Source organism: Manis javanica, chromosome 3, assembly GCF_040802235.1.
Source record: "Manis javanica isolate MJ-LG chromosome 3, MJ_LKY, whole genome shotgun sequence".
Lineage (NCBI taxonomy): Eukaryota > Metazoa > Chordata > Mammalia > Pholidota > Manidae > Manis > Manis javanica.
In genome coordinates, this window is record NC_133158.1 from 160,968,880 (window position 1) to 162,122,312 (window position 1,153,433).

General features: G+C 41.0%; 13 protein-coding genes, 5 long non-coding RNA genes and 2 pseudogenes across 53 annotated transcripts; 7 read left to right on the forward strand and 13 right to left on the reverse strand.

The window, feature by feature from the left end:
* Positions 1 to 258: 258 nt before the first annotated feature.
* On the reverse strand, positions 259 to 20,620 carry DBR1 (debranching RNA lariats 1). Of its 3 annotated transcripts, none has more exons than XM_036991777.2 (8): positions 20,482 to 20,620; positions 12,489 to 12,613; positions 10,940 to 11,020; positions 9,082 to 9,167; positions 7,369 to 7,593; positions 3,091 to 3,171; positions 2,492 to 2,637; positions 259 to 2,011 (listed from the first exon to the last, which is right to left on the reverse strand). In XM_036991777.2, the coding sequence occupies exons 1-8, from the start codon at positions 20,544 to 20,546 to the stop codon at positions 1,318 to 1,320; spliced, it is 1,503 nt and encodes a 500-aa protein (XP_036847672.1). In that variant the 5' UTR covers positions 20,547 to 20,620; the 3' UTR covers positions 259 to 1,317. The 3 variants fall into 3 exon arrangements, with proteins under 3 accessions (XP_036847672.1, XP_036847671.1, XP_073088349.1); XM_036991776.2 differs by lacking the exon at positions 20,482 to 20,620 and adding an exon at positions 13,172 to 13,509; XM_073232248.1 differs by lacking the exons at positions 10,940 to 11,020; positions 20,482 to 20,620 and adding an exon at positions 13,172 to 13,511.
* LOC140848489 (uncharacterized) lies at positions 18,027 to 19,484 on the forward strand. Its single transcript, XR_012129479.1, has 4 exons — positions 18,027 to 18,154; positions 18,239 to 18,324; positions 18,440 to 18,555; positions 19,230 to 19,484. It is a non-coding gene; the product is annotated as an uncharacterized lncRNA (long non-coding RNA).
* Positions 20,621 to 20,693: 73 nt separating the features above from the next.
* Positions 20,694 to 129,155, forward strand: ARMC8 (armadillo repeat containing 8). 6 transcript variants are annotated; one of them, XR_012129477.1, is made up of 23 exons: positions 20,694 to 20,846; positions 49,816 to 49,892; positions 66,484 to 66,555; positions 67,948 to 68,090; positions 68,194 to 68,291; positions 71,920 to 72,012; positions 76,866 to 76,946; positions 78,773 to 78,848; positions 78,944 to 79,034; positions 80,651 to 80,711; positions 82,722 to 82,922; positions 85,689 to 85,784; positions 102,499 to 102,581; positions 102,890 to 102,971; positions 106,410 to 106,496; positions 108,723 to 108,815; positions 111,173 to 111,322; positions 112,289 to 112,384; positions 116,728 to 116,823; positions 120,802 to 120,874; positions 122,422 to 122,515; positions 126,617 to 126,781; positions 128,016 to 129,155. XR_012129477.1 is itself a non-coding variant. In XM_073232247.1 (23 exons), exons 4-23 carry the CDS (start codon positions 66,488 to 66,490, stop codon positions 128,107 to 128,109), a joined length of 1,956 nt encoding a protein of 651 aa, XP_073088348.1. In that variant the 5' UTR covers positions 21,100 to 21,449; positions 22,205 to 22,334; positions 49,816 to 49,892; positions 66,484 to 66,487; the 3' UTR covers positions 128,110 to 129,155. The 6 variants fall into 6 exon arrangements, 5 of the variants coding, with proteins under 5 accessions (XP_073088347.1, XP_073088346.1, XP_073088348.1 ...); XM_073232247.1 differs by lacking the exons at positions 20,694 to 20,846; positions 126,617 to 126,781 and adding exons at positions 21,100 to 21,449; positions 22,205 to 22,334; XM_073232246.1 differs by having other exon boundaries at positions 126,617 to 129,155.
* A 1,987-nt stretch (positions 129,156 to 131,142) lies between these two features.
* On the reverse strand, positions 131,143 to 283,508 carry NME9 (NME/NM23 family member 9). Its single transcript, XM_073232249.1, has 12 exons — positions 283,155 to 283,508; positions 282,753 to 282,789; positions 277,996 to 278,053; positions 273,449 to 273,552; positions 272,256 to 272,327; positions 270,461 to 270,577; positions 269,283 to 269,358; positions 136,806 to 136,888; positions 136,416 to 136,508; positions 135,410 to 135,564; positions 133,845 to 133,981; positions 131,143 to 131,962 (listed from the first exon to the last, which is right to left on the reverse strand). Exons 1-12 carry the CDS (start codon positions 283,406 to 283,408, stop codon positions 131,820 to 131,822), a joined length of 1,329 nt encoding a protein of 442 aa, XP_073088350.1. The 5' UTR covers positions 283,409 to 283,508; the 3' UTR covers positions 131,143 to 131,819.
* Positions 173,640 to 199,403, reverse strand: LOC108400863 (arylacetamide deacetylase-like). Its single transcript, XM_036991870.2, has 5 exons — positions 199,184 to 199,403; positions 192,332 to 192,554; positions 187,630 to 187,699; positions 184,367 to 184,538; positions 173,640 to 180,227 (listed from the first exon to the last, which is right to left on the reverse strand). Exons 1-5 carry the CDS (start codon positions 199,319 to 199,321, stop codon positions 179,631 to 179,633), a joined length of 1,200 nt encoding a protein of 399 aa, XP_036847765.1. The 5' UTR covers positions 199,322 to 199,403; the 3' UTR covers positions 173,640 to 179,630.
* Positions 215,180 to 230,005, reverse strand: LOC140848488 (uncharacterized). The gene is made up of 8 exons (XR_012129478.1): positions 228,945 to 230,005; positions 228,579 to 228,796; positions 226,642 to 226,814; positions 225,604 to 225,792; positions 224,628 to 224,689; positions 221,631 to 221,691; positions 220,603 to 221,168; positions 215,180 to 218,800 (listed from the first exon to the last, which is right to left on the reverse strand). It is a non-coding gene; the product is annotated as an uncharacterized lncRNA (long non-coding RNA).
* Positions 273,603 to 277,985, forward strand: LOC118967135 (uncharacterized). The gene is made up of 3 exons (XR_005054004.2): positions 273,603 to 274,333; positions 275,914 to 276,075; positions 277,162 to 277,985. It is a non-coding gene; the product is annotated as an uncharacterized lncRNA (long non-coding RNA).
* Positions 283,509 to 306,780: 23,272 nt separating the features above from the next.
* MRAS (muscle RAS oncogene homolog) lies at positions 306,781 to 366,475 on the forward strand. Of its 2 annotated transcripts, XM_036991856.2 has the most exons (6): positions 306,781 to 306,971; positions 328,723 to 328,933; positions 358,909 to 359,062; positions 360,388 to 360,487; positions 364,182 to 364,261; positions 365,862 to 366,475. In XM_036991856.2, the coding sequence occupies exons 2-6, from the start codon at positions 328,741 to 328,743 to the stop codon at positions 365,959 to 365,961; spliced, it is 627 nt and encodes a 208-aa protein (XP_036847751.1). In that variant the 5' UTR covers positions 306,781 to 306,971; positions 328,723 to 328,740; the 3' UTR covers positions 365,962 to 366,475. The 2 variants fall into 2 exon arrangements, with proteins under 2 accessions (XP_036847751.1, XP_036847752.1); XM_036991857.2 differs by lacking the exons at positions 306,781 to 306,971; positions 328,723 to 328,933 and adding an exon at positions 358,385 to 358,404.
* Positions 366,476 to 367,100: 625 nt separating this feature from the next.
* LOC140848490 (uncharacterized) lies at positions 367,101 to 396,413 on the reverse strand. 2 transcript variants are annotated; one of them, XR_012129482.1, is made up of 3 exons: positions 396,289 to 396,413; positions 382,369 to 382,929; positions 367,101 to 367,655 (listed from the first exon to the last, which is right to left on the reverse strand). It is a non-coding gene; the product is annotated as an uncharacterized lncRNA (long non-coding RNA). The 2 variants fall into 2 exon arrangements; XR_012129481.1 differs by lacking the exon at positions 367,101 to 367,655 and adding an exon at positions 379,329 to 381,710.
* Positions 396,414 to 396,746: 333 nt separating this feature from the next.
* Positions 396,747 to 454,519, forward strand: ESYT3 (extended synaptotagmin 3). Of its 9 annotated transcripts, none has more exons than XM_073232250.1 (23): positions 396,750 to 397,247; positions 419,296 to 419,337; positions 421,285 to 421,419; positions 424,522 to 424,598; positions 425,970 to 426,036; positions 426,644 to 426,733; positions 427,209 to 427,264; positions 428,666 to 428,786; positions 430,371 to 430,541; positions 431,214 to 431,296; positions 432,922 to 432,970; positions 433,185 to 433,274; positions 433,725 to 433,787; positions 433,887 to 433,949; positions 434,553 to 434,585; positions 435,141 to 435,227; positions 435,982 to 436,131; positions 437,753 to 438,249; positions 438,915 to 439,013; positions 439,528 to 439,659; positions 452,658 to 452,763; positions 453,857 to 453,906; positions 454,250 to 454,519. In XM_073232250.1, the coding sequence occupies exons 1-23, from the start codon at positions 396,930 to 396,932 to the stop codon at positions 454,284 to 454,286; spliced, it is 2,616 nt and encodes an 871-aa protein (XP_073088351.1). In that variant the 5' UTR covers positions 396,750 to 396,929; the 3' UTR covers positions 454,287 to 454,519. The 9 variants fall into 9 exon arrangements, with proteins under 9 accessions (XP_036847739.1, XP_073088353.1, XP_073088351.1 ...); XM_036991841.2 differs by having other exon boundaries at positions 425,970 to 426,009; positions 434,517 to 434,585; XM_036991838.2 differs by having other exon boundaries at positions 396,751 to 397,247; positions 434,517 to 434,585.
* CEP70 (centrosomal protein 70) lies at positions 440,047 to 552,567 on the reverse strand. 8 transcript variants are annotated; one of them, XM_036991846.2, is made up of 17 exons: positions 552,387 to 552,566; positions 543,126 to 543,252; positions 541,334 to 541,424; positions 541,106 to 541,229; positions 540,609 to 540,789; positions 510,409 to 510,578; positions 505,826 to 505,882; positions 485,198 to 485,282; positions 485,022 to 485,110; positions 484,029 to 484,103; positions 475,948 to 476,053; positions 470,462 to 470,632; positions 465,952 to 466,098; positions 465,607 to 465,775; positions 465,312 to 465,426; positions 464,180 to 464,259; positions 440,050 to 440,311 (listed from the first exon to the last, which is right to left on the reverse strand). In XM_036991846.2, the coding sequence occupies exons 2-17, from the start codon at positions 543,138 to 543,140 to the stop codon at positions 440,238 to 440,240; spliced, it is 1,749 nt and encodes a 582-aa protein (XP_036847741.2). In that variant the 5' UTR covers positions 543,141 to 543,252; positions 552,387 to 552,566; the 3' UTR covers positions 440,050 to 440,237. The 8 variants fall into 8 exon arrangements, with proteins under 8 accessions (XP_036847746.1, XP_036847741.2, XP_036847749.2 ...); XM_036991848.2 differs by lacking the exon at positions 440,050 to 440,311 and adding an exon at positions 442,123 to 442,339 and having other exon boundaries at positions 552,387 to 552,565; XM_036991849.2 differs by lacking the exon at positions 440,050 to 440,311 and adding an exon at positions 452,991 to 453,177 and having other exon boundaries at positions 552,387 to 552,565.
* A 5,209-nt stretch (positions 552,568 to 557,776) lies between these two features.
* LOC140848280 (uncharacterized) lies at positions 557,777 to 563,560 on the reverse strand. Its single transcript, XM_073230486.1, has 5 exons — positions 563,482 to 563,560; positions 562,163 to 562,307; positions 561,604 to 562,014; positions 561,202 to 561,259; positions 557,777 to 557,978 (listed from the first exon to the last, which is right to left on the reverse strand). The coding sequence occupies exons 1-5, from the start codon at positions 563,558 to 563,560 to the stop codon at positions 557,898 to 557,900; spliced, it is 774 nt and encodes a 257-aa protein (XP_073086587.1). The 3' UTR covers positions 557,777 to 557,897.
* On the forward strand, positions 561,206 to 574,338 carry FAIM (Fas apoptotic inhibitory molecule). Of its 4 annotated transcripts, none has more exons than XM_036991796.2 (5): positions 561,206 to 561,384; positions 567,031 to 567,163; positions 567,512 to 567,740; positions 570,840 to 570,889; positions 573,872 to 574,338. In XM_036991796.2, the coding sequence occupies exons 2-5, from the start codon at positions 567,053 to 567,055 to the stop codon at positions 574,019 to 574,021; spliced, it is 540 nt and encodes a 179-aa protein (XP_036847691.1). In that variant the 5' UTR covers positions 561,206 to 561,384; positions 567,031 to 567,052; the 3' UTR covers positions 574,022 to 574,338. The 4 variants fall into 4 exon arrangements, with proteins under 4 accessions (XP_036847691.1, XP_036847690.1, XP_036847689.1 ...); XM_036991795.2 differs by lacking the exon at positions 561,206 to 561,384 and adding an exon at positions 561,656 to 561,762; XM_036991794.2 differs by lacking the exon at positions 561,206 to 561,384 and adding an exon at positions 561,729 to 561,872.
* A 16,881-nt stretch (positions 574,339 to 591,219) lies between these two features.
* Positions 591,220 to 827,042, reverse strand: PIK3CB (phosphatidylinositol-4,5-bisphosphate 3-kinase catalytic subunit beta). Of its 9 annotated transcripts, none has more exons than XM_073232255.1 (24): positions 826,872 to 826,904; positions 786,868 to 786,971; positions 752,760 to 752,946; positions 749,805 to 750,030; positions 739,834 to 740,057; positions 721,903 to 722,082; positions 719,426 to 719,596; positions 718,463 to 718,540; positions 677,775 to 678,026; positions 676,293 to 676,389; positions 674,815 to 674,945; positions 672,399 to 672,449; positions 653,639 to 653,827; positions 644,486 to 644,607; positions 639,169 to 639,312; positions 637,808 to 637,907; positions 625,933 to 626,111; positions 625,112 to 625,218; positions 623,925 to 624,003; positions 599,482 to 599,649; positions 598,346 to 598,469; positions 594,334 to 594,479; positions 593,083 to 593,215; positions 591,220 to 592,697 (listed from the first exon to the last, which is right to left on the reverse strand). In XM_073232255.1, exons 3-24 carry the CDS (start codon positions 752,928 to 752,930, stop codon positions 592,560 to 592,562), a joined length of 3,210 nt encoding a protein of 1,069 aa, XP_073088356.1. In that variant the 5' UTR covers positions 752,931 to 752,946; positions 786,868 to 786,971; positions 826,872 to 826,904; the 3' UTR covers positions 591,220 to 592,559. The 9 variants fall into 9 exon arrangements, with proteins under 9 accessions (XP_073088356.1, XP_036847525.1, XP_073088358.1 ...); XM_036991630.2 differs by lacking the exon at positions 826,872 to 826,904 and adding an exon at positions 826,670 to 826,710; XM_073232257.1 differs by lacking the exon at positions 826,872 to 826,904 and adding an exon at positions 767,931 to 768,030.
* A 47,219-nt stretch (positions 827,043 to 874,261) lies between these two features.
* Positions 874,262 to 874,413, reverse strand: LOC118967189 (U1 spliceosomal RNA; annotated as a pseudogene).
* Positions 874,414 to 905,219: 30,806 nt separating this feature from the next.
* Positions 905,220 to 909,687, reverse strand: FOXL2 (forkhead box L2). Its single transcript, XM_036991933.2, has one exon. The coding sequence runs from the start codon at positions 907,638 to 907,640 to the stop codon at positions 906,510 to 906,512; it is 1,131 nt and encodes a 376-aa protein (XP_036847828.1). The 5' UTR covers positions 907,641 to 909,687; the 3' UTR covers positions 905,220 to 906,509.
* Positions 909,688 to 958,738: 49,051 nt separating this feature from the next.
* LOC118967101 (proline-rich protein 23A-like) lies at positions 958,739 to 960,601 on the reverse strand. The gene is given in 1 exon segment (XM_036991442.2): positions 958,739 to 960,601. A coding segment is annotated over 1 exon segment (780 nt). The 5' UTR covers positions 960,363 to 960,601; the 3' UTR covers positions 958,739 to 959,582.
* A 28,426-nt stretch (positions 960,602 to 989,027) lies between these two features.
* Positions 989,028 to 991,225, reverse strand: LOC108405564 (proline-rich protein 23A-like). Its single transcript, XM_036991934.2, has one exon. It carries the CDS (start codon positions 991,004 to 991,006, stop codon positions 990,230 to 990,232), a length of 777 nt encoding a protein of 258 aa, XP_036847829.1. The 5' UTR covers positions 991,007 to 991,225; the 3' UTR covers positions 989,028 to 990,229.
* Positions 991,226 to 991,927: 702 nt separating this feature from the next.
* Positions 991,928 to 1,082,938, forward strand: LOC140848224 (uncharacterized). The gene is made up of 3 exons (XR_012128786.1): positions 991,928 to 992,039; positions 992,665 to 992,816; positions 1,082,867 to 1,082,938. It is a non-coding gene; the product is annotated as an uncharacterized lncRNA (long non-coding RNA).
* On the reverse strand, positions 1,043,175 to 1,060,265 carry LOC118967141 (glycine cleavage system H protein, mitochondrial-like; annotated as a pseudogene).
* Positions 1,082,939 to 1,153,433: the final 70,495 nt, after the last annotated feature.

The window sequence follows — 1,153,433 nt, forward strand, 5'->3', positions numbered from 1 at the left end:
GCAATCCTAGGCTTATTTGTTCAATTGAGTATCCTGCTTCAAAGGCTATTTCTGCCTTGTATTTAGTTTGTAGCATTTGTGCTTACTTTCTTTCTTGATTGGGTAAACTAGAGGACTTTTTTTAAAACTACTATTTATTAATTCTATTATAATTCATTTTACGTCTAAGTACTTTCTGCTTTTATTTTATTAAGAATTTTTGGGAAAACGCTGTCAGAATTTATGGGATTCAATTAAATCAGTGATGCAGGAAATCTGTAGCTTTTAGTATTTTATGTAAATAAAGAGAATTAAAATAAGTGAATTCAACATTCGATGCAAAAAGAAAGTAAACAACAAGTGGAAGGCAGTGAAGTCCTAGACTTTTCCAAGTCAAATGCTGACAAGATGGAAGCCAACTGCTGCATCATTCTCCTTGCTTGGCTCCTGGATTTGGCTGCTGTGGGATGATGAGATCCTGGAAGAGTCTCTGCATTCCATGACTCCGGATCCAAAGCATGGGGTGACCATCTCCTCAGGTGTTCGAGGCATTTTAAACAGAGACAGAGGTGCAGTTTTTCCACACGGATCTTTAAAAGTACTTTAATACTAGCAATCCATTATGCAGCATGAGGGCAGCATTTGAGCACCTTGATTCCTGAGAGTAATTAATTCTAAACTGAACTGTGACAGAAATGACCTGCACAGTTACATTAAAATTAAAGCTAAAGCTAAAATATACCATGTCAACAGGGTTATATTAATTTCAGCAATGAAGTCTAAGATTTTTTGTTTACCAATGTTTAGTATTCAAAGTAATTTATTTCCTGAAATTTTTATCTACCACCTTCAATTTCAATACACAGACATTAAGAGCTAAGGAAAATATTTATAACAAATCAAAAGGAAGCATACATAATTATGTAGACAAAAATGACTTAACTTTATAAAACAAAATATAAATATGCCATATTTTACACACCAAAGTATTTATAATGGTAGTGACTCCTTGAAGGCAAAAATCCCTATCTTACTCATCTTTATAGTGCCATCTTATAAAAGAGTACCTGGTACAAATTAGGTGTTCAGTAAGTGCTGAAAATAATGAAAGTGGATAATCTATGTCTTCCAAAATAAGGGCACTCAATCCATAAACATATGAAATTTTAATACTTATCTGAAACATACAAAGGCCTAAAGACAAAGTTGATATCTTGATAAAATTCTCTTACATAACTTCATTATTACAAAGTTAAATCTTGAGTCAAAAATCCAACTCTAAAAATATGGTCTCAAAAATCATGTATCTACATTAAACACTTAGACGAGTAAATGGCCTTATGCTGCATCACCATCATCCACTGCGGCATAGATGGCTTGATTCCTCCTCTTAATTCTCTTTCTTTGCTCTGGTTCATGTTCATCACTCAACCTCTTCAACGGCACCTCAGGTAAGTCCTTTCCCTCCCTCGACTCCCCAGCCTCACCAGGTTTCCCCTCTTTGCCAACTGGGGAACCTGGTGTATCATCAGAAGATACAATCATGGAACCGGGCAAGATCCTGACATCAGAGAAACTTGCAGAAAAGTCAGAAGTTTGATCAGAAGAAGGTTCTACCAATGGCGTATTCACATCACTATATGCACTTACAGTGCTATCTTCCCCTTCCTCTTCTTCATCTAACATTATTTCATCTGGATTAACGGAGGACAGGGCAGATGTGTCTGTGTTATATTCACTAGGGTCTTCCACAGAGTCGTTACTCTCCACGTCTTCCTGCTCCTCAGAGTCGCCACACAAGTGCTGTTCTTCCTTGGCCTTCTGAAGCCTGACATTAAGGTCAGTGATGCCAAGCTGGGCACAAAATTCAGAAGTCTGAGGACTGATCCTATGAACCAACTGCATTTGTGTTTGTGGCTTGCCAGGGTCATAACAAGCAGCTGTTATGCTAAAGTTACATGGAACTCTGAGGTCATGATTTAATTGTTCCAATACTTCATTCATTGTTTCTTCAGTTGCACTATAATCCCACCTATAAAAGTCCAAAACAACAGATTTTTATATTTTATCAGCCTCAGACAAGAAATGAAATCTATGAACTTCAAGTACAAGGATAAAAATATAAACCATATATCAAAATTCCATTAAAAAATTATAGTTAATTGAGCAAAGCCATTTTGAAATAAAAACAATTCTCAGAAAAAGCTGTCCTTAATTCACACCCTAAATCAAATACAGTTATAAATTATTTTAATGTGTGAACCAAATCCCCACCATATTATAGTTTTATGTACACTCTTTCACTTACATGCTTATTTGGGTTGGTACCCAATAGTCCATTTTCTTGTATTCCTTATGGAAAACTTTTATTTCCATACCAGTCAGTAAACCTGGAATTGTTCTGACACTCATGTAACAATAAGTCCCTTGATTTAAAAAAAGAAAAAAAGTGGAGGGGACAGAAATTGTGCATGCAACGTAGAGGGCAAATCCTAAACAAGGTCAAACCTACCTTGCATGCAGGCCATTACTTTCAGGCATATTCCATAGGCGCCCTGTCACATTAACAAGACTGTTAGTAGCCCTGAGAATAGTAAGCCACTCAATATCATACTCCAAGTAATCAGGAGCACTGGGGTCATGTTCTATTTCTATTACCTATAGGAAGAAATAAGTAATGTTTAAGAAATACATATCTATTTTTCATATTCTAAGAATTTCAGTATAGCACAGAGAAGACAAGTAATGTCTCTATAGCCTCCTACAATGCTGCTAGACAGTGACTGCAATGGGGGTGGGGGAGGTGAAGACTTGATAATATGGGTGAATGTTGAAACCACAATGTTGCTCATGTGAAACCTTCATAAGGTTGTATGTCAATGATACTTTTAAAAAGTAAAAAAGTAAAATAAAAAAAAAGAATTCCAATATAACAATAAAATTGTATAGGAATTTAGTAACCTAAAAACATTAATGTAACTTAAATATTCCCAAAGAATTCTAATACATAAATTACAAAGAGCACAAATAAATTCTGAAAGGAAAATTAATGTTCTTTTTTAATCACTGGAGGAATAAGACTCTTGCAAAGTTATTTCATTTTCTTCTTACCTGAAGAAAGTCTCTGTGTGGTAAGCATTTGTCCAAGGCTAAGAATTTGGTTGCTTTGGCTGTCTGTCCTTTATCCTTGGCCTAGACAACATGAACCATGATTTAAGAAAGAATGTAAAACATCACAAGTAATTCATATGTTGAACAGGATGGAAATAATATTTATTACACATACCCCTGAGTTTTGTGTCAAAGGAACAACTGTCACTTTCCCAAAACAAGTTTATTCTAAACCCACTGTGCAATGATGGGCAAAACACCTAAATTCTCTGGGCTTCGATTTCCTTACAAAAGTCAAAGCAGAAACTAATGATGGAGATGACAAAGTTGACAAATCAAAGCATATACACACATAAATCAAAGTACATAACACAAAAATAAAAGGTAACAGAACTCAAAAGTAAATTAGCAGAGCTAAAACTATATAATTTTTACCAGATATCATAGGAGAAATCTTCATAACCTTGGGTCAAAGATTTTTTAGCTACAACACCAAAAGAAGATGTGATACATACATTTAACAAAATTATGAAATATTATTCAAGAAAAAAACTGAATGAAATACCGATACATAGTACAACGTGAATGAAAGAAGAAACCAGATGCCAGAGACTATATATTTTATGATTCCATTTATATGAAATGATCAGGCAAACCACAGAAAAACAGAATAGATTAGTGGATAGCCTGGGGGCTGAGGGTGGGAACAAGGATTGATAGCAAACAGGCACAAAGGCTGTTTTGGGGTGATGGAAATGTTCTAAAATGATTCCACAACTCTGGAAATTTACTAAAAACCACTGAATTGTAAATTTAAACTGGTGAATTTTATGATGTGTACATTATATTCCAATAAAGTTATTTTTTAAAAAGTGAGTGGGCAAAAAGAGAAAACTACAAGACACTCAGAGAAATTAGAGAAGATACCAATAAATAGAAACACATCCCGTGCTCATGAATAGGAACAATTAATATTGTCAAAATGGTGATCCCGCCTAAAGCAATCTACAGATTCAATGCAATTCCTATCAAAATACCAACAGCTTTCTTCAACGAACTAGAGCAAAGAGTTCTAAAATTCATATGGAACCACAAAACACCCTGAAAAGACAAAGCAATCATGAGGAAGAATAAAGTGGGGGGGGGGGGGAATTATGCTCCCCGACTTCAAGCTCTACTACAAAGTCGTAGTAATCAAGACAATTTGGTACTGGCACAAGAACAGATTCGTAGACCAATGGAACAGATTACAGAGCCCACATTTAAACCAAGCATATATGGTCAATTAATATACAATAAAGGAACTGCGGATATACAATGGGGAAATGAGAGCCTCTTCAACAACTGGTGTTCGCAAAACTGGACAGCTACATGCAAGAGAATGAAACTGGATTATTGTGTAACCCCATACACAAAAGTAAACTCTAAATGGATCAAAGACCTGAATGTAAGACATGAAACCATTAAATTCTTAGAAGAAAACATATGCAAAAATCTGTTGAATATAAACAGGAGCAACTTTTTCCTGAACACATCTCCTCAGTCAAGGGAAACAAAAGTAAAAATGAACAAATGGGACTACATCATGTACACCAAAGGACATCAGCAGAACAAAAAGACATCCTACGGTATGGGAGAATATATTTGTAAGTGACATATCAGACAAGGGGTTAACATCCAAAATATATAAAGAACTCACATGCCTCAACACCCAAAAAGCAAATAACCCTATTAAAAAATGGGCAGAGCATATGAACAGACACTTCTCCAAAGAAGAAATTCAGATGGCCAACTGGCACATGAAAAGATGCTCCACATCGCCGATTATCAGGGAAATGCAAATAAAACCACAATGAGACATCATTTCATGCCAGTTAGGATGGCCAACATAGGAAACACTATGAACAACAAATGCTGGCAAGGATGCAGAGAAAAGAGGACCTTCCTACACCGCAGGTGGGAATGTAAACTAGTTCAACCATTGTAGAAAGCAGTATAGAGGTTCCTCAAAAAAATAAAAACAGAAATACCATTTGACCCAGGAATTCCACTCCTAGGATTTTACTCTAAGAATGCAGTTTCCCAGTTTCAAAAAGACATATGCACCCCTATGTTTATCGCAGCACTATTTACGATAGGCAAGAAATGGAAGTAACCTAATTGTCCATCAGTAGATGAATGGATAAAGAAGATGTGGTACATATACAAAATGGAATATTACTCAGCTATAAGAAGAAAACAAATCCTACCATTTGCAACAACATGGATGGAGCTAGACGATATTATGCTTAGTGAAATAAGGCAGAGAAAGACAAGTACCAAATTATTTCACTCATTGTGCAGCATAAGAACAAAGCAAAAACTGAAGGAACAAAACAGCAGCAGACTCACAGAACCCAAGAGTGGACTAACAGTTACCAAAGGGAAAGGGACTGGGGAGGATGGGTGGGAAGGGAGGGAGAAGGCGAATAAGGGGCATTACGATTAGCACACATAACGTGGGTGGGGTGGGTCATGGGGAAGGCAGTATAGCACAGAGAAGAGTAGTGACTCTATAGCATCTTACTACACTGATGGACAGTGACTGTAATGGTGTATGTGGTGGGAACTTGATAATGAGGGGAATCTAGTAACCACAATGTTGCTCATGTAATTTTATATTAATGATACCAAAAAAAAATTAAAGAAATAGCAGCAAGGGGATTTTGGAAAAATTCACACAAGTATAATAGAGACTTCTGGAGTATGTGAAGAAGGTGATAAGAAGACATAAACTATGTTTTCTGTATTTCATTACTAAAGGACTTTTTTAATGTTCTGAAAAAAAAAGTTAATAAAGTATACATAAAGTCTCTTTTCAAAAAAAAGTGAACTGGCAGGAAGAAACTGGGTGGGGGAGGATCACTGTGTAGGTCATATTGGAAGTAGTAAAAAAGTGACACTGACAAGTCTGTGAAGTTGACAGAAGATAGCAGGGGAAGAGGAGCAAAACAAGCCCTAGGAGAGTAGAGTGCATGTAACACAGACGTGGAAAAAGACTGGTATGAACAGATGACTGAGGTGTTAAAAGAGGAAAATCGCTTTGGTGGTAGCCCAAAGGAAAATGAAAGGAGTACCCACCCCTCCTTTTCCCAGTGAAACTGGGAGTGAGAAGAGGTTTGCAACAGAAAGGGCCTACAGAGAAACATTCCCAGTCAGAACCTTCCAGACTGTGGTGAGGAACATGACTAAAGCATGCCTCTACCACAGGAAAATGTGTGGTCAAGGAAGCTAAGAAGCCCTGCACACCACCCCCCACGCCTGGAGAAAGGCAATGCCCACTAACACACTGAGGACTCTCAGAACTTCTGTACAAGGCTCTGCGAAGAAATCTCTAACTTTGTTGACCTAGCATTTTCTAAACGTTTTTCCTATGAAATACTCGATAGGACAGTCAGAGTTCAGTCAGAACTGGAGGTGAAAAGGAAGAACTGCTTATTGGCACAGAAGCCTAATTATAAGTATGTATGTATTCTCTACTTTCCATCCAGCACCATCATCCATGCAGTTCCCCAAGGAAAACTCTGGGAGTCGTGCTAGACTCCCTCCTCCCTGTCACCAAACCCTGATGATTCTGCTTCCAAAATCTCTCAATCTGCTTTATTGTGTGTTCCCTCTTTGCCTTACTTTGGAACCTTATCTTTTGCTTATGTAGTAGCTTCCTCTGCCTCCCATTTTACATTAGTCCAATCCATATGTAAAACTGCTGCCAAACTCATCTTTCTAAAATGAAATTCTGATTTCACCACTCCCAACTTTTCCCATTACCTCTTTGTTAAAACCCACAGTCCAGAGCACACCCCACAGGCAGCTAGGATCTTGTTCCAGCCTCATCTCTCCCAGTGTCAGCCGCAGGACCAGCTGAAGTTCCCACATGCACCACGCTATCAGGCCGCTCGCCTCTGCACACACTGGCCCCTCTACCTAGATCACCTTACCATCTACTTCTTCCTGGCACCATCAAACTCCTTGGAAAACCTTCTCTGTGCCTTCACCTCTGTCCATGTCCCCATCTCATCATGTCCGTAGGTGCTGAGGTGTATCCTAGCACTTTTTATCACAAATTTATTACACTATTTTATAATTGCTCGCTTGTTTCTTTCCCACATGGACACGGAGTTACTCACAAAAGAGAAATTATCTTTGATTTTTTTAGCGGTAACTTTACAACTGTGCCCGTGACGCCTAGTCCATATATGTTCAATAAGTGTTAAATGAAATACGTATTTTGTTTGCTACCTGATGCTGCATTAAAGCTGCAAACTTCACATGAAGGTGTGCAGAAAACCAGTAAGTAGGTTTTAAGTGTTCTAAAAGCTCTGAGGCAGCAGGACTTCCTAATGTGTTATTTTCCACTTCTTGTCGAAAAAAAGATTTCATCTTAAGAAGTTGCTTCTTATTTCCATAATGATATATACTTCTTGGCCAATCATGAGATAAGAATATATCCATAGGCTGCTTCAGCTTTAACAGTAAAAGAAAAGAAAGAACATTCTTAAAAACAGATTAACTGAAAGCAATCCCCTCTCTTCTCTCCAGCACCACACAACCATTTACCCACTTAGAGATCTAGATTTCTGTGCAATTCATTCTAAGGTCACTTGATTTAAGAAAGTCACAGAAATTCTAAGCTACTCACACATCGAGGCAAAGAGAAACTGCTTTTTCTGTCTCTCTTATTTTCAGAGGCAAGGCAGGTCAACATAGACACATTTTGATTAGACTGCCGATCAACTATGGTCTTTAGCACTGGGTTTCTAAAAAACAATACCACTGTCCTTTTCCCTCTTGGCAAAGAAACTCCTGTTTTAAGATCCAAAGATACAGATTTCATAACACCAGTAATGTAAAGAGTATAATAAACCCGAAGATATATTCCATTTTTTCCCTAATGGACTCACATAGTATACACCAAAAAAACTCTGCTTGCTGCATAATTATGTAAGTGTTTAAGGTGGCCAGTGTCTTCAGGGGAAGGACACAAAATATACTTCATACTCTACTCATCCCAGCATTGTCAAATAATCAGCAGCAAATACATGGAAAATTAAATTAAAATAATGTTTGTCCAAGACAGTACAAATATAAGACAGATATGACTAAACACTGAAACACTAGCTGGGCAGTAAGTGCAATGAAAATTCAGAGAAGGGTGATGACTTTTCAACTAGAACACTGGTTAGGAAGTGGTCTCTAAGCTGGGTCTTCAAGGACTGGTAGGAGTTAAATGGGTGAAAGGGAATGAGCATTCAAGGTAAACTGCTGAAAAGGGCATTGAAGGAAAGCCCGTGAGCATCCTTACGCTCCTGTAGAGGCTGTACGTGGGAAGGCCTGAGTTCAGCCAGGCAGGCTCTGCTGCTCTCCCACTTGGGAAGCCCTGATCAGGCTACTCACCTGCTCATCTACCTTCGCCTCCCATTCTTAATGTGAAGTTAGAGTAACACCTACCTACCTCACAGAATTTGAGTGGCGATTATATGAAATACCATGTGTGTAAACGCTAAATCAGTGGCAGGCATTTAACGGGTTCTCACACAAAACTGAGTTTCACCTACTCTCCTGTTAATCCAGTGTTTCTACAGCACCATTACCATTTCCCACATCCTCTAGCATCTTTATTATTATTTATTTTCTATCTAATACCATTATTAAACTATTTTAATATTTCCTTTAAAGTATGACTTTATTCCAACATATATTCTTTAGCCTTACCTTAAGTAATAATATATGAAATCATGCCTTAAATGTTTTATTACGAAAATAAATTTATGACCATTAAAATTTTAAAAATCTCACCTGTGTACCTCCTCAAAGTAACTCAAGATGCAAATTTTAGAAATACTGAATTAAGCTTTTCTTGGTAATAGTACACCAAAATGATCAGAACACATATTGGTACAGAGTTGCTCTAACATTTTTTTCAGACCTGCTGTAATGTACTTTTTTACATACCTGTTTTAATTTATAAACTTCAATATTTCTCACATGATAGATACTCCTTATTGTATCTGGATCATAAGGGGGGCACTCAAAATGACCTTACATTGAAGAAGAGAAGTAAGTTATATACAACTCCCTTAAATATCACAAATACAGACACATAAACACACTTCTTCAAAACATGCTTTTCATCAATGCTTTTAGTTCTTAAAAATTGTATAAAAACACTCATCTTACTATGCTGTTGTTTTTACTAATATGTGATCATAAAGTATAAACATAAAATAATGGGAGGGGCTTATGATTTTTAAAATTAAATTCTGTTTTATTTGGGGATGAACTGTTTATTCATGTAGTTTAAATTTTTAAAATGCCATCAAAAAGGTATAGTGTAGAAAATGTTCCCCCGAGAGAGCAGATCAATGGGTGCTTCGGGCTACAGTGGTAGCAGGGAATTATCGGCAAATAGGCACAAAACTTTAAAGGGTGATAGAGAAATTCTCTAAATCTGAATGGCAGTAAAAGTTGCATGACTCTATAAATGTACTAAAATCACTTAACTGTATACTTAAAGTGGTATACAGACTTTAATAAAGTTGCTAAAACAAGGGGAGGGGCCCCTCCTATTCCTGTCTCCTGCCATCAGTACCCTACCTACAGGAAACCAGCATTAATCAGGTTTAGCCTTTTACTCCAGGGATATCACCTATGTGTATAATATACATATTTCTTTATCCTCCCCTTTTTTACACAAATGGCAATGTGCTTCATATATATTCTATACCTTGGCTTTGCACGTATTGTGGAGTTCTTTACTTATCAGTTACACATAGAATTGCTTCTTTTTCTCTTTTAACGGCTTTATAGCATTATATTGTACAATTATAACATGATATATTTAACTAGTTCCTACCTTTTACTGTTACAAACAAGACTAAAATAAATAAACTTGCATACATCATTTTGCACTTGCAGAATATATCTGTAGATTCAACTCCTGGATCAGACTACTTTTATCATTTCCACAGATAATTACCAGTTGTCCTCCAAAGACTAATTCAAATCTGCATCCACAACTGCCATGTAGGAGATGGCCTACGTTTGTATGCCCATGCCACCAATTTGGACTCACAGGGAGCAGGGCAACAGTAAACAGACGTGTGATTTAACGGTGAGGATATGTTTTAGCTGCCAACTTACTTCATGAAACTTTGAAACCAATGTGAATCCAAGCTACTCCTTTAACTTTAATATAAAGGTACAATTCATTCAAATAACAGTGGAACGAATAAAGACAGTGTGGTATACTTATACAATGGAGTATGATTCACAAGTTAAAATGAATAGTTACATGTATCAACATGGATTTTCAAAGACATTAAACAAAGAAGTTGCAGAAAGATACAAGTAAAATGATACATTTATATGAAGTTTAAAACACACTGTATACTACATGGTTTAAAGCTGTTACAAATATAGTAATGATATAATATAATCAAGCTAATGATAAACATCAAATTCAGAACAGTGACTACTTCCAAGCAAAACAGTGAAGAAAGGGAGAGATAAAAGGAGATGGTGGGATTGAGGACAGATAAACAATGAGCTTCAATTGTATCTGTATTGCTTTATTTCTTAAATATCAAAACTAAAAATGAGAAAGTACTAAGACTTGATAAAATTAGATGGTAGATGCACAAGTAATATGTTCTCTATATTTTTACATGTATAAAATATTTGTAACATAATTTAAGAATAAATTGGTCAGTTCATGGAAGAATCCAGTGAAAAAGTCACACTATACTTGATGCTTAAGTTATTCTGGGGCATGAAAGTTCCAATTGTTTAAAAACCATTCTCAGAACAATACCTTTTCGATAGTCGTGAGATTTAAAGATACCAGAGATACCACCAATCCTTATGCCTCGGTATTTTACTACACCTGCCAAACCTGAAAAATCAGTTAAATAAAATTATTATAGGCAAAAGTAACCGCTTTACTAACTGAACAATTTAGAGGCCTAGAATCTCACATAGTCCTAAAATAACTTGAAAATTAAGTATCATTATGAGGTTACTCTTTCACATAGTAATGTGTCAATAATGCATAAGGAAGACCAGGGAGGGGAGGCCTAGAAGTACATCAGACAAGAGACTAAGCATAAAGAAAGGAACAAATGAGATAGTGTGTGTTAAGAGGGAAACAGACATCATTTGGTATCTAATGGAATATGGTGGGGAGAGGAATAGGGGAAAACTCCTATGATTGATTTGTGTTACAAATCTGGAACTTAATAGGTGTAAGGTATAAAGAAGTATAGTTTCTCTATTTCTGATTGATCACCTTCAGACAGTTTCACCTTTTCACCATACTGTAGTTGTCAAAAGATGACCACTCAGTAATGAAATAAAGAAATTAAATTTCTCAAGTTACTGCATCATCATTACAAAAACACCCGTGAACAGTTACAGACAAGACTGTATAGTTTAAAAGGATTAACACTGAACCTGAATCTAATCAGATCTATAAATCAAAATGCAGAGTATAAGCAATGGGGAAGATAATAAAGGGAACATGTTAAAAAGCACAGAATTCCAGTTGGCTAAATGAAGAACGCAGGAAATTCTACAAGACAAATTTCCCACTTTCTTCAACAAATAAATGGCATGGGGGTAAGGACAGATAGAAAAAGGGAAGTTACAGTCAAAGAGGCTTGAGAATCATGACAAATGAAATGTGTGGACCTTGTTTAGATCCAGCTTGAACAAATCAACTGTAAAACAGACATCTTTGTGAGAGATCATCAGGAAATCTGAACATGAACATGAGACAATATATAAGGAAGTAGTATCACTTTACTTAGGTATAATAATGGTACTGTAGATGTGATAGTTTCACAAATTCTTTTCATTTAAAAATATTTACTTAAGTACTTACAGGTGAAGTCATCTGAGGGGCAGGACTTACTTCAAAATACTCCAGTCTCCTCCTCACATAAAAAACTTTAGAGGGGAGTAGGTTGAAATAAGGTTGGCAAAATCATAATAGTTGTTGAAGCTGGCTAACAGGTACAGAGATTCATTATACTGTTCTCTATTTTTGAGTGTTTAACAAATTCCATTATAAAATGGTTAAGTTTTTTTTTTTTAAATAAAAAGAGTAGGAAAGAAAAATACAAGGATTGCAAATAGTGTACAAGGTCTTTGCAGTTATATTAACCATTGCTTAAAACACTAGATGAAGCATGGGCATATCTTCATGATTACCTACTTAAATCATTTTAATTAAATTTTCATGATTAACTATTTAAATTAAGAGACATTCCCAAAACATATATCTCCAGATGCTGCCCAGCTGGTCTATATATCCTAACAGGCTCACATCCCTTCAAACCAAGAAATAACCCAAGAACACATACCTAAATAATAAATGTTTGGTGCTACCCAGCCACCATAAGGTAACTCTTGCAAATGATTTGACGCTTCATGGTTTCCCCCAATGAAGACTGTGAGAACTGGGGCCTTCTTCTCTCCTGAATAATACCTAGAACACAAGAATAAAGCTGTCGGTTGGCATAACAGAAATTAAGCACAGAGAAAAGCAACTAGGCATTCCTATACCATTAGGCATTGCAGAAAAGCAAAATAAAGTCTCAAAGGAAAAGCTGAGCTCATCATAAAAGTTAAAAAGCGCTTTCGAAACGAACTGCCACTTTCCCTTGAGAACGAAGGGCTGCCACCGCGGTTTCAAGCCAGTGTACGTTCAGAGAGGTCAAGGACTTTGTCATTTCACTGCTATTACCCCAGAATCTAGAACCCAGACTAGCTCACAGCACTGGATCATTACACGAACTAGTGCCAGAGTCCTTAACCCGTCAGCTTCTTCCTCCAGATCCTGCCCTCAGCCTGCGATCCCTCCCTGAACAGGTAAGGGGACTGGAAAGAAGAAAAGTGACATTTCCTAATCGTCAGTTCCTAGAGACGCAGCGTGAACAAAGACGGGAACTAGGAGCCAGCTAGTCACCTCCGTCAAGGTTCCCTCCCCACTGCTGGCCAGTCACGCTCGCACTGCCGGGTCCGAGGCCCGAGCCGCGCCCCTCACCTGTAGAAGGTCTGCATGTGGCGGTACTTGGGCGGCACGGCCATGCAGCGCAGGTCGGCCTCGTTGCGCACCGCCTGGAAGTCGCCGCAGCACAGCAAAAGGTCTATCGGCCCCGGGCCGCGCCGCTCGGCCAGCGCCAGCGTCTCATAGATCCTGTCTAGCTCGCCGTGGCAGCAGCCGGCCACAGCCACCCGCATCCTGCCGCCCGCGGCGGGGAGCTGCCTGCAGCTCGCTGGACCAGCGCCGGCCCGGGCCGAGCAGCGAGGACCTGACGCGTCACCCTGCTCCCGCCAACAGTAACGCAGCCACAGGATGGTTGAGGCTGCGGCAATATAAATCGCTTCCGGTTTCCAAATCTCGCGAGGGAAGGATCGGGAAGAACTAAACGAACAGTAGGATGCCAGAGAACTTTCAAATGGATTCCGACTTTTCCGAATCTAAGCAGTCTGACAGATGATAAAAATCAAAACCAGAGTAATTTGTTTTAAATCCCCAGAAATAGGAGTTCAGTTTGAAAAAATTAAACCAAGCTACACAAATTGAGCAAGTGAGATTGGCTAATTCCCCAGGACGAACCTCTCAAGGCAAAAAGAATTGCCTGAAAGTGAATCAGAAATCAGATTTCTTAAAATACACCCAAAATACAATTCTAAAATATATTAAAACTCAGTGAGGATTTTTAAATTATCCGCCTGAAGAGTTTCTAAAATTATCAGTTACTTTTTTTAACGATGCCAGGGACTCTTCATTTTCCTTCCAAATGGTTGTTTGCGTAAGTAGACTGCAACCTCAGTGAAAGCAGATGAATGTCTCGAAAACGTTCAGGAAGGAAAAGGACGAAACTGACAACTGAAGAATGAGTAGCCAGGACAGAAACAAGCAAGTAAATAAAACACCTCTCGCAAATTCATGTAATGTAATCAAGATAATACAGAGAATGATAATCTATTTCTGCTGTTTTTTTTTTTTAACTACATAAAAGAAACAATACTTTAGGAGCAGACACCTAAAAAACTCAAAATGAAACAGAAGATGTAAACAGAACAATGGCAATAAGACATTGGAAAGATTGTCAAAAACGACAAATCCATTGAAATACATTGTACTCAGAGTGGTCTATCTAGTTTCTTTCTTAAGTATAAGGACGATATCATTTTCATGATCTTTAAATTGATCAAGAGGGTAGAAAAAGAAATCTAATACTCCCAATTTTTAATGTTTTATTTTCTTTCTGTATTGGATCTCCTGTAATGCTTTTTACAGTGCTGCTAAATTTAACTTTTTCTGTATGATTTTAAACTATAAGAATTGTCTTTCTCTGGATCCTTTGTACCCTCCATGTAAAAAGTTTAAATTGAGCTCAAATTTACTTAAACATGATCAAGTGAAATCTTATCTGCACATTTTGATGCATTTTTACCTATGTAATCACTCATATAACCACCACACATACCAAGATATAAACTTCCAGCATTCCAAAAGACTCCCTTGTGCTTCCTCCTGAGCCCCTTCCTCCAAGACACAAGCACTAATCTAACCTCTATCACTACAGGTCAGCTTTCCTTGTTTTTAAACTTCATATTCATGTCATTATATATTATATACTCTTTGTGTCTGGCTTATTTCATGTAATTTAATGTTTGTGAGATTCATCCTTGAATCTATACTATGGATGGACATAGCCATAGTATGCTCTATCTCATTGCTGTGTAGTATTCCACTGTGTGAACATAGCATAGCTTATCTGCTTTCCTGAGGAAGGCTGTTTGGATTGTTTCTAACGTGGGCCTGTAACAAATAAAGGACATTCTTGTAAAATCTTTTGGTAAGCATAGCACTTACTTCCCTTGGACTATGCCCAGGAATGGACTCTCTGAATAACAGAGTAGATATATGTTTAGATTGAATAGATTGTATCAGTTTCCAAATTGGTTGTGCTAGTTTAAACTCTCCTAAGTAATATAAGACCACTCTATTCTATATGCCCAACAGCACTGTATTACGTGGTTGAATTTTAACCATTTTGTTCAGTGTGCAATGGAATCTTGTGATTTCCATGTATATTTTACAACAAAATTTTAATAACATCAGCCAATTTGAATTTTTGTCTTTTGTGACTGAGACAAAATGAAACTTTAATGCCATAACATTCAAAAAATAGTGGCCAAAGAAGGAAATACATTATGAATAAGGATGAAGAAGGGTATTATGGTTTAGCTCCAAACTCTATTCCCAACTCACACCCCTTTTCCAAAGGCATCACCAGTCAGTCAATAAACTTGAAAATTCTCGTTGATATTCTTAAATCCTGGGAGAATCAAACTAAATAGAAAACATCACCACCTTCCCATTCTGAATGGAAAAAAATGGGAAGATTGTTGGAGAAAACGGATTGAGTGAACAATGAAGATAATTATTTTTGCAAATGTGAAGGCCAATCACTGAATAGGCAGGAGCTTTCAAACTGTGTGGTGGGAAAGAAATCCCCTTATTCTATCAGAGCTAAGACAGTGCATAGACAGAGGCACCCAACACTGCGCAAAATAAAAAAAAAAAAAGTTAACTCTGGAAACATGCTTAAAAAGAGCATAATCTGGGGGTAAGACTGAGCAGGTGCCAGACCTTGGTTTCTAAATCCCATTCTCCTCTGAAAGAAAGTAAGTCTGCTTATTGAAGCAGTTAATTCCAGGGCAGAGAAAGTACAAAATGAGCCTGGATCATCTTGTTCCAGAAAGCAAGGAAGTACTCAAAGAATCTGAGACATCAGAAGGATGCCAATTGAAGGTTTTACCAAAATTAAAAAAATAAAAAATAAAAAACACCTGACTTTGAAGAGATATTTGTACACTCATGTTCATAGCAGTGTTATGCACAGTATCTAAGATGTGGAAGCAACCCAAATGTCCATTGAGAGGTGAATGGATAATAAAATGAAGTAAAAACATACAAGTGAATATTGTCCAGCCTTAAAGAGGAAGGAAATTCTGCAATATGCTACAACATGTGAACTTTGAGGATATTACGCTAAGTGAAATAAGTCAGCCACAAAAAGGCAAATATATGATTTCCCTTACATGGGATGCCTAGAGTAATCAAATTCTTAGGCACAGAAAGTAGAATGGTGGTTCCCAGGGGCTGGGCATAGGGGGGAATGGGGAGTCCTTGTTTCATGGGCAGAGTTTCTGTTTTATAAGATGCAGAGAGTTATGGAGATGGATGGTGGTGATGGGTGCACAACATTATCAAGGTATTAATGCCACTGAACTGTGTATTTAAAAGTGGCTCAATAAGAAGAAAACAAATCCTACCATTTGCAACAACATGGATGGAGCTAGAGGGTATTTTGCTCAGTGAAATAAGCCAGGCAGAGAAAGACAAGTACCAAATGATTTCACTCATCTGTGGAGTATAAGAACAAAGAAAAAACTGAAGGAACAAAACAGCAGCAGAAACACAGAACCCAAGAATGGACTAACAGTTACCAAAGGGAAAGGGACTGGGGAGGATGGGTGGGAAGGGGGGAATAAGGGGAGAGGAAAGAAAGGGGGCATTACTATTAGCATGTATAATGTGGAGGGTGGGGCACAGGGAGGGCTATGCAACACAGAGAAGACAAGTAGTGATTCTACAGCATCTTACTAAGCTGATGGACAGTGACTGTGTAATGGGGTTTGGGGGGGGGACTTGGTAATGGGGGGAGTCTAGTAAACATAATGTTCCTCATGTAATTGTAGATTAATGATACCAAAAAAAGTGGCTCAGATGGTAAATTTTATATTCTATGTATTTTACCACAATATAAAAATTGAAAAAAAAGTAGGCCTTTGATAGAGAAAGCTTAAGTACAGGAAGGTAGAAAAGAGAAAATAAAAAATCATGGACATTATCACTTGCAGTTAATATTTTGGTTCATTTCCTGTCATTGTTTTTCTGTATGTATGTATAGATGTAGATATAGATATAATTGTATAGTGTGGGGTTTTGAGTATTGCTTATTTTCAATTAAGATTACATCACATTTTCCAATGTTATTAAGTCCACTTTGAAAACATGATTTTTAATGGCTGAATAGTATCCCACCATGTAGCTATCATAATTTCACAACTGAATTATTCCATAAATTATAAGGCTTACTTAAAAATATGTAGTGATCTATTACAAATCACATGATAATCAACATTCCTGTATAGAAATCTTTGTGCATCTTCCTATTTCCTTAATGTGAAGTGCTGTAAGGAGAGGAAAATATGTTCTTAAGGTGCCTTTTGCTACATTAATGCTCATGACTTTTCTATTCTCAGGCAGCTGGCTTCCAATACCCCTGCTACCACTTTATCAACCCAAATTAATTTCTACTGCAAGTAAAAATTGTTTGTTTCAAAAAAGTCCAACCTAAGAAAAGCCATGTCTATTTTCAGAGAAAATCTTAGAGTTTTAATAACAATGCCCTCTATCTAATAATCACTACATGTACTTTAAAAGTGACAAATGTTCAAGTACAGTTGCCTGGGACCCTCCTCTGACAGCCTGATTCTTTTCAGCCTTTTTGAGACTGAGGAAGAAATGGGGCAGCTGTCAGGCCAGTTCTGGGATTTGAGTACAGCAGAAGTCCATGCAGTTGAAACTATACTCTTGAATTCTCTTCTTACACGGGAACTGGCTTCTGAACAAGGGCTGAGCACTCAGGAGAACCCTAGTGGAGGGGCGTGCGGACTTGTGTATCTGCAGGTGTGCAGATACCTAAGGAGGACAGGCTGGGGGGTTGTGGTTGGGCTAAGCTGTGCCCTCCTGACATTGCTCAAGACATCAAGATTCGATCTTCACTTAAATAAAACTACGCCCTGGCCTTTTCAGAGATTGCAGGCACTGCAGTCCCACAGTGTGATAAATTCCAACCTCAAGTCACAGCAGGATGAGAAATCTGAGGAGCAACTCAGGCAGGCCCAGGCGCTCCAGGCCCTGAAGGAGGAAATGGAAATACAGGTGAGCCAATGCCTCATGCCTTTCATGCTAAAGCCAGCCAAGAACTATATTGTCTTCTGACAACGTTTCTCATTTTTGTTCCAGGGTTTCAGGGAAGTTGAAAGACATCAAAGTTTTCAGACCTTCTGCCAATACAGGGAACCATAGAATAGGATTCTTAGGGTTCTGAGGTGAGGCTGGTGGGTTCCATGTGTGTAGGATCCGATACAGATTGAGGTGTGACTGCCTAGGTGAGGAGCTACACTTCACTGACTTTGTTAAAGTGGTCACTCTCTCTTTGCATAGATATGGTAGAAAAACAGCCAGTGGAGGAGGAGCTAGAAGAGCTGTGGGCCAAGCTGAAGTAGACCCAAGGGGAGCTGGAGGCCCGGAGGGACGCTGAGAGGCAGCAGCAGCTCCAGGTGGGCAGGGAGAAGCACAGTCAGGGAGACTCCGTCCTGGACCAAACCCACAGCCTGTGATGCACGTACATCCCACTGGGCCTGAGTTCCTGCTAGCTTCCAGGGCCAGGGTTGGAGCAAGGATGGTGGCTTCCTGGAAGGAGCAAATGATTTTAGGCAGTCTGGAAAGGAAACATCCATTGTTTTGCCAGACCTGTATGGCCAAAAGTAGAGCAGAGCAGTGCAGTTCCTGTGTTCTTCTCACCCTCTGAGGGCATTTGCACCTGAATTTTAACTTCTTACATGATACAGTTAATTAGCTTTTTGAGGACAAAGACTGGGTAAAGCTCCAGAATGCAGCCCAAAGGAGGCACTCAGCACCTATTTGTAGAATGAAGATACATAAATATCCTCACTCATTTGATTTATTCATTCACGATTCATTCCCTCATCGTGCATGTATTGCACACCAACTATGCCAGGCATTGTGAGAAATATAAAGACAGAAACGACATGATCCTCATGGGACTTTAAGTTCAGATAAGACTTGTCCCACTACAAGTCCAAACAATGGGGACAGATGCTCTTTAGGTCTCCATAATGACTTGCATGGGGAAGGGTCCCTGGCAGTTTCTCAGTAAATATTTGCCATAATATGAAATTGATGCTTCAATTATTCTTGCTTTTCTTTGTAGGAAGCAGAGAACACTCACCAGAGAGAAATGCAAGCTAAGAAACTATTTGATGAATGAAAAGAAAACTGGTGGAGCAATATGGGGAAATAGACAAGCTAACAAAATTACTTTGGGATGAATTTAAAGTGTTGCCAACCAAACTTCTATGTTAGAAGAGGTACCTGACTTAAAAGGCTTTTCAAAGTTGTTTTGTTGAAAACCTGCTTATTCTCAAAATTCATTTCTTAGTTTGTACTAGTTTTATTTCATCTACCATTTGTGCCTAGTATACTGTGAGGCCAGATACCCAAGGCCACACCTGGGATCGAATCCCTGTTCTTTCACATACAGACTGTATGACCTTAGGTGAGTTACTTAACCTTTCTGTGTTTCGGTTTCTTTCCTGTAAGACAGGTTGCTGAATGGTTAAATTAGCACAGAGACAACACTTAATATCTCTGTTATATAGTAAGAACTCCCTAGATATCACCCTTATTTTTACGAAGGGCCTTCATCACTGGACAAGAAATGAGGCAAACTTTAAGTGAATGCATTTTTCTCCCAACAGATATCCGCTGGGCACAGGCTTCGTGCCAGGCACAAATAATAGGTAACTTTTACTGTTTGTATTTACTGTTTTCCAGCCCCTATGCAGTGCGCTTTGTATACACTAACATTTAATCCCCACAACAACCAACCATAACATTCTCAAAGCAGTTACATCATTAGTTCATTAATTTCTTTTTTAAAGTTCCTTTTTTCTTAAGCTCTCATCATTCCTCCTTTACTGCTGAAGACATTGAGGCCATATAACACTCTCCACATTCCAGGCATGTTCTAAGAGGTTTACATTCTCCATCCTCATAAACCCTTATTTTACAGGAAAAAAAACAGAAGCGTAAGGAGTTTAACTTGCCACAGGTAATGCAGCTGGTAAGTGAAGCTCGGATTAAACCCAGTCGTTCTGGCTCTAGAGTATCTATTCTTAACAGTACACCAGAATAAATGCTTGGAGCACATAATGCTGAAGCAGGTCACACTTGAGCACTGAATCGTGAACCACTCTTACTAGCGGCAGAAGACCTGTTCTGACACCACAGTTTCTCCATCTGTAAAATGGAGATCATAACGACGCTATATTTAGAGCAAATAAGTATTGAGATGATGAACGTGAAAGTGAACTTCAAATTATATATGTGTCTCTATAAACTCGTTTTTCGAAGTATGAATACGCGAGCTCACAAATGGCAATGAATCAATTTGCGAAGCTTACAGCGCCAGAGGAAGACTCCGCCTCTGGACGGGTTGGAACCTGGCACGGCAGTGGGGTGCAGACATCGGGTGGGGCCGGGATTAGGCTGCAGCCAGCGGTAGGCAGGGCCTAGAATCTGGGGCAGGACTCAAGTGCAAGTCAGAAAGCCTGAAAGCCTCCAGGTAACTTGGGGTGGGTCTGAGCCCGGATCTCAGAGGTCCAGACGGCACAGGATGAGAATCCCGAAGGTGGGCGGGGGGCCTGAGGCAGTGGTACCCGGGAGCAGGAACACCGCAGCATCTGACCCAGGGACGGACACTCAGGTGGGGTCTGTAGTCCTGGGCTCTCAGGCTGAAGACCGGGACCACTGGCTGAGTGTGGACCAGGTGGGTGCAGGCGGCGCTTTGGGAGTGGAGGTTTCGGGCGTCCAGGCTGACCGTAGCGGCTGTCCTCTATTGCAGAGCCGGAGGACTCCAGAGAAGGGCAGCAGAAGGTGCTCGTAGCTCTGAGGCGAAACCTCACCTGTCTGAAACAGTTCAGTCCAGTCCTGGAGGACGCCCTGGAAGAGAAACGGGAAAGCCTTGGGGTAAAGGGAGTAAGCTAAGAGCCGCTGTTGTAAGGGCCGCTCCTACAACAGGGAGGCAGGTGGGGCCGGCAGGTCGTCTGTGCGCATGCGGGAACTGCTGCCCGCTCCCACCTCCAACCGCAGGCTGACAGTAGCTGCTGTTTCTGAGAGGACGATTCGTAAGGAGGCTCCTCGCGCGGTTTCCCTTCGGCCTTGCTCCCGCGGGCCCTGGCCATACTTCAGCGTTCTCTAGAGCATGGTCCGTTCTCCTCTACGTGCCTGACTTTTCGCAGAGGCGCCTGTCTTTGGCCCTGTCGTTCGCTGTCGAAAGTGCTCGCCCCCGCGCGGCGCCGGCCGCAGCCGGGTGGGAAGGCTCAAGATGGCGTGCCTCTTGGAGACCCCAATCCGCATGAGCGTCCTCTCGGTGAGCGACCCGCCCGCCCGCCTGGGAGCTCGGTCCGGCCCGCGGCATCCGCCCCCGACGCGGCGTGCCTCCTGGGCACCACCCCTTGGGGAGGCCTCCGGCTCTGCTTTGGACCCGGGACTGAGAGAGGGGGGCGGGCGGGATAGACGGGACCCTGGTCGAGCCGGAGATGCTCCCACTCCGGGAGCTCCCACCGGGGCCGGTTCTCAAGACGACGTCCCGCGAGCCGGGTTGGTTGGGCGTGCCGGCGGCCGGCCCGGCGGCTCGGCTTGGGCTCTGCCGGGCGCTTCACCGAGCCTTCCTCTCAGTAATGCCGCTTCTCCGGGGCCGCGCGCTCTCCCCTGTGAGGCGCCGGGCTGGCCACTGGCCCGGGGAGGAGCGTCCACCCAGCCCCCCGCGGCTGTGGCAGGAAGAGGTGCAGGCTCCTTGGCCGCTCAGCCTCAGAGCCTCCAGGCCAGGTCTCTGTGGCTTCTGTCGCGGGCCAACAAGGGGGCACACGTTAGAGCCGTTTGCTCTTTGGCAACGGTCATTTCTTATCAGCTGCAACGTCTCCTAGTATTAAGCCCCTTTTTCCAGCTCTGCCCTGGACGTCGTAGCTCAGAGTCTAAAGGAACCTGTGCCAGGCATTCCTTTTCTTTTAAGAGGAGTCAAACATTGGGGGGAAAAAAAGATCAAATTTTCCTATTTTTGAAAGAAGGGAACGTACTGACATACCAGGAAACGATAACTAGTTAGTTAGTTAATTTATTTTTCAGCTGAAATCCAAGTTATGACTTTCACCTTTCACTGTGTTGCTCTTGAGAGAAGCAAGACCAGGGGCGAAAGTTGCTGGGAGATAACTTCGAGGGTTTTGCAACAAATTAGAGCTGTCCAACTCTGAAAAAGGTCAGTTTACCCGAGTGGTCCATTTGCTGTTTGTTGGAAACAGGCAGGCAGAGACTGGTTGACCATCTTTTTGACTTGTGGAAGCCAGTCGGATATTGAGAGGGTAGTTGGATTAGACATGACTTGTCAGGTTGAGTCTGTGACCCCAGTTGGTTTCTTTGCGCTTGCCTGACTTCTCCCATAAACACACACACCTATCTGGGAGCACTGAGGACATTTTCTGAGTCAAGTCTAGAGCATTGTGATGTATTGCAACCTTGATCATTTAATTTTGGGGGCCTGTCAACAAATTTTTTCCCCTAATCCATGTTAGTTCTTTTTCTTATTTTTAAACTGCAGCTGGGGAAGTACTGTTCACTTAAGTATTGGATCAGATTAGCTCATCACTCCACCCCTGACTGTAATACCCAGGAATATTTTGTGGGAGAGGCCAATGACTTACCTCATTATGCTTTTTTAAAAAAGTATGCATCTCAACTGTTCTCAGTTCCTTTTAATTACTTTGTTTATTCTTTGTTTCATCTGAAGCTTCTTTACTTTTTGTATATTGTCAACTTGTATAGACATACAATTGAAAATTTTCATTTGTTTCATCCTCTCAGTAAATAATATTTCCCATTCAGTGTTATTGAAAGACTTCCTAAAGAGTATCTCCTCCTTATAGAGGGGATTTGCTTTGCACACAATCTTGTTGGGGGGTTATTTATTTATTTGTATCATTAATATACAATCACATGAGCAACATTGTTGTTATGATATTTCCCCCATTCTCAAGTCCCCACCACATAGGGTGCTTAATTTTTTAAAATATTTTCAGTCCCAAAGTTTGGTCTCCATCCTGGAGCCTTAGCAAATCAGAGGTTTGAATAAATGGTTTAAACTGTTTAAACTCAGTGATTATACTAATTTAAAGTGAAGCCTGTACCTTTCAAAGCACTACCCAGAGCATCGCTTTTTGAAATACAAAGTACAGGTGGAACAGGAAATATTAATCAGAAATTATCTAGAAACTAATCGATTCCTTTACTAGGCTATTATTGGGCACCAATTATGTACACCACCTTGTAATGTGTACTTAGGGTATGCAAGGTTGAGATCAGATATGCCCTCAGGGAGCTCACACTCTTTAGCTTGATAAATGTAATTCAAGTAAGCGGCAAGTCAAATGGTTTTAAAGGAATTCCATTCAAGGCCCTTATACCGTTTTTACCTCTGAGAGATCTAATTCACTCATACAATTCTAACTGATCAACTCACATATCTATGTTGCCAGCCTTGACTTTTTTTCCATCTTGTGTCACATCTTCTTTCATGTAGATGTTGCCCATCACTTCCAACAAAGCACATTCCTTCTCCTAAGAGAAGAACTTAGTCCTGACTTCTAGTAATGGTACTATCTTTCCCTGATCACTCTGTTAAACCTCTTGAATTATCTTTGACTCTTCCTTGTTTCATGCCACTGTATCTCATCAGTCCTTAAGTCTTCATTCTTAGTGTTGCTCACATCTATCTGTTCTGTGGCCACCCTGCTCATTCAGGACCTCATCATTTTGTGCCTGCATTACTACAGTGTCCTCACAATCATTTTTATTGCCTTTAGTGTCTTACTCGCTCAGTTCAAGTCATTCCCCACATTAATTTTCCTGTAGAACATGGACCTGCTGCTTGCCTTTCAATTCGTTAGTGTATTCCTGTTGCCAAAATGTTGACGTTCATATTCAGCTCTGCATATAAGATACTTTTCCTCTTTCATGAAACTTCTGCTCCATATGAGCTGGCTTTCTCAAGCTGAAGTGATCTTGGTTTCTCCCATATCCCAGTAGCTCTTATTGTCTGCCTGCTGGTTTGTACGTAAGAGTTAGAGCTTTGAATGGATTTATTCATATAATATATTTTGAACTTCTGTCATTTGCCAGGCATGGCATTGGGTTTAGGAATACAGTGGTGAACTGCACAGACCTTTCATTTATGAATGAAAAATATAGGGTACTGTATGATCATTTAATATGGGAACCAGATCTAATATGGAGGGCAATTAAGAGAGCTAGAGAGGGATACCCTGAAGAAGTGACAATGAACTGAGAGTTCAAGGCTGAGTAAGAATTAACTAGTAAAACAGAAGAGCATTCCAGGCAAAGGCAACTGCCTTCACAGAGGCCCTGTGGCCTTTAATAATTATTCTGTGTTATCTTCTTGGAGGGTAAATTAATTCAGAGAACTTTTGTTCTTCTTAATCCCACTACTGTTTATAGCACAATGTCTTGCATATATGAGATACTCATTAAATGTTTGAATTATCTATTTTGGAGAGTTGGAAAAACTCTTCAGCTTTCTTTCTAGGATGTACCATGAAGACCCGTATCCCTCTTCGGTTTGCCTTTGGCATTAGAGCAGCATCCTTTTCAACACATTTATCAATTCTTCCATGTTTCCTTAACTTCTGGATGATTTTACATTGACTGCATTTTTGAAAATTTTTTATTTGAAATAATTTTAGATTCATGGGAAGTTGCAAAGATAATAGATCCCTGTGTACGCTTTACCCAGTTTCTCCTGTTGGTTATATTTTATATAACTATATAGTACAATATCGAATCCAGGAAATTAATTATTAGTGTAACTATATGTGTAATTCTGTTATCATTTTATCACATGTATGTATGTGGTACCACCACCACCACAGTCAAGGCTATCAAAAGTAGCCCATCATCACAAAGATCTCCCTACTGCTACCTCTTTGTAGTCACACCTACTTACTCCCCCTCCCTTACTGTCTTTAACCCCTGGATACCATTAATCTCCATCCATGTAATTTTGTCATTTACTATAATGTTAGATAAATGGAGTCAAGCACTATATGACCTTTTGAGATTGGCTTTTATCAGTCAACATAATGCCCTTGAGATCCATCCTAATTGTTGTGTGTATCAATAGTTTGTTCTGTTTTACTGCTAAGTAGTATTGCATGGTATGTATATGCTAGAGTTTGTTTAACCATTCCCCTTGTAGACATTTTGGTTGTTTCCGGTATTTGGCTATTGTAACCTACGAGGAATGATCATATACAGGTTTTTGTGTGGGCAAACTTTAGTATTGTTGAGATAAATACCCTGGGGTGCAGGTGCCAGGTTGTATGATTAAGGTATGTTTAGTTCTAAAGAAACTGACAAACTTTCCCAGAGTGGCTGTATCATTTTACATTACCACCAGTAATATATGAGAGAACCAGTTTCTCTGCACCCTCATCAGCATTTGGTATTGTCATTATTTTTTTTATTTTAGCTGTTTTAATAGATGTGTAGTGATGGCCCAACACCATCTTAATTTGCATTTTGTAATGATTAATAATGTCAGAAATATTTTCATTACTTATTTTCCATCCATATTTTAGTGAAATATTAATGAAATATTTCAGTGAAATATTTCTTTGTGTCCTTCTGCCCACTTTCTAACTGGACTGTTTGTTTTTTGACTGTTGAGTTTTGAAAGCTCTTTATATATTCTAGATATGAGTCCTTTGTCATATAGGTGCTCTGCTCCCAGTCTGTAGCTTTTCATCCTCTTAACCATAGGGTGAAAAAATGAACTCTTATCTCAGCCTCAGCCTTACACAGAAATTAATTCAAAATGGATCATCGATTTAATTGTAAAATATAAAGTAAAACTTCTATGAAATAAAATCAAATCTGCTGAATCTCAGTGAAGAAATCTTAGAGAACACCAAAAATGACCTATTTTTGAAAAAAATTGAAAATTGGGCTTAATCAAAATGAAAATTTATGCCTTGTAAAAGACCCTGTTAAGAGGATGATTGCATTTTTTTTTTTTTGGTCACTTGGTAATGATTTGAGAGAGGCAAGGTAATAAACTGCCTTTGAATCACACTGTAGGCTGGTCTGGACAGCTAAGGCATTTATTAATTTTAATTGCCTTCTTTACAGTCTTTTCCCAGTCCCTTTATGCTTTTTTGACAAGCAGCTGTTAGAACTGTCCAGGGTATTCCCACTCTGGATACTCCTGAATTTTGTTCTGTTCTTGATGATTATCAGCATTTGTTGGCCTTAAGCTGCGTATTGATTTGCTCTCTTACATGGACAACTGACAGTAGTTAGAAAAAAATAAGCCCACCTACCCTCCAAGGATGTATTCGTCCTCTTTGGTTTTTAGTAATAAATGGAAAGTAAAATCTGGTTAGCACATCTTAAAGTTTGCCATTAGTTCACTCTACAAAGCACCAATAAGGACGGTATGTCAGGAAGTGGCTCTAAAATAAAGTAATCTGTATGAACTTCTTTATCTTCACTGGCAATGTGTAGAGAATGGGAGAGATGCTCATTGTATGCTCCCTGATATTTTTCGGTCTCTTTTAGGAAAGATTGCTACATGAATTAAGACAACGAGTACTCAAGAAGTCTTTTAAGCTTTACTGAGAAGTAGAAACACCTTCCTGTAGGGTCTTCCAATTTCATTTGGAGATCTAGCCTTCCTGTCTCCTCCCATTCTCAATAAGAATTTCAAAATAGTGCCAGGGGCCAGGAATTTCAGTGATTTTTGACTTTATTTTTGATTTCTGATTTGGAAATTGTTTTGCAGTACCATCTGTCTGAGTAAAGATTGGTTTTTGAGATTGACCTTTTGAGATTGGCTTTTGTCAGTCAACATAATGCCCTTGAGATCCATCCTAATTGTTGTGTGTATCAATAGTTTGTTCTGTTTTACTGCTAAGTAGTATTGCATGGTATGTATATGCTAGAGTTTGTTTAACCATTCCCCTTGTAGACATTTTGGTTGTTTCCGGTATTTGGCTATTGTAACCTACGAGGAATGATCATATACAGGTTTTTGTGTGGGCAAACTTTAGTATTGTTGAGATAAATACCCTGGGGTATTTATTGGCTTCTGAGTAAAGATAGGGAGTTATTGACAAAGCAAAATTCATATTATCTTCTGGAAATTGGAGAACAGCTATCTTCTCTGAGCAGTGGTGCTTTGAACCCTTTAGACAGGAATGAAGGGGATTCCAAATAAGAGTTGTTTTGCAGAAACAGCCCCCACTTGTCAGTTTGATAAAGGAAAACTATTTTGACTTCATTACATAAAATCAGAAGAATAAAGACTTACCTACATTCTCTCATATATTCCTAGTACAGTTATTTGAAGAGGGGAAATGATGAGATAGTGTTACACTTTCTATTAAAAATGAAAAGTCGTGGTGCAGTGGGAAGAGTTTCTAACCTATGGAATCATTAAATATTTGGATGGCTTTACCACCTGAAAATGATTATAGAATATATTATTCTTTTGCTTCAGGAATGTTTTAAGAATTTATTAGGCTTTCAAAAAGTTGTAAGTGGTAACTGCTAGGATGAGGGGAATGAGGAAAAGAGTCATGATCATGAACAAGCATGATTGACAGCATTCTTTATTTATTTTATTTTATCAATGATTGTGTATCATTGATATACAATCTTACAAAGGTTTCACATGAGCAACATTGTGGCTACTACATTCACCCACATTATCAAGTCCCCCCACACACACCCCATTGCAGTCACTGGATTTTTATCTTTACAGCTAGGAGGTTGTGAAGGCCGTACTGAGGTGGTGAGGATTAGGAGAGGAACATGGTAGAGAAGTAAGAAAGAAAAATGAGTTTCATTTTGGGCATTCTGAGTTTGAAATGTTTTCTGGACATCAGTTTAGAGGTGTCTAATAGGCAAGTTATGCAATATTCTCAAGGGTTTTCCACACCACCAAACAATTCTCCAATTCTCTGTGGACCCCAGCTTGGCATCTTACAATTTAACTCAATTCTGAAACTATCTACCTGGAGACAGTGTTAGATCCCACACGTGAAGGGCTCAATCCTGCAAGATTGCCCACTTGAGACACCAGTGGCAAGTCCAGTTTGCTCTCCTGTGCCTCTGACCAGCCAGAGGTTACCAGAGGTTTGATCATTTGTTAGAATGGCTTTACAAAGCTCAGGAAAACATTTACTTATGTTTACCAGTTTATTTTAAAGGATATGAAAAGGATATAGAAGAACAGTCATATGAAAAGATACACCAGGGAAGATGCAGAATGCTTCTGAATACAGGAACAACTGTCCCTGAGGGACTGGGGTGTACCATCCTCCTGGCACAGGGATGCATTCACCTACCTGGAAGCTCATCAAATTTTATTCAAGAGTTTTTATAGAGCTTCATTCTCCAGCCCCCAGCTCTTCCCCTTCCCAGAGGTTGTGGGGGTGGGGGAAGGCGGGGCCTGAAAGTTCCAGTCTTCTAATCAATTGGTCTTCCTGGGAACCAGTCTCGTTCTGAGGCTATCTAGGAGCCCCTGCCTACTCACTTAGCAGCACAAGTGTGATCCAAAGGAACTCCTTAGGAATAACCAGTCAGGAAATTCCAAGAGTTTTAGGAGCCCTGCCAGAAACTATGATAAACACCAAATATATTTATTACACCACAGATATAAGTCTAGTGCTTAAACGTGGAGTGATCATTATTTGGGAGTTACCAGCATCTTGATAAGTGGTCTTAACTTTTTAAGGATAAGAATCTCAACACACTTTTTCCCAAAAAAAACATGTATCTGCCAAAAGAATCCCAGGATTTCAAGGGGTTCATGGAGTCCCTGAAACCCACAAATTAATCTTGGAGTTAACAGTTACTATTTTTTACTCATCCCAAAGTCAGCCACAGAAACATATGTAGCAAAATTTAAAAATCATATAAATTGCCAGTATAAATGACAAAAATTGTAACAATAAGGTTTAAAACTCATGTAAGGTATCATGTGGGTGACTTGGCTCTGAAGAACCATAATCTTTTGCCCAGAGTATGTCAATGATCTTCCACAAGAAGTATCTACAGAAAGGGTTTTCTGTGACAGATGGTGTAGCAGGCCTGGGGGACAAAGATAGGTTAGCTGGAGATCCACGCTAGAACAACATAAGGCGCTTGTCAGTTTGGGCACAGGCAAAGTGGAGTACTTGGAGGGTACAAGTGGCCTGTGATACTGGCATGATTGTCACAGGCCACAATGTGGGTGACAAGTCAGACAGATTCTGAGAGGTAATAATAGGAAAGCTAATACACGAATTGCTCAAAGTGGTGGCTTGAGTCTGAGTGAAGCACCATGGATAGCTCCAAGGCATGGGTGTCTACTGCCTCAGAATCTGAAGCAAATAGGTCTTCTTTTATCAGGAGGCAGCTAGCCTGTCTGGACAATACCACTTCTAGGTGTACCATTAAAGATGGTACCCGGATCTATAAGTCATTACATGATTTCAGTCTTGAACAATAATTTAAACTATTCTTATGGTCCAGGACAGTACTACACATGTCTGAGTAGCCTCACTATGTTATGTTAGGATTGAGAAGTGGGCATTTGAATGCATCCTGGGGATTTCCTGGGCTATCTTGAGAGGCATCTAAATGAACCATAGCCAACCCAGGGAATATCTCAATCTTTGTAAAACTCCTTCCCGCATTTGTCACTCCTATGTTCCAGAGACGGTTCTTGCTCCCTTGGACTTATAGATGATACTGTTTTGCACCAGAAATCCTTACTTTATTCATTTAGTCTGTCCAGAGGGATGTCTTCTTGGTCCTCGGTCTTCAGACATTCCTGTCTACACTGAAGAGTAAGTGATTAGAATTCAGTAGTGAGAAGAAAATAAAATCCATCTAGACCCAAAACGCTGTTTGCTTTGTACCATATTTTAAAAAGATGAACATTATAGTACTTGATTAGAAGGAAACATGAATGCTAAGTCCAGTTCTTGTGACTACCATAGCACATTTATAGCAGTTGGTATTAAGGGTTATAATAATATTTTAGTATATTAAAAACTCACTATTGGACATATAAAGGCTATTTTTCATATCCCTTTTAATCTAACTGTGCTTTGGTTTTTCTAGTATGAAAAAAAAAAACAAAAAAATTCCCTCTTTGTTTGAATGTAAAATTATGAAATCTGCCTGAAAGAAACCTACAGATAACCTTTAGTTCATCCTTGTCATTTTTTAATTGGGGAAAACAGAACTGGAGAGGCTGATGGCCCATTGTCATATGCTATTACATAAAGTGTCAGAGTCAGATTTATCAACACCTAATTTTCAAAAATGTGTGCGCAGCTTTACATTTTAGAATTTTGTTTCAAACTTTATGAGTATTTATTTATTTACTATTTGTTTTAAAATATAAAATTAAAATATAATTTTCGGTCTTATTTATTAAGGGGTCAGGACTACCTCTTATCTGAGTAGATTAAGTTAAAAATTATGTATTTAAGTATTTTCATGAAACTGTGAAATTAATGCAGAGTACATTCTAGGACTTTCAGTTGTCGTAAGTATGTTATCTACACTGATGGAAGCCAACCTGAAGTGCCATTTTATAAACTTTCCAAAGTTGCCTAGAGGCTGCAGAAAAGCAGGGTTTAGGTTAACCCAGGAAGGGAGGATGCTGTGAGTCTCCAGAAATACGAAGAATGAATCCCATGATTTAAAAAAAACAAATTTAAGGGTAAAGATAGTTGCAAAAATACTATGTGATGGATCTGAAAGAATTGAATGAGAATCTGATTGAGGCTCAATGGGACCAGTTTACCAGAATACAGAAAGTAAAGAAAACAGCAACAAAAACTCCACCAAAATCCTGGGTTTTAAATAGTACTTGGACATTTTCTTCTAATTTTTCTTATGAGGCAGAAGGGTTGATAACTGTCTACAAGGAAGGTCAGTCGTTGTTTATATTGTCCTTTTTTATATTGTTCCAGGGGGAGGCAAGTTTTTTCCCTCTTAAAATTAGGAAATAATTGTCTAGCAGTTAGTTTGTTTAATAGTGAAATAAACTCTGGCAGAGAAATACTATGTATCACCAGAGCTATTCATGCAACAGTAAGGCAGTGTTTAGGATTTTGTGACTTAAGCTATTTTACCACTACACAGCCAGAACAAAAGGGGAGACATGATTTGAAAGTAAGGCAAAGTTTAGTAAAATGCTGATTTCAAAGTGTTGGTTTCTGATATTCTGGATGGTGGCAACCCTAATCTCTTTAGGGACAAATACAAACATATCAAGTGTCTCTGGCTTTAAAACATAAATAACTAAGTTTGTGGCTAATCCAAGCAGTACACTTGTTTGGCATTTCAGAAAATTGTCAAAGTGACAAAAGGAAGCATTTTTTTTTTTTTTACTGAGAATTTCGGCAGTATCAGATAATCAAATTTTGATTTTAAATTGTTTGGGGATTGGGGAAGGGTAGCTCTCAGTTGACTGGAGCTGTTTCATTTAGTGGTTCCCAACTCTTATCAGACTCCGTACCCTCTTTTTTTTAATTAAGGTATTATTGATATACACTCTTATGAAGGTTTCACATGAAAAAACAATGTGGTTACTACATTCACCCATATTATCAAGTCCCCACCCATACCCCATTGCAGTCACTGCCCATCAGTGTAGCAAGATGCCACTATTTGCCTTCTCTGAGCTGCACTGTCTTCCCCATGACCCCACACCCTGTGCACCAATCCTGATACCCCTCAATCCCCTTCTCCCTTCCTCCCTAACTGCCCTCCCTCCCCTTTGGTAACCGCTAGTCCCTTCTTGCAGTCTGTGAGTATGCTGCTGTTTGTTCCTTCAGTTTTGCTTCATTGTTATACTCCACAAATGTCTACACCCTCTTCTTAAAATTTTGTGGTGCTTCCTTGACTCTCCTGAAGTGAAATTAATAGATAACTATGCTTAATGTGGAATTTTTATTTATGAGTTGGTGTAATGCCCTAGCTGTATTAAAGGAGAAAGAATAGGAAACAAATTCATATCACTTAGATGAGGGATATATCAGGTACTACTGTATGAGAAATTAATAAAGTAGTGATATATTTGCAAATATATGTAGTTTGGCTTTGAATGTGGCTGCTGCACTGCAGACTGATGTATGTATGATGTGATGGTTACTTAAATACAATAAGTGGTACTGTTTTTGATGTGACTTTAAAACTGAATTACTTTTGGTATAGTTTCTAATGAGACAAATTACAGCCTTTTCTTTATTCATATGGGAATTGCAGTCTTGAAAAATTAATTGTATAGTAAACTGATACAAAACATATTTTGTTTTTATGTGTAAAATGGACTTAGAATCTAGGTTCAGATATTTTTTTTTCCTACACGACTGCACACTGGAAAGTCTTTGCGATATGGGCCTAATGTCCCAGGCCTTGAAGAACACCTAGCCTCCTTAATCCTTGCCCATTAGATATCAGTATCACCTACTGTCATCTTGACAGCCAAAAGCAATGACTTACAGAGGATCTTAGAGAGCAGTGTTCTCCCTGTTTAGAACTGCTGAGGGCATGGGGCTTTCTGAGTGGTTTGTGTGTCTTGTTGAACCGCCCTCTTTCTTTCCTCTACTTCTCCCCCAGCTTATAAGGACAGTGAAATGTACTATTAAACATTTTCCCCTGTATCATGTATAGCCCTCTAATATTCTGTCTCATTTGTTATGCTTATTGCTTTCTATAGGAGTTGGGGGGATGGGGCAGGGGTTTTTTTATTCATTGCCTGGGACTGTACCTGCATAGCTTTGTAAATATTTGTTGACTGAATTAAACACTACAAGTTGAGCTTTGTTTTTTATATCCAAGTGCATTTTATATCATAATAATACTAAATTGCCTTTCTAAACACACCACATTGCTTCAGGACTCTCTTTTGCACATGTTGCATGTTGTGGACTCCACCTAAAGTCCTTGTCTTTTTTCCCTCCCTTTTTCACCAAGCAAAATACTAGTCTTTCAGATAAATCATCCTTACTGCTTGTACATCACCTCCCATTCCATCCCTAACTTCAGTACTTCAGTTAATTGTATCTTCAACTTTCTTTTTATCTTGTTTCCACTTTTATGGTTACACTTATCTTGTATTACAGGTTACACTTGTAACTTACTTGCTTACATTTCTGCTCCCTTTCTGTGCTGTAAATGCCTTGAGGGCAAGGGACTTTATCTTATCTCTCTATAACCAGCATCTGGTATAATACCTGGTAAATTAAAAATATTCTCATGTTGAATTTCAGCCTGAAATAGGTTTTAAACTGAATCCTAATGGAGTTTAAATGTCCGATATTTTTTCCTTTGTGTTTCTTTTGTCTCTCTCCAAAACCAAGATTTTCTCTGACAATAATGAATGATGAACATTATGAACAATTCTATCTTAAAGTTCTAGTAGTTTGTGGAACCATTGCTATATTAATTTGATTGGCAGTCATTAGTTTAAACATTCATCTCTTGGGAGTCAGAATTCCCCATTGAGAATTATAATATTTTAATTTCTAAAGAGCACCTGAATTAAATGAAAAAAGTGATATGAAAAAGTCATAAACTATAACATAGTAAACAAGTGTCAGGTATTTTAAAAATATTTGTTATCTGGCTGCCTTTTCTTTGTGGGTTGCTTATAGGAGAGAGAACACCATAAATTGATTATTCCTGGAACTTGATAGTCTTAACTGTGATTTTATATTCTGAGTCCATGGTGACATCTACAGTTACAATGGAAGATAGTGATTAAAACTGCACAAATTGTAATTTTATATATTTTTGGTGGTTTTTAAAAATCTCAAATAATGGAAGTTTAGATTTTTAAATTCAGCATGCAAATGCTTATTTCTTTTTAAGTACTTAGCTTGCTCACCTGAAAGAAAGCTGCTATCAGGTGAGGAAAGGTATCTTTGAATAACTCGGCTTTTTAACCATGAGTATGAATCTGAATAAGCAAGAGGAGCCTTGGTATACTTGTTAAAGCAATTATCCTTTTTGTACAAAAATTGAATTTCCTTGAATGATCAGTATTAATAGGTACTTTTACAATTTATAGGGTTTTTTTTTTCCTGTGTGTTACCTTATTTGGTCCAGACACTGAGCTGTGTGCTAAATCACACTTTATAACTGAATAAATAATCTGAAATTTTTATTTTTGCTCTAAGTCACAAAGCTAGTAGTGGTGGAACTAGGACTCAAACCCATCTTCAAATGCCAAGTCATTTGTTCTTTCTATGATAATAATATTAAATTGCATTTCTAAACACACCTCATTGCTTCAGGACTCTCTTTTGCACATGTGCTCTCCACCTAAAGTCCCTATCTTTTTTTCCCTCCTTTTTCAACAAGCAAAATACTAGTCTTTCAGATTAATCATCCTTACTGCTTATGCATCACCTCCCATTCCATCCCTAACCTCAGTACTTCAGTTAATTGTATCTTCAACTTTCTTTTTATCTTCTGTCCACTTTTAAGGTTACACTTACAATGCCTGACTGTGTTAGAAATTAAGAACATTGTGTTTAATGAAATATACAAAGAACAAGACTTTAATGAAATAAAATGGTTGATATTTTCCTAACACTTGAACTGTTGCTCTTCATTGTCTAATAAACTCATTTCACTTTAAGTTTCAAAACTTATTTGAATACTTTCCTAATTTTTTAGTTAAATCCCATTCACGGCAAGTCTAGGACTTAGTGATTGGACATTCAGACCCCTTCCTGAATAATTTTTTTCAAAAAGCAGTTTTATTTATTTATTTTTCATATTTGAGGTATAATTGACATACAATATTATATTAGTTTCAGGTATACAACTTTGTAATCTGACAATTCTGTGTATTGCAGATGATCACCACAAGTCTAGTCACCACCTGTCACCTTACAAAGTTAGTACAATGGTATTGACTGTATTCCTCTTGCTGTATAATACCTGTACATTACATTACATTCCCATGACTTACTAATTTTTAACTGGAAGTTTTTACCTGTTAATCCCCTTCACCTATTTTGCCCCCACCTACCATCCTCCTTTCCTCTGGCAACCATCAGTCTGATCTCTGTGAGTCTGGGTTTGGTTTGATTTTCTTTGTTTTGTTTTTTAGATTCCACGTGTAAGTGAAATCATGTAGTGTTTGTCTTCTGTCTGACTTATTTCATTTATCATGATGTCCTCGATGTCCAAAATTTCATTTTTTTAATGGCTACATAGTATTCCATTGTATTTATATCTTCTTTATCCTCTCATCCATCAGTGTACACTTAAGTTTCCATATTTTATTGTAAATGAAGCTGCAGTGAACACTGGGTGCATATATCTTTTTGAATTAATGTTTTCCTTTTCTTCAGGTGGATACCCAATATTGGAATTGCTGGGTCATATAGTAGGTCTATTTTTAGTTTTTTAAGGAACCTTCACACAGGATTTTCCATAATGACTGCACCAATTTACATTCCCCTAACAAGGTTTCCCATTTCTCCACGTCCTTGCCAACACTCGTTATTTCTTTTCTCTTTGATATTAACCATTCTGACAAGTGTAAGGTGAAATCTCATTGCGGTTTTGCTTTGCATTTCCCTGATTAATGATGTGCATCTTTTTTTTGCTATTATTAATGTACAATTATATGACCAATATTATGGTTTCTAGACTCCCCCTATTATCAAGTCCCCACCACATACCCCATTATAGTCGCTGTCTATCAGCATAGTAAGATGCTTCAGAATCACTACTTGTCTTCTCTGTTATACTGCTTTCCCTGTATTCCCCCTCTCCACCACATTATGTATTCTAATTGTTAATACCTCTTTATCCCCCTTATCTCTCCCTTCCCACACATCTTCCCCAGTCCCTTTCCCTTTGGTAACTGTTAGTCCATTCTTGGGTTCTGTGAGTCTGCTGCTGTTTTTTCCTTCAGTTTTTGCTTTGTTCTTATACTCCACAGATGAGTGAAATCATTTGGTACTTGTCTTTCTCCCTGGCTTATTTCACTGAGCATAAAACCCTCTAGCTCCATCCATGTTGTTGCAAATGGTAGGATTAGTTTTCTTCTTATCGCTGAATAATATTCCATTGTGTGTATGTACCACATCTTCTTTATCCATTCATCTACTGATAGACACTTAGGTTGCTTCCATTTCTTGGCTATTGTAAGTAGTGCTGCAATAAACAGGGGTGCATCTGTCTTTTTCAAACTGGGCTGCTGCATTCTTAGGGCAAATTCCTAGGAGTGGAATTCCTGGGTCAAATGGTATTTCTATTTTTAGTTTTTTGAGGAACCTTCATACTGCTTTCCACAATGGTTCAACTATTTTACATTCCCACCAGCAGTGTAGAAAGGTTCCCCTTTCTCCACATCCTCGCCAACATTTATTGTTGTTTGTGTTTTGGATGGCGGCCATCCTAACTGGTGTGAGGTGATATCTCATTGTGGTTTTAATTTGCATTTCTTTGATGATTAGCAATGTGGAGTATCTTTTCATGTGCCTGTTGGCCATCTGAATTTCTTCTTTGGAGAAGTGTCTGTTCAGATCCTTTGCTCATTTTTTAATTGGATTATTTGCTTTTTGTTTGTTGAGGTACATGAGCTCTTTGTATGTCAACCCCTTATCGGATATGTCATTTATGAATATATTCTCCCATACTGTAGGGTGTCTTTTTGATCTACTGATGGTGTCCTTTGCTGTACAGAAGCTTTTTAGTTTGATATAGTCCCACTTGTTCATTTTTGCTTTTGTTTTCCTTGCCCGGGGAGATATGCTCATGAAGAAGTTGCTCATATTTATGTCTAAGAGATTTTTGCCCATGTTTTTTTCTAAGAGTTTTATGGTTTCATGACTTACATTCAGGTCTTTGATCCATTTCAGGTTTACTTTTTTGTATGTGGTTAGACAATAATCCAGTTTCATCCTCTTACATGTAGCTGTCCAGTTTAATGATGTGCATCTTTTTATGTGCTTGTTGGCCATCTGTATGTCTTCTTTGGAAAAATGTCTATCCAGATCCTCTGTCCATTTTATCTGGATTGTTTGGGGGTTTTGTTTCTTTCATTTTTGAGTTGTTTGAGATTTTAAAATATATTTTAGATGTTAACCTCTTATTGGATATATCATTTGCAGATGTCCCCTCCCATTCAGTAGGTTGCCTTTTCATTTTGCAGTTGGTTTCCTCTACTGTGCAGATTTTTTTTGTTTGATGTAGTCCCATTTCTTTAGCTTTGCTTTTGTTTCTCTTTGGAGTCAGATTTAAAAAGAAAAAAAAAGCTAAGACTGATGTCAAGGAGTTTACCACCTATGTTTTCTTTTAGGAGTTTTATGGCTTCAGGGTATACATTCAAGTCTTTAACCCATTCTAGTTGATATTTGTATATGGTAAAGGATAGTGGTCCAGTATCATTCTTTTGCTTGTAGGTGTCCAGTTTTCCCAACACCATTAATTTGAGACTGTCCTTTCCTCATTGTATATTCTTGTCCATTTTGTTGTAAATTAATTGGCCATATATGTGTGTGTGTTCATTTCTGAGCTTTCTATTCTGTTCCATTGATCTCTTTGTTTTTATGCCAATACCAGACTATTTTGATTACTGCGGCTTTGTAGTATAGTTTGAAACGAGGGAGTATGATGCCTCCAGCTTTATTCCTTCTCAAGATTGTTTTGGCTACTTGGGGTCTTTTGTGGTTCCATACAAGTTTTAGAATTATTTGTAGTTTTGTGAAAAATGTCATCAGATTTTGATAGGGATTGCATTGAATGTGTAAATTGCTTTGGGTATTATGGACATTTTAACAACATTAATTCTTCCAGTCTATGAGCATGGAATATTTTTTTCATTTGTTTGTGTTTTCTTTTTCTTTCATCAATGTCTTAGAGTTTTCAGCGTACAAGGTCTGAACCTCCTTGGTTAAATTTATTTCTAGGTATTCTTTCTGATGCAATTGTAAATGGAATTGTTTTCTTGAGTTCTCTTTCTGGTAGCTCATTAGTGTGTAGATATGCAACAGGTTTTTGTATATTAACTTTGCATACTGCAACTTTACTGAATTCATTTCTAACAATATTTTTGGTGGAGTCTAGGATTTTCTAAGTATACCTGTCATGTTATCTAAAAATAGCGACAGTTTTGCGTCTTCCTTTTCAATTTCTATGCCTTTATTTGTTTTTCTTGCCTAATTACTGTGGCTAGAACTTGAATAAAAATGGGAGAATGGGTATCCTTGTCTTCTTTATGATATTACAGGAAAAGCTTTCAACTTTCTGTTGAATATGATGTTAATTGTGGGCTTGTCATATATGGCCTTTATTATATTGGGGTTTGTTTCCTCTGTACCCACTTTGTTGAAAGTTTTTATCATAAATGGATGTTGATTTTGTCAGTTGCTTTTTCTGCATCTATTGAGATAATCATATGATTTTTATCCTTTTGTTAATGTGGATATATCCCTTATATGCTAATGTTGAACCATCCTTGCATGACTGGAATAAATCCCACTTGTCATGATGTATGATCTTTTAAATGTATTTTTACATTTGATTTGCTAATATTTTGATGAGGATTTTTTTCATCTGTGTTCATCAGGGCTATTGGCCTGTAATTTTCTTTTTTTTGTGTGGTGTCCTTGTCTGGTTTTGGCATCAGGATAATACTGGCCTCATAAAATGAGTTTGGAGGCTTCCCTCCTCTTCAGTTTTTCAGAAGAGTTTAGGAAGGATAGATATTAAATCTTCTTCAAATGTTTGGCAGAATTCACCAGTGAAGCTGTCTTATCCTGGACTTCTGTTTGTTGGGAGATTTTTGATTACTTGGTCAATCTCCTTAGTAATAAATGTTTTATTCATATTTTCTGTTTCTTCATGATTCAGTCTTGGAAGCTTATAAATTCTGAGGTATTTATCCATTTCTTCTAGGTTGTCTGATTTTTTGGTGTGTAACTGTTCATAGTAGTCTCTTATGCTTTTGTATTTCTATGGTATTAGTTATAACTGTTCTTTCATTTCTGATTTTATTTGAGCACCCTTCTCCCCATTTTTTTCTTGGTGAGTAAATGTTTTTCAATTTTGTTTATCTTTTCAGAGAACCAGCTCTTATTTTCATTGATCTTTCCTAATGTTATTTTAGTCTCTATTTCATTTTTTTATTTCCACTCTGAACTTTATTGTTTCCTTCCTTTTACTAATGTTGAGCTTTGTTTGTTCTTTTACTAGTTCCTTTATGTGTAAAGTAAAATGGTTTATTTGAGATATCTCTTGTTTCTTGAGGTAGGCCTGTATTGCTGTAAACTTCCCTGATAGAATTGCTTTTGCCTTGTCCCATAGATTTGGGTATGCCGTATTTCACTTTTCATCTGTGTCTAGTTATCTTTGGATTTATCTTTGATTTTTTTTCAGTGATCCAGTAGTTGTCCAGTAGCATGTTGTTTAATCTCTATATATTTGAAGTTTTTCCAGTTTTCTTTTTGTAGTTGATTTCTAGTTTCATACCATTGTGGTCAGAAAAGACCCTTGATATGATTTCAATCTTGTTGAATTTATTAAGACCTATTATAGCTAACATAATCTGTCCTGAAGACTGTTCCACATTCACTTGGAAAGAATGCATATTCTCCTCCTTTGCAATGGAGTGTTCTGTATTTATCTATTAAGTCCATCTGGTCTGATGTGTCATTTAAGGTTGGTGTTTCCGTATTTTATGTCTGGATGGTCTATTGATTGATGTAAATGGGGTGTTAAAAATCCTCTAGTATTGCTGTATTGCTGTCAGTTTCTCCTTTTGTTTGTTAAGTTTGATTTATATATTTTGGTGCTCCTATTTTGGGTGCATATATATTTATAAATGTTACATCTTCTTGCTGGATTGACCCCCCTGCCTCTATCATTATGTAGTGCTCTTTGTCTTTTCTTATGGTCCTTATTTTCAAGTCTTATTTTCTGATATGAGTATAGTTACACCAGCTTTCTTTTTATTTCCATTTGCATGGAATATTTTTTCTCTCTTCACTTTCATTCTGTGTGTTCCTATTTCTGAAGTGAGTCTCTTGTCGGCAGTATAGAGATATGTCCTGTTTTTTTAATCCATTTAGCCAGCCTGTTTTTTGATTGGAGGATTTAATCCATTTACATTCAGAGTAATTATTAATAGATTTTTATTTATCATTGTTTTAATGTTTCTGGCTGTTTTTGTAGCTCTTCCCTGTTCTTCCTTTCTCTTCCATTGTGGTTTGATGACTTTAGTGTTACACTTAGATTCCTTTCTCATTTTCTTTTATGTTGATTTTGGTTTTTGCTTAGTAGTTACTGTGAGGTTCATATATCTCAACCTATGTATATAATGGTCTATTTTAAGATGGTGGCAACTTAAATTGGAACACATTCCAAAATTCTAAATTTTACTACCCCAACTGCATTTTATGTTTTTGATGTCACTTTTTTCATCTTTTTATTTTATGTATCTCTCTTAACTAATTATTGTAGTTTTAATTTTACTACTTTTATTTTTTAAAACCTTCTAAGTTGTTTCATAAATGATTAATCCACTATGTCTCCTATATATTTACCTTTTTCAGTGAGATTTTTACTTTTTTTTTTTTCAGTAGTTCTATTTCTTTTCAGCTTAAAGAACTCCCTTTACTATTTCTTTAAGAATGGTTTAGTAATGGTGAAGTCCTTTAGCTTTGCTTGTCTGGAAAACTCTCTCCTTCAAATCAGAATGATAACTTTGCAGGGTAGAATATTCCTGATTAAGGGTTTTTTCTTCCAGCCCTTTGAATTTGACATGCCACTCCCTTTGGCTTTTAAAGTTTCTGCTGAGAAAGCTGATAGCCTAATGGAGTTTCCTTTTTATGTAATAATTTTTTCTCTTGCTGCTTTTAACATTCTATCTTTAATTTTTTACATTTTAATTATAATGTGTCTTGGTGCTGCTCTATTTGGATTCATTTTATTTGGAACTCTCTGGGATTCCTGGATCTGGATGTCTTTTTCCTTACCAGGTTAGGGAAGTTTCTAGACATTAATTCTTCAAATAAGTTTTCTGCATCATTCTTTCTTTCTTCTTCTTCTGGGGCTCCTATAATGTGAATGCCATTCTCCCTGTTGTCCGAGTGTCCCTTAAGTTATCTCCACTTTTTAAAATTCTTTTTTTTTCTTTTTGCTATTCTCCCTGGGTGAGTTCTATTGCTTTATCTTCTAGCTCGCTTATGTACTTCTACTTCATCCAGAAGGCTATTAAACCCCTGTAGTATATTTTTTCAGTTCAGTTATTGTATTTTTCAGCTCTGTAATTTCTGTTTGGCTCTTTCTTAAGTTTTTTATCTTTTGTTAAAGTTCTCACTTTGTTCATCCATTCTTCTCCTGAGTTCAGTAACCATTAACTATGACCATTTCTTTGAATTCTTTATCAGGTAGATTAGTTATATCTATATTATTAAGGTCTTTTACTGAGGCATTGTCTTGTTTTTGTCTTTCATATATATTACCTGTTTACTCATTTTGTTTGACTCTGTTTCTTTGTATATATTAGGTGAAACAGCTGTGATTCATTCTTGAAGGAGTGGCTTTGTGTAGGTGATAGGTCTTCCCATTCAAGCTTGCCACAGCTTTTGATTATCTCTTGAACTTTTGTGATGGTCTAAACCACCTGATTTATTTTTGATATGCCACTACTATTACTGAGGGTATGTCAAAACCTTTCAGCGATCCAAAGGGAGGAATCATTTAGCACCTAGTTTCAGGCTGATTGGAAGCCAGACCCTCAGGCAGCAGCTTTTTAACTCACTTCTCACCAGTAGTAAGGCAAAGGAGGTATGCAATGATGGTGTCTCTTTGGGTGCGCTACCTTAGCCTCTAGATGTGTGGTAAATCTGAAGACTGTCTCTCAGACTGAAGCTCTAGTGTAAATAGGCCTTTTTCACAGTAAGACTAGGATTGTTCAGTCTGCTATCATGCATGCCCTGGAGGTGGTGGCCTGTCAGAAACTGTCCTATGATTGTTACAGTCCTGTGGACCTCTGGAAACACCAGATCTCTTTTCCACTAAGGCCAAGTGATCGATGGATGTCCCCTGTGAGTATTGTGTGTGCCAGCTGGCTTTAGCAGGGCAGTTGGAAAGTATAGTGGGTAGCACACGCTCATAGGCTTTAGAAAGACAGTGGAAAAATGTCCTGTCTGCAGATACCTGTGGACGTCAGCAGTGCAGTGAGAAAGTGCGTTATCTGTGCACATACTCCAGCTTTAGGTAGGGAGTAGGAAGGAGAATCCCATGACCACTTGTGCTTGCCAGCCCCCAAACAAGGGATTGCAGACACCTGCACTCACAGACTTTACCTAGGGAGTAGAAGAATTGCATGACCATTTGCTTGCCTGCCCCAGCCAGGAAGCAGTGGAGCACTCCAACTGCCCACATTCTCAGGCCTCAGCATGGCTCCTCCTGACACCCTGACTGCAGCCTCACAAGAAACTTTGGGGCAGAGGCACCAGCTAAGCCATACCTGAATTCCTGACCTATAGAAACTGAGTTAATAAACATTGTTTTCTGAAGCTCAGGGGAAGTTAAGTGGATATTCCAAATCCATATAATACAGCAGCGAAATTGTGACTACTTTTCTGAGGTTTCCTTTTCAGGGAAAGAGCAGTAGACACTAGTTGCTGTTCATCCCTCTACTCTTATGAAGACAATCCAAAATCTTGTAAAATTTGCATAAGAAATGTATTAGGATATTAGAGGGCTATGTACCCCTTTCTTCCCATGCAGCCATGCATTCATTCATGTGTTCATTTATTTATAACAGTTACTATTTCAAAAATAAATAAATCATTAAAAAGAAAAACAAAACAAAAAAACATTGTTTAAAGTGGCTAATTTTTGAGGTAATCCATTGCATAAAAATACAATACATAACTAACAAACCTTCATATTTATCATCCAAACCAGGATAATCCAAGCTCACTCACATGGTTATTGGCAGGATTTGGGCTCTTGGACTGAGGGACTCAGTGCCTTGCTGCCTCTTGGCCAATGGCCTCCCTCAGTTCCATGCCATGTGGGCCTCTTCATAGGGGAATTCACAACATGGCCTCTGACATTTGACAGTGACAGAGACTTGGAGAAAGAACTCCAAACTGACACTCCATTGCCTCCACTGCATTCTGTTTGCTAGAATCAAGTAACTACACCCAGTCTTCACTCAGGGGGAAACATTGCACTGGGCTTTACTAGGAGGTAGGGATCACTGGGGGCATTTTAGAGGCTGCCTGTCACAGATGGTCACCCTAATAAAAGGGAAATTGCTTCCACATAATACTTCCATAATGAAATGCAATTCATTACCTGTTTCTGTTTTTTTTTCCTGAAGAAATTTACTTCAAGCTTCTGTTTTTTTAATAGTCAGTACCCATTTGTACACACAGTAGATTCAGCTCTTCTTAGAATCAACTCTGTGGTAATCCCAAATGTGGTATCTACAAGTTTTCTGTTGAAGGGATTGAGTGTATGTTTTCACATAACATAATTTTGAGGAGGGTGCTATTAAACATAAAATATTACAGGTTTTTAATAAATGCATTTGCAGTGGCTTTATTGCATCTTTGAATGTATAAAATGAATTCTTTTCAGAACCAGGTTTTGAGGGCTGGTTGGGTCATTTGTTTGAAGCCCTGTGTCAAAAGCCGAAGTCATGGTCTGACCCCAGTTTTGCTCTCTTCCTTGGGCACAGACTGTACGCTGACCTAGCTGCTCGGCACATTCACTCTATCAGTTGGGAGGATGGAGGAACCACTATGTATATAGCTACTGGAAGCTACAGAAAGGAATTTTAAAGGGTATTGGTATTTTTGAAGTGACAGTGAAACCACATCATGAAGGAGCAGATCATCAGAAAACCTCCTAACCTTCTTGCCTTCATGGGCAGCAGAGAAGATGGAACCTCAGTTCTTCTCATATTTCTGGAGTAAATAAGAAATGCCCAGATCAGATTGTCCCTCCCCATCATCCTCACTATTGTTAGCAAGAAAGAAAAAGAGCCCCAAATTCTCTCCATCCCTACCTCCCTCAGTATCACAGGCTCTTTCCTCCTCTTGCCCTTGAGGTTGTCAGGATTAAGCTTTTTATCTCTTGTTAATATTTACTGCAAGAAGCTTGGGACCCTAGGGTCATTCCTCATGCCCATGTATTTCTGTCAGTTCACTTTTCTATCCATATACCTTGCCTTTTTCCTGCTGCTTTGACTGGATTTACCTTATTCTCAGCCTCTTCTCTGAATGTGTGCTGCTTTCTGTTTAGACTGCAAGTGGGCTTTTCACCTGATGATGCTTTTGCCCTTGGGGTTGCTCTTGGGGTTTCTCAGCTGCTGCTCCTTTTCCCTCCCATTTCCCTCATTTCCTCAGCCTGTTTCACCTACTACAGGTGGAGATGGAGACTTGCTCCTCATTGCTCTTCTCAGACCCCTCTCTTTCCCTTTCTCCTAAACACTCTGGTTCCAAACTTCACACTCTCCCCTGTACTCAGCTTATAGAGCCCCTGATTGATTCCCCTCATTTCTTCGAAGATTTTAGCTCCTAGCTCATGGTCACTTTTTCTAGCACTACTTCTGTGATAATTTATGGAAACTTCATTATCTATGTAGACAGTTTTTCTAAAACTCCAGGCTTCCCCAATGATAATATCTTCTGTCCTACCTTGAGATACTTGTTCCCAAGGCCATTTCCTAGACCATGACCCTACCAATAACTAAAATCTCTCCCTAATCTCTATTTCAGATGTCCTGGTCACTACCTTCTGTCCACCCAAACTGCTCCTTTCACCATTGCCAACAATCCTTCAATCCTTCCATTTCCTACCACTGTTAATCCTACCACTTTTCAGTGGCCTTCAATAGGTCCATCATTATAACCACAAATTGTGTATACCCCAACTCAGCTGACCCCTTCCTCGAACTTTGCTGTTTTTATCTGTTAAAATTCCAACTCTGGTTAAATCCAACTCTCTTGTTCATGCCTATTTCAGTACATTTTAATGTGGCTGGAGGAAAACACAGCCCTACTGATTGGTCTCACTTTAAATTCATAATCATGAACTTCAAAAGGGTTAGTGCTGCCTGGCAGTCCTGCTGCATTTTCCTGGCCCATTCAGTCAGTGTCTCATTCCTTCTCCTCTTTCTTCAAACCACCCAACTCCCCATGTATTCCTGCCATTTTTACTCTCAAAAAATAGAAATAATCAGAGAAGATGTGCACAGGCCTTCACCAACATATCCACCTAATTAATTGCCTCCTGGTATTGTGCTTCCTGTGCCCTACTTGGTCAGTAACTCAATTCCCCCTCAGTTATTCATGAACATTGTTCCAGAAGTTCTCCCATGCCCCAGTGCAGCATGTTTTCTTCTCTATTAAAAAAATTTTTCATCAATGAATAAGCATGCTTTAATTTATTCCATCTTTTAAAAAAAAAACCTCTCATGACTCGACTTTTCCTTCTAGCTATTACTATATTTTTTTCACTCCCCTGTACAGTGAAACTCTTTGAAAGAAATGAAACTCCTTTATTTACTTTCTCTAATTCCTCTTTTCCCATTCTCTCTTAAACCCTTTCCAATGGGGCTTTGGCTCCACTACTTTGCCCATACTGCTGTCAGTATCAGTGATGACCTCCATGTTCCTAAATCTAGGGCTCACATATTCCTCATCATCTTATGCTATACTTCATTAGTATTTGGCCTATTTGATTATTCCTTCCTTAAAACATTGTCTCATTTAGCTACTTGGATTTCTTCTCATCTTCATTAGCTGTTTGTTCAGTCACTCCAGAGTTCAATCTTCAGACCTTATTTTAGCCACAGTCACTCCCTTGGTGAACTCATTCCATTTATATACTGATAACTCCCTGATTTGTATCTCCAGCCCACAATCCTCTCCTAAACTCTAGACTTATATGTCCAACTGCCTACTTGACATTCTAACTTGAATGGCTAATAAAATCTTCAAACCTGCATTTCACACAATTTTCTTCATCTCATTAACCAGCAACCCAGTCTCTCTAGATATTCAGACAAAACTTTGAGTGTGATCCTTGAGTTCTTTCTTTTTCCACATCCCACATCCATTTTGACAGCATAACTAATTTCATGGTCATTTCAACTTCAATATGTATCTGGAGTCTGAGTGAATCTTACTACCTGCAAAACTCTTGTCCTAGTTCAGGCTACCATCATCTTGCTGAAATAATAATCAGCATTCCTAATTATTGAAGTAGCCTCATACCTAGTATCCCCACTTTTGTCCTCTACCCCCTTTACATATTTGTTCCTAAAATTGAACCAGACTGATGGATCCTTTAAAAACAAGCCAGTTCATGTCTCTCTTTTCCTAAACTCCCTAAATGGCTTCCCAACTTACACCATAAAAATCACAATCCTTACAATGACCATCAGAGTTCTGTACCAGCATTGTCCAGTAGAAAAATAATGCAAGCCACATTTGTAATTTTAAATTTTCTAGCAACAGTGCTGTTAAAGTAAAAAGAAAATAGGTGAAATTGATTTTAGTATATCTAAACCAATATATAAAAATATTATTTCAACATGTAAATAGTGTATGGAATTATTAATGGAATTATATCAAGTCTTCAAAATTTGATGGGTATTTTACACAATTTGGATGCCAAATTTTGATTGGAAATACTTGATTGGTATGTAGGTTTCATAAAATTTGCAGTTGAAAGCTGATCTACATACCCTAGTAATTCTGAACATTCTTACAAGTTTTTTAATAACTGAGTCCATAATGGTTTTTAAATTTAAAGAGTCATTAAGTTTAAAAAACTAAAAATTCAGTCCATAGCCATGTTTCAAATTCTCAATGGCCATATGAGGCTAGTGTCTATCCTATTGGATAACATAGCTCTTTACTATCTGGCTCCTATTCTCTGACCTCATCTGCTACTGCTTTCTTCTTTGCTCATTCTGCTGCAACTGCAGTGGCCTCCTGTTCTTTGATCACAGCAGACACTTCCCATTTCAGAGCCTTTTTTGTTTTTGCTGTTTTCTTTCCCTAAAAGGCTTTGTCCCCAGAAAGCTATATGACTTACTCCTTTACCTTCTTCAAGTCTTTGCTCAAATGTCACCTTAGAGAAGTTTTCCCTGACCAACCTATTTAATATCTACTAACCAATTGCTTTCTCTCTCAAATTCTTAAGTTTCCAGCTGCCTATTGAAAGAGGAAAGAGGGCTGACAGGGGAGAGGTGACCTTATCTACTATAGCAAGCAATGGAATATGAGAATTGGCCTACACAAACAAATAAATGAATGTTAGGCAAAAGCACAGAGTGAAATAAGATTGAATAAGTGATTATATTTCCTCAGCTTGCTACTACCTAGGCAGCTCAGAGGTTCCTTTTTTGTTTATTTGACTGACCCTCTTATAAATTGAAGCTCCTTAATGCAAATTTCTGCCTTAATATCCTTTTGTGTTCACTTTGGCACCTAGCATAGAACTTTGACCAAAAGGCAATATGAATTCTGTAATTATGGGTCACCTATTAGTTAGCCATTTGTGTCTTACATTTTGTGGTTGCCCCTCTACCTTCCCTTCTTGTTCAGTGCCAGCAGCTGGTATACCTGTTCTTGTTGTGCATGTGTTGGCTTCACATGTCCTGTGGCTGTGGCTGTAATGCTGATTCTTTCTTTCCTTGTCCATTCTTGTTGGTTCTTACTCATTTTCCAAAACCATCTCCTCTAAGAAGCCTTCACTGATTCTCCCTGTTCATTAACTTCCCTCCTCAGTGTTGCCTTTATGTGTGTATACTTCTGTTTTGTATACTAGTAAGGAATATAAAGATGTAAGCTCAATTACAATACAATATTAATTCTTGAGGACAGGGACCATGCCTTACTAAATTAAAGAAAAAAGTATCTTTAATGACTTATTCAGTGCCTTGCATGTAATAGGTACTCAATACTTGTTAAATTGAATTAACCAGGCACAGAGCAGTAAAGAGAGTTGCTATTAACGGGTAAAGTTTATGTTGATTAAGGTGGAGTTCTTCAACCCAAGTACCTTTTTTTTTTAACCACAGTGAGAGGCAAGAGATGTAGAGCTGTGGGAGAATATGTGGAGGGGAACAGTAAAATCAAAGTTTAATCCCTAGATAGGAGGGAGGCTAAGGTTCTGAGGTACTCAGAAGAAGTTAATGCATTGGAAAGCCAGGAAAGCACACGTGCTCAAATGGAGTAACACAACCCACCTGTTTGGACTATAGAATGCTGTTTTCAGTTTTACCCTGGATTTTGCTCTTGATATAGCCTTCTTGATATACTTGTACAGATGTTTGAATCTCTACTTAACCTTTGGCAATCTGACATCTGGGTAAAGATCATCCCTCATTTGTTAACCAAGGGGTTGAGATAGATAACTATTAAGAGTCCTTCTAATTCTGTGATTCTGTATTTTGAGGAGACCAGACTCTGTTGGCAGGTACTTTAATGGTACTTTGTTGGACAAAAGAATTTTCATCAGGTTTGCTTATTTACTGCCCCATTTGTTCTTACAAATGGAGTATATACTAAAAGAACTAGGTATTTGTATTACATATGAGGATGTTTTGATAGTAAACTCATAATATGAAAATAAGGTTTGATTTTGGATTAACTGTATTGTCAGGAAATTAGAGTTTATGTAGTTTTTGTCCAGAGATGGTTTTGGTGACTCAGAATCTTAAGCTGGCATTGTGTTTTGGCCATTACCCCTTTTCTGAGCAGGGTTCTGGGTAAACTAGAAAAGTATTCCTTCCTCTCTGTAATGATTTATTGCTAACAGGGAGCAGTACATGAACATATTCCATCAGGCAACAGAAAGAAACAGCAGGGATAAGAACTCATTTGCTCTGTTTCTTAAATGTATGTTTCTTGTTTTAAATAATGTTGTATTTAAAATTAAATAAAAAAACCAACATTAACTCCAAAAATAAGTACTACAAGAAATAACAGAGCAAACCCCACAATACAAATAAAGGAGGTAAGTGTCTCCCCTTGCCCTTTATGCTAACTCCTCCTGCTACTTAGCATTAGCCTGTTCCGACTAGAAAAGTCTGTTGAGCCTGGTAAGTCACTCTAATTCTTAACTTTTTCTGTCACGGAAAGCATGGCAACTCTTATAGTTTTTATTTTTTACATATGTCTGCTTCCTAGAAGTGTAGTTCCTCTGCATCATAAGGGTCTTCCTCTTGTACCTGTGCTACACGTTGTAGAGTGTTCATGAACTCCTTACCTTTTTCCTTCTGGAAGCCAGATTTTTCTCTCCCATTATTGGATACTAAAGGAATCCAATCGTTCCTATCGTTCATATGTAGGTGACATCCAACAGTTAAGAAACTGAGCTTGCTTCTTAGCACTTATGTCCAGTTTGTTGGCAAAGCTTGCAAGGCTTACCACAAAGGTCGCACTGTCAAGTTATGTTTTTAGTGGAAACTGGGTATCTTCTTTCTTCCCCATCTTATTATTTATCTTCTCACAAGGTTTTCTCAGAATGATTTAGTATAGTATTTCATAGAAATTCTTATGCATCTACCTTAAGTTAGGTTATATAGGTATTTGGTGTTGTGGGTGATGCTGTGAATTTGTTATTTGCATGGCTTCAGATGTCATAATTTTTCCCCCACTTTCTAGGAAGTAACAGCTAGCAGTCGCCACTATGTTGACAGGCTATTTGACCCTGATCCCCAGAAAGTTCTACAAGGTGTCATGTAAGTAGTATGTATTTAAGAGTCTATCAAAAAGTCTTGTTTGTTTTCGTGTTTGAATTTGCCAAATATAGCTCTGTAAATGCAGGGTTAGAACATTTTTCTTCTGTTTTAGAAAGACCCCCCTCTTGAGATTCATGACTTTAATATTATACTGTAAAAAATTGTCTGTTGAATGATTGTTAACTTTCATGGTTAGCTTAATTTTTTATAGAATACTTGTTTTACATTTTTTTAATGTTCCTTTTGGAGAATGCTTTTAAGACTTTAATACCCAGCAAAAGCAAGAGAATAAGATCAATGATCTTTTAGAATTGGAAAGGGGTGGGAGAATAGGTCAATAGGTTTGTTTTGTTTTGGGTTAACTCATTACTATCTCTAGGGTTTGAGTCTTCTAGTGATGCTTTAAGTGTCAGAATTTAGAAAGCAGTCCTTAGAAAATTTAAATAAACTCTTGATAACTTAAATACACTTCTTTTCTCCAAATTTCCTCATATTTAATGAGAAGAAACATTTTTAAGCAATGTACCTGAGGTGATTATACATTAAAAAGTTAAGTGGGAAAAAAAAGATGGTGGTGTGAGAGGAGAGACAGAGGCTTCCTCCTAAAACTGGATACAATTAGAAAATATAGTTGGTGCAGCTAATCCTGAGAGAGCAACAGGAAAGAGGACGGCACCAGACTGCATACACCTGGAGAAAAGAGTAGACCTCACCGAATGGGGTAACATACCAGAGCTGTGGCCTGGTGGGACCCGAGCTTTTCCCCCACCCCAGCTCAACAGCATGAGGAAGAGAAATGGAGCAGGGAGGGAGTGGAAGCCTGGGACTGCTGAATACCTAGCTCCAGAGATCTGGGCTGGGAGCACAAACCTACATTTCATGGTGCTTTCATCATACTCTTCTGATAACGGGGTTGTAAAGCTGGAAGAGGCAGAGTTCCTGGGGAGACTGGGATTCCCGCCACTGTGGAAAGCAGGGATCCATATCTGGCTGCTCTGGGACAAAAGCTTATATCTGTGTGCTCGGCCCACTGATTCAGGCAGTGGAGACAGGCACAGCAGCCGGGAAGCGGGGAACAGCTCTTTCCTCACCCCAGGCACTAATACCGCTCCCCTGCGACCCCTGACATTGCTACAGGGGCTGAGCACCTCCAGAATAGAGTTTCTGGACAATAGAGGGCGCCATATACGAATATGAAACTCCAAAGAAACCTGGTCCAGAGTAAAATTATTAATACAACTGCCAAGAAAGATTTAAATGATATGGACCTTGTGACTCTTCCTGAAAGGGAGTACAAAATAAAAATCATCAACATGCTAATGGAGGTACGGAAAGACATCCAAGAACTCAGAAATGAATTCAGGTCAGAGATCCAATCATTGAACAGCATGATGGAGGGTATTAAAAGCAGATTGGATATGGTGGAGGAGATAATAAATGAAATAGAAACTAGAGAAGAGGAATACAAAGAGGCTGAGGCACAGAGAGAAAAAAGGATCTCTAAGAATGAAAGAATATTGAGAGAACTGTGTGACCAATTCAAACAGAACAATATTCACATTATAGGGATACCAGAAGAAGAAGAAGAAGAGAGAGAGAGAGAGAGAGGGATAGAAAGTGTCTTTGAGGAGGTAGTTGCTGAAACCTTCCCCAATTTCGGGAAGGAGATAGTCTCTCAGGCCATGGAGATCCACAGATCTCCCAACACAAGGGACCCAAGGAAGACAACATGAAGGCACATAGTAATGAAAATGGAAAAGATCAAGGATAAGGACAGACTGTTAAAAGCAGCCAGAGACAGAAATAAGATCACACACAAAGGAAAGCCCATCAGGCTAACATCAAACTTCTCAGCAGAAACCTTACAGGCCAGAAGGGAGTGGCATGATATATTTAATGCCATGAAGCAGAAGGGCCTGGAATCAAGATTACTTTATCTGGCAAGATTATCATTTAAATTTGAAGGAGGGATTAAACAATTTACAAATAAGCAAAAGCTGAGAGAATTTACCTCCCACAAAACATCTCTACAGTCTATTTTGGAGGGACTGCTATAGATGGAAGTGTTCCTAAGGGTGAATAGCTGTCACCAGAGGTAATAAAACCACAGTAAAGAAAGTAGAACAGCTAATTACTAAGCAAATTCAAAATTAAAATAACTATCCCCAAAGTGAATCAAGGGATAGACAAAAAGTACAGAATATGATACCTAATATATAAAGAGTGTAGGAGGAAGAAAAAGGAGGAGAAACAGAAAAGAACATTTAGATTGTGTTTGTAACAGCATACTAAGTGAGTTAAGTTAGACTCTTAGTAAGGAAATTAACCTTGAACCTTTGGTAACCACGTATCTAAAGCCTGCAGTGGCAATAAGTACATACCTCTGGATAATCACCCTAAATGTAAATGGACTGAATGCACCAATCAAAACATATAGAGTCACTGAATGGATAAAAAAAACAAGACCCATCTATATGCTGCTTACAAGAGACTAGCCTCAAACCCAAAGACATGCACAGACTAAAAGTCAAGGGATGGAGAAAGATATTTCATGCAAACAACAGGGAGAAAAAAGCAGGTGTTGCAGTACTAGTATCAGATAAAATAGACTTCAAAACAAAGAAAGTAACAAGAGATAAAGAAGGACATTACATAATGATAAAGGGCTCAGTCCAACAAGAGGATATAACCATTATAAATACATATGCACCCAACACAGGAGCACCAGCATATGTGAAACAAATAGTAACAGAATTGAAGGAGGAAATAGAATGCAATGCATTCATTTTAGGAGACTTTAACACACCATTCACTCCAAAGGACAGATCCACCAGACAGAAAATAAGTAAGGACACAGAGGCACTAAACAATATATTAGAACAGATGAACCTAATAGACATCTATAGAACTCTACATCCAAAAGCAACAGAATATACATTCCTCTCAAGTGCACATGGAACATTCTCCAGAATAGACCACATACTAGGCCACAAAAAGAGCCTCAGTAAATTCAAAAAGATTGCAATCCTACCAACCAACTTTTCAGACTACAAAGGTATAAAACTAGAACTAAATTCTACAAAGAAAGCAAAAAGGCCCACAAACACATGGAGGCTTGACAACATATTCCTAAATAATCAATGGATCAATGATCAAATTAAAATAGAGATCAAGCAATATATGGAAACAAATGACAACAACAACACAAAGCCCCAACTTCTGTGGGACGCAGCGAAAGCAGACTTAAGAGGAAAGTAAATAGCAATCCAGGCATATTTAAAGAAGGAAGAACAAACCCAAATGAATAGTCTAACATCACAATTATTGAAATTGGAAAAAGAAGAACAAATGAGGCCTAAAGTCAGCAGAAGGAGGGACATAAAGATCAGAGAAGAAATAAATGAAATTGAGAAGAATAAAACAATAGAAAAAATCAGTGAAACCAAGAGCTGGTTCTTTGAGAAAACATACAAAATAGATAAGCCTCTAGCCAGACTTATTAAGAGAAAAAAAGAGTCAACACACATCAACAGAATGAGAAACAAGAAAGGAAACATCACAACGGACCCCACAGAAATACCAAGAATTATTAGAGACTACTTTGAAAACCTATATGCTAACAAGCTGGAAAACCTAGAAGAAGTGGAAAACTTCCTAGAAAAATACAACCTTCCAAGACTGACCAAGGAAGAAACACAATATCTAAACAAACCAATTACCAGCAAAGAAATTGAAGTGGTAATCAAAAAACTACCCAAAAACAAAACCCCCAGGCCAGATGGATTTTTATCAGACCTCGGAATTTTATCAGACATACAGAGAATATATAATACCCATTCTCCTTAAAGTTTTCCAAAAAATAGAAGAGGAGGGAATACTCCCAAACTCATTCTATGAAGCCAACATCACCCTAATACCAAAACCAGGCAAAGACCCCACCAAAAAAGAAAATTACAGACCAATATCCCTGATGAATGTAGATGCAAAAATACTCAACAAAATATTAGCAAACCGAATTCAAAAATACATCAAAAGGATCATACACCATGATCAAGTGGGATTCATCCCAGGGATGCAAGGATGGTACAACATTCAAAAATCCATCAACATCATCCACCACATAAATAAAAAGAACAAAACCCACATGACCATCTCCATAGATGCTGAAAAAGAATTCAACAAAATTCAACATCCATTCATGATAAAAACTCTCAACAAAATGGGAATAGAGGGCAAGTACCTCAACATAATAAAGGCCATATATGAAAAACCCACAGCCAACATCATACCGAACGATGAGAAACTGAAAGCTTTTCCTCTGAGATCAGGAACAAGACAGGGATGTCCACTCTCCCCACTGTTATTCAACATAGTACTGGAGGTCCTAGCCATGGCAATCAGACAAAATAAAGAAATACAAGGCATCCAGATTGGTAAGGAAGAAGTCAAACTCACTATTTGCAGATGACATGATATTGTACATAAAAAACCCTAAAGACTCCACTCCAAAACCACTAGAACTGATATAGGAATAAGGCAAAGTTGCAGGATACAAAATTAACACACAGAAATCTGTGGCTTTCCTATACACTAACAATGAACTAATAGAAAGAGAAATCAGGAAAACAATTCCATTCACAATAGCATCAAAAAGAATAAAATACCTAGGAATAAACCTAACCAAGGAAGTGAAAGACCTATACCCTGAAAACTACAAGACACTCTTAAGAGAAATTAAAGAGGACACTAACAAATGGAAACTCATCCCATGCTCCTGGCTAGGAAGAATTAATATCGTCAAAATGGCCATCTTGCCCAAAGCAATATACAGATTCAATGCAATCCCTTTCAAATTACCAACAGCATTCTTCAATGAACTGGAACAAATAGTTCAAAAATTCATATGGAAACACCAAAGACCCCAAATAGGCAAAGCAGTCCTGAGAAGGAAGAATAAAGTAGGGGGTATCTTGCTCCCCAAGTTCAAGCTCTACTACAAAGCCACAGTAATCAAGACAATTTGGTACTGGCACAAGAACAGAGCCACAGACCAGTGGAACAGAAAAGAGACTCCAGACAGTAACCCAAACATATATGGTCAATTAATATATGATAAAGGAGCCATGGACATGCAATGGGGAAATGACAATCTCTTCAACAGATGGTGCTGGCAAAACTGGACAGCTACATGTAAGGAATGAAACTGGATCACTGTCTAACCCCATACACAAAAGTAATTTCAAAATGGATCAAAGACCTGAATGTAAGTCATGAAACCATAAAGCTCTTAGAAAAAAACATAGGCAAAAATCTCTTAGACATAAACATGAGCAACTTCTTCATGAACATATCTCCCCGAGCAAGGGAAACAAAAGCAAAAATGAACAGGTGGGACTATATCAAGCTGAAAAGCTTCTGTACAGCAAAGAACACCATCAGTAGAACAAAAAGGTACCCTACAGTATGGGAGAATATATTCATAAATGACAGATCCGATAAAGGATTGACATCCAAAATATATAAAGAGCTCATGCACCTCAACAAACAAAAAGCAAATAATCCAATTAAAAAATGGGCAGAGGAGCTGGACAGTTCTCCAAAGAAGAAATTCAAATGGCCAACAGACACATGAAAAGATGCTCCACATCGCTAGTCATCAGAGAAATGCAAGTTAAAACCACAATGAGATATCACCTCACACCAGTAAGGATCGCCACCATCCAAAAGACAAACAACAACAAATGTTGGTGAGGTTGTGGAGAAAGGGGAACCCTCCTACACTGCTGGTGGGAATGTAAATTAGTTCAACCACTGTGGAAAGCAGTACGGAGGTTCCTCAAAAAGCTCAAAATGGAAATGCCATTTGACCCAGGAATTCCACTCCTAGGAATTTACCTTAAGAATGCAGCAGCCCAATTTGAAAAAGACAGATGCACCCCTGTTTATCGCAGCACTATTTACAATAGCCAAGAAATGGAAACAACCTAAGTGTCCATCAGTAGATAAATGGATAAAGAAGATGTGGTACATATACACAATGGAATATTATTCAGCCATAAGTAAAGAAAACAAATCCTACCATTTGCAACAACATGGATGAATCTAGAGGGTATTATGCTTAGTGAAATAAGCCAGGCAGAGAAAGACAAATATCAAATGATTTCAGTCATCTGTGGAGCATAAGAACAAAAGAAAACTGAAGGAACAAAACAGCAGCAGAAGCACAGAACCCAAGAATGGACTAATAGTTACCAAAGGGAAAGGGACTGGGGAGGATGGGTGGGAAGGGAGGGATAAGGCCGGGAAGAAAAGAAAGGGGGCATTACAATTAGCATGTATAGTGTTGGGGGGGCACAGGGAGGGCTGTGCAACACAGAGAAGACACGTAGTGATTCTACAGCATCTTACTATGTTGAAGGACAGTGACTGTGAACTTGGTGACAAGTAGTGATTTTACAGCATCTTACTATGTTGATGGACAGTGACTGTGAACAGGGATGTGGGGGGGACTTGGTGAAGGGGGGAGCCTAGTAAACATAATGTCCTTCATGTAATTGTAGATTAATGATACCAAAATAAAAAATAAAATAAGTAAATAAAAAATAACTGAAGAAACAAAACAGCAGCAGAATCACAGAACCCAAGAATAGACTAACAGTTACCAAAGGGAAAGGGACTGGGGAGGATGGGTGGGAAGGGAGGGATAAGGGTGGGGACAAAGAAAGGGGGCCTTATGATTAGCATGTATAATGTGTGGGGGGCATGGGGAGGAATGTTTAACACAGAGAAGACAAGTAGTGATTCTGTAGCATCTTACTACGCTGATGGTCAGTGACTGTAATGGGGTTTATTGGGGGGACTTGTTGAAGGAGGGAGTCTAGTAAACATAATGTTCTTCATGTAATTGTAGATTAATGATAACAAGATGAATAAAAAAGAAAAAAAGTTAAGTGGGACAAGTGTGGTAAGATTACAGGTGATTGAAAGATGAATTCTCTTTCCTAAGAGCAGATTATCATGCTCCTAACACATTAGTTCTAAGAAAGAAAGTCTAGCCTGAGACGCCTCATAGGGATGGGAAACAGGAAGGGCTCCTAGGCCTGACTTGTGTCCAGGGGAAGGAGAACAAAGAAAAGGGTCAGGATGAGATACATTTGGGGTAGCAGTGATGGCACAAAGAAGTCCCTTTCTTCTCTTCCCCTTAGTGCTCTCAGCTGAAGAGTACCTTCTGTTTAACTCTTGCTCAACTCCGGCAAGGTTAGCATGGTTCGTTTATAGAGGTTTCTGCTGACTGTAGTGGTTATTTAATCTCTACCACCTGCCTTCCCCAATAAAGGTGTTATAAAATAGATGTTTTGGGGGTGTAGATTTGTAAAGTAGAGGCAAGAGAAAGATAAGGTTGCTTGACTATTCAAATTGAGCTGGGATGGAGGGTGAGGAGATAAGGGAAACACACCTTACCTTCACATCTTCTCAGTTTACAGAAACAGGAAATGAAAATTCTTGTTTTCTCATTATGTTAACTTTGCCTTTATCCCCTTAACTAGGAGACTTTTTAATAATCTGATCAGCTGCCTTCTAGACTAGTTTGGTTTTACCAAGAAATGTAGTATTAAATCCATCTGTTAAATAAATGAATTTGGGTTGTAACTGCACACACAATTTAGTTGAGGGGATAGGTTTAATTTAACACTCCTCCTTAGACAGGCAAACACTCCCCATAAACAACCAGCTTTGTATATTAGTAATCCTAGAAATCACTTAAGATTCCCCAATAGTTTAGTTGAAAATGTCAGACTCATTGAGTGTTCAATGAATGATAGAAGATAATGTTATCATTAATTTTATTATTACTGTTACTGTGGTTGTTTAGGACAAAAGCTAAATTTGTCAATCAAGGATTCTGCATAAAAGACATATCTTGAGTTGTATCTGATATGCGTGCTAATATTTGACTGTTACTCATCACTCTTAGAAATTCCTCATTTACCAAAGAACACTGTTACTTCTTGAAAGTTGATAAAGTATTAAGTAAGGCATTAAAAAAAAAACACTGGGAAGAGTGTACTATAATAAACCAACTAAGGTGTAGTTTGATAGCCTTGGTGCCTCTTTAAAAATTATCGGCTAACACAAATAAAAAATTAGATGTCAGCTAAGACAGATAAGAAAGGTTTTTGTGGCGGGATGGTGCAATGGAAAGAGTATGAGATAGGTTGATCCTGGTTCTTCCATTTCCTAGGAGAGTCCTTTCATAGCTGTGTGCTTGGGCTAGTAAGTTACATAATTTCCTTAAGGGTCAACTACATCATCTATCAAGGGAGAGTTAATACTGCCCATCTTGCCAAGTTGCAAGGTTTAAGTCAGAAATAAAATTCAGTGCCTAGTATGTTGTGGATACCCACAAATTGGCACTTAATTTGTTAGTTGTTACTGGTCCTAATTTAAAACAACTTAAAAAATAAGACTATTCTCTTCAAAAAGAGGAAGGACAACTCAAAAAGCATTAAACAGATGAAACAATTCAACTGAAGGGGAAGAGGGGGGCTCAAATTCTCGATTCAGACCAAATAGTGCAAGTGATAACACATTCTAGTAAATGTGATTGCTAACTTATAATATGAAAATATGTTTATAGTTCAAAAGGGATGGATCACCCAAAATCTTATCAATTTATGTCAGAGTAGAGCTGAACTTACAGGCATATGTGTAGTGTGATTTGATAAAGCATACTTGTCCCCAGAGAGACATATTTATTCTTTCTGATGTAATTCTTCCCTGAACTTTGCCACTGTCTGAAAATTAATTGTACATAGTTAAGAGAATAAATTCATTGTATTTATAACATTTTATTTATTTTTAAGTAACTTGTCTAGTACTAGAGTAATACAATATTAAAAGAGGAAAGGGGAACCAACGTGTTATTTGGGAAGAAGTTGACCAATTCTTTCCTTTTTATACACATTACACAGCCACCACTGAGTCATAAAAAGACCTGGCTAGATCAAAATAGGTAGGTAGAAGGAAGATGGCTACAGAGTGTAAACAACCAAAGGTAGCCTACTAATTTTAGTGAAGGAAAAAACAGGCTGAAGTAATCAGTTTTGAATTCAAAATACCCATTTGGAAAGACATTGAAGAACTGACAACTATCTTTAGCTATAAGACAACCAGAACTTCATAATTTTTCAATCCATATTAACTTTTCTCAGTAAGGATTGTGAACATATAAGACATAAAATACTAGCAGGAAAAACAATATCAAGGAAATTAAAGGTGAATTGTGACATTTCATCATGGTCTACAACTAATCCAGTCAGCTGAGTTAGAGTCATAGCCTTACCAATACAGAGAACTTCTTCATAGATAACCCACATCATGAAGAACCATTTTACCTAGTCATTGAGTATGCCCTTGTTGAGAAATAATATTAATCATCAGGACTTCATAATTTTAATTATTTAAGAATGAGACGTTATCTGGGCATAACTATTTTGTTAGTAGTGTAATATTTAGCATACATTTGAATAGTCCTGTTGTATCAAAGGTTTAAATACAGAATCCTTTCCTAAAAGAGCAGAGTTTCAAATGCACAACTACAGAAGATTATTAGGTATGGAATAGGATATAAGCAGAGAGAACAGGGAGATCAACTGTATTGGTCATAAACTATAGCCTTTGTAACTACAACAGAGAATAAGTGTATCAGAGAAACTATACCACATTGCAAATTTTGAGCTTCCTCTAGTGTAGACATCTGTGTATGACTTAAAAAAAAACAATTCCAGGATATTTTTTCACTACGTTACTATGGTATTAGCTCAGCCATGTTAAATCTCATAGTTAAAGAATAACCATTTGAAGGTTTTTGTAGATGGTGAGTCAAGCTGCTTAAACACTGTGCTTTTTTAACATATCTAAATAAGAGCACCTGATCTGGTTTTTACATTAGTGATCCTCTATGGAAAGAGCAAATATTCCTATGTGGCCCTATGTTGATATTCCCTATATTGAAAGCAAAAGATGATCTAAGTAAATGTGGTTGGCTGTGTAATTTAAAAGTTAAATAGAAATAGAAAACTAGGCTGAGTCTCTCCAGTGAACTCTAGTAAAGGCAAGTGTAGATACCATAGAATTGTGGTGTGGTAAGTATGCAGTATAAAAAATGTCTTATGATATATTTTAATACACTGATAAAATAGGTTATTTTGGTAATGATTACTTAATTTTTCTGATTCCAGAAATTATGTAGCTCTGGTTTCAGTAGAATATAGACAGGTTCCATTTTCTTGCATAAACTAATGATCTAAGTTCCTGTAAAATGAAGCCTTTGATTTTTGAGAAATTTTAAAATAAAGGAGTTTTAGAATAATTTTTTTTAAATCCTATCAGTTACTTCGAAAGTGTTGTAGGTAAACATAAACAAAGATGACCTTAATAACAAATGAAGTGGAATGATTCTAAGTCTTACTTCTTTAAAACTATATATTCTGAAACAATTTGGCCTCGTTAAAAAAGTGGTAAGATTCTGCAGAAATTACTAGATCAGATTGACATAGTTTTCCATACAAGATAGATAAGCTGTTTGTGTGTGTATGTGGTATTAACTTTGAACATCAAGAATAACTGTGTGCATATCCATGTATACATACATGGATATGCACACACATATATATCTTTTCATATTTATAAACCACTTAACACTTAACTATGCTACCATATTATTCCATAATGTTCTAACACATTTTGGTGTTCTTTGAAATGATTACGTATATTTTTTAAATGTATTAATATGCTATTAAATATTTTGGCATATATTAATTAGTGCAGTTATTACATTGCACTCTGTTTTTGGAGAATGTAAGGTGATTTGCAATTTTATATTGATAAATGAAGAGTTAAATACAATAACTCCTCATTTCTGAGCTAGTATTTATACAAATTAGAACTATATCTGACACTGCATTCATTCCAAAAATCTACACACAGAGTAATTATTTATGAAAAACAACTAAATTATTGCCAATTCTCAGTTCTGTTCAATTTATTCATGTAGTAGGTACACAATAAATGCTTAAGTTGACTGGAATGAAGTTCACTGTAAATTTCTCAAGTGCCTCTTGGATCAAAACCTTACGTTAAAAATAACTTTAGTTTGACTAATAGATCGTCATTGTCTAATTCTTTTAAAATTGTCAGTTCACATATGGCAATGGTAACTTTAATTGGAAAATGAATATATATCATTCCCTAACCATGCTGGGTAATAGAAAGCCTATTATACTTGGATGTTTGGGTGTTATGTTCTCTAGAAAGAACACCATACTATTTATAATTATATGTTTGTAATTTCAAGTCTATATAATTTTGTAAGTTTACCAGGTTGCCTTATTCTAGCTATCCATAAATGTGTATTTTCTCCTTATTTTATGGATGTCTTATGAACAGAGAGTTTTCAGAAGTAGGTCAAATTTTATACTCATAATTTTCAGTGTTCAGTGTACTTTTTGCTTATTTCATACCAGTTAGACCGAGAAGAATGTACAGTATTCCAAACAAGAGTTTCTTCAGGTAATTGAAAAGTAATACTGGTTCAAAATGACAATGATGTAGTTGACCTAAATTTCGCCTGTGGCTCCAGTCTTCAATGGTTTTAGAGATAATTTTCTACTTTTAGTTTATACTAGCTCTTCAGTTAAAATTTATACTATTTTGATTATTTAGAAATAAATAAGCTTAAACTGAAACTTTGATTCTCCAGGAGGTCTAGATCCCCATTCTTTTTTTACTCTTCCTACTGTTTTAACGTCAGAGTGGAGTGTTTACTTTCTCCCTTGGTTTCAATAACCATCATAACACTCAAATTTAGACCATGCTGTGGTAAGCACTGTACATGTTGTTTTTAATATTTGAGCCCTTTTTCTCAACCACACTGAAAATTAAAATTAATATCTTCCAGAGAAAATAAAAGAGGTAGAAAGGTTATCCTCCATGTAAAAGTGGGTGCCTCTTGAGTCTACTTATTAGTAGGAAAATTTAAGATTCTAGCTAGATTTTAGCTGAAAATGTACAAATGCATTTTTTTGGTAATATCTTAATATTGGCTCCTCTTCTCTCATCCTCAAAGAGTAAGATATCCTTAGACCTAAGGCTTACTTTTTAGCTTTTCTACCTGGATATACTTATCTCACCTCACAGGTAATTCAGTGCGTCTGAAGTCAACATAGATCTTTGTCTTGCTAAGGGATGTATATTCTTCAACATTCCTAGTGTTCTCTGTACTCAGGCACCCAGACTTAAAGTAGCCACTCAAGACATGTAACATATCATATTTCTTGTACCTATCATACCATCTTGTTAACTGCTTCCTCAAAATGTCCTCCGTATAAGTGATTCTTATGGCTGTTATCCTAGTCAGTTTCATATAACCTGGATGGATTGAGTAATTCCTTCAAAAACATTTATTGAGTGCCTGCCAAGTGCAAGGGAGTATATAAGGATGAATAACGCAGTCATTGTCCTGGAGGATCCAAAAATCTAATGGCGGAGTCAGATAACTAAAGGTATAGTCCAGTACCATTTGATTAGTGAATGCTATGATAATATTTATCATAGCATTTATTACCTCTTTAACTCTAGCATTATTTGCATTCCAATCCATTCCACATTCAGTTTATCTTCCTTAGTCACTGCTTCCTTCATGTCCTTTCTCTGATAAAAAACAAACAAGATTCTCCTTAATCCATCCCCCTTTAGTTGTTCTCTTCTCCCTATTCCTTTTCTAACTTTATCTTCTGTGCTTAATGTTCCCATTTTACAGGGAACCTTCTTCAATCCAGGCTTCTGGTGCTGCCCCAGAAATATGCCATATTCATTTCAATACGATCCTCTGTGAATAGCTTTTCCTTTTGCTTTCTCCAACTATCCACTTACCCAAATCCTGGCCATTTTCTGAGGTTCGTCTTAGTTCCTATCATTGCCTCAAAACCCTGCCTAACATTGTTAGTGTTATTTTTGTCTCCCCAAGATCATAAACTCTTCAGATCAGGCATCGCATTATGTGATGTTTTTGTGTCCTTCATAGAGTCTACCACAGTGCTGAGCTTAAAACAATTGTTGAATTTCAGTACTATACAAATAGAGCATTTCCCCCACACCAACATTAAAACATGGTAGACATGAGATTACATTCCTTTGATCTACTGGGATGACTTTGACTAGGAATTAGAAATGCTTTCATTTTGTATAAACATGTACAATTGAAACACAGGTGGATGAAATAGAAATGCATTTACTTAATTATTTTGTCTTTTTCGTCAGTTTGTTGTGAATGCCTGATAGGCTAGAGGTAATGGAAAACACTTGGTATAAAAGACAGTTGAGACTGGCTCTGTCAGTTAATGTGGGGCTCTGAGAAAAGCTCCAAACCTGTATCTTAGCTTCCTCATCTGTAAAGTGGGGTTAATATTACTCAAGATTTTGCTGAAGATTAAGTAAAATAATGGATATGGGATGCTTTGTAAACTTCAAAGCAATATATAAATCTTGCATAGTTTTGCTGTGCTCCCTCTTGGATGATAGTTGTGAATTTGCAATTTACAAAAATAGGGATTTCTGTATGGTATGTTTTGTGGTCCATTGTTAGTGATGTGTATGATATTTCCAGGTCAGACTGACTTTCTTACCTTTCAAGAGAAGACAGACTTCTATCTTAACAAAGTAATGAGTATGCTATGAGAGAGGGCAGCTGGAAGAGACATCTAACCCAGACCTAGGAGTTTTTATGGCATGCTTCCTGATGGAAGTGACCTTAACATCTAAGCTCAGGCCTGAAAGGTGAGTAAAGTTAGCCAGGGAAAGGTATGAGAGAGGGGATAAGGAGGTGAGAGAGAGAATAGTTACACTCTGAAATCTGGAAGCTTCATGTGGCTGGCTTTGAAATTGAATCCTACACTGTACTTAGATCTACTAAAAATGGGTATCTGTGATGATCATTATCCTTTTTGGTTTTAACTCATTCATAGAAATTATCTCCTGGTATCCCTTTCTAGTAACAGCTGGATAGAACTTATTTGCTGGGCATTAACATCTCTACCTTTTTATCTAGTATAGATAAAATTGTTTTCTTTTGACAGTCCATTTTATTGTGTTCTCTTTAGTCTGCATTTACTCTGTAACTACCAACTGCCTCTTTCATATTCTTTTTGCAAGCCATTAAGAGAACTGGAAAATTGGTTTTGGAAGGGTTTTGTTTGCTTTTGTCTATGAAAACATTTACTTTGGCATGGTTTCAGATATTTGGAATGTGTTTATAAGGTAATGTGGGGACACCTCATTCCTACCCTAAATTCCTAATTTAGGAAGAATGGGGAGAAATCTGGGAAAATGTTTAGGGTCAGGAGTTCCGGAATTGAGAAAGCATCCAGAACGGAACCTGGCACAAAGTAGACTCAGTAGATAGCTGCTGGAGAGATTAATATGCTACTGCTGTATAGGCAAAACACATTAACAGAAAGGAAGAAGATGCAAGTAAATGACAAACTGTTAGGTCTGTGAGCTGATAATTGGGAACTAAGTCTTTAAGAAAACAGCAGGCATCCATAAGGAGGCAGGAGCCTAGATATACAGTCTCTCACCAACTATGCTTTGTTAAATGAGGCTTTGATATCACATAATTTTATAATCATGTGTCAGAACTTGGTTAAAAACTTCATGAGCTTCATTCAGCTTAGTCTCTATGCATAAACGAACACTCCTATTCATCCCCTGTAAACCATATGGAAGATCTGAGGGATAGTTTACAGAGATAGGGAGATCAGGCCCTGAAAAACAATACTACCTCAGACACTGAACTAAGGTAAGAATACTAGGCAGGTACAGTGTTTGGCTCAAGACTTGTGAAAATGCTACTCAAAAACTTGTATGGAGAATCAGCTTTCAGCCGATCACTACATCATAGTGGTAAAAACTTATTTTACCAACTTATTTTGGGATATGAAAAAAATGAGTGAGCTAAGAACTTTGAGGCTCTATAGCAATGGTCTTAATGCTATTAGACCAGACTTCCCCTAACAAATATTTTGTAATGTACTACTCTGAAATTGAATCCATCATAATATAACCTCCACATGTATATATAACTCCAAAAATAATATAATGCCTTCCCTGCTTATAATATAAAGGAGAGATAAAAAGGAAGATAACTTATAATGTTTCAATATTTAAATGTTTAGGTATGACTGTGTTAGAAAACTTAATGAAATAGTATCAATGCAAGAGCTCAAAATGTGGACAAATGTAGTTGCATGTTATGTATAATTCAAATACCATGACTGCCACTATACTAGTGATCTGATTTTCCAAAATGAAACAACTTAATAAAAAGTATAATCCCACCTTTATTTACAGAGCAAGTACAATACTGAAAAATAGACTTTTTCTTTAAAACTGTGCAAAACAGTGTTTTATATTTATAAAACTATGGTGAGAATTTTCCAGACATCTCAAACTTCTGAAATGCCCCAAGGAGTTATAATGTTCTTTTCTCTAGTTTGAGAATCACTGCTATGTAGAATCACATAGTGTTCTATATTAAGATAGAACTTCTAACTAATTAGGGTGAGTGTTTCTTATTAAACATTTTGTTAGTAGTACTAGGTTTATTTTGGGCTATTTATTTCTTACGTCCTGTTCTTTAGGACTAACCATGTGTTCATGAACCAATTGGACATTGATATAGGTACTCTTATTGTGGAATAAAGTTTTACTCCTGGTGAGGTAAAGATCCAAGTATAGCTAGAACAAAAATTACTGGTGAATATATGAGAAATAGAAAATTTTTTTTCTTATTTTTTTAATCTCCTTAAAAGATAATTAACTGCTTAAATAAAAATAGGAACAGAATGTTATGTTGTTTCAAGTAATTTAAAAGGAAAATGTATGATAGTTAACAGCACAAAGAACAGATGGGAAAATGGAAGAATATGTTTGCCAGGCTTATACAATACACATGAATAGGGTAATATCCCTTGAAGATTGACTGATAAGTTAAAAGATGCATATTGTAAATTGTAAAAGCAGCTACCAAAAATCAGCAAAACTCAAAAAGGTACAACTAATAAGACAATAAAAGAGATAAAATGGAACCATATTGGCTTCTAAAGAAGTCAGAAAAAAGAAGAAAGTGAACAGTTATGGTCTCTGAAACAGCATCATATATGTTCTGTGGGCTGGTTGCTTTTACTCCCCACTCCCAGGGTTGTGACTGAGAAAGTGGCCTACATTTCTTTATATTCAAAGGATTGCTGGCCTTTTTTAAAGAACCCAACTTTCCCTATTGAAGTCTTTTTGCCAGTACTCAGAATGTCTCCCACTTCCGCCACTCTTCTGCTCTCCTGTTCTACAGCCCCCAGGTTCATGCAGCACCCCTCTCCATCCATTCTCTGGCACGCCAGGTGAAAAAGTGTCAAAACTTTGACTTGGCCACTAACTTCTGTACCAAGATGTTGCATAATAAAGTGGACTGAGTTGATCTTTACTTTTTCTGTGATGTCTCAACATCCCTTACCCTTCTCTCTTCCCTTGAATTCAGAGACATGAAAAATGCTGTAATTGGGAACAACAAGCAGAAAGCCAACCTCATTGTTTTAGGAGCTGTTCCAAGGTATGTTTGCTATCATCCCCTTTTCTACCATTCATGCTAAATTTCTAATGTATTTCTCATACTTAACCATTAACTAAAAGATCAGCTTTTTTCTTTGCCTATTCTATTTTTGAAAGGCTTCTTAATTTTTTACATAAATACTTTGGAGAATATGAAGCATCTCTTTAAAAAAAGAGAACTAAAGTACCAAAGAATGGAATATGAAATGAATGTACTAATACTTCTTGGAAATTCAGGAAAATCATAGACTGCAGTAAAAGGATGTGTTGGGTAGATAGGAAAGAATCAGGCTGGTTGTCTGTCTCCTCAGAGAACGAGCCCTGGCTGTTTTTCTACAATTGGTTAATAATTTCTCAGGATTCTCAAAACTTTTTTTGAATTAAAAAAAAAACTGCTTAATTTTTAATCCTGCTTTTTTAAATTTCTAATTTTTAGAATTTGCTATTTTAAGTCAACATAGGAAGTTTGATTTCTCCTGATGACCTAATAAGCTTCCTTTTGGCAGGCTGTAACAGTTGTGCTAACTTCCTTTTTGTCTCTGCTACTCAGAACTAAGTTTTATGTGCAATTGCTGTAAATTTTTTGTTCAGATTTTTTTAATGTGCTTCTTCTCTTCTTCTTTTCTAACTTTTGATACATGATTAATGGTTTTATTTTTATCATAACCATACTTAAGTATATACTTTGATAACCATAAAGCTCTCAACAGCCTTTCTTAGAGGGTCGGTGGTTGGTATATATAAACACGCTTTAGAGGCAAGAGAATTCTACCTTAGAGTATAAGGGTGGCAGTCATAAGCGGTGATGATTAGAATTTGGAGAGTGGTTGTTTAGCAGGCTGGGTGGGAGTGGAAATGGGAGGATCTCCTGATTCCCCACATGGGAGAATTAGAGAAAGAAGAGTACTTCCCTTACTAGAAAAGCTGCATAAGCACTCTAAATATTCCCTGTAGGTTAGGTCTTTTTTCCTTTTTGATCTTTGAACTACAGCTCTGGATATTCAAAGTCTTTTTCTAGTCAGAATTTAAGATCTGGCAGGTCTTGGCATTGGGAGTCTTCAGATCCTGAAGTGACAGATAACCTGGACTGTGGTCCTTCTGTTGCCTCAGAGACCACTTGTGGGCAGCTTTCAGATTTACACTTGTGATAAACTCTTGAGATTATATGATAGTTCTTTTTTTCAAAGTGAAGAAAATCTCTTCTAGATTTTTCCCTCCAATATTCCTTTATTAAGTTAACAGCTGATGTAAACAAAATGATCATTTCCTAGCCCTCTGTCGTCTCACCAACCATATTTTTAGTATGTGGGATGTATTGTCATATTTTTTTAAGCTAATTTACTTCTGTTTAGGTTTTTTAGTCTCTTCTGTTTATCAAGTTCCTTCTTTTTAGATTGTTGTACTTGCTTCAGCAAGAAACCTCAGGCACAGAGCTGAAAACTGAATGTGCAGTGGTATTGGGAAGTCTTGCTATGGGTACGGAAAACAACGTCAAGTCTCTATTAGATTGCCATATTATCCCTGCCTTACTTCAAGGTATGTAAGGAAGCCATTTTTGTACAAGTAAAAATTAGAATTAGTTTGCACTGTTTTAAATGTGGTTGAAAGGATGAGTCTCAAATTTATTTTCTATCAATAGGACTACTGTCCCCAGACCTGAAGTTCATCGAAGCTTGCCTCCGGTGCCTGCGCACCATTTTCACCAGTCCAGTCACTCCAGAGGAGCTACTGTATACAGTGAGTTTTAAATGTTTCTGAATCATTAGTTACATTTCCCTAACAGCATACTTCTGATTTACTTAGTATCTCAAAACTCATAACTCTGTTATGTTATAGAAAATTCTCAATAAGTACTGTTAAAATATCAAACATTGTAGACTTTGTAAAGAAGTGAAAGATCATCTCAGACCTCAAGTTTACAAACCTTTTTTTGTTAAGTAAGACCCATTTTGTAATATGTACATAGTAAGATGGTATATTTAATACACTCACTCTAAGTTAAATCCAGAAGAACAGGCTGTATTAGAGAAGCTAGAATTTGACCTGGATCTTGAATAATGGATAACATTTAGAGAAGTGGAGAGGAGATCATACTATGGAAGATTTGTGTGAGAGAATATGCAGGATGGTGAGCAGAATATTCTAGTGTGGGAAAGGCATCAATGTTAGTTTTAACTGGAGAGGTGAACCAGAACCAGCATGCTAGAGGCTTATTTGCCAGGCTAGAATCAGAGAGTATGTGAGAGAGAATCCAAAAATCTTAGGAGTTGTTAAGTGATTTCCAAAAATCTCAGCGGTTATTAGGGGGTTGTTGTTTTAATAACAGAATAGCCTATAATTGCTTTTCTTTTTTTCTTTTTTTTTATTAAAGTATCATTGATATACAATCTTAGAATGTTTTCACATACACAACTCAGTGGTTCAGCTTTCTCCCATGTTATCAAGTCCTCATCCTATTAGGGGGTGTTTTTATCTGTTGATTACATGGGCCTTTCTTAATGAAAATTACCGAGGCCAATATTTTTCAAACACTCTTATCCACACACTCCACAGTAAGAGGTATATTTTCCATGGCCACACTGTGCATATGTATGAATTTGTGTGTGTGTTTGTGTGAGTGTGAGAGAACATGAGACAGTCTTTACAAAACAATTCCATAAATGTGATACCCTTCAGTTTCTAGTCTGTCATTTTTCATTAAAAATAAAAATTGTTCATTTTGTTCATTGTGATTCTCTGGGCTAACACAAAGAATCAGAACGTCAGATTGCGCACATGAATCAGAGATCATATCCAGAATCAGATTTTGCAAATATTTCAATAATATAAACAATCAAGAGGCATAGGCAAAGCATACATGAGAAGGAAGATGTCATGAGGCTCCATAGTCCATCCTTCCCACATCAGACATATGCACTTTTGGCTTGTAATGATTCATAAAAGTCTGTGAAGGGTCACCTTTACATAAGGTATATATGTATATAATTATGTACATAATTGCATAAGGTTTGTGGGTCACCTCACACAGCAGAGAGGCTCTCAGTTATGAAACATCTCAATTTTATACCTCAGGGATTCATGCAGCATTCTTCAGGGGGCCATGCTTCATAAATCTGTAGATTGTTTACTACAGTAGTTCTCAAATTTGAGCATGTAGCAGAATTACCTGGAGAGTTATAAAACACAGATTATTGGACCCTACTCCAGAGTTTCTGATTGAGTGAGGTTGGGGTACAGCCTGAGAATTTGCATTTCTAACAAGCTTCCAGGTAATTTAGATGCTGCTGGCCCGTGGACTACTCTTTAAGAATCTTGAGTTTACTCAAAGAGGTCCTAAATTGGGGATATCTTCCTCAAAGTATTTTGCAGAAGACTCTTCTCCTAATAAATATCAGTCTGTTTTCCTGAAGGTCCTATTTTCATGCTTACAAAGAAATTATAAACTAGTCACTTGGCTTCTTTACCCTAGAAGTTTCTTCCTAACCCCCAGTGCAGTAATAAGGGCAGAAATTAATCCTAATCAGCTGTGTTTAACTCCTTGCTCCTAACTCTCTAAAATGATTTCATGACCCACTGATGGATCATGGTACATAATTTGGAAAACTCTGGTCTATGCCAAGTTAACTTTTTTTACATGAGAAAAATTAAGGCCCAGGGACATGAAATGATTTTCACAGTGAGAACATCTAAATTGTGAAACATCTCAATTTTATGCCTCAGAGACAATTGAGACTGTGAAAAGTGTTGGTTGGGGTTACAGAGTGGTATTTCTGTGTAATTAACTGACATTTGTGAGTTGGGTTGTATAGAGGCCAGCTGCCACAGCAACTCAGGCACTACAATGAAGATAGGGCAGTCCAGTTGGAAGAGGGCAGGATGTCTAGTTTGAAATCCTGTACCTTTGGGCACATTATGTAACTGCTTAAATCAGCTATAAACTGCAGATACATAACATTATTGGAAGAAAGGAGTAGGTGTAAAGAAATGGGGCAGGGGCTGTTATAAAAAGAAAACTGAGTGATGAGTGAGCAACTGAGGAAGGAAGGGAGGTAGAAGTGGTTTCAGGAGCCTAATAGAGGCTGTTTTATCTGCCACCATTGCATGTTCTAGCTTAGCTGCTACCTGCTTCCCTGTCCTCTGCCAATGCAACTATTCTTTCCCCTCCTCATGCTCTGTAAAATAGACACATACTTACTATTCTCATTTTCTCTCTTCTTTTTCTATGTATTTAGTACTTGACTTACTTCTGAGTAAGTTTTTCATTTTGTTTTTAAACTACCTGTTAAAACACAAAGGGTTATATAACAAGCAAGGGGAAAAGATTCTACTTGCAAGGAATCAGTAGCCTTCTGTTTTCCTACTTAGCTTTTACATATCATGAGCGTTCCTTTCTTTCTAAGGAAAACCCTGAATTTTGTTCATCCCAACAGTGGTATTCTTTTAGGTTTCTTTCCTTGCCCTCTGTTGTCTTTTGTCAAAATGTGGTCTGTAGACCAGCAGCACTGGCCTCATTTGGGAGCTAGTAGAATGCAGAATCTTCGGTCCTCTACCAGCCCTACAGAATCAGAATCTGTACATAAGGAATATCCCCCGGGAATTTGCATGCACATTCATACTTGAGAAGCATAGCTCTAGTACTCAGGACAGCCTTGACTAGGAGGCTTGCACTGTCTCATTTTCCATCTGTGGTTCAGGCCAAAACCCCTTTTCAACTTTTAATTCCTTCTGCACTCCAGGAAAAAAGGAGATACTTGAAGAGCCCTGCAACAGGCTGGGTGGATTCTTTTCTTTTCTCCTATACCAGCATGTTTGTTGCTACTCATCAGTAAGAGGCACAGGGTGCTCTGCAAGTCAGAAGTTGCTGTCATATAAATTGTCTTGTGAAGATTCAGAGTCCTCATGGGAGATTGTTACTAGTTACCAGTAATTACCATAACATCTCAGAGATCAAAACGACATGTCAAGTTTTATTTTTTATACAGCAATTCCTTCTTATAAATTATTTACTATTATATAGCTTATTAGTTACCTCACATCTTGGTTTCAGAACAGATTTTTGTCAGGTCTTATTGAAATGACTTTGTTTTATTGTGGGGATGTAGGCTGTTTATGGGAGAGAAATTGAGAATTTCCTGTTCTTGTATTCCATTACTGAGGCTGAGTATTAAAGCCCCTCTCCCTGTCCTTAGCCTAGACAGCTTTGCTAGCCATGTTACTTTTGTTTTGCTGTATTCCTTAAAGAGACTAGATTTACAGTCATTAAGATAAAAGGTTTGCGTAGGTCCCTGCCCATGGAAATAGGCTGTTAGATGTGCTCACAGTGCCTAAGGCCCTTGTTGCTGTGCTTTCCTTCCTTTGACTCCAGGATGCCACAGTGATACCGCACCTCATGGCGCTGCTTAGCAGGTCCCGCTACACCCAGGAGTACATCTGTCAGATCTTCTCGCACTGCTGTAAAGTAAGAACCAGATTAATGTTCTCTCCTATGTAAAATCTGTGTTCCCCTAGGAGATGTGCCACCTTTATGTACCCTACCAACAATAACTTTACGTAATGTAAGCAAACCTATGTTATATCCACCCCCATTGTTTTGGACACAGATGGTAGCATCCCATATATACTGTTCTACACCTTGCATTTTTCACTCAACATCTCTTGAAGGCTGTTACTTACCAGTATATTCTTTTTTTTTTAAACAGCCATATAGTATTTTACTGTATAGATGTCCAGTAATTTATTTAATCAGTCCTCTATTGTTGGGCATTTGGCTTGTTTCCAGTCTTACTTTACTATAAAACAATGCTGCAACAAATACTTTATCTGTAAGAACTTTTATAAGAGTTGCTGAATCAAAGAATGTGTGCCTTTGTAATTTTACCATGTATTGTCTTGTATAGAGGTTGTACCACTTTATACACCTACCAGCAGTGTGTGATCCTGACTCTTTCTCCACACCCTCAGTTTCCACATTGTTGGAAACTGTTTTAAGTGATATCATCTAAGAAGAAATGAGATATTCTTCTCTGCCCTTTATTTAGAAACATTTCTGTTACTAAAAGGGCCTAAACCTAAACTGAAGAGTGCTGTGAAGTGCTGCTTATTTGCATCATGGATTTTATGTTGACTATTCTCTTTTGATAAACATGGATGATTATTTGAGATCTTTCATACTTTCTGTACATTTTCTAACTTCTAGTTATTTGTTTATCATCTGATGATTCTGTTAAGTTTTTCAGGCCAGCATTACCTATCATATATAACACAAGTACAAAATGAGGAGCTTGAAAAACTATAGGAAAGAAGGGAAAGAGAAGAGAATATCTACATGGTAAACTAGGAAGATCCAGATCTTTGCTATTTTAGAACAGTTCCCCAAATAAGTGAAAATTAAATCACTTCGTTCAGAAAAAGTATCTACAGATTATAATTTAAACCACCTCCCAAATTCTAGCTGATTATCATAGCCTATTTAGTTCTATATAAAGCATTTAGAATTTAAGATTTGTGTCAAAAATCTTCTAAGTTTTACTTTCCAGATTGCTTGAGTAGTATGTAAGCCAACTCAGAGGACCAGAGATGTCAAACAATCCCTTAATCTTTTGAGGTGGGCAAAGAAAGGCTTTGAGAAATTGACAATGTTGTTGCAATCCATTTGCTGAAAATGAGCTGAACTAACAGGGTCTAGAATTTTCCAACAATGAAATGTCTTATAGCCAGCCCTAGCAGATAGGTAGAGGACACTCCAGAACTGTGTGTCTCATTAAAATCTTTCAGCATCCATACTTGAGTGCTCAAGAGCACAACATTTACTAGTCATAACTACAATAATCCCAAAGGGCACTGGAAATTAGACCTGGAAGTATAACTACTACATGTCAAGCTATTATGAGAAATTAAGTATGAATAATCCCATTTCTGAAGTTACCCAGGTAACTTTTAGAATTAGCCATGTATCAGAAACTTCTGAACTTTTAGGCTTGCTCATCTGAAATATCTCAGTGCTGTTTTAGCTGAAATCATAGATAAAAGAATATCATTTAATCACTAGTTCTTTTTCTGGAGAGGAACTTGAGCTGAGCAAAAATTTATAGGCACCCTCATGCCACTACAGAACTAAAGATGTTTTATGAGAAAATTACCTTTATCAGCTTTCTTTTAGCCTGATAATTAGCATTTGCCACTGTAATTAAATGGCCAAAGTTAAGTGTTCTGAGATAGAACTGGAACTTCAGGAAATATTATAGCATTTATAAACCCAATAATAGCCTAAAATACAATATTGTTTTCCCTACTTATACACTAACAACATGTATCGTTGAACTGATCTGATGATCTCTCTATTGTCATTAATTATAAAACCTTTTATTTTCATGTTGTTCAGGTTATACACAGGCCCAAAATAAGATTCATAATAGAATTGTAAGACTCATTCACATATTTGCGTATACTAGTATGAATATGTTAAATAAATTTACATTCTTTGGGGAGGGGAGACAAAAAGCGGAGAGATACTGAAGTGTTTGTTATAAGCTAATCATAATTATGTCTGACGTTCTCTCCCTGATTTATTAAGGAGCAAAAAAAGGCTAGTAATAATATTAATTGGAATTCTAACTTCTAAATTGTTGCCACTTCTTAAGTAGTTGCTCAGGTGTCTGAGACCTGTCTTTTGAAATTTAAGATCACAGGTTCATACACTTTCTCCCCATGGATGCTGCCTCCTTAACTGCTGGTTCATGCAGGTTGATTTGGAGAGCTTAAAGAGAGACTTAATAATAGTCAAATGATAACTCTCCTCCTCTCAGGTTGGTTCCTGAGAGGAACACCAATTCCTTCCTTGTAGTTGTTTTTACACAATCGTATGTATGACCACAGAGAGGAGGAAGAGCTTCTTTGTAACAAATATTTGCTGTGATTTTGGGGGCAAAGAATATAAGGGATTAAAAAGTATCATGACTTGTAAATAGAGGGGAATGATTATGTTCAAAGAATTGCATTTTGCTTGATCTTTTCACCATCATTTATAAGCATAACTTCATCTGCGAAGATATTCCGTAAGTGATCCAGCTCTTAAGAAAAAAAAAGATTCATGCACATGGATATTCATTGAAGTGATGTTCATTTAAGTGATGAATGAAAACAATCTAAATGTCTAACTCGAAGGGCTAAAGCATGGGACATTTATACAGTAGAGTAAAGCCAAAAAAGAAATAAGAAAGCTCTTTAAGTACTGATACAAGTGATCTCTGAGATATATTATAAAGAAAATAAAAGTTTTAGTGCTATATAAATATATATATTAATATTTTATATATGTAACATAGGGGCTTTTTTTGTATGTGGTGTTCTACCATTTGCGTTAAAACGGGGGAAAGAATATACTTAGGTATATGTTTATATATGTATAAAATGTATTACAGAATATAAAATCATCTTTTAGTATTAGATCACCTCAAAACAGGGGAATAGATTGGCCCAATACAGAGATGGAAGAACAATGAGGTTCAAGGGACAAAGGCAGTACCCAGCCTACTTAGCTATTCTGCTAAACAGTGCCAATTTAAATTGGGATGTCAAAACTTACGAGGAAAGCAAAAAGCCTTAGTATGCCGACATGTCATATGTCAGCTGAGGCTAATTTAGGCTTATCAGTTTATTCTAGTTCCCTGCTTGTTATGTGGTAAGAAAAATGGGTCATATTCTTAGGAGACCCTTCTTTTCCTTGGCTCCCGCATTGGTATCCATCACTGTCTTTATAATGAATGAGTCAGAGACTCCTGTGTTTCATATGAGACAATTCAAGTAAAGCATTTAGTGCAGAGTCCAGCATGTAGAAAGTACCCAATTAAGTAATTCCTGTAATTATAATAGCAGATGCACAGATGAGGTAGGAATATAGCACACTTCAAGCCTGGGCCCTGAAAATGTCAGTGTTTTCAGTTGTTAAAGAAGCAAGTTTACATTATTCTGGATGAATTTGTAGCAATTAATATATCAAAGGATCTGCACTAGGATACAAGTTTAATAATGTTCAACAAAACATATTTCTAATAGTGAAACATTAGAAACTGCCTAAAATTTGTAATAGCAGTTTGTCTGAGTAAACTGTGAAATATTATACAGTGATTAAAAATAAGAAATTAAAAGTTAGAAAATGTATGGAAAGTAAGAGATTGCCGTGTTTGTCTTTTTAGGGACCCTTTTATAGTGTTTAATAGTATATAAAATAGAATAGTATATAGGGGTTGTTACCTATATAATAGAATGTGGCTTTTATTTTTACTATTTTATTTTTTATTCAGAAGTATGAATGCTAATTTCCCCACTTCAAATGATAGATATTTTGCTCCAAAAAAGAATGAGCATCTGCAGGATAGTTGTTAGTTGGCTAATGAGTTGGAGAGATTGGGTTTGAGAGTTCTCTTTCTAGACTAGTAACTGGTTTCATCCAGTGAACCCACACAAGTAGCCTATCTTTTAGTACTACATTTTTCTCTTCTGAATAATGAGAAATATGAAATATCCTTGTCCTGGCTTTAATGAACTTTCCATTTTTTGAGTGGATGAATGGGGCATAAATAAATGAACAAGAACTGGGCAAATCCAAAGCCTTGAATTAACCTTTAACTTCTGCTACTTTGAAAAGCTTCAGTAAATTGATTAGTAGAAAACAGAGTTGATGAAAAATAAAATACCTGAATTTTCCTATTTCTTCACCTTCCTACTATAAGAAGTGACAATTTTAAGAAGAGAAATGAGATAGAAACAGAAACCGAAGCACACTCTTCACTTCTTAGTTGTGTTTTCTACCATGCATTACTCAAACGTCCCTAATGTGTTGAGATAAGTTAGGCTCTGGTCCAGTTCCTCTTGCCATTAAATTAGTTTTAGCATTTCCCTAACTAGTTCATCAGTCTTTAAGTTATAAGAATGACTGTCACTGTCTCCTATGAACATAGGGTAAGGGTGTGCACATGAAATGCAGAATTCATACTGGTTCTGTTGCTGTGACGATGTGCTCTTTAAGAATTGCAAAGGGCCTGTGCCAGCAGAGCTTCCGTGCCCTCTTCTGTATTTGGGGGGAGGTAAGGAGGCAGCAGTTCTACAGAACTGGGATGACGTAAGGTACAGCAGCCTCTTGCACGACTAAAAACAATGTCTACCCTGCCTTTTTTAAATGAGTTTATGCAAGAGAAGGGTACTTGAGAATTCTGCATTGTACTGAATATGGTTTTCTACATTTAAGGAAATGTTTTATTAGAATGAATCATTATTCTTCTTAATGTGGTGTTATATTCTCTTTTCTTACAGGGTCCAGATCATCAAACAATTTTATTTAACCATGGTGCAGTTCAGAATATTGCTCACCTACTAACCTCAGTATCTTACAAAGTAAGATGTTAAAAATTATGGCCAGTTTTGTAGACTTTATTTTTGGTTTCTACTGACTTGCTCTAGAAAGAGGCCCACATATTTTATTGTTTCTTTGATAATACTGTGATCAAAAGAAGTTATTTTATCAGTAAAATGTTATAGGACATTATTTTACCTATGTAATACTCTTTTTAAAAAAAACTACCTTTGCCTTTCCGTTTTTTTTTCAGGATATGGTTGTGGCATGAGTTGCTATTGATTTGCACCTGTGATCATTAATAGTCTCTTTCTGGGTAATGTCATTGCCAAAGCTGCATGAAGTGATGCCTTAAAGTCTGTAGAGTAGTGGCTTGCAGTATTAGGGAAGGACCCTGGTTTTCATGTTTGAGACCTTTTTTTAACCACAGTGACTCAAACTTGCAGGATATACACACATATACATCATATTTAAATGTATTCTGTTTTGTAATTTGAGGTAAGACAAGGGTTTTCAGACTTGTTAATCAAATTTTCTTTGCAGATTTTTATGTGTAGTTAAGCGGTGTCATGATATATATAATATCAGGCATGTAGTTAAATGCCTCATCTGCTCTTTTGGTCCCTAGCCGTATTGCAGCCTGCTAATACATATGTTTCCCCACCTCAGACATCCAAAGTTCAATGTGGTGAAGAGCTCTCAAGAATAGGAATGGGGAAGGGAGCCAGCCTGACACTAGCCAGATGCAGAGGAAGGAGATAAATACTGAGAGCTGCTTCCTCTGCCCTGTGCCACGTGGAGGCTGAAACCAGTCAGCACTTACATATCAGGAAACAGTTCCTGGGGTGGCTATTTATTGTCTCTGTTCTTCTCCGTTCTCTAGCGTCATTATTTCTCTCAGTTCTTCTTCCATTTCTTTCTTTTTTTTTCCCTCACTAGGCTCTCTTATTTATTATAACAAATTACAGGTTGTAGAAGGAAAAAGATTTTGATAACATTACTCTTCTGTCAAGCTTTGCTCCATTGTCAGTGTCAGTAATGTATCTTAGGTTCCACTTGTGGGCATCTACTAGTGCTACAGACCATTGCCCAAGTGAGGGACCCAGCTTCTTCATTCCTCAGCTACTTATCTTGCCAACCTCAGGTTCCACCTAAGAACATCATACATAGACTCAGGCTTGAAAGTGAGGATTAGATCGTCTGGTGAAAACAGAACAGAAAGAATGAAAAATAACAGCTCTCATAGGAGCTCCTGCAAATTGTAAAATGCATCCTTATGTGACCCAGAGTTTGGACTGTTGATGTCATCCCAGACTAGTAATCTTGTTTGAAGGGTAGTAACATAATTCTTAGGTGTTTTTAAAGTTAAATTAGTGTAGACCTTATCAAACTTTTACTGTTAACTTTGTTCCTTTCCCCACCCTGCCCACTCCATCCCATACACAATTGTAAGAGTACTTTTTTTGGAGGGGGTGGGTTTGAGGGGGGCTTCTCTTCAGTCCTTTGGTTTGTAGTTTGGGAAGAAGAAATGTCCTGTTTGAAAGGCAGTTGGTAATTAATTGTTGTTAAGCTCTGTTTGTCTAACATTGTATTTTGTATATTGTTCTTTTAAATTTGATCAGGAATTTAGTTCAATTTTAGTTGCTATTTCACTGTTTTTTCTTTTCTGTTACTTCAAAATTAATTTTAACTTTTTATAATTAGTTTTAACTTATTGTGCTCTTCAGATATACAGATTTATTCCCTTGAAGCTTTTAGTATGTTAGCAGATTTAAATAGTGATTTCTTTAGAAGAGTTTAGATTCTGAGATATTAAAACTCATATTTGAAAAATTAAAATAAATGCATTTTTAATTTATTTTTATAGGTTCGAATGCAAGCACTGAAATGCTTCTCAGTTTTAGCTTTTGAAAACCCCCAGGTATCGATGACCCTGGTAAATGGTAGGCTGAAACTTTCAGTGGCACTTAAGTGAATTAATTTATGAGCTTTGTAGATTTAAAAATTCCTTAATCCTTGTTGTTTGTTTTATTTCTAGTTTTGGTTGATGGAGAATTGTTACCACAAATTTTTGTGAAGATGCTGCAGAGGGATAAGCCTATTGAGATGCAGCTCACATCAGCGAAATGGTAAAAGTCAAGACAATGTGGGAAGAAAGTAGCTCACTTCTAATCCCCAACTTGTTTGGGGTTTTTGAAATTTGGAAGTTACGGGGTTATCTCACATTTTCTTAAAAGGATGTGAGTTTTTTTACTCAGTTTACTACTAATAGCATGCAAAACAGGAACACCCATATAACACCTAAGCCTATCTACAGAAAAGTATTACATTCTCAGCTTATTCTCCTTGTTTCTCAGTTGAAATAATACAGATTAGATCAGATTTAACCAACAGATGTGATATAAGTATTAAGCCAAGGAAACATAAAGATATAGAAAGATGGAATAAGAACTAGTTGAAGTTGATAACCAAGGCATGACTTCAGAGAATGTGCTTCTTTATCTTCAGAAAAACAAAACAAAAAAAGTCTCACGGAGAAATGACAACTTATGAGACAGTTATGTGAAGTTCTTATTAGCACAATTCCTGGTTCATATAAGCATTGAGTACATGTCCGTTCTGTAGTTATTAATACATTAACAGATTGAGCACCAGTTGTGTAGAGTTCTGTGCTAAACTAATTGTTTAGTTTCAGTATTTATGAAGCTGTGGCTTTCTAATATTTTGGCAAGAGTGACGAATTTTCAGTGAATTACTCATGTGCCATGAATTGCTTTTTACTTGCTTATAGTATTTATATTTTTTGTTGGTTTGCTTTTTTGTCTTCAAAACAGCATTTGCCTCTTTGTAAGATAATGCTGTCATAGAAATGGTTTCTAAAAAACAATGTGATAACAATCCTTAAGATAAGGATAACAGCTATAAAGAATTCAGTCCTCTACAATATAAGTAAAAGATTTTACTGATTTTTTATATATATATATATATAGCTTTCTGTAGCAGCCAGAACATGGGTTGTTTTAGTTTCTCTCCCCAGCTTACAGGAATCTAATTCAAAAGGAAATCAGTTAAGTTTCTGAAGTATTTAGTATTTAGTATCTGCTTAGGAAATGGAAAGTAATTATATTCTAATTCAAAGCCAGATATAATTGTGAAGGTAAATTGTTTTTCTAATTCAAAGACAGATATAACTGTGAAGGTAAATTGTTTTTCAATAGAATCAAATTCTCAAAGCCACTGCTGGCAAATTCTGAATAGTTTGTTATGTATAGCTCTGTGTTAAGGACAGCTGCAAGTGCTACAAGTTAGATGCAGCTTCTGCTGTTGGAGTTAGAACATTCTAGCTTAACCTCATATGAAATTTAGGTGCTTTGTTAACATCGTATTTCATCTTTTTTTTTCTTTTATATTAAAGAAAATATCAAACAAAAATGTGTTACAAAAAGTATAAGGAACACCAGTGTGCCTTGCACCAAGCTTCAAAGTGTATCTACTCTTTAGGCCATTTATTTTAAAAACAATTTGGTAGGTATTTTAAAAGACTATCTGGCTTGCTTTCTATATGTCAGTTAGCTGTTCTTGATTATTACATTGACAGATTCAGATAAGGGAATGTCAAAGTCTTCTACCTCAAGATAAATAAGAATAGTTGTCTTTTTTCCCCTGTAAAATCTTAAAGCCAAGTAGTTTCTCTTTTAAAGCTTTAAACACAAGCAAAAACTTATTTTCTGCCATCTTATTCCAGTTTAACTTACATGTGTAGAGCTGGAGCGATTCGGACAGATGACAACTGTATTGTATTAAAGGTGAGTTAATTAATTCTCTCTAAAAATATGTGAAAATTATCCAGTCATATAAATGTTGAATATAGATATTTGTATTCATATTTCTTTTTATATATTTATTACAGTTTGTGTACATAGCATAAAATGTTAAAATACCATACATTTCTTTTTAGTGGGATGCCATGTCATTTTAAAGAAATCAGTTTTAGATGTGCTTTGAAAGTCTTTTCTTGTCATACCTTCATTCTTACGGTATTTAGGATGTAGAAATTTTAAAAATATGTAAAACTCAGGTGAAATAGAAAATATATTTTAATCATTGATTTTCTTTAAGCTTGCAACACACTTTTGAAGGCAAGCAGTTTACTAGCTCTGCAGATAAAGACTGTATCACCCTTATAGCAGATAATCAAAAGATATAATAAGGATAAGTAAATAACACATGAAAACAATCATTATCATTATGTATGTCAAAGGAACTAGAACTCAGAAGAACCCAGATTCGAGACTGCCCCTGAAGGTCATAAGAGCTGGATTGGGCTTTAGCCAACTCACCACTGACTGGCTTGGTAACCATGGGCACATCCTTTATCCTTTTGTTGTCTCAGATTCCCAGTTGTGAAAAATGGAGGCAGTAATTCCTGTTTATCTATTCCACAAGGTTGTTGTGAGGAGAACAATCTTATTAGCTATAAAAACATCTTATTAGCTATAAAGAACAAAACAAGTATAAATGTCATTTTAAGAGATATGAGATCTCTCATTACTAGTGTACAAAATGAACCCAAGGATAAAAGAGCATTAAGAAAACTAATGTCTGCTTTAGCCTTTGGTGTAGTGAGTCGATTAATTTAATGAGGTCTGAGGACCCCTTAAGGAAATAGCACTGCACAGAGTGCAAAGGGTCCATTCAAGTGACCTTGGTTTATTAACTGCTCTACTCCTCCTTTCCTTCCTTATTGGTAAATTAAGTTAATGGTATCTTCTTCAAGCAGTAATTGTGAGCATTAAATTCAGTGATCCATTAATTTATGGTATTGATTAATGTTAGTAACTGTTCAAGGAAAATACAGAATTAAGGCTTTCCTCTGGGAAGCCTAGGGTTGTATTGTAAAGCCTGAACTAGCCTGATAGATAATCAGTAGTAAGCAATAAAGTGCTAAACTCTTGTAAAGATGTAATAAGAACTTAGAAAAGAACAAAGCACGGCGTTGTTGACTGTAGTAGTTGAGGAAGTCTTCCTATAACTATAACATTTCAGTTTCTGCTTCTACATTATCCTTTAAAGTGGATCATCAGCTTTAGAAATGGTAAATACATGGGATATTTTTACAGAGAACCTAATGTAGATGAATTACCAAGACCAGTGCCAGGATTTTTGAAGAACCTCAGAAGTAAAATGGGACCAGTAGATGTCAGTTGTCACAGGGTGTTCTTGGGAAAACTTAGGAATGGTGATTGATGCATTGCACTCCTGTTATGGGAGAACTAGTAGCATTTGAGTAATGGTAAGACCACTGATTTTTAAAGCTGTATTTTATTTTTGCAACTGTAGGTATTAATCTTAAAACAAAAAGTTAAAGTCATCCCAGCCATATTACTCACTAAGGAAAATATAGTATACTTTTTCTAAGGCAAAATTGTTCCTGATTAAACTACTCGATATCTTTTAGGTAAATAAATACATAGACCAAAACAAGAGAAATGATTTATTAGGGATTCTTTAATTTCTTTTATAAGGGTCTACAATAAAGCTTCAGTCTTATCAATCACAAAAGTGTAATTAGAGTTTGTGTTAACATGCTTTGATCATATGATTAGAGTTTAGCATGCCAACAGAAATTATTAATATGTGCTGAATTTTGTTTTTACATTCCAAAATACCTTCTATTTTCAGAAAGTCTTTACTGAAACATTTAATCACAAATATGACTCCCAATAAAAATAATTGAGTTGATTCACTCACTTTATGCTCTCCATCAAGCTTTTGCCTTTACCAAAAAGTAAATAATTCATTTCACTACCTTCCAGACATTGCCTTGTTTGGTTCGAATGTGCAGTAAGGAGAGATTACTAGAGGAGAGAGTGGAAGGAGCTGAGACACTTGCCTATCTGATTGAACCAGATGTCGAGCTACAGAGAATCGCTAGCATAACGGATCACCTCATTGCCATGCTTGCCGATTACTTCAAATATCCCAGCTCAGTGAGTGCCATCACTGATATTAAAAGGGTATGTTCTCTTTTAATTTTCAGCAGCTCAAGAGAGGGATTTTTTAAAGGATTTTCTTATTGCTGACAACTTTGAACCAACTGATAACAACAGCTTAAAAGCCCAAATAAAGGAATCTTACCTTTGGTAATATGGATGATGTTCCTTTATGAGTTTTTGAGTACAATTTGTTTCGGGTTTGTTATCAGACACCTTATATTAAGCAGATATCAGACAGGAAGAAAATTGCATCTCTAATTCCCAGCTAAAACCTCAAAATAGTGGGGTTTTTAAGCTGTGTATTGACATTATATCAACATTATCTAATCCTATTCAAGTTGCCAGAATAACCTCTATTGCTGTATTCTCATTCTTTCAGTCAAGGACAGTCTTTGGTACAGGGGACTGAGTGGCTTTATTTTATTCCCCTCCACTGTCTTTCCTCTTTTGCAGGTTTTCTAACTTTTGCCATCTTCTCTTTCCTTTTTTCAGTTTCATATTATGCCTTGGACCTGCTAGTGACAGCTAAAGCCCCTCTTAACCTATAGTTTGAGTCCATTGAGAACCAAATTGTGCTAACTTTCTCTCAAAATACAAGTTTCTTAGAATAGGTGGATATTCCTTTGGACTTTGTTCTTCTCAGCCTGTCTGTCATATCCATTTCTCTAAGTATGGTAGGTCAATATTCTATTAAAGAAAGTTTATTTAAGAAGGTCGTGGTAGAGATAGCTTTGCTAACTAGTGACCAGTACTGTTTTGTGAATGTGAATGTATTTTGATGCCAGTGATCCAGCTGATAAATTTTTCAAAACTGTTCTTTTGACCTCTCCATGCCTCTGAGTACTTAAACACTTCATTTGGCAAGCAACTGTTCATTTGGCATTTAACATTGAAAATAAAACAAACTATTAAGGGTATATTTTTTCTCTGTCTCAGGAAGGGCCTAAAATAACCTTTACTGATATCTGTACATTAGTACACTGCCCTCTGTATTACTACAGTTAGTGCCTGCTCTTCATAGTATTGTTTTTCCGGTAAAGGTGATGACTTATATTGAACCAGCCCCCTTGTCTGGTTTCCCTCTGGCCACTTGCTCACTCTGACACAGTGTCTCACTGGTAAAAAGATACATGAGCAAGTCCTACCTGTGGCTTCATGAACACCCTTAGTTGACCATCCCAGCAAGGCAAATAGATAGCTTTGATGGATATAAGAGCAGGAAAACATAGTTTCAAGAACTTCTAGTCTATGTATGTGTAAATCATTTAACTGATATGTAGAAGATTATCGCTTCTGTTAGGGTTTCCCATTTTATTTCCATTACAGTAAAACTAGAATAATAATAATTTAAACAAATTATCCCCTAATGCCAAACTTGAATATTAATTTGTTCTGTCATCTTTATTTTTGATGATAGGTTTTACAGTTGTTCATGACCATGAAAGTAGGTACTAGACCCATAGTGAGAAATTCTTACATGTTTGTAAGTGTGTAATTTTTATGGTATATTAGTCCAAGTCATTATTCGAATAATGTTATGACTAGAAAGTAATTAAGACTTTAAGAACAGGTATTTTAGAACTTACACATCAAAATGAGTATAGTTCATTCAGATGTTCCTCTGATGATCCATCAGTGCCTGCTTTGATCAAAATATTTTTGGAACTACTATTAAGAATTCCAAATAGCTTCCAGTTTTTACTGTGATATTTTGTTGTTATTTCTTTGTCACTCCAAATGATGTTACCCAGTTGACTGTCCCCATTTTCAAACACCACAATGAGTAACAATTAACTTAAAACTCTTAGTTGATGAATATGTATCATCAGAGTTTTCTAGCTAATATGCCTTTGTTGCAGGTGACAAGTTTTAGGAAGTTTCAAAAGAGGGTCTCAGAATGCTGTGAACAACACCTACATCACTGCATAAGGGTGAACCTTTCCGAGGCAACTCATTTGGAGAAAGCTGTAGTTGTTTGGATGAATGTTATATCTCTCAGTTGTAAAATTATTTACATCATGCCTAATATATTTACTGATTCATATTCAGTCATTGGAAGTGTCCTGAGAACTTGTTCTATTTTATTTTTATGGTAGCTTGGTGATAAACCAGGTGTGTGGAGGGATTGATAACTTAGAAAGCCAGTTATACAGGTGGAAAGATAGGATTAATTGTTCCATGTCAGCAGGTAATTTTAATGAATTGATCCAAAAAAGCCTCTGAACATAAGTTTTAAATAACTGTAATAGATAGTAATGATTATCATGCTATATTGTTTATTAAGGGTTTTCACAAAGGCTTCCCTTTTTTCTAAAAACTTTTTAAATACCAAAATTAGATTAGCATTCTTAATATTTGGGAAAACCTCCTAAAGACATTGTTGCAGCACTGCTCAAGTTATCAGCAATAGTCTGGGGCTAGAAAGGCTTGAGGGTGCCTTGTTTTTGAGGAGAGCATTTCAAAGACCTGGTGCAAGCAAGCATCAGTGCTGCTAAAGCAGCCATCTAGGAACTCTGAATTTTTAGGAGTAAAGCTTTTTACATACCAGTTTCAAATGTAATGTTGTTCACTTTTAGCCAAAAGCAGACTGCATGTATTCCAGGCCACACTGACACAAACATAAGGTCTCAGTCATATTGAAGCAGAATCCAGTAATGACCAGGAATTCAGTAAGAGCACTGATATGTTAATAGTTGTTAAACACTTTTTCTTCAACTCTGCTCAGTTAGTTTTATTGAAAATTTTATTTGTGACTGAGTTGGAACGTATCTTCTTTCCCTCCCATAGCTTGATCATGACTTAAAACATGCTCATGAACTCCGCCAGGCTGCATTCAAGCTCTATGCCTCTCTTGGAGCAAACGATGAAGACATCCGGAAGAAGGTGAGTCTGGGAGAGGGGCGTCCCCCAGTCCTGACAGCCAGCAGGCAGGGAGTGACGTCAACCTGAAAGTCGTGGTGAAGAGCACTAACAGTGACTGTTTGAATATAATAAAGCAGAGTGACTAAAGGCATAATGGAAGAATGAATGGGACCCGGATTTGGGGGGTTGTTTGTTTTTAGAACATAGAGTGGCATGGCCATGCTGGAATGACAAATAACTGGCATGCTTTTTTGTGTCATTAATATGGATTATTATGTTGCACATTTTTGCATGTGTTCTGATAAAAATCAGTTCTAGCACTGTGAAGTTTCAGACACCTTGAAAGATCTAACACTAGAATTGTAAATGTTATTTATGGAAATACTTTCCAGTGCCATTGGGAATTCAAATCTCTATTGTATATTGTTCTTTGATATGTGGCTTAGTTATGTTCTGATTTTTTTTTTTTTTTTTTTGCGACTGTGGAAGTTTGATGTGAATAAAATCTTTATGGAATAATGATTTTATGTTTAGTGAGTGGTCATCTGAATTTTCCAGCTCCCAAAAAATGTATCACTGGTATAGCACTTTTGTTACTAAAACCTAGTCCAACACTGAGCTCATATTCTTTATAAGGATAGTTCTAAGTAGTGAGTAGAGTAAAGTATGCTGGTAAATGAACTATGCTTGAAGAAATCTGGCTCCCTCCCCAAAACGAAAGGCAGGAGCTTACCACTCAAATATATATATTTGATTTGTGACTGAGTTGGAACATATCTTCTTTCCCTCCCATAGCTTTATTATGACTTAAAACATGCTCGTGAACTCCACCAGTATACACACACACACTCACACACACACACACATATATTTCTCTAATAAATTTTACATGCAGCTTTTAGGAACATCAGTACATCAGACCACATGTTCTGCCTTGATAAGCAATAGCAGAAAGAGCAACTTGGGCATTATTTACTGAACATGTCCATTTACCAAGTCTTCTATCTATATTGGTATTTTTAAGGAGCCCTGTGAGAGAAATCACTGAGTATCTGGAATTAACCATGATTCAGAGAAGTACTGAAGGCTCATAGAGACAGAACTAGGGAATAACCATAGGCTTATTGAAGTAAATTGAAAAGGAACTATGCTTGAAGAAAACTGGTATAATAGCAGAAGTGTTAGATATGTGAGTAGCTATGATTTAAAATCAGTGCAAAAACATAACTAACCTGAATGTTTTCTGAAAGTTTAGTTCAGTTAACAAGATGTTTTTGACTTGAGGTATTTTAGTAAATACCTATGAAAATCCTTTTTGACACCCCTAAGCTGTTTTTTGTAAACTGTTACTTCAAGGCAAACATACTAGTGATAATGATATTCCCTATGTCTAAACATGGTTTATGGATGTTTATACTGATGTGTTTCTTTCAGTTTAGGTACATGGTATATTACAAGGGAAGAGGCTTTTATGGCAACTCATATAGATAAAATATTTTTTAAAAATCGACATGGTCTGTATAACTTAAATACATAATGATATGTTTTTGAATTGTTATTAGGGCCCATTGGAAAGAGAAGTATTTTACCCATTTGCTTAGGTCAAGAAAGCCATGCCTTGAACTGAAAGGCAGATAGATAGTTGGACCATAATGGGGTGGGGGTGAGAAATAGGATGTCCATCTGTACTTCTTTGTACTTCTTGTTAATAAACTATTGTTTTGGAACTGATGACTTAATTTGTGATATCATGTTCTAGAAATACTTGCAACATAATAGTCTGATAATTAGTAGTCTATAAAAACTTGTATCCATAATGTGTAAAATTTCCTGGTAAGGCCAAATCCTGATAATTTCTGTAGAAACATGACAAATAAAGAATAAGTTATAATTATTATAGTTTTTCTTGTGTGGTGAAGAAAAGATATTGTGACACTCTTATGTAATGGGGATTATATAGTTTTAGGAAGATATTTACTTTCTGGGAAATTTAGCATTTGAATAATTTACAATTCATAGCAACTACTGAAGAGAGATTGTAAAATGGAAACTATAAAGTAGTTTTGTGATAAAATTTACATGAAAACAGTTCATAGGAGTGAAGAATCTATTTTCAGTGTATAAAAAATGATAAATGATTATTTTCCTTTGAATGCATTTATTTCTATTCCATTTTTTTATTGAAATAATTGGATAGATTTTCATTTACCTTTAACATGTATGCTTCATGAAGTTTGATTGTAATCCTTTGTGTAGGTTTTTGAAGTACAATGTTTATTATTGTTTTATTTTTGAATGCTATATTTCTGCTTGCCAAGGTAGAATTTCAGTTTACTGAGTTAAGGAGTGGAGAATCTGTGACAGGAATTTCAAGGACTGTAGGCCTATTCCCTCTCCAAACAAAAGCAACAAAAAGGCTTTTTTGTTTAAGGGTAGAAATAGGAAATGTTCAGTTGGCCTGCTTTTTAAACTGAAAATGGGAATGTAATTAAGCCAATACAGAAAATAGCATATTCCATTGCCTTGTTATAGCCAGATAAGGAAATGAGGCAGAATGAAGAAGAGAAATTTAGAACAAAGAGGTAGAGACAATGAGAGGAATACACAGCAGTAAAGGAGAAAGAAACAGGTCTTCTCTCTGAATAGAATTAAGACTTTCTTTAACTTACCACTTCTAAAGATTCCTAAAGGCCTGCTCTGATTTCATTTCTTGGTACCTTCTCTCTGGGCCAGACAAAATTAAGCTGAAGACTGAATATGACCTGTAGGTCAAAGATTACCCCTCCTGCTTTGAAGCAGTGTTGATACATTCCCATTAAAAGAAACCAACTGTATAACAGTCCCTGGAACCTAATAAGCACTCAATAAATATTTATTGAATAAATATAAAAATGAAAATGCAGAAATCATACACAGTGATATTTTCTTTAATATAGCTGGATCTTTTTGTATCCCTCTGTGCAAAGCAAAGTTGATACCCTAATTCCTAGCTTTGCATCATTTATCACTCTGTGGTGTACTTAGAAATTTCCTGATTTCCTGTCAGAGTGAAGGAAGGAGGGTAGAAAGAGTTTGGCAGGTAAGAGTGGAAAATATTACCACTGGCTGTGACATGAAGAGGAGAAGTTCAAAAAAGATTAGGACCACTGACCTAACAACAAATGTGGCCTGACCGTGTTAAACTTAGAATAATATAAGTATTTGGTTAGAGAAAGCAAGGGCAGACACATGAATTGAGGGCTCAGTGGAGAAGGGTCCAGAGCACGTTCACAGTAACTGCATTGACAGCAGTGCCAGGTAAAAATCACCTGTAATCTCTGCCTCAGAGAAGCCCAGTTTCTAATGATAGCCTTTACCACATATTAATGCTGACTAAGAAGAGTAAGTTCACCTAATGGGACAGTAAAAAAAAAAGTTGAAATACTTCACATATTATTTCAAGTACTGACATTCGCAGTCAAAACCCCAGTCAGTAGCTAAGTCATTCAGAGGCTGCAGTGGCAAACAGTCCTGTAATTGTGAAGCTGATTTTTTTATAACAAAGAGCTGCTCTATGAAGACCATCACTTGATTGGTATTTATTGATCATCACTTAGATTGGAAATTTAACAGGGTTGCCCCTTTTTTACTCTCTTTAAGGAACTAGTAGAATTCATTGGAAATATGAAGTGTAAGTTGAGGAAAATTAGAGACAGTAAATATAAATTAAAACTCAAATTCATAAACTTAACATTATTTTTATTTTTGATAAAAATAAAACACAACACAAATGTTAAATGTAGTGCTTATTTAGCCTTTGCTCCTTTGAGGCATCTGACTAACACAACCCTTCAGAAAGCTTTCCTCTTGGATTTTGGGTGCTTATGTTTTAGCTGGAAATCCCTTTTGAGGAACTAGAATGTAAGCTCCATGAGGGCAGGGATTCTTTGTTTTGTTCGTCTGTGTATTCCCAGCATCTACATCACACTGAGCACAGAGTTGGCATTTAATAAATATTTGAAATATGAATGAATGAAAAAAACAAATGAATGGCCAGATGGGTTGATGAATAACAGATGAATGAATAATGCAAGCTTGCATTATTATGGACCCTTAATCAAATTATGTATGGGCTTCTTTGCATTAAGTACTGTCATAACTTTACTAACAATTCTGTGGGAATGTGATGAGAGGGGATTTAAAATGGGGCAAATCTACATCTGATCGTATAGGCAAAGGGGTCTCATTATACTTAGCATGGAGAAAATGCAAGAAATTCCCATTTTTTCAAGACAGACAATCCCAAGGCCTTGTTTTCTACTAACTTTGATATAGATAAAAGAGAACATGCTTTATGGTATGCTACTTCTTTTATTTTGAAGTAATTTTTACCATGATTTCTTAGATTTTTTTCCTTTCTAAATGTGTGGATAGAAATATATAGCACTCACCAGTGTGAATCTGGAACAATTTTTTCTAGGGGAAAAGTATGTTTTAGCTTATAGAAATTAGCTTGAATATCAGGAATCAACCTGTTCTGTAAAGTGTTATACACCTGTGTAAAATATTATCTTCCTAATGAATAATTATCAGATTTTTAAGGTCGGTAATTTAATTTAATTCTACACTGATTGATTGAACTGTCTATCTTGGATACACATTGTCCTGTCCTGGAGGGAGGAAGAAAAACAGTAAGGTGAGATAAAGAGCAATAAAACACAGCCTTAAAACAGCATTTATAATTAAGGACTGGCAAATTAAGGAATGGCCAGTAAGAACTTGCTGAGGGGCTCAAAGAATTACTTGTAACCAATTAAAATAGACATGGTGCTGTCAATGGAGCTATCCTTGAATCTATTTGTAAATTAATAATTTAATATTTTTTGACATTTTTAATGTTTTCTAAGTGCTTTTATTTTATATTTTCTAGAAGAATATATGAAATCTTAAGTTTTTGTTGCTTGGTGGAGGGGTGGGGGGAAATCATCTAATCACGGTGGTTTTACATGACATATGTGAGGAAGGTAGCCAAGAGTGGGATATATTTCTTTTTAAACTGAACAGTTTTTTGTATTTTTTCTTTGAGAAGAATAGGCAGAGCAAAATAAGAAAAGATAAGGAAAACAAAGAAGAATGAGAATTTGTCTTCTAACTTCTTTTTCCTAGAAAAGGAAGTTATATCTGCAGGGTCATTGTGAGGATGAGATACAATGTATTTAAAATATTTATCTTGGTGCCTGTAGGTGCTCAATAAACAGAAGCATTTATTAGAATATCTTAAATTACTTCTTTGGAAGATTAAATATATTGAAGTGTATTAGAAAAGCTGAACAACATAGAGGCATAAATTAAAAAGGCTTGCAGTGAAGACAGTGATTTTATGCTATAAATTTCTTAAACTGTTAGATAGTCACTCTAGTAAGAAAATATACTTCAGAAGCATAGGCTTTCTTTAATTTATCTCATTAATGTGTTCTTTTATAATTATATTTTAAGATATTTTTAAAATACTAGTTTTTAAAACTGTTGTTATAGCATGCCCTCTGAAGCATCAAATATAATTTCATTTTTCTTGGAGTTAAGTAGAATATACAATATAAATCAATAATTGGTTAAAATTGTAGGTAACTGATGTCTTAGAAAAGTAAGGAGGCCAAATTCTATCTAACTTTGGTTATCTTAGTATTACTGTCATTGCCAAAGGTGTCATTTCTCCAAAGGGTCATTATTCATGTGAAACCATATCCCTAATATTTATATTCAAATCATGAGCAAGTAAAAGTTCTATATTTTAAAGTTATAAGATTTTTAAAGTACATTTATAAATTTAGGTCAGTTTTCTTCATATCTTTCAACTGTCTCAGAAACTTGCTGGGCATTTTGTTTTGAACATTTTTATCATTTGTTATAGCTTGATTTGACTTGTAGTTCATCTTCTGGGTAACAGTATAATCATACCATGAATTTAAATTCTTAAATATTTTGTAAAGTTGAGTGATTCTAAATAGTCATTTAAAAGGTACAGTATCAAAAATTTTGTATTTGTCTCTGCCACAAAACCAGGCAGATGCAAGGAATTATTTCTAAGCCTTAGCCTGCATGTCGAAACAAACAGTTTGAATATTTTGAAGGTTTTCAACGGTCCCACAGAAGTAGCACCCTTCAGGACTTGGCTCTACTCCTGAATAACAACAGATTCATTCAGAATTCCTTGACTTAATCTGTGGCTAAATTGTTAGTTATCTTCTTAAAGCTAATCTACCAAAGAATTTTAAGTGAATTCTACAACCTTCATTCATGATGGTAAGTATTCTTGAGGAGGTAACCACGACGGGGCCAGGTTTTGCCCCTTGCCCACAGTGTTGAGACCCTTGGTCTTCAGCATACTGCAAGAAGTAAACCTGGGAATGATAATGCTATATACATGATAGAGGTATTTATAAAAGCATGTAGCAGATTTTGATTTCAGAATTTCATTAAATGGAAACATAAAATTGAGTGTTATACTATTATTTGTGGTATTGTACTTGCAAAACCATTGAATTACAATTCTTGTTCTTTTTCTGAAGTATAAAGTATAGGCTGGTTATTAGTTGTTTATAATTAAGTAAGACATGTCTTATAAACCAAAAAAATGGGCTGAAATGTGTATTAAATCTGTAGAGCTAAAATCAGTGACTTAGTTGGTTTTTCAAGAATGTTCTATCTGGAAATGAATGAAATGTTTGGAATGACATAATATTTGTGAAGTAGTAAATCTTGAGAAAATTGAGTTGGTGATGAAGAAGCAGGACCATTGCTAGCCTCTTTCCTATGATTAAAATGCTTAGTGTAGGGGTCAGCAAACTGTATCCTGTGGGTACTTACTACCCATGTAATAATTCTGTAGCCTGTGAGCTAAGAATGGTTTTTACATTTTTACATGGTTGGGGGAAAGAAATGAAATAATATTTACTGACATGTGAAAAGTAAATTAAATTCAAATTTGTGTCTGTGAAGTTTTTTCTTTTAATTTTTGTTCAGTTTTATTGAGGTATCATTGATAAAATATCCCTAAAGTTTTATTGAAATAGTCATGTTGATTTGTTTATATGTTGCCTATGGCAGTTTTGCACTACAGCAGCAGGTTGAGTAGTTGGCAGAACAACCATATGGCCCACAAAGCCTAAAATACTTACTGTCTGGCCCTTTAAAGAAAAGTTTGCCTTCCCTGCGCTAATACTATATCACTAAATAGAAACAATCGTAGATCAGTTTGGTGAAAAGTACACTTCCTGAATGCCTCTTTGTGCTAGACTGTAGAAAGAGATGGGGCCTTACCAAAACCAGGGAAGGGAGAGGTCAGTTGTCTAACTTTCTGAAAGAGAGGCATCATCAAGGGGCGATAATATGACATTGTCGCTGGGTACTGTCCTACATGCTGGTTCCCTTGTTTGAATGATTTTGGCATATGACCAACCCCAAAATTGGATAGTAAAACTATGGCTTTGGATTATGGTAGGAAATTATTAGATTCTGTGTATTGGTTAGTAAATTTGCCTGAATAAGATTTTTCACCATGCCAAAGAGAAAAAAATTCAGTTCACTTATTAGCAAGTATCTATTCATTTTGCTGCATATAAAGCATTGTGTTAGATGGTGTGGGAGCACACAGAAATTATGTAATTCAGATACTTATATCGAGAGAGAATCTGAGAAACCAAATTTAACATAACTACTACCATTTATTGAGCATTTACTGTGTGCTGGGCACCGTGCTAAATATTAGCATGTTATCTCCCTTAAACCTCATACAACCTTGTGAGACAGATGTTGCAGATCAAGAAACTAGTAATTTGACCAAGGTACCCAGCTAATAAGTGATAGCATCTACATCCTATACCAATCTCTTTGACTCCAAAGCTGTGCTGTTAACTATTAACACTACTTTACTCATTCAAAGTTAAATACCATTACTAGACCAAATAATGGCATGAAGTAGCAAGAAATTTCACAAGAGAATATGTGATAGTCCGAGAAAGTTGAAAAAGAAAATACTATGAATTAAGAGAACTTTTTGTATTAGCTAGTTGCAAAGCATCAGATTCAGAAAATATTTCTTTCATATAGTACAAAGTGAGTAAAGAGATGCTTTAATTATGGCCACTTATTCATCTGGCATTTATGATACAACTCCTATCTTTCCAGGAATGAAGCAGAAGACTGGTGTGTACCTTGTGGGTCCTCAGAATTTAAAGTAGTTAGAAGATGATACATTAAATAGCTCTTTAGTCATCATTCCATGGCTTCAAGTATGTATAACATGTCTCATCTACATTGAAAGCCAGTTTTGCCATAATCAGTGCACCCGAATATGATTAAGATACGGCTGCAATTGAAATAGCCTTTTATGAATGAGTCTGAAAGAGTCCATCTCCTACAAAGAAGTTTATTTGAAAGCATTCTCACTTTCTTCTTCTGAAATATTAAAATCAGTTGTTTCTAAAGTTTTTACCTTCAGAATGAGGGATTTTCATATCACTGTTCCTTCTGCATCAATCGGACATGTCTTTCTAAGGGTGCAGTCTAGATTATTTTGTAAATTAATGTTACAGAAAGGCAGCATCCAGAGTTAATGATGTCGTAGAGTTAATATTTCAGCATTTAATTTTGTAGACAGCTTCCTTATGGAATAGATCCAAGCTTGAGGCAAAATTTTGAAATCCTTGGATTTTTCTTTTAATAGTTAATACTTTATGAAGCTGTAATGTTCATAACAAGTATGTAAGCTCCATAGAAACTACCTGGCATATAGTAGATGTTGTGTACGTATTTATTGAGTAAATTTGCGCCTGGACATTATGAGTCAGCCAGACAACCTATAAGATAATTAAGACTGTTGCATGCACAGCTATGTATATAGAGGAATAGGGGCTGAGCAGGACCAGTGTGTTGCACATTTCTTGGGATGATGCATCATTCAGATCCCTGGAAAACAGATGGAGGAGAAGTGTCTAGTTCTGTTGTTTGAATAATTATAATTGTTTTATTTATGTGCTAAAATAAAAGGGTGTAACTCAGCCACTATTTAGGTTCTATTCTGCCATTAAGCTAATGGTTGGACTTTAAAAACTGAACTTATTTTAGAGAAAAAGGTTTGATAGAGGAAGTATTGGCCTATTTTTAGACATTATAAGTATTTCTGACATAGTGTGCTTAAATATTTGGTTTTAGGGGAAGGACAAATTAGGCCAGGAGAGCTCTCACTTTTTTCCAAAGTGTAGAAAAGTTTAGAACTTTGAACCATAGAAGTTTATGGATGGAATGCTTTGTCATTAACTCTTCAAGTGAAGTGATACTGCTCCCAGGCTTAGGCCAGAGGTTAGACATCAATGGGCAATTCGGTGCTTTAAGAAAAAGGACGAAAGAGAAAGGACAAAAAGGAAGCCCTGCAGATCAGCTCCTGTGATGTTTAGTCCTTCTGTTCTCTCTTGAGAGGAAGTACACAATTTCTCTCCTCCTCCTGCCTCCCAAAATCATAGAGTTAGAGAAATTTGGTATGAATGTAAGAGCAGATATCCATGGAAAACTGAGAGCAGGGAAGAAATGCTTGGTAAAATGTTTTTGACAGTCCAAAATATAATGTGTTGATCAGTGATCTGTCTTAAGAGAGGCTGCATGTCTTTTAGAAAAAAGAACCTTTGGTAAAAACTACCCTTTATTTTAAAAATATTTGCTAGTGGAAAATGTGAGAAAATCTTACAGTGGAGCAATGAATGGCAAAGGTACTCCATAGAATAGGCTGTGGGTGAGAAAGCCTGCAGTTCTCACTAAGAACAGAGGGGGCTTATGGCCTCAGAACAGAAGAATATGAGTTCCATTTAGTTAGTATCTGCTGAATCTAGGTCCTAATTCTGGAATGGAGATCAGATCATAAGGGAATTGAATTGAAAAGTCAGTGGAACTCCCTCCTGTGCTCCTTCAGTCTTCTCTTGGCTTACCTTTTCTTCACAGGCTTATGTTCTCTCTGAACTTGGGCATTTTTACCCCCTACCCAAGCTGACTTGTTGAGTAGTAATTTTCTCTCCTGGAGGCCCTGTGAATCGTACCTTTTTTCCCCTTTTTCAGTTCAGATTATTAATGACGACCTCTCTTGCCTTGTATACTGTTTATTGGCCTAGGATGCCAGTATATAGTCTATAGTTCCCACAGCACTGATAGCTTCTTAAAAGTTCTCTTCTTTCCCAGTCTTCAAAGTCAGATCTCAGTTTGGTTACTAAGGCTAAACAAAAATCTCATCCTAAGTACAGCAAGTAGAAAGGATCTCATGCTGGAAGTAAGAAAAGCAGGAGGCCCAGCTCTGTCCTCATTTGCCTAGACCAATGACCAGGCCTTGACCAGTGACTTAATCTTTCCAAACTTTAGAGACCTCACTGATCAACTAAAGAAGTTGGGTGGCTTTATTTCTAAAACCCCTTCTGATTTTAACATTATTCAATTAAAAAATTAACAGCATCAGTTCTCTCAGATAGTTATGTCCCTTGCCATAAATGCCATGCAGAAGGATGAAGTGTGGGAATTGCTTTCCTACTGGAACCTGTGGAGGAGCAAGCAGCTGCCCTGGCCTGATTTGTGGAAGACCGTGTGCTGTTGGGTTTGGTTTGGTTTGGTTTTAATAAAGGAGACATGGCATAAGGATGTACTCAGGAATTTTAAATATTAAGGGCTCTATCATTTCCATGATGTGCATGGCACCATGTCCTTAACTATTCTGTGGCAAAAGCAGTATAGTCACTTCCTAAAACTCAGGAAAAGTTTGGTTTTCCATTTTTAGGAATGGATTCCTCCCCCAGGCTCTTACTGATTTTACTCAGTCCTCCAGATAAGGTGGTTGTACATGCTTATCTCACTCTAGTGTCTGCCTTGCTACCTCATAACCCCTCTCCTTCCTCCCCAGCCTCCACCCCATTTCCAAAACCAGTCTCTTGACTACACTGACATCAGACCTTGTGTTAATGGGACTCATCTCCTTAAAAAAAAAAAAAGGTTAGGTGAAAGGCTGGACCTTAAATAAGTGGTGCCTGGGAGGAAAGACATTAATGTGTGCCCTGGGACTCATTTACACTGACACTTCTGAGACTAAATCATTGCCATCCACACCCAACAGGTTCGGTCTCTACTGCGTATCTTTTCTCCTTGCCAGTCCTGCTCATTCCTCCTGACATCCTTGTGCTAAACCCTTCTTGGTTGCTTAGTCCCTGCTGTTTTAACTAGACTTTCTGGATTTGATACCTAATCTGCTTAGGTCTTAGATGGCTGCCTCATCTGACAAAGTTGTCTTCCAAGTGCACACTTATTAACCAGTTCTGTCTTGTTATCCTTGTTAGAACTCTTTCTGGGAACCTTTCACAAAAGCCCATTTGGAATTAAATTCTATTTGCCTGGCCATTATGCACATTAACGTAAATAACTGAAGTTAAAAAAATGCCCACTTTTCCATCCAACTCCCTTGACTCCAAGTTCCGCCACTTTGAATTATCTGAGAAGTCTGATGATATCACTAAAATCTGCCTGCTTTCATTTTCCACATCCTCTTCTTGCCTGGTTTGATCACAGTTCCAAGTCCAATCTGAAGTTTCTAGTACCTGGAAAATGCTTCATCCTGGGTCATACTAGAAGAATAGTTGGGTCTTTCTTTTTTTGTTTTTTTTAATCTCTGACTCTTCCAGTTCTTCATGTACTCTGAGGAAAGGATGTATGTATATGACTCGGCCACAACCAAGTTGTGGATCTGCTAGAGCTCATGGAGGGCTCAGATATTCCCTTATAAGCCACAGCCATCTTCATGTTAACATTCCCATGTGTGCCATGAACCTCTATCATAGAATTATTTGGGTTCTGCATTTTTCCCATGACCTCTAGGCTGAATGCCCTTCTCTCCCACAGGCCACAGGGACCTACTGTCCAAGTGACAGGGTCCTCTGATCCTGTTCCAGTAGGTCCTCATCTACCCCTGCAAGAATTGCAGTGTCCAAGACAAAATGCTAAGCAAAAACACATAGTCATGAAGACTAAAAACCCCAAAAGAGAGGTGCAGAACACCTGGTCCACTGACCTAAAACTTGGACAGTAGGATGCAGTATTTTTTGTGTGTGTGATTTAATTCTGTAGTTAAATTTATAACCCAGGCCCCTAAAAAAAGAGATGGCTCTTCCACTCTGAGGGTTCAATCTACCACCAGTACTCCTGGCCAGGCACAGTGTCTGTGTAATAGAGGGCACTGTCACTCTCTTTATTTTTTCTTTTTTCTTAAGCAGATTCAGCAAGTGAAGCCACAGGGCACATTTCCTGAGCTATGGCTGAGGACTCTCAAACAAGACCTGGGAGGCAGACCAACTTCAAGCTCCACTGGCATTGCTCTTACACCCTGGGAAGACCTAAGAGCCTCTGCCAGGGCTGGGGCTTGGCTCTCCATCAGTACCACCTTTGCAACATGGTAGTACTAGGGTCACTGAAAGGTACCAGGAGAACATGTTTTACTGTGCTGGGCTTTCCAACCCAGGTCTGAAAAGCCATGTGGTGCTCTGTTTGACCTTCACATGGGTTAGAGGGCTGTGGCAGCAGCCACTGCCAGCTCTTTCCCAGCTGACCTGAAAATGTTTTCTCAGGATTCATCTCCAAGCCTTTCCCTGCCATGTAATCCCATTTTACCCTAATTTTGGTCAGGGTGTTCCCTGCAGTGCTCCTTTTATCCCTGCCCACATGCTCTCAGTACCCTGCAGGCCACAAAGCCACAGTTTAATCATGTTGCTCATCACATACATGGCCTCTCGGGACACCTTTTAGATTGGAATCCTAGGTTCGCATTCTGACACTACATTATTTTCCCCCATCTTGTTCCCAAACTGATACTTTGATGGAGAGGGTGGATGAGACACTCGAGTAGTGCGCTTTCTGGAACCCTAGCAGAGTTACTGAGTGAAGTCCCTCCATACAATTCAGTTGCAAACCCAGGCCTCCCTTGCAGATATTCTGATAGTCTATGACCTAAGGAGTGTCACCTTGTGCCTGAAGGGAAGATAGCTCCAGATCGTCCTGCTGTTTTATATCCTAACTTAAGGGAGAGGTTTACCAGCCACTTTATATCTATCCTCCATCCCCAAAGTGTCAGCCACCACCCCCCGAGAAAAATGAGAAGAAAGCACAAAGCTCTGCTCTAATGTGATGGTGCATGACCACAAATGAAGTTCCCACTTTCCTCTGGCCTGAGCCCAGATGTTCTGTGGTGAGGTCGTTAATGGCCATTTCCCAACCAATAATAAAACTCACATTTGTAGATACCAACCATTTGTAGGTACTAAGTTAGCTTCACCTGCCTGAAACCCCATGGCCTCTGTCATTCCTCAAGTGCTCTTGCTGACAGACCCAAGCGCTGTAGCACTCACTCATTAACAGTTCATGCGCTTGCTTATTCTACACTGTCAGCTTGCTGGGAACAAGGGCTCTCTCTTCCTTGTCATTGTTTCTTCATGTTTTAAAAACACGCCTACCACTCAGTGGATGCTCAGGATACTTGCTGAGTAAATACACATGGGCCTGTAAGTAGCAGATGTGCCCCATTTGCCCTTGCTTGCTTGCTCCCTGATTTTGACCCCCTGTCTAACTAGACCTGCATTTTGCTTCCCATGTTGCTTCTGAACAACATGATAACTTTGCCCAAACACAATTTTTATTTTCCTGCTAATTCCAAAAGGTTGGAGGTGAAATAATCATTGCTATCTCTCCTTCTTTTACTGAGGGCCCAGAGAGGTCAAGTGAGTTGTACAATATTACAAAGCAAATCTACATGCCTGTATGATTGCCATATCTGCCCTGTCCCTTGGCAGATTTACATCTTTGGTTGGATGTGGCCAGAAGCCTCTTTCAAGTCTTGCCCATGCCCAGGTTTCCTAAGCATATGGAGCTAAATAGTACTTCTTGGGGAGTAATCATTAGTCCCTGGCCCCACTCCTGCCCCCACCATTTTATTCTCTGATAATGTAATTATACTCAATACAGGCAACTGTTTCTCCCAGGTTATCACTCCTCATTCTTAAGTAGGAAGGAGGCCACTAGGAAGGAGCTTTCAGGCTTTAGCTTCTAGCCATCCAGTGCCTGAGACATTTGTCCCAGGTTTTAGTTCCCTTCCATGCTAAAGATCCTGATTTCGCCTTTGTTCAGGAACAGTGACTAGTACTTGATTGTAGTAACCTGACAACCAACCAGTCTTGGACAGTTGCTGTAGCACAGAAGATGTAGATACCTTGGAAAACACATTACTATTGCCCCAAGGGAGTAGTAGTAAGGTCCTAGCTAGTTTACTGGAGTGAGAATGATGATGAAATGAATATAAGGTAGAGTGCACAGTTACTTAACTGGGTATTCAGAAAGAGATGGGGTCAAAATTAGCACAAATGTGGTGTTTGGATGACCGGCAAAATGATGCCATTAGCAGAGAGAGAAACACACAAAGTGAAAGAGCAGGTTTAGGGAGGGAAGACAAACTTGATATAGGAAATAATGACTTAGAAGTTCAAGCAAATATTGTCAAACTCATCTTTGTGTTTAGCGGGCAGTTAGAAATAACAATGGGAAGAAGTCTAGGACAGAATTTTAGACTAGGGAACTACCCATATCAAGCTGGTTTTGAAGTCACAATATTGTCATATATGTAGAGAAATGAGCATCAGAGCCTGGAGACACATGTCTATTTAAGGACTGGAAGGAGTGAAAGGACTAGATCTTAAAAGAGGTTCAAATTTGGGGACTTCTGGTCTTTTAAATAGAGGTGGGAAGCAAGCCGTGGATCTGGCTGTGGGAAAGGATCCAGTGGAGTGGGGCAGAGTGAAGATGTAACAGAGGAGTGGGAGGTAGTTTCTAGATCAAGATGGACGGGCTTTGAGCTTGAAGTACCCAACTTCAACATAACAAGAGTGAAGGAAAGAAGTATGGAGACATGTTAAAGAGAAGAGGGTGGTTGAGGCATCTTGTCACAAAAAGAAAGCAATGAAGAAAGAAATGAAGTACTCGCAGAGGGACTGAGGGCATGAGGGAGGTAGGAAGTAGAATAAACATCCTAAGGAATGCGCGAAACTCGTTCAGGGGAGTGTGAGGCTGGTGGGCCAGCAGTGAGGGGCCCACTGAGGTAGAATGACCTACGGAGAGACTGGGCAGCCAGATTTGGTGAGTTTTTACTGTAATATCAACAGTTTGGGATCTGAAACAGGAATGAGTGGTGGAGGACAGTGAGAAAGTAAAATTTGTCTACTAAGTAGAGTATCTAGGGTCAGGGAGAATGAAGTAGGGGTGAGACTAGCTTTGGTCTGGGGTGAGGAGTAGATCGACGTGTAAGTTTTCTTCTGCCTCTTTGGAACCTGTAAATCACTATATAAAAATTATCATTTCTACCCATCAACTGAAGTGTGGTTCCTTGTTCTTAATAACTGATATTCTTCTCCCCTTCACTTAATTTCAACTGTTTTCTTCTCCTCATTTTGCTTGAACATCCTGGTATGTCCCACCCCTTCCTTCTCTGAGGTCAGCCTTCTAACCCCTCATTGTAGTCTAGGTCGGTGATCCTCAACCTTGGCTGCACACTGTACTCTGCCTGGGGAGCTTAAAAAAGACAGGGGCCTGGCCCCCTCCCCTCAATCTAATTTAATTGGCCTGGCTTCCTTTTAAAGCTCCCTAGGTGATTTTCCCGATGTTCTGCCAGCCAGTTATTCTCCCAAGCAAGAGTAATGACTCCCATTACTGTGTTGCCCACGGTGGGAACTACGTGATGAGCATGGGACTCGTTCTCTAACCAGGGCCAAATTACAAGCATGGCTAAGCACGGACTCTGGAGTTGGGTGCCTGGGTTCCAGTCTCAGCTGTGATCCTAGGCAAGCTCTGTATTGTCTAGAATCCTCAGTGTCCTGATATGCCGATAGGAATAATTACAATAATGCCTGCAAAAGTGTTAAATCAGATAATGTAACATGCTTATTATTAGCACAATGCCTGGCACATAGAAGTACTCAACAAGTAGGAGTTGTTTTTGTTAATATTTGTGTTGTGATTGTATGAACATTATTTGTAATATGCTGTTTTTCCATTGGACCACACAAATTAAACTTAAATTTCTTCCACACATGATTTATTTTGTATCTATACATTGCTTAATGAAAGAAAATGGTAGTCTATCTTGTTTTAATTTGTAGTGATTACATGTTGTGGTACTTAGTACTACAGTGAAAGATGGCAAGGGTTACTTTTCTAAATACTTAGCTTACTTTTAGTTGCTTGGTAAGAAACTAGCCTTTGGGTGGCTCTGTCAGAGACCCACAAGATTTCCTTTCCGAAGGGCTGAGTGTGTATCATGATTTTCCTAGAAACATACTCTAGCAGGAACCTGCCCACTGTTAGCTCAGTTATATTTTTTACTTTTTCTCAATACTGTTTATGCAACTCTTCTGCAATATTTATGCCATGTAATTACTGTTTGAAGTGTCTTTAAAATTTAAGAAACCTACTCTGCACTTTACCCCTGTCATTGGTTATGGCAGGCCCTAGGTGGGGTAGCCCTACCTTCCTGATGAACTGCCTGCCCCCAGTACAAGCTGATTGTTCCAGAGGTAATAACTTTTGTCAGAAATAACATCAAGCTTCTAATGGATGTTAACATACTTGCATTTACAAGCAGTGAAGTCTGTCATCTTTGTGTTGTTATTTATGCAGCATTAACCTTTTTCTCCAGATCATTGAGACTGAAAATATGATGGACCGAATTGTGACTGGCTTGTCTGAGTCTAGTGTCAAGGTGCGGTTAGCTGCCGTCAGGTATGAGCTTTAAATGGTCTGAATAAAAATCCTTTGCCATGTGTTTAACGTTTCTTCTCCGGACCTTCACTGAGTAAGCACAGAATCCAAATGTTATTCAAAAGCATTCTCCAGTGAATTCCTACAGTGTGTAACATTATTTAACAGAAACGCTAGCCTGAAAATCCCATGAAGTCCTGAAGTAGTTGAATTAGCAATGTCTGTAGATTACTTGAAGTGTTTATTAGTAATTGTGAAATACCACGTGGTATGTTTGAAAAGTAAAAGTTCCAGCTTCTTGTGAAGCTAATTTTGATTATTTTTTGTAGATGTTTGCACAGTTTATCTAGATCTGTGCAGCAGCTTCGAACCAGTTTCCAGGATCATGCCGTGTGGAAACCTTTAATGAAGGTAAGAAGAGAGCAACAAGTAACAGCGGTCTCCTAAGGCCTGTAGTGAGCTGAGGTAGCCAACAGTACTCCCTGGTCTAGGAGTAAGTCTGATTTTTGTGTAAAGCATTTTGAACAATTTATCTCCTCAAAGGTGATGTTCTAAACATCTTTAGATCCAAAGGTCTTGTTTCTGAAGTCAGCATCTTAACGTGTGACAGGGAAGTATGTGGCTGGTTTTCTTTTGTTAAATAAAACTTTAGCTACTCATCACACCTCTCCATGTTGAGTATTACACTCTGGACTTATGTCCAGAGTCTTTGTGATTTTAATTTTTTAGTTATAAAAGGGAATCAGTCATTTACAGATATAACCTACTCTAGGTCTTTTCCAACCCCTGGATATTTCTTAACACAACTGTTACCTCCTGTTTCTCTACTCCAAAACATCATGTTTGGTCTTACGTCTTTCCTTGAGGACCAAGAATAAAAAGGTGGTTTAGGTCAAATAAATCTGAATCAAGATTTAGAGTATGCATCAGGTTGCTGCTAATAATGTCCCTGACGGATTACAGAGTCACAGGTCATCTTGATCTTTGGTCCATCTTTGTTTTTCCTTTCTTACATGACCATATACTTTGCACATAATCAAAAATAAAAAGTTGGCTTAAGTTTTTGGTTGTTTTGTTTTTTTAGTACTTATTATGAAAGCCTCCAGGCACGGTAAAGCTACCAGAAATTTTTATTAAAAAGCTCTTGTCCTCAGTTTAAAGCTTCATGTCACAGTAGAGGCATCAATGTGGTAAAAATAGGGGAGGCTTCAGGCAGGAAAAATATGAAGTGGGCTTCAAGGGCAAAAGGAAGGCCAGGAGGATTTTCCAGAGAGGAGCAGCACGAACAGGAACATCATGAATGATGTGTGTAGGAAGCCTAAGGATGTCTTGGTGACTGTGGTGGGAGGTTGGGTGGGAGCCCCTGGTCTCTTCGGGGAAGTGGTTTTACCATGGCCACTCTTCATTGTTTTTAGATTGCACCTTTTTCATAGCAGCTTAATTTTGATTTATTGATTCTATCTATTCAAGATTTTTGTTTAAGTGCTCTCCTGTTTCCCGAAATAACTTCCAAATGTTTCCTCTGGAGCCGTTTTCTCTGATTGCTGTCAGCTCAGTACCCCTCTATCATACAAGTCAAATATAGAGCAACATGTGTTTTCTGACTAATTTTACCTGGGCAAAGGTTCAGTGAGCAATCTTGAAGAATTCTGTGCATTTGGGCTACATGTGGATATAATTACTATCAAATTACTACATTGTTGTGCATTTGAAATACAGTAGTAAAGCTTTAAAGTAAATCAGTGATTTATTAAAGATACTTTAAAGTTTCTCTTCATTTAAAGGCTGTTTGCATGTTACTGAGTTTCCCTTTTGCTTTTCCATGTCTTTAACTGTTGGATAGCAAACCACAGAAGAGCAGGCATTTTATTTTAATTAAAATTTTTGTTTATGATTGTTTTTCTTATTTTGAAATTCTATTTGGTCAGTGTTGGATCTCAACTTCTGAATTTCACTGCACTGAATGAATGCTTTTAAGAATTTTATAGACTCTCTTCTGTTTTGGTTTATCATTAAGTGTTATCTAGATTGAAAAATAAAATGAGGAAAGCACATTCATCTCTATAAAACATAATATTTTAAAAAATGAATCCTATTAAGCAAGGCAACTTTTTAGGTTTGAAAAAGAATGATTTATTTTAATTCACATTCACTGAGCACCCATTTTTTTGTGGAATGCTTTCTGGTTGATACAGGCCATGGTGAATTAAACCATATTATTCCTTCAAGAGGCTTAAACTTGTCCATAGAAAAGGAGATTGACATGATTGCACAAAGAGTTTGAATAGTGGACAGTTATAAACGTCCTGAGAGAGGTCACCAACAATGGCAGCTGGTTCTCAGAGGATGAGAGAGAGTCATCTGACTGTAAGGGCCCCAAGGAGGTTTCTGGAATGGGACGACCTTAAAGCATGGGCAGGGTGTTGTGCACCTGAGGGTTGTAGGAAGGGCATGGCATGGGAAGGGGAAGGAATGGTCAACAGGGTCTTAGAGGGGGTTGTGGCAGACACAGAGATCAGCATGCATAGTATGTGAGGTTCAATATTACCAACTAGTTAACAATTCACAGGAGAGTTAGTTAAAGTGCAGTATTTTAGAAGAACTGCTTCTGTTTTATAATTCTTGCTTATTCTTGGGAACTTTAGACTTGATTTATCTGAAGAAAGCAGATTAATATATTTAACTCTGGATTTTTTGGTGATAATCTACTTGTGTTTTGCATAATTGGAGCTTCTAGGATTCCTTTAGGGATCATAAGCCTGATCCTGATCTGATCTCAAAATAAAAAGATTTACTTGAAGTGGGTATTGCATTTGAGTGGCGGCATTTGTGAAGATCCTTAGACTCTAGGAAGAACAGGTTCCGATAATGGCTAATGGTGACATTTGTCATCCTGCTCTGTTGTCTTCTGAGTTTGGTGAGAATCCATGGCAGTTAGTTTATTGAATCCTTCCTGTGTACCTGATACTGTGCCCAGTAACAACAATTATTGGGCAATAAATTATTCTTTTAAAGCCCATATTTATATAGCTATTACTATGTGCCCATTACTGTTCTAAAACCTTTTCATGTATTAATTCTCACAAGAACACTATGAAGCAGGCACTGTTGTTATCTCCACTTTACAGCCGTAGAATTTATATATCTATTTAGAGTTTGAGCTGAAATTTCACTCAGGCAGTCTGTGTTAACTCTCATGCTATACTGCTTCCCTTATCTACTGTATCATATTTAATCTTAAATAATCCTATCAAGGAAGTGTTGTTTTCCTTACTTCAGAGGCTCAGAGAAATTAATACATGTGTTCAAGTTCACACATCTAGTAAGCAGAGGAATGAGGTTTGGAACCAGGGCTGTGTGATCCAGTCCTGAGAACCAGTTCCCCACATTGCCCTGCCTGTGTAGTAGCTTGATCCATCCATGCTCCTGGACAAACAAGTCTTTCTAGAGACATATCAGAAAGTCTCTAGCCCTAGGGCAATTTCATGGTTTCATAAGTGGACTGATATGTTGAAGTACATTGAGTTGACTTGCCCCAAAGCAGTCCCAAGGTTCTCAGACTTTTCACATAGAGTACCCCTTCCCTGACTTGTGTCTCTCCTTTTCTATGCAGCAACCCCTGTCCTGTCAGTGGGGCTGTAGCTTCTCCAGCAAAATAGACGTGAGGGCCTTAGTCAGTCATAATCATAGCATGAGGTAAAGTTTGACATGCTATCAAGTGGATCTTCCCTATCTTTCTAGCATGAAAAATCAGGTTGAAAGATAAATTGTTTTTGTTCTCATTTCTTCTTATGATCTCACTTCCATGGTTCCAGACCACTAATAGTATCCCTTTATTTAATTCCATAGGTTTTACAAAATGCACCAGATGAAATCCTAGTGGTAGCATCTTCCATGCTATGTAATCTTCTTCTTGAGTTTTCTCCAAGCAAAGAGGTTAGTATTGATTTTCTCTTCCTAGACCTTGTCTGGTCCACCTAGAGCTTAGTCAAGTAATTTTCAGAGTAGTTGCCATTGAAATTTGAGGATTAGGGTTGAAAACATTAAATCATTCTTAAATATGGTTATCATTTCCTATTATCCCTTTTCTGCCAGGCATACGCAGCTTATTAAAGGCTATCACAGCTTACAGTCTATCTAAACTGCCTGCAACTGCAAGTGTAAGAAATAGTAACACAAGTAGCAGGCTATTTTCAAACTGTACTTACTAAAGAAAAACAAAGACTCGATTTTGTAAACCAGGATTATAAGTCAGTTCAAGTAAATAACTGTTAACATTGGAAAATATTATTTTTATTGCTGCTGGTAGCTGTTTAGAGAGGGATTATTAGTCAATGGGGATATTTTCCCTTTATTTTTATGTATTTTATGAATTATTGGATCATGCATGTATTATTTTTATAATAGGGAAAATTAAATTTTGATAGAGGAGCTGTGGTGATGCGTACATTATAGGATTAGTTTTATCACATTAAAATAGCTCAGATCTGCCCAATCATGAGTATTAGACACTAACCTTTATCGTGCATTTACTAGACCCATTTTTGCTGAATTTCTTTTTTGCATTGCAACACCTGCAAGCTTTTGAACAATAATTAGGAAGGTGTTAATAACAAGGTGGAAGTTCAGAAGTTAGTTATTCAACAAACAGAAATCTCGGTGTAAAAGGGAGAGACTGGTAATTATCTGAAGGGAGAAAAAGGTGAGAGAGCATGCCAGAGTTTCCATCTCTTCTGCTCTGCCCTCGGGTGGGGGTCTCGCCCTGATGCTGATCTGTTTGTGGTCAATTCAACACCATTAATCATCCTGAACAGCACTTGTGCTGCCTTGGTCCAAATTCAGAATATTTATGGTCTCGCTAGGAAGTGAGGTAGATGAGCTCAGGCATAGGATGATTCATATAATTGTTTTGTTGTATTAAAAATAAACTGGATCCTGAACTGGAAGGGAAGGAGATGCTATAAGAACATTATTGGGTCAGTTAACAGAATTGGAATATGGACTGTAGATCAACAAAAGTATTGTTTCACTATTAGCTTCTCTCAATTTGTTAACTGTGGTTATCTAAGAGAATATCCTTGTTCTTATGAAATAACACATTGAAATATTAAGGGTAAATGGGCATGATGTATGTACTCTCAAATATTTCAGAAAAAGATAAATGATGTGATTATGGATGTATAGAACAAGAGAGATAATGATAAAGCAAATATGGCAAAATGTTAAAAATTGTATGTGTGGAAAAGTATGTATGGAAGTTCCTTGTATGATTCTTGCTACTTTATAAGTTTGAATTTATTTCACAACAAAAAGTAAATTAAATAAAACAAAAACCAACCACAGCTTGTACAAGTAAAGAAATGCAAACTCTTCTTCTTCAGAAATGTCACCTTGAAAGGTGCTGGCCTTTTTCTTGGTATATAAGTCTGAATTGTTTAAGATATTTCTAGAATCCACTTGAAAGATGGCTTCATAAGCATTTGTTGGTGGGAGTAAATCAGTCCTATATGGTTTGAGTTTTTTACAAATTATCAAAACCTATTTTCAGCCAAGTATGCTAAGTAAAGTAAGTGGTAGGCTAAACCATACTATTTTAGGTATAAAATATGGTGTGACTTTACAAGTACAAGACATTTTGCTTGTATGATTAATAGGTGGTCCTGAAAGTAGTCCTAAAAGATTAATTCTTAAGCATGTTTAGAATAAGATAAACAATTTGGAAGGAAGATCATTGGCTTCTCTAAATTTCATTCTAAACCAGCCATATTGCTTCATAGTCCCAGCTTGTAGACAGTACATGAGCTGTGTGCATGCATGGAAGCCAGGAGTGACAGACTCAGAGGGCAGTGAAAATGAGAGTGGGAAACTGTATAATGGGATCATAAGGGCGCGGGGAAAATGTCCCGATCATTAAGATATCTTCTGAGTCTTTTGGACTACAAAGATAAAGGAAATGATGGGGAACTTTTTTTTGGATTTGTGAGATACTTGTCCTTGCCCTTCTCAAGGTGATTTTTATGGCCCCCTCACTCCCTGTGTTGTGAAAGCTGCTTGGAACTGGGTAAGAGTGGGAAAGAAACCATAGGCAGAGTGCCAGGGTAAAATACTTTCAGTTCACAAACCTGACTTTAAAACTGTGTTTTTTTTCTTTTCCAATCACAGCCAATTTTAGAATCAGGAGCTGTAGAGCTACTTTGTGGATTAACCCAAAGTGAAAATCCTGCTTTACGAGTGAATGGAATTTGGGCTTTAATGGTATGTTTCACTCTTTTATGTATGCCATCATTTACAAAGAGACTAGAGCTGTTACCCGTTTTAATTTAAGTTAAAATTAAGGAATATGATATTTGAAATGTCTGGAGTTTTCTTTTTGAAAAACCTTGCTATTTTGGTCCATTTTTCTATTGACCTAGGACCTAGAAGACACAGCATTCAGCTTTCGGATTCTCATATAAGCATGTCACATGGCCATCGTGCCTCAGTTCTCCAGTTCAGTTTATTATTAAGAAAAATGTACAGGTGTTGAAATTTGACATCTAATTTTGGGACGAACATATTTTCCTCATCATAAACCTATTGATATCTGTACAGAGCTCTTCCTACTTTCCAAAACACTCTGTCTCTCCTTTGCTCTTTATTAAACAACTTTGTGAAATAAGCTAAGGAGTATTCATGTTTACAGATGAGTAAACTAAAATACAGAGTGATTAAGTAATTTACCCAAGGTAACAACTGATAGGTACATAAATAATTTAACAGTTTCTAGTAAATAATTTATAATCTAAATTATAAAACTATATAACTATGAAGTCAGAGAACCATTTTTTCCTTAAGATTTATTAAATAAAATTTGTTCAAATTGAAAATAGAGTAATCCTACATGGGTTTTTAAAAACATACTTAATAGTAGTTACAATTTAATTACTAAGTAACAGACACTAAGCTAAGTGTTTTATATTTGTTATCTCTAATTCCTATTTTAAGTTATATTGGTATATCTCCACCTTATAATTATGATGTGGCATCTAAATGAAAGACCAAGACCTCCCAGCTAATGAGTGTTGGAAATGGGTCCTGAATCTGCTCCAACCCCATACTTACTCTTGTCCTTGTTCTGCACTCTATCTGCTGTCTTTTCCCATGAACTTTGGGATAGAAACAATCTATCTTCTAAGAAAGCACTGAATCCAGTAGATTCACTGTTACTTTTCTCTTTAATTTTGCACCAGCTTTTAGCATTTCTCTTTCTTGAAAGTCTTTCCCAGGAATTAATTTTTTTTTAACCTCACTTTCTACTTAGCTCCTTTTCAACCTCCTCCCTGGGGGATATTCCCCGAAGTTTCAGTTCCTGGTTTCCAGTCCCCCTCACACTTGAGTTTCAGGGACTTCATCTACTCTCATGATTTCACCCACCACTAGAAGTTTCTTTGAAATATCCATATCCGAATGTCACTGTCCCCTGTTCCCCATCTAGTACTTAGCCCATGGGGCTTCATTTGAGGGCTCTCTGACATATACAGTTTTAATGTTGAAAATTAAATATATCACCCCACCTTCAAATCCATATTAACTATTTGCATCAATCTCCTTGTTACTAGCTGCTATGTTCTTTGTCCACAAAATATAAAACCTTGGAATTATCTTTGGCCAAGGTCTTTTGACCCTTAGCCCAGTGCTCTTTTTGCTCTGCAGTGCTGCTTTGCTAATTAGGTAACTTGATCTTTCTTATGTCTTAGCTCCTTAATTAAAAATAAGTTCCTGGAGAGCAATAACAACATATCATAATAAGTCCCTAGTTTACAAAAGAGATTTTTCTACCAGTGGTTGATTTATGAATTATTTGGAATTTGCCTTTTTTTCCTTCAGACATATTATTATAGGGTAACCTGTAATGTGTCCATAAAGGAGAAAAAGGGCAAAATAGCTTACTGGACATCTGGGGTTGCTGCTAGCTTGGATATACCTCCTACCCCTGAGAGCTTCCTATATGATACGGCCCAGCCATATCAACCTCTCGTATAGTATTACAATACAGTAAGTGTTTCATACCAGGAAAGTTAACAAAACCCCACTACTTATTTTCATCCATAACAAGGGAATACTTAAGCTGTTCTTAAAATGCATGACACAGTATAATTGTTAGTACTCATTTTGTTATTAAAGTGTGCAAAAAGCAACTTCACAACCCAAAGTGTATTCTCAAAAGTGACCAAGCTCATAGATACAGAGAACAGATTGGTGGCTGGGCTAGGGGGAAGGTGGGAGAAAAGAGAGTGAACTGATTTTTGTTTGGGTGTTATTTTTTGTTTTGTGTAAATTAATTGAATTTTTAAAAAAAGAAAGTTTTGTATTTATTTGAGAATCTTAAGACACTCAAGTGTCTGTGTCAGAAAATAGTCAAATTCCTCTTTCAGAGTATATATAGGAGTGACAGTTACCTTTTTCTGGACAGAATTACAGGTGATTAACAGGAATCAGAAAAATAATGTGACTTAAACTTAAGGATTTTCTGCAGATTCTCTTTGTACTTTGAAAATGATCTGTTACTACTAAAATATCACTTAATAAAGAAAATGTAGACATGATTCTTGAAACTTCTTTAATCCTTTCAGAATATGGCATTTCAGGCTGAACAAAAAATAAAAGCAGATATTTTACGAAGCTTGAGTACTGAACAGCTATTCCGGTTATTATCAGATTCAGATTTGAATGTGCTGATGAAGACATTGGGACTTCTTAGAAATCTCCTCTCTACTCGGCCTGTAAGTAAAATTGCCCAGATTTCCAGACCTGCATATGCATCATACAGCATTGCCTGCCTTCTCTGTTCCCATCAATGCCTGCTTGGAAGTGTGATTCAAGTGCTACCCCTTCCCAGAGAAGCAAGGAGTTGGTGTCTAAACCTGACACCTTCGTAGGTATTCTGGGAGTTGCTCCCATACAGCCACCGGCCCTCTGCTCCCTCCCTGCCTATGTTGTCTCTGTCTCCTTCCTCCATGGTGAATGGGAGCCTGCCCTGACTTGTTACTTTAGTCTTACTTGGTCTGTGGGCCAGAATGGTTTCCTCATCTGCCTAAACCATTTAGCTCTGGGATCTCCACTTGGTTTCCTTTAGAGAATCCTTCTCAGTGTTACTTCATAGACAGCTCCCCACCCCGCCCACATTTACTGAATTGACCTCTGAAGAAGTCAGTGTGTAGAATAGCAGGGAGAGGTCAGAGCTGGTGGCTGAGCCTTGCTGTGGGGCCCCTCTCATTGCTCCCTGATGCTCCCTGAGTGGCAGTGCCAGTCACTGTCAGGTAGATGAGAGATATGGGTGGTTCTTCACCCTGTGCCCCACTTGTTTTCTGACTTTCTTTCTACATTTGTACCCCAAGGTAGTATCAGTGAGTCTTTACCATATTTTTCATGTCTCAGGCTTCTCCCCATCTCTCATCCATTTTTTAGCTTTCTTTTTCTTTAGTATTTTTGGGCTTGAGAATCTCTAGTGACTATAACTCTATATTCTATAAGGCCAAGTATGCTCTCTTCTTCTGCAAGTCATTAAAATAAAAACATTGAAGGCAAATGCATCTTCATGGTGTGATGAACACTGTTCTCTGGCATCTAGGTCTATATGCTGTGGTGTTTACTTTGAAGCACTTGTGTACTGTTTAACTTTTAGAAGCCTTCTTTCCCATGGTTTTTTCCTTTCCCCAGATAACTGTGGATTTCCCATTGTTTTTCAGCATATAGATAAAATAATGAGTACTCATGGAAAGCAAATTATGCAAGCCGTCACCCTTATTCTGGAAGGGGAGCATAACATTGAGGTCAAAGAGCAGGTATGTGTTGTCATTGTTGTTGTTTTTGAGGACTGTTTTCTGAGTGTGAGTACCAAGAAAGATCCTAGTTAGGAGTCTCCTGAAATAATCAAAACTGCAAAAGATAGGGTCCTGAGATGGGAGATGCTATAGAGAACATGAAAGGTCTGAGGTGAAAGGTCCTCTACTATCCCTTAAACTCTCTTCAAGAATTCTTCCTTCTGGAATAGAAGAAAACCTGACCAGAGTCTAAAGTTTCACCCTCCATGGCATGCACTGTACCCACTGTCCCTGTCTCGATAGGGACAGCCACCTTTGATCATCCTGGAATGAATCCTCTCTCCAGGGTTTATTATCTCTAGCCTCCCACATCACCGTGCTCTGAACTGAAATTCATGCAACTCCCTGATAAAATAATGCCTTATGCTGGAGACGTTTTTCATTTTTTTACTCTTACGCTTCCCTGTTCTTTATTCCTATCCCACACTCCTACTTTCTGTTTGGTTTCAGTAGGGCAAGTTTATGATAGTCTGTGCATTCGTCAGGGGATAGTTTGGGAATTATTTGTCTGTATTTCCTGGGATTTATTATAGGATTTTTAATGTAGCACATATTATATTTTTCATAAAAAGAAATAAGATAAGATAAAAAGAAAGACAAACTTAAATTATTAACACAAGATCTAAGGTAATGGTAATGTTCGACTTTCTCACATAGGTGTTGACTACATGGGTGTGGTTCACTTTCAAAATTCACTAAGCTATACCCTTATATGTATGGAAGAAACTTGCCCAAAGTCATCGCTGACTGCTGGAGCCCATGATCCTTGACCTCTGTGTCCCTGAGTTAGAGTAACTGAGTGGCTTCAGAAGAGCACTGGGAGGGCGGTAAGGACCTAGGAGCTGTGGCTGAATCTGTGAGCAAAGGGGTACATTTGACAAAGTAGTTTTAAGATGGATATTTTAAGTGATTTCTCTTAAAAGTCAATCAGAAATGGCTGTTTTTTTGGTGAACAAACACTTAACAAAGAAAAACTATAACCTCATAGGCATCACTGAAACTAGGTTGGATGAGATCCATTGCAGGAACATAACAATGAAGAAGACAGGTTGTGCAAAATAAACTGTCCTACCTGGAGAGCATAGAAATGAATTTTGTCTATGAAGACAGCTCACCAGGACAGAATTCTACTAATTTGAAAAATGAAGCAAGGTTAGAAAGGTGAGGCAAGATTTGGATAAGGGCAGAAGAAAAGCCCACCAGCACTGTGCTCTGGCAGGACACAGTGGTATTCTTTCATGCAGATTTGGGCGGTGGTCCAGAAATAGGCATCCTGGGGAGGCTTAAACTGATCTTTTTTATTTAAATTTGATTCTTCTCAAACACATCTGATAAATTCTTTTTTCTTTTCTTTCTTTTTTATTGGGGTATATTGACACAGAATAAATTGCATGTATTTATATGTGTTAAGTTGACATGTGTATATAGCCATCAAACAATCACCAAGTCAAGATAGTGACCATATCTGTCACTGTCCTTAGATTGGGAATAAGATACAAGTATATCCATTCTCACCACTCCTGTTGAGTACTATACTAAATTGCTACCAAGTACAATGGGCAAGAAAAAGAAATAAAAGGCATCCAGATTAGAAAGGAAAAAATGAAACTATTCCCAGATGACATGCATGTCTGTATAGAAAATGTCATGAACTCATCAGAAAAGCTAGAACTAATCAAGGAAAGTTAACCAAGGCCACAGGACAAAAAATCATTTGTATTTTTGAATACTAGCATGAACAAATAAAACTGAAATTTTAAAAACAGTACCATTTACAGTAGCTCAGAAAAAATTAAGTATTTATATATAAATCTCACAAAACATGTGGGATCTGTATGCTGAAAACTGCAAACCCTGAAAATGAAAGAAATCCAAGACCTAAATGAATGGAGAGACTATCATATTAAAATGTCATGTATCACTTACATATGTTGTTGGATTCAATTTACTGAAATGTGGTAAGGAATGTTTCACATCTATATTCATGACCAATACTGGCATATAGTTTCCTTGTGATGTCTGTCTGGTTTTGATATTGCTATAATGCTTGCCTCAGGGAATGAGGTAGAAGTGTTCCCTCTTCAGTTTTCTGCAAGAATTCATGAAGAATAAATATTCTTTCTTTCTTAAGTTTTTGTAGAATGTATCCATGAAGCCACCTGAACCTGGTGTTTATTTTGTGGAAGGGTGTCCTAGTTACAAATTCAATTTCTTTTATAAAAATGGGATTGTTCAGGTATCTACTTGTTCTTGAGTGAGCCTTGATTATTACGTGTTTTTCAAAAAATTTGTCCATTTCATCTGCATTTTCAAATGTATTAACATAAAGTTGTTCATAATATTCTCTTATTATCTTCTTAAAATCTGTGGTATTCTTCACAGTGTCTGGCTCTTTTGGTCTTTATATTGTTAATTATTTTTCCCTGATCAGTCTGGCTAGAGGTTTATCAATTTTCTTGATCTCACAGAAGCAGCTTTTGGTCTCATTGACTTTTCTTCCCTATTATTTTCCTATTCTCTATTGCAGGGATTGCAAACTGTTTCTTCAAAGGACAAGATAGATATTTTAAGTTTTGCAGGTTATACAGTCTCTGTAGCAACTACTCAACTGTGCTGTTCTAACCTGAAAGCAGCTATAGACAATACATAAGCAAGTAGATGTGTCTGTCTTCCAATGAAACTTTATTTACCAAAACAAGTAATGGGTTGGATTTGGCCCACAGGCCATAAATTGCCAGTCACTATTCTATATCATTGATTTCGAATTGTTCACATGAATGTGTATGTGTTTGTGTGTAGCTTTTATCTCTGCTCCTTAGCTCATGTTAAATTGGCTTGGCCGAAGAACTAAATATCTCTTTAAGATCTGGTTTCTTATCTCCATCGGAGTATGTACAGTACGGGTTGTGTGGGCTTCTGAGCAGAACTATAGCCCACTCTGACATGCTGTTCCAGCCTGAGGAGGCAAGGTGTATTCCAACACTCCAGGGAGAATAATTCTCATTGTCATGATTTAAGTGCCCTAGAATAAATAGGCCCCCAGTGCCTGCTTTAAGCCTTGGATTAATTGCATTTTCAATGTTTCCTGTATCCCAGAAGCAAATTTTGGGGGTGTCAAACTTCAGGACTTACTCCCTGTAATTTAGTTAATCTAGAAAAAATAAGACAGCTTTTAAGATATCTGAGGGTTTGGACCACTGTAGGAAAACAGTCTTCTCCTTTAGCTTTAACCTTCAGGCTTAAGTCTAGCAAAGAGAAAGTTTAAAGTTAGAGATAATTATTTGAATTTAGACCCCATCCCCACATCTCATCACTTTCTTTGAGTGATTCCTTAATGTGCTTCAGCACCCAGTGTAACTTCATCCAAGAAGCTTTCCCTGACCCTTGCAGTGTCGAGCAAGGGTCATGCTTTCTCTGTTGTTTTTACCTCAGTCACACCCCAGTGCAGTGTAATTGTGTGACGGCTTCAGAGTTAGGGAGTGCACCTCACTCCTGTCTCACACTGATGCCCTGTGGAGTGCATGCACGTTACAGGCACTCAGTAAATGCTGGTATTCCTACCACAGTCCCCTCTTTTTCACCTTTACTTTAATCCTTGCCTCCTGCGGGTCTGGCGGTGAGGTGTAACAGCTGACTAGAACAGCCTCCTTCTCTGGCACCAGTGTAGTGATTGCCCTCAAGATCTGCCACGTGGCACAGGATCCCTCCAACCTCCATGTCAAGCTAACCTGAACTAAGCTCAGTAACACATCTTGCTCCCCTCTGTGTTCCTCTGACAGGGTTTGAGAAAGTCAAGAGGTCCTAATTGCCTGTGACTACTGGACAGGGGTCAGGGGTCACCCAGAAGCTTGGGAGCAAGGAGGATTTAGAGGGGCTGAGGGGGAGTTTGTAACAGCTATGAAAGAGACTTCCACCAAAGAGACTACCTCTTTGAAGAAACCTTGTGGGTTAGGAATAAGAACCTAACTTAGAAATGAAATATTTAAGAAAATAGTAATAAACTAGGTTTTCCCTTTGATATGATAGCATGAACTAAAAGACCTGGTTGCCTTTGCCCAGTGATGGCTTATGCCTGGAAAGGAACCACTGAAGTGTTTGTGTTCTCCTGCAGCTACAGTAGACTTCTTAGATGTGGTTACTTCTGCTGGCATTGATGTCAGGAGATTAGAAAGGAGGTGGGGCATTCAGAGAGGAACCTGTGCAAATCCATGTGCTTCAGGTGGGAAATTGCTCATGTTTTTGAGAGAGCTTGAATCTGGGGACTTCAAGGTGTTCCTAAACACTGGCCCTTTGTTCTTTTCCAGACACTGTGCATCCTAGCTAACATAGCTGATGGGACAACAGCAAAAGAACTTATTATGACCAATGATGACATCCTGCAGAAAATCAAGTATTACATGGTAGGCCTTTGTCCGCTTTCACTGCTCAGCACTAGCTGCACATTAGAAGCAGGGACTGTAGCACTGTTAGCTCAGCACAAATTGTACAGATGTAAAAAAGAATAGACTGCTCTGTAACAGTTTCACAGAACGCTCTGCCCTCCTGAAGAAAAGGAAGTCCTCGAAGCCTGTGCCATTTGGCAGTGTTACCACCCACCACCCTACTTCCCTCCCATGTCATCTCCCTGCCCTTCTTATTCACTGAAGACTTGGGACTCTTACCTTCCTCCCAGTACCCCCAATCTCTACTTTCCTCTCAAGGCTTTGGCTCTATTTGGATGAACCCTCTAGCCCCTGGCACCTCTGGCACTTGTTTGTCCTTTGACCTGTTGGCTTTCAAACACAATCTTCTACTTCCTTCTAGACACCTCAGCCACCTGCTGGATCATGACCACACCTGGATCTTGTCATCATCAGAAACTGCCCATTGCCAAAATCTGGCATTCAAACATCCCTCCTATTTTCATTCTGTCAGGGTTTCCTAGCAAAACCTTAACCATGGGTGAGCTTGGCTTCTCTTTGCCTGCATGTAGAGTTTACAGTTACACAGAAAGACACAGATCCAGGCTGACTGATTTCATTTTAAATTCAAATTTCCAAAACCCACATGGGCACTCAGCACTGCCTGGTACCCTCCTGTGATTCTCCTGCCAGCTGGTGCCTCCACTCTCCACAAAAGTAGGTTCTTAGCTTCTCATTCGTAAACCTCGCCTTTTATGTCCCTCATCATTCTTAGTGGTGACCTCACCTTTTGTTTTATTAAGAGAGTTGAAGGAAAAATCTTCAGTGGCTCCCTGTTAAACCTTGAATAGAATCTTTATCCCCCTTGAGATGGTCTGTGAATTCAGCATGACCTGCTCATCTTGTATCCCTAACTCAGCTCATTCTCCTCTTCCCTTCGTTCACTATGCTGGCCTCTTTCTATTCCTTAAAGAGGCCATGAATGTTCTTCCCTGCCTTAGGACCTTCACACATGCAGGCTCCTCTGCCTGGGGTACTTTTCTTCTCACTCCTTGGTGGCATGCCTTCTCACCTCACAGATCTTAGCTCAGTTGACCCTTCCTCATGTGCTCTTGTCCATGCGTATTATTCTTTGTTAGTGCATCCTGTTTATAACCTCAGAGCACTGGGCGCAGCTACAGTCATATAGGTGCTTCTGTGGCAGTATAGGTGCTTCTGTGAGGGCAAGGTATCAGTTTTGTGTACAGTTGTATGTCTATCACCTTGCACAGTGCCTGGATTTTAGTATGTGTTCAGTAAATATTTGTTGAAGGAAAATTTTACTGCTTCAACCAGGAACTCCTTTATCTTTCCAATACCAGATCCACATAGTATCACTAATCTTCTAAAAATTTGTTTTGACTTCACATACCCATTGAGGTACCAATTTCCCTGCTGCTCTTCCAAGGCAGACCCCTAAAAGCATCTTCTGCACATGCTATCTCCCTCCTCACTTCTAAGCTCACTCTTTAACCCACTTCATCTGGCCTCCACCCCCATTGCTCAACTGAAACTGTTCTGGTTAAGGTCACTAAATACCTCCATGATGCCAAATCTAAAGGATAGTTTTATCTTACCTCACCCACAGCAGACTTCAGCTCAGCTGACCATTTCCTCTTCCTGGAAACATTCCTTTCTCTTGACTTCCATGACACCACGTGTCCTTGACCCTCTTCTGTTCTCTCCTGCCTACTCCTGAGATTGGTGACTCACTACCTTTATCGCATGTTGGGATCTCCTAGGGAGCTTCCAGAGGTGGTCACCTTGTCTCTTTCCACCTGAGATTTGATTCGGTAAGTATAGGGTGTAGCCTAGGCGCCGTGGAGGTTTTTTAAGTACCCCAGGTAGTTCTTACATGCAGCCAGAGTTGAAAGCCACTGGTTTCAAGGAATCTCATCCACTCCCATGGCCCTTACTGTCATCTCTATGGGTTTTTTTTTTTCTCTTTTTCATTCCTGGCTCTGATCCAGTAGTCAGTTTTGGTAAATAGATTAGGCGTTACAATATCTATACTTCCATGGTATCAAGCAATACCAAGCACAACCACAGTAAACATTGCTGGACTTCAAAAGCCTGACAGCAAGCTTCCCTGATGGTGTCTACAGCTTTACAAATACTGGCTCTTTTCTTAATGGAGGGTAGGAGGGAGGGGAGCCAGGTAAGAGGGTCACACTGAACTCTGGACTCACATGTCCTCCTGCCTACTCAACATCTCCACGTGGCTGACTGAAGTCTCCTGAAGTCGATGTTTAAAAATAAATTGTTAAACATCTTCCCCTGAACCTCAATTTCACGTCTTCTGGTTTTTCTGTTTCAGTATAGTGGCTCTGCCATCTACCCCATGGCTCAAACCTTAGAGTTAATCTTGATTTCTCCAGCTTTTTTACCTCAGTAATCCAGTTATCAGCAGGTCCTTTAGCCCTTCCTCCAAAGCCAATTTGGATTCTGTTTACTTCTTTCTATCACTGCTGTTCTCACCCTAGTCCCCATCATAGCATCTCATGCCTGATGGACTGCAATAGGCTCCTAGACACCTCAGCACTCCACACCACTCCCTGCAGCTCAGGTGATCTAGAAATGTAGATCAGATCTTGTCCCTCCACTGCTTAAATCCTTCAAGGCCTTCCTGTCAACTTAAAATGAAATCCAGGGTCTTTGCCCCCCAACAGTGTAGCCATGCCTCCTTCTCTGAACTAGTACGATTCCCACTCTTCCTTCTCAGTGTGCACAGGCTATGCAGCTCCCTCCTACCTTGGACCTTTCCAGGAACTTTTCCTTCCTCTTGGCTCCCCCAGCCCCTTGCTTTTTGCCCATCTGTCACCTTCCTTTTCTTTAAGTCTCTGCTTAAATGTTGCCTCCTTCAAAGAGATCTTTTCTGTGCACTCCACCTAAATTAGGTGCCTACCCCTCCACCCTCTAGGTTTCTCTATCACAGCAATGTGTTTCCTCAAGAAATACTTAGTGAATGAATAAGATACATTCTGCTGAAGGAGGAAGGGCTATACATACTACTTACTATCATACTGTATAAAAGTCCATTTATTAAACAAATATTCACTGGTGGCCTGAGACTAGGAGCAGGTAATAAGTTTTGTTCAGTTTTGTCTCAGTGGAGCCCAAACTGGACACCTCTTTAGAAGTCTTGGCAGGTAGAAGGAAAAAGGAATCCCAGTCATATAATTCTAATGAAAGGAGCCATGCCCGCTTCTTTGTCTCTGCCTAGCTGAGATGTGGTCCTACATGGCAGGATAAGTCTGTCTCAGCCTCCAAGAAACTGTTGAGCATATTGTGCCACTGGTATGCATTAAGTTATTTAAATGTAGTATGTAAGGAGTTTTTTTTTTTACCCAATAAGATCAAAATGATTGTTTTACTATTGGGTCTTCTTTTGTTTAAGAGAAAGCACTCTAATGGATAAATGATCCAACTTAAGCAAAAATGATTGTACTTCCAGTATGTTAAGAAAAAGAAGCAAGAATTGTGTTTTAGAAGGCTCCTTAATGATAGAGACTAAGTCAAGTCTTGAGGGATGTTCCTATAGAAATGAGAGTGATTTGAATCAGATCATCAATAGCTGAGAAGATAAATACCAAATGCACATCCATCCAATTTAGTGAAAGCATAGAATTGTCTTATGCCAGTGTTTCTGTGTGCGTGGGTTGAGTGATAAATTGCAAACTGCACCTCTGGTCCTCGAGGTGTTTTGTTTGGCCAGCCAGAGGGTTTCTAAAATTGGCATGTGAACATCTTTTCACCCCCCAGTTTGCCAGACTGCCATGCTCTGTTGTCTTTAGCCCAGCCCATTCATCCATTACTGCTAACTTTGTAGCCCCTCAAGACATTTGAGTCTGAGGCTATTGGAATTGCCTGTGGTATATTACCAAAAAATTATCTCAAATGAGATTTCTTCCATTTTGTTTTCCTTTCTGCATTAAATAGGGTCATTCACATGTCAAACTGCAGCTTGCTGCTATGTTTTGTGTATCAAACCTCATATGGAATGAAGAGGAAGGTAAGAGATTGGTGAGATTTGTTCTGAAGAAAATTAAGGGAAGGAAAGTCTCACACAGGGAATATGGCAGGCGCCCCTGAGATCCCGGGCAGAGGCACCATCCACTGGGCCCCACACACCCAACAGAGTCACCTTGGTATGAGAATACATGAGACAAGCTTAAATCTGCTGAACAATTAACACTGAGCCCCCACCTTGGGGTCACCCCTGCATCAGATTACTGGGGATGGGGATGGCACAGAACCTAGAGAATTGACAGTCCCTTCCCCTGAGAGATAAGGAGGAGGATGGTGAGATGCACCTGAAAAAGAGAGAAGTGAGAGTGGATGGGAGGATTGGCTTTTCATTACGTGCAGAGGAAGCACATGTAAGGACCATAGGCAGATAAGCTTAATGAAGAAGAAGGTGCATTGGTGAGAAATGAGAAATATGCTGTGACTGGAAAAGTGGCCCATCTATAAGGAGGCCTCTATGGATTGATTACAGGTTCTCCACCTTGACTGCATTTTAGAGTCACCTGGAGATTTTTGTACCAGACCAATTAAGTCAGAAGCTCTGGGGTGAGCTCCAGGCATAAGTGTCTTTTTTTTTCAATTCCCCAGCTGATTACAGTACACAGCTAAGGCATCAAACAGCTGTAGGAGAGTAATGGGTGCTGGCTTGGCTGCATAAGAATTACTTGGGGAACTTTTTTAAATGGAGATTTCTGGGTTCTACCCCCAGAGATTCTGGTTTGCTGGGTGTAGAGGTCAGTGCATGAGTGAGTCACTGTTGGCTCTTCAGTGGGGAGGAAATACTCCAGAGGATTACTCCACTCAGCATCTGTGTCCAGAACAGAGTGGAAGGAGGAGAAACTAGATTTAATGTACAGGCCTAGAGGCCAGGTACCATCCAGGTGCCAGGGAAACAAAGCTGTCTTCAAAGCACCCACTACTCCCCTACAGCTTTTTGATGCCTTAGCTGTGCACTGAAATCAGCTGGGGAATTAAAAAAAAAAAAACACTTATGCCTGGAGCTCATTCCAGAGCTTCTGACTTAATTGGTCTGGTACAATGGGAAGATAGAGCAGAGCAATATGAAGTTGGAACTGCCACATGCTAACCAATAGGCAGCAAAAAATGCTGGGAGGCCAGAGGGCGGTGAAAGAGAATAGAAGTGGGAAAACAAGACCTGTTGGTGTACAAAAAGCCTGGCTTGGTATGTCCAGAAAGGAGTAATGAAGTAATGGGGCCCAATGGCAGAGGGCTTTGGACCAGGCTGAAGAGTCTGACCTTGACCCTGTAATCCATGGAAATTAACCCAGCAGCAGGATAGGCTGCAGGAAGGAGGATCAGGAGGCAGAGAGATCAGCTAGAATGCTGTTGGGGAATCCAAGCATGAGGGAACCAACTGCGCTGGGGGAGAGTGGAGGAGGAGAGGGGCGGAGGGGGTGTGGGGTGAAGGGCACTAGGGAAGCTCCAGAGATAGGGCTCTGGATTGTCGATTGTGCATCAAGGAGACCAGCTGCCTAGATCGTGTTCCAGTAACCTGTTCGCTTAATCTCTTAGGTTCACAAGAGCGCCAGGATAAATTACGAGACATGGGCATCGTAGATATTCTACATAAACTGAGTCAGTCACCAGATTCAAACCTTTGTGATAAGTGAGTATCAAAGTAAAAGGGCCTTGCTTTGGGATATGTTGGATTCTTTTAAGAATGGGTAGGAATTGCTTAGTAGTTCACGTGGCCAAATATAAAATTTTTTAGATTCTTGGATTCCCTTTTTAGTTTTCTGTGAGCCAACTGTGTGACATTTGAGTAAGAGATAAACTAACAATTACCAAATTGTCAAAGATTTTCATCTTACTCTGAATTAACATTAACCCAGGTCATCTTAGCGGCATCTGAAGAGGATCCAGAGGCCATTCCCTTACATTGCTGTGATTATTATAATAGAAATGCATGAGGCCTTTTAGAAAGCAGAAAGGAAGGACAATAGTAAAAATATTCATTAGCTCAAAACCTCACTGAGCACTTGCCTTGTGCCAGCCTGGCCTGGCTGTTGGGGATTAGCAGCAACCCCTAAGGAGTCCCAGTCCTCAAAGAGCTCACCATTTACTGGGAGAGGCAAGAGTCAGAATCAGAAATCCCTCTACCTCAAAATAGCCAAAAGTGTACTTTCTAGCTGTGTGCACTTCTTATGACGCAGCCTTCACTGGCCGGCTCACTGTCACTCTCCAGGCTCTCGAACATGGCGCAGAGCACTTCGTGGTCTGGCTCTGCCTTTCTCAGCCACCGTCCTCCCCACAACCCCTGTGCTACACCTGCCCCCTTACAAGCATCATGTCTTCATGCGTTTACACATTCTGTTCTCTGTGATTTGCTCTCGAAGTTCCTCTCCTCTGAATCCCCATTTAATCATCAGTTGTTGTTTTTTTAATACTAATTCTACTGAGCACTGTTAAGGTATTGGAGATATAATGGTGAATAAAACTGATGAAGTCCTTTCTGTCATGGACCTTACATTCTAGTATAAAAGACAGTAAACAAATGAATATACACTATGACAGCAGGTAATGAAAGGTGCTATGCAGAAAAATAAGCAAGGTGAGGGAATTAAGAGTAAAAGTTTCTTTTCATACACATTAATCAGTAAAGTCCCCTCTGAGGATGTGATGTTTGACCAAAGACCTAGGTAAAACGAGAGCATCTACCAGGCAGCTGTCTGGAAGAGCAGCATTCCAGGCAGAGGTGACAGTGAGTTCAAGGCCCTGAGGCAGGCATGAGCTTGGTATGATCAAGAAACAGTAGGAAGACCAGTGGGGCTGGAGAAAAAAGGAGGAGAGTGATAAGCAGTGGACTCTGGGCATCAGTGCAGAGCAAGTGAAGAGCCATGTAGGCCATAGTGAGATTTTACTCAGAGCTTCATACGGTGTTTCATTGGAGATTTTTGAGTAGAAGAGCCATTATCTTGGATTTTTAAAGATGGTGGCTGTGTAGAGTCCTCTGTAATAGGGCAAGAATGGAAGCAGGGACACCAGTTAAAGGCTATTGTAGTCATATAGATAAGAGACAAGTGTGGTAGTGGTAGAAGTATTGAAGTGGTCCAGTTCAGGATTTAATGTAAAGTAGAGCCAGCAGGATTTGCTGATGGATTCGATGTAGGATGTTGAAGAGAGGAAAGGACAATGCCTAGAGTTTTAGCCTGAGTGACTGGATAGGATGTTCATTTACCAAGACGATGAGGAATACAAGAAGTGGGTTGGGGTAGGGAGAATCAAGAGTTCTTCTTTGGCTGTGCCATCTTTTGGATGCTATTAAATATTGAAGGAACTCGGGAGAGTGGGGCTGAGGATATAAAGTGTGGTGGTATATACAGCCACAGAGCCAGATGATGTTACCTAAGGAGGTTAAGAGGAGAGAAGGTAGGAGGGCTAAGGTCCATCCTCTGGGCCCTCCAGCATTTGGAGAAATGGCACAGTTGCAGAAGGAACAAGCAGTGAGGCAGGCAGAGAGACCCAGGCCCATAAGATGTCCCAAAAGCAAGGGAAGAGAATGCCTGACCATATGTCCTTTAAAACTCAGGTCGGATTATCTCTTCTCCAAAGGGTCTTGCCTGATCCATTCTCCACCCTAACCCCCAGCCTTTACCAGGGACTCCTTCTGTGCTCTCATAGCACCCATAGGACACACCACAATGCATCACGGCTGTCAGCTTGCTCATTTAAGAAAGGGTAGGAATTGCTTAGTAATTCACATGGCCAAATTTAATTACCCACTTGGTAATTGCCCCTGGAGGGAATGGCAGTGCCAGATTCGGGAGCCCACAGAGCAGGCTGGGCCCCTGCCTCCCTGAAGCCTGACATCCAGTAGGCTAAAGAAGGCAACTTCCCGAATAACTGCAGCCAAAAGCACTGCTTAGATGAGAGTCCCATCAAATGCAAGTCAGACCAGCCCCATGCCGAGGGCTGGATTTGAGCTGTCCCTTGAGGACTGTAACCTTTGCCACCACCTCACAACAGCAGTGACAGCTGCTGGCTTAAATGGCAGGCTCTATCCACCGTCTCTTCTGGCTGAGAGCCCGATTGTTCCCTGGGTTTCTTCCCGTGTTTGTTCAGAATGAAAATAGTTGGGCTGAAAGTTCTCAGTGGGGTGACCTGGACCACTAAGGGAGGCCTCACCAGCATGAAGCCTGGACCATATTGCTCAGACCAATCTGGTGCTGTTTGCTCAAGTTTGTATGACACCTCAGTTTCCAGCAGTTTTTAGATTTAAACTACTTTAAAAGAATCAAGGTCTGAGCTACCCTACGTAGGTGCCTCCATCTATCTGACAGCCTGCTTAAGTATCAATAGGTAACAGAAAGATAAGGGCACAGTCTCTGAGGTTTAATACAGTCAGACATAGCCACTCCGTAGGAAGATCCAGGAGTCTGAATTGGTAATTTTAAAAAGTAATACAGAGTGGCAGTCAAGATCCTCAAAGGACATTCCCATCATGACACAGTTAAGGCTGTTACCTGAAGAGGACATCTCTCAGGTTCCTTCTGTCTTTAAGGCTTTGTGATAGTTAGATTTTCAAACACTCACAGATGTGAAACTATTGCTAACCAGCCCTCTGTACCCCAGGCTCAGTGGGCCTCGGGTTTGTGAGATGAGGTGGATGGTCATTAAGGGTAGCCTGTGGTAAGATTCATAAACTTGTTTCTGTAGGAAAATAACTGTAAAGAACCCAACCTGGCTGTAACTTGGAGACAGTCTGAATGAGCTTTCTCTTCTGATGGACTGGACTATTTGCAATTATCATCTCTATAGAGTCTTAGATAATTGCAAGAATATGTCATAGTATACCATTTTTAAAACTGTAGATTATACCCACTACTGCACTAGAGGAACTGCCCCCGAGCCCAGCTTGCTGCATGCCATGTCCAGTCTACTTTGGTAATAGTAGACTGAGAATTTTAGCCTTTTCTTTCCGTGGCTTAGAATGGGAGACTATTGCTAAAACATGACTTCCTGACTCCCACAGTTACAGCCTCTTTAGGAATTTGCCATGTTCGCGATGGGCAGAGGAGAGGCCTCCTCAGTCCTAGAGCGCAAAGGAAGGCCTTTTACAAAGATCAAATCAAGTCACTGCCCACTTTGCATTTGTTCCTTTCCAACCAGCTGCCTTCTCCCCCAGTCCCCGTGAAAACCCATAGCCCACACTGTCAGGGTCACCGGGCATGATCAGAGGAACGAGGCAAAGTATGACTACTCTCCTCCGTTCTGAGGCCTTTGAACCATGGAGAGCCTTATACCATACAGACTTTGCCTCCCCACTCCCCAAACACTTCTAACAGCACCTAAACACTTCTCCCTGGATCTGTTTTCCTCTTAGCTTCCTCGAAACCTAAGTGTCCTCCCCAATGTCCCACAACACTAGATAAATCCTTCATGGCAGTGGGAGAAAGAAAACAGCCCCAGATCCATTGCAGCTGTGTGCCATACCAAAGGAAAACTTAGAATGTCAGTGGGCTGCAGCAGCGTAAGGGCCAGAGCAGTCCTTCTAAGGGACCCACAGGAAGAGGGACGTAGCCAGCATGGGTCTGAAGTATCTGCTGCTCTCAGCTCTCTGCCTTTGTGTAGAGGCCGAGCTAGAGCCACCTCGTTCCCTTGGGACATCAGCCATTTTAGACTTCTCCAGCTACCATGTTTGAGCCCTGGGTTTTTTGCCTTCATTGCACCTCTGAGATGATGGCTAACAGGTACCTTGTGGTTTCAGGGCAAAGATGGCGCTGCAGCAGTACCTGGCGTGACAGGGTGCCCTGGGCACCTGTGAGCCTCCCACAGCCTTGTTAAAGGACGTGCAGGAACTAGCCTCATTTGATTCCTTCTATTTGCACAAGTCACCTTGGACTGCAGGGAGCTGTTTTGCAAAAGCAATTTGGTAGGCTTAGATCTCAAATTCATCTTGAGAACATTTTTTGAGGTAGTAATTTCCTCAGAGGACTATTGTGTTTTGTTTGTTTTTTTTCTGAGCTACCTGGACTCTTTATTAGAACAATCAATCATTTTCCTTTGGACCTACAATTTTTTGCCTATGCTGCAGCCACTTTTTGAGTGAGAATGAATGTGTATCTGCACACAGGTGTGTGAGTGTGTGCACGTGAGTGAGAATGAATGGATACGTGTGTGTGAGGGATACCTGAAATTTTTCTTTTCTTATTTTGTGTGAAAATCTCTTTTCTACAGATTTTCCAGGGTTTAAGCATTGCTTGCTGTATAAAAAAAATCTTTACTGAATTATATACAGTTTGAATGAAATGTTATTTTAAGAACAAAACAATTGTTAAGTGTTCCATAAAGGTTATGTTGAATTTTGGTCAGATGAATATTTGTAAGTAAAAAATATATGCATTTCTGAACCTCAACTTACATAGATTTTCTTTATTAAAAAAAAGAAAAAAAGGAAAAAAAAGAAAAAGAAAAGGTTGGCTATAGTTGGCCTGAGTACCAGGCACAATATATGGTGCTGTGCAAATAGTAAGCTAGCATCTTACTGCCATCAATATCAGCAGGTACAGAGCCTCTTTTCGGCGTAATTATAAGCTCTCAGGCTTCCAAGTCAGATGGACAGGGTGGAGTGGAGTGAGGCAACAAGGTAGGTTTTTTAAAACATCAAATGAAAATGTAACTACTGATAGTGAAAGCCCAGCCATGACTCTGGTGGGCTACACTTAGCATGAACTGAGCACCGAGACCCTCCCGGCTGCCCTAAAGCCCATCAGTGCTGTAGCAATATCTGGCAGGATTTAGAATCAGTGATGGGACCTTGTGCTCAAATGAAAGTAGGTCATCACTTCCTGGAGACAGTCCAGTCACCTTGTGCTTCCTGAAACAGCATATATCACTGTGAAACTAAAGAACGTTCTACAGACCTATCTGTAGAAAGAAGCAAAGAATAGGATAGTTTAGAAAGCTGGTTTTCTCTCAGCTTTACTCAGCAAATGTTATAAACTAGTCACTCAGGACTGCTATTCAGTGTGCTTTTATAAAATGAGATGGAAATTTTAGTAAGAGATGCGGCTAAGCTCTTTCCTGCATGGAGCCCAGAGCACTGACGTTTGAGAGAAGGAAAGAGACTCTCCCCAGGAGGACTGAAGATGACTTCTTTTTTACAGCGAGTACTGCTTAGCTCTTCCGCAACCCTTAGCTTGGCATCTGCTCCAACTTCTGGGTCAACTTCAAGGTGAACTCAACAGAGGTTGCTCTTGACTGTTTGAAAGTACAGCCAGCCTGCCTTTTCCCTTTGCTAAAAGAAGTTCAAAGGCACTGTGGCCTGGAAGTGAGGCCTGCGACCCAGAAGCTTGCTGTGAGGGCACGCCACTGACAGGGTCCCGAGCCCACCAGCCACTCCTGATGGGGCTGCCCACATCTCAACCACCCGTCACCGACCTGCACCTTCCTTGGAAGATTTAAATATGTTCGATTGCAAATGAATGTTTTTTAAATGTATTTAATGCAATTTTTCCTGTTTTCAACATGACCACCCAAGATTCAAACACAGAGATTTCCAAGTTGTTATTTTTTCAGAACACCACAGATTTAAAAGTGTCACAACAGGGACTTGGGTTTTATGTAGCCATTAGAGTGCTAATGTAAGTAAGCCAGTTTAAAGAAAAGTTAACTTACTGAAAATAAAGCCTTATTTTGGGCCCACTCATTGACACTTCTAGTCCTGAGAAAATACCCTTGGTTAGCATTTGTAACACAAAACACTACAGAGTTGGTATTAAAAGTACCAGATAAATATAAAAAAACCAATAATGAATTGCTGAGACAATCTTAAACCCAGGTAGCATTAGAAAGCTGAAAGCCCAATGAAATAACACTTTCCCACATAAACTCTGTGGATAAATCTTGCCTGTGGCTATAAACAGATGGTCAAAGAAAAAGTGCTTTACTATAACTAACTTTTCTGATCTGAATGAAGGAAAATGTATTTATTGAAACAAAGCTGTTTGCTGCTTTACGCAGATGCAGTGTTCCGTCAGCAGGAAGGGGGAGGAAGGGGGAGGAAGGGGACGTGGTCTTGCGTCTGCACCCAAGCCCCGCGCTGAGCTGCTCGCTCTCCTACTGCGTTCTGTTTCTCCTTTTGTGCCCTGATTGTAACCCCAAATTGATGAACTAGAAAAGAATGTCCAGTTTAATAAGTTGCATTTTTTTTTCCTTAAGCACTTTATGCAGAACAAGACATGTTCTTCTGGTAGTGTTTGGATAATATGATTTTAACACATGCTAATAAAAGCCAAAAAAAAATGGCAGCTTCTAAAAAGGAGTCTGTTTTCCAAATGGCTGGAACATTAGGAAACATTAGAAGATAATGTGTACTAACTTTTGAAACCTGCGATTCTTGGTGCATGAGAGGCTGGAAGTGACTGCATTTCCGCTTGGAGGCCAACGCCCTAAGGTAACTGGCTTCCAGTGGTACCTGCAGCAGTCTGGGGACTCCCCTCCTCCTGGCCTCCGAAGGCTAGCAGTCCCTTTACAGGCGGCCACTCTGGACGCCAGGACCCCCTCCCCAGTGCTGTGTCCATCCCCTCTGTCCTCTCATCTTCCTGGTGACGTATGCCCTCTCTGCATTACCACCACCTTCTGGACTCAGGCCCAGAGTTTGGCAAATGCCAGCTTCACAGTGCACAACAGCTGCTGTCCCAGGGCAAGGACGCCCGGTGCTCTGCACTTACTGTGTGCTGCCTTCCTTTCCCCATCTCTGAAATGTAGAGAATCCCCTCCCTTCTTTTGGCCTCACTAAAAACAGCTCAGGACCCTGACCCAGAGTGTGGCGGCAGGATGGTGCGGTGGTTGGCCAGGGAGGGAATTCCCCTCCTGCAGATGAGGCCTGGGGAAGGCAGACTGACCCAGATCCTGAAGGAGAGCCAACAGAGGGGTCCCAGCACCTTGCCACCGGGGACAGGGACTGTGCTGCCCCGTTCCTGCCCCTTCGCACTGATTTTCCCCCATTGCTGGGCAGAACAGCCTGTGCAGTTTCCAGCAGAGGGACACTTTGGTCCACAACTTAGCTTCAGGGACAACTGAGGGAACTCCGCCAGGAGTCATGCTCCCAAGCCACTTTTCCTCTCTCTTAATGCAGAGCCACTCCTTAGGAAGAAGCTGCCCTTGACCTCATGGGGCTGGGCCAGCCCTGTGCCTGGTCAGGCTCACACGCAGGAGCTAAGAGGCCTTACTGCCCCAAGCAGTGCCCATCCTGCAGCCTCATCCTGCAGTTCCTCTGTGGTAGGAAGCCAGGCCCAGAGGCTCTACCAAGGAGCTCTGTCCTCAGAGTGGGCTGACATTTTAGCCACTCTCAGGAGCTTTTGCTACCCCTTTCCTTCTGCCATGAACCTTCTGGGCTCTGAGAAGTGCCTACTATGTAAGAGAAGAAAGGGTGTGTCCATCACTCCCACTCTGACGCCATCACCCAGTGCCCCCCTTACTCCTCCCTGGGAAGGCTCAAAGATCATCACAGACACCAACACACATCAGCCCCACCCGGCTTCATTCCCCCACCTACTCTTCCTCTCTGCCCTGATTTCAAAGGCCCTGGTGACTCCATTTCTGATCTCTCATCCCTCCAATGATGGAAGATCCTTGGCATCCTGGCTTCTGGGCAGATCAGATAGCTGTTAGCTGGGTGTAGCCCCAAGGAGCTGCAAGGCCTGTCACATGGAAGACCAGGTGTAGGGCTCTCGTTGCTACTCTTGTGCCAGCTCGGGTGGGCACAGACCACCCGAGTCCCCATCCTCGGCCCACACACAAAGGGAAGAGCACAGCCCCATGGTGTGGTGGGGGCCCAGAGAGTGGGACAGATCCCGTCGGGAGAACTCCACTGGGTACACTGTTTCTCATGGGGGCCTGCACAGACGATAAGCATTAACAAGCATGCATGTTTCCATCCAGAGGTAATACAGTCATGGGAAACACAGCCCCCGCCAGTGTCCCAGGCCTCGGGCTCCACTTGCATGCGGCCTGACTCATCCTTCTGTCCCCAGTGCCAGCACAGTGCCCTATTGTGCAGGCTGCAGGAAGGGTAATGCGCCCATGAAGAGCAGTCTTCTGGGAGCTCACTGCCCATTTGAAGAACTTCAAGTCATAAGCAGGAAATCCTCTGGAGAAAGCCAGCATATGAGACGTCAATCTCTGACTTTTGCCTTGGGCTGTAGAAGAACACAGCCTTTTCCTCACTCTGAGAGGAAAGAGTGTGCCTGGGCTTGGTGAACTTACAAATAAAGAGCAAAGTGGTAAGGGGGTAGCTGTGCATGTTCACACTGACAGGGGAAATAATAGCTACTTTCTACTGGAAACCTCCTGTGCTCTTCAAGGCAACAACCTTAAAGAGACAGCTCAACCGGGCAGTTTGGTGAAAGCTGGAGGCAGCCTGGCTCCACCACAAAAGCTCTCAGGTTTCAAAATTAGGCTTTAGCCAGAATCAGAAACCAAAAAAATAGGAGAAAGGTGCTCCAAGAAAATTAGATGAACCCTGATTCCCAATGTAACCCCCAAGCATTGCTTTATGAACATCCCCCAATTCATGGAGAGCCACAGAGGGCGGATTACAGAGCAGCCCGGGTGGCCTGGGTACATAGCATGAAGACTGAAAGCCGATCCACGTCTCTCCACGTCAGTATGCTGGGGAGTGTTATATCCAGTCTTATTGCACTGTTTTCAAGCTCAGACTACCAAATTAAGCTCTCAAATTAATCCAGAAAGTAGATTTATGAATGGGGAAACACTGCAACTTCGTATCCCCTGAGATGAGACCTTTGTTTCGTAAAATTCCAGAGATAGCAAAAAAAAGAAACTAATATATGTTCTATATACTGTGTAATAAAGCAGGAAAGTATACACTATTAATCATTCATGAAAGATAGCTAAGCCAAAAAGTATTGGTGCTCAAAAAGTCAGTTCCAGTTCTGGAGGTTTCCTTACGCGCCTGGGTTTGAGCGCTCTGGCACTTCATCTCGTGGCCTCACCCGGCTCTCGTGCTCCCGGAAAGCAGCACAGCCATCTTGGTCCACGTCCTGGGGGGAGCGGCTCTGGGGGCCCAGTGCTCCTTCAGCCTCATGGCCTGTGGAGTGACGGGTGTTCTCTACGTCTCCTGCCACAGACCTGTGCCGTCCTCTGCCCCTCCCACCAGCCACAGAAACAGAAAAAACAGATCTAACTACATCACCACAGTGAGGTCAGGGGTCAGGGAGGAAGGGACAATGAAGAGGTCCTAGTATGTGTTAGTGATGAGGAATGAAAGAATTAGGAGAAGAGTAACTGTCTGTTGAGCACTTAATATGTGTCAAGCCCCAGGCTAAGAGCTTTATCCTTTCTTCCCTTTAACCTTCGCAGCCCTGGGAGGAAACTGTAACCATGGAGGTGATATTATGGGACTTGACACAGTATCTCCATTTCACAGATGAGGAAACAGGCCCAAATAAGCAAAGTAGCTTTCCTGAGACTATTCAGCTGGTAAATAGTGGAGCCAAGATTCAAACCCAGGATTGTCTGCCTCCAGTGCCCTTGACCCCTGCCCCTTAGGAGAGAGAGTGCTGGGTAAGTTGAAAGCATGCTCTTCTCCCAACCACCAAGGAGGTGTGACACCACAAGCGGCAGAACACCTGCCCACCCCCAACCCCAACTAGGCTGCTTCAGTGACGCCCACAGGAGCCAGCACGCTGGCTCCCAGCGTGTGGTCTGGGCTCAGACCCTGAGGGAAGCGTCCCCTTCGCTCATTATGTCCAGAGGCCAGAAAGACTCAGGGTCTCCCAACCCTCTGCCAGTAGCTCCAATGAGTATTCTGCAGCCAGTGTACTCCATCCCCAGACCTGCCCTGCCTGACACTGGAGGTTTCCAGTCACCCCCAAAAGGTATCCCATGGCCACAGACATAAGGAAATGGGGGCTCTCGCTGAGGGTAGGTCCCCCATTCTTCCCAGCAGGGGGATGGCTTTGAAGAACCACAACATGCACGTGAACACGTAAACCTGGGTCTCTCTGACCCACAGAGAGCCACCCTTCACATGATTTCTCAACTCCCTTAACTCCATTGCACTCAATTTGTCCCTCAGCTGGCACGGGTAGTGGCAAGGATTAAATGAGAGCCAGCATGGCTCAGTTCCCATCCTCTCTTACCTTGCCCTCGGGCCACCCATTCCCATGTGGTAGGATTCAGATCTTGAGGAGACCATGAACATACCAAACGCTTAGGTAAACATGTTCATTAAAACCCAAAATTGAGGCACACATAGGGTATTACCATTTCAGATCTGCATGCAGCCTACTCCCACGAATCCCACCCTCTCATCCTTTGCTTTTCCCACAATATTCATGCCCCTGACCCCTTCCATCTCACCTCAGGCTCACATGTGGAACTCCATGGCAGGAGCAGGGCAGGCTAGGCCTAGTTCTTCCGCCTGTGAATGGGGTAAGTCACGTGTACTCGGAACCCCTTGGGTTTCTCACCCAGATCTGGAGATGGAGATGACCCAGCACACTTTTCCCAAAATATGGGGGCCAAGGAATATGAGAGTCACAGCAGATCCCAGGCAGAGGGCCCCTGTGCGTAACTGCTGCTCAGCAACCCCACCCAAAGTTTCGTCTGGGGCAAGCTGAGCCCAGAGGAAGTGGGGGAGGGACATCTGGCCTTTGCCTGGCTTTGAAGTAGGCATCTAGAAAGTTAAATTTCTTAGTGGTTTCCACAGGAAAATGCAAAGTAACTTTGCAATGAAAATATGGCTACAAAGTAAGAATGCAGCAAAAACTGTAATTAGGTATTAAAAAGTGATGCTGTTACTCTTGAAAACACAGAACAGATCAGGACTGCTACTAAAGTTATACTCTGGCCCTCGTTTTCCCAACAGGACCTTACTAGACTGAAGACTTGATTATCACTAGTTATTACCAGTCCCTCCAGTACTTACTGCACATTTAATAATGCCCAAACCTGCCTTGGTGACTTACCCAGAGGGGATTGCAAAACGCCACCTGAGAACTTAAAACCAGGGAAGAGCGGCACCAGCTCTCCGCGGGCGGCGTCTCGGTCCCAGCTTCCATGGACCGCATTAAAGGGCATTTTTGTGCCATACTGAGCGCGGAGACTGAGAACATCAGCAAAATGTACAAGAAAAAGTTGTTTTCATTTAGAAAGAAATGTTTTCCTTTCTGGCAACATGGTCACCAGCTACCAATCAGCACCCTGCCCTTCTGTGACCTGGCTCGCTCTCTGTTGGAAATGCCAAGAAGAGAAGCAAGGATAATAGTAGCTGACATGTATTCCATCATGGCCATGTTCTGGGCACGTTGCCAGGCACTTCATACAAGATCTTGTTTCATTTGCACCGCAACCCTGGGAGGGGCACTGTACGGTCCCCAGTTTAAGTACGCAAGAGTCACGCTGTGAGCCCAGGAGCTGCCATTCTGTTGATACTACCAGGGCTCGGCAACCGCCAAGAGCCTGACAAAGGTTCGCATAGTCAATCCTTCAGTGACCCCGTGAAATGATCCTAACATTGCTGGGACTGCCTGTCTGTCAAGCACTGCTCCGAGCCCTTCACACACACACACACACATTTAATCATTACATTGACATTGGAGGCAGGTCACATCACAGTGTCCATTTTTCAGATGAGGAAATTGAGCATAGACAGATCACAGCATGGCCCAAGGCCATGAAGGTAGTAAGGGGAAGAAGAGAGACTCTGAAGTCTGTGCTCTTAACCCCAACACTCTGCAGCCTCTCGTGATGGGTGCCTACATCCCCCTTTTACAGATGAGAGAGCGGAGGCTCAGAGAAGGGACTTGCCGAGGCGCACAGTAACCTAAGATCTGAACCCTGGGCTGTCTTCCACTAGCCCAGGCTGCCTCATACGAATGCTCCTGGCCGCCTGCAGCTACAGGGGACAACTGTAGTTACTGAGTCTCCTGTTGATTTCTCTCTTGTTGGCTGGACCTCTCTTAGCTTCAAAGACAAGGCACAGTAGATTTGGCACTGGCACTGTGAGGCTAACAGGGACAAGGAGCAGCTCAAGGCAGCCTAGTGCGGTGTGCCTAGGGGGCCCCAGGACACCCTGGGTGAGGAGTAGGGGGGAAGGGAGCAGTGGAGTCTATGTAGATTTCTGCACCCCTCCCCACCCAGTCTGACTTGGCAGGCCTTGGAGGGGCCCTGTAATGTGTATTTGCTGGGTGATTGTTACCAGTGGTTCCAGGACCACACTGTGGGCCCCCTGGCTGCAGAGGGAGCTGTGAGGACCAGACCCAGCAACAGCCTTCAGAAGAGGGCAGAGGAAGAGAGCAGGACCAAGGAAGCCTCAGAGGAGGGGAACGGGATCAGAGGGTGAGGCTGTCAGGGTCTCCTCGAATACAGAACAAAGAGCGCAGGGTCTCCCAGAGAGAGGACGAAGAGGAGGCTGCATGGCCACCAGAGAACTTTGTGTGTCAGATCCGAGCCTAGGCTGACCAAGCAGGGCGCTCAGCTTCCTTGATGCAGGCATTGAGATAGATGAAAAGGCCACAGCTGGTGGCCTCACCTGTCGGGCTGCTCCTTCCTTGCCGCATCAGGGTCACAGGGCCCCAGGAGGGCTCTCCAGGCAGTGACCATGTCCTTGGCGCCCTCAGTCCTGGTGAGGATCAGGAGGCGGCTTGGTCCACTGCACACGTGATGCACCAGCTTTTCAAATGCCTCCTAGCACGGGAAGTGAAAATCGTGAGCCAGGGCAGGGCCCACCTGCCCACAGGGTGGGAGGACTCAGTGAGCCGCCTGGCCACCTGCCAATACCACGGAGGATGCCAGGTGGGTGGCAGTGAGGAGCAGCCACACCCGGGAACCCAGGTGTAGGTTACAGGCAGGACGAAAAGACTGAGCGGTGGTCACTTGGGTTAAACATGAGATTATAATAAGTTAGGTAGGGCCTTTAAGAGACCACGTACATGGAAATGACATGGCTGCTGGGTGACTGGGGTGGGATGTAGCCGAGGCTGGCATGCAGCCCCTCCCCCCTCCTCAAGTCCCAGTACTTGGACTGTCCTCCCCCATTTCACTAGGTCCCAGTGTGATGCCCGTCCACCCCCACCACCCCCGCGAGAGGTGGGGCTGTGACCCAGGCTAGGTCCCTAGACTGTCCCTCCAAGGAGGTGAGTCATAAGCAGAAGCCAGTGGAAAGTGGCTGAATTTGCATTATCTAGAGTAACAGTTCCTGCCATTTGTTCCTGAGATTCCCGCAACTGTCGGTTCTTCTCTCCAACCCTGGTTCACCTCCTTCAACTCCCTTCAATTCTGGGAGCTGTGGAGTGTCCTTCCAATGAAGTCCTTATTTCATCACTTAAGTTAGAGTCAGAATATCTTCCCTGCACCCAAAGAAGCCTTACCCAATGCAGCCTGGAATCATTACTCTGAGAGCAAATTCACAGCCCACTTGCTGTTCATATTCTTATTCTTCATAACAGTGTATTTCCTCCCAAACTAATGTCAGTCTATGATGTGGGAAGAAAAGAGAGATGAGAGTGTGGAGGACACATGGAAGCAGGCGAGCTGACCTGTCCAGCTCTGTGTTGGTAGAAAAGCCGCATGTCTGCCTCGGTCATCGTTCTCTCTTCATCTGTTACAACGTCAAACCCAGCTTCCTGGATCTGTAAAATATATGTAAATATAAATTCTGAAAGGGTAACTCACGCCCAATTCACATTTAAATGTGTTGAAAATCAGAAGATAATAAGCAAAAGATAACAGTGAAAGTAGTGGAGACCCTCAACCATAGCATATCTGTACTGATTAGATGTAAAACTTTTAATTTACTTGGATGGGATGTTGGGGAAAACAGAGAGGCCTTCTTTCCCCACAAGGCCACCGCTGCATGATGGCCCCACCCCCGTTTCCAGCCGAAGGGACCTGAGGACTGTCTGTAGGGCAGGTGTCAGCTCTCTTACCTTCATAATAATCTCATCGGTCTTTCCATGGACCACTGCATCTGGTTTAATGATTGCCAAGGTACAGGTCTTCTGTGATGAAGCTGCAGTAGGCCAAGGATGGGGTGTCCATCACCCGTTTGAGGTGCTCAGGAGGCTGCCCACAGGGGCCATGCAGCCCAGGTGCACAGCTCCCAGGGTTCCCTCACCGGGCCTCGAGGCTGTGCCCCTGGACTCCGGCAGAGGCACTGCTCTGGTTCCAGACCTCCCCCTCAACCTGGCTGAAGGACAGAGACTTGCAAGGGACACTTGGGAGAAGGGGGATGGAGGGAGGGAGGGAGGGAGGGAGGCGGGCACGGAAATGGGGGCAGAGATCAAAGCCTTCTGAGGAACAGAAACTCAGAAACAGTGAAAGAGTGGCCTGGAAGGGGGGAGCTGGAGCAGAGGCAACACAGAGTGGCCACTCTTGTCCCTTCCTGCCATTCCCTGTGACCTTGACCCCTGACCGCTGGATATTGCGTCCTCCTCCTGCTCCACTGGCCGTTTTGCCAGGGCTTTGTCTTCACCATCCCGGCATGCCACCAGCCAGCTCCCAGGGTTCCCTCACCGGGCCTCATGGCTGTGCCCCTGGACTCCGGCAGAGGCACTGCTCTGGTTCCAGACCTCCCCCTCAACCTGGCCAACCAGGCCTGATTGCCAGAGGCAGATTGGACTCCGGCAGAGGCACTGCTCTGGTTCCAGACCTCCCCCTCAACCTGGCCAACCAGGCCTGATTGCCAGGCCTTCCCAGCGCTGGCCACACTACCCAACTGCGACTTCAGTCTTCTCATCTCAGTTGGGATTCTCAGGAGAGAAGACCAGATTGGCCGCCTTGTAGCTTGGAGCCAAGGCACCAGTCATAGCTCACTGGCCAGTCTACTGATTGGCTCTCCTGGGGCCAGCGTCCAGGTCCGTGAGCTGTGGTGAGGAGCGAGGTGCCATGATCGCCGTCCACAGCTCAGGCCTGCAGAAGCTCTAGGGGGCCCTGTGTCCAGCCCATGAGCCCATCTTTCTTGTGCTTCTGTTTGTATTAATGTGGCCTTGGTGACCTACCTATGCTCTCCACAGACTCTGTACCCCCCATAGCCCATTTTCTGTTCTCAACTTTCACATCAGTTGCGTTGCAATGAAACCAGACAGTATCTGCATTTGAGGAAGGCTTCCCACTCCGAAAATCTCAAAAAGATGTGTACCACAAAGTTGTGAATCATTTTAAGCAACAAATCTATCCATTTTTCTGTGAGTACTAACATCCTATGAACACCTGGACTTGAAGAGTGCTTCTCCTTAGCTGCAACAATTCGGGGAAGTGCTGCTTTAGGCCCATGGTTCTTAAAGGGTGGTCCTGGAACAAGTCGCATACGCATCATCTGGAAACCTGTTAAAAATGCAAGTCTTTGTGACTGGTTAGCCAGAGACGGGTAAGATTCCTCAAGGGAGGAACAACCTAAGACAGGCACAGTCACAGGGGGGCCATCAGGTGAGAAATTGGGGATCAACAGAGGTGAGACTTAGAACCTCACCCCCCCTGTTTTGAGAGAAATCTGCTGCATCCATGGATGTTTTATTGCCCTTGTCTAGCTTGGATTAACACTTAGTCTACAGGCACACACCTGATCATCTACATTTGCTCTCTTACAACACTAAACTATGTTTTCTACCTTTATCTTGCATCTACCTACCACTTCAGCATTTTAATAAAAATAATAATAAAGAGAGAAATGTGGTATCCACATATAAATCAAGTATAAAAATCAAACGAATATTCATATTTGAACTGATTGTTTATAGTTCATAATGCATGATCAAAACCGAAAGTTTCTGTGATGACTGCCCTTGTACTGTTCACCATGTAACTTATTCACTATGTAAGAATTTGTTCTCCATGTAAGAACTTGTTTGTTACGCTTCAGAAGATTGGAGACTGATGAAAATTAGGCTTGGGGTGGATTAATGATTGTGCATTGAGCATTGACTCCCCTATACAGAATTTTATTGTTGTTAACAACCGTTTGATCAATAAATATGAGAGATGCCCTCTCAAAAAAAAAAGTACACATTTCCAATTGTAAAATAAATAAGTAACTGGAATGTAATGTATAGCATAAGGAATATAGTCAAAATATTGTAACAACTTTGTATCGTGATAGCTGGCAGCTAGAATTATCATGTATATAAATGTTGAATCACTGTGTTGTACACCTGAAACTAATGTAATACTGTGTGTCAACTACCCTTCAATAAAAAAAAAAATGCAAGTCTTTGGAACCCGTCTCAGACCTACTGAATCAGAGATTTAGGGGGTGATCGTGGCCAGACATCTGTGTTTTCATGAGTCTTCTGATGCAGCTAACATTTGAGGAATAGGAAGTTTCCAACAAAAGAAGACTCAAAATTAATCCTTTGCATCAACACAGGCTGTCTTGTGTGCGGGAATCCAAACGTTTTTCGTGGTTCCTTGGGGGCCATGGAGGAGAATGCTGCTGACCAGCAGACCTGGAATAACTCTGCCAAGGTTGGAAATAAATGCTCTGGGAGCAAAAGCTACACGAACCCCCAAGCCAGAGAGGTGGTAAGAGCCAGGCTAAGACTCAAGAGGTTGGCAGCATCTGAAAGAACCAAGGGGGAGCTACGGCAGCAAAATGGTGGACCAACCAGCCAGTTCTGCAAAGACCAAGCCTAAAGGGAGGGCCCAGTGAGCTTCCTGCAAAGTAGAAAGGAAGGAGGCAAACAGCACTTTGATGTTGAAGCTGTCTTCTTGAATATTTGCATGAAATGCGATTGTTTTCAATGCTTAACTTGAAAGATGAAATTGTCTCAAAACTTTCTCTCTACCTAACTACTGGCCAGCTGACTTAGACCTCATGAAGATGCTACAGATAAATTTAAAAAGAAGATAAACCAGCTATTTTGCAAATCTCTAAAGATGGACATATTTCAACACAACTACATAAAGCTACTTGGCCCATTTCATTATTCAGAAAATATTTGAGAATTAGAGATTATTCCAGATTTCCTTTGTGCAATAGCCTCTAATATGTGAGTTTGATGGAAACATTCTCTTTTGAAATGGCTAAGATGTTGTAGTGATAAATTGAAACCACTTGAGGGCAGTAAAAGCACATTTCTTGCCTGTGTACTGCAGATGAATTAATTATGACTTGAAAATCAAACACTTTGCCAAAATGTCTTTTTTTTTTTGTACTTCTAACTTGATCTAGAGTTATTATCCCCCACCTCCACAGGTCATATTCCTAAAGAATTTCTTATAAGTAGAACAACAACAAAAATGTTTCAAAGACACATTCTTTTTGTTTCTTTTATCAGCTCTATTTTTGCTGTCACTGACAATGAATGTAATTCTGAGGAATTGCTCATCAGTCACAAATTCAATTTCTTCACTTAAAAAAATCCCTTTAGTTCAGGTAAGTGTACCACACATATGTAGGCATGCACGTGTGTGTGTGTTTGTGTGTGTGTGTGTGTGTGTGTATTTACCCAGAGCAGTCTGAGTAAATAAAAGTAGTTGTAACCTTTACGGTGAACAAGCAGAACCTTTGGGTGACATTCATAAAGGACATTTATTCTTTCCCATCACTGCCCTGCAAGCCCACTCTGTCGGTGTGTCTGTTTCTTTTTCATCACCCCCTTGGATAAAATCTTGGGCAGGTCCCATAATTTCTCAGATGTTAAAAGAGGTTTTCAAGTTACTTGTATTCCCCCCACAAAACTCTCTCATTTCAATAACTGAAATGTCCACCTTGTATAGTACTTAAAATTCCAAACTTCATGTAAAGTTTAACTTCTCCATTTTGTCTGCTTACCCCTGGAAGCCTGAAGTGGGAAGAAGTGAGGTAGTCACAAACATTCCGGTCCCTTACCCGGCCAAGGATCTACACATCTTCCCACTCACCAGGCTGCCTCTGGCTCCTGGAGGTTGAAAAGAGGGAGAGCGAAGGGAGGTAAGGAGCAAGAAGCAGCTCCTTTCCTTGGCATCTCTGTATCTGACACTGATTTTCTCCAGCTGTGGCAGAACTTTAAATTTACCTGTTTCTCTTGAGGCTGATTTGAGAGCTTTGGGGAGCTGTGTAATTCTGCTCCTGGATCCAGAGCCATGGGTGTGACGCTTGATTTAGTGCTCTGTCATTGCCATCTTGAAAAGTTCGATAATTTTTTGAGCAAGAGACCCTGCATTTTCATTTTTCACTGGGCCCCACAAGTTACTAACCTGGCCCTGACTGGGCCCCTTCAGCTACAGCTCTATTGCAGGGCAACGCCTCTCCTTCAGCTGACAAGTTATTCATCTCCCTCAGCCTCTTCCTAGTCAGATTGTGTTCTTGGCAGAAACCCCCTTGGTCAGGATCCCATGGATAAAGACCATAAGCCGCTAACCCTACTTAGGGTCTGTTTTTGCTCCTGAGAAGTAAGCACTTTTGGGGGGCATAGTTACTGCAAACCTCTGTGCAAGTGCAACAGGCCATCACAGAACCTCTCCCGGGAAGGAGATTGTTTTCCTCAGGCATGAGTCAGATGATTCAAGTCTGTTCCTAAGCAACAAGTCTCATACTCCTTGAAGCTCCTCCTCCTGCATATAAATATTAGTGCTTCTTCTAACTCCTGCATATAAATCCATGCTTCTTCTAACTCCCTGACTTCTTGAACCTCAATTCTTCTACCTTCAAGATGGGTGAGGAGCTTAGGTTCAAAATTTGAGTTTAGGGCCCCACGTATGCAGGGTCTGCGTAGGGAGTTTAGCTTCACTTAAGAAATCTCAAGGTCTTGCCCCCTGCTGTTTTGTTCCCAGCCTTTCAGAAACAGAGACTTAAGAAAGAGTCCCAGTATAAGGCCCAGCCACACCATTTACAATGATGATGTTTCACTCAGAATTGGAGATTTTGAAATTAAAAAATTTTTAATAGTCCCAGCTCTGTGAGGATAATACCTTTATCAATAGGAGAAATTCCATTTAACAAATATTTTGAGCACCCTCTTTGTGTAGGAACCAGTAATGAGTTATACTGATAGGCAAATTATTAAGAAATCCATGCACTTTTTGGGAGCTCACAGTTAGAAAATGGGGAACCCAAGTAGACAATTTTCCAAAATAAGATGGGTGATGATAAAGTTTTGTCACGAGTTTTGTATGTTTCCTGAGCTTGCTGGCAGGGGTGGGGGGTTGTGGAGCTTCTTCTCTGAAGGTTCCTGGTTGGCGGATGGCTATTAAAAGTTTTTTAAATATGACCTCCTCCCCGTCAGCTCTGAGTTTCTGGCTCCATCATATATACAGGGTGGAGTCCCAACTGATATTCCTTCCAGGGGGGTACATTCTCCCCATAAACTATTTTATGCCTTTTCAAAAAACTAAATTCCATGGCAGGGCTTTGCACAAGGCATCTTGAACTTCTTCTATCTCATTGCTATGGTGAATCAATATTAGAGCTAATAGACAAGACTGTTTCAGCTTCTCCTTCAGTGCAGGACAGGCAGTACACAGAGAGACATGGATGGGCATCAGGTTTTCACTGGGCCGTTAAAGGACAGAGACTAAAGCTTAGTGGAAGCATTATTAGTGACATTGGATGTCTTGACTTGGAAGCCTATTATCTTTTTTTTCCATTGGAGAGCTCGTAATATGACTAATAAAAATCTATTAAATCTCTTGGATATGGATGCCTTTGGAAATGTTAGGGACACCTAGATCTTCACCCAGTAACAAAAATTCCCAGATTAACTGACAAAAAAATACCCTCTTTGGCTGGAAGGAAACAAGGCAGAGGGGAGAGAAGGGAGGGTTGCAGTTTGGAATTTCCTGGGTATAGCGATTATAAACTGGTGCATAGCTGGAAACAAAGTTGTCTAGATTTTGTCTTTTTGATACTAAAGACAGAAAATCAGTGCATACTGATTACCAGGCTTGATGGCTAGATCATTTCTCAGATAGGCTGACTTACTGGGTGACATTTTTCTTGGAGGCCCGAGTCGCATTTTGTGTAAACATCTCCTGCCATGGCGGAGCCAAACCTCGCCCTCTGATTGTCCCTGGCGCGTTTCCTCCCTGGAGCACTGACATCATCATGCGTCACTCTCAGCACGAGGGAGGAGCACAGCTGAAGCAGCATCAACTGCTTCCACAGCCTGTGCACTGGGGTTAGAAAGCTGTACCATTGCCATTAATTAATGATAAGTTTCCCATTCTCAGGAAAGGATTCTCACATTTTTGGGAAATACATAGATCTACCCTGAGAGGAGTGCTTGAAATTCTCCCACCATTCTCATCTGTAACTCCAGTCTTTCCAAAGGGTCTGTTTGTCAGTCCTTTCTCTGCACCCGGGGAGAGATTAGGTTTAAAGTTGCAGAATCCTATGAGGTACTCCTGGGTGGCTGGTTTGTAGCAGACACCCTGAATGCCCTAGTTCTTCATTACCTAGGAAACACAGAGTTCCCATCCTACCTGTATATTCCCACCACGCAAAAGTTGTAGCAAAAGGTGTTGTTTGGTGAGCCAAGGTCATTGATCCTGGGGGGTGACCAACTGGGGGCATCTCCTTGGTAACTAAGAATGTCCAGAGGCCTTGATCTCCTTGGGACACTGGTCTTGCTGGGAGGGGAGGGGCCCCAGGTAGTCCCTAGGCTAGTTGCTCTACTATAAAAGCTGGATACATGTGGATCCCTGTGGTACATACTTTGTCTAGTAAGCCACTCCGGGCCTCCCTGTACTTAAGTTTCCCCAATAAACCTTTGCCTCCATCTCTGTCTCTGGGCCTTTCCTTCTGTCTCTCCAGACCATCGTCCACTGCTGGCTTTGAGGTCAGTCAGGGCACAGTAACACAAAACCTCAGCTGCTGTTGGTACATCTCTGGTGGAAGGCCTGGATTATCAAACATGTCTCTGCCACCCCAGCATTGAGAGGCCCATCCAATTTCTACCCCAAACTGAGGGTGTCAGTGGTCTGAGGGTGGAAACTTCCTGACAGAGTGTTTGCCTTTAAACTTCCTGACAGAGTGTTTGCCTTCTCTGGCTGGACCCTGACCAGTAATGAGCGATTCATGCTCCTGTGGCTTGCTGACCTCACAGGATTATCCCATTCCGTCTGTCAGGACAGAATTGGAAAGTGAGAATGTTACCAGTCTGCTCTTGAACAGATCCTCCAAATATGTATGCCTTAAATTTAACCATGTAGCCCACTTCAGTGCTAAACTGTCTAGTTTATGAATTGGGGATTGAGCTTTTAGCCATCGACTAGCAAATGCCAGAGTTTTCTTTCTGCAGTTAATTAATTTTTAAAAATATAATACCACACATAGGACTTGAGCCAACATCAAAATGCTTAAGTATAATACTGAAATTAGTAAATTTCAAATGGATATATTTTGGCTGAGACAGAGATTCTCAACCCTGGCAAAATAGAAGTCAACTGGGGAGCTTTTATAAGGAAAGTAGATTACTTAAATCATAATTTCTTCATTTAAAAAATCTCACAGGTGGTTCTCATAATCAGCCAAGGCTAAGAACCACTGGTCTAGGGTTTAGAGTATTTGCTCCACATTTCCCTGGAGGTAGAAGGGTCAGCCCTTTCTCTCCCACAGCTGCCATGGGGATAAGACTAAGACTACAGGTGAGAGTGCTAACCAAATTCTCACAAGTCAAATCAGTAAGAGACACAGGATCCAGGTGTAATTTTTGATTGATAGCCTTAAATACCAGCTAAACTTCCAAAGCATCTTTGCTTCTCTAAATCTACTGGGAGGAGGCCAGCAGGTAAGGAGAGACTTTCCCCTGATGAGAAACTGCATCTGCTATATAATTAACAGAGGCATAGGCTCAGCAGAACTAATACTTCCTTGGAAATATTTTCTACTCTGCCTCCTTGAGACAGTCTAAGGATACAGTTTCCGCCCCCTCCCAAAGTCTTTCCAAATGCAATCATATTATCTAAACATTCCAACGCCTTCAAATGCCATCCCATACCAGTTACTAGTAGGTAGATGGTATCTGGAGAAATCCTGATACATTGCTTCAGACTGTAAAGAATTTCCTCTGGACAAATACTAAATTCTCACTTCCTTCAGCTTCATGATAGCCATTCTTTAAATCTAGCAGTCAGAACCACTGTCTCTGTTGGAAAGCCCAGGGCATGCCAGCATCAAGGTGTACTGGTCAGATGTAGATAATTTGTTTAGTATATGACATTCAGTACCTAGTTTTAATCTTTCTAGATTTCTCAAGGCTCATTGGGATTCCAAAACTCAGTTCTGTCATGGTTACCAGGTCTTTAATATGGTCTGATGGCTTTTTAATCATATTCCTTAAAGAGTCAAGCGTCTCATAATTATGTTCTATGCTGTACCCCTTTCCAGCAGCTCTATCCCTCTCTTCGAGTATAACACATTCCTACCAGGTAGCTTCCCTATTGTTCTTCAATTCATGCATTCTAAGGAGCCACTGAAGCCCACATTGTTTAAACTCAGCTTTCAGGCTCTTCTTAATTTGGAAACACTAGCTGGGACATGTAGGAAATGATATCTTTGTGACTTCTGCCATCTGTCAGTCTCAATAATCATGTGGGTAGGTATAGCCACATTCTGTTATTAGAACATAGTATCACAATGACCACAATCACTTTTTAATATTAAAAAGTGTGGGCCAACCTAAATCAAAATTTCAATGAAAATTCTAAGTCAAAGCCTTGCCTCTTTTATGACTACACATGTCCCTCTTCTGGTTCAGATTCCTCCAAAATCAGATTGTGGAGAGATGAGATTAGAAGAAAGCAGCAGTAATCTTTTTGCATAACTTACCTTGCTCCAGTCCCTGGTCTTTGATGTCTATGGGTGGCAAGTCCTCTAAGAGTGGCCTGCATGGCCACAAGTAGGAGTCCTTCGGGATCTATAATGAGTGTCCTCACTTAGAGTTGTCTGGTGTGGGGTGCTTGCCAGCAGACTTTTGTAACCACTTCACAATTTCAACTTGCTTCTGGGGTCTTCTTACCTAAATGATGGCCCTCTGGATTGGGGACTGGTGACATCCCTCAAACCTAATGTCCCTTGACTGATGAGAAACTCCCATGTCCTCGCCGGGCTAAGGAACACTACACTGGGGTTGCTTCTTCCTAATCTTCGCTGATCTGGACTAACTCAGCAAGCATTTCATCTACTCAATCTTCTGGATAAGAAACAGCTTAAGCCATTACAGTCATATGTGCATTTGAAGTTCCAGGGCATATGATTGGTCTCCTAAGAACTCTCTTATTGGGCTGTACCCTGTAGACATTGTCTTCTTTGCTGATTACACAACAAACATTTTAAGTATGTGACCATTATCCTTGTTTGGTCTTCTACACTAAGAATTTCCTTTGAGAGAGAAACTGATTGGATGAGATATTTAACCCTAATTTTATCTGCTGTGGTCAAGGAGATGGTGTTACGTGCTCATTGCCCAGTTAGGAGTTTCTCTGGGAGCCGAATCTCTAGTCACGTGACTTGAACAGATTTATTAAAGGTGAGTGGGGCAGAGTGGAAAGGATGATTTCTCATGTGATTATACCTCCAATGTCTAGTTCTCCAAGGTATAAACATCAAAGGTAGGAAGGAAGAACTCAGAAAATGGGATACCTATGATGGGGAGGAAAAATTTTCCTCTACTCTTCAAAGGTTGTTCCCTCTGATCTAAGAATTAGAGTGAGACAGACTAACAGGAGAAAATACTTAATTTCATATGTACAGAAGCCCACATACACAAGAAAAGTAAAATGAAGTGTATATGCCATCCTGAGCCAGGGGCCTAGGACTTCAAAGGGGAGGACAATTCCCAGGGCAGTAAGAAGAGCAGATATTTTGGTGGTTTGGGGTGAGTAACACTACAATAAATGGACAACTACACCCACGTGGTTTAGAATACTGTAGACAAGAGCAGTAAAAACTGACAAACACATGATCTTGGCAGACAGAAGGAAACAGACCCCATCTTGAGACCATACTTTTCATGTGCAGTGGCCTTTGTAGCAGTCAGTTAACCCATGGATCACACAAACGAGGAGTTAGGATTTGAAGTTACTAGGCTTCTTTTAGTTGTGGAGTTTAAATATGCATTGGTGCTTTTTTTCTTCCTGATTGACGCTTTTAATTTCTTTGTTTATAAGCTTAGGAATTGTGATTAGGATATATGGACACCACGTTAAAAAAAAAAATTCCCGTTTTCTGGGAGAATGTTCTACAGGAAAGAGATAGATATTTGACTATTACTGTAAGCACTGGAGATCTTAGGAATAATGCAGATTAAATGCACACTAAATAAATAATTCTTATTTAGTGTGGGATGGGTGAAAATAATACTTTTAAAGCAGCTATGAAGTACCCAACACTTCACTTTATTCCTCTTGTTGTGGGATACAATTTGGAGAAAATTGTTTTTTTCTCCTATACTGTCTGGTTGCTGACCTAGATGTAAGTGGCTTTCATCCTTTATGAAGGAGGGGAGAGTCAGCATTTGGGGATGGGTACAGATATGTAGCTGAGAAAGAGGAAATCAATTGAATTCTGAAGAGATATATTAAAATTCCTATAAGCCAGGCATCTTTTGAAAGCCAAGCCTTATAAGAGCCAAGCTTTTTGAGATCACAAAGGATTTTTGAGCTACAAAAGGCTAAGCCTCAGGAGACTTCTGACTTTGGAACCTTGACGATAAGTAGGCAAAAAAAAAATTGCATGTTGACGTAAGAGTAATTTCCCACACAAAAGGGAATGAAGTTTAGGAAGTGAATGGGAAGAGTGGTATCTGAGAGGAAGGGGCTGGATTTTGGAAAACAAGGGTGACTGAGGTGGAGCTTTATACCCTACCCTTAGCCCATCCGAGCTCTGGCCGGAGCACATGCAGACCACAGGTAGACTTGGCAGGGACCTTGAATCAGAGGAGACAAGTTTTCTATGGAGCCTGAGGGAGTGCGAGATTGGAAGATAAATCCTCCCAGAGTACATGTTCCCAGCCAAAGTCATCACTGTCTAGTGACAGAAGAGTAGAATCAGAGACATTTCATCAGACATGGCCACAGATACCCTATGCCAAGTCTCTCACAATTTTGCACTAACACAGAACATTTTTCAGAAGTGTTCTGTGTCCTTGAGAAGAGGCACAGCAGAACTGACTGGGAAATTAGACAAACCTTATAGGTGGGATAAGCAAGATGCGAAGTGACCTTCAATATGGCAGAGGGAAAGCAGAGGGGAATATGAACAGTATGGCCACAGGGGTAAGCAGGCTAGAGGCTGATGAACAAATGGCAGCAGATTTCACAGGTTAGGAAAAAGTGAAGTAAAGGAGTAGACACATCTGCCCTTCAATGTACACCAGTGTGTACTGAACCCCTCCAAAAAGTCATTTGTCATCCCCTACAGAAAAGGCATGAAAAAATCTGCAGTTCACTATTTGCTCAAAAGAGAGAAAAATGTCTTAGGCCTTCTCATAAATACACGTGACCTCCAGCAGAGGGAGGTGAGAAATCTTTCAGTTATTCATAAAGTCTTGCCTAGTCATGGGCTGTTTTGAAGAAATGGATTCTGAACAAAGACAATTATTTACAAATTCCAAGAAAGCGTTTAAGTAGACTAAATAAATATTATTTGAAGAGGGCAGAGAGGGAGAAAAGTGGAAAGTAAATACTAGGGATGATATCTGAAACTTCCATTGCCTTCCCAAATGGCCCTGATGTCCCATTAATAGAATCTGGGCGTTGATTGCACAAAAGGGAATAGAGAAAGTTGAAAGTAAATTTTCAGTGGTTCCTATATGGTTGAAATAATCCTTATGGTATAAACAGGAATATTGAAAACCAAGTCTTACTAGTACAAGAGCCCAAATTATGATAAATAAAGGATTTTTAGGGAGAAAATTTCTAGAATGCAAAGACCACCAAGCTTTGAGATTAGCAACCCTGAGAGGAAGAATGCAAGACAATATAAAGGTAGTTTTCTCAAGTCAGAAGAGACAGAAGTTCAACCTGCGGTCGGGAAGGACAGCCTCACGGGACCCAGGACTAGACCTCGGAGGTGTGTATTGTGTCTAAGAACGGGAGCTTTCAGCCACCCTCCTCCCTCCATTGACCCCAGAGCGCCGTGTAATAAATAAAGCCAAACAGAATCAGTGCCACTGGAGTGACATCGTCTACATAGTCTGGGCAGCCAGGCTCACAAAACCACCACAGCTTATCAAGAGTCAGGTGGCAAGTTGAGTAAAATATTAAAACACCTGTGAGGAACATGAAATTATGAAGTTTTTGAATGTAGAAAAAAATAGAGAACAAAAAGACACCAGTGTACCTTCCTCCAAACTTTACCAAAAATCAAGGTTACCTTATTTCACTGGATTAAAAAATAAATAAATATAAGTAGTTCAATTACACCTTTGTTCCACACCCATTCCATTCTTCTCTTGAAAACAGTTTGCCTTAGTATAGATGTGAATCCTAATGCAATAGATCAAAGAAGAAACTGGAGCTCAGGAGCCAGGCCTGGACCCAGGGCCAGGGCTGCCTGGGCCTGTGCCTGGGTCTAGGTCTCAGACTAGGGCTGTGCCGAGCCGAGCCAGGGCCTTAGCCAAAGCTGTAAGTTCCTATCTAAAGTGGAAGTCAGGGCTGCCTCAGAGCTGCAAAGGCCTCACTCCTGATCAAGTCAGTAGATATCAGGAGTTGTATCTAGACCAGCTCTGGAAAGGTCACTGAACTACAAGTGACCAAGAATTTCTTACCAGCAAAGCCACTAACCCCTTTCACACGCAGACTTCCCTTAAAACTCAGAAATCTTGATATCTGAATTAAAATTTTATCAAGAGATGAACAAAAGTGAAGATGCAGCTTTATTGCAGAGTCTTCATTTGCAGTTAGAAAACATTCAGTTTTTTTAGTTCTTTTAAGAACCAAGTAATTTCCAGTTTTTCATATTTTATGTTTTAAAGTAATAATTCATATTTTAATCAAACATGTTTCCTTTGGTTGTTACTGATATTGTTTTTGGAATTGCATGATTATTACTGTAAAGTCATCCCAAAATGTTATGAATTTGTTATTTTATAAAAATGGATCATAGTTTATAGTTATTTATGCTGGAGATGGTGTAACACACCTTGAGAACAACTCTTTCAATTCCAGCTCTGCCTTTAACTTGACTTTGAACATTACGGTTACACTTAGCACCTCCCTTATAACCAACAGCATTGCTTTGTGGAGTTGTGAACAACCCATTAGTTAGTAAAAACAATGTGCAGAATAAACTAGCCTCACTCTTGGAATACCCATTCTTTTCATAACCACCACCACCTGCCAGGCCTCACTGCTAGAATTCTTCTCCTAGAAAATACAGTGTACTCTGAGCAACTCTGTTGTTTGAGTTGAGCAGAAGAAATTGTGACTAATCTGGAGACTGTAAAATATTCCACACTAAATTGCTGAAGTATAAGTTACTACCCCAATTTAGACTCATTTTGCTTCTGTTTGATCTTGGTAAGAAAAAACAACCATGACTGAGGTTCTGTGATGTGCCTGGCACTTGAAACTCATTTACTCACCTAATTTTCATAATGAACCACAAAGATGTGTTATTATTCTTATTTAATAAGAGGAATATGAGCCTGAGAGGGGTTTAATGACTCCCCCTTGGCTGTATTCTGTGTGTATGTATCCCGACCACACAAGGATTTGAAGTCACTATCCTCTGACCTTGCATAGGAGCTGTCTGAACTCTTGCTGTTCTCTGACTGCTGACATGCAGAGGTGAATATTCTCCCTGTGGTAATCAAGTCTTTTGCCTTTGATTTCTAAACTTTACTAAGTTCTTCTGCCCCTCAGCTTTCCTTGAAATTGCGATTTAGCTCTTTCTGTGTTGAATCTGAACCCCATGTAGGTGATCCATTATTAGCTATTCTCTTGGAGTGGTACCTAAAGCTAGAATTTCTAACGGATGTAAAAAAGTGATTTAATTTTGTCGAACTAAATAAAGGAAGCCTCATTTAAAAATGGAGCCAGGAGACCCGCAGGGGGAGCTCTCATGCTCTATCACACCTGTCAATTGCAGACTCAAAAGGAAGGCAAGTAGCTTGTATTCCTAGCAGGAAGAAGCCTAGTTTACTGCTCCAGCAGAGGAAGGAAAAATTTCTCCTTGCCCAGCAACAAACTCTGCCTGTAACAAAATACCATAACTCAGCCAATGAGAAAGCGTCCCACCCTGAACTCTTGCTTTCCTGCAATGGACTTTCTTTCAAAGCAGGCTCTCTCACTTTCCTCCTCTTATCCATAAAGTAACATTCCTCTCCTTTGGTCTCTGGACTTGCCTATGGTTTGCCTTAGCTTGCATCTTGTGAATTGAAATCCTCAGCTATTTCTGAATAAACCCATCTTGCTGGTAAAACAACTGGCTGTTTTACTTTTAAGGTAAATACTTTGGATTTATGTAGTGATGTAGAAATTAAGATATGTGATATCTTAAACCAAGAAAAAGAAAAATAGTACTTCTTGATTTTTCATGAGGGCATGTATCTGTGCGTGTGTGTGTGTGTGTGTTTGTTTATTCAAGATAAATCACAAATCGTGAGGCAATGTCTTATTCCCATCTAGAATTATACACTGCTGCCTATGCCAGTCTGTTTGGTTTTTAAAGAATGCAAATTAATTTTAATATTGGACTAAGGCATTTCCAGAGAAGGAAAATCTGTTGCTAAGACATCATATAATTCAAATTTCATTTGTATTCCACTTTGAATAGCATTGCCTGAGGCATTGCTTTATCTAGGAGCACAGATGGTAGAAATGTGTTTATATATTCACATTGTTTATATTCCATATCGATTTCATTCATAATCTTTGGCACTGTCAATTGAGACAGGTTTAATTACTGAGACTTTCTGATATGTGTAGAAATAACCTGTTCAGTTGTCCAAGTTAAACAAATCCAGGAAATTCAGAGTCCTGAGAAAGTCATTTGTTATGACCTTGAAAAGTTAATGTAGCAAAGAAAATCAAGAAGAAAGATTTTGTCAGCAGATTATTATTCAACATTACTTTTTGGCAAAGGATAAAATTAAAGAGTAAAACAGAAAGCCTTACCAGCACTAGCCCTTTGCATGACCAATATCGTGATAATGGTTGTCCTGGCCACCAGGGTCTATGGGACTATGTACCATCTTCAAGTGGTCATCAGGACCTTGGCCTCTGGAATCACACTACGAAAGAATGAGAACTCTATTTTTCTTTTACTATTTTTAATGAAGCATAACATCTAAACCTTTAACTTGACGAAGCACAGGCTATTCATAACAAAGTGCTAAGGAATGATGATAAGGAAAAATGGTAAAAAATACCACCAAGTCTTATTAAGGTAACTGTGAAAAGGAAGTCTCTATTCAGAACTAGATTTACATATAATAAATTGTCTAAATGTTAACCTGTTGTAAATTCTGTGGTGTTGGAAAAATAAAACAAGAAATTAACTCATGCCTAAAATCTCACACCATCTTTGTGTTTGCTTCAGGTTAGAGTTCTAAACTCTCATAACTGCAGATAACTCTCCCTAAAAGGTGATGCCATATAGAAACATGGTACAAAGTTGCTTAAAGGAGAAGCAGCACAGGGTGGTGTGAGTGAGCCCAGGAGGGAGAGCAACCTCACAAGTCCATGTGTGCTGACTTGCTTGGGGGGACAGCCAGTTTATACAGCGGCATGAATGAACATCTGGCACAGGTTTTCCCAGGAGAGAAAGAGAGCAAACAGAGAGCAAGCCATCCCCAAAGAAAGTAATGCCAGGTGGCAGGGAAAGCCTAGATGCACAAAATTATAGGTAGAGGGAGCCCAGAGGCCATTCAGGCCCATCTAAGACATGAACACTCTAAGCATGTCTAAAACACAGGGCAAAACCAGTGATGGGGGACACATTACTTCTGAAGGCAAGCCATGCAATTTTCAGACAAAGGATAGAAAGTTACTCTGTCTGCAACTGAACATTAACTCAGTTCCCTTCTAACCACTGGACAAGCTCTTCCTGTAAGCCATGACAGACTGAATCTAATTCCTCTTCCTTATGAAAAATTTTCAAGTAGTTGTAAATAGCATCCATTTACTCCTCTCCCCAATATGTCAGGCTGAGTCTCTCTTTGCTTGAAGCTAAGTTCCCTCCCCTGTTGCTTATGAGAGCAGGATGGAGCCCTTTGGAATCATGTTGGGTGGAATCGAACTTCCATATCCTTCCCTTGCGCAGTATGTTAGACCCCACTGGTACTTTGCCACCTCATTGAGAAGGGAGTGGTAATACTGAACTTTAGATGTTGCAGTAGGGATTAAAAACTGACTTTCAAATATAGTAATAGATGATACATCTTTAGTAGGTATGTGATAAGGACAAAACAACTGCAAAATAAAAAATACATACCTTAAAACAATTTTAGAAATCATATTATTTGTAGTAATATTGATACTGATATTCTGAGACTTGTATGTACACTGGAAAAAAGCAAGTGAGAAAATTATGTGATATTGTAAATATATCATTCCCTATGTTTTTGAAAAACAGATTTCTTAGCATGAGAAAAAGAAGATAATTTCAAGTCTGGTGTATTTTTTATCTTAAATTGTTTTGCTTATGATGTATTCTTATCTTAAAAAATGGTGTCCACTGCGTGTCCACACAAGTCATGGCATACCGATATCCTTCTGATATGGGCAGAGGCCCATTGTAGTGTATCTGCCACCTGACAAGGGGTATCAGCCTCTTTACTATTGTCTCATGTTGCTGCAGGACTAGGTGTAAGTCCATCTTAGAGCACACAAGGCACTCCTTCTGGGGTCTACTGACTTTTTCAAAGCCTCACCAACAGGCTACAGCCAACATTGTCTTTTACCCCACATGCAACAAACGCTGATGTATGGGCCACATCAGAGGCAGGCTTTCCTTGTAGCCAGCACATCTGGGCCAGTGTGGCTGCTTCATCATTCCCTGGGGATGCCAAAGGCAAATGGCCAGTCACATGATACATGGTAACAGTCTTAGTCTGACCAGTTGCCCATAGGTCTTGCCACGACTCTTGTCCCCAGAGGGGCCAGTGACCAACCATCCAGTTGGCATGGTACCATGTCAGTAGCCACAGGATCAAGCCCTGATAGACGGCCGAGCTGTCAGTGCAGACAACTAAATGAAAGGGCTCCTGGGTGATCACAAGCCATACTGCCTGGAGCTCAGCCCATTGGCTACTCTTCCCCTCTCCATCCTCCATCCATATTTTCTCAGTCTTAGGATGGAAAGCCACAGCTCTCCACTTCAGGGGCCACCCATGACTGGAGCTGTCTGTATACCAAGTACCTTCAGGTATAGGGGCTTTTCCTCCCTGATAATGACTCTTGGTTACCAATGGCTAAAAAGCATGTTCTTCCTGCTTTCCACTGGTTTATGTCACTGGCCCCAATAAGCACTGGAGTTCTCCACTTAAGGGGCTAGTGGGTAGGGCACTATGCTACTGTAAATATGTACCCCCTTTGACCAGTGTAGCCAGTTGCTCCATGCTTCTCCATGGTCTTTGGGTCCAGTCTTGCACCCACCCTGCAATTTGATAGGTAATTATTACCTTCCTCAGAGCTGTTTCAGGAATGGGCTCTGTAGCCAGCAAGGCATGGTACACAGCAGCCAGTTGCTTCTCTATCAAGGGGTACCAGATCTCTGCTCCTTTCCACAGTTGTGACAAGAATCCAATAGGTTGGCATGTCCATTCAAGCCACTGCCAAAGGCCGCATCCACAACCATCTTCAGTTACATGAACATCTAGCTCACAGGGCCTTGAGGAGTCCATTATACTCAAGGCCTGCATGGCCCTGACTGCTCACTTAGCAGCAGTAAAAGCAGCTGCACATGTCTCATCCCAGTCCCACCTGATGTTCTTTCGAACCAACCGGTATAAGGGCTTCAGAATTTGTGCCAAGTGCTGGATAAACACTTGTCAGTAGCCTAAAAGACCCAAAAACCTGGCAAGAGATTTTGGAAATATTGCAGTTTTACCCACAATACACAATTTGCAAGTATGGCTAAATTATCATAATTATGAAAACAAAATCCTTAAAAATTCTCCTGCAGGACTTGTCAACACTTCAAAATACATCTGTAGACATCAGTTTGAAAAATATGGAACAGCTCTTACATTATCATTATATAGGTGTAAAAGCTAACTCGAGAGAAGTGAGGGGACCTTTTCCAGGGTCACCAATGAGTTTCAGGCAGAAACAGTGCATGCGTGTGTGTACATGTAACATGGTTTGTGCCCACCTGGTTTTCACTGCTTTCAATTTTGAAACTATGTACTATATTTAAATGTCATAGTCACATCTAAATCTGGGACACCACTTGGGAAAATGGCATTGCGATTTATTACTAAGTTTGTGTTCTTTCTCTTATTCATTTCCTTTAAGAATCCACTCACCTATTCAAACATGGAAAGCTAAAAATCAATTGCCCAACAAAAAAGAAAACAAAACAAAATCAAATCCCCTAATCCATGGAAGAACTCTGTGTAATATAAAATGTAAAATGAACGAGATGGAATAAGTAATGAAAAATTACATCAAATGTATTGACTAATGATATTGTAGTCTAGGAATTACCTGTTTAAATACTTAAAATTTATGAACTTATAAGACAAAATCAATGTTGATCTATTAGTTAGCAGAATATGTCACTGTATCTTTTACAAGATCTCACTGGACCTTTTACAACCTACAAACATTAGTATTTAAAGTTCAGGCAAATATAGGAATGATGAGATCATCAGCAATGGAGTCCACGTCTCCACCAGAGCATTTCTAAGGCCAAGAAAATTCCGTACTAATTAATGGGCCACTTCTTCTCTCAGGTAATTAACAACCCAGTTTATTTTGTAAGAAATGATAAAGAAATGTTTCAAAATCTTTTCAAGGAACATGGAATAAATACAAAGTAGCCCCCAGCCAAATCGCTTCATATAGCATTTTTTGACAATTGATTCAGAGATCCAATTTCTACAAAGTTCATAAAAATAGAAACATTAAAATTCTTTAAACACATAGTTTATAAAGTACTTTCACTCTTAGAAGTTTAGAAATTAAAAGAACTATTGTCCTTTAATTTGTTCAAAGACACTAGATTTTTTTCTAACATCTATTCTTTAAATATTTTATTTCTAGCTTTTCTACCATTTATTTCTAGTTTTAAATATAATTTGTATACTCAACTGATGCAGGCTGAGACATTTTTCTAAGCCACTTTAAAAGAGATATTAAAAGTTGATCTTGGGCAGAGCCATGATGGCGGCAGTGGAAATCTCCTCCCAAAACCACATGTATTTTTGAAAATACAACAAAGAAAACTCTTCCTAAAAGAGAGACCGGAAGACACAGGACAACAGCCAGACCACATCCACACCTGCGAGAACTGAGCACCTCACGAAGTGGGTAAGATACAAGCCCCGGCCCGGCAGGACCCTAGCGCCACACACCTTAGCTCCGGGTGGGAGGAGAGGAGTCAGAGCAAGGAGGGAGCGGGAGCCCAGGACTGCTAAACACCCAGCCCCAGCCATCCGTACCAGAGCGCAGACACAGTGCATGCGTGAGGTGCTGGAAACTAGGGAAAAAGGACAGTAAGACCTGTGAGCAGGTCCCTGCAGACATTGCACCTGGGACAAAGAAAAGCAAGTGCTTTTTGGAAGTCTTAAAGGGACAGGAACCACACAGCCGGATGGAAGTGTCCTGGGACATTTAGTACAGCAGCAGGGAATCTGGGGATCTCTGGGCACTCTAACCCCCTGGGCAGCAGGGAGCACAGAGGCACTGCACGGAGATAAATAGCCTCCCGGCCATTCCCCCTCCAACACGGCTCCACCATATCGGAGCAGCAGTCCGAGGCAACTCAGGCGCAGAGCAACAGCGGAGATAAGCTCCATAGCAGCCAGGCAGGAATCAGAAACCCTGTCTGCGTGCAGCTTCCCACCACAAGCCACTAGAGGTCACTGTTCTCCCAGGAGAGGAAGGCCACAAACCAACAAGAAGGGAAGTTCTTCCAGCCGTCACTTGTCCCAGCTCTGCAAACTATCTCTATCATCATGAAAAGGCAAAATTAAAGGCAGACCAAGATCACAGAGTCAATACCAGGGAAGGAGACAGACCTAACCAGTCCTCCTGAAAAAGAATTCAAAATAAAAATCATAAACATGCTGATGGAGATGCAGAGAAATATACAAGAGCTAAGGGATGAAGTCCGGAGGGAGATTACAGAGGTGAAACAAACTCTGGAAGGATTTATAAGCAGATGGATAAGATGCAAGAGGCCATTGATGGAATAGAAACCAGAGACCAGGAACACATAGAAGCTGACGCAGAGAGAGATAAAAGGATCTCCAGGAATGAAACAATATTAAGAGAACTGTGTGACCAATCCAAAAGGAACAATATCCACATTATAGGGGTACCAGAAGAAGAAGAAGAGAGAGAAAAAGGGATAGAAAGTGTCTTTGAAAAAATAATTGCTGGGAACTTCCCCAAACTGGGGGAGGAAATAGTTGCTCAGGCTATGGAGGCACACAGAACTCCCAAGAGATGGGACCCAAAGAGGACAACACCAAGACACATAATAATTAAAATGGCAAAGATCAAGGACAAGGACAGAGTATCAAAGGCAGCCAGAGAGAGAAAAAAGGTCACCTATAAAGGAAAACCCATCAGGCTATCATCAGACTTCTCAATAGAAACCTTACAGGCCAGAAGAGAATGGTGTGATGTATTTAATGCAATGAAACAGAGGGCCTTGAACCAAGGATACTGTATCTAGCATGATTATCATTTAAATATGAAGGAGGGATTAAACAATCCCCAGACAAGCAAAAGTTGAGGAATTTGCTTCCCACAAACCACCTCTACAGGGTATCTTAGAGGGACTGCTCTAGATGGGAGCACTCCTAAAAAGAGCACAGAACAAAACACCCAACATATGAAGAATGGAGGAGAAGGAATAAGAATGGAGAGACATAATCATCAGACTGTGTTTATAATAGCTCAATAAGCAAGTTAAGTTAGACAGTAAGGTAGTAAAGAAGCTAACCTTGAACCTTTGGCAACCACAAATCTAAAGCCTGCAATGGCAACAAGTACATATCTTTCAATAGTCACCCTAAATGTAAATGGACTGAATGCACCAATCAAAAGACACAGAGTAACAGAATGGATAAAAAAGCAAGACCCATCTATATGCTGCTTACAAGAAACTCACCTCAAACCCAAAGACATGCATAGATTAAAAGTCAAGGGATGGAAAAAGGTATTTCATGCAAACAACAGAGAGAAAAAAGCAGGTGTTGCAGTACTAGTATCAGACAAAATAGACTTCAAAACAAAGAAAGTAACAAGAGATAAAGAAGGACATTACATAATGATAAAGGGCTCAGTCCAAAAAGAGGATATAACCATTATAAACATATATGTATGCAATACAGGACCACCAATATATGTGAAACAAATACTAACAGAATTAAAGGAGGAAATAGAATGCAATGCATTCATTTTTGGAGACTTTAACACACCACTCACTCCAAAGGACACACCCACCAGACAGAAAATAAGTAAGGACATGGAGGCACTGAACAACACACTACAACAGATGGACCTAATAGACATCTATAGAACTCTACATCCAAAAGCAACAGGATACACATTCTTCTCAAGAGCACATGGAACATTCTCCAGAATAGACCACATACTAGGCCACAAAAAGAGCTCAATAAATTCCAAAAGATTGAAATCCTACCAACCAACTTTTCAGACCACAAAGGTATAAAACTGGAAATAAATTGTACAAAGAAAGCAAAAAGGCTCACAAACACATGGAGGCTTAACCACATGCTCCTAAATAAACAATGGATCAACGAACAAATTAAAATGGAGATCCAGCAATATATGGAAACAAATGACAACAACAACACAAAACCCCAACTTCTGTGGGATGCAGCAAAAGCAGTCTTAAGAGGAAAGTATATAGCAATCCAGGCATATTTAAAGAAGGAAGAACAATCCCAAATGAATAGTCTAATGTCACAATTATCAAAATTGGAAAAAGAAGAACAAATGAGGCCTAAGGTCAGCAGATGGAGGGACATAATAAAGATCAGAGAAGAAATAAATAAAATTGAGAAGAATTAAACAATAGAAAAAATCAATGAAACCAAGAGCTGGTTCTTTGAGAAAATAAACAAAATAGATAAGCCTCTAGCCAGACTTATTAAGAGAAAAAAAGAGTCAACACACATCAACAGAATGAGAAACAAGAAAGGAAAAATCACGACAGACCCCACAGAAATACAAAGAATTATTAGAGAACACTGTGAAAACCTATATGCTAACAATCTGGAAAACCTAGAAGAAACAGACAACTTCCTAGAAAAATACAACCTTCCAACACTGACCAAGGAAGAAACACAAAAGTTAAACAAACCAATTACAAGCAAAGAAATTGAAACGGTAATCAAAAAACTACCCAAGAACAAAACCCCAGGGCCAGATGGATTTACCTCGGAATTTTATCAGACATACAGAGAAGACATAACACCCATTATCCTTAAGTTTTCAAAAAAATAGAAGAGGAGGGAATACTCCCAAACTCATTCTATGAAGCCAACATCACCCTAATACCAAAACCAGGCAAAGGCCCCACCAAAAAAGAAAACTACAGACCAATATCCCTGATGAACGTAGATGCAAAAATACTCAACAAAATATTAGCAAACCGAATTCAAAAATACATCAAAATGATCATACACCATGACCAAGTGGGATTCATCCCAGGGATGCAAGGATGGTACAGCATTCAAAAATCTGTCAACATCATCCACCACATCAACAAAAAGAAAGACAAAAACCACATGATCATCTCCATATATGCTGAAAAAGCATTTGACAAAATTCAACATCCATTCATGATAAAAACTCTCAGCAAAATAGGTATAGAAGGCAAGTACCTCAACATAATAAAGGCCATATATGACAAACCACAGCCAACATCATACTTAACAGTGAGAAGCTAAAAGCTTTTCCCCTAAGATTGGGAACAAAACAAGAATACCCAGTCTCCCCACTTTTATGCAACATAGTACTGGAGGTCCTAGTCACAGCAATCAGACAAAACAGAGAAATAAAAGGCATCCAGATTGGTAAGGAAGATGTCAAACTGTCACTATTTGCAGATGACATGATATTATACATAAAAAACCCTGACGACTCCACTCCAAAACTACTAGAATATGTGAGTTCAGCAAAGTTGCAGGATACAAAATTAATACACATAAATCTGTTACATTCCTACACACTAATGATGAACTAGCAGAAAGAGAAATCAGGAAAACCATTCTATTCACAATTTCATCAAAAAGAATAAAATACCTAGGAATAAACCCAACAAAGGAATTATACCCTGAAAACTTGGACACTTTTAAGAGAAATTAAAGAGGACACTAACAAATGGAAATTCAACCCATGCTCTTGGGTAGGAAGAATTAATATTGTTCAAATGGCCAACCTGCCTAAAGCAATCTACAGATTCAATGCAATCCCTATCAAAATACCAACAGCATTCTTCAAAGAACTGGAACAAATAGTTCTAAAATACATATGCAACCACAAAAGACCCCAAATAGTGAAAGCAATCCTGAGAAGGAAGAATAAAGTGGGGAGGATCTCACTTCCCAACTTCAAGCTCTACTACAAAGCCACTGTAATCAAGACAATTGGGTACTGGCACAAGAACAGACCCACAGACCAGTGGAACAGAACAGAGAGGCCAGATATTAACCTAAACATATATGGTCAATTAATATACGATAAAGGAGCTATGGATTCCCCATTGTATAAATGGGGAAATGACAGCCTCTTCAATAGCTGGTGTTGGCAAAACTGGACAGCTGCATGTAAGAGAATGAAACTAGATCATTGTCTAACCCCACACACAAAAGTAAACTCAAATGGATCAAAGAACTGAATTTAAGTCATGAAACCATAAAGCTCTTAGAAAAGAACAGGCAAAAATCTCTTGTATGGAGGCGGAGCAAAGATGGCGGCATGAGTAGAGCAGTGGAAATCTCCTCCCAAAAACACATAGAGCTATGAAAATATAACAAACAAAACTCTTCCTAAAATAGAGACCAGAGGACACAGGACAACATCCAGACCACATCCAAACATGCAAGAACCCAGCACCTTGCGAAGGGGGTAAGATACAAGCCCCGGCCCGGCGGGACCCGAGCGCCCCTCCCCCTGGCTCCCGGCGGGTGGAAAGAAACCGGAGCGGTTTTTTTTTTTTTTTTTTTTTGGCGAGTGCTTTTTGGAAGCCTTAAAGGGACAGGGACCCCGTTGCTAGGGAGGCAGGGCGGCAGGACCAGTGGGCGGGTGCCTGAGACCGGCGCCTGAGGACGGAGGAAATCACGCGCTTTTCCCTTTTTTTTTTTCTCTTTTTGGCTAGTGCTTTTTGGAAGCCTTAAAGGGACAGGGACCCCGGTGCTAGGGAGGCAGGGCGGTGGGACTGGTGAGTGGGTGCCTGGGACTGGCACCTGAGGACAAAGACTATCCCGTGTTTTTCCCTGCGGGACCGGTGGGCGGGTGCCTGAGACTGGTGCCTGAGGACAGAGGAAATCGCGCGTTTTTCCCCCTTTTTTTTTTCTCTTTTTGGCAATTGCTTTTTGGAAGCCTTAAAGGGACAGGGACCCCAGTGCTAGGGAGGCAGAGCAGCAGGACCGGTGAGAGGGTGCCTGGGACCGGTGCCTGAAGACAAAGAATATCGTGCGTTTTTCCCTGCGGGACCGGTGGGTGGGTGCTTTTTGGAAGCCGTGAAGGGACAGGGACCCCGGTGCTAGGGAGGCAGGGCAGCAGGACCGGCGCCTGAGGAGAAAAAAAATAAAATCACCTGTTTTTTCCTTTTTTTTTTTTTTTTTTATGTTCCCTCTCTCATTGTTGCTGTTGTTGTTTTGGTTTGGAGAGTGCTTTTTGGAAGTCTTAAAGGGGCAGGACAGGACACGTAGACCAGAAGCAGGGAATCTGGGGATCTCTGGGCACTCTAACCCCCTGGGCAACAAGGAGCACAGAGGCCCCTTACGGAGAAAAATAGCCTCCCGGCCACTCCCCCTCCAATGGGGCTCCACCACTTTGGAGGAGCAGCCCCAGCCAGGCCACACGCACAGCAACAGCGGAGATAAACTCCATAGCAAACGGGCAGGTAGCAGAAGCCCTGTCTGCGCACAGCTGACAAGCATAAGCCACTAGAGGTCACTATTCTCCCAGGAGAGGAAGGCCGCAAACCAACAAGAAGGGAAGCTCTTCCAGCGGTCACTCGTACCAGCTCTGCAAACTATCTCTATCACCATGAAAAGGCAAAACTACAGGCAGACAAAGATCACAGAGACAACACCTGAGAAGGAGACAGACCTAACCAGTCCTCCTGAAAAAGAATTCAAAATAAAAATCATGAACATGCTGACAGAGATGCAGAGAAAAATGCAAGAGCAATGGGATGAGATGCAGAGAAAAATGCAAGAGCAATGGGATGAAGTCCGGAGGAAGATCACAGATGTCAGGAAGGAGATCACAGAAGTGAAACAATCCCTGGAAGGATTTATAAGCAGAATGGATAAGATGCAAGAGGCCATTGAAGGAATAGAAGCCAGAGAACAGGAACGTATAGAAGCTGACAGAGAGAGAGATAAAAGGATCTCCAGGAATGAAACAACACTAAGAGAACTATGTGACAAAACCAAAAGGAATAATATTCGTATTATAGGGGTACCAGAAGAAGAAGAAAGAGGAAAAGGGATAGAAAGTCTCTTTGAAGAAATAATTGCTGAAAATTTCCCCAAACTGGGAGAGGAAATAATCGAACAGACCATGGAATTACACAGAACCCCCAACAGAAAGGATCCAAGGAGGACAACACCAAGACACATAGTAATTAAAATGGCAAGGAGGAAGGACAAGGAAAGAGTTTTAAAGGCAGCTAGAGAGGAAAAGGTCACCTATAAAGGAAAACCCATCAGGCTAACATCAGACTTCTCAACAGAAACCCTACAGGCCAGAAGAGAATGGCATGATATACTTAATGCAATGAAACAGAAGGGCCTTGAACCAAGGATACTGTATCCAGCACAACTATCATTTAAATATGATGGAGGGATTAAACAATTCCCAGACAAGCAAAAGCTGAGGGATTTTGCTTCTCACAAACCACCTCTACAGGGCATCCTACAGGGACTGCTCTAGATGGGAGCACTCCTAAAAAGAGCACAGAACAAAACACACAACATATGAAGAATGGAGGAGGAGGAATAAGAAGGGAGAGAAGAAAAGAATCTCCAGACAGTGTATATAACAGCTCAATAAGCGAGCTAAGTTAGGCAGTAAGATACTAAAGAAGCTAACCTTGAACCTTTGGTAACCACGAATCTAAAGCCTGCAATGGCAATAAGTACATATCTCTCAATAGTCACCCTAAATGTAAATGGACTTAATGCACCAATCAAAAGACACAGAGTAATAGAATGGATAAAAAAGCAAGACCCATCTATATGCTGCTTACAAGAAACTCACCTTAAACCCAAAGACAAGGAGAATGAAACTGGACCATTGTCTAACCCCATATACAAAGGTTAAGTCAAAATGGATCAAAGACCTGAATGTAAGTCATGAAACCATTAAACTCTTGGAAAAAAACATAGGCAAAAACCTCTTAGACATAAACATGAGTGACCTCTTCTTGAACATATCTCCCCGGGCAAGGAAAACAACAGCAAAAATGAGCAAGTGGGACTACATTAAGCTGAAAAGCTTCTGTACAGCGAAAGACACCATCAATAGAACAAAAAGGAACCCTACAGTATAGGAGAATATATTTGAAAATGACAGATCCGATAAAGGCTTGACGTCCAGAATATATAAAGAGCTCACATGCCTCAACAAAAAGCAAATAACCCAATTAAAAAACGGGCAGAGGAACTGAACAGACAGTTCTCTAAAAAAGAAATACAGATGGCCAACAGACACATGAAAAGATGCTCCACATCGCTAATTATCAGAGAAATGCAAATTTAAACTACAATAAGGTATCACCTCACACCAGTAAGGATAGCTGCCATCCAAAAGACAAACAACAACAAATGTTGGCGAGGCTGTGGAGAAAGGGGAACCCTCCTACACTGCTGGTGGGAATGTAAATTAGTTCAACCATTGTGGAAAGCAGTTTGGAGGTTCATCAAAATGCTCAAAACAGACCTACCATTTGACCCAGGAATTCCACTCCTAGGAATTTACCCTAAGAACGCAGCAATCAAGTTTGAAAAAGACAGATGCACCCCTATGTTTATCGCAGCACTATTTACAATAGCCAAGAATTGGAAGCAACCTAAATGTTCATCGGTAGATGAATGGATAAAGAAGATGTGGTACATATACACAATGGAATACTACTCAGCCATAAGAAGTGGAAAAATCCAACCATTTGCAGCAACATGGATGGATACTCAGTGAAATAAGCCAAGCGGAGAAAGAGAAATACCAAATGATTTCACTCATCTGAGGAGTATAAGAACAAAGGAAAAACTGAAGGAACAAAACAGCAGTGGAATTACAGAACCCAAAAATGGACTAACAGGTACCAAAGGGAAAGGAACTGGGGAGGATGGGTGGGCAGGGAGGGATAAGGGGGGGAAGAAGAAGGCGGGTATTAAGATTAGCATGCATGGGGGGGGAGGGTGGGCTGCACAACACAGAGAGGACAAGTAGGGATTCTACAACATTTTGCTAAGCTGATGGACAGTAACCTTAATGTGGTTGTTAGGGGGGACCTGATATAGGGGAGAGCATAGTAAACATAGTACTCTTCATGTAAGTGTAGATTAAAGATTAAAAAAAAAAAAGAAAGAAAGAAAGAAAGAAAAGGGGGATTACTCCTTGATAGGATAAAACTTTTGGTAAATCAAAGATCAATGCATGCATTAAATATCCTGATCACTTAAATGGTGTCAGATGATCAGCTATGGAGGTACTCTTTTCTGATAATATTCCTTTCTCTTAATAAAAAAAAAAAAAAGCAGTCCCTGTGTGCTGACCTCCAATGAGTTCTGCACAGTGGTATAGAGGGCATGTCAAAGTGTGGGCAAAGGGTCTGTTTGTTTCTATGCAGAAGATCAAGGCCTAGCTTGGATACCCAGAAAATGAACTAAGATACGATATGAGGAGGAGCTTCCGGCATCAGCACTCTCTGGAGGACTTGTGCCGGGGGATGATCATCAAAAAGCCTCCACAGGGATCCGGGCGATGCTGCGGTCGTGGCTGCGTCCACCCCACCGTTTCCTGGACTTGCCATTGGAATGAGGAGGGAGATGTCTAGGCTGGCATGTGCATACAGTGAGACAACGAATTTGACCGGATCTGTACTGTTGGAACTCAACCAGGAGTTGGGAGGGGTGCAAGGTGTAGCACTCCAAAATCTTATGACTATAGACTATCTACGGTTAAAAGGACATATGGGAGGTGAACAGAACCCAGAAATGGGCTGCTTTAATTTGTCTGATTTCTCTCAGACTGTTCAAGTACAGTTGGACAATATCCATCACATCATAGACAAATTTTCACAAATGCCTAGGGTGCCTAAATGGTTTTCTTGGCTTCACTGGAGATGGATGGTAATTATAGATTTGCTTTGTTTATGTCACCGTATTCCTATTATGTTAATATGTGTATACAAATTAGTAGTTTAAAACCTATACATACTTAAGGTACTCTACAAGAAGATATGTCAAAGAAATAATCAATCCTCCCATGTTTTCTTCCATATGCTACCTCTATAGCTTTTCTTCTTCCTTCCTAATTACAACCCTTATATAGAATTCGTGCCTCATATCGAAGTTACCGAGTATCATAATTCCTCCAAGTGGTAAAGATACCTCAAGGCAAATGCTGGGCATAGAAACCACAGGGCATAAATCTACAAAGAAGTAAAAAGCTAACCTTTTCAAACAATATGGCTTCTCTCTCACTTACCAACTTTACATTTCCCTGTATGGCCCCGGAAGATGACTGGTTAGCCAGAGATGGGTAAGATTCCTCAAGGGAGGAACAACCTAAGACAGGCACAGTCGCAGGGGGGCCATCAGGTGAGAAATTGGGGATCAACAGTGGTGAGGCTTAGAACCTCACCCCTCCTGTTTTGAGAGAAATCTTATGCATCCGTGGATGTTTTAATGCCCTTGTCTAGCTTGGATTCACACAGTCTACAGGCACACACCTGATCATCTACAATTGTTCTCTTACAACACTAAACTATGTTTTCTACCTTTTCTTGCATCTACCTACCACTTCAGCATTTTATTAAAAATAAAAAAAATAATCATAATAAAGGGAGAAATGTGGGATCCACATATAAATCAAGTATAAAAATCAAAGGAATATTCATATTTGACCTGATTGTTTATAGTTCATAATGTGTGATCAAAACCGAAAGTTTCTGTGATAAATGCCCTTGTACTGTTCACCATGTAAGAACTTATTCACTATGTAAGAATTTGTTCACCATGTAAGAACTTGTTCGTTATGCTTCAGAAGATTGGAGACTGACAAGAATTAGGCTTGAGATGGATTAATGATTGTGCATTGAGCATTGACTTCCCTATAAAGAATTTTATTGTTGTTAACAACCATTTGGTCAATAAACATGAGAGATGCCCTCTCAAAAAAAAAAAAAACACTTCTCCAGGGAAGAAATTCAGATGGCCAACAGGCACATGAAAAGATGCTCTACATTGCTAATCATCAGAGAAATGCAAGTGAAAACCATAATGAGATATCACCTCACACCAGTAAGGATGGTCACCATCCAAAAGACAAAAGAACAAATGTTGGCGACGATGTGGAGAAAAGGGAACCTTCCTACACTGCTGGTGAGAATGTAAATTAGTTCAACCATTGTGGAAAGGAATACGGAGGGTCCTCAAAAAACTAAAATGAAATACCATTTGGCCCAGGAATTCCACTCCTAGGAATTTACCCTAAGAATGCAGCAGCCCAGTTTGAAAAAGACAGATGCACCCCTGTGTTTATCGCAGCACTATTTACAATAACCAAGAAATGGAAGCAACCTAAGTGTCCATCAGTAGATGAATGGATAAAGAAGATGTGGTACATATATACAATGGAATATTATTCAGCCATAAGAACAAACAAATCCTACCATTTTCAGCAACATGGGAGGAGCTAGAGGGTATTACGCTCAGTGAAATAAGCCAAGCAGAGAAGGACAAGTACCAAATGATTTCACTCATATGTGGAGTATAAGAACAAAGAAAAACTGAAGGAACCATACAGCAGCAGACTCACAGAACCCAAGAATGGACTAACAGTTACCAAAGGGAAAGGGACTGGGGAGGATGGGAGGGAAGGGAGGGATAAGGGTGGGGAAAAAGAAAGGGAGCATTACAATTAGCATGTATAATGTAGGGGGTCATGGGGAGAGCTGTACAACATAGAGAAGACAAGTAGTGATTCTACAGCATCTTACTATGCTGATGGACAGTGACTAATGGAGTATGTGGGGGGGGGACTTGATAATGGGGGTAGTCTAGTAACCATAATGTTGCTCATGTTATTGTACATTAATGATAGCAAAAAAAAAATGTGGGGGTTATTGTGGCAGCCCCGCCCACACTACTGGGTACACTCCCTTGCTCCAGAAATAAAATAGGACTTTTGCCACCGTAAAAATAAAAAAGTGGGAGTTATCTAACAATCTACATACTTAAATATATTCAAGTGATTGAACTCTGGCCCAGGAATAATGCCTCCTACACTCAAAATAGTTACAGTTTAACCTCAGTGCCAATGTTTTGCGATTTAAAAAAACATATGCTTAAATATGACATTACATTCATAGAATAAAGATTTTGAAAGTTAGGAAATTGTAGTTAGGTCTCTAAATAGACACCATGCATCTTAAACTAGGGATAAAGGGAAGGCGAGAGCAGATAGTTACTGAAATTTGAACTGTTAATAGTAGAAAGGCCAACCCACACGTCCTGGTGCTGAACTGATCCCCACCTCCCACAAGTTAGGGAGAAGAGTTTGGAAAATAGGAAATACATTCTCTAGGTTTCAAGTTTTTACAGATAGAGAATTTTTAAAACCCAAGACAAAAGCTAAGAAAATAATGATCATTGCATAGAATCAGCCACATTTTAGGGAAGTGGTTTGATCAAATAATCAGGCAGCATAATTTAGAAGACTGCCAACATCAGAAGAATATAACTTTTAGCTTTAGTAGTTTAGAGTTAAAAAGAACATTAAGTTTCTTTTTGGATAACAAACTCATACTGGTATGCCGGGCTCATCTAGCACTAGTTAGAACATATCTCTCCAGATCTTGGATGTAGGAGATGCTGCAGGCTTGCTGGTTTGTATCATTGGCAGGGAGTGGGGCTCCCTAGAGGGTGAGCCACCTTGGGTGGATTTATGGAAGGTCAAGGCTTTTTGAGAATTTGAAGTCTCACCTTGGAAGAGAAGCATGACATCATGTTGTCAAGAGAAAAAATGGAGTGTGTATGTTTGTCTCATAAAAAGTCAAGTATTTAAAATGAGTTTTACTTGTGAGGGAGATCTTTACTGGAGATATTTACTTGAGAGAGAGATACACTCTTCAAATGGAGTCAACAGATATTCACTGACAGAAAACAGTGTTAAAATGAAACACTCATTCTTCTTATGAACATACCTCATCTTCTTCAGAGCCTTAAACATACCCCTTAGAACAATCTCTGATTTCAAGAAACTGACAAATGCACAGGAGGTGCACCTCAGCCTCCTTTCAGAATTCTATAATCTCTAATTATAGAACTATGGAACTATAGTTATAGTTACATACTGTATAATCATAGGGGCTATGGAAGATTTCCATCTAGTGGTTTCCATCTAGCACCACGGCAGTCTATCCACCACACCATGATCATGAAGAATATATCATGCACCACAGTGACAGTAAGCTTACGTGGCTCCCCACGCCTTTCAGAGTGACACTTAGCAGCACAGGCCCCACATGACATCACTTCTCCAGTGAAACTTCCCTGCCATTCTACTCTCTAGGGAAGATGTCAAACCAGGAAATGCTGCGGCTCTCCAAAGTACTGTTTTTTTTCTGCTTGGAATGCCTTCCCACAAACTGCCCTCTCCCCTGGCTCCTCCTATTCTGCAATATCCAGGGCTACTGTCAAATCTGAAGGTTTCCCCTGGAATATGCCTCCTCCCCTCTTTCCACTGAACAACTAAATCCTTACGGGTAGTCAACAACTCAAGTAGTTAATATATTTGTCTTTCTCTGTCACCAGATTGATTATATATGAAAATGCTCTTTGTTTGAAATCAGTCGAGGACCTTCTGGAGGAAGAAAGATTCTGGATGATGATACCCCGTATTTGTTCTTTAAACCCTCTCAGATGGTTCTTACATTGAATTCAAAGGTACATTGAAATCAATATTCACTGATGTGATTCTTGGACCAGGAACATCACCATCACTAAAGAACTTTTTAGAAATGCAAACTCGTTGGTTCTTCAAAATTGAGGGCAAGTGTCAAATCTACTAAAGAGATCTCCAGGCAATATGGCTCTTCTGTCTCTACTGAATAGCAACATCCTTATTTGTAATTATCAACTGAAGTGGCTTTTCTGTTTCTCCTTGTCTGTCACTAGATTGGTTTTTCTTTCAAACGTTCTTTGGAATCACTTGAGGTGCTTCTGGAAGAAGAAAAGCTCTGGTTGATGGTATTCCAGAATATCCTATCATATTTTTCTTAAAAAAAAAACACATGATTTTCAATTCATACTGCCTTTAATGAAGCATCGAAATTGATCATCTCTGACAAGATCATTGCACCAGGACCATCAGTACCACTCAGGTACTTGTTAGAAACGTAAACTTTTGGGTCTCAGTTCAGACCTACTGAGCCAGAAAGTCTGGGGTAGAGTCCAGTTATCTATGCAAGCTCTCTGGGTGATTCTGATACTCTCAAAAGCTTGAGAACTACCGTTCTATCTTATGGGCTCCTTCAACACAAATAAAGTATCTGGCTCTATGAAATTATTTTAAAGAAAACTAGAACTGGGATTAGGGATATCTACTACTACTTGAGTAGGAAGAAATGTCTGGAAATTTCCAAAGAAACAATAAAAATTGGCACAGTAAGACTGGCAAAATCCTGTTATATCCAAAGAATGTTTAACTCTTTGTTACAAAGACCATTGAGAAAATTCCTTGGAAGTAACCTGGAAATACTTCCTTTTCATTAGAAGTGGATGGTTATCAGACAGGCTTACTCTATTTTTTCTCTAACAATATAGAATAATTCTCTCTGCTCCTTCCGAAATGTTAGGATACCTGACATAAGCACTAAGGAAGTAGAATGTGACACACATTCAATCCCTTGCACAAGCTTCATTGCTTTTAAAATTTCCTTTCTTACTCTGTTGAAATAGGTAAGAGAACTAATGGACACTGGTTTCAAATGAATGGAGACCATAATACCAGAATATACTAAAACTGATGACCAGGATTCCAATTTCCAGCACTGTTCACAATTTTTGACATATTAGAGTAACAATCCAGTTACTATTGCAGAACTTGCTTGTTATTGTAGTCAATTTGTGAGAGAAAACTTAGGGAAATTTCTAACAGTGGTATCTTTGTTAACAATTTTGTCTGTTAGTTGAATTACATGTTTGATTTTCTCATTTGCAAATGCATATATTGATGAGAAAAGGTAAATGAGTTAATAGAGCTGACATTCTCTGCTTCTAGTTACAGGCTAATCTGAAGAAGCTGGTATAACTATGTGTTAATTATTCTCTTGTAAATAAATGGCAAGAAGTGCAAATAATAACAACCAATGATGCTAATCTGAGTGAATAAAGGCACAAGATCATCTCAGAGAGTGATACATTCTATGAAGCAATCAAACAGGTGGGATTAAGCTTGACATGTTTGAGGAGAAAACAGATAAGGTGGTAACTACAGGACAGATGTCTGTAGTAGGTATAGGATGGATGGGATATAACTTTTAAATAGAGTGATGACAAAAGGCCTCCATGAGAAATAACATTTGAGGTGAATATCTGAGGGGGGTTGTTGAAAGCAAAGGAATAGCAAAGTCCCTGAGATTGGAATTTGAGGAACAGAAAAGAGGCCAGAACTGTTAGGGCATAGAAAGCAAGCAAGTGTAATATGGCCTTAGAGATAAATCGCCGCCTAGATCGCATGTAAGACATAGTAGGCCATTGTAAGAACTAGTTTACAGTCTAATGACTTATTCTACAATTTGTCTGAGATGAGAAACCTTTGGGGATTTTGAGCAGAGGAGTGAAATGTTCTGTCTTCCTTTTTAAAAAGATCATCCTTTCTGGTATGTTAATATAGTATCTAAGGGAATAAAATAAAGCCAGAGACACCAATTAGGATGCTATGAGAATAATGAAAGTGAAAAATGATGACGTATCATACAGGGTATTAATGATGGAGGAGTTAAGAAATGGTTGAATTCTCCAAATATTTTGAAGATACAATCAAAAGGATTTGATAATACATTGATATATGATAGGAAGAAAGGAATCAAGTTTGACCTTCATGTTCTTTTGACCTAAGCAAACAGGAGGAATGTTGGAGTTTCCATTTACTATAAGGACATAATCTGTGAGTGGTAATTATTTCATGTAGAAGATCAAACATTTGTGTCCAAGTGTTGCAAGCAGGCTGCTGGATATACAGTAACATGTAATTGAGGCAAATCCGGGTAAAGATGTGACTTGGGATTTCAGCACGCAGCCCATTTACACCTTGAGACTAAGGACCATCGCCAGAGAAGTGAGTGCAAAAAGAGAAAAAGTCCAAGTCCTGAGACTGGAAGCACTCCAGGAAGAAGAGAGCAGAGATAAACGCAGCAATTAAGACAGAACAAGTGGCCAAGAGTTAGGAGGGGATTCAAGAACATCTGATGACCTGGAGTCAAGTGAAGAATGTTCCAGGGAAAGGGTAACTGACTTAATCAGGTATGATGAGGCCTGAGAAGCCACTCTTGAATTTAGCAACATAAAGGTCACTGTTAACTTCGACAAGATAATTTTGGTGGTTCATGAAGAAAGGACTTACTGGAGTAAATAGGAGAGAATAAAGTGAGAGGAAATAGAGGCAGCAAGTACAGGAAACTTCCCGAGAGCATAGTTATAAATGAAAATAGAGAAATTTAGGAGTAAGCTGGAAAGGAAAATGATGTCAAGAGACTTGTGTTGTTTTTTGTTTGCTTTGTTTTTAAAGATGTGAAAAAGAAATATATTTTTACATTATTGGGAGTGATACAGTAGAGAGGGAGAAGTTGTTGAGGCATCATTGAAAGGAAAGAACTTTTGGAATAATGCCCTTATGAATCCGAAAGACACACTGAACAGGTGACTTGAGTCTAGAGGTATGTGCTGGTGGGAAAGCATGGATTTCTCAAGTGCTCCATCTGTAGTGACATATTTGCTCCTTGACCTGACCATGAGTGGTGTGAACAGAACTGGAATATGTGAATTTTCTTGATAAGATAGTGAATCTACATCAAGAAATTTAAGGGTAGTATAAGACTGGATCTGGAGTTTGATCTTGATACCCAGATCATATAATCTGATATTTTAAACAGTCAATAAATTTGTGATTTTTTATTTAGATATTAAAATATCTTTTCTATTTTTTTCTATAGCATTTAACTTAATATAGCTTTTAACTTAATATAGCTTTATTCAGAATAATTTGGTTCCAAATCAGCAACATTATGATGTGGACCAATAGTCAGACTTTAACATAATCACTAACATTAACTTGAAAAAAGAGATGTAATAAAAGGAATATTATTCAGCCATAAAAAATGAGGAAATCTTACCACTGGCCACAACATGGATGGACGTTGAGGCCATTATGCTATGTGAAATAACTCAGACAGAGAAAGACAAATACAATATATTACATCAGTTATATGTGGAATCTAAAAACAAAAACAAAAACCACACATACACACAACCCAAACTCATAGAAAAAGAGGTCAGATCATCAGATTTGTGGTTGCCAGAGGCAGAGGGTAGAAGGAGGGGAAACTGGAGGAAGGTGGTCAAAAGTTACAAACTTCCAGTTATAAGATAAATAAGTACTAAGGATGTAATATACATGATGATCATAGTTAACACTGCTGTATGAGATTTCAGACAGCTGTTAAGAGAGTGAATCCTAAGAGTTCTCATCACTAGGGGGAATGTTTTTTCTCTCTTCTTTTCTTTTTATTGTATCTATATGAGATGACAGATGTTAGCTGAACTTATTGTGGTAAACATTTCACAATATATGTAAGTTAAGCCATAATACTGTATGCCTTAAATTTATACACTGATACGTCATTAGTGCTCAATAAAATTGGAAAAAAATAATTGTATTTATTAAAATGTTATTAAATATGTTTATAAATAATATATTTTATATGGTTATTAGAGTATCTTGGAGTTAATACTATATATGTCTTTATATAATATGCATAAATATTTTGGTACATATATTTTTGTAAATATCTGAATATATACATGTGTATATGTATTATGTATATATATAAGACTAGTTTTTATTAGGTTTTCTTAAAATTAATAGGTTCTTCATAACTGGAAGATTGAGACAATGGCAGCAGTAAGCAATTTACAAAAATTTTGATATCAGTTGATGAATAAAAACAATATATAGTTACATTAATCATAATCTACATTGTATTAAAATTACAGATTTCTTACTTTTGAAAACAACTCAGAGCACAGTGAGTGTACAGCATGGTCAGCAATACTGTATTACAAACTCTAAATTGCTAAGAAATTAGATCTTAATTGTTCCCACCACAGAGAAGAAATGAAAATTATGTAACATGATAGAGGTATTAGCTAATGTTATGGTGGTAAGTACATTACAATATATAACAGTATCACATCAACACATTGTACACCTTAAACTTCTACAATGTTATAGGTGGTCAATTATATCTTAATAAAAATATTAACTCATAAATCAGTAGCGACAAATATATAACACCTATCTAAATTTACAGATAACCTTTATGTATTGTGCTATTTCCAACCATATTTATCATATATATCCCATCTAACCCATATCTATATCCTTGTCCAGGCCCATTTCTATTCCAGTGTCTATATAACTCCTGGGTTGAGCATCCCAACTTGTGCTTGGGATCACTATTAGTTACTCATTTTTTCCATATTGCCAAGTCTCACATCAGTCAATAAAAACACAAATCGCCAATGATGATACATAGTATTTATGGATATGAAAGTAATAACCATATTTACTCAGCTTTTATTTTGTGCAAGGTAGTGTACCTTCTATGCCTGTAATCATTTAATCTGTACCACAGCCCAACAAGTGGCACTTGTATTCAGATTTTTCAGATGGGAGAGGTTGAGACCTGCTCAAGTCATACAGCCTGCCCCAGAGCAACCAACCGTGTGTAAATTCTGAGAGGAGAGAGGTGACAAGGGGACAGAGAGTCCAGTGGCCTCCCAGTAATTAATACTTTTATGGGTATGAGAAGCTGGGTGATGAGTGGCCTAAATTTGCACTTGCATCTAGAGGAGTAGAACGTCACCCAGGCTTTGGAGGAGGGGAGAGAGATATAAATGCTTGGCCCATTCCCAGCCAGCTTTAGGAGGCTGATTACTCCAGCCATAAGGATGTCACACCTTCCCCACACATGGGCAGCTGTACACACAGTCGGCTTCTCCAGCGCTGCACAGGTGCCCCACCTGCTTCTCTCCTGCCACTGGGTGAACTATGGGAACTCAGTGCAGTGGCCCACCTTCTATCATTTTATCCCGCCAAAACGCCGAAGTTTGTTTTGCCTTAGTTCAGTAGCACAAACACTCAAAACAGTTCACAAAAAGTTCCAACAAATTGCATACGTACAGGTCTCTAATTTTGAATGTTAACATTGACAGGTGTTAGGCAAATCCTCAACATTTACTTAATTTTTCAAAATTAACTTGCCCGGTAATATTAAAGTAAGTGTCACATTCATCACACAAGTAATTTATGCTAACAGTATTTTAGTTCTTTCAGAATGCTCTAAAAAATACCATAGCCTGGGTGGACTTCAAACAACAGAAAAATATTTCTCACAGTTTTGGAGGCTGGAAGTCAGAGGTCAGGGTGTGGGCATGGTCAGGTGAGGGCCCTTTCCAGGTTACAGACTTCATTCACCGTATCCTCACGTGGTGGGAGGCACAAGGGAGCTCCTCGGACCTCTTTCATAAGGGTGTTAATGTCCTCGGGAGGGCTCTACCCTCAGGACCTTATCACCTTCCAAAGGCCCCCACCTCCTAATTCTGTCACATTGGCCATTAGGATTTCAACATATGAATTTTGGGTGACAACCATTCAGACCGTAGCATTTAGGCTGTCCTCTGGGGCTCTAATCGAACTTAGCCATGTCAATGCTGTTTCTTCTCTTAAAACATAAATCACTGAATTGAAGTTTTACTTTTAAATAATAATTTTTAAAATTCTGACAGTATTCAGATTTTTAGTGTCTGCAATAATGATGTTAAAGAGAGGAAGCTTTTGTATAAGGAAACTTTAATTTTAATAGGTTCATTGAGTAGAGTAAAATGTTTTAAATTGATTTTATAATCTCAGAAGTTTCTGGATTCTACTAAGCAGTATAATAAATATATACCAAAAACTTTAAAAATACTGGCCTGTATCTTCAGTGGCTGAGTGGGTGCCAGAGTTTTACAGATTTTTGGACTAGTGTTCTTGTAGTGGCATGCAATCAAAAAGACAGCCTGAGCTTAATGAACAGATCTGCTCAGAGCATGAACTCTATTCTGACTCTGTGCTCTGTGAGCAATTTTGATACTGATTTTAATTCTCAAATAATACAGAGGAAAAATCCTTCCCAATTGACAGTTAGAGCCCTCCTTTTATTCTACAAAACCTCTCTGAGTAACTATGATTGTATAAGGCCTCATTACCTATAAAAAAATGAGTTTCAGAGAACTCAAAGTTGAGAAACAATGCCTCAGCCATTATGCTGCTTTTAAAGTTAGAGCTGCTATACACAGGTGTGGCTAGTAAGGAATTTAGAAATTCGAACAGCAGTGTGTTTCCAAGGCCAACCAATGGATTTTTGAGTCAGAACAGCAAAAAGGATTAGGAGAGTTGGTGGCAAATGCAGTAAGAGAGCATAGATGAGAAAAGTAGTCTTTTTGAGAAAGCCTTCAAGCCAAGAAGCCTCAAATTCTCCCAATATAAGGACATTTTTCTGAAAAATCCTTTTCAGAAATGCCAATCCTCCCACAACTGCACCAAAGAAAGATACTTGAAGTTGATCATGCCATTATTTCTTAACAAGCCTCAATGCAGCCAGAAATTGAGTAGTCGATTTACCATCATTGGAAATATTTAACCATCAGTCCCCAGAGTTATCTATCATGTTTTAATTTTACTAACAATGCTTTTCTGCTCCTGTAGAGAATGCATAGCGCCACTACAAGTGTCCTTCACATTGCATTACTACAGGGAAGCAATTAACTGCAGGGAGAATTGAAAATAGGAAATGAGGCATGGCTTTATTTATTTACAGGTGAGGAAAAGTCACAGAACCTGAGGGTGCTCCAGCTCCTGTGGGCAGCCAGTCAGCTGCCCTGACACCACATCACCTCACTCTTCTATAACAAATCCTGCCTGTTAAATTTTTACTTGGGCATTTACTGGTTAGCTTGTAAATATAAATATCTGTGAGAAACTATTTGCATGTCTGAATACAGATCACCTCATTAAATGTAAAACAAACTACAGTGTGCTCAATTTATAATTCCCAAAGTTCCTACTTTCAAATACTTCATAGTTTAAACATTCTTTTTTCTGGAAGCATTTATATAGTGAAATTATTTGATGTTCTCAGCAGGTATTGCTGCTATTTAATACTTAAAGTGAACTACTTGCATGCATCTTTCATTTCCAACCTGTAAGTTTCTACATTTCTGATTATTCAAAAATATAAGAGGTTTTAGAAACAGCAGAGTTTGAGAGTGAAATTCCTTACACAGAAGATACTAAAAAAAAAATCCCAGGTCAGTTTTTTCTCTTGCTCAAACTGTTACACACTTACATCCAGAGTCAGTAGAATACTAAACTTCCAACAGTATTACAGATTTCATATGTGTTGTCAAATGCATCATTTTCTCTATAGCACCTTGATAATATCCAGGAGTGGTACATGGAGGTAATAAAGACTCCCACGATCAGAAGCAATGGAAATTTCCTCATCACAAAGTCACTCTACTATTCTTTTTACTTTGGCAACATGATAAATACACTTTTCTGAAATATTTAAATTGTGCTATTTAATAGCCAATGTTCTTAAGCCCCATTATGAAGTGTTATCTAAATTCCTGAACACAGATTCCACTGATCAGTTATGAGTTAGCAAAATCAGTTGTCATTTAGTTTGTCTTTAGTTAAAATACAAAGTGCAATTTACACAGTGAATCAAGGAAAAATGTAAGATCTTCCAAGTTCTACCAAATTTAACAGCTTTATTACACTACTGAGCAGTCAGTAAGTAAACATTTACTGAGCAAAATCTGGGTGCAAGTATTTTAATTTTATGGACAGTTTACTGGGAAAATACTGAACATCTAATATACGGTCCAAATAATGTATTTTGGTATAAAGGAGAAAAAATATATTTTAAACTATTGAGAGCATTTATGAAGCAAGATAAACATTATCTCTGTTTTCCTATATCTTACATTCCCCTTTGTTCTGTATCACTACTATTTTTTTCCTACAATTACAACACAGGAAGTGATACTATTAAAATTATGATTGTGAATAGCTAGTAATTTTTAGCATTTTTTTCTATGCTCTAAGCAATGTGCTGAAGTACTTAAATCTTAAAACAAAAAATAATGTTTGGTATCTTGTCATAAACAAGTAGAAAATAGGACTATCTATGAAAGAAAGGTCTTCAAACATTGTACCACGGACAGCATAGGACACTGATCACTGACGGAAGAGAACAAAGCAAGGGGATCCCCTGCTGGTGCAGCTACTGCCTGGAGGGATATGTTCATAACCAAAGACTAAGAAAATGGGCTTGCAGCAGACTGTGAGAGGCTAAGCTGAGCAGACAAAGATTGGATCAGGGAACCAGAAGCAGTAGAAGTTTACAGGGTAGAACACCTGATCGGAAGGAGATACGCAGAGAAACATCTCCACAAACCTGAACAGGGTTTCTGAGTGTTGGCTGCATTCTGAGTTGCATATCCTCAAGGAGAAACACCACAAGGTGGAGAAAGAACAACTACCATGCACTGTGAAACTGTAGAACTCCAAGAAATCATACAGGGCTGAGATGTTTGAGACCTCACCATCCAGAGTAGAGTCCTTGTTGATCACCTGGGGCTTTTAGGAGAGAGCCCAGCAGAGTCACATATGAAGAAAAGCCACACTAGACCCAGCTTAACAAAGCTTTAAATATTTAACAAATCTTAAACCAAACCTGATGGAAACAAACTGACCCCTAAGTAACTTGACTATTGCTAAACAAAAATTCAGCACTCTTTAAAGGAAACCAACAGAATTTCAATAGTTAACTCTATAACATTCATAATATTAAGCATCTAACTATGATTACTAAACATGTTTTAATAATGTTACCCATAACAACAAACTTTTATCAAGAGAAATAGACTCAAGAATGAATTAACAGATATTTATCTTAAAACAGCCATTATTAATAAGGTCAGGGATTTAATCAAAAAGGCAAAAATAATGAGGAGAGAAGGGAAAAATATAAAAAAGAACCAAGTGGAAATTCTAAAGCTGAGTGAGAAGTAAAAGAAGTGAAATGAAAACTTCAGTGTAACAATAAAAAAAAGATCAAACACTATAGAAGGAAATACTAATTATTTTGAAAACAGGACAGAAACTATCAATCTCAAGTAAACAGAGGAAAAAAAGATTGAAAAAATCTTTTACTTCAAACTGTAATACGAATAATGTATCAAAGGAGTAAAATTACATTTGTAAAATGACTTGATTATTTTATGCAGAGTAATAGAAGTTCATTTTGTCACTAAATTGTTTTGTTAACTTTGTGCTTTTGACATACTTAAATCCTTTTTGAAAAGATTCCTTTAACTACAATTGTTTATTGCTATACATTTATATATTATTTACTTTAAATATTTGTCTTTGGAATCTTATGATTAATACCTTGTCTCCTCTAATAACTGTTGTACCTCTTGATTGTATCTTTCCCATATAAAGCTCTCAAATTCAGAATAAAACTATCAAGGTGTATTTTATGTCTAAACTGTTTTTGGATGTTCTAATATGGCCATTAGGTAACACAGGATTTGGTCCTTCAAGCTTAAAAAAAAAAAAAGTAAGAAGATGAAAAAGCACAAAATCTCAATCACGATATAAATTAGACACAGGGATGAAAGTGCAACATAGAGAATATAGTCAATGATTCTGTAACATTTTTCTATGCTGACAAGTAATAATTATACTAGTTGGGGTAAGCATTTGATAATGGAGATAACTGTCAAAATAAGACAGTAAGAATTGGTTCGTTTGAATTTCTCTACAGTTTAGCTGTCAAAATTGTCTGAAAGCTCTTGGATTAACTGGGTCTTGTGTTTTCCATATTGATTAGATTTTTACTACAGATTTTCCTGTAGCCAACTAATATATTGATTTGCTGTTCTATAACCGATTTTAACATGCAGAAAAGACATTGTTCCATGGAATGCACCTTCTATATGGTTATGGGTCACTCTAACTCCAGAATTCTTAAGTCGAGTAACGTACATAAGTCCATCATCTCTTAAGACATCATATTGGCAGGTGATAACATAGGTCGGGGGTAAACCACGCAACTTGCTGTCATCAGCCAGCAAAGGTGAAGCTCTCACATCTAAGAGCCCTGGATATTTTTTAGTGAGCTCTGAACTACTGTAAGTCGGTTTCTTATAAACATGTCCTTTCTTAAACTTCTCAGGGAGCAAGGAACTCCAGTTAACAAACTTGAACAGATGACTTGATTCCAGAGGAATGTGTTGGTTGGAAAGCATTGCTTTCTCGAGTGACCTATCTGTAGTAAAGTATTCACTCCAGAGCCTGACCATTACTGATTTGGACAGAATTGGAAAATGTGAATTTTCTCGATAAGATGGTGAATCTGTATCAAAATTCTGAAGGGCAGGATATATTAGAGACTGTATCTTGGGTTTGCTCTTGATATCTGGGTCTTCTAAGAGCTGAAAAAAATTAGAATATGTTGCTTTAAATAAATTATTTTCACTAAAAAAAAAAATAACCACAATACAAAATGTATTATTAAATGTAAAATCCTTAAAAATATAACATAATACACATCTTGATAAAGGTCTTAATATTAAATAATTTTTAGTACTAGATGTTCATAAGTTGAATGTTTTAATTTTCCAAAACAAAGAACAAGTACCACTCACTTCATAAAATATAAAAGAGGATCTTTTATTGTAATGTGAATTTCATACTTATGCAACCAGACTTCCAATAGGAGGCATTGCATATATATGTGATACTCTTTCTCATTATTAAGAAATATTTTAACTAACTTAGTATGTCAACAAGCATCGAGATATGAGGGACTGTTATTTCCTTAGCTCTGATGTTAGATCTTGGATAAATCTAAATAATGTGGAATTATTAATTTTTAATTTTTTGAGCACTGCTCAGTCTTTTCTAAGTCTAGTCTCTTTTTCTCTCCCGGGAACAAAAGAATTTGACAGTTTTTATCCAAGGTAATTTTCCTGCAGTGTGCTTTTGCTACTGGGACAAAATGTACTGGTCAGCAAACATGTATCTAATAACCTCGCTTTTTTTTTTCATATAATGTTTGAATAAATTTAGTTACCATTTCCAGACTTTGAAAAGGCTGTCTTTTCCCAAACACTACCAACTTTATCTTGTATACATCTGAAGTACTAGCATAATCCAGAAGAGACTAACAGATTAACCCATTGAAAAAATGGTATTGCTGTTATCAGTGAGAGCCCTGGCCGGAACTTCTGGTACAATTTTGTTTTGGACAGAAGTAGTGGTAGTGTGTAGCCAGTTTCAAAGAGAAAGCTTTTAACTAACCATTAAATGTGATGTTTCCTGTGTTTTTGTTTACATACTTTTTCAAATTTAAGAACTTTGTTTCTATTCCTTGTTTGCTAATTTGTTTCATTTTTATCAATATTGAATATTATCCGTAAAAACTCATGATTTTCTCCTTTAAACAATTAAATTTGGAGTGTATTAATAGTTGTTCTAATGTTAAATCTACAACACTCCAGTAGAATAAACTGAAGGTGATTGTGATATATTACCTTTTAATGTTGCTCAGTTTTGTTTGATAGTGTAGGATTATGCTTCGATGTTCATAAATGTGAATGCTATTTTGACTTCTCAAACTGACCTTGTCAGGTTGAAAATCAAGGTATGTTAGCTTCTCAAAATGCAACTTTTGCCACTTTTTGGAATTTTACTTTTAGGAGTAGAGATCTTTTTTTAAATAGTTGTTAGAATCTGTGTTTGAAACTGTTTGATCCTGGAGTGTATATGTGTGTGAATATATTAAAAGTATTTAAATTACTTCATCGTAATAAGTAATCCTTATTTTCTATTTCTTCTTGCATTGGTACATTTTTCAATGAATCGTTCCATTTTGTCTAAATTTAAATGTATTGCAGTAAATGTGTTCAAAGTATGTTTTTGTATTTTTAATACCTGCAAGATATTTATAGCCCTTTGTTCATTCCTTATATCATTTAATTATTATCTCCCTTTTTTCTTAGTTTTACCAGAGAAAAATCAATTTTATTACTTTTTCAAGAAATTAATTTTACTGATTTTGTTGATCCTATTGTTTATTTAGTTTCATTTTTTAATGTTTTTCCCTCTTTTCTCTCTCATCTTTACCTCTACTTTTCAGACACCATTTTTTTCTCTTAATTTCAAGAAATGGATGCTTATTTGTTCACTTCAGTTATTTTTGTATATTAAGATTATATTTTTCTCTGGATATTGATATATATGTATTTCATAGAGCATAATATGTAACATTTTCATTATAATGTAGTTCAAATATTTCAAATTTCCATTGATTTCTTTCACACTTGAATTAATAAGAAATGAATATCTTAATTTCAAAACATGTGCAGTTTTCCAGTTATATTTTGTTGTTAATTCAAAATGTAATGGAAACTGTGGACAGAGAACATAACCAAAATAATTTGACTTCTCAAATTTCATTGTGCATACAAATCATGTGGAATTCTTATAGTATGCATATGGTTAATTCCAGAAGTCTGTGGTTAAGACCCATGATTTTACATTTCTAACAAGGCTAATGCTGCTAATCCACAGATTATAATATGAAAAGCAGGGATCTATATGGTTTCAGTCCTTTGATATTGACTGACACTTGGTTTATAATACCTGTATGTAGAATTTTTAAAAATGTTTTGTATGTTTGAAAAGAATATACAGTCTATTATTTTATTTCATTATTTCAAATTTGTTAGTTATGTTTTCTAACAATTATTGAAAGAGATTAGTAAAATTCTCCCACTTTTGCTATTAATTTATTGATTTTTCCTTTATTTCTATCAGTTTGCTTTATATATTTGAGACTATGTTATTAGGTATATATAAATTGATGTTATTTTTCATCTTCCAGGTGAATGGAATTAATAATAAGAATGTTGTACATTAACTCTAGTAATAGTTTTTGCCTCTAAGATTGTTTAATATATTTGGTTTAAATTTACAATCTATTATTGTGCTTTCTATTTGTCTCACCTGTTCTATGATTTTTTTTCCTCTCACATTATTTTGGTATATTGTTTTACTCCATTTTCCTGTGATATATTTTAATTTGTCTATCTTTTAAAATTTTTTTTATAGGTCATACTAAGGATTACAATAAAATCCATTAATTTATCAATGTCTAATATTATTATACCTTGTCTTCTTGGACAATATAGAAAGTTGTTAAAATACTTTAATATTTTTACTAGTTCCTCGATGTATTGGCTATTATCACTGTGTATATTTCTTTCTAATTTTAAACCTCATTGGCATAATTATTATTGTTATATATAGCCAATATTCATATTCTGGTTTATCAATATATTTATCACTTTTTTTTCTTGCTCTTTACTTCTTCCTGCCTCTTTGATCTTCCATCTGGGATTAATGTCTTTCTCCTTGAAATATCTTCTCCATAACCCAAAGTGTCAGTATGCTTGTGAATTTTCTTGAATTTTGTCAAAAAATGTCATTTTATTCTCAGACATGAAGGATATATTCATTTTAGTCTTGTTCACCATATTCTTGGTGTCTATGCTATTTTTTTATTTCCTATCTTTCAAACTCTCTGTTCAATATTATAGTAAATCATTTTTCTGACCTTTTTCCAATCTGCTGTATTGTTGTATTGCAGTCAGTATACTCAAAAACACTTTTGTGGCAACACAAAATATGAACTCTAGTGTAAACTGTGGACTTGGAGTGATCAGGATGTGCCAGTGTAAATTTGTCAACTGTGACAAATGTACCACTCTGGTGGGAATGTTAATAATGGGGGAAGCTTTGCAATTACGGAGACTGAGGCTATACTGGAAATTTCTTACCTTTTTCTTAATTTTGCTCTCAGCCTAAAACTGCTCTAAAAATATAAAATTATAAGAAAACCTAAATTGAGCATTTAATTTTTATGGTTAATGTTTTCATATTTTGAAGTTTTATTTCTTTATTTTTCAAATCTCTCATATCACTTTTAGAGTTCCTTCTTCCAAAACATACAAGTACTAAAATGTATTTTTATTTATATTAAACATATTCTATTTAAACATTTTTGTAATGATAACAAGATCTGAATCTGGGTGCTTCTATTACCTAATTCCTATTTCCCTCTTTGGCTGTATTCCTGGTTACCATCAACTTTCTACTGATTGTTCAAATAAAAAAAAGTATTCTTAGGAATCACTTGAAACCTAGGATCAGGGTACCTTCTCTTAGTAATAAGCTGTATTTAGTCCTGGAAAATACATACATATACTATACTATATTACAATACATAATATTCTGAATATATTGACTATATACAATATTCTGACTTCCTGATTATAGTTATTGCCATATTTATTGACTTCCCCTTATTCAAAAGTCCAGTATAGTATATAGGAAATTGTATGAGCGTATTATATAAAAAAAGAAGCATTAAAGTATGAAATTATTCTTCTCAATATTCCCTAAATAAGTGAAAGAAAAATTATTGGTATCTTATAAGTTAAATGACTGTACCAATATTATTAAACATAAGATAAAAGAAAACATAACATACAAAAGTAATCAGTCTTACCTGCTGAGTCACTGCTGCAGCTAAATTACCACCAGCGCTTTCCCCAGAAATACCAACTCTCCCAGGATCTACACCGTAGCTTTTAAGAACTTCCGGGTGTAAAAACCATTTTAAAGCAGTGTATACATCTTCAAATTGAACTGGGAAATGATACTTTGGGGCTAGTCTGTAGCTGTTAATGGAAAAACAGTGTTTTCTTAATTTTTGATTTTTTACTTATGTACCAAGCAGGGCAGGTACTCCCAATCCAAAATAAACAGTGAAATTTTGTTTTTACCAACATAATATTTGGATATTTTCTATTAATTGGAAGATATTTTTCCTAATCATGAAATCTGACTGGCAATGACTAAACATTGTAATCTTTATAAACAAAATAAAAATTTTGTATGCTAAATATGGTTCAATCTTAGGGAAATACTGCTTAGCTGCCATCTCTTCCTAGCTAAAACTTTTTAAGAATGATTTTTGTGTCCATTGCTCATCTTTTTCAGTAATCAGTTATTATTATTACTTATTCACATCCCCAAAATTACTTTTCCAACCTTACCAAAATATTCCCATTTGACATATAACCATCACTCTATTAGTCCATAAATTCTGCTTTTTCTTAGGTATAAGTTTAAGTAGGTTCTCACAGACAGTGTGTTCTATAGAAAATTCACAGGCTTTTTTCTATTTTTCCTCAATTGTGCTCTAGACTGTAATTTGAAATGTGTTCTGTCTTAACTTCTACAGCTAATTTAGGTAATAGTTGCTTTTATCAGTGGATTACCAGATGCTAAGCACCATTCCAAGCCCTGTAAATGTATTACAACACTTAATCCCATATTAATGCTGAAATGTGCAGCTTTTTATTAGAAGTTACATATCTTTTAAAATGTCACAGTTACCAGTTTTCAGAGCCTACATTTTATCCCAGTCAACTGGCTCCAAAGCTATCACCCTTTTTTGTTTGTTTGTTGAGGCAATCGATGGGCAATATTATATTCATTTCAGGTGTTCCAGGTTGGAACACATAGTGATCCAACATTTGTATACATTGCTAAATTGTCACTACTACAGTCTAGTTATTATCTTTCACCTTACAAAGTTAATTCAATATTACTAACTATATTCCCCCATCCCATACAATCCATCCTCCTAACTTATTTATTTTATAACTGGAAATTTGTACTTCTTGATCCCCTTCACCCATTTTTGCTTCCCCCTAACCCCCTCATCTATAAAAACTGCCAGTCATTTCTCTGTATCAATGGGTTTGAGTTTGTTCTGTTTTTGAGATTCCAATATAAGCTAATAAAACAGTATTTGTCTTTCTCTGTCTGATTTACTTCATGTAGCATAATACCCTTAAGGTCCATCTACATTGTTGCAAATGGCAAGATTTCATTCTTGTTATGGTTGAGTAGTATTCCACCGCATATATATAATCTCACATCCTCTTTATCCATTCATCCAATGATGGACAGTTTTTTCCATATCTCAGCTATTGTAAATAGTGCTGCAATAAACATGAGAGTACAGATATCTTTTCCAATTAGAGTTTTCATTTTCTTTGGCTCCTTCTAATCAAGCTTTTTCTTACTTTCAGATGTCTCTTGAACCTTAGTCATTGCCTAGCCACCTGACTTATTCTTGATATATCCCATTGTTGAGGATGTGCCAAGACCTGCTAGTGACATAAAGGAAGCGATCTCATTTTTGCACTTAGATTTAGGCTAACTGGAAGCCAGATGCTCAGGCAGCAGCTTTTAAAGTATGCAAATATATATAGTCCTGTGGGGCAGTAGTCATAATCCCTGCCGGCCTCCAGACCAGGAGATCTGGAAGTCCACTCTAGATGACAGTTGCAAAATGGGGCTACAAGGAGTGTATAAGCTCCTTTCTGTGGAGTCTTGAGCTGTAGTGAGACCAAGGGAGTGCACAAGGATGGTGTCTCTCTGCTTACGTTCCCTGGGAGCACCTCCTTAGCCTCTAGATGTGTGAGAAACCTGAAGCCTATCCCTCAGGCCGAAACTCCAGACTAAGTAAATAAGCCTTTTTCACAGGAAGACTGGATTGTGTTTCATTCTGCTGTCTGTGCAGTGCCCTGGGGATAGTGGCCTTCCAAGAAGTGTCTTTCTGATTGTTACAGTCCTGGGAGCTCTGGAACTCCAGTGCATATGACCACCAGGGCCAGGTGATCAAGGGGAGTCCCCCATGTGATATGAAATTGTATGCAACTTCTGGATATGAGAGACTGTTTCAAAGTTTGATTTTCCTTTTTAACTAATGAACTCTTGAATTTGGTCAGAATTGGTAACTGTTTTACAAGCAGTTACTCATCAAATCCAACAGAACAACTGGCATTCGGGCCATAAAACTATTGCTGTGAACTTTATGATGACAGAATAGTTAACTAATGCAAATCAAGAATAGTTTCGTTTAATAAAACCAATGCAATTGATCAGAGGGTAATCACAAGTGGTTCAACTGGTTAGCACCAAACTAACAGTTTTTTGTCACTATCTAAATCATGTAATTACCCCCACTTGTTTCTCATAAAAGCCCCTTCCTTGCTCTCCTCAATGAAAGGGACACTTTTTGGTGATTCCAGAATTGTGCTCCCTGAATTGCAATTCTGAGAACCCCAAGTAAAAGTCCTTTATTTTTTTCAGTTTTGCTTCCTTTCTTGGTTGACTTTGGTTTGCACACACCCACTAGCTTTAGCCAGCCAGTGGGAGAGCACAGAGGGCAGGCAAACCCAGGTTTTTTTGTGAGACTGGTGTCTCCGTCTCTCCTACCAGTCTTGATGGGGTCTTTTCATCCTTTGTCATGGAAGACAGTTCACCTAGCTTTCAGATCTTTTTCAGAGGGAAATGACCCATATGTAGCTGTAAATTTGGTGTGTCCTTGGGAGGAGATGATTCAGGATCTTCCTTTGCCACCATAGTGGACCTGCTCCTAAAGTCCTCATCCTTAATACTCTGCTAACTAATGGGAAAACAAGTCCAGAGGTGGTAGTCAAGATTTGATACTATAGATTAATTTCACTTGAACAACTTGTTGACTCTCTGACCTTTGTTCCTCCTTGACCTGTATGTATACATCTTTTCTCTCTGACTCTGGGCTGGATAGCCCCTGACATTAGGTCTCTTTGTCCATACTCAGTGTCATCAGTGATAGAGATTGATTTTTAACATAATAAAATGCTCAATATGGTTGAGTGAATATCAGGATGTGAAGCATCTGGCCTAAAATCAAACCAACAAAGCTCTTACTTGGTTGATACGACAACTGCATCAAGCCTGTTTGCTGTCCATCTTGAGAGAAAGTCACAAGCAGGAAAAGCTGAAATAAAAGAAAAATATACCGAAATATTAATGAGAACTGAAAAAGCTACTGTTAAGAATAAAGGTTAATGGGATTACTTTATATTTCTTTCATCTATCTTGAGCTACTGCATAAAGAAAAAAAGCTAGTATTAGGTTCATGTTGATCATTGGACATAGATCTCAGTAGAATATGAATTATTCCTCTCAGTGATCCTTTTACTTGCCCTTGATCAGCTTTCCTTTCCATTTACCAAATTTCTGAATAGTCTATTCCAAACTGTCTTGGTTTAGCTATCCTGTTATGTGATTGCCATATAGTTAGAGTCTGGGAATACAAATTTGAAGAAACATGTTCTCTGTCTTTAAGGAGCTCACTTTATGGGGGCTGGGGCAGAGATAGAGATCAACAACAGAAACACAAAAAATAGCTCCCTTAATTGAGGTGAATAGACAGCAGTGTTGAGATACAGGTGAGATCCCTTATTACCTGTTTGGGGGATCTAGGAAGAATTTTAAAAGGATTTGAGTAGACTAGAGACTGCACAGATGTTTTCCCAGGAAAAGTGTGTGTATAGATGTTTTTCTAGGAAAACTGTGTGTGTGTGTGTGTGTGTGTGTGTGTGTGTGTGTGTGTGTGTATTCAGGGACAGCTTTAGGAAAACAGTTTGAAGAGCAAAAAAGCTTTGAGTAGTAGGGCCCATTTGAAAGACAAACTGTGGTTTAAAATAATCAGAAACACCATTTCATAAACAGCAGCTGACAACAACTCTTATTCACAGATGTCACTGAGCAGTAACTTCTCAACTGCTTTTTACATCCTCACTGCCAACATACAATTTCTCTACTGAAGTCCTCTTTCTCTTCCTTCTCATAGGTAAGACTTCCCCTTCTGCTTGTTGGCAATCCCTCTAGTTCCCTACCACTGCATCTGGGACCTTGCAGCCCTAGTCATCAAACCCAGTTCTTCAAATACTGCTATTTACTGTCTTGTTTTTTTTTAAATTCAGCTTGTATACATATTTACAACCCTCACACACTGAAATAAAAAGTACATACTATCATATTTGTATTTCCTTTCTGTCTGACTCCTTTTACCTCATTTTTCTTTCCTCCATGAAGCTTCTTGAAAACACTGCTTTAATTTTCCCATCTCTCTATCACTCTCCACCCATCAGAACTACATGAAAATCCTACCATTCTATAATTTCTATCCTCACACAATCAATGAGTGTCTTCAAATGTATGAGGCATTTTTTTAACACTATTTCAGGATCACTCCACCATTTGGTACTGCTACCTCCACCCTCTTTCTTAATATTTTCTTCTCTCTTGGTTTCCCTTGTAGCTCTGAATATTCTTAGTCACTTGACTAAGTCACTTCTTCCTTCACCATTTTAAAATAGTTTCAAGCCAGCCCTCTCTAAATCACCCAACCTAGAACAGTGGCAATCAGAACACCCCCTTGGGCCTAGGCAACTGGGGCCCCTCTTAAAAGGACTGCTGGGACCTCCTCTGGGTGCCTTCTTCTCCAGAGGACCCAGATGCAGGACAGCGAAGTGGCCTGCCTTCCCTCGTAGCTGACACTCCCAGTACTCCGGAGCCTGAGACTTAGACAGCTTTTCTGCTTTTAATTACACTGAAGTGTTTTTCTGAAGTGCATTTTGTTCTGGGAAAGGGATAGAAATATTGTTTGAAAAAGAAATAAAAAGGAAAAGAGACAACCCATTATTTAGTTCTGTACTGTCAAGCAGGAGACAATGTAAAGAAAGTAGACTGTACCTTAATATTTAAGTTCAGTAAATGGAAATTTCATAGTCTTTCCACCTCTATCTAGACACACTAGAAAAACATATTTGGAAAAGAATTATTTGATTCTTGAGGGAAAAATAAGATAATTTCAGCAATTTTGTGGGCAAGTTAGAAATACAAAGTGATTTTTTTTTCCTAGGGTCCCCCCTTCACCAAATCCCCCCCACAACAAACCCCATTACAGTACTGTCCATCAGCATAGTAAGATGCTATAGAATCACTACTTGTCTTCTCTGTGTTGCACAGCCGTCCCCATGCGCCCCCATTATACATGCTAATCATAATGCCCGCTTTCTTTTTCCCCACCCTTATCCCTTCCTTCCTTCCCTTTCTCCCCAGTCCCTTTCCCTTTGGTAACTGTTAGTCCATTCTTGGGTTCTGTGAGTCTGCTGCTGTTTTGTTCCTTCAGTCTTTCTTTGTTCCTATAGTCTTTGGGTTTTAGGTGAGTCTCTTGTAAGCAGCAGAGATGGGTCTTGCTTTTTTATCCATTCTATTATTCTGTGTCTTTTGATTGGTGCATTCAGTCCATTTACATTTAGGGTGATTATTGAAAGATATGCACTTATTGCCATTGCAGGCTTTAGATTCGTGGTTGCCAAAGGTTCAAGGTTAGCTTCTTTAGTATCTTAGTGTCTAACTTAACTCACTTATTGAGCTATTTAAAACACTGTCTGGTCATTCTTTATTTTTCTCCCCTCCTATTCCTCCTCCTTTGTTCTTTATATGTTGGTTGTTTAATTCTGTGCTCTTTTGTGCTTCCTTTAACTGCTTTTGTGGGTAGTTGATTTTATTTTTTGCCTTTAGTTAGTATTTGGTTGGTCTGCTTTCTTTGCTATAATTTTATTTTCTCTGGTGACATCTATTTAGCCTTAGGAGTGCTTCCATCTAGAGCAGTCCCTCTAAAATACCCTGTAGAGGTGGTTTGTGGGAGGCAAATTCCCTCAACTTTTGCTTTTCTGGGAATTGTTTAATCCCTCCTTCATATTTAAATGATAGTCGTGCTGGATACAGTATCCTTGGTTCAAGGCCCTTCTCTTTCATTGCATTAAATATATCAAGCCATTCTCTTCTGGCCTGTAAGGTTTCTGTTGAGAAGTCCAATGTTAGCCTGATGGGTTTTCCTTTGTAGGTGACCTTTTTCCTCTCTCTAGCTGCCTTTAAAACTCTGTCCTTGTCCTTGATCTTTGCCATTTTAATTATTATGTGTCTTGGTGTTGTCCTCCTTGGGTCCTTTCCGTTGGGAGTTCTGTACACTTCCGTGGTCTGATTGATTATTTCCTCCCACAATCTGGGGAAGTTTTCAGCAATTATTTCTTCAAATACACTTTCTATCCCTTTCTCTCTCTCTTCTTCTTCTGGTACCCCTACAATGCGATTATTGTTCCTTTTGGATTGGTCACACAGTTCTCTTAATATTGTTTGATTCCTGGAGATCTTTTTATCTCTCTCTGCATCAGCTTCTATGCATTCCTATTCTCTGGTTTCTATTCCATCAATGGCCTCTTGCATTTTATCCATTCTGTTTATAAATCCTTCCAGAGATTGTTTCATTTCTGTAATCTCCTTCTGGACATCATCCCTTAGCTCTTGCATATTTCTCTGCAGCTCCATCATCATGGTTATGAGCTTTATTTTTAATTCTTTTTCAGGAAGACTGGTTAGATCTATCTCCTTCTCAGGGTTTGCCTCTGTGATCTTGGTCTGTATCAATTTCTTCTGCCTTTTCATGGCAATAGATTTATTTGTGGGGAGCTGGCATATGTGTTGGGTAAGAGAAAGTCCCTTCTTGCCAGTTTGTGGCCTTCCTCTCCTGGGAGAACAGCGGCCTCTAGCAGCTTGTGCTGGGCAGCTGCATGCAGACGGGGCTTCTGATCTTGCCCGGCTGCTAATGGAGTTTAGTGCTGCAGTTGCTGAGGGTGTGGCCTGCCTCAGGCTGTTTCTCCAATATGGCAGAGCCGCGTCGGAGGGGGAACAGGTGGGAGGCTGTTTATCGTGGTGAGGGACCTCCATGCTGCACTGCGCTGCAGGGGTTCGGGTGCCCAGATTTCCCTGTGATTCCCAGCTGTTAGGCTAAGCGTCCTGGGGCACTTCTGTCCAGCTGTGGGGTCCCTGTCCCTTTAAGACTTTCAAAAAGCACACGCTTTTCTTTGTCCTGGGTGCACCAGCTGCGGGGACCCGCTCACAGGTCTTGCTGCCCTGCTTCCCTAGTATCCAGCACCCCACACATGCACTGTGTCTGCGCTCTGGTGCGGATGGGTAGGGCTGGGTGTTTAGCAGTCCTGGGCTCCCTCTCCCTCCCCGCTACGACTCCTCTCTTCCCACCCAGAGCTGGGGTGGGTGGCACTTGGGTTCCACTGGACTGGGGCTTGTATCTTACCCCCTTTGCGAGGTGCCGGGTTCTCGCAGGTGTGGATGTAGTCTGGCTGTTATCCTGTGTCTTTTGGTCTCTCTTTTAGGATTAGTTGTATTTGTTGTATTTTCAAAAATATATATGGTTTTGGGAGGAGATTTCTCCTGCTCTACCCATGCCGCCATCTTGGTTCTCTCTCCTACAAAGTGATTTTTATATTTGCTTAAGGAGCATAATCTTCATGCCAGAAAATCTGTAAATTCTTCAGGAAGCGGTAGGGTCAGAAACCCATAATTTTTTAAATAAACATTTTTAAATTTCAAGTGTTAATAAACTTCTTTACACTGAGATTTCAAAAACTCCATTAATTTACATTGCTTTAATGATATGAATTTCAGAAGCAGGATCATGATATTTAATTTATAGATCATGAAATGAGAATAGTCAATTACATCATATAAGGTGAATTTTACAGTATATTGCACTTACCATTACTCCCAAAACACCAACCACCACCATGGATATAAAATAGTCCCCTTCTTAGTGATTCTGGCTTCCGTTTTGGCACATAAATACGGACAGGAATGTTGTTAAATGTTGTATCTGTCACGCTTACATTTTCATCTGATGTTGGTGGAACGTCTTGAAAGCTTAGAAAGAACATCATGGAATCTACAAAGTGGTTTAGTCCTAACATTTCAGCAAACTGGGCCTACAATACAAACACACATTCTAAGTGCCAAAAATGTTTTTGGACAAAAAAGTACATATTAATATTGAACATGGCCCAATTACATTCCAGAAAAATCAGTCATGATGGCACCAGAAGATACAGAAATCCAGATGCTATATTACCATATGATTCATTACCATTAATAAGACTAATCCTTGCTTATGCATTCAGACAATAGGAATATTATTGTGGAATATATAATTCTGTGCTAAGTACTCCTCATCCTCAAAAACTCCTCATCCAAAAATATCAGAGCCAAATGAAAGATGTAAGTTATAAAATAATGTCTTAACTATAAATAAGGATAAAAATCTATGAGATAATTGTAAAGACTTTTTAATTTGAAGTTCACCTGAGACTTCAAAGGAAAATAGTGTTTGGATGATTAATTGAGCAGAAGGCCTTTCAGGCAGATTAAATGAGCTTAACCTGAAGAAAAACAAAAAAATGTGGCAATGAAGAAGTATAGGCCATTTGCTATCCTTATATGTCCTGAGTCTGCAAGGATGAATGAGAGGAAAGAGTCCTTAGGAAGAATTTACTAAAACATACACAAACATATTAACAAATAAATTCAGAAACTATGAAGGAATTAATGATAAATTCACATTGGTTAAGATTCAGACCTTGTACTAATCAAAATATCTTAAGGTGATTTGAAGACAAGGTACAATGTGGATAATGATACTTGCAGTACATTTAAATAAGAATATACTAGTGTCTAGAATAAATTTTTAAAAAACATAAAAATAAAAAATAGACCAACAATTCAATAGACAAAGTAGACAGAAGACTTCATGACTACAACACTTCAGCTGTTTCATGAAAGGCCTAGAATAATTAGGGCTCCAAGGAACAAAAATATTCATTTTCAAGTATATAATTCAAAATGAATGGTTTATAGGACAAGATGGTAGAATAAACACTGTTTTAACCTCTCCTTGTTTCTCCAAATTTTATTAAAATGATGGTAAAAAAGATGATACAATGATGTTAAGGAAGGGAAATATATTCATAAAAGTTTCTGAAAAAGAAAGGCATACAAACAGGAATAAATGCAGATATTTCATAATAACAAAAAGTCAGTTCTCCAAAAAGACACAGGAAGACACATTTAATGTGTATGCACAGTCATAGAATTCCATGATACAGAAAGCAAGTACAGAAAAAACTAAAAGGAGAAATAGAAAACATTCCTGTCTCATTAATTGATAGAACAAATATACAGAATAACTACAAGAATATAGATAATTTGAAAAATGCTATTTTCCAGCAGAACTAATTGATACACTGATAACATTCCATACAACCACAGCAGAATACACATTCTTTTCAACTGCGTGTACAACTTTCACCAAGATGTACCACATGACAAATTTGGGGAAAAAAACAAGTTATAATGGATTGAAATCATACAGAGTATGTTCTCTGCCCATAACATAATTAAAATAAAATCAGAATCAATGATTTATGGGAAATACCCTAATATTTGGAAGTTCAACTACATACTCCTAAATAATTCATTGGTCAAGTAAGAGATCACTTGAGGAAATTGGAAAACTTTTTGAACCAAATGAAAATGAAAACAGGGCACATCAAAATTTGGTTACTGCAGCTAAAACATTGGTTTGAGGCAAAGTTATAGCTTTAAATACATATATTAGAAGAGATAAAAGATCTAAGGTATATGATCTAAGCTTCCTCTATTAAGAACTTCAAAATATAAATGGAAATTAAACCCAAAGTATGGGGGAAGGAAAGAATAAAGAAAAAACAAAAATCAATAAAATGGAAGCTAGATAAAACTAAAGACTGAATATTGGAAAAGAAACCATAAAATTGATCAAACTCAGACTACCTAGAAAAAAGAAGAGAAGATGCAATTTACCAATATCAGAAATAAGTGAAAGAACACCACTTTAAATGCACAGGCCCACAGCCACAGTGGACAGCAGGCAGTGTGTGCTCAGATTGATTGGCCTGGGCACCCAGCGTGTGTGCAAGTGCACAGAAGGGGCAGAGCAGGACACTGGGGCTGGAGAAATTGCCTGGGGCTGGGAACTGGGAGAAACACAGGCTTTGCAAGGGCAGCATAAGGATTGTCATGGGAAGCTGGCTTGCTCCATTCATCCTCAGATGCCACAAGTATTGTATCTCTTACCTGAGCTCTGGGACAGGAAGAGTGGATGCTCAACCAGTTAAAGTGGCAACAAATTATTGCAAAATGAAAGTATATACACAAACATTGCAATAGAGCATAGCAGAAATTATTAGAATTCCTCAAATAATTTAGTCTCTGGTTTTAAAACTGCTGCAACTTTGCAGGGCAAATATCCATAGGCTTAGGAATAGGAAATAAATCTGAAGATTCCTATATTTGTTCAAAGAGGCTACTATCTTCATATGAAGCTTTGGATGAACTAATTATTAATGAGGAAGACACCTTTAAAATTAATTTCTTTTTAATTGAAGAGAAAGCAATAGAATTCATAAGTAGGCATTTTGAATCATAGTTAACCCTTGAACAACATGGGTTTGAATTGTGCAGTTCCTCTTTGATGCAGCTTTGCTTTTTAAGAAACATATCAGAAAATTTTTGGAGATTTGTGATAATTTGAAAAAACATTTTCTTTTCTCTATGTTACTTTATTCTAAGAATATTGTATATAATACATATAATAGAATATGTGTTAATGGACTGTTTATGTTATTGATAAGGCTTCTGATCAATAGTAGGTTATTAGTAGTTATGTTTTTAGAGAGTTAAAGCTATATTCAGATTTTTTACTGCATGGGATTTCTTGTCCCTAACCCACATTTTATTCAAAGATCAACTGTAGATAAGCAAACCATGAAGCCCCTTTCAATTTCTTGTACAACCTCTACGAGTTTTCCATAATGTCAGAAGAAATCTTAAAATTTAATTATATAAATGTGCATTTAAAATTAAATTCAGATTTAGATGAAACTCATTTGTATGAAAAGTTGAATCTCTTTAGAAAAATTATTCCACAAGAATCATCAGTTCTAGATGTAATGAAATACATATCTTGAAATGTATCCCAATGTTGTCACAGCCTATAAAATATTTTACACAGCTGTACTAACAGTTTCATTGGCAGAATGATCCCTCTCAAAATCAAAAATTAATTGCAATTTTGTATTTGCCAAGACCAACCGATTTCACTCTCAATGATAGGAATTGAAAATTAAGTTGCTAAAAGTATAGATTTTTGATGACCTAATAAACAAATTTATAGAAAAGCCAGATGTTAAAATCAAACAAAACACTACCTATCATTTATATCAATAAATTACTATGCATTGCATTAAATGAAATTACATCAACATATATTTTTGTAATTTATTTTTGTAACTTCATGTTGTTATTCACGTACCACTATTACTCCTATTTTATTTCCCAAATAATAGAAATGCTTTTAAAAGAAAAAGCTTTATAGTAAAAATCTTTAAATGTAATTTTTTCCTGCCTTTTGGATAAGGGGTTTTGTATTTTTATTTTGCATTGGCCTCCACAAACTATGTAGCCAGCTCTGACACATACATCTTGGTTGAAATAGGTGCACAGATCAGGGGCTTGACTATTACGATTTTTCTGTATGGAGCATATAAACTAGCCCATATCATGAATACCAGTGCACCTATAAAAACAGCAATGGAGCTGACAATTAAAAATGTAAAGACATCTAATATTTCCCTAGCCTTGTGAAAACATCCCAGACTTGGCACACAGAAGAGGCAGTATGACTCAGCTTAAGAGACTAATTGTAGGAAGGAAAGTTTCTGCTTGCTGAGCCTTTTAGAGTCTGAGGGCCCCCTGACATACAGCTTTAGTGTCCCATCATGAAGTCAGCAGATGAATTGTCCCTTTCCCCGTCCGTATCTCTCCTGCTTTCCTTCATATGATTGGTTGTCCTGCTAGTGAGAAATGCTAGGATGTGATGTCAGTAAACTGTACTGTATTTGAATGATTGTAGTGATACATTGAATTGATTTACAGCACATTTACTCTGGCTTGGCAGGTTTTGTGCTTTTCTACAGCAATACAAGTAGGTTATTAGGTGGCCTTTTTATTCTCCCACATCCAATGACATACATTTAATAAATGGTACTTCTTTCAGCCAGGCTATTTTTTCTAGATGGGACACATAAAACCTGTTGCCTCTCTCTTCAATTAGAATTAGTGTCTATAATTTCAGATATATCAAAACTTGGTATTCCACATTTGTGAGCAGATTCCAAAATTCTTGAAAGAAATCAAAGACATTTACTGAGAAGCTGAGATTAGTTTGGTGAGACTCATATAAATCCACACTTTTTCTAAGGTCTTGAGAAGAGCCTTAATTTTCTACTGGAAACAATTAATCACCAGCATGAACTAGAGTCTAACAAAACCTAGATTTTGGTTACTATCTAAATTCCAAAAGTTTTTTAATTGGAAAAACTTTTGGGACTTTTATCACAGGTGAAAGTTTATAAATCACAGACATTCCCTGACTAGGTGAACATTCCTTTAACGCAAGTGAACCTTTAAATACAAGAAAAAAGTTCCAGGATTTGGGTTTGTGGTAGGGTGTGATAGTTTTTGAGGCTTTTTGAGTGGCCAAAGATACAACTTAAATATTGATAAATTATAATTTTTTTAAAATTAAGAATAATAAAAAATATTTTATCTGTGCCAATTTATTGTATTAAAGACAAAAGACTAACTGGAAATGAAGAATGCACTTCCTTTCACAAAGGCCTAATCTCTCTAGTACAGAATGAAATAAAAAACAGCAAACCCAATTAAAAATGAGGACAAAGGAGCTTTTCAAATTGTTCAAAGAAAAGAAATGAAAATCCAAACAGAAAACATTGTAAAACTTACCTTAATAAGAGAAACACAAAAATAAAATAGTAGTATGATGCAATTTACCAATTACAGTGGAAAACCAAATTCAGAACACTGCAATACACTTCATTAAGAAGCTGACAAGACACAGATATTCCCATGACTTTTTTGGTAGGAGTGGAATATTGTTACAGAGCAATTTTGCAATAATTAGCACAATTACAATTGGTCCAACAATTCTACCTCGGAGATTTATTATAGACAAAACCCAGCCTCCAAATATTATTCATGTATTTTTATTTTACTGTTTGTAATAACAAACACTAAAAAGAACAAGTTTTGACCTAAATGGGTCTGATTAATAAACTCTGTTTTATACACATATATGAATCCTTTGCAGTATGTCAAAGAAAGAGGGAGATTTATATGTGAAGATATGAAAATATTATAGGGTATATCATTAAATGAGAAATGCAAAGACCACAGTAGAATATTTGTTATATTGTTTCTTAGAAAATAATGAGAGAGGGATAATACATATTTTCATTGCTTGAATTCATTATCATTGGTATTATTTTGTATAAAGAATCCCCAGGATGAATCACAGGAAGCTAATAAAACTGGTGTTCTGCAGAGGACTGGGCTGAAACAGGATGGATGAAGGCAAGTGGAGGGAGCAGAATGTCTCAGTTTTCATCTTGTTTTGATTTTTGAGCTCTATGAATGTATGGCTATTTTAAAAGAAGGAAATCTACTTAAAACTATTTTGAAAAAATGGAGGGAGCTACATAAAAAGGGTAGTGAGCTCTCCATTTCTGGAAATGTGCATGTTGAGATCAAAGATTTCTTTCTGTCAGCACTCTGGCAACTTCCAATTTCTACCACCGAATAATCTTTGCTAATTACTGTTTAAACATTTATATGTAGAGAGAGAGAGGGAAAGGGTTAATTTTATAGTGAGAGAGTTAAAGGAAATAAACTGGGCCAGTTTCCCAATGAAGTAGTCATAACGGAGATAATAGAGAGGCATTCTTCTACTGCCATTAACCACAGCTCTCATTTTTTTAAAATTGGAATAAAGCTACTGTATATAAAGATACCCAGCATTATATTGGTTTGATGTACAACATAGTGACTCAATAATTAAACACATTACTAGATGCCAAGATATTACTATACCAAGATATTACAATATTATTGGTTATATTCTGTGTTGTAATTTCATTCCTATGTCTAACTTATTTTACAATTTGCAGTTTGTACTTCTTTTTCCCCTTCAACAATTTCACCCTTCCTCTCCCCTCTTCTCTGTGGTAACCAAGTCTCTTGTCTATATGTGTGGGTCTTTTATTAGTCATTTTTCTTAGTATGAACCCACTTCATATATATATTGTGTACACTCTTTCCAATATTAGTGCTTCAATGTCATAGTTAACTACAGTGTAGCTCAAACATATGACTTCAGAGTTCTGTATGAAAATTTAAAATCGCACATAAGTGCAAAAAGTAACCAAAAAATTATCATACATGTTTTTTTCTTTACTGCTACTAAAATGGATCATTTTAGAAATACAAATTGAATGTCTTCTTGTTTATCTTGCTAGTGGTCTTTTGAGATCATTCAAAGATACAATAAAGAAGTCAGCAGAATTTGACAATAAGTCAAAGGCACACAGAACTTGAAAAAGAACAAAACAAAAAATTGGAATCCTAGAAAATTTGCCTCTCTTGATTAATAAATATTTCTACTTACCAAATGTGATGGTGTTCTCATAACAGCATCAAGCAGCATTATTTTCCAGGGTTCCTCTACATTATCTGGAAGGGGTATATAAATATAATATGCTATGAGGATTGCCAATGTCAGAAAGAAAAAGGATTTTTTCACCATATTGTAACTATTCTGTTTCTTCAGCAAGGACAGTGTTACACTTTATTTCAATGACTGAAACTAAAGAGAGACTGAGCTAGCTCCACCCAGAACTGTTATCTAACATCTTAGCCAGTTTCCTCATTAACACATCAGGTTGCCTGGGTCCAGGATTAGTGTTGCTAATAAGAGTTCAAATTCCAGGGTGCACTGTGTAACAGAGAAAACTCACATTCTGGTAAGTTCTGTCAAAATTTGCCAGCATTGTTGTATCTTCACATAGTCGCTGGACAAATATTTGTGGAACATCAACTTGGAAAAGAGTATGTTAATTCTGAAACACTTTGGAAATTATAATAGAAGCTCATTTTCCCTAGGAAAGAGGAAAGCAAAAGGATTACTAAAAGAAGTTTTGATATATTTTTAATGCTATGTCTTTATCATGTGTTAATAAAAACCAACTGATTATATGCAAATTGATATCTTAAGAGCTATGTAGTGATTGGCGTGCTTTGGAGTGAACAATGGAAAACTGTTACAAGAATAACTGAGTGAAGTCTTAGAAAAGTCCGTTTTTGGTAGACTAAAGACAAAGGACCTTGTAAATTAAAAGGGACTGAAGTAGATTGTAGGTACAATTTTTAAAGTGCATTTCTCAGCCTTATATAAGATTCCTTGCTCTTTCAAATTCTCTATCTTGGTTAATATGTAACTTTGATATTTTGTTAAGTAACTCCACTGAATCAACAGATATGAAGATATCCTAAGTGTACACTTAAGCTAATTTGCTGACTTTAAGATTTTTTTTCTTTGTAACTATTCTTTCTAGAAAAGCAAGAAAAAGAATTTGGATAACAACCTTTTTCTGTGTTGCCAAGGGAATTCCTGCATAGAAAGTAGATGGTATAAAGAAAAAAACAAAAACAAAAACAGCTGTATGTGCCCAGGAAAGAATCAAAACTTAAAGAACCATGAATTTTAACCCTGAACTGAATCTAAGTGGAGTTTTTCCTGACTAATGACCAATCGGACTTATTTTAAACCAATTGTATACAGACATGTGGATTCATGAATACTATGTGAAGAGCTAGTTTTCAATTTTTCATTACCACAGCCATTGTGGACCATACCCCCTTCACTTTTTAGTACTTAAAAATCTCTGCTTTTTCTCCTCTGGAAATGACTCACTGAATTTCTTGTCTGGTTGTGTGTAGTACTCTGCTTGGCAATTAACTCAGCATTTAAAGAAAAAAAAACATACTCTGCTATATTATTTGATAGTAGGGAGAAGGCAGTGGACAGGAATAAATGGCAGTATAAGGCCCAGAGGAATATGTCTGAAGATCACCTATCACATTTCTCCCTATTGTTTCACTCTTCATTTTATTTTTGCCTTGTTCAGCACAGTTTCTTTAAAATATGCTTTAATTTAAAGAACATTAAAGATTAGTACCAAGTCACAGTAATAAATGAGTAATAGAAATTGTGGGCTATAATTTTATCAAAAACCAAACCTTTCTTAGATAAGAATAGACATGTGAAATTAAATTTCAGCATCGATTCTTTTCTTTGCTTTTACTGAGGGAACTAGATACTGTTTTCCATAGTGGCTGCACCAGTTTATATTCCCACCAACAGCGCGCAAGGGATCCCTCTCCACATCCTCACCAACACTTCTTCCCCCTCGTCTTCCTGACACAAGCCACCCTTAGCGTGACGTGATGCGTCGCTGTGGTTTGGATTTGCATTTCCCTGACGATTAGTGACGTTGAGCACTTTCTCGCGTGCCTGTTGGCCATCTGCATATCTTCTTTGGGAAAATATCTATTTAGATCCCTTGCCCATGTTTTAATAGCATTATTTGTGATTTTGCTACCAAGTTTTATGAGTTCTTTGTATATTTTGGATATTAAATTCTTATTGGATATGTGGTTTGCAAATATTTTCTCCCATTCCATATTTTGCCCTTTGTTGATGGTTTCTTTTGCAGTGCAGAAGCTATTCAGTTTGATGTAACCCCACTTGTTTATTATTTCTTTTATTTCATTTGCTTTCAGTGTCAAATCCAAAAAAAATATTGCCAAGACCAATGTGAAGATCATCCGTATTCCCATTTTTATTGCAGCATTATTCACAATGGCCAAAGTATGGAAATGACCTAAGTGTTAGTCAATGAATGAGTGGATCAAGAAAATGTCATATATATATATATATATATATGTATATATATATACACATATATATATATATATATATACGCACATGCACATGCATATATACACAATATGGCATATTATTTAGCCTTAGAAAAAGAAGTAAATCTTGATATTTGCAACAACATGGATGAATTTGGAAGGTATTATGCCGAGTGAAATAAGCCACACAGATACTGCACTGCATTACTGTATATGTGGAATCTGTTTTATAAAAAACTCACAGAAACAGAGTAGAAGAGTGGTTGCCAGGGACTGGGGGAAATAGGGAGAGGTTAGTAAAAGGGTACAAACTTTCAGTTATAAGATGAATAAAGTCTGACGACCTAAAGTATAACATTGTGACTATAGTTGATAATTCTCTTTTGTATAATTGAAATTTGCTAAGAGAATAGAACTTTAATTTTCTGACCAAAAAATAGGGGTATAAAATATGTGAGGTGATGGATGAGTTAATTAACCCAGGGGGTGTCCTTTCACAATGCATATGTACATCAAATCATCACATTGCATACTTTAAAATCTTAATATTGCACTTGTCAATTATGCCTCAATAATGCTGAAAAAAGATTATTTTCTTAATGGCAATATTCTGATATAAATGCTGCTCCTCCCCAGGGCAAAGGTGATTGTTGTTATCACTGCCGTTTTTCTGTTCCCTTATTACAATGGCATGTGTCTGCACAATTGCCTGAAGGGCAACAGTTTTGGTGCCCTTTGCTCCTGATTATTAACATTTTATTTCATAAGAGAGAGGATAAGAGTCCTGATCAACTTCTGCCACTCTTCTGCAGCTGTTATATTCTTCTTCCAAAAGAACTCCATAGGGGAAGCTTGTTCAGGATTCTCCCCAATCGTGTGTGTGTGTGTGTGTGTGTGTGTGTGTATTTCTCTTCAAAATATTACAGTTTTGAGCAGGTTGTCTTTTTGATGACATTCACTGCCTGAGATGGAAGCCCTACTGAACTATATCAAACCAATCTGTATGTTTGTTTCACTTACAGAATTCCAAGGAGCAAAAGAGAAATTCAAAAGCAACATGGAGAAAGGATGCTGAGAGGAGTAGTCTTCAGCTGGGATCCTGGCAGAATGCATTTATATTCATCTCTTTCAGGCCAGTTTAATTCCAATGTAGTCAAAAGCCTACCATGTGCTAGAGACCAAAAAGCTGCAGTTCTGTGTAAGAAACAGAAAGCTAAATAAGCCTTCTTCTGTTCAATCATAGCCTATGTAATAAAGACATTTATTCTTTAAAAAACACAGTAAGTCTATATTGTGCTTACTATTGTAAAGATGAGGTCACTGAAACTGGCATAATTACCAGCTTTATGATCAAAGAGAAGGTTCTTTGATTATTGTTCAGACAATATTTTCATGCATAATAAAGGCATGGTAATACATATTTAATAGGTTGTTGTTTGAATTAACCTACTAGGGAACACAAATAACCAAGCATAGTTCTTAGCGTCTAGGAGGTTCTCAATAAATGGCAATGTTATAATTACTTTTTTTATCACTGCACATATTATTATTATTAACATTACAGTGAGAAAGGGAACACAATCAAAATTCATACCCAGATAGACCTGACTTAACTGATCTCCCATTTAAAATTTTACCCCTTGGTGCTGCCTAAACTGCTGGATGGAAATACGAAGTGCAGCAATTTGATGTATGAATCCTATGAACTGCTCCTACAAATTGGTTGACAACATAGAAAAAGCCAAGATTGTACACTGCAGAAAGTGCAGTAGAATGAAACCATACTGACCAGTGAGAAGCAAAACCTCTTCTCCTTGACTGATGATGGTTTATCATTCCATTAAAAAATGGAGAAAAGTGATAATGCATTTTAAGTGAAATTCTATAAATTAAAGGAGTACAGCTTTTACATGGATCTGAAAAAGTTTTTGTTCATTTTTCTCTCCACTGTCCACCTGGATCACACTCTGTCTTTTAGGTAATACACACTGTGTAAGAGTCAAGCAAGTCAGGCTTCCATGGGTGACTTGATGGTAAAAGTCATCCTCCTTAACTACACACAAATACTGAATATAGAGAAGCATGCTGTGTAGGGCAAGCATGTTGTTAAGAAAGAATGTTGTTTGCTAGGATAAGAACATTTTCCCTTACATGGATCTGTGTACCAGAGAACAGATAAGAGCTTGTTGGTGAACCAAATTCTTAACTTTTTCTGCTATTCAGTTTCACTCATATTCAAATTTTCACCTAGGCAGGAGATGTATATTACTTCCAATCTGCCAGCTGTGACTATTTCCAAATGTTCCTGGAAATCCTTTTAGAATTTAAATAACCAAAATCTAGGGTATTTTCTGTGACCCAATTAAGTATTAAGATTTAAATATACCACAGAGGCTGAAAAAGCATTCAACAAAATTCAACATCCATTCATGATAAAAACTCTCAACAAAATGGGTATAGAGGGCAGGTACCTCAACATAATAAAGGCCATATATGATAAACCCACAGCCAACATCATACTGAACAGTGAAAAGCTGAAAGCTTTTCCTCTGAGATCGGGAACCAGATAGGGATGCCCACTCTCCCCACTGTTATTTAACATAGTACTGGAGGTCCTAGCCATGGCAATTAGACAAAACAAAGAAATACAAGTTACACTGTCACTATTTGCAGATGACATGATATTGTACATAAAAAACCCTGAAGACTCCACTCCAAAACTACTAGAACTGATATCAAAATTCAGCAAAGTTGCAGGATACAAAATTAACACACAGATATCTGTGGCTTTCCTATACACTAACAATGAACTAATAGAAAGAGAAATCAGGAAAACAATTCCATTCATGATAGCATCAAAAAGAATAAAATACTTAGGAATAAACCTTACCAAGGAAGTGAAAGACCTGTACCCTGAAAACTATAAGACATTCTTAAGAGAAATTAAAGAGGACACAAACAAATGGAAACTCATCCCATGCTCTTGGCTGGAAGAATTAATATTGTCAAAATGGCCATCCTGCCCAAAGCAATATATAGATTTTATGCAATCCCTATCAAATTACAAACAACATTCTTCAACGAACTAGAGCAAAGAGTTCAAAAATTCATATGGAAACACCAAAGATCCCGAATAGCCAAAGCAATCCCGAGAAGGAAGAATAAAGTTGGGGGGATCTCGCTCCCCAACTTCAAGCTCTACTACAAAGCCACAGTAATCAAGACAGTTTGGTACTGGCACAAGAACAGAGCCACAGACCAGTGGAACAGAAGAGACCCAGGTATTAACCCAAACATTTATGGGCAACTAATATATGATAAAGGAGCCATGGACATACAATGGGGAAATGACAGTCTCTTCAGCAGATGGTGCTGGCAAAACTGGACAGCTACATGTAAGAGAATGAAACTGGATCATTGTCTAACCCCATACACAAGAGTAAATTCAAAATGGATCAAAGACATGAATGTAAGTCATGAAACCATAAAACTCTTAGAAAAAAAACATAGGCAAAAATCTCTTGGACATAAACATGAGCGACTTCTTCATGAACATATCTCCCTGGGCAAGCAAAGCAAAAGCAGAAATGAACAAGCGGGACTATATCAAGCTGAAAAGCTTCTGTACAGCAAAGGACACCATCAATAGAACAAAAAGGTATCCTACAGTACAGGAGAATATATTCATAAATGACAGATCTGATAAAGGCTTGACATCCAAAATATATAAAGAGCTCATGCACCTCAACAAACAAAAAGCAAATAATCCAATTAAAAAATAGGCAGAGGAGATGAACAGACAGTTCTCCAAAGAAGAAATTCAGATGGCCAACAGACACATGAAAAGATGCTCCACATCGCTTGTCATCAGAGAAATGCAAATTAAAACCACAATGAGATATCATCTCACACCAGTAAGGATGGCTAACATCCAAAAGACAAACAACAACAAACGTTGGCAAGGTTGTGGAGAAAGGGGAACCCTCCTACACTGCTGGTGGGAATGTAAATTAGTTCAACCACTATGGAAAGCAGTAGGGAGGTTCCTCAAAAAGCTCAAAATAGAAATATCATTTGACCCAGGAATTCCACTTCTAGGAATTTACCCTAAGAATGCAGCACTCCAGTTTGAAAAAGACAGATGCACCCCTATGTTTATCGCAGCGCTATTTACAATAGCCAAGAAATGGAAGCAACCTAAATGTCCATCAGTAGATGAATGGACAAAGAAGATGTGGCACATATACACTATGGAATATTATTCAGCCATAAGAAAAAAACAGATCCTACCATTTGCAACAACATGGATGGAGCTAGAGGGTATTATCCTCAGTGAAATAAGCGAGGCGGAGAAAGACAAGTACCAAATGATTTCACTCATCTGTGGAGTATAAGAACAAAGAAAAACTGAAGGAACAAAACAGCAGCAGAATCACAGAACCCAAGAATGGACTAACAGTTACTAAAATGAAAGGGACTGGGCAGGAGGGGTGGGAAGGGAGGGATAAGGGCAGGGAAAAAGAAAGGGGGCCTTACGATTAGCATGTATAATGTGGTGGGGAGCACAGTGAGGGATGTACAACACAGAGAAGACAAGTAGTGAGTCTACAGCATCTTACTACGCTGATGGACAGTGATTGTAATGGGGTTTGTGGGGGGGACTTGGTGAAGGGGGGAATCTAGTAACCATAATGTCCTTCATGTAATTATAGATTAATGATAATAAAATGAAAAAAAAACTACAATGAGATATCACCTCACACCAGTTAGGATGTCCACCATCCAAAAGACAAACAACAACAAATGCTGGTGAGGATGTGGAGAAAGGGGAACCCTCCTACACTGCTGGTGGGAATGTAAATTAGTTCAACCATTGTGGAAAGCAGTATGGAGGTTCCTCAAAAAAACTCAAAATAGAAATACCATTTGACCCAGGAATTCCACTCCTAGGAATTTACCCTAAGAATGCAGGAGCCTAGTTTGAAAAAGACATATGCACCCCTATGTTTATCACAGCACTATTTACAATAGCCAAGAAATGAAAGCAACCTAAGTGTCCATCAGTAGATGAATGGATAAAGAAGATGTGGCACATATACACAAAGGAATATTATTCAGCCAGAAGAAAACAAATCTTGCCATTTGCAACGAGATGGATGGAGCTAGAGGGTATTATGGTCAGTGAAATAAGCCAGATGGAGAAACACAAGTATCAAATGATTTCACTCATCTGTGGAGTATAAGAACAAAGAAAAAAACTGAAGGAACAAAACAGCAGCAGACTCACAGAACCCAAGAATGGACTAACAGTTACCAAAGGGAAAGGGACTGGGGAGGATGGGTGGGAAGGGAGGGTTGAGGGGGAAAAAAGGGCATTACTATTAGCACACATAATGTAGGTGGGGGGAGGCATGGGGAAGGAAGTATAGCACAGAGAAGACAAGTAGTGATTCTATAGATCTTACTATGCTGATGGACAGTGACTGTAATTGGGTATGTGGTGGGCACTTGATAATAGGGGGGAGTCTAGTAACCACAATGTTGCTCATGTAATTGTATATTAATGATACCAAAATAAACAAAACTGAAAAGAAAAAAAAAGATTTAAATATATTTCTGCTAACAAAGTAAGGCTTTTCTCACTTGCTTAGAAAATGGTTGTGATTTGACAGTGTGTGATTCTCACCAAATTCACCTCAGCTTTTCAATTACTACCTGTTATTCTTTCCAAGAATTCAGAAATCTGCTGGCAAAACTGAAATATCATTGTGGCATTGTGGATATTGTGAAATGTCTCACAGGGAGAGAAAACTATTATGAAAGTGGTTGCATTTACTCCCTTCAATCTTCTCAGCCCATCTAGGAAAAACAGCTTGACTCCAAGTAATCTATTTATCAAATGGGCTTTCATTAGTTGTTGATGGACCATCCAAAGGGATTTAATTAAAGCAGTATTTATTGCTGCAGAAAGACACAAGGACAACACTGACATAAATCATGATACAAGAACATAAGCCATTTGAAACAAGGCAATTATTGGTATTACAATGCAGTGCCTCAACCTGGCAGGGCCACCAATTGTTGTGTGAGGGGAAGCAGGAGAGAATAATTGAGTAGGAAGTAGACAAATTGGCTGCTTCCTTCATGGACTGGCCCACATACCTGTTGGTCAAGAAGCACAAAAATTCTTGAGGAACTTCTTTCCACAGTCAGGATTTTCAGCTCTGTGATGTTGCAAACCTGAGTGCCATGATTTTGAATGCTGGTGCAAGGCTAAAGAAATAGCTGATGTCATCACCTTTCTTTGTAATTCCCTCAATATGCAAGCTGTTTAGCTTAGGAAACATTATAAGTGCGATGGAGCTTATGATGTGAATTAGCATCTATGTCTCACTGAAGAGAGAACTAAAACAAGCTGAACACTATCCATGTGCCATACATTTACAACTGTATCTCTATCAAAGTACATGTCATGCCATTCCTTCACATCGTTCAGTAGTGTTTGAATGATTTGCAACTCCATTGTATAGTGTTTTGCCTGAGTATTTCAGCCCCAGGCAAGTTCACTACGGATTCAGTGAGACCAAGAAATGACAACAGAATGTCCTTGGAGTAAAAAGGAGGCTTATACCCAGCTTTATTCTCAGGGCAGTATGTTGAGCACCAGAGTCACACCTGCATCCAGCAGTCTGCAGGTCTGTAATCCATCTCCATCTCCGTCTCCCTGCAGAGCACTGGGTGGGGCTCAGGGACTCAATCAGAAATAGCTCATTGTCTGCGGGTGTGGGAGCAGTAGCCTAACAGTAGGCCAGTTACATCATCAAGTAGTTTGTTTTTTGCTAGTGTACAAAAATGCAATTGATTTTTTGTCTGTTGATTCTGTATCTTGACATTCTGCTGAACATATTAGTTCTAATTGTTTTTCAGTGGCTTCTTTTGGATTTTGTGTATGTAAGATCAGGCCATCTGCAAATAAAAGTTGTTTTACTTTTTCCTTTCCAATCTGGATGCCTTTGTTTTTCTTGCCTAAATGCTCTGGCTAGAACTTCTAATACAATGGAATAGAAATGGTGAGGATGGACTTCTCAGGGGGAAAGCTTTCAGTTTGTCTCCATTAAATATGATGCTAGTTGTGGGTTTTTAGTAGATTCTCTTTTTATCTGGTGGAAATTCTTTTGTATTTCCTCCTCGTTTGTTGCCAAAGTACTGTTTAACAACTTTGTAAAGTAGAATCAGTTTCCATTTTCCAAAATTTCCCTTCTCCCCTCACCTTTCTCCCAATTTGCATTTACTCAGAAATTTTTTATTGGGCCTATATTTAATAATAGAGTAGTTTTAAGAAATTACTCAAGAATTTAATTGTCAGGTAGGGGATTCTCTCTACCCACCCTTTGCAGGTGCTAGAATTTCTCTCTCTTTTCCCCTTCTTTCTCAGTATGAGTTACTAATAATTTATACTTACTGTAAAGCTAAGTCATTGCCTGAGGGGGACTGCATTTCAAACTTTTCTCTAATTGATGTGTGAAAGACATTTTGTGGTTAAGGAACTTCAGGCTTCTGTAATAATCACTGAGGCTGCCACCTACTCTGGTTGAGGAAAATAAACTGATAGTTGATATGAATCATCTTGAGCAAAATGGTAACAGAAAAGCTCCTTCAGAGTGGTATAGAGTAACTTCAATATTAAGTTCGGTTTCCTGTCTGTTTATGTCAGTTAATTTTCGGGATCAACCTCTTGAGCTCTGAGTTTGGGTGACATTCAGCCTGTTAATAAATAAACAGTGGTATGGGTGAGGTAGGCAAACCAGCTCTGCTGCCTTAGAGAGGTGCTTTACTTACTTACATCCAACTTTCTCTCAGAAAGGATTTAAGGCCACTTAAATCAAGTGATGAGGAAATTGGGCCTCTGGAAAGTGAGGGCCACAAAGACGGATGCACCAGATCTGTTTGGGGCATGTGGACTCCCTGCCTGGGCTCATGGGAGACCCTAGCCACTCCTGGAAGTAGATGCTACTGCATGCTAGCCAGGGAATGTGGAAGTGGGGGTATCCCCTCTTCACATGTCTCTGCTGAGGTGAGGCTGACTTGCATCTCCTGGTATAGTGACAGTGGCTGCTCTCTCAAGTCCCACAAGTTAAGCACATGCCTGCTCCAAAGCCCTGAGGGGGAAGTTGTGAAGTATAAGATGTACACAATTCCTCCAGCTTTGTGCCTCCTGCCCTTCCCCAGGCATCTATCTGTCTCTTAGGGTACAGAACATGCCTAGCACATGGTAGATAATAAATACTTGTTGAGTGAATGGATGGGTAATTATAAACAAAAAGGTACATGAAAGGTACATAGCTAAATTTTCCAGTGACAATTTAAAGCAAGTAATTAAAGCAATCTTTCTAGAAAATCCTGGAGATACAGTAGTGGGAAAAAGAAATCATAGACACAACCTCATAATACTGGTGCGAAGACATTAAATAAAGAACAACACAAATATATGATTACAGACCTGGAATGGGTCAGCTCTCTGAGAAGAAAATTTCAGTGTACATTGACCAGGTTTTGGTCAAGGGGAGATGGACAAAAGTGAAAGAAACCACTTCCAGACTTGACCCTTGAAAACATCCGTTGGTATCCTACAGCCCTGTCTGGTCCCGGTGTGCCTACCTTGTAGCTATGTGTGTATTAAGGGTTGAATTATGTCCCCCTAAAAGCTATGCGGACATCCTAACCACTGGTACCTATAAATGTGGCCTCATTTGGAAATAGGGTTTTTCCAGATGTAATCAAGTTAGGATGAAGGTCATTAGGGTGGGCCCTGATCCAGTATGGCTGGTGTCATTAAAGAAGAGGGAAATTTGGACACAGACTCTCAAAGAGGGGAAAAGACCACATGGAGCTGAAGGCAGAGATGGAGATCATGCTGCAGTAAACCAAGGAACACCTGAGGCTACCAGAAGCTGGAGGAGCAGAAGAGGATCCTCCTGTAGAGGCTAAGGAAGGTGCACAGGCTTGCAGTCTTGTGGCCTCCAGAACTGTGAGATCAAACATGTGTGCAGTCCAAGCCTGCCAGTTTATGGTACTTTGTTAGCACAGCTGAGAAAAACAAACAGTGTTTGCTGCACAGAGCAGTTTCTAGATAGAGGAGCAGCCTGGCCAGTGTTTTTCAGCACCAGGCAATCCTTCCTGGATCTGACATAAATCTTACATTGTGCAGTTTAAGCTCATTTTCTCTTTTCTGCACTTCTTTAGTTGATAAGGGCCTCTTTCATCCTGGATTAAATTGCAAAATACTTTGCCCAGGTGTCTGTCAATGCTCCTTCTGATACCTGAGCCCTACCTGGGGCTCCAGGGAATACTGAAGGGGAGACCAGATAGGGTGACTCAACATAGAGTGCCCTGTAGCTGTGATGCCTCAATTCAGGTGTCTGCCATCTCTCATGCTGCCCACTGGCCACCCAGGGCTCCCTGAGGACTCCCACCTCTGATGGGAGTGTCTTTATAACCAAAGAGACCACATGTCCTGGGCTGCTGTTCACTGATGCATGTCTGTTGTCCGCCACTATTTTTAAGAGCACCCATTCCTTTTACCTTCAATGGTGTCTTAGATTGCTTAATAAAGTATATGATCCTCTTATTTATAGGGTATGAAGAATCAGGATGATGGCTCTGACCTCTAAGCCCCACACACTAATGCAGCAAACAGAAAACAGACTCAGCAGAGAGTACACTAGGCTCATGCTCTCCAATATGCTGTACACATGTGGCTACTGAGTACTTGATATGTGGCCAGTCCTGAGGTGTGCCAAATGTGTAACATGCTTTCCAGATTTCAAAGCTTAGTACAAAAATAATGTAAAATATCTTGTTAATAATTATTATATGGAAATAATGTTTTGTGTATGTCAGGTTAAATAAATGATGTTTATTAGAATTAATTAGTTAAGACATAACTAGAATTAAAATATATTTAGATTCTTTTACTTGGTCATGTGGCTACTAGGAATCTTAAAATTACATGTGTGGCTTGCACTGCATTTCTCGTGCACAGGGCTGCTCCAGATCCAGTAGACTGGTCCTACTTTTGATTTTCATTTTCCTTTTCTACATTAATAGCAACTGCCAAAGAGAGGGTAGTAAAAGTTTCAGGCATTACTCCTTCCAGATGGCGTTTGCCTGGTGACTGTGGCCATTGGAAGTGCCCAGTCCTTGCCCATCCAAGGTGGGAAATACACTGCTCCCCAGTGAGGAGACTGGAGTTGTAGAAATCCAGCGCTGCTCTCTGTGAGCTCAGCTGAGATGCCAGCCACAGAGGACCTCAGGGTTCCCCTCTGTGAAGACTGGTGAAGGCATGGAACTAGATGACAATTAAAGCCCCTCTGAGGTCTCTCTAAAAGGCCTGGACTAACGGCTGAACACCGGCCACTCAGATATGCACCAGGTCAGTGGAGAAACATGATTTAGGAGAGGCTGCCTCTCAAATCAGACCATGTGTGTGCTTCCCCTGCTCCCCATCAGAGATCCCCTTAAATCCAGAACACCATCAGTTACAGCGATGGCCGACTCGGAAACCAGCATGTAGATAAGAAAATGTGTTACATGTTAATGATAATCAGGATAAACAAAAATACATAGGATTGGTATGTGCATTGAAATTCAGGGATGATGAATCCATTATAGGTCATTAAGATAAGTAAAGATTATTTTAGAGAAAAAATAGCCTTCCCCTTTGCCAACAATGTTTTTCTGGAAACCACATATGAAGAACGTTGTAAGGTAGATGGAACTTTCCCGTAACAGTAACATTGGAGTTGAAGTTTCATTTCTGACCAATGACTCCACATCGTAATAATCATAGATACTAAACTAATAACAGTGTATATATAGGGTCAATCTTCCCTGGAGGTGTTTCATTTTAAAAGAAAATTGATAAACACAAATGAATTTCCAGTTTGTGGCACATGGCAGGTAGGTCAGCTGAGGGCAGACTCTTGGCAGAGCTGGTTTCCACTGACCCTTACCCCCTCAGGGCTGTTGCAGTGCCCCAAGAAGGCAGGTGAACTGATGTCAGAAAGCCAGTGTGCTGTGTCTGAGGCTCACCCTGGCTTAGCAGATTATCTAACTGATTTCTGGAGGGGCGGGGAACAAAGTTTTGAAGAACAGGATGGAAGCTAGATCATCATGGAGGCTCTCTGGATGTGAAGATGGAGCACAGATGAACCAATTGCTGGGTGGCCAGGAGGCATCTGGGGGATGTAGGCCAGCAGAAGGAAGTGGGGTTAGTAGACCAGTGAGGACCCAGGGACAGAGAGCCTCAGCAGCTCCTGGGAGAAGTATTATAAGTAAGCATTTCCAATCACAGCTGGTTATTGAGCTTTACAGATAAGCTATCACTGGAAGCCATTGAAATCTCACCTATTTTTCACAGCTTATCAACTGCTTTAATATGTAAGAACATGCAGCCTGTCTCCAACCAGAGGCAGTTCTTTGCTCTACACTAATGCAACCACAGCAATGTGACCCACTGATGTGGATCAAATCAAAGCAAGAGATTAAACCTCAAAACTCATCCTTCGTTTAAGGGTAAAAGCTACCAGGCACTCAGTGTGGACCAGGAAGCAGAACATGCTACCTCAGTCCAGCCTACTGCCACCTGTGGAGGTGACCCCGTGAGGTGACCAAAGGGAGGGGCCACACAAAGCTGTGAGGGCAGAGCTGGGATTTGCTCTTGGTGTTGTCTGGCTTCAAATGCTGGGCCCTCAGCTCTGCGTCACACTGCCTTCCCCCTGAGAGCCCGGACTATCACAGCACTGGCAGTCTGGGGACAGAGGGAGCAGCTGCATCTTTCTGACAGTTTGGCTCACTGACCAAAGCCAGGCACGAGCTGACTCCGCCAGGCCTGTGTGAACCAGCCACTGTCTTGCTATGAAGCACGTTCCTCTGCGCCCTGGTTGGTAATAGAGTTATGTCTTCCATGAGGCCGCACCTTTCTGTCTTTCCTCTTTCCTAGGACTCTGAGAAGGGCATAGAGGCTTGAGTGAGGGGATTTCCCCAAAGGCATTTCCCATGCCTTTGAAAAGGCTCCGTATTTCACCAAGAATAGGATCTTAGCATCTGACACAAGTGGGAAATTCAAATATAACTTACGGGCAACACTTACTTCCATCGAACACTTTAATTCTGATCCCAGCCTGGAAGGGGTCTGTCACAGCTCTACAGCAGGACCGCCAGGTGCAGCTCTCCCTCTCGAACCCTGGAAGGTCAGCACAAGGCCTCACCACTCACACTGCCAGACGGACGGAGTTCATCCCAGCACTTCAAGTCACCTCACGTCCCTTCAAGCCTCACAGCCGGCGTGCCCTCTCAGGACACTCTGCTCCTCTCTGAAGGAGAAAGCCCCTTCATCCAGCCCCTTCGTGTACCTCACAAACCCTGGGAAGCTTCCTCGTTCATGCCAGCTCCTGCTGGCTCTGCAGAGGGAGGCGCAGGCCTGACCCCAGGTCACCCAAGTGTTTCCCTGGGTGACCCAAACAGTGCCATTCAGTCCAGCTCTGCCTCTCAGCTCCTCCAGCAGTGCTGGGGGCAGTTTTCTCCTGAATACCTGCAAGCAAACATCCAGTACAAATCTGGTTTCCTTTTGACGATACCCCAGGCTAATCTGTATGAAGACCATCAGGGCCTTACGTTACCATGACTTTAACTGTGCCGCCCATGACATCATTACCATTTCCTGGCTCTGCCCAGCACAGCACATCTGCTTCTTTCTTGGTGCATTTTCCATATCCTAGGGGTCCCCACTCTAACTGACAAAGCTTCTTGAGTGTACCAAAATTCTCAACAGATATTAATCTTTGGGATTCAGGAATGAGAAATAGTAATTCTCAGAAATTCCTAAAATCATAAGCTTCTATATATTTTTTGTGACATTTGTTGACATGTTTTTAAATGGTGGCTACAATAAAAAACAAGGAAACATAGGCTGATTTCCTTATTTATCCAATGAAAATATTGTCCATTTTACAAAGAACTATAACCTACAGTAAATAGTCAAACACTGGAAAATCCAAATAAATACCATAGGATGATATTTGTATAATGTAACATTCAGATCTCCCAGCAAAGTTAACAGCACTACACTCACATGTCAAAATTGCTGTTTAAGGGTATATTTTGCTTCCAAAGTCAAAATTGCTGTTTAAGGATACATTTTGCTTCCAAATTTACTGTTTTTATAACCCCACTCATAGCATTTGTATAAAGTGCACTTCCTTTTCTGCAAAAATAATTCACCATTAGCAGGAAATGGGCCATGAACACACACACACACAACAGCTATTTGTGTGAGACTGACTGAGTAGGTTGTAGTTGCATCTCTCCTAAGTGCTCTTGTCCTAGTTTCCAGAATGTCCCTGATCCACTGGCTCAGTTTCACATTGCTTCATGCTCTTGCTTTCAAGACGTCAGTGGACTCATGACCAGTCTTGTCTCCTCGTTAATGAATGTTACGCTTTACAAAACTGAAGGAACAAAACAGCAGCAGACTCACAGACTCCAAAAAGGGACTAGCAGTTACCAAATGGAAAGGGTTAAGGAGGGTGATGGGTAGAGAGGGACAAGGGAATTAAGGAGCATTGTAATTAGCACTCATAGTACAAGTAGGTCATGGGGAAGGCAGTATAGCCTGGAGAAGACAAGTAGTGACTCAACAGCATCTTACTATGCTGATGGACAGTGACTGTAATGGGGGTGGGGGACTTGATAATATGGGTAAATGTTGAAAATGTTCATGTGAAACCTTCATAAGATTATATATAAATGATAGTTTAATTTTAAAAAGTTACACTTTAATTTTCAAATAAGAATTATCATTGTTTTTGCCATTTTCCCAACTTCTTGCCTGATTTTAACCTCAGAATTCAGAATTATCCTCAGAATTGGAAAAACAAATTTTCAAAGAAATGCTGGGAAGAAATTTCTAAATGGAAACCACTTCTTCCTTAGCCATCCAGAAGGAATGTTACCACAGTGGCCCTATAGTTTCTTCCTAAAATTTACTTTTAAAAAAACCCTTAACATTGTTATGTTAAAGACCTATATATATTGATGTGTGTAAATTTAGTCTAATCATTGCAACTGCTGTGAAGTATTGTATCCTTGGAATGTATTGCAACTTATTCATCCGTTGTCCTACTGATGAACATTTTAGGTTGTTTTTGCTTTGACTGTCACTGCCGCTGTGCACACCCTAGCACATGTCCCCTTGTGCAGTGCTTGCATATTTCTGTAAGGCGTACACCTAGATGCTGACTTTCTGGGTGATTACACATGACCATCTTCAAGTTCACTAGATGGAGCCTTCATTTCTCCAGCAGCTGAGCTCACAGCTCTCCACCGAAAGGAGCTGCTCTCCCCAAGTGAGCCTCTCCTCCTGGAGGCAGCCTGGATCCCATGGTGGGAGGACAGAGGGGTACAAAGGTCTGACTCTGGTTTTTTTTTTTGGATTAAAGTATCATTGATATACAATCTTATGAAGATTTCACATGAACAACCTTGTGGTTTCAACATTCACCCATATAATCAAGTCCTCACCTCACCAATTGCAGTCACTGTCCATCAGTGTAATGAGATGCCACAGAGAGGTCTGACTCATTTTTCAAGTTCAAGTTCTTTTTTCAAAGCCAGGCAGCAAGCAGTTGGGGGTCTTAGGGAGGCCCTGAGCCCTCTGATTGCAACGTGAGTGGGTGGGTGATAAGGTAGCACTTTCTGACAGCTGGCTGTTGATTAAGGGTCAACCACTGTCACCAAAAATAGTCTGAATTTCTGCTTTGATGATGAAACATCAATAGGTGTTAAAGATGTGTGCTCACTTCTGGACTCCTCACGTCGTGGTAGGGTTTGGCTTCGGTGCCCAGAGGCCTCTGACTGCACCCCTTCCCTTTATTTGCTCGCTTACTGAACATATGCGGAAGCCACAGAGGACATGCTCACAAAGGCACGGGCCTTGCCATTAACTGAGCTTCATGCCCAGTCCTGCAGGAGGAGCCGCCTGCAGGGCCCGGAATGGGGAGGAGGCATCTGCGTGTGGGCCAAGTCTGAGCACAGAGGACAGCCAATCAGGAATGTATGAGCTCCTTTCTTCTGCTTCCCAAATCTCAAAATGACAGTCAAGACATTTGAAGGGGCAGCACCAAGAGATGTCAATAAAACTCTGCAGGTAGAAAGCATGTGGTGTGTTAGACAACCAGGCCAAGCAGGGAGGGAACTGCTGATCCTGGCTCATTTTACTTTCATCCTCTCATCTCAGCAGCCAGGGAAATTCCTGAGAGCCTTACCTCTGCTCTCACCACACAAAGGTGCTCCTCTTGGAGATTCGATACACTTGCACCCCTCCCCTTCCCCAAATGGCTGATAATTCATGAATTCAGTGAATACATAAACAGTATTTATTTTTAACAAACTTGAATATTGCTGATGTGATCATATGCCATTAAGACAGGCTCCATGGAAGTAAACAAGCCACCTTTTAGAAAAATCACATACATTGGTACCAGTAATGTGGTTAATACTGTCTCCTTGGGTTGAAATTTCCACAAAGAAAAACCTTTTAGCTCAGAAAGAGACACTTGATGCCTTTTTCCTCAATATATTTAATTCTTCACGTACTCAAAAGCTACAGAGGCATGAGGCACAATCATGAGTCATCTGTGTACTTGGGATGGAGCACGTGAGATCAAGCGCGCCAAGATACCTGGAGCATGTTTCCCAGCTGGGGAGGCAGGGAGCCCAAGTCACCTGGATCAGAGACATCTGACAGGCAGAGATCAAAGTAGGTATCAAAGTGCCTGCACAGCAACCATGTCTACTGCCCAGGGCTTGGTTTCCAGGTGTTTTTCTCCCACCAGGAGCCAGGACTCCCTGGAGAAGTGGCTGACTCCAGGGCTTACTGTACCAGATGGCAAAGAAGGGCTTGCGAGTGATGGCTGAGGACACCCCCCGGGACAGTGTGAGCAGCAGAATAAGTGATTGGGACCTAAGAGTGAAAGGCCACATGCCCATTCATGTAATAAAGGCAGGCATGTGTGCCCAGGAGCCCAGGGAACAGCTGGCTCCACACGGAGCCTCAGCAGGGGCTGAACACCACCAACAACGGAGGGCGAGGCTGCCAGTGGCCCCACGAGCATCAGGGCTCCCAATATGCCTGTCTGTCCCCATGGGACCTGCATGAGAAAGGCAAGGGCAGGATCCACAGCACAGCGCCAGTGGGCACAGGCCAGGGCACAGACCAGGATCTAGCCGTGAGGACCAGCACGTGCATTCAGAGGTGCATCCTATGCCTGTCAGCAGTGCCGAGGCCGGAGAGTGTGAGGGAGATGCCCAGGTCAGAGGGTCCTGAGGAGGCACAGCAGCTGCACGAGCGCTCTGCTCAGAAAGGACATCACCCCCATCAGACCTGTGGGGGACAGGACCACAGCTGCAGAGGGTGGTCCTGCTCTGAGGACACTGACACCAATCTTTTCAGGGTAGACCTGTAAACCCACCCACAGAGGGACAAGATGGAGCCAGGTGGTAAACATGTGGCATGTGGGGAGCCTGCATGGAGGGCAGGCAGAGAACTGGACTGCAGTAGCTTTTCTATGAGCCTGAAATCATGTCAAAATAAAATGGTCTAACATCTGATCCATCCCATAGCTGTGTGAAGGGCCTGTACCAACTGCACAGGTAGGCCTCAGAGGGGTGAGATGTGCAGGTGTGTCCCACAGATACTGCTGATGACCAACTGCTAAAAATTCCAGCAGATGACCAGGTGTTGTGCTGCCCCAATAGAACTGGTGCTTTAAAACAGACTTTCTTATCAGGAATACTGGTTCTCCAAATGGAAAAAAGTCAATCACATTCACCTTCACTGGTCTCACACTGTGCTGCTGGGGCGTGAACAGTCTGGGAGACACTCTCGGACCCTGTCTGGTGCCATGCCTTACAAGGCCCTAGGGGTGGGAGATGCAAAGGTGACTAAGGAAAAGGTTAGGGGCGAGGCTGGATAAAGGTATTATTCCTGATGCAATTTAAACAAGATTATAATAAAAGTAAAGAGTAGGTTAACCTTTAGTGAAGATATTTGCCAGGCAACTCAAAGAATGAGTTAAAGAGTAGAATTTAAAATATCTACAGAGTAGAATTTAAAAATTTTAAATATTTAGAAGACATAGCACTCATCACATCTGTGCCAACAATAAAGTGATTAGGATCTGAAGGCAGGAATTTAACATTCAGTGTTTGTGTGGTCCCTCAAAACTCATCATCTTCATGGGAAAGGCTGAAAAAAAATAGCAAAGATTAACAGACAGTTTTAAAACCACGAGGATAATGACACTTAACATGTTTATCACTTTTTATGGGAGACACATCATAACAGGCCTTTCACATTCCCTCTGAGGTCCTGGCTCCATTTTCTGTTTCTTTTTATATTACTTGATAATTACTTGAGAATTACTTGATAATTTCTCAAGCTCTATCCTCCCATTCACTAATTCTTCAGCTATGTCTAAACTGCTACTTAATCACCCACTAACTTTTAAGTTTGAGACAATGCCTCCATTTCTAGAAATGTTCTTTGGATTGCACAATTATCTCAAGGTCTTGGGGTGCTAATCCTACTCACTCACAGTGATGTCTCCTTATGCCAGGCATTTCATGGTCTTCTTTCTGAGCTGCTTCCTGTGGGCACCCTGTGTTTTGAGGCGAGCCAGCCAGGGTCACAGGCTGGGGACCAGCTTGTGGATCACACCCACACCAGAGCTCAGATTTCAAGTCTCCCGTGCTCTTGGCTCTGCTGGGCTGGGGGTGGGCTCGCTGAGTCTCTCTCCCTGAGAGGGCAGTGAATCCGGAGTCCTGGGAAGAGTCTCATCCTTGCTCCCTGTTCCAGGCAAGCCTGATGCAGCAGTGGGGCTGCAGGGCTTGAGCTCAACACAGCCACCTGACAGCCCAGTCCCACAGCACCGGAAAGCTTGCACACTAAACGAAGTTCCATCCTTGTTCTGGCATGTTCCTCTGTTCATTTTAAAAGCCATACTTCGGGTACTGAAGGCTTTCACATTGTACAGTGATGTGTCTGAACAGAAGGCCCACAGCAGCTCCTTCTTCCACTTTGCCCTCCTCAGAGTTCAGGACCCTGGCCACTCTCTGCATACAGTTCTCATACTACATTTAGGATGCAAATGTCACCTACCAGCTGAGGACTCCCAGGTCCATGCCTCCCAGGAGATCCCTGCTACAGAGCCACTGCCTCCTGGTCATGGTCATGCACAGCACACTCTCTGCCCCCACGCCCCATTTTGTTCATCTCATGCATAGTACCCAGTAGTTGAACCAGACACCTACAGCCAGGACTGCACTCATCTTCCTTAGGGACCCCATAACAGCTGCCCAGCTGATCTCCTTCCCATGCAACCTCACACTGTTGCCAACTTGACAGTTCTAAGTAAGACACACTGCCTTAAAATCCTGCAATGGCTCCCTACCGCCTCCAGAGAATCATCTAAATACCTCAGCACTGTAAACACCCCAGGATCTGGCCATGGACCTGCACAGTCTCTCTCTCAAAGGCAGACCCACCAGTTCTTATGTGGGCCTTGCATCTCCATGCCCTGCCCTGTCTGGTGGGACACATACCGTCTGGCCCATCTCAGCTGCCACTTCTCCCAGAAGTCACTGTTCCACCCTAGCTGGCCCCTCCTCTGAGCCCCACACACCACAAGCATGCCCCAACAGAGAACTTCAGACCCGTGCCACGACCACAGTGGATGAGGTGCACCCAGGGGATGGCTGCTTGTCCCAGCTTTGAGGGTGCTTCACTCAAGGCCACGAGAACTCCAGGGACACCCATGTCCAGTGACCAACTGGACAGAGGGCAGAAAGTCTGGCAAGGTCCACTCTGAAAAGCTGCCTGGCTCAGTGCCCTCAGGGCTTGGCAGCAGCTGTGAGGCCAGCTTCACAGCTCACCTCATCCAGGTCTGGTCACTCCCCCTTTCCCAGCATTGATCCCAAGGGATCACCTTACAAACTTTATTCATACAGAACTTTCACCAAACTTTATTTCTCTGATGCCAGGGAGCCCACCTGCAGTGACTGCTGTCTTCACATGTCTGCATCCTCACCAGAGCCCAAAGGGAAAGAATGCCAGGCCCTGGCACCACAAAGCCTGGCACACAGAGCACTCACAGCAAGGCCGGATGACCGCGCGTGGGTCTAGGGGAGGCAGTGCTGCGGGTTTTGGGGAAAAACCTGACTTTAGCTATATCAGACACCTTCCTTCCAAGAGGGCAAGTACACTACATGACATTTTTGGTTAAAAATTAAATGCAATGCATATCATGAAGTGGTAAGGGCCACAGCAAAGATAAGAACAGAGTTCTTACAGAAACTCAATGAGGGAGTCAGGCATCTGCCACTGGCCCAGAGACCACCTGTGTCCAGCTCTACAGTGTACTTACTGTGTGAGTTTTTAAACATGACTGATTCCCCATCATAATTATATTTAAATCCACTGAAGGTGATTCACAATTTCAAAGCACGTACAAGTTCACTGATACAACACACAGTTTTGTCTGATGATGAGGAATCAGGCTATTAACCCATGTTACTCCAGGGATAAATCACAGGCTGATAGCCCCTCACTGCAGTAACTGTCAAAAAAAGATATCTTTAGGAAATAAATTACCAAGGAACATATAAATTATATTTGTACATTTAATAAGAATTTTTTATGATATATAAAGTCATATGAATAAAAATAGAAATCTAAATTTCTGAATAATACTCTCATATCAACATTTCTGGTTCCTGAAACTCATCTAAGTCCAACTTCAAGATTGTATTAAAACTGGATGAAAAATAATCAAATAGTACCAATTTATAAGACAGAAAATATTTTAATCAAAGAAAAAATGTAGCTCTATACATGGCATTGGACCCATTAATACTGAACTAATAATCAGATAAGCCAGCAAAAAGCACAGGTGAAGAAGCTGGAGCGCCTCTTGCAGTTTCAACCATGCATCTGCTGTGCATGCAATGGCCCAATGTCACCTCCCTCCATGAGAACAGATCCTGTGGGATGGGGACTTTCCTCTCAAGCACAGTCTCACCTGCCACTCAGCTGGATCACAGCACTGTGTACCAATTTTATCCTTCCCCCTGGCAGTAAACCTGAAAGTAGAGAAACCAGAAATAAATGCCTCCCTCCCCCAACACAAGTTGAACCCAAATCCAATTACAGTTGCCTGGAATCACTTGTCACTGCTTAATTATCCGTGTTAGAAAATAATATCAAAATGTAGATGAATATAGATCATTCCCTCCCCCAAGCAGGAGAGGTTTTGTATTTGCTGTAGCATAGGAATAAAGAATTTTCAGTTCAGAGCCTTATAGGACAAGGACTGGTGCAATCTGGGTCAAGAAGCCACCACAGTGTTAGATTTATAAAAGAAGGGCAGTACACTGAGCAAAAAAAGTCAGCACTTGACAAAACGCTAACTGCCCAGCAGACACTCTGCCGTCAATGCCCACTGGTGGTCCTGTGCCCATCAGCAACACACTGGCCCTGATGCCTGCCTGCTCTCTTGCAGATGCACGCAGAGGCTCTGGCTCCTCAGCCCACGACTGCCCGCCTTCTCACAGCCACAGAGCTACAATTCCTTCCTGGAACATCCCAAAATGCCATGCCACACCTCGACCGTCCCCTGGTCTTGCCACCTTCGTCTAGTCCCAACATTGTCCTCTTGTGTTGGAACTACTGCAAGGGGGGCCCTGGGTATTTATATATATTGAAACCCAAATCCAGGAAAGGTACTACCTAGAACCTTGGAATAGTTGGATTAAAAGTATGTAAATAAATTCAACTTCCAGTTGGAAAGGGTGCTGTAATCATGTATCGCAGACTCAGTTCTGAATCTTACTACCTGTCAGTTATAACTGATGCAAATGTGCAATGTTGCTGTTTCGATTCGGCAACACCCCCCACTTCCCAGCTCACTGGAGGAACCCCAGGGCTCAAAGCCTCCCCCAAAGGCTACCCCTCCCACCCTGGATGGCCTCCTTGCCCTGGCCCTTGGCACAACAAGCACTTCTGATCCAGCAATGACATCAGCAATGGCTATGGTTGGCACAGCATCCTCCCCACGAGATCACTGTCTCATAGCACAGCACCAGCACCCACTCACTATGGCCCCTTGGCGCCCAGGGAGGGACCAACAGTTAAGAGAACAGACAGCGGCCGGCTGGCTCTGACCATGAGAAGTCCTCCAGCCGGATGCTGCTCCGACATTCATGAGACACAGATTGGAACCACCCAGCCTCTCCTGCAGGCATTTGATGCCCAGAGATTTTCCACACTGCTTGCTGATATGAATGTCATTCCCTCTTTTCCCAAAAGCAAAGTGGAGACATGGTCAATGTTTGGAAATTTTCATAGAGCAACATTTAACAGTGAGACACACACCGCTCTACAGAATCCTTCACATGACTTCCCACATACACTACAAAGCATTTTCACGCAAAATAATTTCATCTGCACAGGCAGACTGTGAACTGCAGCAGACACTGTACCGCCTTATTATCGACCACAGTTCTGAAAAGGTGCCGGGTCATGGCACAAGTGGGCATCACAGCCAGCTCAGGCTGCACCCTCCTCCAGGCGTGACACCCCTGGGGGCCAGGCACAGGCCTGGGGAGGTGGCTCAGCTCCAAGCCTGCCTGGGAGTATGGCCCGCAGTCCATGCCAAGGAAGGGCAGAGCACCCGAGGCCCCCGTGCCGCCACCTCCCACAGACACACGCAGCATGAAGGTCTCATCATAAGCAGAGGATGCTCTATGAAGGAGACACTGAGAAAAATAGTTACTCAACCTCAATAAATTTACCAGTGAGACCAGTAAGATGATTCGGACTTTGCTTTATCGGAGCCCAAGTCAGGTTCCAGCAATGCCACTGACACCTCAGTGGAAGGTGAAGCACTGGCCCTGCTGAATAAAGACGCTTCTCTGATTTCCAGAAGTCAGGAACAAAAAAAAAGATTTTTGATGGATCTTCCCAGGGCACAGCCAGCAATTCAAGAGAAAGGGGGCTTTCATGGGACAGTGAGTGGTCAGGGCTGGTGAGGTGTTAGGAAGTCAGGGGCGCTAGACCACACAACAGCACAGACCAGGGAGGTCCATGAGGCATGAGAGCAGCAGGCCTGTGCAGAGAACCCTGTCACATCTGCCCTGACACGGGGCTGCCCGCACCGGTCTTAGACCCCTTCCAGAGTCACCACAAAGGTGGCACCATGCCAAACGCAAAGGGCAGGGAGCAGATGCATCTCCCCTAGGGACCCAGACCCCAGAGTGTGCACACACATAAGGATGGGGTTCTGGGCCCTGAACAGCCCGTGGGAAAGGCAAGGGGCTAGCACTATGCTTACATGCACCCCACAGAGCAGAAATCACAGCGTGAAGAGCCCTCCCTGCCCCTGGCTGAATCATCCCGCCAGCAGCACGTTACTGACTCACTCTGGGCTCCTGCTCCATGTGGATAAGGTCGTACATAACTTCATTTCTCACACAGCTAATTACTTTTTAAAGTGGTTATTTGTATCTTTAATCTCTATTCATTTTAGAAAACTCTGACTAAAATTAATATTTTCAACTTAATAGTTACCTAAATCACTTATTGAACCTGCAATATCTGGCTTTGATAATTCAAGCACCACCTGAGAACAGAATATTGGAAATGAGTATTAATACACTGCAAATATCAGACAATCTGAGCAAAGCACGGGCTCACGCAGGCTGCTCGCTGTGTCAGGCGCCGGCTGTAACTGCCCCATAGGGAGGACGTTCACTTCAGCACTAGCAGCTCATAGGCTCTTCCTCCCGACCCCGCCCACTTCCCTTCTCTGGGTGCTGGTCCGGGCCAGCACCTCAGCACACCCTCCAGCCGCCTCCTGGCCCTGTCATCCAGCCTGATGAACCTCCGGGAGCCCCGGGAAGTTTCCTGGCAATCCAGCCGTGCCGTGGTCTCACCACAGACCGCAGGCGCTCACCACATCACGACTCAGGTCAGCAGGTGGGGAGCCTGTGCATAAGGTGCCCTGGCAAGCCATACTCACCCACATGTTGAGAACCCCGCTTTCATCCAAGGAGGCGATATGGAACGACAACTCCGACATTTCTAACAGAAACAGAGACAAGAAGTGGCTCGTGAATGATGATGGCATGTCCTAGCTGCTGATGGGGGCTTCGCGGAGAGGGAGGGCCATGTACCCTTCTGAGGAGAAATGGGTGAGAGCGCAAAATTCTGCTTCTTATGGACGGTTGTGGAGATGGGCTCCATGGCCTGAAGAGTGCTACAGTGGCTGGCCGGAGTGAGGGTCCCATCCAGGGGTCAGAGCACACGGAGCTGCCAGTGAGGATGAGGGCCCTTCTCCAGGCCCCATTCATGGGCACCAGCCACCAGGACTGGACCAAAGGGCGGGCAAGTGCAGTACACACAGTGGGTACTGACCAGCCGGAAGGGGGGCCACCGACATGCACAGCACGCCAGGTGGCAAACACACGATGTGGGAGAAGCCAGGCTCAAAGGTCTGTGTTCTGTGTGATTCTGTTTATTGCACAACTGGAAAAGGTAAAACTACATATAGAGAAAACTGTCAGTGTGGGTGGAAATGGGAGCCACAAAACCAAGTGTGGGTGGGGTAGGGGCCTAGTGGGAACACAGAGACAGACAGTGAGGGCGCCAGGATCTGAGCGCAGGCCCTGCCCTCATGTCAGAGTGACCAGGAGGTAGGTGCGAGCAGCTGGGATACAGGCTGGGACTGGCATCACCCGGACAGTGTCTGTGGAACACAGAGAGAGCATATGGCAATCAGCCTTCAGCTGACATAGACCAAGTCATCCATTGAGGATGTAGAAGCCTTGCACTGAATTAGGAACACTGTAGCTGTGGGTGGCCACTGCCATGCATGACCCAGATGGATCTTTGGTTTTCCTATTTATCAAATGTCTCTTTTTACCTCCAAGGTCAGACCCCATCCCCTGGGGTAATCTGAACAAAAAATGTGAAGAAATTTCAGATGCTCCACAAACCTGCTGCAGCTTTCCTGGAGGACACTGACGGGTGAAAAATGTCAGCATCCTGAATGTACAGAAGCAGTTGCTCAGCTTCACATAACAATGTATCCAGGAGTCTTCCCGTAGGTGCCACATGACCACTGAGACATGGGCTGTTCCAGCAAACAGCAAAAAGGCCTTAAAAGGGCTAAAGCAACATGTGACCTAGGAAGACACATAGCAAGCTTGAGATGGGAACATGGGGCTCTGGCCTCCCCGTGTCCCATGGGCCCCTGTGACCCTCCCACCAGGGGCTGTGGGACTCAGCAAGCAGGAGGTATACTGAGGACTGGCAGCCACAGCTCAGGTGTTTTGCAAACAGCCTGGTGGTGGTGTGCCACACCCTCCATTACCCCAATTAGCCAAGACCAGGAGAGAAAAGCATTTTTCTCATTTTATTTAAATCTGCTATTGCAAAAAGTTACTATTTTCAAACCCCAAAAACTGACACCTGAAAGTTATGATCCAACAGCTGTGGAGAATTAATGATTCTGATGTCAAGGAGCACATGAATTGGAGAATCACAGCATGCATTTTCCCAACCCCAAAGAAAGCACGTGGAAGGGACAGCTGTCCTGCCAACCCCACTGGCCCCATTAACCAGGGCCTGCAGTGCGCAGGACCGAAGACTGAAAACCCCAAGCATACTAAGAAGCCTCTAAAATGTCCATGACCCACACGGTACAAGCCAAAAGGCATATTCCCACAGCCACGCCCAGTGGCCTGTGCTGTTGTGAGACCTGAAGTCACATGGCACTGATTCCCAACAGACCCACAAGGCTGCAGTGACCCTGGATTTCCTCAGTTTGAATGGGTCCTTTGAGCTAAGAATTTGTAGAGATGAAACAGACACACGCACATGTCTCGTCACACCTGCTCGTAGTGAGAGTGCGCCTGCTAAGTTCCTGTTCTTCTGTGTCACTGTCCCCTCTTGGCATGTGGTGCCTGCCCCAGCACTGGCCCTCGTGCTGCACGCCCTTCCTCTCGCTAAGGCTGTGACTCTTGGAGACATACCTTTGACTCACATATCAGGACCTTCTGAGGCCCTGAAGACTGCCAGATATCCCACACACAGAGCACATATCTGCCATCCAGCACAGGGTTGAAGGCCTTCCCAGACCAACCATGGACAGACACCACTCTCTGTCTCTGCACCTGAGAGGTATGCAGAAGAGACACTTCTCGATCTAGGAATAAAGGGAGAATGATATTTCTGCATTATAGTGATGTGCCAGAATCCATGTTAAATTAACAGACTTGAGAACATTCAAGAAAATCTCAGCTTACTGAAGCAGCAAACATGGTCTTTTCACAGCTGGACACACACACGAGGTGTGGGTTTTGAAAATGGCCACCGCTCTGCCTGAACACTGTCTGAGTCAGCCGCATGGTTTTGCAGAAAAGCAACCCTTCAAATCTGGACAACATGCCTTCTCCCTCACCTACTAGCCACTCTGCCAGACCAGGCTGCCTGAATGTGCTCTGGAGTTGCCCCTACGCACCCGGCCAGGACCCCTCTCATCCTGGTGGTCTTCCTGCAGCAAGGCCTTCTCCATCAGGGGTGGCAACTACTGCCCACTTTGTTTTTCTCTTTAGAACACTCCCCTCTGACATTTCTCTTGTTCAGCAGTTTTTAGCCAATTTGACCCACCAGGAGGGCAGGATTTGTCTGTCTGTCTGCCCACAGTCAAATCCCAGCAGTGCCTGGGATGCTGTGGACACTCACTGAGTCATCATTAGACAAATGAATAAAGGAGCATGAGCCAGCCGCCTCAGGCTGGTGTCCAGATGCAAAGCTGTGTGCCGGCTGTGTGCATCCTGGAAGCGGTGCCGGCGCAGAGGAGGCCCATGAAGACTGGCGCGTGGTCCTCCTGAGACAGAGCCGGGTGTGTGTGGCAAGCCCAGGCCACAGGGGAGATGAGCTGCTCACTCCCAGACACCTGTCATCCTAACCCTATTTTCCTTCTATTACCTCAAATTCATTTCACAAAATGAGTAAGAAAACCTCCACTCTTCACCTCCAGAACTCAGACCCACTGCACAAGGGCCAAGCCCCATGAGAGCACACGTGCGGGGCATCCCCCGCTCCCTGCAGCCCGCACAGCCGCAGGCACACACCAGCTCCCACAAACGCACTTTATTACTCCCCGTGTCTTGGCGTGCAGAGGGCGGTAGGAGTGCGAGGATCCATGCTTTGAATGCTACAGATACAATGACTGACTATTTTTCTAGTAGGATAACTCTTATCTTTTAAAAACAAAAATACAAAGAACATGAGGTTTTTTTAAGTTAATGATACCATTTTTGTCACTGTCAAATGCAGAGGAACATACATGAATCTAACGACCTCTGAGCAGTAGGCAGGACAGAGCAAACCCTAGTTCGCACAGGTACCCTGGCTTCTGCAGGCCCAGGAGCAGTTGGCAGAGGGCAGATTCACCTGTGTGCCTACCCCCACAGATGGGACCCCAGCTGCACCCACTGCCTCAGTAGCTACTTTTTTAAAAGGCAAATTGGTGACCAACTTAAGAAATTTAAATTTGGTCATGCAAATGCAGTTTGTTTAAACTAACAAATGGTGACCTGCAGCTACACCTCTGTTTGGTGCTGTGGGCTTCCCGGGGTGAGCGGTCCTGTTCTGTGACCAGGGTGAAGTCTGAGGGAGGAGCTGAAGGGCATTGCTGAGCCTGTCACACTGTGGCTAAGGTAGGAACACCACTCTCAGAGCCACACTCACACTTCCCTATTCCAAGAAATAAAGAAACTGAACAGGCCTGAAAAAAGGATTTAGAACACAGAAAACCTTAGGGTCCATTCGCCTAAGTTCCTGTGTCCCACTACTCATTATCTCATGAGAGTTCATGATTCTAACAGACACACTAAGAAAACCTCACCCTGCACCCCAGAGTCCCACAGAGGTAGGATCTCCATTCCACATTAAATAAACCCACCTCATTAACACAGGATGTCATATTAAAGATCATGCTTCCCACTGAACATCTAGTGGTGGATTCAAGATGCACTGGGCCAGCTCCTTACTCTGGAGGAACGGCAGGCTGGTGTCCAGATGCAAGGTGCTGTCGCTGAAAGGCAACACACTGCCCTGTGCTTCATGGCTCCAGCGGGGCTCGGCCACCACATGGTCTTCTCCCAGCAGAACTGCAATCACCTTTCAAAGACAATCATGTCCTTAATAAACACACTCAAGCATACTTTTACAAGAAAAAACACACACAAATTACCTATTCACCTTCCCCATGTCTGAAAGTAACCACTTAACTCCAAGACATCATAAATATAACAGAATGCACTCTTACTGTTCTTGCACAAGGGCAGACACAGGTAAACCTCCACCAGTGGGAACTCCACGGATCAGCCGGCATGTACGTCAGAAGGCGTTTTCTTAGCAAATACAAAGGAAGAGCAAAACAGCTACTGCCCAGCAATCCTGATGAGTAAGGGTGTAGATGATGTTGTGCACACCCCATACTGTCTTCCTCATGGGGCTACCGGGGGGACCCAGGCTGAGCAGGGTCTCTGTAACTGCCCTAACAGGCCTGTGCAGGATGCTGACGGGCAGGGGCAGACTTGGCGGGGGCGCTGTTGTCTGGGTCCTGACGGGATGGGCATGGAGGTCAGGCTGCAGAAGCTCGCACAGAGCCATGAGGTCCAGGTCAGCCTCAACCTGGCTCTGTGTCTGCACCCCACTCCTACCACACAGCTGTCCTCCTCCCGACCCTGACCCAAAGCCTCTCCTCTTCGTGCCCCTGAACTTATGCTGAAAGAGAAGCTGACTGGATTCCAAATTACATGAGGGCATGATCACATTTCATGAAACACAGACTCCCTAAGGGGGCACAGAGAGGGTGTAAGCACCTGGTGTCCAGAATAGACAGAAACGGGCTCATTCCATATTTACTGTACTTACTGCAGCTTTTTTACTTAAATTCTGAGCCGACATGAAAAACACATGGTCAGCTGAGGAAACCCAGTGATGTTATGAAACACCAGCAGGGCCAAGGTGGCCATGGAGAGGATGGTGTGGTGACCACAACTTGTTCTGAGTAACTGAGGGGGTGCGGGGGTGGGGGCTTGGATGAGACAGGTTGGCTGTGAGTCAATAGCTGCTGAAGCACATGGGTGCACCCTGCTGTTCCCTTTACACATTTTGAAAATTTCTATAATTAGTTTAAAAGACATGGGTCAAATACTCTAGAAGTGTACATGCCTTGCCAACTTAATACACTTGCTTTCCAGTCTGCATTTATTTTGACACGTGTGCAGCTGGCATGAAGCCACAGACCCAAGCCCACAGGCAGCTGCTGTGACATGCGTCAGTGGGTCACCCACACACAGGGCTTTATGACTGCGGAGACACAGAGCACATGGTGTACCTGGCAGGCTGCCCGGAGGAAGCTGGACAGTCTTGGTGTGTCAACCTTGGGTGCAGCCACAGTGCCAGAGACGGCGCCATCCTCAGCCCCTAGAAAACCAATGTGACCCTAAAGGAGTCTGCCTCACATGCCTTCGAATCCAAAGAGGTGTTACAAACTGGCCCTGGAAGGAAAAGTCAGAGAGATTTACAGTTATTCCCGAGATCTGCTAGTGACTTTTTCAAAAACAATTAAGTCTTGTTTTATAGAAAGTCTCTACACAGAATTTCCCTGAAACACTGAGGACAATAGTTAGAGGTGCCAATTCAATTGTTATGCGAGCATGAGGTATGCTATTCTCACAGGGTGAGCCTCCATGAGGAAGGGGAGTGAGGGGACCCCTGCCCACAGATACCCCCAGAGCAGACCACCCATCAGCACTCATGCAGCTCCAGTGACCCAGTGTCAAACATGTGTGCTGTGGGCCCCATGCCTATACCGTGAACATGTCTGACACTTAGGTATGAAACACATCTGGTCCTTAAATATGAAAACTCTACTGAGCAGAACAGCCTGTCCCCAGGGTGGAAGCAGAGCAGCACAGCCTGTCTGTGTTAGCCCGCCGGGACATGGGTGTGCCCCTCATGTCAAGGGTAAAAGCGCCGTGAACCCTACTCAGGGCCCAGCCGAGCCTCCAGTGCAGCACCCAAGTCAGCAGCTCGCAGAAGTTGGTTCGCTCCTCCATGCCACGTGCTGACAACCACCCCCAGTGAAAGATCTAAGGAAGAACAAGAAAGGTGACCCCAGAAACCACCAGATACTCCACTCCCATCGGCCCAGAGCACAGAGCTGTTTACCCCCGACATGGCAGCACCTTCTCCCAGGTGCTGGATCCACACCTCCCGCACCTCAACCTCTTCGGTCTGAATGTCTCTCTCAGCGTTATCTTCATTACACTGAATATACGCCTTAAAAACAAACGTATGCTGGACTTAGCAGCGGGTCGCACCACCAGAGCCATCTCTCATCGCAGAAAAGAAAATGATCTCGACTTTAAAGTTGGCAGTGGCAGCCTCAGGCCTCTGCCGAGTGGATGTGCTGTGGCATGAGTGGCATTCATGGGAACACGGCCTGTGCCACAGATGTCAATGTGAACAGTTCTTGTTTTCAAGGTGCTTTCAAAGTGGCACACCAAGCGATTTAGCTTTGGTTTGAAAATCCGGCCACCCTGTCCACCTTCATCCTATTCTCTTGAACATTCTGGCTTTGCAAAACCAATTGCAATTTTATTTCAAGAAGGAAGATGCTTCAGTAAAGAGTTTTGTTATTAATAGCTTTGAAATGAGGAAACAAGCAAAGAAGTTACACCATCTATTCAAGGTCAGAGTGAGCCAGCTGCAAAACAAGGGTTCGTCTATCAGCTTTTTCATCCTGTGACCTTCCCACCGAGTGTGCCCAGAGAGCAAGCTGGTTGGTGGCACCATCGGGAGCATAGGAGGAGGTGAGGGAGGACCTCTGACTGCAAACCTTCACAGCCTGATTGGAAGGTGGACCACCACACAGTGACTGGAAATACCACAGAGAAGCACAAAATTCTGGGGGATGGACCAGAGCAACTCTGGACTAGGTGAATTCAGTGTAAGTCACTAGGGAACAACTCACCTGGAGCACAGGCCATGGACAACGAGGAACAGACAGGTGGGGTGCCTGCGGAGACCAGGTCGCCTCTCTGGGCTCACGAGTACCAGTGAGGAAGGGGACCCTTTCCCAAGGCAACACCCTCCGTGCCACTCCCAAGGCCCAGGATTCCCGCACAGGATAATGGGCTGCACAAGTTCACCTTATTGTACTTCATTTGCATTTCTGTCACTTACTCAGCACACCTTGTACTGTCCTGCTTGGTATTCTTTTTCCCAAAGTTTCTGATGTACATGTCATATTTGTTTACTGGCAGCAAGTCCAAGAGAGAGAAAGTAACAGAAAAGTCTAAGTCAATGAGCCAAAGCAGTTTCAGACTGCGCGTCCTTCAAAGCAAATCGAAAACAAGCGTTAAACTGAAGATATACAAAGGGACATCTGGGGAGAGGCTAGTGCATTGTGACTAGACGTGGGTGACTGCCAAGGCCCACCTTCGTCAGGTGAGCCTGAGGTATCAAATAAAGATAAGATGGCCATACATGGACTAATGATGTGAGTAAACATGAGCCAAACAATTTATTATCTTAATTCAGTGCCCCTGAGGTTAACACAGACTGGAGTTGCTGTGTGTGTGTGCCATTCTCAGGGAAAGCGATTCCCTGCATGCCGTGTTATGGCCTCCATCAGCGCCCTGACACTGGCACCCCGGGGTCAGTCTGGCTTTCCCTGTGACCCTCCGCCAGCCCCATACAGTTCTGTAGGGCAGGGAGCTTTATTTCTTTCACTTACTGTAACTTCCACACAGTCAATGCTCAATTGACATGGGCTGAACGAGGGGAGAAACGGCCCCCAGTACCTGGGGGGCCCCATTACTTGGCTTGCCCACTCCTTCCTTCTCCGCCCCTCAGGGTTTTCCCACTACCTTCCCCGCTGCAGCCTTACTCTCTGCCCACCACCACCGTCCTCCCCACCCCCTGCCTCCAGTCTTCCATCGTCAATGTGATTTCTGACCTGAAGTGACTCATGCAGAAACTCCACATCACAGGTCCTCACACAGTGACCATTCGAGGCGCCGAGGCCCAGGCCCCTTACTCCCTGGAACCCCCAGCCAAGCTCTACATGAAATTTGGTGGTTATCTTATTCTTGATTTTTAAAATATCATTTCATGTCGTATTTACATCTGCCTGAGGAGCTCATGGTGTAAATTCTGATTGTTTCCAGGTAAATCGTATGTAGTTTCTAAGACTTGAATAAGGTTAAAAAATACGTAGCTGTATAGGCAGGAAGAGGAGGCCCAAAATATAATAAAAAACACTATAAAACATCACATTCTTATTATTAATGATTTATTTGTTCATTTGGGAAAACTTGGTGAGTACTTACAAATGCCAAGTAGTGAGCTAGATGGTATGATGGATTTTTAAACCCCCTTCAAAAATGAATGTTTAATTTTCATATTTACTCCTAAATAGTACTTGGATTAGATATGTATCTGGTGGACCCTTGACTGAAGACCATGTCCTCTGATTTACAAATTTCTAAAATTTTCCATTTCCAAATTTAGAGTGATTAATTATCAGCTCGGATGCCTAGTGGCCCTGGGTTCAGAAATCAGCTCCGCCATCCCCCAGAGGCTGGCCTGAGCCCACCTCCCTCACCTAGACACCAGGGCGGAAGAACCACAGGAGGCCCGCAGCCCACGGGAGGCAGGGCGCCCGGCACAGGCAGGGCGAGCACATGGTGCACGGTCCCGGGAATGCTCGCCGCCACTTGCCCTCCCTAGCCCTCGTCTGAGAGTCATGCAGCAGTGCTCGGCTGTGGGTGACCTGAGGGTGGCTTGAGCTGAGCCTGGCAGAGTGACACACGGGGATGCCTGTGCGGGTCCAGCCACCAATGAAAACTACTATAATTGTGTAAATTGCCTAAACATTTCTGACATTTATCCAACGCTACCCAACATTTCATTTATCTCACTGCTAAGCAGCATGCTAGCTACTATGGATGTGAAAATAAATCAGAGTCTCTAACCTACATTGAGGAGCTCAGAAACTAATGGTAGAGAAATATAAACAGACCATTTTTTGTATATTATTTTCAGTGTGACTTTTTAAAATTCATGAACATATTTTGTAGATTTAGCAAATGTTCAAAAAATTTCCTTTAGTCTTTGTGGATAAAGTGAAGGTTCCTGTGGCCAGGATTCTCACCTGGCCCTGGTCAGCTAGCTCACTACACACGTGTGGGCAATATGTGCTTACTGACTCTATATAAAGAGCTCCACCCAGTACTCCGGGCAACACAGTGGCATGGCTGCAAGGCTACAGGAGAGCAGAGATGAGACTGGAATGGTGGCAGCACCAACGACAGAGACTGAGATGGCTGCAGGGGTAGAGAGGCCCAGAGGCAAAGACCAGCTTGCTGAATGCAGACTCGCTCTGAGTGGATGGGATTCTAGTGACTGACCTGCCACTGTGGAAATAAAGTTGGGTATAACCCTTTCACCCCAAGAACGTTCTACTGTCATTTCTTTGGTCACATTGAATCCATAGTGAACTTGCCCAGGGCTGAAATCCATTGGCAAGACAGTCTTCAGGAAATAAATCCACTTTGGCCAGGGAAAAAGTCTAAATGTAATTTGGCACATTGATAAGTAGATGGTGATAGAACATTAGAATGTCTGCATAAGCATGCCTTTATGGACCATTTAAGTGTTTTTCTATAACTCACTCAAAGAATACTTTCCCCAGACTCATTAACATACTTATCTATGACTATCCAAAGTATATAAATCCATTCTAAATACATTCTTGATGTGGAAAAACATTGGTGAAAAAAATAACAATTTTCACTTATTTTTATCTTTCTTACACTTTTTCCTCTATGTCCTACAACACCATGAAAGCTCACCAATTGAAGAAACACATTGCATTAGTTTTTTCTCAGAAGTGTTGCAAATATACTTTATTTGTGGGGAAAATGGAAGTTCTATGGCCAGGATACTCACCTGACCCTAAACTACTTGATGATGTAATTGGCCTCCTGCTAGGCTACTACTTCCACACCCTTTGGCAATGAACTATTATTGACAGAGCCACTCTATCAAGAGCTCCCCCAAGTGCTCTGGGCAGAGGCAGAGACAGAGTGGATTACAGACCTGCAGACTACTGGATGCAGACATGATTCTAGTGCTCAACCTACCACCACGAGAATAAAGCCAGTATAAACCTTTTTAACCCTAAGAACGTTCATTGCCATTTTTCAGTCTCATCAAATCCAGAGTAAACTTGCCTGGGGTTGAAACCTTCAAGTGAGACACTGTCTTATCCATGTCTTTCCAAGAGTGGTCAAGTTAATGAAACCCAAAGTTATAGGTGCACTGAGCCAGCTGTGACTGTTGACAGAAGGTAAATGATAAAATCTTGGCATTATCTGTGTGTGACATCATTTTGAAGCATGAAATTTGATCCATTTGTCAGATTCTTTTACTATAATTCATATTATGTAATATAAATGAGACCAAAACTTTCAAAATGCAATTGTACTAAAGCATTGTACATTAACTATAGTGTGTTTTCTACAAAAGAAAGGACAAGAAGAAAGAAGAAAAAAAGCTTTTCTTCACCAGAATGTGTTTTGTTTAAAATTACTACAGAAGTGCCTCTCTTGTCTACATTCCTATAGACTTAATTAATTCTCCCTTTGGAAGGATATCAATTGGCAGTTATTTATGAACACCTACAAGATGCTCTATTTCTGTGTCATGACAAATTAACAAATTAACAAAAATTGGGTGGCTTAGTACAACAGAAATTTACTCTTTCACAATTCAGGAGGCCAGAAGTCTGATATCTAGATACAAACAAGTTAGCTTCTCCTGTAGGCTCTGAGGGAGTACCTCTACCTTGCTCTGAGGGAGAATCTCTACCTTGCTTGTCTCCTAGTTTCTGGTGGTTTCCAGTGGTGGTTTCCAGTGGTGGTTCTAGCTGCATCACTCCAATCTCTGCCTCTTTTGTCAAGTGGCCCTCTCTGTACCTCTCTGTCCTCACAGGGCCTTCCTATAAAGACACCAGTCATTGGATTTAGGGCCCACCTTAGACCAGTGTGACCTCATCTCACCTAATTACACCTGTAAGGACCCTGTTTCCAAACAAGACCCATTCTGAGTGGAAATTAATTTTAGAGAGACACTAACTAGTCCAGTACAAGTAGTAATGCTATTTTGTATGTCTTCATAGAAATTTTAAAAGAGAAAAAATATAGTTTTCCCTTGTGAAGATAATATGGAAACTGAATGTTATGTTCATAATAGAGATAACCCAAAGTACACTCAAATTTATTTTCATATTCTTGTGTTTATAATTTGATTTGTTCTGTAATTGTTTTGAGGTGTCTTACAATAAAAACACTTAGTGTAGTAATGTGTACAATGTAAAATGTATGTGGCTCTGTGGGGAAGTTGGGGTTCCTATGGCCAGGATCCTCACTGAACTTAAATCACCTGATGATGTAACTGGCCTGTTGCTAGGCTACCGCTTCCACACCTTTAGGCAATGAGCTATTATTGCACTATATAGAGAGCTCTGCCCCGTGCTCTGGGTGGAGGCAGAGATGCTAGTGCTCCACCTACTGTGGTGCTCCACCTACCGCCGGGAAAACAAGCCGGGTAATAAACCCTTTCACCCCAAAGAACGTTTTGCTGTCAATTTCTCTGGTCACATTGAATCTATAGTGAACTTGCTCGGGGCTGAACCCACTGGCAAGACGGGCTCACTGTCAATAAATAGTGTATACTTTTTACTGAGACCCAGTATAATTAGAGACTTAGTAATAAAGGAAGAAATAGTAAAACCCTCTCCGTGAGTGCAATCCCAAATATTCTGTCACTTAAAATTCATGGCCACAGTATTGCAATGTTAAAGAAAACAACCCTTTTCAGTTAGTCTTCCAATTACTTGTTTTGTTTTTATTTATGAGATGTATAAGAAGCAGGCCAATTATTACAAAATGTGGAACATACACGGAATTCAGAAATCCCCAAATAATCACAGATTCTGCAGGATTAAAGGTTTTCTAACCCTTAACCCTGCAGAAGATAGTATTTTAATTGGTCTCTAGTTGAGGGAATCTCTGCCTTGGTGGAAGATGGGAGCCAATTGCCAATTGAATTATCTCTGAATCCCCATGACCTCAGAGATGTTATCATAATTTTAAGATAGAGTAGAAAGTGAAGACCAGAGAATGCTAAAATAAAGAAGATAAAGGGAAATATCAGTTGCACAATTCTCATTATCAGAAAGGAGGAAACAATATCAGCTCTTCAGGAGAAGCAAAGATTTTTGTAGAAATGAGTTGTCGAAAAAATGTCTCACCAAGTGACAAAAACAGAACATAATGTCCTTTACAAATTCCTAAAGTAAATTGCAATAACAGGAAAGGCTGGTGCTTGTCAATCATTTTATTCAAATGGAGGCCATAAATCTAAAACACAACTCAGCCAAGTTATGGGAAGGGCTAAGATAATACAACCCCAGTGATTGTGCAGCTGATTCCAAGGATAAAAGTTAAAGTAATTGGAAGAGTAACTAAAACAAATATCATCCTTTAGACATCCCTCCTCAAGTATCACCTCCCAACTGGCCTTTTGGTAAGTGTGAGGTTATAGATTCTGCCAGCTTGTGCTCAGTGATGAGAATCCAGAAAGGAAGTATTTTGAGCTGCTATGTATATGCTTTAAAAACAAGTGAGCAAACAGTAAAGTCACATTTTTAAGAATAGAAGATGGAAAGAGACTAGAAACCTGTGGCTAGATAAGAGAAGGGCATCCCAGAATATACAGGAAGGGAGTTTCCTATAAGACCATGGCAGAAACGTACAGAAACTTCAGAAAGAAAGGGCAGGTGCCTGATATATATATCCTTCAGAGTTAAAGACTGAAGTATTCCTAGGAAAGAGGATAAATGAGTATCAAGCAAAATGAATGAAAAAAGATCATCTAAACACAACATCATGAAATTTTAGAACACCAAATATTAAGATTCCTTAAATTAAAATTTTTTATGTGGTAAAAACATATGAGATCTACCTTCTTAGCAAATTTTTTAATGTACCATAGAGTATTATTAACTATAGGCACTGTGAGGAAAATGGAAGTTCCTATGGCCAGGATCCTCACCTGACCCTAAACTACCTGATAATGTAACTGGCCTACTGCTAGGCTACTGCTTCCACACACATAGGCAATATGCTACTATTGAGTGAATCACTAAATAAAGAGCTCTGCCCAGTACTCTGGGTGGAGATAGAGACAAAGGAGGATTATAGACCTGCAGACTGCTGGGTGCAGATGTAATCCTAGTGCTTGACCTATTGCCAGAAGAACACGCTGCATAATAAGCCCTTTTATGGCCCCCCAAGAACATTCCACTGTCATTCCTCAGTCTCACTGAATCCATAGTGAACTTGTCTGTGGCTGAAATGCATTGGCAAGAGAGGCACAATGTCATACAGCGAATCTCTAGAATTTATTCATCTTGCATAATTAAAACATTATATCTGTTGAACATTGTCTTGCCAATGGGTTTCAGCCCCGGGCAAGTTCGCTATGGATTCGGTGTGACCAAAGAAATGACAGCAAAATGTTCTTGGGGTGAAAGGGTTATACCCAACTTTATTTCCAGGTGGCAGGTCAGTCACTAAAATCCTGTTCACTCAGAGCGAGTCTGTATGCAGCAAGCAAGTCTCTGCCTCTGGGGCCCCTCTGTCTGCACAGCCGACCTCTGGGCCTCTGTTCTTGGCGCTGCCACCACTCCAGCCTCTGCTCTGCTCTCCTGTAGCCTTGCAGCCCTGCCACCGTGTTGTGCCCAGAGCACTGGGTGGAACTCTTTATAGAGAGTCAACAGCCATGTATTGCCCACAGGTGTGCAGTGAGCTAGTCAACCAGGGCCAGGTGAGAATCCTGCCCACAGAAACTCTCATTTTTTCCACAAACATGAACTACCCATTTTTCCTCCCTCCAGGCACAATTCTACTCTCTGCTTCTAGGAATTTGCCCATTTCAGATACCTAATATAAGCAGAATCATGCAGTATTTATCCCTCTGTGACTGGCTTATTTCTTTCAGCATAATGTCCTCAAGGTGCATCCATGTTGTTACATAGGGAAGGATTTCCTTCTTTTTTATGGCTGAAAAATATTTCATAGTGTATTTTTGCTTTTTTAAATCGATTCATCCTTTGGTGGGCATTTAGGTTGTTTCCACGTCTTGGCTATTGTGAATAATGCCACAGTGAACAATGGGAAGAGAAGATTTTTAAAAACCTCTAGAGAGGTTTTAAAGAGAGAAAAAAGGTCATACCAAGGAAGACAATAAACTAACATCAAACTTCTAATATATAATTCTCTGATGGAGAATTCTGCTAGAAAAGAGTGGAACAATTCCTCCACAGTACTAAGAGGACAAAAGTGTTTGAAGATAGAATTCTGTGTTCTGCCAAGCTATAAATCAATGTGAAGGCATACTAAAGACATTTTCAGATTTACAAATACTTGGAAATTTTATCTTCCCTGTGTTTTCCAATGAAAAATTGTTACTTTCTTCCAGAGAAATGAGGTGCAAACCAACAAAAAAGAAAATATGGACTATAAAAAAAGAGTGGAACTAACTCAGGCATCTAATGTAAAACAATTCCAGGGTGAGGCTGTGCACAGAGTTTACAAAATGATCTAAATCACAACAGGAAGCCAGTGGGCCTTAAGTACAAATGTTTTCAAAAAGAAAAATGAAATGTAGTCTTTGCAAAAGATAGAATGACTATGTAAATGGATGATATCAGTGATATGGTACAGAAAACAAGTATTTTTTTCCTCAACAAGATAAAAGAAAGACAATTGGAAAATCCCTTGAGAGACAAGAATTTTTTAAATTTTTAAAAAAACTCATGATACAATGATGAAACCAGGTAAACTGTTGGCATAATTTTAAACAATTTCTGAAATTATAAAAGAGAATTTATTAAATTTGGACACTAGAACATTCTTCTTCAAGGAACCCAGAGGTCATGACCTTGGACTTATTTTTTAAATGTAATTTTTGCATATTATTTGTCTATGCAATGAACAATAATCAAAAGTGATAATAATGTAAATTGAGGAAAGGGTTGATTTTTAACTTTCAGAATCAACCTATAAACAACACAAGAAAGACGGGTCACAAAGAATGAACTTGGCATTAACTTTGAAAATGTAGAAACAAAAGTATAGTTTGACAAAATATGGTAGGCAGAGGATGGAAAGTGGAAGAAAGGAGAAAAGAGCTAATAGTTTCATCAAAGTAAATCCAGAATGTGACTACTTCTCACCAGCTCCACGAGCACTGCCTGCTCAGAGCTGCCATCATCTCTGTCTGGGTTACTGTGCTAGCTCCTCAGGTCACCCTCCTGCTGCCACCAAAGGGTTTTTATTCTGACTACTTATTCTCAACATGAAAGATATACAAATCCTTCTAAATACAATTTCGACCACATCACTGCTCTGCTCAAAACCCTGCACTGTCTCCCCACTGCACCCACAGTAAAAGCAGAAAGTCCTTATATTGATCCATATGGCCCTACATCACTTTACCCTGTCTTACATCTCTGACCTCATCATCCACCATGCAGCCCATTGCTCACTGCTCACGCCGCTCCAGCCATAACTAGCCTCCTTGCCAATTCTTAAATGTACCAGGCACACACCTGCTTTGGAGCCTTTGCTATCTCCTCTGCCTCGAACTCTCTTCCTGAGCACTTATAATAGTGCCTTTCCCCATAGTAGGCACTCGATAAATAATTGTTAAATGAATAAATATAGCTTAGGAGTCAAGATGTATAAGGCTGATGGGACAAAAACCTAGCCTTAAATATATTATTTTGGAATATAAAAGCAATTGAGAATAAAACTATAACAATAACTGTTAAAACCCAGGGAAGGATAGCTAAATCCTTGTTTTTATTATAGAAAGCAAATAAATAATGTCTTTTAAATCGAGAAATTAAGAAATGGCAGCAACAGCATACAATTGAAAATTTGGGGTAATTACTATACTACCAAAAGGATGAAATCATTAAAAAGTGGAAGGGGATTAAGGGGTATTATGATTGGCACACATAATGTAGGGGGGCACGGAAGGCAGTATAGCACAGAGAAGACAAATAGTGACTCTATAGCATCTTACTATGCTGAGGGACAGCGACTGCAGTTGGGGGAGACTTGATAATATGGGTTAATGTTGAAACCACAATATTGCTCACGTGAAACCTTCATAAGATTGTATATCAATGATACTTTAATTTAAAAAAATAGTTAAGATGGTAAATTCTTTGTTACATATATTTTACTAGAATAAAAAAATCAATAAAAAAGTAAAAAAAAAAGTGGCTGCTCCCTCCGTACATGTGTGTGTATGTCTGTTATAAGCATAGAAACAAAATTTTGGAGGCTACATACCAGATTGTTTGCAGTTATAACTATTCAGGAGATAGTTTAAAGGAATAAGAGGGTAAAAATCAGTAATTATTACAAATAATTTTAATCTTCTTAGCAAATAAAGAGGATTGCTTGCCTCTGGAAAGTGGGACTGGGAATTGGGGCAGAGAGATGTTGTTTTTCAGTAAAAATTCTTCAGTACTATTTTATTTTTACCATGTGCATGTATTACTTTGATAAAAGAGGAAAATGATTTTAAAAAGAGGAAAAAGTTCTTGGTTCACTCTAGCACATAAACAAACTCCCCAAAGTACCATACTTTCATGGCCAGATGATTCTGGCTTTGGAAATTTTCAAAGTGATCACCATGGCTAAAAGAATTAAAATAAGATGAAGTAACATTAAATCTTTGGTCTTAAGCACTTCAATTTCCAAATATATATCTGTATGGATTTCAAAATATTTCTCTATTATCTAAAATAGTCTCTATGTGAAAGCAAAGGCCTCTCCTGTTCAGCCACTAGATAATTAATCTAGCATTTTAGCCTTTGACCTTATTCTCTCCTTTTTGGATCATGTTGGGATGGGTAGAAAAAAATGGAGAGATCAGTCCAACCCCACATTCCTAAGCCCTGACAGAAGGCCCTGTGACTCGGACCACTGGCTCTGTGAGGCTCCAGCACATCTTGTTTTTCATGTTAACCTATTGTTTTAAGAAGTTTTATAGCCACCATGTCCTATATTTAGAGACCCCTTGGTCAGACAATCAATGGAGCAAGACACAAACAACTTGTGACATGTGCATATGGAAAATTTGGTGTTCAATGGTTGCCTTTTCCTCATAATACTAAATTTCCCAGGGTGGAGATTTTATATGCTAATGCTACATGAAATGATGCCAACATACATGTATGTATGCACTCTAACCACTCATGTGCTAATTGAAACCCTCCCTATTCATGCTAGGAGACCTAATAACTAATGAATAAACATATTCACTCCCCAAAATAGAAGCTACCCTGATTCGTCTCAGGGCTGACTCTCTTCAGCAGCCCACCTTGGTCTATCAAGGTGTTTCTGTTTCCTTACTTTTCTAATAAAGTGCACTGCTCGCTTGCCTACTATTAAAGACTCAGCGTTAAATCTTCTAATAAAAGAAGATAAAGACCAAGGACCCTGTTCTGGTGTCTGCCCATAACAAGACAGGTAGGCTTTATCTCTGTACAAGTTTGTTAAAAGAAAAGTAACATGCCAAACCAAACTTCTGACACTAAATAGCAGGAGATTTATTACTTTTACCTACAAGAATGCTTATTACAACAGGCCTACTGTCATCGTTAAACCAAGAGGCCCCAGACCTGGAAATCTGTGTACGCTTACATACTAAGAGCTGGGGGAACAACCTGTTTCTTCCCACTTTCACAGGGCATTGAAGGATCAGTCACTCCTTCTGCAGTGTTTTCAAGGAGAACTGGGAGGAAAGGTCTGATAATGAGAGGATGCACATCTACACAGAGTTCTACAAACTCAAGGATTCAGACTAAAAATGGCCCTTAGCCACTTATTCATTGGTTGGCCCTATTGATACCACTGCTCCACCAATCCCCAGGACCCTAGGGTGTGGTAAAGACAGCTTTTGGCAAGACATCAGAAAAAAGAGTAACACAGACTCTCAACCCTGTGCCACCAGAGGGTGGGGAAGAGCATAAGCAGTGACAACCAAAGAACAAAGGGTTCCTTGATCTCCACAGCATATCTTTAGGATGGGAATGTGTAGTCATCCTGGTTACAAACAACAGCTTAGTACAGCAAAGCTAAGGTGACAAGCCATTCAAGATATTAAAAACAATAAAGGCTAACATTTTTTCTGTGCATTTGCATGTGTGTTTTGAAAAAAAATTGAAGACTATCTTGAAGCCCTCACTGGATAAAATTATTATGTAGTTTATTATGCTTATGAAATACAGGACAACTCAATTCTGGAGGACATCTGTCAAAGGTCACAATATTACTTTTAGATTTGACAAAATGCCATTTTTTCTGACATATATTATATACAAGGATTGATTGTCCATTGAAATCATTCTTGCTTCTTTAAAAAAAAACAATATTATCACATATTTGCCTATCCCCTCACCACCACCATTTTCCAAAATAATGGGGCAAAGAGTCAGGAGGTAACTTTGTTTTAGAGCACTTTACATTTCAGAAAAACCATTCCTGTGTGCCCCAGTCTTTCAATGCTATTAAAATGTAGGCTTTTAAAGTATCAGTAACCAGGAATCTCTATTAAGCACATACACAATTCCTGCCCTCCTCAATCTCAATGATCTTGGTTCCATCCAGACGTCCAAGCTAGAAACCTGGAGCAATTTCTGTCCTCTCCTCTACCCAACTCTTTACATCTAATAATCACCTAAAAAGTCCTGTTGACTGTAATTCTAAAATATATCATGAACCTTTTCATGCTCTCTGGTTAAAGATACTCTAAGTTACCACTGTCTCTCATTTGGGCTGCTACAATAATAATTTTTAAAGTAAAAATAGTAATACTTCATAATACTTGTTATGGGTCAGGCACTCCTCTAAATATAAAATATATTAGCTCATTTATTCTTCTTAACAACCCTATAAGGCATTCTAGTATATTCCCACTTTAAGATGAGAAAACGAATGCGCAGAGAAGTTAAATGACTTGCCCAAAGTCACCCAACTAGGAAGTAGAGAAGTCATCAATCACCTCCTAACTCACCCTCTGCATTCACACCTGGCACCTCCTATCTGATATTCACTCCTCGACCACTGTGTATGTTTAAAACAAGGTACTTTCACCTACAACCAGAAACTCTCTTTAGGTGAGAACAGAAAACAGCTTTATTCTTTTCATCCTAATCAAACTACCTCTGCAGGCAAGGTTCTTTCCAAGTGCCTAGGGCAAATCCCTTGACTTTGGGAAGTCTGTGGGGAAGTTGGGGTTCCTATGGCCAGGATCCTTACTGAACTTAAACCACCTGATGATGCTACCACAGCAGCCTCTACTCACCATGCTATACAGACAGAACTCAACGTTACATAATACTGCAACTGCCTGCTTACTTAATCTGTGTCATCCAATACACAGTAATATAGAACAGGGACTGCATTTTAGATCCCTAGGACCTATTAACGTGCGTGGCACAAATTAGGCTCTCAATAAATCTTGGATAGTACCTAAATGTCATTGAAAAAGCTTGAACTCTCCTCCTGTAGCAACTGCCCTCTCTTCATTCACTGACAAAAGTCAGAAAAAAATAACTTTTAGTCACCCACTCCTCATTACTACCTTCCATTCACTTCCCAGGTGATTTTAATCTAATGTTGCCACCATCTTCTATGGTGATATCTCTTGCCAAGATTACCAATGACCTCCTGGATTTTCAATTTAATAGCTTCTTTTCAGTCCAAATCCTCCAGAATTGTTCTGCAGCACTTTCTAGAAACTCCCTCCTCTGCACTCCATGGATCATGAAGATCTCTCTCTCACTGTCTCTCTCTAATTGATCCATGTTAACTTTGTACATCCATGTTAACTTCCATTATTGATAAGCCTGTGTGTCCTATCCACTTGTACTCTCTAGTCTCCAGCATAGTGCCTAGCACACTGTAGTCTTCAACTCATTATCTCTTCCATTCCAAACCGGCTCTCCTCCTGATTCCAAAGTTCAGTCAGTGGAATTAACATCCTTCTAGTCGTACAAGTTACAAACCTTAAAATCCCCCTAGCTCTTCCCACTGCCTCTCCTGCCTGGCCCTGCTGGGGAACCAGCTTTATTACCATATTATTCGGCCATAAAAAGGCATCCTGCCATTTGCAATAACTACCAATCCCCCAACCCAAATTCCTAAAATCTGCCTCTGAGTCTTTATTTCCATGTCTTCCACCTGGAACACCTCCTCCCACTTTGTCTCAAATCCTATTCATTCTCTGAAATTCAGAACACTGTTTAACTAATTAATTGCTTCCTCTTTTGAGTTCTAGACAAATTGCTTCTTCATTCTGAACAAACACACCTTGATGCTGGGGTTTTTTGTGGTTTTTTTTAAATGTGATTTACTTATGTCTCCATCACTAGGTTGTAAAATTCTTGAGGTTTCTTTTGTTTTTAACATTGTAATGATTGAAAAATATTTTTATAGGACTGCACGAATAAATGAGTGACCTGGGAAGGAGAACCTCTTCAATTACACCCTCTCAGAGATTACTGCGAGGGAATCTGAGTTAAAAGGACAGTAACTCGGTTTGAAAACACAAACATTATATAACCAAGTAAGCAACATACATTGTAACAACAAAGACAGCCTATAGAAAGCAGGTAATTGATACGCATCTACGGAGACTATGTTTAGGCTTTTCAGTGCACAGTATGGACACTGAAGGTTTTATTTTATCTTCTGTACTCTTTTATTCTGGGTGACAGAAACTAAAGTATAAACAGGGGGAAATGCCTGTAGCAGTACAGAGCCTGGGCACTTGGTAGGCCCTCAACACATGTTAATCCCTTTCCTTTTTCCTACTTCGTCCTCATTTTACTTTAGAAGGCTCGTGAATTTACAGTACCCAAAGGATATTTTAGTTTTAGGATTTCAATTTGATGAAAACGTTTTGGCGATTCTGATTCTCCCTATTATTAACCCATGACTCTCAAACCCAAGGGAAAAAAATATCACTGGAGGGGGAGGGAAGGAGGGAGCGAAGCAAAACCTGAAAGAAAGGCCGAGAGGAAGCTGTATAAGGAAGCTCCCTTTTGGTTGGGTTTGTCTTTCTTTAACCCGAGAGAAGCGTGACGCGTTTACGCCGTCGAGGGTCAGTTTCCCTGCGAAGCGCCCACCGGCCCGAATTTCCTCGCCCGCCCTCCCGCTTCCGCCCCGGGGTGCGCTGCCGGCTGCCGCCGCTGGGGGCGCCTCGGGCCCCGTGGCGCTGAGGCAGCGGCCGCTCTCCAAGCTTCACCTCGCCGGCTCTCGGACGGGCGGCGGCGGCGGCAGCGAGCTGAGCACCGAAAGGGCGCCCGCCACCCAGGTGAGCTGCAGCACGACCGCTCCCCGCGGACGGGCGGGGTCCGCGCCGCCGCGCTCCGGCCCGGGCTACTGCGAGAGGCGGCGGCGACCCCGGTCGGTCCGCGGCGCCCCCCGGCCGCGCCCCCGCGCGCCGCTCGCGGCCCCGACCATGGAGCCGAGCGGGCCCAGGGCTCTGGCGAGCTGAGGCGGCGGCGCCGGCCCGTGCGCCCCTTGGGACCGCCCCCGCACCCCGCTCGCCAGCGTCTGGCTCTCACGTTGATGAAGAAGTTTAAGGTGGACTTTGAGCTCGAGGAACTCTCCTCGGTGACCTTCGTCAACGGGGTCCTCTTCTGCAAGATGCGGCTGCTGGACGGCGGCAGCTACACCGCCGAGTCCTCCAGGTAACGCGCCTTCCGCGCCGCCAACTCCTCCGAGCCGCTGCGCTCGAGTCTGCCCCGCGGGGGCTTGTTTGGTGGGCTGCATCTCTTTCTTGGCCCATTTGCTCCAGGAGCGTGGCCAGCCTCATGAGCTGCTCTTTAGAGATCAGTCTGAAACCAGGCAGGAATTTGTTGATCTGCAGGAAGTGCTTCGCAAATGGGTCCACGTCGGCTGGGATGGGCTTCCTTGCTCTCCTAATTCTAAATGGTTCCTGGTATCTGCGCTTCCCTCCTAAGTTCTCTAGGCATGGAAGCAATGGCCAGAAGGGAAAGGATGCTTCTGGTTTCTCTTAAGACGTTTCGATTTGTTTGTGAAATGCAAAGTGGAACTTGAGTTGTTGTTAAAACAAAAGCAAAAATAACCCAAACTGCTCGAGTACCGAGAGTGCCCGCTCTGAACTGAAGCCTGTGCTAGCCTAACTCCTCCCTTGTTGGTTCCTCGGGGAGTGGAGAGCCCAGGATGCAGCCGGGGTCGGCCTGGTCATGTGTTCCCTGGCCCACGGGACAGCAGTCTGTGCCTCGTCTGAGAGCTGCATCTCCAGTTACGCGCTCTCCCTCGCTGAATTACCAGTCTTAAAGAGGCCGCTAGTGGCTCTCCGCGTGGAGGACTTAGAACTAGAAAGAGAGCCCAGACCATGCCCTCATTTTGAAGTGAGCCTCTGGACACTCTCAGGGAGAGTCCTTGGCAGATTATAGATTGAAGGCAGGAGTGGTAGCGTTCCTTGAGCCATCTCAGGGCTATTTTAGGTTAACAGATTTACCCTAAGGTAAGTGTTCCATAAGAAAATGGAAAATTTACAGATTTTTTAAAATGAACCTTTAAATTCCTGAGATCAGTAGAAAAGGTTAATAGTTAATACTTATTTTCCTAAATTTACCGTACATAGACTTTACTTTGACCCTGAAAATATTCATTCTGCTTTCCTTTTACCTGTCATCCCTATTAATAATGTAAAGGAAATCATGTCAATGGGTTGTGAACTTGGGGCCATAAAATTGTCTGTGGTGGCAATATTGAAGTCTATGAAATCCAGAAACATAAATGTCAAATAGGCCAAAGGATGTATGAAACACTGTTAATTCTCAGCATTAAAAAACAGTCAGCCAAGGATGGTTTTTAAAATTAAACTGAGATGACAAATCTATGGTTATTCAGCTAATTAACTGTACTATAATCATTTTTAACACACCACTAAGAGAACAGTGTAACTTAGAATGGTGGAATCAATATTGTACCGCCGCTTAAGATGCTGAAAATCCAGTCAATTCTTGAATATCCTGTAGGTTCAAGTGAGAATCTTAACCCTGAGTCTTACCCTGTTTTGCTGCAGGGTCCCACCCCCTTATCTGACAGTTAGACCAGCTCTTCTGGGCCAGTGGTGACACCTGGTGGTCAGGGTACTTCCTATCACGTCCTTTCTCCCTCAGATTATTGATTTGGTTTTGCTACTCACTGGTCAATTATTCCAGTGTTGGAGGCAGTCATTTATTCTGCAAATATATATAGGCTGGGCCCTTTAAATATATTATCTTATAAATTCTCACAGCGGTCTGTGAGGTAGGGATTCCCATTTTGTGGATGAGTAAACTGAGATTCAGAAATCATAACTTCCCAAGGTCCCCACATCTGAAAAGTGAAATGCCATGAACCTGATATGTCTTATTTCAAACAGATTGATGTCAGATAAAATGGAGAAAATTGTGTGCTCTGTTGAAAAGGGAGCTTCCTAGCGATTTTAACAAGCAGTGTGTATAATCTGATTTGTTATTTGCGAGAGTTGGAAAGGAAAACTCAGAGTATCTGGGGTTAAACTTACCCCTTTCTCTTCCAACTAAAATTTGAATTCAATTAAAGTCAGTAAAGTTAAGAATAGTGCTCTGTATGACCAAACAACTGAAAAAGAAAAGCAGATCTCTATAGTTAGGAGGGAAATGATTCGTAAGAAGAAGCTTATGACTTTTTAGGTAGAGGTAGCTCGTAGAAAGCTAAGCGCAAAGGTTTGGAATGAGGCAGATCAGAATCTAAATCCCAGCTCTCCCCTGGTAAACTTGGGTGGGTTCTTAGTCTCTCAAAGCTTCCATCTATAAAATAGAAATCATCACTGGCATATGGGGTTGTTGTGAGGTTTTGGTAAGATGATGAACCTAAAACCACTACCGCAGTGCTGTGGTACCAATTGACATTTAAAGAAAAGACAAGGAGCTTGTTTCCTTTAGTTGTTAATACTTAATTCCTTTGACAGCTATGAGAGTGTTGAAAAAGATACCTCATTCTACAAGAAAAAAAGGAAAACCCAAAATATCTAAAGGATGTGAATTATTTAAAAATTGCAAAACTTCTAATTCTTGGGTGTTAGTCTAGGCAGTACATCTCTAATTAAATGCTGAATATTAATTTTTTCAAAAGCCACTTTATGTGCCTCTTATAAATCAAATGTAGTTACCACTGTAACATTCCCCCCATAAAAATGAACTACATAGAAAAGGGTTAACATAACAGGCCTTCGACTACTTTCCTTAGAAAGGCCTGTTTACATGCTTTTGCTGGCATCTGGGTACTTGAATGGTCAGTAGTTCTCTACACTGATAATAAAACTTAAGAGTGGCTCAGCTGTGCCTAGACTACCAACAGTGTTGTTTATGTTGAATACTTTCTGAGAGTCTAGAATTTTGGTTTATGCTAGGCAGAGGGTGCCTACATGACCAGCCCTTTAAAAAAAAAAAACCTCCCAGGTACTGCATATCTAATGAGCTTCCTTGATAGAAAGCATGTGTTGTCACAATTTGATGCTAGAGAAATTGTGTTCTGGGAGACTCCACTGGTTCTCTGGAATTTTCCCCATGCACCTTTTCCCTGGCTGATACGCCTTTGTATCCTTTCACTGTAATAAATCCTATACATGAGTACAGCTAGGTGCTGAGTCCTCTGAGTCCTCCTAAAAAATCACTGAACCTGGGGGTGGCCTTGGGGATCCCTAATGCATGAGCCTACATAAGATAATAATTCATTTTGTTAGAGAAAAGCTTTAGAGGTATAAGCAAATTATAAATATATTGGGCTTTGTACAAAAACTAAAGATGTAGATCATCCATTGTTTACTAAATATTAATTGAACATTTACCATATTTCTAGCTCTCTCTCAAGGACTATGAGAAGCACAACAAATATAAAGGCCCATAAGGGAATTACCTCCTCTTAGTACAATTAGATCATTAGATGTGTAATCACGTGAGTAGGAGACAGTACAATTTAGTGCCTAATCAATGGGGCAGACAATATGTGAGTGTTGTTGAAATTCTGAAGGTAGAGAGTTTATTTACAGCTGTAATGGTTACTGAAAACTCTATTAGCTTTTCAGTTGAGCATGCTGGAAGGATGCATTTTCATTGACAAGGAAGTAAGGATGGGTGGACAGCTTGAGTAAGTCATGAATAGAAGTTGGTGATCGATTGGCCTGATTGCAAAGAGAGTTCACATTGGACAGAAGTGGAAGATAAAGACTGAATGCCATTAAAAAGAGTTTGCTTTTCACTGCCCATAGAATGAAAATTAATTCAAGTTTCTTGCACTAAGTTGTAATGTGACTAAAGTGGTATTTAAGCTGGCAGGCAGGCTGATGCTCTTTGGATTCAAATGGGAGTAGATTAGAAATGGGGAGAGAAATTAGGACTCTACTAAAATAACCCAGGCAGGAGCTAATAAGAACTTGAACTTGGAGATTTCTCATGTAAGTGACTGATGAAATGATAATGCTACGACAGATGCCTTGCTCATATGACAGTAAAGTCAAGATGAATTGTTTTATTTTGTCCTGTTATGGGGAATATAATATATCATGGGCAGAGGGTATGAGGACGTAAACTGTATGTTTAACATACTACACTGAGACAAAATGTGAGTGTAACAGGGAGTCTGATAAGCAGGTGGGGATGTATTTATGATGGATTTCTTATATTTTGGTCTATTGAAAATAAGCCTGCTTACTGAACTTTTCATCTAGAATTTCCTTACATCATTGTGCCTTTTTAAATGTTACTAGTGAAAATTAATTTTATAAGGATCCAGTTTCTCCTGGGAAGATGTGTCCATTAAAGAGGTTAGAAAAAAATAAAAAGACTAAAGGATAATCTTTGTATAGTAATATTTGTAATAAATATTAAAATGGTCAGATTTTATATACCATAGTTAATAAAACATTCAGAAAATACATTGTACCATTATAGTAATCATATAAACTGAAGCCAAATTATTGCCTAATAAAGTGTTTTAAGACCTTTCCAATCCTTAAATCTTCAGAGCACTCTTCCCTTGTGAAATCATTTAAATCACTTTTGAGGTTTATTAAGACTGTCAAAGCAGATTTAACACCTGGTCTGCTTTAATAAAGGAATAGTAAGAAAAAATTTTTCCTGTATTTTTGAGGATTCCCAAGTTTGTCTCATTTTGTTCATTCTTTTTTGTGCTTATAGCTAAATACTTTTCTAAGTTTCACATTAGCTTATGATAAAAAACATGTGAATTAAGGGAGTGTCTGGGAAGTTAATGAGCACATCTGTGTATTGGACCTTTTACTTTGTAAACAAGCTAAAGGGATTTCTTGTCTTTGGCCAGAGTATGTCTTCATGTTTTGAAGATTTTAGTTCACTGCACACTGTGCACTTCTTTTTAGGAATTCTTTTCCATAACTCAAAAGTAATAAGATTAACATGGAAAACATAGAAAGTAGAAAAGAAAAAGAACAAAAAAAGCGTAAAAATGAACCAACTAGAGGTAAACACTATTATTAATATTTAAAATATTGTACTTACCTGTTTTTTCACAAACCATTATTCAATTGTAAAACTATTTTTAATTGATGTCTGCCATTCCATTGCATGTTATTTCCATGATTTATTGAACCAAGCCCCTTTCAAGGTAGTCCTCTGCTTTCTTTTTAAAATACTTTTATAAGCACACTACAGTGAGCATCATTATAGCCAAATTTTTTGTGCATCCATTATTATTTAGGATTAACACTAGAAATGGAATTATTGAATGAAAAGGCATATGTATTTTTAAAGCTTAAGTAGCAAATATAAAAAATAACCAATATTAGAAAATGTTGTTTGACCACATGGCACAGAATTTTTTTTGAGGTGTAAGTGACATACTATTGTATTAGTTTCAGATGTACCACATAATGATTTAGCATTTGTATATGTTGCAAAATGGTCACCACAGTAAGTCTGATTACCATCTGTCACCTTACAAATAACAATGTTAGGACTATATTCCCCATGCTGTACATTATATCCCCATGAGATTTATTTTATGACTGGGAACTTGTACTTCTTAATCCCCTTCACCCATTTGCTGACCTCTCCAAATCCTCTCCCCTCTGGCAACCACCAGTCTGTTCTCTGTATCTGTGGGCCCATATTTTATTTTGTTTTGTTTGTTTTATTTTTTAGGTTCCACATATAAGTGAGATCATGTGATATTTGTCATTCTGGGATTCATTTCACTTAGCATAAAGCCCTCAAGGGCAATCATTATATTGCAAATAGCAAGATAAAATTCTTTTTCATAGCTGAGTAGTATTCCATTGTATTTCAGAAGGAAATGATACATCTGTAGCTGTAGATTGGTGTGTCCTTGGGAAGAGGGGAGTTCAGGGTCTTCCTACACTGCCATTTTGGACCCCTCTTCTCCTTATGGCACAGAATTCCTTATGCCCTGACCAGAAATGGGATCCTCTACTCACATTATTATTATAGCTATCATAATGGTAGCTGATATTTATTAAGCACTTTCCCCATGGGCCAGGAATTTTTCTAAACATTTTTAACCTCAAAATAATCCTGGGAGAAAGGTACTATTACTGCAACTGTTATCACTGTCATTCCTGAGGAGAGAGAAAAAAATGGTTCTGAAACAGCTCAAAGTGGCAGAACTGTGGAGGCAGTCTGGCTCCACAGTACACTCTTGATAACTAAACTCTGCTATGTCTCAAATTTTATGTTGCATGTTCTCTCATTTTTATGTTTTAACAAAATAGTAGAAAAAATATATGTAGTATGACTTTTTCTGAATAACAGGCTGTAGCCCCACGCCAAAGTGGGTTTCAGCTCTGGATTCACTGAGACTAAATAATGACAATGGAATGTTAGGAGTAAAAAGAGACTTATACCAAGCCTTATTCTCATGGCGGTAGGTCAAGTGTTGGAACCCCATCTGCACCCAGTTGTCTGCGGGTTAACAAGTCTCTGTCTCTGTCCTCAGCCTCTTCCCCAAGCGCTGCCTCCACTCCAGGCTCTGTCTCCACTTCTCCCAGCCTCTTCTCTCTTCTCTCCTGCTCTCTTGCTCTCTTGTTCTCCTCTCCAGGCTCTGCTGTCCTCTACCTTAGCACCTAGCAGAGCTCTTTTTATAGCAACAATGGCAATAATGGCTTATCACCAATGGGTATGCAAGCATGTGCCTGTGCAATAGGAACAGACATGATGGTATGCATTGTCAAGAATCATAGGATCGTGCACCAAATACAGCAAACTTTAGAGCATGTATATGTAAAAAAGTGAATGGAAAGAAGAAATTAGGAACAAGATTAAAATGATTTTAAAAACCAACAAATAATGAACATAGGGAAAGACCATCCAATACAGACATAATTAGACTTCTCGTAGAAGAAAAACCAATGGACAATTACTAAAAAACTATAAAAAATAGTTTAAAAAAATAATTTGAAACTAAGTATTGATAAGGTTAATAACATAGCTGGGGAAAAAATCAGACCAGAATAACCACCACTGACATACAATATGCTAAAAATCATTAGACTTTAAAGAAAAAAAAATCTCTTGTACATTAAGGAAAAAAGACAAATAAATAACTTATAGGAAGAAGAAAAAACTCAAACATGTTCAGATATTTTACAGCAGTTTTTAGGCCAAAAGCGTACACACACACACACACACACACAAAATATATACATGTATATATTGATATATATGTATTAATATATATTGATATATATGTTGCAATTGCAGTGATTTTTTATGCAGTTAACATCATCATTTATGAGTTATGTTGGTAGCATTATATCCCCTGATGTGATGACTTGAGAAGGGCATTTCACCTCTATTGACTTCCTTCCAAAAGCTCATAATCCAGACTGATTATGAAAAAAAACATACTATAAATCCAAATTGATACAAAATATATAACCAAAAAAAAAAATATATATATATATAACCAGTACTCCTCAAAACTGTCAAGGTCTTGAAAAACAAAGATTGAGGAACTATCACAGACCAGAGGAGACTGAATAGACGTGACAAACACAATATGACATCCTGGATTAGATCCTGGAATAGAAAAAGGACATTACTGGGGGAAAAAAAAGTGAAATTTGAATAAAATCTGGGGTTTGGTTATAGTAATAATCTAATATTGGTTTCTTAGTTTTAATAAGTATATTATGGATACATAAAATGTTAACAGAGGAAAATGGCTGAGATGTATAGGATTTCTCTCTATTATCTTTGTAACTTTTCTGAAAATCTAAAATTATTTCAAATAAAAGGTTTATTGTTTAAAATGGAAAGTAGGGAGAGCACACACAAGAGTTTAAAAATTATTTTCAATAACCACTTAAGATTTAAAAAGTCTTTGGCTCAATCCACTTAGCATTTCACACTCATCTGTCTATATTCCTCAAAAAGTTCAACTTTTAATGAATTTCATTAATACTCTGCTAAAATATACTGGTGTAAATAAAGTTCAGTTTATTGTACAATCCACTTTTGAAACCAACATGAACTCTTTGAAGGAGTTTTTAATGGGCTTGTCTTTTATGCTTATTCATGGATTTCAGTAAATTTTACGTGCACAAATGATGCCAGAGTTCACATTGCCACTAGTAATAATGCCTAAACTGTAGAAGATGGGACACGATTTTATGTATTTTCTAGTTATCCTATTTTTATTAGCTTCTAGCTTAATTCCACTGTAATCAGAGAATATTGTCTACATGGTTCCTATCATTTTAAATTTGTAAGAATTCCTTTATGACCAAGAATACTTTTTAATGTTTCATGTGTTTATTGTTCTGGGTTCAATATACGTAAACTAAATCATTTTCAGTAATTATGTTGTTGAAATATCCTCTACTTATTAATTTTTGTCTGTTTTTCTATCAGTTACTGGGAAAAAAATGAGTTAAAAACTTCCCCTGTGGATCCTGAACTTCAGAAAGTCCCTAAATCTCCCCATGGGATTTGGAAATTTAGATAATAAACCAAAAAATATTATGGACAACATAATATGTAGCAAAATTTGAGCCAGAATATAAATTATCCACACAAACCTCCAAGCACTAATGGTGGGAACAACCCAACACAACTCCAGGCCCTGTGCAACATCAGCTTGTGTGTGGGAGGAAACAGATGGAAGCAATGGGGCATTTGATTGTCTAGGAAGTTAACAACAGGCATTCCCTAGAAATCTTAGTAACAAATTTGGAAAGCAGTTGAAACTGCCAGGGATTTCCATATCTTATTGGTAGGTGAGTATAAGCTATCTGCAAGCAAATCTGAAGGGGTTGGCATATGCAGGCTCAACCCCTCAACGCTAACCAATTAAAGCCTCTTCCAAGACAGGGCTCCCTACTGAAAAAACCTGCTGGAGAATCCAAATTGAGCAGGATGGGGAAAAGGAGGATGCAGATTACATGGTTAGAGCAAAATGGGATATTTCACAAAACAACAGAGGAGGGAGCTCAAGAGCCATAATAGGCTAAGTATTACGTCACTGCACATAGGCAGTGGGTAGATTAGGATCAGGTGAGGATCCTGGCCATGGAACTTCCTCCCCAATGAAGGGACAGAGCAGCTCTGTCACCCCAAAACATTTCCTCTTGTTTCCCCGAGCCCCTGACACCTACTATCTGTCTTCTATCTCTGGGATTTACCTTTCTTAGGATTTCATATAAGTGGAGTCATATAGTAAGTAGCCATTAATCCTTTTCTATTTTAAACTTTTTCCACTTTTCAGGCTGTATTTCCCCTATGAAATTACATTCTTTGTTCTCCCTTGTGTCCATTCTAGTCTAATCTTCATTTTTGAAATGATGTTTTGTTTTGTGTTTGCTGAATTACTGTCCAGGTGTACTAATTTTTTAGGTTTTATAATTCTGGTTTATGTTGCTCTTTCACATTGCAGATCATTGTTTTAATAACTTGGGTAATTTTTAAATGTCAGGATAAGCTTTCCTTTGCTTTTTCTTATGCTTATTCTTACATTTTTTCTGAGTGATACTTAACTCCGTTTGTTTTCTGATGCTCATTTTAACATGGAATTAGGCGCTTTAACTTACATAGAGCATTGTAAAATTATTGGTGTTCAATGCCTTTTCAACTGTGAGTATAAAATAAAGCCATAGTAGTAATTCAGTTGTCCTGATACATTTTATACTTACATGAAGTATAGTTACATAATCAGATCCTTACTGTATATTTGGAGATAGTTGATAACAGTTGAGGCTACAACCGTGTCTGTGTTTTATTGCTAGTAAAATTAAGAAAGGGAGTGATATTTATTAAATTTTCTTGTCCTTACATTCTTACCTGTAAAATCTTTTATACCAGAATCATTTAGATTATAAATTATACAAATGTTACCATACTAAACTTCATTTCTCTCAAGCAATATTTGTAATCTATAGGAATGTTTAGAATAGATTAGAGGATGGATCATTTTAAACAATACCTCCCTGTTAGCTAATTTTAGATAGAATCTACTCATGTTTTAAATGACAAGTCAGATTTATAAAAATATTTATACACAGTCTGTATAGGAATGAGTTTAGGGATATTCACATACATAGTTTTATTTAACTTTTATTTACACATTTAAAGCATATATTATGGTGTAATTTTGAGTATCTTTCAAGAATTGACAAACTCGTTTCTTTTTGTAGGTAAAAAGGATTCACTACACCTGATAACATGCCTCCCTTTCACTTGACTTGGACCAAGAGGAGAGAAGTTGCTCTGAATCCATTAAGAAAGAAAGTTATAGTTGCTGGCTTTATAATTTGTAATTACTATTAATTAGCCTGTCTTATGAACTGATATTGTACTTCATTTAGTATAAATGAGTGAATTTATATGCTCAGGTTGGCTCAGTATACTTTCAAAGGAATATACTATAAAATAATATCTTAACTCCAAAATAACACATGATTCTTTCCAAAACAAACCAACTTTCTGGAATGATCTATTTTTAATTGAAGGATCATAGCGATCTTCTTTCTATTTTTACAGGGAATTGACATTGGAGACAGTTTAACAATTCCGGATGAATTCACAGAAGATGAAAAGAAGTCCGGACGGTGGTGGTGGCAGCAGCTTTCAGCTGGAGGCGTCGCGGGTGCCGTCTCGCAAACCAGTATCGCCCCTTTGGACCGCCTCAAAGTCATGATGCAGGTGAACTTCATGATCTTTTGTCTAAGTTTGTCCTAAACATTTTTAAACAATAGGAAATAAGATGCTTTGAAAAAAATATTTTTAAACTTCTCAGAATGGTCTTTCATACCTTTAAAAAAGTCTCTACTTTATTGTTATTACCCTAAATTAAGTCCATGTAAGTATTTCAGTGTTTTACCAAATCTTAAATTGTTGGTATATGTGTGTGATAAACTTTGAATCTTTGGTGGTCTGTGTTTAATTAGAAAAATGTTTAATTCAAATGTTTAATTAGAAAAAAGTCTTTCTAAATGGGCAACTCACCAACTATAATAGTGTTTGGAGTTAAAACTAGGAGAAGCCAATGATGAGAAGGGCCTAGACAAGAGGTGGAGTAGAGATTACGATACACAAAATGTTCTGTCTTTGAGCCACCTCACAAATTGAGGGAAAGAAAAGAAAGTAATTTTCTAAGGCTGAACTTCAACTATAGATGTATAGAAAAGAAAGGGCCAATCTACATAGTTCAAGAAGTTAAGTGTAGGTGTCTGGAAATGTTCAAAACCTGAACATCAAGTAGTTGAGACTCATTCTCTCAAATTTGCAATAAATTTGCAATTTGGAATAAACCACTGTGGTAGGCAGAATAATGGCTTCCCCGACCATGTCCATATCCTAATCCTTGGAAGTTTGAATATTTATATTACTTGGTAAGAGAGAATTAAAGTTGAGGGTGGAATTAAGGTTCCTAATCAGTTTACCTAAAATAGGGAGATTATCCTGGAATACTTGGAGGGTTTCAGTACAATCACAAAGGTCCCTAAAAGATGAAAGAGAAAGCCAGAAGAATCACTGTCCGAGTGGTTAATATGAGAAAGACTAGAGCAGCCGCTGTTGGCTTTGATGATGGAAAGGAGTCACAAGCCAATGAAGGCCCTTTCTAGAAACTGGAAAAGGCAAGAAAACATTCTCCCTTAGGCCCTCCAATGAGGAATGCAGCCACGCCAACACTTTGATTTTAGCCCAGTGAGACCCATTTCAGACTTCTGACCTATAGAAATATAAAAAAAAAAAAAGAAACGTGGTGCCTTTCCTGAGTCAAAGGTCTTAATGCAAAACGAGTACGAGCCTCTAGATCTCCAGAGAGCAGTCTAAGGGCCCAGGTGGGTAGGAAGCTGGGTGCCAGCCACGAGAAACACAGAGATTCTGTCCCACTTTCCAGCTGGACCTTGGTGTGTGTCTGGGAAGACTTTCTCTTACTCTGGCAATGACACATGTCCCTCAGGTCATTGACATTTAGTGTAAGGAAAGAACAGATCAGCTGTATGGAACAAATAATCAGGAAACTTGACCCCATACTCTCCTACACCATTTCTGCTGCAGCTTTTGTCACATCTCTGTCTGGAATGAGGCCTCTCCTGTTCTCTCTCCACTCCATGTAGAACAGCTTTTAATTTCTTAGCTGAGACCTTAGCTACCTCTTCCACATTGCCTTTTTTGAACCCTCACAGGAAGGATTGACAACCTGTTCTTTTTAGGTCCCCTCCGAAAGTGGTAGACTTCTCACATAGTATCAATGACAAGCTGCTGCTCTTACATGGTAAACACAAATCTCATTTTCTCAATGATGTGTGCAAGAGATGTCAAGCTCTTTATCTTCAGTCAAAATTTCTCATTTTAAATAAATCCATCTCTGTGTTTTGTTATGCACAGTTCCAGAATTTCTACTTTTTAAACAATTCTATTATATGTATGTCTTTGTATTGCTGAGCTAGTCATAAAAATGTCTAAAACTGATTCTGATATAATCTGGATTCCTATGGATCTGTTTTTACTGTCTGTCTTCCCTTTGGATTTTTATCATGGGGTGTTAGCTCCTTGTGTGTCTGGGAATACTTTTAATTTCTCTTTGAATGTCTGACACTGTACTTGAAAAATTAGAAAAAAATTGAGACTTCCCCTTCACTTTCATTCTGATAAATTACTGAATAGCCTTAATCCTATTATAAGGATTGAGAGTAAATTGAATGTGATTCTCAGTACTTTCAACAGTCAATTTCATTATAGGTCAAATTTATTCATACAGTTTAACCCCTCGTAGTTCCAAACCAAACACTGAGGGTGTCCAGCAGGACTGCACCTTCTTTACAAAATATGGACTTTAAGTTTTGTCTCTCTACACCCATGAGTAATGCAGAAAGATCTGCTCAGCTTCCCAATCTCTCAAAATGAGTTCAAATAGAATGAGCAGACACCTTTAGAGAAAAAACAGCAAATTCCAGAGTTTACTACTGGTTTACTTCTTTGCCTGGACATTAGCTCTACAATTTGTCTACAATATGTTGACTCTGTGATGCCTTCAGGTGGATTTTACAACTATTATGGGGTGGGTGTGGGGGGCGAGTGAGCAGGCTGAAGAGACACAAAAATCTCATAATATAAGCTGGTCACAGGAATGGAAGTGCAGCATATAGTCGATGGTTCTGTAACATCTTTCTATGTTGATAGATAGTAACTACACTAGTTGGAGGTTTAATAATGTGTGTAACTGGCAAATAACTGTATTGTATAGTTTAAACCAGCATCGATTTGTGTATCAACTATACTTCAATTAGAAAATACAATTAAAAATAAATAAATAAAAATAAAAAATAAATGAAAAAAAGTGTATTGCTTTTCTAATTGCCACACAAAGGTTGGTTTTATTACTTGGTTTGCTATTCGTGGAAGTAGAAGGCCCACTTAATTCATTAACGCATCAAAGTTAGAGGCTCAGAAAAATTATATTCAGTAGGGAGTGTCACTGAAACACTCTATTTGGGTAAAGATACCTTTCCTTCCATTTAGAGGTATAGCATGTGTGGTGTTAAATTGAGAATTTTATAAAGCCTACTTGAAACATATACAGATAATCCATTTTAGAAACAAAGTATCTACTAACATGAGAATTTCTAATTTTGTTCAAATAATAGCATTAAACTACAGATATTTACTGCAGCCTTTAACATGAAATACTGATTTCTTCAACAGAGGGAGCAAATGACTGCAAATACCAGTCTTCAGTGTACTTTACACTTAAACACCTGTGTACTGTATTCACAATATGACCTTTTTACATAAGAAACTTCTTCAAATATTTGGGCATATTTGAGTCTACTATACAGCTGAGATTCTTGATTCTATTTCATATATTGAAAATGCAGATGATTTCTTGGTTATATAAATTACCGTTATAGGGTCCCACATTGCACTGGCTCACCTTTTTAAAAAAGTTTCAATATTTTTTTATTGCTTTGTGCATTTTATGTCTTGTCTAAGAATCCACCTAGATGATCTAGAAATATTCTGCTATAATTATTTCTAGAAGTTATGACTTTCACTTATACAAGTTAATTCATCTGGAATTGGGTTTCATGTATAGCATGAGTCATGGGACCAATTTTTTTCAATATAAATATATTAGCTCTGTATCATTCATTAAATTTTTTGTCACTTATCTCTTATGTATACATTGTCTTAAATTTCATATACAAATGGCAATGCTTCTGTACTCTTAATTCTTCTTCCATGAGTCTGTATGTCTAACCTTGAAACAATACCACACTATTTTAATTAATACAGCTTTATTTTATTTTACTATCTCAGGGACATTTCCCAACATTGTTCTTGACTACTTAACTTTATCTTGTCCTTGCTTAATTCTTGTCTCCCATTTAAATTTGGAACCAGACTGTTAAATTTCATTATGATTGCTGAAATAACTCCGGCAATTTCATTGAAATTATAATTTTTTGAGTTATACTGACAAATTTTTTGAATTATATTGAGTTATATTAGGTCTTCCAATTCATGAGCCTGGTATATCTCTTCATTTAGGATTTTTTAATGTTTTTCAGTAATATTTAGTTACTTTTCCCATAGAGTTCCGTGCTAGATTTCTTTGTTAGATTTATTTCTGAATACCTTATATTTCTTGCAGCTATCAAAATGGTAGCTCTTTTTTCCTTGTAAGAAAAATAAATTTTTATTACTGGCTTTAAATTATTACATTACATCATCACAATATTATTTTTATTTTGAATTTTTATGTAAATAATCATATCATGAAAAAAGTATTATTTTTTCTTTAATTTTTATTTCTTTTATTTCGTATTCTTGACTTACTACACTTTCTAGCTAGCACCCCCAGTGAAATGTTGAATACAAATGGTGATGGTAGGCAATCTTGCCTCATTTCTGATTTCAGAGGAAAAATTGCTATACAGTATCTTCTAGGAAATAGAGAAATCTATTTACTTGCCAGGGCTGCCACTAAAGTAACATAACCTGGGTGGCTTAACCAACAGAAATTCATTGTTTCGTAGTACTGAGGACAGAAATTTGAAACCATCATACGGCAGGACTGGTCCCTGGTGAGAGCTCTGAGGGAAGAATCTGTTCCAGGCCTCACTCTTTGGGTTGTAGATGGCTATCTTCACAGTCACACAGTGTGGATCTTCACGTTCTCTTACCTCTGTGTGTATATCCCATATCCAAATATGATATACCTGTCATATCAGCTTAGGTCCCCACTTGGCCTCACTTTAACCTCTGTAAAAATCTTATCTCCAAATAAGGCCACATTCTGAAGTACTGTAAATTAGACCTTCAATGTATGAATTTGGGGAAGACACAGTTCAACCCATAACAAGAGGGAACACTTCCAAACTCAGCTTACGCAGTCAACATTATCCTAATACAAAAACCAAAGATAATACAAAAACCTAGTAAACTAGAGACCAACAGCTCTCAGAAACATACAGAAGATTTCTAAATAAAATACTATTATATGCAATTCAACAAAATATAAAAGATAATATATCTTGACAAAGCAGGTTCACTCCAAAACTGTAAGTCTGGCTCAACACTAAAAATCAGTATAATTCATTATATTAATGAATGATAAAGAAAAAACAGGTGATTAAATCAGTACAGAAAATTTACTTGACACAATTCAATATCAGTTAATGATAAAAACATTCATTAATTAAGAAATTAAAGGGAACATCCTTATTCTGATAAAATACATCTATAAATCTATGCAGCTAACTTAGTGGTGAAAGACCAAATGCTTTCCCTAGAGGATTGGGTACTTGGTGAAGATGTCCTCCCTCACAATTCCTATCCATCATTGTGCTTGAAGTTTTAGCCATTGCTAAAGAAGTAAGACAAAAAAAATTAATCAAGGATGTCAGATTTTAAAGGAAAAAGTGAAACTGTCTCCATTCACAGATGATATCATTGTCTATGTAGAAAACTGAAAAAATATGTAAAACATTTTCTCAGAATAATAAGTGAGTTTAGTAAGAACAGAGACTACAAAGTCTACATACAAAAGTCAGCTTTCCATATTCAAGCATTAAGCAATCAGTTTGGAATTTGAAAAAGTATCATTACAATAGCAGTTCAATACTTCAGTATAAATTTAACAATGGGTTCAGGATCTATATATTGAAACTATGGAAGATTTTTAAGTACTGATGAAAATAATCTGAAAGTACCTAAATAAATGAAGAGATATACCATGTTTATTTACTAGAATACTTAATATTGTTAAGATGCCATTGTAGCCCCTGTAAAATCAGCAACTAGTCCCCATTCTTAAGTGATGCCACAGTCCAGAAGTTCTAAGTAATACAATAAAAACAGTAACAGTCATGTAAGTTGGCTAAGGAACATTCTTAAACTAATTTTCTGTGCATGGCAAGTCCTGCAGAACACTCATATATTTTCATAGTTGATATTGTAAGAAGGAATCACACTCTATTAAGCATTTCCTCCTACAGAAAGCCAGTGAATACACTTAAAATCAAATCTTATTTACATTTAAGCTGATAAAAAATACACTATCACAAGCTAACCTAAGTGTGTCTGACTATGAGCCCAAATTGACATAAAAGTTCACAAAAAATATAGTCTCATCTCACTACATATAGATGCCTTTACAATTATCATTTATTACCTGACAACCTTCTTGTACTCATTACCAGTTTTATCATTTCCTGGAAAATAAAATTGCTTTACTTATTCTCTTAATAGCTGGCTTATATTAATAGCTATTAGGATAATGGCTCCACCAGAATGAATTATAATTAGGGGAAATAGACACAATTGTCTTCATTTTACAGATGCAGGATATAAGATCATAAAAATAATTTTCTTTTGTTTTTAGATTCCACATATAAGTGAAATTATTTGGTATTTGTCTTTCACCACCTGGCTTATTTCACTTAACATAATACCCTTGAGGTCCATCTGTGTTGTCACACATGGCAGGATTTCTTTCTTTTTTATAGCTGAAAAATATTCTATTGTGTATATTTACCACATCTTTAACCATTCATCTATTGATGGACACTTTGGTTGAGGATTTAAGGTATATAACTATTGAATCACTATATTGTATACTTGAAACTAATATAATATTTTCTGTCAGCTATAGTTCAATCAAATAATAATAAAAATAAATACTTTTCCCAAAGAATATAATAACTGTTGCAGCTCTGAGTTAAACTTAGTTTGGCCAAGATTCATTCCATAATTCTTTCCATGATACTCCAAGAAGTTACAACTTAATTTTTGGGTTACAATCTACTAAATGATAAGCTATATGTACATCTCATGTATTTATAAATTCTTACCTAGACTAATAATGTACTTATCTCTTATTCCGGGCTTAGGTGTAAATGAAAAGGTTATCACCTTAAACGTTCATAGAGTCTACCTTCCGTCTGGTCTTGTGTAACCTGAACTCCCACATTTTGAAATATTTTGACAAACATAAGGTTATTTTGAAATCATATTGACAAGAGAGAATGTCAAGTTCTGTAACTGTGATTCATTGGTCAACAAGGAGGATATCCTATGATGAGTAAGTCCTGGAGATGAATACCTATATCTTCCAAATGTTGGCTCACTGTAGCTATAATCCTTCTATACTTCTCAGGAAGTAAGGTATCCCAGGAAACAAACAGATATTTTGATTCCATAGGCATACACTGAAATTTCCCCTGTTGTATGGGACTATGTCTCCCTTGGCCGATTAGTTTTAATGCCATATCGTATGTCAGAAATGGAACATCTCTCCTGATTTTCTCAGTGAGATGGCACATAAATACAAATTGTGCATTAACCAATGGAAGCTTATTTCTCAATTTTGTTTTTGTATTTCAGGATCACCCTGCACCTGTAAAAGCTACAATAGTGAGCCAAAGGTTACCAAAATACAAAACTGAAAATTCTATGCCAAACATAGATATGCTGTGACATAAGTTACAAAAAGTAGTATACTTATTAATATTTTCATAATTTTGATATCCTTCATGTACATAAAAAATAACTTTAATGCTAAACTAATTTTATAGATTTTAAACTAAAATTATGAATATATGTGTATATAATGAGGAATATTTCAAAGTATACAAATTAATAATATAGTAAAATAATATGATCACAGAAGCTAAATAATAATTCCTAATATATTATCCAAATACAAATTGAATTTCACTCAGAAAGGCTTACCTTTAGCTACCGGGAAAGGAGAGTCCCCACACATTTCCCTTTTATTCCCCTACTGGTCCTGCAGACTGCGGGAAGGACTCTGACATTAATCTCCAGTTTCAGGTACAGATCAGCATCTCAACAACAGATTCTGGGCAAACATATACCTGCTGCCACCCCAAGTAAAATGCTCAGCAGCTGGAGAATGTGTGTTTGGGTCAAAGTCTCAGCACAACTGCTCTCTAATTCCAAAGGAAGGGACAAAGTGAAATCCAAGAGGCACCTCAGAAGAGGAAATGGAATCTTACCACCTCCACAATGTTCTCCCAAAGTGGTAGGTGTGCCACAAGTTTAACTGGAAATGAGCAAAGACAAAGTTTTCTGACAGAAGATTTCTCCAGGCTCCACATCTCTCCCCAAGCATTCTCAGGTAGGTGATTTACTGAACCAAGAGGGTCCACCATCAATTTCAATTTCAGAATCTATTGAGAAGAAACTCACAGTGAATACATAAGCTGGGAGAGGCCAAAGAGACTCCACCCACACTCTGCTAGTTCAGAAGCGTACAAGCCCATGTGCTCAATTTCCCCCCTTTCCAAATCATACTGGATTAAAGATGATTAGGTATTTGATCTAATCCTTGTTAGTGTTGGGGAAAAATATAAGCAGACTTTTATTCTAGTAGGGATTGAAGGAAATCCCAAACTTTAAACCAAAGGAACCTAGAAGTAGTATCAGACTACAATTATAAGAAGTTAGCAAGAAAGGACAGGATCAAGCCGAAGTACCTTTGTTCCCATTGTGTTTTAGACCACTGCTGTTCCTTCCTGTGCCAAACTGAAGCCAATTTGCTGAAATGGTGAGAATTCCTTTTCTCTGGATATACATGCAAAGCACATTTATTTACAACTATCCCCAAACAATGCTGCCTAGTGTGCAAGGTCATCTGAGGTGGCCAAAGCTTTCAGAGTTACTTGGTAAACCATGAGTGGCCACTGTTCACGTGGAAAGGATGTAGTGAAATCTGTGTCATTTCCAGAACATGTCGTGTCTGACACTCATTTAGAGAGCAAGCAGTTGTGCTCTTTATAACTGGTACTACACTTAAACTCTTGTAGCATTTCAGGAAATGTTTTGTCTAAGACCAGCACTCAAAGAGAAGAACTCCAGTTGCTTATGGACAACTGAACTGTTATTTCCTCAAAAGCGGTGTTTGCATAATTTGGAGAGAAAGAACAGTATGAGGATGAGTCTGCAATCATTTCATTGATTAAAAGTAGCTTTAAATCTTCTAGACAGCACAGGAAGACATCAAACTTTTTTTTCCACTCAGCAATGAGAATGGAGGATCAGCATTAGCATGAAGAGGCAGCAGCAACATTTCACCTGGTCAGGGGTTAATGACACGGGTACAGTTTGTGAGGCAGCAGCCTCATGGGGAGGGATGCGGACACGAAAGTCTCCCTGCAGATGGTGGTAGTTCTAATTGCAAGCTCCCCTTAAAAGTTCCAGAAAGTTTTCTTTATAACACTTTTAACCATCTAACTTATATCTGGCTCTACCCTTCCTTTCTGGGAAGCTAAATGTAGTAACTTTCTTTTCCCAAAATGACAATTTTTCCTGGCTCCATGACATTGCCTGTTACCTAAATATTCAATTATAAGATTTATGTTTTCAAAAGCAAGATGGCTTGTCAGAAAAGAAAACAAATAGACCAAAAAATGAACATGGTAAATGCATATAACAAAGAAATAAATAAGGAAAGTTAGAAAAATAAGAAAGGGAAATTTTTAAATATATTTTATAAATATTAATTCCAAGTGAAGCTTTCCAGAATTATTGCATAAAGTAGTGAGTTATTGTTGTCTTCAGAGAAATCTCAAATATTTAGTTTCAGAATAAGAGTAATTTCATTAAAAAAATCATCATATACTGGCAACTTTCATTTTACCTGGAATAATTATTGCTTAGTTGAATGTTATCTGAAAAATAATAGATTTTATAATTCAGCTTTATTTATTTTTATTTTTATTTTTTAAATTTTATTTTGGTATCGTTAATCTATAATTACATGAAGGACATTATGTTTACTAGGCTCCCCCCTTCACTAAGTCCCCCCCACATCCCCATTCACAGTCACTGTCCATCAACAAAGTAAGATGCTGTAAAATCACTACTTCTCTGTGTTGCACAGCCCTCCCCGTGCCCCCCCCACTATACATGCTAATCGTAATGCCCCCTTTCTTTTTTTCCCACCCTTATCCCTCCCTTCCCACCCATCCTCCCCAGTCCCTTTCCCTTTGGTAACTATTAGTCCATTCTTGGGTTCTGTGCTTCTGCTGCTGTTTTGTTCCTTCAGTTTTCTTTTGTTCTTATACTCCACATATGAGTGAAATAATTTGATACTTGTCTTTCTCTGCCTGGCTTATTTCACTGAGCATAATACCCTCTAGCTCCATCCATGTTGTTGCAAATGGTAGGATTTGTTTTCTTCTTATGGCTGAGTAATATTCCATTGTGTATATGTACCACATCTTCTTTATCCATTCATCTACTGATGGACATTTAGGTTGCTTCCATATCTTGGCTATTGTAAATAGTGCAGCGATAAACATAGGGGTGCATCTGTTTTTTTCAAACTGGAGTGCTGCATTCTTGGGGTAAATTCCTAGAAGTGGAATTCCTGGGTCAAATGGTAATTCTATTTTGAGCATTTTGAGGAACCTCCATACTGCTTTCCACAATGGTTGAACTAATTTACATTCCGACCAGCAGTGTAGGAGGGTTCCCCTTTCTCCACAACCTCGCCAACATTTGTTGTTGTTTGTCTTTTGGATGGTAGCCATCCTTACTGGTGTGAGATGATATCTCATTGTGGTTTTAATTTGCATTTCTCTGATGACAAGCGATGTGGAACATCTTTTCATCTGTCTGTTGGCCATCTGAATTTCTTCTTTAGAGAACAGTCTGTTCAGCTCCTCTGCCCATTATTTAATTGGATTATTTGCTTTTTGTTTGTTGAGGTGCATGAGCTCTTTATATATTTTGGATGTCAGCCCTTTATCATATCTATCATTTACGAATATATTCTCCCATACTGTAGGATACCTTTTGGTTCTATTGATGGTGTCCTTTGCTGTACAGAAGCTTTTCAGCTTGATATAGTCCCATTTGTTCATTTTTGCATTTGTTTCCCTTGCCCGGGGAGATATGTTCAAGAAGAGGTCACTCATGTTTATGTCTAATTCAGCTTTATTTTGTTGGAAGGCTTATTCCCAATAATTTCCTTTCCTTTCATTTTTTATTTTGTCCAATTTCGCTTTTTAAAAAATCATTGCATTACCACACTACTGAAAAGCTCATTTTCTATTTTCACTAATATGTTCCTTTCCATAAAAAAAAAAAGAAACTAGAAAAATGACATGTTTTCTATACTTTTTGTCATGGATGCAAAGTCCCTCTTACTATTTCTGCCCAAGCTTTTTAGCATTTTTTGATATGTCATTGCAGAGTACCCTCAAATTAGGAAACTTCAAAAAAATTCTGTGGACAGTAGCAAGTCATACCACACCTATTATATATTTTTCTTTGTTACCTTGGTAAGATTTTACAGAATATTAGAAATTATATAACCCCTCTACTTTAAAGATAAGGAAAGTGAAGTCCCGAAAGTCTTACTGAACAAATTTACACGCCCCCACACCCCCGCTGGCAGATGAGTGCCAGTTCAGGTTGCTGCTGGCACAGAGGCCTGGCTGCAGCAGGTAGACCCGGACAGAAGGGGAGGAGCAGCCAAGGAGTGTGGAAGAAGCTCGGGAAGCCCGGCTGGCCAAGAAAGGAAGGGTAAGGGCAAGGGCAGGCTTTTGCACTGTTTTCTGAGACTTGATTTGGGAGGACCTAACAGTGGAGGGCAGAGAAAGAAAATAATCCAAAAAGCATGCAGCAAGTGCCTCCAGCAGAAGCCAAATTGCTGATTTTCTTTTCACATTTGAAGTTTTCTTGCACTCCCAAACTGCCTCTTTCCTTGTTAGAATTAACTCAAACAGTTTTGATGATCCACACACAAATAAACAGACTTTCTGCCTCACTCAGTAATAAAGATCTTCCTTCTCTTTGCAACTCATTTGCAGAGCCTAATCCTGGCTCCCCCTGGAGTCTGGTAGTGTGGACAGCCTCCTTCCCAGAAGCAGCCTTTCTAACTGATCCGACTGTGGGAAGAGCAGCTGGAAGTTAAGGGCTCCGGAAGGCAGGAGTGTGAAGTCCATGAGCTGAAAATTGGGGAATAAGGGAAGAGGGTACCAGGCTGTGGGGAGGGACAGTGTTCAGTACAGTTGGCTCAGAAAAAAGGTGAAGAAAAGAAACATGAGTTCTGCCCTCATATAAGGCTCAAATAAGGACTAGGAAACACTAGCATCATTACTTGAAATTATTAGTGTTACTATCCTCCATTTTATTAGGTGGAGCTTTTCCTGATGCCAGGTAATTGGCATGAAATTGTCACACTTGTTATATTTGAACATGATCAGCAAACTGTGAAAGGTGCCATAAAAGGACAGAAGGGGGATCTGACAGTGAATTCAAAGTCAGATGATTGGAAGCCAACATTTTATGGTCAATCTTACCAGAGTTCAGATTGCTTAATAAACTGATGACTCATGTATTTAAAAAAACAAAACTCATCAATCCAAGTTGGCTTTGCCTTTTGGCCTTGCTTGGTTCTGTACTCACCCACGTCCTCATCTTCACCATCGTCCTTTCCATGGGAACAGCACCCATCTTCCCCAGACAGAGCCTCATCTCTAATCTAGCACGAATGGGCCACCAACAGAAAATAGTTAGCAAATTTAAATTACCACATAGACCTTCAGAAATCTACAGGAGCCACAAAACTAAAGATCCAAATTGCAGAGCCAAGAAAGGGGGTCAAGATGCTCGATCTTGGAAACTTTACAAACTCCTGGTTAGTTGCTGGATGATGTAGGGGAAGCTTTCAAGGACAAGGGAATCTGTGTTATCTTAAGGTTTAGATTCTGCCTGTTTTCACAAGCATCAAGTAGAAACTAAGGAAAAACAAAGATGAAATAGTTGGCAAGAAAACAAAAGAAGAACTGAAATGCAAGTAAATATTATGATTGGCTACATAATGCAGGGAAGTAGTAGACTTCATTTTCCCCTGCAGGGGGCACAAGGATTTATGATTTTCTTGCTTGGGGGAAAATTGCCAGTTTTTGGGGGGAAAAACATGATTTGATTCTAACCCATTCTATAAAATCAGGGCTTTGCCATTTGAGATTGATATGAAAACTAGAATTGAACAATGTTTACACTCATCTGGCAGATGCTCAAAGTGCCAAGAAATAACCTCTCTTTACCCAAGGTGTGTCAATTTTCAATGGCAGCCAGTTACTCAAGAAAAAGTGTTATCATGGAATTATTGTATGGAAATCACAAATTATGCTGATCCCATTTCTCACACTAATGACAGAGATTAATTTCTAAATTAATGAATTCTCTTGGATCCCAAGGAAAACTTTCAGGAATGGGAGGTGAGGGTGGGTCACCAGGACACCACAAGGCTGACTCCTCAATTCCATATTCATTTCTGAATTCATTGTCAGGATTCCAGAAACCCCTGTTAAGAGTTGAAGTGGGGGATGAAAGAGAAATGGATAAAAGAAGTTAGAAGTTCTGGATGAAGAGAGGACTTTTTTAGAAGAAGGTTTCAAAATGCATGCATGTCACTGGGCTTTGGGCTGTCCCCTGAGCCCTGGAGGACCCCGGGGTAGGCATTCAATGAAGCTTTCCCCCGAGCACTCCAGGAGAACTAGCGGAGGGATGGAAGGGAACTGCCGGCCTTGCCCAGAGCTGGCCTGAGGGTTTGGGGCCTGAAGAAGTGACCTCCTTACCACTTTCCGTTCTCGGCCTTCAGCCAACACCTTCTTTTCTGCCTCCAGCTGGTCTAGGATGGTTTCCTGCAGCAACGGGGCGTTTGCTCCTCTAACCAATGCCACTAGTTCTCCTCCCTGGGATACAGAAGACATGTGCTGCTCAGACCACAGAAGCTCCTCTCCCCAAGTATTTATCAAGAGACAGCGAGAGTGTCCCAGAGCTTTGTTTAAGAGTGTGCCCAAGGTCGCTGACCCTCAACCCCAGGCCCATGACCTCCATCCACTTCTCTGTGCCCCTCCTTTCAAAACTTAGGGGTGGAACAGGGCACACAAGGTTGTGAGTGACTAAGTGTGGCCTCTATATGGCTCATTCATTCAACAAATACTTACTGAACACTCAGTATGCCAAGAGCCAAGACAGCAGTAAAGAATATAGACACTGAACATGAAAAGACATAGTTGCCACCCCCGATGAATGGGGAGTCAAGTGGGGAGAGGGGTGGTCCCATCAGAGAAACAGTGACAGCAGGCTAAGACCATGACGCCTGGCACGCAGGGCATGGCTCACGTCCCAGCTCTGGGTGCTCAGGACACTTCACCCCGTCGGTGGGCATGGTCTCTCAGGTGATGCTGGGTTTCCTGCTTAACCTTTTCAGCGGTCTCCATGCACATTACTCACACAAGGCCCCGTGGAGTGGGTCTTCCTGCATTCCCACCCCACCAGAGGGGGAGAGACTGTGCCAGAGCCTGCCGGCTTTGCACACAGTCCCACACAGCCGATTATGATTGATGTTTTAATCACTATGGGCTCGGGCAGGCCCACCACTTGTGGTGGTGATCCCAGTTCTGCAATGACACTCCGACACCACCCCCCACCCCGGCCGCGGGATGTCTATCCCGGCTCTTCCCCATGTCTGCCTCCCTCCCCATACATGTTTCATCACATAGCTTTGGTCTCCCTACTAGAAGTCAAGGCTCGAGTAACATTTTACCATAAGCTTCCAATCTGTCCTCCTTGTGGTGCTGATGGCAGGAGACCAAAGGTTTCCAAATCCAACAACCCCAGCCAGGCTGCCAGGAGACCTGGGTGGGCAGCCCGCTGTCTCCCTGACTGTGTGACCAGGCGGCGGGGTCAGGATCAAACTGCCTGCAGGGCCCTGTGGGGGATCCACACCTAGGGAGCCAGGTGTGGCTGTGGCCCTAAGAGGCGTGGGGCCACAGCTGGCTGTCACACCCAGAGACATCTAATTATATTTGCAAAACACTGACCCACTTGGCTCCCCTCAGTAAGTCCCTTGCATTTCCGACTTCCTGTAAACATATCTTCACGTCTTAAGATTGAGTAAAGGTGAACGCAGAGCCTGTCTACCTCAGAGGGCTGTTGAGACTGACTGAGAGCTCCCCTCTGTGGAGCAGAGGATAGAAATCTTGAAGCTCTGCACTGAGGGTGCACATGCAGTCAAGGGTGTTCCTGAGCCCGCAGAGCGCCCGTCTGAGTAACTCCCAGACTTTCCCGTGTGCGGCCACACAGGAGAGCACAAGCCCCCTGGCCGGCAGCACTGTGGCACCCACCCCGCTGCCTGTGAGCACAGCCTATGGCCACCAGCCCAGGCAGGGGCCTGCGTTACCATGCTCGAGGACATCTGTCCTCAACCAAAATAACTGATATGGTCACAGAGAAAACACCTCACTGGTTTGGGTCAGTGCGGCCTCTCGGTGACTCCCAGGGAGAACTGATGTCAGTGAGGTGCCTCTACATGAACTGCAGTGATATACAACCATTGATTAGTTCTGATTCTGAAGATGTACTTACCGCATAAAACAGAAAGGTTGGCTCACACCTTCCTCGGTATTTTTCCAGAACATCCAGACAATCTGCTTCTGCCTAAAGAGAACAGACTGTCAGCAGTACCCTGGGCACAGCGGACGCAGGGGCCTGATGGCAGGAGAGCTACATGGGACGGTCCCCACCACATACCCCATATGCGCACACACCACAGCACATAATATACACACATACCACACCCAGTACATACACACCCCATACATACTCACATATACACAGCACACACCCTAAACATACACACACACACTCATACACGTGCCCCCCCATGCCCTGACTGTCCTTCCCAGGTGAAGCCCACTTGCTCTCACTACTCCTTTTAATGTCTTTTCATCAGAATCAGAACAGCTGTCCTGTCAACATACTGGTGAAAGTTGTTGACAGCGTATACTTCTTTCAAGAATAAAATAGGGAGGAAACAATGGTTTCTTCTGCTCCCCACCCAGTTACTGCTCCAGGTCAAGGGAGCCTCACTGTCTACCACCCACCTGCTGCCCCAGCTGGCAGTCCCAGGAGCAAGGGGTCCCCAGACTTGGCCTGCAGTGGCTGACACACCCTTAACAGACATGATGACTCCCCATCCCGGGGTTTCCTCCATGCCCTCTCCAGAAATGCCAAAACTTGACTCCCATCCGAGGAAGTGCGAAGTCCTTGAGAGATTAGCCAGCAGGAAGGTATATTTTCTCCTGCGTTCAGTCTATGAACCCCAAATCCATGCAGAAAATACTGAGCATCTCTTGCATACTTCTCTGGAAGTTCCCCATTTTCATCCATTAATCCAAATAAATGTTTGTTAGAAGATCCCCATTATGGAGCAGAAGAAATCTTGCTACCCTGTGCCCTGAAAGTGAAACTCAAAGTTCCCAGGGTCTGTAAGCCAGGAAGGAGCCTCTGGTTGGAGGGACATGTATTCCTTCCCTGTGCACAGCCCTGGAGGCTGCCTGAGCTGCGAGGGACTGTCAAGGAGGGAGGTGTGGGCAGGGGTGGGAAGCTCCATCTCTAGAGAAACCATAAATTAGCATCATGCCTGATCAGCAACAAAACACCCACAGCTGACACCTTTTCAATACTCTGAGAAAGGCAGCTCACACTTCCTGTTCCTGTCTTCAAATTTTTTATTATTTTACAATGTTATGTGATACTCTGCTGAGAGAGGATCTTACCAATGCAAAATGCAGAAGGTCCAGGCCAGCCTCCATCCTCATCTTCTGGAAAAGGCTCACCACGGGCTTACAGGGGCCACACCAGCCCTGATAGACATCGACAACTGTGTTGAACCAAGAAGCAGGAACGGTCAGTGGGCACAGCACAAGCCATGACAGGCAGACATGCACCTGCATATTCTGACCCCTCCCCAGTGGACATCCGTTTGCAGGGGGATTTAACAGTTAAAGGGCTTTATTATCTATCCCATCAGAGTATGAGCAGGCATGGAAACATAGCTTGCCCTCGTTCTTTTGAATGTTCTGAATTCTAAATGTAATGAAGTAAGTATGGTGGAAAATCATTTTCTTAACACAGATCCTTTACCTTAAAGAGTTTCCAAGCTACATTTAGGGTCAGACCTAGCACAGAGGGGGACCCTCAATAAATATTTCAATTAGACTGAAACTACCTATTCCAAAAAAAAGAGGTCACTGTAGGTGACCTGTCAACATACAAGCAAGTCTTAGCTACTTTGATGATAAACACAGCTTTGACTTTTTCTGCTGATGAATTAAAAACCACTTACTTTGGGTGAAGGAGAGTTTTATTGATTTTATAAAATCAGCATTGTTCTAGAGACCTAGATGGAAACTTGGGTGTTTTTCTTCTTTGGTCCCAGTCTATGGAGTATACCAGGACTGGGTATGAGGTCCTGTTGCATGGGCCCACAGGCCTGCAGGAAAGCTGAGTAAGCTATACCAACACGTGCACCGGATACATGCAGGGCCCGCCCAGCCGGACACGGCCAGTGCCAGATTGTGATGTACCAGCGGCCACATTTTAGAAGAGGATGTCTTCCCAAAGACGTCAGCACTCACAAGGCTCAAGCCTCATCCACACAGGTGGGCATTTCTGGCCCGGTCACAGGGAGATAGTGTAGACACTGTTTATGAACTACCAGCCTGCCAATTTTAACAGCATGCAATTTGTGCTTTTACTTTTTGAAGATTCACATTTCACAACTTTCACATGATGTGAAAACTATTAATAAAGCAAAATATAAATTACTATTAAAATTAGCATAGATCCTGGAAGCACTGTGTGAACTTGGTAGTGTACTCATCAGAGAAGGAATGCCTCCCAGTGGAAGGGCTACTTGCACTGGGTGTTGTGGAAAATGCCAGGCTCAACTGGGCAGACAGGGAGGCTGTGGTGGGAAGCAGGGGCGGCCAGGCACAGGTGGGGATTGGGGGCCGCTGGGTGGGTCGGGACCAGTCCTGACTGCAGTTGGGTATGGCAAGTGGTGGCAGCAACATGGAGGAGCATGGAATGTGGGTTTGAGGCATTCCCCCACCCCCTGATTTGCGAGGCAGTGGGGATTCACAGAAAATTTTAGAAAGGCAAGGGAGCTGATATTTATTGAGCTGCAAGAGGGCATCTGCACTTTGCTTTTCTCTCAAAAAAAAAACAGGATGGGAATCATTACCTTACCACAAAGATGAGGAAAATGAAGCACAAAGAGGCGAAGTAACCAACCCAAAGTAAAACACTTAAAATTCTCAAGCAGTAGAACCAAGTTTTGAATCCAGGCACGTCTGAAGCCAGAGCCCACGCTCTTTCAGCTGACTGCAGGAAAGCGGCAGGAAGCACAATCCTGGAGTACTGATTGGTTCTGCAGAGAGAGCGCCAGAGCCAAGCTGGGTGTGGGAGAGATGAGGATGCCAGACGGGGTGACAGTGGGATGGGAGGGAAGGGACCGAAGAATCCATGAGACCCTGGAAAGGAAGGGGACGGTGCGGGGACATGGGTGTGGAAAGGCCTCCAGCACTGAGCTCGGCAGGCAGAAAGAACTGGGTGGAGGCAGGGAGAGATCACTTGCAGGGAGGGAGAAAAGTGGACTAGATTCTAGTCATACGGGTTTCCAGTACCAACCAGTCAACCTCAGGCATGGGGCCCAAAGGCAGCCAGATACCAGCAGGGGCAGGAGGGCGGGATTCGGGCCTCCTTGGCATCTGGGTGGGGGGTGCCAAGCTCTGGGCTTCCTTGAGAGCAACGGCTTCACAGTTGGGGGGTTTGGAGATTCAGTACAGCACAGTAATGGAGAAGAAGGGCACTGGGTCAGGCCAGGAGAGAGTCCTTGAGGACTTAGAGAACCCTGTCTCCAGGCCCACCAAAGAGGGCAGGTCAGGGCCCCAGTGGGGAAAAAAATGGGGCCCAATTAGCAACCAATCTCTTAAGCAGGATTTCTACTGCTAGTTCAGCCTAATCCTTTGTAATGGCGTCCACTCCTCTTGCACCCCTGGCTCTCCATGGAGTGGTGGGGACAAAGGCACACTTCACAAGGCCATGCAGAGTGGGTACCGGAGAGGAACCATAGGGAGAGTTTGACTCTGAAGGTCAGGAAGCAAACAGAGTACACACCTAGAGGGAAAGAGTATGTACAATGTATACACCTGAATTTTTTTTTTTTACATGTTTGAAGGTAGGTGGATGTGAGCCAGCACAAGGCAAGACTTTCAAGAGAGTGGTTGACTTTGGAAGCAAATTCCTGCAGGCTCTAGGAAGAGGGAGGAGTGAGAAGGGGCAGACAAGCCCCTGCTGCCTGCAGTGAACAAACTCCCTGGCACCACTTACAGCGGACTTGGTGAGTCCATCCTCAACAAGATGTGAGCTTTGTTCACCTATGGTAACTGAAACGTGGCAAATTACCCCCAAATGACAAGGCGGTAGTCTTCTACTGCTGTTAAAGACAGAGAAGTTATAGCTCTGCCCTGGAGCCATGTTTTAGTTGCACAGACACAACACGTGGACAAAATATTTAAGACTTGGCACCATCAGAAAAGCTTCGTAATTCCCCAAGCAGTAGTAGAGTGTGGCAAGATTCACACCCACACTACTGGATCAGTGCAACCAGCATTTAATTAGCACCCAGTAGGGCCCAGGCCTGGACAAGTCAGCTGCGGATGTGAATGAAGACAGTGCCCTGTGTTCAGAGTCTGGGGAAAGCCATGAGAGAGCACCCCACACAGGGGTCACCCAAGCTGGGTGTGCTCTGGGGTGTGACACTGAGTCCTACCCCCAAGCCCTAGAGATTCCCAGGGGGAAGTGAGCACACAGAGCTTCAGGGAAGACTGCATGCAAGGCATGGCTTTAGAGCTGAGCCTGAGAATGAGAAGGGCTGTGAGTTTTCCCAGGCAGTAGGAATGACAGGGATGACAGTGAAAAACTGGGAAAACACGTGACATGTTCAGGAAGCAGGTTGGGGCTGAGGACATGTTCAGTGGGTGAAAGGGCTGGAAAGACAAATTGAGTCATGAGAGAGGGAAGGTGGAGGGGTTTGAAAGCTGAAGTCATTGCGGGAAGGTACATTGCGAGAAAGAAAAGAGCAGAAAGCTGACTGAGCAGGTCTGTTTACAGAGAGGAGGCCTGAGCAGACACAGAGAGAAACAGAGCCAGAGAGATCTAGAGTAAATGAAGAAGGGAAGGCAGTCCTGGGGAGTGGGGTGTGGTAGGCGGCCTCTAAGACACTGCCCATGATCCCTGCCCCCGGGGCCTTAGGCCTTTGTGACCCCCTGCCCTGGCGTGCAGGCTGGAGCTAGTGACTGGCTTCTAAGAAATAGAACAGGGCAAGAGTGATGGGATGTCACTTTTGGATGAGGTTACAAAAAGGCCATGGCTTTCATTTCTCTCCCTCTCTGTCCCTCCCCCTGTCTGTCTGTCTGTCTCTCAGCCCTGTTCTCTGGAGGAAAATCACCATGTTGTGAGTAGCCTATAGAGAGACTGATGGCAAGAAATTGGTGTTTCTGGTCAGCAAGGACTGGAGTCCTGCCAATAGCCATATGGATGAACTTGGAAGTGACCTTCTAAGTTATGCCAGAGCCACATGACGGAGCTTGGAAACAAATCTGATGCCAGCTGAGCTCTGACATTTCCTTCTGATTCCTTAACTGCAACCTGTGTTAGCCCCTGAGCCAGGACATCCAGCTAAGGGACACATGCATTCTGGACCCTCGGAAATGGGGGAATAGTAAATGCTGTTTTAAACCACTGAGTTCTGGTGTAAATTGTTGAACAGCAATAGAAAACTGATATGAGGTGGCTAGGGACTAGGAGACCCAGGGACAGTGGCTGTGCTGTGTCCTGAGGACTGTGTGGTCCCTGGTTCCAGTCCCTGGGATGCCTGGCTCTCCTCCCAGCCCCTGAGCTCCAAAAGATGCCATATTCCTTCCAGTACATTCCCCTCTGTGCCTCAGGTAATTAGAAGAGGCTTGGGCTTCTTAACACCCAACAACCCTTCAGTGTGACAATCAACTTAAACAGGGGAACCCTGTTTTAAAAACACTCCCTGGTTTCCTGGACTGAGCTTACTAACAGATGTTCAAGTCACAAATATATGTGTGTGTTTGTATATATATGTGTTCACACACACACACACACACACACACTGAAATTACCTGGTTTTTTATCTATGAAACTCAAGGTTAGAGGAATACGGTGCTCATTGCACCAATGTGTCATTTAGCAATTTTGAAAAGGCTGGCTGTAAAAAATGATCTTCAATTACCAGTGAGTCCTTTAGCACTGAGCATCTCCTCCCACAGTTCTTGGGTGCTGATGCTGACCTACCAGCAAAGAGAAACAAATGCTGTGTCAGTGAGGGCGCCGAGGGGCCCCCGAGGTCATGATTGGCTCCAGATCTCTCCCTCCCTCCAAGCACCTCAATGAAACAGTTACAAAGGTCAACCTGACCTCTTTGCCCAATTTTCTTTTCTCTTTCTCTCTTCCTGCCTCTATCCCCAGGAATAGATACCATCATACAAAAATCTGTCATTTTTTTAAAAATAATTTTTACTTGTTACTCATCTGAAAACAACATATAAAATTGTCTTATATTCATAAAATGTACATAAATAGTATTATCCTATAGATATCCTTCTGCATTTTTTTCACTCAATGTTGAGTTTTGACATTTATCCATATTTATGAATACAGAGAAGAATTCATCTGTTTTTTGTCTTTCTATGTTTTAAGATATAATTTACATACTGTGAAACACACAAAACTAAAGTGTTACCACTTCAGTGAGTTTTGGCAAACGCATACACCCAGGTGCCCGAACCCGTATCACAACGCAGGGCATTTCCACCACCCCGGAAGTCCCTCTGGACCTCCTGCCAGCCACTCGCCAGGGCTCACTCACCCCAGGAAACACTCATCTGCTTTCCATCACAACAGATTTGTCCTGTCTTCTAAAACGTCATATAAAGGGAATAATACAGCACGTGTTACTTTGTGCTGGCTTCTTTCACTCAGCACATGTTTGGGCTTCATCTGTGTTTTCATGTGTCAGTAATTTGTTCATTTTTATTCTTGAGTATATTCCACGGTAGGACTATATCATAATTTGCTTGATAGACGTTTGGGTTACTTCCAGTTTGGGAGTATGCTGAATCAAGACTTATGAACATTCTTGTTAAATCTTTGTGTGTTTGTGTTTCCATTTGTCCTTGGTAAGTAAATACCTAGAAGTGGAATTGGTGGGACATAGGGTAAATGTATGTTTAGTTTAATAAGACCCTGCTAGTGCTTCTCCTAAAGTGGCTGTACCATGTTAAAATTCCATCAGCAAAGAGATTCAGTTGCTCCATATTATCACCAAACTTTGGTGATGTCAGTCTTCTGAATTTTAGCCACATTAACGGTGATGTAATGGTATCTCATGGTGGCTTTAATTTCATTTCCTTGAGGATTGATGGTGTTTAGCATTATTAATAAAATGCTTATCAGTCATTTGTGTTATCTTCTTTGAGAAATACCCATTGATCTGTCTATTTTCATTAGATTGTTGGCCTTTTATTATTAGATGTACAGTAGATACATATATGTATATATATAATATTGAGGGGAAGTACAAATCTTTGTCAGATATATGTACTCTAAATATGTCTCTCATGTCTGTAGTTTGCCTATTCATTTCCTTAACAATGTCTTTTGTGGGACAGAAGTTTTTAATATTGATGAAGTGTAATTATTGAATTTTAGCTTCATGGTTAGTGCATTCTATGTTCTTCTAAGAAATGTTTCCTCAAAGTCACAAGATATTCTCCTATTTTCTTCTGGAAGCTTTATAATTTAAGCTTTCACATTTAAGTCTGCAAGCCATCTCATCTGTAATTAATTTTTGTCTATATTGTGAAGGAGGAGCTGGGGTTAATTTTTTTCCATGTAGAAGTACTGTTGTTCTGTAAAATTTACTGAAAAGATTTATTTCCCCATCAAACTGCTCTGGTACCTTTGCATAAGTCTGGGCTCCTCTTGGACTCTTCTGTTTTATTGACCTATTGGTCCCTTCTTATGCCAGTACCACACTATTTTGATTACTATGGCTTTATAATAAGTCTTGTAATCAGACAGTATGGGGCTTCCATATTTGTCCTTTTTTCAATACTGTTCAACTATTCAAGGTTCTTTGCATTTCCAAATATATTTTAGAACAGGCTTGTCCATTTCTGCAAAAATTCTGCAGAGATCTTAATTGGGATTGCATTGAATATATGGTTCAATTTGGGGGAAATTTTTGAAATCTTAACAACACTGAGTCTTCCAGTCCATGAATATATTTGTCATCATTTATTAAAGCTTCCTCAATGTTTTGTAGTTTTCAGTGTATATCTTTTGCACATCTTTTGTTAAATATATCCAAACATCCATGTCAGAAGTAATTTATTGTCATTTCTTCACATTTTTATCTTATCTACAAAGAATTCTGGTTTATATTAGAAATGAAATTCAAAAAGAAATGCATACTGTCATACACAGTACCTTATTATTAGTGTATATTTTTACATAATGTTTTCATTTGAAAGAATTTCAAACTTACAGAAAATGTGCAAGTACAGTATAAAGAACTTTTGCTTGGATTATTTGAAAATAAATTACCAACCTAATATCCCATTATACCACATAACCACAATACAACTATTAAAATCAGGAAACAAACATTGATATATTATTACTATTTAATCCACAGACCCCATCCTGGTTTTACCAATCACCTCAATAATGTCCTGAATAGCAAAGGATCTATTCAGGATCATGTGCTGGATTTATTTGCCAAGGCTCTTTAGTCTCTCTCAGTCTGAAACAGTTCTTTCCATCTTTCTTTGATTTTCATGGCCTTGACACTTGTGAAACTACAGGAGGGATATTTTGTAGACCGTCCCTCAGATCGGGTGTGACTGACGTTTCCTCCTAGTTTGATGCAGGCTGTACATCTTTGGATTGGCTGGGACTGGTTGGAACTGGTTAGAGTGTCAGGTAAGTGGAAGAGCTTTCTCATTGCATCTTACCAGGCGACACACAATTTCAATCTGCCCATGACTGATGAGGTTCACTTTGATCACTTGATTAAGGTGGTCTGTCAGGCTTCTGCACTGTGAAATTATTTCCTTTCACTTTGTAATTAATACATTTTTGTGGGGAGCTACTTTGAAAATACATAAATTAAAAGACCATAACAAGTACATTCACTCTTAATACAGGGATGCTAAGGTCTTTGTGCCTTTAAAAGGCTGGAACTTATTACATCTGCAAATCCTCTATTAAAGATCTTTTTAAAGAAATCATGCTCCCGTACTTTATTGTTTTTATGGAAAAAAAAGAAGAAGAAGAAACAGAAAGTCTTCTTCTTGGTGCCTTAAATGAAATAAGAGAATTGGACTGATATCATCCTGGGCCCACAACTATTGTCCTAAGGAAAGTGACAGAAGGTTCAGAAGAGTACCCCATCCCCCTCATAACATCACTTCCAGAGGTCCAGCTGTCCATCAGTGGCAACTGTCTAAGCTGCGCCTCTGTCGTGAAGTGAGCCACACCAGCAGTGGGGCCAGGACTCTGGAGAGGTGTAGAATCTCACTCCCAGGAGCAGGACGTGAGCAGATCGGTATGGGAAATACTTGGACTTCACTAAGACCTACATTTGGTAGAGAATAAACGGGGAATGTGTGGCACCTTTTGACCAGACTATCTCTTGCTATCCTGCAATTCTGTTCCAGTCACAGAAAGAATCCTAAATCATCTTACCCAGAGAGGGATCAGGGTTTGCGGGTTGGCCGACTCTGGAGCATTGCTTCTAAGGCGCAGACCTGGTAGAGAGGCAATGCTTACGGCTACCTCAGTGCGCACCACAACCCTTCCTCCTGCAGCTAAGGGGAACACTTACTTGGGTACTGCATGGAACTCAGAGCTATGGAGAAACATGCATTTTTTTATTGCTGAAATACATACTTTTTTTAAATTGCTGGAAAATGTTATTACCCCCAAAAGGGATATAGGGCATAGCTACACATAAAGATAATCACATGGGGCACAAATCTTACAGCCAACCCAGACGCATCCAGACCAGCCTAGAAATGTCTAAAGGAGTCTCGTCACAACTCTGCAGGTTATGCATTATCCCTCCTGTTTACATAAAGGATATGGAGGCTCAGAGAGGTTGAGGAAATCGTTCATACAGCAACAAGTACAATTATATACATTACTGAACACTGTGGTAAGTGTAGTTACCCTGTTACCATACCAAGATATTACAATATTATTGGTTATATTCTCTACATTGTACTTCCATTCCTGTGACTAATTTATTTTATAATTTGAAGTTTGTACCTCTTTATCCCCTTCACCTATTTTACCCATTCCCTCATCCCCCTCCCTATATTAACCATTGCTTTAAAAGCAACCACTATATATTGTTCAGGGCTTTGAAAAAAAAAGAGCAGACACTGGCTTATGGATTCACTTGTCCCAGGTTCAACTGAAGTAAGGCACTCTATGGAACGAATCTGCTGCACATAAAATATCAAAACATTTGTTGAATAAGCAGATGACTGAAAAGAGCAGTGGTGGAAGCACAGTCCCCAGGGAGCACAGTTACAGACCCATGCCCAAAGGCAAAGGAACGGATATTCTCACAGCAAGCTGCAATTGTATTTCAACAAAACATGTCACACCAGATTGTACTGATTCATCTTTTCCTGTTTTTTTCTTTTTTATTCATGTTTGGGTTTTATAGTTGCATAAATCCTATAAGCATAAAGAGTTTATACCTAATTTTATGTTTATTTATATTAAAGTGCACAAAATATTTGTCATCACTAGGGATGTGAGGTAAGGTTTTTCCCTTTAAATCAGAAGGGTACACTGTCTATCACGTACTGCTGGCTAACAGAACAGCACTTTTATACAGCCCTTCTCGCTCCACACCGTACTCCTCGGCCCTCAAACTCAACCAAGTGCTGGAAGCAAGCGCCTCTTGAGACCTACCTGCAGGGGAATCTCCTTCTTCTTGCTGCCCATGGCTCTGCAAAGAACACAGAGGGCCTGTTCTCTCGGCTCGGGCTGTTCCCTGGCCGCAGCCTCGCAAGACCCCGCTGCGCGGATCTCCTTCAAAGACCCCCGCCCCGTTAAGGTAATTATAAATGGCAGCAAATAAAGGCACTGATGCAAACTGAACAGCCCACGGGGGAAGCGGAGCCTGCAATTCGCGGGCTCATGGTTCGCCCGGTGGTTTTCTGAGGATATGCGAAGCCCCTTCCCCACCCGAATCCGGCCGCGGGATGAACGCTGAGGCCCGAGAGGGAGTCGCCATGCGACGCAGCCCGTCAGGCACCCGAGCGCCCACCAAGGAATTCAGGTGAAAAGACCACAGAACCTTGCTCTCCCTACTGTTCCGATGTATTCCTGGGGAACTGAGTCACTGCGAACGATCTCCCGACAGGTACAGGGTCCTCAGTGCACCGAACGTTTCCAACAGAGCCTGCAGCGACCCAGCCACGGTTGCCTGAGCAACACAGAGCCGGGTGGACGCACCAGGCAGTAAACAGGCAGGCGCGTGAGCCACGCCCACTCTGGGCCCAGCCGAAAGGCAGGAGGGAGCCCCGCCCCTTATCGGCGCAAATGGACTGTAGGAACGTTCTCATTGGCTGGAACGTTTGTCAGCGTCCGGGGATTTGGATCCACCAAGCAAAGACCCAGGGCATCACGTACTGTTTCATCCTTCCCTACGTCCCTCTTGCCTCACCAGAGCAGCTTCCTCTCCTTAATGCATGGGGGTGGGGGCTGGGAAGTGGGGAGTGGGGGGTGGGGATGGGGCTTCGGGTCAGAGGGATTTGAAGGTTTCACTTTAACACAAAGTATACAAAATTACAAATTCCATAGTTAGGTATGAAAGTCAAGTGGAACAAATAGAAAACAGTTACAAACATGGTGTGAATTAGTCTACATCAATTAAAATACAGAGGTTGTCAGTGGGTAAACAAGGCCCAACTGTGTGTTATCACAAGGAATTCAAGAAATTTACCAATAATAAAGACACAAGTTAAAAGTAAAAGGTTGAAGAAAACTATGCCATGCTAACACTAATCAAAAGAAAGAGGGCATATCTAAATTTCAGGCAAAGCAGACTTCAGAACAAGGAAATTTATCAGGGCTAAAGAGAGGGCATTACATAATGTTAAAGGTGTTAAATCCCCTAGAAAGACAAAACAATACTTAATGTGTATACATCTAACAACACAGCATCAAAATATATGAGGCAAAAACTTCTAGAACTGCAAGGAAAAATAGAAAACCCACTACTATAATTGAAGAATTCAATACCACTTTTAAAAAATTAACTTCTACATTATTAAATGCTCACCCCAACTAGTGTAGTTCCTGTCAACATAGATATTACAGAAATATTCTCTATGCTATACTTTCATCCCCATGACTAATTTATATTATGATTGAGATTTTGTGCCTCTTATCCCGTTCACCTGTATCACCCATCCACCCCAACCCCTCTCCCACTGTAGCCACCATTCACTTCTTGAGTCTACTGCTGTTTTATTCATTTTGTTTTGCTTTGTTTTTATATTCCACAAATAAGTAAAATCATACAATATTTGTCTTTCTCTGCCTGGCTTATTTCACTTAGCATAATACCCTCTAGGTCCATCAATGTTGTCACAAATAGCAGGATTTCTTTCTTTTTTATGGATGAATAATACTCCATTTTGTATATGTACGACATCTTCTTTATCTATTCATCTATTGATGGACACTTGGGTTGCTTCCATATATTGGCTATTGTAAATAATGTGACAATAAACATAGGGGTGCACGTATCTTTTTGAATCAGAGACTTTGTTTCTTTGGGTAAATTCCTAGAACTGGAATTACTGGGTCATGTGGTATTTCTATTTTTAGTATTTTGAGGAACCTCCATATAGCTTTCACAGTGTTTGCACCAATTTACATTCCCACCAACAGTGTAGGAGGTTTCCTTTTTCTCCACATCCTCACCAACACTTGCTATTTCTTGTCTTTTGGATAATGGTCATTCTGCCTGGTGGGAGGTGATATATCATTGTGGATTTGATTTGCGTTTCCCTGATGATTAGTGATGTGGAGCATCTTTTCATGTGCCTGTTGGCATCTGTACATTTTCTTTGGAAAAATGTATATTCAGGTCCTCTACCCATTTTTTAATTGAGTTATTTGGTTTTTGGTGTTGAGTCACATGAGTTCTTTATATATTTTGGATATTAGTCCCTAATTGGATATATCATTTACTAATATGTTTTCCCATACTGTAGGTTGCCTTTTTGTTTTGTTGATGGTTTCTTTTGCCATAAGAAGCTTTTTAGTTTGATATAGTGCCACTTGTTATTTTTGCTTTTGTTCCCTTGTCCAGGGAGACATATCCAGAAAAAAGTTATTCATGCTTATGTCCAAAAATTTTTGCCTGTTTTCTTCTAAGAATTTTACAGTTTCATGTCTTATATTCGGGTCTTTAATCTAATTAAAGTTTACTTTTGTGTATGGTGTTAGCAGGTAATCCCATTTCCTTCTCTTGCATGTAGCTGTCCAGTTTTCCCAACACTGTTTATTGAGAAGACTGTCTTTTCCCCATTGTATATTCTTGAATACTGTTTTTTAGTAGTAAATAGATCCATCTGGAAGATAATGAGCAAGAATATAGTTGAACTGAACAAAACATCAAACAACTTGATTTAATTAAAATTTGTACTATACTTATCCAACAGCAGAAGGCAGATTCTTCTCAAGTTCACATGTAAGTCATCAAGATAGGCCACATACCAGATCATAAAAGATACTTTGGCAAATTTAAAAGAATAGAAATCATACAGAGAATATGTTCTTCAAACCATCATGGAATTCAACTAGAAATAAAAAACAGCTAATGAAAGAAATAGAAAAGATTTGAATGAGTAGACAGATATTCCATGTTTGTGGATAGGAACAATCAGTATTGCCTATTCTTCCCAATGTGACCTGTAGATTAAACACAATTCTAAGAAAAATCCCAGCAAGATATTTTGTGGACATCAACAAACTGATTCTAGAAGTTATATGAAAAGGTAAGAGACCCAGAATAGCCAATACAGTACTGAGGAAGAACAATGAGGTTGGAGAACTAACATTACAAGACTTTAATACTTACTATAAAGCTACGATGCAAGAGAGCATGGTATTAGTGAAAGAACAGATCAATGGAACAAATACTGAGTCCAGAAATAGACCTGTATAAATGTAGCCAACTTATCTTTGACAAAGGGGAAAGGAAAGTCAATGGAAAAAAAGATAGTCTTTCTAAAAAAAAAAGGGTGCTAGAATAATTGGATATCTGTTTGAAAAAAATGAGTTTGGACAAAGACCTTACACTTTTCACAGAAATTAACTCAAAATCTATCATAGACATAGATGTAAAATGCAAAACTATAAAACTTCTAGAAGAAAACATAGGAGAAAATCTAGGTGATCTTGGACTTGGCAATGATTTTTCAGACTCATCACCAAAAGCATGATCCATGAAAGAAAAAATGTGTGAGTTGGACTTTATTAAAATCAAAAACTGTGCTCTGCATGAGAATGTTAGGAGAATGAAAAGATAAGCCACAGACTGGGAGAAAATATTTGCAAAACATGTATCTGATAAAGGGCTTTTATCCAAAATATATAAAACTCAGCAATAAGAAAACAAACAGCCCTATTAAACATTGTACAAAATTGCACCAAAGAAAATCTACAGATAAAAAGTAAGCAAAAATGCCCAACTTCATTTGTCAGTAGGGAATTACAAATTAAAACAATAATGAGATACTTCTACATACCTATTAGAATGGCTAAAATTCCCAAAACTGACAATTAAATGCTGATGAAGATACAGCACAACAGGCACTCTCACATATTGCCAGTGGGAATACAAAATGGTACAGCCACTTTGAAAGACAGTTTGGCAGTTTCTTACAAAGCTAAACATAGTCTTACCATATGATCCAGCAATCATGCTCCTACATATTTACCCAACTAATTTGAAAACAAGCATACATAAAAACCTGCATGTGAATGTTTATAGCAGCTGTATTCATAATCACCAAAATCAGAAGCAACTGAGATAGGTGAATGAATAACTGAATGGTGGCACATGCATGCCATGTGTCTGTAAACCAGTGCATTGTTCACTTGATTTATCAAATGCAAGTGATGTTTATTGCCACAGGATGGTGGTTACTCAAGCTCTTGAATGGTTTGAAATCTCCCTTAACTTCATCCCCAAAATAAAATTCAAATTTGATACTAATCTCTTCCTGCAAACACACTGAAAGACAGAGACATTTTGTTCTTTTTGAAAATGTTAGATTTTTCACCAAATCTACCATACTAGATTTCTCTACTCTAAAATGCAGTCATATTTTTACCAGGCTAAACTACAGAAACATGACTAGGGGAACCGTATGTCTTTATGCCCTGACTTTACACATATTGTCTTGTGCAATTATTAAGAGCAACCCTTTTTTACTTTCAAAAGTGTACAGTTTAGACATGTGGAACCTCTTCCACTTTTCCCCAGATGGATTATCCCAGCATTTTACATCTTGACATAATGAAATTTCCATCTTTTTAATATTTTATGATATGGGCCAGTGATTTGATTGCTTTGCCCAAAAGTCAGATGTTTATTTCAAAGATCTGTTTTAATTAGAGCTTCCCTAAAGCATTTTCCATTTATGGAATTGCATTGCTTTTTTTAATGCAAAAATTTATAACCTTGAGTTACTGCTGTGTTTTAGCATCTGAAAGATTGAAGAAAAAACAAGAAAACAAAACCAAAACATTCTTTGCCCTGAAAGTCATGTTCGTTGCCACAAGGTGGTGGAAATCATTCTGTGATCTAAATTGGACACCAGGAGCATTTTCTTTATTAAAACACTTCAGAATTAAAGATGGCAGTGTGAGATGCGAGACAGACACCTCCTCCTAAAACCACATATAATACGATAATATAATTAATACAACTAATCCTGAAAAAGCAACAGGAAAGAAAGTTGCACCAGACTGCATACACCTGGAGAAAAGAGCAGACCTCACGGAACAGGGTAATGTACCAAAGCTGTGACCTGGCAAGGCCCAAGCCCTTCCCCCACCCCAGTCACCAGCAGGAGGAAGAGAAACAGAGCAGGGAGGGAATGGAGGCCTGGGAGTGCTGAACACCTAGCCCTGGAGATCTGTTCTGGGAGCACAAAACTACATTGCATGGTGCTCTGGTAATTAGTGGGGTTGGAAAGTTAAGACAGGCAGAATTCATGGAGAGATGGAGATTTCAGCTGCTTGTGGAAAACAGGGATTCATATCTGGCTGATCTGGGTGGGCAGTCTGAGAGACTTCCTAAAAGCGAGAGGACTGCTAAAGGGGCAAGGAATGCACAGAGCTTACTGCTCAGGAGAAAGGACAGGCAGACAAAATTGTCTGGGTGCACTCTGCCCAGCAGGTTGGGAACTTTCTCGATCTTTAGGCGCTCCAGATCCCTGGCTGGCTACACAGCTTGAAGGACCTCCTCCATGATATGCAGCCTACTGCATCTTTCTCCCAGCCAGCCCCACCTGGCTCATAAACTGGCAACCCCTGCCCTGGCATCAGGCCAGCCAGCCAGAAGCCCCGCCTATGGCACCTACAAACACAAAGCATAGAGGCTTACACCTGTGTGTTTGGCCCACTAGTTCTGGCAGTGGAGACAGGCATAGCAGCTGGGAAGCAGGAAACAGCTCTTTCCTCCCACCAAGCACCAACAGCACTCCCCTGTGACCCCTGACATTGCTTGAGGGGCTGAACAGTTCCAGAGAGTAGAGTTTCTGGGCACTAGAGGGCACCACAGACAAATTATGAAACATCAAAGGAATCTGGTTCAAAGCAAAATTATGAATACACCTGAGAAAGATTCAAATGAAATTGACCTCATGAATCTTAAGAGATTTCAAAATAAAAATGATTAACATGCTCATGGAGGTACAGAAAAATATTCAAGAACTCAGGAATGAATTTAGGATGGAGACCCAATCACTGAAGAACACAATAGAGGGTATTAATAGCAAATTAGATATGGTGGAGGAGAGGATAAATGAAATAGAAATTAGGGAAGAGGAATGCAAAGCAGCTGAGGCACAGAGAGAAAAAAGGATCTCTAAGAATGAAAGAATGCTGAAAGAACTGTGTGACTGATCCAAATAGAACAATATTCACATTATAAGGGTACCAGAAGAAGAAGAGAGAGAAAAAGAGATAGAAAGTGTCTTTGAGGAAGTAATTGCTGAAAACTTCCCCAGTCTGGGGAAGGAGATAGTCTCTCAGGCCATGGAGGTACACAGATCTCCCAAACACATGGGACTCAAGGAGGACAACACCAAGACATATAATAACTAAAATGGCAAAGACCAAGGATAAGGACAGACTATTAAAAGCTGCCAAAGAGAGAAATAAGATCACATACAAAGGAAGAGCCATCAGGCTATCATCAGACTTCTCAGCAGAAACCTTACAGGCCAGAAGGGAGTGGCATGATGTATTCAATGCAATGAAGCAGAAGGGCCTCGAACCAAGAATACTTTATCTGGCAAGATTATCAATTAAATTTGAGGGGGGGATTAAGCAATTTCCAGATAAGCAGAAGTCGAGAGAATTTAGCTCCCACAAATCATCTCTACATTGTATTTTGGAGGGACTGCTATAGATGGAAGTGTTCCTAAGGTTAAATAGCTGTCACCAGAGGAAATAAAAAGGAATAGACAAAGAGTACAGAATATGATACCTAATATATAAAGAACGGAGGAGTAAGAAAAAGAGGGAAAAAAAGAACCATTAGATTGTGTTTGTAATAGCATGCAAAGTGAGTTAAGTTAGACTCTTAGATAGTAAGGAAGTTACCCTTGAACCTTTGGTAACCACGAATCTAAAGCCTGCAATGGCAATAAGTACATACCTATCAATAATCAACCTAAATGTAAATGGTCTGAATGCACCAATCAAAAGACATAGAGTCACTGAGTGGATAAAAAAACAAGACCCAACTATATGCTGCCTACAAGAGACTCACTTGAAACCCAAAGACATACACTGACTAAAATGAAGGGATGGAAAAAGATATTTCATGCAACTAAAGGGGAAGAAAAAGCAGGAGTTGCAGTACTTGTATCAGACAAAATAGACTTCAAAACAAAGAAAGTCACAAGAGACAAAGAAGGACACTATATAATGATAAAGGGGTCAGTTCAACAAGAGGATATAACCATTATAAATATCTATGTGTCAAACACAGGATCAGCTACATATGTGAAACAAATACTAACAGAATTAAAAGGGGAAATAGAATGTAATGCATTCATTCTAGGAGACTTTAACACACCACTCACTCCAAAGGACAGATCAACCAGACAGAAAAAAGTAGTGAGGCAGAGGCACTGAACAACACATTAGAACAGATGGACCTAATAGACATCTATAGAACTCTCCACCCAAAAGCAGCAGGATGCACATTCTTTTCAAGTGCACATAGAACATTTTCCAGAATAGACCACATACTAGGCCACAAAAAGAGCCTCAGTAAACTAAAAAAGATTGAAATTGTACCAACCAACTTCTCAGATCACAAAGGTATTTAAAACTAGAAATAAATTGTACAAAGAAAACAAAAAGGCTCATAAATACATGGAGGCTTAACAACATGTTCTAGAATAATCAATGGATTGATGACCAAATTAAAACCGAGATCAAGCAATATATGGAATAAATGAAAACAACAGCACAATGTCCCAAATTCTGTGGGACACAGAGAAGACAGTTCTAAGAGGGAAGTATATAGCAATCCAGGCATATTTAAGGAAGGAAGAACAATCCCAAATAAATAGTCTAAAGTCACAATTATTGAAACTGGAAAAAGAAGAACAAATGAGGCCCAAAGTCAGCAGAAGGAGGGACATTATAAAGATCAGAGAAGAAATAAATAAAATTGAGAAGAATAAAACAATAGAAAAATTAATGAAACTAAGAGCTGATTCTTTGAGAAAATATGCAAAATAGATAAACCCCTAGCCAGACTTATTAAGAGAAAAAGAGAACCTACACACATAAACAGAATCTGAAATGAGAAAGGAAAAATCACGATGGACACCACAGAAATACAAAGAATTATGAGAGAATACTATGAAAATCTATATGGTAAGAAGCTGGATAACTTAGAAGAAATGGACAACTTCCTAGAAAAATACAACCTTCCAAGACTGACCCAGGAAGAAACAGAAATCTTAACAGACCAATTACCAGCAATAAAATTGAATTGGTAATCAAAAAACTACCCAAGAACAAAACCCCCGGACCAGATGGATTCACTGCTGAATTTTATCACACATTTAGAGAAGACCTAAGACCCATTCTCCTTAAAGTTTTCCAAAAAATAGAAGAGGAAGGAATACATTCAAACTCATTCTATGAAGCCAGCATCACTGTAATACCAAAACCAGGCAAAGATCCCAGAAAAAAAGAAAACTACAGATCAATATCCCTGATGAATGTAGATGCAAAAATACTCAACAAAATATTAGCAAACCGAATTCAAAACTACATTAAGAGGATCACACACCATGACCAAGTGGGATTCATCCCAGGGATGAAAGAATGGTACAACATTCTAAAATCCATCAACATCATCCACCACATCAACAGAAAGAAGGACAAAAACCACATGATCATTTCCATAGATGCTGAAAAAGCATTAGACAAAATTCAACATCCAATCATGATAAAAACTCTCAATGAAATGGGTGTAGAGCACAAGTACCTCAACATAATAAAGGCCATATATAACAAACTCACAGCTAACATACTTAACAGTGAGAAGCTGAAAGCTTTTCCTCTAAGATCGGGAAGAAGACAAGGATGCCCACTCTCCCTGCTTTTATTCAACATAGTAGTGGAGGTCCTAGCCATGGCAATCAGACAACACAAAGAAATAAAAGGCATCCAGATTGGTAAGGAGGAAGTCAAACTGACCCTGTTTGCAGATGACATGATATTGTACATAAAAAACCCTGAAGAATCCACTCCAAAACTACTAGATCCAATATCTGACCTCAGCAAAGTTGCAGGATACAAAATTAATATGCAGAAATCTGTTGCATTCCTATACACTAACGATGAACTAGCAGAAAGAGAAACCAGGAAAACAATTCCATCCACATTTGCATCAAAAAGAATAAAATACCTAGGAATAACCTAACCAAGGAAGTGAAAGACCTATACCCTGAAAACTACAAGACACTCATGAGAGAATTAAAGAGGATACTAATAAATGGAAATTCACCCCATGCTCTTGGGTAGGAAGAATTATATTGTCAAAATGGCCATCCTGACTAAAGCAATCTACAGATTCACTGCGATCCCTATCAAAATACTGACAGAGTTCATCAACAAACTGGAACAAATAGTTCTAAAATTCATATGGAACCACAAAAGACCCCAAATAGCCTAAGCAATCCTGAGAAGGAAGAATAAAGCAGGAAGAATCTTGCTTCCCAAACTTCAAGCTCTACTACAAAGCCACAGAATCAAGACAATTTGGTACTAGCACAAGAACAGACCCATAGACCAGTGGAACAGAATAGAGAGTTCAGATATTAACCCAAGCATATATGGTCAATTAATATACAATAAAGGAGCCATAGATATACAATGAGGAAATGATAGCCTCTTCAACAGCTGGTGTTGGCAAAACTGGACAGCTACATGTAAGAGAATGAAACTGGATTACTGTCTAACTCCATATACAAAAGTAAACTTGAAATGGATCAAAGACCTGAATTTAAGTCATGAAACCATAAAACTCTTGGAAGAAAAAATAGGCAAAACTCTCTTAAATATAAACATGAGTAACTTCTTTATGAACATATCTCCCCGGGCATGGAAACAAAACAAAAATGAACAAATGGGAGTATATCAAGCTGAAAAGCTACTGTACAGCAAAGGACACCATCAGTAGAACAAAAAGTCATCCTACAGCATGGGAGAATGTATTCATAAATGACATATCCAATAAGAGGTTGACATCCAAAATAAAGAAAGAGCTCACGCAACTCAACAAAAAGCAAATAACCCAATTAAAAAATGGGCAGAGGTGCTGAACAGAAATTCAGATGGCCAACAGGCACATGAAAAGATGCTAATCATCAGAGAAATGCAAATTAAATTAATATGCAGAAATCTGAGAATCATCGCTAATCATCAGAGAAATGCATATTAAAACCACAAAAAGATATCACCTCACACCAGTTAGGTTGGCCAACATCCAAAAGACAAACAACAACAAATGTTGTCAAGGATGTGGAGAAAGGGGAACCCTCCTACACTGCTGGTGGGAATGTAAATGAGTTCAACCTTTGTGGAAGGCAGTATGGAGGTTCCTCAAAAAACTAAAAATAGAAATATCATTTGACCCAGGAATTCCACTTCTAGGAATTTACCCTAAGAATGCATCAGCCCAGTTTGAAAAAGACATATGCACCCCTATGTTTATCACAGCACTACTTACAATAGCCAAGAAATGGAAGCAACCTAAGTGTCCATCAGTAGATGAATGGATAAAGAAGATGTGGTATATATACAAAATGGAAGATTATTCAGCCATAAGAAGGAAACAAATCCTACCATTTGCAACAACATGGATGGAGCTAGAGAGTTTTATGCTCAGTGAAATAAGCCAGGTGGAGAAAGACAAGTACCAAATGATTTCACTCATTTGTGGAGTATAAGAATAAAGAAAAAACTGAAGAAACAAAACAGAAGCAGAATCACAGAACCCAAGAATGGACTAACAGTTACCAAAGAGAAAGGGACTGAGGAGGGTAGGTAGGAAAGGAGGGAGAAGGGGCATAAGGGGCATTACGGTTAACACACATAATGTAGCAGGGGGCACGGGGAAGGCAGTATAGCACAGAGAAGACAGGGAGTGACTTTATAGCATCTTACTACGCTGATGGACAGTGACTGTAATGGGTTATGTGGTGGGGACTTGATAATGGGGGGAATCTAGTAACCACAGTGTTATTCATGTAAGTGTATATTAATGACACCCAAAAAATAAAAATAAATAAATAAAACCCTTCAGAAGTGTGATATAGTGTAAAACAAGAGTGCACTTACTTGCTTTATAAGCAAATCACAAACCAAAGCAGGTATTTCCCCAGGTAACATCCAGTTGTTCCAGTCTGATGATCTCTCTGCCTCCAGATACCATGTTTTCTTTTTCTGTAAGTAACAACATGTCCTGAACTGTGACTTTCTCTGACAAAGGCAGTGGGGGTAACAGAACTGGGAGCTTTAGCGTCTCACAGTCTGGGTTGGGCTCTGGACCTACCACCTGCTGCCTGTGTGAACATGGGTAGGTAATTTCAGCTTCCTCAGGCTCAGTTTCCCCATCTCTAAAATGGGGAGTATAATGCCTGCCTTCCAGTAACATTGTGGTGAGAGATGTCATCTAAAGTTTCTTGACAATAAAGCCATTGTCAGCGTTGTTGTTACTGAAGTATCTGCCCTCTTTTCATTTGTAGGATCATTGCTGGGAGACTGCTTCCCAGTCAAGAATCACAATACCACCCCCATCCCTTGCCGCTAGATGGAGCCATTTGATGAGTTTTCCTCAGTAGGGGGTGGACGTGATGAGTGTTATTTCTGGGCCCCAATGGTGAAGCATCAGATGTGGAATCCTCCGGACTCTGCCTTGATCTGCCAACTTGATGTTACCAGCATGGCTCTAACAACCAGAAATTTTTTTAATTTCATGAAATTTAACTGATCAATTTTTAAAATTCTGTGTTAATGATATTCTTTACCCTGTCTATGAAATCTTTTCCTAAGGAATCTGCCTACCCCTAGGTTATGAAGACATTATTTTCTTCTAGGAGTTATAAAGTTATAATACTAGAAAATATAAAAATATGTATAACAAAAAGGAATATTTAAAATTTCCATTTAAGCCTATGAACTATCTCAAATTCATCTTTTAATTCAACTTTTGAAATCAGTATAGAGTCATACAGTTGTAAGAATAAAACAGGGAAAACCTCTGTACACTTTTCTCAATTTCCCCCAATGGTAACATTTTACAAAACTATAGTATAATATCAAAACCAGGATACTGACATCAGCACAATCCACCCACCTTAGCCAGATGTCCCCAGTTTTCGTTATACCCATTCATGTGTGAGTGTGTGTGTGTGTGTGTGTGTGCATGTCTATTAGGCTCTATAAAATCCTATAACTTGTGTACATTCATGTTTCCATGACCACACTCAAGATCTTGAACCCAGGGTTCCCATGTTGCCCTGACAGCTACACCACCTGCCTCCCTCCTGTATCTCTCTGCCCTTCAGTCTCTAACCTCTAGCAACCACTATTCTGTCCTCCATTTCTAAAATTTTGTCATTTAAAAAATAATATATAAGGCATATCATACAGTATGAAACCTTCTAGGACTGGATTTTCTTCACTCAGGATAGCTCCCTGGAGAATAAACCAAAGATGTTGCATGTATCAGTATTTTGTTCTTTTATTGCTATATATTCCACATTACTGGTATTCCATAGCTTATTTCAAATTAATTTCTGTGTGGCATGTGAGGTAGGAGTCAAGGTTCATTTTTTTCCTATATGGATTTCTGATTATGTAAACACCATTTGTTTGAAAAGACTTCCCTTTACTCCATTGGATTGCTTTGGCACCTTTGTCAAAAATCAGTTGGTTTTAAGTGTGAGTTTTCTGGACTTGCTGGTCTATTTCACTGATCTGTTTGTCTATCCTCATGCCAGTTCTTCACTGTCTTGGTTACTATAGTTGTATACCGTTATGGACTGAACGTTTGTGTCCCCTCAAAATTCATATATTGAAACCCTAATCTTAAAAGGATGGTATTTGGAGGTGAAGTCTTTGGGAGGTGATTAGGTCATGGGGGTGAAGCCCTTATGAATGGGATTAGTGCCATCCTAATACTTGTATGGAACCACAAAAAAAGACCCTGAACAGCCATAGCAACCTTGAGAAAGAGTAAAGCTGGGGGCATCACACTTCCTGACTTCACACTCTATTACAAAGCTATAGTAATTAAAACAGTTTGGTATTGTCATAAAACAGATACATTGATCAGTGGGACAGAATAGAGAGCCAAAAAATAAACCCACACATATATGATCAATTAATCTATGACAAAGGAACCAAGAATATACAATGGGGAAAGTACAGTCTCTTCAGTAAATGGTGTTGGGAAAACTGGACAGCCACTTGCAAAAGAATGAAACTTGGCCGCTACCTTGTATCACTCACAAAAACTAACTCAAACTGAATTAAAGACTTGAATATAACACCTGAAACTATAAAACTCCTAGAAGAAACCATAAGCACTAAGTTACTTGACATAGATCTTGGTGATGATTTTTTTGTATCTGACACCAAAAGCAAAAATAAGTAAGTGGGATTAGATCAAAGTACAAAGCTTCTACACAGCAAAGGAAAGCATCAACAAAATGAAAAGGCAACCTACTGAATTGGAGAAAACATTTGCAAATCATGTAACTGTTAAGGGGCTAACATCCAAAATATATAAAGAATTCATACAACTCAAACAAACAAACAATCCAATTAAAAAATGGGCAGATGATGTGAAAAGACATATGTCCAAAAACTACATACAAATGGTCAACAGGTACGTGAAAAGATGCTCAACATTATTAATCATCAAGGAAATTCAAATCAAAACCAGAATCAGAAATCATCTCACCCTCTTAGAATGGCTAATCAAAAGGACAAAAAATAATAAGTGTTGACAAGAATATGGAAAAAAGGGAACTGTTGTGCACTATCAATAGGAATGCAAATTGGTGTAGTCACTATAGAAAACAGTATGAAGTTTCCTCAAAAAAATAAAAATAGAACTACAATAGGATCCAACAATTCCACTTCTGTATATTTATCTGAAGAAAACAAAAACACTAACCTGAAAAGATATATTCACTCTCATATTTATTGCATCATTAATTTATTTATAGAGTTTATAGAGGCAACCAAAGTATCCGTTGATAGACAAATAGATAAAGATGTGGTATATATATATACAATGAAATATTACTCAGCCATAAAAAATTAAATCTTACCATTTGTGACAACATGGATGAATCTTGAGGGCATTTTTCTAAGTGAAATAAGACAAAGATAAATACTAAATGATCTCACTTACATGTGAAATCTAAGACAAAACAAACAAACAAACAAGCTTATAGATACAGAGAACAGATTGGTGGTTGCCAAAGGCAGTGGGGTGAAGACTGGGAGAAATGGGTAAAGGGAATCAAAAGGTAAAAATAAAATAAATAAATAAATAAATAATGAAGAAAAGACCAGAGAGCTAATTAACTCTTTCTGCCATGTGAGGACACAAGAAGTCAGCCATCTGAAATCTGGAAGAGGACTTTCACCTGAACCTGACCGTTCTGGCACCATGATCTCTGACTTTGAGCCTCCAGAACTGTGAGAAATAACTTTCTGTTGTTGATAAGCCACCCAGTTTATGGTATTTTGTTTTATCAGCCTGTGCTGACTATAACATCTAATAAGCCTTAAAATCAGGTCCTCTAATTCTGTTTATCTATTTCAAAATTACTTTGGCTATCCTAAGTCTTTTGATCTTCATATACATTTTTAAATACCTGTTAGTATTTCTTACAAAGTGCTGTTGGGAATTTGATTAGAATTGCCCTGAATCTAAAGATTAACTTGGGGAGTAATTGACATCTTATTGAGTCTTCCAATCCATGAATATGGCATATCTTTCCATTTACTTACTCTCATTTCAGCAAGTTTTATAATTGCTGAAGTCGTTTATATTTTGTGTTTATTAATGCTGTTATTAATGAAGTTGCTTTTATGTTTTATTTCCTTTCCAGTTATGTGCAGCTAGTACATAGAAACACACTGATTTCTTTTATATTGACTTTGGCTTTTGATACCTTGCTAAACTTACCTATTAGTAGTTCTGGTATGTTGATTGAGGCTGACTTTGAAAACAAGCCCGTGAACAATGACAGAAAACAATGACAGCAGCCTGTCTCCGAGCCCACTAACCTGCATCAGAACGTGTTGCATTTTCTTTACACTGTAGCAGTTACCATCTGTACAAACTGCTGATCTGTACTGTGAGTTCCTGTAGGGCAGGCTCAGTCTCAGATTCCCATAATGAGTGGACTGAGTCCTGTGCTGCCCACCACTCAGGGTTATTGAGAGGAAAGGAGACAGCACAGAGATGTTCTGCATGACATAGAGTGGTGTGATAACAGGTTCCTCCATTAGCAGCATTTCTCCAGGAGTCTCGCATGGTGCTGCACGTTTTGCAAGCAGACGCGCTAACTGCCTTTATTCCCAAGTATCTTTTCAGGAATTTTTATACAGTGAGCAGCCTTGAATGATAAGAGATGCCCTAAAACAAAGGGCAGGTTTGCTTAAAGCGTTGGAAGATAGAGATCATGTCCCCTTGATAGCAAGCATATTTACTCTCCAGTGGAAAAGCTTTGGCTTCCTGGATCTCAGGGTTCTTCTCCTGTAGCACCACCCATCGCATGTGAGTTTTCCTGGCCCTCTTTGCATTGTTGTCTGGAAACTGAGGTTCAGGAAACCTGTGCAAAAATATGAATACCCTGGTTGCTACTATTTCTATGAGTAAGAACCTACCCTTCATCTCTGCCCCTTGAATTTCATGTTTTCTGCCAGTATCCATCAAACTATGGAAGGATAACTTGTTAGCTTGCAAGTAGGTTAAAATCTCAGCCCTTCACAATGCCTGACACCTCCTGAGAGGTAATGAGCTTTGTCCCTTGATTATTAGGCTCCTCTGGGAGATTAGAAAGCCAGGCCTATTTCCTGTCTAACTTCCCGTTAGAACAGGGCTCCTTGCCCATCTAATAGGCCAATGAAAGAAACTTTTGAAGCAGATCTGGATCTCAGTCAAGCCACAAAGACCTCATTACCAAAGACTGCCCCTCCAGTAGTTCCCTGAAGCTTCCTGAATGACCTCCCCAGACATCTGAGGGCTTAATGCTAAATGGAGCCCTGGTTCCTCTAAACTTTGCTAATATTTATATCAAAGATTTGTGTGCATTTTGGAATACTACATACAATACCCATATTTATTGTAATGTAAAAAAACAATGTTTTAAAATTCTAACCATCAGAGTTTAAATTTTTTCTAACCATCTGGTCTGTCAAACAGGGTTGATGCTATTGGATTTCAGTTGGACTAAATTGAAATAAGCAGACCCTACATTTCAGATTCAAAATCCAGGCAATTTTTATTTCTCTAACTTGACATTACCATTTTGCAAACACTGAGCCTCATGAGGACATGTTGCTACCAACGGCGATCATTTTCCTACTGCTGCACGAACGGGGCTTGGGTAACTATCGAGAAGAGAGCTGGTCTCAGGTTCTGAGTGGTGGAATGTCACTGAAATGCGTCCTGCCAGAAGCCGGGCCTCCTTGTCCCTGTGACAGTGAATGGTGGCTCTCACACAAGCTCAATTTTTTCTCAGCTCCAGCAAATATTCATCAAAGGGTTTTCCTTCAGTGAAGAAAGATAACTGATGCTTAAAAAATTATTTTTTACTCTATTTTCAGCACTTTAACTATGATGTGCCTGCATGCAGTTTTCTTTGTGTTTACCTTTTTAGGAATTCACCAAGCTCTTTGATTCTATGGATTTATGTATTTCACCAGTTTGGGAACATTTTCTGCCATTATCTCTCTGAATATTGCTTCTGTCCCCTTCACTCCTTTCTCTTCCTCTGGGACTCCAGTGATAGAAATGTTAGACATTTGCACATGTCCCACCTATCTCTTTTTCTCTTGATCTTTCCTTTCTGTGCTTTAGTTTCAATTCAGTAATCTTCTGATTTGTCTTCAAGTTCAGGAATCCTGTGCTCAGCTGTGTACAATTTGCTATTAAACTTATCCAATGAGCTCTTGACTTCAGTCATTATACTTTTTAAGTTCCATAATACTTTTTTTTTTTGTAGATTTCACCTGTCTGGTGACATTTTCTCTCCTTTCATCTATTTTACCTACCTTTTCCTCCATTTTATTCAACATATTCATCTAAGTGGGGATATTTTGAATTTTTAAAGTATAACACAGTGAAATGTGTAAAGTGTGCTAATCATTACTGTTTAGCTTGATGAATTTTCACATTTGTATGTATCCATGTGAGCACTGCCCAGATCAAGATATATAACATTTTCAGCACTTCTTTTCCACCCAATTATTGTTCCCTTCCCCAAAGAGATAACTACTAATCTGAGTTCCATCATCAGCAATTGGTTTTACTTTTTACTGAACTTCATATATGTTGCCTTTTGCATCTGGCTCCTTTCACTTACTATAATTCTGTGAAATTCATTCATATTGCTTCTGTTATCAGTACTTTATTCTTACATATTGCAGTATTCTATTCCACTGCATGAATGAACCCCAATTTATTTATTCATTCTCCAGTTAATAAACATTTGATTTCTCTCCAGTTTTTGGCTATTATGGCTAATGCTGCTATAAATATTCTTACGTAAGCCTTTTAGTGAGCAGATTTACTACTTTCTCTTAGGAAATATGCCTGGAAGTAGAAATGTTGAGTCAGAAGGCAGATGTATGTTTAGCTTTAGTAGATTCCACCAAACAATTTTTCAAAACCAATTGTGTCATTATTAATTTATTGCCTCTCAGCTCCAAATCCACCCTGAATTACCTACCCTGTTGATAAGAGAGATGGACCCTACAAACATTTCTTCTTTACCATCTAGCACAATGTGAAACTTTGTCAGTAGAGGGCACGACAGCCACTAGAAAGGCTTCTCTTCCTTGTTTTGATGTGCTCACTGGACAGGTTCCTGCAGCACATGGTTCCTGCCCACGTGGCAGCCACAAACACACTGCATATCTCCATGGGCAGCTTCCTCAGATACTCCAGAGGCCAACTTCCCAATGCATCATTCCTGTGGGGATTTTTCCAGCAACTTCCATGGTGTGGCAGCTTTCCATGGATGGCTTCCCTCAGTACCCAAGAGGAATGCTCTCCAGTGAATTCCATCTGCGTGAAATTCCAGCGAACTTCTTCATCATCCAGTGCATCATGGCTGCACTGTCTCCAACGAGGTATGGATCCCAGCCTGGGGGTAGAAGGAGAGGGCTGGGACCTCACACAGCTTTGCTCCTTTCTTGGCTGCTCTGCCTCAGTCCTAGAGTCTGCTGCCTTTATCTGCTGCAACTATATTCCTTGGAGTTCTCTTTTCCCCTTAGTAAGTAGTCCCTGCTTATACTTAATAACTCTTTATATTAAAATTTGCTTGTCCAAATTGCTATGTGATTTCTGTATCCTGGGTGAACTCTGGCTGATACATAGGTATGCCATTTTACACCTCCATCAGCAATGTATGAGAGTTCCACGGGCAGTTATTTTAAAGTCCTCTCTACTAACTCCAACATCTGAATGCTCTGTGTGTCTGCTTCTATGGTCTATTTTCTTCTCTTGCTTGTCAGTTATATTTTAATGTCTCTTCACCTAACCAGTTATTTTTTACTATACACAGACATTGTATAGGAGTCATGGCAACTTCAGATAATGTAGTCTGACACAGATTGTTCCCTCTTTCCTCTGTTAAGCAAATGTAAGGGATGATCGATCATATCAATCTTGTGAAGGACTGAGCTGGGTTGGGGCTGGATTTCAGTTTTCCCAAGTCTTTGTCTATTCTCTGTTTATCCTTCTTCCTCACAGGTGGATTTTGACTGGGAGCCTTGCAGGTAGAGATTCAGCTCTCCCCCTGCAGAGGTTCCCAATCCACCAGTCCAGACAGTGTCCCCATGGAGATTCAAAATCTGGCAAACATCATGAGGCCGGAGCTGGCCATGTGTTTGAGGCGGGCCCCTTATTCTAGGGGAGCTTTTGTTTTTCTAAGCACTCTGGGACTGTGGGGACCTCACTCTGGTTTTAGATGCATCCTCAGGCCTAGAACTCAGCAGATGTCATGTGGAGAAAATTGGTTTTGTTTTTAAGGGCCCCTATCTTCCAAGTTGTCATTCTGGTACCATATGGCCACTAAAAGGTTTGCTGGTTTCTCTTTCCTCTGTGAGAGGCTTTTCTCCTGGGAAAAGCTTGATCATTAGCCAATGCCCCAAGCTGGCAAATGTCCTGGGGAAGAGGAGAGGGAGCAGCTGGAACGTCTCACCTCATTTTATTGCAGTAGGAACACCGGCCTGCCACCATCTACTACATCCTGCCTAGAAGAGGTAATCTCCTATGCTTCTGAAATTCAAAACTCTTTTCTTTTCAAATTTTTGTCTCTAACATGTGTTTCAAAATCTTAGAGTTGACTTTTCTGTCCTGGCAGATTTCTTGACACTTTGATACCTTTGACACTCAGGGTATCAAAATATGGTTCAGTGTTTTTCAAACTGTGGGCCACAGCCCATTAGTGGGGCATGAAATCAATTTAGTAGGTCCTGTTAACATTTTTTGATGAACCAGAATAGAATAGAACAGATCAGGATCACGGGGAGAACAGTGTAGCTCAGAGAAGGTACATAGTGAATCTGTGGCATCTTACTACACTGATGGACAGTGACTGCACTGGGGCTTGGGGGGGGGGACTTATAATGTGGGTAAATGTAGTAACCACATTGTTTTTTCATGGGAAACCTTCATAAGAGTGTACATCAATCATACCTTAATAGAAAAAAAAGAAAAGATCAGAGTGCATTGCACATGGTAAAGGTAAATATTGTTTCATTGAACTTCTGTTTCAGTTGTGTATGTATGTGTGTGTTCTGGCATGTCATGTAAAAGCTATTTTCCCAATGGGTTGCCGCCCAAAATGTTTAAAAGTCAATGGACTTGAGCTTGAACAGAGGCAGAGCTGATGGGGGAGAAAAGCAAATGACCAAAAACAAACATATTAGTTGGCTATGGAAACCTTTTTGGAAAAGTTTGGCCATGAGTAGGAAGTGGGTTATTGAAAGCTGCTCTTCTGGCCCTAGAGAGCAAGAGGAGCCCATGTAAAGGATGTGCCACAGCACAGGAGCCATACCCATCAGAGAAGAAAACCTGCTGATGCCTAGCACAGTGGGGCCAGGGGTGGGGGTGTGCGGAGAGGGTCATGGGGAGAGCTAAAGGTAAGGATGGCTGCACCTGGATTGGTACAGGCTGTGAAAACCCTGAGAAAAGACTATGTAGTTCTTAGCGTCATATCATGGGCAGCCCAAGGGAAGAAAGGCCTTGGACTTGGCACAGAAGGTCTGCTGAGGGGTGAACAGGCATGGAGGTTGAGTGAGGCTCTTCTGCTAAGGTATGTTGGTGCTTCAGGGTCAGCAAAGATCTAATTCCAGCCACAGGCCTGAAGAGACTGACGGAGATGAATGCTAGTGTCCTCTTCAGCTTCTTGTTTTCCCAACACCAGATACATGAGTGACCTGCCCATTGAGGCCACCAGACCTAGGGGAAAGAATGTAGGCTCTAAGGTAGAAAGACCTTGACCTTCAGTCTACTGGCTGGGTGGAACTGGACTTAAGGTCCTATGTCTCAAAAGGGGCGGGTAAGACCTACACAGACTCATCACTCTGCCCATGTGTGTGCACGATGAGTGCTCAGGAGCTCAGAGTTACTTGTATCCTCAGGGACCCCAATGGGCAGGGAGTTCTAGAAGAAGGTTGTGCCACAATGACCTGGCTGGCTCCTGGCCCTGAAGTGCCGGGGGCCCCCAGGTTTGTCCACTGGACCCCCGGGCCCCAGCTTGGATCTGTTTTGAGGCATGTCACTCAGCGAGCCTCGGGGCAGAGAGGCAAGCACAGAACACATGGTAATGGATGAGGTGCATTTGCTCCTGTAGCTGAGCAGGGGAGCCCCGCTCTGGATCAGCCCAGTGGCTCTGATCGTTCTCTTCTCGCAAGAGCTGGCTTATGGCCCTGTGGATGGTGTTGGACCTTAGAGCCTAAAACTTGGGCCTGAACTCTGTCTGGGTTTTTGGCCAGGACTCTGGCCACCTACCATGCCCCAAACATACCTGTTCAGCCATGTGGATCTGCTTGGAGTTTTGGGATAGACTTCAATTCAGTTGTATCTCAGCGTATAAACATTTCTTTCTTCCTTCTTGGCCTACCTGATTTGCATTTGTCCTTCAAGCCCTGGCTCAGTCATCCCCTCTCACAGAGAGCCTGCCCTAGACACTTGCCCCCACCCTACCCCCTCACTGAGTTAGCTGCCCTTCCTCTGGGCTCGCACAGTCCCTGGTCCTCTCTCTGCCACACCACTTACCCCTTAGCAGGCACTCTGAGTTTACTGGGAGGTGGGTCTCTGCCACAGAGCCTGGCACATCGTAGAGACTCTGGCAGTGTTTACTGAATGACTAAATCATCAAACCCAGGCCTCACTTCTCTGCTTACTGACCCCGGTCTCTAAAGTCCCTATTTGCCAGCAACTGAGCCATGCTTTATTTCAGGACTATAAGAGCAGAGGAGGCAGCGTCCTGCTGTAAGACCCCAGTAGCACCTGCAGGATTTACCTCACCATCCAAGAATCCCAGGTATCTGTGTGCAATTAAGAGCTGTTTAAGTTTCATTTCGGAGGAGGCAGGTTATTAAAGATTTGTGTTTGAAAGTGGTATAAAGACAAATCCTTGACTCTTGCTTAAGCAAATCTTTGACTCAGCTTAGCTGAGGGCAGCAGTCTGGCCACTATGTCAGTCAGGACCCAGGAGAGGGTGTCTCCTGACAAAAGGAGCCCATGAGGGGCTGACAGACAACATGACACACAGACCCAGGCCTGCCTCCCCAAGGCCTGTGGGAAATGGAGGTGGGGAGCAAGAGGTGGGCTGCAGGACGAGAGACACGGCTGGTCAAGATGAGCATCTGTCCCTCCAGCCCCCTCCTCAGCCAGTGCTTGCACTCCCTACCATGGTGAGGTGCTCTGCTGGCACCCAACCCACTCCTTCCTTGCCATGGGGATGTAGGGAAGCTCCCCTCCCCACCCTCCGCCATGGTCCCTACTGTTCTAGACGGACAGCTGTCCATTGCTTCACCCCAGATATGTCTGGCCTTGAGAAACCTTGAAAACACAGCGTGTTGTACCCATGAGTAAGGAGCTAGATAAGGGCCTTGAAGGCCGGACACCTGGCCATGAAGGCCACATGCATTTGTGTCTTCAATACTTATATAACCATGAATCAGCACTATAGCAGTGTAAAAAGTATAACTTTATGCAGAATAAAGTAGCTGCTTTTGAGCACCCTCCATGACTCCCGACTCCTTCTTTGCTCCTCATGTCGCCCCAAGACCTCAACAGCAACCCCCAGACCCTAACAGAGTACTTTTGGGGTCCACAGTGCCTTGAGAGCAGCAGGTAGGAGTGGGGACACAAGGGGCACAACGGCTCTCACCAGTGGTACCTGGCATGCTATGGATACCTAGAATGCCAGTCAAAACCTGTGTGAGATTGGGAGCCCCAGCATGGCATAAAGGACTCAGGGCAGTAAGGTCCCTTTAGGACTTGGGGTGGAGGGTTGCCAAAATAATAAGGGAATGGGTTCCCTGAGTGTGGAAAACTGGTTCCAAGTCATCACCGAAGTCCACCCACAAAAGGAACAACCTCAAAAATGACACTGATAAAAGCTACAGGATACCACTTCACCACCACAAGAATGGCTATACTTGAAAAGACAGACAATGACAAGTGTTGGGAAGGATGTGGAGATATTGCAACTCTTCTACATTGTTGGTGAGAATGTGAAACAGTGCAATTGCTTTGGAAAACAGTTTGGGGGTAGGTCCTCAAAATGTTAAACATAGCATATGACCCACAATTCTGCTCCTAGGTATATACCCAACAGAAATGAAAGCATCTGTTCATACAAAGACTTGTACACAAATGTTCATAGCAGCTTTATTCCTAACAGCCCAAAAGTACAAACAACCTAACTGGTCATCAGCTGATGAATGTATAAACAAAATGTGATCAATATATACAGTGGAATATTATTAAGGCACAAAAAGGAATGAGGCACCGCAACATAGATAAACCTTGACAACATCCTGCTAAGTGAAAGAAGCTGGTCACAAAAGACCACACGTCGCATGATTCCATTTATATGAAATGTCCTGAATAGGCAAATCTTGGAGACAGATTAGTGGCTTTCAGAGGCTGGGGAAAAGGGAATGCGGAATGTGTTTTTTTGGGGTGGTGGTTAGGGGGTTGTTAAAAGGGGGTTCTGGAATTAGATAATGGTGGTGGTTGCACAACTTTGTGAAAATACTAAAACCCACTAAATTGTATGCTTTAAAGGGTGGAATTTTATGGCATGAGAATTATATCTCAATTTTAAAACTAAGGAAAAAATGACGCCTGTGGAGAGTAATTAGAGGAACTGAAACAATGAAATGGAGCTCGGGTGTCACTTGTCCCCGTCGCATGTATCTGAACGAACCTTGGGCCCAGGAAGGGTGCACCAAGAGGGCCCGGGGAAGCAACGCGGGCGGCAGGCCCTAGGGAGAAACCTCCCGGGATTCAAAGGGAACGTGGTTAAGGGGGCGGCCGGGGATCGCTCTGGGCTGGGGAGGCCTCCTAAGGCTCCCAAGGAGGCCTGGCCAGAGGCTCTTAAAGAAGCCCTTAAAGAGGCCCGTGCGAATTCCCATTCGGCGTCCACCTTCAAGCCACTCTGCGGCGTGAGCGGTCGAACCCGCGTCTGTGCGCGGGCCCGCGGGGGCGGCGGCGGCAAGGGGCCTGGTCCTCCGCGGGACCCGCGCGCCCTGCGGGTCCAGGGCACCGGGCGCTCAGGGCCCGAGTGCACGCGGGGCGGCGGGGTTGCGGCGCCCGCCGACTACCCCTGCACCCCCGCGGCTCGCTATTTTTAGCAGGCGCTGTTGCAATATAAGGAATGCGCGGCGCGCCGGGCGCTCGGGGCGCGCGCGAGCTGCGCGGTCGCTTTAAGGAGGCGCCGGGGCGGGGACGGGCCAGAGCGGGCCGGCGGGCCGGCGGGCCGGGAGCCGTCAGTCGGGCTGCCGCGGCGCTGCCTCCTCCCCGGCGCCAGAATGGAGGAGGCGGTCTGAGGACCAGAGCCGAGCCGGGGCCACCGCGCGGTAAGTGGCAGAGCGGCCTGCGGGAGGTCCAGGCCGCGCCGCCCCGGGCCCGGGCGGGTGCTTTGTTCCGGGGCGGGAGGTGTGGCCGCCCCCGGGCGCGGCCGCGCACCGCACGCGCCGAGAGCGCTCTGGAACTGGCTGTGGGTGGCCTTTTGCCCCCACCGCAGGCTCCCGCGTGGTGGTGTGCGAGCGGGAAACCGGCCGCGATCGAGCCCCCAGTGGGGAGTGCGCGCCCACCGCCCCGGCAGCCCCGTTCACGGTCACCGCCCTTGGGTTGCCTGTCTGCGCGGGCGAGGACCCGCAGGGAAGTGGTCGCGGGAGTGCGGGGGCGGGGAGGGGCGGGAGGGGGTGTTATCTGTCCTTGTAAAATGGCGTTAACTAGGGCCGGATCTGCCCGAGTAGTTGTCAAATTCATCCGAATAATAAAGAGCAGCCTGCTTCGTAAACAAACCTTCACTGCGTCTGAGGCTTGGGGCTCTGGTCCCATCTAGAGCCCGGCTCATTCATTGACCGGACCTGGCCAGGGCCCTGACCGTGTGGGGCATAGTGCCAGTCAGTGCCTCGCGGGGAAGGTAGGGGCGCAAACTGAGCGACAGCCCAGCATGGTGGGTAGAGGGGAGCGCTGGGGCCCTAGGAGCAGAGTGTGGAAGGTCAGGGAAGGCCTAGAAGAGGTGATGTCTGGCAGGAGCATGGACTGGACGGACACCCAGTTGGACTCTGGCTAGAACTGAAGTCTGTGCCGGCCGGGGACAAAGCCGAGTGTGGAGATGTGGACAAGGGCCACTTTTTCGGGGCTGTGGTCACAGGGGTCTGGGATTGCCCCTCCGCTTCCCATGGGCCCCTGCGCTACCGAACCTCCTTGGGCTAGATGGTTCTTGCCCCTCCCAGATCCGCAACCTGACCAGAGAGGGTGACTGACAAGGCTCAGAACTGTGGCCTCAAAAGAATGACCTCCCTGCAGCAGGCTTAGTAAAGAGATCTGACATAAAATCTCCGAAGCTCCACTGTAGTGACAGCCGCCAACGGGATCAAACAGACTAGGCACTTTACGTGGATGTGCTTGCTCATCTTCTGACAAGACTCCTCCAGAAAGGTTTTATTATTAGCCCCATGTGCAGATGGGAAACTGGGAGAGTCAGTAACTCGCCCGAGCATATCTAGAGTCGATGCTTTAGACCATGCCACTGTTCAGGCCCCTCTTGGGAGGGTCTGGCTGCCCTGGGCTTGAAGACTGTGGGCTGGTGCTGCCTGGATTATGCTTTTGCACTGTTTATTCCATTGGTTGAAGCGCTGGGCGGTGAGCTGTTGGTATTTGTAACTAACACGTGTCAGCCGCTTTGCAGTGGACAAAGAACTTCCACCAAGACAGTTTTTAAGAGTTTCTCCTGCTTCTCTTTCCAGAGAAGAAAACTTGAGCTGGCTAGCATTTGTAAATATCCTGATTTCCTGTAAATTGCATGTTGCTGCTGACCTGGGCTGAAAACATTTGGGCCATGGTTTTCAACCTTGGGTCTCTTCTCACTCCCAGCAGCCAGTTAGCTTCCCTGTCTGTGGTTTATGGTTTAGTTTGTCCTTCCTCTGCCCCATCAGGCAGCACTGGGCTTTGATGCTCTGGGGTTTTCAAGGCTGCAGCATCTGCCAGCCTCTTGGTGTGGGGATGGGTAAGGAGTAAGCCAGGTGCTCTAGGAGAAACCGTCCCTGCTTCCCCATGCCGCTGAGACCTCCATCTTTCCTTATGGAAAGGGGGGTCAAGGCCTTCTGCTGAACGCTGGTGAGCAGGCAGTGTTCTTCCAGGGTTGCCAGATTTGCTCCTGCATAAGGCAGTTTGTATTTTCCACTACTCGTGTTTTCATGTTTTCACCCGTGTAAGACATTTCTGTGACAGGTATCACTTCAATTTTATTAGCTCTAACCACAGGTATTTCACACTTGCAGTTCATTTGAGCTGCTTATAAAGGGACACGTCTGTTATCCCTGGGGTTGGTTCCTGAGCTCAAGTGATCACATGGAACCAGGCTGACTGCTGGGCTCTGATGAACCAAACTAGCTCCTGGGGCAACCGGTCCTAACATCAGAGTTGCATGTTGAACAGCCTGCTGGACCAGTGATTTCTCAGGGAAATGGGGCCTCCATTTATATTTCACATCTGGTGTAATCATTATTCTACCAATAAAATGCCCCCAAACAGAGTATGCCTTTCTGCAAGCCATTTAAAACATACCTGCTCATGAGCCCTGTTCGTTTGTACAAACCATGCTCATGTGAACAAAGTGGAAACACCTTCTTGTGCAGGTGTTGGAATATTCTCAAGTGTCCAGAGAATGTATGTTGAGTTCCAGAGGCCGCGTACCTGCCAGGCCCATGGCAGGCATCTGACTAGCTATAAGGTACACTTACCTTTGTCTGGGTATGGGAAAAAGGAAGGAGCTGGGTGAGTTCCCTAGGCCCTGGGGCATCTGGCAGGTATCTTGTTGTCTAGAGGGTGAGCAGAGAATTCGCACTTTGAGAGGAATTTTGCGGGTGAGCCTTGAGGCCTTGCCACCCCCCCCTCACAGTCTTGGGTGCTGCCTCAGGGCCCGGTGGTCGTGGATCAGTGGGGGTGCTTCTGTGCACAAGAAACAAACCCAGATAATAGCAGATAAAGCAAACTTTCAATCTGCCAGAGATGCTCTTGACTCTCGTGAGGTCTGTGTACCCAGGGGTGGGATATTAGTGCCACTTGAGGCAACAGCTTGCATGGGACAGGCAGCCAAGAAGGCTGAGGGTCTGGCATCCAGAGCAGTGGTTTTTGCCTTCTTGGGTCCAGCCTCTTTAATATGCCCATCAGAAGCTCAGAGAAAAGATGCTTGGATGTACAAAGTAGGGCATATAGTTCAGGGGATTTGTAGGTCCCTGAAAATGATCCCTGGGTGTCAGGTTAGATCCCCTGGTCTAAGTCACGTTGCATCACTACTGTTTCCTGTGGCCAGCATGCTGTTGTGGGAGAGAGGGGTGTCCACGGTGGAAATGGAGTGGGCGATTGTCTGTTCTTCACCTGTGAGGAGTCTGTGCAGTCAGCTGGTGGCTCTGTCTTGCCGAGCTCTGCCAAGAGGAAGGTGCTGCCGCCTCGAGCATTAGACAGCCCAGCCGCGTTGTTGAAGCTGGGGTGACAGCCACAATGCGCTCCTTGGTGCCAGCCTGCAGTCCTTGGTGCCCATCTGCAGGCTTCTGAATTGCATTCCTGTGGCATGTGATGAGGCTGGTGCCACTTATCCTAGAGACTCCGCCTGCTGGCCCTCCCTGGCCTGGCCCCCACTGCTGAGCCCCTGGGGCCTGTGGCCAGTCGGCATGATCCAAGGCTGCTCTCTGTAGCTGTCCCTCTCATGGGTCGTGAAGTAACAACGTGTACTTTCTAATGTCCATATCGTTGTCCTTTAGTGTTCTTGGTGGCTTTCCTAGGTGGGGCCTGCTGATGGCCAGATGTCCAAACGACAACGTGGGTCATCAGTGGTTACTGAGGTGACATTCTTGGTCTCAGGGTGGATTTTCCTCTACAGACCCCGGCATCTGGCCACTTAGATGGATAAAGCATCGTGATTTACGTCTGGGTTGTATTGCTAAGGAGATTTGGGTTTGGCTGCGCAGCATGTCGGGGTGGAATGAAGGCGTGTTGGGAGGGAGTGCTGGGAGCTCTGCGCTCGGTCTGCTCCTCGGTGACTGTCTGCAGGCCTCAGGTGGGGTGCCTGCTGCAGTGGACCCTGCAGGCTCCATTCATTCTTTGACTTCTTTGCCCAGCCCTCAGGGTTGTCACAGGAATTAGATCAAATACACAGAGGAGAACATGCCTGGGAGACCAGAAAGGCCCTAAGAATTAAGAGCATTATTAATATTCAAGCAACCTCCAGATAACAGAATGGCAGACCCAGAAGGGGCCGCTGAGAATAGCCTAGATTCAGACCAAGTAGAGCACATTTTTCATAGTGGTGAGGGAGGTGATTTTAGGTAGGACACATAACAGCATACTTCATTTTAATAGTTATATACTTGCTTATTACTAAAAAATACAGTCATTGTATCAAACCTGTTTTGTTTTTTTTAGTGGATATTTTGCTCAGATTAAGGCTAAAGAAAGAATTTATGTTAAAATGTATGGTGATTTTACGGTAAAGATTAAGTCAGTAATAGTGCAGTAATAGACAAATAGGGCCCAAATGGGCTTTGAGTAAAGGCTGAGGAACTTTCAGCAGCGGAGTCCCTCCTGTGCAGCCCGTGAGGGGTGGGTCTTTGGCTTTTGCCAGCCCCTTCTAGAGTTAGGGAGCTTGCTGTCCCAAGTCAGTCCATGCCACTTGAGGATTCTCACACCCTACATACTTTCCCCGAAGCCTGTCCCACGGGATCTGTCCCACGTGAATCTTTGGCAGTCATGCTTCCCTCTAGCACAAGCAGCTCTCCTTCCTTCAATTGCTCCTACAAAGGCATGATTTCAAGACAGCCTCTCTGTATGTCTGCCCTGCCCGCCCATCCCATCCTCCTTCCTTGCTTCCTTCAACAAAAACTTGGGCTGGCCCCAGGCAGGACACTCTGTCTACACCATCTCTAGGCGTCACAACAATTTTGCTGTTAGTGTTTTACAGATGGGAAAACTGAGGCTCAGAGAGGCCATGTAGGCCATCAAGAGTTACAGCCCAAGAGAAGCAGAGCCTGGAAGGAGCCTGACCAAGGTCCACTTGGTCCCAAAGCACATACTCCTATTATACTGTGCTGCTCCCAGAATTGGATGACCAAAAACAACATGTCCCTTCTCTCCTGGTGCCCAGGGGACACATCCCACAGGGATCTGACCATACATAATCAATGCCACAGTGGAGGAGGGGCCTCGTGAGGAGAGGGGACAGAGCAGCCCATGCAGAATGACATTAGGAGGCGGCAGAAGTGGCTGGTTGGCAAAGAGAAGCAGAGTCTAGGTGGCAGTGGTTTTCCCCAACTCTCGTTAATCGTTTAGTCAGCTGTGAAACCCTAGATCATTTGTGCATTTGATATACTTTTTAATTTAAAAAAAATTATAAAATGAAAATGTAAAGGGTGATATAATAAATGCCAGGTACCCATTACCCTAAATGAACAGATGCGACCATTTTGTCTGCCCTTAGTTCTTTTCCTGGCACCAGCCTGGCTGGCTGGAGCCAGTCCTCAGCCTCTGGTGGCCTTTGGGAGCCTTGCTCCTGAGTCTCCATTGCTGGCTTTTGTAGCCTCGCGTCCCCAGCTACTTCCGTGAAAGGGCCACCTGGTCTCCATGGAGGTGACTGAGGGATCCTTTTGCTGCCTATGACCAGACTGGAGCAAAGGATGAGGGTGCTTTTGGGATTTAATCCTTTTCAAAAAAGCTCTTCCACCCACCAGAAGACCTGCCCTGACCTTTGTGGGTCCAGGCCAGGCTACAGAGCCTAATTTAGTCCCAGCTGCCCAAACAGAGTTTACGTGACATCTGTACCATTGAAAGAGAGAAAGAACATGATTTTCTTTTTATAATTAGTTGAGAAAAAAAGTAATTTTCTTTTTATATTAAGTTGACAGTGATTTGTTAAGCAGATGCTCTTAAACAATCTTTAGCAAAGTACATATTATATTCTAAAGTCTAGAACTTCTTTAAAGGAAGGAAGACTACCTTTCTAATCCCTACCTTCGCCTTTCCAGCTTACACAGAAAGAAAGCATCCCCGATGCCTGCTCCGGGCTCCCCTACCACCACAGAGTGAGGAGGGAGAGGCAGCTCTCCAGATGAGACTGGGCAGGCTTGTCGTGATGCCAGGAGACAGCTTCTCACCCAGCCGACTGAGGCCTCTTCCCTCCCCCACCGCCCATGGACTCTTGAGCTGGAGCCTGATGTGATCCTGCTTACATGCAGCTTGGGCTTGAGTTAGAACAGTTAGCAGAGGAATACTGTTAGAAACTGTGCAGAAAAGATTTGAAAACTTCTGGAAAAGCCTTCCACACCCAGGCAGATTTGATTTGCAGGAGCCGTTACTGGGGGACAAAGGTCTGAACTCATTTCATGATAGAACACAGGGACCTGAGGTGGTCCCAAGTCCTCTTTATTAAGTGGTGAGAATGAGTTGAAACGTTTTCTGGCCCTGACTTTCTGATGAAGAACAACGCTGTCTGTGTCCTGTTCCCTCTCTCTGATGGAGATGCTGAGAAAGCCAGCAAGGGCTGGGAGCCGGCACACATCTAAAGGACCTGCTTTTTACTAGGGTCTGTCCTGCCGCAGAAGCGATCAGAGACTGAACCAAGGAAGTTAAGCATACTGTATATAACCAATTCCTATTTGATTATACAGAAATACACATACATGTTAAGTTCACAGGCCCACTTTTTCTTCTTTTTCAAAAACTAATGATTTTGGTTATTTCTTCTGAAACTCTTTAATTTCTAACCATCTCTACTTTGGCTCTAGCCTTCATATCCCTCACTTAGATTACTGCATTTGCATTCTGTTTCTCTGTCTCTAATTTTGCCCCCTCTAAATCCATTCTAAAGTTGAGCAAAATGAAATATCTCAAAATCAAATTCGAGCATTTTACTCCCTTGCTTACAGGCCCTTTACTGAGTAAGGGGAAGGGACTAGTACCATCAGGTATTAGAGTACACTACAACACGAGAGTAATTGAGGTGCTTTAGCTCTGGCTTAGGAATAGACAGGTCAACGGAACAGAAGCGATGCCTCCCCTGAAGTGCCCCTTCCCACAAAAACCTTTTCATTTGAAACTTAAAAAAAAAAGTTTAAAAAGAATCTGCTATATATCCTGTGTGTTAGGCTGCCCCTAGTATACCGCGTACCCAGATTAAAAGTAAAAGTGTTTGTGGGCATATGGAACCATGTGGAGGTTGCTGAAGTTGTGGTGGAACAGACGATTTTTAAGGGGTCTAGGGACAGATTCTTGCCTCCCCAAAGCATTATATATTCATTTCAAAAGCATAATTATTTTTAATCAGTTTAGCTTTGTTTTTTTCTTTTTATCCTTTACAATTTCAACACACCATCTCGAACATTCCCCTTTTGGGTAACCCACCCATTCACCCATTTATATTTTAATTCTGCTGGAAAATGGAGGTCCCAAGGAGGAGACAGAGGCAAACGCATCTTTCTCGGCCGGCCGTACCACTCTCTCCCAAGTCAGCTCAGCAGCCCAAATAGCCTCTATCAAGTTCGTCCTTCAATGCCAGCTTTATTGTAACCAGAGATGATGGGAAAGGGTGGGGCCACTGTCACAAAGTCTTGAGGGCACATATTAAAAAATAACTCCTGCTGAGAGATGTCTTCCCAGCCATCTCTCCACACCCACATTCCTCAGGTTAAGATTCCTTGGACTGCAGAGCTGGGAGGGCCTCATTGCTCTCATGCTCCTCACACCCAAGCCCTTCTTCTACCAAGGACGCTGGGCCCCAGGTGCCCCGTTGGTGCTCTCCGGGAGCTGGGGTCAGCTGGCACCAGAACCTTCCCGTCCACATCTCCTCCCTGACCTCTGAGCCCGCCAGCCCGCAGTGGACAGCAGCCTGAGTCCACTTGTCCAGGACTGGGTGGGTGTTTCCTGCATGTTTGAGATGTTAGGGAGGAAATCAAAATAAAGAAACAAAGTCTTTGTTTTACTTTTGGACGGCTGGAGGGATGGAAAGGGGGAGCAGGAGCAGGTCACTTGGCACTTCAACAAAACAACCATTCTAATAAGGCATTTACCAGGGACTTTCTTTCTTTTCAGGGTTGGTGTGGGTGAATAGGAAAGATGTGTGGAGGTCTGGGAGGGCCTCTGTGTGTGGAAGGGGGAGGCCCCAGGCAGGGTGTCTAGCAGCAGCCCACAGCCACCAGCAGGGCTGTGGAATTGGCAGCCAGAGGGACTTGAGGAATCTCAGTTCCCCCTCCCTTCCTCAGAAGACCCGAAGAAGATGAGAAAGGGCATGTGCTGCATGGCCAGAAGGCCCCCCCTGCCCCAGTCTCTGCCCCGCTGCCTGTGGTGTGTGGCCTTGGGTGAGTCCCCCCACCGCAGTGAGCCTCCTTTGCCATGCCCCTAAGGAGCAGTGCTGCTGTAATACAGATGTCCCCCCACCTGCCACCCTAGCCCCACTTCTTCTCCAGTCCAGTTATACTGGTTCAGACCCTCATCCCACGTATGTGGAAATGGGGAGGTATTCTACCAGTATTTCTTTGTTCTTCTCAAAGGATTTTCTCCATGTAGAAGTTCTCTTGAGTATATCATTTATTCTTCTTTAAAAATTACCAAGCATGGATGAAAACCCTCCCCATCTGCAGTACTTCTGGGGATTTGGGGGTGGGGGCCCTGCGCGCTGGCTCCCTGGCCTCCTGGGTCAGCCGCCTCACTTGGCTGCCCACATGCGTACAGTAGACTTGGCTTCCTCCTTCCCTAAGCCCGCCTGGCGGGGCTGTTGTATGTAACAGGCTTTTGCCAAGGGCTGTTAGGTGAGGGGGTTACCCTCACTCAGAATAGGGTAGAAGTTAGACTGAGTATCAGCCTCCTCCCCTCGCCTCCTCACACCCTTAGGGAATTTCTCTCTGACTGTCTCCTCAAGCCTAGTTTAGTGCCATTTTCCAGAGACCAATTTTCCTGGACACTTTCCCCAGAACTTCTGAGTACTCCAAATTTCCATTTCTGTTGATGGCCAAGCAGTGATGGCATCTCCCCTGGAGTGGCTGTGGGCCTGCCCTTCTACATTGTCTGAAAAGAGCCATGAGAGAGCTTGTCTTAGTAGGAGTTCTGTGACCATACTCGTTTACCTACCTACCTGAAGAACCAGCGGAAGCTGTGGGATTAGTACTGTCATGAGTGCCAGATGGATCAAATTCTTCCATTAGGTCTCCTTTCCTACTGACCAGAGCAAACCCAAGTGTTAGTATTTTTCCTTCCCGTTAGTACAGCTAGAACAGAGCAGCTGTGAGGATCGGAGCTGATAGTGATCAGTATGCATGTGTTGAGCACCTTCTTCGTGGCAGGCGTGTGCTGGGCACCAGCAACACACTGGAGGAAGGACAGAGGATGGGCCCTGTTCCCATGGAGCTAACCGTCTAGGGGGAAGACACATTACATCATAATCAGGTACCAGCAATGATTAATTAATGTGATCAATTAGTTTATTACTCAGTTAAATTGAGTACCAGCATGCAAAGTGCTGTCCAGACAGACAGCTGGGTGTTTGAAAGAGTCTACCACTAATCTCACCCGTCCGTGGGAGGGGGTGAGAGGGCTGAGTGGTGAGGGGAGTGTGTGTAAGGGGCTTAGCACTGGTCAGGACTTAATCATTCACAGGCATTGTAGTTATGAACTCTGGCCATGGGACTCAGCCTGATCCACCAACAGCTGGTTGTCACTACTGTCCACCAGCAATAATTTTGCACAGAGAAGCTTATAATTTTTCCAAGGACACACAGCTAGAAAGTGACACAACCAGGATTCAAAACAGGGCCTGTCAGACTCATTTCCATGCTCCTGACACCTGCTCTGCCTCCTGCTTTACCGGGAATTGATTCCATCAGATATGCTCTATGGTGAGATGTAGCTCCACAGCTGCTCCCTTTCCCAACACACCTGAAACAAGCCAGCACAGATTGTGGGTTCTGATCCTTCCTCCAGTCATCAGGAATAAAATGGGGTTCCTTGTTGCACCCTGGATGGCCAAGCAGTAGAAGCAGTAGCATTTCAGTCCCACTGAGTGGCCGGGGTCTCCCTGCACTGGAGGCTGTCCTGAGAGCCTCCCAGGCTGAAGGAGGTGGTTTGGTGGGGGCACCCGCTTCCCCCTCCCACCCTGAGCTCGTGGGTCAGCTCCGTGTGGCCCAGGGCACCCGTCTGCTGGAGGGTGCGTCAGTGAGAGTTCCCACAACATACTGACGAGGATTGTAACAACAACAATAATAATAGCACTTTGTGTGCCAGGCACCGTTCTAAGCACTTGCATATTTTAGCTCTTCCTGTCCTCAAAACAATCCTGGGAGGTAGACACTATTTTTAAAAGGTGAGGAAACTGAGGCATGAAAGGATTGGGCAGTGTACCTAAGGTCACACGCCTAGCAAAGGGAAAACACTTCGAGTCTTGACTTTTTATAAAAGTGCTGTATGTAGAAAAAAGACAGGGGAGGCTGTCGCCTCCACCGTCCCTGGTCCCCCATGTAGGCCAGTGGTGGCTTCAGGATAGGGGATGGGTCCTGCTCCTGGTGCTCCTTGCATATGGAGGGTCTGCCAGCTCTGCCCGTTGCCCCTCTCACCGGCCCAGGGTAGAGCTGCCTGGCCTGGCCAGGCTGCCTAAGGGGGTGGAGAAAGGCAGCAGCTGTTCAGAGCTTGGGGAGAGAGATGTGAGAGGTGGCCTCCTGCCTTTCCTGCAGAGTGGGCTTAAAACCCTAGTATGGAAGGGCCCCTGAGAAGCCATCCTGTCCCCCCCAACAAAGCCAGGCCTCCGGCCCTTGGGCCCACTTCACCCTGCTTCCCAGGCCTTTGCTGAGGAAAATCCCACACCTCCTGGCGGCTCATTGCCATGCCCACCTCGTTTTCAGGATGTCTCCCTTTTATTTCACTCCAGTCCAGCGCTGTACAGTCTGGTTACTCATTTAAAATGGAGATTGGACGGCTTCTCCCCACATCAGGACAGAGCCTTGGCCCTGTTTCTTTCTCATTTTTGGTTAAACATAGCAATTTTCACATTTTTCATTGATGGATATAAATGATGGAAACCAGGCAAAGCAACAGGCACTTTTGAATCTGCCTTTCTGCCCTGCACCTCCCTGGGGTCTGGCACCTCTTGGCTGAGTGACCCCTGCGGCGGCTCCTCCTCAGTGCATTTCCACCTCCGTTAGTCTCGCACCTCTTTGCAGCCAAAGCCAGGGCAGGCCGACGCGCCGTGATGAGCTTGTCTGCCTGGGAGCTGTCTGCTTGGGCTGGCACAGTCAGTGTGTGAGCTGGAGGCACTGGGAGGCAGCAGGTGCCCTGGTGGGTTGGGGCCTCCCAGGGGGGATTTATTTGGCTTATACAATGTGTAAAGCTTTTTAAATGGTAGCAAACATTAAAAAATCGGTTTCACATAAAAATTCAGATTTCTGGCTTCTCTTTAAAAATTGAGACTGGCAACTATGTCGCATATGTTCATGCTGCAGCAGTCAGTCATGGAGGGTAACGGTGGCCTCCTAGGTACCACAGGTCCCCATGCCCCACTGCCTGTGCCGACCCCCTTCTCTCATTTAACCTGGCCTCTGCCAGTGTGTGAGTTTGGGGTGTCCGCTCATTTCCCAAGTCCCTCTTTCTGCTACTGCAGAGGAAAGCAGGTGAGATGGTGGGTCAACCAGGACTTGGAGGGCTGGAGTTAAGCCACAGTCGGCCCTGGCGAGAAGCATCTGTCTCATAGACAGGGGGCTGCTGATGCAGGGGGTATCTGTCCCTGGCCTCCAGGCCCGCCTTTGCTGTCTGTCACTGCCCCTGCCCTTCTCAGGGCCACTTACCTCCTGAGCTAGGGGGAGGCCACAGATTCCATGAGCTGTGCAGCTCTGGGCTGGGATTTCCCTGAGGGACAACCTGGGAAGCTGTGCTCTGGTTAGCTCCACCCTCCCACTCTCCACTCGGGAGGATGGTAAGACATTTGCCTTGCTGCTATCTGGAGGCTCTGGGGGTGGGGTACGGCATCCCAGCCCAGAAGGCAGGGATGGTCAGGGAGCTGGGTCCTGGGGGCTATAGTATCTCTCTTATGAAGGCCGCCACCCCACTTCCCTGGGACCCATGTGGCCCAAAAGCATAGCACCTGCACCTCCACCCAAGCCCGAGTCCTAGCTGGCTCCCGACATCAGCCCTGCGTTTTGGAAATGCAGGCTGCAGCCACCCAGGGCATCTCTATGCAGAAAGCTGGGCCAAGGACTCTGAGAGGAAGAAGATGAGGTCCTGCCCTCTGCCCCCTGCCCCACCCTAGCAGGGGAAATCTGATGGTGAAACAACTCCTAGCTCCTAGATTTGAAGGGGGAAGAAGAGGGCACATTCCTGAGAAGAGGCAGGATAGCCACACGGCTGAGCTAGGAGCTTTGCAGTGAGACCTGCAGATGGAAATGCATGGCTCAGACAAGCCACAGAACCTCTGTGACCTCGGGGTCCCTTACCACTAACAGGGCCTAAACAGTGCCTTCTCGGTGAGGTGGCTGTGAGTGGTAAAATGGCATAATGGCTGCAGAGCAGTCTGGCCGCCTTCTGCCACCTGACTGGCGCTCCATAGACACAAGCAAGGGGGCTCAGTGGAAGGAGGCCTGGGGCGGTGGAGGAGAGGCCCAGGGAGGAAGGGATCACTTCAGGAGGCTGTAGGAAACAGGAGGCTGTTCCTTATAGATGGAATGTGTTCACGGGCAGAGGAAAGGTGAAAAGGCAGTGCGGGCAGAGAGCATTCATGGGCCGACTGGTGCCCTGCCAGGGGCTGGAGCCTGACAAATCGGGCACTGTGCTCAGCGGGAGCGGAGACTGCATGAGGGGCCTTGGACAGCTAAGGAGGGCCTGGAGTGCCATGGTCAGCAGGGGGAGAGAGCTTCAGGCGCCCAAGGGCCATTTTTCCTGGGGGAGCAATGTGTTCAGGGGTTGTTTGAGGGGCGTTAGTGCTGGAGTGGAGGGAGGGCCACGCCAGTGGAGCAGGGCCGCGCAGAGGGCAGAGCCGAGCTGGCGGCAGGGCTGCTCAGCCTGGGCCTCAGACTTGAGGTAGAGGGATGTTTGAACTGCTGGGGACGAAGAGGAGGAGAGTGCCAGCAGGAGGGCTGCTGCAGGGGAGTGGCGCCGGCTGAGTCCAGTGTGTGGAGGGGAAGGGTTTGAGCCTGTGCAGCCCAAGCAGAAGCTGCAAGAGGCTGAAGAATCAGAACAGCGAGGAGGTTGGGCAGCTGTCTGCCAGGCTCTGGAGGGCCCGAGGGCCCTCACTTTGGGGAACCCCAGAATGTCAGAAGCCAGCCCTCCCCAGTGGGGTGACACTACCAGCATGAAGTTCCCAAGGGCATTGCAGATGCCTGTCTAAGGCTGAGAGGTTCTCCGGAGCTGCCATTGAGACTGCCCCAGCACTAGGAAATTATTAATAGGCCCTCAGGACTGAGAATAAGAATTTAAACATCAAGCCACTTTCTCCTCTCTTTCTCTGCCTGCCACTCAAGGAAACTAAGCCAGGCTTAGCCCTGCCCCCTACCCCTAGATGGAGTTCATTCCCACCTTCCCTCTGTGGTGGGACGCGGGGGTATGGTGGGGGCAGACAGGGCCACGTGGTCCGGTGGCAGCACCCCTGTGACCCAAGGATGACTGATCTAAAGGCCTGTGTGGACCCTGAGACCCTGGGGCGCTTGTTGACCCCTCGGTTCTGTGAGCCTCAGAACCACCAGGCATCCTGAAATAGCATAATTTTAGCTTTTAGTTGCCAGGTCTGGGTACCAAATCCCAGCTTCACCCTTTACCAGGCTGCACCCTTGGGCAAATGCCTAACATCTCTCGCTGTCTCCTCCCTGGTAAAATGGAAACTAAATGCCAGCCCACACTGCCCTGCCTCCAAGCCTCTGTGGCCTTGCTGGCCCCACCTGCGTGACTGTCCTGCCCCACCTGGCCCTGTAGCCCTTTCCTCTCTCTGAGCTCTGGGAGTACTTGCCGTTTGTCCCGTGAAGGTTATCTGGTCTTCACTGGGCTTTTCTTGCTTGTCTCACTCCGGTCATCAGAGCTGTGGGCCTGTTGGACTGGGCAGCCTGTGGGGAAGGGGAGAGTCAGAGGGCCTCCAGGTGATGCGGGTTCCTGTGCTCTCCCCTGCCTCACCCTGCAGCCCGGAGCTTGTTCCTTCATCATTCCATACTACTGTGTTCCGGGCACTGTGCCTAGTGCTAGGGATGCAAAGATAAAGACCCCTGACTACTTGTCAGAGAGCCAACACTAGCCTTCTCCCCACTCCCCCTACCTCCTCCTCCCCTACCACACACGTTATACATTCTGCACTCCAGCCACGTCATGTTGCCTGCAGCACTACATTCTTTACACCTTTGCAGCTTCTGGTTGTCCCTGTGGTTCTCCTTAGCTAATACCTACTTGACCTCCAAGACTCCATGTTGGCATTGCCTCTACCAGGAAGCCTTCCGCAGTGCCCTCAGGCTGGGTGAGATGCCCCCTGCTCCTCCTGTGCTCCCACTTAGCCTGTGTACTGTAACCCCTGTCTATCCGCCCCCACCCCCACATATACACGCTGTGAGAGCTGTGGCCAGGAGCTGTGGCTTTTGTGTCCTCTGCTTCCAGGACCAGGCACACTGTAGGTGCTCTCAGAGCATGTCTCCGGGGATCTGAGTGTTTGCATATATGGGGGAAGTGTGGCCGACATTGGTGCTTGTCCAGTTCCCTCCCTCTGGGTTGTCCTCTGGACTCAGGTAGAACTGGACACTTTCTCATGTCGTGCATCCTCTTAGGTTTTTCTTTCCAAAGATACATCCATCAAACCAGTAGGTACCCAGAGAGGGGCTGGGTTTGGTGACGGAGAGTGCCGGATCATCGATGGTGACGCCCCGGGCCCTGTCAGGAGGTACCTTCATACTAGTGGTTAAGACTCAGGTGTTGACAGCTGTGATAAAAGGAAGCACAGGGTGCTTGGGAGCCATGAGTAAAGTCAAGGGCACTGCGTCCCTTACCTGGCTGACTTCAAGCCTTGGACTTTTCCTAGCTCTCTGGACTCCTGCCTAATTCTTTCTGTCCAAGTGTGATCCTGGCAAAAGAGTTTGGGTTTGATGGGGTAGAAAAGCAGGGGCTGAAGTAGTAACAGAAGACCTGGGCAGTAGAGTTCTCCAGAGATAACCAAGGGGCTCCGCTTAACTGCCCTGAGCCCCTCCCATGGAGTAGGAGGGCAATGTGGGGCTGTTTTGGAGGGAACCAGGAGAGTAGAGGGTCAGATCTGGGACGGCAAATGTGTTTCTTCCTGGCTGGTCACTGGCCTTGGCTGTCAGTGGTGCTGGTTGTGAAGGGTTTTAAGACTGGGCAGCGGGGAGGACCATGATTGATTATGGAGTCTGCCAAGGCTCTGGACAAGGGAGGGGCAGCACCCATTTCACACACTCACCATTTATACCTGGTGATGTATAAGGTCCTTCACAGCATGAACTAACACACTTGGTTGAGTGGGTGGTTAAGTCTTCATAATGGAGTGAGCTGAAGACACTGGTGGCTTCTGGGAGGGGTTGGATGGTACAGTTACGTGCTGGGTTTAGAGCAACAAAGGTGTGAGACGGAGGGCTGGAGCAAAGCCTTGGGGAGGGGAGAGTGAAGCCTTAGGAGATGCCAAGTGGCCTGGACCCCTGGCAGGGCTGCACACCATTTATGCACAGCCTGCAAATCAGCAGCCCTAGGGAAACTGCCCATTTCTGGTAATTGTGCAGAAGGGAAGGGCAGCTGCTGGAATGCAGAGCCATTTCCTCCACGTGGGTTGGGTCACTCCCCCCAGTGTATCCTCATCCCCCCTAAGCTGGGCACACCCAGACACCATATGAGATTAGCTTCCCAGAGCTGATTCAACTCAACGCAAGAGTCCATGCACTCTCCCAAGAGCTCCATTAATAGTGGATGTGTCCCCCAGTCCCAGCCTTATTTACCAGACACCTTACAGTTCAAATGATAGGGTTGGGGGTTTAAAATAATTAGTATTGAAATAGAAAAGCAAAAAGCAGTGAAAACTAAACCTTCCATAAATTTGACAGCATCTATGGGAGAGGCTGGATTGGCCACTGCCCCAACTCCATGAATCTGTGGTCCTATAGTCAGGGCCAGGGGTGAAGATGCCTGATGGGCCAGTGACTCACAGTGACAGTCAGAGCAAAGCTCTGTGATGCAGGATGAATTGCCACAAGAACCCCAGGCAGTGCGGCGTGGTGGCTCCAAGCACGGCCTTCGGTGTCCCACCAGTCCCCTGGCGATGGCCACTAAACGGTGGGGGCTGTTACTGCTGTGTGACCTCTCCTGGGCACCATTTGTTTTGGCCGGAACTGTATGACACTGTTTTGGAAGTGGTGCTGGCCGTGGGGTGGAGAGGCCAGGGGACATGACAATGCAGCCAAAGCCATTTCTTTCACAAGTGCCCACTTAGAAAAATGGGCAGTGTTTTGGGCTATTCTTTTGGGAAACGAGCTCTGTGGAAGCCCTAGAAACTGGGAACCTGGGGAGAAGGGGGCAGATTTGGTGAGGGGTAATAATCACTGGGCACTGCCATTTTGGGGGACTGCTGGGGTCCACTGCTGTCCTAGGCAAGTGTATCTGTTACTGTATTGGACCCTCTGCAGCGCTTTGCAGGGCAGCTGCTCTTAGGTCTTTGGCTGAGACCGGCAAGTGGTCCAAGTCACTGGGTCTGCCAGGTTTGGGGGGAGACCAGGGCCCGAATCACTTTGCATGTCGGTGCAGACATGCCCTTGCTGGGCTTTACACATCAGTGAGTGTTCTGTTCTCCTGTTCTAAGTGGGGAAACAGAGGCTCCTGGAAGTTCAGAAGCTTGCTCCAGGTCACACAGGCTGTGCATATCAGAGACATGAGTTGAATTCGTGCTGCCCAGCTGCAGAGTTGAAGGTTATTTACTGACCCCCCCCACCCGAGGCTTCCCCCTCTGAAAACCAAGGGGGGCTTTGAACAAGACTGTTCCCAGCCATTTGGACTCCTCAAGCACACTTTGAAAATTGCTGGGTGAAAAAGTTATATTGGGGTCATCAGTCCACCCAGCCCCCCACCTCCTGGGATCATGAGCTGGCCCTGCCAGGACAGGTGTCACCCCCTGCTTCTAGGTCCTGGGGCAGGTAGGTGGGCAGAAGGCAGCCCTGGGGCAGTACTCATTGATAGTCAGTGAACAGACCCGGAGCCTCTGTACTGAGGCCTGCCCGGCCCTGTGAGAGGTCCAGGAACGAGGAGATGTGCCTCCTGTCCTGGTGCAGCTTCTGAGCTGCTTGAGAGGCGAATCTGCCATTCAGGAAATAAGCTCAAACCATGAAAGATTGTGCTAATCCTGGGAAGAGAGAGAGTGAAAGACAACAGCTGAAAAGCTTATTTATCTGCCTAAAGATGCCAGAGGTTTTCGGTTATTCAAGTTGTTGAGGCAGCCATATTGCCTTTTAGAAATTTCCAGTCTGAGGGAGGGTTTGGGCTGCGGGTGGCCTGGGAGGGGCGCTGGGAGTGGTGGCTGCCATGGGAACCAGTGCTCTGCCGCCTCCGCCGCCTGGGGGCTGCTGTTCCAAAGGTTGGTTTCTGAGTGGAGGGGGCTGCCTGGAACCTCAGAGCCATTTCTCGTGGAGACAATATTCTAAATGATGGGTGCCGTTCCCACACAGCCCAATTTAATCTGGCTGCAGTGGCTGAGATGGCAGTGGGACTTCTAACGGGGAAGGAGGAGGAGGCTGGGACTCCCAGAGGAACAGGGACTCCGACGTCTCCTTCTCCTTTGAGAACAAAGCAAACAAGGAGGGACATTGGACACCTTCTCTAAGCTGAGCACACTGCATACATTTTAATTTCATGCTTTGAGTGACCCTGCAAAGTATGATTCTCTAACCAACGCCCTCTTACCAATGGGAAATGGGCTGTGAAGAGTGACTTGTCCAGGGACACTCACTGGTCAGTAGAAGAATACCGAGCACAGCAAATTGGTGGGGAAACTTTTAAGAGAACCCCAGGTCCACCCTGTACCAACTTGAAGGGGCCATCCATGACCTTCAAGAACCAACATTCTAGAATGATCTTCTAGTTGAATAAGCTAGAGAGGATGGGCATTTGCTCCTTAACCACCAACCAACTTTTTATCCTGTGGTGACTTAAAAAAAACCCCTTTCTCTCCACCCCACGAGACTGGCCTGCTTTGTAGGAGTGTGGTGCACGCCCCTTGGCATTTTGACTGCCCTCCCGGTTTACAAAAACATCATTTAGTCAGGGATAATTTTGCCGGGAGGCTGGAGACTGGAAAAGCATGCCTGTCAGAAGATCCAGTGGAGAGGTTTTAAGAGTTAGAAGGTTTCTGGACCCTTTTCCCACCCTTCTGACACCTCCTTTCCTTCCTGGGTTCACACTTGCTTCCAGAAGGGCATTTCTGTGTGATTGGCCCAGCTTGGTAGAGGGAGGGAGACCTTCCCAACCGCTGACTGGGAGGCTGTCCCTTCTCCCCCTGCATGGTGAGGGCCCATGCTGAGGCTAGTAGGTTGCCTGATGGCTGTTCAGAAATGCCAGGGTTGAGCCTCTGGTTCCTCAGCTAGCATCTGCCCCGTGCTGGTGCTCTACCAGGCTTTGGTGACCCAGAGAGGGACAAGATGCAGTCCTCACCTTTTGTGCACAGTAAGTGCAGAAGGTTTCCCTCATGATGGTAAGCTGTGACCAGGAACGGCAGGGCACAGGGTAGATGACAGTGCCTCCCAAAGGAGGCGATTCCTAGACCCGGGCTTGACCCCTAAAGGGGTGCGTGCTCTCTCAGACACACCAGGGGTTGCAGAGAACTTAGTGTGACTACAGGGCTCACTGGGAGAACACAGGTGGTCTGCAGGGAGCATGGAGTGTGGAAGGCTGTGGCACGGTGCCACTGGAGAGGTCAGCCCTGGCCGCTGTGACAGCCTCAAATGTCTGGTGAAGGAGCCTGGACATGACCCATCGGCTGTGGACCACACAGGGTTTTTCACCACCAGAGACTAGTCCAGTCTTTGTGTTAATCATGCATTCTAACCCTTTTCCACTGAGTCTGAGTCGGAAAGAACCCCAAGCTGGCACCTCATGGTCTCACGGGAGCTCAACCCCTGAATGCAGGAAGGGGCCCTCTTCTGACCGTTTCCTGCCAGCTGCCTTGCTTGGCAAGCAGAGGGCAATTTTTAGCAAGTCCCCAGGTGATTCTGCTGTGAGTGGTCGAGCCCTGAACTCAAAGGCTTAGTTCATGTCCTCTATGATATTTTCTAGTGTATTTCTTATCTTGTTTTGTTTTGAGAAGAAAATCAAGAGAAACAATTTTCCTTCGTGATACTTTTGCACCCACTTGGTATTGTTTTTTCATGTCTCTGCCAGCAGAGAATGGGAGGGAGCTTAAAAAAGAGCCCTTTCATAGGCAAACGTGTTCACCCTGGCTCAGTGTCACCATCCACTCCAGGCCACAACAGTGGTTAAGGAGGGAAACTGAAGAGCCAATGCCCTGCTCCCCTGACCTGAGAGGCCAAGGAGAGAGGGAGCTGCCTCTCCCTATTTCTGTGTCCCTTACCTGCCTCTCCCTATTTCTGTGTCCCTCTGATGCCCTCTGGCCCCTTTGGACGCCATCTGTGTCCTGGGGGAGAGTTCAGTTCATTGAGCCTCAATTTCCCCCCATCTTTCTCCCCGTCTAGGGAGATGTCGGGGGGCAGATGCCTGGACTGCAGCTGGCTTCTGGTCCCTCTGTCTGGCACCAGAGGAACTTAAATCCCCAGTCAAAGGACAGGGAGTCACATGTTTTCAGGTGGCCTGAATATTTTATTAGGTGAAAACATTTTAATATTGTTAAGCTTTCCTAATATGCAAATATAATACATGCTTGTTGTAGAAAATGGAAAAATTGAGAAACTGCCCCCAAGTCTATTTCAGAGACAGCTATGTGCCATCTTCTTTATACCTAGAAGCACATTTGGGCATGCTGATCCATAGATGGGTAACTTTGTGCCAGTGGCATCACAAGTGTTTTGCAGCCTATTTGGTTTTTTCATATGTAAGATAAACCACTTCTAGTGACTGTCATCCTTTTTAATGTCTGCATGGTGCTGCACTGTATGGATAAATATGAGGTCATGGATAAAGTTTTTCTCTAATGTTTCCCCCCAACATTTATTTATATTTCTCCCCTGTTCTTAACATCTTTGTATACTTGTCTGATTATCTCCTTAAAGTAAATTCTCACATGTGAGAGTTTATTTTCTTCAAGAGTAAATTTTCTTCAAGAGAGGGTATGTCCATTTTAAACTTTGATATATTTGTACAAGTGTGGTCTCGGTCCAGTGGGGGCAGGTTTATACCCTCACCCACCGTGTATTAAAGTGCCTACTTCCCCACACTGCAGGGAAATCCTAAATGTCAACATCAAGCTTCAGTAACTGCGAAAGATGATGCAATGACTTTTGCCTGTAGCCCCATACAAATCAGTGTCGCCACATACCTGAATTTGTGTCTATTACCCTCTCTGTTGAAATCTAGACTCGAAGACTCTTTTAGAGCTAAAAATAGCTGCAAAAGTCCAGCCTTTAATCTGAGAGGTAAGGAAACGATGGCTCGGAGTGGTCAGTGGCCTTACCAAGCAGCAGTGATGCGCATAGGACACCCAGTCTGTTGTTCTCCTGGGCATGCTGCCTACTACTCTTTTCCAGGCCCTTAAGTTTCCCTGTCACAAATGTACCATGCCTTTCCCCCACAATGGGCATACACTCTTTAATTCTTTTCTAACCCACTGATGTAGGATCAAGCGTTTGCTCCCCCGGCCCGAGGTCATACTACCAGGAATGCTCTGTCAGGTGGTGGTGCTCCTTCTCCCTGGCAGGTCTGCAGTTGGCAGCTGAGGTCCCTGGCATCAACCCTCAAATCCTTCTTTAGGTAACTCTGTCCACTGCCCCCAACTAGTGTGTAACATTTGGTGCTGTCACCTCCTCCTGGGAACTGTGGACTTCCCTCATTATGACAGATCCCGGTTTCCATCCTGCTTTTCTGAGCACCTCTTCTGGGCTCCCTGCCTGCCTCTCTTCCTTGTCACCTTGTAACACTGTTTCCAAAGGTCATGCTTCACTTCCCTGCTATCGCCTCCTCACAGTCAGTCCTTACCTGCTAAGGCTTGGATCATTCTTTAGGATCCTGGGGCCACATTTCCAGCTCCTGCCTAGGCTCTTTAGTCCTGCGTTTCCCAGCCTTGGCACTGTTGGCATCTTAGGATGGACACTTCTTTGTTGTGAGTGGTCATCCTGTGCACTACAGGGCTTGGGGCAGTGTCCCTGGCTCTGCTGACCAGATGCAGCAGCACCCAAATTTTTGACAACCAAAAATATCTCCAGACATTACCAATATCCCTGGGGGCAAAATTGCATCTGGTTAAGCACCACTGCCTTAGCTGGATGCAGCGGCATCAAAACAAAACAGCCACTGTCCTCCTCTCAAACCAGAACAAGGGTTGACCAAATGCTCTCAGGTTCTAGCATGGCTTTCTGCATGATACAGGACAAGGAGATGGGGGAAATGAGACCTCATCACAGACTTCTGAGCTGGCAGGGGCCTCAGAGGCCCGGAGCCCAGCTCTGCTGAGCTGTTGGGGCCCTCTGCCTGTAAGCTCAGACAGCCTCAGAGTGTCCTCAGCACAGCAGCCCAAGGCCGTGAACTGACGTGGAAGTGAACCTCCATGCCGTCCCTGCTCACACGCACACCCACGTGTTTACCTGCACAGGAATGGGTGGAGATTAGCAGTTGAAAATCCGCTTTGATGTAGCTTTCGACTCTACTTGTTAAAGACCACATGGCATCTGCTAGTAGCATGTCCCCAAGACCAGGTCAGACACAGAGTTGGATTTAATAAATGACTGAATAAGTCATTTTAACAGTGATTGTCTCTGGGTGGTGGGACCAGGGGTTACACTTTTCTTTTGCATTTCTGCATTTTCAAAACTTTCTATAATTGGGAGTATTTTCTGCTCTCTTAAAAAGGGAAGAAAACCCCTGAATATTTTTCCTAAGTCCTATTATTTCTAAGTCAGAAAGGGCAAAGCCCTCTGCCTCATTCCACATGTCTTGCCTCCCCAGGTCTGACCTACCAGCAACATGGCAACCAGTGCCGTCCCCAGTGACAACCTCCCCACGTACAAGCTGGTGGTGGTGGGAGATGGGGGTGTGGGCAAGAGTGCCCTCACCATCCAGTTTTTCCAGAAGATCTTTGTGCCTGACTACGACCCCACCATTGAAGACTCCTACCTGAAACATACAGAGATCGACAATCAGTGGGCCATCTTGGATGGTGAGACCTGGGCGGCAGCCCCGTAGTGGGGTGGGCCGTTAGATGTGGAAGTTCAGGGAAAGTTGACAGGCTTTCGTGGGGTATGATGGTTGTTTTTGCGTTGCTATAATGAGATGGTTGGTACAAGGCCATGTATGTTTTCCAGGGTGAATTCTGAACAGCTTTGTGGAAACCAGAATGTGTATTCAACAAAGAGGCAAGGCTAGAATCATGCCAACTCGGTGATGTCATGTTTGTTTTTTCTTGATGATCAGAAGCTCTGATTAACATTTTCAGATGTCTCTAATAAAAAAGGGGAAAAGAAATTATTTCTTAATAAGCATAATTTATTTGGTAATTGTCCCTTGGGGGGAAAATATTGCATCTGACACTGTATGTCCAGTGTAATCTAAACTGGTCCAGATTAGCAGTTCTCACACTGTGGGCAGCACCACCAGGGAGCTTATCAGAAATGAAAACCCTCAGGCCCTACTGACTAAGAAATCCTGAGATGGGGCCCGGCCGCCCATGTTTTAACAGGCTGCTGATACAGAATCACTGCTCTAGCTTCTTACCAATCATCACCTCATGTCTGCATCTCTTGTCTTAAACAAAGAGCCATTAATCATAGGATGTCTTTGCAGGAGGGGAGCTTTGAAAGCCACTGGGACACGAGTCCTCTATCAAATATGTGATTTGCAAATATTTTCTCCCATTCTGTGTCTTGTGTTCCATTCTCTTGACAATGTCTTTCAAACATTAGAGTTTTTATATTTTAATGAAGTCCGGTTTATCGGTCTGCTCTTCTATGCCTTGTGCTTTTGGTATTGCGTCTAAGAAATCTTTGCCTAACCTTCATAGAGATTTTCTCCTGTGTTTTCTTTTAGAAGTTTAATGGTTTGAGGTTTTACATTTAGGTATCTGATTTACCCTGAGTTAATCTTTTTATGTGGAGTGAGTCATGGAATATGGTTATGCAGTTGTTCCAGCACTATTCACTGAAAGGATTGTCCTGTCTCCACTGAGTTGCTTTTTTACCTTTGATGAAAATTGGTTTTCTATATAATGTTTGATCTGCCTGTCTTAATACCAAGACCACACTGTCTTAATAACTGTCATTTTATATAATAAGTCCTGAAATCAGGTAGTATTAACTCCCCGACTTTGTCCTTTTTCAAAGTTGTCTTGGCTATTCTAGGGCATTTGCATTTCCATATGAATTTTAGCATCAGTTAAATTCTAAAATTCTAGACTTTGGTTGAGATTGTGTGGAATCTATAGATCAATTTGAGGAGGACTGGCATCCTCACAATGTTGAGACTTCCAACCCATGAACACAATTTCTCTATTTAACTTTTCTTTAATTTTCTCATCAATTGTTTTATAGTTTAGATAGATTTTTCCATATTTTGTCAGACTTATACCTACATCTGTATTAAATGATACTGGTTTTTTTTATTTCATTTTTCAAAAATTTGTTGCTAGAATATAGCATACAATAGAATTTTATTATATTAATCTTATGTTTATCTTGTAACATGCAGTCTTGCTAAACATGCTTACTAGTTCTCTTGGCTTTTTTATAGATTCCATTGGATTTTCTGCAGAGATGATCCTGTCTGTGAATATAGTTTTACTCCTTCTTTGCAATCTGAATGGCTTCTGTTTCTTTTTCTTGCCTTATTTCACTGACTGAAGACATACTTGTCTTGTGCTTTAAGGAGGAAGCTTTCAGTCCTTCAGCATTAAGTATGATGTTAGCTATAGGGTTTTTTTTTTAATAGATTCCCTTTTATCAGGATGAGGATGTTCCTTTCTATTCCTAGTTTGCTGAGTTTTTATCAGGAGTAGATGTTGGATTTTGTCAAGTTCTCTTTCTGTGTCTGGTGAGATAATCATGTCTGTTAATATGGTAAATTATGTTGATTACTTTTTCTAATACTTAACTAACATGCATCCCTGGGATAAACGCCACTTGGTCATGATGAACTGTCCTTTTATATATTGTTGGCTTTGATTTACTTAAATTTTGTTTAGAATTTTGGGATCTATGTTCTTAAGAGACATCGGTCCATTGTTTTCTTGTAATGTCTGAGTAATGCTGGCTTTTTAGAATAAATTGAGAAGTATGCTCTCTTCTTCAATTTTCTGCAAAAGTTTGAGCAAAATTCGTATTATTTATTCCTTAAATGTTTACTAGTATTCACCTATGTGGATATCTGAGCTAGGAGTTTTCTTTGCGAAAGGTTTTTGACTACAGATTCAATTTCTTTGATAGATACAGGGCCGCTGAGGTCATTTATTTGTTTTACAGTGAGATGTGGTTGTTTGTGTCTTTCTCAGATTTGGTCATCAGAGTTGGCATAATGTTGTTGATAATATTTTATTATCCTTTTAATATCTGTAATGATGTTTCCTCTTTCCTTTCTGATATTGGTAATTTGTGTCTTCTCTTTCTTTCCTAATCAAGCTGGCTAGAGATTTCTCAATATTACTGATTTTCACAAAGAACCAGCTTTTGAGTCCATTGATTTTTCCAATTTGGTTCCACTGATTTCCATTCTCTATTATTTCCTTTGTCTGCCTACTTTGGATTTAATTTGCTCCTTCTTCTCTAACTTCTTTAAATGGAAGCTGGCATCACTGATTTGAGCATTTCTTCTTTTCTAAGATACTAATCTGGTGCTGTCAATTCCCCTCACTACTCATTTTGATGTATCCCATAAATTTCAATCGATCATGTTTCATTTTCATTCAGTTCAAAATACTTTCTAATTCCCCTTTTGATATCTTCTTTGACCCACAGTTTATTTAGAAGACTATTATTTTGTTCACAAGTATTTAGGGATTTTCCAGGGATCTGTCTGTCATTGATTTCTGTTTTAATTTCATTGTGTCAGAGGATATACAGTATATTATTTGAATTCTTTAAAACTTATTGAGGCTTGTTTTAACGACCCAGGATGTGGTCATTCTTGGTAACTATTCCATGTGCACAGGAAAGAATAGGTGTTCTGCTGTTGTTGAATGGAGTGTTCTCTGAATGTCAATTAGATGAAGTTGGTTGATAGTGTTCTTAAGTCTTCTTTTTTTGTTGTTGTTGTGATCATTAATCTACAATTACATGAAGAACATTATGTTTACCAGGCTCCCCCCTTCACCAAGTCCCCGCCCCACACCCCATTACAGTCACTGTCTATCAGCATAGTAAGATGCTGTAGAATCACTACTGGTCTTCTCTGTGTTGCACAGCCCTCCCCATTCCCCCTACATTATACATGCTAATCGTAATGCCCCCTTTCTTTTTCCCTGCCCTTATCCCTTCCCACAAATCCTCCCTAGTCCCTTTCCCTTTGGTAACTGTTAGTCCATTCTTGGGTTCTGTGATTCTGCTGCTGTTTTGTTCCTTCAGTTTTTCTTTGTTCTTATACTCCACATATGAGTGAAATCATTTGATACTTGTCTTTCTCCGCCTGGCTTATTTCACTGAGCATACTACCCTCTAGCTCCATCCATGTTGTTGCAAATGGTAGGATTTGTTTTCTTCTTATGGTTGAATAATATTCCATTGTGTATATGTACCACATCTTCTTTATCCATTCATCTACTGATGGACACTTAGGTTGCTTCCATTTCTTGGCTATTGTAAATAGCGCTGCGATAAACACAGGGGTGCATCTGTCTTTTTCAAATTGGGCTGCTGCATTCTTAGGGTAAATTCCTAGAAGTGGAATTCCTGGGTCAAATGGTATTTCTATTTTGAGCATTCTGAGGAACCTCCATACTACTTTCCACAATGGTTGAACTAGTTTACATTCCCACCAGCACTGTAGGAGGGTTCCCCTTTCTCCACATCCTTGCCAGTATTTGTTGTTGTTTGTCTTTTCGATGATGGCGATCCTTACTGGTGTGAGGTGATATCTCATTATGGTTTTAATTTGCATTTCTCTGATGATGAGCGATGTGGAGCATCTTTCATGTGCCTGTTGGCCATCTGGATTTATTCTTTAGAGAACTGTCTATTCAGCTCCTCTGCCCATTTTTTAATTGGATTATTTGCTTTTTGTTTGTTGAGGCATGTTAGCTCTTTATATATTTGGGTATCAATCCTTTATCGGATCTGTCGTTTATGAATATATTCTCCCATACTGTAGGATACCTTTTTGTTCTACTGATGGTATCCTTTGCTGTAAAGAAGCTTTTTAGCTTGATATAGTCCCACTTGTTCATTTTTGCCTTTGTTTCCCTTGCCCGGGGAGATATGTTCATGAAGAAGTCACTCATGTTTATGTCCATGAGATTTTTGCCTATGTTTTTTTCTAAGAGTTTTATGGTTTCATGACTTACATTCAGGTCTTTGATCCATTTGGAGTTTACTTTTGTGTATGGGGTTAGACAGTGATCCAGTTTCATTCTCTTACATGTAGCTGTCCAGTTTTGCCAGCACCATCTATTGAAGAGACTGTCATTTCCCCATTGTATGTCCATGGCTCCTTTATCATTTATTAATTGACCATATATGTTTGGATTAATGTCTGGAGCCTCTATTCTGTTCCACTGGTCTGTGACTCTGTTCTTGTGCCAGTACCAAATTGTCTTGATGACTGTGGCTTTGTAGTAGAGCTTGAAGTTGGGGAGTGAGATCCCCCTCACTTTATTCTTCCTTCTCAGGATTGCTTTGGCTATTCGGGATCTTTGGTGTTTCCATATGAATTTTTGAACTATTTGTTCCAGTTTGTTGAAGAATGTTGTAGGTAATTTGATAGGGATTGCATCAAATCTGTATATTGCTTTGGGCAGGATGGCTATTTTGACAATATTAATTCTTCCTAGCCAAGAGCATGGAATGAGTTTCCATTTGTTAGTGACCTCTTTAATTTCTCTTAAGAGTGTCTTATAGTTTTCAGGGTACAGGTCTTTCACTTCCTTGGTTAGGTTTATTCCTAGGTATTTTATTCTTTTTGATGCAATTGTGAATGGAATTGTTTTCCTGATTTCTCTTTCTATTAGTTCATTGTTAGTGTATAGGAAAGCCACAGATTTCTGTGTATTAATTTTGTATCCTGCAACTTTGCTGTGTTCCGATATCAGTTCCAGTAGTTTTGGAGTAGAGTCTTTAGGGTTTTTTATGTACAATATCATGTCATCTGCAAATAGTGACAGTTTGACTTCTTCTTTACCAATCTGGATTCCTTGTATTTCTTTGTTTTGTCTAATTGCTGTGGCTAGGACCTCCAGTACTATGTTGAATAACAGTGGGGAGAGTGGGCATCCCTGTCTTGTTCCCAATCTCAGAGGAAAAGCTTTAAACCTCTCGCTGTTCAGTATGATCTTAGCTGTGGGTTTATCATATATGGCCTTTATTATGTTGAAGTACTTGCCCTCTATACCCATTTTGCTGAGAGTTTTTATCATGAATGGATGTTGAATTTTGTCAAATGCTTTTTCAGCATCTATGGAGATAATCATGTGGTTTTTGTCTTTCTTTTTGTTTATGTGGTGGATGATGTTGATGGATTTTCAAATGTTGTACCATCCTTGCATCCCTGGGATGAATCCCACTTGGTCATGGTGTATGACCCTTTTGATATATTTTTTAATTTGGTTTGCTAATATTTTGTTGAGTATTTTTTCATCTACGTTCATCAGGGATATTGGTCTGTAATTTTCTTTTTTGGTGTAGTCTTTGCCTGGTTTTGGTATTAGGGTGATGTTGGCTTCATAGAATGAGTTTGGGAGTATTCCCTCCTCTTCGATTTTTTGAAAAACTTTAAAGAAAATGGGTATTATGTCTTCTCTGTATGTCTGATAAAATTGTGAGGTAAATCCATCTGGCCTGGGGCTTTTGTTCCTGGGTAGTTTTTTGATTACCGCTTTAATTTCTTTGCTGGTAATTGGTTTGTTTAGATTTTGTGTTTCTTCCTTGGTCAGTCTTGGAAGGTTGTATTTTTCTAAGAAGTTGTCCATTTCTTCTAGGTTTTCCAGCTTGTTGGCATATAGGTTTTCATAGTATTCTCTAATAATTCTTTGTATTTCTATGGGGTCCGTCATGATTTTTCCTTTCTCGTTTCTGATTATGTTGATGTATGTTGATTCTCTTTTTCTCTTAATAAGTCTGGCTAGTGGCTTCTCTATTTTGTTTATTTTCTCAAAGAACCAGCTCTTGGTTTCATTGATTTTTTCTATTGTTTTGTTCTTCTCAATTATTTATTTCTTCTCTGATCTTTATTATGTCCCTCCTTCTGCTGACTTTAGGCCTCATTTGTTCTTCTTTTTCCAATTTCAATTACTGTGGCATTAGACTATTCAATTGGGATTGTTCTTCCTTCTTTAAATATGCCTGGATTGCTATATGCTTTCCTCTTAAGACTACTTTTGCTGCTTACCACAGAAGTTGGGGCTTTGTGTTGTTGTTGTTATTTGTTTCCATATATTGCTTGATCTCTATTTTAATTTGTTCGTTGATCCATTGATTATTTAGGAGCATGTTGTTAAGCCTCCATGTGTTTGTGGGCCTTTTTGCCTTCTTTGTACAATTTAGTTCTAGTTTTATTCCTTTGTGGTCTGAAAAGTTGTTGGTAGAATTTCAATCTTTTAAATTTACTGAGGCTCTTTTTGTGGCCTAGTATGTGGTCTATTCTGGAGAATGTTCCATGTGCACTTGAGAAGAATGTGTATCCTGTTGCTTTTGGGTGTAGAGTTCTATAGATGTCTATTAGGTCCATCTGTTCTAGTGTGTTTTTCAGTGCCTCTGTGTCCTTACTTATTTTCTGTCTGGTGGATCTATCCTTTGGAGTGAGTAGTGTGTTGAAGTCTCCTAAAATGAATGCATTTCTTTCTATTTCCTCCTTTAGTTCTGTTAGTATTTGTTTCCCATATGCTGGTGCTCCTGTTTTGGGTGTATATATATTTATAATGGTTATGTCCTCTTGTTGCACTGACTCCTTTATCATTATGTAATATCCTTTTTTATCTCTTGTTACTTTCTTTGTTTTGAAGTCTATTTTGTCTGATACTAGTACTGTAACACATGCTTTTTTCTCCCTGTTGTTTGCATGGAATATCTTTTTCCATCCCTTGACTTTTAGTCTGTGCATTTTTTTGGGTTTGAGGTGGGTCTCTTGTAAGCAGCGTATAGATGGATCTTGCTTTTTTATCCATTCTATTACTCTGTGTCTTTTGATTGGTGCATTCAGTCCGTTTACATTTAGGGTGATTATCGAAAGATATATACTTACTGCCATTGCAGGCTTTAGATTTGTGGTTACCAAAGCTTCAAGGTTAGCTTCTTTAGTATCTTACTGCCTAACTTAACTCACTTATTGAGCTATTGTAAACACTGTCTGGTGATTCTTTATTTCTCTCCTTTCTTATTCCTCCTCCTCCATTATTTATATGTTGGGTGTTTTATTCTGTGCTCTTTTGTGTTTCCTTTAACTGCTCTTGTGAGTAGTTGATTTTATTTTTTGCCTTTAGTTAGTATTTGGTTGGTCTGCTCTCTTTGCTGTGATTTTATTTTCTCCGGTGACATCTGTTTAGCCTTAGGAGTGCTCCCATCTAGAGCAGTCCCTCTAAAATAACCTGTAGCAGTGGTTTGTGGGGGGCAAATTCCCTCAACTTTTGCTTTTCTGGGAATTGTTTAATCCCTCCTTCATATTTAAATGATAATCGTGCTGGATACAGTATTCTTGGTTCAAGGCCCTTTTGTTTCATTGCATTAAATATATCATGCCATTCTCTTCTGGCCTGTAAGGTTTCTGTTGAGAAATCTGATGATAGCCTGATGGGTTTTCCTTTGTAGGTGACCTTTTTCCTCTCTCTAGCTGCCTTTAAAACTCTGTCCTTGTTCTTGATCTTTGCCATTTAATTATTATGTGTCTTGGTGGTGTCCTCTTTGGGTCCCTTCTGTTAGGAGTTCCGTGTGCTTCCATGGTCTGAACAACTATTTCCTCCCCCAGTTTGGGGAAATTTTCAGCAATTATTTCTTCAAAGACACTTTCTATCCCTTTTTCTCTCTCTTCTTCTTCTGGTACCCCTATATGTGGATATTGTTCCTTTTGGATTGGTCACACAGTTCTCTTAATATTCTTTCAGTCCTGGAGATCCTTTTATCTCTCTGTGTGTCAGCTTCTCTGCATTCCTGTTCTCTGATTTCTATTCCATTAACGGCCTCTTGCACCTCATCCAGTCTGCTCTTAAGTCCTTCCAGAGATTGTTTTATTTCTGTAATCTCCCTCCGGACTTCATCCCTTAGCTCGTGCATATTTCTCTGAAGATCCATCAGCATGGTTATGACCTTTATTTTGAATCCTTTTTCATGGAGATTGGTTAGGTCTATCTCCCCAGGTTCCTTTTCAGGGGAGGATGTCTGGGTTAGTCTTGTCTGTATCAAATTCTTCTGCCTTTTCATGGCGATAGAGCTGGTGCATGTCAGCTGGACAAAAGTCCCTTCTTTCTGGTTTGTGACCTTCCTCTCCTGGGAGAACAGTGACCCCTAGCAGCTTGTGCTGGGCAGCTGCGCACATACAGGGTTTTTAATTCTTACCCGACTGCTGTGAAAGAAGCTCTGCCCTGCTGCTGTGGGCATGGCCAGCCTCAGGCTGCTACTCCACTATGGCGGAGCCATGTTGGAGGGGAAACGGGCAGGAGGCTGTTTATCGCCAGGAGGGGCCTCCAAGCTGCACAGCCGCCCAGGGGGTTAGGGCATCTGGAGTTCCCCAGGATTCTCAGCTGCTGGGCTAATTGTCCCGGGACGCTTACGTCAAACTGTGGGGTCCCTGTCCCTTAAAGACTTTCAAAAAGCACTCGGTTTTCTTTGTCCCAGGGGCACCAGCTGCGGGGACCCACTTGCAGGTTTTACTGTCCCATTTCCCTAGTATCCAGCACCCCACGCACTGTGTGTCTGTGCTCCCAGTGCGGATGGCTGGGGCTGTGTATTCAGCAGTCCTGGGCTCCCTCTCCCTCCCTGCTCCGACTCCTCTCCTCCCGCCGGGAGCTGGGGTGAGGGGCCTCAGGTCCCGCCGGGCTGCGGCTTATATCTTACCCCTTTCACCAGGCACTGGGTTCTCGCAGGTGTGGATGTAGCCTGGATGTTGTCCTGTGTCTTCTGGTCTCTCTTTTAGGGATAGTTGTATTTGTTGTATTTTCAAAAATATATATGGTTTTGGGAGGAGATTTCCACCGCCCTACTCACTGTGCCATCTTGGCTCCTTCTAAGTCTTCTATATCCTTACTGATTTTCTGCCTGCTTGTTTTGTCAATTATTGAGAGAGGGGTGTTGAATTTCAGGGCATACTTGTGGATTTGCCTGTTTTTTTCCTTTCAATTCCATCAGTTCTTGCTGCATGTATTTTGACACTCTGTTAGTAAGTTGTCTTGCCAATGGGTTTCAGCCCCAGGCAAGTTCACTATGGATTCAATGTGACCAAAGAAAATGACAGCAAACGTTCTTTGGGGTGAAAGGGTTTATTACCCTGCTTGTTCTCCCAGCAGTAGGTCGAGCACTAGCGTCTCTGCCTCCACCCAGAGCAATGGGCTGAGCTCTCTGTATAGTGCAATTATAGCTTATTGCTTCAGGGTGTGGAAGCGGCAGCCCAGCAACAGGCCAGTTACATCATCAGGTGTAGTGAGTTCAGTGAGGATCCTGGCCATAGGAATCCCAACTTCCGCACATAAGTACATAAATGCTTATAACTGATACATCCTCTTGATGGACTGGTCTTTTATTGTTGTAAAATGATGCTCTTAGTCCCTAGGCTTCCCCTCCCTGCACTGTGGTCTGGAAGCTCTCTCAAGGCAGTAAGCTGGGCGTCGTCAGTGCCCTCACCTCTCTTGTGTCCCATCGCTCAGGGAGCATTTTCCTTTGTTGTCTTATGTCCAGTGTCTTGAAAACCAGTTTCATATATTTTATGTTTTTTGGATGTTTCAGTTGGTGAGAGGGAAGGGAAACCTGGTCCCTGTTACTCCATCTTGGCCAGAACCAGGACCAAATGATCACTTTAAAAAAAATACAGTTTTGTGTATAAACTAAAAAACACTGAATTGTACACTTTAAAAGGGTGACTTGTCATCAAGAATATTGCTTGGCCCATAGTAGGTCCTCAATAAGTGTTTATGGAATAAATGAATATATAAGCTCTAAACAATATATGTGCCATCACAGGTTTGATGTGCTAGCTGTATTATTTGCTAACTCACATTAAAATAAACATGTATAACCATTAAAATTAAAAACATGCATTTTTAAAAATCATCTCATGCATCACCCATTCAAATATATATCACACTTTAAGATACACTGAGTTAAAGTAATAAAAACGGTTTCTTTGCTGCAGGACTTAAAAGAACTTCAGTATACAAACATATATTGGAAGTATATTGGCAGGATATATTGTCTTTAGGGTTTCCTAAAGGACTGTTTTTACACATTCTAGGCTATTTCCAATATTGCATAAAATGTTGCATTATGCAAGTAAGAGAATAACACCATACCTGGTACATAGTTGGAGCTCAATAAATATTATTTCTCTCTGTAGCCATATTGACGTCTCTAACCTTTTTAAAAGTAACTTTGGGTATTAGATTAGCTTATGAGGAAAAAATGTTTTCCTCAAGGGTGGTTTTCTGGGAAGATTTTGTGATAACATTTCTAACAGCAGTGGCAGGGAGACAGGAAGCATGGCCATGGCATCACTTTGTAAGCATGCATTTGCAAAGCTGTGTTCAGAAGCTCCTGGGCTCCCCTCAGGTGCCACACTTTTAATCCTGCCCCGAGAATCAGGCCTGATTTAGGACTGCCCACCCAGGCCTGCCTCAGGAGTAGATTCTAGATTCCCAGATTAGCCCATTTCCCCACTCATTTAGGTTTTATATGAAGAAAAGGAAGGCTTAAAACATTACAGTTAAATAGCAATTAGTCTGGCATTTTAAAAAGATGCCCCATGTTTTCAGATCTTTAGTCAAAGGCTGGTTGTGTTTGGGCTAGAGCTTAAGTCCCACCCCTTCTGGAGCTGACGTCTTGTGGGCTCGTCCCTGGGATGGACAGAACTTTCCCCGCATCCAGGCTTGCCATCTGCCTCCCTGGGGGCAACACCATTCCAGGGGAGGTGCTAATCCTGGGATGCTTTCCAAGTGCTCTGAGCTCTGGAGTTTCTCTCCAAAATTCAGAAAGAGGAAGAACGTGGCAGCTTAATAATGATGATAATAAAGAGGAGGAGGAGAAGTATGACAATAATGATATTTATTGGGCAATTCCTGTGTGGAAGGCTCCTGCTGAGCCATTTTGCATAGGCTCCCTTTCAATCCTTACAAACACAGTTGTGGTAGTGTCTGTTATCTCCATACAGCAAAAGCTCAGAGAGATTCACACAGCTGGCAATGGCTTGAACTCTCCTTTGTCTCTGCTGTCTCAGCCTGGTCAGGTAGGAAAATCCTCTCCTGTGCCTCTGGGAATGGGGTTGAAATCCCGGGAGAAGGTGGTGTGGCCTGGATCAGCAGGATCAACAGACACACTCGCTGGCCCTTCTTGCTCGGTGCCCACGCCCTTCAGAAGGCCAGGGGCTCACAGTTCTGATACAAATCTCAGATCAGAGATTCATAGGCCTGCTCAGGAAGCTTCTGGGGTTTCCACACTGAGGATTCTCCAAGGCTGCCTGCTTACTAAAAACCTGTTGCTTGTCTTCTTTCGAGGGATCTCATTGCCCTGGTCTTCCTAGGATCTAAGAGACAGGCCAGAGCTAATGCGAGGAGCCAGCAGCCAGGCGCTCCAGTGACTGTGGGAGCCCAGGCTTTGGAGCAAGCCTGCTCTGAGTTTTTGCCCACAAGGCTGGGACCCTTGTCTCACCTCCCATTGTTAAGGGCCCAGCTCTAGGAGCCTCTCCTCCTCTCCATCCTGGCCCACTTCTCTGCTGTGGGGTTGCATTGGTGCCTCCATCTCCCAGCTCTCTGGCTTCTCTTCTGTTCCCTGCCTCTGGACTGCAACCTGCCCTGACTTTTGGCTGTGTGACACTCTGCATCCCAGGTCTCCAGCTTCAGCAATCAGGAAGAGCTTAGAGTCCTGGGGTTCTGTGTTTGTTTTTGTTTTGCTTATTGTGGTAAAATAGAAAACTTTCTGTCTTAACCATTTTTAACTGTACAGTTCTGTGGCATTGAGTGCATTCACATTGTTCTGCAACCATCACCATCCATCTCCTGAATTTTTTCACCTCTTCCAACTTGAACTGTGTAACCCTTAAACAATAATTCCCATTCTTCCACCTCCAGCCCCTGGTAAACACCATTCTACTTTCTGTCTCTATGATTTTGACTATTCATACCTCATGTAAGTGGAATCATACGGTATTTGTCCTTTTGTGTCTGGTGTTTTCTCATTTAACAGTGTCTTCAAGGTCCATCATGTTATTATAATGTGTATCAGAATTCCATTCCTTTTTAAAACTGAATAGTATTCCACAGTGTGGATATACCACATTTTGCTGATCCATTCATCTGGCAGAGAACATTTGGGTTTCTACCTTCTGGCTGCTGGGAATAATGCCGCTGTGAACATGGGGGTACAGAGAGCTGTTTCAGTGCCTGCTTTCTCTCTCTTGTTTGGTCTTGAAGTTCTTGTTTGCCTATCTTTTCTGGTAGACTGGGGCCAGGAGGCTCCTGAGCTCTGTGGTGTCAGCCTTTTATTTACTCTACACCTGAGGAAGCTGCCATGCAGATGGAGACATGACTTGCCTACGGTCAGACCCAGCTATAGAGGCAGAGCCAGGCTAAGGCCTCTTGCCTCTGCCACGCACGTCTCCCACCCCGTCATGCTGCCTCCTCCTTTGGCCCAAGCCCCAGGCCTGCAGAGTAGGATGTTGAACACATCTGTCCACTCACAGACAGGTTTTCTGGGCCCATGTGGCTCCCAGCCCGACCTCTGCCCCACCAGCCTCCAGAACCTTGCATCTTTCTTCAATCAAGAGAAAGCAGTGGGCCCTGAGTCTTCTGACGCCCTTCCCACCGAGGCTCTTGGGCCAGTCCTGGGGCCACTCTGCCCCCTGTGTCCTCAGTAAGGGTTTGGTCTTTGCAAAGAGCGAAGGCCTGGCTCTCCTGCACCTCAGAAGCTGGGCTGTTTCCACCCCAGCTTCTGCCCGATACTGACATAAGTGCTGCTGTCTTCTCTGAGGGGCCTGGACCTGGCTCCTCACACACCCCCGTCTGCTCTTGGATCCACATTCTTCCCCGGAAGACGGAGGGCGGAGGACACTGGAAGGGCAGGGAAAGTAAAGGAACGTTACTGAGTTTTGTTTTGCACTGAGGGCTTTACTTGGTGGGCCAGTTTCAGAGCAGGCCCGTCGCCATGGCCCCCCAGCTAACAGTGGAGTTCAGGCAGAGCTGCCAGTCTGTCCTCCCACCCTCCCTTGTCATACCAGCAGGGATGGGGGAGGAATTTCTTTTTCTTAATGAGGGAATATGGCTGCTGGCCTGAGATGATGAAATCTAGCCTTCAGGCCTCTGCCTGACCCTATAACCTGGTTCCTTCAGCTGTTACTGCTTGAATGCCTTCAATACCATGGAGCTCACTCATCTCCAGGCACTAGGGGCAGTGCTTGCTGGTCGAAAGCCCCTCCTGACAGGTTGCCAGATCTGCTTCCCAAAAGCTCTTCCACTGTTGCTCCTTCTGTGCACACAGCAACATCAGCAGGCACTGCCAACCAGATTTCCTTGTGCTCAGGGCTTTACAGGGATTGTTTTATTTCATTCTTGTAACAATTCTGGTAAAATGAGATGAGCATCTCCACTTTTCAGGTGGGCATAGCAGCTCCTCAGCCAGTTTGCACTGTGCCACTGTACTGGTTGATGAAATGGTGAAATACTTCCGCACCATTGGAAAATCGCTGCTGCTCTAGCCCCAGGGGTTCTCCTCCTAGACACCCTCACGTCCTCTCCAGCGCCTGACCTCTGATGGGTCAGGTCTCGGCAGGTGAGGGAACTAAGACTCAGAGAAGGAAAGTAACATGCCCAAGGTCACAAAGCTGATCAGAGCTCCATTCCCTCTGACCCCAAAGCAGGCAGTCTTAGCTGCACTCTGTGCTCCACCTTGCCCCTCCCCCCCCCCCCGGCCAGCCTGGGAGGTGAGGTGCCCCCACCCGTCAGTGAGCTCCGAGAGGCTGAGCGGTGACAGTGTGTGCAGCCCTCCTCCTCCGGAGTCACGGCACCGCCTGGGGGCATCCAAGCTTGTCAGCACCCCAAGCCCCAGGTGCTTTTCCCCTTACATTGCTGACAGTTGGGTCCTCTACTCCTGCCATTAACTGGGAATTTTACCCTGATTTCTGAACTTCTTGTTGGTCTCTGTTAGATGCAACCAGTTGGGCTGAGTGTACCAGCCCGGCTGACAAGTTTGAGGTCTCACCCGACTGCCTGTGTGTTGGGTGGTTCTACCAGCTCCAGGCCCCAGAGTAGCTGCTGTCAGCCTGTTGTCGCTGTGCCCCATGTCTGAGTGACTAGGTTTTTCTTTCCTTTGGGCACAGAGAACGTCTGGACCAAGACTGTGCACCCTCACCGGTGGGGTCTGTGTCCCAAATGGGATTGTTGCTCACAGTTGTTGCAAAGAATAACTAAAATGGTACAAATTGTAAGCACCTCAGGGAGGGAGAGGGTGTCCTTTGCCCACCATTGTATCTCTTGCTTGCCTGGAGCTGGCACCTACTAGGTGCTAAGTTATTGTTTATTGGGTGAATGAGGGAATAAGATACCTTGTGAGGGGCTTGGTATGTAGTAAACTTCAGTAAGTGCTGTGTGGCTGTGACCTAACCTTATGTTGGTGGAAAGAATAGGATCTATCACACATACAGATGAGGGGCCACCAACACGTGTGCATCTGGGGAGGTCCAGGAGTAAGGCTTGAACCCCTGACTTGGAGCCACCAGTGATGTGTGAATTGGCCCCTGACTCCTATGTATGTGGGCGAGCTCACTAATTCATTCAGTAAATACTTCTGGGTACCTGCTGTGTGCCTGGCTCTCTTTTAGTTCTGAGGAAGCAGCAGTTGGCAGTCAAGTCCCTGCCCTCAAGGAGCTTATGTTAGAATGGGGAAGGCAGAGCATGAACAGATATGTAATGTGTTGGGTGGTGATGAATGCTGTGACAGAGAATAAGGCAATGTAAAGGAAACAGGTGGTGAGGGGACTGCTGTCTTAGGTGGACTGGTCGGGAAAGGCCTTCCTCCTAAGGTGATGTTGGAGCAGAGACCTGAAGGAGAAAACTGTGTCTCGACCTGGGGAAGAGAATTACAGTCGGAGTATCAAGTGCAAAGGCCCTGAGGCAGGGGTGCTTGGCCTGTTTGGAGAGTAGCCAGCACGCAAAGCAAGTGAGGGAGAGGCTAATAGGAGAGGTCATAGAGCTGGCAGGGCACTGATCTCATATGACTTTGTAGGGGAAGAAGAAGCCATTGGAAGGTTTTGAGCAGGGTTCTGAGACATGTTGTGACTGAAGTTTTAAAAGGTGCAGAGAACAGAACATAGGAGAACCAGGGCAGAGTCAGGGAGACCAATTAAGAGGCTCCTCATAGTGAAGGAGGCAGTGAGAAGAAGGTAGGTTCTGGCTGTATTTTGAAGGAAACGACAGGATTTGTTGATGGAGGATATGGGATGGGATTAGGTGGAGAGGGAAGACTCGTTGGCCTGTGCAGCTGGTAGAATAGCGTTATTCATCAAGATTAGGAAGACTGGTGAAAAGCCAGTTTGGGGGAAAATCAAGAGCCTGATTTTGGACATTGTTAAATCGGAGACACCTTTCACAGATCCAGATAGAAGCCAAACGGGCAGCTGAGTGTCTGAGTCTGGAGTAAGGGGAGACGTGTAGGCTGGAGATGGACATTTGGGAGTCGCTGTGCAAGCCGTGGTTGGGAGATCACCAAGGGAGTGAATACGGCTAGAGAAGGGCTCCCAGGACTGAGCGTGGGGACCCACCAATGCTTAGAGGGTGGGGCGCCGAGGCGACAGAGCAGGACCAGTCACTGCGATGGAAGCACTGAAGAGAGGGTAACATCTCAAGGCCAACTGAGGAAGGCTCTTCAAAATGGAAGGAGCCGTCAGCTGCCCCAAATGCTGGGGAGGGGCCCAGTGGGATGAGGACCGAGATGCATGTGCCCGTTCAATTTAGTGACATGGAGGTCACTGGTGTGTGGTCACTGAGAAGGTCAGTCCTGGTACAGTGATTGGGAATGAAAGTCTGATTATAGTGGGTTCAAGGGAGAGTGTAGGAGGGGAAGAGCAGGCAGTGAGAATAGATGAGTCAGAGTGTGGTTGTGAAGAGGAATCGAGAAATGGACAGTAGCTGGAAGGAGATGTGAGGTCAAGGGGTGGGGTTTTTATTTTACATGTTTAAGATGAGAGTAATTGTATATATATATATAAAAACATAGATAGCATGCTTACAGACAGATGGGAGTGAACCAACAGAGCAATGGATGATGCAGTAGGGGAAGGGGACAAGAGCGGTGATGTCCTTGCCTAGGGGGCAGGGTCAGGGCCCAGGTGGAGAGGACAGCCTGGAACGAGTAGGGCCGGGTCATCTGTGGAAGTGAGAAGGCAGGCAGAGGGCAGGCAGAGCATTCCCTGTTGCAGAGAAAGGGAGATGGGCTTTTTTCCTCATATAATTTTTACACGTGCAAAACCTGCCCTGTTAAAATAAAATATACGATTTATGGTTTTTAGGATGTACGCAAAGGTGTGCCATCAGAAATTGCTGATTGAGTCACAAATCAATAATCACTGAAATCACCACTAATCCTCAACATTTTCATCACCACCCCCCACCAAACTCATGCCCACTAGCCATCACTCTCCATTCTCCCTGCCCCATAGGCCCTGAAACCACTGATCTACTTTCTGTCTTTACTAAGTTGCCTGTCTGGACATTTCTTATAAATGGAATCATATGATACATGACCCTTTGCAACTGGCTCCTTTCACACAGCAGAGGGTTTTCAAGGTTCATCATATTGCAGCATATGCCAGAATTTCATTCCTCTTTCCGTGTGATAATATTCTAGTATGTGGATATACCACACTTTGCTTATCCATTCACCAGTCCATGGCCATTTGGGTCATCCACTTTGGGGCCAATATGAATAATGCTGCTGTGAACAGCCCTCTAGGGCTCCACCACCCCATGGTGCGGAGCTGAGCCAGACCTGGAGGAACTGATGATATGCACTAGGAAGGGTTCACAGAGGTCAGGGCCTGGGGCCCACAGGAGGAGGCAGATGGCAGCGTGCTGCAGGGCCGCTGGGATAGCCACTAGAGAGGATGTTCCAGCCAGAGGCCATGGCTTGGGCAAAGGCTGGGAATGGAGACACAACCGGCTGGTTCTGGGTGGTCAGACCACACCCTCTGGTTGAAGGAAAAAGACTGGAGGGGCTGGGGCAGCGGGCCCCTGAGAAGCAAGTGCCCTCCTTCCCAGCGTGTGCCTTGAGCAGATCCCTGTAACTCCTTGGGTTTCACTTTCCTCATCTATACGAGGGAAATAGTAGTACCCTCTTTCCAAATCGGTGAAGAGGACAGAGGACCTGTGTGTAAAGCCCCAGCACAGGGCTTGCTGCCAGTAGACACATGGGTGGGTCTACTTCTAGCCGAAGAGCTCAGACTGTACACTGGGCTACAGGCCAATGTCAGAGCCCCCAGACTCCAAGCCAGGGTTGCCTTCCCTCTGGAAGCCCTGAAGGAGGAAGAGGAGGGGAAGGGAGATTGGTGGGGAAAGCTCAGCGGGGACCCAGGCTGCTGCCCCCTCCACAATGGCTGCCCACCCGCCTGGGCCCCAAGCCACACCAGCATGTGGCTTCTGAAGTCCACACAATCCAAGAAGTACACACACAGAGGCAGAACACCTCTTTCCCCACACTAACACTTTCTGTCCTAGGAGCCCTCCTACCTTCATGGCATCAGGCATGCAGAATGCAGGCAGAATCACAGTTTCTTAAAAACATAGCTGTGTGTTATCTTTTTCCTCCACCAGGAAGTCCTGGAGGCAGAACTGCTGATAGAGTCCCCCGCAACCGAGCATTTCGAGCCCCTGCCCTGCTTGGCTGCTGCTGCCCTCTTGCGGCCCAGGTTTGCAATTTCCAAGGGGCCCTGAACAACTCTCTCCACTTGGCACGGCTCCCTTTGCTCTGTGTCCTCAGCGTCCTCAGCGTCTCCCCATCCTTTCCTCTCCTTCTCCACATGCCTGCCTTTGCTTAGGCCCTGGTCCTCTCAGCTCAGGCGCTTCCTCCGTCTCTTCACAGGTCCACCTCCTCCAGGCCCCTCCCTTTTTGGCTGCCAAGCTCACCCTCTGTGCATCTCTTCCTTCTGTGAACTTTTAACAGCCCCAGTGCCCACCAAGTTCAAGCATTTTAGTTAAGGATCCAAGGTCCCCCACCTCTGGACTCCCTGTGCCCTCTCATCGCCTGTTCACCATCACGGACCTTCCACCCTAGCACACCAGCCTTCTCACTGCCCTCTTTCCAGCCTCCAGGCCCTTGCTCATGCTATTTCTCTGCCTGGAAGGCCTTTCTTCAGGTCCTAACTTTCTAATGTCAAATTCTATCCTTCCTTCAAGTGCAGGAGAAATGCCCCTCTTTGCTAAAACCTTCCATTATCCTTCTCAGCCAAGGGACCCCACTTTTCTAGATCTCTTGATAGTATGTATCACTTTCTGTTCTATGTTGTCCTGTGTATCATTTTCTGTCCAGTATTATTTTTCTTCAAGTATCAGCCCAACTAGCCTTTAAGTACCTTGATATCGAGGTACTCATATTCTTTTTTTTATTAGTGTATTTGATATATAATCTTATGTTGGTTTCAAATACACAACACAGTGGTTCAACAGTTTCCATATTATTAAATCCTCACCCCCTCTAGTGCGGTTACTGTCTCAATATTGTAAGATGTTACAGAATCATTGACTATATTCTCCATGCTGTACTACCATCCCTGTGACCAATTTATATTGTGATTGCAAATTATTGTGCCCCTTTATTCCCTTCACCCTCCCTCTCCCCCTGCTCCAACTCCTCCTCCTTGGTAACCACTAGTCCCTTCTCAGTGTTTGAGTCTACTGCTATTTTGTTCCTTCTGTTTTGCTTTACTTTTTTTTTTTAAGAGAGCAAGGCAGAGGCTTTTATTTATAGATAAAGTGAGAGGACAGAGCTCCTTGCTCAGGCCAGGAGGGGACAAGAGAGCCCCAGGGTGGTGTGTTGTTGTAGAGGTTTTATAGGCCTTTGAGAGACAAAGGGCTAAGGATGTACACCTGCTAAGTGGTCCCAGAATGTTTACCTTTGAAGAAACACTAAGTTTCTTATTAGTCTTCCTGGTTATTTACAAGAATTTCACTGCTCTGATTTCCTCCCAGGATAGCAGCTTCCTGGTCTGGAAGCATATCACTTAAGGAGGCCTGCTTTGCTCCCAAGGTGGGCTGAGTTATTGTCTATTTGTTAAGAAACTTACTTTTGAACTAATTGGGGTTTTGGGGATTTTTTTTTTATATATATATTTTTCTTTGGGTATGATTAATATACAATCACATGAGCAACATTGTGGTTACTAGATTCCCTCCATTATCAAGTCCCCACCACATACCCCATTAGAGCCACTGTCCATCAGCATAGTAAGATGCTATAGAGTCACTGCTTGTCTTCCTCTGTGTTATATTGCCTTCCCTGTATCGCCCCCCTACATTATGTCTGCTAATTGTAATACCCCTTTCTCCCCCTTATCCCTCCCTTCCCACCCATCCTCCCCAGTCCCTTTCCCTTTGGTAACCATTAGTCCATTCTTGGATTCTGTGAGTCTGCTGCTGTTTTGTTCCTTCAGTTTTTGCTTTTAACTAATTGGGTTTTAAAATGCAATCTAATTTTCAAGATGGAATCCTTCCTGTTCTTACTATGTTGTTTTGGACTTGCTTGCTACATTGTCCAGGTTGCAAATCATTTGTTTAGGGCTGGAGGAAGAAAAGTAGCACCTGGGTAGAGTCAGAAAAACAAGCTGAGCCCCCAGCAGGATACAGCAAATCTCACAATGGATTGTCTTGCTTTGTTTTTCTCCGGAGGCCCTCACCCTACTCTGTCTAAGCCACGGTCCATGTCTCATTCCCCCCTCTACAGATGGAGATCCTAGCTGCTGCTAGGGAAAGGGGGCAATGACTGCTCTGGCTGCTTCATGCTGAGAGGGGGTGCATAAAGGGTGCAGCTAGGTCTCCATCACTGGTCAGTCAAGAGGGCCTCAGAAGATGGGCACTTCTATCTTGGGTTCTATTTCCATCACCATTTGCAGTTTCATGCTTAAAAGAATTTAGAAAACCAGCTCCATATCATAGTAGTTCATGGGACTTCTGGGCCTGACATAGCTTGGACTTGCCTTTGGAGGTCCTGGAGTGAATCAGAGATGTTTTGTGAATAATTTGGAATGTATACACAGCACTCAACTGTAATTATAGCACAGGTTCCACCCTGTGCTGCTGTTAAGATGTCTAGTGCCATTCTATTTTGTATAACTTCTTAGCGCATTAGTTTAAAGTTAGTATTAAGGCCTTTTGAGTAAAATTGGTTAAGATTTGATATGCCAAATCACATCTTCTAAACCAAGAGATGGTATAAAAATGGAGGCTAGGTGATCACACCAATGAAAAGCACTCCTAGTCCATCCATCCGAAGGCTTGGGAAGTTTGCAGGGTGTGGGATGTTCTTAATATCCTTCAACCAAGAAGTTTAGTTACTACACTTAAGTTCACTTGTTCTTAACAACCATGCTAAATTATTTACAAAATCTTCACTAAACATGACAAAGCCAAGCCTCTCTTTAAGCATTCTTTTCCTTTGAAAGATTAAGTCAGGCTGTATTGCAAGAAGATAAATGTCTCAGTACAAACTTCATTTACACTACACAGGAGAAAGTGGCACAGTCCCAAGAGGACTGCTTCAAATGAGGAGCAGGGGAACTTTTCCTAAGGCCAATGATAAAATTCAGACAGGCTGCCATGGACAGTCATGAAGGGGAGGTGGTGGTTCTATACTCTCAAACACCAGTTTCTGCCACTACTTGCAAATTTTCCTACTAGTCACCCACTGTAAGAAATCTGACCTGTGAGACAAAGAGGTTGGGGTCATCTGTGACTCTCACATAGGCAGCAGCCTAGCCAGAGGTTCACTCAGCACTATCGGGTCAATAGGCTGGAGCTGAGATCCAAGGACCACTGTCTACCAGTCCAGTCTGCCCTCGGAGTCTGCAGATTAGGAGAGGAAAGTAGGAAACAGACTCAGCCACTCCCCGACATTCCTGTCCGGAGGCCAGGGATCAAGGAGCAGCGGGCACCAGGAAGTGGTGTTTCATCCAAGACAAGACTGGCAGCCAACGCTAATCGTCTTTTAAGTGGCTAATGGGTACCCAGACACATTTTTATAAGATAGAAAGTACAGCATTTAGTCAATAATAATAGCGAAGCATAGATCTACCTTGTGGTGGTGAACATTGGGTTCTGTGAACTTAATCAAGTTAGAGGCACACATAGAGCATGAAAAGAAAGTAAAGAGCACCCCTGCCTCACTCAGAGGCCAGGGCGGCCTGAAGAAGCAGCTTGGAAGTCAGAGCCAGAGAGACAGAGAGAGTCACTCCTCATGGACACCCAGTCGGGCTGTCAGGGTCTGATTCCAGACATGCGGCCCTTTGAGAAGCCGCTGAAGTGTGGCCTCAGCCTAGACTCTCACAGGTGCCCACGGCCTTCCTCAGTCCCTCGCATCCAAGGAGATGCCTCTGAAAGGGAATCCTGGCCTCCACTCAGGTGATGTTCCCGGCTCCCAAGGGAGGTGGGGGATCCACTGAGGGACACGCAGGGTACCTGTTGCTCGAGACTTTGAGAATGGCAGCCGGGCTAGTCCCATTTAAGTGGCTGATGAGAGCCCGACGTTGTGTGCCATAGACGGCTCCCTTCCACAAGGACAGTGAAAAAAAAAGGCAGGCTTGGATGCTGATACTCACCTCCGAAGTTATCCTGGACGAGCCCCCAAAGATGATGCCTGGGCTCTTGTTCACAGAGCCGAAGAATGAACTTCGCAAACACTCAAGGTAGGAGAGCTAAGGGGAGGCTTTTATTTATAGAGAAAACAAGAGGACAGAGCTCCTGGCTCAGGCCAGGAGGGGACAAGAGAGCCCCCTGTTTTGCTTTGTTTTTATATTCCACAAATAAGTGAAATCATATGGTGTTTGTCTTTCTGCACCTGGCTTATTTCACTGAGCATAATGCCCTCTAGCTCCATCCATGCTGTTGTAAATGGATTTATTTTCTTCTTATGGCTGAATAACATTCCATTGTGTGTATGTACCACATCTTTATCCATTCATCTATTGATGGACACTCAGGTTGCTTTCATATTTGGCTATTGCAAGTACTGCGGCAATAAACATAGGGATACATCTGTCTTTTCAAATCCGGGCTTTTTTTTTCTTCAGGTAAACTCCTAGAAGTGGAATTTCTGGGTCAAATGGTATTTCTATTTTTCGCTTTTTTGAGGAACCTCCATACTGCTTTCCATAGTGGCTGCACCAGTTGACATTCCCACCAGCAGTCTAGGAGGGTTCCCATTTCTCCTCATCCTCTCCAGCATTTATTTATTGTCTTTTGGATAGTGGCCATCCTAACTGGTGTAAAGTGATATCTCACTGTGGTTTTATTTCGCATTTCCCTGATGATTAGCAGTATGGAGAGGATGCTCATGTTCTTTAGCAACCCAAAGTACCAAGCAGAGTGGTTGGCACTGACTGGATGCTCAGAAAATAAATGGCAAGGTGATAACTGAATGCACCTCTCACATGCAGGCCGCTTCTGTCCCCCAAAGGTGGGGTGGGCCTGGTAGTTACCACACACCCACATGCTACCCTATCTAGCTTGTTATTAGGATTATTCTAGGCTCTTACACTGAGCTGGGAAGTTCTAAATTTTCTATGCTCTGGAGCAATTTGCAAAGAACACGCATAGCTTTCTGCCATTTTTTAGGTAGATTTTGTCTCTTTCATTTCATTGCTAATTGGCCTATTTTTACATGTTTTCTTGAACCAGTTTTGTTCATTTATATTTTCTTAAATCATCCATTTCATTGAGAATTAAAAATGTATTGCTATAAAACTGTATGTAGTTTTCTTTCATAATTAAATATGTCTCTAGATCCATAGTCATAGGCCTTTTTTCATTCCAAATGCTATTGGTCTTTTTCCTCTGATAAGAATTGCTAAAGGTTTTTTTTTTAATTGGTCCTTTCAAAGAATCAGCTTTTGATTTTTTTATATCAATTAGTTTTTCCTTTCTCCCATTTTCTTAATTTCTGCTTTCATTATGATTTCTTCTTTCTTTGGTTTTATTTTAGTTTTCCTTTTCTAGCCTCTCAGTTTAAATGCTTAATGTTCTGTCTTGTTTTCTGACGTGCTTTTGAAGCTATAATTTTCCTCTGAGTACTACACTGGCCTCAAACCAGAGGTTTTGTTATTGTTCATTGTCATTCACTTCTAAATTATAATTTCTGCTTTGATTTTCTCTATAACTAGAGAGTTGTAGAGCAGTATAGCTTTGTATATTTTTTTAATTAAGGTATCATTGATATATACTCTTATAAAGGTTTCACATGAAAAACATTGTACTTACTACAGTCACCCATATTATCAAGTCCCTCCCACACCCCATTACAGTCACTGTCCATCAATGTAGTAAGATGCCATAGAGTCACTGCTTGTTTTCTCTGTGCTACACGTTTTTGCTGTGACACCCCAACACCTTGTGTGCCAATCATAATACCCCTTAATCCCCTTCTCCCTCCCTCCCTTCACACCCTCCCCCGCCCCTCCCCTTTGGTAACCACTAGTCCTTTCTTGGTGTCTGTGAGTATGCTGCTGTTTTGTTCCTTCAGTTTTGCTTCGTTGTTGTACTCCACAAATGAGGGAACTTGTCTTTCTCTGCCTGGCTTATTTTACTGAGCATAATACCCTCCAGATCCATCTGTGTTGTTACAAATGGTAGGATTTATTTTCTTCTTATGGCTGAATAATATTCCATTGTATATATGAACCACATCTTCTTTATCCACTCATCTATGGATTGACACTTAGGTTGCTGCCATTTCTTGGCAATTGTAAATAGTGCTGCGATAAACATAGGGGAGCATATGTCTTTTTGAATCTGAGATCTTGTTTTCTTTGGGTAAATTCCTAGGAGTAGAATTATTGGGTCAAATTGTATTTCTATTTTTTGTTTTTTGAGGAACCTCCATATTGATTTCCACAATGGTTGAACTAATTTACATTCCCGCCAACAGTGTAGGAGGGTTCCCCTTTCTCCACATCCTCTCCAGTATTTGTTGTTCCTTGTCTTTTGGATGTTGGCCATCCTAACTGGTGTGAAGTGATATCTCACTGTGGTTTTAATTTGCATTTCCCTGGTAATTAGCAATGTGGAGCATCTTTTCATGTGCCTGTTGGCCATCTGAATTTCTTCTTTGGAGAAGTGTATGTTCATATCCTCCACCTTGCTTTTTGGGTGTTGAAGCGTTTGAGTTCTTTATATATTTTGGATGTTAACCCCTTCTCAGATATGTCATTTACAAATATATTCTCCCATAGTGTAGGATGCTTTTTTGTTCTACTCATGGTGTCCTTTGCTGTATAGAAGCTTTTTAGTTTGATATAGTCCCATTTGTTCATTTTTGCTTTTGTTTGCCTTGCCTGAGGAGATGTGTTCAGGAAAAAGTTGCTCATACTTATATTCAAGAGAGTTTTGCCTATTTTTTCTTCTAAGAGTTTTATGATTTAATGACTTATATTCAGGTCTTTGATCCATTTCGAGTTTACCTTTGTGTATGGGGTTAAAGAATAATCCAGTTTCATTCTCTTGCATGTAGCTGTCCAGTTTTGCCAACACCAGCTGTTGAAGAGGCTGTCATTTCCCCATTGTATATCCATGGCTCCTTTATCATATATTAATTGACGTTTATGCTTCGGTTTATATCAGGGCTCTCTAGTCTGTTCCATTGGTCTATTGGTCTGTTCTTGTGCCAGTACCAAATTGTCTTGATTACTGTGGCTTTGTGGTAGAGCTTAGTCAGGGAGTGTAATCCTTTCAGGATTGCTTTGGCTATTCAGGGTCTTTTGTGGTTCCATATGAATTTTTGAACTATTTGTTCCAGTTCATTGAAGAGTGCTGTTGGTATTTTGATAGGGATTGCATTGAATCTGTAGATTGCTTTAGGCAGGATGGTCATTTTGACAATATTAATTCTTCCTATCCATGAGTATGGGATGTATTTCCATTAATTGGTGTCTTCTTTAATTTCTCTCATTAGTGTCTCATAGTTTTCAGGGTATAGGTCTTTCACCTCCTTGGTTGGGTTTATTCCTAGGTATTTTTTTCTTTTAGATGCAATTGTAAATGGAATTATTTTCCTGATTTCTCTTTCTGCTAGTTCATCATTAGTATATAGGAATGCAACAGATTTCTGTGTATTAATTTTGTATCCTGCAACTTTGCTGAATTCAGTTATTAGTTCTAGTAGATTTGCGGTGGATTCTTTTAGGTTTTTTTATGTACAGTATCATGTCATCTGCAAACAGTGACAGTTTAACTTCTTCCTTCCCAGTCTGGATGCCTTTTATTTCTTTGTGTTGTCTGATTGCCATGGCTAGGACCTCCAGTATTATGCTGAATAAAACTGGGGAGAATGGGCATCCTTGTCTTGTTCCCAATCGTAAAGCAAAAACTTTCAGCTTTTTGCTGTTAAATATGATGTTGGCTGTGGGTTTGTCATATATGATCTTTATTATGTTGAGGTACTTGCTCTCTACACCCATTTTGTTGAGAGTTTTTATCATGTAGCTTTTTACATTTTCAAGTGGATAGTTTCTTTTATACTTACTTGTGTTGCTATTAATTTCTGATCTTACTTCACTTAGGCAAAACATGGCCCATATGACTTCTACTTTCAGGAATTTGTTGAAATTTTTATTTATGTCTTACCATATGGCCAATTTTTGTGCCTATTTCATGTGCAGTTGAGCCTATTTATTTACTATTTGAATATAAAGTTGGTTCTCTCCATCTCTCAGATTAAGTTTTTAAATTGTATTATTTAATGACATTATTATGTTTGGGGGCTACTTGTTCTGTCTCTAAGAGAGAGGCCTGGTCATTTCTCCCACCCTGATTATGGGATTTGTTAATTCCTGCTGTTTTTAAAATTCAGCTTTTATACCTGCATATTTTTAGACAACATTCTTATGTGCTTATGATTCTTGTATTTTCTCCGCTGTAAGTGCCCTGGCTTGTCTGGTTTAATGTGGTGGCCTTGCCATCTGTTTTGTGGATGCAGGCGGCTGACATATCCACTTTCATCCTTCCACTCTTCATTCTCTCTGTGCCATTTGTTCTATATGTGTCTTTTGTAGTAGCAGACAAGTGGATGTTGCATTGAGTATCTGCTTTTCGAAGGTGAATTTAGCCCATTTGCATTTACTGTCATTAATCATAGATTTATTTCTGCCGTCTTATTCCATGTCTATCTTTTTAACTTTCTTACTTTTGTATAATGTATTTTTGTTGGATGGGTCCCATTTACTTTGTTCTGGTTTTTTTCTCCTCTGATGACTAGGAATTTTGATTTTTATTTCTAGTGGTTATTCCATATGCATATGTGTGTCTATACTTATACTTTTTATCAACATCTGGGTGCAATCAGTATCCAACCTCTTCCCAAATGAGGCAAGAACTTTAGCAGTAACTTACTCTTCCCCAGAGCCTATCTTCACATATGGATCATAGATTCTAGTTCTAGAACATATGGATCTTCACATATGAATCATAGATCTAGATCATTGCTTTTCTTCAAGTTGTATAACAATATTTATTTGAATGTAACTCTTAGTTTTGCAATTTCCTTTGCTTAACATTATTTATTATACTACTCATCTTTTTCCTTCATGGACCTATTTTTCACTTTGTTGTACTGTATCATCCAAGAATTCTTTTAGAAAGCATGGAGAATATCATCTGTAAGACCACCAATGTCTGAAGTTTTTTTGTAATGTCTGAATATTTTTCCTTCATGGAGGGTCCATTTTCATTTTTGCCTCTCTGTTAGAATTTTTTTAAAATTCTGAATGATATATTTAAAAATATCTTAGGTCTCTAGTTTTGGTTTTGGGCAATATACATGCTCAAGATCTATGGCTATATTAATTACAATACTACCTGAATGTGTTCAGCTGTTTAACTCAGGCCTTCCCATCCCCTCTTCAGCCAAATCCATGCCATTTTCTTCTGTTTTGTTGCTTGCTGTTCTAAGTTGGGTTTATTTAGGAAAAAAGACTCATTTCCTCTGAGTGAAGGGGCAGTCTTCATACCCCGTCCCTGGCAAATATCAAGGAAACTGCCTCAGTTTCCCCATGGGTCCTCAGCTGTAGATCCTGTTTTCTCAGCCCCTTTACTTCATATCCAGATCAAATAATTCTAGGGTGTCAGAGCTCGAAGGTCGTGAGGGTCCTGGGACCCTGGCCCTCGTTTCACACACGAGGAGACCGAGGCCCACAGAAATAATCAGTAGCCTTGAAGTGCTGCCGTGAGGAGCACATCTCAGGTCCCTGCGTGTACTCAGGAGATGCGCGGGGATGACGGCTGTGGGGACAAGGTCGCTTTCTCGAGCACTGTCTCCAGGTGTCTGCCAAGGGGCTGTGGTTTCCTGGGTGTCCTGGACACCTCGTGCTGTAGCTTCCCTGCTGTCCACACTGGCAGCTCCCACATGTGTATCTCATGGCTCGCTTCCCAGTTCCTGACTCTAAATGCCTATTTGAAGTCCCACATAGGTAACAGAGTCAAAACCTGAGCCCCATAAACCCTGTTTTCCGCCCAGTCTTCCTCACCGCGGCATATGACACCACTATTCATTTGGCTCAGGCCCTAAAGGCTGTTGTCCTCACTGCCCTACTCTCTCATCCCCCACACCCCACAGCTTTCCCCAAAAAGCTGTGCTCCTGATGTCCCTGTCTTAGAAAGTGGCCTGAATCCAGTTACCTCTCAAAGCTTCTGCCCCCACCCAGCCTGGGCTTGGCCCTCCCTCGCGGCCTGCCTGGGGCTCTGCATGACCTCCTAACTGGAGCCCTTGCTTCCACTCCTGCTCTGGGTTTTCCCAGCAACCAGGGTACATTTTTCAGTTGTCCTCCACATCATGCCACTCTGTTGACCAAACTCTGCAGTGGCCCCGTCTTGCTTAGAATGAAGGAAGCCTTGCCCTGGTGCACCCCCACTCGTCGTGCTCCCTCTGCCCAGAACGCTCCTCCCCGAGGCCCCATGGCTTCCTCCTTGCCTCGTTCAGTCACGACTCAAACATCTCCTCCTTCCCTGTCCAGAACGACCCCAGCTTCTGCCGGTTACCTCCAGCTGGCTATATTGTTCTTCATAATATGTAGTCATCCCCACCTGAAATTATCTTACCCATTCATGTGTGCATCTGTCTCCTGACTAGATTATAAGTTCATGAGAACAAGGATTTTTGCCTCATTCACCCTGCGTCCGCAGTGCCTAGGACACTGCCTGGCACACAGTAGGCTCTCAAAAATGTGTAGACTTCACATTCATTTATTCATTCAGCTGCTATTGAGTACTGTTTGTGCCAGGCTATAAGTAAACACAGACCAGGTCCCTGCCCCTGGAAGCTGACTGTTCAACTGGCACCTGTGAAATGGACAAGGAGAACTGAGTGCCATGAAAGGTGCACACAGGGGTGGGAGAGGTCACGGGGGCTCAGGCAGCAGGACAGCGAGCCAGAATCAGCTCACCAAGACAGGGAGAGGCGCCCAGGCCCGGAGGTGGGAGAGAGCGCCCCAGGGGAGGATAACAGGCTCGCAGCAGGTGCTCCCACAGGGCTCCTTTGTGCCAGGTACCCTCTAAGGACCCTAGTGTGTTAATTCAAAACAACCCCGAGGATCCCCATTTTGGGAAATGGAGGCACAGAGAAGTGAGATTGACCAGGGCTGCCCTCTAGGAATGAGGAGCCAGACTTCGTCCAGAATCAGGCTCAGAATCTGTGGCCGTCTGCTCCACCCACTCCAGGGAAAGGGAAAGTTGGGACTGCTCAGAGAGTAGAGTGAGCCGAGAAAATGGGGAGAGGTAGACGGTGAGTGGGGGCTTGCAGGATGTTGAAGGGGTCAGACGTCATGACCCCCATAGGGCTTCAGCAGGGCCTGAAGGGGTCAGGCTTGTGCATCTAAAGGGAGACCTCCTAGCTGTGGCTCTGACCTCTCTGAAACATGCAGGGGGTGGGCATCTGATCTCAGCAGGAAGGAAGCTGAAGGGGAGTAGACTTCCGGACCCCGTGGGGTGCGGGTAGTGAGATAGGAGGGAGGGGCTGGGGCAGAGCCTCTGCCACGATGGCCCCTAGCCTCCTTACCGCTGCTTTGCCTCCGACCCCAGCTCCCCTTCCCATCACCCTGAAAATGGCCCCATCCTAGGAGGCAAGTGACCCTGGCTCCTTTCCGCGCAGGGACTGAGGACCTTTCCTGACCTGGGATTGCCTCCTCCGGGCTCCCCCTGGCAGGTCCTGGGGCTCTTCTCCCTAAGGTCTGCAAGGTAGAGGCATGGTTTCTATTTCACAGAGGAGGAAACCGAGGCTCAGAGAGTTAGCAACTTCTCCAAGAACCTGTAAGGGCTGCAGCTGGGATCCAGGCCCAGCTGTGGGAACTCCAGAGGGATTTTGTATCAGAGTTGCTCGGTGACTCATGAGGCTTTCTGGAGACATTGGCTAAGGCCCAGGCAGCACTGTGGATTGGAACCAGTGGGTCCCCATGAGCCCATGAGAGCCTCACAGCGGGAGGTGGCTGCGGCCCTGCTGGGTCCCTCACAGTGTTGCCCAGGGAGCTCATGCGGCCTCTTGCAGGGGCAGCAGCAGCAGGTGGGTTTGCAGGCCGCAGGGCCTCCAGGGTGGGTGGTGAGAGCTCCTGAATTCCCACCCACCCCAGTTCTGGACACAGCCGGCCAAGAGGAGTTCAGTGCCATGCGGGAGCAGTACATGCGCACCGGGGACGGCTTCCTCATCGTCTTCTCCGTCACAGACAAGGCGAGCTTCGAGCACGTGGACCGCTTCCACCAGCTCATCCTGCGCGTCAAGGACAGGTGAGGGCCGCTGGGCCAGACCTCCCGGCTCCGGGCTCAGCAGCCTCTGTCTGTCTCTCAGATTTTCAGGGGAGGCTGTGTAGCAGAGGGGCAGAGCTGCGTTCAGACCTTGGTCCCTCTGACTCCTACGCTAGTTGTGTCAGTGGGGCCAAACTGCCTCCAAGCCTCAGGGGGTCAGTCCTCCGCCAGTCCTCCTAAACTGTACCTACTGATGAGTCAGGAACCAGAGGAAACATCTCTGTTTTTCAGCTCCAATTTGCCCAAATTTTATTAAATTCAAAGAAAGAGTGAATTTTCAGTCTGCTATACATTGTAATTGGTTAAAGCACATTTGACTATGAGATTTATAAGCCCCTTTCATTAAAGGCTCATTTTTTCCTTAGCATTACATGAAGTAATATTAAGCCCAATCGGTCTTTTCAATTAATTGGGTCCTACACAATGTAAAGAAAGTAAAAGGAGAAACTAATGGGAAGACAGCAAGCTTTGAACAAATCTCAGTGAATTGGGAAAAATCCAGTTATTCCAAAGGTAAAGTGTTAATGACTTAACAGCTTTACCAGGAAAAGGGCTACACACACACACACACACAGTTCTCCAAGAGATAAGTGTGAGTTAAGCCCCTGAATATAGGAATCTCAAAAGAGAAAGCATAAATGACTCAGATGTAGGAATATAGTCAATCTTTTTGCTAATCCTAGGGAAAATATAAAGTACTGTTTTCACCAAATTATAGTTTTTTTACATGAAAATGTCCAATGATGCCAAAGATGCTGCAAGACTGCCATTTTGTCCATGTTTGGACAGCAGTTTGGCCACATATGTTGGCAGGAATCTTTAAGGCAGACGTGCCTCATGATCCCACCTTCCTCTCCTGGGAGCCACCCTGACGTGGCAGCTGCCATTCACCGAGTGCCAGCTGTGTGCCAGCCCCTGGCTCTGGTGCTCTTCACAAGCCACTGCTGGTGGCCGCAGCAGCTCTGCGAGGTTGGCAGGCGGCAGAGAGATGGGAGGAAGCAGGGCTGGGAACCCAGCCTGATGCAGCAACCCCGTGGCTCCGTCACTGCCAGGCCTGAGCCAGGCATCCCGGAGGGCCCCTTGCTCTCCTTGCAGCAAGCCCCAGGCGTCAAACCAAGACAGCCAGCAGGCCCCAGGCTCCTTTCCCCTGCCTGGAGGCGTGGAGGGAGGGGGCGCTTCAGTCTGTCCCAAGCCAAGTGGGAGGCCCCTGGGCTGTGTCCTGCCTGGGGTGGCTGCTTCGCCTTTGCTGGGGTGGGGGTGAGGGGAAGATGGCAAAACCTCAGAGCTGCCCTTCCTTTATTTCTCAGAGAGTCATTCCCGATGATCCTCGTGGCCAACAAAGTTGATTTGATGCATTTGAGGAAAATCACCAGGGATCAAGGAAAAGAAATGGCGACCAAACACAATGTAGGTCGTGTGTGTGTGTGTGTGTGTGTGTCGGGACTCAGGGGACATATAACAGTTGATGTCCCATCATCCCAGCAGTCCCATCTGTGTCACAGAACTCGGGCCCCTGAGGTGGTGGGCTGGCTCCCACAGAGGCTTCACGGGCAGATGAAATGGAGACAGTCTCTGAAACAAGGCAGCAGAGCAGAGCGCCCTCTTGCCAGTCGCTCTCTGCTGTGGGGAGCAGGTACCCTCACAGTGGCTGGCAGCCGTGGTTTTGACCACCTCCTGGCCGCCATGCTGCAGACTCACCTCTGGGCAGTGCAGCACGGGCTCCCGCCCATCTCTGAGCCAGCCACCTGATTATGCTCCGGACACCCCAGCAGCTGCTGCTCCTCATGCCCTGCTCTGTGCCAGGATCGCACAGGGGGAGCATTTAGTCCTCACAACCGAATGTTGAGGTTGAGGTAATTATCTCCATCTTACAAGTGGTCAAGCTGAGGCTGGCCCTGGCCGCACAGTGATAGGGCAGGAGTGCCGGGGGGACATCTACACAAGTGAATGGCAGCAGATATCTTGGGGTTTGGGTTTTGGTTGTTTTTTTTTTTCAGTTCACTGTGATGCCCCTCTGCCCTCTAAATGGTGCTGGCTGGAGCCGCGGGGCTTCCTCCCACCCCTCCCCGGCACTGGTCCGCCCGAGCCGTAGCCTCACGGGTCAGGTCTGTAGAAGTCCCCCTCTGCTGGGCAGTCTGCCGGGCTCAGGCCGTGAGCAGGGAGATGAGCTCGGGGCTGCTGCGCTGACCCAGACTCACGTCAGTGCGGACCCGTGTGGCACCTGGGAAGGGGGTGAGAGCCAAAAGGATTTGTTTATCTACTGGGTGTCAGGTGAGAGAGAAAGTGAAGAACCAGGATGGTTCCACAGTTCTGGGCTTGAGCACTTGAGAGCTCAGAGGCCTGGAGGCACAGGGACGGAGGGGATCAGGAGGCGGGGCGGGCAGGAGCCTGACTTTGGATCTGTTTAGTCTGCGTAGCTGAGCAGATACAAGTGGAGAAGTGGAGACGGCAGTGAGGTGTGCCAGTGTGGAGGGAGAAGACTGGGAACTGGCAGCACAGCGTTTAAAGCCATGAGAGCCAAGGGAAGGGGTCGCGGGACTGAGGCTGGGGACCCTTCAATACTGTAATGGGGGGAGATGAGGAAGCCCATAAGGGACTGAGCAGGACATATGAGAACCTGAGTGGGGTGTCACGGAAGCCAAATAAAAAAGAAGCCTGGAGGAGGAGGGAGTGACCCACTAGGGAAGGTGCTGCTCAGGAGGCTCTGGATGAGGGGTGGGCACCAACAGCTGGGCTTAGCATTAGATGCAGGCCTCCTGGAGAGCGCAGGGACCTCCAGGGCTCGCATCCTGGGCATCAGGCCTGCGGAGTCATCTGCATTTCACAGCCGGCCGTATGATGCCGAGAGGGTCGCTCACAACCCCTTCCTGGGTGTCCGTCCCAAGGAGCCCTGGGCAGGGGTGCTGTGCAGGCTGCAGTGGCCCCTTCTGCACATACAGGGAATGAGACACCAGAGGCTAAGTATCTCCCAGGGCCTCCCAGCTGGTGGGCATTCCCCCCGCATCCCCGGTAGCACCCAGTCTCCAGCCCCTCAGGCGTGTCATTTCTCCCACAGCACATGCTACCACTTCATGTGTCATTTGACCAGATGACTCCGTGATCTGCTATAGACAACATCCTAATTTTAGAGCTCACAAAGCAAGTTCCTCTTTAGCTGCCCCAGGCAGGCTGCCCCACCCGGTGCAGGAAGATGGCACTTCCTAGCCCTTTGGTGGAGTCGGATGGCTGGACTGAGTACTGTTTGTGGCAGGGTTTCCCTTAGCTTGTCTCGTTGCTGCTGAAATCCTTCAGTTCCAAGAACCCAGATAATGCACATCAGCATCTCTTCAGTGGTACAGGCAGGACCCCCAGGAGGAAGGTAGAGGATGTCTGAGGCCCTGGGGGACACTGCAGCTCCTGTACCTCTGGGTGGTGACTTGAGATGGTAGACAGCACCGGCATGAGGCCTCTGGAAGCCAGGGCTCCCTGAGCTGGCGGGATTCTAGGGCATGAAGGGGCTGCAGGTCAGTGCACCCCAGCTGCAGGGGCCTCCCTGCCTCCTGCTCCCCTCTGGGTGTGCACATTCCTCCAGGAAGAGCCTTGTCCTGGCCTCACAGGGTGTTTGAGGGGCACCTACCATGCTGGGGAGAGGCTCTGAAGCTGACCTCGGCACCCCTCCTGTCATGGGAGGCCAGGTGGGCTGTGGAACAGGCACCTGGCTGAAACCCCGATTCTCTGCTGGCCGCCATGTGGCCTTGGGCAGGTATGTCACCACTCTGAGCTCAGTCTCCCAGTTGCAAAAAGAGTTACTTGCCTACCTCCGAGGGCTGACATGAGGATTAAGTGTGGTCAGGGAGACCTGGGAGGCCGAACAGCCCACAGTCAACTCAGTCCAATAGCCTGTAGTGGGATTGCCCTTTCAGTGTTATCAGAAGCTCAAACATGTGCTGAATGAATATGTCAGAGGTCTGAGCCATGCCCTTTGCATCCCGGTCAGCTGCAAGAGCTCTGGTAGAAGCCACAGCAGTGTGTGAACATCCAGTCTCCCATGGTGACAGTTGACGGAAAGATATAATTACAATGTGTTCTGGGCAATCAATCGTTCACAGCCTACTCTTCTGAAATAACATCTTACCCTGTCCCCCCACTACCACCAACCCGTGCATTTAAAGTGTTGATCATTTTTATTTTCTTCACTGTGCTTTTCTTTTTTCAAATGTGTTATAATGAAATGCCTTAATTTTGTAATCAGACAAGGGTTATGATGATTACCAAAGTTCCTCAGTTTAATCGCAAGTGGCTTACCTCCATCTCATCTAGGGAAGCCTGTGCACGTTGTGTGAACCCCACACTCCTTCCACTTGTGGGGAGGTGGGGGGAGTCCTTCCTGCTTTTGTGGGGTCCCCACTATAGGAGAATATGAATGCTCATGGAGCCTCTGGTCTCCCTGTGCCGGACCAAGGCTGGATGTGGACACAACCCTCAAAACCATCCTATGGGGTCACCTGGCCCACATCTCCCAGTGTGCTGCTGCCTTTCATCTGGGTGATGATTCCTCAGCCTGAAACATGCAGACACAAGCCTTTTGTAAACAATGAGCTTCCAGACTGGGGATGCAGATCAAACAAGACAGGGGCTGGCAGGCTGTCTGGGAAGGCACAGACCAGCCAGGGGCCTCCAGGGGACAGAGTCCTGCTCATGACGCAGCCCTGCTGCAGCCTTTCCCACCTGAGTCCCCTCTGGAGGGCCCAGGGAGAGGGGCAGAAGCCCCCCATGGTGAAGAAATACACCTCAGAAAGAAAACAGAAAGAAAATAGTATGAGAGCATATTTTAGTTTGATAAATGAAACAGCCTTTGGTCTTCAACTATAAAAAAAGATCACTTTTATTCTATTTTTAGGGGCTTATTAAATATCTCTGTGACTCGAGAACAAGGGGGGCTCAGAGAAGCTGTCCATAAGGCTTTCCAAACTTAAAGAGCTAGAAGCCACCAAGGGGCACGTAGGCTGCCTGAGCTGTAAGGGTACACGGTTCCTTGGGCCCTTGGAGAATTCACATTTTTAGGGAACAGGACTTTGTGGATCTCAGTGCCACTTTTACCAAGTTGAGCCGTGCCTTGCAGATTCCGTACATAGAAACCAGTGCCAAGGACCCGCCTCTCAATGTCGACAAAGCCTTCCACGACCTGGTTAGGGTCATCAGGTGAGTGTGGCCCCTCCCTGCAAACAGAGCCTGTGCAGCAAGGGGGCACTGGCAGGGCCAGGTGAACACAGCTCCCTGTTCCCAGGCCGAGGCAGGTACTTGGACTTCTTATACCTCCAACCATCTCTTCCCCCAAACTTCCCACCTGCCTCTGCCCTACCTGTGGGCATCGGCTGCACAAGCCACAGAGAAGTGGCTTCCCACCTGAGGTGCCAGCTCAGCCTCCTCCTGGCCTCTCCTGGTCGCAGCCTAGGTGGGCTTTCTCCCAACCCCACAGCTGGCAGCACCATGAAAAGCACCTCCACCCTGGGCAGAGTGCCCTTGACATCTCACCTGAACAGCCCCATTCTGATTCTCAGGCTCATATTCGTCAGCCATAGCATGTATGTCTCCTTTCTGGACCCCACCCACTGACAGTTTCCAAGCATTGTCAGAGATCCTAACCCAGAGTCTCTAGAACCTTCACATGGTCAGGGCCCAAACCTTAATCACCTGGAGCTGGTCTCCCTGTCGCCTACCCTCCCATTTCCTAAGTCCTCAGCCCAACCAGTGGCCTAACCGCTGGTTCTCAACCCCAGGCGTCGAATCTCTTACCTCGTGCTGGTGAGCTCCAGGGCTGTGGTTGGTTAGGAAGTCCCACACGGGGCTCTAGCAGCCCGCCTCCCGGCCTGCCACCTCTCAGCCCCCTGACACACACACACACGCACACTCTCTCTCTCTCTCTCTGTCTCTTTCACTCCACAGCCTCAGTCTCATTACTCCCCAGCGGGAGCTGTGATAACGCAGCCTTCACCTTAGGCTTTAACCGGCAATTCTGCGCTCTTTTTTGTACTGGAATATAGTTGCTATACGATACTATATTGGTTTCAGATGTACGGCATAGTTGTATACATCACTAAATGCTCACCCTGATAAGTGTAGTTACCCCCCATTACCATACCAAGATATTGCAATATTATTGTACTGTCATATTCTCTGTGTAGTACTTCCATTCCTATGACTAATTTATTTTATAAGTTTGTAATTGAGTCTGTACCTCTTTATCCCCTTCACCTGTTTCACCCATTCCCGCCCTTCTCCCACGGTAGCCAACGGTCTGTTAGTATTTGCCGCAGTTCTGTACTCTTGAACTGTTTTTTTTCCCAGGCATTTTGCCTCCAGGTAGGATATGCCACCTCACCAGGAGATGTGATGTCTTGGTTACAGACCTGGAGTTCCAAGGGAAGGTTTTAGACATGGAGAAAATAACAGAAAACATGTAAAAAGCTTTTGTACTCTGTTCATCTTTTATCTTATTTAAAAGATCAAAACAAAGGCCAACACTATGTGATACGTAAGGTGGGTCATGATGTAAATAAATGTAGCCATGGGCTGAAGTCAGTTCTCGCTGGCAGGCTGGCAGGTTGGGCCCTGAGCGCTCCCCCTTCCCACCTCCCTTGCCTCAGAGACACCAGGCAGACAGGTGCCCCCGGGGTGGAGGGCAGCAAGCCCACCTGCCGCGCACCCCCACCGGGCACAGGCTGCCGGCCTTAGGCCCTGAGGAGGGAGGAGGGGCAGGGAGGAGCAGAGCCCACCCTAACTTTGTTCTTCTGCCCTTCAGGCAACAGATACCAGAAAAAAGCCAGAAGAAGAAGAAGAAAACCAAATGGCGGGGAGACCGGGCCGCTGGTACCCACAAACTGCAGTGTGTGATACTGTGAGAGGCCTGAGGCCCTGGGCACCGTGACCGTGAGCCGGCCGGCCCTCGGGACCCCTCCTCTGCCTCACCGCGCTGAGAGCCGCTTCTAACCACGGCCCTTGGCCTGAGGACTTGGCACGGGAAGGGAGAAAGGGAGGCGGGGGCAGAGGGCGTCTGGCTCTGCTGAAAGGGCACAGGCTTTCCCGTGTCCCGCAGGAGGCCAGAAACGGCGCTAAACGGAAGTGGCATCCAAGCCCCACGTGTTGATTCTGCCCATTCCTCCCCTCCTCCGTGGCTGTGTTGTTTCTCCGAACTACATCGTGTTAGTTTGATGTGGAAGTGCTTATCCACGTACAGAGTACACAACAAGCCATGATCCAGTCCCCCATCGCGCCCCCCGGCCACCCCAGTCCGCAGTGTCTGAGCTTGGGTGTCTTTTGTAGATTTTTAAATTATTTTAGTGATCAATATTTTATTAAAGGGGTCTGTGCCCACTGCCTGGTGAAGTTTCAAGTCTTCAGCAGGCTCTCTGATAATATGTCTGGAGTATTATTGTTGGTTTTTAACTGAGTCTTCCCAGCAGTGCCAAAACTCAACTCAATGTGGAAGTGAGTGACTGGGGGAACCCAGGTTAGCAGGGCCTCAGAGAGACAGACCCTGTTGATGGCCTGGGACCTGGAGAGAAGAAAGTTGTGTTTACTCGGAAGCCTGACTGTGGTTGAGACTGTAGACAGTAGGAAACAGTTTTGTTTTGCTGAGGGGAGAGGCTGGCAGGAGCATGTCAATTTTAAAAGGGGTTTTTATCATCCTGGAAATGTATAACTTAAGTAGGCTGATTGGCTTTGCAGATCATTTATTTTCTGCATGGTCTGGGTTCGGTTCTGTCTCTCCCCGCCGTGTGAGAGGGCTTTCTCATACCGCCTGTGCGGCCTGGTGCCTCAGACACGAACACACTGACATGTGTATGTTTCTGCACATCCAAGTAAGCTCATGTGGACACCATTCAGGAAACTCTAGCTAGTGCTAAATCTTAGCCAAAAACAATCCAATACTGTTGTTACTAAAACAGCACTAAGACCTGAAGCCATTTTCCCTTTGAGTCAACTGACTTCTACTTCTAAGGCCCAGTAATTGAGCAAACTCCTTTAAGCATTTGCAAACTTAGTATTAAGATGCTTTCTGGCACTTTTCTTAACCTCTTGGATCTTAACTGTAATACATAATTGGAAGAGAAAGGAAGGTTGGGCGATGACATGGCTCCCATATACCTGTTTCTACAAGGAAATAGCCTCCCAACCCCTTGATGATGTCCACTTCCCTCTCAGGTGAGCAATGACTGGATTTTTCCAGCCAGGGTGGGGTGGACGGCAGGGTGGGGTGGACACTGGAGAGGAGGTCAGAAGGCGAGGTGGCATGGCTAGTGGCCTGGTTTTCCATATGTTATAAATCAGGTCACTAGGCCAACAAGCATCCCTAGCAGGTAGGAGGGCCACTGTTTGGAGAAAGAAACCCCTCGGAAAGTGATCACCCAACTGGACATCAAGACACCTGGATTCTTCTCGAGTTTTGGAAGTATGCTGAGTTCCCAACTTAGGGGACAGCGGCACCAAGGGGCCCAACCAAAGAGTGATTCTGCTGAAGAATGAAACAGTTGGAACTTCTGTTAGATGGAAAATCAAACTTCTTTATGTGTTTAAATGGCCCTTTCTTCTGACCCTAAAAGGAAGGAGAACAAAGAACATTTCAGATCAGGCACTTCAGAGATTCCCAGATCCTATAATGCAAGACAAGACTCTTTCCAACCCTGATGCTCTACTGAGCCACATCCACAGCAGCTCATGCACAGTTTGAATGCAGCTGCATGTCGGAGATGAGGAAAAGGCAAGACAGGCAGGAGAAGAAAGAACAGAGATGCTCTGCATCCAGGGAGTGGCGGAGTGAGCGAGGCTCTGCCCACAGGACAGGGTCTGCTGCTGGGAAACTGCCAGGCATGGAGTGCCGCAGCACACCCTGCCCCCTGCCCTCTGCACAGCCTGCAATTCCCGACAGCCCTGAGCCGGGGAGTCTTGCTGGAAGCAAATCAGTTGACTTAGAATGAAGCCCTTAATGAGGTAACCAGATAAAGGGGTTTCAACTGCTTCTGGTCCCTCCACCCAGCAGAAGCAGCGCCTCTGCCCCACCCCTGGCCCCATCTTCCAGGGCATCCATCCTGGACTCAGCCTATGGCTGAGCTCCACAATGCCCGAGGCAGAACCTGGTTAAGGGACGGCCTTGTGCAGCCTCTGCTGTTGAGCCAATGGTCAGCCTGCATCTCCCATGATCTCATTTTCCCCATAGGTGAGATGGGTGATCACTTTGCAGAGACAGTCTTGGTGTTCTAGGGAACTGTGGGCCCTTGTGGCAGGGCAGCTTCCAGACATGTCAGAGTGGAGTGTACCCTCAGTACGTCTTCTCCATGGTCACCTGGCAGGGTCAGGCTGGAAAATCAGGAGCCCAATGGGACTTGTGTCTTTAATGACATCCTGGTGTTCCCAGTGGTTTTCCAGACCTCCTGAAATGTGCTCCCTTCTCATCCCCTGGAGCACACCATTCCTGAAACCCCTTCATCTCATGCCGTTGCCACTGTTTACTCTCAGATTTCCGTCTAAAATTCTGGCACCCTCCTTTAAAGAAAGGGGTGCTCCCTTTCTCCCCATCCTCCCTACCCTAGCCTTGGGCTAAGCCACTGCTTCCTGTGCCCTTTGCCACACAGGGGACACTTGGACAGTTTCTCTTAGGACCTTGTGGCACTTGGCTGTGAAGTGTGCCTGGTAGCCTAGTGTGGCCTGTCTCACTTTGCCAGGAGGCATGACCCACGAACACGTGGCAGCTCTCACCCAAAGGCCCCTTAGATTTGTTACTGTAAATCCGGAGCCCCAGGTTCCCTCCTTTAGCAGCCCATTGGATTAGAAATTCCATGTCAGGTTTACTTAGAATGAAAGATACTTGAATTACTGAGCACCGTGAGCACCCAGCATCTGCTGCCCAGTATTAACAGGAGGCCATTGTCATGAAACTACAGTGATCCTGAAGGTCTCGGTAATGCGTGAGCCTTTCGTGTAACTTTCTATTAAGTCTTTGTGTATCTCAACTCATTAATAAAAGAGGAGTACTTGTCTGACTTATTTCCTCTTACTCCAACACTCTTACTGAAGTTTTGCTGAGAACATTGTAAGTTGTCTGCGTCTACCCAGAACACCCCTGTCTCATAGAGCAAAGCTAAAGTAAGGACACCACCGGTGGCCGTGAGGGCTGTCTCCTCCTGCACGGAGCCAGAGGGTGAGGGCAGGCAGGGTTCAGAGACAGAACCTCCTGATGCTCGGCAGCCCTGGATTCAAGCTCCATCACCGACCTTTATGTGCCTTTGAGCAAGTTACCTGCCCTACTCCTCCGCTAACTAACTGCCTGTGAATGGGAAGTAAGTGTGCACCTCCCAACTAGACTGAGGACTAAACTAAGTGTGGGAGCTTGTGGTGAGGATCCCAGAAATGGTGCTCTTTGTAAAGAACACCTATTAGATTGTCCTTTGTTGCTTTTCATGGAAACTGCCCCAACCTCAAGATTAGTCCTTTGTACAATGTGACTGCATTTCTCTGTTGATTGAACCTGGTGGGTACTAAGCCTCTCTGAGTCCTTTTTCCAGGGAATAGAGACCAAAAGGTATCCCTCTCTTGGGACGATGATAGTTGAAGCATGTAAACCTGGGGGTAGAGGGCATTCTGGGAACAGAGAGCCAGACTGCAGAGGAGTGGGGTGGGGTGTGTGGTGGCCAGTGCAGGCCTGGCTGCCTGCCCCTTCATCCCACACAGATTTGTGGGCCCTGCCACCTGCCAGGCATTGGGCTGAGCGCTGGGTATATGATGGTGGCCAAGGCAAAGTGTCTCCTGGTGCCCATTATCCTTTAGTTCTGTATTAGTTTCCTGTGGCTGTGTTAACAAATTAGCACACACTGAGTGGCTTAAAGCAGTTCATTCTCTCACCATTCTAGAGGCCAGAAGTCCAGACTGTGTCACTGGGCGGAGGAGAAGGGGTCAGCAGCACTGTGCCCCCTCTGGAGGTTGTAGCGGAGAACCCACCCCCTGCCTCTCCAGCTTCTTGGCTAGGCCTCCCATGGCCTGTGGCCACACTGCGGCAGGCTTCAAGGCCAGCATCTCCAAAGCGCTTCCTGTTCCACCTTCACAAGGCCTCCTCCTGTGTGTGTGTGTCAAATTCCCCTCCCTCTCCGCTGATGCTTCCTTCTCCACAGCTGAACAGAATTTCCATGGCCTCCTTCCACCACCTCTACCCACCCACCAGCATCTGCACCCACACACTGCCTTCTGGCTGCTCTGTGAACTGTCAATGCTCCTGATTAAAGCCAGTCTCTCTTCTTGGGCACCAGAATACATCCAGGACATTACTCCAGCACCACACCCCTCTTCCTTCTGCATCGTCCATTTTCTCTCTGCTGGATCTTTCCCATCTTAAACAAAAGCAAAACCTTCATTTGATCCACCTACTCTGCAAGATACCACTTGCTTCTCTGCTGCCTTTTGCAGGACCATCTTGAAAGAATAATTTAGACTCACCGTCATAAGTTTCTCATTCCCTTCTCTCTAAACTGCTCCAAATAGGCGCTCCCACGCCACTTCACCACCACCACCCTTCTCACTGTCACCGGCGGCTTCCGTCTCTGTGTTCACGGTTGGATGTCCAGCTCCTCGTAGTTGATGATCTTAACGCATTGACACAGTTGATCATTCCCTCTTCCCCGTTAAACTTCCTTCCGCCGGCCCTAGGATGCTGCCGTCTCTCGGTGTTTCTCCTTCCTCGTGGCCACTCCTGGATCTCCTTTGCAGATTCCTCCTCTTGGACCTAACCTGTCAACTCTGGAGCACCCAGAGCACAGTCCTTGGTCCCCTTCTTAACCTAAGCCCACTCTCTTGGTGATCTCACCAGTCTTGAGAATTAAATGCCTTCTATGTGCTTTTATGCTCCCAAAGGTGTATCTTCAGCTTGAAACTCTCTCCAAAACCCCATACACCCAACTGCCTACTTCACATCTCCACCTGGATGTCTCAGGTAGAGTGTCTCAAAGTTAGTGTGTCCCAGACTGAAGTCCTGCTCTTCATCCTCCCTTGCCTGCCTCACCACAGCCTCCCCAGTTCAACTGAGAGCAGCTCTATGCTTCCAGCTGTTCAGGACAAAAGCCCTGGAGTCACCCTTAATTCCTCTCTCTCTCTCACACCTCAGATCTAATCTGTCAACACATCCTGCTGACGGTACCTGCAACATAATCTCCCTATTTCTCATCACCTCCACTGCTGACATGCTGACATCCTGAGTTGCCACCATTCATGCCTTCCCCCCTTGGCCTCCTGCACTTCATTCCCCATGTGACCACCAGAGGGGTTTTTGTAAAATGGAAGCTAAATGATGTTCTCCACTGTGCCCAAACCTCTCCACCCCAGTGGCTTTCCCTTCTCATTTTTAAAACATGTCAGAGTGGACTGTGCCACTGAGCACCTGCTACTGAGAGAAGTTAGATATGTTCATTCATTCAGCAGCAAATACCCCACTCTGAGCCAAACACACCAGAACAACAGAGGACATTAAACCCAGTCACCAGGTCACAGGGGCTCAGAGCCTCATGGGGATAGTGAGTCACTAACAACTGTGCATTAAGAGGAACCCCTCAACCAGGGAGAGCAAAAGAGGATCTCATAAACCTTGCACCCAGTAGGTGAGAACAGTGTTCACTGACTAGAGGAAAAGTTCAGTCATGAACTGGGCCCACTAATTCCCTTACTTCTGAAGATCAGTTTCACTTTCTCTAGCATGCCCAGGTTCCTGGGATCCACACCAAGACGATTTAAAATAAGCGCCCCCAACTCCACACATTTCTGAAGAGGTGGTGGGCAGGAAGGAGTCCTGAGGGTCACAGACATCCGCATCACCACCACCGGAAGCTTGGAAACTCATCCACTCACGCTGGTCCCGATCTATTCAGTCAAATTCTGCATATTAACAAGATTCCGGCAATTCATGTTCCCGTGAGGTTTGAGCATCACATCCTAGGACATCAGTTCAACAACAGGATACAATCCAGCCTTGGACCCACCGTGCTGGGGACCCAGTTCAGCCACATCCAAGCAGAAGAAACCTCACTTGCTTTCAATGAGGCAATCAGTCCGCCCCCTGCCTGGAACAGCGGCAGCAATCTGCCGGGAGAGGTGGTGGGTTCAGAACGTCTCCACAGTCAGCACATGGTTCCTTAATTACAGGAGGTTTTTACACAAAGGCGACCGGGGTCCAGTTTACTTCTCAGACACTTGCATTCTTCTTCACACGTGGGCGACTGAGTCCAGTGTAAAGAGCTAACACCCTGAGCTAAGAATGCTACAGGCTCTGTGCTCCCCAGGCACTCTGCAGGGGGTCTCTACGTAAGCTGGAGGTGCCCTCCTGCCCCAGGACGTTCACTTTGCAGAGCTCCAACATCTGTCAGAGAACTCATTACCATGCTGATGTGAAAATTTAAACAAAGCCCATTGCTTACTGAGCCAAGAACCAACGGATGCTTGCAGTATAATGTACATCCTGGCAGTGACGTGGTAACAACACATTAACTCTGACTCATACCTAGCTTCCTAGTCTGTCCTGGAAACCAGCACCTGAACTAACAAACAGAGGTAAAAATGACTGGGTGAGTGGTTCTCAAAGTGGGTTCCCAGACCAGGAGCTTCAGCCTTACCTGGGAATGTTAGAAATGCAAATTATTTGGCCCATCTCACAAATTCTGAGGTGAGGCCCAGCAGTGTGTGTTTTCACAAACCCTGAAGGAGATTTGATTCCCTCTAAAGTCTGAGAACCACGAATTAATACATGTAGGGGAAATAAAGATCCCTACAAGAAGGCGAATAGCAACTTGTTCTTAACTGCAAGACAGCAGCTGGTGCTCTGGGCAAAGTTGCCCACATCCTTTGCTCCTTCCTGCATCTGATTAACAAAGGTTCCCTCAAAGTCTGAAACCCAGGGGTCCGGGCACAGTGGTTACTGGCCTTGCCTCCCTGGGTGATGACAGGTGGGGTGGCTGACTACCCCCCAAGTCATATGCAGAATTGTTTGTATATATGCATTCTTCCAGGGAGACTGACCATATTTCAGCAGGTTCTAGGTGTTACCCAGGGGGAAAATGAACTGGCTCCTTGGACCTCCTTTTCTGCCTTCAGGCCCTTCTGATAGTTTCAGGGCCACTGAGGGCAGGAAGAGGAAACAAAAGGAGCAAAGATCCATCTGGTTTTCCAAACTCGGACCAAGTTCTTCCCTCGGCTGACACATCCCTGAGCTCGACCCCAGCATCCTGAGAGAGGGGCACGCCCCTCTCCCGGTGCCCCACGTGACTAAGTGTGACCGCATGTGACTTACCCACCTCCCCCTGCCACGGTGTACTGGTCATCGTGTGTACTGGTATATCAAGGTGTACTGGTCATATTTAGATAATTCGTTTAGTATATGACACTCAATACCTAGTTTTAATCTTTCTAGATTTCTCAAGACTCATTTGGATTCCAAAACTCAGTTCTGTCATGGTTACAAGGTCTTTAACATGGTCTAATGGCTTTTCAATCATATTCCTTAAAGAGTCAAGCATCTCATAATTATGCTGCTCGGGCCCCCACACCCTGGTGTGGAGTTGGCAGAGCGGGAAAGGAAACCCGCGATGCTGGGACAGCCCCGGACTCCTTGGCAACCTGCCTCTGGGGAGCCTGGCTGGGAGCCAGGGGCAGAGACAAGGGGAAAGGCCCTTCAAGTTCAATGCCTTCATCTCGAATTCGGAACCATCTAGACCTGTGGTTCACAAATGGCTGCTTATTGGTGTTAGGACCACTCTGAGAGCTCAGGGGAGGTCGGGGGGAATCTCACCGCCCAGCCACACCCACAGAGAATGTGACACAATTGGTCTGGGCTGGGGTCCAGCTGTTTTAAAGCTCCCCAGTTGATTTGGCTCTACAGCTAGGCCTGGGACCACTAGCTGGGCTCCACTTTATTCTGGTCCCTGAGTCCTGTGGCTTTTGTGTAATAATTGGTTAAGAAAGAAAGAGCTGCCTGGAGTTGCTGATATGTGAAGTTGCTAAAGGTCCCCCACTTCCCAGCCCTTCGTAAACAAACCCTTGAGAGCATAGGGAGTCTTCTCTTCACTACAGCAGGTGCCCTCAGCCTGGCGTGACTTGTTCACTCACTCTGTCACAATCTGCAAGTCTGCACCCTTTCCATTTCTCTATTCTCAGGTCCAGGAGCAGACATGGGGATGCTAAGTTAATGCATGTTTATCAAATGAATTAATAATTATTACAGATATTTGCAGGGGCCTCCGTTCTTAAAACCTCAGTCAGATAGGCTCTGCTACCCTCCCCACCTGCCCCAGCCCATGGCCTATGGGCCAGCAGCAGGCTTCAGACAGTTCCCAAGGGTCCAGTTCTCAGTGACTTCCATTCGTGCATCTGTTCCACAGCCTCCCTGCTCTGAAGTTCAGCCCCTGCCTCAGTTTCCACAGAGAAAGCCCACTCTCAGTAACCATTCTTGAGCTTTGCTGAGGACTGGGGGGCCCTGGGGACAGCCCCTCTGGTGGCAGACCTCTTACTGGGCCTTTACCCCACACCATGCCAGGCCCTCCACCAGGCCCGTGTCATCAGACCCCCAGTCAGCTAAACACCCATCCCTCGGATTCCCTCACCCTCACCTGTTTGGCACTTTTTTTTTTTTTTTTGCCACAATCCCATAATCCCTTTCTAGGGTGAAATACGGTTAATAGGTGACCAAAGGTTCCAGTTTGCTCAGGCCTGAGGGGCTTCCTGAGATGCATGACTTTAAGCCCTAAAACCAGGACAGTTGGTCACCCTACTAGTAAGAATAAAAAATGTACCTTGTTTTGTAACAATATTACTAATAACTATGAATTAGGTGGTAGTTCTCAGACATTAACAACTATAATAAATCACCTGGGAAGGTGGCTAAAATAGGACTTTCTGATTCAGCAGGTTTGGGCCGGGGCCTGAGGATTCGCATTTCCCACAACTTGGTGGGATGTGATGTTGCTGGTCACTGCGTTTTGAGACCCTGAATTAGCTAATCCACATAATTTATTCAGCAGAGGGATCAGCACAGTGTAAATGAACAAGTACTGGTTACCAGCAAACATTTTGTTGAATGCTTCCTGTAAGCCAGGCACTACACTACTTATACATATTACCTCATTTAATCTTCACAGGCATTTGGTGAGGTAGGCGATGTGATGTTTATTGTGCAGAAAAGGAAACTGAAGTCCAGGGACAGCTAGCAGTGAGTGAGCCTGACCCAGTTCTGGCTGGCTGCAGGCCCAGATCAGTTTAACCCCCCCAGCTCCCACCCTGTCACACACACACACACACACACACACACACACACACTGAGGATCAGCTGGGCCCAGCTAGCTACCCTACTCTTTTAATTTCAACCTGTTTGGGGAAAATCTTTCGATGCTCCTCCCACATATCCACCTCTTCCAAGTGAGCTGAATGCAGATCTGCTTCCCCCGGGTGACTCAGCAGCAGCCTTGTGAACCGACCACTGTCATTTTCCAGAGCTCTTGCTCCAGGCCTCCTCCCAGGGACCAGGCCTCAGCCCCATCCCTCCTGCTGCCTTTGCCCAGCCTCTTTGTGAGCCAAGCCATCCCCACACTTAGCAGAGTGAGCAAGACCCTGAGGCCTCAGTGCTGTCTGGGGGCCTCTGACTTCCAGCCCAGGAGAGCACCCTGCAGCCAGGGGCCCTCCGGGTCCCCACCTTGGCCCTACTCCCTTGAAAGCCACCTGGAGGAGCCTTTGATGCAGGGCACGACAACTGGCTTTTTTGTAACATAACAACTCTGCCCCACCCTCCCCAGCCAATGAATCCAGATGTCTGTACCCTGAGTGTGGTCGGCATGGCTGAGATTTCCAGTATCACTGGTGCACCGGGGCCGTGTGGCTGTGGTAGGAACATGGCTGCCCAGGTCAGCCCTGCTGGCCTGCTGACTGAGAACCTTAGACAAGTTGCCCAACCTCTCTGTCTCAATTTCCTCATTTGTCCAACTGGGTTGATCATGATAATTATACTTCTCAAGGCTACTGGCTATTGTTAGGCTTGAGTTAAATATATACTTTCAGAATCATGGCTGGCATACAGCATCTCTATTGAAATGTTAGCCAACATCCCAGAATCAAACTGGTAAACGCTTCTGGAGTGCTTACTAAGTAACTACGGCCACCATTTATTGAACATTGGGCAAGCACCCATCATTGGGCTCCGCATGGATCACCTCACTTAAGGCTTAGAGAAGCCAGGTGATTGCCCAAACACACACCCCAGTAGGTGGGGTGCCAGGATGCCAGTCTAGGCCCACCTGTCTTGAGGATCTCCTCTGCCTCCCCTGTGGGCAGGCCCTGTGCAGGGCATCAGCAAGGAGGCTAGGCCTCACCCCACTGCCACCTCCTTGGAAGGATAGCCTGGAAGGCTGTGCCCTGGCCTCAGCTCCTGGCCTCCCGTCTCTCCTGTCTGCCTCCCCACTCCCCCACCCTGCCCTGATGCTCTACACCTGAAAGGCAACCTCTACCCTCTACTCACTCTTCTCCTGGCCCAAGAGCTACTACTCTGAGCTCTTCTTATTCAGCTCCCCTTGTCAGTTAAAACAGACTCAACCTTCATGGGAAGCAGTTTGTCATCTAGCACCAAGAGGCTTAAAACCCTCTATTCTAAACATTCCACTCCTGGGACCCTCTCCTAAAGAAACCAAAGATGCAAAGAATAATAAACAAAGATGGTCTATGTATCTGTAAGACAAAAAATTGAAGGTGACCTAATTGAACAATATTTAGCAAGAAATTTGTTGCATTTTATACTTACTGCAAAATTTTTCCATAGTGTGTAATTCCTCTTTTAGTTGTATTTATGATTTAGTTTTGCACTATAACCATTTTTCATCTTAAATGCTCAAAGCTATCATGTCCTCTATGATTTTGTCTTTTTGGTATAAGGTTAACAGGGTCCTTTCTCATCCAAATATAATTTTCTTCTAATACTCTTATATTTATACCTTTTTTTCAGATGACTTTCTACACATTAAATAGTAAAATGGAACCATTCATACCTCCTATGATTATAATGCAGATTAAATGAGCTAATTCATGGAATGCTCTAAAGACATTAACTGCACATAGTAGGTGTTCTGTCGTTGTTACCTATTATCAATTTAAACTTGAATCACTGGAAATTTTTTCTGGAATTAGGTGTGAAGTCAATTTTTGGTTTGTGTTAAGCCAGTTGTCCCAGCACAATTTATTCAACAATTACATCCTAGCCTCATCAAAAAAGCCCTGTGGCTGGAATGTAATCTCTGTGTGACCACAGAGTTCCAGGGGGAATTCCCTTTACAGAGCTACCAGCTCAGGGTGAGGCTGCTGCGAACTCCCTGCGCATCTCTCACTCAGGACCCTGCCCCAGCAGAGTCAGGGCTTCCTAAGGATGGGGCACATGGAGCGCAGCCTGGCTGCTGCCTGCTTTCCCGCCCCGTTCAGGCCTCAGAGCCTCAGTCCTCCGCAAGCCCTCCCTGCACTTTGGCCTGTGAGGCCTGCGGGACCCCTGTCTTTTCTAACTACGCTCCTCCCACAGCCCTGGAAGTGCTCAGCCAAGGTCACCCGCTGCCCTCAGCAAGACAGCTTGACAGGTGGGAGCCAAAGGAACAACAAGCTCCTTTTCCTGCCCTGGATGGTGGTGAGGGGGTGAAGGGCACTCTGTCCTCAGGGGCGGGAGGTTGGGGGTGTCATCCAGCCAGGCCTTCTGGCCACTGATGGTTTCCCGATCCAATAAGCCAGATTTCCTCCACTGAAGTTCAGTGTTCATCTCTCTCCCTTTTTACTTCTCACCTCTGAAAGGAAGTTCTTCAAGGGAGATCCACACTTTCTCTGGGGGGCATGGTATCGAAGGTCAGGGAAGCAGATGGGATGTATTGGCAAAGACGCCTCTTCCTGCCAGGCAAAGAGCTGAAAGGCGCCTTCCCAAGAGCTGGCCCTGCCTGGGCTGGGCTCGGGGCTGCAGGGCGCTGGGGCGCTGCTGACGTGCCTGGGGGGCGCGGGGAGCGCGGAGCAGGGGCCTGGCCTTCACAGCAGCCGAGGCACTGCTGGCGGCTCTGGCCCACTTCTCACTCAGACGCCCCGAGGAAGACATGCAACTCCTCAGCCAGGAACCCGGGCTGCAGCGATGTTGAACGAGTCTCTTGAGGTCTTACAGGCCTGAACGGCAGAGCAGGACTCAAGTGTGTCATCGGTGCCAAACCCGACCTGGGGGCAGAGGGGCCTCCTCGCCACGCGCCTTGGCAGGTTATTCCAAACGCTATGCGCCCCTGGGTCCCTCCTCTGAAAAACGGAGCTCATACAAGTGGTTGTTGAGCGGATTAAGTGAGCCGGTGCGTTCAGAGGACTTAGAATGGTGTCTGACTCGCACACAGAAGGTTCTCAATCCTTCGCAGCTGCCGTTCTCAGCATTACCAGCGTTACTGCTGCCATCGGAGCACTTGACACTTACCCCCCTTTGAGGTTCAGCCCTGAGGCCGGGGAAGCCGGCCCAGTGTCCATCTCGTCCACCAGGTGGCACCATCGCACAGCGGACGGTCCCTTTGCCCTTCCCGCGCCGTCCCACTCAGCGCCTGCGTGGGGAAGCCCTCTGGCTCCTGGGATATCAAAGGGCAGAGCCCTCTGCCACCTGCCATTGCTCTCACCCCTGCCTCAGGGACTTCCTCCCTCTTGGGCTGCTTGGACCCAGATGAATGTACATCCTGGGACCCAGGGTCTGGAGCTGAGCAAGTTCGTCTTACATATTTATTTGCCAAATGGATCACATAGGGCCAGGCCTGAAAACCTTCACAGGAAATGTTTGATGGACCCTTCTGGGTCTAACCTTCCCCACGAGAGGCCAGGCTGGCTCCTTCTGGACACTTGATGCGGAGAGCCAAACCCGAACCTCTTTTAGCTGACCTCAGGTGTCTGCCAGAGATTGATTGCTCCATCTTTCAAGCTTTCTGGTAGATAACAAGGAAATGCGGGGCCCCCAAGAAGGAGTTTCAGAAAGGCTCAATTCTCACTGGCCTCCACTCCCATTTATGGCCTAACACCACCTTGGGAGACCCCCAGTTTCTGACCTCTGGCCTCTGGCCTATTCACTCTGCAACCAGTACCTTACACAGTGACGTGGGAGGACCGCCTGCCAGATCACAGAGGAGCTTATCAACAGGGCAGATTCCAAAGCCCCACACTGGGCCAGTGGTTCTGAGGTGTGGTCGCAGGACAACTGGAACACATCACCTGGGAACTTGTGAGCAATGCAAACTCTCCCCACCCCAGACCTACGGAGTCAGAAACTCCAGGGTGGGGGCGGCACCTGTGCACTGCCAAGCCCTCCAGAGAGTCTCCTGTGCTGGGAAGTCTGAGGCTGCATCCTGCTCCCCTCCCTCCCGTGGCTGCAGAGCCCCTCCACAGACACATCCAGGCCCCTCTCTCCAGAGCCCCAGTGGCTCTACCTCATCATTTCCGGGGGTAGGGCTGTTTTGTCACTGGAGCGGTTGGAAGGTTGTGTGGTGTGCCACCCAGCATAGCTGGGATAGCTATTTTCCCACATGATAGCCTCCGCAGCTACTGTGGTTTTAGTTTTTATCTTGATGGAAATGTATAATGGTTCATTACAGTTGCTTAGCAAACAGAACCTGGACTTGTGACAACCGACATCACAGATGATCAGATTTCATGATCCATCTTGTTGCCAACAGCTATACTATTTCTCCTCTGCAGCAAGGGGAGGGGGCACTGAGTCCCTGAAGTGGCCCTGTTGTAGTTGAAGGGGGAGGCAATGCAGGCCTGTGTGCACCCCCACCCCTGCCCTGTATGCTGGGGAACTGCCAGGCCTGGGATGGGAGCAGCATGGGGCCTAGAGGAAGGAGAGGTTCAGATCCATTCTTTAGAAGTTCACAATTCAAATACACAAACTTTTGGCAGAAAGTGTTACCAATTCATCCTTTCCTTCCCAGTCACCTCCAAGAAAGGAGTTTCATAGAACTCAGCATTGCCTTCCAAATCCCCCCCAACATGCACATAGAGAGAAAAAATAGAATTATTTGCTGTAAAAATGTTTCTGAGCCATAAGAAGAAAACAAATCCTACCATTTGCAACAACATGGATGGGGCTAGAGGGTATTATGCTCAGTGAAATAAGCCAGGCGGAGAAAGACAAGTACCAAATGATTTCACTCATATGTGGAGTATAAGAATAAAGAAAAACTGAAGGAACAAAACAGCAGCAGAATCATAGAACGCAAGAATGGACTAACAGTTACCAAAGGGAAAGGGACTGGGGAGAATGGGAGGGAAGGGAGGGATAAGGGCGGGGAAAAAGAAAGCCGGTATTACAATTAGCATGTATAATGTGGAGCGGGAATGGGGAGGGCTGTGCAACACAGAGAAGACAAGTAGTGATTCTACAACATCTTACTATGCTGATGGACAGTGACTGTAATGGGGTTTGTGGGGAGGACTAGGTGAAGGGGGCCCCTAGTAAACATAATATTCTTCATGCAGTTGTAGATTAATAACAACAACAAAAAAAAGTTGCTGGGGGCATCATGTAAACAAGGCTCTGTTAATGATTCTGGAGATGGCCAGAAAATAAAACTTTTTTTTCTAATTACAAGTAAACTTGTATGCTTCTCAGAAACCCTCAACCTGATTTTCATGAGTCTGTGACTGGAGGTGTAGTGGGTTGAATAGTGGCCCCAAATAGAATTGCCCAAGTGTTAACCTCCAGGACCTGCGAATGTGACTTTATTTGGAATCCAGGTCTTTGCTGATGTAATTAAGTTAAAAGTGAAATTAGCTAAGTGACGGGATGATCCTGGAATTAGTTCCCTAAATGCATGTCTGGTGTCCTGATAAGAGAAAGGAGAGGAGATCAGAGACACACAGAGGGGAAGAAGATGTGAAGACAGAGGCAGAGATTGGAGTGAAGCGTCTACACTGCTGCCAAGGATTGCTGGCAGCCACCAGAAGCTCAGAGAGAGGCAAAGGACACTTTTCCCCTCAGCCTCCTGGAGGAACCAATCCTGTCAACACCTCAATTTCAGTTTTCTAGCCTCCAGAACTATGAGAGAATAATTTCTGTTCTTGTGTGCCATCGAGTTTGTGGCACTTTGTTCCAGAAGCCCCAGGACACTCACACAAGAACATTATGTGCTCTACAGCAAAACATTTGAAAGCCTAGAAAGAAAGGGATGGTTTTCTGAAAAGTTTATATTCACAAGTATAACCCAGGAAGAGGTGGAAAACTCGAACAGTTCAGAACAATAGAAAACCTTGGAAAAGGTGTTAAAGAGGTATTACTTTATAAAGTGCCAGGCTGTGGATAAAGTGAAGGTTCCTGTGGCCAGGATCATCACCTGGCCCTGGTTGGCTAGCTCACCACACATGTGTGGGCAATACGTTGTTATTGACTCTATATAAAGAGCTCCGCCCAGTGCTATGGGTGACACGGTGGCACAGCTGCAAGGCTGTGGGAGAGCAGAGCAGAGGCTGGAGTGGTGGCAGCGCCAAGGACAGAGACTGGGATGGCTGTGCAGGCAGAGAGGTCCAGAGGCGGAGACCGGCTTGCTGCATGCAGACTCGCTCTGAGTGGGAGGGATTTTAGTGAACGACCTGCCACCTGGAAATAAAGTTGGATATAAACCCTTTCACCCCAAGAACATTCCACTGTTATTTCTTTGGTCTCATTGAATCCATAGTGAACTTGCCCAGGGCTGAAACCCATTGGCAAGACACAGGCCAAGATTGTTTCACAGCTAAGTTCTATTTAACGTCCCCAAATAAACTTCATTTGTTATTCAAACTATACACAACTATAGAGAAAAGCCACTAAATCATTTCATAAACCTAGAAATATCTTAGTACCAGTCTGATATAGCAAATAGAAAACATAAACAAGAAATTTCACATAAAAATAGACGCAAGCATTCAAAATATACTAATTTGTACTGTATAAAAAGCCGACTATGCGGTAATCAGGAGGATTTATTCCAGTGTGAGGGGCGTTAAAAGCAGCACTTCCTGATATCTGAACTTTGGCAGAAGCCCAACAGGTCAAGAACAAGAGCAGAATTGTCAAACACCTGCCTTAAGGGAGATATCTGCCCCTCCCCACCTTTACAATCCTCCAGACCATGAGGTTTCCTTGGGAGGCTGGGGAGTAGGAGTGAAGAGGTGTTTAGAAGGTGCTGTCAGTGAGCATGCCCACAACCTAGCCTTCTCCCTCAGGTAGAGGAGGGGCACCTGAAACCTGGGGGACACAGGATCAATAGACTCACCATGAGAGGCCAGCTGGAGCTGCCCTGGTCTGGTGGCAGGTGATGGGTGAGGCCTGCCTGCATTTCCAGCCTGTAGCTTCAGCAACAGCAAGTATGTATTTCCCATGGGCGAGAGGTGGAGCCCATGGTAGGGAGTGGTATTTAAGTAGATACCCCCCACACCAGGTGAGACAGCGGGAGCTGAGGGGAGAAGCTAACTCTACCACTCTAGGCAGCTGTGCCTGGGTCAAAGACTCTGCAGGAGATGGAGCCACAGTGCCAGGGTGGGGGGCGAGCCCCCCACCCCCAACTAAGTGCAACACACCCCAAGGGCACCAACAGCAGGGGACAGTGTGGCAGGACCTTCCTGCTGCTCCTCTCCACTCCCTCCCAAAAGGCCTCTGTGATGACTGATTTTGTTTGTTAACTTAACTGGGCCATGCATGTGCCCAGATACTTGGTTAAACATGATGCTGGGGTGTCTGTGAGGGTGTTTCCAGATGAGATCATCACTTGGGTCTCGACTGAGTAAAGCAGATGCCCTCCCCAGTATAGGGAGACATAGTCCAATCCCCTGAAGGCCTGAATAAAACAAAAAGGCAGAGAAAGGGAGAATTTACTCTTTACCCAACTGCTTGAACAAAGTATCAGTCTTCTGACCTCGGACTGGGAACCGGGAATTACCCCATCCATTCCCCTGGTTCTCAGGCCTTTGGACTCATACTGAATTTCATCACTGGCTCTCCTGGGTCCCCAGCTTGCAGACCTAGATGGTGGGACTTCTCAGCCTCCATAATCATGTGAACCAATGCCTTATAAAAAATTTATTTAGATACAGATGTACAGATGTATCTATCTAAATATGACAAATCACAAATCTCTGAAATAAAAATGGCTTACTGAGCCTTACAGATGCAGCCAGATAAAGGACTGAGTCCTCAGACATGAAGTTTCTGCTTCAGCAGCAGCAAGGCCAGGTAAGAGCAACAACTCGTCCGCCAGACTCAAGAAACTGGGCACATTTACAAGGAGTCTCAAGGAAAGAAAGTTCTTTAAATTCACATTGGCTTTAGATAGGGAAGTAGGCTGATGTGAAGTGGAGAAAGTCCTGGGATGGGTGACTGATCAGTCCATGGAGAAAGCTCGCAGTTTGGCTGTTGATGATGCTCAGACTCTGGTCACTCACAGGGGTATGGGGTGGTCTAGGCCACCTTCTAGATGAGGGTTGAAACTCCAGGAATGTGGAGTGTCTGGTTGGCTAAGACCTGTAGCTATTGACTGATTACCATCCCTTGTCTCTCTCCCTCATTCTCTGGCCCTTATGTCAATTTATGACATGTCAGAATTTTTCCTTATCATATAGATGCAGATATGGTTCCATTTCTCTGAAGAATGCTGACAAACACAGCTCCCAGAACAGCACTTAGGAAAGCGCTGACCCCCTGTCCCCACCACAGATTTCCTAGTCTGAGGCAGAGCCAAGGGAGAGGAGAAATTTCAATTAGACAAAAGACTAGAGTTTAAATATTGGATTGAATTGGGTTTTTTAACTTATTAAAGGAAAACAGTTCTTAGACTTAAAATGATTAGAAAAGCTATGAAAGCTGCCCAAGATTTCATACAGAGTGAGGAAGAATGCACCTAGACCGGCTTGAATGCAGTGGGAAAAGTTTGCTTTCTGCGGGAACCTTACTGAGCAGGCACCCATGCAATAAACGGCCTCTACCAGGAACAGATGTATGGCTCAGTGTAGGGTGATTTGAAAATCATGTGGTCATATCTGGGGATGCTGGGAATATATCTTATAAAATTCAGTTTTATTCCCAATAGGAAACACTTGATAAAATAGGTATATAAAGAAATCACCTGTAATTTTAAAGACTATGTACCCCAAACCAGCTAATGTCTATTTTTATTTTAAAAATTCAGAAAAGCCCTTAGAAAAACAAAAATCACTCATATTCCTATCACTTAGAATTAATAAGTTGGCATATTTGCTCACTGATTTGTGAAAAATAATTTCTGCTACATAATACATGTTTGTTAAGACTTCAAACAACTCAGAAAAGTGTAATAATGATTTTTTTTACCACCAGCCAGAAACAATTATCATTAATAATAGTAAACATCATTCCAGGTATCTTTCAATACACATTTACAGATAGAAGTTTAAAGACACATACATAGATGAACAAATATAATTTTCCATAAATTTGCATCTATGTTCATTAGAAATATTGATCTACAGCTCTCTTTTCCTGTACTTTCTTCATCTGATTTTGGTGTTAAGGTAATACTGGCCTTGTAAATGAATTGAGAAGTGTTCTATACTTCCCTATTTTAAAAATACAGTTTGTTTAGGATTGGTATTTTCTTTTTTAAAAGTTACATAGACTCCATGAGTGAAGCCTCTGGTCCTGCAGTTTCCTTTGTGGGAAGCTTGAAATTAGAAATTCAATTTTTGAAATTAATACAGGGCTATTCAAATTTTCTGTATTTTCTTAGGCCAGTTTTGGCAGTTTTTGTCTTTGAAGGAATTGGTCCATTTCATATAGGTTGTTCAATTTATTGAAGTTGTTCACAATACACTCTTATTATCCTTTTACTACCTATAGAGACTATAGTGATATCCCCTTTTTCATACCTGATTTTGTCTTTTTTCTTTTTTCCCATGGTCTGTTTAGCTAAAAGCTTATCAACTTTACTGATACATTAAAAGAACCAACTTTTGGTTTCATTTTTCACTATTGCTTGTCTGTGTGCTGTTTCACTAACCGCTGAACTTGTCTATATGATTTCCTTCCTTCTACTTACTTTGGGTTTAACTTGCACTTCTTTTTCTAATTTCTGGAGGCAGAGACACAGGCCATGGGTTTTAGATTATTCTTCTTTCTAATATAAACGTGTAAAGCTACAAATTTTCCTCTTAGCAATGCTTTTAACTCCATCTCACAAAATTTCATGTGTTTTATTTTCATCATTAGATTTGAATATTTTCCAATTTCCCTTGTGATTTTTTTATTTGATTATTTAGCAGTGTGTTGTCAAAGATGGCAGAGCAGGAAGGCAAGATGAAAACCTCCTCCCACAACACACCAAGGAGGCAACTACAGCAAATACAACCAAACCTGAAAACACACGGAAGACTGGAGAACAGCCCACCTACACCAGGAGAAGGAGAGAAGACCACACAGAAAAGGGTAAAGGGGCAGAGCCAGATGGAGTAGTGCCTAAGCAACTTCCCCCACTCCACCCACAGGCTGGAGGAAGAGGAACAGAGACCGGAGGGGACGGGCACCCGGGAGCCCTGGAGCCCTGCAGCCCTGCTCTGGGAACATGAGTCCACATTGCACTGGTCTCTGCTGATTAACGGGACTGGACACCAGGTGCAGTTGTAGCACCCTGGGAGACTGAGACATCAGCTGCTTGTGGAGGACAGACATGCTCTGCTGATCCCACTGAGGCTCAGAGACAGCCTCTGAGAGACTTGCCAGCAGTGGGAGGGGAGCCAGAGGGGTGAGGGTTGGACAGAGCTCTCTCCTCAGGAGAAAGGGCAGGTGAAGGACACCTCCCAGCAAGCCCTTGGCCCAACAGGTTGAGCACTCTCAGGAGCCCCAGATGCTCCATCCCCCCTGCTGGCAGCTCAGCCCTGAGGCACCTTCCTGTGCACCTCAGAAGCAGCCCCAGCTTACTCAGCCCAGCAGGATCGGACTTTGCTGCCTGATGGAGAAAGGGAGACTCTACCAGCTTTCATTGCCCTGTTTCAGCACAAATGGGAGGCTCCTGCAGGAGCAAGCTCCGAGAGCAGCTTCCCTCAGGCGGCCAAGCCAGGTGCTGAGTGCCTTGCTGCTGCTAGGGGGCGCCCACTGGACTTGCCGCTGCAGCAGCTGCACACCACGGCCTCCAGCTCTGGTGCAGCCTCTCTGCACGTGACTCACGATTGCCGCCAGCCTGCTTGCCACCCCCCACGCCTCTCCCCTCCCCTCCCCCTACGTGCCCCCCTCTTCCCCCTCCCTCTACTTCCCCCTCCCTACCTTCTCCCTCTCCCCTCCCCCTCCACTTCCCCTACCTTTCCCCTCCCCTCCCCCTACCTTCCCCTGTCCCCCCTCCCCTTCCCCCTCCCCTTGCCGTCCCTTCCCTCCTCTCCCTCCCCGCTCCCTCCCCCTACCTTCAGCCCTCCCTCTACCTTCAGCCCTCCCTCTACCTTCTCCCATCCCCTCCCCTTCCCTTCCCCTCCCTTCCCCCCTCCCCTCCCCTCCCCTCCCCCTACCTCCCCCTTCCCCCCCCCACATCCCCCTGCCCCTTCCCCCACTTCCCTCCCTCACCCCTTACACATTGCGTGCCTGCATGCCCTTCCACTACGCCCTTCCACCCCGCAACTCAGCGACTCACTGTCTGAGTGAGCCCTTGCACCCTCCCAGCACATAATTCACCACCATGCTCATGTCCCATTGCCACTGCTGTGCATCCACATGCCCTCCCACCCAACAGCTCACCACACTGAGGATACTTCTAGATTAGGAAGCATAGCAGATCCACCCAACTCAAAGGAAGAAACACAGAAACCCTGACAAAACAAGGAGGCAGAAGAATATGATCCAAACAAAACTATAGGATAAGACACCAGAAAGAGGACTAAATGGGGATCACCAATCTTAATAAAGACTTCAAAGTAAAAGTTATGAATATGCTCACTGATCTGCAGATATGTGCTAAATATCTCAGGGAGGACTTCAACAAAGAGATACAAGAAATGAAGAATACACTAACTGAAATGAAACACACAATGAAGGAAATGAATAATAGATTGCTGCAAGTAGAAGAGACAATCAATGAGATGGAAATTACAGAACAGTAACACAATGAAGCTGAGGAACAGGCGGAAAAAGGAATTTCTAGGAATGAAAGAACTATAATGGAGCTGTGTGACGAATCCAGATGAAACAATATTTGCATAATAGGGTTACCAGCAGGAAAAGAGAAAGACAAAGAGATAGAAAGTCTCTCTTTTTTTTTTTAATTTAAATCTCTACACAATTTTATAAAATAATTGACAACATTGTTTTATCAGATAATTACCTGGTACTTCTGGCTTTTTTGAAATGTGGGAATTGTTACCCATATGGCTTTTGCCTGTCAGGTGTTCTAATTCTGATGGCCAGGTATGACTGTGTGAACTCCAACCATCTCAGAGTGCTTTGTTTTCTGTGATTATGTTTTAAGTAACATTAATACACTTCACCTCACCCATAACTTGATACCTTCCTTATTCATCTCTACTGATTGATTCCTGTACCTGAGTCAGATCCCCAAAGCAGAGGTTTTATATTTAAGGCTTGTTAAACTTACTTACAAAAGGTCTGCTGCCATCTCCTGACCCCTCAAAACCTAGACATCTTGTCTTTAATCCCTAATTTCATGGATTAGAAAGTCTCTTTAAGGAAATAATTGTTGAAGACTTCTCCAATCTGGGGAAGGAAATAGATACTCAGGTCATGGAGCACAGAGAGCCCTAACAAAAGGAACCCCAGGGAGACAACACCAAGACATACAATAATTAAAATGGCAAAACTTAAGGATAAGGAGAGAGTGTTGAAAGCAGCCAGAGAGAGAAAAAGGACTACGTATAAGAGAAACCCCATCAGGCTATCAGCAGATTTCTCAGCAGAAACTTTACAGGGCAGAAGGGAGTGGCATGAAATATTTAATGTACTGAAGCAGAAGGACCTTCAACCAAGATTCTTCTACCCAAGGAGATTATCATTTAAATTTGAAGCAGAGATTAAACAATTTACAGATAAATGAAGGCTCAAAGGATTTATAACCACTAAACCAGCATTATAGGATGTGTTAAAGGGACTGCTATAGATTGAAATGTTACTAAGGCTAAATAGTTTACAGCAGTGAAATCAAACCCACAATAAAGGTAGTAGACCAATTAGTTACCAAGGAAGTTAGAAATTAAAAGTAGAAAAACATCTATACCCAAAATCAATCAAGGGATACACAAAAAAGTGCAGATTATGACATTTAATACACAAAGTGTGCAGGAGGAAGAAGAAAAAAATTTGAAATAGAGCAATCATCAACTTATTATAGACTGTTATATAGTCAGGAAGCTATCCTTTAACCTTTGGTAAACACAACCCTGAAGCCTATAATAGATACACAAAAAACTGAAAAAGACAAATCCAACCACAACACTAAAGAAAAACATCAAATACAAAGAGTATAAGAGAGGAAGAAAGAAACAGAGGGGAGCTGTTACAACAGAAAACAATTAATAAAATGGCAATAAGTACATACCTATCAATAACTACCTTAAATGTGAATGGATTTAATGCACCAAACAAAAGACACAGAGTGGCAGAAGAGATAAAGAAACAAGACCTATCTATATCCCCCCTACAAGAGACTCATTTCAGACCCAAAGACATATACAGACTAAAAGTGAAGGAATGGAAAAAGATATCTCATGTAAACAATAGGGAGAAAAAAGCAGAAATAGCAGTACTTATATCAAACAAAATAGATTTCAAAACAAAGAAAATAACAAAAGAAAAAGAAGGACATTACATAATGATAAAGGGGTCAGTCCAATAAGAGGATATGACCATTATAAATATCTACACACCCAACATAGGTGCACACCTAAATATGTAAAGAAATACTAACAGACTTAAAGGGGGAAATAGATTGTTTAACACATATATTTTAGGAGAATTTAACACACCATTCACATCAATAGACAGATCAACCAGACAAAAAAATAAATAAGGAAACAGAGGCACTGAACAATACATTAGATTAGATGGACTTAACAGGCATCTACAGAACATCCCACCAAGAGCAGCAGGATACACATTTTTTTCAAGTGTACATGGAACCTTCTCCAGAACAGATCACATACTAGGCCACAAAAAGAGCCTCAATAAATTAAAAAAGATTGAAACTGTATCAAGCAGCTTCTCAGACTCTAATGATAAAGTAGAAAACAAAAAAGCCTACAAACACATGGAGGCTAAACAACATGTTCTAAATAACAATGAATCAATGACCAAATTAAGACAAATCAAGCAATACATGGAGACAAATGAAAACAAAAATACAATAGTGCAACATTTGTTGGTCGCTGCAAAAGCTGTTTTAACAGGGAAGTACACAGCAATACAGGCCTACCTCAAGAAACAAGAACAACCTCAAATAAATTATCTAAACTCACAACTAAAGAAGCTAGGAAAAGAAGAATAAATAAAACACAAAGTGAGTAGAAGGAGGGACATAATAAGGATCAGAGAACATAATAAGGATCACAAGAACAGTCCCATAAATAAATAAAATAGAGATGAATAAAACAATAGAAAAAAATTAATGAAACTAAGAGCTAGTTCTTTGAGAAGATAAACAAAACAGACAAACCAGACTTATCAAGAAAAAAAGAGAAGGGACACAAACAAATGAGAAATGAAAAGGAATAGTCATGATGAATACCATAGAAATTCAAATTATGGAAATCTATGAAAAATTATATGCAAATAAATTGGATAACCTACAATATATATGGACAAATTCCTAGAAAAGTACAACCTTCCAAGACCAATGAAGAAACAGAAAATCTGAACAGACCAATTATCAGTAATGAAATTGAATTGGTAATCAAAAACTCCCACCAAACAAAATTCAGGACCAGATGGCTTCATAGCTGAATTCTACCAAACATTTCAAGAAGAACTAATACCCATTCTTCTTAAAGCCCAAAAAGTAAAAGAGGAGTAAATACTTCCAAACTCAGTCTTATGAGGCCAGCATCACTCTAATACCAAAACCAGACAAACACAGTACAAAAAAAGAAAATTATCCCAATATCCCTGATGAACACTGATGCAAAAGTCCTCAACAAAATACTAGCAAGCCAAATTCAAAAATACATAAAAAGAATCATCCATCATGACCAAGTGGGATTTCTTTCAGGGAAGCAATTATGGTACAATATTCATAAATCAATCAATATCATACACCACATTATTAATAAACATGAGGTTAAAACCACATGATCATCTCAATGGATGCCAACAAAGCATTCGACAAAATTCAACATCGGTTCATGATAAAAACTCTGAGCAAAATGGGTATAAAGGGTATGTGCCGAAAACATAATAAAGGCCATATGTGACAAACCCACAGCTAATATCATACTCAATGTGAAAAGCTGAAAGCTTTTTCTCTGAGATCAGGAATAAGACAAGGATGTCCATTCTCACTTTTTTCAACATAGTACTGAAAGTCCTGGCCAAGGCAGTCAGATAAGATAAAGAGAAAAAAGACATCCAAATTGGTAAGGAAGAATTTAAACTGTCACTATTTGCAGATGACATGATACTATATAGAGAAAACCTAAAGACTCCACCAAAAACCTATTAGATTCAGTAAAGTTGCATGACACAAAACTAATATGCAGAAATCTTTTGCATTCCTATACACTAAAAATGAACTAGCAGAAAGAGAAATCAGTCACCATTTGCAGATGACATGATATTATACATAAAAAGTTCTAAAGAATCCACTCCAAAACTACTAGAACTAATATCTGAATTCAGCAAAGTTGCAGGATATAAAATTAATACACAGAAATATGTTGCATTCCTATACACTAACAATGAACTAGCAGAAAGAGAAATCAGGAAAACAATTCCATTCACAATTGCATCAAAAAGAATAAAATACCTAGGAATAAACCTAACCAAGGAAGTGAAAGACCTATACCCTGAAAACTACAAGACACTCTGAAGAGAAATTAAAGAGGACACTAATAAATGGAAATTCATCCCATGCTCTTGGCTAGGAAGAATTAATATTGTCAAAATGGCCATCCTGCCTAAAGACACTTCTCCAAAGAAGAAATTCAGATGGCCAACAGGCACATGAAAAGATGTTCCACATCGCTAATCATCAGAGAAATGCAAATTAAAACCACAATGAGATACCACCTCACACCAATTAGGATGGCCACCATCCAAAAGACAAACAACAACAAATGTTGGCGAGGTTATGGAGAAAGGGGAACCCTCCTACACTGCTGGTGGGAATGTAAACTAGTTAAACCATTGTGGAAAGCAGTACACATTTGACCCAGGAATTCCACTCCTAGGAATTTACCCTAATAATGCAGCAGCCCAGTTTGAAAAAGACAGAGGCACCCTACGTTTATCGCAGCACTATTTACAAAAGCCAAGAAATGGAAGCAACCTAAGTGTCCATCAGTAGATGAATGGATAAAGAAGATGTGGTACATATACACAATGGAATATTATTCAACCATAAGAAGAAAACAAATCCTACCGTATGCAAAAACATGGATGGAACTAGAGGGTATTATGCTCAGTGAAATAAGCCAGGTGGAGAAAGACAAGTATCAAATGATTTCACTCTTCTGTGGAGTATAAGAACAAAGAAAAAACTGAAGGAACAAAACAGCAGCAGACTCACAGAACCCAAGAATGGAGTAATAGTTACCAAAGGGAAAGGGACTGGGGAGGATGGGTGGGAAGGGAGGGATAAGGGGGAAAAAGGCACATTACGATTAGCACACATAATGTAGCAGGGGGTGGGGGGGACACAGGAAAGGCAGGAAATACGAAGAAGACAAGTAGTGATTCTATAGCATCTTACTATGCTGATGGACAGTGACTGTACTGGGGTATGTGGGGGGGACTTGATAATGGGGGGAGTCTACTGACCATAGTGTTGTTCAAGTGATTGTATATTAACCATACCAAAATAAAAAAATACAGGAACAACAGAAAAAAAAAGAGGTTGAAAATTGATTATCTTAATTTCTATCTCAAGAAGCTAAAAGAAAAAAACCCAGCAAAGTAAACTCAAAGAAAGTAAAAGAAAAGAAATACAGAAGCAGAATCACTGAGATAAGTAGACATACAATAAAGAAAATAATTGAAGCCAAAAGTTGGCTATTTGAAAAAATTAGTAAAATTGATAAATTCCTATTAAGACTGATAAAGGGGATGAAAGAAAACATAAAGTACTATAACAAGAATTTAAAAGGAGTATCACTACAGATCCTACAGACAATTGAAAGAACAAAAGGATTATAAATACCTCTATGCCAATATATGAAAAATCTTAGGACAAATTGAAAATTTACTTTAAAACCACCTCACAATTCACTTTGAAAACAGCTGATTAAGAAAAGAAAGAAAATCTTAAGGCCCTATAATGATTAAAGCAATGTCATGTGAAATACAGAATTGGTGAGTTGGAGCTGAGAGGCTGGAAGCAGGACCGCCGTCAACACGGAGAGGTGCAGCAGGACCTCCTGCTCGTTTGCCACCAGAGAGTGAGGACAGAGAGGAGCACCCCTTTCTCACCGTGCGGCAGTGGGATAGGAGTTACTGTTTAAGGGGTGCAGAGTTTTAGCTTGGGATGATGAAAAAAGTCTGGAAATGGATGGTGTGGTGGTTGCTCAATCGAGTGAACGTACTTAATGTCACTGACTGTACACTTAAAAATGGTTAAAATGGTAACTTTATGTTATGTATATTTTACCACAGGGAAAAAAGAAAGACTTTTGGTTTCATTTACTTTTGGTAAATGAAGTTATTAATTTGTGAGTGTCAAGAGTTGCAGGATTGGACATTGGAGTCAGTTAAGGTGGAGCAGAGGGGTTAGAAGGGAAGATACTGAAAGAAGGTGCGAGGCAGGACAGTCAGAGCTCTGGAGATGAACGGTGTGACGACCGTCCAACAATGCGAATGAACTTAGTGCCACTTAACTGTGCACTTAGAATGGCTACGATAGTAAATATCATGTTATGTGTATTTTATCACAACATTTTTAAAATTATACAGATAATACACAAATACATTTTTGCTGTAAAAAGTCAAAAATACAAACAAAACTACAATCTTCCTTGGCAACTTCCCCATCTGGATATGCAGCTTTACACACAGTGTGTTTCACTTAACCCTCACAACCACCACATGGTGTAAGTATTACTACGATCTCCATTTACAGATGTAGAAAGTGAAATGAAGGGAAGTTAAGGAACTTTCCCAAAGTCAGGAAGTTCTAAAGTCTAGATTTCAACTCAGGCAAACCAATTAGAAAGCCCATGCTCTTAAGCGGTGCTCTTGCCGCCTTCCTGTATGTCATGCTGTGCTGGACACTGAGGACATGCGATGTATCTGATATGGCTGCTGCCCTCAAGGAATTCCCAGTCTGATGGGCATTCACAAAAGAAAATTACTCTAGCCCCATATGGAAATGCAGAGGAAAACCAATGACATCTCCACAGCGGGGACTATTTATCTTTCTATTACAAAGAGAGTGGTGTGCGTACGAGATGTTATTTTAAAAGATGAAATTGTATATTTGCTTTTAGTCTTCTTTTTTATTTAGGTCTCAACACAAATGTCACCTTCTCAGCCCTTTCCAAATCACCCCGGGGAACACAGCCCTCACCCGACACCAGTCATTCTTTCTCATACTACCTACTGCATTGTCTTCATAGCACTTCTCTTTACATGCTGTTTTTTGTTCTCTATTTGGTTGCTATCGTCTCTCCTCACTCTAACATCAGCTCCATGAGAACAGGGATCCTGTCTATTCTATTCACCCTGAATCTCCTGGGCCTAAAGAAGTGCCTGGAAATTAATAGGTGGTCGTATTAGTTTCCAAGAGCTTCCATAACAAAATACCACAAATTGAGTGGTTTAAAACAACAGGTTATTCCTGCACTGCCCTGGAGAATAGCAGCCTGAAGTCGGGGAGTTGGCAGGACCACGCTTTCTCCAAAGGTGCTTAGGAAGAACCCTTCCTTGTCTCTTCCTGGCTCTGGTGGTCGCCAGCAATCTGTGGCAGTCCTTGGCTTGTAGCTGCATCACTCTCCAGTTTCTACTTCTGTCTCCACATGGCTTCTTTCCTTTGTGTATCTCCTCTGTGTGTGTCTCCAAATCTCTCTTTCTATAAGAACCAGTCATAAGGCTTGGGATCCACCCTAATCCAGTATGATCTCATCTTAACTTACTACATCTATCAAGACCCTATTTCCAAATATGATTCACAGGTAACAGAGGCTAGGACTTCAACATATTTTGGGTGGGCAGGTGGTGGTGGGGAACACAATTCAACCCACAATAGTAGCTAATAAATGTATTGAACAAATGAGCTGGCATTCTCTGAAAAAACTAGTATAATATGATGAACTCTTCCATGAGTTCAGACAAAGTCTCTGGAAGGCATTCTCCCCAGGTTTGCCATTATCAAATGGTGCATAAAATGTCTTTTGCTGGCTGTAGTAACTAGAGTATCCAAGGGAATCAATGGCTCCAATGTCCTCGGCACAGATTCAATTTATGGAAGCAATTTAATGAGATTATAAACAAAGTTTAGAAAAGCAAATCAATTGTAATCCCACTAACCTAATGTACTTGGGGGAAAACTTAGGAGGGGAACATGCCAGGTAGAAGGAACAGCAAGTACACAAGCCTGAGGCATAATGACCTTGGTGTGTTTAAGGAGCAGAGGAGGCAGTGCAGCGGTGGCTGGCAATGCTCTGTGGATGTTCCAGGCCTCACGCTGAACATCTCCGTGGGTGTCCGTCCAGCTCACAAACCAACAATCTTCCTTTCTCTGGTACTCCTCCCGCAAACACCCTACCTTCCACACCCTCCCCAAACATCCTAACCCAAGAAGGGAATGTGGCGTGGACCTGGTGTGTATGAAGAGGGGAGGAAGTGATGGATACAATTGGGTCCCCTCTGCAGGCATTTGGAATTGGGACAGGATAAGGACCAATCATTCTCTGGGGAAGTTCTGCAACCCCGGAAGCTGTGGGGAAGGTGTGTGTTCTCCACATCAGCCAGAGGTAGAGGAGGCAGGTCAGCAGGGACAGCAAGAGAGATGCAGAGTTGAGTCAACAAATTCCTGTCCCCTCTGTCCTGAGAGCCAGCCACATTTCTGCTCAGGTTCCAGGACATTTCCCTATATACCCATCACACATTTTCATTTCTTCAGCTTAAGCTGAGTTGGATCAACCAATAGAGAAGTATTTTGAGGAAAGGAATTTTGTGGTTGAATAATTTGGGAAACAGTGGGTTAAATAAAATTTAACACTCCTGTATCTACAGGACTTCTCAGTGCCTTTGATAGGGTTGTGTACATCCAAAAAGGAACTCCCCTGAAAGGAACTCAAGTGAGCTGCATTTACTACATAGATTGCCAGGCTACACTGGGAAATAACGTAATAGAATGTTAAGCTGGGAGGCTTTCATCTTCCATTTTGGCTGAGTCCTGGAAGGCTGAGAACAGAGGAGTGTCTAGCTCTTCTGACCACCAGGATCATGCCTATTGTTAAATAACACTTTTTACACAAAGTAGGTTTATCCAGGAGAGAAAGCCAAAGAGAGGGAGATACCTGAAGGGACAGAGGGAAGGAAAATAGAGTTATCTTCAGATTGCTGTCCATCAGGTCCAGGCTTTCAATAAAATTACTGAAAGAGTATGGAATCATTTAGATTCATTCCAGTACATTTATCAACTCTGAAATCATTCCAGCAATTGATGCAACCACTCATGTGAGCCACCTTAAATATATGCCATCCACAAGATGAATTTACCGTCTGAATTTGAAAATTGTGACTCCATTTGTTCTGATCATTCAGAAAGGATGAGAGAGAAACCTGAGCTTCACAACTGACCCCCAAACCCTCAGGGCTTGCTCTTCATTTCCCTTGCATTCACCCATCACTTGCTGTGCTGGGCGCCCCACAGACTAGCAGGAGTGGCCTGACCCCTGGAAACTGGTGACCCAGGGGACTGAGCCAAACTGACACTCTGCACAGAGGGTGGGAAGTGTGGGGCACTGCTGAGGGGCACAAGGGGGACCCTGACCTCGGCCAGGTTGGGCTGGGGGATAGGTCTAACCTTTAAAGATGCCAGAGGAGAAGGCAGGGCTCCAAGGGCCAGGCTGGAGGCTCAGACACAGGGTCAGGCCCAGCCCGGGCTGTGGAGGCGCGGCGAGGCAGACGGTGGCCCAGCTAAGAGCCTACTAGACTGCATACTGGAGACTGGGTGTGGGAAACAGGTTTTATATGATGTTTATCCATGACAAGCCATTTGTCACATACCTCGGTGAGTCACAAACCGCCTACGGCAGGCAGTACGCTGTCCATTCCGAACTCTACCCGGGCTTTGCGACTGCGCCTTCCGCTGACGCCGGCGCCGCACGCTGGGGTGCGAGTAGCCCGCTCCGCTTCAGAACCCGGCCAGCGCCGGCCCTCGGCCTGACCCCGCCCCTCCCGCCTGGGCCCGCCCCTGGGGGCGGAGACACCGGGAGCGACTACCCGGGCTGGGAGAGGAGCGCAGTCACCGCGCAGAGCGTCGCAGCCTTGCGCCACAGTGCGCTGCGAAAACGCCGAGCGCGGAGCGCGGGCTCCTTCCGCCAGGGCGGGTGCGACGCGGCGGCAAGGTCCTTGGGCTTGGAGGCCTGATGTGCCCCGGCATTAAAGTGCGTTGATCCGAGCTCAGCTGAAGCCTCTTGGAAAGGGCAAGACGGCGGCGACGAGATGCAGGCAGGGGAGCCGTGCGCCCCTGGTGCCCAGGGAAACCAGCGCGCACCCAGACCCAAGCCGCGCCTGTCCAGCCAGCTGCTGCCCGAGTTCTATACCTTCGTGGCGCGCGTGCTGTTCTACCTGGCGCCAGTCTACCTAGCCGGCTACCTGGGGCTCAGCATAACCTGGCTGCTGCTCGGTGCCCTACTGTGGATGTGGTGGCGCAGGAACCGCCGCGGGAAGCTCGGCCGCCTGGAGGCCGCCTTCGAATTCCTAGACAACGAACGCCAGTTTATCAGCCGCGAGCTGCGGGGCCAGCACCTGCCGGCCTGGGTGAGCTGGGCGCAGCCGGGCGGGGGTCGGAGGTGGAGCGGATCCCCGGGGGTTCGTAAGGAGCCTGAAGTCAGCTGGGGCGCGCAGACTCGAGGGCGGGCGGCAGTCCCCGCGACAAGCACACCGGGTGCCCCACTGCGCCCCGCGCACAGACCCTGGAGGCGCTAGCCGTGCCCCCCGCAGCGGCACCTCTCAGCCTCAGCCCCACCTCTGGTTCCGCTGAGCAGGGAGTGGAGAACCTGGGTTTCACTTAAGGGCCCAGAGCCTGAGAGAAAGTCTCCGGCAGGCCACACCCAGGAAAAAAACAAGGGAATCTGGGACTCTGCAAAGTTCCTCGGGAGGGAAGCAGAGGACATTATTTCCACCCGCCTGTTGATTCAAAGAAAGAACACAGGGCGCAAAACTAATGGGCAAATACCAAAATGACTGAAGCTGCAGACAGGTTGCCTTCAGCAGAGGTCCGGGCAGAGGAGCGGGCCAGGCTAGAGATGCTAGTGCGGGGATGGGGCTGAGAGGCGGGGCCAGTAGGTCCTCACCCTCCCTCTGCTGCGAGGGATGCTAACACATGACCCGGTAACATACACTCGCTCACATTCTACTGCTGCAGACCCATTTCCTGGTGTGGAATGGCCTGGACTATGGCTTTTCTTAAGTTTCTGGTCCTGAGAATCACCTGCCCCGCTTAACAAAAACTAGTTCTAGGTCCCACCTCACAGTTCCCAGGTGGGACTGAGGCACTTGGTGAATCTTATGATCAGGTGAGTCTGGGACACAGGACAAGAGGCCTGGTCTGTGGCAAACCTACCCATCTGGGTGCTTCTGTGATTGTTCTAGATAGACTCAGGCCCTAAAGGGGAGAGATATCCAGAGACCACCAGACCCCTTGTTTCCTCTGGTGTGAGGCCTCTATTCTAAAATCCAGCCAGGCTATAAGTTCCTCACACCTGCCCATGATACTCGCCTTAAAGTGGGATAAAGAAGAAAATGTTAGGAAGGCCTACTTACATTTATCTTTCCAAAAAAGAGAGAAAGAGGGAGAAAAGCCTTACTTGCTAGGGTTGCAGTAACAAAGTACCACAGACTGGATGGATTAAACAACAGAAAGTTACCAAGATAAAGGTGTCAGCAGGGTTGATTTCTGGGCCTCTCCACTGTGTCTTCACATGGTCTTCCCTCTGTTCATGTGTATGTCCACATTTCTTCTCTGATGAGGTCATCAGTCAGATTAGATTAGGACCCATCCTAATGACCTCATTTTACTTAATCACCTCTTTAAAGGCCTGTTTCCAAAACAGCTATATTCTGAATTACTGGGGATTAGGACTTCAGTCTATGAATTCGGGAAATACAGTTCTGCTCATAACACTGATGTTTAATGTATGAATTAACAGAAAAGCTTTGTAAATAAGTTTACATATATTGGGGATGAGGAGGGCTAAGGGTACAGTAAAAAAAGCACAATGACCACTTTCCTAGTGTAACAGCCATGGGACAGTGTTGGAGCCTGACTTTGCTCTTCCTGGTTGTTTTTTGGTGGCTTGTGATCCTGAAAGGTGTGGTGCTAGGCCTGGCCTTGTTCACACTCCTTGTTCACTGGATTTTTTGTTTCTGTTTAAATTGAAGTATAACTCGAAAATATCATATGAGTTTCAGGTGTACAACATAACGATTTGGCATTATGAAATGCTTATCGCAATAAGTGTAGTTACCATCTGTCACCATACAAAGTTATTACAAATTGATTGTATTCCTATGCTGTACTTTTCATCCCCATGATTTCATTATTTTATAATTGGAAGTTTGTACTTCTTAATTCCTTTCACCTACTCCACCCATCCCTGTACTCCCCTCTGGCAACCACCAGTTTGTGCTCTGTGTTTATGAGTCTATTTCTGTTTTGTTCGTTCATTTGTTTTGTTTTTAGATTCCACATATAAGTGAAATCATATGGTATTTGTGTCTGTCTTATTTCACTCAGCATAATATCCTCAGGTCCACCCATATTGTCACAAATAGAAAGATTTCGTCCTTTTTCATGGCTGAGTAATAATTCCATTGTTACATATTACCACATCTAATTTATCCATGGACAATCTATCAGACACTTAAGTTGCTTTATTATCTTGGCTTTTGTAAATAATGCTTCATAAACATAGGGGAGCGTACATCTTTTTGAATTAGTATTTTTGTTTTCTTCAGGTAAATACCTACAAGTGGAATTACTGTGTTCTATGGTATTTCTATTTTTAGTTTTTTGAGGAAACTCCATACGTTTTCCATAGTGGCTGTACCAATTTACATTCCTACCAACAGTGCAGGAGGGTTCCATTTTTCTCCACATCTTTGCCAACATTTATTTCTTGTCTTTTTGATACTAGCCATTCTGACTGGCATAATGTAGTTCTCATGTGGCTTTGACTTTCATTTTTCTGATGATAAGTGATGTTGAGTGTCTTTTCATGTGTCTGTCAGCCATCTGTATGTCTTCTTCGGGAAAATGCCTGTTCAGGTCCTCTGTCCATTTTTTAATCAGATTATTTGTTTTGTTTTGTTTTTGTATTGAATTGTATGAGTTCTTTATATTCTTTGACTATTAATCCCTTATCAGACATATCATTTGCAAATATCTGCTCCTATTCAGTAGGTTACTTTTTCATTGTGCTGATAGTCTCCTTTGTTGCATGGAAGCTTTTCAGTTTGATTTAGTACCAATTGTTTATTTTTGCTTGTGTTTCCCTTGACTGAGGAGGCAGATCCACAAAAATATAGTCAGGCTGTCCAACAGATTACTGCCTATGTTTTATTTTAGGAGTTTTGTGGTTTCAGGTCTTATATTTAAGTGTTTAATCCATTTTACATATTACCACACCTTATTTATCCATGGACAGTCTATCAGTAGACACTTGTTGCGTTATTATCTTGGCTATTGTAAATAATGCTTCATAAACAGGGTAGCATACATCTTTTTGAATTAGTGTTTTTGTTTTCTTCAGGTAAATAATCCATTAAGAGTTTATTTTTGTGTCTGATGTGAGACATTGGTCCAGTATCATCTTTTGCATGTAGCTGTCCATTTCTCCACCACCACTTATTGAAGAGACTGTCTTTCCCCACTGTATATTCTTGCCTCCTTTATTATAGATTAATTGACCATAAAAGCTTGAGTTTACACCTAGGCTTTCTATTCTGATCCATTGATCTATGTGTCTGTTTTTGTGCCAGTGCTGTAATGGCTTTTTAAAATTGAGGTATATAAATTATGTAATAAAACAACAAATCTTAGTGAACGGCTTGATGAATTTTGATATGTGTATACACTCATGTAACCATCACCCATATCAAGATACCAAACATCACTTATTTTTTTCTGCTTTGTCTGTTCTACTAAGCCCCCCTGCCTCCTTCCCTATGGCTACCACCAGTCTGTTCTCTGTGTTTATGAGTCTATTTATGTTTTGTTTGGTTGGTTTTTTAGATTCCACATATAAGTGAAATTATATGGTATTTGATTTTTTTCTGCCTGTCTCATTTCACTTACCATAATATCCTCATTTTTGCAAATGGCAAGATATCCTTTTTGATGGCTGAGTAATATTACTCGTGTGTGTGTGTGTGTGTGTGTGTGTGTGTGTGTGTGTGTGTGTGTGTGTACTACATCTTCTTTATCCATTCATCTATCAATAGACATTTAGGTTGCTTCCATATTTGGGCTATTGTAAATAATGCTGCAATAAACATAAGAGTGCACATAATATTTTGAAAAGCAGTATGGAGGTTTCTTAAAAAACTAAAAATAGAAATACCATATGACCCAGTAATTCTACTTCTGGGAATTTACCTGAAGTACCATAATGTTCTGATTACTATAGCATTGCAGTATAATTTGAAGTCAGGGAACACAATACCTCTAGCTTTGTTCTTTCTCAAGATCACTTTGGTTGTTTGGGGTATTTTGTGGTTCCATAAAAATTTTAGGGCTATCTCTTCTAGTTCTTTGAAAAATACCATTGATATTTTGATAGTTATTAAATTGAACCTGTAGATTGTTTTAGGTAGTATGGACATTTTAACAATATTAATTCTTCCAATCTTTGAGCATGGTTTATCTTTCCAGATATTTGTTTCACCTTCAATTTCTTTCATCAATGTCTTAAAGATTTCAGAATACAGATATTTTACCTCCTTGGTTAAATTTTCCTAGGTATTTAATTATTTTTGGTACAACTGTAAATAGGATTGTTTTCTTAATTTCTCTTTCTGCTAGTTTTTTATTAGTAGATAGAAACCCAACAGATTTCTGTATATTGACTTTGTATCCTGCAACTTTACTGAATTCATTAATTGAATTCATGCTAATAGTTTTTTGGTGGAGTCTTTAAGGTTTTCTATATTTTCATCTGAAAATAGTGATAGTTTAACTCCTTCCTTCCCAATTTGGATACCCTTTAAGTCTTTGTGTTGTCTAATTGCTGTGCGTAAGACCTCCAGTATTATGTTGAGTAAGAGTGGTGAGAGTGGACATCCTTGTCTTGTTGCTGATCTTAGAGGAAAAGCTTTCAGACTTTTTGCCACTGAATATGATGTTAGCCGTGGGTTGGTCTTATATAGTCTTTATTATGTTGTGGTATGGTCCCTTTAAACCCACTTTGTTGAAAGTTTCTAACATAAATGTTGAATTTTGTCAAATACTTTTTTTTGCAACTACGGAGATGATCATATAATTTTTATTCTTCATTTTGTTAATGTGGTGTATCACAGTGATTTGTGGATATTGAACCATTTTTGTATCCCTGGAATAAATTCCACCTAATCGAGGTGAAAATATCCTTTTCATGTATTGTTGAATTCAATTTGCTAACATTTTGTTGACAATATTTACACCTATTTTCATCAGGCATGTTTGTAATTTTCTTTTTTTGTAGCATCTTTGTCTGGTTTTGGTATCAGCGTCATGCTGTCCTCATAAAATGAATTTGGAAGAATTCTTTCCTTTACTATTTTTTGGAAAAGTTTGAGGATCTGATCCTGGACTCCTGTTGGAAATTTCTGATTATTGATTCAGTTGTGTTACCAATAATCAGTCTGTTCAGATTTTCTTTTATTCCTGATTCAGTCTTGTAAGATTGTATGTTTCTAGGAATTTATCCATTTCTTCTAGGTTGTCCAATTTGTTGGTATATACTTTTTCATAGTAGTCTTTTATAACCTTTGTATTTTTGTGGTGTCAGTTGTGACTTCTCTTTCATTTCTAATTTTATTTTATTTTGGGTTTTCACTCAACTTTTCTTGTTTATCTTTTCAAGGAACCAGCTTTTATTTTTTTCAAGGAACTTAGTTTCACTGATCATTTCCTTTTTTTTTTTTGTCTCTATTTCATTTATTTCCACTCTAATCTTTATTATTTCCTTCGTAACTAACTTTGGGCTCTGCCTTTTTTTTTCCAGTTCCTTTTACTTGTAAGGTTAGATTGTGTTTTTGAGATTGAGCTCATTTCTTGAGATAGCCCTGTATCACTGTAAACTTTCCTCTTATAAATGCTTTTGTCCGAGAAACTCTTTGCCCCACCAATTCTGAATGGTAAACTTGCTGGTAGAGTATTCTTGGTTGTAGGGTTTTTTTTTCCTTTCAGCACTTTGCATTCATCATGTCACTCCCTTCTGGCCTGCAAAATTTCTGCTGAAAAATTAGCTGATAGCCTAATGGGGTTTCCTGTGTGTGTAACTGCTTTTCTCCTGCTGATTTTAAGATTCTCTCGCTATGTTTAATTTTTGCCATTTTAATTATGTGTCTTGTTGTGTACCTACACAAGTTCATCATTTTTGAGGCTCTCTGTGCTCCCTGGACCCAAATGTCTATTTCCTTCCCCGGATTAGGGAAGTTTTAAGCCTTTATTTCTTCAAATAATTGTCCCCTTTTCTATGTCTTCTCATTCTGGGACCTCTATAATGTGAATGTTAGTGTGCTTGGTGTTGTCACAAAAGTCACTTAATCTATCCTAACTTTTTTTAATTAAAAAAATTTTTTCTGTTTAGTTGTGTGCTTTCCATTACCCTGTCTTCCAGATTACTGGTCCATTCCTCTGCACCCTCTGATCTATTGATTCTCTCTAGTGTATTTTTCATTTCAATTATTGTATCTTCAGTTTTATTGGGTCTTTTTATATTTTCTGTCTCTTTGTTGAAGTTCTCACTGAGTTCATCTACTCTTCTGTCCAGTCAGTGAACATTTTTATTACCATTACTTTGAATTCTCTATCAGGAGGTTGCTTATCTCCATTTCTTTAGTCCCTTTTCTAAAGTTTTGACTTGTTTGGGTATCTACCTCTGTCTTGTCATTTTATTTGACTTTTTGTGTTCGTTTCTATTAATTAGGCAAATCTGCTACCTCTCCCAGTCTTGAAGGAGTGGACTTTGGTGGGAAGGTCCTCGGTGTGGACCGTGTGGGCCTGGTGGCTTTGGCTGGCTGGCTGGAGCTGTCGCAGGCCCAGGCTGAGGGGCCCGTAGCACTCTGCACTGGGGCCACCTGGCGGGATGGCTGGGACTGAAGCGTGTGTGGGCCAGTGGGTCTAGGGCTGCCCTAGACGGACAGCTGAAGCTGAAGGGGACAGGAGCCAGGGGCAGGGTGTCCGAGGGTGCTTTGCCCCTGGGCCATCTTGGTGAGTCTGCTGGAGCTGTAGTGGGCACAGGCCTGAGTTGTCCCAGTATGTGCCACACCTTGGTGGGATGGCTGGAGCTGGGGCGGGTATAGGCAGGGACACCACCTTGTAGGGATAGTTGTTGTTGGTGTGGGCTAAGGGCCTGGGACTTGCTGTGGTGGCCCTACAGGCCAGCTGGAGTGCCAGGACCCTGCTCTCATCCACGCTATCGTAGCGGAGGGAGAACAAGAACAGTGGGTCTCACCAGCACCTCTGACCCTGGAGAGAGTTCTAGCAGTTGCCCACAGTTTGGCAGATACTAGTGTTAGTAAATGGCTTCCTTCACTTATATTCTAATTGTTCTCTACACTGTGTGTTTTTCTGTGCCCCAGGGCAGCCAGGTCTGCACGGGGGGTCCTCAGTGACATTGTTCCTACTGCAGTTCCGACCATAGGGTTGGGGCTCCTGTGTTGTCTCTGTCTCTCCTGCTGTTCTCTGTGTGTTCACCCCATCTTTTGTTGTGTAGAAGCTGTTGAGTCAGACCTCACTTCTTTCCCAGGAAGCTTTGCTCTGTATATAGGTGTAGGTTTGGTGCATCCATGGAGGAGGTGAGTTCAGTCTTCCTATGCTACCATCTTCGGCCTCCCCACTTCCTCTCTGCTGAGGAGCCCAGACACTTCTCAGACCTCTGTTGTAGCTCCCGTGGTGGCCTTGTGTATGAGAGCCGGTCCATGAGATCTTACCAAGTGACAGCCCTCCCTGTCTGTCCCTTCCTGGATTAGGGAGGCCCCTAGACATGTAGCTGGGTGCAAAGACAGTGTTCCTTAAATTGGGGCAAGAATCTGATCCTCTAGGGACACTGACACCCCCAAACCTTCCCACCCCCTGCCCCCATGCACACAAACTGTTCTAGCTTCCCCTGGGGGAAGGGGGACCCCAGGAAGAATATGAACCAAGCCTGTAACAGGGAGCTCAGCCTGATGGCAAAGACAGTGCAAAAGAAATACCTCCTGGGTTTTCACCACGGAAACCATACCGCAGGCCTGCCTCAACTTGCTGTAGGGACACACAGAGGAGGTGATGGTGTCTCTCCTACGAAGAGGGCAGTCTGGGCAAGAGGCAGATGCAGCAGAGCTAATCACTATAGAGGTCTCAGGGAAGCCAGAGACAGGAGTCTGAACGGAGGCCAGTCAGGGTTTGAAGGCCTAGAGTGAAGGGCACCCTACCTGGTTCCCATATCACATTGTCCCCAGACAATTACAGCACCTGCTTCCTTGGCAGGGTCCTGGGAAGGGCCTGGCCTCAGCCTGCATTCTCCAGACTCTCCTGGTGGGCTTGGCTGGCCAGTTTGGAGGACCAGGGCCCAGGTAACCTTTTGGTTTGAGGCAGAGGTGCTTCAAGGGACATTCTGAGCAGAGGCAGGCTTGTGCACACAGCATGGAGGCCCGGTATGACTCCATATGAGGGGCGCCTTGTGCTTTGGCCTGGCTCTCATGTGTGGTAGGGGCTGATGGACATGGGCCAAAGTGAGGCGGCTTGACAGAGGCTGGGCCTGATTCTGGAGGCTGTAAGTAGTCTCTGGAAGGTTTTGGAAAGGCCCTGTGAAAAGCAGCACGAAGGGAGGAATGAAGCTGGGGAAGAGAGACTGGTTGAGAAACTGATTTAAGCCAAGCTGTTGGTAGAGGGGACCAGGATGGGGGGGCGAGGTGTGTGAGAATGGGACTGCGGATGAATGGTGGCTCTGGACTGGTGCGAGGGGGACCTAGGGGCCTTGCGGGCTGCTTTCTGATTTGGGGAGCCAGGCACCCATTACTGGGGCTGCGAATCCAGCAGGAGAAGTGGGTCTGGGAGGTTGGTTATCTGTATTAACACCTGTGAAGAGCCTGCAAATCTATGTAAATGTGGGCTTTTTGACCCACCTAACCTGGGGATGATGTGGAAAACCTGGAACCTACTTAGTTGAATATTCTTCTCCTGTCCTCTGTCTTCCAAGGAGCACATGTTGTTTATGAAGGTGCAGAGAGACACGGCTCTGGGTGTGGTGGGAGCAGTGTGATCTTGCCCGCATTTGGAGCACGGGTGCCTTGATCCTCATGCGGACCTCTCAGTATGCCTTCTTCCTGGTAGAGAACTCATTTCCTTGCATGGAAGTATGGTTGGTGGCTTATGACCTCCTTTGGGTATCAAAAAATATTTTTACAAATTAACAGAGTTGGGAGCTGAAGAAAAGTTGAGGGTTTCAAGGGTCCCATACGTGGCTCCCGCACTCAGGCCTGCTTGCACCGCCGGGAAGTGTCCCTGGCATGGCAGCGCCCAGTGAGGGTGGGGTGTGGGGGGGTCTCCAGCCCACCTCCTGCTTATCAAGCTGTTGTCAAGCACACCTTGTGCTATTTGCGCCAGGCCCCTGTGAGGGGTGGAGGGCAAGGCTGGCTGAACTGGAACAGAGATGCCACCATGCTCCTTTGCCAGGCCGTGGTGGCCATCATTAGTCCTCAGTGGAGCAGTCTTTCCTGTCCCGCTAGATCCCTCAACACCTCACTCCAAGCTGCTGCCTCCAGGTGATCTTGGAAGTTGGTTCCCCTCGCTGGCCTCAGTGTCCCCACCTGTAAAAGGAGGTTGTTTCTGGCCAAACTTCAGACAGCCCTGCTCAGACTTAGCTTCCCTTCCTTGGAAGATGTTACTGGAAGAAAAGATCCTTCATTCTGTAAAGAGGTTCACAAGTGAAGAACCCCTTCACTTGTGTGAATCCCTTTGACCTGTAATGTGGCCTGGCCATGTGGAGAGAGAAGGCAGAGGCATCTGGCTGCCCAGCCTCTGAACAGAGGAGTGGCTGCCACTTGCGGTTCCCAGGTGAATGTTCCTTGCACACAGGTTTTAGGTTTATTTTTCAAGGAATTAAGAGCCTCTCCAATTAGCCCCCCTTGCCTGGGCTGGGGAGCATGGACAGTGCACTGACAAGCATGAAGTCCTAGATGCTGCAGAGCTGGTGAAAGCCCAGCTCCACCGCGCACCAGCTGCTGTGGAAGCTCCCTGTGCACACCTATGCCTGGGTGGGTGTCTGAAAAGCCACTGTACAGAGCCAGGCACAGGAGGGCGCTCTGCGGGGGCCGCTGTTGAATTCTGAGTTTCCTAGGCTGCCTCACTCTGCCTTTTCCTAACATGAAGCTCATTACCAAGTGACCGAGCAGCAGATTCCTCTCTCTGGAGTGGGATGACCACAGAGAGTGGTGCAGGCAGGCGGACTGTGCGAAGCTGGCAGTGAGGTGCCGTCCTGTGCCCGGGCCCTACCCAGGACTGCCGCTGTGGGTTCACGCATTCCAGCCATGCTGCTCTAGGAACCGCTTCCTTCTGCAGAGCCATTCCTCAGTGCTCTGGGCTCCTCAAGCCCCGCAGGGTAACCCATGCTGCTTCTCTGCCCCACCTCCTCCCATGTCAGGGGCCCCTGGTGAGGCTCTGCCAGCTGTACAGCGGCAGTCTGCTCAGATAGGTCCTTCGCTGCTCCATGCACTTCCTGGTGATTCACGGGGCCCTTGACCAGAGCTCAGCTGCGTGATTGGTTTATCAGATGTTTGTTTTGCCCCTGCCATGACTGTGCTGGTGTGAGGAGGGAAGTTTAGTGAGGGTCTCTCCTGGCTCCAGGTCAGATGGGATGCGTTTGGGGATGAGGGCCTGGGACTGGGTGGAGAGGGGAAAGAACTGTCAGAAAACCTGGCATTTTGTGTCTGTGGCCTTGGGTCTAGCTGGGCTTGCTCTCCCCCAGCCGACAGCAATGAGGCATCGGTGGCTTTGTTAGGGAAATGAACCCTTGTGTGTCTGCTGGGATGGGGTTGGAGGTTGAATGCCTTGGTGGCAGGTCTGGACTTGGGGTGTAACCCTCACTCACTGGGGGACCTTGAGAAGGTCCCCTGTTTTCTCTGAGTCCCTGAATCCCCTCTGAAAATTATGCGGTTTTGGGAGATGCTCTCGAGTCCTTCTAGCTGTAGGAGTCTGCCATCATCAATCAGTTCCAAGGTGGCTTTTCTCCAGTGCTGCATGCCCACAGGACCCTGTTCTCAACTCTCCTGCCTACCTATCACTTAACTGGGTGCGCCCTGGGGTGCCGGCCGAGGGGAGTGCTGGGAAAGGCGGACCTCCCATGGCAGTGAGCATTGCAAGGCTCACAGCCGTGTCCCAGGGAAGGCCCCTCTGCTGACCACCAGGGCTGTGGCCTCGCCTTCCCGGGCTGAGTTTGACGCTCCTTCTGTGCGTGGAGCAGCAGTCTTCCAGGACCCAAGCTCTCACGGTCTGTCTGGTGCTGACTCTTGTCAGTGAGGGGAGGTACACGCGGTGACAGCCCCAAGCTGGGCGCCGCTCTCACATTAGATCACGGAGCTCAGTACTTGGAGCCAGCACTGTGGAACCTGGTCTGCCACGTCAGGGCTGGTTGGAGACTGCTTGGTGTTAAGGGGCTTCTTGTGAGGTCCCTGCAGCCTCTGAGGTCATTCATGCGGCTTGGAGTCCTCAGGAAGGCGGAGGCCCGGGAGATTTCAGGTTATGTCCCTTGGGCCTCAGCCCCATGTCTCAGGGATGCTTTGTGGACTTACATTGTCCTGGGCCAGGATCAGGCCGTAATAGGGACAGAATGTGGGCATTGCTGTCACGAGGCCCTGCACAGGGATCTCAGGCATTTCTGCCATTGCCTGTACCCAACCAGCAGGCACGCCGGAGGGCTGCAGCGTGTCAGGCACAGGGCTGCATGCTGGACCCCAACAGCAGTGACCCATGGTTCCTGCCCTCAGGGAAGCCCCAGGCCAGATGGATTCAGACCCCCAGTAACAGTCTTTTCTGACACAGTGTGATCAGTCACACGAGGTGGCAATACAAGGCTCTGAGAACGCCTAGCGGGAGGTGGGGGTCTGACCAGGTTGGAGATGACCCAGTGTAAGTCCAGGAAAAGGAAATCCCAGGGCAAAATACCTCTAAAAACCGAAATCAGTCAAAGGTGGAATAAAATTCAAAACCCGTGTATTGCTTACAAACTGCAGTCCTGGGCCGTCTCTCTCCTCGGCTCTGGCTCCAGCCAGCCAGCCCCCTCCCCTTAACCTCTCGGGTTCAGACACGCCCTCAGTTACCCAGGTAATTACCCATTGATACAGAGATGAACTTCTCTCCACTCCTGAGAAATGATGCAAATGCCCTAAAGCTATACTTCTCTCCACCCTTGAGCGCCTGTTGATATGCAGATGTACTAAAGCCAGGTGACATATTCTGGAAATATTACAATTTTACCCACACCCAGGAAGGGGCGCCCTGGTGTTGCTGGCTGTGGGAGGGGGTGGGTGCCCTGGGCCCAGAGTTTCTCACAAGTGTGGTCACTCGAGCCCCTCATCTTGCCCTGGGGCGAGCAGACTCTGGGGCTGCAGTCTGTGCTACCCCAACCCACAGGAGACTGCCCGCTGCTCAATCCACAAGGGGCTGAAGTTTTCCAGGAAGGTGTGTCCACAGCAGCCTTTTCTCTGAGCCGAGTGCCCGAGGACCTTAGTAGGTGGGAGATCACATGGTAGGTGAGGATCAAGGCCAGAGTGGCATAGCCCCTGTCCTGCTCCTGTCACAGCCCCCTCTCCAGTGGCCAGGAAGGTGTGGAGAGCAGATCACCAGCTTCCAGTGGCCTCATGGACCAGAGCCTTGACAATGGGCAGAGGCACTTCAATGGGACTGTCTGCAGTGACTCTGGCACTGCTGGGAGGTGTGCGCTGCCCCCAAGGCCACAACCCAGCTCCACAGAGGAGCCGGGGACTGGGGCCCAGCCTTCCCTTCCTCCTTCCTGACCCTGCCACCTCCATTCAGTTACCTCCCCTGGGAGAGCTCCAGAGGTTTGTAGATCTCGGGAAACCTAGAGCTTATAGCCCAAAAATGTTCACATGCGCTTGTGGAAAGTGATTTCCTTTTCCTCCTCCTCCTTTACTGTAAATAGTTGGGAGGGTGGGAGGTAAGATGTTTCTGCCCTAGTGGGAATTATTAAAGGGACAAAGCCTCATTCTCTTTACACACCCTCTCTGTGAAGCTAAGGGTTTGAGACCTGACTCCCTCAGGCTAGCTGGGAGTGGGGGCGGGGCTCCTGCAGGCCCGCCCTCCGTACAGTGCAGGGGGCCGCCTATGGGCCCCGCCCTCCAAACCCTGAGTGGAAAGCCCAGGAGCTTATCTGGGACACAGGATGTTTCCGGGCCTCAGAATCCCCCACTCCATTCCTTTGCTCAAGTTGTGTTCCCTTTTTAAGCAACACGTTGTAAACTGGTTAAAAGTCTGATTTTCTGGTTATAGAAATAAAAGTATTTGCATTGTAGAAGATTCGGAAATGGCCTCACAGTAAAACTCAGCATAAGCACTTTCCACCCCTCCACCCAGAGACACATCTTTCTGTTTGGGTTCACTTCCTTTGTAGAGAAGGTGCAAGAAAATGGCTTTTAAAAACTTGTACCCCTTTTTTTTTTCCTTTTCCTCTTATTTTTAATGTTCTTAATATTGTATAGAAACATTCTTCAAAAACATGTTTAAGGATTACGGTATCCTTAACATAAATATAGCACAAAACTTGCTTAACTATTTCTCTAATGTTATTTTAGCCATTTCCAAGTTTGCCCTCTTCACCCAGCAAGCTGAGTAAGTGGTATTTCCTGTTTCTGTCTGGAATTTCTCCCCAACCTGCGAGTCTGGCTCCCTTGATTCTTCCTTCAAGTCCAAGCTAACGCATCCATTCTGAGACCCCCGTCCGCAGACCCTTTCTGTACCCTCATGTGTCTGTCAGTCCATTTCCCATGCCGCTCTGCACCCGCCTGTTTTTATGTCTGGCTTCTCCTCCAGACCCAGTGCTCTCTGAAGGCACGGTGTGTTTGGTGTTCCTGTGTGTACCTCAGCCTCCAGCTGAGTGCCCTGAGCTAGCAGGCTCTCGGCTCCATGAACACTTGAGTGACTGCTAAGCCATGTGTCTCAAGTGCCTTTCCGTGGAGTCCTGCATGTTACACTGAAAGGTCAGAGCCTACAAACACTTCAAAGATTCTCGTTCCTGCATCACTGTGGTCAGATCAGCTCTGAGTGTTATCCGTTTTGGCATTTTACTAATTTGGTAAGCAAGAGGATAATATTTTTTAACATCTGATAATTACTGGACATTGAACTCTCCGAAGAAATGACCATGGACAGCGTGGGGCAGTCCTTCTGCTCAGAACCCTTATTTCTCAGCAGAGGGTAACAGGCTCCTGGCCCCAGTGTCCTGGTCATGATGACTGCCTTTGGAATTTTACCTGCTAAGCTGTCTGTCTGCTGGGTCCGGCCGAGGCCAGTCAGCAGGCTGGATGTGGTGTTAAGAAGCCTGTGGGTTCTGGAACAGTGCTAGACAGAATTTCCAATTGGCAAAGCAATTGTTTTCCTTAAAGCACTTTTAGCAGGGTAATTTTAAACAGAAGAGTGGGCAGATTTAAAATTAGTTTTCATGGTTAAATGTTTGTCTCCCAAGAACAGAGAGAAGGAACAAAAGGCTGTGCTTCTTCAGGAGAAAAGTGAGTGAAGTGAGGGGCCATTTGCTGGCAGAGGAGGAACCACTAACCAGGCACCCACAGAGCAGGCGCCTGAGCCCAGGGGGCCTCCCTGGAAGGCCATCCCTGCAGGACACTCGGGAGGCTGGCTGTGAGCGTGGGGAGGACCTTGGCAGCACACGTCCCGCTCGGCAGGTGTGTGTGTAAGAATGCCGTTTGGAGCACAGAGGAGCCACAGGGCTTTTTTTCTTTCCCTAGCGAAGAGGGTGTGTGTCTTTGTGTGTGTACATGTGATTCTACGATGGTGTCTGTGTAGTTCTGGGTGTGTGTACATGTGTCCTTGAACGTGTACTTGAATGTGTCTCCATGTAAGTCTGTATGTGTGTGTGTCTGCGTCTCTCTCTCGTGTGTTTGCACATGGCTGCCCCGCGGGAGGAGCACTCATCCTGTGAGAGGGAGTGGGCAGCGTTTACCTAGTGACAGGCAGGCCCTGCGAGTGGAGCCCTGTGGTCTGCTGCCCCCCGAGACTCTGGTGGCCAAAGCCCCCACCCAGCCCCTGCCCCCCCAGCCCTGCTGGGATGCACTGTTGCTTTGGTTCATTTCCTCACTGCTATGGAATCATTTTTCCTAAAAGTGTTTAAGAAATAAACTAGAGAGGAAGCCCTGATGTGGGCCTCTGTTAGCCTGAAATCTAGCTTACACTTGATTTTTCTATACAATCTGCCTCTCTTCTCTAAGCTCTCATTACCCCCATTCCTGTGACAGTGTCTGGAAACACTGTCATTAAAATATTAGCCCACTTTGCCTGGCCGACTTTGGCCCAGGTGCACCAACAACAGCTGGGTGCGAGCACAGTTAGGCTGAGGCCCACCTATTTAAGCTTCCCCGAGGGATAGAAGAGAGGAGAAGCAGACCTTTGGGATCCTGGTGACTTGACCAAGAGCCCTGGCAACTTTGGGATTTCCCAGGCCTGCTTTGGGGAAATGCTCACACCAGTAATAGGTCAGTCAGGACAGTGTTCCCGTTTCTGTGGGGATGAACCTTACTAGGGTTCTGGATTTGTCTTCACTTAGTATAGAGTCAGATCCGTTATCTCTTAAAAGCGCTCTGAGCAGCACAGGCAGGAACAACCTCACTTCCCCTGGTCAGGAGAAATCTGAGGCCTCTGGAAGGGGTCAGCCTGGCCCCGGCCCCCTTGCCTCCTGGCTACAGAGAGCATCCACAGGGTTGGGGGCGGCGGGGAGGGGGCACCTCTTAAGGGCGAGGGCCGGGCCCAGAGCCAGGCGGAAGCCGGACACTGCGTTATTCACCTACTGGCTCTTACCTCGCCTTGCTGTTTGTGGCGCAGAAGATACTCCCTTTGTAAAACTTGAGGTCCATAGGCTGCTGGTAAGAATTTGACAAAGCAGTGCTCTTTCCAGAGTGACAGCTGGCAGCACAGGCTGTGACCTGGGAGCCCCAGTCAGGAAGCCGGGGGGCAGAGGACCCGCCTTCTACGGGCCCGAGCGGGTCGTCCAGGCTGCAGAGCTGAGCCCGCGCGCCCATTCCCCCCTACCCTCCGTTCCCACGATTACAGTGACTGGGGGAGTGGGAAGTGGGGTGCGGGTTTCCAGGCCCCACCCCAGGCCTCCTGAATCAAAGTCTCTGAGGGCCCTGCCCAAGAATCCACGTTTTAATGAGCTCTCCGGGTGGTGGTTTGTGCAGGCAGTGCGAGAACTGCCCGAGTCTGGTCCTGGGCATTGCCGGGTGATGTAGGTCTCTGCCCCTCGCTGGTTCGGAGACTCCCAGAGGCTCCCAGCCTTCTGGGAATTGGAACAAAAGCTCAGTGGCCTTAGAACTCAGTCGGAGAGTGAGCCGCCTGTCTTCCTTTTCTGCCTTCCCATTGTTTACTCAGTAAGGGGAGACGCCGATGGAGTCCCTCCGCCATGCCTCACTGTGGGCCGTCCCCTTGGGGCAGTTTCACAGGGGCGCCTTGCAGGGGCGCCGATCCCCCACCTCTCAGTCACCAGGGGCCAGGGAGACAACACTCTACGGTGGTCTTCCCCCTTTGGCCTCAACCGCTTCGGCTGTTATCCTCTCCTCATTTTCTATTCCCCCCTCGCAGCAGTCTCCCAAAGCGCAGAGATCCGGGCACCAGGAGACCCAGTAGAGACTCTGCGTCTGTCAGAATCGGACATGTCGCCTCGGTGACCTGTTCTTGGCAGGTCCTGAGGGCAAAGGCATCAGAGGGTCTGCACCCCAAGGTCTGTACAACTGCCAAGAGCGGCCCCCACTTCTGGGGCATTGACTCTGGGCTGGGAGAGCCACTGGGCATGTCACACACATTGTCTCGTGTGCTCTCCTCAGGAACTCTGTGAGGCTGGCTGTGTTATACCCATCTTGTGGATGAGAAAACTGAGGCTTGCAGAGGTGAAATTTTAAATGCACAAGGAATAGTCAGAAAAACATTTTAAAAATGTACTTCACATGCTGGCATTTCAGGCGGAGAAGCGGGAGGAAAAAACAGCTTAGAAAAAGATTTGATGGCTGGGCTCAAATCTCAGGTAGGTGAGAACTGGGTTTTTTTTCATCTGGGTGATGTTGGCAAGTTCTAAGAGTCCCTAAGCCTCTCCTCATCTATAAAATGGAGATAATTGTAGCTCTGCTATCCACCTTATAGAGCATAAGGATCAAACGAAGGTGTCTGTGGAATGCCCTTTGTTAGCTGTAAAGTGTGGTCTCCCACTGAGGACTCACGTCCCATGTGGGAATTCTCTGCTAAATTGGACTTTCTGTAGAAGGAGTAAACAAAGTGGTGTGTAAGGTTTTCTTAAGAGGAGTGAGTAGGGTAGAAAAGTAGACTTTGTGATAAGACAGACCTGGATCTGGGGCTCAGCTCTGGCACCTCACAGCTGGTGATTGTAAGTAAACTCTGAGCCTTAGTTTCTTTATCCATAAAATGGGGCTAATAAGGGATTAAAGTGAGTTTTAAATGATGTGAGATATCATGAATTCAAAAAGGTTGAAAATTGAATAGAAAAAGATGTAGCTGGGCAACTCAAACAAAAGAGAGCTGAAGTAGCAATTTTCATATTTGACAAGATAGAAGGTAACTCAATTATAAAGACAAGGATGTTAAATGCTCATCAAAGGAGCAATAATTAACAAAGTAATATAATAATCATGGACACATATGTAATGTAAAATATAAACTTGAAATATAAACTAACAACTGACAAAACTGCATAGAGAAGCATATAAGTCAACAGTTGGGCTTGGAAATTTTAATACATTCCTTTCTGAAAATGGCAAATCAAGTAGGCAGAATAAACAAGAATAAAGAACATTCAAAGGACATGATTAATAACTTGATCATACATGGAACAGTCGCAGAAATTAATCACATGCCAGGCCACAAAGGAATTATCAGTATATTCCAATAAATTGCCATCCCACAGACTGTTCAGACTATAAAGAAATGAAATTAGGAAACAGCCGTAGCTATAGAAATCTCATGTCTACATATTCTAAAATATTACTATTTGAAACACCACTATCTAATAGGCAGACATAGTGGAGATTACCAAAAAATGGCTAAATAATGAAAATGCTGTCAAAAACTGTAGGGGAATTTATAACTTTGAATTTATTTATTGTAAAATAAGAAAAGTTGAAAACAATTCAACTCAGAGTTTGACTCTAGGAATATAAAAGCAGCAGATTTAGATCAAAGAAATAAGGAAGGAAATAATATAAGAATGATGATGAACAAAATTTTCAAAGTAAAGGTAAAAGGGGAAGAAAATTATTAACAGCTAAAGTTCTGTGAAAAGATTAATACAATAGGCAAACCTTTGTCAGGTTTGATTGTGGGGGAAAAATATGAAGAACAAAATATGGAATGAAAAGGGCAAAAATAACTACAGATATAGCAGATGAATAACAAAATATTATAAACAACTATAAATCAATACATTTGAAAACCCAGGTAAACTAGATACATTTCTAGAAAAACTTAAGTGCCAAAATTACCACAGTAGACCTTGAGTACATCATTAACCACCAAGGAAAGAAAGGTAATTTACCACCCAAAAAGCCTCAGGATAAGATGGCTTTATAGGTAAGATATAAGAAACTTCATTGATCAGATAATTCCTGTACTTACAAGTTGCTTCAGAAAATGGGATAAGGAAAGGTGTCCCACTTGTACGATTTGTTGTTAAGACATACCAAAACCAGATATGAACTGCACAAAGAAAAAACTGTAGGTATATCACTTTGAATCATGAGTATATAAAACCTAAATGAAATATCAAGCTAATTACATATATTACTTCAAGCGGACTTTATCCCAGGTACTAGACGTGGTTCTGTTTTAGAAACGTCACTGAAGTTGACCACATTAATGGGAAAGAAAGAACGTGATTATCTCAGTGGATTGGAGAACATACTGAATAGAGTTCAATACCCATTTAATGAAAGCTCTTGGAAGTTTAGGAATTGAAAAAGAACTTCCTTAATCTGACAAAAGGTGTCTTCCAAAAATCTGCAGAAACATCATGCCTAGAGGAGAAACTTCTGTTTGAGGACAGGAACATGCTAGAGGTACGTGTTACCACCACTGCCAGCATAGTACAGGAGGTCCTGGCCACTGTAGGCAAGCAAGAAAACAAGGATAAGGATGGAGAGCAAAAAGACAAAACTGCTACTATTTGGAGATTATGAATGCATATAAATAACCTATGGGAATTAATGAACAATTAGAACTAATAACAAATTTTATCAGAGTTGCCCGGAAATGAAATACCATTTCTAGTAACTGCAAAACCCACAAAGTGACCTAACAAAAGATGCGCAGGACTTTTATCATAAAGACTTAAAAGTTCCTAAAGGTGAATACAACCAAATGGGAATAAATGAAGGGAAATACTCTTGGAAGCAAAAATTAATATTGTAAAGACATCAGTTCTCCCACAGATTAATGTATAAATTCAAAAATATAACAATCAAAATCTCAGGAGCATCTCTTTTTTTTGAAGATTGACAGGGTGATTCTAAAATTCATATGGAAGTATAAATACCTACTGTCATCTTGATGAGTTTGAAAAAGAAAAAAGGGGAATCACTCTACCCCAGGTCCTTTTGCTAAGCCACAGTGACAGAAACAGTGTGCTACTCAACACAGGAATAGGCAACCAGACCACGCATTCAATGCCAAGTCCAGAAACACACCAAAATACACGTGAGAGTGTGATAGGTGAGGGAAGATGCTTCATGAGGTAGGAGGAAGATGGACTGTGAATGTGATACTAGAAAATGGTCTTAATGGGAGTGTGGAGAGAAATGAAATTATATGCCTATCTCACTGCTATAAAACATACCAGACAGACTGAAGACCTAAAATGCGAAAGCTAAAATACAAAGGCAATAGATTAAAAACATAATAATTTCATGCATTTGGGAAAGATCCAAAAAATACTGATTACAATGGAAGAAGAGACTAATTTTCATCAAACTGAGGAAGGGCTGTGTTTGAGTAGCTGCTCTGAAAGTGACCATGTCTCTGGTTTCATTCCCTGGTCCAGGGCTTGTCAGGGGCAGTCACGGGGCTGAGGTCCCAAGTCAGCAGGCTCCTGGCCCTTGTACTGGGGAGTTGTGACAGGTGCTGAGGTTCGGTTCGCAGGAGGCCCAGGGTGCCTGAGGCAGAATAGGGTGCTTTGATTAATCTGTTTTCTTGGTTTGAATTGCTGCTGTCCTCAGAGGGTTCAGACTCACTCTCTGGAGGAATCTCTTGGTGAGGAGCCTCCAACACAAGCGTGTTGGCTAGGGCAGACCATGAGAACTGAATCAGCCCAGGCATTAACGGTACTATCCTCACTGGTAGGGTGAGTTGGGGGCAGTCTAATGCCGGGGGGTGAACTGGTCACTGATTCTGCACAACCAGCTCTGCCTGGACTCCAGAGTCATGTCAGGAGCCCATTAAACCGGAAGGCCCCACCTCATTCACTCTGATTCAGAAGGTGTGAGGCAGCTCAGGAATCTGTCCAGGGTCCCGCAGATCAGAACTTCTCAGCTCCCAGGGATGCAGGATGAACTGGGCTGCTGAGGGGTGTGCATCTAGTGTGTGCACACCTTGGCAGGATGGGAAGCACAGTGGTTGGGATGGAAGGAGGAGAGCAAGGGGCCCACCAGCAGACGTGCGCAGAAGAGGAGCAGAGGCACATGAGGGCCCAGCTGTAACCAAACTGTCCATTGTGGGGGTTGCCCTTCCCCTGCCTGTGCTGGAATGGTCCGTTAATCACCTGCTTCCTTCCCTAGCCTTTGAGGGAGCTCTTTGAGGGCAAGAACCTTGCATTCATTCATATAGTCAGTCATTCATTCCACAAATATTTACTAAGACATTCATATGGCAGGAACAGGCGCTGATAGGGAACAAGCTGCATCAGCCCAGCAGAGCTTCCAGGAAAACTGGCTGGCAATACGTCCCATGAGGCTCAGAAGCCCTGGGCTCCTCTGACCTCTCAAAGCCACTGAAAACTGCTCCTAAGAAAATTAAATTGCTCTGTACCCTCCTTTGGGAATGCACTCCTCCTGGGCATGTGGTCTAGGCCAAGGCCTGTGTTTGGACCTTCAGGGCATCCAAAACTAGCCAGGGCCTGGTTCTTGGTGGGTGTACACTGGTGTGCATGCCCATCCTCAGGCTTCGGGCAGTGAGCCTTCTGAGCCCCCAGCTGGAAGGGCAGGCCCTTTATTGACCTTAGGAGGTTCTAAGCAAACCACGAATCTGATCCCAGGTTGGCCTCGTGCTCAGGTGACCTGGGCATGGCTACAGTGATGGCCAGGACTGACATTTTACTGATAGTGCTTTGTGCCAGACACCTGGCATATCCTCTCCCCTCTGTCTCTCCCAGAAAAACTTGGGGAGGAGGATAAGTCCAGTAGACATATTCAGAGGCTCTGACTCTTGGGAGGAGAGGGTTCAGCACGCCTAGCATCAGGTCATACAAAGGTTAGCTAACAGGAGTGCCACTTTATCTTGCCCCCTCCCTCTCCAGCCCCCAGCCAGGGGCTGTGGGAGGACTCCCCCAGCAGGCACAGTGGCCTGGAACTGTGACCTGGAGGAGCTCTGCTACATGACTCCAGGACCTGGCCTCAGGGGCCTCCTTGCTGGGGTGGGGTGAGGCGTGGGTGGGAGCTGAGGAGGGGCGCCTCTGCACCCCAAGTGCCAATGAAAACAACACGATGCCCTTCTGACCTTCCATACTGGTAATAGCTACATCTGTAATCAGAGCGATCATAATACATTAAGTGAAAGAAGATTACAAAAAAGCACTTAGGACCGCAATTTCTACTACACACACTTGTTTCTGGAAGAAACTGGAGAGCAATGCATCAACCTGTTGGCGGTTATCACTGGACGTCCTTCCCTCATAAAATGTTTCCTTTTACTTAGCTACAATTTCTAATTTGTATACAGAAGCTATGATTACTTGTGTCTTTAACAGGAACGGAATTTGCAAGCTCTGAGTGTCACCAAGTTGGGGGCTGCGCCCGTTCCCGGGTGGGCGGGGCCTATTTGCACAAGCAAAGGGGTGGGCGCCAGCCCCGCCCTCCCACCTGCCCGCTGGGGTGTGGGGCGGTGGAAGGATGAGGCGGGGAGGAGGATGGGGGTCGGTCTCCCCAGAGCCGCCGTGTGCGGCGCTTCGGAGCCACGCGCGTCGGTGCGCGGGCCGAGCGTGGCCCGCCCGCGGAGGGTGCGCGCCGGTGGGTGGGGAGGGGGCGGCCGGCTGAGTCTCCCGGGCCGGCGCGGAGTGGGGGCGCTCCCGGGAGGGAACGGAATCCTACCGGCGTAGCCTGGCCGCCTGCCTGGTTCCCAGGAGGGCTGGGCGGGGTCTGACCCCCCCTCGGGGCTTCTGTTCCTTAGATCCACTTTCCGGACGTGGAGCGGGTCGAGTGGGCCAACAAGGTAAGGCAGGGGCGGCTGGAAGGCGGCGGCGCGGCGCGTGGACGAAGGCTGCCCTGGCAGCAAGGGCCCATGAGGGGCAGACAGAGATGCCCCGTGGCCTCTGGAGTGGTGGCCTGCCTGCCTCTCTCCCTTCCCGTCCTCAGGGTTCTTATCACCAATGAGTTTCTTCTTTTCTTTTAAAAAAATGCCTTTAATTGCAAAATTAATGCATGGCCCCAGCAGAAAAGTTAAGAAAATACAGATTAGTATAGAGGAAAATGCAGCCTGCCTGGCCCACCAGGCAATGCGTAGTGCTTTCTAGGGAGGCGCAGGCACTATCTGACAACTGCTGGATTTCTCCTGGTTCCCAGCTCAGATCTGCCACTACTGGCTGTACGGCTCCTGCCGGTTGCATAACTCAAGAGCTGGTTCCCTCTTCTGGCAATGGGAATAATTATGGTCCCGGCCTCGTGTGATCGTGTGAGGATTCATGAGGTAATTAATGCACCACAGTGCCTGGCACGTTGTGAGCGCTTGGGCACGCTGTCGTCATCGTATGTCCGCCTGTAGGTCACGCAGGGGAACTCCCTGTGGGCCGTGGTGCCAAATGCCCCAGGGAGAGACTGGACTCTGTGACCCCAGGTCTGGCCTCTCTTACAAGTGAGGAAGCAGAGTCCAAACCCCACCTGTGAAGACTCCTCCATGCCCCCTCAGGTCTCCTGACTTAAGACTGTTCTGGATAGAGGCTTAGCCCATAGCAGAAACGACTTAGGTTAGGCATATGAAAGGACTTGCTGATGGTTTCTGATCTGAGTTTGCTATTCTCATGTTACCAGAAATGTCATTGCCAGGGGGGTCAAAAAATGTCCCCAACCTCTGGGTGAAACTTGGAGGATGTAGGTTGCTACTTTAAGAGGAGTGACTGATTTCTGTGGGTCAGCACAGGGCCCAGGACCTCTGGGACAAACCTGTGCCGTACCCCCGAAGTTCAGTTCTTGTGCACGCATCAGCTGGTTCCTGGCCCCCACACACACACGCCCATCGTCCCAGCGCTGACACACGGAGGCCCACACAAGGGCGTGGACATATGACCATGGGGTTGAGGCTTCAGCCCTCAGCTCAGGTCACAGATGGCAAAGCAGCTGTGCAGATGAACCACACGCCAGGGAATGAAGTGTGTCCCCCTGAGCTGTGTATTCCAGAGGCACTTGGCAGATGATAAACCCGCAAGACAGGACCAGCCCCTAGAGAGGCCCCTGAGAGAAACTGGGGCAACGAAGCCCTGAAACCTCACTCCTCCTGGTTCCTCCGATCATGTGTTGGGGAAGAGTGAGGTGCATCTTTACACTAAGACCCAAGTCTGCGAGAGGGAAGAGGGAGAAGCCTCTGGCCCAGACAGACCCTATCAGCTAGCCGCTCCTCCCTCCATGCCTCTCTCTGATCACTATCTCCTGCCACCCTCCTCCCCAGGTCCCACGCTTGGGTGTCAGACCAGCGCCAAGAGTCATTCTGCTGCAGAAATCAGCTGAAGGCTGCCTTTTCTGATTGCTAGAAAAAATTAAGTCCACAGGAAACTATTTAAGTTTCTCTTCTGTTATGTTTTTTTCTTAAACTACTGGCACCCACTTCCTGTTTACATGACAATGTCACGTCAGATAGCTTATGTTTTAGTGCAGAACTGAAGGGCTATCATAATATTAAGCTAGTGAATGACTATTCCATGGTGCTCTGCAAAATGGCACCAAGTCTCTGTTAGACGGGTCCAAGAGTGAGAACCACTGCTACAGTTGTCCAGTGTCTGGTGGAAAGGTGTGTGGGTCGATGGGCACGAGGGTGGGGAGGCAGGCAGATGGCACTGTGCTGGAGAGGCCAGGGGCCCCGACCCCAGGGCCAGGTGGTCCTGGGTAGCTGTGGGTCTGGGGCAGGGGCACAGATCTGACTACCGAGGGTCTCTTCTTGTCCCTACAGATCATCTCCCAGACATGGCCCTACCTGAGCATGATCATGGAAAACAAGGTCCGGGAGAAACTTGAGCCTAAGATACGGGAGAAGAGCTCCCACCTGAGGACCTTTGCCTTCACCAAGCTCTACTTTGGTCAGAAGGTTGGTGGACTTGCTGTGCGGTGTTGCCTCTGTCCCCAGCCCCCACCTGCACCTCCCAGCCTCTAGGCCTCAGGGCAGACCCCTCATCCAGAGTCCTGCCACCACCCTCTCAGCAGGTCCTAAGGAAGCCTGGCTCAGAGAGAGCAAAGAGAGGTGGGAAATAATTCCACTTTTCTTAAGCAAAATTTTGAAAACATGCTCTGCAGTATAAGCCAGCTGGAGCCAAAGATGTGCAGGTCACACTCCCTACCCTCAGGTGGGAAGAACACACTCTCATGGTATGAGATAGTGCCTCAGAGCAGCATGTAACTCTCCGCTAACTGGATTCTGGCAATCAAGCCAATCGATGTGCAAGGCCACACTAGTTCCACGAGGAGAATAAGTGACCTATGATAAAAGAAGCTTGTGTGTAACCTATCTGACATCATGTCCCTACTCTAGACTGAGTTTCCTATTCCACCCTCTTGATCCACTCCACCTGCCCCCAAGGGCACCATTGATGTAAGTCTTATCTTGATCATCTGAAAATGCAAATGCATCCCCTGGCAGAGGACCATTGTGAAGATGGTAAGTCAGAGGCACTGGCTTCTGGTCTGTCCTGGAACAAGCAGGTGTCAGGATGCAGGCCAGCCTGTGGAGAGCTGTCTGCTCACCCTGGGGCATGTGCCTGGCTCTGAGCTGGGGGTGGACCAGGCATGCCTCAGCCCTGAAAACTGGTTTGTATTCCTCTGCCTCTGCCAGGACTAGCTTGTCCCAGTGTCTGCTGGTCCATTTGTTCATTCCCTGGTTCATTCACAAATGATTTAGTGAGCACGGCTGTGTGGGAGGCACCGTGGACAGGAGGGTGTGGCTGTGCCCCTGCCTTCAGGAAGGTCACTGTCCTGTTGCGGAGGCAGTCACATAAACTGTGGATGACAACATGGCGGTGTATGCGCTATAGTGAAGGAATGCATGAATTCAAGAGTGGGGGAGTAGTCAGGGAAGACTTCCCAGATGGCATGATGGCTCAGCTGGCATTTGAGGATTTCATTACCCTGAGAGCGCAGACGGCTGTGTCTGAAGCAGACCCTGCTCAGCCGGGCCGCTTGCCCGGTAATAATGCCTGTGGGATGTGCTGCTGCTAGAAAGTCATCCCTTGCCAGCAGTAGAATCAGGCCTAGAGGTGGCTAATCCTAAGGGATGATTTTTACTATGTCAGGAGAACCCAGGGGCCCAGCAGGCTGACCAGATGCTCCAGCCCTGCAGAAATACCTGACTCCTGCTCCTGGCATTCAAAGCCCTTTAATGTCTGGCTCCTCCCACCCAGCCCCACCTTGGATCTCCCATCCCCCTTCCTTCCTCCCCTCTCCATTGGTTGGGGGATCATGAGGACTTCTCAGTGACCTTCCTGGGCTCCGCCAGGACTCAGTGCACTCAGTTTCCTTCACATCCCATGAGTGTCTGGCTCCTAATTCCTGTGCCCATGCCCAGGTCTGCTCTTGCCATGATGACCTTGAGCCAGTGACTTAACCTCTTGGAGCTCCAGTGTCCTCATCTGTAAAAAGAAAGGACCCACTTCTAAGGGTGGTTGTGAAGTGTGACTAAAAGGCCTGGCCTCAGGGCCACTCTGCTCGGCTGTGTGAGCAGTGCTCTGAGTAGGACACTGGCCGAGAGAGGGCCAGTGGGGGCCAATGTCTAGCCCTGTGCCCTCACCTAACAGTGAGCCCTGGGCCAGGGCTGTCCCGCCTGGCACAGAGCAGCTGCTGTTGGTGGTCACCCCCTCTCTGTGCTGTGGGCTTCCAGGCAGCAGCCTTCCCAGGACCCAGCTCTGTCCTCAGTGCCCAGGAGCAGGCTGCAGGGGAGTCAGTGGCAGTGCCCCACACCCCAGGCTGCCCCTAGCTTTTCTGGGTCTAGTGGCCCTGGAAGCCAAGGCAGAGCCAGGCGCTGTGCAGTCTGCAGCTTCTGTAATTCTGGGGTCCCCTTTAAAGAAAAAGAATCTAAAACTTAAAATGTAAAATTAGGATAAAAATGAATATTAAAGATGAGAAAGAATGAGAAACAAATCACAGCAAGCTATACATTTTAAAAGCTGATAGATCACACATATCACCAACTCTGGAAAAACTATAAAATAATTTTAATTAACTGCTTGACATGTCCCTATAATGTTTATTTTCCCTGCAATTTTGACTCCCCACTCTTCAATAACATTTTCATGTGACATTTGTAAGTATCACTTTCTGTGGAGAGAGTAGAAAGCTAATAGGATCTGTCTTCTAGTATGGTTGATTGAATTACTTTCTCCAAAATTTTATTAGGAAAAATTTTGAACACACACAAAAATTGAGAGAATTATGCAGTGAACCAACTGGAATACACCACTGTTAACCTTTTGCTGCTTTTGCTTTTGTACATATCCATGCATCTAGCCTTTTGGCATCTTTTTTTAAATGCATATCACCCCTAACCACTTGAGCATGCATATCACTAACTCAAACTCAATTGAAGTTTATATTTTTATTCTGGATAAATAATAACCAGATCCCACTCCAGTGCCATCCGACACAAGAAGAGTCTGGGCAGAGAGGGGGAGAAAAAGTACCTCAGAGCTCAGCCCTCAGGCCCACAAGCTGGGGACGAGGGTCAGATCCAATCCTCCAGGGACCCTGCCCTCTCCCCTGCTGTTAGGGAGCCAACTCCCCATCTACCACAACCCTTTAAATGCCTTCTCCTCCAGGAAGCCTTCATTAACAACCCCCACCAACCCCGCAGTGGGTTGGGAAGTGTTCCTGATGTCCCCATAGGTTGCACTCATGCCCCCTCCATTGTCCCCTCTGCCAAGCTATGAGCCCCTGAGGGCAGGCTCACCCATCTTGCCTGGCACAGAGTAGGTATTCAGTAAATATCTGTGGTAGGAGAGAGAACGAAGGTGCACATTCTTGGAAGGGAAGTGTCAGGGTGCCCAGGACAGATGGGCTGCACAGTGGAGTTCGGTGCTTGTGTCTCAGCCCAGGAGTGCAGGGGTCAGGTCGTTGGGGACAAAGCCCAGTGCTGGGTGGGGGAGCTGGTAGTTGTCCCCCACTGTAAAACCCCTGCTGACCAGCCCTCTGGCATCTCTTGCAGTGCCCCAGGATCAACGGTGTCAAGGCACACACTGACAAGCACAACCGGAGACGGGTGGTGCTGGACCTGCAGATATGGTGAGTCCTCCTGCCTGGGGGCCAGGCGCAGTGTGCAGGGGAACACTGTGGGAGCGGCCAGTGTAAAGGAGGGTAGCACATACACTCACAGCACACAAACCCCCTGTCCCTGTGGGGCGTGGAGGAGTATCAGGAGAATGGATGGTCGCTCTCTGACCCCTCAGCCTGGACCTGGCTTCTCCCATCACACCAGTAGCCAGCATGCTCTGGGCACCAAGGCCTAGGCAGCAGAGCTTTCTTGGAGGCCAGGGCCAGGTCACCTGGAGGGCCAGACCAGCTGCTCCTGGGAGGAGGGAGCAAGAGGAAGCCCAGGGAGCTCCAAGCACAAGCTAGGAGAGGCCAGCAGGAGAGCTGGCTCTGTGGCTCTTCAGGACCTAGAGGATGCAAAGACACAGGAATACTAGTTCAGTGGGTTGGGCATGGACATCCCTTTGGAGTGAGGTTCATAATAGGCTAGAGTAGGAGAGAAGGGAGATTGAATCCAGGAAGTCTTCCTGGAGGTGGTGAGATTTAAATTGTGCATTAAGGGACCAAGGTTCAACTCCCAAGTTCCAGAATGCTGCCATTCCTTTCCAGTGTCTCATATTTCCTGCTTCTGGTCTAGAGGCTGGCACTGAGAGCACCCTGGGAAAACAAGTCAGCTCGGAAACACCCATCCTCCTTTGGGGGCTGGTCTCAGGTGTGATGGATACTGGGCACTCCTTGCCCCAAGGCTCTGCCAGAAGATCATATGAATAGTTGGGGCACATCAAGGTCAGCTGACCCAGTTTCCTAGTCGGCTCAGGCAGGCCCTGGAGGGCCTAGGTCACCCTTCCCGCCTTCCCAGGGTCGCTGTGATATCGGGCTCCTCTGCCTGTGCCCCCACCTCCTCTTCCCCTTAGTCTTTCCCTTCAGGCCTTCAGCAGGGTCTCCTGAACTTTGCCCTCAAGGATACCCATTGTGGGCTCCCTGTGCCCACCACTTGGCAAGAGCCACCAGCTGGACTCAGTCTCCTGAGACGTCGTTACCTGTGCCCACCTCCACTGCCCCAGCAACCACCTGGGTGCAGGGCTAGATGTCCCCAGGGAAGAGACCCGGGCAGAGACAGGGCAGGGGCCCAGCGATGGCAGAGGGGTGAGCAGTGTTCACCAAGAGCCCTTCACATCTGGGGGTATCATGGGGCACGGTGGTGCCCAGTCACTGCCGTCATGGGCAGGGGGGAGATGGGACATTGGGTGCAGGGGGTCGGGGTCAGTGTGTGCACAGAGTGGAGAAAGGCTGAGGGTCATAGGAAGGTCGTATCAGGGTCAGGCAGCTCCGGGTGGGTTTCTGACCTCCCTGGGTGGCTGACCTGCCCCTCCTCCCCGCCTTCTCTCCCCCTGCCCACTTCAGCTACATCGGGGACTGTGAGATCAGCGTGGAGCTGCAGAAGGTGCAGGCTGGTGTGAACGGGATCCAGGTAGGTGGGGCCAGTGGTTCTACCCTTGCTTCCTGCCCCTGGGGTCGGGGACAGGGCAGGAGGGAGCAGGCTCATGCTGCCAAAAGGGGTAATGATGCCGTACACAGTGGGGCTCCAGGCCCGAGGTCACAAAGCCAGAATTGGGGGGCTGGGCTTCACCAACCCACTGCTCGGCCTGAGAGACTTGGGCTGCCCGGGGAAGGGCGTGGTTCTGTTTACAGACTGATGTGGTGCCAGTGCTTGGCACCGAGTGGATTGAGGAGGTGGAAATGTCTTGTGGCAGGAGGAGAGGCGCTGAGTTAGAGCCAGAAAGTGCTCCTGGGTCCCTGCAGGCTGAGCCGGTCTGAAATGTGAGCCTGGCTGTGTGCACCCTCTGGCCAGCTCACCAGCAGAGGGCAATAGGAACAGCTCACGGCCCCTGGGTAGCCAGGAAAAGGGTGGCGGTGTGTGCAGGTTTCTGCACCCCAAGTGTGGACCCTGCTGTGACAGCAGGTTGCTCTTACATTTGGGAGAGGCATGGGCCCTAATGAGACAGTAGTGGCTCAGCTGAAGGGAGAGGCGAGAAGGGAGGCTGAGGTCCCTCACGGGGACCTCTGTGCCATTCCAGCTACAGGGCACACTTCGGATCATCCTGGAGCCCCTCCTGGTGGACAAGCCCTTTGTGGGAGCCGTGACCATGTTCTTCCTTCAAAAGCCAGTGAGTCCCAGGGGCAAGAGGCAGGCCGGCCACTCCCTGTGGTAAGCACTCATCTCCTGGGCCCCAGGCACTGGGCTTGACCCAAGAATGGACACTGCCTAAGCCACCTGGACCTGGCCACTGCACACCCCTTGTCTCACGGAATCGAAGGCAGCCTGAGGAGCTCGACACTGCTCTCCCCAAGAGCAGGGAACAGCTCGGAAGTGGCTCACAGGCCACACCAGTGGTCTGAGTGGGGAGGGGTCTGTACCTCAGAGGCTCTGAAGCGAGGCCAGCCTGTGGCCGTGTGTGGTGGCCCACTCCTGTGGTGGCCCTGGCAGGGAAGCCGCAGACCTGGGAGGGGCCCTCACAGCCTGACACCCCTGCAGAGGGCTCCCCCAGCAGGCTGGGTTCTCCGTGCAGGTGTCTGGCAGCGGGTTCTCAGCCCTGTGCTTCTGGCTCCTTGCAGCCTAATAGCCTCCCTCTGCCCCTGCAGCACCTGCAGATCAACTGGACAGGCCTGACCAACCTGCTGGATGCACCAGGCATCAGGTAGATGCTCAGGAGTAGCGGATAGTAAGCAAGGGGCCCTCAGGGCTGTGCAGTCAGTGACCGGAGCTGCCCAGTGGCTTGCCCTCCCTCCCGGCTCTCTGTGAGAGGACTGGGGTAGGCACCAAGCCCTGCCCCCTGCAGGTGTGTTTGGAGGGGGAGTGGAAACCTAACAGTGCTGGCTGGCCTCTGTGAGCAGGCACTGTGCCCAGCACACTTGTGTGCACGCACATTGTGTGTGAGCAGGGGCAGGGTGCTCTGGTCAGATGATATGTCCCATTGGAGGCCATGAGGGCTCATGGGACAGCACAGGCTCGGGAGCCAAACCAGGCTCCTGAACTCTTGTCACTTAGCACCTGTGTGACTGTGGACAAATTATTTCACCTCTCGGCTCCTCCTCAATAACGGGGGAGCCTGGTTCTTCGATGACAGGTCCCTGGGAGAACACGTGTGTGCGTAGGGCCCAGAGGGTGTGGGCACCTGAGTGTCTTCCTTTTGTCTGCATGCCACCCCCTCCTGACCCAGGTGTGGGGTGAGAAGCCCACATGGCCTCCCCTGACCTCTGTCGCACACAGGCATGGGAGAGGGCGGCTGTCACAGCAGAGGCCGCTGAGGAGGAGCTGGCCTGGGAAGTCCCACCTTCCTGGGACCAGGGAGGGGGCTGTGCTCAGAGCCCGGAGGGAGGGACAGCTGGTGCAGCCAGGACAAGCCCTGGCCAGCTTGCCAGGCTCAAGCAGCCATGCCTGCCCGCAGGGAGAACCCCTCACTCAGGTACTGAGGACATTCCCGCTGATCTTGGTCCCCCGGATGCAGAGAATCCAGTCATGCGTTTTTTTCATTGAAAAAGTACTCAGCACCTGCTGTGTGGCAGTTGTCCTAGGCTATGTTCCTGTCCTTCTCTGGGGAGATGGAGTTGGGCAGTAAACAGAATTTTGATGGGACAAATATCAGGGAGTGGAAGGACTACAAGGGAAAACCCTTGCCCAGCATTTACTGTGCCCTAGGCTCTGTTTGCAGCACTTCACACACACTGGCTCATCTTCATAATAGCCCTAGGAGGTAGGCATCATTATCCTTATTTTTAGAGATGAGGAAACTGAGGTCCAGAGAGGATGGCAACTTACCCAAGGTCACACAGCCCATGGGTGGAGGAGCCAAGATTCTAACACAAGTTCCAGGCTGTCACTCTTAGCTACCAGGCTGTGGTGCCTCAGAGAAGAGCAAAGCAGGACCTGGTCAGTGGCTGTCAGAATATATGCCCCCAGCCAGGCAGGCCAGGGTCAGGGCTGCGCTCTCCTGGGCAGGGCCCAGCCCACCAAACTCTGCTCCAGGGGCTGGGCGGGGCATGCAGCCTGGGGGAGGTAGGGCCACCCCTCCACCGCCAGTCATGCCTGCTGTCCCCAGCGATGCATCAGACGGCCTGCTGGAGGACCTCATCGCCACCTACCTGGTGCTGCCCAACCGTGTGACTGTGCCGGTGAAGAAGGGGCTGGACGTGACCAGCCTGCGCTTCCCTCTGCCCTGTGTGAGTACCACAGTGACCACAGAGGCTGGGCCTCGTGTTGGGGGACAGGCAGGCTAGAGAACAGAACGCATTATCAGATGGCAACCCTTATTTCCTCCCTGGGAGGGCCTGGTGCCCCCATTTTATAGGGCAAAGACTGAGTCTTGGGAAGGCTGAATGACTGCCCCAAAGTCACCCACCTGGGGAGGAGCAAAGCCCAGATGGCATTCCTTGCTGGATCCTGGTCCCACTGTGCAGGCTGGGTTGGGGACTGTGGGCAGCCACCGCCACCCCCAGAAGCTCTAGGAGCCTCCCTTCCTCCCTTCAGGGACGTGAGGCCCCCCTGACCCCATCACTCGGTGGGAAGAACCCTTGCCGTCTGCTGGAAGGAGAATGCTCCCGATGTGGGCTCTTCTGGGGGCTCAGCTCCGCTGCACGCTCCATCCTGGGCGTGGCACAGGAGGCCCCCAAGCACAGCTACGTGGCCTCCCCAGAGAAGGTGGCCTGGCTGTGGCCCAGAGCCCTTCAGGGCTGGAAGTCAGGGCCTCAGCACGGGGGAAAATGCCCATTTCCCCATCAGCACCTGCGAGGCATCGGCCTACTCAGGCTATGAAGGGTGTGGCCTGGGCCAGCCGGGGAGGAAGAACCTATGTCATCTCAGCCTTCCCATGTCATACCACTACATGACTGGCAGCCTTAGAATAAAGACACAACACTGTTACTTACATCATAACCACTGAAAACACTGTCCTTAGGATAAATGCCACTCAAGATGTTCTGTCTAGTTGTGACCATTTAAACTCATTTGGAATAGTTCCTCTCTGTGTGTTTGTGAGAACGGGCCATGGATATTTGCATTGATTCCATTCCATTTAATATTTTTAGGATTTAATTTTTACCTGCTTTTTACAATCATGTAAAATATTTGCATACTTCCAGTCCAGTGTTAAAAAACAAATTTTATTTTAAGGAGTCTGACATAATCTCCACCTTCCCCCTACAAATAGTGGTTTATCCTTCCACTGTTTTCCATTATTTGTCTTCTAATATGAGCAGGTGCATACATGTGGTTGTGCGTACAGCTCTGATTATAGTCAGAGTCTCCCTTTCTTTGAGGGATGGCAGGACGCCACAGTTTTCCCCACCTAGCCTGTCTGACTTCATATGGTATGAGGAACACTTTATATTTTTGCCAATATGCCTTTAGGGCTAGAAGTGGGATTGCTGGGTCAGAAAGTAAACGCAGGGTACAGAGAAGGGGAATGTAGGAGGAGAGCACCTCAGGTGGCCTGGTTGCTGGCACAGCAGGAACTGACTGCCCTTGAATAGGCCACTCCCATGGCAGGCTGGAGGCAGGGAAGGTCTGGAAGGCCAGGAATGTGGGTGGGCGTCACACTGCCGCAGATAGAGCCCCGGGCCCTGCCATCATGTGCGGTGTGGTCTTGGCCAGGAGCCTGCCGACTCTGGTTTGTCTCCCTGTCCAGACTACGAGAGGGTGAGATCGGGCTGGGGCACGTTTGATGGTTTCAGCTCTGATGCTGTGGGACTTGTGGGCTGGCACAGCTCAGGAAGCAGCTGTGAGCACCGGGCTGGGGCGTTTTCCAGGGAGTCATCAGAGTCCACTTGCTGGAGGCAGAGAAGTTGGCCCAGAAGGACAGCTTTCTGGGGATCCAGGGCAAGTCAGACCCCTACGCCAAGGTGAGCATTGGCCTGCAGAATTTCCGGAGCAGGACCGTCTCCAAGAACCTGAACCCCACCTGGAATGAGGTGTTTGAGGTGAGGGTCTCCTGGGCCACTCTTGGCTGCTCTTGATGCCCTCCAGGGTCCATTCTGGGTTGTGCTGGGCCCCGAGAAGGAAAGGCCTTGCCCTCATGGGTCTCACATACCGTACCCATGGGCCACAGGAGTGGACCTGGAGGACAGGCATGCTGCTCTGAGTGATCCCTACTCCCTTACCCACAAGGCTTCTAGAGGTGGGCTGTGGTGGCCCTGTAGCAGGACAGCTTCTCCCCAAATTCCTACCTCCCTGACCCAGCAGAGTCAGCTCTGTCAGAAGTCTCAAATCAGAGTAGAAAAGAGAACCTCAGAGGAAGTTCTGCCCCAGTCCTCTTGGTGTCCCCTGCCAGTGCTGGGCACCAGGAGCCTGAAGTTCTTTAAGTTCAGCCGCAATCTTCATGTGAAATGCTCTGGAAGCTGCCAGTCCCAGACAGAACACAGTGGCCATTGTCCCTGAGCCCCACCTGCCATGGGCTTGCCCTGTCCTCCCCACCCTGCTGGGGAGGGTGTCACTCCCTTCCAGCTGGAGTTCTCCAAGCACTGAGGCCAGAACCTCCCCAGGCCTCCAAGCTGGCAGGTGGCAAGGCTGGAATCTGGGCCCCGCTTGGGTCATGCCTGAGGTCAGCTTCATTGGCTGTTATGGCCTGCAGGCTGTCACTTCTTTCCTTCCAGTTCATAGTGTATGAAGTCCCTGGGCAGGACCTGGAGGTGGACCTGTATGACGAGGACCCTGACAAGGATGACTTCCTGGGCAGGTGAGGGGAGGGCCCAGCTGGGCCTGGGGCCCTTGCTTCCATCACTCAGTGACCTCACCGGTCACTCTGACATGGTGACTGTCAGGCACGCTGCCCCATCGTTCCACATTCTTACCACAAGCCTCCTTCCTAAATGTCTCCTGAGTGCCCAGCCCTGAGCTGAGCCCTGGGGTACAGGGAGGATCCCGAGGTTTGTGTCCCATGGGCTCTGCTTTCTGCACTCCTGATAATGTACCCAGAGTTCCCACTTGGAGCAGGGGGCATGGGTGGCCAGGTTCCCAGTGCCAAGGAGCCCTGGCCACTCGCTTTGGGGCAGAACACAGAAACTCAGGGCTGTGGGAGGACTGAAATGGCCGGGCTGGGCTGGCTATCAAACCTTCAAACTTGCCCATCTTTTGGCCCAGCTCTCCCTCTTCCAGGAGGTGTAAAATAAAAGCATTACTCCTGAAATATTTATTGCACAACCATCTGTGGTGGCAAAACGAAAAAGCTGAAAATAACATGAATATCCAGCCTCAGAGGACACTGAATGTTTGAATATATTTGCTGTTGCCAAACTACAGAATATCCTACAGCTTCTACAAACGAGTAGATCTGTGTGTAGGACCTGGACGGTGTCCGTTACGTATTTGTAAGTCGGAGAAAGCAGTTCGGAGTGACCTGTGCAGTTTGATTCATCTTTCCAGGGAGGACTCTTGCTACGTATGTTTGTATGACTGCAGAGAAAAGCTTGGAAGCAGACTATTCACACTGCTCATCTCAGAGGCTGGGGCTAGGAAGTGGAAGAGAGTTTTACCGAAATCTTCATATTTCTATATTGTTTTGCTTGTTTCCATGAACATGTAATTTTACAAAGCAGAAAAAAAACGAAGTGGGAGGGGTATAATCTGATGGCCTAAGAAACAGCTCACTACCAGATGTTGCTTATCATTTTTATTTTTCATCTGAATGACAAAAGTTCCAAGTTTTGTAAAATTGCAGTTTAGAAGTGTTTGTGATTCGTGTTTTATGTAACTGATTTCAAGCCTAGTTAGAGCTCAGGCACATTTCTCACAGTTACACAGAATTAATGTTCCCCTGGCTGTCAGGATCTTCCATTTGGGATGGGGTCAGGGTAGGTGGGAGGCACACTGTGAATGTGGCTGTTACCTCCTCTCACACACACTTGCCAATCATACTTGGAGAGCACCTGGGGCAGTTTTGGAAATGGGGGGGCATTAGGGGTTGTCACAATGGCTCTGGGAGGTGGTATCACTGGCCTTTAGAGAGCACAGGACAGGGAAGCTCAGTTCCTGCAGTGCCCAGGCAGCTTTGTACAGTGAGGAAGCACCCCACCCAGATGCCAACAGCACGTCACTGCGGAGTCCAGAGCCACGGCCCAGCCCACCTTGCCACCTGTTCCTCTCGGGGCTCGCCTGCCGCGCAGGGCAGCATGCCCACAGCCCTGATGGGTAGACAGCCCTTCCTTTGCTTGAGCTCAGAGTGGTCTCCCACTGGTTCCTTGGGGTGAATAAGATCCTCTGCCTTGAGGGCCCCACTCAAATAACTGAAAGTAGATTCCAGGGCGGGCCTCTGCCTCCCACCTCCTCGTTGCAGAGCTGATCCCCACTCCCTGTGCATTCCAGCCTGCAGATCTGCCTCGGGGATGTCATGACGAACAGAGCGGTGGATGAGGTAGAGTGGGTGCCTGCAACCCCCTCCCGGTGGACATCACTGTTTCCATCCCACAGTGTAGCACCTCTGCCTGTCCCTCAAGCCCAGGGCCCACTGCCTAGGCTGGCTCACCTTTTCCCTGAAGCCCCTATTAGGGCTCCACCAGGTCCCAGAACTGAGCGTCCTGAAGGGGTCACTGGCCCTGCCCTCTCCCTGAGCCTTTCTCCCCATGCAGTGGTTTGTCCTGAATGACACAACCAGTGGGCGGCTGCACCTGCGCCTGGAGTGGCTTTCACTAATCACTGACCCGGACGCTGTGGCTGAGGTGAGGGGGCTGTCCGGGCCTCCCAGCAGAAAGCAGGGGAGAACTTGTGGCAGGCCTGGCCCATGGGCGGGCTGTGCATGTGGAGGGAGGGAGGGGGAACTTGCGGTCCTCTGGCGAGTCCTCCCGGAGAACATGCCCCTCAACCCTCATCTCCTCCTGAGGCAGCTCCTGATTTCTCAGCAGACAGCCTCTGAGTATCTCCGCCGTCTTCAGGGATGATGGGACCCTTGCAAGCCTGTCAGCCTAGCTCATGGGGGCAGTCCACCCTGTGTCTGACTTGAATCAGATATTCTGCAGTTTAGTCTCAGCCTCCGAATGCTAGGTTGTAAGGGATCTTATGTCTAGTCTGGAGTTCAAGGGCTGGCTGGCTTCCTCCTGCCATGAGGAGGCATCTCCAAACCCTGTCTCCTGCTGCTGGGACCCCTAGTGAGAGACTGTGTCTGCTTGTAGGACCAGAGCGGCCCTTCCACTGCCATCCTTGTGGTCTTCTTAGAGAGTGCCTGCAACCTGCCGGTGAGTGGGGGCATGGCCAGAGGGTCACACGCACCCTGCCTTTTGCTAGCTCTCTCACATGGCCACCTGTTGCTCACTCACCCTATTCTTGTGCTGCAGACAAACGCTTTTGACTACCTGAATGGCGAATATCGAGCCAAAAAGCTCTCCAGATTTACCAAGGTGTGTGTGTGTGTGTGTGTGTGAAAACTCGAGTGAAAGCAAGTCACAGCTCCTTTTCCCCAGAGTAAGCACAGCCTCCTGCCTTCTGGGAAGCCGTCAGTGTGCACGCAGCCTGGGGATGGCAAGGGTTGCCTTTCTTCAGGACCACTATGTTCTGGGCACTGGGCTTGGTAACTCACTGCCCCTCCCCCACATAGTCAGTATCCCCAAGTCCCATGATGACTGGGTGTCCATTTTCACTGCCATTTTACAAAAGAGGACCCAGAAGGTTGAGTGCCTGGGCCACACAGCTACGGGAGGGGCGAGAACTTGACTCCACCCTGTCTGTCCCCACCGCTCCAGGGGACAAGAGCTTGTGCCCAGCCAGGCCCAGCTCTGGCCTCAGCCCCGTCCTGGGGCTTGCACGGTGATGGCAGCCAGGGCCCCTGGGAGCACCAGAGTAGCCTGTCTCAGAGGGAAGCGACTAGCTGACTCCTGGTCCCATATGCTCCTGGGGCCTGGGGCTGGTCTCTCAAGCTGACACTGATGGTGCCACCTTCATTGAGGTGGATTTTTGCCCCCTCACAGAATAAAGTCAGCAGAGATCCTTCTTCCTATGTCAAGGTGTCCGTAGGCAAGAAGACACACATGAGCAAGGTGAGCTTGGTGTGCAGCTATGGGGCAAAGAAATGGGGCCCCAGTCCTCAAGGAGAGAAGCAAAAGAAAATTAGAGAACTGAAAAAGAGAACTGAATGCCTTGTAGGTCCCAGGACACAGTCCAGGCATTTTATATTAGTGTTCAGAAAAACCTCAGAATAGTTAGACAGCTCAAGATTCTGAGGGTCAGAGGTCGGTGACTTGCCCAAGGGCACATGCTGGATAGAGAGCAGCAGACCCAAAGGATAAGCGTGGGCGTCCTCCAGGCCTGTGTCCTCCTGCCCATCCAGCAGCAGCAACCCTGCGTCCCCTCCCTCCTGGAGGAGAGCTCGGAGGATAGCATGGCCTCCAGCCCCTGTGGGACTTCCTGGCAAAGCTCTCCTTGCCCTTGAGTCCGGATGCCCGCCCTGTGCCCCCCGTAAGCTATAGTGTGTGTGCGTCTGACACCTGGGCAGACAGAGGTGGCTCCCTGTGGTACTGGGTGGCTGGAGTGAGACCAGAGGGTGCTGGTACTGGTAGCCTCTCTGCACAACCTGACCCTTCTTCTGCCCTCAGACCTGTCCCCACAGCAAGGACCCCGTGTGGAGCCAGGTGTTCTCCTTCTTTGTGCAGGATGTGGCGGCTGAACAGCTACATCTGGAGGTTTGCTGGCAATCGTGCTCTGAGAACAGAGATAGGAGGCATCTGAGCCGGGAGGGGTAGGGCTTGGATGGGCACCTTGAGCAGGTTCTCCTGGCAGGGAGGTCAGCTCCATGTCCCAGAGGGTACTGGCACCCCACATCTTCTTGAGGCCATCACCTACGGTCACTGGGTGTGAGAGGTTGTGGAAGGACAAACCTTCAAGTCCCTCGGCTCTCCTGAAAAAGAGCCTTTCTGGCTGTTACACAGCACCCAGAAGTGGCTGGTGTTAGAATCTACCCAGGACATTAGGGTGATGTACTTCTTTTAAAAAAAAATTTAATCTTCACAAAATTAAAATCTGTGGGGGAGAGATCTTATCTTTATTTTACACATGAGCAAACAGAGGTTCTAACAATGACTTGTCCAAGATCTCATGACCAATGAAGTGGTAGAACTGGGACCTTTGGGAGCCTCAGCTCTGGCTGGATGTGCTGTCTGGATGAGTGGCACAGCTCACTAGCCGCCAAGGCCCTCGGTATTTGAGGGACTTGACTCATATGGATCATAATTGCCTCTACCCTGAGTCACTCTTTTCCCCTGAAGATAGGAAGCAGGCCTGGTCCCATTACCAAGCTTTCAGAAAAGGACTGGAGGCCAATAGAAGCATAGTGTACACCTGCTGAACTGAACTCAGACTCGGCTGGGGCCCAGAGAGCAGTGGTGCTGCGTGTGGGGCTTAGTTAGCCTCTTGTTTTGCGACTGGTCTTGTGCCCAGGTGCTGGATGATGACCAGGAGTGTGCGCTGGGAGTCCTGGAGTTGCCCCTGCGCCAGATGCTCCCCTGCACAGATCTCACCCTGGAGCAGCGCTTTCGGCTGGACCACTCAGGCCTGGACAGCCTCATCTCCATGAGGCTGGTGCTCCGGGTAACTTCCCCCTTGCCCCCAGGGTAGCAGAGCGGTCAGAGCTCTGGCTGTGGAGCAAGATGGACTGCCCCAACACGGACCGCCTGCTCTATGTTGGGAAGAAACTGGGAGATGGATTCATATTTTTCGTCAATTTTGGAGTACTGTCAGCCATTCTCTCTTCAAATATTGCCTCTCTGGTTCTTTATTCCCTCCTCCTGGAACTCCCTCTCTGCTGGACCTCATTATCGCCTCCATGTCTTGACCTAACCTCACCTTCATATTTTTTGCCTATTTGTGCTGCACGTTAATTTCTACAGACCTGTCTTCCAGACTATGAATTATTTCTTAGGCTGTACCTAATCTGCTGTTTTACCTGTTCCCAAATGTTTATTTCAGGAGCTATTTTTCATTTCTAATTTTGTCTTTTCCAAATTTACCTTGTCTTTTTTCACTATTTTATTATCATGTTTCTATTCCATCTTTAATCATTTGCAAACACTCATATTGTGTGTCTGTTTATTCTATTATCTAAAGATCTTGGGAGTTAACTTTGATTTTGTTGTGTCTGCTGATGCTCTTCATGGCAACTCATTTCTGCATCTGGTGACCTGGGTTTGCAAACATACACTCAGTGTTCCTTTGTGACCTGGATCAAGGTTATTCACTTCCAACAAGGTTCTGCTTTTGCTACAACCAGGCCCTTCAGAGGCATTACAAACCTGGGTCCATTTTTATGCTAATTTTTTAATTTGGGGTTTCAAGAGCACAGAGGAAGTATAAATACTAACTCAAAATTCATAAGGTGCCATGTTCTCAGGAAACACAAGTTCTCCCCAGCCAGAGTACAGGCTGAGACAGACACAATCCTTATCACCTTTCTTGGCTGGTGGGTGAAATGTTTATCCCAGAACTACTTGTTCACCAAAGAGATCCCACCTTCATGGGTCTCACTTCAACTCTCTCTGAACCAAGGCTGATAAATGACCCTAAAAAACCTTAACCTTTATTTTTCAGTTTTCTCTTTTTTAACCCTAGGGTTTTTCTTACTTTCTTGTGGAGTTGGTTATGCATTTAAAAGACTTTCATTGTATTGGGCATTCTAATAAGGCTTTTCAGAATATTTTGGCTACCATATTGCTAGAAATGGAAGTCCTTAGGAAGGGTCTTGCTAATTAATGACTGAGGGGAAAGGGGCAGGAGAAACACAGTGGCTGAGGTTTGAAACTTTGGTGCTAGGAGCATAGGGGTGTGTGTGGCTAGGAAACACATTTCAGGGAAGGCAGTGGCGCATAAGGTGACGGCAAGACTGGAGGCATAGATCTGAGAGTCCTCGGCACAAAGAGTGTATCCTGTGAGGGGGCCGGGTCTCCAACTGCCACTGCGAGTATAGGGAGAGAAGAGGGACAGGACTGAGTCTTCATGAAGACCCACTATTTGGGCAGGTGTAAGGGAAAAGACAAAGAAGCATTGGTCAGAGGGGGCTGGGGCAGAGAGTGGTTAAGAAAGATAGGGTCTGGAAGGAAAAAAAGTCATTGGATTCAGCAGTCAGGAAGGAGCCATTTCTCAAAAGCTGAGTGCAGAGGAGGAGAAAGAGAAGTGGTAGGCCCAGCCCACAAACTACCCTGTCATTTGCTTGCAGTTCCTGCGTGTAGAAGAACGAGAGATGGGGAGCCCATACACAGGACCTGAAGCCCTAAAGAAAGGTCCTTTGTTCATTAAGAAGGTGGACATCAACCAGGGCTCCAAGGCCCCACACCAGGGAGAGGGTCCTACTGATTTTCCAGGCCCTCCACCCCCTGCTTCTGATACTAAGGACGCCTCCAGGAGTGCCACGACAGCCACCAATGCCACCACTGTTGCCACTAAACCAACACCCCAGGAGGCAGGCCCAGAGCCCAAAGGCAAGGACAGTGCCAAACGGTTCTGTGAGCCCGTGGCGGAGAAGAGGAGTTCATCCACCGTCTTCCTGACGGTCCCAGGCCTTCACTCTCCAGGGCCCATCCAGTCACCCAGACCCGTGAAATGCCCTGTGTCCCCATTCGCATGGCCACCCAAGAGGCTGACGCCCAGCATGTCCTCACTCAACTCTCTGGCCTCCTCCTGCTTTGACCTGACAGATACCAGCCTCAACAATGAGTATGCACCTCTCTGCTTAATCTTTTCTAAAATCACCTGCATGAAAAATACCTCCCTGGATGGAAAAATAGATGTGAGCTTACTTTTCTGTGCACGTTCTGGCTCTCACATAATGGCTTCATGAGAGGCAGCACTGCATGGCAGGAAGAGCAGGCATACACCAGACAGGTGGTGTGGCTTTAACTACGTGCCAGCCGTAAAACAGATGCTATATTCTGGTTGGTATGTTCATTACAGCAGAAGTGTTTCCTGAGTTCTAAAGGATACTGGGATGGATGGAAAGCTCAGAACGTGGAAGTCTGTGATCCACAGCTGCCATTTATTAAGTGGTCACTGTGGGCTTTGGATGTTGTTTCAATTTGATCTTCATGATAACCCTACAAGGCAGAACTCACTATCATAAAGGTCAAAAACTCACCCAAGGTCCCACAAGAAATCACGGAATAAAGGCAGACCCACTCCAGGGTTCAAGTCTTCCTTCCATGAGGTAGGATAATTATATATACATGCTGAATGGAACTGACTTCTGACTGAAAGGAACCTTACTGAGAATTATTAACCCACATGGCTCTAGGTTCCTAAAGCAGGGCATGCTTCTGGCTTGGGCGTGTGGGGTGAGGCCAACACTTAGCACATAAGAGAAGTGACAGGCCCTTTCTTTACAGAGGCGGGGAGTTCGGGCAGCAGGGGCTGGGCCAGATTCAGCTCACTGTGCGCTATGTGTGTCTGCGGCGCTGCCTCAGTGTGCTCATCAACGGCTGCAGGTAAAGGGAAGCTGGGGCCAGGACAGGTCCTTGGGGAGCCTCAGGTGGACAGAAATCAGAGTGGGGGCATGGAACAATGGCAGAGGCAGGCAGCCCTAAGGTAGATAAGTCACACACAGGGAAGGAGGGAGGTTGGAAGGCCTGCACGCTGTGAGCACCAAGGTCCTCAGTGGTGCTGACAGGCTCCAAAGCCAAGGACTGCTTAGACAACCGCTGCAGAACTGGACTGGCTGGGAGCTAGTGCACTTTCTCAAGTGGGAAGCTCCAACTCCCTTTGCATATAAAGTATATGCTCTGCTCCAGACTTTGAAAAACCCATTCTTAAAACAATGCATCTGATGTTTTGTCCTCCAAATTCTGGAGACTTTTGCTTTTTTAGTTACCAGACTACAGGGCATTTTATCCTCAAGGCCATCTATAACTGAATGGCTAGTACAGTTTTCTCTGAATGAGTTTTTTTCAGTGTTTTAAAACGAAGGGCCTTTTTTCTTTAATATTTTTTAAACCAAATCAGAAACCTGATGCCCTGTACCAGCAGTGGAGCTGATCCCTACGTCCGTGTCTACCTGCTGCCAGACAGGAAGTGGGCATGTCGTAAGAAGACCTCAGTGAAACGGAAGACCCTGGAGCCCCTATTTGATGAGACGTAAGTGGGCCTGTTGGCCTGCCTAGAGTGCCTCAAGCATTTGAGTATTTGCTGAGTACCTGTTGTGTGCCTGGTAGCCTGCTAGATGCTGGGAAGGGCTAGAGTTGAACAGGACAATGTGGTCTTTGCCTTCATGAAGCTTCTATGCCTTAGTAAGAGAAAAGGACTGCCAGAGCAGTTTAGCTGAAGAGCTACCCACGTTTCTTTACCCTGGGGGTGGCTAAAGTGTTCCCGCTTATGAAATGTTCTATACTCTTTCTCTTTAAATGAAACCTCTGGCAATAAAAGGATTTGGATCTGGTCAAACATGTATTCTTTGAATCTGCTTTAAAAGCAACAGTTAAAAATAATGTTGTTAAAATATATGTTGAATCTAAGGATCTAAAATTTCCTCCAAAGCTCCAGTCTTTCCTTATGCAACAAAGCACAGGGGGCAGGTAATATGTTTACTATATATTTACTTTTACCAGTGAGATTAATACTTCCATGTGTGTTTTTGTTGCTAATTAGTGCCCTTTTTAAGGCCAGTTTAGTGATGATGAACTCCTTTGGCTCGTCTGGAAAATTTTCTCTCTTCTTCAGTACTGAGTGAGAACTTTGCCAGGTAGAGTACTCTTGGTTGGAAGTCTTCTTCTTTCAGCACCTTGCAGTCCTAAGGGAATCACAATGTATATTCGAAGTTTCTGCTCATAGTCCTAAAGGGGTTCCTTATACATAACAAGCTCTTTTTGTTGTTGATTTTAAGATTCTCTTATCTTTAACTTTTGATATTTTAATTATAATGTGTCTTGATGTGGGTTACACATTCACAGGAGGCCTCTGAGTTTGCCAAGTCTGCCCTTCAGATAATCCAGGCATATCTTTCTGTTATAATTTTGAGAGAAAGAATTACTAACAGATTAGGTTTGTCATAAAAGTCAAATATCTCCTTCCTGTGTCCCCGTTTAACAATTTTGGCATCCTTTAATAACTGTGCCAGAGGTCTTTTTGAGGGCAAAACCTCCTACTTGTGTGGCTCTAGAATATAGGATGGTACCTGGCAAAGTGTTCAACAAATACTGAGAAAACAAATTCTCTCTCCTCCACACCCTTTCTTAATGTTGATGACCCCAAAGTGTAGTTCTTGAAGGAACATATTAGTTCTTAGACATAGCTAAAGATGACTCAGTATACCTCTTTTAAAATGAGTAGTCATTGACCAAGATAAGAGGAAATCAAAATTATTAGGTATTGTATCTTCCTAGGCCAGTTAGAGATGTCTTTTCTTAGGATCCTGAAGCAGAAGGAAGCAGTGATGAGATTCTGATTTCAGTACCTTGAGGTCAAATCAAAACCAAGAATATTTGTGATAACACTTGCTACCAAAGACCCATTAAAAACAAGAAATGTGATTAGAGTGTCTTTCAGTCATACTCCAAGGACATGAGTAGACAAGCCAATGTAAGCTGTTTCATCTGCCACCTATGCTTTGTTGCAGAAGGGAAAACAGGCGTAAAAATTTGGAGCTTTGGAAGAAATTTTAGGCCTATAGGTTCAAGGTATGTTTATACTGTTGCTCTTAAACCAGATTCAGAGAAAACATATTTGACCAGTTTCAAATCCTTTTACTGCTAAAGAGACTTCATTTAGAGAGAAAGAATACAGGACAATTTCTAAGTAGTTATACTTTTAATCATTTATAAATATACTGGTTAATCACTTATAAAGCTAGTATGAAAGTTAAAAGACAAAAGAAATAAAAATAATTATAACTACAGTAATTAGTTATGGGATACACCAGATGAAAAGATATAAAAGTGAAATTAAAATATAAAACGAGTTGGGGAATAAAAATGTGGAACTTTGGAATGTGTTAAAACTTAAATTCTCAACTTAAGCTTACATATAATAACTTTTAAGCCTACCTTAATGGTAACCACAAAGCAAAAACCCATAGCGGGTACACAGAAGATAAAGAAATCTAAGCATACTACACAAAAGAAGAAAACAAAAGAAAGAACAGAGAGGAACTACAAAGTAGCCAGAAAACAATTAACTAAATGGCAATAAGAACATACCTATCAATAATGACTTTAAATGTAAATAGGTTAGAATTTCCAATCAAAAGGCATAGAGTGGCTGCATGAAAAAAAAAAGACACATCTATCTATATAAGAGACTTCATACAGATTGAAAGTGAAGGGATGGAAAAAGATAGTCCCTGCAAATAGAAACCAAAAGAAAGCTGGGATAGCTTTAGACAAAATGGACTTTAAAACAAATAAGAAACAAAGACATTACATAATGATAAAGGAATCAATCCAACAAGAGCATATAACATTTATAAATACTTATGCACCCAACATAGGAGTACCTAAATATATAAAGTAAATATTAACAGACTTAAAGGAAGAAATATAAAACAATACCATAACTGTAGGGGACTTTAATACCCTACTTACATCAATGGATAGATCATACATAAAATCAATCAGGAAACAGTGGCTTTGAATGACACATTAGAGCAAGGGACTTATTCTATACAGAACATCCCAATAAAAAGCAAATGGATATACACTCTTCACAAGTGCACATGGAACATTCTCCAGGGTAAATTACATGTAGGCCATAGAACAAGTCAAAATAAATTTAAGAAGATTGAAATCCTATCAAGCATCTTCTCCAACCATAGGATATAAGCCTAGGAAATCAAGAAGAAAAACAGAAAATTTATAAAGCTTACCAAAAGTTTAGGATGCAGCAAAAACAGTTCTAAGCAGAAAGTGCATAGTTATGGATGCCTATATCAATGAACAAGAAATATCAAATAAACAACCCAACTTTACAACTCAAGGAATTAAAGAACAAAGAAAGCCAAAGTTACTAGAAAGAATAACAAAATCAGAGCAGAAATAAATGAAGTACACAAAATAGGAAAGATCAATAAAGGTACAAGCTGATTCTTTGGAAAGATAAAATTGACAAGCCTTTAGCTAGATAAAAAGAGGACACAAAATCAGAAATGAAATAGCAGATATTACCATTGGTACCACAGAAATACAAAGGATTTGAGAGACTGCTATGAAAACTTAAATTCTAACAAATTGGGTAACATAGAAGAAATGGATAAATTTCTAGGAACATATAATCTTTCAAGGCTGAATCTGGAAAAAACAGAAAATCTGAATAGACCAGTTACTTGTAACAAAATTAAATCAGGAATCAAAAAACTCCCAACAAACAAAATCCAGGACCAGATGGCTTCATAAGTGAATTCTACCAAACATTTAAATGTGTTAATACCTATCCTTTTCAAACTCTTCCAAAAAATAGAAAAGGAGGGAACACTTCCAAACACATTTAATGAGGCCAGTTTTACCCTGATACCAAGAAAAGGACACAACAACAAAAAAATCACAGGCCAATATCCCTGATGAACATACAAGCAAAACTCCTAAACAAAATATTAGCAAACCAAATTCAATAACATTAAAAGGATCATATGCCAAAATCAAGTGGGATTTACTCCAGGGATGCACAGATGGTTCAACATCTGAAAGCCCATTAGTGTGAAACACACACCATGTTAACAAAACAAAGGATAAAAATCATGATCATCTCACTAAGTGTACAAAAAGCATTTGACAAAATTCAACATTCATTATGATAGAAACTATCAAGTGGGTATGAGGAAACATACCTCAGCATAATAAAAGCCATATATGATAAACCCACACCTAACATACTAAACAGTGAAAAGCTGAAATCTTTTCCTCTAAGGCCAGAAACATGACAAGGATGCCCACTTTCTCACTTTTTATCCCAACACTGTAGTGGAAGTCCTTGCCAAACCAATTAGGCAAGAAAAAGAAAAGGCATTCAGTTAAAAAAAGGAAGTAAGTTAACTATCAGTATTTGAAGATGACATGGTATTATATACAGAAAACCCTAAAGATGCGATCAAAAAACTGTCAGAACTAATCAACAAATTCAGTAAAGTTGCAAGATACAAAATCAATATGCAAAAATCTGTATTTATATACACTAAAAATGACCTAACAGAAATGGAAAGAACAAAATGGGGAGGAAAAATGGCAGAGCAGGAAGGCAAGGTGGAAACCTCCTCCCACACACAAACCAAGGAAGCAACTACAACAAATACAACTAACCCTGAAAACAACCTGAAGACTGCAGAACAGATGACCTACACCTGGTGAGAAAAGACAACACACAGAAAACTGGAAAGTGGCAGAGTGATGACTGAGCAGGACAGAAACTCTTCCCCTGACCCCCATCCCAGCCCACAGGTGAGAGGAAGAGGAATAGAGTAGGGAGGGGATAAAGGGGATAGGCACTCAGGAACTCCACACACCAGGCCCTGGAGATCTACTCTGGGAATAAAAGTCCAGATTGCATTGGGTTTTGATCATTAGTGGGGCTGGGCATCAAGGACAGTTGGAACACTCTGGGAGGCTGAGACTCCAGCTACCTGTGGAGGACAAACACACCATGTTGGTCCTGCTGAGAACCAACACAGCTTGTAAGATTTGTGAGCAGCAGGAAGGGTGTCAAACAGGCAAGGGCTGGATGGAGCTCTCTCCATAGGAGGAAGGGCAGGAGGATGATACCTCCTCAGCCCTCCTTTGGCCCAGATGCTCCATCCCCCTTGCTGGTGGCTCAGCCCAAGGCACTTCCCTATGCACCTCTGGCACATGAGCCCACTTGGCCTAGCAGCATCAGACTTTGCTGCCTGGCAGGCAGAGGGAGGCTTTCCCAGCTTTCTTGGGCCAGTCTCAGCCCTGTTGGGCACCTACAGAAGTCACCTCCAAGCACTCCTTCCTCCCCGTGGGCAGCCAAACCTGGTGCTGCACACCTTGCCAATGGCAAGAGGGTGCCCATGTGACTTGTTGCAGCACAACTTTCCACCTCCACATGCCTGCAAACCCTCCCGCTGCACAACCACCCCACCCACAATGATTCCAGCAGAAGCCACTGCTCTGATTAGAGAGAGTGTCAGCTGAGGTACACTGCCTGTCACAGCAGACCGATAAACCACTGCAAGCAGAGATAAAGAAAAGGTGGCCTTTCCCATTGCTCACAAACAGCAACTGGAGGCTCCAGAGCAAAGGAAAACCAGGACAGTAAAGAGTCTTGAGCTTCTGGGTACCACAGATGCCGCCTTCATTAAAGCCATTACTCTCTAAACCAAGAAGCATAGCACATCCATCTAATACAAAGGAAGAAACAGAGAAACCCTGACAAAATGAGGAGGCAGAGGAATATGTTCCAAACAAAACTACAGGATAAAACACCAGAAATAGGGCTAAATGAACAGAGATGACCGATTTCTTCTTGATAAAGATTTCAAAGTAAATGTCATAAATATGCTCACTGATATGCAGAAAAGTATTGATGATCTCAGGGAGGACCTTCAACAAAGTGTAACTGAAATGAAATATACAATGGAGGGAATAATAGACTGCTGCAAGTAGAGGGGTCAATCAATGAAATGGAAATTAGAACAAGAACACAACAAACCAGAAAAACAGAAAAAAATTTCTAGGAATGAAAGAATGATAAGACAGCTCTGTGACCAATTCAAATGAAACAATATTTGCATGATAGAGGTACCACAAGAAGAAGAAGAGACAAAGGGATAGAAAGTCTGAGGAAATAATTGTTGAGAACTTCCCTAACATAGGGATGGAAATAGACACTCAGGTCATGGAAGTGCAGAGAGCCCCTAACAAAAGAAACCACAGGAAGACAATCCAAGACATATAATAATTAAAGTGAGAGGTTAAGAATAATGAGAGAATACTGAAAGCAGCCAGAAAAAAAAAGATTACTTATAAGGGAAATCTGATTAGGCTATCAGCAGACTTCTCAGCAGAAACTTTACAGGCCAGAAGGGAGTGTCATGAAATATTTAATGTATGGACACAGAACTACCTTCAACCTACAGTCCTCTACCCAGCAAGATTATCATTCAAATTTAAAGGACAGATTAAACATTTTCCAGATAAACGAAGGCTCAAAGAATTTATAACCACTAAACCAGCATTATATGATATGTTAAAGGGACTGCTGTAGATGAAAATGCTCCTAAGGCTAAATAAATTTCACTAGTGAAAATAAACCACAGTAAAGGTAGTAGACCAATTACTTAATAAGCAAGCACAAAATTAAAACCAAAGTGATAAAGCCAACGATACACAAAATCCATCAAGGGATACACAAAAAGTGCACATTATGACATCTAATACATTGGTGGAGGAGGAAGTAAAAGAAGAAAACAAAAGTACCTTTAGATTGTGTTTGAAAAAGAGCAATCAACAAAATACAGATTGTTTATACAGTCAGGCTATCCTTGAACTTTATGGTAACTGTAAACCTAAAGCCTATAATAAGATACGAAAATAAAAAAACCAGAAATCCAATCAACACTAAAGAAAACCATCAAATAACAAGACTATAAGAGAGAAAGAAAGGAACAGAGAGGAGTCATAAAAACAACCAGAGAACAATAAAATGGCAATAAGTACATACCTATCAATAATTACCTTAAATGTAAATGGACTGAATGCACTAATCAAAAGACACAGAGTGGCATAATGGATAAAGAAACAAGAGCCATCTATATGCTGCTGACAAGAGACTCATTTCAGATCCAAAGCCATACACAGACTAAAAGTGAAGGGATGGAAAAAGATATTTCATGTAAATAATAGGGAGAAAAAAGCAGGAGTAGGAATACTTAGACAAAACAGATTCTAAAACAAAGTAACAAGGGACAAGGACCTTACATAATGATAAAAGGGTCAGTCCAAGAAGAGGTTATGACCATTATAGATATCAACCAACACAGGAGCACCTAAATATGTACAACAAATATTAACAGAATGAAAGGGGGAAAGAGAATGCAACTCATTCATTTTAGGAGACTTTAACATACCACTTACATCAACAGATCAACAAGACAAGGGAACAGAGACTCTGAACAATACATTAGATCATTTAGACTTAGCAGGTACTACAGAACATTCCACCCAAAAGCAGCAGGATACACATTTTTCTCAAGTGTACATGGAACGTTCTCCAGAACAGATCACATACTAGGTCACAAAAAGAGCCTCAATAAATTAAAAAAAAATTGAAACCGTATCAGGCAACTTCTCAGACCACAATGGTATGAAACTAGAAATTACACAAAACAAAAAAGCCTACAAACATATGGAGGCTAAAACAACATGCTTCTAATCAATGGATCAATGACCAAATTAAAACAAATCAATCAAAACATGGAGAAAAATGAAAACAAAAATACAACAGTCCAAAATTTGTTAGATGCTGCAAAAGTCATTCTAAGAGGGAAGTACGTAGAATATAGGCCTACCTCAGCAACAAGAACAATCCCACATAAACAGTCTAAACTGAAAATTAAGTCACCAGTAAAAGAACAAATGAAACCCAAAGTGAGAAGGAGGGACATAATAAGATCAGAGCAGAAATAAATAAAATAGACAAGAATAAAACAATAGAAAAAATCAATGAAACCAAGAGCTGGTTCTTTGAGAAAATAAATAAAATAAATAAGCCCCTAGCCAGACTTACCAAGAAAAAGAGAGTACACAAATAAAATCAGAAATGAAAAGGAATAATAACAATGAATACCACAGAAATACAAATAATTTGTAAAGAATTCTATGAAAAATTATATGCCAATGAGTTGGACAACCTAGGAGAAATGGACAAATTCCTAGAAAAATATGACTTTCTAAGAGAACCCAGGAAAGCAGAAAATCTGAACAGATCAATTACCAGCAATAAAATTCAACTGGTAATCAAAAAGTTCCCAACAAACAAAATCCCAGCACCAGATGGCTTCACAGCTAAATCCTAACAAACATTTAAAGAAAAGCTAATACCCCCATCCTTCTTAAAGTATCCCAAAAAGTAGAAGAGGAGGGAATACTTCCAAACCCATTCTGTGAGACCAGCATCACTCTAATACTAAAACTAGACAAAGACACCACAAAAATATTATAGACCAATAACCCTGATGAACACAGATGCAAAAATCCTCAGTAAAATATTAGCAAATTAAAAAATAAACCAAAAGGATCATCCATCATGACCCAGTAAGATTTATTCCAGGGATGCAAGGATGGTACAGTTTTTGTAAATCAATATCATACACCACATTAACAAAAAGAAAGATAAAACCACATGATCTCAATAGATGTTGAAAAAGCACTTGACAAAATTCAACATCCATTCATGATAAAAACTCTTGAGCAAAGTGGATATCAGAGGGTACCATCTCAACATAATAAATGCCATATCTGACAAACCCACAGATAATATCACACTTAATGGTGAAAAGCTGAAAGCTTCTCCTCTAAGACTGGGAACAAGACAAGGATGTCCACTCTCACCACTTTTATTCAACAAAGTACTAGAGGTCCTACCCACAGCAATCAAACAAGACAAAGAGATGAAAGGCATCCAAATTGGTAAGGAAGAAGTTAAACTGTCACTATTTGCAGATGACATGATTGCAGGATGCAAAATTAATACACAGAAATCTGTTGCATTCTATGTATTAACAACAAACTAGCAGAAAGAAAAATCAGGAAAACAGTTCCATTTACAATTGCATCAAAAAGAAAAAAATACCTAGGAATAAACCTAACCAAGGAGGTGAAAGGCCTGTACTCTGAAAATTCTAAGGCACTCATGAGAAAAATGAAAGACACAAGTAAATGAAATCTATCCCATGCTCATGGATAGGAAGAATTAATATTGTCAAAATGACCATCCTGCCTAAAGCAATTTGCAGATTCAGTGCAATCCCTATTAAAATATCAACAGCAATTTTCAACAAGCTAGAATAAATTCTAAAATTCATATGGAACCACAAAAGATCCCAAATAGCAAAAGAAATCCTAATAAAGAAGAATAAAGCTGGGGATATTACACACTTCCTGACTTAAAGCTATTCTACAGAGATATGGTAATTAAAACAGTATGGTACTGGCACAGAACAGACACATAAATCAAGGGAATAGAATTGATAACCCAGATATAAACCCATGTATACGTGCTCAATTACTATTTGGGAAAGGAACTGTGAATATACAATGGAGAAAAGATAGCCTCTTCAATAACTGGTGTTGGGAAAACTGGAGAGCTACATGCAGGAGAATGAAACTGGATTGCTGTCTAACTGCAAACACAAAAGTAAACTTGAAATGGATCAAAGACCTAAATGTAAGATGTGAAACCATAAAACTCTCAGAGAAAACATAAGCAAAAATCTCTTGAACATAAGTATGAGCAGTTTTTTCCTGTACACATCTCCTCAGGCAAGAGAAACAATAAAAACTGAACAAAAGGGACTACATCAAACTAAAAAGCTTCTATACAGCAAAGGACACCATCAGCAGAACAAAAAGGCTACCTACAGTATGGGAGAATATATTTATAAATGACTCATCTGATAAGGGTTTAATATACAAAATGTACAAAGAGCTCATACATGTCTACACCAAAAAACCCCAAGTAATGTCATTAAAAAACAGGTGGAGGACATTTCTCCAAAGAAGAAATGCAAATGGCCAACAGGCTAATCACCAGGGAAATGCAAATCAAAACCACAAGGAGATATCCCCTCACACCAGTCAGCATGGCCACCATCCAAAAAGACAAGAAATAACAAGTGCTGGTGAGGATGTGGAGAAATGGAAACCCTCATACATTGTTGGTGATATACTGACAGTTTAAATATAAATTGGTATAACTACTGTAGAAAGCAGTATGGAGGTTCCTCAAGAAAGTAGAAATAGAAATACCATTCAACCCAGTAATTCCATTTCTAGGAATTTACCTGAAGAAATCAAAATTCGTGATTCGATATATGCACCCCTATGTTTTCATCACATTATTTTCAATAGTCAAGATACAGAAGCAACCTAAGTGCCCATCAATAGATGAATGGATATAGAAGATACGGTACATACATACATACAATGGAATGTTTTTTGGCCATTAAAAAAATCCTGCCATTTATGAAAACATGGATGGATCTAGAGTGGTATTATGCTCAGTGAAATAAGCCAGATGAAGAAAGACATATGCCATATGATTTCACTTATTTGTGGAATATAAAAACAAGGCAAAACAGAATGAACACAACAGCAGTAGATTCACAGACACTGAGAAGTCACTGGTGGTTACCATCAGGGAGAGCTGGGATGGGTAAGTGGGGAAGGTGAGGGGGATAATGAGGCACAGAAATTCTCAATCATAAGTTGTCATGGGAACAGTAATACAGCATAGAAAATATAGTCAATGATTCTGTAATATCTTTCTATGCTGACTGAATATAACCACACTAATGGGGGTAAGGATCTAATAATATGAGTAACTGCTGAACCACTGTATTATATATTTAAAACCAATATGAGATTGTATATCAATGATACATCAATTTTTAAGAAGTTAAAAAAAAAAGAAGGAAAGAGGGCAATCCCATTTACAACTGTACCAAAGAGAAAAAAATACCCAGGTATAAATTTAACCAAGGTGGTGAAAGATCTGTATATTTGAAGCTATAAGACATTAATGAAAGAAACTCAAGAAGACACAGATAATAAATGGGGAGATATACCATGCTTATGTATTGGAAGAATTAATATTGTTATTACCCAAAGCAATCTACAGACTCAGTGCAATCCCTATCAAAATTCTAATGACACTTTTCACAGAAGTAGAAAAAATAATCGTATAATTTGTATGGAACCATGAAAAATCCAAGGCAACCTTGAGAAAGAAGATCAAAGTGGAGGCATCACACTTCCTGATTTCAAACTTTATTACAAAGCTATAGAAATCCAATATTGACATAAAAAATAGACACAAAGATCAATGGAACAGAAGAGCCCAGAAATAAACCCACACATATATGGTCAATTTATTTACAACAATGGTCAATTAATTTATGACAATTTATATAATGGGGAAAGGAGCCTCTTCAGTAAATAATGTTGGAAAAAATGGACAGCCACATGCAAAAGGATGAAACTGAACCACATCTTACACACACACAAAAATTAACTCAAAGTGGATAAAAGACTTGGTCATCAGATCTGAAACCATAGAAATCCTAAAAGAAAACATGAGCAGTGAGTTTCTTGACATTGGTCTTGGCAATGATTTTTGGATTTGACACTAAAAGCAAAAAAAACAAATACAAACCAGTAGGACTCCATCAAACTAAAAAACTTCCGCACAGCACAGGAAACCATCAACAAATCAAAAAAGGCAACCTAATGAATGGCTGCAAATATTTGCAAATCAGGTATCTGGATTAAGGGGTTAATGCCAAAATATGTAACAAACTCATACAACTCAATAGCAAAAACAAAAAAAGATTAAAAAGTAGGCAGAGGATCTGAATAGTTTCCAAAGACATCATAAAGGTGGCCAACAGCTACAACAAAAGGTGCTCAACATCACTAATCATCAAGGAAATGCAAATCAAAACCACAACAAGGTATAATTTAACATCTGTTACAATAGCTAGCATCAAAAAGAAATAGTATTGGGGAAGATATGGAGAAAAAGGAACCCTATCTGTTGGTGGAAATGTACACTGGTACAGCCACTACCGAAAACTATAAGGAGGTTCCTCAAAAAACTAAAAATAGAAATAACATGATCCAGCAATTCCATTTCTGGGTATTTATCTGAAGAAAATGAAAACACTAATTTGAAAAGATAGTACACATCCCACACCCATATTCTCTGCAGCATTACTTAAAATAGCCAAGACATGGAAACAACCTAAATGTCCACTGCTGGATGAATGAATAAAGAAAATATTGCATATACATACACACACACACATACACTAGAGTAGCATTTGGCCATACACATACATACATACACACACCAAAACAGTACTATTTGGCTATAAAAAGGAAAGAAATCTTGCCATTTGCAACAAAATGGATGGATTGTGAGGTTATTATGCTAAGTGAAATAAATAAGACAGAAAAAGATAATTACCATATGATCTCACTTATATGTGAAGTCTAAACCAACCAAACAAGAAACAATACCAAGCTCATGGATTTACAGAACAGATTGGTGGTTGCCTGATGCATGGGTATCGGGGGGAGGGGGGGGTGAAATGGATGAAGGGGGTCAAAAGGTACAAATTTCCACTTGTAAAATGAAAAAATCATGGGAATATAATGTATAGAATGGTGTCTAGTTAATACAGTGTTACATATTTGAAAGTAGTTAGGAGGGTGGATCTTGAAAATTCTCATTACAAATTTTGTGACTATGGTGATTAACTGGACTTACTGTGTTCATCATTTTGCAATATATATAAATATCAAATCATTATGTGTGTACCTGAAACTAATAATGTTTTGTCACTTACACCTCGATAAAAACAGATTAAAAAAAAAAACAACCTAGAAGAACCTAGAACGCCTCTTACGTGTACATGTCAAAGCTTGTATACTAAGATTCCTCTGCCTTACTTCACAGGCATAAGAGGGAAGAAGCCACCATTTTCCACGCAACTCTAACAAACCTAACTATTCAGTATCCTAGCCCTTACCCGGTCAGAAGAAACAACTAGAAAGGGATTGAGGTGCTCCTACGAGCAGGCACTGTTCACAGTGAGAAGGGGCAGCTGAAAGAGTGACAGCCAGGGTAGAGTCAGAGGAAGTAGGAAGCAAACTCCGAAGCATGTAGTCTGAGGCATTTCTCAGGCAAACAGCCTCTTGACACTTCCAGGGTTGGTGAATAACATGGGACAAGCAATTCTCTGTAATAGTGAAGCACTGAAATCTGCTATGAGCCAATACTGTTCTAGATGCTTCTTTCAATAGTTTATACCTTCTGTTTTAAAAGTAGGAAAATGGATAAAACACTGTAGATTTTCAATAAAAATGATTTAAATATATAAATCTCATTTCCTGACTTTTTGCTTCTTAAAGATTTGAATTTTTTGCTCCCATGGAAGAAGTAAAGAAGAGGTCACTAGATGTTGCAGTGAAAAATAGTAGGCCACTTGGCTCACACAGAAGAAAGGAGCTAGGAAAAGTAAGTACAAGAGGGACTCTCAGTACTCTGTCCCTCCTGGTACTTTAACTAGAGTTCATTGGTGGAACAAACCCTTGCAGAAATTTTTTTTTACACTTCAAATATATACAATTTTTATTTGTCAAAAAATGTTTTTTTTAAGGTATCGTTGAACACTCTTATGAAGGTTTCACAAGAAAAACAATGTGCTTATTACATTGACCCTTATTATCAAGTTCCCCCATGCCCCATTGCAGTCACTGCCCATCAGTGTAGTAAGATGCCACTATTTGTCTTCTCTGAGTTCCACTGTCTTCACCATGACCCCACACACACCATGTCTTGCAGAAATTCTTACAGGATCATCTGTCTGTTACCAGAACTGAGTTCAAGGAGGTCATTTTTGTTTTGTGTGTATGTCTTTTTTTTAATATTCTTAAAAGTAAAGAATATAGATGTATAAGTTAACAGGATAAACCCTATTTTAACAAACTCGAAAATCTATCCAAATTCATCATTGCACAAATACCTTAACATCTACTGTGGTACAAATACCTTAACATCTACTATGGTATTAAGTATTGTTTTGATAAATACAGTAAGTCTGAAGCCTCATGAATCTCATCATGTCAAGATTTTTGTGGTGATGGGATTTTACTTAAAGCAGAAGTAGAGGAAATAAAATCCTCAGGAGTATGACAAGGAGAGACAAAAAAGAATGACATTTGTACAATACTTTGTAGTTGACGTATTTTAATAAACACCTTCTTATACTCACTTTTTAAAAGCCTACTTCTATAAAGTAGGTGATATAATTTTTACAGTTGAGACAACTATGTTGTCTTAAAATTATGCATCAGTTAATGAGAAAGGTAAGCTGTTCTCTCTCTATAACATTCGTAACTAAATTATTGCGATTTAACTACGAAGAGTGATTCACAAGACACTGATTTCCTGTCCTTCTGGGGAGGTTCCATGCTGCAGGCCAAAGGAAAAACGTCCCTGCTCAAAACCCCAAAACCCAAAGAGGGCCTTTTTATTATCAATTCTGTTCCAGTAAGTTTCCATTTAATATAGCTGCTTGGAAACAAACTGATTGTTTGTGATTGTTTAGGTACTGATTGACTTATCAAAAGAAGATCTGATTAAGGGTTTCTCACAATGGTAAGTGACTCCTTTAATTTTATCATGTTAATCTGCCACTCAAGACACTGTCCCAGTGTCTCCATATTCTCTCTCCAAAGTTCTTCCCTTTTCAGTACATTTCAGCTCCTTTGGTTATCAAGGAGGGAGACAGATTATCATCTTTACTTAAGGCTTTACTGCCTGGAGGTCACATCTAAAGCACCTCTGTAGGTTCTAGCCTTGATCCTGATGAGCCATCTTAGAGAGGTGGGTTCCCCTCGTCCCACAGACGCCTGGCAGCTGGCCTAGGCCACCTGGCTGATGCTGGCACAACACACATTCACTACTAACACAAGTCCAAACCCAACTAACTGTCTTACAGGTATGAGCTGACTCCAGATGGACAGCCCAGAAATTGAAGATGAGCACTGTTATCACCTGTATATTAAAATGTGTACATATGTATATTCTGTAATTTAAATCATAATAGCCATTTGAAGATAAATACGTACATTTTTGTGTGAAATTTAACTGTATGACTGGATAATATTAGGAAGAGTAAACATGTAAAAACAAAACTACTTTCTCTTGGTTGGATAATTGTTCAAATCCAAAAATAAATGGGGTATTCATGCCTAATGAATTACCAGAACCTCAGTGGTGATTTTTAACTTTGGCAAGTAATTACAAACCATCTGACTTAAGACGTGCCTGAATGTGTGCTCAAATCCTACTCACTCTTAAAGGCCTATCTCAAACCCAGCTCCTCCATTAAGCCAGTCAACACTGAGACGGCCTTTCCACATCCAAGTACAGGATATACTATCAATACTGTGCATTTTTCATTTTAATGATTCTCTACTTTGTCATATTTAATTTTTAAAAAAAGGTTAATTAGGTATCTACTAAGGTCACATGCTAATCTACTACTTGTACTGTGGTATTTAATGTTTCTGTTTACTCTTCAATTGAACTTAAACTACTTGAATTTTCACTCCCATCATCCAAGACTATGCTAAGTACATGGCAGATGCATAACAAAATTAGTTGCTGCTGAGATTTCTATTTTGAATAACAAATTCTCCTAACAAAATGGAGCAACTGATGCCTGTCCTGTCTACCTTACAATGGCATCATGATGTTCACTTTAAAAATGGTGAAGTACCAGAGACGTATAAGGTAGTACCATCATATGACCCATCCTGAATATTAGCAACCCTAAAACAACTGATCATTACAGCCGACAAAATAATTGAAAACCTGTATTTGTCCCTTCCAAACATATAGAAAACCTACTTAAAGCATGAATTTATTTTAAACGTGGTTGATTAAGAAGTTACACAGGTAAAGTTATAGTGATGGCCCAAAGAGGAACTCAACAGCAGTATATGGGAGTTGGGAGTTTAAACGCTGAAGGGGACCAGAATTTTTACCTACACCAGACAGGACAAGGAGCCTGAAAAGCTTCGTGTCATCAGAAAACACTGTGGTTGCCAACCAAGGGTGGCAACAATCAGCTAATGTGCCGTACAGGAGCACAAGTTCTGAAGTAACACGCAATTGGCTTGGTGTGAAAACCCCCAAACCATGGAACTGATGTGGAAATTGATTTAGAACCTGGAACCATAGGAAGCCCTGAAAGAAGCAATCACAAAACTGTCCACTAGGGGCCATTAAAGGGAAGCTCACAGGCAAAGATTATTATAGAACAAAAACAATTAAAAAATATATTAAGCACATGGGAATACCAAACTGCAAAAAGGCCACTAAATGTATTTCAGTAAGAAGGAAAATGTAACATTAAGGCAGAAGTGGCACACGGGAAACAATGAGCAAAGAAATACATAAAATATGTTAGTAAAACTTAAAAGTCTTGATTGTGTAAAAAATACAAACAAGCAACCAAAATTTCTGCAGGAATTGGGTTCAAATATAGTGATATTAACGTACTACTACTGACATTTAGGAAGGGACATGAAACTGGTTCAGAGGAAAGTTAAAGTGTTCAAGTCCTTATTTAGGACACTAAAGACAGTTTTATATTTTTTAATAAATTATAAAATAAGTATGTGTCAGTTACTAGTTTACTACCTCTCAGCCCCAAATCAACCCTCCCCCCTTGCCCTGCTTTCATACTGGAGACACCGCAGCACCACAGACTCGGCATCTTGTGGGGGAGCAGGCGTGATGTTAGGCTTTGCCAATAGAGGGCGCTGGACACTACAAGGCCAGAGCTAGAAGGAACTTTTCTACTGATGCACGATTTTCCATGGCAGCTAGCTATGTTGTCCTGTGGGGGCTATTCTCAATCACCTAAGCACCCCTCACAGTTAACCCCTGGCTCACACACTTGGTCTCTGCCACCATAAGCCTTCATGTTTCAGCACCAGCCAGCACCCTCTGCAAGTTTCTTTGCCCAAGTGGGTTGCCTGTTCCTATGGTAGCCAAACCCCTCCTCAAAAGTTTAAATCTCAGCTTGGTGGAAAGCACTCATCTAAATTCCTAAATTCCTTTCCTGCTCTTTATCCCTGGAGGTAGTATCTGCTTTCCGAAGTTGCTATCTGCACCCCTTAGAATCCTCTTTTATCCCCTTTAAGCAGTTACCTTTTCACTAGTCAGCAATTCTTGTTTTAAATTTTTCTTATTTGGCTACCTGTGCAATATGATTTTTGTCTCCTGACTAGATCCTAAGTGTATGTTAAAAATATTAAGGTATTCTTTTATATTGGTTAACAATAGAAAATCAACAGAGCTGAAACATAAAACTGCCAAATCAGTAGCAGAGAAAAGGAAATAAAGAAAAATCAACCCCTACCCCCACCCCCCCAAAAAATACAGTAAAATATAACTAGAAAATACACAAAAAAATGGTCAGATGTATTTTTAAAAGATATATTCAAAATATGGTATCTTTCTTTTAAATACAGTAAAAGATTTCCTTTTGAAATTGGAACAATAAAGGGCTGCTTCCTATGACCACTTCTACTCAGCTCTATTTTGCAGCCTTTGTAGTAAGGCAAGAAAAACTGAGTATATCTGATCAACACTGTTGTTACATGCGGATGATATGATAATGAGCATAAAATGCAAAATAATCTAAAGATAAATTGCTAGAATTAATCAGAAAGTTTTTAGCTAAACTGATGAATACAAAATAAACATTAAAAAATCAATTGAAGTTCTCTTTTTCCACAACAGAAAATGAAACTTCAAAAACATACATCTATAAAAGATAAAACACTATGAATACATCTAACAACAATCCATATGGTAAGATTATAAAATTTTATCAAGAAATGTTAAAGTAAGCCTAACCAAATGGAAAGCTATGACAAGTTTGGGGCTGGAAGACCCAACATTGCAGATGCCAATCTCCCCCACTGATCCTATATTTAATGAAAACCCAATAAAAATCCCAATAGGTGGTTTGTGTGTACCTAACAAGCATATTCAGTGTCAATAGGAATATAAAGGGTGGAAAGCCTTCAACTGGATACCAAGGTTTATTTTAAAGTTACAAGAAGGAAGACAATTTGGTACTAGCAGAGGGAGAGACAAGTGGACCAAAAGAATAGAAGAGAAGCCTAATAACAGACCTATTCACAAATAGATAATTCAACTTATGATGGAGGTAGCACTGTAAACAGAGGGGAAAGGACAGATTTTTCAATAAACGGTGCTGAGAAAATTGGATATCCATGAGGGAAGATACAAAATGGTCCTTTACTCATATCACATTCAAAAAATCAAACTCCAGGTGTATTAGACTAAATGTGAAAGGCAAAACTATATGGTTGTAAGATAACATAGGAGAATAATTTTAAAACTTGTGACTAGAGAAAGATTTCATAAGACACAAAGAGCACTAACTATAAAGGAAAAGACCAAAGATCTCTACTTTAAAATTAGGTTCTTCGGTTCATAAAGAGAAACTATAGTAAAACAGAAAGAAGACACAGAATAGATGACATTTGCAGCACACATAACTGTCAAATGGTTCATGATGAGAATACACAAGTAACTTACAAATCACTAAGAAAAGACAGTCCAATAGAAACAATGAATACAAATATAAGTACTTCAAAAAAGAAATACAAATGGCCAACAAAGGAAAAGATGCTTAATTTAATTAGTAATCAAGGAAATAAACATCTTTAAAAGCACAAAACAGCTTTATACACTACAATGGTAAAAAATAAAAAACCTTACCAAGAATTGGTCAGGATGTGGAAAAGAGGGAACTCTAAACACTGATGGTAGAAATATAAATTGGTACAACCACTTTGGAAAACAGTTTGGCATTTTCTTCTAAACCTGAAGATACACATTCCTCATCAAAGTCACCACACTGTACAACCCCAGAGGTGCCATTCACATCATTATCTATAGAAATGGTACTACTTCTAATTGTACAGTACACACCTTCTGTTGTATACAAAAGTGTTTTCTGCTGGGACCCAGCAATTTTACCTCTTGAATATTGATTCAAGAAAACTGTACAGTAGTGAGGATGCATATACAAGAATGTTCATAGCAGCAGTTCACAATAGCCAAGAATAACAAACAACCCAAATGTCAATCCCACAGAAGAACAGACCAACATACTGCAGACTATCCATGGAGGAATACTAACTAGACAGTAATGAAAACAAGTGACCTGGACCTACACACAACAGCATGAATGAAGGGTATAAACATAATGTTGAGTAAAAGAAGAAACGTAAAAAAGAATATATATATATAAAACATAATTAACATTTTTATAAAGTTCAAAAATAGGCAAAATTCAACTGTCAATAGGCATACACAAAAAGGTGGTAGAACTATTAAAAAACAAATAAGTGATTAACATAAGTCAGGCTAATGGTTACCTCTTGGGGGAGGGGACTTAATGCTGGGTGGGGAAGGCCTTTTGGAGCACTGGTGAGGTTCTGTTTCTTGATTGTTGCATGGGGTTCACTTTGTAATCAGTCATTCATTATACTCAACATCTATGGTTTATACCATTTTAACATGTTATATTTTACAATAAAATAGTGAAATGAATGAAAAAGGAAAGAAATATCCAGCAACTGTTAATTAACAAAGGACAAAACTGCATTCAAGGTGAAGCATGAGTAGGAATAAAAAGAGATACTAATCAAGAAAATATTATCAACTATGCATTTATAAGTATGTATAAATAGGCTCAAAATATATAAAACAAAATCTGACAAACCCACAGAGAAATTTCAGTATCTCCCATAAACAAATCAAGTAGACAAAAAAAGGATAGAAATGAAGATTTAAACAACATAATAGTGTATATATTAACTAGTGAACAATTAAGACTTTTTTTGAAGCACATGTAGAACACATGTAAAATTCTTCTCATAGAAAGTCATAAAGAAAGTCAACAAATTCCAAAGACTCAGTACCAAAGACCACGTTCTCTGACTACAATGCAAAAAAATTTGAAAAAAATGATAAAAAGGCAACCTAAGAAATGCTACATATTCTCAGGCTTAATATTTCTAAACTTACACTTTAAATCAGGATGGAGTAACAAAACCCAAATTTACCCTTCCACTTTGTGCCAACCAAGATCCAAATCAAAATAAAACTAAAAGTAGACATAATACATAAAACCACAGCTTTTAAGACACTACATATTAGGTATATGTCCAAATGAAGACCTGAACATGAATGTTCACAGCAGTTTTATTTTTAGACAAAAACCAGAAATAACCTGAATTTCCATCAGTAGGTGAATGCATAAACAAATTGTGGTATATTCACACAATGGAATACTACATAGCAATATAAAGGACTGAACTGTTAATAAATGCAACAACATGAAAAATCTCAAAATAATTTTGGTGAGTGAAAGAAGTCAGACAAAAAATAGGACAACATTGTATGACTCCATTTATATAAAATCCCATAAAATGCAAAGTAGTGTATAGGGAGAGAAAGGAGATCAGTTGTTGCCTGGGGGTGGGAGTGGGTGGGAAGGGATTACCAAGGGCAAAGACTTTAGGAATCATGGTATATTTATTATTTTGATTGTGGTGATGGTTTCGCAGGTGTGTATGTATATCAGAATTTATCAAATTATGTACTTTAATTATGTATTATCTACTATATGTAAATTATACATCAATAAAATGCAAAAAAACCACCAAGAGCTAAATAATAATTTTTACTTATATTTTAAATAATTAAAACTAGATAAAAGTAGATTTGATATAGAAAGGGCCTTTAGTTCTTCAAACAAGTGGCACTGCCCCTCTTAGTGGCCCTCCAAAAAACTTCTAGGCCTCTAAGGAAGTTTGAAAACCTGTTTTATACTAAGAGTTACAATAGGCTCTTAAACTAGCTGACAAAATTCAGATTAATATTATTTTCTCTTCCTTTCAAATATTGTTAGATTTCCAAACTGTCTCTAACAATTTTTTGGAGTAATCTAATCAACTCAGGGTATTTACATTATTGAATATCCAAATACTTTTTCCACACAGCCCTCAAAGACACAAATTGTTCTTTCACAAATTGTGGGCTAGTGTTTAGAAATGAATTTCAGGCCAACAAAACAGAGCATTTTAAATCTAGAAAGAACGTGCAGTATTATCTACTCCCTGAGGTCCCAATTCCAAGCATCTGGATGCTTGCTCTCCATCCCACCATGCTGCTTCCTGGAAATTCTATGACAACAAACAAAAATAAATGAAAAATCTTCCTAGGCTTGCTACTTATAAAAGGGGAGATATGGGGGAGCAGTGGTAATCCAAAGTGGCTTATACTCAGACATGAGGCAACATACTGGTACCTTAAGAAAATCAGGCTGAATATTGAGAATAGAGAGGAAGTAGGTAGGAGGCAGCAAGAAAAATACTCCCATGTAAAAAAATAAAAATACAGCAAAGGTGAACCAGTTGTCCAAAGAAGGCTCAGCCTTGTAAGAGAATATAGCTCATTATTTGTGAGTAATACAAATAAGTCACTAAGGACACTTACATTTGGAAATTCTTTACAAAAATTTTATTTACGAGCTCATGCCTTATAAAAGTACATTACATCAAGATTTCAAAAGAAAAAAAAGACACTTTTAATGAGAGACTTCTATGTACTCATCTCTTTCACCTCATAATTCATTTCCTACCCTAACACAATGATAAAACATTTTTTGTTTCTTCCTGCTTTGAAGGGGCAAGTGCCATGAGGGATACTGTAACAGCATGTGCCACTGCCTTGCCAGGAAAGCAACAGCTTCCTGCTAAGGCTGGACGTAAGAAAGCTATTGGTATTCCTTGCTCCCAAAACCAGAGGTCACTCAACACGGAAATTAAACACAGCCTTTCTATTACTTGCATATTTATCCTTGAGTTTCTCTTTCACTCACACACTATACTTTAAAACAACCTTAAAACTTTAAGCACTCAAGAAAATTGCTTAAGAAATGATGAAAGGATCTAAAGTTAACTTTCCACTTTAACTTGCAACTCTTCTATATAAGAACCTTATAAAAATTTTATGCATGGAGAAGAACCCAATACTAAGAAGGGGCTGAATCCTGTATAAATACATTTATAACCCTTGTCTCAAATTAAGATCAATCCTATGAAATTCTTAGAATGTTAAGAATGCAATTTACACAGTAAAATGATTTGATTTGCTATCAGTATGATAGTATTTTTAATTTCTTTACTGCAGGTACAATGGCATCCAAGTCATCAATCTCTGTAATAGAAAAACAAGAATAATAGGAGAGCTTTATCTTGTGATAAGCTCAGATGAATTGAGAAGCTCTATGCAATGGAAGCTCTAACACAAAAGCAACAACACTAGTGCTTTCACACACGGGAAAACTTTCCCCAACAGTGGTCACAATGTATCACTGATGCGGATGCAGATGCTTTACAGGGCATCTATTTGTAAAAGCTACCACATACCCACAAGCAACCTTTGATTCTAATATTAATCTCATTAGCAGTGTGTGCTCTTATTAACAGACCCTACTGGCCACATTTATGATATGTTACTGCCTCTTTAAATCTGTATAATTACATGGTGAAATCCCAGGTAGATGTTCTTTCTCTCCTGGGTCCCCATCTCAGGACTTAGGGATTTATTTCTTCTCTTGGAACACAGTCTTAGCCTCAATTCTCCTGGAAAGCTTTCCCTAGTACGATCACTCTTAGGTCTACCTTTTAGGATGAAACTTATCTACCTAATAAAGGGTGTGAGGTTTCTCAAAGTACAAATCTCAGATGCAATGTATTACAGAGTTTACCAAATAAGCCAGCTCAGGTGTTTCTCGGTCAGGTTCTTCCTGAGTCTGACCTCTCTTCCTAAGAGCACCCTCTTCCAACCAGCCTAAGTTGGAGTTCACTGTCTGAAAGCTCCTGGCCACTGAAGAAGCAAGGTCCTTCCTCTTGTTATCTAGACTCCAGCCCTGCTTAAAAGGTAAGCCTCAGTGGCAGGCTGTCTTGATTCTCACCACTTTTTTCTAGATTATTCTATTCATTCCTTTTACATAAAACATGCTTCTTTGGATTCTACCTCTCTCCCCTCCATGTTTAGCTAAAGTTTGGTTGTTCTTGCTTTAGCCTCAACACATGTCTAAGCTCCTAACTGCAGTCAGAATACTTGTCTGGATCTACTTACAAAACATCAAGAAATAGGAAAGGAAAAAATGTAAGTAAATCTAAAACAGAGAATTTGGTTCACACCTTATATCATGGTAAGGTATAAGATCAAGTTATTTCCTGATACCCATTCTGAAATCACACCTGTCTTCTCACTAACTAAGAAATCTGCTTTACAAATCAACCTCACAGAGAAGGATCTTAGCTGAGATGAGAATTTTCACAGCTAATCACACCTCCTATATGAGAAAAATAAAGTCCTTCTCTGTATCTGGTATACAGTACACCACTCTGTAGTTTTAGATGCTTGACATGATATCTATTAATAATAAAAATATGTTTGCCAAACAGATGTAACTTTCCCAATGTTAAGTATAACATTTAACTCCAGAATTTCAACTGTGACAAAAATACTGAGCTCCTCAGTAGGGAGTCTTGGTTTCCTGAAGCAAATGGTCCCACATGAACCAGGCTGAGTACCATAATATCTGAGAGGAAGTTTCTATAGAAGGATTCTGAAATAAGTGGTACTAGTATACCTATTAAAGTGTTTATTAATGACAAGAACCTCACTGTTTAACTGCTACTCCAGAGCAAGTAAAACCATATTATTCCATGGAACTTACTATTCTATTCTACGTATTCTCTTTGGGATTCAAGGAACACATTTCTGCAATTTCTTGTTTTATCTTAAGTTTAACTTTCAGATTACATTTACCCTTGCTATGATCTTTACAACATATGAGCAGGTCTCAAGTATGCATGCTCACTATCTCTCTGGTTTCCAGTCTACATAAAACAGGCCACAAAAGTTCCTTTATATTCACTAGGTTATACATTTTAGTCAAATGTTTCATTTATTCATCTTCTTACCAAATTTTAATTTAGTCATTTCTTTATATTCTATTAAACCTCATTTCCTCTTCTAATTTAACTTTTTATATCAAAGAGCCAGTCTTTTAAAAAGTTTTTTTAAAATGAGGTATATATATATAAAAAGAATTCATTAGTGAATAAATCACTTTATAAAGTGTGATAGTAAGATAAATTATTTTTATAGCCATATATAATCACACACAAAATAAATCTGGACTTGGGTCCTTTTTTGACTAAGACTCCTAATCAAATTACATTTTTTCCCTGTAAGAGATGTTAGTACTAATGAAGCTCTCAATCTGACAGAGTATACATGTATCTCCCTTCTACAGATTTATAAATTTATCTCTTCCTTTCTACAGATGTTTATTTTACTTCTTATCACCTGAGAAGGAAATTTAATTTGTATATTTAGAAAAATATAAGTAGGTAGGTACTATCTTTAAAAAAAAGAGGGAGGGGGAGTAAAAACACCTTTCCAGATCATAAATTCTACCATGATTTCTCATTAGGTAATGACAGAGTCAGGTAAACTTGAGCCAAGATAAAGTAATGCCATGTCTCACCTAAGACCTTAAAGCAAAGGCAGCCCCTAACTCCTTAAAGGATATGTGTTTCTTTGTTCCATAGACTAATCCCAACTAAGTCTAACTGCAAGTTAGGAGTGTGTTTCCAGAACTATTAGCGGTTTCTAGCTATTTTCCACCAACCACTCTAGGTAAAACTAATCCAGAAACTAAAACACTTTTCCCTCAAACCCACTGACATCTTAAGATGTGAAATTAAACCACCACCAACAGAAATCTTACCTAAGATTTCAAGTAGATCACTAGTGAATGCCTGAAATGCTGGGAAAAATTCTTCATGTTCTTCCAATTTCTTGATAATGCTTTAAAAAAAATGCAGAGTTTATACTGAATTTCCAACTTAAGGTTCTTTCATCTATTGAAAATAGAACATTTTCAAAATTGAAAAATTTCCTGCTAATTTAAATATAAATTAAATAATCATTTACTGCAATCCTTGCTTTTTGAGCTCTTTATTCATCTAATATTACTTTTCTAAAAAATAGTTAGTATCACTGTAAACACCTGTTCCGAAGTTAAATTTACATAACATGCCTAACATGGGAAAGTTTTCATTTAGCTAGAGGATTCTTAAGAGACCATGTTTTTATAACATTTTCTAAAAATAATTGGCTTTTATATGCAGCATTTGATTAAACATAAGAATAAGTTCCAGGAATCAATAAACCTGCGGGAAGGAGAAAAAGACCAAGAGTGAGATATATGTTCCTTTTTAAATTATCAAGAATGAAACACTGAAGTGTCAGATTAGGGTAATGGTTCTTCTTGGAGAACTTGCAGAACACAAGTGGTATATGTGGTATATTTGGCATAAGTGAAAAGGTGGTATATGTATGTATTCCCCTTCCTCTATGTTGCAGTTTATATAAAATTGAGGGGGAGAGGAGGAAGGGTTGTTTTAAGAAGAGCTATAATGTTTCAGTAATTTAAAAAACATCAGGTTTTATGTTAGAGATGCCTAGCTTTTCAAACAATCCTTAACATTTGTATTCTAATTAAATAATAGCTATACCATTAGTGATTATTCAGTGGTCTATTTTAGAGTACTAAAAAGAAGACTTGTTTATATATTCTGAACTCACATGAAGTTGCTCACATATATGCAATTTCCCCTGGGAACAGGTCATAGCAATAATGCTGGAGTCCTGACTCACCTTACATGAACTTTATAAGCCCTACAATCTATTTTTATCTTGAAAATACTTAGCCTTCTCTCCATCCCTAAGGTAAGAGATTATTTTAGAATGTCAAGTTACTTTAAAAAAGCTATTCCAAACAGGAAAGGCAAATAACTTCAGAATTTGACCATGCCAAGAATTCTGGATGATACTCTGCAAACTTTTAAAATAAATACCTTTGGAGGTCTTCAGGTCCCAATACCTGCATAACCTGTGCATTCATATCCTCATTAATCAGCCTACACAATTTCCCAACTGTGCTCACCAGCACACACAATGAGGATGATCTATCTATAAAAGAGAAATCAAAGGATAGGATATTTTAAATGACAATTTTCAAAACCATTAAACCACGTGCTTTTTCCTTCGGTTATTCTCAATTCTTTTACTTAAAAAGTTTTTTACCTACTTTTTGTTAATTTACTAGGAATAATTCTTAGGTGGGGGCCAAAAATGACAAAGGATCATCACCTAATCCTAAAAGTTCTTGGAGGTTTCTCACAGCATTGTTTACTTCTCCAAGCCTAGTGTAAACTTCATTCATTCGGGGATACACTCCATTTAAAGAAGGCACATCAAATAATTTTTGGAAATGAGAAACAATAGCCTGCAGAGTTCGAAAGTTTGGCATATTGCCATCCTGGCAAAAGAGAGGGAGAGAAAGAAAGATCATATCTTAAAATAATCCCAAACATTTAATAAAAACTTTAAAAAGAGAAATAGAGTCTTAGCAGAACAAATATCAATATCCATTTCATTACCAGATTTTAAGAAAAGATTATGTTAAAATGTGAACATTTAGGTATTAAATATTACCTTTTCCTTATTTTCAACTTCTTCTAATATGGTGTCTACTGTAAATAACAGATCCTCAACTTTGATACCTTCATTTTCATCCTGTTTCCTTAAATTATGCCAAGGCACCAGTTCTGCAGATAGTATTTTCAAGGACTTATATAAATCCTTCATAACAAAAGAAACAAAATGGTATTATAGATTTTAAATGTAGTTTCCATGATGTTAATAAAATATAATTATCTACACTGATTTAACATATGTTAACCACATCAATATTTTTTCAAATTTTATTATCAGTTTAGAAAAAGTCTGTTAAATTAGTTTTCTCCATGTAAATATACACCTTACAAAAAACATATATTGATCATCATGAATCTGGATGTTTAAGTAATTATATATTATTTATTATTAGTGTATGTTATTTAAGTAATTATTTTGAATTTCTGATGGATAAAAAATAAATTTATCCTTTACATTTTAGCCTTGAATTTTTTTACAGCAGGCCCATTGAGATGTAATTCATATACCATAAAATTTACCCTCTTTAAGTGTACAATTCAGTAGTTTTAACATCTTTAACAGGAAATTGCAACCATCACCATTATCCAATTTTAGAACATTTTCATCACCCACCAAAAAAACCCCATACCACCTCGTAGTAATTCTCTATTCTCCCCTGTTCCCAGCCCCTGATAACTACTAATCTATGTTCTGTTTCAGTGGATTTGCCTATTCTGGGCATTTCTCATAGAATGGAATCATATAATATGTGGCCTTTGGACTGGCTTCTTTCATTTAGGATTATGTCTTCAAGATTCATCCATGTTATAGCATGCATCTCCAGGCAGGTATTTAATTTGAAAGGATGCCTAAATTAATTCTACTTAATCTTAACAGCTTACTTAGTTCTTGGCCTAGATATGCTGGCCTTACCTATTTTTAACTGTGCACAAGGGTCAAGGCTACTGGATATTTAGAACTCTAAGACTGGCCAATTGATAAACAAATATTTACTGAGCATCTACTATGTGCATGGCACAGTGGTTGGCCCTTTAGAACAATGCTGTCTAAAAGAAATTTAAGTTGCAGTAATTTTAGATTGTCTACAGCAGCAGACTCACAGTCACTCAGAAGTGACTGGTGGTTGTCATGGGGGACGGGTTGAGGTTGGTAGGTGGGGAGAGTGAAGTGGACAAAGGGGCACAAAAATTCTCAATCATAATGTAAGCTGGTCATGGGCATAGTAGTACAGCATGAAGAATATAGTCAATGATTCTGTAACATCTTTCTGTGTTGACAGATAGTGACTGCACTAGGGGAGGTGAGGATTTAATAATATGGCTAACTGTAGGGCCACTGTATTGTATACTTGAAACCAATATAAGATTGTATATCCGTATTTCAATTAAAAAATTTTTTTAGATTGTCTACTAGCCACATTTAAAATAAAAAGAAACAGGTGAAAATGATTTCACTCAATTGTGGAGTACAACAGCAAAGCAAAACTTAAGGAACAAAACAGCAGCAGACTCACAGAACCCAAGAGTGGACTAGTGGTTACAAAAGGGAAGGGGATGGGGAGGAAGGAGAAGGGGATTAAGGGGTATTATGATTAGCGCACATAATGTAGGGGGGTCATGGAGAAGACAGTATAGCCTGGAGAAGACAAGTAATGACTCTATAGCATCTTACTATGCTGATGGACAGTGACTGCAATGGGGTGTGGAAGGGGAGTTGATAATATGAGGGAATGTTGTAAAAACCTTCATAATATTATATATCAATGAAACAATAAAAAAAAGCAGGTGACATTAACTTTAATAACATAGTTGAACCCAATATATCCAGAACAACATTTCAATACATAATCAGTATTTTTTATTTTTTCCATGCTAAGTCTTCTAGATCTGATGTGTATTTTATAGCACTAGCCACATTTCAGGTGATCAAAAACTGCATGTATTAGTGCAACTCTAAAATACACAAAGAAGTAGAGGAGGTTATTTTTCCAACTCCTTATTTTTGTCCTCCACTTATTAAACCATCTCCAATTAATGCCCAGACCTCACACATTGATATTTCTCACCTTTCACTCTGGAAGAAGGCAATTACCTATCTTAGCAATTCAAGGGAAGATATTCAGTGTCAAATCAATGTTTTAAAGAATAAGTGCCACCAGAATTTGAAAGAAGAAAAAAAAGTCAGAAGTTGCTGCATAATGAATGGTACCTTCATTAACCGATGCTCCATCAACAAGGTGCAATTATAAAGAAATGGTCTACAGTCAAAAGCACACCAAATATACATTTTGCTTGAGAATAAAGTATTACAAGGATAAGAAAAAAGGTGTTCTGCTCTACTTAGCAATGACAGGATGACTAGCACAGTCAGTCAAACAAATCCAGAAAAATCTGAAGGAAGGCCTCCTAAATTCATCTCTCCTCAGTTGTGGGATGTACAAAGAAGTACAACCAGGTCTTATCTGACTCTGTATGGCTAGCCTCTGGAGCAGGAGAGTGGGGAAGCTGTAGCATACAACAGTGTACAGGGTTTGGAAAGCAACAGTGTCTGTAGCTCACCTTTCCTGGCGAGGTGAGTGGGAAAGACAGAAAGAAGTAGGCAGATAGCACTCCATGCTTTTCCCATCCTCCTTTAAAGCAAAACCTAACCTCAGAAAAAAACTGATCTGAGAAGACAGCTGTCCCAAACTTGGAGGCTGCTACAGTATAGAAAACCTTTCATATGAGGCGGCCTCAAAGTAGCTCATGTGTTTCTCAATTTGGATCCAGATTCTGCAGTGTAAGGTAAGTACCTGGAACACTGTCTAAATGGCAAAGCCACCAAATTCCTCTTGGGGGTGTTCAGAATATTCTAATTATAAAGTTAACTCTCCTTGTCTCCTTCTAGCAGGAAAACTGTACAGTACCATGAGGGCACCACTACTGTACAGCTTTTCTAGGGCCAGGAGTACAAGTCAGCTGCGTTACTCACTTGGCACTGTCATCGTGGGCTCTCTCTTTTTATGGCATTCATTTTCTTCTAACAATATCTTGAATGGTTAAATTTTACTTCCTATTTTTCGTATGTTTTGTCTCTCCAATTAGTCTGAATCTTTTGTTCACCTTTTCTGATATCTCCCACAATGCCACGAACATAGTAAATAATCAATAACTATCCATTTATTTGATTCTGCCCTTTGCCTCCTTTTCTTGTCTAGTCTTTTCCCTTCTCTTGGGAAGGCTGAGGCATGTTCTAGCCCATCTCTCCTGAGAAGGAGAAAAGTGGAGTTAGCACTATTTCCTCCTGTTGGGAAAACCCCATGGCAAGCAATGATCGGAAAAATGCCATGATTTACATAATTAACCACTGATTATTTCACCCTCTCCTGAGATATGAACTGGAGAAACACAGGCCTATAAAATAGGCATATTAATCCAACACTGTCACTCAGTAAAAATATTTTTTTTTTCATAGCTCTGAGCCTTATATAAAAAGGAAAGGAGAAATCAGGCTGAATGTGAAGATTCTTTCATCAGTTACAAGTATGTTTTCATTAAAAAATTTTTTTAAATTCATATCCTCTTCTCCTTTTTGTTGTCTTGGAATGTGTGATTCTGCTTCATTCTTTTGACAAATATTGAGCACTCATTATGTATTTGGGAGGTTTCTTAGGACACAATAGAGAACAAAAAAGACCAACAGGGAGCTGACACGTTCTTACACATCTCCTGCATCACTTACACTTCATGCAATAAGGCTGCTGTTGACAAATTTTGTTACTGAGTTACACTGTTCACCTTCATGAACAGAGGCAGTGAAATATGTATCAGCTACTGAAAAATCTCAAGTTTAAAGGTAACAGACATTAAATACTACTGACTTTAGCAATTCACCTTTCAGTGACTGACTCAAGAAAAACTGAAAAAACTTGGACGTTATGTAATAAAGAATACACAGTAACTTCCTAAGAGAAGCTTTACTCTTGCAGGGACAGGCAGCATGGGTCACAGAAGCACTGGCTGCTGTCAGACTGATATGTGCTCTAGAGAATACACAGGCAGGAACAAGTTCAGTTTTGAAAGAAGAGGAGTAATTTAAAATATGAACAAAGGAAAATACATGCCCAATTAAAATGGAATGAAGGATGACATTACATCTGCAGAGGAAGGAGTAAGGGCTGAGAAAATCTGCAGTGTGGGGACACCAAAAAGAGGGAGGTGAAGGTAGAACAGGGAGGGAAGGGCCTTAGAAGGGCAAAATGCATCCACTATAGATTTTCAACAAGGCAATGGACCTAAAAATATGTCGTGTTGGTAGAACTCTACAAGAGGCAAAGCTTTAGTAATGACAAGATCAACTAGATAGTACTCCAAACAAATATGTAAGCAGCAAAATTCAAGTTTTAGATAAGCTAAGCCTTTTCAGCTTAACAGTTCAAAGAAACCAAAAAATTAAGGCTAGTCTTATTTGTAATGCCCACAGACTCCAATATATTTTCAAAGCTTGTAAAGAATATTCAACCCCTTACCTTTAGGGAAGTCAGTTGATCTGCCCACATTTCTATTATAGGAACAAGATGCTCAAATCCACAATCTTGAACAAGATCTTTTTTAAAATGTTGAACGCTTCCTTTGCTCTGTTTATAAATTATTACTGGAACTCTTGGATTGTGAATAACTGAATTAATGCTACTCAGTACCTTTAAAAAAAGATGGTGTTTTAGTTGAAATGTTTATCATAGTCCTGTCAAAGTGATATATGTTAAAGGAGCATTCTATAGAACAGTGTAACATCATTTTCAGAGTTAATTTTAGGCAGTAAGAAGATCTTTAATAAGGCTGACACATCTAATGCTTTGCAAGTACAACAATTTCATCAATGTGATAAACATGTAAGTTCTAATGAGAATGACAGACTCGCAAAAAAGCTAAGTGCATTTGTAAATTATTTAGATTTGAAAATGGTTATGAATGACCTCAATAGGAAAGAGCAATCCACACAGAGATTAACAATCACCAAGACATCCTTAGCTAAAGTACCTCATTTTCCCTTTTCTATCTCCTCATATTTAAATTAAATTTGATAACAGGGGATTTCTTATTGTTTCATAGCTAAAACTGAATTCAAAATAAGTACAATGAATAATAAGCCCAACAGCATTCTAAAAAGAAATCCTGGAAACAGCACGCAAGTCTCACTAAGAGGTAATCAAACTGATCCTGGATAGTGACCAGCCCAAGACAATGTCAGCAATTCACTGGACAGGATTCACCAAGACAAGTGTCTTTTAAAGGAATGTATAGAACTAGTGAGTGAAAAATGCTGTGCTGTTTCTCTTTTCTCCTAGGAGAAAGCTCCAGAAGGCTGCAGGTCCCTGAGGCCTGATCCGGCGCTGCTGTGCAGACAGTTTCGCTGCTGCTGTTGTTCAGTGTAGGACAGTACATTTCAGTATTTCACTGTTATATTTGAACTTCACTTTGAATACCAGTTTAATGGAGAAAACAATACCTCCATTTAAATTATTAATCAGAGCAGGAACCTTCCGTTCCCCTTCTCCCCAGCATCACCCCAAAGGTCAGGAGGGCAGCAGGCTGATCCCATTCCATGATGAAGAGGGTGAACCAAGGGGACTACATGTATGTCTAGCAGTATTTATCCATACTTTGTAGCAGATTGTTTGCAAAAATTATTGCAATATTTCTTTTCCTTATATTCTCTTCCCTTTGCAAGGTGACACTGAAGGTTCATCAAGAAGTGGAGTCTATTTTCTACTCCTTGAATCTGGACTGGTCCTGGGCCTTGCATTGGTCCACAGAAAAGGAAGTAATGGGGTGGCCAGCTCAGAGGCCAAGACTCAAGGAGCCTTATTTCTACTTTCTCTCTCTGAAGGCTACCAAGTGGACAAACCTAGGCTAGGTGGTAAATGATGAAAGGTACATGGCCCAGTCATTCCCACTAACCCTAGCCAATATCCACCCAACTCCCAGAAGCAGAGCCATCTAGCTGACTTGGATAGTACATGCATAAAGGAACCCAGTCAAGATCAATATTAAAGAATTATTTTAAGTCACTATGTTTTAGGAGGGTTTGTTACATAGTAAAAACATGAACTGATACATATATAAAGATAAAAATGGAGTAGAACAAAGAAAGAAAACAGCAAGAGAAGCTGCCCTTTTACACTGTAATCTGATAATGCACTCTGTAGACAAGTGGACAGTTTGGAAGAGAATAAAGCTTTGCTTTCATGAAATAAAATAGTTACCTATAGCTGAAGGACCGCAGGGGAGTATCACTTGAATAGGAAAAGAGGGATTCAGCTGGAAAATGCACTGCCTACAGAATGAATGGCACGCTGCCAAAGTCCCTAGCTGGTGGGGAGGAAATAACTCCATACTTGCACACACAAGCATTCCATTCAAGAGAAAAGCAGACAGTATTTGGCCTCAGCCACACAATGGGCACCACTGCTAGAGTATACCACCAGCACCAGTCAAGAAAGATACTACCCTTCTACCTAGTTTCACCCAACATCCACCCTCCCTGCCAAGCATGAAGAAACCATATATGGGAGAGGACCAGAAGAAAAGGGAGAGCACTAAGAAAGAAAGAAACAGATCCCATCCCCTAGCCACGCTGCTTGTCTGAAGAAGTAGAGGTCAGACATGAAGAAAAGCAGGCATAAGTTAGAAGCTTTGAATGAATGAAAGATTGAAGTATTGATTGAGATGTGAATGACTTTTTCCAATTTTTCATAAAAGTTTTGAAACAGAGGAAATTAAAAGAATATAAATACTTAACACTGTATTAGGGTTCTTCAGAGAAACAACTAACAAGGATGTGTGTGCGTGCATATACGTGGGTGTATGTGTATTTGTTATGAGGAATTGCCTCAGGCAATTATACAGGAGGCTGACAAGTCCCAAGATCCTCAGTTGGCAATATAAACACCCAAGAGAGCCAATAAATCCAGTTCAAATGCCAGCAGACTCAAGCCCCAGAAACCACCAATGTTTCAGCTCAAGTTCAGAGGCAGGGAAAAAAGTGATGTCCTAGTTCAGAGGTAGTCAGGCAGGCACTGTTTCCTCTTTCTCAGCCTTTCTGTTCTCTTCAGGGATTCAACTGATTGAGAGTAAGGCCCACTCTCATTAAGGAGGGCCATCTGCTTTACCCAGTCTATCAACTCAAATGTTAATTTAATCCAGAAACACCCAGAACAATATTTGACCAAACATCCAGACACCCTGTGGCCTAGTTAAGTTGACATATAAAATCAAGCATCACAAGTCCATCCCTTGTCAACTTGGCACCCATACACATCTCCTTAAACCATTCTTAATCTCCAAATAATGACAGTAACAAGATCATGTATTACCTAACACTATAAAACTATCCTGTGTACCAGTGAAAATGCACTAACCTCTTCCCCAGAAGAGGAGGTAAAGTCTTGGAGTGGTGTTTACTCTTCTCCTTGATATCCCATGACTTAAATACTATGATATAAAGTTAACAATACTTAAAACACTATGATACAAAGTCAACATATCTTCTATTATGCAATAAGAGACTAAGAGCAGGAATAAAACAAAGATATATGCCATACATATATATATATATGCACAAACCTAGCTGTAATTAAATGAGGATATACACATGACAAATACAATCCTCATTTCTGCAACTCATCACACAGTCTTGGCTGGTATTTTCCACTATTTTCTTCCAAAAATCCATTCTCTATACCTTTGCCTTCAGTAAGCACCTTAGCTGGTCCTGGTTCTTTACTTGCTGAGTGACCCAAGCCTTCCTTTGTGAAGCAAGGGTATGGGCCATTAGTAGTTCTGTTTGGACTAGAATGTTGGGAGTTTTCCGAGACCTTTATCACAAGGTACTGTAACACTAAGAATGCCCAAGGGGTCTCCTGTATTCCAGACATACTCTTCCTTTCCTCCATTGCAGAGCAGGTAAGCCAATTTCCCCTTGGTAGTCAAGATCAATAACTCTAGCCAGCACATAACACCCTTCTTTGCCTGTTGATCCAGAGGCATAAGGAAGCAAAACAGTCTTAAATTTCAGTTCAAGGTAATTGTTGTGTCTCTCGGTAGAGGCACTCCTCCCTGTCACTAAGACCTCTAAGCTTGTAAAGCATAAGGTCTCAGAAAGGAGCCATTTCTACCCTTTGATTCCTGAAGTCATGAACTGGTTATGGGAGAAACAGAATCATATATTGGACGCTGATTCAGAATATATACAGCCTTCTGGAAAACCTTACCCCTGCTCTGCAAGGTACTGCCACCTAGCTGGCCCTATACCTAAGTCTTTAAAAGGCCATTCCACTGATCTGTGGAATCAACTGTTGTGAAAAGCAAAATGGAGGTTCCTCAAAAAACTAAATAGAAATACCATTTGACCCAGGAATTCCACTCCGAGGAATTTACCTGAAGAAAACAAGATCTGAGATTCAAAAAGACATATGCATTTGTATGTTTATCATAGCACTATTTACAATAGCCAAGATATGGAAGCAACGTGTCTATCAGTGGATGAAGGATAAAGAAGATGTGGTACATATGCACAATGGAATATTATTCAGCCATAAGAAGAAAACAAATCCTACCATTTGCAACAACATGGATGGAGCCAGAGGGTATTATGCTCAGTGAAATAAGCCAGGTGGAGAAAGACAAGCACCAAATGATTTCCATCATTTGTGGAGTATAACAACAAAGCAAAACTGAAGAAACATAACAACAGCACACTTACAGAACCCAAGAAGGGACTAGCGGTTACCAAAGGGAAGCAGGTGGTAGGGGTGGGGAGGGAGGGAGAAGGGGATTAAGGGGCATTATGATTAGCACACATAATGTAAGGGGGTCACGGGGAAGGTAGTATAGCATAGATAAGACAAGTAATGACTCTATAGCATTTTACTACACTGATGGACAGTGACTGCAATGGGGTGTGGAGGGGACTTGATAATATGGGTGAATGTAACAACCACAATGTTGCTTGTGTGAAACCTTTATAAGACTTTATATCAATGATACCTTAATAAAAAGATATCAACACCTACTATAAAACTACAGAAATTAAAAGAACATGAAAATAGTATAGAAATAGAACAGACTAGAATGCCTAGAAACAAACCTATGCAAATAAGACAATATGGTATACGATAAAGGTTTCATTTCAATAAAGTAGAAAATGGTCTAGCAGAAATTGCAAACTCAACCGCCTACAGAAGCCAGGTAAGAGCATCAGTGGATGAAGTTAGGACAGGTGGCAACTGCGGCTAACTGATGAGCAGATGCCCGGATGTGACAGGGAAAGGCATGGTTCTACTCTGATAATGACTATGCAGGAATTTGTTGCCAGGTTCTCTTGCTTTTTAAGAGAAGCTAGAAATAAGGACTTAATTAGAATCTTTTAATTTAAAAACTATTTGTAATTAATTCAAAGTTTAAAACACCTGGTGTGGACCCAATAAAATATGAGTGCAGGCACAGTTCAATCAGGAAACTACCAGGCTTAACAGCTCATTTTTTCAATAAATGGTCTGTAAAACCAGCAAGGTTAGATCTCTACATCACACTACATAAAAAAATAAATTTCAGATGAACTAAATAGCTAAATAAAAAACAAAAACAGACAATGACCTTAGGAAAATGGATTTACTTATATAATAATAACAGTGAGAATACCAACAACAGCAACAAGAACAAAATTAAAAGGAGACATCTTTGGGGGAAGAGTAGGAAAAAGGGTGATAAACCTTTTTTAAATCTTACCAGTTTTATACTACCTTGCTTGGAACTAGGCAAAGTCTCTTTTAAGGGTAAGACAAATTCTAATCCAAGGTACCTAAAATGTTTTAGGCACGTGGGTGTGTCAGGGCAGACAAGACAGGCCAGACACAAATACAGAACATGAGCATTCCTCACAGAACGGTGGTTTATCACTGCGACCAAAACCAATGTCTGCTACACACACGTCTCTTTGCCGGCTATTTAATACCTGAAAGTATCTCTGGTCAGTAAGGGCCTGCCGCTGATTATCTTTGCTGGGCTCATCTTTTTTCTCTGTATCCTCAGCCTGTTTTGGACTCAGAAGATCTTGTAATCTAAAGGGGAAAAACATCAAGATAATACAAAATGTTTTTATAGACTGGATTAAGATGACAAACTGAGCCAATGATCCAGCTACCCTCCCAACACCTTTATGTCATTTCAAATATATACATGTGCACGTACATGTGTATACATGCATCTGTGTATATATAAAAATTTTTTTAATTGCAAACCATAGTCACTGGAAAGTAACAAAGTCCTCTCAGTAGACCAGAAATTTAGAAGCAATCCCTGAAAACAGAAGGGATCAGACAGAAGAAAAAGTTCTAACCACCTTGCAACACTTGCAAAAAATAAAATAGGAATTAACTCTAGGTAGAGTCAATCTCCTTCCTCCTTCCTCTAGACACAAAGATCTCATAATCCATTTTCCACCTGCTTTCCTATTTCCATATTCACATACTTACCAGTTTTGCCTGAAGGCAGTGCCAAGAACATATTATCTAGAATGCAAAAGGGACACAGAATGCCAATATGCTCTCTAGTGGAATACATGTAAACTGATATATTTGAATTTAAATGTTAGTTAACCTTTCACTTAGGTGAAAATGTTTAACTTCTGTCAAATTTGATTAATATTACATTATGGATATTAAACATTTTAGCTGTCAGTACAGTAACCTAAACATATAATTGCATGTACTAGTTATAGTCCCTCTGGGGAATGACATATAATTCAATTAACTAGGTGAATAAAGATATGATCCCATTTAATAATGAGATAACTAACATATAATAGGAACCTGGTGATGCTGTTAATTAGTACTTATTGAGAATCTTCTCTATGCAGGAACTCTTTTAGGCAATTTACATGAATAAATTTATTTAATCTCATTGTTTTTCTATATTTACATAAGAATTAGTAAAAGCTAGGGACTCATAGGAAATTGACTTTTGGTTCACCCAGTCTCACAGTAAATATCTGCAATAGCATAATACAGTTGACCCCTGAACAATGTGGAGGGCTAGGGCACCAACCCCAGGCAGTCAAAAATCCATGTATAACTTTTGATTCCCCAAAAACTTAATTACTAATAACCAACTGTTGGCCAGAAGCCTTACCAATAACATAAACATGAGTGAGACACATTTTGTATATGAATGATATGCTATATTCTTACAATAAAGTAAGCTAGAAAAAAGAGAATGGTTATTAAGAAAACTTTAAGGAAGAGAAAATAATTTATGGTACTGTATATCTATACTGTAAGTTTACATCATCTGTTCACAAGATGAGTCATCTGTCAGTATCTACATATTCTTATATCATACAAAACACTGTAGATGTTATACATATTACTAATACATTGAAAATGAAAAGATAATATGAAAAGAAATTCACATTTATTTATAGTTTTAACAATTCATGCATTGATAAAGAAGCAGTAGTAATATAACTTTTATGGTAGCCTAATCAATACAATTGCTTTACAATAGCTTAGCCTGTATACTAATGAATGTACTACAGTCATATTCATCATACAGTATTAGAAACATTGTTACTTAAAAAAAAAACAACTACCTGTAATGGCAGGCTGATAAAGTTTCTTCAGTAAAGAAAGAGAGGCAGGCATAATGAATGATAATGTAATTCTTTGAAAGCAAAATTATAAAAGAGCAAGAGAACATATTATTGATATTATATTAAATATCACTTACCTTCTGCCTATGTAAGGATAGGCTACCGACTTCTATACAAGTTTGGCATACGATGTTCTACACGATGAATACATAGGTGATGATGACAGAAAAACCTCATACAACTCTTACGATACAGTTATTAGATTTTCACACTAAGAGACTCACATGCATATACAACAGATAAGTTTATTAACTATACTGCATGATGGTGATTTATTATTCCTTGAGAGGAAGTGGATCATTATAAATGTCTTCTCCACAAAGGGCTTCATCTTCGTTGTCTTCACACTGAGTAGGCCGCAGAGGAAGAGGCTGGGGCACTCCTCCATTCTCAGGGGTGGCAGACGTGGACGAGGTGGAAGAGGTGGGAGGGGAGGCAGGAGAGGCAGGCACACTCGGGGTACCTTCACAGAAATGCATCGTAATTTCTTTCTACTTTTTCATTTCTCTCAGTGTTTCTATATGGCACAAATCCTTCTTCCACCACTTGCTTTAGTTTCAGTGTCCATATCACAGAAGGATCCATGTTGTAAAAGAAGTGAAAAGTAGTCTTGAATAACAGGAACCCTTCAGCCAGACGGTCTAATATCAGTTTGTCTCCTGGCACTGCTTCCTCTAAGTCATCTTCTTCCTCTTCATCTGGCATTGGTTTGGAAGCACTTGTCTCAAGTCATCTGTTAATTCCTCTGGTGTGATGTCTATAAGCTCTTGAATTTCTCCAAGAACCATATCTTAAAACCCTTCACTCCTGACTTTTTTTGCCATATCTACAATTTCTTTCGTGATTTCCTTAATTGGCTCTGTCATAAAGCCCGTGAAGTCATGTACAACATCTGGACAGTTTTCTCCAGCAGGAAATTATTGTTTTGGCTTGATGGCTTTCACAGCTTTTTCTATAACAACAATGACATCTTCAGTGGTGTAATCCTTCCAGACTTTCATGTTCTCTCAGTTTTCTCTTTCACAGCATTTACAATCCTTTCCATAGAGCACCATGTGTAATGAGCCTTAAAGGTCCTTACGTGTACCTCTGATCTAGAGGCTGAATTAAAGACGTTTTGGGGGAAAAGTAGACCACTTTAACACCTTTGGTGTTAAATTCATGGGGTTCTGGATGGCCAGAGGCATTGTCCAATTTAAAAGAACTTTAAAAGGCAGTCCCTTACTGGCAAGGTACTTCCTGACTTCAGGTACAAGTAACAACAGAACCAATCCAGAAAAAGGGTTCTCATTGTCCAGGTCTTCTTATTGTAGAACCAAAAGACTGGCAGCTGGTGTTTATCTTTTCCCTTTAAGGCTTGCAGGTTAGCTGCTTTCTTTTTTTTTTTTTTTTTTTTTTAGGTTAGATGCTTTCTTGATAAGGGCAGTCCTGATCATAAGTCCAACTGCATTTGCACAAAAATGTAGAGTTAGCCTATCCCTTCCTGCCTTAAATCTTGGTGCTCACTTAGATTCCTTACTAATAAATGTCCTCAGTGGCATACTTTTTTTCCAGAATAAGGCGCTTTGGTCTGCATTAAAAATCTGTTGAAGGAGATACCGTTTCTCCTCAAAGATTTTCTTAATAGCATCTGGGAACTTGCCTGCTGCCTCTTGATTGGCAGAAGATGGTTCTCCTGTTAACATTTTTAAAGCCAAACCTCTTTCTAAAACTTTCAAACCATCCTCTGCTGGCATTCAATTCTCCACCTTATATCCTTCACCTTCTTTTGCTTTAGCCTGTCACTTAACGACTTCACTTTTTCTTGAATTGTATTGGAGTCTGTAGGTGTGCCTTTCTTATGTGCACACAGCACATAAAAGCTGTATATCAATTCAAGATAAAAAGATATTTCACCAAAAGTGCAAGGCTTTCATGCCTGCTATCATAGCTGTAGCAATGACTTCATGAAATTTCTTTTCCTTTTTATAATGGTCCTTATGCTGGATTGATTTATATTGAAATGGCAGGCAACTGCAGCTGCAGAGCTCAATCTACAGTATACATCAAGCAATTCAACTTTTTCTTCTAACGTCATGACTTTTCTCTGCTTCTAGGGAGCGCTCCCAGCATCACTAGCGGCACATCATATGGGTCTCATGATGTTATTCAAGGTTTATGGTATTGCACTAAACACGATGAAAAATATGCAAGATACACAGAGATCATGTTTTACCACAATATGCAATTTACTGCACAGAGTATCTGGCACCCTGCTCATGAAGAGATGATTAACATCACACAGCTTTTTAAGTAGATACTCAAAACACTTGAGCTCAGCAGGAGCAACAGATGGCTATAAAATGATTACAGGGGCACAGCATGTACAATTAATTTTATGCAGTGATTTAATACTGCATCTGTACATTTGTTTACATTTCTCTCCACTTTGAAGGGCACCCTGTATGATTTGTGTTGTATAACTTTTGATAAATTTCAACTTTTCATAATAGATTTCTGTATATTTTATGGTAGTAAATGACAAAATAGACTCTCATCTACATATATTTTATGCATTTATGACAAACCTAACTTTTTCTTAGTTTTTTTTATATTCCTACAAGGTTTATCTACAAGTCTTTTCAAATTGTTGCAAATCTCCAAAAAATTTTCCAGTGAATTTATTGAAAAATATGTGTATAAGTAGACCTGCACAGTTCAAACCCATGTTGTCCAAGGGCCAAGTGTACTCAAGAAAAGCTTTGTATTCTGAAAAACACACGTAAAAATAACAGCTCAGGAGAAAAGTAGCATTAGTAACCTATGTCATACTAATGCAGCTTTGTAACTATAGAACTAACAATCGTTGGTTTCTCGGGAGGTAAGTTAGCTTAAGTATGCCTAGAGGTTGACTTGGGGCATATTAAAAATGCACAAACAAAGCAGAAATGTCTTGAGAATGCCAAGACCATAAAGATGGAAGTGGAGCTCCTGCCCAAACCAATCTACCTAATGCTTGTGTGGGGGGGGGGAGAGGGCGTCAGGGAGGGAACCCTGGGCACAGTTTCTCATCTTAAATTTTCTTAAAATAAAGCTGAAAGGGAAGTTGCTTAGGTACTAGCAAAGCTTCTCCCCTTCCTGAAGGCTAGACTACTACTGCTATTCTAACTCCTCCTACCTAGGAAAAAACACATGTGAACAATGCAACTAGTAGATCCTGGAATCATCTCTGTGCAACATGGACATCAAGGAGGTGCCTGGTCTCCCTGTCTTTGCTGGAGTTCAGCCTAGGCCCCTGGCTCCAGGTTGTAACTTAACTGCCTGACATAAAGATATAAGATGTTTTATTTTTCCTTTGGAGAAAAACAATTCACATGTATGTAACATGTTGCATCTGCCTGGCTATATAAAAGAGTGAGATTTCCTTCTGTCTTTGCAATCTTTATAGCAGTTTGCCTATAACGGACATCATAGTCTGGCTGAATGTTTAATTCAGTAATAAAACTTTTGTTTTACGTGGAGAGGACTCACTGGGATGACAGATTTTATATTTAATTATTTCCTCAATATAAGTAGGTCTTTGAAAAAATAATCTTCCTCTGCCACTGCAACAAAGAAACATTTGAAAATTTTTACCTTGAAAAAAAGTACTAGATATTTTGTTTGGTTCTAATTACTGGTGTGGTGGTTAAGAGTGTGAACTTTGGAGTCAGAATGATTGGGTACAGGTCTCATTTCTTTTCAAGTTCTTCCACATACCATTTGTGTGATGTGGGAAAGTTACTTAACATTCTTAATTCTCTGTTTCTACATCTAAACACTATAAAAGTTCCATTTTTTTTAAAAAAAAGTTTTTTTTTAATTCCAAACTTAAATTTCTAAAAACAAGTAATTTCTTCAAAATTCAGCAGAAAAATACAGCATGGATTGGTTCTGAATCATAATTTACAGTCTAATAGTGAAAAGTCAATCCAAAGACCAGAGCCTAAACACCAAAAAACATAAATTCAGCCAATTCTTATTATTTGCAGTAGTTACATTCTATAAAGTCACTATAAACAATGAATTAGCAAAGACTGAACCACTGTTCCAGTTTCCTGCGTACCTCTGGTCACATTTTCCTCTACTGATCAACACATAACCTTGTTTTATGTGTGCTGATATTTAATGACAACTTATTTAATATTGCTGATTCATTAACAATGAGCTCATGGCTAACAGCACTGCAGCTCATGCCTAAACAAAGTTTACTTAACACATGTATTTTCTCTGTAAGGCACAGCCCCGTGAGTACTACACAGCACTTCAGCACTATGCTTGGGGGCTGTCTTAGAAAAATCACAAATAAAAAGCATTATAAAAAAAGTGGCACTATGACAACAAAAAGGATGCTTGTTTACAGTAAGAGCTAAACAAGAGGGTGGAGCATCAACTTGCTTAATGAGTGTGTTTAGCATGTCCACAAATAACTAAAAGTGCCCCAAGTATTGATTTGGGGATTAAAAATAAATTTGTCAGGTAGGCAAATTGAAATACAGAATCTGTGAATAACAAGGACTGACTATATTATCTCTGTGTTTATATAAGATCATGCATGTATGTGTGTATCTTCACTAATATACTTGCCCTGAAGTCAAAAAGATTCCTTTGAAGGGGATCAGGATATGCTACTCCAAAATATGCTACTTTGACATAGGAAATGTTTTGAGCTCAAGGAATTAAGAAATGGCAGGTAGAGGAAGGACTCTCTGACCTCTCCCCTATCTCCTGAAGCAGATCAAAAGACTGACCTTCATGTGACATGTGCCCTCCCTGTACCTGGAGGAAAGAAGCATCTTTGTCTCTGAAGACAGAGGGACACCAAGAATTCAAGTTTTCTCTAGTTTCCTACCCTTAGCTCATACCCTTTTATCCTATCACATTTTCCCACAACTTTCCACTCTTCATTAAACCTAGTAGAAAAACACTCAAGCGTAACTGTTTCTTCAAGCCTTCATTTCCTTATGAAGGTGCCCACATTATGTAAAACTTACATTAAATAAACATATATGCTTTTCTCATGTTTATCTGTCTCTGCCAGTTTAGTCTGCAGGCCCAAGCAGGGACCCTAAAGGGCTGAGGAAAAGTTTTTTCTCCCCTATACCTTTTCCTCTGACTTTTTACCTCCCTACAACCTCCTTTTCCCAGTTGTTTCTTGATCAATTTTCCCATTTCAGTTAATACACAACTAACTATTTAGCCTAAAATGTAGGAGTCTTGATTTTTCCTTTCAGTTGCTGATATCCAGTTCATCACCACATACTACCAGTTTTGCCTTCAATACTGCAAACACTTCTCACTGCCTCATCCACTGCCACCTCTGACCACATCACCACCACGTCTTGTCCAAACTAACACAGCAGCTAATGTCACACTTAGTTTACACTTACTACTTACAACTATATCAAAATTGTCTTATTTTTCATTATACTTCTCCCTTCATGTAATGTCCATGAGGGCCAGGAGTTTTCCTATTTGTTGTACCACAATTCCAGTATGCAGAATACAAAGCAAATAGCAGGAAGTACCCAAAATGTCAAGCGATAATAGGAAGGGAAAAAATATTAATTAAATGAATGAATGCCGCCTTTCCAAACTTCCTACTTTTCCTTCTTATTTCCCTTCCCTACTATCCTAATTTAACTGAATATGTAATTCCTGGATGTCCAGAATTCTTGCCTTTCATTGTAGCATGTGTTGCCACAGGAAGGAGGAAACAGCTGTCATTGAAAAGTGATTTAACATGTGCTAATACAATTAATATATCTGATGCATATATCAACTCAGAGTTTTCAAAATATTTCATCCCAATGCTCCCCATACTACTTCCTCAGGTCCCATTCCCTTGAATCAAAGAGTATACATAATCTTAAGAAAGTACCACCACTAGTTGAAGATCAGTCTTCACCTGCTTTTTTGAAAACTCTTCTAAGTACATGCTTTTCAAAGATGGATATGAATGGCTCACAGCTTTCATTTTGGTGCTTTTAAATTGTGACGAGGCTGTATGTTATCCAGGTCATGACTACCACCAACCAAAACTGGGGCTTGTTACCTCTAATTTCAATGATTCTCTTGCAATTACTCCATTACTTTCAAGACAGTTGGTCTAGTTAAAATTTTTGCCCTTTATTACATCTACTTTTTCTTGTTCTTTTGAAAGATTTATAGCTAAATCCAACACAGTACAGATTGTTTTTAAACTATAGAATCAGTTTAATGTCTCTTTTTAAAGTCATTTCTTCCCATCAGCCTGGTAATTTTAAGTCAAGTTCACTATGAGACAAACATGAAGTAAGCTGACAGGTCATAAAAATAACAAAATGCAAAACCCTAATAAATTTGTAACTTTGGTAAAATATAATTACTTGGTGCTTTTCTTAAGGGCATTCTCCAGTTTCTTCACTTGTTGTTTATAAAGTCTTAATTCATGCTGTGTGGGCCTGTAGAAAATAAATCATGTTGAATATATTCAATTTATTGAATAAACTATGAAGATATTTAATAAAACAATAGATTATGTCTTGTTACCTGTCAAAAATATGCTTATTAAAATTCTTTAAAAATTTCATGGCTGCTAGTGAGTTGTTTACTGGCTACTGGATTTCTCTTCTGTGTATTTTCTGTACAAAACCTTTTATCCATTTTTTATTGTTAATCTATTACCTCTTTTTATAATGAAATATTTCAAATGTACAGACAAGAATATAGTAAAACAAACAGTGGTGTATCCAGGTTTTTAAATTTTATAAAAATTGTTTATACTGTAGGTATCAGTCCCCTCCCCATTAAAGTGTAAGTTTTCTGAGAATGAGGTATTTATTTTGGTCGTTATATTATACCAGAGCTTAGAACAGTGTCTAACTTATGATAGGTATTCAACAAATATTCATTGGATAAAAGTCTCTATAATGCTCATTCCTTACTACTCACTGTCAACATGCAGGGTGTCATCCTTTTGTGATAGTATGCTGTATATAAATGTATCTCTCTATTGTGTGCCATTTGAACTTTGCAGCTTTCTTCTCCACTCCCAACACAAGGAGAAGAAGAAATAGTACGACACTCTTAACAAATTAGGGAATGGGAAATCTGCTGGCCTAAGACCGAGCCTACTCTGAGTCCCTACCCAGTTTTATCTTCTTCAGGATGGACTCCTGGTTTCTCACTTCCCTTGCCTACCTATGCGTTCTTGTTCCTTCCACTCCATAAGAGACAACCGACTAAAATGAGCAAAAGAGTATGAGGTTCCCAAGATTAGTTTCAGAGTAAAGGGGCTACAACAACTCATTCAACATTTTAAATTTCAGGATGTGTTTACTTTCCAAAGGTTAAATGAAAATAACTTAAGTTTCTCTCACCTGGCTTCCAAATCTTTTTGAAGATTCAGTTTTTCACTTAAAAGTGCATCAATCTTGGATTTTGATTCCTTGAGTTGATTCTGTAATGACTGCACACATTTCATAAAAATATAGTTAACTTTTCAAGAAGATTATTATTTATAAAGAAGTATTAATTAGTCATGTAGTCCCCGTACCATTAGCAGGCTTTTATAATTTGGTGACATATCCAAACTCCTGTAGTCGTCTTCTTCTGCCTGACTTTCATCTTCTCTACATTGCCTGTGAAGAGATACATATAGTGTACTTCCTATGAAAAACTCTACCTTCAAAGAAAAAGGCTAGCTAAGAAAAATTAAATCAATCCAATAAGGGTTTGAAAACCTATACATGAATTAAAATTTAAGCCCAATTTCCTACTTGTTCTCATAGAGAATGGTATTAGAGCACACTACTACCTACTATTATAGTACATATCTGTTCACTATCACTTTAATTAGAAGGTAAGATCCATTAAGACCATAACTTTCTTGGCCTTGTTCTCCACTCTAACGCATGGCCTAGAAGAGTATGGGGCATCGAAGGGAGTGAAAAAATGCCTGTTGAATGAATAAGCAAACAAAGCATATTGCTTTTTTCCCTTCTAGTACTTTTAGATCACCAAAGAACCTATATGAAAAATTCACGGTATAAGTGGACAAGGCAACAGGTTTAACACTCCTGATCAAGTCTTGACACCACCACTAATACCACCAGTCATGTGATTTGAGTAGGTCAGTCTCTCAGCATTTGTTTTCTCATCTGTCAGACATAGTGTCTACTTCACAGGATTGCTGTTAAAAGTAAATGAAATATATTACAGCACTCTGAGAACTTCAAAGAACTAGCAAATCAGTATCATTATTTTTAACAATCCTGATACACTAACACTGAACTGTCTAATACAGCAAACAATAGCTATATATATGTGGCTAATGAGCACTTGAAGTATGCCTATGGCAACTGAAGAACTTTTAATTTCAATTTTAATTAAAATTTAAAAAATTAAGCAATATATAATATTGTTCTGTTAAACACAACTTTATTAAGACTACATTCCACTTGACAGCATCATATTAACATATTATTAGAGAGGCCGAGCGTGCGCTAGGAGCACGTGTGGTTTGTAGTACTATATAAAAACACACCACTAGTCTAGTCAGTGTCAGCAGATTGACTGAGCTAGAATGACCTCCTTTCCTGTACACCAATGTAACACTGTAATGTGTTTACTCTGGTACCATGTTTATGGTGATACCTCTCATAATTTTTAATTAAATTGAATATTTGTTATTTTAATTATAAGAATGAAACATTTTCTAGTTTAAAAAATAATTATGGACAGATTTTAACAGAACCCAGTGGAGATAACATCTGAGATAATAATAATTTCTTTACTTTACTGGAGCAGTAAAGAAAAAAGACTGAAAGAAGGCATCTGTCACAAACTGCCTAATGAATGTTAATTGTAATTTGCTGCAGAACAAAATGAAAAAGCTGTTCGTTCACAATCAACAAAAGAAAAAACAATTTAATTGGTCTTCAGAAAATTTAAAAATTCTTTCACTTCCAAGGATACCATCAAGGAAAAGAAAAAAATTCACAGAATGGGAGAAAATATTTGCAAATCTGGTAAAGAAATGATATCTAGAATACATAAAGAACTCTTAGAACTGAACAGTAAAAAGATTTTTTAAATCATTTAAAAATGGGCAAAAGACTTAAGAGGCATTTCTCCAAAAATGGTATACAAATGGCTAATAAGCATTTGAAAAGGTGCTGAACTTACGGAAACACATCAAAACTACAAGATATCACTTTATACCCATTAGAGTGGCTAAAACTAAAAAGCCAATAGAAAGTATTGGTGAGCATGTGGAAAAATTGGAACCTTCATACATTGCTGGTAGAAATGTAAAATGCACACTTTTAAAAGCAGATTGGTAGTTCTTCAAAGTGTTAAAATTTAGTGTTACTGTATGACCCATCAACTCTATACCCAGTATCCAAGAGAAGTGAAAACATATGTTTACATAAAAAACTTGTAAACAAACATACATAGAAGCATTATTTGTTAAGAGCCAAAAAGTAAAAACAACCCAAATGTTCATCAACTGAGAAAAGGATAAAAGAAAATTTGGTATATCCATACACTAGACTATTATTCAGACATAAAAAGGAATATATGCTATAATATGACACATGCTATGTGAACCTTAAAACATTATGCAAAGGAAGCTAGTCACTAGTGATCATATATTGTATGATTCTATTTTTATGACATGTCCAGAATATGCAAATCAACAAAGACAGAAAATAGATTAGTAGTTGCCTAAAGGTTGGGTTGCATGGGGTAGCAACATAGGGCAGGGAGGGGCCAGAGAGTAATTGCTAAATGGGGATGGGGTTTCTCAAGGGGTGAATACAAGACCTTTCTTATAATTAATATCAAAGATAAACTGATTTAAAATTTGAACAATTATTAGTACTTTTTAAAATTTTTAGATGAGTCATGAGTCCAATTAATATGTTGGGAATGTTTTGTCTCAAAGGACTTCCCAATTTGCTAAGAAAGAGTGTCAACTTGAGGCCTAAAACATCAATTCTGTGGTTTGTTTTTGTATTTTATGTACCTAAGATGAATTTCAGCTAGATATGAAAAAAATCATTTTTTATCACAATGAAGGAGGTGCTCCAGCTTTGTTAGGTCAAAAAACAGATTTATTGCGATTTTTTTTAAAAAGGCTAATTAATGTTCCTCTTACTGTTTTGTTATACTGTACAATACATATTGGAAATATTTGTACTCAGTTTTCTGCAGCAGATTATGTAAAGTGTCATGGATATAGCTGTTAAAACTTTTGAGCACATGTGCAAACGCTATGTCAGTTTGTGGAACTATTGAAACAAGTAGAAGACAACGGATTTAATGGTCTTATGTTTTTTTCCCAATGCTTATTGGTTAAATCATTGTTAGAGTTACAAAGATACTAAATGGTTAACCTGAATTCAGTACTTTCTTGAAACAAAAGGAATGCTTGCCAAATGTTCAATAATCAAAGACAAAAAATGGTAGTGATTTATCTCTTCTCACCAACATCCCTCCTACATAGTAAGCTAAATTTGAAGCTCCAAAGGAAAAGCATATTTGTGACTAGCTGATAGGTAAGAGAATTTATATTGAAATGGAAATTTTTCATAATACAACTACTGATTTTACACATTTTTCTAAAAAGAATCAATACAAATATTTTTTAAAATCAGCAGCACATGTAAATTGGCTAAAACTACAAGAAAACACTGAAGAACTTTTTGTTGCTACTGATAGATTTAGAGATGCTTTTCAATTTTGCAATAACCTTCTGAATTAAATGTGAGTTAGTGAATTTAAATTTAAGTTAGATACAGTTTTGAAACAGGTATGTCTTTGATTCAAAGTCAAATCAATTATTCTAAAAAAGATGAGCTAGTTTTGTAAATGTGGACACAAATATTAAAGGAAAAAAATTTCTGTACTTGAGTTTAGTTGCTAGAAAATCTTTAGGTATGTTTAGAACAATTTGGGTATGTAAATCTATTTTTCAACTATAATTCATGAAAACTAATACAGATAAAACATTTATGATGAAAATTTTGTGTCTGAATTGAGATGTGCTATAAGTTGAAACAGACACATTTCAATGACAGTGTGGAAAAAAAGAATGTGAAATCTCATTAACAATGTTCTTATTGATTACATGTTAAAATGACAATATTTTAGATGTTAAATAAAACATACTAAAATTTATTTCATTGGTTTCTTTTTACTTTCTAAGTTGGCTACATGAAAACACAAAATTACCATGTGGCCTGCATTACATTTGTACTAGAGAGTGCCATACCAACACATCCCTCAGTCCTCTAAAACACATGCTAGACAGGGGCAGAGCCAAGATGGTGGCATGGGTAGAGCAGCGGAAATCTCCTCCCAAAACCATACATATTTTTGAAAATACAACAACCAGAAGACACAGAACAACAGCCAGAATATATCTACACCTGTGAGAACCCAGTGCCTCACAAAGGTGGTAAGATACAAGCCATGGCCCGGGGGTACCTGAGCACCCCTCACCCCAGCACCCAGCAGGAGGAGAGGAGTCAGAGAGGGGAGGGAGAGGGAGCCCAGGACTGCTGAATACCCAGCCCCAGCCATCCGGAACAGAGCGCAGACACGCAGTGCGTAGTGTACTGGATAGTAGGGAAACAGGACAGTAAGACCTGCGAGTGGGTCCCCGCAGCCAGTGCCCCTGAGGCAAAAGAAAAGTGAGTGCCCTTTGAAAATCTTAAAGGGACAAGGGCCTCACAGCTGGACGGAAGCGCCCTGGCGCAATCAGCCCAGTAGCTGGGAATCCTGGGGAACTCCGGGTGCCCCAACCCCCTGGGCGGCAGCACAGCACGGAGCCCCTCACGGGGATAAACAGCCTCCCGCCCATTCCCCCTTCAGCATGACTCAGCCATAGTGGCAGCGGCCACGCCCACAGCAACCGGGCAGAGTTTCTTCCACAGAGGCCAGGCAAGAATGAGATCCCATCTGCATGCAGCTGCCCAGCACAAGCTGCTAGGGGTCGCTATTTTCCCAGGAGAAGGCCACAACAAGCAAGAAGGGACGTTCTCCCAGCCAACACACGCACCAGCTCCCCACAACTACCTCTATCACCATGAAAAGGCAGAAGAATTTGATCCAGACTAAAATCACTGAGCCAACCCCTGAGAAGGAGATAGACCTAACCAATCTCCCTGAAAAAGAATTCAAAATAAAGGTCATAAATATGCTGATGGATCTTCAGAAAAATAAGCAAGAGCTAAGGGATGACGTCCGGAAGGAGACTGCAGAAATGAAACAATCTCTGGAAGGACTTTAGAGCAGACTGGATGAGCTGCAAGACGCCGTTAATGGAATAGAAATCAGAGAACCGGAACTCAGAGAAGCTGACACAGAGAGAGAGATAAAAGGATCTCCAGAAATGGAACATTATTAAGAGAACTGTGTGACCAATCCTAAAGGAACAATATCCGCATTATAGGGGTACCAGAAGAAGAAGAGAGAGAAAAAGGGATAGATAGTGTATTTGAAGAAATAATTGCTGAAAACTTTCCCAAACTGGGGGAGGAAATAGTTGCTCAGACCATGGAAGCACACAGAACTCCCAACAGAAGGGATGCAAAGAGGACAACACCAAGACACATAATAATTAAAATGGCAAAGATCAAGGACAAGGACACAGTATTAAAGGCAGCTAGAGAGAGGAAAAAGGTCACCTACAAAGAAAAACCCATCAGGCTATCATCAGACTTCTCAACAGAAACCTTACAGGCCAGAAGAGAATGGCATGATACACGTAATGCAATGAAACAGAAGGGCCTTGAACCAAGGATACTGTATCCAGCACGATTATCATTTAAATATGAAGGAGGGATTGAACAATTCCTAGAAAAGCAAAAGTTGAGGGAATTTCCCTCCCACAAACCACTTCCACAGGGTATTTTAGAGGGACTGCTCTAGATGGGAGCACTCCTAAGACTAAATAGATGTCACCAGAGAAAATAAAATCAGAGCAAAGAAAGCAGACGAACCAAATACTAACTAAAGACAAAGAATAAAATCAACTACTCACAAAAACAGTCAAAGGAAACACAAAAGAGCACAGAACAAAACATCCAACATATGAAGAATGAAGGAGGAGTAATAAGAAGGGAGAGAAATAAAGAATCACCAGTGTTTATAATAGCTCAATAAGCGAGTTAAGTTAGACAGAAGATACTTAAGAAGCTAACCCTGAACCTTTGGTAACCATGAATTTAAAGCCTGCAATGGCAATAAGTACATGTCTTTCAATAATCACCCTAAATGTAAATGGACTGAATGCACCAATCAAGAGACATAGAGTAACAGAATAGATGAAAAAGCAAGACCCATCTATATGCTGCTTACAAGAGACTCACCTCAAACACAAAGACATGCACAGACTGAAAGTCAAGGGATGGAAAAACGTATTTCAGGCAAACAACAGCGAGAAGAAAGCAGGGGTTGCAGTACTAGTATGAGACAAAACAGACTTCAAAACAAAGAAAGTAACAAGAGATAAAGAAGGACATTACATAATGATAAAGGGCTCAGTCCAACAAGAGGATACAACCATTCTAAATATATATGCACCCAACACAGGAGCACCAGCATATGTGAAACAAATACTAACAGAACTAAAGAGGGAAATAGACTGCAATGCATTCAATTTAGGAGACTTCAACACACCACTCACCCCAAAGGATAGATCCACCAGGCAGAAAATAAGTAAGGAAACACAGGCACTGAACAACACACTAGAACAGATGAACCTAATAGACATCTATAGAACTCTACATCCAAAAAAGCAACAGGATACACATTCTTCTCAAGTGCACATGGAACATTCTCCACAATAGATTACATACTAGGCCACAAAAACAGCCTCAGTAAATTCAAAAAGATTGAAATTCTACCAATTAACTTCTCAGACCACAGATGCATAAAACTAGAACTAAACTGTACAAAGAAAGAAAAAAGGCCCACAAACACATGGAGGCTTAACAACATGCTCCTAAATAATTAATGGATCAATGACCAAATTAAAAAGAGATCAAGCAATATATGGAAATAAATGACAACAACAATATAAAGCCCCAACTTCTGTGGGACACAGCGAAAGCAGTCTTAAGAGGAAAGTATATAGCAATCCAGGCACACTTGAAGAAGGAAGAACAATCCCAAATGAATAGTCTAAAGTCACAATTATCAAACTTGGAAAAAGAAGAACAAAGGAAGCCTAAAGTCAGCAGAAGAAGGGACATAATAAAGATCAGAGAAGAAATAAATGACATTGAGAAGAATAAAACAATAGAAAAAAATCAATGAAACCAAGAGCTGGTTCTTTGAGAAAATAAACAAAATAGAGAAGCCTCTAGCCAGACTTATTAAGAGAAAAAGAGAGTCAACACACATCAACAGAATCAGAAACGAGAAAGGAAAAATCACGATGGACTCCACAGAAATACAAAGAATTATTAAAGACTACTATAAAAACCTATATGCTAAGAAGCTGGAAAACCTAGAAGAAATAGACAACATCCTAGAAAAATACAACCTTCCAAGACTGACCAAGGAAGCAACACAAAATTTAAACAAACCAATTATGAGCAAAGAAATTGAACCAGTTTTCAAAAAACTACCCAAGAACAAAACCCCCAGGCCAGATGGATTTACCTTGGAATTTTATCAGACATACAGAGAAGACATAATACCCACTCTCCTTAAAGTGTTCCAAAAAATAGAAGAAGAGGGAATACTCCCAAACTCATTCTATGAAGCCAACAACACCCTAATTCCAAAACCAAGCAAGGACCCAACTAAAAAAGAAAATTACAGACCAATATCCCTGATGAACATAGATGCAAAAATACTCAACAAAATATTCGCAAACCTAATTCAAAAATACATCAAAAGGATCATACACCATGACCAAGTGAGATTCATCCCAGGGATGCAAGGATGGTACAACATTCGAAAATCCATCAACGTCATCCACCACATAAACAATAAGAAGGACTAAAACCACATGATCATCTCCATAGATGCTGAAAGAGCATTCAAAAAAATTCAACATCCATTCATGATAAAAACTCTCAGCAAAATGGGAATAGAGGGCAAGTACCTCAACATAATAAAGGCCATATATGATAAACCCACAGCCAGCATTATATTGAACAGCGAGAAGCTGAAAGCATTTCCTCTGAGATCGGGAACCAGACAGGGATGCCCATTCTCCCCACTGTTATTTAACATAGTACTGGAGGTTCTAGCCATGGCAATCAGACAAAACAAAGAAATACAAGGAATCCAGATTGGTAAAGAAGAAGTTAAACTGTCACTGTTTGCAGATGGTATGATACTGTACATAAAAAACCCTAAAGACTCCACTCCAAAACTACAAGAACTGATATCGGAATACAGCAAAGTTGCAGGATACAAAATTAACACACAGAAATCTGTAGCTTTCCTATACTCTAACAATGAATCAATAGAAAGAGAAATCAGGAAAACAATTCCATTCACCATTGCATCAAAAAGAATAAAATACCTAGGAATAAACCTAACCAAAGAAGTGAAAGACTTATACTCTGAAAACTACAAGTCACTCTTAAGAGAAATTAAAGGGGACACTAACAGATGGAAACGCATCCCATGCTCGTGGCTAGGAAGAATTAATATCATCAAAATGGCCATCCTGCCCAAAGCAATATACAGATTTGATGCAATCCCTGTGAAACTACCAGGAACATTCTTCAATGAACTGGAACAAATAATTCAAAAATTCATATGGAAACACCAAAGACCCCGAATAGCCAAAGCAATACTGAAAAAGAAGAATAAAGTAGGGGGGATCTCACTCCCCAACTTCAAGCTCTACTACAAAGCCATAGTAATCAAGACAATTTGGTACTGGCACAAGAACAGAGCCACAGACCAGTGGAACAGACTAGAGACTCCAGACATTAACCAAAACAAATATGGTCAATTAATATTTGATAAAGGAGCCAAGGACATACAATGGCAAAATGACAGTCTCTTCAACAGATGGTGTTGGCAAAACTGGACAGCTACATGTAGAAGAATGAAACTGGACCATTGTCTAACCCCATATACAAAGGTAAACTCAAAATGGATCAACGACCTGAATGTAAGTCATGAAACCATTAAACTCTTGGAAAAAAACATAGGCAAAAACCTCTTAGACATAAACATGAGTGACCTCTTCTTGAACATATCTCCCCGGGCAAGGAAAACAACAGCAAAAATGAGCAAGTGGGACTACATTAAGCTGAAAAGCTTCTGTACAGCAAAAGACACCATCAATAGAACAAAAAGGAACCCTACAGTATGGGAGAATATATTTGAAAATGACACATCCGATAAAGGCTTGACGTCCAGAATATATAAAGAGCTCACACGCCTCAACAAACAAAAAACAAATAACCCAATTAAAAAATGGGCAGAGGAACTGAACAGACAGTTCTCTAAAAAAGAAATACAGATGGCCAACAGACACATGAAAAGATGCTCCACATCGCTAATTATCAGAGAAATGCAAATTAAAACTACAATGAGGTATCGCCTCACACCAGTAAGGATAGCTGCCATCCAAAAAACAAACAACAACAAATGTTGGCAAGGCTGTGGAGAAAGGGGAACCCTCCTACACTGCTGGTGGGAATGTAAATTAGTTCAACCATTGTGGAAAGCAGTTTGGAGGTTCATCAAAATGCTCAAAACAGACCTACCATTTGACCCAGGAATTCCACTCCTAGGAATTTACCCTAAGAACGCAGCAATCAAGTTGGAGAAAGACAGATACACCCCTATGTTTATCGCAGCACTATTTACAATAGCCAAGAATTGGAAGCAACCTAAATGTCCATCGGTAGATGAATGGATAAAGAGGATGTGGTACATATACACAATGGAATACTACTCAGCCATAAGAAGTGGAAAAATCCAACCATTTGCAGCAACATGGATGGATGCTCAGTGAAATAAGCCAAGCGGAGAAAGAGAAATACCAAATGATTTCACTCATCTGAGGAGTATAAGAACAAAGGAAAAACTGAAGGAACAAAACAGCAGCGGAATTACAGAACCCAAAAATGGACTAACAGGTACCAAAGGGAAAGGAACTGGGGAGGATGGGTGGGCAGGGAGGGATAAGGGGGGGAAGAAGAAGGGGGGTATTAAGATTAGCATGCATGGGGGGGAGGGAGAAAGGGGAGGGTGGGCTGCACAACACAGAGAGGACAAGTAGGGATTCTACAACATTTTGCTAAGCTGATGGACAGTAACCGTAATGTGGTTGTTAGGGGGGACCTGATATAGGGGAGAGCATAGTAAACATAGTACTCTTCATGTAAGTGTAGATTAAAGATTTAAAAAAAAAAAGAAAGAAAGAAAGAAAAGGGGGATTATTCCTTGATAGGATAAAACTATTGGTAAATCAAAGACCAATGCATGCTTTAAATATCCTTAATGTTGATCACTTAAAGGGTGTCAGATGATCAGCTATGGAGGTACTCTTTTCTGATAATATTCCTTTCTCTTAATAAAAAAAAAAAAAAAAAAAAAAAAGCAGTCCCTGTGTGCTGACCTCCAATGAGTTCTGCACAGTGGTATAGAGGGCATGTCAAAGTGTGGGCAAAGGGTCTATTTGTTTCTATGCAGAAGATCAAGGCCTAGCTTGGATACCCAGAAAATGAACTAAGATACGATATGAGGAGGAGCTTCCGGCATCAGCACTCTCTGGAGGACTCGTGCCGGGGGATGATCATCAAAAAGCCTCCACAGGGATCCGGGCGATGCTGCGGTCATGGCTGCGTCCACCCCACCGTTTCCTGGACTTGCCATTGGAATGAGGAGGGAGATGTCTAGGCTGGCATGTGCATATAGTGAGACAACAAATTTGACCGGATCTGTACTGTTGGAACTCAACCAGGAGTTGGGAGGGGTGCAAGGTGTAGCACTCCAAAATCTTATGACTATAGACTATCTACGGTTAAAAGGACATATGGGAGGTGAACAGAACCCAGAAATGGGCTGCTTTAATTTGTCTGATTTCTCTCAGACTGTTCAAGTACAGTTGGACAATATCCATCACATCATAGACAAATTTTCACAAATGCCTAGGGTGCCTAAATGGTTTTCTTGGCTTCACTGGAGATGGATGGTAATTATAGATTTGCTATGTTTATGTCACCGTATTCCTATTATGTTAATATGTGTGTACAAATTAGTTAGTAGTTTAAAACCTATACATACTTAAGGTACTCTACAAGAAGATATGTCAAAGAAATAATCAATCCTCCCATGTTTTCTTCCATATGCTACCTCTATAGCTTTTCTTCTTCCTTCCTAATTACAACCCTTACATAGAATTCGTGCCTCATATCAAAGTTACCGAGTATCATAATTCCTCCAGGTGGTAAAGATACCTCGAGACAAGTGCTGGGCATAGAAGCCACAGGGCATAAATCTGCAAAGAAGTAAAAAGCTAACCTTTTCAAACAATATGGCTTCTCTCTCACTTACCAACTTTATATTTCCCTGTATGGCCCCGGAAGATGACTGGTTAGCCAGAGATGGGTAAGATTCCTCAAGGGAGGAACAACCTAAGACAGGCACAGTCGCAGGGGGGCCATCAGGTGAGAAATTGGGGATCAACAGAGGTGAGGCTCAGAACCTCATCCCCCCTGCTTTGAGAGAAATCTTCTGCATCCGTGGATGGTTTATTGCCCTTGTCTAGCATGGATTAATACATAGTCTACAGGCACACACCTGATCATCTACAATTGCTCTCCTACAACACTAAACTATGTTTTCTACCTGTATCTTCCATGTACCTACCACTTCAGCATTTTATTAAAAATAAAAATAATAATAATAATAATAAAGGGAGAAATGTGGGATCAAAAAAAAAAAATGAACAACTATATTTTAAAGTTCCAAATTCAAACATCTGTTTTCAATTGAATAAAAAGCATCAAATAACCATAGTCAGAACTGGGCATATAGTGTACTAACTTTTTTTTCTGCACATGTATCACTTGCTGAATTCATAGAATCTGTTGCCCCAGAGAAAAGTCAGGAAGGAGCAAAACGTCTTGCTATAGGCAAGTTTTCAGATTTAAAGGAAGTCATTTTTGAAAAACCTGGGAGATAAAAGGAACCAAGGAAGGCCAATTCAAAAGAACAAATGCTTCTAATTTTTTGGTATTAATACAAAAAAGAGACAGCTATATTGCAGAAAGTTCTTACCAACCATTTTGAGTATCACAAAAATGTGTTCTACACTGAAACTTTTCTGTGGTGAAAAGAGATTGGACCCTCATAATTCCTATATTAGAATGGCCCCATACCCAGAAAGAGATTATCCCACAAAAATATGCTAAAATAAAATATTTTAAGTTGGAAAAAAAAATATATCCTTAATGTTGATCACTTAAAGGGTGTCAGATGATCAGCTATGGAGGTACTCTTTTCTGATAATATTCCTTTCTCTTAATAAAAAAAAAAAAAAAAAAGCAGTCCCTGTGTGCAGACCTCCAATGAGTTCTGCACAGTGGTATAGAGGGCATGTCAAAGTGTGGGCAAAGGGTCTGTTTGTTTCTATGCAGAAGATCAAGGCCTAGCTTGGATACCCAGAAAATGAACTAAGATATGATACGAGGAGGAGCTTCCGGCATCAGCACTCTCTGGAGGACTCGTGCCGGGGGATGATCATCAAAAAGCCTCCACAGGGATCCGGGCGATGCTGCGGTCGTGGCTGCATCCACCCCACCGTTTCCTGGACTTGCCATTGGAATGAGGAGGGAGATGTCTAGGCTGGCATGTGCATACAGTGAGACAACGAATTTGACCGGATCTGTACTGCTGGAACCCAACCAGGAGTTGGGAGGGGTGCAAGTTGTAGCACCCCAAAATCTTATGACTATAGACTATCTACGGTTAAAAGAACATATGGGATGTGAACAGATCCCAGAAATGGGCTGCTTTAATTTGTCTGATTTTTCTCAGACTGTTCAAGTACAGTTGGACAATATCCATCATATCATAGACAAGTTTTCACAAATGCCTAGGGTGCCTAAATGGTTTTCTTGGCTTCACTGGAGATGGATGGTAATTATAGATTTGCTATGTTTATGTCACCGTATTCCTATTATGTTAATATGTGTGTGCAAATTAGTTAGTAGTTTAAAACCTATACATGCTTAAGGTACTCTACAAGAAGATATGTCAAAGAAATAATCAATCTTCCCATGTTTTCTTCCATATGCTACCTCTATAGCTTTTCTTCTTCCTTCCTAATTACAACCCTTACATAGAATTCGTGCCTCATATCAAAGTTACCGAGTATCATAATTCCTCCAGGTGGTAAAGATACCTTGAGACAAGAGCTGGGCATAGAAGCCACAGGGCATAAATCTGCAAAGAAGTAAAAAGCTAACCTTTTCAAACAATATGGCTTCTCTCTCACTTACCAACTTTACATTTCCCTGAATGGTCCCAGAAGATGACTGGTTAGCCAGAGATGGATAAGATTCCTCAAGGGAGGAACAACCTAAGACAGGCACAGTCGCAGGGGGGCCATCAGGTGAGAAATTGGGGATCAACAGAGGTGAGGCTCAGAACCTCACCCCCCCGTTTTGAGAGAAATCTTCTGAATCCGTGGATGTTTTGCTGCCCTTGTCTAACTTGGATTAATACTTAGTCCATAGGCACACACCTGATCATCTGCATTTGCCCTCTTACAGCACTAAACTATGTTTTCTACCTTTATCTTGCATCTACCTACCACTTCAGCATTTTATTAAAAATAAAAATAATAATAATAATAAAGGGAGAAATGTGGGATCAACATATAAATCAAGTACAAAAATCAAACGAATATTCATATTTGACGTGATTGTTTATAGTTCATAATGCGTGATCAAAACCGAAAGTTTCTGTGATGAATGCCCTTGTACTGTTCACCATGTAAGAATTTAGTCACTATGTAAGAATTCGTTCACCATGTAAGAACTTGTTCGTTATGCTTCAGAAGATTGGATACTGACGAGAATTAGGCTTGAGATGGATTAATGATTGTATATTGAGCATTGACCCCCCTATACTGAATTTTATTGTTGTTAACAACCATTTGATCAATAAATATGAGAGATGCCCTCTTAAAAAAAAAAAAAGAATGCAATGCATTCATTTTAGGAGACTTCAACATACCATTCACTCAAAAGGACAGATCCACCAGACAGAAAATAAGTAAGGACACAGAGACACTGAACAACACAATAGAACAGATGGACCTACTAGGCATCTATAGAACTCTACACCCAAAAGCAACAGGATACACATTCTTCTCAAGTGCACATGGAACATTCTCCAGAATAGACCACATACTAGGCCACAAAAAGAGCCTCAGTAAATTCAAAAAGATTGAAATTCTACCAACCAACTTTTCAAAAAGAATAAAATACCTAGGAAGAAACCTAACCAAGGAAGTTAAAGACCTATACCCTGAAAACTATAAGACACGCTTAAGAGAAATTAAAGAGGTCACTAACAAATGGAAACTCATCCCATGCTCTTGGCTAGGAAGAATTAATATTGTCAAAATGGCCATCCTGCCCAAAGCAATGTACAGATTTTATGCAATCCCTATCAAATTACCAACAGCATTCTTCAACGAACTGGAACAAATAGTTCAAAAATTCATATGGAAACACCAAAGACCCCAAATAGCCAAAGCAATCCCGAGAAGGAAGAATAAAGTGAGAGGGGTCTTGCTCCCCAACTTCAAGCTCTACTACAAAGCCACAGTAATCAAGACAAGTTGGTACTGGCACAAGAACAGAGCCACAGACCAGTGGAACAGAATAGAGACTCCAGACATTAACCCAAACATATATGGTCAATTAATATATGATAAAGGAGCCATGGACATACAATGGGGAAATGACAGTCTCTTCAATAGATGGTGCTGGCAAAACTGGACAGCTACATGTAAGAGAATGAAACTGCATCACTGTCTAACCCCATATACAAAAGTAAATTCGAAATGGATCTAAGACCTGAATGTAAGTCATGAAACCATAAAACTCTTAGAAAAAAACATAGGCAAAAATCTCTTGGACATAAACATGAGCGACTTCTTCATGAACATATCTCCTCAGGCAAGGGAAACAAAAGCAAAAATAAACAAGTGGGACTATATCAAGCTGAAAAGCTTCTGTACAGCAAAGGACACCATCAATAGAACAAAAAGGTACCCTACAGTATGGGAGAATATATTCATAAATGATAAATCTGATATAGGTTTGACATCCAAAATATATAAAGAGCTCATGCACCTCAACAAACAAAAAGCAAATAATCCAATTAAAAAATGGGCAGAGGAGCTGAACACATAGTTCTCCAAAGAAGAAATTCAGATGGCCAACAGACACATGAAAAGATGCTCCACATCACTAGTTATCAGAGAAATGCAAAGTAAAACCACAATGAGATATCATCTCACACCAGTAAGGATGGCTACCATTTAAAAGACAAAGAAAAAGAAATGTTGGTGAGGTTGTGGAGAAAGGGGAACCCTCCTACACTGCTGGGGGGAATGCAAATTAGTTCAACAATTATGGAACGCAGTACAGAGGTTCCTCAAAATGCACAAAATAGAAATAGCATTTGACCCACGAATTCCACTTTTAGGAATTTACCCTAAGAATGCAGCAGCCCAGTTTGAAAAAGACAGATGCACCCCTATGTTTATCACAGCATTATTTACAATAGCCAAGAAATGGAAGCAACCTAAGTGTCCATCAGTAGATGAATGGATAAAGAAGATGTGGTATATATACACAATGAAATATTATTCAGTCATAAGAAGAAAACAAATCCTACTGTTTGCAACAACATGGATGGAGCTAGAGGGTATTATGCTCAGTGAAATAAGCCAGGCGGAGAAAGAGAAATACCAAATGATTTCACTCATATGTGGAGTATAAGAACAAAGAAAAACTGAAGGAACAAACAGCAGCAGAATCACAGAACTGAAGAATGGACTAACAGTTACCAAAGGGAAAGGGACTGGGGAGGATGGGATGGAAGGGAGGGATAAGGGCAGGGAAAAAGATAGGGGGTATTACGATTAGCATGTATAATGTGGGGGGGCACGGGTAGGGCTTTGCAACACAGAGAAGACAAGTAGTGCTTCTAAAACATCTAACTACGCTGATGGACAGTGACTGTAATGGGGTTTGTGGGGGGGACTTGGTGAAGGGGGCCTCTAGTAAACATAATGTTCTTCATGTAATTGTAGATTAATGATAACAATAAGAACAAAAAAAAGCACATGCTGGACAAATGACCATTTTACGGCAGATGGTAATGATAAAGGATGACTGAGTAGCTATTATACAAGTACTAAGAGAAATGTTTTACACGAACTATTTCACATTGAACAGGTAAGGAAGAAGTGCCCAGATGAATTAGATAACTTACTCCAAGACACTCAAATAATAAATAGTAATGGTGGGATTCAAATAAAATTCTCTCTGGCTTCAAAACCTATGAACTCATGTAATTTCCTATAAATACTCTGAAATACTGCCATTATGGCTACCTTAATGCTTGAGAGAAACCTAACATAGGAGTGTAGAATAGGAAGACAATTTTAAATGTATGCTGACCTAAAGGGAAATGGGTTTCAGTAAAGAATTCTCACTTTTTCTGCCCTTTAGTCCTTTATTTAACATTGACAGATTTTGTCTTTTTCCTGAGGTAAAAAAAAAACAATTCTCAGTATGCCCAAGTTCTCAGTTGGACATGGGAACCCCAGAGCTAAATTCCCCAACCCTTTCTCCAATGACCTCCAGAAGCCCAGAAGGAGCCCAGTGTTGAAGGTGGTGCTCTTTAGAGATGGAGGGAAAGAATAAAACTAGAGAAATCCTGTGTCTTATTTTCTTCCCTAATCCAAATTCAATCATGTCCAAGAGATCAGAAGTGAACCTCAAAGCTACATGCTTCCATTTCCTAAGACCATTTCAAAAATTTCTATTTAAATAGAAAAATTGTATTAGACAAGGGGGCTTCATTTAAATACCAATTCATTATAGAACTATCTTTTCTGGTGTAACTTTTCAAATGTCTCTTGATATCTCAGAAGAAACTTAATCTGAGCCTCATAGATTTTACTCCTGTTAATTTCCTTGACTTTTTAATCCTATCTACCAAGCTAGGGAAATACTAATAGAAATAATTTGCAATATATTCCATGTAATCATTGATAAATTACACTATGTCAAGAGAAGAAAAGCAGGTAAAGTAACAGTTGAGAGCCTTTTTTAAGTTTACTTTTCTTCATTTTTGGAGATGTAGCATGTTGCAATTTTGTAAGACTTCCAGTTAGCTGACTCTCATACTCACCTTTCCACTGCTTTGATTGCTGCTTCCTTGCTTTCCCTGTTTCCTCACAGGTGGAGGCAGACAGGAATACCAGTGCACAGTATTCAGAGACTCCCCTCCACAAGTCCCTCTGGAGGCCTTCCCAATCCTGTGCCCTGAAGTAGAGCCCCAGCTGGTGTGCCACAGGTGTGCTGCGCAAAAGCGTTACAGATGTACCACGATACTCATTCCCCTCAGCCCTCAGGGCAGCTGGGCAGGACTTTGGGATAGTCAGTTGCTTTCAGCTGTAGCTTCATCCGATTACCCCAGTGTGGTATACAAATATCACTTTTTGCCTTTCATGATGAGAAACACTTTGGATATTACTGCCCTTAAAAAGTGAATGTTAAGCGGAAGGTTTCTACCTCTGCAAGGGCTCCATGTCCCATGTGCTGTCTTCCTTTGTTCTTGCTCCCCAAGCTCTGTAGGTACATACCCTCCTTCTCCTACTCACTCTTAGAAAGGAGAGACTACCCTAGTTTATAAATTCTGTTCAGTCAATGAACCCTGAAAACTCCTCTCCTTAAGACAGATTCTTCATCACTGCAAAGTATAAACAACTTTTAATTTTTACCATCAGTAAAGAAGACTGTTTATGATGCAACTCCTATCTTCCTATCGCCATCTCCCTTAATGAGACATTCAATCCAAATACCTGACCTGAGAAAAATTTGTATAGGCCAAAGTATTTCACTTCAGCTAAACTCATAACAGCAGGATTAAATGAAACAGTAATTCCTTTCACCCAAGCTTCTCATTCCTCCACCCGATTTTTACAACAAATTCATGACAACAAAATTCACCACCACCACCTCACCAAAGGCTTTAATTCCTTCATCATTTTTAGTCAGAGATCCCCAGTTTGCACAACTTCAAAAGCAACTTCTCACACCATACTTCACATGAAAGATTTCAATGATGCTAAATCTTCTCTACTTTCACTAAAAATCCCAAACTCTCTCTTCATTATCTACATCAGCAGTCAGCAAACTGCTGCCTGTGGGCTACATCTAGCAGGCTGTGGGGTTTTGTAGTTAAGTTTTATAGAACACAGACTGTCAATTCATTTATGTATTGTCTATGGCTGATTTCATGCTACAACACAGCTGAATAGTTGCAAGAGACTATACAGCATAAAGTGCCTACAATATATACTGTCAGCCTTTTACAGAAAAAGCTTGCCAAGCCCTGAATCTAGATTGGAGTTTACTGAAGACATAGCCCAAAGGTTGCAAATGGTATTCAGTTTGGACCATATAATATTTTAAAAATCATTTATTTCACTGTGAATGCTAAAAATCTTCCAATTTCATTTATAAATCTAACCTTCTAGGACTAGCAGTCCCCAAAGAGAAGGGGTTGGTGGAAAGAGGGTGGGTGGAAAGAGAGGGAGAAGGGGATTAAGGGGCATTATAATTAGCACACACAATATAGGTAGATCACAGGGAAGGCAGTACAGCACTGAGAAGACAAGTAATGACTCTATAGCATCTTACTACTGATGGACAGTGACTGCAATGCGGTGGGGGACTTGATTATGTGGGTGAATGTTGAAACCACAATGTTGCTGATGTGAAACCTTTATAAGATTGTATATCAATGATACCTCAATAAAAAAAAAATCTAATCTTCTAGCTTCTCTCAAAAAACCAGACTAGCCACCCTGGGCTCACATTGCTGCATGGCATCAGCTGCCTGGAGTGTGCAGTAACTGCCCCCGTAACATAGTGCACAGCACTCCAATTTGCCATAGTCCTCACCTAACCCACTTTACTCATTTTCATTATTTACATTAGTCTATGAGCAAAAGAATTTGCAACCACTCAAGCCGTATTAATTTTCCTTCTCTTTACTCTTACTGTGATTGCTCATTTTAGCGTCAAGTTGGCTAGACTATGATGCCCAGTTGTTTGGTCAAACACTAGTCTAGATACTGCTGTGAGGTACTTTTTAGACATGATTAACATTTAAATCAACAGATCATGCATAAAGCAAATTTCCCTTCAAAATGTGGGTGAGCCTCAGGCAAATAGGTAAAGGCTTTAAGAGCAACAACTGGGATCCCCCAAGGAAGGTATTCTGCCTTCAGACCACCTCCAGCCTCACCACTACAACATGGATTCTTCTTGTGGTCTCTAGCCTGCAGACCTGCCTCACAGTTTTCAGACTTAACAGCCTCACAGTGGCATGATTCCCTTAAAATAAATCTCTCTATATATAAATTTACATCCTATTGGGTCTATTTCTTTTGAGGACCCTATAACCCCATCATCTAGTTTTTCTGTATTAAATAAAAAAGTGCTTTCTTTCTTTCCAAGGCAAATGATGTCTTCTAGTTCATTTACAGTTTACTCTTGGTCCAGCTTGTAAACAACTGCTCTCCAATGGTTACTCTATCTGGATATACCAAAAAATGCCTTGAACTCCAAACTGGCTAATTACAGAGCAATAAAAAAGTCTACACTTTTATATCTATGCACTTTTGCTCAAAGCATCCAAGCAGTCTTAAATGGCTACCCTCAAGCTCAAACACAACACCCATCTATTTTCAAAGGCTTCCCTGGTCTCTCCATCCAGAACTTTGTTCCTGTTCTAAATTCCTTTTATTATGTACTGTATGTACAATTTTTTAGTAATTACTCTATTGTGACATTATGTATATTAGTGGGTTTTTTTAAGTCTTGTATTCATCTTTCTTAAGTATTAACATGTTTACATTTGACCTCCCCTACCAGACTGTAAATTCCTAGAAGGACCACATCCCAAACTGTCCTATCATTGCAGATTCTAACACCATGCCTCTATCTAAGAGTTTCACACAGAACTCAGGTCTCTGAAGTTACTTGATATAATGCTACTCTCTGAATAGAGTGAAGCAAGGAGTTGCTCTATCATTAGTTGTTCTTTTGATTTCCCTTCCTCCCTCCATCCTGCTTTCTTTTTTTAAGATTCCCCAAGGTGCCAGAAGGAATCAGCAACCAGCTCTGCCACTGGTCTTGCTGAGTTTCTGGAAAGCCATTATTCTAGGGATAAGAATACTATAATGTACACTTGATAAAAATAGAGAATTTGTGCACTTTATTGTTATGGTGTCCTCAGTTCCTAAAACAGAAGATGGCAAAGGTAGGTGCTCAAATATTTCTTTGTTGAACTGTTCCATCTACAAACAATGAAACCGAATAGCTACTGTTTTAATGACCTTATATTAAAAGTACTTTAGATTATTTGGCCTTAGATAGCCTTCAACTATTTTAGGTTAGTCAAAGACCGTATTTTAATCTTTACCCTTACTTTTTTAATCAGAGGTGACAGGTGTGTTTTTTACGATATATGCTTAATTTTTCACTATGTCTTTATTTTTAATTGTATAAATCTGCATACTAATTAGGTTATATTCTGGTACGCAGCTATTCTAGTCCTGCTCATTTTGTGGATATACTCAGTAACTATCCAGTAGCTAGATGACATCAGTAAAACAAATTACCATATGTCAACAAAATAAAAGGTAAATACTATTTCCTCTCTGACCAATGCTTTGGTGATTATTAAATAGATATGTTTTAATATAAATGCAACAATACATTTTAATATAAACAATAAAAGTGTTCAAAATCTGTATTCTGTATAAAAAATACAAATGCATATAAAAATTTTTTCAAAAGCCAAAAAAACTTTTGGTGTGATTCATGACTAGATAATAATTTTAAAAATTATAATAAGGGAATAGTCCTACCTTCGTTTATGAAATCTTCTAATTTTAGATTCATAGTAATCAATTAGGCAAAGCAACCTAGAAAACAAGATAAACTGAATTATTTTCAAAATGTGGTATTGGAGCATTTATTATTCTCTCTACGTTATTTCATGTTACAGTGAAAAATATACAGGTTCTCTAGCGAGTTCATAAAAAATTTAAGTGATTTTTGCTAAATGCAAGTAATATAGTAAGTCATACATTTTATATTAACTTCAAAGCATTGATTTAAAAACAGCCACATACATATGTCAATATACTGAATACATATTTTCCTTGTCGCCACCCCCAACCTTTCTAGCAACTGCTCCGACAGAAATATTTGCCCAAGGTTGTAAGTCAAGATGAATAAAGTTGTTCATTTTACCATTTTTTTGTAAGAGTAAAAAATCCAAATCTAAATGGTCTTCAACAAGGGAAGAGTTAAATAAATAACAACACATCCATACTACAGAAAATAATAAAGCATTAAAAGAAATAATGTTAATTTGCAAGTTCTAATGAGAATTTATATGGGAAAAAACTAATGTTGCATAGCCTAATATACCATATTACTCTATTTTATAAAAAAAGAATTATGAGTTTGTGTATGTATCGAAAAAGAACTCTACAGGTTCTTAACTGGGGTATAATACCAGAACCTAGGAGACAATGTTGCTTGTCACACTGACTAGGTAGGGAGGGATGCTAGAAGTTCATCAATGAGCGTGACAGCTCTACACAATGAAGAACTGTCCCACCCAAAATGCCAACAGCACTTCTGTTGTGAAACACTGGAAGGAAACAAACCAAACTGTTAAAAGTGGTTTTATCTAGAATGTAAGAACTAGGAGGGTTAAGCAGATATATAATATTTTACTTTACACACTTTTAGAGTTTGAATTTTCATAAGTATGTTATTACTTTTGTAATTTTTTAAAACCCTCAAAGAAAAATTAAACAAATATTTTCACAGGTTATTCTCTTTAAAGCAAGAATTTATACCATTTACCCATCTTGGGATACTTATCTCATTCTTCAGAGAAAATTCAACTAATTGTGCTTTTAATATCATAACTTTCTGGAGTATTCTTTCTCTTTGATCTTTCCCCATCCCAACACATACCAGCTTTCTTATTATCCTACAAATACAGTTTAATTTCCTTTATATCCTTCACAAGCCTCCTTACCTCTTACTTCCCCTTTATGCTACTATTCCATTTCCATCTTTTCCTTCATAGAAAACTTCATTCATTCTGAATGACTGTTATATACTACCTTCAATAAAGTCTTAGACTTTATTAGATAAAGACTTAGTGTGTATCAGCTTGGGAATTCTGAGCAAGTTAGACAGTGGGAAGGCAAACAGAGACTGATGAGGCAGCATGCAGCTCTCTCCACCTTCCCCTTCCTGAAACACTCTTGCTCCTTGGTTATCCTGACACCAAAACATAACTCTTCTGCCTCCTTCTTCCTTTATTTGAAATTTGGAAGTTCTCTGTAGTTTGGCCCTTCTAACTGCAGGCCTAGTATCTCCACATAGCTGACAGAAGGTGTCTAAGCACATGTCCATAACGAATCCACCATCTTTCCTTCCTATTCCCCAAACCTAGCTTGAAATCTGTAACATCTCTCCTTTCCTTTGGTCCTAATATAAGCTTTCGTTATCTCCCACCTAGACTATTACAACTGATTACTAACTTGTTTTTCTGTTCCTGGATTTAATTTCTTCACTCAGAAATCCTGGGATTTTTTTATCCTGCTACACAAAAACTAGAATCCAAACCTTCAGCATGAAGTTTAAGTCCCTCAAAATTCCACCACAGCTTTCCCTTTATATTGTCTCCTAAAACACCATCATCTTGTGCACCCAATGCTCCAAACCTCTTGGACTACTTGAACCACTTGCTATTCCCAAATATATTGTCTTCCTACCACCATACTTCTCTAACTAAAATACCCTTTCCCCCACCTCTGCCTAGTAAATTCTATAGTTCCTAATAATCTAGTTTACAAGGTATCTCCTTCATGAAGCCTTTCTGATCATTCCCATCTTCATCAGTGGAAACTAATCTCTCCTGTCATGTACACTTAGTATCCTATTTGCCCTACCATTACAGCACACACCACCATCTGTCTTATAGTTTACTTATCTGAGTATCTGTCTATCTACCACACTAGACTATCAGGTCCATGAATGCAAAAAATAGGGCTTTACTCATCTGTGAATGTTCTATATTATCTTAACCCAATGCCTCTGTAACTTTTGACAATACTGTTTTGGCTACAACTCACCACTTTCTAACAAGGTTAATTCACAATTTTTGTTCTGTGTCTCAAACTGAAAATTTGATTTACTAAAAATCAAAGAGATGAAGAATTTCTAGGTCATCAGACAAGTTCACACCTGAATTAGCTTGAGTTCATCTGGTACTTAGTTCTCTCAATGTTCCTCTCTTGCCCTCACACTCACTCAAATTGGCTGTTTTTTGTGTGTTTTCATTTTCCTTCCATCTCTCTTACTACCCTCTCTCTCTGATTGTAATTATGTCTCTTCTTTTTTTCTTTATCCCTATTTTTCTTTGCTTCTCTCTTTTTTAATTTGTTCAGACCTAAAAGTTATTTTAACTATTTTTATTTTTTTTCTTGTTCTTCCTACAAAAGGATGAAGACTCCCTATGTGTGTTATCTCTCAATTATCAAAACAATCTATAGTTTTAACTTACATGACCCCATTCATTTTTATAGTAAAATAAATACTTAGTAAAACTCCTCAAACCTATTATGTAAATACATAAGACTAGTTAAAATGTAGTTAGTTTGTACTATTAAAACAAACAAGGTCCTACCTTTCATACAAAAAAGAGGAAATGTGACTATAATATCTATTCTGTTTGTACTTACTAAAAACAAATTTTTATTTACTTTATTTTAGTATTATATGTATCTTTTTTATGGACAATTTAGTATTATTTATTTATTTAGTATTATAAAGCTAAACATTTAAAATTACTCATGGAAGAGGTAAGGAATAGGGTTAAGGGGACAGGTGAAAACAAAACTTCTCTGAATATAAGTATAGTTTTGAGTTTGGAATCATCTAAATGTCCTGCATATTCAAAAGTAAAATAAAAAAGCAATCCCTAAAAACTGAAAACAAATGGAAACGAATAAACCTAACTGTATATTAATTTGGTGACACACACAGAGAAAAGAAATGTTTCAAGATATTTCAGAACACTGTATTTTAACTGCATCCTAGTGGTATATATTAACATTAAAGATAACTGCAAAGAAATTTAAATTTCATTCAGTAGGCTTACTGATAGTAATAATTCTGGTATTATTTTGAAACTATTTGTATATATTATAGAATAAAGCAAATGAATGTATGATATTGTTCTTAGAAGCAAGGATTTTCTAGTGTAAAAGAGTTACAAATGTTTAAATAAAAATCCTGCAATGTTAACTTCAGCTAGAACGATATTAATAAGGATTTTATTTTTTTCCCAGAAATATATATAGATCCTAGTATACTCCACTAAAAACTCCTAAAATCAATGACAACATAAGAATGATAAGCAACCCCAACACCCAAACTGTGGTTTTGAAAAAACATTCCTGACTAAGAGAAGCCAGAGCTCCTTTGGGAAATGTCTAATTAATTAATTTTAATTTTAATTTACTTAATTACAAATGTTTAGTGTTAACTTTAACAAATATCTGATTCTATTCATCAAAAGAGCCCTAAGGTAAAAAAAAAAATGTACAGTATGTATCCTCTGTCCAAAAGCAAAAAAATCTAACAAAGATTAATGGAGTTAAGTTTAAGGATATAATACTAACCAAAGACAAGTAAAACCCAATGATCATTAAAACCCAATGGATTATTAACAACATTTGAAAAATAGAGATAGTCACAAACAAAAAATCTTATTGCTTATCATTGGAGATCACTGGAACATCAACTTCTTACTATTCTAAAAAGTGGGAATTAAAATTAAAGAACTGACATTGATCCAACCTTCCCAGTAACAAACTACATAGGCAACCAAATAGCTCCTAATCAATAGGAAAGGTTCTTATTTATGGATGATTGCCAGCAAAAAAAAACTAGCAGAATTGAAAAATCATCACTTTGCATGATCATCAGTGAGTGAAACAATTAGATAAAAGGGTGATGGGGAATTTTATAGTGAAAGGATCACGTTTTTACTATTTAAACTCCTGAACAATCTTAACATCCCTAAGAGAGTAAGTCAACTAGGCATCATGTGCCTCCTGATATATTACAATTAGAAGCACACATTACCACTTAAGAAGTATTTTGTCAAAAACACATGCATCTAAATTTAGCACTAACTTGCAGTTTAGAGGAAATATAGGATAGAAGAATAAATTAAAGGACATAATAAGGAAGCAAACAGACAAATCTTGTATGTACTTCTCCAGGACATCTGACCAGTTTTATCAACAAGTTAATGATGTGAGGTGGGAAAAAAAAGCAGAGAAAAGGGGGAGGAAGACTCCTTGAGTTTATAAGAGATACAATCACTCCCCAGATAAAATCTAGCAAACATTACTGTTTATCTGAGATGGTATGAGGAACTCTTTTGCAGAGATAAGCAAACACTCTGTTTTGAGTGACAATGCGTTCTTCCTCCTCCTTTGTTAATCTATAGATATCCTTTTGCAAAGAAGCAATAGTCTCTTCTTGTTCCATTCCTTTTTTCTTATAATGCTGACATTTTGCCTGTAAGAAATTTTTCAAAATACATAGTTATGATATGTACATCCAGGACATGCTGTCCTAACAATATTGTACACAAAGCCATCTTCACAGTTTTTATCAAGCTGCTACATTCATGAACTTCAAGAACTGTTTTTAACCAAGACATTAAAACATCATATGTCATAAACACAAAAAATATTAACAAATAAATAGGTGTAAAATGAGAGAAATAAAGCATATAATTTCATGCATTCAGGGTTTCATAATAAGGAACTTGAGAATCTCCATAAAACTGAAAAAATTTTATGTATAGGTTTAATCAGGAAGAAAATAATCAGTATTAAGGATGTTTAAAAAAACAAGTAGGAATTGGCTCCACTGGAGATGGATGGTAATTATAGATTTGCTTTGTTTATGTCACCGTATTCCTATTAATGTTAATATGTGAGCGCAAATTAGTTGGTAGTTTAAAACCTATACATGCTTAAGGTACTCCACAAGAAGATATGTCAAAGAAATAATCAATCCTCCCATGTTTTCTTCCATATGCTACCTCTATAGCTTTCCTTCTTCCTTCCTAATTACAACCCTTAAATAGAATTTGTGCCTCTTATCGAATTTACCGAGTATCATAATTCCTCCAGGTGGTAAAGATACCTCGAGACAAGTGCTGGGCATAGAAGCCACAGGGCATAAATCTGCAAAGAAGTAAAAAGCTAACCTTTTCAAACAATATGGCTTCTCTTTCACTTACCGACTTTACATTTCCCTGTATGGCCCTGGAAGATGACTGGTTAGCCAGAGACGGGTAAGATTCCTCAAGGGAGGAACAACCTAAGACAGGCACAGTCGCAGGGGGGCCATCAGGTGAGAAATTGGGGATCAACAGAGGTGAGGCTCAGAACCTCACCCTCCCTGTTTTGAGAGAAATCTTCTGCATCCGTGGATGTTTTGCTGCCCTTGTCTAGCTTGGATTAATACTTAGTCCATAGGCACACACCTGATCATCTACATTTGCCCTCTTACAGCACTAAACTATGTTTTCCACCTTTATCTTGCATCTACCTACCACTTCAGCATTTTATTAAAAATAAAAATAATAATAATAATAAAGGGAGAAATGTGGGATCAACATATAAATCAAGTATAAAAATCAAACAAATATTCATATTTGATGTGATTGTTTATAGTTCATAATGCGTGATCAAAACCGAAAGTTTCTGTGATGACTGCCCTTGTATTGTTCACCATGTAAGAATTTATTCACTATGTAAGAATTCGTTCACCATGTAAGAACTTGTTCGTTATGCTTCAGAAGATTGGAGACTGACGAGAATTAGGCTTGAGATGGATTAATGATTGTATATTGAGCATTGACCCCCCTATACAGAATTTTATTGTTGTTAACAACCATTTGATCAATAAATATGAGAGATGCCCTCTCAAAAAAAAAAACAAGTAGGAATTAAAATTAAGACTCTTAAGTTATCAATGATAATTCAGCATTTTAGATAGTTTAATTGACTTAAGCATTCATGCAATGTGGGAAACTACAAACTCAAAGTCCCTTTGTGAGTTATTAAGAAATAATATATAGCCCAAGATTTATACAAAAGAATGTAAACCTTGGACATTCTCTTATCTTCAGTGAAATTATCACTAGCTTAGTTTTCCTTTATTCCCTAGATTTCATCCCTCAGTGTCCTTTGAAAGCTCATTATCAACAATGCCATCATCATTATTATTAAATACACTTTTTATACAGCTGAGTGAGAAACCCTGTCCCATCTGGCCCACACATTACTAAGATATATCACTTTCAGTAGAAGATGCCATGTCTAAGTACATGTTCACCTGTCCATTGAGTCAAGTCACTGAGACTTAGGTACCCTGAAGGGGAAAAAGGGACTCAACTTCTGATACCATACCATCCTTCTGTACCCGGTGGCTGTACCTGGAATTGATTGTGCCTTAATCCTACCCTGGAAGCCCAACAGGAACTCTACAGCCAAGTGATGTGGGTTCCAGTCTAGTCCCACCTCTACCTATAAATTAGCCATGAAACTACAGTAATTGGGTTTTGCAAGTTTACAGGTATAAAAGCAATATGTAAGAATCAACTGCATCTCTCATAGTCATTCTGTGAGGCCAAACCTCACACTGATATCAAAATCAGGCCAAACCTGACAATGAAGTCACACAACAAACCAAAATCCCTTATAAACACCAATGCAAAAAATCATCAACAAAATACTAGTAAACCAAATTCAGCAGCATATTAAAAGTACTATACATCATGACCAAGTAGAATTTATTCCTGAAATACAAGAATGGTTCAACATATGGAAAAATCAATGTAATACACTACATTAACAGAATGAAGGGATAAAAACTGTTTGATCATCTCAATTGATGCATAAAAAGCATCTGACAAAATTCAACACATTTTCATGATGAAAACACTCAACAAACTAGGAATAGAAGGAAACTACCTCAAAAGCCATATATGAAAACCCCACAGCACTCATCAGACTCAATGATGAAAGACTGAAGGGTTTTTCTCTAGGATCAGGAATAAGGCAAAGATGTCCACATTCACCCCTTCTATTCCACATAGTAGAAGTTCTAGCCAAAGCAACTAAGCAAGAGAATTCATTAAAATAATTATCCAAATTGACAAAGGAGAAAAATTATCTTGGTTTGCAGATTACATGACCTTATGTACAGAAAACCCTAGAGTCCACACAAAAAAAGTTTTAGAATAAATAATTCAGCCAAGTAGCAGGACACAAAGTAAACATGCAAAAACCAACTGTATTTCTATTATACTAACAATGAACAATCCAAAAAGTAAATCAAGAAAAAAGGCCATTTATAAAAGAATCAAAAATAATTAAATAGCTAGGATAAACCAAGAAGGCAAAAGATTTACATGAAAATTACAAAAGGTTAATGGAAATTGGGGAATATACAAATAAATGGAAGGACATCCTATGTTCATAGACTAGAAAACTTAATATTATTAAGATGTCAGTACTATCCAAAACAATCTACAGACTCAATGAAATTCCTATCAAAATCCCAATGACAGGACCGATTCCAGATGGCGGCATGAGAGGTGAGACAGAGAACTCCTCCCAAACCACATATTACATGAAAATATAGTTAATACAACTAATCCTAAAAGAGCAACAGGAAAGAAGGATACACCAAACTGCATATACCTGGAGAACAGAGCAGACCTCATGAAACAGGGTAATGTACCTAAGTCTTGATTCAGAGGAACTCAAGCCCTTCCTACCCCAGCTCACCAGCGGGAGGAAGAGAAATGGAGCAGGGAGGGGTGGAAGCCTAGGACTGCTGAACACCCAGCTCTGGAGATCTGCTTTGGGAGCACAAACCTACATAGCATGGTGGTTTGGAGATTAGTGGGGTTGGAAAACTAAGACAGGCAGAATATTTGGAGAGACTGAGATTCCAGCCCTTTGTGGAGGACAGGGATCCACACTCGGCTGATCTACAACAAAGGAAAGGTGGGTGGTCTGAGAGGCTTCCTAGCAGCGAGAGGGCTGCTGAAGAGGTAGGGTTTGCACAGCTCTTGCTGTGCGGGAGAAGGCATAGGTGGACAAGGTTGGCTAGGTGCATTCTGCCCAGCAGGTTGGGAACTTTCAGGACCTTCAGGCATTCCACCCCCCTGGCTGGCTACTCAGCTCCAAGGCCGTCCACTGTGATATGCAGCCTGCTGTGCCTTCCTCCTGGCCTTTCGGCCCTGGCTCACAAACCGGTAGTCCCAGCCCTGGCATCAGGCCAGCCAGAGGGAGGCCCTGCCTACAGCAGCTACAGATGTAAAGCACAGAGGCTTACACCTGTGTGCTTGGCCCACTGGTGCTGACAGTGGAGACAGACACTGCAGCCAGGAAGCAGGAAACACCTCTTTCCTCCCCCCAGGCAGCGGCACCGCTCCCCTGTGACCCTGAACATCACTCCAGGGGCTGAGCAGCTCCAGAGACTAGAGCTTCTGGGCACTAGAGGGCGCCACATACAACTATGAAATGTCAAAGGAACCTGGTTCAGACCAAATTCTCACAAACCCCAGAAAAAGGCCCAAGTGAGACTGAACTCATCAATCTTCCTGAAAGAGAGTTCAAAATAAAAATCATAAACATGCTTATGGAGGAAAAGAAAAATACTCAAGAACTCAGGGATGAATTTAGGACAGATATTCAATCATTAGATTCCATATCTGAAATGAAACATATAATAGAGGGATTTAAAACCAGATTAGATGTAGTAGAAGAGACAGTAAATGGAATAGAAATTAGAGAACAGTAATACAGAAAAGCTGAGGCACAGAGAGAAAAAAGGATCCTTGAAATGAAAGAATATTGAGAGAACTGTGTGACCAATCCAAACAGAACAATATTCACATTATAGGGCTACCAGAAAAAGAAGAGAGAGAAAAAGGGATAGAAAGTGTCTTTGAGGAGGTAACTGCTGAAAACTTCCCCAATCTGGGGAAGGAAATCGTCTCTCAGGCCATGGAGGTTCACAGATCTCCCAACACAAGGGACCCAAGGAAGACAACACCAAGACATATAATAATTAAAATGGCAAACATCAAGGATAAGGACAGACTTTTAAAAGCAGCCAGAGAGAGAAAAAAGATCACATACAAAGGAAAACCAACCAGGCTATCATCAGAGTTCTCAACAGAAACTTTACAGGCCAGAAGGGAGTGGCATGATATATTTAATGCAATGAAACAGAAGGGCCTCAAACCAAGAATACTCTACCCGGTAAGATTATCATTTAACTTTGAAGGAGGGATTAAACAATTTTCAGATAAGCAAAAGCTGAGAGAATATATCTCCCACAAAACACCTCTACAGTACATTTTGGAGGGACTACTATAGATGGAAGTGTTCCTAAGGCTAAATAGCTGTCACCAGGGGAAGTAAAACCATAGTAAAGAAAGTAGAACAATTAATTACTAAGCAGATGCAAAATCAAATCAACTACCCCCAAAGTCAATCAAGGGATAGATAAAGAGTACAGAATACGACACCTAATAAAGAATGAAGGAGGAAGAAAAAGGAGGGGAAAAAAAGAACCTTTAGGTTGTGTTTTTAACAGCATACTAAGTGTGTTAAGTGAGTTAAATTAGACTATTAGATAGTAAGGGAATTACCCTTGAACCTTTGGTAACCAGGAATCTAAAGCCTGCAATGGCAATAAGTACAGACTTATCGATAATCACCCTAAATGTAAATGGTCTGTATGCACCAATCAAAAGACAGAGAGTCACTGAATGGATTAAAACAGAAGACCCACCTATGTGCTGCCTACAAGAGACTCACTTCAAACCCAAAGACATACACAGACTGAATGTAAAGGAATGGAAAAGATATTTCATGCAACTAATAGGGAGAAAAAAGCAGGAGTTGCAGTACTTGTATCAGATAAAATAGACTTCAAAACAAAGAAAGTCACAAGAGACAAAGAAGGACATTATGTAATGAAAAAGGGGTCAGTCCAACAAGAGGGTATGACTATTATAAGTATCTATGCACCCAACACAGGAGAACCTACATATGAGAAACAAATACTAACAGAATTAAAGGGGGAAATAGAATGTAATGCACTCATTTAGGAGACTTCAACACACCACTCACTCCAAAGGACAGATCAAACAGACTGAAAATAAATAAGGAGACAGAAGCACTGAACAGCAAGCACATTAGAACAGATGGACCTAACAGTCATCTACAGAACACTCCACCCAAATGCAGCAGGATACACATTCTTATCAAGTGCACATGGAACATTTTCCAGAATAGATCACATACTAGGCCACAAAAAGAGCCTCAGTAAATTCAGAAGGATTGAAACTGTGTCAGACAGCATCTCAGACCACAAAGGTATGAAACTAGAAATAAATTACACAAAGAAAACGAAAAAGCCAACAAACACATGGAGGCTTAATAACATGCTCCTAAATAATCAGTGGATCGATGACCAAATAAAAATAGAGATCAAGCACTACATGGAGACAAATAACAATGATTCAACACCACAAAATCTGTGGGACACAGCAGAGGCCATGCTAAGAGGGATGTATACTGCAATACGGCTTACTTCAGGAAAGAAGAACAATCCTATATGAGCAGTCTAAACTCACAATTCATGAAACCAGAAAAAGACGAACAAATGAGGCCCAAAGTCGGTAGAAGGAGGGACATAATAAAGATTAGACCATAAATAAATAAAATCGAGAAGAATAAAACAATAGAAAGAATCAATGAAAGCAGGAGCCAGTTCTTCGAGAAAATAAACAAAATAGATAAACCCCCTAGCTAGACTTACCAAAAAAAAAAAAAAGAGAGAGTCTACACACATAAACAGAATCAGAAATGAGAAAGAAGAAATCACTATGGACACCACAGAAATACAAAGAATTATGACAGAATACTATGAAAAATGATATGGTAACAAACTGGATAACCTAGAAGAAATGGACAGCTTTCTGGAAAAATACAACCTTCCAAGGCTGACCCAGGAAGAAACAGAAAAACAAATAGACCAATTACCAGGAAGGAAATTGAATTGGTAATCAGAAAACTACCTAAGAACAAAATGCCTGTCCCAGATGGTTTCACTGCTGAATTTTACCAAACATTTAGTGAAAACCTAATACCCATCCTCCTTAAAGTTTTCCAAAAAGTATAAGAGGAGGGAATACTTCCAAACTCATTCTACAAGGTCATCCTAAAGTCCAGATGGAATCTCAAGGGACCTTGCAGAGCAATCTTGAAACAATCTTGAAAAGAAACAAAGTTAAAGCTCTCATATTTACTGATTTAGAAACTTAACACAAAGTTGTAGTAATCAAAACCATGGTACTGGCGTGAAGACATACATATAGTCTAGCGGTATAAACTAGAGAGCCAAGAAATAATCCTGCACACATAAGATCAAATTACTTTCAAGAGTGCCAAGACCATTTAATGGGGTAAAGAACAGGCTTTGCATAATGTTGGGAAAAGTAGATGTCCACATGCAAAAGAATGAAGTTGGTCCCTTACCATAACACCATACAAACATCAACTTAAAATGGATCAAACAACAAAATCTAAGAAGTAAAACTGTGAAACTGTTAGAAGAAAATGTAAGACAAAAGCTTCATGACATTGGATTTGGCAATCTTTTCTTAGACATGACATCAAAAGCATAAACAAGAAAAAACAGATAAACTAGACTTCACCAAATTTAAAACTTTTGTACATCAAAGGACACTACCAATAAAGTAAACTGGAAACACACCAAATTATAGGTGAAGATGTGGAAAAATTGGAACGCTTGTATATTGCTGATGGAAATGGAAAATTGTACAGCCACTCTGAAGAACAGTATGGCAGCTCCTCAAAAAATTAGACATTAAACATCATATGACCCAACAATTCCATTTCTGGATATATATATTAAAGAACTTACAGCATGGACTTGAACTTGATATTCAAATATTCACATTCATAGGAGCATTATTCACAAACAGACAAAGGATGAAAACAACGCAAGTGTGTGTTGATGGATGAATGGATAAACAAAATGTAGTATACACATACAATAGAACATTATCTGGACATAAAAAGGAAGGAAATTCTGACACATGCTACAACATGGATGAATCTTGAAAACATGCTAAATTAAATAAGGCAGTCAGAAAAGTAAAATCACTGCATGACTCCACCTAAAGTTATTAAATTAATAGAGACAAGAAGTAGAATGATGGTTGTCAGGAACTGCAGTGAGGAATGGGGAATTATTGTTTAATGACCCTGGAGTTCCAGTTTGGGAAGATGAAAAAAGTTCTGCAGATGGATGGTGAGGATGGTTGCACAATGTGGATATATGTAGTGCAACTGAACTGTGCACTTAAAAATGGTGAAAATGGTAAATTGTATGCTACATATGATTTACCAAAATAAGAAAGGAGGAAACTGGGGACTTGATAATGGGGGAAATTTGGTAACCACAATGTTGCTCATGTGATTTTATATTAATGATAACAAACTTTAAAAAATTAATTTAATTTAAAAAAAAGAAAGGAGAAAGATCAATTTATGTCTATAATATAAGCAATGAACACTGAGAAACAAACAGAAAATACATTTACAATACCACCAAAAACTATTAATATGTAGAGATAAATGAGATAAAACATGTGAAAGATCAGTGCACTCCAAATTTTAAAAAAGCATTGCTGAGAGAAATTAAATAAGACCTAAACAAATGGAGAGATATGTTATGTTTCATAGATTAACACATTCAGTATTGTTAAGATGCCAACTCTCCTCAACGGGATCCGTGTATTCAATTAAATTCCAGCAGGCTTTTTTCTGTAGAAATCAATAAGCAAATTAGAAAATTTTCTAAATAGCCAAAACAATACTGAAAAAGAGCAAAAATAAAAGACAGTGCCTAAGTATAGCATAGAGAAGACAAGTAGTGACTCTATAGCATCTTACCACGCTGATGGACAGTGACTGTATGGGGTATGTGATGGGGACTTGATAATGGGGGGAATCTAGTAACCACAATGTTGTTCATGTAATTGTATTTTAATGATAACAAAATAAAAAATATGTAATTTGGATTAAAAAAAACAGTGCCTAATTTCAAGATTAACAATAGTCGAAAGGCAGTGTGGTACTGGCATAAAAACAGATACATATATCAGTGGGATAGAACAGACCCACATATATAAATTGCTTTTCACCAAAGGTAAAGACAATTTGGTAGAGAAAGGATACTCTTCTTAAGAAATAGTGGTGAGGTGGAGACAAGATGGCAGCATGAGTAGAGCAGCAGAAATCTCCTCCCAAAACCACATTTATCTATGAAAATATAACAAAGACAACTCTTCCTAAAATAGAGACCAGAGGACACAGGACAACATCCAGACCACATCCATACCTGCGAGAACCCAGTGCCTCGCGAAGGGGGTAAGATACAAGCCTCGGCCTGGCGGGACCCGAGCACCCCTCCCACCAGCTCCTGGCGGGTGGAGAGGAGTCAGCAGGGAGGGAGAAGAAACCCAGGACTGCTGAACACCCAGCCCCACCCATCCGGACCAGAGCACAGACACAGTGCATGCCTGGGGTCCTGGATACTAGGGAAACAGGGTGGCAGGACCGGTGACTGGGTGCCTGAGGCTGACGCCAGAGAACAAAGAAACGGGAGCGGCTTTTTTTTTTTTTTTGGCAAGTGCTTTTTGGAAGCCTTAAAGGGACAAGAACCCCAATACTAGGGAAACAGGGCAGCAAGAGCAGGTGCCTGAAACCGGCGCCTGAGGACAACGACAATCGCACGTTTTTCCTTCTTTTTTTAAAAAATTATTTATTTAATTTTTTTTCTTTGGTTGTTGCTGTTCTTTTGTTTTGGAGAGTGCTTTTTGGAAGTCTTACAGGGGCAGAACAGGACATTTAGACCACAAGCAGGGAATCTGGGGACCTCTGGGCATTCTAACGCCCTGGGTAGCAGGGAGCACAGAGGCCCCATACGGAGATAAATAGCCTCCCGCCGCTCCCCCTCCAACGGGGCTGCACCATTTTGGAGGACCAGCCCAAGCCAGGCCACACCCACAGCAACAGCGGAGATAAACTCCATAGCAACTGGGCAGGAAGCAGAAGACCTGTCTGCGCACAGCTGCCAAGCACAAGCCACTAGAGGTCACTATTCTCCCAGGAGAGGAAGGCCACAAACCAACAAGAAGGAAAGGGCTTCCAGCTGTCACTCGTACCAGCTCTTCAAACTCTCTCTATCACCATGAAAAGGCAAAACTACACGCAGACAAAGATCAAAAAGACAACACCTGAGAAGGAGACAGACCTAACCAGTCTTCCTGAAAAAGAATACAAAATAAAAATCATGAACATGCTGACGGAGATGCAGAGAAAAATGCAAGAGCAATGGGATGAGATGCAGAGAAAAATGCAAGAGCAATGGGATGAAGTGCGGAGGGAGATCACAGATGTCAGGAAGGAGATCACAGAAGTGAAACAAACCCTGGAAGGATTTATAAGCAGAATGGATAAGATGCAAGAGGCCATTGATGGAATAGAAACCAGAGAACAGGAACGTATAGAAGCTGACATAGAGAGAGATAAAAGGATCTCCAGGAACGAAACAATACTAAGAGAACTATGTGACCAATCCAAAAGGACTAATATCCGTTTTATAGGGGTACCAGAAGAAGAAGAGAGAGGAAAAGGGATAGAAAGTATCTTTGAGGAAATAATTGCTGAAAACTTCCCCAAACTGGGGGAGGAAATAATCGAACAGATCACGGAAATACACAGAACCCCCAACAGAAAGGATCCAAGGAGAACAACACCAAGACACATAGTAATTAAAATGGCAAGGATCAAGGACAAGGAAAGAGTTTTAAAGGCAGGTAGAGAGAAAAAGGTCACCTATAAAGGAAAACCCATCAGGCTAACATCAGACTTCTCGACAGAAACCCTACAGGCCAGAAGAGAATGGCATGATATACTTAATGCAATGAAACAGAAGGGCCTTGAACCAAGGATACTGTATCCAGCACGACTATCATTTAAATATGATGGCGGGATTAAACAATTCACAGACAAGCAAAAGCTGAGGGAATTTCCTTCCCACAAACCACCTCTACAGGGCATCTTACAGGGACTGCTCTAGATGGGAGCACTCCTAAAAAGAGCACAGAACAAAACACACAACATATGAAGAATGGAGGAGGAGGAATAAGAAGGGAGAGAAGAAAAGAATCTCCAGACAGTATATATATAACAGCTCAATAAGCGAGCTAAGTTAGGCAGTGAGATACTAAAGAGGCTAACCTTGAACCTTTGGTAACCACGAATCTAAAGCCTGCAATGGCAATAAGTACATATCTCTCAATAGTCACCCTAAATGTAAATGGACTTAATGCACCAATCAAAAGACACAGAGTAATAGAATGGATAAAAAAGCAAAACCCATCTATATGCTGCTTACAAGAAACTCACCTCAAACCCAAAGACATGCACAGACTAAAAGTCAACGGAAAGAAAAACGTATTTCAGGCAAACAACAGCGAGAAGAAAGCAGGGGTTGCAGTACTAATATCAGACAAAATGGACTTCAAAACAAAGAAAGTAACAAGAGATAAAGAAGAACAATACATAATGATAAAGGGCTCAGTCCAAGAAGAGGATATAACCATTTTAAATACATATGTACCCAACATAGGAGCACCAGCATATGTGAAACAAATACTAACAGAACTAAAGAGGGAAATAGACTGCAATGCATTCAATTTAGGAGACTTCAACACACCACTCACCCCAAAGGATAGATCCACCGGGCAGAAAATAAGTAAGGACACAGAGGCACTGAACAACACACTAGAACAGATGGACCTAATAGACATCTATAGAACTCTACATGCAAAAGCAACAGGATATACATTCTTCTCAGGTGCACGTGGAACATTCTCCAGAATAGACCACATACTAGCTCACAAAAAGAGTCTCAGTAAATTCCAAAATATTGAAATTCTACCAACCAATTTTTCAGACCACAAATGTATAAAACTAGAAATAAATTCTACAAAGAAAACAAAAAGGCTCACAAAGACATGGAGGCTTAACAAAATGCCTCTAAATAATCAATGGATCAATGAACAAATCAAAATAGGTATCAAGGAATATACAGAAACAAATGACAACAACAACACAAAACCCAACTTCTGTGGAACGCAGCAAAAGCAGTCTTAAGAGGAAAGTACATAACGATCCAGGCACACTTGAAGAAGGAAGAACAATCCCAAATGAATAGTCTAACATCACAATTATCGAAACTGGAAAAAGAAGAACAAATGAGGCCTAAAGTCAGCAGAAGGAGGGACATAATAAAGATCAGAGAAGAAATAAACAAAATTGAGAAGAATAAAACAATAGCAAAAATCAACAAAACAAAGAGCTGGTTCTTTGAGAAAATAAACAAAATAGATAAGCCTCTAGTCAAACTTATTAAGAGAAAAAGAGAATCAACACAAATCAACAGAATCAGAAATGAGAACGGAAAATTACAACAGACTCCACAGAAATACAAAGAATTATTAAAGACTACTATGAAAACCTATATGCCAACAAGCTGGAAAACCTAGAAGAAATGGACAACTTCCTAGAAAAATACAACCCCCCAAGACTGACCAAGGAAGAAACACAAAAGTTAAACAAATCTATTACGAGCAAAGAAATTGAAACGGTAATCAAAAAACTACCCAAGAACAAAACCCTGGGGCAGAACGGATTTACCTTGGAATTTTATCAGACACACAGAGAAGACATAATACCCATTCTCCTTAAAGTGTTCCACAAAATAGAAGAGGAGGGAATATTCCCAAACTCATTCTATGAAGCCAACATCACCCTAATACCAAAACCAGGCAAAGACCCCACCAAAAAAGAAAATTACAGACCAATATCCCTGATGAATGTAGATGCAAAAATACTCAATAAAATATTAGCAAACAGAATTTAACAGTATCTCAAAAGGATCATACACCATGACCAAGTAGGATTCATCCCAGGGATGCAAGGATGGTACAACATTAGAAAATCCATCAACATCATCCACCACATCAACAAAAAGAAAGACAAAAACCACATGATCATCTCCATAGATGCTGAAAAAGCATTTGACAAAATTCAACATCCATTCATGATAAAAACTCTCAGCAAAATGGGAATAGAGGGCAAGAACCTCAACATAATAAAGGCCATATATGATAAACCCACAGTCAGCATTATACTGAACAGCGAGAAGCTGAAAGCATTTCCTCTGAGATCAGGAACCAGACAGGGATGCCCACTCTCCCCACTGTTATTTAACATAGAACTGGAGGTTCTAGCCACGGCAATCAGACAAAACAAAGAAATACAAGGAATCCAGATTGGTAAAGAAGAAGTTAAACTGTCACTGTTTGCAGATGGTATGATACTGTACATAAAAAACCCTAAAGACTCCACTCCAAAACTACAAGAACTGATATCGGAATACAGCAAAGTTGCAGGGGATACAAAATTAACACACAGAAATCTGTGGCTTTCCTATATACAAACAATGAACCAATAGAAAAAGAAATCAGGAAAACAACATCATTCACAATTACATCAAAAAGAATAAAATACCCAGGAATAAACCTAACCAAAGAAGTGAAAGACCTATACCCTGAAAACTACAAGTCACTCTTAAGAGAAATTAAAGGGGACACTAACAAATGGAAACTCGTCCCATGCTCTTGGCTAAGAAGAATTAATATTGTCAAAATGGCCATCCTGCCCAAAGCTATATACAGATTTGATGCAATCCCTATCAAATTACCAGCAACATTCTTCAACAAACTGGAACAAATAGGTCAAAAATTCATATGGAAACACCAAAGACCCCGAATAGTCAAAGCAATCCTGAGAAAGAAGAATAAAGTAGGGGGGATCTCACTCCCCAACTTCAAGCTCTACTACAAAGCCATAGTAATCAAGAAAATTTGGTACTGGTACAAGAACAGAGCTACAGACCAGTGGAATAGATTAGAGACTCCAGAAATTGACCCAAACATATATGGTCAATTAATATTTGATAAAGGAGCTATGGACATACAATGGCGAAATGACAGTCTATTCAACAGATGCTGGCAAAACTGGACAGCTACATGTAGGAGAATGAAACTGGACCATTGTCTAACCCCATACACAAAAGTAAATTCAAAATGGATCAAAGACCTGAATTAAGTCATGAAACCATTAAACTCTTGGAAAAAAACATAGGCAAAAACCTCTTAGACATAAACATGAGTGACTTCTTTATGAACATATCTCCCCGGGCAAGGAAAACAACAGCAAAAATGAACAAGTCAGACTATATTACGCTGAAAAGCTTCTGTACAGCAAAAGACACCATCAATAGAACAAAAAGGAACCCTACAGTATGGGAGAATATATTTGTAAATGACAGATGCGACAAAGGCTTGACATCCAAAATATATAAAGAGCTCACACACCTCAACAAACAAAAAACAAATAATCCAATTAAAAAATGGGCAGAGGAACTGAACAGTCCTCCAAAAAAGAAATACAGGAGGGGGGAGCCAAGATGGCGGCGTGAGTAGAGCAGTGGAAATCTCCTCCCAAAAACACATAGAGCTATGAAAATATAACAAAGAAAAATCTTCCTAAAATAGAGACCACAGGACACAGGACAACATCCAGACCACATCCACACCTGCAAGAACCCAGCGCCTTGTGAAGGGGGTAAGATACAAGCCCCAGCCCGGCGGGACCCGAGCGCCCCTCCCCCCGGCTCCCGGCGGGTGGAGAGAAACCGGAGCAGTTTTTTTTTTTGGCGAGCGCTTTTTGGAAGCCTTAGAGGGACGGGCCCCCGTTGCTGGGGAGGCAGGGTGGCGGGACCGGTGAGGAGGTGCCTGGGAACGGCGCCGGAGGACAAAGAATATCCCGCGTTTCTCCCTGCGAGACCTGGGGGCGGGTGCCTGAGACCAGTGCCTGAGGACGGAGGAGGTCGCGCGTTTTTCCCCCTTTTTTTTTTTTTTCTCTTTTTGGCAAGCGCTTTTTGGAAGCCTTGAAGGGACGGGGACCCCAGTGCTAGGGAGGCACGGTGGCGGGACTGGTGAGCGGGTGGCTGGGACCGGCGCCTGAGGACAAAGAATATCCCCCGTTTTTCCCTGCGGGACCGGTGGGCGGGTGCCTGAGACCGGCACTTGAGGACAGAGGAAATCGCGCGTTTTTCCCCTTTTTTTTTTCTCTTTTCTGCGAGTGCTTTTTGGAAGCCTAAAAGGGACAGGGACCCCGGTGCTAGGGAGGCAGGGCGGCGGGACTGGTGAGCGGGTGCCTGGGACCGGCACCTGAGGACAAAGAATATCCCGCATTTTTCCCTGTGGGACCGGTGGGTGGGTGCCTGAGACCAGCACCTGAGGACGGAAGAAATCGCACGTTTTTCCCCTTTTTTTTTCTCTCTTTTTGCCAAGTGCTTTTTGGAAGCCTTGAAGGGACAGGGACCCCGGTGCTAGGGAGGCAGGGCGGTGGGACTGGTGAGCGGGTGCGTGGGACCAGTGCCTGAGGACCAAGAATATTGAGCGTTCCTTCCCTGCGGGACCGGTGGGTGGGTGCTTTTTGGAAGCCTTGAAAGGACAGGGACCCTGGTGCTAGGGAGACAGGGCAGCAGGACCAGTGCGCGGGTGCCTGGGACCGGCACCTGAGGAAAAAAAAAAAAATCGTGTGTTTTTTCTTTTCTTTTTCCTTTCTGTTCCCTCTCTCATTGTTGCTGTTGTTGTTTTGGTTTGGAGAGTGCTTTTTGGAAATCTTAAAGGGGCAGGACAGGTCACTTAGACCAGAAGCAGGGAATCTGGGGATCTCTGGGCACTCTAACCCCCTGGGCAGCAGGGAGCACAGAGGCCCCTTACGGAGATAAATAGTCTCCTGGCTGCTCCCCCTCTAACGGGGCTCCACCATTTTGGAGGAACAGCCCCAGCCAGGCCAAGCCCACAGCAACAGTGGAGATAAACCCCAAAGCAACTGGGCAGGAAGCAGAAGCCCTGTCTGCGCACAGCTGCCCAGCACAAGCCACTAGAGGTCGCTATTCTCCCAGGAAAAGGCTACAAACCAACAAGAAGGGAAGCTCTTCCAGCGGTCACTTGTACCAGCTCTGCAGACTATCTCTATCACCATGAAAAGGCAAAACTACAGGCAGACAAAGATCACAGAGACAACACCTGAGAAGGAGACAGACCTAACTAGTCCTCCTGAAAAAGAATTCAAAATAAAAATCATGAACATGCTGACAGAGATGCAGAAAAAAATGCAAGAGCAATGGGATGAGATGCAGAGAAAAATGCAAGAGCAGTGGGATGAGATGCAGAGAAAAATGCAAGAGCAGTGGGATGAAGTCCGGAAGGAGATCACAGATGTCAGGAAAGAGATCACAGAAGTGAAACAATCCCTGGAAGGATTTATAAGCAGAATGGATAAGATGCAAGAGGCCATTGAAGGAATAGAAGCCAGAGAACAGGAACGTATAGAAGCTGACATAGAGAGAGATAAAAGGATCTCCAGGAATGAAACAACACTAAGAGAAATATGTGACCAATACAAAAGGAAAAACATTCGTATTATAGGGATACCAGAAGAGGAAGAAAGAGGAAAAGGGATAGAAAGTGTCTTTGAAGAAATAATTGCTGAAAACTTCCCCAAACTGGGGGAGGAAATAATCGAACAGACCATGGAATTATACAGAACCCCCAACAGAAAGGATCCAAGGAGGACAACACCAAGACACATAATAATTAAAATGGCAAGGATCAAGGACAAGGAAAGAGTTTTAAAGGCAGCTAGAGAGAAAAAGGTCACCTATAAAGGAAAACCAATCAGGCTAACATCAGACTTCTCAACAGAAACCCTACAGGCCAGAAGAGAATGGCATGATATACTTAATGCAATGAAACAGAAGGGCCTTGAACCAAGGATACTGTATCCAGCACGACTATCATTTAAATATGATGGTGGGATCAAACAATTCCCAGACAAGCAAAAGCTGAGGGAATTTGCTTCCCACAAACCACCTCTACAGGGCATCCTACAGGGACTGCTCTAGATGGGAGCACCCCTAAAAAGAGCACAGAACAAAACACACAACATATGAAGAAGGGAGGAGGAGGAATAAGAAGGGAGAGAAGAAAAGACTCTCCAGACAGTGTATATAACAGCTCAATAAGCGAGCTAAGTTAGGCAGTAAGATACTAAAGAAGCTAACCTTGAACCTTTGGTAACCACGAATCTAAAGCCTGCAATGGCAATAAGTACATATCTTTCAATAGTCACCCTAAATGTAAATGGACTTAATGCACCAATCAAAAGACATAGAGTAATAGAATGGATAAAAAAGCAAGACCCATCTATATGCTGCTTACAAGAAACTCACCTTAAACCCAAAGATAAGCATAGACTAAAAGTCAAGGGATGGAAAAACATATTTCAGGCAAACAACAGTGAGAAGAAAGCAGGGGTTGCAGTACTAATATCAGACAAAATAGACTTCAAAACAAAGAAAGTAACAAGAGATAAAGAAGGCCACTACATAATGATAAAGGGCTTAGTCCAACAAGAGGATATAACCATTCTAAATATATATGCACCCAATACAGGAGCACCAGCATATGTGAAGCAAATACTAACAGAACTAAAGAGGGAAATAGACTGCAATGCATTCATTGTAGGAGACTTCAACACACCACTCACCCCAAAGGATAGATCCACCGGGCATAAAATAAGTAAAGACACACAGGCACTGAACAACACACTAGAACAGATGGACCTAATAGACATCTATAGAACTTTACATCCAAAAGCAACAGGATATACATTCTTCTCAAGTGCACATGGAACATTCTCCAGAATAGACCACATACTAGCTCACAAAAAGAGCCTCAGTAAATTCCACAATATTGAAATTCTACCAACCAATTTTTCAGACCACAAAGGTATGAAAGTAGAAATAAATTCTACAAAGAAAACAAAAAGGCTCACAAACACATGGAGGCTTAACAACATGCTACTAAATAATCAATGGATCAATGAACAAATCAAAATAGAGATCAAGGAATATATAGAAACAAATGACAACAACAACACTAAGCCCCAACTTCTGTGGGATGCAGCGAAAGCAGTCTTAAGAGGAAAGTATATAGCAATCCAGGCACACTTGAAGAAGGAAGAACAATCCCAAATGAATAGTCTAACATCACAATTATTAAAACTGGAAAAAGAAGAACAAATGAGGCCTAAAGTCAGCAGAAGGAGGGACATAATAAAGATCAGAGAAGAAATAAACAAAATTGAGAAGAATAAAACAATAGCAAAAATCAACGAAACCAAGAGCTGGTTCTTTGAGAAAATAAACAAAATAGATAAGCCTCTAGTTCAACTTATTAAGAGAAAAAGAGAGTCAACACAAATCAACATAATCAGAAATGAGAATGGAAAAATCACGACAGACTCCACAGAAATACAAAGAATTATTAAAGACTACTATGAAAACCTATATGCCAACAAGCTGGAAAACCTAGAAGAAATGGACAACTTCCTAGAAAAATACAACCTCCCAAGACTGACCAAGGAAGAAACACAAAAGTTAAACAAACCAATTACAAGCAAAGAAATTGAAACAGTAATCAAAAAACTACCCAAGAACAAAACCCCGGGGCCGGACGGATTTACCTCGGAATTTTATCAGACACACAGAGAAGACATAATACCCATTCTCCTTAAAGTGTTCCACAAAATAGAAGAAGAGGGAATACTCCCAAACTCATTCTATGAAGCCAACATCACCCTAATACCAAAACCAGGCAAAGACCCCACCAAAAAAGAAAATTACAGACCAATATCCCTGATGAACGTAGATGCAAAAATACTCAATAAAATATTAGCAAACAGAATTCAACAGTATATCAAAAGGATCATACACCATGACCAAGTGGGGTTCATCCCAGGGATGCGAGGATGGTACAACATTCGAAAATCCATCAACATCATCCACCACATCAACAAAAAGAAAGACAAAAACCACATGATCATCTCCATAGATGCTGAAAAAGCATTTGACAAAATTCAACATCCATTCATGATAAAAACTCTCAGCAAAATGGGAATAGAGGGCAAGTACCTCAACATAATAAAGGCCATATATGATAAACCCACAGCCAGCATTATACTGAACAGCGAGAAGCTGAAAGCATTTCCACTGAGATCGGGAACCAGACAGGGATGCCCACTCTCCCCACTGTTATTTAACATAGTACTGGAGGTCCTAGCCACGGCAATCAGACAAAACAAAGAAATACAAGGAATCCAGATTGGTAAAGAAGAAGTTAAACTGTCACTATTTGCAGATGATATGATACTGTACATAAAAAACCCTAAAGACTCCACTCCAAAACTACTAGAACTGATATCGGAATACAGCAAAGTTGCAGGATACAAAATCAACACACAGAAATCTGTAGCTTTCCTATACACTAACAACGAATCAATAGAAAGAGAAATCAGGAAAACAATTCCATTCACCATTGCATCAAAAAGAATAAAATACCTAGGAATAAACCTAACCAAGGAAGTGAAAGACTTATACTCTGAAAACTACAAGTCACTCTTAAGAGAAATTAAAGGGGACACTAATAAATGGAAACTCATCCCATGCTCATGGCTAGGAAGAATTAATATCGTCAAAATGGCCATCCTGCCGAAAGCAATATACAAATTTGATGCAATCCCTCTCAAATTACCAGCAACATTCTTCAATGAATTGGAACAAATAATTCAAAAATTCATATGGAAACACCAAAGACCCCGAATAGCCAAAGCAATCCTGAAAAAGAAGAATAAAGTAGGGGGGATCTCACTCCCCAACTTCAAGCTCTACTACAAAGCCATAGTAATCAAGACAATTTGGTACTGGCACAAGAACAGAGCCACAGACCAGTGGAACAGATTAGAGACCCCAGAAATTAACCCAAACATATATGGTCAATTAATATTTGATAAAGGAGCCGTGGACATACAATGGCAAAATGACAGTCTCTTCAACAGATGGTGCTGGCAAAACTGGACAGCTACATGTAGGAGAATGAAACTGGACCATTGTCTAACCCCATATACAAAGGTAAACTCAAAATGGATCAAAGACCTGAATGTAAGTCACGAAACCATTAAACTCTTGGAAAAAAACATAGGCAAAAACCTCTTAGACATAAACATGAGTGATCTCTTCTTGAACATATCTCCCCGGGCAAGGAAAACAACAGCAAAAATGAGCAAGTGGGACTACATTAAGCTGAAAAGCTTCTGTACAGCGAAAGACACCATCAATAGAACAAAAAGGAACCCTACAGTATGGGAGAATATATTTGAAAATGACAGATCTGATAAAGGCTTGATGTCCAGAATATATAAAGAGCTCACACGCCTCAACAAACAAAAAACAAATAACCCAATTAAAAAATGGGCAGAGGAACTGAACAGACAGTTCTCCAAAAAAGAAATACAGATGGCCAAGAGACACATGAAAAGATGCTCCACATCGCTAATTATCAGAGAAATGCAAATTAAAACTACAATGAGGTATCACCTCACACCAGTAAGGATAGCTGCCATCCAAAAGACAAACAACAACAAATGTTGGCGAGGCTGTGGAGAAAGGGGAACCCTCCTACACTGCTGGTGGGAATGTAAATTAGTTCAACCATTGTGGAAAGCAGTATGGAGGTGCATCAAAATGCTCAAAACAGACCTACCATTTGACCCAGGAATTCCACTCCTAGGAATTTACCCTAAGAACGCAGCAATCAAGTTTGAGAAAGACAGATGCACTCCTATGTTTATCGCAGCACTATTTACAATAGCCAAGAATTGGAAGCAACCTAAATGTCCATCTGTAGATGAATGGATAAAGAAGATGTGGTACATATACACAATGGAATACTACTCAGCCATAAGAAGTGGAAAAATCCAACCATTTGCAGCAACATGGATGGAGCTGGAGAGTATTATGCTCAGTGAAATAAGCCAAGCGGAGAAAGAGAAATACCAAATGATTTCACTCATCTGAGGAGTATAGGAACAAAGGAAAAACTGAAGGAACAAAACAGCAGCAGAATTACAGAACCCAAAAATGGACTAACAGGTACCAAAGGGAAAGGAACTGGGGAGGATGGGTGGGCAGGGAGGGATAAGGGGGGGGAAGAAGAAGGGGGGTATTAAGATTAGCATGCATGGGGGGGAGGGAGAAAGGGGAGGGTGGGCTGCACAACACAGAGAGGACAAGTAGTGACTCTACAACATTTTGCTAAGCTGATGGACAGTAACCGTAATGTGGTTGTTAGGGGGGACCTGATATAGGGGAGAGCATAGTAAACATAGTATTCTTCAGGTAAGTGTAGATTAAAAATTTAAAAAAAAAAAAAGAAAGAAAGAAAGAAAAGGGGGATTACTCCTTAACAGGATAAAACTATTGGTAAATCAAAGATCAACGCATGCTTTAAATATCCTTAATGTTGATCACTTAAAGGGTGTCAGATGATCAGCTATGGAGGTACTCTTTTCTGATAATATTCCTTTCTCTTAATTAAAAAAAAAAAAAAAAAGCAGTTACTGTGTGCTGACCTCCAATGAGTTCTGCACAGTGGTATAGAGGGCATGTCAAAGTGTGGGCAAAGGGTCTGTTTGTTTCTACGCAGAAGATCAAGGCCTAGCTTGGATACCCAGAAAATGAACTAAGATACGATATGAGGAGGAGCTTCCGGCATCAGCACTCTCTGGAGGACTCGTGCCGGGGGATGATCATCAAAAAGCCTCCACAGGGATCCGGACGATGCTGCGGTTGTGGCTGCATCCAGCCCACCATCTCCTGGACTTGCCATAAGAAGGAGGAGGGAGATGTCTAGGCTGGCATGTGCATACAGTGAGACAACGAATTTGACTGTATCTGTACTGTTGGAACTCAACCAGGAGTTGGGAGGGGTGCAAGTTGTAGCACCCCAAAATCTCATGACTATAGACTATCTATGGTTAAAAGAACATATGGGATGTGAACAGATCCCAGAAATGGGCTGCTTTAATTTGTCTGATGGTTCAAGTACAGTTGGAAAATATCCATCATATCATAGATAAATTTTCACAAATGCCTAGGGTGCCTAAATGGTTTTCTTGGCTTCACTGGAGATGGCTGGTAATTATAGATTTGCTTTGTTTATGTCACCGTATTCCTATTATGTCAATATGTGTGTGCAAATTAGTTAGTAGTTTAAAACCTATACATACTTAAGGTACTATACAAGAAGATATGTCAAAGAAATAATCAATCCTCCCAAGTTTCCTTCATATGCTACATCTATAGCTTTTCTTCTTCCTTCCTAATTACAAACTTTAAATAGAATTCGTGCCTCATATCGAATTTACCGAGTATCATAATTCCTCCAGGTGGTAAAGATACCTCGAGACAAGTGCTGGGCATAGAAGCCACAGGGCATAAATCTGCAAAGAAGTAAAAAGCTAACCTTTGCAAACAATATGGCTTCTCTCTCACTTACCAACTTTACATTTCCCTGTATGGCCCCGGAAGATGACTGGTTAGCCAGAGACGGGTAAGATTCCTCAAGGGAGGAACAACCTAAGACAGGCACAGTCGCAGGGGGGCCATCAGGTGAGAATTTGGGGATCAACAGAGGTGAGGCTCAGAACCTCACCCCCCCTGCTTTGAGAGAAATCTTCTGCATCCGTGGATGTCTTGCTGCCCTTGTCTAGCCTGGATTAATACTTAGTCCATAGGCACACACCTGATCATCTGATCATCTACATTTGCCTTCTTACAGCACTAAACTATGTTTTCTACCTTTATCTTGCATCTACCTACCACTTCAGCATTTTATTAAAAATAAAAATAATAATAATAATAGGAGAAATGTGGGATCAACATATAAATCAAGTACAAAAATCAAATGAATATTCATATTTGACCTGATGGTTTATAGGTCATATTGCATGATCAAAACCGAAAGTTTCTGTGATGACTGCCCTTGTACTGTTCACCATGTAAGAATTTATTCACTCTGTAAGAATTCGTTCACCATGTAAGAACTTGTTCGTTATGCTTCAGAAGATTGGAGACTGACGAGAATTAGGCTTGAGATGGATTAATGATTGTACATTGAGCATTGACCCCCCTATACTGAATTTTATTGTTGTTAACAACCATTTGATCAATAAATATGAGAGATGCCCTCTCAAAAAAAAAAAAAAAAAAAAAAGAAATACAGATGGCCAACAGACACATAAAAAGATGCTCCACATCACTAATTATCAGAGAAATGCAAATTAAAACAATGAGGTATCACCTTTCACCAGTAAGGATGGCTGCCATCCAAAAGACAAACAACAACAAATGTTGGCGAGACTGTGGAGAAAGGGGAACCCTCCTACACTGCTGGTGGGAATGTAAATTAGTTTAACCATTGTGGGAAGCAGTATGGAGGTTCCTCAAAATGCTCAAAATAGACTTATCATTTGACCCAGGAATTCCACTCCTAGGAATTTACCCTAAGAACGCACCACTCAAGTTTGAAAATGACAGATGCACCCCTCTGTTTATCGCAGCACTATTTACAATAGCCAAGAATTGGAAGCAACCTAAGTGTCCATCAGTAGATGAATGGATAAAGAAGATGTGGTACACATACACAATGGAATATTACTCAGCCATAAGTAGAAAACAAATCCTACCATTTGCAACAACATGGATGGAGCTAGAGGGTATTATGCTCAGTGAAATAAGCCAAGTGGAGAAAGAGAAATTCCAAATGATTTCACTCATCTGTAGAGTATAAGAACAAAGGAAAAAACTGAAGGAACAAAACAGCAGCAGAATCACAGAACCGAAGAATGGACTAACAGGTACCAAAGGGAAAGGGAATGGGGAGGATGGGTGGGTAGGGAGGGATAAGGGGGGGAAGAAGGGGGTGTTATGATTAGCATGCATAATGGGGGTGGGTGAAAGGGGAGGGCTGTACGACACAGAGAAGACAAGTAGTGATTCTACAACATTTTGCTATGCTGATGGACAGTGACTGTAAAGGGGTTTGTGGGGGGGACCTGGCATAGGGGAGATCCTAGTAAATATAATATTCTTCATGTAATTGTAGATTAATGATGACAAAAAAAAAGAAAGAAAAGGGGGATTACTCCCTCATAGGATAAAACTAACTGTAAATCAATGATTAATGCATGCTTTGGATATCCTTAATTTTGATCATTTAGAGGGTGTCAGATGATCAGCTGTGGAGGTACATTTTTCTGATAATATTCCTTTTTCTTAAAAAAAAAAAAAAAGCAGTGCCTGTGTGGTGACATCCAGTGGGTTCTTCACAATGGTATGAAGGGCGTATCAGGGTGTGGGCGAGGGGTCTGTTTGTGTTTATACAGAGGATCAAAGCCTGATTGGGCTACCTAGAAAACGATCTAAGATACGATGTGAAGAAAAGATTCCAACATCAACATACTCTGGAAGAGTCGTTCCAGAGGATGATCATCAAAAAAGTTCAACAAAGATCCTGGCACTGTTGCAGTTGTGGCTGTGTTCATCCTGCCGGTTCCTGGAATTGCCATTGGAGTGAGGAAGGAGATGTCTGGGCTGGCCTGTGCATGCGTTAGAACAACAAATTTGACTGGATCTATACTGTTGGAACTCAACCGAGAATTGGGAGAGGTGCGTGTTGCAGTGCTCCAAAATCTTGCAACTACAGACTATCTACTGTTAGGGCAACATGTGGGATGTGAGCAGTTCCCGGGAATGTGTTGTTTTAGTTTGTCTGATTTTTCTCAAACTATTCAAATTCAGTTGGACAATATCCATCATATCATAGATAAGTTTTCGCAAATGCCTACTGTGCCTATCTGGTTTTCTTGGTTTCACTGGAGGTGGCTGGTAGTTGTGCGTCTGCTTTGGTTATGTGACTGTGTTCCTATTATGTTGGTGTGTGTGCACAATTTAATTATTAGTTTAAAACCTATACATGCTCAAGTTAATCTACAAGAAGATATGTCAAAGAAATAATCAATCTTCCCATGTTTTCTTCTGTCTGCTACTTCTATAGCTTTTCTTCTTCCTTCCTAATTACAACCCTTAAATAGAATTCGTGCCTCATATCGAATTTACTGAGTATCATAATTCCTCCAGGTGGTAAAGATACCTCGAGACAAGTGCTGGGCATAGAAGCCACAGGGCATAAATCTGCAAAGAAGTAAAAAGCTAACCTTTTCAAACAATATGGCTTCTCTCTCACTTACCAACTTTACATTTCCCTGAATGGTCCCAGAAGATGACTGGTTAGCCAGAGACGGATAAGATTCCTCAAGGGAGGAACAACCTAAGAGAGGCACAGTTGCAGGGGGGCCATCAGGTGAGAAATTGGGGATCAACAGAGGTGAGGCTAAGAACCTCACCCCCCCTATATTGAGAGAAATCTTCTGCATCCGTGGATGTTTTGTTGCCCTTCTCTAGCTTGGATTAATACTTAGTCTATAGGCGCACACTTGATCATCTACATTTGCTCTCTTACAGCACTAAACTATGTTTTCTACCTTTATCTTGCATCTACCTACCACTTCAGCATTTTATTAAAAATAATAATAATAATAAGGGAGAAATGTGGGATTCACATATAAATCAAGTATAAAAATCAAACAAATATTCATATTTGACCTGATTGTTTAGAGTTCATAATGCATGATCAAAACCAAAAGTTTCTGTGATGACTGCCCTTGTACTGTTCACCATGTAAGAACTTATTCACTATGTAAGAATTTGTTCACCATGTAAGAACTTGTTCGTTATGCTTCAGATGATTGGAGGCTGTTGAGAATTAGGCTTGGGGTTGATTAATGATTGTGCACTGAGCCCCTATACAGAATTTTATTGTTGTTAACAACCATTTGATCAATAAATATGAGAGATGCCCTCTCAAAAAAAAAAAAGGCAGTTCCTGTGTGGTAATCTCCAATAAGTTCTTCAAAATGGTATAAAGGTCATATCAAAGTGTGGGCAAAGGGTTTGTTTGTGTTTATACAGAGGATCAAAGCCTAATTTGGCTACCCAGAAAACGAATTAAGATATGATATGAAGAAGAACTTCCAACATCAACATTCTCTGGAAGTCATTCCAGAAGATGATCATCAAAAAACTTCAGCAAAGATCCTGGCGCTGTTGCAGTTGTAGCTGCATTAATCCCACCAGTTCCTGGACTTGCCATTGGAATGAAGAAGGAGATATCTAAGCTGGCCTGTGCATACAGTAAAACAACAAATTTGACTGGATCTATACTGTTGGAACTCAACCAAGAATTAGGAGAAGTGCAAGTTGCAGCACCCCAAAATCTTGCGACTATAGACTATCTACCGTTAAAAGAACATATGGGATGTGAACAGTTCCCAGGAATGTGTTGTTTTAATTTGTCTTATTTTTCTCAAACTATTCAAATTTAGTTAGACAATATCCATCATATCACTGATAAGTTTTCACAAATGCCTAGGGTGCCTAACTGGTCTTCATGGTTTCACTGGAGATGGCTAGTAACTGTAGGTCTGCTTTGGTTATGTAGCTGTATTCCTATTACGTTAATGTGTGTATGCAATTTAATTTAGTAATTTAAGGCCTATACATGCTTATGTTACTCTACAAGAAGATATGTCAAAGAAATAATCAATATTCCCATGTTTTCTTCTGTTTGCTACTTCTATAGCTTTTCTTCTTCCTTCCTAATTACAACCCTTAAGTAGAATTCGTGCCTCATATTGAAATTACCGAGTATCATAATTCTTCCAAGTGGTAAAGATACCTCAAGACAAATGCTGGGCATAGAAGCCACAGGGCATAAATCTGCAAAGAAGTAAAAAGCTAACCTTTTCAAACAATATGGCTTCTCTCTCACTTACCAACTTTACATTTCCCTGAATGGCCCCAGATGACTGGTCAGCCAGAGACGGTAAGATTCCTCAAGGGAGGAACAACCTAAGACAGGCACAGTCGCAGGGCGGCCATCAGGTGAGAAATTGGGGATCCCTGTTTTGAGAGAAATCTTCTGCATCTGTGGATGTTTTGTTGTCCTTGTCTAGCTTGGATTAATACTTAGTCTATAGGTGCACACCTGATCATCTACATTTGCTCTCTTACAGCACTAAACTATGTTTTCTACCTTTATCTTGTATCTACCTACCACTTCAGCACTTTATTAAAAATAATAATAATAATAATAATAATAATAAGGGAGAAATGTGGGATTCACATATAAATCAAGTATAAAAATCAAATGAATATTCATATTTGACCTGATTGTTTAGAGTTTATAATGCGTGATCAAAACCGAAAGTTTCTGTGATGACTGCCCTTGTACTGTTCACCATGTAAGAACTTATTCACTATGTAAGAATTTGTTCACCATGTAAGAACTTGTTCGTTATGCTTCAGATGATTGGAGGCTGTTGAGAATTAGGCTTGGGGTTGATTAATGATTGTGCATTGAGTCCCCTATACAGAACTTTATTGTTGTTAACAACCATTTGATCAATAAATATGAGAGATGCCCTCTCAAAAAAAAAAAAAAAACATAAATCAGGGAAGGCAATATGATGTGTGCTAAATGGGACTGCCAACTGTAAGGTAGTCAAAAAAGGAATCCCTCAGAGATGGTGACATCTGAGTAAGGAGAAAGGGAACAAGTCATAGAGCTATCTTGGAAAAAGCATGCATGGTAAAGGAAAAGGAAAGAACAAATGTACAATGTTCCTGAGAACATTGAGGAAAAGCAAGAATGTCAGTGTAGCTAGAACAGAATTAGCAAGGGGTATGGTAGATGAAGTCAGAAAGTAACAGGGAGTCTGATCATGCAGGGCCTTCTAAGCCAGAGTAATACTTTTGGATTTTCCTCTAACAAAAAAGGAAAGCCACTGGAAGGTTTTGAGCTAGTGTGCTGAAAGCACACTGAAAAAAGGCAAGGGTGGAAGCAGGGAGAACAAGAGAGAAACAGGAGAAAAATGAAGGTGATCTGGACTGAAGTAATAACTAAAAGAAAGAAGTGTAGGAAGTTCATAAATTCAGTTTTAAACATAGTTTGACATGCTTATTAGACATCTAGTAGAGATATCAAGTAGGCTACAAGATGTATCTGGAATTAAAGGAAGAGGTCTGGGCTATAGATTTAAGTTAGGTTCTATGAATTAGACTGAACATCACCAAGGGAGTCAAGGTATATAGGAAAGAGAAAGGTCTAAGGATTGAGTACTAAAGAATTCCCAACACTAGGATGTTAGGGAGATGAGAAGAACCAGAAAAGCAGTTGAAGAATGACCAGCAGTGAATTCAGCAAAGTTGCAGGACACAAAATTAATACACAGCAATCTGTTGCATTCCTATATACTAACAAACAGAAAGAGAAATCCAGAAAACAACTCCAATTACAATTGCATCAAAAATAATTAAATACCTAGGAATAAACCTAAGCAAGGAGGTGAAAGACCTGTACTCTGAAAACTACAAGAAACTCATGAGAGAAATTAAAGAAGACACCAAAAGATGGAAATCTCTATTCCATGCTCATGGATAGGAAGAATTAATATTGTCAAAATAGCCATTCCGCCCAAAGCGATTTACAGATTCAATGCAACCCCTATCAAAATACAAAGAACATTCTTCAAAGAAATAGAACATAGTTCTAAAATTCATATGGAACCAAAAAAGATACTGAATAGTCAAAGCAATCCTAAGAAAGAAGAACAAGGCTAGGGGGGTTACACTCCATGATTTCAAGCTCTACTACAAAGCTATAGTAATCAAAACAATTTGGTACTGGCACCAAGAACAAACTCATAGATCAACAGAACGGAATAGAGAGCCCAGATATAAACCTACACATCTATGGTCAATTAATATAGGATGAAGGAGCCATGAATATACAATGGGGGAAATGACAGCCTCTTCAACAGCTGGTGCTGGGAAAACTGGACAACTACATGTAAAAAAATGAAACTGGATTATTGTCTAACTACATACACAAAAGTAAACTTGAAATGGATCAAAGACCTGAATGTAAGTCATGAAACCATAAAACTCCTAGAAGAAAAAATAGGCAAAAATCTCTTGACTATAAACATGAGCAACTTTTTCCTGAACACATCTCCTCGGGCAAGGGAAACAAAATGAACAAGTGGGACTACATCAAGCTAAAAATGTACAAGTGGGACTACATCAAGCTAAAAAGCATTTGTACAGCAAAGGACACCATCAGCAGAACAAAAAGGCATCCTACAGTATGGGAGAACATATTCATAAATGACTCATCTAATAAGGTGTTAACATCCAAAATACATAAAGACTCATACACTTTAACATCGAAAAAACAAGATAAAAAAATGGGTGGAGGACCTGAATAGACAGACACTTCTCCAAAGAAGAAATACAATTGCTCAACAGGCACATGAAAAGATGCTCCACATCTCTAATCATCAGGGAAATGCAAATTAAAACCACAATGAAGTATCACCTCATACCAGTTAGGATGGCCACTATCCAAAAGACAAGAAACAACAAATGCTGGCAAGGATGCAGAGAAATAGGAACCCACCTACACTGTTGGTGGGACTGCAAATTCGTGCAACTGCTGTGGAAAGCAGTATGGAGGTTCTTCAAAAAACTAAAAATAGAAATACCATTTCATGCAGTAATTCCACTACTAGGAATTTGTCCAAAGAAAACAAAACCCCTGATTCAAAAAGATATATGCACCCCATGTTTATCACCATACTGTTTGCAATACCCAAGATATGAAAGAAACCTAAGTGTCCATCAACAAATGAATGGATAAAGATGTGGTACATACACATAATGGAATATTATTCAGCCACAAAAAGAAAAGAAATCCTGCCATTTGCAACAACATGGATGGATCTAGAGGGTATTATGCTCAATGAAATAAGCCTGGTGGAGAAAGATAAACACCGTATGACTTCACTTATTTGTGGAATATAAAAACAAAGCAAAACAGAAGGAACAAAACAGCATTAGACTCATAGACACTGAGAAGTGACCAGTGGTTACCAAGGGGGAGGGGAGTGGGTGGAGGTGGCAGGGAAGGGGCGGGGGACTGTTGAACCACTATGATGTGATTTGACAATAAAAAAATAAGAATAATTTTTTAAAAATAAAAACAAAAACAAAATAAATAAATAAATGCTTCCACAGTAAAAAAAAAAAAAAAGTGGGATTAGAGGAAAACCAGAAGAGAGGATTTCTGGAAACCAAGTGAAGAAAGAATTTCAAGGAGACAAGTATAGGTCAAGTAAGCTAAGCAGCATGAAGTCACCTATAACCTAATGGGTGTTTTTATACTACCATGTAAGAAAATACATAACCCAGTACCTGTAAAGCTTTATGTTCTTTGTGAAGATCTTTTATTTTATTCAGTTGTTGGCAAACCCTATTTAGGGATTCATCTTCCAATTCACCAATTTTGGATTTCACACTCTCCATAATTTGTTCCAAGTCATTAGCTCGTTGTTCCTGATTTGCTGCTTGGCTTTGTTGTAGCTGAACTTCATTTCTAAAAAGACACACAATTCCTATGCTTAGTAATAAAAATAAATCACTTCAACAAACATACACATGTAACCACATAATGAATTCTAAAATTTCTTTGCATTCTCAAAATTTCTATCTTACAACACACACCAATAAAAGAAATATAGGATACATATCTAAGTATTACCAAAAGATTTACTTATTAAAAATATTTTGTAAATTTAATATTTAATCAAAATAGAAAATTAAATTTCAAGATACTTTTCAAGGCCATTATTTCCAGAATGCATACCACTTGTATACAAACAATTCAAGAGATTATTTTTCCATTTTTTTACTTAAGCTGCTGATTAGTTTCTATGAGCTCCTGGATCATGTTCTGTTGACGTGCTGTTCCTTCCATCAATGTTTTCAAATTTTGTCTCATTCTCTGTGATGACTGTTTGTCAAAAATGATGAGATCTACATTTTTTTGAAATATAATACCAATAGTAAAAATAAAGGTAAGGCCAAAAAAAATTTAAGATAAAATTTTTTTTAAGGGAACAAGAATAGGATCTGATTACCATTAAGATCTGGTCTTTTGACTAGAGACAAAGGTCTTAGGCCATGCGTCATCAACTGCACATTTATGCTTTCCCATTCTGCTTCCTCCCGCTATACTCAAAAGGAGAGAGAAATGGATCAACTTTAAGATACAAAGTAAAGAAATATCCTCTCATACATAATTTCCTTTGTAGATTTTTTTGTATTTTTCAGAATAACAGCTTTTCTTCTGAAAGTTGAATATGAATTTTTTATGCACATATTATGATTAAAATGAAAACATTTGTTTCTAACAAAATTGGCAGAATAAAAAGGATGTAAATAAGCACAAATAATTACATTATGTAATTCCAGAATACTCATTCATAGGCCAACAACAACAAAAAAACACCTTGTGATTCCAGTGAACCAAACAGACTTCAGGTTTTTTACTTAACTGAACCAGACTAGGCCCCACTCAAAAGAAACAGCTGCAAATTAGGTTATGCTAATTGAAGAGTAAAGAAAAGGTTAGTCACTCACAGACAAGTGTCACTTTAACAAAGGCTAGGGTCATAAAAAAATCTGCCTAGAGCCAATTATTTAGATAGTTCCCTGTTCAACTGAGGAAGTCTAACAAAAAAAAAGTCTGTACATGCAGGTAACGATTCTAGTAGAATCACTCTGAAAGACACTCTCAAGTTTTATATCCCTCATTCTAAATATGTATTTACACCAGAAACCTGAGATGGGAACTCTTAACTCTCTAAATTAAGTGAACAAAAATATAACAATGGGAAAAAAAGAATTAAGAACATAAAATACACATAAGAATAGAAAGACATGATTGGGGAAAAAAATGACACATTTAAATCCATGGTATTAATAGTTTAATGCTGGCTTTTAATGGGCATAGAATGGTCACTGTATGAAGTGCTTTACTTGCTCGCTTTTTAGTGTATTAAAGTATATTTGTGAAAAAGCAATCTGAGTGAACTTTCAATGTTTAAAGGCTTGCAAAAATATATAATTTATACATAAATTCACTTTTATTAGTGGTATAGTATGTAAATACTATAATAGCTTAAAGATTAATAATTCATAATAGACAAAACTGAATACAAGTGTCACTCTTTATTTCCAAATGTCCCTCAGATATTATAGACAATACCAAGACAAATAAGGAACAAATTATCCTGATGACTCTGACAGCACTGTGACTCAGAGCCAAATAAATCTTTCCTTTTGGTTGCTGACTTTCTTCCCCTTCTGTATCCTTTCTACAACCTTCTCCCTTATTTATGCTTTAGGTCTTCTGGTCACAAAGATCAATGACACAGAACTAAAATTACTATTGGTATCTGTTTTAGGAGGCAAAATCTCTGTGTGGATATCTCAGTTTATGTGTACTATGACTCATAAAAAACAAAACTTGTTGCAAATAATAACATCACACATTTTGGATGATCAAATCATACATATTGTTCTGATACCTCTTTTTAAGAGAAAGAATAATGTAACTGTTTGCAAATTCTGAAAATAGCTGAGAATGGCATTTTCCAAAGTATGTACTGCAGAACATTAATCTAATGATATGTTCATCAGACTAGTCTTACATAGGTAGGAAATACCATACACTAAAGCCTCCTTTTGGAGAATAGTCATATTGTGAAGTCTTAGAAAAATGAAATCACTTAATAGTCTTTACCCTAGACATTTCTAAAAATTATTTTACTGAAGAATCCTTTTAAAGTAAGATAATTCACATTTGTAGATATAATATTCTTTGACTCATACTTTGAGAAACACTGGCTTCAAACATTTCAGGTTTACCTGTTTTTCATTCATGAGTCTGTTTGATGATTTACTGGACTCCTGGGCTTCAGAAACTGTTGGAGATACAGTTTCTTTTGCAGAATCAAAAGAAGCAGAGACTGGCAATTTAAAAATTTTGAGTTGCCTAAATTAAAAAAGAAAAAGTGCAATAGGTGTTAAAGGAAATTATATTTAAAAGAACCTAGTACTGGCCAATTTAAGTCATTCCCATAACAAAACTTTTATGACTTCTTAGAAAGCTGATCTTAAGAATGATTAGAATAAACCCTATCTTATCATGTTCTCCCATCAAAATAAAACATGGGGTTTTACAAGTAAGACCACACACAAAGAAAACTGTTTCAATTAGATAACATGAAAAACATGTGATGCTATTAAATAAACTGTTATCTTTTGGAAGCTGCTACCCCAAAAACCTAAAATTGTGCCTGACCAAAAGTTATAGGCCAGTCTAACAATTCACTGAATTAATTCCAAGGGTGAATGAAATGCCACTTTCTTGGGTGGTCTTTATTTTTAAGTAGATCAGAAGCTAGCAACGAAATATTGTGTTTGACTGGTACATACAAAAGTTTATATTCAGTCTATTCTACCATCACTTGCTTATCTAAGACTTTGCCCTCCATAGGAAAAAGCTTTCTTGGCTTCTTTGATTTATAGGTATAATTCCTCCTTTCCAAGAGGCACAATCACATTCAATAGCATCATGGAACTTCAGAAATTGAGAGGACCTCGGAAATAAATTCAAAATCTAGCTACCCATAGCTGACAGTAAAGAATGTAGGAAGAGTTGTACCAATATATCTGATACTACAAAAATCTGAGACCCAAAGAAATGAAATGATTTTCCCAGGATGATTCAAAGTAGGCCTCCTTGTGCCAATTCAGTATTTCTTCCAAAATACCCTTCTGACCTTCTAGATCTGCTTTAGATAGTGAAACCCACCTGAACAATTTACTAGCCACCAATAATTTATTTTCACCTAAATCTAATAACATGTACAAATTTTCAAGTTCTACCATTTTTACAGCTTGACATCAGAATACTCTCTCCCCTTTAAACTTTCATCTTTTTCAACAATTCAATCACCCACTATGTTCATCTGTCCCATATTTAAGTAAAGATCCTTTTCAAAAATATCAGCCAACTACAGCTGTCACCACCTTCAAGCTAGTTTAACTTTTTTTTAGAAAAATTTTCAATACACAAAAGTAGAGGGAACATAATAAATCCATGAATACAACTTCAATGATAACCAACATTCTTCCATTTCTTGATCATTTCTTCCTCATCCACTTATATTTTAGTATACACCTCTAATAAACACAAACTCTAAAACATAACTTCAATACAATTCACCCAAAATCAGTAATAAATCCTTATTACCACTTAGTATCTAGTCCATGTTCAATTTCCCCTCAAAGTGTCTTTACAATGTCTTATTTTAATTTTTTTCCAGATCAGGATCCAAACAAGGTCCCCATATAGCACTCTTAAATTTCTTTTAATCCGTAACAGTCCCACTGCCCCACTACTTTTTAAACTGTCATTTATTTGTTGAAAAAATAGGCCATTTGTCTTGCTGAAACATCCACATTTCAGATTTGTCTTACTGTATTCTTATCATTCAACATATTTCTTCATCACCTCTATTTCTTGTAACTAGTTACATCTAGAGGCTTTATTAAATTCAGGTTCACTATTTTTTGACAAGAATAATTCAGAGGTGATTCTGTGTTCTTCCTACTGCATCACCATCTGGAGTTACCCAGAGTTTTAAGTGGGAAGAAAATACCGGGTAGACCATATATAAGTGTGATATGTATCAATATGAGAATCTCCCAAAGGAAGTGGAGCCGCACATTCTGACAATCTCCCTAACAGCTACACTAGACCTCCTTCAAATCTTCACGACGTCATCTCCCTCCAGGCTCAAGGCCTGGGCACTCTTGACTTCTTTGCTTAATTAAGTCATACTTGATTTTAGGTCTTGACTCAACTTTCCTTCTTCAGGGAAATGACCCCTGATCCTATAACTAGATCAGGTCCTCTTGTTAATGCTTTTATAGCACCATAAAAAATAAAGTATAGGGGACTCTCTTGTCCCCTCCTGGCGTAAGGAGCTCTGTCCTCTCACTTTATCTTTAAGTAAAAGCCTCTCTTTGCTCTCCCTACCTTGAGTGTTTGTGAAGTAAATTCTTCGACTCTGCAAACAAGAACCCCGGCATCATTTCTGGGAGCTTGTCCGGGATATCTTAGGAAATGGGAACTTCCTCTTCAAATTTAAAGCCAGACACACTTCTATCATGCATTCTGAAGAATTAGGAGCAATTTGATCCCCTAACCCTGAAAAAGAAGTGCCTTATCTTCTGCATACAAGCCTGGCCTCAATACAAATTCTCTGATTGGAGAGGCTTGGCCCCTGAGAGAAGTATACAATATAGTAAGTGTGTTACAGAGTGTATACCTACACATGGCTTGAAAATCTTTATGGACTTCCAAAAGCAAGTCCAACTATGTCAGGCTCAGAAGTCCCATGGACTACTATGATATGGAGCTGAGTTTCTAAACCCTTTTGAAGTCATAAAACTGCAAATGGTGATAGAAATGGAACCCAAGATAGAAGTGCCCATCTTCTGAGGCCCTCTCCACTGACCAGTGATGGAGACATAGCTGCACCCGTTACTGTGACCCCTTCTCAGCATGAAGCAGCCAGAGCGGTCATCGCCCCTTTCCCTAGCACCAGCTAGAGTACCTATCTGTACAGGGGGGAATGAGACAGGGACTGTGGGCTTAGACAGAGTAGGGTGAGGGTCTCTGGGAAAAAAAAACAAAGCAAGACAATCCATTGTGAGATTTGCTTTGGCCTGCTGGGGGGCCCAGCTTATTTTTCTGACTTTACCCAGGTGTTGCTCTTCTTCCTCCAGCCCTAATTAAGTGATTTGCAACCTGGGCAACTTAATAAAAAAGCCCAAAACAATGTAGTAAAAACAGGAAGGATTCCATCTTGAAGATAAGACTGCATTTTAAAACCCAATTAGTTAAAAAGTAAGTTTCTTAACATACTCTTTAACAAACAGACAATAACTCAGCCCACCTTGGGAGCAAAGCAGGCAGTCTTGATTGATATGCTTCCAGACCAGGAAGCTGCTCTCTTGGGAAGAAATCAGAGCTGTAAATTTCTTGTAAATAACCAGGAAGACTAACAAGAAACTTAATGTCTCTTCAAAGATAAACATTTTGGGACCACTTAGCAGGTGTACATCTCTAGCCCTTTGTCTCTCAACCGCCTATAAAACCCTTACACAACACACCACCCTGGGGCTCTCTTGTCCCTTCCAGGTGTGAGCCAGGAGCTCTGTCCTCTCACTTTCTCTAAATAAAAGCCTCTCACTTGCTCTCCTAAAAAAAAAAAAAGAGTAAAGTATAGACGATTAGAGTTCAGAGTCAGGTGGTCTAAGTGAACTGGATACCAGCTTAACCATTTATTAAACTGTGCGACATGGACAAACTTGTTAACATTTCTAGGCATTGATTTCTTCATTTGTAAAAGAGAGAACATAGTCTACACCTCATGGGTTGAATTAAATCAGAAAGTACATCAAAAGTACTTTAATGAATCTTAGCTAATCATACAATCATATATTATCTTAGACTTCTCCTAAAAATCACTCAGATAATTTTTGATACAAGTCATTTTTTATAAATATATCTAGATTAGACTAAATTCCATAAAGATCAGTAGTCTACTTTTCGGTAATGGTAGAATAGACAACCCTGCCACTACAGACAATGAAGAAAGCTGAATATTTATATTTTTTTCTCGAAGATATTAAGGAACTAGTAAGATAATTAAGAATTATCACACTGAAAAATCAAAATGAAAACCCACTTTTTCCTGAATTTATTTGTCAAACCCAAAGAAAGAGCTGTGAAAATGAGTGCTAAAAACCAAAGCCATTCCCCATTTAAAGCTGTCACCTGGAAGGGCTACAGCTCTCATGATGACAGTGAACCAGAAGTAAACCACCTCTCCCATGAACTTCCCAGCATCTGGTTCATTCCAGTACCTCAAGAAAGTCAAAAATTAATACTGCTTCCACATGCCTAGCAAAAACAAATGAAATCTTCTCTGGAAAAAGTTCTCAAATTATTACCATAAAAAGGTGTTTCAAATACAATATCCAGCAAAAAAAAAGAAAACCAAGGCATACAGGAAACAATAAATAAGAACAGAAACAACAGTCAGAAGAAACCAACCAACAAATAAAGACTTCAAATACTGTAATTATTAATCATGGATCATAAAATAACTATGCTCACAACTGTTCAAAGAAGTAAAAATAAAAGCTTGAAACTGAAGAGACAGAAAATAATGGAAAATAGTAAGTCAAAAATTTATAACAAAAAATTACAATAACTGAAATTGCAATCTCAAATAAAAGGCCTTCCAGTAGATTAAAAGAGCAGAAGAGAAAATTAACTTCACTAGAAAAGGGAAGTTAGAAGAGATTATTCTCTATGCTACTTTCAAGAAAACACAGAAGACATTCTACTTCAAGTGGAGGGGATACATGCATAAAATAAGTTTCTTAACTTACTTTTTTTGGGCAGCAAAAAACAGGAAAGAATGGAGAAGCTGCATTTTAAGACACAATGGCTATGAAATCTTGAGGGCCAATGAAAGACATGAACCCACAGATTCTACAAAACCAACATATTGCAAACAGGATAAAATAGAGAAAAAAGAAAGATCACACCTAGATATATATTGAAGTACAGAAAAACAAAAACATAAAGAAAATCTTAAAAGCAATTACAGAAAAAAAGATTATCTTAAAAAGAGTGATAGTTGGAATGTCAGCTAACTTCTTAGCAATAACATTGGAAACTAATAAGGAACCAATATCTTCAATGTATTAAAATAAAATAATTTCCAATCTAAAATTCTAAACCCAGTGAAAATATCCATTAATAATAAAGGCAAAAGTAAGATACTTCAAACAAACAAACAAAAATCTGACAGATCTGTTTTATAAAAAATTCTAAAGGACATGCTTCATGAAGAAGATTGTCTGATAGCAAGGCAGAGATGCAGAAGGAATAAAGGGCAGAGAAATGGGTGGGTGGACACACACACTGACTATATATATATAAAATAAGATCTTACTTCCCCAGTCTGGGGAAGGAGATAGTCTCTCAGGCCATGGAGATTCACAGACCTCCCAACACAAGGGACCCAAGGAAGACAACACCAAGACACATAGTAATTAAAATGGGAAAGATCAAGGATAAGGAAGGACAGACTGTTAAAAGCAGCCAGAGGCAAAAATAAAATCACATACAAATGAAAGCCCATCAGGCTAACATCAGACTTCTCAGAAGAAACCTTACAGGCCAGAAGGGAGTGGCATGATGTATTTAATGCCATGAAGCAGAAGGGCCTGGAACCAAGATTACTTTATCCAGCAAGATTATCATTTAAATTTGAAGGAGGGATTAAACAATTTTCAGATAAGCAAAAGCTGAGAGAGTTTACCTCCCACAAACCATCTCTACAGTCTATTTTGGAGGGACTGCTATATGGAAGTGTTCCTAGGGTTGGACAGCTGTCACCAGAGGTAGTAAAACCATGGTAGGGAGGGTTGAACAGCTGATTGAGAGGCAAATGCAAAATTAAATTCACTATCCCCAAAGTCAATCAAGGATAGACAAAAAGTACAGAATTTGATACCTAATATATAAAGGATGAAGGAGGAAGAAAAAGGAGGAGAAACAGAAAAGGACCTTTAGATTGTGTTTGTAAGAGCATACTAAGTGAGTTAAGTTAGACTCTTAGATAGTAAGGAAAGTAACCTGGAACTTTTGGTCACCATGAATCGAAAGCCTGAAATGGCAATAAGTAGATACCTATCAATAATCACCCTAAATGTAAATAGACTGAATGCACCAATCAAAAGACATAGAGTCACTGAATGGATAAAAAAACAAAAACCATCTATATGCTGCTTACAAGAGACTCGCCCCAAACCCAAAGACATGTACAGACTAAAAGTCAAGGGATGGAAAAAGATACTTCATGCAAACAATAGGGAGAAAAAAGCAGGTGTTGCAGTACTAGTATCAGACAAAATAGACTTCAAAACAAAGAAAGTAACAAGAGATAAAGAAGGACATTACATAATGATGAAGGGCTCAGTCCAAAAAGAGGATATAACCATTATAAATATATATGTACCCAACATAGGAGCACCAGCATATGTGAAACAAATACTAACAGAACTAAAGGAAGAAAGAGAATGCAATGCATTCATTTTTGGAGACTTCAACCACCATTCACTCCAAAGGACAGATCCACCAGACAGAAAATAACTAAGGGCACAGAGGCACTGAACAACACACTAGAACAGATGGACCTAATAGACATCTATAGAACTCTACACCCAAAAGCAACAGGATACACATTCTTCTCAAGTGCACATGGAACATTCTCCAGAATAGACCACATACTAGCCCACAAAAAGAGCCTCAGGTAAATTCAAAAAGATTGAAATCCTACCAACCAACTTTTCAGACCACAAAGGTATAAAACTAGAAATAAATTGTACAAAGAAAGCAAAAAGGCTCACAAACACATGGAGGCTTAACAACGCGCTTCTAAATAGTCAATGGATCAACGACCAAATTAAAATGGAGATCCAGCAATATATGGAAATAAATGACAACAACACAAAGCCTGAACTTCTGTGGGACGCAGTGAAAGCAGTCTTAAGAGTAAAGTATATGGCAATCCAGCCATATTTAAAGAAGGAAGAACAAATCCAAATGAATAGTCTAATGTCACAATTATCAAAATTGGAAAAAGAAGAACAAATGAGGCCTAAAGTCAGCAGAAGGGACATAATAAAGATCAGAGAAGAAATAAACAAAATTGAGAAGAATAAAACAATAGAAAAAATCAATGAAACCAAGAGCTGGTTCTTTGAGAAAATAAACAAAATAGATAAGCCTCTAGCCAGACTTATTATGAGAAAAAGAGAATAAGCACACATTAACAGAATCAGAAACGAGAAAGGAAACATCATGACAGACCCAACAGAAATACAAAGAATTATTAGAGACTACTATGAAAACCTACATGCCAAGAAGCTGGAAAACCTAGAAGAAATGGACAACTTCCTAGAAAAAGACAATCTTCCAAGACTGACCAAGGAAGAAACACAAAAGCTAAACAAACCAATTACCAGCAAAGAAATTGCAACAGTAATCAAAAAACTACCCAAGAACAAAACCCCTGGGCCAGATGGATTTACCTTGGAATTTTATCAGACATACAGAAAAGATGTAATACCCATTCTCCTTAAAGTTTTCCAAAAAATAGAAGAGGAGGGAATACTCCCAAACTCATTCTATGAAGCCAACATCACCCTAATACCAAAACCAGGCAAAGACACCACCAAAAAAGAATATTACAGACCAATATCCCTGATGAACATAGAGGCAAAATTACTCAATAAAATATTAGCAAACCAAATTCAAAAATATATCAAAAGGATCATACACCACGACCAAGTGGGATTCATCCCAGGGATGTAAGGATGGTACAACATTAGAAAATCCATCAACATCATCCACCACATCAACAAAAAGAAAGACAAAAACCACATGATCATCTCCATAGATGCTGAAAAAGCATTCGACAAAATTCAACATCCATTCATGATAAAAACTCTCAGCAAAATGGGTATAGAGGGCAAGTACCTCAACATAATAAAGGCCATATATGATAAACCCAGAGCCAACATCATACTGAACAGCGAGAGGCTGAAAGCTTTTCCTCTGAGATCGGGAACAAGACAGGGATGCCCACTCTCCCCATTGTTATTCAACATAGTACTAGAGATCCTAGCCACGGCGATTAGACAAAACAAAGAAATACAAAGGAATCCAGATTGGTAAAGAAGAAGTTAAACTGTCACTATTTGCAGATGACATGATATTGTACATAAAAAACTCTAAAGACTCCACTCCAAAACTAATGGAACTGATATTGGAATACAGCAAAGTTGCAGGATACAAAATTAACACACAGAAATCTGTGGCTTTCCTATACACTAACAATGAACCAATAGAAAGAGAAATCAGGAAAACAATTTCATTCACAAGTGCATCAAAAAGAATAAAATACCTAGGAATAAACCTAACCAAATAAGTGAAAGACCTATACCCTGAAAACTATTAGACACTCCTAAAAGAAATTAAAGAGGACACTAACAAATGGAAACTCATCCCACGCTCTTGGCTAGGAAGAATTAATATTGTCAAAATGGCCATCCTGCCCAAAGCTATATACAGATTTGATTCAATCCCTATAAAATTACCAACAACATTCTTCAACGAACTTGAACAATTAGTTCAAAAATTCATATGGAAACACCAAAGACCCCGAATAGCCAAAGCAATCCTGAGAAAGAAAAATAAAGTGGGTGGGATCTCACTCCCCAACCTCAAGCTCTACTACAAAGCCACAGTAATCAAGACAATTTGGTACTGGCACAAGAACAGAGCCACAGACCAGTGGAACAGATTAGAGACTCCAGACATTAACCTAAACTCTGTCTGGTCTCTATGTTAAAAGTCTCCCAGCCTTCTGACATTTCCAGCTCACTGATTTTAACAGAATTAAATTAGATTCTGCACAAAGTGAGAGAACCCCCGAATCTGGAATAAGTCTAATAAACCGGAGAAAGGGATACCCACCTAACTTTTCACTTACCCCTCTCTTCCCCGCCCCTATGCTCCAAGTCTTCACTAGCCCAACAACCCTATCGGCACCTTGGCACTGAAGAGTGGAACGGGTCAGCCCTGGCCGCCTCGTATGGATGGAGTCTCCTGAGAATCCATTCTGCGCCAGGTAGCATTCTCGGCCTTACACTTACTGTCTCATTTAACCTTCTCAATCACCACGGAAGGCAAGAGTTGCCAGCTGTATTCTACAAACAAAGACATTGAGGCGCTGAGACGTTAAATGAGAAGCCAAAGATCACAAAGGGGAGCCCGGACTCGAACCAAGTTTGTCAGGTCCCCCAATCTTATACTGGGATTTTTAACTGGCGTGAGCTAGCCCCAAACTGCTCCTCCCTGGAGGCCCCAAAGAGGGTCAGTTGGGCCACTAGCGGCGACCAACTGAGGCTAATTCCGGGCGTGCGTCGGGCGGCCTCCAGCCGACGCCTTTGTGAACCACCAGGGTCACTCACCGTCCTCACTCGCGGTCTCCCACCAGCACTGCGCCCGGCCCCACCCGGCTCAGCCGCCGCGGGCCCCAGAAGCGCGACAGGCACCCCGCCGCGGGAGGCCTACCAATCGAGCCGGAGCGCGTTGAGAGACGTGCCCCGGCTCCGCCTCTGACCGCCGGAGCTATTTTTTCGGGCCGCACTGAAAGACTGGGTTGGCCCGGAGCCTGATTGGCTCCTCCGTTGGGGGCGGGGCTCCACTAAAAACTACTCAGTACGCCGTGCTTGCCGTCTGCGCCTGCGCACTTCCCGTGAGCTTTCTGCATGCTCCGCCCTGGCAGGCGCTCTATCACGGAACTGGAGTCTCCTTTGCCGGGAAGACTTCAGAACATGTTTGAAGCTGTCAGGGAAAGAGAGGCTGGGGCCATGTCGCCACCGCAGACCGTGACTGCGAGGTCTTGATGCGGGACCAGTTAGCTTGTTCTCAGTGTCCCAGACCCGGCTGAGAGCTGCAGAATCCTACATTTGGAGGATCCCAGTATGTGTGTGTAGGTGACATTTACCTTTCCAGTCCGTATTTTCCAAGTCGCTACAAAGTGTCAGACCCGACGTCGGGCTCCAGAACTGCAGATGTGGCTGACCGGAAATGCTCAAAGTCTAATTAGGGAGATGTGTATACACTCTGAAATTAAGAAAGAGTGTGGTAGGCAAGATCAAAGAAGGGTGTGTTGGGTGTAAAAGCGAAAGAGAAGGATTACCTAAGTCTTCCTAGACCAGAGGGTCTCAAACCTGGTTGCACGTTTAGAATGACCTGGAGATTCTTGAAAACTCTTGATGTTCAGGACCCCGACCAATTGAATCAGAATCTCCAGGGTGGGACCCAGGTAGCAATAGTTTGTAAAGCTCCCTGGGTGATTCCAGTGTGCAGCCAAGCTCGAGAACTGCAAACCTAGAGGAATACTTAAGAATGATTCTAAATACCAAGAGTTCACCAGCCATACAGGGAGGAAAGAGATTTAGAGAAAACTTCATGTGCAAAGTAAGATAATCTCAAAGCACATTATATTGCCTCCTTCACAAGTGCTCAGGAAACCTTATATATATAAATATATATTTGGTAATTAGACCTGGGCTCCTTTGGTAAAGCTCATATCTGCCCTCCCCAAAAACCAAACTCCCAAAGCATTTACAAATATAATGGAACGTACTGAAGACTTCCTGAGGAAACTGAGTGTGTTGCCATCATTGGAGGGGCAGAGAAGGCCTTAGGAGGTATGCTAAGGAGCTGGGACTTTATCCAGGAGGTGATGGGGAACAACAGACGAGTTTCCAAAAGGGGTATAATAAAACGGACAGGTTTTTTTGTTTGGGTGTCTTCAAGCCTAATTTTCTTGTGTCCTGATAATATAGGTAAAAATGGCTCCTCAGTGTACAAATATGATCGCTGCTTTTTCTTCCACAAAAGGAAATCAACTCCATCCTCTTTCAGTTCAATAAATTCAGAATCTACAACTGGGGTCCTCATCCACCATTTTCAAAAACTCTTAGGAGGTTAAGTGACCCAAAAATTCTAAGGGGAAGACCCAACTTCCACACACCGAAGGGGAAGGTCCTGGCGTCTCACCTGCCCACCATTATCTTTGCATCTTATAGCCACATGGCGTCGCTGTTGACGTGTATTTTTCCAACTGATGAAATGATGCACGTCCATGGAGCCACAGATTCCACAATGGCCAACAAGAATCTCCCACTAAACACATTCGGCCATCGTGTCTCTCACAAGGAGGTCTCAGGGTCTCAGCTCTTAGGGTACCATACTTTCAGGCCCATACTGTCTTCTTTCAGGTAGCTGAGGCCACTGTGAGTTTGATATCTGTGTCTGTTCCATGAAAATATGTCCTCACCACCAACACCACCCACAACAAGGGCCCTTTCCATGCCTGGCTATTCATGCTAGCAATGGTTGCCGACGTTCATTTTCAGCCCTCAAGACACAAAAACCCTTACTGCTTGACTTTTCCAGGACAGTACCGTCATTTGCCCCCTCTTCTGAGTGCAGCTGCCCTGATGATGGCCAGAAAGTCAAGCATCACTGGATAAGTTAGATTCTTTTGGCTACAGATAATAGAAAACCTGATTCAAACTGTCATCTTAAGCAGTAAGCAAATTGTCTCACAAAAGAGGAAGTCCAGAGTAAAAACAGACTTGGAGGTTGGTTAACTCAGTTCTTCAACAAGTTACCAAGGACCCAGTTGTCATTAGCCTCTCCGTCCTGTATGAAGTGGCAGTTTCAAATTTACGCTTATCCGATTTTCTACAAGCAATCAGAGAAACACAGGCTTTCTTTTCATCTAAAATATTTTGTTCTGTTTTTTTTTTTTTGAGCCAATCAGGTGTCATAGGCACATACTCTGCCACCCAATCAGTAACAGCCTGGCCAACATGCAGATGGCTTAAGCCTGGGCTCCAGAAGAGAAAGGGGGTCACCAGGATTGGAATTGGCAGTGGGGTGGATATTCCTCTAGTCAAGTGGGTTGCCAGAGGAGGCAAGGCTACTTGGGTAAAACTGTAATCCTGTAAGGGGCAAGGGGACAATGGATGCTCTATGGAAGATCACTGGTATCTTTCACAATCTTCAAAGCACAAGGCTGACTACTATTTCTTAACAATAAACAATAGAGCCTCCCTCTCATCGCTGGTGGTTTTTGCACGGTGCAAGTTGAGGGGAGGAAGATCGACATCACCGTCCTCCAAAGGAATTCTCCACCAAGCCCTCTCCAATACTTCTCTTTGCTAGAGAAGGAAATGACTCTACACACAAGTTCAGTCTTTAGCTCAGCATCCTGCTGCATTGGTCACAAGAGTGTTTTATGGGCCTCCTCCACCCACCGGTATTTCAGTGGTTCTAAACACTCACTTAACTTTCATTCACTTACAAAAATGTATTAAGCCCTCATAAAATTTATAGTCAAATTGGGGAGGAAAAGATGAACAAACACAAATAAGCATATAATTATGGCAAGTACCATGAAGGAAGAGAACAGGGCTGCGTGAAGGAGACCTCTCTGAGGAGGTGACTTTTAAGCTGAGGTCTAAAGGCTATGTTCATTTCAGCTTACTTGCTTTCCTCTGTGCCTTGAGTTCCCATTATAAATTAGAGCCTTTACTAGCAGCTAAAAGAGATCTTCTAACCTTCTAAACTGATTCTCAAATTTTCTCCTCAGTATAGAAGTATCAAGTTTCTCCCCACTACAAGGAGTGAACCAAATATGAATGGCATTTAGTGATGGATTCTTGAAAGATTCTTTAACTCACAAGACTTTCAGTCAGAATCCTTTACTACGCTGTGTATACTTTGTATTATACTGCTAATACATTGTATCTGCCTCCCCCTTGAGAATCTGAACTCCTGGGGACATGCATACATTTTATTGCTTCCAGCTCCTAACAGTCCCTGCCACATAGTAGGTGCTCAATACAGTGTTGAATGGCATTGTTAAATTTGAATCAAAACAGACAGGAGCATTTACGTTCAGTAGCCATTTTCAATATGAAAGACCATAACAGCTCAGGCAATTTATTAGTAACAAATGCTAAAAAATCTATACCAAATAAACAATAGTTACAACGATCCCTTAAAATGGTCACGCTCTGGGTTTAGCACTTTCATGTTCTAACTTGTTGACTCCTCACAACAATTTTAACGTAAGTAGTGTTATTATCTTTATTTTACAAAAGATCAAATTAGAAATGACTTGCTAAGGTCACACAGCTAGTATGTGGCAGAGCCAAGATCTGAAACTGGCACTCAGGCTCCCAGAGCCCAGTTCATTAACCACTTGTCCACAGCACCTCTCATGATGGGCATTGGCTCTACAGTACGATTGGTGTATGCTCTTGTTCCAATCTGCAATTGTTTCATCTGACTGGATATTATTTATCTATGGATGCACAACAAATTACCCTTTAACATAGTGGCTTATCTCAAAGTTTCTGTGGGTCAGGAATACAGGATTTCTCAGCTGGATGGTCTGCACAGAATCTTTCATGAGGTTGCAATCAACCTATTAGCCAAGGTTCAACTGGGGCTGAGGATTCACTTACAAACTCACTTGTGTGGACACTGGTTGGCTTCAGTTCCTTCCTAGTCAAGTGGGTCTCTCCACACGCTCCCTGAGTGTCCCCACAAATGACAGCTTCCCACAAGAGGGAGCGATCCAAGAGAATGTGTGAGCACCTCAGACAGAAACTGAAGTCTTTTTTGTGACCTAACCTAGGGAGTCATATATTATCACATCTCTGTAAGCCATCGATCACACAGACTGGCCTTGGGAAATTGTGGGAGAGGAGTACACAGGATGTGAATACCAGGAACAGGGATCACTGGGAGCCGTCGTGGAGGGGACTGAGCACAGTGTGCTCTTTTTGACTCTTCTCCACTAGAACGCGGACTTCACGAGTGGAGAAAACCATCAGTGCTGCCCACTGTTATATTCCCTGTCCTGGCACCTGCCAGATATCAGATTATCAATAAGTACTGGATAAATACAATGATGATGATATGACTTCCAAAGGATGATCTCACTCTAAGCCTGACTTACTCTTCTGCAAATTCCCAATTGCTGTTCATGGTATGGTACCATTTAAATAATTTTTTAAAGCAGGACTATATCATGCCTAAGAACATTTACTCATGCATATAACTTTTTTCTGTTTTTTTTTTTTGCAAAAATAAACCCATAATTTTTATTTTGTTGCTGGTTTTCCAGGAAGTAAAATCTCTAATGAGATGAAACAAAATAAAAAAAATTGTCAGCTGAGCCCAGAGCTCTGAGTAGTAGATGTTAGAGAGGGCTGTTACCTAAATGTAAACGTTTGCTCAGTACAACGGGAGTGCTGCCAGACCCAGGAGCAAGTTGGAGAGCCTAAGCCTGGGGTTCCTGCATTGAACAGGACCCCAGAAGTGTGTTAAATTGGTTCCAGGTGAGTGGCTCTCCCTAGCTCCCAGATACAATTTTCTCAAAATTAAAAAAATTTTAAATCACTACAAGCAGGCCTATATTAAAAGAACTTTCAAGTATGTAAAGAAAGTGATCAAAAAAGACAAGTGAAATGCAAGGGCTGTTGAGAAAAGAAAACGATCCACATGTACATAAATCTAAAAAACAGTGAATGTTATTATCATGAAGGCAAATTTGTGGGCTAGGAAAAGGACAGACTAAAATGAAACCCAACTGCATGGTGGCAGAGGGCGACCGTTGGAGTTAGTGTTCCAAGGGCCGTGTATTGTTTGGAGAGTGGGCTGTGAGGTTTTGTTAAGTGTGCAATGTAAAGTTCTAAGGGGAGCCACTCTAAGAATAGGAATAGAATCAATACTTCCAAACCAGTAGAAAGAAAAACAGGAATAAGAAAACAAAAGTTATCTACTTTTTTATTATTAAAGTATCATTGATATACAATCTTGGGAAGTTTTCACATGAACAACATTGTGGTTTCAACATTCACCCATATTATCAAGTCCCCCACCCATGGCAGTCACTGTCTATCAGCGTAGTAAGATGCTCCAGAGTCATTACTTGTCTTCTCCATGCTGTCCTGCTTTCCCCAAAACACAGTCTACTTTGCAGAAGATAAGAAAAGAGAACAAAAAACAAAGGTGAGACAAATAGAAAGCAAAAGGTAAAATGGTAGAGAGAAGAAAAATACATCAGTAATAATAAATCAGCAATACATAGTACGAAGTGAGGTAGTTCAAAATACGTCTCTTTGTTAATCTTTTTTGAAATAAATTTATAGCCCTTTCACCCAATTCTCCCCCTGCCGCACCCCCGAATCCCACCCCCAGCAACCACCAATCTGTTCTCTGTATCTATGAGCTTGGTTTTGGTTTTGGGGCTGTTGTTTTTAGAGTCTACCCATATGAGAGATCACATGGTATGTTTCCCTCTGTCTGATTTCAATTGCATAATAACATAGAAGTCCATCCACGTTGTTGCAAATGGCAAGATTTCATGTTTTTATGACTCAAAAGTATACCTGTGTATATCATAATTTCTTTATCCATTCATTCATCAGTGAACAGTAAGTCACTTCTGTAACTTGGCTATTATAAATAACGCTGGCGGTACATATATCTTTTTGAGTTAGTGTTTTCCTTTTCATCAGATAAATAGTGGGAAGTGGCATTGCTCAATCATATGGTAGGTCCATTTTTAATTTTTTGAGGAACCTCCGTTCTGTTTTCCATAGTGGCTGCACCAGTTAATTCCCATTCCAGCCAACAGTGCACAAGGCTTCCCTTTTCTTCACATCCTCATCAATACTTATTATTATTTGTCTTATTGGTAACAACCACTCTAACAAGCATGAGGTACTCATGTATATAATTTGTATGTAACTATAGAAAGTGAACTTGGAAGGAAACACCACATTTAAGAGAACGTTGGCTTTTGGGGAAAAGAAAGTAATGGTGTTGCGGCTGAATGTCAAAGAGGCTTTATCTGCAATGTTTTCTTCTATCGAAATTTTTATTGAGCCAGAATTTAATGATGGTCAGTTAACTCTGGAGGGCAAGAATGAGTATTATTCTCTATACTTTTCTATATTTTTAAAATTTCTCAAAATAATCCAGATACAAACTTAAAATATCTTAAGCATTGGAACATGTGTCTATACTGCATTCCCTCAGCTCCTTACTCTGATTAAGGTTCTATCTACAAATGCCACTCTCCAGATGAACAGACCAAAGCCTATTTCCCTCCTGAAACTGTCAAGCTTTTCTGGTTTGAAGTTCTACAGAATCATGTGGTTTCACTACTTCTCCACTTTCCGTGTTTGCATGGACAGAGCCTTAGCCTCTGTGGGCCAAGGGAGAGAGGCCCAAGCAGCAGCAGCCTGGCCAGCAGCAGGAGGCTGGGCTTACTGGCTCTGGTTCTAACACATAATCCTCTGAGGCCAGAATGCTGCACCCTGCACTCGTTTCTAACACACTGGTGCCTCTTCCTTGAACTCAAAGCCAGAACTCACTCTGAAGCAGTACCGGAAGGGCACATGGAAAATCTTAAATCTTGTAGGTATCAGATTATGTAACTCTTTCTTTTTATTTTGATCTGTGTTTGTGCTGTTTAAAAATAAGTTTGGAAAATCAATCCATGAACAATTCCCTTTTCAAAAGGAGGTCCAATGAAAACATGGACTATTGTGAATGCATTTTTAGCTGCTCTCTTAAAATAAACCACTAATGTGTATAGGAAAATTGGTGAGAGGCAATTAAAGAAGTCAGAACAGCATCTGGGGAATTCCTGGGAAACAAGGAAGTAATCTGAGAGTGACAATAAAGTCAAAAGCAGCATCAGCATGAATGAATATGTTTTGTACTCCAGTTAAATACTTTTCACTGTGTTTCATTCAGACTTTATTTTTTTTCATAACAGTCCTGTCTGGTAGCAAGTGATGGTTCCTACTTTCAGTGTCCTAGGCCCAGAGAAGGAGCAGGTGGGAAATGTAGCCCAAGCAGTACATTTCTCAGTTTCAGGTGTCCCATAAATTGTCCCCAAAGAGAAAACAGTGGCACAGAACAAGCCAGCTGAGGAATCCCAGCTGTTCTGGGTACTAACTTGGGTGTACCTCATGAATGCCCTCCCCAGGCCTGGGCAGAGGAGCTCCCCAGGCCTCTAAGACAGAGCCCAGATTTTTCTTCAAGTATAATAAATGCTTCTCTCATAACAGGCCCTATGAACAAGAACAAATCCCACAGGCGTGGCTCCACATGCTGCCCTGCAACTTCTGAAAGGCTTTGTCTCTCTCTATGAAATGGGTGTAAATATAATCACTGGGCTGTTGTGAGAACTGTAGGCAATGATATATAACGTAAATAGCAAGCATTCAATAAATAGCACTTATTGTCTTGTCAAAGATATCAAGATTCCTAAAGTTTTACAAGAAGTATGACCCTTATTAAACAATTATCTTTGAATTGCTCCCCAACCAGATTTCCTGGTCTCAGCCCAACAACTCAGTATTGCTACTTGGAAGAATTAAGGAGCTAGGAAAAAGGAATTAGGGAGGCATCTTCAGCTAGCCTTGTCTCACCTCTGGGAATTTCTATTCTGGGACCTTTTACCTTTTCCTCCTAATTCATTTGTTCAACAATCATTTATTGAAAACTCTCTGTTCAAGATGCTGGTGCAGAAGAAAGTGCAAATATGAGAAGTCTTTGTCTTCCAGGATCTTTCCATACAGAGCAGCGAACAAGAACAAGAAATCAGCACGCACTAAGCAGAATCACTGCAATATAATTAGCTTAACAACTCAGTCATCATCACTTTGTAGACTGGTTAACCTAATCACTAAACTGTACCCTACTGTTTCTCTTACATACTTGCTCAGCATCTGGAAACCACATCCACTGTGCAATCCCAAAGGTGAAACAAACCCTCTTTACATTAACTTCAAACTTCAGGCAAACATTACACAATGAATGCTCCTTTGCCCCCAGATGTGCCAGGAATCCCTTTACATGTCTCTATTTTGTTACTGGGCCCACTCTCCTCTGGGGCCACTCCCTGTTCTCAGATGGCCCACTCGACAACCTTCTGTGCTTTGTGCAGGTGACACTGTCCCCTCCTTAAACAGAAAGTGGCCACTTAAAACATGACCCAGGCCTGTTCTTGATTTATTCACGCAACAAATACTTATCAGAGCCTCCTAGGAGCCCACGGTGTGCAGACCCAGGAGACAGGAGGGCAAGAGCCAGGCAGCCGTGGTCCCTGCCTTCATGGATCTCAGTCTACTATTAGGTTACACAGTAATCGAAAATAACATAAATAATTGCACATACCGTGAAAGCGACCACGAGAATTCCAGGTGCTCCAAGTTTTAGGGGCAGAATAGCTGTCCTTGCGAAATGATATTTGAAAAAAAAACTCAACAGAACAGGTTAACCAAAGGCATAGGGGGAGGAGTGTCCAGCAGCGGGAACAGCATTTGCGAGGCTTTCTTCGTTTGAGCTAAATGAAGCCAGGTAAGCAGGGGGTACGGCAGACATGGCGCCTCATGCCCACCTTAAGGGGTTTGGGGCTTTAAACTGAACAAGTAACCAGAACTAAGAGGTTTCCATGGGCGAACGCCACCATCAGATCTACTTGCCCCACGGCAGAGCAGGCACAGGGGGGTCTGCTTTCGCCCACCAGGCCTCCCCAGCATGCAGCCCAGCGCCCGTTACCGGCTGCTTCTTACCAACCTTGGCTGGCAGGACGACGTTTGTAACATTTCCAGGGCGGGTTGAGGGAGGGGCCTGGGCCTGCCGAGAGCGCGAAGCCGTCCGCGGAGGCGCCGTGCGGGGCGGCGGGAGGCGGGGAGGTGCGAGGCAGCCTGAGAGCGACGGAGAGGCGGCGAGCTGGTGAGCTTTCGGCTTCCGCGGAGGCCGCGCCGGGTTCTCGGGACCGGAGCCAGGCCCCCCGCCCAGCGGCCGAGTCGGAGCCCACCCCGCCCAGGGCCTCCCGCGGTCAGGTGAGACCGCGGCCCGGTGGGCGGCCCTGCCAGCCCTGTGCGGCGGGGCTGCGGGCGGCGGCGGGGGCGGGGCAGGCTCCCAGGCGCCCCTGCCCTGCCAGGCCCCGCGATCCGCAGCCCCGGCCTTGCGACTCTTCCCCGACTATTAAATTAATGCTTTTCACTGTCGACAAAGTAGAGCAGAAAAGCACAAGGAAGGAAGCTCTTGGGCCCTTGATCTCCGGAGACAACCGGGTTAACATTAAGGTGCCTTTCCTTCCATTCCTTGTGCCCTGTAAGCATGAGCAGACCGTAGAAAAGAAGCTGGATCATAAAGTGCTGTAACTTGGCGTCTCGCAGCTGCCCGTGGCGTTCCGTGCTCTGCGCCCTTTGTGTTGGCCGCACGAGGCTGCGTCCCGGGTGCCGGGGTGACCGCTGCGGTGTATAAGAGATTCCCTTCTCGGAGTGGGGAACATACAGGTGGTGCTCAGTTTTTCGTTATTACAAAAGCAATTCGTTGAGCACCGTTCGGTCTGATTTGGGGGACATGATTTGTTTCGAGTGAATCCCTCACAAAGCTTGTGGTTTACGTTTCAAAATACTCCTCAGAAAAGTTATTCTCGTTTTTGTACCTCTGGTAGCATTTGGGAATACCTGGTTCTAGAGTGTACTGATCTGGTTGACTTTGCTCAAGGTCCCAGTGCTTCACCAGGGACCGGGTACACAGTGGCAACACCTGGTAATGTTGAGTGACCTGCCTTGGGGCTGGCCTTGCCTAGAACTTTTGCTGAAAAGGGAACTATGAGTAGCTTAGTAATTTTTAACATGGACTGAGGTTTAGCTTGGACAAACCACTGCAATCTCCAGTACGGTTAAACCTAAACAAGGGCAAAATTCAAGCTGGGGTTGGATGAACAGTGGAGACATTTAATGTTTAAGTAATATTTTGAAACGTGGGTGTTGGGTTGCTAGGGAAAGGGTTTTAAAAGACTAAGCTCATGGGTACATTACTAGATACTCAAAAAGTTTTCTTGGAAAACAAATATCTTTGAAATGTAAAAAGTTTCAAGTGATTGACATAGGCTTCAGTGAAAGTAAATGGAATCTGTTTCTCATCCTTTTTTTAAAATTTTTTATTAAAATATTATTGATATACACTCTTACGAAGGTTTCACATGAAAAAACAATGTGGTTACTACATATACCCATATTATCAAGTCCCCACCCATACCCCAATGCAGTCACTGTCCATCAGTGTAGTAAGATGCCACAGATTCACTATTTGCCTTCTCTGTGCTACACTGTTTTCCCCGTGACCCCCCACACCATGTGTACTAAACATAATACCCCTCAATCCCCTTTTCCCTCCCTCCCCAACCACCCTTCCATACCCCTCCCCTTTGGTAACCACAGTTTTCCTTCTTGGAGTCTCTGAGTCTGCTGCTATTTCCCATCCTTTTCATTTTAAAAGCTTTGTGCTTAAAATAGAGGGAATTTTTCTTTGTACTGATCATTTTCCAGTTTGGTCACATGATCCTGAAATTAAATATGTGTATAAGAGATTAAAAATGACAGTGGATTAATTCCTTTCTTCTGGATTTTAAACCAACACCTTCTGTGGCTTTCCTACCCGTTTTGCAAGGCTTGGAGCCTTCCTCTGTGGGACCTTTCTGTCCTTTACTGCTTCCCTTTTGCTGGGACACTCCCATGGTTGTGTCGTAATTACCTTTTTGTCTCCCCTGAGTCCCTCAGACTTAGATCAGTGCCCCATTCAGTGCTTGGCACATAGGTGGCTGATAACTATTAGCATGGTGGATGAATTTAGCATATAACATGTGTTTATTAAGTCCAAGCTGTAAGGGACAGATCTGTCTGTGACAGTTATTTCTCATTATTCAAATGAGTAAGGTAGAAATTGGACAGCCATGACCTTCTCTTGGTTCTAGGTATAATCACATTTCAAGAAACACTGCTGACTTGGCACCTAGATCTTTTTTTTTATTAGCAACTTTGTTGAGGTATAATTCACATAACATACAATTCACCCACTGAAGTATACAATTCAGTTTTTTAATATTGCAGTATTAATTTTTTAAGTCATGGTAAAATATATATGACATAAAAATTTGCCATTTTTGCCATTTTTAAGTGTACAGTTCAGTAGCATTAGGTACATTCATGCTGTTGTGCAACCATCACTACTATCTCCAAATATTTTCAAAGCCTTAAACAGATACTCCATAAATAAATGTTGAATGTATGGATGAAGGTGATAGTTTAGAGAAAATCTTTAAAAAGTAAATGTGACCTTGATTCTAACCTCCCTTCTAATTTGTCGCTTTGTCTTTTGTACTTCTGTATGAAAAGTCATGCTAATTAAGATGGTATCATGTACTTTAGTGTGATAATATTTGAAGTTCCTTATAATGGAAAACTGGGCAATTCTTTCAAGTTTGAAGGCTGAATACTGAACTTTTGTAGAGTCTTTGAGTGAGATCTCTATCTTCACTTTGATTTGTAAAGGATGCTTTAGCCAAGTTTGCACCATGCTGTTTGGCTTATTCCGTTGCCATGTATTCTCTTTTTGCTTTGTAGTAGGATGCCCTCCACTTTCCTAGGAGATAGTCTAGGGCTTCTTAAGACTGGAAAACTCCACAAGTGTGTAATAAAAAAAAGGATTTATTTTAGGTACAAAATGTTTTGAATCTTTACCTCTTTTTCATTCTAAAATTCTTAGCTTTTTGAACTTTTTATTGGTGCTAATCTCTTCTTTAACATCTTCTTAAAACCAGTTTGTGGCTGTTTTCAGTCAAGGAAGGTTGGCAATCTCCCATTTTTGACTAGGAGAGAGCACCCTCAGGCATCTATAGGGAAAAGACTAGAGTAGATCTTGGGACCAAAAAACAGTTACCTGTTTTTCAGTATGTTTGGCATAGGTACAGCTGATGATCCCAAATCTTCAGTGTGGAGGGTTTCCTATGCATGTGAGTATATGTGTGCTTCTGATTTTAGTAAAATTTAATTAGTATGACAGCCCAAGTACTAGTTAATTGCACAGGAGTACTGGGATCTAGTTTTGGCCTGGGCCCTGCTAGTGACCTGAGCAAATCACACAACTTCCTGGATTCATTATTGGCACTAGTGAATTAAGTGAGCTTGAATAAATAGGTAAATTAAGTTTGTACTCCGAAGACAAACTAGGTTATCTCTGGCTGCTTCCTTCAAACTCAACATTTCTTTAACGTTATCTTTAAAAAGTTTTTTTGAAATTATATATTCCACCATAGTATAGCTTTCTAAAATTTAATATAAAGATTGCATTTTAAATTTGTTACCACCCTGTAACCTTGATGCTTCCAGAAGATACATTCTGTTTATCCTGGAGTTTTATGTATTCCCTGACTGACTGCCTCATACCTTTGAGGCTTCTCATAGCTTGATTTGAGAAGCGAAGCATGGGCCCCAGAGGACCTCTATGTCTCCTGCTGCTTTAAATGGTACAATACTTGAAATAAACAAGAGCTTATCTCTAGTTTTAAGAAATTAGAAACCCATAACAAGGAAAAATATAATTGGCCAATTTGTACAACTTCTTTCCCTAAAAATTAGAGATTGCAATTCTATGTATGTAAAAGCTGTTTCTTAAAAAGCTGTTTAAGAATGGGTTGCAAAGTTAGAAAAAAACCCTTTGCAGATGTCATCTTCTTTGCTCTCAGTCTTTCTTTGCTGCAATTCTGCTTTTTTCTTTCCTGGCTGCTAATGGGATTAAAGACTGTTTTGCCAACCATGGCATCTGGAGGGGACAGTCCTATCTTTGAAGATGACGAAAGGTAAATGTCTTGCATTGCAATAAGACTAGCTTTTGAAACTTTCCAAGTTGTTATGATCATTCAGAAAAACTATTTATCCAGGCTACTTTTTTAAGGACACATTTTTTAAAATTGCAGAGTGCATGGTTTTGCTTTTCTGTAATTTAGAGCAAGGGTGGTATACCCTTGACATGGAGGTGGCCACCACTAATGTGGCATCCTTTCCCATAGGACCTGGTTGGAAGGTCTCCAGAACCTTCTCAGCACAAAGTTGTTGGCAATCACTTCAAAATGATACAAAATCCATTTACCATCTCTGATTTAGAGCATACAAAGGAGATTAGAGAAATGAAGAATAGGATGTAGTTAAGGGAACAGGCTCTGCAGCCAGAGTCTTAGGTTTAAATCCCATCTGCTACTTACTGTCATTGTGATCTTAGACAAGCCCTTAGCCTCTCTGAGCCTCAGTTCCCTCATCAGTAAGATGGGGTAATAATAGTACCCATCTCATGGCAAGGATTCTGTGGGTGAATATACATAAAACTCTTAGAACAGTGACTGGCATATAGTAAGCACTTAATAACTGTTAGTTATGATCTTTATTGCTTTAATGAATGTTTTTCCTCTCAATGCTAAAAATCTGTATCAATGTCAAAGTACTAGTTACATATTATATAGCATGATATATGTCATTTATGTAGGACATATTTCATATTAAAATATTAATGTCGAAAAATGTGTTTAAATTGTGCCAGAAACTTCTAAAAAAACCAAAATACTTTGTTTTTTTAAAATAAGATTTCCTGTAGTAGTGGCAAGAATTACTGTTTTCTATAACATTTTTATTCTTCCATGTCTTCTCTTTTTCTCTTAGCATTATTAATTAAAACCTTGTTTGTTAAAATGAATCCCTGGTCATTTGGTTTAAGTATGAAAGGCCTGGGGAGTTCTTGTTTTGGAGTGGTTGGATCTGAAAAAGATAAAGCCAAACCAAACACTGGCCTTTTAAATGGGGGGAAGGAGAAATAGAGACTTTTTATGAACCTTTTCAAGCATTATTCTGTAGCCTCTATTAGCATGTTATCATGGATAAACTGACAGATTCTTAATCCTATTAATATTAAGGTGACTTTGTTTGGAATTACCTGACTATATATATCCATAAATAGTATTGTCATCTTAAAGGAACATTGCATCAGAAGGAGAAGAGAACTACATGTACTGCGTGAGTAGGATTTCTTAGGTAATATCATTTTAATACTTTGCAATTTTAGGGACTCAAAAGTTTGATACTTTCATCCTGGAAGGATTGATTGATTATTCTATTACTGTTTTTGGCCTGTTCTAATTACTTTATTTTATTCCCTTAGCCCTCCTTGTAGCCTGGAAAAGATGACAGATCTTGTAGCCGTTTGGGATGTTGCTTTAAGTGATGGAGTCCATAAGATTGAATTTGAACATGGGACAACGTCGGGCAAACGAGTGGTATACGTAGATGGGAAGGTAGGAAAAAATAGGTTATTTTGTAAAATGTGGCATACAGAAAAGCTTGATTTTTGTTAATGTAGATTCTTCATGTGTGAATTTCAAGGTTTGTCTCTTACAGTGACAAGTTGTATTTTGGCCTGTATCATTTTGCTGTATAAAAGTAATAATAGTTACAGAATTCATAGACTATGTCATCTTAAATTTAAACTTAAAATGCCTTTGTATTCTAACACCTTTGCATCATGAATTAATACATTCACACCCTCAAGAGCATTGCCATTTGCTCACCTTATTTGCTTCTGAAATTAAATATTTAATTTTCTTCCATTTGTGTGTTTTCAACTTTTATATATTATTACTTAGGAAGAGATAAGAAAAGATTGGATGTTCAAATTAGTGGGCAAAGAAACCTTCTGCATTGGAGCTGCAAAGACAAAAGCAACCATAAATATAGATGCCATCAGTGGTTTTGCTTATGAATACACTCTGGAAATTAATGGAAAAAGTCTCAAGAAGTATATGGAGAACAGATCAAAAACCACCAACACTTGGGTATTACACTTGGATGGTGAGGATTTTAGAGTTGTGTTGGGTAAGTGAGTATTGTTTTTTCAGAATTTACTGGCTTTTTATGATGACCGTTGAATAGTTCCTCCTACTGTCCAGACTTTTTATGAGAACTTTGAATAGGAGAGTGCAGGTGTGTTTCTAATGTGTCCTGTGTGAACGAAGTATTCATTTAATCAACTTATTTATATATAAAGTGTATGAGAGCCAGATTTTACAGTGACGGACTTGGAGATAATGCACTCGGGTTAAAAAAAAAAAGAAACACTGATGTAGACATTTGTTATTATCTGAGATCTCTCTTTAAAAGCATGTCTTAAAAGCAGTTGGACATTTGAGATTCATCAGTAAGAAGGGGATTTGTCTGTAGGTGGTCGTAGGTTTAGGACTGCAGCAGATCAGAATCTTAGAAAAGTAAGAAGCTGTTGATCTTCACGCCAAACTCTGTTGCTGCAGGCTGCCACCTGGGTTCTCGCTCGCATCCCACGGGGCCTAAACACTTGCGAGACAAACATTTACCAGCCACCACCTTTTCTCTCTTCTGCTTACTCCTTGTACTTCCTGCTCTTATATCCCTAAGCTAACATGTTTGGATCATCACATTAATTCATTGATTCATTTATTTATATAATATCAAGTACCTACTAAATGTGAGGTAGTGTCGCAGGCACTGAGGCGACCTTGGTGAAGAGACCTTGTCCATGCCTTTAAAGAGTCTATAGTCAAATGCTAGCAGATGACTTAAAAAAAAACTTCGTAAGAATGAAAAATGTTTATCAAGTCATAAATGGACGTAGCTGAAAAAGAGAAACCAAACTCCTGTAGCTTATTTATTGAAAAAACTGGTCATTTTGTCTTGAAGAGTTTCCTATGGTCTGGATTTTGTTGATTCCTTTCCTGTGATGGTCCTGTCTTTACTGTTACCTGTAAATTGCTGGTTGACTTTGAAGAATTGGTCAAATTTAATTTAGGTTTGAATTTTTTTTTTTCTGGCAAGACCACTTTATAGTTTGTTATATCAAGCAACAAATGATGTTTGTCAATTTTTTTGATGTTATCAACCATTAACACCTAGTGCCTACATCCAAATACTGAGTCAGCTCCTTAGTCTCCCCTAGGGTGATCACTTAGGGTTTGTTTGTTTTTATCGTTATTGGTCCATGGATTTAAACAATTTGATGTGTTTCAGTACACTGCAATTATTAACCTCATTGATGCTCAAATTGTCCCATTTTTTGGCCAATAGTGTGCTCTTTAGATTGGTGCCTGATTCCTTTTGACCCCTCCTTGGTACACTTTGATAGCTTCCTTGCTATCTGGTATGGTACATTTTCTTCCCACATCTGGAATCACCTATTTCTCTAAGAAGCCTTGGTTTCTATTAGAAGAAAATGGTATTTCAAGAGCATAATCTGGGCATATGTTAAGGATGCTCGTTCATTGTTTTTAGGTTGTCAGGGGATAGAGTCAGGAAACTACATTCACGCATAGACAGAGAGAGAGAGAAAAGGAGGGAGGGAAGAAGGAAGGAAGAAAGAAAGACTTTTTTAAAGATAAAATATCTCTCTGAATGGAGAAAGAAGATGTGGTACATATACACAATAGAGTATTATTCAGCCATAAGAAGAAAACAAATCCTACCATTTGCAACATGGATGGAGCTGAAGGATATTATGCTCAGTGAAATAAGCCAAGCGGAGAAAGACAAGTACCAAATGATTTCACTCATCTGTAGAGCATAAGAACAAAGCAAAAACTGAAGGAACAGAACAGCAGCAGACTCACAGGCTCCAAGAAGGGACTAATGGATACCAAAGGGGAGGGGTTGGAGAGGGTGGGTGGGGAGGGAGGGAGAAGGGGAATAAGGGGCATTACGATTATTACACGTAACATAGGCGAGGGGGCACGGGGAAGGCAGTGTAGCACAGAGAAGACAAGGAGTGACTCTGTAGCATCTTACTACACTGATGGACAGTGAGTGTAATGGGGTATGTGGTGGGGACTTGATAATAGGGGAATCTAGTAACCACAATGTTGCTCATGTGAAATCTGAGCGTAAGATCATATATCAATACCTTAATAAAAAAAAAAGATAAAATATCTCTCTGACCTCAAAGATCAGGTACCTCCTTTTCACACCTAAAAGATGGGAGGCACACAGGGGACTTGGTTGGCACTGGTCAGCCTTGTTAGGTCTGGTAGTTGCCACACCACCAAACATTGGGCAGGAAATAAACATGGCAGGAGGAAAGTACTAGTACAGTGACACTCCATGTGGGGAGGAAATTCTCGGTTTTGAAGCCTCACACCTGTGAAAGCGCTGACAGACTGCACCTGCCTGGGGCCCCTCAACAGGCACCCAGCTGTTGAGCATGTGGCTGAGGGACTCTGCAGGCGGGCGGGAGGAGAGGCCCCCAGAAGACATGCCCCAGTGCCGCCTCAGATTCAGTGCATCTACGCTATAATTGATTTGGTGCTTTATCAGATAGATAATGTTCTTTTATTAACATATATTTTTGAATCATGATATATTATTCAGAAATCAGAATGATATAAAAAGATACATTGAGAAATCTTGCTTCCACCCATTTCCAATAACTTTTCCCCAGAGCAAAACTATTATAGAAGTGAGTAGAAGTTGTTGTGTTGTCCAGTAAAAAATTTAAAGCTAACTTTCTAAGCCTGACTTGTCCATCCTGATGAACCTTGCAGTGGCCTTTCTTGCAGTCTCTGTGCTGTCTTCCAGTTGGGTCAGTGTGAAAGGCAGAGAGAATCAGTCATAAATAGTAAAAGATCATTTGTGTGGGTGGGAAGGTCCCTCCTCATACTCATCTGTATATAACCTCCTTTACAGACTGTGCTTCAGTATTTATTTTGTTTAACATGGCTTCATCAATTTGGATTATTAGGACCATGATTTCCTCTTAAAAGATTGCTCACAAAATCAAAATGAAAGAAAACAAAGAATAAATAGTTTCTCTTCAAGTTTAGAAGAATTTCAAAGCCATGAAAAGTTAATAGAGTTTTAGAAATGCTGTGTATCAAACTTTTCATAAAATAATGAAGATTTAACTTCATCTTTAAATCATAGATTATACATTTTTTTAATGTGTTACTTTTACAGAAAAAGACACTATGGACATATGGTGCAATGGCAATAAAAAGGAGACGGCAGTAAGTTGACTTCAGATTCCTCTTAGCACCCATGAACAAGTTACCATGGATTGCAATGTTGCTGTATTTCCTAAGTATGGAGATTTGGTAATTAACCAAGGTCCTCTTGGCTAAAAACAAAAAGGAGATGATGTACTCCTGATTCCAGATTCTGAGACAGTGCCTGGGGCAGTGAGAGTTTGGGAACAACTCATGTTGTGAACTGGCACCAGTGTCACACTCTGCCTTCCTCTCCTGGACTGGGCTCTATCCTAAAAAGAATTCCCGCGTTAAGAAATTGCTCCCCCTAAGGTTGGCATCCTCCTGTGTTTACCAATGTTTAAATGGTTCTACATACCATTGCTTCTCAAACTTGCCTGCATAGAAATCACCGGGGATATTGTTAAAACGCAAATTCTAACGCTTCCCCAGTGGTGCCGAAGCTGCTGGTCCGCAGGTCACACTTTGAATAGGAAGGCTTTACACCATCACTCAAAGCAGATGGGGCATTTCTAAAAGTGAAGTTTTTGAAAAGCAAAGTGATGCACACAATGTCAGATGACACAGAGGCAGAAAGGAAAGGGCCCTGTCAGAACCCTAGTGGAAGACTAGTGGAGTCTGTAGACGAGCAGAACCAGGAAACTCCCTCCCATGGGGCCAAGCCCCGGGGAGTCCCTGTCTGAACCCCCGGCGTGCCCAGCTTTTGCTGTCAGCTACTTGTATTGTTATGGTTGTGGATGGGGTCGAATATAGGAGTGAATTTCAAGTGGGAATGAAATAATAATGGTGTGCCCAGCACAGGGGGAGTGTAGAAGCCAGGGAAACTATTATGGAGGCAGGGAGTGTGGCACTGGGAGCTAAAATCACTGGATGGAAACTCCCACGTGTTATGGGGTCTCCTGTCAAGCAGAGATTGCTCTCCCTGGTATCCACCTTCCATGCTGGCTGTAAACATGAACACAAGGGCTAGAGATACTGAGACACGTGCTAGTTGCACTCAGTAGTTGCTGCCATCCTCTTCTTCACCTGTTGCAGGCATAGGAAAGTGAGGGGAGGTGCTTGGAGGCAAGGAGGTCTGGGATGCATTTGTTCAGCAGACTCCCTAGAGCTTGCTGGGTCTTACGGGCTGTCTGCTTCTGAGGAAATGTGCAAGCCAGAACTCAAGTCACAAAAGATGAATGCTTTTGTGTTGTCTGATCCTGGTATTAATTCTTGATGGGAAATTTAACCAGGGCTTATCCCAAATTGATCCTCAGAACTTGAGCCCACTTTGGGTTAGATCTACTGCTAGAAACTTCTTTTATGTGGAGAGGCCTGGAGAGGTCTTCAGTGTTTTATGGCCCCTTTTAGAACAGCTTCTGTTACATGGATGGCCCAGTATCACCCTTGATGGCCCTTCCTGTTCTTTCTTTCCACCCTAAAATTCTCTAGATGGAGAATGAGCAGTTTTGAATAACATTCCCTCCCACCCTCAAGAAATTCTCCAGTACAAATGTAAAGAGAATGTTGTTTCATGGTATTAACAATGTAGTTGTAAATAAGTAAGAAGTTGAAATGTCTTTGTCCTTCAGTAATTGATAGGAAACTGCAGTGTTCGGACAATAGCTCTTTAGGACCCAGTTGCCTCCTCTTTATAACTACAACCTGGTCTGCAGGACAATTTTGGCAGCTCTGTACCTGGGCAGCCTTCCCCAGGACTGTGCACACCTGCTTTTGCTGCCTGTGAATTAGTTTATTCTTTCCTTTTTCTTCTCATCTCAAAGCATCATGACCAAGATTGTCATGTATCTGTCAAACTGTACTCCCAGTGCTGGCGGTGGTGGTCAGTACACCTCCCATGAAGAGCCATTGGCCACATTCTCAGAGCTAGGAGGACCTTCTGTCCCCAAGGCACCAGGTGCTTTCTTTGCACAGATAATGTTAGCTGCGGGAACTTGCTCTGTCTGTGCTGGCTGCCAACTTTTAAGTCTGATTGTGGTTTCTCTGCTTATTAGCACAATTCACTTTTATCCTCTAAGCCTCCTGTTCCTCCCTTCTTCTCTGTACTACTTGGGCCCTTTTTACTCTAGGTCAGTACTATTGAAAGAAACAGAATATTAGCCACGGGTATGAGCTTCATATGTAACTTTTCGAGTAGCCACATGTAAAAAGTTTTAAGCTGAAGTTCATTTTACTAATATATTTTATTTAAATCAATACATCAAAAATATCACTTTTGTATTGATTAACATGTGATAGAGAAGTTTTTAGTGAGTTATTTTACATTCTTTGTTTCATACTTAGTCTTCCAAATCCCATGTATATTTTACACTTAAACAGCATATCTCATTTCAAACTGTCCACAATTTCAAGTGTCCAGTTGCCACATATGGCTGGTGGCTACCATATTAGCCAGAGCAGGTCTAGAGTTAGTAGTGTTTGATTTTATGTTATCTGTGTATTTTATTGTAAGCCACCTTACCCTCTGAGGAATCAGATTTTCCGAGTGGTTAGGAACACTCCACCCCTTACCTACTGGGGCTTTCATCAACCTATGTAACCACTCTGTGCTTCAATTTCCTCATCTGTAAAATGAGGATAATCATAGTATTTCTGTCAGGGTTTTTATGAGGGCACAATGAAATAACGCATGTGAACTGTTCTGGGTATAGAATAAGTCACTAGTAAATGTTTGCTATCATGTTTATCATTTTTACTTTTGAAAACAGTCCATATTGTCTACATAGTGTATGTTACTGACACATAGCCATGCAGTGTACATTTGTTTTTTTCTCTGAAATTTAGGATTCTTAAAACCTGTAGGGCGTACAAATAAGAAACTTTCAATTCATGGCAGAAATGTAACAGCATCTAAATACAAACATCTAACTCTAATTTTGCAAAGCTTAACATCTAACTAGTATGTACTTCCTTATACTATCCTTTTTAAATGGTATTTTACATTGCTGTAGACAAAGATAAATGTTTCTGGAACACTAATTCCTCCTCCGTTTGTTGGCCTAGGGTGAGTTTGTAGACGACGGGACTGAAACTCACTTCAGTATTGGGACCCATGACTGTTACATAAAGGCTGTCAGCAGCGGCAAGCGGAAAGAAGGGATCATTCATACTCTCATTGTGGATAATAGAGAGATCCCGGAGATTCTTGAATGACTTCAAGTTAATGAATTTTCATCTTAAGAAGTAAGGTCAGGACTTTTAAAGTACTGTGGTAATCAAATATGTTCAGTATGTATTTTCAGTACATTTAGTCTGCCCTGTTTTCATTTCTTACTTACTTGAAACTAGTGTTTGAAGCATCAGGAAAGAAAAGAATTATGTACAGTCATAACAATTGCAATTTATTTTGTGAATAATGCAAAATATTTTAAAGCCAAGTGGAAAATAAGATATGGACCAAAATCACCAGTGTTTTACAAGAGGAGCTTCTACTCTAATAAACACTATAAAATAAACATGGTGCTGCTTGATTTGTGCTTCTGAATGAATGTCTTCATATATTTTTAACCTGTGCAGATAGACTATCTCCCTGGTTTAAAGCTGTTGGTACATAATGATATGATTAATTTAACTAGAAAATAACATTTTCTATCTGGAAATTTAATGTAAAGGAAGCATCAAGTAATGCCATGTATGAATTTAATGGGTTTCTGAAAATGTAGTTGTTTTGTTCAATCACTACGGTGAGGAAAAACAAAAACAAAAATAAGGGAGAAGCAAACTTCTTTACACCAGATGGTGTCAGTTGCATCCTTAGGCAGTATTTAAAAACTCAAAAGAGTTCCATACCCACGTCTGGAGGTAGCCCCTGAATTAGCACTTCCGTGATTGAGCGGGCAGACTCAAGAGACCCCAGGTCAGCAGACTAAAGGCTTGGGATTGTGTCAATACTCTCCTTTCAAGGTCTTTCAAGGCAGGAGCCTATTATAGTAGTTTAATAATAGAGTCTTTTATTGGGGTATTTCATGGCCATTACTAGAGCAGTCCAACACGAGAGGTGGAATTCTCCATTTTCTAGATCTGCTGTATCCAAAGTGGTAGCCATTAGTCATGTGGCTATTCAAGTTAAACTAATTAAAATTAAATACTATAAAAATTCAATTGGTCTATCACGCTAGCCCCATTTCAAATACTCAGTAAGCACGAGGCTGGTGGCAACCATATTGGGCAGTGCAGGGACCAAGCATTTCCGTCATCATACCAAGTTCTGTCCGACAGCTGTGGCTGGTGACAGCCTCCCAGTTAGCGGGTTGCTCTAATGGCATAGGCAGGATTTACACCCAGGTTTTCTGACACTAAAACCATGTCCTTTACTACTGTCTCCCTGCCACTAATGTATTTCTAAGAGATTTGGGGCAGAACAGAGGCACAACAAGACTCTAAGACGGGAGAGAGGAAGTGAGGGGCAGGTGGCTCAGACAGGCCTGGGCCAGGCAAGCAACACGCTTGGTGGCAAAGCGAGCATATTAATATGAGCCTTTGACTGCTTGCTTCCTCTAACATTTATTTTTTTGAAGTCTTCACAACTGGCAGGTCAGGTTACTACCTGTACAAAAATTATGCTCCTGCTTCCCCCACTCCACACCCCAACTTTGTTTCAATGCCACTGGAAAAGGGACTCTTACTAAACTCACATTTAGTGGGTTTGCTTTAAAGTATTTGGGTGTTGTGGTTTGTTTTCATTTATCTTGAATAAAGAGCTTCTTTTACTGGCCCTACTTTTTCTTCTACAAAAAAAGGTGCCATGTCCAAAAGCAAAGCAATTATTTCTAGGCACTTTGTTTTGAACTCTAGTCATTACAGGCCAAAACCTCTGCTTTTTCAGTGTGTATCAGCTACTCAGCAAACACTTGCACAGTGATTTAGTCTTCATGGACGACCAAACCTCGGGAATGTAGTTTTTGCCTTTGACTTGGTGGACCAGTGTTTTGTTTTATTAATTCAAAGCATTGTAGTATTTTGGAAGGGGTATAGCCTAGGTTTGGAGTTCAGCACAGGTTAAGACCTTGAGCCTCAGTTTCCCCATCTTAAAAAATGAGGCTATTTAGTTTGTTGAATGAGATACTTGACATGTACAAAAAAAAGGAAAATAATAGAAAAAAACAGTGGTATTTTAGTGCCCATCACCCAGTTTAATAACTAAAGCATTACAGTACAGCTGAACTGTCATGCACTCACCCTATACCCATTCTCCTCCCATGCCAGATAACCACCATAATGAATTACATGTCGATCATTCCCATGCAAGTTGATACTATACAGGTATATATCCCTAAACAATATATAGTATTATTTTAATTTTTAAATGTTATTACATTCTATATATCCTTCCTGCAACTTGCTTTTTTCCCTTGAGTGTTGTTTTTGAGATGTATGTAGGTGGGTATGTGTTAACTCCAGGTCCTTTATTTATTTATTTAATTTTTTTATCACGGTTTTTTAAAATTGTAATAAAATATACACAATGTAAAATTTACCATTTTAACCATTTTTAAGAGCACACTTCTGTCACATTAAGTACATTCACATCATTGTGCAACTATCACCACCATTAATCTCCAGATCTGTTATTATCATCTCAAACTGAGACTCCATACCCATTAAATAACTCCTCCCATTCTCTCTCCCCCCAACCCTTGGCACCCACCATTCTTTGTGTGTCTGTAAGTTTGACTAATCTAGGTAATCACATAAGTGGAATCATATAATACTTGTCCCTTTGTGACTGGCTTATTTCACTTGGCATAATGTCTTTAAGGTCCATCCATGTAGTAACATGTATCAGAATTTCCTTCCTTTTTAAGGCTGAATAATATTCCACTTCATATGTATCACATTTCATTTATCTGTTCATCTAGACACTTGAGTTTCTTCTACCTTTTGGCTGTTGTGAATGTGAATAAAGCTGCTGTGAACATGGATGTACAAATATCTGTTTGAGTCCCTGCTTTCACTCTTTTTGGGTATATACCAAGCAGTGGAATTGCTTCATCAGAGGGCATTCTGTTTTTAATTTTTCAAAGAACCGCCAAACCATTTTTCAACAGAGGCTACACTGTTTTACATTCCCCCTAGCAATGCACCAGGGTTCCAATTTCTCCACATCCTGGCGAACACTTGCTTTGTTCTGTTCTTGTTTTTTTATAATGGCCATTGTAATAGGTGTGAAGTCTCAGTTTTGTTTTTATTTATTATTTATTTTATTTTTGCTATACACTCCTATGAAGGTTTCACATGAATAACAATGTGGTTACTACATTCACCCATATTATGGACTCCTCCCATACCCCATTGTAGTCACTGTCCATCAGGGTATTAAGATGCCACAGAGTCCCTATTTGTCTTCTCTGTGCTACACTGTCTTCCACATGATTCCCCCACACACCATGCATACTAATCATAATAACCCTCAATCCCCTTCTCCCTCCCTCCCCATCCACCCTCTCCCACCCCTCCCCTTTAAGTGACCACTAGTCCCTTCTTGGAGCCTGAGTCTACTGCTGTTTTGTTCCTTCAGCTTCCTTCATTGTTACATTCCACAAATGAGGGAAATCATTTGGTACTTGTCTTTCTCTACCTGGCTTATTCCACTTAGCATAATACCCTCCAGCTCCATCCAATGTTGCTGCAAATGGTAGGATGTTTCTTTCTTATGGCTGAAGAGTATTCTGTTGTATATATGTACCACTTCTTTATCCATTCATCTATTGATGACACTTCGATTGCTTCCATATCTTGGCTATTATAAATAGTGCTACAATAAACATAGGGGTGCATATGTCTCTTTGAATCTTAGAACTTATATTTTTTGGGTAAATTCCTAGATAACTCCAGTTCCTTTAAACTCTCGCCTTCAACCATCTGAATGTAGCCATCACTCGCCTCAGTATTCAGATGATCATTAATAATATCGGTACCCTAACAGCTTTGTGTTTGACCCTTGAGGATATATACTCAAGAGCTTCTTGTGGGCCTATTTAATATATGTCCCTGGACCAGCAGCAATGAAATCACCTGGGAGCTTGTTAGAAATTAAGAATCTCAGGCCAGAATGTGTTTTAGAAAGACCCCATGGGGATATGTTTGTACATGAAAGAAGCACTCCTCTAGGTATATGCAGAAAAGAGGTTGCTAGATCGAAGGGGAGGCGCATCTTCAGTGTTAGATATTTGCCAACTTTCTCTCAAGGTGGCTGTACCATTATAAAGTTTGATCTGCAGTAGAGTTCTTTTCCTCAAATCCTCAACATTTGATATAGCTGGGATTTTAAAGTTTTGCCAATCTGATGGATTTTAGCAGTTGGTATCTCATTTTAATTTGATTTTCTCTGATTGCTAGTAGAGTGTCTTACATGTTTTTTGGCCACAGATTTCCTTTTCCAAGGATTACCTTTTCACTTCTTTTGCCTATTTTTCTATTGAGATTTTTTATATTTTCTAATAGATTTGTAGTTCTTCACATCCAGAACCAGTCCATTGACTGCAGCAGTACAGAGTGTGCAGTAGGCCAAAAAGCCGTCCAGTTATCCCTTCAGTTTCACAGTATCTAATCCCTGTAGGGAAGCTCTGAGGGCAAGGACTACAGACTGCTGTATCCCCCGGGACTTACCATGCCCTTCACAGGTGATAAGGCAGTGAAATTCGTATTACTGCAGCTCAGAGAGAGGTCTAGACTGGAGATACACATGTGAGCATCATCAGCATATAGAGGAGATGTAAAGCAATAGGAACTTAAAGAGATAAAGAAAAGGAGCCTAAGATTAAACCCTGAAGAGCTACAGCTCTTGACCCTGGCTAAGGACAAGGGGAGTCTTCACTACGAAAATCCTGAAGCTATGAAACAAAAGACAGACATTTGACTATCGAGAAATTTAAAGGTTGTATAGTAAAAGATACCATAAACAAAATTAATGTACAAACAATAGACTTAGGGAAGTATTTGTAATGTAGATGACAAGGGTCAACATAAAAAACAATGTGGTTACTACTTTCACACACATCGTGTCCCCCCCATGCCCCATTGCCGTCACTGCCCATCACTGTAGTAAGATGCCAGTCACTATTTGCCTTCTCTGTGCTACACTGCCTTCTCCATGATCCCCCCACAACATCAGTACCAATCATAATACACCTCAATCCCCTTCTTCCGCTCCTTCTCACCCGCCTTCCCCCACCCCTATCCTTTGGTAACAGCCAGTCCCTTCCTGGACTCTTGAGTCTGTTGCTGTATTGTTCCTTCAGTTTTGCTTCATTGTTACACTCCACAATGAGGGAAATCATTTGCCTTTGGTACTTGTCTTTCTCCACCTGGCTTATTTCACTGAGCATAATATCCTCCAGCTCCATCCATGTTGTTGCAAATGGTAGGAATTGTTTCTTTCTTACAGCTGAAGACTATTCCATTGTGTATATGTACCACATCTTTATCCATTCATCTACTGATGGACACTTAGCTTGCTTCCATTTCTTGGCTACTGTAAATAGTCCTGCGATAAACATACGGGTACATATGTCTTTTTCAATCTAAGAAATCATATTCTTTGGGTAAATTCCTAGGAGTGGAATTCCCAGGTCAAATGGTATTTCTTTTATTTTTATTTTTTTCATTTTGATATCATTAATACACAATCACACGAGCAACATTGTGGTTACTAGATTGCCCCCATTATCAAGTCCTCATCGGTTATCCCATCACAGTCACTGTCCATCAACATAGTAAGATGCTATAGTTACTACTTGTCTTCTCTGTGCTATATTGCCTTCCCCATGCTCCCCACTACGTTATGTGTGCTGATTGTAATGCCCCTTATTCCCATTCACCCTCCCTTCACACCGACACTCTCCAGCCCCTTTCCCTTTGGTAACTGTTAGTCCATTCTTGGGTTCTGAGTCTGCTACTGTTTTGTTCCTTCAGTTTTTGCTTTGTTCTTTTGCTTCACAGATGAGTGAAATCGTTTGGTACTTGTCTTTCTCTGCGTGGCTTATTTCACTGAGCCTAATACCCTCTAGCTCCATCCATGTTGTTACAAATGGTGGGATTTGTTTTCTTCTTATGGCTGAATAATATTCCATTGTGTATATGTACCACCTCTTTATCTATTTATCTACTGATGGACACTTAGGTTGCTTCCATTTCTTGGCTATTGTAAATAGTGCTACGATAAACATAGGGGTGCATGTGTCTTTTTCAAACTTGGCTACTGCATTCTTAGGAGTGGATGTTGAATTTTGTCAAATGCTTTTCCAGCATCTATGGATATGATCATGTGGTTTTTATCTTTCTTTTTGTTGATGTGGTGGATGATGTTGATGGATTTTCTAATATTGTACCATCCTTGCATCCCTCGTATAAATCCTACTTGATCATGATGATCTTTATGATGTATTTTTTAATTCGGTTTGCTAATATTTTGTTGAGTAATTTTGCATCTATGTTCATCAGGGATATTGGTCTGTAATTTTCTTTTTTGGTGGGGTCTTTGCCAGGTTTTGATATTAGAGTGATGCTGGCTTCGTAGAATGAGTTTGGAAGTATTCCCTCCTCTTCTATTTTTTGGACAACTTTAAGGAGAATGGGTATTATGTCTTCTCTAAATGTTTGATAAAATTCACCAGTGAATCCATCTGGTCCAGGGCTTTTGTTCTTGAGTAGCTTTTTGATCACTGATTCAATTTCGTTGCTGGTAATTGGTCTGTTTAGATTTCCTGTTTCTTCCTTGGTCAGCCTTGGAAGGTTGTTATTTTTCTAGAAAGTTGTCCATTTCTTCTAGGTTACCCAGTTTGTTAGCATATAGATTTTCATAGTATTATCTAGTAATTCTTTGTATTTCTGTGGTGTCCTTCGTGATTTTTCCTTTCTCATTTCTTATTCTGTTGATGTGTGTAGATTCTCTTTTTCTCTTAAGAAGTCTGGCTAGGGGCTTATCTATTTTATTTTCTCAAAGAACCAACTCTTGGTTTCATTAATTTTTTCCATTGTTTTATTCTTCTCAATTTTATTTATTTCTTCTCTGATCTTTATCATGTCTCTCCTTCTGCTGACTTTGGACTTCATTTGTTCTTTTTCCAGTTTCAATAATTATGACTTCAGACTATTCATTTGGGATTGTTCTTCCTTCTTTAAATAGGCCTGGATTGCTATATACTTTCCTCTTAGAACTGCTTTTCCTGATCCCACAGAAGTTGGGGTGTTGTGCTGTTTTGTTTCCATATATTGTTTGATCTCTGTTTTAATTTGGTCATTGATCCATTGATTATTTAAGGAGCATGTTGTTAAGCCCCCATGTGTTTGTGAACCTTTTTGTTTTCTTTGTACAGTTTATTTCTAGTTTTACACCTTTGTGATCTGAGAAGTTGGTAGAATTTTATTACTTATTTTCTGTCTCGTTGATCTATCCTTTGGAGTGACTGGAGTGTTGAAGTCTCCTAGAATGAATGCATTGCATTCTATTTCCCCTTTTAATTCTGTTAGTATTTGTTTCATATATGTACATTCTCCTGTGTTGGGTGCATATTTATTTATAATGGTTATATCCTCTCAATGGATTGACCCCTTATATGTATTGTCCTTCTTTGTCTCTTGTGACTTTCTTTGAAGTTTTTTTTGTCTAATACATTACTGCAACTCCTGCTTTTTTCTCCCTATTAGTTGCATGAAATATCTTTTTCCATCCCTTCACTTTTAGTCTATGTATGTCTTTGGGTTTGATGTGAGTCTTTTGTAGGTAGCATATAGACGGATCTTGTTTTTTTATCTATCAGTGACTCTGTGTCTTTTGATTGGTGCATTCAGACTACTTACATTTAGGGTGATTATCAATAGGTATGTACTTATTGCCATTGCAGGCTTTAGATGCGTGGTTACCAAAGGTTCAGGGGTAACTTCCTTAAAGTTTTCCAAAAAATGTATGTTCAGTTCTGAATGAATTATAAATTTCAATGAATATTTTAAAGTATACTCACAGAAAAGTTTTTTACATCACTACACACACCCATATACACCACAGATCCCTTCCTTGGGATGGATAAAGTTATACAAGTATGGACACAATACAAACAAGTAACATGAGTTACCTAGTGGAGATGGGGAATGAGGTTGATGATGGGATGGGGGCAATCAAACTTCAACAAAAAAAAGATTTCACTTTTAAAAACTAAGCATTTATTATCGCATTTATGCACTTATGTAACACATTTTTATAAGAAATGTACAAAATAAAGAGATTGAATGGAGGAGGAAGTATTAGTGAAATAGACCAAAGTGTTTTCAGATGGTAGAAAATCCTAAGATGTAAAAAGTATTACGAAGAGGAGTAGTCACCCATCAAATTACTGCTGAAAAGATGGGAAACATGTTAACTGAAAAATATCCATTAGAAATGACAAAACTGAGGATTTTGGTGACAGAATTAACAAAATCAGTCCCAATAAAATGAGGCAGTAGCCATATTAAAGTGGATGAAAAGTTAGTAGGGGAGGGAAAAAGTAGAAAAGGTAATGCTGACAACTCTTGTTAACTTGAAGAAATGAGTCAAAATATAAAATATCTTTTCTTCTGAAGACACCAGTGTGGATAAAATGAGAGTTCCTGTGGCCAGGATTCTCACCTGGCCATGGTTGACTAGCTCACTGCACACCTGTGGGCAATACATGGCTGTTGACTATAAAAAGAGCTCTGCCCAGTGCTCTGGGTGCAACATGGTGGCAGGGCTGCAAGGCTGCAGGAGAGCAGAGCAGAGGCTGGAGTGGTGGCAGCGCCAAGGATAGAGGCCCAGAGGACAGCTGTGTGGGATGGCTGTGCAGACAGAGGGGCCCAGAAGCAGAGACTGCCTTGTTGCATACAGACTTGCTCTGAGTGAATGGGATTCTAGTGACTGACCTGCCACCTGGAAATAAAGTTGGGTATAACCTTTTCCCCCCAAAGAACGTTTTGCTGTCAATTTCTTTGGTCACAGTGAATCCATAGCGAACTTGCCTGGGGCTGAAACCCATTGGCAAGACAACCAGAAAACTAAAACTACCTTTGCTGTCAAACATTTTGAAACCTCCCACACTTAATTACTTAAGGTGTAGGAGAAAAGAGAAACCTACAGTGGTTAGTCCAGTACTTGAAACCATTTAACCCTGGAAATGTTTACTGATTCCACAACAGGAGGCCAAGAGTCTAAACAGCACTTTTGACAGCCTTACAAGGCTACAGAAACAAAACTTGGGGTACTGGAATGCCAGTTAGGGGGGACTCTAACAAAACTCACACATTTTAGATTAGGACTCCATAGGAGGATAACTTGAAAAATAAAAATAAATAAAGAGCTGATCTGTTCTTGAAATTAGAGTTACCTTGGATATAAGTATCCCACATAAGTAAATATGCAAGCAAATGAGACAGGACCACATGAACGGGCATCAGCTGAAGTAACAAATAATAGAAACAGATCCACAGGGGCTGCAGATTAAGAGTTCATTAGATATAATGCTTAACTATGCTAAAATGTTTCACATAATAAAAGACAACTCTGAATATTTCAGAGGGAGCAGGAAAATAAGACAGAATAATTTTTAAAAAGCCAAATTCAAACTAGAATTGAAAAATACAATAATGAAATTAGTAACTCAAAATCAGAGAAATGATAAACTGGATAATGAAAGAGAAGAAAATAGAAGAAAAATAAGAGAGATTATAGAGTAATGAATAGACTACATAGCTAAAGATCAAATATGTGTAAATGGAGTTCTAGAAGGAGAGTATTATGCAGATGTGAAGCAAATTTTCCAAATTATGAAAGGTAGCAGACTATAGATTGAAGAAACTCTGCAGACACCACACAGGAAAAACACAAAGAAAACCACCCCTAGGCATATCATAGCAAGACTGCTAAAAACCAAAGGAAAACAGAAAATCTTTAAAAGCACTAAAATAATGTTAACTTTTCAAGAGAAATAACAAAAGAAAGAAGACAATGGAAACAATCCCTTCAAAAGTGTTGAAATAAGTAACTACCGACCTAAATTTCTGTAACCAGCAAAACTACCCATTTATCATCAAAAAGTTGAGGGACTTAATGGAGAGTAGAATTAAAAGAAATATGAAAGAGTGTTCCTTAGTCTAAGAAAAAAATGATTCCAGATGAAAACTTGAAAATCCAGTGTGGGGAAAATAGAAGTTCCTGTGGCCAGGATCCTCACCTGACCCTAAATGTCTTCATGATGTAATTGGCCTGCTGCTAGGCTATTGCTTGCAACACCCTTTGGCAATGAGCCATTATTGTCAGTGTTACTATATAAAGAGCCCCTCCTGGTGCTCTGCCCAGAGGCAGAGACAGAGATGGATTGAGAATGCCCCAGAGGCAGCTGTGATTCCAGCACTCAACCCACCACCATGAGAGTAAAGCTTGGTATAAAACCTTTTATCCCTCATGTTCTGTTATTGTTATTTGGTCTCATTGGATCCAGAATGAGCTTGCTCAGGGGAAGCCCCCCTCAGGTGATACATGCAGGAAAAAGATGAAAAGCAATAATGATGAAAATGTATGTATATATAAATGAAAAATGGCTCTATAAAACAATACTTTCTTGTGGGATTTAACACTGATATATAATTAAAATCCAACAACAATAGCATATAGGTTGGAAGAGATGTAAATAGATTTAAAAAGTTCTAAGGCTCTTGCATTGTCTGGGAAGATAATAAAAGTACCAGTTAACATTAGACCTGAGTAAGTTTAGCATGCAATTTATAATCTACTGTAATCAATAAAATAATGGCAAAAGTATACGATTTCCAAATCAATAGGAAAAATTATTTTAGATTTTCGACTGGATAAAAAATGGAAAAGGAACACAAAAGAAGCTAGGAAAAATAAAACTGCATAGTAAGATGGTTCGCTTAACCCCAAATATATTGGCAATTATACTAAATGTAAATTAATGAAATATTTCAATTAACAGGTAAAGAGCATCAGAATGGATTAAAACAACAAATAAAACCCCAAACCAACTACATGTAATTTACAAGACAAACACTTATAAGGATTCCAAAATGTTGAAAGAAAAACACACACCATACAAACATGAACCAAATGAAAACTGGTATAATTATATTAATATCAGTTAAAGCAAATATGAAGGCAAAAAGCATTATCAGAAACACAAAGAACACTTTAAAATAATTTTTTAAATGACTCAATCTACTGAGGATATAAATCAACTCTAAATTTGTACATACCTAATATTGCCTCAAACTCTATAAAAAAATTGACATACATAGAATAGGCAAATCCCAAATCATAGTGGAATATTTTAATGTATCTCTCATAAATACTAGGGAAAAACTCAGTAAAGACAGATAAATTTAAACAACACAATTAGCAGAATTGATCTAATGAACATAGGCAGAACACTTAATCTAATAACTACAGAATATGGATTTTTTTCATGTGTACACTGAACATTTATAATACTTGACTATACCGTGAGTCATAAAAACAAGTCCCATCAATTTGGAAGAACTGAAATCATACAGATTATTCTATGAATGTCTCAAGCAAGCAATCTAGAAATCAACAGCAAATGGTAATGAGAAAATCCAAGTGGATTTGGAAACTAATATATTTCTAAATAACCAGCAGGTCACAAAGGGGCCAAAATGGAAATTAGAAAATATTTTGTCCTGAATGGTGATAAAAAGACTTCAAATCAAAATTTATGGGATGCAGATAAAGATTTTATTATAAAGGCAAAAAATGATCAGGTTAGTAACCACCTTATAAATTTGGTGGGTGGGAAGAAGGATAACAATAAAACAAATCCAAAGAAGGCAGAAGGAAGGAAATACTAAGGATAGAAGGAGAGTAGAAAACAAACATACAGCGGAAGATAAAACAAGTCAAAAGTTGATTTTTTGTAAGGACAATTACAATTTAAAAAAATGCTAGTGAGACTAACTAAGAATATAGACAAAGGCAGTAAACAATATCAAGAATGAAAAGAGGATACCACTATCAATACTGCAACATTAATAAACTCTTAACACATGAATTACTTTATAAAAATAAATTCAAAAATACAGATGGACACAGTCTCTCCTGAGGGGGATTGCCCCCTCACCCCTCCCAACAAGTTCACTCTGGATTCAATGAGACCCAGTAACAACAGAACACTGGGGGTAAAAGGATTTATACCAAGCTTTATTCTCACAGTGGCAGGTGCCTCTGGCAAGTCCACAATCCGTCTCTGTCTCTGGGAAGAGCACTGGGAGATCTTTACATAATGACTCCATCAGTAACAGCTCATTGCCAATGGGTGTGCGAGAATTAGCTTAGCAGGAGGCCAATTACATCATCAAGTAGTTTAGGGTCAGGTAAGGATCCTGGCCATAGGAACTTCCATTTTCCCTACCGACACATTCCTAGAAAATTATAATTCTTTAAAACAGACATGGTAAGATATAAAAATCTGAGTATTCCTCTAGTTATTAAAGAAATTATATCCATACCTCTAAGAAAACATCAGACATAAGGTCACTTACAAAATTCTACCAAAATTTTAAGAAATAATGCCCATCTTACTTGTGTCTTAAGGTCATAAACATCTTAATAACAAAACCTGAAACAGACATGAAAAGAAATGCATGAGCCAATTACACTGATGCAGATAGATGTAAAAATCCAAAGTAAAATATTAACAAATAAAATCCGGCAATACATAAGAGAGAAAACACATCAAGTTGGTCTCATTCCAAGAATGTAAACTTGGTTTAATATTTGAACATCAATCAATGTAACTCACACCAAATGAAAAGAACCATATGATCTTAGTAAAGTGCTTTAAATTTTGAAAAAATCCAGTATCCTTTTGTGATTAAAAAAAAAGTCCTTGGGAATTGTAGAATGCTTTCTGAATTTGGTAAAGATCTAGATACAGAGCAAATATCACACATGAATTGAAAACTTTGCCTTCCAGATCAGCAAAAGGTTGAATATTTAACCTTTCACTGGAATTCCTAACCAGTGCAAAAGGGCAAGTAAAAGAAATAAAATCTTGAAGGGAATGGAAAGGAAGAAACAAAGCTATAATTATTAGTAGACAATATATGCAAATCAAAATTATTTCTATAAACACATTGTTAGGATTAGTGCTTAGTGTATTTGCTAAATACAGACATCAATTTATTTGTTGATTGCTCTGAAACTTCACTTGAAACCATATTAAAACACAGGTTGCTGGATTCCATCTCCAGAGTTTCAGATTCAGCAGGTCTGGAGTGGGGCTCAGTAATTTGCATTTCTAATCAGTTCCCAGATAATGCTAATACTTCCAGTTAGGGGAAAAAAAACTGAAATCTCTGCTACAGATTTAGATTAAAATAATTTACCAAGAATCTAACAAAAGATATGCAAAACTATCCATAGAAAACCTATAAATCACTGTGTGTATAAAGAAGATTTAAATAAAGGATACTCATGTGCCAATCTGCCTCAATGTAATCTATAATTTAATGCAATTCCATTCAAAATGTTCACAGGTTCCTTTTTACAGATCTCAACAAGCAGATTCTGAAATACATATTGAGGCATCATTGATAATTCTGAGTAAAGAGCATGGACACTTAAGACAGAGTCCCTGAGTTTGAATACTGACCCCTACCCTTCTTTGTGACTGTGGACAAACTACTTAACCTGACTCAGTTTTCTCATCTGTAAAGTGGGGAAGACCAAATCTACCTATCTGTCTTGCCTGAGGGTTTCAGCCCCAGGCAAGTTATGGACTCAGTGAGACCAAGAAATGACAAGGGAACACTCTTGGAAGGGTTTATACCTAGCTTTATTCTCCCAGTGGTAGGTCCAGCACTAGAATCATGTCTGCATCCAGCAGTCTGCAGGTCTGTGATCCACCTTAGTCTCTGCCTCCAGCCTGAGCACTGGGTAGAGCTCTTTACATAAAGTGACTCAGTCAGTAATAGCTCATTGCCTACAGTGTGTAAGCATTAGCCTAGCTTTAATCATCAAGTAGTTTAGGGTCAGGTGAGGATTTTTGTGACAAAGGTGGATCTACAGAACAGTTGGGGAAAGGGTTATCTTTCTAATAAAAGACACTGGGACAACTTGGTGCTCATATAAGCACTGCTTGGTGGACAACTTCGGAAAAAAAACTTCACTTTATATAGAAAAAGCAATTCCAGATAGATTACAGATCTAAGTGGAATAGGTTAAAAAAAAAAAAAAGCTTTTAGAGGAGAAACTAGGAGAGTATCTTCATGTCCTCGGAGTAGGGAAAGATTTCTTAAATACTACACAAGGGATATTAACCATAAAGGAAAATAATGATAAACCTGACAGTAAAATTAAGATCTTGTGTTATTAGAAGAAACCACTAAGAGAATGAGAAAGACATGCTGAATGAAAAAGATATTTTTAACACATATGACTGACAAAAGGCATGTACACAAAAGTTTCACATAAAAAAAAAAACCAAAAGCAAGTAGAAGAACCCTTCCTCAACACAAAAAAACAAACAAACCAAAAAACCAAAAAACCAAAATGAAAGCTAACCAAATGAATGGACAAAAGGCTTATGCAGAAATTTCACAAAGGAGAAAAACAAATATGAAGAAGCAATTTAATCTCATTACTAATAAAGGAAATGCAAATTACTTCACACCAGTATAGTGAAAATTTGTTAATGGCTGGTTAACTGGGTATTGGTGAGAATGTAGAGCAACAAGAATTAAGTATTGGATGAAGAGTAAATTGGTACAATCACTTATTTTAGCATTATTTACTCAAAATAAAGATATGCATAATCCATGACTCCATCAACTTGAATCTCAAGTATATACATCCAAAGATATATGTACACATGTGAACCAGGAGATAAATTATAATTATCATAGCAGCATTATTTGTAATAGCCTTAAGCTAGAAACCATCGATGGGTCCCAACAGTAGAAAAGGACATGTAAACTATAGGATATCCAAAACAAGGAATACTATACAGTGATGATAAATAACTAGTTAAACTTGCAACTACATGCTGAAACCTGAAACTTAAAAATGCAATGATGAGTGAAAGAAGCCTGACCCAGGAAGTAGGCTGGCATAACTAACGTAAGGAAATTGATGATGCCCTAAGAGTGATTACCTTGGCAGAGAGGGAGTCCTGCCCAGGAAAGGAAACTTGTAGGGCTTCTGAGGTGTTGGCTTGGCTATGTTCCCTCTTGTGTGGTGTTACCTGTTTGCTTTAAAATATGCTGCGATTTGTATGTTATTGTTTAATGTGCTTTTCAGTATGTGCTGTTTTTCACAATAAAAAAAGGTTGGAAGGTAGGGAAGGTCTGAAAGGACAGATTTTTTCTGTGTTGAACCTGGATTTTGTTAAAAGTGAAAAGGGATCAGGAGTTCCAAATATCTAACAGTTCATTTTATAGTAGTAATAACACAGAAGGTGATGTCAGACAACTTCTCCACCACTGGAAAAGGGGGTAAAAGTGCCACAAATACTGAAAGAGGAAGAGGCTCCAGGATGACCTGACTGGTGCTTAGATGTAGTGTGGAGTGGAGGAAGGGGAGGGGGCAGGTGGGAGGAAACAATTGAGCCTGTTAATGTCCATGGCTCCTGCCTTTTCTCAGCTCCAGGACTGTAACTGCCGTCTGCTCTTCCCAATACCCTTTCACCTAGCTTGTGTCTCACCTGAGTAAAGACTCAGCTCAGAGGCCCTCTTCTCCAAGAACCCTAGCCCCTGCCCCTCCTTTCTAAGAGCTGCTCATCCCCAGTTGTCAGGGTCACACGGCACAGTACCTCTCTGCTCTCCACCCCACAGATCCATCTTTCACCCTCTATGGATAAGTGACCCCTGCATTGCAGGCTGCCTGCCTGAGGTCTTGTGCTGAGTTAGACGCTATGGGCTAGACAAGCAGAATGAAGAATGCAGAGAGGCCTCCCCAGACAAGAGACAGGGAATAGCTCTGGAAGGGGCTTTCCTTCTGAGATTCTTCTCTTCAGTGGCTTTCAGGAGGGGAGCAAAGAAATGTTTGCCTCTGTGCTGGGGTTATGCATATGTTCCCATTCAGTTTGAACCCACCTCTCCCCACCCCACTGAAGTGAGTGGGGCAGTTATTGAGTCCCATTTTACAAACTAGGAAGCTCAGATCCTGAGAAATAAATACTTTCAAAGGGTCACAGAGGCAGAGCTGGATTGCAAATACTGGGCTCTGCAGCCCAGGGTCTGCCTTTAGACATAAGGTGGATACTCAGGAATTACTTATTCAATAAAAAAATCATCCTTTGTCTTCCAAGATCCAGGTAGACACAGCTGCTGTCCTCAAGTATGGAAATGGAAAGGGTTTCTACAACTTGTTTTTGGGAAACTTGGGAAAGGACCAAAAGACAGGGAGCCAAGTGTTTTGAGGTAAGATTCATTACTGACAAAGCACTTAACAGCTAAGGCACTGACTGGGTAGCCAGACCCCACAGAAGCAGCTGTTCCCAGAGCCCACCCTGGAGGTTGACTAACCTCTGCCTTCCACCTCCTCCTCTCTGCCTCAGGCAGAACCCCTGGGAATCATAGATGTGCAATCCATCAAGCATCCAGGAGCGCTCAGCAACTTCGGAGGGCTTTTGTGCCAGTGTCCTACCTTCAGGGGGCTGATGGTATGGAGAGGGGTGGGGATGGTGGTGTCAAAAGCCATCTTGTACTGAGATCCAGCACCATCTGAAGAGGTTCATTTCCCTTTCTTGCTCTTGAAGACTTTCGTAATCACTGATTTAACATATTTACAAAGGCCCCCTATAGGCTGAGGACACCCCTCCAGAAACAGTGAGCCCACTTCTGCCTGGCAATGTTCACCACTTTCCAAACCCCTCACCCGTGACCTGGTGCATGTAATGGTGGGATGCTGCTAATATACCTGAACAAACCTGTCCTTCTACAGTACTATTCCTGGAACTCTGAGTCTAGACCAGCCCTGGGGAATGGTCAGTTCAGAGGTCAGCTTCCATCTTCAGCTAAGTTATTTCCAAGGAACTGTGACTTGCTCTGAGTATCTGCCCTATGGAAGAGAGCTTCAAGGTGGTCACAGTCTGGCCCTGAATACCTAGTAAGTGAAGGGGCATTCTCCTAGACCTGAGGGTCCTCCCAAACGTACTTAAACTTACAAGGGCACCCTTTCACTTCAGGCTCCCTCCAAAGTCCAAGAGGCCTCACCCACTGCCTACGGTATACCAAACAAGGAGGAGTCAGGAAAGGGACTGTGAGCCTCTGCCTTCCTCTGAGGTTTGTCTGTTTATTGGCCACTTCTTAAGAGTCCCAGTGCCATGGTCCAAGGGCCTGTGCTGCCCGTAAAGAAGAGGCCCACACATCCCAAGGGCAGCTGACACCAACTTACCCATTTATTTGACTGAGAACATTAAGGAAGACAACAAAATTAAACGATGTTTAATAAAATTCCTATAGAAAACTCAGTCTCAGAGCAAATACTCAACTCTCTTTCCAATGTCACTGAGGACCGAGAGCTCCCAACAGTCTTTGGGGAATATGCAGTAGTTGTGCTGATGCTGCCAGGACGCAGAAGAGCACCAACTTACACATTCAAACCAGTGGTTCCTATTGCACATGTAACATTATTTGCCACCTAGCACCCTAAATTTATGGTACCTCAACAAATAAATTAAAGAATTCCATGTGGCATGAAACCATTTCAATTTGAGCTAGTATCCTTGAAAAATCACATTTTTACAAGTTTTAATAAATACAGTAAGAACAGCTGGCATTTTACTAAAATCCTGAATTTTAGTTTTGGAGTTTATCCCATATATAGTTTCCTTTTCATTTGCTTTCTGCCTTGGATACATTTGCTCAAGTATTATGCTCTATGAAGTGAAATCTTTCATAGATAGCATGTAAAAACTGTGTGTGCCTCATTACAGAAGCAGCTGGAAGAACTGGATCAAAAACTTAGGAAAAAGCTCTGCTTTCTGTAGAACTTTAAAACATAGGCTGAAGAAAACCAAAGAAACATCTTTTTATATAGAATTCCCACTAGAAATTTTATAAATATATGTGCAGCATCAATAGATATTTTCCTCAACAGTAGATTTTCAGCAAGTCTGGTAGGGAAGATCTTATGACAATAGATAAATATCAACAAAAAATTAATATTTCCACAGGTTTAAAAGATTACTTTTGGGGAAAAAATTCATAATTTCAAATTATATTATAATTTGTAGTTTAAAAAGGGAAAAATTTAAAAAGGGAAAAAAGATATCTCTCTTTTAAACCTCATTTGGAAAGAACAGCTACCAGTCCCCAAATGTGGATAAGTTGGCTGGGTGATGATAACACTTGGTCACAATATGAAAAAGAAGTATTTACACCTTTCCAGAAAAGTACCAAATACTTTTAAAAAACAAAACAAAAACAATCCCTAGTAGCATTCCGTGGCGTGCAAAGTCAGCAGGAAATGATTATCCTTAATGTTGACAGTTTTCATGAAGAATCTTGGAAGCATCAAAAAGCAGAGAGTGGCCATCAGTGATTGCTCAGATTAGCTTCTGCAGGGTACCTTGTTCTTAATTTAACTCTTACTTCCAGATTTCATTCCCTTTATAACATCTGTGGCAGGGTTGTGTTCAATTTAGTGCAAGTGCAAAATGAAAACTAAAATGAAACCAACGGATACAGGAGCAAAGGCTGATCGCTAAGATCTGTAGTCTTTCCGAACTGTGTGGGCCATCCAGTTCACTTTAGTAGTCCAGCTTTCCCTGAGTGCCTCATCAAATTTTTGCTTAAATTGCTTTAGTGCTTCTTCTTCACTTTTCCCTAAGGCAAGAGAATCCTAAAAACGAAGGGAAAAAACCTGATTTATACATCCTCCATGGCAATGTGCAAATGTCAAAGTCTACAAGAGGCTGGCTCAGCCCCACCTCCCAAACTACGGTCAAGCAGTGTACCTCATGTTCTTATTTAAAGGCCATTTGCAGGAGAATTAATACCAGGGTAGGTCATTAGTAATATGACCTATGCTGAAGCATTTTTCAAGATAAAATTAATTTATGATTACAAGGCAACTACTCAGCTGCTTGCCCCTACCACTCCTGGGTGAGATCCATCTCACAGGAAATGACTTTGTTCCATTCCCTTTGAACATTTGAATGAAACAGACAGGTATAGCTGAGCTCCACACCCACAAAGTCCAATAAACAAAGCAAAGGAATTTGTACCTTAAGATACTGTATATCCTTAACTGATGTGAGCTCAGGAAGTCCTGCAGTCAACATCAGTGCAAAGAGAGTGATGAACAGATTCCCATGCCGTCGTAAAATCAGATACGCATCCTCACAACACTGGCGGAACCTTGAGTTGATGCAGCAAATCATAAGAATGTGATGTGAGAGGAGAGGTAGCAAATTTCATTAAGGAAAACAAAAGAGACATATCTACACTTCGCAAAAAATTCCACAAGAGCTGGAAAGTTTCTACTGAACTAAAGGTCCATTTGTGATTTTTTTCTTCTTTGAAAACTATCCCAGGACTAAAATTTACATAAAATAGATAAAGCTCTCTAAAACATAGTATCTTTTTCAAAAATAAAACTAATTTGAAACTCTAAGATAAAAGGCAATATAACACTCTAGGTTCTTACTAAATTCTGTGAAACACAAAAACTAATCATAAAACAAGTGGAAATCATTATCCATGAGGATTTCTGAATGTAATTCTAGATTTGTGCTCTGATTCCAGACACTAATTTCTTTAATGTCAATGCTTGTACATTATACCTCCCTGTCATCTTGCCTTCCCAATCTCTCCTTTTCAAGTGGTCATTCAAGAGGACCAACCAATTCTGTCTTCCTAATACTGCCAAGGAGAAAAACAGACCCAGAGGTATACTCTGCAGGATCCCAGGCAGAACTAGAAATGACAATAGCAATCAGCTGGTAAGCATAGAGCATGAGTTGGTCACATCATACAGCATGTCTCTAATTATCTTAAGAGCCCTGAAATTTAATTATCTTTGTTCCTATTTTAAGATGAAGAGCCAAAGACAAGAAGAGAAGTAATGGAAACATACAAGTAGCGAGGGACAGATCAGAGATTATAAGACCTGTCCCTGAAGCTTGGCTCCCTTACTATTCTCCACATAGAATGACAGCAAAATCCCTATCCATTTCAGCCTCTCACTATCAAATGTCTTAACAGTTTCAGAGAATTTTCTAAGACAGGTAAAAGGTAGTATACTACTGGAATAAAAACACAGTAACTTATTTCAAATTTCTAGCATTCTGTTTCTCTCTCTGAACCAAAACATGGATTTGACAAGCAAATTCCCAAAAGTTTCCTGTTAGCAGACTGGAGTATCTTCCAGATCCAAATACCCTTCAGCTAAGAAACGCTAGTCCAGGTGCTCGGATGAGAAAACATTAGAAGTATTTACCTTTGATGTTAGATGTGTTTACAAGTGCAATACTCACCGGCCAAACTTTTCTGTGTTCCCTGTTTTTCCTTGTTGAATCACATGAATGAAATCATAGGTAAGAATAAAAGGCACTCGCTCCCTTTTAATGCCAAATTTAGACTTGAAATTTCCAAGAATGTGCCCAAAGTCAATGTGGAAGAGCTGAAAAACAAGTGGGATTTAACTTCCCTTGTTTTTCTGGTTAGATTCCAAACAGAAAGCAAGATCTCAGCAGTCCTAGACCCCCAAGCACTACATCTGAGCCCTTCCCTCTTTGGACAGGCTACTAGGCCATTTGAATTAATGTTTCTAACATCCATAGGTCTTTTATACTCAATAATAACTCTGATGTTTAACTATAAACATGTGGTGGAAAAGATGAGTCTTTCAAAAGACAAATACATTCAAATAATGAATACTAAAAAAATTAAACATGTATTATTAATTTTAAAACTTAATTTTAAGAAGTCAAATAGTTCTATATATGGAACTATTTCAATGTGAACAGTTCCATATACAGAAACATAACAAAATAAGGGAACATCCTTGCCTCACCAGCTCCCTTTCTATCCTAAGTGCTACTATTCAGAGGTGACTTCTCCTTACCCCTTACTGTGTTTTTCTGGTATCAGCCTCCATTTTCCTAAATAACATGTTTATTTGAACCAAATTGAACCAAAACATGGATCTGACAAGCAAATTCCCCAAAAACTTATTTTTTACTTCCTTAATTTGGATTACTATTCTTATTATGTTAGTTAAAATTTTAGTATTCTTGTGCTTTGTAATGTAACACAAATCACACCACAATTTCTGGTTACATCACTTTTCAGTGTTTGTATTAACACACTATATAGTCTCTTTCCTTGACAAAACTTTTTTATAATTGTTCTATGATGCTATTAATTCTTCCCTAAATCTTCTTAAAAGTCTTTAACACATTTCAAAACAGTTTTCCACATGGTCAGGTAATCTATTAGTTCCTATCCGGGCTGACTGTTCTCAAGGCCTACCACAGAACCATCGCTCTCTGGGCTCTGCCTTCGTTCTTCTTCTTCCATCTGGAGTCCCTGCTCTCTGACTCCCGTATCACATTCTCTTTTGGTTTAGACCAGGGCCTCTCAATACTGACACTACTGACATTTTGGGCCCAGTAACTGTTATGAAATTCTGTCCTGTGTACAGTAATGTATTTAGCAGTATCCCTAGTTTCCACCCACTAGATGCCAGTAGAACACCTTCCTCCTCTCTTACAACAACCAGAAATGTCTTCAGGTATTGACAAATGTCCCGAGGGTAAAACCACCCCAGGTGAGAACTACTGGTTTAAATCCTTGTTTTGGTAGATGCCTTTTTCTGACTATCTCCTTGAAAAAAGATAGAGGAGATACAGCTTTGAGATCCTGTATGTCTGAAAACACCTTCATTCCACCTTTATAACTGATTGATAGTTTGGTTACAGATTTCTGGTTTAGAAATTTTCTCTCAAAATTATGAAAGCTAAGTTCAATTGTCTTATAGTTACTAATGTTGCTACTGAGAAGCCAAGTTCTTTATGACTCCTGAACCTTGGTTATGTGTTCTGCTGTGTCTCTGGGGAGTATAAGACCTCTTTATGCCTGATGCACTGAAATACGTGGTAAAGGGCCTTAGTGGGGGTCTATTCACCCACAATAAGGGAACTTTTAAACTCTTTTGACTACATATTCATTAACATCAGCTTCAGGAAACACTTTTATATTATTTGCTCGAAGAGTTCCTTCCCTTTCCCTTCTCTGCCACTTCTTTCTAGAACTCCCATTAAGCTCGATGGTGGACCTCCCTGAATTTATTTTGTAAGACTTCTGGATATTCTTTCTTCTATTTATCAGATATTTTGGTTGTTTTTGGAATATTAAGGGGCAATATATAGCATGGTGGCTCAAAGCCAGAATCTGAGCCAAAGTACTAGGATTTAAATCCGAAGATGTCCTCTCTCTGTTGCCTCAATTTTCTCACCTATATATGGGGATATTACCTCTTACTCTGTAAGGCTGTCGTGAGGATTTGAAGGAGTTAACATAGTTAACTTAGAACTGTGCCTTCCGTGAGTTAAAAGTTCAATAAATATTAGCTGATCTTAAGTTCAGACTATTTTTATCTTAACTTTTTATTTGTTCCTCTTCTCAATTTCCATGAATTCTATTTTCTAATTTTTAAAAAACAGTATCTTATTACTACATAAATGCAGTGTCTTTTTTTCTTTTTCTTTTTCTTTTTTGACCCTCCTCTGTTTATTGCATTTACTCTGCCTGGACTTCTTTTTTCCCCATTTTGCTTGTTTTATTCTCTCTTTCATGGTGAGGATTTCCACGAATGTCTGCCAATCTGCAGTTGACTACATTTAAGAGTAAGTCACTAAGAAGATGAATAACCTATCTATGAACATGGTAGGATCGTTGATCCAATGGGCTTTAAGAGTGACTGGTCAGAGACCTAAACTGTCAGAATCTGTCAGTCTTTTCATTGGAACCAGATTCTCTTGAGAAAAAATCACCTAGTCTCTCTTGCTGAAAGTGGGAGATACACTGGTTGCTAGGTTCTTACAGCAAAGCAAGCAGAAGTGGCTGGGAATCATACCATTTAAGATGCCAACTTCCAATTCCTCCCCATGTTTAAAATGGTGCCTTTCTCTTAGCTTCGGTGGAACCTGGTGTCCTTGAGTCAGAAGAATCGGTTTCTTCAGAGAATAAATCTACCTCCTTCTTGAAGTTAGGAAGGAGACTTGAGCACCTAATTTCTCCATATATAATCTGCCAACCAATTCTATATTTGGCCTCTTCCTACATCCCCACCTTCAGTAATCCTAGTGCCTCTGACTCTAGGCTTTTTTCAGACTGACATGTCCCTCTACAAGTAAGCAGACTTCCATTTTCTCAACTATTTCCATTCGCTTTCCTTCATCCCAAAATTTATTGATGTTCTTTACCCACGGTGGCCTCTTTTCCTGTTATCTTTGACTTGTTGGATTTACATATTTATTATTCCTTAATATCATTGTTAGTATTAAAAGGGTGTCAGGAAAGAATGGAGAAAAATCTGCATTTTCAAGCTGATTAACCACAGTTCAAGGCAAGCCTTTTAAGTGTGAACACAAAGTTCAACTTCCAAAGCTCAAGCTAGAACCACCCAGGTCTCCCAGGAAGTGTAAAACTCTGAGTCCCACTTACAGCCAGGGTTCACATAGTGGACCCAGGGATTTTAATTCTGGAATGCCTCCAGTGGCAGAGAATTCTAAGTGTGGCTAAACTGAAAAATTATCCTAAGTATCTCATATGTCTTTACTTAAATTAATCCGAAAGGTTTATAAACAAAAGTCACTCTGAAAAAAGAAAATTTTTGTTTGAAAACAAAGAGTTTTTTCATAAATAACCTAGCTAGTTCCTTAGCTACCACAAATCAGTATTACTCATGCTTATTTCTTCCTACTCTGATATATGATTAGAAATGATGTACTAAAAGAGAAAATGGCTTAAGTGGGGTTCCAAGAGGGGTTCATCTCAACTTTTTAAGAACTGGTTTGTTATCCTCTTTAAAATACATCCTGAACATCATCTGCTCCTTCTAGCTCAGGTACACATGTGTCCCAAATATAATTTCTTTTTTTTCTCATTGAAACATTTTCTTTTGGTATCATTAATATACCATTACACGAACAACACTGTGGTTACTAGATTCCCCCCATTATCAAGTCCCCACTCCATTACAGTCACTGTCCACCAAATACAATTTCTTATGCTGAAAAGTCACTTTTAAGTAACCACAATAATCCTTTAAACATTTAAATAAATGCTTATCGCCTAACTTTAAGCAACAAACCAATGCATATATGAAACAGCTATGTGAAATGAGGGGGTGGGAAATAAAAGACAAAGACATGACTCCAAAAATAAGAAGAATCTGGCCCAAGTTTCACAAGAAACTTATGTTGTATGTACAGATGTAATAGCAACATTGAGGCCTTTGGGAGACTCTGGGGAGCAGCTCACCTGGCCAGTTTTTTTTATCATGATGTTGTCACTATGTCTGTCACCAATCCCAAGGACATAAGAAGCTACACAGTAGCCAGCACAGGACAGGGTAAACTCCTCAATGGCTCGGTCCAGGTCTTCCCTGAACAAGAGGAAAAACAAAAGCAACGAAGGTTTTCAGCCTCTAAAATGTAAGAGACGAGATCCAATCTACACCTGTTTACTTTTTAATCCCAAAGAAAAGTGCACCACAGAGCTGCCAAAACCATCTGAGTAGATGTTGGATCAGCCAAGACAGTGAGGATGATCACTGAGGGAGCAGGGCAGAAAGGAATCAGCAGACTGGCTCAGAGACATATAACTGGAAGTCAGTCATTCAGATTGCTGTGTCCTAAGGGGTCATGTTTCAGTAGGGATGGGAGTAGGTTCATTCGCATAGTAATGAAAGGAAACTATCATCTGCTAGATGATGCTAGGCTTTGGAATATCTTTGTCGGTTCTGACCTAAGAGTAGAATCCCTATTTAAGAGTTAAGTATTGCAGTTCCAACCATTTAAATCAATGTTTTAATAAAAAGTAAAACATACCCTTTAGAGACAAGGATCTATGATCAAAGTTAGGAAGCTGATTATCACATATGAGTTCTTAGATTTTTGTCAATGATAAAACTTAAGTCTAACTTCGAAGTCTTTAGCCAAAAATATTTGAGATGTTTTCCCCTCACTGTGAAATTCTGTAATTGCCTATGTATTTTCCAGCACAATAAACATAAATAATATAATTCCCGGCACTGTGCTTTTTAGTTTGGAGAGATTTTCTACAAACACATTTACTTCTATTGTAAAAATCAATTTAAAACTTAAGTTCATATATTCACGTAATTATAGAAGTTGATGCACTTAAAAACTTATTTTAAAAATAAGTGAATTCTTGGATTGTAACGACTGGGGGGCTCTGAAATTTGATCCAGATAAAGTAGAATTCAATGCTAACCACCTATCAGCCTTTAGGAAGGCCCATTTGTCATTTTATTCTAACCTGAAATGAAGCAATAAAATAATACTAATATTTCTTCTAGGGCACTGATGATTCAAATTAGAATAGTTATTTGTTTGGCTGTTTGTTCACAAGGATGATGAATGAAATAAACTAACCCGGAATTATATTCTTTAAGCCAGTTCAGAAGGGCATCTTTGTTGAAGGCTGCTGCAGCAGCCACATTGCTACTGTTCAGCTGAATGTCAGCAATTGTTTCAGAGGTGCTCACAACTTCAATGAGGCCAGAGCGATCTCCTGTTGCTAAACAGCCATAAGGCAGCATCCTGAAATGATAAAAATGGCATACAGTCACATGGGTGTGTTATCTGTAAAGTAAAACATTAACAATTAAGTTTTTTCTTTGATTTTTAAGAAGTTATATTACTATTGATATCTTCGCCATTATTGAATTATTATCAAATGCCTTCTGTTTAAGAGTAATTTACTAATTTCTAATGTACCAGCTAAATATGTTTTTCTTATCTAGTTATTCCAGTGAAATATTCTTTTTGCTCATGTAGATGGACATAAGTACATCAGATACAAAGTCTTTCAATTTTACTCTAAATTTTGAGTATAATACTCTTTATGGAGTACCTAATAAGTGCCACATAGCAGGTCAAATAAGCACTTTACACATCACCTTAGTGGCAACTCCACCCTTTCAGTTGTTCAAGCCTACAACCTCAAGGTCATCTTCGACTCTTTCTCTCATTTCATCAATTTACCAATCTTGAAAATGTATAAAAAATCTAAGTACTTCTCTGCCTCCACCCTTCCTTCTGCTACTACCCTAGTCCAATCACCTTCAACCTCAGTTTATTATTCAAGTTTCTTAATTAGTCTCCCTGCTTTCACATCAGTCTACTCTAAACATAACAGCAACATAATCCATTTAAAAATATATTATATCAGTACCCTGATCATAATTTCTGTACTGACTTCCCACCTGAGAGTGAAAGCCAATATACTTGCCTTAGCTCACAAGCCCTTCAATCTAGCTCCCTGCTCGCCACTTTCTCCATTCCTCCCCTTGCTTACTTTGTTCATACTATCCTGACTTACTTTCTGTCCCTCATACACATCAAGCACAATACTCCTGCTTTTCTTTATTTGTGTTATTTTCTCTGCATGAAATGTTCCTCCCCAAGACATCTACATGGCTTACTTCTTCACCATCTCAGTAAGAAATTCCTGGATCACCCTATTTAAAATCACAACACTCTACAACACAACACTTTCTGTCTCTTCCCTGTTTTATTTTCCTCCATAGGAATGCTATTCAACACTATCCAATACCCTAAATATTTTATTTGTTTGTTTATTCCATCCTTAGGAATGTTATCCAACACTATCCAATACCCTAAATATTTTACTTGTTTGTTTATTGTCTGTCTCCACCATTAGGATGTATGTTCCATCAGGCGGGGATGTTTTGTTCACTACTATATCCAAGTGCCTGAGATTGTGCCTAGCACAAAGCAGGTACTCAATAAATATTTCTGAATGAATAAACAAATTTAATAACAAAGCCCCTAGAAGTTCCAATCTTACAAATGAGAAACACAAGTAATTTTCAAAAAGTCATACACATTTAATTAAGAAGAAGATCCAAGACTTAAAACTAGGTCTGTGTGGCTCTAAAACCATCTTTTTAACCTAACACAGTCACCAGTCACTGACTATAAAATAGGCCTCTCAAGCTGCTTCTTGTGCAAAATCATTTTTTGCTAAATGGCGAAAGAGCATTTTGCTTTGATTTTTATTTAAATGATACCTAATGAAAATAAAAATATTTTCTCAGGCCTTTTTTTAGCCACTTAAGAAGAATTTATTTTGTCAATTAGTTATTCACATCCTTTGCCTATTAGGGTTTTAAACATCTTCCTTAGTGGACTTACATCAGTTTTTTATACACTTTTCTCATGTTCATTATAAACATTTTCTAAAAACTGTATTAGCATTAGAGCAACTCCAAAATGGAATGAGTTAGCTTGGAAAGTACAAATAAAAGTCAGGTGACTCTAGAAAATGCAATGGAGAGAATGCATGGATTCATTAAATAAGAGGTGCACCTATAAGCCAAGAACTGCGTTATCTGCTGCTGCTATAGATATGAGCAAAACAAGTAATCCCTGCTTTCAGAAAACAGGCAAAGCACAAATGCACAATGTGCATGTTATCTTTGTATGAATGAGAAGTGCCATGAGCACATGTCAAGAGTCAAGAAAGATTTGTGAGACGGAAGGAGAAGGGGAAGCACAAAAGCAAGATTAGGAGAAGAAACAGTGTTTGAAAGACTATGCAGGGGGCCCTCAAGGTCAGGTAAGGACTTCTTTCTCCTAAATGTACTGAGAAAAACTGTAAAGGACTTTATGAAAGAGAAAGTGAGTGAGTGAGTGAGTGAGTGAGTGTGTGTGTGTGTGTGTGTATGTGTATGTGTGTTGGGGGACATATGAGTGTTAGTATGTATAAAAACCAGATAAAAGGGGGCAGTTTTATTAAATAGTTCCTAAATTTCCTTCCAACCAAAAATTCAATTATTTTATGCCTCTTAAAACACTTTCTTAGTTCTAGCAAAATAAAGTTGGGAGAATTGACAAACTACACGTTGGCAGCCTGATACACCAATACACTGCTTTCCATCTACATTATTAATTTACTTTTCCTCTTAAAAATATTCCCCTCAATAAGGAAGCTAATGGAGCATGAAAGTTTTCCCCAACACTCCCATCCTTATCATGACACAACACAAATGAAGTAAACACAACCCAGTAAAAGTGCACTTTGGCTCATTTTCATGTATCTCTTCCCATCCCACTTGCAGCTAAATTGGACAAAAGTCCAGTGACTTCCCGTTTAAAAGCAGACACTGATGAAAGTGTCCAGTGTCTTAAGGATGGAACACTCACAATGGGAAGGAAAAAACATCCTTGTCAGCAACAGTCTGACAAGAAGTCAAGCTGGGAACAAACTCTTGAGTGCTGAAATCTTATATGGACCCTCTTTGCACTCAACTTCTACACTTCTTATAAAAGCCATGCCAACAATCAGTAATATTTACCTTTTTTTCTCAGACTCTCTGATCCAAGGAGCATTTTACCTTTCCACCAAATCAAGAATTAAAAAATGAAATTAATTCTACAGCAATGGGGATGGCAGTCCCACAAACCTACTCTGAATGGATAGGTAGAAAGTTTTTCTCTAGTCTTGACACTGACACTGAGCCAAGTCTGAGTGGTACCTTAGCCCCTTGACTCCAAAGGAGGAAAGTGTAACTCCTTTACCTAATGCTTACCTGTCTCCTTCCTTCATCCTTCCAAAACTACTGACACCATTGTCATTAAAGGACTTCTGTATATAGCTCTCTTAAAAGGGAAGTAAACCCCATTAGGGCAATTCAGATGTAAAGTCACAATGAAAGTAACTGTCCAAAACTCAGCATCACAGGTATTTATGGGAGATCAGGGAATGGGAGGCTGTGTAAGACTGTCAAATCTACCAAAGGCCAGATAGATTTATATGTAGACAACCTATCAGACTTGACAGAAAAGGCTGATTACCTACTGTTTCTTGACCAAACAAGGTCATAATATTCTAACATATTGGTGGCTTACAAATGTTCTATTCTGGCATGAAAGATACTGGAAGGGAATTTTGAGAGAACAGAGAACAATGAAAATAAGAAACATGCACTTTCATTCATGTCATGCTATCATGACAGTTACAGGTATTAAAATATTCAGATCAAAGTAGTACTGGATAGAAGGTATCTGAAGATTTGAGATTAAATTTAAAAGACTGTGTGCTATGTGACTCAGTTTAACTGAAGCAGCTGGCCAAAAGGAAAACAAACACAATAGAAGCACTGAAGCACATGTATTTACAGAAAGAAAAAGAAAAAAAGTTTGGTGAGCAAAAAATATTACTTTTGTTAGGTAGATAGATATGAGCAGCTGCAGAAGGGGAATATAACGTTCAAAGAAAAAGCTGCCCAGTTAACGGGTCCCACTTGAAGACAACAAAGGCTCTGCAGGGACACTACTTCCTTGTCTACTGGACCCAGGCCAAACCAGTCCCAACCAGGTCCAAACCACACCTCACTGTAATCTCATTAAAATAAAATATGGCAGTTTTGCTCCTCCCCTCCCATGGGCCTTTCATGTGTGCATTCTGGGAAAAGACATGTGCACAAAGAGGAATGGGCGAATAACTTGAACTGCCAATCAAATGACCTCACCCTGTCAATCGAAGAGGCACCTCCCGGGATAGAACATGATAAACAGACCCTCCCCTAAAAGTTCCATGCCTTTGTCTACCTTGACTCTAGCCCTTGGAGTGTATTCAAATAAAACTTTCCCTTTGCTTCCCTATTGTGTCTCTGCCTTTCAATTCTTTGTTTCAGCTGTAACTAGAACCAAGGAGAACAAACTTGACTGGCAACAGTTTGAAGATGTTTTCAAAAGAATTAAAAGTTCTGCATATTTTTTTATGGACAGACAAGTTCCTTTTTCTTGCTAGACACACGTTCTTGCCATCACACAGACCCCAGGTTTTTATCTAGCACTCCCACATGTGGCTGCCTCGCTTTGCCTGAGGTCACAATGAACCTCATTCTATGTCAAATGTGCTTTACATTTGAATAGATTTGGGTAAAATAAAAAACTAAGAGAAAAGAACTTGGCTGGGGTTTTCAATTAGGCTGTTGTAAATAGGGACAAAGTCTTTTAAAAATAAAACAAGACTCATCATATGGCCTGAATCTGCTCTTAGCAAAGGAAACCACTGTGTAGCTTGTGTGCTAAACTTGGACAGAACCAATGAGATACTAGCCTAAGCTTGATAAGTTTCCCCCACTTTTTGTGAGGCAAAATCAAGAGAAATCATTTTCATTAGGGTTTACTTCATAGGGTCAGTAAATTTTTGCTGTAATGAAACAGACAATAAATATTTTAGGTGCTACAGACTACTATGTGACTACTCAATTCTGCAGTTAGAGCTAAAAAGCAGTCAAAGACAATATAAAACAAATGGGTTGTGGCTGTGTGCCAATAAAACTTTATTTACTAAAAAAAAAAAAAGGCAACCCAGATCCCTCTGGGTTTATGTTCCACTGGCAGTTGTTCATAATCACCCACTTCTCTTATTGATGCAGTATTTCTCAAGACTAAGTGACTGAGTAAAACAAAATGTGCTATCTATTCAAACCACTAATTCTATTTTCACACAGTTGTATTAAAAATTTCTACTATTTTAAAAGTAAAACGGTCACATTTATAGTGCTCAAAAGGGTACTTTTTAGATTAACTCTAATCTTACTTCCTTATTCTAATCACATCTATAAGTCTCATAACAGGAATAACTCCCACAGCAAATTGTTCTTTTTACCTCAACAACACAAGAAAAAAATTTTTTTAAGGAAAATGACATATTTTGGACACCAAAACACTGTGCTACACAATAAGTTACTTGTCTTACCACCATTGTTTTTTCAGTTAGACTGGCAAATAATAGAAAGACATCAAGTTTAGGGTCTGATAAATCTGGATTTGAATCTGGGTCCTCCACTTAATATTTTTGTAATGTTTGAAAAATAGTTTAAAATCCCTTGGGTCTTAATTTTTCTCATGTTTAAAAGGAATAATACAACCTCATAGAGTTGTAAAGGTTACATTACTATATATATGAAGAATCTAATACAGTGCCTACATCAGTCAATGAATAGCAACTGTTTTAAGTTTTTAAAAAATTAAAATATATTTAGTAAAGGGAATATGATTCAAACTTTAAAATGTTAATCAGGAAATACTTATAATCTTACAAGGAGAAAGTCAATCACAAGCATGATTACATCCAGTAACCTTGTGGACTAAGTTGGTGTAGATCATAAAACACAGTAAAAATGTCAGATAAAGTAAAAAACTTTTATAAATAGTTATGGTTAATAAAGAAGAGGGGACTATGAGTCCCAGAAATATAATTACTCATAGTAGTGGCTCATGAAGTTACTCACTTAGCTGATATTTTAATACCCATAAGAAAAGAAACATGATCTTGAGCCCATGAAAGGCAGGAACTGGACCTGAGATCTTACAAAAAGCTGGAGCTCTGAAAAGGCTCATGAAAAGGTAACTAGAGAATATCTGTTCATGGACTAGAGGATGTGGCATGAAAGTTGCTATCTATCCTAGTCGGGCAAAAAAAAAGGGTTTCATTAAAGTGCAAAAACTCAAGCTTTTCCACATTCCCATGAGATCCAAATATAAACTACCTATGAGGTATGAGAGCCTGAAGGGAAAGAGGTTCCATAAACACTGCAGATTGTGTGTACAGACCTTGGGGGAACAGAACAAACTAAACACAATTTCTCTTGGGAAATACTTTCACTCCCTAGGAAACAAAGGACCCTCATAGAAAATACAATCCCCACCAATAATGAATACAAAACTACATATTATCTACACAAAGAAATGAGTAAGACTAAGAACATAAATGAAAGGTGGCACCCGAAGAGATAGAACAATATGAAACAGACTCTAGAATGGTGAAAAGGAATAAAAAACGTAAGGAAGGAAAAGTACAGTATTAAAAAAACGGGCATACAAAAACAAAATAAAAAACAACTCTGATGTGAGAACAGTCACTGAAATAAACACATTATACTGAATACACAAGAGATTAGAAAATGATTGAAGAGATAATTAGGAAGACAGAATAAAGAAAAACTACAACAAACAGACGCATAAAATTGAAAGGTGGGATGGAAGTAGGAAAGATAGGTTAAGAGACATGCAAGATAGAACAGGTAAGTCCAACATAAAACTATTAAATTTGCAGAACAAGACTGTGAGAGTGGGAGAACTGCACCATGAAGAAAATATGACACATTTTGTAGAAACTAAAAGATGTGATTTTATTTGAAAAGCTACAATGACAATGGAAAAGGAAAAGGAAATAAAAAGAAATCTATACATAAATTACAGTAAAAGTGCAGAAACCAAAGGCAAAGAGAAACTATTTTCTACAGTGGGGTAAAAAAATGACAGGTTTTTTAGACTGAGAGCAGAGTTAAAACAAAACAAAACAAATCAGAATACCATGGAATAGGTCTTCAAGGAAAGCAATCAATTTAGCCTTTAAAAATCTCTTAACCGGGTAATGTCAACAAAAAGGAGTTAGAAACCTCTAACAATCCACTTTTCCATTAAAGCAATAACACCACTGGCAAAAAACATAGTCAAAGTCAACTATTTCAGTAACATATAAATACAAGAAACGGTTGCAGAAATCTGGGAATGTTTATAGAAGAAAACAGATGACCTATTCCAATCCTCTCTCCTTCCCCCACTTCCTAGTTCTGCAGCTGACTTGACAATGAACAGCCCACAATCACTGTGAATACCGTAACCTGTCAGCCACTAGAGGGGACAAAAATGGGGACAGAGCTCTTTCAAAGCCCCATTCTGCAGAATTATCACTCTTTGAACTCTAGTGGTTTGCAGGAAGATCCCACTCTCAATTCTGTGTCTCCTTGACCTCAGACCTCACCTTGTGTGAACTGCCTATTACCTGGGATGTTTCTAAAAAACAATCAAAACCAATTGTTAAACAGCAGTTGTTTAAATAATAGTTTACAACTTATAATAGGTAAATAATAGTTGGAGCAAACAAAAGACTAACCAAAAAGCTTAAAAGGAAAAGCCAGGTAATGTGTTATCCACAGGAAACAGTGAAAATCTCCATCATATTTCTAGGAATCTACAAGGCCATGTGCATGAATAGGGAGGGAGGGTCATAGGCATGCCCAGTGCTGGGCACGTGCACAGAAGAGAACTTACAAGAACTTAGAAGGCCCTAGTTCTCACATCTGGATAACTTGGAGCCTTTACACAAGTTAGGTTTAAAGCAAAGCTCTGAACTACCTGGCTGACAGCTGAAGGCATGCTGCAACATGCACAGAGCCTCTTGCTATATAGACTGGAAAACCTACAGATTACAGGCACTTAAAGAAATCTATCTCAGTCCTTAGTGGAACAAGAAGAGAAATCAGTGACTGCACATGATAAACAATGTAAACTTTACATAATTAGTTCAGAAAAGTCACTAAATAAACAACAAAGAACAACAACAAAAAATCCTGAGGAAGGGGGAGAATGAAACCTTCAGAGTTGTCAAATTAAAGTGTTCAGTTCCAAAAACAAAAAAGTATGAGACACAAAGAAACAAGAAAATATGGCCTATACACAAGAAAAAAAGCATTCTATAAAAAGTGTCCCTGAGGAAACTCGAATGTTGAATGTGAGGCAAAAATTTTAAAACACCTATTGTAAGTATGTTTAAATAGTTAAAAGGAACCAAGTCAAAAAACTAAAGGAAAGTTGAGATTGATCAATCACCAAACAGACTATCAATAGAAAATTACTTAAATGAACCAAATAGAAATTGTGGAGTTAAAAAGTTTAATAATAAAATACAACATTCACTAGAAAAACAAGCAGATCTGAGCAATCATAAGAATCGGCAAACCAACGGGAAGACAGGACAAGTATCCAATCACAGGCACAAAAGGAAAAGAATGAAATAAAATGAACAGAGCCTCAGGGAACTGTGGAATACCATCAAGCATACCAACAAGCACACTGGTAGTCTCACAAGGAGATGAGAATAGGGCAGAAGAGTATATTTTTTAAGTATAGCTGAAAACTTCTGAAATTTGATGAAAAACATTAATATACACACCTAAGAAGCTCAACAAATTTAAAGTTGGATAAACTCCAAGGAGGAGTTTAATCAAACATTATAATCAAACTGTCAAGATGGAAAAAAAAAGAGAATCTTTAAAGCAGCAAGAGGAGGTACACTATCACTTAGTGGAGATCTTCAATAGAAAACATGGGAGGACAGAACGATGACATATTCAAAGTACTAGAAGACTGTCAAACAAGAGTTCAATATCCAGTAAAACTGTTCTTCAAAAACAAAGGAGAAATTAAGACATTCCCAGACAAATAAAAGCTGAGAGAATAAAAGATGGAGGACTCCTCATTTCAAAAATTGCTACAATGCTACAGTAAATAGGAATGTGCAAAAGCAAATATATAGATCAATAAAACAGAACTTAGAATCCAGGACAACCCCCTCACATTTATAGTCACTTGATGTTCCCCAAGAGTGCCAAGGCAATTCAATGAAGAAATAATCTTTTCAAAGATGATCCAGATATCCAAATACAAATGAATGAAACTGGACTTCAATCACACACCATATAAAATTATTTAACCAAAATTGTACTGATGACCTCCAATATGAGGGCTGAAACTAAAAATTCTTGGAAGAAAACAGAGGTGTAAATTCTGATGACACTGGATTAGGCAATGTTTTCTTAGACCTGGCACAAAATACACAAACAAAAAAAAGATAAACTGGACATGATCAAAATTAAAAAATTTGTGCATCAAAGGACATTATAGAGAAGGTGAAGAGAAAAGCCACAGAATGGGAGAAAATATTTGAAAATAATGAATTTAATATCCAAAATATACAAAGAACTCTTATAATTCAAAAATTAAAAGACAACCCAGTTCAAAAATGAGCAAAAACTTAGAGATATTTCTCCAAAGAAAATACATAAATGACCAACAAACACGAAAAGCTGACCAAAGTCATTAATCATGAGGAAAACGCAAATTAAAACCCAATGAGAAAAAGGTTTTTACTATAGGCAGAAATAGACAAATGCCAATACAATGGGAAGTTTTAACATACCTCTGAAGTGACAAAGAGGTAAAAATTTACTGAGAATATAGATGTAGACACAATCAACAAAATTGATAAAGGAGATATAATCTTGCAGCCAAAAATTACAGCATCTGGAATCTTTTCAATCACAAGCGATATTTTTAGAGAAACTGGACATTTATGTTAAGGCATAAGAAAGTTTGTAAGAAATATAACACTGACGTGATACAGACCACATAATCTGACAATATGAAATAAAATTAGAAATCAGAGACCAAAAAAAATACAATGTGTTTGGATATTTAGAATAATTTAAACTAGTCCGAGAGTTGAAGATATAAAAATGGAAATTATGAAACATTTAGAATGGAATTTTATATAATTTAGTGTATTACTAAAGAGAATTTAAATAAGTATATTGTAAAATTTGTGGGTTGCAGCTAAGGCAGTAGGAAGAGGAAACTTACAGTTTTAATTTTATGTATGAAAAAAGATTAGATATTAATGTTCTAAGTGTTCATTTCAAAAATTCAGAACAGAATAAACATAAGTAAAATGAAGGAAACCATGAAGAGGCAATAAATGATAAAATATAAAACAAAAAACATCAACAAAATCAGAAGCCCATTCTTTTAAAATACTAAAAAGCAAACTTCTAAATGACTAAAAAGAAAAAAACTGTATTCCATTTTACCCATGCAAAAGGAGAAAACAATTAAACACAGCAGAAGTTATAAAATTACAAGAGAATGTTATAAAAAATGTATAGTAATAAATTTGAAAACACTGACGAACTAAATTCTCAAACTCAAAGTTGACTCAAAATGAGAAAAAATATCTTAGAGTCAAATAACAATTGAGGATAAACAGTAGTAAGTAAAACCTAAACAACAAAAAATCAACACGAGGACCCACCCTTTGTAGAAACAGAAGGGAAAAGTACACCAAATTTAAAATTTGTAATATAAAATAAAAGAGAATATCTTTAAGATAAGATTACAGGGAACGGGAGGAGCCAAGATGGCGGCATGAGTAGGGCAGCAGAAATCTCCTCCCAAAACCATATATATTTTTGAAAACACAACAAATACAACTATTCCTGAAAGAGAGACCAGTGGATACAGTACAACAGCCAGGTTACATATACATCTGCAAGAACTCAGCATCTCACGAAGGGGGTAAGACACAAGCCGCGGCCCAGGGAGACCCAAGCCCTCCCCCAACCCCAGCTCCCTGGCGGGAGGAAAGGAGTCAGAGCAGGAAGGGAGTGAAAGCCCAGGACTGCTAAGTAACCAGCCATAGTCATCCACACTGGGAGCACAGACAGACAGTGCAAGGTGTGCTGGATATTAGAGAAATGGAAAAGCAAAATCTGCAAGCGGGTTGCCGCAACTGGCTCCCCTGGGACAAAAGAAAAGTGAGTACTTATTGAAAGTCTTAATGGGACAGGGACCTCACAGCTGGATGGAAGCGTCCCAGCACACTCAGTACAGCAGCTGGGAATCCTGAGGAACTCCAGGTGCTCTAACCCCCAGGGTGGCAGCGCAGCTCTGAAGCCCCTCACGGCAATAAGTAGCCTTCAATTGTTTCCCTGGCTGGTGTGGCCCGGGACACAGCAGCCCAGTAGCCTAAGAGCGGCGTCAGCGGAGTGGCCTGGGAATGGCAGCGCGCACTGGCGTCGGCAGTGGCCAAGCATGCCTGTGACGGTGGTAGAGTGGCCCAGGAGCAGCCGCACCCCAAACAGCCTCCCAGAATCTCCTCCCGGCACGCAGTCGCGGGGACAGACCCAAATGCTGCTGCCAGCGCGCAGCTGCACAGTGCTGGGAGAGGAAACCAGGACAAGGCGCCTAGGAGTGCCACTCTAGAAGGAGAGCACACCCGGTGCGCTTGCCACTCCCTGCAGGGCTCTGGGTTACCCTGATGGCAATCACACCCACAGCAGAATAGGGGATGAACCCAGAGGCTGCTCCAGGAGTGCAGGTAACTGACACAGGCAGTGGAAAAGGGGAAGGCGACCAGCAAACAAAAGGACTTTCTTCTCCCTGCTGACACACATGCTACCTGCCTACAGCTACCTCTATCGCCAAGAAAAGGCAGAAGAATCTGGTCCAGTCCAGAATTGCCAAGACAACCCCCGAGAGAGGGCCTGGGGAGATAGATTTAACCAATCTTCCTGAAAAAGAATTCAAAATAAAGGTCATAACTATGCTGATGGACTTGCAGAGAAATATGCAAGAGCTAAAGGAACAAGTAGAGAGGGAGAATATGGAAATAAAACAACCTCTGGAACGACCTAAGAACAGACTGGATGAGGTACAGCAGGGCATTAATGCAATAGAAATCAGAGAACTGGAATACAGAGTAGCTGAGGCAGAGAGAGATAAAAGGATCTCCAGGAATGAAAGAATATTAAGAGAACTGTGTGACCAATCCAAAAGGAACAATATTCGCATTATAGGAGTAACAGAAGAAGAGAGAAAAAGGGATAGAAAGTGTCTTTGAAGAAATAATTGCTGAAAACTTCCCTAAATTGGGGGAGGAAATAGTCTCTCAGACCATGGAGGCCCACAGAACTCCCAAACAAGGGACCCATGGAGGACAACTCCAAGACATATAATAATTAAAATGGCAAAGATCAAAGACAAGGACAGAGTATTAAAGGCAGCCAGAGAGAGAAAAAAGGTCACCTACAAAGGAAAACCCATCAAGCTATCATCAGACTTCTCAACAGAAAACTTACAAGCCAGAAGAGAATGGCATGATATATTAAACACAATGAAACAGAAGGGCCTTAAACCAAGAATACAGTATCCAGCACGAATATCATTTAAATATGAAGGAGGGATTAAAAAATTCAAAGACAAACAAAAGTTCGGGGAATTTGCCTCCCATAAACCACCTCTACGGGATATTTTAACGGGACTGCTCCAGATGGAAGCACTCCTAATGCTAAATAGATGTCAACAGAGAAAATAAGATCACAGCAAAGAAAGCAGAGAAACCAAATACTAACTAAAGGCAAAAAATAAAATCAACTACTCACAAAAGCAGTCAAAGGAAACACAAAAGAGTACAGAATAAAACACCTATCATATAAAGAATGGAGGAGGAGGAATAAGAAGGGGAGAGATAATCATCAGACTGTTTATAATAGCTTAATAAGAGGGTTAAGTTAGATGGCTAGATAGTAAAGAAGCTACCCTTGAACCTTTGGGAACCACAAATCTAAAGCCTGCAATGGCAGTAAGTATGTATCTTTCAATAATCACCCTAAATGTAAATGGACTGAATGCACCAATAAAAAGACACAGAGTCACAGAATGGATAAAAAAGGAAGACCCATCTATATGCTGCTTACAAGAGACTCACCTCAAACCCAAAGACATGCACAGACTAAAAGTCAAGGGATGGAAAAAGATATTTCATGCAAATAATAAGGAGAAAAAAGCAGGTGCTGCAGTACTAGTATCAGGCATAGTAGACTTCAAAACAAAGAAATTAACAGATAAAGAAGGACACTGCATATTGATAAAGGGGTCAGTCCAACAAGTAGATATAACCATTATAAATATATATGCACCCCATACAGGAGCACTGACATATGTGAAACAAATACTAACAGAATTAAAGGAGGAAATAGAATGCACTGCATTAGTTTTAGCAGACTTCAACACACCACTCACTCACTCCAAAGGACAGATCCACCAGACAGAAAATAAGTAAGGACACAGAGGCACTGAACAACACACTAGAACAGATGGACTTAACAGACATCTACAGAACTCTATACCCCAAAGAAGCAGGATACACATTCTTCTCAAGTGCACATGGAACATTTTTCAGAATAAACCACATACTAGGCCACAAAAAGAGTCTCAGTAAATTCCAAAAGATTGAAATCCTATCAACCAACTTTTCAGACCACAAAGGTATAAAACTAGAAATAAATTGTATGAAGAAAGCAAAAAGACTCACGAACGCATGGAGGCTTAACAACATGCTCCTAAATAATCAATGGATCAGCAACCAAACTAAAATGGAGATCCAGCAATATATGGAGACAAATGACAACAACACAAAGCCCCAACTTCTGTGGGATGCAGCAAAAGCAGTTCTAAGAGGAAAGTATATAGCAATCCAGGCATATTTAAAGAGGAAAGAACAATCTCAAATGAATAGTCTAAAGTCACAATTATTGAAATTGGAAAAACAAGAATAAATGAGGCCTAAAGTTAGCAGAAGGAGGGACATAATAAAGATCAGAGAAGAAATTAATAAAATTGAGAATAAAACAATACAAAAAAAATCAATGAAACCAAGAGCTGGTTCTTTGAGAAAATAAACAAAATAGATAAGCCCCTAGCCAGACTTCTTAAGAGAAAAAAGAGAATCTACACACATCAACAGAATCAGAAACAAGAAAGGAAAAATCACGACAGACTGAACAGAAATACAAAAAATTATTGGAGAATACTATGAAAACCTATATGCTAAAAAACTGGAAAACCTAGAAGAAATGGACAACTTCCTAGAAAAACACAACCTTCCAAGACTGACCAAGGAAGAAGAGAAAATCTAAACAGATCAACTACCAGCAAAGAAACTGAAGTGGTAATAAAAAAACTACCCAAGAGCAAAACCCCTGGGCCATATCGATTTACAGCGCAATTTTATCACACACATAAAGAGAAGACATAATACCCATTCTCCTTAAAGTTTTCCAAAAAATAGAAGAGGAAGGAATACACCCAAACTCATCCTATGAAGCTAGCATCACCCTAATAACAAAAGCAGGCAAAGACCTAACCAAAAAAGAAAATTACAGACCAATTTCCCTGATGAACATAGACGCAAAAATACTCAACAAAATATTAGCAATCCGAATTAAAAAATACATTAAGAGGATCATACACCATGACCAAGTGGGACTCATCTCAGGATGCAAGGATGGTACATTCGAAAATCCATCAACATCATCCACCACATAAACAAAAAGGGCAAAAACCACATGATCACCTCCACAGATGCTGAAAAAGCATTCGACAAAATTCAACATCCATTCATAATAAAAACTCTCAACAAAATGGGTATAGAGGGCAAGTACCTCAACATAATAAAGGCCATAAATGATAAACCCACAGCCAACATCATACTTAACAGCGAGAAGCTGAAAGCTTTTCCTCTAAGATTGGGAACAAGACAGGGATGCCCACTCTCCCCACTCTTATTCAACATAGCACTGGAGGTCCTAGCCACGGCAATTAGACAAAAAAAAAGAAATACAAGGAATCCAGATTGGTAAAGAAGAAGTCAAACTGTCACTATTTGCAGATGACATGATATTGTACATAAAAAAACCTAAAGACTCCACTCCAAAATGATAAGAACTAATATCAGAATTCAGCAAAGTTGCAGGATACAAAATTAATACACAGAAATCTGTTGCTTTCCTATACACTAACAATGAACTAAGAGAAAGAGAAATCAGGAAAACAATTCCATTCACAATTTCATCAAAAAGAATAAAATATCTAGGAATAAACCTAACCAAGGAAGCGAAAGACCTATACACTGAAAAGTACCAGACACTCTTAAGAGAAATTAAAGAGGTCACTAACAAATAGAAACTCATTCCATGCTCTCGGCTAAGAAGAATTAATATTGTCAAAATGGCCATCCTGCCCAAAGCAATATACAGATTCGATGCAATCCCTATCAAATTACCAACAGCATTCTTCAACAAACTGGAACAAATAGTTCAAAAATTCATATGGAAACACCAAAGACCCTGAATAGCCAAAGCAATCCTGAGAAGGAAGAATAAAGTGTGCGGGATCTCGCTCCCCAACTTCAAGCTCTACTACAAAGCCACAGTAATCAAGACAATTTGGTATTGGCATACGAACAGGCCCACAGACCAGTGGAACAGCACAGAGACTCCAGACATTAACCCAAACATATATGGTCAATTAAATATGATAAAGGAGCCATGGACATACAATGGGGAAATGACAGCCTCTTCAACAGCTGGTGTTGGCAAAACTGGACAGCTACATCTAAGAGAATGAAACTGGATCATTGTCTAACCCCATACACAATAGCAAATTCGAAATGGATCAAAGACCTGAATGTAAGTCATGAAACCATAAAACTCTTAGAAAAAAACATAGGCAAAAATGTCTTGGACATAAACATGAGCAACTTCTTCATGAACATATGTCCCCAGGCAAGGGAAACAAAAGCAAAAATGAACAAGTGGGAGTGTATGAAGCAGAAAAGCTTCTGTACACCAGAGGACACCATCAATAGAACAAAAAGGCATCCTACAGTATGGGAGAATATATTCATAAATGGAAGATCCGATAAAGGTTTGACATCCAAAATATATAAAGAGCTCACTTATCTCAACAAACAGAAAGCACATAATCTGATTAAAAAATGGCCAGAGCTTCAGAATAGTGGTTAATTCTGAGATGCAACAAAGGCAAATAGGATGAAATTCCTATAAATTAATAGGATTAACTTCATCTGCATATTTAATTCCTTCTTTTAAAAAAGAAATACAGAAACATGTTAACATTTGTCATTTAATTGCAAAATACATTTATTAGATCTGGATGTAAGAAGATAAAAATTGTTGTAAATTATCTTTTATACTCTCATGTTTGAGGTAGTCCACAATTTAAAAAAATAAAATACAAAGAACTAGGTAAAACATGACATTAATCATTATTAACTAGCATAGAAAAAAAAGCATGAAACTGTATGGACCCATATTATATCATGAAACATGCTTAATGTTCTTTTTCTCCTTAATTAAACAAAAAAAAGGGGGTATATGCATCTGACCAACCAGCTATAAATCAGGGGTTCACAGAACCTGGTCCTCAGGTTTGATAATTTCCTAGAATAGCTCACAGAGCTCAGGGAACTTTTTACTTACTATTACTGATTTATTACCATAGTAATAATTGTAATTCTATTCTATAATTACTAATAATACTATAATAGTTTATTATTAATACCAATTCATATTATTAATACTAATTATAAATAATAGTAATAATTATTAATCGTTCTATTACAATAGTAATGAATAATTACTATTTATTGCAACTAAGAAACAGCCAGATGGAAGGGATGCAAAAGAGGCCAAGTATGTGGGAAGGGGCACAGAAAACACCACCACTACCACCATCACCACCTGGGAACCTGCCCTCTGGAATCAACTAGAGAAAAGTTACATGACATGGTGGGTACAAGGGGTGGGCGGAAGAGCCTTTAATCAATACTCAGAAATAATATCTATTACCACTTTACAGTTTCTACTAACATTTTAGTGTGTCATTTTTCAATGAATTTTTAGTATAATTGAAATAATTCTATAAAAATACTTCTGAATCTCAGTTACATCATTGGAAACTTAAGATAAGCACTTTCTCTAAACTGTAGCCATCTTCTGTAAACAGTATTTTAAAATACCTGAGATTTTGGTTATATGGGAAAGCTAGTAATTTTTTAAATTATTATTCTGCTACTGAGCAAATGTTCAAAAGAGTAGTTCAATTATTTTTCTTGTAAATAAAGCAAAGATGAACATCTGTGTCATAAATCTCAGTCCACATTTCTAATTGTAAAGTACATTTTGAAAATACTGGATACAGTACAAGTAAATTTGGTAAGGACAGATCTATATTAATTTATAATGGTATATGAAAATATTTGTAATTTTGCTGCATCAATGGTGTCTGTAATAGACTATCATCATCATTTAACAAAATCTTTGCTAGGGAAGAGAAGAGAAAAATGGCAAGAGTAGGAAGATTCTGAGCTCACCTCCCATGGACACATCAAGGCAACTACATGTAATGCTACTCACTCTTAAAACCTGAAGACGGACAGAACAGATCCTTAACAGGCAAAGATAAAGAGAAGGCCACACCAAGGAGGGCAGGAGGATCAGAGATGCAGAGATTTTACACAAAATCCCCAATACAAACATATTGAGACATACAAGCAGGAGGAGGGTTATCACAGGTATAGACAGAGGAGAAAGGGGATCAAGCCCTACACCAAGTACCCCCAGTCATGGTGACATGCACCAGGAAAATGAGCCTCCATAAAGTCTGGCTTTGAACATTAGCCAGGTTTAACTCTGGGAAAGTCAGAAGAACTACAGTTAACTGAGACTATTCTTAAGAGCCACTGCATAGTATCACACAATCTGAGACACAGCACAGAAGCAGAAGTTTGGAAAGGGTCTGAGTTATACGAGGAGATTTCTTGGCTAATTTTAAGATATATGCTGGAAAGATCTTGGCTAATTTGAGGATGTATGCTGTTAGGTAGGGATCTGTAGAGTTTTCTCCAGGAACATAAGCATTCGCAGGCACCATTTTTCTTGTCCTCCTTCAGCCTAGCTGACCAGATGCTTGCTGGAGCCATTTTTGACACTCTCTATCTAAAAGGCTAGTATGCCTCTGGGGACCCGCTCAGACACGAGCCTCTCCAAAGCAACCCCTACACCGCCATACTTGTAAGCAGTCTCAGGTGGACTGACAACCCTTCAAAGCAACTTCTCCAGAGGTAGCCCCATCCACCTATCAGCCCACATCAAGTACAGCTGGGAACTCTCAGCCCTACCAAGGTACCCATGGCAGTTGTAGCAGGTCACTGCAAACAGCAAGCTGAGGGCAAACCCTAACCACCAGTCCACCCCAAGCAGCTATAGTCAGTCAGGCCTTTCAGCCAGCCATGCCTGAGGCACTCCCTGCCCACTGCAACAAAAGCAACAATAGGAGAGCACATACAGCCCAGAGAAGAGACCGGGGGAGAATTGGCTACTGGGTACCACAGGATGTCTTCTACATAAGGCCAATACTTTCCAGACCAGAAGACATAGCTGACCTACCTAATACACAGAAACAAACACAGAGATTCAGACAAAAGAAGAAAACAGAGAAATAGGTTTCAAATGAAAGAACTACGACAAAACCTCAGAAAAAGAGCTAAATGAAATGGAGATTTGCAATCTACCTGATAAGGAGTTCAAAATAATGCATTGGACTTGAGAGGTAAATGCGTGAACTCAGTAGGAATGTCAACAAGGAGAAAGAAAACAGAAAACAATTAGCCAAAGCTGAAGAATACAATAACTAAAATGAAAAATACACAAAAGGGAATCAGCAATAGATTACAGCATGCAGGAGAAGAGATCAGTGATCTGGAAGACCAGGCAGTGGAAAGCAATCAAGCTAAAGAGCAAAAAGGAAAAAAAACTATTTAAACACATGAGAAGACAAAAAGGGACCGCTATGACAACAATATATATAACAACACTGAAATCATAGAGGTCTCAGAAGAAGAAGAGAGAAATGAGCAGAAAACTAATTTGAAGAAATAACAGATGAAAACTTCCCTGAGAAAGGAAACACACATTTGATCCATGAAGGACCAAAGAGTTCAAAATAGGATGAACCCAAGAAAGTCCACATCAATATAAATAAAATGGCAAAAATTAAAGATAAAGGACCTTAAAAGCAGCAAGAGAAAAGCAGAAGTTATATGTAAGGGAAATTGCATAAGGCTATCATCTAACTTTTTAGCAGAAAAACTTTGCAGGCCAGAAGGGGGTGATATGACATATTAAGACGGCTGAAAGGAAAAAACCTACAAGAATACTCTACCTGGCAAAGCTATCATTCAGTTTTCCAAAAGCACAAAAGCTAAAGAAGTTGAATCATCATTAACTAACTGGCTTTACAAGAAATGTAAAAGGGACTTCTTTAAGTGGAAAACAAAAGGCCAAAGCTAGAAGAAAGAAAATTATGAAAGGAAAAAAATTCACTGGCAAAAGCACATATACAGTAAAGGTAGTAGATTAATCACTTAAAAAGCTATTATGAAGGTTAGAAAATAAAAGCAGTAACGTCAACTTAAATTTACAAAAAATAAAATGATGTAAAATGATCTAATATACCTGAAAAGTAGAGGGAGGAATAAAAATGTAGTACTTTTAGAATGTGTTCAAACTTCAACAAACATCAATATTCTACTATATATATGGTATTATATATGAACTTCATGGTAATCACTAATCAGAAACCTCTGATAAAAAAATAAAGAGGAAGGAAAACAAGCATAACACTAAAGAGAGTCATCAAATCACAAGGGAAGAGAACAAGAGAATAAGAAAGGAACAGAGAAGACGAAAATCAGAGAACAACTGACAAAATGGCAATAAATATATACTCTTAATAATTACTTTAAATGTAAATAGAACAAATGCTCCAACCAAGATATAATGTAACAGAATGGATAAAAAACAAGAGCCATCAAAATGCTGCCTAAAAGAGACTCACTTTGCACCAAAAGACACATATAGTCTGGAAGTGAAGGGACTGAAAAAGATATTGTATGCAAATGGAATACATGAAAATGATGGGGTAGGAATGCTTGTATCACACAAAAACACCATGCAAAACAAGAACTATAACAAGAGTCAAAGGACATTACATAATGATTAAGTGATCAATCTAACAAGAGGATATATGCAATTGTAAATATTTACGTATCCAACAGAGGATCACCTAAATATAGAAAGCAAATATTAATAGACATAAAGGGAGAAACTGACAGCAATACAATCATAGTAGGAGACTCTAACACCACATTTACATCAGTGGACAGATCACCTAGACAGAAAACCAATAAGCAAACAGTGGAATAACACATTAGACCAGATGGACTAAATATAGAGAACATTCCACCCCCCCCCCCAAAAAAAGCAGAGTATGCGCTTTTCAAGTGTACCTGGAACATTCCCCAGGATAGATCACATTAGCCCACAAAAGTCTCAATTTTTAAGAAGACTGTAAATCATATTAAGCATATTTTCCAACCACAAAGGTTAAGAAACTGAAAAAAAAAACACAAAAATATGGAGACTAAACAACATGCTATACAAAACAATCAATGGTCAAGAGGAAATAAAACACCTGGAGACAAATAAAACCAGAACTAAGAAAGAAGTTTATAGTAATATAGGCCAAACTAAAGAAACAAAAACAATCTCAAAAACACAATATAACCTTACACCTGAAGGAACTAGAGAAGAAGGACAAAGCCCAAAGTTACCAAAAGGAAGGAAAAAATTAGAGTGGAAAAAAGTGAATTGGGACCTAAATAGACAATACAAAAAAAAATAAAATCAATGAAACTAAGAACTGATTCTGTGAAAAGATAAAAAAAATTGATAAACCATCCAGATTCATCAAGAAAAAAAGAGAAAGGACTCAAATCAGAAATTAAATGTAAGTTGAAGCTGACACCCTGAAATATAAAGAAAAATTAATATGAAAAAGTATATGCAAACAATTAGACAACCTAAAACAAATGGATAAATTCCTAGAAACAATCTTCCAAGACTGAATCAGGAAGAAAGAAAATCTTGAACAGACTTAAGGAGACCAATAACCCTGGTGATTATAGATGCAAAATTCCTCAACAAAATATCAGCAAACTTAATTCAACAATATATTAGAAGGCTCATACACCAGGATTAATTGGAGTTTATTTCAGGGATTAAAGGATGTCTCAACACCTGCAAATCAACACCTGCATCAATGAAAGGACAAATAAAAATCATATGGTAATCTCAGTAAATTCAGAAGAAGCATTTAAAAAAACTCAAAATCCATTGATGATAAAAACTCTCAACAAAGTGGGTATAGAAGGAACATACCTCAATATAATAAAGGCCATGTAAGACAAACCCATGTTAATATCATATTCAATAGTGAAAAACTGAAAGATTTTCCTCTAAGATCAGTAGTAAGACAAGGAATTCCACACTCACCACTTTTATTCAACATAGTACTTGAGGCCCTAGCCACAGCAAATAAACAAGAAAAGGAAATAGAGGGCAAACAAATTGATATGGAAGAAGTAAAACCATCACTATTTACAGATGTGATATTAAATATAGAAAACCTTAAAAGACTCCAGCAAAAAAACAGAACTAGAAAACGAATTCAGTAAAATTACAGGATACAAAATCAATATACAGAAATCTGCTGCATTTCTATATAGTAAAAATGAACTAGTAGAGAAGTTAGTTCTCTTCTAGAAACTATCCATTTATAACTCCATCAAAAAGAATAAAATATCGTGGAATAAATTTGACCAAGGAAGTGAAAGTCTTCTACTCTGAAAACTATTGACATAGATGAAAGAAACGGAAGAAAACACAAATGAATGAAAAGATGTACCATACTCAAGAACTGAAAAATTTAGTACTGTTAAAATGTCTACAATAAAGCAATCTACAAATTCAAAGCAATCCCTAACAAAATACCAGTGGCACTTTTCACAGAACAAATAATCCTAAAATTTGTATGGAACCACAAAACACCCCAAATAGGTGAAGCACATTAGGAAAGAAGAAAGCTGGGGGAATCATGCTCCATGATTTCAAACTATACAAAGTTATAGTAATCAAAACAGTCTGGTACTAGTCTGAAAAATAAAAACACAGATTAATGGAAGAGAAAAGAGAGTCCAGAAATGAACTCACATTTATATGGTCAATAATCTGTAACAAAGGAGGCTAGAATATATGATGGGGGAAACATAGTCTCACCAATAAATGGTGACTGGGAAAACTGGACAACTACATGCAAGAGAATGATATGGGACCACAATCTTAGACCATACACAAACATATTTTTTTAATGGATTAAAGGCCTAAATATAAGACCCAAAACCACAAAGCTCCTAAAAAAAACAGACAGTAATCTTTTGGACACTCGCTTGAACAGTATTTTTCTGGACCTATCCCCTCAGGCAAGGGAAACAAAAGCAAAAATAAACAAGTGGAACTACATCAAACTAAAAAGCTTCTGGTCAGTGAAGGAAACCATCAAGAAAATGAAAAGGCAGCCTACTGGATGAGAGAAGATATTTGTAAATTATGAAGGATTAATATCCAAAATGTATGAAGAACTCATACAACTCAAAACCAAAAAACCACAAATATTCGAATTAGAAAATGTGATGACCTGAAGAGACATTTCTGCAAAGACATACCGATGGCCAATGGTCACAGGAAAAGATGCTTATGTATCACTAATCATCAAGGAAATGTACATCAAAATCACAATGAGTTATCACCTCATACCAGTCACAACAGGTAATATCAAAAAGACAAGAATATCAAGTATTGGCGAGGACATGGAGTAAAGGGAACCCTCCTGCACTGTTGATGGGAATGTAAATTGGTGCAGCTAGTGTAGAAAACAATATGGAGGTTCCTCAAAAAATTAAAAATAGAAACAACATATAACCTGGAAATTCCACTTCTGAGTATTTACCTGAAGAAAATGAAAATGAAAATGAAAACAGTAATTTGAAAAGTACCCCTAAGTGTACTGCAGCATTACTTACAATACTCAAGATAGGCAAGCAACCTAAGTGTCTATCAACAAATGAATGGATAAAGTGTCATGTGTATGCACACACACACACACACACGAATATACTCAGCCATAAAAAGGAAATCTTGCCATTCATGACAATATAAATGGACTTAAAGGGTATTATGCTACGTGAAGTGAGACAAAGAAAGACAAATACAGTATGACTCACTCTATGTGGAACCTAAAAATCAAAACTAATGAATAAAGAAACAAACATATAAAAACAAAGAATCATAAATACAAAGAACAAACTGTTGGTTGCTAGAGGGGAAGAAGTGAGAGGATAGGCAAAATAGGTGAAGGAGTTTAAGCAATACAAACTTCCATAGTCATGAGGATGAAAATTACAGTACAGGGAAAAATATAGTCAATAATACTCTAATTTTGGTATGGTGACAGATGGTAACTACATTTACTGTGGTGCATTTTGTAATGTATATAATCGTTTAATCACTATGTTGTACACCTAGAAGCAATATGATATATAACTATACTTTGATTTTAAAACCTGTGCTAGGAAATTGATGATATCCGATTGTTTTTATAATTTGTACTTCTACTTTAGACCTGACAGTGTTCATGTAATCATAAATTTATTTTTATCTTGCACAAATAGCCTATATACATTTCTTCCCCATATATTTCTTTCTATGAGCTCTTTAAATAGTTAGGATTATTATCCCCCTGTCCTGTTCATTATGAATGTGTGAGTCTTGACTTTTAATTTGGTTGGTTGACATTCAAATCTTATATTTTTATGTAGATAAATATATCAACATTGTTTGCCATTGTATCATCATCTGCACTTCATCTTAGAAGATTTGACAGTAGTTAGTATTTTAAAATTCAGTGTTTCCTTTTGTCTTTTGCCATGAAACCTGCCATGTTCACTCTCTAGACATAACAGCAGTGGCAAGCTAAAAACCCTGAACCCACCTATACAACTCGCTTTTGGGAAAGTAGAGGAATCAATGCTACTAGGCTATGTAGGAAAAGGGGCAGGCTCTTCCATGGCCTTGCCACTCCCACAACCACTACTGCATTCTCTCTGAGAGCACCTTCAAAAACACAGGTTAGAACATGATGCTTGCTTGCTTTGTGTCCAGGCTTTACTGGAAGATCAAACTTACTCTTTCTTTGTGGACTCTCCATCAAATATGAGTTCTACACCTGCTGAGGTTTCACTAAGATAATGTATTTGAGATTACACTATGAATTGTAAAGTGCTATATAAATATTTTAATGACTATTAATAATAACAGGAGGGAAAGAATTAACAAGCCTTTAAAATTTTGCTGTGGGAGTAACACAATATGGAACAAAAATAAATTCACTAGAAATCTCACCGAAGATCCAGACCAGCTTCTTTCCAGAGTAAATCCATCAAGCGCAGCATTTGGAGTGTCAACATATCCTGCCGTAAATCTAAGAAGAAAAAAATGCCCTGCTTTATTATAAGTTCTATCCATTTTATAGCTAGTAACTTTGAGATTAGCTAACACAGCCAGAATTAACTAAAACCATTGACAAATGCTGTGTTAATTTTTTTCCTAAAAATTTGAAGTTGAACAAATTTCATTGTGCTAAATTTTGTTTGTTGGTTAGCATGTCCCTGTAACACTATTTCAGAAGTTAACTTCAAAGTATTTTTTTATTGTTTACCTTGTGTAAGCTGCCTTGACTGTATAAGGGCTTTAATACTGTTATAACACAGGAATGCTGTATTACAGCATTGACACAACTCACACTGCTAAGTTTTTTCCTTCTTGTTTGCTTTAAGGGATGCACAGGAAGTTCTTAAAGAACACCTAAGAAATTGCACGATGGGTTCAATTTTAAGGTAATAGTAGGCTGTGAAACTGCTTACTTCCACGTAATGATATTCATATGGTCAAATGGGGTTGTATGTCTTTCAAAAAACTATAATTTCTTTTTAAAACAGTTGTAAACATATATTATGTTGAGCACATTTGCTTATATTATTTATCTTGTTTAACTCCTTTTAATAAACTCAACATACAGATGCTGTAATCCTCATGCACATTAAGATCTTTAAACTTCATGAATTTCTTGTGACTTCCCTGTAATCACATAACTAACAAGTGGTGCCAACAATGACTGCCTTCTGGTTGGTGTGATTACTTCAGAGGCATTTGCTTTATTAAAGTACAAGTCAGTAACATATTTTAATTAAAATACAAAATTATGGCAGCAGTATCAAAATTTTTATTACTGACATGGGATAATGTATATATAACTGAAAATATTCTCTTGTTTTTTTTTCACAAACTTTTTGACAAACGAGTAGAGACACTTCACATTTTGTAAGAAAAAAAGGAAGGTTTATGAGAACGATATACTTTTCCTAAGAGGACAAAAAAGGGACTTAATGACATGCCACATTCAACGTAATTACCACTGATAGCTACCTTTTGGCAACCATATTACATATTTACACATCACCTTTCAAATAAAGTAAACTGAAAAGAAATTAAGAATGCTAAGGAAACTGGCACTGTAAAAACATACATACCATCACCATTTTTGAAAATCACTCCAACTGAATCCTCACCAAACTTGTTGTTGTACACAAGCCACAAAGGTTTCATTTTGGAATCCATGTATTTACACTTTTCAACACTGAAATCAAACAAGGGGAAAATTAGCCCACTTTAACGTAAAGATATGGCAAGGGAAGATAAGGCTTGGGAAAACCCTTTAGCTATTCCTTTTAGATCTGCAGAAGTCAGTACCAGACTATTTCCTCTTAGTAGAAAAATAATCAGGTGATAGCCTTAATTGGCATGCAGTAATGCCAGATGGGCTGGATTGAAATTATTGGATTAAAATTAGGAATATTAGGAGCTCATTTCTTAAAGAGGGATCAATTTTGAATACCAATATACTAAACACCCATTATTATTTTTGTAGGGAATGAAAAAGTGACAGTTTTCCAAATTCATTCAAGATCTCATTTCCAAATAGGAAAGTTAATTAGTAAATAACCTGTGATGGTTACTAACATTTTGTTTACATAGGATTTTCAACTTTTAGAAAACAGAAATAGAGAAATTTTCCTATATAGAATAATATTGAACACAAATTTCATTATATACAATTAAAAGATTAACCTGTAATACCTTCAGTAACACCACAGGTAAATTTAGATAATAGGCATACATCCTACTGAACACAAGAATAACCTCTGAAGACGTTAAGATTTTACTTCTTTACTTATATTCCACTTCCTAGGGCTAACAGCTGGCCCTACTCTCCCCCCAGGAAGTCATCCAGAAATTCTACATTGCTGTTTTCAGGGAGATTCACTGAGTACGGCACAGACAGTCAACTTACTAGAGTTCTGAGAGGATGACACATGGGTTCAGAGGTGACTGTAGATCAGAGAGGGCTTCCCGGTAAGCATTCTGTTTTAAACAAGTGTGCATAGCTTCTTTCCCTTTGGCTCTGTTTAGCTTCATTGCATTCAGTTTGATTAAACTATTTAAAGTTTTTAACTTATTAAGTGCTTCAACCTGAAAAAATAAGTTTCCCCATCATGAAAATTAATTTGTCAAAACTAATATAAAGTACTATAATATTAAGTGAACATATTCATCAATAACCACTCCCATCCTCACCCTGACCCACAAATACATGACAACCAGCTACAGTAAAAACTGTGTTTGGCTTGTGACAAAGATACAAGAGAATAAAAAAACTTATTTTTATCACTTGTTAAATATATTTTTTCCAATGTCCTTTATCCCTTTCTTAATGAAATCTTACAGAGAAAACTGAAGGGACACAGTTTGTGGGTAAAAAGTCTGAAACTTAATCTATTCAGAACTCTGCAGCTCAACAAATAATAGAATTTGTATCACAATTTATCTGAACTGCTCACTCCAACTGGCCAATTCCATAGTGTAACAAGAAAATCTATGTACAAATAACCCTGGGGTCCCTCACACTGAACCTTAGTATCTACTTGTACTCTTACATGACATCTTCTCAGCATATTCACTTTCCATGAATACTACAGCTGAAATGAAGCATTGTACAACAAATATGACCAAGGACAGCAATATTTGTTGTCCAAGTCTAAATTACATTTTATGAGGTAACTCTTTCAGAACTTATGCAAATAAAAAAAGTTAAGTAGTACAAGGTGAACCATCAATAGTGAGAATCAAACCAGTATGTTTAAAAGACAATTTTATTGTTTAACAACTAAGTGTCTTTCCCTGTCATATCATGTAATATTTCAAAAGACACAGTCCTGGCCAACCATAAATCATAAAACAAGAGTATTTATCTTCATGTCATTAAAACTGAAAATAAAATGATAGAAACAGAATACGTCAACATGTAAACAGTATATAACAAGCACAGAAAGTATGTACACTGAAACATGAAAACAATGGCTTAAATTTCCATGAACAAATGATTTATTTTACATCTTCTATACTACTAAGACGCTGTAAGGATATGAATTCAGGCATGCAGTTTCTACAGACTAAAGGCTTGCTCACAAGAAACTGGGAAAGTTCTATGTAGCTTGGTGATAAAATAGAGATGGTTGAAGTTTGCCAAGTAAGTTAGCCATTTTGCCAACAATTTCAGGAGCTGTACAAACACTGGTGAAAAGGGAATCAGCTGAAAACTAGGCTATGCAAACAGGAACTTTTTGGAGTTATTCCAAATGTGAATTGCTTTCGTATTTGTACGTTGCAAATTTTCAGGCCCCATCACTGATATCCATTTCCTGGAACAGTGTCCTAAATGCCCACATGGCCATAAGACAAATACTATGAGTGTTTCAACACCTTGTCTTTTTTAGAGGCTTACAGTAATACTAAGAACTGCCATGTAAAGGGTACAGTCTTCCCCTTGCTGCTCACTAGTAGAGAAAAAAAGAATAAGGTGATCATACATATGTCATATGTTTGCTCTTATAAAAGTCAAAGTCAAGCTGAGTTTTCCAGAGAACCAAGAAAATGTCCAGTGTGGTGTGATTACACGAGTGAGGTCAAAGACATAGCGGCCTCATCTAGCCTTACAGACTTTGATAGAGCTTGGATTTTATTCTCCATGCAATGAAAATCACTGCAGGGATTTTCAAAAGAGAAATGACATAATACATCTACATTTTCAAAAAAATTACTTTATCTGCTGGGTAGAGAGAATGGAGGATAGAGGGCAAAGCCAAGAATAGAAACAAAGGGCACAGTTTAGAAGGTTAATGAAGACATCCAGATGAGAAGATAATGGGTTGGACTAGGATGGTAGCCATGAACACAAAAGACACTGATAGGATATACTTAAAAGGATTATAAAATTAAGGGTACTAACAGTATCTATCTCATATTGTTTTGAAGAATAAATAGCTCATAGTAAGTGGTGAGTAAGCATTAGCTACTATTACCTTAGTTAATGCCTTTCCAAAAGGAAAGAGGGTCAGATACAGTTATTTCAACAAGCATTGAAAAATATACAAGAATCATCTATGGAAAACAATGGGAGTTACTCTGGCAATGAAGTTGAAAAATGTAATAGAACTGAAATTACTATAGCAATCTGATAGCCAAATAAGGTGGGGCACCATAGAGGTATAGGAATGATCAGAAGGTTAAGAGCAAGTTAACACATGGCCTAAGAATGAGACAGGTTATGATTAGCATGTATAGTGTGGGGGTGGGGGGCACGGGGAGGGCTGTGCAACACAGAGAAGACACGTAGTGATTTTACAGCATCTTACTACGCTGATGGACAGTGACTGTGAAGGGGTATGTTGGGGGGACTTGGTGAAGGGGGGAGCCTAGTAAACATAATGTTCTTCATGTAATTGTAGATTAATGACACCAAAATAAAAAAATTTAAAAAAAAAAAAGTAAGATGCCATGTGTGAGGAAGGCCTGTCTGAGGCCAGGGAAAGGGCTTATTGATTTTTAGAGATTCTCCCCATCTTGGAGAGTCAGTCTTAAAAAAAAAAGGTCCCAAGAGGGGGACCTTTGCCATGAGGAAAAAACTATGTACCAAAAAAAATAAAGCCTGGGAGAGAATTTTTAATGCTGAAGAAAATTTTAGCTAAGTGGACTGAATATACTACTTTTAGATTGTACCTACTAGATGAAACTACCTTGGTAATACTCACTAGTCATATACAGCTTATGGTCTGATGTTCACACCATGGCAATAATAAACACCCCAGAAGTAAACCCTCAGGACACATTTCTCTAACATGCATCCAATGACCTAGACATACTTAAAGTGAAAATCCCCGTAGTACTTTCATCAGTGCCAAATGACACCTGAATTCTATACCAGACTGAAACTGATTTCTCCCTGGCTTACACAAAGGTACCTATGGCCTTTTCCCATGGTAACTACACACTGGGGAAAAGGAAAGAGCACAACTTTCAGAGGCTTTCTGAACACTGGCTCTGAGCTGACACTAATTTGAGAAGACCCAAAATACCACTACTTTAGGTACACCAGACAGAGCTGGGGACTTAGGGAGGTAAAGTTTACAATGGAGTTTTAGCACAGATCTGTTCATAGTGGGCCCAGTGTGTACCAAACCTGTCCTGTGGTTATTTCTACAGTTCTGGAATGAGTAATTGGAATAGATATACTCAGCAACTCCCTATTCTGGTTCCCTATCTGTGGAAGGCTATTCTGGTGAGAAAGGCCAAGGGGACATTATTACACCTGCCTCTACCTAAGAAAACAATACACCAATGAGTCCATAGCATCTTACTAGACTGACAGATGGTGACTGCAATGGGAGGTGGTGGAGGAAGCGGTGAGGACTTGATAATATGGGTGAATGCTGAAATGACAATGTTGTTCATTTGAAAACTTTGTAACATTTCATATCAATGATACTTTAATTTAAAAAAATACACCAAAATGGTATTGCATTCCTGAAGTGACTATACTGTTTAGTGCCCTCATCAACTTGAAAAACACAGGGGTGGTGATTCCCATCACATCCTCATTCATCTTGCCTATTCACCCTATGCGACAGACAGATGGGTATTGGAGAATTACAGATTATCCTATTAACCAGGTAGTGTACCAGATGAGGTAGCTGGTATGCAACTACTGATTTGAAAAATGCTTTTTTCTCCATTCCTGTAAAGACCACCACAAGCAGCATGCTTAAGTTGGCATAGCCAATGACATACTTTCACTGTTCTACCTCAGGGAATATATCCACACTCTGTCCCTATGTCATAATTTAATCTATAGGGATCTAGAAGCCTTTCCCTTCTGCAAGATAACACTCTGGTCCATTACACTCATAACATTATGCTGACTGAAACTAGCAAGAACTATCAACTACTCTAGACTTAAAGAAATTTTTATGTCAGCAGGTAGGAAATGAATCCATCAAAAATCTGGAGTCTATCTCAGTGAAACTTCAAGGGCTGAAGTGGGGTAGAGCATGCTAAGATGTCCTTTCTAAGGTGAAGAATAATTTGTTGCTCTGCCCCTGCTACAAGCAAAAATGAAGCACAACACCTATGAGGCCTCTTTGGATTATAAAGGCAACATATTCCTCAGGTGGGTATGTATTCCTCTTTACTGTGTGATCCAAAAAGGTGTTAAATGTTTGAATGGGGTCCAGGACAAGAGAACGTTCTGCCACAGGTTCAGACTACCAGGCAAGCTGCTTTGCCCCTTGGGTTGTACGATCCAGCAGACCCAATGGGGCTTGAACTGTCCGAGGCAGATAGAGATGCTGTTTGTAGCCTGTGGCAGGCCCCTATAAGTAACATCATAGCATAGGTCCTTAGGTTTCTGAAAAAAATATCCAACAAAAAATGCCTGCCACCCCTTCCAGATAACTATTCACCTTTTGAGAAACTAACAAAAATCTCTTTTGAGAGATGGAATATTTAACAACTGGCCACCAGGTAACCACTCAAACTGCACTGCCGTCATGAACTGGGTGTGATCGGACCCATCAGGCTGTAATACAGTGAGCAGAGCAGTGCTCCATCATCAAATGAAAAGTGGTACATACAAGACTGGACCCAAGAAGGCCCTGAAGGCAAAATGAGTTGTATGATGTGACCCAAATGCCCATGGTTTCCCATTCTTGCTATACTGTCCTCGCTCTCTTCCAGATTGCACCTATGGCCTTATGGAGAGTTTCCTACAATCAGATGACATAGGAAGAGAACACAAACATTATTTACAGATGATTCTACAAAATAGGTAAGCATCATAAAAAGTGGACAATTGTGGTACTACAGCACCTTTTTGGAACATTTCTGAAGGATAGTGGTGAGTGAAGGGAAATCCTTCCAGTGGGCAGAACTCTGGAAAGTGCACCTACCTGGTTACTCACTCTGCTTGGAAGAAGAAATGACCCTAAGTATGATTATATACCAATACAAGAGCTGTGACCAAAGTTTGGTTGATGATCAGGGACTTAAGAGGAACATGATTAGAAAATCAAGTGACAAGGAAATTTGGGGAAGAGACCACCACTATCACCACCCAGTGGGGTTCATGATGTGGCAGGGATGGAGGTTATAAATGGGCTCAGCAACAAGGATCTCTACTCACCAAAGCCCACCTAGCTGTGGCCACCAAATGAGTGCCCGTGTGCCAGTAGCCGTAACCAACACTGGGTCCCCAATATGATATCATCCCCTGGAGTGGTCAGCCAGCTACCTGGTGACAGGTTGATTACAATGGACTGCTCCCATTATAGAAGGGTTAGTGTTTTGTTCTTGCTGGAATAGATGCTTACTCTGGATACAGATTTGCCTTCCCTGCACACAATGTTTCTTCCAAAACTACCATCCATGGATTTAAAGAACACCTTATCCATAGTCATGATATTCCATATAGCACTGTTTCTGACAAAGGAATTAATTTCAAAGCAAATGAAGTATGGCTACGGGCTCTAACTAATGGAGTTCACTAGTCTTATCATGCTTTCACCATCCTGAAGTAGCTGGCTTGACAGAACAGTAGAATGGCCATTTGAAGACTGAGTTACAGTGCTAGCTAGGTGAAAATACCTTACAGGGCTGAGATATAGTTCTCCAGAAGGCTGTGTATGTTATGAATCACTGTCCAATATATGATGCCATTTTCCCCATAGCCAGGATTCACAGGTCTGGGAATCAAGGCATGGAAATAGAAGTGGTATCGCACACTACTACACCTAGAAACCCACTATCAAAATTTTTGCTTCCTGTTCCTGCAAACTTGCATTCTGTTGGCATAGAGGTCTTAGTTAACAGAGGGAAGAATGACTCCACAAAGAACACAACAATTACATTGAACTGATGTTAAGACTCCTGCCCAGCCACTTTGGGCTCCACATGCCTTTGGATCAACAGGCAAAGAAGGGTATTATGGCCCTGGCTGGAATGGCTAACTCTCACTACCAAAGGAATATTGGCTTACTACTTCACAGCAGAGATAAGAGTTTGTCTCGAATATAATCTATTAGAATTACCATGTCCTGTGATAAAGAGCAATGGAAAATTACAAGCCAATCCATGTAGGACTACTAATAGCCCAGATCCTTCAAGAATGAAAATTTGGGTTAACACAGGAGGTAAAGAACCACAGCCAATTGAGGTGCTTGCTAAGGCAAAGGGAATACAGAACGGGTTAGAAGAAGTACTGATAAATACCAGCTATGACCATGTGACCAGTTATAAAATGATAACTATCATGAGCAACTCCTCCTTATTTTCTTAGGAATGCTGTTGGTGTGTTGTGAGTATATGCTATATCTATATAGATATAGATGAAAATGTAGATATATGCAGGCATCTCATTTTATTGTGCTTTGCTTTATTGTGCTTTGCAAATATATATCCAATGTACATTACAGTGGTTCAACAGTCCCTCTCCCCCCACCCCGTCCACTCCCCTCCCCTTTAGTAACCACTAGTCACTTCTCAGTGTCTATGAATGTAATGCTGTTTTGTTCCTTCTGTTTTGCTTTATTTTCATATCCTACAAATAGGTGAAATCATATGGTATTTGTCTCTCTCTACCTGGCTTATTTTACTGAGCATAATAACCATCTGGATCTATCCACGTTGTTACAAATGGCAGGATTTTTCTTTTTATGGCTGAATAATATACCACTGTGTGTATGTACCACCTCTTCTTTATCCATCGGTCTACTGATGGACACTTAAGGTGCTTCCGTATCTTGGCTACTGCAAACAGTGCAGCGATAAACATAGGGGTGCATATGTCTTCTCAAATCAGGGATTTTGTTTTCTTTGGGTAAATTCCTAGGAGTGGAATTATTGGGTCAAATGGTATTTCTATTTTTAGTTTTTTAAGAACTCCATACTGCTTTCCACAGTGACTGCACCAATTTGCAGTCCTACTGACAGTGTAGGATGGTTTCTATCTCTCCACACCCTAGCCAGCATTTGTTATTTCTTGTCTTTTGGATAGTGGCCATTCTAACTGGTGCGAGGTGATGTCTCATTGTGGTTTTAATTTGCATTTTCCTGGTGATTAGCCATGTGGAGCATCTTCTCATGTGCCTCTTGGCCATTTGTATTTCTTCTTTCGAGAAGTGTCTCTTCAGGTCCTCCACCCATTTTTTGATCATGTTATTTGTGTTTCGGGTGTTGAAGTGTAGGAGTTCTTTATATATTTTGGATGTTAACCCTTTATCAGATTAGTTGTTTATGAATATATTTTCCCATACTGCAGGATGCTTTTGTTCTGCTGATGGTATGCTTTGCTATACAGAAGTATTTTAGTTTGATGTAGTCCCACTTACTCATTTTTTTTGTTTCCTTTGCCCGAGGTGATGTGTCCAGGAAAAAATTGCTTATGTTCATATTCAAAGAAATTTTGCCTATGCTTTCTTCTAAGCGTTTTATGGCTTCATGACTTACGTTCAGGTCTTTGATCCATTTCCAGTTTAGTTTTGGATATGGAGTTAGATAATAATCCAGTTTCATTCTGTTAAATGTAGCTACCCAGTTTTGCCAACACCAGTTGTTCAGAGGCTACCTTTTCCCCATTGTATATATTGATGGCTCGTTTACCATATATTAATTGACCATATATGCATGGGTTTATATCTGGGCTCTCTATTCTGTTCCATTGGTCTATGGGTCTGTTCCTGTGCCAGTACCAAATTGTTTTTATTACTGTGGCTTTGTAGTAGAGCTTGAAGTTAGGGAGTATAATACCCCCAGCTTTGTTGTTCTTTCTCAGAATTGCTTTGGCTATTTGGGGTCTTTTTGGTTCCATATGAATTTTAGAGCCATTTGTTCTAGTTCATTGGAGAATGCTGTTGGAATTTTGATAGGGATTGTACTGAATCTGATCAATCTCCTTTGGGAAGGATGGCCATTTTGACAATATTAATTCTTCCTATCCATGAGCCTGGGACAGATTTCCATTTGTTGGTGTCTTCTTTAGTTTCTCTTGTGAGTCTCTTATAGTTTTCAGAGTATAGGTCTTTCACCTTCTTGGTTAGGCTTATCCTAGGTATTTTATTCTTTTTGATGCAATTGTGAATGGAATTGTTTTCCTGATTTCTCTTTCTGCTAGCTCGTTGTTAATATATAGGAATGAGACAGATTTCTGTGTATTAATTATGTATCCTACAACATTGCTGAATTCAGTTTATTAGTTCTACTAGCTTTTTTGGTGGATTCTTTAGGATTTTCTATGTATAATATGTCATCTGCAAATAGTAACTTCTTCCTTACAGATTTGAATGCCTTCTATCTCTTTGTGTTGTCTCACTGCTGTGGTTAGGACCTCCAGTACTATGTTGAATGAAAGTGGTGAGAGTGGGAATCCTTGTCTTGTTACCCATCTTAGAGGAAAAGCTTTTAGCTTTTCGCTATTAAGTATGATGTTGACTGTGGTTTTGTCACATATGGCTGAGGTACTGCAATTTTTACCAAGTGAATGCTTGTGGCAATCCTGTGTTAAGCAAGTCTATCAGCACCATTTTTCTGAAGTATTTCTCACTTTGCGTCTGTGTGTCCCATTTTAGTAATTCTTGCAATATTTTAATATTCTGGCAATAAATAATAATACTTTATTATTATTCTTGTTAAGTTGATCTGTGATCAATGACTACTACTGAGAGTTCAGATGATGATTAGCATTTTTTAGCAATGAAGTACTCTTTTTAAATTAAAGTATCTTTGACATACAATCTTATGTTGGTTTCAAATATACAACACAGTGGCTCAATATTTACCCATATTATCAAGTCATCACCCCCTCCAGTGCAGTCACTCTCCATCAACATAGTAAGATGTTACAGAATCATTAACTGTATTCTCTGTGCTGTACTACCATCCCCATGACCACCCTATATTGTGATTGCAATTTATTGTGCCCTTTATCCCCCTCTCTCTCCCCCACCACCCTCCCCAACTCCTGCTCTTTGGCAACCACTAGTCCCTTCTCGTAATCTATGAGTCTACTACTATTTTGTTCCTTCTGTTAGCAATAAAGTATTTTTAAATTAAGATGTGTGCATTTTTTTAGACATAATGCTACTGCACACTTAAGAGACTTCAGCACAGTATAAACATAACTTTATATGCACTAGGATGCCAAAAAACTCATTTGACTTGTTTTACTGCCATACTAGCTTTACTGCAGTGCTCTGGAACGAAACCCACCATATCTCCAAGGTATGCTTTTGTATAATAAATGCCTTTGTTTTCCTCCCATTCTTATTCCGTTATCATTTAATATAAGATGTACTGACTTTATATCATAATACTTAAATGTTGTTAATTTTACATCACAGTAAATGATTTGTAGAATATAAAAGAGAAGAATAAACACCACTCAAACACATTACCTCCTCTTATAAGAAAGAAATTAGAATATTTTTTATTGTACTTAAGGAAGTGGTACCATGTTAGGCAGAATTTTGACCTTGCTGGTGTCTTCATTTGAAGATTAAGTACAGTTTAAGGAGGTGCATAGGGATACCAATTTAACCTATTATGGTTAATTTTATGCATCAACTTTACTGGTCCAATGGGTACCCAAATATTTGGTCTAACATTATTCCAGGTGTGTCTGTAAGGATGTTTTTACACAAGGTCAACATTCAATCTGTATACTGAGTAAAGCAGATTGCCCTCCTAACTGTGGGTGGGCCTCATCTAAACATGAGAAGTCCTGAATAAAATAAAAAGGCAGGCCCTCCTGACAGGAAGAATGAACTCTACCTGCTTGACTGCCCTGGGCTGGGACATCAGTCTTTTCCTGCCTTGAGACTTGTACTATAACAACAGGCCTTTTTCTTAGGTGTCAAGCTTGTCTGCCTTTGCACTAAACTTACATAATATTGGCTCCCCAGGTTCTCAGGCCTTTGCATTCCAACTGGAACTACACCATTTTCTCTCCTGGGTTTCCAGATTGTTTGACTGTAGATCTTGGGACTTCTCAGCCCCATAATCACATGAACCTATTGTTATTGATTAATGAGTATCAATCTTACCTCTCCCTTTATGTAAGAGAATGAGAGAGCTTACTCTCCCTCTAATACACATGCACATACATCTTACTGGACCTCCTTCTCTGCAGGACCCTAACAAACTCTTCATCTAGCTAACAACAACTACACTATCAAAATCCACCACAAGTGTCACCTCCACTGTGAACTCTTCCCTATTGCCCTAAAGCATGTTATGTGTCTCTCTTTTGTGCTTCCTTATACTACCATTATAACATTTCTATCATAATACTTAAGCACTGCTTTATATACCTACTTTATAGAATAATATAAACTCTTTGATGACAGCTACATAACAAATTTGACTTCAAATCACAACATCTATCACAAACCTAGCATATAGTAGGTTCTGAGTAAATGTTTATTAAGTCATTAAGAAAATCCTTTGTGTTAGGTTAGATACTACTCAAATAAAAAAACTACTGCTAGAGAACAAGAGCATATTATTGCTATTTGCCAATGATGGACTCCAGCATGAAGCTAGAATACAGAGTTCCTTTATTTTGATGGCAGAAATGCTTTTATCTCACCCTTCAGGGGTCTAAGAACCTGCCAACAAATCAAGCATGGGCCATGGTTAGGCTTCTCATTTGCAAGCAAGCTATTAAAAAACCATTGGTTTTTCAACTACTTAGCTGTATAAATCAGGATTATCTCCAAATATATATATATATATTTAGAAATAATTGGATACCGAGGCTATAATAACCTGTAATTTTGAAGTTCCGTGTTTAATAGAACAGCTTAATGGTTCTGTTTAACAGTTTATGTTTTGCCATAGCTTCAAAAACACATTTATACTGATAAAAACAACACTGCTGTCTATTTTATATATTGGATCTATATTGAAGTTCCGATTTTAAAAAGAGAGTTGTTGATAAAAGGTTTGAAAACTCCCAGTAGAGTAAAAAGAACTCTAGTTTTATAGGTGGACAGACCTAAATCTGAAATTTATTCCTGTTAGTTAGTAGCTGTGGATTTGTAGGCAAGTTACTTAATCTCTTAGAGCCTCAGTTTTTCCCCTTGTTAAATCCAGAAGCATTGGTAACTACTATGGCACATTATTAGTAGAGTAAAATAACATATTTAAAACACTTGCATGGTTGCTGGCATATATTAAGCATTTAATATCTGACCTATTAATATCATAATATCTCGTCATATGCAATAACTAGAAAATGAGGGCCTGGGAAGAAGTGGGACTACAGATGAATATTGCAATTACAAGCATGTACATATTGTTTAAAAAAGCAGCTTGAGGATTCTGAATTCTTTAAGCTATAATGACTGTGGACTTAAGTGTCAAAATATCTGAGTCTAAAACAAATAACAGAGCATATGAATCATAAATACTATACTAACTGGAAAGAGTAATTCAGGAATATGAAAAAATAAGGTATGAAGATTTCATGACCTTTGTCACCATCACCATGAAACCCAATGTTAAGCATGTCTAAATAGGTATTTCCTACTAAAATCTAAGGCACAGTATTAGTGTAGACACTATGAGGAATCCTCACTCATTTTTCAAGGAGCATTCAATTAACATTCTCCTGAGTTTGTTGAAACTTCATTTCTTGACTTAAAAATTTTAGTAAACAATATATTAATCAGGTTCAGTTAGTGCAACCGCTATGAAACCAAGTGATGAGAGAAATTGCATATAATAAAATTTATCAAATACCATGTCACAAATTGAACATGAAGATTAAAACAAGCTAATACCTGCTTGGAAAGCACTTTCATGTGCCCTACACTTCCCCGGCAGTATGCTTCAAGTATGACACCAAACTGTACTGAGATAGCAGGAATGTGTACTTCTGACCTGCAGAAAGTTAGTAATATGAAGATAGTTTATTTATCAAACACTTCAGAACACCAAATAAAAATATACTTCTTTCTGCTATTACAAAATTAACTTGTGATGCCAATGAGGAACACACCATTTTGTGCATAATTATTAGTGGGACGGTCAACTTTCAATTCTTTAAACATCACACTTCAAGAAGATTTTATAATTAATTCTTTATTCTAAGAAATCTGAACAATTTTCAAATGTCACCTCCTTTGCTTTGGAAGTAAAATGTTAATATGACCAACTGAGAGATAATTAAGAGAAACACAGATATCTGACTCAATTTTTTTTTCACTTAAGGAATGGTGTACACATTTGAAAAAAAATTTTTATATAAAGTACCTTATTTTGTTATGCCCTAAGGGGTTTAAAAATAAGATTTAACTGTATGAGAAAAGACAAGTTAAAACTAAGAAAGGAAAAATTCTGAATAAAAAGGAGATCAAGATTCAGAAATACAATCCCTAAAATTAAATAAAAATATTAGAGCTTATTTTCCTTAAGCTTGGCTGAAGAGAAGGAAATGTTTTTTCTGATAATCATTAGTTTCAATATTCTGATAAAAACAAAAATGTCTGAGTACAGTATCAGAAATGAGGAATCAACAATTTTCCTAGGCAACAAAATAATTTTAGTTCTCTTTTCTTGATTTTACTCATATAAAATCAGTGAAATGTTTCATGTATTTCTGAAAATGACCTAGTTAATAAGAAAACTGAAAAAAAAAAAAAGTTGCTGTTGTTATAGGAAAACTTTAAAACCTTTCCCAGTAGTACCAATATTACTGTCTATAACCTTTTGGAAGGAATAATTATATCTGTTTTTAATCCAAATATATTAACACAATTAAGTACACATTACTAGAAAATAGCAATATGTTAATTATTAGTTTCAGTTGAGGAACACACCATTTTGTGCATAATTATTAGTGGGATGGTCAACTTTCAATTCTTTAAATATCACACTTCAAGATTTTATAATTAATTCTTTATTCTAAGAAATCTGAAGTATTTTCACATCAAGGCAGCATGGAGAAACACATCTAAAATTACTTAGCCAAATCATGAAAATTGAGATTTTGTGTGTCAAGAAATAGAAGACATAAGAGAATACAAATGTTACAGGTGGCTCAGAAACAATGAAAGCAGCTGTTTTTGCTAAGTGTCCTGTATTATACTAATTTATATTTACAAAAGCACAAGGTGGACTCAAACTGAAATATAAGACTTACCTAAGGTGCCAAAACAGAAACTGCCCTATCCTCCGATTAGCAAGTGCTCTTTCTAACAGGAATCTAGACAGGGCACAATCAAGAAAAGGCTCATATTTTAAAACTTGCACCAGTTGTAAAAGATACTGAGAGAGTTCTTCATCACTGCAAGAAAGAAAAGACAAGAGTAAGCCACTCAACAACTTGTGCCAGAAAAAGATCCCTTCCTATCAAACTACCAAATACTAACTGCAACACAATGGTCCTTTTTGCATCAGGCTTGTTACATGCGTCCATTCACTGTTCTATCATAACAGTAACACAAGGAAAGCTGAAGATTTCATATGGGTAGGAGGGGGAGTTGAAAGGAATAAAGAACAGATATTATGGGGCACTTTCATTAAATTAATTAGGTTGATATGACTGATGATTTTATTTACAATCAGCCCAGAGTTACAGTAAAATTAGGTATTTTAATATTGATTTCCCATTATGTTGAATATGATATATAGTCAGGCAATCGATTAGTTTTTAAAATAAAAATTCCATTAGTACTTCAGCAATATGTTTTCCTTTCCTATCATTAGGATTAATTCCTTCTAGATAATCAATGAACAATTAAAATACTAACTTCAAATACTCTAAAGGATAAAGAAATAAGTGTATATGTAAATGGAAACTGGTACTCTGAATTAATATAATGTAATACTGTAATTGTATGAGCTGGATTACTTAAGGTTAGTGGTTTTCTATTTTGTGTTCATCTCCAAACCATTCACATGTGTACATACTCCAATCAGAGACAATTCCAGTAGTCAGGTAAGATATGAATCCAAAGTCCTACTTATTGACTATATTCTCGGACAACAAATGGTTTAGAAAGTAATCTCAAGTAGATCTTGGACTGAAGCCCAGGATACTATATATGAAGAAAAAACTCTCACAACCAGAAATTTTCACATAGGAAAACGTACAAGAATTACCTATATGGAACATAGGGATCTGAACAATCTCCTCCTGGGGATCAATACATTTAAGAAAAACACTTGCCTCAACCCAAGGGGAGTTTGGTAGTTCTTCCTGCTCAGGTCTCCAATGCAAACTTAGGGAGACTAATGAGCAACTGGGAGTTGCATTATTTAAAACTACCTATACAACAATCTTAAGTTTATTATGAAATTCATGCCCATTATAAAACCTACAAATAGTGTAAAAGAAAGGTAGTACAGAAATAGGAGAAGGAATCCTCTTTCCTTACACTCCTAATTTCACTCCCCCAAAATAACCACTATTGAAGAGTTTGTGTAGTTTCTTTTGGATATCATATGGTTTAAAACATACTATTTAAAAAAGAAGTATACATATTTTTCTGAGAACTTTTTATTTTTCATATAATCATAGTGTATAAAACCTCACTTTTGAGGCTAGAAATGGAACACTTGAAAAGTGAGGTACTTCAATGTCATTTCTTCAAATAAATTATCAGATTCTCAAATGTGTACTACCCAAAGGTTACTGTACAAGCGTGTTCACTGCATTTATAGTAAGGAAATCTGGAGAAAATGTAAAATATTTCTCAATGGGAAAATGAAGTAAATAAGATACATTCATATGACAGGATATTAACACAGTAGTGAAAGGAATACATTAACATTAATATGTAATGGGAGAAACTGACCTCAAAAACCAAATATTGAATTTAAAAAATAGCAAGATGCCATGGTGTGGGGGATCACGGGGAGAACAGTGTAGCACAGGAAAGGCACATAGTGTATCTCTGGCAACTTGCTGCACTGATGGACAGTGACTGCATTGGGGTATGGGTAGGGACTTGATAACATGGGTAAATGTTGTAACCATATTGTTTGTTCAGGTGAAACCTTCGTAAGAGTGTGTATCAATCATACCTTAATAAAAAATAAAAAATAAAAAATAAAAAAATAGCAAGAGGCAAAGCAATATATATGACAAGACACAGCTGCATAATTTTTAAATGTACAATATTAATCTGTATCTGTGTGTTTTTATAGATATAAAAATGTGGTATAGAAGGATACACACCAAATTCATGATAACGGCTCTCTTTGGAAAATGAAAAAAGTCAGGACTGGGTAAGGAAACTGGGAACTGGGAACTTCACTTTTACATATAATGTTATCTGCTTAAAAATGACAAAAAATAGTGTGCTGACCTCCAATGAGTTCTGCGCAGTGGTATAGAGGGCATGTCAAAGTGTGAGCAAAGGGTCTGTTTGTTTCTATGCAGAAGATCAAGGCCTAGCTTGGATACCCAGAAAATGAACTAAGATACGATATGAGGAGGAGCTTCCGGCATCAGCACTCTCTGGAGGACTCGTGCCGGGGGATGATCATCAAAAAGCTTCCACAGGGATCCGGACGATGCTGCGGTTGTGGCTGCATCCAGCCCACCGTCTCCTGGACTTGCCATAAGAAGGAGGAGGGAGATGTCTAGGCTGCCATGTGCATACAGTGAGACAACGAATTTGACCGTATCTGTACTGTTGGAACTCAACCAGGAGTTGGGAGGGGTGCAAGGTGTAGCACTCCAAAATCTCATGACTATAGACTATCTATGGTTAAAAGAACATATGGGATGTGAACAGATCCCAGAAATGGGCTGCTTTAATTTGTCTGATGGTTCAAGTACAGTTGGACAATATCCATCATATCATAGATAAATTTTCACAAATGCCTAGGGTGCCTAAATGGTTTTCTTGGATTCACTGGAGATGGATGGTAATTATAGATTTGCTTTGTTTATGTCACCGTATTCCTAATATGTTAATATGTGAGTGCAAATTAGTTAGTAGTTTAAAACCTATACATGCTTAAGGTACTCTACAAGAAGATATGTCAAAGAAATAATCAATCCTCCCATGTTTTCTTCCATATGCTACCTCTATAGCTTTCCTTCTTCCTTCCTAATTACAACCCTTCAATAGAATTTGTGCCTCATATCGAATTTATCGAGTATCATAATTCCTCCAGGTGGTAAAGATACCTCGAGACAAGTGCTGGGCACAGAAGCCACAGGGCATAAATCTGCAAAGAAGTAAAAAGCTAACCTTTGCAAACAATATGGCTTCTCTCTCACTTACCAACTTTACATTTCCCTGTATGGCCCCGGAAGATGACTGGTTAGCCAGAGACGGGTAAGATTCCTCAAGGGAGGAACAACCTAAGACAGGCACAGTCGCAGGGGGGCCATCAGGTGAGAATTTGGGGATCAACAGAGGTGAGGCTCAGAACCTCACCCCCCCTGCTTTGAGAGAAATCTTCTGCATCCGTGGATGTCTTGCTGCCCTTGTCTAGCCTGGATTAATACTTAGTCCATAGGCACACACCTGATCATCTGATCATCTACATTTGCCTTCTTACAGCACTAAACTCTGTTTTCTACCTTTATCTTACATCTACCTACCACTTCAGCATTTTATTAAAAATAAAAATAATAATAATAATAGGAGAAATGTGGGATCAACATATAAAACAAGTACAAAAATCAAACGAATATTCATATTTGACCTGATTGTTTATAGGTCATATTGCATGATCAAAACCGAAAGTTTCTGTGATGACTGCCCTTGTACTGTTCACCATGTAAGAATTTATTCACTATGTAAGAATTCGTTCACCATGTAAGAACTTGTTCGTTATGCTTCAGAAGAGTGGAGACTGACGAGAATTAGGCTTGAGATGGATTAATGATTGTACATTGAGCGTTGACCCCCCTATACTGAATTTTATTGTTGTTAACAACCATTTGATCAATAAATATGAGAGATGCCCTCTCAAAAAAAAAAAAAAAAAAAAAAAAAGAATGTAAAATGGTATAACCACTATGGGAAACAGCACAATAGCTCTACAAATAGTTAAACATAGACCCAGCACACAAAGACCCAGCAATTTCACTCTTAGGTACATATCCAAAATGATTGAAAACAGGTACTCAAACAAATGCTTATTCAAAATATTCATAGCAGCACTGTTCACAGTAGCAAAATGTAGAAACAACCCAAAGGTTCACCAAGAGATGAATTAATAAACAAAGTGGGATATATTATTCAGCCATAAAAAAGAAAAGTAGTACTGATATATAGCACAATGTGGATGAACCTCAACAACATTATGCAAAAGGTCACATGTTATGTGATTCCACTTACATGAAATACTGAGAATAGGTAAATCCAGAGACAGAAAACAGATCTGTGGTTGCATGGGGAGTAACTGCTTGATGGTTATGGGGTTTTCTTTTGGGGTGAAATTGTTTTGGAACTAGACAGAGGTGGCAGTTGCATACAACAATGCCTGTACTAAATGCAATTTAATTGCTCATTTTAAAAGGATTAATTTTATGTTATCTGAATTTCACCTTAATTTAAAAAGGAAGGTATCCATAGAAGTTGAGAAGCTAAACATTTGTGACCCCCAGATGAACTCCCTCCAGGGAAAGGGATAAAGAGAGGATGAAAATGCTGACAGTGATTGATTTTACCATAAATAAACATGGATCATGTTTTGTTACAAAAAAAAAAAAAAAAATGACAAAAAATAGTAACATTTCTTAATTTTGGGTAGTAGACAGAAAAGAGTTAACACAGTAGCAGGCCTGACTACTACCCTTTGAAAAAGCCTGCTTACAATGCTGGCTTTTAGCTGGGATCCAGGAATGTTAAGGAGGGTTCCCACCACCATAACAGGTAAGAATGGCTCACCACACAGAAACTGTTTTTACAAACAGTATGGTTTACGCTCACTACCCGTTTTTCTTTTAGAAGTCTAGAATATTGGTATAAGCTAGGCACAACATGTTTATGTGACTAGCCCCCAAGAAAAACCCTGGCCACCAAGTCTCCAACAAACTCCCTAGTAGACAATGTTTCAGACATGTTGCCACAACTTGCTGCTGGGGGAATTAAGTGCCCTCACTGGGCAAGAACCCTTAGAAGCTTCATCCAAACATCCTCCAAACTTCACTCAATGAATCTTTTTTCCTTTGCCAATTTTCCTCTGTATTCTTTTGCTATAACAAATCAGGGCCAAGAGCATGACTATATATATGTTGAGTCCTGTGAGTCCTCCTAGTGGATCACAGAATTTGAGGGTCATCTGGGAGAACTCCTGACCCAATGGTTTGGTTTTTATTTTAGAGTCACTATGAAAGAATGATATGTATGACAGAGAGCACAGGAACAATGCTTTCAACTCTGAAAAAGTCTCAGCCTTTTCCTTTCTTATGAGACATTTAAACAAACAACACCTTCTCTATCCATCCCCAAGTTATTTCATGCCCAAGGAAAGCCAAAGGGTGGAGATACCTCATCTGTCGCAGGCAGCCCACAGCATATTCTCGCACGTACTGATCTGGATAGTTGAAATCCAAAAGCTCCAGGGCCTCCCGGGGTGGCAGTTTAGGCCAAATCTGAAGTAGTGCCTGAAGCTGTTTAAAAATCAAAACTGGTTCAGAAATTATAGGGGAGAACAGTAATCTATTTTCCTTTGGTTCACAGGAGCAAAAAGAAATGGGTCAAAACAAGGGAGAAGCATACTTGAAACTATTTCTGACATCTAAAAAATTCATCCCTATTAATATGAACTCTTAAGTACTTACCTAAAATAGAATGATACAATGAACAGATGGATTACACAATCATTAATCATTAAATAATTTTTAAAAGAGAATTACACTTAAAGGTAAAATTCAAAGTGCAAACATAAGCTGCAAGGCTCAAGCCAATGACAAGCAATTTACATATAAAATGTTAATTAATAACTCAATAGTATTTTGAAGAAGTTTATTTTTAACTGTTAATATTTTAAGAGTATTTATCACATAATAGAACTTTATTCATCATAACATGTTTAAACCCTTTAAATCATAATAAATAACCTATAAAAAATAAACAGTAACCAGAAAACCAAGAAGAAAAGGACAACTTGTTAGAAAAATACAACCTTCCAAGACTGACCAAGGAAGAAACACAAAATCTAAACAAACCAATTACCAGCAAAGAAATTGAAGTGGTAATCAAAAAACTACCCAAGAACAAAACCCCTGGGCCAGATAGATTTACCACAGAATTTTATCAGACATACAGAGAAGAGAAGACATAATACTCATTCTCAAAGTTTTCCAAAAAATCAAAGAGGAGGGAATACTCCGAAACTCATTCTATGAAGCCAACATTACCCTAAAACCAAAACCAGGCAAAGACCCCACCAAAAAAGAAAATTACAAACCAATATTCCTGATGAACGTAGATGCAAAAATACTCAACAAATTATAAGCAAAGTGAATTCAAAAATATATCAGAAGGATCATACACCATGACCAAGTGGGATTCATCCCAGGGATGCAAGGATGGTACAACATTAGAAAATCCATCAACATCATCCACCACATAAATAAAAAGAAAGACAAAAACCACATGATCATCTCCATAGATGCTGAAAAAGCATCTGACAAAATTCAACATCCATTCATGATAAAAACTCTCAGCAAAATGGGTATAGAGGGCAAGTACCTCAACATAATAAAGGCCATATATGATAAGCCCACAGCCAACATCATACTGAACAGTGAGAAGCTGAAAGCTTTTCCTCTGACATTGTGTACAACACAGGGATGCCCACTCTCCCCACTGTTATTCAACATAGTACTGGAGGTCCTAGCCATGGCAATTAGACAAAAAAAACAAATACAAGGAATCCAGATTGGTAAAGAAGAAGTCAAACTGTCACTATTTGCAGATGACATGATATTTTATATAAAAAACCCTAAAGACTCCACTCCAAAACTACCAGAACTGATATTGGAATACAGCAAAGCTGCAGGATACAAAATTAAAACACAGAAATCTGTGGCTTTCCTATACACTAACAATGAACTAATAGAAAGAGAAATCGGGAAAACAATTCCATTCACAATTGCATCAAAAAGAACAAAATATCTAGGAATAAACCTAACCAAGGAAGTGAAAGACCTATACCCTGAAAACTACAAGATACGCTTAAGAGAAATAAAAGAGGGCACTAACAAATGGAAACTCATCCCATGCTCTTGGCTAGGAAGAATTAGTACTGTCAAAATGGCCAACCTGCCTAATGCAATCTACAGATTCAATGCAATCCCTATCAAATTACCAACAACATTCTTCAACCAACTGGAGCAAATAGTTCAAAAATTCATATGGAACCACCAAAGAGCCCAAATAGCCAAAGCAATCCTGAGAAAGAAGAATAAAGTGGCGGGGATCTCACTCCCCAACTTCAAGCTCTACTACAAAGCCATTGCAATCAAGACAGTTTGGTACTGGCACAAGAACAGAGCCACAGACCAGTGGAACAGATTAGAGACTCCAGACATTAACCCAAACATATATGGTCAATTAATATTCGATAAAGGAGCCATGGACATACAATGGGGAAATGACAATCTCTTCAACAGATGGTGTTGGCAAAACTGGACAGCTACATTTAAGAGAATGAAACTGGATCATTGTCTAACCCCGTACACAAAAGTAAATTCGAAATGGATCAAAGACCTGAATGTAAGTCATGAAACCATAAAACTCTTAGAAAAAAACATAGGTAAAAATCTCTTAGACATGAACATGAGGGACTTCTTCATGAACATAACTCCCCAGGCAAGGGAAACAAAAGCAAAAATGAACAAGTGGGACTATATCAAGCTGAAAAGCTTCTGTACAGCAAAGGACACCATCAATAGAACAAAAAGGTACCCTATAGTATGGGAGAATATATTCATAAACAACTGATCCGACATCCAAAATTTATAAAAAGCTCATGCACCTCAACGAACAAAAAGCAAATTATCCAATTAAAAAATGGGCAGAGTACCATCCAAAAGACAAACAACAACAAATGTTGGCCAGGTTGTGGAGAAAGGGGAACCCTCCTACACTGCTGGTAGGAATGCAAATTAGTTCAAGCATTGTGGAAAGCAGTACAGAGGATCCTCAAAAAGCTCAAAGTAGAAATTCCATTTGACCCAGGAATTCCACTTCTAGGAATTTACCCTAAGAATTCAGCACTCCAGTTTGAAAAAGACAGATGCACCCCTATGTTTATTGCAGAACTATTTACAATAGCCAAGAAATGGAAGCAACCTAAGTGTCCATCAACGGATGAATGGATAAAGAAGATGTGGAACATATACACAACGGAATATTATTCAGCCATAAGAAGAAAACAAATTCTACCATTTGCAACAACATGGATGGAGCTAGAGGGTATTATGTTCAGTCAAATAAGTCAGGCGGAGAAAGACACGTACCAAATGATTTCACTCATATGTGGAGTATAATAACAAAGAAAAACTGAAGGAACAAAACAGCAGCAGAATCACAGAACCCAAGAATGGAGTAACGGTCACCAAAAGGAAAAGGACTGGGCAGGAGGGGTGGGAAGGGAGGGATAAGGGCAGGGAAAAAGCAAGGGGACTTTACGATTAGCATGTATAATGTGTGGGGGAGAGGTATAGGGAGGGATTTGCAACACAGAGAAGACAAGTAGTGAGTCTACAGCATCTTACTACGCTGATGGACAGTGACTGTAATGGGGTTTCTGGGGGCGACTTGGTGAATGGGGGAGTCTAGTAACCATAATGTTCTTCATGTAATTGTAGATTAATGATAACAAAATAAATAAACAAACAAATAAATAAACAGTACCTAGTTTATTTTTGATAAACAAGATAAACACAGCCAGTCTATTTACAGATGCCACCTAGAAATGATCCAGACATAGGATATAAAAGAATCCCTTGAGGGAAGACAAACTAGACTGCAGATAGAGGCTGGGTTCAGGGGCAAATGGCCACATCTTTGGAAACACTAGTTTCAGAGGTAAAAAAAAGTCCTTTCTAGAGATTTGGGCTCTACCTGCCATCACAGCACGGTCACTCATCAGTGTTAATCCCCTCCTGGCAGTTTTCTTATGTTTACACTACACATTCTTATCAGAGGTGGCAAGTGGAAAGATAAGTGGTTCTAAAGGAAAACAAAAAAAACTTTTAATAATTATGACTGTGGCACTCTGGAGTTCAACCCTTTCTGAAAAAATTTTATTGCTTAATATTTGATGTATCTCATTGGGTTGTTGACTATTCACATTAGGAACACTGACACTGAGTAAAGGAAGATACACAAAATGTATGCAAGATCAGAGCTACAATAATATGGCAAACAGTAAGGACTAGAAGACTGTCTCTCAATTGACTACTTGATCTCAGAGTCATGTTTTCAGACGTAGCCTGTGAGTACCTGCTAGCTACCTTGTCATTTGAGCTTTTGGAGATTTAGATTTTGAGAATTAAATTAAATAGTTTCAGCAGAAGACACAGGACAACAGCCAGACTACATCCACACCAGCGAGAACACAACACCTCATGAAGGGGGTAAGATACAAGCCGCGGCATGGAGGGACTCGAGCGCCCCTCACCCCAGCTCCCGGCAGGAGGAGAGGAGTCGGAGCAGGGAGGGAGAGGGAGCCCAGGACTGCTAAACACCCAGCCCTAGCCATCCAGACCAGAGCGCAGACACACAGTGCATGCGTGGGGTGCTGGAAACTAGGGAAACAGGACAGTAAGACCTGTGAGCAGGTCCCCACAGCCGGCGCACCTGGGACAAAGAAAAGCGAGTGCTTTTTGAAACTCTTAAAGGGACAGGGACCCCACAGCTGGACGGAAATGCCCCAGGACACTTAGCCTAGCAGCTGGGAATCCCAAGGAACTCTGGATGCCCGAACCCCCACAGTGCAGCTTGGAGGCCCCTCACCATGATAAACAGCCTCCCATCTGTTTCCCCTCCGATGCAGCTCGGCCATATTGGAGAAGCAGCCTGAGGCAGGCCATGCCCACAGCAACTGCAGAGCTAAATAAACTCCATAGCAGCCGAGCAAGATCAGAAGTCCCATCTGCACGCAGCTGCCCAGCACAAGCTGCTAGAGGCTGCTGTTCTCCCAGGAGAGGAAGTCCACAAACTGGCAAGAAAGGACTTTCTCTTACACAACACATGCGCCAGCTCCCCACAAATATATCTATCGCCATGAAAAGGCAGGAGAAATTGATACAGACCAAGATCACAGAGGCAAACCCTGAGAAGGAGATAGACCTAACCAGTCTTCCTGAAAAAGATTTAAAAATAAAGCTCATAACCATGATGATGGAGCTGCAGAGAAATATGCAAGAGCTAAGGGATGATGTCCGGAAGGACACTACAGAAATGAAACAATCTCTGGAAGGATTTATAAGCAGAATGGATAAGATGCAAGAGGCCATTCATGGAATAGAAACCAGAGAACAGGAACGCATAGAAGCTGATTCAGAGAGAGATAAAAGGATCTCCAGGAATGAAACAATATTAAGAGAACTGTGTGACCAATCCAAAAGGAACAATATCTGCATTATAGGGGTACCAGAAGAAGAAGAGAGAGAAAAAGGGATAGAAAGTATCTTTGAAGAAATAATTACTGAAAACTTCCCCAAATTGGGGGAGGAAATAATCGATCAGACCATGGAAGTGTACAGAACTCCTAAAAGAAAGGACCCGAGGAGGACAACACCAAGACACATAATAATTAAAGTGGCAAAGATCAAGGATAAGGACAGAGTATTAAAGGCAGCTAGAGAGAGGAAAAAGGTCACCTACAAAGGAATACCCATCAGGCTATCAACAGACTTCTCAACAGAAACAATACAGGCCAGAAGAGAATGGCATGATATATTTAATGCAATGAAAGAGAAGGGCCTTGAACCAAGAATACTGTATCCAGCACGACTGTCATTTAAATATGAAGGAGGGATTAAACAATTCCCAGACAAGCAAAAGTTGAGGGAATTTGCCTTCCACAAACCACCTCTATAGGGTATTTTAGAGGGACTGCTCTAGATGGGAGCACTCCTAAGACTAAATAGATGTCACCAGAGAAAATAAAATCACAGCAAAGAAAGCAGACCAACCAAATACTAACTAAAGGCAAAATATAAAATCAACTACCCACAAAAGCAGTTAAAGGAAGCACAAAAGAGCACAGAATAAAACAACCAACATATAAAGAAAGGAGGAGGAGGAATAAGAAGGGAGAAAAATAAATAATGACCAGACAGTGTTTTAAATAGCTCAATAAGTGAGTTAAGTTAGACACTAAGATACTAAAGAAGCTAAACTTGAACCTTTGGCAACCACAAATCTAAAGCCTGCAATGGCAATAAGTACATATCTTTCAATAATCACCCTAAATGTAAATGGACTGAATGCACCAATCAAAACACACAGAATAGAATGGATAAAAAAGCAAGACCCATCTCTATGCTGCTTACAAGAGACTGACCTTAAACCCAAAGACTATAAGAACAAAGAAAGACTGAAGGAACAAAACAGCAGCAGAATCATAGAACCTAAGAATGGACTAACAGTTACCAAAGGGAAAGGGACTGGGGAGAAAGGGAGGGAAGGGAGGGATAAGGGTGGGGAAAAAGGGGACATTACGATTAGCATGTATAATGTGGGGGGGGGGGGGTGGGCATGGGGAGAGCTGTGCAACACAGAGAAGACAATTAGTGATTCTACAGCATCTTACTACACTGATGGACAGTACTGTAATGGGGTTTGTGGGGGGGATTTGGTGAAGGGGGGACCCTAGTAAACATAATATTCTTCATGTAATTGTAGATTAATGACAACAAAATTAATTAATTAATGAAAAAAATTGAAATCATTTCTAATTTGTTATTTTTAAATCTAAAAAGTCAACCCCTTGTTGATGATGTCAAGTATCCCCAAAAAAGTCAATAATATTGGAATGAATATCTAGCAGCTAACTTAAAAGGTACTTTCTCATATCAAGCAAATTTATAGGTTAAGTTCATTAAAGATACTTTTAAAGAAATTAACTTAATTTTTAATTATTTTACATTTGTCAAAAACACATGAATTAAAAAAAACTGATGTTTTATTAGTATACATTAATATAAATTGCTAAAGTAGACAATTTACATTACATAAATTATTCAACAAATACAGTAAAATGTTTTTTTAATTTTAACTTTTAATTTTTGTTTATTCTCAAACTTACATTGAATAAAAAGACTAAATTTTATAGTTCCTTCTTACATATAAAATAGATATATAAAAACAGTACAAAAGATACATATGGAAACTATGGTATCAAAATCTCATGAAGATGTGGCTATTACAGGGAGAAACATCTAAAAAAGCTCTTAAGGAGTATAATAACGAAAAATATTTTACAAATACTGGCTTAAAAACATAAAACACCTACCTCACCCAACTTTCTATCAAAAAATGGGCCTTCTCCCCACTTTGCCCAAGGCCATAATAGACCAGTTCTCATTATGGATAGAGTTAGGGGGGACCATTTACTGAGGGGCTGAAACAACAGTAAACAAACAAAAACTTCCAGCATTCCCATTAACACTTGAAATACACACACTGCTCCACAAAAAACATTACTCTAACGGACAGATACCGTTCTGTAATAATAGAGGTTTGACTATGTTAATGGGTTAAAAACACGCCTACTATTAGAAAATAATTAAATATCTTTGGTAAGATTATTTACAATTATTAAAAAATCAATTATATAAAGTTAAATAAATTATCAAAATTCACCACTTTAGTTTGGGGAAAGCTACAGGAAAGGGAAATCTGACAGTCATAAAAACAGTGAAAGGACTGCTAAGTACCTGCCCACAAAGACTATGGAACTCCTTTTGCAATATGCCAATAGAACCCTTTCCTGTGGATTAATGGGAGGCTAGCCTTCTACAGAATTTTCACCCACATACTATGCCTCTAGAATCAGAGAATAAACTTTGCACCAAACTTCTGAAAGGTATTTATTTTCTGAAAACACAGTTTACTTTCTTTTGTATCAATTCACTGTAACTGGCAATGGCATAGGGTAGGGGGAGCAGCCAAACATTATTTTTTATTGGTAACATTTTTTTTCTGGACTACTAGATTAATATTGTGAAATTCATGCTTTCCTTCACTTGCTTACATACATTTAAGTATTTCTTCCTGAGTATTCGTTACACTATTAGCCTTTCTTCTGCCAAAATGGAGGACATTAAGTTATATCTGAAAACTATGCTATAGATTTCCCCATGGAAATGAGACAGGTATACTAAATTATCGATTATGAAAGTTTCTGTCCCCAGGGTTCAAATAAAGAAATACTAAGAGTAAACTGGCTCATTCCATTTTCTTACAGTTGACATAAGAAACCTCTCTCAGATCTTTTTAAGAATAATACATCATGAAAATTTTTCTATTCTAATTCTATACAAAATAATATGATGCATCTTGAGAATTAAGCATATGTGCCAAATAAAAAATGCTTATATTTTACATTCCATACCATTTTGGAAATTCATAGAAAACAAAACTTGAATTTAGATAAATAAGTGGTTAGAAGATAACTATGTCAAAACAATTAAAACCTATCTAAATGAGAAATAACAGTTCCTTTTCACAGCAAGGTATGTTCATGTGCTCTAAATGTGTAAAGTTTAAATGGAGAACATAACATAACTATGACATGATTCAAAAAATTGATTCATGTCATAATTATATGACATGATTCAAAAAAAAGAAACAAACTCAAAGAAATCCTTTTCTAACATTAATTTCAAAAGGAAACCAATAATATCAAACATAAACATATTCATGATTAAAAATAAATGTATTTCTTGATTAAATTTTCAAGTCATAGATCTAAGACTTCAACTGAAAACTTCTAAAAAGATAATTAAATTTGAGTAAGATGAATATATCTGGTTATTTTAATATGACAAAAATACTCATTGTCATTAAAAACCATTTCAAGGATCTTTCTAAAGAACAATGAAAACCAACTGAATTTAATGAAAGTCAGTGCTTTTTGACAGGGTCTTCAAATTTAAATCAAGAAGCTAAAATTTGGTAGCTTTTTTGCAGCAAATTTTTACTTTTCTGTTTGCCGTAAAGGCGAATATTCATCAACACTATCTAAATGAAATAATGTTAAAATTGGTCTGAATGGTTCAGTTCTAAAATACTAACTTCTACAGAGGTAATTTTCAAACAATACATATTCAATTTAGATTACTCATTGCAGAGTCTTAAGATTGAAACTCTGGAGTTCACTGATGAAACTCTTAGAAGTGGTCCAGGACCTACAACATGCTGGTAGTAACTATGGATGATTACACCACGATGAACATTTCAACTGTCTTTAATGAAAGATATAGAAAGCCTATCCAGAATCTAGAATTTTTAATTCTTAAAACTTTAGAGTACATTTAAGAGTTTATGACCTTAAAATTTCTCCCACAGAAAATTAGCCAACCTATGGAAAAACACCTATGTCAGAAAGAACAATTTACATGAAATCAACAAAGTGAGACATATTCCCAAAAGGAGTTAACAGAAATAATCTTTTATTACCTGAGCAACATCCTCAAGTTTATTCCACTTGATTGACAGCAATAATTTTGGCAGTGACTGTGGGAAATTCTCTCTGCAGTCTTGTCGCAAAGTCCAAATAAGATCCATTTCATTTTCACACAGTTGAGACAAGGGATCCCTGTCTAAGATTTCTTTCAGAACAGCAAGAAACTTTTTTCCACCTCGACTCTAACAAAAATGAAGTTACTCATTACAACACTGAATTATGCAAAACAAACATCACTGGCAAACCCTTAGGAAATTTATATACAACGAATTTATAAGCAGTTCATGAACTTTAGAAGATGAAATGTTAAAGCTCTATTCCCTTAAAAATTTTAAGAATATCCTTTTTAAAGTTCTTATCATAAATCTGTAGGTTAAAGATGAAGGAAAGAATTCTCAGAGTTCTAAAAAAGGAAAAACAATCCGTTTTAAAAATCCATTGCGAAAAAAAAATCCATTGTGATCACTAGGTGGCAGAATTACAATTTGGATTATAAAGAAGTAATGTGTTATCTGAACTGAATTTGTCTTTCCTTCTTTAATTTTCAGTTTCTATAAATAACAAAAACACAACAAAGATGAACAAAACATGAAATTTTAAAAGTAACAGGTTTCTTGACTCAGAGGAATAAAACCATTTAAATTAAGATATAATCTTAGCTAAAATGAAACATGAAAAAACGTCATTCCATATTCCTTTCTACTCCTTATATGAACTATTAAAACATGGTATGTACTATTTTTTGGATCTAGACTGTGAACTGTTAGACTAACAACTGGATCTGGACTAACATTAAAAGAAAGACATTCATTTCCCATACTTCTAGAGAGTCATCTGACAAGATTCTATAAGGAAATTCATTATTATATTATTTCATACCTAACATTATTGTAACTGGGATTTCATATGAACATTTTACCAATGTCTGTATAAAGTCATATTACTAATTTTCTAAAGTAGTAAGATTCAAAATAGTATATGCATCTGTAAAAATGAGGAAATAGAATTGTTTATGCAGAAAACCTGAAAGAATCAACAAAAACAGTATTAGAACTGACAAGCAATTAAAGCAAGTTGTAGAATACAAGGTCAATTTACAGAGGTATTAAATTATTAAAAGTAAACTGCTTTCCTATATATTCAACAAATAAATAAGTAGAATTTGAAGTTAGAAGCGATACCATTTACATTAGCACCCAAAAATGTAAACCTTAAGCGTAAAACTAACAAAATATGTACAAGATCTATATGAGAAAAACTACCGAATCTGAGGAATGAAATCAAAATAGAACCAAATAAATGGAGAGATATCCTATATTCATGGATAGGAAGACTCAGTGTTGTCAAAATGTCAGCGTTCTTGAACTTAATCAACAAATTCAATAAAAAAACAATCAAAATCCTAGTAGGGTATGGTATCATCTGATGATTCTAGAGCTAATATGGACAGGCAATACCCATAATAACAATATTGAATAAAAAGGAACAAAGTTGAAAGACAGACACCACCCAATACATAAAAATGTGAAACATTAACTATAAAATTCCTATTACACTACTATTGAAAATCTACATGACCTTGGGTTTGATGATGACATCTTACATATTATGCCAAATGCACAGTACATCAATAAAATAATTCATAAGCTGGACTTCATTAAATTTAAAATTATCATCTCTGTAAAAGACACTGTCATGAGAATGAAGACAACCCATAGACTGGGAGAAAAATATTGCAAAAAGACATACTGATAATGGACTTTATATTTTCCAAAACATACACACTCTTAAAACAATAATAATAAAATAAACCATTAAACTAAAACATGGACCAAAGACATGAACAGACACCTCACCAAGTAAGATATACAGATAGCAAATAAGCACATGAAAAGATGCTTAATATCATATGTCATCAGAGAAATGGAGATTAAAACAAAAATGAGATACAACTACATATCTATTAAAATGGTCGAAGTCCAGAACACAGACATCAAATGCTGTGGAGAAACTCTTACTCATTCCTAGTAGAAATTCAAAATACTACACTTTCTTAAGTGGTTGTATCACTTAAGAAAACAGTTTGGCAGTTTCTTACAAAACTAAACATAGTCTTGCCATACAATCCAGTAATCACGCTCATTGGTATTTAGCAAGGTTTTTAACTAATGCCCACAGAAAAACCTGCACACTAATGTTTATAGTACATTTATTCAAAATTGCCAAAACTTGGAAGCAACCACGATGTCCTTCAGTAGATAAGTGGATAAACTATAATACACACAGACAGTGGAATATTTTTTAGCATTAAAAGAAAAACAACTATCATGCTTCCAAAAAAGGGGGGGAAACATCAAATGTGTATTACTAAGTCAAAGAAGCCTATATGAAAAGGCTCCATACTGTATGATTACAACTATATGACATCTGGAAAAGGCAAAACTATGGAGACATTTAAAAATATCAGTGGATGCTAGAGACAGGGAGGGGCAAGGGTGGGAGAATTAATAGGCAGAGTACAGAGGACTTGCAGGGCAGTGAAATACTGTATGATATTATGATGATGGGTGTATGCATTATACATTTGTCCAAACCCATGGTATTCATGCATACCACCAAGAGTGAAACCTAAGGTAAATAATGGACTCTGGTGATTATGATGTGTCAATGTAGGTTTGCTCTTGGTAACATATGCACCATTCCAGACAATGATGTTGATAAGGGGGAGGCTATGCATTTGTAGGAGCAACTGATTTGTGGGAAATCTCTATTAACCTTCTCTAAATGCTCTGAAAAAAAAAATAGTCTTATTTGAACACACACAAACACAGACACACACAGATTCTATATATTATTTAAGCAGTTTTATATTAAGATCCTCAACCTAAAAAATAAAAAGGGTATGCTCTTATTTTACAGGCTTGTCTAGGTTTCTCTAAAAGTGATTGTAAGATGTCATGAGGATTTAAAACTGAAACTTATACTCACATCTTAAAGTGAAACCTATTATTGCAAGCAACAAAAAGTATTAATTGTTCATGTTAGAAAAAAAGACTATGTTAAATACTGCAAAAAGCTACAAACCTACTATATTTTCATGGAACAAAATCAGAATCTACTTTAAGTAAATTATGAAGACCCAGGACTAAACTAAGGTCTTCTAATTGTTTACTGAGCTTTCATGAAAAGCAGAGCACTGAATAAAATGCCAAGGTAAAAATAAGTACCAGAAATGTGGCAGGAAATCGAACAAAATACAGAATCTTAAATTATTTTATAAAACCCACAGTAATCAGTAATGAAAAATTATACTGTACAGCACAACTGGTGAACTTACATACATGTTCAAATGCTTGAACTGAAATAATGGTGAAATGTAATAAAAATTAACACTCATATGCTATTTTTATGTTCAGGTTTTTCAAAATTCATAAACACATTATGTTATAATAGTGATTATTGACCAAACTAAAACAAAACATAGAAAGGCAAAACTAGAGAAAAAAATTCTGTGGTGGTATATCCAAATCAGAGTCACTAATAAGAACACATAGTTTTTAATAGGTATATAAAGAAATACATCTCTATCCTTGTATCAGGCCAAATTAATATAAAAACATATATACATCTACATTATCTAGGTCTTATTTCATGAAAGTCCTAGATACAATTGCACACAAACAGAGGTGAGTACACCAATGCTCAGATCTTGTATTCTAAATACTTTTCACAAGTAAAAAGAATCAGGACACCCTGGAGAAATGACTGACTCCAAAGTTAAAGTAAACACTAGATGAGCTGGGAACACTTTGTACCAGAAAGAACAAAATATTCAAAGAATGATAGAGAAATATCAAAAAGATACTGGGAGACAGCTTGAATGGGCTGCCACTGGCCAAATCTGGTCATTTTGAGCATCAAAATAAATGACAGTAACGAAGTCATTAATAAACAGGAATCACAAATCCATACCACTTACTATCAGTTAAAAAAAAAGAGCAAGTAAATGGGGTAGAAGAAAAACCTCTACCCCATGATGCTACTAACAAATCCAAAAAGAAAAATAAATTTGAAAATCAGCACTTGGCAAACTACTGCAGTAATACTGATTCAGGCAAAATATTTTAATAAATAATAAAACAGTTGAAATTTTGATGTGAAACAAGATGTTTACTCTATCTCAAAATATGCCCACAAAATAATTGTTAACTTTATAGCAGAAAAATCTAGTAGACATTCTCATAATTGAGTGATAACAATTAACATCAATAGTAATGGAATAAATTGACATTGTTTGCCTCCAGCTAAAATGCAGTACACCTCCACTACTTAAATGTATCCATGCTAAAAATGTAGAGCTGAAATCAGCACAAGACAAAATTATCAGGCAAATCCAAACTGAGAGACATTCCACAAAATAACTGGTCTGTATTTTTAAAAATGTCACCATCATTAAAGATAAGGAAAGACTGAGGAAACTGTTTTAGAATGAGGGAAACTAAAGTGACATGACAATCAAATACAAGTAATCCTGGGCTGGATCCTAGCCCAATAAAGGACATTATTGAGATAATTGGCTAAATTTGAATGGAATATGTAGATTAGACAATGGAACTCTATCAATTATTATTTTCCTGATTTTATGAATAGATTCTCGTTAAGTATGAGAATGTCATAGTTTTTAGGAAATACACTGAATTAAAGGGCAAAAGGGCATGGTGTATGCCACTTAAGCTCAAATGATTCACAAAATATGCACACACACACATAGATTGATGAAACGAATGTAAAATGTTAACAGCTGGGGAAGCTGAACTATATGGGAACCCTCTGTACTCTTCTCACAAGTTTTCCGTATGTTTGACATTTTTTTCTTAATGGTTAGTATTTCCTTCCCTGAAATAGAAGGCTGTAAACATTTCAAATCATTCCTCTAAGTAAACATTATAGGAAGATCCCCCAACCTCTGAACTAAAAGCTGAGTCATTATCCGCATTATCCAAAGCCAGCCAATAAGATTCTGTACCTGAGTTTTTTCAGTAATAAAATAAGACAAACTTCATTTATAAAATAGATGTTTTAGATTACAGGATCTTGGTAAGAAAATGCCTAGACAATGCCAAATGCCCCATAGAGGATGAAATAGCCTCAAGTTCATAACCACTGGATAAGAAGTACTCTACCCAAAAAAATTGAAACCAGGGTCTAGAAAAGATATTTATACACCCATGTTCAGAACACTGACAGATGAATGGATATATAATATTCCATTGCATGTGGTACATATATGCAATATATTATTGAGCCTTAAAGGAAAGAAAATTTTAACACCTGCTACAAGATGGATGAACCTCAAAAACATTATGCTAAATGAAATAAGCCAGTCACAAAAAGATAAAATACTGTATGATTCAATTTATATGCAGAATCTGGAATCGTCAAGATTTGTATAGACGGAAAGTAGAGTAATGGGTGTCAAGGGATGATAGGACAGGAAATGAGGAATTAAATGGATACAGAGTTTCTGTCTTGCAAGATACAAAGTTCTGGAAACTGGTTGCACTTAATATGTTAAGCAGATTATGAATATCCTCAACATTTTTATTTTAAGCCACAATTTTATTTATTTATTTTTTTGAGAGGGCATCTCATATTTATTGATCAAATGGTTGTTAAAAACAATAAAATTCTGTATAGGGGACTCAATGCTCTATGTACAATCATTAATCCACCCCAAGCCTAATTGTCATCAGTCTCCAATCTTCTGAAGCATAATGAACAAGTTCTTACATGGTGAACAAGTTCTACATGGTGAGCAGTACAAGGGCAGTCATCACAGAAACTTTCAGTTCTGATCACATATTATGAACTATAAACAATCAGGTCAAATATGAATATTTGATTTTTATACTTGATTTATATGTGAATCCCACATTTCTCCCTTATTATTGTTATTATTATTATTATTTTTAATAAAATGCTGAAGTGGTAGGTAGATGCAAGATAAAGGTAGAAAACATAGTTTAGTGTGTAAGAGAGCAAATTGAGATGATCAGGTGTGTGCCTGTAGACTAAGTGTTAATCCAAGCTAGACAAGGGCAATAAAACATCCACGGATGCAGAAGATCTCTCTCAAAACGGGGGGGTGAGGTTCTAAGCCTCACCTCTGTTGATCCCCAATTTCTCACCTGATGGCCCCCCTGAGACTGTGCCTGTCTTAGGTTGTTCCTCCCTTGAGGAATCTTACCCGTCTCTGGCTAACCAGTCATCTTCTGGGGCCATACAGGGAAATGTAAAGTTGGTAAGTGAGAAAGAGGCAATATTGTTTGAAAAGGTTAGCTTTTTACTTCTTTGCAGATTTATGCCCTGTGGCTTTTATGCCCAGTATTTATTTGTCTTGAGGTATCTTTACCACTTGGAAGAATTATGATACTCGGTAAATTCGATATGAGGCATGAATATCCTCAACATTTTTTAACTGTACATTTAAAAATTATTGAGATGGTAGATTTTATTATGTATTCTATGACAATAAAAAAAATTTTAATTCCAAGAACAGGTTAAGTCTCTTAGTTAAGTGAAGGTAAATTCTCTTGAAAAACTGCATATATATATATTATACATATACATATATATATATGTACAACATGTATATACCTATAAATGTACACACACAAAATTCAACAGATCAATGTACAACAGATCTTATTAAGGGAGGTAACCTGGTCTTGGCACAAATATGAACAGTGGATTAAAACAGTGGAATGAGGACACAGTTCTTTTCATTCCCCTCATTCAAAAGAAGATGAAGTATCCAGAAGATATCATCTTTTTAGTAACACTAATCAATAACAGCTCTGGGAAACAAGCAAGAGTGCCTAACATATGAATCCTTTAATGAGAGAAAGCAGATGGGACTAGGAATCAGATCTGCTAGGACCCTTGCAGTAGTGACAAAACAGTTCTGGGGGACCTCCAGCTCAGAATCAAAAGATAACAGAAATGTCAGAAGGCCAGAGGGAATCATCAGGGAGATTTATCAAGAGATCTGCTGGTGGGCAGCAGCTTTGGTTAAGCATGCCCTTTCCTCAATACTAAGCTACAAACAGCAATGACACTGGCCCCACACTGAAGGTTGGACCGACCCTAGGGAGACACCTGATTCCAAAGGTATGGAAATCTTCACACAGAGGAGACCCCATTATCAGCATAGTCTACCCTAACTTACAGTTATTGACAACAGGTTACAGTGAATAGGCAGACCACCAGGAAGTCAAAGTATACATAAGAGCTAAAGAATAACCAAACATTTGAGAAAAACCAGTGTGAAAAAAGAAAGATGCCAAAAGAAGCAAGACCATTTTAAAAAACACAAGATTATTTAATTTCTCAAATACAACTATGGTGACATTAGAGCCATGAAAAATAATCAGCAATATTTTAAAAGATTACTGACATTTTAAAAAGAAAAAAAGAAACAAAACCCAACCTGACTACTAATAACAAATTCAAGTTAAAATAATGTGACACCAATTTTTTGTCCACTGGACTGACATATTAAAAGTGTTGGCAGAAATGTGAAAAGATAGGAACTCTTCCACAGTGTGAATGGGTTTATAAATTTTAAGCCTTTTAGGGTTTGCAATTTCGTAGAATTCTTATTAAAATGAGATTAACTTTGATCTAATAATTTCATTTCTAAGAATTCATCCTGTAAAATGCATATAGAAGTATGTACATGTATAAAGAAATATGTACAAAATATTCATTTCAGCACTTTTAGTGGAGAATAATTGGAAATAAAACATCAATCAGTAGGGATACATATGTTTAATAACGAAAGACTAATAATTAATGACATGGAATATTAAGAAGGCTTTAAAAAGAGAAGTGAGACTCTTCATACAGACACATTGTGGATTTCATTTAATCCACAAAACGCATTAAATGAAAGAGAAAATAAAGATCTCATTTATTTGTAAAAAAGGAAGCAAGTATTTATGCATGAAGATATGCAAATGTATATGCAGCAATAGGATTGGTAGCTACAAGCTAAACTGTTGACACAGTTATCTCTGAGATAGAAAGCAGGTGGGGATTATAGAAAAAAACTTTCATTTTTGGTTTCACAATTTATTAATTGTATTACGTGCGCAATATTTAGAAAAAGGTACATTACAAGCAAAGAAAGGCAAATCCTGGATGATTTCACTTAGTTCTCAAACATAAAAACAAATGAAAACAGCATTATACTTACAGACACTGAGAAGTGACTCGTAGTTATTGAGAGGAGGGGGCAGGGGTAAAAGGGCACAATAATTGGCAATCACAATATAAGCTGATCAGGAGGACTGCTGAACCACCATGATATATATTTGAAACCAACATTAAGACTGTATATTAATGATACTGTTATAAAAAATTCTAAATACTAAAAAAAAAGAGGTACATCAAACCTGGGTAAAAGGAACCCTTTGGTTTAGGTAAAGTAGATCATGATAGAAATAATCAAATTAACTTGTTTCTGATTTCAAGGAGCAATATTAAGATGAATAAAGGAAAACTAAAAAGAGGCATTAGAATGAAGATACACGCATATACTGGTTATCTCTTAAGCTCTAATTATGTTTCAGTAATTCCCTGACAAGCTGATAAGTATATACTTGTAATAAACTTCTTTTGCTTTAGTAAACAGGGCTACTTGTAAAGCAATTCCAGTAGATTACTTGTGATGCATGGTTATGGAAACTTTTAAGACTTCACATGGAAAAGCAGAAGACAGCCTAGGCTACACATTTTTCGACCTAGCCAACATTAACAGTGCTTTGGTTCTGTGCAAAAGACAAAAACACATACTATTAACATTTTGCCTCCTGGCCTCTATACAATTACCATTCTATGTAGAATTGCTTTACTGAAAACACCTAAAGCTTTAAATAGATGACATGAAAATGAAGTATCATATTTGAACTCAGCAATCTTATAGTAGAGAGAGTCAAATTAAAAAGTATAGATGGTGATAACCTAAAAGAAATGGACAACTTTCTAGAAAAATACAGCCTTCCAAGGCTGAACCAGGGAGAAACAGAAAATCTGAATAGACCAATTACCAGCAAGGAAATTCAATTAGTAATCAAAAAATGAGCGAAGAACAAAATACTTGGGCCAGATTATTTCACTGCTGAATTTTATCAAACATTTAGTGAAGACTTAATACCCATCCTCCTTAAAGTTTTCTAAAAACTAAAAGAGGAGGGAATACTCCCAAACTCATCCTACGAGGCCAGCATCATTCTAACACAAAAACCAGGAAAAGACACCACCAAAAAAGAAAATTGCAGACCAATATCCCTGATGAGCATAGACGCAAAAATATTCAACAAAATATAAGGCAACTGAATTCAAAAATACATTAAAAGGATCATCCATCACAATCAGGTGGGATTCACCCCAGGGATGCAAGGATAGTACAACATTCGAAAATCCATCAACATCATCCACCACATCAACAAAAAGGACAAAAATCACATGACCTTCTCCATAGATACTGAAAAAGCATTTGACAAAATTCAAGATACATCCATGATAAAAACTCTCAACAAAATGGGTATAGACGGCAAGTATCTCAACATACTAAAGGCCATATATGACAAACCCACAGCCAACATTAGACTTAACAGCAAGAAGCTGAAAGCTTTTCCTTTAAGATCAGGAACAACACAAGGATGCCAACTCAACCCACTTTTATTCAGCATAGTTCTGCAGGTTCCAACCACAGCAATCAGACAACACAAAGAAATAAAAGGCATCCCGATTGGTAACAAAGAAGTCAAACTGTCCCTGTTTGCAGATGACATGATATTGTAGATAACAAACCCAAAGAATCCACTACAAAACTACTAGATCTAATATCTGAATTCAGCAAAGTTGCAGGAAACAAAATTAATATACAGAAATCTGTTGCATTCCTATACACTAACGATGAACTAGCAGGAAGAGAAATCAGGAAAACAATTCCGTTCACAATTGCAAAAATAAGAATAAAATACCTAGGAATAAACCTAACCAAGGGAGTGAAATAACTATACTCTGAAAACTGTAAGAAACTCATGAGAGAAATTAAAGAAGATACCATTAAATGGAAACACATCCCATGCTCATGGATAGGAAGAATTAATACTGTCAAAATGGCCATCCTGCCTAAAGCAATCTACAGATTCACTGCAATCCCTATCAAAATACCAACCGCATTCTTCAATGAACTGGAACAAATTGCCCTAAAATTCATATGGAACCACAAAAGACTCTGAATAGTCAAAGCAATCCTGATATGGAAGAACAATGCGGGAGTAATTATGTTCCCTGACTTCAAATTCTACTACAAAGCCACAGTAATCAAGACAATTTGGTATGGGCCCAAGAACAGACCCACAGACAACTGGAACAGGATAGAGACTCCAGATATTAACCCAAACAGATATGGTCAATTAATATATGATAAAGGAGCCATGGACATACAGTGGGGAAATGACAGCCTCTTCAACAGCTGGTGTTGGCAAAACTGGACAGCTACATGTAAGAGAATGAAGCTGGATTATTCTCTAACTCCATCCACAAAAGCAAACACAAAATGGATCACAGAACAGAAAGTTAAGTCATGAAACCATAAACCTATTAGAAAAAAACACAGGCAAAAATCGAACATAAACATAAGCACCTTCTTCATGAACATATCTCCCCGGGCAAGGGAAACAAAAGCAAAAATGAACAAGTGGGAATATATCAAATTAAAAAGCTTCTGTACAGCAAAGGACACCATCAGTAAAACAGAAAGACATGCTACAGTATGGGAGAACGTATTCATAAATGACATATCCAATAAGGGGTTGACATCCAAATTATATAAAGAGTTTATGCTTCCACAAACAAAAAGCAAATAATCCAATTAAAAAATGGGCAGAGGAGCTGAACAGACACTTCTCCAAAGAAGAAATTCAGATGGCCAACAGGCACATGAAAAGATACTCCACATCTCTAATCATCAGAGAAATGCAAATTAAAACAACAATGAGATATCACCTCACACCAGTTAGGATTGCCAACATCCAAAAGACAAACAACAACAAATGTTGGCGAGGATGTGGAGAAAGGGGAACCCTCCTACACTACTGGTGGGAATGTAAATTAGTTCAACCATTGTGGAAAGCAATATGGAGGTTCTTCAAAAAACTCAAAATAGAAATACCATTTGACCCAGAAATTCCACTGGTAGGAATTTACCCAAAGAATGCAGCACTCCAGTTTGAAAAAGACATAAGCACCCCTATGTTTATTGCAGCAGTATTTACAAAAGCCAAGAAATGGAAGCAACCTAAGTGTCAATCAGTAGATGAATGGATAAAGAAGATGTAGTACATATACACAATGGAATATTATTCATCCATAAGAAAAAAACAGATCCTACCATTTGCAACAACATGGATGGAGTTACAGGGTATTTTGCTCAGTGAAATAAGCCAGGTGGAAAAAGACCAGTACCAAATGACTTCACTCATATGTGGAGTACAAGAACAAAGAAAAAACTGAAGGAACAAAACAGCATCAGAATCACAGAACCCAACAACAGACTAACAGTTACCAAAGGAAAAGGGACTGGGGAGGATGGGTGGGAAGTGAGGGATAAGGGGGATGGGGGAGCAGGAGAAAGAACAGGGCCATTAGGATTAGCATGTACAATGTGCGAGGGGGCACAGGAAGGGCAGTGCAACACAGAGAAGACAAGCAGTGACTACAGAATCTTACTATGCTGATGGACAGTGACTGTAATGGGGTATGTGGTGGGGACTTGATAACAGCTGTAGTCCAGTAACCATAATATTGTTCATATAACTGTACATTAATGATAGCAAAAAAAAAAGTATTGATGGTAAAAATATTATATATAGTATAAGCTAAGTATATAATCTACTTTGTAGTCTCTTGGCAGAAACTATGAGAAGAGTGTATGTCGCAGAGACTTCTGTTTGTCCCTCAATATGCATTCTCCTTTTCTTCCTTATTAACTACAATTTATTTTTAGACAAGCTCATTATGGCCCAGCCAAAGACTCCATTTGCCAGCCTCACTTGTAATTAGCTTTAGCCATGTGACCAACTTCTGGCTAATGAGGTGTGAGCAGAGATTTGGCTAAATTAATGATATCCTAAATAAGAATGGGTATGGTCTGTAGTCTTGTTTTTCCTGTTCCTGCTTCCTTCAGGAAGCTGAAGCACCAACATTCAGCCATGAGATAGAAACTACATGTTAACATGACAGAGAATGAAGAGAGGAGAAACCTGGGTCCCCAACAATGTGGAGCTTGGCCTGATTAAATCTACAATGAGAGAAATAAATAAATGTACAGCCGATCTTAGAGCTAAGATGGCAGAATGAGTAGAGCAGCGGAAATCTCCTCCAAATACCACATATATTTTTGAAAATATAACAAATACAACTCTTCCAAAAAGAGACACCAGAAAACACAGGACAATAGCCAAGCTACATCCACACCTGAGAGAACCCAGTGCCTCACGAACAGGGTAGGATACAAGCCGCGGCCCGGCGGGACCCGAGCGCCCCTCACCCCAGCTCCTGGCAGGAGGAGAGGAGTAGGAACGGGGAGGGAGACGGAGCCCAGGACAGCTAAATAGCTAGCCCTAGTCATCCACACTGGGAGCGCAGACATAGAGTGTGTGGTGTGTTGGATACTAGGGAAATGGAACAGTAAAACCTGCGAGTGGGACAATAAAACCTGTGAGCAGGTCCACGCAGCCAGCACCTCTGGGACAAAGAAAAGCGAGTGCTTTTTGAAAGTCTTAAAGGGACATGGACCCCACAGCTGAATGGAAGTGTCCCAGGACACGTAGCCCAGCAGCTGGAAATCCCAGGGAACTCTGGGCACTCTAATCCCCTGGGCAGCAGGGCAGATTGGAGGCCCCTCACTGAGATAAACAGCCTCCCGGCCGTTTCCCCTATGACGGGCTCCGTCATATCAGAGCAGTGGCCCAAGGCAGGACACGCGCACAGCAAATGCAGAGCTAAACTCTATACTGGGCGGGCAAGAATCAGAAACCCGTTTGCGTGCAGCTGCCCAGCACAAGCCGATAGAGTTCGCTGTTCATCAAGGAGAAAGCCACAAACCAACAAGAAGGGATGTTCTCCCAGCCATCACTTGCCCGAGCCCCGCAAATTATCTCTATCGCCATGAAAAGGCATAAAAACTTGATACAGGGCAAAATCACAACCACTGAGAAGGAGATAGACCTAACCAGTCTTCCTGAAAAAGAACTCAAAATAAAAATCCTCAACATGCTGACAGAGCTGCAGAGAAATATACAAGAGCTAAGGGATGATGTCCAGAGGGAGATTACAGAAGTGAAAAAATGTCTGCAAGGATTTATAAGCAGAATGGATAAGATGCAAGAGGCCCCTGACGGAATAGAAATCAGAGAACAGAAACGCATAGAATCTGACGCAGAGAGAGAGATAAAAGGATCTCCAGAAATGAAACAATATTAAGAGAACTGTGTGACCAATCCAAAAGGAACAATATCTGCATTACAGAGGTACCAGAAGACGAAGAGAGAGAAAAAGGGATAGATAGTGTCTTTGAAGAAATAATTGCTGAAAAGTTCCCCAAATTGGGGGAGGAAATAGTTGCTCAGACTACAGAGGCACAAAGAACTCCCAACAAAAGGAACCCAAAAAGGACAACACCAAGACACATTAATAATTTAAATGGCAAAGATCAAGGACAAGGACAGAGTATTAAAGGAAGCCAGGGAGAGAAAAACGGTGACCTACAAAGGAAAACCCATCAGGCTATCATCAGACTACTCAACAGAAACCTTACAGGCCAGAAGAGAATGGCATGATATATTTAATGCAATGAAACAGAAGGGCCTTGAACCAAGGATACTGTATACAGCACGATTATCATTTAAATATGAAGGAGGGATTAAACAATTCCCAGACAAACAAAAGTTGAGGGAATTTGCCTCCAACAAATCACCTCTACAGGGTATTTTAGAGGGACTGCTCTAGATGGGAGCACTCCTAAAAACAGCATGGAACAAAACGCCCAACATATCAAGAATGGAGGAGGAGGAATAAGAAGGGGAGAGATAATCATCAGACTGTGTTTATAATAGCTCAATAAGTGAGTTAAGTTAGACAGTAAGGTAGTAAAGAAGCTAACCTTGAACCTTCGGTAACCACGAATCTAAAGTCTACAATGGCAATGAGTACATATCTATCAATAATCAACCTAAATGTAAATGGACTGAATGCACCAATTAAAAGACACAGAGTAATAGAATGGATAAAAAAGCAAGACCCATCTATATGCTGCTTACAAGAGACTCACCTCAAACCTAAAGACGTGCACAGACTAAAATTCAAGGGATGGAAAAAGATACTTCATGCAAACAACAGGGAGAGAAAAGCAGGTGTTCCAGTACTACTATCAGACAAAATAGACTTCAAAACAAAGAAAGTAACAAGAGATAAAGAAGGACACTACATAATGATAAAGGACTCAGTCCAACAAGAGGATATAACCATTATACACATATATGTACCCAATACAGGAGCACCAATATATGCGAAACAAATACTAACAGAAATAAAGAAGGAAATAGAATGCAATGCATTCATTATGGGAGACTTTAACACACCACTCACTACAAAGGACACATACACCAGACAGAAAATAAGTAAGGACACAGAGGCAGTGAACAACACACTAGAACAGATGGACCTAATAGACATCTATAGAACTCTACATCCAAAAGCAACAGGATACAAATTCTTCTCAAGTGCACATTGAACATTCTCCAGAATAGACCACATACTAGCTCACAAAAAGAGCCTCAGTAAATTTCAAAAGACTCAAATCCTACCAACCAACTTTTCAGACCACAAAGGTATAAAACTAGAAATAAATTGTATGAAGCAAGCAAAAAGGCTCACGAACACATGGAAGCTTAACAACATGCTCCTAACTAATCAATGGATCAGCGACCAAACTAAAATGGAGATCCAGCAATATATGGAAACAAATGACAACAACAACACAAAGCCCCAACTTCTGTGGGACGCAGCAAAAGCAGTCTTAAGAGGAAAGTATATAGCAATCCAGGCATATTTAAAGAAGGAAGAACAAACCCAAATGAATAGTCTAATGTCACAATTATCGAAATCGGGAAAAGAAGAACAAATGAGGCCTAAGGTCACCAGACGGAGGGACATTATAAAGATCGGAGAAGAAATAAATAAAATTAAGAATAAGACAATAGGAAAAAATCAATGAAACCAAGAGCTGGTTCTTTGAGAAAATAAACAAAATAGATAAGCCTCTAGCCAGACTTATTAAGAGAAAAAGAGAGTCAACACACATCAACAGAATGAGAAACAAGAAAGGAAAAATCATGATGGACCCCACAGAAATACAAAGAATTATTAGACAATACTACGAAAACCTATATGCTAACAAGCTCAAAAACCTGGGAGAAATGGGCAATTTCCTGGAAAAATACAACTTCCAAGACTGACCCAGAAAGAAACAGAAAATCTAAACAGACCAATTACCAGCAAAGAAATTGAAGCGGTAATCAAAAAACTACCCAAGAACAAAACCCCCAGGCCAGATGGATTTACCTCGGAATTTTATCAGACATACAGAGAAGACATAATACCCATTCTCTTAAAGTTTTCCAAAAAATCGAGGAGGAGGGAATACTCCCAAACTAATTCTACGAAGCCAACATCACCCTAAAACCAAAACCAGGCAAAGACCTCACCAAAAAAGAAAACTATAGACAAATATCCCTGATGAACGTAGATGCAAAAATACTCAACAAAATATTAGCAAACCGAATTCAAAAATACATCAAAAGGATCATACACCATGACCAAGTGGGATTCATCCCAGGGATGCAAGGATGGTACAACATTCGAAAATCCATCAACATCATCCACCACATCAACAAAAAGGACAAAAACCACATGATCATCTCCATACATTCTGAAGAAGCATTCGACAAAATTAAACATCCATTCATGATAAAAACCCTCAACAAAATGGGCATAGAGGGCAAGTACCTCAACATAATAAAGGCCATATATGATAAACCCACAGCTAAGATCATACTGAACAGTGAGAGGCTGAAAGCTTTTCCTCTGAGATTAGGAATAAGACAGGGATGCCCACTCTCCCCACTATTATTCAACATAGTACTGGAGGTCCTAGCCACGGCAATTAGACAAAACAAAGAAATACAAGGAATCCAGATTGGTAAAGAAGAAGTCAAACTGTCACTATTTGCAGATGATATGATATTGTACATAAAAAACCTAAAGACTCCACTCCAAAACTACTAGAACTATTATCAGAATTCAGCAAAGTTGCAAGATACAAAATTAACGCAGAAATCTGTGGTTTTCCTACACTAACAATGAACTAATAGAAAGAGAAATCAGGGAAACAACTGCATTCACAATAGCATCAAAAAGAATAAAATACCTAGGAATAAACCTTACCAAGGAAGTGAAACAACTATACCCTGAAAACTACAAGACACTCTTAAGAGAAATTAAAGAGGGCACTAACAAATGGAAACTCATCCCATGCTCCTGGCTAGGAAGAATTAATATCGTCAAAATGGCCATCCTGACCAAAGCAATATACAGATTCGATGCAATCCTTATCAAATAACCAACAGCATTCTTCAATGAACTGGAACAAATAGTTCAAAAATTCATATGGAACAACCAAAGACCCCAAATAGCCAAAGCAATCCTGAAAAGGAAGAATAAAGTGGGGTGGATCTCACTCCCCAACTTAAAGCTCTACTAAAAAACCACAGTAATCGAGACAATTTGGTACTGGCACAAGACCAGACCCACAGATAAGAGGAACAGAATAGAGACTCCAAACATTAACCCAAACATATATGGCCAATTAATATATGATAAAGGAGCCATGGACATACAATGGGGAAATGACAGTCTCTTCAACAGATGGTGCTGGCAAAACTGGACAGCTACATGTAAGAGAATGAAACAGGATCACTGTCTAACCCCATACACAAAAGTAAATTTGAAATGGATCAAAGACCTGAATGTAAATTATGAAACCATAAAAATCTTAGAAAAAAAACATAGGCAAAATCTCATGGACATAAACATGAGTGACTTCTTCATGAACATATCTCCCCAGGCAAGGGAAACAAAAGCAAAAATGAACAAGTGGGACTACATCAAGCTGAAAAGCTTCTGTACAGCAAAGGATACCATCAATAGAACAAAAAGGTATCCTACAGTATGGGAGAATACATTCATAAATGACAGATCTGATAAAGGGTTGACATTCAAAATATATAAAGGGCTCACACGCCTGAACAAACAAAAATCAAATAATCCAATTAAAAAATGGGCAGAGGAGCTGAATAGACAGTTCTCTAAAGAAGAAATCCAGAAGGCCAACAGGCACATGAAAAAATGCTCCACATCGCTTGTCATCAGAGAAACCCAAATTAAAACCACCATGAGATATCACCTCACACCAGTAAGGAACACCATCATCGAAAAGACAAACAACAACAAATGTTGGCAAGGTTGTGGAGAAAGGGGAACAGTCCTACACTGCTGGAGGGAATGTAAATTAGTTCAACCATTGTGGAAAGCAGTATGGAGGTTCCTCAAAAAACTCAAAATAGAAATACCATTTGACCCAGGAATTCCACTTCCAGGAATTAACCTAAGAATGCAGCACTCCAGTTTGAAAAACACAGATGCACCCCTATGTTTATCGCTGCACTATTTACAGTAACCAAGATATGGAAGCAACCTAAATGTCCACCAGTAGATGAATGGATAAAGAAGATGTGGTACATATACACAATGGAATATTACTCAGCCATAAGAAAAAAACAGATTCTGCCATTTGCAACAACTTGGATGGAGCTAAAGGGCATTATGCTCAGTGAAATAAGCCAGGTGGAGAAAGAGAAGTACCAAATGATTTCACTCATATGTGGAGTATAAGAACAAAGAAAAACTGAAGGAACAAAACAGCAGCAGAATCACAGAACCCAAGAATGGACTAATAGTTACCAAAGGGAAAGGGACTGGGGAGGATCGGTGGGAAGGGAGGGACAAAGGCGGGGAAAAAGAAAGGGGGCATTACGATTAGCATCTATAGTGGGGGGGGGGGCAGGGGGAGGGCTGTGCAACACAGAGAAGACAAGTAGTGATTTTACAGCATCTTGCTGCACTGATGGACAGTGACCGTGAAGGGGTATGGGGGGGCAGGACTTGGTGCAGGGGGGAGCCTAGTAATCATAATGTTCTTCATGTAATTGTAGATTAATGATACCAAAATAAATTAAAAGAAAAATAAAGAAATTAAAAAAAAAAGAAATGTACAGCCTACCATTTCAACCGAATAATATTCACAAAAACAGTGTTGCTCATCTACGGGGTGTCATAGCATCCTTGACAGACTAGCTTCTGAACCTGAGCTTGTATCAGAGAAGTGCTTACCACTGAACAGACCACATGCAAGTAACTGCCATTTAACAAAACAATATGTATATAATCATGTACACTCAATTACTGTTCTTGGTCTTCTGTAAGTTCATTAGCACAAATGATATGATGAAACTAGTCATGAGTACAACTTTTTAAAGGCCATTTTAAAACCTTGATACTTACAGATACATTAGCACTATCACTGCTTGCAATCTCAGCTGCTTTTTCGATAATCTGTTTAGGAGAAATTTTTAATTAAATTGTGTCTCTTGCATTTATAAAATATTAAATGTAAATGACTACACTTGGACTTAGACTACAAGGAACTACACATGGTCTGGTTTTAGAATGTAAACATAAATTTCAGATGTGAAATGGTATTATGCAGTGATGCACAATCTTCAAACTCTTGACAACCAGGAAACAATGGCATCACTATAAGGGACTGTAACTCCTAGGATTATCTGTAGATAAAATATGTGTCTTAAATATGTATGTGAAAAAAATTTAAATATAGCTAAATGTTTTCTGGTTAAGAAAATGCAAAGGTATGTCAGAGTTACTAAATATAGAACAAGTTTTGTCACTTGTTTTTATCTTTTGTTCTTAATTAACAGATACCAAAAGTAAAACTAATGTTGAGTGAGCCTAAAAGTATTTTTTAACACATTAAGTACAAAAGGGGCCCTGATTCTTAAAAATATAGGGACCCTCAGGTCCAATGGGAAGATCGGTTCGTAAACAATCTGAAGATCCATAACTGGTCCTGAGTTACATAATCCTAAGTGAATAATTTTACTGCATCCCCATTTGTAAAACATACTGATAATTCCCAACCTATTTCATACATTTGTTAAAATAAAATATTATACTTAAGAAATTAAACAATAACCATAAAATTGACTTTGTAAGAAAAACTGATCATAGCAAAAAATTTTCACTTTTTATGTTATTGTTTTTTCAATAAGATATGGAAGTTGTAAAACTAAAGGAAAATCAGTAAATATAAACCTATTTATAGATATTTAAAGACTACAATCTTTCAATTATAAAGGTCACAGGGATGAAAAGTACAATATAGGGAATATAGTCAATAATATTTTATTAAGTTTTTATGGCGACAAATGGTAACTATATTTATCATGGTGAGCATATTGTATTGTATTTAAATGTCAGATCAGTATGTTGTATACCTGAAACCAATATAATATTATGTGAACTATACTCCAATTATTTAAAAAAATAAAAACTCCCCATGAGATTAGAAAGCAAAGGGAAAGTTTAGTGACCAGGTGTACATGATTTAAGCACTACCCAAATAAAACATTTTAAAGAACGGGGACTGCTCTTGAAATATTATATTTAAAATACTTAAGTTTGCACAGATGTTATATTTGTAAAAATTCATCATAAAGCATCTCAATTTGATTCAAAAGAAACTATAACTGATTACTAAACACCTAACATATTAATCTAAAAATGTGCATACCTCAGACTACTATATGTATCACAAGAAGCTATGGCTTATGGATAAATTCTATTCTGAGGAACAAAACCAGGGCACAATTGGCATAAATGTAATGGGTTAGTCAGAACTTACCTTTTTCTACTCAATGTACACTAAGGTATATGGTCATTGATAGAAATCTTGGGATTTCTACTGTAATAACCACAAAATTTTATTTGGTTGTATATTACTATCAGAAAGACATTTTAAAGTAATTTGAAATGAAAGTTACTTCTTAGATGAAACTCAAAATGAAAAGGGAAATATTATGTTATATAAATTAAGTTTATATACTATTTCAAATCTACTCTATACAGGTCTGGGAGAGCTGAACAATACATACAATTAAGTTTGTAAATTGATTAATTTAAATATGTAGTATTAAAATAGGATTTTAAATGCACCTTGTTCTCAAATGGATTAAGGAAATAAAAGGAGGTTCTTGTTATTATCTGAGAATTTGCTGAAAGATTTCCTCATAAAAATCAGGATCAATCACACCCGAAACAAAGATAACAAATCTGAAGATGGAACATATGACAGCTTAGTTCTTTTAGCATATAAATGATCACAGCCCTATTTTTAGACCCACTAGATACCCTCTTTATCCATAGGACATGCAGCTTGTAAACAGGCGTAGAAATGGAAGTCCTTGCCATGGATTCCGCAAAAATAACAGTACCTTAGTAAGTCCTATTAATAGGACTTCTGTTCTTTGAATATCAGTTCTAACACAGCAGTGATCATGTCCTTAATCTCTGCTCATGTTGGGGATGTTCCACTGTACATTTCACATGGTAAGAGTTATATGTGAATGCATTTAAGCCCTTTTATATTGAAAAGGACCTCAGAGAACAATTATGATTTCCTTCCTTTATAAATGAGTAACCTGAATTCCAGAGATGCCATGTCTCACTTGGTGGGTGATAAAGGCAGGACTAGAGTTGCCTCCCTCAACTGAACCACGCTGTCAATGTATGTGACATTTTAAAAGAGAAACAGACATACAGAGCTTAAACTGTAAACATAGAGAGCCAAAAACTCTTAATTCAATTACTTCATGAATAGGAGCCCTTAAAATAACTAGCTTACCTTATCGAATGGAGGGTAATAATAAGGTTGCTTTTTATTATCTGGGAATTTGATATGCAAAGCTGTTGCATTTTCAGTATATGGATTTGTTTGAACAGTTCCCATTGGATTCAACATTTCTTCAAGTTCATCTAAAACATGCATGCAAATAGTTTTGATTCTTAAGAAAATGTTTTTGAAACTAACAACAAAGCCTTAATGGATTTCAATCATGAAAATTATTTTAATAACTTTCACCACAGGAAGTTTAGCAGACAATTGTATCAGTAAGACTCTAAATTTCTGTTAATATTTAGCACAAAATTTGGATGTTAAGTTTATATACATCTTAAAAATGAAAAAGTTTATAGCTACCCTCACCACTCTTCAAATCTGGTGATACTCCCAATCTTGGAAAAAAACTTAAATGGCACTGCTCTCCCTCCATCTTGGAATGGTCCATAGGAATTTTTATTATTTCATCATTACATATGGATTTCTTAATCACATGTAATCTGATTTCCATGGACATCATAGTACCATGGTATTTTACTAGTCATCAATGACATTCCTTTTGAAAAACCAATATTGTTAATTGTATGTTCTATAATCACATAACTGCTGATACAGTTAAACACCTTCATGGGTAATTTCTGTACCACTCCGTTCAAGTGGTAGTCCTTCAACCTCACCAGTACTTCATTCTTCAAGACACTCCTTTTCCGCCCACATCCTAGGCATGACCCATTCATAAAACTATGTACAGAAGTCTTAGATTTCAAGGCTGTCATAAATCCCTGGAGTTCTAATAATATAACTTTTTCATTTTACAGATAAACAACTGTTAAAGAGACATTAAACTCAAGAACAGAGCTAGCAATACAACCTTAAGTCTTGCATTTCCAAACTATTTTCTCTGTTCTTATACTGACTTTTAGCACAGTTACTCTCTGAACTTCCTAAGGAAATAAAAAAGTACATTCTGTCCAGGCCTAATGTCTAATTAGGATGCACATCAATTTACTAATCTCTGAGCATCACTTTTTTTATCTGTAAAATGCAGATAAAACCATCTACCTCATAAGGGTACTCTGAGTAGTATTTGAGAAATACAGGCACATGAAAAGTTTTCCTTTTAGCTCAACTTTCAGGCTAAAGCCAACTACAGAGTGAGTGTTTTTACGATCCCTTTCTATATTAGTGAAGTTCCTTCTATTAGCATAGAAATGTAGTACAACTAGGAGCAATAGAAGTTGTTATAAAGATGACACTATTTCTTAAGAATTTCTCAAAAACCTATAAAAACAAAACATTTAAAGGGAGAACACATTCATCAAAATAATGAAAATATTAAAATAGTCTGTGGAAATAAGTTTTAGAATACAAAATGCTGGTTTCTTTACTAAACTGAAGGAATAGTGACTCATTAAGAACACTAACTAGTCCACATCATGCCAAAAGTTACTCTTCAACAAGCAGGATTAGAATGTAAATCTTACCAGGAAATGAAGACCAGCTGTGCAATATTGTATCTCCAGATCTCAACTGACCTTTAAAGTCAAAAACCATGGTATTTACCCATGCTACGGGATAATGCTGTGGAAAAGGACACCATTGCATAAATATGCTAACAATGAACGTTAACATGTGAACTTGTACATGCCCCTTGTTTCAATAATGTTACTTCTAGAACTTTCCAGAGTTTTAAATGATTTTCCAAGAAATCACATAAAGTAAAAACAAAATGTACATGGAAAAATGTCCAAAATTTCTATACTGGCTTAAGAAGACCTTAAAAGCCATTTAATTGTATACTATTTTATACAATAAAATAGTGTATACAAAAAATGGAACATTTACTGTGCAGCACTGCAAATGATGGGAAATCTTTAATGATTCAAGAAAATGTGACATAATGTCACGTATATGTTAAGACTTTTCAGCCATTATAAATCTTAATATAGGAGAATGTAGTTTCTTTAGGTATTACAGAATTCATTTATATTTCAAAAAGGAAGCACCAACCAGCGAAAACAGTTTTATGTAGACAATTAACTTGGTTACAGTGTCTGAAAACACTTGATAGAATAATCAAATGCTGTGGGTAAAATTCTGTATTTACCAGTGGAGAAAAACATACTAATTATCCAGTGACATTTTAGACAAGAAAATTTATTTTTAAATAAACTATATGATAGTAACCAGAAGAAATGCTTACTTTCTCATGTTAGGAATAAAAGAATACTCATTCATATAACCTATTTTTTTTTAAAACACAGGCACACATAAAATTAACTTCCCCATCCTTCCAAAAAAATTTCATAAGGGAAAAGATTTGACTGGAAATATGAAGTGGAAGATGAGAATACAAGAACAGATGTGCCATCCTTTATACAAAATTTAAAATCCAAGAAACTCAAAAACTAAACATTTGTTCAAAACATATTTTTGACAGTAAAAAATGGTCACAAATGTCATGAAGTTAACTGAAAGCTTTCATCTGTCTCATTTAGTGGATATTTACATATTTCACTGCTAGATACTGATTATGTGTATGAGTACAGATTTGTGCCCCAGACTCCACAAGTTTGTGCTGAAAGAAGTACAATCTATTATCTTCCTAAAATGTACAAAATTCTGAATTCTAAAAGACACATGGCATCTAGAATGTTATGGGACCGTAATCCTGTAATTTTTTAAATTTCTTTATAATTTTTTATACAGATCTTCGATACAGTATTACATTTATAATAGAACATCTAAAATATTTCCTAAAATAAACTTACACCAAAAGAGAAATGAACAGGACATAAAAATGGAGACTTAGTGTCTTTTCAAAATCAGATCATAGGGACCAAAGTCATACAATGTAATTTCACTTGTATTACTCAATTACTTCGGAGTCCTAAAATTATTCTACTACTATTATTCCATTGAATTATTCCATTATAAAAATGTGTTCAAAGTTAGTATGTAATTACCACTTTTCCAGATTTCCTGATGGTCTGATATTTAGAGGGATTAATAGTTTTAGTTGATTTCTTTGTTTTCACTTTATCCAAAACTGCATACACAGCAAAACATAATCGAGCCATTCGTGGAAGGTCACAAGTGCTAATATCAAATTCCAGTAGTTCATTCCAAATGTGATCACTTTTCCCTGATATCTCTGAGCTTACAATGGTTTTACACAGGAGTTCAGTACCATGAAAAAGGCCAGCCCTGACATGAACCTGTAAGAGGGAGACAAAAAATACAGCATCGTGAATATTGCTCCACTATAACACCTATATTTTGGAAAGTAAAGAAACATATAATGGGACAAGCAGCACAACAACTCTAGGAAAACCTATTTGTTCACTGAACCCAGAGACTGTAAATAACCAATATATAATTTACTAAACTATTATTTTAACATATTATTTCCTTAGGAAGTAGACCAGTTAAAAAATTCCATGGCTATGAAATTAAACTGGTAATAAAAAAACTACGAAAGATGAAAAACTATATGCTAACAAACTGGATAACCTAGAAGAAACGGACAACTTTCTAGAAAAAGACAACCTTCTAAGATTGACCAAGGACGAAACAGAAAATCTAAACAAACCAATCACCAGCAACAAAATTGAATCGGTAATAAAAAAAACTACCTATTATTATGTTTAGTACACACGGTATGGGGATTCAAGGGGAGAACAGTGTAGCACAGACAAGGGACATGGTGGATCTCTGGCATCTTGCTACACTGATGGACAATGACTGCATTGGGGTATGGGTGGGGATTGATAATATGGGTAAATGTAGTAACCACATCGTTTTTTCATGTGAAACCTTCCTGAGAGTGTGTATCAATCACACCTTAATAAAAAATTAAACAAAAAAAATACCCAAGAACAAAATGCCCAGTACAGATGGATTCACCACTGAATTTTATCAGACATTTGGAGAAGACATAATACCCATTCTCCTTAAAGTTTTCCAAAAAATCGAAGAGGACAAAATTCTTCCAAACTCATTCTATGAAGGCAGCATCACTCTAATACCAAAACCAGGCAAAAACACCACAAAAAAAGAAAATTACAGACCAATATCCCTGAAGAACATAGATGTAAAAATACTCAACAAGATATTTACAAACCGAATTCAAATGGTGTATCAAGGAACATACACCATTATCAAGTGGGAATTCATCTCAGGGATGCAAGGATGGTACAACATTCGAAAATCCATCAACATCAAACGCCACATCAACAAAAAGAAGGACAAAAACCACATGATCATCTCCATAAATGCTGAAAAATCATTCGACAAAATTAAACACCCATTCATGATAAAAACTCTCAACAAAATGGGTATAGAGGGCAGGTTCATCAACATAATAAAGGCCATATATGACAAACCCACAACCAACATCATACTTAACAGCAATCAGCAGAAAGCTTTTCCTCTAAGATCAGAAACAAGAATACCCAGTCTGCCCACTTTTATTCAACATACTACTGGAGGTCCTAGCCATGGCAATCAGACAAAACAAAGAAATAAAAGGCATCCTGATTGGTAAGGAAGAAGTCAAACTGTCATTATTTGAAGATGACATGATGTTGTACATGAAAAATCATAAAGAATCTACTCTAAAACTACTAGAACTAATATCTGAATTCAACAAAGTTACAGGATACAAAATTAATACACAGAAATCTGTTGCATTCCTATACAGTAACGATGAACTAGCAGAAAGAGAAATCAGGAAAACAATTCCATTCACAATTGCATCAAAAAGAATAAAATACCTAGGAATAAACCTAACCAAGGAAGTAAAAGACCTATACCAAGAACTGCAAGACACTCTTATGAGAAATTAAAGAGGACACTAACAAACGGAAATTCATCCCATGCTCTTGGGTGAGAAGAATTAATATTGTCAAAATGGACATCCTGCCTAAAGCAATCTACAGATTCAATGCAATCCCTATCAAAATACCAACAGCATTCTTCATCAAACTGGAACAAACAGTTCTAAAATTCAAATGGAACCACAAAAGACCCCAAAGAGCTAAAGCAATCCTAACAAGGAAGAATAAAGCTGGAGGTATCTCATTTTCCAACTTCAAGTTCTACTACAAAGCCCCAGTAATCAAAACAATTTGGTACTGGCACAAGAAAAGACCCATAGACCAATGGAATACAATAGAGAGTACAGATATTAACCCAAACATATAAGGTCAATTAATATACAATAAAGGAGCCAATGAATATACAATGGGGACATGACAGCCTCCTCAACAGCTGGTGTTGACAAAACTGGATAGCTACATGTAAGAGAATGAAACTGGATCATTGTCTAACACCATACACAAAAGTAAACTTGAAATAGATCGAAGACCAGAATGTAAGTTATGAAACCATAAAACTCTTAGAAAAAAACACAGGCAAAAATCTCTTGGACATAAATACGAGCAACTTCTTCATGAACATATCTCCCCGGGCAAGGAAAACCAAAGCAAAAATGAACAAGTGGGACTATATCAAGCTGAAAAGCTTCTGTACAGCAATGGACACCATCAATAGAACAAAACGGCATCCTACAATATGGAGGAATATATTCCTAAATGACATATCCAATAAGGTGTTAACAATCAAAATACATAAAGAGCCCATGCACCTCAACAAAGAAAAAGCAAATATTCCAATTAAAAAGTCGGCAGAGGAGCTGAACAGACACTTGCCAAGGAAGAAATTTAGATAGTCAACAGACACATGAAAAGATGCTCATCACTAATCATCAGAGAAATGCAAATAAAAACCACAATGAGATATCACCTCACACCCGTAAGGATCGCCCTATGAATATTATTCAGCCATAAGAAAACAAATCCCACCATTTGCAACAACATGGAAGGGTATTATGCTCACTGAAATAAGCCAGGCAGAGAAAGACAAGTACCAAATGATTTCACTCATTGTGAAGTATAAGAACAAAACAAAACCTGAAGGAACAAAACAGCAGCAGACTCACAGAACCCAAGAATGGACTAAGAGTTACCAAAGGGAAAGGGACTGGGGAGGATGGTGGGAAGGGAGGGATAAGGGGGAAAAGGGGACATTATGATTAGCACACATAATGTCGGGGGTTTGGGGAGAAATGGGGAAGGAAGTATAGCACAGAAAAGAGAAGCAGTGACTCTATAGCATCTTACTACACTGATGGACAGTGACTGTAATGGGGTATGTGGTGGGGACTTGATAATACAGGGACTGTGGTAACCACAATGTTGCTCATGTGAACCCTGAGCATAAGACAGGATATCAATGATACCTTAATTTAAAAAAAAAGAGATGTATGCACCCCTGTTTATCTAAGCACTACTTGCAACAACCAAGATATGAAAGCAACCCATTTCTCCATCAGTAGATGAATGGATAAAGATGTGATACATATACACAATGGCATACTACCCAGCCATAAGAAAACAAATCCTACTATTTGCAACAACATGGATGGAGCTAGAAGGTATTATGCTCAGTGAAATAAACCAGGTGGTGATAGACCAATACCAAATGATTTCACTCATTTGTAGGGTATAACAATAAAGCAAAAAGGAAGGAACAAAACAGCAGCAGACCCACAGACTCTAAGAAAGGACTAGCCGTTACCATACGAAGTGGGTGGGGAGGAAGAAGGGGATTAAGTGAGATTATGATTAGTGGGGTCATGGGGAAGGCCATATAGCACTGAGAAGTAGTGATTTTACAGCATCTTATGCTGATGGGCAGTGACTGCAATGAGGGTGGTAAGGATTTGATAATACGGATAAATGCTGAAATCACAATGTTGCTCATGTGAAACCTTCATAAGATGTATATCAATTATACCTTCATTAAAAATAAATGTCAGGGGTCTCAATGATATAAATGGGATTAAAGAAACCAAGACCATAACTGAAGAATTATGCTTACTGCCACTGACTTTATTTACTTGGGGCGTTATCTCACTCTTCTGTGGAACTGGGAAGAAAGGGATAAATAAGATGTCTCCATGCAATTTGTGACAACATGGATGGACCTAGACGGTATTATGCTAAGTGAAATAAGCCAAGTGGAGAAAGACAAATACTGTATGATTTAACTTATTTTTGGAATATAAAAAACAAAACAAAATGAACAGAATAGCAGAACTCACAGACATTGAGAAGTGACTGGTGGACCATGGGGAAAGGTTAGCATGGCTGCATGGGGTGGATCATGGGGATAACGGGTATAAAAATTCTCACTCACAATATAAGTTGGTCATGGGGATGGTAGTACAGTATGGAGAATATAGCCAATGATGCTGGAACATCTTCCTATGTTGACATACAGTAATCGCACTAGTGGGGGTGAAGATTTCATAACATGGGTAACTGCTGAACCACAGTGTAGTATACTTGAAAGCAATACAAGATTGTTTATCAACCATACTTCAATTTAAAAAAAGACATCTTTAAAGTTTCACTTTATTCTAAGTGATTTATGAACAGGTCATTATAGGCAGCAACTAAAGATATTCTATCTGTATTTATGAGTACCATATGTATCACTGTCTTTCATATTTTCCTAAAGACTCAGTTCCACAGTAATGTAAAATGTCCCAGAAAATTGTATTTATTTGTTTATATAGCTTTATTATTTTTTAGACATGATCTACTTATCTCTAATTTTAAAGTGAGCGGCAAAAGTAGGACTAAAAACAGTACTAAAACAGAGACTGAGTCTATGAAATACTTTAAGGTCAAACATCTTTTATATAAATTTGACAAATGTGACAGTACGCGGTAGCACTAAGCAAATATTTACTGAATAAATGAACACAATTGTATTTAATAACCTATTGAAATAATTAAAATGTTATACTTACATAAGTTAAACTATAGGTTATTGGGGGGGGGGCACGGGGAAGGCAGTATAGCACAGAGAAGACAAGTAGTGACTCTATAGCATCTTACTACGCTGATGGACAGTGATTGTAACGGGGTATGTGGTAGGGACTTAATAACGGGGGGAATCTAGTAACCACAATGTTGCCCATGTGATTTTATATTAATGATATCAAAAGAATAAAAAAAGAAAAAAACTATAGGTTAGTACACTACATACTTTGTAATGTTAACGGAAAGAATGCCTTAGTCTAATAAATAGTATTTATATAACTACGGCAAAATAAATACAGATGGATTAAAGAGTTAAATATTTCAAAAGCATTGAAAAGCTAGTTGAAGAAGAAAAATTACAAAAAAGCTATCAGAGTACTGAAGCTGGGTGATGGATTCAAGGAAGTTGATTATATTATATTCTCTCTACTTCTGTGTATGCTTGAAATTTTCCTTTAAAAAATTCTAAGGTAGGGGCAGAGGCAGGATGGCGGCGTGAATAGAGCAGTGGAAATCTCCTCCCAAAAACACAGAGCTATGAAAATATAACAAAGAAAAATCTTCCTAAAATAGAGACCACAGGACACAGGACAACATCCAGACCACATCCACACCTGCAAGAACCCAGTGCCTTGCGAAGGGGGTAAGATACAAATCTCGGCCGGGCGGAACCCGAGCACCCCTCCCCCCGGCTCCCGGCGGGTGAAAAGAAACTGCAGCAGTTTTTTTTTTTTTTTGGCGAGTGCTTTAAGGAAGGCTTACAGGGACAGGGACCCCGTTGCTAGGAAGGCAGGGTGGCGGGACCGGTGAGCGGGTACCTGGGACCAGCGCCTGAGGACAAAGAATATCGTGCGTTTTTTCCTACAGGACCGGTGGGCGGGTGCCTGAGACCGGCGCCTGAGAACGGAGAAAATCGCGCGTTTCACCTTTTTTTTTTTCTCTCTTTTGGGTGAGCGCTTTTTGGAAGCCTTAAACGGACAGGGACCCCGGTGCAAGGGAGGCAGAGCAGCAGGACCGGTGAGCAGATGCCTGGGACCGGCGCCTGAAGACAAAAAATATCGCGTGTTTTTCCCTGCGGGACCGGTGGGTGGGTGCCTGAGACAAGCGCCTGAGGACGGAGGAAATCGTGCATTTCCCCACTCCCCTTTTTTTTCTCTTTTTGGCAAGTGCTTTTTGGAAGCCTTACAGGGACAGGGACCCCGGGGCTAGGGAGGCAGGGCGGCGTGACTGGTGAGCGGGTGCATGGGAGCGGCACTTGAAGACAAAGAATATCGCACATTTTCCCCTGTGGGGCCAGCAGGTGAGTGCTTTTTGGAAGCCTTGAAGGGACAGGGACCCCGGTGATAGGGACTCAGGGCAGTAGAACGAGTGAGCGGGTGCCTGGGACCGGCGCCTGAGGGGAAAAAAAAAAAATCGCGTGTTTATTCCTTTTTTTTTTTTTTCTGTTCCCTCTTTCATTGTTGCTGTTGTTGTTTTGGTTTGGAGAGTGCTCTTTGGAAGTCTTAAAGGGGCAGGACAGGTCACTTAGACCAGAGGCAGGGAATCTGGGGATTTGGGCACTCTAAGACCCTGGGCAACAGGGAGCACAGAGGCCCCTTACGGAGAAAAATAGCCTCCCGGCCGCTCCCCCTCCAATGGGGCTCCACCACGTCGGAGGAGCAGGCCCAGCCAGGCCACACCCACAGAAACAGCGGAGATAAACTCCATAGCAAACGGGCAGGTAGCAGAAGTCCTCTCCGCGCACAGCTGAGAAGCATAAGCCACGAGAGGTCGCTATTCTCCCAGGAGAGGAAGGCCACAAACCAAGAAGAAGGGAAGCTCTTCCAGCAGTCACTCGTACCAGGTCTGCAAACTATCTCTATCACCATGAAAAGGCAAAACTACAGGCAGACAAAGATCACAGAGACAACACCTGAGGAGACAGACCTAACCAGTCCTCCTGAAAAAGAATTCAAAATAAAAATCATGAACATGCTGACAGAGATGCAGAGAAAAATGCAAGAGCAATGGGATGAAGTCCGGAGGGAGATCACAGATGTCAGGAAGGAGACCACAGAAGCGAAACAATCCCTGGAAGGATTTATAAGCAGAATGGATAAGATGCAAGAGGCCATTGAAGGAATAGAAGCCAGAGAACAGGAACGTATAGAAGCTGACATAGAGAGAGATAAAAGGATCTCCAGGAATGAAACAACACTAAGAGAACTATGTGACAAAACCAAAAGGAATAATATTCGTATTATAGGGGTACCAGAAGAAGAAGAAAGAGGAAAAGGGATAGAAAGTCTCTTTGAAGAAATAATTGCTGAAAACTTCCACAAAATGGGGGAGGAAATAATCGAACAGACCATGGAATTACACAGAACCCCCAACAGAAAGGATCCAAGGAGGACAACACCAAGACACATAGTAATTAAAATGGCAAGGATCAAGGATAAAGAAAGAGTTTTAAAGGCAGCTAGAGAGAAAAAGGTCACCTATAAAGGAAAACCCATCAGGCTAACATCAGACTTCTCCACAGAAACCCTACAGGCCAGAAGAGAATGGCATGATATACTTAATGCAATGAAACAGAAGGGCCTTGAACCAAGGATACTGTATCCAGCACGACTATCATTTAAATATGATGGCGGGATTAAACAATTCCCAGACAAGCAAAAGCTGAGGGATTTTGCTTCCCACAAACCACCTCTACAAGGCATCCTACAGGGACTGCTCTAGATGGGAGCACTCCTAAAAAGGGCACAGAACAAAACACACAACATATGAAGAATGGAGGAGGAGGAATAAGAAGGGAGAGAAGAAAAGAATCTCCAGACAGTGTTTATAACAGCTCAATAAGCGAGCTAAGTTAGGCAGTAAGATAATAAGAAGCTAACCTTGAACCTTTGGTAACCACGAATCTAAAGCCTGCAATGGCAATAGGTACATATCTCTCAAGAGTCACCCTAAATGTAAATGGACTTAATGCACCAATCAAAAGACACAGAGTAATAGAATGGATAAAAAAGCAAGACCCATCTATATGCTGCTTACAAGAAACTCACCTTAAACCCAAAGACAAGCATAGACTAAAATTCAAGGGATGGAAAAACATATTTCAGGCAAACAACAGTGAGAAGAAAGCAGGGGTTGCAGTACTAATATCAGACAAAACACACTTCAAAACAAAGAAAGTAACAAGACATAAAGAAGGACACTACAAAATGATAAAGGGCTCAGTCCAACAAGAGGATATAACCATTCTAAATATATATGCACCTAGTACAGGAGCACCAGCATATATGAAGCAAATACTAACAGAATTAAAGAGGGAAATAGACTGCAATGCATTTATTCTAGGAGACTTCAACACACCACTCACCCCAAAGGATAGATCCACCAGGCAGAAAATAAGTAAGGACACACAGGCACTGAACAACACACTAGAAAAGATGGACCTAATAGACACCTATAGAACTCTACATCCAAAAGCAACAGGATACAAATTCTTCTCAAGTGCACATGTAATATTCTCCAGAATAGACCACATACTAGCTCACAAAAAGAGCCTCAGTAAATACCAAAAGATTGAAATTCTACCAACCAATTTTTCAGACCACAAAGGTATAAAACTAGAAATAAATTCTACAAAGAAAACAAAAAGGCTCACAAACACATGGAGGCTTAACAACATGCTACTAAATAATCAATGGATCAATGAACAAATCAAAATAGAGATCAAGGAATATATAGAAACAAATGACAACAACAACACTAAGCCCCAACTTCTGTGGGACGCAGCGAAAGCAGTCTTAAGAGGAAAGTATATAGCAATCCAGGCACACTGGAAGAAGGAAGAACAATCCCAAATGAATAGTCTACCATCACAGTTATCGAAACTGGAAAAAGAAAAACAAATGAGGCCTAAAGTCAGCAGAAGGAGGGACATAATAAAGATCAGAGAAGAAATACACAAAATTGAGAAGAATAAAACAATAGCAAAAATCAACAAAACCAAGAGCTGGTTCTTTGAGAGAATAAACAAAATAGATAAGCCTCTAGCTCAACTTATTAAGAGAAAAAGAGAATCAACACAAATCAACATAATCAGAAATAAGAATGGAAAAATCACGACAGACTCCACAGAAATACAAAGAATTATTAAAGAGTGCTATGAAAACCTATATGCCAACAAGCTGAAAAACCTAGATGAAATGGACAACTTCCTAGAAAAATACAACCTCCCAAGACTGACCAAGGAAGAAACACAAAAGTTAAACAAACCAATTACGAGCAAAGAAATTGAAACAGTAATCAAAAAAACTACCCAAGAACAAAACCCCGGGGCCGGAGGGATTTATCTTGGAATTTTATCAGACACACAGAGAAGACATAATGCCTATTCTCCTTAAAGTGTTCCAAAAAATAGAAGAAGAGGGAATACTCCCAAACTCATTCTATGAAGCCAACATCACCCTAATACCAAAACCAGGCAAAGACCCCACCAAAAAAGAAAATTACAGACCAATATCCCTGATGAATGTAGATGCAAAAATACTCAATAAAATATTAGCAAACAGAATTCAACAGTGTATCAAAAGGATCATACACCATGACCAAGTGGGATTCATCCCAGGGACGCAAGAATGGTACAACATTCCAAAATCCATCAACATCATCCACCACATCAACAAAAAGAAAGACAAAAACCACATGATCATCTCCATAGATGCTGAAAAAGCATTTGACAAAATTCAACAGCCATTCATGATAAAAACTCTCAGCAAAATGGGAATAGAGGGCAAGTACCTCAACATAATAAAGGCCATATATGATAAACCCACAGCCAGCATTATACTGAACATCGAGAAGCTGAAAGCATTTCCTCTGAGATCGGGAACCAGACAGGGATGCCCACTCTCCCCACTGTTATTTAACATAGTACTGGAGGTCCTAGCCACGGCAATCAGACAAAACAAAGAAATACAAGGAATCCAGATTGGCAAAGAAGAAGTTAAACTGTCACTATTTGCAGATGACATGATACTGTACATAGAAAACCGTAAAAACTCCACTACAAAACTACTAGAACTGATATTGGAATACAGCAAAGTTGCAGGATACAAAATTAACACAAAAAAATCTTTAGCTTTTCTATACACTAACAATGAGTCAATAGAAAGAGAAATCAGGAAAACAATTCCATTCACCATTGCATCAAAAAGAATAAAATACCTAGGAATAAAACCTAACCGAAGAATTGAAAGACTTATACTCTGAAAACTACAAGTCACTCTTAAGAGAAATTAAAAGGGGACACTAATCAATGGAAACTCATCCCATGCTCATGGCTAGGAAGAATTAATATCGTCAAAATGGTCATCCTGCCCAAAGCAATATACAGATTTGATGCAATCCCTCTCAAATTACCAGCAACATTCTTCAATGAATTGAACAAATAATTCAAAAATTCATACGGAAACACCAAAGACCCCGAATAGCCAAAGCAATCCTGAAAAAGAAGAATAAAGTAGGGGGGATCTCACTCCCCAACTTTAAGCTCTTACTACAAAGCCATAGTAATCAAGACAATTTGGTACTGGCACTAGAACAGAGCCACAGACCACTGGAACAGATTAGAGACTCCAGAAATTAACCCAAACATATATGGTCAATTAATATTTGATAAAGGAGCCATGGACATACAATGGCAAAATGACAGTCTCTTCAACAGATGGTGCTGGCAAAACTGGACAGCTACATGTAGGAGAATGAAACTGGACCATTGTCTAACCCCATATACAAAGGTAAACTCAAAATTGATCAAAGACCTAAATGTAAGTCATGGAACAATTAAACTCTTGGTAAAAAACATAGGCAAAAACCTCTTAGACATAAACATGAGTGACCTCTTCTTGAACATATCTCCGCAGGCAAGGAAAACAACAGCAAAAATGAGCAAGTGGGACTACATTAAGCTGAAAAGCTTCTGTACAGCAAAAGACACCATCAATAGAACAAAAAGGAACCCTACAGTATGGGAGAATATATTTGAAAATGACACATCCGATAAAGGCTTGACGTCCAGAATATATAAAAAGCTCACACGCCTCAACAAACAAAAAACAAATAACCCAATTAAAAAATGGGCAGAGGAACTGAACAGACAGTTCTCTAAAAAAGAAATACACATGGCCAACAGACACATGAAAAGATGCTCCACATCGCTAATTATCAGAGAAATGCAAATTAAAACTACAATGAGGTATCACCTCACACCAGTAAGGATAGCTGCCATCCAAAAGACAAACAACAACAAATGTTGGCAAGGCTGTGGAGAAAGGGGAACCCTCCTACACTGCTGGTGGGAATGTAAATTAGTTCAACCATTGTGGAAAGCAGTTTGGAGGTTCATCAAAATGCTCAAAACAGACCTACCATTTGACCCAGGAATTCCACTCCTAGGAATTTACCCTAAGAACGCAGCAATCGAGTTTGAGAAAGACAGATGCACCCCTATGTTTATTGCAGCACTATGTACAATAGCCAAGAATTGGAAGCAACCTAAATGTCCATCGGTAGATGAATGGATAAAGAAGATGTGGTACATATACACAATGGAATACTACTCAGCCATAAGAAGTGAAAAAATCCAACCATTTGCAGCAACATGGATGGAGCTGGAGAGTATTATGCTCAGTGAAATAAGCCAAGCGGAGAAAGAGAAATACCAAATGATTTCACTCATCTGAGGAGTATAGGAACAAAGGAAAAACTGAAGGAACAAAACAGCAGCGGAATTACAGAACCCAAAAATGGACTAACAGGTACCAAAGGGAAAGGAACTGGGGAGGATGGGTGGGCAGGGAGGGATAAGGAGGGGGGAGGAATTAGGGGGGTATTAAGATTAGCATGCATGGGGGGGAGGGAGAAAGGGGAGGGTGGGCGGCACAACACAGAGAGGACAAGTAGTGACTCTACAACATTTTGCTAAGCTGATGGACAGTAACCGTAATGTGGTTGTTAGGGGAGACCTGATATAGGGGAGAGCATAGTAAACATAGTATTCTTCATGTAAGTATAGATTAAAAATTAAAAAAAAAAAAAAGAAAGAAAAGGGGGATTACTCCTTGATAGGATAAAACTATTGGTAAATCAAAGATGAACGCATGCTTTAAATATCCTTAATGTTGATCACTTAAAGGGTGTCAGATGATCAGCTATGGAGGTACTCTTTTCTGATAATATTCCTTTCTCTTAGTAAAAAAAAAAAAAAGCAGTTACTGTGTGCTGACCTCCAATGAGTTCAGCACAGTGGTATAGAGGACACGTCAAAGTGTGGGCAAAGGGTCTGTTTGTTTCTATGCAGAAGATCAAGGCCTAGCTTGGATACCCAGAAAATGAACTAAGATATGATATGAGGAGGAGCTTCCGGCATCAGCACTCTCTGGAGGACTTGTGCCGGGGGATGATCATCAAAAAGCCTCCACAGGGATCCGGACGATGCTGTGGTTGTGGCTGCATCCAGCCCACCATCTCCTGGACTTGCTATAGGAATGAGGAGGGAGATGTCTAGGCTGGCATGTGCATACAGTGAGACAACGAATTTGACCAGATCTGTACTGTTGGAACTCAACCAGTAGTTGGGAGGGGTGCAAGGTGTAGCACTCCAGAATCTTATGACTATAGACTATCTACGGTTAAAAGAACATATGGGATGTGAACAGATCCCAGAAATGGGCTGCTTTAATTTGTCTGATTTCTCTCAGACTGTTCAAGTACAGTTGGACAATATCCATCATATCATAGACAAATTTTCACAAATGCCTAGGGTGCCTAAATGGTTTTCTTGGCTTCACTGGAGATGGATGGTAATTATAGATTTGCTTTGTTTATGTTACCGTATTCCTATTATGTTAATATGTGTGTGCAAATTAGTTAGTTTAAAACCTATAGATGCTTAAGGTACTCTACAAGAAGATATGTCAAAGAAATAATCAATCCTCCCATGTTTCCTTCCATATGCTACATCTGTAGCTTTTCTTCTTTCTTCCTAATTACAACCCTTAAATAGAATTCGTGCCTTATATCGAATTTACCGAGTATCATAATTCCTCCAGGTGGTAAAGATACCTCGAGACAAGTGCTGGGCATAGAAGCCACAGGGCATAAATCTGCAAAGAAGTAAAAAGCTAACCTTTTCAGACAATATGGCTTCTCTCTCACTTACCAACTTTACATTTCCCTGTATGGCCCCGGAAGATGACTGGTTAGCCAGAGACGGGTAAGATTCCTCAAGGGAGGAACAACCTAAGACAGGCACAGTCGCAGGGGGGCCATCAGGTGAGAATTTGGGGATCAACAGAGGTGAGGCTCAGAACCTCACCCCCCCTGCTTTGAGAGAAATCTTCTGCATCCGTGGATGTCTTGCTGCCCTTGTCTAGCTTGGATTAATACTTAGTCCATAGGCGCACACCTGATCATCTGATCATCTACATTTGCCCTCTTACAGCATTAAACTATGTTTTCTACCTTTATCTTGCATCTACCTACCACTTCAGCATTTTATTAAAAATAAAAATAATAATAATAATAAGGGAGAAATGTGGGATCAACATATAAATCAAGTACAAAAATCAAATGAATATTCATATTTGACCTGATTGTTTATAGGTCATAATGCGTGATCAAAACTGAAAGTTTCTGTGATGAATGCCCTTGTACTGTTCACCATGTAAGAATTTATTCACTATGTAAGAATTCGTTCACCATGTAAGAACTTGTTCGTTATGCTTCAGAAGATTGGAGACTGACGAGAATTAGACTTGAGATGGATTAATGATTGTACATTGAGCATTGACCCCCCTATACTGAATTTTATTGTTGTTAACAACCATTTGATCAACAAATATGAGAGAGGCCCTCTCAAAAAAAAAAAAATTGTAAGGTAAAAAAAGAAAATCATTTACTACAAATACAGATGGATTATTTTAACACAGTAAAGATCAAAGCAATAGAGGTTACAATGATTACTAAAAATACTTGCAATGAACTCTAAGGCCACCAGGAATTTTATTCTGAACACCTTCCAACTTCACAGGAAAAGAGATGTTCCTTCTTCCGCTTAAGGCTCTTGGTTCTATCTTGCTCAAGCTTCCTAAGTACATCGTTAGACTTTGCTCCTCTGCACTGGAAAAATTCTCTCCCTCCTCCTTACCCTCCTCCCAACATACAAACCTATGCAATTCTCACCCATATCAAACCTATGCAATTCTCACCCATATCAAACTAAAAAATCTTCCTTAGAACCTAACTGAGAATGGTATAAGCATCTACTCAGACACTTCATGTCTTGTTTTCAATCCATCATGAAGCCTAAACTGTATACAAGGGGGAAATGATTTCTGATGTAATCTTAACAAAATACTATGTATAGTCATTAAAAGCAATTCACATTTTGACAGTGTGAAGGAAAGATTACGAATAAAGGTAGTTTATTTCAGGAAGAACAGTGGTGATTTGTTATTCGCATAAGTGATCTTGGATTATATTTGATGATGTTATCTTTAAAATATTTTAAAGTATTCTGAAAGTATCACATAAAATAGCTAGATAATCTAAACTTGAATGATCCTAAACGCAGACTTAAGACTAAAAATGCACAATCAATCCAAAACTCATTAAATCTAATGATAGCATGAATGAAAACTGAAATGATTTTTGGGGTCTTACTTTAAAAAAACAACCATTCAGGTTGCACTCCCTTTTAAACAGTTTCAAGATGGAGTAGCCATGACCTTAAGGAACCTTTAAGTCTATGTCTCTATACTACTTTGAATGGTATTTTCCTGTATTCCCTGAAATTAGGCAAAAAGTCTGGGGACTTTCATTTTTAGTTTATACAGAATATGATTAGGATAATAGCAAAGTATTTATAAAACAGCACTTTTAAGAAATTTTTTAATTTACTTCTATGGTATACTCAAAGTATCCAAACTATGAGAAACTGACAATACTAGTATTTTTAACAGCCATGACAGAATAGAAATAAAAGAAAGCATACTGACACACAAGTTCTCATTTTCATAATTACTTTATTCTGTAACAAAAACTTTCGTTGCCTATAAGAACCATAAAACAATTATTTTTTCCTAAGCAATTAAGAAACAGCCCCATCATGGAATACTCAAATAAATGGCATTTAATCTTTAGTAAATTAGATGGAAGGCAGGAAGGAAGAACACAAAACTCCCGATTTCTACGTTTTCTTTTTCTTCCTGATATGCCTCAGGAAAACTGAACATCAGTTAAAAAGAGCACACAATGAATGGAAGCCTAACTTTATCATTAGGTTAGGAACAGTAGTACCACCACTGTTGTACCAAACATCATCTTAAAAGGAGTTCAATCATCAGAGAAGGAAAGTATCTACTACCTGTGCAAAGACAAAAATCCCCCACCAGGCCTTAAGAAAGGGAAACAGTGTCGTACAGGTAGAGGTACATGAGGGCCACAGCAGGTGGAGTGATTCGTAGCAAAGTCAATGCCACTTCAGACTACTGAGGTGGAATGTAACTTGAAGAGTTGAGAGAGCACTTTGTCTTCAGGCAGGGAGAAATGGCTGGATATAAGATAAGGTATGAAAATAAAGGCATGCTGGGCTATGGGGAGGCTGATGCAATTCAGGGAAAGAGAAAAGGGTGAACTACACAGAAAGGGTCAGAAAGACAAAGAGGAAGAAATGAATATAAAGGATATTAAAGAGGTAGGAACAGCAGTATATGATCAACTGATTATAGATACTACCGGTAGGTAAGGGAAAGGGGCAACTGTAGCTTCTTTACCAAATATAAGGGTGCCAAATGGGGAAGCAAATTAGTTGGGGACATAAAAGTTGGCTTTAGAAATGGATATGTAGCATGTGAAAACATAAGTCTGGAACTGAAGAGATACCTGGGCTAGAGACAAAGGCTTGTAAATCATAAACGAAGGTGTTACTGTTCTCTCAATTTTCTTATAAAGAAGGTATCAGTAATTTTTTCCCCAGATCTATCAAATGTGACAGAAAAACACTAAGAGGTACTGAGGCAAGGCCCTAGTGCCTAAAGCAAACCATCTGACCTGAGTTCCCTGACCTCAGAATCTCCATAGTACTTCCTCTACTCCCCTCAACCACACAATCTCATCACACCCTGAATTTGACTTCACCACAGCCTAGCACCTCCAAATCACTAATTCCTAAATCTCACTCTCCAACCACCTTCCCATCCAGCTCACTCCAACACTTCCACAGGAAAACTTCCTTAGCCTCATTAAAGCCTCCATTCCATGCTTTGATCATCCATCCACACACACAGGCACACAACCTTAAATGATTTCAACAAAGTCTCTGCCACTTAATATTTACCCAAAATCCAGTTTAGAGCAAAACATGCATACAGAGTTTCCTGAAAAGCACACAGAAATATTTAATTTCTTTGGAAAAAATGAATTTTATTTGGAAAGTCCATCATTAAAGATAAACCATTCACATAAATCAGCATAGCACTTGGGCTGAATTACTTTGGTCTCTCACTGAATGATTTTTTCTAAATTGCACTGACTATAAGTCTACCAAGTGAAAGATATTTAAGAGATGGATATGAGATACATTATTTTACCTACTGTAATGATGCTAGCAGGGGTGCTGGTGCCCATTTTATCATGCACTCTCTTTTTCCTACCTAAGGAACTGCTGCATAATCCTTCAATTTATTTATTAGGATAACCTACAAATACAAGAGTAACTAATCTTAAGAGATCCTGAATATTATAATGGAAGTTTTCTTCACATTGAATGTCATCTATATTGAAAGCAGAGAGCAAATTCTGTAGTCCACATCAAGCAGTTATGCAGGGTTTTATATACATACCTACTGCCAAACTTGCTCCTGAAATTTTTGGCTGTTAAATATCCTTGACTATTTTTTATTAAGTCAAAAATTTGTATTTTGTGTGTATGCAATGTGAGACAGAGCCTGTGTGTATGTATGAGAGACAGCACTACCTCAAATCATTTGTGAAATGAAAGTAAATCATAAATAAAATAAAATATACAATGAAACACATTTTGCATCAGGATAGAAGGTAGGAATTTCAAGATAAAACAGTATTCAATTCTTACTCTTAGTTACCTTAGACGCTTATGAATTTATCACGTTTTGTACACATAATGTAAATATACTTTATTCAGAAAAATATAAGTTTAAAAATGAGTATTTTTCAGTGTTTTTGTAGTCAGAGAAACTGCTCACAATAAACTCTCAAGCTTAAAAATGTTAGTTAGCATCTCTTGGCTCTTGACAATTTTTGAGAAATAAAAAATAAGGATCTACTCCATAATAAGAATTCAATAAATATTAGTTAATACTTTTGAAAAATGCTAGTTATAATGCCATTCACATATAAGGAATGAAGTAAAATTACAAATCAGCTGGCTATAAGGCTAAAAAAGCCTGAAGTAGGGGGCTCTCTTGTCCCCTCCTGGCCTGAGCCAGGAGCTCTGTCCTCTCACTGTATCTCTAAAGAAAAGCCTCTCACTTGCTCTCCTACCTTGAAAGAAAAAAAAAAAGCCTCACATATCATGAACTTCAAATGTCCTATACTAGCTATAAGCAGCAATAGTAAAGAGTGTGATCTGAAAAATAACAATAAACAGTGAGTGTAACTTGGGCTTGGTAACAATACAAAAAAGAGGCCTTGTACATTCTTAAGAAATTCATTGAAATACCATTTACTATCTATTAGTCGAAGTGTGATTTATTTAAGACTAAGTCATCATTATATCTACTTGAGAAATCCAGTAATTCACTAAGATGGTTAAAATCGATACATGGTTTAAAGCTAGGCTGTAAAAAGTCATCTATACTTTAAATAAATAGAGAAAAACCATATTTCCTGGACTTAGAATCTTCCATGGTTACAGACATAAAAAAGGAATTTTTGTTTTATATGAGGAATAACATCCATTCTCTGAACTTGTTTCACTTGAAATTTTGTCAAAATTGATTCATTTCCTGAAGCTTGGTCTGCTTCATCTTTGGGCTCTGAAAAGTGAAGAATTTTAAGGCAATATCATGCTTATTACAGTCATGTATTAATACATGTCCAACTTCAGTGAACTTCCAAACTGACATTTTTTCACAAGCCCAGAACACTTGGAGAGCAAGAGAAGGCAGTCTTTATCATGCAAAGGACTTGTCATTATGCTACAATAAGAATGTGCCAGCCAACACATAGCCAGAATACCTAAACTCAACCAATAAAAATGTTCAGTGTTGGGCAAGATATGAAACTTTTCACAACATTAACACTTTATTTTCTTCTTGTTCAACAATACAGCAAAAATCAGTACATTTTCCCTTTCAATACTAAACACACACAAAGATCAGTAGCATGAATAGGCTGAAATTCCCACGGTTTCATGAAGTATATCAATTTGTAAAGAGGCAGATTTGCTCTGGCTTATGGAAGGAATCGTATGCTACCTTTAGCTAAGGTATAAAGATGTTGGCAATAGTTTTATTAAAATGTATTAATTCATTGCACAAATATTTATTTAGTGTTCCAGGCACTGAAAAAAGATTAAAAGATTAAGGTAATTCCTTTTTTCCTCAGGTTATATATATATTGTAGAGTTAGAAGGACTGAGACCCTTATAACTAGGGTATGAGATGTTACGATTATGGATTAATAAATTTGTAATACATAGTTGGGCTTGTAATTCTCCGGGTTTATCCTGTTTATAGTTCATTAAGCTCCTTGAAACTGTTACATATTTATAAAACAAAAGATAAAAAACACAAGCCCAACATGGGGTCACTTTTGCTAGGCCAAGTCACCAAACCAGGGCTTACTACCTAATCTAATTCCGGTTTAAACCTCCCCAAGAAATACAGTCAGCCAGGAATTTCCTGGTCATTGAAAAATAATTAAGAATATTTATCTTCCCCTTAATTCTCTTTGGCACCAGGATGTACATCAATCCAGACCCCTTCTTTGGCACTGTATACTTTACATAAATTGAAATGTGACCTAGTATCGTTCTATATTTCTTGCCTGCCTCATTAAGGACATAAAACTTTGTATGATTATAGCCCCTCAGTACACTCCTACCTGCAGAACTTGTATATGCCAGGCTTGAATCATCAGTTCAGCTCAAATAAAACTCTTTCTTTATTTTGAGGTGACTTAGCCACCTTTTAAAAGATACATAGTTATATCTTTTGTCTGTTCCCCCCAGCCTCTGACACGCATATTTGGAGGGAACGCAACGGAATGCTGAAGATATTAAAGGCCAGACGGGGGACTCAAGGTGTCACAGCATAAGAGTAATGCAGAAAAGGCCCTCCTCATATTTATTGAGAAAATGAACTTAAACATCTAAAGAATTCTGAGTAGGGGGTTCAACACATGATCAACACACAATCATTATCTGACCCTGAGTCTAGCCCTAGAGTCTGCCGCTCCTCAAGGGTACCGAAACCATGTGAGGGCAGTCACGAGCTGTAGGAACTGTTTTGGCTCTAATTCTGTTTTTGATCACACATTCCTTTAAGTAGTAGATAGATATAATAAAGAATATAGCAAGTAGTTTCTAACAGAAGGCTTATTAACATAACTTACTTCTCCACGTTCTGTAGTATTAAATAAAAGTCTACTTCTTAAATTTATGTGATGTAAAATAAAGATAGAAAGTAGATATAGTGCAAGTAGAAGGTAATTGCAGGTGATCAGGTCTATGCCTATAGACTGAGTTTTGATCTGAGCTGGGCAGGGGCAACAAAACAGCCATGGGTGCAGAAGCTTTCTCTCAAAACTGGGGGGATGAGGTTCTAAGCCTTACCTCTGCTGACCCCCAATTTCTCACCTGTTGGCCCCTCTGCGACTGTGCCTGTCTTAGATTGTTCCCCCCTTGAGGAATCTTACCCGTCTCTGGCTAACCAGCCATCTTCTGGGGCTATACAGGATGTAAAGTTGGTAAGTGAGAGAAAGGTAGTATTCTTTGAAAAGGTTAGCTTTCTGCCTTTTTGAAAATTTATGCTTCATGGCTACTATGCCCAGCACTTGTCTTGAGGTATCCTCATTAGCTGGAAAGGCTTTGATGCACTATAGTCCTATGTATGAGACACAAACTCTAGAAAAAGGATTGTATTCAGGAAGGGAGAAGAAAAGTTATAGAGGTAGCAAACAGATGAAAAATGTGAAAAGACTGATTAACACTTTTCATAAAAGAACATATACACAGATAAACTGATACAAAGACTTTAGTTACTAATATTCACTTGCCTTCTTTCTTTTTAGCTTATTTGATTAAAAGTGTCTCAGTTTTCAAGAATACATTCTAAGGGAGAGCAGTTTATATAACTGGGTTAAGATTTAGATGGCCCCAGATGAACAGGGCCGATGAAGGCTCTGTACTGATAGGGACTGTGTATGTCTAGGGGGCTGGAAATGAAATGTAAGTACAGTTCTAGCACCAGTTATTTAAAGCCAGGATGTATTGCAAAAAATAAATTTCTTCCATTTCAGGGAGTCTACTTTAAAAAGCTCCCAGTTTTTGAGGATAATGATGAACCCAAAAAAGTAGAATAGATTTCCAACAAAATAATCCAGAAAACTAGTTCCATATTGTAGTAGTTCACGGGACTTTTTACTATTTTCTTTCCTTGCATTAAAGTAAATTTAGCTGCATAACCTTATATTGTATACTTCTCTCAGGGGCCAAGTCTTCCTAATCAGAGACTTAAGACTGGTAGCCAACACTAATCATCTTTTTTAAGTGGCTAATGGGTGCTCAGACACATTTTATAAGATAAGGAGTACAGCATTTAGTCAGGAATAAGAGCAAAGCATGGATCTCCTACCTTGCAGTGGTGGGCATCGGGTACGGGGAAACTGATGAAGTTAGAAGAGAGTTAGGAACACCCCCCACCTCACTCAGAGGCCAGGGCGGCCTGAAGAAGCAGGCTGGAAGTCAGAGACAGAGAAAAAGAGACGCTGCTCACGGTTACCCAGCTGGGCTGTCGGGGTCTGATTCCAGACACACGGCCCTTTGAGAACCCACTGAAGTGTAGCCTCAGCCTAGACTCTCACAGTTGCCCACGGCCTTCCTCAGTCCCTCGCATCCAAGGAGATGCCTCTGAAAGGGAATCCTGGCCTCCACTCAGGTGACTTTCCCAGCTCCCAAGGGAGACAGGGGATCCACTGAGGCAGACGCAGGGGAACCTGTTGGTCGAGACTTTGAGAATGGCAGCTGAGCTAGTCCCATTTAAGTGGCTGATGAGTGCCCGATGTTATGTGCCATAGACGACTTCCTGCTATAAGGACAGTGAAAGAAAAGGCAGGCTTGTATGATGATACTCACCTCTGAAGTTATCCCAGTGGGACCTCCAAAAATGATGCCGGGATTCTTGTTCGCGGAGTGGAAGAATGAACTTAGCAAACAGTCAAGGCAGGAGAGCTAAGGGGAGGCTTTTATTTAGAGATAAACTGTAAGGACAGACAGAGCTCCTGGCTTATGACAGAAGGGTCAAGAGAGCCCTGTACATCTTACTACACTGATAGACACTGCATTGGGGTACAGGTGGGGACTTGATAATATGGGTTAATGTAGTAACCACATTGTTTTTCATGTGAAACCTGCATAAGAGTGTACATCAGTAATACATTAATAAATAATTTTTTTAAAAAAGAGAGAGCCCTGTGCACATAATTTTGACAAATTGTAGGACTATTTAACATTCCTTGAGGAAGTACTTTCCATTGGAATCTTTCTGAAGGAGCTTGTAAATGTAAGGAGGGTACTGTAAAAGCAAACTTTTCTCTATCTGCCACAGCTAAAGGAATTCTTAAAAAACAATCTTTAATATCAATGATAGCCATATCCCAGTCTTCTGGATTCACAGCTGGAGAAGGGAGGCCTTGTTGTAAAGGTCCCATAGGTTTAAGGGCTGCATTAATTTGTCTTAAGTCACATAAGAGTCTCCATTTTCCTGACTTCTTTATAACAAATACAGGGGAATTCTAATCTATTCAACTGAAGCGGCTCTTGAACTAACATGTATAAACCTGCCAGTTTTTCTTTATTGAGGGGTCACTGATCCACCCAAGCAGCTAAGGGATAACATTTCCCTGTCTGTGAGCCTTTTTGAAATCTCTTAATATATAAGTCAAATCAGTTTGTCTGAGGGTTCCTTGTGGGAGCAACCAGTAACAATGATTTTTAATTTATTTATGAAGTTGTGCAAAATCTCTTTTAGAAATTTTCACTCCTGATGTTTTTCAAGACGGAACAGAGTAATTTTAAGGAATCCTCCGGTTTATCTCCTTTAGTTTATCTTGGCCCATTATAGTGTCCCTGATGTCTCAATCCTGTCCCTATGTACATTTTCCTGGGAGTCTTACCGGATTGATGATCTTCAGGTTTCCCGCTCTGAGGTCCGGTTTGGGCGCCACTTGTTGGATCCACCCTGCCTCTGACCCACAGATTTGCAGGGAATGCAATGGAATGCTGAAGATCTGAAAGGCCACTGAGGGGACTCAAGGTATCACAGCACAAGAGTAATGCAGAAAAGGCCCTCCTCATATTTATTGAGAAAATGAACTTAAACATCTAAAGAATTCTGAGTAGGGGGTTCAACACATGATCAACACACAATCATTATCTGACCCTGAGTCTAGCCCTAGAGTCTGATGCTTCTCAAGGATACCGAAACCATGTGAGGGTGGTCACGAGCTGTAGGAACTGTTTTGGCTCTAATCATTCTGTTTTTGATCACGCATCAAGAGTTGTAGGAAAAACAATCAAGTCATACATATTTGCACAGTTGATTTCTGTTTTACTTGATTTATGTATTAACCTCATTAATCCCAGTCTTTCCAGCAACTCTGGAAAACTCCCAGTGATAACTTCCTAAACAGTTGTTCTCAACAGCACATGCTCTGTTTCCTTTTGGGATTCCGCTATACAAATGTTAGACCCTCTAATGTTTTTGCACAGATATGAGATTTGTAGAGTTTTCTCCTAATTTATCTCTCTGTTGCTCAATAAGAGTATTTTTATTGATCAGTATTCAAGTTCACTGGCTCTTTCCTTCCTCATTATCATTCTATTATTAAGTCTAATCGGTGAATTTTTAAATTTCACTTAAGTATACTTTTTAGTTCTAAATTTTCCACATGGTTCCTCCTTCTGTCTTCTATTTCTTAGCGAAAAATTTCTGTTTTTCCATTCTTTTCAATTGTTTGCCCTAAATTGTAAGAGCATTTTTTTCCTTTCCTTTTTTTATTGGTATCATTAATATACAATCACATGAGCAACACTGTGGTTACTAGATTCCCCCCATTATCAAGTCCCCATCACATACCGCATTACAGTCGCTGCCCATCAGTGTAGCAAGATGCTACGGAGTCACTACTTGTCTTCTCTGTGCTATACTACCTTCCATGTGCCCTTCCCCCAAGATGTGTGCTAATCGTAATGCCCCTTATTCCTCTTCAACTCCCATCCCACTCACGCTCCCCAGTCCCTTTTCCTTTGGTAACTGTTAGTCCATTCTTGGGTTCTGTGAGTGTGCTACTATTTTCTTCCTTCAGTTTTTGCTTTGTTCTTATGATCCACAGATGAGTGAAATCATTTGGTACTTGTCTTTCTCTGCCTGGCTTATTTCAGTGAACATAATACCCTCTAGCTCCATCCATGTTGTTGCAAATGGTGGGATTTGTTTTCTTCTTATGGCTGAATAATATTCCATTGTGTATATGTACCACATCTTCTTTATCCATTCATCTACTGATGGACACTTAGGTTGCTTCCATTTATTGACTATTGTAAATAGTGCTGCGATAAACATAAGGATGCATATGACTTTTTGAAACTGGGATCCTGCATTCAAGGTAAATTCCTAGGAGGGGAATTCCTGGGTCAAATGGTATTTCTATTTTGTGCTTTTTGAGGAACCTCCATACTGCTTTCCACAATGGTTGAACTAGTTTACATTCCCACCAACAGTGTAGGAGGGTTCCCCTTTCTCCACATCCTCGCCAGCATTAAATGTTCCTTGTCTTTTGGATGTTGGCCATCCTAACTGGTGTGAGGTGACATCTCATTGTGGTTTTAATTTGCATTTCACTGATACTTTGTGATGTGGAGCATCTTTTCATGTGCCTGTTGGCCATTTGAATTTCTTTTTTGGAAAAGTGTCTGACCATGTCCTCCACCCATTTTTTAATCCGGTTATTTGCTTTTGGGTGTTGAGGCATGTGAGTTCTTCATATATTTTGGATGTTACCCCTTGTCAGATATGTCATTTACAAATATATTCTCCCATACTGTAGGATGCCTTTTTTGTTCTGCTGATAGTGTCCTTTGCATAAGATTTTGGCATGATGTAGTCCCACTGGTTCATTTTTTATTTTGTTTCCCTTTCCCAAGGAGATGCATTCAAGAAAAAGCTGTTCATGTTTATATTCAAGAGATTTTTGCCTACTATTCCTTCTAAGAGTTTTATGATTTCATGACTTACAGTCAGGTCCTTGATCTATTTTGAGTTTACTTTTGTGTATGGGGTTAGACAGTAATCCAGTTTCATTCTCCTGCATGTAGCTGACCAGTTTTGCCAACACCAGTTGTTGAAGAGGCTGTCATTTCCCCATTGTATATTCATGGCTCCTTTATCACATTATTAATTGACCATAGATGCTGGGGTTAATATCTAGGCTCTCTATTCTGTTCCACTGGTCTGTGGCTCTGTTCTTGTGCCAGTACCAAATTGTCTTGATTACTGTGACTTTGTAGTAGAGCTTGAAGTTGGGGAGCCTAATCTCCTCAGCTTTATTCATCCTTCTTAGGATTGCTTTGGCTTTTCAGGGTCTTTTGTGGTTCCTAAGAATTTTAGAACTATTTGTTCCAGTTTGTTGAAGAATGTTGTTGGTATTTTGATAGGCACTGCATTGAACCTGTAGATTGCTTTAGGTAGGATGGCCATTTTGACAATATTAATTGTCATGGGATGTGTTTCCATTCATTGATATCTTCTTTAATTTCTTTCATGAGTGTCTTATAGTTTTCAGAGTATAGGTCTTTCACTTACTTTGGTAGGTTTATTCCAAGGCATTTTTTTCTTTTTGATGCAACTGTAAAGGGAATTGTTTTCCTGATTTCTCTTTCTTCTAGTTCATCATTAGTGTACAGGATTGCAATAGATTTCTGTGTATTAATTTTGCATCCTGCAACTTTTCTGAAATCACATATTACATCTAGTGGTTTTGGAGTGGATTCTTTAGGGTTTTTTACATACTACATCATGTCATCTGCACACAGTAAGAGTTTAACTTTTCCTTGCCAATCTGGATGCCTTTTATTTATTTGTGTTGTCTGACTGCCGTGGCTAGGACCTCCAGTACTAGGTTGAATATAAGTGGGGAGAGTGGGCATCCTTGTCTTGTTCCCGAACTTAAAAGAAAAGCTTTCAGCTTCTCGCTGTTAAGTATGATGTTGGCTGTGGGTTCGTCATATATGGTCTTTATTATGTGAAGGTATTTGCCCTCTATACCCATTTTTTGAGTTTTTATCATGAATGGATATTGAATTTTTTATGAGCATTTTTATAATAACTGCTCTAACATCTTTCTGCAATAGTTCCAACATTTATGTCATCTTAGCATTGACATTTTTTGATTGTCACTGCCCACACAACTTATGATTTTCCTGGTTTTCGATATGCCATTTAATTTTGAATTGCACCCTAGACATTTTTACCGTTACATTGTAAGACTCTGCCTTTTGTTTACATCCTACAGACAACATTAATATATTTGTTTTATGAGACAATTGTTAGTTTTAGGCTACAAGTTCCAACAAGCCTTCTGTGAGCTGTAGTTTGTAATACTAGTTCATTTTTCAAATCCTTTACAGAACTATTTGGATCCGTCTTGTGTGACTACCATACAGCAACCAGTCTGTTTTGGCGGTGATTTATGCCTCAGTACAGTTCTCAAATTATGTAGGCAGTTAAGACTCAAATACATATATGTACAGCTCAGGAATAAACCTATAAGCATAAACAACCTTAAGCTGTTGCTTTCCTGAACACTTCTCACTCTGCAATCATCCAAGTATTTTTTATTTTGCCTTAAGGTCCCCCTTTATTAATCACCCAGCCAAGAAAGCTGAGGCTTTATTTACCGGCACCTCCTGTAACTATGACAAATAGCAGAAGGACACAAGGGAGAGGAGAGTAGTCAGTGAAGATCTGCCCCATTCTCTTGGGACTACCACTCCTCTAATCAGCAAGGAAGGTTCAACTCCTTGCATTTCAGACCTTTCCCCATTGCTGCTGCAGCTGCTGCCACAGGACTTCTGAGAGATTAGGGCAAATGTGAACAGAGAGAAGAACAGGAAACAAAAAAGAGGGAAAAATGGGATGATCCCTATTTTAAGAGTTAGAAGTTCCTTTTCCCACTAGAGTTATAACCAGAGGGCTTCTTGAGACCTGTCTGCACTAGTGCCATCTTCTAGATTTTGGGCAGCACTCAGTCAGACTTCTGCTGAATATTTACATGCAAATCTGAAAAGTGAAATATCATGAGGCTGGGAGAAAACAGACCAGGAAGCTGTATGTTATAGCTTTCTAAGCACTCTCACAGGGTTGAAAGACATTCACGGGCTATCTCAGCAAAGTAATGGATCTTCACAGAATACCCAGGATTTTCATTACAGACTCTAGAGAATCAAGTGGCCTATAACATTTCTGGGACTGTGAATGTAAATCATTTCACTGCCATGACTGGGTTATACTATATACCAGAGCTGACTTTAAGAAAAGGAGATGGTGTTTCATGGTCCTAACTCATTGGTGAGCCCTTAAAAAGAACCAAGGTCTTCGTGGCAAAAGATTTAAAGCATGAGAAGGAACTCTGTTTCAGAAATTCTCCATTTCTAGAGTTAAACCACATAGCCCAGACCTGAAACATGCCTCTGATAACTCAGAACAATTCCCAGTCAACAGGCAGCAAGGAAATGAGAAATTCAAGGAACTGAATTTGGCCAACAACTTGAATAATCTTGGAAGTAGATTCTTCCCCAGAGCCTGCAAGAAGGAATGCAGCCCACCTAACACCTGAACTTCAACCTTGTAAAATCATAGGCAGAAAACGCAGTGACAGCATGCCCAGACTTCTTACAGAAGAGTTAACAAAAGGTAGTTTTAAGCTGTTATATTTGTGCTAATTTGTTGACACACAGCAATAAAAATCTAATTTAAGTGGCTATTATGAACTTAAAGACAATATATTTTTAACAACATAAAACAAATTCTTCAAAAGACAAAAATTATCAAAACTAGCACACAAGAAACAGAGTCTGATTATATACCCATTAAATAAATTAAACTTCTAATTTAAAACCTTCCCACAGAGAAAACTCCAGTCTCAGATAGAGTAAATCCTACCAAACACTTAAATAAGAAATAATGTCAATCCTACATATACTCCTTCAGAAAATTGCAGAGAGGAAGGTTTCTCAGCTCTACTTATAATGCCAATATTATCCTGACACCCAAATTAGAGGAAGGTATTATACATAAAAAAAAAAATGCAGCCCAATATTACCCATGAGCACAGACATAAAAATCCCTCACACCATTAATATACGAAATCCAGCAATAAATATATATATAAATACTACTACATCTGCACTGAGTGGGGCTATTTAAAATATGCAAGGTTGGCTTCAACTTTTTTAATCAAAATTAACAAAATATTTAAAAATATGATCATCTTGATAAATACATTAAAAACATCAGACAAAGTGCAACATTTTTCTATCCCTTTCAAGATAAAAACTTTCAGCAAAATAGAAAGAGAAGGGAATTCCGTGAATAAGAGGCATCTGTGAAAAACCTACAACTAACATCATACACAGTTGAAAGAGTGAATGCTTCTCTTTTAAGATTAAGAACAAAATAAGGAGTCTACTGTGATTCATTTCATATGTTCATTTGAATGGGCCTGAGGGCATCCAGGTATTCTAAGTGTTTCAATGAGGGTGTTTTTTGATAATATTAACATTTAAATAGTAAACTGACTAAACCACACTGCCCTTCCTAATAATATGGACAGCCTTAAGCCAATCAGTTGAAGAAATGATTAGAACAAAAATGCTGACCCTCCCTAGAATGAAAGAATTCTTCTTTCCTGGATAATTCACTTAAATTAAGTGAATATAAGGTACATTTAAATCAGCTTTTCTCCTGCCTTTGAACTCAAACTGAAAAACATCAGCTCTTCCTGGACCTTGAGCCTACCAGCTTTCCAAAGAACTAGGTAACAGGTTCTCCTGGTTTTCACACCTTCAGATTAAGACTAGAAATAAACCATCAGATCTCCTGGATCTCTAGTTTGTTGATTAATCCTACAGAGCATACAACTTAAACAACTCCATAATTATGTGGGCCAGTTCTTTAAATGAGTCTGTGTGTTTGTACACATGTGCCTGGACACAGACACACATTCACATCCTATTCGTTCTGCTTCTTTGGTGAATCCTGACTAGTAAGTTTAATGTCATCACTTCTATTCAAAATTATACTGAAAGTCCTAAAGCCAGAATAGTAAGGAAAGAAAGAAATTAAGCTGTTCCCCCACCCTTTTTTCCAAATGTCTCTTCATCATTTTAGTGGAGCTCATAAAATATGTAGCAATCTAAAATGATAAAGTACACGTGTACATGAAACATTCTACAAAATAGATTATATACACTAGGCCACAAAAAGAATCTCAACAAATTAAAAAAGACTCAAGTTATATCAAGCAGCTTCTCAGTACACAACAGTATGAAACCAGAAATAAAATACTCAATGAAAACAAAAAAGCCTACAAACACAAGGAGGCTCAATAACATGCTTCTAAATAATTAATGGATCAATGAACAAATTAAAACGGAAATCAAGCAGTATATAGAGACAAATAAGAAAAAAAAACTCAGTCCAAAATTTGTTAAATGCCACAAAAGCAGTTCTAAGAGGAAAGTACACAGCAATACAGGCCTACCTCAAGAAACAAGAACAATCCCAAATAAACAGCCTAAAATCACAATTAAAGAAACTAGAAAAAGAATAACAAATGAAACCCAAAGTTAGTAGAAGGAGGAACAGTGAAGGGCCCCCACCCATAAGATGGCGAACTCACCCCTTGACCCCTCTAATCCCAGCACCTGGCCAATAGCCACCAGTCCCATAGAAGTGACACCTCAATCAGCTCATGCCCCTTCCTATATAACCCAGCACCTTTCCCTAATAAAGCGGGATTCTCCGGTGAATTGCTGCTGTGTCGCTCCTTTCCTTTCATTGGTGCCGAAACCTGGGAGACGGGACACCCCAACTGGGCCCCATCTTCTCCTGACACCAGCAGCAGCTTGCCCTTGTCCACTTTTTCCGGTGCTGGCTCCTCACACTCACCACTCCTCTCTGGCCTTTGGGTAAGTTTTCCCCCGGAGTGGGCCACTCTTCCCCGAGCTATCGCACCACCATTGACCATGATCATCCGGCAAGGCCCTGACGCTCGGGGATGAGGAGGGAACTCTCCCCGCCTCCGGCCTTCACGGCTGCAGCGGACCCTCAGGCCCCTCCTCCAACAGCCATAAATCCCCACCTCAGCCCTTCACGGCTGCGGCGGACCCTCAGGCTTCCCCTCCAACAGCCATAAACAAGGTGACTCCTTTGCGGATGAAAATGCTCCCTTTCCCCGCCCCCCTCCTTCCGTTCCATCCGCCGAAAATTCCTAGTACTAGATTCCTCGTGACTCCGGCACTCTGCATTCTTAGGGAAGTCTGGGTGATGACCCACACTTCCTAAGAAATTCCAACTCGTATTCAAGTTTCCGCAGACCACCAAGGATCATCGGGGATGCCGTTTGTCTCCTTGCGGTCTGCCTCCAGTCCGAGGATCTCCGTTCATCTTCCCCTCTTTGTCTCCTTCTTTGTCCTTTAGCCATGGGAGCCTCCTCATCCCTCCCTGAAAGATCACCTCTTGAATGCCTGCTTAAGCATCTGGCTACCCTCTCCCTGGCACCTGATATAAAACCAAAACTTTTCCATAAATACTGCTCCCAGGATTGGCCGACATACCCCCTAGACAATAACAACCAATGGCCCACAGGGGGAAATCTTGATCCTAACATCACTCGTGATCTCTTTAACTACTGCCAGCGACTGAAAAAATGGAAGGAGATTCCCTACATGGAAGCTTTCCGCCTCCTCCTCCCGCCTCCCTCGCTGCTGCCGCCTCGTCCCCCTCCCTGCCTCCCCCCAAGTTCTGCTAGCCTGCAAGCCGTCTCCAAAGCAGAAGCATCCCGTTCACTCCCTTACCCCTCCTCCTCCCGCCCCCCTCACCGCTGCCGCCTTCTCCCCCCAAGTTCTCCTAGCCTGCAAGCCATCTCTCCCACAGAAGCCTCCCGCCCACCCCCTTCCCCCTCCTCTCCTATAACAGCCCCTCCCCCTTCCTCCAAGACCAAAACCTCCACCCCTGAAGAAGCCTCCTGTTCACTCCCTTCCCTTTCTTCTCCTACAACAGCCCTTCTCCCTTCCTCCCCCACCATCTCCTCCCCTATCTCACCTCCTCCACCTTCGTCCCCCTCCCCTGCCCCTCCCCCATGGATTGAGCCGGAGCCTTTCAGCCCCCCTTTAAGTAGGTCCCGGGGGCCTCCACTGTTTTGCCCTCATCACCTGTTTCTCCCCCACAGACTGAGCCAGAACCCTTCAGTCCCCCTCAGACTCAGTCCTGAGGGACTCCCAAAATTACTGCCCACCTCTGGGAGGTAGCAAAATCCGAACGCATCGTGCGCGGTCACGTCCCTTTCTCCTTATGAGATTTGGCCCAACTTGAGAAACGCCTATGTTCCTTTTCCACTGATCCCACGACATATATCAGGGAGTTTCAATTGACCCTCCAGTCATACAGCCTCACACATCAAGACATTTTCATGCTCCTGGCCAATACCCTCCTTCCTGAAGAGCGTAGACGAGTTTGGGACTTCGCCCAAACGCACGCTACAGAAACCCACAGGACTGACCCCACCTACCCCCTGGCCCCACTGCTGTCCCCGAACAAGACCCACACTGAGATTATAACACCGCCGTAGGTCTCCGCTCTCGAGATATTTTCGCCTCCTGCCTAATACCAGGTCTGAAAAAGGCAGCTCGTAAAGTAGTAAATTTTCAAAAGCTCCGAGACATAATCCAAAGGAGGGAGGAAACTCCCTCCGAGTTGTTAGACAGGCTCACTCAAGCCCTATTACAGTATACCAGCCTGGACCCAGAAACGCCTGACGGAAGACAGGTCCTTATGACATACTTCCTAGCTCAAAGCTACCCTGACATTAAAGCTAAACTCAAAAAGTTAGAACAGGGCCCCACTAACCCATAGACTGAGATCCTAACAGTGGCCTTTAAAGCCTTCCATAAGCGGGAGGAGGAGAAAGAACACCGTAAACAAAAGGCTGATCAGGCCAATTTCCAAATGTTGGCCCAGCTGATAAAACCACAACCTGGGCACCGCTTTAAAAACATGCCCCCCCCGGGAGCTTGTTTCAAGTGCGGAAAAGAAGGACATTGGTCAAGGGCGTGCCCCTCCCCCAGATCTCCTAACACCCCATGACCCAGATGCCACAAAAAGGGCCACTGGGGGTCTGATTGCCCAGCCACCCGAAGGGGAGGCTGGACGAACAACCCCCATCCTAAGCCCGCCATAGTGGCACTAGCAGAAGAAGATTGACGGGGTCCCGGGGCTTCTTGCCAGACCATTTCTGTTACCAAACAGGAGCCCAGGGTTACCTTAATAGCAGACGGTCACCCCATCTCCTTCCTCCTAGATACAGGAGCCACCTTCTAAATCTTGCGAGAATACCGGGGCCCTACCACGCCTGCTATTACTCCTATAGTCAGGGTAGGAGGTAAACAGATTTTCCCATTAAACTCCCCCCCTTTTTATGCACAATCCAAGACAATCCCATACCTTTCTCCCACTCCTTCCTGGTTATGTCCCAGTGTCCCATCCCTTTACTAGGAAGGGACATCCTTTCTCTCCTCCACGTTTCCATAACTATATCCACTCCCACAGCCCCCAGTACTTCCTTTCTGAAGGACCTCATAGCCGACGACCCCCCTCTACCCAATGAAAGCTCCGGTTCTGCCCTCAAACACCCTGTAAATCCCAAAGTTTGGGACATTACCAGCCCCTCCGTGGCTCTATGTCCCCCTGCCTCTATCAAATTACGTGACCCCTCTCAGTATATCTGTCAGGCCCAATACCCCCTAACCACTTCAGCCCTCATAGGCCTCCAACCCATCATTCAAGATCTCTTAAACAAAAATTACCTCAGACCCACTCAGTCCCCGTTTAATACCCCCATATTAGCTGTTAAAAAAAACCAATAGATCTTTCCACCTTGTCCAAGACCTTCGCCTCATCAACATAGCCATTGTCGCTATCCATCCCTTAGTTCCAAATCCATACACCCTTTTATCGCAGATCCCTGCCTCGGCATCCCACTTCTCAGTCCTAGATCTCAAGGACGCATTTTCTCTATCCCTCTGGACCCCTCCTCCAAGATTTTTTTGCCTTCACCTGGACGGACCCATACACAAGAATTCTGAACAACTCACTTGGACAGTTTTGCCAAAAGGCTTCCGAGATAGTCCCCATATTTTTGGACAGGTCCTAGCTCAGGACCTCAAACAGTTTCATCATGATCACTCTGAGTCCACCTTATTACAATACATGGACGATCTTCTACTCTGCTGTCCCTTGTGAGAACAGTCTCAACTTGACACTGCCTCCCTACTTAACTTTCTAGCTTCCAGAGGTTACCGGGTATTCCCCGTCAAAGCTCAAATCTCTACCCCTTCTGTCACTTACCTCAGATTCCTTCTATCTCAACAAAGAAAGTCCATTACCTTAGAAAGAAAACGGCTCCTCTCTGACCTGCCCATTCCCAAAACCAAGACAGAAATCCTTTCTTTCTAGGCCTGGCTGGGCATTTTAGAGCGTGGATCCCTAACGTCTCCCTGTTGGCAAGACCCCTATACGACCTCAACAAGGGCCCCCCTGAAGAACCATTATCCTCCTCACCCCGACACTCCTTCATTAAGCTCCGTCAAGCGCTTATAGAAGCCCCAGCTCTTCATCTTCCTGATTTGTTGAAGCCCTTCTCATTATATATTCATGAGAGGTCCAGTCAAGCTCTAGGAGTCCTAGGCCAATATTATAGCCCATCCTTTGCCCCAGTAGCTTATCTCTCCAAGCAATTAGACCCCACAGTTCGAGGATGGGCCCCCTGCCTACGGGCATTAGCCGCTGGACAGCTCTTGCAGAAGGAAGCTCATAAACTGACATTCAGGGCACCCCTTACCATTCTGTCCCCACATCACCTAAAATATCTCTTAACCTACAAAAGTTTACAGACTCTCCCTCCCTCCAGACTCCTGACCTTACTGTCCTCTTTCCTCCAAAATCCCGTTCACCCCCTTTGCCATCCATACCCGAATCATGACTTTTTCCTCCTTTACTGCTCTCTCACTTTTTTTCCTCATTCCTATTGTCTTCCCCGCCACCCCAGCCTCCTTTGTATGGCGATTCAAAGTCAGACAGACTTACACACAGCATCAAACAAAAGTTACTGCCCTCATTACCACATCAGACTGCCCTCTGGAAGGCTGCTCTAAGCCTTTATACCACCACTTTCCTCCCTCCACCCAAGTGTTCACTAGCAGCTACCCTTATTCTCCCTACCTCTGCTTCCTCTATGACCAAAAACAAGCCTATTGCAGGCGATAACCAGACATCTACAAGAGATGTCCCTACTGGTCTTGTGCAATTCACTACATGAGTAACTTCCAGTACCCACAGTATTACTCCTCCAACCGTTTCATGAAATATCCCAACGGCTCATTCTCCTTATCAATCCCAGATCCCTGGGACTCTCAATGGGCCGCCGGGGTCACAGCCTCAGTTTACTATGGGGGGTCCTTGACCCCCCACGGTACCCTTTATATCTCTCGAGAGTATGTTCCCTCTCACTCCCAGATCTCTCAAGTTGCATCAGATATCAGACATTCCGAAAAAGTCATTATTCAGACTCTTGACGGCGCCTCTTCATCTTCTTATTCCTCCTACTCTTCATTACAGCTCATTCAGGACACCATCTTTCTCAGCCACACCCTCAACACCGCCAATTGTTTCTTGTGCGCATCACTACAGCACCCACTGCTGGCCGCCGTGCCCCTTTAATATTTCCAACTACTCCTTCCATGCAGAAGGACAACCCTTCCACCCCCCTGGCAGACATACCCCTATGGGAACCAGAACACGCAGATAATCTCACCAGCCACCGCTGTGTAGGACCAGCTCCACACCCCTCCAGCGCACTTCACTGCCTCTCTATCTACACCCCTACCTCGGGCTCTAAGACTTTTACGCAACCGAGACACTTCTTTTGGTGTGATGGCAGTCTTTCCAACTCACTGCCTCCCAACTCCAGCACACCCTGCATTCTCATCACCCTAATCCCACAGCTTACACTTTACAGCATGGCAGACTTTCTTGAGCTCCAACCTCCCTTGCCCTCGTGCACAAAAAGGGCTGCTTTCCTTCCCACTTTCCTTCCCATCATGGTCAGTATCTCTTTGACCACCTCAGCCATTGGAGCAGGGTTTTCAGGAGGAGCCTTGGGTCACTCTCTATGGGCAATTAGAGATCTCAACGCCAAACTTGAGGGAGCCCTGACATCCACTGCCGATTGCCTAGCCTCTCTCCAAAGACAGGTCACTTCGCTAGCTAAGGTCACCCTTCAAAACCAGCGGGCCTTAGATCTGCTTACAGCCGAGAAGGGCGGCACCTGCATCTTCCTTTGAGAAGAGTGCTGCTATTACATCAACGAATCCAGTATTGTAGAAACTGACATAACCAAACTCACCGACCTTGCCTCCAGTCTCCACTCTGCTTCCAATTCCAACCCATTCTCTGCAATACTAACAAACCCCCTCCTTACATGGCTTCCCATTGCAGGCCCCATAATAATCATTCTTCTCGCCTGTCTCTTCTTACCCTGTATAATAAAGTTCATCAAAATCCCAAGTCGGAAAAATCTCTAATCAAACTTTCAACCAGCTTTTACTCAGGAACTACCAGCTTATAGCCACAGAAGATCCCTCACCCTCACATGACCTCATCACCACACGCTGAGATGGACCCCTCTCCTTGCTGGAAACAGTTCCTGGAAACACTGACCACAGACGCCTGGCTTCTGGCACCTGTATCCTCTTGGCACCATTGGAATCAACAAGACCTCGACCTATGGTTACAGGGAACCTTCAATGATTTCCAACCTGAAGAAGTCCACATCTTCTCGTCCTTACTGTGGGGAATCCTATCAACCCTTTCCTCCCAATCCTCAAGCCCTCACTCCCTTGTCCGCCACCGTTCAGCAGGAAGCAGTCAGAGAGAAAGCAACGTCCACAACCCCATAGAGGACAAAGGGGGGAATGAAGGGCCCCCACCCATAAGATGGCGAACTCATCCCTCACCCCCCCTAATCCCAGCACCTAGCCAATAGCCACCAGCCCCATAGAAGTGACACCTCAATCAGTTCATGCCCCTTCCTATATAACTCAGCACCTTTCCCTAATAAAGCAGAATTCTCCGGTGAATTGCTGCTGTGTGTTGCTCCTTTCCTTTCAAAATGAGTAAAGATTAGAGAAGAAATAAATAAAATAGAAAAGAATAAAACAGTAGAGAAAAATCACTGAAATCAAGAGCTGGTTCTTCGAGAAAATTTAAAAATAAAACAAAATACCTCCCAACCCAGATAATCAAGGAAAAAAGGGAGTACAAAAATAAGTAAAATTAGAACTGAAAAAGAATTCATAAAAGATACCACGAAAGTACAAAGAATTATTGGACTGTGATATAAAAAACTGTATGCTGGTAAATTTGACAACCTAGAAGGAATGGACAAATTCCTAGAAAAATACAACCTTCCAAGACTGACCCAGGAAGAAACAAAAATCAAAGTACATCAACTACCATCAATGAAATTAAACTGGTAATCAAAAAACTCTCCACAAAAAAAACCCTCAGGAACAGAGCTTTACAGCTGAATTCTATTAAAAATTTAAGGAAGAGCTATTAACCATCCCTCTTAAAGTATTCCAAACATAAAAGAGGAGGGAATACTTCCAAACTCATTCAATGAAGCCAGCAACACTCTAGTACCAAAAGCAAGCAAGTACAAAGAAGAAAATTATAGATCAATATACCTGATGAATATGCATGGAAAAATCCTCAACAAAATATTAGCAAACCGAATTCAAAAATATACCAAAAGGCTCACCCATTATGACCAAGTGACATTTATTCAACCGATGCAAGGATGGTGTAATATTCATAAATCAATCAATGTAATACAAGAAATTAACAAGAAATATAAAAATTACACAATCATCTCAGTAGGTGCCAAGAAAGCATTTGAGAAAATTCAACATCCACTCACGATAAAAACTCTCAACAAAATGGGTACAGAGGATACACAGCTCAACATAATAAAGGCCATATATGACAAAGCCACAGCTAACATCATACTTAATGGCAAAAAGTAAAAAGCTCTTCCTCTAAGATCAGGCAGGATCAAAACAAGGATGCCCAGTCACCACTCTTATTTAACATAGTACTGGAGGTCTTAGCCACAGTAATCAGACAAGACAAAAAGAGATTTTCTCCAAATTGGTAAGGAAGAAGTAAAACTGTCATCATTTGCAGATGACATAATATCATACACAGAAAACCCTAAGACTCCCAAAAAACTACTAGTACTAATAACCAGATTCAGCAAAGTTGAAGAATACAAAATTATTACGCAGAAATCTGTTGCATTCCTATACACGAACGTTAAACTAGCAGAAAGAGAAATCTGGAAAACAACTCCATTTACAATTGCATCAAAAAGAATAAACCTAAACAAGGAGGTGAAAGACCTTTACTCTAAAAATTATGTGATATTCATGAGAGAAATTAAAGAAGACACCAATAAATGGAAATACATCCCACGCTAATGGATGGAAGAATTAATACTGTCAAAATAACCATCATGCCCAAAGCTATTTACAGATTCAGTGCAATCCTTATCAAAATACCAACAGCATTTTTCAATCATCTAGAACAAATAATTCTGAAATTCACATGGAACCACAAAGGACCCCGAATAGCCAAAGTAATCCTGAGAAGGAAGTACAAAGCTCGGGTATTATACTCCCTAACTTCAAGCTCTACTACAAAGCCATAATAATCGAAACCATTTGATACTGATATAAGAGATCCATAGGTCAATGGAACAGAATAGAGAGCCCAGATATAAACCTACATATGGCCAGTTAATATATGATATAGGAGCCATGAATATACAATGGGGGAAAAACAGCCTCTTCAACAATCGGTTTGGCAAAACTGGACAGCAACATGTAAGAGAATGACACTGTATTCCTGTCTACCTCCATACACTAAAGTAAACTAGAACTGGATCAAAGACCTGAATGTATGACATAAAACAATAAAACTCTTATAAGAATACATGGGCAAAAATCTCTTGTACGAGCAATTTTTTCCTGGACACATCTCCTCAAGCAAGGGAAACAAAAAACTGAACAAGTGGGACTACATCAAACTAAAAAGCTTCTGTACAGCAAAGGATACCATCAGCAGAACAAAAAGGCAACTTACAGTATGGCAGAATATATTCATAAATGATTTACCTGATAATGGGTTAACATCTAAAATATAAAATGAGCTCATATGCCTAAACACCAAAAAAACAAATAACCAATGTAAAAATGGATGGAGGACCTAAACAGACATTTCTCCAAATAAAAATTACAAATCGCCAACAAACACACAAAAAAATGCTCCACATGGCTAAGTCATCAGGGAAATGCAAATCAAAACCACAATGAGATATCACCTCCCACCAGTTAGAATGGCCACTATCCAAAAGACATGAGATAACAAATGTTGGTAAGGATATGGAGGAAAGGGAACTCTCCTACACAGTTGGTAGGAATGTAAATTGGTACAACCACTGCGAAAGCAATATGGAGGTTGCTCAAAAAACTAAAAATAGAAATACCATTCAACCTAGTAATTCCACTCCTAGGAATTTATATGAAGAAAACAAAATTCCTGATTTGAAAAGATACACGCACCCCTATTCTTATCACTGCACTATTTACAATAGCCATGATGTGGAAGCAACCAAAGTGTCCATCAATAGATGAACGGATAAAGAACATGTGGTACATATACACAATGAAGTATTATTCAGGCATAAAAAAGAAATTCTCCCATTGGTAAGAACATGATGAATCTAAAGGGTATTATGTTCAGTGAAATAAACCAGGCAGAGAAAGACAAATACCATATGATTTCACTTATTTGTGGAATATAAATACAAAGCAAAACAGAACAAAAACAGCAGTAGACTTATAGACACTGAGAAGCAACTGGTGGTTACTATGGGGGAGGGGTTTGTGTATGTGAGTAGAGAGGGTAAGGGGCACAAAGGGGCATAAAAATTCTCAGTCATAATGTAGGATTGTCATGGGGATAGTAGTATAGCATGGAGAATATAGTCAGTGATTCTGCAATATCCTCCCATGTTGACAGATAGAAGCTATACTAGTGGGGGGTGAGGATTTAATAATACAGGTTAACTGTTGACCCACTGTATTGTATACCTGAAACTAATATAAAGTTGTGTATCAATAATAAAAAATTAAATTAAATTCAAAATAATAAGTTGGTCATGGGGATAGCAGTACAGCACGGAGAATACAGTCAATGATTCTGTATATCTTTCTATGTTGACAGTAACTGCACTGGGGGGGTGAGGATTTAATAATATGGGCAACTGTTGAATCACTTGTATATTTGAAACCAGTATAAGATTGTATATCTATGATACTTAAAATTAAAAAAACAAAACAAAACACCCCACAACAGAAAAAAAGAACAAAGGGTGAAGTGCATCCACAAGAAAGTGATGTCATAATTGCATTAACTTACTTAAATTCAACTATATAACCCCACTGGAAGGAGACAGGAGTAGAGATCTAGATGGAGTGGAAGGGGAAATACTTTGAATAGTACATGTCATTAATTCTATTACTCATAAGAACATTTGGCCACACACAACAAAAGTCAATCCAGTTTGAAACAACTACTGGAAAGTGGTAAAAGCTATGGAAATAAAACGTTACTGACAAAGAAATAAAGCATAATTCTCTAGGAAACTAAAGCATGTAGTGAAAGCTACTTTAAGTCTTCTCCAGGAAGAACCTGGTTAATAATAAAAGGCTATAGAGAAATAATAACTACAAAAGAATTAAACTGATACATTATCTACAGAAGACATATAAACTATCCTACAAATGGCAAGAACAAGTAAGAATTCCCATTTTTACAATGTAAATTACACACTGGACAAAACTGTATGTCTATACTGTTCCCTATCTCTTGAGAGTAGATTTGCCTATACGTGATTTCTGCCTTTAGGGACATGATACACAACGAATTCTCCTGAATTTATACTAATCCAGAAGAATGCCCAAGATGCATTATAAATAGTGAATAAATCAAGTTGTAGACTAAAATACAGTATCATCTCCCTTTTTGTTTACCAAACCAACCAATCAACAAAGTAAACACAACCAAAACACCTTCAGTCTCCAAACTATATGGCATATATTTGTATGAACACACAGATCAGTCCCAAGGCTTGTTGACCTTGAATCCTAACACGATAGTAAAGAGATAGGAGGAGAGATAAGTAACTTTTTATAATCAGGTTTGGACTTTTTTAACTGTTGCAACAATCATGTTATATTTCTGCAATTTGAAAAGCATTAATAAAGAAAACTTAAATTAACAAGAAAAGTATGATTACCACTAAAATAGAAATCAAAAACTAATTGGTCATAAACACACTCATTAAAAATTAAAATCTAGCTGAGAACATGAGAAGAAAAAAGCCCCTGTTTTAATGACAGGTAACCAAAGAATCTTTAAAGTCTATTTAGAAGCAAGGTGATCCTGGGTATACATCCCCATGCCAGCAAACATCTCACACTAACTGAATCTCCTTCTTGGATCACAAAGCTATTCACTTAATTTCCTTCCAAGCAAAACAGGGGAAAATGCATGCTTTACAATTAGAGACAAACTTCCTTGCTAGGTCTTTACTAAATTGTATGGGGTTGTACAATAAATCCCCATGTGTTAGTAACTTGTGGTCTATAATGTAGTCATCTGAATTTCTTCCAGGAAATAGTATTACATTTTCTCTGTGTTCAGCAAATTTAAAAGGATAAAAAAAGCCTGGGAGAGGAGGCTGCGTACAGCTCTAAGTAAGGCTGAGAAAGAAGTAAGCTAGCATAGAAACATGTGACCTATAATTCTGGTTTAAATTTGACTTGCTGATTTTCTGATCTAAAGCAATTCTTTTACATAATATATACTGCAAAAATGTGAATCTCTCCAGCACATCTGAACTATTGAAAGCATATTTTAAAACAGAAGTTCTTAATTCTCTTAAACTGTCATATTCTATTACTTTATCTCCAATGTGACATACTTTGAACCTATCAGAAGTTATTCAAACAATGGAGCAGATGACAAATTCAAATCCTGACAAGTACTTACTTTTACAGCTTCTTCTGTGTTAAGTTTATTCCCCTTAACTAAGACAATTTGGAAAGGGTTGTTATTTTCCCAAATATGCTGTAAACAAAATGAAATACAGAGTATTTTAATGAAAGAAATTAATATCTATGCTTGCAATTAAATCATCTAATCAGTTCTCATGTCCAAGCAAAATAATGAAAATAGACCTCTGAACTAACAACTGAAAATTACATACATTCAATCAGGCATCACAACCACTAGCATGTAGTCTCATGACAAAACACAGGCAGCATTTCAGTACTGCTAAGAGATTTGCTAAATTAAACAACAAAAAAAAATAGTATTAAAAGCACTGGATGAACTAACAATTGACCACTTAAATATACAGATACCTTAATGATCAAGAAGTGATTAAACATACAATTTCTTAAGACTGAATAACTATTTAAAAATTGCTAACTGTTCCAATGAATGCACACTGGAGAATTGGTTTATACAAAAAAAAATTACATTACATAAAAAATGGTGCCTTTGATACATTTAAAATCTGAAAGTATTCAATAAAAAGGCAAATTATGCCAATATCATTATATAGCTAAGTTGAAAAAATGAAATATACTAATAAATCTACTATTTCTGCACACCTAGGTTTTCTACTAGAATGTCTCAAATTGCTCGCTGAAGTACTTACTATGTTTAGCTCTAATTTTAACATCTCTAATTTAATGGTATTTTCCTTTGGCACCAGAAGAACACCAAAAACACAAGTGGCATATATATATTTATATGTAGGTGGAGTAATAAAATGAATAGTAGCTGGAAAGATAGTTTTTAAAAAATGGTAATGGATCATTTGGCAAATATGCACTGGTTTATAGAGAAGCAGAAGTGAACACAGAAAATATGTGTGAGGCTTAAGCATGCAACCTAACAAAATCACATGCCTTTTGGGGTTACCAAAGGTTCACACATGAAACTTACAGAAATAATTCTCATTTTCTTTGGTGGTAAAGGAAGAGGAAGGTTAGATGAATTTCGATTTATGGCAGCCTCTATGGCAATCATTTCCTGTTCATACATCTTCTTGATCTTGCAACATTCCACAAGTATAAAATGGGGCAAGGACCTATTCATTAAACAGTTCCGGATATACTACAGCAGCAAGAAAAGAACAAGGTGAAGATTTTCAAGTAAATACTTAACTCAAGAATAAAGAATAAATAGAAGAATAAAATTAAGATGAACAATACTGTATCAAATACATGGTGAAAATTTACCTTGAACAAGAACTTAATGTCAACAATATGAGAAATTAAAATTGTAATATAAAATAGCTATCATTAATTGAACACCTAAGTGCCTCATAACTGAACTAGACACGTCTTATAACATTATAGCTAATCTTTATAACAACTCTGTAAGAAAGATTTTCTCCCTTACTATAAGATTAAAGAGCTGAAAAGCAGAAGGGTAAGTTATACACCTAGTATATTTAAGACCTGGATTTAAATCTACCGAACTTTTTTGTTGTTTGCTAAACCCTGAAGAAATATGTGCATAAATCTACATTGTCTTCTCTTCTCTGCACCTAATACTTGACAGTTTGACCAATCAGTGTACTTTTCTAGGGATAGGACATGATTGTCATAGACTGTGATATCACGTGCTAGTTTTGACCAGTCAGTCAGGAAAAGTGAACAAGTAGAGTATACATGTGGCCATTTCTTTTAGTCCTGAGCTAGCCAACTTCACTTCCAATAGGTATTAGAGGTAGACCTGGTTCCTTTCCAGTACACAGCTGCAGGCAACCATTACTGTCTCCCCAACAAAAAACCTACTGGTCGTCCCAGTTTGATGCTCTGTTTTACTTCTATGAGACCAGGATGAGTCTACAGAGGCATGTAATAAAAGGGGTAGTTATTCACATAACCGAAGAGTCCTAACAAACTGAACAGAAATCCAGTGTATTCCTCAGAAGAATTTCCTATACAGATACAAATTCAATGTAATATATTCAATTCAGAGCCACTAAAAATTTTTTGAAAACAAATTTGTAGAAGGGACATATTTACTACAAATACATTTATTCAAAAACTTTTCACTATTAAGAGATGTATCATTCCATTTCCTTCACATTCCGTTGCCTACATATTTTATCTCATGACCTTGTAAAAAAATGCACACACCTTTATTTTTCTTTATAATAACAAATTCTAGTTCTGACAAAACACTACACCCTCCACTTATTAAGGTTAAAAAAAAAGTGTGAAAAGGCAGGGGCTACTTAAAGGATGACAGAGCACAAAAGGAATAAAGTCAGTATTTCTATGCTATCATCAAACTGTCTTCTTCCTCTCATGGGCTAGATTTCAAGCACTTACTGTCAGAATATTACAGCTCCCGAAGCTATGCACATAAGCTGTAACTGCTGCTCGACTTCCTACCTACTAAACTATAAAAATTAAGGGGCTAAAAATGTGAAAAGAAAGGTGTGAAATCCTGTTACCTGCTAATAAATCACAGCTCCTTATTCTCAAACAGACATCACTTAATATGTCGCATGCCTATATATACCTCTTGCTTAAAACAACAAAAATAAAAATAACAGTAAACACATATACTTCTAAAATTCTTTTAGTATTTACTTGTAACTTGTCACTTAGCCTAGCATCCTTGAAAGTTAAAGCCGGGATCCTGTTCATTAAATAGCATACCTTATGGAAGGGGAAGTGTTAACATTTCACATATCTTGTTTAAATCCCTTTACTACAGATATAATCTGAGGCACTTCAGTGTCTTCCATAAAGCATAAACTAAAGAATTCATGATTAACTGGATATAAACATCTCAAAGATAAAGGATGGTTTTGAGGATGGTTAGGCCTAATGCTTACAAAATTCTTATTACATACAGCAAAAATTTAAAAGGGGGGGTACCAGAGATTATACAGATACACTGAAAATTAGAAATTTTCTAACTCAAAATGAAAATTTTTACTATTACTTTCCCTAGTTAACTGATAATCACAAATAAATTTTTATATAATTAGTAACTATTTAATCAAAATATTTTTTACTTCCCCCAGAATATTTCATATCTAAACCATTGCTTACATGGTGAAATAGTGGGAAGCTGTAACAAATTTTATTAAGAATTCATAATACTATAGAAAATTATAACACTTAACCAAGAGCAAAATGAAAACACATCGATATATACATGAACATATATAATCATTATGCTAAAATAACTACAACTGCAAGTAAAATGATGGAAACATGCCAATATGTTAACAATGTTTACCTCACAGGTAGGTAAAATTAAAGGTATCATTTAATTCTGTATAATTTGTTATAGGTTTCAAATGTTACTATGCCACAATGTTTTTCAATCAAAACTTTAAATTATTAAATATATGTACATGTTTCTCTGGTCAATTTATAGTTAACACACATTACCTGGAACTGGATTAGTGGGTGATCACCAAACACATACTCTGCTCTCCCACTGACTTGCAACACATAGTCATAGGGGCTAACTTCATCTTCTTTCCCATGAAAAGTCAAACATCTTTGGATTGCCAATTCATTTATTTTGATAGGATTCATGTTAGGAGATATGGGAAAGCTAAACACATCCTAAAAAAGGGGGTAGGGAAAAAAAAGAATTTTATATTTTTACTTAAAAAAATAAGCCTTTATATTTGTACTTATTACTTCATTATATACAGCCATACATAATATCAACAAATGTTCATCATTTACACTTGATATTTCAGTCAAGTTTTCTGTTTTTTAAATATAATGTGGCCATATCGAATTTGTACACATTCTAGTAATTTGCAAGTCACTTTAGAGAGTACCACAGCTCCCACAGGTCAGATTGATACAGATTTAACTAGTTTACAAATGTCTTACTTATGCTTATCAACAGTTTACTACACACATTTCCCTGTATATTTTTTAAAAAGTTACTCATGGGAAGGAGCCAAGATGGCGGAGTGAGTTGTCCAGTGGAAATCTCCTCCCAAAAACACATATATTTTTGAAAATACAACAAATACAACTATTCCAAAAAGAGAGACCATTGGACACAGTACAACAGACAGGCTACATCTACATCTGCGAGAACTCAGCACCACACGAAGTGGGTAAGATACAAGCCCCGGCCCGACGGGACCCGAGCACCCCCACCACCACCACTGAAAAAAAGATTCGGAGGAAAGGATTTGGACCAGAGAGGGACTGAAAGACCAGGACTCTTAAGAAACCAGCTCCAGTAATTCGCACCAGGAGTGCAGACACGCAGAGCATGATGTGCTGGATATTGGAGAAACAGAAAAGAAAACCTGGGAGCGGGTCCCCGCAAACAGCCCCTCAGGAAAAAAGAAAAGTCAGTGCTTTTTGAAAATCTTAAAAGGACAGGGACCTCACAACTGTATGCAATTGTCCAGGCACACTCAGCCCAGCACCAATGAATTCCGGGGAACTCTAGGCAATCTAACCCCCTGGGCGGCAGCACAGCTCTGAAGCCCCTCATGGAGATAAGCACCCTGCCAGTTGTTCCCACGACTGGCACAAACTCCAACACACTGGCCCAGTAGCAGCAGAGCGGCCACATGCGTCAGCGGCAGCAACGTCAAAGGAGCCCTGGAGAGGCCCGCGTGCGATGGTAGTGCCAGAGCAGCCAAGGAATGACCCAGGTGAGCCAGTGGCTGCAGCTGCGGCAGGCAAGCAGCACAGGCGAACCGGAGGTGGCAGCGGCGGACTGGCCCAGGTGCAGCCACGCCCCCAGCAGCCACCCAGAATCTCCTCCCAGCGCAATGCCGCCTGCGTCAGACCAGAAGGCCGCTGCCAGCACACAGCTGCCCAGCGGGGGGGCAGCTCTCGAAGGAGAGCACAACTGGCATGCATGCCACTGCCCACAGGGCTCTGCACTACCCTGATGGAGACCCCACACACAGCAGCTAAGGGGATTACCCTGGAGGCTGCTCCAGGAGTGCGGGTAACTGACACAGGCAGCAGAGAAGGGCAAGGCGACCAAAAAGCAGGAAAGGACTTTCTTCTCCCAGCTGACACACACGCTACCTGCCTACAGTTAGCTCTATCACCATGAAAAGGCAAAAGAATTTGGTCCAGGCCAAAATTATCCAGATAACCCCCAAGAGACAGCCTGGGGAGACAGACTTAACCAAACTCCCTGAAAAAGTATTCAAAAGAAAGGTCATAACCATGCTCATGGATCTGCAGAGAAATATGCAAGAGTTAAAGGATAAAGTTGGGACAGAGAATACAGAAATAAAAAAATCACTGGAAGGACTTAAGAGGAGACTGGATGAGGTGCAAGACGCCGTTAATGGAATAGAAATCAGAGAACAGGAATACAGAGAAGCTGAGGCAGAAAGAGATTAAGGATGTCCAGGAATGAAAGAACATTAAGAGAACTGTGCGAACATATCAAACAGAACAATATACACATTATAGGGGTACCGGAAGAAGAAGAGAGGGAAAAGGGATAGAAAGTGTATTTGAAGAAATATTTGCTGAAAACTTCCCCAACCTGGGGGAAGAAATAGTCTCGCAGACCATGGAAACCCACAGAACTCTCAAAACAAGGGACCAAAGGAGGACAACACCAAGACATATAATAATTAAAATGGCAAAGATCAAGGACAAGGACAGAGTATTAAAGGCAGCCAGAGAGAGAAAAAAGGTCAGCTACAAAAGAAAACGTATTAAGCTATCATCAGACTTCACAACAGAAACCTTACAGGCCAGAAGAGAACGGCATGATATATTTAATTTAATGAAACAGAACAGCCTTAAACCAAGAATACTGTATCGAGCACGATTATCATTTAAATATGAAGGAGAGATTAAACAATTCCCAGACAAGCAAAAGCTGAGGAAATTTGCCTCCCACAAAACACCTCTACAGGGTATTGTAGAGGGACGGCTTTAGATGGAAGCACTCCTAAGGCTAAATGGATGTCAACAGAAAATAAAATCACAGCAAAGAAAGCACACCAACCAAACACAAACTAAAGGCAAAAAATAAAATCAACTACTCACAAAAGCAGTCAAAGGAAACAGAAAAGAACACAGAATAAAACACCTAACATATAAATAACAGAGGAGGAGGAATAAGAAGGGAGACAAATAAAAAATCATCATACTGTGCTTACAATAGCTTAATAAGCACGTTAAGTTAGACAGATAGTAAAGAAGCTAACCTTGAACCTTTGGTAACCACAAATCGAAATCATACAATGGAAATATGTACATATCTTTCAATAATCACCCTAAAAGTAAATGCACTGAATGCACTAATCAAAAGACACAGAGTAACAGAATGGATAAAAAAGTAAGACCCATCTATATGCTGCTTACAAGAAACTCAGCTCAAATCCAAAGACAGACACAGACTAAAAGTAAAGGGATGGAAAAATATTTCATGCAAACAATGGGGAGAAAAAGGCAGGTGTTGCAGTACTAGTATCAGACAAAATAGACTTCAAAACAAACAAAGTAACAAGAGATAAAGAAGGACATTACATAATGACAAGGGAGTCAGCCCAAAAAGAGGATACAACCATTATAAATATATATGCACCCAATACAGGTGCACCAACATATGTGAAACAAATACTAACAGAATTAAAGGAGGAAATAGAATGCAATGCATTCGTTCTAGGAGACTTCAACACACCACTGACTCCAAAGGACAGATCCACCAGACAGAAAATAAGTAAGGACACAGTCATTGAAGAAAACACTAGAACAGATGGACTTAACAGACATCTACAGAACTCTACACACAAAAGCAGCAGGATACACATTCTTCTCAAGTGCACATAGAACATTCTCCAGAATAGACCACATACTAGGCCACAAAACAAGCCTCAGTAAGTTAAAAAGACTGAAATTGTACCAACCAACTTCTGAGACCACAGAGGCATAAAACTAGAAATAAATTGTACAAACAAAAGGGCTCACAAACACGTACAGGCTTCACAACATGCTTCTAAATAATCAATGGATCAATGACCAAATTAAAACAGAGATCAAGCAATATAGGGGGACTACTGACAACGACAGCATAAAGCCCCAACTTCTGTGGGATGCAGTGAAGACAGTTCTAAGAGGAAAGTATATAGCAATCCAGGCCGATCTAACAAAGGAAGAACATTCCCAAATGAATAGTCTAAAGTCACAATTATTGAAACTAGAAAAAGAAGAACAAATGACACCCAAAGACAGCAGAATGAGGGACATAAAAAGATCAAAGAATAAATAAAATTGAGAACGATAAAATAATACAAAAAAAATTAATGTAACCAAAAGCTGGTTCCTTGAAAAAATAAACAAAATAGGTAAGTCCCTAGTCAGACTTACTAGAGAAAAAGAAAATCTACACACATAAACATAATCAGAAATGAGAAAGGAAAAATCACGAAGGACCTCACAGAAAAAAAAAATTATAAGAGAATACTACAAAATCTATATGCTAACAAGCTGCAAAACCTAGAAGAAACTGGCAACCTCCTAGAAAAATACAACCTCCCAAGACTGACCAAGAAAAAAACAGAAAATCTAAACAGACCCATTACGAGCAAAGAAATTGAATCAGTAATCAAAGAACAAAACCCCTGGGACAGATGGATTCACTGTGGAATTTTATCAGACATATGCAGAAGACATAATACCCATTCTCCTTAAAGTTTTCCAAAAGGTAGAAGAGGAGGGAATACATCCAAACTCATCCTATGAAGCCAGCATCACTCTAATACCAAAACCAGGCAAAGACGCCACTGAAAAAGAAAATTACAGACCAATATCCCTGATGAATACAGATGCAAAAATACTCAACAAAATATAAGAAAACAATTCAAAAACACATTAAGATCATACACCATGATCAAATGGGATTCATCTCAGGGATGCAAGGATGGTACAAAGTTAGAAAATCCAACATCATCCATCACATCAACAAAAAGAAGAACAGAAACCATATCATCATTTCCATAGATGCTGAAAAAGCATTCAACAAAATTCAAAACCCATTCATGAAAAAAACTCTCAACAAAATGGGTATAGAAGGCAAGTAACTCAACATAATAAAGGCCATATATGATAAACCCACAGCCAACATCATACTTAACAGCGAGAACCTAAAAGCTTTTCCTCTAAGATCGGGAACCAGACAGGGATGCCCACTCTCCCCACTGTTATTCAACATAGTACTGGAGGTCCTAGCCACGGCAATCAGACAAAATAAAGAAATACAAGGCATCCAGATTGGTAAGGAAGAAGTCAAACTGTCACTATTTGTAGATGACATGATACTGTACATAAAAAACCCTAAAGACTCCACTCCAAACCACTAGAACTGATATAGGAATAAGGCAAAGTTGCAGGATACAAAATTAACACACAGAAATCTGTGGCTTTCCTATACACTAACAATGAACTAATAGAAAGAGAAATCAGGAAAACAATTCCATTCACAATAGCATCAAAAAGAATAAAATACCTAGGAATAAACCTAAGCAAGGAAGTGAAAGACCTATATCCTGAAAACTACAAGACACTCTTAAGAGAAATTAAAGAGGACACTACCAAATGGAAACTCATCCCATGCTCCTGGCTAGGAAGAATTAATATCATCAAAATGGCCATTCTGCCCAAAGTAATCTATAGATTCAATGCAATCCCTGTCAAAATACCAACAGCACTCTTCAACAAACTGGAACAAATAGTTCTAAAATTCATATGGAAACACCAAAGATCCAGAATAGCCAAAGCAATTCTGAGAAGGAAGAATAAAGCAGGGGGCATCTTGCTTCCCAACTTCAGGCTCTACTACAAAGCCACGGTAATCAAGACAATTTGGTACTGTCAAAGAACAGAGCCACAGACCAGTGGAACAGATTAGAGTTCAGATATTAATCCAAACATATATGGTCAATTAATATATGATAAAGGAGCCATGGACATACAATGGGGAAATGACAGCCTCTTCACAGGTGGTGCTGGCAAAACTGGACAGCTACATGTAAGAGAATGAAACTGGATCACTGTCTAACCCCATACACAAAAGTAAATTTGAAATGGATCAAAGACCTGAATGTTAAGTCATGAAACCATAAAACGGTTGGAAAAAAACATAGGTAAAAATCTCTTGGACATAAACATGAGCAACATCTTCATGAACATATCTCCCCAGGCAAGGGAAACAAAAGCAAAAATGAACAAGTGGGACTATATCAAAGTTTCTGAACAGCAACGGACACCATCAATAGAATAAAAAAGACATCCTATAGTATGGGAGAATATATTCATAAATGACAGATCCGAAAAAGGGTTGAAATCCAAAATATACAAAGAGCTAACACACCTCAACAAACAAAACACAAAAAATTCAATTAAAAAATGGGCAGAGGAGCCTGAACAGATAGTTCTCCAAAGACGAAATTCAGATGGCCAACAGACACAATAAAAGATGCTCCACATCGCTAGTCACCAGAGAAATGCAAATTAAAACCACAATGAGATATCACCTCACACCAGTAAGGATCGCCAGCATCCAAAAGACAGACAACAACCAATGTTGGTGAGGTTGTGGAGAAATGGGAACCTTCCTACACTGCTGGTGGAATTTAAACTAGTTCAACCATTGTTGAAAGCAGTATGGCAGTTCCTCAAAAAGCACAAAATAGAAATACCATTTGACCCAGGAATTTCACTCCTAGGAATTTACCCTAAGAATGCAGCAGCCCAGTTTGAAAAAGACATATGCACCCCTATGTTTATTGCAGCACTATTTACAATAGCCAAGAAATGGAAGCAACCTAAGTGTCCATCAGTAGATGAATGGATAAAGAAGATGTGGTACATATACACAATGGAATATTATTCAGCCATAAGAAGAAAACAAATCCTACCATTTGCAACAACATGGATGGAGCTAGAGGGTATTATGCTCACTGAAATAAGCCAGGCAGAGAGAGACAACTATCAAATGATTTCACTCATATGTGGAGTATATAAACAATGAAAAAACTGAAGGAACAAAACAACACCAGAAACACAGAACCCAAGAATGGACTAACAGTTACCAAAGGGAAAGGGAATGGGGAGGATGGGTAGGAAGGGAGGGATAAGGGTGGGGGTGGGGGTGGGGGGGAGAAAGGCAGCATTATAGCATGTATAATGTGGGGGGTGGGGCACGGGGAGGGCTGTGCAACACAGAGAAGACAGTGATTCTACAGCATCTTACTACACTTATGGACAGGGGTTTGTGGGGGGTACTTGGTGATGGAGGGAGTCTAGTAAACATAATGTTCCTCATGTAATTGTAGGTTAATTGTACCAAAATGGAAAAAAATAAAAAAAATTTTTTAAGGTTACTCATGTTGTTGTTCTAATGTAGTCCATACTAAGAAAATAATTATATATTGTCACTAGTAAGGAGATCTATACTTTATACCAACTGAACCACAAATTAACAATACTGTCCAATTTTACAAACATACAAAAAGAAATAAATTTTATCTAATGAAAAGGAACAATAGTTGTGGTAGAAATTATTAAATCTCTTCATCATAAATTCTAGAGTTATATTAAACATTATTTAGCAATACCTGAATCCTCTCATAATCAAACAAAATAATCTATTTCCCCCTTTAATTCTGTAGTTGTTTTATGTATTTAGGTGCTCCTATGTTGGGTAGTTAGATATTCATAGTGGTTATATCCTCTTCCTGGATTGACTCCTTTATCATTAAGTAATGGCCTTCCTTTGTCCTTCTCACTTTGTTTTGAAATCTATTTTGTCTGATACAAATACTGCCACACCTGCTTTTTCCTCCCTATTACATGTTTATCTTCTTCCATCCCTTCACTTCAGTCTGTGTGTGTCTTTGTGTCGGAAATGAGTTTAGGAAGCCTTGTTTCTTTATCCATTCTGCCACTCTACATCTTTTGAGTGGTGCATTCAGTCCATTTACATTTAAGATAATTATTGGTTGATATGTACTTATTGCCATTTTATTGTTTTCCAGTTGTTTTTATAGCTCCTGTCTGTTCCTTTCTTCCTCTCCTATACTCTGTTGTTTGATGGATTTTAGTGTTGTGATTAGATTTCTTTTTAAAATTTCCATGTGTGTCTATTATAGGCTTTAGTTTTGTGGTTACCAAAGGTTCGAGGATAGCTTCCTTTCTATGTAACAGTTTATATTAAGTTGCTGCTTACTATATTTCAAACACAACCTAATATCTTTTCGCTCCTTCTCCTCCACACTTAATTAGATGCCATAATTTGCACTTTTTATGTGTATCCCTTGACTGATATTGTATATATTTGATTTTGCTTAACTTCATAGTTGCTTGGTAATTAATTGGTCTACCACCTTTAGTGTGAGTTTGTTTTCTCTGGTGAAAGTTATTTAGCGTTAGGAACATTCCCATTGATAGCTGTCTCTTTTACATAACCTGTAGGACTGGTTTAACGGTGGTGAATTCCTTCAACTTTTGTGTATATAGAAATTGTTTAATCTCTGCTTTGAATTTAAATAATAATTTTGCCAGGTAGAGGTTTCCTGACTGGAGGTCCTTTCATTTCAGTACAATAAATATTTCATGCTGCTCACTTCTAGCCTGGAAAGTTTCTGTTGAGAAGTCTGCTGATAGCCTGATGGTGTTTCCTTTATAAGTAATCTTTCTTCTCTCTCTGCCTGCTTTCAGTACTCTCTCCTTATCCTTGATCTTTGCCATTCCAATTATTATGCCTTGGTGTTGTCTTCCTGGGGGTTCATTTTTTTACGGGTCTCGGAACCTCCATGACTTCAGTGTCTATTTCCTTTCCATAATTGGGGAAGTTTTCAATGATTATTTCCTCAGAGATGTTCTATCCCTTTGTCTCTCTCTTCTCCTTCTGGTACCCCTATTATGCGAGTATTGCTTCATCTGGATTGCTGACACAGCTCCCTTACCATTCTTTCATTCCTAAAGATCATTTGTTCTGTTCCTCAGCATTATTGTGTTCCTCTAATTTTCATTTCGCTGACTATCCCCTCTACTTGCAGTAATCTACTCTTAAATGCCTCCATTGTATGTTTCATTTCAGTTACTATATTCTTCAGCTCCTAGTGGATCTTTTTCAGCTCTTCTTTGTTGAAGTCCTCCCTGAGATCTTGAATATTTTTCTGTAAGTCATTGAGAGTGTTTATGACTTTCACTTTGAAACCTTTTATCAAGACAACAGGTGATCTCTGTTCACTTGGCCCTCTTTCTGGTGTCTTTTCCTTTAATTTGTTTGGAACATACTCTTCTGCCTCCTCATTTTGTCAGGGTTTCTGTGTTTCTTCCTTTGTATTAGATGGATCTGATATACTTCCTGGCCACCCAAGTGATAGCTTCATGAAGGAGGCATCATCCTATGGTGCCCAAAAGCTCAAGACTTTTTTATTCTCCAGTGCCTGGGTTCTGCTTGGCAGTAGAGCGCCATTGTTGTTGTGTAGTGGGAAGGACTCCCTTTCTATCTGACTGCTGCTAGTAGGCTGCAGCGCCAGGAAGATTGCTTCAGCCACCTGTGTGATTCAAGCAGAGGCCTCTGCTCGGATGCTGTTAAGAGGGCAGCCCTTTGCCTACCCTGCAGTGATGGCAGGGCTGGAGGGTTAATGGGTGGGAGGGGCCATTGTGCTGCACTGAGGCAGGACATGACATACAGCAGTGGGCTTGGACACCCGCAGGAAGGAAGAGGCTTTCGGGGCTGGCTCCTTCAGGCACCTCCCTGGCTGGACTGAAATTGAGCCAAGAAAGCTGGGAGACTCTCCCCTCTGCCAGTAAAGTCTGATGTTTCTGCTTGGCTTAGTAGGCTGGTTCACCTGCAGTGCACACAGAGAGGGGAACTCAGGGTTGAGTTGCCAGCAAGGGGGATGGAGCATCTGGGGCTCCCAAGAGTTTCCAACATGTTGGGCCAAGGGAAGGCTGGACTGATATGTCCACCTAACCTTTCTTCTGCAGAGAGAACTCCGTCCAACACTTGCCCTCTAGTACCCCTCCCACTGCTGACAAGTTTTTCAAACTGCCACCTCTGCATTGTGTATCAGGACCAGTGGAGCATGCCTATCCTCCAGAAGTGGCTGGAGTTTCAGCCTCCCAGTGTTCACCTGTCCCTGGTGTCAAACCCCACTAATCACCAGAAACCAATGTAAAGTGGATTCATGCTCAGGGAATAGAACTCCAGGGCCAGGTGTGCAGGTGCCTGAGCTCCAACTGCCTCCCCACTCCATTCCTGTGGGCTGGGGGTAGGGGGAGGGCTTAGGTTCTGCTTGATAGAGGCTTTGCAACTTTACCCTTTTCTATGTGGTCTTCTCTTCTTCCCCAGGTATAGGTGTGGTCTATTCTACAGTCCCAGGTTGCTTTCAGGCTTAACTGTATGTGTTGTACTTTCTTTTCTTTTTGGGAGGAGGTTTCTGCCTTGCCTTCCAACTCTACCATCTTTCTCTCCACCCTCCAAATCTTTCTTAAATATGTGAAAAGAGATTAATCCTCACCAGTTATGAGGCAGATGCAATCAAGATGACAATAAATGTACATTTATATGAGGGAACTGTATACAGTATCAAGGGCTTCAAAGACCTATCTTAATCCCTTGATAATTAAAATTTGTGCCTTTTGAAGAACCACTGGTGAGTCATCACCCTGTTAATATTCTTTGTATAAACTTTTAATGGGACTGACTGGGGCAGAACTCAACTTGATCAGTTTCTCCTGTATTTGAAGCAGTTTTCCAACATCACTTTCAAATACTTCACAAAACACTGCATCTTTCATGAGACTTGTAATTTTCCTGGGCAATCAAGTTTGTATTGTATTGCTCAAAGCTCACAAATAGCTATAGAGACTATCTAACAAGCACTACACATATGAATGCAGACAGATACTCCAGTTGAACATGGAAGAATACACAGTTCATTAGTGACTATTTGTATTATGATTTCAACTGCAGTTATTCCAATAGTGATACACAGATGAGGAAATACTTATTCTTGACAGTTTTACTCTTTACCGCTTCACTGTTTCTGAAATTTCTACCCATGCCTCTGATATATTCTCTACAATTTTCCCCAATTTTCTCTACCCCCTTTTACCACCTCCACTACCATTCCAATTTCCCAAAACAGAGGAGACTATTGAAAATTACATTTGCCCATCCTTTTATTGATATAATTATTCCATATATGCTGGTTATAGTAAAAAACAAGTTTAAAATTGCTGCTCAGGTTTACTGGCATCCTTTAGAACTATGGTTCTTGGAATTAAAAATAATTCATCTGTGATCTATGGCTGGGACTATTGTTCTGTAAAATTCAGACACAACAGTTCTATGATCACATTTATGTTGCTTTTTAAGAGGCATGTTTTATAGCTGGTTGATATTAACTATATGGTCATGTAAAATTTCACTTGTTTTTCCAAGAAAATGTTGTCTGTCCCCTTACCAATCCTGAAAAGACATTTTTTAATCTACATGAAAACTTTCTTATATTTCATTTCACTTTTAGTGTTTCCCACATGCTGCTTCCCAGTGTTGGTCATCAGCAGTGATAGTGAAAATGGCCAAATGAGAAAATTATAGAAGTGGGAGAAGCACAAGAGAAAATGCATGTATGATAGAGTAGGTTACCAACAGTCCTTTATTTTGAGATCCTATCATTCCTATTTTCTTTGGTTGTAAAATATTTATCCACTTAAGAAATGGTGTTGGGTGGATAAACAATTGTTTTGAATGTTTTAAGTGATTTTATTTTCCTAAATAAAAAGCTATAAACTCTGTTACTTCCCAAAATTCTTTAATAATTTAATAATCTCACTTGACTACATAATCCAAGAGTCGAAGAACTTTTAGAATAATACCAAAAGGAAAGGAAACCAAACAGAACTATTTTGGTTACATTTGAACTATATGAGTATTAGGCATGTAAAATGAAGGGAAGATTGAGTGGATACTTACCCAAGACAGGAAAGTATTACCAGACAGACAGAAATCAAATTAAACTAGTTTGAATTTTCTAAATATTTTTAATTCAAAATTTCAGTATGTGGCTTGCCCAGAGTAAAAATGTGCTGCTTAAGGAGGCAGAGAAGGGGATTAAAGACGGTGGCATGAGAGTCAGAGAAAGGCCTCCTCCTAAAGCTGCATATAATATGAAAATATAATTAAGATGATGAATCCTGAAAGAGCACCAAGAAAGAGGGCTTTGCCAAACTGCAATACACCTGGAGAAAAGAGTAAACCTTATGTAACTGGGTAACATACTGAAGCCATGGCCTGGCGGAACTCAAGTCCTACCCCCCACCACACCTTACCGGTGGGAGGAAGAGAAACGGAGCGAGGAGGGAGTGGAGGCCAGGGAATGCGGAATACCTAACTCCGGAGATCTGCTCTGGGAGCACAAACCTATGCTTCATAGAGCTTTCATGATAATCTCATGATAAGGGGGTTGGAAAGCTAAGACAGGTAGAATACCTGGAGAGTGTAAGATTCCAGCCACTTGCAGAAAGAACAGATCCATATGCAGAGGCAGGAGGAGCGGGCATAGCAGCCGGGAAGCAGGAAACAGCACTTTCCTCCCCCCAGACACCAATACTAATCCCTTGCTACACCTGACATTGCTTCTGGGGTTGAGCAGCCCCAGATACAAATATGAAATGCCAAAGGAACCTGGGTGAGAGTAAAATTATTAATACAACTCCTGAGAAAGAATTAAATGACATTGACCAGATGAATCTTCCTGAAAGGGAGTACAAAATAAAAATGATTAACATGGCCATGGAGGTACAGTAAGATATTCAAGAACTAAGGAATGAATTCTGGTCAGAGATCCAATTGTTGGAGACCACAATGGAGGGTATTAAAAGCAGATTAGATATGGTGAAAGAGATGACAAATAAAATAGAAATTAGAAAAGAGGAATACAAACAAGATGAGGCACAGAGAGAAGAATTAATCTCTAAGAATGAAAGAAAATTGAAAGAACTGTGTGACCAATCCAAATGGAACAATATTTGTATTATACGGGTATCAGAAGAAGAAGAGAAAGAAGAAGGGATAAAAAGTGCCTTTGAGGAGGAAATTGCTGAAAACTTCCTGATCTGGGTAAGGAGATAGTCTCTCAGGCCATGGAGGTGTACAGATTTCCCAACACAAAGGACCCAACAGAAACACCACCAAGACATACAGTAATTAAAATGGCAAACATCAGGGATAAGGACAGACCATTAAAAGAAGCCAGACAAAGAATTAATATCACATACAAAGGAAAGCCCATCAGGCTATCATCAGACTTCTCAACAGAAACCTTACGGGCCAGAAGGGAGTGGCATGACATATTTACTGCAATGAAGCAGAGGGCCTCAAACCAAGAATACTTTATCCGGCAAGATTATGATTTAAATCTGAAGGAGACATTAAACAATTTCCAGACAAACAAAAGCTGACAGAATTTACCTCCCACAAACCATCTCTACAATGTATTTTGGAGGGACTGCTATAAATGGAAGTGTTACTAAGGTTTAATAGCTATCACCAGAGGTAATAAAACCACAGTAAAGAAAGTAGAACAGTTAATCACTAAGCAACTGCCAAATTAAATCAACTGTCCCCAAAGTCAATCAAGGGATAGACAAAGAGACAAAATGTGATACCTAATACAGAACGAATGGAGGAGGAAGAAAAAGGAGGAGAAAAAAAGAACCTTTAGATTTTGTTTGTAGTAGCAGAGTAAGTGAGTTAAGTTACACTCTTAGATAGTAAGGAAGTTAACCTTGAACCTTTGGTGACCACAAATCTAAAGCCTGCAATGGCAATAAACACATACCTATTGATAATCACATTAAATGTAATTGGACTGAATGAACGAATCAAAAGACACAAGAGTCACTGAATGGATAAAAAAACAACATCTCTCTATGTTCCCTACAAGAGACTCACTTCAAACCAAAGACATACACACACTAAGAGTGGAGGGATGGAAAAAGATATTTCATGCAAGTAACAGGGAGAAAACAGCAGGAATTGTACTACTTGTATCAGACAAAATAGACTTCAAAACAAAGATAGTCACAAGAAACAAAAAAGGACATCACATAATGATTAAGGGGTCAATCCAACAAAAAGTTATAACCATTATAAACGTCTATGCGCCCAACACAGGGACACCTACATATGTGAAACAAATACTAAGAAAATTAAAAGGAGAAATAGAATACAATGTATTCATTCTAGGAGACTTTAACACTCCACTCACTCTGAAGAACAGATCAACCAGAAAGAAAATAAGTAAGGAGACAGAGACACCACATTAGAACAGATGGACCTGACAGAAATCTACAGAACTCTACACCCAAGATCAGCAGAATACACATTCTTCTCAACTGCACATGGAACATTCTCCAGAATAGACCACATACTAGGCCACAAAAAGAGTCTCAGTAAATTCAAAAAGATTGAAATTCTACCAACGAACTTTTCAGACCACAAAGGTATAAAACTGGAACTAAATAGTACAAAGAAAGCAAAAAGGCCCACAAACACATGGAGGCTCAATAACATGCTCCTAAATAATCACTGGATCAATGACCAAATAAAAACAGAGATCAAGTAATATATGGATGGAGTCAAATGTCTACAATGATTCTTCACCACAAAATCTGTGGGACACAGCAAAGGTCAGGCTAAGAGAAAAGTATATTGCAATACAGGCCTACCTCAAGAAAGAAGAACAATCCCATATGAACACACTAAACTCACAATGAACAAAACTAGATAAAGAAGAACAAATGAGGCCCAAAGTCAGTAAAGAGGGACATAATAAAGATTAGAGCAGAAATAAAATTGAGAAGAATAAGACAACAGAAAGAATCAATGAAAGCAAGAGCAGGTTCTTCGAGAAAATAAAGAAAATAGATAAACCCCTAGGCAGACTTATCAAGAAAAAAAGACAGTCTACAGACATAAACAGAATCAGAAAAGAGAAAGAAAAATCAATACAGACACCACAGAAATACAGAGAATTGTTAGAGAATAGTATGAAAACTTTTGTGCCAACATCCTGGATAACCTAGAGAAAATGGACAACTTTCTAGAAAAATAAAACCTCCTAAGGCTGACCCAGAAAGAAACAGAAAATCTGAACAAACCAATTACCAGCAGGAAATTGAATTGGTAATCAAAAAACTACCTAAGAACAAAGTACCTGGCCCAAATGGCTTCACCGTTGAGTTTTTTTTATCAAACATTTAATGAAGACCTACTATCCAACCTCCTTAAAGTTTTCCAGGGAGTAGAAGAGGGAATACTTCCAAACTTATTCTATGCGGCCAGATTCACTCTAATACCAAAACCAGGGAAAGATACCACAAAAAAAGAAAATTACAGACCAGTATCTCTGATGAGCATAGATGCAAAAATACTCAACAAAGTATTAGCAAACTGAATTCAAAAATACATAAAAAATGTCACCCATAATGATCCAGCAGGATTTATTCCAGGGATGCAAGGATGCTACAACATTCAAAATCCATCAACATCCTCCACCACATCAACAAAAAGGACAGAAACCACATGATCATCTCCATAGAGGCTGAAAAAGCATTCAACAAAATTCCACATCCATTCATGATAAAAACTCTCAACAAAATGGGTATTGCAAGCAAGTACCTCAACATAATAAAGGCCATATATGATGAACCCACACCCAACATTATACTTAACAGCGAGAAGCTGAATGCTTTTCCTTTAAGATCAGGAACAAAAGGATGCCCACTCTCCCCACTTTGATTCAACATACTACAGGAGGTCCTAGACACAGCAATCAGACAACACAAAGAAATAAATGCCATCCAGATTGGCAAGGAAGAAGCTAAACTGTCCCTGTTTGCAGATGACATGATATTGTACATAAAAAACCTTAAAGAATCCATTCCAAAACTACTAGATCTAATATATTAATTCAGCAAAGTGGCAGGATACAAAATTAGTACACAGAAACCTGTGGCATTCCTATACACTAACGATGAACTAGCAGAAAGAGAAATCAGGAACACAATTTCACTCACAATTGCATCAAAAAGAATAAAATACCTAGGAATAAACCTAGCAAAGGAAGTGAAAGACATATACCCTGAAAACTACAAGACACTCTTGAGAGAAATTAAAAGATACCAATAAATAGAAACACATCCCGTGCTAATGGATAAGAATTATATTGTCAAAATGGCCATCTGCCTAAAGCAATCTACAGATACAATGCAATTCCTATGAAAATACTAACAGCATTCTGCAATCTACTAGAGCAAATAGTTCTAAAATTCATATGGAACCACAAAAGACCTCAAATAGCCAAAGCAATCTTGAGAAGGAAGAATAAAGCAGGGGGGATTATACTCCCCTACTTCAAGCTCTACTACAAAGCCACAGTAATCAAGACAATTTTGTACTAGCACAAAAACATACCCATAGACCAATGGAACAAACTAGAGAGCCCTGATATAAACCTAACCATATATGGTCAATTAATATATGATAAAGGAGCCATGGACATACAATGGGGAAATGACAGCCTCTTCAAAAAATGGTGTTGGCAAAACTGGACAGCTACATACAAAGGAATGAAACCTGATTACTGTTTAATCCCATACACAAAAGTAAACTCAAAATGGATCAAAGACCTGAATGTAAGTCATGAAACCATAAAACTCTTAGAAGGCAACAAAGGCAAATATCTCCTGAATATAAGCGTGAGCAACTTCTTCCTGAATGCATCTCCTCGAGCAAGGGAAACAAAAGCAAAAATGAACACAAGGGACTACATCAAACTAAAAAGTTTCTGTACGGCAAAAGACACCATTAACAGAACAAACAGGCATCTTACAGTAAGAGAGAATATATTTGCAAATGACATATCTGAAAAGGGGTTAACATCCAAAATATATAAAGAACTAATACGTTTTAACACCGAAAAAGCAAATAACCTGATTAAAAAATGGGTGGAGGATATGAACAGAAAATTCCCCAAATAAGAAATTCAAATGGCTAACAGACACATGAAAAGATGCTCCACGTCACTAATCATCAGGGAAATGCAAATTAAAACTACAATGAGGTATCACCTTATTATACCAGTTAGGATGGCCAGCATCGAAAAGACTAAGAATAACAAATGCTGGCAACAAATGCTGCTGGTGGGAATGTAAGCTAGTTCAACCATGTGAAAAGCAATACGGAAGTTTCTCAAAAAACTATAAATAGAAATACCATTTGATCTGGGAAGCCCACTCCTTGGAATTTACCCAAAGAATACAACTTACAGATTCAAAAAGACATACGCACCCCTATGTTTATTGCAGCACTATTTACAATAGCCAAGATATGGTAGCCATCAGTATATAAATGGATAACGATGTCGTACATATACAGAATGGAATAGTATTCAACCATAAGAAAGAAACAAATCCCACCATTTGCAACAACATGGATGGAGCTGGAAGATATTACGCTCAGTGAAATAAGCCAAGCAGAGAAAGACAAGTGCCAAATGATTTCCCATATTTGTGGAGTATAACAACAAAGCAAAACTGAAGATCAAAACAGCAGCAGACTCAAGAGACTCCAAGAAGGGACTAGTGGTTATCAAAGGGGTGGGGTGGGGGACAGCGGGTGGGGAGGGACGGAGGGAGAAGAGGATTGAGGGGTATTATGTTTAGTACACATGGTGTGGGGGTTTATGGGGCAAACAGTGTAACACAGAGAAGGCAAATAGTGAATCTGTGGTATCATACTACACTAATGGACAGTGACTGCATTGGGATATGGGTGGGAACTTGATAATATGGGTAAATGTAGTAACCACATTGTTTTTTCATGTGCAATGTTCATAAGAGTGTATATCAATAATATCTTAATAAAAAAAATTTTTTAAAAAGGAAATGAAAGGAAAAAAAGTAGGCAAAGAACTACGCCTAGCCCTGGATATATTTGGTCAGAGACACAGAATATAAGGGATGGTGAAAAGATTTATTATTATACATATGGTCTGATTACATGATCTCTAAACTACTCTCAGCCAACAGTTTAGGCCACAATCTACAGCCAACAGGCCACAATCTAGACTAATAAACCACTGCATCAAAAATTCACATATGCAAAGGATGTGTCACTTTTGATTGTTATACGTAATTCTGTATTTACTTACATCTTAAACCTAAAAATACTCTTTGTAATAGTGTTTTTACTCAGTGAGCAGCAGCATCCTCTACAATTGGTGATGCATTCACATAAAAATAACATATTTATTACAATGATTTCTTCAAGTAATATATTACCTGACGATTTTCAAAATGAACAGCCACAATGAGTTTTCCTCCATAAAGTTTGTCTTCTAAGTTTTCAAGAACTGACGGTTCATGTTCTGGAGGATATGTCTGCTTTAGCCAATCCATCCAAGACAATCCCACAAGAGACTGAATCTTTTCTTCACTGAATTTGCGCATTTTGATTCGAAATTCATTCACCTCAGGATCCTTCAACGCATCAAATTCATGCAGACCTAAACACATTTTTAAGGTTATCATTTTAGTAGTTAATAATAACAATAGAGAATACAAAATACATTCAATAAAAATTAGTTTGGATGTTTGGTTTTTAAAAAGCAAACAAAACTGGGCAGGAAAATATCATGAAAGATCATAAAAATATGAAGATAAAACTGCTAAGGAAGTACATTTATTTAAGAGGTTTCAAGTTTGTATTGCTTAGAGATCTAATTGTATGTTTGTCTTGTATTCGAAACCAACATAAGATTATGTATCAGATACTTCAATTTTAAAAAACTCTACTGATACCAAAACCAGGCAAAGACACCACAAAAAAACAAAGTTCCAGACCAATATCCCTGATGAACATAGATGCAAAAATACTCAACAAAATATTAGCACCCCAAATACAAAATTACATCAAAAAGATCATCCATCATGATCAAGTACAATTTATTCCAGGATGCAAAGATGGTACAACATTCAAAAATCTATCAACATCATCCAGAATACCAACAAAAAGAACAAAAAACATATGATCATCTCCATAGAAGCTTAAAAAGAATTCAACAGAATTCAACATCCATTCATGATAAAAACTCTCAACAAAATGGGTATAGAGAGCAAGTACCTCAACATAACAAAGGCCATATATGACAAAACCACAGCCAACATCATACTTAACAGTGAGAAGCTGAAAGCTTTTCCTTTAAGATCAGGAACAAGACAAGGAAGTCCACTCTCACCACTTTTATTGAACATAAACATAGTTCTGGAGGTCCTAGACACGACAATCAGACAACACAAAAAAACAAAAGGCATCCAGATTGATAAAGAAGTTAAACTGTCACTGTTTGCAGATGACATGACATTTTACAAAAAGACCCTAAAGAATCTACTCCAAAACTACTAGATCTAATGTCTAAATTCAGCAAAAGTGGAGGATATAAAATTAATACACAGAAATCTGTTGCATTCCTATACACAATGATGAACTAGCAGGAAGAGAAATCAGGAAAACAATTTCATTCATGACTGCATCAAAAGAATAAAATACCTAGGAATAAACCTAACCAAGGAAGTGAGAGGCCTATACTCTTAAAACTACAAGACACTCATGAGAGAAATTAAAGACACCAATAAATGGAAACACATCCGATGCTCGTGGATAGGAAGAATTAATATTGTCAAAATGGCCATCCTGCCTAAAGCAATCCACAGATTCAATGCAATCCCTATCAAAATACCAACAGCATTATTCAACGTACTAGAGTGAAAAGTCCTAAAATTCATGTGGAACCACAAAAGACCTCGAATAGCAAAAGCAATCCTGAGAAGGAAGAATAAAGCAGGGGGGATTATGCTCCCCTACTTCAAGCTCTACTACAAAGCCACAGTAATCAAGATAATTTGATACTGGCACAAGAAAAGACCTGTAGACCAATGGAACAGACTAGAGAGCCCAGGTATAAATCCAACTATATATGGTCAATTAACATACAGTAAAGGAGCCATGGATAAACAGTGGGGAAATGACAGCCTCTTTAACAACTGGTGTTGGCAAAACTGGACAGCTACATGTAAGAGAATGAAACTGGATTACTGCCTAACCCCATACACATTAGTAAACTCTAAATGGAACAAAGACCTGAATGTAAGTCATGAAACCATAAAACTCTTAGAAGAAAACACAGGCAAAAATCTCTTGAATATAACATGAGCAACATTTTCCTGAACACATCTCCTCAGGCAAGGGAAACAAAAGCAAAAAGTGAACAAACGGGACTACATCATGCTAAAAAGCCTCTGTACAGCAAAGGACACCATCAGCAGAACAAAAATGCATCCTACAGTATGGGAGAATATATTTGTAAATGACATATCTGACAAGAGGTTAACATCCAAAATATATAAAGAACTCAGATGCCTTAACACCAAAAAGCAGATAACCCAATTAAAAAAATGGGCGGAGGATATGAACACTTCTCCAAAGAAGAAATTCAGACGGCCAACAGGCACATGAAAAGAAGCTCCACATCACTAATTATTAGGGAAATGCAAATTAAAACCACAATGAGATATCACCTCACACCAGTTAGGATGGCCAAGATACAAAAGACAAGAAACAACAAACGCTGGCGAGGATGCGGAGAAAAGGAACCCTCCTACACTGCTGGTGGGAATGTAAACTAGGTTCATCCATTGTGGAAAGCAGTATGGAGGTTCCTCAAAAAATGATAAATAGAAATACCATTTGACCCAGGAATTTCACTCCTAGGATTTTACCCAAAGAAAACAACTTCTCAGATTCAAAAAGACACATGCACCCTATGTTTATATCAGCATTTTTTACAATAGCCGAGATATGGAAGCAACCTAAGTGTCCATCAGTAGATGCATGGATAAAGAAAATGTGCTACATATAAACAATGGAATACTATTCAGCCATAAGAAACAAATCCTACCATTTGCAACAACATAGATGGAGCTGGAGGGTATTATGCTCAGTGAAATAAGTCAGGCAGAGAAAGAAAAATACCAAATATTTTCCTTCATTATATATTAACAATGAAGCAAAACTGAAGGAATAAAACAGCAGCAGACGTACAGATTCCAAGAATGGACTAGTGGTTACCAAAGTGGAGGAGTGGGGAAAAGCGAGTGGGAAGGGAGGGAGGGAGAAGGAGATTGTAGGGTATCATGATTGGTACACATGGTGTGTGTGGGGTCACGGGGAAGACAGTGTACTCAGAGAAGACAAATAGAGACTCTGTGGCATCTTTCTACACTGATGGACAGTGGCTGCAATGGGGTATGGGGGAGACTTGATAATAAGGGTGAATGTAATAACCACATTGTTTTTCTTGTGAAACCTTCATAAGACTGTGTATCAATGATACCTCAGTAAAAAAATGATTAATTTGACATTAAAAAATAAAGTCTAACTATGCTGATGGACAGTGACTGTAATGGAGTGAGTATGTGGTGGGGACTTGATGGTGGGAGTCTAGTAACCATAATGTCGCCCATGTAATTACAGACTAATGATACCAGAAAAAAAGTCTAAAGAAACATTAAAAAAAAAATCCATGTTATATTAAAAGCCTCAAGTACATTAAATTTAAAAAGCAGGGATAGAATGGTTCTGCCAAGACTCCTTTTAAGCAAATTAGAAAGGAAGACTATAGAATATGTGTGATTTTTTGTTTTAGAAAGATACTTGAGATGACAATATTAATGGCATTTCATAGTGTTGGAGACGAGACCACAGTGATGCAAGCTGTTTTTATTCCACAAAGTCAATCAATACTGTATCATTTAAATCTACATTATCCGAATATATGCATCTCAGAAAGGGTCATCTAGACAGAGGATTCATCTGTACTGTCCTTTTATATATTAAAACAATTAGTTATTACTTTAAAAATTACTACAATTAATTTGTGCCATTAAATACAGAAAAATTAAAATATTTAAGTTGCATATTGTAGCAAAAGTAGTCTTGAGGGTACAATAGGATGTTTTTGAAATTTTAGATATGGACTAAAAATAGATTACTTGAAATATGTATGAATGAACTATAATTTAAGACTAGCTAAAGCATCTTTACAGCTTCTTCCCCAGCACTGTTCAAACTCTTTCTAGTCGCAGCTAATAGATATTACAGGTAAGGAAAGGAAAATATGTACCTAATAATATATACATCTAACAAAATCAAACTCTTATGCACTGAAAGTCACATCTAATCCACTTTCTAAATGTCTCTCAACTCTACTGCTAGTTCCTGTAGCCATTAACTTAATCTTGGCAATCATCATCCCTCACTTGGATTACCACTTGAGATCTTCACTAATTTCTCTATTCTGTCTTAATCCCTTCAAATATTCTCCATTCTTCGATTTAAATAGTCTTTCTAAAATGCCAATCAGATCATGTTACTCCCCTACTTAAATCCCTTCAATAGCTTCCCAACTCTTTTTAGGAATAAGCCCATACTTTTTATAAGGCCTGGATTGCTCTGCATGCTCTGAAGCTGGTTCCCTTTCTAGTGTTTTTGCTTGCCCTTGCCATTATCATAAACAAACCATAATCAATCTTTTATTCCATTTATCCCATCCTTCACATATTATTGTCAATTCCTTTTACCTGCTCAAATCCTAATCCGCACTGAAAGCTCAGGGTAGCTGTGGTTCCTCTAAAAGGCCATCCTTGATTCACCCAAGTGAGTCAAGTGACCCTCCTTGATTTACAGGAATTTAAACATTGTATTACAATGTGTGTTTACTATCTCCAAGTAGACAAAAACCACATTACCAAAGTTTGCTGTTATATATACTCCAAGTATAAACATTCAACATATACTACGGAACTGCAATTGCTACTCTTTAGGTAATTTTTTAAGATATAAAAAAGGGACTCTGTTAATGTAACTGTTAGAATCAATTTGAAAGTACAGAGTTCTTAATTCATCCAAGATTTACTGAATCCCAATCTTCTGAGAATCTGCTTTTTAAGAAAATGATGAAGTCTGAATTTAGGTACCACTACAAGAGCTCTTAAAAACAGAAACTTTGCCAAAAATAAGAAGTTAGGCTAAATAATTTAATTTTAAGCCTAGTTGGTTTCCTGTATATCTTCTAGTAAGGAAATTTGATAGCAAGTCTTTAATTTTAAGGTAAGACCACTATTTACTTACAAATATTAATTTTCTGATATAAAAAAAGTACTGGGTGAAGATTTTCTTCACACTAAATTATGTATTTCCTTCACTTTAAGATACGCCATGGCTTTACATAGGTGAGAAAATAAGGAGTTATCAAATAATTTTTCAGGTTGCTGACAAAATTATCTGATCCAGATTTACTAATTACTGGGTGTTTGTAGAAATTAATGCAGAGATGACAAGTACCGTCACTACAGATTAGTCAGAACCCAACCAGCAGCTCTGTGAATAATTATTTTAAATAAACATGGAAAATAAAGTAATTAGAACATTATCTTTCAGGAAAAGGTATTTTTAGAACCAGCAAGGCAGTTATGTCTTGTAAAGGTTCTATTGTTTTCTTTGGGGAGGAGGAGGCAGCAAATTTGTTCCTGACGTTAAATTGAAATAATTGTTTATTGTTTTCCCAGGAGGCATGACCTCACCAAGCACCAGTTATAGTCATTACATACAAATTAGCAACTGCAAAAATTGATCTGTTAGGTATTTAAAGTGAAAATTCATCCAAAAAATATTGAAAGACTTACTAAACTTCCTGAAAGAATACTAATATTTCAATTTGTGTGTGTATATGATCAAAACACAAGCATTTCCAGACATGCTGAAGATCTGAAGTACAATTTATAAATACTAAAAAGCTTATAAACTGCTTAACTTAATAAAATAAAAATTCTCCTTACATCCTGATCATTCAAACTACACAGCACACTGCATGAACAAAAATTTTGTACAAGAAGCTTTATGACACTGAATGAAATATGGTGCATTGTTTATAGAGAGAGAAATTCAATTCTAACATATATGTTTGGTCCTCCTGCTATGGTAGAGTAACGTTAGCATTACCAAATAAAACAGCATGCCCAGTTTCTATTTAAATTTTAGATAAACAATCAATGATTTTTAGGATTAAGTATATCCCATACAATACTTGGATCTCCCTTTTTTTTATTTGCTAAATCTGGCAAACTTAGGTAAAGGTAACAGTGGCAAGGGGAGAGAACCAAGATGGCAGCGTGAGTAGAGCAGCGGAAATCTCCTCCCAAAACCAAATATATTTTTGAAAATACAACAAATAAACTAATCCTAAAAGAAAGACCAGAAGACACAGGACAACATCCAGACCACATCCACACCTGCAAGAACCCAGCGCCTCATGAAGCGGGTAAGATACAAGCCCAGGCCCGGCAGGACCCAAGCGACCCACACCCCAGCTCCGGGTGGGAGGAGAGGAGTCGGAGCGGGGAGGGAAATGGGGGCCAGGACTGCTAATCACCCAGCCCTAGCCATCCGCACCAGAGCACAGACACAGTGCATGCGTGGGGTGCTGGAAACTAGGGAAACAGGACAGTAAGACCTGTGAGCGGGTCCCTGCAGCCAGTGAACCTGGGACAAAGAAAAGGGAGTGCTTTTTGAAAGTCTTAAAGGGACAGGGACCCCACAGCTGGACAGAAGCACCCTGGGACACTTAGCCCAGCAGCTGCGAGCCTCGGGGAGCTCTGGGTGCCTGAACCCCCCGCAACACAGCTTGGAGGCCCCTCACCATGATAAACAGCCTCCCGCCTGTTTCCCCTCTGACGCGGCTCCGCCATATTAGAGCAGCAGCCTGAGGCCAGCCACACCCACAGCAACTGCAGAGCTAAATAAACTCCATAGCAGCTGAGCAAGATCAGAAGACCCGTCTGCACGCAGCTGCCCAGCACAAGCTGCTAGAGGCCACTGTTCTCCCAGGAGAGGAAGGCCATAAACTGGCAAGAAAAGACTTTCTCTTACCCAACACACGTGCCAGCTCCCCACAAATATATCTATCGCCATAAAAAGGCATTAGAAATTGATACAGACCAAGATCAAAGAGGCAAACCCTGAGAAGGAGATAGACCTAACCAGTCTTCCTGAAAAAGAATTAAAAATAAAGCTCATAATGCTGACAGAGATGCAGAGAAATATGCAAGACCTAAGGGATGAAGTCCGGAGGGAGATTACAGATGTCCAGAGGGAGATTACAGAGGTGAAACAAACTCTGGAAGGATTTATAAGCAGAATGGATAAGATGCAAGAGGCCATTCATGGAATAGAAACCAGAGAACAGGAACGCATAGAAGCTGATGCAGAGAGAGATAAAAGGATCTTCAGGAATGAAACAATATTATGAGAACTGTGTGACCAAACCAAAAGGAACAATATCTGCATTATAGGGGTACCAGAAAAAGAAGAGGGAGAAAAAGGAATAGAAAGTGTCTTTGAAGAAATAATTACTGAAAACTTCCCCAAATTGGGGGAGGAAATAATCGATCAGACCATGAAAGTGTACAGAACTCCCAACAGAAAGGATCCAAGGAGGACAACACCAAGTCACATAATAATTAAAATGGCAAAGATTAAGAACAAGGACAGAGTTTTAAAGGCAGCTAGAGAGAGGAAAAAGGTCACCTGCAAAGGAAAACCCATCAGGCTATCATCAGACTTCTCAACAGAAACAATACAGGCCAGAAGAGAATGGCATGATATATTTAATGCAATGAAAGAGAAGGGCCTTGAACCAAGAACACTGTATCCAGCACGACTGTCATTTAAATATGAAGGAGGGATTAAACAATTCCCAGACAAGCAAAAGTTGAGGGAATTTGCCTTCCACAAACCACCTCTACAGGGTATTTTAGAGGGACTGCTCTAGATGGGAGCACTCCTAAGACTAAATAGATGTCACCAGAGAAAATAAAATCACAGCAAAGAAAGCAGACCAACCAAATACTAACTAAAGGCAAAATATAAAATCAACTACCCACAAAAGCAGTTAAAGGAAGCACAAAAGAGCACAGAATAAAACAACCAACATATAAAGAAAGGAGGAGGAATAAGAAGGAAGAAAAATAATGAATGACCAGACAGTGTTTTAAGTAGCTCAATAAGTGAGTTAAGTTAGACACTAAGATACTAAAGAAGCTAAACTTGAACCTTTGGCAACCACAAATCTAAAGCCTGCAATGGCAATAAGTACATATCTTTCAATAATCACCCTAAATGTAAATGGACTGAATGCACCAATCAAAACACACAGAATAGAATGGATAAAAAAGCAAGACCCATCTCTATGCTGCTTACAAGAGACTGACCTCAAACCCAAAGACTATAAGAACAAAGAAAGACTGAAGGAACAAAACAGCAGCAGAATCATAGAACCTAAGAATGGACTAACAGTTAAAGGGAAAGGGACTGGGGAGAAAGGGAGGGAAAGGAGGGATAAGGGCGGGGAAAAAGAAAGGGGACATTACGATTAGCATGTATAATGTGGGGGGGTGGGCATGGGGAGAGCTATGCAACACAGAGAAGACAATTAGTGATTCTACAGCATCTTACTACACTGATGGACAGTGACTGTAATGGGGTTTGTGGGGGGGGATTTGGTGAAGGGGGGACCCTAGTAAACATAATATTCTTCATGTAGTTGTAGATTAATGACAACAAAATTAATTAATTAATTAATTAATTTAAAAAGATTAACCCCCCCCCCCCCCGCAAAAAAAAAAAAACAGTGGCTAATGAATCTATGTTCTGGAGATCAAGACCAGAAAGAGAGTTCAGGGATCTAGGTTTTGAAAAAATGGTAAATCTGAAAAAGATACCTATATCCTAACAAAAGCTTTCTCTTCAGTGCTAACCTTTTGAATTATCAAATACTTTAGCAGCCCTAACAGTCAGCATGGTTTTTGTCAGCTTCCTAGCACCAGCATAAAAATACGCAAAAGCTATATATTTTCAGACACACGTGCACACCCTCTTCAAAAGAACTGTATCAAAATATTAATGGGATATTTTTGTCCTGGATAAAACTATAGTGATTGTTTATTCTTTCTATTCTTCCACATATATATTCTTCAATTCAAACAAAGGAAAAACTTTTTCTAAGAGAATTAAAAATCTATTTTTAAAAAATCTCTGAAACTCTAAAAAATACAAAAGAAATGTTTTCTACTAAGGACATTGATACAGAAGAAAAAACTGTATGGTAGTATATAATTATACACCTATTTAATGGGTAAAAAATTATTGCCAAAAGCAAACTAGATATCCTCTGAAGTAAATAAACATTTTTAAATACCAGGGCGTCATTTAGTAAATCAACAAGGGTTCTAAGTACTCAGAACGAAGAGCTCAGTCCCACAATGTAATTATCAGCTAGTCTGAATTACTACTATTGGTCAAGTAAAAAGAACACTATCTTAAAAGGAATGCTACTATATTATCCTTTAATAATGAATTTGATCAATATAGGTAGCCAATCCAGATCCAACATCTTTCCATGCATTTTTTTGTTTTGTATTTAAACTTGAAAAGTCTCCTCCTCAGTAACCCCTTGTAAGACCTAATTCAAGTTAATGTCTTGTCTAAAGTGGTATATTGATAAACCATTAGCCCTGAGACACCTAAGATTACTCAGCAAGATAGATTCCTCCATGGTTCTTTTGTTATTCACAATTCTCCCTGGCATTAATTTAAAAAAAACAATGTAGAGGTGGTATCTCACTGCTAAAATAATTTCTACTTAAAGATAACTTGAATTATAGAGTAAAATTTGTCAATAATATGGGTTACTTACAGAAACATATCAATCAGCTTAAAGTCTTGGTTCATGTAGAGAGTTCTGTATAAATTATGTGCACACTATAGGGGCAGTTCAAAAGAAACTAAAGAAATATCTCTTAGAAAAGGAGTTCTCAAACTATCTGAGGCAAAGGTTCAACTTTTTTCTTCTCAAACAGCCAAAAAACAATACTTTTGTAAAGTAAGTCACTGGAAAGAAAAAAAGATACGCAAAACATAAGCCCTCATGTGTTCTGCAGTATCACATTACTAGAGGAACTTTTAAACATTTACTCTCAATTCCTATACTTACCTTATCTCAGACTGGTAACTATTTATAGACCAGCACTGGTCCATGGACCACACTTTTTAAAGCAGTACCTTGGGTCATCCTTACTACATGTTTATACATACAGCAATAAACACATTAAGAATTAACACTAAGATTTTTTTAAATTACCTTTTCCTATAAGGACTCCAATTTTTGAGTCTAATTTTTCCCCTGGGTCACAACTTCTTGTCACTAATTTGAGAACTGGAAGAAAAGGTCTGATATCACAGAGCCTCCTTGTTTCATCTTCGAGCTCCTCATATACAGCAGTTTGATTCACACATGCAAACATATAGAAGTCAATTTCCATAAGGAGGTTAAACATTGGATAATTGTGAACTTCCTTCCATAACATCTGCAGGGAAAAATACAAGACATTTTCTGGAATGGAAACACCTAATCAAGGGTACAAAGATATATCTACAAGGATGCTTACTACAGCAGTGTTTGTAAAGCTCTAAAACTGAGGACAAGCCAATGTTTTAGCAGTAAGGGATCAGTTAAATCAAGTATAGACTATTACAGGACTGTGAAAATAAAATACAAACACATGGTCACAACAAGGAAAGCTATCCAAGATCTATTAAAGTTTTTTCTTTTTAAATAGCAATTGCAAAAGAATATGTATGGTATTAACCCTTTTGTAAGTAATGTAACAGCAACAAAAATGCATCCATATAAACAAAATTAGTTAAAGTGAACATCTATGAAGAGTGAGACTCAATAAAAACTTCCCTATTTAACCTTCTTGAGAAATGAATAACTTCTAATCAGAAAAAAATAGAAAATTAAAGTATGTATCAACACCCCTTAGTTTTGTTCTGCATTCTTTTCTATTTGCCAGAAGTATTTCATTAACTAACATTGCCCCGTCAAGATAATGAGAGTCAATCTCTCATTATCATTATCATCATCACCCCCCTCCAGCTTCTTCTGGATGAGAACAAAGAAAAGAAGGTCACCATACAAATGCAAAGTGGGATTACAAATTCTAACTGCAGCCAGTACAAAAGCCAGGAGGTAAGGATAACAGACCAGAGGTAAAAAGCATGACTAACCCTTATATTAAGTTATATACAGGAAAATGCAGTGCCATACAACAGAAGAAAAACGGGCAAAATTGGATTTCTTCAAATTAAAAGTTTTGTATATCAAAGGACACTATCATAAGAGTGAAAAGGCAACCCACATGAGAGAAAATATTCGTAAATTATGTATTTGATAAGAGATAAACATCCAAAATATAAAAAGAACTTCTATAACTCAACAATAACAACAAAAAAATTCAAAAATGGGAAATGGTCAATAAAGAATTCTACAAATGGCCAATAAAAACATGAAAAGATGCTTGACATCATTAGTCATTAGGGAAATACAAATAAAAACAATGAGATACTGCTTCACAGCCATAAGATTGGTCATTTTCCAAAAAAACAGGAAAATAACAAGTGTTGGCCATGATGGGAAGAAACTAGAACCTTTGTGCATTGCTGGTATATATATAAAATGGTGCAGCCATTGCAGAAAATGGTTTGGCAGCTCCTTAAAGTTAGAATAGAGTTATCACCTGATCCAACAATCCCACTTCTAGGTATATATCCCAAAAATGGAATGTAGCAATTCAACCAGGTATTAGTACACCCATGTTCATAGCAGCATTATTCACAACAGCCAAAAGACAGATACAACCAAAGTGTTGATCAAAAGATGAGCAAATAAAACAAAATGTGGTATGTCCAAGTATTATTCAATCTCAAAAAGTAAATAATGAAATTTGGATACATGTTACAACATGATGAACTTTGAAAATATTGTGCTAAGTGAAATAAGCCAGACAGAAAATGAAAACTACTATATGATTCCACTTACATGAGGTAGCTAGAATAGACATTTATAGAGACAGAACCTAGAAGAGAGATTACCAGGGACTGGGAGAAGAAGTTTATTATTTAATGAGTACAGAGTATGTATTGGGGATAATGAAAAGTAATGGAAATGATAGTCTGCTGTCCTGACAACACTGTGAATGTATTTAATACCTGGAATTGTGCACCTAAAAATGACTCTAACAGTGTATTTTATATTTTGCGTATTTAACAACAACTTTTTTTTAAGAGGAGGAGGAGGATATGAATGGTTAATCAAGCTTCAGGTACAGCCACAGTGGCCCATACCAGTTACTGGTGACTATAAAAACATGTATTCTCTGCACCTGTGGAATACCTAGACAATTCTCTTTTTTTACTTCAGAGATCATGCAGTTATCAAATTCTCCTATCTCCCTGATCAAAGAAGGTTGGAAAAGAGTTATGAAGGTATCCAAAGTAAAGAACTTTAAAAAGGTTTGTCATAAATACTTCCTAAAAACATTGTAACCACTGATGTCTTTACTGGGTTCAGCTATAAGAAAAACATTAAAGACAAAGTTTAGAAAAATAACTTCATTTTAAATGTTGCATTCTTCACAAATCAATGGCAATCACCAACTGACTTCAAAAAAGAATCCCACAAAACAAACAGCCTTAACATGCAAAATTTACTTCCAAATAAGTACATACCATTCACTACTATGAGGGAAAAAAATCTAGTGAACAATAGAAAACTTTTATCTTTCCCCAGAGACACCATTAAAAGTAGTAGAGATGGGGAGTGGGGAAGGGGGAGAGAGGAAGGAAAAGGGAGAGCAACAAACCAAAATCACATGGAAAAAAAAAGTGTGACAGGCTCAAAGATAGTAATTACAAAGATTTTTTACTCAAATAAAACTTAGACAATGTCAAATGCCTTTTAATAACCTGAGCAAAACATTTCAAAGCAGCCAACATGAGCCAATTTTTCTTAATTCAGGTATCACATACGGATTAAAAAATTTAAGTGGAAATGAGTATGCTTGATATGTCCACAAGACAAAACATTAAAATATTTAAAATATAAACATTAATTACTATCCAAAATATTTAATCTAAAGGTTAAACTTCTCTCCAATTTACTATATGATTTACATTAATAACATTTTCTACAATAGAACATTTTCCCTAAGTGAGGTAGTAAGTAACCTTAGTTGAATTCTACCTATTAACCTACCTGTTTAATATAAGAAATGGTAGCTTCCCGAGGTACCTCCAGCTGGATATAAATCCCAGTGGGCAAAAGGAAATCCACAGGTATGGAGCCATCAGATGCTATCTGTGAATCCACTGCCCAGATGTCAAGGATGTCTGCCATAGCAGGAGGCATTATGAAACTGAAGCACATTTATAACCATGGGGCCCTAGAAATCAGTAAGTAAAACTTAGTGAGATAAGTAATTAATTACTCAAATTTTATACTAAAATATGATAAAGCCTACCAATTCTTAATTAGTCCTTGGATTTCACTATACCCAATCTTGTAACAGAGCGCCAATTGAATTAAGCAAGAGTAAGCCACCAGAAGTAAATTATTTTAAAAATACTTTGGTTATCATTGGATAAATTGTGTATGTGTATGTGTGTAGTGCTGAAATAACTGGACAACTATCTACTAAAAAAAATCAAACTCAATCAGTATCTCACACCAAAAATAAAAATTCAAAATGAGTGACAGACTTACATGTAAACCCCCAAAGTATAAAACTCTAGAAGAAAATACAGTAGAAAATCTTGCAATCTTGGATTAGGCAAAGACTTCTCAGATGTAATGCAATAAACACAATTAATAAAATAAAAATTGATAAACGGAACATCATTAAAACTGAAAACTGCTCTTAGGAAGACACTGACAGACAACAAACAGGGAGAAAATGTTTGAATATCATATGAAGGACTTGTATCCAGAATGCATAAAGAATTCAACATAAAAAAGTAAGAAAAATACTCCTTTTTTAATAACTGGCAAAAGATTTGAACAGACACTTCATCAAAAATATATGGAGAGCATGCACCTCAACAAACAGAAAGCAAATAACCCAATTAAAAAATGGGCAGAGGAGCTGAACAGACACTTCTCCAAATAAGAAATTCAGATGGCCAGCAGGCACATGAAAAGATGCTTCACATCACTAATCATCAGAGAAATGCAAATAAAAACCACAATGAGGTATCACCTCACACCAGTTAGGATGGCTGCCATCTGAAAGACAAACAACAACAAATGTTGGCGAGGATGCGGAGAAAGGGGAACCCTCCTACACTGCTGGTGGGAGTGTAAACTAGTTCAATCATTGTGGAAAGCAGTATGGAGGTTCCTCAAAAAACTCAAAATAGAAATACCATTTAACCCAGGAATTCCACTCCTAGGAATTTACCCTAAGAATGCAGCAGCCCAGTTTGAAAAAGACATATGCACCCCGATGTTTATCACAGCACCATTTATAACAGCCAAGAAATGGCAGCAACCTAAGTGTCCATTAGCAGATGAATGGATAAAGAAGTGGTACATATACACAAGGGAATACTATTCAGCCATAAGAAGAAAACAAATCCTACCATTTGCAAAAACATGGATGGAGCTAGAGGGTATTATGCTCAGTGAAATAAGCCAGGCAGAGAAAGACAAGTATCAAATGATTTCATCTACCTGTGGAGTATAAGAACAAAGCAAAAACTGAAGGAACAAAGCAGCAGCAGACTCACAGAACCCAAGAATGGACTAACAGTTATCAAGGGGAAAGGGACTGGGGAGGATGGGTGGGAAGGGAGGGATAAGGGGGAAAATGGGGCACTATGATTAGTACACATAATGTGGGGGGGGGGGGGTGCCACAGGAAAGGCAGTATATACAGAGAAGACAAGTAATGATTCTATAGCATCTTACTACGCTGATGGACAATGACTGTAATGGTGTATGTGGGGGGGACTTGATAATTGGGGGAGTCTAGTAACCATAAGATTGTTCAAGTAATTGTACATTAATGATATCAAAACAAAAAAATATATATATGGAGAGCAAAGGGCCCAATATCATTAGTCAATACAATTTAAAACCACAATGAGATACCAGTCCTCTCTCCTATTACAAGGGCTAAAAATAAAAGGATCAATTATACCACGTATTGGCAAGGATGCAGAGGAAGTAGAACTCTCATACACTGTTAGTGGGAACCTTAAATAGTACAACTAACTTTGGGAAACAGTTTGGCAGTTTAACAATGTATACTACCATATCCAGTTATCTCACTCCTTACTAAATATGTAAAAGAAATGGAGGCATGTATGCACACAAACCTTGTACATAACTGTACCAAACCATTTTTACACTAGCCAAATTTTGGAAACAATTCAAATGTCCATCAATAGGTGAATGGATTTTTTTTAAATTGTGATGTATTCATATAATGGAATACTGCAAAGGGGAAAAAAAAGCACTACTGACACACCCAACAATACAGATCAATCTCAAGATAGTTGTGCTGAGGGAAAAGAGCCTAAGAAAAAGAGTACATACTGTATGGTTCCATTTGCATAAAATTCTAGAAAATGTAAACTAGTCTACAGTGACAGATCAGTGGTTACCTGGTGTGAGGAAGTGAGCAAGGACAGAGATAGAAGAGTGATTGGAGAGGGACACAAGGATACTCTTGGGAGTAACAGATATGTTCTCCTTATGTTGACTGTGGTGATGGTTTCAAGGGTCCGTACATGTTCAAATGTATCAAATTGTATATTTTAAATATGTGCAGTTTATCTCAATTACACTTCAATAAAGCTGTTTTTAAAAGAGAAATACTTTTTTAAATGAATAAACAAGTATCTTTGTTTAAATGGAACAAAGAGAAGCAAAATGTTGGTACTTGCTAAAGCTGGGTGATAAGTACACTGTATTACTCATCTGCTTTTATGCATGTTTGCATTTTCCATAATAAAAAGGTTTTGTTAAATCCCATTTACACCATTTACCAGCTGTGTGAATTTCTGTAATTCAGTTTGATTTCCTGAGAGTTCATTAACTTAAAAAGGGAATAATAATAAAATGTACCTCTTGAGATCACTGTGAACATTGAAGCAACTAATGTGTGAGAGCCTGACACATCGTAGGTTCTAGTATATGACAGCTATCCTCCTTCCCTAAACAGTCTAGACTTTACTGACACCTCCCCCTAACTCTTACATCTATTATAATCTGGATCCATCACACTGACACTACAGCTCCTGAACCTTTTGAATATGCCAGCCTTTCTGCAGGCAGAACACTGCAGTGATTAAAGATTGCTGGTCTCAGAGCCTAATAGCTCAGCTGTAAGACTGGGATCCATCCCTTATTAGCTGAGAGATAAGTTCCCATATCTGTGAAATTCTGAAAACAGTAACTACCTCAGAGCACAGTGACGAAAATTGACTGAAGAATGGATGACTGGATTTTTATTTAAAAATCGTTAAGTTCTTTTCATCTGTGAGTTATGTATTTTCAATTACATTTGTTTCCCCAAAATGATTAACACATCATACCTATTTAGCAATTGTTTAATGAATTCAAGACAAAACATTATTATTACTACTCTTACAATTTTTTAATCATAGAATAATAGAATCAATAATAGCTAAAGGTGAGTACTTACTATGTGTCAGTATTCTATTAAGTTCCTTACATTCATTACTACATTTTATTTCTTACTACCACCCTGTCATAATATTACTACTCTTTGAGGAAGCACTTGAGGCTTAGAGAGGTTGAGATCTCATGGCCAACAAGTGGCAGTCCTGGGATTTGAACCTCGGTCTAGCTCCAAAGACTGAGCTACTAAAGCTCTACACCACACTCTATGTAAAAACTACAGAAAAAAATATGAGACATTTAACGCCATAATAAACAACAATTATGTCGACTGTAAGCTATCTGACAGCTTGCACCAAGCTTTTTGAAGTACTATCTCTCACCACAATGTATGGAGAAGTCACTATACTTAGGAACCCTAAACTGATAAACTTTCATAGACATGAACAAAACCACACAAAGTTACTACAGACATCATTAATAGTCACTGGTCCTGGGATTGCTTCCAGCAAATCACTTCAAAAAAACTTTTGTAGACTGTCTTCAGTGATGAAGCTTCTCAATTTTCCAACTATTAGACATTCAAGAAGTATTTCCTGAATGGAAACATGCTACATCAAATTGTAAAGAATGTTGTTTTACTTATATTCAAATAACACATGCAAAGACAGAGGGGAAAGCCAGCTTCTAAACACATCAGAGCAAGTACTACATGTGAATCAGATGTTTTCAAAAATGTTAAGTGAAGGAAAACAAAAGATAGCATTTAAAATTGAGAAGTATCAGCAATCTGCCACAGAATTACAATCATGATAAACCTGTACACACCTGTTTCTTCAGCATAAGTTTTGGCAAGACTCCCAGAACTAAAATTACATTACCTAATGAATAAAAACAGTAATAAGGCAGCATGAAACTAAAATGACAAAAACAAAAACTGAGATCTCACTCTTACCAGACAACTGGAAATGGTGAGGTTTCCTGAACCCTAAGGCCTAGAGTAGAAATCTTCTCAGAGACTGATTACAGCATCACCTCCCCATATACAAAATTCTAAACTTCTGGGGTACTAAAGGAAAAAACACGACAGCAGATTTAAGACCTGATGAAGCAATTATAACTAAAATGAAATACAAGCATGAATTCATGGGCCCCTACCATCCTTACTCTCCAGATCTATTGTTAACACTCTCACATATGCTAACCTTACAACAGCCATGATGAACCACTGACACCTGCCAGCATATCCCTATATTCCCTCCTGCCTCTTACCTTAAACATATCATTCCACCTCCCATAGGAAGGCCTTACCTACACATCTCCTATGAAATTGTTACTCTTCTAGAGTCTTGGAATCCTTCCCTAATACTCCTCTTTGCACTCAACCACCAGGGCATACCCAGATCAAAGCAAGAGCTCAATATCTTAAGGCTTGTCGCTTACCAGTAATTCCTCAACATCCTATTATTTCCAGCCCTTTATCTGTAGCTTCTGACACATACTAAGCTCTCAATAAATATTTCTTTTGGCTAAATGAACAAAATTCTATGGAAGTCACTAGTAGAAGAATTACAGTACTGGCTAATTAAAAATGTAATCTAAGTCTTATCTGTCAGGAAAAATCTATATAGACTTCATTGTAGTCTTTCAGCACCTACTCCAAGAAATAAACAGTCTGCCAAAGGAACAGAAAAGCTCTTTGAGGAAATAATTCTTGAAAACTTCCCCAAACTGAGCAATGAAATGGACCCTCAGGTAATGGAAGCACAGACGGCTGCTAACAAAAGGAACCCTGGGAAGACAACACCAAGAGATATAATAATTAAAATGGCAAACATCAAGGATAAGGAGGGTATGTTGAAAGCAGCCAGAGAGAGGAAAAAGATTATCTGTAAAGGAAATCCCATCAGGCTATCAGCCAACCTCTCAACAGAAACATCACAGGCCAAAAGGCAGTGGCATTATATATTTAATGTAATGAAACAGAAGGACCTACCTCCAAACGAGAATCCTCTACCTGGCAAAATCATTTAAATTTGAAGCAGTGATTAAACAATCTCCAGATACACAAAAGTCAAAGGAATTCAACACTACCAATCCAGGCTTACAAGATATGTTAAATAGATTACTGTAGATGAAAAGGTTCCTAAGGCTAAATAGTTTGCACCAGTGAAAATAAACCCATACTAAAGGTAGTAGACCAGTTAATTACTAAGCAAGTAGAAAATTAAAACAAAACAAAAGAAGGAAAATCAGCTATACAGAATATCAGCCAAGGGATACACAAAAAGTGAATAATACAACATCTAATACATATATTGTGGATGAAAAAAGACGGGAAAAAAGTACGCTTAGACTGTGTTTGAAATAAGAGTAATCAGAAATTTTAAATTGACTTATATACTAAGGAAGCTATCCTTGAATCTTTGGTAACCACAACACTAAAGCCTATAGTAAATATATACAAAAGAAAGAAAGGAAAAAGGAAAGAGAAATCCAATTACAACACTGAAGAAATCCATCAAACAAGAGAAGAAAAAAGGAACAGAGAGGAGCTATACAAACAGAAAACAATAAAATGGCAATAAGTATGTATCCTTCAATAACCAACTAAAAGGTAAATGGACTGAATGCACCACTCAAAAGACAGAGTGGCAGAAGGGATAAAACAAGACCCATCAATATGCTACCTACAAGAAGCTCATTTCAGACCCAACGACATACACAGACTAAAAGTGAAGGGATGGAAAAACATATTTCAAGCAAACATTAGAAGAAAAAAGCAAGACTAGCAGTACTTACATCAGACAAAATTGATTTCAAAACACAAAAGGTGACAAGAGAAAAGGACCTAACATAAAGATAAAGGGGTCAGTCCAGCAACGGGATGTAACTATTAAAAATATCCATACACCCAATATAGGAGTACCTAAATATATAAAACAAATAATAACAGAATTAAGGGGGAAAATAGAATGCAACACACTCATCTTAGGAGACTTTAAAGCACCACTCACGTCAATAAATGTGGGTAGATCCACCAGACACAAAAGAAGAAGACAGAGACACTGAAAAATATACAACAAATGGACCTAACAAATATCTACAGAACATTACACCCAAAAGCAGCAGGATATACATTCTTCTCAAGTGTACATAGAATGTTTTTCAGAATAGGTCACATACTACGCAACAAAAAAAAACCTCAATAAATTCAAAAAAAGATTGAAATGTTATTAGGCAACTTCTCAGAACAAAATAGGATGAAATTAATCACAAAAGAAAACAAAAAAGCCTACAAACAAATGGAAGCTAAACAACATCCTTCTAAATAATAAATGGAACAATCCCCCAAATTAAAACACCAATCAGGCAATCCACAGAGACAAATGAAACCAAAACACAACAGCAAAAAACCTCTGGGATGCACAAAAACAGTTCTAAGAAGAAAGTACATAACAATACAGAACTACTTCAAAAAACAAGAACAATCCCAAATAAACAGTCTACAGTCATAATTAATGAAACTAGAAAGAGAAGAACAAATGAAGCCCAAACTTATTACAAGTAGGGACATAATAAAGACAGGACCAGAAATAAATGAAATAAAGAATAAAACAATAGGGGAAAAAATCAATGAAACAGGAGCTGGTTCTTTGAGAAAATAAATCTCTAGCCAGACTTTTCAAAAATGAGAGTGTACACACATAAAATCAGAAATGAAGAAATAATGAAAACATCACAGTAGACACCACAGAAATACAAAGAATTAAAAATTGTATGCCAAGATAGAGGCATGAGAACTGAGGTATAAATGTCCTCCCAAAATCACATATAACACAAAAATACAACAAATACAAACGAATTCTGAAAGAGTGCCCAGAAAGAAGAATACAACAGACAGTTTCCATCTGGGGAAAAGAGATCTCACGGAAAAGGGAAAAACAGCAAAGCCGCGATCCGGCGGAACCCAATCCTCCTCCCAACTCAGGTAACAGCCAGGAGGAAAAGAAATGGAGCAGGGAAAGGGTAGAAGCCTAGGACTACTAAATACCCAATCCTGGAGATCTGCTCTGGTAGCAAGAACCCACAATACATGGTGCTCTGGATACTGCTGGGTTTCAAAAGCAAAGACAATCAGAATACTCAAGAGAGACTGAGATACCAGCTGCTTGTGGAGAACAGGTACCCACAACCAGCCACTCTAGGACAAAAGAAAGGCGGGCACTATGAAAGACAGTTCAACAGCAAGAGGGCTACTAAACGGGCAAGGATTAAACAGAGCTTGCTGCTCAAGAGAAAGGCCAAGTGGACAACATGGTCCCACATACTCAGCCCAGCAGCAGGTTGAGAACTTTCAGCAGCTTCACACACTCCATTACACTAGCTAGCAGCGCAGCACCAAGAGGGCCCCACTGCAATACGCAGCCTGCTGCTCATTCCTCCCAGCTGACACAGGTCTACAAACCTGCTACCCCTGCCATTACCCAAAGCCAGACAGAAGGCAGCCCCGCCTACAGCACCTACAAGGGCATAGCATAGAGGCTCCACCCTGAGCCCCAGAACCACTGGCCCTGGCAGTGCAGGCAGGCACAGCAGCCGGGAAGCAGGAAAGAGCTCTTTCCTTCCAGCAGGCAATGCAACCATGTGCCTGTGAACTCCGCCATCACTCCAGGGGCTGGACAGGTCCAGAGAGTACAGCTTGTGGGCACCAGAGGGCATGACCTACACAAAGTTATTATTCCACAGGAATCATTAGTAATATGAAAAGGCAAAAGAATGCGGCACAAATGAAAATCCCTCAAACACCAGAAAGGGGGATAAGTGAAACTGAAATCAACAATCTTCCAGATAAAGATTTCAAAATAAATATCATAAACATGCTCACAGGGCTACAGAAAAATATTTGAGAATTCAGTCAGAATTTTAAGAAAGAAAGAGATAAAACTTTGAAAAATACAGTATCTGAAATGAAACATACAATGGAGGCATATAACAGCACATTAGATGAGGTAAGAGAGACAGTAAATGGAATAGAAATTAGAGAACAGGAATACAAAGAAGCTGAGGCACAGAGAGAAAAAAGGATCTCTAGGAATGAAATAATATTAAGAAAACAGGGTAACCTATCAAAACAGAATAATACTTGCATTATAGGGGAACCAGAAGAAGAAGAGAGAGTAAAGGGGATAGAAACTCTTTGAGGACATAATTGCTGAAAATTTCCCCAATCTGGGGGAGGAAATAGTCTCTCAGGTCATGGAAGTGCACACATTTCTCAACATAAGGGACCCAAGGAGGACAACACCAACATATATATAATTAAAATAGCAAAGATCAAGGACGAAGACAGAGTACTGAAAGTAGCCAGACAGAGAAAAAACATCACATACAAAGGAAAACCCCTCAGGCTATCATCAGACTTCTTAACAGAAACATTACAAGTGAGAGGGCGTGGCATGATATAGTTATTCCAATAAAACAGAAGGGCCTTGATCAAAGAATACTCTACTTGGAAAGATTATCATTTAAATTTCAAGCAGGGATTAAACAATTTCCAGATAAGCAAAAGTTGAGAGAATTTACCTCTCACAAACCATCTCTATAGTGTATTTTCAAGGGACTGCTATAGATGGAAGTGCTCCTACGACTAAATATAAGGCACCAGAGGAAAAAAAAACACATTAAAGGAAGTAGACAAAATAATTGTTAATCACATGCAAAATTAAATCAAGTACCCAAGAAGTCAGTCAAGGGGGATAAACAGTACATAATGACACCTAATACATAAAGACTGGAGGAGGAAAAAACAAAAGAACCTTTATATTCGGTTTGAAAGAGGATAAAAAGAAAGTTAAGTTACACTGTTACACAATAAAGAAACTGCCCTTGAACTTCTGGCAAGAACGAATATAAAGCATGTAATGGCAGTAAGTACATATCTATCAATAATCACCCTAAATGTAAATGGACTGAATGCACCAATCAAACTACATACAGCTACAGAATCGATGAACAAGACCCATCATAAGCTGCCTACAAGAGACTCACTTCAAACCCAAAGACATACACACAAACTAAAAGAGAAGGGATTGAAAAAGATACTTGATGCAAATAACAGGGAGAAAAAGCAGCAGTTGCAGTACATGTATCACACTAAATAGACTTCACAACAAAGTAACAAGAGACACAGACACTACAAAATGATAGAGGGGTCCAACAAGAAGATATAACCAATACAAATATCTATGCAACCAACATAGGAGCACCTGCACATGTGAAACAAATACTAAGAGAATTAAAGGGGGAAATAGAATGCAATGCATTCATTTTAGGAGACTTCAACACACCATTCACTCCAAAGGACAGATCAACCAGACAGAAAATAAGTAAAGAGACAGAGATCCTAAACAACACATTAGAACAGATGGACCTAAGACATCTAGAGAACACTCTACCTCAAAGTGCTAGGATACACATTATTCTCAAGGGAACATGGAACATTTTTCAGAATAGATCACATTCTAGGACACAAAAATAACCTCAGTAAATTCAGAAGAATTGAAATTGTACCAACTAGCTCCTCAGACCACAAGGGTATGAAACTACAAATAAATTATGCAAAGAAAAAAACCCCACAAACACATGAAGGCTTAACAACATGCTCCTAAATAACCAATGGATCAATGAACAATTAAAAAAACAGAAATCAAGCAATAAATGGAGACAAATGAAAACAACAACTCAACACTGCAAAATCTGTGGGATGCAGTGAAGGCAGTTCTAATAGGAAAGTATATAGCAATACAGGCCTATTTGAAGAAGAACAATCCCAAATGAATAGTCTAAAGTCACAATAATTGAAAATGGAAAAAGAAAAACAAATGAGGCCCAAAGACAGCAGAAGGAGGGACATTAAATAAATATCAGAGAAGAAATAAATAAAATTGAGAAGAATAAAACAATACGAAAAAATCAATGAAACCAACAGCTGGTTGAGAAAATAAACAAAATAGATAAACCCCTAGCCACTCATTAAGAAAAAAAGAGAATCTACACACATAAACAGAATCAGAAATGAGAAAGGAAAAATCACAACAGAAACACAAAGAATTATTAGAGAATACTATGAAAATCTATATGCTAACAAACTGGATAACCTAGAAGAAATAGACAATTTTCTAGAAAAATACAACCTTCCAAGACTGACAAAGGAAAAAAACAGAAAATCGAACATACCAACTACCAGCAATGAAATTGAATTGGTAATCAAAAAACTACCCAAGAACAAAATTCCTGGCCCTGACAGAATCACTGCTGAATTTTATCAGACATTTAGAGAAGACATAATATCCATCCATTCTCCTTAAAATTTTCCAAAAAATAGAAGAGGAGGGAATACTTCCAAACTCATTCTATGAAGCCAGCATCATCACCCTAACACCAAAACCAGGCAAAGGCACCACAAAAAAAGAAAATTACAGACCAATATTCCTGATGAACATAGATGCAAAAACACAGAACAAAATATTAGCAAATAGAACTCAAAATTACATCAAGAAAATCATACACCATGATCAAGTGGGATTCATCCCTGGGATGCAAAGATGGGACATTAAAAAATCCATCAACATCATCCACCACATCAACAAAAAGGACAAAAACCACATGATCATCTCCATAGATGCTGAAAAGCATACAACAAAATTCAACATCTATTCATGATAAAAACTCTCAACAAAATGGATATAGAGGGCAAGTACCTCAACATAATAAATAAAGGCCACATATGACAAACCGACAGCCAACATTACACTGAAGAGCGAAAGGCTGAAAACTTTTACCCTAACATCAGAAATAAAACGAGGATGCCCACTCTCCCTGCATTTATTCAACATAGTACTGGAGATCCTAGCCACAGCAATCAGACAACACAAAGAAATAAAAGGTATCCAGATTGGTAAGGAAGAAGTCAAACTGTCACTGTGTGCAGATGACATGATATTGTACATAACAAACCCTAAAGAATTCACTCCAAAATTACTAGGACTAATATCTGAATTCAGAAAAGTTGCAAGATATAGACTTAATACACAGAAATCTGTTGCTTTCCTATACACTAACAATGAACTACCAGAAAGAGAAATCAGAAAAACAATTCCATTCACAATTGTATCAAAAAGAGTAAAATACCTAGGAATAAACCTAACCAAGGAAGTGAAAGACCTATATCCTGAAAACTACAAGACACTCTTAAGAGAAATTAAAGAGGAAATTAACAAATGGAAACTCATCCTATGCTCTTGGTTAGGAAGAATTAATATTGTCAAAATGACCTTTCTGCCTAAAGCAATCTACAGATTCAATGCAATCCCTATCAAATCACCAACACCATTCTTCAACAAACTGTACAAATAGTTCTAAAATTCATTTGGAACCACAAAACACCCCAAATAGCCAAAGCAATCCTGAGAAGGAAGAATAAAGCAGGGGCATCTCGCTTCTCAACTTCAAGTTCTACTACAAAACCACAGTAATCAAGAGAACTTGGTACTGGCACAAGAACAGGCCCACAGACCAGTGGCACAGAATAGAGAGACCAGATATTAAACCAAACATATACGGTCAATTAATATATGATAAAGGGGCTATGGATATACAGTAGAGAAATGACAGCTTCTTCAATAGCTGCTGTTGGCAAAACTGGACAGCTACATGTAACAGAATGAAATTGGATCACTGTCTAACCCCATACACAAAAGTAAATTCAAAATGGATCAAAGACCTGAATGTAAGTCATGAAACCATAAAACTCTTAGAAAGAAAAAATCTCTTGGACATAAACATGAGCAACTTCTTCATGAACATATCTCCCTGGCAAAAGAAACAAACACAAAAATGAACAAATGGGACTATATCAAGCTGAAAAACTTCTGTACAGCAAAGGACACCATCAATAGAACAAAAAGGTATCCTACAGTATGGGAGAATATATTCGTAAATGACAGATCCGATAAAGGGTTGACATCCAAAATACATAAAGAGCTCACACACCTCAACAAACAAAAAGCAAATAATCCAATTAAAAAATGGGCAGAGGAGCTGAACAGACAGTTCTCTAAAGAAGAAATTCAGATGGCCAACAGACACATGAAAAGATGCTCCACATCGCTTGTCATGAGAGAAATGCAAATTAAAACCACAATGAGATATCATCTCACACCAGTAAGGATAACTACTATCCAAAAGACAAACAACAACAAATGTTGGTGAGGTTGTAGAGAAAGGGGAACCCTCCTACACTGCTGGTGGGAATGTAAATTAGTTCAACCATTGTTGAAAGCAGTATGAAGGTTCCTCAGAATGCTCAAAATAGAAATACCATTTGACCCAGGAATTCCACTTCTAGGAATTTACCACAGGAATGCAGCACTCCTGTTTGAAAAAGACAGATGCACCCCTATGTTTATTGCTGCACCATTTACAATAGCCAAGATATGGAAGCAACCTAAATATCCATCAGTAGATGAATGGATAAAGAAGATGTGGTACATATACACAATGGAATATTACTCAGCCATAAGAAAAAAACAGATTCTGCCATTTGCAACAACTTGGATGGAGCTAGAGGGTATTATGCTCAGTGAAATAAGCCAGGTGGAGAAAGACAAGTACCAAATGATTTCACTCATATGTGGAGTATAAGAACAAAAGAAAACTGAAGGAACAAAACAGCAGCAGAAGCACAGAACCCAAGAATGGACTAATAGTTACCAAAGGGAAAGGGACTGGGGAGGATGGGTGGGAAGGGAGGGATATGGGTGGGAAAAAAAGAAAGGGAGCATTACGATTAGCATGTATAGTCTAGGGGTGGAGGCACGGGGAGGGCTGTGCAACACAAGAGAAGACAAGTAGTGATTTTACATCATCTTACTATGTTGATGGACAGTGACTGTGAACGGGGATGTGGGCAGGACTTGGTGAAGGGGGGAGCCTAGTAAACATAATGTCCTTCATGTAATTGTAAATTAATGATACCAAAATAAAATTTTTTAAAAATGGACAGAGGATCTGAACAGACAGTTCTACAAAGAAGAAATTCACATGGCCAACAGGTACATGAAAAGAGGCTCCACATCCCTAATTATAAGGAAAATGCAAATTTAAATCACAATGAGATATCACCTCACACCAGTTAGGATGGTCAACATCTAAAAGACAAGGAACAACAAATGTTAGCGAGAATGTGGAGAAAGGGAAACCCTCCTATACTGCTGGTGGGAATGTAAATTAGTTCAACCACTGTAAAAAGCAAATAGAAATGTCATTTGACCCAGGAATTCCACTCCCAGGAATTCACCCAAGGAAAACAAGATCCCAGATTCAAAAAGACATAGGCACCCCTATGTTTATCACAGGACTATTTACAATAGCCAAGATATGGAATCTAGCTTAGTGTCCATCAGTAGATGAATGGATCAAGAAGAGGTGGCACATATACACAATGGAATATTATTCAGCCCTAAGAAGGAAATAAATCCTACCATTTGCAACAACATGGATGGAGCTGGAGGGTATTATGCTCATTTAAATAAGCCAGGTGGAGAAAACAAGTACCAAATGGTTTCACTCATTTGTGGAGTATTACAATGAAGCAAAACTGAAGGAACAAAATGGCACACATACAGACTCCACGAAGGGTCTAACTTTTTCCACAGGTATGGGGTTCAGGGATTTGGTGGGGTGGGGAGGGAGAGAGAAGGGGATTAATGGGCATTATGATTAGCACACATAATGTAGTGGGGACATGGGAAAGACAGTATAGCACAGAGAAGACAAGTAGTGACTCTATAGCATCTTACTATGCTGATGGACAGTAACTGCAATGGGGTATGTGGTGGAGACTTGACAAAATAGGTGAAAATAATAACCACAAGGCTGCTCATGTGAAACCTTTATAAGATTGTATATCAATGATACCTTAATTTTAAAAAAAAGTTCTATCATTCAGGACACTTTGTATAGTTCAAGGAAGGAAGGAGTCAGGTTAGAGCTAAGCTATTTGTTCAATTTTTTTAAAATATGTCTTCTTAATATGTCTACGTTCATTAGTATTTAACCACAAATTTATATTCTTAGTACTTCATCTAACTACAAACAGAATACATTTATTTGTAAATGCTTAGTATGCTTCTATGAAACAAGTTTATTTATGATGAGCCACATGTCCACTAATGCAGGGCAATTTTTAAAAATCACAATACATACTTAATATAGGAAAATGACTTGTGTGGCTAACGTAGCCACAGAAAAAACTGATTGCAGTCTTGCTCAAGGAATTCGTCTCTTTTAAAACATTTCCCAACAAGCAGTCAATATATTTCACAAATAGCTGGTAATCATCACAGAAAACATTCTGAAGAAAAACATGTATCTAAAATTAAAAGTGTGTAATTTCAATAAAATGTACATTGTTACTAACATTTCCTCTCCAAAAAAAACAGATTACTGTCTTTGGACCTAAAAATACAAGCTCCAAAATATAAACTGCAAATTCAGTAAAGCAGTCATCTCAGATAAAATTATCCAGTATATAAATGTTACTTTTTCTAACGCTGAATGGTTAAAAAAGGTCTAATTTTACAAAACAGTCACCAAGTATTTCACTTTCATTCTACCGTTCTCTTTAATCTAGTATTAAAAGATTCATTAATATTTGACCAGATCCACAGATTTTATTATTGAAATACTAAGAGTTCCTTTTCATAATAAGGTTTCACCTACATTTTGTAGTAGAGCTTCAACTGTACAACCTTGGATAACTTCCTCTCTGACCTTCAGTTCCTTATTTGTGAAGAACAGTAATATCCACCATGCAGTTAGTCTAAGAATTAAATAAAACAGCAAATACAGAAAAGTATCTTGCACAGCACTTCACATATAAAAAGCACTCAGTAATTTTTGACCAATAGTAATTTATAAAACCTGTTTCTTTGCAACTAAAGAAACAGCTACACTTCTAGGAACTGACCCAAAGAAAACAACTTCTCAGAGTCAAAAAGACATAGGCACCCCTATGTTTATTACAGGACTATTTACAATAGTCGAGATATGGAAGCAACCTAAGTGTCCATGAGCAGATGCATGAATAAAGAAGATGTGGTACATATACTTAATGGAATACTATTCGGCCATAAGAAACAAACAAATCCTACCATTTGCAACAACATGGATGGAGCTAGACAGTAATGTTCAGTGAAATAATCAGGCAGTGAAAGACAAATACCAAATCATTTCCCTCATATGTGGAGTATAACAGTGAAGCAAAATTGAAGGAACAAAATAGCAGCAGACTCACAGACTCCAAAAAGGGACTAGTGGTTACCAAAGGGAGGGCAGATAGGGAGGGATGGAGAAAGGGATTGTGGGGTATCATGATTGGTACACATGTTATGTGTGAGGTCACAGGGAAGACAGCGTAGCTGAGAGAAGACAAAGAGGGCTCTGTGGCATCTTACTACACTGATGAACAATGACTGCAATGGGATACTGGGGGGGACTCAATAATAAGGGTGAATGTAATAACCACATTGTTTTTCTTGTGGAATCTTTATAAGATTGTATACCAATGATATCTTAATTTTTAAAAAAAGGAATAGCTATAGCTCCTATTCTCAGCATAAAATCATCAGCCCTGATTACTTAGTATGAAAGGAATTAGAACAATGCTTCATCAAAAGGTGGTCTCCAATGACCTATTAGGTGGTTTCCTCATGTGCATTTCCCAAAATTAATTGTAGTTTCTACAAAGTCCCACAAAATAGTTCTGCATTGGGTAACAGTTAATGTGATGCTTTCAGTCTTAGTCTTAGTAAATATATTTTCACTTCATTTTTGTTATAGCATTTGTCTGTATTAAAATTTGTTTTTACTATGTTCCATCATTCACTTTAGGATCAATGGCTCAAAACCAGTTCAAAAAAACCAAAATTGGAAGGGCAAAATTCCGTTATACTCCTTGTAGCAAAATAAACACAATGTACACAACTACTAAAGAGGTTCCCAGTCCATAATAAAGTGACAATACTCAGATAGAAAGTAGAATGAGCTGTTGCAAAATTCTTTTATCAAATTACAGAATTGAATATATGAATGGCATACAATATAACAGAGCAAGTCCTACCACATGTGTGTATTAGTAGAAATTTTGCTTTATTAAGGCTAAAACCTCTGAAGTGTCTATCATGGTTCCTAAGAGAGAAGTGCTTAATGACTTTTTCTTCTATTTATGAATGAAAAGCTAGAGTAAGGATTTTACATTTAGTCTATTTTGTAAGTCATTATACAGAAGTATAAGTGGCAGTAATATGTACTAATCATGGAATTTAAGTCGCCAACACAACATCCATGTGTCGGTCTGTACTTCTAGTCAATGATTTCACAGTGATCTAAGTATAGATATAAGCATCTGACTGGTTTATCAGAGTATCACATATTAAAATGTATACCATTTCTAAAAAACGACCTTTTGTAATGTTACAAAGCATTTAATTTTTATAATTACATGTGTACATAGATTATACAATTTATAAACTTCATTGCAATATAATACAAGTATTGCAAAATATACTACAAAAAAGGGGTTTGGGCATATTACTATGTGATAGACAGTGACCGCACTAGAGGGAGTGAGGACTTGATAATATGGGTGAAAGTTGAACCACTGTGTTGTGTATCTGAAACAATCACAAAATTATGTATCAATGACATTTTAATAAACAAATTTTAAAAACCAGGAAGGGTTGAGTCTAAGGCCTAAGAGGGTTTAGAGTCTCTGGCATAAATGTCCTTAAGGTTCTTTATACATACTGCTAAACTTCCTGGGAAGGTTTTACCAGTTTGTATTCCCACCACATTAAGGGCTGTACATAGTATCCATTAACAGAACTTTAATCTTAGTCAATTATTGAAAGGCAAAAATATTCTTGTGATGCTTAATTTGCATTTTTTATTACTTACAAAATCAAACTTACTTAAATATTTACTAGAATATTTATTTCTCTATGTGTTTGGTCAAACTGATGTTGTTTATACATGATATTTTTTCACTTAAACATTAACAGTCTTCGCATTTCACAGTGAGTGAATGATACCATAAAAATACTAAAATTCTGAATTATGATTTTCTGCCTTGTTGCTTGTTTAAAGTTTTTAACTTTAAATACATTAAAGTATATTATCGAAACACATGGAACACTTGTATCCTCGGAAACATTTGCTGTGAGAATAAGTCTTACTGTGATAAAAAAGAGCACTTACATCTCTAAAAGATGGCCCTTAGTAAAATTCTGTTTTGAAGTAAAAAGATAGCCAAATACATTCCAATTCCAATACTCATTAAATTTAAACTACACCTTATGCCCTACTGGGCATGCCCTAAGTGGACTTCACAGAAGGCTAAGAAATCTGTCATTTGTGTTATATTGGAAATTATTAGAAATTGTATTTTTTCCATTTTAATTGTATTGTTGCCATTATTTCCTTTTTAAAAATTCCATTCTCAACACATTCTGTATAACAGAATGTATTCAGTATTCAAATACAAGACTTTTCAAAATTTAAATTAAATAAAATAAACATTGTTATCCATTCTCCATGGTGGAGTGTCACTATTATCTATTTCCAGTTGCTAAGCTCCTTTTCTGTTGAGAATTTTTATGTGGTGAGGATTTAGAACTCTCCAAAATCAGTTACAGTCAAGGCTAATTCCACGGGCCCAGGGTCTCTCCATGGTATTAGAATTGCAATTCACATTTTCTACATGGAGATTTCTAGATGATTTTCATTCCAGATTAAATCTTGAAGATCACCTACAGCAGCACTATCTCAGCAGTAGTTTATGCTTTCCAGGTTTAGAAAGGTTTTGATATGCAATGAATCTCAAATGCATGGAGAACACTGAAATATAGGGTGCTCTACAAGTCACACCTTTTACCCTTTTCCTTCCTTCTTCCACTGATAATCACTGAACAAATAATAAGGTTCTGAAACAAGCCATATAAATTAGCAATGTTTACTTAAAGGCATTTTCAAATAACTCCCACAGTTCCAACAACTTTTTAAAAACTATTCTCAGGTAAAAGTATAAATACAAATTTAGATATATATAATCCATAATGATGATACTCAAATGGGGAGAGGGGACATTATTGACATTACACCTTCAGAAAAAATGGGCTGATAAAAAAATCTTAATTCAGCAGATTGCCAAGAATGTTAATAACCTTCCTAGAAACATAATTAAAAAATACATGTCATACCACCCCTTATTCCAAAATAGACTGCTAACATCTTTAAAGTGCTGCACTGAAAATTATTTAAATGGCCTTGATTCAAATATCTAATTTTTCATTCTAAATGAATAGTATTTTAGGCATGGGAACTAATTTTTCAGCCTATTTCAATCACTGATTAGCCATAAATATATTTTAAGGTAAAAGTGATTCTTTTTCTAAACAGATAAAACTAATAGGACAGGCTTATCACCAATAAATATATGGTACAAAATATGATGGCCTTCTCCAGCATTTTAAGACACAGCTGAGATAATTCTCCTACATAATAAGTACTTTCTATTTTTAACATTTTTACTGTTGAAAGGAAGGGATAAAAGATGGCGGCATGAGAGGTGAGACAGAGACCTCCTCCTAAAACCACATATAATACAAAACTATAATTAATACAACTAATCCTGAAAGACCAACAGGAAAGAAGGCTGCATCAGATTACATACACTTGGAGAAAAGAGCAGACCTCATAGAAGAGGGGAATGTACCAAAGCTGTGACCCAGTGGGACCCAAGCCCTTCAACCACCCCAGCTCATCAGCTGGAGAAAGAGAAGTAGAATGGGGAGATAGTGGAGTCCTGGGACTACTGTCCACCTAGCCCTGGAGATCTGCTCTGGGAGCATGAACCTACACTGCATGGTGCTCTGGTGATTTAGTGTGGTTGGAAAGCTAAGACAGGTGGAATACCTGGAGAGACAGTGATTCCAGATGCTGGTGGAAAACAGGAATTCATATCCAGCTTATCTGGGTGGGCAGTCTGAGAGACTTTCTAACAGCAAGAGGGATGCTAAAGGGGCAAGGATTACACAGAGCTTACTGCTCAGGAGAAAGGACAGATAGACAAAACTGTCCAGGTGCACTCTGCCCACCAGGTTGTGAACTTTCAGGATCTTCAGGCAATCCATCCCTGGCTGGCTATGAAGCTCCAAGGCTCCCCACTGGGATACCCAGCCTGCTGTGTCTTCCTCCTGGCTAGCCTGCACCTGGCTCATGAACTGGCAGCTCGTGCCCTCATGTCAGGCCAGACAGATGGAAGCCCTGCCTATGGCAACTACCAACACAAAGCATAGAGGCTTACATCTGTGCATTCGGCCCACTAGTTCTGGCAGTGGAAACAGGCATAGCAGCCAGGAAGCAGGAAACAGCTCTTTCCTCCCATAAGGCACTTGCACCATTCCCCTCCAACCCCCAACATCGCCCCAGGGGCTAACCAGCTCCAGAAAGTAGAGCTTCTGGGCACTACAGGGTGCCACATATGAAGGAATCTCGTTCAAAGCAAAAAATCAGCACCAGAGAAAGGACCAAATGAGACTGGATTTAATAAATCCTCCTGAAAGAGGTTTCAAAATAAAAATCATGAACATGCTCATGAAGGTACAGAAGAATATTCAAGAACTCAGGAACAAATTTAGGACAGAGTTCCAATCATTGAAAAGCACAATGGAGATTAAAAGCAGATTAGATATGGAGGGGGAGAGGATAAATCAAACAGAAACTAGAGAAGAAGAATACAAATAAGCTGAGGCACAGAGAGAAAAAAGGATCTCTAGGAATGAAAGAATACTGAGAGAACTGTGTGACCACTCCAAACATAATAATATTCATATTATAGGGGTACCAGAAGAAGAAAACAGCAAAAAAGGGATAGAAAGTGTCTTTGAGGAAGTAACTGCTGAAAACTTCCCCAATCTGGGGACGGAGATAGTCTCTCAGGTCATGGAGGTGCACAGATATCCCAACACAAGGGACCCAAGGAGGACAACACCAAGACATACAATGATTAAAACGGCGAAAATAAAGGATAAATACAGAAGATTAAAAGCAGCCAAACAGAGAAATGAGATCACATACAAAGGAAAACCCATCAGGTTATCATCAGACTACTCAGCAGAAACCTTACAGGCCAGAAGGGAATGGCATGATACATTGAAGGCAATGAAGCAAAAGGACCTCGAACCAAGAATACTTTATCTGGCAAGATTATCATTTAAATTTGAAGGAACAATTAAACAATTTCCAGATAAGCAAAAGCTGAGAGAATTTAGCTCACACAAACCACCTAGACAGTGTATTTTGTTTAGGACTGTTATAGATGGAAGTGTTCCTAAGGTTAAATAGCTGTCACCAGAGGTTAAATAAGAAGGGACAATGAGTACAGAATATGATACCTAATATATAATGAATGAAGGAGGAAAAAAAGGAGGGGGAAACAAAAAGAACCTTTAGATTGTGTTTGTAATAGCATACTGAGTTAAGTTAGACTCTTAGTTAGGAAGTTACCTTGAAGTTTTGGTAACCACGAATCTAAAGCATGGAATGGCAAAAAGTACATAGCTATCGACAATCACCCTAAATGTAAATGGACTGAAAGCCCCAATCAAAAGACACAGAGTCACTGAATGGATAAAAAAATCAAGACCCAACTATATGCTGCCTACTACAAGAGACTCACTTCAAACCCAAAAACATACACAGAATAAAAGTGAACAGATGGAAAAAGATATTTCATGCAACCAATAGGGACTTCAACACTCCACTAACTCTGAAGGACAGATAAATCTGACAGAAAACTAGTAAGGAAACAGAGGCATTGAACAACACATTAGAATACATGGACCTAACAGACATCTACAGAGCTCTACACCCAAAAGCAGCAGAATACACATTCTTCTCAAGTGTATATGGAAGATTTTCAAGAATAGATCATATCCTAGGCCACAAAAAGAGCCTCAGAAAATTCAAAAAGACTGAAATTGGACCAAACAGGTTCTCAGACCACAAGGGTATGAAACTATAGAAATAAACAGCGCAAAAAAAACAAAAAATGTTACAAATACATGGAGGCTTAATAACATGCTCCTAAATAACCAATGGATCAATGACCAAATGAAAACAGAGATCAAGCAATATATGGAGTCAAATGGCAACAATAATTCAACACCACAAAATCTGTGGGACACAGCAAAGGCCATGTTAAGAGGGAAGTATACTGCAATACAGACCTACCTCAGGAAAGAAGAACAATCCCATATGAACAGTCTAAACTCACAATTAATGAAGCTAGAAAAAGAATAAATGATGCCCAAAGGCAGTAAAGGACGGACATAATAAAGATTAGAGCAGAAATAAATAAAATCGAGAAGAATAAAACAATAGAAAGAATCAATGAAAGAAAGTGCTGGTTCTTTGAGAAAATAAACAAAATAAACCCCTAGCCAGACTTATCAAGAAAAAAAGAGTCTACACACATAAACAGAATCAGATATGAGAAAGGAAAAATCACTATGGACACCACAGAAATACAAAGAATTATGAGAGAATACTATTAAAAATGATATTTTAACAAACTGGATAACCTAGAAGAAATGGACAACTTTCTAGAAAAATACACCCAAGGCTGACGCAGGAAGAAACAGAAAATCTGAGCAGGCCAATTACCAGTAAGGAAATAGAACTGGTAATCAAAAAACTACCTAAGAACAAACCACGTGGACCAGATGACTTCACCGATGAATTTTATCAGAAATTTAGTGAAGATCTAATACCCATCCTCCTTAACATTTTCCAAAAAGTAGAAGAGGAAGGAATACTTCCAAACATATTCCATGAGGCCAGCATCACCCTAATACCAAAACCAGGCAAACACACCACAAAAATATAAAAGAACAGACAAATATCCCTGATGAACATAGATGCAAAAATACTCAACAAAATATTAGCAAACCGAATTAAAAAATACATCAAAAAGATCATCCATCATGATCAAGTAGGATATATTCAAGGGATGCAAGGATGGTACAATATTAGAAAATCCATCAACATCTCCACCACACCAACAAAAAGGACAAAAACCACATGATCATCTCCATAGATGCAGAAAAACCATCTGACAAAATTCAACATCCATTCATGATAAAAACTCTCAACAAAATGGGTATAGAGAGCAAGTACCTCAACATAATAAAGGCAATATATGACAAACCCACAGCCAACATCATACTTAACAGTGAGAAGCTAAAAGCTTTTCCTTTAGAATTGGGAACAAGACAAGGATACCCATTGTCTTCACTTTTATTCAACATAGTTCTGGAGGTCCTTGCCTCGGCTATCAGACAACACAATGAAATAAAGCCATCCAGATCGTTAAAGAAGTTAAACTGTCACTGTTAACAGATGACATGATATAGTACATAAAAAACCCTAAAGAATCCACTCCAAAACTACTAGATCTAATATCTGAATTCAGCAACATTACAGGATACAAAATTAATACACAGAAATCTATTGCACTCCTATACACTAGTGATGAACAGAAAAAGAAATCAGTAAAACAATTCCATTCATAATGGCATCAAAAGAATAAAATACTTAGGAAAAAACCTAACCAAGGAAGTGAAAACTACAAGACACTAATGAGAGAAATGAAAGAAGATACCAATGAATGGAAACACATCCCACGTTCATGGATAGGAAGAATTAATATTGTCAAAATGGCCATCCTGCCTAGAGCAATCTACAGATTCAATGCAATCCCTATCAAACTACCAACAGCATTCTACAATGAACTAAGAAAATAATTCTAAAATTTCATATGGAACCACAATAGACCCTGAAGAGCCAAAGCAATCCTGAGAAGATAGAATAAAGCGGGAGCGATTATGCTCCCCAACTTCAAGCTGTACTACAAAGCCACAGTAATCAAAACAATTTGGTACTGGCACAAGAACAGACCCATAGACCAATGAAACAGACTAGAGAGCCCGGCTATAAACCCAACCATATATGGTCAATTAATATATGATATAGGAGCCATGGACATACAATGGGGAAATGACAGCCTCTTCAATAGCTGCTGTTGGCAAAACTGGACAGCTAGATGCGAGAAAATGAAACTGGTTTATTGTCTAACCCCATACACAAAAGGAAACTCAAAATGGATCAAAGACCTGAATGCAAATCATGAAACCATAAAACTCTTAGATGATAACATAGGCAAAAATCTCCTGAATATAAACATGAGCTATTTTTTTCTGAATGCATCTTCTCGAGCAAGAGAAACAAAAGCATAAATGAACATATGGGACTACATCAACCTTAAAAGCTTCTATACAGCAAAGGACACCATCAACAGATCAAAAAGGCATTCTACAGTATGGGAGAATATATTTGTAAATGACATATCCGACAAGGGGTTAACATCTAAAACATATAAAGAACTCCCACACCTCAACACCCAAAAAGCAAATAAGCCGATTAAAGAATGGGCAGAGGATATGAACAGACACTTCTCCAAAGAAGAAATTCAGATGGCCAACAGGCACATGAAAAGATGCTCCACATCACTAATTATTGGGGAAATGTAAATAAAAACCACAGTGAGATACATCTCACACCAGTTAGTATGGCCAGTATTGAAAAGACTAAGAACAACAAAGGCTGGCGAGGATGTGGAGAAAGGGGAACCCACCTACACTGCTGGTGGGAATGTAAGCTAATTCAACCATTGTGGAAAGCAATATGGAGGTTCCTCAAAAAACTAAAAATAGAAATACCATTTGACCCGGGAATTCCACTCCTAGGAATTTACCCAAAGAATATAATTTCTCAGATTCAAAAAGACATATGCACCCCTATGTTTAATGCAACACTATTTACAATAGCTTAGGTATAGAAGCAACCTAAAGATGTGGTTAATATACACAATGGAATATTATTCAGCCATAAGAAACAAATTCTGCAATATGCAACAACATGGATGGAGCTGGAGGATATTATGCTCATTGAAATAAACCAGGCAGAGAAAGACAAATACCAAATGATTTCACTCATTTGTGGAGTATAACAAGGAAGCAAAACTGAAGGAACTGAAGAGCAACGTTCTCACAGACTCCAAGAAGGGACTAGTAGTTACCAAAGGGGAGGGGATTCAGGAGTATTATGACTAGCACACATGGTGTCGGGGGGAATCATGGTGAGACAGTGTAGCACAGAGAAGGTAAATAGTGACTCTGCGGCATCTTACTACTCTGATGAGCAGTGACTGCAATGGGGTATGGGGGGGACACGATAACAGGAGTGAATGTAGTAACCACATTGTTTTTTCATGTGAAACCTTAACAAGACTGTATATCAATAATACCTTAATAAATTAATTAAATAAATAAATATGAGATTTAATGATTTGTTATATATACTGAAAGATTTACTATAAGGTGATTAATATTTGTAGCAAACTTGGCTGACATAACATTACTATCCTCATATAGAGAATTAAAAATAGCAATGAGAAAACTTGCTATTTAAAAAAAATGAGTATATTCAACATTTCTAATAAAATATTGTAAATTCAAATAATAATTTTTGAATAATAATGTATACACAAAAAAGCACCCAATTAATTATTGTAAAGAAAACATTTATTGTAAAGCAAAGCCATGCAGGTCAAGAAACAGACACTGCCAGCATCTCAGAGACTTCTAGGGTTTTCCTTTTGAGATAGCAACCTCCTTCTTCTCCCTAACCTCTCACCACACTGACTCCTGTGGTTAGCCCTTCTTAATTTTAATCATTTTAAGTATAAGTACAGAAATGAGGCAAACCATATGCCTTACTGGATAACCTTTGCACCTATCATGCACATACATATTTTAGACAAAAATTTCACTGTCTGAACAACTGCTTTTGTTTCTCAGTGCAGTGACAAGGAATCCAACAGATCAAGTTGGGTGTTTTTTTTAATGTCAACAAATCTTCATCCCATATATGGTATCCAATCAATTCTAGTTCTTGTTTACAACTGACATGATGACAATCACAAATGACTATACAGCAAAGGGCACCCAAATATAAGAGCTGTGGGGGTGTGCCACAAGCCAAATTGTACACATGTGGTGATGCTGGTTTGTAACTAACCAACAGCCCATCTAGGAACTGAGACAGTGCCAGAAAGCCATCTGGATAGCAAACAGCAACACAAGAAGAATTTTAAATAGCTTTATAGCTGAAGAAAAAGCACTATTTCAGGCTCTGAACCTTTTTAATTATGTCTGCTGTCATTCTGAAACTAAGCTGTAATACTTAAAAATTAAAAGAGCATCCTAAAAAACTGTCATTTTTCCCAAGCCATTTCAGGATTACTCCTTTGCACACTGGTTTAAGTTTCATATATGCAAGTATTTGAGAGCTTTCTCTTGAAGAACAATTTTGCTTTTTTATAGCTGAATAATGAATACTACTCCATTGTATATACTGTACCACAATTATTTTATCCTATTATTCATTGATGTACACTCATTATTTCCCTATCTTGGCTGCTGTAAACAATGCTTCAATGAACATGGGGTGCAGATACCTTTTCAAGTTAGTGTTTTTGCTTCCTTCAGATAAACATCCAGAAGTGGAACTGTTGGATCATATGGTAGTTTTATTTTTAATTTGCTGAGGAACCTCCATACTATTTCCATAGTGGATGCACCAATTTACCTTCCCACCAACAGTATACAAGAGTTCCCTTTTCTCCACATCTTCGCCAACACTTGTTATTTTCATAGCTTTTTCACAGCAGCCACTCTATCTCACTATGTTTTTGATTTGCATTTCCCTGTTGATTAGTGGTGTTGAGCACCTTTCCAAGCATCTATTGTCCATGTACCTGATGGCTATCTGTATGTCTTCTTTTTCAATGTCTATTCAGATCTTTTGCACATTTTTTTAATGTTTTGGTTTTTTTTTTTACTATTAAGTTGTTTGGGCTTTTTGTATATTTTGGATATTGACCAAAATATACAAATCAGATATAAGATTTTCAGGTATTTTCTCCCATTCAGTAGGTTGCCTTTTCATTCTGTTGACAGTTTCCTTTGCTGCACAGAAACTTCTTAGAGTGATGTAGTCCCGTTTATTTATTTTTGCTTTTGTTGCTTTGCTTTTGGTGTCAAATCCAAATAAATCACCACCAAGACTGATTTCAGAGAGCTTACCAGCTATGTTTCTTCTAGGAGTTCGTGGTTTTGGTTCTTATCAATCTTTAATCTTAAATCTTTAACCCATTTTGAGTTAACTTTGTGTATAGTAGAAGATAAACATCCAGTTTCATTCTTTTGCATGTAGCTATCCTGTTTTTCCAATACCATTTATTGAAGAGACTGTCCTTTCCCCATTGTATATTCTTGACTCCTTCAACATAAATTAATTGACCATATATGTGTAGGTTTATTTCTGGGCTCCCTATTCTGTCCCATTGATCTGTGTGTCTGTTTTTACGCCAATACCATGTTTTGCTTACTGTAACTTTGTAATATAGTTCAAAATTAGAACATGTGATGCCTCCAGCTTTCTTATTTCTCAAGATTACTGTGGCTATTTGGGGTCTTCCATGGTTCCATACAAAACATTAGGGTTGTTTTTTCTAGTTCTGTGAAGTGAAAAATGCCACTGGAATGTTGATAAGGACTGCAAAGAATCTGTAGACTGCTTTGTGTAGAGGCACAAAGTATGTGAATTTGAGGCACATAGAGCCACAGGTGCTTTCAAAGTTAAGAAGGTATTTTAACACATACTTGAATAACAGAGTAATTTGGGTGGAAGAACATATATGCAAAGATATAAGAAACCTTAAGTATTTGAGGAATGCAAAGACAACCATTAGGAACACAGAGAGGCAGAAAACAGAGACAGAATGGTACTAGACAGGCTGGCTAGATCCAGATCCTGGTATGCCATAGTAAAATGTTGCTCTTAATATAAAAAAACAAGAGACTCAATAAAGAATGTTAAACAGGTGAATAAAATTGATCAATTAAACAATTTTTATAACTTATAGTGAGAAAACGAATAGGTAAAGAATACAAACCCAACAGAAAAATTGACAAAATAAGTAAGCAAATTTTGCAGGAGTGAAGAAGTATTAACATGTGGGGGTGAGGGAGGACAGGAGAGTTCAACCTCATTAGTCACCAAGGAAATGTAAATATATAAAAATCACAATGAGATAACAGATAACATTTCACTGATGACTGCTGGTGGAGAATAATCTGAATCAACCTCTTCTGAAAAGTCTGGCATCAAAATTCCATTCTAGGTATATTTCCTAGAAAACTCTTATCCAAGGATGCAATATGTACACAAAAGTTCACTTTGGAACTTTTCATAATATCCATAAGCTAGACACAGCCTAATGTATATTAACAGAATGGACCAATAAATAGTACTGAGTAGTTTACAGTATGGATAATTAATAAAAAGAAGCTACATACATCACAATAAATGAACACTATAAATGAGAAACAAGTCAACAAATATATACCATATGATTCCATTTACTTAAGTATAAATCTATTACTTAAGTATAAATACAGTTATTTACAATTTAAACATAGATGGTAAAGTTAAAAAGAAAAGTAAGAACATAAAATTCAGCAAAATACAGCTTTGGGAGAGAGAGGGAAGTATGACAGCAAAAGGCCTGGCTGTTACACAGAGGTGTTTTTTATTATTCTTCAAATTACAAATTTACATGTTCATATGCTCCTCTGCATGTATGTATGTATGTATGTTAAATTCCACACTTTCTAATGGATTAACATTGATAACATATGTAAAGCTCCTAGGCAGCACCTGGCATGAAGAATCCATTTGATGTGAAACCATTCCCCACTTTGCTCTGCCTATGACATGACTTCAGTGTTAGTGAAAATCAAACCCAAGCTCCAGATTTTACCTGTCACCGGCAGTTGCTTCTCATCCAGCACTGTTCCAACCTAAGATTCTTGCCCATCTCATTCCCCTACTGCCTCTTCTTAACCCTTTGCCTCTACCTCTAGGTTCTAGGAGGTAAGCGCATTAGCAGCTAGAGCAAGGAGCTGTATTCCTGCCACCCCTACTAATATCTGAACAGTGAGTTTCTGAAAGACCAGGATGGGCTCTTTCATCATTGGCGCTCCACACAGTGCCTGAAACAGGACCTCAGTAACTATACGTTGGAAGATGAATGAATAATACCTACAGTATAGAGCTAACTACTAGTGGAAGTAAGATTAAAGTGAGGATGGTGCTTACTCATATTCCCCAAGCCCCTTCACAGTTGAAGGAAGCCTCTCTTAGCTGCTAATGAACAGCAGAAAGATGGCTTCAAAGTTGCTTTAAAATCTATGCCCACAAGATTGGTGGATTTGCAGTCATGCACTGTATATAACAATCTTTCTTCATTAATAATTTTTACAACTTTAAATAAAAAACTTAGATCCTTTTTCAAAGTTAACATGATTTTTATTTATTTTATTATTACTAATGACAATTGCAAATAAGATACAAACTTTCAAAAACTTCACTGCAGGAGTTGTAATCCCATCAACATTTTTCCCCTTAACTTACTATAAATTTTATAAAATTACATTTAAAACGTACTGTGTATTACACATAAAACTAATCCTCCACATAAACAAAACAATGATACTTAATAATAAATGTAACTATTTAGCATGTTCTTATACTGAAAAACTGAATTGAGAATAACAAGGCAGTCATTTATATTGCCCTTTATATACTACTTCCTCTGTCATGTGACAGTCAAAAGGCGAAGTGAGATGCCTGCAGCAAAGAAAACAGTTTTGAAAGGTCATGCTACACAGAGAGCCAGAATTTCTTTCACAATATCCTTACTGTCTATGGCAGACTATATGACAATGTGACCAGTTTTTTTCTGAGTAAAAGCAAAAGCATATTACCAAAGGACCAGAAACAGCAGGCACTGAACAAAATAATCTTAAGGAACATTTTTTCCTCTAACTGTATAAACAACCAATGCATATTAAAGAAAAAGAACCCTGAGGCAAAAACAAAGAACTGGAGTAAGAGGAACTAGTAAAAACTGGACAACAATTTTACACCAATCAGCTTATTCAGTGTTCATATAACATGGTAAGAAGCTTCGAAAATAAACTTTTTCAAATTAAAACATCATTTGTCAAGGAAAAGCATAACAATACTGAGACAATGAATATGATCTACTTCAAAGTTTCCAAATCTTAATGACAATTGCAAATGAGTTGCCAAGTTTTCAAAAACATCACTGCCAGGGGTTGTAAGCCCATTAACATTTTCCCCCTTAATAATGTCATAGGTTTATTATCCATCTGAATAGAGAATGTCTTTTACCAACTGTTACAATGTGTAAATCAACAACCAGATGAAATTCTAGTCTCAGAGGTTAAACAAGTGTACTCCTTGGGGAGGAAAAAAATCATTCCAGCTCATACTTGATCATCTTGTCCAATTCTAGAAGATCTTGTTTATTCCTTCCTAGTAATCAAAATGCATAGCTTTCTCCTGAGTCAAATGAAGGTACTTAGTACATGAGACATCACAGCCACGTTACATAGATACAGTCAGTAACCATAAGTTTTTGGCAATGCACTCTTCCTAAGGCCCTAGAATTCTAATTCCTGTTAGTATCTCTCACTAAAATTTAACTGGAGGACAACTTACTCTATGAGTTCTGACCTTACAGCAGAGCATGATAATTTGTGGCACTTTTAAAAGTACTAGAAACAATCTATGATAAACATTCTTTTAAAGAAATAATATACTTAAAACATTCTACTGCTCAAATCCAAAGGTATACTATAAACAAAATCCAGGCAAAGATGTAGAGAAATTGTAACCCTTGTATATTACTAGTGGGAATGTAAAATAGTACATCTGCAGTGGAAAAGAGTATGGCAGTTCCTCACAAATTTAAATGTGTAATTACCATTATGATACAGCAATTCCACTTCTGGGTATATACCCAAAATAAATAAAAGCAAGGACTCAAACAGATATCTGTACAACCATGTTCACAGTAGTATTATTAACAATAAGCAAAAGATGGAAGAAATCCAAATGTCCATCAGTAGATAAGTGGATGGATAAACAAAACATGGTATATACATACAATGGAATATTAATTGACCTTTAAAAAGGGCATTATGACCCGGAAGATGACTGGTTAGCCAGAAACGGGTAAGATTCCTCAAGGGAGGAACAACCTAAGGCAGGCACAGTCGCAGGGGGTCCATCAGGTGAGAAACTGGGGATCAACAGAGGTGAGCCTTAGAACCTCACTCCCCCTGTTTTGAGAGAAATCTTCTGCATCCATGGATGTTTTACTGCCCTTGTCTAGCTTGGATTAATACTTAGCTTATAGGCACACACCTGATCATCTACATTTGCTTTCATACAGAACTAAACTATGTTTTCTACCTTTATCTTGCATCTACCTACCACTTCAGCATTTTATTTAAAAAATAAAATAATAATAATAATAATAATAATAATAATAATAATAATAATGGGGAAATGTGGGATTCACATAAAATCAAGTATAAAAATCAAATATTTATATTTGACCTGATTGTTTATAGTTCATAATATGTGATCAAAACCGAAAGTTTCTGTGACAACTGCCCTTGTACTGCTCACCATGTAAGAACTTCTTCACTACGTAAGAATTTGTACACCATGTAAGAACTTGTTTGTTGTGCTTCAGAAGATCTGAGACTGATGAGAATTAGACTTGGGGTGGATTAATGATTGTGCATTGAGTCCCCTGTACAGAATTTTATTGTTGTTAACTGTTAACAACTATTTGATCAATAAATATAAGAGATGCCCTCTCAAAAAAAATAAATAAATTTTTGAATTGAAAATAAATAAAAATAAAAATAAAAAGGGCATTATGATACATGTGATACATAAAAGGTTATGCTAGCTAAATTCACACTGCCTGCCATATCATGCTAACTTATCGTAAAGTAAGCCTTTACACCATTGCTTGACAATACTTTCTATTCTATCCTGGTAATCACCTATTACACTTCTCCACCATCATGTCCAGCCTGGTCAATTTCAAGAGCCTCATAACTAACCTTACTAGTTCTCCTATATGCCTATATTCCATCTTCAATAAAGCAGCCAGAGGACCTTTCAAAAGATATACTGTATATTAACATTTTGCAGCTTAAAACCTTCCTTTTAAAATGTCTTTGAGACTATAAACTCCTTATCATGACCATAGGGACCAACACAGCAACCTGGCCAAACTGACTTCTTCAACTTCATGGCATGACACTATGGTCCTCAATCACTCTACTCCAGAGCACTCGACTTCTTTACATTCCTCAAGTTAATTTCCAGGGTTTTTCACAGTAGCTTGATTTTCAAATGACTGAATTCTTGTCTTTCACACACTACCTTAATGTTACCTCTTCACAAGTTTTCATTCAGTCCCTCTATCAACTGCCCTATTTTCTCACATTCCAATTTAGTATTTTTCTTGTTCATTTCAACGACTGGCTCTATGAGAACAGATCTTGTCTGTAAAAATGCCTGGCACAAAGCAGGTGTTCAATAAATATTTGAGGCTGTTTGGTAATTATTCTACAATGTTTTTCCTAAACGTTTTCTTCTTCCAGGAGGATCCCACCCCATCACTGATTAGCCTTATGCCTAGCAGATAACCTAATCCCTTATTAAAAAAGTAGGATAAAGAATTCTATCATTTATTTCCTCTTTGCCTAAATAAGCATTGATTCACCTTCTCTTCCACTCCTCTGGTTGCTAAGCAGAAAGGCCAATACTCTTTGGGAAGAGTTAAGGCCCTCTGCTCAGGTCCTCGATATCAAAATTTTTTTACCTCCTTAGGTAATTCATCACTCTAAACTACTCTACATATGTAAACTACTCTAGATCATTCCCTTTTACATAAAATATACCAGTTGCTAAAGCTAAAATTTCTTCTTCTTTGTGGCTAACTCCTCAAAATGATCACTGTCTTACCTTGAAACAATCACTGTCATTTCCTGTATAAACTTCTTGAAAAACATTCTCTTTTATTCTTTATGCTATGTACCTTGTAAAACCATTTACTTGACCTCCTGCAATTCATCCTGGTCTAAATGATCTGTTCTCTCAGTTATCACTAACCTTTTAATAATTAAATTCATAGGGCATTAAAATCCTTAATCTTTCTACAGAATCTTGTCTCTCTAAGAACCCCTCCTTAAAATTCTTTACTGTGCTTCGAAGAAAGACACCACATGATTCCGGTCTCCTTCATACAGTTTTAACATTTCCTTTAGTGATTCTTTTTAAGAACAGCCATTCTGCTCCACAGCCATTTCCTACAGTTCTGTGCTTTACCTTTGGCTCTCTTTTGTTCTCTGCTTGAATACTGGAAATGTTACCTACTTCCACAGCTTAAACTCTATATGAATTATTCCAAAATCTGTATTTTCTGGCCATAAAATGTCCTTTTTATTTTCAGTCCCAAATTCCCACAAATAAAGAGATATTCTGAAAATTCTTCCTATACCTCAAAAATCAAAATGCCTGTAACAGAACTAACTCATCATGTTAGAGTTCCACCCTCTCATCCCCTAATACCAGCATTTCCTCATGGTTTCCTTATTTGTTCATAGTATCATCATACTTCCAGCTACTGGAACTCTTGAATTCATGTACATGACTTCTTTCTTCTACATTCCCAGACAAATGTACCCTGTCAGATGAACCAAGTTTCACTCCAACATTCACTTCTGTGGCACATATCACAATTACTTTCATGACTACTTGTTAAGCACCTAACTTGTCTGCTAGACTATAAGCCTGGTCTAGCAGGCAAGATAACCCCAAGTAAGGAATGTCTGTCTGTCCTTCTTATCAGTATAACTAGGACAGACCATGTACTTTATTATCCAGACCACCAGACCTGAGTGTAAAAGAGGGCATTAAAAGCAGCTGGGCAATTACACAAGTCACATGTCAATTATATCTCAATAAAACTGGAGGGAAAAAATAGTTGGGCATTAACTGATAGACAAAAAGCTTAAATCAGGATATATGATCATGCTAAGTGTAACTCCAGTGCTTAGAGAAATAAATGCTACATCCTTAAGTACATACAAAGTATAATGGTTTAATAAATTAATTAAGAGCTGAAAGACTCACTTTATCACAGCCTCTACACTCTTTGCTCTATTGCAAGCTTATCTTTAGCCACAGACTTTGTCCTGAAAGGCCTCTATTAGGACCAGCATAACCTCCAAACTCCCAAATCCAAAAAACCTTGTTCAGTTTTCACTTAACCTTTTAAAAATAAAAGGATTTCAACACTACTGATCCCTCCCCCTTTCTCCTTTATGACGCTCTGTTGACACACTGGTAAATGATCCTTAATGTCCTACTACCTTTAAACAAAGCCTAGGATTTCCTTCTCCCCCATACCCACACAAATTAACAAAAAGATTTAGAATCTAACCAATATGCACATTTTCTGTTGGTTTTAAACTTCTTGAAAAAAATCTAAATACTTAAAGATACAAAGTTGGACACTTACCTTGAAATGATAGCCCCCACTTCAGTCTTTTAGGAAAACAGATGGCATTATTTATTTTTAAAAGCGAAGTTTTCATGGGAGACTTTTTCAGATAAGAAGATACACTACAAAGAAGGGTATAGATAAAAGGAATTAACATCTAAATAAGCTAAATTTCAGAAAATAACTAAAATGTAGTACATAAATGACATTTAATTGCTTATAACTCTTATTTTTAAATATGGGAAAAATATAGAGAACACAAATGACAATATGAAAATTACAAACAGAGCTGGAAGAACTTAAGTGGATGTCTTTACAACTAAGTTCTCTCACTTAGATCACCTCTTCTTGAAACCTCTTTTCTATAATATGCTAACTTTCTTTCTACTTCTCAATCCATTCCTCTATCTAATCATAAGGTGCTAACTATGAGTTATTTCTTCTTTAAATGTACCATTTAACACACACAAAACATATGTAAAGATGTATGTAAGTGAGTATAAGGTAAACACTATATATCACTATCCCACAGAACAGCAAAAACATTACACCCAGCAATGTGCTCTCATCCCAACCTTTACCCTCAACACTTCCTATCCCATTACTATTAAGAAATAACTTTTGTCACATATGTACATATCCCAAAAAAGTATTTTATTTGAGGTTTGTGACCCCCATTTACAGCTTGATGAATTTGTATACTCTAAATCTTCAGGACTTAAACTTTTTTCACTCACATCTTTTTTTTTTTAACTTTACCATTATTTTTTTATGGCTTATACCATCTCATCATATAAATATGCCACAATGTATTCATCTATTCCATTGATAGATTTTTGGATGGCTTACAGTTCCTTTTTTTGCTTTTAGCTATACTATTATACGACACCAGTGTGCAGTGAAACAAGAATTTCTTTAGGGTACGTTTTAAATCTAGAAGTGGATTTGGAAGTCATAGTACATGTAAACTGCCAACTTTACCAAAAATGTCAAATTGTCTTCCAATTGCATCAATTTACAGATTCGCCACCAGTATATGAATTGATGACACATCCTTTCCAATACCAGGTAAAGTCAGATATATCTTAATTTATAGCAATAAAATATTATCTCCCTGTGATTTCACTTTGTATTTGTTTTATTACGTTGGGCATCTAATGAAAATGAAGACCTTTTTGCATTCTTAATTATCTGTGCTCCTTCCTATATTCTTTTGTTCACAGATTTTGGCATTTTTATTGGATATTTTTTTCTCATTAATTAGTAGATTTGATATATTCAGGACCAAGACCAGCAACAATAATTTGCAATGCACAGTACAAAATAAAACGGCAGTGCCACTTATTCAAAAATTAAGAAATTCAAGACAGCTAAGGCTAAGCATTTAAATTAAGTGTAGGGCCCTGTATGACTGCACAGGTTATAAATCCATGAAGGAAGCCCTGTACAGGACACCAATTCTCTATTTTATATATATATATGTATATATATATACTACAATTATTTTTTTCTAACCTTACAATAGTTTTTTCCAAATTTGGGTTATCTATTTTCTTTCTGATAGCTTAAGAATATTCATTTTCTGTTGGAATAGGTCAAGAGGAGTAAAGTTTTATGACCCATGGGCAAAATCTGGGCCATTCTCTGTGTTTGTGAAGTTTTACTGGCACACAGCCACATTCATTTGTTTACATATTGTTTATGGAGTCTCTCAAGCTACAACAGACTTAAAGGCATCACAACAGTGACTGGCCCACAGAGCTGAGAGTATTGACCTCCTGGCCGTTCACAAGAAAAGTTTGCCCATCCCTGGACTGGATGATTTTTAAGACCCCTCTCTGTGGGTGAAATCGCAGTATTTCCAGAATCTCTACCCTGGCCTTAGTGCCTCTCCTTATCAATAGATGTTCACAAGGAGTGGTGAGAAGGAGAGGTGATACAAGGGTGGGGGGGGATGTTTACAAGAAGAGGTGATTACAAGGGTCGAGGGAGCAAGGCTGTATCTGAGCTGGAGAGGTTTGGTCAGGCCTCCTTTTTACAGCTGGGTCATGAGAGACACAGGCAAGCAGAAGTGGACTGTTTGTAGGCAATAAACAGGTTTATCCAAAAAAAAAAAGAATATTCATTTTCATACAGTCAAAAATATTGGTAACCTGAAGAGCCTAGATGGCGGTGATTAGGGCAGTGGAAATCTCCTCACAAAACAATATATATTTTTAAAAATACAGCAAATACAACTACTCCAAAAAGAGAGACCAGAAGATACAGTACAACAGCCAGGCTACATCTAATCTATGAGAACTCAGCACTCCACAAAGGGGGTAAGATACAAGCTGTGGCCCAGCAGGACCACAGCAACACCCCCCACTCCAGCTCCCTTACAGGAGGAAAGGAGTTGGAGCGGGGAGAGAGAGGGAGACCAGGACTGCTAAATACCCAGCCCTAGTCATCCTCACCAGGAGCACAGACACACCATGAGTGGTATGCTGGATATTAGGGAAACGGAACAGTAAAATCTGCGAGTGGGTCCCTACAGCCGGCACCGCTGAGACAAAGAAAAGTGAGTGCCCTTTGAAAGTCTTAAAGAGACAGGGCTCCCAGAGCTGGATGGAATCGTCCTGGGACACTTAGCCCAGCGGCTGGGAATTCTGGGGAACTCCGTACGCCCTAACACCCTGGGAGGCAGCGCAGTTCAGAAGCACCTCACAGAGATAAACAGCCTCCCACCTGTTTCCCCTCCAATGCCGCACTGCCACAGTGGAGCAGCAGCCTCAGGCTGGACACGCCCACACCAACTGTGGAGCTTAACTCCACAGCAGCCGGGAAAGAATCAGACCCGGGCTGCGCGCAGGTGCCCAGCACAAGCCACTACGGGTCCCCGTTCTCACAGGAGAGGAAGGCCACAAACCAGCAAGAAGGGACGTTCTCCCAGCTGATAAACGCACCAGCTCCCCACAACTACCTCATAAAGGCAGAAGAATTTAATACAGACAAGACTAACCCAGACAACCTCCCCTGAGAAGGAATCTGGGGACACAGAACTAAACAGTCTCCATGAAAAATAATTCAAAATAAAGGTCATAACCATGCTGATGAAGCAGCAGAGAAATATTCAAGAGGTAAGGGATGAAGTCCGGAAGGAGATTACAGAAATGAAACAATCTCTGGAAGGATTTCTGAGCAGAATGGATGAGATGCAAGAGTCTATTGATGGAATAGAAATCAGAGAACAGGAACTCATAGACAGATAAAACGATCACCAGGAATGAAATAATATTAAGAGAACTGTGTGACCAATCCAAAATGAACAATATCCGCATTACAGGGGTACCAGAAGAATAAGAAGAGAGAGAGAAAGGGATAGAAAGCACGTTTGAAGAAATAATTGCGGAAAACTTACTCAAACTAGGGGAGGAAATAATCGTTCAGACCAAGGAAGTCCACAGAACTCCCAACAGAACGGACCCAAGGATGAAAACACCAACACACACAATAATTAAAACAGCAAAGATCAAGGACAAGGACAGACTTTCAAAGGCAGCTAGAGAGAGGGAAAAAGTCACCTACAAAGGAAAACCCATAAGGCTATCATCAGACTTCTCAACAGAAACCTTACAGGCCAGAAGAGAATTGCATGATATATTTAATACAATGAAACAGAAGGGCCCTCAAACAAGAATACTATATTCAGCATGATTATCATTTAAATATGAAGGAGGTATTAAACAATTCCACACAAGCAAAAGATGAGGGAATTTGTGTGCCACAAACAACCTCTAAAGGGTATGCTAGAGGGACTACTCTAGACAGGAGCACTCCTAAGGATAAATAGATGTCAACAGAGAAAATAAAATCACAGCAAAGAAAGCAGACCAACCAAATAACAAAAAAGGCAAAAAATAACATCAACTACCCACAAAAGCAGTCAAAGGAAACATAAAAGAGCAAACAATAAAACACCCAACATATAAAGAATGGAGAAGTAGGAATAAGAAGGGAGAGAAATAAAGAATCATCAGACAGTATTTATAACAGCTCAATAACCAAGTTAAGTTAGACAGAAAGGTATTAAAAAAGCTAACCTGGAACATTTGGTAAGCACAAATCTAAAGACTGCAATGGCAATAAGTATATATCTTTCAATAATCACCCTAAATGTAAATGGACTGAATCCACCAATCAAAAGACACAGAGTAATAAAATGGATGAAAAAGCAAGACCCATCTATATGCTCCTTACAAGAGACTCACCTCAAACCCAAAGACATACACAGACTAAAAGTCATTGAATGGAAAAAGATACTTCATGCAAACAACAAGGAGGAAAAAAGCAGGTCTTGCAGTACTAGTATCAGACAAAATAGACTTCAAAACAAAGAAAGTAATAAGAGATAAAGAAGGACATTACATAATGATAAAGAGCTCAGTCAAACAAAAGGATATAACTATTATAAATATATATGCACCCAATAAGGAGCACCAATATAGATGAAACAAATACTAACAGAACTAAAGGAGGAAACAGAACGCAATGCATTCATTTTAGGAGACTTCAACACGACACTCACTACAAAGGATAGATCCACAGGACAGAAAATAAGTAAGGACACAGAGGCACTGAACAACACACTAGAACAGATGGACCTAACAGACATCTAAAGAACTCTACATCAAAAAGAAACAGGATACACATTCTTCTCAAGTACACATGGAACATTCTCCAGAATAGACCACATACTAGGCCACAAAAAGAACCTCAGTAAATTCAAAAAGATTGAAATTCCACCAACCAACTTTTCAGACCACAAAGGTATAAAACTAGAAATAAATTGTACAAAGAAAGCAAAAAGGCTCACAAACACATGGAGGCTTAACAACATGCTCCTAAATAATCAATGGATCAATGACCAAAATAAAATAGAGATTAAGCAATATATGGAAACAATAAAAACAACACAAAGCCCCAACTTCTGTGGGATGCAGCAAAAGCAGCCTTAAGGCAAAAGTATATAGCAATCCAACAATATTTAAAGAAGGAAGAACAATCCCAAATGAATAGTCTAACATCACAATTATCGAAATTGGAAAAAGAACAAATGAGGCCTAAAGTCAGCAGAAGGATATAATAAAGATCAGAGAAGAAATAAATGAAATTGAGAAGAATAAAACAATAGAAAAAAATCAATGAAACCAAAAGCTGGTTCTTTGAGAAAATAAACAAAATAGATAAGCCTGTAGACAGACTTTTTAAGAGAAAAAGAGAATCAACAAACATCAACAGAATCAGAAACGAGAAAGGAAAAATCACGACAGACCCCACAGAAACACAAAGAATTATTAGAGAATACTATGAAAACCTATATGCTAACAAGCTGGAAAACCTAAAAGAAAAAGATAACTTCCTAGAAATATACAAAGTTCCAACACTTACCAAGGAAAAAACAAAATCTAAACAAACAAATTACCAGCAAAGAAATTGAATCAATAATCAAAAAACTATCCAAGAACAAAACCCCTAGACCAGATGGATTTACCTCAGAGTTTTATCAGACATACAGAGAAGATATAATACCCATTCTTCTTCTTAAAGTTTTCCAAAAAACTAGAAGAGGAGAGAATACTCCCAAACTCATTCTATGAAGCCAATATCACCCTAATACCAAAACCAGGTAAAGGACCCACAAAAAAAGAAAATTACAGACCAATATCCCTGATGAATGTAGACATAAAAATACTCAACAAAATATTAGCACACCGAATATAAAAATACATCAAAAGGATCATACACCATGACCAAGTGGGATTCATCCCAGGGACGCAAGGATGGTACAACATTTGAAAATGCATCAACATCATCCACCACATAAACAAAAAGGACAAAAACAACATGATCATCTCCATAGATGCTGAAAAAGCACTCAACAAAATTCAACAACCATTCATGAAAAAACTCTCGACAAAATGGGTATAGAGGGCAAGTACATCAACATAATAAACGCCATATATGATAAAACCACAGCCAACACCATACTTTACAAAGAAAGCTGAAAGGTTTTCCTCTGTGATCGGGAACAAGACAGGGATACCCACTCTCCCCACTGTTATTCAACATAGTACTGGAGGTCCTGGCCACAGCAATTAGACAAAACAAAGAAATACAAGGAATCCAGATTGGTAAGGAAGAAGTCAAACTGTCACTATATGCAGATGACATGATATTCTACATTAAAAAAACCCCTAAAGAATCCACTCCAAAACTACGAGAACTGATATCAGAATACAGTAAAGTTTCAGGATACAAAATTAACACACAGAGAGACCCTCATAAAAGATGGCGGCATGAGAGGAGAGACAGAGGCTTCCTCCTAAAACTGGATACAATTAGAAAATTTAATTGGTGCAACAAATCCTGAGAGAGCAACACGAAAGAGGACGCATCAGACTGCACACACCTGGAGAAAAGAGTAGACTTCAGCAAGCAGGGTAACGTACCAGAGCTGTGGCTCCACAGGACCCGAGCCCGCCCCCCAACCCAGCTCACCGGCAGGAGGAAGAGAAATGGAACACGGAGGGAGTGGAAGGCATGGGACTGCTGAATACCTAGCTCCGGAGAACTGCGCTGGGAGGAGAAACCTACATTTCATGGTGCTTTCATGAGACTCGCATGACTACCGGGTTGGTAAGTTAATACAGGCAGAGTTCCTGGGGAGACTGGGATTGCAGCTCCTTGTGGAAAGCAGGGACCCATTATATGGCTGCTATGGGACAAAAATTTACACCTGTGTGCCCGGCCCACTGGTTCGGGCAGTGGAGACAGACACAGGAGCCGGAGGTGGGGAACAGCTCTTTCCTACCCCCAGTAGTGCTCCCCTGCGACCCCTGACATTGCCTAAAGGGCTCAGCAGCTCCAGAATAGAGCTTCTGGACACTAGAGGGCGCCATATACAAACATGAAACGCCAAAGGAACCTGGTCCAGAGTAAAATTGTTAATACAACTCCCGAGAAAGACTTAAATGATATGGACCTCGTGACTCTTCCGGAAAGGGAGTTCAAAATAAAAATGATCAACATCCTAAAGGAGGTAAGGAAAGACATCCAAGAACTCAGGAATGAATTCAGGTCAGAGATCCAATTGTTAAAGAACACAATGGAGGGTATTAAAAGCAGGTTGGATACGGTGCAGGAGACAATAAATGAAATAGAAACTAGAGAAGAGGAATACAGAGAAGCTGAGACACAGAGAGAAAAAAGGATCTCTAAAAATGAAAGAATATTGAGAGAACTGTGTGACCAATCCAAGCGGAACAATATTCGCATTATAGGGATACCAGAAGAAGAGGAGAAACACAGATAGAAAGTGTCTTTGAGGAGGTAGTTGCTGAAAACTTCCCCAATTTAGGGAAGGAGATAGTCTCAGGCCATGGAGATCCACAGATCTCCCAACACAAGGGACCCAAGGAAGACAACACCAAGACACAAAGTAATTAAAATGGAAAGATCAAGGATAAGGACAGACGTTAAAAAGCAGCCAGAGGCAGAAATAAAATCACATACAAATGAAAGGCCATCAGGCTAACATCAGACTTCTGAGAAGAAACCTTACAGTCCAGAAGGGAGTGGCATGATGTATTTAATGCCATGAAGCAGAAGGGCCTGGAACCAAGATTACTTTATCTGGCGAGATTATCATGAAAAATTTGAAGGAGGGATTAAAGAATTTCCAGATAAGCAAAAGCTGAGAGAGTTTACCTCCCACAAACCATCTCTGCAATCTATTTTGGAGGAACTGCAATAGATGGAAGTGTTCCTAGGGTAGGAAGGCTTTCACCAGGGGTAGTAAAATAATGGTAGGGAGGGTGGAGCAGCTGACTAAAAGGCAAATGCAAAATTAAACTGACTAGCCCTAAAGTCAATCAAGGGATAGAGAAAAAGTAAAGAATCTGATACCTAATATATGAAGAATGAAGGAAGAAGAAAAAGGAGGAGAAATAGAAAAGAACCTTTAGATTGTGTTTGTAACAGCATACTAAGTGAGTTAAGTTAGACTCTTAGACAGTAAGGAAAGTAACCTGGACCCTTTGGTAACCAGAAATCTAAAGCCTGAAATAGCAATAAGCAGATACCTATCAATAATCACCCTAAATGTAAATGGACCAAATGCACCAATCAAAAGACATAGAGTCACTGAATGGATAAAAAAACCAGACCCATCTATATGCTGCTTACAAGAGACTCACCTCAAACCTAAAGACATGCACACACTAAAAGTGAAGGGATGGAAAAAGATATTTCATGCAAACAATCAGGAGAAAAAAGCAGGAGGTGCAGTACTAGTATCAGACAAATAAGACTTCAAAACAAAGAAAGTAACAAGAGATAAAGGACATTACATAATGATAAAGGGCTCAGCCCAACAAGAGGATACAACCATTATAAATATACATGCACCCACCACAGGAGCACCAGCATATGTGAAACAAATAGTAACAACTAAAGGAAGAAATAGACTGCAATGCATTCACCTTAAGAGAATTCAACACACCATACACTCCAAAGGACAGATCCACCAGACAGAAAATAAGTAAGGACACAGAGGCACTGAACAACACGCTAGAACAGATGGACCTAATAGACATCTATAGAACTCTACACCCAAAAGCAACAGGATACACATTCTTCTCAAGTGCACATGAAACATTCTCCAGAATACACGACATACCAGGCCACAAAAAGAGCCTCAGTAAATTTAAGAAGATTGAAATCCTACCAACCAACTTTTCAGACCACAAAGGTATAAAACTAGAAATAAATTGTATGAAGCAACAAAACAGGCTCACAAACACATGGAAACTTAAGAACACGCTTCTAAATAGTCAATGGATCAATGACCAAATTAAAATGGAGATTCAGCAATATACGGAAATAAATGACAACAATAACACAAAGCCCAAAATTCTGTGGGACACAGCGAAAGCAGTATTAAGAGGAAAGTATATAGCAATCCAGGCACATTTAAAGAAGGAAGAACAAACCCAAATGAATAGTCTAACGTCAGTTATCAAAACTGAAAAAAGAAGAACAAATGAGGCCTAAAGTCAGCAGAAGAAGGGACATAATAAAGATCAGAGAAGAAATAAACAATACTGAGAAGAATAAAACAATAGAAAAAAATCAATGAAACCAAGAGCTGGTTCTTTGAGAAAAGAAACAAAATAGAGAAGCCTCTAGCCAGACTTATTAAGAGAAAAAAAGAATCAACACACATCAACAGAATCAGAAATGAGAAAGGAAACATCATGACGGACACAACAGAAATACAAAGAATTATTAGAGACTACTATGAAAACCTATATGCTAATAAGCTGAAAAACCTAGAAGGAATGGACAACTTGTTAGAAAAATACAACCTCCCAAGACTGACCAAGGAAGAAACACAAAAGTTAAACAAACCAATTACAAGCAAAGAAATTGAAACAGTAATCAAAAAACTACCCAAGAACAAAACCCCGGGGCCGGACGGATTTACCTCGGAATTTTATCAGACACACAGAGAAGACATAATACCCATTCTCCTTAAAGTGTTCCACAAAATAGAAGAAGAGGGAATACTCCCAAACTCATTCTATGAAGCCAACATCACCCTAATACCAAAACCAGGAAAAGACCCCACCAAAAAAGAAAATTACAGACCAATATCCCTGATGAATGTAGATGCAAAAATACTCAATAAAATATTAGCAAACAGAATTCAACAGTATATCAAAAGGATCATACACCATGACCAAGTGGGGTTCATCCCAGGGATGCAAGGATGGTACAACATTCGAAAATCCATCAACATCATCCACCACATCAACAAAAAGAAAGACAAAAACCACATGATCATCTCCATAGATGCTGAAAAAACATTTGACAAAATTCAACATCCATTCATGATAAAAACTCTCAGCAAAATGGGAATAGAGGGCAAGTACCTCAACATAATAAAGGCCATATATGATAAACCCACAGCCAGCATTATACTGAACAGCGAGAAGCTGAAAGCATTTCCACTGAGATCGGGAACCAGACAGGGATGCCCACTCTCCCCACTGTTATTTAACATAGTACTGGAGGTCCTAGCCACGGCAATCAGACAAAACAAAGAAATACAAGGAATCCAGATTGGTAAAGAAGAAGTTAAACTGTCACTATTTGCAGATGATATGATACTGTACATAAAAAACCCTAAAGACTCCACTCCAAAACTACTAGAACTGATATCGGAATACAGCAAAGTTGCAGGATACAAGATCAACACACAGAAATCTGTAGCTTTCGTATACACTAACAACGAATCAATAGAAAGAGAAATCAGGAAAACAATTCCATTCACCATTGCATCAAAAAGAATAAAATACCTAGGAATAAACCTAACCAAGGAAGTGAAAGACTTATACTCTGAAAACTACAAGTCACTCTTAAGAGAAATTAAAGGGGACACTAACAAACGGAAACTCATCCCATGCTCATGGCTAGGAAGAATTAATATCGTCAAAATGGCCATCCTGCCGAAAGCAATATACAAATTTGATGCAATCCCTCTCAAATTACCAGCAACATTCTTCAATGAATTGGAACAAATAATTCAAAAATTCATATGGAAACACCAAAGACCCCGAATAGCCAAAGCAATCCTGAAAAAGAAGAATAAAGTAGGGGGGATCTCACTCCCCAACTTCAAGCTCTACTACAAAGCCATAGTAATCAAGACAATTTGGTACTGGCACAAGAACAGAGCCACAGACCAGTGGAACAGATTAGAGACCCCAGAAATTAACCCAAACATATATGGTCAATTAATATTTGATAAAGGAGCCATGGACATACAATGGCAAAATGACAGTCTCTTCAACACATGGTGCTGGCAAAACTGGACAGCTACATGTAGGAGAATGAAACTGGACCATTGTCTAACCCCATATACAAAGGTAAACTCAAAATGGATCAAAGACCTGAATGTAAGTCACGAAACCATTAAACTCTTGGAAAAAAACATAGGCAAAAACCTCTTAGACATAAACATGAGTGATCTCTTCTTGAACATATCTCCCCGGGCAAGGAAAACAACAGCAAAAATGAGCAAGTGGGACTACATTAAGCTGAAAAGCTTCCGTACAGCGAAAGACACCATCAATAGAACAAAAAGGAACCCTACAGTATGGGAGAATATATTTGAAAATGACAGATCTGATAAAGGCTTGACGTCCAGAATATATAAAGAGCTCACACGCCTCAACAAACAAAAAACAAATAACCCAATTAAAAAATGGGCAGACGAACTGAACAGACAGTTCTCCAAAAAAGAAATACAGATGGCCAAATACAAAGATGCTCCACATCGCTAATTATCAGAGAAATGCAAATTAAAACTACAATGAGGTATCACCTCACACCAGTAAGGATAGCTGCCATCCAAAAGACAAACAACAACAAATGTTGGCGAGGCTGTGGAGAAAGGGGAACCCTCCTACACTGCTGGTGGGAATGTAAATTAGTTCAACCATTGTGGAAAGCAGTATGGAGGTGCATCAAAATGCTCAAAACACACCTACCATTTGACCCAGGAATTCCACTCCTAGGAATTTACCCTAAGAACGCAGCAATCAAGTTTGAGAAAGACAGATGCACTCCTATGTTTATCGCAGCACTATTTACAATAGCCAAGAATTGGAAGCAACCTAAATGTCCATCTGTAGATGAATGGATAAAGAAGATGTGGTACATATACACAATGGAATACTACTCAGCCATAGGAAGTGGAAAAATCCAACCATTTGCAGCAACATGGATGGAGCTGGAGAGTATTATGCTCAGTGAAATAAGCCAAGCGGAGAAAGAGAAATACCAAATGATGTCACTCATCTGAGGAGTATAGGAACAAAGGAAAAACTGAAGGAACAAAACAGCAGCGGAATTACAGAACCCAAAAATGGACTAACAGGTACCAAAGGGAAAGGAACTGGGGAGGATGGGTGGGCAGGAAGGGATAAGGGGGGGGAAGAAGGGGGGTATTAAGATTAGCATGCATGGGGGGGAGGGAGAAAGGGGAGGGTGGGCTGCACAACACAGAGAGGACAAGTAGTGACTCTACCACATTTTGCTAAGCTGATGGACAGTAACCGTAATGTGGTTGTTAGGGGGGACCTGATATAGGGGAGAGCATAGTAAACATAGTATTCTTCAGGTTAGTGTAGATTAAAAATTTTAAAAAAAAAAGAAAGAAAGAAAAGGGGGATTACTCCTTAACAGGATAAAACTATTGATTTACCAAGTTGTAGCACTCCAAAATCAAAGATCAACGCATGCTTTAAATATCCTTAATGTTGATCACTTAAAGGGCGTCAGATGATCAGCTATGGAGGTACTCTTTTCTGATAATATTCCTTTCTCTTAATTTAAAAAAAAAAAAAAAAGCAGTTACTGTGTGCTGACCTCCAATGAGTTCTGCACAGTGGTATAGAGGGCATGTCAAAGTGTGGGCAAAGGGTCTGTTTGTTTCTATGCAGGAGATCAAGGCCCAGCTTGGATACCCAGAAAATGAACTAAGATACGATATGAGGAGGAGCTTCCGGCATCAGCACTCTCTGGAGGACTTGTGCCGGGGGATGATCATCAAAAAGCCTCCACAGGGATCCGGACGATGCTGCGGTTGTGGCTGCATCCAGCCCACCATCTCCTGGACTTGCCATAAGAATGAGGAGGGAGATGTCTAGGCTGGCATGTGCATACAGTGAGACAACGAATTTGACCGGATCTGTACTGTTGGAACTCAACCAGGAGTTGGGAGGGGTGCAAGTTGTAGCACTCCAAAATCTCATGACTATAGACTATCTATGGTTAAAAGAACATATGGGATGTGAACAGATCCCAGAAATGGGCTGCTTTAATTTGTCTGATGGTTCAAGTACAGTTGGACAATATCCATCATATCATAGATAAATTTTCACAAATGCCTAGGGTGCCTAAGTGGTTTTCTTGGCTTCACTGGAGATGGATGGTAATTATAGAGTTGCTTTGTTTATGTCACCGTATTCCTATTATGTTAATATATGTGTGCAAATTAGTTAGTAGTTTAAAACCTATACATACTTAAGGTACTATACAAGAAGATATGTCAAAGAAATAATCAATCCTCCCAAGTTTCCTTCGTATGCTACATCTATAGCTTTTCTTCTTCCTTCCTAATTACAACCCTTAAATAGAATTCGTGCCTCATATCGAATTTACCGAGTATCATAATTCCTCCAGGTGGTAAAGATACCTTGAGACAAGTGCTGGGCATAGAAGCCACAGGGCATAAATCTGCAAAGAAGTAAAAAGCTAACCTTTGCAAACAATATGGCTTCTCTCTCACTTACCAACTTTACATTTCCCTGTATGGCCCCGGAAGATGACTGGTTAGCCAGAGACGGGTAAGATTCCTCAAGGGAGGAACAACCTAAGACAGGCACAGTCGCAGGGGGGCCATCCGGTGAGAAATTGGGGATCAACAGTGGTGAGGCTTAGAACCTCACCCCCGTTTTGAGAGAAATCTTCTTTATCTGTGGATGTTTTAATGCCCTTGTCTAGCTTCGATTAACACATAGTCTACAGGCACACACCTGATCATCTACAGTTGCTCTCTTACAACACTAAACTATGTTTTCTACCTTTATCTTGCATCTACCTACCACTTCAGCATTTTATTAAAAATAAAAATAATAATAAAGGGAGAAATGTGGGATCAACATATAAATCAAGTATAAAAATCAAACGAATATTCCTATTTGACCTGATTGTTTATAGTTCATAACGTGTGATCAAAACCGAAAGTTTCTGTGATGAATTCCCTTGTACTGTTCACTATGTAAGAACTTATTCACTATATAAGAATTTCTTCTCCATGTAAGAACTTGTTCGTTATGCTTCAGAAGATTGGAGACTGACGAAAATTAGGCTTGGGGTGGATTAATGATTGTGCATTGAGCATTGACCCCCCTATACAGAATTTTATTGTGGTTAACAACCATTTGATCAATAAATATGAGATGCCCTCATAAAAAAAAAAAAAAGTACACACTTCCAATTGTAAAATAAATAAGTAACCGAGATGTAATGTATAGCCATAAGGAATATAGTCAAAATATTGTAACAACTTGGTATGGTGATAGCTGGTACCTAGAATTATCATGTATATAAACGTTAAATCACTGCGTTGTACACCTGAAACTAATGTAATACTGTGTGTCAACTCCCCTTCAAAAAAAAAAAAAAAAAGTAAACACTAAAAAAGAACTCATCAGATGGACTGATGCAAACTGAGAGCGAACCGCAAAGTAAAATATGGACTTCGGATGATTATGATGTCAGTGTAGGTTCATCTTCAGTAAAAACGTAGAAGTCTGGTGAGATGTTGACAGTCAGGGAGGCTATGCATGTGTGGGGCAGGGGCTGTATGGGAAATCTCTGTACCTTCCTCTCAATTCTCTTGTAAACTAAAACTGCTTAAAAACAAATAAAATCTCTAAAAATTAATAGAAATAAACAAAATCAAAGATGAAAAAAAAAGGCCTTTCTTGTGAAGAGAAACTTACACATTATGTTAACTAAAATTTCACTATATTCTCAATTGTATTTTTTATGTTACCCATTCAAGAAGCCCCTTCATTACCTTCAAACTAAGTGGATATAACAGCGCTTATTACTCTTACTTGATATTCTCACCAATCATTAAGAACACCTCTACAAAATAAGCTAAAATCTGCTCATTAAATGCAAGACACACAATTTCCCTAAGAACTCTTAATTTCTGCAATTTTTCTCCTAAGTATACTGTGAGCAGCCTTTAGAAAACCAAGTACTAATCAATCAGTAATAGGAAATCCACTTCTAATTTTAAAAGGATAATTCCCCTTAAAAGAGGTGGTCTTCCCCTTAAAATAGGTGTTAAGAGGTGGTCTTCCTTAATTAGGTAAGCAAAGCAACAGTTTTTACACAGATTAAGAGAAAAGTATGTTAACACAATTGTAAACACATCAGTGGTTTGTTCATAAAATCATTCATGGTTTTTCAGACTTGAAAAGAAACATTACAGAGGACCATCTCTGTTAAATTCATTCAGCCACATGATAAACAAACATGCTCAGAAGCAAGGATACAAATGACTCAGCTGACACCTTATCTGGTCAAGGCTAGGACTGAAGAGAGGAGGTTCTGAACTCCAAGAACTTAGAGCCTATCTATTTATTCAGAATTACTCTAGAGTAAGTTAGGCTTGAAAAAGAGACCACCAGGAAGTAAAAAATGGAATGGCCAGCAGAAAAATACGGTCACATTAGAGAAATAGAAGATGAGAGAATTCTGGGGTCACCAGGAAAACAAGTCAACTGGCCAGTGGTGATGCTGCACATAGCTTAACACTGAAAAACATCATTAGCAAAACACAAGAAACTGGGACATTGCAGGGGATCCCTAGACAAACTTTATAGTATGTACAAGCATTCCACAGCTCCTACAGCTTTTTGTAGTGGTGCACTCAAATAGAAAAATTATATGCATACAGAGAGATGTGTTAACCACTATTCTGAATTTGAGCCATTCATTGCAGTATGTCAACTTGCCTTGTTTCTTTCAATGGTTATAACTCATACTTTGGATATATGAATCACACATTTCAAAGTAAAATCTAATCATTTCACTCATTATAGGACTGCTTATAATAGTAAAAAAATTATGAACCTCAAAGCCATCAACAGGCAACTGGACTGCTACATTATGGTATACCCATATAACGGAATGCCCTGCAGATATTTTTTTTAAAAAAAGCTTTTAAATTTTTGGAAAGACCATTATGAAAGAAATTGGAAATATCTCCAAGACACATTAAGTGGAAAAAACAGAAACAAAGAACAATGGGCATCCTACACTGCTGGTGGGAATGTAAATTAGTTCAACCATTGTAGGAAGCAGTATGGAGATTCCTCAAAATGCTCAAAAGAGACATACCATTTGACCCAGGAATTCCACTTCTAGGAATTTACCCTAAGAATGCAGCAGCCCAGTCTGAAAAAGACAGATGCACCCCTATGTTTATCGCAGCACTATTTACAATAGCCAAGAAATGGAAGCACCTAAGTGTCCATGAGTAGATGAATGGATAAAGAAGATGTGGGACATATACACAATGGAATATTATTCAGCTGTAAGAAAGAAACAAACCCTACAATTTGCAACAACATGGATGGAGCTAGAGGGTATTATGCTCAGTGAAATAAGCCAGGTGGAGAGAGACAAGTTCCAGATTATTTCACTCATATGTGGAGTATAAGAAAAGAAAAAAGAAAAACTGAAGGAACAAAACAGCAGCAGAATCACAGAACCCAAGAATGGACTAACAGTTACCCAAAGGGAAAGGGACTGGGGAGGATGGGTGGGAAGGGTGGGATAAGGGTGGGGAAAAAGAAAGGGGGCATTATGATTAGCATGTGTGATGTGGGGGGGGGGGCACAGGGAGGGCTGTACAACACAGAGAAGACGAGTAGGGATTCTGCAGCATCTTACTACACTGATGGACAGTGACTGTAATGGGGTTTTTGGGGGGGACTAGGTGAAGGGGGGAGCCTAGTAGACATAATGTTCTTCATGTAATTGTAGATTAATGATACCAAAATAAAATAAATAAAAAAATAAACAATGGGCAAAGAACAATGCTTAGAGTATGCTATCGTTTTTGTAATTAATTAATTAAACAGAATATATAAATATGCATGTATTTGCTTATACAGATACCTGAGATATTGTGGGTTCAATTCCATACCATCTTGAACAAATAATGTAATGAAGTGAGTCAAATGAATTTTTCAGTTTCCCAGTGCATATAAAAGTTACGTTTATAATATACTATATAGTCTGTTAGGTGTGCAGTAGCATTAGGTCTAAAAAAATGTACATGCTTTAATTCAAAAATAATTTATTGCTAAAAAAATGCTACCATCATCTAAGCTTTCAGAGTGTCATAATCTTTTTGCTGGTGGAGAGTCTTGTCTTGACACCGATGGCTGCTGACAGCTGGTAGCTGCTAATGGCTGGGGTGGTGGTAGCGATTTCTTAGAATAAGACAATGAAGTTTGCACATCAACTGACTCTTCCTTTCATGAATGATTTATCTGTAGCACGCAATGCTATTGGTAACATTTTACCAGCAGAACTTCTTTGAAATTTAGAGTCAATACTCTCAAACCCTGCCATTACTTTATCAATGAAGTTTAAGTAATATTCTAAATCCTTTGTTGTCATTTCAACTATCTTCATAGCATCTTCAACAGAAGTAGGTTCTACCTCAAAAAAACTTTTTCTGCTCATCCATAAGAAGCTCGTCCTTACCCATTCAAGTTTTATTATGAGATTACAGCAATTCAATCACATCTTTAGGCTCCACTTCTGATTCTAATCACCTTGCTATTTCTACCACCTCTGCAGTTAGTTCCTCCACTTGGAGGGGTATGAAGTCTTGAACCTCTCAAAATCATCCATGAGGACTGAAATCAACTTCTTCAACACTCCTGTTAAACCTAGTATTTTAACCTCTTCCCATAAATCACAAATACATTTTTTTATGGCACTTAGAATGGTGAATTCCTTCCAGAAGGTTTTCAATTATCTGTCCAGACCCATGAGCACAATCACACAATGTGTGATGGCAACAGCCTTATGAAATGTATTTCTTAAATAAGAAAACTTGAAAGTCAAAATTACTCCTTAACCCATGAGTAGCAGAATGGACGTTGTGTAAGCAAGTACAGAAACAACATTCATCTTGTTGTACATCTCAATCAGAGCTTTTGGGTGACCAGTACATTGTCAATGGAGAGCAATATTTTGAGAAATTGGAATATTTTGAGCTAGAGGGTATTATGCTCAGTGAAATAAGCCAGGCAGAGAGAGACAAGTTCCAGATTATTTCACTCATATGTGGAGTATAAGAAAAGGAAAAAAAACTGAAGGAACAAAACAGCAGCAGAATCACAGAACCCAAGAATGGACTAACAGTTACCCAAAGGGAAAGGGACTGGGGAGGATGGGTGGGAGGTAAGTCTCTTTTTCTGAGGAGTAAGTCTCAGTAGTGAGTTAAAATATTCAGTAAACCATGTTGTAAACAAACAGATGTGCTCATACAGGCTCTGCTGTTCCATTTATATAGCACAAGCAGAGTTAATTTAGCATAATTCTTAAGGGTTCTAGGATTCCGGAATGGTCATTAAGCATTGGCTTCAATTTAAAGCCACTAGCTGCATTACCCCTAACAGGAGAGCCAGCTGTCCTTTGAAGTTATGAAGCCAAGCGGTGACTGCTCTCTACCTATGATCTTTTTCCAGTAGAAGGCTATGTTGTCTACACTGAAAATCTATTGTATAGTGTAGCTACCCTCATTAATTATCTTAACTAGATTTCTTCTGCGTAAACTGCTGCCACTTCTGCATCAGCACTTGCTGCTTTACCTTGCACTTTGGTGTTATAGAGGCTTCTTTCCTTAAACCTCATGAACTAAACTCTGCTAGCTTTAAACTTGTCTTCTGCAGTTTCCTCACTCTCTCAGACTTCACAGAATTGAAGAATTAGGGTCTTGCTCTAGATGAGGCTTTGGCTTAAGGGAATGTTGTTGCTGGTTTGATATTCCATCTAGAGACCACTCAAACTTTCTCCACATAAGTAATAAAGTTGTTTTGCTTTCTTAACATTCAAGTGTTCGCTGGAGTTAGCACTTTTAATTTCTTTCAAGAACTTTTCCTTTGCAAAAGTAACTTAATTAACTGGTGCAAGAGGCCTAACTCTGAACCTATCTTGGCTTACAATTTGCCTTCCTCGATAAGCATAATCATTTCTAGTTTTTGATTTAAAGTGAGAGACATGCAGCTCTCCCTTACACTTGAACACTTACAGGTCATTGTAAAGTATTAACTGATCTAATATCAATATTGTTGTGTCAAGGAATAGGGAGGTCCAAGAAGAGGAAGAAAGACAGAGGAACAGCTCGTCAGTGAAGCAGTCAGAATACACAAAATGTTTATTAAGTTCACCATCTTATACAGGCCTGGTTTATGATGCACCAAAATATTTATAATAGTAATGTCAAAGGTCCCTTATAACAGATCACCACAACAAATATAATAATAATTAAGAGTTTGAAATATTCCAAGAATTACCAAAGTGTAACAGACACATGAAGTTAAGCAAACGCTGTTGGAAAAATGACACTGAAAAACTTGCTTTATGAAGGGATGCCGCAAACCTTCAATTTGTAAAAAGCACAATTATCTGCAAAGAACAGTAAGATGAGGTAAGCCAATATAGGCATGAGGATAAATGCATTTTCAACCATTGGTTGCCTCGGGAAATTAAAACTAGATGTCTAGGCAACAAGTGGAAAGGATCCTTTTCACAGTAGGCTCTTCTTTTCCTTTTGCATTTTGAGTTATTGGAATGTATGGCCTGTTCACATACCAGTAATTTAAAAGTAAAAACTAAATCCAGTATCTTGACCTATCAATTACTGAACTTTGCACTTACTTCTTAGCATTTTCAATCTCCTCTTACCAAATAACTACAAACTGATTATCTTACTTGCCTCTCCTGACTTGTATCACATCATGTGTCTCTTATAAATCAATCATCTCAATTCATCTCTCCCCACAAACTCTCTAACTGCCCATAATCCAAGTTTTGTCCCATGCCTCAAATGAGGAAGTTTTATCACAGAGTCCCTCAACACCTAAATCATGTGGCTTCCAGGGTACCTTCACTTACTAGTCCAACTCACACTGACCTTGATCTCCTCAGAATTTTAGGGTTGTTTTAAACACAATTAACCATTACACAAGATGCTATCTTATCCTGTTGGTCATTTACTACATAAGACTTATACCCTCACTCAGATTAAGACGGGGAAAAGACAGATTTATTTTCTCCATGTAACATACAGTATTTCAATGGTGATTTCATTGTAACATTTTATCACCTCTCAAGTTCTAAAATTTCATTTCACTGTTTCTTTTTCTAACAAAATGAAACTTATAAGTGACATTTACAACTCATCCAAGAAACTGAAAGGGGAAAAACAGCCAATATATGTTACTTACTGGAGCACTCAAATAGTCTTCTCAGTTAAAACGAGTTCAAAAAGCTACCTCTGAATGCATCTCCTCAAGGAAGGGAAACAAAAGCAAAAATGAACACATGAGACTACATCAAACCAAAAGTTTCTGTATGGCAAAGGACACCATCAAATGAACAAACAGGCATCCTACAGTATGGGAGAATATATTTGTAAATGACACATCTGACAAGGGGTTAACATCCAAAATATATAAAGAACTCACATGCCTCAACATCCAAAAAACAAATAACCCTATTAAAAAATGAGTGGAGTATATGAACAGACAATTCTCCAAAGAAGAAATTCAGATGGCTAACAGACACATGAAAAGATGCTCCACATCAGGGAAATGAAAATTAAAACCACAATATCACCTCACACCAGTAAGGATGGCCAGCATCAAAAAGACTAAGAACAAAAAATGCTGGCGAGGATGCGGAGAAAGAGGAACCCTCCTACACTGCTGGTGGGAATGTAAGATACTTCAAACATTGTGGAAAGCAACATGGAGGTATCTCAAAAATGAAAAATAGAAATAGCATTTGACCCGGGAATCCTACTCCTTGGAATTTACCCAAAGAATACGACTTCTCAGATTCAAAAAGATGTATGCACCCTATGTTTTTATCCAGCACTATTTACAATAGCCAAGATATGGAAGCAACCTAAGTGTCCATCAACAGATGAGTGGATAAAGAGGTGGTACATATACACAATGGAATACTATTCAGCCATAAGAAACAAACAAATACTACCATTTGCAACAACATGGATGGAGCTGGAGGATATTATGCTCAGTGAAATAAGCCAGGCAGAGAAAGACAAGTGCCAAATGATTTCCCTCATTTGTTGGAGTATAACAACAAAGCAAAACTGAAGTAACAAAACAGCAGCAGACTCAGAGACTCCAAGAGACCACTTGTTATCAAAAGGGAGTGAGGGAGATGGGGATTGGGGGGTATTATGTTTAGTACATGTGGGTGTGAGGGGTCACAGGGAAAACAGTGTAGCACAGAGAAGGGAAACAGTGAATTTGCGGTATCTTACTACACTGATGGACAGTGACTGCATTGGGGTATGGGTGGGGACTTGATAATACGGGTAAATGTAGTGACCACATTGTTTTTTCATGTGAACCTTTATTAATATATCAATAATACCATAATGAAAAATTTTTTGAAAATAAAAATAAATTCTTGACAATGATACCTTAACAGCTAAGCTGATTGCTTTGAGATTTACATCTATTACCTCTCTATGCCAATACACTTAGAGATTAATAAATACACAGCAAAATGTTAACAACTAGGGGATATGCAGAAGGTAAACCTAGAGCATGGACACTATCCTTATTAACAGCCCTCATACTCAGCAAAATACATTTATTAATTGAACTGAGAAAGGAAACAATTTGCAATAAAAACGACTGACACATGCTATACCATAGATGAACTTTGAAAACATTATGCTAAGAAGCCAGTAACAAGACTGCATATTATGTAATTCACTCTATATGAAATGTCCAGAATAGGCCAATCTTTAGAGACTTAGAGTAGATTAATCATTGTTTTGGGATGACAGCAGGGATGGGATTGGACGAAGACACCTAAAAGGTTTATTTTGAGGCAGTAATTTTTTTTCATTTTCCTTTCACTAATGTACAATTACATGAGCAACATTGTGGTTACTAGATTCCCCTCATTAACCAGTCCCCACCACATACACCATTACACTCACTGTCCATCAGCAATAGTAAGATGCTATAGAGTCACTACTTGTCTTCTCTGCACTATACTATCTTCCCCATGCTCAACCCTACATTATGTGTGCTAATCATAATGCCCCTTATTCCTCTTGTCCCTCTCTTCCTACACAACACCACCCCCAAGTCCCTTTCCCTTTGGCAACAGTCAGTCCATTCCTGGGTTCTGTGAGTCTGCTGCTGTTATGTGTCTTCAGTTTCTGCTTTGCTATGATCCACAGATGAGTGAAATCATTTGGTAATTCTTTCTCCACTTGGCTTATTTCACTGAGCATAATACCCTCTAGCTCCATCCATTTGTTGCAAATGGTAGGATATGTTTTCTTCTTATGGCTGAATAATAGTCCATTGTGTAGATGTACTACATCTTCTTTATCCATTCATCTACTGATGGACACTTAGGCTCCTTCCATTTCTTGGCTATTATAAATAGTGCTGTGATAAACATAGGGGTGCATATGTCTTTTTGAAACTTGGGCTCCTGCATTCTTAGGGCAAATTTACAGGAGTGGAATTCGTGGGTAAAATGGTACTTCTACTTTTAGTTTTTTGAGGAACCTCCATACTGCTTCCCACAATGCCTGAACTAGTATACATTCCCAACAGCAGTGCAGGAGGGTTCCCCTTTCTCTGCATCCTCGCTGGCATTTGTTGTTCCTAGTCTTTTATATGTTGGCCATCCTAACTGGTGTGAAGTGACATCTCATTGTGGTTTTAATTCCCTGCTACTTAGCTATGTAGAGCATCTTTTCATGTTGCCTGTTAGCCATCTGAATTTCTTATTTGGAGAATTGTCTGTTTATATCCCCCACCATTTTTCATCTGAATTTCTTATTTGGAGAATTGTCTGTTCATATCCCCCACAATTTTTTAATAGGGTTATTTGCTTTTTGGATGTTGAGGCATGTGAGTTGTTTATATATTCTGGATGTTAACCCCTTGTTGGATATGTCATTTACAAATATATTCTCCCATACTGTAGGATGCATTTTTGTTCTGCTGGTAGTGTTCTTTGCTGTACAGAAGCTTTTTACAATGATGTAGGGCCATTTGTTCATTTTTGCTTCTGTTCCCCTTCCATGAGGAGAAGCATTTAAGAAAAAGTTGCTCATGTTTATATTGAAGAGATTTTTGCCTATGTTACCTCCTAAGAATTTTATGGTTTCATGACTTATATTCAGGTATTTGATCGATTTTGAGTTTACTTTTGTGTACGGGCTTAGGCAATAATCCATTCTCTTGCATGTCACTGTCCAGTTTTGCCAACACTAGTTCTTGAAGAGGCTGTCATTTCCCTATTGTATATCCATGGCTCCTTAATCATATACTAATTGACAATATACACTTGGATTTACATCTAGGCTCTCCAGTATATTACACTGGTATATAGGTCAGTTCTTGTGCCAGTACAAAATTGTCTTGATTACTGTGGCTTTGTAGTGGAGCTTGAAGTCAGGAACCATAATCTCCCCCACTTTTTTCCTTCTTATGAATTCTTTGGCTATTTGGGGTCTTTTCTGGTTCCATATGAATTTTAGAACTATTTGCTCTAGTTCGTTGAAGAAAGCTGTTAATATTTTCATAGGGATTGCATTGCATCTGTAGATTGCTATAGGTGGGATGGCCATTTTGACATTAATTCTCAGTATCCATGAGCACGGGATGTGTTTCCATTTATTGGTATCTTCTTTAATTTCTCTCATGAGTGTCTTGTAGTTTTCAGAGTATAGGTCTTTCACTTCCTTGGTTGCATTTATTCCTAGGTATTTTATTCTTTTTTTTCCTTGTAATAACATATCTAATACACTTGATCCCAATGAAATTGATTTTGAAGCTTACAATGTTCTGTGAGAGTACTTTAACAATTCCTTCTACATTAGTTTCTCTTAACTGAAGCAGAATTCAATCAACTAATAGCCTTGCTAAGAACATTTTGATTTTTAAGGTTTAAAGGATTCTATCTGTGCAAGTCTTCCTACTCCCCAGTTAAAACTGAAAACACAACAAAAATTCATCTATAGATACTACTGGGGAATGTGTCCTTTCATGAAGTTGAAATTCCTGACAGCAAATCCTTGTCATTTGCACATCCTTGAGGCCCTCTTTTCCCTGAACTTCAGCCTGTGAGAAGCTGGTATAAGAGATGGCAGCCAAATGTCAAACTCACTATTTATTCAAGCATATTCCTTTAACATGGGGCATTCAAGTTCCTTTAGTATTTCTTCTAAAAGGAAATAAGCAGAGCCTATTGTAAACCACCCATAAAACAACCAAATAAAAATAAATTTTTGCTTCTCTTTGTTCCTCATCCTGTCCCCAATTTACTTAAAAATAAGAAAGCTGTTTCATATGAAAAGATTCATGTGTTCAGAGACTTATTTCCTTAAAAACTAGTATCTTTATAAAGGAAAACTGCTCATGTACAGGCTGTAAAAGCAAAGAAAAAATAATCCTTAGAAAGAAAGAGATCATGTTTAATCCACTGCACATAAATTTTAGAAAACACCTTTGCCACATGAATTTATGGAGGAGGGTCTTTCTGAGATGTGATGCCGCCATCTTCCCGTGATCCTCGAGATGTGACCTTTTATCCTTCTTGCAACAGCTCCTGGCGGCCATGCCTGCACTCGAGTCAGGAAGGTGACGTGCCTTCAATATTTTATTTTTTTTAATGCAATTGTGGACGGAATTGTTTTCCTGATTTCGCTTTCTGCTAGCTCATCATTAGTGTATAGGAATGCAACAGATTGTATTAATTTTGTATCCTGCAACTTTGCTGAACTCAGACATTAAATCTAGTAGTTTTGGAGTGGATTCTTTAGGGTGCTTTATGTACAATATCATGTCATCTATAAACAGGGACAGTTCAACTTCTTCCTTCCCAATCTGGATACATTTTACTTCATTCTGTTGTCTGACTGCTGTGGTTGGACCTCCAGAACTATGATGGATAAAAGTGGGGAGAGTGGGCATCCTTGTCTTGTTCCTGATCTTAAAGGGAAGGCTTTCAGCTTCTCGCTGTTAAGTATAATGTTGGCTGTGGGTCTATACCCATTTTGTTGAGAGTTTTTATCATGAATGGATGTTGAAATTTGTCAAATGCTTTTTCAGCATCTATGGAGATGTTTATGTGGTTTCTGTTCTTTTTGCTGACGTAGTGAATGATGTTGATGGATTTTCTAATGTTGTACCATCCTTGTGCCACTTGATCATGGTGTATGATCCTCTAGATGTATTTTTGAATTTGGTTTGCTAATATTTTGTTGAGCATTTTTGCATCTATGTTCATCAGGGATATTGGTCTCCAGTTTTCTTTTTTTCATTGCCTGATTTTTGTATTAGAGTAATTCTGGCCTCGTGGAATGAGTTTGGGAATATTCCCTCCTCTTCCACTTTTTGGAAAACCTTTAGGAGGATGGGTATTAGGTCTTCACTAAATGTCTGATAAAAGTCAGCAGTGAAACCATCTGTTCCAAGGGTTTTGTTCTTACATAGTTTTTTTGATTACCAATTCAATCTCCTTGCTGATAATTGGTCTATTCAGATTTTCTGTTTCTTCCTGGGTCAGCCTTAGAAGGTTGTATTTTCTTAGAAAGTTGTCCATTTCTTCTAGGTTATCCAGTTTGTTAGCATATACTCTTTAATAGTATTCTATCTGGTAATTCTTTGTATTTCTGTGGTGTCCACCATGATTTTTCCTTTCTCATTTCTGATTGTGCTTATGTATGTAGACTCTTTTTTTCTTGATAAGCCTGGCTAGTGGTTTCAATATTTGTTTATTTTTTTCATAGAATCAGTTCCTTCTTTGATTCTTTCTATTGTTTTATTCTTCTTGACTTGATTTACTTCTGCTTCAATCTTTATTATGTCCCTCCTCCTGACTTTGGGCCTCATTTGTTCTTCTTTTTCTAGTTTCATTAGTTGTGAGTTTAGAGTGTTCACATGGGATTGCTGTTCTTTCCTGATGTAGAAGAGTATTGCAATATACTTCCCTCTTAGCACGACCTTCACTGTGTCCCACGGACTTTGTGGTGTTGAATCATTGTTGTCATTTGTCTCCCCATATGGCTTGATGAGGCAATAAATTTTTTCTAAAATGGATTTTCATATTGCTGCACAACTTTGAATATATTAAAACACATTTAATTGTATACTTTAAATAGATGAACTGCATGACAAGTGAATAATGTATCAATAAAGATGCTGCCCAAAAAACTTAACAAAAAAAGGAAACAGCAGTATACGCAAGATAGCAGACAATACATGCTTACTAAATATATAATAAAAAAGTAAAAACAGGCAAAATGCTTATATAGAAAAAGAAAAAAGAACATAATTTTTTCACATATACCTAGTGGCTGAGATGCAAAAGGAAATCTGACCCAGTCTACTAAGTACAGAACCTGATGAAGGAATGATTGTCTTAAAATACTTTTAAGCAGATCAACCAAAAAGCTATGTATATTACATCATATGTATAAGTTAGAATTAGCTATCATTCCTAGCACAACATACATTAGTTTCCCTTTCCTTACGTAATTCCAACCCCTGTAAATTTACATAATTTAAAAGGGAATAAATATTCAAACACTAAACCAATAACTCCAAGTCTTAATATGTTTTCCCTAAGAAATAACTGTTGTATATAAAAGTTCAGTTCAAAGATGATCACTGTAAGGTTACTCATAACAGCAAAATTAAATAATAAAAGTATCCAACATAAGACTAATTGGGTTATATGCAACTGATGGAATACTATATAGATGTTAAAAATGTTAAGAATACTTAATGCCTTCAATATGTTTTTATATTAAGGAATAAGAACTGGTGGTTGAAATGTGGATAATATGATTCCAATTGTGTTTTTTAAAAATACACTTAAGGAGGATTAAAGATGGCAGCATGAGAGGTGAGACAGAGGCTTCCTACTAAAACTGCACATGATATGAAAATACAATTAATACAACAAATCCTAAAAAAGCAATTGGAAAGAGGGCTGCACCAGACTGCATTCACCTGGAGAAAAGAATAAACCTCACGGAACAGGGTAACGTTCCAAAGCTGTGGCACGGTGGGACCCAAGGCATTCCCCCCCCCCAGCTCACAGGCAGGAGGGAGTGGAGACCTGGGACTGCTGAACACCAAGCTCTAGAGACCTACTCTGTCAGCACAAACCTACATTACATGGTGCTCTCATGATTAGAGGGGTTGGAAAGCTAGGACAGGCAGAATACCTGGAAAGACTGAGACTCCAGCCACCTGTGGAAAACAGGGATCCATATCGGGCTGTTCTGGGACAAAAGATAGGCAGGCAGTCTGAGAGAGTACCTAACAGCAAGAGGGCTGCTAAAGGGGCAAGGATTGCACAGAGTTGACTGCTCAGGTGAAAGGACAAGTAAACAAAATTGTCCAGGTGCACACTGCCCAGCAGGTTGGGAGGTTACACAATCTTCAGACGCGCCATCCCCCTGGCTGGCTACGTAGCTCCAAGGCCAGCACCGTGATACACAGCCTGCTGTGTCTTCCTCCAGGCTAGCCTGCACCTGGCTCAGGCTCACAAACCAACAACCCCTGCCATGGCATCAGGCCAGCCAGAGGGAAGCCCCACCTACAGCAGCTACAAACACAATGCATAGAGGCTTACACCTGTGTGTTCGGCTCACTGGTTCTGGCAGTGGAGACAGACATAGCAGCCAGGAAGCAGGAAACAGCTCTTTCCTCCCCAAAAGAACCAACACTGCACCCCTGCAACCCCTGACATTGCTCCAGGGCCTGAGCAGCTCCAGAGAGTAGAGCTTCTGGGCATTAGTGGGCAAAAAGACAAATTATGAGATGTCAAAGGGATCTGGTTCAAAGCAAAATTATGAATACACCAGAGAAGATTCAAATGAAATTGAATTCATGGAATTGAACTCATGAATCTTCATGAAAGTATTTGAAAATAAAAATCATTAACATGCTCATGGAGGTACAGAAAAATATTCAAGAACTCAGGAACCAATTTAGGATGGAGATCCAATCATTGAAGAACACAATGGAGAGTATTAAAAGATTAGATACAGTGGAGGGAACAATAAATGAAATAGATAATAGGAAACAGGAATACAAAAAAGCTGAGGCAGAGAGAAAAAAGGATCTTTCAGAAAGAATACTGAGAACTGTGTGACCAATCCAAAAGGAACAATATTCATATTATAGGGCTACTAGAAGAAGAAGAGAAAGAGAAAGTGTCTTTGGGGAAGTATTGCTGAAAACTTCCCCAATCTGGGGAAGGAAATAGTGTCTCAGCTCATGGGGGTAAACAGATCTCCCAACACAAAGGACCCAAGGAGGACAACACCAAGACATATAGAAATTAAAATGGCAAAGATCAAGGATAAGGACAGACTATTAAAAGCAGCCAGAGAGAGAAATAAGATCACATATAAAGGAAAGCCCATCAAGCTATCATGAGACTTCTCAGCAAAAACCTTACAGGCTACAAGGGAGTGGCATGATGTATTTAATGCAATGAAGCAGAAGGGCCTGGAACCAAGAATACTTTATCTGGCCAAGATTATAATTTAAATTTGAAGGAGGGATAAAACAATTTCCAGAGGAGCAAAAGCTGAGAGAATTTAGCTCCCACAACCATCTCTACAGTATATTTTGGAGGGACTGCAGACGGAAGTGTTCCTAAGGTTAAATAGCTGTCACCAGAGGTAATAAAAATGGACAAAGAGTACAGAATATGCCACCTAATATATAAAGAATGGAGGAGGAAGAAACAGGAGGGGGAAAAAAAGAACATTTACATTGTGTTTGTAATAGTATACTAAGTGAGTTAAGTTAGACTCTTAGAAAGGAAGTTACCCCTGAACCTTTGGTAACCACGTATCTAAAGCCTGCAATGGCAAAATGTAACATACCTATCAATAATCACCCTAAATGTAAATAGTCTGAATTCACCAATCAAAAGACATAAGAGTCACTAACTGGATAAAAAAATAAGACCTAACTATATGCTGCCTACAAGAGACTCACATCAAACCCAAAGACAAACACAAATAAAAGTGAAGGGACAGAAAAAGATACTTCATTCAACTAATAGGGAGAGAAAAGCAGGTGTTGCAGTACTTGTATCAGACAACACAGACTTCAAAACAAAGTCACAGGACACAAAAACAGACATTACATAATGATGAAGGGGTCAATCCAACAAGAGCATATAACCATTGTAAATATCTATGCACCCAACACAGGAGCATCTACATATGTGAAACAAATACTAACAGAATTAAAGGGGGAAAAAGAATGCAATGCATTCATTTTAGGAGACTTCAACACACCACTCACTACAAAGGACAGATCAACCAGACAGAAAATAAGTAAGGACACAGAGGTATTGAACACATTAGAACAGATGTACCTAACAGACATATACAGAATGCTACACCCAAAAGCAGGAGGATACACATTCTTTTCAAGAGCACACGGGAATTTTCCAGAAGAGACCACATACTAGGCCACAAAAAGAACCTCAGTAAATTTTAAAAGATTTAAATTCTACCAACCAACTTCTCAGATCACAAAGGTATGAAATAAATTGTACAAAGTAAACAAAAAGGCTCACAAACACATGGAGGCTTAACAACAGGATCCTAAATAGTCAATGGATCAATGACCAAATGAAAACAGAAATCAAGCAATATATGGAGACAAATAAAAACAACAGCACAACACCCCAACTTCCATGGGACACACAAAGGCAGTTCTAAGAGTAAAGTAGATAGCAATCCAGGCCTATTATTGAAACTGGAAAAGAACAAATGAGGTCCAAAGTTAGTAGATGGACGGACATATAATAAAGATCAGAGAAGAAATAAATAAAATTGAGAAGAATAAAACAGAAAAAATTAATGAAACCAAGAGCTGGTTCTTTGAGAAAATAAACAAAATAGACAAACCCCTAGCCAGATTTATAAAGAAAAAAAAGAGAATCTACACATATATACAGAATCAGAAATGAGAAAGGAAAGATTACTACAGACACAACAGAAAAACAAAAAATTATTAGAGAATACTATGAAAATCTACATGCTAACAAACTGGATAACAAAGAAAAAATGGACAACTTTCTAGAAAAATACAACCTTCCAAGACTGGCCCACGAAGAAACAGAAAACCTGAATAGATCAATTGCCAGCAATGAAATTGAATCGATAATCAAAAAACTACCCAAGAACAAAACCCCCAAACCAAATGGATTTACCCCTGAATTTTCTCAGACATTTAGAGAAGACATAATACCCATTCACCTTAAAGTTTTCCAACAGAAGGGGAGGGAATACTTCCAAACTCATTCTATGAAGCTAGCATCAGTCTATTGCCAAAACGAGGCTAAGACACCCAAAAAAAAAAAATATTACAGACCAATATCCCTGATGAACATAGATGCAAAAATACTCAACAAAATATTAGCAAACCGAATTCAAATATACATCAAAAGGATCATTCATCATGATCAAGTAGGATTCATCCCAGGGATGTAAGGATGGTACAATATTCGAAAATCCATCAACGTCATCCACTATATCAACAAAAAGAATGGAAAAAATCACATGATCATCTCCATAGATGCCGAAAAAGCATTCGACAAAACTCAACATCCATTCATAATAAAGACTCTCAACAAAATGGGTATAGAGGGCAAGTACCTCAACATAATAATGGCCATATATGACAAACCCACAGCCAACATTATAGTTAACAGTGAGAAGCTGAAAGCCTTCCCTTTAAGATCAGGAACAAGACAAGGATGCCCACTCTCCCCACTTTTATCCATCATAGTTCTGGAGGTCCTAGCCATGGCATTCAGACAACACAGAGAAATAAAAGTCATCCCAATTGGTAAAGAAGTTAAATTGTCACTGTTTGCAGATGACATGATATTGCACAGAAAAAACTACTTAAAGAATCCACTCCAAAACTACAAGACCTAATATCTGAATTCAGCAATGTTACAGGATACAAAATTAATACACAGAAATCTATTGCACTCCTATACACTAGTGCTGAACTAACAGAAGAGAGATCAGGGAAACAATTCCATTTACAATTGCATGAAGAAGAATAAAATACCTAGGAATAAACCTAACCAAGGAGGTGGAAGACCCATACTCTTAAAACTACAAGACACTCATGAGAGAATTAGAGAAGACACCAATAAATGAAAGTACATCCCATGCTCATGGACAGGAAGAATTAATATTGTCAAAATGGCCGCCCTGCCTAAAGCAACCTACAGATTCAATGAAATCCCTGTCAAAACACCAACAGCATTCTTCAACGAGCTAGAACAAGTAGTTTTAAATTCATATGGAATGACAAAAGACCCTGAAGAGTCAAAGCAATCCTGAGAAGGAAGAATAAAGCTGTGGAGATTATGCTCCCCACTTCAAGCTCTATGACAAAGCTACAGTAATCAAGACAATTTGGTACTGGCACAAAAACAAACCCAATGATCAACAGAATAGAATAGAGAGCCCAGGTATAAACTCACACACATATGGACAATTAACATACGATAAGGGAGCCATAATGGGGAAATGACAGCCTCTTCAACAACTGGTGTTGGCAAAACTGGACAGCTACATGTTACAGAATGAAACTGGATTATTGTCTAACTCCATACACAAAAGTAAACTCAAAATTGATCAGACCTGAATGTAAGTCATGAAACCACAAAACACTTAGAAGAAAACATAGGCAAAAAAAAAAATATCTTGAATATAAACATGAGCACTTTTTTCCTGGACACATCTTCTTGGGCAAGGTAAACAGAAGCAAAAATGAACAAATGAGACTACTTCAAACTGAAAAGCTTCTGTACGGCAAAAGACACCATCAGTAAAACAAAAAGGCACCCTATAGTATGGGAGAATATATTCATAAACGCCATATCCAATAATGGGTTAACACCTAAAATATATAAAGAACTCACATGCCTCAACAACCAAAAAGAAAATAACCTGATTAAAAAATGGGCAGAGTATCTGAACAGACACTTCTCCAAAGAAAAAATTCAGATGGCCGACAGGCACGTAAAAAGCTCCCACATCACTAATCATCAGGGAAACACAAATTAAACCACAATGAGGTATCACCTCACACCAGCTGGGATGGCCAACATCCAAAAGACAAGGAACAACAAATGCTGGCGAGGATGTGCAGAAAGGGGAAGCCTTCTACAGTGTAAAAAGCAATATGGAGGTCCCTCAAAAAACTAAAAAAAGAAATACCATTTGACCCAGGAATTCCATTCCTAGGAATTTCCCCTAAGAATGCAGGAGCCCCATTTGAAAAACACATATGCACCCCTATGTTTATCATAGCACTATTTACAATAGCCAAGAAATGGAAGCAACCTAAGTGTCTATCCATAAACGAATGGACAAAGAAGAAATGGTCCATAATGGTCCATATGGAATATTATTCAGCCATAAGAAGAAAACGAATCTTACCATTTGCAACAACATGGATGGAGCTAGAGGATATTATGCTCTGTGAAATAAGCCAGGTGGAAAAAGACAAGTACCAAATGACTTCACTCATTTGTGGAGTATAACAACAAAGCAAAACTGAAGGAACAAAACAGCAGCAGATTCAGACTCCAAGAAGGGACTAGTGGTTACCAAAGGGAAAGGGGGTGGGAAGAAGGGGGAAGGGGATTGAGAGGTATTTATGATTAGTACACATGGTGTGGGGAGGAATCATGGGGAACACAGTGTAGCACAGAGAAGACAAGTAGTGATTCTTTGGCATCTTACTATGCTGATGGAAAATGACTGCAATGGGGTGTTGGGGGAACTTGATAATATGGGTGAATGTAGTAACCACAATGTTGCTCATGTGAAACCTTCATAAGATTGTTTATCAATGGTATCGTAATAAAAAAAAATAGTGACAGAAAGTTAATGGTTATATGACTGGAAAATTGCTTCCTGTTTCTGAATACACAGGTAAAATGTGTAGTCTGTAAAATAAAGATGGTGATTACTATACTAAAAAAATTTACACTGCTATGGTCCCTTTCAATCTTCCTCTGAAAGATCTAAAAAATAAAGAACTGTATGAGGCAATCAATTAAAAGCCTAAATTCTAGAGTCCGACCCAAGTTTGAAACTTCCCCACTTAAAGGCTGGGTGCCACTTGGCATGTTAACTTTCCAAAGCTTCAGCTTCCTGTCTCTTAAACGCAGAGGATATCATTAGTACCTGCATTACAAGTTTGATATGAAGATAAAATGAAATACATGTAAAGCACTTAGAATAACCTGATGCGTAAGTAAGCATCCAATAAATATTAACTACCATTACAGTCTAATTCCATCTAGTGAGCCACACAGAGGAAGTTTTCTAATACACTATACTGACAGCCACAGCTCTAAATGACAAAAGAACATAAAAGGAAGCAAGTAATAATACACAGAATTAAGGAAATCACTGATTAAAATAGCCATCTGGGGCTGAAGGAGAAGACAGTGAATTCTTCATAAGTTAAAGGTAAAATAATTATTGCTGTTTGGGATGGTATACATGGATGACTCTCTAATGCATATACACAGACACACACACACACACAGCAGACAAATGACTTAATACCCCACAACCTTGTTAAGAAAAATAACAATAATGGAATAGTAGGTGAGATATATGAAGAGTTAAGACAATGAATTATTTCTAATGAAAACGTGAATATCCAGTCATCCAAAGAACAGAAATAAAATAATTTCAATTGATCACAACATTGTTCAAAACCAACAACCACCTATCGCTGTTTCCTTAGGTTCACAGTGCAGAAAAAGCATGTTAACAGAACTGCAGCTGGTCTGCCCCAGTACCCCCCCTTCAAAAAAATAACTATAATGAATCTTAAAGAGAATAATAGCTATATAGCCGATAAATATGGAACCTAAATTTGGAAAATATACAACTGCAGAGATAAGTTTTATGAAACAAATTATCATTTTTGTTCAGATAACATAACAGCAGCAATTTGTAATAATTTATAAGGCTAGAGGAAACACTGATTTTAATGTTATCTAAATAAAAATATACAGTAAATCAGTATTTCAAGAATAAACTATCTTAAATGACCATATTGCAAGTACTTAGTAGAAATTAATTACTGTGTAACTACATGTTAACTTGTCAGAAGTGGTAGTTAGTGGCCTGGCTACAAACATTAAGCATCCATTCAAAAAGCAGATCCTCAGTTTACTTTCTATGAAATGTCAACAGGTTGTATTATTAAATAACATTAAAACTACAAAGTGCATAAGCCTGACAATCTGAAATACGCATTACTTAAGTCATGAAAGCTCAATCACTTAAGATATAAAGTGCAAAAGTCTCAAAATAGAGTTTGACCTCTTGTTGACAAGTCACCTCAAATTTATTCTAGTGGCTCAGCAGGTAAGGAATTCAAGGAATTCAGATCTTCAAGGTCTAGTAAGCACTGTGGTTAAACCACCCAGTCAACATCAAACTATGGGGGTGCTTGTTGATTAACTCCTTCAACCCCATCCTTTCTCTACTACACAACTGCCAATACTTCTAAATGGTAGGAAATGGGTAATAAATTAGTAAATATAATAAATTAGTTACCAGAAAGGCAAGGAAAAACTACGGTCAGTAATGTGGTTAAACAAAGCTTCTGGATTACCGATGGATTTCTTTAAATCTGCATAATCCTCTCCTTCTGAAGGCATGGATAATCAGGATCACATTTCCCTTGAAGGCAAATGAGCCTTTCCCTGGTGGTCTCCCGTGTGGCCAGAACACCAGGGGAGCACCAGAGGACAATGAGCTACAAGGTTAGGGATGAGGCAATCCCTCTTAGGTTTGCACAGGGAGGTGAGGGGGGATTCTGAGGGGCAGACCTGGCTCCAGCAATACCACACAGTATTACATCCTTGGTGAAGAAGTAGGGGAAAGATAGACCCTGGAGCCAGGACTCGGGGGAAGGAGTTGTGAATTTTCTGAAGAAATGGCAGAATTTCTAGATTACTAACTGCTTTAGGCTGGAACCAACTTAATAAGATAATGGAAAGCTACATTTTCAATATACTTTGGCTATACACAGTATATCCTCCCATCAATCCCTAGGAAAGTTGAATAACTAAAACAACTGTAAGTGCTGCAGTTAGTGACAGGCTAGCAGAAAGTGACAAAGCTAGAGAGAGACAAGGTGAAACTTCATAGTCCCTGGCAAAATTAATCTCGGATTTACCCCGACATAGCAGTAAATGGGAATTCTGGGTTTACCAAAGAGAGATGAAAGGATATGTGTTGCCATCCATTATGATTTTTGTCATAGACTTGACCCCAAAATTTCTTTTTTAAAATGGTCCCTGTTTTAACCTGAGATTATGGAATCTACATCACTTGGCAGGTTCCAAAAGTTATACATAATTTTTAAAGAATTTAAAGCCTTTATAAACATTCCTTCATCTACAAGGTTAACTGATTTATCGCACATAAACCCATTATTATGACTGGGATTCTCTCATACTTCTAAAAGGAAAACAACAATTAGGTTGATCAATTACCCATTCATTCCAGTTCTGATACACTCGATCCATAAGTAATTTTTTTCTTTAAAAAGACATTAGGTCAAAGTGGGGAGTTGACTACAAAAGGAGTAATTAGAGTGATTTAAGTGGGGCGGTGTACTTGTTTTGTTAGTGTAGGTAGTAGTTTCAAGAATCTATGTATTCTTATTACACTGATGGACAGTGACTGCATTGGGGTATGGGGTGGAGACTTGATAATATGGGTAAATGTAGTAACCACATTGTTTTTTCATGTGAAACCTTCATAAGAGTGTGTATCAATAATACCTTAATAAAAAAATTTTTTAATCTATGCATGTATTAAAATTCATGAAAAAATACTGTACATAAAATTGCTTAATCACTCCCCTTTTGGAAATGTCTTATTAAAATCTCTTTAGTCATGTAAAAAAATAAATAAGCCTATTGACTCAGAAAAAGAAGTCTAGAGACACTCAATCCACATTAACAGAGCAACTCTTAACTAACAGACTATATATACCCAAACTACACATCTAATCCCTTTTATTTTCCCTCTCTCAACTAGAAACTTGTGTGACTCAATTATTTGACCTAGAAATAACATAAAGGCTACCACAGAATATATGGGAGAACAATAACTTAAAAAGAAGTGCACCACTATGTCACCACTCTAAAAGGTAAAGCTGGACCCAATGCCTGGAAAATCCAGACCCTGATTATGAGAAAATAGAATGGCCTTTTCAAGAAAGAACAGTTTCCTGTCACACAAGGTGTTCTACCAGACACTGGACTACTGAATTGCCAAGCTTAGAAAAACAGACCATACAAATCAGGAAATGGAGAGAGAGTAGAGGGGAAAAATCAAAATGTCAAATTTGGTGAGAGGATGAGGTAAGCAGAGTAAGGAGGAAGTTGTCCCAGGAAAGCCTGAAAATCAGTGAATCTCCCAGTCTTCCTTTCTTCTTTTCTTCAACTAAATGTTCAGTCAGTGTTATTCTTCTAGTCTAAGAGTTTCTCCTCCAAAGTATTTTTTTCCTCTATCTGTACTTTGATAATGTAATAGGACACTTCTGATTTCTTCATACCCTTATTTGTTTACATACCTGCTAGGTAGTCTTCAGGGCTACAGACTCAGTCTTACACAGGGGGAAAAATTCTAAATTATTTGCCTCTTTCTACAGTATGACAAAGCTCAGAAACAGGCAGTTAAGAGAAACCAAATGATAGGGATTTATCCCCAAGATATGATGACTCCAACAAATCAAACAGTTCAGAGGATACATACACAAGCATACAACACACACAAAGCAAACCAAATGACTCAAGAGGGTACACACATGTAGCAACATGGGTGGGAGGGATCTCTCTCTCTCTTTTTTTTAAGTGTAACTGAAATAAAATACCTGCTCTCCATAAAAATTCCAACTGCTACTCTACAGGATTTCCTATGTATGGATCAAGTTACCACATTCTACAACCAATCCCCTCCTGTCAAGACAAACATTCAATGCTCAAAATAAAACAAGGCTGGACGGCTTCTTTGGTTCCTCATTTACAAACATACTAATTGTCAGTACACAGTGAATTAATTCACATTTGCTTTTGTTATCAATAGCTTAGTGTTTAAATACTTAGCCTTTTCAGGAGGTAGAGTACCTTAATGAAGACTGAGGGAATAATGATGCTTAACAGAATAACTATAGCCCCTCTGATTACTTCCTCATTTGCACAAATCTGGGACCAAAAAAGGGTAAAGTAGGTTCAGTACATGTTATATTTGGAATCAGAAGATTTTCTAACTTATTTCATTTACATATTCACTCACTGAACATTAGGTAAATGTTCCATACATTGTTCTGGTTACTGTGAATATGGCAGGGAAGAGAGAGCATAGTGTGTTGGAGGAAAAAGACCATAAATAAACGATCAAGAAAATAAGCAAGATAATTAGCTGATAATGCAAGTAAAGGGTCTGAATTTACTTCTTAGTGTAATGAGAAGCCACTGAAACAGGAAGGTAAAGATCACTCTTTACTGTTTGAAATGGAAGAGCAAGACCAGAGGCAAGGAGACACCAGTAAGGAAGCCACTACCCAGGAAGAACTGGGGTGGAGGCAATAAAAACAAAGTGAAGTTTATATATTTTGGAGGTGAAAGTGACAGGGTTTGCTGAGGACTGATGGGGGTGGGGAGCAATGAGGCAAAGGGATGTCTTAAGGATGATCACTAGATTTTTCAGTGAAGCAGGGTGAGGGCAGGGGACAGAGTGGCACCTCTTATGAGGTAGAGACTGTTGGAAAGGAATAGGTTGAGGAATGGTAATCAAGAGCTCCACTCTGAACATGTTAAGTTTAAGATGCCTACAGACAAATTAAATGAAGATATCATGCAAGCAGGTAGAAGAATCTTAAGTTCAGTACTGGAGATAAGAATCTGAGCATCAACAGCACATTGATAGTAATTAAACCAGAGGATATAATGAGATCACCCAAGCAGAGTACAGGCAGAAAAAAAAAGTAGAGGGACAGGCTTGGAAGCCCTGAGGCATTAGGATGTTTTGAATTCTGGAAGAGAGGGGGAAAGGCACAAAAGAGTAAGGAGAAGGAAAACTAAAAGTTCAGTATCCTGAGGAAGGTTCCTTTATATGATTCTCGAGTCCAACACCACCTTCCCAACCCACACACATACTCAAATTCCATAAATAAAAAATATGAGGCACAGAAAGACTGGGTGACACTCCCCAAAGGCCCAGCTGTTTGGGACTTAGATCCAGGACTAGAATCAAGATGTAACTTCTGGCCTCTTACTAGCCTTTTCACAGTGACTATTAGTGCTGCTCCTACTGTTAGGTTCATCAGTCTAAATTTAGACAACAGGGAAGGTCATAATTGAGGAAGAACATAATTAAACTACAAGGAAGAACATAATTTAGATTACAAGGTTCACTTTCAATTTTTTTCTACATACTTTGTTTACAATCACAAAGCAAGTTGAATCAAAAGTCTTCATGGTTGAGTGTTTTAGAAAAGCAGGAACTATAGGCATGAGATACAAAATTCAATAAATCAAAACCCAACTCAATTTTCTCCACTTCTAAAAAACGCCCAGAAGACCCTCATCAAAGTGTAAATTATGGGGTGTAAAACAAAGTTTATTGTTTTTAGTAATTTTGCTTTGTAAATACAATTTCAGTTTCTAAAGCTTAAGATTTTTACTTTGTCCCACTCTTGCCTTCTGAAACTAGGTTAAGATCTTCTAACCATTCTCTCCTATGCTACATTATCATGACTTAAAAACAGTTCTGCTTTTACCATAAAAATCTTACAGCAAATCATAAAAATCCCCAATGATTAATGAACTGCTGAGAACTGTGACTCGTTGGAGATGATTTTATGAGGAATCATATTTCCAAACACGCATTCTTTGCTTCAAAATACGTACTCATATAATTTAATTATGATGACTTCACCAGACAGTAATACTCCCCACAATAATGTTTACAAAAGCACTTGTCACTCCCTTCGGGTGTAGCAATGCAGAAAAATAAGTCTGTTACCATATTCTCCATGTGTTTATACTCTGTAACAAGCGACAGAGTTTACATGTCACATTAAGATTATTTAAACAGAAAAACACTTCAAGTCCCACCATCTTCCACCCCAAACGAATCCTAAATTCGCTCGGTTATTTCAGCAGCAATTCCCACTCAGTACCTAAGTCAGATATTTTACAAGTTAGCCTTAGCAAGAAAAAGATTACAGTATTCTCGGATGACTGTAGAATTCTGTTTTGGCCACTGTTAAGATAACAGGCTCCAACAGTAAGCAACTCCAGTGGAGATTTATTACAACACTGTGCAGCTCGGAAATAAATGTGCCCCCAAACGTACACCCGCAGCCAGGAATTAGCAACAGCTAACACAAGATGCGGCAGCAAGGTTGCTCTTACCAGTCTACCATTCACCCAGCACTCGCGGTCATGCCCATCATCCTGTCCGATCCTCAAAACAACCCCTATGAAGTGTGTATTATTACTCCCATTAACAAATCAGTCTTGTGGCCCAAGGCCTCAGGGCTGGTCAGTGGCGGTGCTACGATTTGAAAACACAACCAACCCCGCCCCTAAAATGCATATCGGTAGAAAAAGGCACCTGAGGGTGGGGAGGCTCCGGGGGTGTCCCCAGAGACGCAGGGGCAAGGACACCGCCTCTCCACGGAGGTGCCCCATAGAAACACGACCAAAAGCAGCGGCTGCCCGACGCAACCGGCGGCACGCCTCGGCCGCCCGGAGGCCGGGCAGCGCCGCTCACCTTGGAGTCCCGGGAGGGCCTCAGTCGAGCGGGTGTTCTCCACGGCGGCAGGAAGCACCAAGTAAGTCCCGAAGTTGCCGTCGCCGCAGACTGTGGCGAGCAAGAGCGCACCGCCGACCCGCGCGAGGGAACCTCAGCGGGCCGCAGCCACCACGTCGCCCCTCAGCCGCGCCGCATCCGGGTCCCGCGCCGCCGCACTCACCTGCCCAGGACTCCGCGGCCGCCACCTCCCGGCTCCGGGTGTGTGGTCAACAGCCCAGGGCGCCGCGACCTTCTAGTGGCGCCCCCATCCCTGCATCCCTCAATCACCTCCCGCCTGCCCTGCACGGCGCTACACCAGCCCGCCGACCACTGCCATGGCCCGCTCCGCCGCCGCCTCACCCACCGACGGAGCACGCGCGCGCGCCACCACCGCCGTGCCCGCGCGCGCGCGCCGCCGCCCTTCCCCACTCCCCCGGCCAACCTCCCGGCAGCCCTCGCCCCGCCCCCGCTCCTTTCGGGCCAATCCCCGTCCCCGCCGCGGTTGCCGCCGGACCCCCGAAACGGGCGGGGCGGGGAGAGAGGTTGCACCGCCGCCCAGTTCTCTCCGGCTGCCTGCGGGACAGCGATGCTACAGAACGGGTGGTCTCTTTTCTGCGGCTCCCAGAGGACTGCGGGATCTAGAAGTCCCAGCCAGCAGGCCCCCAGAAGTTCTGCCCCGGCCATCGTATCCCGCTCCCGAGAGGGCCCTCTTTTTCTAGGTTTCCTTACTGACCTTCTCTTCCTAGTCCCACTCACCAGTTTCTCTGTGCGACTTGAAACAGACTTCTTGGTTCCTGGGCGCAGCGCTTTGCTTTTCAGCCTTCCCCTCTGTCGCTTCAGTTCTGACGGCGAGGATCCTATATCAGCTGCCTCATAGCTGGCCCTTCTCCCTGCACTCTTTATGGTCATAAAAGCAGAAGTCCAGTTTTCCAACCCCAGAATTCTTTAACTGTGTGTGTTCATTTTTATGATAACAGGTAAGATTTACTCAACTCAGCAGACTGTACCTCCTTTTATCTTTATAAACTCAAATTAGGAAATTTCATGGCCCTCTTTCTTAGTGAAACACTTGAATCTCACTTAGTGAAAACCAAAATTTTAACTTACTGCAAAGTGGTTTTTGTAAATTCACTGCAAGTTATTGCTGCCATAATAGCTCAGGCAAATAGTTGAGTAGTCTGGAATCTAGGAGTAAAACTTAATCCAAGGCAGAGGAGACGAGTTCATGAAAAAAGTTTGTTAAATGGTCATGGTTTAAATGAATATTCATTATAAAGGTAAAACCTACCATATTCAAAAATAAATTCCAGAAGAATTAAAAGATACAAAAAATACACAAGACAACAACTCATAGGAAATTTTTTAAAGAATAGATAAATATAACTTAGGTGAAGGAGAAATTTTAAGCAAGGCAGGAAGCCAGTTATTAAAAAATAAAAACGTGTCTAAATATGTGGAAGTTTTGCATGACATCACAATGACAAGTTTAAAAATAAGACGGATTAGAACTGCACAAAACATGGCCAACACATTGTATCTCTAACTTAAAAGAGGTTCTATAAACAGATTTTTTTTTAAGCCAAATAGTTCAATGTTTTAAAAATACTGGCAAAGTATACAAGCAGGAATTAATGGAAGAGAAAATCAAATAGTCCATTAAAAATATGACTTACTTTATTAATGGACTGGGAAAGCAAAACAATAATCCATTTTTCACTCATTAGGTTAGTTAACAAGAACAATGATACAGGGGGAAACAAGCACTTGGTATATCTATGAAGGGAGTATAAATTGCCACAAAGTTTTTAGGAATAATCTGGGAATATATATTAAAATTTAAAATACACATACGTAACCATGGGCCCAAAGGTACATTCTCTTATGATTTGAGATTTTTATCATGCTCACATATTACCTAGTACATATATATAAAGACAGTATATAAAAGGGCCGTAAATTAGTGAGGAAAGACAGAAAGCATGAGAGGAAGGGGCGGAGCCTAGAGGTGGAGTGCGTGTGGCAATGAGGGCCCTAGAAGGACAGGAAGTAGGCTCAAGGACTAGCCTTGCAGATTGAGGAGGGTGATCACATTGTGTTTTAAATAAAATTAGCCTTCAATCCTATTAACTTGCAACTCAGGAATGAGTGTCATTTGCCAAAGAATATAAATTGAATGTGGAGAAATAATAAACCAGGCACTTTTAAAACCAGTGAGGGCTTGTATGCAGAGGTAGCAAGATCAGAGATTGGAGCCCTGGCTTCCAAGGGGCCTGGGTGTGGCTGCCTGGTGGAATGTAAACTCTTTGTCAACAAAGGCTCTGCCCTCTTTGTTGTTGCGGACAAACCACCCCAGGCTCTAATTTAACCTGCTCTTACAAATAAGGAAGATAACCTCATGTAATTAAATTAGCATGTAAAATAATCTGCTATCTCAAACAGCTTTGAATCAAGAATTTTCTGGCCCATTAGGAAAACGTGAGAAGCAGAAATATCTCAGTCTGTCAGGTCAGTGGCCCATTTCCAGATTCTCCTGAGCCATCCGTTACTGAATCTTTATTGTAGAACCTGTCTTCAGCTCCTTGGGCAGCTCACAAGGCCTTAGATTTGCAAAACAAAGCCGTAACTTCAAAGAAAATTCCTTTAGCTAAAATATGGGCTCCATCACAGCCTTTTTCTTTAAGAAAACATGAGACTGAAAGGCTGACTTTCTTCCACCTCTGTTGCTTCTTAATTAAGTTTTTATTTCAAAGTGTAGATAAAGCAATTTGGCTTTTTACTGAAAACCTTTTGATACCATAATCTAGCCAAGCTCACAGGTTTAGAGCAGTCTTGAAATACCTATGCAAATGAAGGGGGAAGCTTGCACGTACAGGATGAGTCTCAAAAACAAAAACCTGGATTGCTCAATCAGAGTGGGTGGGGACCAGAGTGAAGTGTAAAATGACTTCCTTAGTCTTCAATTCCCCTGGCTGGTCAAGGGGTGAATAAATGTTGTTCCTCTTACAAGACCAAGATTTACACATTAATAGGGTTCAGAGATATTCCATCCATACTAAACTTTCAGAATGATGTCAGCAAGTATTTGTCAAGTTCTCTCCTTAATTGCTACCAAGAGAACTCATACAAGAAAATGTTCCCCAAGTCCTCAAATCAGTAATACACAGACTCTTTGGAGGCTTAAAAATATATATATATCTCCTCAGAATCTTGATAATATTCACCTCTTCATTCACTCTGCAACAGTCCCAAGCATTGGGGTAAGTGGCAGAGATACAGGACTGAACAAAACAACATGATTCCTACAGCAAATGCTGCAGAGGAAGAAACAGTCATTAACGAAGTCATGACATGATTAACTGCAAATTACAGCTAAATGCTGTAAATTTAATAATGCTGTGAAACTAAAGAATAATGGGGGGAACTGACTGAGAGGCGAAAGCAAAAGTTTCCCAAAGGAAGTCTAAAGTTAGACCAGGCAACTGGGAGCAAAGTTGCCCCATTCAGCCAAGGCAAAGGTCCTGTGGCAGAAGGGAATGTGGCTGTGTGAAAACCAAAGACCATCTGGTGTGCAGAAAGCATGGTATGAAACTCAGGGTAGGTATTACCATCCCTAAATAATATTCCCAGTTCTCTTCTCCAGCACACTTAGGATGATTATTCCCTCCTACTACCTGGAAGTTAGATGAAATCCTTAAAGTTGGGTGAAGACATGAGACTTGCTTTAGCCAGTAAATATGAGCAAAAGTGGCATCTGTTACCTCTCAGGGGAAGCGTTTAAGAGGTAGAGTGTGTTTTTCTCCTAGTCCTTTCTTTCCCACATGCTGATGGGAAGGTACCATAAGAAAGGAGCAGTACTCTGAATCTCTCTGCCAGCACGTGAAGGATGGCTAACCTGGAGAGATGGAAGGAGCTGGAGTAGACTATGCATAAACTAGAAAGAAACCTTTGCCATGTTAAACCACTGCGATTTGGAAGTTATCTGTAATTGCAGCAAGCCTAGCCTATCCTACTGATATAGACCCAAATTTGAGATACTCCGTAGAGGAAACACATAGCCTAAAGGAAAAAAACTAAGATAATTCAGAATTTAAACAGAAAGAAATTCTATCATCTATAGCCATATCTACATCTCATCGTCATTAACATTCATTCATGAATTTCAACACCTAGTTTTTCAAAACTGCCTCTGATTTTTCTGTATGAAGTCTTAAACAGTGAAGAAGAGTGTTTTTTTTTTATTTTATAACGTTGAATAGAAAATATCATTACTTCACTACTATCTATTAGCTGCTGGCTAAGTATCTGAATTCATTCATTTAATCTTCCTAATAGCCATATGAAGTAGGTCTATTATTATATACATTTTCCAGATGAGGAAACTGAGGATCAGAAAGATTCAACAACAGCTGGGAAGTGATGTACCTTAAATTGAAACCCAGATCTGTCTGGCTTCTTAATAAATAGGTCTAACTCTTGGAATATTGGAATTTTGTGCATATCCTGAGACTAAAAACCCTACTGGACCGAACTTCTTCAAGGCAAGGATGATGTCTTATTTGTTTTTGCATCCCTAGCACAGAGTCCGCCACCTAGATTATCCTCAAAGCATATTTTTGGAAGTAATGAATGACTGAGAAACATAAATGAATTTATCCTAGATAAGCTACATTAGCCCCTAGGGATTATATTTTGGCTATTTATTTATGTACTTGTGTCTCCTGCTGTTTTGGGGAAGCGTTGTGTATTTTCCTCTGTTCTTGTCACCATCGCAACAAAGAATTGAAGGGCAGAAGCACAATAGTGAAGCAGAGTAAAAGTTTTATTTAAAGTTACTTAGAGCAAAAGTGCAGGCAACCTCAGGTAGGAGAGGCACCTTGCAAGGTTCAAGTTTTGTTGAAAGAAAGTCTACGCGCTTAGTAAGTGCGGGCGGCCTCAGAGAGAGGGAGCGCGCTGAAAGGTTTAGGGTCTGGGGTTTTATAGGCAGTTGAGGATTTTCAGAAAAGCGACAGAGCCAGGTGCAGACGGCCAAATTGTTCCAGAATGTTCATCTTTGGTCAGACATTAAGTTTCTTTTTTTTTAATTCAACACAGGAAATATACTGCTTCGATTCCTTTCCAGGATATCAGCTCTGTCTGGAAGCATATCAATCAAGACTGTCTGCCTTGCCTCCAATGTGGGTTGAGCCACTGTGTGTTTGATTAAAATGCAATCTTAGCTTTTAAGATAGAATTCTTCCTGAATAAGCTGGGTCTTTTAGCAGGTGCTGAAGTAAATGTTACAATGGTATGTTCTAATTGACACAGTGAAGACATAGGCTATGCCGAGATACTTTTCCTTATATGGGGAGTATTCAAACTTCTAGGCCAAGTTGCTCCTGGCCTTCAAGCTTTTTATTTTTAACTGGTTAACTCTTTGAGTCCTTTCTAGTGGGCTTACTGGCCTTATCTCTTTCCACCCTGCTCATATCTATTTTCCTGCCTAACACTACCAGATTGTAAACTCCTTGGGGACAGGGTATGGCTACACTATTTATTGTTATGCCTCCCACAACTGACACAGGCCTTGCTCTGAGTCAGTTTTCTTCAAATGTGTATTAGGTCCCTTCCATCGAATCCACATAACCAGCAAATGCTGAAACAGGGATTTAAGAGTAGTAGCCCCTGCTCCTTCCATACTATATTCCTGTCCTCTAGCCTCCCTGAGGTCCATTCCTCCAGGATTTTAGATAATTTGGTGTTGCCTGAGAATACATAATTTATGGCCCAGCCATACATAGCGGCAAAAAAAAAAATAATTTTGTATTCAACTTTTAAAACCATTAAGTCATCTATTATTTGGGAAAAAAGAAATAGCGAAAACACACCTGACTGTACATATGATTAAAAGGGCTTGAGGATATAACACAAGCCAACGAAAGCACAGATATCCAGAGTTCACCCTGCAACAGCATCCTGAAATTGTGTCTCCATTTCCACTCTAGTTTTTTGGATGAGCTTCCCAGGTGTTATTTCCCAGTGATTACATGACTTAATATCTGGAGCTCTGGGTTGCTCTGACTGGAAGGATGCTATCTTACCATACTTCAGTCCAGGCAGCTGGGTTTCTGGAAGTTTTTGACCAACTCCCAGTAAGAAACGCATGTTACACTTGTAACCCAGTTCATAGAGTAGTGTGTGTGTATTTGAAATAGTTACACTGAAATAAAAATGTGATGGGACAATACCCTTATTATGTGTGAAGCACTCTGACGTTGTCTAGTCCATTTCTATTTCTATTGGATTCTGTTTCATGTTTTAGTTGCAATCCACCAAGTTAATTTCACCCCCTATTGAGTCTTTCAGTTTGAAAAACACTACTATCCCAATGCATATGTGTTAAGTTGCTACTCCTTGAGTGCTGGGACACATCTCTTCTCTTCCTGTGTCCTTAGCACCTATCACCTTTTTTTTTCTGAATAAATTAGGAAGTGAATACCTACCACGCGCAAGGGAACTAGGAGCAGGGGGTGCAAGGATGACCAAAATTGAAGTCTAAAGCTGTGGGGATCCTTGCTCTGGTGGAGCTTACCACCTTATTGACAGAAATGGACTTTCTTATATTAGATTAAATTAAGAACTATTTTTAAATTACAAAATTGCTGTAAGAATATTGGGCAGGTAAATGTAACAATGTGTGGGGTCAGGACAGACATCTCTCAATGTAAATGACATTTTAACTGAGATCCAAAGTCCTGGTAGGAGTTAGCCATAAAGGATTTGAGAAGCAAGGGGGTGAAGAGAGCATTCCAAGAAGAGCAAGGAGCAGCCACCACCAATGAACAGAGGCCAGATGGAGTCGGGCACATGTAAAATCCCTCCCCACTCCTACACTGCAAAAAGGTGCCTATTTTTTGTGTCCCCACTTTTTCTTTGGAAGCCCCATCCCTAATCCACATGGGTGTGGTGAGGCTGCTTATGTGGGAGCTCTGCTCCTACCCAACAAGCATGGGGGTGAGGGGGGTCAGGCTGGCCAATCAGACACCTCCGTGTCCCTGAGTGCAGACGGTGGAGGAGTGAGCTTCAGTGAGGAGCAAGGGACCTCAACTGGACCAATCAAAGTCATCTTTATAATTGGTAACATAAAGATCTCTTAGGAGCTATAGAGGTAAGATTAAATAAAGCTAGAACTCTCTTCCATTTTGTGAAGAAAGCAGATTAGAAAATGAAGCCAAAACCCAGAGTCAAGAGTTAAGAGCAGGAGCAAGAGAAGAAGAAAGAGTATCTTTTGAAACTGGGTTCATAGGCCTAAAGCCAGCAGATCAGCAACACTCACAATTATTTGAGTTAGTAACTTCACTCTTCCCTACTAATGGTTTTAGTTGGTTTTCTGTTATTTGCAACTGACTACAATTGTGAAAGGAAGGGTAGAAAGCCAATTAATTTCTTTTTTGAAAAAACAGAAAAATACTTATGGAGTCACAGATGTACTTCTTCCCTGAATGGGAAATTTGCCTGGAATATGCCAGGTTTTAAGGGTTTCAGATTTATGAGATTCATCCTTCCTTCCTCTGTCTCTCTGTCTCTCTCTCTCTCTCTGCCTGTCTCTTCTCTCTCTCAGGTCACTATACCAGCTGTGTGGAGAAAGGTGAGGGCAGTTTATAAAGAGAGCAGGGAAGCTGTGATACATTGCTAAAAAATACATAGGCAGAATGACTTATACCAGGATGTGGTAGTGGCAAAAGCGATAAAGAGAAGCAAATTTCAGAACAATTTTGGTAAACTGGCTAGGGTTTGGTCATGGACTAGATGTAAGGAGCTGACCTGTCAAGATGAATGAATAAAATGGATAAATTAATTCATACTGAGTTCAACAGCCACAGAGCAGCTAGTATGTCTTGGACCCTGTGGTAGGGACTAGGAAAGCAGAAAATAGTCTCTACCTATAAGGAGTTTACAGCACAGAAGCTTCTAACATTCAGAAAAGAAAACAAGAAACAAAAAAAACCTCAGGAATAGCAAAGAGCTCACTAGCTTTCAGAGAATGAGCTATGTATTTCTTCTAGACCTGGAAGGCCTGAGTCTTGCCTTTGTAAGACAGGACTTGTGTTATTAGCTTTGGTAACCTAGCTTTCAGGAGGCTCAGGGGAAGGACTGGTATTGGGAGGGCGGTGGGTGAAGGGGAGGAAAAAAGATGGGGGCAAAATGTATGCAGGATGGGAGTCCTCGTGGAGTTTGGGGGTAAAATTGTAACATTTCCAGAATATCTCGCCTGGCTTTGGTACATCTGCATATCAGCAGGCGTTCAGTGGTAGAAAGAAGTACCGCTTTAGTATATTGCATCATTCCTCAGGGGTGGAGAGAAGCTCCTCTCCATATCAATAGGTAATTACCTGGGCAAGGTGGGCTTAACTGTACCTGAGAGGTGAGGGGGAGCACCGGTTTTGCTGAGGGGGAGCACCGGTTTTGCTGCGGCTTGAGCAAAAGAGAGAGATGGGCCAGACTGCACTTTTGTAAACAATAAGTGGATTTTAAACTTTATTTCCCCTTTGACTGATTTTGGGTTTTAGAGGTATTTGCCCTGGAATTTCCTCTCCCCAGACTTACAAGTTTCATTGCCTTAGCAGCCCAATAGGATTTGGAAAAACAAAGGGTGTGAGAGTAGGTGTTATATGGTGATAGAATGGTAGCCTGTCTCAAAGGCTTTCACAAGACAGAAAGGCTTTCAAACCAGGTTGAATGCTCAGATCACACGCTTTATTAAAGCCAGGGAAAACATCAAGGGAGAAGCAAGAGAAAAGGTTTTGGGTAGGCTGACATATTTAGGTTAGGATGCAATGGGGTGGAAGCATGACGGCCACGAATCCTGGGGGGGACACAATGTTTCTATGCTCTGTCTCTTGGCTACATTAGTCCTCCCTGCTCATGGTGCAGTTACAAGGATCAGAGCTGAGATCTGAGCAAAGGCATGCCCACATATGGAATTTTCCCTGTAGCATGACATACACTATCATCAAAGGAATACACAGACCTGTGCACATGGTCACCAATGTGGCTCATCAATTAGCTCTTTGAGCAGCTGTAGGTTTGATTTATATATTCTGGTCAGAGAAGGAGGCCAGGATGGTTACCATCTTCTCCATTAAGACTTCATGCATGAACATTTAGTGTCTCATATATATTTAGGGTGTTATGAATATTTGCCTTTATTTTGCAAACTATAAGCTTACTCATTTTCTAAAATAGAATCAAATAGTCCACAAAGTAAATGCCCATTATAGTAGGACTTGCAGGTACCTAAGTCAGAGAAAACTCTGGGAGTGGTGAAAGCTGGTCAGGCCAAGAGGACCTTAACCCCTGGGGAAGACTCTTCAAAGACCCAAGGGGAAAGGGACTTTCTCCCTTGGGAGCCAGAGCTAAACCCAGGAAGGGAAGAGGGACAGCTAGAGCCTTTAAACGGTGCTCAGGGCCAGTGGCCAAAGATGTGTTAGGGAAGCAGCTGTGCAGCAGTCTGGCCTCCAACCCAGACGGCAGGATTGCCAACCCCCAAACATGGACCTAGGAACTTTTCCCTAAGAAGGGAAATTCAGGGAAGAGATGAGAGGAAGCCCCACCAGGCTCAGCCCAGCCCAGCCTAGCCTTTGGTCATCTGAATAAAGAACGGCTCACACCAGGACTCCCCAAGTTTTTTGCAAATCCATAACTTCCTTAAAATCAGTGATTTTTGTTACTCCTTGTTTCCCTGCAACTCAACTAGTAAAATGAATAGTTTAAGCAAAGAAAGGGGTAGGTGCAAGGGGGATGGGTCACTATTTAAAAGCACCCCACTCCATGGGGTAGGTGGTGGGGGTGTGGCTGTGAAGGCTTGGCAGCACCCTCGGAACGTGTGGGGTGAGACACAGAACCTGGCTCCATCTCAGCGGAGGTGTGAAGGCTGGATGAGGCCGCGATGGGGGTAGGGGTGAAAGCCCTGGTCCAGACTGCTCAGCTAGCCCCTCAGGGAATACTTGGGCTTTTTAAAATCACTTTGCTTTGTAGTCAGAGGTATAGGAACTGAGTGCTGTGGGAAGTGGAAACTGTGGGAACCAGGGCTGCCCCCTCCCCTGCAGGCTCCCTCCGCCCCCGGCTGCCTCCTCCGTCACTGTGCACCCATTGTGTGTGCTCTGTAGGTCTCCCCCGCCAGCCCGTGAGCATCCCCGGAGCAGGCACTGTGTCCGATTCACCTCTTTCTGCCTCACAATGTGGCCCAGCGTGGGGCCTGACACTTGGAAGTTTCTCAAAGAGTTACTTGTTGAATGAATGAACAAATGAATGCTTTCTCCAACTACGCTGAGCTCTTGATGTGATTTACAAAGAAGGAAAGCCCTGATTGCTGCTCTGGATTCCTTACCACACTTAGACCACTCACCAGGCGTGTGCACGCCTCCAGGATTCAAGGAGCGAGCCAGCCCCTACTGTTTGGTTTCTGTTTATATGCCTTTTCCTGGGGATGAGATTCTATATCAGATTTTCAGAGTGTCTGTCCCCCAAGGATAAGAATCCTCATTTGAGAAAACAGTCCCAGGATGGAGATTTTTATATAAATGTTCTCAACATCGATTTATCTGAATCAAATTTCTTTTCTTCCCAACACTACTATTTTCTTTCTGTATATAATCTCTTGAGTTGGTTATTTGTTATGTTGCAATGTCAGAATCCGTTCACCTGAATAAATGGTAACGAGGTGCTAATGGGCTTCAGGACACGTTATCACTAAATATGTCAGCTTGACATACTAAGTGTCTTAAGCTAAAGGAATTTTGAATAGTGACAGAGGCAGGAGGGTCACTCTGACCTCCCCTTCTTCTTCCTTGAAACAGGTCATGAAACTCCTATCTGAAAGTTACCCTCCCTGTACCAGGAAGTGGGACATTCCTGTCACCAGGAACTGGGAATGGGTCTGAGAACCCTGTGTAGACAAGCCTTGTTAAACTAACCCTCATCTTCCTAGTTACTTCTTCCCCATTTACCACCCCTAACCCAAAACCCCTCGTCTTGTCAATTCTTCACAAATGTATTGTCTAGACGGTATAAAAGCTGCCTGCTCTGGTCACGTCTCCAGCTCTTCTCTTGTAAAGCCTCTCAAATACATGTAAAAAATGTAATTAAATGTGTATGCTTCTTTCCTGTTATTCGGTCTTTGTCAGTTTAATTTTCAGATCCGGCCAAGGACCCTAAAAGCGTCAAGGGAAACTTTTTCCTCCCCTACAGAGCCATCACCCTTACTGACTGCTCTTACACTGCAGGCTTGCTCCTGGCTTTGCAGTCGGGAGGACAGTCTGGAGAGGGTGTGGGGCTTGTTGGAAGCAAGACCTCAACGGCAGAGGCAGAACCAGGAAGAGAGCTGCTGAGATATCCTGCTATTGAATCCAGTTCTCCTTGCACTTTCAGCAGCCTCCCTTCACTCTGCATAACAATGGAAGGAAAGAGGAAGTGGGGAAAAAAAGGTTACATAATTGAATTAGAAGGGGTAATTACCAGGACCCAGCAGTGGAGGGAAAGTAGCTCCTAGAAAGGAGGGTGAGTGGGAAAATTAGTAACAAATATTCGCTTGTGTGGGGAAGTAAAAAGGTGAAAACCCAGTGCTGAATTGGACGGGCACTGGGGAAACCTGGGGTAGGCTGCGGGGAGCTGGCTGGGGTGGGGTCAGGAGAGGAGGAGAAAGCTACGAGCCAGGCCTAATAGTATTGGCGCCGCAAGGGAGGGATAAGTCAATCCCAGCAGATCCAAGTTTAGGATAAAAGAGCTACTTGGAAGGGACAAGCAAACACCCTCCCTGTGGGAGAGTTAGTACCTTTCTAAAGTGGGATTTCTGCCTGATCCTCCCGACCCTCCTGGAAGGGCTCATTCACGTGGAGATTGAGAGTTACTGTATTAAATTCCCTTGCCTTCCTGTGTTGGGAGGTTTCTGGTAGATATGCCACCCTTTGTTCAATTTCATAGGGTTGTCTAAAGCCCAGGTTGGTTTAGAGCAGAAGGCAAAGGGGTAAGTGCCAGATTATAGTTGGGAATGGTACATCTCGCTGCTGGAGGCAGGAAAAGGTGCTTTGAAACTAAAATACATTCTTGGCCGAGGGCGTGGTTGTAAATGCATAGTGTGCCTTGGTGCCTCCTGGAGAAGCAGGAACTGTGTGGGGATCTGGCCAGCTGGCGGTTGGTGCCTTTGAGGAAGGTAAGCTTGTACCACCCCATCCTGACGCTCCTGGCAGTTGTTGAAAGGATGGCAGAATCGGGTTGCATCACTCAGCCTAAGTCTGCATGGAAACAGAGAAAATGACCCAGAGCAGGTATTGGCCCAGTATAAAAGCTGTTAGTTCATGGTGGCTAAGCAGACATTCAGGCAGTGTGAAATAAAGATGAGTAGACCACCAAAAAGATTTCTAAGGCCTACGTATTGAAAGTTTCATTAACTCTGGCAGTCTCAGAGTGGCCACCCTTGAAACCTTAAACTTTCTAACTCTATAATACCATCTGTTAATTAAACCCAAGTGAAAAGCTAATCAAAGTATGTATCACCAGATCTGTTCTCCTTTGTCCTTCGGAATCCTAGTCAAGGATACAAGATAAGATACGCAAGAATGTTTGCCTTACCTTGTAACACCTTTTGGTGCCGAGTTGTATAAAGACATCAACCCTTTTTTTAGCATTGCATACTTTATGTTAATGGCTGTCCGCCTTTGGGATTCTGTCTTTTTTGTCTGTCTCCCCAGGATATAAAAATCATTGCCTGACTTGCGCTTTTTGAAACATTTTCCTGCCCATGGGAGTTCATGTTTCTGGGCTTAAGTCCTTAGTTGAGCACAAATAAAACTATTTCAAGGTGATCTTAATGAATTTTTCACCAACACAGCTTGTTAAAGATTTCCATCTTTGGGAGGATGTTTGTGGTAGGTGACTTTGATTATATAGTTTTGTGTTTTTAATTGTGATAAGACATATATGTTATAAAATTTGACATTTTAGCCATATTTAAATATACAATTCAATGACATTAATTACACTCACAATATTGTACCACCATCACCACTATTTTTTTTTGTTAGCATCATTGGTATACAATCTTACATTGGTTTCAAGTATACAGCGCAATGGTTCAACAGTTACCCATATTATTAAATCCTCACCCCCACTAGTGCCGTTATTATCTGTCAGCATAGGAAGATGTTAAAGAATCATTGGCCATATTCCCCATGCTGTAATACCATCCCTGTGACCAACTTATATTATGATTGAGAACTTTTGTGCCCCTTTATCTCTCTAACCCTCCCCCCATGGTAACCACCAGTCACTTTTCAGTGTCTATGAGTCTACTGCTATTTTGTTCATATTGTTTTTATATTTCATATGTAAGTAAAATTGTTACAAGTTGAATTCCTTCTCTTATGTCCTTGTCCGGGCATCAACAAAGAACTGAAGGCAGAGACAAAATAGTGAAGCAGAGTGAAAGTTTTATTTGAACATACTCTAAGGAGGAGCAGGCCAGAGCCAAAGTCAAAGTAGAGAAAGGCGCCCCCACTCCCGAACTTGGAGGGGAGGGTCTATTTGTCACTACCTCGCTGCTGGGAGGCACTTCTTTCGATTGACGGGGTGAGGTCATTTGATTGACAGCTGTGATTATACACCTATTCCTCTTGGTGCACGTCTTTTCCCAAAAGGAGCAAAACCGCAATTTTATTTTAATGAGATTATGAGGAGGTGTGGTTTGGGCAGTTTTTAGTTTTGCTTGATTGCACCCGCGTTGGGACCGATTTGGCCTGGTTCCGATAGGCAAGAAATGATCACCTTGCAAAGCCTTTGTTGTTCTCACGTGGGACCCCCACCTGGGCATTTTGGGCGGGTTTTTCCTTGAACCTTATCTTCTTCTTCCCATGCTGCTCATGTCTATCATTATATCTAACAAAATCATACGGTATTTGTCTTTCTCTACCTGGCTTATTCCACTGAGCATAATACACTCTAGGTCCATCCATCGATGTTGTTGCAAATGTCAGGATATTTTTTTAATGGTTGAATAATATTTAATTGTATATATGTACCACTTCCTCTTTATCTATTCATCTATCAATGGACACTTTGGTTGCTTCATCATCACCTCTATTTCCAAAACTTTTTAAAATTACTCTAAACAGAATCTCTGTACTCATTATATGCTTATTTTTCTTCTTGCTTAAATAACTTTTTCTCTAGTATATGTTGTTCTTTGCTGGTAGGTGGGGCCATATCATGTCCTGCCTAGTCAAGAAATTTCTTCACCAGTTTTTTTATTACAGGATTATATTCCACACGTGAGTGAAATTGTTACAGCTTGAGTGCGTTCTCCTCCATCCTTGCTCTGGCATCAACAAAGAACTGAAGGCAGAGACCCAATAGTGAAACAGAGTGAAAGGATTGCTGTGCATTCTTTCCTGCACAAACAGAATTCTATTTATCTTCTGCATATGCACACTTATTTTAACAAAATGAAAAGTATACAAAATAACTCCAAAATTTGGTGTTTAAAACTACAACCCTTTTACTTGCCCACAATTCTGTGAGCCATCAATTTGGTCAGGACTCAATTGGACATTTCTTCTACTATAATCAACTAGGGTCATTCATGCTGCTGAAGTCTCCTGGTGGCTCAGCTGAGGCTGGATGGTAGAATATGGCCTCATTCACATTTCTGGTGCTGGCTTTGGACTGGGTGGTATATTTCCAGCATGCTACCTGGGCAGCTGGGTTCCAAAGTAGCAAGAGAGAGAGGTTAAGACCCACTGTGCAAACAGTTTTCAAGCTACTGCCTGAATCATCTTTGCTGCTGTCCCATTGTTCAAAGCAAGTAAGATACCCAGCCCAGAATCTTGTGAGAGGGGACTTCAAGAAAATCCAGATACAGGCAGGTGTAGTTCACTGGGCCATTATTGTAACAATCTACTACACCTACATAATGCTTTGCATTTTGCTTCCCCTCCCCCTTAACAATACATTAGTGCTCCATTTTGTGCTTCTTGTTTTAATTTTTGGTATTATAAATAATTAATTAAGCAGATATTTATTGAGTACCTACTGTGTGTAAGGAACCACTCTGGGTCATTAGGAACACTGTTTGCTTAGATTCTAGGGAAATGCAGATAAACACATGAATCTATAATATGCACTATGGAAAGAAAGCAGGGAAGAAAGATTAGAGGTTGGCCAGGGTTAAGGAGGGAAAGGTTAAGTGGTTATTTAAGGTCTGTTTAAAAAAAATGTTTTTGGTTTATGTTCTAAGAATAAAAGATCATTTCTTTTGCATCACACCCTTGTTGTAAGAAGTGAGATCATTGGGATACAGGGTAGGAATTAAAGCTTTCAAAAATGTATTGCTCAGTTCCTCTCCCAATGGCTTTACTGATTTATACCGCCACCAGCAGGAATTTGCTAGCTTAGCTGCTTTCACCATAATAACACTGAGCATTCTCATTAAAAAAGAAACCTTTGTCAGTTTAATAGGTGAGCCTAGATATCCTTTTGTCAAGACAGTATTTTGTATAATCTTCAATCTTGACCACTTCAAGCTTTTGGACTTTAGCTTTTGAGCTGTAATTGCTATTTTCTGTTGCTCTAGCGTGTGTGTGAGAGAGAGAGAGAGGGGAAGGGAGAGAAAGGTTAAGTGGCAAAAAAAATATGAGTAGATCACAATTTGACATATACATGTTCCCTGGTGGGGAAAAACAATTGGGAGTAAAGCTGACTGGATTCAAGATGGTGGAGTGAGGGGTGAGACAGAGAACTCCCCAAAACCACATATATTATGAAAATATAGATAATACAACTAATCCTAAAAGAGCAACAGCAAAGAAGGCTGCACCAGACTGCATACACCTGGAGAACAGAGCAGACCTCACAAAACAGGGTAATGTACCAAAGCCTTGATCCAGAGGGATCCAAGCCCTTCCCTGACCCCAGCTCACAGGTGGGAGGAAGAGAAATGGAGCAGGGAGGCTGTGGAAGCCTAGGACTGCAGAACACCTGGCCCTGGAGATGCTATGGGAGCACAAACCTACATTGCATGGTGCTCTGGAGATTAGTGGGGTTGGAAAGCTAAGACAAGCAGAATATTTGGAGAAACTGAGATTCCAGCAGTTTGTGGAGGACAGGGATCCACATGTGGCCGCTCTAGGACAAAGGAAAGACAGGAGGTCAGAGACGCTTCCTAGCAGTGAAAGAACTGCTGAAGGGGCGGGGTTTGCACCGAGCTTGCTGTGGGGGAGAAGGGAGAGGTGGACAAAGTTGTTTGGGCACGCTCTGCCCAGCAGGTTGGGAACTTTCAGGAGCTTCAACCGCTCCAACCACCTGATTGGCTGCTCGGCTCTGAGGCCCCCCCCACTGTGATAGGCAGCCTGCTGCGCCTTCTTCCTGGCTTGTGGGCACCAGCTTGCAAACTATCCTAGTGTCAGGCCCATCACAGAGAGGGCCCACCTACGGCAGCTACAGATGCAAAGCACAGAGGCTTACACCTGTGTGCTTGGCATACTAGTTCTGAAAGTGGAGAAAGGCACTGCAGCCAGGAATCAGGAAACAACTCTTTCCTCCCCCCAGGCACCAGCACTGTTCCCCTGAGACCCTGACATCACTCCAGGGGCTGAGCAGGTCCAGAGACTAGTTTCTGGGCAATAGACAGCACCACGTACAAATATGAAACATAAAAGGAAACTGGTTCAAACAAAAAACTTGCAAACACAAGAAAAAGAGCCAAATGCAACTGAACTCACCAATCGTCCTGAGAGTTCAAAATAAAAATCATAAACATGCTCATGCAGGTACAGAAAAATATTCAAGAACTAAAGGATGAATTTAGGATGGATATTCAATCATTAAGAAATTCCATATCTGAAATGAAACATACAATGGAGGGATTTAAAAGCAGATAAGATGTAATACAAGAGACGGTAAATGGAATAGAAATCAGAGAATAATACAAAAAAGCTGAGGCACAGAGAGAAAAAAGGATCTCTAGGAATGAAAGAATGTTGAGAGAACTTTGTGACCAATCCAAATGGAACAACATTTGCATTATAAAAGTACCAAAGGAAGAAGAGAGAGAAAAAGGGATAGAAAGGGTCTTTAAGGAGGTAATTGCTGAAAATTTCCCCAATCTGGGGAATGAGATAGTCTGTCAGGCCATTGAGGTGCACAGATCTCCCAACATAAGGGACCCAAGGAAGACAACACCAAGACATATAATAATTAAAATGGCAAAGATCAAAGATAAGGACAGACTTTTAAAAGCAGCTAGAGAGAGAAAAAAGATCACATACAAAGGAAAACCTATCAGGCTATCATCAGACTTCTCAACAGGAACCTTACAGGCCAGAAGGGAGTGACATGATATATTTAATGCAATGAAACAGAAGGGCCTCGAACCAAGAATACTCTACCCGGCAAGGTAATCATTTGAATTTGAAGGAGGGATTAAACAATTTTAAGATAAGCAAAAGCTGAGAGAATTTACCTCCCACAAACCATGTCTACAGTGCATTTTGGACGGATTGCTATAGAAGGAAGTATTCCTAAGGCTAAATAGATGTCACCAGGGAAAATAAAACCACAGCAAAATAAAACAATTAACTACTAAGCAGATGCAAAATTAAGTTAACTACCTCCAAAGTCAACCAAGAGATAGACAAAGAGTACAGAATATGACACATAATATATAAAGAATGGAAAAGGAAGAAAAAGGAGGGGAAAAAAAGAACCTTTAGGTTGTGTTTGTAATAGCATACTGAGTTAATTAAACTGTTAGATAGTAAGGGAATTACCCTTGAACCTTTGGTAACCACAAATCTAAAGCCTGCAATGGCAATAAGTATATACCTATTGGTAAACACCCTAAATGTAAATGGTCTTAATTTACTAATCAAAAGACATAGAGTCACTGAATGGATAAAAAAACAAGACCCACCTATATGCTGCCGACAAGAGACTCACTTCAAATCCAAAGACATACACAGACTGAAAGTAAAGGGATGGAAAAAGATATTTCATGTAACTAATAGGGAGAAAAAAGCAGGAGCTGAAGTACTTATATCAGACAAAATAGACTTTAAAATAAATAAAGTCACAAGTGACAAAGAAGAACATTATATAATGATAAAGGGGTCAGTCCAACAAAAGGAAATAACTATTATAAATATCTATGCACCCAACACAGGATCACCTACATATGTGAAACAAATACTAACAGAATTAAAGGGGGAAGTAGAATGCAATGCATTTATTTTAGGAGACTTCAACACAACACTCACACCAAAGGGTAGATCAACCAGACAGAAAATAAGTAAGGAGAAAGAGGCATTGAACAGCACATTAGGAAAGATGGATCTAACAGACATCTACAGAACACTCCATCCAAAAGCAACAAGATACACATTCTTCTCAAGTGTGCATGGAAGATTTTCCAGAATAGATCATATACTAGGGCACAAAAAGAGCCTCAGTAAATTCAAAATGATTGAAGTTATATCAGCCAGTTTCTCAGGTCACAAAGATGTGAAACTAGAAATAAATTACACAAAGGAATGAAAAATCCCACAAACACATGGAGGCTCAATAACATGCTCCTAAATAATCAATGAATCAATGACCAAATTAAAACAGAGATCAAGCAATATATGAAGATAAATGACAACAATAATTCAACACCACAGAATCTGTGGGATGTAGTGAAGGCCATGCTAAGAGGGAAGAATATTGCAATATGAGACTACCTCAGGAAAGAATAACAATCCCATATGAACAGCCTACACTCAGAATTAACAAAATTAGAAAAAGAAGAACAAATGAGGCCCAAAGGCAGTAGAAGGAGGGACATAGTAAAGATTAGAGCATAAATAAATAAAATTGAGAAGAATAAAACAATAGGAAGAATCAATGAAAGCAGGAGCAGGTTCTTTGAGAAGATGAAGGAAATGCACAAACCCCTAGCTAGACTGCTCAAGAAAAGAAGAGAGTCTACACACATAAACAGAATCAGAAATGAGAAAGGAAAAATCACTGTGGACACCACAGAAATACAAAGAATTATGAGAATACTATGAAAAATTATATGGTGAAAAACTGGATAACCTGGAAAAATGGACAACTTTCTAGAAAAATAAACATTTCAAGGCTGACCCAGAAAGAAACAGAAAATCTGAACAGGCCAATTACCAACAAGGAAATTGAATTGGTAATCAAAAAACTACCTAAGAACAAAACTCTTAGGCCACATAATTTCACTGTTGAATTTTATTAAACATTTAGTGAAGACATAACAGCCATCCTCCTTAAAGTTTCCCAAAAAGTAGAAGAGGAGGGAATACTCCCAAACTCATTCTATGAGGCCAGCATCACTCTAATACCAAAACCAGGCAAAGACACCATAAAAAAAGAAAATTGCAGACCAATATCCCTGATGAACATAGATGAAAAAATACTCAACAGAATATTAGCAAACTGAATTCAAAAATACATCAAAAAGATCACCCATTATGATCAAGTAGGATTTATTCCAGGGATGCAAGGATTGTACAATATTAGAAAATCCAACAACAATATCCACCACATCAACAAAAAGAAGGACAAACACCACAGGATCATCTCCACAGATGCTGAAAAAGCATTCAACAAAATTCAACATCCATTCATGATAAAAACTTTCAACAAAATGGGTATTGAGGGCAAGTACCTCAACATACTAAAGGCCATGTATGACAAACCCACAGCCAACATCATACCTAACAGCAAGAATCTGAAAACCTTTTCTTTAAGATCGAAGGAGGACAAGGATGCCCACTCTCTCCACTGTTATTCAGCATAGTTCTGGAGGTCATAGCCATGGCAATCAAACAGCACAAAGAAATAAAAGACATTCAGATTGGTAAGGAAGATGTTAAACTGGCCCTGTTTGCAGATGACATGATATTGTATATAAAAAACCCTAAAGAATCCACTCCCAAACTACTAGATCTAATATCTGAATTTAGCAAAGTTGCAGGATACAAAATTAATACACAGAAATCTGTTGCACTCCTATATACTAACAGTGTACTAGCAGACAGAGAAATCACGTAAACAATTCCATTCACAATTACATCAAAAAGAATAAAATACCTAAGAATAAACCTAACCAAGGAAGTGAAAGACCTATACTCTGAAAAGTAATTAAAGATACCACTAAATGGAAACACATCCTGTGCTCCTGGAAAGGAAGAATTAATATTATCAAAATGGCTATCCTGCCTAAAGCAATCTACAGATTTGATGCAAAACCTATCAGAATACCAACAGCATTCTTCAATGAACTAGAGCAAATAGTTCTAAAATTCATATGGAACCACCAAAAACCCAGAATAGTTAAAGAAATCCTGAGAAGGAAGAATAAAGCAGGGGTGATTATGCTCCCCTACTTCAAGCTCTATTACAAAGCCACAGTAATCAAGACAATTTGGTACTGGCACAAGAACAGACCCACAGACCAATGGAATAGAATAGAGAGCCCAGATATAAACCCACACATATATGGTCAATTAATGTACTATAAAGGAGCCATGGGTATACAATGGGGAAATGACAGCCTCTTCAACAGCTGGTGTTGGCAAAACTGGATAGCTATGTGCAAGAGAATGAAATTGGTTATTGTTTCACCCCATACACAAAAGCAAACTCAAAATGGATCAAATACCTGAATGTAAGACATGAAACCATAAAACTCCTAGAAGAAAACATGGGCAAAAATCTCTTGAGTATGAACATGAGCAACTTTTTCCTGAATACATCTCCTTGGTCAAGGGAAACAAAATAAAAAATTAACAAATGGGACTACATCATGCTAAAAAGCTTCTGTATAGCAAAGGACACTATCCGTGGAACAAAAGGCATCCTACAGCATAGGAGAATATATTCAAAAATGACATATCTGACAAGGGGTTAACATCCAAAGTATATAAAGAACTCACAAGCCTCAACACCCAAAAAGCAAATAATCCTATTAAAAAATGGGTGGAGCATATGAACAGACAGTCCTCCAAAGAAGAAATTCAGATTTGCCAAGAGGCTAAAAAGATGCTCCACATTGCTAATTATTAGGGAAATACAAATTGAAAGCATTATGAGGTATCACCTCACACCAGGTAGGATGGCCAACATAGAAAAGAATAGGAACAACAAATGCTGGTGAGGATGCAGGGAAAGGGGAACCCTCCTACACTGCTGGTGGGAATGTACATTAGTTCAACCATTGTGGAAAGCAATATGGAGGTTCCTCTAAAAACTAAAAATAGAAATACCATTTGACCCAGGAATTCCACTCCTAGGAATTTACCCTAAGAATGCAGCAGCCCAGTTTGAAAAAGACATATGCACCCCTATGTTTATTGCAGCACTATTTACAATAGCCAAGATATGGAAGCAACCTAAGTGTCCATCAGTAGATGAATGGATAAAGAAAATGTGGTACATATACAGAATGGAATGTTATTCAGCCATAAGAAGAAAACATATCCTACCATTTGCAATAACATGGATGGAGCTAGAGGGTATTATGCTCAGTGAAATAAGCCAGGCGGAGAAGATAGATAGCAAATAATTTCACTTATCTGTGGAGCATAAGAACAAAGCAAAAACTGAAGGAACAAAACAGCAGCAGACTCACAGAACCCAGGAATGGACTAACTGTTGTCTTAAGGGAAATTGACTGGGGAGGGTGGGTGGAAAGGGAGGGAGAAGGGGAATAAGGGACATTATGATTAGCACACATAATGTAGGGGGTGTACAAGGAAGGCAGTATAGCACAGAGAGGACAAGTAGTGACTGTATAGCATCTTACTATGCTGATGGACAGTGACTCTGATGGGGTATGTGGTGTTGACTTGATAATAGGGGGAATCTAGTAACCACAGTGTTTCTCATGTGACTGTGTATTAATGATACCAAAAAAAAAAAGGAACAGGCAGTAAGGCAGATGTGGTCCACAGGCTATAGGCAGCAGACCGCTAATGTAAAAAAAAAAAATTGGCAGTAAAATACGTGGAATCACAGAGGTCCAAATGCAGAGGAAACCAAGTATTTTTAATCAGGGGTGTTAGGTAAGTATGCCTTTGACTAGCCACTTGTCTTGACCTTTGAAAGGGATTACATGTTCCTTGGCAAGCAAGCAAGCACCCAGTGGGCATGAGTTGTTCTGACCCTGTGCTATGTGCTCTGCTTGGCTGGGCACACTCTGGACACTGACTAGAGGTAGGCCACTTTCTGTCTTAACAGTGCCTAACAGAGTCTTCGGCTCTTTGTGTCTATTTCTACTTTCTAGACCAGTCAGTATGGTCAGGGTCAGCAGTCCATGACCTATAGTATGTCTCTCTTCCCCATGGGAAAGTGTTTCATTCTTTCATTAATGCATGTACTTACGCATTTATCCAATAATTTATCCATCTATTCATTTGGATATGTGTTTATACATTAGTTAGCCCATTCATTCAGTATACATTTATTAAGTACAAGATATATGCCAGAGGGATTGATGATAATTAATCAGAGACCCAAGCAGCTGTCCAGGGAAAGGTCCCATGCTCTAGCCCCATAGCCTAGCTGCTATTGTGTAAATTGAGATCGTGGCAATGTGCTGGCCAACCCTTCCTTGGTCCACTGACTTTGAACAAATAAACTCTTTTTTTTTACCAAAGCAAAAGCAAAATGTGCTGACTGAGCCTCCTTTACCAGGAAAATTGTATTACATTTCTCTTTGTCATAGAAGAGGTTAGAACAACAATATGTGACCTTACAGTCTGGGCCCGGACTCTGCACTGTGTCAGCTGTGATAAAACAGATGTCCATGCATCCAAGTGACAGCCTTTACTTGGCAATTTTATGTACCTTTATACTAAAGGATGAGTGGTACTTTTTAAAAAAGCAAAATTCAGACTCCCTGTCCTTAAGGAGCTTATAATACAGTTGGAGTAATAAGGCCAGTCTATTTACAATGATAGATCGTAGAACAAAGGAATGTTTTATATTCAAGGCTGCCCTCAGGTCTAATATACCCTCCCAAGGTGGAACTGCCCCTATTAAGTACTCTGCAAATAGTCTTTTCAGCTTTGTAACCACACTTCTGTAGTGAAGAAAAACACTTTTATTTGTTTTTAATTAGAAAAGCAATATATGCTTAATGTACACATAGAAACAATATGGCAGAGTATAAAAGTAAACAGTCAAACTTCACTTCAAATCTCCCATCTCCCCATCATCTGGTAAGGACTGTTAGAGGATGGTGAAAATGGCTATTTCCTTTCTCCCTTTCTCCCTTCCTTCTTCCTCCCTCCTTCCTTCCTTTTTAAATTTGATCAAATGTACATCACAATGGTTCAACAGTCCCCCTTCCCCTCCTACCACCTTGGTAACTACTAGTCACTTCTCAGTGTCTATGACTCTAATTTCATTTTGTTTCTTCTGTTTCGCTTTGTTTTTATACTCCATAAGTAAGTGAAATCATATGGTATTTGTCTTTTCTGCCTGGCTTATTCTACTGAGCATAATACCCTCTTGATCCATCCATGTTGTTGCAAATGGTAGGATCTCTTCTTTTTATGGCTGAATGATATTCTATTCTGTATATGTACCACATCTTCTTTATTCAGTCATCTATTGATGGACATTTAGGTTGCTTCCATATCTTGGCTATTGCAAACAGTGCAGTGATAAACATAGGGGTGCATACATCTTTTCAAATCAGGGATTTTGTTATCTTTGGGTAAATTCCTAGAAATGGAATTACTGGGTCAAATGGCATTTCTATTTTTAGTTCTTTGGGGAAACTCCATACTGCTTTCCACAGTGGTTGCACCAATTTGCTGTTACACCAACAGTGTAGGAGGCTTCCCCTTTCTCTGCATCCTTGCCAGCATTTGTTATTTCTTGTCTTTGGAATAGTGGTCATTCTAATGGGTTTATGGTGGTACCTCATTGTGGTTTTGATTTGCATTCCCCTGATGATTAACCATGTGGAGCATCTTTGGTCATTTATATTTCTTCTTTGGAGAACTGTTCAGGTCCTCCAGCACTTTTTTATTGAGTTCTTCATTTTTTGGTTGTTGAGGCTTATAAGTTTTAGATGTTAAATGCTTATTTTGGATGTTAAACCCTTATCAGATGAGCTGTTTATGAATATATTCTCCTGTATTTTAGGATGCCTTTTTGTTCTGCCGGTGTCCTTTGCTGTAGAGAAGCTTTTTAGTTTGGTATAGCCGCACTTGTTCATTTTTTATTTTGTTTCCTTGCCTGAGGAGATGTGTTCAGGAAAAAGTTGCTCATGTTTATATTCAAGAGATTTTTGCCTATGTTTTCTTCTAAGAGTTTTATGATTTCATGACTTACATTCAGATCTTTGACACATTTTGAGTTTACTTTTGTGTATGGAGTTAGACAATAATCCAGTTTCATTCTGTTACATGTAGCTGTCCAGTTTTGCCAACACCAGTTGCTGAAGAGGCTGTCTTGTCATTCCCCATTGTATATCCACGGCTCCTTTATTACATATTAATTGGCCATGGATGCATGGGTTTGTATCTGGGCTCTTTATTCTGTTCCATTAATCTATGGGTCTCTTGTGCCAGTACCAAGTTGTTGTTGTTGTTTTTTAATTTTTTTTAAATTTTGGTATCATTAATCTACAATTACATGAGCAACATTATGTTTACTAGACTCCCCCCATCATCAAGTCCCCCCCACATACCCCATTACAGTCACTGTTCATAAGATGCTGTAGAACCACTACTTGTCTTCTCTGTGTTGTACAGCCCTCCCTGTGCACCCCCCCCAAATATGTCTGCTAATCATAATGCTCCTTTTTTTCCCCTTATCCCTCCCTTCCAATCCATCCTCCCCAGTCCCTTTCCCTTTGGTAACTGTTAGTCCATTTTTGGGTTCTGTGATTCTGCTGCTGTTTTGTTCTTCAGTTTTTTCTTTGTTCTTATACTCCACAGATGAGTGAGATCATTTGATACTTGTCTTTCTCGGTTTGGCTTATTTCACTGAGCATAATATTCTCCAGCTCCATCCATGTTGTTGCAAATGGTAAGAATTGTTTCTTTCTTACGGCTGAAGAGTATTCCATTGTGTATATGTACATCTTCTTTAACCATTCATCTACTGATGGACACTTGGGTTGCTTCCATTTCTTGGGTATTGTAAATAGTGCTGTGATAAACATAGGGGTGCATATGTCTTTTTCAGACTGAGCTGCTGCATTCTTAGGGTAAATTCCTAGGAGTGGAATTCCTGGGTCAAATAGTATTTCTATTTTGAGTTTTTTGAAGAACCTCCATACTGCTTCCAACAATGGTTGAACTAGTTTACATTCCCACCAGCAGTGTAGGAGAGTTCCCCTTTCTCCACAACCTCGCCAACATTTGTTGTTGTTTGTCTTTTGGATGTTGGCCATCCTTACTGGTGTGAGGTGATATCTGATTGTGGTTTTAATTTGCATTTCTCTGATGATTAGTGATGTGGAGCATCTTTTCATGTGCCTGTTGGCCATCTGAATTTGTTCTTTGAAGAAGTGTTTGTTCAGATCCTGTGCCCATTTTTTAATTGGATTATTTGCTTTTTGTTTGTTGAGGTACATGAGCTCCTTATGTATTTTGGATGTCAATCCTTTATCAGCTTTGACATTTGTGAATATATTCTCCCATACTGTGGGATGCCTTTTTGTTCTATTGATGGTGTCCTTTGCTGTACAGAAGCTTTTCAGCTTGATGTAGTCCCACTTGTTCATCTTTGCTTTTGTTTCCCTTCCCCCGGGGGATGTGTTCATGAAGAAGTTGCTCATGTTTATGTCCATGAGATTTTTCCCTATGTTTTTTTCTAAGAGTTTTATGGTTTCATGACTTACACTCAGGTCTTTGATCCATTTTGAATTTACTTTTGTGTATGGAATTAGACAATGATCCAGTTTCATTCTCTTACATGTAGCTGTCCAGTTTTGCTAACACCAGCTGTTGAAGAGACTGTCATTTCCCCATTGTGTATCTATGGCTCCTTTATCATATATTAATTTACTGTATATGTTTGGGTTAATATCTGGACTCTCTATTCTGTTCCACTTGTCTGTGGGTCTGTTCTTGTGCCAGTACCAAATTATCTTGATTACTGTGGCTTTGTAGTAGAACTTGAAGTTGGGAAACGAGATTCCCCCTGCTTTATTCTTCCTTCTCAGGATTACTTTGGCTTTTCGGGGTCTTTTGTGTTCCCATATGAATTTTAGAACTATTTGTTCCAGTTTGTTGAAGAATGCTGTTGGCATTTTGATAGGGATTGCATTGAATCTATAGATTGCTTTAGGCAGGATGGCCATTTTGACAATATTAATTCTTCGTTGCCAGGAGCATGGGATGAGTTTCCATACCAAGTTGTTTTGATTCCTGTGGCTTGTAGTAGAGCTTGAAGTCAGGGAGTATGATACCCCCAGCTTTGTGTTTCTTTCTCACAATTGCTTTAGCTATTTGGGGTCTTTTATGGTTCCATGTGAATTTTAGAATGATTTGTTTTACTTCATTGAAAAATGCTATTGGAATTTTGATAAGGATTTCCATGAATCTATAAATAGCTTTGTGTAGGATGGTCATTTTGACAGTATTAATTCTTCCAGCCATGAACATGGGATGTATTTCCACTCATTTGTCCCTTCTTTAATTTCTCTCTTGGTTGTCATGTAGTTTTCAGAGTATAGGTCTTTCACATCCTTAGTTAGGTTTATTCCTAGGTAATTTATTCTTTTTTACTTAATTTTAAATGGAGTTGTTTTCCTGATTTCTCTTTCTGCTAGTTCGATGTTAGTATGTAGGAATGCAACAGATTTCTGTGTATTAATTTTGTATCCTGCCACTTTGCTGAATTCAGTTATTAGTTATAGTAGTTTTTTGGTGGATTCTTTAGGGTTTTCTATGTATAATAGCATAAAAGTTAAACAGCTACAGTAACTATTTCTGACCTACCAAACTAGGACAAGTTAAAAAAAAAACATTAATTTCCTGATAACAGCATGGGGAAAAAAGTTAAACTTCTTCCTTACCAATTTAGATGCCTTTTATCTCTTTGTGTTGTCTGATTGCTGTTGCTAGGAATGGCTAATTTCTTTACTTCTACAAACAGATGTATGAACATTTTCACCCCATAGTTTCAATTATAATCTATTTTTTAAATTAGATAACATTTGTACAATACAAAAATCAATTATTATAAAAGAATTTACAGCAAGGAGAATGGCTTTTCTATCCCCATCCTCTCCCCTTAGCCCCTCAAGTTGTCTCCCTGCCACACAGGAACCACTATTAACTACTTTCCTATGTATCTTTCCCAAAGTAGTCTATGCATTTGACAAGCATATGTATTAATATTCTTTTTTTAAAAACAAGTGTTAGCATACTATATACCATATTTTCCCCTTAATAATATATATTAAACATTATTCCATACTATTACTCAGAGGTTTTATTCATTTTATTCCTTTTAACACATGCATAACATTTCATTGCACAGATATGTCATAATTTATTAAATCAGTTTATGAATGTTTTAGTGTTTTCAACCATTTGTTATTACAAACAAAGCTGCAATGAATAACTTTGACTATTCATCTTTTTTCATGTATTTAGGCAAATTTGTAGGATAAATATCTAAAAGCAGAAATTCTGGATGAAAGGTTAGATGGATTTATTATTTTGATAGATATTGTCAGGTTGCTCTCAATAGAGGTTGTATCATTTGCATTACTTGCTTGAATTATGAGTGTAATTTTTCCTCATGCTGTTATCAGGAAATTAATGTCTTTTTTTTTAACTTTTCCCAATTTGGTAAGTCAGAAATAGTTACCCTAGCTGTTTTCATATGCACTTCTCTTATGATGTAGTTGAGTATCTTTTCGTATATATGAGGGCCATTTGTGTTTATTTTTCTGTGTGGTCTGTTCATGTCCTTTACTTATTTGTTGCTTTTCTTCTCAGTATCTTGACTTTTAACATGTTTTTTTTTAATGAGCTCAATTTAAGTTGAAAATTTTTCCAGTGTGTTATTTTTCCTATCACTTTTTTCCCATGCAGGAATTTAAAAAAATGTAATAATTGAATTTAGTAAATTTAAGTGCAATAAGCCAGACACGGAAAGCAAGTACTGCGTGATCTCACTGTATGTGGAATCTTAGGAAATGGAACACAGTAGTAGAGAGTAGAATGGTGGTTACTAGAGGCTGGGGGTGGAGGAAATGGGGACATGTTGATCAGAGCATACAAACTTTCAGTTATAAGATGAAAAAGTTCTGGAGACTTAATGTGTAACATGGTATTAGACTTAATAGTAATGTATACTTGATTTGCTAAGAGAGTAGATCTCAGAGTTTCTCACCACGATTAAAAAAAAACTAGATGTGATGATGAATATGTTAATTGCTTGACTGTGGTGGTCATTTCACAATGTATATGTATATCAAAACATGTTGTAGACCTTAAGTATATACAATTTCAATTTTCAATCATACTTCAATAAAGCCGGAGAAAAAAGTTGAAATTTATTAATATTTTCTTTTATTGGCTTCTTGTTTTATTTATTTATTTGTGTGTTTGTTTTATCATACCATGGAAGGGTTGTCCAGAGCAGGATTGTATGTATACAAAAAATCTTCCATGTTTTTTTTAGTACTTTTCTACCTTCACTTTCACATTTCAACCTTTCCTCCATCCAGAATTAATTTTGCTATAAGGTGTGAAGTAGTGATCCAATTTTATTTTTTCCAGGTCATTCTCCAGTTTTCCCAACACCTTTTATTGACTAATCCATCTTTTCCAACTGATTTAGAATACCGTCTTCATAATAAGCTGAATTTGTGTGTATAGATTATGTATATTATATGTATATATATCTGAGCTTTTAATTTTATTTTGTTGATCTATTTCCTAGTCATGTCCCTATACCATACTGTTTTAATTATTCTGTTTAATATGTTTAATACCTGGAAGAGGCAGTTTCCCTATTTTTTCAGGATTTTTTTCAGAACTTTCTCAGATATTCTTGGAATATAATTTTTAAATCATCTAGTTAAAAATACTTGATGTTTTTTTAATCCTGGTTATGTAAAATGTATAGATGAATATATTGTGAATTGACTTCTGTGTAATATTGTCTTCCTATCCACTATGTATATTTTCCTTTTCCTTCTGGGTTATTTTTTTTTAGGCAACCCATTCCATCATTAGATGTCTTGCCTTGTTTTTGAAGTTCCCCTAGTTTTGAAGTACATGTCTTTCTTTGTATTTTATGGGCAATAGTTCTTATTTTGTCCCTTGAAACTACATAGGAATTAAAATTTAAAGTGTTTTACATGATCTACAAAAACCTACACATATGCTTCCCCACCTTCCACATCATGGAACACAAAGGAAACTATAATGTGTACGGAACACTTGAGTAAGTAGATGGGACTTTTTGCAGTCCACAGCGATGGTGGTAGGGAGAGAATCAGGCTGCCCCAGGCCCTACTTCTGTTGACATGATGGTTGAGGGCAATCAACAGCTGGGGCCATGTGAACCCCCGGGGGCACATCATCTGGGAGGCTCTTCATTAGAGGGTCCACTTCTTAACCTCTCACTTCGTTTGAGCTATCAGAACCTGCTTTTCTTTGTAGACCTTTAATATACTAAGCACATTCTCATTATAGGACCATTGCTTTTGCTGTTCTCTCTGCCTAGATTGTATGGCCCCAGAAGTTCACACAGATGGCTACTCATTCTTTAGGTCACTGGACTACCATACTAAAGGAGCACCCTTCTCCTGCCCCAAGTCATGCTATTTTCACAGTGACACAGTTTTTAGAAATTTCCAGATGACCTGTGTCATCAATTGTCTCTCTTCCCACCACTACAATGCAAGCTCCAGAAAAGCAGGAATCTTGTCTGTTTTGTTCTCTTTTATCCCCAGACTTTATACAGTGCCCTGCACAGACACTCAGAAACTATTTACTGCATGAATGAATGGGCTTCTTCCTCTAGATCATAGAGAATACTTCTCATGATCATATCAGTTCTTCTCATTCCCTGGTTACCTTTTCTGCATCTACTTCCCACAAACAACTTCTCTTTCTTGATCTGATCAAAGGGCTTTGGGACAAATTGTTCAGCCAGTTGCAACTCTTATTTACCCTGTCTTCCACTTTTTTTTGGCCATCCTGACCACAGAAAGACCACAGAATATTATCATCCCCCTTGCAGAATCCAGATATACTGTGTCTGCAGTATTCTCGGAACCCATCCAGTTTAGCAACCCTATCAAAAACAGAAATGAAGTTAGCTTGGCAGGAAATGAGGTCAGTTTGGCAACTGAGGGTAAAACATTGAACAATGTGGGAGTCAATAGTCTGAGTTAACAATGCAAGACATATCCTAGGGCAGTGCAATAGGAGGATCAAATGGACTGTGAGCCATGTAGGGCGATTTGGGCTCAGAGAGGGAAGATCCTTGTAAACTGTTGACATATGGCTTTCTGTGAAATTTGAGCACATGTGTGTGGAGAACTGCTGAGTTTACCCAGCCTGGGATAAGGATCTCCCAGGGAATCTGCAGAAGAATTGCTTAGGCTAAATTTGAAGGACCATTTATTAAGCCTTCCATACCCTGTACCTACCCAAGATCACAGAATATCTGATAAGATAGTCAGTGCACTCTATAGCATCTTACTATGCTGATGGACAGTGACTGTAATGGGTATGTGTTGGGGGGTCTTGATAATAGGGGAGAATGTAGTAACCACAATGTTGTTCATGTGAAACCTTCATAAGATTGTATATCAATGATACCTTAATTAAAAAGAAAAAGATAGTCCAGCCCCTACCCTCACCCCAATTTGGGCTCCTTTTCTATGCTAAATGAGGGCAAAACAATGCAAAGCTAGGACTCTAATGAATTCTTTTACAAGCAAGCATTGGTTTGAATCTATCTAGTGGGATATGCAATGCTTAATCATTCTAAAATGTTATATTTAAGTCTTTAGAATTATTCTTGTTAATGGGCCACAGAAATAGAAGGTTGGATCAATGTAGAAGGCAAAAAATTACATAAACATCTAGGATGGTTAGGAGATGATCAGCATGCCCAAATTTGCACATGTCACAGTCCATCAAGAGCTCACAGGCATAAAAGCTAATCAGCAGAAAATACCCATAAATGAAAATAATGATGTTGTTAATGTAGACAAGGAATACAGTTGAGCTCATTAACCTCCTGTTTCATCAACATCTTTCCTGAATTTGTGGAAACAATGATGCAATTAAAGCCAGAAAGAACAGAGGCCAATTAGGATTAGAACTCCATGTGGAGAACATTTAATGTGTTCATTGCAGGCTTATATCTTCCCATTTCTTCTGGATAATCAAAGCCACTGGCTGCTTCCCTCTCCCCGTCCCTAACCATCCATTCCTGCACCAGGATGTTTGAATTGGCACTGTGGGAAGGAGTGAAGTTCTTCTTGGGTGGGATCTTTGGGAGATGTGGTCTGGAAAGTGCCAACAGCTATTCTTCCATTCACTTGTAGGAACTTGTCTGAGAGGGTAGAGCTGACATATAGAGAGAGGACAAGAGAAGAAAGGGAGAGAGCGAGCCCATCTGAGCTGTAGTTGCCCTTTTGAGGCTCTTCTGTGTTTGTCTAAGCTAGTAGAATTGAGTTTCTTTCACTTGCAGCCAAGAGTCTGAGCTTATTTTATTCATTCCGAACACCTCAACCGTTAGCTTTCTATTATTGGTTGTCTGAGGTTCATCCCTTCTAATCTAGAAAGAACTCTGTTTTGTGTGTGTTGGTATGTTTATGTGTCCCCACCCATTCTTTCCAGAGGAATCTTCCTCCTTTTCAGGCTCCACCCCTACTAACAATAAGTTTTTAGGGACTGTAAATAAATTTTAATACTCACTTTGTTGAACTAGTTAGTTATTTTTGTGCCAGCCTCATCTATTTAAAAATAATGTTTGTTTTATTTTGTTCTGTCAATTATCCCTAAAACTGGATGAGAGAAAGCTTTGGAGTCAACTGTGGAATAGTGAATAAAGCACTAGAGTTGGAGTCAGGACACAGATGCTTGAATCCAGTTCCTTTGGACAGGTTCTGTGACCTTGAGCAAGTTTCTTAAAGTTTTTGAATTTGTCCTCATCTGTTAAATGAATGAATACGTGCAAGCATCTAGTATAGTGGGACACACTGGGCACACCACATGCTCAGTAAATGTTTGTTAAATGAATAATTTAAATGAGGAACTGAAGCCCTATGTCCCTTTTTGAGTCAACTACATGGACAATAAGTTCCTTTTGGTCTATAGAGCTTTACACCATTTGTAGTCCACTGAGACTAGAGGTCATACCCGTCCTCTCAGTCTGTTCAAATGCCAAAGCCCTAGGAGAAAGCATTTGATTGGGGAAATTTCTGTCACATGCCCCACAGGGATAGTGAGAGGAAATTTATGTTGGAAGATCATCTAGGGACACTGGTAGCTTCCTTAGTGAGAGGGTAGATTCCTGGATCAACTAATTCATTCACGATGAAGAACTGTGAATACAAAATAATTTACCATAGAATTAGCACGAGATGCTTCAAGATCAGATAGACTCATGGAGTCACTTATTTTGGATTATTATGCTTTTCCCCACTCCTTAGGGAGAATAATCAGATCTGATTACAGAAACTCAACAGCTTTACCATCAACCACAACATTTATGAAGCTCCTCACTATGGTAGAAAAGCTGGGGATGTAAAGAGGTGGCATGAAGATCTTGGCCATTCCAAAGACAACTGTACTGCCATAGTGCCCATTTATAAGTCAACATGTATGTTTGCTCAAGGAAGTTCTAGAAACTTTCCAGGTTTAGATTGGGAGGGCAGAAGACCATTTTACTTTATGAAAAGGGATTTTATTTTTTATTTTTCCCTAGTTTTATTGAGACATAATTGACACATAACATTGTATTACTCTAAGGTGTACAACATAATTATTAGAAATGTGTATATATTGTAAAATGATTACTGAAAAGAGATTTTGAAATACTTCATAATCTTGGTAACCTTTTTTGTTCTGTAACTTTGCTCTGTCTCCTTCTTGACTCTTGTTTGCTAAATGTTTCTTTCCTCTGATTACAAATTTATCCACAGATTCTTAACTCTTACTGTGCAGTTTCACAATTAGATTAAATTCAGATGTTAATCTAACTGGTGGTTCCTTACCTCATGCTGGGACCCATTCACGCATGTGCAGGGTCTGCTCACCCTGTACTGATGCAGTTCTTTGAAGGTATGGCTGGGATGTAGGATGCTGTGAGTAGTTTTCTGGCTAAGACCCACATCTAAGCTTGGCTTGCTCCTACTAGACATTGTTTAGGTCTACAGTAAGTTCAAGGGTCCTTTGTAAACCAGAATGTGGATTTGCTCTTGTTGTCAATGTAAACACTCTCCACACTGAATGAGGCTCAAGTACAAGGTGACCCTATTGCAGAAGGCACACTGCGCAGAAAACTCCCTCATTCTAGTTAGCACTGCCTTAGAGCAAAGTTCAATCTGTGTGGGGTCCTGATTCTGGTAGAGACTGTGCTGAGCCTCACATTGAGGATACTTCTTTTACTAATTGTATTTGAGTAGTTCTTTTCAACAACCACGACCAGCCATACCCAGGGACTGCTCACCCCCCTATTTTCATCCTCAAACCAAGTCAACCCTTGGTGTGCTTTTAGCTTCCCACCTGCCCAGGCAAATGGTCCAAATAGTCAGAAGCTTACAGCACCAGGTGGCAGTGTTTCCTTCTGGGAGATTCCTGTGACCTGGGGCTACAATCTGAGTTTCTGCCTAGTGGTCAGCAGGCAAGAGTCCCTCCAGAGCAAGTGGCATTGACTTTCACCCAGTGGCAGAGCTTGAATGAAGATGGTGACTTCAGTGGAAGAGGGAGAATTCCAGACTAGAATTCTCTAGAGAACTTCTAGTAAAAAAGAATGGATAAACAGAATTTGAATACTGTTCAGTCTTAATCTCAACTTGGTTGAAAAATCTTTATCCAAAGAAAAAGAGCTGGAAAGATTTACATTACCATGTGGACAGAGGGGTTCTCTTAATGATGGGATTACTGCTGACTGTTCTTCTATATGTTCTTTTGTTCTATCCTACCTTTTCTTTTTGAAATTGTGTTTTAAATCACAAAAATAAAGTAGGCTTGTTGTAAAATCTTCAAATCACACAGAAAAAGACATGAAAAGTGAAAGTGCCATTTCACCCAAGGGCCAATACCAGCCCCCTCCCAAGTTTATAACCACTGATACAAGTTTATTGTACATTTATACAAGGATGCATGCATATATTTAAGTAAGGATACATGTATTTAAACATATGATTAGGGTTTTTTCTTTTAACACTATGTATTGAGTACTTTTCAATGTCTACTTTTTTATTCTTTTTAATTGCTGCTTGGTATTATACAGCATGAATGTATTTTGAATGTTCTCAATGGATATTTAGGTCATTTAAAATCTTTTGCAATTACAAACTATACTGTGTTCAGTATTATTGCATATAGTTCCTTGTATACATGTGTGGATAAAGTGTGAAGGTTCCTATGGCTGGAATTCTTACCTGGCCCTGGTTGGCTAGCTCACTACACATGTGTGGGCAATATGTTGATATTGACTCTATATAAAGAGCTCCACCCAGTGCTCTGGGTGACACGGTGGCACAGCTGCAAGGCTGCAGGAGAGCAGAGAAGAGATTGGAGTGGTGGCAGCGCCGAGAACAGAGACTGAGATGGCTTTGTGGGTAGAGAGGCTCAGAGGCAGAGACCGGATTGCTGCATGCAGACTCGCTCTTAGTGGATGGGATTCTAGTGATAGACCTGCCACCATGGAAATGAAGTTGGGTATAAACCCTTTCACCCCAAGAACGTTCCATTGTCATTCTTATGTCTCATTGAATCCATAGTGAACTTGCCTGGGGCTGAAACCCATTGTCAAGACAACATGTATATTTCTTTAGGAGCAATTTAAAGAAGTAGAATTTATGGGCCAAAGATACAAATTCTGGATAGAACTTGAGGGTTTTCAGCTCTGGACAAGTTCACTATGGATTTGGTGAGACCAAATAATGAGAAAGGAACATTGCAGGGTAAAAAGGTATATATCAAGTTTTATTCTTATAGTGGCAGGTTGAGTGCTAGAACAACATCCACCTCTGGCAAGTCTGTATGCAGCAAGCCAACTCTGTCTCTGTCTCTGTCTCTGCCTTTGCCTTTGCTCCAGGATCTGCTCTGCCCCAAACACTGGGCAGAGCTCTTTATATAGCAACACAGGCAATATTGACTTATGTCCAATGGGTATGGAAACATTAGCCTAGCAGAAGACCTGTTACATCATCAAGTAGATTAGGGTTAGGTGAGGATCCCTGGCCACAGGAACTCCCATTTTCCCTACACTGTGCTTCTAAAAGGCTTTACCAATTTGTTTTATGCTCAAGAATAAGACAGAGTATCTGTTTTATCCATACCATCTTTATCATAAACTAAATATAGCTTTACTGTGGATAAAGTGAAGGTTTTTATGTCCAGAATTCTCACCTGGCCCTGGTTGGCTAGCTCACTACATATGTGTGGGCAATATGTTGCTATTGACTCTATATAAAGAGTTCTGCCCAGTGCTTTTGATGACAGAGAGACATGACTGCTGCATGGCTGCAAGGCTGCAGGACAGCGGAAGCTGGAGTGGTGGCAGTGCCAAGGACAGAGACAGAGACAGCTGTGGGGGCAGAGAGGCCCAGAGGCAGAGACCAGCTTGCTGTATGGAGACTTGCTCTGAGTGGATGGGATTCTAGTAATTGATCTGCCACCATGGGAATAAAGTTGGGTGTAAACCCTTTCACCCCAAGAATGTTCCATTGTCATTTTTTGGTCTCATTGAATCCATAGTGAACTTGCCTGGAGCTGAAACCCATTGGCAAGACATTCATATATACACCGTGTCTGCTTTGGGATTTTCTATTCATTCCATTCAACTATTTGTCTGCTACTGCAATAACATCATATTGTAGCAATTACTATTGCCTTGTACTATGATTTCCTATCTGATAAAGCAACCCTCTTTATTACTGATCATTTAAAAAAACGTTCTTTGTTGTACTCATGCATTTTCCAATCAATCTTGAGAATCAGATACCTTGAGGATTACCATATGATCATTTCAATAGACGTTAAAAAAGCCCTTGATGAAATTGAACATCCACAATATGGAATATGATATAGTCATTTTAAAAAAAGAGCTATTCATACCCTAATGGAAAGATCTCCATAGCAAGTGAACAAAGCAAAAGAACAATGCATATTCACATACATATTATAAATCTCTTAAGAAAAGAAAAGGTATATCTATAAATCTGTGTATGAAATGAATATGAATTTCAAAACACTTTAGTCTGGATATGTATATGAATTTAATATGCATATATATGAATTTAAGAACACTTACGTCTGGAGGATACACATTTATTCTGTTTTTTTCCTTTGGAGTAGAACGGGAGTGTAAGGGTGTATGGGATATTGCAGAGAGTTATCCCAATGCCTCTTTTTAGGACCAAAACACTTCACCCAGTTACCAGGAATGTTGCTCACTGACAGCTTATGCAGAGTGCCTCTCAAGGCATTGCCTTCAGGTGCATGTTAGCTGCCTTGCCAAGTTTAAGCCCCTTCCTGGGGTCAGACAGCATTCAATGACTGGTTATTTTGCAGCACAAATGCATGTCCCATTTGACTCAATTTTGGACAGTTCTGAAGGGCCATACTGGTCTCAGAGCTCCCCAAGGGATTGCTGCAGCCTTTGTTCCAACTACAACTGCTTTGCAACCTAACTTCTGTCTATGCCTAATCTCACTCCCTTGCAGTTGTTGTTTCTGAGGTGTAGATAAAGTGAAGGTTCCTGTGGCCAGGATTGTCACCTGGCCCTGGTTGGCTAGCTCACTACACATGTGTGGGCAATATGTTGATATTGACTCTATATAAAGAGCTGCATCCAGTGCTCTAGGTGACACAGTGGCATGGCTCCAAGGCTGCAGGAGAGCAGAGATGAGACTGGAGTGATGGCACTGAGGACAGAGACTGAGATAGCTTTGCAGGTAGAGAGGCCCAGAGGCAGAGACTGGCTTGCTGCATGCAGACTAGCTCTGAGTGGATGGGATTCTAGTGATTGACCTGCCACTGTGGGAATGAAGTTGGGTATTGTCTTGCCAATGGGTTTCAGCCCCGGGCAAGTTGGCTATGGATTCAGTGTGACAAAAGAAAATGACATCAAAACGTTCTTGGGGTGAAAGGGTTATACCCGACTTTATTTCCAGGTGGCAGGTCAGTCACTAAAATCCCGTTCACTCAGAGTGAGTCTGCATGCAGCAAACTGGTCTCTGCCCCTGGGCCCCTCTGTCCTCACAGCCTTCCTCTGGGCCCCTCTGTCCACACAGCCGTCCCACACAACTGTCCTCCAGGCCTCTCTGCACAGTCATCCTGCACAGCTGCCCTCCTGGCCTCTCTGCACAGTCGTCCTGCACAGCTGTCCTCTGGGCCTTTGTCCTCAGTGCTGCCACCACTCCAGCCTCTGCTCTGCTCTCCTGCAGCCTTGCAGCCCTGCCACTGTGTTGCGCCGAGAACATTGGGTGGAGCTCTTTATATAGAGTCAACAACCATGTACTGCCCACAGGTGTGCAGTGAGCTAGTCAACCATGGCCAGGTGAGAATCCTGGCCACAGGAACTCTCATTTTATCCACAGGTATAAACACCTTAATCCAAAGAACATTCTACTGTCATTTCTTTGCTCACAGTGAATCCACAGTGAACTTGTCTGGGGCTGAAACCTATTAGCAAGACAATTGGCATAGTCAGCAGGGTTTACTGCTGACTAAGGAAAAGAAAAGGCTGCCCTCATGGGAGGAGTGTTTCAGCAGGCTGCACCTATGGATGGGGAGACATTCAAGTGTCCCCCAGTAGGCCTGGGGTCCACCCCAAGAGAAAGGAAATTTGTTGCTGGCTGAAATGGTGTCACTACGAAGTGCTGTGGAAATAGTAAAGGATGTTGTGGTAGCCCAAGAGGAAGCAGCACAAGAAGAAGCAGCACGAGTGCAGGCTGCCAGGTGCTGTGGGGCAAGTGAAAGATGAGTGGAGCTGTTAGCTCCAGAAATGGAGGAGCAGAGGTTTGATGAACAGGTGGGGGTGGAGGCTCTGCAGGTGCCAGAGGCATCAGCCCTCCTCAGTTGAAACCCCACCTGGTTGAAAACTGGTGGAGAGCCCAAAGGATTCGGTGACCGCAGGTTCCTCCAGGAGAGGTGTAGCCCTCTCTTCAGGTTGTGGAGTGCTCCATGCTCTGCTTCTATCCTCAGGCTCAAGTAAAAAAGGAAATACAATCTGCTTCTTGAAGGAAGAATTTAAAGGGCCCTGTGAAGGTCGCAAGGACCCAGATGTGGGTTGGTTTGAAAGGGCAGGAGGAGACAGAAAGCAGTTGGATGACTGGAGCTGTGGCAACAACCGAGACCGGAGCAGTGGTTGTGGCTGCTGAAGATAAAGCAGAAGGCAGAGATAAAGTAACAAGATCGGCCTGTGTGTATGCATGACTTTCTGCTAGAAGAGACTGGAGAAGGTGGATATTGTATGGCCCAACCATGGTTCTTTTAGAATGTTCCAGCTTCCTTGCACAGGGACCATTGCAGAGTATTGAGGGCACATAGACTGAGAAGCAAGAATCCTGGAGGGGTGGAGTATGGATAAAGTGAAGGTTCCTGTGGCCAGGATTGTCACCTGGCCCTGGTTGGCTAGCTCACTACACATGTGTGTGCAATACATTCTGACTGACTCTACAGAAGAGTGATACCTGATAAAGCTTCATTGTGGATAAAGTCACCAAAGCCCAGTGCTCTGGGTGACACAGTGGCACAGCTGCAAGGCTGCAGGAGAGCAGATATGAGACTGGAGTGGTGGCAGCACTGAGGACAGAGACTGAGACAGCTGCATGGACAGAGAGGCCCAGAGGCAGAGACCGGCTTGCTGCATGCAGACTAGCTCTGAGTGGACAGGATTCCAGTGGTTGACCTACCACTATGGGAATAAATTTGAGCATAAACCCTTTAACCTCTAGAGCATTCTACTGTTGTCATTTCTTTCATCACATTGAATCCATTGTGAACTTGTCTGGGGCTGAAACCCATTGGCAAGACATGAGGGTACTTCTCAATAAACTTCTTGCACACAAGTATGTCTTGGAGTCTCTTTCCTAGGATACCTGCCTCACAACCATGGGTGATAAATTATTGGCTGGTGGAGGATAGGGTGGGTTTTTCACATTTTGCTCTTATGTAAATTGAAATTATTTATAAGAATCTATTGTATAAATTTTTGGTATTTTTTAATTGAAGTATAGTTGATACATATTATATAATTTCTAATTTGTGTTTAAATATTGCCATTAATTAGAAAATAAAACAACAATGTTGGGCTTATTTTTAAAAAGAAACTCTTCTGCTTGCATAACTTCTCCCTTCCTACCCAGTAGTCTCACTATTGTACCTCAAGTTATTTAATTTCTATATACTTCCCTGAGTAGGGATCACACATAATCATGTTTTTGTCTGGCTTTCTGTGGTGGAAAGAACCACATAGTAATGCAAAGATTTCTCATAAAGATGGATTTTTTACTGCTCTGTAAAGATGATAAAAAAGCAAAGCACAGTTGAACCAGAATGGGCTTTCAGAGAACTCAGAGCTGTTGTCTCAGCCTTGGGTCTGGAGCAGTTGAGTTAGTTATATGTCTTCAAAAAGGAAATTTCTAGAAGAAGTTTGTTTAACATCACAGCCTCTGAGCCAAAGCCCCAAACAGAAACCCATGGTTCTGAGCCTCAGGTTTTCCCAGTGCAGCGTTCTTCCACCAAAGAGAGTTGCTATTTTCTAAAGGCTGAATGTATTCTCTGATTAGGATCCTCCTCCAGACGGGCAGAGGAATTCTTGTCCTTGGAGGAGAAGGAAATAGGGAAGCCTGTTCAAAAGATCTGATGGGTCTGTGGTTACCCTGGGGAAGTAGCTGTGGTCCTCAGATGCTTATGAGTCCCTTCCTCCCCCAACTTTTCTCCAGAGTTCTGGGGCTTATCTCCAGAAGCTGTGGGAACAAGTGGGAAGCACTGTTCCAGTTGTATTCTCACACACCATAAAACTCCCCATTCGGGAGTCAGGATCGTAGGTTGGTCAATGAGCAATTAACCACAAGTGGAGTGGTTTGAAACTTCCCTCAAAAATGAGGAACTTAAAAATTGAGGAATCTATGTTTGTTGATCCAGGACAACTGTGCTTTATGCTGCTCCAAACAAACTACATGCAACCCTAAATGCAGAATATAAAAAGTATTGATGAGGATGTGGAGAAATTAGAAGTTCTGTACATTGCTGGTGGTAATGTAAACTGTAACAGCCACTGTGGAAAGCAATATGGAAGTTACTCAAAAAATTAAGTAGAGAATTATCATTTGATCCAACATTCCCACTTCTGGGTATATACACAAAATAACTGAAAGGAGTGTTTCAAAAAGATATTTTCATAGCCATGTTTATAGCAACATTATTCACAATAAAACATGGAAGTAACCCAAGTGCTCATTGAAGAATGAATGGATAAACAAAATGTGGTATATATATATATATATATATATGTATATATGTATATATATATATATACATACATACATACATGCACACACAATAGAATATTGTCAGGTTTAAGAAGAAATCTTACATTCTATAACATGTATGAACTTTGAAGACATTATGATATGTGAAATAAGCCAATGACAAAATGATAAATACTGTATGATTCCACTTATGTGCAGCATCTAAAGTAGTTAAACTCAGAAAACAGATAGTTGAATGGTGGTTTCCAAGGGGAGAGGGAAATGGGAAATTATTGTTTAATAGGTATAGAGTGTCAGTTTTGCAATATGAGAAAATTCTGGGGGTTAGTTGTGTATTAATGTGAATATACTTAACACTACTGAAATGTAACCTTAAAAATGGATAAAATGGTAAATTTTATGTCATGTGCTTTACAATTAAAAGTACAAAACACTAAATGAACTGATCAAAAAGCAAATTAGATATAGTAGAAGAGGGAATTAACAAACTAGAAGATAGATTTTCAGAAATTATTCAGGATGCAATAGAGAGAAACAAAGATGTTAGGAAACATGATGATGTAAAGAGAAGTTCTGACATATAGAAACTAGGTTCCAGGAGAAAAGAATAGAGAAAATGGAAAAAAGATATTGTTAAAAGACAAAATGCCTGGGAAATTTTCCAGAATTGATAAAAAAATATTAATTCTCTAATTCAGAAATCTGAGTCAATCTCAACAATAAAAATCAATAAAAATAGAAGAAATAAAAATAAATCTACACCTATGCTCTTTTTAGAGAAATTGCAGAACATTAAAGAGAGGGAGCCTGTATTAAAAACATCCAGAGATTGACTCATATAAACAATCAACTACTGACTGCATTAGGTGAATAGGTAAATAAATAGTGGTACATTAATACAATATGTAAATTATATATCAATACATGGAATATTCAGCACTAAAAAGAAATGAGCTATGAAGTCATGAAAAGATATGGAGAAAAGTTAAATGCATATTACTAAGTGAAAGAAGCCAATCTGAAAAAGCTACATACATACTGTATGATTCTAAGTATATGACATTCTGGAAAAATACCAAAAAATTCTGTGTAACTATGGAGATGATAAAAAGATCAGTGATTGGCAGGGGTCATTTGGGAGGGAGGGATGAATAGGTTGAGCACAGGATTTTTAGGGCAGTGAAGCTATTCTGTATGATACTAAAATGATGGATGCACAGCATTATGCATTTGCCCAAACCCATAGAATGTACAACAAGAGCGAACCCTGTTCATGTAATTTATGGACTTTAAGTGGTAATGCTGTGCTAATGTACATTCTTCTTGATTGTAATAAATGTACCAGTCTGTGTATGTTGATAGTGAGAGATTCTGAGTGTGTGTAGGGGTCAGAGAGTAAATAGGAACTCTCTATGCTTTCCACTCAATTTTGCTGTGAATATAAAACTATTCTAAAAAATAAAGTCTATTAAAAAAAGTGTGTGTAGTAGAACTCAAGAATTTAGAGAGAAAAAAACAACAAAGCAGTAATAATTACAATGATAGCAAAAATCTTAAGACAAACCAATAATTTTTTACAATTAAAAAAAATACATGTAACAAGAAATTTAAGGTTCGTTATTGCTAGGTATGGTCATACCCTATTCCCTACTCCTTTCTTCCTACCCTCTGTCTATTTTCATTAATGGTGACTGTCAACTTTTATTTTGTAAGTAGGAGAAGGGATAGGCCAAGGTAAAGGAAGGGAGGAGAAAGGAAGTTTATTGAAGGAGGAAAGGGTATTTGGTTTTTAATAGTGATATTGACCTTGGGAGGGAAGGGAGCTAGAAATGCCATTGGTCCATTCTATTTTAGGTGGGTAAGATCGTTCCCACATCAGTCTCTGTGGGGTACAGGACCACTGCAGACACTTTCAGCGATGGTGCCCATCTGTAGAGGAGCTTAGAAGTTCTGCAGTGTACTAGATACTTTATCTCATTTAGTTTCTGAGAGAGGTGGGTCTCCAACTCTGTTAGGCCATGCAATTTCTAGAATCTTGCTTAGTCTTATCCTTTATAATATCCATTGGCTGAAATTCTGCAGGCTCTCTCTGATTTCAGTGTTTCTTTTTTGCTTATGAGCAGAGAAAGGAAGGCTAAGGTTTTGAAAATTTTCATCTCCAGCCTGGACCTTTCCCAGGAACAACAGACTGCTAACTAAATATTCGCCACTGGAATGTCTAAAAAGGCATCTCAAATTTACTGTGTTCCAAAATCAAGCTCTTGATTTAGTTCTTTCAACTTAGTGGTCTTGCAGTCTTTCCTATCTCAGAAAATGGCAACACCACCCTTTTAAATGCTTAGGCCAAAAACTTGGAAGCACCCTTTTTTTCTTCTCTCATGCTTCGAGTCCAACCCATCGGGGAATCCTGTTGGCTGTACATTGCAAACTATATCCTCAATCTAACCAATTCTCATTATCTCCACTGCTACCATACCAGTCCAAGTCTCCATCACCTCACTTGGGTCACTGCAGTAGCCTCCTTAATGATCACACATGGTAGGAGCTCAGTAAATAATTATTAAATCAATAAATGAAGCATTGCCCAGGTATGGGTTCTCATTTGGCTCTTTGGTGGCTCATGCCTGACCTTGAGGCCCCCTTGCCATATTTTAGGGAGACAGTGGGAAAAGGTAGTATTTGGGCAACAAGTATATGGGCCCGTGGAGGAGAAACAGTTGGAGCAAACAGGAAAAATGCAGGAGAGAGGAGTTGGTAGCACTGGGACTCAGAGTGGGAATTAGCAAAGGCACTCCAGGCCACTGAGGGCCCTGGCCCTGCTGTAGTGGTTGCCCATCCTTTGCCCATATAGAACATGGGCTGGATGCTAGCTTCCCTCTGCTGACCAGTCCACCCTAGGATCCTGTGAGGTGATCTTCAAGAAGCCCGAACAGGTGAATGACCTTTGCTGAAGACCAGGTAAGGAAAGCAGCTTCCTTCTGCACTTTGGGGGCAGGACATCCTATGGAGGGAGGGAACTGAGTGGACTGAACTAGGGCTGAAGGTACGGAAGTTAAGGAAGGCATCTAAGTGTGGCCTGGTCTCGGACCCTGGGCCACCTCATGCCCCCTCCTCCCTCTCCCTGTAAGAGATCCAGCAGCTTCTTCCAACAGCCTAGGTATTCTGCCTGCTTTGAGAGTTCTTCCAGAAGCTCACATTTCTTTCCCAAAGTCTTTTTAGCCATTCTTTTAGGAAGCACCACTGATCTGGTTCCCTCGTCCTGGTCACCCAGGGGTTCTTCTCCAGCCTGGCTAAAGGAGTACTGTTTGGGGAAAGTGTCTGGCTGGGTCCCCTCCACGTTGAGTTCAATTTCCTCCTTTGGGTGTGTTTTAGCTTCCAGCTGGGATCTTTGCCATAGTAATTATAACAACCACACTCTCCATGGAGGCTCTTAAAGCTATACAGGCAAACAAATACACAGAAAGGAATTCTTCAGGAAGGCCAGGTGTTATCAGAATCTCCACTTCCACAAACCTACAAGCCTCCTGCCCACAACTGCCTAGTGAAAATTATTTAGCCAGCTTCAATTATTTCTATAACCACACTGAAACTGGACATCCGGAGTAAAAGGGAAGTTTGCCCCAGCAGGGCCCAGTTCTTCCCCACCTTCCACACCGGACCAAAAGCACCATCATTAACCAGCTCGGAGAGAAAAACCGAGAAGTTTGTCTTTGTTCTTTTTCTCTCACTCCTCATTGTAGCTCTCAGCAAGGCCTATTGCCCCTACAAATATGCCCAGAATCTATCTCCTCTGCACCACTCAGTGACAGTTGTGTTCATCTGTGCAGTCTGCTGTGCAGTCTGTGAACCTGCCTCCAGGCTTCCACGCCTGTCCTGTTACAGATCACTCTCCCCACAGCAGCCGGAGCCATCTTTCAAGGACAAAGCTCATAATCTGCCAAGGCTCAGTATAATGCGGCTCCAGCCTTCTTCCCCAGTCACATGTCTCACTTACTTACTGCCCTCAGCTACATGGCCTTGTCTGTTTCTCCAGTGAGCCAAGCTTTTTCCTGTCATGGGTTTTGTTGCTGTCCATGCATAAAATGCTCTGTGAAGATTTCCTCGTGGCTGGCTCCTTAGCATTTAGGCTTCAGCTCAGTGCTATTGCTCCAAAACAAAACCTTCTGAAACTCGGGGCTTCGCGCCAGCGCTCCTCTGTTTTGCCTGTGTGCCTCTCATATGGGCAGGCCTGGAAGGGGAAGAAGCACTTTTGCTCCGTGTGGCATCAGCTGGAGTAAATCATCTGAGAGCTAAGGACCTGCTTCCAAGAAAATTTCCTCACATGGTTGGCAAGCTGGTGCTGGAGTCATCTGTGAGCTAAGCCACGGCTGAAGCTGGGGACACCGGTTGTGCATGTAACTGGGTTCTTAGGAAAATGTCTCAAGGGACTCAAGGGTGGAAGCTGTGTTGTCTTTCACGACCTAGCCTCAGAAGTCAGAGAGCATCAGTTCTGTTTACTTCATTATTAGTTCAGCAAGTCAAAAGACCTGTCCAAGATCAAGTGGAGGAGACACAGACTCTACCACTGGAAGGGGGAGTGACAGGGTTCTGCCACAGCACACAGAAATGGGACTATTGATTTTCTGGAGAACTCTGGGTTATGCTGTCTGCCACAGCTTCCTCCTCCCTGTGATCGTCACTGACTGCTCTGCATAAATTAGTTCCTCCTCCCTACCCCAAATAAGTCATTCTTTACCCTTTTAGCCTCTGGTTCTTTCATAGGACCTGTCATCATCTTAGGTTGTCTGTTTACTTATTTGCTCACCTGCAGCCTTATACCAGATTATAAACTCCCTGGGAGCAGGAGGCTTGCATGAAGGGAGGCCGGATGGGAGGCTGCTGCGCTAAGCTTTGGCATTGCTATTGAGAAGTGATGGCTATTTAGAGATACGTAAGTGTGGAGACATTGGTACTGGTGATTGACTGGCTGTGGGGGATGAAGGGAGAAAGGAGGACCCTGGAGTGCGGGATCATCTGAGATGGAGGAATGCTATGGGACTGAGGGTATGCATGGCTCAGAAATGCCTGGCAGGGGCCATGCTGAGACTGGCACTACTGGAGGGGTAAGGGGTGATATGTGTGTGGTGAGATGGGCTAGGTGCTCACCAAACCCCTTCCCTTTCCTTCCCAAGCTTCCAGTTACATTTTCCAGCCCTCTTGCAATTAGAGAGGGGGCCGGTGAAGTCATGGCCAAAAGAAATGCAAGTGGAAGCCGATGTACACCACTTTCAGCGACACCTACCCAAAGTTGTCCTGCAAGATCCTGCGTGCTCCTTCCCCTTCCTCATAAGAGCTGTGTTAACGATGGCAGCATCACAGACGGAAGAGTCCTGGGTTCCTAAACGACTGTGTGGAGTAGAGAATCACTCCTTCACAACAGGCTTTATTTCATGATGAGGAATTTTTAAGAGACAAGGAAAGATAGAGAACGTCCCTACATTCAGGATTTGTCTCAATGTTTCTTCATGTTGTTATTTAACTGCCTTTATTCCTTGCATTTCCTGCAAACTGAAAATCAGTTCTATAGCTTGATTAGATTCAGGTTAACTTTTCTGATAAGGAATATTTCAAAGGGGATGCTGTACTTTATGTTACATGCTATCAGAAGGGCCATCAGCATCAGGTTGCTCCACCTTTGGGGATGTTATGTTTAAAGACTGAGTTCAGGTGATGGTCGCCAGATTTCCCCATTGTGAAGGTGCTTCCCCCTTCTACAGTAAGTATGTAAACTACATGGCAACCCTGGATCACCATTCTAACATCCTGTTCTTGAACAACAGTTCGCTTAATGTTTTTAGCATCCGTGTGATGCCTTCCCTCAGTTGTATTTGTTTATTGTTATTTTTCTAGCATTTATTCAGTAACTTACTGTGTCCTGGGCACTCCTTTAAGGTTCTACCTATATTTTCTCCTTTAATCATCATAATAGCCCTGTGAGAGCTTTATTTTCCTCATTTTAATAGTGAGGAAAGGCATAGAGAAGGTGTATTAGTTTCTATTGTTGCTGTAACAGAACACTGTAAACCTAGTAGCTTATGACAACATAAATTTATTCTCTTAGAACTCTGGAGGTCAGAAGTTCAAATCAGATGTTACTGGACTGAAATCAAGGTGTGGGTTAGGCCAGAGTCTCCAGGTAAAAATGGGTTTCCTTGCCTTTTCCAGTATGTAGAAGCTGCCTGCATTCCTTGGCTTGTGGTCACCTTCCAGCTTCAAAGCCAGCAATGGTGGGTCGAATTCTCTGTAGCAGCACTCTCATCTGGCTTCTATTGTCACATCTCCTCTGATTCTGACTGCATCTCTCCTCTGCCTCACTCATCTACTTTTAAAGATCCTTGTGATTCCAACGGGCCTCCTGTACAACTCAGCACAATCTCCCGATCTGAAGGTCAGGTAAATAGTTGCCTTAATTCCATCAGCAACCTTAATTCTCCTTTGCTACCTACCCTCCTATAGAGCCCTCATTTTTAATCTCTATGCTGTGCTTCCTTTACAAAGGCACTAACTCATGGGGTTGGGATAGTTTATCAGTTTATTACATCCTTGCCTTGACTTGCATAAAACATCCCTCCAGCTTCCCTCTTCCCCTCATTTCATAAAGCTTCATGAACTACTCTATTACAATCTGGCTTTCCACATATGCTACAGTGTCTAGATTTAGAGTCTGGAGCTACCTGGCTTGGGCTCAAATACCACCTAGTCTATTTAATAGTCATATGATTTGGGGAAGTTATTAAATTTCTTTGTGCCTTAGTTTCCATAATGTAATGTGGAGAAATCATAGTCTTTACCCAATAAGGAGTGTTTTTTTTTTTTTGGCCAGGGGAAAATTGCAAATGCCGTTCCCCACTACCATGAATTATGTGGTCAAGTTTCCCACATTTGGAGAAATTCATCCAGAGTGCAACGGATAAGACTTGCTCTAGGAAAACAACCCTCATGATCATCGTATCTCCCCTGCCCATGGAAGTATAATAATAAGGATATTTTTTGTAATTAAAATGCTTACATAGTGCTATGTGCTGGCCAGGATTATTACTATCCCTGCGTAGCCCTGAGGGATCACCTGGCCAGACTGTCTAGCTGGTTCCGATCTTTCATCTGTGGTCACCAAGTGAAGCATTCATGCAAGGAATAACCCCACGACCAAGAGCACAAAACTTCAATAGGAGACAAAAGGTCTTTCACAGAGACAGCCAGTGCTAGTGCAGAGATCCTGTGGCAGATTTTCTTTGAGCAAGTACCAGAACAAACTTGATCTCTTTTTAAAAAAATTCTGTTGGGTTTTGTAGCATTTTTGGGAGAATATTGACATCTTTGCTGCATTGGTGTTTTGTCATCTTTTAAAACATTCTAAATAGATTTTATTTTGTAGGACAGTTTTAGACTTATATAAAAACTGAGGTGATAGTACAGAGAGTCCCCATACACTTCACTCCCAGTTTCCTTTATCATCAATATTGTATGTTAGTATGATACATATGTTCCAGTTAATGAAGCAATATTGATAAATAATCATTAACTAAAGTCCATGCTTTATCCAGATTTCCATAATTCTTATCTAATGTGCTGTTTCTGACCCAGGATCCCATCAGGACACCACATCACATTGTCATGTCTCCTAAGGCAGCTCTTGGCTTTGAGCGTTTCTCTGACTTTCCTTGGTTCTGATGACGGTGACAATTTCAGAAAGAGTACTAGTCCCTTTTGTACAATGCTCTTCTATTGGAATTTCTGTGATGTTTTCTGCATGACTAGACTGGGGCTACAAGTTTTTAGGAGGAAGACTGCAGAGACAGAGTCCCATATTCATGACATCATGTCAAGGCACACACCATCAACACGACTTATCACTGTTGATACCAACTTTAACCACCAGCTAGAGTAGTCAGCTTTCTTTCCTGAGAAGTTACTTTTTCTGCTTTCCACATTCTACTCTTTGGGAGGAAGTCACTGTGCCCAATACACATTTAAGGAATGGGGAGCTATGTGCTGCTCCTCAAGTGTACTAGTGTCCTTGGGTTATGTAACAAAGTACTACAAATGGTAGCTTAAAATGGCAGAGATTTATTCTCTCACAGTTCTGGAGGCTTGAGTCTGAAGCCAAGGTGTCTGCAGGGCCATGTTCTCTCTGATGGTTCTAGGGAGAATCTGGTCTGTGCTCTCCTGGCTTCTGGTGCTGCCAGCAGTCCTTGGCGTTTGTTTGCTGCAGGGGCATCACTCCAGTGTCTCCACTGGCACAAAATGTTCTCCCCCTGTTGTCTTTGCGTCCTTCTGTTCTTATAAAAATGCCAGTTATATTGGATTTGGGCCCACCTTAGTGACTGTATCTGAACTGGACTCCATCTGCAAAGACCTCATTTCTAAATAGGTCACAGTCACAAGTACCAGGATTTAGGGCTTTAACATAAATTCTTTGGAATTCTGCATAAGAGATTTACCACTTCTCCCTTATTTATTTATTCAGTCATTTATTTATCTCAGTATGAACTGCCACTTTAATATACTTCTTTATTAGCTCCATATTGTTCTGGGACTTTCTATGTAGGCAATCATGTCATCTGTAACTCCTTCCCAATCTGCATACCTTTTACTTCCTTTTCTTGTCTTATTATAGTACTTAGGATTCTTAAAGTGTTGAATAAGGGTAGTGAGAGAAGACATCCTTGCCTCGTTACCAATTTTAGGAGAAAAGCATCCAGCTTTTCACTATTATGTATGATGTTAGCTAAGGGCTTTTTTTTTTGCCCATCCAGACCATCTCTGTCTTTTAAATTGTGTATTTAGACCATTCATGTTCTTAAACTATTTAAAACTTTTATTTTTTAGGCCTACAGCAGAACTCAGCAGAAAATTTAGTTACCAGATATTTTCTCCCAGTCTGTGGCTTGTTCTCTCATTCTTCTGAGACAATTCACATTTAAAGTGCTTATTGACATCATTGGATTAATATCCACCATGCTTGTAACTGTTTTCTACTGTACTTGTTATTTCTTTTCTTCCTTCTTTTTTCTACCTATTATAGTTTTAATTGAGTATTTTGATTCCATGTTAGACTTGCTCTCTTTTTGTAGAAAAGTTTTGCTGCTAGTAGTTACATGAGTGGTTCTTGCCAGGCAGTGATTTTGCTTCCTAGGTGATATATGGCAATATCGGGAGACATTTTTTGTTGTAACTGTGGGAGTGTTATTGGCATCTAGTAGGTAGGGTCCAACGGTGCCTCTGAACAACCTGCAGTGTGAAGTGCTGTCTTCCAAAGCAAAGAATTAACTGATCCAAAATGTCAAAAGCACCACTACTGGCAAACACTCAATTAGATAAAAAGAACCAATATATATCAGTCAAGAGAGGCTGGGTTAGAGGTATAAAAAGTACTCCTTAAATGTTATTAAATCCGAGAAACTCAATTCAAGGAAGCAATTTATTATTATTATTATTATTATTATTATTATTATTATTATTATTATTAAGGTGTCATTGAAATAAAATCTTATGAAGGTTTTACATAAGCAACACTGTGGTTAAAACATTCACATATATTATAAACTGCCCCCCCATGCCCCATTGCAGTCACTGTCCATCCGCGAAGTAAGATGCTATAGAGTCACTACTTTTCTTCTCTGTGCTATACTGCCTTCCCCAAGACTGCCCTACATTATGTGTGCTAATCATAATGTCCCTTAATCTCTTTCTTCCCTCCTCCCCACCTACCCTCTCCAACCCCTTCCCTTTGGTAACCGCTAGTCTGTTCTTGGAGTCCGTGTGTTTGCTGCTGTTTTGTTCTTTCAGTTTTGCTTTATTGTTATACTTCAACAATCTTACCAATGCACCCGGAAGTGGGGGAACTGGAAGTATTTGATAAAGAGCACTAATGACTACCACACAATTAGACAATATTTATCCTTTGATTGCCAGAAAGCTCAAAACTAAGTTTTATACACAATAGCAATAGCTTTTGTGTTAGTTCAAGTCTTCCAAGTAGTAGATGCCAAGATGGGTTTAGACCCCAAGAGACTTATAGGGAAAAGACCTGAAGGGGAAAATGGTGTGGAAGCTGGAGGAGGTGGGGAAAAGGTCGGGCTGTGATGCAGGTCTGCCCTCTGTGGAGGAGAGGGCAAGAAGGAAGGTTAGACAGGAAGACTCAGAGTGCAGTGCAGTTCTAAGGAAGTCCTGGCTATGCCAGTGAGGAGTCCTTGAGCCAAAGCCACCTGTCAGAGGAGTTCCCACGTCTCCTGGGTACAGGCCTGCCTTAGTATCCCTGCTGTGTTCACTTGATCGTGAGCAGCCAGTGGGAATTCATGATGGTCAAACACTCTTGCAGATGGAAACATGAGAGGCCTATTCTCATGGCTGCTTCAGTCTACCCCCTTGCTACAAAATACATGCAATATGCTTTTCCACGGGTCCAGGAAGAGCTCTTTCATGGTTCCTGAAGGCCTCTTCCTCTCTGAGGGCAAGCAGGAAAGGGAGGTTATTGGACAAGTACAGTCCCCATTGCTGCAGCTAATCTCTGGCTGAGACTGGTACTGTCCTTGCCCTCCTCCACTATTACTCTAAATTCCCTTTGCCCTCATTGATCATGTCTGCGGGTTATAGCTCACCTGGTGGTGTGACACTTGGTAATCATACCCATCTCAGGCTGGGGTTGCAACACATATCCATTCATAGCAATGGGGCAAGGGAGATCCAGGGGCATTGAGGTGGATCACCTGGGTTTCACATGTGCTCCCCTTGTCCATGTGTAGAAGAGGATCTACCTCCTTCTGCTATTAGGGTCAATCACCCTTGCCTGGACTGTAGCTCTTCCTCTTATTGGCAGGATCCTGGTGAGGATCTGTGGCTTGTAGTTCAATGGGACCCTTGTCTGGTCCCCTGGCAACAGTGCAGCCCCTCAGGGACCAGAACCTCCAACCTTGCAAAGCCCAGGGTTGCAGGCAGAGGAAGCATAAAGTGAGTCATGGGGTGGTAGTAAATGGGCCACTCCTGCTCTACCCTTTGGTTCCTAAACCCAGGAGGGCTTCCTTACCCACTGCAGATCACCTTCTTCTCTGTCTTAGCTGACCTATTGTCCCTTGGCAGTCTGTACCCCGGTGTCACATTGTAGTTCTCCTGCCTTGCCTCTTAACTTGGTCTCCCACTTGAATTAGTTTTGCCTCCTTAGGTTGCCCCTAAGCTCTGCCACCAGGTCCCTGGATACCCCCTCCAAGAAGCCTCAGGAGCCCGCAAGGCCAAGGCCAGCCCAGCAGGATGCTGCCTCACTCAAGAATCGCGTAATAAAGCCAGTGAGATCTTCAAATTTATTCAGTTGCAGTTGAATTTTTGTTTTTAACAGCTTATTATTATTATTAGCTCAATTTTACAGATGTGAAAGCACAGGCACACAGGTAAGTAATATTTCCAGGGCCCTAGAGCTGATAAGCAATGGGATTGGAGCTAAAAGCCAGTCAGTTTAGCTGTCAGTGGTCCTGACCACTGTGTTCAAATACCTGGTCTGGAGTCCCAGACAGAGGTGAGCGCATTTGAAAGTGAAATGCTGTCAAATTACACTTCAAGAAAGCTGTGCCGTGCTCTGGTCCCACCAGAGTGAGCATGATGGCCCATTTTCCCTGTGAAGAGTATGTCTTTTTCATTTCCATATCCTGGGTGCAGGGTGCACGGGAATGAAATACACTCAGCAGAAAGTCCAGTGTGGAGCAGGTAGGTTCCTGAGGACTTCTCACTGAAAGGATGGTTGGATGGATGGGTGAAGCGGGAAGACCGGTGTGGAGAGAGGGCATCCAGGCTGCATCAGAGGGACCGTTGCCCAGGGTGATGTCCTAGGAACTGAGGGTGAAGCAGCCAGCGGCACAGGGAACCTGCCCGGGGGTGGGCGCAGGGAGAGGCTACCCCGCCGCGGGGCTCAAGGTCACTTGGCTCCTTTTACAGGAAGTTCAAAACGGGTGGCGGCAGCCGCGACCTCGGCGAGCGCGCCCTCTGGCGGGTCCTCGTGGCCCGCGCTGCCCTGCGGCTGGAGCGGGCGCACCTGGGCTGCGCCAGGGACGTCCCTCCTGCGGGCTCGCTGGAAACCCCGGGGGCTCCCGGGCCCGTTTCCTGCGGACTTTCGGACACTTCCTCTTTTGCCCCGGGCGGGAAGAGGAAGGAGGGCTGGGGGAGGGCGGAGCGCAGGGCGAGGCCGGCGGGGAGGGGAAGGAAGGTCGGGGTTTTGGCGCCTTCTCCCGTGGCGTCATCCGCAAGACGTGCTTTTTCAAGTGCCATCGCCCCTCCTGTTTGGACGACCTTGATTTTCCCCCGGCTCAGCTCCGGTCCCATCTTCCGCCCCTTCTATCGGTGGGAGGCTAGGGTCTGAGAGGTCAGAAGGTGGAGGCGAGGGCCGTGCCAGTGCCCTTCCTGGACCTGCACTAGCGGGGTCAAAGGCGGTGCTTCCGTGTTCGGGGTCTAACTACGGTCCGCGCACTCCGAAGGTCCCCTCGTAGTGTGGGTGGCCGGGGGTAAGGGCGCCACCTGGCGGTCTTAGCCAGCGTCCTGCTGCCCAGATGCGCCACTTGGACCACGGAATCCGTGTTGGGCGCCCCCTCCCAGGTCTGGCCGCTAACGCAGGATCCCCGGTCCATTTCACTTAGTGAATGGAGGCCTGGATCACTGAAAATATGCGCGATAAGGTGGGATCAGGTTCTGAAGAGCTGAGGAATGACAAAAACAGGGTAGTTCCTGTTGGTGTTGGCACTCAAGTTTCCTGCCTTCATGGGCGGTGTGAGAGCTCGTAGTGGCCCTCCCTCCTCTCTACCGTTTCCCCTGCCCCCGTCTATATTGTTATTTTTATTCTAGTTTTGATAAAACATGAGTGATTATAAAAGGAATGCATAGTCATTGTTTAAAAAAAGTAGAAAATACCCTACGGTTTCTCTTGGAAGGCTTCCCGTTCGCTGGAACACAGGTCCCTGCTCCCTGGGAGTGCAGGTTTGCTGGTTCTCTTGTCTCTGTCCTGGCAGGACTATTGGCCAAAAGTGAAGTTCACCCATTTCCTGGGATTGGCAGGACTGTGCTTACTACCTCCAGGGCTGGAATGAGGCTGGAGGCAGTTCTAGAGCCGCTGGAGTCTGGGGGCAGCCACCGGGGAGACAAGGGTCTGCCCCAAGGTTTCTCACTGTTCTCTTTTTGCATAACTTAATTACATTTTTTGTCCTTTTTAACTTTGTCAGGTCCTTGCGCACCCAAAGAGTTTTATTTCATTGCAGTAGCTTTACCTTGATATATGTATTAGTAGTCACTCTTACCATGTGGAGCCCTTTTCTCAGTTGATCTGAGTTGCTTATAAAAGGCCTCATCAATGATGGGCTTGTATCCCAGGTCTGGGTGGCAGAAGCCAAAGCTTGTCATCTATTCTCTGTGTTTAGTCAGGGGTGTCTAGTCCCAGCAGTCCAGGTAGGTTCTAGTAGTAGCAAAGTTATGCTGTCCTCATTTTCTACCTTACATAGTACAAAATTGTATTTTTTTGTTCCTAATAAACACCTGAAAATCATCAGTTCAACAATTCTGCTGATATGTTGCTCCAAATTACAGTTTTCCTCTTTCAAAGAACTGACAACCTGTGTTTGTCATGTGATTTTTTTCAGGTAGCCCATGGGCAGACTGAGGGCTGACAAGTCTGGGGGCAGAAGCTGAGGTTTCCAGAGATTTCCACTGGTCGAACATGGTGGTTCCCAGGTTTTTGGAATTCATGAACCTATGATGCATCCCCTACAGTTTTTGGGGAAACAACACAACTGTATCAGTCATTGCTTTGGCACATCAGGACATTAACAAAAACCAAATTCTATGATTAGTTCAGGAAAGAAGAGATATTTTAACACTCAGAGTCTCTAAATGCAAGTCATTCTCATTTCACCAAGTACTGATGGAACAGGAAAGGACAGCATGGGTCCCAGTGGGCATCTGGGAGCCCTGGCTGATTTCCTTCGCAGGGGAATGGCTGCCATGAGCTCCCTGGGACCTCAGTGACCCAGGGGGAACATCCACTTAGGGACAAAGTCTCTGGAAACACAGATTTCATTATTTCACACCCAGTGTTTTACCTGCCTGGCCTGTGGCTGGTCGCCATCTCTGGACTCTGGAGACAGGTCTCTGTCACTGCACTACCCACATTGTTTTGTGGTGCTGCCTGCCCACTCAGTGGCTGGGTGGCTGAAGACAGCAGGGTTTTAGATCTGGCTGCTGGCTGTCCAGCACAGGGCCCAACACTCAGGCGGTGTTCACCAAGTGCTTATTGCCTGAATGAACTTTACTCAATTTCTCTCCTTTGTATTTCCAATTAAGTAATTAAGGAAGTACTTACTGTAAGCTACTTCAAAATGAAGGAGAAAATGGCTAATTTCATGCTGAGAGGAAAAATATTTGCTAGTTTTCCCATAGGCTATTTTATAGCTACTTGATTTCCTTTAGGCTGTGTGTTTTCTGTTGGGCCGTACCCCGGAAGAGAGAGGTACACATGCCTTTCACCACCCATCTTCCAGAAGAGGGGTTCTCAGCTTCCTTCACATTAGAATCTGTTGGGAGAGGTTTAACTACTGATGCTCAGGGACCCACCTCTGACCAATGGAATCATGATCTCTAAGGGGTAGGGTCTGAACATTGGTTTTGTTTGTTCTTTAAACCAATTCTTCCAATGAGTCTAGTGTGAGTCAGTGACTGAGAACCTGTAACCTAGAAGCATCTTTTTGTGCTCTAGCAACCAAATGAGAGGAAATGGTGAGGTGGGGGAATTTGTGGACAAAATGTGAAGATGAATTCCAGGCCTGGTCCACAGCTTCCTGTGGGCTTAAGCCTTTGGTTTTGTCTTCTGTAAAATGGGGATGATGACGGCTGACTAACAGGGTTGTTGTTGAGATTATCTGAGTGCCTGTGCAAAGGGCTTGTAATGGTTAGTTTCTTTCTTTTTTTTAAACCTGCTTTACTTTTGAGAATTAAAAAAAATTTAAATTTAAGTATAGTTGACATACAATATTATATTAGTTTTAAGTGTACAACACAATGATTTGACACATATACATTATGAAATGCTTACCACGATAACTGTAGTTACCATCAGTCACCATAAAAAGTTATTCTGTTGTTACTGAATATATTCCTTATGCTGTACCTTTTACTCCCGTGACTTGTTTATTTTATAACTGGAAGTTTGTGCCTCTTATGTGATGGTTAGTTTTATGTGTTACTTGCTTAGAGTATGATACCCAGTTATTTTGGCAAACACTAGATGTTGATGTGAAGTTATTTTGTATATGTGATTAAATCAACATATGTGATTAATATTTAAATCAGTAGACTTCGAGTAAAGCATATTTCCATCCAATAAGGTAAGTGAGCCTCAAAATAGTTGAAGGCCTTAGAAGAAAAAATAGAGGTCCCCCTGGGAGGAAGGAATTCTGCCTCTAGACTGCCTTTGGACTCAAGAGTACAACCTGGACTGCACTGGAGTTTCCAGCCTGCTGACATGTCTTGCAAATTTCAGGACTTTGGACTTGCCAGCTCCCAACTGTATGAGTCAATTCCTTAAAATCTCTCTCTCTCAATACAATAAAAATGTCCCTCCTTTTCTGAACTGATCATAGAATTTGGTTTTCCTAATGTCCTGATGTGCCAAAAAAAAAAAGTTATTTTTCTCTGAAGAACTTGACCCGTGCCCCATAAATGTTGGCTACTGTTTTTACCATCTAATTCCACAGTGGCTGGGGCTGGTTTGGGGGCACTCATGAAGACTGTAGCTATAAAGGTCAGGGCAATGGGCATTATCCTGAGGAAGTGATGAGCTACTACTATAGCATTCCACAGTGTGAAGTTCAGGTGCAAAGATAAATGCATGACACAGAAATCTTTGTCCCTTTCTTCATGTGAGAGTTGGAGGTTTCCCTCAGGAAAGAGGTCCTGGGCACAGAGCCCCAGACCTAGAGTTGGAAGGCCTGGCTTTGGCTCCTGGCTGTGCTACTCACCTTGCGCAAGTCCCCTGCCTTCTCTGGTTTTTGGCTTCCTGAGGGGGTTGGACTGGGTGATCTGTGAGGAGCTTTCCATCTTAGAGCCTCTGGGGCTTCCACTTGCAAAGCAGATTTCCTGCCCAGCTATTTGTTTACTTGCTGGAGTTTGGTTTCTGCTTCCTAAGTGGTTGCAGGTTGGGGTGCTTGTATTTATGGTCAGGAGAGAGGTCATGTGCCTGAATCATGGCTGACCCATCTCGGCCTCAGACCTCAACCCCAGCTGTAGCCAAGGCTTCTAGGAACAGAGGCTCCTGGACACAGAAAAGCGGGGCTCCTACAGTCTCTGCTGCTGGGATCCCCTTCCAAAGCCTACCTGTTGTCAGGCAGCTGCATCTGGGGAGGTCTCTCCCTGTGCACTAAGTGAAACCTTAACCCAGACAGGGAGCATTCTTGACTCTGATCATGAAAGAATTCTTGACCAGGTTGGATGAGGGTAGATCAGGAAAAAATTAATTAAAGCTAGAGTAGAAGCAAATGACAGCTGCTTTGCAGGCAGCAAAGAGCAAGGGAGAACGGAGGGAGGAAAGGGAAGCTCACTGAACTGCTTGGCATGGGGCAAATCCCTGCCAGCCCCTAAAGCTAGGGTCCTGGCATCCAGTGTCTGCTTGAATCTGCAAGGTGTGGGAACTAAGCCCCTACCACCCTGGGATTTGGGGGAGCTGCAGAACACTGGATAGAGTGAGTTTATGTTCTGAGAACTTCTACTTCCCTACTGATCTGAACTAAAACAGGGAGAGAGAAAAGGATTGGGTTAAGACTAAAAAGCTGAAATGGCAAAATGACAAAAACATTTACCACTGGAGGTGGAGGTCGGCAAGTTCTTGTCTTTATCATGAAAAAGAATTCAGAGACAAAGTGCAATAGGCTTATGCAACAAGAAAGTTTATTTCATATAAGACAGTACACACTCAGATGGGAGTGCAGGTGACCTCAGAGAGGAGGTATGCTTCAGGGTTTAGGGTTTGGGGTTTTATAGGGCCTTTTGGGTAGGGGTCAGCATAAGGCGTGATGTGTACAGGTGATTCACAATTCCTTGGAAGTCTTGTCTTAAGAATAGGGCTATCAGAGACGGGTAAGATTCCTCAAGGGAGGAACAACCTAAGACAGGCACAGTCGCAGGGGGGCCATCAGGTGAGAAATTGGGAAACAACAGTGCTGAAGCTTAGAACTTCACCCTCCCCGTGTTGAGAGAAAGCTTCTGCATCCATGGATGTTTTATTGCCCTTGTCTAGCTCAGATTAGCACATAGTCTACAGGCACACACCTGATCATCTACAATTGCTCTCTTACAACACTAAACTATGTTTTCTACCTTTATCTTGCATCTACCTACCACTTCATCAGTTTATTAAAAATAAAAATAAAAATAATAATAAAGGGGGAAATGTGGGATCCACATATAAATCAAGTATAAAAATCAAACGAATATTCATATTTCACCTGATTGTTTATAGTTCATAATGCATGATCAAAACCGAAAGTTTCTGTGATGAATGCCCTTGTACTGTTCACCATGTAAGAACTTATTCACTATGTAAGAATTCGTTCACTATGTAAGAACTTGTTCGTTATGCTTCAGAAGATTGGAGACTGACGAGAACTGGGCTTGAGATGGATTAATGATTGTGCATTGAGCATTTTGACCCCCCTATACAGAATTTTATTGTTGTTAACAACCATTTGATCAATAAATATGAGAGATGCCCTCTCAAAAAAAAAAAAAAAAGAATAGGGCTATTAGGTGACTGTGTTATTCTGGAACTCAGCATTATTTATCCACATAGGTTCATTTACACTTAGGAGGTCTATCTCTTGCCCTGGTTACAAAGTTACTTAATAGATTAAGGGGCTAGGAGAAGAGGAACAACAGGGTATAGATTAAGTTAAAGAATAAGCTGGGCCTTTTTTTTCAGGCTAAGTAGATTTTACAATGGCATCACCTTTGTCCCATTTCCCTGCCCTGCCTCATACTTAGGCACACTGGGACTTTCCCTTCCTGGCAGCTTGCCCTAGGGAGGGCAGAGACCACACATGGAGGATTTAGTGCTGTTCTACAAACTCAGGTGTTAAAGAAACAGCACCAGCTGTGGTCCTTTTAAATGATCCTGATTCTGACGAATCCCCCATCCTGCCTGATGTGAGGGGCCTTGGGACATCAATCGTCAGACATTGCTACCAACTTGTTTGCTGTTCCAGGCTGCATGGTCCCTTTGGGCCTGGCATCTCTGCTGTTTTGGTGCCAGGCCGGTGGAGCTGGGAGCCCCAGTGTCCAGGTCACTAGTACAGCCTGTGTGCATTCCCTCTGAGCATCTTCCACCTCCCCAGGGCACACCCAGGAAAACTTACTGAAACTAAGATCCACTGGGCCTTTCCTGTCTGTGGGTGCTAAAGGTATCCAGCTGTAACCCTGACTTAAGTGGCTTTAGTGTCCATCTGGGGAATGCAAGACCTCAACTTGCTGTAAAACTCCCCCGCCCCCGAGTGCCTCCGGAGGTGCCAGGGAATGTTTCACCAGAGCTCACAAGCCTGGCTCTCATCTTCTACCCTGGACTGCCCTGCCCCCTGGTGGAATTTGGCTGCCTGTGAAGCCACTTGAGGGGAGAGACTCTCCAGGGCCCAAATTGCCACCCAGGCCTGTGATGGCTGTGAGGCTATTCTCCTGTCCTGGGGGCATTGGCAGCCCTTAAGGACCCAGAGGGGGGTCCACTCAGCTGTGGTCTCCCTGCAGCCAGGCTGTGACTGTGGAGGAGGTGAGAAGATGCTCCTTCCCTTGCTCATGGTTGTACCTGGTGACCCTGAGCATGGATGTAGTGCTGCCTGTGGTACTGTGGCTCTTAGGACCATCCTGGCTAGGACTCTTCTGCCTTAGCCTGTGGCTCCATAGAACCCTGACATACCTCTGTGATGTATGACTCCTCAGACAGTCCCCACATATTAGTCAGGAGTCTGTTATTTGCAGATGTTGGAAACTCAAGCTGCTTATGATTTTTCTTTTTAAAGGAAATTTATTGGTTTGTATCACTGGAAACTATTGGCATGTATTCAGGTATGGCTGGAACCAGGAGCTCTAACAGCATAGTCAGAACTTCATTTTTCTCTGGTCTGTTTTGCTTTCCTTTGTGTTCGTGTCACTCTCAGGCTGACTTTTACCACATGGTGACCCCAAAAGTTCCAGGCTTATGTCTTCCCTATAGTTATCAGTCCTGGTGGAAAGAGAGCTTCTCTTTACCTTTAATGTCTACAAAATTTAATTTCTGGAATTGGGTCTCCTTGGCTTAATTCACTTCCCTGCCCCTAAAGCAATCCAGTGGAAGATGGGGTTGAAATACACATCCCCTCCCACTGGAGTGGAGGTGAGGGTGTATATGGCTCCATTTGGCATACTGGAAGGAGAGGGTGAGGTAGTCCCCCTAAAGAAAACAAGGTTCTCTTAGAAGAAGAAAGGAGCATATACGCCAGGTAGGAACAAAACTTTAGGTATGTTCTACATCCAGGCACCTCTGCATCCCTGCACTGAGAACAAGCGAGGCTCAAGCTGGGATTCCAGCTCCAGCTAAATGTCAGTACAGAGGTGTGAGGACCTGTCAGATGAGAGGCACAGAGAGCAAAGGCTGTGAGAGTTCAGGTGAGAGCATGCACATTTGGGTAGGAGCTGTATCAATGCTTCTCAAATTTAATATGCATGGGAATCGCCTGGGATCTTGTTCAAGTATAGATCTGATTCAAGTCTTAGAGCAGTGGTTCTCAATCAGGGGTGATTTTACCCCCAGCCCCCACCTTCCAGAGACATTTGGTAATATCTGGAGACACTTTTGGTTGTCATAGTTGAGGAAGACGGCTACTGGCAACTAATAGGTAGAGAGACCTGGTAAACATCCTCCAGCACATGGGACAGCCCTTCACAACAGAAAATTCTCCAGTTCAAAATGTCAGTAGTCTGTGGTAGTCTGCAGAGCATGGAACTAAGGGAGGATATTCCAAGCAGAGGAACTGCCCAAACATAGGTACTGAGGAAGGAAGGAATAAGTAGTTGATGGGGGCAGAGATTGCTAATTTGAAGAGAGAGTGGGGGTCAGAGGGTCCTTGGTGGCCACCAGATACAGGAGGGAGCCAATGGGCTGATGGAGTGGTTGATGAGGTAGAGATGAGGGGATGTGCAGGGGATGGGCTTCATTGTATGATTCTGAGACTGGACTGCCTACAGGATCAAATTCCACATGGGGGAGGATTGCTTTCACTTTAGCTCACATGCATTGATTTTTTTGGTTCATTTCCCTTTAAGATTATGGTATTACTTGCCTCTCAGCCATTTTCCCTTCTTTTCCTTTTTCAGAGAACCTGAATTTGGTCAAGAATGTAGATAACTTACATACTGCAGAAACCCTAGGCTCCTGGGCAGACCCCAGTTAGTCTGAGGCAGTCATGGTGGTCTCATCTTTTTGCCAGCAAATAGGAACGAGCAGATAACCCAGTCCTTGGCCCATGAGATGAGTGGGTAGGTCTGCTGAGGCTTCTGGGAAAGTGGTCCAGACTCTTAAGAAAGAACTTGGAAGAAATGGTTCTTTTTGCCATTGAACATTTAAAACCTGAATGTGGTGCTTGGATCTGCTTGCAGTTCATAGAAGTGAAAGATGACAAGTAGCTGGGCTTATGCTCAAATGACTGTACCCGTAGCCTGGAGCCACTAATCTCTAAGTTTTCTCTTTCGCAAAATAATAAAGCCCTCACTGTTTCAAATTATTGTTTTAAATTCCCAAAGTATTGTACCTGATGCAAAGATACAACAGGTTATTAAGCACAAGTAGATTAATAAATCCTGAGTCTGAAGAGATCTTAGAAGTTATCTATCAATGCAATTCTGCTCAAAGTTCATATAGGCAAAGGGCATGAGTGTAAAATCAGCTTCTGTGCTAGGGCTGCCATTTGCAGCTGGGTGACCCTGCCCAAGTTATTTAATCTTGCTCAGCCTCACTTTCTCCATATAGTAACAGTAAGTAAAATAGTGTGTGGGAAGTCAGTGAGATAATGTTATATTATGTCTGGTACAGAGTAGCACTCAATAAAAACTAGCTGTTATGGTTATTACCCAGCCAAAAAAGTATGGTCTTTGCTTCAATAATATTATAATCAAGGAGTATGGTGAAGACAGACAGCCATTAAATACAAAGCAAGACCTGACAGCTGAGAGAGAGCGAAGTTGTAGGTATATAGGGACACATGCCAAAGGGGCTCAGAGGTGAGAGAAGCTTGGTGGGCAAAAGGAGAGTTGGGATTATAGTTGATACTGATTTATTTTTATGGTAGTCTAAAATTTTCAAATTCTGTGCAAAAATATTGCCTATAATATATATTCAAAGTTATTAAAATGTAGTATACACTTCTCAACAAATAAAGCAAAGAAATAGTGAAATGTCAAAGATGCCCATTACAATGTTTTCTTTGTAGAATAACAAAACACTTAGTAACCTCCTAAGTGGGGGCATTACACAAATTAGGCCACATCCACATGGCTGAATAGCATGCAGTGTAATAATTGTGAACTGTATAGCAACATGGAAAACCAAAAATAATTGCTTTCTTGGTGGTCAGACTTTGAATGATTGTTGGCTTTCCTTCCTAGTTTTTGAGTAGTCATAATTGTGAAAATATTGTTTATGCAATTAAAAAAATGAGTGAAATAAAAGTTTGAACTAAAATGTAAGTTTGATGGGAACATTAGGACCTTTTGTGTTACATTCTTTGCTTTGGAGGTTGGTTGTAGGGGTGTCTGGCTGTTTCTCCAAGCCCTGGCAGGTGCCGTCCCAGCATAGACCCTGTGCCATAGGGGGAAGCCAGGAGGTGGAAGGCACTGCTCCTTGATTTGGCCAGCGGGCGGGGACCACTCCCTTCCCCAGCGGGTGGCGCTCTGCTTTCAGCATCCCCTTTTCGGTAAAAGATACTAAGGCAGGGGGGCTGGGTGTGGCTTTTCTTTTTAAAATACTCTACATTGTGTATTTATTTATTGAGTATCACAAAATACTATTTGTGAAATGGATACCAAACTGGGAGGAAAATAGGTAAAGTGGTAACATTTACCTCTCCGTTTCTGGGAAATCCCTGTGATGCTCTTCTCCTTCGGTGCCGCTTGTGGTAGGCTCACGTCCTAAAGCTGAGGGCCCTGGGCACTCATTTCCACCGAAGAGATAGGGCAGGTATAAGCGCGCTTTGAGGGGCAATGCCTGACCCCCAGGAGCGCCACAGTATAGGCACCGGGACAGCCAGCAGCGACCAGCTCCTCGGACGGCCAGGGCCGGCTCCAGTTATCCGGTCCCGCTTTTCTCTGGAGCCGTCCGTGAAAGTCGGGCAGGCCTGGGTCTCGGTGACGGCGCGGAGGCGGGTCAGCTGCGTCCCGTTAGCGCGGACGCGCTCCGCGCTGAGCGGGCCGTGTAATGGGGACCATGCCGGAGCTAATGGGAAGCAGCCGCTGGCCGGGCCCAGCATCCTCCTGCCACCCCGCCTCACGGCGGCGGAGATAAAACGGAAGCGCCGCGAGAGGCGCTTTGATTCCAATACGAAACAAATTATTCTTCCCGGAATGGAACAAAATAAGTCAGATCGGAGTCTCACGGCCATCATTCCTCCCCGCAAGGCCACTGCCGGAGGCCCCGGGCTTGCAGACTCCACGACGCTTGGCAGGGATGGTGCATTGGACGGCTGCTCGCCCATTCCCCAGCCTCTGGGCCAACGGCCTGCCGGGGTCCTAATCCTTTAAATCAGTTGGGCTCCCAGCTGCTGGGCTGGCTCCTGGTTGAACCAAAATCAGCTCCATGCCAGTGGTCGGGAAACCTGGGTGAGGGAGCCTCAGAATCTCCTAGAGGGCTTGTTGAAACACAAATTGCTGAGCCACACCCCAAAAATTTCAGATTCTGATAATTTACATTCCCCGAGTCATGCTTATGCTGCTGGTTCAGGAACACCACTGTGAGAACCACCTGGCAAATAGGGGGTTAGGAGAAAGTTTGGCCTCTCTGTCCTAACATTTAGATGGCTGAGTCCCACAGAGGTCTGCAGTGGGTAAATAATCCAGTAATGGTTCACAGGACCCGCCAAATGATGAATATGCCTAGCTTCACTTCCCTTTGGAGCTTTTTTTGATTGATCTCCTCTGTCCAATAGCGAACCAACCAAATCCCAATCTAACGTCCAGCCACTGGAATATTCCAGCAACCTGTGCAGGTAAGTGGGCACCTGGCCAAGGCAAAAAACACCGGTAACAGCTCTAGCACTCCAGGCAGCCCCATTGGGTGTTGCTTCTGTTCTAGCTCCCTGGTCTCCAGAGAGACCCTGAGCTCTGTGTCACCCTGTCTGGGCCAGAAGTGATTCCTGGCAGGAAGAGTGTGCATGTGGGGAGTGGGTGGTGGTGGGGACAGTGACAGTAATTCTTGCTGGGGTGACATCGGAGCTCCTACCTGACTCCATGGAAGCCACTTAGGGAACCTAAGAACCTGGAAAAATTAGATTTACTCTGTGTTTTAGGTGTGGGATGTCTGGGACAAGTGCCTCCACTCCCTGCGTTCCCTAGAGTAGACCACTGGTTCTCAAACTTGAGTGTGCATCAGAATCACCTGGTGGGGGGGCTTGAATTGCTCTCCTCAGCCCTAGAGTTGCTGATTCAGTGGGGCTGAGAATTTACATTTCTAACAAGGTCCCAGGTGATGCTAATGGTCTGGGTTCCACACTTGGAAAACTACTACCCTAGGCTGTATTTGGCATGTCTGAGCCCTTTCTGTAGCCTCAAAGTGGCCTTGGTTTGTGTGCCCAGCCCCACCCTCTGTTTTATCCATCCTCCATCAGTCACTGGCCTTTGTGTTGACAGCCTTTCCTAGCTTTCAGAAGGCAATTTGGTTTTGCAGTCCGTGCTACTTGGTTCTGGGGGCAGAGAGTAACTCTCAGGGGGGTGCAGGCTTGGGAAGAGCAGCACCCCCTACCCTCAACCCCATTCCTGCATGCAACCAGGCATGACTGTTCCCTTCTTCCTGCCATTCTTTATTAGTTTGCTTGAGTCCCAGCACTGGGCTGGGCTGGAAAGAATAGGAAGCTGAGGAAAAGACCCCTTTAATATGCTCCTTTGTATCCATGCAGGGCCAGTCAGTCCTAAAGGGTCACTTTTCCCAGTGACAAGATCCCTCTGGAGTGATAGCTTCTGTAGGAAAAAATGGAAGTTCCCAAGACCAGGATCCTCACTTGACCCTAATGTACTTGCCTACTGCGCAAGTGCAGTGATGTAATTGGCCTACTGTGTAGGCGCTTGCTTACATACCTGTTGGCAGTGAGCCATTATTGTCTGTGTTGCTATATAAAGAGCTCCATCCGGTGCTCAGCCTGGCTCCTGGAAGCAGAGAAGGTCACAGATTGCAGACTTGCTAGAGGCAGATGTAATTCTGGCTCTCGACCTGCCACTGTGAGAATAAAGCTTGGTATAAACCTTTTACCTCCAACATCCCGTTGTCACTTGGTCTCACCGAATCCAGAGTGAACTTGCGGGGGGCTGAAACCCTCTGGTGAGACACATCTCTTTCTACTATGTACCTGGAACATCATAACTAGTGTTTATTAAATATTTGCTGGTTGGCTGATTGTTTGGGGGAGCCTACCAGGAGGGGGAATAAAGCAAAACAAAGCTACTCCTCAAGTCTGCCAGAGACTAAGACAAAGTTTTGAGCAGAATAGCCAGCTTGGCTAAGAAGGTGGGATCTTTCCTCTTTGGTCTTTGGTGTCAGAGGTTCCTTGGTGGGAATCCTGAAGCATAGGCTGGTGGGCATGAGCAAGCAAGGTCAGTGTGATTCAGTGTTGTGAGCTTTGAGACTGCCCCAGCAAGCTGGAGACCTTGGAAAAGAAGGGGAAGCTAGTCTAAGGGGGTTGGGGCCAACCAAGGCCATGGGGAAGCAGCCTGTGTACTAGTGTCTCAGGGTCTCCAGAAGAGGCAAATTTCTTTAGGAATTTAACTGAACATTTACACTAAGAGGTCTAGAAAATCTCAGATGTGAATAATCACGGTATTTGCAATTTGGATTAGGATGTCAGTGTCCAATTTAGATGAAAACAAGCCATGTGCAAACCATTAGGCTTTAATAATTTTCCACTTAACTGGTTGTACTTTGAGACTATTTAGGAAATGGCTAATTTGGCTGTAGGTTTCTATGGATAAAAATGAAAGTGCCTGTGGCCAGTATTCTCACCTGGCCCTGGTTAGCTAGCTGTCTACACAGGTATGGGCAATACGTCATTATTGACTCTATATAAAGAACTCTGCCCAGTGCTCTGGGTGATGTGGTGGCACGGCTGCAAGGTTGCAAGGCTGCAGGAGAGAAGAGCAGAGGCTGGAGTGGTGGCAGTGCCAAGGACAGAGACTGGGATGGCTGTGCCCAGAGGACAGCTCTGCGGGTAGAGAGGCCCAGAGGATGGCCATGCAGGCAGAGGGGCCCAGAGGCAGAGACCAGCTTGCTGCATGCAGACTCTAAGTGAACAGGATTTTAGTGACTGACCTGCCACTGTGGAAATAAAGTTGGGGATAACTCTTTCACCCCAAGAACATTCTGTCATTTCTTTGGTCACACTGAATCCATAGTGAACTTGCCTGGGGCTGAAACCCATTGGCAAGACAGTTTCCTATTTGGTTATTGCTGTGATTCTCAACCATAACTGTGTTGGAATCCCCAGAGCTGTTTTGAAAAATTCTGATGCCCTTTCTGTACCCTAGATGTGGAGCTTGGGCTACTTGCAGTCTGTGCCACTTGGTTCTGACTCCCCAGGTGATTTTTGGAGTGAGCTAGCATCAAGAACCCCTGAGATACTGATTGCATAGTTGAAAAGGCTAAACTGGTGCAAATCACACTTTTGGGGGTATCTTGTGTGAGGGTTTCAGTCTTTGGCAAGTTCACTATGGTTTCAATGAGACTGAGGAATGACAATGGAACATTCTTGGGGTAAAAGAGTTTATACCCAGCTTTATTCTCCCCATGGTAGGTTGAGCACTGGAATCACATCTGCATCCAGTGGTCTGCAGGTGTGCAGTCCACCTCTGTCCCTGCCTCCGCCCAGAGTACTGGGCAGAGCTCTTTATATAGTGACTCAGTCAATCATAGTTTATTGCCTACAGGTGTGAAAGCAGTAGCCTAGCAGTAGGCCAATTACATCATCAAGTAGTTTAGGGTCAGGTGAGGATCCTGGCCATAGGAATGTCCCACAGGGGGTGGCTGCTTAGCTTTGCCTGAGTTCCATGACAGCTTTCTCCCACAGAAAGAGGCCATCAGAAACCACTACACCAACAGCTACCCTCTTTCCAACAACTCCAGGTGACAGGAACAGGGTGGAACTCCATGACAGGATGTGACCCAGGTGCACCAGTTTCTCTCTCTTAGGAAAATGGAATAGGGACTCAGGGAATTATAGCTATAACCGGACCCCTCTCTTGAACAAAGCAGAGGAGAGAAGCCTGGTCAGAGCAGCAAAAAAAATTTGGTCTGCAGAGGGAAGCTACCTCTGTCACCACCTCAGCCTCTGTTCCAGACCTTTGGGAAGTCTGGCTGCCACCCTGCTGGAGGCTCCAGGTGTTACCTCCAAATCCTTATAATAACCCCTCCCCCACACTGTTTGGTTTAAGCCAGCTCTTAGTGGATTTATGTTTCTTGTGACCAAAGGGGCCTGACACTTTCACAGAAAACCACACAACAAAAGCATACAAAAACAAACATTTATTCACCCTCTTCCCCCACATACACACACACTCATACAAACATCCAGTATTTGAACCAGGTTCTTTGTAACTCCATGTGGTCCCAATGGAAGATTCTTTGGAATCTGTTTTTTCCCATGTCCATTTGGAGAAACCTCAGCTTTCAATTCAATTGGGAACAGCAATGGTTCCCTAATGTGGGTTCATGGACTTAATCAGAATCACCTGGAGGAACTGGTGATAAACACACAGACATACATTGCTGAGCACCAGCTCCAGAGAGACAGAAGCTGGACATTTTGAAGGATCCTGAAATCTGTGCTTTAAAAACTTTCTCCATGAGATTTCAATGCGCTATTGAGTCTACTGGAATCAGACACAGACTGAATTAATGTAACTTATGAAATTCCTCTTTAGCTTCTTTTTTTATTTTATTTAACTTTTTAAAAATTGAGATATCATCGATATACAATCTTATATTAGCTTCAAGTATACAACAGTGGTTCAATGGTAAGCACATTAAGTCCTCACCCCACAGTACAGCTACTATCTGTCAACATGGGAAGATGTTATGGAATCATTGGCTATATTCTCCATGCTATCCCTGTGATAGTATTACTATCCCTGTGATCAACTTACACCATGATTGAAAATTTTTATGCCCCTTTATCCCCTTCACCGTCCCCACCCATCCCAACCCCTCCCCCATGGTAACCAACAGTTCCTTCTCAGTATCTATAAGTCTACTGCTGTTTTGTTCATTCTGTTTTAGTAGCCTTTTTCAGATGTAGGTAGGGTCTCTCTCAAGTCTTGGAGATGGATTTGAAGGCATTTTTGTCCAGGAAATGAAAAGAGCCTAGTCTGTGGACACACAAAACAGAGCACAGTGAAATTTGGGTTTATTGGAATACATGTAAACATGCAGTCAGGCCAAAGGGACCTTTCCACGTCTGCCGCTTGAGCTGGTCAAATGACCCAGATCAATTTGCTTTGCCTTCTTAGCTCTGCAGACCCAACCACAAAGAAAAAAAATAGTGTATGTGTGTGTGAGTGAAGCAACAAATGTAACTTTTATTTTAGAAACAAAAATATCATTTCGGACCCAACAATAGCCGGATCCCTGTGAATGAAGGGTTTGCATATTTTCCTGTTTTAACGGTTCTAGTATAAACAGTCCAAGCCCAGGCCTGATTGTCAGTAGGTCCTGAGCAGCCCAACCGAAGTGCTGGAAGTGACTCCTTTAACCCTGAGAACCTGGGCCCGACTTGGTGCCAGGATTCAGGCTTGTGTTTAGCAGTAGCAGTGGGGTCAGGAGTTGAGGGAGAGGTCAACTGCAGTGATCCCCAAGACCAAAGCTAATGCCAGGAGCAACAGCAGTAGGGGCTGTAGAGGCAGCAGGAGTAGCTGCCCTGTATGGAGGATTTTTTTGTAGAAGCCCCAGACTAAGTGATGTAATTATTTATTTTAATACTTAAAAAAGCTCAAAGTGGTGGTATCATTATTGTGGTTTTTAGAATGAGCTTCAGAAAGGCTGAGCAGCTTTCTTGAGGTCACACAGCTTCCAAGGGGGAAAATCTAGGATTCAAATGAAGGCAAGTTTGACTCCTATTACAAGGTACTGAACACAGAAACCCAGGGCACATCTTGTGTGTCAGCTGGAGATACAGGACTTTGGTCCTAGAGGCAGCCCAGGGCAGCTTTTCAGATGCATTGCTGGTCCCTGTTTCTTTCAAGATGTTTCTCCCAGCACCCCAGATCCACTGGTCTCTAGCAAAGGGAGATAGCTGTAAGCAGGATCTGAAAGGCCCTCTCCCAGTTCAAGACAATCCCAAGTTTCTCAGTGGATCCTTTATGCCCTGAGACTGATATCATGACTCTCCTTTTTGGGCTAGCAAAGGACTCAAGATTTATTGATCAACTACTGATGACATATTTAGTGACCCAGAGAGTAAGGCTAAGGAGACTTTCCCAGACCTGAAACAAAAAGAATTATGCTGTTTATATAAAAAAATCTATGGTTCACCCCTATGATGGATTACTAAGCATTCATTTAAAATCATGTTTCAAAGAATAAGATAAAAAATTCATGGGGAACAATTAAAAGAAGCAGGATACAAAATTGCAAATTCTACATAAAGTATTTTTTAAATTATGGAAATATTATATTTGCTTTTATTAAAATATACACATAAAAGAACAAAGGAGAGTCACCAATATGTTAGCTGTGGGGGAGAGGTGTGGTTACCTGTAATTTTTGTTTTCTTTGTGCATCTTAGTGTTTGATTTCCCCGATTTTCTTCAATATGAGTACTCTTTGTAAGTGGGGGAAAAGTGAAAACGAGAGAAGTCCAAATATATAGCACTGGAAGTGTATAGGTGTCATTACTAATTTTCAGTCCTCCTTGGAGTTCAGCAGGTGGAAGCGTTTTGCTGCATACTGCTTAAGGGGTATTTCAAGAACGAGTCTGGAGGCGTCTCCAACCATTTCGGTCACCACTAGGCAGACCCTGTACTAGGCCCTGTGCAGTGCGCGTTTGGGGGCCCTTTCGGTCCTTGAGGCGCTCTGAATTTGGTTGAGGATATCAAGTGTTATGAAACAAGTAGAGGCTGTCAGACGCCAAGGTGATATACGGGCCTTGGAAATCAATCGGAGTGGGAGGGCAGGCTTTTCTGGGCGTAGGCCATGGCCCCTGGGTTGCCAATCAATGCTGTGGTGCTGAAAGGGGCCTGAGCACAGCCTGGGGCTCTCTCTGGGGTCTCCAGTGTCCGCCGGTGGCCGGCGGAGATGCGCCAGGCGGACGCCTGCGGGTTGGGGCTTTCCACTCTCCCCCCGCCCCCCGCCCCTCTCTTCCGCTAGGGCCAGTTGGTAGGGGATCCCGGCGGAGGCCGCAGAGAGATTGCCAGGGCAGGGTTTGGGCTCTCTTAGCAGCCCTATGGTCGGAGTACCCGGAGTTTCCGGTGCTGGCGGGGGGCCGGGGCCAGAGACTGAGAAATACAGAAGGGTCTCGGCAGTGGTTGAAGGTGCAGCGGCCTCTCCTACTACCCAGCTAGAGTGGGGTCGCTCACTCTGAGTTATGGAGTAGCCTTGCCGCGCGCGATCCCCTCTCGGGGCTGCTGTGGGAGACGACTATGTTGTCGCTTGGTGCCAGCAGAGGGCAGCCTCAAGGCTGTGTGGCCGCAGGCGACCTCGCCGTGCTGCAGGCTTCCTTCTTGTGCCCAGGCTCTTGTAGGGTTAGGTTGGCCTTGGAGGCGGGAGACCAGAGACCTCAGTCTGCAGGAGCCGGACACCGAGGCCCAAGGGCATCTAGCGAGATGTGGTCAACCTACAGCCCTCGGGCAATCTCAGTCTCCGGAGAGCTAGGACTTGGGGCTGGGGGTGGCCAAATACCTCGAGTAGAAGTAAGAAGCAAAACCCAACACATACCGGGAATATATATATATTTATTTATTTAAGCAACAGATTCCAAGTGTGAAGGAACTTTTTTTTCCTTTTGTGGTATCATTAATATACAATCACATGAGCAACATTGTGGTTACTAGATTCCCCCCATTATCAAGTCCCCACCACATACCCCATTACAGTCACTGTCCATCAGCGTAGTAAGATGCTATAGAGTCACTACTTGTCTTCTCTGTGCTGTACTGCCTTCCCCGTGCCCCTGCCCCTACATTATGTGTGCTAATCATTATGCCCCTTAATCCTCTTATCCCTCCCTTTCCCCCCACCCATACCAGTCCCTTTTCCTTTTGGTAACTGTTAGTCCATTCTTGGGTTCTGCGAGTCTGCTGCTGTTTTATTGTGTGAAGGAATTACTTAAGTGATGCTGGTGAGAGCTAGGATAGCCTTCACATCCCTGGCCAGGGAAGTCAGATGCTAGGAACCAGGTGGCTCTGAGGCACCCACAGGAGATGTGGCGCAGCAGGCGCTGACGATCCGTGCTGGGGCCGAGGGACCATGGTCTAGGGATCTAGACACAGCTAACTGGGGATTTGAACCCGACCCCGGCCACTTCCTGGCTGTTGAATTTGGGACAACCAAGCCTCCGACTAATCATTTCTGTAAAATGGGCATGGTGGGCTCCAGGTCTTACAGGGTCGTTAGGGATTGGAGCTCAGTGAATTCAAGTTCCATCACCACTCTGGCTCCTGGGTTTGCCGCAGGAGCAAAATGACCCTGTCACCCCGCGTTTACCTGGCGTGGCTGCCTTGGAGACGCAGGCCTGTCAGGCTGTTGGACCGGGCTGAGCTTGTCTGGCCAAGGCCCTGGTATCTTCGGGAGCTCTTTTCGGGCATTCTGGCAAGCCCCGAGTTCCCCTGCCCTGGGGTACCCGGGTCACCGAGCTCTGGAAGAGACTTCTTTTATCAGCCAACGAATTGAAACCCGGGACCCGGCACCCGGCGCGTTGGGTCGCCCGGGAAGCCTGGCGAAGTGCCAAGACCCGTTGGGCCTGGGGTCACTTGGGGCGCTAAACAAGTCAACCTCGGAGCACATTCAGCAAACACATTCACATTTAACAGCGGGTGGGGCTTTGGCGGGCCTCGCTCTTGCGCAGACTGTGTGCAAAGGGGCCCCCATTCACTTCTCGGCTTGTTCCCATCTACAATTTGAAAGGAGAGCACTTAACGGGGTAGTTGTGAAAATCGTGATGGAAAACTGTAAAGGCTTGTGTAAATGTGAGGCATAATTACTACTTACAAGTAGTTTGCTCCATCCGCGGCTGCAAAGCATGCAAACAGGACAGATGGAAGAACAGTGTACAAACGTGTGAACATGCACATCATGCGTGTGTAAATGTGTATGCCTGCTTCCCTAGATGCATGACAAATGTACACACGTATATGCATGTACTTGAGCACAGATATGGGACACCCTCGTGCAGGCGTATGCATTCACACTCCGCACGTGAACCCGACTGTTTGTGCCTGGTGGCAGCATGTGCACACTGTTTAGCCGACCCTTTTCTCTTGTACTGGGTCAATGCCACCCGAGGAAGCAGTCTCCTGTGCCGCTCCAGGGTGTAGGGAAAGCCCGGATCCGGTGAGCAACTAGACGCTGCCAGGCTCCTCCTGTATCTCTCATCTACCGGCCCTTGGCAGCTCCAGTTTCAATGGAGACCGAGATCCTCGAGTCAGCGGATGGGGGCAAGGGGCAGGAGAAGGAAGAGGTGGAGGGCTCTCCGGGCATGCGAGGCTGCTGGGCCCCACTCCCCTTTTCTTTGCCTCTCCAGGTCGCGCCCCTAAGGACGATAAAAGAGATCGAATCCTCCTTTCGGCTCAGGGAAGGTGGCCCGGGCCCTTTACCCTCACAATCCATCTTGAAGGGAGGCTAACCGAGGGTTCGCCGTTGGCTTGGGAAAATACGCGGCTGCAGTGCGGGGCACGCGCCCCAGGGCTCCGTGTGGCTTGCGTGGGAGGCGCGCCGTGTGGCTGCTGGAGGTCCGTCTATCTCACCCGCAGGTCGCCGGGCTCGTCTTCCCACTCTTCGGGCAGTTTCTGAGCAGAGTCAACCTCACGTCTATTGGGGATGTTTGCGGAGAAAAGGGCCCAGGGAAGCCCAAGGTTGCGGCCACGCAAAGGCAATTCCACAGAGGCTTGAGTTCCGCCGCGACCCGCGTTTCTAAATCACAGAGAGCGCTAGGGCAGGGTCACAGATTCTCTCCCGCTATCTCCGCAGATCTGTTCAGTGTCAGAAGAGCGTCAAGCCTAAAATCTGAAGCCGGGGCGGGAGGAATCTCCGGGGCCGGGAGAAGGCACAGGAGGCGCAGCTGCGATAGGCACCGCACGGGTTCGGATCCTGTTGGCCAACCGAGCCCAGCCCCCGCGAACGCGTGGCGCAGCAAAAGTGGCGCGTGATTCCACTTCTGATAACCAAGTCAGGCGAGATCAGACCGGGGGCCACGTTCCCTCACCTCTCCGGGAGGCTTTCCGTAGGAAAACGTAATGCTGGTGGGAACTGGGTCAAAGGAATGTCGTGGCAGAAGACTTTCAGGGGAAGTCGAGACTTGCGAATCGGTGCCTCAGTTGGGCCTGGGGGCCTGGGAGCGGAGAGCAGCTCCTGGCCTTGTAGTCCTCTTTCGGGCCAGGCCCGCCTGTTGGAAGCGGCCAGTGCGGCCGCCCCGCTGCCCCCTCCCTCGGGATTCCACAGGGCTCTGACCCGGCCTTTATCTCCGCGCGGTCAGCAGTCTTGGGGGCTTCAGGAAAGAAGACAAAGGCGCAGTGTCACTGCGGGCGGGGGCTCGGTTTCCTGACTCTGCTCACACTCCCAGCTTTTAAGCAGTTGTTGAGGGAAGATTTTTAAAAATATGTGTCGAATTTCCTTTTTTACCCCCTAGAAACAAACAGAAAAAGCAAAAAGCCCATTCCCCTTCCCTCCTCGTCCGTAGAGATTAAAGTTTCCTGGGATTCTGCCCTTTTTCTTCTTTCCTTTACCTTCCTAGAAAAGAAATTTTCCTTTGTACACAGAGGAAATTTTTGTTTTATTCGGTTTGATGGTATTATTACTAAGGACAACTGGGTCAGGCTGAGCTCCCAACTTGGAGAATCGGAGCTGTCCTGCCGGCATGGCGGGGCTCCGGCGGCCTCTGAATTCCTCACCTCTGGGGACGATCAGGGCTGCGCTTTCTCTGCACGCCCCGCCGTCGGGAGCACTCTGTGGCCAGACGGCCCAATCATTCTCCCCGAATATTTTTAGAGCTGCGGGCAAGGGCCCAGTCCGCACCCGGTGATCTGCGCTTGCAGCGCAGTCAACAGGTCTGCCGACCGTAGGCTCGGCGGCCCGGGTCGGGTCTTCCGAGTCGCTGGTCGCACACTGTCCCGGTCCCCACCCGCGGACGGCAACTCTGCCAGCGGCAGCTCGGCCCAACCCGCTTCCTGCGTTTGCCCCCCAGGCTTCCCGTTTCTCCATGAAGACCGAGGGAAGCCTCTCCTACAAGCGGACCTCTGCAACCTCCCGCCCGGTGGCTACCCACTGCTTTTCTGAAAAAGCCGGCAAACTGGTTCGAAGAGGCCCGCGTTCCAGAGAGAGACCCCTGAGGCGGCAGGTGCCTGCCCAAGAGCCTGAGAATGGTGGATGCAAGCGCCTGGGTCCGTGTCACTTCGAAGGTCAGCTGGGCCTTTCTCAGAGAAAGTCTCTTACATCGGTGAACGCTGCTTCAGGAGAAGCGAGAAGGCTGTTGGAGGAGTCAATGGCCAGGCCCACTGTGCCCACGAATATTCACCGCAACGACAACAGGATGTACCTCATCCCTCGGGTCAAGGGGCTGGGGCGGGGTGGATGCAATTTGCCCGCCGAACCCTGACCTGGGAAGATGCTTGGTGGTCTGTGCTCCTGGCCAACGCACGCAGGCCTGGCTGTGGCCGCTAGGTTAGGATGCAAGACCCTGCAGGGTTACTAGGAAAGGTTTCCCTCCCTCCCTTCATCGCTTCCTTCCTTCCTTCCTTCCTTCCCTCCTTCCTTCCCTTCTTCCTTCTTATTTCAATAGGGGAAGGAAAACCATACTGACCTTCTACTGTAAATGGGGCACTTTGATATTAGAACATTCAATTATTTTAATAATCCTGTGAGGTATGCATAATTGCTTCTATTTTATAGATGAGAAAAATGAAATTCAGAATGGGTGCTTTGCCCAGAGTCACACAATTGTTAAAAGAGGTGGCCAGGCTCCAAACTAGTTCTGGGCTGAAGAGGCCCCTATCCTTGTCCTGCAAGGCCACCTTCCTGAGGTGACATCATCCCAGAACAAGTTTGTCACCAAGCTGGAGCCTGTGCTGCAAACATCAGGTACAACAGAAGTTCCCAGGGTACAATCTGCTTGCAGCTCAGACCCAGTTCTGTGCTTCCTTCTCTTCTGGCTGGCTGCCCCTTCACCCACTGAGCTTCTGAACATCCAATGTTTCCTAACAGAATGGAGTCTTCTCTCCAGAAAGCAGAAAGCCAATAAGACTGCTTGGCTTTAAGATGCCTTAATTTTTTGTTTCCCTAGGTCAGAACTGGGGTTATGAAGGTCGCTCCTTGCTCTGGTTCCCACCACAGAGGACAGGTGGGGACTTTTGGTCCCATCCCATCCTACAAGTCCGAAGAGCTACTTCAAGGATCAGGAGCTTCCTTGTGGAGGCAGCAAGACAGCAAGGCACTGTCACCACCAGCTTACCTCCATAGAGCAGGGGCACTGCAGGGCTCCTGAGCCATTTCCTAGCCTCTACATCATCCCAGAGGCCAGGAGCCTAGTGATCCAATCCTGCCTTAAAGGAAGAGCTCATTCACAGGCAGTCTGTCTTGCATCTGACACAGTTTCCTGACCAAAACACTCCTGCCCATCTGACTACAGGAAGCATTGGTGTACCCCTGATTTCCACCCACCGCCAGGGGTGTCCTTGCAGCCCAGAGCTCCAGCCTCTGTGAGTGGGAGGTGCAAGCAGGGGCCAGAGGATACCTAGCTTCAGGTGAAAGGTCCTGGGCCTCATGCCCACCCCCCTGGGGGATGCTGGGCAGTGGACTCCTTACTCATACAAGAGGGAAACAGGCCTAGAACACCCTCTGGAGTAGGGTACAGGGCCATCCCAGAGAACCCACTAGGTCCCCATCCCACAGTTCTTGGTGCATGTACTGTGCAGGCAAAGATTTCCTTTGGGTCCCCCTGAGAACAGGATACCTACCCTTCAAGAACCCAATTATTCTGGCCAGGCATTGGGGGTGAGCAAGAATTTGTGTGTAAATGTGAGGAAGGGGGCTTACCTTGTCAGTGGTGACTGTGAGGATGTTTACATGCATACAAACACGCACATACTTATTCAATACCATGTGTAGCAACTCGTTTTCCAGGACATGCAGAAATTGGACATGCAGACAAGCCCTCGGAATATTTTTATCAACTCTATTTACATTGTATTTACATCCTGGAAAATATATATACATACACCTACATGGTCTAGGCATCTAGACTAGACTGTTTATGCCAAGGCATAATCGCTACATATCAGGAACTCTTTTAAATACTTTTGCCCTCATTTATGGAATTCCTTAATTTATCTTCCCTAACAGAACCTAAAAATGCAAGAGGAAGAGGAGAGAAAGGAGTTAAGATATGAAGAAAGTCAGCCGTTGCCCTGAACTTTTGGCAGTAGGGCAAAATGACCAAACTATAAAGTTTTGGAGAACCCGTTAGGGCTGGAATTAGAGACAGATGGCTTCCTGTTGGCGTCCACAGGGAAACGGGGTATGATTTTCTTTCCTACTCTCACCTCCACTGGTCCCTGCGAAGGCCAGAAATCCCTCACCAGTTTGTACCTGATGGGACTGTTGTTCTCTCCCCAGCCTTGGGTACCCCTTGCCTTTCAGTTCTTGGGGACAGAAAGGGGATCTGCCCTCCAGTGATGGCCTAGTGAAGCCATTCTCACTGGAAGCTCTGTCTTCTTCCCTCTTCTGCTTTCTCTTCTTGGGATAGCAGTTGGGGATTGCTGAGAGCCAGCCTTGGAACAGAGAGCCTCAACCAGCTGGAGCAAAGGCTCTTATGTATTCTCTGTAATCATTCAGCAAGCCAGGATTTATGCCCAGAGCAGAACCGCACACATTACCAGTGACTTATGAATGTATCACACACTGTGGTCCTTATAAGTACTCCCCTGAGGGTTAGTCATATGATTATTACAATGCCCCGAATACATGTCCTCTCCAAAGGCAAAAGACAGACCTCCTGTCCTGTTACCAGGACACAACTTGCCATATATGTACACATTTGCAGCAGGATTAGACTACACAATTGCCCATGGGATACATGTTCACACCACAGAAAGCACAGACAAACACGCAGCAGTCCACTTTCTTTTCTGCAACTCCTCTTAGCTGAACAAAGGTGCAGCAGGTTTCCAGAAGCACCCATATACCAGGCCTGACCAGCTTCTCCAGCCTACTCTTCCTAGCTCCACTGGCCTTGGCAAGCTCCAGTTCCTTTCTCAGGGTGATGTTCCTCAAAATGCCCAGGGCTTCATCTTTACCTTCCAGCCTCTCCAGGGATGCCCCAGGGAGGAGAGGGCATCTTGAGCTGTAGCCACTTCCCCTTGGGCCCAACCACACATAACAGAGATCACACCCTGACTATTCCCACAGTCAGTGACCACCACTATAGTTTGAAGTGGATGGGAGGCCTGCAGGCTCCTTCCCTGCCTCGGCCCAGTCTCTCCCGGCCCCACTGGTCAGCTACTGCCGTTCAGTCCCAGAGTGGGCGTCGGTAAGTGAAACGCGGGTGGGCGCGGGGTCCAGCCCAAGCTGCTCTGCCAAAGCAGCAAGAGCCGGCTGATACTTGACATCCGGTGGGAGGACCAAAGGCCGACCAACCCTAATCTGACTCTGAGCTACCGGGTATAAACCGGTCAAACACCCCTGTGCCTGCGTGGAAGCACCAATCTTAATTCGTTATTTGAAGAGTCTCAGTAAAATAAAAGAAATAAGAAAAATTAGATTTCTCCGGCCGCTCAGTATGTTCAGTCTTCTCTGATACTTCCAAATCTCTTACATATATGGCAAGGTAAATGACCTCTGATTATTGTAAATAATAAGGCAATCGGCCCCTCCTTACATTTGTGTAGAGGTTGGCAGCTTACAGAGAATTTCCACAACCAACATTTTATCTACTTGGAACAAAGTCTTTTAGCTGTTATATTTGACTGGAAACCTTTTAAAGTATGAGTACAATATAATGAAAACATGGCCTATACACCTAGTACGAGTGTGTAAGAAATAAAATACAAACTTGCATAGGAGCAAAAATAGAACAAATCCTACCTACATAGCGCGTGTTCTAAACGAACCACGGCAGATGAAGTCTCTGATGACGTTAAACAGCCGCAACAGATGAGATGTGACAGAAAACAAACAATCCCTGGGAAAACAAAGCGGCAGCGACAACCACAAACGTCCTCCACCGCGGCTACCCGCAACCCTTGTTTATCTGAAAAAGGATGAAATTTTGCATGAAAATCTCCCTCTTTTAACTAGGTTCTGAACAAACCAAGCCGCGACAGAAATAATGTAAGTCCGTGTTAAAAGAAAGAACAAAAAAAATTTATTCGGGGAATTGACAGGACAAACAACAACGAACATCAAAACAACAAAAGTGCTCTAGTTCTCTCTAGAAATTTGGTCCTCCCAACGACACACTACAGAACAACAAGGTTTAGGGTTTGCAGGCCGGCAGGCTCCGGGCCACAAGCCCGCCTGGTCCGGCTGCTGCCAGGTTTTGCATTTCTTCTGCCCAAGGTAGGAGAAACAAACGTTCGAAAAACAAAAAATCAGGGAGAGGACGAGACGTCCCTGCAGCGTCCGCCAGGCAGACAGGGATCTCCGGGCATTCGGGGCTTGCATCGGAAGATCCGGGGATATTTGTTTTTGATTTGTTTTTTGGTAGGTAGAAGGGGGTCAATCCTACAATTCATAGAGGAAATCATCTTTTACTGAACATATTCTATCTCTCTGAACATAGCTTTTTGAGGGCCGGACAGGAATTCTACTTCAAATCTCTTGGAAGAGAAGATTTTCACGTTTGGCTTTAGCAAACTCCAAGACCACAATACTTCGTTTTTTTCCTTTAAAAACGCTATTTTTAAAATGTTATCTAAAATCGCCCTCCCGATCTTTTTAAAAATAAAGATTAGCCAGCTGCCTGGGCCTGGAGGTGCCCAAAGCGCCAGGATGGAGAGTGGAGGAAAGCAGCTCCTCTCCGAGGCGGTACACAGTGTAAACGCGGGCGTAGGCCACCAAACTAGGCGGCCCTGGCTCCCAGCTCCGGCAAACCCCTGCCCTACCCAAGCGGCTTCCCAACAGCTCCACGAAGGTACACGGAGCAGACACAGTTTCGTGCCTTTCTCGGGCGGCGCGGGTCTCTTTGCTGGCCCAGACCCGCGCTTCTAACCAAGGACTGCGCCGCAGCCGGGCAGAAAAAGCCCAGCGCGAGCGCACCGACCTGTGAAAGGAGGCCTAGAGGTCCGCCGACGCCCGGCTGAAACTCGGCCCTGAGCGTGAATTTTGACATTGGGTGTCCAGCCAGAACGCTGGGACGCCGGGAGGAGAGGAGGCCTGCAAAAAGCGCGTGGAGAGGTGGCCTGCAGGCCCGAGGAGCGTAAGGGCAGAGAGGGCAGGGAGGCAAGCACAGAGGGAGAAGCGGAGAAGACAAAGAGAGAGAGGAACCAGGGGAGCGAAGAGGCACAGAGGGTCCGTGGGCGCTGGCTCAGGAGGCGGCCGCACTGGGCACGCGGTCCGGCTGGCGGCGGTGGCTGAGGCCAAGGCCGGCGTCGCGCGTCCCTGCAACCTCGCATCCGGCGTGCGTTGGACTTTCACAGATCCAGGCGCGAGTGCAGCGCGCTGGTTTTGCTGTCGTGGTCCCAGTAAGAGCAATGCATCATGGCGAGCTCGGGCTGTCGGGCGCAGGCGAACTGCAGACCCGGTGCGTTGGTGGGCGCGGGCGCCGGGGGTGCGGCGGTTGCCGGGCTAGCAGGACTAAGCTGACCCGGGGGCGGTGCGGCGGCCCCGTGGTGCGGCGGTGCTGGCGGAGGTGCGGCGGCCGCGTGCAGATGGTGCGCGTGCGGGTGTGAGTGGGGGTGCGGCGGCGGCGGCGGCGCGGCCGGCGGGCCTCCCAGGCCGTTGTAAGAGTTCACTACTCCGGGAGGAAGCGCCATGCTCTGCACGCGTGAATACGGCCCGTACGAGGCAGCCGGGCCCGCTAGCCCCTTGACCACTGCTGCCGCACCTGGGCTGCCCGGGCCCGCGGCTGCGGCCGCCGCCGCCGCCGCCGCTGCGGCCGCCGCCATCTGGCAGGAGGCGTAGGGCATGGGTGAGGGTGGCTGCGGTAGCGGCCACGAGTTGTTGAGGAAGCCGGACTGTAGGTACTTGGGCGGCGCCAGGTAGCCGTAGCCGTCGGCCCCCGCGCCAGCCACCCCGCAGCCGCCCGCGGCCCCTCCGGCCCCAAAGAGCCCCTTGCCAGGCTGGAAATGTGCGGGTGGCGGCCGGAAAGGCCGCTTCATGCGGCGGCGGCGCCTGTAGTTGCCCTTCTCGAACATGTCCTCGCAGGCCGGGTCCAGGGTCCAGTAATTGCCCTTGCGCTCGCCGCCGCCCTCGCGCGGCACCTTGATGAAGCACTCGTTGAGGCTGAGGTTGTGGCGGATGCTATTCTGCCAGCCCTTCTTGTTCTTCTCGTAGAACGGGAACTTGGCGATAATGTACTGGTAGATGCCGGACAGCGTGAGCCTCTTCTCGGCGCTTTCGCGGATCGCCATGGCGATGAGCGCCACGTACGAATATGGGGGCTTCTGGGCCGGGTCGGGCTTCTCCGGAGCAGTCCCCGCGCCGCCGCCGCCCTTGCCCGGGCTCGGCGGCGGCGGCGCCTCGGGCTCCTTGGCTGCGCGGCCGCCCTCCGGGGCCAGCAGGGCCCCCGCGGCGTCCTCGGGCTCGGGGTAGCTGGCCATCATGACAAAGCCTGCGCGCGCCGCCGGGCAGCCCCTGCTCCTTTCCCCTGGCGCTGGCGCTGCAGAGTCCGGGCGCACAAGTCCGCTCACGCCGGGACCCAAACTTCAGGAGACTGCGGATGCCGCCCGCGCCCGCTCGCTTGCAGGCGGCCTCTCGTTCCTCTCCTCTCTTCTTTCCCTTCCCCTGGGGGGCGGCCTGCGGGAGTGGAGCTCAGCCTCTGGCCATGGGGAGTCCGCCCAACCGAGAGGGGCTCTGGCCCCGCCGCCCCTCCCCGCTCAGGCCAGTCCCCGCCTCGGTGGGTTTTCTTTCCTGCGCTTTCCTCCTCCCCCCACCCTCCGGTTTCCCGAGGCAAGACCCGCGACTCTGGCGGAGCTACCTCCTGGAGTCCCTAGTGCGCCAGGAGCCTCGCTCTGTTCTGATTCGTATGGGCTCCGCCGAGTTCCGCTTGCGTCAGGCGCCTTCGCCCCTATAGCGGGGCTGCCAGTCGCGCACGGGCGAGTTCATCTCCAAGTCACTTTTTGTAAACACCCCGCACAGCCCGGACCGGCCTGCCCCCGCCCAGAGAGCTTTGGCGGCCCGGCGGACAGCCGGCCTCACGCTCTCACAAGCCCTTGAAATCTGCCGGTGCTCGCTCCGCGAACTGGGCAGGGGGATGCCAAGGGTCCCGGCGGGGTCCGTCCGCACTGGGCCGGTGCACGGGGAGCCCGGGCCCTAGCGAGGAAAGGCGCCCGCCTCCTCGCAGCTTTCAGGTGAAAGAAAACGAGTCCTTTGCTCTGCGCTTTGCGGCTGTCTTGGGGCTAAACTTACAGCTCAGGGCTGGGGGGAGGGGCGGGTCGGCGACGGGGCTGGACGACGGTGGGGTGGAGAGAGCTGCGCGGCGGCTTTGGGAAAATCAGCCTAGAAATGCGTGTCATTGAGTGAAGAAACCTCGGCCTGGTCTAGCACTCGCGCTCTGAGTGCTGGGCGGGGGTGGGGCTGGGGAGAGGATCTCGGGGAAGAGGCGCCCAGGGCCTCCGCCTGAAGCCCCTTGGCATTTCCTTGCGCTGCCCCTGGACCTAGAAACCAGACCGCTCCTCAGCATGCATCGGCGTTGTGACCTACGGGTTGCATGCGTGCTTTAACGCCACCAAGTAGACCCCACTCTGTTCCTGAGCCGACATAGGCGTCAGTGTTGCCGTGGGACGTTGGAGGACTGTGTTATGTTACGTGCTCTGGTATCGCGTATAGAAGTTATGGAGACGGCCTGTCCTTGAGCCATGTGAGATACCAGCTGCCCAGGTACACATGCGCTGGTACATAAACACAGGTATGCACACGTACAAGGTATGACATTTGTATTTATGGGGCAAAACACGGTTTATGCTTATGTAATGGTCTATGTGTATCAGGTGTCAGAGTAAAGTTAGTTCATGGGTATTGCATCCTTTCTTTTCCTCTCTTCTCTCCCTTCCTCTTTCTGCTTTCTTCCTTCTTTCCTTCCCTTGCCCCTCTTTTCTTTCTTTCAAAATTCCTCCTGCCCCCCTGCCAGTGTGTGTGTTCTACTGCAGACTAGGAGGAAAAACAACAAACTGTAAGGGGGCACTTCTCCAGATATCTCTCCTGACAAGACATTTGCTGTGATCTTTCTCCAGGGCTGAGGGGTGACTTCTCATCTACCTTCAGCAGAAGTCTAATTGGAACCCAGTTACATCTCCAAGCACAGAGACTGTCTCAGGGGAAATCAGTGGTGGCAAAAAGGTCAGGTCTGCCTTTTCACAGTCAACTTAGCCTTAACAGAAGTCTGCAATCACAAAGTGTGAAAGAGAAGGCCTGTGTTTTGAGTCCTCATGCCCCAAACTCCCTGGCGCTGAGGGGGCGGGATACTTTGTGGAGGAAGGTGGGCTAAATGGACGTCTTGCAGGTGTGTGATTGGCATGTGTGATTGGCATGTCTGGCACGGCTGGCCCAGTGCCTGTCACTACCACCTTCTCAGGGCTGCCCAGTCTCTGAGGAGGTCTGGGGAACCCTTAGAAGCCTATGGCCCCAGCATCCACAGGCCATCTGTGTGTGTTGCCTGTTTCCTCCTCAGGCCTCTGATTTCCATTCTGAGATGAAAGGAAAGGAGGACGGGGTAGCGGGGCTCTCTGGAATTTGGCATTTTGAAGATGACTCCAGAGAGGTCAGCAGGGCAGCCTGGCCTGACTACCACTGGTAAGGGAACAGGGCTTTTCTAAACTCAACTCGGTAAATACCCTCCTCCACTCACCACTGAAAATATCTGAGGAGCTTGTTTATTTTTTTCCCATTGCTCCCAACAAACACTGGAACAATCAGCACTTCTTCAGGACCTCAGTGACTGCTTCCAGGGCAGGAGTGCAGGACTTCTTCTTCCTCACCCCCATCCATGCCCAGGCTACGGGTGGGAGTGGCATGAGTCGGGTTTGGGATTTCTGCAGATTGACCCCAGGGCCCATCATCCCCAGGGCCTAGGCAGCGGGGAGAGCAGCTGGGGCTTGAGCTCGCTTCTTTCTTCTGACCACCCAGGCTGGCTCTCTGTCTCTCTGTCCTCCTCGCAGGCATTTCCGCTGCTGGCCTGTAGCAGCCAGGTGTAACAGCATTGTTGTGTGTGTCATCACTTCCCCGAATTCCAAACACAGCTCGCTTTTCAGCCTTTAAGGAGTGTGTGTGTGTGTCGGAAAGAGGGGGGGGGATTGGGGATGAAAGAAGGAGTTCCTCTGAAGGATTTTCTGAGTGGAAGGGAGAGTCCTGCTCTCTCCTGGTATTGATCTCTCCAGAGAGCGGTGGGGTGCACCTTGGTTTACGTCTCAACCCTCTTGGGCGGCTGCGCGGGGCTCCGCTTCCTGGAGAGGTCGGGATCCCATCCGGCACGGCCGACTTTACCGAGCTTGGGGCCCCAGGGCCGTGCCCTTCCCCGCGGCATTGCAGCGACTCAGGGCCCCAGCTCGGTGACCTTGGGGCGTGCCCACCACGTAGGGCCGGGCGCAGCTCCCAGACACTCGTGCCCTGGTTTTCCGGGGGCCCGCGGCGGCAGCTCCGGAGCCCCTGGCTCCTCCCGCGGGTCTTCCCGCCCGAGCGCCGCCCGCGACGCGGTGTCAGAGACCCGCCGACGGAGCGCGGCCTCGGCTTCCGCGCCTGCGAGGCCCCGACGCCGGCGCGAGCAATTCGCTCGGTGAACTGATGCAGGGAGACGCCTCTCCTCCCCGCCGGGAATCCGGCGACAGCCGCTGAGGCGGCCTGCGCCTCGGCATCCGGGCGGCGAGGCCCTGCTGGGTGAGCGGCCCCGAGGCACGCAGCGCTTCCCTGGCACCGCTCGGCTCATCCAGGACCCTGGTCCCCGTTCCTGGCGGGGACCTGAAATACCCGCTTCCCGCTTCCCGCGGGAAAGACCAGCCAAGCCCGCTGCTGCTTGTGGGTACGGCCTCGGGCGCGCACGGCGGTCAAGGGAAGCTGGAATGTGTTTATTAGTCCATCCCCCACATGGCCCCGCACCTCAACCACTGTCAGCACTACCGCTGGCTCCCCCCAGTCCATGGACTCCAGGTCCCTCCACTCAGGTCACAGTCCTCCATACACTTCTCTCTCAGTCAACCCCGGATTCTGCCAGTTCTTCATTTCCTCACCACTCTCTCACATTCACCTGTTACATGCATAGTTCAGATCCTGCACATTTTGCTGGAAAATTTGTCAATCTGATGCCACGGCTCTAAGCCTCTTCACACACTCGCACACCCAGCTGTCTTATGACACAGTGACTTCTTGGCTCCATGTTTGCAAGTCTGACTCCCAGAAGCCTGTTGATTCTGATGTCCTTGGCCTGTGGTTAGTGTGACTGGGCTGCCACCTGAATGTTCCCATGGGGAGGTGGCTGCTCAGAGTTCTTTGAGAAGCTCAGGTGCAGAGCGTACCCCTGATGCACTTTAACACACACAGGCCACTCTCACAGGCTTCGTCTCAGTTTTGCAGCTGGGCTTCCGCCTGCACTGACAGGCTGCAGCCTGAGAGGTTGCGTGGTTCTTGTGCACACACCCACACAGTGTCAGGCCCCAGGCCAGCCAGTATTATTCTGCCTCTTTGGGATTATCAGAGTTACTTACCCAAGTATGTGCTTGGGAGAGAGAGTGAGAGAGTAGGGAAGAGGAAGGAGGGGAAGAGGGGGAGAGGAGAGGGAGGGGAGGAGAAGCCTACCCATCTACCCATTCTGGGGAAGAACTCACAGATGAGAGCTGTTTCCAGTTGTAAATATTTTATTGAATGTCTCCATGAGTGGCTGGGCTGGGAGGCAGCAGGCCAGAGTTCTCATCTCCTCCTTACATCACTAATGTGGGGCGTCCAGTCCCCTAGTACTTCTTTGCCTCAAGGGGTGTGTGCCCTACTATCTACCAGACAGTTGGAGGCCTTTCCCCTGGTTGAACCAAACTCAGGAAGAAAGGCAGAGGGTGCTGGTTCCTGGGCCAAGTGAGGACCTCCCCCTCCGAAGATCTCTGAGATGTGCCCAGAAAGAGAATTCTGGGGTGGCAGGAACTGCTGACCAGCTTCCTCTGGTATCCCATGGCCATGACTTCCATGGCCCGAAGCCACTTTGTTCAGCCCTGGATAATAAGTATCCAGCCACTATGCCCCAGTGCATGCTTGCAAATGTGATGTGTTACTGTTTAAAGTTGCCCTCTTGCCTTTCTCCACACCCGGAGACTATAAGCCTTGATGGGCAGACACTCTGGACTCTGCTTCTCATTCAGTGCTTCTCACTAGGATGGGTTAAATGCATTCTATTGGAATTGGGAAATGGCTCCAGTACATAGAGAGAATTGAGAGATGCTGCTTTCCTTGTAAGCTAGAATTTGCAAGAAAGATGCTGCAGGTGGGAAAAAGTGGCTGGGCCATAGAGGGCCAGCCCAGGATCCAAAATTATCTGCCATTTGGGGCTCTCTGTTTATTAAGGCTGCACAGCCAGCCATGCTGTGAAAGTTAGGCAAGGATACAGGACACCTTTCTGGTTCCCTGATCATGGTGAGGCTCTGTCTGAAACATTTAAACTGAAGTTTACTAGAAATAGGCCTCTGCATCTGTGGCAGCTGGCTTGCAAGGGAAGGCCTGCTGTCTGGACCCCCAAGCAGGCCTATGAGGGGATATCTGAGAGTCCTTCCCCCTTGTCCTCATTCCCAGCTCGTTTTTCTCCACAAATGGGCACCAGCTGAACAGCCTCCATGGAGGAGGGCAGTTTTAGGTGCCTAGCTTTGATGAAGTCCAGGGAGTAGGGCTGACTTTTGTGTTTTGCATTACTGGCTTTCTGAAGAAGATGTGTGTGTGTGTGTGTGTGTGTGTGTGTGTGTGTGTATGCTGTATAACTGACATATGGTAAACAATATAGATCTCAAGTGCACAGCTTGATGTATTTTTTTTTATTAAGTTATCATTGGTATACATTCCTATGAAGGTCTCACAAGAAAAACAATAGGGTTGCTACATTCACTGATATTATCGAGTTCCCCTCATTGCAGTCACTGTCCATCAGTGTAGTACAGCTTGATGTATTTTTACATATAATATCCTATGTATCCACCAACCTGATCATGGTATGCAATGTTAACATTTCTGTCGCCTTAGAAGTTCTCATTTCTTTTCCTTCTCAATTTCTATTCTTGGAGGTAACCTGTATTCTGATTTCTCTCACCATAGATTAACTTTGCCTGCTTTGAGCTTCACATGAATGGGGTATATAATATGTATTCTTTTGTGTCTGGTTTCTTCTGAAGAACATGTTTTTGATATTAATTCATCTTGCTACATTTATCAGATATTCATTTCTCTTTATTGCCGTGTAATATCCACAACTTGCTTATCCTTTCACTTATTGTTGGGCATTTGTGTTGTTTCTGGTTTTGAGATACCATAAATAAAGCTCTGTCAACATTTTTGTGCATGTCTTTTTGTGACGGCCATTTCATTACTCTTGAGTGAATACCTAGGAGGGTAGGCATATGTTTAGCTTTAGAAGATACTGCCAAACAGTTTTCCAAAATAGAAGAACAAACTACAGACCTGCTTTGACACGGCTTTTCCTCCCAGGTAGTATTCTCTAAAGACTGCTGTGTACCTTCAGTTATTATCATTATCAGTATAAAGGAATAAAACAGCTATCCTTTATTAAACACTTATTTTTTATTTTTATTTTTAATTAAGGTATTATTGATATATAATCTTATGAAGGTTTCACGTGGGCAACATTGTGGTTTCAACATTCACTCATATTATCAAGCCCCCCACCCCCACCCCATTGCAGTCACTTAACTATCAGTGCACTAAGATGTTATAGAGTCACTACTTGTCTTCTCCATTAAGCACTTGTTTTTGAGCCATGGACTTTACATGCATTTCTTGCATTTCATTTTTATGACAAACCTAAGGAGTTGGTGCTATTCCCATTTTATAGATGAAGAAGCTGAGGCTTAGAGAAGTGAAATACCTTGCTGAAGGCCTCTAGTCCATAAGTGACAGTTTGACTTTGGAGGCCTGAGTTTCACCTCTGCATATATGTGCCTATTTGTCCCTGAAAGCTCAGGAAGTCCTTCCTTCCATTTGACCAAAGCTAGCTGTTATTTATGAGACCATTTCCTACAACCTCTGGTCCTCCCCGCATACACTGTAACACAGGCTGAGATCTGTGTCCACACGCATGTGCACCCAAGCTTTCTCACAGCCAGGCACGTTCACTGTGAAGAAGGGGATGGGGGCCAGTTCAGTGAAAACCTCAAAGCTTTCCAAGCTCTGGTCTCAGCAACCAGATGATGGTCTTCCTCTCAGGAAACTTTCAGAAGAATAGGATTAGGGACAAATCTGTTTCTGGATGCTGCAGAGAAGACTTCAGAGGCCATTCTCCCAGGGAAGAGAAGGGCATTTGGTCCTCCTCCCAACAAGTGCCTAACCATGCTGCTTTTGGGGCATCGTCCTGGGGCACCCCTTCATCCTCAGGGTTCATCTGGGGATATTCACCTTCTCCTAGAAGGAGATGGTTGCCTGGAGATACTTCACCTTGCTTGAGAAAGTGGTTAGTGGGGAGGGTTTGTGTGGTGCAAGCAGAAAGAAAGCACCAAGTCTGGAGAACTGTGCTTCTGGTCAAAGTGCTGGACCAGCCCTGCAGGGAATGGTCAGTCTGAGAAGGAGAGTGAACAGCCCTCTCAGGACTGTGTCCTGAGGGCATCATTGCCAAGGTGTCCAAGCCCCTGGGCTTGACTGAGGGGAGTGTGCTGCCCCTGTGGGTGGGGGTGATATGCGGCCTCCTCTCTCTGTGCAGCTGGCCTCTCCTCAGGCCCCTTTTTAGACTAATTGAGGCCTTGCTGGGCTCTGGGTTTGCAATTGGGAATAATTGCTGACAGGCTGCTGTGGTGGCACAAGCAGGCTTTTGTTGGGGAAATAGTGGTCAGGATTTTGGGGCTTTGGGTGGGAACAGTCCAGGATTCTGGTGTGTCCTGTTCCAGGTACCTCTTGGCCCTAGCCTTTTGCTAGAAGACAGCACTTCTGAGGAATGGGGACTGGCAGGATGTCTCAACAGGAAAGGAACAGCTCCTGAGGGGGATGGGAACTCAGGTCCAGAAATCTACGAGGTCAGCTCTGGGCCACAGATGGCACAGAGATCCTGGTACTGTCATTGATGCACACTCCCTACAGGCTGGGAGGCACTATGGTGGAGTGGTTAGCACAGACCTCTGTCCTAATTCTTGCAAATATCAGTGTGGGAAATTATGGAACCATGCTGTGCATCAGTTTTAGAACTTTATCATTTTCTGGATATGTAATATATTCACATACGCCAAAATTTAAAATATAGAAGGCTTGCTGTGGAAAGTCTACTCCCAGATCACCTTTCTCACAGGAATCCAGTGACCTGGTTTCATGCATATCCTTCCAGACATATTTTATGACTATACAAACATATGTATATATATTCTCCTGTCGTCTCTCACTTTCTGCACATGGCAACATCTAATGCACAGTGTTCTGTACCCTAGAAAATTTTCCATATTAGAGCTGCATGGTATTAGGTTCTTTTCAATGTTTTGCTTTTGTAAACAATACTATTGTGTATAGTCTTGTATACATCTAATTTTGTAGTGTGTGCATATATCCATAAAAAAGAAATTCTAGAAGTGAAGAGGTGGGTCAAAGGGTATATGCATTTGTAACTTTGATAGATGTTACCAGGTTGTCCTTCTTATAGAATGAATCAGCCCACACTCCACCAGATGTGTGTAGGATTCCTGTTTCTCCGCAGCCTCACTAACACACCTTTTAAAAAAAGAAACGTATCTTAGAGATATAATTATAGACCCCTTTGTACCCTTCCTTGACTCCTCTCTTTTCTTGTCCCTCTTAAGGAGGTAAATTTGGTACTTACTAGTCCTATGGCTGTTTTTATACTTGTACTACATGTATATCCATGCCAGGCAATACTTAGTACTGTTTAATGTTTCATAATTACATAAATGGTATCCTGCTGTTGCAGAAAGACACGTGCTAGCTTTTTCATTCAACCTTACGTTTGTGAAAAGTTCCTGGTTGATACACAAAGACAAGCTCCATTCATTTTCACTGTGTTGCACCATTCTATTGTATGAACACACCACAGTTTATTTATCCACGTTCCTATTGAGGAACACTGGGATTGTTTCCTATTTTTTATTGTTACCAATAGTCTTGTTATGTACCTTCTTATATATGCTAGTGCTCATGTGCTCCAGTTTAGTAGGAGGTGGGACACTGGATCAAAGGGTAGAGACATCTTGAACTTTACTAGTTATTGCTGAATAGAACCCCTGCTTCTTCATCTGTAAAGCAGAGAGAATGATGCCTGTACCCTGGGAAGTCAGTGTCAGTGAGTGAGGTGGATGGTGGAGTCGGAGACAATGTGGGCTGGGATTTCAGCAGATCTAGATTGAAATCCTGGCTTTGCAACTTACTTGCTGTGTGACGTTGGGCCTGTTATCTAGCCTCTCTGTGCTTCAGTTCCCTCATATGCAAAACACTGTTGGTAGTGTCTAGGAGGTTCCTGAGATTAAGATTCTGTGTGAAAAGTAGCATGGGGTTTTGGCAGAGAATAAGCACTAAAAAACCCCAGCAATTTTTATTATTAATATTATTATTATGTCTTTAATCTCTTTGTCTCTTAACCTGTTATTTTGGCACATTTCAAACCTATAAGATAGGAGAGAGAATAGAACAATGGATCCTCATCTAGTTCCCTCTATATGCCACTGATTCTTTACCAATGAAATTCACTCTTTCCCAATGAGATTCTTTTGAAACCAGTTCCAGACATCGTATCTATTACTTCACTTATAAATATGAACTTATATTCTTAAAATATAAGTACTTAAAAAAACATAGCCAACATGCTCTCATCATATCTAAAAACTGAGAGAGATTTTTTAGTATATCAAATACACAGTTAATGTTCAGGTTTTCTCAATAGCCCCAAAACATTTTACAGTTGGTTTGTTTGAGTCAGGATCCAAACAAGATCCACACATTACATTTGGCTTATATGCCTCTTTAGTCCCTTCTAACCTATAGATCTCCCTCCTCTCTCTCTCTTTTCTCTCCTTGTAATATATCTGTTAAAAACAGTGGGCCAATTGTCCTACAGAGTTCCTCACAGCCTAGATTTTGCTGATTGCATCCCTGTGGCATCATTTAACATTTAATATATTTCCTTGCACTAGCAGATCTAGAGGCTTGTTTAGATTAGGTCTGGTATTTTGGCAAGGATACTTCTCAAGCAGTGCTGCATAATTCCATCAGCAGACACTGATTCTGGTTTTTACTCTTTTGGATTTTAACAGCTATTGATGATTGCTGTCTAGAGCCATTATTTGTTAGGGTTCATTAGCAAAATGGTAATATTCTATTTTGTCATTTCTTCTTTATTGATTAACTGGACTCTTCCATGAAGAGAAACTTCTCCTTATCAACCATTTGACTACCCTGAAGTAGAGTCCTCAAAGGACAGAGAGGACGAATGATGGATTCTCCTTATATTTAGTGACAATGACAGCAGAACTCCAGGTGATCATTTAGGAAATGGATGATTTTGTGGGTCCTGATATTAGGCAGTATCTCCCACCCAGAGAAAAGAAGAAAAGAAAGAGCAAATGAACAATGGCACCAATACCCCAATCACATCCTTCAGTTCTTCACACGTATTTGTTGGACCCCTCTTCTGTGCAATGGCTATTCTGGGTGTGGGGGTGTGGAGGGGAGCAGTGCATGATTTCTGGCCATGGAAAGCTCCAGGTGACAAGTACGCACGCAATCTGAACACCGTTCCCTCGGCCCAAGACACAGGTACCATAGGAGGCAAGAGGAAGAAAGGAGGGGTTCTTAGCTGGGTAATCTGGGAAAGCAGGGCAGGTAAAGGTCCGGTTCCCCAGGAGAGGCCACAGTAGAGCTGAGCTGCTCATCAAGGCCACTGCAGGTGCTGGGGACCAGACAGCTGCAGGTCGTTGCTTTCATCAAGAGGCACTTTCAGCTCTGTATCTATTAGGTGTCCAGGTATATGCCAAATGCTCTAGTGGGCATAAGAAAAGACCTAGTTTCTGCCCTGAAGAATTTTCTTCAGTCTGATTAGGAAGAAACACAACACACACTTGACCACAATAGATCAGTAAGCACTGGGTGTAATTCAACAGACTTTCCATAAGTGTTTACCCTGCATGCCAGAAGCAGGGCTGTGAAGGCGAGTTGGACATGTCCCTACCTTCTACAGGCCATTTGGCCAACTTGACATGTCCGTGTTCTGAGTGTTCAGTGTTCCTGTACTTCCCTCCTTCCTCCCCAAACTAGAGGTACATCCTTGGTCGTGTGGACTTTCAGTCTGCCCTACATGGGCATGGAAAGGCAACCCACCTATCTCCATCTTCTCAGCTGCTTGCTGTTCATCCTTCAAGTCAGTTCAAGAGTCACATCCTCTTAGAAGTCTTGCCTGGCTTAATCCTCTACATCAGCTGGCTGGAATGGGTGTTCAAGTTCCCGTGACACCTTGTCTGTGCTTCCTTCTATCTCAGCAATTATTACCCTCTGCTGTAATTTATTACTGATTTGTCTATCTCCTTCTACTAGGCTGTGAACTCCATGAGGGAAGTGGCTGTGTTCTTACCATCTTTGTATTCTTCGTGCTCATGTATCTGTTTCTGGCAGAAAATATTTGTTGAATGAATGTCTAGGATTCCATATTTAGTGCTGCTTCTTTTAGGTGAAGATTTAGTCTGAGAAAAGATTAGACATTTAGATGGCATTAGTCATTGACACTTTAGTATGAACCAGTCTGGGATTGCATTACAGTCCTGTGAGAGGTAGATAACGTGAGTGGGAGGGAATCTAGGACAAGTGTTAGGGATCCACATGTGTGGGTTCGTGGGTAGTGAATGCATGAAGAAGAGGGGAATTCAGGATGGGAGAGGGTCCAGAAAAATCTCTGAGGCAAATCCTGGGGCAGTCTCTTCAGACTTTTTAGGGTAGAGGAAGGCAGACACAGCTTCTGGGTGTTTCAGGCCCAACTCGTGCCCAGGGGGCAGGGCGCTGTCCCACCGTGGGTCCCTCGGCCGGCCGTAAACACGGCTCATTGGAGCTTGGGGCGCTTCCTCGCATTGTACCGCGCCACTTCCCCGCCGAGGCCCTCGGGAAGCGGCAGAGGCCCGACGGCTGTTCTTTCCGTGCCCCCAGCACGTTTTGCCTCCCCGCCCAGGCTTGGCGCGTGGGCGCAGATGCGCGCACCCAGAGCGGCCCCAGCGGGCTGCGGAGATGATAACTTCTCCAGATGGAGGGGTCTTGCACATCCGTGCCTCGCCATTTCCATCCTCTTGATGCTCTCAGCTAGCTCACGGCCTCTGGCTTTCCCACGCAGTAAGACCCTCAAGCTCCCACTGTTCTGTCTGCGGAGCCCTGAGTCCGATGCCCTTCCCAGCAAAATAGTAAGGGATCCTCCTGAGACTGCAGCTTCTTTGTGGTCGCTTCCGGAGACTTTTTAACAGGGGCTTTTAAGGCCCAAAGAAGGAGTAGCTAAGGCATTCTTAGGTAGTGGCGACGCTGGAGACGAAGTCCAGATGGAGGAACTCCTTGCGTGGGGATGGCTGGCACTTCATTAAGGACAGGCGGGACTGCATGGCCCTAATTTTTTATGAGAAATGGGTTCCCGGGGGTTCTGGGAGTGGGCAGAGGCTTCTGGGACATTATTTATATGTCAAGGGATGGTCTTTCCTTTATCGGAATTGTATATGAATAGAGAACACAATCATGGAGGCTTGGGTGTACACATGTACACAATTGTACATACATTCTGCCCACACGTGTGTGTGCCTTCGTTTGTGTGCAGGTTGTGTTCACACACACACACACCTTTTCTCTCGAGGTCGGGTCTTAGGAAATCTGCCCATATAGATTGCCTCTATATGGCAGGTTATGCTCACTAAACACTTCTTGACATGTCTCCATTTTTTAGGTTTGGGAAGGGGATAATTTTAAGATCCCACCAGATTTTCTTTGGTTCCTGGGGTTTTGGGGAAAATTTTTTTGCAAACTTTATATGAGCCATCTGGGAGGAGGCAGCTTCTACCACATATGTGAGTTTTCTTGAGACCACTGCCCCCAAGGACTTCCTTTAGGTACCACTCTATGGTTGGTAGAATTTGTCATTCATTTATTCTTGCATTCAAGTGAACATATCTGGGCACCACCTCTGTATATTGGCCTGGGAATCTGGAGAAGAAGGCTTTGTTCTTGCCAATGGGGGAGTACAGTTAAGTGGTAAACAGAGAAATTCACTTATGGATGGTAAGTATGGTGATGGGGGAAAGTTGAGACTGTGGAAGTGTGGGGGAGGTCTTCCTGAAGGAGGTGATGCTGGGGCTAAGTTTTGAGGGATGAGAAAGAGCCAGGGGAGGTGTGGGGAAGGCATTTCAGTAAGAGGCAGCATGTGTGTAAAGGCTGAGAGCTGAGGGAAGGAGTGGTGCTCTTAGGGGACCACCAGTGGCTGGGGTTAGCATGGCCTGGTATGGGTGAGGGGTGGCGGCGGTGGGCAGTGAGGCTGGACCAGCTGACAAGGCTCAGCCACTGAGGGCCTAGGGTGCCTCACTGAGGGACTTGAACTTTATTCTGAGGCCAATTCAGGTGTCAGATGGGAGTGGAATGCAGGGTTTGTGTGTTAGGAAGGTGATTCTGGTCGCAGTGTGGTAGATGGGTGGAGAGTGCCACGCCCCTGGTGCACAGAGTCCAGGTGAGAGATGATGGGCCTGCACGGGCAGGGGGAGGAGAAAAGCACACACTTTGAGAGACATGTAAGATGTGACATCTGTGAGACTTGATGCCTGATGAGGATAGGAGTGAACAGCTCCCAGGTTTCTGACTTGGTCAGTAAGGCATATAGGATTTGGCCATTCCTTATGACATTAGACAGGGAATGCTGGAGGCGCATGTTTCTTGGGTAAGAGGATTATCTGTACAGAACATGTGTTTGGAGGTGCTCGAGGGGCATCCAGGTGGAGATGTCTGGGCATGCATACCTGGACTCAGGAGATAGGATCAGGAGTCGTTAGCCTCTAGATGGGACAGGATGAAGTCACCCAGGCAGGATGTGCAGAGAGAGACAGGAGAACATTAAAGGAGAGAGATGGGTAGAGTTGGGGGCCCTGTAAAATGACTGAGTAGGAGCAGCCAAAGAAGCGGGTGGTAACCAAGAGTGGGCTGTGTTTGGAAGCCTTGGGAAGACAGCAGTCAGGGTCTACTCAGGACATCCCCTCACACCTGTCTTTCCAGGCCTGGGGTGCTTTGCCCCTTGGGGAGTGATTGGTATTTTAGTGGTGATGAAGTCTCTCTGGTGGTGAAAATTCAGATGTTGGAGTAGACTCATGTGGGACACAGGTGAGGGTTTGTTATGTGCTTTAAATATTCATTGTTATTATTTATGCCACTCTTACTAGGTGTTGGCTACTTTACATGCTTTATTTCATTTAATATTCAAGCAACTCTTTTCAGGTAGATATTATTTCCCCTACTTTACAAATGAGGAAACTGTGGCCCAGAAATATTGTCTTGTCCAGGGCTACACACCTAGTTAGAACTGGAGTGGGATGTGGTGTCAGGTCCTTTTGCTTCACATAGCCCAACCCAAGGTTTTTTTTCCCCATTTCTTTTACTGCTCTGTGTTTTTTTTCTTAGCACACATTCAGTGGTGGCTGCCTCCTGGATTGGCTTCTGAGTGTGGTCTGGCTTGCCCACACCCTCCAGGCCCCCAGACCACAGGGACTTCAGAGGAGGCTTGTATCCCAGATTAGTCCTAAAGACAACATGCGCCTGAAGAAGAAAGAGGAGGTCTAGGCCCAGCTGAGTCCTGTGATGGGAAGGGCTTCCCGAGAATCAGTGGGGAACTTCCTCCTGGGAAAGCCATGAGAGGGGCAGTTCCTCTCCTGGGCCAGGCAGCAGGGAGTCAGGGCCCCAGCTGTTCCTGCTCAGCCACCGGCAGCCCTGAGCGCCCACCGGAGACAGGAGGCCCTGCCTGCTCACTGCTCATTGTCCCAGCACCACAGTGCCGCTTCCCATGCGCCTCCTGTTTATACAGGAAGCCCCTGCTCTGGGATGCCACCTCCCTCTACTGACGGCTGGCTACAAGCTTTAATTCCTCACAGTCAGCCTCAGTGAGTGAGGACTACAGTAAGTGATCACTGTTCAGTGACTTTAAGAATTAATACAGCATGGCCCTGGAAGATGACTGGTTAGCCAGAGATGGGTAAGATTCCTCAAGGGAGGAACAACCTAAGACAGGCACAGTTGCAGGGGGGCCATCAGGTGAGAAATTGGGGATCAACAGAGGTGAGGCTTAGAACCTCACTCCCCCTGTTTTGAGAGAAATCTTCTGCATCCATGGATGTTTTGTTGCCCTTGTCTAGCTTGGATTAATACTTAGTCTATAGGCACACACCTGATCATCTACATTTGCCCTCTTACAGCACTAAACTATGTTTTCTACCTTTATCTTGCATCTACCACTTCAGCATTTTATTAAAAAATAATAATAATAATAATAAGGGAGAAATGTGGGATTCACATATAAATCAAGTATAAAAATCAAACGAATAATCATATTTGACCTGATTATTTATAGTTCATGATGCGTGATCAAAACCGAAAGTTTCTGTGATGATTGTCCTTGTACTGTTCATCATGTAAGAACTTATTCACTATGTAAGAACTTGTTCACCATGTAAGAACTTGCTCGTTATGCTTCAGAAGATTGGAGACTGTTGAGAATTAGGCTTGGGGTTGATTAATGATTGTGCATTGAGTCCCCTATACAGAATTTTACTGTTGTTAACAACCATTTGATCAATAAATATGAGAGATGCCCTCTAAAAAAAAAAAAAGAATTAATACAGCAGAGTGGGTAAAAGCACAGTCTTTCTGTATGGCTGCCCTGGATTTGAATCTGGTCACTCATTAGCTGTATGACCTTGGGCATTTGTACCAACTCTATGAGTGCAGGTTCCTCCTCTACAAGATAGGAATATTATTTTTACCTATTTGACAGGTTTGATGCAAGGATAAATAAAATATGCAAGTGGCTGGAACATAGTATATTGCTCAGTAAATTATAGATCATACTGTTGTTGTTACTTGTTCTTTTCCTTCCACTTTTAGTTGCACCAAATTTCAGCTGTGTTCCAGTTGCAGGTGATAGTTTTAAAATATGGCCTCCAAATTCTGTGACACTCCTCCCATTGAGAGGGTCTATGTCCCTGCCCCTTGAATCTGGATAAGGCTTGTGACTATCTTGATGAATATGGTACAGTGGAAATGACACTGTGTGACTTCCCAGGCTTTGTTTTGGTTCCTGCAACACTTATACTTGGAGCTCTGAGTCACCATGTAAGACTAACCACTCCGGAGTATGGCAGGCAGTGAGGATTGTTCTTGGATGATGCCAGAAGAGGGGTGGGAATAATTTTTTTCAGTCCAGTAAAATCTATTAAATGGAGTTTCAAAATGGTAGGCAGAACTCAAATTGGAATGTCCTCCTTCACCAACAGTAGATGGCAAGAATTGAAAAGGTAAAATAATAAATGCTCTTAAATTATGAAGGGGTGCTCTTGGTAGACCCAAAATGATGAAAAATTCCTGGAATAAAGAAGTAAATGGAATGTGACAACCATAAGCTGAAGTGCTCCTGAGCTCATGCCAAAACATATGCAGAATTATATCTCAATAGAGATGCACGTCATCAAGAATTACCATCCACTAAATATTTGCCAAGCACTTAGTATGTACTAAGCCTTTGTCACTACTGTGTATTTTTACAATCAATGCTTATTTAGAATTACCTACATGTTTGCCTTTTCTTTTCTCACCCATTCTTTCCTTCTTATTTCAGTTTCCTTCTTCTTGAAGTATATACTTTTATAGTGCGTACACCAAAAGTATGTGAATAGTCTGCTGAAATTAAACATTTTTTTCATTCTCCCTCTTAAATGTTAATATAGGTGGATATAGAACACTGAAGTTGACAGCTGTTTTTCCTTAGCACATGGAAGAGAAGACACTTGGAATGTTCTACTATTTTCTGGCATCTGTAGTTGCTGTTGAGACATCAGTGGTAAGCTCAGTTGTTCCTTTGTAGGTAATGTGTTTATTCTCTCTAGTTGTTTTTAAGATTTTAATTTGGTGTTCTACAATTTTAATATGATATGTATAGGCATGGAATTATTTTTATATAATCTGGGGATTGGTGTAATTCTTCCTTATGAAGAGTCGTATTTTTCATCATTGTTGAGAACTCTTTTAATAGTATTGAGAATATCTTTTAATATTACCTCTTCCCCATTCTTTTTGTTCTTTCCTGTTAAACATTTGTTGGGTCATCTCTCTTTAATTATCTTTCATACTTTCCATTGCTTTATCTCTCTGCAGTCTTATGGGTGATTTCCTCATAGTTGTTTTCTATTTCAGTAATTCTGTTTTCAGCTCCATCTAACCTACAATTTTGCCCATCCATTAAAATTTTAATTTTGGTCACTATATTTTTTCATTTCCAGAACTTTCATTGTTCTTTAAAAAAACATGCCTAATATTTCATTATGGTTTCTGTTTCTTCTCTTTTTCTCTTCTACTATTTTAAATATATTTATTTTATAGTCTTTCAGAGTGCTCAGTTATCAGAAGCTCTTGGAATGCCATTTATCCCATTTGTTGTATCTGAAAACTTGCTCATGGTAACTTTTTCTTTGTATGGTTTGCCAATTTCATTGGTGATTTCTTTCCCTGTAGGAATCCTAGATTGCCTGAGTTGCAGGAATGACCCACCAGAGAGGTATTTTGGTTTTGCCAGGTGCCCTGGAGATATCACCAGCTTGGGATGTATTTTTTGTTTACTTGTTAATTTTTGAATTTGGAATTCCTGTACTATGTGGGTGGTATAGGTCCAACTCTAAACCATCTCCTGGTGCAAGCTTGGTGTTTTGATTTCTTATGGGAGACCAGGAAGAGACAAGCTTTACTGTTATGTTTCCAGGATGGTGGGGGAGTTTTCCTAACCCTCTTTTCACTAATGGTGCAGCTCTTCAAAAGTCTTGACTTTATGCAAGTTTGACACTCCTAATTCAACTTGAGTGATCCTAAAGCCCTGTCTGTTGCCCTTGTAAGAAGGTTAGAACTGAAGCTTCTTACCTTTGGAGATGTTTTCCAGTCTGTAAGTCTCTGCCCCCATCTAGGGTTTTTTCAGTGTCAGCTCATGCGCTACTAACTTGGCTTTCAGTTCCCTCTGTTTCTGGTATCTAGGGATTTCTCTTTCTTGAGAGCCAAAAGTTGGGAAAAATTGATACTTTTTACTGGTTATTTTTAAATCTAGAATTTCTGTGAGTTTGTAATGGAAGACTCTTTTTCTTCTTTATAGCTTCAGGTCACAGTGAACCTTTCCAAGCCCTTGGCATATGGTCTCTCATATCATTGTCACAAGAACTCTGTGATACATGTTCTTTCATGTATTGTGATATTGAGACTTGGCAATTTTATGTCTTGTCCCAGATCAGACAGGTAAGAAATGGCCTTGTCAATATCTGAACCCATGTTTCTCTGATTCCATTTAATATAGCATTTGGGAAGTTATTGATAATGATCCCCTCCCCCATCATTTAATTATAAAAATCTTCAAACATGATTCATATACTATCCACCAAGATTCTACAATCATCATTTTGCTGTATTTAATTTATTATATATTTATCCAGGTACCCATCCTTCTATTCATCCATCTATCCACCTATGCTTTGATATATATTTTCAAAAATGAAGTTGCAGACATTAGTATTATTCATCTCTCAGTAGTTTAGCATGAAAATAATTAACTAGAGTTAAATATTTGTTCATGGTTCTTCTTTTCCTCTAGGTTCAAATGAGCCAATATTAACTCTACCATTCACAAGTTTTAACTAATGCATACACCTGTGCATTAGTTTGCATTTCATGAAAATACATATTGAGCTATAGAACATTATCATCTCTGCAGGAAGTTCCCTCCTGGCCCTTCTCAGTTGAACTCTGCACTCACTCAGAGGCAACCATTCTTTTGATGCCTTAATAGACTAGTGTTGCCTGTTCTAGAAATCCATGTAAATGAATTTTTACCAGGTATATTCTTTTGGGTGAGTATTCATTTATTCAGCATAGTTATCTTGAGATTAACTTATGCTGTGTGTGTGCATATCAGTAGTTGGTTCATTTTTATTTCTTAGAAGTATTTTATTGTTTGCTATAACACACTTTATCCATTCTCCACTTGTTAGACACTATATTCAACTTTTGGATATGGTGATGGAGCTGCTAGAACATGTTTATAAATACTGTTATTTTAACAGTTTCTATGACATGGGGGTGAGGAGAGTGGAATAGCAGCCAGATTACAATTAGTTGAGGGAAATGAGGAAGTGCAGAGAATGAACATTGACAGTTTTCTTAGAACAAGTAGATGAAAAGTAGGAAGAGAAAGAGTAGTAGTGAGGAATGTTCAGGGGTCATGGGCAGCATGTAGTTATATACCATATATAATATAAATAATATCACAAATACATATTTAATATTATATGTGATATGACATAAACAACACATTTTTTTTAACAGGTGGAAAGATAATCTTTTTATATTATTAAGGTATCATTGATATACAATCTTATGAAGGTTTCACATGAACAGCATTGTGGTTTCAGCATTCACCCTTATTATTAAGTCCTCAGTGCCCCCATTGCAGTCATTGATGTCAGCGTAGTAAGATACTACAGAGTCATTACTGGTCTTCTCTGTGCTATACTGTCTTCCCTGTGACCTACCTTTATTGTGATTGCTAATTATAGTGCCCCTTAATCCCTTTCTCCCTCCATCCCCACCCACCCACCCCCAACCCCTTCCCTTTGGTAACCACTAGTCTCTTCTTGGAGTCTGTGAGTTTGCTGCTGTTTTATAAACAAAATATCATTATAAAGTAAATATGTATATATAAATATATATTTATATTTATTGGGAATAATATAAACATATTTTTATGGGGGGAGAGGGAAAGGAAAGGAGAAAGGGATTGGGAATGCTGGCTTCCCAGGAAAGCCCTTGGCTGCCTACTTCCTGGCCCTGGGTCTCAGAGTCTGGGCAGAGCTCATTGTCTCTGAGGCTGCTCCCTGGCTTCTATTGGCAAAGTCTGGGTCCCTGCACCTTTTCCTCTGCCAGTTTGATGGGCATCAGTTGTTTTGAAAATTGAAGGGACAGCAGAACTCTGTCCTGGTTGTCAGCTTAGGCTGTTGATGCTCTGAGGGAGACAGCAAGTGGCAGTGAGAGATGGGATAGTGGCTTTGGCTGGGCAGTGGGGGAAGAACCTGCTGAGAATAACTGGACCACCTCTTATGGTAATGATGACAGGCCTTGCCATGGGAAAACCACTAAGATTCCTTTCAGGTCTAAGAAACTGTGACTTGGGGAAGGACTGGTCCTGGTTTGAGATGCTGGGCCAGAGATCACCTGCTGACAAACATACAGCAGTCAGGAGCAGAGGCCAATGCATGGATCTGCTTTTTTTCAGGTTTTGTTCTCAAGATTGTTTGTTGGATTGGTAAGAGGAAGTCTTTTTACAATGACCTGGGCTTCCTTGGTTGCAGGCAGGCAGATTGGACCAGGGAATTTTTGTGATTCTTTTCTTAAATTTATTGGAATATAGTTGATATACAATATTACATTGGTTTCAGATGTATAACATAGTGACTTGATAATTATTTACATTACTAAATGTTTATCACAGTAAGTATAGTTATCCCCTGTTACTATGCCAAAATATTACAATATTATTGGTTATATTTTCTATGCTGTATTTCCCTTTCTGTGACTAATTTATTTTATAATTTGAAGTTTGTAACTCTTTATCCCCTTCACGTATTTAACCTATCCTCCCAGCCTCCATCCCCTATACTTGTACCACATCTTCTTTATCCACTCATCTATTGATGGACACTGAATTGCTTCCCTATCTAGGCTATTGTTATGAAAATGAACTGCATCATTGTCTTATATCATAAACAAAGATAAACTCAAAATGGATTAAAGACCTAAATATAAGACCTGAAACCATAAGACTCCTGGAAGAAAACTTAAGCAGTAAGCTCTTGAACATCAACATTAGGAATATTTTTCTGAATATATCTCCCCAGGCAAGGGAAACAAAAGCAGAAATAAACAAGTGTGACTACATCAAACTAAAAAGTTTTCATACAGCAAGGAAACCATCAACAAAGGAAAGGGCACCTACTGTATGGGAGATATATTTGCAAATGATATATCTAATAAGGGGCTAGTATCCATAATATATAAAGAACTTACACAATTCAACACCAGAAAAACAAATAATCTGTTGGCTAGAGGACCTGAGTAGACATTTTATCAAAGAAGATATACAGATGGCCAAAGACTCATGAAAAGATGCTCCACATTACTAGTCATCAGGGAAATGCAAATCAAAACTGTGATGAGATCTCACTTTACACCAGTCAGGATGGTTAATTTCAACAAGACAAGAAATAACAAGTGTTGGCAAAGTTGTGAAGAAAAGGGAACTCTTTGCATTCTTGTGGAAATATAAACTGGTGCAACCACTATGGAAAACATTATGGAGGTTTCTCAAAAAACTGAAAGTAGAAATGCCATATGACCCAGCAATTCCACTTCTAGGAATCTACCTGAAGGAAACAAAATCACTGACTCCAAAAGATATATGATTATTGAGATTATTCTTCTGACCATCCCTTCTGGATGAAGTCAGGCTTGTTATGAAGCACCTTTCCCTTTAGGCTCTCAATATCGTTTTTTTTTTTTGCTTTAAAAGCTCTTTGTTTATTGACTTAGATCACACACTCACATGTTTTTACCTTTAAAAAAATCAGTTTTCTGAGGCATAATTTATATATAATAAGGTGCACTATTTTAAGTATATACTTTGAGGAGTTTTAATACATTTAAACACCCATGTAATGAGCACTTGAGTCAAAATATAGAACACTTCCATCACCCCTTTCTAATCAATCCCCTGTTCCTTGCCTGACTCCCCAGCCCCAGAAAACCAGTTTTGCCTTTTGTCACCATAAATTAGATTTGTCTTTCTGGAGTTTCATGTAAGTGGAATTATATGGTATGTTGTCTTTTGTATCTGGCCTCTGTCGCACAGCATAATATTTTGTAGATTCATCCATGTTGTTGAGTGTATCCATAGTGCATTCCTGTTTGTTTCTGAATAGTATCCCATTGTGCATTTTAATCCTAATTTACTGAATAGGTAATACGAACACATGATTAAAAAATTTTAAAGTACACAAGTCTTTTCCACCCCATTGCCTAAACAGTCAGTTCCTTTTCACAGGCTTCCAGTCTTGCCAGTTTCTTGTGTATCCTTTTGAGCTGTTTTATGCATTTGGAAGTGTGATCTTCCTCCTATCCTTTAGACAATAAATCTAATTTTGTGTATGTGTGAGTATAATCTTAGAAGTGGAATTGCCAGATTAAAGGGTCATGCACATGTAATTTTGACAGATATTGCCAAATTGCCCTCTATAGAGGTAATAGGGATTCCCGCCAATGTTTTTTTTTTTTTTTTTGCAAGACTGAAACAGAAAAATGAAAAAATTGGATAATACACACTTGGTTATTACAGACTTTTGATGGTGATGGAAGTGGATTGTTTTGAAGATAGAGACCTTTATTTAAGTATGCAGAAAAGGCAAACCAGCAACACTGCTACTTTGCATACAGCATGGGCTTCAGTTTCACACTTTGTGAGCATTGAGTGAATCTGCTTTCAGCCACAGTCTTTGGGACCTGCTGCTCTCACTTCTTATGAGGGGATAGGCTTCAGGCCACTAGGTGGGACTCGGAGTTTAAGCTGTTTCTGTTCAGAGTGGCTTGCTGGGTTCAGGACCTGAGATGGACAGGCAAGGGCCCCAGCCTGGATTGGGTCTGAAGGGGATCAGTTTGGCCTACAGAGTGGTTTGGCCCTGCTGGGCCCCCAGCCTCCTCTGAAGCACTCAACTTGGGCTACTTGCACTCCAGCCACTCTGGTGTCTCAGTTCCTGTCTTCATGTCTTCACCCTTCCCAGGCTTGTGCTGTTCTCTGCATTTAGAAGCACTCCCTTATGCCCACCTGCCCCTCAGTACCCTGGGTCCTCCTAGTTAACATCGATTCATCCTTCAGGACTGACAGGGCAGAGCCTCCTGGTGCACTTCTCCTAGAGCATTTGCCACCTTTGTGCTTATATATTTCTCCAATTTGACCCTTAGTGTCTATTTCTCCTCTTACCCTGTGTCATGCAGGCAGGTATTGTATCGATCTCGTGCACCGTTATATTCTCTATGTTCTAACAGATTAGCACGTGGTAGGTGCTTGGTAAATGTTTGTGAAGTGAACACATGAGGAATTTTGTTAGCACAAACTTATAGCCTGTAGTCAGAACTGGGGGTGAATTCTGTTTCTGCATCTTGGCAAGTTACCTAACCTCTCTGAGCTACAGTATTCCCATCTGAAAAATGAGTATAATAACACTGTGTCTTGGAGCTGTTGGGACTACTTGGAAAGTGCTGGGTGCACAGCAGGCTCTTGAACGCTGGTAACTATCATAGTAGTATTGCTGAGGTGAAGCCAGTAAGCACACTTGCTCATGGGCAGCTTGTGATCCCGGTGACTGCTGACAGCTGGCCTCAGTGTCTGGGGTCAGGCTGGGCCACAGGTGGGGGCTCTGTGCCCCTGCCCCAGGAGGTGAGAGTGATGCTGGAGCTGGGGGTTGAGGAGGTCACTGTGCCATTTGGCAGCTGCCTGCAAGACCTTGGAGGGAAGACAGCCCTGGCTCCAGTCACTGGCCTCTGCTAGGGCAGTGGAGGGGAGTGGCAGGGAGCCATGGGAACAGGGGAGGCGGGGAAGCCAGGTGGTCCCAGGAAGCTGCAGGCCCGGCTGGCAGGCAGGAAAAGAACTGAGGAGAATGTCAGGGCTCTGGAGGGGATAGGGTTTCTGTTGCGTCCAGCTGCCCTAAGCTGCCTCTGCTGTTTTCCAGAGGGACCCAATTACCACCCCCTTGTGGAGCCAGCACTGCCAGAGATCCCAGGGAGATAGGGGTCGGCTTCCAGCAGGGCAGCAGGGGCCTGTTAAGCTCCCATAACCATACACCTGTTCCTGATCATCTGAGATTTGGGGCCTGGTTTGAGGAAAATGGTAGGACTCCTGAACATGGTCCCTCAGGTCTCCATGGAGTTTCAGGCTTTCAAATGTTCTCTTAAACACCAGTTATTTGATCTCCATAGCTTAGGAGCTGTTTGGAAGGGTTGTTGGCCTCTTTGGACAGAGTATCCCTGTGGTCCAGAGAGAGGGGAAACCAGTTGGCTACAGTCATCTAGTGAGCAAGTGATCCAGGACTACTGCGTCTGTGGGGCCTCTTCCCTATGCCACTTGATCCACCAATCAATGTACAGTTAGACTCTCAAACATGCCACAGGCCCCACCATGCCCTATTGTGCCACCAGGCTTGAACCCTCATTTTCCTGCCTGGTCTGTAAAGATATCTGAGCAGCAGCTGCTGCATAGTTTTATCCTGGGGACTATGGAGGATACAGGGGAAGGCAGGGTGTTCTCTGTTCCCAAGGCATGCCTCTGAGAGAGTAGCACGTCAGGTTGAGTAAAACTATTAGGAGGCTATGTGACATCAAGCCTGGGGACACTGAGCTGGGCTTTGAGCTGAGCCCCTATGGGGGATGGTTAGGCTGTGAGAAGGGAGGGTATAGTAATGGAGAGCCAACACCAGCCAGGGTGGGGAGGAAAGAAGGGATGTGTTTCACAGGATGGAGAGAAGGCCTCTCTGTGTACAGTGGAAGAAAGTTCAGAGGTTACATGGCTTTGAATCCATTCATTCTACAGATATTACTGAGGGCCTACTATGTGTCAGATACCTAGTAGGCACTCTATATACCCCAACTGCTTTCATCCTCAGTATAGCCATGGTAGAAATTTTTCCCATTTAACAGATAAGCAAGTATGAGTGTACAGACGAGGTATAGAGAAGTTAAATGACTTGTTCAAGCCAGCCTTCCAGACTCCCAAACCCATGCTTTTCTTGTACAGAAGTCTTCTGGGGAAAGTGAGTTTTGGGTACATTCGTGGGCAGATGAGAGGATAAGCCTTAGAAGGCACTGGAGGTGGCAGGAGCTGCATGAGGAAAGGTGAGGAGGCAGGTTCAGGTTGGCTGTGCACGGCAGTGAGGCAAAAGGATTGATTGACACAGAGCTTCCTGTTTGGGCTCCCACACCTCCATCAAGGGCCTTGTTTGGCCCCTTCCAGGGCCCAGCCGCTTATTCCACCTGCTAACCTCCTCTCCAGCTGGTTCCCATTATAGACTTCCTGCTACTGCTAGGCCCTTTTCTGGTTTTTCACCTTTGCATCTGCTGTTCCCCCCACCTGGATGTCATCCCCTGTCCTCTCTACCTCTCCAAATCATGTCCCTTCATGGTCCATTGGGAAGTTCAGCTCCTCCAGGAAGCCCTGTCCTTTACTGTAACCTCTTTCTGTCCTCTGAACTCTAGTTGTCCTGGTTCTTAGCTGAGGTGCCTGGGCCCCTTTCCAAAGTCTGCCTCATCTCCCCAGTTGATAAATCCCCCATATTCTGTCAGGGCCACAATTCCAACCCACTCTCTGCACACCCACTGGCCTCACGGGCCATGGTAGAACATTGATAAAGCATTTGCTGTAGGCTGGGCAAGGGGCCAAGCCCTTCACACAAATTTCCTGATTTGGTCCTCATAGAATGCCCTGGATCCTGACAAGCTCCGAGTACAGAGGTGACTTGAACAAGGTCCCTTCTCACAGAAACCCACAGTAAGAGATGTGAATGCAAGATAGCGTGGGCCTGGCAAGGTGGCTGGCCCCTTTGCAGATGCCTTATAGCACATTCCTTCTTATTTTTCTGCTTTTTCTTTTGTATGCTGGTAGTGGGGTGTGTGTGTGTGATTCCCTATAAACCCATCTCTGCCTTTAATCAATTTCCACTTGGAAAGTGAGCCTGGGTGGCTCTGGTTTGGGATGGTACCCATCTCTTGGGGTCAAATGAACTGATCTGGGGTGCTGATGATGGGTTGTGGGGACCCTCACCAACCCCAGTTGCCTACAGCTCAGGTGTGCAGCCCCAGAGAAGCCCTCAGCCTGGGCTCTGGCCTCACTGAGGCCCTGAGGCCCCCATCCTCCTGCCCAGGCAGGATGAACCAGCCTGGACGCAGGCAGCAGAACAGGAAAGCCGGCTTCTGGCCGGCTCCTGACAGGGCATCTCTGGGAGGCCCCCCAGCTCTCCTAGGCCACTGCTTTGCTGGGAAGCCAGGGATTAGGAGCCTAATTCCACTGAGAATCCTGTTTTTCTTAGCCTCACACAGATTGCTCTTAAGGAAAGGCCCCTCATCTAATTAGCCTGAGTCAACAGCTCCATTTATTTGGACACGTGATGTTATGAAATGGGCTGCTGCTGGTGTGTTTTCGGACTGCATATCTGGGCTGCCCCTCCAGGATGGCACCAGGAGGGAGGCACTGCGGGCCTCCTGGATGGGGTGAGAGCCCAGCCAGAGAGGGGTTCCAACAAAGTCAGAAAGGAAGGCCGCAGGTTTGTTAGCCAGGCTGGAACTGCTCACTCTCGGATTTCATAACAAGAAAGTGACCCATGGAGTGTCCACATATCCAGCTTCCTCTCCTGTTGGTGTTTCTGAAGCAAAATAAAGAAGGGATTAGGGGCCCTTTGACCAAAACTCCTTCCGCTGTCCCTGATCAGAATCAAAAGGGACTTGTTCAAGAGGCTTTTGATGGCGACAAGCCCTTTATCACATCTGTAAGTACCCAGAACTTTCTGAGGAAAAATGAGTAACAGTAGTTAGTATTTATTAAGCATTTACTCTGTGCAGTGTGCTAAGCATATTATAAAATAAATCACACACACACTTACCCCTTGCTCATCCATCACATTGTTATCCCTTATCTGTCTGGTGAAAATAGAAGCCCCCTTCCTCTCTCCCACCTTCACACCCCTCCCCACTCTCTTCCCCCCACCTCCAGTTTAGTGTATGTCTTCCAGATGCTTTTGTATGTGTTTGTGTACATATACATCATTTATTACTTCTAACCATAAAAACCCTTCAAGGAAAGTAGTGTCATCCCCACTTCACAGATGAGAAAGCTGAAGTGAAGAGGGGCTAAGCAACTTGCCCAAGGTCATTCAACTAGGAAGGAGCAGAGCTGGGTTTTAAATCCAGGCCTGTGTGACTTCAGAGACCACCTTTAACCCCCAGGCTTAGGGGATTGTAGTGTGCTTCTTACCTGGCCTCCTCGCTGCCCCTTCTCCATACTGTTATTCATTTTGCTAAGTGGGTCAGTCAAGGTGGGCATCTGATACACTAGGCCACATGGAAGTGACCCTGAATACACGGGGCAGGAGCTCTGTTCTGCTGCCCCTTTTCCATCCTCTGACCTGGATTTACAGGCAACCACACTGTTTTAGCTGGACCCCTTTCTGCTTTGTGCATACCAGAGCCAGACAGAAAAAAAGGGCCAGCAAGGGTGCCACTGCCATGCTTTCCCTAGATCACAGTTGATCGACATGCACATACCCCAGACCCCAGAGGACTTGGGACTCAGTGTTCATGCCTTTTTGGTCGAATAGAATATTGCTATGACCAGCAGCAGTCCAGCACAGTTTCAGGGCACTTACTGCACATGGGGGTCTGGTAAAGCAGCTAGTGGTTACCTACTCCTGATTACGAGGTGACCGCAGTAGGAGGAACGGTCTCCTAACTGTTTTCTTCTTTATAACAGGAGCTCTTGGCCAGGACATGCTGTGTGTGTAAGATACCGAAACTCATTCTCAATTGATGTCGTCTGGAAAAGCAGAGGACTGGGAGAGGCAGGAGTCAAAGAGACATGACTTGTTGATTAAAAAAACAAATTCCAGGGCTGGGCCTGGAAGTTTCTTAAAAAAGGTAATGGGACTTTTTTTCCTGTTGAACTTTCAAACCTTTCTGACCCTGCACTTTGTGATCTGGAGTTTATCAGGGACACCGGGGGCCAGGAGTATAGCATGAACAAAGTTACTGGGACGAAGCTGGAGGCGGGTCAGCCCTCCACAGGAGAGTCCCAAGGGCCTGCAGGCAGCCACTGCCACCAAGAACTTCTAAGGCCAAGAAAGGGAAGCCTCAAAACCAAACATCCCTGCGCGGGCCCAGGCAAATGTGTTCCTCATCAAGGAAGATAGAAACAAAGTTTATTAAAAAGCTTTCTGAAGGACATTCCAAATCACCAGCAGGCCTCTGCGAGGTGACTGTCCATTCTCCTGTGGACTCTCTTATTCCAGCTTCACTGGAGCTTTTCAAAGACCAAGTCACCAATGTGCCGAGGAAGGAAAATAAACAGGGGGCTCCAGTGGGCAGCTGGACACTCACTGCAGGCCTGCACTTTCTGACACCATAGCTGGCAGGGTTGATAGGAATGACCCAGGAATTGAATACAAACAGGGCAGTGAGGCCTCTTGGGCTGGAGGTGGGCACCCCAACCCCCCATGCTCCTAATGGCAGCCCACCAGGCAGAGGAAGGACCCCTGTGGTTGCAAAAATGGCAGCTTGGTACAGTGGAGTGAGCTCTGGACCAGGAAACTCATGTGTTTTTTGCATTGTGGGAGGAGGGGAGGCCTCTACTTCAAACTAACTGGACATTTCCTCATCTGTAAAACTGGTGATTTTTCTAATACATGGGAGTAGGGTTGCTCTTGTTTAAGTAGGGGCAGGAGGTCTTAGAGCTGGTCCACATGTTCCCACAGCATTTCAGGGTACTCCATGGGATATTAGCGCCCTGCGGAGCACAGTTTAACATCCAATTCTGGTTTTTAAATGAAGATTTTATGACTTACAAGTAATCTGAATATACAAGTGAATTCGTAAGCAAGCTGTGAACCACAGCATATAGCAACACTAGTACAAGGGACAGAGAACTCTCTCTAGAGTCAGACAGGCTTGTATTGCTGCCACCAACCTGTGTCACTATGGGCAACTCCATTGCCTAAACTTCCAGAAACTCATGAAGAGGGGTTGTCCCGTACCATTGATGTGAGCCTCTGTGCTCAAGTCTAAACCATTAGCAAAGAGTCTGACACATAGGTGGTCCTTAATAACTGCTAGCTATTGTTATTTTTATTTATTGGGCATGTCCTAGGGCTCTAGCATTGTTCAACATTTTTGGGAGACAGGGAGCTATCTCCCAAAAGGGAAGAAGAAGAGAGAGAGAGCCCACGATAGGCGGGAGATACAGATGAGGAAATGTCCAGTTAGTTTGAAGTGGAGGCCTCCCCTCCTCCCACAATACACCTGTAATGATTTACCGAGAGCTTTCTGTGCGTGGGTACTGGGTATGGAGAGATAGTAAGTCTCCTGTGAAACAATCTCACACTGCAGGTTACCATACTCCTTTTCTTACAGGGGAGGAAACTGAAGCCTGGAGAGATTCAGTGACTGCCCAAATCCCAAGGCCTGTGCAATAGATTGGAAGCTTGTGTCCCCTCAGAATTCATGTGTTGAAACTCTAATACCCATGTGATGGCATTAGGAGGTGGGGCCTTTGGAAGGTGATGAGGTCATGAGGGCAGAGCCATCGTGAATGGTGCTAGTGCCCTGATAAAAGAGGCCCCAGAAAGCTCCCTTGCCCCTTCTACCCTGTGAGGACGCAGTGAAAAGGCACAAGCTGTAAACCAGGAAGTCACCATTCACCAGACACCAAGTCCTTGATCTTGGGCTTCGCAGACTTCAGAACTGTGAGAAATATATGACTGTTGTTTATAACCTACCCAATTTACAGTGGTTTGTTATAGTAGCCCTAAGACTAAGGTGTCCTGTAAGAGAAGGGGCTGGGAAGGATACCAAAGTCGGGGCTCTCAGCCCCAAAGGGCCACAGCTCCCCAGTTTTGGGGCAAGGAGTGCCCTTCTTTTAAGTCAAAATGGTCATGGTCGTAACACAGGAGCCCAACCAAAGCTGCCAATTGCAGTGTTTGAGAAACTCTTCCTGCTGTGGTGATGTGTACAAGGCCAGGGAATGATATTGCCAGTTTCGGAAATCCCAGCTTTCTTGGTTCTAAATTTGTGATTCTCAACCCTGGCTGCACATTAACATCACCTGGGGAGCTTCAAAAAATCCACACCACACAAGCCACCCAGACCAATGACATCAGTGTTTCTGGGTGGGGCCAAGTATTCTGTTAAGCTCCCTGGTGATTCCAAAGAACATCCAGGCTCCCGGAGTCATACTTGACCCCACCCTTGCTCACTGCCCATGTACATCGCCCACGCTCTCAGGCTAACCTAGGTACCCCTCCATCCTGTCCTCTCCTCTCCATCTCCATTCCCACTCCTTTAGCCAAACTACCATAATCTTTGGCAATTTACTCTCTTTATTTTTTTCTAATTTATTCTTGCTTACGTGATTATTTGATTTATGCCTGCCTCTTCTACTAGCTTATATACTGGGTAAGGACAGGGACTAGCTTTTTTGATGAATCCTGAATCCCCAGCACCTAACACCTTACGTTGGCCTTAATCAACGTTTGTTGGGTACATAAGTGAGTGAATCCCTTTATTTCCAACTTTTAATTCATTCTGGGGGTTGTTGATATAATGGCTGTTCCATCACAGCTTGCTGCTTTTCAGGCTGAAATCAGGGATGATTTGCTCAGATGATTCTGCATTCCACAAAGCCTGGGGCAAAGAGGTCTTGTCTACGGAGACTGAACAGAGGTTCTGAGGAGACCACGTGTTTTGAGGTGAGACACAGCCACACAACAGGGCAGGTGAATATACACACACATGCTTGTATTCATCCTTGGCCAGATCTTGCTTAGTCCATAGACATTTTTATTTGGAGAATCAATTATGAAGTCAATTCCCTCACTGTGTCTCCAATAATGTAACTAATAAAAAGAAAAGCTATTTTGATGATGTCTGGTTTTCTGCTAAAAGGAGGGTCAAAACGGCAATTTTATCAGCTGCCCTTTCAATGTGCTTCTCTCTGTCACAGCAGTTCACAGGGGGAAACCTGAAGATTCCAATCCCATTCCTGATATTGGCTCCTGTCTGAGGTGACAGATTGTGTTACCTCTGGACCAGGGCATCTGTGGGTAGACAGCAAGGTCAGGTCAAGGTTGCATCATGCAGGCTGTCATCAGAACACAGACCAACCCTTGCTCCGTCACCTGTTCCAGTGAAATGCCAGTTAAAATAGTGGGTCTCTGGGATTCTGGGAGAAGCAGGCCATGGAAGGAAGCCCCAGGCCCTGAGCTCTTGGTGCAAGCTCCTCTTTCAGAACCTCCTCTCTTAAGATTCTTCTCCAAGAAAACTATCTCAGCCTCACGGTGGCTACTCTGACTGTTGCTCTTACCCCAAGTAGATGGAAAAGCTCTTGAGAGCAGACTGCCGACCTTTTACTGTCTAGGTCTTTGTGGATGCTTAGGAGGAACTGAATGTACCTCATGGAGAGGAGAGGTGTGAAATTAATGAAGTTGTTAGAAATTAAGTGCTGGAGTCAGAGAGACTGAGTCTGCCTCCTGAACCTGGCCCTCCCTGACTGAGAGCTTTGGGCAAGTTACTTAGTATCACTGAGCCTCAGTTTTCTCACCTGTAAGATGCGGACCACGATAGTAGTTGTTTTTTTCACATAAGGTTTTGTGAGGAGGATTCAGAGAGATAATGCATATAAAACACAATAAATGCCAGTGTGTGGGATAAATGAGTGTGGGGGTGCCCCTCCTTCTTGGCTCGGGGGTCAGAGGAGAGGTTGGCACACACTGGAAATCTGTGGTGGTGTCTCAGACCTTCTAAGTCTACCAATCCTTTGGATCTGATTTCCAAAAATAGAAAATAGAGACTACTGCCTTTTACTGCCAAGGCCTGGATTTAGAACCTGCATATTTTGCAGATTAAATGTCATCAGAAGACATAGCACAGATTGCAGTATCTTTAGCCAACAGCTCTCTTATTGCATATATATCAGAGATGTAAGTAGTTAATTTTATTTGTTCTTTAACTAAACCTTTTTATTTAAGTATATTCTTTGAGGCTCTTAATCCATCAAAGAGGTATTTAAAAGAAATCCATCAAATGAACAAGTGGGACTATATCAAGCTGAAAAGCTTCTGTACAGCAAAGGACACCATCAATAGAACAAAAAGGCATCTTACACTATGGGAGAATATATTCATAAATGACAGATCCAATAAAGGGTTGACATCCAAAATATATAAAGAGCTTATGCACCTCAACAAACAAAAAGCAAATAATCCAATTAAAATATGGGCAGAGGATCTGAACAGACACTTCTCCAAAGAACAAATTCAGATGGCCAACAGACACATGAAAAGATGCTCCACATCGCTAATCATCAGAGAAATGCAAATTAAAACCACAATGAGATATCACCTCATACCAGTTAGGATGGCCAACATTCAAAAGACAAACAACAAATGCTGGTGAGGATGTGGAGAAAGGGGAACACTCCTACACTGCTGGTGGGAATGTAAATTAGTTCAACCATTGTGGAAAGCAGTATGGAGGTTCCTCAAAAAACTCAAAATAGAAATACCATTTGACCCAGGAATTCCACTCCTAGGAATTTACCCTAAGAATGCAGCAGCCTAGTCTGAAAAAAGACATATGCACCCCTATGTTTATTGCAGCACTATTTACAGTAGCCAATAAATGGAAACAACCTAAGTGTCCATCAGTAGATGAATGGATAAAGAAGATGTGGTACATATACACAATGGAATATTATTCAGCCATAAGAAGAAAACAAATCCTACCATTTGCAACAACATGGATGGAGCTAGAGGGTATTATGCTCAGTGAAATAAGCCAGGCGGACAAAGACATATATCAAATGATTTTACTCATCTGTGGAGTATAAGAGCAAAGAAAAAAAACTGAAGGAACAAAACAGCAACAGACTTACAGAACCCAAGAATGGACTAACAGTTACCAAAGGAAAAGGGACTGGGGAGGATGGGTGGGAAGGGAGGGATAAGGGGGAAAAAGGGGTATTATGATTAGCAGTCATAATGTAGGGGGGGATACGGGGAAGGCAGTATAACACATAGAAGACAAGTAGTGAATCTATAGCATCTTACTATGCTGATGGACAGTGACTGCAATGGGGTATGAGGTGGGGACTTGAAGATGGGGGGAGTCTAATAACTGTAATGTTGCTCATGTAATTGTAGATTAATGATACTAAAAAAAAATGAAGAAGAAATTTAAATATTGACAGATAAACAAAAAACTTAAAAAAAAAAAAAGAAATCCATCAGTTGTTCTTGGGCCCTGAAGAGTAAATAAAAGCACATTGCTTCATTTTGTTAGGTTAAACTCCAAACACCCGGTTTTAATGGGCTAACAATCCCTAATGAGGTCAAGAAAGCAGTGATTGCCTAAGGACTCTAAAGAGGTTCTTGTGCACAACCAGGCCCTTGGTCATAGACGTGAATGCAGCAGGCAGAGGTCCCATCAGACTGAGAAGCCCAAGGTGTGGCCTGCCTTTGAAGAGCTCTGCAGATTTATGGCTCCTTCTTAGCCTGCCATCTTGTGGCAGTTGCTCTGAGGTGAGTCTGCCTGTGGGTAACTGGCTCCCTAACTTCTCCAAATACCTCCACTGTAAGTTATATAGTATTTGCATATAGGTTACTGGGGTCCTGATTCCAGCTGTAGGAAAAGTGAAATGAACAAGATGATCTCAGAATGTGACCTTCTCCAACTGAGGCATCCAGGCCGGCACTGAGAGGCACATTTCCAGGTGACATGCTCAGGGAGTACAGTGCCGAGGCAGCAGTAAGAGCTACCATTTATTGAGCATTTGCTATGTATCCGGTATAGCTTACATCTCCCATATAGTAATCCGTTCAATACTAACAACAACCCTCTGAGGTAAACCCTGTAATCTCTCCTATTTTATAGATGAAGAAATTAAGGCATGGAGAGCTTAAGGCAGTTGGCAAAAGTGACAGAGCTAGTGTGTGATGGAGTTGGGACTCCAGACAAAGTCTTTCTAACTCTAAAGCATGTGCATTCCTGAGTGGGCTGCAGAGCCACAAAGACCTGGAGCCTGTCCTGGCTCAGCTACTTTGGTCACTGAGCTTGGCTCAGTCACCTAACCCCTCCTACTCTGTTTCCTCCTCTGCAAAGTGGAGCTTCCTTACAGGATAATTGCAAGGATTAAATAGGATAATCGATGTAGTTAGCACAGTGTCTGGCACAGGTGAGGGCTCAGTAGTATGGGTTTCTTCCTTCCCTGCTTGGGAAGGGAGAAATAGGGAGGGGCACTTCCCTAGTCGGCCCTCCTGCCATCTGGGCCTCTTCTCCCTCCCCTGGGCTCCACAGGACCCTTTGTACTAACACCACAAGGCCTTTGATTTCTGAGAGTTTGAGCCATTTCTCAGTTTAATCATTTTGGCTGCCTGAGAAACGCAGCACTGGAGAGAGTAAAGAGGCTTTGGATAGAATTTTGGGGATCTTGGTTCTAACCCAGTCTTAGGTCTGAGACTTGGACAACTGCTGTCTCTCTGGGCCTTAGTTTTCCCATCAATAAAATGGAGTATTTATCCACATCCAGGACCAATGTCCATATGTAGTCCATGTGCAGCCGCCCCCTAGTTCTGTATCTATTATAGACATGATGCATCAATAGTGTTCCTTTGTTGGGGATCCTGGCTGTGGCTGCAGAGCCCTCCCCCACACATGAACTAGTCACTGCCAACTGGTTGGAGTTGAAATGACAAACCCTCTTAGATATTCCTACAACTGTTGTCTGCTAAGTATCCTTCCAGCTCTGACTCTACCACCTGCGTCTTTAGTGCTCTGAGGGGCTGTGCAAAGAGCAGGGGTGTGAAATGAAGGGAGTGGATTCTAGCTCTAGCTGCATTGCCTAGCAGCTGTGTGACCTTGGGGAAGTTGCTTACACTCTCTGAGCCCTGTGTTCTCATTGTAAAACTTGAGTCCTAACATATGCTCTGGCTGTCAGCATTGTTGTAAGACTGAAATCACTGTAGCTTCCTGAAGGCACAGCCTGGGCCTCTGTCAGTGTTGTCCCTGAGTCTAGAACAGGGACTGGTCTAAAGCAGGCTCTCCATGAATTTTTGTTGAACTGAAGCACAGTAAAATGTGGAGCCTGTAGAAATGGAAGGAACTACAACTCAGTGAAATATATCTCTAGAGAAGTGATTCTCAGTGTTTTGGGGGGCATAAAGCTGATCAATGAGTCCTTTCCACAAGCAGATTCTTGGACCCTACCACAGGTAGGTGATCCAGGATGCCTGGGGTGGGACCAGGAATCTACAGGTTCAACAAGCTTTCCTGGGAATTCTGCTGTGGCTGGTCTGGTGCCCACTCTATGGGAAATAGAGCTCCAGAGTTGGGAGGCCAGAGTGGAAGTTAAAATAAAAAAAAGGATGCCTCAGTTTCCTGGAGTTGTTCTCCAGGAGATGAGGTCCCACTTCGCAGTTCCCAGAGTTAGTGCATCTGTGAGGGCGTCACCTGGAGGACAGCTCCCACCACCCCTCACTGGCTGCCTCCACAGGAGGCCTGATCCTCAGCTGACTGTGCTCTTAGGTTTCTGTGCTCGGACCTGTGAAGTCCACATAGAAAGCAATCAGGCTAGGGGCATTTCCCCTTTTATTTCAAGTAAAATGGGAGTGTTGGGGGTCTAGGTTGCCCGTACTGCTTGCTCACCACCAATCATCCTGTGAGGACTGTGTGTTGCTCTGCCAACTCCATCCACAAGGATGCTTGAGGAGGGACAGCCAGGAGCGGGTAGGCTGGGGCTCAGCCAGGGTACTCTGGTGGAGGTTGTGTGTGTGTGTGTGTGTGTGTGTTAGTAGAGAGGGAGTTGGTCCTGATGTTGGCTGTCTACATGGTTCCTGAAGCAACTGCATGGAAGGAGAAAAACTGTCAAATATTTGGGAATTCTTTTCTGCATGTTGCTAAACATAGAGACCTTCATAAATACCCATGTATTAGATGGACATTGAAATACTTCATCCTTACGTTTCAGGGTGTGATAATGCAGCTTGCAAGTGGATGACTGATTAAAATGTATTTCTGGATATTATTTTACTTCATCGTCATACTCGTCATTGTGGCCGGCATCGTCATTCATGCTGAATGCTTGAATTATTAAGAGACAGTTGGATTTTTGAGCTCTTGTTAAAAATTTAAAAAATTCAATTAAAAAATTATATTTTCCTTTATCTCCCAGGATCTTTTCCCTGCAGCTAACAAGTTCTGACTACTTCATGGGCTTCTCATGAGGATTAAAGTTAACATATGAAATATGCCTAGTGAATTCTGATTTAATGAGATGCAATCTTTTTTTAGTACTACTACAGTAACTGCACTCCTGTTAAACATCAATCCACCAGGCCAACCCCTTATTATCTCAAACCAGTGGGGAATTATCTGTGCTACAGACATTAAATTCTCAGCCAATGGACCTCTTATACTTTGAGAAAGGAAATTTCTGTGCCTTCAGCTACCTGGGTCAGGGAGGCCATGCTGGACTTTATAAATAAAGCTCAGTGGGCACAGTCTAATTTTTCCCTGGTCTCCTGAGCTCAGAATTCAGAACCCCAGCCGGTGATTGTCAGTCCACTATATGGCCCACGGCCACTGTTTCTTGAGTTCTTTTTCTCCTTTTTTACGGGGTCCCCTCCCCATTCAGATATTCAGTTAACTGTCTCTGCTTCAGAGAATCTTCTCTTGTCTCTCTTCTAGATTGTTGCACCAAATCTGTTGGGCTCTGGGGACAAGCAAGACAGATAATGCTGTTAACCCTGCATGAAAACGAAGTGTAAGTGTATTCAGAGCCAGAGTTGTTAGTGATCATGGGGAGAGCTAGACTGCTGAGCCAGTATCTTCCAGGAAAGCAAAGTGTTTCCTGGGTATCACACTCCAGCCGAGCGCCAGTTACGTCCAGCCATCGCTGATTCAGCACCCAGCTTGGTCAGCCTCTAACCAGCCTCCCGCCTTGGCTCACGCTGCCCTAGCTTGCTCAGCCTCTCAGAAGTGAAACCAGATGGCCAGGGAGGGCAATGAGGGAGACCCACAAGGGGACCCCAGGGAAAACCGAGCTCCTGGTCCCACCCACCGCCCCAAACTGCTTCTGAATCGGTTTATCCGTGAACAAACCCAAAAATTCCTTTTATCTCCCAATCACCCAAAATCTGATACTTTATTTAGTCCCGAAACTCGGAAACTAATCTTTTATTTATCTCTCCTGTAATCCCACTTCAAGCTGTGTATAGAATATACCGCTTGGGAACAAACCTCTAGGATTTCAGAAGGACCCTCAGTCAGGGAAGCTTGAGGGCTTAACTTACCAGGGAAAGCAAAACCAGGGCCAGGATGTTTTGGTTCCATGTGCGAACTGGAGAAAGAGCACCGCTCATTCGGGCTTGTGTGAGGGAGAATGTGCCACAGGCAAGCTCCCTAATCACCAAACCACAGTAGAGGGCGAGAAAACGGCCGGCATGATGTTGGGCCCCAGCAGGGCAAGCTGGCTGGGACAATCTCCCAAGCTTCATTTAGTGCTGCCAGCTCGGCCCTCAATCACTGACAGGCTGCTTGGAGAGAGCTGTGCATTCCCAGGGTGGTGGTCAGCCTCTCTCGGTGCTTTGGGGGCCAAACATGCACAGTGTGGCAGGGGGCCCACCTGCGAGCCCCTCCCCACCAATCCTGCTCGAGAAGACCTTGTCCCTGGAGGTGTCCCAGACCACCACCTCTGCTCTCTTTCACTCATTCTTGTATTTAACAAGCATTTTCTGAGTGCCTGCAGTGCGCCAGGCTCAGGGCTGGGGCTGGTTATTCATAGGTGTGTCCCTGCCTTCAGAGCTAACAGACCTGGTGGAAAAACAGTCAGATGTGGAATAGGCACTGAACTGAACTTGGGATGGGAGGAGTGGGAGGGGCCACTCGGGGGTTAGGGGTTCACACTGGGAGAAGGAAGTTAGTGTTGGCCATCCCAGGCTAGTGAGCTGACTGACTGATGGAGGATGAGCAGAAATGAGCAGGGCTGGGGGGCAAGAGTGTCTTCACCAACTCCTCTGTTCTCCCTGGCTTTTCTACTTCCTCATGACTCCTTCCAAACCGTAGCTGCTGACTCAGGCCTCAGGACACTTAGCAGGCCTCACAGCCCCCTTTCTGGAACCGGGCTCTGGCTCCAGTCCTGGTGTCACCCTCAGAATCAGCTGGCTGGTCTTCTCTCCCATCTCCCTTCTGGGGAGCCGCTGCCCAGTCTTCCCTTCCCAGCTCCCTTCTGGGGAGGCACTGCCCAGTGTTGGTCCTTCTTTCACTGACTCACTCTCCTGTGTACTCACACATCACTGACTCGCACTCCATGTCAGCCAGACTCCCTGGGGCTCTCCCCACACCCGCCGGCCCCCCATGGGAGCCATCTACTTTGCTCACGTCTTCTCCCCCTCAGAAATTTGCTTCTTCCCTTCACCAGCAGTCCCTGGGCCTGGGCCAGGCCTTGCTCTGGGCCCTGGCTAAGTGCTAGAGGGCAGCCTGGAAGACAGCCATGGGGTGGGCTCAGGGAAGGCTTCCCGGGACAGGTGACACCTCGGGGAGTCAGGCTGAGTAGGAGTTTTCCAGGTGACGTTGCTCTTCTTTCCCCTTCTAATTCTTCTGCTCTTCCCTGTGTGTTTTTCAGCCTCTGGCTGTCATGAATGTTTCCCTGCTTCAGCCTCCTAGTGTGCAGCTCAGAGGGCCCTTGGAGATCTGCTAGTCTGACACTTGCCCATGTGCGGGATGCAATGGTGAGGCCCTGCGAGCCGGAGGGATTGGCTGAGCTATGCAGCTGAAGGAAACATGATGGTTAGTTACTGGTGCTGTTTCAGAGCCTGTGTGCCTGCGACTCAGTCCTGCTTGCCGTAAAGGCTTTCATCAAGGCTGTACCAGTTCTCTTCTGAGCACTTCCCTGCCCTGCCCGTTCATCGTTGCCTGCTGCTCTCCAGGACGGACTGTGGGAGTCTCAGTGCCTTTCTGCTTTTGGGCGGAGGAGCCTGGGGAGGATGCCTCCGGGAACCTCATGGGACTGACTCCAGGGAGGGCTCCTCTGGTCTGCTGTCCTTCTAGGCCTCACCTGAGACAGTGAAGCTTCACTGTTAAGAGCTGTGAGACTTTGGGCATCCCATTTAAACATCCTGTGAACCCCAGTTTTCTCATCTGCAAAATGAGGATAACAATAGGGCTAGTAGCAGCTTGATAAAATCATATTTGAGAAGTGTCTGGTACATAGCAGGTGCCCATTACCAATTGCTATTATTGCATTCTCTGTTCAGCCCTGGCCCAGGTAGTAATGGTCAGTGGTCAGGGAAGGTAGGGAAGTTTCTGGAATGCTGTGTCTGGAGGCCTGGGGGAGGGGCGAGAGAGGCTGGTGGGTAAGGCCTCTGACATGGCCTTAGGGAAAGTGCGTCTCCTCCTTCCTACCTAAGTTGCACAGACAGGAGGTTGGGAGTGGGACCAGGGGGCAGCATGTTCATGTGCAGTCATTTCCTGGAGTCTTTACCGATTTGACAGGAAAAGGAAGAAAACTCTAGGAAATGCCCAAAGGCCCCTTCTAAATGAGTGTGACAGGGACTGCTCATTCATTCAGTTCTGCCTGTTTTTAGGGTTCTCCAAGCAGGGATTAGAGCCTGTGGCAGCCTCAGATTGACAGTGGATTTAAAAGGAGCCCAGCTAACAGAAATCATGTTAGAACCAGGTCCCGGGGAAGCAGGTGGACAGGTGCTTCCTCAGATGATTTCTCTGGGCCCACACACCTAACCGATGAGCCCATCCAGAGAAGCACATTCCCACATAACGTTCCATCAAAGCAAGGGAAACTGAGGCACAGAAAACTTGAGTGACAATCTGTTAGAAGAACAGCTTGGACTAGAATCTGAGTCTGTGAACTTAACTTTTCTTCCTTTCTTTTTGTTTTCAGTAAAGAATTTGATTTTTATTCTAAAAACACTGATAAACAATTAACTGTAAACTGGACAGTGAGATGGTCCAATTTACATTAAAATAATTGCTGTATTGAAATTTAATTCATATGCCATAAAACCCACCCTTCCTTTTATTTTATTTTTTTCCTTTATTGAATTGTAATTCTCTAAAGCCACCTTATTTTTTCACATCTTTCCTTCAAAACAGAGTTTACTTCCTGTACTCCTCACCAAAACAATGCACTTTTTGTAAAGCTTATATTTACCACATTTGTCTAAGACTATTTGCCTGATATGAATATCATTTAGGGGTGAGAGATGGGCATAGAAAAGACTACCACTTGGTGTACTTTTTCATTAAAAACAACTTTCAGATAGAAACCATGCTATGCATCCCTATTCCCATTTGGTTACATTTCATCAGGTTAAACGAATCTATCTTTCCTCCTCCTTCAAGCAAATTATCCTTAAAGAAAAATGAAAGAAAGTAAGGTGAAGGGAACACATATTTAAAAGTCATATTCCTTTCAGTTTTGTTGTGTGCTTTACTGTCACGTATTTGGAAATGAGATTTAAAAAATTAAAGGAATTTGAAAGTTGATTCTTGAGTCCTTATAAAAACAACATTGTAACAGTTTTATGTGTGTATGTGTGTGTAATCATCATGCTCAGAAAACACTCTTTGCCAAAATGAAGTACTTTAGGTTTGTGGTACAAAGAGTTGTGGAGACAAAGTGTTTATGAGTGATGTCAGGAGTGAAAACCCCAACAGGATCGTCCATCGGGCACCGTTTATTTCCTTCCTTGTTAACATTGACCAGTGTGCTACTGGAGCCCGGGCTCTCAGCTGCTGCACAGCGTCGTCATCCTGTCCACAGTATCTTCATTTCTTGTCCCTGCCCAATCCCCCTGTCCTTGCTGCTCCCTCACCTGACCTTAGGGAAACCCAGTTAGAAAGCAATCTCTTCTCAGAAGAGCGAATTCGAAGAAAGAGTCTGTTTTTCTTTCTTAGCAGCAGGTACAATTGGATGCAGTGCCTTCAAACTAAAACATTATACATTCATGAATAGAATGAAGAAACTAAATCACAATCTAATGTCCTCAAAGAACTATTTTTGGATTCTGATTTAACATGGAGAGAAACAAACAGAAAATCCCACTTCAGCAATGAATAAAGGAAAATGCTGAATTAAACGTTAAAAACACTTCCTATTGTTCATTTTTGTACCCTTTTCCTTTTTTTTGTGTGTACAACATAATGATTCAATATATGTATACATGGCAAAATGATCACCACAATAAGTCTAGTTAACTTCTATCACCACAGTTACAAATTTTTTTTATTGTGATGAAAACTTTTAAAACCTCCTCTATTAGCAAGTTTCAAAAAGACAACACAGTATCACTAACTATAGTCACTGTGCTACACACCACATGCCCAGGCCTTATTAATTATCTAACTGGAAGTTTGTACCTTGTGACTCCCTTTGCCCATTCCCACTAGCCCCCTCCCAACTGGCTCTTGCAACCACCACCAATCCCTTCTCTGTATGTATGAGTTAATTTTTGTTTGTTTTGTTTTTAGATTCCACATATAAAGAAGATCATATGGTATTTGCCTTTCTCTGTCTGACTTACTTCACTGAGCATAATGCCTCAAAGTTCATCCATGTTATTGCAAATGGCAGGATTTCCTTCTTTTTTTTTGGCTGAATAACATTCTGTTGTGTATATTCCACCACATTTTCTTTATCCATCCTTCTGCTGATGGACACTTTGGTTGTTTCCATGTCTTGGCTGTTGTAAATAATGTTGCTATGAACAGAGGAGTGCAGTTATCTTTTTGAGTTAGTGTTTTTTGTTTCCTTGGGTAAATACCCAGAAATGGAATTGCTGGGTCACATGATAGTTCTATTTTTAACTTTTTGAGGCACCTCCATACTCTTCTATTTACATTCCCACCACGACGGTGCACAAGGGCCCCCTTTCCTCCACATCCTTGCCTGTCAGTGCAGTCTTTTTGATAATAGCCATTCTAATAGCATAACGTCATTCTCATTGTGGTTTTGATTTGCATTTCCCTAATGATGAGCGATGTTGAGTACCTTTTCATGTACCCGTTGGTCATCTGTGTGTATTCTTTGGAAAAATGTCTATTCACATCTTTTGCCCATTTTTGAATTGTTATTGATTTGTATGAGTTACTTATATATTCGGATATTAACTGTATATCAGATACATGGTCTGCAGATATTTTCTCTCATTTAGTAGGTTGCATTTTCATTTTGTTGATGGTTTCCTTTGCTGTGCAGAAGCATAAAAGTTTGATGTAGTCCCTTTATTTATTTTTGCTTTTGTTATCAAATTGAAAAAAATCATCACCAAGATCAATGTCGAGGAGCTTACGATTTATGTTTTCTCCTAGCAGTTTTATGGTTTCAGGTCTTATGTTCAAGTCTGTAATCTATTTTGAGTTAATTTTTGTGTATGATGTAAGATAGTCCTAATTTCATTCTTTTGCATGTAGCTGTTCAGTTTTCTCAACATAACTTATTGAAGGGACTACCCTTTCCCATTGTATATTCTTGGCTCCTCTGTCATAAATTAATTGGCCATATATGTGTGGGCTTATTTCTGATCTCTATTCTGTTCAGTGGTCTATGTACCTGTTTTTACATCAATATCATACTGTTTTGGTTACTATAGCTTTGTAGTATAGTTTGAAACCAGGGAGTGTGATGCCTCCAGTTTCATTCTTCTTACTCAGCATTGCTTTGGCTACTTTGGATTTTTTTGTGGTTCCATACAAATTTAGGATTTTTTGTTCTGTTTTGTGAAAAATGCCATTGATATTTTGATAAAGGTTACATTGAATCTGTTGACTGCTTCAGGTAACATAGACGTTTAACAATAATAATTCTTCCAGCCCACAAGCACGAATACCTTCCCATTTACTTGTGTCTTCTTCAGTTTCTTTCATCAGTATCTTACAGTTTTCAGAGTACAGTTCTTTCACCTCCTTGGTTAAATTATTCCTGGGTATTCTATTCTTTTTGTTGTAATTGTAAGGGATTATTTTTTAATTTCTCTTTTTAATTAATGTATAGAAACAACTCATTTTTGTATTTGTATCCTGAAACTCTAGTTAACTTGTTGACTAGGTCTAATAGTTTTTTTGGCAGAGTCTTCAGAATTTTCCATATATAATATTATGTCATCTGCAAATGTGACAATTTTACTTCTTTCTTTCTAATTTGGATGCCGTTTATTTCTTTTTCTTGCCTGATTGTTCTGGCTGGAACTTCCAATGCTATGTTGAATAAAAGTGGTGAGAGTAGGTATATGGCCTTTATGATGTTGAGATACAGTTCCTCTATCACCACTTTATTGAGTTTTTTAAATCATAAGTAGATACTGAATTTTGTCAAATGCTTTTTCTGCCTCTATTGAGATGATCATGTTTTTTTCCCCTTCATCTTCTTTATGTGTTTTGTCACCCTGATTTGTGGATGTTGAATCATCCTTGTATCCCTTGAATAAATTCTACTTGATCATGCTGTAAGCTCCTGTTAATGTATAGTTGAATTTGGTTTGCTAATATTGCATCTGTGTTCATCAGGGATATTGGTCTATAAATCATTTTTCTTGTGGCATCTTTGTCTGGTTTTGTTATCAGGGTAACACTGGCTCTGACTAACCCTAACCAATATCATGAAGTTGTGATCATTGTGATATACCACCTAGATTCTTCTTTCATTTTGTTTTATTTTGTTTTTAGGTTCCACAAGGAAGTGAATCGTATGGTATTTGTCTTTCTCCCCCTGACTTATGTCATTTAGCATAATAATTGGCCACCTATGTTTCTTCTTTGGAAGAAATTTGTTCAGGTCCTCTGTCCATTTTTTAAACTGCTTTTGGTGTTGAGGTGTATGAGTCTTTATATATTTTAGATGTTAACCCCTTATCAGGTAAATCATTGATTAATATATTTTCCCATACTGTCGATTGCCTTTTTGTTTTGTTGATGATGTCCTTTACTTTTTAGAAGAATTTTAGTTTAATGTAGTTCTACTTGTTCCTTTTTGCTTTTGTTTTCCTTGCCTGGGGAGAGGAATCGAGAAAAAAATTGCTCATGCTTACTATGTTGAAGAGATTTTTGCCTATGTGTTATTCTAAGACTTTGTGGTTTCATGTCTTGTATTTAGGTCTTTAATGCATTTCAAGTTTACTATTGTGTATGGAGTTAGACAGTAATCCAGTTTCAGTCTCTTGCATGTGGCTGTCCAGTTTCCCCAATACCATATATTGAAGAGACTGTCCTTCCCTGATTTTTTATTCATGGCTCCTTTATTGTATATTAATTGACCATATATGCATGGGTTTATTTCTGGGTTCTTTATTCTGTACCATTGATCTATGGGTCTGTTCTTGTACCAGTACCATACTATTTTGATTACTATAGCTTTGTAGTATGACTTGAAGTCAGGGGTCAATACCCCTAGTTTTGTTATTCTTTCTTGAGATTGCTTTGGCTACATAAAGGTCTTTCGTAGTTCCATACGAATTTTAGGATTATTTGCTCTAATTTATTGAAAAATGTTGGTATTCTGATAGGGTCTGCACTGTATCTGTAAATTGCTCTGGGCAGGATGGTAGATTCTTCTTTAATGCGAGTTGTTCCCATAACCACCAGGAGAGCCATTGACAGACAGTCTTTAGCTGTCATTCATTCTAGAAACTGTCTCAGCTGGAAAAAGCTTCCTTGTCCAGGGCCGTGGCTCTTTCCTGGTCTCTCACACCCATGAGGAATTGATAAGGGTCTTCGGGCTATTTCACCCTGACTTGGGACAACTCTGACTTGTCATTCTAAATCCAGAGCTCCCAAAGAGGTTGTCTGAGGCTATCATTGGACCTGAAGTACCTCAACTTCTCCTTCTGATCACTGATTTACTTTGCTTCTCTTTCACAAGGCTCTTCTTAATGAATATTGTTCATGCTAAAAAGTCATACAAATCAATTCAAAATTACAAAATGAAGAAAAAAAATACCTGGAATGGAGAGATGCATGGGGAGGTGATTAAAAACAAGGGATAAATTGGAGAAAAATTGAGATGAGCTTGAGTCAAGAGTAGGGGTGAAACTAGAGGAATGGAGCTGGCTGAAGGTGGAAAAAACAGCTTATGAAGCAGAGGCAAGGAATGTAAAAATCCATGGTTGGCTATATGTGGTCTACTCTCCTTGCTTAAAGGTCCCTACCAAAATCTGCTTTTGTAAAATGGTATCTTGCCTTGTATTTATGTTATATTTCTCTGATTACTCTTGAAAGTTGTTGTGCTTCCTGAATGAGGACATTATATTATGTCCCAGAACTATGTATATTCTTGTAAATATGCTTCTTTTCCCTCTCTTCAGTGCTGGAAGTCTTGCCACCTCTATGTGCAGTAGGATCATGAATCTTATCATACCTTTTACTCTTGCCCATGGTGGGAATCTGTTCATTCCTCATATACCAGATTAAAATTTTCAAGCCCTCAGTACATGGTATTTTCTCACTCCCTCCTACAACTGTTCATTTCACCTTTTGGAGCTCATAATCAATCACAAAACTCAAAAACCTTCAACTTCCCTGATATTTCCTTGAAATTTCAAGTTGTTTCAAGTTGAGGTTTCAAGTACAATTGAAACCTTCTTCTTCTGAGTACTTTGCTTTCTGAAGGTGGGGGTGAGATGTAAGTTCTTCTTCTCTTTACTGATGCTTCCCAATCATCTTCCATCCTTCCTGAATTTCATACCATCAGAGTATAACCACCTTACAATCTGTCTTGGCTTAGTCTTCTGCCCTCTTTCCAACTCCAGGGCTTCTCTCCCTCACTCCTTAAATGTTTTTTTTACTCTTGGCTTCCTGTCACTCTATCCCATATTGATGTTGTCATAATTTTTGGTGATTTCAAAACACACTTAGTGGTTCTTTCAGAACACTTGTATCTCTATCCTATACTTCTCCCATGTAATCCAGACTCAGGTCTCATTTCCTAGTTAACATCTCCACTTGGATATGTAGCAGGCACTTCAAATAACACATGTCCAAAGTTGAATTAATAATTTTTTTCTGTATCTGCTCCCCACAAGGTATTTCTAATCTCAGAAAAAAAATAGTTCCATCTTTTTTGTGCTCAGGCCCTAAACTCTCAAGTTACCTTTTGAATTATCCTTGAGTTTCTCTCACTTTTTTCATCAAGAAATCCTATTTTCTTTATCTTCAAAATATATCCAACTACATGCTGCTTCATATCAATCATCTTGCTACCTTAATGAAAGGCAGCATTATTTCTTATGTGAGTTATAGCACTTATGAAGTCAGTCATTTTCAACTGTTTTGTTCATGGTTGTATTCCTGGAGTTTGGAAAAGTGCCTGGTACAAGCATACTTCAGAGATACAGTTGTTTCAATTCCAGACCACTGCAATAAAGCAAATATTGCAATTAGGTGAGTCAAATGAATTTTTTGGTTTCCTAGTGTATATAAAATTATGTTTCTACTACAGTCTATCAAGTACACAATAGCATTATGTCTAAAAAATGTACATACCTTAATTTATAATACTTTATTGTTAAAAAATGCTAACATCACCTGAGCTTTTAGTGAGTCATACAATCTTTTTGCTGGTGGAGGTCCTGTTTTGGTGTTGATGGCTGTTGACTTATCAGGGTCTGATTAGGGTGCTGGAGATTGGGGTGGATGTGGCAATTTCTTAAACTAAGACAGTGAGGACTGCTGCATTGATTGATTCCTTTCAGATGGATTTCTTTGTAGTCTGTGATGCTATTGACAGCATTTTACCAACTTTTTTCAAAATGGGGGTTGATCCTCTCAAAACCTCCTTCTGCTTTATCAACTAAGTTTATGCAATATTCTAAATCCTTTGTTGTCATTTCAACAATCTTCACAGCATCTTCCTTCATGAGGAGTAGATTCCATCCCAAGAAACCACTTTCTTTGCTCATCCATAATAAGCAATTCCTCACCTATTCAAGTTTTACCATGAGCTTGCTTCAAATCAGTCACATCTCCAGGTTCCACTTCTGATTCTAGTTCTTTTGCTATTTCTACCACATCTGTAGTTACTTCCTCCACTGAAGTCTTGAACCCCTGGAAGTCATTAATGAGGGCTGGAATCAACTTCTTCCACTCTTCTGTGAATATTTGAGATTTTGACCTCTTCCCATGAATCACAAATCTCCTTAATGGCATCTAGAATAATAAATCCTTTCCAGAAGGTTTTCAATTTACTATGTCCAGATCCATCAGAGGAATCAATATATATGGCAGCTATATCCTTTCAAAATGCATTTGTTAAAATGAAGACTTGAATGTTAAAATGCCTTCTTGATCCATGGGCTGCAGAATGGATATTGTGTGAGTAAGCATGAAAACAACATTTATCTCATTGTACTTCTCTTTCTATTAGAGCTCTTGGGTGACCAGGTGCATTGTCAATGAGCAGTAATATTTTGAAAGGAATCTTTTTTTTTTTGAGTATTAAGTCTCAATAGCAGGCTTAAAATAGTAAACCATGTTGCAGACAGATATGTTGTCATCCAGGCTTTGTTGTTCCATTTACAGAGAACAAGCAGAATTGATTTGACACAACTCTTAAAGACTCTAGGATTCTCAGAGTGACAAATGAGCATTGGCTTCAACTTAAAGTCACCAGCTACATTAGCCCCTAACAAGAGTCGCCTATCTTTCGAAGCTTTGAAGCTAGGCACTGACTTCTCCTCTTTAGTTATGAAAGTCCTAGATGACATCTTCTTCCAGCAGAAATCTTTCATCTACATTGAATATCTGTTGTTTAGTGTAACCACCTTCACTAATTATCTTAGCTAGATCTTCTGGGTAACTTGCAGCTTCTACATCAACACTTGTTGCTTCACCTTGTACCTTTATGTTATGCAGACAGTTTCTTTCCTTAAGCCTCATGAACCAACCTCTGCTAGCTTCCAACTTTTCTTCTGTAGCTTCCTCACCTCTCTCAACACTTACAAAATTAAGGAAAATTAGGGCCATGCTCTGGAGTAGGCTTTGACTTAAGGGAATGTTGTAAGTGGTTTGATCTTCTATCCAGACCACTAAGACTTATTCCATATCAGCAGTAAGGCTGTTTTGCTCACTGGAGTAGCATTTTAATTTCCTGTAAGAGCTTTTCCTTTGCATTCACAGCTTGGCTGACTGGTGCAGCAGGTCTAGTTTCAGCCTATCTTGGCTTTCAACATGCCTTCCTCACCAAGCTGAATCATTTCTAGCTTTTGTTTTAAGGTGAAAGGTGTGAAACTCTTCCTTTCACTTGAATACTTAGAGGTCATTGCAGCATTATTAATTGGCCTAATGCAATATTGTTGTGCCTCCAGAAATAGGGAAGCTTGAAGAGAGATGGGGGAATGGCTGGTCAATGGAGCTGTGAAAACACATGCATTTATCCATTGATTTTGTTGTCTTCCATGTGCATGTTTATGGCACCCCCCCAAAACAATCACAATAGTGATATCAATGATCACTGATCACAGATCACTGTAACACATATTATTAGTAATGAAAAAGTTTGAAATATTGTGAGAATCACCAAAATGTGACACAAAGACACAAAGTGAGCAAATGCTGTTGGAAAAATGTGGATAGACTTGCTTGATGCAGGGTTGCCACAAACCTTCAATTTGTAAAAAAAACACTATCTGTGAAGTGCAGTAAAGCAAAGCACAATGAAATGAGGTATGACTGTACTTAGTGGGCATTTAATACATATTTGTTGAATGAATAAGTGATTTTTTCTATCATTATGTGTGGAGAATTCTCATTCATTATCTCATTCATTATCTCATTCATTATCTCATTTATTATCTCTGTAAATAGTGCTACTTCCCTGTTCTCTGGTGTTTTCCCTCTCTCCCTCCAGCAGTCACGGAGTGGAACTGCTCCTTCTCTGACAATGTCTCTTTGTCTCCCTTTCATATTTTATGTTTTTACTCTCTTTAGCTTTATGGTTTCTCAATTTCAGTATTTTCCATTTTCAATTCTGTCTAAACTGCTTTCACTTACTCATTATATTTCTCACTTCCATGTTACTACTTAATTAATCCCTAGAAGTATTCTTTAGTTCCTTTTTAAAGCTGATGTTTCTTTTGACATTTTTTTCTTAGCTACACTTAGGTTGCCCTCTTTATGTCCTCGATTAAATTAAATTTATTGAAAAACATTTTATATTCAATAATACATCAATCTCTATCATCCAAGGGGCTGATTCTTCTTTTTCTGGTTTTGGATGTCTCTCATTTAGTCTCTCTTATCGTGACTTTGGATTATGAGTTTAGAGAAGATACCAGTTGTGGATATAAAACGTATTCTCCTTGGAGAAAATTTGTTTTACTGTTGCCAGGTTCGCCATCTACCAGAGAATATCTTAAACCAAAGTCTCAGCCTCCAAGACTCCCCAACAGATTGTGTTTCATTCTACCTGGAGCTAAGGCTGAAACAGATACAATTAAGTCCCATCTCCTTTTGTATCATGAGTTTCTTTTTCTTTTGCTTATTAGATTACCTATTGGAGGCATCACATTTTGGATGCCTGGAATTTTTTTCAGGGCTTTGTGACCACTGAATTTTATTTTCTCTCCCCCATAAATGGGCCATTAAAACAAAGGTTTTGGTCACCAAAGAATGTTAGGTACTCCTAGGTACCCTCTTGTTTCAACACCACTTTCATCTATGGATTTGTGATATGTCATCTTTTTTGGCCTTGTTATATTTCTCTTACATTTTTACAAGCTATTGTATGTCTTTAAAAATATTAAAACAGTTCTAATCCAGTTTCTAGAATGCTGTTTTTAAGGATATTTTGGACTATTTGGTTCACATACTGCTGAAGTGGATGTCCTCAGTTATTTCTAGTGTAGATTACGAAGCTTTTGCAATAGAAGACAGTTTTGCAAACAGGGCTGTCTTCCCTCTTCAGAATAATCCAATAATTACGTTGTGACTTGTGACTAAATGCTGTCTTATATAAGGAGGAAAGGAGAAGGGATGGTTGAGTTGTGGTGGGAATTGTGAAGAAGATGGTAGTATAGGGGGATTCTTTCTAATGGGGGCATAGAGCATTGATAGAAAATATTAAATCATATTAAATATAGACATCTACTTTCAAAATAAAGGCAAGACCCCACAGGGACCAGAAACAGAGTAGAGAATCAAATCTCTGAATGGACAGCAGATATTTTGATGTATTTGTGATACTGAGACTAAAATATATAATAGCAACTGGGATTTCTGCTCTTTCGAGGGGGCTAAAAATCAGCCCACTGCCCATCATCAGAGGCTGAAGAGGCACTGATCACTATTTCATGGCTGTGCTTTTGATTGATCAAAGAAAGACTGAAGTGCAGAATGGCCACTGTGTGATTGCTTGGGGATTAGACCTGTGACGTTCCAGAAGCATGAGTTGTAAGAGTTCCAGAAACCCGGGTTCTGAGTTGTGGTCCGCTGGGAAACAGAGATATAAAAATTATAATTGTGGGATGATTAAATAAAATGAAAAAAATTTCAAAATTTAAAGGATGAAATGCCATCCATGAAGCAAAAATAGGAGTTTATGATACTAAGTGGGGACATTTTGAAACAAGAAGAAAGTAAAAATCTTGGAAAGAAAAAAATATAATCTTTGAAATGAAAACTTTCTTTTCTAAATATAAATAGAATACTGGAAACAGTTGCTGAAAAGATTAGTTAATTGGATTAAGGAATGAAGAATGCTGGAATTGATAAGGCATACAACACATGTGATATTAGGAATTCAAGAGTTATGGAAGATTGATTGAGCAGTGCCATTTTATATGTGACTGGATTTTTAGATATGGGGATGTGGGATATTCCAAGAGATAGAGCAAAAGATTTTGTGGTATTTCACACAAGAGAAATTTCCCATATTGATAGGTAATCAAATTCCATTAAACCAAACCAAAATATAATCTACCCCTAGAGGCATTATTAGAGTAAAATTGTAGGACAGCTAAGAGAAAAAATTTAAAATATGCTAAAATGAACAGCTGAATCAAGTATAAAAGGAATAACAATTTGATTGGCAGACTTCTTACCTGTAGTGACCTCAAAAAATGGCAGAATAATGGGCTAATATATTTAAAGTAATTAAATATCATTTTAGAATTAAGAATGAATATGTAACAAAGCATTTTCAGATGTACAAAGCTAAGAGATTTTACCACACAAAAACATGTTCAGACTTACAGAAGTAAGATAGTTTACCATACATAGGATATAGCGGAAAGAAATATTAAAGGATATTCTTCAGGAAGAAGAAAATTGCAGCTAGACTTTGAGTGTGGAATGTAAGAATAAAAAGGTAGAATAATTGGTAAATCTAAATAGTATTGATGTTTTTAAAAAATGGAATAATCTCATAGACTTCAGCTGTATCAATAGTATTTTATTTCTTTTACAAAAATGTGAGGTAAATATGAAAGTATATTAATTTCTAAAAGATTGATTTACCTAAGAAAAAACTCAGGGCAGAATTTAAAAAGTTCAAAGTAATGTGGAATAGCAGGAATAGTAAACATTTTACATCAGTTTATCGGTGGAAATTACCAGATGAACACATTTTAAAAAGAAATACATATCCCTGTGCATGTGGGAAACATCTGATAAAATTCAACATTTATTTATAATAAAAAGTGAACTGACTGGAAGAGAACTTCAGTAGGTTAGGAGCAATGAGCAAACAACATACTATTATGTATAGTAAAGTAACTATTAGGCTTTTTTTGCAGTTTTCCAGAAGAGCAGTTGGAAACACCAAGGAGAAAACCATGGCTAAGAATCTTGATAAATTCACAGGAAAACATACGAGGAAACTCACAACATGAGAAATCCAGTGATTTCAAGGTTTGGAGATGGGAGCAGCCGTATAGTGCTGCAGAAAGGGTAGAGTTTAAGTGAAAATAACTGACGCAAAACGAGGAGGATGGAGAGGAATGGAGGGGAATGGAGGGACCTTTCTTGCAGAAAAGCGCCGATGTCTGAAAACACATTGGCATCTCTGGGCAGATGCTCGATTTCAAAGATGAGATCTAGAATCTACTTTCTCTTCCAGATGTCTTCATCTTCTACTGTAGCCAGTCTGCACAGAAAAGGAGTTTACACATGAAGTGCTCAATTTCCAAGTTGTAGTATATTCACCGTAAAGGATGTTGGCAATTCCACAAGCCTGTGTGTGTGCGTGCGTGTGTGTGGCGTGTGTGTGTGTGTGGCGTGTGTGTGGTGGTGGTGGTGGTTTTGGGGGTGGTGGTGGTGGCGGTTCAGTCCTGGAACAGGCGTCTCCGGGCCTTGGGCGGAGGACCAGGCGGGCGCTGGGGGCTCACCTGCGGACCTGGACTTGGAGAGGGAGGTAGAGGTTGGAGCGGTGAGCTGGGGAAGGGCTCCAGAAGGTGGAAGTCCAGGTTGAAGGAGGGGCCAGGAGAGCGTCTCTCTGCACTAGGGACGGGGGTCCAAGGCGAGGGCTCTGGCATGCAGCCCTGCAGGTCGGGTCTGGGCGGCGTTGCAACAAAGGGGCAGAGCCCAACTACTGAGCCCGCTGCAAGGTCCACCCAAGGCAGCGAGAACTCGGGGTCGGCGTCCTCCTCATAGGTCTCTTCTAGGGCGGCGATCTCTGGGACAGATCCCGAACGGAATCCCTGCTCGACGGCGACATCCTTCTCAGGAGTGCTCAGTAAAGCGCTGGGTTCCAGACCGACAGGCGAGGGGCCCTGCCCTCCCTCCAGGAGGGCCTCGGGGACCAGCACGAGGGTGTAATCCTCGAGAGACACTTGGAGGACCGCTGCTGGCGCGGGCTCCAGCACCACCAGGTCGACATCGTCCAGCCGCACTTTAAGGGCACAGCCCGCGGCCAGGACCACCACGGAGATGAGCGCACCCGCGAACGGGGGCCCCGCGGGGACTTGCAGTCTGGGCGCTGTCGTGGACGCGGGGCCCGCGGGCTCCTCGGTTCGGCGGCGCTTGGCAGGGCCTGGTTCCGCGGGCTGCGGCCCCTAGCAGGGCGCAGGGCAGGCGCTGGGGCTGCGGGGCCGGCTGCCCATCATCACCTGGACGGCGCTGCGGGCGGCGAGGGGGTGAGAGGGCCGGGCCCTGCTGGCAGTGACAAGTCTCGATGACAGGTGAGGCGGGCCGGGTGGGGAGTGGGGCGAGTCCTGGAGTTCCGGGGGCTCCTCCGGGACTGCTGAGTCATGGTTCCGCGGAGCTGCGTGCGGCGTAGAGCCCGGCCTCACGGGTTTGAATCTCAGGGTCCTGACGAAGATCTGTTCGCGCTCCCGACAGCCATTGCTTTTGCAAATGACGCGAACGGAACAAGAGCCTCATAATGTCAACTTAGGCTCCACCCCCTGCGAGGCTCCGCCCCGTGGATTGCGGTATCGGTGCGGCCCAACAACAGTGCCTGTGGTTGGTAGGTCGCCGTAGGGAAGTACTCTTATAGGCCTGTAGGGGGCAGAATACTGCATAACTCATTATTAGGGAAGAAAAGATGTTTGAGTAATAGTCTCATGTTTTTTGGCTTTAGGACTGTTTTTCTGTGATTTCAGGCATTCTAGAGAAAAGAACACAGACTCCTCCCGCCCCACTATAAAATGGACTCATCCAAATGCTCCATGAAATTTCTTTAACACTTCGTCATTTCTTTGAGGAGTAAATGGAAAATACTGAATTCTCTTAAGGAAAAGTTCTGTTTTGAAACTGAATCAAATATTTGTGGCAGTTTCTCCCAGAAGGTTAAGGCTGTTATAAAATTATTAATAATAGGGATAATAATTAAAACTATCAACATAATTAAATCATTTTATTAACCCCTTATTATGTGTCCACAATTCTAGTGAGTGTTCAAAAAATGATCTTTTTCTTTAAAAACAAAACCTCAACACTTCATTGAAGTATGAGAGACATTTAAAAAATCGTACCTATTTAATGTATACAACTTGAGTTTGGAGATAAATATACATTCGTGAAACCATCACCACGATCAATGTCATAAACATGACCATCACCTCCAAAAGTTTCCTCCTGCTCTCTGAAAAAAGTAAAGGTTTTCATTTTTCAAAATCACTGAAACTCAAAGAGGTAAAGCAAGTTATCAAAGTTAAATACCTAGTTTGTGTTAGATGTTGGAATCAAAGGCAGACTTATCTGGTTTTAAATCATGGACTTTTTCCTTATATATTTATTGTATATACACCTAGGAGTGGATTGCTTAATTGGTATTATGTGTCACTTTTCAAATAGGTAACGACTCCCGCTCTTTCCCAAAATGTTTATCACAGTTTACACTCCTGTGAACAGAGTATGTTTCCATTTCATCCTTGCGAACATTTCTTATTGCCAGGCTTTTATTTTCTCTATGAACTTTAAATGAAAGCTTTGATTGTTTTTAATTTTAAAAATTGAAGTATAGTTGACATACAATATTATATTAGTTTCAGGGGTACAACATAGTGATTCAACAATTATATGCATTATGTAATGCTCACCACAAAAAGTGTACTTACTCTTATTGTCAGACTCATAGCTATGTCTTTTCCAATCTGGTTTAGTAAAATGCTATTTCATTATGTTTTCATTTTGCATTTCTGATTGCCAGTTAAGGTGGATCATTTGTAATATGCTTATTAGCCATTCTTATGTCTTCTTCTTTGAAATGTTCCTATGTTCTATTTTTTTACTTTTAATAAATTGGATTTCAGCTTTTCCTCCAGCTTTATGCAGTGTTGGTAGCTTTTTGTTCAAGGACCAACTCAACATTTCCCTTCTCCAAAAGGCCCTTGCTGATTATTTTATTTGAAATGGCTTTCTCCACTTACTCTTTATCTCATCACTCTCTTTATGGCCTTCATTATAGTATCACAATCTATAAATAACCAACATATTGTTTTTTAAAAATTGGGTTTCAGATACTGTATACCAGTCATTTATCACATGCAGGTGCAACAGATGTCTCTGTCACAGTCTCTGAGGACTTTGCCCTTTGTTTCACTATAATTCTCACCTATTCTACCTTCTGGTGTAACTGTGGTGATTTAATATTCTCATGGATCCCTCCCCATCCTACCCCTTAATCTAGGCCTCTTAGTTCTCTTTCTCTTCAACATTTTAGTCTTCCCTCCTACCTTATTGACTCATACTCTTGACCCTGTCATTACTACAAATTGTAACTCCTCTGTAATAATAATTTCAAACATTTTAGTCTTAGAGTACCACCTCCTAAATTTCTAGCTTTGTCTTTTAAATATCCAAACTCTATCAGTTCTTCACTCCTCTGGAAAAATCCATCCATCCTTCCACCTTTTCACTGAAACTGAGACCTTCACTTCTCACTTCCCTTCTTATCTGAAACTTAAATTCGATGGACAGTCGTTATAATCATTGCAATGTTAATGTCTTCATCTCCCTTTCCTGACCTCTGCTTTGCTGGTTAGTATATCTGCTACTCTGTGCCTGCACTTATGCAGCTGAAAGGGGCTGAAAAGAAAAAAAACAACACTCAACTCCATTGATTGATCTCATTGTATATTCATGATCACCATCCTCAAGTGGGCTTCTAATGCTGCCCAGTGTGGATTTACTATGTTGCTCTATTCCATTCACTCACTCTCCTAGATGAACACTGCCTGCTTTCTCCTTTCTCTGCAAACCTCCAATACCTCAAACTTTATTTTTTTTCCTCCAAGATGGTCATCTTGCTGCTTTTTCAGAGACAATAGAAGCAATCAGAAGACATTTTCTAAAATTTCCGTAATCACATCTCACCAAGCTCCACTGGGACTATATATTCTGCCTTCTCTCCTGTTGGCACCTCAGGAAATGTCTGCTTTCCTAGCAAAGGCTACTCCTTTCATTTGTGAAATTGACCTCATCTCATTTTGCCTCCTCAAGAGCATCACTCTATCAAGTCTGCCATCTCTGTCCAGTATCATCAAATTTTAGTTACCTCTACTGAATCATTATCTATATATATATAATTGAGAAGTAAACTCTTTGTTCTTAAAACAAACAAAAACTCTCTTAATGACTTCTCTTCCAGTTTTGAATCAATTTTCTCCTTCCTTATACACCCAAACTCTTGAATTAGTCAACTGTATTTTCATTTTCTAATTTCCCTCCTTCTGCTCTTTATTGAACCCACTACAATCACAGTTCTATCCATGCCATCCCACTCAGTAAAGTCATCAGTGATGAACCGCATTATGAAATTCAGTGGTTGATTCTCAGTCCACCTCTTGAGTTATGGTCAACAATTGACACAGTCTATCACTTTCTCCTTTAGACATCTCCCCCTAGGCATCCAAGATCTCACACTCTCCCAGTCTGTTTCTGGCTTCTCCCTCTCAGTTTCCTCAGCTGTTTGCTTCGCATTCTAAAGGTTGGACTATTCCAGGACCCTATTCTTGGCCTTATATATATTTTTCTAGCAAACCTTACTGTCTTCCCTTAAGTTCCACCTGCATATAGGTGACTCCCAATATGACTCTCCCTCTGTACCTTTCCCATGAATATCCAATTGCATTGTCAGCATTTTCTCCTGGCTATCTATTAAGTTGAACCATATGCAATTTTCATTCTTGTAGGTTAGAATAGTTAAATAATACCCATTTTATGTATGTCAATCTAATAATAGGAAATCTAAATTTGAGCTCCTCATGTTTCCCTAAACCACATTCTTTCAAAATGTTCACCATCACAGTAATTGGTAATTCCTTCCTGTTGCTCCAGACAAAAACTTGGAATTATCCTTGAGAGTCTTTCTTTCACATTTCACATCCATTCCACCTGGATATCCTGTACCATAGCACTTTTTACCATCCCTCCTGTTCCCAGCCTGCTGCCACCTTCATCCATGTAGTGAATTGCTGTAGAATCCTCTTAAGTGGACTCCTTACATCTCATCTTTGTTTCTTTTCAGGCTAGTCTCCCCACAATAGCTATAGTGGTTCTATTAAACCTAAGTCAGATCATGTCACCCCTCTGCTCAAATACCTCTGGTTTCACTCAGGCTCAAAGCCATTATTTTTGCAGGGGCCTATGGGGCTCTAGGTGATCTGGACTTCCCACCACATTATGTCAGACTGCACCTCCTGTCACTCTCCTCTTTGCTCTTTCTATTGAAGCTCTCTGGCCTCTATGCTCTTCCTAGGAATTGACAGGCATACTTAAACAGATTTAGCAATTGCTCTTCTACCCATTTATTTGCATGCTTCCTCAGTTCTTTCAAACCATTACTCAAAGGGTTCCATCTCAGAGTCTTTCCCTAAGCATACCATGTAAAATGGAAATCTCTGACCCTTCTACCTGCTCTCAATCTTTAGCATTTACCAGTACTTAGCATGTTGTACATTTTCTTTATTTATCTTGTTTACCTTCTAGCCTTGCTGCCAGAGTATATGCTCATAATGGCAGTGATTTTTTTTTTGAGAGGGCATCTCTCATATTTATTGATCAAATGGTTGTTAACAACAATAAAATTCTGTATAGGGGGGTCAATGCTCAATGTACAACCATTAATTCATCTCAAGCCTAATTCTCGTCAGTCTCCCATCTTCTGAAGCATAACGAGCAAGTTCTTACATGGTGAACGAATTCTTACATAGTGAATAAATTCTTACATGGTGAACATTCAACACAGAAACTTTCGGTTTTGATCACGCATTATGAACTATAAACAATCAGGTCAAATATGAATATTCGTTTGATTTTTATACTTGATTTATATATGAATCCCACATTTCTCCCTTTATTATTATTATTATTTTTATTTTTAATAAAATGCTGAAGTGGTAGGTAGATGCAAGATAAGGGTAGAAAACATAGTTTAGTGCTGTAAGAGGGCAAATGTAGATGCTCAGGTGTGTGCCTATGGACTAAGTATTAATCCAAGCTAGACAAGGGCAGCAAAACATCCACGGATGCAGAAGATTTCTCTCAAAACAGGGGGTGTGAGGTTCTCAGCCTCACCTCTGTTGATCCCCAATTTCTCACCTGATGGCCCTCCTGCGACTGTGCCTGTCTTAGGTTGTTCCTCCCTTGAGGAATCTTACCCGTCTCTGGCTAACCAGTCATCTTCCGGGGCCATACAGGGAAATGTAAAGTTGGTAAGTGAGAGAGAAGCCATATTGTTTGAAAAGGTTAGCTTTTTACTTCTTTACAGATTTATGCCCTCTGGCTTCTATGCCCAGCACTTGTCTCGAGGTATCTTTACCACCTGGAGGAATTATGATACTCGGTAAATTCGATATGAGGCCCGAATTCTATTTAAGGGTTGTAATTAGGAAGGAAGAAGAAAAGCTATAGAGGTAGCATATAGAAGAAAACATGGGAGGATTGATTATTTCTTTGACATATCTTCTTGTAGAGTACCTTAAGCATGTATAGGTTTTAAACTACCAACTAATTTGCGCTCAATGGCAGTGATTTTTAACTGCTCTGCTCTTTCAATATCCCCAGTTTTGGAGCAGTCTCAGCTGTGTAGTGGGCACTCAAAAATATATATTGAATAAATGAGGGATTTTTTTCTTTCATCAACTAAGAACATCCTCCTTCATTATGAATCTCTGACTACTACCCTCCATTCAATTTTCTCTATTTTCTCCTTCTGGAACTTCACTAGTCATATGTTAGATCTTCCTTTCCTCTAATAACTCATACCCATTTTATTATTTTTAGGTCTGGGCCATTCTATGATAAATTATAAGTAGCTTCTCTGACTCTTCAGCTGTTTCTAATCTGTTTAAATACATAAATTATATTTTTGTTTAAATAGTTACACAGCTTTAATACTTACAGATCTGGGTGTTCATTTTAATCAATCAAAAAACCCAATCATGTCATTTTTGGTTTTGTTCTTTAGCCTTGCTTTTTCCTTCTTTGTTTGAGTGTTGATTTTATTATTTCTTCTTTTAGTTTTATCTCATTTATGTTGGGTTGTTTCCTAAGTCTCTGCTTCTGCTTTGGATTATGACATCATACTCACTGGAACTGTATTTTTGAGAGGACTTTGAGTCCTGGAATAGGCGGTTGTTCTCTCAGAGAGGACTTCAGTTGCTTTGGAAGTTTCCAGAAGCATTATCAGTCAGGGAACACTTTATTTATTTTTATTTATTTTTATTTTATTTATTTATTTATTTTTAGATTTTTTTATTGAAGTACAGTTGACATACAGTATTAGTTTCAGGTGTACAACATAGTGATTCAACATTTATATACATCATAAAATGTTCATTGCAGTTAAGTACAGTTACCACATGTCATCATCATATCAACTTATTGCAATACTATTAGTTATATTCCCTATACTGTACTTTTATCCCTGACATTTATTTTATTTTATTTTATTATTATTTTTTTTGTATTATTTTTAGCTTTTACTTTTATTTTTTTTTAGAGGGCATCTCTCATATTTATTGATCAAATGGTTGTTAACAACAATAAAATTCTGTATAGGGGAGTCAATGCTCAATGCACAATCATTAATCCACCCCAAGCCTAATTCTCGTCAGTCTCCAATCTTCTGAAGCATAACGAACAAGTTCTTACATGGTGAACAAATTCTTACATAGTGAATAGTTCTTACATGGTGAACAGTACAAGGGCAGTCATCACAGAAACTTTCGGTTTTGATCACGCATTATGAACTATAAGCAATCCGGTCAAATATGAATATTCGTTTGAATTTTATACTTGATTTATATGTGGATCCCACATTTCTCCCTTTATTATTATTATTATTTTTATTTTTAATAAAATGCTGAAGTGGTAGGTAGATGCAAGATAAAGGTAGAAAACATAGTTTAGTGTTGTAAGAGAGCAAATGTAGATGATCAGGTGTGTGCCTGTACACTATGTGTTAATCCAAGCTAGACAAGGGCAGCAAAACATCCACGGATGCAGAAGATTTCTCTCAAAACAGGGGGTGTGAGGTTCTCAGCCTCACCTCTGTTGATCCCCAATTTCTCACCTGATGGCCCTCCTGCGACTGTGCCTGTCTTAGGTTGTTCCTCCCTTGAGGAATCTTACCCGTCTCTGGCTAACCAGTCATCTTCCGGGGCCATACAGGGAAATGTAAAGTTGGTAAGTGAGAGAGAAGCCATATTGTTTGAAAAGGTTAGCTTTTTACTTCTTTACAGATTTATGCCCTCTGGCTTCTATGCCCAGCACTTGTCTCGAGGTATCTTTACCACCTGGAGGAATTATGATACTCGGTAAATTCGATATGAGGCCCGAATTCTATTTAAGGGTTGTAATTAGGAAGGAAGAAGAAAAGCTATAGAGGTAGCATATAGAAGAAAACATGGGAGGATTGATTATTTCTTTGACATATCTTCTTGTAGAGTACCTTAAGCATGTATAGGTTTTAAACTACCAACTAATTTGCGCTCAATGGCAGTGATTTTTAACTGCTCTGCTCTTTCAATATCCCCAGTTTTGGAGCAGTCTCAGCTGTGTAGTGGGCACTCAAAAATATATATTGAATAAATGAGGGATTTTTTTCTTTCATCAACTAAGAACATCCTCCTTCATTATGAATCTCTGACTACTACCCTCCATTCAATTTTCTCTATTTTCTCCTTCTGGAACTTCACTAGTCATATGTTAGATCTTCCTTTCCTCTAATAACTCATACCCATTTTATTATTTTTAGGTCTGGGCCATTCTATGATAAATTATAAGTAGCTTCTCTGACTCTTCAGCTGTTTCTAATCTGTTTAAATACATAAATTATATTTTTGTTTAAATAGTTACACAGCTTTAATACTTACAGATCTGGGTGTTCATTTTAATCAATCAAAAAACCCAATCATGTCATTTTTGGTTTTGTTCTTTAGCCTTGCTTTTTCCTTCTTTGTTTGAGTGTTGATTTTATTATTTCTTCTTTTAGTTTTATCTCATTTATGTTGGGTTGTTTCCTAAGTCTCTGCTTCTGCTTTGGATTATGACATCATACTCACTGGAACTGTATTTTTGAGAGGACTTTGAGTCCTGGAATAGGCGGTTGTTCTCTCAGAGAGGACTTCAGTTGCTTTGGAAGTTTCCAGAAGCATTATCAGTCAGGGAACACTTTATTTATTTTTATTTATTTTTATTTTATTTATTTATTTATTTTTAGATTTTTTTATTGAAGTACAGTTGACATACAGTATTAGTTTCAGGTGTACAACATAGTGATTCAACATTTATATACATCATAAAATGTTCATTGCAGTTAAGTACAGTTACCACATGTCATCATCATATCAACTTATTGCAATACTATTAGTTATATTCCCTATACTGTACTTTTATCCCTGACATTTATTTTATTTTATTTTATTATTATTTTTTTTGTATTATTTTTAGCTTTTACTTTTATTTTTTTTTAGAGGGCATCTCTCATATTTATTGATCAAATGGTTGTTAACAACAATAAAATTCTGTATAGGGGAGTCAATGCTCAATGCACAATCATTAATCCACCCCAAGCCTAATTCTCGTCAGTCTCCAATCTTCTGAAGCATAACGAACAAGTTCTTACATGGTGAACAAATTCTTACATAGTGAATAGTTCTTACATGGTGAACAGTACAAGGGCAGTCATCACAGAAACTTTCGGTTTTGATCACGCATTATGAACTATAAGCAATCCGGTCAAATATGAATATTCGTTTGAATTTTATACTTGATTTATATGTGGATCCCACATTTCTCCCTTTATTATTATTATTATTTTTATTTTTAATAAAATGCTGAAGTGGTAGGTAGATGCAAGATAAAGGTAGAAAACATAGTTTAGTGTTGTAAGAGAGCAAATGTAGATGATCAGGTGTGTGCCTGTACACTATGTGTTAATCCAAGCTAGACAAGGGCAGCAAAACATCCACGGATGCAGAAGATTTCTCTCAAAACAGGGGGTGTGAGGTTCTCAGCCTCACCTCTGTTGATCCCCAATTTCTCACCTGATGGCCCTCCTGCGACTGTGCCTGTCTTAGGTTGTTCCTCCCTTGAGGAATCTTACCCGTCTCTGGCTAACCAGTCATCTTCCGGGGCCATACAGGGAAATGTAAAGTTGGTAAGTGAGAGAGAAGCCATATTGTTTGAAAAGGTTAGCTTTTTACTTCTTTACAGATTTATGCCCTCTGGCTTCTATGCCCAGCACTTGTCTCGAGGTATCTTTACCACCTGGAGGAATTATGATACTCGGTAAATTCGATATGAGGCCCGAATTCTATTTAAGGGTTGTAATTAGGAAGGAAGAAGAAAAGCTATAGAGGTAGCATATAGAAGAAAACATGGGAGGATTGATTATTTCTTTGACATATCTTCTTGTAGAGTACCTTAAGCATGTATAGGTTTTAAACTACCAACTAATTTGCGCTCAATGGCAGTGATTTTTAACTGCTCTGCTCTTTCAATATCCCCAGTTTTGGAGCAGTCTCAGCTGTGTAGTGGGCACTCAAAAATATATATTGAATAAATGAGGGATTTTTTTCTTTCATCAACTAAGAACATCCTCCTTCATTATGAATCTCTGACTACTACCCTCCATTCAATTTTCTCTATTTTCTCCTTCTGGAACTTCACTAGTCATATGTTAGATCTTCCTTTCCTCTAATAACTCATACCCATTTTATTATTTTTAGGTCTGGGCCATTCTATGATAAATTATAAGTAGCTTCTCTGACTCTTCAGCTGTTTCTAATCTGTTTAAATACATAAATTATATTTTTGTTTAAATAGTTACACAGCTTTAATACTTACAGATCTGGGTGTTCATTTTAATCAATCAAAAAACCCAATCATGTCATTTTTGGTTTTGTTCTTTAGCCTTGCTTTTTCCTTCTTTGTTTGAGTGTTGATTTTATTATTTCTTCTTTTAGTTTTATCTCATTTATGTTGGGTTGTTTCCTAAGTCTCTGCTTCTGCTTTGGATTATGACATCATACTCACTGGAACTGTATTTTTGAGAGGACTTTGAGTCCTGGAATAGGCGGTTGTTCTCTCAGAGAGGACTTCAGTTGCTTTGGAAGTTTCCAGAAGCATTATCAGTCAGGGAACACTTTATTTATTTTTATTTATTTTTATTTTATTTATTTATTTATTTTTAGATTTTTTTATTGAAGTACAGTTGACATACAGTATTAGTTTCAGGTGTACAACATAGTGATTCAACATTTATATACATCATAAAATGTTCATTGCAGTTAAGTACAGTTACCACATGTCATCATCATATCAACTTATTGCAATACTATTAGTTATATTCCCTATACTGTACTTTTATCCCTGACATTTATTTTATTTTATTTTATTATTATTTTTTTTGTATTATTTTTAGCTTTTACTTTTATTTTTTTTTAGAGGGCATCTCTCATATTTATTGATCAAATGGTTGTTAACAACAATAAAATTCTGTATAGGGGAGTCAATGCTCAATGCACAATCATTAATCCACCCCAAGCCTAATTCTCGTCAGTCTCCAATCTTCTGAAGCATAACGAACAAGTTCTTACATGGTGAACAAATTCTTACATAGTGAATAGTTCTTACATGGTGAACAGTACAAGGGCAGTCATCACAGAAACTTTCGGTTTTGATCACGCATTATGAACTATAAGCAATCCGGTCAAATATGAATATTCGTTTAAATTTTATACTTGATTTATATGTGGATCCCACATTTCTCCCTTTATTATTATTATTATTTTTATTTTTAATAAAATGCTGAAGTGGTAGGTAGATGCAAGATAAAGGTAGAAAACATAGTTTAGTGTTGTAAGAGAGCAAATGTAGATGATCAGGTGTGTGCCTGTACACTATGTGTTAATCCAAGCTAGACAAGAGCATTAAAACATCCACGGATGCAGAAGATTTCTCTCAAAACAGGGGAGGTGAGGTTCTAAGCCTCACCACTGTTGATCCCCAATATCTCACCTGATGGCCCCCCTGCAACTGTGCCTGTCTTAGGTTGTTCCTCCCTTGAGGAATCTTACCCGTCTCTGGCTAACCAGTCATCTTCTGGGGCCATACAGGGAGATGTAAAGTTGGTAAGTGAGAGAGAAGCCATATTGTTTGAAAAGGTTAGCTTTTTACTTCTTTGCAGATTTATGCCCTCTGGCTTCTATGCCCAGCATTTGTCTCGAGGTATCTTTACCACCTGGAGGAATTATGATACTCGGTAACGAATTCTATGTAAGGGTTGTAATTAGGAAGGAAGAAGAAAAGCTATAGAGGTAGCATATGGAAGAAAACATGGGAGAATTGATTATTTCTTTGACATATCTTCTTGTAGAGTAACTTAATCATGTGTAGGTTTTAAACTACTAATTAAATTGCACACACACATTAACATAATAGGAATACAGTTACATAACCAAAGCAGATCTATAATTACCAGCCATCTCCAGTGAAGCCAAGAAAACCAGTTAGGCACCCTAGGCATTTGTGAAAATTTGTCTATGATATGATGGATATTGTCCAACTGTACTTGAACAGTCTGAGAGAAATCAGACAAATTAAAACAACCCATTCCTGGGAACTGTTCACATCCCATATGTTTTTTTAACAGTAGATAGTCTGTAGTTGTAAGATTTTGGAGCGCTACAACTTGCACTTCTCCTAATTCTTGGTTGAGTTCCAACAGTATAGATCCAGTCAAATTTGTTGTTTTACTGAAAGCACAGGCCAGCTTAGATATCTCCTTCTTCATTCCAGTGGCAAGTCCACGAACTGGTGGGATGGATGCAGCTACAACAGCAGCATTGCCTGGATCTTTGTTGAGGTTTTTTGATGATCATCTTCTGGTATGACTCTTCCAGAGAGTGCTGATGTTGGAAGTTCTTCATCATATCGTATCTTAGTTCATTTTCTGGGTAGCCAAATTAGGCTTTGATCCTTTGTATAAACACAAACAGACACTTTGCCCACTCTTTGATATGCCCTTTATACCATTGTGTAGAACTCATTGGAGGTCACCACACAGGAACTGCTTTTTTTTTTTAAGAGAAAGGAATATTATCAGAAAAGTGTACCTCCATAGTCGATCATCTGACACCCTTTAAGTGATCAAAATTAAGGATATTTAAACCATGCATTAATCATTGATTTAGAGTTAGTTTTATCCTATCAAGGAGTAATCCCCCTTTTCTTTCTTTCCTTTCTTTTTTTTTTTATCTTTAATCTACACTTACATGAAGAATATTATGTTTACTAGGCTCTCCCCTATACCAGGTCCCCCCTACAAACCACTTTACAGTCACTGTCCATCAGCATAGCAAAATGTTGTAGAATCACTACTTGTCTTCTCTGTGTTGTACAGCCCTCCCCTTTCTCCCTCCCCCCCTATGCATGCTAACCTTAATACCCCCTTTCTTCTCTCCCACCTCTTATCCCTCCCTACCCACCCATCCTCCCCAGTCCCTTTCCCTTTGGTACCTGTTAGTCCATTTTTGGGTTCTGTAATTCCGCTTCAGTTTTTCCTTTGTTCTTATACTCCTCAGATGAGTGAAACCATTTGGTATTTCTCTTTCTCCACTTGGCTTATTTCACTGAGCATAATACTCTCCAGCTCCATCCATGTTGCTGCAAATGGTAGGATTTGCCCTCTTCTTATGGCTGAGTAGTATTCCATTGTGTATATGTACCATATCTTCTTTATTCATTCATCTACCGATGGACATTTAGGTTGCTTCCAATTCTTGGCTATTGTAAATAGTGCTGCGATAAACATAGGGGTGCATCTGTCTTTCTCAAACTTGATTGCTGCCTTCTTAGGGTAAACTCCTAGGAGTGGAATTCCTGGATCAAATGGTAGGTCTGTTTTGAGCATTTTGATGTACCTCCATACTGCTTTCCACAATGGTTGAACTAATTTACATTCCCACCAGCAGTGTAGGAGGGTTCCCCTTTCTCCACAGCCTCGCCAACATTTGTTGTTGTTTTTCTTTTGAATGGCAGCCATCCTTACTGTTGTGAGGTGATATCTCATTGTAGTTTTAATTTGCATTTCTCTGATAATTAGTGATGTGGAGCATCTTTTCATGTGTCTGTTGGCCATCTGTATTTCTTTTTTGTAGAACTGTCTGTTCAGTTCCTCTGCCCATTTTTTAATTGGATTATTTGTTTTTTGTTTGTTGAGGCATGTGAGCTCTTTATATATTTTGGACGTCAAGCCTTTATCGGATCTGTCATTTACAAATATATTCTCCCATACTGTAAGGTTCCTTTTTGTTCTATTGATGGTGTCTTTTGCTGTACAGAAGCTTTTCAGCTTAATATAGTCCCACTTGTTCATTTTTGCTGTTGGTTTCCTTGCCCGGGGAGATATGTTCAAGAAGAGGTCACTCATGTTTATGTCTAAAAGGTTTTTGCCTATGTTTTTTTCTAAGAGTTTAATGGTTTCATGATTACATTCAGGTCTTTGATCCATTTTGAGTTTACCTTTGTATATGGGGTTAGACAATGGTCCAGTTTCATTCTCCTACATGTAGCTGTCCAGTTTTGCCAGCACCATCTGTTGAAGAGACTGTCATTTTGCCATTGTATGTCCATGGCTCCTTTATCAAATATTAATTGACCATATATGTTTGGGTTAATTTCTGGAGTTTCTAATCTGTTCCAATGGTCTGTGGCTCTGTTCTTGTACCAGTACCAAATTGTCTTGATTACTATGGCTTTGTAGTAGAGTTTGAAGTTGGGGAGTGAGATCCCCCCTACTTTATTCTTCTTTCTCAGGATTGCTTTGGCTATTCGGGGTCTTTGGTGTTTTCATATGAATTTTTGAATTATTTGTTCCAGTTCATTGAAGAATGTTGCTGGTAATTTCAGAGGGATTGCATCAAATCTGTATATTGCTTTGGGCAGGATGGCCATTTTGACGATATTAATTCTTCCTAGCCATGTGCATGGAATGAGTTTCCATTTGTTAGTGTCCCCTTTAATTTCTCTTAAGAGTGACTTGTGGTTTTCAGGGTATAGGTCTTTCACTTCCTTGGTTAGGTTTATTCCTAGGTATTTTATTCTTTTTGATGCAATTGTGAATGGAATTGTTTACATGATTTCTCTGTCTGCTAGTACACTGTTAGTATATAGGAGTGCAACAGATTTCTGTGTATTAATTTTGTATCCTGCAACTTTTCTGAATTCAGATATTAGTTCTAGTAGTTTTGGGGTGGATTCTTTAGGGTTTTTTATGTACAATATCATGTCATCTGCAAACAATGACAGTTTGACTTCTTCCTTACCAACCTGGATGCCTTTCATTGCTTTGTGTTGTGTTGAGGATTTTTGCATCTGTCTTCATCAAGGATATATTGATCTGTAATTTCCTTTTTTGTGGTGTCTTTGTCTTGTTTTGGTATTAGAGTTAAGCTGGCCTCCTAGAATGAATTTGAAAGTATTCCCTCCTCTTCTACTTTTTGGAACACTTTGAAAGGATGGGTGTTAGCTCTTTAAATGTTTTATAAAATTCAGCTGTGAAGGACCAGGAGTTTTGTTCTTAGGTATGTTTTAGTTACCAATTCGTTTTCATTGCTGGTAATTGCTCTGTTCAGATTTTCTGTTTCCTCCTTGGTCAGTCTTAGAAGGTTGTATTTTTCTAGAAAGTTGTCCATTTCCTCTAGGTTGTCCAATTTATTGGTATATATTTTTTCATAATATTCTCTAATAATTATTTGTATTTCTGTGGTGTCCATTGTTATTATTCCTTTTTTGTTTCTGATTCTGTTTATGTGTGTACACTCTCTTTTTTTCTTGATAAGTCTGACTAGGGGTTTATCTATTTTGTTAATTTTCTCAAAGAACCAGCTCCTGGTTTCATTGATTCTTTTCACTGTTTTATTCTTTCCTATTTTATTTATTTCTGCTCTGGTCTTTATTATGTCCCTCCTTTTACTGACTTTGGGCTTCATCCATTCTTCTTTTTTAGTTTCTTTAATTGTGAGTTTTGACTGTTTATTTGGGATTATTCTTGTTTCTTGAGGTAAGCCTGTATAGCTATGTCCTTCCCTCTTAGAATTGCCTTTGCTGCAACCCATAGGTTTCAGGTGTTGCGTTGTTGTTTTCATTTGTCTCCATGTATTGTCTGATCTCTATTTTAGTTTGGTCATTGATCCACTGATTATTTAAAACATGGTGTTTAGCCTCCATGTGTTTTAGGCTTTTTGAATTTACTTTTTGTAATTTATTTCTATTTTCATACCATTGTATTCTGGGAGTTCCTTGATATAATTTAATGTTTTTGAGTTTATTGAGGCTCTTTTTTGGCCTTGTATGTGATTTATTCTGGAAAATGTCCCATGTACACTTGAGAAGAATGTGATCATGCTGCTTTTGGTGGAATGTCCTGCAGATATTTGTTAAGTCCATCTGATGTAATGTATTGTTTAGTGCTTCTCTTTACTTACTTATTTTCCATATGGTTGATCCATCTGTTGATGTCATTGGTGTGTTAAAGTCTCCTAAATTGAATGTGTTGCAATCTATTTCCCCCTTCAATTTTTTAAACATATTTAGGTGCTCCTATATTGTGTGCATAGATATTTATAATGACTATATCCTCTTGTTGGACTGACCCCTTTATCATGATGTAATATCCTTCTTTGTTGCTGATTACTTTCTTTGTCTTGAAATCTATTTTGTCTGAAAAAAGTACTGCTACTACTGCTGTTTTCTCCTTATTATTTGCGTGAAATATTTATTTCCATCACTTGACTTTTAGTCAGTGTATATCTTTGTGTCTGAAATGCATCTCTTGAAGGCAGCATGTAGATGGGTCTTGCTATTTTATCCTTGTGCCATTCTATGTATTTTGATTGTTGCATTCAGTCCATTTACATTTAAGGTGATTATTGATAGATATGTACTTATTGCCATTTCATTAATTGTTTTCTGGTTGTTTTTATACATCCTCTCTTTTCAATTTTTCCTCTCTTATACTCTTCTCTGATTATTGGATGGATTCCTTTAGTGTTCTGATTAGATTTTCTTTCTTTCTTTCTGTTTGTGTATCTATTGCAGGCTTTAGATTTGTGATCACTGATGTTCAAGGACTGCTTCCTTACTACATAACAGTCTATCTTAAATTGCTCATTAATCTATTTGAAACACAATCTGGAGGTATTCCCCCCTTCCCCCTTCTTCCTCTCCTCCTCCACACTTCATGTATTAGGTGTCTTATTCTGCACTTTTTGTGTATCCCTTGACTTCTTTTGTGAGTAGTTGATTTTGTACTTGTTTGATATTTCATTGGTCTGCCACTGGTGACAGCTATTTAGCCTTAGAAACATTTCCATATTCAGCAGTCCCTTTAGTATATCCTGTAGGGCTGGCTTAGTGGGGGTGAATTACTTCAAATTTTGTTTATCTGAAAATTGTTTAATCCCTGCTTCAAAGTTAAATGATAATCTTTCTGAGTAGAGTATTCTTTGTTGGAAGTCTTTCTGTTTCATTACATTAAATATATTATGCCACTCCCTTCTGGCCTGTAAGGTTTCTGTTGAGAAGTCTGCTGATAGGCTGTTGGGATTTCCTTCACAAGTAATCTTTTTTCTCTCTCTGGCTGCTTTCAATACTCTCTCCTTGATCTTTGCCATTTTAATTATTATATGTCTAGGTGTTGTCTTTTGTTTGGGTCTCTCTGTGCTTCCATGCCCTGAGTGTCTATTTCCTTCCCCAGATTTGGGGAGTTTCCAACAATTATTTCCTCAAAGAGACTTTCTCTTCCCTTTGTCTCCCTCTTCTCCTTCTTGTACCCCTATTATGGGAATATTGTTCCATTTGAATTGGCCACACACAGTTCTCCTACTATTCTTCCTTTCCTAGAGATAGTTTTTTCTCTATTTTTTGGCTTCATTGTTTTCTTGTTCCTTAATTTCCATATCATTTACAACTTCTTCAACCTGTGAAAGTCTGCTATTAAATCCCTCCACTGACTGTTTCATTTCAGATACTGTAGTATTCTTTGGCTCTGAGTGGCTCTTTTGCAGGTCTTCTATCTTTCTGTTTAAGTCCTCCTGAGATTTTGAATATTTCTCTGTACATCAGTGAGCATGTTTATGACTACTAGTGATTTCAACTTCATCCAGCTCTCTTTCTGGTGTTTTGTCTTGTAGTTTTATTTGGAACATATTTGTCTGCCTCTTCATCTTTTCATGTTTCCTATGGAGTAATAGATTTATGGTGGAGGCACCCTCTAGTGCCCTGAATCTCAAGACACTTTACTTTCCAGTGTGGAAGCCCCAGCTGTTAGCCTGCAGTGGGCAGGGTGCCTTTCTGTCTGGCTTGTAGTGATCTCATTTCAGGTAGGCTTTTTGTTTCACTGTACCTTTGTGATTGATGCAGAAGTCTTTGTTGGAGTTGCTGTGGGTGGGGCCACCCTCTGCCATGCCTGAAGCAGTGGCAAGTGCTACAGGGTTAATGGTGTGTGCAGGCTGCTGTGTGTCTGCCCAGGCCCACTGACTGGGATCCAGTGCCCTCCAGGGAGGAAGGAGCTCCCAGGGCTGGCTCCTGCAGGCAGTTCCCTGACTGGACCAAAATGGAGTGAGAAAGCTGAGAGTGTCTCCCTTTGTCTACCCAGCAGCAGTGTCTGATGCCACTTCCATGCCAACTGGGCTGTCAGCTGGTCACACACACAGGGAGAAGCCTTGGTGCTGCATTGTTGGAGTTGCTGTGGGTGGAGCCATCCTTTGCCTGGCCTTCAGCAATGGTGGGGGATGCAGGTGGGTGAGACTGGTGACTGCTGGGAAGCAGGAGCTCCCAGGGCTGGCTCCCACAGGCAGTTTTCTGGCTGGGCAGGAACATGGCCAGGAAATCTGGGAGGGTTCCTCTGCCTACCTGGCAGCAAAGTCTGACACCACTGTAGGGCCAAGTGGGATGTCCATAGGCCCTGCTCTGCAGGGAGGAGCCTCTTGGCTGCATTGCCAGTGAGGGGGATGGAATGTGTGGGGCTCCTGAGGTCTCCCAGCCTTTTGGGCTGAGGGTGGGCTGGGGAGGTATCATGCACCTGCCCTTTCTCCTGCCCAGCAAGCTCCATCTAACTATCACCTCACTGAGGTGCCTTCACTGTTGGGAAGTCTTTCAAACTGCCCACTTTATTTTTGTCTCAGGGGGGCTGGCAGAGCATGCCTAGTCTCCCCAGGCAGCTGGAATCTCAGCCTCCCCACGTGTTCCATCTGTCTTTGTTGTCCAGCTAATCACCAGAGCACCACATAATGTGGGTTTGCGCTCCTGGAGCAGAACTCCAAGGCCAGGTGTTTAGTGATACTTGGCTCCTGTTCTCTCCCTGCTCTGTTCCTCTTCCTCCCACCTGTGGGCTGGGGTTTGGGGAGGGTTCGGATACTGCCATAACTCAGCTTTGCCACTTTACCCTTTTCTGTGAGGTCTTCTCTTCTTCCCCAGATGTAAGTGGTCAGTTCTGAAGCCTTCAGATCATTTTCAGGTTTAGATGTATTTGCTGTATTTGTGTGTTTTATGTGTTTTTGGGGAGGAGGTTCCAGTCTTGCCTTCTTACTCTGCCATCTTTTTTCCTATCTGTAATCAGTTGTTTTTTTTAAAGGTTCTCCCATTAATGTCTATTTGAGATGGTAACCAATTGTCTATATTACGAAGAGTAGTTTCATGGAAAAATTTAGTTTCCATTTGAAATCATCTGGTGCCACCAAGCAGCTGTCTTGAGAGCTCCAAAGCTTTTTTGAGTGAAAGGTGCAACCAAATTATTTTCATTCTTCCTTTTGAGGGGTTAATTGTTGATATTATAAATGGTCTCTTCAAGATACCAATACATGGAAACACATCCTGTGCTCATGGACAGGAAGAATTAATATTGTCAAAATGTCCATCCTGCCCAAAGCAATCTACAGATTCAATGCAATCCCTATCAAAATACCAACAGCATTCTTCAACGAACTGAAACAAATAGTTGTAAAATTCATATGGAACCACCAAAGACCCCGAATAGGCAAAGCAATCCTGAGAAGAATAAAGTGGGGGGCATCTAGCTCCCCAACTTTAAGCTCTACTACAAAGCCACAGTAATCAAGACAATTTGGTACTGGCACAAGAACAGACCCATAGACCAATGGAACAGACTAGAGAGCCCAGATATAAACCCAAGCATATATGGTCAATTAATATACAATAAAGGAGCCATGGACATGCAATGGGGAAATGACAGCCTCTTCAACAGCTGGTGTTGGCAAAAGTGGACAGCTACATGCAAGAGAATGAAACTGGATTATTGTCTAACCCCATAGATGAAAGTAAACTAGAAATGGATAAAAGACCTGAATGTAAGTCATGAAACCATAAAACTCTTAGAAGACAACATAGGCAAAAATCTCCTGAATATAAACATGAGCAACTTTTTCCTGAATGCATCTCCTCAGGCAAGGGAAACAAAAGCAATAATGAGCACATGGGAATACATCAACCTAAAAAGCTTCTGTAGAGCAAAGGATGCCATCAGCAGAACAATAAGGTATCTTACAGTATGGGAGAGTATATTTGTAAATGACATATCTGACAAAGGATTAACATCCAAAATATGTAAAGAACTCATGCACCTCAACACCCAAAAAGCAAATAATTCTATTAAAAAATCGGCAGAGGATATGAACAGATAATTCTCCAAAGAAGAAATTCAGATTGACAGCAAGCATATGAAGATGATCCACATCACTAATTATCAGAGAAATTCAAATTAAAACCACAATGAGACATCACCTCACACCAGTTAGGATGGCCAGCATCAAAAAGACTAGGAACAACAAATGCTGGCGAGGATGTGCAGAAAGGGGAACCCTCCTACACTGCTGGTGGTTATGTAAGGTGGTTCAACCATTGTGGAAAGCAGTATGGAGGTTCCTCAAAAAACTAAAAATAGGAATACCATTTGACCCACAAATTCTATTCCTAGGAATTTACCCAAAGAAGACAAGTTCTCAGATTCAAAAAGACATGTGCACCTCTATGATGTGTGTTGGGTCATCAGGAAGGTAGTGTAGCTCAGAGAAGACAAATAGGGATTCTGTGGCATCTTACCACACTAATGGACAGTGACTGCAATGGGGCATGGGGGGCAACTTGATAATAAGGAGGGTGATGTAATAACCACATTGTTTTTCTTGTGAAACTTTCATAAGAGTGTATATCAATGATACCTTAATAAAAAAAACAAAAATAAATGTGCACCCCTATGTTTATTGCAACACTATTTACAATAGCCAAGATATGGAAGCAACCTAAGTGTCCATCAGTAGATGAATGGAGAAAGAGGATGTGGTACATGTACACAATGGAATACTATTCAGCCATAAGAAGAGAACAAATCCTACCATTTGCAACAACATGGATGGAGCTAGAGGGTATTATGCTCAGTGAAATAAGCCAGGTGGAGAAAGACAGGTACCAAATGATTTCCCTCATTTGTGGAGTATAATAATGAAGCAAAACTGAAGGAACAAAACAGTAGCAGACTCACAAACTTGAAGAAGGATCTAGTTGTTACCAAACGGGATGGGTGGGGGAGGGCAGATGGGGAGGGAGGGAGAAGGGGATTGAGGGGTATTATGATTAGTACACATGGTGCAGGGAGGGATCATGGGGAAAACAGTGCAGCTCAGAGAAGACAAATAGGGACTTTGTGGCATCTTACTACACTGATGGACACTGACTGCAATGGGGTGTGTGGGGGGACTTGGTAATACGGGTGAATGTAGTAAACACAATGTTTTTCACATGAAACCTTCATAAGAGTGTATATGAATAATACCTTAATAAAAAATTATTTTAAAAAATGGTCTCTTCGAATCCCACTAGAGATTTATAGGATCATAACTTTGGTTAAGGCTGCTCACTTGGCATAATGATCCCCTAGAGCATTTCCTTTAGTTTCTGTTACATTTATTTTTACATTGCTTCAACCTTTCCAGTAGCCATCTCTAGAAAGTAGGAGTGCATCTAAAAGTTCCTTAAACTTGTCCAGTTTTGAGGGGATACCAGGAGAGGTGAGAAACTCCCTTTGTTTCCAAAGCATCCCAAAGTCATGCACTACTCCAAAAGCATATCTGTTATCTGTATATGTTTGCTTTCTTGTCTTTGGCTGTTTGAAAAGCTGTCATAAGTGTAATAAATTCTACCATCTGTGCTGATTTTACAAGTAGAGGACTATATGCTAAAGGAGAGTTTAGATTAGTGATGATATGTCCTGCTTGGTAACCTCAAGCTTCAGTTTTGAGGTATGATCTATCAGCAAATAATATTAGGTTAGGGTTCTCAATAGGAATCTCTAGTAGATCTGAGTGAGGTACAAAGTGTTCCCTAAATGAGGTAAGGCAATCATGATGTTCCCCTTCTTTTGGTAAAGGCAGAAGAGTGGCAGGATTCAGGGTATTGTAGTGGTGAGTGGTAATGTGAGGGTAAGAGTAATAGAATCTTGTAAGGTATTAATCAGCTGGTTGAAAAGGGTGTGTTCTGCTAGTAGTAATGTCTGAATGGAAAGAGGAAACGTGAAATCAAGTGGGGCAGGGACTAGAACTAGTTAAGCAGAAGCTTCAGCAAGTTTTGCAATGACAGTTATCACCCTAAGACAAAGGGGATAAACTTTTCCAGCTGGGTCAAGAGTGAGGTTATAGTAAGCGATGCTTTTGGTTGTTTATTTGTAGAGGTTGGGGCAGAAGATAAACACTGACCTAGCCATGTTAGTGATGAATAGAACTTGCCTTTAACAGCCTTCTTTTAACAAAATCCTCATTTTTTGCACATGAAGCAAGTTCCCCTTTCCTTTATGTGTTAACAATATCAACCTGTTTTTAACTGTATAGTCATTAAAAAATCTTATCCCTGATGTTAATTCTCTTATGGATATTTTCTTAATTTCCTTTAAAAAATTAATATGCTTATTTTTAGAACAGTTTTATGTTTATAGAAAATTGAGCAGATAGCACAGAGTTCCCATATATCACCTCTCTCCCATACATAGTTCCCTCTATTATTAACATCTTGCATTACTATGGTACACTTGTTATAATTAATAAACCAGTATTGATACATTATAATTAAAGTCCATAGTTTACATTAAGGCTCACTATTTGTGTTGTGTAATTCTGTGAGTTTTGACAAATGCCTAACATCAGGCATCCGTGCATACAGAGTAGTTTCACTCCCTACCAATCCCTGCTGTTTCCCCTATTTATGCTGCTCCCTATGAATCCCTGGCAACCACTGATCTTTTTGATGTCTACAGTTTTGCCTTTTTCAGGATGTTTTATCATTGGATTCACACAGTATGTAGTCTTTTCAGACTACCTTTTTCCATTAGCACTATGCATTTAAGGTTCCTTCATTTCTTTTCATGGCTTGGTAGCTCATTTCTTTTTTCTTCTTTTTTTATCACTGAATAGTATTCCATTGATGCATATGCCATATTTTGTTTATTCATCTGCCTATTGAAGGACATTTTAGTTGCTTTCAGCTTTTGGAGCAAATGGATTTTTGATGATTCTCATCAAGTTATGTTAAAATCTCAAGAGCTCATCTAGATTGCTTATGCACAAATAGATATAAGAGCTTTTTGTAGTTATAGATGCCTAGAGAAAGAGGGTGTTGAACAGCCTTCTTCAGGTTATGAAAGCCCTGTATGGTCTTTTACTGAGGACTTAGTCAATTCATAAAGAGGTGCTTCAGTCTCAGAAAAATTTGGTACCCACTGTCTGCAATATCCAGTTAAAACCAGAAATACTCTCACTTGTCTTTGGTGAGGGGTCTAGGATATGAAGATAGTCTTTATCAAGAGATTATGTTTTTCCCTCCTGCCTGAGATCATGCTCTAAATAGTGAACTTTTGGCAAAATTATAAGTCATGTTCTGAAATTTTATGTTGCTGTTTTGCTAAGGTTGGGGCCAAGTAAATGGAATCCTTTTACAGGCTTCCTGTTCTCTGAACAAAGTAGGAGATAATCTACACATGGTGTTTGATTTGAATCACAAGGGAAATTTAGATCTTTTAAGTCTTGATGGAGGACTGAAGAAAAATAAGAGGGGGCTTCAATGAACTCCTGGGTCCTGTCAGGTATACTGTTGTCCTCTCCAGGTGAAGACAAAATAGTATTGACTGCCTTGGTCTAAAAGCACACTGAGAAAAGGTAGAGCAAAGATCCACTACAGCAAAGCAAGTAGCTTCAGGTGGAATTGATGATAGGATGGTATTTGGGTTAATTTTTACTGGGAAGTGAGGTAAACTTAATATGTTGATAACCTTGAGGTCTTAAACAAAGTGATGTCATTTTCTAGAGGGATGAGAGTGTTACAAGGGCAGGATGTGAGAAGAACTGTGTATATAAGGTCTTCAGCTATAGGTTTAACTCTTTCATTGGCTTCGAGGGATATTTGGGAAATTTGGGTAGTGGTTTCATAGGATGCATCTAAATTTTATAGATTCTGCTCCCATTATTTTTCCTGTGTCAATGGAATTTCTAGCCCATAGAATCAGATTTTTATTTGGGATATGTACCACATATAATGGAGAATGTAAAGGCATATTCAGAACAGACACAATTGGTTATGTATAGTGAAGTCCTCTGAAATGTCAAGAAATAGTCCCTCTGGTATGCTTTTAATATAACAGTTTTATGTATAAAGTCTCTGCCTATTAAATTAGCAGGTGTGTTATCACAGACCGGGAAGGAACGTTTCCAATGAATGGCTCAAGGGTTATAGTTAAAGGCTGAGAGATAGGGAAAATCAATGAGTTATTTGAAATACTGACCACCTTGGTGGTATGTTTACCCCAAGGAAGAACCTGAGCAAAGGTGTGCAGGGTTAATATAGAAACAGCATTTATAAAGATTTTTTTAATTGGAAATGTTTCAGGTGTGGTTTTAGGAGACATTGCCCAAATTTTCAGGTTTGTTTTTGGACCCCCAGATTGACTGTGGTAAGAAAAATCCTGTAAGTCCTTTTTTGGGTTGGTTCACTCTGCTTTGCCATCCAGGAGTTAGCTTCTGCAGTTCTGACCAATATGTGTATAGTGATATAAGTCAGGTTATTTTCAGTCATATGCATCCCAAATAATTCTAAACTCCTTTATGACTATTGACTGGTCTTGTCTGAATTTAGGGAAATCTTTACTAATAACTCTTAATTCAGCTTGAGTCCAAGGTTTAAACTCTCCAGTTGACTGAATACCTGGTGAATGGGGAATGCATCTTTAGAGGCAACTGGCATTTTGGGTTGTTTTGGGAAAAGGTAGAGGACCTGGACAGGGGAACTGGAGGGGAAGTGCAGAAGGAGAGAGATCAGCAGGATAAGGGGAAGAGGGAGATCTGAAACATGGAGACAACTGGAGGACAAGAACAGAGGACTTACTAGAGAAATGAGTCTAGTTTGTCAAATTGCTCATTACCTTTGGCCAAATATTATTTTAATGAAGCAACTTTTGATTCAGAGTTTTGTTTGGAGCCTCCTTTATATGCAATAAAAAATGTTGCCTATTGAACCTGAGAAATCTTATTCCCCTTCTTTTCTAAGGCATGTCTAAAATGAACAGTTCTGTTCAAGCCAAATCATTCTTGGTGACATTATGTCATTTAGAGATATAGGCATAAGAGTTAGGACTGTAATCAGATTACACATAAGAAGCAGGTCTTTTTCCTGGAGGAGGAGAGGACTTAGACTTTGATGATCCCATAATTGCTGGCAACAGTGGGTAAAATGTGATGTTTGTGCACCTTGTGTCTTAGGCCCCCAACATGTTCATTGGCTACCTCTGAATATAGACCCAAGAGTCTGTTCCCCTTGGCCAGGGGAAGCCAGAGAGAAAACAAAATCAGGACAGGAGAACCTCATCTGGTTTTATTGATGATCCGCAGCAAAGCTTGTCCAAATAGATGCCAGTCTGGTGAGAACTGCAAACTCACCAGACTCTGAGGTTGGCTTGAACAACAGGCTTATAGGAGCTATTACTGTGCTCTACCCTGTGATTCTCTTTCTTGTGACACACAGCACTTTCAGTCAGCACAACACAAAGTAGAAACACGAAAGAGAGCAAAAGGGGATGAAAAGGAATGCCTGCTTCTACCAAGGATGCCAGATAAATGGAACTGGTAACAAAACCTGGTACCAAACTGAGAATAAATAGCCAAGGGATCCATGCAATGTGAGAGTTCAGAGCAGGTGTTGATTGACCACATTGGTATGGACTCCATAAGGTGAGAGTAGCAAGGCACAGAGTGCTTCCATGGGTACTGCACCCCGTCGATGGCTGAGGTCTATGGCAATGAGCAGACTAGATCTCACTGGGACCTTGAGGAGACCTGAAAATAAGCAGAGGCTGCTCAAATGAAAACAAGCAGAGGCTATTTATTCCAAGCCTGCCAGAGCAAGGGAGTAAGCCCCATTACTTGCACTTGACAGATTTATAGACAGGCAAAGGAGTGGGAAGGCTTTATAGTAGAAAAAGGGAGGGCTTCACAGTTTGGCTGGAGGTTGTTGGCACGCGGAAGCTGAAGTCGAGCTAACTAGAAGCAGGGAATCCTAGGTAACTGGTTTGGTGTGTATATCTTGTGTCATAGGCATAGCATATTTGGTGTTCTCTAGTTGGTCTTGAGTTGGAAGTGGGAGTGAAAATTAAGGAGGCTGGCAATTATTGACCAAGTCTTAATCATTTGGGGCCAGTTACTGCAGGGTTGTAGTTTTGTTTCTGGGCTGCTTGCTGCCTGGATTGTGGGTCAGAATTCTATTGTCATATGTGGTCTGGCCACTGTGCATTAGTATATTCAGTCTCTTTGGTCCTACTCTCCCATGGCTATCAAGGAGTCCTCCTCTCTAATGACATCTCCTGCTGTCACTGGCCAACCTTGGTCTACTGAGGTTCTCAGTGACACTGGTGCCTCTCTGGTGCATTCTTTACTGCTTTGTTACACAATGCCCCTCCAGGCCCTCCCACACTTCACAGTAGCTGACACATCACTCAGCCTTAGGTAGTCTATCCACTGTACCATGCCCACTTCTCTGAAATTTTTTGACCCTCTATTCTACTGCCTTGGCAGTTATGGCATTTCTACTTAACCCTGTGTGGAACAACCTTTTCTCAAAGCTCCCAAGAGCCTCCTTTCCTCCAGGTCCTCCCTCCCTGTCTTACAAGGCCTTTGCTAGGTGTTCAATCCCCTTGTGACAGAGTGCTTGTAAACTGATAAAGTCTCCCATCTGTAGGCTGATGTCCAGTTCTCAGTCCTGCACTTGGTTCCTGCTGGTATACATTGAGTCTGCAGCTCTTCCAGGGCATATGTAGTCCCCTTCCTTAAGCACAGGCCTTGCATCTCCCTGGCTGGATTATAATGTGCTTTACTTTAGTTACTGGCCGCGTGGCACAGAGAAGAGATGAAGGTGGATTTTGGTGTTGTTGCATGTTGTCTGGTCAGGCAGAGGATCCTGCATTATCTTAAAGCAAGGGAGGAATGCCAACTTTTTACAGAGAGGAGTGGGCTCCTTCTGTGGGCCAAGAGGATTGACAGGGATCTGGGGATTCAAGATATTCATGTGTATCTACCTGTTGGTCTCCATCCAATGCTTCAGGGCCCAATCAGAGTACAACCTCACCATTACAGACTTGCCTAGTTTGAGAATTCAATCTTTTATGGTACTACACTATCTCTACAGTAAAACCTAGGCCAGATCCTTGGGATTTTTTTCTCCCCTTTTAGCTCCAGGAGCCAAAGGCTATTTGTATGATGCCAAGGAGACTGTCTGGATCTCATGTTTAGATATTATCGGTAATCACCTTCAGCTTTTCATTCTTTTTTTCAAATGCATCAATTGTCCCAGCAACAGCAATTCAATTCCATGTTACTTATAAATATTGCTTCTTATAATTACCTGTCTCCCAAATTTCTCAGATGCCTGGGATATTGCCAATACTAGTGTGACCCCTTCTACTAGTATCCCAATAAGGTCACCCTTGATTAAGGTCTTATCTGCTTTGCTGTAGCATGCCATGGGCCATTTATTCAAGCTCCATGATTCAGCTCTGAAATCCATTTTAGTGGTTGTTTTCTATGATCACTCCTGCACTAGCTGTGTTAAATCAGTTTGGAAGACTCTGAGATGGAGATTTGCATGCAGGAATTTGGGAGCACAAAGAAAATGTGACTGGGCAGATGGAAAAGTTGAACTGGGATGCAGTTGCAACACAGGCTTCAGCCAACCCACTGAAAGCTCTAGAATTGAGATGGTCCTACAGAGGTGTTTTGAATTAAGTGAGCTGGGCCTGTATAACCCCCAACTGAACAGTCATTGGAGTGGAAATGGATATTGTCTTATAAAAAACATAAACAGAATTTTGAAAAGTAGAAAATAATAGATTCAGTGAATTGGAAGAGAGAAAGTGGGTTATCATAAAGGGTAGAAAAACAATATTTTGTTTTGTTTTTAGTTGACCACAAAGACTTTTGATTTGGTTTTAGTTGACTACAAAGACTTTCTTACATTATTCTAAATGTTGCCATTTATTTGTGGGTACATAAAACAGCTACATAGAATCTTTGGGTCACTGTGGTATATACAGAAGCCTGGCAACAGAGCAACATATATATATGTGAAGAAGGGGTAGAGGCATTGATTAAACAGCAGCACCATTTCCCTATTAGAAGTTCCAGAGATTGGAGAGAGGTTCAATAGTCCAGGAGCCACTGACTTATTCTTTCTGAAATATTAAGAAAGAGATAATCTTCCAGATTTAGAAACCTTAATGAGTTGCACCAGACAAATTTTCTACCTCTAAATACATCAGGTTGAAACTATAGAACATCAAAGACAAGAACGACACTAAAGTAAACAGCCTAATACCCTACAAAGGAAGCAATGCAAATGACAGAAAACTTCTCATCTGCAATAATAAACGGCAGGGAAAATAAGAGAGCAATATCTTTAAAGTAGCAAGGCAGTCTAGGCATTATTTTGGAATTCCAAACCCAGCTAGAATATTACATAACTTTGAAGGCGTAAATGAAAATATTTGCAGACACACAAAACTGGGATTCAGACATAGGCCACAGATGAAAAAATTTGAAGAAGTTACCTTGGTAAGAAGAAAAAAGAGGACAGAATGAAGGAATGGACTGCAAGAAAGAAGGTGAGGGGGAAAAAAGAATAGAAAGTGAAAACAGACACTGGCAAAATATGTTGGTAAATCTAAAAAATCATTATTGATGTTCAACAGAAAAAACTAGCATCTTGAAGTTAGCTTTATCACTAATAATTTATTTCATTATAAAATATGAGGCAAACATGGCAAAATAAATGACATTGTAAAACTAGGAGTGGTGTGTATATGGTTGTTTGTAAAAAAATCAACCAACCAAGCAAAAAAGAACCCAGGGTGGAATTAGAATTGTATAAAATAATGTGGAATAGCAGAAATGCAAAGATACTTCATCATTAGAAGGTCTATCAGTGCAAATCAGACATGAATAAAAAGGAAACTGCAAAAAGTCATCTTATGTATACAGATACATAATATACAAAAATGTAACATTTAAAACCCTTAAGGTGACCCTGCAGTTACCGCCTTTCCCCTTCCACCTTCTCTTCTCAGTCCTTAGAAGGACATCCAATTTTTAAATCCCTGAAGCCCTAGGCCTGCTCTCCTTTGCTCCTTTGCTAGGTTTCTGTATATACCCCAATGAGCCAAAGGTTCTATGTAGCTATTTTATGTACACACAAATAAATAGCAACATTTAGAATAATGTGAGAAAGTCTTTGTAGTCAACCAAAAACAAACCAAAAATCCAAAACTTTTCATGACGAGAAAGACTGAAAACTAATCTCTTCAGTTGGATAAGGATTATCTACCAACCGCGTAGAGAAAAAAAGTCATACATACTTTATGGTAAAATTTAGAAGCATTTGCATTAACACAAGGAATAAAACTCGGTTGTCTCTATCGACCATACTGTTTAACATAAACTTGAAGTAATATTCAATAAAAAAGATTATGGAAAAATAAGATGTAAGAGGCTTGTCAAAAAAGATAATATTTTCCTTATTTGGAGATATTTTTGCCTTTATCAGTCAAGCAAGAGAATCTACAGATTAGCAGTTAAAGAAATTAAATAATTTTGCTGGAGAGCAGATCAACATAAGCACAAATTATTTCTATACACCACTAACAATGTACAAAACATATTCAGGATTTTAGAAGTAAAACAACACAGAGTCTTAAAAATTATAAACTTTTCCAGGACAGGAGAATTATATTAAAAATATATAAGAGGAAAAGAATGGAAAAGAGTTGGTTTTTTGAAGGGGGGAAAAACAAAACAAACCCAGCAATATAGTTAAACCATTTACTAACCTAGTCATTAAAAAAGAGGAGGGCACATGATCACTTTTTCCCCACTCCAAAATCATTTGTTTATATACAAGTATTTGTTAGATCCTCGAGGAGGGGCTAAAGCTACCATAATGCAAAGGTCAAAATGGTGAGGTTGTCATAAACTAGCACGGACACTAAGACCAAAACCCATTAAACAAACAAGCAAAATTAATAATTACTCCAATCTCGGAGAAAAGGAGTGCAGTGGTGGGATGCTGGGGAAAGGATGGATTTTTAAAGAAAAGTGCTGGAGCTGAGGTTGGAAGCAAAACTAGAGGGAATGGAGCTGCTTAATGATGACCTACCTAAGAAAACAACCTAAGCAGAAATCTGATGTCTGAAAGTACACTGTATTTCAGGTAGCATTTCTTGCTAGGTGATCTTCTTTCCAGGTGTTTCAGTCTGTCACTGATGCAAATTTCTGCAATGCACCCTCTGTCAAAACAGTATCTGTCCATCATCCGTACTCGCTGATTCCTGTATGTTTTGCAATGTACACCCAGCAGTTAACAGAAGACCCTCTCGTGGTTCACATGGTCGCCAGTGGGGTGGCGAGGGTCTGTGAGAGGCAGTTCAGTCCTGGAACAGGCGTCTCCGGGCCTTGGGCGGAGGACCAGGCGGGCGCTGGGGGCGCACCTGCGGACCTGGACTTGGAGAGGGAGGTAGAGGTTGGAGCGGTGAGCTGGGGAAGGGCTCCAGAAGGTGGAAGTCCAGGTTGAAGTAGGGGCCAGGAGAGCGTCTCTCTGCACTAGGGACGGGGGTCCAAGGCGAGGGCTCTGGCATGCAGCCCTGCAGGTCGGGTCTGGGCGGCGTTGCAACAAAGGGGCAGAGCCCAGCTACTGAGCCCGCTGCAAGGTCCACCCAAGGCGGCGAGAATTCGGGGTCGGCGTCCTCCTCATACGCCTCTTCTTGGGCTGCGATCTCTGGGACAGATCCTGAAAGGAGTCCCTGTTCGACGGCGACATCCTTCTCAGGAGTGCTCAGTAAAGCGCTGGGTTCCAGGCCGACAGGCGAGGGGCCCTGCCCTCCCTCCAGGAGGGCCTCGGGGACCAGCACGAGGGTGTAATCCTCGAGAGACACTTGGAGGACCGCTGCTGGCGCGGGCTCCAGCACCAGGTCGACATCGTCTAGCCGCACTTTCAGGGCACTGCCCGGGGCCAAAACTACCACGGAGATGAGCGCACCCGCGAACGGGGGCCCCGCGGGATCTTGCAGGCTGGGCGCTGTCGTGGACGCGGGGCCCGCGGGCTCCTCGGTTCGGCGGCGCTTGGCAGGGCCTGGTTCCGCGGGCTGCGGCCCCCAGCAGGGCGCAGGGCAGGCGCTGGGGCTGCGGGGCTGGCTGCCCATCATCACCTCGACGGCGCTGCGGGCGGCGAGGGGGTGAGAGGGCCGGGTCCTGCCGGCAATGACAAATCTCGATGACAGGTGAGGCGGGCCGGGTGGGGAGCGGAGCGAGTCCTGGAGTTCCGGGGGCGCCTCCGGGAGCGCTGAGTCCTGGTTCCGCGGAGGTGCGTCCGGCGTAGATCCCAGCCTCACGGGTTTGAAACTCAGGCTTCTCACCACGTTCTGTTTGCGCTCGCGACGGCTATCGGCGTTGGAAATGACGTCAGCGGAATGAAAGCCTCAAAATTGTCACGTTAAGCTCCGCCCCCCGCGAGGCTCCGCCCCGTAGACCGCTGTATCGGTTCAGCCCAATAGCAGTGCCTGTGGTTGGTAGGTCGCCGTAGGGAAGTACTCTTATAGGCCTGTAGGGGGCAGAACAACAGTGCTTCTCTAGGGCTTGGCTTCCGGTGTCAAGTTCTGGACTTCTTTCCATTTGACCTCAGACGCCGCGGACCTTAGTTGGAAAACTGATCAAGTTTCACACCCGCATGTGGAATACTGCATTGGTAGCTGAAATGTAAGCCCCTGGTACCTTGCATCCTCGCCCCGGAGGTGACTCGCGCCTCTTTTGTTCCAGTAATGAGTGAGTTGTAAGGAGGCAGTGAGGAGTAAGGATACCATCCTTACTCCTATGGCCCAAGTTGTAAATGAGTGTCAGATACTTTCAGCGGTTTTGAAACAGAAAGAATGTTAGAACTGAGGGTGTTTAAAGTAACCCCTGCATTTTATCCTTTTATTACTATATATATATATCAGTTTAGTACTATAGTAATTATTATACCACCATCAACTGAAGTAAGAGTTTGCTTTATCCAATATGATCTAAACTAAAACCTTGAAGTATATGAGGTTTTAGTCCAATTTACAGATAATAAAAATGTTTTGCAGAAGGATTAATCAGTTTGTGGAGGAGCCGTCAACTAGCGGAGCTGAATCTGACATGTCAAGCTGGACTTGAGATGATGTAACATCAGTGTCTTGTCTGAGTGCCAGTTTGAAGGTGCGTCTTCATGGTATATTGTGGCTGCAAAAAGGAAGGTGTGATTTAACTCATTATGTATTGTTAATAGGAGAAACCACCCAACAGTGATTTTGAAATAGGCAATACTTTCATATGATTACAGAGGACAACAAAACATTTCCTTCCACCCCTTTGCCTTAACCATGCCATTGCTCATTTTGTATACTCTTAATTTAAGGGTTGCATAGCATCCTTTGTATGGAATTACATTTAAATTAGGACTCTGTTGATGGATATTTAAGCTAGTTGTCCATGACTTAGAGGCACCATCATTCCTTGAAAATTTGTGGAAAATGCAGATTCTTTGACAGATCCTACAGTCACTGAATCTGAATTCTTGGAATGTGGGGCCTAGGAATTCTCTGCAAACACCTCCAAAAAATTGTTTTACACTAAAGTTAAAGACCATTGAACCTGCTTTCATTTAGCAGTTGAGGGATTCGGGTATGCTGGCAGTTTATGCTTGCAGTCAGGGCCGTGCTTGTTGGTGATAAAGTGATGAAGGGAACTCAAACTTCCTGGGTTGAGTTCAGGGTTTTTCCTTGCATAACTGACTGGCATCCACCCTACAGCTGGATTTTTGTTGTTTCTGGTTATCCCACAGGAAATTCTCCCGCGGTGACGCGACCAGGGGCGGGGCATCGGCTGGGCAAACCTGCGCAGGCTCCGCGGCCTGGTTGGGAAGGCCCTGCTGGAACGCGTGGGGCCTAGCAGGGCGAATGTGGACAATGCTGGAACATACGACATGGCTCCCAGGTGATGGCAGCAGCCGCGGTGCTCCTGGTGTCCGGGTGGGGAAAGCTTGAAGTAAACATTTGCTTTTGCCCTGGAGAATTCTGTCTGCTAACCCTTGAACATTCTGCGCTCAGGGAATAATGGGAGCTCCATTCAGGAGAGTGACAATGGATGTGCCATGGTGTAAGAGACAGATGGAGAAGTCCTAAGCTGGCCATGACACAGGGAGGGACTTGGGGCTCCTGGCCTGGCCAGTAGTGGGGCTCTGAACTGGTGGCACCTGTCCTTAGCTCATGCTGCCTTGTGTCTGCTGCTTGCCTGACCTTAGCAGTGTCATCTGAGAGCTCATCATTGTCCTGGATCCCATGAATCCTCACTGTGAGCTCCTCTTCCAAAGGAATGTAGTCCTGCCTAGAGACAGAAGCAGTTAGACTGAGTCCTGGAGTAGACGCACTCCACGTCCTCTTCTGGTTGGCCACTTTCTAACTGGGTGATCACGGGCAAGTCATTTCACCTTCTCTGAGCCTCAGTTCCCTTAAATGTAAAATGGGGAGAACTGCCATCTACTGTACAGGGCAGCTGAGGTAATGTATGTTAAACGTTCTTGGTACATAGTGCTTAGTAAATAGTAGCTATTTACTATTTATTATGTTTATGATCTGTCTCCCCACTTGACAGCATCAGCCCGGTTTCCCCAGTGTCTTGAACAGTGCCTGGCATGTGGAAGGTGTTCAGTGAATGGTAAAAAATACCATCATCATCATTATGATAATGATTTTAAAATGAGGCCTGATCTGTTAGAAGGTTGTTTCATGGCATAATATCTATATGGTTCAGGAATGACTTGCTGGACACCAGGTCAGATATTTTTCATCCTTCTTGATTTTATTTCTTCTAAGATGCCCAAAGACTGTCATGGTGGATTATTAGACCTATTCATTGGTCCTTAGTATCAGTCAGTTCTGCCCAACCAATCACCATGACTTGCTTGAAGCACTGTAGGGTTGAATTAGCAAATCAGTCTTCAGATTCTGGGTAGGTACAGGTTTGCCACAGACTGTTCCTAAGGGGAGAACAAAGGGAACTGGATATAGGAAGCTAGGCTTGGTGGATAAGGATGAGTGAGACTCCAGTTTCTTCAGCATCCAGCTTTAGAGCACTGTGAATCCTTCATGGCTTCATTTGATACTCCAGGCCCAGTCCTGGGACTCAGGCCACTGATAGTTCTCTTGGCATTGGCTCTAATAAGGGCCATTTTGTTATCCACTAGTAGGCATAACTGGCTTTAATAAATTCCTATTTATTTTTATTCACAAAAGTAATAATATCTGAGTACATTTCTTCCCCACCAAAAAAAAAAAAAACAAACAAACCCAGAAAACTCTATGGTTTAATATAGCTGAAGCTGTAGTTTCCCTTCAACTCTCCACCGATCTCCAATCTGGGGTTGATATGATTAGACCCTTTTTTGTGTATTTACGAACATAACATAGGAGGTTTGCTTTCTTCTTGGAATGGTAAAGTATTGTGGGTATTTTTTGCAATATATCAGTGTTTACTTCAATTTAATGTTTTCTGCAAAGGACATTAGCTCTTCTGTCTTTTATGCAAGAGACCTTTTGAACACGCAGTACTGGCTTCTATGTCTTGTTTGAAAATTTTGTGTAAGTACAAGAAAAGGCAACTTCAATGATCAATATCTCTTGTACAGTAACTTCTTTGTTTGCCTGGAGAAGAATGATAGAAACCCACTCACTTTCTGTTGATCCGCTGAGCTATCTTTATTTCCTGAACACATTATTGGAGGGTGAACGAAATTGTATTACAGTAACTATTAAAATGATTAGATATGAGGATGGCCTGTGTGATCACAAAATCATTAATTGCTTAGTATTTTGAGAATGTTAAAACTAACATTAGTTATTTGGCTGTTTGGCCTTTTAAAGACAGTCTGAGGCTGAAGCTAAATATCAAGTTTCTTTTTAACAAAATACTTAGGCTTCCCTCTTATAAGTGAAAGTCAGTTGTTTCTGTACATTATTTTGTATTCAGCTTTCTTTTGAAATTCTTATTTTTTTCAGTTATTTTCTAGGTTTATAATTATATGGTCTGCAAATGGTCTTGTTTTTCCTCCTTTTGAAATTTTATGCATCTAATTAATTTTTCTTGTCAATTCTGTTGGCTAGTACCTCCAGTACAATGTTAAATACTAGTGGTAAAGTGGCAACTTTTTCTTGTTCTAGATTTTGGTGGGAGCACTGCTAGTGTTTGTCCATTAAGCATGATATTGACTGTGGCTCAGAAATAAATGTTATATCAAAGAATTATCAATCTCTTTCTGTTTTATTGGATTTTTAAAGCTTTATTTTGAAATATTACTAAACTTACAGAAACATTGTGAAAATAGTTCAAAGAATTCCCATTTATCTTTTATCAATGTTTAACATTTTTACCACAGTTGCTTTATCATTCTTCTGTCTCTCTCAAAATCACTTGAGAGTAAGTTGTATATATATTAGACCTCTTTACCCCATATTTCAGTATATATTTCCTTAAGAATATTTTCTTAAATACCTTTAGTAGAGTTATCAGATTCAGAAAAATTTAGCATTGATGTCATACTTTAATCCACAGTCCATTTTCTAATTTTGTTAATTGTACTAGTAATGTCATTAAAATTCTTATTTATCTACCTCAATATCAATTTTATTTTGCCTATAAGATGCATGTCAGGATCATATATTGCTTTGAAGTGTCATATCTCTTTAGTTATATCTGGGACAGTTCCTTAGACTTTAGTTGTTTTTCAAGCCATTAATACTTTTGAAAATTATAAGTCAATATTTCAAAGAGTGTTCCTCATTTTGGGATTCTTTGATCTTCCCTCAGATAAGATTAGAGTTACACATCTTTGGCTTGAATACTAATAAGTGATCTTGTATATTTCCTCCATGGCACATCATATCCATTTGTCCCTTATGGATAATGTTAATTTTAATTTTTTTCAACTTAATGGTTATTAGCAGATGTATGGAGTTGGGCAACCATCACCACAATCCAGTTTTTGAACATTTTCATCACCTTATGAAGTTCCTTCACACCTGTTTGCATTTAATCCTTGGTCAAAGCCCTGGACCAAGACAATTTCTGATTGCCATCTCTATAAATTTACCTTTTTGCTGGACATTTCATGTAAATGAATCATAGAATATGATTTCATGTAAATGAATCATAGAATATGTAGTCTTTTGCACCTGGCTTCTTTCAGTTAGTGTACAGTTTTTGGGGTTTATTCCTGTTGAGGTTATTATCTATGTTGTATCCATGTTGTAGCACATTATATCAGTATTTCATTAGTTTTACTTTATGAATAGCATCTTGGATGCTATTCATGGATATACCATATTTAAAAAAATCTGTTCACTCATTGTTAGACACTTGGATTATTTCTAGTTTTTGACTATTGTGAATAATTCTGCTGTGAACATTCATATACATGTCTTTGTGTGGACATATTTTCATGTCTCTTTTTTAGATTCCAAGGAGTACAATTTTTGGGTCAAATGGCAAGTTTATGTTTCATTAAAAAAACCCCACCAAATGGTTTTTCAGTGTGGCTGTACTATTTACATTCTCACCAGCAATTCATGAGAGTTTAAGTCTCTCCGCTTTCTCACCAACACTTGATATTGTTTGTCTTTCTTTATTATAGCCATTCTAGTGGGTGTGTTGTGGTATGTCATGGTGGTTTTAACTTGCATTTCTTTAATGACTAATAATGTTGAACATCTTCTCATGAGTTTATTAGCTAAGTGTGTTACTTATGGTTAATATCTATTCAAATCTTGTGTCCATTTAAAAATTTGCTTGTTTGCCTGAACTATTGAGTTGCAAGTATTCTTTATTTATTTGAATACAAGTCCCTTCCCAGATATGTGATTTGCATATTTTTTCTTTCAATATATGGATTGTTTTTTCCCCTTCTTTTATTGAGATATAATTGACATATAACAATGTGTTAATTTTAGGTGTATTAAAAGTATTCTTTTCCATTTGAATGGGAGAAAACCCTGGCAAGTTTCATGATCCTGTCCAGGCCTGCATTGGCCTAGGCAGGAATGGTGTAACATCCTCAGCCCTGTGTTTCTGAAAAACAAAATTTTTATTGGTAACTTTTGAAATGCATACATTTTAAATTTTGATGAATTTCAAAATATCAATTTTTAGAAATGGATTTTGCTTTATTTTTTATTTTTTTAAAATTTCTTTAAATTTTTTATTTTGGTATCATTAATCTACAATAACAGAAAGAACATTATGTTTACTAGGTTTCCCCCCTTCACCAAGTCCCCCCCACATACCCATTCACAGTCACTGTCCATCTGTGTAGTAAGATGCTGTAAAATCACTACTTGTCTTCTCTGTGTTGTGCAGCCCTCCCCGTGTCCCCCACGCACTATACATGCTAATCGTAATGCCCTCTTTCTTTTTCCCCACCCTTATCCCTCCCTTCCCACCCATCGTCCCCAGTCCCTTTCCCTTTGGTAACTATTAGTCCATTATTGGGTTCTGTGATTCTGCTGCTGTTTTGTTCCTTCAGTTTTCCTTTGTTCTTATACTCCACATATGAGTGAAATCATTTGGTACTTGTCCTTCTCTGCCTGGCTTATTTCTCTGAGCATAATACCCTCTAGCTCCTTCCATGTTGTTGCAAATAGTAGGATCTGTTTTTTTCTTATGGCTGCATAATATTCCATTGTGTATATGTACCACATCTTCTTTATCCATTCATCTACTGATGGACATTTAGGTTGCTTCCATATCTTGGCTATTGTAAACAGTGCTGTGATAAACATAGGGGTGCATCTGTCTTTTTCAAACTGGAGTGCTGCATTCTTAGGATAAATTCCTAGAAGTGGAATTCCTGGGTCAAATGGTATTTCTATTTTGAGCATTCTGAGGAACCTCCATATTGCTTTCCACAATGGTTGAACTAATTTACATTCCCACCAGCAGTGTAGGAGGGTTCCCCTTCCTCCACAACCTCGCCAACATTTGTTGTTTGTCTTTTCGATGATAGCGATTCTTACTGGTGTAAGGTGATATCTCATTGTGGTTTTAATTTGCATTTCTCTGATGACAAGCAATGTGGAGCATCTTTTCATGTGTCTGTTGGCCATCTGAATTTCTTCTTTAGAGAACTGTCTATTCAGCTCCTCTGCCCATTTTTTAATTGGGTTATTTGCTTTTTGTTTGTTGAGGCGTGTGAGCTCTTTATATATTTTGGATGTCAATCCTTTATCGGATCTGTCATTTATGAATATGTTCTCCCATACTGTAGGATTCCTTTTTGTTCTATTGATGGTGTCCTTTGTTGTACAGAAGATTTTTAGCTTGATATAGTCCCACTTGTTCATTTTTGCCTTTGTTTCCCTTGCCCAGGGAGATATGTTCATGAAGAAGTCACTCATGTTTATGTCCATGAGAATTTTGCCTATGTTTTTTTCTAAGAGTTTTATGGTTTCATGACTTACATTCAGGTCTTTGATCCATTTGGAGTTTTCTTTTGTGTATGGGGTTAGACAGTCATCCAGTTTCATTCTCTTACATGTAGCTGTCCAGTTTTGCCAGCACCATCTGTTGAAGAGGCTGTCATTTCCCCATTGTATGTCCATGGCTTCTTTATCAAATATTAATTGGCCATATATGTTTGGGTTAATGTCTGGAGTCTCTATTCTGTTCCACTGGTCTGTGGCTCTGTTCTTGTACCAGTACCAAATTGTCTTCATTACTGTGGCTTTGTAGTAGAGCTTGAAGTTGGGGAGCGAGATCCCCCCCCACTTTATTCTTCCTTCTCAGGATTTGTTTAGCTATCTGGGGTCTTTGACGGTTCCATATGAATTTTTGAACTATTTGTTCCAGTTCATTGAAGAATGCTTTTGGTAATTTGATAGGGATTGCATTGAATCTGTATATTGCTTTGGGCAGGATGGCCATTTTGACGATATTAATTCTTCTTATCCAAGAGCATGGGATGAGTTTCCATTTGTTAGTGACCTCTTTAATTTCTCTTAAGAGTGGCTTGTAGTTTTCAGGGTATAGGTCTTTCACTTCCTTGGTTAGGTTTATTCCTAGGTATTTTATTCTTTTTGATGCTATTGTGAATGGAATTGTTTTCCTGATTTTTCTTTCTGCTAGTTCATTGTTAGTGTATAGGAAAGCCACAGATTTCTGTGTGTTAATTTTGTATCTTGCAACTTTGCTGAATTCTGATAATAGTTCTAGTAGTTTTTGAGTGGAGTCTTTAGGGTTTTCTATGTACAATATCATGTCATCTGTAAATAGTGACAGTTTAACTTCTTCTTTACCAATCTGGATTCCTTGTATTTCTTTGTTTTGTCTGATTGCCATGGCTAGGACCTCCAGTACCACGTTGAATAACAGTGGGGAGAGTGGGCATCCCTGTCTTGTTCCCGATCTTAGAGGAAAAGCCTTCAGCCTCTCGCTGTTCAGTATGATGTTAGCTGTGGGTTTATCATATATGGCCTTAATTATGTTGAGGTACTTGCCCTCTATTCCCATTTTGTTGAGAGTTTTTATCACGAATAGATGTTGAATTTTGTTGAATGCTTTTTCAGCATCTATGGAGATGATCATGTGGTTTTTGTCTTTTTGTTTATGTGGTGGATGATGTTGATGGATTTTCGAATGTTGTACCATCCTTGCGTCCCTGGGATGAATCCCACTTGGTCATGGTGTATGATCCTCTTGATGTAGTTTTGAATTCGGTTTGCTAATATTTTGTTGAGTATTTCTGCATCTACATTCATGAGGGATATTGGTCTGTAATTTTCTTTTTTGGTGGGGTCTTTGCCTGGTTTTGGTATTAGGATGATGTTGGCTTCATAGAATGAGTTTGGGAGTATTCCCTCCTCTTCTATTTTTTGGAAAACTTTAAGGAGAATGGGTGTAATGTCTTCTCTGTATGTTTGAAAAAATTCTGAGGTAAATCCATCTGGCCCGGGGGTTTTGTTCTTGGGTAGTTTTTTGATTACCAATTCAATTTTGTTGCTGGTAATTGGTCCGTTTAGATTTTCTGTTCCTTTCTGGGTCCGTCTTGGAAGGTTGTATTTTTCTAAGAAGTTGTCCATTTCTCCTAGGTTTTCCAGCTTGTTAGCATATAGGTTTTCATAGTATTCTCTAATAATTCTTTGTATTTCTGTGGGGTTCGTGGTGATTTTTCCTTTCTTGTTTCTAATTCTGTTGATGTGTGTTGACTCTCTTCTTCTCTTAGTAATTCTGGCTAGAGGCTTATCTATTTTGTTTATTTTCTCGAAGAACCAGCTCTTGGTTTCATTGATTTTTTTCTATTGTTTTATTCTTCTCAATTTTATTTATTTCTTCTCTGATCTTTATTATGTCCCTCCATCTGCTGACCTTAGGCATCATTTGTTCTTCTTTTTCCAATTTTGATAATTGTGACATTAGACTATTCATTTGGGATGGTTCTTCCTTCTTTAAATATGCCTGGACTGCTATATACTTTCCTCTTATGACTGCTTTTGCTGCGTCCCACAGAAGTTGGGGCTTTGTGTTATTGTTGTCATTTGTTTCCATATATTGCTGGATCTCCATTTTAATTTGGTCATTGATCCATTGATTATTTAGGAGCATGTTGTTAAGCCTCCATGTGTTTGTGAGCCTTTTTGCTTTCTTCATACAATTTATTTCTAGTTTTATACCTTTGTGGTCAGAAAAGTTGGTTGGTAGGATTTCAATCTTTTGGAATTTACTGAGGTTCTTTTTATGGCCTAGTATGTGGTCTATTCTGGAGAATGTTCCATGTGTACTTGAGAAGAATGTGTATCCTGTTGCTTTTGGATGTAGAGTTCTATAGATGTCTATTAGGTCCATCTGTTCTAGTGTGTTGTTCAGTGCCTCTGTGTCCTTACTTATTTTCTGTCTGGTGGATCTGTCCTTTGGGGTGAGTGGTGTGTTAAGGTCTCCCAAAATGAATGCACTGCATTCTATTTTCTCCTTTAATTCTGTTAGTATTTGTTTCGCATATATTGGTGCTCCTGTATTGGGTGCATATATGTGTATAATGGTTATATCCTCTTGTTGGACTGAACCCTTTATCATTATGTAATGTCCTTCTTTATCTCTTGTTACTTTCTTTATTTTGAGGTCTATTTTGTCTGATACTAGTATTGCAACACCTGCTTTTTTCTCTCTGTTGTTTGCATGAAATATCTTTCTCTAACCCTTGACTTTTAATCTGTGTATGTCTTTGGGTTTGAGGTGAGTCTCTTGTAAGCAGCATATAGATGGGTCTTGCTTTTTTATCCATTCTATTACTCTGTGTCTTTTTATTGGTGCATTCAGCCCATTTACATTTAGTGTGATTATTGAAAGATATGTACTTATTGCCATTGCAGGCTTTAGATTTGTGGTTACCAAAGGTTCAAGGTTAGCTTATTTACTACCTTACTGTCTGACCTCACTCACTTATTGAGGTGTTATAAACACAGTCTGATGATAATTTCTTTCCCTTCTTTTTCCTCTTCCTCCATTCTTCATATGTTGGATGTTTTGTTCTGTGCTCTTTTTAGGAGTGCTCCCATCTAGAGCAGTCCCTCTAAGATACCCTGTAGAGGTGGTTTGTGGGAGGCAAATTCCCTCAATTTTTGCTTCTCTGGGAATTGTTTAATCCCTCCTTCATATTTAATTGATAGTCGTGCTGGACACAGTATCCTTGGTTCAAGGCCCTTCTGTTTCATTGCATTAAATATATCATGCCATTCTCTTCTGGCCTGTAGCGTTTCTGTTGAGAATTCTGATGATAGCCTGATGGGTTTTCCTTTGTAGGTGACCTTTTTACTCTCTCTGACTGCCTTTAATACTCTGTCCCTGTCCTTGATCTTTGCCATTTTAATTATTATGTGTCTTGGTGTTGACCTCTTTGGATCCCGTCTCTCGGGAGTTCTGTGTGCCTCCGTAGTCTGAGCAACTATTTCCTCCCCAGTTTGGGGAAGTTCTCAGCAATTATTTCTTCAAACACACTTTCTATCCCTTTTTCTCTCTCTTCTTCCTCTGGTGCCCCTATAATGCGAATATTGTTCCTTTTGGATTGGTCACACAGTTCTCTTAATATTGTTTCATTCCTGGAGATCCTTTCATCTCTCTCTGCGTCAGCTTCTATGTGTTCCTGTTCTCTGGTTTCTATTCCATCAATGGCCTCTTGCATCTTATCCATTCTGCTTATAAATCCTTCCAGAGATTGTTTCACTTGTGTAATCTCCCTCCGGACATCTGTGATCTCTCTCCGGATGTCTGTAATCTCCCTCTGGACTTCATCCCTTAGCTCTTCCATATTTCTCTGCAGCTCTGTCAGCATGTTTATGATTTTTATTTTGAATTCTTTTTCAGGGAGACTGGTTAGGTCTGCCTCTGCAGATTCTTTCTCAGGTGTAACTATCTTGGTCTGGACCAGATTTTTTTGCCTTTTCATGGTGATTGCAGTGGCTGTAGGCAGGTTGCGGGTGTGTCAGCTGGGAGAAGAAAGTCCTTTCCTGCTTGCTGGATGCCTTGCCCTTCTCTGCTGCCTGTGATGGCTACCTGTACTCCTGGAGCAGCCACTGGGTTAATCTCCCAAGCTGCTGTGGGTGAGCTGTCTGTCAGAGCAGCGCGGAGCCCTGCTGGGAGTGGCAGGCATGCCAGGTGCGCTCCTCTGTACTAGTGGTGACCCTGCTGGGCAGCTGTGTGGCAGCAGTGGCCTTTGGGTCTGGCCTGGGTGGCTGTGCATTGGGCTAGGATTCTGGTCGGCTCCTGGGAGCGCACCTTCTCCCTCTGGCTCCACTGCCGGTGCACGCTGGGCTTTTCCGCGCAGGCTTCTACCGGGCTCTGGCTTCACTGCTGCCGGTGCGCGTGACCCCAGGCTGTTCAGTGGCGCCGCTGCGGGGTAGCCCTGTGGCGCACAGGTCTGCTCTTGGTTCCTTCTAGCGCTTCCGCCCCCAGTGTGTGCTCCCACTCTCCTGCTACTGGGACCGTGTGTTGGGATCCACGCCAGTTGGAGGAATGACTGGAAGGCTGTCTAGTCCTGTGAGGGGCTTCAGAGCTGCACTGCCTCCGTTTAGGTCGCCTAAGTTTCCCTGGTGTTCCCAGCTGCCGGGACAAGTTCGTCCAGCTATGGGGTCCCTGTCTCTTTAAGACTTGAAGAAAGCACTTGCTTTTCTTTTGTCTCAGGGGCGCCGGTTGTGGGGACCTGCCCACAGGTTTTGCTTTTCTGTTTCTCTAATATCCAGCACCCCATGCACCTTGTGTCTGTGTTCCGGGTGCGGATTTCTAGAGCTGGTTGTTTAGCAGTCCTGGGCTTTCACTCTCTCCCCATTCTGACTCCTTTCTTCCTGCTGGGTTTTGGGGTGGTGGAGCATTCGGGTCCTGCCTGGCCGCAGCTGGTATCTTACCCCCTTCGTGTGATGCTGAGTTCTCGCAGATGTAGATGTATCCTGGCTGTTGTACTGCATCCACTGGTGTCTCTTTTAGGAATAGTTGTGTTTATTGTATTTTCATAAATATATATGTTTTTGGGAGGAGATTTCCTCTGAACTACTCACACTGCCATCTTCCCATGATCCTGGATTTTGCTTTTAATGTGCTTTTTCTCGATACAAAGAGTATTTAAAAATTCATTGTCCAATCAAGGTCATCAGAATTTTCTCCCTTTTTTATGTGAGAAATTAATAGTTTTAGCTTTAGTGTCTAGGTCTGTGATTCATTTTGAGTTAATTTTTGTCTATGGTGTGAAATAATAATTTATTTATTTTTTGAATGTGTATATTAAATTGTTAAAAGAACTTATCCTTTTTTACATTGAATTATCTTGGCATATTTTTCAAAAATAAATTGACCATAAATATAAAGACTTACTCTGGGCTCACAATTCTGTTGTATGACTATTTTTTGCCAGTACCACATAGCCTTGAGTACTGTATCTCTTAAGTAGGATTTGAAATTGAATAATATAAGTCTTTCACCTTTAAAAAAAATTGTTACAGCAATTCTAGGTCCTTTGCATTTCCATATGAATTTTAGGATCAGCTTATCAATTTCTAGTAAATGCCTGCTGAATTTTCATATGGATTATACTGAATGTATAGACCAATTTGGGAAGAATTGATATCTTGACAATACTGAATCTTTCAATCATGAACATGATTTCAATTATGAATTGTAAAGGTCTCTCCATTTATTTATGTCTTCTTTATTTTATATCAGTTTTTTTGTTGTTAGTGTATGAGCCTTACACTTTTTTTGTTAAATTTACTCCTAAATGTTTTATTCTTTTTGGTGGTATTATAAATGGAAGTGTTTATCATTGGTGTATAAAAATATAGTTGATTTTTCTATATTGGTCTTGTGTTCTACAACCCTGCTAAACTTGTTATTTGCTCTGGAGCTTTTTTGGTGGAGTCCTTGGGATATTCTACATATAAGATATTATTTGTGAGCAAACATAGTTTTACTTCCCACTTCCCAATTTGTATGCCTTAATTTATTATTATTTTTTCCTTATTGCATTGGCTAGAACTTGGAGTAAAATGTTAAACAGAAGTGGTGATAGTGTAATTCCTGCCTTGTTTCTTTTCTTTTTCATGCTGTGCATTATATCCCAAGCCTTATTTCTGATCTTAGGGGGGAAAATACTAGTCCCCCATTCAGCAGCAAGTATGATGTTAGCCATGCATTTTTCTTATACCTGTGTCAGGTTGGTAAAATTGCCTTCTAGTCTTACACTACTGAGACTTTATATCATGAATGAGTGTTGAATTTTTTTATTTATGCTTAATACTTATTTAAACACTTTTTCTTTATTGAGTTTATATTTTGTTGTTTATCTTATTAACATGTTGTGTTACATTAATTAGTTTTTGGATGTTAAAGTGTGCTGTTCCTTAGATAAGTACCACTTGCTCATGGTATAAAACTAATAATTATTTGTTGTTTTATTTAGTTTTAAATATTTCATTAGGGATTTTTGCATTGTGTTTAAGAGAGATATTTGTAGTTGTATTCTAATAATGCCTTCATCTGGCTTTATATTAGGATAATACAGGCTTCATGAAATAGGTTGGAACCTGTTTTATCCTCCTCTATCTTATGAAAGTTTGTGAAGAATTGGTGTTACTTCTTCTTTAAGAATTTGATGAGATTCATTAGTGAGGTTATCGCCTGGAATTTTTTTTATTAAGGTATCATTGATCTACAATCTTATGAAGGTTTCACATGAGCAACAGTGTGGTTCCTACATTCACCCATATTATCAAGTCCCACCAAAACCCCATTGCAGTCACTGTCCATCAGTGTAGTAAGATGCTATACTTTGCCATACTGCCTTCCCTGTGCCCCCCTACATTATGTGTGCTGATCATAATACCCTTTAATCCCCCTCTCCCTCCCTCCCTCCCCCCTTCCCCTCCCCACACCCTTTCCCATTGGTGACCTCTAGTCCCTTCTTGGAGTCTGTGAGTCTGCTGCTGTTTTGTTCCTTCAGTTTTGCTTTGTTGTTATACTCCACAAATGAGGGAAATAATTTGGTACTTGTATTTCTCCACCTGGCTTATTTCACTGAGCATAATACCCTCCAGCTCCATCCATGTTGTTGCAAATGGTAGGGTTTTTCTTCTTATGGCTGAATACTGTTCCATTGTTTATATGTACCACATCTTTATCCATTCATCTACTGATGGACACTAAGGTTGCTTCCATATCTTGGTTATTGTAAATAGTGTGTGATAAACATAGGGATGCATATGTCTTTTTGAATCTGGGATCTTGTTTTCTTTGGGTAAATTCCTGGGAGTGGAATTCCTGGGTCAAATGGTGTTTCTATTTTTAGTTTTTTGAGGAATGTCCATATTCCTTTCCACAATGGTTGAACTAATTTACATTCCCACCAGCAGTGTAGGAGAGTTCTCCTTTCTCTACATCCTCACCAACATTTGTTGTTGTTTCTTTTGGATGGTGGCCATCCTTACTGATGTGAGGTGATATCTCATTGTGGTTTTAATTTGCATTTCTCTGACGATTAGCGATGTGGAGCATCTTTTCATGTGCCTGTTGGCCATCTGAATTTCTTCTTTGGAGAAGTGTCTGTGCAGATTCTCTCCCCATTTTTAAATTGGGTTATTTGCTTTTTGTTTGTTGAGGTGTATGAGTTCTTTATGTATTTTGGATGTTAATCCTTTATTGGATATGTCATTTGTGAATGTATTTTCCCGTACTGTAGGGTGTCTTTTTGTTCTACTGATGGTGTCCTTTGCTGTATAGAAGATTTTAGTTTGATGTAGTCTGGACATTTTTTATGGGAAGATTTTAAATTGTTAATTCAATTTTTAAAAACTTGTATGTCTATTCAGACCTTTCATTTCTTCCAGTTTTAGTAATTAGTATCTTTCTAGGGATTGTCCATTTTGTCTAAGTCATCTTTTGTTGGCTTATAGATATTTATAGAATTTTCTTATAGTCCTTTTAATTTTGTTTTTATGCAGTTCAAAATATTTACTAGTTTTCTTGGGGTTTCTTCCTGGGTCTATGGATTTTTTTAGAAGTGTGTTGCTTAATTTATAAATATTTGGAAAATTTCCAGAGTTCTTTCTGTTGTTGATTTATAGTTCAATTCTGTTGCATTCAGAGAACATACCTTGTATGATTTCAGTCTTTTTACAAGTTAGTGAGAGTTATTCCATGGCTTAGCATATGGCCTGTCCTGGAAAATGTACCATGTGTACATTAGAAGAATGCATATTCTGCAGTCACTGGATGAAGTGTTCAACATATGTCAGGTTGAGTTGGCTGATAGTGATATTCAAGTATTCCCTATTTTTGTTGATTCTTTAATTGTTCTGTCAATTCTTGAGACTGGAGTATTGAGACCTCCAGTTTTAATTGTTGAATGACCTATTTATTTTAAAAATTCTGTCAGTTTTTTCTTCATGTATTTTAGGGCTCTTGTTGGGTGAATATACACTTATAATTGTAATATACCATCAATTTATTGACCCTTTTATCATTATGAAACATCCCTCTTTTCTATAGTGATGATTGTTATCCTAAAGTCTACTTTTCCCCATTATTAGTATAGCCACTCCAGCTCTCTTATGGTTACTGTTTGAATGATAGATATCTTAATATTTCATCTTATTTGTTTTTTTGAATGTTAAGTGTGTCTCTTACAGACAACACATAGTTGGATCTTGCTTTTTTAATCCAGTCTAACATTTCTACCTTTTGCTTGGGATGTTTAGACCATTCATATATATGATAATTATTGATAGGTTGAATTTGTGGTTGCCATTTTGATATTTGTTTTCTAATTGCCCTCTTTTTTGTCCTCTGTTGCTCCTTGACCTCTTTTTGTGTTAAATAAATATGCTTTTTTTTATATCACTTAATTTCTCTTGATTTTTTAACCATGTTTTTGAGCTATTTTGTTTGTGGTTGGGATCTAGAGATCACCATATGTATCTTAACTTATCACAATCTGTATAAGATTAATACTAACTTAATTTCAGTAATATATAGAAACTTTTCCAATATAACTCCATTCCCTCTCAACTGCACTGTATTTATGTGTGTTATGAATCCAATAACATAGTGCTATAATTATTGCATTCTACAGTCTTATATTTTTTAAGGAAGTTGAGAAATGAGAGAATATGTATAACATTTTAAAATAGTAGATTTTATTTATTTATTTGCATAGAATAACCTTTTAAAAAAATTTTGGTATCATTAATCTACAAATACATGAGGAACATTATGTTTACTAGACTCCCCCCATCACCAAGTCCCCCCAACAAACCCCATTACAGTCACTGTCCATCAGCATAGTAACATGCTGTAGAATCCCTACTTGTCTTCTTTGTGTTGCACAGCCCTCCCTGTGCTCTCCCACATTATACGTGTTAACTGTAATGCCCCCTTTCTTACCTCCCCTTATCCCTCCCTTCCCACCCATCCTCCCCAGTCCCTTTCCCTTTGGTAACTGTTAGTCCATTCTTGGGTTCTGTGTTTCTGCCGCTGTTTTGTTCCTTCAGTTTTTTCTTTGTTCTTCTAGTCCACATATGAGTGAAATCATTTGGTACTTGTCTTTTTCTGCCTGGCTTATTTCACTGAGCATAATACCCTCCAGCTCCATCCATGTTGTTGCAAATGGTAGGATTTGTTTACTTCTTATGGCTGAATAAACTCCATTGTGTATACGTATCACTTCTTCTTTATCCATTCATCTACTGATGGACACTTAGGTTGCTTCCATTTGTTGGCTATTGTAAATAGTGCTACCATAAACATAGGGATGCATCTGTCTTTTTCAAACAGGGCTGCTGTATTCTTAGGTTAAATTCCTAGAAGTGGAATTCCTAGGTCAAATGGTAATTCTATTTTGAGCTTTTTGAGGAACCTCCATACTGCTTTCCACAATGGTTGAACTAATTTACATTCCCACCAGCAGTGTAGGAGGGTTCCCCTTTCTCCACAACCTTGCCAACATTTGTTGTTTGTCTTTTGGATGGTGGTGATCCTTATTGGTGTGAGGTAATATCTCATTGTGGTTTTAATTTGCATTTCTCTGATGATTAGCAAAGTGGAGCATTTTTTCATGTGCCTATTGGCCATCTGAATTTCGTCTTTGGAGAAGTGTTTGTTCAGCTCCTCTGCCCATTTTTTAATTGGATTATTTGCTTTTTGTTTGTTGAGGCATGTAAGCTCTTTATATATTTTGGATGTCAACCCTTTATCAGATCTGTCATTTATAAATATATTCTCCCATACTGTAGGATGCCTTTTTGTTCTGTACAGAAGGTTTTCAGCTTAATATAGTCTCATTTATTCATTTTTGCTTTTGTTTCCCTTGCCCAGGGAGATACGTTCATGAAGAAGTCGCTCATGTTTATGTCCAAGAGATTTTTGCCTATGTTTTTTTCTAAGAGTTTTATGGTTTCATGACTAACATTCAGGTCTTTGATCCATTTCGAATTTACTTTTGTGTATGGGGTTAGACAATGATCCAGTTTCATTCTCTTACATGTAGCTGTCCAGTTTTGCCAACACCAGCTGTTGAAGAGGCTGTCATTTCCCCATTGTATGTCCATGGCTCCTTTATCATATATTAATTGACCATATATGTTTGGGTTAATACCAGGAGTCTCTATCCTGTTCCACTGGTCTGTGGCTCTGTTCTTGTGCCAGTACCAACTTGTCTTGATTACTGTGGCTTTGTAGTAGAGCTTGAAGTTGGGGAGTGAGATGCCCCCCACTTTATTCTTCTCAGGATTGCTTTGGCTATTCAGGGTCTTTGATGGTTCTATGAATGTTAGAACTATTTATTCCAGTTCAGTGAAGAATGCTGTTGGTATTTTGATAGGGATTTTACTGAATCTGTAGATTGCTTTAGGCAGGATGGCCATTTTGGCAATATTAATTCTTCCTAGCCAAGAGCATGGGATGAGTTTCCATTTGTTAGTGCCCTCTTCTATTTCTCTTAAGAGTGTCTTGTAGTTTTCAGGGTATAGGTCTTTCACTTCCTTGGTTAGGTTTATTCCTAGGTATTTTATTCTTTTTGATGCTATTGTGAATGGAATTGTTTTCCTGATTTCTCTTTCTGCTAGTTCATTGTTAGTGTATAGGAAAGCCACAGATTTCTGCCACAGATATTAATTTTGTATCCTGCAACTTTTCTGAATTCCAATATTAGTTCTAGTAGTTTTGGAGTATTAGTTAATACTCCAGGTATTAACCCAAACATATATGGTCAATTAATATATGATAAAGGAGCCATGGACATGGCTCTTTAGGATTTTTCATGTACAATACCATGTCATCTGCACATAGTGCCAGTTTGACTTCTTCTTTACCAATCTGGATTCCTTTTATTTATTTGTTTTGTCTAATTGCCGTGGCTAGGACCTCCAGTACTATGTTAAATAACAGTGGGGAGAGTGGACATCCCTGTATTGTTCCCAATCGCAGAGGAAAAGCTTTCAGCTTCTCGCTGTTCAGTAAGATGTTGGCTGTGGGTTTATCATATATGGCCTTTATTATGTTGAGGTACTTGCCCTCTATACCCATTTTGTTGAGAGTTTTTATCACGAATGGATGTTGAATTTTGTTGAATGCTTTTCATCATCTATGGAAATGATCATGTGGTTTTTGTCTTTCTTTTTGTTTATGTGGTGGATGATGTTGATGGATATTCAAATGTTGTACCATCCTTGCATCCCTGAGATGAATCCCACTTGGTCATGGTATATGATCCTCCTGATGTATTTTTGAATTCAGTTTGCTAATATTTTGTTGAGTATTTTTGCATCTATCTTCATCAGAGATATTGGTCTGCAATTTTCTTTTTTGATTGGGTCTTTGCCTGGTTTTGGTATTAGGGTGATACTGGCTTCATAGAATGATTCTGGAAGTATTCCCTCCTCTTCTATTTTTTGGAAGACTTTAAAGAGAATGGGTATTAGGTCTTCTCTGTGTGTCTGATAGAATTCTGTAGTGAATCTATCTGGTCTGGGGCTTTGCTCTTGGGTAGTTTTTTGATTACCGCTTCAATTTCATTGCTGGTAATTGGTCTGTTTAGATTTTCTGCTTCTTCCTTGGTCAGTCTTGGAAGGTTGTGTTTTTCTAGGAAGTTGTCCATTTCTTCTAGGTTTCCCAGCTTATTAGCATATAGATTTTCATAGTATTCTGTAAAGAGTCTTTGTATTTCTGTGGGGGTCCATTGTGATTTTTCCTTTCTTGTTTCTGATTCTGTTGATGTGTGTTGATTCTCTTTTTCTCTTAATAAGTCTGGCTAGGGGTTTATCTATTTTGTTTATTTTCTCAAAGAACCAACTCTTGGTTTCATTGATTTTTTTCTATTGTTTTATACTTCTCAATTTTATTTATTTCTTCTCTGATCTTTATTATGTCCCTCCTTCTGCTGATTTTGGCCTCATTTGTTATTCTTTTTCCAATTAAAATAATTGTGACTTTAGACTATTCATTTGGGATTGTTCTTCCTTCTTAAATATGCCTGGATTGCTATATACTTTCCTCTTATGACTGCTTTTGCTGCATCCCACAGAAGTTGGGGTTTTGTGTTGTTTTTGTCATTTGTCTCCATATATTGCTTGATCTCTATTTTAATTTGGTTGTTGATCCATTGATTTTTTTAGGAGCATGTTGTTAAGCCTCCATGTGTTTGTGAGCCTTTTTGCTTTCTTTTTACAATTTATTTCTAGTTTTATCCCTTTGTGGTCCAAGAAGTTGGTTGGTAGAATTTCAATCTTTTTTAATTTACTGAGGTTCTTTTTGTGGCCTAGTATGTGGTGTATTCTGGAAAATGTTCCACGTCCACTTGAGAAGAATGTGTATCCTGCTTCTTTGGGGTATAGAGTTCTGTAGATGTCTGTTAAGTCCATCTGTTCTAGTGTGTTGTTCAGTGCCTCTGTGTCCTTACTTATTTTCTGTCTGGTGGATCACTGTCCTATGGAGTGAGTGGTGTGCTGAAGTCTCCTAAAATAAATGCATTGCATTCTATTTCCTCCTTTAATTCTGTTAGTATTTGTTTCACATATGTTGGTGCTCCTGTATTGGGTGCATATATATTTATAAAGGTTATGTCCTCTTGTTGGACTGACCCCTTTATCATTATGTAGTGTCCTTCTTTATCTCTTGTTACTTTCTTTGTTTTGAAGTCTATTTTGTCTGATACTAGTACTGCAACACCTGCTTTTTTCTCCCTGTTGTTTGCATGAAATATCTTTTTCCATCCCTTGACTTTTAGTCTGTGTATGTCTTTGGGTTTGAGGTGAGTCTCTTGTAAGCAGCATATAAATGGGTCTTGCTTTTTTTATCCATTCCAATCTTCTGTGTCTTTTGATTGGTGCATTCAATCCATTTACATTTAGTGTGATTATTGAAAGATATGTACTTATTGCCATTGCAGGCTTTGGATTCGTGGTTACCAAAGGTTCAAGGGTAGCTTCTTTACTATCTAACCATCTAACTTAACTCTCTTATTATGCTGTTACAAACACAGTCTGATGATTCTTTATTTCTCTCCCTTCTAATTCTTCCTCCTCCATTCTTTATATGTTAGGTGTTTCATTCTGTGCTCTTTTGTGTTTCCTTGACTGCTTTTGTGAGTTGTTGATTTAAATTTTTCTTTCTAGAGCAGTCTCTTTAAAATATCCTGTAGAGGTGGTTTGTGGGAGGCAAATTCCCTCAACTTTTGCTTGTCTGGGAATTGTTTAATCCCTCCTTCATATTTAAATGATAATTGTGCTTGATACAGTATCCTTGGTTCAAGGCCCTTCTGTTTCATTGCATTAAATATATCATGCTCTTCTCTTCTGACCTGTAAGGTTTCTGTTGATAAGTCTGATGATAGCCTGATGGGTTTTCCTTTGTAGTTGACCTTTTTTATCTCTCTGGCTGCCTTTAATACTCTGCCCTTGTCCTTGATCTTTGCCATTTTAATTATCGTGTGTCTTGGTGTTGTCCTCCTTGGGTCTCTTGTGTTGGGAGTTCTGTGGGCTTCCATGGTCTGAGAGACTATTTCCTTCCCCAGTTTGGAGAAGTTTTCAGCAATTATTTCTTCAAATAAACTTTGTATCCCTTTTTCTCTCTCTTTTTCTGTTACCCCTATAATGCAAATATTGCTCCATTCAGACTGGTCACACAGTTCTCTTAATATTCTTTCATTCCTGGAGATCCTTTTTTCTCTCTCTGCATCAGCTTCTCTGTATTCCTGTTCTCTGATTTCTATTCCATTAATGGCCACTTGCACCTCATCCAGTCTGCTTTTAACTCCTTCCAGAGATTGTTTTATTTCTGTATTCTCCCTCCTAACTTGATCCTTTAGCTCTTGCATATTTCTTTGCAGGTCCATCAGCATGGTTGTGACCTTTATTTTGAATTCTTTTTCAGGAAGATTGGTTAAATCTATCTCCCCATGCTCCCTCTCAGGGGTTGTCTGGGTGATTCTGAACTGAATCAGATTCTTCTGCCTTTTCATGGCTATAGAGGTATTCGTGGGCAGTTGGTGTGTGTATTAGCTGGGAGAACAAAGTCCCTTCCTCCTTTCTTGTCACCTTGCCCTCCTCGGAGGAGCTTCTGGTTTTATTTCCTGAGGTGCTGCAGGTGGAGCAGCCATCGGGGCAGCCCAGAGCCCTGTGGGGAGGGGCAGGTGCACCGGGTGTGCTTTCCTGCAGGAATGGCGACCATTGGAGCCCTGTCCCAGCTTCCTCTGTCTGTGATTGCTGGTGGGGCCTCTGAGTCTGGCTTGGGCAGCTGTGGTGGAGGCTCTGGGAAGCTGCTGGGGGAAGGGCCACTCTCAGGCTGCTCCCCTGCTATGGCGTGGCCACGCCAGAGGGGAATGGATGAGAGGCTCTTCATGAGGGGCTTCAGAGCTGCGCTGCCTCCCAGGGGACTGGAGTGGCTGAATTTCCCTGGGATTCCCAGCTGCTGCACCAAGTGTGCTGGGATGCCTCCATCCAGCTGTTAGGCCCCTGTCCCTGTAAGACTTTCCAAAAAGTGCTCGCTTTTCTTTTGTCCCAGGTGTGCTGACTGTGGGGACCGGCTCATAGGTTTTACTGTTCCATTTCCTTAATATCCAGCACACCACACACTGTGTGCCTGCGCTCCTGTTGTGGATGACTAGGGCTTGGTATTTAGCAGTCCTGGGCTTCCACTTCCTCCCTACTTGGACTCCTTTCCTCCTGCTGGGGAGCTGGGGTGGGGGGCGCGCTCGGGTCCTGCCGGGCCGCAGCTTGTATCTTAACCCCTTCGTGAGGCGCTGAGTTCTCTCAGATATAGACATAACCTAGCTGTTGTATTGTATCTTCTGGTCTCTCTTTTAGGAATAGTTGTATTTATATTTTCAAAAGTATATGTGGTTTTGGGAGGAGATTTCCACTGCCCTATTCACGCTGCCATCTTGGCTCCTCCCTCTAGATTTTATTTTTTAGGGTACTTTTAGGTTAATGGTAAAATTGAGCAGAAAGCAGGGAAAGTTTGCACAGACCCTCTATCCCAACAGGTGTATAGCTTCCCCAACTGTCAACATCCTGCACCAGAGTGTTACATATGTTGCATTTGATGAACCTACACTGATATATCATTACCTGATGTTCACAGTATATATTGTTTCAGTCTTAGTATTGTACAGTTCTGTGGGTTTTGACAAATGCATAATGACATGTATCCCAATCAATATGGTGTCTTACAGAATAGTTTCATTGTCCTACCAATCTTCTGCTAATCCCTAGTAATCAGTGATTCTTTTTACTGTCTCCAAAATTTTCCTTTTTTCGGTATGTCATATAGTTGGAATCGTTTATCTGCAGCCTTTTTGGACTGACTTCTTTCACTTAGTAACATGCATTTAAGGTCTTTTCATGGCTTGGTAACTCATTTATTTTTAGTATTGAACAGTACTGAACAGTACTCCACTATCTGGATGTACTGGTTTATTTTTCCATTCCCCAATTGAAGGACATTTTGGTTGCTTCCAGGTTTTAGCAATTATGAATAAGGCTTCTATAAACATCTAAGGGCAGGTTTTTGTGTAACTCCTTTGGAGTGCAATTGCTGGATAATATGATAAGGGTATGTTTAGTTTTTTAGGAAACTACCAAACTTTTCCAGAGTAGCTGTACCACTTTGTTTTCTCACCATTATGAATGATACTTCACTTATTTGTTAGCATTTGGTGTCTTAGATTTTTGCCATTTTAATAGATATGTAGTGAATATCTCCTTGTTTTAATTTTCATTTCTTTGATGATGTATGTGGAAGCACCTTTTTATATGCTTATTTGCCAGATGTGTGTTTTCTTTGGTAAGGTATTTGTTCAGGCCTTTTGCCCATTTTTAAATCAGGTTGTTTGTTTTCTTACTGTTTAATTTTAAGAGTTCTTTGTATATTTTGACAAATAGTCCTTTATCAGAGATGTCTTTTGCAAATACTTTCTCTTAGTTTTTGATTTGTCTTCTCATTCTCTTGACAGTGTCTTTTCAGAACAGAGGTTTTTAATCTTATTGAAGTCTAACATCAGTTATTTCTATCATGGATTATGCCTTTACTGCTGTATCTAAAATGTCATTGCCAAACGCAAGGTCATCTAGATTTTCTCCTATGTTATCTTCTTAGGAGTTTTATGGTTTTGAATTTTATGTTTAGGTATATAAGCTATTTTCAATCAATTTTTGTGAAGAGTATAGTTTTTGATTTTTGCAGGTGCATGTTTAGTTGTCCCAGCACCATTTATTGAAAGATTGTTTTGTCTCCATCTTTTGCTTTTGTTCCTTTGGCAAAGATCAGTTGATTATATTTATGTAGGTATATTTTTTGGACTCTTTATTCTCTTCCATTAATTTTTTTGTCTATTCTTTTTGCCAATACCACACTGTCTTGATTACTGTATCTTTGTAATAAGTATTAAAGTCATGTAGTGTCAGTCCTCTTAGTTTGTTTTTGAATATTGTATTGGCTATTCTGGGTCTTTTGCCTCTTTACATAAACTTTAGCATCAGTTTGTTTAAATTCACAAAATAACTTGTTGGGCTTTAGATTGGGATTGTGTTGAATCTATAGATCAAATTGGGAAGAATGGACATCCTAACAATATTGAATTTTCCTATGTGAATATGGAATATTTTCCTTTATTTAATTTTTCTTTGGTTTCTCTCATCAGAGCTTAATAGTTTTTCTCATATAGAGCTTGAGCACATTTTGTTAGATTTTTACCTAAGTATTTTTTTTGGTGCTAATGTGGATAGTATTGTGTTTTAAATTTCAAAATTGCTGGTATATAGGAAAGTGGTTGACTTTTGCACACTAACCTTGCTATAATGGCTCATCAGTTTCCAGAGTGTTTTTGTCTATTCTCTGGGATTTTCTGCATAGGCAGTCATGTCATCTGAGAACAAAGACATTTTTATTTCTTCTTTTCCAGTCTGTATGCATTTTATTTCACCTTTTTGGGGCCTGATTGCATTATCTGGGATTTTCAGTATGATGTTGAATTGGAGTGGTGAGAGGTAATAGCCTTGCCTTATTCCTGACATTAGCAGGAAAGCTTCTAGCTTCTCACCCACAAATATGATGTTAGCTGTAGCTTTTGTAGATACTTTTCATTAGTTGAGGAAGTTTCCCTCTATTCCTAAGCTGCTATGGTTTTTAAAAAATCATGAATGAGTGTTGGATTTTGCCAAATGCGTTTTCTCCATTTATTGATAAGATCATGTGATTTTTTTTCACCTTTGATGTAGTGGATTGCATTAATTGATTTTCAAATGTTGAACCAGCCTTGCACACCTGGATATACCTCATTTGGTTGTGGTGTATAATTCTTTTTATACATTGTTGGATTTTACTTGTTAATTTTTTGTTTGTTGAGGGTTTTTGCATTTATATTCATGAGAGATATCAGTCTATAGTTTTTTTGTAGTGTCTTTTTCTGCATTGGTATTATGGTAATTCTGGCCTAATTGGATGAGTTAAGAAGTATTCCTTTGGCTTCTATCTTTTGGAAGATATTGTAGAGAATTGGTATAATTTCTTTCTTAAATGTTTGGTAGAATTCATCAGTGAACCCATCTGGGATGGGTAGTTTCTTTTTGGTTAGATTATTAATTATAGATTTATTTGTTTAATAGATTCAGGCCTATTCAGAAAGTCTGTTTCTTGTGTGAGTTTTGGCAGATTGTGTCTTTCAAGGTATTGGTTCATTTCATCTAGGTTATGAAATTTTTGAGCATAGAGTTGTTTATAGTACTCCTTGATTATCCTTTTAATGTTCGTGAGCTCTGTAACGATGTCCTTTCTTTTATTTTTAATATTACTAATTAGTATCCACTCTCATTTTTTCTTAGCCTGGTTGGTGGCTTATCAGTTTTTTAAATCTTTTCGAAGAACCATCTTTTGGGATTTTTGAGTTTTTCTCGATTGATTTCCCATTTTCAATATCATTGCTTTCTGCTCTAATTTTTATTATTTCTCTTTTGCTTACTTTGGATGTAATCCTCTCTTTTTTTCTAGTTTCCTCAAGTGGAAAATTAGATTATTGATTTTAGGTCTTACTTCTTTTCTGACATATAAATTAAATGCTCTAAATTTTCCTGTAATTTTTGCTTTCATTGCATCCCGCAAGGTTTGATAAGTTTTATTTTCATTATCATTTAGTTCAAAATCATTAACTTTTTTTTGGATTTTTGATTTTGACTATATGTTATTTAGAAGTGTGTTATTTCATTTCCAGCTACTTGGAATTTTCCAGTTATCTTTCTGTTGCTGATTCCTTCTTTGTCCTAGAGCAGACATTGTATGTTTCTTATTCTTTTAAATTTATTACTGTTATTTTATGGCCCAGAACATAGTCTAATTTAGTGAATGTTCCAAGTGAGCTTGAGAAGAATGTGTGTTCTGCTGCTTTTGAATGAAGCAGTCTCTGGATGACAATTATATCCAGTTGATTGATGGTGCTGTTGAATTCAGCTATGACCTTAGTGATTTCTCTGCCTGCCATATCTGTCCATTTCTGACAGAGAGGTGTTGAAGTTATCTATTTCTCCTTGCAGTTCTATTTGTGTTTTCCTTGAATTATTTTGATGCTCTGTTGATAGGCATATACACATTAAAGATTCTTATGACTTCTTGGAGAATTGACACCTTTACCAAGAGAGGTTAAAATAAGGTCATGCCTGACCTTACTTTAGTTTTAAATAAACAATTTTTTTATTTTGAAATAATTTTAGATTTACAGAAAAGTTGCAAAGCTAGAAGAGTTCCTGTACCTTAGAAACATTATGCTAAGTGACAGAAGCCCGTGTAGGGGAGGAAAAAGTTTTTCTCAACCCTCTTATAATCTCTGGCTTGGTCTCAAAATTAAACTGGCTTAACTTTCTAAAAATTGAGATACAACTGACATGTAACATTGTATTTGTGTTAGGTATACAATATAATGATAGTGAGTGATTGTGAAATGACCCTCTTTGTTAATTTTTTTCAGTTTTTTAAAAATTTCAGTATTGTCAATAATATAATCTTACATTTGTTACAAGTATACAACACAGTGGTTCAACAATTACCCATATTAGTAAATCCTCACTTCCACTATTGTGGTTATTGTCAACATAGGAAGATGTTACAGAATAATTGGCTATATTCTTCATGCTCTACTACCATCCCTGTGATGAACTTATATCATGATGGAGAATTTTTGTGGCCCTTTATCCCTATACCCTCCCCACCCACATGGTAACCATCCCCATGGTAACTACTATTCTTTTCTCAGTGTCTGTGAGTCTACTACTGTTTTGTTCATTTTGTTTTGTTTTGTTTTTATATTCCACAAATGAGTGAAATCATATGGTATTTGTCTTTCTCTACCTGGCTTATTTCACTGAGAATAATGTGCTCTAGATCCATGTTGTTGCAAACAGCAGAATTTCATTTTTTATGGCTCAATAATATTCCATTGTGTATATGTACCACATCTTCTTTATCCATTCATCTACTGATTGATGATACTACACTTTGGATGCTTTCATGCCTTGGCTTTTATAAATAATGCAGTAATAAACAAGGTGTGCATATACCTTTTCAAGTCAGGGACTTTGTTTTCTTCAGGTAAATTCTTAGAAGTGGGATTACTGGGTCACATATGGTATTCCTGTTTTTAGGTTTTTGAGGAACCTCCATACTGCTTTCCACAGTGGCTGCACCAATTTACATTCCCACAATGGAAGAGGGTTTGCTTTTCTCCACATCCTTGCCAACACTGGATATTTCTTGTCTTTTGGATAGTGGCAATTTTAACTAGTGTGAGGTGATATCTCTTTGTGGTTTTGATTTGCATTTCTGTGATGATTAGTGACGTGGAGCATCTTTTCATGTGCCTGTTGGCCATCTGTATTTCTTCTTTGGAAAAATGTCTGTGCAGGTTCTCTGCCCATTTCCTAATCAGGATGTTTATTTATTTATTTATTTTGGTGTTGAGGTGTGTGAGTTCTTTATATATTTTGGATGTTAACTCCTTATCAGGTAAACCACTTGTGAACATATTCTCACATACTGTAGGTTGCCTTTTTGTTCTACTGATGGTGTCCTTTGCTGTATAGAAGCTTTTTAGTTTGATGTAGTCCCATTTGTTCACTTTATATTTTGTTTCCCTTGCCCAAGGAAATATGCCCAAGTAAAATTGCTCATGGTTATGTTCAAGAGTTTTTTGCCTACGTTTTCTTCTGAGAATTTTATGGTTTCATGTCTTACATTTAGGTCTTTGATCCAATTTGAATTTACTTTTGTGTGTGGAGTTAGACCGTAATCCAGTTTCATTCTCTTACATGTAGTTGCCCAGTTTACCCAACACCAGTTATTATTGAACAGGTTGTCTTTTCCCTACTGTGTGTTCATAGCTACTTTACTGTATATTAATTGACCACATACGTGTGGGTTTATATCTGGGCTGTCAATTCTCTTCCATTGGTCTATGGGTCTATTCTTGTGCCAGTACCATGTTGTTTTGATTACTGTAGCTTTGTAGTATAGCTTGAAGTCAGGGAGTGTCACCCCAGGTTTGTTCTTCTTTCTCAGAATTGTTTTGGCTATTTTGGGTCTTTTGTGGTTCCATATAAATTTTGGAATTATTTGTTTTAGTTCTTTGAAAAATGCTGTTGATGTTTGAGAGGGATTGCATTGAACCTTTAAATTGCTTTGGGCAGGATGGCCATTCTGGCAATATTAACTCTTCCTATCCACGTTTAATGGATAGATTTCCATTTATTTGTGGAATAAATTTCTCTCATGGGGTGTCTTACAGTTTTCAGAATACAGGTTTTTCACCTCCTTGGTTATGCTTATTCCTAGGTATTTTATTCTTTTTGATGCAATTGTAAATGGAACTGTTTTTCTGATTTCTCTTTCTGCTAGTTTGTTGTTAGTATATAGGAATGCAGCAGATTTATGTGTACTAATTTTGTATCTGCAACTTTGGTGAATAGTTTTTTGGTGGAGTGTTTAGGGTTTTCTATGTATAATATATCATCTGCAAATAGTGACAGTTTAACTTCTTCCTTACTAATTTGGATACCTTTTATCTCTTTTTGTTAGAGTCTGATTGCTGTGGCCAGGACTTCCAGTACTATGTTGCATAATAGTGGTTAGAGTGGACATCTTTATCTTGTGTCTGATCTTTCAGGGAGAGTTTTCAGCTTTTAGCCATTAAGTATTATGTTAGCTGTGGTTTTGTTGTATATGGCATTTATTATGTTGAGATATGTACCCTCTATTCCCATTTTGTTATGAGTTTTTATCATGAATGGGTGTTGAAGTTTGTCAAATGCTTTTTCAGCATCTATTGAGATGATTATGTGGTTTTTATCCTTTTTGTTAATGTGGTGTATGATGTTGATTGATTTATGACTATTCTACCATCCTTGATTTCCTGAATAAATCTCACTTGGTCATGGTGGCTGATCCTTTTGATGTATTTTTGAACTCAATGTGCTAATATTTTGTTGAGGATTTTTGCATCTATGTTTATCAGGGATATTGGTTGAAAATATTCTTTTTTTTGTAGTGTATTTGTCTGTTTTTGGCATTAGAGTGATGCTGACCTCATAGAATAAGTTTCCTTATAGATAAGAAGTATATCCTCTTCTACCTTTCTACCTTTTGGAATACTTTAAGAAGGATGGGTATTAGCTCTTCTTTAAATGTTTGGTACAATTCAGCTGTGAAGCCATCTAGTTCTGTACTTTTATTTGTTGGGAGTGTTTTGGTTACCAGTTCAATTTCATTACCAGTAATTGGTCTGTTCACATTTTCTGTTTCTTCCCAAATCATTCTTAGAAGGTTGTATATTTCTAGGAGTTTGTCCATTTCTTTAGGTTGTCCAGTTTATTGGCATATTATTTTTCCTTCATAGAATTCTCTAATAATTCTTTGTATTTCTGTGGTGTCAGTTGTGACTATTCCTTTTTGTTTCTGATTTTGTGTATTTGTGTACTCTCTCCTTTTTTCTTGATAAGTCTGGCTAGGGCTTTGTCTATTTTTAAAATTTTCTCAAAGAACCAGCTCTTGGTTTTGTTGATTGTTTTCTAGTTTTTTACTCTCTTTCATTTATTTCTACTCTCATCTTTACTATGTTCCTCTTCTACTGTTTGACCCTCTTTATTTTTAATCAATATGTTAATAGGTTTTTTAAAAGGTGTATGGCTTGATGTTTTGATTAACCTGTATCTTGTGAAATAATCAGCACAATCAAGCTAATTAACATACCTATCATGTCACATAATTTTTTTTGGTGTATGTGTGGTAAGAGCACTTGAGATCTACCCTCTTAGCAAATTTCAAGTATACAATACAGTATCATTGACAGCATTCACATTGCTATACATTAGATCTCCAGAATTCAGTCATCTTGCATAACTGAAACTTTGTACCCTTTGACTAATATCTTCTTATACCTCTCTCCCCATAACCCTGTGTAATATCCTTCTTTTTCAGTTATAATTTTCCTTTCCTTTCTAAAGTTTGCTCTGTCTGAAATTAATATAGCTACTTCAGCTCTATTTTGATTAGTTTTAGTATGGTATATCTCCATTTCTTTACTTCTGCTCTATATGTATCTTTATATTTAAGGCGGGTTTCTTGTAGACAAAATAGAAGTGGGTCTTGTGTTTTGATTGATTCTGAGAATCTCTGTTTTTTAATTGTTGTATTTACACCATTGTTTTTTAAAGTGGTTATTGGTATGGTGGTCTCATTATCTACCACATTTGTTACTATTTTCTATTTATTGCCCTTTCTTATTGTTCATATTTTTTTCTTCCACTTTTTTTGTCTTTTGTTATTTTAATTGAGTATTTTATACCATTACATTTTCTCTCCTTTCATAACATACCAATTATATTTTTTCTTTATTCTTGCTTTTAAAATGATTACCCTAGAGTTTACAATATACCTTTATACCTATTCCACCTATTCCAGGCCCAGTTTCAAATAACATCATAATACTTCATAGGTTGTGTAAATATCTTATAATAGCAAATTATTCATAATTCCTCTCTCCTGCCCTCTGTATCATTACTATCATTCATTGCACTTTTATTTAAGCTATAATCACTGAATACATTATTGCTATTATTTTGAACAAACTGTTATCTGTTAAATAAATTAACAATAAGAAAATTGAAAATTTCTATTTTACTTTCACTTATTCCTTCTGTAATATTAATATTCTCTTTATATGTATCCAAGTTTCTGACCAACATCACTCTCCTTTTCTCTGAAGAACTTTTAACATTTCACATAAGGCAGGTCTCCTGGCAACAAATTCCTTTAATTTTTGTTAGTCTGGGAAATTATTTATTTCTATATTTTTGAAGTATAATTTCATAGCATACAGAATTAGGTTGATAATTTTTCTCTTAACACTAAATATTCCCTTTTACTCTCTTCCTGTTTGCATGGTTTCTGAGAAGTCAAATGTAGTCCCTATTTTTACTTCTCTAGAGAGATAAGAACTTTTTTCCTCTGATTGCTTTCAAGATCTTTTCTTTCTCTTTGACATTCTGCAATTTGAATATGGTATGTCTAGGAGTAAGTTTTTCTTTTTTTGTTTTCTTTTTCTTTTTTGCATTTATCTTGCTTGATGTTCTCTGAGCTTCCTGGATGTATGGTTTCAGGTCTTAAATTAATTTTGGGGGAAGTTCTCAGTCACTGTTACATCAAATATTAATTCCATTCCTTTCTTTTTTTCTTCTGGTATTCCTGTTAGGTATATTTAATGCACATTGCAGTTATTTTACAGTTCTTGGATATTCTGTTTTTTTCCCCCAATCCCTTTCTGTTTCAGTTTTGGAAACTGTTTTTATCAGTTTCTACTGATATATCCTTAAGCTCAAAGAATCTGTCCTCAGCCATGTCCAGTCTATTAATGATCACATCAAAGTCATTCTTCATGTCTGTTACAGTGTTTTTCATCTCTACCATTTCTTTTTGATTCTTAGACTTCCCATCTCTCTGCTTACATTACCCATTTGTTCTTGCATGTTGTCTACCTTTTTCTATTAGAGTCCTTAGTGTGTTAGTCATAGCTGTTTTAAAATCTAGTGTAATAATGCCAACATCACTATCATATCTGAGTCTGGTTATCATGCTTACTTTGTCTCTTCAAACTGTACTTTTGCCTTTTAGTATGCATCAGAGTTTTTTTTGTTGAAAACCAGGTGTAATGTGTATGAGGTAAAAGGAACTATAATAAATAGGCCTTCAGTGGTAAGGTATGGGGAGAGGGGAAGCATTCTATCATCCCACGATTCAGGTCTTATTCTTTTAGTGAACCATATCTCTGAGCTGTGAACTCCACACATGTTTCTCAGTCTCCTCCAGGGTGGGACAGGATGGCTAGAGGGGGTGAATTGGGCATTTTTCTTTCCTCAGGTTAGTCAAACTCTGATAAAATCCTAATAGGTTAGGCTCAGGTGAAATAGTTTCTTCTGAGGTCAGGCCTTGTTAAGAATAGAACGCTCCAGCATATTTCAAAATGGCTACTTTCTCCTCCCTGTGCTGGAAGCAGGAGGGGAATTTTCTCCGGTCTTCACTGGTAGAGCTCCTGGAGGTAAAACTCACAAAAATGTGGTTTCACTTCCCTAACTTGTGATTCTTTGTGTCTGTATTTCCCTCCAATTCTGGGGGCAGCAGTCCTGTGTCCTAAACTTCTCTGATGAATCTAAGAAGAGTTGTTGATTTCCAGTTTATTCAGATTTTTACTTATTTCTAGGGTAGTAAAAACAAGTGACAACTTCTAAGCTCCTTAGGAAGGTGGAAGTTTTTCCATGGAATTTTATTTTATTTTATTTTTTCAGTTAATAAATTTTGATATCATTAATATACAATTACATGAGCAACATTGTGGTTACTAAATTCCCCCCATTATCAAGTCCCCACCACATACCCCATTACAGTCACTGTCCATCAGCATAGTAAGATGCTATAGAGTCACTATTTGTCTACTCTATGCTATACTGCCTTCCCTGTGCCCCCCTGATATATATATATATTTTTGGTATCATTAATCTACAATTACATGAAGAACATTATGTTTACTAGGCTCCCTCCTTCACCAAGTGCCCCCCACATACCCTTTCACAGTCACTGTCCATCAGCATAGTAAGATGCTGTAAAATCACTACTTGTCTTCTCTGTGTTGCACAGCCCTCCCCGTGCCCCCCCACTATACATGCTAATCATAATGCCCCCTTTCTTTTTCCCCACCCTTATCCCTCCCTTCCCACCCATCCTCCCCAGTCCCTTTCCCTTTGGTGACTGTTAGTCCATTCTTGGGTTCTATGAGTCTGCTGCTGTTTTGTTCCTTCAGTTTTTGCTTTGTTCTTATGCTCCACAGATGAGTGTATTTAGACCATTTACATTTAGGGTGATTATCAATAGGTATGTACTTATTGCCATTGCAGGCTTTAGATTCATGGTTACCAAAATTCGAGGGTAATTCCCTTACTATCTAACAGTCTAATTTAACTCACTTCGTATGCTATTACGAACACAACCTAAAGATTCTTTTTTATTTCCTCCTTTTTCTTCATCCTCCATTCTTTGTATATTATGAATCACATTCTGTACTCTTTGTCTATCCTTTGATTGACTTTGGGGGTAGTTGATTTGACTTTGTATCTGCTTAGTAATTAATTGTTCTACTTTGCTGTGGTTTTATTTCCCCTGGTGACAGCTACTTAGCCTTAAGAATATTTCTATCTGTAGCAGTCCCTTGAGTGGTTTGTGGGAGGTAAATTATCTCAGCTCTTGCTTATCTGAAAATCATTTAATCCCTCCTTCAAATTTAAATGATAACCTTGCTGGGCAGAGTATTCTTGGTTGGAGGCCCCTCTGCTTCATTGCATTAAATATATCATGCCCTCCTTTCTGGCCTGTAAGGTTTCTGTTGAGAAATCTGATGATAGCCTGATGCATTTTCCTTTTTATGTGATCTTTTTTTCTCTCTCCAGCTGCTTTTAAAAGTCTGTCTTTATTCTTGAGCTTTGCTATTTTAATTATTATATTTCTTGATATTGTCTTCCTCGGGTCCCTTGTGTTGGAAAATCTGTGCACCTCCATGGCCAGATTGGGGAAGTTTTCAGCAATTACCTCCTCAATGACACTTTCTATCCCTTTTTCTCTCTTCTTCTTCTGGTACCCCTATAATGTGAATATTGTTCCATTTGGATTAGTCACACAGTTCTCTCAATATTATTTCATTTTTAGAGATGGAGATCCTTTTTTCTCTCTGGGCCTCAGCTTCTCTGTATTCCTCTTCTCTCATTTCTATTCCACTTACTGTCTCTTCTACTACATCTAATCTGCTTTTAAATCCCTCCATTGTATGTTTCATTTCAGATATGAAATTTCTTAATGATTGAATCTACATCTTAAATTCATTCCTGAGTTCTTGAATACTTTCTGTACCTCCATGAGCATGTTTATGATTTTTATTTTGAACTCACTTTCAGGAAGATTGGTGAGTTCAGTTTCATTTGGCCCTTTTTCTGGGGTTTGTGAGATTTTGGTCTGAACCAGCTTCCTTTGATGTTTCATATTTGTATGTGTCACCCTTTAGTGCCCAGAAGCTCTAGTCTCTGGAGCTTCTCAGTCCCTGGAGTGAGGTTGGGGGTTGCAGGGGAGTGGCACTGGTGCCTGGTGGGAGGAAAGAGCTGTTTCCTGCTTCCCTGCTGCAGTGCCTGTCTCCAGTGTCAGAGCCAGTGGGCTGAGCACCCAGGTGTCAGCCTCTGTGCTTTGCCTCCCTAGCTGTTGTAGGCTGGGCCTCCCTCTGGCTGGCTTGACACTAGCGCAGTGACTGCCGGTTTGCGAGCAGATGCCAGCAGGCCAGGAGGAAGGTGCAGCAGGCTGTGTGTCACAGTGTGGGGCCTCGGAGCTGAGTAGCTAGCCAGGGGGATGGCACGCCTGAAGGTCCTCAAAGTTCCCAACCTGATGGGCAGAGTGCGCCCAGACCACCTTGTCCATCTATCCCTTCTCCTGCACAGCAAGCACCATGAAAACCCCACCCCTTCGGCAGCCCTCTCGCTGCTAGGAAGCCTCTCAGACTGCCTGCCTTTCCTTTGTCCCAGAGAGGCTGGATGTGGATCCCCATCCTCCACAAATGGCCAGAATCTCAGTCTCTCAAGCATTTTGCCTGTCCCAGCTCCCAAACCCCACCAACCTCCAGAGCACCACACAATGTAGGTCTGTGGTTCAAAGCAGACCTCCAGGGCTGGGTGTTCAGCAGTCCTAGGCTTCCACCCACTCCCCGCTCCATTTCTGTTCCCCCCGCTGGTGAGCTGGGATTGGGGAAGGGCCTGGGTCCCGCCGGATCAAGGCTTTGCTGCGTTACTCTGTTTCATGAGGTCTGCTCTGTTCTCCAGGTGTATGCAGTCAGGTGCAGCCTTCTTTCCTGTTGCTATTTTAGGATTAGTTGTATTAACTGTATTTTCTTACTATATGTGATTTTGGCAGGAGTCTTACCTCTCATGCTGCCATCTTGAATCGATCTGTCATAGCATTTTAATATTAACCTGCATATTTACAATTTCAGTGCTCTTTGTTTCTTCCTGTGGATTTGAATTGTTTTCTATTGTCATTTCCTTTTACTTGAAGGGCATTAGTATTTCTTGTAAGACAGGTCTGCCAGCAGGAAATTCTCTCAGTCTTAGTTCATGGATGAATATCTTTGTTTTACTTCCATTTTTGTAGAGTGATTTTACTGGATATAGAATTCTTGGTTGACCTTTCATTCAATGTTTTAAATATGTCATTCCACTGCCTTCTGGCCTCCATTGATTAATAGAAATAATTCATTGTTAATTGTATATGTACTCTATTCCTCAAGTTTTTCCCTTGCTGCTTTCAAAATTTTCTCTTTTTGGTTTGGTTTTCAAGAGTGTGGCTATGATGTGTCTAGGTGTGGACTTTTGTAGAGTTCTTTAAACTTATAGGATGTATTGATTGTTTTTCATCAAATTTGAGGTTGTTTTGCTCCCCACCCTTTCTATTTATCCTCTCCTTTGAGACTTCCATTACATGAATTTTGGTACATTTGCTATTTTCTCACAGGTCACTGAGATGCTCTTCATGTTTTGTCAAATCATTATTCATTTTTTTTCCAGATAGGATATTTTCTACTGATTTGTTTTCACACTCAGTAATTCTTCTGCTCTCTTGTCTCTGCTATTGAGCCCCTGTACTGAATTTTTCATTTCAGTTATTGCATTATCCAGCTCCACAATTTCCATTTGGGTCCTGTCTCTTGTTGAGAATCTCTTTTTATTGATTAACTGCTGTCACATTTTACTTTATTATTTAAGCATGATTTCCTTTTGTTCTTTGAACATATCTATAATTGCTGCTATGAAATATTTGTCTGCTAAACCCAAAATCTAGAGTTGCACAGAGGCAGTTTCTATCAACCACTCCCTCAACCCCCCAATATAGGTCATACTTTCATGTTTCTCTGAATGTTTCATAATTTTTTATTGAAAAATGAAAATTTTAGATCATATATTGAAGTAACTTTGGATTCTGACTTCTTCCTCCAGAAGGTCCTTGTTATTGCTATTTTGGGTGTTTATTTATTGTTTAGTAACTTGACTAGGCTTCATCTGTGAAATTTCTCTCCCTTGAAGTGTGGCTACTGATGGGTCTGCCCTTTGCTAAAAAATTAATATTCTTTTTTATTTTATTTGTTATTTTAAAGCTTTGCTTCCTAAGTATTGCCCAAGTTCTGAACAGCTTTGATACCTGCTTAGACAGATTATTTTCAAACACTTCAAGTCAGTAAAACTTCCATCCTCTTTTTTTTTATCTGTGTGTGAGTAGGGGAGCACATTCAATGTTCAGGCTATTTTTAAGTGCCTGGGTTTTAATTTCAATGGACTATTTCATATTTCTTCTGAGCATGTGCATACATCAGGGTTGGCCAGGAGTATGTGGCAAAAGTGGACCATCTCTTGTATCTATTGTGCACATACGGAGACTCAAGTTAGGCAAATGTTTATTCTAGTATGACTGCAGGCTCATTCTAATAGAATAGCCTCTCTCAGAGATTGTCACTTCTATTAGTAATGCTGTGTTGGGAAGTGGTGTCACTTACCACTCCAGGTCTAGTGAGCCCCCTTTGATTGTAATAGAAAAGCTGCTGGTCATTCTAGCCTATGCCATTGTGGCTGAACCTCCATGTCAGATGAACTGGTAGGAGGAGAAGGGAGAAGCTCTAGACCAGAATGCCTTACATACCCATTGTTGTTGCCCAGATTTCAGCAATTTAAAAATTATAAAAACTTCTCAAATTGTTGAATGCCTTTTGTCAATTTTTAGAGTGTAATGATTGCTCTGTCATTTTCATCCAATTTTAAAGTTGCTTTTTGAGGAGAGGAGAGGATCTGCCATTCTCACTCAGACATAGAGGTCACTGAAATTAGTTTTGATTGCCTGGTTAAGGCGTTGTATTTAACCAATGTGTTTCTTTACTGTGCAATTGCCATTTTTTCTTTTGCAATTAAGTAATTTGTGCAGAGATACTTTGAGAATATATAAAGTTCTATTCCTTATCAAATCCCTCCTCCTATATTGAACATTCATTGATATTTCCTAACTAACACAATTTTACTGTCATGGTAGCAAAACGGTGACTTTTTACTTGGCATTGTACTGTGAGGAAAGTTTCCTCTCTCTCCTTCTCTGTCCATCCATATATCCATCTATTGTTAGTATATACATCATATCTGTTATCAGTATGGAGACATACATTCTTATTTTATTCATTATGGTTATAGTTAATTATTCTGCTTTTTATTTTGATGTTAAAATTGTTCCTGATTTGATCAGTGGGAACTTCTCTAAGTTGGCCCTTATGTCTTTTTTATATGTCTCCATCTTTTTTTTTGTTTAAGCACTTCCTTATTTCTGGCACAAGATGTTCTAAGCCCATCTACCTTACTGCCCCAGTTCTTTCCTGTGTATAGTTTTCTATTATGTGTTTCTTCCAGGGATTTGTAGAAGTTTTTACTTATTGTGGACATTAATTTTTGCTAATGTTTTCTCAAATCTGTTCTTTTACTTTTCCTTTAGATTTTGGTATCTTTTGTCATGCAGAAGTTTTACATTTTTGATGTCACTTTATTTGACAGGATCTTTCCCATACTAATTTTATGGATATATATTTAATTACTTTATTCTAATAACTTTGTAAAACTTTCCCCCTTTTACCCTTGTCTTTGATTTTCTGAAAAAAAGTTTAAATGAATACTGTGCATGAATATTTTGTCTTTATTTTTTCAAATGGATAGCCAATTGTCTCTACTCCATTGTTGGCTAGTGAAATATTTCTCTGTTCATTTTGAATTGCAATCTTATTTTATATAAAATTTTCCCTATATTTGTTGGTTTATTTCTGTACTCCTTAATATGTTCATTTGTCTGTAATATATTTTTTCCTAATTACCAACTGTTTTTATTATTAGCCTTTTGATGTCTGGTAGGGCAAGTTTGCTCATTAGTCTTCTGTTTCAAAATTTTCTTGGCAATTCTGCATACTTTCTTCCAGATGAATTTCTTCCAGTCAGTTTACTAACTTCCTTGGAGTGGGATTGCATTGAGTTATAGGTTTATTTGAGGGTACTGACATTCTTATAATCTCAGATCTTCCTGTCTAAAAGCAGTACATCCAATGACTTATTCAGTTTTTAAAAAAACCTAAAAGGATTAAAGCTTTGTCCATATAAGTCTTGTGAATTTCTTTTTGGATTCATTCTTATGTATGAGTTTTATTGCCCTTATGAATAGGAGATTTTCTTTTCCTTTGCATTTTCTAATCACTGCAGGTGTAAAGGACAGTCCCTTGCATTCCCTTCCCATCCTTTCCCTTATCTAAGGCTAAGATGCTGAGTTTTATAATTGCACTCTGTGGTTATGTGGAGTGGGGGTGCTGTTCAGGGTATGTGTCACTCTTTAGTCTTTGGCTATAGGAGCTCCCTGTTCTTACTGGGGTTCTCCAGACCCTCTGTGCTGCCCACCCTCTTTGATCTTTTTCACTGACCCCTCCTGGGCCAGATGTCACTGCCTGGTACTAGCAGGTAAGGGATGATGGAGAAGATGACCCATCTGGCTGCCCTTCCTGTGGTCTCCCTGACCAGATACCCACCCAGCTAATTGCCTCAATGCCTCTCTGCCAAGAACTGGGGAGGTCTGAGGTTTTACCTGACTTGTAAGTTCACAGTTAAGCCTGCTGTATGTAGCCTATGGGCACCAGCAGAAGACCAAGGACTTCTGGATCAGAGACAAATGACTTTATCACTCAGGGCTCAGCAAACACCATTAGCTTTGTTGTCATGTCAGTCCCCCTTGCTTTCCCTGCCAGGGCCAATGGGGGTGACATAGCTGGTTCAGCTGGACGCTGCCTGTGCAGTGAGTTGGTGTCACAGCTAAAGGATCCTGTGCTTAGGAAATTCCAGGGGTTTACACCACAAGCAATTATTTTTTCTTTGCCCTTGAGGAAGACATTTTTGCTGTACTGGACAGCAATCAAACATGCTCTCTACTCCTGGAGGGAGACACTGTCTTCTAAGGCTATTCTCTATAGAAACATGCTTGAAATGGTAGCTTGAAACAAAAGCTGTCATTGCCTGTGTTTATAACATGTACAGAAATGTGGGGGACCCATGGAGAACTCTCTTCCAACACTCTCCTGCTCTTAGGAGCTACAACCCCTGAGGTTTGAGTAAACTTGGGATCCTGACAGCTTTTATGCACCAGGCCCTTTTGAGCTTGAGTTTTGGCTGTAATTTTCTCTTTCAAGTCAAATCCTCTCTTTCATTCACCTTTCAGATATTCCTGGAATTTTTGGTTTATAAAGAGTACTTTGCCCATTTTTTCCAGTGCCTTCAAAGTGGGGAACAGTGACTCTGGAAGCCAGAGGAAGTGACAATAAGAATTATTGTGGGGCCCCAGGAGAGGGAGATCTGAGACATCCCTCCTGTTCCAATTGTTCAGCTAGCCATGTTGACTGTTGCTTCATAGACTCTCTTAAACCCATCCACTTGTCTAGTGCCATTAATTTATTGAGATTCGTGATCTTTAACTAGGGTTCTTTCACTGGAATGTTAGTTAGCTCCATCAAGACAGCAATCTGTGTCAATTTTGTTCACTGTTTCCTCACTGCCTAGACTAGTGCCTGGAGATTTATTTATTGAGTATATATTTTTTATTTTTTAATAACAGATTTGTTGAGATATAATTCACATGCCATAAAGTTCTCCTTCTTAGAGTCTACAACTCAGTGGTTTTCAGCATATTCACAGCGGAGCACATCTATTACCGCTATCTAATTCCAGAACATTTTTATACCCGCCCTGTGTTCCCTCTCCTACCCCACCCCAAAGAAACCCATCTCTGTTGGCACCCTCCACATTCCCTTCTCTCCTAGCCCTTGGCAACCTCTAATCTACTTTCTGTTTCTATGGATTTGCCTATTCTGGACATAAATAAAAGTGGGATCATAGAATATGTGGTCTTTTATGGCTTGCTTCTTTCACTTAGCATAGTGTTTTCAACATTCATCCATGTTGTAGCACATAGCAGTATTTCATTCTTTTTATGGCTGAATAGTATTTTGTTTGCTATTCATCAGCTGATGCATATTTGGATTGTTTCCAGTTTTTGACTATTATGAATAGTGCTGCTGTGAACATTTCTGTGTACATTTTTGTATGGAAATATGTTTCCAGTTCTTTTGGGTGGAATGGAGTAGAATTACTAGATTATATGGTAACTCTCTTTAACTTTGTCTTGCCAAACTGTTTTTCAAAGTGGCTGCAGCATTTAACATTCCCACCGGCAGTGCATGAGGGTTTCAATTACTCCACATCCTCACCAACACTTGTTATTGTCCCATCTTTTTGATTATAGCCATCTGAGGGTGTGAAATGGAATCTAACTGTGGTTTTGATTTGCATGTCCTTAATGATGAATGATATTCAATACTTTTCATATGCTTCTTGGTCATTTGTGTGTCTTCTTTAAAGAACTGTCTAAATCCTTTTCCCAGTTTTTAATTGGATTATTTGTCTTTTTGTTGCTGAGTTGTAAGAGTTCTTTTTATATTCTTAAGGAAGTCTCTTATCAGACATGTGATTTGCAAGTATTTTCTTCCATTCTGTGAAATGTGATGAAATTCTGTGCTTCGTATCCTGTGAAGCACTAATTTTTAAATTTTGGTGAAGTTCAGTTTCTCTGTTTTGTTCTTCTGTTGCTTGTATTTCTTTGCTGTCATATCCAAATTAAATAAATATTTGAAAAGTTTCTCTTTATGTTTAAAAATGTATAAAATGTTAGAAAACATTTTGAAAACATGATTTGAAACACTTCAGTTATCCAAGAACTTTATTTTTAACTAGAACATTTTCCAATTGTTTTGGGATAAATTTGACATATAACATTACCCAAATTTAAGATGTACAGTGTGTTACTTTGAAACATTTATATATAATAACACAGTTGCTGTTGTAATGCTATTTATCACACTGCATACTTATAGTACAATATTATTGTCTCGAGTAGTTTCTTAGCTATTCTTCCCTACTCCCACCTCCACGTTGTCTTTTCCATTATAACCAAAGTGAGCATACTAAAAAGAAAATTTATCAGTTGCTTCCTATTTTAAATCCTGAATTGACCTTCAGTGGCTTCCTATTGCTTTCAGTAGAAGTCCAAATACTGTTTCATGGCTGGGAGGCTCTCAGTGATGTGGACTTATCTGTTGTACATACCAGTGCCCGGCGTCTAGTCCTTGTTAGATCAGTGATTGTTGTTCGTTTTCTCTCTTTCTCGTTTCCTTTCTCATAGTCTGTGGCTTTCTATATGTGAAAGAGAGTAACATTGTGGAGAGGTGATTACACAGGACCTCGACAGCATGAAAAAATGTCTCCAAAATGGGCTTTGTGTAATAGAAATAATATGCAGTCCTGGAAATCCCAAGTGTATGCTAATAAGGAATGAGTTTATTTAAAAGGCTAAAGCTGCCTTAGATGGCCGTCCGAATGACTCCTTATCAACTCGAATGCCTTTTCCTGTGCAGTATGCAGTTACTTTTGGGGTGAACACTTCTGAACTCCCTGGGAGAGCCGAGGGCTTCTCTGATTTCAGCGTAATTCAATTTAAGCAACGCTGTCATAGCATCTGCAGCCTGAAGCTGTTTCCCACCCAGATACCACAGTTCGGGGTAGACATGGAGGAGACAGGGAGAGGGATCATAGAGCATACATCCCTAGTCTTTCTTCTTAGGAGGTGGCGAATGGGAGGAAGGAATTACGAGCACCTATATGCCCATAAGGTGCTAGCTGCTTTCTGTATATTGCAGCATTTAATCCTCACAACAGTCTAGTGAGGTAGATATTATACCCATTTATACAGCAGCTCTTTTGGTACCCAGATTCTGCTCACTTTGCCCCCTAGTTGCTCCATCTGAGAGCAGGAGGACTTTAGAAATGCTCCCATCTTCGCCTCACATGCCCCTGCCCTGAGGCACTGTCGTGAATGTGGACTTGCTAATATGGGGAAAGTTTGGCCGGGTTGGGGGTGCCCTTCTGGAGCTGATGTCTAGCGCCTCTCTGCACCCTCCTGGAATATTTCTCCTCTAGCCCTTGCTTCCTATCCCTGCTGGCCGGCCTTGCGGCCCACAGTGTCTGCCTGCCGTCTGGCTTCCCTGGAGCTCTGGGGCCCTGTGCTGGGCTGGCAGGGCAGTAGAAGGAGGGTCTCTGCCACTGTTTCCTCAGCACTGAATCCGTGGTCCTGGTGTGTCTGCTGTGTGTGGGGTGCTGGGTCCGTGCTGGGATGTGTGGTGAAAGCACAGCTCCTGCTGTCAGGGAGCTGACTTCCTCTGTGGGACACCACTAACCAACAAGGGAACAAATAGCATTACACATTTTGATGGGAGTTAGGAATGAAATGACTTAGGGAACTATGCTTTAGATTAAGTGGTTGGGGACAGATCTTGTAGCCGAGGTGAGGTGCATGCACAGGGCACAGTGGGGGTACCTTGGGTAGGAGTGGTACAAAGGTCCTGAAGACACAAAGAGCTCGGTGTGTTTGGGAACTATGAGGAAATTTGCGTGGGATATGGGATAGAGAGAGGATAGGAGGTGAGTGGGCAGAGGAGGGCAGGCTACAGGTCCTGGGCAGGCCTTCCTGCTCCATATTCCCCTGCTTCTGGCTTTCCCTTCCTTCCTGTGTCTTACGCCCTCCTGTCCCCCGCCCCAACTCTCCCAGCTGCATGAATTCCTCCCTCCTCACTGCTGGTGGACAGGCCTCTCCACAGCCCCATCTTAGGGAATTTCAGGTCCTGCAGCTACTGATCCTGGCTTGGCCAAAGCGTGACAACCTGCTTTCCATTCAGCTTGGTTGAGGCAAGGTTTGTGTTTCCCTTTTTTAGGAAGTGTGTGTCATTAAACTAGGGAGAATGGCAGATAAATTACTTTACCAATATCCACAAAAAAATTACAAAACTTTGGCAACAGGAGTGTTTTCAGAATGTAGATTCTTTTATATAGTTATAATTTGGCAAACATCTACTGAAGCCCTGTAGCTGGGCTGGTGGCTCAGAATCAGGGATGAATCCCAGGAGGTTCCTGCCCTTGGAAACCTCTGGGCTGGTGGGGAAGACTGAGGAGAAGGGTCAGCCTGTGGTCAGGCTTTCTTAGGGGTTGGATTGTGGGGAAGCCCTGCTGGGGTGGGTGTTGAGGGAGGTCTTCCTGTCCTGTTTGACACGACCCATGCCCTGGTGTCCCTGGCCTGCAGTGGAGGTACTGGTCAGACTGATGTGAAAAGGCTGACACTGTGGGTAATAGAAGCCTCATTTGAGTCTTGGTCAGCCAGACTGTGCCAGCTGTAAGTTTACCCTCTCAGTTATTCTGGGCTGGTGGGACTCCCTTGTGTGGCTAGCAAAGAGGGAACCATCTATTGTTCCCTTCCGTTGAAAACAATAGGCTCCCCCTATTGTTGGAGGCTGAAGGGATGACCAAAGACTTGCTGGCTGGATCCTAAGCCATCTGAATCCTCAGGCCGCACCTTCTTTGTTAGAATCTGCTTGGTCAGAGTAGAGGAAGGGACAGTAGTGTCCTTAGCCTGAGGGACATGACCTGGGCCCACAGAGCCCTAGGGATTGCCCTGAGCTCTGGAGCAAGCTCCAAAATGAGGTGGGTCTCTAGGTGGGTGGCAGGTGGAAATCTGGTTTACCTGGGGCCCTGGAGAAAGGGGATAGGAACTTGCGCCGAAATGTTAGAATTGCCACCCTCCGTCATGGCGGAGACAGCAGCCATCTGTCCCCATTGTCCAGGAAGGCTCCTACTAACCATAGTTCTCTGCATTTGCAGAGAGAAATGTGTTGAGTTTGAATCCTAGATCTGCCACCTGGCTGTGCAGCCTGTTAAGTCTCTTTCTGGGCCCCACTTTTCACACCCAGAGTACGAGGAGATGGATCTAGACATGATCACTGAACAGTATTTCATTCTACAGAGCTCGGCTCACAGCCCATCTTCCACCTCCAGCCTTTCCCCTCTTCTACCCTTCCCCTCTGCTCTTATGTTCCCACCCGCTCCAAAAGGCCCAGTTCTCCTCTTCTTCTACCCTCAGGGGGTAGTGTGGTCTGTTGGTCTGAAACAGCATCTCCTGGACAAGCACACTTTCCTGGCTGGTCCTGATCCCGTCTTACGGCATGACTTTGATGCGTCTGTGCAGAGACTCCATTCCCTGGGGTGAGGTGGTACTCCTTCCTGTTTGGAGCCCGGCCTCCAGCCATGCTTTTCTCTCTCCTCTTCTCTAGTTTCTTTTCATGTTTGGTGGTGTCTAGATTGTGGGTTCTGGAGCTGGACAGACTCACATTCTGATCTGTGCTCTGTGTCTTGTTGGCTTTATGATCTCTTCGGTTGAAAAGATTTTCTTTCTTTATCCAGTTACCTTGGCATCTTTGTCAAAACTCAGTAGACCATATGTACATGTGCATCTATCTCTAGATTTCCAATTATGTTCTGTTGTCCTATTTGTCTATATGCTAACGCCATTCTCCTCTCATAACACTGATTCTCCCATGCTGGTCTCCATCAGGCCAAACTTTATGTCTTCCTTTATGCTGTGAACCCACAGCATGGGGGTCCATAAGTCAGAAGGGACACAGACCAAGTCAGAGTCATCCTGGTATGGGGCCTGGAGGTAGGCAGGTAAATATTTCTTGGATGGTCTGAGTGACATTTGAACCCAGTTCCTGTGTCCTGAAGGCTGGCCTCACACTTGTTGAGGTTTAAATAGCCTTCTGGGCTGCCTTCCTTGACCATTGTGGCCCCCTGATCCCAGCACTACCTGGCCCTCTGTGTTTCTAAGCCCAGGCTTTTTGCAGTTTCTGCTGCCTAAGCTTGTGTGTGGCTGTCAAGAGCTCTCTGGCCCCAGCCGTGCCTTACGGCCTTTCCAAGTCTTGCTCACTTGCTTTTGAACTCGTTCTCTAAAGCCAGACTCTTCATGGCCATCGTCATCTTTTCACTAACCAGCTTATAGATTGGCCACTCTTGGGCCAGTGCCCATCCTGACCTGATCAGTTGGGACTGGGCTGGTGGTGTCATGTGGCCCAGGCAGCAGAGGGTCTGTGCTGGCAGAGTCCTACAGAGGGAGCTGGGGGCAGGCAGGCTCAGCAATCTGCACCTCTAACCCACTGACGGCCTCAGCACACGGACTCAGGGCTGTTCACCTGACTGTCTCCCTCACCAGCCGAGCTTTGGGTTAGTGGGGCCTGTATCCCATTTACATCTGGACCTTCAGTGCTTAGCACACTGTCTGGTCCACAGTGGCAGTCAGATGCCAGAGAACCAAGGCAGTGGTATTGATTCCCTGCGGGGTGGGCTGCAGGCTCTCCGGCTGGCTCCCTGAAGACCCAGGTTGCTGTGTGGAGAAGCCCGCTTTTGATTGTGTCCACCTGACAGTAAACAGTCAGAGGCCAAGCTCTGATCTGCAGGAAGGTTTTATAAGTGGTAGCCATTGTTCAGGAAGATTTCATTGCCTGTACCTTGCCCAGTTGCCAACCTGCACAGCATTCATTTCAGCTCCCAGTCCCTCCCCGTCAAGAGAGGATGAGGGGTGGAGGTGCCTGCAGGGCTTGCCCCAGCCCAGGCTCACCATCACAGCCTGCGCTATGCCAGCCAGCTGCTCCTTCAGACACTGCCCCTTTCCGCCGGAACGTGTGTCCCTGGGGCTCCTAATTTTTGCCGCCACCTGCTGGGAGAAGAGGGGTGTGTTTGTCCTGCAACTGACTGGGCTGCTTCCAGCTGACGTGCTCTCTCCTGCCTCATCACCCCTCGCCGGCGCCCTCTCTGCTCCACTGTTGCCACCCTAGTCCCCCTTTCCTCACCTGATCCTTAAGCTGTGACAGGCACCCTCCTGACCTTGCACAGTCTAGCTTTCCACACCTCCCAAATGCCCCCATGAAAATCAGCATTTTAGGTATGTTTATCCCCTTCCCTCCTACTGGCACCCCCACCCCAGCTTGGAATCCTGGCACATGGGAAGTTTCCTGGGAGACCTCCCCAGCACTGGCAGCTGCGCCTAGGCAGTCCTCTCATGAGAGAATCCCTCCGAGGTGGACCTGGGTGGACCTGGCCATTTCATCCTCAGACCCAGAGGAAGAGGGTCTGAAAATGGTGGTCCTCTTGGGAATGAGGGCTTATTCATCCCCCTAGATTTGGGTGGAGATGGATGGCATGGTGCAGTGGAAAGGGTCAGAACATGGGCTTGAATCATGGGCTCTGGGTGATGGAAGCACATTTCTCCTGGACCCTCAGTTTCTTCATGTAAGGTTTTCCATCCTGAGGACATGGAGATATTTTAAGTCCTGCAAGTCTCTGTCCCGAGGTGGATTGCCGTATTCTGTCTGGGCTCAGACATCAGTGCATAAGGCTGGGGAAAGGTGGGGAGGGGACCTGGGGTGAAGAAGGGCTCTTTTCTGAGTTCCTTCAACCAGACTGCATACTGTCCTCACGGTGGGCATGGCTCCTGTGAGAGTCCTGCCTGGAAGGTGCAGGAGTGGCTGGATCCTGGGCAGATCAGCAGGTGCTCTGGGAGCACCCACTGTGGGCCTGGCCCCTGCTGGGATCAGACTGTAAGAGCTCTGGGTGAAATATGGAAACAAAAGGGGATCCTAGTGATGCAAATCAGACAAATATGCAAAAGTATGTATCATCAACGTGCACCTATTGACCACTTTCTGTGTGTAGCCAGGAAAGTGTAAGCTACAGAAACAGGCACATATGAAAAGCTATGAACTGTATTAGGAAATGGGGATAGGGGCTCAGAAGGATCCAAAGCCTGGGTGGGGGTGAGGATGGAAGGGGAGGGGATAAGCAAATGGCATTCCTGAGAAGCTGATTTCCATGGGGGCATTGGGGAAGGGTGGAAAGCTAGAATGTGCAAGGTCAGGAGGGTGCTTGCCATGACCTAAGGATCAGGTGAGGAAAGGGGCACTAGGCTGCCAGCAGTGGGAAGGGAAGGTCAGAGGGGGGCATGGAATCTGAGAATAGAATAACTTTTATGGTTGCTTGAACAGAGAGGAGCAAGGGTGAGGACAGCCTGAAAGAAGATTCCCACATGTGTCTGGGTGTGGGGAGAGGTGCAGAGCCACAGGAGCAGGTGGGCTGGCCCTTAAGTGACACAGTGGAACAGGAAGTAGTGAGAGTGCTTGCGCATTGGCCAGAGAGTATCTGGTTTGCATTGCTGCCACTCAGGACCTGAATAAATGAACACAGAGTCCCCCAGGATGGGGCAGTGTGGTAGAGTGGGACCCCCAGGGCTTTGGCCCAGCCTCACCACACCACTTAGCCGTCACTCTTAGCTGTGTGACCTCAGGAGCAGTCCCTAAACTTTCTAAGCCTGACTCTAACATATCAGCTCCTTCCCCTTGGCCTTGAAGTGGTGATTACAGCTGTGGCTGTCCAGTTTACCAAAAGAGGGCAGATGGAAAGGAGCGGCAGATGAATGGATAGAGAAATTATGGTATATAAACAATGGAATATTACTCAGCCTAAGGAAAGGAGATCTTGCCATTCGCAGCAAGATGGATGAAATTGGAGCAATTATGCTCAGCAAAATAAGCCCAACCTGGAAAGACAGATACTGCATGATGTCATTTATATGTGGAATTTAAGAAAAGTCAAAATCGCAGAAGCAGAGAGGAACAGTGGTTGCCTGGGGTTGTGGGGAGGAGGAAATGGGAGGTGCTGGTCACAGGGTACAAATTTGCAGTTAGATGGGATGAATAAGTGTAGAGATCTAATGTACAGCATGAAGACTATAGTTAATGATACAGTATTAAATACTGGAAATTTGCTAAGGGAGTAGATTTCAGGGGCTCTAACCACACACATACATACACACACACACACACACAGATGACTGTGAAATGATGTTAATTCGACTGACTCTAATCATTTCACTGTGTATATGTATATCAAATCATCATGTTGTATACCTTAAATATATACAATTTTTATTTAAAAAGTAAAAGAAAGGAACCATGGCCAGACTGAGCCGAATTGGGCAGTCCCATTTCCTAGGCTGGATAACTGAGTCCCGGAAAGGCTTTGCTACCCTGCTGCCGAGTCCCTGCTTGTGGATCCTCATGTGTAGCTGCTGCCAGAGCCTGGTGGCCTTGTGGCGGCCACTCCCATCTCCTATCAGCTATTGACATACAAATGCCCTGGTAAGGAAAATATTTTCATTCTTTTATTACAGCATTCTCAGGCTACTTAATCATATTTTCTTTGTCTTTAAAAACAAGCTTCTGTGTGGTTTGCTGTTTTCTTGCTGCTCTTCTAAAGACATTCTAGAACTGAGCCTCACTCTTTAGTATTTAATGCCTTTTCATTGTGTCACTGCACTCTGGCTACTTTAAGGGGGCCTGGGGTGGGCATGTGCTGAGCCCCTCTAAGTGCCTCATGCCACACTCGACTTTACACCCAAAAATCTCTTACCAACCTCACTTCTACTGTGGGAGAAAAGTGTCACCTTATTTTGCAAAAAAACCCCCCTGATGTTTGGAGAGGTTAAGTATCCTGCCCAAGGTCACACAGCCCTTAAGTGTAAAGCCAGAGCTTGAAATGGGATTCAAGCCAATTTGATTTCCAATTCAGGGACTATTCTGTTAATAAATCTGCTCTGCTCGTAACCTGGCTGTTTCTGGCACCAGCCTGTTGTGCTGACCTAAAGCAAGTCCCTGAAGTCTCTGTGCCCTCGTCACATCCTCTGGGTGTGACAGCCCACCGTGAAAATGCGAATGAGAATAACAGTGTTTGTTGACTGACTGTATAGCTGTTCATCAGTTCTCTGGGCAGATGTTTATTGAGTGCCTACTATGTGCCTACTGCAGCTGTAGTCTCCCCAACCTGATTATGAGCACCACTTGGTTATGAGCACCCTCTGCCCACAGTGTCCTCACTGACTTGACACACAGAATGGCTCAACAAAGATTTACCAGATGTTAGATCTTGATCCCATGTGCTGGAGTCAAACTGTGATGGAAGGAAGATTCCATGGAGGTGCATGCTAGAAGGCCGGGGGTTGCGTGGGTGGGGGAAGGGGAGATTCTTCATAAGGAGGAGGAGGGGAGACACATCCTGCAGGAAGCCTTGCTGCGTGCTAGTTGCATATGGGCTGTTTAAGCCTCCCATCAGTCCTTTGAGGTAGGCACTGTTACTGGCCCCATTTACAGATGAGAAAACAGAGCTGAGGTGACTTAAAAGCAAAGAGCAAGCAGGTGTGGAGTGAGCATTTAAATACAGTTCTGTACACTGTCAGAGCCTGGGCTTTCTCCACATCTCCTGCGGCCTCTCACTTGTTCTCTCTCAATGCCTGAGAAATGAGGGGTGGCTCCTCCCTGAGGGACTCAGGGAGCTTGGCTTCAGGTCCATGGCCACATCCATGAGGGGTGGGAGGAGGTCAAACCACAAGCTCACAGGTGTGAGGGAATACACCAGGGGGTGCTTAAACCCTCCAGATCTCTTGAGCCCCTTCTTTAGCCTGGTTCTGTGCAGTTGAGTCTATCCAATCCCCAGGGGACTTAGGATATCATCAGCCAGAAAGAAACACAATTTTCAGAGCTATGTGGAGGAATTCAGGCCTGGGAACCAGCCCCAGAGTAGCACTCCCTCACTCTGTGGCCTAAAGCATAGCCCCTCGCTGTCTGGCCTCAGCTTCCCCAGCAGTAAACATGGCCTAGTCCCTGGGTTGGCCTCACTGGGCTCCAGCTTCTTCTCTGAGCATCCTGCCTGCTGTCTCTGATCCTGACAGCCCACTGGGAGCCCCAGCCTGGCCTTTCTCCCCATTCCCTGTTAAACAGTCCTGTCTGGAGATAGGGGCAGGACAGAGTGACCCTATCCTGCTGCTGCCCAGCCCACCAGAGACCCCTCCACATGGCTGGTGGGGCTGAGGGTAGGCAAGTGTTCTGTGGTGGGAGTGGAGGGCAAAGGGCTATTATCTGCTGCCCAGAGTCCCCTGTGGCTGCCTCCCTGCTCTGACCAGTGGAGGCCCCAGGCCTTGCCCTCTACTTTAGGGTCTCCCCATGTTCCAGGTCCTTCGGTTTTGACATGGCTGATGGTCAGTGCTGCCCACTGTTCCAAATTGGGAAGAACATTTGGTGGAAAGTGTGTGAACTCTGTACTATCTTCGGCCCTGCCTCTTTATTTTCAAGGTCCTTTGGTTGTGAAGCCAGGCCTGGGGCCTTGACTGGCAAGATTAGAGTGGGAGGTGGTGGCTCCCTCTGGTTCTCTGTGGTGAAAGCCAAGCACGCTTTCCTTAGGAGCTGTGCGGTAGCCTGTGCTCACTGATGTGAAAATCCCCACATGGAGGAGTCCGGATGGGGTCTGCTGTGGAAGTAGCCCTGGCTGAGAAAGGGTTGGGAGGCAGCAAGCTGGTGTTTGAATCCATTTCTGTCTCTGAATAAGCTGTGTGTCCTTTGGCAGGTTACTTGGCCCCTCTGGCCCCAGGTGCCTTCTCTGTAAAATGGGACAACATTGCTTACCTCTTGGTTTGCTATGAAGGTTAAATGTGCTAATACGTATAAAATACGTAACACAGGGCCTGTCCTGGGCAGTGTGATGGCAGGATGAAGTGGATCTTCTGTGCATGATTGTCCTTAGTGTGCTGCCCAGCCTCTTGGCACTCTCCCACTCACTCTCCCAGCACCCAGATCCTCTCCTCCTCCTAGAGCCTCATCAGAGCTTGTCTACTTCCATCCCCCAGATCCACAATCCTCTTTCTTCCTTATGTTATTGTCCTCCTCCAAGCCCTTCTCTGAACTGGCTATCACTCTAGAAACCAACTGGCCAAACACACTCCCTCCAGTATGTGGGTAACATAGTATCCTATAGTTCAACTCTCCCAGGGGCATTTGAATTTTAAGACTCTTTTTTTAATATGTTTAATTTTTTATTATTAAACTATTCTTATTTTCTTGCGAGGCTTTTGCTTCACTGTATAAAAATGGTACCAGCAAATACAGTATATTGCAAAATTGAGATAGTATTGTTCTTCATCTGGCAGTATACAACAAAAACTTTCTCCACAGCCAGGTATTCCCAATGGAAGGGTCAGATCATTAAGTATTTTGTCCAAATCCAGGAATGGATATAAGCAAGTTATATTATTATTATTGTTTTTTATTAATGTATCATTGATATATACTCTTATGAAGGTTTCATAAGAAAAACAATGTGGTTATTACATTGACCCTTATTATCAAGTCCCCCCACACCCTACTGCAGTCACTGTCCATCAGTGTAGTAAGATGCCACAGAGTCCCTATTTGTCTTCTCTGAGCTACACTGTATTCCCTGTGACCCCACACACCCCGTGTGCACTAATCATGGTACCCACAATCCCTTTCTCCCTCCCTCCACACCCACCCTCCCAAGCAAGTTATATTATATAAGGCTTAAGATAACAATGTTATCCTTGAATTACATAACTTTTATACCTAGTTTTTACACAGATAATTTTAGCAACTCTGAATACTCTAACTGTAGCCTAGCCTAAACATCATAGGGTATTGTGGAAAAGATGCATATTGTGTTCATCCGCCATCATTAGGAGGTTCAGGGGCATTTTCTTCTAGTAGCATTGTAGCAAGCAGTTTCTTTTTCCATTGGTTCTGCTAAGAGCTGCCATTTAAAATTTTCTATCCACCGGTAATTTAAGGCAACTATGCTAGATTAAGTTGTTCCATACTAGTTTCCATTTTCACTCCTCAATAGATTTTATGTATTTCGCATATGCCTCTTCATTCATTAGTTCATCTAGTTCTGAAGGATTACTTAGTGTCATCTTGATCAGCGAATATTTGCATATCAAGATGTGTTGACAAGCCCTGTATTTTCTGCAAGGGCTTCATGAATTTCGGTTCCTTCTCCTGATGGAGAATGGAATTCACTAGCAGCTTCATACTTTCCAGAGCTCTAGACTCAAGCTGTTTGTTCAATTCTGCCCCAACTTTAGGCAGACTACAGTAAACAACAGCTCCCAAAGCTTTCTACGCGAACTTCTTGATTGCCACTGTTCCGATACCATTTTGTGTTGTTACCCATTCATGTTTGTGAATTTTAGCAAGGAGAGCAGAGCGGTGCCCGTGCGCGGCGTCTGATCGGCAGCCGCCCCCAGCGCCCAGGGCCACGGCAGGCAGAGCGCGGCGGGTCCCCAGGCGGCGCGCGGGATGCAGACCGAAGCTCGCAGGCTCCCAGCCCCGCGCAGCTTCCTGTTCGCGGAAGTGCCAAAAGATTTTTTTTTTTAAACCCCACTTTTTTTCTCAGCTTTGGTTCTGGCATAGAGTAGACACTCAGTAAAAGTTGTTTGATTAGGTGAAAGGATTTAAACAGTGTTCTACTGGTGGGATTTCAGTCATATTATGCATGCATTCAGATGCGAGCTGTGCAGCATTTATTTTGTGTGCTAGATATAACTGGCACAGTCCTACCCCTATGGAGCTTTTGGGGCAGTGGGGATAATCAGATAACAAGCAAACACATTTCTATTTAGAAATTATGATAAATTCCTTGACTGAACAAATATTGCAGATTCTGTGATATGGTGTAACAGGGGACCCTAATTAAACTGAGGGAATTCTAATCCCACTTAGTAGTGGGGTTTGGGAAGACCTTTCAGAGGAGCGAGCTTTAATATGAGAAGGAATCAGGGCCAGACAGGAAAGATGCGGAAAGCTGTCCTGGCTTTCAGCCCTTCTTGGGCTTTCTGACACTCCCTTGTAGACCAGGCCTCCAGCCTGCGCCCCTGGCCCTGCCTGCACAATCCCCTGCCTCAGGGAGCCCTTACAGTTTATACCTTTCTTCAAGTCTGCAAGACTCCAGGGGTTAACCCCCCCCACCCCGCTCCTGGTGCTGCTGATGACTCTCACCCAGATACTGTGCAGCAGACCTCCCCAAGCTTCTGGGCTGCACCCTGGGCGCTGGCCTGCCCGTGACCTGGCCCAGCAGATGTCCCTAATGCTTCAACGGAAGAACGAGTTGTCCTCCACCCACCCAGGGGCTTCTTAAGCACTTGTCTGCCTGACATTGGATGCCTGGCCTTGATTTCTGTCCTAGATAACCAGATTCCATTCAGAGGTTAAACCCCTTCGTTCAAGCCAAAATGGAGATTTTAGACAGCAAACCATTGCTTACAAGTACATGTCTTTTTCACAGCCATCTTAACGTTCAGCCAGGGATCACCGTCCAAGTCTCTGAGGCAGAGATGTCTCTCCCAGTCGTGAGGGTCAGGCCTCCTGCCACCTTTGTGCACACTCATCCTTCTGCTTCCTGTGTTGTCCCATTTTACAGAGGAGGCAGCTGGGGACGGAGGGGCCAAGAAACCTGCCAAAGGACACACAGCTAAGTGAGGCAGAACCTGGATTCCACCTGTGACTGTGTAACCTCCTCCAGCAGACATTCCAGGAGCCTCCCTTTCCCTGTTTGTGCTGCCTACAGGCTGCTCTACAAGAGCACCACCCCGATCATTCACCATCTGCCCTCCTAGAGCCTTTGTTGATCTTGTGTCTGGGTGGGTAAGCTTGGTATTTGATGCCAGGTCTGGGTTCAAATCCTGTCTTAACCACTCACTGGCCTTGAGGGTGGCAAAACAAAGGTGACCGTGTGATTTATTATCTTAACCGGAATACTTCTGAGAGTGAATTGAGCAGGGGCAACAGGTATAAACCAGGACTGTGGGGGGGGGGGGGGGGCGTGGGAGTTGGGTCATCCTTTATTATACACACAAAGGGGCAGCAGCCTCCTGAGACAGATTTTGTCAGGGGCAGGAGCTGGTCTGAGCTTTCACTTCCCTGTGCTGGTCACTAGGGCCCTGTGCTGAGTAGGACTGGGCCCTGGCTTCTTCGCCTTCACTCCATGCAGTGGGATCTGACAGTGCCTGCCTGGGGCCAAGGGGGAAGGTGGAATTGCTGGCCTGAGCAGCCTCCACTGGGGAACCCAGCATGTGAGGTGGCATCTGCATGACCTCCCCGAGTGCCTCTTTCTGCTGAAAGGGGAGGAGGGAGGAGACAGCAGAAGGACATAGCTGAGTTAACGGAGATGTCGGTTGAGGCTGATTAAGGGAGACTGTGATGCTTAGGGAAACCTCGAGGCCTGGCAGTGGCTGAGAAGCTGGATGGTTGCTGTCCCCACAGTGGGCCACTTCAGATAAGAAGAGCCTGTGACCTTTTCCATTTCAGAGATCAGTGGAAAGCCAGGCTGGCACCGGTCCCTGACTTTGGGGGGAGGGGCCTGAAGGTGCCCAGCTCCCCCCTTCCCTCTCCTGACAGTGCAGTGTGGCTCCCTGGGTTCCCAGTGCTACGGAGTCATCTTCCCAAGGCCGAGATGGGTGGGGGGCCGGACCCCAGTCTTTTCAACCTACCCAGCATCTAGGTGACTGTGCCCAAGGCCCAGAGCTCGCCCTGACCCCTGTGTCCTAACGCAGGGCAGACGGAGCCTGTTTTTGGAGAGTTATCAATGGTAGAAGCCGCTACCCAAGATTGTGGGGGCTGGAAATGGGGGAGAGGGCAACAGGACCAGCTGGCTTCGCCTATTCCTAGTCACCATGGAAACTTCAGCCTGGCGGTGGGAGGTGGGAAGGCTGGATGCCCTTCCAGAGAGCCCTGCCTGGTCTCTCTGTGTCAGGTGGCATTTCAGATCTGAGGAGCCACCTCAGGGGACTCTGGAAGGTGAGGCCCCCAGGGAATAAACTTGGGAGGATGAATCTGCTTATTCCAGCTCTTGGGCCAGGCAAGCCGCCTGTCCTGCCTTGGCTATCCCCGACACACCGTCTTCCTTCCCCCCGTGTTTTAGCGCGGGCTATACCACCTGCCTTACATACCTTCCCTTTCTCCTGTCCTTAAAGGCCCAACTCCAGGCCTGTCTCAGGAAAGCCTTTTTGCCTTTTCCAGCTCACTGAGACCATTTTCCTCTTAGAGTTCTTTCTGTAACGCATGCCCAAGGGCCATGCCCATGGCCCATGTAGCTCCCTCACCATTCGCCACCAAGCTCCAGTCTCAATATCCAAGGTCACTTCCTCCCTACCAGCCCACAGTGGTGAGCGGGAACCAGAGCCAGCACTGGGTGCAGACATGCAGGAAGCCCCAGCATCAGAGGGGCCACAGGCAGAGCTGTGGGTTGGGGTTGTGCTCAAGAGAGGGCAAGGTGCCCCATGCAACCTCAGGTGCCAAAGGCTCGTGGTACCAGATTGTTTTCATTCTACTTGGCATTTGTCGCTCAACCAGTTGGCTCATGGGAGTAGATGGCAAACACAATCCCATCCCTACCCAGTGCACCGAGGAATGAGCCACCCTTTCCTGGCTCTCCAGAGGGACAATTTTGTCCTCCTGGCCCTGTGCTTGCATTACCCCACTGTGGTGACAGTGGCATCAAGCTGGCCAGCTGCTCTGCCCTTGAGGTGGTGGTCAGATCACAGGGACAAATCATAGCCTTGGAGACTGATGCTCTGGTTTTTAGATTTCAGGGTTTCTTGGCACAATTCAAGGAAATTAGATTACCCCATATAGGACAAATATGTGTATATTCTCATTATTGTCCTTTTTTCCCCCAGGTGTTTTATCAGCTGCCTCTTATTCATTGCCTTAATTTCCTTCCAAAAGATAACTACATTCATTCCAAAATTCTAAGTTGGGCCCCAAATGCCAAAGGATTTGGTTCTGCCATATGCCGAGCCATACGCCTGAGTCCGCGGTCATTCAGCAGGCCATCCTTCTGATGACCAGCAGGGGTACAGCCAGAATGCACAGCAGCTCCTGGAGCCCCTCCTCTGAGTGTGAAATGTGTTCCTTGGAGGAGTGCTCAGTGGAGGCTCTGTTTCTAGCAGGGCCACCAGAAGCATTTTCTGGCTTAAGTACTTTTGGGCCACCTGGAGGGCAGACTATATGTGCCCTGGTCTCTAGCACCCCCTCCTGTCATGAGAATGGTCCCCCTTTACAACTTGTTTCAAGTGTCTAAATATGTCAGGCAAGTTAGGAGCCCTGGCCTGATCCCCCTGGAGCACAGCCTTCTCTCCACGCCTCACTTTAGAGCAGGAAAGGGTGGCAAGGGACATACCCATTTGAAAAGCCAGCCAGACTGGTGATTTTGTTCTGTCCCTCTCTGCTGCTGGTCTTCTGGGAAGGCCCCAGAGTATTTTTACTCTCAACACTCACTCACACATCCCAGACCAATTAGAGGACCACTGCCGACTACTTTTGGAAAAGAGGGAGAAAAGCACATTCCAGAGGACACATGCCACTCTTGGTATCAAAGTTTCTCTAGTGGAAGGTTACTTTGGTTAGGTTTCAGTGGCAGAGTTGAAGACATTTCACTCTACAGTTTTGTTAAAAAAGCTTCAAAAAAATCCTCCTGTGGTGTGTTTCTAATTTAAGATTGAAAAAAGTATTTCTATTGTGCCATATATAGAGTAACCTAAAACCCAATAAAAGTTCCAAATTAGGGCCGGACAGAATGGTTTGAATTAAGCTCAGGTAGAGGCAGGGATCCCGTATCTGTTGGCTGGGACTGCTGGCTCTCAGGCCAAAAGACAGGTTCAGACCTGGAGCCCAGACCTGCTGGGTCCGGAGAGGAGCCGTCCCTTCTGCGCTCTTGGCTGCTGTCCTGCAGGCTTGGATGCAGTTATCTGCTCCCTGCCAGGGAAGGGCCTACCCGTTACTATTCATGGCACCTTAGTTGCTTTGCAGGTTTCTCTCTGGGGCTTAGTTTATTTCATTTGTTGGTTATTTGTTATTACTTTTTTCTTCTCTGGAGGTGACTGCCAGCCTTCACCTCGTACCTCCCTTTGAGAGGCTGCTTGTGGCTTGGTCCTCTACCCATATGGTGACTGCACGTCTTCTGAACTGAGTCTCGACTTCCTTGTCTCACTGTTCAGTGCTCCATTCAGATCTGGAAAGCAGCACATGCTCAGTAAATACATAGTGAATTAATGCATTTAAGTGAACCAGTGAGAAACACTGACTTTTTTTTTATGATTAACATGATTAAACAGTGCTGAATGAAACATCTTTACATCTCTCTCTCTATCATCTATCTATTCATCCATCCATCCTTCCATCTATAATATTCCTCCTGTCCCCACCTTCTCACATCACACCCTCATGTTGCTCTGTTTGTGCCAGCTGACCCAACCCTAACCACAGTCCCCCTCCAGGTTCCCTGGGGCCCCCTACAGCTCATGGGATAAGGGAGGTCACCTGACTCTAGAGGACCCAAATCATGGGGTAGATTAAGCCAATCAGATTCTCTCTTGAGATTTGAACTCAGAAACAGAGAAAGGTTGTGGGCATGTGAGCATCTGGCAGGATGCTCAGCTTAAGAGCTGAGGCTAGATTCTGGTTGGTCATGATGGGGCCATGTAAGTGAGCAGAAAAACTCAAGAGAGACAGACAGACACAGATAGACCCCCATGGCTCCTGTGATGCAGCATATGTGAGTTTAGTTCCTGTGAGGCCTGCCTACACTATCTGTCCTCAGATGCTGTGAGATATCCTTGAATCCTTCCAAAGAACAACAACAAAATCCTTCCTTTTTGTGCCACTTCCTGACTATGCTGTGGGCTTTCTCCTTCCAGCGTGCACTTCCCAGTGGGTTGTGTAATGTTGGGGGTTCTGACCTTCTCACAGGGTCAGAGGTAGTCTAGTGCGAGCTAGTGGCAAGGGGGAAATTATGGGAGATTTGAACATAACCCCCCCCCTTCACCCAGTCCCTGCCGTGGCACCCCCTACCTGATCTAAGAGAGCAATGAGGGCATCATTGTCCATTTCTCTCTGATTGTCCCTGGGACTGGGGAAGATTTCCAGTCTGTGTGCCCAGTCCCTGGCCAGAATTTGTCAATGACGGCGCCTCACTGCCATGGCCATGGCCTCCAGCCCAGACCACTCCACAAGACCACACCCACAGAACTGGCCTCATGGTTGAAGCAGCCTTGGGTCATAGACATGAGTCTCAGGCCAGGTTCCTTCACCCACCTTGGTGGCCTCAGGAGAGGTGAGTCCCATAATCGTGAGGGCTCTGCCTGTGGGGAACGTATCCCAGAACCTCACAGCCTCTTGTGCCATTTAAAAGAGACAGCGTGTAGGTGAAGTGGCCAGCACCTCTCAGGCCCTGCCACCGCCCTGCCCCCTCTGCATTCTGAGGGACCCTCCTGAGACAATACCATTCTCTTCCTTTCAGTGGCTCCTTCTGCCCACTCCACTTTCCCCATCCTGGTCAGGGCTGGTCTGTTGATCTCTCACCTGGGCCTCTGGTTTGGTCTTGGCCTCCCCTGGCTGGTGTCTGGGCCTAAGAAAGGAGGGAATGTGGGGAGGCAGGTGGACAGGAACTAGAGGCAGGAGGCCTCAGTGGAACCACCGCTGCCCGTCTGCGATAATGGGAGGACGCACAGAAGGGGCCTTGATGTTTTAGCGAAGTGCAGGGAATGGGAGAGTGGAGGATTTGAGTGAAGCTGGGTGGCTGGGGCAGAGGCTCAGCTGACAGAGTAGCTGCAGGCCCAGGGGCAGGATCAGGGTGGGCAGGAAGAGGGGCAGGGCTTGGAAGCCATTTGAGAGTGGGGTCTCAGGGCAAGGTGGTGGGTCTCAGGTTCCATCAGACCCCACCTCCAAGCCTTCCTCAGCCCATGTGCTCTGGGGCTCTGAGGAAAGAAGGGAAATCCCCCCAGCCCCCAGGTCACACAGCCATTTCAGACCACCATCTGAGGCTTCTTCCTCCTTCCCACAGGCATAAAGAATGGCCCAGGTTTCATTTCCCCTGCAACAGGCTGAGGGGCTGGGTGTTCTAGCTGGGGCTCGCGTGGCAGCGTCCCCAGGCTGGGGCCGCTGGGGCACTCTTCTGTCTCCTGCTCAGCCTTGGCAGCATCCTGGGCTCCAGGGCCTCACTCCCTCAGTGTCCTTACAAAAGCCCTCCATTCGTGGTGGCCTCCAGCCCGTGAGAGAGCCGCCTTTGCTGAGGGGGGAATTAGTGAATCTCCTGCTCGGCACAGAGTCCCCTGATGTGGTCAGTGGTGATATTTCTGTTGGGTCACACTGGCTGGAGCATCCGAACCAGAGATCGTTAAGTTACAACAGATCTTTCTGCAGATTCTAAAAAGGCAAGGAGTGCTCTTCCTGGCATGGAGCCCTGTCATCTTTAGTGATTTAAAATGATGGTGTTCTACCCATCCTGAAGGGGGATGGGGCAGAGTCCCCAGGGGTGGGGAGGGGCTGTCCAGGGGTTCCCTGTCCCTACAGGAGGGAGTCCTGCCTTGGTCTCTGGCAGACGGCCTTCCCGACCACCCTGAACCAAGGCCTTCCTGGGTGCTGCTGGGCTCTTGGAATCATTGTGGACACAGCAGCCCAGTCAGGAAGGTATCGTTATTCTTCCATTATACAGAAGAGTAAACTGAGATTGAAAGGCAGAAAACTGCAAAATTGGGGAATAATTGAACCAGAATCTGTCTGGAGCCTTGCTGACATTTGCCGGAAATGTGTGTCTGAGCTGGAGACAGTGTGCTGGGGTAGAAGGGCTGTGGCAGGGCCCCAGGGGATTGGACTTGACAAGAGCAGGGCATTTGGGTTGTGGGTCATGGGGGTGGGGTAGGGGTCAGTTAGCACTGTGCGGAGGTGCAAATCTAGTGGGGTGGTGAGGCGTGCCAAGGTAGACAGAATCTCACATCATCACTTCTTTCATTTCCTTCTCCATAAGACACAATCACGACCTCCAGGGCTTTGGCCCTCAAGACCATCTCTGGGGTTCAGCCAGGGATCCTCTGAGGGCAGGACAGCCCCAGGCCCCCACTAGATGGCACTGTTGCAGGTCATTTCCACCCAGGAGCCCTTCTGAGAGTGCGTGTGTGAGTGTGCACGCAAGAACACCCGAGCTGGTTAGGCAGCATGTGCATGTACATGTGTGCGTGTGTGTTTTGGGCATACCTGGCCTGGGTCTTGCAATGCCCGAGCTCACCCTTTCTTTGGAGTTGTTCTTTCTGCTTCTCTGGAGTTGTTCCTTAGGATATAAGTAACTGCTCCTGAGACATCTTCCAGGGCTCCTGTGGGCCCTGGGATGTGGGCATCTGACCCTAGGAAGTTTCAGAGTGATGAGGACAGGTCCAGCTTAGCTTAAGGTGCACCCATCTGTGGGATGCTGGCAAGTGCTTCTGAAATCCATGCTCAGAGAATGCAGAGCCCTCATGGTTCCCACAGCCTGGGTGGGCAGTACTGGGGGATTTAGACTGTGGGCCAACTTTCAGGGGCTTGAAGTTTCTGATGCAAACAGATTTCATGTGTTAACTCTGGATTATTGGTAGTAGCTACTGGAGTGCTATGTGGAGGAGGCTTCTAGTCTGGGCGTGGCTCAGGAGGAAGGAACAGCTGTGACCAATCAATGATTTATCCCAGAGACTTGGGGTAAGAGTAGCATTCATGACATATTTTTTTCTTTTTCTTTTAAATTGGAGAATTGATACACAATCTTATATTGGTTTCAAGTATGCAATGTAGTGGTTCAACAGTTACCCATACTATTAAATCTTCACCCCCACTACTGCAGTTACTGTCTGTCAACATAAGTACATGTTACATAATCATTGGCTATATTCTCTATGCTGTTATACCACCCCTGTGACCAACTTATTTTATAATTGAGGATTTTTGTGCTCCTTTATCACCCTTATTCTCTCCACCCACCCACCCTAACCCTCCCTCATGGTAACTACCAGTCACTTCTTAGTGTCTATGAGTCTACTGCTATTCTGTTCATTTTGTTTTGCTTTGTTTTTATATTTCCACAAATAAGTGATGTCATATGGTAGTTGTCTTTCTCTGCCTGGCTTATTTCACTGAGCATAATACCATCTAGGTCCATCCACATTGTTGCAAATAGCAGGATTTCTTTTCTTTTTATGGCTGAATAATATTCCATTGTGTATATGTACCACATCTTCTCTATCTATTCACCTATTGATGGACACTTTGGTTGCTTCCATATCTTGGCTATTGTAAATAATGGGATGATAAACATAAGAATGCATATTTCTTTTTGAATCAAGGATTTTGTTTTCATTGGTTAAATTCCTCAAAGTGGAATTACTGGGTCATATGGTATTTCAATTTTTAGTATTTTTAGGAACCTCTATACTGCTTTGTACCCTGGCTGCACCAGTTTACATTCCCACCAACAGTGTAGGAGGGTTCCAATTTCTCCACATTCTTGCCAACACTAGTTATTTCTTGTTTTTTGGATAGTGGCCATTATGACTGGTATGAAGTGATATCTCATTGTGGTTTTGATTTGCATTTCCCTGATGGTTAGTGCTGTGGAGCATCTTTTCATGTGCCTGTTGGCCATCTGTAATTCTTCTCTGGAGAAATGTCTGTTCAGGCCCTCCACCCATTTTTATGTTTTTTATGTGTTGAGGCATGTCAATTCTTTATATATTTTGGATGTTAGCCCCTTATCATATAAATAATTTATGAATATATTCTACCATATTGTAGGATGCCTTTTTGTTTTGGTGATGGCATCCTTTGCTCTACAGAAACTTTTAGTTTGATGTAGTACCGCTTGTTCATTTTTTGTTTCATTTCCCTTGCCCAAGGAGATGTGTCCAGGAAAAAATTACTCATTCTTATGTTCAAGAGATTTTTGCCTATGTGTTATTCTAAGAGTTTTATGGTTTCATATCTTACATTCAGGTCTTTGGTCCAAGTAGAGTTTACTTTTGTGTATGGAGTTAGGCTGTACTCCCGTTTCATTCTCTTACATGTAGCTGTCCAGTTTTGCCAACACCAGTTGTTGAAGAGGCTGTCATTTTTTGTTGTATATTCATGGGTCCTTTACTTACATTAGTTGACCATATATATATGTGGGTTTATATCTGGGCTCTCTATTCTGTTCCCTTGATCTATGGATCTGTTCTTGTGCCAGTACCATACTGTTTTGATTATTGCAGCTTTGTAGTATACCTTGAAGTCAGGATGTTAATAACCCAGGTTTGTTCTTCTTTCTCAGGATTACTTTGGCTATTTGGGGTCTCTTGTGGTTCCATGTGAATTTTAAGATTATTTGATCTAGTTCATTGAGAAATAACATTGGTATTTTGATAGGGATTGCATTGAATCTGTAAATTGCTTTAGGCAGGAGGCCATTTGATAATATTCTTCCTATCTATAAGCACAGGATAGATTTCCATTTATTTTTGTCTTTTTAAATTTCTCTTACAAGTGTCTTATAGTTTTCAGGGTATAGGTCTTTCACCTCCTCGGTTAATTTTATTCCTAGGTATTTAATTCTTTTTGATACAATTGTAAATGGAACTGTTTTCCTGATTTCTCTTTCTTCTAGTATGTTGTTAGTATATAGGAACACAACAGATTTCTGTGTATTAATTTTGTATCCTGCAACTTTGCTGAATCTAGTTATTAGTTCTAATAGTTTTTTGGTGGAGTCTTTAGGGCTTTTTATGTATAATATCATGTTGTCTGCACATAGTAACAGTTTAACTACTTCCTTGCAAATTTGGATGCCTTTTACCTCTTTGTCTTGTCTGACTGCAGTGGCTAGGATCTCTAGTACCATGTTGATTAATAGTGGTGAGAGTGGACATCCTTGTCTTGTTCCTGATCTTACAGGAAAAGCTTTCAGCTTTTCACCATTAAGTATTATGTTGGCTGTGGGTTTGTCATAGAAGGCCTCCATTATGTTGAGGTATGTACCCTCTGTACCCATTTTTAAAAATTAATAAATTTATTATTTTTATTTTGGTATCATTAATATGCAATCACACGAGCAACAATGTGGTTACTAGATTCCCCCCATTATCAAGTCCCCACCACATACCCCATTACAGTTACTGTCCATCAGCATAGTAAGATGCTATAGAGTCACTACTTGTCTTCTCTGGGCTATACTGCCTTCCCCGTGCCCCCACTGGTTATGTGTGCTAATCGTAATGCCCCTTATTCCCCTTCTCCCTCCCTTCCCACTCACCCTTCTCAGTCCCTTTGCCTTTGGCAACTGTTAGTCCATTCTTGCGTTTTGTGAGTCTGCTGCTGTTTTGTTCCTTCAGTTTTTGCTTTGTTCTTATGTTCCACAGATGAGTGAAATCATTTGGTACTTGTGTTTCTCCACCTGGCTTATTTCACTGAGCATAATATCCTCTAACTCCATCCATTTGTTGCAAATGGTAGGATTTGTTTTCTTCTTATGGCTGAATAATATTCCATTGTGTATATGTACCACATCTTCTTTATCCATTCATCTACTGATGGACACTTAGGTTGCTTCCATTTCTTGGCTATTGTAAATAGTGCTGCGATAAACATAGGGGTGCATATGTCTTTTTCATACTGAGCTGCTGCATTCTTTGGGTAAATTCCTAGAAGTGGAATTCCTGGGTCAAATGGTATTTCTATTTTTAGGTTTTTGAGGAACCTCCATACTGCTTTCCATAATGGTTGAACTAGTTTACATTCCCACCAGCATTGTAGGAGGGTTCCCCTTTCTCCGCATCCTCACCAGCATTTGTTGTTATTAGTCTTTCTGATGCTGGCCATCCTGACTTGTGTGAGGTGATATCTCACTGTGGTTTTAATTTGCATTTCCTGATAATTAGTGATGTGGAGCATCTTTTCATGTGTCTGTTGGCCATCTGAATTTCTTCTTTGGAGAACTGTCTGCTCATATTCTCTGCCCATTTTTTAATGGGGTTATTTGCTTTTTGGGTGTTGAGGCATGTGAGTTCTTTATAAATTTTGGATGTGAACCCTTTGTCAGATATGTCATTTACAAATATATTCTCCCATACTGTAGGATGCCTTTTCGTTCTGCTGATAGTGTCCTTTGCTGTACAGAAGCTTTTTAGCATGATGTAGTCCCATTTGTTCATTTTTATTTTGTTTCCCTTGCCCAAAGAGATGCATTCAGGAAAAGGTGCTCATGGTTATATTCAAGAGATTTTTGCCTATGTTTTCTTCTAAGAGTTTTATGGTTTCATGACTTACATTCAGGTCTTTGATCCATTTTGAGTTTACTTTTGTGTATGGGGTTAGACAATAATCCAGTTTCATTCTCTTGCTTGTAGCTGTCCAGTTTTGCCAACACCAGCTGTTGAAGAAGCTGTCATTTCCCCTTTGTGTGTACATGGCTCCTTTATTGTATATTAATTGACCATATATGCTTGTGTTTATATCTGGGCTCTCTAGTCTGTTCCATTGGTCTATGGGTCTGTTCTTGTGCCAGTATCAAATTATCTTGATTCTATACCCATTTTGCTGAGAGTTTTTTCATGAGTGGGTGTGGAATATTGTCAAAATCTTTTTTAGCATCTATTCAGATGATCATCTGTTTGTTTTTTTTTTGTATCATTAATGTACAATTACTTGAACAACATTATGGTCACTAGACCCCCCCTTAACATCAAGTGCCCCACACATACCCCATTATAGCCACTGTCCATCAGCGCAGCAAGATGCTATAGAATCATTACCTGTTTTCTCTGAATACATTGCCTTTCCCATGTGCCCCACCACTACATTATGTGTGCTAATCGTAATGCCCCCTTTTCCCCTTACCTCCTTTGATCATCTGTTTTTATCTTTCTTTTTGTTAATGTTATATATGATGTTGTGTGATTTATGAATATTGCGCTATTCTTGCATCCTTAGAATAAATCCCACTTGATCATGATAGATGAGCCTTTTGATATACTTTTGAATTTGGTTTGCTAACATTTTGTTGAAGAATTTTGCATCTATGTTTACCAGGGATATTGGTCTAAATTTTTCTTTTTTTGTGGTGTCTTTGTCTGGATTTGGTATTACAGTGATCTTGGCCTCATAGAATGAGTTTGAAATTATTCCCTCCTCTTCTATTTTTTGGAATACTTTAAGAAGGATGGGTATTACCTTTTCTTTAAATGTTTGGTAGAATTCAGCTGGGAAGCCATCTGCTAATGGACTGTTGTTTGTTGAAAGTTTTTTGATTACCAATTCAATTTCATTTTTGGTAATTGGTCTGTTCAGATTTTCTGTTTCTTGCTAGGTCAGTCTTAGAAGATTGTATTTTTCTATGAATTCGTCCATTTGTTCAAGGTTGTCCAATTTATTGGCATATAATTTTTCATAGAATTCTCTAATAATTATTTGTATTTCTGTGGTGTCCATTGTTTATTTTTCATTTCTGATTTTGTTTATTTGTTTACTTTTTTCCTCTTCATAAATCTACTTAGGGGTTTTTCTATTTTGTTTATTTTCTCAAAGAACCAGCTCTTGTTTTTGTTGATTTTTTCTGTTGTTTTATTTTTCTCTGTAGTATTTATTTCTGCTGTGATCTGATCTTTATTATGTTCCTTCTACTCACTTTGGGTTTCGTTTCTTTTTCTTTTTCTAGTTTCTTCAATTGTGAGGTTAGGCTGTTTATTTGGGATTGTTCTTGTTTCTTGAGTTAGGCCTGTATTGCTCTGTACTTCCCTCTTAGAACTGCTTTTGCAGCATCTCACAAATTTTGGATTGCCGTGTTTTTGTTTTCACTTGTCTCCATGTGTTGCTTGATTTCTGTTTTAATTTGTCATTGATTCATTGATTACTTAGAAGCATTTTGTTTAGCCTCCATGTGTTTGTAGGCTTTTTTTTTTTGTCTGTGTGTGAGTTATTTCTAGTTCCATACCATTGTCTTCTGAGAATTTGCTTGATACAATTTCAATCTTTTAAAATTTACTGAGGCTCTTTTGTAGCCTAATATGTGATCTATTCTGGAGAATGTTCCATGTACACTTGAGAAAAATGTTTATCCTCTTGCTTTTGGGTGGAATGTTCTGTATATATTTGTTAAGTCCATCTGATCTAATGTATTGTTCAGTGTGTCTATCTCCTTATTTATTTTCTGTCTGGTTGATCTATCTATTAATGTAAATGTGTGTTAAAGTCTCATAAAATGAATGAGTTGCAATCTATTTTCCTCTTTAATTGTTTGTATTTGTTTTACATATTTAGGTGCTCCTGTGTTGGGTGCATAGACAGTCATAATGGTCATATCCTTTTGTTGGACTGATCGCTTTATCATTATGCAATATCCCTTTCTGTCTCTCGTTGCTTTGTTTTGAATTATATTTTGTCTGGTATAATTACTGCTAATTCCACTTTTTTTATCCCTATTAATTGCATGAAATATTTTTTTCCATCCCTTCACTTTTAGTCCATGTATGTATTTGGGTCTAAAAGGAGTCTCTTGTAGGCAGCATAAAACTGGGTTTTGTTTCTTTATCCATGTGCCACACTAATGACATAGTTTTTCTTGACGTTAGTGGTTAGTTCTCTATGAGGCTGCAGCTGTATATCAGAGAATCCTAGATATTTAGGACTTTAGAAATTAACCACCTCACTCATTTATTTCATAGATGGAGAAACTGAGGCACACATAGACAAAGTGGGTTGCTCACAGACACATGGCAGAGAGAACTAGTAGGCGAGTCTGACCCTCAGTGTCAGTGTCTTTCTGGACTTTCCAGTTGATGTAGCTCTGTGTTTAAACAAGGGCCCAATACCACATTAATTTCTTTTTTCTGATGCTTGAGGTCTTTAGACATGGCTGCCAAGGGAAAACTCTGTGTTAAAGCTCCTCTTCATGTCTTTGTGGTATTCCAGGTAGAGTCTGGCTAGGGCAGGTTATAAGATTGACTCTTGGAAAGTAAATCTTAAGAGAGCAGAAAGGAAAAAAATTGGGCTTCTGTATATTTGAAAGAGAACACAGGACTGCAAATTAAATATGGCTTTGGCCAAGGGTAGTGACTTCTGTTAAACCCAAAGAGGCAGGCTGAAAGAGAGCAAGAGGGTTTTAGGCAAGACATGAAGGATTTCCTGATGGTAGATGGAGCTTCTAGGTCACTGCCTCAGAGCTGTCTGCCTGGGCTGCTTCCTAGGCTCATCTGCTCAAGCAGAACCAATAGGAACCAGCAGAGCTCTGTGGAGTAAAGTGGGCAGGTGCACAGGAGCTGCAGGTTCTAGGTCAGGCTCCATCACCAAATTAAGTGTACCACATGCTGTCTGTCCCCTTGCTTCACTTTCCCACCTGCATATGGGGTTAGCTACTCTGTACCCTGTGATGTAGAGAGAATCCAAGGAGATAATGGCTGCCAGCCTCTGTGGTATAAGGAGTTGATTTAAAAGCAATGGTGAAGTCTTCTCCTGAGGCCTTCATGAAAAGAACCACAAGCCCTGCTTTATAGTCTTACATGTTTAAGTGTGATGAACATGCATGCATATTATAAGTGAGAATAATATTCATTATTAAGAATGCTTTATTGGGAGTAGCCAGGAGCTCTGCTAAGCGCTCTACCTTGTTTAACTCTCCCAATAATCCTAAGAGAGTGATACTATTATTATTCCCATTTTCCAAGAGAAAAAACTGAGACCAGAGAGGTCAAATCACTGTGCAAGAACATACACTCAGTAAGTGGCCGAGTGCTTAATCAACCACCTACCTGCCCTCAGGGAGGTGCCATCTGGAAATTAGTCAGAGAGAGGACTGGTTTGGTGCACCCATTTCCAACTGTGTATATTGTCTGGACTTATTGCAGGTGTCTTGGCGTGAATAAGGGCTTAAGATTTACTTAGGTAGGATAGGGGTATCGTGTGTATGTGTGTGTGTGTGTGTGTGTGTGTGTGTGTGTGTGTGTGTGTGAAGGTGTACATGCATTTTAGTAAATGATGCTTAAGGTGGACTCCAAAAGGTGGTGGCCCATCCATAAAAGCAGTACTGTCCCCACATTGTACCCAACCTAGGGACCTCCATCACCCTTGGTGGATTGATTGTATTAGTCAGGGTTCTCCAGAAGCCAACAGGGGATGGATATTTTGTGTGTGTGTGCATGTGTGTTAGTGCATGTGTGTGTATTTGCATACATATATATTTTAAGGAATTGGCTTATGTAATTGTCCAGGCTGGCAAGAAGGGTAGGGTAGTCTGGCAGGGTGGAGACATAGGGAAGAGATGGTGTTTCAGTTCAAGTCTGAAAGCAGTCTGCTGGCAGAATTCCCTTTCCTTAGGGGAGGTATGGCCTTTTCCTAAGATCTTCAACTGACGGATGAGGCCCATCCACCCTATAGAAGGTAATCTGCTTTACTCAAAGTCTATTGATTTAAATGTTAATCTCACCTAATAAATGTTTTCACAGCAATATTCATACACCTTTGACCAAATATCTGAGTACTATAGCCCAGCCAAGTTGACTTGGCATCACAGGGACTAAACGATCTCTCTATCCTGGCCATTTTGTTGGACAGCAGTTCTGTCATTGGGCAGGAGCAGGACTGACACCTGGGTGAGAGGCTGGTAGCTCACTCAGCTCATAGTAGTGGCAGGTAGAGGGAGAGCAAGAAGGGTTCTGGGTTATTTCTGAGAAAGGAGAAGCTCTGGTCTGTCCCTATGAGGGTGGATGGCTGAGAGGTTGTGTCAGGCCAGATGCAGCCCACCTTGTGCTGTTTCCTACTTATTTCCCAAGGCCCATCTCCAGCTCCCACCCAGTGCAATGGTCTGTATCATGGGCTTGTGTAGCTGGGCCTATCCTGGGCTGGGCTCACAGTGCCTCAGGAGGGAGGCTAACGGAAGGGTTGCAGCATATCCAACTTGCCTCATTGGTAACTTGACTCCTGGGCGTGAGACTTTTTCCATTTGTCAAATTGATTTTCCCTTCTGGTTCCAGAGTGAAGATAAACCTGGCCCAGCTGTCAGTGGGCCACCAGGCTGTCCTTCTGCTTTGATTGGTTTCCTCACCTTTCCCCTGGCCACCAGAGTCCTGAGTCTCATACGTGCAGTCCCTTTTCCTCATTCTGGCTAGACTCATCTTCTTAAACACACCTGAAGCACGAACTCCTTAATGCTCCTACCTCCCAGACACTGTTCCTGGTATCTTCTCTGTGCTCCCCTAATCGTCAGTACACATGCCTCTCGTTGCCCAGATCATGTGATGTATGTTGCCTAGCTTCAGAGTGAGCACCTAGAGAGCAGGGGCTTAGGTGGAATTTTATGAATCAAACCTGTCATGAATGGGACCATGGAGGGGTAAGGGAAGCCCTCCCTCTGCAGCTGGTGATACCAGAGTTGGCTGAGGAGAGGAATGTCCTACATCTCAAGCCTTTCCCCTCTCCTGAGATCACTGGGCAGACCATGCCACTGAGGGCCAGCAGACTGAAAACTCACAGCAGAGCAGGAAGGCAGATGGTAATACTATAAAGCTTCCACACAGAGCACCTACTATGTGGAAAATAGCACTCTTTTCCAGTCTTTACACATCTTATCCCTAACCCTCACAGGTTACATTACCTGTGAACTAAGTAGTATGAACAATGTCCTTCTGATGAAGAAACAGGTTCAGAGAGGTTAAGTGACGTGCTGAGTCACACAGCTGGTAACAGCTGGAGCAGGGATTAGAATTCTCCTTCGTCTCATCTTAGGCCATTTCTCTCCATGACTCCACCTTGGCCCTTTGTAAGTCTAGCCTGTGGAAACAAGCCCGCTCCAGAAAGGTCCACTGGACTCTGAAGAGCATGTGCTGTTTGTTTCTTACCGGGTATTCTGTTAGGGTCCCTGGCACGAGCATCTGACAAGTCGTGTAAACTCTTACGGCTGTGAGCCCTGACGTCAGGGCCAGCTCCTCCTCTGTTAGTGTTTCCTAATTGGTATTATCTCAGCAGTTGCTTTAGAAATTGACTTTGATGACAAAAATTTAATTACATAATGAATTACTCTCTGAGGAGCAGGCCATTGTGTCATAGCTCATCCAAGGGTGGGGCAGGGAGCTGGCTGAAGGGGAGTGTTTGAGATGGGTTGATGTGCGTCCCCCCATAGTGTGCCTCTGCATTTTTCCATGGTGACTACAGGATGGATTTGGTGACTTGAATGGCCCACGGGGATAACACATGAGTGTATGGGCCACAGCAAAACATCTGCACCATTTTGCTCCTATAGTACGAGGGAAAGCTGAGTATACAAACCTTGTTTTGAAACTTGTTTTCAAAATAAAGGTTTCATAACAACCACATTGCAGAAAAAATTGCTGTTGGGAATAGCTTCCTGGAAAGCAGAGGCTCCAAGAGAGTTGGGATTTAACAGGCCAGACCACATCACAGACAGGCTTACCTAACTGAAGCTTAGCACTGCTCTTTGCATGCACACATACACAGACACAGACACTAACACACACAGACACACACACACACACACACACACACACACACACACACACACGCCTGTTTCAGGCTGCAGGCTTTGTTGTTAGCTTCTGATGCTGTGCCCAGAACACCAAGCCTTTGTTTCACGGCCTGGGGCAACACAGGGGAGTTCCTGGCCTAAACAGAGTAGCTAAAGGGAGCTTCTTCTGCATTGGTTGCATAAAGCTGAACTGTGTGTCCCTGTTCTCTGGCCATGTGATTGGACCAGGGATTGAGGTTTAGCCAAAGGCAGTCTCTAACAGGCTAGCAGGTGGCCTGTGGGAAGGTCTACTGCAGGATGCTGGTCAATAGAGACTCAGGGTTTGGTATTGTGGCTAGTGTGGCCAATCAGAACCTTTCCTTTCTGTGCTAGGGAGGAGGGATAGAAGCCAGCAGGCAGACGGAAAGAAGGTGGGAGTCAAGAGATTCCTAGAAGCCCTGGGACAGCAGGATAGCAGAGACTATTGAAAGGACAGTTGGTGACCACAGGAAGAGAGAGAAGAGTGGGTCATGAGAATGTCAGAACCCTGGACCACAGCAGCCTCCTGAATGTAATTCCTATTCCTCATGGCTGAGCACCTAGGTCTCCATATAGCCTTATAATGAACATACATCCCTGGAAGTCCTTTGAGCCCATTTAGCTTCTGCTCCCTAATGGAACCTGGCCAAACAAGGGCTCACCCATGTTCTTGCCTGTGGAGATAGTTCTGTTGGGCACCACAGATGAGCAAAAAGAGAAGATCCAGCACAGGGCAATTGCCACTTTGGGCATGGTCTCCATCCCACCCTTCTTTGGGCTTTTGGGTAGGGGGTGTCTGCTTGACCCTCTGCTTCCTGGTCAGAAGGAAGTGGGTAGGGGATGCTGTGCTGAGGATGGGGACCCTTAGTAACCCCAGGAGACCTAGTTTCTAGACCAGAAGAGTTTCCCATAGAGGTGGAAGGATACGGTTCTGCTTTGGATTTGGAAAGGGTCTTGCTGTATTTTTCCAATGTTGGTTCAATGAAACTCAAAACTGTTTTTCCTAACACTTTCCTCCCTTCATTTTTAAGTCACTCTGTATGCACAGAGAAAGGCAGACATGTGCTTTTGATTGCTTTACCCTGAAACCATCACCCTTTCTCCCTTGAGGAATCCCATGTCTTAGAAACCTTTGGAGACATGTAAGCCCTCTCACCCCCTCATAAAACTAGGATCCTGCATGCTGCTAAAAGCAAATGGATGTGGAGGGTTTCAATCAAGAAAAAGGCATTCCTCCCTGCTGATCTCAGTGCTGTCAAGGCCAATCTAAGCAGCAGCCACATTCCCAGGAAGCAAGGCCTTGGAAAAATCAGCACCTTGTGTGAAGACACTGAGGCTGAAAAGAAGAGCAATGGGGTGTCAAGCTATAAATGATTGTCAAGGATTGACTTGTGTATTTCATCCTTCAGCTGCAAAGAACCATCTTCTCTCTCCTCAGCCCTGAGGACTGGAGGCTCATGTCCTGCATGCTGGCCCTACATTCTGCCCTTAGCAGAGGCTCCAGTGGGCCTCAAGGTGTCCCCTTCTTGCTTTGTGTGTGGAGGATAGCAGCTCCCCTTAGATAACTTTATGGCATTGGTGACATGGCAGGGTGATGAGAACAGACAGCAGAGATGCCAGGCTTGCACACGAACTGCAGGAAACTCATTCTGGGCCAGTTCTGTGGGGAATAGGAGAAGAGCATGTTGCATTCACAAAGGCCAAGAAATGGCTGTGCTCCTGAAAGGTGGGGCAGTGCAGGGGTTATGTATGGACTGCTTGAGTTCAAGTCCCAGCTCTGCCACTCACCACCTGTGGGGCAAGTTGCTTTTGTTTCTGTGCCTCAACTCCACCATCTTTAAGATGGGTATGACAATGAGCCTCCTGAGATCGTGGTGACTGAAGATATATGAGTGTGTGTTTGTCATGCTATACCTGCCTGGTATCTAGCCAATGCTCTTTAAATGTTTGCTCTTATCAAGAATGTCATGTATGTGAATGAAATGATATGAGGTCTTGAATTTGCTCTAAAATGATAGGGTTGTTGGGAAGAAGGTTGGAGTACAGATGAAACAGGACAAGCCTTTTTTTAAAATTGAAGTATCATCGATGTACAATTTTATATTGGTTTCAAAATACAACATGGTGGTTCAACAGTTACCCATATTATTAAATCCTCACCCCCACTAGTGCCGTTATTACCTGTTAACACAGGAAGATGTTACAGAATCATTGAGTTGCCATTTGTTTTTTGCCCAGTGTCACACAGCCCCTATGTGGCGGAGTCAGGAATTAAAACAAGGTCTGTGTTGTTGAGGCTGGGTGATAGGTACTCAGAACTTCATTTCTACTTTTGTTTTTGAAATTTGCCATAAAAAAAGTAAGAAAGAATTTTCATAATAAAAAGTTATATGCATGTGTGTAGTGTATATTTTTATATCAGAGAATGGTGTTGATAGCAGAGCTTCACTAGATATGGTGTGTAGCATGCAGTGTGCAAGCTGATCTTAAGTGAGATGCCAATGAATTTTTCCATTTTAATAATTATGTACTTAAAATTTAATTAACTGTAACAAGTAATATGGGCTATGATAGTACAAAATGTTTCCTTTTAAAATAAAGTTAGTAGAAAGATTGAGTTGATTTGATGAATGAAAAAGATACTGTGAGTGGAAGAGATATGTGGCTATGGCAAACACGATGGAGGTAGAAATTGAATTGCTGAAGTTTTGGAAACGTCATTAAAGTTCTGATGAGAAAGGGCTCAGGTTCATTACTCCAAGTGCACACTTCCCTGACCTTATGGGGACATTTATCTAGAAGGTTCAGTGTGGGGGTCAGAGCAGCAAGAGGCAGGAGTAAGACTTGGGCTTTGGAGATAGCACAGACCTTGTTTCAATTCCTGACTCTGCCACATAATCGCTGTGTGACACTGGGCAAATGACTTTCTGGCTCTGGGCCTTGTTTCTTCATCTGCAAAACTGGGATGTTACTATATATCTTAAGATTCTCCTTTTGAGAATTAAATGAGATGATGCCTGTGGTGCATTCAGCAAAGTGCCTGGCATGTGACAGGTGCTTAATAACTGGTGGTGCACTCGAGAAAGAAGTAGAAAAGTCAAGGTGGGCGTGTGCTCCAGCCCATGTCTGAGGTCTGGGCAGGGTCCTGACAGGTTCAGACCTTCATTCCAAACAGTTTTACTCATACTTGAGACACAATCTTAATGAGTATGCTTTTTGTTCATTCTGCTGTTTTGCTAGTCGGTGGCTCCTGAGAAGCAGACAGGAGACGGGTGTTGAGCAGACAGAAGGGGGACCTGTCGATTGACACCATCAACACGTCATTAGCCACAGGTCTTTCCTTGTGGCTCCTCCTCGGTTTGTTTCCATAACACTATTGGTAGCTTAGTAATTGGTGCTTGGTGCTTGGTGCTTGAAACAGCTGTCACTCCAGTCAAGCCCAAGTTTGTTGTCCATAATTCACTAATAACAGTTTTTATTGAGTGTTTACTGTGTGCCTGGGACCATGCTAAGCTCTCCACATTCATTTTCTGACTTAACTGCCCTCACAGCCCTCCAAGAGACATATCACTGTCCCCACATTACAGCTGGGGAAGCTGAGGATTAAATGATGCAGTGACTTCCCGAGGGCCCCACAGCAAGCCAGCAGCATGGCCAGGAGAGGACCAGGTGCAATTCCAGAGCCTGTGTGCTTGGCCACGTGGCTATCCAAGGGGTCCTGTATACTTCTGAAGAGCCCCTTAGCTCTTCTGGACCTGCACGTCCCTGCTCCCAGTGTATGGTTCCAGTCCTGGTGTGACAGGAGGTCCTCAGCCAGTCAGCTTGTGGACACAGCTGCCTGGTGGTGAGGGTGCCAGGCTGAGTGTGGCTGCAGCCTGGTGGAGATGCAGCTCTTCCCAGTCTGGAGATCTTTAAGACATTTGTATATAAAAGTGCAGGCTCTTCACATTCACAGAGGAGAATTAATGACAAGCAGGCTTTGAACATTTGCAAACTGTATTTTTGGGTCACAAGGACCTTGCCTTTTTTTGTGTGCTGGAGAGTAGGGAGGATACACATATGCCCTGGTTTCTGCCACTTGTGTCCAGAATCTCAAAGAGAATGGTTATTTGAACTTCATGATAGTCTGTCAACAGATTTTTCAAACAAGTTCCCACTCACCCAGCAGTTCTGTGTAGATATTCACAGGTGTGTAGCATTTCCAAGGAGAAAAACAGTAGCCCATGATGGAGAGGGGAAATGTCCATGAATCGAATTCACATGACTTTTAAATGTGTCCATCTCCTGTCAGAAAACAATATTGTTGCTTCTGGCAGTCACACTAGGAGTTACTCAGCAAATATGAGAAAGAACCACAGATAAAGGGGTAAATTTGTCAGCATTTATATGTCCAAATGTGTTTTGCCTTTTAAAAAGTTATTCCCCTGAGGACTCCACACTTATTCCAAAGGTGCTATCATGGCTCTGTGGTTTTGGATGGTTTCTCATAAGTGACCCCCTTTATGTGTTCATTTCAGTGTCTCTAAGGCAGTTCTTTGTTCTTAGGGGCAGATCTGGCCTTTAGAAAACTCCAAAGACAATCCAAGCTCAGATGAATGAAATGTGCTGTGGGTAATTATATCAGTTATCAATTGCTACAGTATTGCTCCCAAAGAAACAGCTACAAAAACCTCAGGGACCCACAGCAATGAATATTATTTAGGTCATGACCCTGCAAGGGTTCAGCTGATCTGGGCTGGGTTTGGCTGATCTTGGCAGGGCTTGCTCATGTGTCTGTGATCTTGGCTGAGCTTGCTCAGATGTGTAGGAGCAGCTGGATGAAGACTGGTTTAGAATAGCCTTATCTGGAATATCTGGGGTACTCAGCTCTCTTTGACTTGTCTTTCATTCTCCAGCAGGTGAGTTGGGGCATTTTCTTATGGTGATCACAGAGGCATAAAGAGAAAGAAACCTTAGTGTGCAAGCATTTCAAGCCTGTGCATCATTTCTGCCAATGTTCATTGGCCAAAGCAAATCATATGGCAAAAGATGTGGATACAAGGAGTGAAGAAATGTGATTTAAAAATTTTTGCCACCTAGCACAGTAATTAAGTTAAATCTGCCATGTATCTTGGTGGTTAAATTATAACATGTTTTTATTCCAAGGGAAGTTGTGGCCTCAAAATCCTGACAGTGATCTTGTGGGTTGTCACTGAACTACTCCAGACTAGCATTCCAGACAGTTGTCTGAAGGGACAAGTCCAAATAATCTGTGACACCAGTGGCATCTTTAGAAAGAAAGGTATGCCCTTTCGGATGAAGGGCTGAGAATTTCACCTTGGGCTTGTTGGGTTGAATTGAATTTGCATTGAAAAATCTTACCTTGCAGTCTCTAAATGATAAACTGCTTTTGATCTCTCTCTGCAATAGCCAGATCCTCAACAGTGAAGACTTAATCTTTCAAGAACTCTCATTTCCTTGGCGATTTGAGGTTTCTAGACTGCCGCAGCCACACCGTCTCCTTTTCCACTTTGACTGGCCAATGGAGCCTGCAAGGAGGGGAGTTAAATAGAATGCATGATGCATTTGTCACCCAGCTACATTTGCTGAGCATCCTTTGCGCTCTGTGCATACAAAGGCTCTGGGCATACAAAGACACACAGGATGGGGAGGGGAGGTGGAGTGGAAATGGAGATAAAAGGCAGAGAGGCCCTCATGGGCCAGTGATGAGGAAGTTCCATGAGAAGCACATTTAATGCAGCCCTCTGCCCCTGAGGTTAAACACACATACCTACGTATGCACACATACAGAACAAAATGCTGAGGACAGAGAAGAGATAGTCTTTGCTTCCAAGGGGCTCAGAGAGTAGTTGGGCAAGGGTCGCACAGGCAGACATACTAAACTATTACACTAGTGAGTGACAAAGGCCATGAGAGAGGGTGAAGTAAAATGTACTTTAAGGGGTCAAAGGAGGGCACCTGTCCCTGCCTGACAGGACCTGGGAAGGCTTCTCAGCAGAGGTGACATTTGAGCTGGGTATCGAAGGCTGAGAAATTAATAGGCAGAGTGGAGGCAGCACTGCTAGTGTATGCAGAACTGTGAGAAAGCAAGGCTCACTCAGGAAGGGGCAGGACTGTGACAGAGAAGCAGAAGGTTTGGGATTTTCTGGGGAGGTGAAAGAGAGGTGACAAGGAAGAGGGCCAGTTGGGATGGGAATCCAGGGAGAGATGGTAGGACTATCTCAGGCAGAAGTCTTGGGAATGGAGAGAAGGGGACTGATGGGAGATGAACTGGAGAAGTGGTGGGAAAGGACTTGGGTTGACAGAAGTGAAGAAGAGGTTGTTACCTGGCTTTGGACAACTGAGGGCAAGTAAATAGGAACGTATGGAGGAGGGCTCATGCACAAGAAGGTGGCAGTTGTCGGTTATGTGTGACATCTAATGTGATTAAGGCAGTGTACCAGAAAGAGTTGGGGTTGGAGTCAGGGGGACCTGGGTTTGAATCCTAGTTTCACCACTGAGTGCCTTTGAGCAAGTCACTTAACCTCTGTGAGGCTCAATTTCCTTACTGTAAAATGGAGTTAAAATACAGAGAACTCTTTTGGGTGGCAAATTATGTGGTGGGTTTAAAGCACCTGGTATAGTGTCTGGCCTATTTCAGGGGCTTGAGTCAACTGAGGCAGGCAGTCAGGGGAGGAGCAATTTGGGGAGATAGGGCTTACTATTGGGAATGATGGTCATAGCCATGCGGTCACCTGTGAACACCCTGCGCAGCACCTCAGCTGGGGCTGAGCAGGCGGGTACATGGGAGGTGTGCCAAAGGCTGATTGGGTGAAGGTCAGGAGTTTGAGGGCAGGGGTTGTTGTGCATGTGTGGTCCCTGTGAAACAAACCATCCAGACAGGTAGAGTCAAGGGTTGCTGTAACTCTGGATGCTTCCCACAGTCCTCCTTGAACTAGCCTGCCAACTCTCTCTTCAAATCCCAGCCTGAAACCAGGGAGATGCCAGAGGGTGGAGTGTTGTCCTGTGGATACTCACTGAGGTTAGTGAAAACTGCAAGGATCAGTAAGTCTGCCAGGCTGTGAGTAGCTCTCAGCTCAGTTAAACATAGACATGAATGGTCACTGTCTCCCTTCAGAACCACAGGCTCTGGGGACAGAGCTCAACAGATGCTGTCATTGCAAATATGGATGAGACCTAGTGCCTATAGGGCAAGCAGAGTGGGTGAGGAGGAGAATGGGTGCCAAGACACAGACAGACAGGCAAACAGATATGTCAGGTTCAGAATCCAAGACCTCAGGGTCATTTAAAGAGGAGCAGTGCAAATGGCAGGAGCTGGCATCTCCAGATGGAAGTGCCACTCCTAGTCAGAGCAAACGTCACATGAATTTCTCCAGGTCTGGACACTGCACTTACCCTACCACCTCTTCCATCAGGTATGGCCTTGATCTGCAGAGAGGCAGCCAAGCTGGGTACCTGTGCTAAAAGGCAGCTGTTGATGAAAAGATCAAATTTGAGGCATTTCACTAAGCAGCAGCCATCTCTGCTCTGCCCTGGATGCCTGAGCAAGTCTACTGAGGGCAGGAGGTGTCCCTGAGTATTTATTCAAAGGCTGTCCTGAGCACTTACTCTGTGTGCTACTATGGATGTGTGTCCAGTGCTCTGGGGAAGACCTGAAGAGGGGCTCAGCCTCAGTTTTCCATGAGCTGGTGGTCTGGCTGGGCATTAGCAAGGAGGCATGAGTCACTAGATAGGGAACAGAGAAGGGAGTACATACCATTTGCTTATTCATCGATTCATTCATGGAGCTCATGTCGTGGAGCCTCTCCCTCAGGCCCATGCTGGCGTGGCTCTGCCTTCTTGGAGCTCAGTCTGGTTTGGGGGCCGGGGGTCTTATCTGTGCTGGAGGAAACAGAAGCACAGATGCTTTGCAGGCACAGGTGATACGGCCTCTGGGGGTGGTGACACTTGAGTCGAACCTTAAAGGCAGAGCAGGACTGGAGGCAGGCTGCAGAGAGGGAAGGTGCTGGAGGGGGAGCAGTAGTGGGGGCAGGGAACAGTGGTCTCCCTCGCTGAGCCCACCACATCCATGGTCACTGACCTACCACCCTCTCTCTCTCTTGAGAACAGGGACAAGAGTAGGGTGAAAGCCCAGAGTCCTGGAAAGAGGTCGCTCTTGGGCAGACTGACAGTTGTCACCATGGCCAGGACCCTTGGGCTGCTCCTAAGCCAGCTTTAGAGCATTAGTGAGCACTGCCCGTACTGTGTAGGCAGCCAGGCAAGACCCAGCAGAGATGGGAGGGACAGGGCCTCGGCCCCTGGGAGCGCGCCCTCCGACCCAGTGGGTTCCGGAGTAGGGAGGTGGGGAGAAAAGAGCAGGGTTACATGCTGACTCTGCTGCTTGCGACCTTGGGAGCAGTAGGCGAGCTGCCTTCCTTCTCTGATCTCAGTTTTCTCTATCTCTAAAATGGAAACAGAAAAAACTGTTTTCAGGGTTCTCTGCAAAGGTTGTTATAAGAGTTGAAGGAGGTTGTTTGTGTAGCACGCTTAGTCCAGGGGGTGTGCCTGGTGAATAGCAGAATCTGTGCGCTGCATGAACGACAGGGGCTGTGGGCCGAGGGAGGGGAAGGAGCCCCTGTGGTGTTGGGATAGGCAGCTGGTGGCTGCTCTTCTCCTGCATCTCCTCGCCACAGCCGCAGCTTCTGCCTGGCGGCATTCGGTGTGGGGCATCAGGGAGCCAGACTCGCAGTCCTGGCCCTCATTCCTGCTCTACCCCTGGCTTGTGATCTCACCCAGAGCAGTGGGCGCCCATGTCCCACCTGTCCCCAGAGCCAAGCCTGCAGTTACCCTGGGGTAGGTGGGCTAAGGCCTCTGGTGCCAGGAGTGCATGGACTGGGCCAGAGTGGGCTTTTAGGGAATGGGGTGAGGGAAGCTCAGCTGGATGAGCCCTGGAGCCTTGATAACAGCCCCTGGCACAGCCAGTGCCCAGCGGCGTCAGTGCGGGTACCATGTGCTCCGCTCAGATCTCTTCAGGGGCAGACACTCTCTTCCCCAGCTGCTGGGAATATCGCTGCCTGTGACTCACACTGGCGTTCCTCTCTGGGCCCTGCCCTCTACAGCAGAAAACTGCCCTACCTAAGGTCATACTCCTCCACGGGACAGCCCGTGGGTCTGTGACTGGCTGGTATGGTGACACCAAGGCCCGGGCAGCAAGATGAGCTGAGGTCTCAGTTGTAAATTGTATTGCAGGCCAGCTTCTCCCTCTGCGTAGCCTGGCCTCCCTCACTTCCTGGAAGTCCTGTCTCTCTCAGGAGCACGCCCACCAGAACTTCTGTGCGCAGCTTGCTGTCTCAGCGTCTGTTTTTGGGGAGTCCAATCTATGACAGTTGGTACCTAGAATGGTCCTGGGAATCAGGCTCTAAATTATGATCCCATGCCAGCTGGCTGGCAATGATGCCGTTACTGGGGGGTGGTGGTGAGCAGAGGTCTCCTGGTGTGCTGCAGTGGTGCACTGCCTAAAACGCTGGCCTCGGGGAGCTGGGCTGGGATGCTGACGTGAGGCAACGTGGGCTGATGTATTATCTCTAGCACTTAAGGGAAATAAGGGAATGGTAACTCTGAGGGTTATAGAATTAGGTGGCTGTTGCTGAGTGTCATTGATTTGTTGAAGAGATAATGGCAAACTCTTGGTAATTAATAACCACTTTAAGGAAAACTGGGAAGACAAGAGAAGCTTGTTGGTATTATTTAAAGAAAAAGTAATCTTATGCAGTCAGAGGGCAGACAGTGCAAAAACTAGACTTGATTTTCAGAGTAGTAGACGTGAATTCTCAGCTCCAGCAGACCTTGCACAGCAGTCTATGGCACTTGGCATGCGGATATCTGGGTAGATAAAATTGAGATCCTTGAACTCTCAGATTCCCTTGAACCTGCTGGGCAGAAGTGGCCTGCTGCCCATTGTTAGCAGGGAGTTTGTCTTCTCCCCACAATCTCTACCACCTGTTTGGAGATCATGTGAAGGCCTCAGATAAAATAAGGCAGGTGCTTTATAAAATAATGCTTAACTCTCTCGGGATATATCCCCATTTCTTTTCCTGGCAACCAGACCAGTGGCAAGGATTGAATCCCAGAGATCTGACCGGGGAGGTGCTGGGCCTGCTGAGGGCAGCAAGATCTGGCTAATTTGTTATATGAGTGAAAGGATTTGAAAGGGTTTGGGATTGGATCAAGGTGCTATATCAGGGAGGCAGAATACAAAGCTCAATAGACCAGCATTTATTGCTCTAGTAGAGCATATGGGATTGAACATCCTGGCAAGAACCCTAGGAGGCTGTGCTAGTATGCTGCTGGGATGGTGTCTTGCCAATGGATTTCAGTCCCTGACAAGTTCACTATGGATTCAATGAGACCAAAGAAATGACAGTGGAATGTTCATGGGGTGAAAGGGTTTATACCCAATTTTATTTCCATTTCAGTCACCAACAGATTTCCACAGATCACTAGAATCCTGCCCACTCAGAGTGAGTTTGCATGCAGCAATCTGGTCTCTGCCTCTGGGCCTCTTTGTCCTTGGCACTGCCACCACTCCAGTCTCTGTTCTCCTGCAGCCTTGCAGCCCTTCAGCTGTGTCGCGGTGTCACCCAGAGCACTGGGCAGAGCTCTTTATATAGAACCAATAACAATGTGTTGCCCACACGTGTGTAATGAGCTAGCTGACCAGGTCCAGGTGAGAATCCTGGCCATAGGAATCTTTACTCTATCCACGCTCTACCCCTCCAGGATTCTTGCCTCTCAATCTATGTGCCCTCAATCCTCTGCAATGGTCCCTGTGAGAGGCAGCTGGAACATTGTAACCAAAGTCCATACAAATAACAAATTATGACAAATTATAACCCTCAAACCTGAGGATATCCATTGCCACCAAACCAAGTGGTCACCCCAGCTGTATTCAAACCAGTTCTACTCACATGAGTTAACCAAAGGACCATGGGTGGGCCTTACAATATCCCCCTTCTCCATCCTCTCCAGCAGAAAGTCTTGCAGACACACAGGCCGATCTTGTTGCTTTGTCTCTGACTTCTGCTTTGTCCTCAGCGGCTGGAACCACTGCGCCGGTCTCAGTTGTTGCCACAGCTCCAGTAAGATTCTACTTGACTTTCCATCCAATAGCTGTCTGTCTGCTCCTGCCTTTATCACATCAACCCACACCTGGGTCCTGGTGACCTTCATAGGGCCCTTTAAATTCTTCCTTCAAGAAACAGACCATATTTCCTTTTGTGCTTTCATTGCTTGAGCCTGAGGATAGGAGCAGAGCATAGAGTGCTCCAGAACCTGGGGAAGGGGCTCCACCTCTTCTGGAGGAACCCATGGCTGCTGAGTCTTTATTTATAGAGACCTGGGCTTTCCACCAGCTTTCAACCAGGTGGGGTTTTAACCAAGGAGGGGCTGATGCCTCTACCACTGGGAGGGCCTCCACCCCCACCTGTTTGTCAAACCTCTGCTCCACCATTTCTGGGGCTGATGGCTCCACTGCACCCTTCACCTGCCCCAGGGCACCTGGCAGCCTGCACTCTCGTGTCGCTTCTTCTAGGGCTACCATGACATCCTTTACCATTTCTACAGCACCTTGTAGTGATACCATTTTAGTCACCAATAAATTTTTTACCTCCTCAGTGGCGCCTCACAGCTCACGTTCTCATGCTGCCTCTTCTCGTGCTTCCTGCAGAAGGGCGTATTTCTCCCTTACGGCCTTTCTCAGTATTGTGAGAAGAAAACTCCCCACCATTTCCATGGCCTCACAGACACTCTGTTTCTCTAAGGAATTCCCTATTTTGCTGAGGGCCAACTTTACTGCCTCAGGTGTTGCCTCTACCCGTTCCCAGCCTTGGGGTGGGGCCCAGTCCTCTAGGAGGCAAGCCGTGGTAGATCACACATCCACTGTATCATTGATATACAACCTTATGAAGGTTTCACAAGAAAAACAATGTAGTTACTACAGTCACCCATATTATCAAGTCTCCACCCATACCCCATTGCAGTCACTGTCCATCAGTGTAGTAAGATACCACAGAGTCCCTATTTGTCTTCTCTGTGCTACACTGTCTTCCCTGTGACCACCCCCACACTGTGTATTAGCACCATTTTTCCAACAGCATTTGCTCACTTCATGTCTCTGTATCACATTTTTGTATTTCTCAAAATATTTCAAATCTTTTTTTCTTTTTAATTGTATTTTTTAATTGGAACATAGCATAGTATATTGGTTTTAGATGTACAACATAGTGACTTGATAATTATATACATTATTAAGTGTTTGCCACGGTAATGTAGTTACCCCTGTACCATACCAAGATTTATAATAATATTGGTTATATTCTCTGTGTTGTACTTCCATTCCTATGACTAATTTATTTTGTAATCTGAAGTTTGTACCTCTTTATCTGTTCACCTATTTCACCTGTGCCCCCTTCCCTCTCCCCTTCCCTTGGTAAACAAAGATTTGTTGTCAGTTTTTATGGGTATATTTCTTTTTTGTTTGTTTGTTTCTGTTTTTTTAGATTCCACACATAGGTGACATCATGTGGTATTTTTCTTCTCTATCTGATTTATTTTGCTTAGCATGATTCTGTCTAGGTCCATCCACTTGTTGCAAATGGCAGGCTTTCCTTCTTTCTTATGGCTGAATAATATTCCAATGTGTATATGTACTACATCTTTATCCATTCATCTGTTGATAAACACTTGGGTTGATTCCATATGTTGGCTTTTGTAAATAATGTGGCAATGAACATAGTTGTGCATGTATCTTTTGTATTAGTAATTTTGTTTTCTTTGGGTAAATCCCCAGAGGTGGAATTGCTTGGTGGTATGGCATTTCTATTTTAGTTCTTTTGAGGAACCTCCATATTATTTTCCACAATGGCTAGATTGATTTACATTCCCACCAACAGTGTAGGAGGCTTTCCTTTTCTTCACATTCTTGCCAACACTTGTTATTTCTTGTCTTTTAGACAGTGGCCATTCTGACTGGTGTGAGGTGATATCTCATTGTGGTTTTAATTTGCATTTCCTTGATGATTATTGATGTGGAGGAGCATCTTTTCATGTGTCGGTTGGCCATCTGTATGTCTTTGGAAAAATGTCTATTTTTCCAAAAAAAGGTTCTCTCCTCATTTTTAAATTGTTTTTCTTGGTAATGAGTTGTATGAATCTTTATATATTTTGGATATTAACCACTTATTGGATATATCATTTGCAAATATACTCTCCCATACAGTAGAGAGGGTTTTGTTTATTGAGGGTTTTTTGTTTTGTTGAGGGTTTTCTTTGCTATGAAGAAGCTTTTAAGTTTGATGTAAGTTGTTTATCTTTGCTTTTGTTTCCCTTGTCTGGGGAGACGTATCTAGAAAAATATTCCTAACACTGGTGTTTAAGAGTTTACTGCCATGTTTTCCTCTAAGAGTTTTATGGTCTCATGTCTTACATTTAGGTCATTAATCCATTTAGAGTTTACTTTTGTGTGTGGTGTACAACAGTGAGTGATCTGTTTTCATTCTCTTACATGTAGCTAGCTGTCCAGTTTTCCCATTACCAGTTATTGAAAAGACCGTGTTTTCTCCATTGTATAGTCTTGCTTCCTTTGTCATATATTAATTGACCATATATGCATGGGTTTATTTCTGGGCTCACTATTCTGTTCCACTGATCTATGTGCCAATACCATACAGTTTTACTCACTGTAGCTTTGTAATATAGCTTGACACCAGGCAGAGTGATAGCTACAGTGTTGTTCGTCTTAAGATTGCTTTGGCTGTTTGGAGTCTTTTGTATTTCCTTATAGATTTTAGGATTATTTGCTCTAGTTCACTGAAAAATGTCATTGGCATTTTGATAAGGTCTGCATTGAATCTGTAAATTGCTTTGGGCAGGATGAGTGTTTTGACAATATTAATTCTTCCTATCCATGAGCATGGGGTAGATTTCCATTTATTTGTGTCTTTATTGATTTCTTTCATCACTATCTTACAGTTTTCAGAGTACAGGTTTCTCACTTCTTTGGTTAGGTTTATTCCTAAGTATCTTTATTCTTTTTGATGCAATTGTAAATGGAATTATTTTCTTGATTTCTTTTTCTGCTAGTTCATTGTTAGTATATAGGAATGCAGCAGATTTCTGTGTATTGATTTTATATCCTGAAACTTTACTGAATTCATTTATTAGTTTGAATAGTTTTTTGGTGGTATTATGTTTTCTATACATGGTATCATGTCATCTTCAAATAGTGACAATTTTACCTCTTCCTTACCAATTTGGATGCCTTTTATTCCTTTTTTTTTGTTTGCCTGATTGCTGTGGCTAGGACTTTCAGTACTATGTTGGATAAAAGTGGTGAGAGTGGGCATCCTTGTCTTGTTTCTGATATTAGGGGAAAAGCTTTCAACTTTTTACCATTGAGTATGATTCAAGCCTTTTCATTATTATTATATTTCTTATGGCGATCTGTGACCAGTGATCTTCGATATTACTAATGTAATTGTTTTGGGGTGCCATGAATGTACCCATATTAAGGTGAACTTAATTGATAAATATGTGTGTTCTGATTGCTCCACCCACTGGCCAATCCCCCATCTCTCCCTTTCTCCTCAGGCATCACTATTCCCTGAGACACAATAATATTAAAATTAGGCCAATTAATAATCCTACAATGGTCTCTAAGTTTTCAAGTCAGAGGTTGCATGTCTCTCACATTTTTAATTGAAATGTAGTTGATATACAATATTAAATTGGTTTCAAGTATACTAACTACACAGTGATTTGACAGTTACCTACATTATTAAATGCTGACCCCAACCCAACTATTGTAGTTTCTATCTGTCAATATAGGGCGATTTACAGAATTACTGACTGTATTCTCCATGCTGTACTTTCATTCCTGTGACTAATTTATATAATGATTGAGATTTTGTGCCTCTCTATCCCCTTCACCTATTCATTCTATCCACCCTAACCCCTCCCTCCCCCATGGTAACCATCAGTTACTGCTCAGTGTCTGTGAGTCTGTTTCTGTTTTTGCACAACTCTCACTTTAAATCAAAACCTAGAAATGATTAAGCTTAGTGAGGAAGGCATGTCAAAAGCTGAGTTAGCCTGAAAGCAAGGCCTCTTGCACAATACAGTTAGCCAAGTTGTGTATGTAAAGGAAAAGTTCTTGAAAGAAATGAAAAGTGCTATTTTAGTGAACCCAAAAATGATAAGAAAGCAAGACAGCCTTATTGGTGATATGCAGAAAGTTTGAGTGGTCTGGATAGAATGTCAAACCAGCCATAACAGTCCTTTAAGCCAAAGCCTACTTCAGAGCAGGCCTAACTCTCTTCAATTCTATGAAGATGACAGAAGTGTGGAAGCTGCAGAGGAAAAGTTTGAAGGTAGCAGAGGTTGGTTCATGAGGTTTAAGGAAAGAAGCCATCTTCATAACATCTAAGTGCAATGTGAAGCAGCAAGTGCCGATAAAGAAGATACAAGTTATTCAGAAGATCTAGTTAAGATAATAAATGAAGGTGGCTGCACCAAACAACAGATTTTCATTGTAGATAAAACAGCCTTCTATTGGAAGAAGATGTCATCTAGGACTTCACAGCTAGAGAGGAGAAGTCAATGCCTGGCTTCAAAGCTTCAAAGGACAGGCTTGCTCTCTTGTTAGGGGCTAACACAGTGGTGCCTTGAAGTTGAAGCCGGGGCTCATTTATCACTCTGAGATTCCTAGGGCCATTAAGTACTATGTTAAATCAATTCTGTTTGTGCTTTATAAATGGAACAACAAAGCCAGGATGACAGCACATATGTCTATAACATGTTTTACTATTTTAAGCCCACTGTTGAGACTTACTGCTCACAAAAAAGATTTATTTAAAAATATTACTGCTCATTGATAATGCTTCTGGTCACCCAAGAGCTGGTCAACAAGATAAATGTTGTTTTCATGCCTGCTCACACAACATCCATTCTGCAACCTAAAGAAGTAATTTTGATGTTTATATTTTCTTATTTAACAAATACATTTTGTAATGTTATAACTGCCATAGGTAGTGATTCCCCAGGTGGAACTGGGCATAGTAAATTGAAAACCTTCTGGAAAGGATTCACCATTCTAGATGCCACTAGGAACATTTGTGATTCATGGAAGAGGTCAAAATCTCAATAGGAGTGTGGAAGAAGTTGATTCCATCCCACAAGGATGACTTTGAGGAGTTCAAGACTTCGGGGGAGGAAGTAACTGCAGATGTGGTAGAAATAGGAAGAGAACCAGAATGAGAAATGGAGCCTGAAGATGAGACTGAATTACTGCAAGTTCATAATAAAACATGAATGGGTGAGGAGTTGCTTCTGATGGATGAGCAAAGAAAGTGGTTTCTTGAGGTGGATTCTACTCCTTGTGAAGATGCTGTGAAATTGTTGAAATGACAACAAAGGACTTAAGAGTATTACATAAACTTAGTTGATAAAGAAGAGCAGGTTTTGAGAGGATTGATTCCCATTTTGAAAGAAATTCTACTGGAAGTATAATGGTATCAAACAGCATCCCATGCTGCAGAGAAATTCATGAAAGGAAGTCAGTTGATGGGGCTAACTGCATTGTCTTATTATACGAAATTGCCACGGCCACCCTAACCTTCAGCAACTACCACCCTGAGCTGTCAGCAGCCTTTAACACTGAGGAGAGACCCCTTACCAGTAAAAATTTATGACTTGCTGAAAGCTCAGATGATAATTAGCATTTTTTAAGCAATAAAGTCTTTTTAATTAAGGTATGTTCATTGGCTTTTTTAAAGACATAATGCTATTACATACTTAATAGACTACAGTATAATGCTCATATAACTTTTATATGCACTGGAAAAGAAAAATTCATTTAACTTGCTTTGTTGTAAGATATACTTTGTTGTGGTGGTCTGAAACTGAACCAGCAATATCTCCAGGGTATGTCTGTAGAGAGATGGTTAAGGGACCACTGTGTTCCTTAAAAACAGATGGGAAACCGATAAAGGGAGGCTGGGTCCCAGTGAGGAAGGATCCTGCAAGTTGGTAATAGACCTTTCCCAGTATTGCTTATGGTCATTTATTGAGGTAACTATGCACTGGAGAGAATACTCAGATTTTTCCAAAATCTGAAAAGAATTTTAGGCTTATTACAGAGTCTGAAGTCAGATTGATACCTAGAGACTCAAAGTGCCATCATGGTTCCCCTGGAACGGGGGCATGTGAGGTCCATGTAAAAAATGGGTCCTGGCCCAGATCTAGCTCACAGGGGGTCCACTGGACCAATAGATCCACCTGATGGTCATTTCCCAGGCCCCAAATGTACAGTTGGAATGGACTTGCCTAGTAGTTTGCAGAACCCTCATCTGTTACTTGACCTGAGGAATGAGAATGACTGCAGTGAGAAAAGCTAAGTGGAGAGTGCTGAAACTACCCTCCTCTCTGGCCAAGACAGTGCACGGAACCACAACACTTTATCCTTGGAGGGGCAGAAGTTCATGCTACCCTCAGAGACCTGAAGGATGTCACATCCCTATTTAACTTAGCAGCCTGGTACCTACAGCACCTTGTTGGATTCTGATGGACAATAGTGGACTACCCTCATACTTAATGAATAGTACCTTCTGACATGGCCAGTTAGCCTATCAACCTAGCCTGTTGATACTGGTCAGACATGACTGGGTGTCCTAACTCTGACTCAGGCACATCGCAATGCAGCTGGACACTGTAATACTGAGGCAGGGACTACAGATACTTGCAGAGGCAACTGGATGATATAATCCTGAACCATGCACTACATGTATACAGCAGAGCACGCCCAGTGCTTACACAACAGAATAAAACACGGGTATCTCCATTCAGTCAGCTTCACTCAGGCTTTCTTAACATGGGACAGAAACAATTCTGTGTTGTTTTCTTGGATAAACCATCCCTATTTCTCTTTCCTCTCACCATGATCCTAAGAGCTTACCTAGAATTTGTGCTGGATCAGGTTCCCTGTTTGGCAGTAAAACCTTTTCACTCAGCCATCAAATTTTGGTTTTGAATAGTCTTTTACACCAAGAATTAGCTCCATTGCAGCTGCCGAGCCAGATGAGCTCTATTTGTTGGAGATCAACACAGTCTCCATCCAGCTGGTGATTCATGAACACATCAATCTGGCAGTTGTGTTATTTTCCATGCCCATCATGAAGCAGGAGCAGAATCAGTTTGGATTCACATGGGACAGACAATTGTATGCATTTATACTCTTGCCCAGGATGATGTCATTTCTTTTACTTCATGTTAAAGTGTAGTGTAAATGGATCTGGACTTCCTGGACATTCTGAAGAATGTCACATTGATTCAGTAGATTGATGACAACATGTTAATTAAACTGGATGAGCAAGAAGTAGCATGTACATTGGAGGCATTGGTATGACATATATGCTCCATGTGGTTGAAGATAAAGCCTATGAAGACACAGGGACTTCTATATCTGTGAAGATTTTAGGGGTTCAATGGTAAGAGGCATGATGGAATATCCCTTGCAAAAGACAGTTATTGCATCCTACCCTATCCAGACAGTAAAACCTTTTCACTCAGCCATCAAATTTTGGTTTTGCAATTTGATTATCCAATCAGAGCATAGCAAATGCTACCCTATCCAGAAAAAGCAGCACAGTGCTCGGTAAGCTTCTGTGGGTTCTGGAGGTAACATGCACTACATTTGTGAATACTAGCCTGATACATTCATGGAGGCTAAGGAGAGTTGACAGCTTTTAGTGGGGCTCAGAGCATGGAAGAGCTTTGCAGCAGGTTCAGGCTGTGATAAACATAGTCTCCCAGTTGGAACATTTGACCTGGTAGATCTTCTGGATCTAGCAATTGGGCAGCCAATGACAGAACTCAGTTTGGAGCAGGTGTTGGAGAAAGGGAAAGTGGCCATCAACTGGTAATTCCAACACTGTGGAATAAATGTTAGCAGAGGTATAAGTATAGGGTGCCGGGTGAACTTGGGAGTGGTGGGGCTGGCGGTGGAGAGAGAATGGAACAGATAAGACTTGCGGAACTTGATGTGGTCTTAGTGGCAGGAGCCAGGGTGGGGACTACAGAAGGGGTTGTGAGGACTGTCCTTCGGTTCCAGTCTCCTTTCCTGTCAGTGGCTCCTGCATGCAGGGCAGCTGTCCCCAGAGCTGTATACAATAGTGGGCGAGGACCCAGGCCATTTCATTAGGGAGGTTTGTTTCCAGATTCATCCCCTAAGCCCTATTAAGTCTCTTACTTAGTGGGGAAGCAGCATATCAAGATGACATTTCAAAAGCAATGGCCCAGCCTGGAGGAACAGCTAAATCCTCACCCATATTAAATACCTTCTCCTTAACAGCAGCAGCTGGGCCATTTGGGAAAATTAAAAGGAGAAAGATGAACGGAGAGTGGGGAGATTAAAAACAAGTGTAATAGTGTTTCAGTCCTATGGCAATTAGAGACCTCACATATGGCCTTTTCACTTTATCCTTCTCTTGGCTTATTCAGAGAGTTGGTTATTATGAAAGTGGTTTTGCAAAGAGGTGCTCGGGTTTCCACGTCTCTGTCATGAGGTCAGCCAGTTACCTGGCTGATGGCCGGCCCAAGACTATTTGTCTCACAGCAAATGTGCTGGAGACTTTGTATTGAAAAACAAATCACCCTGTAGAGCGATTTATATAAGGCAGCAGAGTTCAGAGTTTGTCTTTACTCACTTAAGCTGATGCACAAGCATGGGAACTGACTGACAAACATGGGGAAGAAGGTTTACCATTGCAGTTCATCAGACAGTACTAAGCCAAGTGAGCAATGGCATTCCGTTTTAACTGGATTGACAGGTTAAGAAAAGAGAAGAGTCAGATGCTATTGAGGACATAGTAAAAGGGGCATTGCTTGTGCATTTCTGGTGGAATTATAAAATGAAGCCAAGTGGACAGAGAATTAGGCAGGAATGTGTTCTTTGCAATTTCTAGCATTAAAAAAGAGAAATTACAAGAAATATTATGGGTTGTTCCTTTGTATATTTTGTCTGATTTTCCCCAGTTGGTAACATTTTGCAAAACTATAGCATAGTATAACAACCAAGATATGGACGTTCATACAATCCATCAATATTATTCAGATTTCCCCAATTTTATCCATATTCATATATGTGTATGTATTAAGTTCTATACAGTTTATCCCCTGAGTTGGTTTACATTTCCACCTGAGCAATTCCAGCATCACAGGGATCCTTCATAAGGCCTAACAGTAAGGAATTACATAAAAAATGATATATTCATTAGAATAAATGGTCATCAGTTGTTTCAAATGATCTTTATGAAAGATAAACTTATGTGAAAATATATAAGTTAAAAAGGGTACACAGTGCTTTATATACTATGGGTTCTTTCAACACTCTGTCTCTCAAATATACCCACACCTCCCCTCCACCACCCGTAACCACAGTAAATCTGTCTAATAGACCTTCACTTAGCTGACCACTCAGTTCAACTAACAAGTTAGATTAACTAACTGTGTCTATTTTTTCTGTAAACAAAACAGCTGATGCCCGGGGCACTGGGAAAGATAGTGGGAAGTTAGCATTTCTGCTTCCCCCACACAGCTGCATGCTTACTAAGAGTTCATTGTTTATTATTTGCTTACTGCTCCACCAAATTTAATTTGATAACATATTATTGAGGATTTCTGCTTCTATATTCAAAATGCTTGACCCATTTTGTGTGTGAGTATGGGTAGATTAGGTATAAGGTTTAAAGCTACCCTTGATAAAGGAGCTGAGAAGCTTTCTTTGCTATGCTCTGATTGGATAATCTGTTTGCTGAAGACTTGGTACAGTTTGCCTATTTACACCCTCTTAGCGTAGGCATTTTTTTAGGATGGATCATTGATTATTTTTTCTATATCTTCTATAGATATTGGTCTCTTAGTGTCTTTTACATTTTCTTGAGCCAGCTAAATTTTACTAGTTACATTTTACTAGAAAAACATAACATTCTTTACCTTAATTTCATTTTACATTTATATTATTCTATATGTTCTCCTATGGTGGCTTGTATTCATTGTCAGAAAATATGATCTTAAATTCTAGTAATAAAAGTTTCTATTTTTAATAAGCACACACTGTGTATCAGACACCATTCTAAGTGGTTTAAATTCATGTTCTCAATTTCTCCTCAGCCCAATGGTGTAAGAACTCTTTATCATCCCTGCTTTGCAGATGGAAAAGCGGGGGACAGTAATTGTTCAAGATCATGCAGGTAAGAGCTGGGCTTCAGGCCTACATTTGTTTGATTCTGAGCCTGTGTTCTAAGCCACTAGGCTATACTCTTGAAAAAACTATGGGCAAGTGGGCACATAAACAGGATCCCACGCCACAGGCGCTCATCCTGCAGCTTTAGGAAATCGCTCTTGAGCAAGCTCGGGCTCTGGATGTGTTTGCGTCACCTTCTTTAGCCTGTTTCTTGGGCAGGAGCTGCTTGGGCCTGTGCCAGCTGCAATATTTCACAGGCACTTCATGTTTCTGCCACTGTTAAGGCAAAAGTTATTCTTCGGAAGGGGTTATTTCCTAGAGAAATGAAGCTTACTCCTGAAACACCAAAACATTTAGCTATTCTCAGTGGAAAGTTTTGAAAATGTTTTGTGTAACTCCTTGTTTTCCCTTTGAAGTTGAGAATACAATTTAGTCTTTTCCATTTTTTTAAATCAAAACTTTATTGAGATAGTTGTAGATTTACATGCAATTACAAGAAATATTATGGGTTGTTCCTTTGTATATTTTGTCTGATTTTCCCCAGTTGGTAACATTTTGCAAAACTATGGCATAGTATAACAACCAAGATATGGACGTTCATACAATCCATCAATATTATTCAGATTTCTCCAATTTTATCCATATTCATATATGTGTATGTATTAAGTTCTATACAGTTTATCCCCTGAGTTGGTTTACATTTCCACCTGAGCAATTCCAGCATCACAGGGATCCTTCATGTTATCCTCTTATAGCAACACTTGCCTTTCTTCTGTCCCCTCAATGTTTTAAAACTACATAAATATACAACATCATCAGATTATGTATTAAACTGATTAACTGGATTATGTGTTAATCTGATTGTCAGAACGTTTAAGTTGGAATTAGTGGGGATGTTACTGCCATGCACAGCAATGCAATGTGCAAACATATATGTATTCATACATGCCTCTAGAGGGAGTATCACAGAGCATCTCTCACACTGTTAGGTCCTAATAGGGCATATAAAAGAAAGAGTGCTCCAGTATCAAATAACTTTGGAAAACTGTACTATGTCTCCCTCTTGGAGATCCACAAAGCACAATAGATATTAAAGTCTCTTAAGTTCTACAGTGAAAAAACTTACTGGTTTCTTGTAGCATTTCCAAAATTAAGTTGGCTACATCCTTTGGTTATAGAACTCTTATTTCATCTCTAAAAAAGTTTACCACCAAACAGAGTCTTGGGAAAGGTAGAATAAAGAGAAAAGAACAAGGATATGAATTAGAACTAAAAGACCTAGGTCTGACTCACACTGAGTAGTTATGTGACCTGGGTAAGCTGGTTGAGGACCTATCAAAGTAGCCTTTGAACATGAATATAAATGAGGTAATGGCAACTCTCAGAAGTAAAATGAAGTTATGATTGAAAACTGTGTTTCATAAAATACTGGGTCCAATATTTGCAGAATTCACATTATTTTCATGTACATATAAGAAATATGTAAAAATAGCATAGCTTAAAGCAAGTCTGAAAAATTTTAAAGGCTTGAATATTTTTTGACCACATTGTAATTCATCTAGAAATCATTAAAAAAGGATAACTGTATTTGGAAATTAAGTACTACACAAAGTAAAATCTGCAATGTAAAAATTAAACAAAAAGTAAAAATTAAAATATTTTGAAATGAATGATAGAAACATTTCTTTCAAAACTTGTGGAAGACAGTTAAGCATGTAATTATAAAGAAATTTATATCCTTAGAAACATATAAAGGCTGAAGTAATGCACTTAGCCTCTATCTCAAGAAATTAGGAAAACATCATCATCAATAGAAACAAAATAAAACCAAGAAAATAGAAGGAAAAACTTGTATAGTACAGGTAAGAGTAGAAATTGATGAAAGAGAAACTAACATAAAATAAGGGATCAGCAAAGCCAAATTTGGTTTATTGAAAAAAATAATAAATTTAATAATGCCCTAGTTTTTAAGGAGATGAAAATAAGCAATGTTAGAAATGAATCAACTTCAGAGCCACAGGCACTGGAGGGATAAAAAGAGAGAGGATATCCTGAACAACTTTTTGATAAAATATTTGAAAGCTTAAGTTGAATGGACAAATTCTTATTAAAAAAACAACTTTCCAAAGTGGATATAAGTAATAGAAATTCTAATAATTTTAGGACTATTTTAGAAATTGAAGCCAAAAATAAAGCTTATTTTTACAAAGAAAACATCACAGGCAACTTCTACCAAACACTTAAGCAAGAAATTGCACTAATCTTACACAAGCTCTTCTAGAAAATAGAAAAAGAGGGAAATCCCCAACTTGCTTTAATGAGGCTACCGTAACCTTGACTGTAAAATTTGACATGGACATCATGAAAAATGCAAATTATAGGTTGATTCCACTAATGAACATAAATTAAAAAATATAAACATACTACTAGCAAACTGAATCCAGTAATATATAGCAAGCATTGAGAAATCTTAATGGAGTTGCTTTTATTCCAAAAATGCTTGGTTGGTTAAAAATTCAAAAACCAATGTATTTCACCAAATTAACAGAAAGGAGAAAAACCGTATGATCATCTCAAGAGATACAGAAAAGACATTTGATAAAATTCCACTTATGATTTGAAAAAAATCCACAAAATGGAAGTAAAAAGGAGCTCAATCTGATGACAGGCATCTACACAAACTCTACAATCAACACCATACTTAATGGTGAAAGACGGAAGCCTTTCACCACCTCTCTGCAAAGATCAGGAATGAGGCAAGGATGTCCAGAGTCCTGACTTCTATTCAACATTATCCTGGAAGTCCTAGCCAAACAGTAGGGTAAGAAATAGAGTGCATGAAAGGAATAAATAAAACTCAGTATTAAAAGAGGATAGGATTGTATATGTAGAATATCCAAAAGAATCTACAGATAAAATATTAGACTTAATAAGAGAGTTTAGTGGGCCACAAAGACAGTGTACAGAAACTAGTCCTATTCTATATGCCAGCAACATATAGAAAATGTATCATAAATATCAAATACCTGAGTAAATCTAATAAAATGTGTGTGAAACCTCTATGAAGAAAACTATAAAATATTATTGAAAGAAAATAAAGCAGTATAAAATAGAGACATACAATATTCATAGATTGGAAGACTCAATATTGTAATGATATCAGTTCTCAGTGATCTATATATTCAATGTAATCCCAATGAAAGTCCCAACTTTTCATTTTTGTGGCATGTACAAGGTGACTCTAAAATACATCTGGAAATACAAAGGGACAAGAGCAGGAAAGACAATCTTGGCGAAACAAACATGTATGTAATGTGTGCTTGAGACTTTATTATAGGGCTTTGGATATTAAGACAATGTGGTACTGGCACAAGGATAGACAAACATATATATATACATGTATACATATATATATATATAGTGATGGAGGAGATTTGAGAATCCTTAAACAGATCATGCATATGTGGACATTTATTTATGACAAAAGTGGTACTGCAGAGCATGACAAAAGGTCTCTTCAATTAATGGTGCTGGAAAATTGGGTGTCAATATGAAAAAGCAGGACACTTACCTTTACCTCACATCATATACAAAAATCAAATCCAGATGTGCTGTGCATCTAAATGAGAAATACAAAACAATGAAGCTTTGGAAAGATAAGATGGGACAACATTTTCATGACTTTGGGCATAGGGAAAGTTTCTATAGCTCTTAAAAATCACTAAACATAAAGGAAAAAGACTTCTACATTAAAATACTGAACTTCAGTTCACCAAAAGATACCATAGAGAGAGGGAAAAGTGAAGTGACAGAATGGGAGAAGGAAGATACCCGACGCACATGTAACAGACGCGGAGTCCATGTCCAAAATTGATAGGGGCTCCTGCAAATTAGTAAGAACTTAAAGCAACCCAATAGAACACCGAGCAAAGGACTGAACAGGCACTTCACAAATGATGACATCCAAATGTCTAATAAACATATTAAAAGCAATCTCACTAGTAATAATGAAAATGGAAATTTGAACCGCAATAAGATAGCCATCAGAACGGCTGAAGTGATAATGTCTGGCAATGCCAAGGCTTGGTGAGGATGTGAACAATGGGAACCCTTCGTCCTTGCTGGAGGAGTGCTGTACTGGTACAGCCACTACGGAAGAGAGTGAGGAATTACCTGGCAGGACTCAGGATACTCAGCCTATGACCCAGCAATTCCTTTTGCAGAGATGTACTGCAAATAAATGTATACCTATGTGTGATATTGTGAAATAAATACATGTTTTGGTCCTTGTCCCAGTTCCTGGCCAGAGCTCCTAAACTTTGTAATTTCCTAAGTGATAAAAGTGCTAGGAGCATCTTTTGTTCTCATATTTGGTCTTTGACCCTAGTTCCTGATACAGAGCTCTGAAATCCCTTGGGGTTTTCTTGGTGATAAGAGCATCTTTTATTTTGATGAGGTGACTCTCAGTGGGCTCCTGGATGGAGGCTGGTCACCGGAAAGACCAAGCCATGGTTAGAGCCTTGGGACTTTCAGTTTCATCACCACCCCCATCCTCTGGGAAGGGAAGTGGGGCTGGAGACTGTATTAATAATAAATCATGCTTACATGATGAAGCCTCTATAAAAATCCCAGAACTACAGGCTTGGAGAACATAACCACATGCTGGGAGGGTGGCACACTCCAATGCCCAGGGGACAGAAGCTCCTGCATGGAACCTTTCTAGATCTCACCCTATCTACCTCTTCATCTGGCTGTTCATCTGCAGCCTTTATCATATCCTTTATTATTTGTAAAACTGGTTAGCAAAAGTGTTTCCCTGAGTTCTGTGAGCAAATTACTGAACCTGAGAAGGGGGTCTTGGGAACTTTTGATTTACAACCAAGTTAGTTATCAGTGTGTAACCTGGGGACCCACTGTTTGCAGTTGTAATCTGAAGTCTTGTAGGACTGAGCCCTACATGTGGGATCTGATACTAACTCCAAGTAGATAGTGTCAGGATTGAACTGAATTGCATGACACCAGCTGGTGCTGGAGAATTGGTTGGTGTGGGAAAAACATCTGAACATGGTGTGGCCAGAAATGTTCTGTGAGCTTGTGGAGGTAAAAGAGTTTTTCCTTTCACTGTGCTGTAGGATAGATACAAGGATACTTATTAACACTATACAAATTATGGTATATTCATATACTGGAACATTATGCAGCAATAAAGATGAATTAAACTACACATAACCAGAATCAATTTAAAACATAAAAGGCAATCTTTAGACGTTACAATATGATTGCATGTATTTATACTGTTAGGGTGAGAGGGAGGGCTCTTGTGGCTTCTGTAGCCCAGGCAATGTTTAGTTTGTGACTTGTATGAGGAGCACATAGATATTCATTTTATAGTAATTTGTTAAGTCATACATTGGGACTTTAAGCATTTTCTGAATGTGAGCTATATTTAAAAATAAAAGAGTTTTAAAAGTCTCAGTATTTTAGAAACACATATTTAGTTGACTGAGCCAGGTGAATTGTGAGAAGTGAGAGGCTAGAGGTGGGGGCCAGAGGATATTGTACAAAGTTGGTCCTCGCAACATCCCTACAAGCCAAGCATTGACATACCTGTTTTACAGGTGAATTAACAGAGACTCAGAGAGGTTAAGTCACTTGTCTGAGTTCACACAGCAAGTTTGTAGCTGAGCCAAATTAAAAATCTAGATGGAAGTCTGTGTCTCTTCTGCTAGATAACACAAACTCCCCTGGAGCCACCATTCACAAATACTCTCCTGTTTGTCAGCAGCACACTGACAATTGCCAGACACATTATGACTGCAGTTGACTCAGCCTCCGCTCCTGGCAGGTGGTCTGACAGTCCATCATTGTCTGCAGCTTCTGGGCGCTGTGCAGGCTCTGCCAGCTCTCTCCTGCCTGGCCTGGGCCTGGCCCCGCATCTCGTCTGTGGCAGGGAGGAATGTGCCTCTCTGCCTCATTCCTCCTACTCCACAGGCTCAGGGAGAGGAAGGTGCTGCTTTCTGATACTGACGTATCTTCCAATCCTCATGGAGAACCCTAGCTTCTAGAGCCTCTTGCCTCAGAGATCTGCCCCAGCTACATGTTTATGAACAACCTGGTGGCAGGTGGAGCCCTGCTGGCTGGTGGGCCTGCCCGGCGCAGATCACACCTGCACTTGCAGCAACAGCTTCCCCACCCAGCATGGCCCTCCACACAGACCCCTGCCCCTTGGCCTTTCTGTTTGTTTTACTTTGCGCTGACCTGAAATGGATACCTTTATGGGTCCCTGCAGCAGGACGGACAGCAGTTGAGACCTGTGGGGACAATGGCTGTGCCCACCTGTAGGTGAGGGGTCAGGCTCAGCAGGGCAGCCCTGTCAGTGCTTCAAACGTTGAGGCCTCAGTAGTGCTGGGCTCCGCCCATGGATTAGCAGCTGGCTGGCCCGCAGGTGCGCCTGGCTATTCAAGTCCCTGTGACCAGAATGTGGGGTGGTGCTGGGTGGTGTGCTGGTGGCTTACCTGGGATTACAGCCCAATCACAGGTGTCCACTCAGTGTCCAAGAAGAGAGCCTGGGCTGGGGATTCCACACATAAATCAGGGTGGGGCAGAATCAGGGGCACCTGCATCTCCCCAGAAAGACATCTGCTCACAGGATGTACCTGGGTGGCATTGCACAGAAACACTTGCCAGTTCTTGGTCAGTGTTTTTGACAAGAGCTTCTGGAAACTTTACAAGTTTGAATGTATTATTTTTAGTCTAATGAATCAATACTTACCAAGTGGTTCTTTTAGAAAAAAATGGGAGAAGAGGGATAGAAGAGCTGTGTGTGTGTGTGTGTGTGTGTGTGTGTGTGTGTGTGTGTGTGTGTGTGTTGGGAGGGCTAGTGTTGAAAAAATTCAAAGGTAGAAGGGCAGTGGAGAGGTTCCTTATTCATGCATTCACACAAGAAACATTCACTGTGCCCCTACTATATGCCAAGATCATGGTACAGAGATCCTGCCATTCATTCATTCATTCATTCATTTTGCCCATGGAGCAACCATCTAGCCAACATTTCCTGAGGGACAGCTATGTCCAAGATACTGGGCTGGGTACTGGGGATACAAAAAGAAAAAGACAGTTCCAGCCCTCAAGGCCTCTCAGGCCTATGGTAGAGACAGAACTCTAAATGGGTAATTGTAAGGGGCTTTAAAACAGATTTCTCAAGTGATAACAGGGTCAGGGAGAGGTTCCATAGAGTAGACCATATGAAGCTGGTTTTGCAGAGTGAAGACCTTCCCAGGCACACAGGGGAGAAGGGAGCTGGAGGCAGAGGTATACAGACTGGAGCATTTGGGGGAGCTGCAGGCTGGTGGTTAAGGTGGGGAAGGACTGGGGGAAATGACATAGTTGGAAGACGCTAAGAACATGGGCCTAGGGTTGACCATGCTGGGTTTGCTAAGTAGCTGTGCTTAGGTGTTTGGGTTTTATCTTGAGGACAAGTGAAAGCAGGGCTGAATTTTTTTTTTTTTTGAGAGGGCATCTCTCATATTTATTGATCAAATGGTTGTTAACAACAATAAAATCAGGGCTGAATTTTAAGCACAGATTTGACCTGAGTAGACTTGGATGTGGAAGGGTTAGTTGGGCTGAGGTGGGGAGGCTGGGGTTGGGGTCTGATTGCAAAGGGAGTGAGAATTGTTCAAAGGCAGAAGATTCCCAGGAATGACATGTTTTTAGATCCTGGGGTAAGGGAGTGGGTGGCAACAGGGTAGTCTGTGAAGGCTCTGAGGGGTAAATTTCTGAGGCCCCAAAGAAGGCTGTGTCCCAGGGTAGCACGCCCTGGCGAGAACGTGTCTGCCGCTGAGAAGGTCTGTGGGGGATGAGTGGATGAGCCTGGACCATTGAAAGCCTTAATGAGACCTCCTCCCCGGCCACTGCCTCCCTTTGGGCTTCTAGGGCCTTGCGAAGCCCCATGCCACTGGAAGGCCAGCCATCCAGGCTGCCAGTTGTTCCATTCAGCAGACATTAATGAGCACCCACTATGTGCCAGTTCCTTAACAAGACACTGTGGCCCTCAGATAAGCAAGATGAATAGCTTCCTACCTTATGGATTAGCAAGCTAGTAGGAAATATAAATAATTAAAGGAGTAATAATGTTAATACTAAAATGTATTATGTGTGAGGTGCAGTTCTAAACATTTAATGAGAATTAACTCATTTAATCCTTGTGCTAATCCTCAGAGGGAAGTGCTGTTATTATGCCCACTTTACAGATGAGATAACCAAGGCACAGAGTAATTGTCTCATGTTCACACAACTGGTAAATGACAAGAGCCGAAATTTGAACCCAAATCTGTGTTACCATACCTGTGGTCTTAGCTGTTGTGCAATACAACCATTTCCTTCGAAACCACCCATATTTAAACCTCCCCAGGATTCCCCAACAGCTTCAACCTATACACAAATTCCTCAGCCTGCCCTCCCCAAGCCCTCCACGGTCCAGCTGTATCTGAGAGTGCAGCCTCACTCTGCTCCTCCTCACCCTCAGCCTGCGCCTCCCCTCTCCTGGTCGCCCCTGCCTGCCACTCTTGCACTCTGCTCTCTTTCATGTCCGCTCTTCTCCGAAGAGAGTGAGAGGCGAGTGGGTTCATCTTTCCAGGCTCAGCCCACACGTCCTGGCCCCTGAGGAAGCCCTTTTGACCTCTCTAAGCAGAGTTCAGTGACCCCTTCTCTGAGTACCAGCGAGGTTGGTCCATCCATGGATGTGTAGCCCATTTTTACAGACATTACATAGACTTGACATTCCTCGTCTTCCCCACTAAACCCTCAGCTTCTTGAGGGTAAGACAGAGTCTAACTCATCTCTGTACTCTCCATGGGTTTCCCAAAGTACAGGCACTTTGTGATAATACTGAATACTGATAGTTGCACAATTAAATTAAACAACTGACAGATTTTCCTGAGTACCTTAGAAGGAATGACCACCCTATCCATATGGATTTACATGGATTAATCAGTAATCCATTAATCAGTTAATCTGTTAATCAGTTAATCACTGATTAATTCTGGCACCTTGTTTCACTAGGGGCTGTGGTGGCCTGTGATCTCCTTGGGGGGAGCATGTCCATTTTACAGATAAGACAACCGCACAGAAAAACCTTAGTTTTCCCATGTTCATGCAGCTTATTCTCTTTACTTCTGAAGCATCTCCTGCTCTGAGGTGGCAATCGCTGGGTGCAATCTGGCATATAGTAGGTGTTCAAAATAATTGAACTGGAGAGGATAAACAAATCTGTCTCTTTGAGAATATAATTTTAATGTTGGCAGAGGTTTGGAGGATAGGACAGGTGGAACCTAACTGCAGAGGGATTGGAGATTGTCAGCTTGTTTGAACACCAGATGACAGAAAATTCAGAGGTTTCCCTGGACAGAAGATAGCACCATGGTTTTGAGAGGACTGAAGAGGTCAGGGAGGGCTTCCTGGGGAGGCTCTGATGTTAAATAGGATGAGGAAAGGCAAGGTGGATGCTCCTTTCCTGGCTGGGCCACCCACCTGTGTTCTTGTTCTCTGATCCTGGGACCAGCAGACATTGTTTGCTTCCCCGTGTCGGAGGGATAGCTCGGCCAGGTGTAGTGGGACCTTGTAGATCAAGGGTAGGGCTTTACTCTGGGATAGAAACCCTGGAGGGGCTTCAGGAGGAGAGAAGTGATCTGCTGGGGTTTATGTGTTGCTGTGAGCATTCACACTGTAGGGGTCAAGGGTGGAAGGAGGGAGACCGGGGAGGGACAATTGCAATGACCCAGGTGGGAGAGCTCTATTACCTGGGCCAGGGTGGTGGTGATGGAGGTGGGACGAAAGGGGTTAGAGTCTGGGTATAATATTTAGAAGACAGAGCCAATAAATAGGATTTAATGAATTCAAAGTTTTTGGCCTGAGCAAGTGAAAGAATGGAGAGGTCATTAAGGAAGATGAAAAAAGATTGTGAAAATAGTGGGTGTGGTGACTACTTTGGACATGTTAAATCTGAGATGCCAGTCATTTCATCAAATCCTTGTAACTTCCTCCAGGCACAATTATCCCCATTTTACCATTAAGGACTCAGCATTCTAGGAGTAGCTGCGTCCTGGAGGTCACACAGCTGGGAGGTGGTGGGGAGAGGTTTAGGCCTGCTTCATGTCAAGGGCCTTGTTTGTTCACTGGCCGCCATGTTTGTTCTTTTCTGTGGGAAGCCAGATTTCCTGTCCGTTGTCCTAAATTTCCCTGTCCTCCGCTTTTCCTCCTACATTGTGGACAGCTCCCCCTTTTACAGGCTGCTGTTGGGCCCACCCACTGCTTAGTGGCTTTCCGCATGTGTTGACGGGTTACTGAGTAGAATGTTGTTTCCAGTACTTTACTGGCCAATTGTTGTTCTGTCCTGCCTTTGCCAGCTCATTATTGGTCATGGTTTCTGGTCTTTCATTCCTGGTTGTAGCTCAGGAACCCAGCCTAATTTTAATGGCGTTCCTAGGAGAAATGCCATTTCCATCGCAGTTGTCTGTTTCACATCCAAGATCCAGGGCTGCGCCCGGCACAAATGAAGGGCATAGAGGCATAGAACCTCCTGAGGAATCTCCTGTAGAGGAGCCATGTTCTCTTGGATAATGGCTGATTCCGGGTCTGGGGCTGGCCTTGCACAAGATGATCCAGAATCACCTCACCATATCAGAGAGAGGGAAGGCATCAGAGATGAATGGGGTTGTGTCAAAGTATAAATTATAATAAAATTGTAATTAAAGCATAAGGTTTACGTTATTGCCATCAGAAAAAAAAAAGTTTCTGTATACCCCACTGGCTAATGGCTAGGATGCTGTTGCAAGAAGTCTACAGTTTTGAAAATGTCAGCTGAGTCGCAGAGAGCTGATACATGCGATGAACCAAGAGATGCAATGATGCTTAGTTCCGCTGATCAACTTTCTCATCCACCTCAATGACTGCACCTTGATCGCAGTGCTCATAGCAGTGAAAGCAGTTTGCAGCTCTACCTTGCAGTTGTTGATTAAGGTTATTGAGCCTTAAAAACATTCTAAATCAAACATCTCTGAGAGCCACTAGCTGACATTTCAGTGAACAAAGACTTTATTCACCTTAATGAGTGTTTTGCCCTTAGTCACGGTCCGGTTGGTATTTTCTGTAAGAAAAACATCAACCTCAAGTTTGAAAACCTCGACCAGCCTCCTCTTTCTCTTAAGCCGGTACATGTTTGTGTGGCAGAACAAGCTTTCAAAAGAACTTTTCACTTTATAATAAAGTGGCCCAAAGAAACAAGTATGCAAACAGTTGAATTTTCTATACTAAGCCCTAATTAAGGTTTACCTCTATTTTTTTACTCGAGAAGATCTTTTAAAAGTATGCTTCATTTGTGACTCAGGTTCCAGGAACACTCATGGTAGATGATGGGACCACATTTTTTTTTTTGGCCATTTTGCTTATCAGAGATTTGGCTCACCTGTGCTGGGGGGCAGAGCTGCTTATTTCCAGTTGCTATTGATCTTTTCAGACTTACATATCTTGTTGAAAATATCTTCTCTTGGTATTTTACCATCAACCACTTCAGAAACTGACACATCTTCACAGACACTCACAGTTAGGTGGATCTGTGTTTTCATGACTGCTGTCTCCCCTCTGTCATGCAAGTTTGTCTCATTGAACACACTAATGTGCAGGGGTAAGACAATGAGCTCTGTAAGGACACCTTTCCCAAAACAGCTGCCTCTTTTCAATGCAGATAGAGATGTGGTCCTATCTGTGGGGAAGCACTTCACCAGCCTCACTCCTAGTACTGGAGCTACAGCTTCTTGAGGCATTTCTGAAACAGACTGAAGAAATCTCTAAGAGACCCTATAATTTGCTTTTTTGATTTTTGTTTTTCATTATTATAGTACTTAGTCAAGCCTTCATTTTTTATGTTTTTAAATCATTTTGTGATTTTCTTCTTTGAAATTGCATACTTAACTCTCTCAGTGTCAATGCAGTAGAGATGGCTTCCATACATTTCGTGTGCTCATCTGTGACTCCACTAAAATAAAACCTGCCTCAGCTCACTACTTGGTGTTTTAAGGAGTTGTCACTGACAGTTCTTTAGATGTGGTTGGGGTGGAGCTCTGGCCCTGGTAGCTCCCCTGGCCACGTGGTGGGCCTCAAGGTGAACAGCACATCTGTCTTGATAGTGTGACTCATTGCCATTCTGAATTTGCTTTAGTAGCTTCATATTTTTACTGGTCCCAAGCGTATGCTTCACATCTCCTATTTGTAACCGCTGATCCATGTTCTAAGTTGAAAACATAATTTAAAAATTACTATATCTTAAAATAGAAATTATAAATAACCAAAACCCTACAACTTCTGGTTTCTTTGTGCTTGGGGAAAATTCACTGTGGTGGGAAGTGGAAAGATGCCCAGTGATATTTGTAAACAGAATATGTGATCAAGAGGAACAATAGCAGGCAGCTGAACAGATTTGGAAGGTCTGTGGGTTTTCTTTAATGTAGCCAAAGTGAAAATAAAACTGGTTTCTAAGTTGGCAAACTACTCTTTCAGAACAGTTCAGAACACTGCTAAGAAAGCACAAGCCCTGCCCAACCTAAGCCTGTGACTGAGGCATTGGCCAAATCTGTTTTTGCTTCAGTAGTGAACTTGGTTCACTTTACTAGAAGGCATTGGCTTTCTTCATAATCCAGAAGAACTGAATTGTTCCATCTTTCACTGCACACACCACTTTGATGTTTTCTAGTTTTTGGGAAAAATGATACAGATCAACAGAATGGGGTTTTGCTGATTTTACTTGTGCATATATAACACAAATCCTTATTTTAGAATTTGCTTAAAACAGATAAAAAAAGCATGCTCACTAGTAACAATACTGAAATTATAAAACAAAAAATAAAAAAATAAAAGGAAATTCTTTTCTCTTTCTACACTTACTACTCTCAGCCTCCCATCTCATTCCTTAGGATTAACCACTATCAATAATCTGCTATTTATTTTGCCAGATCTTTCTTTCAATCTCTCTTTTTAACAGCACATGCAAACATATGCAAGTATGTCACTTTAACTTAAAAAATAAATGTAGGATCTTATTATTTTGCAACTTGCTTTTTTATACTCAACTATCTGTCTTGGCAACTCTTTCTTTGTCTGATCTATATCAGTGTACCATTTCTTTACTCATTTACACTTGTTTCCAAGTTTTCACTATTACAAAAAAGCCCTCAGTGAACAGCCTTTGTTTGACTGTCCTCGTGCATTTTTGTGCATAGTTCTGTGAGGTTGACCCCAAAGTGTAATTGCTGGATCTGGCTTGCAGATTAAAAAAAACTGATATATGCTGCCAGGATGTCCTCTAAAATCATTATATCAACATATTTATGTTCCCACCAACAGAAAATGAGAACATCATTCTTCCCAAACCCTTGCCATCTGTAGTTATTATCAATTTTTAAATCTTCCCAATCTGATAAGAGAAAATGACATTTTATTATTATTTCAATGTGCAATTATCTGTTCATTCAGAAGGCTGAGCTTATTTTCATGTTTGTTAGCAGTGGCTCTCAACCGGACATTTGGCAATGTCTGGAGACATTTTTTATTGCTACAACCTTGGGTGGGGATACTATTGACATCTAGGGTGTAGAAAGAATTACTTGCCCCAAATGTTAATAGCACTGAGGTTCAGAAATCCTGGTTTATTAGCTATTTGTTTTTCTTCTGTGAATTGCTTACTGATTATCTTTTTGTTGGGAACTCTTTATATTTTGGAGATCTTAATCCTTTGTTTATTATATATATTACAAATGTTTTTCTCCATCTGATGTTTGTATTTAATTCTGTTTTTGATGTCTTTCACACTTAAAGAATTTAAAATTTTTATGTAGGATATCTGCTTATTGTTTTTCTTTAGGTCATCTTAATTTTATGCCATGCTTGGGAAGTTTTCTTATCCTAAGTGTATATAAATACACTCACATATTTTATTCTAGTATGTTCATAGTTTTATTTATTTCAGTATTTAGTTCATCAGTCTACCTGGAATTTATTTTTGTGTAGGTATGCAAAACTTTTAAGAATTCTGTAATTTAAACTTTCCCTTTCAAATCTGTAGGTAAGGCTCATGCTATAGGAAGATAAACCAGGTTTACTCAATGATACCCTCTGAGAATGCCTTCAGAAGGGACAAGTAAAGAGCCAAGGGACAAATTTAATCTCCCAGTGTCTTGTAAGCCCTCCAAGATCTGTCTTCAGATCTTCTTTTCAAGTCCTTCCTAACCCGCCGCCTTCTTCGGAGAGGCTTCCCAGGTTCCCCAGCCTGCAAGGGTGCTTTTTGCCTTTAATGTCTTAGCCCACCTTATTAAAGCATGCCTTCTGTTCTGCCTAATAGTTTTGCTTTATTATTATTATTTTTTAAGGAAAATTTTTCATTTAACCAGCCAGCCATTTTCTGTGGACCCTTCCTGTGTGTCCCAGTTCAGTGCTCCTGTAATGACAGGTGCTCAAAACCATTTCTCCCAGTGAACGAGGATGTGCTGCTATTCTCAGTCTCGGAAGGTGGAAGTGGGGGGCAAGAGAGGCTGGCAGAACATCGGTGTCTGTGTGTCCTGGGGATGGGAAGTTGGCATCCCTTTGCTGCCTTTTGAGGGAAGAAGGGGCTGGGAAGGGGACCATTGTTTTGTATGTTCTGGTTCCTGCTCTTCCAAAGGCAGAGGTGTGGGCTGGGCGCGCACTGTCCCCAGTGCCACTGCGGGTGGAGGCTGCTCACCCCACCAAGGACCTGCTTTTCTTTATGAGCTTGGGTTTCTCATGAAATCAATTTTCTGCAAGGGGCCCCCTGGGCCTGGGCTTTTTGCAAGGAAATGGGAACAATTAATGGGCTTATCTGATGAAAAGTAATGTTGCTAATGATTTATTAATTATCATGAGGCTTATCTTTCTGCTTCTTATTAATCAAAGATGTCCTGGAGTTCCACATGAGGGAAGCAGATCCAGATACAGCCTTGGGGAGGGGGTGTGGGCTGGAGCCAGGTGCCCCTTACTTCCTCGATCCTCCTCTGGACCCGTCCATCCTGGGGCTTAAGCTGAGATGGGCAATGGAGAAGGGGCACCACATTGGCTTGAGTACCTACTGTGTGCCAGTCATCATGGAGTGTACTTTATATCTACACCCCCTTCCAGACCTACAAAGGAGGAGTTGCTACTCTTATTTCTTCAGATTTCTTCAGATGAGGAAACTGAGGCCAAGAGATGTTGGAGAGGTGGTTCAAGTTATACTGTTAAGAAGTGGAGCTGGGATTTGAACCTGGGTATGTCTACTTCAGAGTGGATGCCCTTCAACTGGGACGGTCTAAATGAGAGCAGATTGAGTCTGGAGCAGCACTCCTGGTCAGAGCCGTGCTAAGGGCCCAGCTCTACACTCTGTGTTCTGGGGTCACAGGTGGAGCCCAGTTCCTTCCTTGGGCCTTGAGGCTTTTGCTATCCCAAGATTCATACCCAGGAAACAGGTAGGGACACGTGGCACACATGCACAGGTCACCACTTTTCCCAGGGAGCAAGCTGGCTCCCAGGAGGTCAGTGTGGGTGGCAGTGCTGCACAGGGACAGGGATGTCTCAGCTCTCCCAGCTTGGGTAAGATTGGATAGACTGGATCCTATGGGGAGGGTGTTCAGGCAAGGGAAGCAGCTTGCCGAAGGTGAGAAAGGGCAGAAATGATCATGCTTAGTGATGGGATAGCAAAGAAGAGCCCAGACTGACTGCCACAGCGGGAGGAAGGGAGGCCTGGGGATGGCAGCCATGGAAGGATGGGAGGAGGGAACATCACCAAGCTGCGGCCTAGGAGCTGGTGGCTCCTCCCCTTCCTGACCTCTCTCTGACCCTCATGAAGCCAGCAGCAGATACATTGAGTGGTCAAATGCTAACATGTGAGGATGTGCGTGTGTTTGTGTGTGTGCACATGAATGAATATGAATGTTTATGTATGTGAGTGTGTATAAGTGTGAGAGCATGTGCTTATATGTGAGATTCTATGCAAACATTTGAATAACTGTGGGTAGGAATATTTTATGTGCTGTGAGAATGTACAGACATTTGTGTGCATTTGCATGAGTGTGCATTGATATGAGTGTGTGAAAATAAGTCTTACAGTGAGAGTGTTAGAGCTCTGATTGTGTGGGAGAGTACATATGGCTGTGTTAGTGTGTCTGTCCATCTCTGTTCTTGTGTGACAGTGTGTTTGTAGTGTGCTGTGGGGCCGTGGGCAGTGTAAGTGCTTGTGTGGAGTGGTAGAAGGGACAGGTAGGGCTGTGTGCGGGCAGAGAGGAGCCGGAGGGCTCTGAGGGACCCTGCCCTTCCAGGCACGTAGCTGAGGTGCTCCCTGGACCTGAAGCCTTGGTAGGGCCACTCAGACAGGGAGGGCCTTCAGGGGAGCCCCGCCTTGGCCTTTTAGGTGACTGGTGGACACCCTGAGGGACCCCAGGGCCAGAAGATTAGCCAGCCCAGGAGCTCACAGTCACCAACTTTGGGCTGTGACTGAAGCTCCCTCCCTGCTGGCTCCCAGTAGCTCTGAGCATGCCCCCTCCTGGCCTCTGGTGTGGTGTAAGAACCTTATGGCCTTTGTGACACAGGGGATCTGTGTGGTGCTGGTGTCATGAGACCTGTGAGGTCTTGGTGCCAGGGCCGCTGGGCAGGGAGGGCAGCCACGGAACAGCACATTGGGTGATGTCCTTCACAGCCAACCTCAGTTCACCACAGCTGGACAAAGGTCCATGGCTCCTCAGGTCATCTCTGTTAGCAGATCTCTGCCCGTGCGGAGGTCAGCTGGGCCAGAAACCCACACACCCAAATCCTGCTTCCTCAGAACATCCCTTCCTGAATTGCCCAGCCATCCAAACATTTCCTAGGACAATGACCCCTTTTTATTAAGCAGAGTGCCTAAAATGTCATGAGGGTTCATGACAGACAGTAGGGAAGGGGAGGCACTGGGAGCAGGGACATGGGACTTCGGCTTGTGATCCTGGGCAGGCCTGCCTTTGACTCCACCAAGCGCCCTTGGTTGTCTTGTTCTTTCTTGTCCCATCTGTAGTCCCCGCTGTCACGGCGCTGGGCCCCACACATCCTACATCCTACTCTTAGCCAGCCTCACTCAGGATCTGGGGCTGCTCTGGCCTGCCTGGGTTGTCTCACATGGAGTGGTCCTGTGTTCACCTGAGTCCCCAGCCCAGGTCAGGTCCCCGACCCAGCCACCCTGTTGGGGGGAGCTCCGCACACCAGCCCAGAGGTGGGAGTGGGAAGGGCTGCCGCCTGCCTGCATCCGGTGGGCCTGGCTATCTTCTAGCAGTTGGGCTCCAGCTGTAAACTCCCAAACACATACTTCGGGAGGTCAGCCTGGCCTGCAGCTGGGGCATTCCATTATTCCAGTGACATATCTTTAAACATGCTGCAATTCCTGCACTCCCAGCGCAGGCCCCAGTCCCAGCCTCGAGCTGTCTAGGAACTAGAGGAGTGTTGGAGCAGTGCGCAACCCAACACTAGTTCCAAGGCAGAGCTGGGGGGGCATTAGCCCAGGGGCATTGTCCCTGGAAGCCCCCTAGCACCCTCATTTGGCCTAAGTGCTGCCCTCTGCTCTTCTCCGCAATTGCAAATTCCCTGGGACAACGTGAGAGTCACAGATGAGATTTTTAATACCTGAGCATGAGAGACATATCTGTAGCTTCCTCCCACAGCAGGGGAGTGAGAGAGCCCTGGAAAGCAAGAAACTAGTACTGGCCCTCTCTATGATCTTTATTTTTATTTTTCCTTGGTCCATCCCTATCTGTACTTTTGATTCCAACAGGCCTATCTATAAAAAGTTGTTTCCATATGATTTATTTTGAAGTATTGAAAATGGCACCCCAGATAGGGTAGCCAGGGAAAAGGGTCCTGAGTAAGGATATAAAAGTGGTTTTTAGCCCTGCCTGGCTATTATTTGCTGGGTGACAATTGTCTTGATCCTTAAGCTCTCTGAGCCCCAGTCCTTTAAGCTACCACATCACCATTACCAAGACCCCCTCCCGTCTGTGCCTTGGGGCCCCTGTACACCATCTGTTTGCACTCATGGGCACAGGGCACCCTTGCCTGTGATAGGGAACCCTTCTGCCTGCTGGGCTGCAGGAAAGGTGGGCTGCCTGATGAGTGTGCAAATGTGCTAATGTGAGAGTCGTGGTGATCACCAGCCCCAGCCGTGAGCGCTGCATTCATGGGAGGTGCAGAGCTGAGGCTAGCTGGGATGCAGCTCCTTTCCTTCCCTTTATCTGTTGTATAATAAGCAGCCCAGAATTCTGGAGGTGACTCACTACCATGGAGATGGCTGCTTTCTTCTTCTGAGCAAAGGGAACTCATTTATCAAACACTTGCCATCCACTGGGGCTTTACACGCTCCTTTCATCCTCACCACCAAACAGGTATTTAATCTTTCAATTCACAGGTGAGGAAATTGAGGCTCAGAGAGGCCAAATAATTTGCCTGGCATTATCCCAGAAGTCATTGGCTGGAATAGGATTTGAACCTAGGTCTGTCTCATTTCGTCTCCATTGTTTCTTTAGGACTATCTGATACCCTGCCCAGCTGTTGGTTGAGAAGAGAGAAGGAAATTCTGTCTTCACATGGTGTCTTTGCCTTCTCTGTCTGGGCTTTACGAGCACCCATTACAGCACCTCTTCTCCCCCAACACTTCCGATCTTAGGTTTCCCTTCTATGGTCTGGGAGAAGGGTTGGTCAGCTTCTTCCTGCAGGGGTAGCATTTTAAAAGAAAAGTCTGAAGAAGACAGCAATGCTTAATCTAGGAGAAAAGATACTTTTTCAGTGGAAATTCAGGCAGCAGAAAAAAGTAGGAGAGATTGATTTGGACAATGTGACCTTCCCAGGTTACCAAAGTACTCCACTTCCGTGGAAAGTTAGTGTCTTTCCAAGTGTGGGCTGGCCTTTGGCTGGGTTAAACTTCTTTCTATTATTTCTACCCTGCTACAATTCTCATTCATAGACAAAAGCATGGTCAGTCTCAGCAAATAAAAAACGACCTAGAGGAGTTAAAATATGAACAAGTTATGCAGGAGCCTAGTGTTGGCTCGCAGCTGGGATGTGGGTGGCCTTGGGCAGCGCTTGTCCCCTCTCTGGCTTTAGTATCCTCCAATGCAAAGTGTGTGGCTCGGATTAGGCAGGACTGTCTTGTTGTCAAATGACAAAAGTCTAGCCAAACTGGCTGGGCAGAGAAGGTACTGGCTCATATAAGTGACAAATCCAGGGTAGCTCCAGCTTCATGCATGGATGGATCTAGGGGCTGCGACATGTGATCGGTCTCAGTCTCTCTCTGTCTCTTCTTCCCTCTGACTACCTATCCTCCCAGAAGACCTAACAGCAAAGAGCCATGCTCCCCCCCCTGTCACTCCAGCAAAAGTCTTGGGAGTAGCTCTCATTGACTCTGCTATGGTCACCTTCTACCTCTGAACCAGTCACTGTGGCTGGGGTGGACCATGCTGACTGGCCAGGTCTGGTTCATGTGCCCCCTGTTAGCTGGGGAGTGGGGCTTAGGGAGGCCTACTCAGTCCAAACCGCATAGCCTGAGGAGAGGGAGTGCTGTTAGCTGCAGAGGGGAGAATGGATGTCGGGCAGGCCCCAACCACTGCCACCCACCATGGCTAGATTAATGGTTTTTCCATCCTGCTCTGGGAAGCCCAGGCCTCTGAGGAAGAACTTCAGGGATAGCCATGAAAAGTACAGTATTTTCCTAAAGTCGATAAGGATTTAAAGGATTGGAGGAATCTGTTTATCACTTTTGGCTGCTTTAATATGGGCATTTCACTTATATTTTCATTTTGATAAATATTTTTTATTTTGCTGATAAAAAAATCCTGTAATGAACGGACTAGATTATGTCTAAGGTTTCCATTTAGAATGTTCTAGTGGATTACATGCCAAAGTGAATACTTTACTTCAATGAGGGACACATTTAAATAGTGAATCTTTGGCCCTGCTTTGCCCTCTTTCTTGATTCTGCCTTGTCCCTTCTTTCCCAAATGACCCTGCTGGCTTCAGTATCTCTCTCAAGGTGTGGCAAGCCTGCCCTCCCTTACCCCCAAAGACCACATGCTGCATACTTTGCAAATATTTTTGCAGATGCAAAAGGAAAACATTTTTAGTGCCAATACAACCCAGGTGCTGGCTCTTGCCTTCATCAGTTAAATTACTTGGAGATAAAGGTACTTCATGAGTACCATTTTCTGGTCTGAATAACATGGTATCAAAAGGAAGGAGCTCTCAGAGGTGGGCCATTCCTAACATTTAGAGGCCTATGGCAGAAGTTCAAATGGAGGTCCTCATACTACATGTTTTTATATCTATAAGTTATAAAATCAAGCTAACAAAGTTAAGTTTTAAATATGTCACTTTCTTCTACCTTGACAAATACCCCTTTGTAATGATCCATAAGGTGGATTTAAGTTTAGAATTTTCAGACTACTTAGAATTCTCCATGGGAATGCAGCAGTTTACGGGGAGCCTGACTCCAACCTATGGCCCATGCCTGTTCTCTTTCCACTCTGGCTTGGCCCTGCTCTATAAGGAGTCTTGCATATAGGCGTATGGACACTAGAGTCACTGTCCAGGCTCTGTAGACACCTGCACCAAAAACTACCTTTGGTCATCTCACATTCCTACAGGTACCCACACCAGGGGCGCGTTTTGCCATTGGGGGACAGAACTGGGAAAGAAGTTCATTCAGGCCCTGAAGGAGGTTTAGGGAATTCCAAAGACTGAGGGACCTAGAACATGTTCTAGTAGGGGGTCCAGTGTGGGTGGTCATGCCCTGTGGGACCTGTGGACCCCCACCCTTGGAGCAGAGATGTAGCCTGGGTGGTCATGCCCTGTGGGACCTGTGGACCCCCACTCTTGGAGCAGAGATGTAGCCTGAGAAGTACCAGGGCTATGCCACATAAAGTAGGGGGTCCAGGCCAGGAGCCCTGCTTACCTGGGCCTAACAGCAGTCTGCTCGGGTTGGTGGATTTGAGGGGACAGAGCCTAGCCCCTCAGAAAGCTGACCCTTTGAGATGGACACCCAGGAGCTGTGATAACTGTCAGTTCTGTGGAATTGACCTTGAAATGGTCATCACTGTTACCATCTAATGTTACATTAGGCCCAGGGCTTGGATTGTGTACTTAGAATTGTCCACATTATCTGGGTCTCAGTGAGCTGCTAATAACAACAGAGGAACAGGATGGTGGATTGGCAGCTTCAGTTGAGGTGCCAAGACAAAACAGAAATCAATACTAAAGTGAGTGGTGAGGCCGTCCAGGATACATATATGTTTTTCAAAAGAATCTGGAGAACTGGTTTCATGACTTAAAAAACCCTTTATTCTGAAGGGAGTTGGAAAAGGGAGATTTTGGGGAGGAGGCTTTTGAAGAAATCTGCTGGAGTAGGCGAGCCCTGAGCAGGATGGTGGGGGCTGCCTGCCTTCATCTCAGGTTGGTGGGAAGGGCTTCAGGGCTCACTCGGAGAGCCCAGAGAGTCATGTGGCTGTGGTGGCGAGAGTGGCATGAGTGTGTCTGGGAAGTGTCAGGTCAGGATTCGTAAGTACTTCCCATGGACCAGGTTGGGCCATGTGCATGGAACCTGCCTGCAGCCATGTGGACTGCTGCCCAAGAGGCCTGCCTGGATGGGGTCTGAAACCAGCTCCCTCACATGTGGAATCCTGACCTCATCTGGGCATAATCCCCTCAACAAGCCTGAGGGCAGAGGCTTCTAGTTGCCCCAGTATCTAGTCTATGCTTATTCCATGGCCAGAAGATTTGTAGGTTGGTACATGCCTGTATTTCTTAGCTTCCCTTGCAGCTAAGAGGTGATCTTTTCACCAAGTTCTCACCAGTGGATTGTGAGCAGAAATGATGTGTGAGGGGTGGGCTGATAATTGTTTAACATCCACATCTTAGGGAAAATAAAGGCCTGACTATAGCATTTGCCAGTTTCCATGGTGTAAATACTCCCACCATGGCTGATTTTGAGCTATGAATACAAGTTGGGAAGAGATATGCACAGCTATCTGTTGGAACCCAGGGGGTCCAGCTCTGGCAGGTCACTGGAGCAAGTTCTGGCTCATACCCTTCAAGGATACAGGCACGCCCTCCCTCCAACTTCTTCCTCCCTCCTGGCTGGAATGCAGACATAGTAGACAGCCATCTTGCGCCAAGAAAATGAGGGCAATACTCCAGGGATGGCAGACCGACAAGAGAAGAAGAACTTGGGTGCCAGTGACTTTGGGGAGTGGAAAGGCCATTCTGGTTCAGGAATTTCCATGAGATCAAAACAAGCACTTCCCTTTTTAAGTCATTGCTATTTTAGGGCTCCACCAACACACGAATAACCTTATGAAATTTAACTCACCTGGAGCCACTAAAGACAGACAGGGAGGTTGTCTTTAAGTAGTGTCTGCTTCCCTCTTAGCTGCGCACACCTCCCCTGAGGGTGCCCCCATCTCCATTTGCCTTTTCTTCAGGGCATTGCATCCCTGACTAAGGTCTCAGGGCATGTCCACAAATTGCTCAGAATCACCCAGCAGTCCTGTAAGGTTGGATGGCTGTGGACCATTCTTGCCACTTGACAGATGATGATCAAACCAAAGCCCAGATTACCCGCGTTGCTCTCAAAATCTCTAGTTTAATAGTCTAACTTCCTCACCTGACTGTCGGCTGTGGGAGGGCAAGGCCCCTGTCACATGTGCTGTAGCCCTGCTGCCCAGTTCAGCACTTGCTTTGGGGCTTGCTCTCTAAGAGTGTTTGTTCATTCCTTGAGCAAAATAGCCCCTCATCATGCAGCGTGGGTTTGCAGGGCTCAAGCTGGAATTGTGGTTTTCAAACTGGTACACTTTCTAATGCAGGCATTTTTGGCAACACAGTGGAGGTGTTAAAAGATTCAAAGCAATGCTAAACAAGCCAGTAGTAACCACATCAGTCACCACATGGTGTAGCGTCTGTGAGTTACCCAGAGCAGATGGCTCTTGATTCCTTCCGTGCCATGTTGCTCCATGCATGTGCTTTACAGGGTCCCTTCATCACAGGCACACTTACTGTGAGTGTCAGCAAATGCTCCATCTTTCTTTGATGCCAGCCTGACAGACAGCATTCTCACTGTTTATAGCCCTTTCTGCCTCTATTAATGCAACCTGCCCAATTCTGAACTGAGCCGGAATCTTCCCTTTTTGCATTTGAGCTATTCCATAAGCAGGTTATGGGTTAGGCCAGTAATTCATGGCTTTGAGGTGGTGGCCAGAAGCTGGGCCTGGTCTGGGGGATGCCAGAGGACCTCTCTACCACCCCTGTATCCTGTCCACAGGGCTGATGCCCATGGAAAGATCTCACACTAAGCTGTGATCAGTCACTCTGCCAGAGAGTGGGGGAATTCTGCTTCTCTCTGGGAGGTCAGGGCCTTTGCCCCTGGGGAGAGGGAGTGAGCCCAGGAGGAATCTCCACGGCAGAAGTGGAGAAACTTGAAGACTGGGAGTGAGGAAAGTAGGCAGGTAATGGGTCTTTCTTCTGGCCTGGGCTGGGACGACCTGGAGCTGAGTGGTTTTAAGGAGTAGCAGGCAGGAGGGGTGGGGTGGGCACTGCTGTCAGGGTGGAGACCTGGGTCTGCCACCTCACCTCGGGGAGCCTTAGGAGAAAGGGGAAAATAATAATAGATGCAGTCACACTCACTGAGGGTGTCTGTATGTTGCATGAAGTTCTCTACCACTTACCTCCTGCTGGCAGCCACTCCCCAAGGAGGGTACTCTTTTTATTCCCCTGTCTTATATAAACTGCGTGAGGTGGCAGAGAAGTGTCTCCGTGTGCTCTGGAGTCGTGCCCCTGCGTTGAGGTTCCCCAACCATGAGCCATGTGACTCGGAAAGTTGCTGAGAGGCTCAGTGCCTGTTTCCTCTCTATGAAATGGACATAATAGTAGGGTCTGCATTGTGCTAGTGTTGTCAGGATTGAGTGAATTAATGTAAAGAGCTCCACACAGGCTTGGAATGTCAAGCTCTATTTAATAGAAAGTTTTTGTACAGATCAAAAGAAATAATGTACGTAAAACAACAGGTACACTGAATGCATCCAATAAATGTCCCTGCTTTGATATGTGTAATAACCTGCTTCATTCCCTCCTGTGTTTGATACATGAGGAAGTAGGCCTGGAGAGTGAAAAAGAAATTTCCAAAGGTCACACAGTGAGAGTAGGGCAAGTCGAGGACCTGACTGCAGGTTTTCTGGCTTCTAGCAAAGGCCTTGGATATGCATGGCACACCTCCTCAGAAAACTTAAAGAAGGTATAAGGGGAACTTGGCAAAGCAGCTGGGGGCAGGGACCTCACACCACTTCCCCGGTGTGAAACAGGCCTCAGGAAAGGCTGAGAAAGCACTTGCCACATGAATCCTCCATTTGATGAGGTCTCTACCCTCTGCCCCCTTAGCTGCAGGTGGCCCTTCCCTGGGAACAGACCACATGCTCCTGAGCTGTCCTGGACCTAGGCTCTCCTGGAATGAAAGGTATGCTTCTTGCCACAATCAGGTTCCCTGAGTAGTCTCTGACTTCTGTTCTCCACATCCTGTTCTCTTGGGCTCAGCTCTGGCCATTGGGCATCTGCTCAGATGACAGTCCCACCACCTGGCCTGTCTTAGTGGCCTGGCCAGGAAGCCAGGTGGCAAGTGAAATTCAGCAGCCATAGGCATCAAAGGCACTAAACTGATGTTGAGCCAGACAGCTCTGGGGAAGCAGGGGCCTGCCCCTGGCTCTAAGCGCCAGTGCCTGTCCTCACCTAGGGCTGGAGGCCACAAGACTAGCTTTCTCTTGTGGGACACATGGGCACATGGTGGGGGGTTTTGGGGCTGCCACTTGCAGCCTTCACTTGCTCCAGGCTTGCTGATTGGTCCCTGAGGTTGGTTAGGCCAGGCCCAAGGTGCTCTTGGGTTGATGGATGGAAATTAATGTGGCATGAAACTGTTCTTAGCATTTTGAAAAGATGATGAGAAAGCCAGTGTTTAGCCCAAATGAGGAAAACCAGGTTATCTAAAGCAGTTTGGCGTTTGGCTGGAACTGTGCCAACTCTGCAAGGTCCCAGTGACAAGCCCATCCGAGTCGTCAGTGCTGACTGGTGCCGATGTCATCACCAGAACTCCCAGGTTATTGGGAGGCTTGATAAGAGGGACTCCTTATGGTGACAAGGTGATGACTCCAGATTGAGTGATCCCTGAGATTCTGTTCCTGAGATTCCAGCACTGAACTTGGCTCTGAGTTCTGGCTGCTCAACCTGAGGGTCCTACACAGGCATGCGTGACTCTCCCGCCTCAGGTATCATACATACCTGGACACATGTGGTTTAAAGTTAATTAACTTGTAGGTAATTAAAAGTGTTATTTTTCTATTAAAACTTAACCCAAGTTATACCTTGAAATGTTTGAAACCCTTGTCATCCCTTTAAATACATTGGCCCTTCACCTTTTCCCAAACCCCTGCAAACCCTAGAGAAAGGATTTAGTTAATTCACATCAGATTTAACCCAATGGAAAGAATCCCATCCCCTCCTCTCTGCAGACCAGGGATTGTGTGATTACCTCTGGGTGGGGAGGAAGCTTGATGCCCCTGTCTGCCCATAGGGGTCCCTGGGTTTCAGGCAGGCCCTGGGGAAAGTTCTGTGTGTCTGATGAACCCCTGGGCTCTGAGGCTCAGCCCCTGCCTTCCTTCCCTTTGGGTGGTGAGAGGGTGATGGATTTTCCTGAAGGGGCTTTGCGGCCTGGTTAATGCTCCCTACAAGGGGCCCCCAGAGGGAGCTAAGGCTGTGCTCAGTCATCAGCAAAAGGTCAAAAGAGTTGTCTGGGTTCACGCCCAGGGTTGCATCAGCCCTGCAGGCACCTCCCTGATGTAGTTACCAACCGTCCCTCTGTCCCTCACAGGGGCAGGCAGGGGGAGACGGGAAATGGCGCTGGACCTGCTCCAGAGAGCTTGGGCAGGACTCGCGGGGGCCTTCGTCTCTGCCTAGGCCCCAGGCTCTTCTCTGAGAAAGAGAGTGGCAGGGCGGACAGGCAAGACAGACTGGGAGGCTTCCAGATCCGTCCCTGGCTCTGCTTTGCTGTATGTCTGCCATCTAGGGTCTCTTTTGAGGGTTCATATTCTAAGCTACTTCTTAAAGGTGGAAAGTGTGGGGTCTTCTCAGGGGCAAATGGGCACGTGGGTTAGAACATGGGCTCTGAGGCCTACTGCCAACTGCCACTTGCTACAAGTGTGACATTGAGTAGGTTATTTAAGACTCCATGCCTCAGTTTCCCCATCTGGGGATAAAATAGTACCCTGCCTCACTGTAAGGATCGATTGAGATAATTCAGCTAGAATATGATACAGTGAGAGTCCCATAAATGTTGGCCCCTAGCTTTAGCACTGTGAGCTGCAAAGAGAGGCCCAGGATCACAGCACTCCGGGCTCCGTTGTCTGCCGGGTGGCAGCAGCCTCCCCTCTGTGCAGTACAGTGGCCCCAGTAGGTGCTAAAAGTACCCCAATGAGGATGGACATCATGATTCCTTGTTTTCCAGATGAGGTCCTTGAGTGTTACGAGCCAAAAAAGCATGCTAGATTGTGGGCAGATACGATGGGACACAGCCTCTGCCCTCAGCAGTGCACCTGGAGAGCCCAGACCATGCTGTGAACATTGAAGGCATTTGATCAGGCATGATGGCAGTGGGCCAGATTCCCTGACCAGGAGTACTCTGGTCAGAGATAGGCCAAGCAGTCCCCTCTCTGCCAGTGCCTCCTCCGAACTGGCTTCCTTTCTCAGCATTGGCAAGTTGCTCTAGGCCCTTCTGAGGTACCTCCTGTACACACAGGAAGAGAAGATCTGGTAGGCTTTGGATATGATGCCTGGGATGATGGCAGACGTTTTTTAAGGTAAGCTGGGGACCAGGTGATACCAAGAATGGGTGAGCATAGTGGGAAGGGCACCTGGTCCTTGGTTGTGTTTTCCCAATTCCCTGTGTTTGCTCAGGCCTCTCTTGCCATGTGGAACACCAACTCCCCTCTTTGCTTGTTTAAAGCCCAGCCAAGGTTCAAAGCTCAGTTTCAGCACTTCCTCTCCCATGCTGCATTCCCTGATCTCCAGCAGAGGGGACCTCCAGGCTCCCAAGCATCCCAGACAGTTTGCCCGGACATGCTCAGAATGTCTGCATCTAGATCTGATGCCCTTCTGCATGTGTGGAGACCTCCTGGAGGTCAGGGGCTATTTAGCCCATCTCCCACCCTTCCCATGGGACTGTATTTTATCTGGCAACCCCACAGGAAGGGGAGGGTGAGACTGGCTGTCTCAGAGCAGGCAAGGTTTGGACATTAACTGCTGCCATTTGTCATTGTGGGAGAGTGTACTCTAGAGGTGCTGGCCACCATGTTCTGCAGACCAATGGCCATGGCTTGGATACTGGAGGAAATGTCTGACTAGGGAATGTCTTCCCTTATTCCCAAGCTACTCTCCTGCCCCAGACTCTGCCCATGGGCCCCGGGCAGGGTCACTGAGGTGTGTCCTAGCCCGCCTGCAGCCCTAGCCTTAGCTGATGGGAGCTGACAGGCAGCCTGAAAGCACGCAGCAGCCGGACGCCCCACTAATCCCCGCATCATCTGCGGGCGGGTGTTCCCACCGGGGGTGGAGGAGGCGATAAAAGGAGCAGTGTTCCTACATGCAGCACTTCCAGTGAAGCGTGTTTGCATGGCCATTCACATCAGCACATTTTTAATATCCATAAACCCATGCCGGCAAAAATGGGAGCAGACTTGTGCCAAAGCTCCTGGCTTTGCAAATGTTCTGGACTTAGGAGAGCACGGCCAACGATCAGGCAGGCAGGCAGGCAGGCTGTCTTGCTGGCTGGATTCCTCCAGCATGCCGTGTGCCAAATGCAATGTCCACGCCACACACCCCTGTGGGTTTTCCTGAAGCTGCTGGCCCAGCTTCTTGGAGTTGCCACACCTAGGCAAAGGCTTATCCAAATAGACACTTGGAATTTGCTCTCAGGGCAAAATTGTTCCTCATTCAGAGTTGGACCAATGGCTTCCCACTGCTTGATTGACGGGCTGATAGTCAAAGGGCCTGGCTACCCAATGTTGGTGGGTATCCCGGGTGCGGGCCCACAGGGCATCTCAGGCACGGTGAAGAGCCAAGAATGGTCCAGGAAGCAGCACTTAGTCCGAAAATCTTTCCATAATGTTCCTAGAAATATTCAAGGAGCAGAAGTTGCTACCAAGACTAGTAAAACATGGTCTCTGGCCTCAAGGAGCACTCATGCCACTTGGGAAAATAAAGGACAGAACAAACAGAGAGATGGGTTACAGGACAATGTGTGGCATGGGAAGAGAATGGCATGGTTCCTGGATTCAAGGAGTGGGTTGCTGCCTGCCCCCGCCGAGGTTATTAGAGAAGATTTGCAGAGAGAGGGACATTTGAAGGATGGATCACTTTTCAGTGATACGGTGGAGGGGTAGGGACCAGTTACTGAGGATAGGCAGCAACCAGTTGGGACCCTTGTGCCAATGTGGGCATGAAGCTGGGATCTGGGAGAAGGGATGGTGATAATAAGAGAGGAGGATTCTCAGCCAAAGGCTGTAAGGGTGGAAATATAGAACACATTCAACAAGACTGTCCACTCCAAGAGGAGCTGCTTGTCTGGTTTGGTTCATTTTGGACACCAGACTTTAACATCCAGGTAGGATCCACCTGGTCATTGTCTGGAGGGAGAAGCTCTTCAGGTCACGGCTTGATGAAGATCGCATAGTTGGGAGTCACTGAACATACCACAGTGTGCTATGGGGTCAACTCTCAACGGCTTAAGGTGACTACATGCCAACACCCAGACCTTCCTCACTCATGGTAGTCTTGAACTAGCAAGGCCTAGAAAGGATCTGTCTGGGCAGGCAGCCTTGTCTCCAAGTTCTGCTGACCCTCTCTGGTTTGTCCTTTGGTGATTTTTGCCCAGATTGCAGCATCTGAAGGTGTTATGATGTTTATTAGTTTTTTTTCAGATAATTCTTAAGCCCTGCTGATGAGGTGGGCAGAAGTTCTCTCAAGCATGGCATAATTGCAGGGAAGACAGTGCCCAGTTTCCTGGCTCTCGGCTGGGAGGAACACACTGTGTGGTGGGTTTTCCTGGACCTCCATATCACTCAGCAGCACCCCTCATTCCACCGCACTCCTGCCCTGCCCCACGTGGGTGATGCCCAGATCCTATATCCTATTCTGGGTGGGAGGGAGGTAGGGGAGTAGGTGGGCAGGGCTTGAAGAATCTATTCTGAATGCTGAGGTGGCACTTGGCAGTCCCAGGGACCTGCTTGGGGGAAAGGAAGAGGAAGGGGAGGCATCTTCTGGTTCTTCTCCAGGCACATTTCAACCACCCGGCTCTGAGGCCTGTGAAGGGGGAGAGCTAGGTCCCCGAAGAGCCCAGAAGTCCCTTTCCTCTAAGGGCAGGAAGACTAAGGAACACAAGTATGGATATAATACCTGGGTATCACCAACATTAGCATAAAATGACTCAAACAACTGACACCAATAATAATATTTGAAAACTTTGGACTTTAAAAAGGACACGTCCTTGCAATCTCTGGTAGGCAAAGACCTCTCAGTAAGAGACTTTTGCTGACTCTCCACCAGCTCCATCATTCGGTTTTTCCATTTCCATACAGACGTTCCAAAGGGCGATGATAACAATCTCTAGTATCTTTCATTTTAAGGCTTTCCAAAGAGTATCGTAATGTGAATTGTGGTACTACTTGTGTGCAATAGATGTAGAGAAACGATTTGATGAAATTCAGCATCATTCATGATTAAAAACCCTCAGCAAACTAGAAATAGAAAGAAATTTCCTCAATCTGATAAATAATATCTACAGAAAAAAACTATCGCTAACATTAAAAAACTATGACATCACACTTAATGGTGAAATATTGGACACTTTTCTCCAGAGGTGGGAAGCAAGACACGGTGTCTGCCATCACCACTTCTTTTATTATTTCACTGAGGGGCCTAGCCAGTGAAAGAAGATATAAGGATTAGAAAACAAGGGGTAGACAGGTCTTTATTTGTAGATGAAATGATTATATAATGGAAGAAACAAAAGAATCTACAACTATTAATAATCATTACTATGATTAATAAGTAAATTTAGTAATATCACTGGATATAAAGGAAGTATATAAAAATCATTCGTATTTCTCTTAACTAGTAACCAGCAATTGGAAGATGAAATTTAAAAAGTGATGCTATTTGTAATTGCATCAAAAATTAAGTATCTACAATAAGTGCACCTAAAGATGTATAAAACCTCTACACTGAAAGCTAAAGAACAGTGTTGGGAAGACTGAAAGAAGACCCAAATAAATAGAGAGACATTTCATGTTCATGGGTTAGAAAATTCAATATTGTTTAGATGTCAGTTCTTTCCAAATTGATTTGTAGATTCGATTCAACCCTAATCAATTTTTCAACTATTTTTTTGGGTGAATATTGACAAGTTGATTCTAAACTTTATATGGCAAAGCAAAAGACCTGGAATAGCCAGGCAATCTTCAAGAATGAGAACAAAGTTGGGGTAGTTTCAAGGTTTTAAGACTTACTTATAAAGATTCAGTAATTACGACAGTGTAGTAGTAGCACTAATGGAACAGGACAGAAAGACCAAATATATGGTTCCTTGGTTTACAATAGAGGTGCTACTGCAATTTAATGGGGGAAAGGATTGTGTTTGCCAAAAATAATGGATATCTGTGTGCGTGTATGTATATTTGATATATATACACTTTATATATATAAAAATATTAAAAAATTAAAAAATGCATATTTAAAAAACCCTTGCTTGATCTCACCTCACACCATACAAACTTAATTTAAGATACCGCATAGACCTAAATGTGAAAGTTTAATCAATAAAGCTTCTAGAAGAAAACAGAGGAGAAGATTTTCATGACATAGGATAGGAAAAGATTTCTTAAAGAGGACATAAACACACACAAAAAACATATTTGTAAAAAGAAATTTGAAAAGCATATCAACAAGCTTTAGATTGGGAGAAGATATTCACAATACATATACAGTAAAGGAGTTGTATCTGGACTCTTAAATTAATAATAAAAAGACAAAAATCCAATTAAAAAATGAGCAAGACTTGAGAGCAATGATTATTAAAAGATCTCTGAATGGCCATAAACATATGAAAAATTCTCAACATCATTACTCATGAGGGAAACGTAAATTAAAACCAGAATGAAAAAGCTCTATACACCCCCAACATGGCTAAAAATAAGCAAACCAACCAATCCAAACAAACAAACAAGCAAAAATAACAACTTGATAATTCCAAGTGTGAGCAAGATTGTGAAGCAACTGGTAGGAGATGCTATACTGCTTGGTAGGAATGTGAATTGGTACACTGACTTTGGAAACTCAATTTTCCATTATGTGTAATACCTAAACATATGCATGTATATGGCCAACAATTTTATTCCAAGTTATATACCCAAGATAAAGACAAGCATAACAATGTTCATGACAGTTTTATTCATAATAGTGCAAAACTAAAAAAATCCTAAATACCAATCTGCAAAGATGATGGACAAATAATCAGAATGGATTCATGCAACAGAATGAACTATTGATACACACAGCAACATGAATGTATCTCACAGAGATTATCTTGATGCAAAGAAGCCAGACATACAAGAATACATGCAGTATGAATTATATGAAAGTCAAAGAATGGGAAAAACTGCTATATGGTGATAGAAATAAAAGGTAGTTCCAGTGGGATGGGGCATACTAACAGGTGGGGCACGAGAGAACTTTCTGGGATGCTGGAAATGTTTAGTTTAATTTGGATGATGATTCCAGTGTGTAGATAAAAGTAAAAATTCAAGAATAATGGGCTAATCTCAAGACTTGCATTTCTAATGACAAAACTCCAAGACAGTATTTTTGGGTGTATGTGTGGGGTAGTCCTCATGCCTGATCATTATTCCAAGTAGATGATCCCATACTCCACTGAGAAGTTAGATTGTTCCTAAGTATTACAGAGGTTAATTTTCCTGACTCACAGAAGTGTATTTCGAAAGTGTTAATAGATAATATCTAATCACACCCCCCTAAAGTTGTACAAATTGGTGCCTCCACCTCCTGTGTGAGAGTGAGTGGCTCCGATTAGAACTGATGATGCCTGTCCTTTGGGTGAACTGCCCACAGGGCTCTTCACAACATTCCTGATGGTGTCATCTCATGAGCAGCCCCTGAGTGGGACGAGGAAGGCAGGACAGGAATCAGACTCCATGGCCTGGAAATACATCACATCAGTTTCAGAGACCTGAAACCTACACGGCCTTTCATGAGAAAGTGAGGGTTGGGTCTCTGAGCAAAAGGTCTCTCAGGAAAGAAAGGCATTTTCTAAAAGGGGAAAAATGAAGAAAAAGGGGCCACATTTGGGACTGATACAGACTTAAGCAAATAAAGAGTTTTGTTTATATGTTTAAAGATTTACTTGCTATCTTTTCAGAGAGACCCTCAGCAATTTGACAAGATCTGTAAAATTGAAAACTGCTTTGTCCTTCAACTCAGGACTTCCATTTCTAAAACCACTCACTCAGGGATGGTAAAATATATGAACAAGTATGTAGAGTGTTTGTTGGAAAAGTGAAAAGGTGGAAAAACCTTAAATATCTGTCATAGGGGAATGAATAAATAAATTTTAATACACCCATAAATTGCAATACTATCCAACTATAAAAAAATAATGTTAATGCATATTTCATGACTTCTTGTCCATGACTTCTTGTGAGCGAGAGAGCAATTGGAAAATTGGAGAATGTAGTATACTATATATAGTTACAGTATATATAGTTTACACATTTGGGAACATTCTCTAGTATTTCTCAGCAACTTGCTTTCTCACTCACACACTATGAATATATAGTGTCTTTCCATTTGTTTGTGTCTTACTGTCTTTCATCAGTGTTTTGTTGAAACAAAGCAAGTTTTCAGTATGTAAGTCTTTTACCTCCTAGTTAGAGTTATCTGTAAGTCTTTTATTCTTTTTGGTGCTATTGTAAATGAAATGGTTTTCCAAATTTCCTTTTCAGATAGTTTCTGTCAGTGTGTAGAAAACTTAGTGTGTTGATTTTGTCTCCTGCAATTTTACTTAAATTGTGTATTAGTTCTAATAGTTTTTTGGTGGCATTTTTAGGGTTTTCTCTCTATAAAACCATGTCATCTGCTAACAGGAACAACTTTACTTCCTCTTTTCCTATTTGGAAGATTTTATTTGTTTTTCTTGACTTATAATTATTCTGGCTAGGACTGCTAGTACTATGTTAAATAGAGGTGACAAGAGTGGGCATTCTTGCCTTCATCCTGATCTTAGAGGGAAAACTTTCAGTTTTTCACTGTTGAGTATGATGTTAACTGTGGGATTTTCATTTATAGCCTTTATAATATTGAGATATTTTCAAAATATATTATAAAGCTATAGTAATCAAGATAGTATGGTACTGACATATAGACAGACATGTAGACCAATGGAATGGAATATAGAACTCAGAAATAAATCCACACATTTATGGTCAACTGATCTTTGACAAGGGTTCCAAGAATACACAATATGGAAGGGATAGTCTCTTCAACAAGTGGTGTTGGGAATACTGGATCTCCATATGTAGAAGAATGAAACTGGACTCCTATCTTATGCATACATAAAAATCAACTCAAAATGGATTAAGTCTTAAATGTAAGACCTGAAATTAAAACTCCTAGAAAAAAACATAGGGGAAAATCTTGACGAAATTGATCTTGGGAGTGATTTTTTGGATATGACACCAAAAGCCAAAGTAACAAAAACAAAATAAAGTGGGCTGCATCAAACTAGAAAGCTTCTACACAGAAAAGGAAATAATCAGCAGATTGAAAAGGCAACCTACAGAATAGGAGAAGATACTTACATAATATATATTTGATAAGGGGTTAATCTCTAAAATACATAAGGAACTCCTACAACTCAAAAGCAGCAATACTAACAACCTGATTAAAAAATGGGTTAAGGACTTGAACAGACATTTCACCAAAGAAGACATATAAATGGCCAACAGGTGTATGAAAAGATGCTCAATGTCACTAATCCTCAGGGAAATACAAACCAAAACCACAGTGAAGTATCAACTCATGCTAGTCAAGATGGCTATTATCAAAAGACCAAGAGACAACAGGTATTGGTGAGGATATAGAGAAATTGGAATGCTTGCACACTGTTGGTGGAAATGCACAATGGTGCAGCCACTATGGAAAACAGTATGGAAGAGCGTGTAATCCCACTTCTGAATATTTACCCAAAAGAATTGAAACCATGTTTTGATGAGATATTAGCACTTTCATGTTCACTGCAGCACTTTTCACAATAGCCAAGATGTGGAAATAATTTAAATGCTCAATGACAGGTAAATAAGTAAAGAGAACAGGGTATATACATACAATGGAATATCATTCAGCCTTATAAAAGAAGGAAATTCTGCAACATGTAGCCTTATGTTGAGGACGTTATGCTGAGTGAAATAAGTCAGTCACAGAAATACAAATACTTCATGAATCCACTTACATGAAGTATCTAAAATAATAAAATTCATAGAATCAAAGAGTGGAATGGTGGTTGCCAGGGGCTGGGGGGAGGGGAAATGAGGAGTTACTAATCAAAGGGCATAAAGTTTCAGTTCAGCAAGATGAGTAAGTTCTGGAGATCTGCTGTACAACGTTGTACCTGTAGTCAACTGTACTGTATTATATACTTGAAGTTTTGTTAAGAGGGTAGATCTCATGTTAAGTGTTCTTACCTCAGTAAGAAACACACACAGCTTTGGTTTTTAAGGGAACTCCCGGGGGGGAAAGCAGCATCAGGTGGCCCCTGTTCCCCTCATCTGAGGCCTCTGGGAGATGGGAATGTGGGAACTTTGGGCTGACAGCATCTGATTGGGAGTGTCCGGTTGGGTAGGCGAAGGGTGGCAGTTCCCTGCCACCACCCCCACCATCCTCCCACTTACAAAGAGAAAAATAAGAACCAGAGGCCCCAGGCACTCCCGGGAGGTCTGGTCCTGACAGCTTCCTCCCGGAACAATGAGCTGATAGTCCGCAATCACCCGCCAGTTACTCTTCCTGTCCTAGCTCAATCAGCTTGTCGGGCCAGGGAAATGAGTTGAGGTCTCTGGGTGTGCAGGTTCCGGGTGGACAATCTCAGAGTCCCTAAATGCATTCCAGCTCCCCAGGTTCTAAACCAATTGCCTTGCCTGCCTGTTTTTGGAGGGATGTTTAAAAAAAAAAAAGGGTGGGCAACCGAGTTAGTTGGTTTCAATTTCCTCTGCCTCAAGATGTCACGTGTTGTTTATGCTGGTGGTCTCCAGTGCTGGGGTGGCTACGGTCACATGCCAGTTGGGAGAGAAGAGTGACTACTAGTGGATATACGCTGCACTGCAGTTCTGTCTTTGCTTTCCAAAGATGATTTAAGCTTTAAAGTCATATCCTTTCCCCCTGCCTCCCCCCAAGTATCTGTCTGCCACATGCTGGCCGCTCGAGAGCAGTGATAGGACACAGTCCTTACCCTCCAAGAGTTCATAACTGAGTGGAGATGAGCATGTGTATGTCACAAGCAGCAGTAGGGGTGCCGATGAGGTGAAGTAGGGGCAGGCATCTGCTTCTCTGTGAATGGGACAGAGCTCTGGCTGAAGCGTGGGACTCCTGAGTTGTAGACCTACATCTGCTACATTCTGTACGTCATTGTGCAAACTGAAACCACTCTTTATTTGTAAAGCCCTCAGTTTTCACCAGTGTAAAGTGGGAGAGAAGACAATCTGTCCTGGAATCCCACTGAACCATTAGGAGGGGCGGAAATCAGCTGTGAGGGCCCCGGGGCAAGGGTTACAAAGGTGGCTTAGGTGCTAGTGTTTATGCTTATTGTGTGCGCTGCTGCCAGCTGGCAAAGAGCTATGACTTTGGTGTTGCACCTGCAGACTGTACCTTGAATTTGCTTGTTTCTCGGAGTACACTAAGAGTCCTCTCAGGACCCCAAGACCAACACTAACACAGCCCTACTGTACTTCAAGGTGAAAGTGTAGCTGGGCAATGCCGGCTGGTGGCACAGCTGTGCAGATGGAGCCCTCCTGGGGCATCTGAGTGAAGTCTGCAGGGGTTCTGGCTTGACTGTGCCCTTCATGGATAGAAAGTGGAGCAGGGATGAGAAGGGGCTTTGCAGTTACACAGAATGAGTCCTATTCTGTAATTCTCCTAATTCATAGGAGAGCCTGCATTTGCCTCCCTTTTGCTGTCTCTGCCCCTTGGATGAGGATTAGAGTGTCTCTACCTGGATGCAGCAGTGTTAGAGGGAGCTGGAGGTCAAGTGCCACAGGGTAAGCAACTCTTGAGGGTGTTGCAGGTGCCAGGATGAGGACTGAGGTGTCCTAATGAGGGGTCACTCTCAGGTCACAGGGTCGTTGTTCTCCAGGCATTGGAGCCATGTGCTTACTGTCCTGTGCTTTTCTCTCCACTCTTCTCCTCGCCCTTCCTCTTTTCCTTCCCCTTCCCCCTCTGTTTTCCTCTGTTCCCCTCTCTTTCTCTCTCTCTGTCTCCCCTCAATCCCAGCTCTTCACAAGCATCCCATCTGAGGCACACCTAGCCCAGAGGCAGCAGCATAAACCTCTGCTCTCATCTTCACTCACTACGAGCAGATTTTCTTTACATCCATGATAATAACTATAATAACTGCTTTAAAATCCTTGTCTGCTAATTCCAACATCTGGGTCTCCATTAATTGTCTTTTCTCTCGTGGTTTGGTGACATTTTCCTGTTCACACACATATATATATATTTTATTGTATCCTGGACATCATGAGTGTAATATCGTGGAGGAACTGTACTGTGTTGTATGTGTATGGAGAGTGTGGATATTCATTTTTGCTGGTAATTAGCTTGACTGGACTCAAACTGCAAACTGTCTTGAGGGTAGCAACACAAATCCCACTGAGTTCTTTTATGCCTAGTTAGGCAGCTTTGAGCCTGCTCTGGGAATGTGTGGGTCAGCAGCCACCAGAGGTTAGACAGAGTTTCTGCATAGAATTCAGGGCTCCTCATCTGTGTTTTCTCCTTCCTAAGACTCCTCTTTCACTTTCCAAGACCTAAGGTTTCCCTGAACTTCATCCCTTTCTTAAAGCCAGAAAAACTATGGGATTTCCAAAAGAGCTTTAGTCACCCTATGTGGTGCTCACTGCTCAGTGTCCACTGAAGCTGACTTTGAAATATCTTCAAGCTAAAAGCCATAAAAATGGGAAAAAGCCTATGTCTTATCCTTTCTTCGAAATGTCAACTCATCTCCAGAATCTGCCTGCTTTTTTTCAACTCTCCAGTGCCTTTAGATAGTTGTATTTTTAATTTTGTCCAGCGTTATTAGCTATTAGCACTGGGACGTCTGGTCCAATAGGAGTTTTCTTGGCCCTATCAAAAGTGGGACTCCTAGTTTTCTGTTTCACCAGTTTTAGAGCATGGCCTTCTTTTTCAAAATTGCCCCATGGTTGCAGGATGACTATTGCAGCTCAAGCCATCACATTAACATTCCAGGCTGGAAGAAGACTGAAAAAGGAAGGGCAATGTGCTTTCCAGCTGCATCAGCCACCCTTTAAAGGGTTTTCCCATAATTCTCCCCTAACAACTTCCATCTACACCCCACTGGTCAGATTTTAATTGCAAGATTATGAATGAAATGTAATTATTAAGCTGGAGCACATTGCTGTTCCCAGTAGAATTAGAGTTAAGTTAGTAAGAAAGGAGAAAATGGCATTCAAGAGTGCAGCTAGTAGCTCTCCCATTTTATAGAGATACCATGAAAATTAAAAATGTTAATACATGTTACTGATTAGTACCACTCCCAGAATATAGATGCTCCATAAATGTTGGCTTTAGTATTGCTCTAAGTTTTGCAATAACAATAAGCCCAGCACATGATGGAAATCCCAAAGAGAGACAACCAGCCCAACAGGAATGGAGGGGTGACAGGGAAGACTTCCTGTGAGAAATAGCCTGTCGTGTGGAGAGATGTACTAATGTTACACTGAAAGGACAGAATGGAGAGTGAGGAGGCCTGAGAGGTTGCATTGACTAGGACACAGAAAGGAGCTGGTTCATCTCTAGTGTCCAAAAAAGTGCCCAGCACACAGTGGTAGAAAATTGTAAATGGGGTTGGGTAGCAGTCAACTCCTAGGTACACCTGTGGGAGAGAAGCCTGGAAGGAAGCAAAGCCTGTGGCCCAAGCACTGCAGCCCTTCCCCATTCTGGGAGTTCAGGGCAGAGCTGTGGGCTGGGTGGCCACCTGAGCAATCTGTACCCCCATCTCCTATAACTCTTCCCAAAGATAGGGGCTTTTTCAAAAACACACCTGATTAATCTGGCCAAACAGGAAGACAAGAGCTGATAGCGTGGGAAGGAGGCAGGGGTGGGGGCTTGCTGCCTGGGCCTCTCTCAGCCCTCTCTTCCCACCTCATGCCAGCCTGGGTCTGGTCCCGACACCCAGATCCCCTTGGGTGTGGGCTTCGGAGGAATGTAAGCACATATGTACCAGATGGGTTCCCCTCTGCTTCTGTCCCTTCGATTGTGGGCAAAGCATCCTCACAGTGACAGCCAGGGACTTTCTCCCCCTAGCTTACTCTCTTTCTGCTAGAAGCTCCTCTTGGTTCACAATCTCTTTGTTTCTCATGTTCCGCAGACCTTCACTCAGTTCAGTTCAGTTCATATTTATTATGCACCTGTGAGAGGCCAGGGCCCTGTACGAGGCCTGGAAGAGCTCTGCCTAGGACGCATGTGTGTGCATGTGTGTGTGTGTGTGCCTAGGGTGAGTAGTTGGTATTGGGTATGTGACATTAGAATATGATAGATCTACCTTGTCTTCCTTTCTTCCGTGGAGAAATAGCATCTATGTTATGTTTAAATGCAGTTTGGGCCATTCTTTGATTGATGAGTACTTAGGTTGTTCTGGGGCTTGATATTCACTTGATGCTGCATTTGCATGCCTGTGTGCACCCCCTGTTCACAAACCCGCACATATGTGGCTGCCTTCAGGGCCTGGCAGTGAAGGGCGATACCAGGGAAGTCAATGGCAAGTCGCCCTCTGGAGTAACTGCACCAACCATGCTCACCTGAGCTGGACTCTCACAACCCACTTCCCCACGTTCTCTTTGCTTGACCTTATCATTCATTTAAAATGTCAGTAGCATATGTCCTTATTTGTTTTTTCCCTTGCACTCAGAGTCCCCTTGAGAAAACTGTGAGCTCCTCATGTTTAGGGACTAATCATGTCTTACTTAACTTTGATGAATATTTTTAAAAATTCCATTTTCTTCCTCAATTGATTTAGGAAATTTAACTCTCATTTTAGTGGTTACTCTTAAAATTTTAACAGATAAGAAGGGACTAGTGGTTATCTAAGGGGAGGGATGGGGGAGGGCAGATGGGAGGGAGGGAGAAGGGGATTGAGGGGCATTATGATTGGTACACATGGTGTGTGTGGGGGTCACGGGGAAGACAGGGTAGCACAGAGAAGACAAGTAGTGACTCTGTGGCATCTTTCTACACTGATGGACAGTGACTGCAATGGGGGGACACTTGATAGATAGGTGAATGTAGTAACCACATTGTTTTTTCATGTGAAACCTTCATAAGAGTGTATATCAAAGATACCTTAATAAAAAAAAAGGTAAAAAAAAATTTTTAACAGGTACTTTTAATGATTAAAGGTAGCTGCCGTCCTCCCATCTTCCATGCCTTACTCATTATTACTGTTCACTAATTTAGTTTCAAGTGATATTTTTATCACAATATCAACCATTTTATCATTTAATCGATCTGATGCTTGTTTAACTTTGCCTGCATGTTTACTATTTTCTTTGTTCTCAAGTCCTTCAGATACAAGATTTTCTTTCTGGAGCCATTTTCCTTCTTCTTTTAGTCTTAATGAAGGCATGTGTTAGTAAGCTCAGTTCTTTGTCTGAAAGGCCATTGCTCTTTTATTCTTATTCCTCCACAACTTTATTGAGGTATAATTGACAATTAAAAATGGTATATTTTTAAGATGTACAACTTGATGATTTGATTATGTATACATTATGAAATATTCAGCATAGTGAAAGTAATTAATACACCTGTCACCTCACATAGTTACTGTTTGTGTATGTGTACTTATGACAACACCTAAGATCTACCCTCTTAGCAAATTTCAAGGATACAATACAATATTGTTAACTGTAGTCACATTCTTATACACTAAATCTCCAGAACTTACCTTGCATAACTGAAATCTTGTACTCTTTGACTAACATCTCCCCATTTTCTCCTCCCTCCCAGCTCTTGGTAAACACAGTTCTACTCTTTGTTTCTATGAGTTTGATTATTTTAGATTCCACATGAAGGTGAGCCCGTGCAGTATTGGTCTCTCTGCACATGGTTATTTCACTTAGCATAATGTCCTGTGGGTTTGTCCACATTGTTGCAAATGGCAGGATTTCCTTTTTCTTTAAGGCTGAAGACACATACACCATGACTTCTTTATCCATTTTTCCATAAACAGTATTATGCTCTTGTTCTTGAGGGAGAGTTGGGCTGTGTCTAGAATTCTAGGTAGATAGTGAGTTTCCCTCAGCATGTGGAAGATGTCGTTCCACTGCCTTCTGGCTTCCATCGTTGTGGTTGTTAGTCTGCTTTTGTTGTTGTGTAAGTAGTCTCTCTTTTCCCTGTGGCATTTAAAAAAGATCTTTTTCATGTCTTTTGCTATAATTTCACTATAATATGTCTATATGTGCATTCATTTACTTATCCTGCTTGGATTTCTTGTGGTTCCTAAACTGATGATTCATGCTTTCTTTTTTCCTTATCAGTTTTGAAAACTCTTAGCCATTATTTCTTCAAAGATTGCCTGTCCCTAAATTGTCTTCAAGAACTCCACTTGGACACAATTCAGACCTTTTCTTTCTTTCCTCCACATCTCTTAGTGTCTTTTTTATTATCTCTTTATCTCTGTGCTGCATTGTTAGTCATTCCTTTAGATCTGTCTTCCAGCTCACAAATTCTCTATTCAACTGTTTAACCAATTCCATTGGGCTTTAAATTTCAATCACTTGAATTTCCATTCCAAGAGGTTTGTTTGTTTGTTTGTTGGTTGGTCATTTTTATTGGCCTCTGTTCCTTGCTTGAGTTTTCAGTTCCCTGTTTTCCTTTGTTAAACATTTTAAACTTACTTATTTAATATGTTGTACCTAATCATTCCAGTGTCTCAAGTCCTCCTGGTTTTAATTTTACTATTGTATTGTTTCTGATAATTCCTACTTACTGTCCCTCATGTGTCTTATACCTTTTGGATTATAAGCTCTATTTGACTACTCTGACCCTGTGGGGAAACTAAGGGGCCTGGATTCATAGTATGTTCCTCCAGAGAGAATTCTCATTCATCTCTGCCAGGCTGTTGCAAAACACTGGTGGCCTGAGACTGCTTTAATTTCTGACTTGGGGTTTCCTGGACCAAGCAGGGAGTGCAGATTTGAACCCAGACCTGCAGAATGTGGGCTATGGTTATGAACTGTCAGTGGTTTCTTTATTCTTTTATTTTCCTTTTCCCCACTTGGATCTCAGCCTAAGATCAAATATTGGATCTAAGATGATTGGGTTATCTTCTCTCCTTTTGATGATGGGCAGATTTCTTTTCCTAGTTATCCACTCATTGAAGGTACAGTTCAAAGGCCCTAAATTCTGTGTATGGGAGAGGAGTGGGGTGGGGATCAAGTCACACACATGTCCTAGGCTTTGTCTCCTTGCCAATAAATCCTGAGATTCCAGTGACGTGGTATCAGCAGATGCCCAGTAGCTGCCCTGGTATAGTACTGGCTCTATAGGCTGGGGGCTTATCTCCTGTTCACCTCTGACATTTGGGGAGTTCTTATTTTACTCCAAGTTCAACTTTACATTTAAAAAATATTGATATAGTTAATCCAGTACTTATTTTTCTAAACCAGAAATTTATTTGTTTGTTTCTTAGAATATCGACTCCACAATATTCTGCTCCACTACCAGGAGCAGAAGTCCTTATCAAGATTTTAAGGTATGAGTAGGAGTTCCACACTGACTATGCCAGGGCCTAGCACTCACTACCGTATCTGTCATGGTTTCACATTACAGACACATTACTCAGCCTCTTATAGCTCTTTGCAAATTCCTCAAATTTGGTGCCTCTTTCTAGGCCAAGCATGGCTTCCTGCTACAGAGTGTTTGTGTGGTGTATCCTGTGCTGACTCTGTTCCAGTCTCTGCCTGCATTTCCACTATTGGCACTATTATCGTCACTGCTGCAGGTGATGGTAGGCATGGGCCCCCCAGCACAGGGACATGTCCTCGTAGCTTGGCTGGCTGGTGAGTCCTGCCCTTGCTCTGCCTCCTCTGTCTTCCGGAGAAGTGGGCTATAGCCTCAGGATCCTTAGTCCCTGCTGGAATGCCTGACTGCTTCCTTCCCGCTCCCGGGAGCCAGGCTGGAGCCTGCTGAAGTGCTCGGGATGTCAGCTTGGAGTTTGCCTCTAGGTTCTCTCTCCTTTCCTGAACCCTTCTAGAGAAGAGAACTGCTTACTTCCTGTTGACTATTAAAGTTTTAGTGTGAATGAGCTCATCTGACACTTTAATAATGGTAATAGCCAGCATTCATTGTGTTCCTACAGAGCACTAAATGATTTTTATGGAGACCCCACACTGAGAGCAGGGATGGGGAAGATCACTCCATAGATGAAGATATGTTCTGCAGTCATGGGTGCCATGGTGTGATGGGCTTCATGGGCCCTGAGGACGTGGCAGGGCCCCTGGGAGGATTGGCAGGGGAGGGCGACAAATAGACATTCATCATTCATTCAGTCAACAAACAGTCCTTGAGCCCCTGCTGAGTGCGGGCTTATGCTGGGTGCCTCAGGGAGTGTAGAAGAGCCTGCCACAAGGCAAATCCCTTCATGTCACTCAAGAACATCTACCCTAGTCCCTCACTCTACAGGTGAAGTAACTGAGGCCCAGAAAAGGGAAGCTCAGGGTTGCATAGTACGTACTTTGTCACAGAGATAGGATGGCCTTGAAGAAAGAGAGTGTGAAGTGAGGAGGGCCCTGCATCTCTCCATCTTCCTGTAAGTCCCCTGCCCACGAGGTGATCTAGGCTGCAGTGTGGAGGCCTGGGGCCAGCCACAGACTCTGCTGCCCAGGGTCCCGTGGTAGGCATCTCTGCTGCTCCCAGAGGCTGCTGGGACTGGCGGCTGGTCGGGGATCCCTCCCCTCCACTTCGCCTCAGTCCCAGGTGGGGAGTGCTCCTGGCTGAAGTGGCTCTGTTGCAGCGTGGGGCAAGGGGGTCCTTTCCCTCCCACCCCATCAGAAATCCATGGGACAGAGCTGTTTTTATCAAACCCCAGCTGTGGCTGCCCTGGGCTTGCTGGGAGGTACTGGGGCTGGGAGCAAGGCTCAGGACGGGCTGACACAGCTGAGAGGAGATAATTTCAATCTTCAGCCTCCAGACTGAGGAAGAAATGTAAACACAGGCTTCTGAGCCAGCAGACATGGGGGTGGGGTGGGATGAGGGGTGGGCAGTGGGCACCTTGCTGGCTAGTCCTTCTCTTAGAGTCCACTTTGAGGGGAGCTTGGGTTGATTTTCCATGACCTGGTCTTTCATAGGCATGTGAGGGAGTGGATGTTTTGACTGCCAGGGTCCCTATGGGCCGATCTTGCCATCACTGAGCTGAGTGGGTAGAGTCCTGGCCCAGCACCAGACAGCACTCCGTCCAACTCTAGTTCCATTTCCCAACTGGCTGTGGGGCGTCCTTCAGCAAGGCACTTCATTTCTCTACACCTCAGTTTCCTTATCTGTAAAACAGGTATCATGTTAGAACCAACCCACAGATCTTTATTTTTCTACAAATATTTACACGCACCACCTAAGTTCCAGGCCCCATTCTAGGCAATGAGGATACAGCCATGAACAAAACACAAAGCAGAAATTGTCCCACTTCCCAGAGCTGAGAGTGAGGCTTCAATGAGGTAATGTGGCTAAAATGCTTGACACCAGCCCTGGCACAGAGAAAATGCTCAGTAAATTAGTGATTGGTTGCAGTGTTTGTCATCATTAATTTGTTAATTCGAGCCAGTGCAGCCTGGGTCCACCTCCCATCCTTCTCACCCTTCATGTGGGTAACTCATATTCAGCGGCCGGTACTTAGCTCTTCCTTCCTACAAAGCCTCCCTTGATTAATGAGGCTGGATGATCCCCCACTCTCCCCACTTCCCATGCTTCATTATGGCCCTTACCACAGACTGCTGTCACCATCAGTCCTCTGCTGTGTGTCCCCCCCTGGCTATGTGCAACTCAAGGCAGGGCTGCCTGCGCCTTGTCTCATCGGTGGCTCCCAGGAGCTGGCACACTGTAGATGCTTATTGGCTGTTTGTGCAGTGAATGCATACTTGTGAGTGCTAGCAGTGCCGCTGAATCTCAGCCACCTCGGGCTGCCCCTTGGGGTCTGGGAAGGGAACTTCTTAGCCCATGACTGAGGATCACTTATGGGGAATCCACAAGTGACAGGGCAGGTCTCTGTATGTGTGGGTCTGTGATAATGATCACTAACATCCCGTGAGTGCTTACCATAGCAGAACACTGCTAAGAACTTGTTAGATTTTCTCTTCAGCCCACTCCTAAGAGATAAGAAGTTTTATTTTTCCTATTTTGAAGATGAGGACATGGAGGCCCAGAGTGGTTAAATAGCTTGTTCAAGGTCACCCAGCTAGTAAATGTGGGTGCGGTCAGGCTTTGAACCCAAACGGAGCACCTCCAGGGCTGGTGCTCTCGGCCCCTCACCCTATGACATCCAGGCCTGTGTGGGGTGTGTGGCCATGCATGGCTTGTGGCTGGTGTGTCCTGGGCAGCTCCTGTCACCCAGGGTGTCCTCTGGCTGCCAGCAGGCCTTGTTGCTGAAAGTGGCAAAGGAAAGAGCTGTTGCTGTCAGTTCATGTGACAGAAAAAGTAGGCTAGAAATATGTGCCCTCATAAAAACCTTAAATGATCACCGGCCTGGTCTGAGAAGCCATCTACCTGCCCCTGGGAGGACCTTGTCAGGTGGGCTGGGAGCCCTCACACCCGGAGGGGCGGGGCCTGCTGCAGGTCTGAGAGGTCATCACGGCTTGGCATGACATATTTATTTACTGGCTAATTTTTACATTTTTCAAGTCTGTATCTCAGGGGAGCCAAATGACATGCTGGGAGCTTTTGATTCTGTTTGTTTCTTTTTTCCCAGTGATGGTCAAAATGATTAATTCTTAGGAAATATGTGAGTGCCTTTTGGTCAGAGGAGAGGAGTCCGTGTGACTTAGTGGGTGCCTCTGTTTGGCTGTACATCTGGGTCAACACTCAGGAGGCCCTCTGCATGCTCCTGGCCCTACATGCCCTTGGTTATTCAGGAGGAAAGAAGCTTCCTTAATGCAGATTGTCATTGGTCATTAGGGCTTTAGGGATGAAATGAGAATGAAACTCAGGTCCTGCTCCCAGGAGCTGACAGTTTAGTGGGAAAGTCAGACTGGGAAACAGATGATGACAGCCCAGGATGGGGAGGGCTCTGCAGAGGGACACACAGAGGACACACCACGGGGCAACTCCCAGTGCAGCCTGGTGAGACAGGCTACAGAAAGCTTCCTGAAGGAGGTGGACCACTAGTTGGGTTTTGAAAGATGCATTTAAGACAATTAGGAAAGCAAAATAGGGGAATGCTTTAATGGGTTATAGGTAGTATAAATGCCTGGTGGGGAGAGGGGTGTGCAGGAAATACTAAGTAGTTTGGCTTGGATGGGAAGTCATGTGTGCCTGTGTGTGTGCATATGTGTGTTTATGTGTGTGTATTTGTGTATGTCAGTGTGTGTGTGTGTGCTTATGTATACTGGATAGGGTAGTGAATGAGAAGCTGTATTGAAAATTTCTATTTAGTTTTCTGTGAACAACTTATATAGCATGAAGGACATTTAATCATTCATATTTTAGTGTGACTAAGTTTGTGTGTTTCTTTCTTGAATGAGAATGGGTGCTAAAAGACAGGGCAGGCCACCCTGTTTACAATCAGGCTCCCTACTCTGTCACATTCCATGCAACTCTCAAAACCCTCCTGGACCCTGTTGATATTTCAGCCTGTATCCTCTCTGAGGTGTAATAATCTTGTCATCCGCTTAAGGATGCCCCGCACTGCAGGAAGCTGAGAAACCTGATATTTGTCCACGCTCACCTCTGGCCACCCCTGAGGGAGGAGGGACCCTCTTCATACTGAGGCCTGGCTTGGGCAGGCCCCAGGGGCCCCAGGCCTGGCTCTGAGGGAGTGAGGGGAGGGCTGGGCAGACTGTTGGTGAGACTACCTGGGCCCAGCTCCTGCTCGCTGTCCCTGTGCCCAGGCCCTGCCAGGCTCCTAGCTGTGGTCCCCTCCCTTTGACAGATTAAAATAATAGATGGCCCCATTCAGAGGAGCTCCAATACACAATCCATGTGGGCTCCATGGAGGGAATGTGTGTGGGATGGAAAGCACACTTCCGGGGAGGAGGAAGGACATGGAAGAGCCATTGTCTTGGTAGTGTGTGTTCTGCCTGCAGTGGGCCTCAGGGTGGATGTTCAGTGGGATTGCCAGCTGAGCGATGGGAGCCCTGGGCCTGTTTGCCCACCAGCCACTTGATTGGCTAACTGGCCAACTGCCTGGTAGACTGAGCTATGGACCCACTTCAGGCACAACTCTAGGGTGGGTCCTGGCGATGTATAGTCTCTTAGAAGTAGCAGAAATACAACCTCTCCAGAATGGGGCTGCCTCTGTCAGTTCCTAGTGATTTGAGCTCCTGGGATGGCAAGTTCCTCTTTCAAAGCAGGAGCCGGCCTTCCCAGGGGGCTGGTGCTAAGTCCAGGCTCTGAGCCACTGATGCCAGGCCCTGAGGTTAAGGACGGTGGACAGCATCTTGCAGGGCAGCCGTTTGCTGGGCATGTAGTAGAGAATTCATGGTCAGGTGGGACTGTTGTAACAGAGCTCTAAGACACTGGTTTGGGCCCCTTACCTTATAGGCTACTGTGCATACATTGTCCCTGTTGACTCTAGAGCCAGCCTCAGCCAAATTAAATCATAAAAGGGAACTTGCCCAGGATCATAGTTAGGAACTGGTAAAGGCAGGTTTTGAATCTATCCTTAAGCCCTTTCTCACCCCATATATTGTGAGTCTTTGCTTCTGCAGTCTGTCTGGGCCAAGCTTATTCTGAGTGGATTTGGGCAATAACTTATCTGTGCCTCAGTTCCTCATCCCCGGTGTTAATTATAGCACTTAACCTATAGGACCCCAGTGAGGCTCCAACGAGTAACAAATGTGAGACCCTGAGCAGTGGTAGCGCAAGAGCACCGGGCAGATGCGAGCTGGGCGCCTAAGGCTGTGGACTGAAGTGCGTGATGAGCCTGGGCTCCTGGGCCCCCCGAGAGTCCCCCATTGTTTATATCCCAAGAGACAACTTGGACACTGGGCTCCAGCAGCCACTTCTACAGAGTCACTCACCCTACAGGAACAATGAAGGGAAACCGAAAACACAGAGTAACTGATGCCTGACTGTAAGCTGGGTGTGTCTGTTCAGGGGCCTGCCAGACCACCTGGCCTTACAAGGTCACTGGTCAACAGGGAAGGCTGCTTTGAAGAGTGAACTTAGTGTCATTTATAGTAAAGTAATGCTCTTGTACATTTTGTGGGGTCTCAGACTGAGAGAGGTCCTATACCCTCTGGGGGCCAATACAGTCCTGGTTATGGGTGTTATCCCACAGTAATTATTATCCGCGCCCTTTTCCACTGTTAAAAAGTGTGTGTATATAGTCACCCTATGCTAAGCCACAGGCCGGACCTTATCCACAGGAGCTGGGTACCCGCTGAGTGTGAAGGTATTTTATGGAAGGCTCCTTCTTCCCTGGCAAGGCCTGCTCTTGAGATACTACTGAGACCTAGGCTTGGTGGGGCTGGTCTGGGAGACCAACGCCCGGTCACAGCACTGGAAGCACGGGCAGCACGCCGCCTGAACCTGGAGAGTGGAGGTGGGGCACAGAGGCCGGCCTTGAGTTCAGTCCAGCCGGCAGCCAGAGTCCCGCACTACATTGTCACCTGAGTAGGACTTGGGCAGATTGTCACCTGGGTAGGACTGGAAGAGATATGAGATACTGGTCTGGTTTAACATTTCCATTTTCCCGATAACAATGACAGTAGTAATTATGACTTCCTTTAAATAAGCTTCAACTAAGTTCTAGGTGTTTATGTGTGTGTGTGAACATGAGTGTGTGTGCCTGTTTATAAAATGTTTATATATTATATATAGTCTATATGGTGTACTAATGCATGTATGTACACAAGATATATGTATGTAACTACATATATACTATACATATATGCCTTTAAATAGTCCAGTGATGCAGGGGGAGACAATGGAGGGACGCTCTTCATCTTACACCACCAGTAGGTGGCAGAAGTGGGGTTCAGGCCAGGTCCATTTGACCTCCAGGCCAGCATCCTTTGTTGGTCTGTCCTGGTTATGGGTGTTGTCCCACAGTAATTATTATCCACGCTCTTTTCCACTGTTAAAAAGTGTGTGTATATAGTCACCCTATGCTAAGCCATCCTCTGTGTGTGAGGATCTAGTATGCTGCTTGCACAACCCCGCAGCCCAGGCTAGGCTTGGAAGCTTAGGAGGCAGGGGAAGGTGGACTTGCTGGGGAACTTTCTGTCCCTGCCTGTCCCTGGCCTTCCCAGGACGACTCTGCCAGGGAAAGGCCAAGCTCGAGGCCACATGCGGCGTTCCCGAGCTGTCTTTCATCCTGTCCCGCCGTTATTTGTTCAGCATGCAGTGCAAATTTCCCCGTCTCAAAACACGGAATCTGGTACAGCTTTGCCTGGATCAATGTCCAACTCCTTTCAAGTTCTGGAGAAAGTTACTCCTCTCCAAAGTTCAAACCTGCCAGACTCAATAACTCCACAAAAATGCTTGGATGAAAATTGCTCCAAGCAATCCCAGCGGAAAGCCAGCACCTCACCCCTCGTTTAAAGTTATGATCCTTATCATAATTAATTCAATAAAGGAGTAATGTGCTTCAACCTAGGCAGAGAGAATAATTTTCTGTCCTGACTGGTATAAACTTTCAACTAGGGACATTTAAACTCTGGGGCTGAGCTCTCGAAGCAAGTAATAAATTGCAGACCCAGGCAGGGCTGCAGAACCCTATTTAAACTGTGGTAAATAGGACGCTATTAAAGAGAGGAAGATTTGGATTCGGGTGGGCAGCTCCAATAAATAGCAAGAGTGTTGTTTATAAACCCTGCAGTCCCGCTGGCCTCCGCCTTGAAACAGGCAGTAGCATTTGCTTGTTGAAAGCCCCAGAGCGTTTGATCCTCGCACTCACAGAACCCACCTTGAGTCTTGAATCCAAAATCCATTTCCTTCCATAACTGAAAGGTAGGATTAGCCTGGTTTCTAAACAGACTAACACATTCTCCAGTGGAGATCCTGACTTGGAGACTGAGCCAGCCCATCTGAGAGTTGTATTTCCTTCTCTTAACTCTTTCAGTCATTCCTTCGCAATGATTAAAGTTCACTCTGGATTTGTTTTGAACATATTCCGAGTAATGAGGCTCCTGTTCTAGGAGCCTGTTAGGTTTACAGAAATTACAAGTTTAGCAGTCTTTGGAAACAAGTAAAAATAGAAGGAAATTTAGTTTTAATCGAAACAGCTTTCAGATTGCATATTATGGGAAGAGATGAACTCAACACCCATTGTTTTCTGAAAGTAATTCAGTGATGGGGAGGCAGGGTTCTTTCACGTGATTAAATTTGGGAACATCACGGCAGTTGTCTGACTTGTATTCTTTTGTTCCTGGCCAAAGATTTTGGATGCCTCCTTTGTGAACTGACGGCAAGCCTGCATTCTGAAACTCACGAGGGCCTTTCTCAATTCCGTGGGCTTGAAAACAATTGTGTTATCGGCCCACATTCCGCTCTCTCGGGCTCCAGCTCGCACCAAGATGCACTGTGACAAGGCTCACTGCCACGGTAACCATTCCAAGCCGTGCTGGGCTTGTACAGCACAATATCCAAGATGAATGGCCGGTTCTGGAGAAGTCATTGAGCACACTTATGGATGCTATCCATCAAAACACTTGAAGTATACACATTAGACAGCTTAGACTCGTTTTATGTCATAAAGATATGAAGGGCTACACCCTGAGGGAGGGAGGAGAAAGAGCCCTTTGAAACCTTGGTGGGGAGGAGAACCTAGGCGAGAGGATGGGGCATCTTATTAAATAGTTATATGTAGTCTGGCACCATCCCCATATGTCCTTTTTGGAGCATGTGGAAATATAAATAAATACCTAGATAGATAATTATAATCATGGTAATAGTATAAATCATGTACTACCCACATTGACCATTTTCTGTGGGCTTGTAAAGAAAAAATACAGTTTTCTGTGTGTGTCTTGTATTTGTGTCACCTGTTTAGGGCACAGAGCGATGTCACATCAGTTCTTGACATGACCTCTATTTCTGGTGCTGGTGACTCTGGGTCTTTTCCTTCTAGTCAATGGTTTTTAACTGAAGAAGACATCCAGTTTATGATTTGTAATGCTGATGCCCAATTAAGGAAAAAAAATAACAGAACAACTCAACAATAGATAAGTACTCAAGGCTTCCTGGGGGCTGGGTTCTGTTTCTTGGAGTCCCACTCTGCGCCTGGCCCTTTCGTGGCTTAGCCTGTCAGGGGTGAGAGCTGGAAGTTCCCTCTGGTGTCCTAGTTGGCTGGGTGTCAATAGTGTCTGTGGGTTCTGCATCCCTGATATCATCTCCCCAGCGAGAAGTGGCCTTGAAGACTTTCTGGGGCTTGTCCTCTCAAACATGGGCCAGCACTACTCAGTGACTTCAAGCAAACCCAATGATGGGGCTGGAGCAGGGCAAGCGAGGGCACCCTCAGACGAAAGTGCAGGTTACAGCAGTGAGTGACTGAACTCCACAAAGCTGGGGCTCCGTTGCTTTCATGACATACACATTTGAGCGAGCACGTTTGACCAACACTCACAACCCCTGCCCGAGCCCCTTCTACCCCCCAATCCCTCTTGGATTGATTAAATTGGCTCAAGATGACACCAATAATTGGCTCAAGATGGGGCTTCGACAGGCCCAATGATCCATATCTTTGCATTCCCTAAAATCAGTCCTTTCAGCTCTGTGTTGGATTTAGGATGGTTTACATTGGCTCCGTCACAAACATTTTAATAAAGTCCCAGAGAAACCGCAAACGGGTGACATCATTGGATGGTGTTAAAAAAAAAAAAAGAGTACCATTTTGTAAGAGAGAGGCTGGGCCTCCAGAGTGTGATCACGGGCTGTCCATTCTGTTTGTTCATTCAACAGTTATCCGCTGTAATTAGGACCATAATTTTTTAAATGGGGTGCTGTGGGCAGGGGGGCATGGTGGCCAGCAAAGGACATTAGCTACTAAGTCAAAACCAAGTATGAATATTTTGACATAAAGTAGCCAAGAAGATGAATGACTGTGGGTGGGTGTGCAGCTCAGGGCTGAGGGGCTTCCAGCCTGGACTCGGGCGGGTGGAGGTACTTGGAGGGTGAGCGTAAGGCCAGCCCCCTTGTCCCCTGTCCCAGGACACAGAGACAGGAAAGCGTGGTCCTGGAGCTGAAAACCCAGGGGCTGGAGAGGGGAGCAGTTCAGAGCCCAGGGATTCTCACTGGGAGGGCTTCTTGCTGAGGGGGTAGGCTCTATCTAGGGAATTTTCATTTTCTTCTCTATACAATTCTGTTTACTTATCCTGAACTTTTTCTAAGGACTTGTATTGGTTTTATACTAAGAAAAAAAGTCAACTATGCTTTTTCAAAAAGTAGTATAGCAATTTTGATTATCCAATAATTATAATTATGTATGTGATTGAAAATGTCTGGAATAAAATGCACTATCACTATTAATGCATTTGGTGGTTCTCGGTGGCAGGACTAGGAGAGCCTTTTGTTGTCTACTCTACTGTGAGTTATTTTTATAGTAGATACAGAATTTTAGAGGAAAGTGAAACCCTGAAACCTGAAGAAAACAAATTTGATTCATTTGGACATAGATTAAAATAGTATTACCTCTCCCTCTGTAAAAAGTACAAGTTGCTGTTTTAGTATATTATATTTAAAAAATATATTTCACTGGCATAATTATGAACTTACAAGAAGCAAGATATTTTTAAATGGCAGAATCCAGCTTTCCAGCTGAAGAAGGGATGCATGCCCGTCTGCCCGCGTGTCAGGGCCACCACGCCATCCTAGGTGAGTTGGGGTGCTGGTGGGTGCCTGCACCCTCTGTTGTTGCTCCCTCAAAGGGCTGGTGCATTTGACGTGCATCTTCCTGTCAGCCAGCCTGCCGGGCTGAAGTCATGTCAGACTTCCCAGAATAATCGATCCATTATGGCCATCAAAATTAATTGACTTTTCTGTGACTCAGGGTCAGTATGATGCCAGAGCCTACCTTGATCACTTTTTCTTGTGAGAGATTTCAGAATTGTTTTGTTTCATTTCCTTTGTAAGTGTATCCATAGTTTTATGGTTCACACTGGAAGGGGGATCTGGGGAACTTAGAATCCATGCAAAAAATAAGAGCGAAACATAGACTGTATGATATGTATGTGTGCCATGCAGGCATGTGTGCCTATGTGTGTGTAACTGTATTTTTTGTTTGTTTGTTTAAATAATGCACCTTTTAAAGTCTGGATCTGCCCACATCTGCTTGCTAATGCCTGCCTGGTCTTACCTCTCTGAATGGGAATCAGGCACATGGAAAATACTTGTTGGTTTAGCTAAACACACCTAATATGAAAACTGGACCCTATTCCCCATGCTAATCAAATGCATTAAATTTGTACAATGTAAACTCACTGCTTCAACTCCTGTTTGACCCTAAAATACTGCTTTCCTTCTTTCCTTCCCAGCTTTATTTTTTCTTGGAGAGAAAGTGGAAAGGAGAATAGATTCTGGGATGAGACAGACATGAAATCGAATCCCCTCTGTGTTTTGTGCTGTGTGTGACCAGGAGCAGGTACCCTAACCTCTTCAAGACTGTGGCTTCTGTCATCTCTAAAATGGGAAGCACCTCCATTCTGAGGGTCATTTAAAAGTCTCACGACATGATAGATGTAAAGCACCTCGCTCAAATTCTGTTTTGTCCTGGTTTTGAAGGAAGTTGAAGTTTAGAAGCAGAGACTTTGTGCTGTAAGAGAAGAGTTCTGTATAAGCTGGAAAAGAGAGCATAATTCTAGTGGCAGCTGATTCACTTTGGGAAAGTCCTGTCTTCTCTCTGGGCCTGGGTTTTCCCACGTATAACAGTGGGGAGGCAGAAATGTGGAAGGTGTGGAGTGGCCAAGAGCCTGGTTTAGAAGCCCCAGTCGCCCAGTTTCAAATCCTGGCCAAGCAACCTTGGGTCATTTCACTGTGCTGTGTGACTCTCCTCTGCTGTGAAATGGATCTGTGAGGATCCGTGTGTAAAAGCCCTTGCACCAATGTTTCCCGTGTGATGAGTGTTGTGCAGTGTGAGTTTTGCCTTTATTCCTACAACGATGTTCTCTCAAGTCCCTTCTGGGTTTGTCCATTTTGGATTTCTGCTTCCTCTGCCCTCACATTTTCAGGGAAAGGCCAATTTCTATTTTAATTTTCAACATTAAGGAAACTGCAAACATACTGTTGAAAGAAAATGAAGGGTACTTTTTGGGCTTTAGTCTGCAATAACTTAAAGAAAAGCACCCAGAAAAAAAAAATCAAGGACCCAGCACTGTCTTGATTCTGTACAAATGTTTGCCTCCTTCAAAGAGGTAAGAAGGCAAGTGCTGCCAGATCTGATTGTGCGGACCCGGAGGATCTGATCGCCCGGCACTGAGGCTACTAATCAGATTTCCATCCAATATGCTCACGCAGGATTTCCTGATCAAACACTTAAGCCTGTCCCTCTGCACCCCCATTAGCTAACATGTTTTATATGCAGAGGGGTCATCAAAAGTGTAATTGCCTTAAAGAAACTTAATCCTGCATTCTTGTCAAGTCAAAGATAGCTAATAATGCTTGCTGGCTGATACTTTTCCAACATCAAGAGAGCACCAGAAATTAGGATTTTAATCTTCCTCACCACAGATGTTAAAATCTGGGTGTACTAATATCTCTCACGAGCGAGGTAAAAAAAAAGATGAATCTTCTCTAAAATTAGTTGGCTTTTCTGGGAAGACACATTGATGCCTCAAGAAGCGAGGAGACTGGAAGAGGCTGTGAATATCCAAACCTAGTGGTTTTTCAGAGTTGAGTAACATTATTCTGGCCTCCAAGTTCAGACCTTACATATGAATGTTTATGAAGCTATTGCATCCATTTTGCATGCATATTAATTCTATCCGCTAACATTTTGGAGCCTGTGAAAGAGGTTTGCCAGATGCCTGATGAGAAGGTGCCTCACAAAGTGAAAGTGCATCATGAGAAAGGGATTATATGATTATTGATTTTAATGTTAGCTATTGTATTTAATAGAGGTAATTAAAAACATGATGTGATTGATATCAGTCTATGATAGGGATCTATTCTAAACATATCATCTAACGTTTCAGTATATTGCTGTGTTTTATGGCTTTTAATATTTTTGCTTGGTCAGTTTATCAGGAAATTATTTTTTTGAAAATTTAGGTGTTTTTAGCTCTTACTGCACAAAAGTATTTCTCATATTTGAAGCAGATTTTTTTATTCCATTTCAAATAATCACTAAGTGCAAATGTGTTTCAGATTATCTTTGCTGCATTTTCACCCCTTTTGTTAACAGGTTGCAACTAGCTTTGGCCTGCAAATTTGTCATGTGCATGGTACCCATTGGTAGATGTGTGCATCTGGATGCACACGTGTGCTTGCACACACACATTCCCATGTGGACACACCAGTGATGCCTTGCTGGGACTTGTGGTTTCAATGAGAAAAGGCCCCAGTCAGGCAGAGACAAGCAGGTCAGGAAATTTAACCTGACTCTCCCAACTTCAGTCATCATCGGCAGGGGCTGAAAGGCCAGATTTGTCAGGACTCAAGGTTCCTTGGTGTCTGAGTGGCAAAACCGATTTGAGGTCCTGTCTGTTCCACCCTAACATTTGCCCCAACCTCCTCCACCCGGCATTGACTCTCTGCTGCTTCTGAACACGGCGCCCTGGTTTCTCTTGACGGGGGTACAGGGTGAGTGTGATTGCCCCTGACTCCACTCTGGGGGAAGGTCAGGGGTCACCTGCATGGACTTGCCTGACTGTATTGGGAGGACAAAGAAAATGTGTTCCTTGTGTTTGTGGGGGAGAACAGAGCCTGCTGCGAGGGCCTGGAGAGACCAGTGTAAAACAGGCCCGCATAACAAAGAGATGAATGAATGGTACAAGTTTCAGCCATTTGTGGAGGTCTGGGTACAGCCTGTGAGGGCGGGAGGGGTTTCCCTGCTTTATAGATGAGGGATTAAGTGGCCTGTCAATGTCGTCCTTTAGCAACTCTTGCCCTTCCCAACCCCTCCCCTGCCCCAGATAAAACTCAGCCCTACCGGCCTGCAAAGCCCTTGTTCTGTGCATTACCCCCACCCTGCCCGCTAAGGAGGCAGGGGCAGTGGCATCCTGCCAGGAACATACATGCATGCACGGTCACACTCAAGTGGTGCCCTGTATGGCTTCACAGACTGCACGGTCTGCAGCTGTGCAGATAGAAGAGAAAGTACACTTCCCACCTGTCCTGGGGACCCGTGGGTGGGGCAGCCTGGGAGGAAGTCCTGAGAAACCACTGCATCTTCGTCCTAGGAACATCAAAGGAGGGTTTGGGAATAGGACTTGCCGATTCACATCAGCACCTCCTTCCCAACCACTGGAAGAACCATCTAAGTAGGTAAAGAATTAAATAACAAAGAAATGCATTACAGTTGAAGCCAATTCAATCTCCTTGTTAAGCAACTTTCTCTCTAAGACAAATCTAGTCATCTCCCTGTGTTCTTAACAAATTTCTGCCCCTGATCCTCTTCTGTGTAAGTGTTGAAACAGCCTGTGCTAACAAGTGTCTAGATTGGCCATTTCTGCTTATCTCACTTATTCATTACAGTTACTCTGCATTTCGGCAGGCCCAATTTAGGAGCTGGGTGCACAGACCTGAATAAGGTGCGTCCTGGACCCCACAGGCTTTCAAGGGAGGTTAAGTGCTCAGGCCTGCCTTTGGGTTGAAAAAGTGGTTAAGGTGTTCCCTGCCTTTGTATTTTTTTGTAACGTAGGCATGCCGTGTGCTGAGCTATCATGAGAAAACAATTCTTAGACTCTTTTCTTCACAGACGAACATCTCTTTATTCTTCAACATAAATAGGACTGTGAAGTGGGCTTCTCTCAGGCTGGGTGGGACAGAAGCAGAAAAACAGTTACTGTCAGGGTAGTTTGGACGGCTTGTGAAAAACTGGTTGTTGCTCCATTGCCCTGGATGAGCCATGTCTGATTTGAGAAATTACTCAGAAATTTGATTTTTTTGCTAAAGAAAGTTCCATAACAGTTGAACGTAAAACTTACTTGCTATGTTAATACGCCATAAATTCAGAGAATGTCCATACTTGAAGAGCCCCTAAATGTTATGGACCAGCCTCCTGATTTGATAGACGGGGACACTGAGTCCTAGAGGGTAAAGGACTTGCCCGGAGTTGCAGTGCGAATCATCAGGCAGCGCTTACGAGTGTTCCTGTTGCTAGGGTATTCTCCACCGAGTTTATTGCCACAAATAGTATGGTGTCAGTTACTCCTGGCAGCCATATAGCTTGACACAGTTCAGGAAGTAATTCCAATGGCAAGAGTTTCACATATTTTTCAACTTTGTTTTACCAAAACGCATCTGCTGTTCAGAAACATCCTCATGTCTTTTAGGAGAAACATCTCGAAAAGAAAATGGAACTCTTTTCTATTTTTATAATGATGTCTGATCTTTTACCTTTGGGAGATTTGTATTTAAACTAATTCAGTGCGCCAACTTCCCTTAAAGAAAAGGTCTTTAAATTTCCAACTGGAAATTTGAGCATAAATGAGAGATTTCAAATGAAAACAGCAAGGAATTCTGCAAAGGCATCTGATCCTGCATCATACTCCCAAATCTTCTTTAAATTAGCTCTATGTCAAAAGGCTACATCGAAAGCCCATTTCTTTTGTCTGATAAAGGAAAAATTGGAACAATATCACTTCACTTGAGGATCCAGGCAATCATTTGGTTTCATTCCAAGGGGAGTTTTTTTCTTTTTAAACTTTGGTCTGTAACTGCATATGTGTGTGTGACTTTAATCAGTTTCTCCCATAACTTTATTGACATTTAAACTGTTCTCTATGTACTGACCTCCTCTGAAATCATACGGGTGGCCCTTGTCTATGATAGGACATTTAGCTCCATCAGCAGAGAAATATTTTAGCTTTACGTATGTAACATTGCCTTAGTAGAAGGAAATAAAGGTTTCCTGGGGAACAGGATGAGTTCATTGCCCCAGTGCCTCTTGGGGCTGTTCCTTATCAAAGCATGTGATTCCATATCAAAAAAACGTGACCATGGAAAAACACTTAAAGACCCACAACTCCATTAGAATCTTCTCTAGTTTTCCTCATTGCTTTTTACTGGGATCTCAATGTCCAATATAATTCTTCAAAAAAGACCTAGAGCCTGGGTCTGTCCCCAAGGGAAATCTTCTCAGAGTCACTCTGCCCCTGCTAGCCTAATGATCAGCCTGGCCCCTGGGTGCACTAGTTGCTAGAAAAGCAAAGTGAAGAAAAACAGAAGATAGAGGAGGAGAGAAAAGAAGTAGGAAATTAAGTTGTACCATAATCTAATCTGGGTGCCTAGAGTCCCAAAGTGGAGGGCTGATGCTGTGCAAATTCATCCTTTCTCCGGATGAGCCCTCTCTGAGCACCTGCTTGGTGCTGGGTTCTGAGAGCACAGGTATTATCACCATGACAACTCCTACCTTAAGATCAGCCTGGCCCCTGGGTCCTACCAGTGATGTGAGTGTCTCTGATTCAGGTTCAAGCCAGAGGGGGCACAGGTCTTAGTGTCACAGACTTCCTGGGAACCAAAGTCAGTCTAGAGTGCAGCCAGGTCATTAGGCCATGTCAGAGGCTGTGGCTTCTGGAATCTGTGCTTCCGTCCTTCCTCCATTTGTTCTGTCAAACACGAGTACCTACCCTGGGTCTGATTCATGCCAGGAACTGGGCACAAAGCCATGGCCCTCATACTTTGTTAGCACACTCAAATATGGAATAGATGTCACAGAATTGAGGGACTTTTTTATGTCCAGAAATTGCCCCATGTTCTTTCTATGAAGCGATGCTCTTCCCATCACATGTGCTCTTCCCTCAGAATCTTAGAACACAGTGAGATATTTAAGATTCTTGAACCAAGAAGTCCAGAAGTAATGAGACAATATTTTAGACATTTGGATGTTTAGAACAGAATTGAGAGCAGAACCGAAACTGTTAGCCAAGTACAGGTACATTTTCTGAGAAAATTCTCCCTAACAGGAAGAGATGTAGTGGGAGGTGGGTGAGATGGAGCCCAATCCAGATCTTCATTTCTTTGCATTAGGGGTATCAATAGATCTGTTTCTGCTCTTTTCATTCCTCCCTTCCCCTCTTCCTTTCTTTTCTTTTTGTGTGCCAGGAATAGAACAATCACCTCTGGAGAGATACACAGAAGCTTTTTTTTCCAGAATGACTTTAAGCCCCAAACAGGATCAGCCCAGGTTAACTGTGGCATCTTGGATTTTGGTCGTCAGCATCCTCCCCAATCCTTTCTGGCTCTTCCCTCTGTCTTCATTTCCTTCTCTTCTTCCAGATTCCTTCTACCTCTGAAACCCTTCCCTTAGAAAATCTAACTTTCATCAAGAGTTTAGGAACTTTTTTGCCTTCCTCTTAGAAGCATTTGGATTTTAGATAAGCCCTGAGGAGGCAGGGGTATTTGTTTTGGAGCCCTTGTGTGGGGACAAAAATAGAGCATCTCAGTTCCAGGGAATGACGGGGGGCTGCATTTAGGACACCATGTGGGGCATTTCCTTCTCCTGCTCTAGGCTCTGGACTTATTGAGGGCAGGGACTGTGTCATGGTGATAATACCTGTGCTCCCAGAACCCAGCACCAAGCAGGTGCTCAGAGAGGGCTCATCGGGGGGAAGGATGAATTTGCACAGCATCAGCCCTCCACTTTGGGACTCTAGGCACCCAGATTAGATTATGGTACAACTTTGTTTCCTACTTCTTTTCTCTCCTCTTCTATCTTCTGTTTTTCTTCCCTTTGCTTTTCTAGTAACTAGTAAACCATTGGATGAGATTCATGTGGTTTTTTTCCTTCAGCTAAGATGGCAGAAGAGATATTTCTTGTACTACATGTTGCATTCGGCCACAATGGAGAACAGAACTAGTCCAGAATGTCACAGGTCCAGGTAAAAGGACCAGAAGGGACTGTTTTGGTGTGAGCAATGAGGGGCTCTCAAAGGCAGACACTGTAGTCAGGTGGTGATGAGTGTTCTAGATCCACTGAGACAAGTTCTAGACAGTAGGCAGTCTGTCCTACAGTTTGCACATCAGCACAGGCCTCTGCCTTTCTGTATTTCTGTATGTAGCTCCTGGGGCTCCCACGGTGCACAAGCTATCGGTTTGCTTGGACCTTTCCCTCATTTTTCTTTTTGTTCGATTCAGCCTGTGCATTTGCTTCTTCCTCCACTTGGCTCTCATGGTGCGGAGGTTTCTAAGAAGATGGCCCTAAGGCCGAGAGAGATGTGGTTTATACTTTTTGGAATTTTGAAAATTTTTTCTGTAGCATGATTAATTTTTCCTAATCATTCACGCATGTTTTGGAAAAATGGGTATTGTTAGTTTGTTGAATGTTAAGTTCTATTTATAGCTTTTAGAGCAAGCTTGTTATTCATTTATACCCCTACTTATGTTTTTATATTTTTCTCCTTGATTTGTTGGTTTCTGAGCAAGATGTGTTAAGTCTCCATTTTCATTGTAGATTTGTCAGTTTCCCCTCTTGGCCTCTGTTTTTGCTTTATGTGTTTTTAAACTTTGAGTTAAGAGTATAAAATGTCATGATTTCTTTCTTCTAGGTGTTTATCAATACAAAACATCCTTCTTTGTCCCTTTAAATATATGTATTTTTCCTTTTGGTCAGGTATTCTATGTTTTCTGATAATAATGTTACTTTTTAAAAATAATTTGCCTTACATGCATTTTTCTTTTGAATTTTTTAAAAATAGAAGAGTACCCAGATATAAAGAGCACACATATTCACATAACCATCAACACTCTCTTCCTCTTCCTCTTCTGTTAAGAAATCAAACATTGCATTTAGAGCTGAAGGTCTCTTAACCAACCTCTTTGTCTCCCTCAGACTTCACCGAAGCACCCATCCTCATGAATTTGGTTGGTAGGTGTTGTTCCCATGTATTATTTGTGCTTTTACATACATGCTTGTCATTCCTAAACAGTATACAATCAGTTTTTTGTGGCTTTAAATCTACATAAAAGGTGTCAAGGTGTTATACTTCATGTAGCTTCCTGCACATTCTACCTAAAGCTCATACTGTGTTTCTTAAAAATCCCATTTGTTAGTGTACATAGATCTTTATTCTTTTCTTAGCTGCTATATAGAATTCTATCATATAATAATTCACCACATCTTATTTATATACTTGTGGATTGATGGACTTACGTATTACGTAGTTTCCCATTTTCCTCTATTAGAAACAGTGCTGCCAAGTACATCCCGGTGCAAGTGCTGCACATGACTGAATATTGCTAGCACTTTCTTTAGACTGACTGCACCATTCTGCTTCCCTAATGACACTCAGGTGTATACCAGTAAATGGAATCTCTGAACTGTGGAATATGTGTGTTTGTACTCTTACTAGGTTCTGCCAGTGGCTCTTTCATTTGGCTGTACCATTGATAACTGCCTTCCAGCAATACATGAGAGAACACCTCTTTGCATTTCCTCATCAGTACTTGTTATTGTCAATACTTAAAAATATTTGCCTGTCAAGAACAGACCCATAGACCAATGGAACAGACTACAGAGCCCAGATAAAAACCCAAGCATATATGGTCAATTAATATACAATAAAGGAGCCATGGATCTACAATGGGGGAAATGACAACCTCTTCAACAAATGGTGTTGGCAAAACTGGACAGCTACATGCAAGAGAATGAAACTGGATTATTGTCTAACCCCATACATAAAACTAAACTCAAAATGGATCAAAGACCTGAATGTAAGCCATGAAACCATAAAACTCTTAGAAGAAAACATAGGCAAAAATCTCTTAAATATAAACATGAGCAAATTTTTCCTGAACGCATCTCCTCGGGCAAGGGAAACAAAAACAACAATGAACAAATGGGACTACATCACCCTAAAAAGTTTCTGTACAGCAAAGGACACTATCAGCAGAACAAAAAGGCATCTTACAGTATGGGAGAATATATTTGTAAATGACATATCCAACAAGGAGGTCACATCCAAAATATATAAAGAACTCACATGTCTCAACACCCAAAAAGCAAATAACTGTATTAAAAAATGGATGGAGGATATGAGCAGACACTTCTCCAAAGAAGAAATTCATATGGCCAACAGGCACATGAAAAGATGCTCCACATTGCTAATTATCAGGGAAATGCAAATTAAAACCACAATGAGATATCACCTCTCACCAATTAGGATGGCCAACATAGAAAAGACTAGGAACAACAAATGCTGATGAGGGTGCAGAGAAAGGGGAACCCTCCTACACTGTTGGTGGGAATGTAAACTAGTTCAACCATTGTGGAAAGCAGTATGAAGGTTCCTCAAAAAACTGAAAGTAGAAATACCATTTGACCCAGGAATTCCACTCCTAGGAATTTACCCTAAGAATTCAGGATCCCAGTTTCAAAAAGACATATGCATCCCTATGTTTATCACAGCACTATTTACAATAGCCAAGAAATGGAAGCAAACTAAGTGTCCATCAATAGATGAATGGATAAAGAAGATGTCGTACATATACACAATGGAATATTATTCAGCCATAAGAAGAAAACAAATCCTACCATTTGCAACAACATGGGTGGAGCTGGAGGGTATTATGCTCAGTAAAATAAGCCAGGTGAAGAAGGACAAGTACCAAATGATTTCACTCATCTGTGGAGTATAAGAACAAAGCAAAAACTGAAGGAATAAAACAGCAGCAGACTCACAGAACCCAAGAAGGAACTAATAGTTGCCAAGGGGAAAGGAACTGGGGAGTGTGGGTGGGCAGGGAGGTATAAGGGGAATAAGGAGCATTACAATTAGCACACATAATGTGGGGGGTGCACGGGGAAGGCAGTATAGCACAGAGAAGACAAGTGGTGACTCTATAGCATCATATTACGCTGATGGACAGTGACTCTAATGGGGTATGTGGTGGGGACTTGATAATGAGGGGAATCTAGTAACCACAATGTTGCTCATGTGATTGTATATTAATGATACCAAAATAAAACGAACAAACAAATAAATAAATGTTTCACAGTCAGGTGAAAAACAAAATATTGCTTGTTGCTTTGATTTGCATGTCCATGGAGTTAGCATGTTTTTTGGCCTTGAAACTCACCTCCTTTGGGTAAGGTATATTGGGAAAGTATCATTTTTCCATTTTTTAGATATTTTCTATTTTTCAACCCAATTTGTGACTTCTTGCTTTGAAGAGCAGGTTTTAATTTCTGAAATATTTTATCATATTCCTGGCATCTTACTTTGTTTTCACTTACAGTATTTTCCTATTATCTTTTTTTTTGTGTTTCTCTTTCCCATTCTTTACTGTGTTGATAAAGCTAACTTAGTTCTACTTTTGTTTTACAGTTGCTGGTCAATTTTTATTGTCAATATGCAAAGCTATTTTTCCATTCATGTCTGGATTTAGTAACATCTTTCTTCTGATCTAGAGTCCATCCTCAGGCCGTTATTTAGAGAGAGAGCTATAGATGGAATGCCTTCTGAATCCTTGATGGTCTGAAAGTGCCTTTAGACTGCTTTCAAACCCACAATGATTGGTTGGCTGGGTATAGAACTTTAGGTTCCAATCTTTGATTATTTTTAACCTGCAACATATTAGTTATTTCTTCACTATTTTCTTTCATTTAATGTTGCTCATAAGGAGTCTCTTGTTAACATAATTTTTATTCTTCTATATATTTACTTATTTTTCTCCTCTCTGGAAGTATCTAGAAATAAAAAGAATTCTTAAGACTATGTGGTATCAACTATTTACCACTTATTTATTATTGACTTCATTGATATTCATTTTTGAATGAACTTAGTACATGGTTTATCTTGTTAATTTTGGGGTCTTCAACTTCAGGAAATTGTCTTCTACTATCTTTTGATTTTTTACTTTTCTTTGAATTTCTGGTACAGAATTGAGTTTATCATTCTCCTCAGTTCACAGCCCATTCACACAGTAGTTTGTGCATTACTTCTCTGTTTATTTTAACCTTACCAGTTTTTTTTCTCTTAACACTAATCTACACTTTTCATTCCCTCTCTCTTTTTATTGTTCATGATTTGTAATTTTGGAGTTTTATTTAAGAATAAATATTTCTCATCTCTAGAGTAGAGGTTCATTATCTACTATGAACTTTACAGTTTTACATTTTATTCTTAAGCTTTTAATCCATCTGAATTCTATCACCATGCATAGTATACCTAATAGGATCCAGTTTAAAATTTTCTCCAAAGTGAGCCATTTTCCCCAATTTTGTCTTCTAAAGGGGCCATCTTTCTCATATTCATTTGGGATGCCATCTTTATCTGTATCAAATTCTCATACACAAGGGCAGGTCTCTGAGCTCTTTGACCTGCACCATTGCCCATTTGAGCAAGAGATTGTTGTATTGTTATGGCTTTGTATTATGTCTTAGCTAGTTGGGCAACCTCAAAATAGTTTGACTATTTATGGTCTTTTATTATTCCCTATATATTTCTAAATAGATTTGTTAAGCCTTTTTTTAAAAAAACTGCTTGGAATTTTAATTGTGATACATAGCACTTCAGATTATTTGAAGTAGCTTCAACATCTTTATAAATTAGACATTCCCATCTGAGAGGGTGGGATGTCTGTTTCTTCTTATCCACTTTCACATACTTCAGTAGCAGTATTAGACATTCTTTGTTAAGATAATTCTTAGATGGTAGTTTTGTTGCAATCCTGTGTGACATCTTTTTTTTTTTTGGTTGTATTTTCTAGTTCTTTCTGATTTAGAGAATGCTACTGAGTTTTGTAACTTGATATTATAACTCACAACTTAGTCAACTCTCTTAGTTTCAATATTTGTCTATTGATTCTGTTGGTTCTTCTTGCCTGGGGCTTTTGGAAGGATAGGTCTTTGAAATATTTGAAGTTGTTGTGTGTGTTTCAAATTTACATAAATATGGTGCAGACTTCTTTGTGGTCCTTTCCTTTTTTGTCACTCAACACAATGTTTCCAAATAATATCCATGTTACTATATGTGTCTCAACGTTATTCCTTTTGCTATTTGCATAGTATACTACCACATTTATTTACCAATTTTTTTAGTGGTAAATCCTAGGTGCCTCTACTCTCTGTTATGAGAAACAATGCCATGGTAAGTATCCCTATATATGTTTTTTTATGGATCTAGGCACCTGTTTTTCCGGAGCAGTATCAGTAATGGAACTAATAGGTCATAGAGAATATGCATACTGAATTTCAGTAATTGCTTCCAGATTGTTCTCCAGCATTCTGTACCACTTTACATACCCACTGGTGTTGAAGCAGGGTTTCTTCCTTTGTATACACGATCACCATCAGTTAGTATTCAGTTTTATAATTTTTGCCACTCTAATGGCTCTCTTGTATTTTATTTGATTGATCTTTTTCTATTTACTAATGAAGTCAAGCATCTTTTCATAAAATTGTTAGTCATTTTTGTTTGAACTGCCCTCCTTGACTTGCAAGAGTTGCTTTAAAATTCCAATAATTCTTGTAGATACCTCCTTCCAAGCTGCCACTGGCCTATTTACTTTGTTCAGGCTATTTTGTGTTGTGTATTTCTTGTCACGATAATTCCTGTATTCTTTGCTCTCTCTGCTGCTACTCTGAACAGGATCTTGTCCTCTATTATAGTTACTTGGTTGTTGTGCTGCTCTAGAGAATATATTAATTTTTTGAAATTGATCATTTGCCAACCTAATAAAACCTATTTTCACCGTCTTTCCAATTTTGTTACATTTTCTATATAGATAATCAAATTATGTGAAACAAATGAGAGTTTTATTTCTTCCCTTCCTATCTTTTATGTCTTATTTCTTTTACTTGTTTTAGTCTGCATGCTGGGGCTGCTAGTTCTCAGTTGGACCTGGTTAAAGCAATGACATGATCATATTGCTGATATTATAAAGGATACTCTGATTTTTTCTTGGCTCATATTTGACTGTAATAGCTTCTTCTTTAATTGCTTTATTTTCAAACATTCTATATCTTTGTTTGAAATGTTTTCCTCTGGGAAATATATTATTTGATTTTTCAGTTTCATTCTGACAGTCTGTCTTTTGATTAGTGAATTTAACCTGAATATCAAGCTTACTGTAATTACTATTATGTTGGGACTTACTTAAGCTTTTTAATTTCCTGTTTTTTTACTTACTATCCTTTTGTATTGCTTTTATTTTCTGCTTTCCTAAATTACATTGGATAGGTCTTATTTTCTTCTGTTTGTGCAAAAGTTGTGCATCCTATATTTATTCTTATGTGGTTGCCTTTAACTTATCAACCTATGCTTATTAATACCTTCTACATCTTTCTCCTTAGCCCTCTCTTACTTCTTTCTGGTTTTCTTCCTCTACCTCCCATCATATATTTCATTTAGAATTTCAATTTTGTCGTTTCATGGATATCCTTGTTTCTTTTGTTAGGATTTTTCTTAGACTTAATTAACCTTATTAATTTATTTACTTACCCTTATATCCCATACCTGGGTTGTCAGATAAAATATAGGATGTCCAGATAAATTTGAACATTGAATGGGACATACTTATACTTAAAAGTATCCTTTGTTTATCTGCAATTCACACTTAACAAGATGTATTGTTGTTGAGGTTTTTTTCCCCATATCTGTCAACCCTACCCATATTGCATAGGACCCTCCAGTATCTGTTTCTCTATTTCTGAGTGTGTCGTTCAGGAGTTTTTTCTGTGAGGGTTTGTGTATGGTAAGGCAAACAAGGTCTCTCTCGTATGACTGAAAATGTCTTTGTTTCAGCCTTGCATTTAAATGATAGTTTCACTGGATATAGTATTCTGGGTTCAAGTTCTTTTATTTCAGCCCTTTGAAAATAACAGTCTTATCATATTCTTGTTTGCAGTGTTGTTGAGAAGACTGATAACAATTTGGTTCTTGTTTCTTTGTAGGTGATTTGTCTTTTTTCTCTCTGGCTGCTTTAAAATTTCCCTTTTTGTCTTTGATGTTCTTCATTATCATTGTATGTGAAGAGAATTTTTAAATTTATATTGTTTTCATCTACAGGTTCTTTCCTTCTTAGGTCTTTTCTTTCTCTAATTTGGCAAAATTTAAGAACTATTATTTTTTCAATATTTCTTCCTCTGTTTATTGTTATTTCTGTTTCTGGGGGTCTTTTTTCTGTGAGTTGACATTTGTTCTTCTGACCCTGTTTATCTCTGAACTTTTTTTTCATATTGCCAGTCGCTTCATGATGCCACTAGCAGAGCTCCTCAACTTGATGATTGAATGTGCAGATTCTTTCACCAGCTGTAGCCATTCTGCTATTCCATCTGTGTACTGAATTCTTTATTCCAATTAGTAAGTGTCTCATACCCAGGATTTTCAGGTGGCTCTCCTTTGTGATATCTGGTTCCTGGTTTTTTCTTCCAATATCCACCACATGTCTTTGAGGAAATTTAATTTGCCTGTTTTAAGTTGTTTTATTTGTCCACTAGTTTTGTTTCACCTGGTAAAGCTTGCTCAGTATGTCTTTTCCTTATAGCTGTCATACTCTTAAGATGCCTCTATACTTATCCTTGTGGATCCCTGGGGGTATTAGTTACCTTCACTGGTGAGGTGGGGAGATAGTAACTGATGAGAAAGGCTTCTATCCCCCCTCCTAATGTATTTGAATAAGGGGGAAATAGGGTAGATGTGTCTCAGAGTGAGGAGCATCTGGAGTTACAGTATCCATCTGTACCCTGGTGATAGTGCTTGATCAAGACCTGACTCCCTCTACTGCAGCTGGCCACTGGGCTGGGGAGAGTAGCAGGGGAAGGAGAGAATGCAGAAGTCAGCCAGTATTTCTTCACTCGATCTTACATTCCAGTGGGACTTGAAAGCCATCTTGATATTGCCCAGCTGATGTCTTTCTGCCTCACAGAAGTCAGGGGAAAGCCGTGTTGTTCCCAGAGTGGTGTGGTGGACAGAAAAGGGCAGTACAAAAATCTTCCCTTACCTTGTCTTCCTTCAATCCATGGTGCTTGGTCCTTTTATGCTCTGAGCTGCCATCTCCTGTTCTCCTATCAACACATATCATGACAGACCTGCCTTGTGTTGCCCTGGAGTTTATATATTGGTTTGGAAGTCTTACCATCCTCCATTTGACTTCTGGGAGTGTCTCCAGGGGTAGGTCCCAGAGAATGAGCCTGCATCTGTGTTGGTTTGCTCCTTAGAAGGATGCTCTGTTTTGTACTTCCTCTTATTTTTCTTCCCCACCCTCTTTTCCCTCTATTCACTTTTCATAGAACTCCTATTAAATACTGGGATTTATACATGCCTCTTAAATTGTTTTTTTAGTTGTGGTACAATTAATATATAACATTATATTAATTTCAAGTATATAACATAACGATTTGGTATTTGTATACATTGTGCAATGATCACCACAATATGTCTAGTTAACAGCTGTCATTTTATATAATCACAAATTTTTTTTCTAGTGATGAGAATTTTTAAGATCTATTGTCTTAGCAAGTTTCAAATATGCAATGTGGTTTATTAACTCTAATAATTAACTATTAATTATTCTTTTTGTGGCTGGTCATTTATACTTCTGCCTTAAATTATAAAATTAGAAGAGTCTTTTAGCCTGCTTATTTACTCCTCAGCTTTGCCTTTTCTGGATTTAGTGTATTTAATTGAATTTTTAAATATTGGTAAGCCTATTTTTCATTTCTAAAACCTTTGACTTTTTTTTAATGTTAGTTTTTTTTAATGGTACTTTATCTGTTTCATGGATGTAGAGTCCTCTCTTACCCTCTAATGATATTAATATACTTTTAAAGCTACTTTTAGATTGCCCATTACCTCTCTTTCCTTAGATGTTTTACTATTTGTTTCAGTCTGGTACCTTTCTTTCATATTGGTGATTCTTTGGTGTGTACTTTTCTTTGTTTTTGAGATTTCCTATCTACTGATCTAGAGATGGTGTTTGTGCTTACCATATGCCCATTGCCTGCTTCTAAGAATTTCTTTTTGGAGGGAGGGATAAGGGTGAGTAAGGGGGAAGAGAGATGTGTAAAAAAGGTATGCACTGTGGACAGGAATATCAAGACTCATCTTCTTGTCTTGTCTAAGCTCCTGGCTTCAGCTTGGAGGCTGATGCTTCTCTTGCCTGGTGCTTGGCCCACAGGCTGGGGAAGGGGATCCACTTGCCTGGCTGCTCCAGTGTCACACCCCAAACAACCATTCTGATGGTCCTTTCTTTCTGCTATCTGTCCCAGGTACCTTTGAGTTTGGAGCAGCCTTATTTGGTCCCAGTTGAGTGTCTTTGGTGTTACTGACATTGGTCCAGTACCATCTATGTTCTACCTTTCAAGAATTCTTCTTAATTTCTGGTCATCACTAGAACCACTTCTTGTTCCCCACTGCTTGTGTGTGTGTGTGTCTGTGTGTGTGTGTCTGTGTGTATCTGTTGATCATTTTTAAGGATTTGTGGAAGGACAGGCAGACACATTGAGTCATGTGCTCAGTGTGACATCTTGATACAATCTCTATAGACCATTTACTGTACTATTTCAAAAGTTAGTGTTTAAATATATTTTTATTAAATATCAAGTAGGTAGAAATCGCTTCCCTGTGGTCACAGGGCTGTTCCCAGAGGACGCAGTAGGGCAGCCGGCGGGGTCCCAGCCTGCCCCTTGGAGTGTTGTTGCCCGTCCTGTCTAGTCACTCAAGGATAGGCCCCCTTCGTCTCTGTCCTGGCATTTTGAGGGGTCCATCCTGCTCCAGAGAACAAGCAGGTGGGAACCTGGGGTGGGGGAAAGGGAAGAGAAGGATAGCAGGGCCAGCTGAGGGTACAGGGCCAGCTCGGGGACTCCCCTGGACCTTGGGCCCTTCTGGTCTTTCCTTCTGGGAGCTCTTGGAGAAGGGCCTGCCCTCTTCTCAGACGTAGCATCCTAAGATGAGAGCAGAGGGAGTCTTTAACCTTGTTTATGGGGAAGAAATATCATGGTTTTGACACTTCCACTGATTCGGAGCCCTGATGGGGTCTGCACAGGTGAGAGGAGCCAGGGCAAAACCTCCCACTTGGGCCCTTTTCCCGCCACCCGGGTCGGGTGCTCCACCCAGCGATGGCAGAGATGACAATCGCTAGGACTGCGCAGGCCAGGTTTTCAGAGCCCTGCGGTGGCTGGACCTGCGTGTCAGCGGTGGGCCTTGGCTGTCCATCTCCACAAGCGGTCAGCTGACTATCTGGGCCCTAGGACTTTGCTCTGTGGCCGCCCCTGCTGGGAAGCAGGCCTCAGGGCTCCTCCTGACCCCGAGTCCTTGGCCCATCTCAGCACAGGCCATTCTTGGTCCTTTCCACCCTGCATTCCAGGTACACGGGGCCTCCTCAGGGGACTCAGAGGCCATGCTCTCTGGTTACCATTGCTCTGTCCTACAAGTCTGATGCGGGCTCTGGTCCCCTATAGGCCTTAACAGGTGTTGGGGGGCTGAGGGAGTCCAGCTCTCTGCAATTGTTTGCTGAGCCCAGCTGAGCACGGAGTCCTGGGCCGTGGGAAACAGAGCAGAAGCCCAGAGCATGGCCTCTGGGGCTGGAACGGGTGCTGGAGGGCGCCCTCTCACAGGTGCGGCCTCCTTCCACCCGCTGCTGCCCCAGTGCTTCTCCCGGGGCCAGCCCAGGCAGGGCCCATGGGAACTCGGGGCTCTCCTGGGCCTTGTTTGCCTCAGCTAATCTCAGGAATGTACTTGTTTTCCCTTTTGGTTTGGGAAGTCTTCAGCAGCTCCCCTTCATGTCAATAGAGATGGGGACGCAGGCCGTGGGAGCCAGGGA

Coding starts and splice junctions, on each gene's coding strand:
- ARMC8 (XM_073232245.1), top strand. CDS start 20,694: ATGAGAATCCCGAAGGTGGGCGGGGGGCCTGAGGCAGTGGTACCCGGG. Junction 49,893..66,483: donor AAAGTTCTACAAGGTGTCAT/GTAAGTAGTATG, acceptor CCTTGAATTCAG/AGACATGAAAAATGCTGTAA. Junction 116,824..120,801: donor AGAAAATCAAGTATTACATG/GTAGGCCTTTGT, acceptor TGCATTAAATAG/GGTCATTCACATGTCAAACT.
- PIK3CB (XM_073232256.1), bottom strand. CDS start 752,930: ATGTGCTTCAGTTTCATAATGCCTCCTGCTATGGCAGACATCCTTGAC. Junction 644,608..653,638: donor AACTTGAGGATGTTGCTCAG/GTAATAAAAGAT, acceptor ATTTTTAAACAG/CTTCAGGCACTACTTCAGAT. Junction 593,216..594,333: donor AACACAGAAAAGTTTGGCCG/GTGAGTATTGCA, acceptor CATCAACTCAAG/GTTCCGCCAGTGTTGTGAGG.
- ESYT3 (XM_036991838.2), top strand. CDS start 396,930: ATGCAGGCAGGGGAGCCGTGCGCCCCTGGTGCCCAGGGAAACCAGCGC. Junction 430,542..431,213: donor CCTGGAATGAGGTGTTTGAG/GTGAGGGTCTCC, acceptor CTTTCCTTCCAG/TTCATAGTGTATGAAGTCCC. Junction 436,132..437,752: donor CCATGAGGCTGGTGCTCCGG/GTAACTTCCCCC, acceptor ATTTGCTTGCAG/TTCCTGCGTGTAGAAGAACG.
- FAIM (XM_017665762.3), top strand. CDS start 565,638: ATGGCATCTGGAGGGGACAGTCCTATCTTTGAAGATGACGAAAG. Junction 565,682..567,030: donor ATCTTTGAAGATGACGAAAG/GTAAATGTCTTG, acceptor TTATTCCCTTAG/CCCTCCTTGTAGCCTGGAAA. Junction 567,741..570,839: donor GGATTTTAGAGTTGTGTTGG/GTAAGTGAGTAT, acceptor TTACTTTTACAG/AAAAAGACACTATGGACATA.
- DBR1 (XM_036991776.2), bottom strand. CDS start 13,368: ATGCGGGTGGCTGTGGCCGGCTGCTGCCACGGCGAGCTAGACAGGATC. Junction 11,021..12,488: donor ACCAAACATTTATTATTTAG/GTATGTGTTCTT, acceptor CTGATTTTTCAG/GTTTGGCAGGTGTAGTAAAA. Junction 2,012..2,491: donor AGTAATGGCCTGCATGCAAG/GTAGGTTTGACC, acceptor GGACTTTTATAG/GTGGGATTATAGTGCAACTG.
- MRAS (XM_036991856.2), top strand. CDS start 328,741: ATGGCAACCAGTGCCGTCCCCAGTGACAACCTCCCCACGTACAAGCTG. Junction 328,934..358,908: donor TCAGTGGGCCATCTTGGATG/GTGAGACCTGGG, acceptor CACCCACCCCAG/TTCTGGACACAGCCGGCCAA. Junction 364,262..365,861: donor GACCTGGTTAGGGTCATCAG/GTGAGTGTGGCC, acceptor TCTGCCCTTCAG/GCAACAGATACCAGAAAAAA.
- LOC108400863 (XM_036991870.2), bottom strand. CDS start 199,321: ATGGTGAAAAAATCCTTTTTCTTTCTGACATTGGCAATCCTCATAGCA. Junction 192,555..199,183: donor TGAGAACACCATCACATTTG/GTAAGTAGAAAT, acceptor TTTGTATTGTAG/GCCCAGTTTGCTGAAATGTT. Junction 180,228..184,366: donor CTGCAGCAGTGACTCAGCAG/GTAAGACTGATT, acceptor AATTTTTTTCAG/CTCTTAGAAGACCCAGATAT.
- FOXL2 (XM_036991933.2), bottom strand. CDS start 907,640: ATGATGGCCAGCTACCCCGAGCCCGAGGACGCCGCGGGGGCCCTGCTG.
- CEP70 (XM_036991846.2), bottom strand. Junction 485,283..505,825: donor AGAAGATTTCATAAACGAAG/GTAGGACTATTC, acceptor ATCTCTTCACAG/GCAATGTAGAGAAGATGAAA. Junction 485,111..485,197: donor ATTATAAAAGCCTGCTAATG/GTACGGGGACTA, acceptor AAATGTGTGCAG/TCATTACAGAATCAACTCAA.
- NME9 (XM_073232249.1), bottom strand. CDS start 283,408: ATGAGAACGTTCCTACAGTCCATTTGCGCCGATAAGGGGCGGGGCTCC. Junction 273,553..277,995: donor CAGTGCTAAAGGACTCACTG/GTAATTGAAGAT, acceptor GGTTCAACACAG/TTGTCGATGTCTATCAGGGC. Junction 272,328..273,448: donor ACCTTCTGCATTTTGCATTG/GTAAGATCCTCT, acceptor TGTTCTCTTTAG/GCAGAAGCAGATTGTCTGGA.
- LOC108405564 (XM_036991934.2), bottom strand. CDS start 991,006: ATGATGGGCAGCCAGCCCCGCAGCCCCAGCGCCTGCCCTGCGCCCTGC.
- LOC140848280 (XM_073230486.1), bottom strand. CDS start 563,560: ATGGGAGTGTCCCAGCAAAAGGGAAGCAGTAAAGGACAGAAAGGTCCC. Junction 562,308..563,481: donor CTCCAAGCCTTGCAAAACGG/GTAGGAAAGCCA, acceptor CACTCCGAGAAG/GGAATCTCTTATACACCGCA. Junction 562,015..562,162: donor GATCCAGCTTCTTTTCTACG/GTCTGCTCATGC, acceptor TTAATTTAATAG/TCGGGGAAGAGTCGCAAGGC.